Consider the following 862,025-nt stretch of genomic DNA (forward strand, 5'->3'; position numbering starts at 1 on the left):
GTATCACTATTAGATAATGAGTACTAGCTTAAGAGAGAGCTTTCTCTTGCTTTCTCTTTCTCTTCTTTTCTTTTCTTTCTTCTCTAGTCTATATTATTATTATTCAGGTAAGTGAACCCTTCAAGCACTGCTTCACATAGAAGACAGGCTTGCAGAAGATCTCTAATAATTAAAAGAATTAAAAATAACTTTATTCAGACATTCTGCATACTTGATCTTGCAGTTACAAGTTAGTGAGTTTATTTCTGATTGTATCTTTACTTCATGTGATCATGAAGTTTTGCCTTTACATAAGATTTAATTTACAAAAAAACTGATGCTTGCTAGAAGTTTCTGCAGGTTTGTAGTTTTCTCTCTCTCTCTCTTACAAGTCATTACTGCTCTTCTTTCTCAGAAGAATTTCCACCCTCTTCTTTACAGAAGAAGTTGGGTCTTCAGTAAGTAGTCTTGAGAAATTGAAAAGTATTCATAACTGATAGTTCTAGAGCATTATTGCTTCTCTTTCTTCTTCTTCTTTACTAGTTATCACTACTCTTCTTTCACCAGCTCAAGCTGTAAGTGCTTCTCACAAGCTGGTATTAATTTACATGCTGATGAAGTTAGAGTTCTGCTTTATCTTTCTCTCCTGCAGTTCTTGCTGCTCCAGCCCCAGCCAGAAATATAAGTATTCTCTATCATATTTCAGTTTACAGCTAATCTTCTCTAGATTGTTGTTACTGTTCTTTCTGCTCCAGCAGGATTCATGGGTGCTGTAGTCTTACAGAGTGCCTGAAATTGTCCAGCACTCTCTCTGTAAGATTAACAATAGTGATTTCAGATCATCTTTACTTAAATGCTGCCAGTCACTACTTTTACTAGTGCTTTACAAATCAATCTGGTGATTTTTCCAGATCTTCTACTTTATACTGGGGCACAAGCTTTGTCTGCTTACAAAAGAGCATGATATTGCAAGCCTATTTAAAGACTCATGCTTATTGCTGGTTTAGATAATTCAAATCAGTTAACTATCTGTGTCCAGCTCTGTAAGAGTATTCTTATAACTTGAGCTGAGGTCCAGCTGTCACCAGAACAGAAGTACTCTGTCTGCAAGAGAGCTCAGCAAGACTATAGTAATATAGTCTTCACAAAGTGCATCTCTGTGGGCTTGAGTCAAAAATGTAATAACTGCCTGTATTATGAGTATCTTGCTTGCTCTTTCCAGCAGTGAGATTATAGATAGTTGTTACAGATCTTTACAGAAGAAAGCCAGACACTCTTATATAGTCTTTAGATAGTTCTTCTTTTGAAACAAATTTAATTTGATTTGACTATATCTTTTCTCTCTCTAATTCATTTTCTAGTTCCACTACCTCCATTCATCTCTTTCATGAACCAGGCTTGTCTGGGTTTCTACTATAGAATTATTGGAGTAGCTTTCTCAGTAGACAGACATTAGTTACAGAAACCCATGTCTTATTCTTCTTATTATTATAATCTTTCTAATATACTCTGTACTACAGCTTGCAACTCTCTCTCTTTAAGTTAATTATCTTACAGACCTGATACTTCTTTTCATTCTTGTCTATCTCACAAACTTCATAATAAGATGAGCTATCAATTCCTTTATGGGTCTTGTGCTTGCAGAGCAGAGATACATAAAAACTATTATAAGTTTGCAGATCTGGAGACAGCTCCAGTCTATAGGCTTGCAAGTCTATCTTCTTCATAATTCTACAAGACCCATGTCTCAACAAATTCAATTTTTTGTTAGATTGTATGATCTTGATATTACAAAGATCAAGCCACATCTTGTCTTTCATCTGGAAAGTCTTTGCAGTATGCTTCTGATTATAGTACTTCTTCTGGTAGACTTGTGCCTTCACAAGTGATTTCTTGATCTTCTTACAGAGTAATCTCATTGCCTCCACCTGATTCTTTAAATTCTTGTACATATAGCCATACTTATTAGAGTCTAATAGATCTATTCACAGATTTAACTCATATATTAGCTGAAAAGATGATTTCTGTGTGGAGGCCTGCTATAAGTTATTATATGTGAACTCTGCCATTGGCAACCACATCATCCAGTCATACAGATACCTTCTATTAGAAAATATTTGAACAGACTTGTTTGCATTTAAAATACAAAAACATGACAGACTTAGAATTAGATAATAATATTATGAAAAAGATTCAGCAAATGCTCAAGTTAGTTTCATTAAAGAAGCTAGTCATAACTAGCAAGACTCTTCTTATGATATAATTACCAGTAAAATCTAGTGATGAGACATTCATCAAGCCAGATTCAGAGCAGCCTCTACAACATGCAGATCTACTAGGCTGGTATTCAGAACCAGAATAAGATTCCATTTTCCATTGAAGCTGGTACTGGTCCCAAATTTAGAAACAGCCAGGATTCCAAATATGAAATCTCAGTCCCATGTTTCATTCTACTCAAGAGCTTGAGGTCCTGTTCTCATTACTATCCTACAAATTATTTTCCAGTCCTGTCCTCAAATAGAAAATTATATCCCATGTTCTATTCCAGCAGAGAAGGTAGGCTCCCATTTCCCATTCTGACTGGATCTATAGTGGGACCAGAATGGGACCAGGTTTCCCAGTCTCATTGTGTCAAGAGTCAAACTGGTCAAATTTTGTGTGGACCATTACCAAATTTTGTTACTTTTTTGATGGAGGCAGAACTCTTAGAAAAATCAATTTCATTATTAAAGAAAAAAACAAAGTATTAAAACTAAGTAATGGTTAAAGCTAGCAAATAATCAGAAACTGTCTAAATGACAAGTTCATTATTGTTATTATTATTATCATTCTCATTATCATCATTATTCTCATTATTATTATTCTCTTTCTCTTCCTTCTTCTCTCTTTTCTTCTTCTTCTTTCTTCTCTTCTTTTTTTTCTTCTTCTTCTTCTCCTCCTTCTTCTTCTGCTTCTCCAGAATCAGCTTTGTGAACCAGACAAGGGCTCTAATACCTGCCATTTGATAAGTGGAGATCCTGTCAGCACCAGGGGGAGGCAGAGAGGTGGTGGTGGGTGATGGTGGTGGTGATGGAGCAGTAACAGAAGTAGTTGGCAGAACAGGGGCAGAATACAGATGATGAATAATAACAGCAGAAGCAGGAGCAGCAGGGGCAGGATGATCAGATACATTAATTGGGCCAAAATAGTTTAATCTGGTCATGACACTGATGCCAAGAACAAGCTTCATGTCATTAGTGTTAACTGTAACACACTTACAGTGCACTATTGCCATAAAAAAGTCTATATTACTCAGTATAATTGTTGGTGCTATTGCCAATAGTAACGTACACTCAAACAGAGTACACAAGATCACTTCAGTAGTCTTCTGAAGTGACTCAATAACAGTATGTTGCCAGCAATATTCATGTTCTTGGTGACAGGATAAAGTAATTTCCCAAACCAATTACTGAAACAGGATCACTGGAAGAATTAGCTCTGTAAAGCTCTGAAAGTAGCAGATTTCTTTAATGATATCTATTTCACCAATTAGCATCAAGACTGTTACCAAAAATCATTACTTTTTAATATATGAGTGCTGGACTTTCAATTATGAATCAGGATGCAGGAGCAGAGATTTTTCTGATCAAAGTTAGCCAGATCAACATCTTTATTGACTTTACACCAATTACTCTTCTTCAGAGCCCATTCTTTCAATGCAGTCTTGTGCCACTCCTCTCCAGCTGTGCAAAACAGATGCACACAGAGAAAACTAATATCTTGTCAGTAAATAATGTGCACCAGAGCAGAATTCTGCAAGCACTCACCTCTTAATGCAGCCCATTATCACAGCAAGGTTTGTTGTACAGAGGGACATTAAAGAAGAGTAAATAAAAAGAAAAGTCAGAGAGGGGGAAGAAAATCATCAATATTAGCTCTGAAGAGAAAGAAGAAGAAGAGAAAAAGAAAGAGAAGAGAAGAGAGACTGACCTTATATTATTATTCTGCAGCAGCATAGCAACAACACATTAAGCTTGTCTATAGCAACATGCCCATAGAATGTAAATAATGTGTATAGTAACTATCCTACACAAGTACTTGATCAATACACTCCATATTTCCATTATTCTGTAGCCAGCATAGTATTATGTATTTGTGTGACACTCTTGAATCTTTAGAGGTCAAAGAGTATCACAGTGAGTAATAACAGATTGAAGTAGTGATCAATAGTTCAATAATGCTCTGGTTGAGCTGGCAGTCTTGCTCTAATGACAAAGAGTTTCCATGCAGATGTAACAGAGTCAGAGCAAGACTATAAGCCCTTCTCAAGAGTAGCAGAATCAGATACAATTGTTCAGTATTACAGGACTTCAGTAGTATAGAAAGTAACCAAGATATAAAAGTATCTGATTTAAAGATATCTAGTAGATAAGTAAGAAGATTGATCATGATAAACAAGTTCATTGAATTTCTGGTAATAAGTGTTCTTATATACATGATGCTTTTCTGATGATAGTCCTGCTAAGCTGTTCTATCTGTTCTACCACAATATATTTGCTATGTTCTCTGGTTAATTCTATTGTGCTTGGTGTAATCAGTCAGCTTATCAGTTCTATTGCTGGTTATGTGATTCTTGTCTTAAGATTCTTCTATAACAGTCTGTAATTCTGTTCTGTCAGATATCATTTAATCATTCTGTGTATTCTGTTGTTGTGCTGCAGGATTCATAATATTATTGTCTTCTTTTATAGTATATTGTTCTCAACTGCTCTGTCTGTTACTTTTCAGAGTATAAAAGAGTGTTCTCTCTTTCTTAAGTTTCTGGTTTTCTCTTGTCTTTCTTCTTAGCGAGTGTTCTCATGGTTTTCTTTCATCATGTTGTCTGCTTCTAATACTTGCAAGAATAATCTTCTTTCTATCATTAAGTAATCTGGATTCATGATGCTTTCTTCTTGCTCTTGATGTTCTTTATTAAGTAAGACTTGTCTAAAATTAAGTCATTCTTCTTGATGTAGTAAGTGTATTCATGCTAGTTGCTGTTATATTTATGATGATGATTCTTCTGCTGCTGATTGACAGAAATTGTTTGAGACTCAGAACAAGCTTGAATATGCTGAGCAAGAAACTCTCTCTTGTCTTCTTTATCTTTAAAAACAGAAAAAGCTGCTTTATGACCAGGCTGATAAATTTCTTGAATCCAAGTCAAAGTCTGTAGAGGAATTGAAACATCTTGAGAAGAAGAAGTAGAAAAGAGTGGCTGAGCAGACAGAGATTCAGAGCCTGCTTGCTTCTTTAAGTAATCTTTCTTTCTTGAATTCTCTTCTGATTATCTTCAATTTGTTTGTTAATACTTTGCTGGATGAAAGTGTTATTGATAATATGTCACAACAATCATCTGAGCATTTCTGAGGTTTTGTGTTGATTTTCAGATGTTTTCTAAGGTATTGTACTCTGTCTATTTCACTAGATAGTGAAGTTTTCTGCTGATCTTCTAATGATTCAGTATTTGTTTGACTTTGTATTCCTGTTCTTTATTGATCTCTGCATCAGCAAATCCCCATCAGGCCCGCCACGCCCCACAAATTTTAGTATAATTTTTCGCACTGTAGACAGTCTTAGTGCCCTTGGGACCACATAATTGCTCTGGTTTTACTCCAGGCCATATTTTTGATTTTCTTGTTGCTCCAGATTAGCTCTGGTTGAGTTCTTTCACCAGTGATGGCTCTGAGCCTGTCAGGCTTCACCAAATCATTCTTTAGTTGCTTCTTTTACTCATCAAGCCAAGGTGCCACTTTCACCAGTACTTTGTACTCTTAGCTACCTGGAAGTTCTAACTCTACACATTAAAATAAATAATTTCAAGGCTAGTAGCATTTTCATTTTTTGTAAAAACTCATAAAGCTATATTTAGATGTGAGTAAAAAACTAAAGTACCTCATGAATTCTCAGAAATTCTCAATCTCTTGGTGCTACACAGAGGCTGTATGTAAAGTGAAGTTTTACACTTCTGACTATTAGTATCTGATTTCTCAATTTTCTTGTCACTATTTTCTGTTTCATCTTCTGGTATCTCATTTTTCTTGTTATTATCATTTGTTTTATCTGAAGATGGCAAGCTGCCAAGATCTGTCAAGGGTAAATCATCAAGATTTATATGTTCAAGCTTAACAGCAGGTGATGTATCAGGCATTAGAACTCTGACAGAAGAGGTAGAGTCTTGTAAAGATTTATGTGAACTGTCTGATATCTTTGAATCATCTTCTGTAATTTCTGTAAGAGTCTTATTTTCTGGTGGATCTGCATGTTATAAAGACTGCTCTGGATCTGGCTTGACAGACATCTCATTACTAGATTTCACTAGTGATTGCATCACAAGAAGAGTCTTGCTGATTATGACCAGCTTTTTTAATGAAACTAACTCAAGTATTTACCAAACCTTTTTCATAATGTCATCATCTAATTCTAAGTCTGTCATGTCTTCATATTTTAAATGCAAACAAGTCTGTTTAAATATTTTACAGTAGAAGATATCTGCTTGTTTATGTACAATATTCTCAGCCTCATTCAGTGAATTTATCATAGTATCATTTTATTTCTTGTTATCTTTCTGAGTCTCAACATCTTCTGGGGGTTCATCTAGCTGTACAGCTAGTTTGTCTTCAAGATCACCAAACATGTTCTGTACCATGCCAATGATTTGAGAATTATCTTGTTTACTTGATTAAATTTGACAAAATAATCAAACATATTTACATCATGAAGAATCCAGATCCATTGCTTTTCTGTTTGATCAAAACAGTGAACTCTTCCCATTGTCTGTAAGATAATGTTTGTGTTAATTACTGGTTCAAGCATAGTAATACCTGAGCAGTAGTGATGAATATTGACATTAAGAAAGCAAGTACTGTAAGTGATAACTAAAACTTCAACATTGCTGTCAGAATTATTAAAGACATCTTATATTTTTTGCCATTTCTGAAACAACTGGCCTGCTTACAGTAAAAGAATATTATACTCAAGAAGTTTCAAGAAGATTTTAATATAAAACTCAACAGTCAGATAAGTAATAAAGACTAAAAGACAATGTCTCTTGATATTCATAACTTTTTAAAGAATCTTGAGAAACATCAGGTATTTCAGTATTGTTAAGCATAAGAATTCCACAATCTATATACAGTCAGCCAGAATACAGAAAATGTTGATATCAGTAATCATTCATCATACAATTCTCTGAAATGAGTGGCACTTTTAGTTAATGTCTTGAGAAAGGTTACCCTCACACTTCACAATAGTTGAAGTAAAAAGGTTTTCCAAATCAAATGAAAACAATGCATGCCTGAGCCAGCAATATATAATCATGTCAAAACCACCATCAATATTATTTCTGTTCTCAGAAGATTCTTGAGTATCACCAACAGTCTCTTTCTTCAGCATTAAAACAAGATATGAGTGAACACTGTAATACTGTGCCAGCTGTTTTATCTGCATTATTTTACACTCAGTTATCTATACACTATAGCTTGAAATGTTCTCACTAATGGTGATGACTTCACACATACCATCAAGGTTTATTTGGTGATCATATGTCCAATAAAGCTGGATGTAGTTGAGAATTCAAGACAAAGCAATCATTGCAGAGTATGACAACATTGAATCACATTAAAAAAGCTGATTGTAGAGTAATGGGTGCAGAATATGCAAGTAATTCATACCAGACATGAGTACTTTCTTGTAAACTTTGAGTGAGTCATCAATTGCTTGAAAATCAAAATCCATATGTAAAGATTTCTTATTGATAAGCTGCATAAAACCAGACAAATCAGAGGCTCTGTTCATTATAGAGGTTACTGACACAATCTAGATATGGTCTCTTGAAATCAAGGCAACAGTCTTGTGAACAGAGGTTCTTGAATTCTTAACTTTATGTTTTTCATCAAGTATCACATATTCAAAGAAGTTTTTGGTTGGCCAATCAAGTTTCCCATGAAGCTGCTGAAGCATGTTTCTGAATACATCAGGAAGTTCATCTAGCTATACAGCAGCATCTGAAGTCTTGTGTCATACAGCTAGATTATCAGAGCTCAAATACATGTGCCATCACCATGTCAAATATGACATGATGATAACTGTTGTCACAGTCTTTAGGTCATTTTTGTCAAGCTCTTTGAATTTGAATTTTAATGTGGTTTTGTCAACAATAAACTTCTTAAGGGTGTCATCAGTGATCTCTCTACTGCCAAGAATACTATAAAAAAGAATCAGTCAAATGCTATCAGAAAAGAATCAAACAATCTGATCAACTCAATTGATGACCACTTCATTTAGACAGATAATCAGAGTTGGATAATATGATTTAGTCAACTTTTGTTCTTTTACTTTAAGAATTAAAGTGCAGCATTATGCAGTCTTTTCCAGTTCCACTTTATCAGCAAGAATCCCATCTCTCACTGGTGACAGCTCTTATATCAATTTTCAAGCAACCTCAGTAACTTGCCAAGGTTTCAGTGTAAGATTTGCAACTATCAGGTTGTCAGAGTTCATATTCAAGTCAGAACAAGCAGTAAGATAATCTGAAGCTTCTGCTCCAGTTATATTGAGCATGCAATTCAGCTCAAAGAGAGCCTCACCAGTATTCTCAATAGAATCTTTATTATCATCATCATCATCACTCATTTCAAGGTGTTCCAGATGTTTGGTGTCAGTCATTAGTCTATTGTCAGATCCACACTTTCCCACAAATAGCATTTCAATATCAACAGCATTTTTGGTAAACTCTTCAATTAAGACTTTTCTTGTGTCTTTATCCATAGAAGGCAAAGGAATATTGAAGCTAATTCCATGAATAATCTTGTTCACAGTTTTAACAGCATCATTGGTGTTCTCCTCAAAATTGGTGTCAACATCTTCATCAGTAGGACCAATTTCAATATCATCTTGAAACTCTTTGCCAATAGCTGCAGTAATAGCAGTCTCAGCTCCTGCCTTTACAGCAGAACCATCTTGTGCATTCAGGTCTGCATACTTTAGGATAATCACTTCATTATCTCACTTACAGTCTTTTTCTTGTTTAAGCTGCTAACTGGCAGATCTCATCCATACCACATATTTTAATAGAAGAAGAAGTCTATGTATGTTCTCAGGATTATCATCTTTGAATCTCCTCTCAGATTTTGCAATTAATTGCTGAACAGCCTATAACAACATTACAGTAGAAACATTATCAGTAGGCTCAAGATTCTCAAGATCATGGTCAAGTAAAGAAATTTCTGCCTGTATTGTTGAAAGCTTTATTTTCTTCATTGCATCAATACAAATTGAGATATCAGATCTGTATGCAGGGCTAGTTCTATCAAAGAAATTACTGTATTTCTTGTAGAATATAGTCAAAATATAGTTAATTTCACCTGATCACATCCATTCTCACAATACACCTGTTGTTGAGAAGCCTAAATATTCTAGAAGCTTGTACTTGAGTGAAGATCTTCAGCCTTGACTGCCTTGCAGACCTTTGATGTGCTTATTTTCTTTAATGAAGTTGAAGGATTCATTTCTCAAGCTAGGTTAAACTCTATGTTAGAATGATAACCAGTCACTCAATATAGTAGATATTGGGGCATACTAGCCATATAACAAGAATTTCAAGTCAGAAGATGTATTGCATATCTAGACATACAACACACAATATCACAAAAGAAGTCTTTAAATAGTGTTTAAATTCAATATCAGCTTGTTGCTCATGAGGAAGAAAGTGCTTATAAAGCTTATTTTGCAAAGGGAATCTCATAGAGAAGTCTGTATATTGCTAATCTCTAGTTAGCAAGCTTATAAGCTTTTTTAAGATTGGAATTCATGGCTGTAGAGAGCATATCTTTACTGATTTGGAGAGCCAGCAAGCTTGTAGTATAGCTGGTGAGACTGTGTAGATTAGTAGTTAGAGAGAGAGTTGAAAGGAAGATTATAGTAATAAAAATAAAGTGTAGGCCCTTGGTCTAATTAGAAAATCCAAAACAACACATCTCTGTACTATACAGCTAGAAAAGTAGCATGAGATCTAATATTCTTACATTTGGAGTAGAAGCTGTAAACCTTCAGCAGCATTTCTAAAATGCATGCTATGTCTTACAGCTAGATAACAGCTCAGTAGATCAAGTAGGCAAGCATGGCAACAAGAAAATAATATAGAATTTTTATATCATATTACAACATTTCAATGCTACATGTGTATTTCAGAATGGCAAGTATAAGAAACTCTATAGCAACTAACTTCAATTCAAAGTCATGCACAATCATAGTGACATTGAGCTTGTTCAGAATATAGAAAATATTAAAATCAGTAATAAGACTGGCATTCTTGATAGCTTGACACTGGAAATTATTGAAATAGGCTGGCACAGTCATGCCAGCATTATTAATAGTGCCATCAAGATGAGATTCAGTCATCTTCCCCATCTTGATCAAGACATGAAGGAGATCTCCTCCAGCGGAAACTACTTTGTTATTGAAGTAGGCTGGCATGATTACACCAGCATTGTTGATAGTAGAGATGATCTTCTCTGGTGTGAATTATTTGGTCTCATCTTTGAATTCAAGATAATGGGCTTGCTGTCCTTATCAATGATCTTGAAGGGGAAGTGTTTCATATCAGCTTGAATCTTAGTATTGTTGAATTTATGACTGATGAGATGCTTGACATCAAAGTCTGTATTTACAGAGTTCATGGCAACTTGATTCTTTGTAGTGTCATCAATCAAATACTCAGTGTCTGTGAAGGCAACAAATAATAGAGTAGTATGATTTCCCCAGTCATTTGCAATGGCTCTGATATGGCAGAACCTCCATAAACATTAGCTAGATTCTCATGAAAGACATAACATTGGTAGAACTTACCAAATGCTGCTGTTAAGTAATCAAGCTTAGAGTGGTATCCAGTTCCGAGATTTCCCATTCCAGTTCCAGATTCCTGTCCCAATTCCTGTCCCAAGGACAGGATTGGGTTGAAGCTCAGCTTAACAGAATGGGACTGGGTTATTTAACAGCATATTGGGACAGTTCCATGGGAGCTAGAATTGAGATAGGATTGGAACTGGAATCAAAATCTAGCTAATAGAATGGTTCTGGGACCTGGCCATGACAAAATAAGATAGGACTGGAATTTCAATATTGTATATGGGACAGGACCAGTAAAGTGTAGAATGGGACTGGAAATTCTGGTCCTATTTGTGTTGTCAAAAGATAATGAAATTTGGTAACAGTTCTAACATAATTTTATTAATTTTTTCAACTTTGAAAAAGTAATAAAATTTGATAATGCTCTTTGCATAATTGGATTATATTACAAGCTATTAAGCTTTAGCTACTTGAGTCTATCTATTGATAACATTAATGCATTTTCTGTTTCTTGTCTGAATTGAGTAGTGGATTTAGCAGGCTTGCAATCTCTTTCTGTACAATCTCTGGAGTATCTTGATTATCTTGATTATCTTGAATGACTTTCTTGACCAACTTCTTATGCAATATGAGTGCTTCATTCAGTATATGCATCTTATCTCCATGTTTAAGTAGCATGATCTTCTTGATTATAGATGCATGAAGCTGTGATCATCAATAATAACATGTATCCTGAGCAACATTGAAAACCTGTTCTATTCCAACCCCTGTTAAAGATATAGCCAGAATGTCTCTTGCCATTCAAGCAACAGTTGGAAAATCAGGCTCTAGCATTCTCTACTGTTCCAGAATTGGAGCTCAAGATGATGTCAAATTCTTATTATTTAAATATTACTGCATTTCATTTTGAAAATTTGCTTGTCATTAATGGAGTCTCTCAAAAATTATTTGCTCAATATTCTAGAGAAGTTAGCAGAGAGAAAATCAGAATAATACTTATAATAAATATACATCATTCACATCAAGTATTACTTCTCTTGACTGTTTATATTTCTCATAATGCTTTTTGTAAAATCTCAAAATATATTATCAGTATGTTTCATTCTCATCACTAGTCCAATTCTCTGAATCATATGCTCTTATGTGATGTGATGAACAGAGAGCAGCAGCTACAGCTAGCAGCTCACTTTTTAGATACTTAGTATCATTATAATATTTCTGAAATTTCAAGCTGGCAGCTTTGATAGCTTCTTCAATGTTCTTTCTTGTTGTCAACTGTTGAGTCTTGTCCTCCTCTCTTTCTAAATACTGGAAAAGATGATTATAGATTGCCCATACTAAATAAATTATTGGGCCTGTTGTTTTGGACAGTATCTTGGTAAATTGACTGAATGGCTGCAACAGTTTAATTATATACTCTATCTGCTTCCAGTCATGGTTCAATAAGTGAAGTCTTTGATATTTTAGTGATGAGTTCTGAATTCATAAGTTTACAGCTTGTCAAAGCAACAAGACATGAACACACATCTTATAGATAGAATTCCATCTTGTGTGAACATCTTGAATCATCTTGCACTGGTTCTCTTGTTGATATTCTTGAAAACATGCAGCAAGTTAGAGGGAGATATTAGTTGCATTGGCAACAAGACAAATCTATTATTAAGCAAAGATTAGTAAATCAACTCAAGTATATCAAGACTGTTACCAAATTTCATTATCTTTCTAAGAGTATTTGCAAATGTGTCTGTTAATGCTAGATCATCAGTAATTGAGCTCTCATTAAAGATAATAAGTAGAGTATCATTGTCTGGCTGAATCTTAAGATTGCAAACCAGCTCTCAAACTACAAGTTGAATTATATAAGCAAGACAGAGTATTGTTCTACTGTCTGCATCTCAATCAGTTGTCTTGTTCAACTGCTGTAATGCTGACCTTAACTGATGTGTAAGATGTGCTTGCATGATATTATTGTTTGATGCATTATTACTTATAATTATAAGAAGATTACTCTCAAGCCTTCATACTGCTAATAATTGTTGGAGAATCTCTATCATATTCTTGCTAGTATAAGCACTCTCTAAACTTTCAAAATTCAGTAAATGCTTACAGTACTCCCAATTCTTTGTAATATAATAATCATTAATTGTCATAAAGATAAGGTTATTGGGACTTGTCTAATTATCTACTGCTAGAGATATCTTGGTTGTTGGGTCATGATTAAAGAGAAGATTTTGAAATAGCTGATTGTACATATTATTCATGACCTGATATAATGTTCCTTATGTGGGTATCTGTAATGCCATCACAGGGTTGAGCATGGTTATTAATGTGTGGAATGCTGGATTCTCAATAGCACAAAATAAGAGATTCAAGAATATTAATGTTCACACAAGCTGCCAGAGAAAATTATCTCAATTGTATTCAGGAACAGGCAGATCTGAATCTGTTTGAGAATGCTTTGAAAACTGTTGCTAAAACACCAGAACTGTTACTAAAATTCATTACATTTGGGAAATTAGAATCTATAATCTACTATCATGTTAACCAGAGTGTTATTCTGTCCATTATCAGTTTTTGTACAATCTTTACTGGTTAAATGCTTCTTCAGACCACTTGTATCATTTCAAGAAAAGCTTGAATGACTAAGAAAGATTTAGCAATACTTGTAAATCATCTCTGAAGTGCTCTTAGAATGCTCTGCCACCTGATCAAATTTTGGCCAAAAATCAAAATGGTGTTGCTTTGCCTTTCAGTTAAGGTCACTACAGTTCTTATTCTTAATCAACTGAGCAGCTTCAGTAGTTAACCACCAAGTAACAAACAACTTATAATGCTGCTTCTTCCACAACACAAATTGTTTTTTTTCATATTGAACTATAATTAATTCTGAAGACATCTCTGTAGATTTTGCTTGTTTGCTGGCTTCAGCTATTTAATTAGGTTTTTTTTTTTCACAATTAAATTGATTTTTCTCTGAGTTCTGTCTTAGTTAAAAAAGTAACAAAATTTGGTAACAGTTCAAGTAAAATTTGACAATCTCCAGCTAGTTAGAATCATTCTACTCTGTACAGTAACCAACTACAAAATTATCATTATTTACAAAATAGAACATTCTTCTTCAGAAAAATAAAATATTTTGCCAATTTAATGGCACCCCATTCTCAAATTAATATAAAAAAAGAACTAAAAATCTAACTTTCTCTTCTAGATATCAACAATTCAATCATCATTCTTCTCATCATTCTTCTTATTGTTCTCATCAGAGAACATCACAATCTCAAAATCATCTTTCTTCATCTTCTCTGTAGCTGACAAGCTGTTATTATCTTCAATCAGATTCTGTAATTGGCTCAGGAATCCTCTCATCTCCTTCTCAACTCTCTCTCTTGATACATCAACTGCAGCAAGATAATTATAACCATGATCTATAATCTTGATCTCAAGCTTTGCTATTATTTGTTAGAACCAGGCCTGCTTACATGCAGCAATAGAATGCTGCAGCTGGCTTGTTTTAGTCTAAATATGTCAGGACTGTTACCAAATTTTATTATTTTTAAATTCTATCTTCTTGTTCTGTCAAGCTTCATTCTTGACTTCTATAACCTCTTCTCAGCAACACTTCTGCTCCTGTTCCCTCTTTTTTTTCTGAGATACCATGAGCTGGTGCTCATGGTACTTCTTTGACTTGCTCTTGGCAAATCACTTGACCATCAACTATTCAATGGCTTTATTCTTAATTACCTTGTGATTCTCCTCACTGCTATTCTGTCTGCCATAGATATCAATATGATTCAATGCAAACCACTGAAAGTGCATATCACTTATATTTGACTTAAATCCTCTTCAGCATATTATGGCATATCTTGTGATCTGTCTCTCCTACCTTGAATATATCTTTTTAATGGTCTTTCAAGGCCTGGTAGTGCTCCTGTACCACATGAGTCTTCTCTCTTATTGAATATTGTTTTGGCCCCATCTTCACAATTGTATGTGATGAGTTGAATTGAAGGCAGTGCATGATGGAATTATAGAGTGTATTGACCAACTACTTGTATAGAATAGTTACTATATACATTGTTTACATTCTACAGGCATATTGCTATAGGCAAGCTTCATGTGTTGTTGCTATGCTGGCTATAGAATAATGAGAATATGAAGTGTATTGATCTAGTACTTGTGTAGAATGATTACTATACACATTATTTACATTTTACAGGCATGTTGCTATAGGCAAGCTCAATGCATTATTGCTATGCTGGCTGCAGAATAATAATATAAGATCAGTCTCTCTTCTCTTCTCTTTCTCTTTCTCTTCTTCTTCTTTTTCTTCAGAACTACTGTTGATAATTCTTTCCTCTCTTCTGATTATTTACTGTTCTGCAAACCCTCTGTACAAGAACCTGTGCTGTAACAAAATGAGTTGTGTTAAGAGGTAAGTGCTTGCAGAATACTGCTCTGGTGCACATTATTTACTGACAAGATGTTAGTTTTCTCTATGCACATTTATTTTGTACAGCTGGAGAGAAGCAGTACAAAGCTGCATTGAAAGAATAGATTCTGAAGAAGAGCAATTAATATAAAGTTAATAAAGATATTAATCTGGTTAACTTTAACCAGAAGAATCTCTGTTCCTGCTGCTCTGTTTATAATTGAAAGTCCAGCACTTGTATGTCAAAAAGTAACAATTTTTGGTAACAGTCTTGATACTAATTGATGAAATAGGTACCATCAAGAAGATCTACCACTTCCAGAGCTCTACAGAGCTAATTCTCCTGGTGGCCCTATTCCAGCAATTGATTCAGAAAATTACTTTGTCCTGTCATCAAGAACATGAATATTACTGGTAACATTCCGCTATTAAGTTATTTTAGAAGACTGCTGAAGCAATCTTATGCACTCTATTTGAGTGTAAGTCATTATTGACAATGACACCAACAATTATACTGAGTAATATAGACTCTGTTATGACAATAGCATACTGTAAGTGTGTTACAGTTAATACTGATAACATGAAGCTTATTCTTGGCATCAGTATCATGATCAGGTCAAACTATTTCAGCCTGATTAATATGCCTGATCACCTCATTCCTGCTGCCCCTGCCCCTCCTACCATCATCCACTACCTGCATTCTGTCTCTGCCCCACCAACTACTGCTACTGCTCCATCACTACTGCCACCACCCACCACTGCCTCTGTGCCTCTCCCTAGTGCCAACAGGGTCTCCACCTGTCAAATGGCAGATATTAGAGCTTCTGTCTGGTTCACAAAGCTGGTTCTGGAGGAGCAGGAGGAGGAGAAGGAGGAGAAGAAAAAGAAGAAGAAGAAGAAGAGAAAGAAAACAGAGAAGAAGAAGAAGAGAGAGAAGAAGAAAGAGAAAGAGAATTATAATAATGACAAGAATAATGATAATGACAAGAACAATAACAATAATGATGATGATAAACTTGCCATTTAGACAGTTTCTAGTTGTTTGCTGGCTTCAGTCATTACTTAGTTTTAATACTTTGTTTTTTTCTTTTACAATCAAATTGATTTTTCTAAAAGTTCTGCCTTCATCAAAAAAGTAACAAAATTTGGTAACAGTTCTACACAAAATTTGACCAGTTTGACTCTTGACACAATGAGGCTGGAAAATCCAGTCCCATTCCAGTCTCACTATAGATCTAGCTGGAATGGGAAATGAGAGCCTACCTTCTCTGCTGGAATAGAACATGAGACATAATTTTCTATTTAAGAATGAGACTGGGAAATAATTTATGGAATAGGGATGGTAACAGAATCTCAAGCTCTTGAGTGGGATAAAACATGGAACTGACATTTCATATTTGGAATCCCAGCTGTTTCTAAATTCAGGACCAGGACAAGCTTTAATAGGAAATAAAATTCTATCCTGGTTCTAAATACCAGTCTAATCAAGCTAGCAATGCTCTCTTTTCTGCAGCAGAAGCAGCAGCCACAGCTACAGATTATGACTGCAGCAGCAGTACAGCTAGATGTAATGTTGAGAGTTGTGAAAGACAGAAGAAAAGAGGTATTTATATCTTGCATGATGCTGCCAAGCTAAGTCTAAAATAAACTAGCTTGTAAATATTATTGTAATATTATAATAAAAATACACTGCTCTGTAAGTGAGATCAAAGTAAGCACAAAGTGAAGCCAGAGCAAGTGTAAAGTAAAGTCTTTATTATTATGCAACAATTTACTAGCAATCAAATTTTTGAATGATGTTTTTCTATCACCATTATGCTGCTTGTAGCAAGCAAATCTCCACATTAAGTAAATTAGAGAGGCATCACATAAAATGTCAAGTGTTACTTGACCATCTTCAAGAATTCCAGTTTTTCCAGACTGAATCAGCCACCTCAACAAACTCAGAGATTCAAGAACATACTGACAACCTCAACACTACTGGAATCTCTACTAGTGAATGGAATTTTGTCCATGACAACTATAGTAACTGGTTGGCCAACATGGGGAAAGAGAACATTAAGATGAATAAGCCAGAAATCTTATTACTTGAAAGCACTACAGCTAGCAATCTTTCACCACAAGAAGATTTGGTTACAAGTGATGTTAACACTGGTAATAAGAGAGAATGTACAGAATCTACTATTAAAAGAAGCTTAAACTTCTACATTCTGGTTTCACCAGTCAAGCTTTCTATCACATCTACAATCCACACCATCATATACAAGACAACAGATCAAAGAGCAGGTATACCTGTTGATGTCTAAATTGAACCTGATTCTAAATATTCAGAAGAACACAATCCATTTTATTCATTTTGTAGTAAGATTGATTATGAAATAGCAAGTTTCTTTTTCAGAGCAAAACTCAGCAAGAGAAATATTAATAACTTCTTGAAGAGCTTTTCTCTATACAGCATCACTACACAACTAAGTTTTCATAATGCAGACAAGCTCTTCTTAAAAGTTGCCAAGATCTTATATGGCCATACTGCAAGAAATTAGGTTCAGATGAATATAACAGTTCTCTTGCCAGAATCAGATTTGCACTTTAAGACACACAAGCTTCAGTATCAGAAAGTTGAATATATTATTTAACATCTTCTTGACCATAAACCATTCCAGAAACATCTGGTATATGAATTAGTACAGCACTTTAATCAGAGCAATGATCAAGTGTATACAGAAATGCATACTGGAAATTGATGGTGAAATATACAGAAGAACTTTTCTGATAATACAACTATAGTACTAGTATTGATTGCAACAGACAAAATACAGCTTACCAATTAACATGAAGACTTGAACTCATGGCCTGTATATCTCTTAATTGGAAATTTAAGCAATATGACAAGACAGTCTTATAACATGAATGGTACAATGCTTGTTGAATTTCTCCCATCACTAAAGAATGCATTACAGGAACTCAAATCCCAAGTATATTATAAGTTTATAAGAATTATACTGAAGTGTAAGTCTTACTTTAAAGCACTACAGGTTCCTGTCATCATAATATATAATCTAGCTGTACAGCTAGATATATGCTGAATCTGTTGGCAAAATTGACTGACAGTTGGTTGAGTTAATTAGTACTTGAATACTTGTATAAAACAGACTTCATGATCAAATGTGCTAATAGGTGAGTTTGAAACTGTTTTTCTATTCTCACCAGAATAATAGCTAACTATGAAGAACAAGTGTTGATAACTGGAGTTAAAAGTGATAGATACTGCATCATTTGCACTGTTCTATCTAATGCATGAGAGAATCTGACAGAATTCTGACTAATGAGAACCCATGAATACATACTGGCAATACTTTAAAACCAGCAGAATGCAATAGCAACCAGAAGACTTGATGAAATTTCAACAAGAATTAAAGAAATATGAGTTCATGCTGTTCTGAACTTTGTATAACACCATCTATTGGTAAATATTCACAGTATTATGATGATTGACATTCTCCATCAATTGCTTAAAGAGCTAGTGAATTATTTGATTAACTGGTTAAAGACTTTAATCAAGAATGTCTTCAAAGCAATCTGTCAAGAGAAGAAAGACTTTAATTCCATTATTATTATATCAGATGCTAGAGATATTGCAAGACTTGATGAGTGGTTTTGACAGATTTCTGTATATCACTTACTGAAGCACTTCAAGAAGTTCAGCACTATAAGTTAATGAACCAGAGTTTAACAAAAAGCAGTTGTGTGACAGTTGATTGTAGCAATTGCTTCAATGCTGATAAAGATAAAGCTAGCTGTCATGCTATTTGCTTATACTGTACTTGATCTGCTTTTTCTCATGTGATATCAGTTGCATGATGAGAATATATTGAAATATATTGAACATGCACTGTATTAAATTGACAGACTTAAATGAGCTTTTAGTGACTATCAGACAAATAACAAAGATTCTACTGAGAGTGGGTATTTTAACTTTTCAAAGTTTCATGTACTTGTTCACTACATGCAATTCATCTATGAATTTGAGAGTCTTGATGGATTCAACACTGAGAATTATGAGATATTATACAAATATTTAGTTAAAGAGTCATTCAGTAGAATCAACAAGTGAGAATTATATCAGAATCAAATAATCAAACACAACATCCATCACATGAATATGATGTCAATCAAGAACACAGCACTTAATAATAAAATCCTGAATCAAGAAGCAGCAAGAGCAGCTGATGAGCTAGAAGTCAAGGACACATGTCTGTCAGAGGCAGTGCCTATATGTGACTTGAGATGACAGGTATCTAAACTGAGTTCTAGGAATCTCCTCAAGAATCAACTCACTGCTGCAGATCTAGCCAACCAATTGGGAAGCCTGGATGATGAATTTCTTGAGGCACTTGCTGTATTTGTTTGAGAAATGTGAAAGCAATTAGATATTACAAAATCTGGAGAAACTTGTGCTTTCAGTAATGAACAAGAGCCTCAACCAGATTGAGTCAAGACATACTGCCTTCAAATTCACCAATCTATCACAACTTGGAAACCAGATGGAAAGAATGACTCAAACTTAGAAAGATTGGTCAACATCAGCAAATCTCCATCAGGCCCACCACACTCCACAAATTTTAGTATAAGTTTTTGTGCTGTAGACAGTCTTAGCACTCTTGGCACTGCATAATTGCCCTGGTTTTACTCCAGGCCACATTTTTGATTTTCTTGTTGCTCTGAATTAGCTCTGGTTGAGTTCTTCCATCAGTAATGGCTCTGGGCCTGCTGAGCTTCACCAAATCATTCTTTAGTTGCTCTTTTACCTCACCAAGCCAAGATGCCACTTTCACCAGTACTTTGTACTCTTAGCTATCTGGAAGTTCTAACTCTACACATTAAAATAAATAATTTCAAGGCTAGTAGCATTCTCATTTTTTGTAAAAACTCACAAAGCTACATTTAGATGTGAGTAAAAAACTAAAGTACATCATGAATTCTTGGAAATTCTTGATCTCTTGGTGCTATACAGAGACTATATGTGAAGTGAAGTTTTATACTTCTGACTATTAGTATCTGATTTCTTAATTTCCTTGTTGCTATTTTCTGTTCCATCTTCTGGTGCCTCATTTTTCTTGTTATTGTTGTCTGTTTTATCTGAAGATGGCAAGCTGCTGAGATCTGTCAAGAGTGAATTGTCAAGATTCATATGTTCAAGCTTAATGGCAAGTAGTGTACTGGATGTTAGAACTCTGATGGGGAAGATGAAGTGTTGTAAAGATTTATGTGAACTGTCTGGTGTCTTTGAATTATCTTTTGTAATTTCTGTAAAAGTCTTATTTTCTGGTGGGTCTGCATGTTATAGAGGCTGCTCTGAATCTGGCTTGCTGAATATCTCATCACTAGATTTCACTAGTAATTGTGTTACAAGAAGAGTCTTGCTGGTTATGATGAGCTTCTTTAATAAAACTAACCTGAGCATTTACTGGATCTTTTTCATAATGTCATCATCTAATTCTAAGTCTGTCATGTCTTTGTATTTTAAATGTGAACAAGTCTGTTCAAATATTTTATGGTAGAAGATATCTGCTTGTTTGCATACAATATTCTTGATCTTATTTAGTGGATTTGCTGTAGTATTGTTCTGTCTCTTATTCTCTTTCTGAGTCTCAACATCTTCTGGGGGTTTATCTAGCTGTATAGCTAGTTTGTCTTTGAGATTGTCAAACATGTTCTGTGCCATGTTAATGATTTGAGGGATCATCTTGTTCACTTGATTAAATTTAACAAAATGATTAAATATATTTGCACCATAAAGAATTCAGATCTGTTGCTTTTCTGTTTAATCAAGATGATGAACTCTTTTCATGATCTGTAAAGTGATGTTTATGTTAGTTGCTGGTTCAAGCATGGTAATATCTGAGTAGTGGTGATGGATATTAATGTCAAGAGAGCAAGTACTGTAAGTGATGACCAAAACTTTAACATTACTATCAGAATTATTGAAGGCATCTTGTATTTTTTGCTGTTTCTGAGATGACTGGCCTGCTTGCAGTGAAAGAACATTGTATCTGAGAAGTTTCAAAAAGATTTTGACATGGAACTCAACAGTTAGATAAGTAACAAAGACTAAAAGATAATGCCTCTTGGTGTCTATAACTTTTTAAAGAATCTTAAGAAATATCAGATATTTTAATGTTGTTGAGCATAAGAATTCTGTAATCTATCTATGGTCAGCCAGAATACAGAAAATATTGACATCAGTAATTATTCTGCTTATAAGCCACACAATTCCCTGGAATGAGTGGCACTTTTAATTGATATCTTGAGAAAGATTACTCTTACACTTTGCAACAGTTAAAGTAAAAAGATTTTCCAAAGCAAATGAAAATAATGCATGCCTGAGCTGGTGATAAACAGCCATGTTAAAACTGCCATCAACATTATTTCTGTTCTCAGAAGATTCTTGAGTATTGCTGACAGTCTCTTTTTTCAGCATCAAAACAAGATGTAAGTGAATGCTGTAATACTGCACCAGCTGTTTTATCTGTATCATTTTACACTTAATTATCTGTACACTATAGCTTGAAATATCTTCACCAATAGTGATGACTCTGTATGTACTGTCAAGATTCATTTGATAACCATATGCCTGATAAAGCTGGATGCAGTTGAGAATTTAAGACAAAGTAATTATTGCAAAGTATGATAACATTAAATCATGTTGAAAAAGCTGATTGTAGAGCAATGGGTGCAGAATATGCAAGTAATTTATACCAGATATAAGTGCTTTCTTGTAAACTTTGAGTGGGTTGTCAATTGCTTGAAAATTGAAATCTGTATATAAAGATTCCTTATTAATAAGCTGCATAAAACCAGATAAATTGGAGGCTCTGTTCATTATAGGGATTGCTGACATAATTCAGATATGATCTCTTGAAATCAAGACAATGGTCTTGTGGACAGAGATTCTTGAATTCTTAACTTTGTGTCCTTCATCAAGTATCACATGTTTGAAGAAGTTTTTGATCAGCCAATCAAGTTTTCTGTAAAGCTGCTGAAGCATGTTCCTGAATACACTGGAGGGTTCATCTAGCTGTATGGTAGCATCTGAAGTCTTGTGTCATACAGCTAGATTATTGGGGCTTGAATACATGTGCTGTTACCATGTTGAATATGATGTGATGATAACTGTTATTATGGTCTTTGAATCATTTTTGTCAAGCTTTTTGAATTTGAATTTTAATGTGGTTTTGTTGACAATAAACTTCTTGAGAATGTCATTAGTGATTCCTCTGCTGTTAAGAATACTCTCAAAAAGAATCAGTTGAATGCTATCAGAGAAGAACTGAACAATTTGATCAATCTAATTGGTGACCACTCTGTTCAGACAGATAATCAGAGTTGAATAATATAGTTCAGTTGACTTTTGTTCTTTTGCTTTGAGAATTAAAGTACAGTATTGTGCAGTCTTTTCCAGTCCTGCTTCATTAGTAAGAATTCTATCTTCTACTGATGACAGCTCTTGTATCAATTTTCAAGCAACTCTGATAACTTGCCAAGATTTCAGTATAAGATTTGCAACCATTAGGTTATCAGGGTCCACATTCAAGTCAGAACAAGTAGTAAGATAATCTGGAGCTTCTGCTCCAGTTGTATTGAGCATGTGATTCAGCTTAAAGAGAGTTTTGCTGGTATTCTTAATGAAATCTTCATTGTTGTCATCATTGTCACTCATTTTAAGGTGTTCCAGATGTTTAGTGTTAACTATTAGTCTATTATTAGATCTGTGCTTTTCCACAAATGATATTTTGATATCAACAGCATTTTTGGTAAACTCTTCAAGTAAGACTTTTCTTGTGTCTTTATTCATAGAAGGCAAAGAAATATTGGAGCTAATTCCACAAATAATCTTGTTCATGATTTTGATGGTATTGTTGGTGTTCTTCTCAAAATTGATGTCAACATCTTCATTGGTAGAACCAATTTCAATATTGTCTTGAAACTTTTTACTAATAGCTGTAGTAATAGCAGTCTTGGCTCCTGTCTTTACAGCAGAGTCATCTTGCACATTTAGGTCTGCATACTTTGAAATAATTGCTTTATTGTCTTGCTCACAGTCTTTTTCTTGTTTAAGCTGCTGACTAGTAGATCTTGTCTGTACCACATATTTCAATAGAAGAAGAAGTCTATATATGTTCTCAGGATTATCATCTTTGAATCTCTTCTTGAATTTTGTAATTAATTGCCAAACAGCTCATAATGATGCTACAGTAGAAATGTCATCAGTAGGCTCAAGATTCTTAAGATCATGATTGAGTAAAGAAATTTCTGCCTGTATTATTGAAAGCTTCATTTTCTTCATTGTATTAATATGAATTGAGATGTTGAATCTGTATGCAGGGCCAGTTCTATCAAAGAAATTGTTGTATTTCTTGTGGAATGTAGTTAAAATATAGTTGATTTTACCTGATTGCATTCATTCTTGTAATACACCTGTTGTTGGGAAGTCTAAATATTCTGCAAGCTTTGCTTGATTTTCATGGATTTGGCTACCACCAAGTACATGGACTCTGGAGATTATACTTGAATGAAGATCTTCAGTCTTGGCTGCCTTGCAGGCCTTCAGTATGCTTATTTTCTTTAATGGAGTTGAAGAATTCATTTCTCAAGCTAGGCTAAACTTTATGTTAGAATGATAATCAGTCACTCAATATAGTAGATATTAGGGCATACTAGCTATACAACAAGAATTTCAAGTCAGAAGATGTATTGCATATCTAGATGTACAATACACAATATCACAAAAGAAGTCTTCAAATGGTGCCTAAGTTCAATATCAGCTTGTTGCTCATCAGAAAGAAAGTACTTATAGAGCTTGTTTTGTAAAGAGAATCTTACAGAGAAGTCTGTATATTGCTAATCTCTAGTTAGCAAGCTTATAAGCTCTTTCAAGATTGGAATTCATGGCTGTAGAGAGCTTATCTTTACTGATTTGAAGAGCCAGCAAGCTTGTAGTATAGCTGGTGAGACTGTATAGATTAGTAATTAGAGAGAGAGTTGGAAGAGAGATTATAGCAACAAAAATAAAGTGTAGGTTCTTAATCTAATTAGAAAATCCAAAACAACATGTCTCTGTACTGTATGGCTAGAAAAGTAGCATGAGATCTAATATTCTTACATTTGAAGTAGAAGCTGTGAATCTTCAGCAGTATTTCTAAAATACATGCTATGTCTTATAGCTAGATAACAGCTCAGTAGATCAAGTAGTCAAGCATGGCAACAAGAAAATAATGTAGAATCTCTATATTATATTACAACATCTTAATGCTACATGTGTATTTCAGAATGGCAAGTATAAGAAACTCTATAGTAACTAACTTCAATTCAAAGTCATGCACAATTATAGTGACATTGAGCTTGTTCAAGGTATAGAAAATGTTAAAATCAGTAATAAGACTGGCATTCTTGGTAGCTTGATGCTGGAAATTGTTGAAGTAGACTGGCATGATCATGCCAGCATTATTAATAATGCCACCAAGATGAGATTTAGCTGTCTCTCCCATCTTGATCAAGACCATGGAGGAGATCTCTCCTGGTGGAAACTGCTTTGTTATTGAAGTAGACTGGCACAGTCACACCAGTATTGTTAATAATGCCATTAAGATGAGAGTCAGCTGTCTTCCCCATCTTAATCAAGGCATGGAGAAGATCTCCTCCAGCAGAAACTGCTTTGTTATTGAAGTAGGCTGACATGGTCATGCCAGTATTGTTAATAGTAAAGATGATCTTCTCTGGTGTAAATTGTTTGGTCTCATCTTTGAATTTAAGATAATGGGCTTGCTGCCCTTATCAATAATCTTGAAGAGAAAGTGTTTCATGTTGGCTTGAATCTTAGTATTATTGAATTTATGACTGATGAGATACTTGACATTAAAGTCTGTATTTATAGAGTTTATGGTAACTTGATTCTTTGCAGTATCATTAATTAAATGCTCAGTGTCTGTAAAGACAATAAATAATAAAATAGTGTGATTTTCTTAGTTGTTTGTAATGGTTCTAATATGGCAGAACCTTCATAAATATTAGCTAGATTTTCATGAAAGGTGCAACATTGGTAGAACTTATTAAATACTGTTGTTAAGTGATCAAGCTAGTAATACTCTCTTTTCTGTAGCAGGAGCAGCAGCTGCAGCTGCAGGTTATAACTGTAGCAGCAGTATAGCTAGATATAATGTTGAGAGTTGTAGAAGGCAGAAGAAAAAAGGTATTTATATCTTGTATAGTACTGTCAAGCTAAGCCTAAAATAAACTAGCTTGTAAATATTATTGTAATATTATAATAAAAATACACTGCTCTATAAGTGAGATTAAAGTGAGCATAAAGTGAAGCTAGAGCAAGTATAAAGTAAAGTCTTTATTATTATGCAATAATTTACTAGCAAGCAAACCTTCATATTAAGTAAATTAAAGAGACATTGTGTAAAATATTGAGTGTTGCTTGATTATCTTCAAGAATTCCAGTCTTTCCAGACTGAATCAGTTATCTTGACAGACTCAGAGATTTAAGAACATGCTGATAACCTCAACACTACTAGAATCTCTACTGGTGAATGGAATTTTATTCATAACAACTATAGTGACTGGTTAGCCAATGTGAAGAAAGAGAACATTAAGATGAATAAGCTAGAAATCTTGTCACTTGAAAGTACTATGGCTAGCAATCTTTTATTATAAGAAGATTTGGTTACAAGTGATGTTAACACTGGTGGCAAGAGAGAATGTACAGAATCTACTGTTAAAAGAAGCTCAAACTTTTACATTCTGGTTTCACCAGCCAAGCTTTTCATCATATCCACAATCCATGCCATCACATACAAGACAACAGATTGAAGGGCAGGTGTATCTATTAATATTCAAATTGAATCTGATTCTGAATATTCAGAAGAATACAATTCATTTTATCCATTTTGTAGTAAGATTAATTATAGAACAGCAAGTTTCTTTTTTAGAGCAAAACTCAGTAAGAAAAATATTAATAACTTCTTGAAGAGCTCTTCTCTACACAGTATTACTGTACAACTGAGTTTTCACAATACAGACAAGCTCTTCTCAAAAGTTGCTGAGATCTTACACGGCCATACTGCAAGAAATTGAATTCAGATGAATGTAACAGTTTTCTTGCCAGAATCAGGTTTACACTTTGAGATACACAAACTTTAGTATCAGAAAGTTAAATATGTTATTGAACATCTTCTTGGCTATAAATTATTCTAGAAATATCTGATATATGAACCAGTGCAGCACTTTAATCAGAGTAATAACTGAGTATATACAGAAATGTATACTGGAAATTAATGATGAAATATACAGAAGAATTTTTCTGATGATGTAACTGTAGTACCAGTATTGATTATAACAGATAAAATACAGCTTATTAATTAACATGAAGACTTGAACTCATGGCCTGTATATCTTTCAATTGGAAATTTAAGTAATATGGCAAGGTGGTCTTATAATATGAATGATATAATGCTTGTTGGATTTCTCCCATCACTAAAAAATGTATCATGGGAACTCAAATCTCAAGTGTATCATAAGTCTATAAGAATTATACTGAAGTGTAAGTCTTACTTTAAAGTACTACAGGTCCCAGTCATCACAACATATAATCTAGCTATACAGCTAGATATATGCTAAATCTGTTGGCAAAATTGACTGACAGTTAATTAAGTTAATTAGTACTTTAATACTTGTATAAAACAGGCTTCATGGTCTAATGTACTGATAAGCAAGTTTGAAACTGTTTTTCTATTCTTACCAGAATAATAGCTGACTATAAACAACAAGTATTAATAACTGGAGTTAAAAGTAGTAGACACTGCATCATTTATACTGTTCCATCTAATGTATAAGAGAATCTGATAGAATTCTGGCTAATGAGAACTCATAAATACACACTGGCAATGCTTCAGAAGCAGCAGAATGCAATAGCAACCAGAAGACTTGATGAAATTTCAACAAAAATTAAAGAAATGTGAATTCATGCTGTTCTAAACTTTGTATAGTACCATCTATTGATAAATGTTCACAGTATTATAATGATTGATATTCTGCATCAATTGCTTAAAGAGCTAGTGAATCATTTGATTAACTAGTTAAAGACTTTAATCAAGAATGTCTTCAAAGCAATCTGTCAAGAGAAGAAAGACTCTGATTCCACCATTACTATATCAGATGCTGGAGGTATTGCAAGACTTGACAAGCAGTTTTAACAGATTTCTGTATATTATTTACTAAAGCACTTCAAGAAGTTCAGTATTATAAGTTAATGGACTAGAGTTCAACAGAGAGCAGTTATACAACAGTTGATTATAGCAATTGCTTCAATACTAATAAAGATAAAGCTAGCTGCCATGCTATTTGCTCATGCTGTACTTGATCTGCTTTTCCTCACATGATATCAGTCACATGATGAGAATACATTGAAATATATTAAACATGCACTGTATGAAATTAACAGGCTTAAATAAGCTTTTAGTAACTACTGAATAAATAATAAAGATTCTGCTAAGAGTAAACATTTTAACTTTCTGAAGTTCTATGTACTTGTTTACTACATACAATTCATCTGTAAATTTGGAAGTCTTGATGGATTTGACACTAAGAATTATAAGACATCACACAAACATTTAGTTAAAAAGCTGTTCAGTAGAACTAACAAGCAAGAATTATATCAGAACCAAATAATCAAACACAACATCTGCTGCATGAACATGATGTCAATCAAGAATACAGTGCTTGATGATAAAATCCTGAATCAAAAAGCAGCAAGAGTGGCTGATGAGCTAGAAGTCAAGAACACATGCCTGTCAGAGGCTGTATCTATATGTGACTTGGAGTAGCAGGTGTCTGAACTAAGTTCTAGAAATCTTCTCAAGAATCAACTTACTGCTGCAGATCTAGCTAGTCAATTGGGAAGTCTAGATGATAAATTTCTTGAGGCACTTGCTGTATTTGTTCAGGAAATGTGAAAGTAATTGAATATTATAAAATGTGAAGAAACTTGGGCTTTCAGTAATGAACAAGAATCTCAATCAGACTGAATCAAGATATACTATCTTCAAATTCACCAATCTATCACAACTTGAAAACTAGATGGAAAGAATGGCTCAAACTTAGAAAGATTGGTCAAGAAAATTGTGCATTGCTCACTAGCATGAATGAAAAAAACAAATTTCTGGCAGCAGGACTACATTTAGGTTCAAGTGCATGAACTATTCCAGGCAAGTAGATTCATATTGGATGGCAAGATGGTTGGCCAGCTTGTGGTTGTGATAACAGTTCTTGATTATGAACAGAGAAAATATATAAAAAGTCAAAAGATCAATATGTTATCTGCACAACCTGCAACATACAGTAGTGCATTTATTGACATGTTACAGACCTGTACTGAAATTTCATATAAGATTCATGACATGGTTGAGATGGAATTATCTGCAATACCTCAAAAGTCTCTGTCAAAAAGTCATAATCTTGGTAAACAACAAATCTACTCCATGGAGAATATCATTCATAATATACATGTTATTTCAGCAACAGAAGACAAGTCTTCACACAGAGGCAAAAGACTTTTTTATGTGAACAACTATATTGACTGGAACCAGTATACAAGTCTATATGATCTGGATTTTATGAACACCAGTACAGCACTAGTAAATAAGTTTTCCTTTAAACTTCAACAAGAGATGATGAATAGAAAAGCAAAATCTGATGGAGAATCTGAGAAAGAATTAACTGAGTAATTAAAATATTCAAGAATACTCATCAGCAACTGAAAAGTTTCAGTAAATTGTTGGATACATTCTTTTTACTGCTCTACTTATGTAAGAATTTGCCTGTGAACCCCTTACATGGACAAACAACACCCACAAGAGCCCAGGGCCTCAGCTCACAAGCTGTTGGGAGTACATGTGTCCTCACAAGGCACTAAGTCACATGCTCATGAGCACACATAAAAGATCACCACTGTGTGAACCCCTTGTTGAGAGCCAGTGGCAATCTTGTCTACAAGTCATACATAGTTGCCAATACCAGACCTTTTACCTTGTGTACTCTTTTCCATGTACAATTCCTTCTATAGATTCATTGTCACGCCAATCCACACATATGATCCTCACAACTTAACAATATTGCAATGAATTATTTATGTCAGAGATGAGGTAGAACACCTTCATGATGATTATATAGTCAGTTGGATGGCCATAATATCTAGTTATACAACAGATGTGCATGTTTGTCAGACCCTTGCTGTATAACTAGATATATATCTCAACATGACTTTGAGACTCTGTTGTCTGTACTTTGTAACTACAGAGTTAAATAAAAAGAATACACATACTCAACATAAAACAACACTATACTTATAAAGAAGACAGTAGCTCTTAATAAATAAAAGTACTCTATATATTAGTGAAGATTAAAGCATTTTCTATAGCTGTACAGAATACAGAGTAACTAGTTATCTAACTGGCTAACTAGTTACAGAGTAACTCCATAACTCAGTTAACTAACTTGTTAATTAGTCAGTCATGTGATCCATAACATCTCTCAATCTCTTACAGTGGCTTTACAGGCCCCAGTTCATGTTTTGCATTCTGGAACTTGATGAGTTGCATGATTTTTTTTTGATTATTTATTACATGCAATTTAATTTGAGAATCTGTTATTTACTAAGTGATTTTCTCAAGTAACACTGACAATGGTCCTCAGGAATACATTCTCCAGGCAAAGCCATGCAGCTAGCACCAGATTACTGGAAGTTAAAGATTGAAAAGTGTCAGTAATTAAACATGAACTGAAAATTGACTGTAACACATATTAATTACTATATTACTCTGTTGAACAAGAGATGCACCTACAACAGATATTCAGAAAGAAGCTTAGCACATGGAAGAACAGAAAGAAACTACTTAATGTTATTCAGCAAATAATTGCTTAATATAATTCTATCTTCTATAATTATTCAACTTTTCAAGCACAATGTTGTCTAATAGTAATAGCTCAGAAATGCAACAATAATCAAAAGCACCACTTATTCAGAGAAGAGCTTGTACATCCAAACTCAATTACTTTATCAGACAGTAATTATTCTCAGTCCAACTCTGTTTCTTCTGGTATTAATATTAAAGAGATTGTTGAAGTACACAAACAGATGCAAAAATAACAGTTTCTGAATGCCACTGCAAAGCTTTGATGTGTTATTCTTACTGGACAGAATAATAGCAGTAGTGAGATGAATGATACTTCACTTGAATCAACAAATATAGTTGTCCAATATTTAGAACAGAGAGACACTATAATATATAGTGTGGAGGATCTTGTCAGCAACTGTGAGAGTATATTAAAGAAAAGAACAAGCATGACAGATAACTCAGCTCTGATTTCATGTATCTTCTTTCAACAATTAAGAATACTGCTTCAAAATGAGCTCAGTCTTGACTGGAAAGATACTCAAATTTGATACTTTGAGCTGCTGGACAACAAGCTACTGAAAATCTGTAGAGAGCATTCATTTCAAACAGCTCTCAAACAAATGTATTGCTTAAAATGGCACTGCTTTCAGCTTTTTCTAACTGATTTGAACAGAATTGAAGGATTGCTTTCTAATAAAAATAGTAATTAGATGTATATGTTCACTTCTGATAGAATAACTATTTGACTGACTTTTTGAGTTTGTGTTACAGAGTAGATATACAGGAGTTCTGGCTTTAAAATGGCTTATGATTGGTGATTGTTACCAAAAAGATCACTAGTCTAATTGCTAAATGCTGAACTAGCATTTCAGAAGCTTTAATTCCTCCAATAATTCTTCTTTTTCATTTCAGCATTCTGATACTGAGAATTCTTCTCTACATCAATAATTAATGCAAGATATTTCATAAGTTAATTCTCTTTAACCTGTTGTTCTTCACACATATTATACAGTGAATTGAAAGATGTGTCAAACTTGAATTGTTTTATATTAATGGAATTGAATACTGACTCTCATGTAAGAAATTATATACAATGGCACTCTTGTTACAGAAGCAGAAGTCACCATTATAAATTCAGTTAGACACTACTCAGTACAGAAGTGCACCTGTTACTTCTTAGATAATAAGAAAGAGAATCAAATCAGTAAGTACTGCAAGAGCTTTTCTAAAATTGAATAAATAATTGATGCAAGTAATAGACAGCCAAATACAATACATTAATCAAACAGCCAGCAGGTTCTCTGAAAAGCAGACAGAGTTAGTCAGATTTTGATAATGCATTACAGAGATAATTGCTAATTTAAATGCAATTAATAGGCAGGGGTGCATCATCAATGTCACAGAATAATATGATGCAAGAAGCAATGGACTTGATAAAGAATAATGATATTAATATATTATTTGAGAAAGTAAGTTACAATTACAATGCATCTGCTAGCACTAACAATATCCAACATGGTAGAAGCCATTGCAGATACTTAAAAAACTTTGATGAAATCCTGACACTAGAGTCAGAAGCACTGTAACTCCAGAAAATACAGTAAATATATCTCTCAGTGTCCAGCCACCTGCTTTAAAGTGTGTGATATGGCATGGTGCTAAGTGATGTTGCCTGGTTAGATTACTGAATGCAGCTAATAATGCAGTGCTTTCTATTGCAGAGCAACTCTGGAGAGCACAGCTGTTTTCTGGTTTGAATCTTGACAGAGTACCAGATGATTGACTGATACTGTAGCCTGAATATCTTGCTAACACAAACTAACTTAGTGAAATAATTGAGAGCATCTGGACAAGAGTGGTGCAGATATGGTATGATGGCAGATATAATGTCAGTAGTATATCAAGTACTCTATCTAATAAACCAAACAAGACAGAAGCTAGAAGAGTAAGTCTTATTATCTTTACAAGATACAACAAGTTTCTAACATTATATGTTAGCTTTATAATATTGCAAGTTTTGCATGGGGGCACTTTATGAAAAAGACTTGTGATGTTGTAATGAGGAAACTCTCTGGATTAACAGCTAAAGAGTGAAAAGAGACTGCTGCAGATCTTCTTTTTAAAGATAGTTTTATATATTTCAATCTAGAGAAAAAGGTATACAATGTCTTTCTAAGACATTCATCTGATGAAATCTGCTACTAAGAAGTCTGAAATGACAGAATAGCAAGAGGCACTTTCTGAACTCAATAATATATGTTGCTGTCAGTCAGTTTCTTTATGATAGAAGTATGTACAGCTCTGCCATGAATGAACACACTATGCATCTCTTTGATTCTCTGCCTGCTGGTTGCATCATTTGGGTGTTGACATGTTTGTGCCACACTATCAAGAAGTATGAGACTGGTAGTCATGAATGTATCAGGTTCAAGAATCAAGCTGTGCAGAGTAAGCTGCTTTACAGATGCTGGCTTGATTGATTTGAAAGCTAACTAGTACTGTACTTTAATAGATGTTTTTGAATATCTATAAGCTGTTTGAAATCAACAGACAGAAGAATAACAATCACATACTTGCAAAATTATTCTTGACAAAGCAAGAGCTCATATGGAATGAGATACTCAGAAGAAGAGGAAGCCTGCTGCTGCTGATATTATCAATAAGTATGAGAATGGTTTGAATGATTTGGTGGAGCTAGACTTTATGGAAGATACTGGCAATGGTAATGAGTGTGTATTGCAGTATAGTAATATTGGGACTCTGAATGATAGTACTTTGATTGGTCTGACATGAAGTTAACTCCATTTTGTTGGATTGTACTAACAGATGTGAATCAAAAATGTAGGGACTTGTTGACATTAAGAATATTGACTTGAAGTGTATCCATAATCTTATAAATGAGATGTCTGATGTTGATGGAGATAATGAGAACAACAGAGACAATAGAGCTGACAGAGATAATAGAGATAACAGAGATGATGAAGATAATAAAGATGATGGAAAGAGTAGTTCTCATGTTCTTGAGAATACAGAGTGTGAGAAGGCCAGAAAATAATAATTGATGGGGTAAAGCTTGCTAATCTAGTCATACAGCATGAAATAGTCAGGCTGTACAGCAAGATTAATAGTATTGAAGAGTATATATAAGGTTCTGTGTAATTGTATTTTTCATGTCAGTAGTAGTGAATTATCTGGCTGCATCACTAGATTTATTTTCTACAGTAAAGTTAAGAGCAGCATATTCATTGTCACCTCTGGTATTAGCAGCAGCAGCATGAAATGGAACATTAATGCATTTGGTGATAGTGTTGTTTGTGTTAATTGTAATGATAATCATATGAGCAACACTATCAGTAGAGTGAACAAAAATATTAATAACATCTTTATTGCTGTTATTGACACCAATGTGAAAGAAAGCAGCTTATGTGAATCAATGGAAAATGATAGATCTAGTAGATACAACAGAGTTGTTGAAAATAATGGCATTTACAGAACATGCTAAATTAACAGCAGATGCAGCAAAGGTGCTCATTATATTAGAAGTTGCCTGGGACCATGACAGAGAAAAATACTTACCAGAGTGAGTTCTGTGTCCATCCAGGGTGAGCCCAGGGAAGTGACATAAGCACAGACACCCTGGCTGCCCAGATGCCTGGGGCTAGCCCTGGGTCTGGTAGAGATTTGCTGATGTGTAGGCATTTCTTTAGTATGCAACAGTGCTTTCTCCAATAATAAGACGTGAAATACTGGGTGTATTCTCATCTTTTTGAGTAGCTGGAGTTTGTAATTGACTTTTCTGATCTGTCTCATGATTTTGTATGATCTCAAATTTTTGAAATTGAGTTTTTTGCTAGATCTTTTGATTTTAATATACTGTTAAATTAGAAATACTTTTTTTCCCTCTTTCAAGATTAGTGCCTTCTGGCACCTTTTATTGTAGTAGTGCTTCATCCTCTTGTTCAGGAATTCAATATCTAGTCTTATCTGATTTTGCAGTTCTTGTAGTTGTGTTGCTGTAAGTTCTGCTTCTTGAGCTTTTTGTTGTGCAATTCTTGATTGTCACTCTTGAAGAATTCTGGTGGATTGACTTTGACTTTATCTTTCTTTTCCTGTTGTCTGGTGGATGGGATGGCCATGATCTGGACCTCAAGCTGCTCATTATAGTTTTTCAATTCATGGTTCTGCTCTCCAAGTTTCTCAGTAATCTGTTCAAGCTGCAAGATTCTATTTATAAGATCTTGAGCATTGACAGCTGGTGCTTTGAATGCAGACATAGTTTCTATGTTCTGTTAGATCTTGATATGAGATGGAATCATATCTTTATCTTTTAACATGATACAGAAAGTTCTTTCTTTGTATGTAATCTCTAAGATCTCAGATGTATTCTCTTCTAAGTCAGAGGTAATTAATATGTTATGTATTCACATGACACTCTTGAATCTTTTGGAATCAAAGAGTATTACAGTAAGTAACAACAGATTAAAATAGTGATCAATAGTTCAATGGTGCTTCAGTTAAGCCAGCAGTCTTGCTCTGATAACAAAAAGTTTCCATGCAGGTGTGACAGAGTCAGAGCAAGACTATGAGATCTTCTCAAGAGTAGCAGGATCAGGTACAGTCATACAGTATTACAGAACTTAAGTGGTATAGAAAGTAACCAAGATATGAAAGTATCTGATTTAAAGGTATCTAGTAGATAAGTAAGAAGATTGATCACAATAAACAAGTCCATCAGATCTCTGGTAATAAGCATTCTTATATACATGATGCTTTTCTGGTAATAGTTTCACTAAGCTGTTCTATCCATTTTACCACAATACATTTGCTATGTCCTCTGATCAATTCTATCATGCTCAGTGCAATCAGTCAGCTTATCAGTTCTATTACTGATCACATGATCTTCATCTTAAGGTTCTTCCACAACAGTCTGTGATTCTGCCTTGTTAGGTATCATCTAACCATCCTGTGTGTTCTGTTGTTGTGCCACAGAATTTATAACAAGTTTGCAGATCTGAAAACAGCTCCAGTCTGTAGACTTACAAGCTTATCTTTTTCGTAATTTTACAAGACTCATGCCTTAACAAATTTAATTTTTTGTTAGACTGCATGGTCTTAATATTGCAAAAATTAAGCTACATCTTGTCTTTTATCTGAAAAGTCTTCATAATATGCTTCTGATTATAGTACTTCTTCTGATAGACTTGTGTCTTCACAAGCAATTTCTTGATCTTCTTACAGAGCAATCTCATTGTCTCTATCTGATTCTTTAAATTCTTGCATATATAGCTATACTCCTCAGAGTCCAACAGATCTATTCACAGATTTAGTTTATATATCAGCTGAAAAGATAATTTTTGTATGAAGATCTGTCATGTATTTGTAAGCTATAAGCTTGTATGTTCTTGCTGTAGTAAAATGTTCTGTAAGAGATAGATTATGATGATATCTGATCAGCTCTATTTACAAGGTCTTATTCTGAGGAATGTATATGTGATCATCTCTATAGAGAATGCTCTTCTTCTCTTTTCATGTTATGAATTTCTTCATGCCTGTGTTAATATCTTTGCAGATCTCAGCTGCATAGTTGTCACTTTGCAGTAGATTTGGCAATGATGTCAACAGGTTGAAGCTGCTCTTCTTATAAGAATTCTTTTTGTGAACCAGGTCTTTGATCTTCTGAACCTGTATTGTGATCTTCTTTACTTTACACATATCTTTCAAGACAATCTTCACAAGTAGTTTCTTGGTTGCAATCTGAAGCTTTGTAAAGATGAGTTGTGTATTCTTATCTTCTCTCTTCTCTCTCTAGTTAGAAGAAACTTGAGCTGTTAGTTCCAACTTTTCTGTAATCTCTTGCTTCTTTATGAGCATTACTCTTAGTTGATTTGCAGTCCTGCAACTCTCTGTATCATCTAGACCAGTCTTCTTGGCATAATCAGATCTTTGTGAAAGTTCATCTGCTGGATTTTTGGTTCCTTTCATATGGTTAACTGTAAACCAAAAGGCTGTCAGCCTTTATGTCCAGTGGATCTGTCTTTGTGAGAGATCTTGAGCAGTCTAGAAATAGTGCAAGATATCATGATTTGTAAGAACTTGAACTGGTGTTTGCAAGCCTTCCAACCAGCAGTACTGATATCTAAATAACTTTACAATTGTGAGCAGTTCTTGATTATAAATGCTATAATTCATCTTCACAGGTTGCATCTTCTGCAAATAAAACTCAACTGGAATCCAAATATCATCCTTTGTCAGCTATAATAGAATATCATATACTGCAAAGCCAGATGCATCTGTTTCCAATCTGGTCTTCTGTTCCATATCAAAATGGTGAAGCATAACAGCTTCCACAAACACTCTTTTCAGATTTATAAAGGCTTTGCAGCTCTTCTTAGTTATGAAACTATTAGTTTCTCTTTTTATCTCTCTTCATATACATCTGCTTAGCTTTGCTTCTTCTTTCTTTAGAAGAGCAGTCAGACTGCAGACTATTGTAGAGAATCTTGAGATGAAGTGCCTGTAAAAGTTCACAAATTCTAAGAAGATCTGAATTTCTTTCTTACTGGTTAGCTCTAGCTAGTCAAGAATAGTGTCCATGTGGCTCTTCTTCATAAGAACACCCTCTGGTGTTATATATACTCAAGATAGTCAATCTTGCAAGCATTGAACTTGCACTTTACCAGCTTGCAATAAAGATCTGCATTCTTGAGTATCTTAAGTACTAATTTTACATGCTTCTCATAATCTTTCTTGTGAGCTGAGTACACAACCACATTATCAAGATAGGCCACTGTAAACACATTCAGATATTTGCTAAGTGTCTTCATGATATATGATTAGAAGGCTGCTGGTGCATTTGTAAGTTCAAAAAGCACTATTAAGTACTTAAATAATCTCTGTAAAGTCTGAAAAGCAGTCTTTTGCTCATTCTCTTTATGAATTCTCAATCTATAATAGATATTCTTGATATTTAACTAAGTGAATATTACAGCTTCTGCAAGCTTATACAATATATCTTCAATCAGTAGTAAAAAATATCTATTCTTAACTGTTTTTGAATTCAGATTATGATAGTCCACACTTATTCTTAGTCTGCTATTCTTCTTGAATGTGAACAGAATGGGTGCTTCTGTAGATGACTTGAAAGACTGGATGAACTTATAGATTAGAGTACTGCTCAGATATTTGTGAAGAGTCTCTTGTTTAGCTTGTGAAAGTCTGTATGTTCTTTCAAATTCTGACTGCTTTCCTGGCTCAAGATCTATAGCTAAATCATCTTTATAGTGTAGTGGCAGCTTTCAAGCTCTCTTGTTACTAAATACTTTCACAAGTTTGCAGTAGACTTCCAGTATCTGAAGATCTAGATCTGCTGTCACCACCTGTTCTGATTCATAAAGAGTTATCATATAGATGGGCTTTTCTCTCTTCACTAGCTCTGAGAGATTAACTGGTTTAATCTTTATAAATAAGTTGTGACACACAGTTTGAAACTCTAGTCTTAGTTCTCTGAAACATATCTTGAGATTGTGTTACTGCAGCTAGCTCAAACTCAGTAGCATCTTATCTTTTATATTTGTGACCATCACTTGTTCATGAAATAACTGCCAGTTTCTCTGAGAGTTACAGACTTTAATAAATATATTTGCAATTTCTTCTGTAAGAATAATATTCTCATAATTTATAGTAGTTTCAATCTTTATAGGCATCTTGTGCACCTCTAGCACTAGCTTTATAGCCAATTGTGAACTAATTACTAGAGATTGACAATCAGAGTCTATTAATGCTGACCAGATGATACTTCTGTCAGTTGAGCTTTGTATATCTAGAACAATAGAGAGGAGAGCAAGAAGACTTTTCTTTAATAACTTCATTATATTGATTCTATCTACTTACAGCTTCTTAATTTCCTATTTGCTACTCTTCTTCTTGAGACAGTCTTTTGTAAGATATCTCTTTTGGCCATACTCAAAGCACTTTTCTTCTTTTTTTAAAGCTTTGCAATTCTTGATAAGATCTTTCTCCATCTTCTAAGCAGGTCTCTGAGATTGACTTCTCTTATCTATTTATAGTCTTGAGTTATTAGTCTTCATACCTCTGCAAGCACTTTCAACTGAATTGATAGACTTTGTATGCAAGACATTCTTTTCAAGAGCTGCTGTCACACTTGATCAGAGTCAGGTAGTCAGTGCTACTATCTCATTAATATCATCTGGTATTTCCAGCTGTTCATTCAGTTTAGCTTGCATGAGCTCATTCAAGTTCTCTATGTATAGGTTCTTCTTCATTTTTTCTGTCACAAGCCCTAGAAATTATTAACAGTAGGCTTGGTCAGTTTCATCCAAACTCTTGCAAAGATTAAAGATTACTCATCAAGAGTTTTGTATGCAGTTTGCTGGGTCTTCTAGTCTTGTGTGTAGAAATTTCTTGAGGCCATTCCAGTTATTCTTCAATGAGTTATTTTCATGGTAAATCTTCCAGAGATTTTTTTAATGTAATCAAGTTCTGTAAGAGTATACACAAGAGTTTCCTTATTATTTAATTTGCTTGTGTTGTGAGTGGATTCAATACTGGAGATGAACTGCTGATATTTTGTGTAGAAGCCAGTCTGATAGAGCTTTATATATTATGATGGTCTCAAGACTGACAGATGCTTTGCAGATATTGAGTTAAAGATAGTTATATCAAGAGATTCACTTTATGAGTTCTTTTAGATGGCCTGGAGAGTATTCAATCTTTCTTGCCATTTTATCATTCTCTTTAGTAGTTTGGTTTTCTCATAAAGTTGTTGGATTTTATCTCTTGATGCTAAGATAGATTCTCTCTCTGAGATTGCAATGCTAGTTTTGATTTCATCAATAGTTAAAAGAGCTGAGATGGTTTCAAGATTTGTCATCTTCTTACAAACTTGAATTTATTCTTCAGATAGATTTTCTGCTAGTGTTTCAGATTTGTGAGTTTCAGAAGGTTGGCTTCTTCATGTTAATATCATTGTCACACATCATCAAGAAAGAGTGGCAAAATATGAGAATCATACATGTGAATTGATGTAATAATGAATCTATAAAAGAAATTGTATATAGAAAAAAGTATTATACATGTGAATCAGTGTAACAATAAATTTATAAGAGGAATTGTATGTAAAAAAGAGTACACAAGATAAAAGATCTGGTATTGGCAACTATGTATAACTTGTAGACAAGATTGCCACTGGCTTTCAACAAGAGATTTGTGCAGTGGCAGCCTTTTATGTGTGCTTGTAAGCACATGACTTAGTGTCTTACAAGAACACATGTACTCTTAACAGCTTACAAGCTAAAGCTCTGAACTCTTACAGATGTTGTTTGTCTGTATAAGAGGTTTGTAGACAAATTCTTACAGATTTCTCTCTCTTGTAAGTCTTGATCTCTCAAGGCAGCTGTCTCATTAAAAACCTTCATGAGTAGAAAATAAAAAATCTCTTGAGAAAAATAAAAATTTTCTTATAAGAAAAAGAGTACAGCCTCACTAGAGATGTGATATCAACACAACTTTAGTAATATAACACAACATAATAACACAACAGAGCTCAATAACATAATAATATGTAGAGAATCTCTATTGTTCTCACTAGCTCTGTATCACTATTAGATAATAAGCACTAGCTTAAGAGAGAGCTTTCTCTTGCTTTCTCTTTCTTTTTCTCTTTCTTTTTCTTTCTTCTCTAGTCTATATCATTATTATTCAGGTAAGTGAACCCTTCAAGCACTACTTCATATAGAAGACAGACTTGCAAGAGATCTCTGATATTTGAAAGAAAACAATGACTATATCTTGATGCTCTGCCTGTCTGGCTGTAAGGCCACAAGTTGATGAGTTCACCTCTGTTTGTGCCTTTGCTTCACATGGTCATAAGATTTTGCCTTTGTGTAAGGTGTAGTTTGTAGAAAGGCTGATGCTTGGTAGAAGTTTCTGTAGATTTGCAGTCTCCTCTCTCTTTCTCTCACAAGTCATTACTGCTCTTCTCTCTCAGAAGGACCTTCACCTCCCTCTTCTTTAAAGAAGAGTTGTCTGGACCTTTGGTAAGTAGTTTTTAGTAGTTAAGATATGCTTATAACTGACAGTTCTAGAATGTTGTTGCTCTCTCTCTTTCTTCTCCATCAGTTACTGTCTTTCTCCTGCCAGCTCAAGCTGTAAGTGCCTTCTTGTAAGCTGACATTTGGTTTGTATGCTGATGAAGTTAGAGTTCTGCTGCTCTGTCTCTTCTCTCTGTAGTTATTGTGCTGGCCCTGACTAGAAATGTGAGTATCTTCTATCATATTTCAGTTTGTGGCTAATCTTCTCTAGATTGTTGTTGCTATTTCTTCTGCTCCAGCAGGGTTTGTGAATGCTGTAATTCTGCAGAGTGTCTGGAATTGTCCAGCATCTCTCTCACAAGATTAACAATAATGGTTCCAGATTATCTTCATTTAATTGTCACCAGCTACTACTTTTGCTAGTGCTTTGTAAGCTAATTCAGTGGTTCTTCCAGATTTTCTATCTCATACTGGAGTGCAAGCTTTGTCTGTCTGTAAAAGAGCATGATGTTGCAAGTCTATTTAAAGACCTGTACTTATTACTGGTTTGAACAATTCAAATCAGTTAACTGTGTGTGCTCAGCTTCACAAGAGTATTCTCATGACTCAAGCTAGAGTTCAGCCATCATCTGAACAGGAGTGCTCTACCTGCAAGAGAGCTCAGCAAGACTATAGTAATATAGTCTTCACAGAGTGTATCTCTGCAAACATGGGTCAAAAGTGTAACAACTGCCTATACTATAGGCATCTTGCTTGCTCTTTCCAGCAGTAAGATTATAGATGATTGTTACAAGTCTTTACAGAAGAAGCTAGAGGCTCTAGTTATATAGTCTTTTAGTTTAGTTTTTTTTGAAATCAATTCAATTTAGTCAGACTATATCTTCTCTCTCTCTAAACTATTTTCTAGTTTCACTACCTCCATTCATCTCTTTCACAAACCAGGCTTGTCCAGGTTTCTACTATGGAATTGTTGGAGTAGCTTTCTCAGTGGACAGATATTGCTTGTCAGAACTCATGTCTTGTCCTTCTCATTATTATAATCTTTCTAATATACTCTGTATTACAGCTTGTGATTCTTTCTCTTTAAGTTAATTATCTTGCAGACCTGATACTTCTTTTTATTTTTGTCTGTCTCACAAACTTCATGATGAGATGAGCTATTAATTTCTTTACAGATCTTGTGCTTGCAGAGCAGAAATACATGAAAAATATCATGAGTTTACAGATCTGGAGGCAGCTTCAGTCTGTAGACTTATGAGCCTATCTTCTCTATAATTCTACAAGACTCATGCCTCAACAAATTCAATTTTTTGCTAGGCTGTGTAGTCTTGATATTATGAAGATCAAGTCATATCTTATCTTTTATCTGGAAAGTCTTTATGATATGCTTCTGGTTATAGTACTTCTTCTGGTAGACTTGTGCCTTTGTGAGCAATTTCTTGATCTTCTTACAAAGTAATCTCATTGCCTCTGTCTGATTCTTTGAATTCTTGCACACATAGTCATACTTCTCAGAGTCCAACAGATTCATTCACAGATTCAATCTATATATTAGCTGAAAAGATGATTTCTGTGTGAAGGCCTGCTGTAAGTTATTGTACACAAACTCCACTATTGGCAATCACATCATCCAGTTATCTTGATCATAACTGATATCACAGGTACTGCTCTAGCACACTATTCAGTCTCTCAGTTTGACTATTAGTTTGTGGATGGAACACCATACTTATTGCTCTCACAATCTTCAAGATATGAGTCAAATTACTTCAAAATTCACTCATAAACAGAGATTCTTGATCTGTTACTATGCTTGTGGGTAATTTATGTAATCTTAATATCTCACAAACAAAGAGATGAGCCAATTTCTCTGATGTCAGCTTCTTTATTGTAGGGATAAAGTGAGCCATCTTTACAAGCTAGTTCACTACAATCAGAATACAGTCAAACTGCACCTTCTCAAAATTCAGGCTTGCAGGGAGATCTGTAATAATATTCATGCTAATAGATTCTCAAGAGCAATTCAGAATTAGTAAGAGTGATAGTTCTTCTTGAGATTTCCTACAAACTCTTCTTGAGCTCTAACAAACTCTACAGACTTCATAACACTTCTTTACCAGTTCTCTTATTCTTGGCTAAAAGTATTTGCAAGCTATAAGCTCATACATTCTTGCTGTAGTAAAATGCCCTACAAGAGATAGATTATGATGATATCTGATTAGCTCTATTCACAAGACCTTATTCTGAGAGATGTACATGCAATTATTTCTATAGAGAATGTCTTTCTTCTCTTTCCACATCACAAATTTCTTCATGTCTATCTTAATATCTTTATGGACCTCAGCGGCATAGTTATTACTTTGCAGTAGGTTTAGCAATGATGCTAACAGATTGAAGCTGCTCTTCTTATAAGAATTCTCCTCACAAATCAGGCCTTTGACCTTCTGAACTTGCATTGCAATCTTCTTCACTTTGCACATGTCTTCTAAGACAATCTTTGTGAGTAGTTTCTTGATCATAACTTAAAGCTTTGCAGAGATGAGTTGTACATTCTTATCTTCTTTCTTCTCTCTCTGATTAAGAAAAACTTGAGCTGTTAGTTCCAACTTTTTTGTAGTCTCTTGCTTCTTTGTGAGCATCACTCTTAGTTGGTTTACAGTCTTACAATCCTTCATATTATCTAGACCAGTCTTCTTGATATAATCAGATTTTCACAAGAATCCATCTGCCAGATTCTTGGTTTTTTTACATGATTAATCATAAATTAAAAGACTATCAGTCTTTATGTTCAGCAGATCTATCTTCACAAAAGATCTTGAGCAGTCTGAAAATAGTGCAAGCTATTATAATCTGTAAGAACTTGAACTGGTGTTTGCAAGCCTTCCAACCAGCAGCATTAATATCTAAATAACTCCACAATCACAAGCAATTCTTGATCATAAATGCCATAATTCATCTTTACAGGTTGTATCTTCCACAAATAAAACTCAACTGGAATCCAAATATCATCCTTTGTCAGCTATAATAGAATATCATATACTGCAAAGCCAGATGCATCTGTTTCCAATCTGGTCTTCTGTTCCATATCAAAATGGTGAAGCATAACAGCTTCCACAAACACTCTTTTCAGATTTATAAAGGCTTTGCAGCTCTTCTTAGTTATGAAACTATTAGTCTCTCTTCTTATCTCTCTTCATATACACCTGCTTAGCTTTGCTTCTTCTCTCTTTAGAAGAGCAGTCAGGCCACAGACTATCTTAGAGAATCTTGAAATGAAGTATCTGTAAAAGTTCACAAATTCTAAGAAGATCTGAATCTCTTTCTTACTAGTTGGCTCTGGCCAGTCAAGAATAGTATTCATGTGGCTCTTCTTCATAAGAACACTCTCTGATATTATGATATACCCAAGATAATCAATCTTGCAAGCATTAAACTTGCACTTTACCAGCTTGCAATAAAGGCCTGCATTCTTGAGTATCTTAAGTATCAATTTCACATGCTTCTTATGATCTTTCTCATGAGCTGAGTACATGACCATATTATCAAGATAGATTACCACAAACACATCCAGATATTCACTAAGTGCCTTTGTGATATATAATTAGAAGGCTGCCAGTGCATTCATAAATTTAAAGAGCACTATCAAGTACTCAAATAGTTTCTGTAGAGTTCAAAATGCAGTCTTTCACTTATCTTCTTTATGAATTCTCAATCTATAGTAGACATTCTTGATATTTAACTGAGTGAATATTGCAGCTTCTGTAAGCTTATACAATATATCTTCAATTAGTAATAGAGAATATCTATTCTTGATCATTTTTGAATTCAGATTGTAATAGTTCACACACATTCTTAGTTCATCATTCTTCTTAAATGTGAACAGAATGAGTGCTTCTGCAGATAACTTGAAAGAGCAGATGAATTTATAGATTATAGTACTGCTTAGATATTTATAAAAAGCCTCTTGTTCAGCTTGCAAAAGTCTGTATGTTCTTTCAAATTCTGGCTGCTTTTCTGACTCAAGATCTATAGTCAAATCATCTTTGTAGTGTAGTGGCAGCTCTCAAGCTCTCTTGTTACTAAACACTTCCATAAGTTTACAGTAGACTTTCAGTATCTGGAGATCTAGATCTGCTGTCATCACCTGTTCTGATTTGCAGAGAATTATTATATAGATGAGCTTCTCTCTCTCTACTAGCTTTAAGAGATTAACTAGTTTAATCTTTGCAAGCAGATTATACTATACAGTTTGAAACTCTAGTTTTAGTTCTCTGAAACATATCTTGAAATTGTGTCACTGCAGCCAGCTCAAACTCACTAGTATCTTATCTTTTATATTTGTGATCATCACTTGTTCATGGAATAACTGCCAGTTTCTCTGAGAGTTACAGACTTCAAAAAATATATTTGTAATCTCTTTTGCAAGAGTAACATTCTTATAATTTATAGTAGTTTCAATCTCTATAGACATCTTGTGCATCTCTAGTGCTAGCTTTGCAGCCAATCACAAACTAATTACTAGAGATTGACAATCAGAATCTATTAGTGCTAATCAGATGATACTTCTATCAGTTGGGCTTCATGTATCTAGAATAATAGGAGAGAGAGTAAGAAAACTTTTCTTAAACAACTTTATTATATTAATTCTATCTACTTGTGGCCTCTTAATTTTCTATTTGCTACTCTTTTTCTTGAGACAGTCTTTTGTAAGATGCTTCTTTTAGCTACACTTAAAACACTTCTCTTCTTTTCTTAAAGCTTTATGATTCTTGATAAGGTCTTTTCTTATCTTCTGAGCAGATCTCTGAAGTTGACTTCTCTTATCTGTTTGTGATCTTGAGTTATCAGTCTTTATATCTTTATAACCACTTCTAACTAAATTAGTAGACTTCACATGTGAGGTATTCTTTTCAAGAGCTGCTGTTACACTTGATCAGAGTCAGATAGTCAGTGCTACTATCTTATTAATATTATCTGGTATTTCCAGCTATTCATTCAGTTTAGCTTGCATGAGCTTATTCAAGTTTTCTATATATAGATTCTTCTTTATTTTCTTAAAGCTTTCAAATTCTTCACCAATTTCTGTTATAAGCTCTAGAAATTATTGATAATAGGCTTGGTCAGTTTCATTTAAACTCTTGTAAAGATTGAAGATTACTTGTCAAGAGTTTTGTATATAGTTTACTGAATCTTCTAGTCTCACATATAGAAATTTCTTGAGATTATTCCAGTTATTCTTTAATAGATTGTTTTTGCAGTAAATCTTCCAGAGATCTTTTTTAATATAATCAAGTCCTGTAAGAGTGTATGCAAGAGTTTTCTCATTATTTAATTTGCTTATATTACAAGTAAATTCAATACTGAAGATAAATTGCTAATATTTTATATAGAAGTCAGTCTGATAGAGCTTTATATATTATGGTGATCTCAAGACTAATAAATGCTTCACAGGTGTTAGATTGAAGATAATCATATCAAGAGATTTACTTTATAAGTGCTTTTAAGTAATCTGGAGAGTATTCAACTTTTCTTGTTATTTTATCATTCTCTTTAGTAGTTTGATTTTCTTGCAAAGTCATTAAATTTCATCTCTTGATGCTAAGATAGACTCTCTCTCTAAGATTATAATACTAGTTTTGATTTTATTCATGATTAAGAGAGCTGAGATGATTTCAAAGTTTGTTATCTTCTCACAAACTTGGGTTTGTTCTTTGAGTAGATTTTCTGCTGGTGTTTCAGATTCACAAGCTTCAGAAAGTTGGCTTCTTTGTGTTGATATCATTACTGGGTGTCATTAAAGAAGAGTAGCAAAATGTGAGAATTATATATGTGGATCAGCATGACAATAAATCTATAGAAGAAATTGTATGTAGAAAAAAGTATATAAGATAAAAGATCTGGTATTGACAACTATATATGACTTGTAGACAAGATTGCCACTGGCTTTCAACAAGAGATTCATGCAGTGGCAGTCTTTTATATGTGCTTGTGAGCATGTGACTTAGTGCCTCACAAGGACACATGTACTTCCAACAGCTTGCAAGCTGAGGCCCTGGACTCTCACAGGTGTTGTTCATTTGTGTAAGGGGTTCGCGGGCAAATTCTTACAGTCAACCATAGCTTCTCTGAGCCCTGTGGAATGAGGACACCTTGGTGGTTATGGTAGGAAGCATCTCTATACAGAGAATAATGCTCATGAAAATTTGAAACAAAGAAGGCAGTTAGGCAATAGTTTGAACTCTGAATCAGCCACTATTCCCATCCTGAATGGTGTTCTAGGTGGCTCAGTTAGTGAGTCGCATTCTGATGATGATCAACGTTTAAACACTGATTTTGAGGGTAAGGGAAAGTAATCTCTATGATAAACTCCGCCAATGCGTACATTGCAAAGCTAATATAAACCCAGGGACACTGTTTCAAAACCTCAATGACATCCTGTTTGCATATCCACCAGTTTCGCCGCAGAATAGGCAGATACTCAACGAATACCCTATGTCTGCTGATATCCCACCTTTATTCCCCGAACTTCCAGATTTGTTCTCGGAGTCAAGGCAATGCACTCCAATAGAACCACAATAGTACTCCTCCACCTTTTCCGCTCCAGGACTGCTGCAGATCCCCTCTGAAATGTAATGCTTCGCCGGCTTTGAGTTCGAACTTTCGACGCTCTTTTCCGAGAGCGGGTAACCCGTTGGAGTAAGATAAATTCTCTAGGGCTAGAATGCTATATATCCAATCCGTTCTCAATGATTTTTGCTGTCTCTCCGCCCCAAGCTTGTTGCAAACGCAGAGTTCGGAACCTCGGAATCGTTTCAAAATCTCGGATTCTTGCACCTGAAGCAGTCTTGCCAGCTCCGACCTTTCTGGTACCTTTATTCACATTAGTATTAGCGGTAATGCGGTTAGGAAAGTCGTACCTTTAGGAAGGTGTTAGATGCAGCTCTACTGCTTTTGTTATGTTCTAGAAACTGAAGTGGCTCTTGTGAAGGCGTTGCACTTTCATAAGCCACCAAAGCATCCCTTCTTGCTACCGCCGCAACGTCTTCAGAGATTCCCGATTGAATAGCGTACGGTGCGGAGTTTGGCTCCATTTTCAATGACTTCCTCGAACACGTCTTTTTTCCTTTTGATCCGGTTGATTTACCCTTTATAATTATATGTTTTCACTTTCACGTATGCCCCGCGCTTGGTTATTGAGGGGTTTTCTCATGTCACGTGGGGAAATATAGCCATGAGTTTAAACCCAAATCTTAACCTTTTTTGCCCCGCACACAAAGTTAGTAGTTAGTTAAAAGGTATTCACTCTCTGGCAGAAAACATTTTAACCCCCCGATTCAAACCACCACAGGAGAATTACCAGACCAAAGAAGATGCATGACTACCCTTCAAACAATTTATCTCAAACCAATAATTCCTACAGTGTAGTTGATAAATGACGGGCTACACGCAAGCTGGCTATTGCATTCAGTTCACACTACAGTGTGGAATCAAACTGGAATCCCCCTGAGACAATGCTAACCCCAATGCTCTTTGTTCAACTGATTCTCAACCTTATACACAGGTTCCGGGTGATGATTAATTTGGCATGTGCGAGATGTCAGGAGAGTCTCACCAGGTCAATGGTAGCTGCCAGTTGCTCCATGGATGTGCCGGGGTCGCTACATGCATAGTTAGAGTCTTTTGATTGCCCTGCAGAAAGTTCACCAATTTTTCAACAGACATGTTGCACCCTGTCAGTGTCAGAGTATCATGCATTTCAAGCAAATGGTTTGCTACATTGAATTTGGTTGTATATGTCTTTACTTGAGGAGAATGATGACCTGGTGATTCTAGTAAAAAGGTTGATCAAGAAAGACCACCAGGAAGAATTGGTTCTAAACATGAAGCGCCTTTGATTATGCCACTCAAGCCCTTGCGCTTGGGAGGCCATTTTGTTTGTAAAAGGCCTGTTTTCTCATTGTCTACCCAGATTCAAACTGATGCATTTTGTCATTGCTGACTGATCCTGTCTTCAATTATTGCAATTGCAATTATGGCCTGGGAGCCAGAAATCTTGTCACTTGAAAGTATAGCAGCTAGTAATCTTCCACCATATGAAGATTTGATTACAAGTGATGTTGACACTGATGGCAAGAAAGAATATACAGAATCTACCAACATTTTGTCTCACCAACACTGCATTCAACTGTTCATTCATCTAGCCTATTTGGACTCTCTCAAATTTTCTCTCATGCTCTGTGTATATGTGTGTATGTGTATGGCTTTTGTAAATGTATATAACATAACTATTTCTTTTCAGGTTAGTGCTTTGGAGATCTCATCAGTTTTAATGATGATCTGGGTTTGTAGTCATGTTATGTGCATTGTGTAGATTCTGCCCCCTGGAGCTCTTTTTTTGCTTTCTAATTTCTCTTTTATTACTACCATTAATTAGCATGGGATTTGTTGGAAAGTGGGCTATCATTAAAGCAAGTCTTGCATATCCAACAAAGAAAAGTTCAATGGGAAACTGTGTAGTTGCAGAGTTCCAGAAGCTACAGGTATGTTGGTCAACAAGCAGGTTGATGTTAAGCCAGAGAATACACTTGGATTCATGTACCTTCTAACAATATTTGGCTGGCAAAGCCCTCCAGCATCAGTATCTATTTGGAGCTGCTAAGTCCATCTACAAGGATCCAGCAGAGCCTAACTACTCTATGAGAAACCACTGGGCCTGCACAGGCTAATTGGACCGGGCTAGCGAAGGGGAAACTGTTGCTCTGCAGTTGAAAAAGGTTTTATGTGGGCCGTGGCGTTTGTATGCCGGAGATACTGCAAGCGGTCATGGTGTGACCATCACCGGGCTTAAAAGAAAGGCATACTTTAGAACTATGAGTTTCACCAATATTCTTAGCCTGTTGGTCAATGGTATGCCATAGGCTTGCTCTTGTTTCCGATCCGAGATCAACATGACAGCTAGTGAGAAGGCTGAAAAAGGCTCATGGGGCTAAAATTTGGTCGCCTCGCGGATATCTATGCTGCTTTTCCGAGCCATTTTCTTTTAAGGTATCTTGATTGAATAGTCGGCTTTTTTTGTGGTTTGCAAGGGATGCATGGATAAGGAACTCACACCTTTACGCGGTATTTAATACACCACTCAAGGATACTCAAGAAGAAATCAACTGGACCTCTTTCTATCACTGCATCTGAATATCAGCAGCAGATTCAAAGAAAACAATGTGGAGAATGCTGTGGTGAAGACAGGATGAAGAAGGCCCCATTGATGACTGGTGGACACATTTATCTCTTGACATTAATGAAGTAACTGGAAACCTCATGCTCACTGAATGTTGGTGAGAGTATCTTAGTGGAAGAAGTGAAAACTCTAGAACAGCTTACTATCCAGCTGGCCATTCAAGTCAGGCAAGAGGTATTTCTTACAATCATGGAAGACTACTTCACTTCATAATACCAGCCATTGTCATGTTGGGTCAACAGGCTACAACAGATTGTGTTTCCAAACAATGAATGATGGAAGAGAACAAATTTAAAATTGGGCTTGGAAATGAGAAAAATACTTCAAGCTGCACAACATGATCCAAAGATTATAGATTAAGATATATGCCTAATTTACTTCATCTGATACTATTATAAATGTAGATACCTAACAGAGTTTTAAATAATTATCACATATTTAGTGATCATTAATACCTCAAACAGATATCATGCAGCACCATGGTTTCTAGCTTGTATTCTTCTTGAAAATTAGACTACAGGCTAGAATATAGATTCTGACAAATACATCTTGGGCTGGGCCATTGGCTGCAGTAGATTGACTTCCATGACTGATCTCTGCTGTTGGTGGTTTGGTGTAGACAGAGATGAATAGTTACCAGTTACTCTGAACTGTCTTGTTGTATCTTTCTGATACATTCTTTTCTCAAATCTTTTGAGCTTGACAAGGTTTGATTTCTTTAATGACTTTGCATGAAATTCTTTAACCAGCTGCTTGCAACCAGATAGCACATTATGAAAAGGTTTTCAGAAAGCAGTATAGCCATGCTAATTAATTTTATATTGCAGATAGAATCTTCTGGTGTTAAAATTTCTTCAAATTCTTCAGTCTAGAATTATGTCAACCAACCACTCTCTCTCCATGTTTCTGTTGTGCTTGACCATGATTGGTGAGAAAGATGATGGGCACAATATCAGATCAATATTTGTAGGCACTTCCATCAAAATGTCTTCTTGAGAGGCAGAGACTATATAGATATTAGTCATAAGAGAAAGAATAAAACCAGAACTATATTAGATGAACCTTAATTCAATACAGGAGACTGCTATAGTGGCAGGCTTACTGCAAGACTGTTTGTAGATGTGTTTCCAATACTATCAAGTGATAATCACCAGCATTGCATGTGATTGCCCAGGCACTGCATCTCAATGCTCTCAATTATAGAGATATTCTTGTCTAATACTATCAGATTATCTGACAATAGTGCAGAAGTAAGCACCATATATGAAATAAAAAAAACTAGTAAATATATCATGGCTTTCACTCAATTCAAAATCAGACAGATTCTGTATGGGAGTACCAGTTTTTATTTCTATGTCTGATTCTGCTTTGATCAGAAGTGAAGTCTGAGCTTCTGAAGAATTTCATATCAGATTAATCTGGCCTTGAAAATGATGATCACAAGATTCAGACAACAAGATATACTCTGAACAGTCACTCATTATAGTGATGATACAGATAAGAAAAGAAACACTGATTAACATCTGCAAAGAAGATAAAGAGAATAAAGAACTTGCTGAAAGAGCTTTTACTAAAGTCTTGTTACAGTTAGTGTAGTTGCATCATTTTTTCTTCTTGATAACAGCAGCAGAATTATAGAACTGGAATAAATTTATTTCTATTTAGTATATGCTGACTGAGAAATCACTAATGGAGAGAAAACTTTAGGACAGCAGAAAGCTACCAGCATTTATTTATACACCCACAAATATTAAACTTGATAACTGCATAATTATCAAAATAGAAAAAAGACATTAGCACAAAAATCAAGAATTATCATTTCCACTGAATTACCTAAAGAAGTAATTGCACCTGGTGGTAATATGTGATACAGCAAGAATTTCAACAGTTTTCTGGCAGCCATTCTGAACAAGATTCATATATGCTAGACATGCATGGACCAAGCCCTTATTTGCATATTAGAAAATACTAAACTTGATAACTGGACAATAGATTATCCTGCAGAATGCAAGAAAATATCAGTATAAAAGCCAGAAGTTGCCATTTCTGCTAGAATTACTTGAAAAAGTAATTACATCTAATCATAGTTTTTTAAAGCAGAGCAGTATGGCTGATGTTCTAGCTATTGTCTGATATCAGTAACTGATAGACTTTGCTTTTACTGGTCATGCATTCATCTCTTAGTGAAACTTACTGCTTGACTCTTCTTCTGATACACATCTACTGCCAGTTACTCTAGAATGCATTGCTTCAGATGACTTTAGACTTTCTATCAAAGTCTTACATGTGTTATTTAATGACTGAGTAAAGCAGTGTCCAGTGGCTAATATTTCAGCCAGAACAATATTATTATGGTTTATCAATCATCACTGGTTGAACACATCTCAGATGATAGATTAAATAATGCAGTAACACTTACTAAAAAAGTATTATCAGAATACATTACTGCCTGCTTCTAATACTGCAGCATATCAGTCATCTTCATAGCATCACCACTGCAGGATTTTTATTATTGAATAGAAGTAATTACAGTTGAACTTATAAGAGCACTCTTCTCAGAAACTGCAGAGCTCAGATCTTCTCACTCAAGCAGTCTCTGAAGATAATCAAGAAATCTTCTTAAAAGCCAAAATCTGAAATACAGAATCATAAGCTAAGATAATCAGTTTCAGTATTAATATCAGCTGCTCACAAATAAGGTATAGACAAGTGTTCTGGAGATGTAACTGGAACATTCTCTTGTATCAGGTGAGCCAGCACTGCTGGTGACAAATGATATCATCAGGGCCAGGGTAGCAAGAGGGACCAGAACAGAAATTGAAAGATATATAAAAAGCATCAAGAAAGATAAGAATAAAGTAAGAAACAGCATATAATCTGGAAACAGTGCTGGAATATGACCTCTGAATGACACAAGAATTGACAAGAGTCTGTACAACCAAATGATCAGCATGAAAAACATCAAGGGGAACTGTTTAGTACCAGAAAACATACAACAATATACAGCTAGCTCAGCAGACAGGAAGACTACAGGTGTGGGTGTGATTTTCTTGGTGTGAAGAAAGGGAGAGAGGGAGACAGAAGAGGCCAAAAGATACAAACTTGTGAGTAATAACTGAAGATGCCTGAGAAGAAAGCAATAAGTGAAGAGTGGGTGAAGAATAAATAAAAAGTGAACAAGAGTATGGAAGTAAGCAAGCAAGAAAGATGAAAGATGAAAGATTGAAAAACAGTGAAATTACAGCACTGTATTTATATCTGACAAGCAGTGATGTTGGGGCAAAGGCAAGGTGCTAGACCAGATCAGAGACAGCTGGTTCCAGGGTTGCCAGAGATAATTACTGGAAGTGGTGGCCTCTAAACCCAGATAACATTGAATATTCTAGAGACATCATATAATCATATCTCTGAATATATAAGAATTGCATAATTTTTACAGATTATGGGAACCTCAGTGTTCAGTCTTCTAGTTAGCAGATCTATATGTTTTACATACAACTTTTTTCTATCAGTTGTGAGTATTGCACCTATTTAGCTCTTTTGTACTCCCAAAACCTAGGAGAACCCACAAAACCTATATCAGGTTCCCTCTAACATATAATCTGTAAGAATTGTGTCATTCTTAGATGTTCAGAGGTATGGCCACATAATGTCCTTTGAACATCTGATGTGGTCTGATGCAAGATTGGTCTAAGCCTACATTTGTAACAGTAAGATAATAAATATTGTATAATATCTGCAAACAGCAGCAGCACACACACATGACTTTTGTGGAGAAAGAACATCTCATATTGCCTTGAAATACTTTGAATTTTTTCCTTTATTCAGTTTCTACAATGTATACTAAGCAAATTCTAACAGAGAAGCTGTTAAGTAGTCTTCATAGTCACTGACTGCATAAGACTATAATGAATAATAATAATAATAATAATAAAGCACACACACAGAATATCTATATAGACAAGCAGTAAAAATGCAGAGATCTGCATGTTCAAGAATTTATAATGCTTCACCAATAATAGAGAAGCTATAATAATATATAAAAACCCACTTCAGTAATCTTATATCTTGAAGTCTGAAGCCTCTGAAGAGAAGTCTGAGAAGAATAGTATTACAAATATAGGTTAATCAAGCATCAGATAACATCAGATGTTCAGAGAAACTTATATAACTTACAACTGTAAATATATAAGAATTGCTATAATTTGCACAGATTATGGAAATCTTAGCATTCAGTTTTCTAGTTAGAAAATCTCTATATTCTATACATGATTCCCTTCCACTAGTTGTGGGCATCAGATCTACTTAGCTCTTTTATATCTCAAATTCTGGGAACACCTATGAAATCTATGTTAGATTCCCTAACATATTAAGCATTTTGACTCATGCTCTGTCAATACTGCTATCTCTATTTATATTCTAAGCATCAGATAAAGGGATATCAGCCGCAAAAGATTGGTCATCAGATGTCAGATCTATAAATGAAGCAGACATTGCTAATCAATTGCTAATCAATTAACAATCAATTCCCAATCAATTAATGTATGTGAAGAAAACTGTAAATAATTTGAGAATTCAAACAGCAGAGGTACATGTATGGTATGTATAGTACTGAAGGTTGGACCTCTTTAGTCAGCATCACGTGACTTTTAGGGGTCCAAACTTCATTTACGAGGTCCTCTGATCTGTGCGCTCTGGACTGCGCCTCACAATATCCTACCTTACATAAGTGGCCTTTACTCGCTACTATACGCTTTTGCAAACTTATCAATTTTCTGTAAGAATGATTAGGCGCCCACGGGCCACTGCGGCCGATGATAAGTCCTCAGACCTTGCTCGCATCCTGCAACCCCTCACCGTTGTTTCTTGGGGACCTGCTGCAATACACCATCTTGGTGTCCCTATTGTGGTCGCAGTAAGGATTCACCTCCAATGCCTCCTACTATCTGTGCTAACCACCATATGTTGAATGCAGACAGTCATGATTTCAGTTCGCGATGAGGATTATCAAACTGCCATACAGAAATTGAAAGATGCAGGATTTATTCCCTGTGTTCCAACTCGCAAACCTGCCCCAGAAATTCTAGCAAGCTTCGAGGATCCTAGCCGTGTGATTGAAGAAATGAATGCAGGCTTTAAACGCGTGGATTGCTCTAGTACAACATTTGAATACCCAGAACACCATCCGAGAGCCGGCTTGTGGATCTGCTTGTTCCCAAACTCCTTCACACACCTTCTTTCTTGTGGTACAACCCTCACAAAGAAGTATGATATTTATGACAATTTATTCTATCCACTGGAGGAACTGCTAGTTGAAAGTTTTGTCAAGGCAGCAATTGATGAAGAGAATGAGTTCAAATGGTCTGATTGGAGTGAATCATTAAGAGCATGGTTATCCATGATGACTGGCTATCTTGAAGTTAATAATGACGTTCTCGATAATTGCACGGATAACCGGGCTGTGGAATGGTATAGCACGAATTTTGGCCGTATACGGGAAGCAAAATTCGGGCCCTGGGACCGGCGAGTCTCAAAACGCCTTGGTTCTGGAAAAGAGATGTCTGTTGATATGAGAGGGCATCCTGTCTCGTGATTACATGTACATCGAGTTCTCCTTACATTGAACCAAACCCAAAATCCTCGACCACGAAAACCAATTGCCACCTGAGTCTTAGCATTTAAAGTACGAAAACTCAACGTGGATTCGATGGTAAAATTTACATACAATATATATGCATGTTTCACCAAACTAAGAGCGCGTTGGGTAGCGAACAGAATACTAACTCAAAAGTAGGATCCAAAGCTAAATAGATAGAAGCACGTCGCAAATATTATCATGTAGCCTTTTGGGAACGGCGTTTTGGTGGCATGATGGCAGTGACTTCACTTTGTGTCCGAGGTATAGCATCTTGAATTCTACCGCCTATTTAGTACCACACCATTGGAACAAAACAAATAGCAAGGGGCCATACTAGTTCTGAAAGATTGCGGCGCATTTGATCTTTTGCTTCAGTAGTTCACTCAAAGTCGGCCTCTTTTGCACAAGATTTGACAGCGCGTTTTGTAATTCCTTACTGTTGTTAAAATCGAGCTCTGCTTTGCCTGGAGAACACAAAGGGGCTAAAAGAGTCACGTCTCGAATATCTGTCCCTTCTTTCCCGCTACCCTGTCGTTGATATTGAGAGAGGATTTTCTCACGCATAATCCATTCGGGGCCGAAAGTCTTGACCGGATACCCGTTGATAGACCTTGTTGTTCTGGTGGCAGATTGGAGATTGTACTGGGGCCGCTGCGGCCAACTTTGATAGTCAAAATACTTCCAGTTCTACCAGTCTAATCGCACCCCCTGGCAAAGAAAGCTTGTACGCAGGAATCGTGTGCCCGAACTGACTGACATGCCCGAATTCGGACGGGAATGATGTGAGGAGCTGCGAGGTCAGCCGGTCCGCCGTGATCATACGGTGATCAACATGAATCACAAAATCCACGTCCTCCGTTTCTCGGTCCGGGCGTTGGGTTAGCAGGCAGACGGCGGCGCCTCCCATGATCGCATAGTCAACATTTAACGAATCAAGTTTTTGCGCTAGGCCTAAAACGACAGTCTGAAGCTGGTGTGGAGAGAGTGAACGAGCCATTGTGTTTGAGCAATAGCTATGGTATGCCGTTAGTAAGTCCATACAGAACAGATGTCGATACTGGTGTGCATACTCTAAAAAATCAAGCTGTAGAGTGGAATGCTGTGCGAGCTTGCAATAGGAAAAGCCGAGTTATAGAGTCGAGTGAACAATGGAAAGGAAGGACGGGGCTCGAGGGCACGACCTTCTATATATGTCTTTTTAACGTCCATCATCCCGGATGTCGCATGAATCTCAACCCATCGCCAGTAACAAGGATGTTTGAAAAGGTGTTGGAACGCAAGAAACAACTGGCAATGGATGACCCTCGATTGATCCTCTCCATAGCATCACATGGAGAACAGTTGGCACAGAGCTTACCAGAATGCGTCGATTGGGTTGATTTGGCCCCATTATTTGAGAGTATCTGTCACGTTTAGGCCATATTCTCGAAGGGCCTACAAGGCTACTAACCATATGCGGAAGCTATAGGAACCAAAGAACATGAACTGGATACATGCGTGCCCTCGCTCTCCCACCTTGTAAAAGGATGAGATGAGAACCGGGAGGGTTGGTTTGGTTGGTAACCCAATAATGAGACAGCTATCTTGAGAAATCAAGACTTACAGGAGAAGGAAATCCGTAAGAATTTGTCTGTGAATCTCTTACACAGATGAACAACACCTGCAAGAGCTGAGAGCTGCTTGCAAGATGTTGGGAGTGAATGTATACTAAATAAGATGCTAAGTCATGTGCTTGCAAGCACACATAAAAGGCAGCCACTGTGTAAACCCCTTAATGGAAGCCAGTGGGAATCTTGTTTACAGTTGTACATGGTTGCTAAAAGAATATAAGCCCTTTACCTTGTGTACTCCTTTTCCACATACAATTCCTACTAGAGATCCATTGCCATGCTGATCCGCGAAGTACAATCCTCACAGAATCATAATAATAATAACAATAATAATTGTGTTAGACTTGAACTGCTGCCCAGATGTTGCTATGCTCATATGGAGGTTCCTGATTGGAGGTGAACATGTAACAGGTTTTGCCACCATGAGGATCATAAAAGTCCACAGAGCTACAGTTATCAGTATTTCCACACAGTTCTAAACATTCAGTGAAAGACTCCACAGGCTTATAGCCTGTAACAGGGTCTCTAAACTGCTTTCCACACAGGATGCGGTAATTCTTGCCATCAATTTTCACAACCTGGTTGTTGTTTGAATCACATGTGATGTCCAGATTGGCTGGTGCAGAGAATTGTGAAGGTGTTTGACCTGATTCACTTGCAGGAGGGATTACATTTTCCAGGAGTGGCTCAGCAGGCTCATTCAAACTGCAAGCTTCATTCTCGTCACATGCCCCAGAGCAGCCCATTGAATGCGCGCTAGCCCAACCTGAAGCCTGGACAGCAGGCTCTCCTTGGTGCTTTCCAAGGTAGCACTGTCTGGTGCGTTGGTGGAAGTCAACACTCTGGCAGCCAATATAGGAAGCGCAAGAATTGATGCAAGCCTTCAATGTGTCTTTCTCTGTTTTGTGAAACCAGGCTGTTCCATGGCGCTTCTGGCAATCCATGTGGAATACCTAGTGAGGAAGCTATGTTAGCATGTGATAATGTGACTCCCCTTAGGACTGAAACAGAAATAGCAAAGGAAAAATCATACTTGTTTATTCTTAGCTTTATACAGCTGGCCATCTGCATCAGGACACTTTGTTGAGCATGCAAGTTGCACCTCCTGTTTAGCTTCAATGACAGGGGGATCTGTCAAAAAGGCCCAGTCATGCAGAGTATTTCCACATTTCTGAGTTGAGAACATAGCACTGGAGTAAAGCCGACAATCCCCGGTCCTTTCGTTGCCAGAGTCGCCATAAATGTACTGAAACCTAAGACCTGTGTAAGATACGAATCTCATACAGCAAAAAGAACTAGCCTCACCCATTGCAATTGTCTGTCTCGCTGCATCTATTAATGCAGTCATCATACCCAGAGGTGTGCACTGTCGCAATCAACTTTGTTCCCTCTGATTGATGCATACAGCACTGCATTGTGTAAAAGCTGCCGTCGGGTGTCAGAAAGATGTTACCGTCATCTGTAAGGCAACAGTTTAGCAGTCAGTGAACACCCAAAAAAATCCGCACTGATTGCATGATGTGCAAAAACAACTCACCCTCTGGGCAGGATGGGACTCCTTGAATGACATCAGGGTGGGCTTTTGGTGTTGTTCCCTGGGTGCCATCACAGCTTCTTGCGTGCACTGGTCCAGTAAGACACAGTGTAAAGGCTGCCGCCACTGAAATTTGCCAGATATGCATGGTCGTCGTCAAAAAGCAATAGATGTTTGAAGATCATGGATAGACAAAGGTCAAACTTGAATTCCAGCAACATGACTAGGAAAGGGAGAGGCTTTTAACAAGGTATGCAACAATGCAAAATTGCTTATGATAGCTCTCCGCCAGCCCACCGGGTCATTGGATCTGCAACTCTGGCGATCTGTCTCTCAGTTAGCCTCTATCCACTCCATATCTGCTCGGATTTGGTTGATCACCAGGAGTAGAACAAAAAGCATACTAACACTCAGATCAGTTTTGAGTGACCAATATAGGAGTGTTAAGTCCGCGGAACGATCTGGTCATGCGAACCAGCTGAAATGATTGTGGCTTGGAGGATCGCGGTAAGCCGCAGGTGCCAGGAGCCATGAACAACAGTAGTTGGCAGTGCATCAACATTGAATTCGTCTTCTCCTGACGAGTCAACGGCAATACCGTTGTCAGCACTCACCCATCATCAGCCAGCCTCAAGAAGATTTTTATGGACTTCCCATTGGTCAGGTAGCCTGATGTGTAACTGTGCAGGCAGCAGCCAAAGGATCTGCTGTGTTGTGTGACCAGGGATTGAAGGGATGAAAAAGCATGTCACGGACTATTTTGGTTGATCTTTGTTTGACCTGTTAGAGTTAACTAGCAAGCTAGTTCGTTAGTTAACCAGTGTGGATAAGCAGCTCCATCGAAACAGCATTGTCATTTCTCTAACCTGTGTGAGTGTGGAGTGCCTTTGTACATAGTTATGATCAATCTTGCACAGTTAACTAGTAGGATCACAAGCAAACTTTGCATTTACAGACTCCATACTCCGTACAACATTTCACTTCACAGTGACATTCTTTTGGAAGGCCTACAGAGTCCACACTTGTAAAGCATCCACAGAAGCTCAAGAACCCTCAAAGCAACTCAATTCAAGTGCTCTAGCTTACTCCCAGGATGCAAGCACATACCCCTCACACTTAGTTATAGCAAGACAAGACCACCAAAAAAAAAAAAGGTGTATATATAATGTTAATCATAGTAATACCCACTATCCACACCCCATTAGATCAAGGAAGGGCTAAACCGACAAACCGCCTGCTCGAGAATATAGTTACACTGTTGGCCTTGGCTTGATGCCAGGGACGAGCGTTATACTCATTCCGCGGGCCGATTTTAACATGACAACCTCACAGTTGCTACAAACCGGATAATCTACCTTACAAGCTGGTTGTGAGAAGAAAATGGACCTAGTTATGTAACTACTGGGTATTGACATCTTTCGCTGAATCAAAATATTTCCTGAAATCCTTCCAAAACCAGATATTCATCCCAATCTTCCTCCCAGACTTAACTGGCATCCCCGCATGCAGGGTTTCATCGTAGCCGGTTCCGTTGTCTCGAGTATTGAGCCAAAACACAGCACCACCGGCGATGGGCTTGAAGATGGTCCCCGGTTCGGTCGATTCGCAGTCAATGTACTGGCACCAGTTTGGATCCGTGGGACGGGGGATGCGAGGGAAGTGAGTCCCACCACCAGTACAATCGCCCTCTAGAAACACATTAAAGGTGGAGCGCCGGTTCCTGCGGTTCGGGGGGGCGGCGAATTGGTCGTAGTGGTAGGTGAAGAATCCATCCACGTGGTAGCGCTGGACGCTAATCGGCTCTACTTCAAGACCGGAATCTAGCTGCTGAAGCCGCCGTGCTCGCTGCTCGATGCATTGAAGCACCTCATCACGAGGAGGCCATGCATTTTCGGACTTGCGATGCCCGGAATCAACGTCGGTAGCGCCATTTCGGTAGACGGATGCGGGAGTAAAACTACCCTTGCTGTTTCCATGGGTGGGTTAATATGCAGCTAACGGAGAGGTTCAAGTCTCATGCGCACGCACAAAGAACAATAAATCATACGTACGTAACTTCGATCAGATGTGAGATCTCCTCAGGTGTCACGAAATTGGGGATATACACAATCTGGGGCTCTGGGTGGAGGATGTAATACTCCAGTTGAGAGTGATCCGGGCAGGCGATGGACTCGTTCACTTCGATAAGGCTCATAAGTTCCAGCCCATCTGGGAGACCTTTGTCTGCCTTGAAACTCGTCTGGATAACCGGAGGCAGCGGTAACCCCTGGAGGTTCAATGCCACGGGTTGACCAGACATCGACACCGCCGTCATGTGGATGCTATCGGTGCTGGATTCAAACTGAACAGACAGTGGTACTGTGGCCTGAAATGTCTGAACATTACCCAATGTCCCTGACATGATGGCAACAATAAAACGTATCGGGGCTTAGTGACAGGGTGCGGAGCTGATATGCGAATATTTTGTTGAATGTCCGACAACCGTTATAGCACTAACAGTATGCACACGTCTCTCTCGCGGCCGAAGGAGACGAGCGGTCAACCTCTGTCGAACAAGGGATCAATCACACTGGGAATCTAGGAGCAGCGAAATGTGGAAATCCTTTGTTCAATTCTTGGCCGCTAAGCCCAAGCCAATAAGTAGAAGCTCCAGGTATACAGTTCGAGTGTGCTGAGATTCAGCGTGACTCTTCGAGCGCTCCTGCAAAAGGTCCGCTTCGCCAGCTCACCCCAGCTTGTTCGTTCCACCCCCCCCCCCCCCCGGTGGAACACTTCTTGGTGCAATTCTCCGCTCAGCCAGCCTTTCTTCGGTTCCGGGCTCCGCAGCAGCAACAGCAGCCAGCCACTCTGGATTATATGTAGCCCAAATCACCACATGCGAAGTTAACTTGGAAGAATATTTCGCGTAGGACAAAAACAATACCAGGAAATGGGCCAGAGCTGTTCGACGGGTTGAACCCTGGGCGCGACCGTTGACAAAACAAGCAGATTTCCATCCCGACCACATTTGCTTCTGGTGGGATTTTGATCTCGACGTGGCAAGTTTGGAAAAAAACAAACTGTCAACGGAGTACGGAGTACTTTGTCCCAAAATCCGGAGGTGTATCAAGCGAACCAGCTGGGTGGCGGCCTGTTCGTGAACCTTGACGCTGTTGATGCAGGATCGGCAACGGTACGGACCGGCATAGTGAATCCGGATCGGCTACAAGACCCACAAGGACAAACCAGAACGATCCTAATCCCCAAGCATTGGGGACAACACCAATCGCAGTCAAGGGCAGGTCGCAAGGGATTAGCATTGAGTTTGTGTTTTCACCACAGAGCACCGACCACCGACCACCCGCGCATATCTACCAAGGATTTGAGGAAGCGGAATTAGTCAGTTGCAGCCAAGGTGCTTTTCAAGTGGTTGGATGTTATTCAACATGCGCAAAGTTGTGGATGGATACCTCCAGAGTACTGTACTCCGTACAGAGCACATTTTTCTTTAAGCATGGAGTTAATTATTAGTTAGATAAGGAAGAAGAGCTTGGAGTCGATGCATCATATCCTCCCTTTCACAACTCAAAATACATGCCCCACCACTCGCACAGTAAAGCCTTTATTTCACAATGTCTATCACTCTGGAAATACTCGCTTTCTCTTTCTCTCACACGTAATCACCGATGCACTTCTCTCAATTTGACCGAACCGATATTGCCCCGCAATACAACTAGGCGCAAACACCTGCAACCCATGGCCCTGGCACACCGTTGCAGGTAGGGTTAAAGCAGCCGTAGTGAGATCCATCCGCCTTGAACACAGCGATCGAGCCCGCTTGCCTATTGGTGCATGTCTGTTGTGCCACTTGCTTCGGGTCTGGTGGTGGGATGGGACATCGAGGATCGGATTGTCCCCACATCAAGAAAGGTACCGTCCAACATCTGCCGCTGCCTGGATCATACTTCCACTTGGGCGAGAAGAGGAAAGCAGAGGACTGGCCAATAAAGGCAGCCAGAAGAAGTGCTGTGATAGTGAAAATATGCATCTCGAGTACGCAGTGCAATGCGTGATGATTGGGAGCTGGGTTAATGAACTGGTGAGTCCATAGGCTGACCTCACTATCACTGTGAAAGAAGAACTTACATTGAAGGATACCGTAGGATGAAGAGGGCAAAACACGGGGGACAGTGAGGACGAGCAGCGGGGAACAACTGGGCACAAGGACACGGGGGCCGAACCATCATTTTATAGCTTGCCATACGGAACAGGATTCAAAATTCTGCTATAGGAGTTCCACTTTCCTCTTGTTTACTCAAAGTCCCAATCCAGCCTGTTACAGAAATGTCTGCATGCATGTCACTGGTCAACAGCCACAGCCCCGTAGCAAACTGAATCCAATGACTTGATGTAGCAGATTCAAAGCCCACAAGCTGATTCCACAGCTATTGTGATCAATCACTCCCAATGCATATTTGTGGCGAGCTGAAGAAAGGCTGTTCATGCAAGGGATGATCGGACCTCAGATATGGTCGCACATCATTGTCGCCCTGAACTTGTCACCTGCATCAACATATGCGGCTCCGAGGTTCCGAGGAAAAGCGATGAGAAGAAGAGGTAAAATTAAGAGCTCCACAAGTAGCGGGAAGGGAAAGAAAAAGAAAAAAAAAAAAAAAAAAAAAAAAAAAAAAAAGAAAAAATAAGGCAAATCTAAACCATCCATTTTGAATTTTGCATCTGCAAGCTGAAATGCTTCGTTCACGGAGACCAATACTCCGGAACCAGATCCATACCATTTCAGCTGCAATGAAAAGAGATCTTCCGTGGCTTGCACAGGTATCCTTGAAAGAATGTTGACCATCCATGCTGGACGCAGATGTCTCTATAAGTATTTCGCCCACGCCGTCCCAATAATCCAGAACTCTCTTGTTCAGTCCCTTCACCCATCTCTTCTCTACCCTTTTTTATAAGATCTTATCATACCAATCCCGTGACAATGAAAGCCCAAGGGTGCGCTTTTCTGGCCTTGTCGGCCTTGTTGGCCGGCAGTGTCACGGCACAGTTTAACCCCAGCCCACCGCCTGGGTCTGGTAATAGTAGGCCTGGTGGTAGTCCCGGCGGCTTCAACCCTTCACCACCACCTGCTCCTGGTACTGGCGGCAGCCCCGGAGGTTTCAATCCCTCCCCGCCACCTGCTCCTGGTACTGGCGGCAGCCCCGGAGGTTTCAATCCCTCCCCGCCACCTGCTCCTGGTACTGGCGGCAGCCCCGGAGGTTTCAATCCCTCCCCGCCACCTGCTCCTGGTACTGGCGGCAGCCCCGGAGGTTTCAATCCCTCCCCGCCACCTGCTCCTGGTACTGGCGGCAGCCCCGGAGGTTTCAATCCCTCCCCTCCACCTGCTCCTGGTTCTCCGCCGCCAGCGCCCGGGACGCCACCCGCTGCCGGCTTTGGCTGCCCCAACCCCAGGGGCCAATTTAACCCTTCGCCTCAACCAACAAAACAAATTTCATGCCCCAACAGTGAGCTCATTCGCGGTCCTCATATGCGCTTCGAGCAATCAATGCTAAAGGCTAGCAGGTGATGGGTCGATCTATGAAGCGGATGACGGTACATGGTATCATCTTCAGTGCTGTGTCGCGAGAGATCCAAATGCACTCTCATTAGGTGCTCCGGCAGCATCTAGTTATGATCAGTGTCTGCAAGAATGCTCCAAAGTGGACGCCTGCGTCGCGTACGTACATGGCCTAATTAACCCCTAGCTCTGTCTGATTGTTAGTTACCAGTGCCACATTCAATCCTATCGAAAACAAATGCCAGCTTTGGGATTTCGGCACTTATTCCGCGATCGGACAAGACTCACAGCTCTATGCTTGGGTTACTGATCCCCCTGTGCAAGTCACCCCCAAGATGTCTAGCCGGCTCTGCTCCACGACCTGTCCCGAGGCGGATGGACAGATCTATGTCAGTAAATATGGCGAAGTGCGTGCCCTCGGCAGTTGATACCAAGTTTATTTTCCCTGCTGACAATCAATCTAGACGTTCCGCATGGACTGTGAGAAACGCCATGGAACCCAGTATCTCGACAGACAATCCGTTGATTCCTTTGAAGAATGCATTGAAGCATGCGGGGCGGCGCCATCGTGCAGCAGCGTTGATTTCGACCAGAAGAGAAATACCTGCTATCTGAGCATCGATGGAGGATCTCCTACTCTCCAGGCTCGCACCTTCGCTAGCGCCCACTCTGTGGGTTGCGCTGGCGCATGTGACAGATGCAATGATAAATGCTCCACTCCCGCTAAGAAGCCCGAGGATCCAGGCAAGTGCACTAATGACAATGCTATAGTAGCAGCATCTGGATACGCATTTAGAGTTCACTGCAACCAGTGCCTTTACAGCACGTCCGGACCAGGGGTCCCGGAGGCAAAAAATCACCAGGAATGTATGGAGGCCTGTGTAAAGGATGAAAGGTGCGGCGGAGTCAACTGGAGGATTAGGGAAGGTTGTGTTCTGAGATATAATCCGACATCGGGTCTACATGCAGACGGAGAGTGTACGGCAGCCTTCACTAAGTTTCAGGCCTCTCAAGGCTGAAGCGTAAGTAGGTATCATCCCTTGAAGACAGTTATGGGTCAGGGTAGAGTGTAGTTTTTCTTACTTTAGCAAGACAAGTAGCAAATATTAAGTTAATAGTTGATGTTTCATCTTGGGCAACTGATAGCCATTTTCACTTTTGCTGGTTAAGTTTTCTCGCAATTTGGTGCTTCATGAACTGTTGTCTTCTGTCATATGTCGGAACACCTCAGCGCGGACCTCATACAAATTAACTTACTTCCTGGCTCCGATCCTGTTGATCTGATGATAGAGTTTTCTCTTGCCAAGATGGACAGTGTGCCAGGAGTTTACTTCATAGAATACCTGGATCTTGTGGTTTTGCGGTTCCAAGAGCTTTCTGTAGGGTTTTCAAAGTCGGTCTGCAGGCCTTGGGGACAAGTGCTAACCACCTGTTGGTCACAAACACTGTGCAGCCATTATGTTTCCACATTAACCTTGTAGAGTTCACGTGTGCTGTGCTAACCTGTCCTATAAGTCCGTCTCTTCGAGGTGTCAGGTCAAAGTTTTGCAGTTGGTCAATGGTGTACGGAGTACTAAACTCTTGGACCTGCTTCGGCTTGACCATTGTTGACAGCATGAACAATGGCGTAGAATTGTCATCATAACCTTTTAGGAGATAACTGGGTGTGTTCTCAAAATCACCAGTGGAGAAATTTATCTTAATACTTTACAACAGGGACCTGCATGAGTTGGCTGAAAAAGTAAAGTCTGCATTCTGATCTTCATGATGTATCTAAGTACTCATCATTAATTAGCTTTGTATAGTTACCTTCAGTAATCAGATGACAACCTGTCCTTCATGGTGACCATCAACGGTTTCTTGGCCCATAGAAAGTACACCTTCTGGTTCGTCCAGTCGGTTGTCTCGGGGGTTAGTTCCATGTCAAAATGATACAGCAGTTTGCACAGTATCATGCGCATCTCCGCATATGCCATGCTAGAGGGCAGACCAATCGGGTTAGCATATAATAGAACCAAATACAGAGTGCAGAGTACGGGGAGGGAGAATCAAACTTTTTGCCTATGCAATTCCTTGGGCCCAGGCTGAACGCCTGCATGGCGTCTCTCTTATCCGACTCAAATCTTGGATCACCCAACCAGCGCTCGGGGATGAAGTCATTCGGGCGAGAGAAATTGGAAGATGAGTGATAGGATGCATAATGGTGGCATGCGACAATGGTCTGATTGATGCATTGGTTAGTTATCATTGAATATACTGGGAAAGGATGCTCTGACATTTTCAGGAATAAAGTAGCCATCAACAGATGCGCCGCCGGGGGGCACCACGCGAGCCAGAAAGGCGGCAACGGGGGGATAGCAACGCATTGCCTCCTCGAGAACAGCACCCAAGTAAGGAAGAGTAGCTGCTTTGTCAAACGTGATGTCACTATCCGAGGTAAACGCCGAACGAACTTCATCAGACAGTTTTTGCATGGTCTCTGGTGATTTGCATAAGAAGTAGATGCAGCCGGCAAGTAGGGTAGCAGACGTTTCGCTTCCGGCAAGCATGAGACTATAATATTGTGAGCAAAGAAGCAGATAAATAAAACCTTTGTAAGGCTAGACAGACATAAACGAATTAGAATGAATCTCATCCCGTCTCAAGATCTTCTTTCCTTCATAGAACTGCTCTTGTTTCTCAACGAAGCCATTCTGTATAAATGCCGACATGAAGTCGCCCCTTGGTGAAACTCCACTTTCCAACCGACGATCTGCCTTTCCAGCGCTCAGATTGAAGTGGTCAAATTCTTGTTTCTTGAGGTACGCCGGGATGAGTTTGTCTAACCACGGCTGCACTAACGGAAACTGTCCGGCGGCCCCCATGATTGCGAGGGCCTTCATGGAGTCGAAAATCATAGCAATCCAAGGGTGTAGCTTAGTGTCACGCAAGCAGTTGAAAGACTCCCCGAACATAAGATCGCCTGTTATATCAAAAGTGGTGTAGTTCAGCCAGTTTTTCATATCGACGGTTGGTCGTCCCGCATGCACTTCACCCCTGACTTTGGTAATCATAGTGTCCGTGAAGCCGCGAATCACATTCTCCTGCTCACGCAGTGCCCGATTTGAAAAGGCGTAGGACAACAGCTTCCTGTGCCGGGCATGGACGCCATCGTCAATCGCAGAGACAAGGTGGTCTGCTCCGTTGATCGGGGTCATATAACGGCTACGATCCTTGGGGAAACACCCACCGGGGCGGAATCCGTAAATGTCCTTAAATCCTTGGGCGGTGTTGAATGCCAATTCATTGGGACGAATGCGTACAACTGGGCCGTAGCGCTCGTGCAGCGCTGTGATATCAAAATGGATGGTTCCACGCACAATAGAGAGCTGTGAAGGGATTGCGGAGATGGCCCACAGCTTTGGACCGGGGAATTGTGCAAGAGGCGACAACCAGAGGTTATAGATAACGTTGTATCCGATCTTTAACACCCCCTTCAAGTGAACAAAACTTTTAGCCTCTATCCAGGGTTTATAGTGTGGTTGAGTGTCGGGGCATATGCTGTATAACTCACCAAAACAGCTGCAAGGCCGAGAAAAAGGAGGATGCTGGATAGCAGCTCCATGCTCATGGGTAATTGCAACTCGGACGGACAAGACAGGTTTTGCTGTTGTGACCTGTACGGAGGACCGGGATGCCTTTTGGGAGGGAGGGATGAGCAGAGGACCCAAGTCCATGGCACCACAGGCGGCTTATGAGAGGGACCATGGCGAACGACAGGGGTTATTATTTCAATCCATGGATTGCCAGCTCGTTCAGGGCCCCCCGGTCAAATGCTTGCAACAGGGTCGCGGGGACGCGGACCGTCGAGATAGTCCATTCCTCCTAGCAGAAACAATGGAACCCCGCCTCGAATCAGTGAATATGGAAATGAGAATAAAGTTCTCAGTTTGTTATTAGCTTGCAGACAAAGCAGGCTTCATCACACTGCCGCATGCAGGTTGTGCAAAATATCATCGCAATTGATTCTTTGACGTGGCAATTCCACCCTGCATCGCAGCCGCGACGTGAATGAGGTGACGACGATTGCCCCCTCATCAGAGTTAGTTTACAGAGGACAGCGAGAAAATAACCAGCTATTTTATTTTTTTCCCGCCTTTGCAAAACCATGCTTTTAAAACCACACTGATTTGCCGATGTCCACGCGATAAAGTGGACATCCGCAGTTGTACGCGCAGCAGCTTGCTCCTGCGTGCGCCAAGAGCACCTGCGTCTCCATCGGCTCAGAGCCAGACACCAGAACCGAAAATGGGCAAATCATGCCATCTCGTTTACCAAAGCAACAAGTGCTGATTTATCTTGTCTCCCGTCCTTGCAGAGCGGGTCGGTGGCCTCTCTTGGGCATGGGACCTATAAAAAGGAAGCCACGCAGAGCCAGCAATGCACGTCCATTGAACACCTCATGCTTCTCATGCAATCAGGTCAATGAAGTCGCGGAGGGGCGGCATCGCGCTAGGGCGCCATTGTCTGATTTGAGGGAGAGCCAAAACCCCTCTTCTTGATGCATCCGCCGGGCTGTAGGTGACCCGTCAGCCTGGAACAACCTCCCCGGCCATATTGGCGACGGAGCCTTCCAAATCACAGGCGTGGACGCGGCCAATTGGCTGGCTTCGGCTGTTCTCAGCAAGAAACTCGAGACTCGGAAACGCAACTAGGTGGGTGGGAGTGCGAATTTGTGACTAGTTGCTAGATGCATGGCCGCCGCTTGACTTTTTTCCTATACAATGGAGTAGTGAGAGTATACTGCGTACATACTGAACCTATCCGGAGCGCGCAGAGATTTCTTTGGCATTGCAACTCAGCATCCGATCCCGGACATGCTGCAATTGTCTCCGCCCCAGCTTGTTGTTGGTAAGGGCTTATATATATGTGCTCCCGTTGCGCATGATGGCTGTACTCACTTGCAGATCCCTTAGCGCAGGCATCACGGAGCCAGCGATGATGAATATCTGAAAGTATCCGAGCGGAGAAGATAACGGTGAACAAGCGATGAAAAGGTGGAGCTCAATGTCGAACGGTAACTCATTCCGCAGCATGCTAGCATAAGCGGAACAAGACGTCGCGGAAAAGTGGAATAGCAAGGAAAGTAGAATGTTTCTTTGGATGTCACCCCTTCAACTACCATTATGAATGCCTCGTCACGAAGCTAGAAGCCATTCCGGTTAAGCAGCTCGCTTGCGAGCCCAAGCAGCGGAGAATGTACAAACATTGTTAAGCTACGTGACCGATCGACTTAATGTTGCAGTGTGGGTGGAAATCTTTAGAGTACCTGTACGAGCTAAGAAATCCCTTTCAATTCGGACAATGTTGCCCCCGGCTTCGATACGAGAGAAGATGACCGGTAAAGTCTATTGACAAGGCAGCAGTTAGGTCCGTCGCAAGAGTGGCAGCTTCTTCTCCCAGGTAACTATTCGTTGGGAGCAGCGAACAATAAACGGGAGCGCTGATGCGGGGCTTCAGTCGCAATTGCAGGCCACAAAACTCAAAAGATATATTTACGGTATGCCATTCATAGGGTACTACCCTATTTCCGAAGCTTTCGGGAAGGAGATAACTTGAGAAGATATTTCGAATAAAGCGGTGCTTCTCCCTACCTTAATCCAGAAGCAGCCTCTCATATCCCTCAATCCCAAATATCGGTGAGAACTTCGGAGCGGATAAGAAAGGGGAAGCAGCAAAGACTTCTATCAACTGAAGGGCGTCTTCGGAGTATTCGCTGTGGGAACCCGCAACGCCAATAAGACATATACTGACGTCATTCCTCTGTTTGGATCCGTTTGAATGCCGTTCTAAAATATACCTCCCTATCCTTCTTTACCTGAAACCCTCCACTTCATACCTTTGGTCTGTAAAATCCATAACACAGGCACACTGGTCAAGCAAAAGAATGCATAAAGTGTAAACCCCCAGCCCAAGCCGACGCCATTGATGATCGGTTGGAGTGCAGCTACGCCTCCCCCCGCACCAACGCATCTGACAAGGTTATAGGCGGCCTGCGCCGTGGAGGACTTATTAGAGTTGAGATCGGTAAGTAGGGTTCCACATATCTTAACAGGATGTCAGTTTCAAATACCAAGGTATATCTGATTTTTTTGGAAGGGCAAATATACGTACTGTGAAAATACTCGTGATGCTGAGTCCGCTGAGGAATTGCATGACTAGAGGGACAGCAATATGCTGTAGCACAATAACCTATTAGTTGATTTGCTTGGACCTCTGGCTCAGGGGGTATAACATAGGCCTTACAGCTCTTTTATAAAGCGCCCAACCGTAACCCAAAGTTGCCGCAGAACTAATTATGATCAGATACCATACGCTCCGAAGTCGAGTTTTCTCGACTGGAAAGTCATCATTATCCTCCCCCGCCCGCAAATTAGTGTCGCGACCGAGTTTTGCTGCAATGTATTTATAATCTCTATCAAGCAATTTCCCTTTCAAACGTCCACATCATCAGATCATAGCTTTAGGGCGTGTGAAGGAGATTGCCATACCGGTAGAATAAGACGATATCATGCCCGCCAACCCAGTGGGCAAATACACTAATCCCGCTTCCAAATAGTTCAGATCATATATCTCGATACATTGGGCTGATAGAGAGGCACCCAGCGTGCGGGATACGGTGTAGTATATGGAGCCCACCAAAATTATAGCAAGGGAGTTCTTGTGGAACAAGATTGGAATGCTCGTCAGCGGGTTTGGGATGCGAATTTTTCTCATTAATCCCTCTGAAGGTTTTATTCCTTCAGATTTATCAGATCGTGATCCTCTTCTGGCGAGAAGGGAAAACAATGTCCTGTGGATACCGCGTGCCTGCACGCTTCCATTATGGACTATCTTTCGTGAGGTCTCTGGAAAGAACAAAGCAAGAATGATGAGATGCGCTCCAGACATGATCACTAAAAGCCAAAAAATCCATCTCCAGCCGAGCTTCTCCGCTAGGATGCCTCCTAGAACAGGGCCAAGACTGGGAGCAGTGCATGTACTATTCGGATCAGCAGCCTCTTCACTAGTAGTGTAGATTGATTGGAGCACACCCACAACATAATCAGGGTTCCAACATACGACCCACGTTCACCGGGGGTTGCTATATCAGCTATAACTCCATAAGCCGCAGCGAAAGTGCCTGTGCGATACTTGTCAGCATGGAGGCGGCTATAGGGCTGAAAAGCAACACACCTGAGGATCCAGCGCTTTGCACCATCCGGAGAACCAGTAGTGCAGGGAACGAAGATTGTAATGCCAAACCTATATTCGCGGCGACATACAATGAAAATGTGAGAAGGTATACTGGCCTTCTGCCTGTCTGATCCGCCATATCGCCCATGAAAGCAGGAGCCACACCTGCTACCACAAGGTACGACGTGATCGTGAGATTAATCAGTTCCAAAGAAACGGAGAGATCTCGACTCAACGGAACAACAGCCGGATAGTAGATGAAGGTGCTGAGCCCTGAGAACATGGCAGCGTAAGAAGCAGCATAGCTTATCCATTTCTTTTCAGTCTCAGTAAACGCAGAAAACGGTGGTGCGTTGATATTCTGAGGGCCAGTGACTAGAGGGCTTTTTGTCCGGCTTGCCGTTTCCTCTGCCGTTGTAGCCTGTTCAGGGCAATGCTCTGAGGGTCTAGTCGCCATTTCTTGCACATACAATGATGTTGTAGAAAAGAGAAACGGACTCCGAGTCGATGGGCTGGTACAAGAAACTTGGGCGCCAAATGGGGACAAATGTTGGGGGTGCAGTGCGAGATTCGCTTGCAAGGGACAAGACTCATCGAATTCGCCAATCAATGCAGCCCTTTCTCCTAAGGCACAGACTTCCGCTCGCTTCCCGTGAAAAAGGCATGACGATCATCTAAGCGCCGAAAGAGTGAAGGTCGAGTAATCCTGGCTCTGCCTTGCAGTAAGTTAACTACATTCATGGTTGCGTCGCGCTATTGTTTGGCGATTTTGCCGAACAAACGACTTTTAAAAGTTCACTCGCCGGCTAGTTATCCTGTGGATAACCAAGTTAGTTAATTGGTCGGCCTCGGATCCCAAACCATGTCCAGCGCTGTTGCGGTCAGCTTTGACAAACTCACTGCGCTGTCCGAGCAGTCAGATAACTGATAAGGAGTGGATCAACTACTCCGTATAGAGTACAGCAGACTGATATTGGAGAGGTTTGGCTGAGTAGCCATAACAGTACTCCGTTTACCCCGTACTGAATAACTTTACTGAGAGTTACGGAGTACTCCCTAACAAGTTGACTCAGCTTGGCATTTCCGCGGTCAAATTCGATATGCGATTTGTTCCTCCGTACGAAGGGACTTCAGCAGCTAACTCCGTACATGTCTATGCCTAACTTTCTTGTTAGTTAACTACGGAGTAGGGAGTACAGGGTCGATCAAATTGACCCAAAACAATAAAAGAAAATCGACAAATATACACTAAATTTGCCAACTCTAGCGATGAAAATCAACCATCCTCTTTCCTATTGACCTCCTCAATGCTCTCCGCCCTCGCAAAGGGAACGGGAACTTTAAACTGAAGTCCATGATGGAACACGACTACGTTCTCGCCAACCACAAAAGCAATCCTTCCGCTAGCCGTGACATAGTACACGAGATCTTTATTCCGATGCCAGGTAAAGGGAATGAAAAAGTGGCGAGTATAGAACTTTTCATGTTTGGGATTTCCGACATTTACGGAGCAAACCCAACTCTCGGAGTCAAGAAAGAGGAGAGACGACTCGACAACACCAAGGATAGCATTGATGTCATAGGCAAAGTGCTCGTATCGCGCACACAATGGCGTACCGCCAGCTTCAGAGTTGATGTGAACCGCATCCCACAGCTGTATTTCGCTCGATTTTCTGCCATTGTTGCCCTTACTCATCCTTACTGCCGCTATTTTATTTGCTTGTTCGCATGAGACAACTCGCGAAAAGCCCAGATCAACCGCGGAGAGGGATTCTAATGATACGCCGCATTCTCCGCTAGTCATATGGAATTGTGTCCATTCAAAAGTAAAGGCCTTTCCGCCTCGAATCAAAATCAGGAGCTCGGGATTCGTTGGGTGTGCAACCCACTGGCGTTTCTCCTGTTGTGTGAAGCGGTTGATTTCTGAGCATTGGGCATCAAGATTCCATACAATATCTGTCAAGGTTGTAGACACCAAGAGTCGATCCCCGCGTTGATTAGTTAAAACCTGAAGAATAGCGTTCCTCGTGCACCTATCCAACAATGTCCTTTCAGTGTACCATTCTCCACTTTGCTTGCGAGAAATCTTTCTGCAAATGATACGCCAGGACACGTCTATACTTGTGAGGAGAGACTTGCTCTCATTCCAGTCGAGCAAATGGACTCTTCCAGAATGCGCATGGCTACAAAGCTCCTGAACAATGCTGCCGGTTTCAGTTGTAAACACGGCGACAGAGCCATCTGACCTCCCACCAAACAAGTGACAATTATCTTGGTGGCCTGCAATCGCTGAGATATAAAATTCGCTGCCCCAATGCCTAGCATCTTTGCGTTGCATGGGAGGGGGAATTTCTTCACTGCAAGGTTCTGTCGACGTATCATCCGAGCTTTCTTTGAGGACCACCAACACAGACGGCTCCCAGACATTGCAGCGATCATCTCTAATATCAAGGAAACGAAGACAGCTAGAATCAAAGACGATATCCTGAATGCGAGAGGTGTCCGTTGTAATACGATAAGACAGTCTTAAGGTCTCAAAATTGAAAAGATGGATGATTCCATGAGTGTCTCCAGTCGCCAAAGTCCGCCCGTCAGGGGATACGGCCAGGGTCTGAGCAAGAAGTGGAAAACTCGCCGTCTGCTGATCTATTCGAAAATTATGCACGACTAAATCACCGTCATTATAAGCCACGGCTATCAGATGCGCTTCTAAATTCGGGTGGAACACCACGGCATTCGCATTGGGAGTCTCATATACCCCATCAGAACCCCTTTTCACAATTTGAAGCGATGTGCGTCTTAGAGCGACGTCCCACAGGATAATGGGCCTATTACGGTAGATTATGGCCAAAAGGTTCAGATCTGGGGAGAATTGTGCATTCCATGCAGAGTTAGGGTTCTTTGTTTCGGAAGAACCTATTTCGGTGGCGTAATAACTGAAACTTTCGGATTCCTTCCCATCCAATACCTGAAAGAAAGACAGACCTTTTTTTGTGGCGATCGAGATAGCTGAATCGTCATTATTAAAGCCCAGCGCCATGGGGTCCAGATAGCCGCGTCTACGGGCTGTCCAGATACAGCTGCCATCATGGGTATTCCACAGGATCAGTTTATTTGGTGAGCAAGACGCCAGCAAGGGGCGCAGCCTGGCAAATGCAAGCTTGGCCACGGCGCCGGGATGATCCAGTTTCCTGACATACTCGCAAGTTGTACTCTGGTATATAAATATACTTCCGTCTGATAGCCCCACCGCAAAATAATTGTCGCTGCATGCAAGCGATAAAGCTTCTTCGTCGGGGTAGAGCAAGCTCGCTAGGCGATCGTCCCAATCCTCATCAGTGATGCCAACAACTCTGAAGGAGTCTTTTTCCTCTTTATAAAATTGACCATATATAGCAGATTTCCGTGGACAAAGGGGTGGAATCAGGAAATGCATTGCTTTTGGTACAGCAAGCAAATTGTGAGAAAAGAGAGTGCCAATATGAATTAGATCATGTATCCATGTCTCTACTGTCTGGACTTCCTCGCCCAATGGTGGCAAATATTTTGCCCGTCGGGCTAGATATGACTTCAAATTCTTTACAGTGTGAGTTAGAATAGATAGGTTTCCGGATTCGGCCAGGTTCTCGATCCACGCTAGAACGTTCGAAGATCGAAAAAACTTGTATATTGAAAGGAGAAGCTCGTCTGATCCAGATGAGGACTTTGAAATATGGTCAGAAAAGTGAACAGTGGCGTATTTACCGAATGGCGAGAGGTAAGCTGGTGGGCGTGAAATGTCCATTGGCTTCGAGCCACAAAAGTCCCTCCCAGCCAGGAAAGCTAGGCAGACATTTGCGATGTGAGCATGCTCTTGCTTTTTTTCTATCGCAAACTCGGCTAGGGGACATTTATCTGTCAAAAAGGTTCTGAATGTTTGGTGTAGTGCTTGCACTCGGGAATTTTCGTCGACATAAACTAGGTGTCCACACAGAGGCCCAATACCGTCCCGACGAGAAGCTAGGGTGTCTTTCACATCATGCTGTAGTCCCTCCAGGAGCTCGTCTGATGTAAGGGGCCTTATAGCACAAATAACCCATCTAAAAACAGCCTGTGCTAGTATAATATCCTGTGATATCTTAATTGACTTTTTAAGAATTTGTTCGTACAATTCGTTCATTTCGACCGGCACGAGGTTCAGGCATGCTTTTATTGCCCCGAAGCCATGCGCCTCTTTCAGCAGATTGAAAACAAGTGTCGTCCATAGAAAGCAGCCATTGGATTTTTGAAGAATTTGTGCCACTAGGTCTTCACGACTTGACTCGTCATCAATTGGTAGCGAATTTGTCCGGCGATTCAAATAACGTTCAATATCGCCTAAAGAATCTTCGAGCTTCATTTGTTCCACAAATACTGGCAGGCTCTGCTTTAACAGATCTCTTCCTATCGTTGAAATTAAGCGACTCGTCATAAATATTTTCAACGGTAATCGCTTGGCGAGCTCTGATAGCAGAGAAATGAGAGTCGAGTGCGCGTCGCATTCATCCAGTGCATCTATAACGCAATAATAGGTCGCGTGCAACTTCTCGCGTAATATTTGAGGGTTGAAGAGGGATTCCAACATTTCCCTGGGCTTATTAAAGTTGAGGCGTTCACAGTTCTGGGCCATATCTAGGAGCATTTGTCGAACGTCGGTGTTAATACGGGCCAGTTGAAAGGCGAAAGAGCACAATAGGTTGCAAATCGAAGATTTTGTCTTGTCTCCATACTTGAAGAAATAAAAGATGCAATCCAGGTTATTATCTTCCATGTATTGAATCACATGAGCAGCAGCCATTGATTTTCCCGTGCCGGGTTTACCGCTGAGCCAGAATAGCTTGGGACTCCTTTTAACATTCCATATGTCAGGAAGCTCAGCTTCGTTACCAGTCGAGGGGAGATTAAGCCAGACACGAAATGCAGGCCTATTTATAAGCCATTCACAAGAGCCGTCTTCTTTCTCTCCAGTAAGTTCTGCCAACTCATCGATATGATATTGCGGGTCATTAAGATATGTTGATATCCATTTCAACTGTTCAGATAAAGTCAACTTTTTCGGATGGTTGGCTTTCGCAATTTAGCAAATTCCAGCAAAACCTGCTATTGACAGGACTTCTTACCTTTTTCAATAGAACGAATGGCAGCTAAGATTTTGAGACGAAGGCTTTTGTAATTGAGGTCATCTGGGTCGTGGAATTTGCACATGTGACGATGATCTGTGTTCAAGTGCTGGATACGCTCCGAGGGAAGGCCTTGGCAGACTATGCATGAGCAACGAAAACGCTTCTCATGTTGAGGAAATTAGGTTCCCTTCGCTCGTACCTAGGAGTGCAGAACGCCTTTCAACTATCATCTGGCGAGCAAACCCAATAGTGGTTTCCACCGTTTCAAATATCGAGCAGAGGTAAAGGCCTTGAGATGCACTCGCGAAAGCCTCCTCTATTTCCTATCAAAGGGAGGTGAGTTTACATGTCGATCATATAATGGTAACAAGTCGAACCTCTAGTATCGTTGATTCCGGGGCCAACTCATCTACGAATCTCTTTGAGCCATACCTGCCAGCGAGATTCAACAGGGAACTCAGGCGATGTGCCGAGTCTGCACCTCGATGAGGAGTGCCTAGAAAAATCATGCCGCGTATTCGCTGGGATACTTCTTCATAGATCGGGTTTTGTTTAGCCAAAATGTACGTCTGATTCAGCGGTTAGCGGGCCATCAACGCTGCAGCCAACCGAAGATACGGAACCTTTTTGACAACAAGGCCGCCCATACTATGCGCAACAAAAATGATCGGCAGCTCCAGAAATAGTTAGCCAGGTCCTGCTGAAACCGATCATTCACCACTCACATTGGGGCCGTTCTGAATAGCGAAATGATCGCAGATGTCCCCAAGAAGAGCACGTCCAAAATCAGGAATTGTGGCGGCTCTTTTGCGCTTACTCGCCCAGTGGGAACGATAGCCGAAGCTATATATTCTAGCGTGTTCAAAACCGGCTTCTCGCGGCAGCCACTCCTTCGGCCAGAAGGAGTCCTGGTCGGTCGAGATATTCCATGTCTTGTGCGATCCACCTCCAAGCCCATGAACCTGAGGCATGAACAATTAGCCGTAGCATCCATGGGATTCAAACTCTGGATACCACGTACAAAAATCAGATCGACTCGAGAATCCGGGGGCTCGTAGAGTAAGTTCAGGCCCAGAGGGTCACGAAGATCGGAACTGGATTGTAAGGAACTTGAGGCAGCGCGATGACGCTCGATGAACGACAGCGGTTTCGTGTGTCGCTCGACATCCTGTGATAGGTTTTTCGGCTTGCTTATCTGCGAGGATTTTGTAAGAATGGAAATATGAAGCCAGAGTCATTCTCAAGAGCTTACCGAACTCATTTGGGATGCATTGGGCAGTTGGCATTGCCACCAAAGGGCAAATTTACGATGAACGTCAAGCAGAGAAACATCCGAGCGCGCTCGCAAATCCGAAGCCTTTCCACCGATTTGTCAAGATAAATTCTGCGGAAGGTAGATGGCGTGGCCGTCACAGAAAATCGACAGAAAACTCGGATTTTCCTAGACTCCAAGCCAGCGCCATAAACTTGACAACCCCGCGGACCCCTGTCAATTTTCTTCGCTGCCAACAATTTCACTAGTTCATGGTCATGGTGGCTTCAAGGAGGGCAAGCAATACCTTCTAAACAACAGGATTATCTTCCGCCAGAAAGGTTCATTGCTCTGAAGTCCTATCTCTACAGTATGTACGGAGTATTAATAAAAGGGCTAACCATAGATACAAAGGAGTTAACTTGTATTTTGGCGCTTGGTTTGAGAGAGAATGTACTCCGTACGGAGTACTCCATACCCTGTACCCGTGTGTAGCCAGTTGACTTCGTACATAAGCAGGTTAGTCCTGGTTCACTAACTAGCAAACAGACTGCTGGGGCTAACCACGGCTTGGACCCGTCCCGGCCCGTTTCCGTAATGTTAGTACGGCGTAAGTTTGTGCATTTGACTACCAACGTCCTCCTTCCAGAGTGCATGGTTAATGAATAAAGTACACAGCGCCTAACTACTCGCATCCACGATGAAGTCAGGGTGAGCCAGGAGCAAATTGGCTTAGTTATCTACTACGTGCCTTCAAAGCTCAATGTGCAGCACAGCTCGGACTCCTTGTCTCATTTTCGGCGGCTAACGGCGAAGGAGGATTGGGCCGTCCGTCTGGGACTAAAAATAATCTTGGATAAAGGCCTAGGTGCAGCTCAACAAAGCACCGCGGCTCCCATTTTCCCATGCTTGCAATATAACTCTACCCAGGTTGTCAAGACCAAAGTATTTATGTGAGTTGGTTAACCTTGCGATCACCGCTCTCTGAGAAGAGCCACGCCCTGGTTCAGACCTCTACCATTATCGCAGAGCCACAATCATCGAAGGAAAGATGGTAGTCTCTGAAAGAAAGCCATATCAAGCAGACGAGTTTGGGGAAAACGTTGAAATAGATGAAAATGTCAAAGCCGGTTAGAGCGCATCTGCTGATTACCCATTAGGGGGAATCCACTAACCCGCAGCCGCATGGTACCAGAATTTCCTGCCGGTTCCAGAATTTTATCCGTGGAGCCAGGAGGGCCAGGCACGTGGGTTCAAACTGCGCGAATCGAGATCGAACTAGCCAACGAAGATACCCGGGTATACTTCAAGAAAGTATGTGTTGACCCTCGTTAGGACCTAGTTCTCTTCGTGTGGAATGGACTGCCGACAGATATGGGTTAGGGCAAACAAGGCGATGATGGACGCACCATGATGGCGAGTGCCTTTGAGGCGGAGGTTGCGTTGCATGCAGTCATCCCAGAGCATGTTCCCAAGCCAATTGCATGGGGAACATACAAATCCCAGCCTCACGTCCATTTCTATCTCTGCGATTTTGTGGAGATGTCGGACCGCCTCCCAAACCCCCGCAAGTGGGCGGAGGCTGTCGCCCGCCTCCATACTCGAAGCGCCGGAAAGTCTCCTGAAGGCAAGTTTGGCTTCCATGTCTCGACCCATCTCGGCCATGTTCCAGTGGACAATTCGTGGCGCGATTCCTGGGAGTCCTTCTGGTCCCAACAAATGAAATCTTTGCTGGATTACGAGGAGAGTATAAAGGGGCAAAGTGATGAGTTTTCCGAACTCAAGGTTGCCTTCTTTCGTAAAGTTATCCCACGCCTGCTTCGACCGTTGGAAGCAGGCGGAAGGAAGATTAAGCCTTGCCTTATTCATTCAAATCTATGGCCTGGGAATATTAAGCATAAAGCTGAAGGTCGGGACCTTTGCATATTCGACAGCTGCGCATACTGGGGCCATAATGAAGGTATGATTCAGTGGTCTTTTTCTACCACCAGATGTATGGAAAATTGACGGCGTGAGTAGCGGACCTTGCGGTATGTCGAAATCCCCGGTATCGCCTAGGCAAGGATTACATCGATTCGTATGCACAGTACATGCCAGAGTTTCCCTCTCATCCTGCAGACGAATTTGATGACCGAAATGCTCTCTACGCCATGTATGCATCTCATCCAACACCAACCTGCTTTTGTTTCATTTTCATTGACGTGTCAACCCAGGAAATTCCATGTTCTCCTCTCAATTCTCTACCGCAATGAGCCACGTTATAGGCAGATGTGAGTCCTCCCCAGCTATCAGAGTCAAGGTCCCGCCGCACCTAATGAAAGTGAAATTCAGTGCCATGGATGAAATGCGGCGCCTCGTTAAAAGGTTTCCCACCGGGTATGCCAGCTATGAAGAAAAGGCCAAGGACGAGGTCGAAATCGTTGAGAGCCCTACACTGCTAAGTGTTGAGCCGCATGTTAGGGGCGAAGAACCAAGGGGCCACTTTGTTAAACACGATTTGCTCGAAGAGGAAAGGCAGCACGCAGCACCACCATCAGGGTCGTCGGCGGAATCCCGCGCACAGGAACAAAAGTTTCGCGGTAAAATGAACATTCCATCTGCAGTATTATTAGCTCTTGGGGTTATGGGTATCTTAATTGCCTATCTTCTGGGCGTTCGAGTGTCTTTGCCAGAATAACAGGTCAATATTTCTACTAAATAGTTGAATGACTTAATCTGTAGAATTAGTAAAGAATAGTTGCTTATACCCACCTCACACATGATGTTGTTAATTGATGAACCAAGCTCTACATTTGTCGCAGCGGCAGAGTGTTTGTTATACTAGTTTTTATTTGAGACTTGTTGCCTGCAAAACACCCTAGCTGATATTATTGGAACAAGATGGTTGGGTGAATAGGGAGCAGCTCTGGTAGCATGCTTTCAAAACAAAGGTATATATGTAAATGACAGATTCGTAAGCTAAATTCACATTATAAAGGTCATTACCACATTAGAAAAGCTGTATTTTATGTACACCACCTTACTTAGCTCATAACTGCATGTATGTATACAGAATATGTATATTGCTATGCGTTATTGTCCCTATTTGAATACATGGTAGTCCATGGTTGATAGATATATTTAGCACACTTTACTTTTTCTTTTAATCCAACGGGCGATTGCCGCAGTTTTCGTGCTCGTCTCTTCCGTATGGCTCGACTTTGTAAGGTCTCCCGGCCGGGGCACAACCGAAACGCCCTCAAGCTGCTGCAAAATGACCTTGTCTTCGGGTCTGGCGAAATAAACAAGGGAATATCGGGTCTGAGCTTTTTGATGATCGGGAAGGATGCAGACGCGGTGAACACTGGCTCGAAGGGTGCCAGAGGATAATTTTGCAATTTGCTCGCCCAGATGAATGATGCAGTGCCCCGGAAGTGGTCCTGCCTGGATCCAGCGACCAGGTGCACCGTCCGCTCCATTTCCGCCTGAAGCAGAAGCCTGACGGGCATGACATGGCTGCCGAACCTCCAATCCTCCTAGGGTGTTGAATAGCACAGTAACGCTGTTGGAATCGGAATGCTCATCTAATAGAACTTCATCTCCAGGGTTGATTCTGGATTCTTGGCTCGGTTGGATCTTGATCCAGCGAACTTGATCCCCACTACAAGCCCCTTGGCGATGTAAGTTTTCAAGAGTTCCGACGGGAAGGTGCAAAAGTGTCGTGAGATGACGCAGTAGTATCGTTACAATTGCGTGAGATAGTTCGATATACGAGTGGATGGCTGGTCGAGCGGATTGGATGGTGGAAGGCTGGGGAAGGACGGGTTTGGATTTGTAAGCGGTCCTGGGGCACGGTATGGAGAGTATGTCGTCCTTTGAAACTGCATAGAATTCTTTCAAGTCGAGCATTCGATTGAAGTAGCCCTTATACCTGGATACCAGCCAAGTTAGCGTCGTGACGAACGGCTGAAAGGAGTGACAATAACAGCAAAGGATGAAAAAAAAAAGAGCGCACCCATAATAGCCACCAAACTTCCCCATGTCGTACTTCTCCTTTTCTTGAACAGAAAGATCAAAAAAGTGTTCTCCAAGCAAAAATAATTTGTCCACATCCTTTATGATATTTTTGCCGATGTCTGTCATCTGGAGATCAAGGTAGAAAGCACCGAGCTCTCGACATGCATCTCCCAGGCGTTGCAATTCGGTTTCGTCGTTTGAGAGTAATTTGGCTAGAGATATACGCATCAAGGGGTGAATAGATGATAAAGAAGGGGAGAGGGTGTCAATTTCGGATGAGGTGGAGAGCGTTGCAGCGGCAACGGCGTCACCATTCCTGTGTCTTATTCTCATTCCATTGCTCTTCAGGTCTAGGTTCTCGGTTCCCGTTTGCCCGCTGCCATGGCTTCGCCGGAAAGAAGATCTGGAACGATAGAAGTATATGAAAGGGAAAGGGGGAAACCGGAGGGGGCAGCCGAACATCGCGACGGCATGCTTATCGTCGTTAGCGGGGATCCGTTGCTCATCAACAGTTATGTTCTCGTCACAGAGCCATCTTCAGAGAGATAGCATGAGAAACCGTCTTTGCAGCTGCATAATATCGTGTCTTTTTCTTTTTTTTTCTTTTTTTTTTCAAAAAAAAAGGAAGGAAAAAAGAGAAGAATACTCTGCTGATCTGTTAGTGAACCCCAACCCGAACCCAGGCGAAGAAACATCCAGAGGAGGTCTGCGAGAAGAAACTGGATCAAGGCAACTCACGGCGGTTCAAGTTCGACGAAAAGAAATTTTGATGGAAGAACGAGATGACGCGATCTTCCTGCATGCGCGATGAGGTGAGTTTGACTCCCCGTGGATGGGTTGAGACTGATCACAAGACGTACGGAGCAGCCGTGGGTGCGCTCCCTGTCCAGCCAGTTCCATCCCAGGACAAGGGTTGCCGAAGAGGCCCGTTCACGAAGGGACAATTCGAAACAGACAGTCAACACGGATCTGGCATCATTGTTTCGCCCTCTCTTCCCGATACAATGCGCCCTGATCCCAGGTATTTCCCTGTCAAATCAAGCGGCCCTTCAGAGGTGTCGGGTGCATCGGTATGGAGTGGACTAAGTGCTGGTGTACTGTACATAGTTCGTTGACTGGTTAGTTAAGTAACTAGTCAGTTGGCTCCGCTGTCCAGCAGTGGCCATGATCATCACTTAACTAACATGCTCCGGGAGGGTTAATCCGCATCACAGCTCAACAGAATAGACAGTATCCTGCCCGTGGCATCCTGAGAATCCCTAACCCTGTCTCCTATCTTCAACCACCCGCCTAACCTAACTACTCCGTACTCCGTAGTTACTTAGTTATAACTAGTTAGTTAGTTAACTTGTTGACTGCCACAGGGGAAGATGACATAATCTTCGCAGCCAAGCCCCAGTTCGTTTAGTCAGTTAACCCAGCCCCAAGCCCCAGCCCCTGCTGTCTTCAGCGCCTCTTGTAACTCGACTGTGACCGGGTGGGCGAGTTGAGGTGGTTCAACAGTTCAAACCCCCGCCCGCGAGGAGACCGACGACCATCACGAAGCAGAGCATGAGCCAACTTCCCCCCTCACCCTGTCCCATCGAGCACTTGTCTTCTTCACACTCAATTATCTTCGAAATCTAGCTCCGTGGTCGAAGCCGGCCGTCCCCTCCCCACCCCACCCACCGTTTCAAACACCGCCCTCCGCGGTTAATTCTCCCACCTGATAACTAGGTACAAAAGGTTCCTCAATATGGTGGACAGACCGGTGCCCCAACCGGGACCGGCACGCCTAAAACGGAGTGCCGGCCCAGATGAATGGCTGGAAGCTGCTAAGGACTGTAAATACCTCTCCGAGCACCATATGAAGCAGCTGTGCGAGATCGTCAAGGAATACATGATGGAAGGTTGTTTGTTCCCATTGCCTCCGCCTCCTGTGCGCCGCTCTCCGTGCAGATGTTCCCCGAAAAGCAGACGCTGACTTCCCCTTTCGGGCTCCCTTCAGAATCCAACATCCAGCCCGTCTCTAGCCCTGTAACCATATGCGGTGATATCCACGGCCAGTTCTACGACCTTCTCGAGCTGTTCCGCGTTGCTGGCGGCATGCCCGGTGAACCTAGCACCGAAGCCCCTTCCTCCCCACCCGCCGTCATAACATCAGATGATATCGAACCTCCCTCTGTTATCACAGACCCGAAACTACGTAAGAAGATAAGGCTAAGTCCGCAACAAGAAGACCAAGACCAAGAAGAGGTCTGCAATAACGAGGCGGAGAAAATTGAGCGCGGCAGAGACGCAGACGGTTCTCCGACCGGAAACTTCATCTTTTTGGGTGACTATGTTGATCGGGGTTATTTCAGCCTTGAAACCCTTACCTTGCTTCTTTGTTTAAAGGCAAAGTTAGTGATCATCGCTTCATCCCCAAAGGGGGGGGGGAAAAAAAGGAAAGAAAGATACTGATTGATCTCCTCCCTTGAAATTAGATACCCTGAGAAGATCACGCTCGTTCGAGGCAACCATGAATCCCGCCAGATCACTCAGGTTTATGGATTCTACGAAGAGTGCATTCAAAAGTATGGAAATGCGTCGGTATGGAAGGCCTGCTGCCAGGTCTTCGACTTTATGACTCTTGGTGCCATTGTGGACGGCAAGGTACTCTGTGTTCATGGTGGACTTAGTCCGGAAATCCGCACCCTTGACCAGGTGAGAATAGTCGCTAGGGCTCAAGAGATCCCCCACGAGGGTGCGTTCTGTGATTTGGTCTGGTCGGACCCCGACGAAGAGCCATCGACAACGTGGGCCGTCAGCCCAAGAGGTGCAGGTACGTGACAACCTTCTTCGGACGTCTATTGTCTCCCCTCGACATTTGCTGATGCCGGACATTCAGGTTGGCTGTTCGGAAGCAAGGTAGCCGATGAATTTTGTGAGGTCAACGACCTTACCCTAATAGCTCGGGCCCATCAACTCGTCAATGAAGGTTACAAGTATCACTTCAACAATCAAAATATGGTGACGGTCTGGAGCGCTCCCAATTATTGCTACCGATGTGCAAACATGGCGTCGGTCTGCGAAATCCGGGAAGACCTTAAACCCACCTTCAAGTTATTCGCCGCGGTGCCAGCAGACCAGAGACACGTTCCCCAGTCGAGACCCGTAAAGACGGAATATTTCCTTTGATCTGACATACAGCTCAACGCCCTTCAAGCAAGGATGGGCCATACATTCGGCATCCATCTTCTTGCGTCCGTTTTTAGGGTCTATATATGCCTTGGGCTTCGAAAACCCGAGCTTCCCAGGGGCCTCAGGCGAATGCATTTCCAGCCTCTAGGTATGTATGTTTTGGCGTGACCCTCGGAATTGATTCCGGTTTTTCACGGAAATATTTTACTCAGGGTTTGAGCGCATGTAACGGTCGACTATATCCGACCATCAGCGCGCCAAAACTGTATCAATACCTCGATCTTGTAGGCAACTTCTCCCTAACCGATCAGCCACACTCCCCTAACGCCATTCCTAAACAGACAGGAATCGGTGTCCGCAAGACATGCTTCAGAAGAGTATTTTGGTGGCGGTGTAGCACATCTACCCCTGGGAGACAGCATAGAGATAAGCAGCCTATCTCATCGGGAATTTCCTTGCTCCCACGGATAACGTTTGCTAAGTGTTTTATGGGAGTGGATATTCCTTGTTGATTGCTCGGCGGAGACCTGGATTGCTGCTTACCGCTGGCGCTATAACCGACGGTGCAAGGTTGGGCTTCCAGCTCTAGCGAAAATAGGGAATCATCCCGTTGTTGTATAACTAGGGTTCCCGCCATATCAGTGCTTAGTTATATCCGGAGTACGAAGTAATTGCCCGTTTCCTCGAAATCAATCACATTACCACACACCTTTTTTTTTTTTTTTTTTTTTTTTTTTTTTTTTTTTTGGTTCATGACACACTTCCACAGCAACCTTAGAACTTAACGAGGGGATTCAAGGGTCAGGATCAAAGGGAGCAACTGCAGAAACAAGGCCCCCTGGCATCTCTGTACTGCATGAGGGTGGTCTAAACACGTTGCTACCCTGGTGTCCTCCATGTCAGCTATCCCTCCGAGGCAGCGCAGGACAATACCGATTGAAGGATCATCCTCGAAGCGCACGCAAAGGATGGTGAAGCCGTAACATCAAGTGTATTCCTCGTTCCCAAGTACCTATTATGATGCGGTTCCAAAAGCTTGAACTTGGCGATTACGGGGCTACTGGTGTCCTCGGTAATGCGCATGGGCTGACCCCAGGCAAAGCCGATCATGTATGTACAGAGCCCTGTGGTCCCACGTGTTCTCTAAGCATTATGCCAGCAGTCAAGGCGGGTCATTTTAATGGAAACGGGGAACCGGGGAGCTGGGGATAGGAGATGTAAATTCCAAGTTACGCACTATTTAGGATATTATAATAAGTCATACTCAGCCCGAAACAGCTGGTCTAAAACATCGTCGCTAATTCAAAATGACCTTCCAACTCCTTGATGATATAACCTCCTTTTTTACGGCCTTTTAGAATTACTATCCACAACATACGGTTACAGAACAGGCATCGCTATATTTGGGGGGAACAAAAAAGGGTCACAGGTTAGCAAGGTGTGATACTCAGGTAGGGGAGGACGGGAAAACCGTACTTTTTCTCTTCCAGGTGAGACTGCCACGAGAAGACGAAACTGCCGAGAAAAGCGCCAATCAGGATACAGATAATGAAGTAACCGTTATAGTACATGGCGAGCAGCATGACGAAGTAGGCGACACCAAACTGGACCATGTGTAACAGCGATCGCAAAGTATGCTCGAGCAACGTTCGTCTTCTCGGTCGGGCTGCAAAGCCGGGCTGCGGGACAGTGACGCCGGCGGTAGCGGCAACGCCTTTTGGCGGGGTATTATGGCCAGTGGGAAGCCTGCGAGAGAATATGGAGGGCTGTCCGGCCAGGTACCTGTCGTATTCGTGGCCCAGACGACGGAGAAATTCGAGAGACATGACGAGGAGAACGACACCGATACATGAACCGGCAAACATGCCTCTGGATGTAATCCTCCAGGTGCTGGAGATGAAGCCTTAAAGGGAGAAAATAGGGAGTCAGTCGAGAGGAAAAGAAGACAAAAAGGGGTGTGTTTGAAGTGCTAAGATGGGACGAGAGCGTTTCCCTGGTAAAACAGCTCGGTGTAGGATTCCATTATCGTAGGATAGCATCGAATGAGACGTACAGGAGTCAATGGTATTCCAGTTCCATAACATCTAAGGGGGGAGAAAGCAGCGTCAGTCAGTACAGTTGTCTCTCAAACGCTTCATTGCGCAAGGCCGTCAGCTTACGGAGATCTTGCAGCCGGTACCACCTCCGTGACCGCCGTGGCCACCACCACTAGCACCCATGGACATCGTTGAAGCGGGCATGGCGGCAGTTGAGGTCATGCTCATTCCCGAGTGCATATCCATTTTTTGGCGACGGACAGAAAGCACTATGGGTATCTCAGGAAGGAAGTCGAACGCAAGCAATACTTTTCTTTTTCCTTTGCGGGGAACTCTTTGGCTTTGTGTTCCTTTTTTTTTTTTTTTTTTTTGTTTTTTCTTTTTTTTTCCCCTTTCTCTGGCGAAGAATGGAAGGGAGATAAAAACGCCGGATCAACCAAAGTCAAGAAGAGAGACAATGCTGAGGACGGAGTTTATATAGTGAGAGAGAGTCATTGTGAAACAGCGGCAGGGCGGGGATGCCGGGGAATTTAAAGGAAGCACGATCTCAGAACTATCTGGGCGGGTTTGTTGAGCACATTATTACTTAACGGAAGGGCAGAAGGGGACGAGAGGGGGGGGGGGGGGTGGAAGGGCGGACAAGAGAGCTTGGAAGTTCTCGGAGGGCGGGCACAAGGAACGGGTGGAGTCCGGCCCCTTCGCGCGAGCCATCAGCATCAGCATCATGACGGCTCCGTTCGCTAAGGTTAATCTGCTCAAACCTGCGCGCCCTCTATGGAGTACATCACTACGGAGTAGATTGGGTGTTGTGATGAATTTTTCTGGAGCCGACGGTTCTGTACACCGTGGTTGGCCTCACTCTGTGCACTTAACTCTCGAAGTTTGTGCCTCTTTCTCTCTCTTGTTTTAACTTCTTCGGATACCCGCTGCCCGGAGTGAGGTTTTCCATTAACTAGTTAGTTACTCAAGTCATTCAGAAACACTTTGAACAGAAGCAGGCTCAAGTGGCGCCGCCCGTCTGAAAGTTAGGGTTGGCTAGTCGAGCGGAACTGTCAAGATCATACAGTATTAACCACTAGCTCCAACCAGTTTTTTTTTTTTTTAAGCCAAAACAGCAAGAAGTTTCTAAGGTTGGTTTAGTTTAGCGCATCCAAAGAAACCGAAAAGCCAGGGGTTTGCAGTGTTTGCATCCTCAGAAATGCCTGTGACTATCACGTGATTCTAATGTTATGTCATCACTTGTTTTTTTTGGTGTTTTTGCTCTATTAACTACTCCGTACTCCGTAGTTAGTTAACTAACCAACCAACTAGTTAAAAGGGTTTTGAGTCTTTCAAACATCCATCCCCGACTGGAACTGGCTAATTAATGAGGGTCCCTGGTTAAATCACTTACTCCGCGCTCCAAGTTACCTTGCTCTTCGTTGTATGCTCACCTCTGTCGCTGCGGATCCCACTCCAGCAAGCATACATAGGTCTCTGCGGCGCCAGGCCACCACCCCCCCTCTCTCCACGATGGCTCACCGGCCGTCACCGACGTCAAAATCCACCACCACTGCGGGTCTTCTCCCCATTTCTCCAGCTGCCGCCGCCCAACATGCGCCCGCGAAGCCCGCCTCCAGCAGAGCGTCTGCCCCGAGACTCAAGCTCCTGGTGCGACGACTGCCCCCAGGCCTGACCCAGGTCGAGTTCGAAACCGCCCTGGGCCCGGAGTGGACAGTGGGCAAGGGCAAACTGGACTGGTTTGCCTACAAGCCGGGAAAATTGTCTGCCGAGTAAGCACGCAAAAACCTTCAAAATCTCGTCTTCTCTCTTTGCTGCTAAAAAAGCAAAAAATGGTAATTGGGGTTTTACTGTCACTAGTCCCTCAAAGCCCTCGAAACCATCTCGCGCCTACCTTCGTGTTACCGCCTCCGCCATTGTCCCTGAGCTGTCCGATAGAGTCCGCGAGACCTCCTTCCAGGACTCACGCAACACCTTCGCCGATCCTGCTCTCCTTGGGCCTCCAACCCTCGAATATGCCCCGTACCCTCGCGTTCCCGGAGGCAAGGTCCGCAAGGACGCGAGGATGGGTACGATCGACCAGGATCCCGAATTCATCGCCTTTCTCGAAAGCCTGACCAACCCCGTCCCTAAACCGAGCACAGACGACATTGTGGAGCCCGACAAGGACGAGAAGATTACCATCACACCCTTGATCCAGTACCTCAAGGACAAGAAGGCCGGCAAGGCAAAAGAGGCCAGTGCACCGGCCAGGGCTACGAAGCCATCCAGGTCCGGAGCCAAGGATGTCAAGGTGGAGAAGGTCCAGGCGAAGAAGGTCCTCAGCCGCGCCGAGAAAGCTGCATCGCCAGTCTCGGAAAAACAACAACCAAAAATCGACAAGGCGGCAAAGGACGCTGCCAAAGCTGCTAACAAACAGATTGCCAGCCAAGCGTCTAAGCAGAAAGGAGCAAAACCCGCTCCAGCTAGCAAACAGAGCGAGGTCCCACCGCAGCAACCCGCACCGGCGCCGCCGGGTCCGCCGCCCCAACGCAAGCGAGAACGAGGCAATTTGAGTGCAGCTACCAAGATTCTTCGACGAGACTTGGGACTCACGCCGCCCCGCAAAAGGGGAGAGAAGTCCAGCACAAACACGGCCGCTACGTCCAGTGCAACCGACTCCAAACAGGCCGCCCCGACGCCTTCTACAGGGGGCACCAAACAGCAGGCTACGACGACTAAACCTTCCAAGGAGAATCCACCGGCCAAGGTTACTCCTCCGAAGCTACTCAAGAAGCCTCCTACAGAGCCTGCAGCGGCGCGGAACGCGACCAAGACAACGAATCCTCCCACGGGTCCGAAAAATGCTCCGCCAGAGAGTGCCAAGGCCGCCGCCCCCCAATCAACCGCCACGCAGGCCTTCCTAAAACACGCGAACCCGTCGCAAGGCGTAACAGAAGACCTGCTCGAATCGGGATTCTCCAAGTTCGGCAAGGTGATCAATGTTGAGATAGACAAGAAAAAAGGATTCGGCTATGTCGATTTTGCGGAGCCAGAGGCATTGCGGAAAGCAATCCAAGCAAGCCCGGTGCAGATCGCGCAGAGCCAGGTGGTCGTCTTGGAGCGACGGTCGACGGCAGCAGTTGCGCAGGCGCGTGGGAACCACATGCGGAACCACCCTCCGCCGGTGATGCCCTCACACTCCCCTTCAGGCGGCGGCGCAGGCGGAGGCGGCGGTGGTGGCGGGCCTACACCAGCCCGAGCACCACCACAAGGACCTAGGGGCGGAGGCCGCGGAGGACCAAGAAATCGCGGTGGTTACGGCAGAGGAAGAAATGGTCCCGGCGGAGGCGATCGGTCTAATAATGCGAACACAGGACCAAAGCAAACTGCAACTGCCCCTCCCGCCAAAACTACATCATGAAGCATGAATCTCAACATTTCTAAATTCATTACTCTGTCAGATGCTTCTTATATTCCTTTCGAGAAGTTCAAGGCATGCAGCTGTAATCTTGTAATATCTCCCCATCACTGAAGATGGAGTACGCCAAGGCGGCAACCCCAATTGACCGGGCATATTGGAAAGTTGAACTTGCAGCCAACGTCGAGGGGAATATCAATCATACGGGTGACAAGTCGGTAACACCGTTTTAGAGCAACTGCGGGAAACAAGCGACGTTTTATGTATGAAATACGAAGTATTCTTTGGCAATAGATCACAGATTTACAGAGCGAACAGCTTTTTTTCATAATTTCTTTCATTATTCATCACAACTATCTCATCGCATCACTTTCATTATTTTTTGCTAAAAAACAGACAAAGTGTCTTATCCCCCCAGAAACTCACAACCGAACGCACTTTTTCAATATCCTTCAGACCTCCTCGACGCCCACCTAGGGAGACCGACCGAAGTCAAAAGGCACATCCACTAGGTCAAGATCATCACCACTCCCTAGACCCAAGTAGCCCGAGATGCATCCGCCCGCACTTCGGAAGCCACAGAGGGTATCCAGAAAACGCGAGGGCGATCTCGAGCAGGGTCGAGGCGGGAGTATAACGGCTTCACTTTAGGGCATCGAGGACATGGTGGTCATCAGCAGGATTGAAGTTTACCCCTGTAATAAGAAATACAGAGTGGGACGTCTACTGAAGAAATGCTGTGAAGAAAGTCAGTATGGGCCGTGACGAAGCATCATGACAAAAAGGCAGAGCAGTATACTCACATTCTTTAGAGTAGAGTCGACTGAAGAAAAAAAAAAAAGAAAAAGAAAACCAAAACCGAGCGACGAGGGAGCGAGCTTTATAGCGCTGCGCCGGCATCAAAGTTTGCACTAGCCACTAAGCGAGTGTGGTGTGGGCTGTGATTGGCTGCTTTCGCGGTGGGGCTGTCGGGACCGGAGTTACTTTCATCCAGCTGCCCTGCCCAAACGGGTAAGCATATCCGATTCCCAGGCTTGTTGATGAATTTGCTCGCTGGTTCATTCATTCATTACAAACATTATCATTGACTATCAACTTGCATTCCCTTTGCACCGGGTCTCATTTTATGTCACCAAATAATAATAGTTAATAGGGTTTAACTACTTCCGTACAGTTTTTGGAAGAAAATACCGGCTTAAGAGCCAAGTGGATCCTTAAGACGCCATACAAATGATCGTAAACGAAGATGCTATATCTCCACAACTCCTCCTTTGGGCACCGACCCGGCATCTGACATGTTGGCTTTGTTCTTGCCCTTCCTATACACACGTTGGTCGTTGGGATCGAAGCCACCGTTACCCCACAGAGCCCATTCATCCGTCTCGCTCATGTAGTCCTCCGGGGTGAACGACACGCCCTCGGCCTTCTCGCGCTCCAACAGTTCGAAAAAGCGCTCATAGTTGATCTTTGTATGCCACTTGCCGTCAACATGGAATCGACGCGAGGCCAGCAGGATACAGCAGCTGTGGCTGTGTTCTGCCCCAATTCCATAGCCAAGGCCGCGTCTGTTCAGCTCGTCGTTCAGCGCGACCGCAAACGCTGCCACTTCTTCGTAGAAGGGAACGTTTTGCATCGTCAGCCCCGCGCCAGCGCTCGTGCTCGTTCCGCAGTATGTCACGCCTTTGATCTCCACAAAACACGGAAGCCCCCTTTCCACAAGGTCGGCGTATCCGACGACTTCGTCATCGATATTGAATCCCTTCACCAAGGTAAGACGATACACCGTCCTCTGTACGTGCGTCTTCTCCCGAATGATGTCCAAGCAGCGCTGGAAGCGCTCCCAGAAATCTCTATGTAAGGGACGGTCGATCTTTCGCAAGCTGTCACGGTTGCTGGCATCGATCGAGACGTACAGCTGTGTTATCCGGTCAAGTGCCGCAAGTTGGTCCGGGTGCTGCGCGTTGCAGACGAGGAAGCTCGAAATATGTTCGCTGTGAAGCATGGACACGAATTCGTTGATGTGAGGGTAGAATATCGGTTCACCAACCAAGCTCAGTGCACAGTGCCGGATGCGCATGGCTTCCGCAAATCTTTCAGCACGAACACCCGGCACACCACGCATCATCTTGATCTTTTTGTAATGGCCTTCCTTGACCCCTTGAAATATTAGCTCCGGCGGGTCCACCTTCCACCGCCATGTGGTGCCGACGGGATTCGTCCCATGTCTCCAACAGAATACGCATTTGTTGCTGCACGACAAGGATGGCGTTGTCTCCATGCAAAGATGCGACTTGATACCGTAGAACGAGTTCTTGTAGCATGATCCACGTCCTCTGAGAGCTGATTTCGTCCAGCGACAGATCTTAACTCCCGAGTGGGAACCGACTATTGTGTAGCCCTGTTTTGTCAGGGCCGCATACGTGGGAGAGGTTGTGGGTACCATTTCCTTTGGAGTAGACGTAGCAACCGATGTCGATGTCTTCGAATATGTCGTAAAATCAATTGGTATATCTGAACCCTGCTTTCCAGAGGCGTCGCCGCCGAATTTAATATCCTCCAAGTCGGTAATTTCGGCTCTCCGAGCCTTTCGCGGCCTGGATCCAGGGTTAGGTACACCCTCATCATCTTCTTCAACGTCCTCTTCATCACTTTCAAGCGGGTCCCCACTGCCAGGCACTCCTTCGCCCAGCGCGCCGTTGTTTGTAACCATGTCGCACAGAACCTCCTGCATGCCACTGCACCATTCGTCGAGGGCCTTGTCGCCGTCAGTTTTTACATCACCCAGGCCTAGTGGATATGCTCTCTTCCTTCCAGTTAGCTTCGCCATCCACTTATCCACTTCCTTTGCCTGAGAACAGAACCCTTCTTCTTCGGTGGGCCATCCTTCCTTGTCTCCAAAGCCAAACACCGCGTACCCCGCCAGTCCCGATAACGGCGCCGTGTCAATGCGGAAATCATGGTGCGTTTCGTCTAGGTGGCCCAAAAAGGTATTCAAGATCGTATCGATGTTGTAGGTTGGAATTATAATACAGTAAAAGTACAGGACGTTCGGGTTCGATTCGGGGGCTTTCGGAGGAGAGACGAAGTAGTCGTCAAAATCGACATACGATAGATCATATAGCTGGGGAGCCAGAAGTCTCGACGAGCGTTTGGAATCCTTCAATGGCTCAGTGTTAAGCCTTTCGAGGACACGCTTCGCGCTTCGTTCGGTGGACCCCGTGAGGGACGAGAAGAATATGATGGGTTGTATCGAGATTTCCTTGGTCGCGTCGGAATCCCCGTTGACCAGCTTCGTTCCTTTTTTCGCGGGTTTCGTTCCAATGACCCTTTTTGGAGGCCGGCCCTTGCTCCTCGTTGCAGCGCCATTCGGCGAAGGGGTTCCCTCCTCCGGAGTGGTGGTGGAGGTAGGTGGCTCGGTCCCCGAGGTTGGACGGCTTTGTTTGGCTTTCGAGGACCGGGGAGGTGAAGGTATCGACGGTGGAGAAGCTTCAGCAGTTTTGCCGCGCGCTGCAATCAGATGAGAGAGGATGAAGACGGCGGGCAAGAGCACGAGGGCATACCCCCGATACGAGTGCCATAGCGAGAGAGCCCCTGATAACTCCGGTCAGCTGCACTCTATTCTGCTAAAAGCGACAAGGAATGGAAAAGCAAAAACATACTCTGCGCTCCGGATGCGAACGTCTCGTCCGGCATTTTGGTCAGCGGCCTGGGGGGGAGCAAGCTTTGGGTGTTCAAGCGCACTGAGATCTGGTGGGGATTATGCGTATTGGTGTTTTTTTGAGTTCGCTATCGAATTTTCTTATCGTGTTTGCATCGTTTGCACTGTTTGCTCGCTGCGCAGTTTGCCGGGCTTGGCGACTGGGGAACAACTCACGGGCACCTGACCTTGAACCGGGCCGTCGCGGGTCTTTTTGAGGTCGCAACTCGCCAAAAAAAAAAAAAAAAGGGGGGGAAGAGGGGGAAAATCCCCGCTTCCTCCTCCTCGAACATACAACGATGGATCTCTTTTAACTCCCAGTCCTTCTGGGACGACCAGTCTTGAAGAGACTTCTACTCTGTACTTCCGCCTGGATCTCCATGGTATTTACTCCATACCTACATAAATGACTTGAGACGCACTCAAAGTTTGTTGCACAACGAGGAAAGAAAAAAAGAAAAGAAGGCGCTCAGACATTCGCTAATTAATAACTCAGACTTCAACCGCTAAAAGTGCTTTGCAGAATCCGACAGAAACCCTCCCATCCGGCTTTTTGATCTTGCTTTAACGCCAACAAATGACAGGTATCAGGAAATAACAAAAAAAGGAAAAAAAAGAAAAAAAAAGGAATAGAAGAGAAAATAAAAAGAGACGCCCGCTAACGAACATCAAGAAAATCGCAGCCTCAAGATCCGCGTCGATCAAGAAGAGAAGGGAGCGTGAGTCTTCCACGCAGCTCCTCCCACAAGGCTTGCTTGCTCACAGAACTTCTCTCAACAGCATCTCGGTTCTCTTCTGCTCGCCGGAGCAGGTACATCATACATTCCTGGGTGGTGCCCCAGACCACGTACTTGAACACGTGGTTGTTCTCTTCTTCAAGGTCCTTTACAGGTGAATCAGCAATCCTGGATCCGCTGCATGTCTGGAGACGGTCAACACCTACCGGTACCTTCTGTGTCAAACTCATGGAAAGTTCATCTGCCATTCCCATCAGTTGCGCGTACACAACGTCAGCCAAGGGTAAACCTCGCCTGAGTTGCTCCTGTCGCAACTCTCGCATCATCTCCGTGCTCTCCTTGTTGTGACTTGCAAGGACAAGCCCAATCTTGGGCGCAGACGGATTGTCGATGTGCTGAGTGGCCAGCATGACGGCGGCATTGTTGAAGGCTCGATCCGTGTCCTCCTTGGTATCGTGTATCAAGTGACGAGGATCGCTGTTGATGTATGCACCGCGCACTAGTTTAACCCCGAGGCTGAATTTCCCCTCTTGGGCCATCCGAAGATGCGATTCCAATGTCGCCGTGGATTCTTTCAAGTACCTGGAGATCGATATCTGTTAGCCAAGAACGCTCGAAAATACCTATTAAGAGGGGAAAAAGCAAAAATAGTAAAAAAGGGGAGAATGAAAAAGAAATAAAAACTCACATCTGATAGGTGTTATATACAACGGTCTGGCCGTCACGGTTGTACTTCTGCATAAGGTCCATGGTCCAGGAGTCGATGCCCGCCTTCTGGACATAATGCTCTGCGTCGAACAGGAGTTTCACCTCTTGCTTTCGCGCAGAGGCGCAGATCTGCTCCAAGGCATCAGCCATCAAATTGTCTGGGTTTTGCCCGGTTTCTAGGGCGTGCACACAACCGATGCCAGCGCCGGTGTACTTCACCGCGACATAATCTCCACGCTGTGCGTAATTGATCGTCCGCAGAGTTCCTTGAAGCCACTGCGCAACATGTTCTTTGTGCAGTGCGTCAGAATCTGCTGTTCCAGATTGAAACTGCGAATTCGACAGGTCTACTTCTCGTGCATATGCCAAAATCACCCCCCGATAACCCATGCTCCGCAGTCCCTCCACCGTCTCTCTGATCTCGGCCTCTGTTCTCCCGGCACAGAACTGTGCATAGAACATGTTGTCGAGGAGGAATCTGAAGAGGGCGTTCCCGGTCAGAAACTGGACATTTCGGTGAATCACGGTCGACGCCATGTCCATGAGACGTGGGCGAGACATGACGGTCTGCAGCATGATGCTCCGAAGAAGGGAAGCAGTGGGCATCCTGTCCAGGATGCGCTGCGGTGGCGAAGGCCGAACAACGGCGGTGGCAGCAGCAGCGGCCTCGGACTTGGAGCTATCCCATGGCGTCTGGGGGAGGTTCTCCGGGGACTCCGAAGGGACGTGAAACGCTCGAACGTGACGCGCAGAGTGAATCAAGAATAGATTATTTCCATAGCTGAGTTTAGAGGCCCTACAAACTGGAGAAAGTCGGTAGGCCATATCTCGACTGGACGGGAGGGAGGGTAAGGAAAGTGGTTGAAGGAGGAGAGTCACGGGCGGAAACCCCCTTTCTACCACCTAAAGGGGGAGCCCATATATAGACCTTCTGGGAAAGCAGTGGTCCAAGCTTCGCCCAGGTTGCTCCGGGCGGTCAGGATGGCGTCAGCATCGTGGCCGGAGCTGTGTCGAGCTTGGTTCATTGAGCAGGTGGCACAAGGGAACAGCAGCGAAAAAGCAACGAAGGTGCCGGATGAAGTCGCTTTTTGGCGGGCGTGGCACTCCAGTTCCCACGGCTTGCAGGCGACGCTTTCCGGCGCTTTCCTGGAAGTTCCGCCACCTTCGCCTCATGTGACCTGCTGCTTTTGCCCACTGTGCGTCGCCCGAAGGGAGCTAGCCCAGCGTGACTAAGCCCGCCGCTCAAACTCAAGACGGCAGCAGGAATGGCCGAAGGGGGTCTCGACCGACCAACACAAAAAAAGAGACGTACGAACGAACCAACAGAACCCGTCTTGTGGGTAGTGCTGAAAGGAAGAGACACAAAGGAGACAAAGAGAGCTGCGTGACGGAGAAACACAGAGACAGAGAGAGAGATAGAGAGGGAGAGAGAGAGATAGAGAGATCGAGAGACAAGAGAGGGTACCGTGAGACCCAGCGCTGTCACCTGCGAGCCTCACCACACCCCCCTATCTGCCCGTGACTCGGGTGGAATTTGGTTGGCGAGCCGGCCGTCCACGGATCTCCGGCAGGACGACAGAATGGATACGGGCCTTGAACTCGTCAACTCCCCTTCCCTCCCTGCCCCGTTCTCCGTGCTCCGGTACGTGGCCCGCCAAACCTCCACTGTTTATCAGGACACCCTGGCCCACAGACGCTTTGCTTTTTTTCTCGCATTGCACCGCTGATTGGGCGAGCTCTGCGTCTATCTCGCGCTGGGAGAAATATGCTTAAATTAGCCCTTTTTTGCTGGGGGAAAGACTTCGGGCCAGCCGTCAAATCACGACTGCTGGGCTGGCTATTCTTATCGCCCGATTACCCGCCATTCGTCGCGGACCGGGATTCCAGGCCACCCGCCTCGTTTCCTCGAAGGCATTTCGAGAGAACGAGCAAAATAAAGATAGAAAAAAAAAAAATTTAAACCTGTGCACGAACTAGTGTAAGTGACCAAACCCTTTTGTACGGAGTACTCCGTACATACTCTGTTACTCCGTACTTCCTCCGTACCGCAGCAGAGAAACCACGAGGCGCGTTGATCACATCCAATAGCACACACCCAAAATCCCGCGCCGACGACGGAAGGCCGGGGTGGGAAATCCTGTTGACGATCCCCGGCTTTTCATCCGATTGCGGAGAGCACAACTAACACAAGCTAGCTCGGCATCGTAGAACTCTTTGCTGTAACCCATTCATTACCGCCGGGCCAATGCAAGCCTCACCCATCACTATGTAAGATTACATTGTCCCTCATTCTTTACGATCATGATTACTTTTTCTCACCGCTGCGACCACACACACTCCTGAACGGCGACCAGAATTAAAATTGCTGCCCCCTTGTTAGTTAGTTGCTTAGGTTTTTTTTTTTTTTTATTTTTTTGTTTTTAACTTTCTTGGTAACTTGGGGATCCGACAAAATAACAGAATCATGCTGGTCCTTCGCGAATCGGACATCTTCCCCATACTCAAGGGCTTGACGCGTGACCAATGTCAACATCTGCTCCAGGCGCTCTGGAAGGCCCTCGCCAGTTACTCAGGCCATCGTAACGGCGCCAACGGACAGAAACTTATCCATCAACCAATCCGAGAGCAGATTGTGACCTCAAGGAACCACGCAACACTCTTCATGCCAGCATCCGATACCAACACGACCACAGGTATCAAGATCGTAACTCTGCCGGGCCATGGCGGCCCGCCCAAAGGTGCCATCAACATATGCTCTCCAGAGGGTGACCTCGAGGGATTATTAAACGCTGAGCTAATCACGGCATTCCGGACCGCGTTGGCCAGCATGATCCCGTTTCAGAGATTCCAACTCCGAGAGGGCGCAAATATCCTGGTATTCGGGGCCGGAAAGCAGGCAGAATGGCACATTCGGCTTGCTCTCTTACTCGCTGGAGAGAAGATCACTAAGATAACAGTCGTGAACAGAGGCGCCAGAGGCGCTGAGAGATTAAAGAGCGATTTGGATGCAGATGTTCGCGGGATATTCCCAGGGATGATGATAAGTTACATAGGGAGGGATTCGTCGACGTTCGCGGCAGAGATTCTCGGCACATTGGTATCTGAGGCTGATGCCATCTTCTGCTGCACTCCGTCGACCGAGCCGCTATTTTCCAGCTCATATCTCGGAGAGAAGCCCAGGTTTATCTCTCTTATCGGCTCCTACAAGCCACACATGCAAGAAATTGATTCTACAACCCTACTCTCTGGACGTAGTACGATTATCGTTGATTCAAAGGAAGCGTGCCTGCACGAGGCGGGCGAGCTTATCAAGGCTCAGGTATCTGAAAGCCAGCTAGTAGAGATTGGCGAGTTGTTTGAGAATCCGCATGCGGCTTCGAGGCTGTTCGATTCAGGCAGCAATGTGGTCTTTAAGTGCGTTGGAATGGGCATTATGGATCTCGTGATTGGCAGGGAGCTTCTCGCCCTTGCGAAGGAGAGACAAGTTGGCATTACAATCGACGATTTTTAAACAAGGGCACGATCGTCGAGAGTTTCGGGCAGCAGCGTGCCTATTTTTGGCAGGCCAGGCGATCGCCAGACGATCGCGCCTTGCTGCTCGACGAGACGCCGATGGGTTCGACTAGGACACTTGGGGATTATCATTGAACGCCTTGAACTCTACCTGCTTGCGGGGTTGCCCCCGTTTTTCATCATCCTTGGATTCCTTCTGTGGATGACGGCGGGACCAAAGGGGGTGCTTCCGCTGCCAACTTGTCAAACAGATGGCAATGTTGTCGGTGTGCGGGGGGAAAGAGTGCTGTCAGCTTACTAGCGAAGGTTCTGTGTCGATAAATTCTATACATATACAAGGACGCCACTGAACAGAATTCTGTTGTCATGAGATAGCCGATTTGCCACCAAGCTACCCATTTTCTTCTTGTCGCCATTTATAGCATTCCCTACTTGGCTTGTGACTGTCTTGGCGCTTCCATTTTGTTCGATGATCTGCTCGAAGATTTTCCCCTTTATTCTTGGAGCGATGTCGCGGTCTGTTGTAACACTACCACCTGTTCAGACTCCCTCTGGGTCGTACTCTGTGTGTGCTGACGAGTAAGACATCCTTGGACTTCCGTAGGCAGCCCATAGTCCCACAGCGTCAATGGTGGACCAGAAGATGCAAAAGTAGGATGCTCTGAACGGCAACAAGTACCCAAATATATTACAGCAATCGCACTCAGGTAATCCAATGCTGCCTTTCCCCGGTCACGCTCTCTGCCATACTTGATATTTGACCCTTTCGCGGCCGATGTGGCTGTCGCAAGGGCACAGCCCAGCTCCCTGTTCGGCTTGCTGGAGAGTGGTATGGTAACCGACATTCCCCTATTCTCCCAAGAATAACACGCGCGCACGCATACACACCCTCTTCTCCCAGGGTAGGAGCCCATGTCGGCAGGCCTGGTAGGCTTGGTGAGTGCGGATTCTTTGCTGGGAGAGGGGATGGGTGGTAGAAAATCGCCATTGACGTCAATATCTCCTGGAAAAAAAAAAAAAGGGACCCTGTCGGTGGGAGACCTTTCGCCACATCTGGAAGGTAAAAGAATGGCCCATTGATCAGTGATTGCCTCGTCCTCCGTTGCCTCTTCCGCTGACCCTGTTCTACCGGAGACACAGCCAATCAACCATGCGACTGCGTGTGTTGAGGTGTGTCGACGGTTCAGCGTCATATTCAGCTTCAGCTTCAGGGTTTAAGCTTTCACATCAGTCCATTGAAACCAAGCTAAGAGTTCTGTGGACGTTGGATGGGATGGCAGGTCCATATATCTCAGGAGAGCAAGGACGGTCTTCATGCGAGTAGACACGCGAATATCGGGTCAGGAGAGGGCGGAATATGTGAGCAATACCTCTGTACCAGGGGAGGGGAGACTTGCGGTTGAATTTGTTCCAGAAGAACCTTCCACCCCACGTTTCTTGGGTAACTTCGACCATACCCTGCCCGCTGTCTGGATGGATGTGAGCTGTGAGGGAAACCAGTGGAGGATTTGGAAGCGAGAGGGAGCAGGGGACCCCGGCAGATCAGGCTTGGCCGAGGGCTGTCTTGTGGGAGTGATCTGGCCCGCCATTTTAAAATTTTTAAAATTGCAAAGAGGCACGGGCACGGCCAGTGGGATGTTTCGCCAATGCGACTTTTGTCAGCAGGGAGGCTGGACTGGGCCTGGCATACGGAGGAGCGTACAGCAGATGGGCACGTAGTTCAGTTACGCGATGCGTGAGAGAAAGCTGTTTCCTGGCTTAGAGAGAGATAAGCTGGTGGGCTTAGGGCTGTTGGAAATTTTTTTTTTTTTTAACGGTACGGAGTATGGGTGTTGGGGTACTCCGTACTGTTGTGGATTGAGGCCCGGGAGGGTTGCCGAAAGCAAATGCCAGAGTAGCCATGTCCCTCCTTGCTCCGTAGTGGACCAGAGAGACCCCATGCCGGAGGGATCCAGATCGATGGGATGGACGGAGGAGGGTCGCCCCTAGTTTGATGGGAACTGAGACTCCCGGCAAAAAGAAGAAAGCTGTGTGAGGGGGTGAAGAGGAGAAAATAATAAAAAAGGCTGGGGTTGTTTTCTGTTTGGTCCAATCCTGCTTTCGGTCACCCCGCGCCATTGCCCCATGTAGACTAGCGCCATCCTTCGGCAGTGACTAAGCTTCGACGTTAGTCAGCTGTCAGATGAGGGGGGTTTAAGCTGGGGGGCCTTGGTACTACTTGGTAAAGTTACGGAGCACCTTAGGTACCGAGTTACTTGGGTCCACCGCCCGCTGTACTCTGAAGTCACACAACCAGCCAGACCGCCCGCCCTAGACAGCTGAAAGAGTACCGGGCTAACTAAGGTACCTGCCCTGCCTGACTAAACACACACACCCCCCCCATCATGCCCCCATCGCCTCCTCCCTCCCTTCATTCACTCCCTCGCTCTCCACGCCATGTCGTGATTGTTTTCCCTCTCCTCCTCTTCTGTTCCTTTCTTTTTTTTATAGTTTTATTTTCTTTTTTCTTTTTTATATTTGTTTGTCATATTTCTGTTCTTCTTTTCTTTTTGTGTATATTGTCTTACTATCCTGTTCTTTTGCCTCAACCCACGAGTATGCGTATTCAGCGTTACATGTTCTATCTGCCCGTTATCCATTGGTCGCGTTGAAGTCTCCCTCGCCATATCGTCTCCTCCCTCTTGCTGCCATGCCCACCGCTCCTCCTCCTCCGCCGCCACCACCTCCTCCTGCAAAGGTGCACAAACGGGCTTATCAGGTATGCATCGCTTGATTTCATTGGCTTTGCTCCCATTGTCCTCTGCTAGCCTTCAAATGTATCCAAGTCTCTCTCCCCTCCTCTCTGCTCTCGTGTAAACATCGTGAAATGCAACGGCGAAATAAATTTTTTAAGTGCAGTTGGTGAACTGTTTATCTCTCTTCTCCCTTTCGCCCCCATATAGGCCTGTATTCCGTGTCGAGAGCGCAGAGTCCGATGTGATCTCGGTTCCGTCGATCACCCGCATCAGGGTCCCTGTGGAAGATGTCGTCGGGAACGCAAGTTCTGCCACTTTTCCGCTACCCGCGGAAAGAAGAAGTCGGGTACATCCTCCGGCGCCTCCGCCCCCGCCGACCATCCCCAGATCGGGAGGATCGTCTCCCTCGACGGCACGCTGGCCACTCTCGCCGGTGTCAACGTGCTGCCGCTGTCGGCCCATGGCCGCACTGATAGTGTGGGTTCTGCTGGTAATCCTCCTCCCGCCATCAAACCCGGTTTTCCGCTCCTCAGTCACGTGATATCTACTGATGCTCCGCTGTCCGGTGCCGCAGGCGGAGACAAGGCTGCCGCTGCCCTGCTGCGCGACGCCGCTTACACCTCCCACGATGCCCTCAACCTGCTGTGGGAGGCCGGTCGTCACAGCGAACGCGTCACCGGCTTCCACCACGACTCCAACCCCTCCCGCCTGCGGGCCTCCGCCGACGAAGGGAACCGCCCTTCCGCCCCGCCGAGCAACCACGGCAGCACCACGAGCACCGCCCTGCAGCCTTGGTCCAACCTGCGCTTCGTACGCACCGGTCTCTTCACTGCGGAGGAAGCCCTGGACCTGGTCAACTACTTTCACAAGTACTTAGCCCCCTTCACCCCTATCTCCTCCACTGCTTATCAGGATCAGTCAATGCATGGAAAGCTCTTGGAGGAGGAACCCATACTTGCTGTCACTATCCTGATGCTGGCATCGCGCTACATGAAGTTCTCCGGCGCTGGTGCGGTCTCACGCTCCTACATGGTCCACGAGCGCCTGTGGCAGCACCTGCAGGGCATGATCTCTCGCATGATCTTCGGCCAGGAGCAGTTCAGCGCCGCGACCCACGACAACGGAACCGCAACGGAGACTATGACCACCCAGTCCTGTGAATCCGCTCTCGCCGGTTCCAGCTTCGGGAGCCTTCGCACCCTTGGCACCTGCGAGGCCCTACTCCTCCTGTCTGAGTGGCATCCGCGTTCGCTGCACGTCCCCGCCGGAGATGATGGGGACAGCATTATCGTCAAGGACGAGGTTCGCCGCACGAGAGCCAGCACGTCAGGCATTGGCGGCCGCATTCGGATCGATTGGCTGGAGCCCGTCTGGAGATCTGACCGAATGTGCTGGTCGATGCTGGGGAATGCTCTGGCCCTGGCCGTCGAACTCGGAATCTTCGACGAATACGACAACACCACTATCGGTGCTAGAGAATCCCGACGTGACATCTGGAACAATCCACACTCGAGCCAACGGGCGTATCTCGTCCAACATTTACTCTGGGTCTACCTGACCCAAACCTCTGGCCGGCTAGGTGGGTTTTTGCCCAAGAAAATACTCTAAGCAAATGCTATCGATTTCGGTTTCTAGGACAATTTTGACAAATGCGTCTAGGTTGGAAAAACTTGACCAATGTTTCCGTCACCGACCACGATGCCAGCGTAAAACACGGTGATACGATCCGCTGCTGGGTCGGCGTCGCGTCCTTGATGAAGAGAGGAAACGAACTCCTCTTTCCTTCGAGAGAGAGAACACGCGACATCATCAACAGCGGCGAGTATATTGCCGTCCTTCGTATGCTTAATCCTCTTCTCCAGGATTGGCAGCGCGAATTTGACCGCGCTAAACGTAAGTTTCAATCTTGTCGTTTTTATTTTTTTAATTTTTTTTATTTTTACTTTTCTTTCAGTTGTTTTAAAATCACATGCATGCATGCTGACTAGTCGCCCTAGTTTCCAAAGCAATGAGATTAATACTTGCCATCGAGTTCGGATACGTTCGAGTATATATAAACAGCGTTGCCTTACAAGCCGTAGTGGAACACTACAATCGTGTTGCAAGAGAAGGGGGTTCACTTCCACTCTCTGCACTACTCAGTCCATATGAGGGAAACAAGGAATATTTCATGGAAGTGGTTAACGCCGCGAGAGCAATGCTCCAAGTAGTAGTCGAGGAACTCCTCCCCGAAGACCGGCTTAAGCATGTCCCCGTCCGGACTTACTCGAGAATACTCGCTGGTGCCATGTTTTGTCTCAAGGTTCGTCCCCTTTTTTATGGATCGAATGGTCTTACCCTGTGCTTACCCGCTTTAATACAGGCTTACGCTCTCGGAGCAAAAGATAGCGAAACCGCAATCTCCCTTACACTAGTTGAGCGTACTGCAGAGGCTCTTTGCACCTGTGTTGTTGACGACGTTCACCTGAGTAACCGATTTGGCGAGCTCCTCCAGGCACTTGTATCGAGTCTCCGTAGTCGCGTGACGATCCCGACCAGCGAGCCGTCTCTCAGCGGGCATATCACTCCCAACAACGGCCAGATGGGGCGGCAGCCATTCGAATTTCACGAAAGCATGCCCCCCGAAAGCAAGCCCATTGTAACAGAATCGTTCGAACGATCAATGGCCCAGCAAATGTCACTCCCACAAGCACTCACCAGCGGCGACTACGATTCACGCTTCGTCACCAGTCCTGCAAGCTCGGCACCTGACTCGTCAGCGTATATGACGATGGGTGTGATCCCGGACCAGCATACCTTCCAAACCGACCCGTTGATATCATTCGCTGGCTTGGGTCCCAACCAGCTAGGATGGTCCGGTGGCCAAGATTTCTTCGACATGCTCGGCCCATTGTTGGATGTGCAATACGAACAATACCGGTGAAGCAGAGCCAGAGCTCTGGCTCTCTTCTTCGATAATTATGAAGAAGAAAATGAGGTCAGCTCTCTCCCTTTCCAACGGGTCTCAACTGGGAACGGTAAGAAAACACCGTTCTCCCCAAAGGAGCACAGTGTTTGTTTTCTTCAGAGCTCTTACCGGCACACTTATGCCGGTGATTAGCGATCTGACCTGTGATGGCTGTTGCCGAAACGGAACTTGACAACAACATCGACAAACAATGATATTCAGCGCCGTGAACTACCCATCTTTTCACGGCCAGCTGAACCAAGTCAGCACGCCCTGACTCTATATAAAAGGCAAGCATCCTAGACACTGTTGGTTCTCAAACCACGTCCCTCCGCGAATACTATTAACACCATCCAAGCAGCAGCAGCAGCCTAGAGTGGATTTTATCCTCAGCAGATGATTTCAATATCGTTCATTGTTAATTCATCACACCAAATAATACCAACAAACCTTAGGCATAGCCTTTTCAAATAAGCGCATGTTATCACAGCGTTGGGAGGTTTCTCAACAGCTGATACCATGCTCACTATGCTTTGACTCTGTGCTTATTCGTTTTTGCCCCAGCGCTGTTGAATGTAGATATTTATGCTCCCGCATATTAGCGATTTCGGTCCTTTAGACAAGAAATGTTTCTCTCAAATAACTGAATATGGAAAATACTCACATCCCCTTCAACAAGTAAGCTGATGAATGATATCAAGGGCTAATATCTCCCTCTAATTGTAACCGGGGTACGGAGTAGAGCAAAAAAAAAACAAAATCAATAAACTTGACCTGGGGGGTCAAGAAGCTTTTTATGCATTTAGGCAGTGAAACCTTCCAGCGTGTCGAGAATTGCTTGAAAGTTTTTTTGCCATGGAAAATGCTGGATAGTCGAGGGAAGCGATGGACAGTGGTTTTCCGCCGAGCTTGAGCGGTCCAGTTGCGATTAGGGCTAGATTGGGGCAACCCGCTTGGGCCCGTGTGAGATCTGCAAGCTGGCGGAATTTTTTTTTTTAAGCTCTCATCTCAAACCCCGCCGTAGCCTGTTGGCTCCGGGTCAAGCATTGCATAAGCATCAAATGCCTGCTGGAGCTTGACTTTCTCTACGGGGACGGTAGTAACTAGCTTTGTAACTGCAGACAGGGCTTACATAGCAGAGGAACCCGGCTTGAAAGCATCGGTCAATGGCACGCCTGGGGCATTCCGTGTGACCATTCCCCTCTCGCCAACAGAAACCATGTCCGTCCAAATGTCAAGCCGGCTAGTTATCCGGAAACTAAGACTGATCAAAGGGGAGACGCTCGGATCTATCCCAAGCACATAGACATTATTGAGTACCTCCAGTTAGTTTCTTAATGTCTAAAAGCAAAAGTATAACAAGGGCGATTAGATGCAGTTCAGGGTTCTATAGACACATTCTTCCAAGTGAGCATATTCTTGTCTGTCAGTTAATAAACCCCGTTTTGCGGTGTACAGTCTCTGGACCCCCCTTGGGATCAATGGCAAATAACCAAGCGAGTTGTCAGATGCTGACTTACTCAACCACCATTCCGCAACCCTGGATGTCCGTGCTGTATGCCGCCTCCACCGATCATCCATGGCATTAATTCTCCGATGTTGACAAGCCCATTGTCTGGCCGTTCCTCTTGGGTTTCCGTCACTAAGCATGATGCTTGCAGCAGGAAATAAAATGTTACCCACGCTCGTTTGAGATCATTTCGTGGTGTGCTTCGGGATATTGCTCGGTAGCTCATGGCTAGCTGGGTCCTGGAGGTCAGCCATAACTTCTTCCACCCTTGCTGTTAATGGGCAACGATTCACGGCGAACAGAGAATGGCAAAAGTTATCAACTATCAAGCCACCTGCAGAAGCATTGCCGTCTTTTTCCAAGCCACCTGTTGAAGTCCGATTGGCCTTTTGGAAGATTCCAGTGACCTCAATACCTCCCAGAGGCGATCGCGTGGCCGAATCACACCATTGACAGATATCCCTCCCTTCAAGGCATACTGTTCCCTCGACACGGTGTCTCTGGTAGCTTCGGATGTCGACTTGAAGTTTATGCCGAACCTTCGCCTGTGATCGTCTAATTGGCTTATATTCTTTTTACAGAGCCTGACTTTGTTACTCTTGCGAATTACTTGCACCCGGGTGGGGGATGCATCCCCGTCGTTGTCGATCGAATGGGTTGCGATGGTTGTTCAGGTCTTCACAGCTTGGGGTGACAAGAATAATTGATATCCGGGCACTTCATCGCCGATAATCTCTGTATTGCCGATACTAAAACTCGACGACGACGAGTCTAGGAAGTAATAAGAGTGTCCCACTTGATCAAGAAACACAGCACAGATCAACCTGGCACCAAAATTTACTTCCCTTGTATGGCTATGACATCGTAAGCCAGCTGGGTGCACTTTCTTGACCTTCGTCTTTGATATATGATCACCTTCTATATCGTCGTCATCACAGTCTTCCAGCCACCGGCTTTTCAAAAAACCAACTGAGATAGGACGGCTCTATTGGACTTGGAAGCAAGAGAGGGAGACGGAAAGAAAATAAGATAAGGGAACCAAAAAAGCGACATCCTTTTGGTTTAGCCGTTTGAAGGCCTGGACGGAATATGGGATATGATCTTTTGTCAACTGTGCCACCAGCCTTGTGCATATGATTGTGAGAGTCCGAAACGGTCATAACCTCTCGGCTGATCTCTTCTCTGTATTATTAACATCTTGGGCTATGCAAAGGGGATCTTCTTCCGAGAGATATCGCTGTCAATTGTTATAGACAACGACAGGCGACAGGAAAGTCAAGGCGCTGGGAGACTGCAACGGGATACAACTAGCCCCAGCAACTGGGCTGGGCACTCCTTCCACGCGTGTGTCAAACAACCTCCGGGTCATGCATGTCGAAGAATCCCACTCGTACTCACGACGACAGCGACAACAGGCCACACGGGAGGCAATGGCCTCCGAGAGCTCACAGAGGTGGAGTAGGAGAGGTGCTATGAGCTGCCCGGACACTGAGTTTGAGACATGCTGGATAGTAGGTTCTTTTCTCCACCATCATTTCATTCTTTCTCTTTTCCTTCAGCCTCCTTTGCTGGTTAAATTCACGGAAGTGATAATCTGGGACCCAGCTCACATGCTTTTCCCAGCGATTGCACATGGCATGCTTCAAGCTGGGTGGTTAAATGAGAGCATCTCCAGGGTTGTGAATTGAGCCCTGATGGTCCTGATATTATGCAGGCCTGCCAATGAACTGCGACAGCCAGTGCGTCGCGCAGTATATATACACATTGGTATCAGTGGACTTCAGATTTACATACCCAATTTTTGGCGCGGCGGGCGACGACTTTATTTCTCAAGCAATGAGATACTCGTCGGAGATCACGGAGGCTCTCGACGCTTTTTTTGCAGGCAGCGGCCTTTGATCCTTCCGATCACATCTCATACGATGGGTTGAGTTCGCGGTGGGTACAACTCCGAACCGAGTACCCTTGTCAGCTCTAACAGAGACACCAAAACTGCAAAGGAACAATAGCCCTTCTTCCCTAATACACACTGGTGGCTGAGCTTAAAGTAGTCACACCGGACGATTTCTCGCATGTCCTTTAATTTCCTGGACGAAAATGGCCCCTGACCTGTGCAGCTTTTGATATAAGAGACCATGTTGAAGTGGATTGATAAGTGAGCTGATCGTGGGCAGGGTAATTATTCCATATCAAAAATGAAAAAAAAAAAAAAAAAGGGCTTTATCGGAGCTGAAGGGGGGTCTGGTCTAGATCCATCCTTTGCAGCTGCGATCCCGACTGTCGGTGGAGCGGTGCTGAAAAGATGAATCCACTCCCGACACGCGTATCTACGGAGTACTCCGTATTCGTTGTCATATAACTATTTGAAGTAACTAACTATCTACAGGTGTATACTCTCGTAATCTCCTCCTCACTTTAAAGTGGTGATGCAACTCGGGGCAGCGGATCACGGACTGCGAGGAATGTTGTCATCGCGCATATTACATATTTATCATCCCAGCATGTTTCCCGGAAGTGATGCCGAAACCAGCTTGTTTTGTGATCCCGACGCCGATTTGCAATTTTTTGTTTTTGCAGGGAAGCCGTATTCGTATTTCGCACTGCGGTGTTGTGATTGGCCTCTTCGATTACTAATTCACTGCAATTAAGTTTGAGCCTCGGCAAGAACGATCCGATAGTCGGCATTCGGAATATCAATAGACCGGTTTGAATGTACCAAACAGTTACGGGGTAACATCCATGCCTCCTGGGAATATGTACTGTACTCGATCGAGGAGAAGTGTGAAGATGATACTGACAGGGAGGATGTGAGGGTAGATCATCGCATGAGGCATGGGCAACGACCAAGTTATATATTATTTCTTGCGTAGGGTTTTGCAGCGTGTTGGAATACATTAATGCTGCGGTACTCCGTACTCAAATTATGTTTTTTTGTCGTTCCTCCGTATCTTGGACGAGCCGAGGCACAGAAGGAACTTGCATAGGGGCTGCTTACATGAATTTATGCATTTAATGTCTTAGTTAACTCTGGCGGCGAATGACGTCATGTTTCTCGTCTGATCCGCTGCTGATTACATACACGAATTTGCACCTCTGCCCAGTTTGCGCTGCCGCAGCGAGAAAAGAGAAAAACGAAAAAAAAAACGAAAAAAACGAAAAAAACAAAAAAAAAAAAAAAAAAGGAAAAAGAGAGAGATGGAAAAAGGGCAGAAAAGTATCGGGAAGTTTGATGAGATCACCAACAGATAAAGCTACTCCGTATGGGCCTTTGAGCCCTACCGGCAACGCCAACCCAAGCTTGAGCGGGCTAAGCTCCAGCCACTGATCTCATTGGCCTCCGACCCGTGGGCGCTGCTCCAGGCGCATCCCTACTAAACACTCGGCCTTGCCGTACCCTTTTTCGCCCCCCGACCACGCCCGCCCGGTAAAAAAGCTTGGTGCTTGACCGGAGCCCATCCATGGCTACTCTCATCCCCTTGTCAAAAAAAAAAAAAAAGAGGTACCTTTTGAGAATTTCCGATCAGATTCATTATGCCTAGGCATATTTTTTTCTCTTCTTCTTCTTCTTTTTTTTTTTCGATTTCTTCCTCCCTTTTATATCAGGCTCGATCCCTCCCTGTTTCCTTTGTACAGTACATACATGCATACATCATAGCACATCTAGATACGTCGCGATATTAATATTTTACCTCTCACCTTCCACTCGTTAAATCAACCGGCGGGCCGCTGACTCTGTTCCTATAGACTTGTGATTAGAAATCTTCTTATAGAGGGGAGCTTTCGAGAGATTTTGCCTCCTTGACCGTCAGTGTGGGAGTTGCTGTCTCGCTGCAAGAGGCTTAAATAGAGATCAATCACCGTTTCCCGCTCGTTACCCCTTCCCAACCGTCTCCCTTTTTTCTTTTTTTTCTTTTTTTTCTTTTTTTTTTTTATATGACACTTGAAGTATCAGCTTCGATAGTCATTTGCCGATAAATCGTCTCGCCGCTTCAAATATGGGCGACGAATCACCGCGCCCTTCAAAAATACCCTACTGGCGCCAGGTCATCGAACCCGGCGCCGTCACCCAAGAGGTCATCGACTACCCCTACAAGGGGTCCGGCACCGAAGATGATCCCTTCGTCGTCGAATGGATTCCTAATGACCCCCGAAACCCTCTCCAATTCTCCACCATCAAGAAATGGTCCATCACCATGCTCGTCGCCATGGCGACCCTCGCCGTTGCCCTCATCTCCTCCGCGTACACCGGCGGTGGAAACCAGATCATGGCGGAGTTCAACGTCAGCAGTGAGGTCATGATTCTGGGTGTCTCCCTCTTCGTTCTCGGCTTCGCCATCGGTCCACTGATCTGGGCGCCCATGAGTGAATTGTACGGACGGCAGCTCCTTTTCTTCGGAACATACATGGCCCTGACCGCGTTCAACGCCGGCGCCGCCGGAAGTCAAAATATCTGGACCCTGATCATCCTTCGATTCTTCGCCGGCTCGTTCGGCTCGTCGCCGCTGACAAACGCCGGCGGAATCATCGCCGATATGTTCTCCGCCTCTCAGCGTGGCCTGGCCATGGGCATGTTCTCCATCGCACCGTTCTTGGGTCCCGTTCTCGGCCCAATCATCGGTGGTTTCCTCGGGATGAACGCAGGTTGGAGATGGGTCGAGGGCTTTCTGGCCATCTTCTCCGGCGTGCTCTGGATAATTGGCACCTTGCTGGTCCCAGAGACATATGCTCCCGTGCTTCTTCGCAAGAGAGCAAACACCCTCTCAAAGCTTTCTGGAAAGGTATATCGCAGCCGCATAGATATCGACCAGGGCCGGGTCACTGTCAGCGAAGCCTTCGCTACCGCCCTCAGCCGCCCCTGGATCCTTCTCTTCCGCGAGCCGATCGTCTTCCTGCTTTCCCTGTATCTCGCCATCGTGTACGGCACCCTGTACATGTTGTTCGGGGCCTTCCCATTCGTGTACCAGCTGATCCGCGGCTGGAATGAGGGCATCGGGGGCCTTGCGTTCTTGGGCGTGCTCGTCGGGATGCTTATCGCTGCCGCCCTGAACATCTTCGACAACAACAGGCGCTACATTCCACTCGCAAAGAAACACCATGGGTTCGCACCGCCTGAGGCCCGCTTGCCTCCGTCCATGATCGGCGGCATTGCCATTCCCATCGGTCTTTTCTGGTTCGCATGGACCAACTATCCCTCCATCCACTGGCTCGCGTCCATCGCCGCCGGCGTTCCCTTTGGTTTCGGCATGGTCCTCGTCTTCCTGGGCGTGATGAACTATCTTATCGACTCGTACACCATCTATGCAGCCTCAGTTCTTGCCGCAAACTCGGTTCTGAGATCCCTCTTCGGCGCTGCTTTCCCGCTGTTCACACGATACATGTATGAAGACCTTGGGATTCACTGGGCATCCAGTATCCCTGCGTTCCTGGCACTTGCATGCGTTCCGTTCCCATTCCTTCTCTTCAAGTACGGCGCGACGATTCGAAAGAAGTGTAAATTCGCTGCCGACGCCGAAGCGTTCATGCGCCGCCTGCAGGAATCGAGTCTCCAGCAAACGGAAGAAGCTCTCAAGAAGGCGGAGGAGGAGGAGGAGGAGAAGGAAGAAGAAGAAGAAGAGGAGGAGGAAGCGTCGCGCGAATTTGGACTCAAAGAAGACGAGAAAGCTGGCCAGCCCGGATCCGCCGACGAAGGTGCAGGACAACGGGACTATGTTCTCGAACCGATTCGGTCTATTAGCAGACAGCAAACACACAGAACCCACAGGACACACAGAACCGGCTCTATAGCGTCGAGGCTGTCTGAGACGTTCAGTGAATACGAGGGTAACCCGTTCGACATCGACCGGGTGAACACTCGGACGTCGGTCACATCGGCACGAAGAACGTCGATGTCGGGGAAGTGAAGGACGCGAAGGGCAGAAAATAAATATAAATATTGCTATATCTATATATATATGTATGTAATTAAACACCCGACAATGGACACGGGTTATTTTTCACAATCTGTTTAAATTCCCCTTGAGATGTTACTTAGTTACCTCTTGGCTGGCGTGCTTTTTTTGATACCTTCTTTGTAATTTTAGCTATTCTCTCAAAACTTCTTTCTTTCTTTCTTTCTTTCTTTTTTTTTTTTTTTTTTCAATTTTAATTTTTCTTAACTTTGAACTGAGATCAGCGTCGAACATATTAGTTGATGAACTGCAATGCTCAGTGGTCACTGATCCATTCCATATGGCCGTTGAACATGAGAGTTGAAAGTTGGCTCGTGTGTTTCTCATTTCGAGAATATTGGCGGTCAAAGCTTTTCCCACAGCTCTTCACTGTTGCACAGACTAAGTTAACTAAAATGCGAAACTAAGTTAACGAACTATACGCAGCCTAGAAGATCAACTTTCCGCTGGCCCGTTCCCTTTTGCACCGATCTCCATACCGAGGAAACGGATTGACTTCCAGATCTTCCTGTCGGCATCTCCATCCTTTGTCCGGGGTAACTAACTAGTTAGTTAATTATGAGCTATCAACTTTCGCTGCCCGACAGCATCCTCCTCAACAACCGCGGCTCGAATGGTGTCTATGGGATCGACTGGATAGTCGGAAGTTCAAGCTGCGCGTAATGGAAACTCTTTTACGTAACTCTCAGGAGAAAGGAAATGTTTCCCATGGAGCATTTTGGATGCCCTGCAGCCTTATGGATCACTGCGTTCCCGTGTCTTCAATTAATCAGTCACAGTCTTCCTGCGTCGAGACGACAAACCAGATTTGACGCGGATCCACTGGGCTAATTTATGTACTGTCTCTGCAAGCGATTACCAGGTGTGATGTTTTCAAATATCTGCATGGATGTGAGTGAGTTCCGCACATTGAAGACCCGCATGCAGAAAACATTTCCCGATCGATGGGAGATCTTCAGCGAGCATGGACGAATGGCTGGTTACTAGACATCGCCTTTCCCCCGACACACTACAAGCGTTTAGCGGAATTTGCTGATCGGAATACTGCAGGGCGATAATGGATCGGGATCGGACACACATCGCATCGCTACGAGCTGCCGCATTGACGCACCACCGGTCGTCCCCTGGCCAGTGTCCCAGGCTAGAATAACGCGTCCGTGTTTGAGAGACTTTTTTTTTAAAAACCAACCGTCTTACGGAGTACTTGCAGAGGGGACCTTGGGAAGGCGACGGAGGAGACACTGGGCAACGGGACGGCCACCAGGGGTCTCACGTCCTCTCACTCGCTGGCGGTGTGACAAAAGACCAGCTATCCCTCCAGTCGGCGTTTCGTGTTTCTTTTCTCAAGGCGTCCGTGGGCAATCTGTCGAGTTACACTGCGTCTAAGAACCCTCGAGGTAGCCAGGGTGTTTGAGTTGACGAGGTCCGGTGCGATGCTAATTGCATATCCTGATTGGATACGGTGGTCTAGGGTCCCGGCTCCAGGATATGCTTGTGTGCATGTGTGCGTGTGTGTGTGTGTGTGCGTCTGGATCTATCTGTGTACGAGGGAAGCTCTGGTCCAAGTTAAGAGTAAACTCGAACCATGTTCCCACCTAAGCTCCATGTTTCACCGTCCTCGAGCGCAGAAAGGCAGCCTGTGGCCACGGCCATGCACCCTCTCTCTCTTTTGGTATGGGGAGCCTGCCCCGTTCGCGACGACACGGCAACTCGGACATGCAAAAGAAATAGTTGACAGAATTTGCATCCCGACCGAACAAAAGTGGGGATTATCGTTGATACGGAGCCGACGAGCGGATGACTAATCAAGAAGAGTAACTAGTCTTGGCGAGCGGCGATAGGCGGGGTTAAAGGCTGGCAGAAACTCCGTGCGAGCAGTTTGGGTGGAGAGAGAATGTGTGTTTGTGTCATTTTTTTTCCAGAAATTGACTTGATGTGGAGGCTAGACAACGACTTGAAAACTCAAACACAAACCCCGCGACGGAAGTGCCAAAACATGGATGGGCGGAATTCAAGAATGTGTGAAGGACCGGGAGAAGAGTTGTCAAAAGATGCAATTCCACGGCGTTCGCGTCCCCTTTTTTAAGAGGCGCGAACCATCGCGAGCTGGGGCGGGCGGGCCAGAGGAAGGAGGACAGCGGTTAATTGGGCGGGGGAACCGACGGGCGAACGCTCCTTTTCGGCCGGTTAACGCTCTTTCGCTTTCCCCACGACGGAGCAGCGGAAAGAGAGTAAAAAGAGAGAGAGAGAGAGAGTTCTACACACAGACCACGGAATCAGCGGGCAAGGTTTGTGTGGGGTTGAGTTTGCGTCCCTGTCCGGCTTACCGGCGTCCTGCATTGCAAATGTCTCTCTTCCCTTACATCATTACCCAAGTACTCTCTCTCTCCCTCTCTCCGTACTCTCCGGTACTCCCTGTACCATCCATACATACATACATTTGTACATTCATACGTTTGTGCATACATTCATACATACATTCATTCATTCATACGTTTGTACTGAGTATAAAACGGGGTCGGGATAAGAGGCAGGAGCAGCCCTCTCTCCCAGTTTCTGCCCCTGTCCTACCCCCGAAGAGGAAAGTACCTGCGAGCCGCCCCGGGGATGGGAAGGGAAAGAGCAAAAAAAAGTTGACTTTTACCCCACCTTTGAACCAAAATCCCCGCCGAAACTGCTGCCCCCCCCTTCCCTTGCCCTTCCCTTCCCTGGGTGTGTGTTCTCGTCGTGTTTTTTGCGCCTTCCCCCGCTCCCCCTCCTTTCCTTTTATTTGTTGTATTGCCGGTTCATATTTTAAGGATCGACCCAGCAGCTTGCCAACCTTCCTCTACTCTCTCTCTCTCTCTCTCTCTCTCTCTCTCTTCTTCTTCTTCTTTCTCTCTCTGTTCCTTTTTCTTTTCTCTTCCACCTTCACTCCTCAAATCTCTTCTCTTCCCCTGCTTCATCCTCAATCTCTTCTCTTCCCCTGCTTCATCCTCAATCACCCTCCACTCCACAGCAACAATGGCTCTCTTCCAGAAGATCGAAACCCCCTCCTGCACATACGAACAGCCCCTCGGCTTGTGAGTGCTGGCCCCCTTCCTTCAAAATCACTGAATTCACCGCTAATCCCCGGGGCCGTCCAGGTTCATCAACAATGAGTTCGTCAAGGGTGTAGAGGGCAAGACCTTCGAGACCATCAACCCTCACAACGAGAAACCCATCGTCGCCGTCCACGAGGCTACCGAGAAGGATGTCGACATCGCCGTCGCTGCCGCCCGCAAGGCCTTTGAGGGCGAGTGGAAGAAGGTCACCCCCACCGACCGTGGACGCATGCTCAACAAGCTCGCCGACCTGCTCGAGCAGCACTGTGACACCCTCGCCGCCATCGAGGCCCTCGATAACGGCAAGGCCGTCTCCATGGCGAAAGTCGACGTCGCCAACTCCGCCGGCTGCATCAGATACTACGGTGGCTGGGCCGACAAGCTCCACGGCAAGGTCGTCGACACCGACCACGAGACCTTCAACTACACCCGCCACGAGGCCGTCGGCGTCTGCGGCCAGATCATCCCCTGGAACTTCCCCCTCCTGATGTGGGCATGGAAGATCGCCCCCGCCCTCGCCACCGGTAACACAATCGTCCTCAAGTCCGCAGAGCAGACCCCCCTCAGCGCCCTCTACGCCTGCCAGCTCGTCAAGGAGGCCGGCTTCCCACCAGGCGTCCTCAACGTCATCTCCGGCTTCGGCCGTGTCGCCGGTGCCGCCATCTCCTCGCACATGGACATCGACAAGGTCGCCTTCACCGGCTCCACCCTCGTCGGCCGTCAGATCCTCCAGGCCGCCGCCAAGAGCAACCTCAAGAAGGTCACCCTCGAACTCGGTGGCAAGTCCCCCAACATCGTCTTCAACGACGCAGACATCGACAACGCCATCTCTTGGGTCAACTTCGGTATCTATTTCAACCACGGCCAGTGCTGCTGTGCCGGCAGCCGTATTCTCGTCCAGGAGGGCATCTATGAGGACTTCCTCCAGCGCTTCAAGGAACGTGCCATGAAGAACAAGGTCGGCGACCCATTCAACCCTGATACCTTCCAGGGACCACAGATCTCCCAGCTCCAGTTCGACCGCGTCATGGGCTACATCGACCAGGGAAAGAAGGCTGGCGCCAAGGTAGAGATCGGCGGTGAACGCCTCGGCACCGAAGGATACTACATCCAGCCCACCATCTTCAGCAATGTCAACGAAGATATGAGCATCGTCAAGGAGGAGATCTTCGGCCCTGTCTGCTCGATCCAGACATTCAAGACCGAGGAGGATGCCATCAAGATCGCCAACGGTACCAGCTATGGTGAGGACCCATTCTCTCTCTCTCTCTCTCTCTCTCTCTCTCTCTCTCTCTCTCTCTCTCTCTCTTTTTTTCTTTCTTTCTTCTTTTTATTCTTTTCTTTTCTTTTTGTTTTTTTATTGTGCGAGAGTGATTTTCGTGGTGACTGACTCTTATGATCTTGCTAGGTCTTGCGGCTGCCATCCACACCAAGGACTTGAACACTGCCATCCGCGTCTCCAACGAAATCAGAGCAGGGTGAGTCGAAGAAGAAAGAGAATGAAATCGATATTCCCCGGATACATTCTCTTCATCTTCTTTTATTTTCCTTTTTTTTTTCTCCCTTCTTCTCGAGAGCAAGAATTGGCTGACGAGGATGTAGAACCGTCTGGGTGAACTGCTACAACCTCCTCTCGTACCAGACGCCGTTTGGTGGCTTCAAGGAGTCCGGTCTGGGCCGTGAGCTGGGCGGTAAGTGATTCTTTTTTTTTTTTTTTTTTTTTTTTTTTTAATTTTTGTTCACGCAAGCGGTTGGGACAGCGGTCTGACTGGTATGGGGTTTCTGCAGAATACGCTCTCGATAACTACACGCAGGTCAAGGCCGTCCGCATCCGTCTCGGAGACGCGATGTTTGGTTGAGCGGAGCAGCTAGCTCTGTAGTTCGGAATGGGGGTTTGTGAAATTGGGGCCCTGTTCCTGCTGTTGTTTCTTCACCAGGTTGTATCTTAGCAAGCATCATCGGGTTGTTCTCGCTATATCATGAAATTAATGTTGTTATGACGAAGAAAATACCATTGTAGTGAAAGTACACCTGCAGAGTGGTTGTGTTGTGAGTTGTTGTGTTGTGAGTTGTTGTGTTGTGAGTTGTTGTGTTGTGAGTTGTTGTGTTGTGAGTTGTTGTGTTGTGAGTTGTTGTGTTGTGAGTTGTTGTGTTGTGAGTTGTTGTGTTGTGAGTTGTTGTGTTGTGAGTTGTTGTGTTGTGAGTTGTTGTGGTGTTGTTGTAGTGTCTGAGTGGGAATGTATGAGAGAGATCCCGCTAGGGAGTTATTTTAATTTTTTTTTTTTATTTTTTTTAACGTGGTTTAAAAGTGTATTTGGGATGAGAGTTGCTTAACTTAGCTGTGATGGCCTAAATGGAAGACTGTCTGCTCAACACCCGCAGCCAACCCATGAATTCTGCTTAGTCAGAAAGGACGAGACGGTGCCTGGTTCGAATCCCGGAGTCGCGACCCGGGCGTGGTCTTATTTAATGGACCGCGTCTCTTCTGGTTCTCCCACACTCGTGCGAGCAATCCACGAACGGCTGTGGCGCGCTAGGCAATGGAGGCGACACTTGAGGGAAGCAATTCTGCAGAGACACCTCCACTCCGGGATGGCGGCACCAGATCACACCGGCTGTTCACTGTGGGTTGGCCGTGGATTCTGGACGGTCAACTTTTTTTTGTATTTTTCTCTCTTTTTTTTTTTTTTTTTTTTATTTTTCCCCTTAAACCTTCTCCCCCACATACTGTAACTACACACGTTTGTCGGATGAAGTATGGAGTAGTTACGGGGTACATACATCCTTTCGTTTCCATTCAATCTCTTTAGTTAACTGAGATAGTTGTCGAATTTGTCCTTTCTTTTTTTTCTTTTTTATTTTTTTTTTTTCGTTCTTCCTGCGATGCTCCCTCTGACATCGTACCGGAATACGAGCCTGCCACTTGAGACTTACCCGCTGCCGAAGATTCCGCTAAACGGCGCGATCGGCGCAGGCATGATGTGTCGCACTCCCAGGGTTCCGCGCTGCCTGGCCCTCCAGTTGTGTTCCAATCATGTCTTTTCATACTCCTCCCTCCGCTCCCGTTGTCGCCAGCTGACAGTCTTACCCCGTTCCCCCGTCTTCTCCTCCTCCAGCTGAAGTGCAAAAGCCCATTCAAAATGGTCAAATACTACCCGTCCATCAGCCCAGACTTCCAGGACTGGATCCTCGCCCAGCCCGTCTTCTTCGTCGCCTCCGCTCCCTTGACCGGGAAACACATCAACGTCTCCCCCAAGGGCCTCCCCTCCTCCTCCCTGTCCGTCCTCAACCCCAACGAGGTCGCCTACATCGATTCGACGGGCTCCGGCAACGAGACTCTCAGCCACATCCGCGAGAATGGACGGTGCACGATCATGTTCTGCTCGTTCGACGTGAGCCCGCGGATCATGAGGCTGTTCTGCCGCGGGGAGGTCGCCGAGTGGAACGAGCCTGCCTTCCAGACGATGCTCGGGAGGATGGCGTTGGAGAAGGAGTTCGTGCAGGGGGCGCGGGCGGTGATGAGGTTGGATGTTTTCAAGGTATGGTGGCCATACTCCACAGAAAGACCAACACCTAGTCAATGTCCCCTTCTTCTTTTTTGTGTGACCTCATATGGAATATATATATCCTCCTTGTGTAGGTCCAAACATCGTGTGGGTTCGGTGTCCCCCGCCTCGCACTGACCACCGATCCCAAAACCAACGAGCCGAAACCCTACCTGGAAGACCGACGCGCCCTCGGTCACTTCGCCGCAGTGGTAGTGGCGAAGAACCAAATTCACACATACCAGCGAGATTTCAATGCCGACAGCCTCGATGGCCTCCCGGGTATGAAGGCCGCCATGAGAGATCGTGGGATGCGGGCCGTTGATGCCCGCATATGGCTATGTAGACAGCGAAGGGCCCTGGAGCTGGTCGGGGTGACTCTGTTGTCGATAGGTTTGACGGTGGCGGTGATGTGGGTAAATGGGTGGACGAGGTTCTGATGATAAGATGATTATTATATGATTGTTATATACCTAGTACCTCTACCCCCGTAGTTAGCGCTCTTTACGATATGATGCCTTTGATGATTGAATTCGGACAACCGTTACCTACCTATCCATCCATCCATTAGATGACACCGGCGCATTGGCCCCCAGTTGGCATACTTTGACAGGGTTATATTTTACTCTGTTAGGAAAAAAGTAAGCGGCTAATTTTTTTTCTTGTTAGATTAAGTTGTCCGAAGCTACAAAATATCCCGGTAAGTTAGCTGTCAACCAATCCATCACTGTCTGCTCAGTACGCATGTATCTCACACCATCACAATCTGTTTGGATAGCGACAACGATGACAACCCAAGACTAATAATATGTCATTGCACCTTCGCATGAATTGATTGAACCCTTCGAGTACCTCGACTCGAGAAGCTAGGTATTTAGCTAGCCAACTGTCTGGTCCCCTTGCCTTGCCTCCAAAGTGGAAATGTAAATCCGAGCCGAGTTGTTTTTGGCCTTCAACATCGCTTCCAAGCCACCATGGAAGCGAAGTTCAAGCTCTTGTCCTGAGAGAGCTACATCTCGGTTCGCTGCTTGCAAACTTGTATATGGAGACATCATCGGAAACTGAATTCCATGGTTCCGCCGCTGAACACCATCAGACATCTCCGCTGCTGGGGAATGGTGAGGATTTAGCTCCATAGCTAACCCCTCAATCGGTCCCGTCTGGAGGATACATAGTACCCCCACAATACCACCTTCAGATGAGCTGCTCCGACTGGACGACTGGTTCGTCTGAGAAAAACAGGACAGGAATGAAATGGGCCGCCTCAGCCTTGAGGAGGGTCCGATTCCCGTTTCACTATGGGATCTCCCGTGCACCATGGTTACTCCAGGGTGCCGAAAACTACAGCCATTCCCGCTCTACGCCAATGCCGAGATAGCCTCGGATTGGGAATGCCGAATGGAGAACGGAGCTATTATATTATAACAATATGTCTCCATCATATGAATTTGATTTTGGAAAGGATGACGATTGAATAACCCATCTCAATTGCTGTAACCTTGCTGGCAAAACAGAAACTATGGCAGCCCAGAGTAGAAGACCTATCCGGATAGCAGGTAAAGATATCGATTCGTTTCTGCTTTCCATCGAGGGGCTTAGAACGGCGTTAACTCGTTTAAACAGGAGCATCCGGCTCTGCGTCCGACCGCCGTCATGCGATGGCCGAATTCGCGCGGAATTATCCCAAGGATCCGGTCGACGTTATCATATCAGACTACATGAGCGAATACAACATGGCTGTGGCTGCAGCCCGGCGGGTTGATCAGAAAACTGTGTCTTCCGCAGAAGCTGGCCTGATCAACGTCTCCGGCGGTCCGGCATATGAACCTTCATTCCTGGAGGCCCTCGAGCCAGCACTGGAAGATCTGGCTAGATATAAAATCAAGATTGCGGTAAATGCTGGCGTGACGGATACGAAAGCTCTCTACGATGTGGTTGCGGAAATGGTTAGAGAAAAGGGACTTGATCTAAAGGTATGACACACTGCATTACAGACTCTTATGCCTTTTGATGCTCAGCAATTAGGTTGCATGGATATCCGGTGATGAAGTCCTTCCCGCCGTGAAAGAAGCCCTGGCCTCTGGAAAATCGACTTTTAAAAACATCTACACCGGCGAGACGCTAGATAAATGGGATTTCGAGCCTATTTATGCCCAGGGGTATTTGGGCGGAATGGGAATCGCTGCTGCATTTTCCAAGGGTGCTGATATCGTTCTCTGTGGTCGCGTTTCTGATGCTTCTCCGGTCATCGGTGCGGCGCTCTGGTGGCATAGTTGGGCAAGGTCCGATCTTGACAAGCTCGCAAATGCCTTCGTAGCGGGCCATCTTATCGAGTGCAGCAATTATGTCTGTGGTGGTAACTTCACTGGCTTCAAGAGTTTGGAGAATGCTGGAGGGGACGGCTGGACTAATATCGGCTACCCTATTGCTGAGATCTCGTCCGAGGGCCAAGTTATTATCACGAAGCAATCTTATTCCACTGGTGGAGCAGTTACGATTGATACTTGCTCGTCCCAGTTGCTCTACGAGATCCAAGGGCCGATCTACTACAACTCAGATGTCACGGCTATACTATCCGATATTCACTTCGAGCAAATAGGTCGCAACCGGGTCGCTGTTAAAGGCGTCAAGTCTGCCCTGCCCCCGCCAACAACAAAGGTAGGCCTCACGGCCAGAGGAGGATACCAAGCAGAGGTTATCTACTTCATGGTAGGACTAGATATCCCGTCCAAAGCGAGAATGCTGGAGGCACAGATTCGGCGACTCCTTGCCCCTTATTCGAAGAACTTTACTGTTTTCAACTTCTCGGTCCTGGGTACTTGCCCAGACGATCCTCAAGACCAGAACAGCGCGACGGCCACATTCCGCGTCCTCGCACAGGCTCCCCGTGCTGAGGATCTCGCACCGACGAAATTCGTTCGCCAGATCATAGACAATGTCATGCAAGGCTATCCCGGCGCTACATTCCACCTCGATCTCCGTCAAGGATTCCCCAAGCCTGTCTTTGAATACTATGTCACTCTCCTTCCCCAGTCAGACGTGCAGCACCAAGCGCATCTTCCCTGGCTCAATACCGTCCTCGACATTGCACCCCCATCGGAGACAAAAGTCTGGCCCGCACAGCAGCCTACTCAACCGGTAACGGGCCGGCTAGCCAACGTTCTCACGGATTTTGGGCCAACGATTCGGGCGCCGCTCGGCTCCATAGTGCACGCACGTTCGGGCGACAAGGGTTCTGATGCCAACTGTGGCTTCTGGGTCCGTCACGCCGACGAATACACCTGGCTGCGAAGCCTCTTATCTGTCGATAAGGCGCGGGAGCTTCTCGGTAGGGAGTGGCGTGAAGACGGCACGATGAGCATCGAGCGCTTTGAATTGCCGAATCTGCGTGGTGTACATTTCCTGTTTAGAAATCTGCTAGATCGCGGAGTTGGAATCACCAGCACGGTAGACTTCTTGGGGAAGAACGTCGCGGAGTATTTGAGGGCGAGATGGGTGGATATACCGGTGAAATTTTTGAACAGGGGGAAGTTGTGATGTAAACAAAGTGATATGATAATATGATTTTATGTTTCCCTTTGATTATTTGACATATACATCTTTGGGTTCTTTTGCTGTGAGAAATGATATAATTGTGAACGCCCCTTTGTTTCCCTTGACTTTGATCTCCAAAAACTCCGAACATTACCGGGGCACAAGGACTATCTCCTCCGACTCCTAATACTAGCCGGCTGCACAGGCTCAAACGCTTCGTCATCTTCGTCATCCTCAATATCGCTAATCACAATGTTCTTTTTCGCCGCGGCGCTTCGCGTTGGGCGTCTACCTACTCCGCTAACATTACTCGATCTAGTGATTGTCTGACTTTGACTTGGCTGAGAGGTACGAGCCAAGTTCAGAGTTGTTTGTTTTGAGCGGGTAGCGGCTGTGGAGCGCGCGGGAGCCTTGCGAGTTGATGCGGTCGTGGTTGTAGATGATGTCTTGCGGCTTCGTGAAGATGGAGCTGGAACAGGAGAGCGGGGTGTTGTTCGGAGGGGCCGTGAGAAGAAGGCATTGCTGGCTTCCGACGCCGAGTTATCGATGGCGTCGTCTTGTACAAACAAATCATCATGACCAGGCTCTTCGTCGTCGTCCTCATCGTCGGGCATAACTTGTCGGCTTCGAACGCGTGTCGATGCCGTCGTTGTCTTACCCCTGGATGATGCGGCACCGCGTCCTCTGCCTCCTCTGCCGCCTCGACCGCCTCTAGTACCGCGAGTCGAAGTGGCAGAGGCAGCTCCTCGTCTCCGGCTGGTGGCAGGCGCTTCATTATCATCATCATCTTCTTCTTCTTCCTCTTCTCCCGCATTCTGAGCCCCCTCAACATCTGAATGGATCAGAGCACCTGGTTGATCCTCCCACGGGCCGTCAAAATCACTATCCCACAAATCAGGCTTTGGCTTGAACCTCCTCCTGCCTCCTCTTCTTTTGCCCTTGCCCCTAGAAAAGTGTTCTTCCAGTTGCTCACGATATTTGTCCATGGCGGCCTGCAAACTCTGCTGTGCTTCTTCTTCATCGTACTCGGCATCTCCCTCTTCGTTCTCCCGATCTAGATCCATCAAGTGTTTTATTTGACTTTCAAGCGACTCGTTGACGAACATTTCCATGGCATGTTTATCGTCCTTGTCGACAAACTGAGAAACCGCGTCTCCAAAGGAGTTTTGTGGGAGGATAGTCAGCGACTGAGCAGTCAAAAACTCGCGGACGAGTCGTTCGACTTTGACGGTGTCCAAGGAGGAGAGTTGAGATAATATAGTTTCACCAGGGGCATCCGTTTTGCCGCGAGCAGCTGTCGTGGCTTTCTTTTTCCGGTGGAATTGCACGACGTCGTTGACATTAGCCACTCTACCAACGAATCGGTTCGAGAAGCGCTGGGGGTTTTCGCAGTCGAAACTGCCTCCTTCGGGGGTGGAAGTGTCTACACGAAGCCGGACCAGCGGCAAAGGTATCTCTGATTCATCTCCGTCGAAATCGTCTTGTGATGCGAGCCAGTCATTTTTGGCCTTTTCTATGAGTTCGTCCACGAGACCCATCAAAAATCGTGTGAGCTCCGTGCGGTTATTTTCCTTTCTCAGGAGCCGTTGAGCCTCCTTCTCTTCACTCAGAACGATTTCTTTCATCACGAACGGGCGTACGGTCTTCAGGGGGATGGGTTCGCATTTGAAATCACGCCCAGTGATGCTGAGAATGGCGACATGTTTGGGAACCGCTTCACCAGGAACTAAAGAGGTCGCAACAGAAGAACCTGGTTGCATAACGTGGAATTTCGTTTCTGGATTGAAGCGAGGATTTATCAGACATTCGTGTTCGTGGCCCCAAATGACGAGGTCCATAAATCCTGGTAGAAATGTCTCGGGGAGGTAACTTGTCTCTGTGTATGCGTGATGGTTTTGATGAACGCTCATAAGATTAAACCAGTCACCCTGTTGTATAGACGGGCGAAAGAATTTGACCTTTCCATCTCGGAAAGTTCGAAAGAGCCGCTCATCCCTTACGTTGCTCAAACCGTACAAAGCTAATTTCGTGCGGCCTTTCTGGAGCAGGACGGGCTTGACCTGGATATTGTCGGACTCCGGCGTCCGTCCATAGTAGTTTAGCAGGCCAGACATCTGCAGGATATCTAACGCTGCCAAATGGCCCTCCCCGGAGGGGTCATCGTGGTTCCCGTGTATTGAAAACACGGGAATGGCAACATTGATGTCCAGATCCTCGTAGTTTACATGATTAAACGGCCCCTGGAAATTCTCGCTGGCATCGCTCAGCATCTCCAGCTCGCACGGCTTATCACCGTAGCAGTTCATTCGCAGAGAGCGCATGACCTGATACATGGACTTCCGCGACGGCTGGTTCTCATGGAACAGGTCGCCGGCGAGCAGCACCATGTCGACGTCGCGATCCTTGGCGAGGCACATGACTTCATGGAAGGATTTCCAGGAGTCGTCTCCACGGATGGGGTCACGCTCATTGTATCCGACATGGTTGTCGGTTGAGACGAGAATGCGTATCGTATCAACTTCTGCGTAGGGTCAGTGGGTAGCCAACTTAAGGTGTTGGGGGATTATGGAGCAGTACCTCCGAGCGACATGACGAATAACTCGAAATAGAGAAGTCAAATGTGCTGCGCAGATTTTAGATTCTCATAAATGGCCAGGAGCTTCAAGAAGTACTGTCATGGGACCCCCTTTTGGATATTTGCCGCCGATTGTTGGAGTTCGTTTTAAGACGCGCGAATATGGACGCGACGGGCTTTTAGTAGCCTCAAGTTTACCGGACGACTTCTACAAGGAGTACAGAAGGTTGCGTCCAGAAGCAGTGAGCCTTGGGAAGAAGTACATACGTCTACCATGCGCATGTCGCACACACACAGAGAGAGAGAGAGGCTGTCTCGTCGATATTCCCGCCGTCGCCGTCACCAGGCAGAAGGGCGTCCAAGTCGGGAGCCACGTGACCACAGCGCAACGTCCACTTTAAAGGCTTCAGCTCCCTTTTTGGCGTCGCGACGAACACAAGAGTTTCGTTCTTCTTCCTCGCATCAACCCAGCACATCCACGGCGCCGTCGACACAGCGATCAGAAGCACGCATCTCTCCCTGTGACTGGACCGGAACCAACTCCTGGCTCAGTCTCTCTCGCTCCATCCAGCTCTCCCTTTCCTATTCTTTTATGCAACCAGAGATCGTCCACCTCATCCAGAATCGCGTCCCTGAAGACCCGGCCCCCAACAACCCAGCATCCCTCGCCCAGCATGGAAACCTTCTCTCTGATCACTCTGGCCCCAACTGCCTCTCCCATGGAGATGGCGGCGACCGAGAACCTGTTGGCGACACAGTCTCCGACAGGTCTTCGGTCGCTATCCTCCCTGGCACCGATGACTCAGTGTCGTGTTCGATAGACTCTCCCAAGCAGGACACACCAGCGCGGCCTGTCGATCGAGTCATCGAGTACGAGAATACCTGGATCCCTTCGCCAAAGGGCACAGAGCAGCTGGGGTTCAAAGTGATCCCGTCTCGCATCAACGGGCCCATTCCACTATCAGTCGAGAACTTCCCAAATGGTGCGGCGTCTAGAACGAGGAGCGACCTCTTCCTTTTTGCCTTGCTGATTTGACTACAGAGGTCCTAACTCACATCCTGTCGCATCTCCCTCCGGCGTCGCTCTCTTCCATGAGCCTCGTCAATCGGCGGTTCCACAGCCTCGTGACCACGCCGCATGCCTGGAGAATTGCATTTTCACGCTACTTTCCCGGCCCTGCTGCTATCGAAGCCCAGAGGGGAAGACTTGATTCCGACGAATTCGAGCACCTCCTCTTGCGGAAACGTACGTTCTGCCGGCTGACGGCTCTGGCGTCGTGGAGAAATGAATACATCCTGAGGACACGCCTGCTGAGGTCGCTGGCTAGAGGTAGACCAGCACAATATCAGCCATCAGGCCAACAAGCATCACCGCGTACTGGACCGGCTTCCTCGGGCTTGGCGACCTACAACTCTCTTTTACTGTACCCGGTCTCTCACATTGACGGTGCTTTTGGTTCAGGTTCGGAAAAGAAGCCAGCCATGTTTGTACATGGAGCAAGAGAGCAAGGGATTGCTTCCGCAAGTGACCCCACGGCTAGCAAGGCAGGTCTTGGTGCATGGGGCATCTCGGACCCTCAAATGTTCAACCATTTCGCGGATTTATTCCCCGGTGAGTCCCAGTGGGGTCTCGGTGCCGGAGAGTTCGTGGGTCTTCCGAACGTGATGGACGTAAGCCAGCAATACGGATTGGTGTATGGAGAGGGTTGTCCTCGTGGTCGCACGTATTTTCTCTCCTCGAACGAGAAGCGAGGCCGTTTTTTGTCCCTGACAGATTCGGAGACTCGTTCTCAACCGCAACTTGGAATCCCCAAGCTAGTCCCGGTGACTACCAGTATCTGCTCTGTCTGGATTGCGAAATCGCCACAGATTTTGAATATCACGAATGGACTTTGTGGTATTCTAGCGGGAACTTCAACTGGCGTTCTTACAGCCTATGCCATCGGCCCCAATCACTCTTACAACCAACGCTATGAGCGAGGGCAGGTCACAGCAAGATGGGTTCTTTGTCCCGGAGTGCCCATTATAGCGATTCGCGTTGACGACAATTTCTCTACCAAGCGACACGCGTACCGTCGCATTTGGGCTGTCGTCTTGAATGCACTCGGTGAGGTATTCTATCTTACCGAAATCCCTCTGCAAAGAGAGACCAACCCCAAACCCACGCCCGAACAGCTAGATCAATTAGCCTGGGAAACTGGAAGAACTGTTCGCTGGGAACTCGTTGAAGCGACTAGACGTGTTGCGCGACCGGACCCATTCAATACACAGCTTGTTGACGGTAGCTATACTCCAAGATCTTCTAGCTGCTCTATGGGCCTTACTGCCGCACAAATTGCCGCAGAGACCGCCGAAGTCGAGCAGTACTTGTCCTTCAAACCCAAGCATTTCAGCAAAGTATGCGAAGGATGGGATATGCAGCGGAAACTAGAAGTTGATTTTGCGGGCGATGACAACCATGGCGCTGGAGAATCAATCACCGTAATTACTTGCGGTGTTACACCCAAGCAACCCGTATCCCTGAAACGGTTTACACGTCTCAAGTTCAGCTCTGCTCTGCCGGCTGTGCAGCATGAAACTTTCCCTCGCGTCCAGTCTGCCGTCAGGCATTCATCAATATTCGGAGGCCCAGAACTCATATCGTCAGCCAGCGTGCCTCACACGCCGGCATTGAGTGACGACAGCGGATCTCAAGCAGCTCTGGCAACAGCCATCTGGACAGTATCAAAACTGACACTTGATTTGCCCAGAATGGCCCAAATCACCACCGCTGCTCTAGATATGTCAACTATCGCTAAATTAACGGTCTCGGAAGATCCACTTCTCAGCATGTGTGGTGACTCTGACTCCTCAGAGACATCTACTCCCCTCTCAGGCTTGAACGAGTCATCAGTCCCTTCACAGATCCCTGGTCATCGGGCCCGATTCATCGCCGTTGGCACGTCTACCGGTACTGTCATTGTCTGGAACATCAGATCTCCCGTTTCTCCGAACGCTGAGATAAGTAATAACCTTGAACCAATTCGGGTCATCAATACCGATTCTCCCCAAGTATCTTGTATCGCCCTGACTTCTCTTTATTTGGTCCATGGCGGCAATGATGGTCTGGTCCAAGCATGGGATCTCCTTGCATCTTCACTACAGCCCATCCGCACGATTAATTCACGATTCTCCTCGAGAGCACGCCGCCGCCTTCAGCAAGCTGAGGCAACTGTGCAAGGAGTTGGGCACAATTTTTTCGCTGCGGGAGCTATATGCCTTGATCCAGATTCAACACGTCTCCGAGGCATCGTGTCTCTGGGAACCCAATTGCGCTACTGGTCATACAGTTCATTTGCAGCAGATCAATATAAGAGTAACAAACGCCGTTTACGATATTCGCAGCGTAGAGGTAACCGTTCGCCGGAAGTTGATCGTTATTCACATACTGGACGCGGTGCATTACAGGATTTTATCATGGATGAGCGTCTCGAACTGGAAAGACAGAAAAAAGAGCAGGAGAAAGCGAAGAGACATCTCAGCGGCAGATTTGGGGTCGACCTGTTTGGTCCGGGGGCAAGTGAGGACGAGCTCCTTGCCTACGCTTGCATGCTCAGCGAAGAATCGTATACCAGCGATGAAAGGAAGAGAAGGGAAAGCAACAGCAGTGCTGGAGGAAGCTCTTCAAGCGGAACTATTGCTGCACAGCTTCCAATTGGCGCGCATGCAGAACCTTCCATCCTGCCCTCTACACTAGGGCATGGGCTGCCACTCGAGCCTCAAGTCCTGGAGCCGTTGGATGAAGAACTGGAGCCAGATCTCGCAGAAGCCATTCGTCGTAGTTTGGAAGATGCGCTGACATCCTCACCGACGCCTACACCACTGCGTGAAGACAAATTTGAGCCCGTTTTCAACGATCCCGCAGCTGAGCGGTTACCCTCCTTGAGCGACGCTTCCGGTCCTATGGCAGAACGGAGCACCAGCCAGCAAGAAGCTGATGACTTTGAACTTGCACTTCGACTAAGTCTCGCAGAGCAAGAAGGCCAAACATGCGATGTAGATACATTCCAAGAGAGTAGCTCCTTTCTGGAGGACCAACTTGAAGACTTTCCAAGTCTAGATAATGCAGCGGCTTCACGCTCCAGTCATGGACGAAGAGGAAGGGGAAAGGGTAAAGGGAGGGCATGACGCACCATCTATGATCAGACATGAATGAATGGTTTTCGAAGCATTTAAAAGATGGAGGAGAACAAAAAACAAAAAGAAACGCAAAAAATAAGAATCTTTGATATGATGTTTGATTATTTTTTCCTTTTTTTTTAAACTACTTTGAGTGTTGTATTTTTGCCTGTTGATACAGAGTACCTTTGATATAACTAATGAATCGGGACACCTTTTCTTTGGGCTGTTTTGATTTTGTAACGGCAAAAGTGCAACTAAACCCTTCCCTTGCTACTCCGTATACGCACACGTCAACCTCACAGCTACGCGAACCGTATGGCTTTTGACTTGCAAAATCTTTACGCTGAAGCTTTCATCAATGGATGGCCTTCCAGCCAATTGTAGGAGAATGTTGACCTGGTGGATGCTGGTTTCCATGCTGGCTGCATCTATCTGTGGAGAGGTGCAATTTGAATATATGTACAGAGTACACAGATTAGAGCATCCTTGATCCATCGAATTTGCTTTGGAATATCAGCGTTTTCCTGGTCTGTGATTCATAGCATTGTTTCAAGTTTATTGTAAGAACTGAATACAACAAGATTTAATGAATAGTTGCGAACACACACTGGATATAGTTTGATCTAGAATACAGTGCTAGCACGGTCCGAACAATCAGATTAACAGGCAATCTGTGCATACAAACACCTTCGAGTGGGGGGGGAAAAAGGCTCACAGCACAGGACTATTGTGGAGCTAGAACTATTTACAACAAAACACAACTCTGCCTGGCACGACGCAAATGGGGAATCATGGGACACGTGGAGAAAGCAAAGGACCTTGACTATCTTCACTATGCCAGGAGGGCAAAAGCGGCAGCAACAGCGGCAAGCACGGGAGCAGCACTAGCCACGATAGACTTGGCTCCAGCGCCGGTCTGCTGGGAGTTGGAAGGGCCGGTTCTGGATCCTTGGCCTGAGGTGTTTTCACCGGGGGTGTTGGACTGGTCCTCGCCCAAGATCTTGAGCTCCAATCCAGTGATTCTGTTTCCATCCTTGTCCGTCACTTCGGACTCGACCTTGGTCTTCTTGACCTCGACGAGCTTGCCCTTCTTGGCGCCGGAGATACCGCCGTCGAGAAGTGCCTTTCCGCCCTCAGGGAGTTCGGGGAGTTCGAATTTGTTGTAGAAGCCCTTCGATTTGATGAGGCTGGACTTGCACTTTGGTGGTTTGACCTTGGTGGTGCTGGGATCGAGGTTCTGAAGCCTCTTGATGTCAAGCTTGCTGAATTGTCCCATCAAATTGTCATAGTCGACGAGCAGTTTCGCGCTGCCGTCGCCCTCGAGGGAGACAAGGCCATACTCGTTTTCTTCCATGGAGTACTCGTAGACAAGACCGCCGCACATGGCCTCGGTCATCTCCTTGCCGTAGATGGCCTGAACCTCGCTGAAGATGCGGGGCTTGACCTCGTTGCATCCGTACTCGGAGAAGAAGATGGGTAGGGAGGTGCCGGAGAACATCTCAACTAGCTTATCGTATCCACTGGACTTGTAGGTCGCGTCGCCGCACCACGAGTACGAGTTGAGGCCGAAGAAGTCGGAATGACCGTCGTCACCAGCGTCACAGGCGACATATTGCCAGGTGTCTTCCAAGGACTGGCGGATGTCGGCGGCGGAATATCCGACGGGGATCTTACGCGACGAATGCTTTTCGATGTATTGCTTCAAGTCGCGTTGGATAGCCTACAACCGTCAGTTTTAGATTTAATATTCCTTTTTTTTTTTTTTTTTTTTTTTTTTTTGTTGTTGATCTAATGACTTACGCGAATATAAAGCGGAACGTCGTCGGAGGAATCCTCGTTGATGATTTCATTGGCACCGAAGAAACCGAGGAGGTTAGGGTAGTCCTTGAAAGCCTCGACCATGGAGAAGATATGCTTCAAGTATCCCTTGTGGTAGGTTGACGAAGGGTCCTCTCGGTTGATGTGCTGGCCGTAGTCCGGGTTGTTGACATCCACGAGGAGGTAGATACCGGCGGCGTTGAAAATTGAGACGCACTCATCGTGGTTGACGTTCGGGCTGAGATTGTAGATGCGGATGGTGTTGACCTACATAGCGATCGAAGTCAGCTTTTTCGATGCGGATTAGGGGAGCATGCCCAGAATCGGGTACTGACACCGAGTCGCTGGAGGAGAGTGGCGTCGCGAAGGCAGATATCCGCGTCGCTGAGCGGATCTTTGCCGTCCTTGGACTTGTAGCCAGATGAGCCGCCCGGTTGATAACTAACAAGGTTATGAGGGTGAGCGGCACCGATCAACGGCGGGACGGGAAAGACGTGGTTGGCTGCTTACTCGACGCCAATGATCTGGAAGCGATCTTTGGTCTTGCTGTTGACGAACTGCGATCCTTGAACCTCGATGGGGGTGACGGCAGAGACGGTGGACAGCAGGCCAAAGAAGGCCGCGAGAATCTGGAGTTTGCTCTACACGATGAGATGTCAGCGACTGAAACAAAACAGTGATTCAGATGAACTTTTTTTTTTTTTTTGTCACGCACAATGCTCTTCATGATGGCCCTGAAATGCGCGAAACAACTTCTCCCACAGGTGAGGATCTTTTTGAGTGTTTCAGCTTGCAGTCAGGCAACTGGGAAGATGAAAAGAGCAACAAGAAGTGGAGCAATCAAGTAGTGAAAGAATAAACTGAAAAAAAAAAAAAAAAAAAAGAGCGTGAAGAAGAGAAGAGACAGTGAGTGAACAGGAGAGAATAGACACGAAAAGGAGAGACAGCACAGCGCAAAGCGTGTGAGACGGCCGGAGAGATAAAAAGGGAGAGGGAGAGATGAAAAGAAGAGCGTGAAACCGGCGCAGCCACCCGCCCTTGGTTAGTTAAATCTGCTTAGTGAGTTAGTGAGTTGGTTAAAACGGCCCCCTGGGGATGAAGGTCTTGTCTAGCGCCGAAACACCTGCAGTCGATCATCCCCCTGGAAGGAGGCATGTCTTTAATTAATACTTTTTTATTAATTTATGACAATGGCGGAGTTATTCTACCAGGCAAAAAAGGGAGAGATCGCCGAACCGCGCATCACCAGGTCCCATGATTGTTTTAGAGTCTACTCTTGTACTCTGAGTCGAGTGTCTCTTTTCTCTCTGTCAAGATTCCAACACTAACCATAGAGTGCAGTTCGCTCTGTGGTAGTGTAACTGATGATGACCCTTTACCAAATGGCTGGGGTGGTTCCTCACTCACTCTCTACTCTGTGCAGAGTACAGAATACAGGCTGCATTTTCCAGTTGTTCTGGTTAATAGCTTGCAGGTGGCCAGGGAATCATGTTGGAAATAGCCCCGGGATCGCCACCCAAGTGCTATATTTATTATATTGCGTGGAGGAAGAGATGAAATTAGAGTGGCCAACTGAGGCTGACGATCAGCCTTCTGCAGCCCTAAGGATCTGGATCGCATCCCCAGTGTAGGCAGCTTTCACGGATGTTTTACCTTGAAAAGCATACCGGAGAACACCCTTTATCGGTGTGAAATGCAATATGATATATCTACCAAGGTGACGTGGGACCAGTGGGCAGCGAGAAGAGCAGATGAACCCATAGAGTGGCGGATACAGCATCCTGTGTCCCATGCCGAAAAAAAGAAGACCATTCTTTTTATTGTTCACTAAAATACACTGCAAATCCCCAACAATGCCTGGCCGAGCTGCAAAGAAAAATCACTCACAGAGGGTCCGTCCTAAGAACACAGCAGAAGACAAAAAATGAAGAACCGAATGGAATCCCTGCTCCGAGGCCAATGCCAAGTTTTCGTACCACAGAAGAAAGAATTTGCTGCCATCGAAGGACGATAAAAGATGTACAGTAGTGGAGATTGGAGCGGATATCGTAGATGCAAGTCCAGCGCTCGTCCTGCCGCGCGCCCCCCCCCCCCGCCACGGTAAATACATATACCATCGAACAGGTGGACGGCGCTACTATTATTTAATTCCCGGGTGGGTCGTCGTCAGGACTTCGGTGTCGGGTGTTTTATTCGACGTTTTGGCTGTCCATCCCGGGATCGCTGGTGAAAGAGCCCAACTTCAGCGAGGAGTCCATCGCGATCATCTCTGCTAGGATCTCGATGATGTCCTTGGGTACCGTCCTGTCGTAGATCGCGATCAGGTCCTTTGGCTGGGGGTAGACCTTCAACGCCTTGTAGAACGCAAGAGCCGCCTCGACGTTGTTCGAGCCTGTAGCCAAAGCTCAAGTCAGTACTAAGCAACGAAATGAAGAGGGAGAAAAGGATACAGGAAAAAAAAAAAAAAAAAATAAGAACAAAAGGGCAGACGGAAGAGGACAAGGTGAACGAATGAAAAATTGGAAGCTGGAAGATCGCCGAGGCACATACCATCAGCGCACAGAGCTTCACCCTTGGCCACCTGGCCCATGAAGAAGCCCTCTCGCTCCTCAATGTCGGTAGGGAAGCCCTCATCCTTGGCCTCCTGGACCGCCCGCTTGATCTCCTCCTTCTGCTTTGCACCCTCCGCCTCCGATTCCTGTCGGACGGCTCTGGCGAGTCTTCGGTTGTCCCGCTTCAAAGCACGGCGGAACTCTGGATCGGACTGTCTCTTGTAGTCGAAGTAGATGGCATAGGCTAGAAGAATGTTAGGACAAAAAGGCAGGCGATGCATTTGCGGCGAACAAAAAAAAGGAACCGTACCCAGTAGGCCTGTCAAGAACGTGCCGGCAGAAGCGGCGACAATGGTACTCGTTCTCATTGTGATTAATTGGTTTGTGCAAGAAACAACCTCGGCGTAGGATGAGAGGAGGACGGAAGACGGGCGACTAGCTGTCTTCTCGAGCTGTTGGGAGGGTTCGCGGCTTGCTGGTCGGGTCTCCGTCTAAATTTTCAACGGCAGCAGAAATGGCTGGAAAACGCAACCCGAGACGAATGGATGTCGTCTGAGAAGAAGACAAAAAGTACCAAAAAAGAGAAAAAAGAAAAAAAGGTAATCTCTTCCGGGAGCACGAAAACAAAGGAGAAAAGGTGAGAGACGGAGCGAAGAGGGCGATTTACAGGGAGCGCGTGGGTGGTTGTTGTCGCTGGACTCGGTCTTTTGGAAATTTTCTTTTTCTGCTTGGAGTTGTTGTAAGTTCGTCGTCAAGTCGGATTTTTTTTTGGCTTTTGGTTTTTTTCTGGGGTGGAGCTTCGAGCTGCTTCAAACCATCATTTGATCGCGAAACTCTAACCAACTACTAAACTACGCCTGGCTGGCATCTTCGTTCACCCAAACCCGCAGCCAAAACAACAACAACAACCAGCGCCATCTTCCTCCCAGTCTGTGGCGGTCACCACTACTCGTCGACAACACTACGTTGATGCCATGGATGTCCGAGGCCTCACGCTTCGCAGCAAGTCCCGTCGTCCCCAGATCAGTGCTCCGAAGCCCATCGTCGATCCCAACTCGGGCTCCAGCAGGTCTCCCGGCGGCCTCCCCTCCGCGACCCCACGCCCGCAGCGCAATGGAGGAGCGACGTCGGACCTCGTGAAGAGACGGTACTCCGCCAAATTCAACCAATTGCCCAACTTCGCTGTCGGAGAAGCCCCTCCCGTCCCAAGTCTGCCGGCCAATGTTCGCTCTGCGAACGCCAGCCAGGAGCAGATCTCCGACCGCCCATCGACCTCTTCATCGTCGCAGCCGCTGCGTGTCGAGATAAAGGCGCTCAAGGACCCCGGCCTACAGGTGGACAACTGTACATGCTCATCTGCGACTCCCAGATCCCAACCGTTACTGACACACGCATCATAGATGTCGCGAACTTGCTCGCAAATGCCTCTGAGCAGGACATCAGAGAGTACCAAACCAGCCTTCGCAAGCTCAAAAACAGGACTTCCGCCGACCTTCAGCAGAGCGTCTACCAGAACCGCACCCAGTTCATCAAGATCAGCAAGGAGGCCGAGAAGCTCAAGGAGGAGATGAGCACGCTCCGGGGACTCATGTCCGAACTCACCACCGCACTGGGCCAGGCCGGTGCCACCACCGGTTCGAACGGATCTCCCAGTCTCGAAGAGACTTTGGTCGGAAGAAGACATGCAAACCGTAGCTCCGTCGCTAACCTGGAGAGCATGTGGAGTATCCAGCTACAGACGCTCTGGAAAACTGTCGAGAGGTCGCAGAAATTCCTCCCCGCGATTCCAGGGCGGCATATCGTCCTCGAATCCGGCCAGTGGATAGAACTGGACTCTGCAACGTGGAAGCCCAGACGCCCCGTCCACATCGTCCTGCTGAACGACCATCTGCTCGTGGCAGCGAAGAAACGGAAACGCATGGACCCCAATAGCCAGAACAACAGCAAAGCGCCTGCGCCGACAAAATTAGTCGCGGAAGAATGCTGGCCTCTTCAGGACATCGACCTCATCGATCTCGGCGCGAACCTGGACAGCGACTCAGCCGATGATAGCGAGGAACCCGCGGTTCCCAATGCGGTCAATATCCGGTATGGCCCAAAGTCTTTCACCTATCGAACCGACCAGCGCAACGTTAGGGCCAAGAACGACCTCGTGATGACGTTCAGGAAAACTGTCGAAGAACTCCGAAAAGGTCTAAGGACGGAAGCAGAAGCAGCGGCCAAGTCAACTGAATTGATCAGCGGCAGCCAATCGCTATCCCGACGCTCAGAGATGTTCGATTCAGATGCTCGTGACAAACTAGACATCCTCATCGACGTAGATGGAAAACAGCAGAACATGAAATGGGTAGACGGCCAATTGGATGAGTTGGATATCAACATCGCCCTTCAGCAGTTCGAAGACGCGGTCGCACGGGTCGAAAAGCTGCGTAAACTAACCAAAACGCTAAGAGGAAATCTCACGGCCCAAGATGTGATCAATTCGAAAATCGACGTGCGAGCCGGGAAGCTTGCGGAAATTCTCATCCGTGCCCTTGTTGATACTCATTCTTTTTTGAATGCAACCAAGTTGAACATCAGCTGGCTGACTCGACTGGGATTTGACGATCGCGCCCGGGAGGCATACCTCCGAGCAAGGTCAGAAGTGATGACCAAACGGGCTAGGTATTTACGCTCTATAATCCGCCTGTCAATTCCTCTTTCTAACAGCACATTTTAGACACTGTGTCTTCGAAGGTGACCTTCCCCTCTACATCTTCCAGGTTTCGTTTATCTATTTCACCATGATCAAAAACACCATCGGCATCTATCAGCAGTGCTTCCCGTCCAACATGACCAGTGCCTGTATAAAATGGGCCAAAGGACACTTGGATGCCTTCAACGCCACCCTATCGAGACAGCTGAGCAGCGTGGAACCGGATTCCCAGATCTGGGTGAGATGCATGGACATTGTGCATGAGCATGCCGGCACCTTAGCGGAAGTTGGTGTTGATTTTAAGAATCTGATTCACCTAGACGGAAATAACCACAACGGGCATTCAGGGGGTGCCGGGGCTGAAAGCTAGGTGATGGTTTTGAGCTTCTCTTAGTTTTGCTGTATGTTTTGATGTTTCGTCCGCCGTCGTTAGCTCTATCATGAGTCTTTCTATTTTGCATCTTTCATCATACCCCATTGATAATGCGTCCGCTTATCAATCTGATCTGCATCCTTATTCCTTGCTATCTAAAGTTTGGATTTTTTTTACTTCTCCAATTGATGTCATTCATGTTTCCTATCACAATCTGCATGCATACTATCCTTCTTCCAGTCCAACATTTGCTGTGACTCTTTTGCCACTCTCTTCACCCCCTTGATCAACATGGAGCCACCCATCCTCTGCCAGTATTTCTTCCATCAACTTAGAGTGTTCCATACTGCTAAATGCTTGTGCTACTTTCCTGAATGGAGCTAAAGAGCAACTCTTGCTCATGTAACTATAGGCTTATTGGCTTCTTAGCAGTTGTTCAAGACATTGAACAGCTGCCTGCCCAAGCGTTCGAAATCAGCCTCTATGAACAAAATATATCTCTGACCTAGCCAGGTATATCAAGGTTTCTTTGGGGGTGTGGGGGGGGGGGGGGGGGAGGGAGAAGAGTACTGCAGCTTCTTTTGCCCCTGGACCCTCTGGACCCTCTGGACATGACATGTCGTATATTTGATCTCACGTGGATTTTGGTCTTGTCAGAGCCAAAGTTAGTCACTGTTGGCTCACATTAGATCATGTAACATCTCCATTTTTCAGGTTTCATTATTCCCCCAAAAACATTCTCTCGCATTCATCATTCAGCTCCTAGGGCTATTATCCCTCTTCAATCTCGCCACATATGTATGTCGTGTAACCACCAGGTTATAACCTTAGAGGCCCGCCTCCAGGGGCGCATGAGCTGCATTTGACACAAGCAACATGGCCCCCACGTAAACGCTGCTGGAATATCTTCCACTTTTGGTTATTTGGACGCGTCGAATTTTATATTGCTGATGTTCATTATTCGCTTGATAGCAGCAAACCCGGCAAGATGGCATTGAAGTTGTTGCTTCTCATACACAAAATCCGCATTCTATGCTAGCTAACTTACCAGTGTCAAGGTCTCCATTTACCTCACTGAGATTTACAGCCGCAAATACAGGAATCAAATATGTAGAACTTTCTTCGAGAAGGGACTCTTGAAAGCTGATGCTCTATCACGGTTCCACTTTCGCAACCCATTCCAAGATGCTTTCTCGGCATACTTCAGGGGGTTTGGCTTCAGCCACCTTACTGAACCGACCTCCGTCGTCAAAGGGGTCCACAATCCATGGATGCTGCTGCAGCTGACGAATTTGCTCCGCGTCCATTGTTCCGTCCTGAAGCCACAACCCATCTTCGTTGAATCTATGCCAATTGAAAAGCCTGGATGTTGCACCCCACGACTGCTCATCTGCATCGCGTTTCGCATCGGGTTTTATCCTGCACAAATAAGTATTATAATCAACAAGAATGATAAGAGTAACTCACTCTTCTAAGTCCCACTTGCTGCCTGTCTCAAAGCATTGCAAATTTACTTTACCAGCTGCCTTGAGTTGGTGCTGCGGACCGGCTGGGAGCCTCTCACCACCTCGCTGATTCCAGTAGCACTTCCATGATAGAGGGATATGTCTATGGCAATAATGAGATCTAATTTCAAGGCCCAAGTTTTCAATAGTCGTCGACCCGAATGGAGGAGCTGGTGTCCATGGGGCCCTGACCTCTGGGCGGCAAAAGTAGGAAAGACTAAACTCATATGCACGGGGAATAGATATATCCATTGAACCATCAGGGTAATATGGTATTTGAAGGAACGATTGATGCGTATCGGTCCAAAAAGCCGCAGCCAGGCAAATAGGGGGAAGGCCGCTTAATACCAAGTTCAGTATGGGCATTGCCAGATGACTATACGCAACAGCATGCCACAGGAGAGTGAGATGGGGCCGTCTGTATGCTACTGCGTGCAGTAGTTTCTCGAAATTGTCACCATCATGCATAAGGAGAGCTTTTTTAACACCCAAAGATGCAGCTCCGATTAGATTGCAAGGAACCCTTGGATCAAAGAATGCGCTACAAAGCAAAGAATCAAGAGCATCCTGCGTGGCACTGAGAGACATGCATTTGTCAAGCGACTCCCAGAGCTGCCGAAAAGTAGAGTTATGTTCAGGCTGTTTCGCAGGAAGAAAAATCATCGTCGGTGGATGAAGCTTTAACGAAGGCGCGTTCCTTGATGTTAGCATCAAAATGGCTCCAAACCCTAGGAGCAACTCTTCCTCTAGTCCGTTTGAAGTGCAAAAGTCGAGCAGGATATCAAATGCGAGTGACGAGTTCGGTGAGATTTGAACCCAGCCATCACTGGAAAATTTCTTAGCCGACATAATCTATCGTTTTAGTAGGATTCAGAACAAACCTTTGTGCCGGATTAGAGTGTCTGTTGGATATCATCCATGGTGCATAGAAGGTCGCTTTCCCACGGGTCACCTGAGCCGACCACCGACTGTGTATGACCAGATCCCAAAAGCAGTTTTGAAGCTGTTCGCCATCAGCATGCAGCAGCTGGCTCTTCATGCCAGCACACTCGAGTATTTCGACCCAGCGACAACAGAATACGTACGACCAAGCCAAAACGATACTCGTGAAATAACCTTGGTGTTCTGGCAGGCCGGCGGAAGAGAGTTGCGATGTAGTTGTAGACTCATATGTTCCTGGAGAAGGAAATCCAAGACACTGAAAATAGTCTATGGTCTTTTGATGCTGCTCACAGGTTGGGTGGCTTGTTGTTTCCAGCTCAAGCGACGAGCGCAAGACAAGCGGAGATCTTCGTTCCCCTGTGATATCAACATGTTTTGGAGGACTGTGGAAAAACTGCGGAACATTTTGGACCATTTCCAAAAAATCATTCAGGTAGAAATAAGATGGGCGATCCGGTGGAAGTTTCGAAGCTGCATCATTCCAGGTGTCAAAGCTAGCTCGACAGCATGCATCAAATGCATGCCGCGAAGGGCAGATTCCATCGCCGTCATACCACTCTCCGATATCTTCCTCACTTTGAGAATAATCAGAACTTTCGTCCTCCATATCTGACGTTCAAGCACGCTTCTGGGAAGTTAGGGCATTATCGACCTGCTAACAGACAATTTTCTGCGCAGGGAATAAAACCTGAGTTTCTCACTATCCTCACCACATGCATTCTGAGCTCGATTTGATGAAAAGAGATATCTTAGAAGTAAAAATCTGATCAGACACTCAAAGGGTACAGACACCTAGTCTCAGCGAGCTTGGATGGTTGGTGAAGTTGTAAGATCTTGGCAAGCTCCAGCTAACTCTATGGGTCACGTGAGTGGAGGGCTTGCTGGTCAACTACCGAACCAACAGTTACTAGCCGCCGGATATCAACTGGATAACAACCTGTACTGTCCACTCCAGGTTAACCACCAGGAGTTGTGCGCTGACCTCCTAGGTTGAGAGAGTCACAACCTACAAACTCTATCAAACCTGATTTTCTCTAAACACGACGTGCAGATTGAAACCGGAGAAGCCAGGAATATAGCACCCCTAAAAATGTGTGATGATGATCAGAGCAGTGCCTCCCGGTGGATAGTCATCACAGGTGATTCTATCGCCTTAGACAGGCGCAATCGACACTTGACGCTTGGTCTGGGACAAGGGTTTAGCGAATCTGAGCTGTGAAGGGCTGGCTTAAAACTGATTGCGGCGCTGCTCATGACTATACAAAGACTACAAACCTGCGCTATAGAATTGGCAAGATGAAACTAGGGCTAAGAGCATTCTACTCTCTGCAAGAGCTTCCAGGCAATCGTCATGCTTTTCCGGCTATAGATCTTCCAACCGTCATGCGGTCAATCACCTGCTCCTTCCTAACCGTTCAAATAAATTTAAAAAGGACGCTTTAGAAGCTGCTTTGATCGGTATTCAAAAGTGTTGTTAACCTCAAAACTCTTACTTAATCCTACTACTTGAATTAAGGTACGTTCAAGGCCAGAAGGCTGGCTTTCTTTACCTTCACGCAGGGTGAGACTTTATTGATGGAGGATCCTCGCTAGTTTCTCATCAATCGGAAATGTCGGCAAGCTCTGGGCTAAGAGGATCTTGTGATGTTTGCCTCCATCCAAACAATGAACATACAACCGCGCCCTGTCCAGTACCACGTTGCCGCAACCGATGGAAGCGATGCCAGATCACCGGAGGATGTTTCAAACGGTCCAACAACTGGAGGTATAGGATGTGCTATGGCTGCACAGACCATCCTGCAGTACGAAACAATCTAACCTTCGGCGGACTGAGGCAACGAGATGTCACTCGAAAACAAAGACAGAGTTATAACGATACGGGCGATGCCGGCGGAGATTCATCGGGGGGCGAATTTAGTGAAACCACTACCGCGGCCAGCAGCCCATAAAGTGAGCTGAACGAGGTATCTTAGCAGATGGGATTTTGTTTTTATTTTTACTTTTGACTGAATTTCGTGGAGCCTGATGTATTGAATATTCTTAGATGGTTCCGGCTGGTCTAAATTGAGCTCTGCAACTCGGAGAATATGGTTTTACCTGCTATTCTAAATATCTTGTTTGGGGTGCATACCGTGTGCTCTCTCAATTATGCATACTGGTAGCCCCCCTCATTAGACCTACCTCGACATACAACGTTTAAGGCTGGATATCATGCCACATAAAAACTATACACCCATTTAGTCTCTGCTGCAGGGCGTAATTTGCTGGTTCCACTGTAAGCTTGTGCGCGACTTGAAGTAGGAGACAAAAAATTAGCCTACTTGCTTCGTGGCGTATTACAGGATACAGATGTCTATCTAATTTTTGAAACAATATCATCCGCTAGCCCACGTCGATTTCGGGTTATATATTATTAGGATTCTCTATGGGTGTCATCCTTTGTCTAACTACATATAATACAGCATCATCAAATTAGTCAAAAACCGATCAAGATCATTCATCATGCCATGTTCCAAATTCTTTCCCAGATCTCTTTTGATGCAACTCTCTGACCCTCTCCAATATTACCTACTCTCAGCTTCAACTCGCCACCCTCTACTCTCTGTGATGCTCCAGGTAGAGCCATCCAGTGCGAAACAACGTCAGGCACTTCTTCCTTCACATGGCTAATAACGATCAGGCTCTGTTCCTCACTCAACCCCGTGTGCCTTATCCCAAATGCAGGGTCATCAGGAGGTAAGTGCCATAAATCGCGACCACTCACTTTTCTCGATCCACTGCTAGCTGTGGTTCTCTCCCCAACCTCAAGAAAATGCAAGCACTTGTCTCTCAGAGAGGGCGACATGCCGGCAAACGGTTCATCCAGAATGATCAGATCTGGCTTGTGGACTACAGCGCGAAGGAAGAGGAGCAAACGCTGCTGCGCCACAGTGAGATGAGTGAATAGGACCGATGTTGACCAGTTTGTATTAGTCTTTTCAGGAGAGCGCGATCGCTCTGACCAGGGGACAAAGCTTGGATTCAATTCCGCCTCGAAGAACCTGAGCGCAGAATCAACATCTTGCCGTCGCTGATGATCCAGCTTGGGCTTTGCAAGAAACGTCTCCGCCCACGCACTTTCAACCACGGCGCGGACCGACAAGGTACGCGGGAAGAAACCGTGTATTTCTGGAGATGAATGTCCGATCCTCTTCTGCAGATCAAAAATCGAAATTCCCGGCTTTCCTGGTTCGGGCAATCTCGACCGACCGAAGAGTTTGATGGGCAGGGCGTATGCTTGGGGATGGTCCGATGTGATTAATGAAATCAGTGTAGTCTTCCCAGAGCCATTGAGCCCAAAAACGCCCCATCTCTGGCCGCGGTGAACTTTCCAATGTAATCCGGGCTTTAGTTGACCGTCGACGATTTGATTCCAGTCACCGAGCACCACTATATCGCCGTAGCTCACTTTAACGCCGTCCATCTCAATGATAGGTTCACCGTAAGATGATAATTTCTTTGTCGCTCCCGATTCTGCTGCCTCCCTCCGAATCAATCCAAAGTCATTGAGGATGCCGGCATTCGTCTCGAAGAGGCCATCTGTACGTAGCTTCTCCGCCCGATTATATATATCCTGCTCCTTAGTAGAGAGAGATCTATAAAAAGCATCCTCCGCCGGACTCCGCGGCCACAGCGTTAGCTTTCCACCTCCAGCTAGCTGACCTTCTAAGGATTCAGGTGTGTAGATGGTTCTTCTGATAGAGACAGCCTTCCATATGTCTAAGTTTCGCAAAACCTCCGATCTTTCACCCTGGAGAGCTACCGTGTTGCCATCGCCCAGAACAACCAAATGACTGATCCATTCAGGCACCGGGTCTTGGGGTCTCAGAGTCATGATAAGCCGCGGTGCACTCTTTACCGCCAAGTTGTGCAACAATGGCGAGAGCCCCTGCACCGTAGGCGGATCCAATCCCACTATCCAAAAGGTCTCAGCCCAATTGATCAAAATAAGACAAGAATCCTCGCAGACAATAAAAACTTACTGAACGGCTCATCTAGCAGTAAGACCTCCGGCCCATCTAGTAGAGCTTTTGCAATTCTCGCCCGTCTCGTCTGGCCATTACTTAGATTCGCCACAGGCATGTCGAGTAACGCGTCCAGTTTCAAATCGTGAATCACCCGGCCCAACACAGCTTGGTTCACATTACTCCCTTCATCCAGCGGATTCAGCTCCGTCTGGCCCTTCAGATACTGCAAGACGGTGAAATCGGTCTCCTCCCTTCGACTTTCATACCTTGCACTCAGATACGCTCCCCGTACAGCTCCAGCAGAACCGCTCCGGCTTGCGTCAGCGTTAAACCCGACATACTTAATCGCGAACCCAGGAAATCTGAGACGATGGTCTTTTCGCTCGATCTCATCTGTAGCTAAGTAGGGATACGACCTTGCAGTGGGTGGTATGCATATGTATTGTCCATTAAGGACATTGAGGAACTTAGCCTTGCCCGACGAGCCGATGATGGCCCAGTGCTGAAGTTCCTTGGACGAAGGGGCCGTAGAGGGAAGCGCGAATGAGAGATTTGGGAATATTGGGAGATTATCTTTCTGTGGAAGCTCTTCGGTGGGATAATCGCGGTAGAATGTCGCGTTTGTGATTTGGATGAGCGGTGGAGACGATGTCGCTGAATAGGAGACGCGTCGGCATTGGCAGAGGAGACTCGCTCGCCAGGGACGGGCGGTATACAATCTCCTCATCGCGGCGACATGCGTATGCTCTCCCAGTCCGTTGACACGGCTTTGGTCTTTACCCTTGACTTCACCGTATAAAGCGTTTGTATGGATATGTCCTCATTGCCTTGAGTCACTGGGATGATGGTTGAGGCTAGTGATGCGTGCACACCGATGTCGGAGAGAGCGCCAACTGCCGGATCATCCACGAAGACCAATAACATTGAGTGTTGGCAAAGGCTTGGTAGCAGAAGATGAGAATTATTTAGGATTTTTATGTTGTATCTATGTACTCCGTAGCTATATCCATGTGCGGAGCATATTTGCTATATACAAGGCCATCATCATCGTCATCGTTGTCATCAGTCCTGGTAGTAAGCAGAGAAGCCTCCCAAGCGAAAAAAAAAAAAAAAAGAAGAAAAGAAAAGAAAAGAAAAAAAGAAAAAAAGAAAAAAAGAAAAAAAGAAAAGAGAAAAGAGAAAAGAGAAAAGAGAAAAGGAAACAAAAAAAGGAAAAAAAAAAATGAAATGGACGCAACACACACACACAGAACACACCAACACCACCCATGCTGAATATACAAAATCCATTCCTGGACACAATGGAATCCTTAAATTATACATAGAACTCATTACGCATGTGAATCCTGCTACATCTCTATGTACTAAACAGAAAGAAAATGCAACTTTTGATATTAACAAAGAAGACAACAGGAAACCAAAATTCAAAAGAGACAGCGCCATAAGTGGAGCAAAAAAAAATAAAAAATAAAAAATAAGGGGCTCTAATAAATCATAGAGCTATTGACCACCACCCTTGTATCGCTTGGAACTGAAGGCCTCAAGGTGCCATCACCAAAGCCAACAACGCCATGCGACAGTAGAGGCCGTATCTCGTCTACATCAAGTCATTAGTAAGGATCCAGTAGCAGCGACAATGTGCGGGACCTCGACTCACCTGTCTAAAATACGAAGCCCGCTGATCAAAGTCCACCTCTTCACCAATCTCTGCGTTTCTTGGAAGAGGGTGCATCACAACCATCTGGCTCTTCGCATGCTTGAGCACAGAGTTATCCACAACGAAACTATTCTTGAGTCGCTCGTACTCCTTCAGGTCCTCGAAGCGTTCCTTTTGTACGCGGGTGCAGTACAACACGTCAGAGCGAGCAACGACCTCGGGAGTCAGCTCTTCGGTTTCGAGAACAAGCTGGCCAGAAGTGACGAGGTGTTGGCGGACATCTTCAGGGAGAGCAAGATCCTTAGGGGCCACCAGTTGTACGCGAACCTCGTAGAACTGGAGCAACTTAATCAAGGAGTGCACCGTGCGGCCGTAGCGCAAGTCACCGATGAAAGTAACCGTGATGCCGCTGACAGTGCCCAATTCTTCTCGGATAGTGAAGAGGTCAAGGAAAGCCTGGGTAGGGTGCTCCATACTTCCATTACCACCGTTGATAATAGGAACCGGAGAAAACCTAGCAGCGGTGGCAGCGCTGCTCTCGAGCGGGTGGCGAAGAACAATCGCATCGGCGTAGCAAGCGAGGGTGCGAACAGTGTCCTGAAGTGACTCTCCCTTCTGAGTTGACGAATGCTCAGTAGCAACGGCAACGGTGCGGCCACCAAGGCGTTGCATGGCTGCGTCGAAGGAGGCCGATGTGCGGGTAGAAGGCTCATAGAACAATGTTGACAGAACCCGTCCCTTGAGGATATCAAGAACGCCGTGGCGCTGGACACCCAATCGCATTTCCTGCGCAACGGTGAACAGAAGGTGAAGATCCGCTCTATTAAATTGGTTCACCGACAGGATATGTTTTTGCTTGAAGGAAGACTGAGCAAGCAGTTCCATCAAAGATGGAGACGCTGTCGGGACGCTTAGTAGTTGGGTATACAATGGAGGGCCCAACTCGTTTCCAGGCGAGGTGATAGCGGCGTCCGACGGTCTCAGGCGCGATGAGCGAGCAACAGGCGTTGTGGAGAAGGAGAGGCGTCGTCCGACGGATACATCCCGTCTAGGAGACCTGGGCGGCTCCTTGATAGAAGGTGATGCTGGAGGAGCAAGACGATGCGCTGACATATCCGTACCACGCGCAGCATCGCCAACCAACTCACCATCAAGGCAAGATGTCTTACCTTGGAAGGTAACTCGCTGAACCGATCCTCGAAGAGTTTTGCCGTTGAAAGGAGACCAGACTCCTTCGCTCTGGAAGACATATGGGCGGTCCACCTCGATTTCAACCGAGGCATCAGGCTGGTCATGGAGCTCGAAAATCCTCTTAGGGTTGTCGTAGAGTCGAGAAGTAACGTCATCAAGAGTCAGGCGCCCCTCCCAAACAGCAGTCAGGAGTAGTGGAAGCGCGTCCGCAATTCCAACCTCCGGCTTGGCTTCCTTTCCAGCAAGTTCATACGGAAGGCCTCCAATGCAGAAGATGTCGATGGTGCTCAAGTGCTCCCAGAGAGCCTCCTGGTCCTCTTTCGATGGCAAATGAGTGCATTGCGGGTAGTCCTCTGTGGAGAGGAACAGAGAGTAAATCGCAACGTCACAGGTGACCCGCAATCCTTTCTCCTTGCTCAGGGCAATTAAATTGATATCCTCCTTCGAAGTAACACTCATGACATGGATGTCCCGGCTATGAAGGCTTGCAAGAAGCAGGACCGAAGCGAGATCAGTTGCCTTGGCATCCGTGATGATCGGTTTCGTGGGTGGCCAAGCAGCAAAGTGGGAGGTGACAGTGCCAACCTTGTTGATGTTTCCAGCCAAGTGATTAAACGGGATATACAAGGAGCCGACGTCAGCAGCGACCTGACCGATCTGATCCGCATTGGACGTCGTGGCAGCGACGGACAAGTTATAATCGCACCACGTCCCCTTCTGACTATTGTGTTGTGCAATTTTCAGTGCACGGGCATCCGTGAGGAAGCTGTCCACACCAACAGGCATAACGCGAATCATCGAAAATCCTGCAGAGATAGAGGCCTTGGTCACAGATTGGAAATCTGACGAGTCGGGATTGGCAACACCAGGGACAAATGCGGCGACGTTGATCAGACCAGGGAGAACCACGGTACGATGACTGGTCTGGAAGTCAATGGGTTGGACGGCCATCTCAAATTGGCGGGAAATGGCTTCAATCAATATCTTTGCATTCTTCACATTCGTCACAAGAGGAGTCTGATAGTCGACGGCCATACGACGAGTCCGGTAACCTTTACTCATGTAATTTGCCGGTCTTCTGAACTTATTGCTGGATGGAAGGTTGATATAAAGGTCAATCAAGTTGTTGGCAAGATGTTGAGTAAGGGAATATTCTGACTTCAGATCCTCTTCTTCTCCGGCGAGAAGTTCAAGGTACTTCACTGGAATACCATGCTCACGAATAAAGTCTGCAGTACCAGCAGTCGCAAAGAGATTGTATCCCATCTGGTGAAGTTTTCTGATCGAAGGAAGCATCTCCATCTTCTCCTTGTAAGAACCGATGGAAACAAGGATGTTCTTGTTCGGAAGCTTGAAGCCAGTTGAAATAAGGGCCTTGAGGTAAGCTTCGTAGCGATCGCGACCGAAACAAGCGACTTCACCGGTGGACGCCATCTCAACACCGAGGACTGGATCGGCACCGGACAATCGCGAGAAGGAGAATTGAGGGACCTTGATACCGACGTAGTTCTTTGGGATGTTCACTGGTGGGTATTCGACGAATGGCTTGCCAATCATTGCCTTTGTAGCCATCTCGATCAAATCGACATTCATAACCTTGGAAACGAACGGGAATGATCGCGATGCCCGTACGTTGCACTCGATAACCTTGATCTCATTGTCCTTGGCAATGAACTGAATGTTAAATGGACCGGTGACGTTGAGGGCGTTTCCGATCTTTCGAGTGGCTTCCTCGATCCGACGGACGGTCTCCGGGTCCAAATCTTGTGGCGGCAAGATGAGGGTCGCATCACCAGAGTGAACGCCGGCATTCTCGACGTGCTCGGAGATGAAGTGGCCGACCATCACACCATTCTTTGCGACAGCGTCCATTTCAATTTCCTTGGCATTTTCAATGTATTTTGTGATAACCACTGGGTGGTCCCTCGAGACCTCGGCAGCTTGGTTGAGGTAGTTGGCCAAATCGTCCTGGGAGTACACCGTGTTCATTGCAGCACCAGACAGAACATAGGACGGACGGACAAGCACAGGGTATTTGACTTTGTCACAGAATGCCGTAGCCTCCTCAATACTGGTGAGTTCCTTCCACGCTGGTTGGTCGACGCCGATGCGGTCAAGCAATCGAGAGAACTTGTAGCGGTTTTCAGCAGCGTCGATCATCTCGGGAGAGGTACCAAGGATGTTGACGTTCAAACGATGCAAGGGCAACGCGATGTTGTTTGGCGTTTGGCCACCCATGGAAATGATGACTCCACTCGAGGACTCCAGCTGATAGATATCGAGCACGGTCTCCAAAGTAATATTCTCAAAGTACAGACGGTCAGCTTCATCGTAGTCGGTACTAACAGTCTCGGGGTTGTAGTTGACCATGACCGTCTTGTGTCCTTGCTCTCGAAGGGTGCGAATGGCCCTGACGGAGCACCAGTCGAATTCGACGGAAGAACCGATCCGGTAGACACCGGACCCAAGAACCATAACGCCGTTGTCATTGAATGAAATGTCACTCTCCGAGCCATTATACGTAAGATAGAGATAGTTGGTGTAAGCGGGGAACTCAGCAGCAACGGTGTCGATCTGTTTTACAACAGGCATAATACCAGCCTCAACACGAAGGCGGCGGATTGCCAACTCATTAGAGCTCAGGAATTTGGAGAGCTGGCGGTCGGAGAAACCAAGCTGCTTGGCCTGTCGGACAAGGGAGACAGGGACAGTAGAGGCGGAGAAAGTGCTGATTAATTTTCCAAATTTGCTGAGACCCTCAAGCTTGCGTAGGAACCATTTGTCGATCTTGGTTAGCTCCCAGATATCATCAACGGTGTAGCCGGAGTGCATTGCATTTGCGATAGCGAACAAACGCTGATCAGATGGAGTCTGGAGCTCAGTCTTGATGGACATCAGCGCATTGGTAGCGTTAAAGCCCAGATTAGTGTAATCGACGGCACGAATGGCCTTTTGGATGGCTTCTTCGAAAGTTCTGCCAATACTCATAACTTCACCGACACTCTTCATGGAAGAACCGAGCTGGGTGGAGACGCGAGTGAATTTCTTCAGATCCCAACGAGGGATCTTAACCACGACGTAATCGAGGGAGGGTTCGAAGCAGGCACATGTAACCTTGGTGACGCTATTGGAGATCTCATTCAATGGGATACCAAGGCCAAGTTTGGCAGCGATGAAAGCCAATGGGTAACCGGTTGCCTTCGAGGCAAGCGCGGAAGATCTGGACAATCGAGCATTGACTTCGATGATGCAGTACTCCTTCGAGAATGGGTTCAGAGCATATTGGATATTACATTCACCCACAACACCGAGATGTCGAATGACATTGACCGCTGTAGTCCGGAGCATATTGTAATCCTCGTCCGAAAGGGTCTGTGAAGGAGCAACGACAATGGAATCGCCAGTGTGGATACCGAGGGGATCGAAGTTCTCCATGTTGCAAACAGTAATACAGTTGTCTTGTGCGTCACGAACGACCTCGTACTCGATCTCTTTCCAACCCTTCATACTCTTCTCAATGAGGACCTGGGGACTGGCGGCGAATGCCTTGGCGCAAAGATCGCGAAGTTGCTCTGCATTGTCCGCAAAGCCACTTCCAAGACCACCGAGAGCGTACGCGGCACGGACGATGACGGGGAAGCCAATGCCTTTGACAACCTCCATAGCCTCTTCGAGGGTAGATGCAGATGCAGACTTGGCGCACTTCTCTCCGATAGACTCCATGCTTCTAGCGAACAACTCACGATCTTCGGTGGTAATAATGGTCTCAATTGGGGTACCGAGAACCTTGACGCCGAGCTCTTCAAACTCGTCTTTGAGCTGTATACCGACCTGAAGGGCGGTCTGTCCACCAAAGGTGACGTAAATAGCATCAGGACGCTCATGCTTGATGACCTTTCGTACGAAATCAGCATTGACGGGTAAGAAGTAGACTTTATCGGCGAGACCCTTGGAAGTTTGGATGGTCGCGATGTTCGGATTGATCAGGATGGTGTAAATTCCTTCTTGTTTGAGAGCCTTGATGGCCTGACTGCCAGAGTAGTCGAATTCTCCGGCTTGACCAATACTCAAGCCGCCACTGCCGAGAATGAGAACCTTCTTAACCGAGACTCTGGGGTGGGCGGCCCGGTTCTCTTCAATGGTGCCACCAGGGAAGCTGACCGGCTCGTTCAAGCCAGAAGGAGACTCGATACTCTTCTTCACAGTATTAATGAAGACATCGAAAAGGAACTCGGTATCCCGAGGGCCAGGCGTGCTCTCCGGGTGGAACTGAACACTGAAGTAAGGCTTAGAGACGTGTCTGATACCTTCATTGCTTCCGTCATTGGCATTGACAAACAACTCTTCCCATCCTTCGGGAAGCGTCGATGAGTCCACGGCGAAACCATGATTTTGAGAGGTAATATAGCAACGGCCTGACAGCAAGTTTGTGCAAGGAATGTTATGACCACGGTTGCCAAACTTCATTTTAGTGGTGCCTGCACCAGCGGCTCGAGCGAGGAGCTGATGGCCGAGACAGATACCAAAGATTGGTGTCCGGCATTCTTCCAGGGCCTTTGCAAGGTTTGCGACGGTGGACGATACCATGGCCGGATCACCAGGGCCGTTGGACACGAAAAGACCATCGTAGTCCTTTGCGAGTGAATGGAAATCATAGTTCCAAGGCACGACGAGGACCTCAACACCACGGGCAAGGAGGCATCGAAGTTGGTTATATTTCATACCAACATCGACACAGAGAACTCGGACAGGCCGGCCTGAAGGATGAAGTAAGCCAGCCTTTGGAGGGCTATACAGGCGAGGCTCCTTGATTGAGACTATGAAAAGCAGTTAGTGGGTCTTCCAACGAAAAAAAAAAAAAAAAAAAAATAGATTTCGGCCATTGCGCCCGGGGGGTTGCCTTACCCTCATCGACAAGATTTCTCTTGTTGGGATCTACCCAGGCGATTTCTTCAAAATTCTCCCGCCACATCTCAGAATCCTCGCCGTCAGCGGTAGTGGGGACGCCATTGACTAGGTCTTTGCCGCTTGTAGACTTTTGGAGCATCATGCGGCCAAGCATGCTACCCTCCTCGCGGATTCTCTTTGTGAGAGCACGAGTGTCAACACCGTAGATCGCAGGCACATCCTGTTCCTTCAGCCACTTGCCCAAGGAGCTCTCGGCCAAGAAGTGGGAGTAGTCCTCTCCACAGTAGCTGGCCACGACCAGACCGGCGATATGGATCTGGCTGGACTCGAAGTGCTTGGGGATGTCCTTCGCCAGCTCGTCCATCGTCTCGCGGGACGGAACACCGTAATTGCCGACCAGGGGGAACGTGACGACGAGGATCTGACCGCGGTAGGAGGGATCCGTTATGGACTCCGGGTAGCCCACCATGCCGGTCTGGAAGACCAGCTCGCCGGCGACGCTCCTCTCGGCGCCGAAGCTGAGGCCGTGGTAGATGGCTCCATCTTCGAGCTCGAGGAGAATTGACCTGCCAGCGTCCTCTGTGATCTGTGCGCAGGCGGGGGGGATCACCGCGGGGGCGATTGGCGACTGGGCGGACTGGGCTGGCTGCTGCTCATTCTGCACGTAGGCAACGGCACCACCGGCGGAGGGGGCAGAGGGGAAGAGAGAGTCGGATCTAGAGGTCCTCTGGGGACTGGTCGGGGTTTGAGGAGGCTTCGCGTCCGAGGGAGACGTGAAGAGCGGCATCTCGCCGTCCTCTTGAGAATTTATCGCGTGACGAGCTGACCTTTTTTCAGTTTTGCGTGCACAGTCCGACGACAGCGGGGGGGTGGGAAGAATTGAAACGGAGATGCAGGGAGTGCTGAACTGGCTTTTTAATCTTGTGGTCAGGCCAGTCCAGAGAGGAATGAAAAAGAATGAATGATTAACCTGGTCCTTAAGGATTGGACAGGGGACCAGAGGAGGAGAAGAGAGAATGGGGAAAAAAAGGAGCAGTTGAGAAAATTTCTGTGAAAGACTTTTTTTTTTTTTCTCTGCTGGCGGGCAGTTTCTGCGGTTTGGTTTGCGGTTGGGGCCCACCGCCGCTGGTGATTGGCGCCAAGCAGGTCCACAGTCGACAGCCGACAAAAAGTACGGAGAAAAACAGAGATCAGAGAGAGAGAACAGGGCAAGGAAGTCAGAACTGATGCCGGATCACCAGTCAGGGATGTCCGTCCGGACGAATCTGCAAGGTGTCGGCGAATTGGCCACCAGTAATGGAGTTCTTGTCTCGGAGAAGCATCGCCATGGCCTGGACCCTGTGCTAGTCGACTCTCATCCTGGCATTCAGCGCGGCACATCCTTTAAATTTTTTTGTCTTCTCATCGTATTTCATCTGACACAATTATGGAGCTTCGAATTGAGATTTTACGGATGTGGAACAGATTTTACATCGCTAATGCAGCTCTATCGTTCTAGGCGTACTATCCCGTCTTGCGGGCTTGAGCGATGATCCTGAGGGACACAAATGGAAAGAAATTCGCTCAGCGAGGGCAGCCAGGGAGCAGAAGAGTGAGAGAAAGAGAGAACCAAACTCCAAATCTTGCACATCTAGTAGGACACTCATCCTCAAGTCTAGTTTCAGGGAGCAGAGGTGAGGCATCTGTTTCAAAACAACTGGCTTGCCAACTCGTGTAAGGGTTTACCGATGGACGGAGGCGGTTCCATCGCCATAGCTCGTCGCAAGGTACGAAGGAGTTTACTACGATCCCGACACTTGGAGCCATTATTCGAGGCCCGTGGGTACACCGTGCTGCAGAACACTCTCAGACTCATGTAGTCTTGATACATAGTTATGTACATGCAGCATGCTGTGAGACCTCGTGCTGGAGCAGAAGACCGCCGTTCCTCGTTTCTTTGTGCCCCTCGCCGGGCGGGTGGCCAATCGCCGAGCTGGACGCGTGTGAGTGCAAAAGTCAATCTTATCTGCTTATCGCGCTCGCCACCTGCTTCTGGAGATGACATGTACTCAGGAGGAACAGAAGGGGGGGGGGAGAAAAAAAAATATAACACAAACCGGCTCGCCATGGAGACATCATCTCACCTCCCCTCACCTGCTCCTCGCCCGGGCAGGCCTGCTGTTGATCTAGTGTCTTCCTCCTCCTCCTCCTTTTCCTAGTCCTGTCCTGTGTCTTCTGTTTCTTCAGTTTCAAGTTCTGGGTGGTCTTCTGTGTTTTCTTCTGTCTCCTTTTTTTTTTTTTTGTTTCCGTCCGTTTAGCTTTCGCCTGATGACTCTTAGGCCATTCTATCTGATCATGTGCTGGATGGCTTTTTCAACTTGACACCGTGCCGTGGTTTTGTCCTCTTGGATGGGGCATTGTGGTCTCAGCAGCTGCCTGGTTTGAGAATTTCTACGCATATTGCCAGTGTGGGTGCTTGCATCTTTGCTCTGGCCCAAGACAGAGCCGACGACTCGTGCCCGTGGGAGTCCACTCGCGTCTCTCAGCACCGCGGACATGTCCGCTCCAAGCCCTATTGCGGCGAGGCGTATGATGTTTCATGGGCCGCTGCGTGCCCCACGCCAGAGTAACCAGCCTGCTCCCAATGACGAGGAGTACGGTGACGATGGCCATGGCGTCGATTGCGAGACGAATGACGGACATGACACCCAGGATACCACTCCCTTGCTCCCCATCTTCTCAGCGCCTCACCTTGGTACGCATTCTAGTCTTAGAAACGCTGGTATCTTAATACTAATCTGCTCACTATCCTAGACTCTCTCCCCGTCTACCATCTCACATACGATCTGTGTCTCCTTGTGGCTTCACGATGCGAGACCACTCTCACCTGGGAACAGCTCCGTTCGCCGCAGGTGTCGCAGTTCCTTCTAAAACCGATTCTACAGGCGATACACACAGCTCATTTCTCCAGGGCAACCCTCTACTCCCTCATGGCAAACTGTCTCCAGTTCCGTAAGGAGGCCGATATAAAGCCAGGGATAAGTGGCGCTAGCCATACCAGGGCCATGGTGTGTGAGCTCCTGGCCATCAAGCTTCTCAAGGAGTACTCCACGAGGGAGTTGATCGATGCTCTTTCCTATGATTTTCATCCATTGCAGGGCCAAACGCCTCCGTCGACGACGAGCACCACCGCACACGAGACCGGAAGGTATCCCCACAGTCGCAGCCAGCGACATTTAAAGGGCGTTCGTATATCCTGCTTGGAAGTCGCCATCAGAGCCCAGGCGAAAAGATTTTTAGCCCATCCCCTGGTTGTTCAGCAATTAGAGGCTATATGGGCCGGCACCATTGTCTTCTACTCGGCTGCTGACCATTTGCACCGTCTCCCTCTCAGGAATGCTACCAGAACTCAGTACGGCTCCTTGGGAGCATCCGTGGATCCTGCGAACGGGGCTTACACAGACTCCACCTCGTTCATCTCGAGACGCTCTGCTTCACTCTATGACCCGCAGGATGCTTCCCTATTCAAACTGTCCCGCCTGCGGGTCCCGCGCTATCGCCAGGTGCTCTCCACATGTTCATTCGCTGTATTATTGTGTCTATTCCTCACCGTCATTCAGAGAAGGTCCTTTCTCCTTACCACCTTGGAGCTTGTCTTCTGGTTCTGGAGCGCTGGCTACATGCTGGACGAGATTGTCGGATTCAACGAACAAGGTTTCAGTCTGTACCTAATGAGCTTCTGGAACACCTTTGACGTCGGGATTCTGTTTCTCCTTTTCTGTTACTACTGTCTACGCTTGTACAGCGTCCTGCTTCTGGACCATACTGTCGCAATTCTGGCCTACGATGTCCTTGCGGCGACTGCCGTCCTCCTAGTACCAAGGCTCTTTTCGGTCCTGGATCACTATCGCTACTTCTCTCAGCTGCTCATAGCCTTCAGGATGATGGCTGTAGATCTCTTCGCTGTTCTTATCCTGATCATAATCGCCTGCAGTGGATTCTTCGTCGCCTTCACCTTCTCCTTTGGACACGGCGATTCTCCCAGCTCCGTGATCTATGCTCTTTTCCAGATGATCATGGGTTTCACCCCAGCCGCCTGGCAGCTTTGGGATCGTTATAACCCCCTCGGAAAGGCCATCCTCATCCTATTCCTCTTTATTTGCCACTTCCTTGTCGTCACCATTCTCATTACAGTCCTAACAAATTCATTCATGGCTATCGTCCAGAATGCAAACGAAGAACACCAGTTCCTATTTGCCGTAAACACAATTTCCATGGTCAAATCTGATGCTCTATTTTCCTACATTGCACCTGCAAACATTGTGGCATGGGTCGTTGCACCCTTGCGGTTCGTCATGCCTTTTCGGAGCTTCATGAGGCTTAACAGGACAATCATAAAGGCCACACATTTCCCGATCCTGTTTAGCATATACCTTTATGAGAGGATTGCATTACGCTCGGCGGTATTCGAGCCGACTGATCTGGTCGATGGGCCTTTGCGCCCTAGCCAATCTAAAAACTGGGTTAATAACGGTAACAAGGGTCATGACCTCTTTGCACTCGGAAATACTTTTCGCTTGAGAGAGCCATCGATCGCAACGCACCAGAAGGATGAGGCTTTGGAACAAGTCTTCCGTCGTCCTTTCAGGCAGACCGCTCACCGCGTGAGGCAGGACACCCGTGCTCAGCATAAATCCAATGCTATAGTTAGCGACTGGATGCGGGACATTGGACCTGGCGGCATCGCTGAACCACCTGACGAAGAAGATCAGGCGGTGCTGGAACGACTGGAACAGCGACGAATACTGTGTTTTCCAGGAGCGCGGAGAAGATTAAAACACTCTCTGCGCGACCCGACCATCACGACCCGGTCAGTTGCCTCTGATCCAGAAGATTTTGTCAATAGCGGGAAAATCCGCCCAAAAGCTCCTGCTGTCGAGAGAGGCTTTGGGCACCCGCTTCGCAAGCAATTAACCCAGCAGACGGACATGGAAGGCGACGACGAGCTTAGCAGCGACCACCAGCAGGATGACGAGGTGTCGAGCCTGCGCCAAAGAACCACGACGATAGGCAGCAGGATACAAGACGAGCAGGAGGATTTGTTCAACCTTACAAATGGACCATCTTCCAATTCATTCAAGGGATCGTCACGGCCCTCGACGGCGAAGAGGCTCTCTAGACGAAACAGCCCAAACCGCAAGCCGAATACGCCACGACGCAAGCATTCCAGAAATTTATCGAGCGCTACTGTCCTCTTAAACCCTCTCCGTTCATGGACTACAGGTGAGGTAAATCCCATGCCATCGGGGAAGCCGGCTCTCAGGAGAGCTTTCCAGAGGAGCACACCACCCACGCCCAGCCGCTCACCCAAGGAAAAAACCGCTGCGCATACCGGTCCGCGGCCCATTCACCCCTCGAAGCCCGAAGCAAAATCCGTTCCCAATCTCAACGGGGTGCTGCTATCTGGCGACTTTCTCAAGCTCAATCGCGGCCGTTCGTCCATCGCGATAGGGCTCGGTTCCGATCTGGGCGATAACAAGGCCGTCGGCGGTGGGTTTGTCGGCGGCATCCCCGCGAGCTTCGCCACGCAAATGGCATACGCGACCGGGGATCTTCAGCGAAACCGTTCGAATACCGATCACAGGGATACATTGAATAGATTAGTTCTTGCGAGGATGAAGACTCTCGAGGAAAGTTTCCGGGACGTGATAAGGGAGGTGAAAGACCTCCGCAGAGAGCAAATATATCCACCGGACATCCGGGGCAATATGGCTTCGAAAGCGAATATTCCCACTTCTAAACGTCAGTATATTGAATACCACTCCGAAGACGGCGGCAACAACACTGATCTGATATTTGATGACTCCTCATCCGAGCTAAAAGCGAGTTCTGTATGATTTATGATTCCCTCAGGGCATTTGGTGCGGTTTAATTTTTCAGGCGGAAGATTGTTTGCTTGTATACTATGTATTGTAATCGCTGGTGGCCTTTTGTGATTCGAGCATTTCAATGATTTGAGTACCCCTATGAGTTTAGCATGTAACTAACTAAGTAATGTTTATGAATGTTGTGGAGTACGGAGCTCTCATTGTACAAAACATTCCTTTTATCCGCCTGGCTGCGAGAATCCAGTCGCTGTCTTTAGCTAGCTGCGTGTCAAATATTATCTTCCATTTTTTTTTTTTCCTCATAGCCAGTTCATGCATCCGCCTCGCAATGTCGGGCCGTTGCAGAAAGCGTGAAGCCAAAAGGAAGTTTCCACGTGACCCCGGCCGTGAGCCCTCCGCGTCGTCATGACCTCACTGCAGCTAAATAGGGTGCTAGACAGGAAGCAAATTGCTTTGCGAAGACCGTCTCGCCACTGTCCCAATCAATTGTTCACGGCAACTAAAGCTGCTGTTCAGATCTGTTGTCCAGTAGCTGGTCTCAACAAGGGGTTTGATCTTGCGAGAAACAAGCATCAGGCTACCAGGCCATCAAGATGGCGTCCTCTTCCAAGCCAGCGACATCTCTCCTCTAGTAAGTCCAATGCATATCTATGCTGCCAGTGCACAGCTAACCCACCTTCTCCCAGCGCCTGCATTGCCCATAGAACGACCATTCTCGCGGAACACTCCTCCCCAGGCACCTCGTCCACCTCCGCCTCCTCGCTCGCCTCCATCATTCTCCCCAAGATAAGCCACCAATCAGCCCAAAAGCTCACATACACCCATGACCGACTCTTCATACACTACATCGCCGATTCTCCCTTGGCATCGGCCTCCTCCTCAGAACCCGATTCGCACGCCCCACTCAGCTATCTCGTCGTAGCCACCGCCGAGCTGGGCCGCCGCATCCCCTTTGCCTTCCTCCTCGAAATCAAGCGCAAGTTCCTCAGTGCATACAGCCCGGAAAGCATCGACTTCGGCTCCCTGCCGGCGTACGGCTGTGCGGCATTTAACAATGATCTGCGCGCTCTGCTGCAGCAGTACAACACGGCCCCGCCGTCCGATTCCCTGGCGTCTGCGCGCAAGGAGATCGACAACGTGCGGGATATCATGACGGAGAATATCGAGCGGGTGCTGGAACGTGGGGAGAGGATAGACTTGCTTGTGGACAAGACGGATCGGTTGGGCAGCAGTGCGAGGGATTTCAGGGTTCGGAGCCGGGATTTGCGCAGACGGATGTGGTGGAAGAATGTGAAACTGATGGCGTTGCTGGCGGTGGTCGTGCTGTTTTTGATATATCTGTTCGTAGGCATTGGGTGCGGATTGCCTGCCTGGGGAAGATGCGTTGGGAAGAAAGAGTAGAAGAGAATGGTTTTCTTCGGTGTTGGTGAGGCTCATGTTGTTGTCTTTTTGATTGATATCCTATCCCATCTTCTTAATCTTCATCTCCATTTCTATGTTATTGTCATGTACGGCTGGAAGCAAGCTCTCTGTTTGTTTTACAAGAGTCTTTGAAGAATCAAAGAGTATCAGCGTTTTATTGAGAATGATATATGATTAGACGTGTATGATGCTATCTGAGGTGCCGAATGCACATATTTACGAATTATATATTTTGGGTTTGTAGCTTCCCATCAAACTTGCATCCCTCATTGACATAAGAGTCTAGGAGCAAGTCTGCAGGCAAGCCTTAAGGCTACAACATGCCAACCCATCACGAAGATAAGTGGAAGTTGAGTCACTTGATATACGCCAGCCGTATACCTCGACAACCATTGGGGAGCAATCTGAGACCACTTTTCTGGTTGGCGAGGAGATAATACTGGCAATGAGATACTCTGAGGAGATCATAATTTTCACGATGGCTTTGGGGAATTCGGATGAGCGGTCGTCTTTTCGAGCGATTTCATGATGGAATACCTGGGTAAAACAAGGAAGTTATATGCACCATCACAGCCAGAGAGTCAAGATCAGAGAGTACAAAAAGAAAAACTTGGACCTAGTGAATTTTCTCCTGTGATATTTTCTCAGCTGTTGGATGTGACATGGGCAGTGATCGACTATTTTCAGCATCGACTGCAGAAAATCGAGAGACGGGGGAGGGGTGGCATGCGGAGAAAAGGTTGGAGGAGAAAACGCCCAAACATAACAGAGCCTGCCTTGTAGAAAACTCCAGTTGAAAGAACTCATGCCATCAGAGGTCCCATTTATTCATTTCGTTTCTTTTTTTTCCGGGAAAAAGTTGGAAAAAATAAAGAACCCCCTGTCATTACTAACAAGAACGAAGCAGCCCCAGGTCTTCTACATTTATGCGGACGCAGTCTTCGCTCTGGTCTCTCTTCCCTTGCCCATGCGCTCCAAGATGCTCTCGCGGTCTTTGTCCAGCTTGAGCTTGGTGATGACGACTTTGGAGGGGTGGATGCCGATAGGGACGCTCTGGCCGTTCGATTTCTCACGAGTCACGCGCTCGACGTGAACGACATACTTGAGGCGGTAGACGCTGGTGATCTTGCCCTCACGGCCCTTGTTGGTGCCGCGAACGATGGTGACCTCGTCGTCCTTGCGAATGGGTATTGAGCGAACCTAGAGTCACGATAACCGATTTTAGAACCTCTCTCAAATTTCGTGTAGTGGCTCGGAGCTCTCGTAGAAGGGGAGAAAAAAAGGTGCAGGATCCACGCAAAGAAAGATTCAGGAGCAGTTATTTCCCAATGCGATGGGGAAAATATTCGTAGGACGCAATCGTACATTGTGCTTTTCTCTCAATTCCTTGCTCAATGGAGCGCTCATGATAACTCGTCGCTCGCCGGAGGAAGCACCGAAATGGGCCTTGCGCGACTTTCGGCGCGAAGAGGCCAGTTCTGAAAAGGGGAAAAAAAAGGATAGTCCGTCAGCATTCCAGTTCCGCAATATCCTCTCCCCGTCCTTTCCACCTTTGCAACCGGTGCCTGGACAGCCACTCCAGCAAGGAAAAATCAGGCAGATACGCACCCTTGTTGATCTTCGTCATTTTGGCAGATCCGGAGGGAATGAAGAGATCTGGCGGCCGAAGGTATTGCTGTGCTTGGAATTATCGACCCTTCGGGGATTCGCTGGTCGTCGTCAACTTCGAGATTCTCGCTTAGTGTCGAATTTTGTTTTCCGCGAGAGTGTGTGCGAGAGCAGCCTTGGCGCTCCCGCGTATAGGGTTTGGCTGACTAACCTCTGTGCTGACTAAGCCGCGACCTCGCGAGGGAAGTTTCCGCCTCTGAAGCATAAGCTGTGAGCTCGTTGTGCCCTCGTTGCTAGTAGAAGTGTCGCTAGAAATTGGGGTGATAGTACTGGCGTGTGGGGGAATCCGTCATACTCGCAAGATCTATCCCCATGCTGTGAGTTCGTGCCCTTTACTCTATGCCCGATGACGGCTTGCATACCCCTCGTCCTACGACTGCCACAAGCTACCTTCCGCGCGCCGTGACTGCACGCTTTACGACACATCTACGTGCAAGCAACTTGAATTCTGTGCACGGCCGTCTTTGAACCAGCTACCCACCGTACGCGATATGTCTTACCCCGGATACGGCTTTTCCTCAAATAGTGCCCATCCTTCGAGACAACCAGTCTCAAATACTCAATCCTCTTCGACGCCCTCCTCTAGCTGGCAGAACGCGGACCGGACCTATTCTCAGAAAGAATACGGATGGCAAGAGCAGATTCCGAGCTTACAGGGTTCCAATACGTCGCATTCGGAAAATCCTTGCTGGTCCTCGAGCAATGATGCTCAAGTCCAAAGCCAGAATTATCCCCCACAGGTTACGTCCCGGAACTCGCAATCAGGGCAGTATACCGCTCCACATTCAGGTGTGAATCAATCTCACGTGTCACTTGACTCCTCGGCGGTGGACGCGTTGTATAACAGTACCAGAGCAGGGTCGACCGCAGCTCCAATTCCGGAAAATCCTTCCAGCAGCGCAAACTTCTACTACTCCGGGACCGCTCAGGCACAAAGCCGAACTCCGTCTCCCAATGTTCATCCGTCCTATCAGCAGAGTGGATCCTCCTCGGACCCAGCCGATCGGTCAGACTCTGCGCAACGATCTAGAAATGCTGCCGCGAGTGCTATGACTGCTCTCTCATCTTCCGTACCCGCCCGGCGCTTTTCACAAAGTGTTCCAGTAGGATCTTCATCGATTTACTCTGATCAAACGCAACCCTATATCTCTACTGTCCATAACGCCGCATCCACGAGGGACTCGAGTCTAGCCGAATATTCGGCCAATCCTGCGCTAGCCTCTCGTCAGAACACGACGCATCAGCGACCGGCCACATCACAACCCCCTGCTGTTGAGATAGGCCAAAGGAAAGATACTTTGTCGTCCACGACCACAAACCCCGTGTCGTACTCGAGTCCCTCCGGGCAACCTTTCGGTGCCATACCTCCACCGAACCCTGCACATCATATCAGACACAGTCAGTCAATTGCTACAACTTCAGCACCTAGCTACGGGTCGTCACGCCCAAATATTCAATCAAACTCGATGTACAGCCCCACTCCCGTGGGTACAAGAAGCCCAAAGTCGCATGTTGCGCACACACAGGGCAATACAAACCAACACTCTAGCTCGGAAATTCACAATCAAGACGCAACCCACATAAACATGTCCCGTAGAAATAATTTCCACGGAGAAAGTCACGGACGCAGGTTGTCGAACTCCCCTTCACAAACGTCGCTACCAACCTTCGTCGATCCAAGCAAGATCTATTATGAACAAGCCAGGGCATCGTACAGCATGCACAGTACACAAGCCCATCAAACTCCGCAAACTACTTTCGGGGAATCAAACCAAGATACATCAGTTGAAGAAGCACTCGTCATCGCCCTAACAGGAAATACGGTGCAATTTCAAACCGAGACAGGCGAGAGGCCGGTAGAAGCACAGGTACCTCCTGAAACTTCGACAAATAACCAGGCCGAAACCAAGTCGGCAAGTTACCCCCGTAAACCCAGTCCAAACCGTAGATGCACCCTGTACGTGAACCCATCTCCTATTGCCTTAGCTCTTGTAATAATAATTAGTGATTAGGCCTGCAGCCCAAGCCGAACGTGCGGACGCAAATGAGCCCTCTCAAGAGATGCCACAGGCGGCTCAGACTCGAAAAAGAGGCCGGCCCCGTAAGGCACCTCAAGACAAGCTTATGAACGTGCCCGGAGCCATCTGCCCTTCGCGGGTATTGGAGCCTGATTTATCTACCACAGCTCAAGATGAGTCCACCAAAGGTTCGATGGAAGAGAATATGGCTTCTGAAATGAGACAAATGATCGAGAAGATGAGACAATGGAGGTCTAAAGACCCTTCCTTATTTGCAAAGCTGTGGGATGATGTTAAAAAGGTATTTTAACCTTTTCTTTTTGGCTTCTTAATCTAACTAGACTCATCGTATAGGGGCCTTCTACAGACGCTTCTCGACCTCCTTCAGCCAGCAAAGCGTCCATTGCCAACCCTGCGCCAAAGCCGGCGAACGGACAATCTTCCATGGATCCCCCCGCCCAGGTCACACCTGCAGAGAGCCTACCAGATCTTGGAAAGTTTCCGGCAGCAAGACGCAAACGGTTCGCAAAAAATCGGCTCTCTAATGTCTATCATGCTATGCCTGAAATTGGTTCGCCCAAGGCAACGACTACCCCAATACAGCAGCAAAAAGTTAGTCAAGCGAAGGCGACTGTTGATGAAAATAAGCGTCAACCAACACACTTTGAAACTCCAGAGCCACGCCGCACACCATTATCATCCTATAATAACACCTCCCAGGAAGATAAAGTGGTCCAAACTACCATTACTCCAATTGCTTCGTTAAAGGAAGTGCAAACACCTCAAGATAACAATCGCCCAGAGCCTCAACCCAAGCCGAAGGAAACGAAAGGGTCGAATATCTGGCCGCTTGCAAAACGTCAGGCATTAGCTGAAGCGGCATGTAATTACCTCAAAGAGGTCCCGCAGAATGCGGGGAAGGACTGCCCGACATCTCTAATTCTCAATTTAATCGATCAGGATCCGTCATATACACAGCTCTGCGAGATGCTTGAAGTTAAGGGGCTCTCTCTGAACAGAGTACACTTTGCAAAACATCTTCTCAAAGCAGTCCCTGACCTATCAAGCAGTGCCCAACCGAAGCGGTCTGCGAATTCAGATGCTATTACGGCCCCTGTTGGCCACCGTTCAGAGGGTACTGCTACGACTAGTGTTCCTGTGCAATCCCACCCGCCATCTAGGCCAGTTTCAGAGGCTCCACGGGCTAAGCAGCCAAATAGTACCATAGCACAAACAGCACCGTCCCCTTCTATTCCCCCTCCAACATACAACACAAAAAATCAGGTCCAAATGACTGCTCCCCTTACTTTTCACCATTTTGCTGGAGTTTCAACCACAGTTTCTCAGCCACCTCAGAGCACTCTGGTCGCCTCACAAGATGCGAGCCAGCCCACTCAAAGCGCGGCTGCTTCATCCATACCGCAGTCTACAACCCCGGCAACTCTACCCAGGCCACTCCCTATGGCTAATTTACAGCAGTCCTCAAAGCAAGCACCGCCAACGTCATCACAGCCTTTTTTTCCTCCTCTTCCGCCCGTTGCAAAACTTGTTCTCCTTCCATCAGAAACCCACTCCACAACCCCCCCAAGCAATGCTCCTCGGTTTGAACCTCCTAAAGTTGTGTCATCTCAGGTTCCAATGGGACAGGCGGTTCAGCCCCCCATTACGGCTCACTCGTCCATCCACTTTGACGCTAAATCTTCCAAGGTCAATGCCAAACGCACTTCGGAAACATCTGCACCCGCACCGCCACGGTCAAAGGAAGCACTAGCAAAAAAGCGCAATTTCTCCGAGATTGTGGACTTGACACGGTCGCTGAGCGATGATGAGGATATGGTGGATGTTGCAGATGTTGCAGATGCGGAATCTGCTAGCAAAATACCACGTTTAGATGAGTGCAGAACGGCAGAGCCATTGGTGCCAGCCACCGAGCCCACACCGGCGCCGTCAAGTACCGTGGACCTATCCAGATTTAAACTCGCTGAAACAACCGACGTGGAGAAAAGGGACGCATTGCGACGCCGCAAGGATATAGTGAAGCCTTTCAATAAAGCTGAGGCATTGAGAAAGACTTACTACAACCCGAAAACGATTGCGAGGGACGTCCTGATCGCGGCAGGCCGACATCCGACCGAACGACCATTAAACTACCATCTACTCAAACTACGAGTGAGTTTTCAGGCAGTGGACTATAATTCAGACCTGCGAACGTTTCGATGGGACCTCGTTGACCCTGGCTCTCCGCCCCCAGAAGTGGCCCTTGCACCTCTACCTTCTCGCCCGCCGATTCCTTCCCGGCCGCCAAACTCCGACCTAAACTCCGACGCCTCCACGACCGAATTATATAATCGAGAGTCACGTGGTTCGGAAGTGACCACCACACCTCAACGCGCTGTGCATCGCCAGAGTGCTGAAATCCCCAAGCTCAATCCATCGCCTTCCAAGAGAAACGTCGTACAGATCCGTCCCTTTCATACTTTTTCTTCAAATTCTACTCCTCTGATGCCCGAATCGACGGCGCTGCCGCGTCGTCAGCGAGGTCGACCAGCAGGGTCGAAGAACAAACCAAACGCCACCGGCTCAGTCTCAAGAGCCGTGGAAGTCGTCGTCCGGCCAGGCCCATATGCATCTCCGCTCTACAGAGAGTATATTTGCTCCTGGAAGGATTGCAATGCCAAGCTACATAACCTAGAGACGCTGAAGAAGCATGTGGTGAAGCTGCATGTTCCTCCCAGCAATCATTCTACTCCGTGCCAGTGGTCAGGCTGCGCATCGTCTCGGAGCCAACACCTTTTTGGCGCTGAGGAGCTTCAAGAACACTTGGATAAGATGCATCTGCGCCCGATGGCCTGGAAATATGGCGAAGGTCCCACGACGAAAGGATCTGGTGAGAATGGAAATAATATCGCAACTCCGATACTTATTCTCTAATCACTAGTTTAATTTCTCTTCCGTTCCGACTTCTAGTTCTATCTATCGACCCGGAAAACTGTTCTAAAGACCAAAACGGCCGGTCATACACACCGCGGATATCAGAGCGAGGGCCCCATCCGGCGCTAATATTCCCCGCAGCATCGTCATCCATCAAATCTTTCAACAAGATCCATGGTAACAAAACTGAGAGGGCGAAGGCTTTGGAAGTACTAAGGGCTTTGGAAACAAAACAGGCGCGAGTTGGAATTGGAGTGAACAAAGGTGGATGCACTCTTTTTAATTACAAGAGACTACCGACAGTTGTGGCTTTTGAGAACGTTCGAAGGATAATACCCGCGGAAAAGAAATAACTCTGTGAATACAACCCCAAGCGGACATCGGCATCGCCGGGCCGACGTATGTACCGTGAATATTTATGTAATGCAATAAGCGATGGCGCAAAAGGGGATTTTGGTTTTGCCTGATTTTATTTTTGCCAGGCTTTGCGATTCGTTTTTACATGATACAGATACCAGGCTTAGGCTTCAATTGCTTCCAATTTGAAGGCTGGCTTTTCGGGCCAGGCATGATGTCTATCTTAGATTTGAAAGCATTTTCCTACTACGGTCAGACCCCTTTAACATTTAGTGGTCTTTGCTTGACGGCCGATGTTCTATCGTAGCGTGAAAACCACCCTGCCTTCCTCCGTGTCCTGCACGAGCTTTGAACCGCCGCTAATACAACCCTTTCTCAAATTCACTCTGCATGTCACCCTCCTCCGGCGTTAAGAGGCCTCACATCCCGTTGTGAGACTCAGGTTATCGTTCCTCGCGTTCCAGGCGTAGCCACGTCAGCAATTCTCCGTCTTCGCTGTCGTTGGTGTTGTGTTCAGGGTCGACTGGGCTTTGTCGGGGCCCTTTGTCAACGATGAGGGTGTGACCACTGTGTCTTGATTGTTCTCTTGCGAGTTCACTTCTAGGAAGTGGTAGAGAACGATGAGGAGCATCGCGCAGGAGCCCAAGAAAATGGCGAGCTTGTAGAGCTCAGTGTCGGTAATCATTTTCGCTCGGTGGGGGATGGGAGGTTTTGATATATAAATTGAGAGGTTACGTAGGTCGGATCAACGGTGTAGGACTCTGTAGGGACGGTGCCTGCGACAGCCGCCGCAGGTCAGCAGAAGGAATATGACAGAGCTCGACGGAATTGGGGGTGCTTACTCTATGTTCGCGTCAAATCCGGCGGGGGTTTCAGAAAACAGGCATCTGCTCAATTCCTATGGTGGATTGGCCCGGGCAAAACGATTCCCACAGCTCGTCGTCGATAACTATTGCCTGCATCTTCTCCCGGAGCACGGATCTGGCACAGCTGGCCGCTTCGCCCTCCCACACCGGCCTCTTACGCACACGACCAAACACTAACGCCACCTTACAAAGTTTAATTTTCCCCGCCAATCTCGAGCCACAGGCGACCGCCAAAGCCACTGCTCTCACACTTCAACCCTCAACAGCACAATAAACACCCCGTCATAACGGGCAAAGATTCCAGCAGCTTTGCATTGCTCATATTACCAGGCCTTTAACAACTGAGCCGTGGTTGCCGGAATTCATCGTAACACCGCCAAGATGCCGCCCAAGAAGGCTGAACAGCCAAAGAAGAAGAAGCAGACGGTGGAGGACAAAGTAGGTTCATTTTCGATCATTCAATATCTACCTCACCACCCGCCCAGTACACAGCGAAAACAAGAGCTAACTTCGCAACTAATCCAGACGTTTGGTATGAAAAATGTGAGTACAGAGTCTCTTCCGCGTACGGCGGTCACTGGATAAGAAATGGCAATGTCGACTGTTTCAAGCCATGTGGATGGCTTTTTCCGCATCGGCCAAAGTCCGGAGGCATAAGAGCATGAGCACCCATTTCTTTCCTCTACCTTCCTGAGCAGCATTTGCTAAACTAACTTTTTTTCTTTGCTGGGAAATAGAAAAAAGGAGCGACGGCGAAGAAACAAATAGCCCAACTCCAGGCACAAGCGCAATCAAACAAGAGTGCAGATCAGAAGAGAAAGGACGCCGAGAAGGCGAGACGAGAGAAGGAGAAGGCTGCCGCTGAGCAAGCCAAGAAGGAGGCAGCTGAACTCTTCAAACCAGTCCAGGTGCAAAAGGTGCCTTTCGGAGTCGACCCCAAGACAGTCTTATGCATATTTTTCAAGAAAGGCACATGCGAGAAGGGCAAGAAGTGCAAATTTAGCCATGATCCTGCGGTTGAGCGGAAGGCGGAGAAGAGGGATCTATATTCAGATTCTAGAGACGCCGAAAATGACAAGCAAAATGATACCATGGACAGCTGGGATGAGGATAAGCTACGAAAAGTGGTCTTGAGCAAGCATGGAAATCCGAGAACGACCACCGACAAGGTCTGTAAATACTTCATCGAGGCCGTGGAAAATCAGAAATATGGCTGGTTCTGGACGTGTCCGAATGGAGGAGATAAATGCATGTACAAACACAGCCTTCCACCAGGGTTAGTCTCTCCCCCCCTCCCCGAATTCCCAAACAACTTACCCTCGCCTCATGATCTAACACGCCGGAAAACAGCTTTGTATTAAAAACCAAAGAACAAAAGGCCGCCGAAAAAGCCCTCCTCGATAAATCGCCTCTCAAGACGCTCACTCTGGAAGAATTCCTCGAGTCCGAACGTCATAAGCTTACAGGCAATCTTACGCCCGTCACGGAAGAGTCATTCGCGAAATGGAAACGAGAGCGTCTCGATAAGAAAGCTGCAGAGGAAGAAGCCCGTAAAGCTAAAGAAGCCACAGGTCGTGCCTTATTCGAAAGTGGGAACTGGAAGGATTCAGAAGATGAGGATAGCGAAGAGGATAGCGATGACGAGGATCAGGGTGCCTGGAACTTGGAGGCTATGCGGAAAGAGACAGAGGATTTGCGTGATAGATCGGAGCAAGACCGCCTCGCAAAGCTCAAAGGCGAGAGCCTTAGCAATGGAATCGATCCGGGCTCAACGTCCGTGGCGGGCGCAGGATAATACGAGCGGCCTCGAAAAGGGCTGCAGCTTGGTTATTTTCCGATTTCTATATACCATGAATATGAGATCAACGACTTGGCAGGCTTTCCTCCATCCCTTTTTTTTTTTTTTTTTTGCTTCCTTTTGATCAAGCTTTCGAGTTGATGGGAGGGCATTTCACGTATATTAGCCGCTGTCAACCCTTTTGGCTCAAATCTACTTCGGCTTTATTCTCGACTTCGGACGTGGTCATATGGAGCATAGCCCAATCCCTTCACTACCCGAAAAGAAATTCTGTGCAATTTCATGTGGAGATGTGAATCCAAATATATGCTGCCCAACGGGGTCTATTGGCCGGGGATGTATCACACAATCACTCTTTAGTCTCTGGCTTGTTCTACTGGTTGATTGGGCTGCCTACGGCTTGGGAAAATGGTTGATTGATGCAAGAAGATAAAGCACATATTTTCTTTAAGACGCCGTGCTATCACCACAAACACAAAGAGACATATTAGAAGTAAAATTTCTTATCGCATGGAAGTGTTTTGATTGTTCTCATGGAAAGGACTTTGGAGGGTCATCTGCTGCGTTCGGACTAAGCATCATATGCGTAATTTATGTCAAATCAACAATAGCCGTTGTCGTTGAGTCATGCCTTCGTTTTATATCCTCTACCGCTTTATGCTGCCATGCGGGACAGAACGGATTGTAGCAAAAAGGTTCGGCCGTTTTGATCTCACTTTCGAACACAGCGTCGCAAGGAATAAATGACTTAGGATACCTCCTCAATCTTTGGTTTGGAGGATTCTGGAGCGTCGTCTTCCAATGCAGGCATCTCGTCGTCGTCGTCCTATAAGTCGACAGTTGTTAGAGTCAACCGTCACCGGCAATGCCTGGCTGAATACATACGGATTGCGCCTCTTCGGCAACATCTCCTTCTAGCTCAGAGAGGTCGCCGCCGCCCAGTTTGGAGAAGTCGATGCCACCGAGCCCGCCTGCCATATTTGAAAAGTCGTCTTCCTTGGCTTCCTCTTGCTCGTCTTCATCGACCCACTGTAAAGATAGACGCGGGTTAGGAAAAAGTCTCAAGACCAAATCAAGTCGCTAGCGTGACCTTGATTCATACCTTGTCGAAATCGGTTTTAACAAAGTGCACTTTCTTGCTTTCTTTTAGCAGGCGTGGCCAGAATTCCTGCTTCACCTCCTTCTTTCGAAGCACCAAATCGACTCCACGAGCTGAATGATGCCGCTTTGAGTTCGCGACGTCAATCTCGGCATACAATTCCAAATCGACCTTGTAATCTATGTTCTTTGTCGACGAATGTCCGCTAAAGGATACAGTCGTGGGAGTGACGTCGAGCTTGGCTGAAGATTCAGGCACATCGGGAACGGCAAGCGAGAGATAGATGATGTTCTTAGCAGGTTCAGTTTCGGAGGAGCGCTGGGCCCAGAGAACTGTATGGAGTTAGCGCCTTTGCCCGCTTCAATTAAAAACGTAACTCTTGAGTGAAGGCTAAAGCAGTTTATTCTGCGCCTTGTGAGCTGCCCCAAGACCGATGCGACAAGCGGCAGAGGCGTATGTAGCTTCACTGCCCTGGTAACCGTGGTCGTTCGCGCTTCAGCATCAGAGCAGGAGGATTCCCCTCACCTTCTGGAACTTGAGTGCTAGCCATTGCGATGTTGCTATGACGGCCGAAGATAAGCTGCAGATTGAGAAAAAGGTATGATAAGGAACGAGCTCAAAGATGAACTACGAAGCACAGGCGTCGGTGTTGTTGCCGGAGCAGAGGCGAGAAGGCCAGAAGAGGGATGCTTTGACGGTTGGCTGGCGGCTTAGAAGCTGCTGGAAGCCGGCAGAGCGCACAGGCCACGTGGGTTTGCCCTGTTTGCTGGCTGACTAAACTGATTGGCCGCTGCTGATAAGATAACCACCCAGCCCCAGACGTGACGATGATGCCTTCTCGCGCGGCATTGAGGGAGAGAGAAATCCCAGACTGGACGAGAGATTCAACAGCTTGCCCCGTCCCAGTGTCCACTTATTACATTGTCCTTTGTCTCCATTCTCTATTTGACCCTGCCGCTCTACTCTCGCTATCTTCCCCCCTTATTTTAGTACGCCATTGCAGCCGAAATTCCCCCCCCCCCCCCCCCCCCCCCGGGGCGCAGAGTTGTCCCGAAGAACATATTCTCATAAACAAGCACCTGACCTGGCCATAGATTGTTGTTTGGAAGGCGATAAATTGTCCCCTTTAGCCTGGGGCTGTCTGCTAGCATGGAGACTCTTAAAGCGGTGTTCTTCAAGCCGGACCCGGCGGCCCAGGTACAACCAAGCAACACGCCATCTCCCCATCAAAACCTCCGCTAATCATTAATGTCCAATCTTAGATGAGAAAATGTAACGCTTTAATTCGTGGTAATACTCGAAAATTGGACCGCGATATCGCGCAGCTCAAAGCCCTTGATATAAAGACGAAGCAGTTCATTGTCGCCGCCTCCCGCAGGGCACAACGGAACCCAGCACGGGCTAGCCAAGCAGCCCAGGAAACGAGGATATTCGCCAAAGAATTGATCAGGATTCGAAAACAAAGCGCACGCTTGAACACTAGCAAGGCGCAGCTGGAAAGCGTGAGAATGCAGGTCAACGAAGCCTTCGCCGTAAGGAAGATTGAAGGCAGTCTGAAGACGTCCACAGGGATTATGAAAGACGTCAATATGTTGGTCAGGTTACCACAGTTATCAGAAACAATGCGGCAGTTAAGTGAGTCAAACGTTCCGGTCCGCAGATGACAAGGGGAACTAATCATGTGCAGGTTTGGAACTGGTCAAGGCCGGCATAATTGAAGAGAGTATAGATGATGCACTCCTAGACGACCAACTGCTGGAGGGCGAAGAAGAAGCAGCCGATGCGGAAGTGGATAAGGTGCTGCAGGAAATCTTGCAGGGCAAGCTTGCCAAGGTCGAGGGCCCGAGAGTGGAGGAGCCGCTGGAAGAACCAGCCGAGGAGGAGTTCGAAGACCAAGAAGCTACCCTCGAACAGATGCGTGGGCGTCTGGAAGCTTTGAAGAGCTAATAATATGTCGCCCGGCCCCTCAACCTGTTCCATTTACGACTTGCATGTGAGGCGAGCGCCTTCCGTTGTATACTTGCTCATTTGGCGCTCAATTATATCTATGTCGAACACGACATTATGTGTCTACGGCTTTACGGAGTACTAATATACTGTTTGGAGTTGGTATTTTGCTGGCTTGATTGTTTTTGCTGCGGGGTTTGTATGCATGAAGGTTAGGGGATATTGGCGTGGTTTACGGAGGAATGCGCCAGGTTTTATAGCACATCACAAATAACTATTCTACGGTCCGCGAAGCTCCTAATACTTAGAGCTACCATTCCAGCACCGCAGCCATAGCGTCCGTCAACCCGAAAGAACGAATTAATCAACTTTCTTTGGGCCACCCATTCTGCAAAACGGAACTCTCATCCACAACCAAGCCTAATAAGCATTTATTGTAGGGTGGAAAGAAAAATAGGATGAAAACATAAAGATAAAAATGAGAATGAAAAAGAAATTAAAAAAAAAGCGAAAAATTGGAATGATCGACGCAGGGTTCGAACCTGCGATTTTCCGCGGTACTTGAATGTAAAGCGGACGCCTTGACCACTGGGCCAGTCGATCTTCACCTCATAAAATTCGCCGCCAAGTTTTTATCACCACTTATGCAAACATCTCGCAGGATTCGAGAGGTACTTCGCCTATTTTTTTACCATTATACCTTGACCTACAGAGTACTCCGGTGTATGTATAAACATATATCATTTCACAGTAATTCCGAGAGATCAGAACTCCCCATTTCTCTCAGCGCCGGATTGATTGTCCGCTGGTACAGTAGTGCTGCTGTTATCGCCGCAAGCACAACGGCCGAAGCCAAAAATAGCGCTGAGATAAGCCGGAGCTTGGCGCCCAAAGCGGGCTAGCGCCGGATGGACTGAAGGGCTTTCTTTGACGCCCTCCAAGGCAGCCTCTGCCTCTTCCCTTCTCCTTCAGACCGACTGCATCGCCAGACGCCCCGTCTGCTCATTCACCGCCGCTGCTACTTTCACTTCTTCGCCCATCTCCGATCACCCAAGAGCCTAATCGAACATCCTATTTGTTGTCTTCTTTGCTCTCCATTACTCCATCGTCGTCTCCTCGCCACATATCTGCACTTTTCTCCGTCGCGTCATCAACAACAAAACATCGAAACAACCCGCCGTCGAAAGCCCATCGCATACTATCACCCCGTACCTTGATAGCTATCCAATACATCATAAGCTCGTCAATAAATCACCATGTCTGGAAAACTTGACACGTCTCTTGATGAAATCATCAACACCACCCGTGCTTCGCGCCGCCAGCGTCGCCGTGACTCCAGATCCACAAGAGGCAAAGCTGCCTCAGCTCCTGTTGGAGGTGTCAGAAAGCCGGCCCGCCAAGCCAAGGCTGCTGCAAAAGCCATCCCTACTGCACCGTCCACAGGAACGGGCGAGAGCAAAATCATCGTGAGCGGCTTGGTATGTGCTCTACCCTCTCCTTCCAGGCGCATTCGGGGATACGCAGTGATACTAATATCTAACAGCCCTCCGATGTCAATGAAGCGAATATCAAGGTATGTTGAACAGAGGCGCTCTCTGGGTTTCGTTCGCGAATGTCCGTTTTCAATCTCTCTTCGGTATTACGATCGAAAGCGTCGCTTTTCTTCACCACTGGTCATAATACACTGCAATTACGATTGCTGTGGACGATCCGTGTATATTCGTGTACACATCGTTGGCATTACAAGACAGTTGGCACCTCCATCAACTTTTGCTCGCCCGGTTAAGGCCTGATGTAAAGCTAGTCCCGGAGTTGAGCCCTGTCATCAACATGCAGATGTCTGGACATGCCCTGTCCTCCTGCCCGCGCAGCGACATCCGTGCAGTCGGTCTACAAGCTGCACGTCATCCCAGCCACTTGAAGAATCAAAAACTCTTCTTGGCTACGTTTTGAAAGCATTCCTTTTGCTTGCGGAGGTGTTGAGAATCAGCGAGCGCAGCAGTGAGAGCAGCATAGCACCCCCTAAAACTCTGGCAACTTGTGGTTGGCCCACGCCTATCCATGTCCGATGAGAGACGAGCGCCCCTACTGGTAAACGAACCTGAAGACGGCCTTATCGTCATCGCTCTCAGCCTTAGGCAGAGATAATAATTCGACTCACGCCATATTCCTCCTTTTCAAAAGCGACGGTCTGGCTTTGTTGAGCATATGCAGTGCATATCGCCCCCTACTTCCAATGTAGGGTTCTATGTTTTCGGTGGGAAATGGTATAATTTGGAGTGGGTGCCCAAGAGAATTGGGTGGTTCGGGAGGTTGAGAAATCTTGCGTTGCCTCGAGCTATTGGGTTCGCGTAGCATGAAGATCGGAATGGGAAGAGGACCAGGGAAAATCCTTCTGTCCTCTCCGCAGCGATGGTCGCTACTACTTACTAATGCTGTTATTGCTCTGTGCTCGCTGATCCACGGTGCCTTTTTGCTGGCGGTCTACTGCTTAAATTGAATTCTTTTACTATTCTCGATCGCGTCTACATCGGAATAGAATTCAAGACGCCTTTTACTAATGTGGCTTCGAAATAGGAATACTTCCACCAATCCGCTGGACCGGTTAAAAAGGTCATGGTCACTTACAACCAGAATGGCACTAGCCGTGGTATTGCCTCGATTACTTTTGCTCGCCCAGACACCGCTGCCAAAGCTGCCAAGGAGCTCAATGGCTTATTGATTGACAAACGACCGATCAAGGTACGTCTTAAGATCTCACAAGTTTGCATGCGCCATTGGCTGACAGTGATCAATAGATTGAAGTTGTAGTCGACGCTGCCCGGGCTCCCCCGGTTCCTCCCGTCAAGCCACTCGGTGAACGTGTTGTGTACGTAGAAACAATCCTTTCGCTGTGACGGAGCATATCTAATAGACCCCAGCCTCCCAAAGGCCCAGCCTAAGCCTGTATCCGCTGCAAAGTCCGGCAGACGTGATCCCCGCGGACGTACACGACGTGGTCGTAACGCCAATCGCCCGAAGCCAAAAACTGCCGCCGAGTTGGATGCTGAGATGGCGGATTATTTCGAGGCCTCTGAGGCCGCCGGTGCGCCAACAAATGGGACTGCCCAGCCGGCAGCGAACAATGAAGATATGGGCATGGATGAGATTTCTGTAGGTCACCGCGTCCTATAAACACATAACTCTTGGCTGACGATCGTGGTACAGTAAATCCAGTTCAGTTAACGGTCGACGGAGAAGAACGCGCTTTTGTACTTTTACTTTCTCGGTCGGCGACTCGCCAGTTCAATGACTCGCTCTTTCGTGAACTCCGAACCTCATCACGTTTTCCGCAAGAGGAGTCGTTGATCTACGGCATCAACAAGCGACTTTCCTTTCTTTCTTTACCCTTTCAGATTGTTTAATCGTTTCTTGCAACCTTTAATTCGATGGCTATGCTGGGCGTTTGGATTTCAAGAATGGTTTCTTTACTATTAGTGATATAACATTCAAAAAAGAAAAAAATTATTCCCACTTGCAGATTGTCAGAGCCTTGGTGCGAAGTGCACTTCTCTTGTGATCGAAGGGTCGGACGGTCGGGGAACTGGTAGATCGGGGGGCTTTGGGGGGAATTTCGCATTCAGTTTCTTATTTCCTTTGTAGCGTGAGCGTAGCATGGGGCTCAATTCTAGGTAAATTAGGCGTTTCGGACGGACCTTTGGTTATTGAGTATTGTCATCTGGATTATTTTATTTTCTCAAGCAGTCAGCACAGTAAAAGCCAGAATCGCAAATGAGACCAAATCTCAGGTGAATGGCAGGCAAAATATAAAGGTGTAGAGCACAAGACCGCGGTGATGGTTTTACGACCTCCATGTCGTACGCGTCGCTGTTGTAATGTGAGAGAGCCCCATAGGAGATTAATGGTCAATCAGCTGGCAACTATGGCAATTGTGGCATGATGGATGGTATTCATCACGGACTACATTGTAGGGATGCGATGCTAAGAACAATCGATAGACAAGAGGCGGTGAGAAGGACCCGACACAATGGTGATTGAAACATCATCAAACCGGAGATGCTGGGGAGATGCATGGAAGACCCGACGCGGTCGAACAATCGACTATTCAAATATCAAAGGGGGGCCAATTGCGGAGGTGGCGAGGAGATCATAATAACTTTGCACGTAGCCTACTTTCTTTTACAGACAAAAACAAGAACTAGCTTAGTGCGCAAGGTACCCGACAGAGTGGGAATATAGCTCGTGCGTTTCCTTGGGCTTCCTGCTAGACTACGAGACTGGGGGAGGGGTTTGCAGCGACTAGGTCAATGGCGAGGGGGAAATAAGGGTATCCGACGGGAGGGATCACAGACCAGAAAACCAGATATCGATGGGCTTTGACGTCCAAATGGGGGAGGGAGGCGAACAGGGTGGCCAGACGATGAGAAATCAAGGCGTGCGGGGTAGAGCATAAAGAAAAAGGGACCCGATAGCATAGGAAATATCTCGCGTCCAACATGGGTGGACAGAGAGGATCGAGCGAGATCAGGTTGTCTAGAGTGGCGATAGTCGCAATCAAGCATATAGGTGTGGGCGAAAATATGAGGCCGGTGTGTGGGTGAGTCCGACGGTGTGGATTAATGTCTTTGTTGAATCATAACTGTCCAGATTCTCACTGCGGGCAGATGACCAGATCGGACATGTTCATCCAGTTTGCACATTAACCAGCTAGTCAGCGGTGATGGAGGAGGTCGACGGGGTGGCGCCATTGAGATGCAAAAGAGATAATCATCAAGTAATAGTGCGAACTGGTCTGGAACATATACATATGCACAGACAACTCATTGTAATATGTGCTTCAGCAAATTATCGGCGGTCGAGAATGTCCATAATAGGCAGATCATGTTATCTATCACAACTCCAACGCCCCAGACACCCCCGATCGACTCCTCCGCCCTACCTACGCACAGACTCCATGCCCCAAGATCTCCGCGCAAACTCAATCGATATACGACGCCACCCTATCCAAGGTGTAGAATATGAGAACAAACAGGGAAAAACGAAGCAGGAAAATAGCACAAAGCTTGGGCAAACGATTCTCCGCGCCACCCCACCAGGATTTACCTCTCGATCAGTGGCGTCGCAAGGCCACGAAGAAAGCAAATCTTGTGGAACACGGACGGGCAGACCCGAGGGGGTGGATGTCAAAAAGCGTACTCAACAGAGGTCTCGAAGAGCTGTATGCGGCCTCTGGCTGGCCCTCTCAAGTCTGGAGAGTTTGGAGGGCTGGCGTTAGTTTGTCAGGACCGGTACATCGGCAGCCTTGGTTGCGTTGTACATGCCCAAGATTGCTTGTACCTCCCAGATAAAAAGACGGGGGAGCTGCATGGGATCGCACCGCTTGTGTATTTGACATCAACACGCGTTATCGTCAAAGCTTCAAGCCTTGCCGTGAAGTTCGAGAACGTATGACGTAAATCAAGGGTGGTTCAAAGGTCAACACACGTCAGTACCGGCTTCCGTATCATTTGCACCATATACTAACGTAAGAGAAGTCACGTAAAAAGAGAGAAAACCAGACACGCATAGCTCGGCGGCCATACTCATATACTAAGCTTTCCAAAAGTTGGAAAGATCACTGCACACCCAGAGTTCGATGTGAAGAGCAAACTCGAGTTGAGGCTAAAGAGAATGTCGACTAGGTGAAGATCTCGATGATTTACAGATCTTTGACCTTGTGATAACACTCCTCTGTTAGCACTGGTTCCTATCACCGAGCGCGATTCCTCTCAAATCATCGCATCGTGGTCCTTTTCCTCTTGTTCAAAAACATTTCAGGGCTCAACTATGCTTCTCGCGAAGCGTTTGGAATACTGTCGATGTGTATTGGAGGTTGTGCTGCCACGCTGTGTGATATTGTAAGTCACTGGCATGACCACGTGCTGCATCCTCAGTGCGTATTATGTCCATTACCACAGAATCGGAGATAATCCAAGAGGCAAGGCAGAGTTCCAAGGCTTCCGGAGATGAAACCAACAAGATACAGACCACTTGTATGTAACTACATATCTGCGATCAATGACTTATGAGAATCCATCACAGAGAAACGTGTGGGCTTAATTAGGCAAGAAAAATTTTTGAATCGATTGAACATTCGCAGCCAATATCGTTTTCAAAACAAAGGGGCCATCTGGTTGCAATTCACAGTTGGTGCATCCTCCGGAGTTTCCCACTCCGGTCGAGGAGCCGGGAACCCCTCGTGTTCTGGGTAAAGAGTCTCGTTCGTCTACCTTTGCCAGATGAGGAACGATAGGAGACTTGTGTGATCGTATCCTAAATTAACTATCGGTCTGTGGCTTCGCAATTTTCCTTGAAACAAAGATTGTTTTTCTTTTTTCTTTTTCATGAAGAATCAAAAATATCATCACAACGCCCCTTGCACACCGGCGGTGGCGAGACAAGGTCCTTCAGCACAGCTGGGGTAGAGTGGATGTTGGAACTGTTTTTTTGTGACGAGAAATCCAGCTCCATGGACCTCCGTGGAGAAATTGTCTGGAGAGCCGCGCGGGATGACAGAGGATGATACTCCATGTCGAGTGTTCAGTGATTGTTTCGCTTCTTTGCAAGATACCTCGACCATCCCTTGTCGAGTCCAGAGCAGGCCAGGCAAACCGTTGGGCATCCTGCGGGATAAGGGAGGATATTCAAGGCAACGAGCGGGGGGAGTGGGATGCGAGCGAGGACCCCAGGAGGAGAGTGATGGCGAGAATACACATCACGTTGAGATGTGATGCATCCATGTGCCTCGGGCCACGACGCCCATTCGATCACATCCATGTCCAGGGCAGAAAAAAAGGCGCCGAATCTGCTGTGTAAAACGGACTGTAAAAATGGTGAGCAATGCGCCCGTTACGCGCCCTGACCAGCCGTGGATTGTGATTTGTCCGGATGTGGAATATTACACCCGTTTACAAGCGGGATTACCGCTTCTCTGTGAATTATACGCATTTTCATTGGCTAAATTATAAAAAAGTCAGCGAATCAGGTTAAATCCCGGGGCCGGGCGGGGGGGAAGGAACAGAAACGCGGGCGAATTCCGAAAAGAAAGACACAAACGCAAAACAAACCCCGGCAACAAGCAGCAAGCAACAAGCATAGTTTGCCCGATAGCAAAGGCGATGAGGTCAAACCCAGGGCTCGATCTGACGAATCCCACACCGCAACGCACGCAACTCCTGTTGAACTATCACAAACGATCGATCAGGCCGGTGTGCATACTGCGCTCTCCCAGCACCCGAACAATGGGGATTTGGCCCACCGAAGCCATCCCCGTCGCGTCGCAGCGCCAGCTCCATGCCCAACTGAGCAAAAATATACCGAGAATGCCGACTAACCCCCACCTCCACAGCGCACCGCTCCTTGAAGCAAAAAGTAAAAATGAAAAGAAAAAAAAGGGGGGATTGATGCCGAAGAAACTACTCCGTAGTGGCCTGCGGAATCGCCCATCCGCCGACGGCGTGTTCCAACACCATGGCTAGCGGGCGGTTAGCGAGTTTAAGCGTGAGGGGTTGTCCGGGATCTCGGGTTACCCCAAATTGCTTGACCTTGGGCATACGGAGCGAGGAACAGAAGCGCGCACTAGTGAACAAGTGAGGGGTGGAGGGAAAGGGTCTGGCCCCCTTTTGAGCTTCAACTGCCGTTTTTGGACAATCGACGGCAAGCATAATGGCACTGCGTGTGGTTAGACACCGAACCGTTGGAAGACGAAGGGAGGGAGTGAGAGTCCGTCGAGGGGACGAGAGAGCAACCAGCAGATCGATGCCAATAGTCTCGATTGTCCTTGGGTTCGGGGTGAATGGCAAAGACGATTCAGCGAGCAGATCGGGTGCCGAAGACATCCCCGATTCCAGTCCAGACCGCTCGAAGAGTCGAGGGCTCGGACAACGTCAAAATCGAATAGACTCGCATAAGTCAAGGCCGCATAGCACAATTTGCCACGATGCTTTCGCTTCCGCCTCTGGCTGCCCTTGAACTCAATTACCCCAGAACGTTCCGAAGGTTGATTCTGCAAGCCCCAAAGGGCTGATGGACATCTCGCATATTTTAAGAAACTCCTAATCGGGGGAAGATATTCGACGTAAACTTCCGGGAGGCATCCTCCCTCCCTTCCGCTGCCCAAGAACCGCATCCCTGGAGCGAGCCGCGCGTGTCGACCTTGCCTGAAATAGCAAAGTGCGGTGGGGATGGTGTGGTCTGGGCGGCGCAGGAACAATGCAAGCTGTGCAGGGCGGAGACTGCAGAACTCAGGGGGAGGCGAATAACTGGACGGATCCTACATACGCTCCATGCCCTGAACCAGGTTGTTGGATTTTGAGCTCAGATGGAGATCTGGATATGTCCGATTGTGCGTGTGAAATATCAGATAAACACACTTCGTATGAAGGAGAAATATGAAATAGTACCCACGGGGAGAAAGGACTCGAACAAAGAGAGAGAGTCGAGCTAGGGGCATTCCCACGCATGCTCCGGCTAGTGAGTTGAGGAGTCAGACATCGCTGATCTTCCAGCCTGCGCTGGCTCCTACGATCGTCAGGATGGCCGGGGACAGGGCTCTTTGGTTTATACTGGGGTCTACGGAGTATTATGCGTCCAAGAATAACTGCTGTCCTGCCATCACGGGCACTGCCTCGACATGGAAGTTGAACAGGGCTCAGAGGCATACTAAGTAACTACTCCATATTATTGCTATTATTATGATGATTATGGAGGTACTCAGCAGTATGGGCTTTCTCCTGTCTGATGGGTTGTCACGTTGGCGCGACCGTTTCGCCCCCCTTTTCGACGTTGGTTGTTCTGTGTTGGTTCTAGAAGACTAGTGGTGCGGTCGGGATAAACTCGGCGTCTCCTGACGCCGCCACAAGAAATGAAGACCGCCAACTCACCAAGGTACCCCCATGTCTTGATGTTCTGACAGGGTGGATGAATTCTCCGTCCTGCGAATAACAACCAACGTCCTGTGGTATGTACTCCGTAGATAGAATGTAAACCGGCCAGAGAATGCGCAAAAAATAATAAGCCGACGGAAAATTAAAAAAATAAAAAAATTGAATGTGACAAGGGTGGGATTCGAACCCACGCGGTTTCCCATTGGTGATATATTACCTAAAACCAACGCCATAACCACTCGGCCACCTTGCCCTTACAGGTTATGTAATAGGCCCTCCTAAGTATTTCTTACATTGGAACCCTCACACGAAGCGCACATTCGGTTAACCTTTTTTTTCCGCTGCTGCTTTCAAGCTTTGGCAAGCGGTTGTGGGCCTCTTTGAGTCCCTCGACCAGCAAAACCATCGACGATTTGTTTGGTTTACACACACACCCACACACTACGGAGCGCAGAGCATTGCTATATTGAAGAGCCAGATCATTCACCAGTCATGGAGAATGGCCGAAGGTGCCAAACGAGGGTCCATCTGGTTGCTTTTTTGGTGTCGGCTCCATCATGCCGCGGGATCGCTGACCCGGACGGTTGGCGGGAGGAGGCAGAAGCTGCCCAATGAGGCTAGTGTGGGTGGGCACCAAGGCTCCATAATCCAGCGGGAGGGCCGGGTCGTGAAGATGGGCGGCGTGGCCCTCGGAGTTGGGAGAGGGAGGGAGAGAGTGGGCGAGCAGCCATGACGAGTCTGAACAGAGACTGGGGGGAAGTGAAAAACATGTGTTCGCCTTGCCGGAGTTTCTCTATGGGAGAAGAGTGCTTGGGGTGAGACTGCACTTCCAGTCGTTACAGGCCATCGTTGACACGTGCTGCCAGAATGAATGCCCAAGTTCCCAAGGCAGACAGCTAGACAGCCAGAAGAGCTGTCACGAGCTCCTTATTTCCCGCGAGGGAGAGCATCCTATTAGCCGGAAGGTTGTGTGAGGGTGAAACCGGAATAACGACACGCTCTCCCTTCATCAGAAGCCAAAATGGAAAAAGTAATTCATTTACCCGCTGGGCTGAGCTGCTCGTTCTCCTTTCTTTTCGGCTCCACTCCTTAGCTTCCCACGATGACGGTTCCAGCCCGGCGGTGGATTCCCGCCTCTTCTTCCAACTCTCTGACCCATGTCTTCGTCCCGCCCGTGCGGATTCCCGAGGTTACTAGTCAGCCATGAGCAGCTCTCCAAGTCGCGGAAGCAGGTCCCGTAGCAAATAACCCAAATAAAAAAAGTGGATTCAAGGTCCAGCTATGCGAGTAGCTCACTCGCCGTTGGGTGATCACAATCCGACGATGAATTCCAAGGGACCGGAAACTGTTGCAAAGTCAAAAGGGATCGGTGGGACTGTTCCCTTGTGGATGTTTCTTCGGCCAGAAGGGTATTATTTAAAAGGGACCAGAGTCCGCTCAGCAGAGCGTGAAGAACCTTCTGTTATTATGACTAGGTCATCAACATACTCTGTTTGGAAGTCGATGTAGTACATTCGCTACAAAAAAAAAAGAGTTTGTCACACTCCTGCCATTCGCTTGTTACATCTGCCATAACACCCTCCCCCCAAATCGTGAAACATTCCAGACCACGTTTCGACACTTCACCAGCACCACGAAAACATCGCGTCTGTCAATTCTGCCGACGTGGAAATCAAAGCCAAACACAGACGCGAGGCCTGATAGCGCGACGTCACCGCCTTTCTACTTTTGTTGCGTGTGCGGAGAAACCGAGTCGACCACCACGAACTCCGACGTCCAATCCAATCGTCGCCAGCAGTTGAAACGCGGACAGCGTGGGGAGAGAGCCGACACTAAGGTCGGGGAAGCGATATTTCCCCTCCGTATTTTGCTTTTCTCTCTCTGCTGTCTCTCTCGCCCTCTTCAAAAGCCGCCTTATCGATTAGGTTGGGTATCTGGCCCCAGCGATTGGGCGACATCGCTCGAGTCGAGAACCACCGCCATCCCACTCAGAGGCCCAATCCGACCCCACACGCCTGAAGTATCGATTCCCATTCGTCGGAAGTGTCGGTGTGCCTTGTCATTTCGACAGCAACAGGTATGTGTGTGTGTGTGTTTTTTTTTTTTTTTTTTATTGACCCTGACTCACTTTGGTACCCTCTCGCGTGTCAAGTTACTTGTATGGAGAGGGGTGGATGTATCTCCGAATTTTAAACACAAGCTATCGGCAACCATTAACCAGAGACTCACCTTTTTCACAGACACAAAGGGGCTAAATTCCAACTTCGCCTGAATCTTCCGCCGCGTTGGTTGGTCTTAGTCACCAAAGTAAACCAGTATCCGCACTTTGCAGAGACTTTGGATCTCCAAGGTACCGGAACGTCCAAAGGACAAAGAGAAGCCCAACCACAACAAACAACGCATTCAGGCAAGAAACAAATCGCCCGTGAGGCCCCAGAGGTATAAGAATAGGAGGTCAACAGCTCGTTTGCACCCCCGCATCTCCGCTCTTTCATACATCATACATTGCATTCCAAAGAAACATACTGTCAATTATTATCATTATTATCACGCCGATATTCTCGATCATATAACTCCATACTGATCGACACGGTGCCCTTTTTGGCCTGCATAACTCTCCACCACATTTTATTTTACGCCATCGGACACAATTCCGACACCTAGCCTGGACCTTAAGTACCAAGCAGACCGATCAGAAACACTAAGGCGTCTTGACATCAACGACTCAGAAACAAAGCGTCGAATCATATCCAGCCATTTCCACTACCCCGACTACGGAGATTCATATCCTGTCGGTGAAAGGAAGCACGAAATTCGCAAACGAACGAAAATCAAAGGACTCTTAAAATTAACAAGAAGTCCTTTTCCTGAAATTATCTTCTTACATCCCTGCACCGGGGGAAGAGAAAGAAAAAAAAAAAAATTATCTTCAGCTCTGACGGCACCTCCACTGTGCAACGGCAACCGACTCATTTCTACTACTTCGCCCATTCAAGAATCTGGGGTTTACCTGTGCTCGTGGATTGGGCACAGTGTCTTGATCCAGTGACAAAGCCAGCGTCGAGCGTGGCATTCTGATTTGCGACCAACAAATCTTTCTTGGCCCGTGACAACTTCACAGGGCTCGCCCTCACTGACGTGTGACTGGTGCGAAGGCAAAGAAAGAAAGAAAACCAGAAAAGGCGGGCTGACTAGTCAGTTCCAGTCTGGCCCCTGCGACCGACCCAACAGCCGAAACAACGCCAACCGGTGGTCGGAGCACGCAGCAGAGAAGTAAGAGAGAGAAAAAATAAATAAATACGGTGTGCACACGCTAAGCTCCAATTCGATCCTTTGTGACGCCCCGGACTCGGCGGACCGTTCCATGATCCTCTACTTTTCGTGTGTGCCACCCCCGACTTTTTACTAAATTTACTCCGTACACTATATTATTTACCCCCATCCCACTCAGCTCCGACGCAAATCCACCGCTTCATTGTTTCCTCCCACACACACCCAAACTTCTATTTTTCTCCTCTGGGGATAAATCCGTCTGGACTTCCTTTATCTCCAACCCTGCAGCACAGGCAACAACCTCACTGCAAAGTTTCCGGACTTGCTATTTTTCCTTGGATGTGTTGGGTTGTTTGCTACTCTGCGACACCCCCAAATTCAGCTTATACTCCGACCCGACAACGAAACAAAAGTTGCTGTGCCCTTTACTCCGTTTGCCTCTCTTACCTTTATTTAGCTCCTGGCGTGCGATATATATATATATATATAATTATCCAGTCAGCCCAGAAGCTCCGTTTCCCTTCGATCCTTACAAACATTTCCAGTCACGACATACTACTACTACCAAGATGTGGTACGGCTACGGCTTCAGCAGCAGTGCTGCCTCTTCTCCATCACCCTCATCGCTCCCTCCACCACCTCCACCACCATCTCCCAACGACTCCCTCCTCGACATCAGCCCCCGCAAGACATCCTTCTCCACGTCGTCTGGACGCAACACATCCTGCGCCTTCCCATCCTGGCCCAACCGATCCTCGCTCTTCTCAGACTCCGACGAGAGCGCCAGCGCGTTCCTGTCGGACGAGGATCTCTTCGTGGCCTCGACACCTGACTCGGTGCTCAGCAGCGACGACGACCTGTCGCTGCCGTCGAGCGCGTCGGATCTCACCACAGAACAGCAGATCGGCCTGATCCAAGCGGCACGCGAGAATGAGACGCAGGGGTTCTTCGCCCAGGTTCAGGCGCACGCCCGGGCCCAGCAGGCTCTCCGGGTGGCCCAGCAGACGATGGCAGCGCAGGCAGGAGCCAAGCGCAAGAAGCGACGCGTCGTTACAGACAAGAAACGCCGCGCTGGCTCGGCGTCCTCGTCGTCTTCATCCAAGGCGTCCTCCAAGGCCGTGTGAAACCGATTAACCGCGGTAACGATATTATACTCTTCTTTTTTCAACATTGTTTCGCCCGATCTGGACGACGACACCTCGACTCGGAAGGTCAAAAAAGGAAAGCCGACGACTACTTTACCGCATGCGTTTGCAACACACGGTAGCCTCGGTCCATCGGCGGTAAGGCCTACAGACCACAAAGACAAAAAACGTCACCCTCACCACCCTCTTTTATTTTTTTAAACTTTCAGCGGTAGGGCTGCGAACCCTGGCTCCGCATCCACCCGATGGAGGGAGAAAGCTTTTGGCGAACAAACAAGTAAAACAACCACGGAAAAAGCGGTTGTCGCAACTCCACGTGAAAGTCAAATCAACCACGCGGAATCGCCACGAGAATACTTTTTTCTTATTATTGATGATTTACGGACTTTTGCCGTTTTTCATCGATTCGGATGGAAGTCCAGCCCAAAAAAAAAAAAAGCTTGAAAGGAGGGAAACGACTTTGATCCGGAGCGAGAGTTCCGACCCCACGACAGCCTCGGCTGTTATGCGATTCGCTGTTGGGGGGAAGACGGGGATTCTCATCTGCACCGTCCATCAGCCGCAAGATGACTCGACACACACGCATACACACGCAAAAACAGTGTGTTACCTCTTTTTTTATTTAGTGTTGACGGTTACTCCGGGACTCGTATTTGGCGCTGTGACAGGCGAAGAGTCGTGTTGTTCTGCATGTTCGTCGCGTGCGCCTCACCGACTCTGGGCGGCTGGCGGCGGAGCTGCGGAGGGAGAATGCTGAGTCAGCCAGCCAGCCAGCCCTTTCACTCACCGCCTGTTGTTTTGTCGTCGTTCCTTATTCGACTCTCCATCATCGCTCGCTCGCTCTCCCTCGCACGTTACACCCGACAGACTCTTCCTCGCCCTATGAAATCTGTCATTTTTTGTCGTGCATCCCGTTCCCTGTTTCCGACTCTTTTTTTTTCTCCTCTTTGATCTTCTCCTCGGGCTGCCCGACAGTTTCGATACCAAGTTTTTTATTATTATTATTTTTCTATTTCGGAGTATCTTTTAACTGTTAGCCTATTTTTATCTTTACTTTTTATTTATAATCTGCCCACCAATCGCACTATACCCCCCCGAGATTCGTCATCTCGAGTCTTTGTCGTGTTATTTCTCTTGTTTTTAAAAAAAATTCAGCGTTGCATGGCGAGGATCTTATTTACCGTCTGTTACTCCAGCATAGCGAGGTGGTGTTTGGAAAATTGGCATGCATTAACTACTACTACTACTACCACGATGGCATCGCAATTTCACTTTCTCTCGCACACACGCATATATGCATATTACATAGCGATATGGGACCCGCAAAACTCGGCCCCCAGTCTATTCTTAACTAGTTGATAGTCTTACAAATAACTACCCCCAAAAAAAAATAAATAAATAAATAAAATAATCAACACGAAATCATTTTGATCTCTTCTTTCCTCTCCATCACCAGCATCATCATCATCCTCTCCTTCCCCACGTGAACATTCGACAGGCAGCAAACAAAAGGGAAGGAGATGATGTCATCACCAGCCTTACCCGGAAAGAGCCCAAAGACGCATCGTTGTTTCTGCCCAAGGCAGGCAGTAACTTCCTAAAACAATACTTCCCCACCTTCCCCCCCTTGACTTGACTCACACAAAACACACACAACCCGTGAACCCTGCGAGAGGCTGGAACTTCTTGAAAGCACCAACAAAAATGCACGCCCGCATGGACGGTCCGCCTTCATCAAACCGAGACCTTCGAGTGTCACTAATAGATTGGACATACAAGATGAACCAAAACACCCCCCCCTTCAGGATTTTGCTTCATATTGAGGTAGATAGTAGCAACATCTACATCTTCTGCGTGTAAAAAGGGGACCCCATGCCCAGGCTGGGGGGTGTTTCGGGCTGCACAGCAAGTTAGCAACCCTTAGACAGCCGGTAGTTAACAAACGATAAACGCTGCCCCGTAACTTTGGGAATAGGCCGGGCTGGGCTGAAGGGATTCACTGCTCGCCCTACATCGCCACGGAGTTGCATGGATATGCATAGAATACATGATCAGATCAGGGTGAGAAGAGTGATAGAAGAGTTAAATTATCGGTTTCATGTTAGGATTGCCGTTGCTCTTTGAGGCTGTACTCAGTTTTGATTCATAAATGTACTTTATAAATGAATGTATGTATGTATATACCGAATATACTTTATAAATGTATGTATGTATATACCGAAAATGGCAGACTGTTCTAGTGGTGGTAGATTATTATTATTATTATTATTATTCATTATAGTCTTATGCAGTCAGTTAGTGGTGGTAGAGGCATGGTATGCAGACTGGATCTGTCTCCTGAATCGCTGAGTTTACTTCAGAAATACTAACAGGCTCCTCCCCACCCTCTTCGCAAATAAGTGGATGGGTTGTCGAGGAGAGATGTCGGTAGCTGTCAAGGCATGTTCCCGAGATCCAGGCCCTCCAAAGCTCATTGTGCTTATCACTGCAGGACTCACAAAGATATCCCGTAATAATAAAAATTGGGAGAGAGAGGAGTGATGAAGGGATCTGAAAGACTTCACAAGTGAGACCCCGTCGCCGTGGTGCACTTCCCGGCATTCTGGTGTTTGAATAAATAAACCCCCTCCCGCACTACAGCAACCATAATGCTGTAGCCTCCAGAGGGTTATAAGTGCTCTTCTCTTCACGTTTTATACCCAGCACTAGGCGCACCAAGTTCCTAAGGATATGGAGGGGAGTCCTGCCTCATTCACTCATTCCGACTCGGGGGAAAAGCAGACGCACGGAATCTCGGGCCCTACTGAAAATTTGAGAGTTACACTCGGTTTGAATAACACTGGAGTGCGACCAAAAAAAAGAAAAGAAAAGAAAGAGAAAGAAAGAGCCAAAGAAGACGGAAGGGGAAAAAAAAAAAAAAAAAAAAAAAAGAGCCGTCTACCGAGAGTCGATGCGAAGGCTGTCCTCAGTTCAACAAAACCATTTACTCGTATGCAAGTTTTGGGTAATGCAATCATTGAGATGATTGAGGACTAAGCATTTAAACAAGGACCATATCACGGGCGAATTTTTTTTTGCGTTCGATCGTTTGGTTAATGGTTGTGATCGAAGGGTTATCTGTCCTTTGGCTTCTGTTAAAGTTGAGTTCCGGGGTAGTAAAACCCAGCGTGCTAACTAGAAAGTGTGTATCATATTGTATAGCATATTATCAATGAATTTGTCCGTGACTGCATGTAATGTCGTCACGCTTCTTGACGATCTTTTTCCGTAAGGAATGGCTATGCTGCTGCCTCTGGCCGCGATCGGGGGGTAATGTGCGGAGCTTGGAGCCGACTGGGCCATATGCGTATCAAGTTCGCGAGGGTGGCTGCCATACCAGCCATGCGTACACATGTTGCATCGCTTCGATTGTGGGATGGGGCCATTGGATTCTGACGGGAATGGCGCACAAGAGGATTGGCTCATGTTCGCGTCGAATCAAGGTTCACCGTCACCACTCACATGAGACACAACGAACCAGCGAACCTTCCAGGTCAAGAATGCATGAACGCTCGAGGCGCAATCCATAGAAAAAGAACGGCATCACAATGATCGAGGCGGGAAGATACTCATGTCCTGCATGTCCAGTATAGGTAACGGGCTCAGCGCGCAATCCGCCGGATAAAATCTGGACTTGCACGGGGGGGTACCGAGAACTCCATAACGTGGAGTCATTTTCACAGGTATGTGACAGGTTTCCACAGGAGTATCCTTGATCAATGGGAGCTGGTGGAAGGAAAATCCCGCTTCCTGAGGATTCACGACGCTGATGGTGGCGGGTATGATCATGGTTTGACCATGTCCTCGTCAGGGGCAGACTGGGCAGTTCAACCGTGCGCTCGTAAGTGTGTGTGATTGAGTTGAGGGAAAAGAGGGAAAAGAGGGAAAAAAAACATGAAAATTAGAGGAGGATGGGCGCTAACGACGACGTTATGTATAGCGATCACAGTGACGACGAGTCAAGCCCTGCAACGACTCGCTTACGGCGGGTGGTCGACCGGGTGGCCCACAAAGGGCGAAAATCGTCACAAAAGGAGACGAAACTAACTACAGCATAGTCGCTGACTCCGGAGTTGCCCAGCTCACATTCCAGCACATCCGCTGATTGACATGCATGCCCGTGAAGAAGCGGGAAGCGGGAGGATCATGCATAAGCGCCGTCTTCAGCAGCATCTCGAGCGGTGAGTGCGGGATGAGAGTTGTGTCTGGACTGTGACAGAGTATTCACGACAAAAAAAAGATTATTATCACTACGGAGGATACATCTGGAATTCTATTCTTGAGCAGCCTACGCCTCGAGTAAGAATAGCATGATGTTTTTCCTGCTCGATGCGAGTGGCACAGCCCGCGCAAGGGTTCTTCACCGTGATTGTGATTGAGGCGAAGCCGTCGACAAGGACCTCACACGGCCGCCCATCACCTTAGCACGACTTGCAACCTGTGATCATGGACAGCAGCTCTCCGTCGGGTTATCCTCTCTCTCTCTCACTCACTCACTCACTCGCTCCCTCTGTTAACTCGCCTTCTGGGCCCTCTCTCTGTCTCGCGCACGCTCTCCCTTTTCGCGCCGCCAATTTCCCACATTGCGGCCTCGCCAGCCTCTCATCATCGAGCATCCCCATCGGCCAGATCGCCATCACACTCTTGCGTGTGCTGATTGGCCTGCCCGCTGTGATGGCGGCTGCAGGGTGAAGAAACAACCCTTGACGCCGCCGGCCAATCCACGGCCGTGAGCCCGTTCAGCAGCACGGCGCTAGCTGCTCATCCTTGTCGGTCCAGAGGACGACCCCACGATGTCCTCTTCACCCAGCACGCCCGCCCCCGTGGCCAAGGAGGGCCCCCGAAGGGCTGCAGTCTGTAGTTAATTTCGTCTGTTTCAAACACCCGTCCAATCTGTGATGATGGATCGGCCCATCGAGCTCTTCTCTGCTCTCTCGTGCCGGTGGACGAGCACGCTCATGGAGTCCGGCTACGCTCTCATCTGATGACGGCGTGCCGCTCGCACACTCGATAGTCGACCACAGTCTTACTTCGGGTTGCCGCCAATCGGTTGGCTGCACTGCATAGTCCATCTGATGCGATTTCGCTTGCACCCTTCCCCATTGGTGTCTCCGGCTTTGCAATGGACGAGATCCGTTCAGCCAAGGGACCCCTCAATCTAACGGACTGACCGTAGATACATCAAGCCATCTCTCTCTCGGCTATCCAAAGAATCCTAAGCACTATGAGGGAGCTCTGCGCCTCCCCGCTCTTCGCTGCGGAAGTAATTGCTTCTAAATCCCTTCCTCTCCCTTGCATGCCCTCTTGAAGACCCAGGGCACTGCAAAAGACTGCAGCTGTTCCTTTTCCTTCACTTTTATCCGTCTGTTCATCCATGCATGCATGCATATCCATACATGAACCGGCCCAAGGTGCATTTCTCCGTGCATGCATATCGCTGTTCTGAAAATAGTTTCCATTTTCACCGTATTAGCGCTCGCCCTGCTTTCCCTGCCCCTCTCACCCCATTCCCATATCCTTGTCGGCGCTTGCAAGGTCGCCGTTGAGCTATCAGTTTCCTTGCACACCAGCCACCATTTCGCTTCTCAACCGTCTTGTCGCCCTCCATTCGTCCCGACACTCCTTCTTTTATTTTATCTTCATCTCACGGCTCGCGACGAATCGTAGGGGGGGCCACATTCTATCTCCTCATTCTTGGCCGGACCGTTTGGCCTCTTCCTCGAAATCCTCTTCTTCCTTCTCTCCCCTCCCTTCCCTTCGACCATCTTCGCGCTCTGCTTTATGATCCCCGTACTCCGTTGTACATGTGTGCTGTGTACCGATTCCCCGACGATTGGGAGCCCCCGTTACAAGATTGTCTCTGCTGTACTTCCTCCTCTCCTCTTATCATACGTCTGGAATTGCTTTTTTCCCCTAACCCGCATTCTTGCTAGCCACATATATCTCCATTGACTCGGCAAATTACCGTTCGCATTCAAGCGCCGACCTCCTTCGCCGCCGGCCACTCTCGTCCCTTGTCTCTTCGCCCCCCCCCGATCTTGCTGCATGGCCGCGACGTCCCGATATCTTGAACTTCTCTGACCTCATCGACCTAGAGGCCTGCGGGTTTCTTGAATCTAAGCGCCTGCTGCGCGGATTTGAGAAAGGTCAGAATTTTCCTGTTGGTGTCTCACCCGGCCGTAAGTCGGCCCATCTCATCCCTGTGATCTGCGTTCAATTCTTCAGCCTTCTTTTGCCTATAGTTTCTGCTAGCTCCGTTGCGTCCTCACATCCGCTCTCTGTGGGATCTCTCAGACAAGCTGACAATTAAATGTAGAGATCGACGCACCTTAGGGGCTGCCTAAGCTGTCAGCATGTCTGCCGGGCATCTGGAGAGACAGAGGTCCATATCCTCCAGTTCTCGCTCTGTCTCCGCTGCGCTGATGCCGAGCCCTCCCCTTGAAATCAACAATGACTTCGAACCCTGTGCGGCGACGGCCTCTTCGTTCCTGTTTGCACAGGGTTCGACAATACTAGTTTTACACCATGATACTCTTGCTGTTGACCGGAAATTCGACTTTCATACGGAAAATATCCTCTTCATCGCTGTCGACAACGTCAGCGAAAGTGGTGCCGGTCGACTGGTAGTGAGTTACGATACTAGCCAGACTGCGATCATATGGGACATTTTCACAGGCCAGGAGATTGCTCGCTTTGCTTCGTTCGAGCTCTTGCGTGTCGCTGCGTGGATGCGCAATGGGAATATTGCGTTTGGTGCGTATTAAAAATACACTTTGTCATCCTAGTCGTCACTATATTAACACAGAGCGTCTCTAGGTGGCGTAAAGGGAGATATCATTCTCTTCGAACCTTCCACCTCGGAACATATATCTGCCAGAACCATATTCGACCCGATCACCGCCCTCGCTCCCGCAGCTGATTGCCGCTCCCATGCAATTGGGTACGTCAGCTCCTCCATACTGCAGAATCGTCTATTGACATTAGGTCCAGATACCATAATGGTTCAATATTAATAGCGACGCTCCAGCCCTTTACTATCTTGCACACGCTTAGTACCTCGAGAGGCCCGTCGCCGATTGTTTCATTGGCATGGCATGCCTCCTCGGCCAAGCAGAAGTCCGACATGCTGGCGTCTTTGGCAGTTGACGGAGACCTTCTCGTATGGAGTGTCTCTAAGCAACCGGTACAAGATGCACCTCGAGTAATAAGAACCTTGAGAAAATCGGAAACCGTGGGCATGAGCCCGAAATGGCTGGCTTGGTCTAAGAACGGTCGTATCGTCCAATATTCTGATGGGTAAGAAGTCTTCTACTCTCTATCTCGGAGCGATTTACTGACCATGTCTTCAAAATGGAAAGTGAAACATGGGCATGGGATGTGAGAACGAAGCAAGTAACTGGTGGCTAGCTAGACTTTGGCGAGATGCCTACGAGCGTATCCCGACTATCGAAGGCGTTAAGAGTATGGCCAATTATGGCCCGACAGGGACACTGTTCACGTTGGGACCCAACCACACCGTGCAACAGTATGATCTTCTTAATCCTATGATGGTTGCCAACGTTCAACACGTCCCTGGGAACGCGACCTCGACACCCTCTCAGGGTTTGAATACTTCCATGCCCCTGCAAGCGGCTCTTGCCTCCTCTTCAGCAAACCAGGCACATCGGACGATCGAAGGACTGAGGCAGACCACTGGCAGTCCTCCGCTGCGCTCAACGCAACCCTTTGAGATGTCAGAGGCCAACCGAGCTGCATTACGGAGTCCAGACTCTCTGCGCAGTCGGCATCATCATCAACCTCGTTCTTCAAGAAGCCTTCACAGTGGCACGGCGACAACGTTTTCGACGAGTTCACCGGTGCAATCGGCCGCCGAAAGTGTTTATTCGTTGAGGTATGGCTCGTCTACATCAATTATCTCAGGGGGATCTCTTCATGGAGGATCCCGGCTACGTAACGAATACCTTCCCAGCCCGGCCGACGAGCCTATCACAGAACTCTTCCCGCACACTCGCAGTCGTTTGAACGATGTGCCGTTTAGACCTCTACCTCGTTTCAACGAGTCAGAGTCGGATCCGGATGCCTTGCGACGGCAGATGCTACATGTGGTATTCGGGTGGGAAGGCGACATCATGGACTTGTTGCAGGATGAAAGTAAGTCTCATAGACCGCGATATGCATATAGTAACGGTGGCTTACCTTGACCTACCAGTACGACGCCATAGCCCCGGAGGCGAACATGCCGTGATTCTTGGTAGATGGCTTGGATACGTTGATTACGATGTCCTTGTGGGAATGGCGACCTCGCCAACGTCACGATATTCTGGCTGGATGCTACTCGCCCTGAGCACATTGAACGGTCAGCACGAGACGAAAAAGATGGGACACGCCTTTGTGCAGATATTACTAGCGAGAAGCGATATCCACGCTGCGGTTGCGTTGTTGATTGGCATGGGTGATGGCAACGACGGTATTGAGGTTTATGTCGCGAGGAATATGTACATGGAGGCCATTCTTTTGACCTGTCTTCTGATGCCCACTGAATGGTCCAGGCAATCATACCTCGTTCGTCGATGGGGCGAGTTTGTCGTCCAGAATTCTCAACAGCACCTGGCAATACGGTGTTTCTCCTGCTCTGACTCCGACAATAATGGGAACTGGGGCTCTCCATCAATGCAAATGACGAACATCCTCTCAAATCAACTCGCGAGCAGGTCCTCGAGTCCACCGCCGATGATTGTCCAACCTTCGGCCCCGGCCAATTCATCAACTAGCTCATCTCGCCCTGCTGCTAAAAATCAGGCATTGAAGCTAATTACATCCTTCGGCCCCGATGCCCCATCCTTTAAATTCCCAGGTCTACAGTCCGCAGATCGCACTCCGACCAACATGCCCGGCATCACTCCTATTGATTCCGCCATGGGAGATTCCATCATGTCGCCCGGCAGCTTTACTTCGTATAAACAGAAGTCCGGTCGATCGAGTCTCTCCGCACGAGCCATTACTCCTGGGGGTCATGGAAATCGCCTTCCGTCCATCGGAGAAACGCCTACCGATGTAAACCCGCCGACCTTGAGCGTACCGAAGTCTTTGCCGACACCCGACCACTCTGGCTCGGAGAAGGAAAAAGAAAGCAATGTTGATACTGCCCAAAATCAGCCTGTACAACAAGAGCCAGTTCTATTCCTATCTTCTGCCCGATATACTCCTCAAAACGAGCCTGCAGAACAAGAACCAAAAACAAGCATTCCGGATGATGGAAATCTCACTGCTAGACCAAGTTCAAAAGCGGATTCTCTGCCGGATATGCTAGTGTCTTCTCGAAATGGCTCGAGGGATCGGAAACCTGAAGGGTTGCACATTAAATGGCCTCCGGTCTATTCACCGAGGGACGTCGAGCCCAGTTCGGGGGGATCTCTTCCCTCCCTCGCGTCCTCGCTACAGCAGCGAGAAACAAGTAGTGCGGCTGGAGCTACCCCGACATGGACTATTGACAGTGCCAGATCTTTTGCCACTGGGAGCGCGAGTGGGAGAAGTGTTAACGAATACATCAGCAGCTTAGACGCGGCATCCTACTACTCGCACAAGGGAGGTGATCAAAGCTCTAAAAGTCATAAAAAGTCTAAGGAATCCCGGGGCAGGAGCAAACAGCGCTATATTCAACCAGCTAAACGATCTCCCTCATCGCCTGTTCCCATGTCACCAGAAGATCTTGCACTATATTCATCCACTGGAAACGAATCGTCCAATAAGAGTGCCCAAGAATCCAAAAGACAGCGCAGCCGGAGCGAGCACTCCCGTCCACGATCATCAAAGGCGAGAGCCCAGTCGCGGCCAAATGATGTTCCCGATCGAAGTCACAACAGGAGCAGACAGGGTGGTAGACGAAGGGATAATAGCTTCGGACTGAGATCGCCTTCCTCGCCAGTTCCGATGTCACCCTCTGAACACGACCATGCAGCTGACAATAGCTTACGTCTCGTGAGCGCAGACCGTCAGCAGCGGATTCAGTCCAGAGAACGAGCTTCAAGTCGTCGAGCAGAACGCGGCACCAGCAGTCGACGTGATCCCTCTCCGGATAGGAGAGCTGGTAGCCGATCTTGTAGTCGACAGCCACGAGAACAAGGGCCCATTTCTACGTCGACCAGTATCAACCAGATACAAAGCCAGGAGAGGAACAATGCCCCTGGATATATGACTGATGGAGCCCCAATATTTGTTGAAAACATTGATTGGAATGGTAGCTCTAAGGGCGAGCACAAACATAGGGATGCGGAGCGTATCAGAAAGGAACAAGCCGCTGCAGAACTGGAGGCCCGACGATTGTCTCTAGCCCGTCGCCCATCGGCTCCCGTCATTCCTTTACCGGGCGAAGTTGGAACGCCCAGCAGCATTGTATCCGGAAGGTCTCGCAGACAGAGCGGTGGCAGCCCTCCAATGACTAACGGTTCCTTCAGTCAGAGAGCAGCCGGTCTGTATAGCGGATCTCCCGCAAATTCAACCTACTCTGATAATTCGACTAGCAGGGCCCCTCCGGTCCCTGTTGGTCTCCCGGCAACTCCTCGTGCAATGAAACATCCCAAATACAGCGCCGGATATCACGATGTTCCTCCGGTGCCTGATATGCCTAGCATTGATAACCTGAGTCCTGTTAATCCTGCTGATCAGGTGCGTTCGATCAACATATCTCGCTCAATGTCGGCACCAATACCAGAGGACACTGGCGATCAGGCCGTTGATGGGATGCCTACACATCCCCACTTCCGGCCCCGGCTTCCCAGCAGCAGAACTGGTAGGATTTCCATGCACAGGAAGGAGGGATCGCACGATGCCTCAATGTTGAATGGTTCGCAGTATGGCAGTTTCTCTGGCCAGGCCAGTAGACAAGCAAGCGAGGCGACCGTGATACCTCCAGTTCTTCCAGAGTTACAGCATCTCTCAAATCCTCCGCCACCACCTCCGCCGCCCCCACCAACGGCACCCTCCCAGCCCATGGATCCTAACAGCTCCTCACAGTCTGAAGAGCGCAACTCCTTCGTTTCTGGCGTCGGCACTATCAACATCGCCATTGACGAACCCGCTGTCCTTGCCCCGACCGAGATAACCCACCAGCGGTCGCAATCAGCTGTACCTCCCACGGAGTACATGCTGCCACCGACAATACATCGTTCGGCCAGCGCACAGGGGTCGATTCAGGACACGCACACCCACCGCCGTGGACGCAGCATTAACGACAATCTTGCAAACAAGTTCCGTAGCTTGACAGGGCGAATGCGAAGTACTAGCAGGGGACGGAATGTGCGAACACCACCCTCCAGCGATCCTGAAACCATGATGCCATACGAAAGTGTGCCGATGGCGAGTGTGATGGAGGGCCATCATGTTAAGAATGAATTTTAGTTTTGAAATGAAAGGAAGGATGGGGGGTTGGAGGTACATTGATTTCAGAGCTATCTATCAGGACGATGAAGATAAAAAATAATGATCAAGGACGAGGTTGTTTTTTATTTTATTTTATTTTATTTTATTTTTTTTTTCCCTTCGATGACCGATGACGCAGAATTTCCTAACCATCCCGGAGTTTTTCTTCCATTTTCTACTCGAACTCTACAGTACTACTTTCGTGGTCATGATTTCTGTCTGCCTTATTATATCTCCCCTTTTCGCTATATCTGATGCTTACCTTCTTTCTTCCTTGAGATAACTATACCCTATTTTACTTTCTACCTGATCATTTAATTGACATAACTCCTAGGCATATTGTGTATTTACCCTTCCGACAGATGTACAGAACATTTTTCTCTTTTTATTTTGATGACGGCCTCCTAATTTACTTCTTAACAGCCCTTGTTCTTTTAATTTTCCAGAGCGACACACCGATAACTCGATGAGAACGTAATGACATGGAGGTCTGACCGTATGCATGCATGTATGTGTTTGTATATATGTACAAGCGGCTCAAAGAAGATAATCCAAATTTCATCCTGATAATACACATGATAAACATAGCCAACTCCTCAATTGGCTCAATGGAAGCGGGCATTTCAAGTTGTAGATAGTAGAGAGTATGTACAATACAAACGTTCATCAGATGAATTTAAAAGCGCCTACCACCGCTTACCCCAGGCGCTTCCGCTGTCTCTTTCCTTGTCAGACCCAAATTCTCTCTCTCTGTCAATCAATTTGTCAAAATCTCTCTGTGCTTGCTCCCTAGAACTTTGCGCGTACTTATCGCCGTAGTCCCGACCGGCGCCATAATCAGAGGATCGCCAATCATCGCCTGACGACGGCTGTTGTGATTGTTGCTGTTGTTGTTGCTCCTGCTGCGGCGGCCGCCTAGCCGCGAAACCACGGTTGTTTGAAGATGATTGGGTAGCGGCTGACTGACGGATACGCTCCCACGCACTTGCGGAAGAGGTCTGAGGTGTGGCGTCAACTTCTGGATTTGTTGGGCTGGCATCATCGTCCCAGAAGCTTTGGCCTTGACTTGGCTGACTTGGACGATAATACTGGGGCTGTTGGCTAGATTGCTGCTGGAATCCGCCGTTTGGCTGGGAATACACCTCGGAGAGGATCTTGGAGTCACCTGGCTGAGAGCCGTATTGGCCAGATGAATTTCCAGATTCGAGGTAGCCGCCGGTATGGCTGGCATCTTCTCCGAATTGGGAGCCCCTCTGTTGCTGTTTCTGAGCCACAAAGGCGCGCCGTCGGGCAGCAGCTTCCTCTCGAAGCTTCTGCAGACGTTTCTGCATCTCTTTCGGATCCTGCTTCTCGAAGTCCTTTTGGAACTGCGACATTCTCTGATCTCTAGCCGTCAGGAGGCCGACGCTCAGCTGGGCGACCGTGTTTGTGACCCAGTACCCGACTGCAAAGCATAGCGGGAGGAAAAACATGACGTGCACCATCCTTGAGGTCCTCATCCTCGCAATGGGTGTTAGTTTGCTCACCACTTCGGCGTCTTTGGGGTCAAAGTTTGTTGGCTTTCCGCCTAGATAGAGACCCAAGCTACCCCCGGCGAGACCCGCGGCTTCGGGGATGTCAAAAAGCATGGATGCCTGTTCTACAATGGCGTCCGTTTCTTCCTGGGAAGGGAACCTGTTCACCATGGCAGAAGCGGTGTCCATCTGAGCGCGGATGATCATGGAGAGCTTCGTCTCGTAGTTGCTCTGCGTCCAATGGAGAAGTCTCCTGCCGAAGGTAAAGGGAGGGAGGGAGATGTTCGTTGGGAATTTCGCGAAGAGGCTGTGGGGTCCTTTCTGCGAGGAGAAGTAGGGATCGGAATCGGACATTGGAGCATCGTCTCCAAACCCGGAGGCGGACTGGGACGGTTGATCGTAGTCGAGCACCATGATTGTGCGGGGAATTGACTGTTTTGCTTCAAGATGAGCTTTAAGTTAGAATACGCGGAAGGCGTTGGTTGGTTCAACGAGGAGCTGCAGTCTCACCAATTGAGTATATAAGTAATGACGCAGAGGTCGACTTTGCGCCGCGAAAGGTGGATTAACAAATAGTTAATGCTGCGGGCGAGATGCAGCTGTTTAAGGTTGGGCGCCGTTTCCCGGCTGGGCGAGCTGCTGAGTAAGACGCAACAGGCAGGTAACTGGCTGACTAACTATGAGATCATTGTCATGTGACCAGCCAGTCGGCGACCACCAAAAACAGAGCACGAAAACAACCGAGCTTTTCGGCCGTCATCGCTGTCGATTCTTTCTCTCGCTCTACGGAGTATACAGGGTATCAAGTAATTGCAGGTCGATGTTTTCAATATCCACCTTTGAAGTCATATTCTCTCTGAAGTATTACTGATGTTTTAGTTATAATTAGTTAGTTAGTTAGTCAGATATGTAAAGTAATCCAGCTTACATAACAGCAGCATTGGTGGTTTAGTGGTAAAATCCGTCGTTGCCATCGACGGGCCCCGGGTTCGATTCCCGGCCGATGCAGAACAGAGTTTCTCCTTTTCTTTTTTTCCAATATTTTTTTACGTTTTAACAAATTCGAGACTCCAACACTAGTCACTGGTTACCCATGGAAAAGAGTTCGGATACCACCAGTGAAGATCAGAGCACAATGTCATCTGATGTACGGAGTACTCCGTACTCACAATGATAAGGAGCGGATGTTGATCAAGGCCAGTGCTAAGACCACATGCAGTTGTCTAGATTGTACGGAGTGGTTGTCTAGCTTTCCGATGTTTTGTTCGACGATCAGTGTTCCTGCTTGCAGATGCCGGAATTTGGGATTCGAACCCCGCCCGGTCGTCTCGATGAAATTTTGGTGCTAGGTATGGAGCCGCGCATAATTAGCTCACGGGCCGGCTCGCTCACACATCGCGTTTGATCACCGTCACCATTTTGCTTTGCTCTCTTCGGTCGAAGGCCAACCTGCAGCTTGTTCTCCGTACATATCGGCATTATCATCAAACTCCATATTTGGTTATTCCCATTCCAAAGAAGCTGGGCAGCAATGGCGTGTTTGAAAGCTGCAAGCAGCATAGTGAGCTAGGATGGATGTGCGGTTTTCTCCAATGTTGAAAAACTCTGTCTCATCTTTTGATGCTAGCAGCGATTTGGGATCGACCTCAAGAGTTCGAGACTGAGCTTGTTGGAAAATCCCGTACTGTCCCGTCCCTAAACGCCAGTCTGTGAAGCAGCGGCATGCTGGAAGATCCTTTGTCTTGCTCTTCCGTCAATATGACGTCTCACCTTCAGCTTAGTTGCCCAGCCATTTTCTGTGCATCAGCGCCCAGCAGCTCTTCCTCTCTACCCCTCTTTCGTCCTTGAAGAATTAAAAAGGGTTACTTTTCCGGGTATGCTTTTACCATCACTCATCGATCAGAAGCCCTCAGTATTATGGCGCCAAACAAAAAGGGAAAAAGGTTAGACAAACGCTGTGATTCCCCCTTACCGCTCTCTTCAGTTGAGTCTCAAGCTAGTCCTGGCTCACACTCCACCCAGACGTGAGAGCTGACAGCCCCAATCTTTATGAAGCAGTCTATCTAATACCTGGTTAAAAAGCTTGGCACAGCCCACTACTTCTCGCTGCGATATGGATACTAATGAAGGTATACATGCGTTGTTCACTAGCCTCAAACGGTATGGGTATGGTTTGAATAGTTAGTTCACTCCACAGACTGATTCTCGCAGATACTTGGCTTCAGGCCAATTCGCAGACCTTACCATTCGAGTAGCCGACGAGGAATTCAAGGTTCATAAAGTAGTTGTCTGTGGGCAATCCGAGTTTTTTTCTCGCATGTTCAGCAGTGATTGGAAGGTATGTAAAATCAAAGTGTAGGGTATATGAGAAACGCCCTAACTTTTGTTGCTAGGAAAACGTCAATAATGAAGTTAAATTGGGGGAGGTTGACCCTAGTGCTGTTGAGGCAATGATCCATTTTATGTATGGCATTGACTATGACAGCAGCGGCAGTGGCCGCGGTCGCGTGTCTCCTGTATTCTTCAATACCCAGGTCTACGCGCTTGCAGAGGAGTATGAGGTTCAGAAGTTGAAACAGCTAGCCAAAGAGAAGTTCGCAACTTCAGTCCGTGCCTGTTGGGATATGGATGATTTTCCTCCAGTGATTGTGGAAGTCTACAACACCACACCTTCCGCAGATCGAGGCCTTCGAGATGTAATAGTCAACACTTGCGTTGAGCATATTGAGCCCCTCTTACTCAAGGAGGCCTTTCTAGACGTGCTGGAAAGCTGCAACCACTTTGCGGCAGACATCGCGAGACAGCTAGCGTTAAAACCGGGAAAGCCGTCAAACTACCGATGTTCACAGTGCGGCTACGCGTGAGAAGGGAAGCTTTCTTCTTAGACGAATTACTATTGCATGCATTGCGGGTCCGGCCGCTCCAATTGGCATGACTTTGTTGTGAAATAAGCGGGGAGTATCGGTCTTTAAAATTGTGACCTTGTCTTGGGTGATAATGGGTGGAGTAGCAGCTTTTGAATTATCTTAAACCGACTGCTTGGATAAAGTTAGCAACTGCTGAGCAATCAGTTTTATTCAAGCGGAGTTTTGGCTGAATTATTCCATGATTCCATAGGTATTGAGTTCCTGAGCTCAGCGAGGATACTGATACTCTCTTGTTCTTAGGACTGGACAGAAGATTTGGGTCGATGTACGGAGTACGGAGAAGTATTTGAGCAACATCTCCAAGCCACAGCCAGAATTTATAAGCCAGAGTCCATTGATAGACTGATGATTCGTCATTAGCGATTCGGAGCTTTCTTATCTTTATCGCCTATTGGATCGCTCTCACTATAAATGCAAAAATGAAGGTTACAGCTGTGCTACGCAAGGCGTAAGCCTCATTGAATGTTGACATCAAGACATCCCGATCGCCACGGCTTGTGCAACCTTGCGGTTTTCACTCTTACAACTCCAGGACCAGCACGCTAAGCCCTCTCGCAGTGAATGGGAAGGTTATAAATATTATTGATAATCTAATCACTGCCTTCCTGGCCCCAGAGACCTGTTGCCCTCTGGTGCCATATATATCTTCTTTATTCAGGATCACTACTCACGACGCAAGAAACAGGATGGATTTCTTATCTGACTCTGTACGCATAGTTTTGTAAACTTGATGACCTGTTGCTGATGTCTCTGTAGGAGGATGGACAGCGAACAAGTGTTGCCGAATCCCCCAATATGGTTACCCCTTCTAGCTGTAAAAGCTCTGGGGATAACCCGACTCTAACGAATGCCTCCTTGGAGGCTCTGCAAACCAGTGAGCATCGAGAACTGATGGATCTGGTCGACCGACTTCGTCGTGCGGGGTTGAATTCAGTGTTGCAACTGCCCCAGATTGTTGTTTGTGGGGACCAGTCCTCTGGCAAAAGCTCTGTCCTGGAAGCGATCACAGAGATTCCATTTCCCCGCAAAGAAAATTTATGCACTCGCTTTGCTACAGAGATCATCATGCGCCGGGATGCAGAATCCTCCATAATTTGCAAAATCAATCCCGACGGCGGCCGTAGCGAGAGCGAGCAGATTAAGCTTCGCAAATTTTCGAGAAATATCAAAGATTTTAGCGAGCTGCCTTCCCTTATAGACGATGCTACTGCAGAAATGGGTCTCAATGAACATAGAGCATTTGCAAAAGATGTTCTAAGCATTGAAATCTGTGGACCAAACCGGCCTCAGTTGTAAGTTTCCGCCATTAGCCACATTTTAGATTCGAGCTGACGCCAGGCACAGGACACTGGTCGACCTCCCCGGCCTCATACATTCGGCCAACAAGTCACAATCTGAGGGGGACGTCGAGCTTATCAAATCTTTGGTTGAGGATTATATTTCCCAGAAGCGGACTATAATTCTTGCTGTAATCTCGGCTAAGAATGACTATGCGAATCAAGTGATTCTTAAGATCTGTCGAAGGTTTGATCCAAAGGGGGCTCGCACTCTCGGTGTTATCACTAAGCCTGATTTTCTGCTACCTGGCTCTGAAAATGAGCGGGTATGGCTTGATCTAGCGCAAAATCGGGATATATACTTTGAACTCGGCTGGCACTTGGTAAAGAACCGTGGTGACAATGAGCACCATCTGTCCTTTGCGGAACGGAACGTTAATGAGAATATATTCCTCAATAGTGGAAGATTCAAGGACCTGCCACAAGGCATGAAAGGCGTTGACTCTCTCCTCAAGCGTTCAAGCAACCTTCTCTTTCATCATCTAAAGCGAGAGCTTCCGGTACTCAAGGAGGAACTGGACCTCATGACAGAAGATGTTCACATGGAAATTCAGTCTCTTGGTAAAAGCCGCCGAACATTGATGGAGCAACGATCGTTCTTGGCCGATTTCTTCCACGCAGCGTACGACATAATCAAGATGGGTATAAATGGAAACTATGAGGACAAATTCTTTGGAAAGGTTGATATCGATGCGCCAATCGATTGCGAAAAAAACCCACGACGACTCAGAGCGGTGGTTCAATATCTCAATATCCAGTTTGCAGAGCGAATGAACAAACATGGACACAAATATCACATTGAAACTTCGGTTGAGCGTGACAGTGGAGGAAGAGAATCGGATTGCAATTCCGACAACTCGGAGCGGGGTGCAGAATGCCTGCCGCCAGAGCACACCGGGCCTCTCAAATTAAGTCGGGAACAGGCGATCGAACGCGTGGTTCGGATGCTTGAGAGAAGCCGTGGCCGTGAAATTCCCGGGACATTTAACCCCATGCTAATAAGCCATTTGTTTTGGGAACAGTCAGAGAGCTGGATCCCAATAGCACGTGACCATATCGAGAGAGTCATTTCGACCTGCAAGATCTTCTTGCGCCATGTTATGGAATACATTGCTTCCCAGGAAATCAAACACCGACTGCTCGAATTGACTGTCTTCCCTGTCTTAAAGAAGGCTCGCGAGGGGGCTTTCGGTGAACTCAGCAAGATTGAAGAAGATAAGTTGCGGCATCCAATCACATACAATCATTATTTCACAGACACTTTACAGAAAGCACAGTATGAACTTTTCTCGGCTGGGATTAAAGAAATTAGTCAAAAAGCCACTGTGGAGATTGACGAGAAGACGTGGAGCGGTGGGCGGGGATATGAAAAGAGGAGCTACGTCGAACCTGGGCTCTTTCGTGGAATGCTTAACCAACTACTCGAACGTGACATGGACAGATTTTCTGCTGAGCAGGCGGTCAATGCGAACGATGCATATTATAAGGTATGTTAAACCCTAATGTCTGCTGTTTCCTCTGAGAAGCTTAACTAACATTACATCAGGCGGAACGAAAGTATTTCATTGATGTGGTCGCCAAGCAAGTCATCGAGCGTCATCTGATTGCTCCCCTGGCCAGTATTTTCTCGCCAAAAGTTTTGGCCTGCTACAGTGACAAACAGGTCCATTTTCTTGCATCTGAATCACCCAAAGTGGTTGAATTGCGAGAACATTTGGAAAACAAAAACAAGATGTTGGAAGGAGGTCAAGAAGCATTTCGCATGGCGATGGGACAAAAGTATGATGATTAGTTAATATGCAAGATCAGAGCGGTCGTTTGTCTCTTCGACTACCCTTTGGCTGGTAGAAGCAGGAAGACTTGAGGATTCTGTATTCTCAAGATAATGCAGCAAAACTAATGAGCGTTTGTGTCAACTTAAATTCCAGAATACGGATCCATGCTTTGCTCTGAGAGACCCAAAATTAGACAAAGACAATGGAAGATAGTGTAGAGAGCTTAACGCCAATTTGAAGGCAAAATTAGACCCGTGAAGTTCAGTTTTAATTTCAAGCAGGTGATTTGTGAATCCTTGAGAAAGAAGAACTCAAGATGAAGTGATTCAATTGCAAGCTATAACATCTCGTCCTTAGAAAGCAGGTGACATGGATGCCATGAATGAATGCGGGAAGAATCGAATGGGGCCTTGATATTGGATATAGTTGGGATATTTCACCGACCACGGGTACTATATGTGAAGATAGGCCTTCAGGACTAATGATTAGTACAGCCTGCAATGGTGGTCCATTGGATACAAATGGTAACCTGAATGGAACTGTGAAATGCGCAGAAAATTGAACTTAAATTATGGAGAAGATTTTGGCCATAAATATCCAAGTTTCTATAAAAGAAATCGGAAAGCATGAATAACTAAAGTAAAGATCCACCCCTCATCAATGGCAGCGGAGTGGTATCACAATGATGGCTGTTGGTCTCATGTAGAAACCTTCTTCACTAGTTTATTACCAATATGCTCCAGAGATTTCTCAAAGCCGGCAAAGTTCTTTGCCTTCCAATTTGCTCCCTTAGCGCCAGGCTTGGCCGCGTTTCCTTTAAATGCGATATAGAGGACGTCGTGCTTCTCGTGGCCATTGTCTCCATTAAGACCCTCCTTAGGGAAGCAAGCTTGCGCAAGAGATACTGAAGTCTCTCCAACCAGAGTACCACCGTTGGTATCACCCCAAACGCCATAGAACTAACACATAGCACGTTAGTCAGGGGGTTTTCCTCTGGATAAGTAATCGGGGATGCAAAACTTACCAGTCTATTATTACAAACCACAGCCACCACGCTCAACGGCTTAATGCCGTACTCTGCCGGATTGAAGCTTGGTGAAGATCCCTCATTTCCGAGAACGACGTATCCATGTTTATTTGAATCGAGATCAGGAATACCATATTTCTTTACTTCATCCTTGAATGCAGTTTGATCCTGTCCCGAGGGATCGTTTTTGCAATCACCGGCAGATCTATTGGCGCCGTCACAGTCCACATCCATGTCTGCAAGACCCCTTGAATTCGAGGGCCCTGTGATATATATTATTCCCTGCGAGTCTAAGCGATCGCCGCAGTAGACGAAGCCCTCTATTTTCAAATAAGTGCGTTAGCTTGCTGCGTCTGGCAAGGGGTAGGGGACGGAAGATCGGGTGCACATACTCCTTCCGTGGCCGTCCTGGAATGAACTGCTTAAAGGCTTGCGGCATCGGTGGTTCTTTGTTTTTTTTGGAAAAACCAATACATCAGTATGGGGAACAGATACAATTGAAGAGAAATATTCATACCTTGGCATAATTATACAGATCCTTCACGTTTGAAGGTACCTTCCGACCAAGGGCCATGCATTCAGCGCTCAAAAGCGCGGCAAGGAGAAGGGACTTGATAAGCATCTTGACCTGTAAGAGTGACTTTTAAACTCGTAGATGTTTTTGGGTCTATCAACGAAGAAAGACCGGATGTCTGGCGACGCTTTATATACCTACGTAGAGGTAGAATTCCTTTCCGATTTTAAGACCGAAGGCGGTTATCAGCGCCGAGATCACCCGTTCGTGACACCACACTTTCCAAAATCCAGAATGCGATCAAAAAGGGATCACCAATACAATTCAGGCCCGCCATGTACAGGGGTGTCCTCCATACAGCTTGGGGGTTAGCCTAAAGGCGAAAGCGGTGTTGAAACAAAAACGGCGCCATTTGAATCCTACGGGCCAGCGACCCTGCAGTTTTGGTCTTCACATAGTAATATGCATCAACAAGCTGGCTTTCGGCTCGATGGCGAATCGTAAGCAATCCGAAACGACTCTGGTTTCTTAGAGAAGGGCTGTAAACAGGTACTCCTTCAAGGAGCAGAGCACCCGCACGAGCGATTACTTGAAAGCCCTAGGGAGTAGGAGTATAACCGGAGAAGCTAATGGGCATCTCAAATGTCCAGGCCATTCCAAAGGACGGGCCGCACGCAACGAGCCCATGATTGATTGGCAGCTCCAAAAGGGGGCGGTAACTTTATTCAGGTGAAACGGGCCGTGGGGCGCGATGGTCCCAAGGTTCGCAGAGTGCAGAATTCTATGTATCTTGGTGGTCATGCAGCATCAATCCTTCATGTAACAATTTGAGGAGGACAATGATCAGACCATTCCATGAGGTTGATTGCACGATAACAACGGCCTTGCAAGTTTGTGCATGGGAAGCCTGGCTCGTGGTCAGAATAAGCTCGCGGGACTCGGATTATTGTTTTCCCATACTTAAACTGATGGAGGACTTGTATGCTTGTCATTCGCTAAGCTACCTAAAGGGGAATCTCGGCTAATCTATGTGGGTCACGTGAGCGAGGTGCTAGTTGGATTACCTAACACCCCCCCATGCAACAAGCTCCAGCAGTAAGTGAGAGCCACAAAGATCCAAAGCTTCCAAATCTCTCAAATCCACAATAAAAATTAATTACAAAATCCAGATTTATTCCTTCTTTAGGCTTAGCTCCATTCACCATGATATGGTATTTTTGCCAGCTTCACTGATAAATCTTCATATTTTCTTGTATTAACCCATCACCCCTATCACACTCACAAATTGAGTGTAGGGATCCATTGCAAGAGTTTTTGTGAGCCTGTCAGCTTTATTTGCATTGCTTCCAACATGCTTAATCAAGATTTCATTCTTTTGCATCCAGTCTCTTAGCATATGATGCTGAATCTTAATATGGTGTGCTCTTTATGTTATAGCTTCAGCTTTAGCTAAGTCAACAGCTTCCTTGTTGTCAACACTTAATTTTGAGCTTCTTAGTCTTGCTGAGCCTTCACTAATTATTCTGGTGTCTATCAACAGGTTGTTGATCCAAACCAGTTCACAAGCAGCTTCACTAGCTGTCAAATACTCCACTTCAGTCATAGATTTTGAGACAGACATCTGGTACTGTGATCTTCATGAGATTGGAGCTCTGTTCATGGTAATAATATAGCCACTGGTGGATTTGTACACAGGGTCAGCTCCAGTCCAGTCAGAATTCAAACTGGCTGCCAGTTTCAAGTCTTCAGAATCCATATTTCTTTTGAAGACTATTTCTTTCAATTTTATGCTCTTGAGATAGTATAGAATCTGCTTGAACACCATCCAGCTCTCTCTATTGGATCTGCTGTTAAATCTCACCAGATAATTGACTGCAAATGCAATATCCAGTCTCATACACATAACTAGAAACTGTACAGAGCCCAGGCCTTTCCTGTAATTTATAGATGTAGCCTGCTCATCAACTTTATTTTTGAGGGTCTGATCTGGCACAAATTTAATGCTTATTTCTTTCTTCATTGGTACTTTGAAAGGTTTGCAGTCTTCCATTCCATATTTAATTAGTAGATTCTTAATATACTGTTCCTGGTTCACAAAAAGATCTTCATTTGGCTGCTTTTGAACCCACATGTCTAGATAATAGCTCTGTTTTATAATCTTCTTGATCTTGAAGCATTTCTGAAGCTTCTCAATGAGCTATTCTGTTTCAGCTTCATTGGATCTCATTATACAGCAGTTATTAACATGTAGAGTTAGGTAGATTTGCTTCCTCTTGTGGTAGAGTAGGCCTGTGTTGTATGAAGAGATCTGGAATTCTAGAGATTTCAGATAGTCAGTAGCTGCTTGATACCAGAGTCTAGCAGCTTGCTTCAATCTGTAGAGTCTCTGGCATAAGAGTTCTACTAGATTACTCCACCTGTACTTGAATCCAGTAAGTAGTTAAATGTATACACATTTGTTCTCTAGAAGAGTGCCATTTAGAAAGACTGTCACAAAGTCAAAGACTCTGATCTTCCAGTTCTTGACTGTTGAGATAGCAAAGAAGGCTCTTATTATAGGTCCACTGACAACTGCTGCATAAGTCTTCTTGTAGTGAACACCTTCTTGCTGTTCAAATCTGTATACAATCCAACAGACTTTGAATTGTACTGTGCCACCTGTATTGTTGAGCTTCCTATTAAATACTTATTTGCTAGAGAGAATCTACATTTCAGATTCCTTCTCAACTAGAATCCAGATACCTTTCTCTTGTAGTTTGGAGACTTCAATATTTAGAGCCTTCTTCTAATAAAGCCACTCTTCAGAGTGTTTAGCTTCAGCAATGAATTTTGATATATCTGTACACATGCTGAGCACTGGAAGCTCAGCTCCATTCACCTCTTCTTCTTTCATCACATTCAAGAGAATTTCTTGCTCTTCACCCAGGTATGTGAGCTTTAAAGTCTCTAATTCACCATCTGTAAGCTTCTTTATGATTTCTGGCTTCTTCTTTGCAAGATAAGCTAGTAACTTGTGTTGCCAGCTGTTCAATGGATCTATGTAATTATACTTCTCTGGAAGTTCAACATATTTGGCTTCAGTTAGTGAATTTATAGGGATTTGATCCAATTTCTCATTAAATATAACATCTTGTGAGATCATTATACTGTTTGTTTCTGGGTCCCAAAGCCTGTAGGTGTGCATGCCATAATATTCTATAAATTTGATCTTCTTGAACCTAGATTGGAGCTTTGAGAATTTATTTAAAATCTTCACAGAGGCATCACATTCCCATCTATAAACTCATCTGTAATAGGGTTGGTGATCTGTCCAGACTTTAAAGAGTGTCAATAGCTTTATGTTCTTGCATCTGTATAGAGGCACTGAGATAGACAATAGTTTCACCATCATGGAGACTGTGGTGAGAGCTTTGCCCCATAACTTATTAGAAAGTCCTGAGTCTATAAGTATGCTTCTTGTGTACTCACAAAGAAGTTGTATTTCTTGTTTGCTTGTTTCATCTTGTTAAGATGTATATAGGCATATAATCTCCTGTTGTATACTCTTGCTCCTGTAGAATTCAGCCAGTTGTTGGCTCATCAATTCAGGAGCTCCATCAGACAGTATAGTGCCAATCTTTCATTCAGTGAATGCTTCAATCATGTTGATCCAGTTCTTCAGAGTTTCTGAAGCTTCTACTGTAGTGGGGATTCCGGTACCATATTAGGACAAAGGTTGTTCCAGTCCGAGGCACAAAACCCCCCCAGCTACTATCTCTGAGCTATATAAACCACCCATAGCCCCTGCATCTCACTCAATACCTTCATGCACCTTTGTACTTTTCCACACACTCATTCTTTATTGCTAGTTTGGTTATTAGTTAGAGAATATGAAGATCTCTTGTTCATGAAGCTTGCTACTGTTTCTCATTAGAGCTGCCTGTGTTAGTACAGGCTCTTTAGTACTATTATTTCTTATGAGCTTAGGTGTCCATTAAGACATGCTTCTCTGTTCTTACTACTCAGCCATTACCATTCTTACTATATTGTGATTTTTCATCCTTCTTGTGCTCTCACCATCTCAACCAACTCATCTACTTTGATGAGGCATCCCATCATACCCTGCTTCATTTGGTGACCAAGCTGAGACCTGAAGATGATGATGCAGTGATTTGGTGGCTGCCAAGGAAGAAAAACAAATTCTGAGACACATGAAGCAATACACTATTTCAAGGTAAGATCTTATGAACTAGAAATACAGTACTAATCAGGTTTTTGTTTAGGAACAAGATTAGGGAGCTTAGATTTGAATGGCTCTTATCTAAAGCTTGCCTGATAAATAGGTTTTTTTTAGAAAGATATTGAATCATTGAGAAACAACAGAACATACTGTGTGACATGACCAAAGATCAAGAAATCAAGAAATCAGGATCAGAATCAACTATGGTTGAAGGTACTACAGGATCATACACAACTATGTCACAAGGTGAGAACAGAAGAATTGTGGTTCACTCCCACATTCCTATGCCTTCTCCTGGCATGGCAAATGCACCTTGGTTTGATGGCAGAGATGCTACCTTGTTTATTGAAAGATTTTATCAAATGTGCAAGAATCATGGGGTAATTGACCCTAAGAACATTATCAAACAGTTGGCTAGGTACTGTGTTACATGGATTGGAGAATGGATGAAGACCTTAGAAGACTACAAGAAAGATAATTGGGAAGTATTCTCTAAAGAGATTATTCATGAATTTCATGATCAGGACATTACTTACAAGATTCACTGTCAGGATTATCTTCAAGCAATTACAAAGAAACTGCGTGCTTGGGATAGCAATATTTGTGCCTATGTTCAAGAATACACTACTATCACCAGTACAGTACAAGCCAATGGAAGACTTAATGAATTCACTAAGGTGTCTTGGTTCCTTCAGGGGCTGCCCAAGAAGCTCTGGAATAAGATTATTGACAAGGCAAAGCTCAATCTTTCAGACAATATGTCATCTATTGATTTTAGGAAGGTTGTTTGAGTGACCATGGATTTGATCAACCAGTATGAAGGGAATAAGAAGATCTTTGAAGAAGATGAAATGAAGCAGAAGGAAATGGAGAAGCTTGGTGAGCAATATTAATTAGCTAACAAATCCCCTATAGTTGAGGCTTCAAAGAAAACAGCTAGTTCTGTAAAGACTGAAGAATCTGAATCAAAATCCAAAGTCAAGAGCTCTGAGAGCACTAATATTGAAGCTGCAATTGAAAAGATGACCAACAAGTTTACAAATTTGGCATTGGCCATGAGAGTACAGTCAAATCAGATACAAGAGAATTCTGATCAGTACTATATGCTGCAGAGAGAAGGGCCTCCAAAACCTATATCAAATTATACAACAAATGTGACTACTAATTCTGCAACAGTACAAGAGAACACCCAACTGCAATTAGTTAATTCTTATGTGGCTTGAAATAGTTCACTGATGACAAGCTATCATTCTAGTGGCTGAGGAGGAGCTTGAACTGGAGAAATTTCAACATGTTTCTCATGCTTTTACTGTGGAAAACCTGGACACCATCAATCTCAGTGTTATGAATACCAATCTGATGCAAATAACAGGTTCTGTCATATTAATAATGAAGGGAACTTGCGCATGGGTTCTTCTGGTCAAAACTATCAAGTTGTCACTCCTAAATCTGGAATACTGAACATGTATATTGTACAGTCTATGGGAGAGAATGAATGAGCAATTCCAGAGTTGACAAGCTCTAAAAAGAAGACCAATCAGCAAGAAGAGACATCTCCAGCAAATTCAACCAGTGTAAAGGTTCAAGCAGGACAACTTGCATACCTAATGTCTGATGGAGAATCTGATTCAGATAAGAAATATGAACCACTGGAAGAAAGAACATCAGTCAATGTTGGAACTGTTGGAGAAGCTAAGAATAGTCAAAAAGCTAAGATTGCAACACCCCATACTCAGTGTACTGGACAATTTATTACCTACCAGGATAATCAAGCTAGTGTCAATAATAATATCATGGAAGATGTTGAACTGATCAATCAGAAGAAGCCTGAAATTCAGAACAAGACTGTAGAGAAATAAAGATCAAGATATTCTGCAACAGATTGTTTATTCTCTCAGATCCACAATTCAACAGATGCCAATGAATTAATGGGTTGAATTCTCAATGGGAAGGTCAAAGTGTCAGTCAAGAAGCTTATAGGTGTATCACCAAAGCTTCATCAAGTGTTCTTCAGATCAGGTTGGAATAACAGTACTAGCAAAAGCCATGCAAAGGTTGGAGTCTCTAAACCAGTTCAGCCTGAGCTAAAGATCAATTCCAGTCAACTTACATCAAAGCCCATGGTACCAAAATTCAAAACAGCATATGGAATGCATTCATTATATGTGCCAGTCACTATAAATCAACAAGAATTAATGGCATTGATCAATACTGGTTCAGAAATCAATTTATTGTCTCAGAAGTACACTGAAATGTTGAATCTGCTGATGGAAAATAAGCCACAAGTGACCATGGTTGTTCAAACAGGAGAAGTTGCTCCTTTTTACACATTTTGTGACAAAGTGCCTGTTCAGATTGGAGATATTATTACCTATACCCCCTTCCTTATATTTGAGGGAGGGGATCAGCAACTTATTCTTGGAAGACCTTGACAATTTGCTGCCTGTTGGGGATGCAACACCTCAGATGACAGAGGAGTGAACTGTGAAATTTATAACAAGAAACAAACATGTCACCTAGTTTTTGAAGGCTTTAAGCCAAGCTTGAGCAACATGAGATATGCAACTGATAAATCAAACAGTGATCATTTAAATGATTCAACAGGTATCTAATCAGACAGATGCTCATGAATACAAGGCCTGATGAGAATAAAGAAAATGCAATGAAGATGATGGGGATAAGAATTAATGGTGAGAAGGTTGAAGGTCAGGAGATTGAAAAGAATAGAGAAGTCAGGAGCATTGGCAGCAGTACTGGTGTTGATGGCTACAGTAATAAGGAGAAACATAGTTCCAGCAATGGTGAATCCAAAAGCACACTAAGTCTAATTGGATTGACCAGTGTGCTGATGAATCAAATGAATCAATCAGAGGACAAGGATAATTTTGCATCAGGAGTTCAGATTTTCCATCCTCCACTTCCCAATCTGGACAGCATTACAGCTCACTGCAAACATTACACACACAATATTAATTCCAGCTTAATTCAAAAACCTATTCCACAAAGTGCTTGATCAATTTACACATCTCTGAACAAAAATCATAATTTTGTCACAAAGAAATCACATCAAGTTGACATTTTCAATAGTGGCTGGGACATCAGGCTGTCTTCTTCAGAAGTCTGGAGAGTGTGCACTGCTTATAAGCAGAAAGCTGATAAGATAAGGTCATTAGCACCTGGAAAATCTGATGGAAGCAAACCAGAAGGCCTAGATAATTGGGTGGATGTTTGTTTAGATAAGTATTACTCTGAGAAGAAACACATCATGTTTAATTGTAAATTTGATGACCACATTAGGTCTAGAATTACACCTTTTCCTGTTGGAGAATGGCTAACAAATGAGAGAATTGAGAAGCTCAAAATTGGATTTGAACTAACAAGTCAGAAGAAGAAATTTTTCATATCAGTCCTTTATAAACATGAAGGGGCATTGGTGTGGTCATTCAAAGATCTATGTGGCATTCATTCTGAATGCTTGCCTCTGCAGATTATTAAGACAGAGCCTCATGAAGCTTGGCAGACTAAGACTTACTGAATTCCTTGTGCTCTACATGATAAGCTAATTAAAATCATTCAGGACAGGTTAGAAGCTAAAATATTGAAGCCTTGCCATGATTCATATACCAACCCCTATTTTCTGGTTGCAAAGAAATAGAAAGGTGAATATCATTTAGTCAATACAGCACATATGTACAACAAAGTTACTATTCAAGATGCTTTTATTTCTTCTAATGTTGACAAATACACTGAAGACTTCAGTGGACTTGTTATGACTAGTCTATGTGACTTGTTCTCTGGATACAATAATTTTCCATTAGCTGAAGAGAGCAGGAATATGACAGTCATTGCAACCTCTATTGGGCTCTTTCACCATACAACTTTAGTCCAAGAGGCAACAAATTTGCCAGCTCAAGCCCAATGCAGGATAATGAAGATTATACAAGAAGTTTTTCCAGAGATTGCTCAAGTCTTTATGGATGATCTTGAGGTAAAGGGATCACATATTAAAGATGAAACTGAAGTCCTCCCAGAAATAAGAAGATTTATTTATGACCATCTGCAGAATCTGAACTATGTTCTATGGCTTGTCAAAATCTCTGGAGCTAGAATCTCCAGCACCAAATCTCAATTCTGCATGTCTGGAGTCAACATCATTGGATGGATCTGCAACTATAACAGACAATAACCTGAGAAAACTAAGGTGGCTAAAATTGCAAATTGGCCTACTTCTACAAGCATTACAGAATTACAAGAATTTCTAGGGCTTGCTGGATATTTCTGAATACTCATAGAGCATTACAGTTGGATAACCAAACCTTTACATTATCTGCTTTGATGAAATGTTATATGGTCATGGACTGAAGAGCAAAATAACATCTTTATGCTTTTGAAGGAAAAGTTATGTTCATTCCCTATCATTCTTCCAATCAATTATGGACAAGATTCTTTGCTTATTACTGTGGCTGTTGATGCCAGTAGATTAGAATGGGGAGGATGCATTATTCAGGAGCAACAAGGGGCTTGACATCCTGCACAATACAAATCCAGAGTATGGAATGATTCAGAGAAAACATATGATGCTGGTAAACAAGAATGCAGAGCTGTTTTGAAAGCCTTTAAGAAATTCCAACACCATATCTATAAAGTACCCTTTACCTTGGAAATCAATGCAAAAACTCTTGTCACTCAACTTAATAGGACTGCTACAGATGTTCCAGAAGCTTTGGTTACTAATTAGATAGCTTGAATACACCTCTTTAACTTTACTGTTAAACATGTTCCTGGGACAAAACACACAGCTGCTGACAGACTGTCTCACCAAGAACTAGATACTGGAAAACAACCTGAATCTGAAGAAGACAAAGATCTGTTTGCCTTTATGGATTCTATAAGAGTTTTAGCTGGCCAAGCTCTCAATAGTGAAGACCTTAGGATACTGGACTCCACATATTCAGAAGAATCAGAGAAAATTGCACAATACCTAACCACCCTATCAAAACCATTGGGCATGGAAGGAAAAGAGTACACAAGATTCCAAAAGAAAGCAATTAAATATGTGATGGAGGCCAATCAACTATTTAGACAAGCAGGATCTGGTGTGTCTCTAAGACATGTTGTGGACAACAAAGAACAACACAAACAAATTTTACACATGATGCATGACAAATTTGGCCATAAAGAGCAAGAGGGAACATACTCTATCTTACAAGCTCAATACTGGTGGTCAGGGATGTATAAAGATGTGTCTGCTTATGTGAAGCACTGTTCTCAATGTCAACAAAAAGATTCACAAAGATTAAGTGAAGAGCTTCATTCTACCTGAGCTCCTACCTGTTGGGAGAAAGTTGGGGTGGATATCAAACACATGTCTTTCTGTCAAGAATGAAATTATTTGATTGTTGCAAGATGTGACTTCACTGGATGAATGGAAGCTAGAGCATTGAAGAAGGCAACAGCTGAAGCTGTGGCCAAATTTCTTTATGAGAATATCATCTGTTGATGGGGCCTGCCTGCCAAATTTGTTATGAATGGAGGACCAGAGAATAAGAATGTTCTGGAGACCTTACTGAAGAAATTCAACATCAAACACATTGTTATTTCACCCTATAATCCTCCTGCAAATGGTATAGTGGAAGTTGGTCATAAGTCTTTGGCTGATGGATTAGCTAAAGCCACCAATGGTACTGGAAGAGATTGGATTAAACATCTTCCTGCAATTCTGATGGCAGATTAAATGACAACTAAGGCTAGTACTGGTATCTCCCCTTATAGATTGCTAATGGGCCAGGAGGCAGTTCTTCCAGTTGAACTCAAGATTTCCATTTGGCAAACAATTTTATGATGAAATGTCCAAACAACTGAAGATCTTCTTCTGATGCATGCATGTCAAATCAAACAACAAGATGAGAATGTCCTGGAAGCAGCACATCATCAGCTCTGAATGCACACTAAGAATAAGGAATACTTTAATGATACCCATAATATTCAGATCAACCCTCTTCAATCCAGAGACCTTGTCTTGCTTCACAATACCAAAGGAGAACAGAATATGTCTAGAAACAACACCCTGCACTTTCAATGGCTAGAACTCTATAGAGTTAAGTCCACCAATCAAGAACTAGGTTCCTATCACCTTGAAGAGTTAGACAGTACTGAAATCAAAGAATCTATTGCAGAAAGCAGATTAAAGAAGTATCTTATAAGATCTGGAATGGAGCAGCTCAGTGATAGCCCAGCAGATTCAGATGAAGAGATGGAGAATGTTCCTCAAAAATATGCCACAAGAAGCCAGCCTAATATTCTCTCTAGCAGTTCCTCAGATGTTAGCTTCTTGAATAGGGGGGATGACCAAGATCAGAGTGAGAGCAAAAATGAAAATGACCAAGAAGAAATGGAGCAAATATGATTACCAACTGTTATACCAGATGACTGGAGCTTTGCTGTTGTTATACCTCCACAAGATGTTTAATTTGTTGTGTTTTGTTTGCAAAAGTGAAGTTTTTGCTTGCTTATTTGGGAAGTTTCTCTTTCTTTGTTATTTGCAGAAGCCTTCACTTTTTCTGAATTTTTCAGAAGATATTTAAAGACTGATTTTTCTTTTCTGAAGCTTCTACTGTCTTTTACATTCAAGCTTGATTCTTTTCACAGATTCAACATTTTCAACACTTCTTCTTGCCTTCTATTTTGTTATTCTGACATTTGCAATTCTTTTTGGATCACTGATATCCTTCAAAATGGCTGGACGAAGCAACTTGCCTCCTCTAGCTCCTGCACCCGAAAACCAAGGCCTGGTCGTTACCAGAGACAGTGGAGTCAACCTGAATTACAAGGCGCCACCACCACAGTACTCACTCAGGTCAATGGTGAATACAATATGTACTACCATCATCAGTGAATGATGGGAGGTCACAACAATTACAGATGGTTGAGAACAATGTACCACAGTATCAGCCAACAACTCATGCGCCAGGACCCTGCATACTACCTATAGTATGTGCTGACAAGACCCAACCACACTTGGAAATTAATCTCCTATCCATATTACACCAAGTATGCTAAGCCAGGGGATAAAACTGGATTTTGCCATATTGATGTCAACATTCCAGATGCTATTACTACTGGAAGAGGCATTAACATGATACAAGAATCCTTGACCTTAACAGCAGAAGAGCCCAGCAACTGCACAGAAATCTTGCCAGAAATGCATAACCATCTAGAGAATTGGTGGGGACTAGTCAAAGAACAAGGCTTATCCACCAATGGCTATGTTCACCACATTAAGAATACAATGTATACCAAAGACAACAAAAGAAAATTTGGTATTAGATGGACCAACATCATTTGCAAACCTGGCAATGTCCAAATTACAAGCCCTCTGCTGCTCCATGGAGCTCACAGTCCATGCAAAAAGATCCAGCATACTATGCTACCCTGGTATGTGGCAATCCAGAAGAACCATGAACATCTTAAAGTCAATAAAGCTGGTATCTGGTCACAGCTCTCTGCTGCATATAGAAATCTAGTTCCAGGGTCATCATCACCTTCCAGCCATTCAAACCATTACACATCAGTTCCATATCAATTCCCTACTGCTATTCAATTGCAAGGCTTAGAAGCTATATTGGATGCCTTGGTAGATCAAATTAGGTGGGACAACCCTATGGTGATTGAGAAGCTTGATACCCTCTTTGGACCAGAAGAGAAGAAGGCTCAGGACTTCATTAATAACTGGCATCTAAAGGCCACATGAATTGCTTTGGATGCCATTGTCAAGACATATCAAATTGAAAAGAAAGCTTTTGGTAACAAATCCTATTGGCATTGCATGCACAACAACATTGATTCAGCATCAGTTCAGCCTTCCCCTCCTCTCAAGAACTTGATGGAAGAAGAGAATCATGGTGATCATTATTAGAGATTGCTGCTGTCACTCTCTTTATTCTTATTTCCTATCTCTTTTCTTACCAGATTGTTACTAATTCTTAGCCTTTTATTTTCTTTACTAAATTGTCTTTGTTTTGTTTCATATGTTGCCTGTTGTCAGGGGACACCAACAATGAAAGCCAGGAGGAAATGTAGTGGGGATTCCAGTATCATATTAGGACAAAGATTGTTCTGGTCTGAGGCACAAAACCCCTCCAGCTACTATTTCTGAGCTATATAAACCACCTATAGCCCCTGCATCTTGCTCAATACCTTCACACATCTTTGTACTTTTCCACACACTCATTCTTTATTGCTAGTTTGGTTATTAGTTAGAGAATATGAAGATCTCTTGTTCATGAAGCTTGTCACTGTTCCTCATTAGAGCTGCCTGTATTAGTACAAGCTCTTTAGTACTATTATTCCTTATGAGCTTAGGTGTCCATTAAGGCATGCTTCTCTGTTCTTACTACTTGGCCATTACCATTCTTACTATGTTGTGATTTTTCATCCTTCTTGTGCTCTCACCATCTCAACCAACTCGCCTACTTTGACAAGGCATCCCATTGTACCCCACTTCACTACCCACTTCTTCAGAAGGTAGATCTACCTGTATTATGTGGCATCATCCATTATAAGTAGGAAATACTTCACTTTATTATAGCTTGAAGAATCAGAGTCTGTAGATAGAGTACAGCCACCACCTGCAATATCAATAAAAATTTTAGCTCCAGACTTTGTAGAGCATGTTCTAGATTCAAATGAATTGCAAGCTTGCTTAGCTTTAGAACAGGTTTCACAGAACTCTAGCTTCTTTACTCCCTTTATTCACATTGCCATTCTTGGATCTCTAGCTAAAATAGCTATATTGTGGGCATTGAGATGCCCCCAGCATTTGTGCCAATTGGCCATCATATTCTTCTTGATTTCTGGTGTCTTTGCCAGATGATTCAGTGCCAAAAGTACATCATCTTTATTCTCTAGAGTTGCTGTTACATAGCAGGGCTCTAGAAGTTTCATAGGTACTGGAAACATGTATGCCAGTAAGTTGCATATTCTAGATATTCATAGGACTAGAATGTTATCCTCATTAAGCACAGCTTCAAAGCTCTGCATTTTATCTGCCAATTCTAGTAGAAAGACATGTTCTTTATCAATATAGAGCTGTTCCACTGTAAAGCCATCTCATATAAGCTTTCCAAAGCTTATGAGGTTAATCTGGAGGTCAGGTACAATTCTAACCCCCCCAATACTCAATTCACCATTGTCAGTTTGAATACTGGCCATGCCAAATCCTCTGGTAACTGATTTCAAACCATTTGCCATAAGCAGTTGTGTTGCATGGCTCTTTGAGTCTATTTGAACTAGATCTGTATATGAGATCACATGGGATCCAGCTTCAGAGTCAAGAATTCATCTGTTTGTAGATTTACAGGCTTCTTCTGTAGAAAAGACTGCTTCATGAACCAAATGGATCTTGTCTGTTGTAACTGTTGTTACTTTCTTACTTTTGTCTTTAGAGTCTTTCTTAGACTTATTAGGCTTCATATTCTTGTTAGATCTGCAGAATTTAGCTAAGTGGCCAGGTTTGCCACAGATATAGCAGTTCCAGTTTTGCAGTGAGCTCTTCTCTGGATTGGATTCAGAGTTTGCATTCTTATAAGATCTTTGAGAATCTGAGCTTGTTGTTACATTTGTATTTGGCCTTGTAGATCCACCATCTTTCTTCTGGCCTTTCTTGAGAATTTAGTGAAGAATATCCTTCAATAAGTCTTTCAAATTCTTCTCTGGTAGATTTGTTCTACTCTGGCATGCCATATCAAATCAGTTCTGTATGAACTCTCTCCATCAAGACATAATGTTCATCTTCAAAATATCATGTAGAGTGTGGTCCAGTTGTTTGAACCCTAATCTCTCAAATTCTCCACAGGTTGCTAGAAATCTCTCTATATAATTTCTTTCTGAGCCAGCAGACTGTAGTGTTATTCTCACTAACTCTGTCAATAGGCTTTCCTGCTGTATCTCAGATCTCTCTTGAAAGACTGTTCTTACAGCTTCCCAGAGTTTGTAAGCACTAAGACTATCCAATTTCTTGAAGTATTCTCTGGCTTGTGCAGATATTATACTGTTGATTAAACCATGTAGCCATTTATTCTGAACATTCCAGTATTGTGAAATCTTCAAGTTCTCTGGCCATAGTGAGATCTCTTGTCTTTCCAGAATAATCTTCTCAGTATCCACTTGACAAGCTACCTTTAGAATGGCTTTGCTCCATGCTAGATAGTTGCTGGCCCCAGCCAGGATCATAGGCTTCTTTACTGTTTTTGAGATCTTCATGAATTGGGTGATTGCTCTGCCAGTCCACATATTTGTGTTTATAAGGTTGCTAACATATTCTTCTAGTTTGTTCTCAGAGTCTACCTCTCAGTTCTCTTCTTGTTGAGCTTCTTGCTTCAGGTTCTCCTGCACTGTTGCAGGCATATTTGCAGTGCTTCCTTGGCCTGACAAGAGGCTTATTTGCTGTGCCAGCTGTTATACTGTCTTCTGTTATTACAGCATCATTCTGCATAATATTTGAAGTTCACTCTCCTCTCTAGACTCCTGCTTGTTATTTGGCTGGTCACCTCTGAGCCTACTTGATCATCTAAGCTTGGTTTGGGGTGTAGAAAGGTTCATTGGAGCCTTCTGGTTGGGGGTTTGGTGCTCTGGTTTGTCTGTATGATTCATCATGGCTTTGGTGTTGCCAGGTGCTTGATTTGCTTGCTAGGTGTGTTTAGCAGGTGTTTCACTCACTCTCTGATTGAGTGCCAGAAAGCTACAGGGTTTAACTTGCTCTCCAGCTTGGTGCCAGAAAGCTACAGGGGTTTGCATGTATAGAAGGTGTCCACTTCAACATATGCCCTCTTTAGTGCTTGTAAAACCTCATTATCCACAAGAATAACTGTTCAGGGTATTAATCATAAGCTTCAATATCCAATTGAGCTGTAAATCAACCTTATATACTTGCTCTTCAGCACAAAGAGCTATAACCTGATGGAGGACTTGTATGCTTGTCATTCACTAAGCTACCTAAAGGGGAATCTCGGCTAATCTATGTGGGTCACGTGAGCGAGGTGCTAGTTGGATTACCTAACATAAACGTCCAGCGCCACTTGTGTGCACAGCCACTACTCTCGAATCGAAGGGTGGCGGTGCAAACCCAGAACCAGCCAATCATAAGCTAGGCGCTGTCGGAACAAGCCTTGTGCCGCAATTGCTTGGCCGAGGCTTTTTTTTGCAGCTCACAATTGAAAGCCAACAACAGCATTCTGACTCTCAGGTTGTCACAAGGAAAACGGGAGTTGAAAGCAACTCATCTGACAGGGGATGTGCGAGCAACGGGCTGGCCGTTCTGGATGCCCCGCTAATTTTCTGACTAGCGGACATCAGACCAATGGAGGCGAGGTTAGCGAGGAAGTATGCCAGGAAAGGTTACATGCTAATGTATTTGAGCTGAAAAGGAACCAACCCCACAATGGGGAGGCTCCCAGCTTTGTGGGACCAGTTGCACGACTAAAACTGACAAGCTTTGGGTAGGGAACATGGGTTTGCTGCGTTGTGGTTCAATGGCACGGGAGACGTTTTAGCGATTGGCTAGTTATATTTCCTCTCCATCGTTCCTAGCCGTGCAGAGATTGATCGATGTGCATAAATTGGCATGGATATGCCTGTATTAAAGCTTCTATTTTTCCTCTTGCAGAGTTGCAACCGTATTGACGTCTGCGAAATGAAGTTGATTAATTTGTCTCAGTTGGCATTATTACCATCTTTGCGGGTAACCTCGCCGGCAGCCACGAATTGCCGGAACGATCGAAACATTTATGCCCAAGCTGTATACATGTGATCGTTTTTTATCCGAGAGCCACGCCCCTGGCTCACTTTCTGGATCCTAGCAGGCAGGAAAAAGCCGGGACTATTACATTCTTTTCGGACAAGATGTCAACAACAACATAGAGAATGCCGTTGAGACAGCTGGGGCTTCTATTGACAGAGACCACAACACTCAGAAATTCTCTTCTTATGATGACTGACCGAGAAAGCGGTGTCGTCCGTCGTATCCCTGGTGGGCCCGAAAATCCATCCAGGAAAGTTGCGCCATCACCCCATCCTATCCTTGTAGCGATCTAAGCCAGAAAAGATGCGGGATATGCGCTGGAATAAAAAAGGTAAAGTGCAAACTCGCTCCATGTTCGGCATATGTCATGAAGGGGCTGAAAGATGGCGCTTTGGCAAAGCGTGATCTTGAGAAGGGAACAAGAAGGGTCTTTCAACTTCGGGGTAAACCTCGTTGCTAAAGTTTCATAAAAGCACAATAGCGCTGTACCATGACAAACCACATCCATCATATGCGCAAAATTTTCTTTATAAGACCATCCCTCTGAGCATAACTTAGCGTTTTTACTTCCCCTAGCCATAGTAAGCTATACTCCAGAAGTTTGACAAATTTCCGCGACGATGTGTTCAAGGGCGATACTCCCTTGGGATTAATGAATTCGCTGCAGAGCCTTTCAATTGATGTAAATCAGAATGAGCGCTCCGGGGAGCATATCACATATCTTGGGCTTTCATGATCATACAACCACCTTCCACAGAGCAATGCAAAATGTTTGGATATGATGTCCCAGGTCTAGAACATATCGCCGTATAGGCAATTATTAGAATGGACGTTCGAAGGCATCCCAATCTTCATGAGGTTTTGAATATCGGTGGTTGCCGAGAAGGTTGGAGGAGAAAAATTGAAACGCAACAATTGGACCTCAAGCACTCGATCTCGGCTGAATATTTTTCCAAAGGCCGGATAAGCCAGCGGGAACCTTAGTTAGGGGGGCATTTGGCTCTTATCTTATCTTATCTTATCTTATGGGCGTTGGGCTCCGTAGTGACGTCACTCTTGGTTGTGCGAGCTGCTCCATTGAAACAGCCAACAGTGGTGGAAGAAGGTATTAGGCAGGGAGGCTACAAAGTTAAGTTACAGCATTATTCTTTCTCCATCTTGATCACTGTCATGTTACTCCCTGTTGCTAGATTATTTCCCTGCATTCACCACTTTTCAACGTACGGGCGTAGGTCAAGCTCTTGCGTGAATGCTGTTCGGGACTGTGTGTGTAGATACCAATATGTACCCGCGATCTCACAAAGAGACAGTTAGCATAAACCATTCATCCCAGCCGAATCACACAGTGTGATGATTTGCCACTTACCGAATCTGGGCTAAGCTTCGCGTCCGGTGCATCGAGCTTGATGCGCTTTGTACGCTCGATATCGATAATTCCATCGACAATAACATGGCTAACGTGTATTCCCTGAGGCCCAAATTCACGAGCCAGGGACTGAGATAGCGCACGGAGTGCAAACTTTCCGGTTGAAAATGGTGCAACTCCCGCAGAACCTCTCAAGCTTGCGGTCGCTCCTAGGAAGGTAGGCCATCAGCTATAGACCATACTGAACTCACAATTTGATTCCATACCTGTAAATATTAGTGTAGGCGGATGCTCTAAATTGAAGGCCTTCAAAAGCAGCGGAATGGCCTCCTGGGAAAAGTGAAATGCCCCTAGCCTGAATATCGGATGAACGTCAGCATCGGACTCGCGAAACTACCTCATACCAAAGCCATCCAACTGTCAAAAGGTAATTTATCCTCACCCATTGCTCGAAAATCCAGCCTTGAATTCGTCTTCTGAAAGCTCTAAAAAGGGCTTTCTCGGCAGTCCGCCGCCAACGTTATAGATCGCCGCGGCAAGCGGCATATTTGGAAACGCCTTGGCTATTTCAGCAAACGCACTCTTAACACTGTTTCCATCCGATACATCGGTGCTGATCCCAACAGCGCGTCCGCCACTGGAAGAAATTTCCTGAACAACAGGTTGATAATTGTCCGGATTACGGGCTAGTAAGGCTACCACGTAAGACTTGGCGAAGCGACGGGCAATAGAAGCGCCCTATGCATCAATAGCGTAAGTTAGTACTGGTAGCTATACATGTAATATGGAAAAGGGGACTGCGGTTTGCCGCAAGGGCTCTTTAGACTTGACTCTTACCGTTCCCGGGCCCACACCAGCGATGACAGCGATAGCTTTTGCTGCCATTATAGACGTTTTCAATAGGTTCGTCGCCCGAGTCGAATAGTTCACAGTGTATGCGAGATTTCAAGGTAGCAGGGCCAGGCTATCGAAGCTATCCACTGATGCATCTAGAATCAAAGCGAACGAGGGCTATTTGTGTGCCTTGCGTGGACACGAGATATGAAAGGCGGGTGGGTGGTGGAGTAGTCTGGATTCTGGCATTATGAAGCAATTGATTAGAAATCAACGCGATTTCACAAACGAGCTATGGAGCTGCTGTGGCTAATCAGATCGTGGATACATTGGCGTTGATCTCGACCTTTCTCAAGGACAGGTATCAGTCCACACCGTGACAGATTGGCTCCATGTATAACTAATGTTTACATATTTCATATATTTCATCTGCGGAATGCTACAATATAGGAAGTACCGCATCATATTTGAAAGGAAGTCTATACACCAACGCTGATAAGGTATATTTGCCCATAATCAAATATCTCGATACCAAATAAAAGCATGTAGATCAGCCTTGTGTGAATCGCAACCAGGCCTATATACATCTTCGCTCACCTTGTCTCTCTCATCATTCGCGAATTCAACTTCCTCCTCAGCGCTGGAAATCCATGTAGATATAACCAGGAGAGGATATAGACGGCAAGAATGTTGAAAACAACATAAGACCAGAATATCGCCTAAGTTGACCTGCTATTAGCCTAAAACCTATATCCTCAAAAAGAAAATGGTAGTCACTCACATAATCCCTCCACTTGTACTTATAAAACACGTTGAAACTCGCTGCAAACTCATTTCCATTCGCATACTGACAAAGTGCGCACATCCCGCTTCCATCTGTAATCACATATCCACCCCGTTGCTCAACAAAAGGACCCGCATAATCTTCGCATGTTAACCCTGGTGGGGGCCTGAACCGTGCAAATTCGTTTTCGCTGCATCGCACTGGGATCTTATTGGTGACGACACCCAGATATCCTTCCAGTAAGTAGCGGAAAGGAGTGAGCCAGTACATCCACGAGCGCCAGAAATAAGGGATGCCTTGAAACGGAACAACTACCCCGCAGAACGAGACGACGAATGTGAAGAAAGCTGGAACAAGGAGGGATGCGAATAATTCGTTCGGCGAAATGGACGCAATCATCTGCCCAAAAGTAACGTAAAACACTTCGAAGACCATGAGCAGCATCCACGTAAAGCCAACTGCAAAGGAGTTGCGAGGAAACCATGTTCCAAAATACCTTGGTTGTATTAATTTCTGTCGGCTCGATGACCAGGTGCAATATGCAAAAAGGGACAACTCACCAGCAGCAGAAAAACAATGTCCCAGCCACCACTGAGTAGGGAAGCTCCGGTAAAATGATGCTGGTGATCAGTGCAAACCAAGTATATATTTTGGACTTCTCCTCTCGAGACTCATATAAACCTCGAAAATGAAGATAACGTGGCTGGAGTTGTTGGATCAAAGGGGGTGCGATGACGAGGGACAAGAACACTGAGAAAAGTCGGGATTGCATATCAATGGTCGAATCTCGGATATGCCAGAATGTGAACGTGTTGAAAAGACCAGTCCATATGTGCAGCATGAATTTGCCCTATTTCCTGCTTGTTAGTGTTCAAATCGTGACAAGCATAGCCAAATAGAAAGGAGAATATTACAATTGTATAGTTGGGAGTACGCCAATATGCGATAAACGAACGCTTCGCAGTTGCAAGGATCTGAGTCCGTTTTGGCATCGCAAATTCCCTTTGGCCAGCTGTGCCGGCTGGGCTGCCCTCCTGAGCAGAAGAATGGACAATACGTTTAATCTCATTTGTCACAGTTTCATGCTCGGGAGAACTTGCCCATATATCAGCCCAATCTGGACCCTTATAATCGGGGTTACCAGCACCGATAACATCAAGCATATACTGTATCCAGTTAGCAATTTCGGACCAAATTTCTAGGGATATACAGCCTCCTACCTCTGCTGGGTTTGCATCTGGTGGGCAAGGTCTGGCACCGTTGCGCTCAAAATATTCAATTAGTTTTCTCGAATCTGCTCCCAAATCGCCATGAAACACCACCCTCCCGCCTGACTGAAGCAACAAGAGGTCATCGAATTCTTCAAACAAGACTGAGGACGGTTGGTGGATGGTACATAGGACAGCCTGGCCTACGTCTGCTAACTTTCGTAAGAAGCGAACAATATTAAAAGCGGCAATGGAATCCAAGCCGGATGTCGGTTCATCCAGGAATAAGAGAAGATCTGGCTTGCTTGCCAACTCCACAGCGATAGTCACACGCTTCCGTTGTTCCTGGTTAAGACCTGCACCCACATGGCCGATTGTAGCACCGGCAATAGGCTGCAGTTCTAGCAGGTCAAGAATCCGCTCACAATAGTCGTACTTCTCTTGAATTGAAACTTCCGGCGGCCTACGGAGGAGCGCCGAAAATTGCAGGGACTCTCGGACCGTGCTTGTCGGCTCATGGATATCTGCCTGTTCTGCGAAGCCAGTTGCACGCTGAAAACTCTTTGGAAGAGGCCTTTTCACAATGATCAGTAAGGGTTTTCTTTTTGCAAGGACCTGCGGAGATCGGCGACTTACTTTCCGTCTATAAGAAAGGTCCCAGTCACAACGCCGAAATCGACTCGCTGAGCCAGAACATTGAGAAGTGTAGTTTTTCTGTGATCGAATGCTGTCAGTGTGTCTAAGCGGCTAAAAGGTACGTTTGAAATTGACATACCCGGCTCCTGATGCCCCCATCAAAGCAGTCAAACGACCAGGTTTTACATAGCCTTGGACGTCCTGCAAAAGCGTTTTTCTAGTCCTTTTGTAGGGGATTGTATAGTTGACGCCTTGCCATGTAAGAGTTGCGGCATTTCTTGAGATAGCTTGAACCTCCTTGTCTTCTATAGCGTCAGATTCAGATCCATTAGATAGCACACTTTGTTTTCCTTCTTCCTCGTCCAGCCCCTTTTTCGAATTTTGCATTTCATGTTTCACAGATCGGGGTACCTGTCCTCGCATGAAGACGGTGACTGCAGCAGTGCTATGAGCTGAACTGTGTGAACTAGCTTGGATTTCGGTGCCAACCATAGTCAGGACAATGAAAAGCACAAGCAAAGCTATAATAATGCCGAAATTCCGCCATAGGTGATCCCGAGTGTAGCCATAATTAGAAAATATGTAGGCCGAACCGTCCACGAATGTTTGACCAGGCTCGCTGCCTTGGACAGTACAGCTTTGAAATTCGGGGGACGCATTCGGTCCTTGGGGAACCAAATTAGGGCCAACACATTCGATTCTCAAATTATAGAATTCGTTGGCCATTAATGATTCAAAAGTGTACTGAACAGGATTGATCCAAATTAGCCATTTCAACCAGGGTCTCATTTCTCCAGGAGGAATGAGATATCCTAAACGCCATGAATAAGAAACAGCTCTGGAAAAGGGAGCAGGAGCATTAGTGAAACTGACCGGTGTAGACAACTAATGCTTGTATTGCAACTCCTGTGACGCGTGTAGCTGCAAATAATGTCAGCATATTTGTTCCGTTTATAATAGCAGAAAGGCATACTAACCCGCATCAAGGGACGTGACTAAGGCTCCAATTGCACGGAAGAAAGAATACATGACCATGGTGACCAGCCACACAAACAGCAAAGCGATGAAAAATTGAGATGCTGTGCGAGCTAGGTCTGCCATACTATAAAAAAATTAGTGCATGCCCAAGCTCGTATGGGGAAGGGTCAGAGAACGTACAAGTACACAATTATCAGGAAGATGAAAACTTGAGTGAACACCAGGGGAACATCGACAACTACTTGGGCGAGAGCGTAAGCCGAGGGCCGGTAGAATGAGCTGATAAGAATTAGCTGTTGTTGGCCTCGAATAGAAAAACTACCTCGTACATACAAGCTCTTATGCTTCATCAATATTGGCCGACTTTCGAATGTCGAGCTCAATTCCGCCATAGAAAGCAAAGCATTGAATAGGATTATGTAGAACATAACCCCTCCTCGGGTGAAAACCCCTTGACTAGTCATAGGGTGTCAAAATCAAGACTTAAAAAGGGTAAAAATAGAATGACTTACCTATTTTTGGGGAGGTTATAGAATAGACTGCCAACTATTAAAGCAAGAAACAGAATCACGCACCATTTGCCGAGCAGCGATTCTCTATCACCAATCATTATCATGAACTGTCGTCCGCTGAGCGCAATGACCTGTTGGTAGTAAGGAATGGTAAAATTCTTCTTTGGCGTTCTCCGTCGGATATCTTCTAGTTCGCCTTTTTTGGCCTCGATTTCATCCTCCAACTCTGCGATCGATTCCATCGCAACCTTCCGTACGGCACTCTCATCATACGCGCGTTTAAACTGTTCAGCTGACCGTGGAATACGATTTTCCCAGCCGCTTTTAACTCTTCGAGCATGTGGTTCGGTGACTGAAGTTAGAAAATCGGCAGTTGTCCATCTGGGTGGACACTCAAAGCCTAGGTTCTCAAAGTATGCCTTCGCATCACTCGTCGGTCCAAAATAGGCACATTTTCCTTCAGTAAGCAGGATTACTTTATCAAAGAGCTTATACAACGATTCTGAAGCTTGATATATCGCCACCGACGTCGAGACATGGGTCATTGTTGTGAGACTCCTGAGACATTGGACATATTCCAAAGCAGTACTTGCATCTAGTCCTCGAGTTGAATTGTCCCAGCATTGAGTACTAGCTTTCGTGATGAGCGCCTCAGCTATTGATACTCGCTTCTTCTCACCTCCGGAGACGCCACGGACCAAGGCGTTTCCAACCCTCGTATCTAGACAATGTTCAATCCAAAATAACTTTGCCACGCTGGTCAGGAATGTCTCTCTATATTGACGACGGGATTCCCCAGGCTTTCGCGACTCTTTTCCCGGTGTGCGAGTTCTGATCGCAAAGTTCAGCGTTTGCTTGGCCGTAAGTGTCGCATAATGCAGGTCATCTTCGGGGTTATACAAGACTGCGGGACCCAAGCAGTTAGAAATAACATGGAAATGGGGTGGAATAGGCATACACACCCTCGGATCTATACTTTTGAGCCATTGTCTTTGCATCTGCTCCACCATATGTGACCTCACCGTCAACGGCCTCGTAACCTGCGCGCTGATTGCCCAAGACCTTCAAAAATGTGGAACAGCCGGATCCTGGCTGACCCAGGACCAGAAGCATCTCTCCGGGCTTCACACATCCCTACCGATTTAATTAGCTATCGCACCATTGGAGAGGAAGGAATTGAACCCCGAGCGAAGGAAAACACACCGTAAAGTCATCCAATATCGTCCTAACTGGTTTCCTGTTGCGGATTTTCCCCGTAAACAACCTCCCGAATAATCTTGGGAGCGCAAGAAGAATATCCGAATTTGTTGGTTGCAGAGTAGCCCCTAAGCCCACGCCTTTTACGGTCAAGTTCTTCCACACCAATCCAACGTGTCTGCTCTTCTCCTCCTCTGAGACTTCCTGCCGCGCACGTCCAAACATGTTGGACAGGATATGCTGTAGATTGGCCCATTCTTCATCGCGAGATGATGGAGCAGTGCTCCGGCTTGTCTGTTCATACAATGGCTGTCGACTGGGAGTGACGGTCTCGACCCCATCATCGACCTCTTCCCGCTTCGCATGCTGGGTATCTCGTCTATACAATAGTGCAGCTTCAGATTCAGAGGATTCTGGACCCGAGCCCGTTGACGATTGAGGTTCACGAGGGTTTTCGGAGCGGATCGGGTGGAATCCCTTCTCATCTTGCAGTGACGGTGCATGTTCGTTCTCACCGGTGTTGCTCGGCGTATCGACGCGTGCTGCTGGCTCCCCAGGCTGCGCGTTCGTCCCAGGCGAGCCCACAGGGCGGCCAATCTTATCAGATGCGCCATCCATGCCTGCGCCAAGAACCGGTTGGTCAGTCGAAAAGAGACAGCTCAAGATTTCACCCCACGCCGACTTTTGTCAAAAGAGTCGCCGCAATGGCAAAGAAATTCAGCATTTTGGCTTCTATATGCAGGTTCTTTCAAACCCCCCGGAGATACGGATATAACGAATGAAGAAACAGCCTTTTTCGAAAAACAATGGAGACATATTCCAACCCAGAGTCAACTGACATGCGTTTTGACGTCATGTCATCGGCTAAAGCGTGGCACTTTTGAGTTTCCCATCAGGGCATCGTGCTGGAAAGGCACAGAATTAGGATTCAGCATTACCCAGGAAAAACGGATGTCGGAATTCAGGATAGCCGATGAAGCTGTTAGTTGTCGGGGTATCGGTAAGTCCAACGCTTCATCCGACAGAATGAAATTGGTTTCTTAGAGGCGATATCACAGCGAACTACATACAGGTACGTACAGAAATACCTCGAAATATCTAATTTCATCCTATATCCTCGGAAAAGGTCATGCTGAAAAGAGAAGAAAGAATCTCTGAATCGCAAGATAACTCGACGACAACTGTTAAGTCGTGAAGCGGAACCGAGGATTCCGATCTCCCATTTCCTGAATCTCCTCCTCGGTCATCCCCTCGATCTTGCCATCCTCTTTGCCCTGTTCTCTGAGTTTATTGGCTCTCTTATACCAATACCACATAAAAGCATATATGCAGGCAGAAAACGCGGTAAGGGAGAGTGTGACTGCGTGTCCCATCACATATCTTGGGGAGTGGCGAGTCGGATATAGGAACGGTGTGACGATTCCAGCAACGTTTCCAAGCGTAAGTTGAAGGCCGCTGGCGAATGCTCGTTTACCAAATCGCGGCAGATTTGTCGGCAGCCAAGCAAGTGGCAAGCCGACACAGACGTAGAGGCCTACGGCCACCAAGAAACATCCAAAGTAATGCACTCCTGCGCTAGCATCTGAAATCAATACACCATAGCCAACAATTGCGACCCCGCAGAAAATTACAGTAAATATTCCGCGCTTTTGTGTTCTGTCGCTGAACCAGGCGACAACCAAGTAAGTGATGGCCCCAACAGCATAGCAGGGAATAGTTAGAGCCTGGACTTGCGGCGCCGACCATTCATTGATATCGCGAATGATAGTGGGCAAGAATGTGCTGTATCCGTATAAAACAGCATCGACACCAAATTGTCCCAAGCAAAAAAGTAGAACCGTCCAATCTCTGGCGCCCTCTTTCGCGTCCTTCATATGAAATTGCTGTGCGGAGTCGGTTTGTCCGATCTCACGACTCCGGCGTGCCTTCATGAGAGCCTTCTCTTTGTCGTTGAGGTAATACGCCGTATCCGGATCGTCTGCTAGACCAAACCAGGTTAAAACACCCAGCAGAACGGATGGTAGCCCTTCTATTATCATAATCCATCTCCAGCCTCTCTGGCCCGCAATTCCGTCCATGTGGCCAATAGCATAGGCCAGTAATCCGCCGCATGCACCAGCAAGCGCCGCAGCGCTAAACAAATACCCTACTCTAAGCGCGATCTCCCGTTTTCCGTAGAATAAGGTCATGTACGCGACCAAGCCAGGAAATAGACCTGCCTCGATAATTCCGAGGAAAATGCGGCATACTATAAGGCCGGCAAAATTCTGCGTGATGCCGGTCAACGTGGCTATAATTCCCCAAGCCCCCGTGATAAACGCGATATATCGAGATGCTGTAAGCTTCCTGAGGACCAAATTTGACGGGACTTCGAGGAGCTAGACGGGAAGTGGAGTTAGATCGGGGTTTCTTCCGGTCGCCGTCCACATTAGCACACTTACACAGTAAGGCACGAACAGAATAGACACCGCAATCTGAAATTGATCTCCATGGAGGCCCAAGTCCTCCTCCAACCCATATAGTCGCGCATTTCCGATGTTCACTGCCAGAGCAAAATAAAACTGCCATTAGTTGTCATGTTCAAACTATCACACCAGTGCTCAACATACCTCGATCTAAGAAGCTGAACAGGTATAAAACGACGAGAAACGGCACAATGTGCAAATCAATTTTCCGAATCAAAGCCTTTTCCTTCTCGGGATCCAAACGAAACGCCGAATCTCCAGCGGTCGCCGCATCTTGGGGTGAATATCCCTGCTGAACCTTTTGGTCCGCCTTCAAGCCTTTGTCGGCGAGTGAATCCGTCATCGCAGCGGGCAATCGCGGGCAGATTCTCGAGGAATTATGTCGAAGGAGAGAGTCAATACGGACAAGGCCCTGGCTGAATTTTCAAGAGTCGTTCGCAACGTCCGGCCTGGGCGAGTTAATAATGCGAACTGAACCGGAGATTGTCGAACGCGCAGCAGATCCGGGGCGATCAATCGTCGCGGCATAAACCGACGCCAAAACTGGTTAAACGGATAGAAAAGGAAAAGTGCCACGAGTAATTCTGCATGGTTAAAAGCCGCTCTTCCAGGCCGGTTCGCTGTACAACGGCAAGAGCGTATTAATTAATATTCAATGGTGGGGGGAGTTAACCAGCGGTGACTCTTCGAGAGGGCAAAATATTTTCTTACTCGGCAGCGACAGGGCCAGAACGCGGAGAAACGGGGCGCTTGGTTGGGCCAACCGAACCTAATCGCTCGGGGATAAGATTAGCACATGTTGCGATCAACTGGCTTGAGGTTTAGGGCTGGTAGGGAGAATCGAAAACGGTTGAAACAACTTCCAAGCAAATTATATTGTAACACTAAGTACGGAGTAGTTAACTAGATGTTTTGCTGGAAAGCGATTCTACTAAGCTTAACATCAGTGCGTTCTTGTCAAGGCACCACTCCATCGATCAAGAGCATCAACGGTTAGATCTACCGAGGAAGAGTATGGATGGTATGTGCCAGTTGTCTGAAGCTCTGGATCCGCTCAAGATACGACAATGATGTTCTCTCTAGCCACCATGCCTGCAGCAAAAGTGATGTGTCTAATGCATTTGCATGTGTTTCACTCTGTTGAGACTTTAACCACTTGGCAAACCAACTACTCGCGTCAAATTTCAAAAATCAGAACCACTTCTTAATAACAACATGGTATGATGTGATGATAATTAATAGGCTGTAGGATTAAGATGGCATCTATCAAAAAACGATATAGTTATATGAGGAAATACAAATGTGCAGAAAGCAAAGGGAAAAAAATAATAATAACAATAATAATGAGAGTTAAATAGAAGAAATGCTCATAGAGTTCAACCTTGTGAAAGGGGTTCCAGCTAGGCCAGAGTAAGCTCATTCAGAAGGCTTAAATTGAAATGAGCGAGGTGACTGGTTTAGGGATACCGGGATAGCGTAAATATGAAGACTACAAGCCAATTGCGGGACTGCTAGGTAGTATAAGTTACCTCGGAGACGGTGGGATCTACCCTTGACACTTGCCCATATTGAGCCGGAAACGGGGAACCAAACGAGCCGCTTGTTTGTCCAGTAAAGGCTATAAATACTTACTCGTCTCGGTTAATCCAGATACAATATTAGTCTCGACCGTATACTTCGGATTTGGAAATGGATTAGTGTCATTGCATAAGCCTTAGAGAGGCTGGCCATTGATCAGTAAGCTTGGGACCTGGCTCGCTCCCTGGGTTATTTTTGAAGGGATACATATGCATATCATGAATAGTGTAGGGGGCCCGCTGGGAGACGGTTAGAACCATCGCTATCCAAACGTGGAGACTGAAATAATCGTAATACAAGACAACAAAAATAAGATTTCGACTCCGAACTGAGGACAAACATAAGAGATCCAATCAGTATGATTTAGGGAGGCCCAGAACCCTTTCGCCGATATAATTTCGAATCATCTCCCTGCTGACCGGCGCAATGCGTGGGATAAATGATTCTCTTAGATATCTCTCAACATGGTATTCTTTAGCATATCCCATTCCACCGTGGGACATAACAGCCCGCTCACATGCCCGGAACGCCGCTTCCGCAGCGAGATACTTGGCGGCATTGGCATACTCGCCAGTCGCGTGGCCGGCGTCGTACAGCCTCGCAGCCTGATATACCATCAATCTCGCAGCTTCAAGCTGCATCCAAGAGTCCGCAAGAGGATGCTGAATGCCTTGGTTCTTTCCAATGGGCCGACCGAACACCTGTCTCTCACTCGCATACACAGCTGCTCTTCTAAGAGCAGCGTATCCCAAGCCCAACGCCTCGGCGGCAATCAGAATGCGCTCCGCATTCATACCGTGCATGATCATCTTAAAGCCATTGTCCTCTTCGCCAATCATATCCTCTGCAGGGACCCTCCAGTCTTCAAAGAAAAGAGTATTCGTGTCCACGGCCGCACGACCCATCTTCGGAATTTCCGTGACTTCAACCTGCGATCTATCCAGGTCCGTATAGAACAGCGAAAGCCCCAGCGAAGGTTTGGCAACCTTATCCACAGGCGTGGTTCTAACAAGGATAAGAATCTTCTCCGCATTCTGCGCGGTAGATATCCAAACCTTTGAACCCTTCAAGATATAATGATCGCCATCTTTCGTCGCCATCGATCTCAACTTGAGCGTATCAAGGCCGCTATTCGGCTCAGTGACCCCAAAGCAAGCCCGTTCCCTTCCTTCAATCAACGGTGGTAAGAATCTCGTTTTCTGCTCCTCACTCCCAAACTTTACCACCGGCTCAAGTCCAAAGATATTCATATGCACTGAACTGGCGCCGCCCATGCCCGCTCCCGATTCTGAGATAGTCTGCATCATCACCGCAGCTTCGGAGATCCCCAGCGCCGCGCCGCCAAATTCTGTAGGCAGACAGATACCCAACCAGCCATCTCTGGCAAGAGCCTGCTGGAAATCGGTTGGGAAAGCTTTGGATTGATCGAGCTTTAGCCAGTAATCGTCGGGGAAGTCGGAGCAAATTTTGGCTATAGATTCACGCACGGTGATCTGAGATTCGGTCCAGTCGGGATTGGAGGAAGGGAGATACTCGGTGGCTTTCGTGGTAAGAGATCTCGCAGAGATCCTTGAAAAGAATGGAGTGTGTGTGTGAAGTGGCGAGAGAAGGCGGTGTCTCGATGGCTTCTGAGAAAACCTGGCTTGTCGTCCAACTTGGGAGATCTAGGTAGTCCATAAGGGGCGAACGTGTCAGCAATCAGTAAAGGCTGCAGCGATCGATACGTGCAACGGACCAGTTGACCTCCACTCCGTAGGATGTGCCCCATGGCTGTAGGTATCAACCTCTTTGTTGAAAGACGGAAGACGGAAGTCGAGTTAAAAGTACACAAGTTAAAGGGGAGCCAGTGCGCAATGGAGGAATCTCCAATGCGCCAAAGTTTAGGATCGATCCAACTTCATATCATTCCCCGTGCACCCCTAACCGCATGGCACTAATATTCTAGTGCTGCCCGTCCTCACCACCGTCTTAACCCATTCCCGTCCGACATCGAATCACCTTCCGCAGTGATGTTGTCCATCGCGCAAGTCAGCATCGCGTCCTCTGCAGCCGAGACGCGTCGGATTCGGAAGACCAAAACTGGCCAGTGGAAGAAAAGCCGGAACACCCCACATAGACCAGGGATTGACGCAATATGATTGGCTATCAAGAGACACCAGAATGCCGGTGAAATTGCCGAATGCCGAGCTATTTTGCGATTTCGCCGCGATTGTTGCAGGACGGACGAGCGAAAGCTGGAGACGAGAGCGAGAGAGGGAGAGCAAGTGAGACTGGAGGGAGAGAAAAGTGCAGACACCGGCGCATCTGGTCTGAATTTCCCTAAGCCTGCGCACGGACGCATTTTCGCGACCGATGAGTGCGGCCTCACATAATTCGACGACCTCTTCAGCTCGAGTATCTGTAGAAAGTAAATATAAAAAATATTTATATTCTTTCCAATATACAAATGCTCCTAGCGCGGAGAGCCACCATGCCACCTCATCCTCTATTGAGACCGCTGTCCTTTCATGCAATTCTTCGTTATCGTTCCGCCGGACCCTTCACATCCTTTCGTTGTTTTCCGCCCTCAGCTTTCTTCTCCTCGTCATCTAGGTTCTCGAGTTCCCATAGCAATGCGAGAAATCGCACCTTATTTCAAAATACCGGGGCTCTAGACGGGTACAAGATCTTAGATCTCACAAGAGTTCTAGCAGTATGAACCCACGTTTCGAAGCGCTTTGGCATTATTGAGAGAGACCAGACAAATAATAACTGACTCTCATATGTTAACTTGAACAGGGGCCTTTTTGCACCCAGATCCTCGCCGACTATGGTGCCGACGTGATAAAAGTTGAGCAACCGGGAAAAGGAGTTTGTTCTCCCCTCCGCATTCAGGTCTTTCACATAAAAAGCTCGTAGTGCCGTGCCTTGACCAATGGACAATCCCAAGTTAGGACGAAACGAGATACTGGCGGATTCATGGCGAGAGCGAAAAGTGGAAGGAGGAAGGTATATCGTGCTATTTTGCTTGCGTCAACAGGAACAAGCGCGCCATAACCCTGGATTTGAAAAGTGAGAAGGGAAGAGAGATTTTGTTGGATCTTGTGAAGAAGGTTGACGTGATGTGAGTACTGCAGCCTTGCTGAGCGCATAGTTAAGGTCCTCACAGCCTCTCAGCGTTGACAATTTCGTGCCGGGGAAGATGGACCAGCTCGGAATCGGGTACGATACTCTTTCGAAAGTAAACCCATCCATCATCCACGCGAGCATTTCGGGTGAGTAGGGATAAGCGACGGCAAAGACCAAGGAAGATACTGATAGACTTAGGCTACGGAGCTGGAGGACCATACTCCAAACGCGCAGGGTACGATATAATCGCCGCGGCTGAAGGAGGGCTGCTTCATGTGACGGGAGAAGCTCAAGGTCCTCCGACAAAGCCAGGTGTGGGACTTACAGATCTCTGCACCGGGCTTTTCATGCACGGTGCCATTGTATCCGCCTTGCATGCGCGAAACAGGACAGGAAAAGGCCAGAAGGTTGACGGCTCCCTATTTGAAACCCAGCTGGCCCTGATGGTCAACATAGCCTCAGTTTGGCTCAACATGGGCCGCGAAGCGAAGAGATGGGGAACGGCGCATCCCAGCATTGTTCCATACGAGGCGTTTCCTACCAAAGATTCCTATCTTGTCATGGGTGCAACGAATAACCGGCAATTTGCCATATTAGCAGAGCGCCTGGGCCAGCCAGATCTCGCGCGGGACGAAAGGTTCCGAACGAATGACGCCCGTATCGAGAATCGTGTAGAGCTGAATAAGATCCTACACGAGCTGTTTCAAACAAGAACCACTGATGAATGGTTAACAGTGTTCGAAAACAGTGGTATGCCATATGGGCCGATCAACTCGATAGAGAAAGCGTTTGGCCACGCTCAAGCGCAGGCCAGAGACATGGTAAACACGCTGCAGATGGATTCTGCAGCAGACGGAGAGTTCAAGGTCACAGGTATGTTAACGGTCTCCCTCCCAACGCCATAAAGGTGCGTCTGCTAAAACTGGCTGTCCCTCAGGGTTCCCGGTCAAGTTCAGTGAATCGAAGCCGTCGGTTCGAATCAATCCGCCCCTGCTCGGTCAGCATACAGAGGAGGTCCTTGCGGAACTTGGTATCACCGGAAAGAGGGTCGACGAACTTCGGCGGCAGGGTGTGGTTTAGATAGTTTCAGAGTGTGCCTTGGGGTAGAGCTGGAAAACATGGAGCTGCTGGGGCCTTTGTTTGTCACACAGCGCATCAGATTCCATTTTGAATAGATATAATTCATGGGCTAGTGCAAGCCATCAGGAAGTATTATTCGTCTTCACTGCCCTTTCGTAGTTCACACTTCGTACTCGGTAGCGATCGTCGATATCATGCAAGCAGTTTCATGTGCGATCGCGGTAAAAATAGGAGAAAGCCAAGTGGAGATCCTCGGCTGGCCCAGCGTCGTCGACGGTTCCATTGCGCTTCTCCAGATCTTCGTGTCGGTGTAGTCGGGTTCGGCAAGAAAAGAAAGCCGCACTCATGAAAGAATTTATCAGCAACAAGCAGGATCAAGCTACACGGATTGTGCTGTCCTGCTTCAGAGAAGATCGCTGGATGCAACTTGGCAGAAGGTAGAAGTCGAGCTGAAGACCCTCGAAGCTGCAAACGCGCGCATTTAACTCGTCTGTTAGTCAACTCTTAACTAGTTAACTAGTTGAGTTAGTTTGACAGGGATAAAGCCTTTTTTTGCTTTTAAATTTCGGTAAAAGAGGATCCAACCAGAGATTCACTTCGGCAAGTTGAGTCACTTTGCTCTTCACAGGCGGGAAAAAGGCAAACAGGGCTTTGTGATCTTTTCCTCCGTAATACGGAGTGGCTATCTTCCTCAAGCGAAGCCTTTTGGGAGCTATGAAGATATTTTACGGTCTTACAAAGAGAGCGCGCTTCGTGGACCTGATCGCAGGATAGAAGAAAACAATCATACGGTGTATTTCGCAACAGAAATTGAGTTGAGCCCTTACTCTCCAGGGCCGCAATGGCATCGCCCAAGTTGCATCCCGCCGAGTCATCGCGCAGATCAAGCAGCGAACACAGCCAAGGCATGGCTGCTGCATGTCACGATGACTGTGTGGGAACTTCAACCATGGTTGATGCCGGGCATGGCGCAGATACGGCTGTGCAGGGCACACCGAACCGCGATGAACATGGACGCGGCTGGCTTGCGCAGCGACTAGAGGGTGAAGTTACCCTCAAGCATGCAGACATCATATTCCTTTTCTGCTACTTCCTGTCCGGACTGTGCGACAGCTCTGTTTTCAGGGCCTGGGGATGTTTTGTTAGCATGCAGACCGGTACGCCTGTTCCTCCTCCTCGAACTTGATCCAGGCGGCCGATCAGAAGCAAGAAAAAAAAAAAAAAAAAACCTGACCGTTCTTCTAGGCAACACCGTTTTCCTGGGCCTCGGAGCCTCAGACTACGCGTTCCGAAAAACCTCCAAGTGGCTCAAGTCCCTGGTTTCAATCTGCTCGTTCGTGATCGGCAGCTGCGTCTTCTCCATGAGCAGATGGATCGGTCCGCAGAAGCGGCGCACCCTCGTCAGCACATTCGCGATCCAGTGCGCCCTCCTCATCATCGCTGCATCCCTGCTCCAGTCTGGCGCGATTTCGGGGAAGACGGGACCCCAATCCAGCAGCGGCGGCAGCGGCAGCGGGATCGTCACCGCAGATGACCCTCAGCCGGACAAGGCCATGTTTCTCGAACTCGTCCCCATCGCGCTCGTTGCCTTCCAGTCCTCCGGGCAGATGGCGGCCAGCCGCCTTCTCGGATTCAACGAGATCCCCACGACCGTCCTGACCAGTCTGTACTACGACCTCGCGTCCGATCCGGGGCTGCTACTGCCCCTATCGCAGAACGTAAAACGAAACAGACGGCTCAACGCCGCGATTGGCGTTATTGCCGGCGCAATCTTTGGCGGGTGGCTGGCGCGCGCGACCGGGGGCATCGAGACGGCGTTGTGGATTGCGGCGGCTAGCAAGTTCGTGATAGCGAATAGCTGGTTGTTCTGGAAGGGAGAGCAGAAGATCCCGTCGCCAGTTTGACGAGCATAATTGGCTGGCGGGTGGAAATGGATTTGCTTACAGTATTACGATGAAGGCGGCGCTTGCATGTTGCTGACGGGCTTTCCCGGTGGCCTGCGCCGTAAAACACAAAAGTCTTACTGTTTATAAAGAGATAGATATGTAGATACCCCCCCCCAAATGGACGACACCCTCACGATAGACATACCATACAGAGAATACGAGGGAACTAACATTCATTATTATTCCCCCGAATGTCCGAACCCGTAAGCCAGTAACTAGGCATCAACTGCCGTCGTGCTTTAATCAGAAAAAAGGAGGACATCGTATCAACACGCACCATCCTGAAAGCCGAAACTCAGCCTCCACGGCTCCGAGAATCGGAACAGGTTTCTTCACACCTTGGGCATGAAACCATCATGCATCCATGCCTGAAACCAATCATCACGAGCGGGCGCACGCTCCCCAAAGCTCTCACACACATACACCCCAAGAAGCGGTGAAGCCAACTAAACACCTTCGATAAGGCTCGCCAGCTCATTCCCGATAACCTGGAAAAAAAAAAAAAAAAAGGCAAACTAAGGCTCCCCCGCAATATGTATGTATAGTCCGCCAAACAGAGAAGACAACGCATCAAGTGGGAAGCCAACCACCGATGTCGCGCTCGCGGGCCGGCGGCGGTCCAGATTCGCGATAACGAGCTTGATGACGGAGCCGGCATACATTACGATCTGACATGCAAGCAGTGGAGGGCGTTCGTGAACTTCATGCCTGAATTACATCGTGGCAGATCAGCCTTAGACACACCCTCGATGGAAAGTTAATCAGCCTCATTGACACCATCAACTTCTATGGTGAGCAGATTGGAAGATCCCACACCGTCCAAGCTTTTTTTTTTTTTCAGCGAGCAACCGGCGAGCACTGACACATCCTCTCCGCCCAGCCGAACTCCTCGCCCACAAACTTACTTGCTCGTGAATGATGTTACCACGCACGGAGTAGTTTTCACCGGGCCATTCCGAGGTGTGAAAATCGCCATTCTAGAAAAAAGGTTCCAAGAAGCTTCGCGAGAATCCGCAATTTAGCTTATTTAAGTACCAGTTACTTCCGTACATTTAAGCACAAACGAGCGTACCAATCTCGTATCGCACGGATACATGGGTCTCCTTGTTTTTCGCAGGCTTAAGCTAGAAAGGAGTGGTTGCAGTCATTGACTCAGGGGAGAGGCAAGCTGGGTGATATATCGCGTAATTGGTGGTATTCATCACCGCCACAAAGGCAAGAGAGGCGTGAGAGCGATCCCGAATTGACTTCCGGAGATGTGCCCTACCACAAAAGAGTAGCACGCGAAGTAGTATTGAGGCTGTCGATGGTCCAAGGCTCAGTGGATGATACCACCTTTTAGGCTTCATACTTGTCTTACTATCGTAAAAGGAACTCTGGTCATGTAGTACATGAGTACTGAGTGTCTGGCTATCGGAAAGTATGGAGGCTGAAAGAAATAGATTTTAAATAGTATTGCGTGAGTGTACGCTTATATACATTGAGTAACTGGTATAGGTAGGGAGCGTCATGAAGTCAAGGAGTGTAAAGTAGATCAGAGACAGAAACACAAAAGAAACGCACAAAAAACAAAGTGGTATCATTAAATTAAAAGCGAAAAAAAAGAAAAAATTAAATAAATAGGAAAACCGAACAAAGGGAATAACAAAGGAAACAGTAGAGTAGAGACAAATTGGAAAAACTAGAGACCACCTCTTGGGTATGAGCAACAAAAAAACAAAAAAAAAAAAGAAAAATCTCTCAGACACAACGGACGAAACAAACTCAATGGCCGAATAATAAGAATGCATCGCGCCGAGGAATGAGGTAGCAGTTAGACAATACTTTCGAACTGGGTACGATTCAATGCAGACGAGAAGACCCCCAAATGCATTTCCTGAGCGCCGAGAGAATAACACAAGGCCTTTGGACGAGTCCCAACGTTGAGTCAAGACGGGGTATACGGTAAACGTGGAGTGGATAGAATATGGGTTGCCGGCGACGGCGAATAGTTTATATGTAAATCTCGGAACGAAGTCGAAAAAGCAGAGCGCCTGGTTGCGTTCGAATATAAAAATAGAATAAATGCTCCGGATGTTACTTCCCACCGTAATTTGTGGCAATAATTAGGACAAAAAAAATATGCCGAATTTGCTTGTCACCTCGAACGGACAAGGGGGAAATGTTGTGCGATTAGGATCATGTTGCTGGATCCGTCTCTTTCTAGAATCTTTTTTCCCCTTTTCTTTTTTAATTAGAACAAGGAGGAGCAAGTTAATTTCATACCTCCGTGGGCCGTCGGAGAATCTCTTCACAGTTTGCGTCAAACCGCATATTCCACAACCGGATACTGTTCATCAACTTCTCCGTATTTTCTAGTTCCCGATCCCGGCCGAAGATAGAGTCGACGAATTCGCATCCGGCGTTTCGACCCATGGTGACAGAATTCTTTCCGCTTTCTCGCTTGGCGGCTTTCCACATGAAGTATTCGCATGCCTTGAGCAGCTTCTTGAAGCGACACCACAACCGCTCCCCGCTCTCCAAGAAGTCCTCGACCATCTCCCTCGTCTCTCTGCAACGAATCAACGGGGCGCATTCATCCGCTCTCTTCACTTTGCCCGCGAGTTTGATAAGCAGCAACCACAGATCGCCGGCGACATCCGACATTGGGGCCGTCGCACCGTAGTGGAAAATGGTCCAGTCGTAGATCCACTTCCCGAGCGAGTTCGCGTCGAAAACGCTACCGAGGAGGAGAATGGGGGCTTCGGTGGGGTCCCAGTTCTTGATCGAGAAGCCGGCGGGTATTCCGGCGCGGATTGCATCTTCCTCCGTAGCTTTTGGCGGCGTCTTGAGGTTTGTTGTGGTGGTTGGCTTTGGTGGCTTCTGCGGCGTGCGGGCCGAAGCGGAAGCGCGACGGGCACGGGAGCGTTTTGGAGAATCTGCCTCTTCGTATACAGAGGGGGGAACCTGATCATAATCAAAATAAGCATCAGTGGGGTGCCTGCGACGAGATTCATATTTGGAGCGGCCGTGGCCATCATGGCGCGATGTTCGGGTTTCATAGAAACGAGCACCGGCCCCGAGGGGAGTGTGTTCGTATACATCAAGGTCGGAGTCAGACCGATCGTCATCAAAGAAGACGGACTGTCTGTGGGACCGGGGGGTGAAGAAGTGATTGTAGTGACTCTTGCCAGGCATGGAAGGACGGCGCGGCCTCTGCCAGCCATGGGACCTGGGCCGGCTTTCATCACCAAAAGCACCACTTACATGCTCGGGCTGCTTGCGCGGGGTGGCGGCGTATTCAGGCACGCTCTCATAGTAACCGTGCCACGGGTACTGTCCGCCAGAAGTTGAGTAGTACGGCCCACCGTCTTTGGTCCCAGAATAGCTGGCTCGATAGGCGTGTCGTTTGGCGGAGCGAGGGGAGGCGTGCGGTGACGAGTAGGGAGCATTGTAATAGGTATAGTGCGGGGCAGAGGGAGAATGGAGGTAGTCGTAGGCGGCAGACCACCCGGGCGGTGGACTGGAGTAGTGATACATTATCGAAGATCGGGCATGGAGGGTGTACTGATCGAACGAACGCTGACGGATTCAAACGATAATTTTTGGTTCAGGGAAAATAAGAATGCAGCCGGCGCCTCGAGAATCCCACTGAACTCCGCTGTCGACAGGGAATAGCCACGTGAAAAAAGAAACGACGAAAAAAACTCCAGCCCCAGAGCGGAGAAAAAAAAAAGGGACGAACTAGCGAGAAGCCCAAAACAGAGCAGAGTATATATTGTACAGGGATATCACTTTGCAAAACGACACAAACCGTGCAGGCAAAAAAAAAAAAAAAAAAAAAAAAAAAAAAAGGAAGAAGGGCAGAATGCGACGTAGTATGATATGCGTGTCGGTCACCGGGGGGAGGTGTGTATTGGAGGCAAGAGGAAGCGATAGCACTGATCTTGGGCGCGGTGCATTTGAGCTTTTTGGATCCGACGTCTCCCAGCAGAGCGAAAATGGACCTTTTTTGATGGTTGGATCGAGAACGGGGAGTCGATCCAACAAAGCGAGCGGTAGCCTGGAGTTGAGTTGCAGACCCTGCTTCAGGGTTCGAGCGTGGAGAAAAAGATATTAGAGTCTCGGGAAGAAACCGTGGATCAATGGACGGTTGGTATCCAGGGGACGAAGGCCGTCCGAGAGACGATTTGACTGGAGGCAAAGTATTTGATGGTTTGAGGGAATAAACCCAGGCAGGTTTGGGGGAAGAAGAGAAGAAGAAGAGGAAGAAGAAGAAGAAGAAGAGCGAGACGGAAGAGGGAAAATTGAGATTGAAAGTGTTTGTGCGAGTGTGGGCGTGGGCGTTGGGACATGGTGCGTGTGCTTTTCTACCCGTGCTGGAGGGGGGGCCCGCCGAGAGAAGGCCAGGTCGCATCCACCAGAATTACGCGGACGTGACGGCGGGCGCCACAGGGCAGGCGGGGCATAGCGGCTGGCTGGGGCCCATTAGAGACTTGCGATTGGCCGCAGGGGTGTCCTAGGTGGAGCCGGCAGAGCGGTAACAAACGTACTGTACGCCGTCTTACAGGCGGCCCTATCAGCGTCCCCTGCAACCCGGCGCTGGTTTGGGTGTGGTTGCTGCGCTTTTTTCGCCCGTCATTCCCACCACCACCGCCATCTTCTGCTACAGACACGCTGGGCTGACGGGACTGCCGATTACACAGAGTCTCTTCTTCTGTCGGACGGAAAAAGGCAGTAAAAGAAAAAAAAGCATATAAAATACCAAAAAATATATATAAGATACCTAAAACTTAAAAAATAAACTATCAACCATTAACAATTCGCAATCCTGGCACATCTACGGGAGTCGCAACAAGCTGAAACGATCCTTTCAAGGGCAAAAAGAAGAGGCACGGCCGTCGACTAGCGAGGCTCCAGCGCCTTTCTGGCGAGGTTCGTGAGTGAGTGAGCTCTCTGGATAATTTAGTTATGACTGTGTCCTTCCGCTCGGACCAGGATCTAGGCAGACGAGGGAAAGAAAAAAATTTTCACTGCTTGATTCACTAGCGGCCGCCTGCTGCGAAATGAATTTTGATTGCCCTTTTTCGACGGAAATTTCATCGCAATCCACAGTCAAGAATCCTTCCACTGGCTAAGCGAGCTACTGGCTCAGCCACGTAATACATTTGCCGCCATTTTCACGGCTGCCTTGAATTCAAGAGTCCTCGTGCGCGTTTCTCATCTCTTTTGGTATGACTCCCCCCGTTCTCATTGACCAGAGCGGTTTCAAAGCGTTGGAATGACGCTCCGAGAGATTGAAGAAGGACAGGCCATGAGGTCGTCAATACGACAGATGGACTTGTCCTATCACGCTGCACCCAGCCCATCCCGCACGCAGACTGGCTAGTCTCAACAAAGAGTCCCCGTATATTATCTCGTACGGAGCGCGGAGTATGTAGCACTCGGTTCTCAGCTCTCCCCCCCACCAAATATCATCAGGGTGGCGTGCTGCACCCTTCATGTGTCCTGTATGCACCCTTTTCCCTTCCGACCAATCCGCCCGGGACAGGGATCCTCATAGCCGCGCCCAGCCTTGGTACAGACACGAGATTAACTTCCTCCCAGAGCGTTTCCCATCGTTTATGCGGTGGATCGAGCACGGCAAGTGGATGCAAACGGACCAGGGAAACAGGAATCTTGTCGGATGATGTGCAGCCAGGGCGCGCAATTGGCCGGCAAGACGCGTGCAATCAGGCTGTTTTGTTGCATACATCTAACTCCTCATGTCTGTCCTCCTTATGTATTTCTTGAAGCTGCAATGTATGATGTATGTTCTGCACACGGCCGCAACGGACGCAGAGTTTCTTTCAATCGAGCCAACCTTCCAGCGACTTATTTCGTGGTACCATAATCTCTGTGCTGGCCCCATGGCCCAAAAAATTGCTATTTTTAATTCATGTTTTATCCCGTCGCATGAATTTTTAGCAACCTTTGCATGAACTGAAATATATTGCATTCCTCTTAAGAAGATTGCACGGAGGACTGACTTAATCTCTTTAGGTCCTGCGAGTCAACAGAGTTTTTCCCCTCCTTTTTTTTTTTTTTTTTTTTTTTTTTTAAATTTTTTGAAAACTTCCGCCGGAGTGAGTTATCTGTCTTGCGTCTGCTGCATGAAGACATCATCCCGCTCGCCCTGCGCTTCTCCCGCCCGCTTTCCCCGCACTTTCCCCCGTTTTCTGGGCGTGTTGCCCATCTGCGCCTTGGAAGAAGAAGTACCATCGAACTTTCCACTGCACAAAACCGGGAATGTGCACGGATCCACGGTCGGTGATTGATCATCTCGGGGATGTTTTGGTTCGTTTTTTCTTCTTCCACTTCTTCTCTTTTTTTTTTTTTTTTTTAACTTTTTTCTTCTTCTGTGTCACCAAGGACAGAGGCGACTTGTTCCATTTGAACTCTTTGGCTAGTTCTTTTCTTGATCGTCAAATTTTTTTTGTCTGCAAGCCACCGGTTCCGAACCAGCCAGAGTAACTACGGAACACGGAAGTGCGGAGTTGCAGGCTCGTTGAACGCTGTACTCTCTGATTGCCCAAAGAGCCAGCTCATTTCCGAGCCCGACACGCGAGAGAGCGAACTTTCTGAAGATGTGTCGATGACCGGATTGAAAAATGACCACTTTTGAGACGATTTCCCACTCAGCCTCTCCGAGTAATTCCATATCTTCAGGTGGAAAATGAAAGATAGTTGTTTCAAGCTGGTCTTTTCGAGTGACTCACTTTGTTCTTGCAGTGATTATGAGCCTCTGCCGTAACCCCCCTGCAAAATTGGTTTCATCCTCAGCTTCCTTCAGCCCTGTGCAATTATGTCCTGATTTGGATTATGCGCAGCCTGAGAGAGATTTCTTAAAAGAGAAAAGAGGAATGGCACCAGCATCAAATGAGTCATTCATCAGCCAGCTGCTAGTGACACCTGATTGCTAGAAAAGCCAACTTGGAACATTGACAAAGCTCACATCACAACAGATTGCCCTCTGTTCGCTGCCACCTGCATGAAAGAGGTCTCCTCAGGATAAACCTAGCACATACAAAAAGCGTGCTATTGGAAATTTCTTGCAGCAATACCAGGAAAGCAGAACATGGAAGATTCCAGTCTCGTTGTGAGGCGTGCAACATATGTTGAAACATATCGTTTTGTACGGCCAGAAACTTTCAGATTTTGAAGGCTCTTTTCATTCACCTGTGCCCGCAGTTCAGCACAGCTTCTCCTCCCATTCATAATTACTGAAAATCGACAGCCCTTTCGCTTGTAATGTTAGGGAATATACCGGACCACCCACAGCTGGTCGTTGTGGGCGATCAGTCCAGCGCAGAGAGCCCCGTTCTCGAGGGTCTAACAAGGCAACCTCGCCTTCGAGAGAACGGTCTCTGTACGCGATTTGCCACTCAAATTATCTTGCGTCGCCCGCCGGCGACAAAGCTCACCGCTTCCATCATCGCAGGCAAGCAGAGCGCCAAAGATCACAGAGCACGTGTTTCAGAATCGTTGAGGACCCAGCTCCAGGTTTTGGATGCTGCTTATTTGGAAAGCATATGATGGAGGCTAGTTTCCGACCCATTCTAGCTTCCATTAAGGAATTAAACCCAGTCGAAAACGCTATGGGTATTGGCGATGTCGGCGACACAGGTAAAAAACCATTCTCGGAGGACATCCGCATCGAAGTCTACGGGCCAAACCAAGAGCATTTTAGCGTCACTGACCTCCCGAATATCTCTAGAAGAACGACGGCCGGAGTCTCCACCAAGGTAGATAAGTCCACGGTCAACTGCATGGCGCGCGGATACATGGAAACCCAATATCCGCCATTCCCGCAACAATACACACCAAGGTGGATATTGCCACGCAGGATGTGTTTGAATGGGCAGGGGAGTTCAATCCAGATGGGAACAGAACTCTGGAAGAGTTGACGGGGCCTGACCTGGTCGATAAATGAGCAAAATTGGACGTGGGAAGAATCCACCAGTTGTGGCTTGGGTGACGCATTCTCCGGATTCTTAGCCAGGCACAATTTGTAACACCAGTTTTGGAACCATGGAGACATCGAAGCAGATTTCTTTAAACATGAACACCTGTGGAACGATTTAAGTAAAGACAAGAAGGGAATTGACTCACTGCGACCACGGCTCCAGGAGAGAACGGCGTATCATATACGTCAAGAATTTTCTAAAGGTATGAATTCCCTCGAGTCGAGACAAGACATGCGGCAATTAGTACCAAGGTCACAAAAAGATCAAAAGCGAGATGAGACAGACAATGAAAGAGGCAAGGAAAGCCATTGAAAGTCTGGGTGCGAACGCAGACACCAGCGGAGCAGAGCCACTCCTTGACCAAAGCTGCCCTTTCGTCGCAACACATCGTCTCGCTCGCTGTACGTTTGGAGTACAGCCATGGTAACATCTTTGACAGGCATCGGAGTCTTCGGATCGCCACTGAGGCGATTGCTTGCAGAAAAAATATTTGCCCGTACGATGGCCATAGCGGGACATGTCTCCTGCTTCGATATCGATTATCGCAATATACACAATAGAGATAAGTCTGAGGAGAATCGCATTGATAAAGCTCCTTCTGTGGAAGGGTCAGGCCCTAGGGCACCGGGAGGAATTAATGTGAGAGTCATTAAAGATCACCCTGATATTGCTGACCTTCTCTACGAGGAATATCTCTGTGCCTTGGTCGCATACCTGCGGAATGCTTGTGTGGCTGAAAAAGGTTCATACGGAGTCCCGCGGGTTTGAGCGGCCGCACTCTCCTATTCATCACGATGAAAGGGCAGTGCTAAAAAGTGGCTAATCTTAGCTTTGGGCTATGTCAGTGATGTGATAGTCTTGGTGCATTCTCTGATTCTGGAGGTCTTACGACACCTTACGTTAGATGAGAGGACGCGCACTCATACCAAGTCCATGCTTCTTGACAAATTAAGAGGTAAATATCAAGCGGCCATTGCTCATAAATTGGGTTGTTTAGTAGAGACGGCGGCAACACAGTTGATTGTACTCCGAACACAATATAAAACTAAACTTGCATGGTTTTGGTTATGAAATTATAGCTCACCTTTCTATTGAATCACCCTTGATATTGGAAGCCGTGAACAAAAAATCTATCTCTTACCATATGCACCCGGGTTTTATAGTAATGTAAATTCCATCATGAGTGGTTGCTCTGATGTAATGTGCGCCATCGCAAATCTGATAAAGTGACTGTCAGCCTTGATGTATGAATAGTTAAAAGATGAACACACAATCAATGCCGAACTTTTGATAATAGGAATGTGTCTTAAAACGCTCAGCAATTGAACCGAGCTTAGGTATTGCAAGCGCTAGACCCATTTATACATCAAGTACGGAGTACTCAGAAGATAAATGTCACCATTAAAGTTACCAGGCTGGAGTGTGCATTATGCATTTGGAGATCCATCCACCCACTACCTGAGGACGTTCCCCCTTTTGCGTCCTAGCTAAGTTTCTTTTCGCATTGGGAATCATTTATTCAACTTCCATATTCCTATCTCCCCACGAAGGAAGTATCACCAGTATAGCAGCGCTTGAATATCTCGTTACATCACCGTAGGCCATATGTCCCAGCGCGAGTTTAGCAAATTTGGGCGGCATGACCCACGTAATTCCGGAAATGGAATCACAGGGCTAGCATTCATTCAAGGTCTATTCATGAATGTACCGCTTTGACTTTTAGGCCCAGTGATTGAAAAGTAGCAAATAATGCCATATCTGATCCTTTGAGCTTCCGTGGGAAGCTCCACTCTGCGACATCATTTGAATGTGAGTAGGAATGGGAGCAGAAAAGACCCAGGACTCCACCTACTTGCTGGTCAGAAGATGAAACTAGGAGGAATGAGATACAATTGGAGCTCACCACGGGGAAAGAAGGCAGGCTGAGATACTATTGTTTTGATCTCGGCGTACAATGTAGAGCTGCTAGGATCTATCAATGGGCGCGGGGGTAGGCTGGATCCTACAGGTTCGGTGACATATAAGTTATAGGTAAGAGTCACCCTATGCCCCTCGGTGACCTGTTTGATCTCATGCTCACAATCGCTGTAGAACGCTGCCCATTGAACGTGGGTCACACTGGAATGGGCCCATTCGAAATTAATATCTTTTCTATTGTGACGGACCACCAGGTTCCCTCCTTTATGCTCTGATGGGAGGCACACGACCAGAGAGCCAAATTGGCTTGGAGAGCGGGAAGAATCGACGTAGTTCTTGAAAACCCCAGCTGGACCAGAATAAACCTAGGTATCCAGATCAATATTCACAGCCGAACCAGGACCGTTCTGTCGGCTTACATTCAATTTACACAACTCTGCCCTGACTCGCCGAAACTCTCTTTCGTTGTCTTTGGGCGAGATAACACCTGGAAGCAATATCTGCTCGATTGCGTCTAGGATTCCAAAATTGGCCGGGTGGAAGCTCGTCGCAAAGCAATCTGAGTCGAGTTTCCTGCGGATCTATAGCTTGGCTCCAGGATGTCTTGAGAACCTCTGCTAAAAGTGGCTGGAAAGCAGTCTCTGACCAGCGGTTCCAGAGGGCCACCCTCCAGCGGAAGAGTGACGGCTGATGTGACAGCACCCACTGTCGAACGCCAGTAAATATCCACTGGAGGAGACTCTCGCGGTCTCGAGGCGTCTGGTGGAGCTGTCAATGTGCTTCGGCGAACTATAGTGATGTTGCCGCCACAGGAAAATAGGGCTAGATCTCTCTTCCCTTCAATAGCAGCTCGAAGGTTCTTCAAAATACTTGTTGAACAAACCCGCTCTAGGGACGGAACACTACTCTGAGATGGGGACAAAGAAAGCCTCAATTTCGTGAGGCTTGCACTTCGTCAAAGTTTCAAGCGAAGCTTCATAAATTCATTCTTTTCTGCTTAGAAATCAGCATATCAATAACAACAGCGCCTGGACAACATCAACTTGCCATACTCAGACGCGCGCCAGGCGCTCCATCTGATTTTTAGTTTGAGTTGAAGACATTTGAACCTTTCCTCTACACTTGCAGAGGGAGCAACCTTCCCCTCGATGAATGCCGGTGCAAACCTGTCTAGATCTTTCATCAGGTCCGATTTAAAGGCTTCTATTTGACCTCTAGAGAGCTTCGAGTCCTCTTTGAGCTCCCATGGCACATCCTGCTCGTGATCTCCCCCATTCGCCTCGCATAGCTGAAAGATAAATCTATCGAAACAAGCGAGAATTTTGGTGTCCTAACTCTGTGCTATGAAAGAAGCCGTCCTGGTATACTTGAAGACACCAGACCATCTTGGAAGTGTGTCAAAGAGATCCATACCTCGATCAATCTTTGAGCAACAAGCTTCCTCGTCTCCTCCGCTGTATATTTGTACGTTCTCCCCCGAAATGTACGAGCCCAGTAAGGCGAGGAGAAGGAACCTACCATGGCTGAACGATCCAGCGAGGTCGTCTATCTGATGTAAATTCGAATCCAAAGTGCCCCTGAACGTCCCCACCTATTTCCGCTCGGAGAAAGGAGCGTATTCACTGGCTGGCGCCTCGATCGAGCGACGTCAAATTTCCCTGCTGGGCGTCGTGGCGGCCTGAATTCTGAGAGCTGCTGATCGCTCTTAGAACAAGTGACGCGGTATCTAGTTAGCAGTTAACTAACTAGTTTATCAGGACCGCTGAAGGAGACCGACGAATATTGTCTACAACAAAACATAGAAACCAAAAAAAAAAAAAAAAAAAAAAAAAAAAAAAAAAAAAAAAAAAAAGGAAGAAAAAAGGAGAAAGGGAGAAAGGCGGATAAGCGAAGCGTTAAGGCGAGCATTTAATTCCCACCACGGGTGCAAGGGAAGTGGAAAGCAGCACGCAGAGAGCTTGGGAACCATGGCCTCCCGGCTGGCAGTTCTTGTGGACGGATGTATGTATGTAGATACATACAATTCGTTTGCTACCTCTAACTATATGCATAGAAAATTGGCTAAGTAGTTTGGTGGACTTGTCATGGAAACATCATATTCAAGTGTTGTCTCGTTTGCAGATGAGGACTCTTAAATGGAGTCGGGTTGTTTGCCTGGGTAGATGTTCATGGAGCTTTGAGAGGACGACGCAAGCAATATTGACTTCGAGAGGGGTAATAGCTTGAAGATGGCAAAGGAGAAGGAAAAGCTGGCGTGAAAGTAGTGAAACAGCATGGCTGAGAAATTTAAACAGTTAGAGACTGAACTGATAATCTATACCCTGATCACGAGATTAGGGCATTGCCGCAAACACTCGAATGTATGTACACAAGGGGAAGATTTGAGACTTAAGGAAATGTAAAACCCCGAAACACACCGAGAAAGGGTATATTCGAACAGACAGGTACTCCATCTCGCGTCAAACAACAATGTACTCCTGAGTCATTTTCTCCGAATCAATAATCCGTCTCCACTTGAAGCCTTCTCCACCAACAAGTTCTCGTGTCGCACACGGTGGGCCCATTGGGCCCGCAGAAGTCCCCGGATGCTCCGCCTTTGTAGCTGTCCGCAAGTCGGAGGGGCTGTTAGTGACATCTGGGAATGGTTGGGAAGAACCTTGTTTAGAGTCGCTCGCCCAGATCTTCTCGAGGAGTTGCAAACAAGAGAGATTATTCACAAACCCTGAATCCTTCTGTATATCACAACATCTCTGACGAATGATCTGCCTATCCGCTTCGAAAACGCATTCTGCCCCTGTAATGAATAGAGGCCAGAGGAGAAATACGTCCGACTGAACAGCGGTGATATAATGCAAAGCGCCATACACTAAGTTCTGAATTCGTGCGTGAGTAGAAGGGATATTTGGATTCGCAAGACGCTCGAGATACAAAAGACCTGCATATCGGAAAGATTCAGATATATTGGAAACATCGGGGAGATTTGCCTGGGGTACATGGGCGAGAGTTGACGTCGCAGGAGGTGTAGCGGAGGTAAAGCCGGAAGAGGATAGGAAATGAGCAGAAGAAGTAGGTGTGTGCGAAGGTGTAGTAGGTCTTGGTGCCGTTGTAGACGCGGGATCCATCCGCCACGACTCCAACCTTTGCCGCATTGCACGCCATTCTTGCCAGAATTCAGTACGTGGATCGGAAACTTGATACGCATTGAACGGCATGTCGCTGGGGAAAGGAACAAACCCTTCACGCGAATAAATAGGGGATGAGAAAGTGGGATAGTGAAGCATAGACGGAGGAGGGGTAACTGTTGCAACCGGTTTCTCCACAAATTCATTCGGCTCAACTGGTTTCATTTGACTGAGTTGGTTCAGCCGACTGAGCTGGGCAACCATCCGAAATAATCGCGACTCGCAGCCCGCTAGGTTTTCCAGCGCCCATTCATCGCCGGTTTGGGTTACAAGGTCAAGAAACTCGGCACCCAGCTGGCTGTCCCGATCATTGACGGCAGCAGTCATTGTGTCAAACCAAGTGAACATTCTCATGAACCACTTTGTTGCCTCCAAGTTGGAATTTCTGCTATTTTTGCGAAGAGCAAAGAGCTTTCTCACACCCGCAAATTGGCTTTTGAAAGATGCAAATCCGGTGTCACACATGTGAAATATGCTGAGAACCAGCAACGTCGCCAGCAAGGCATCGGAACGTCTGGCGATAGGGTCAGCCAACTGAGCATTCACTGAATTGATCACAATTGCCTTATGGAGCGTTTCCTCTTTCATCTGCTCATCTGGGCTAAGAAGCCCAAAGCCTTCGGTCATCGACCTGTCTGTCAATCGACAGTGTGCCTGGCATGACCTGCGAGAAGGCAAGGTTTTGCCTGTGGACAGTCCCCAGTTTTTCCTTCTCTGCCTTAAATTACTGAGCGACAGAGTAGCAATCGCGTGCTGTAGGGTGTCGCTAGTTTTAGCTAATTCTATCATGTATAACCGGAACGGGCTTGTTGGGGTATCGAATGCCACGATCACAGGAGCGATCACTTCCATGTAATAGCCGATGAGATACCGCATTCGTGGGGTCTGACCAACCATTTGGTTCCAGAATGGCTGATGGATAGGATAGCTTTGCGAGGACACCGATTCATAGTTATCACCGGGGGTTGACGTGTGTGCTTCCGGTGGGGATGAGGAGGTTGGGCTGATTTCATCTTCAGCTGGCCGTGAGTAGTTGCAAATTACACGTTTTCTCGAAATATTTGCATGCAAGGGCACAGGCTGGTCAGACACAGGCGGAGATTGGGGCGTCACGTGCGGATGCGAAGTCGCCAGGTGCGTCCAGGCTGTCGGATGGAATTGGGTATTGTCAAAAGATGCGATAGATGTAGTCCCCAGCCCAGCGTTGGAATACACAGATTGGCTGGGAGTATATTCTGTATGGTTCTCAGAAGGGGTATATGAAGACTGTTGAAAAGAAGCTATATTAACAGGTGATTGGCTCGTTTGCGATGTGATGGGGACGTCTGGCGCCGCGACCGTCGATACCCAGCTCGCTGGACTTGAAAGCGAACTTGTTGGAGTCAATGGAACGGACGAGGATATGAATCCGTTGAACTCATCTCGAGCCTGTGTAAGGCCTGTCACGTCATTTCTATCTTTCGCGTGCGGAACACTTCTCGGTGCTTGTTTCCTTGTTGCAGTTTGGGACACGGGTGCAGTAACTTTCTGAGAGCCGGATATCGGCAACGACAAACCTCTAAGCTTCCCACGACTCGCAACACCCACACCCCATGTCAACGTTGTCTTGTATCCCGAACACCGCCTCCCCAGATCCAAACACTGAGTGCAATATGGTCGTCGCCGGTCACAGCTGACTTGGCGGTCCGCACAGGTAAAACAATCATCAGCAGCACCGCTCCCTACAGCTCGTCTACGTCGTTTCCGGGGTGCGGGAGCCAATCCGTCACCTTGCTTTGCTGACCTTCGGCTCTTTAGGGCTGGAGGAGGGGCTGCAGTGGCGGTCGAGCCTCCTGGGGACATGACTGGTCACGGTAACGCCGAACTCTCTGAATTAAATAAGTAACGTCGGGGAATATTCCTGCTCGCCTCGCAGGTGGATCGGGCCAAAGAAGGGACGGAGGACTTCGAGGTCGTATTCAGTGGGCAGTAAGGAGCAATGCCATTGTCTCCATGCTGGCAGCAGTGAATTCCCAATGTATTCATATAGCTAATATTCGGCCGAGATAGCTGGGGTGGGAAAGGGAGGGGGGAGAAAAAAAAAGAAAAAGAAATGAAATGAAAAGAGGCCCTCCTCCAAGTTGAAAGCGATGGAGAAAAGCGAAGGGAGGGAGAGATGTTTTGGCGTCGTTGAGATTTAGTTTAGTGCCGATCTGCAGAGTTTCAAGTCGACGGTTCTCGAAGGCGGCAGAGAAACGGTTTAGAGCCCAACACGAGGTTAACTAGTTAACAGCTCATCGTCAGCACCGAATTCCTGTGCCCTCACAGCCTTGTTGATACTAAGGCTTGGGCCTCATCTTATTGTCTCCTCTGGGCGCTGAGGAATTATGTAACTTGTGCACGGAGGAAGTCGGGGACGTGGCTGGCGGGAAACCGAACCATGTTTGGGAGAATCGCATGGCACTGGATCCAAAAGAGCCCGCCTTTAGAAGGATTTCGACCAAATCCAGAGTGAGCTGCGCCCGAGAGCAGAGGATTGCGCTGTCATCCCGGTCGGCAGCTCGATAAGAGCGAGTGACGAGACCACAAAAAAAAAAAAAAAAAAAAGGGATTGAGGTCGACCACGTATCCGTAACATCAACCCATTCCACTGACGCTAAGCCATCGTGGTGATGGTTTTTAGCGCCCTCTATCCAATTGTACTTGGGAAAACCGCGATTAGCGGGCCACAAAATCAAACACGCCATTTTGCCTTAGTCAGTAGCGACACGTGGGCCTAGCGTGGTCAGCGTTCCTTCCCCTTTCCGTGTTTCGCCAAGGATTCTAGAATTAGGTTAATTAAAAGGGAAGGGGCAACCCAACTCAAATGCAAAGGGAAATATCCTGATTGGACAGCCGGTTGGATATTCCCGAGCATTGTAGGCTCCTGATTGGCCAATATTGACAATCTGGCCCTGATTATCACGTGATATAGACCGCGGATAAACGTGCCGCCGTTCCTGATTGGCTGGCTGCCCGCCCACTCAATTTCTTGGCGCCATCCCCCCCGCTTTCGCTTTTCCGTCGTGTTCGTTCTTTTTTGCGGCCGCCCGCGTCGAGCCTTCACGGATCGCTGCCAATATCCCCTTCTTTCTGCCAAAGCGCAACAAGGCCTCACGCGTCCACAAGCATTGCATTTATAATCAAGGAGTGCCAATAGCTCTTGGCCTTTGGTCTGTTTTGCACGAACGGTGAGAGATTCCCGCCTTGATTCGGTCCAAATGGCAGTTCCATCCTTGCGTTTGGAAAGTCCATTGGCCCTCGAGTATGTATGGACTAACGCGGCCTGCGTCGTTGGAACTCTTGTGGAATGTTCTCCCGGATGGCCCGGAATACCGCAGCTCCCCTTAACCGGTCAGCCGCAGAGAGCCGTCCAGTGTCGGCGACGGGACGCCGATGATGGCTACATGCCCAGGACTCCCTCATACACAAACACAAAGTGTACCGGGCGCTTCCAAGGTTTGTTAAACGAAGGACTCCCGCAGCCCAGATTGACAAAGTTGCGTCCGTCGGTTGGCGAAAGGCTGGCGGCTCGTTCGGGTACTGACGCAGAAATAAGCTATTCCTTGAAAAAGCCCTTGAAAAGCTGCGCAGGGACCTGGGTCGATGGCTCCAGGCGGGATCTTCGCTTGTCTATGACGCCAGATCCAAGGGTCTTATTTCTACTCGTCTAGCGCCGAACGGGGCAAAGATCTGTCAATTCCTACTAAATGGGGGCCTGGAAACGTGGTTGCCCACGCACTTGGACACCACAAGCTTGGTGCGCCGCGCCATCTCGCGGCCTCGTGTTCGGCGGCCGCCCCCAAGCCATACTTCTGCCTTCTTTTTGCGGGGACCCTTGCTTGCGCAAAAACCTGTCTTTGTCTATCGCCTTCTTGGGATAGACGGAGGCCCAAGCGCCGCAGTAATGTATTTTAATATATTTATTTTATTCTGAATCATGTATGTATAGTCGAGTATTAGTTACTTATATCCTCTGTACATAGGTACAGAGTAGTGAGCAGGGAATCTGGATGTGTGCCTGTTCCAAGTTAGTGCAAGATGATCACCGCTCTGTCCTTACCCCTTCCTTTCCATGTCCTCACCCATCCTCACTAGCATAGATGGATGCGATACAGACTTTAGCAAAACCATGGAGGAATGTTGACACTGGGTAATTGTGTGGAGTGGTCAATGCTGCCAGAGGAAGTCCACACATTCGCGCAATGAGGAAGTGCTTGGACGACCATCACGTTGCATATCTTCTAATCATGAATTGGCATCAACTTATGCAGATGGTAGCCGTCAAGCATTGGATACTGCGGGGCATTGATTGCAAGATCTCTTGATTAAAACTAGGTTCAATCATCAAGGGGAGTAGGCCTTTGCAAGCGATATAAATTCCTCATCTTTGGTCTTCCCGGCAAGCAAAAAAAATTAAAAATAAAAATGAAAAATAAAAAAAAGGGGAATAAAAAGAAAAAGAGAAGAATTTCCATCCCACATCATATGGAAGGAAATTATCAAGCCCAGGTTCAGTTACAGGCCTCTGCACACCTCCACCACCTCCTTGGCTACTTTTTGATCAGCTTTATGTTAAAGTGCTCTATTAGTTTGAGTAACTAAACAATTAACTAGCAGGGTAGTAACTGGAGTCCATGTTTGAATGCGGATTGGAAGAGTTTTCAAAAATCGCATCTTCGTCATTGACGACAGCTGGTCTGACATTTTGCATGAATTCATATTAAAACAGCTCTCCCGCCCTATGCTTGGCGCCTAAAAACACGAATTATTCAATAATTAAGAATTACAATTGTTTTGACCCATCAAAGACATTCATTCTCTCTCTCTCTCTCTATATATATATATATATATATATATACCTGTTTGGCATCTCCTCAGATCTCCAGACCGCCATCCGGAGTAAGTCCCTCTTCAGTTTCCGGTGAAAAGTCTCCCAGTCCAGCACGATGTCCCTATCGTCATGCGACTCGACTTCGAGAAGGTCACTTAATTGGAGCGCGAGTGGGGGTGGCGTGTGTTCAATCAATGCTATAATTAACATAAGGTCAGAATGATGGAGAAACGATGAAAACCTACAACCCTGAATCAACGTTTCTTCATCCCCCTAGTTTGCGCATTGCGCTTCCATACTTCAAGGAACATGTGTAATATCCCGACCCATTGGGTGTCACCCAGCTTAAGAGGACCAAGTTGACTCTCAAAGTGGAATGCGCCTTCTAGATCCCGGTCCCCTTGTTGGAAGGGCAAGAGATTCTAGCACCGCAGCTGGAGCATTCTCAATGGGACAATGGTATTTGGAACCGTCTGTAAGTTCCACAAGGAGTACTCTTTGTACATCCTGTCTTCCCTCAGCCAGAGCCTCGCACTCTTGACAAGATGGTCATATGTTCCAGCCAAAACAACCTCAAGGATAAGGGCTAGATCAGGAATTTTGTATTAGGCAGGATGACCACCCCCTATACAGTCGAAATCGCCCATTGGTCCGTATCGTGGTCTCTAAGCCGGTATGACAAATGCCATCATTCAATCAATTGTAGAATGTCTCAACTACAAGTCTATGAAGTGAAGATACCATCCTCCCCACTCAACTGCGACGTAGATGGGTCATAAAAGAACTTCGAGAAGCTAAGCATCTTATCTGTTATCAAGCAAAATCTAACAAGTGTGCTGAAGATAACTTACCTTTCTGCTTCCCCTGGGTCAAGTTCAGCTTCCAGCCTGTACCACTGATGGGGACCTATGCTGATGGACAATATTTCCTCTTCATTGATGCCTGGAGGGAGCGTGTTATTAGGCCTGAATTGCTCAACTAGGGATTTTATATACCCAGAGGGCGAATCAAACTGCCAGCTTTCTAGTTACCCATACTGGCGGAAAGTGGCAGCAAGTTTGTTTGGCTTTGACGTATTGACCACTGCAGAAAGGTCCATCAAGTTAAACATGTGTGACTCGCAGCTGGAGATGTTCGACCGTTTATATGTCTCTGAATGATGAACAAGACATATGAGAAAATTCCCCTAGTAATGCTGGTCTATCCCAGCCAATCTTCAAGGTGTTGGGGACAAAGGAGAGTTGATGCTTCGACAAAGAATATGCCTCCAGTTTTATCAGTAGCAGAGAGAAGGCATAGTTGAGAACCTGACAAGGATCGAAGATCTCTTGGACGGTTGGTCTCAACCGAGTCCCCTTTGCTGGATTAGCTTTAGCAATAAAGAGATTAGTTAACAGATTAAGATGCAGATGCAAAATGGAAACAAGAGCAGAGACAATTTTCTGCAGAAGATTATCCCACAGAAGAAGTATTTCATAATAGGTTTTCATCGTGTCCAATCTGCGTATGCGCAGAGATTGTTACCCACGTAACACTTTCTATCATGAACGTGGACAAGCTCTTAGATTGTAATAGGTGACTCTCTTATTTTCTTTGACAATCATTCGTAGGTACAGTGTCCCAATGTCGCGGACCTTTAGTTCAGCAGGAGGTTTTGGGCATGGAAAGACCTGAGATGTTCCGGTGTCTATCGATGATGCGGATGCAGTGGTGCCTGTACTCCCAGGGCTGCATCCTAAGGGTAGGATAGTTCCCAATGATCCGGGCAATTTGGGGGACGTGTGGCAAGATATCCAAAAGTATAAGTAGAAAAAATTATTCAGTCAACAATAAGGTTGCTCGACCAAAATGGGATGGGATTGGGATCTCTCAATCCTAATTGGGACGCGGGTCAGATCCTTCTCAACTGACGATAACAGGATTGGGTAACAGCTAACTATACGAAATAGAATGACAATGAAATCACAGCATGAGTTCAGAGTTGTTGGGAACTTCTGTTCTGTTCTTGTTCCAAACAGTCGGTCTAACTAGTAGTTAGATCTTGGATGTGAATCAAAATTTTGTGATACAGTACTTAATCAAAAGCAAGGATTATGCAATTACCAGCCGATTACAAAATTTGGCGCGTTGGCTGCTACAGGCTGCCGTAGTAGCTCCATGACTCGTGACAACCTTTGGGTATGTACTGTACATGCCAACCATCCATGACAGCGGGCCTCCTTCGTCCACCTTGGATACACTCCTTGACCCTGGGATGCATCCCTCCTGGGTTGCGGGTGTCCAGTTCCGCCTGGTCCGGGCCCGAGCTGAGAACACCAGCCTGTTTTGGTGGAAATTTGAGGACGACTTTCGCTGATGGCCGGAGGGGTGAATCACGGAGTGGTCCAGCGCTCACTTCGTACTGACAATCAGCCCCGCTCGAAGGTTATCAAGTCCTATCCCAGTCCCTGGTTCTCAGCTCGTCGATCACTTGTAATATCTTCAAACGCCATGGTATACCTCGTCCGAATCTCCCACCTGAGATCTCCTCGTAGACCGCGTTTCTAGAACCCGGCTGAGAGACTTTGAGATCGACTTCCTTTTTCCGCCCTTCCCCTCCTCAAGAGCTAGTAAGTTTATCTTTACTTGATTCGAACCCCGACATTCTGGCGTCATCTCCATACATTCCATGCATGGACTTATTCCATCTTGGACAAGCATCCACGGAGTATGTTGGCCGATTCGGCCCGAGTTGCGAGTCGCGAGGTTGCTTCCAAGTGTATCTGTCTTGCCTTCCCGGCCTATAGCTGCCAGCTTGACCTGCATGTGTTTCTGTGACAGCCAGCTTACTGCCAGACAATGAGAATTACGTGCGCAGGTGCATGGTATCTGCAGGTTGAAATAAAACATTTGAATTATTGCTCAGCTACCATGTGGCGTAGGCACATGAGAAGGGCCCCCTCCCCCAAGCTCGGGCAAACATCAAAAAGGCCCATCTACTTTTGACTTCCAAAACAGCTCCATTATATGTATTACATACATACAGAAGACATTATCAACTCCCGTCAAAAGTCTGCCAAATTAAACGCAAAAATGTCAAAATGAATGACAATGGTCAGCAGAAACACAAGGTGTGAGAACACAGGAATCTATGTCTTTGTAGATCAGGCATGTAGAGAATCGCCAAAGGGTCGGGCGGCATGGGAATGTAGCAGTAGCAGGAACGGCAAACGATCAGCAGGAACAAATAGTTAAGCAACCTAGAGGAGTCTATGCGCTTGTCGTGAACTAGTCAAGGGAGGACACAGGTCAGAAGAAGCACGATGACCAGAATGTTATCAAACATGTGTCTATGTACTGATTAAGCCCAGGCAAATATACAGCGCCGACGTTATCTCATCTCCAACTGATCCATAAATACACTCCACAATTAAGGCGCCGATAAAAAGGGATAATATTAAAAATTAAAAGAGCTATCCGAAAGGCTTTACCTCGACACAGGCGCCTCCGACGAAACAGTCATGTCGTCAGCCATTATGCCCACCTCGTCGGGTTGGTCTGACATCGTGCTCGCATAGAGTTTGCTGAAGTCTGAATCAGCAGACAAGAGGGTGTAAGGGTCGTCGAACTCTTTGAGCACGCCCCCATCAAGGAGGGCGACTTTATCAAAATCTAGAATGGTGTCGAGCTTGTGAGCAACAGCAATGATGGTGTGTCGAGAAAGCTTTTCCCGAATGACGCGTTGCATAATCTCGTCGGTCTTACGGTCGACACTACGCAACAAAGTGGTCAGCTTTGTTCGCACGTACAGGGCACGATAAATTAATGGTCACAACACCACTTACTTGCTGGTAGCTTCATCAAGGATCAAAATCTTGCTAGGTCTCAGCATAGCACGTGCAAGGCAGAGCAATTGCCTCTGGCCGTGTGACAAGTGGAGATCGTCGATATCAGCATCGAGACCGCCATTTTCGTCGACAACAGACCACAGATGCACGCTCTTCAAGGCATTGATAATGGCACCATCAGAAAGGAAGCCGGTAGGGTCGGCATTCAAACGCAAGGTACCCTTCAAGAGGAAAGCGTCTTGTGCAACGCCGGTGATTCTAGAGCGGATCTCTTGTCGAGGAATCGTGCTGAGATCAACGCCGTCGACAGTGATGGTACCGCCGCTGAGCTCAATCATTCGGAAAATGCTCAGGACCATTGAACTCTTTCCACTATTGGGGCGGTCAGCATTGCTACTTCAGACAAGGGGAATTAAAAGAAAATAGTCAAGGGATGTAAGATCCCTGGTTATTTTCCTTACCTTCCAGTTCTGCCACAAATTCCGATTTTCTCGCCCGGGTTAATTTTCAGGGATACGTTCCTAAGAACAGGTTCACCAGGCCTATAATGCGCCAAATTAGTAATTATATCCTTGCATTCCATGAATAGGGCATAGCCTACCTATATTCAGCAGAGACATTCTGAAATTCGATGCCACCCTCTCCCGGCCAGTTGGTTGGAGGCATATTGTTCTCAGTAACCTTGTCTTCAGCCACCATGGTTTCATTGAAAACCTTGATACGCGCAATCGCACCGATGTGAGTTTCAAGGGTTGTCCAGAACGTAATCAACAGCTTGATGCTCTGGCTAAATTGGATGACGTTCAGCAACGCAACACCAGCGAACCCACCGCCGATCGTACCACGCAGCTTGACGACAAGGATAATTAGAATAGTAGCAATGCCGGCCACAACCAAATCCAACACCAGTGTTAACCAACGCTGCACGGAGAAGAGTAGGTAGAATGGCTTCTGAGACCGGTCGAGGAGTCGACGGTTCTTCTCCTCAAGGAACTTTTGCCATCCGAAAGCTCGAATTGTTGCTAGACCGTTCAGGCACTCAGAGAACTGGGAGTATAACGGAGCCTTGGCCTCGAGATCCATAAATCGAAGCTGTCGAGAGGTCCTAAGATAGTACCTTTGGATGAAGTACAAAGCTACAAGGACAACTGGGAAAGATATTGCACCATAAACAGAGGCCACACCAATAATGATCATCTGGGCGATACAGAGAACAAATACTAGAAAGACAGATGTCAGCAATACACTGAAATATACATAGATTGGAAGGATTGCTTACCTGCAAATGTGTTAAGTGCAGCAACAGGCAATTCCATATCAATGAGTTGTAAATCTTGACTGAAACGATTGATGGTGACGCCTGTATCCGTTGTGGAAAAAAACGACATTGGTGCGCTACAACCCAATGTCAGTTTGTTTCTCTCGGGGCAATCTGGGGGAACCGGTTACCTTAAAACAGTCTTTAACAGTGTCAGATGGAAAGCTTCACCAGACTTTGGCACCATGGTGATAATCATTTGCCTGTTGTTCATTTGTCAGGATATCTGTAGAATCCTTCAGGGTAAAATACAAACTAACCAGCAGCTAGCAATAAGGCAGATAATTGCCAAAAAGCCAAGCATGACATAGATGCCTAAGTAGTAGCCGAGTCTCTGGTATGGGTTTTCAATATTTGCACTTGCCCACTCCTTGAGCCAAATGGCTGTGAATAGATCATGTTAGCAAAATATATGGTAAAGTGTTGAGCAAAGCGAAGGCGACTTACTCGGGTAGGCAATGCAGAACACAAAGCCGCAGACAAAGACAACGAACATGAGAGCGGCGAACCAGCCAACGGATCCGACATAGTAGAGGTAGATGCCTACGTCTCCAGTTCTCCTGTTGGCTTCAGCCTCCAGGGCCTCGTTGCTGCGAAGGTTGTCGGGCTCATCCTCCTGAACGATCGATTTAACGCCACGGTGGGCATCCGGGTCGGCCTTGTACGTCCAGTCTGGAGGAGGAAGCGAGAAGCTAGACACATATCCGGCAGCGGAGTTCAAGGTTTGGAAGCTGCCTTGCTCACAGATCTTGCCTTCAGCGTCAAGAGCGATGATGTAGTCGGAGTACGGGAGTCGCTTAGCTATCTCGGAGTTAAGACACGCTTTCTTCTAAGTACTAAATGATGGATATACTTACGGGAAGAGGAGACGAGGATGATGGTGGAGTGGATTCTCCGCAGCAAACCGTTCTGTCCTAACAGATTGTGGAAGATATGGTTTTCGGTGGATGCATCAATACCGCTCAGGACATCGTCCAAGATGATAACATCTTTTTGGGCATAGACAGCCCGGGCGAGGGACTGTTCATATGCTGTTAGTGGCATGTCGGCGATCGGTACTGATACGGCTACTTACAATACGTTGACTCTGGCCTCCACTGAGAGCGATTCCCTTGCTTCCAACAATGGTCCGATCGCCTCGAGGAAGTTGTTGTAGATCTTCCTCTAGCGAGCATGCGCGAAGGACGGTTGTATACCACTGCTCATCGAAACCCGACACGGCAGTAATGCTGTCTCGGATAGATTCGTTCATATGCCAAGCGGTCTGGTCGCAGTATGCCATGTTGAGAGTCGCCACATCGACGCGTCCCCCCATGCACGGTACTTCGCCGAGAATAGCCTTTAGGAGAGTCGACTTCCCACATCCGACAGGGCCAACAATCATAGTGAGTTTTTCCCTGGGGATCGACAAGCTGATTTCCCGAAGAAGCGGTTGTTTATCCGGATCCCAGCCAAAAGAGCCATCCTGGATCGTGACGACGTCTCCATCAGCAAGCGGCTGCGGTGCATCCTTGAATGGGAAAGACAATTTCGCAACACTGAGGGCGCTTGATACACGTGTCTTCTCTGTTGTCATGCTGTTGTGCTCGGTGGCCGGGAAACTCTGCGAGCTGTCCATGATGTCATCGGGGATGTCCATGGGCTTATGCCGGGGGTCAACACGTGAGGGCTTGTCCAGGAACTGTTGAATTCTAGAGAAGCAGCCCACGGAGCCCAGGAACGTGACTAGGGCCAAAATGAGCGACTGTAACGGTTCGGATAGCAACGCAAACAGTGACAGGGACGTGAAAACTCTGGCGAAATCGAGAATTGAGTTATCGCCGTTTTTCTTTGCCAAAATCGAGAAGACGGTGAAGGTAAGGATAGGGCTGAAGACCTGGGAAACGTAGGCTATCGTTATTGGTCAGTAAACGACAGGGTAACGAAGTAGCGGGAAGCCACATGGGATGTAGCGTACCAAAACCCATATTCCAGATCAACAGTTTACGGAATTTTTTGGAGATGGTCAGCTCCTCAATTCGAAGATTGTGCAAATTCGTCAACAGGGTCTGCTTAAGACCACACATCTTAACACCCTTCATAGAGCCAAGCATCACGGTTGTTGCCGAAATACGGCGCTCAATAGCCTCGAGCCAAAGTGCCTGGTGGGCAGTCACAAAGTTCATTGCGATGATTGATAAGACCAGCGACAAAATCGAGACTGCTATTGGCACGGCACAAGCCACACCAAGCTGTATGTAGAGAAGGAAGATGGCAATGCCGACCTCAATAATATTGGCCCACATTTCATGCATTGTTTGCCAACCCTGCACGATGCGCTCAATATCGGCACTCATTAAAGTTAGTGAGGAGGCGGGGTCGACGTCCTTGATGCTTAGGTCGGTTGCCTTCCTGTAGAGCATCCCAATGAGGCCACCTCGAGCCATAGTAATCGCGCGATATGTCAAATGCTGGTATTGACCCATGGATACCTGAAGAGAAGAAAATAAGACAAACATGAATCAGTAAAACATTCACCCGGCAGAGACATGTACGGAGTGGAAAGGGGGCCGTACCGCTATTCCGATATAAACCAGGATGTATGCACCGATCAGGGAGTTTCCGATGCCCTCGCTGGTTCGTGATTCGGGTTGCGAGGCAAACTTGATTGCTCGGTTGATCAAGAATGGTTGTGCAAATGTGAATCCAATGAGACACAGGCGCGGGAATATAATGGACATTAGTCGCCATTTCAACACTTTTATTGTAACCCACAAGAGCGAGTTCGGACCCTTGCTCTTGACTAGAAAAGGCGGATCTCAAATTAGTAAAGGCACCTCTAAGAGTAGAATAGAAGGTTGGCAGTACCTTTGCTCCATGCTGCTTCCATGCGTTGGTGCACGCGCTCCGAAACAAGATGCTTGTCGAGGTTGAAAAGGTTTTCGATGGAGAGGAGATTCGAATATCCGAACCAAAAGAGTGGATTGACCCACCAGAAGAAGGATCGATTGATTACCCCACTTGTTGCCTCAGGTGGATACGCCTGGTACTCGGGTTTCAAAATACCGCGCTTCGGGGCCGCTTCAAGCACCAAGATGATAACCTTGAGAGCAACCGTCACCGTAAAAGTGAGAGCGATCAGATAACCGTAGTCGCTCGTTCGGCGTAGCCATAATGTCCTACACCGCGCAGCGTCGAAAGGAAGGGTGATAAGGAAATATACACTGAGTAAGAACGAGGGCTTGACGGTGCGGATATGCTCGAAGTATGACAGCAAGCAGAAGGTGAGAGCGCTTCCAAGTGTGAGAGCACTGGTAACAAGAGAAGTTCGAGTCCGCTCGACGGATGGGCGAGTCCAGAGGACCAGCAGGATCAAGTGAAGAACTGCGAAAGCGGCTAGGGCGGTCTGTTACAGCAGCCAAAAGTTAGCATATGCCATGTCTTCTCTCGAAGAGGGAGTAGCAGCGGGAGCGACGGTTGCCGTGAAGAACATACAAGCTTGAGATGTACTAATGGGCCATCGTTGACTTTCTTCTGCTTCTTGAACAGGTAGTAGACACGAAACGGAATGACAAGCAGCAGCAAGCCGACGGGAATGATGGTGAGGAAGGTCTCCTCGAACAAAAGAGTGAAGTCGAAACCCCCCCGACAGTGTAACGCATACGGGCCGAAGGTGTCGTCAATCCTCCCACACGTCGACAGATTTTGGGAAGCCATGTTGTCTCGTTGAAAGTACAACACAGGGCGAGACAGCAGGCTTGAAAGGACAGCGGACAGAGGAGAACAAGAAGATTCTCACTCAATGGGAGGAGAGAGCGAACACAGAGAGAGTCCTTTTGTGTATCAGTGGCCTCCCAGCGGATTAAAACATGTCATCACGGATCCACGAGGGTGATGCTTGACAGATCATCGAGGCTTTTTCTACTCCTGATCCGTGGATGGCCGTTCCCTCTCTCTCAAGCTCAATTTCTGAACCCAAAAAAAAGATAAAAAGAGAAAAGGGATCACCAAGGGAGAGCAGCCGAACCGGGAAGCAGCTTAGCTTCGGACGAATATAGTCACTCTAGTATGTCTTGGGAAGCCTCCGCGTGTCAGGTCAGGTCCCCGGTCCAGCGTGACAGGGAAGGATGAAGAGGAAAGTGGTAATACGGACGATGGAATATCTTGCATCCTGGTATATTAAAATAGAATCTCTAGGTACTAGACCAGCTTTCCATGATGTTACCATTTCTCGGAACCTCGCACGCACCGAGCCAATGGAGCGGAAGCTCAGTCCACCAATTGACGGGAAAGTAAAGTAGCGTCCCTGTACCGTATGCCTCAGGTAGTATTCTGGCAGGCGCTGGCTGGAGTTGATGAGCAGGGCAATGGCTGGCGGTGGATAGCCAGGCAGCTTCTGGCTGAAAACCCAAAACCTCAACCAGAGCCTGGGAAAGGTTCGACCCAGCCACCACCCTTCGCTTTCTCAATTGCATGAGGAAAGTCATAGCCTCATCAAAAATATGCTTTATTTATGTAATTTTTTTTTTTTCTTTTTTCCTTTTTAAAATTATGGCGTCGATCGAGAAGAACTCTTTTCTGCAGCCTCAGCCGACGTGGTGATATCTTGTCGTTGTGGTTTGTTGTCGAGGCCAAGCTTTGTAGTGTGGGCAATCCCGGCATAAGATTTGCGTCCACTGCGAGTTTAAGCCTCGCTGGCCAGACCCGCTAAACGTGGAGCTGCTCGGTACCTTTGTTACCGACACGTGACCAAAGTTACATACGAGGTACGGTAGTTACGTCAAAAAAAACCCCAGCTTCGCACGAAGCTTCGACGGCGATGAAACCCAAGCAAGACCTTTCCATCTCATTTCCCGCCAAATGTTTCGGGCGATACCTGTGGTCGTTGATCCAAGCCTGGTCACCTTTTCTGCTCATCCTGATTTCGGATCCTTAGGGATGGGTGTATGGCAGCATTTATTAATGTATAGATGTACTCCGTATAGTACCTTGGAAGTCTGTCCATGCTCCCGTATATGTATGTTGTACGGAGTACTCCGTACATACCCATGTAACTATATGTGGAGCGACGGAGCACACCGTATGGGGCGGTTGGCTCGTAGCCGAAGGGCGATCAGGGAGGGAACTCGTGCCCAGACATTCATCAATGATGCGATCACTTCTTTTTTCTTTTTCTTTTTCTTTTCTTTTTTCTTTTTCTCTCTTTTTCTCTTTTTTTTTAGTGTTTTTCCCCAAACCCTTCATCGTACTCGCTACGGTTATGCTTCCTGCATGGCTCGATACGGAGGAAATTGAGACCATGGTAGCGAGCTCGCCTGCTACCGTGCATGGCACTCAGTTCGCCGCCGCCCAGTCGCGCCGGTTGCGTTCGTATTGCACTATTATTGAATCTTGCTCCCTTCCCGGCACGCAATGCTCAAGTTTACTCCGTGTATGTACGGAATACGTATCCCGTGCTGTACATGTACTTTTGCGTGGGCGATTTTGACTCGCGAAGCCCTCAAAGTTACCCCGGATCGCCAACGAGTCCCCACCACAAAATTTTTTGTGGTTCTGGTTCGCCATGCCCTTGGCAGGGAACATGCTGGCACTCCAGATGAGTTCCGAATACCAGGGAATCACGTCCACCGTCGGAGCTTATTCTCGCACAAAAAGAACAAGAGAAATTTCCATTTCGACCTGTGGAACCTTGATGGTCACGGTCAAGAAGGTTAATGGAGATGCGATGGAGAAATAGCGAGACACAAATGAACTAAAAGTTAATGTCATCAGGCACACCCAGATGCCTCCACCACCTCCGGATCACATCATTCGCCGATATCAAACCTTGTGAGCTGTTCAGCAGTCGCAGAAGGAATTCATAGTCGAACTAAGGCACACAGACCTGATCAGCAGCTACGAGTGCAAAGATCCAACAGCAGTCACCTCCCACATACAGCTAGTTTGAGGGGGGGGTTTGGTGTTCAAACTTGGTCAGTGATTGTTGGAGGGACAAATCAACATTGCTTTTTCTTGTCGTAATCTGGGAAAATAGTAGTGTACACGCATCCTCTGTACCTCCACAGGTACTCCGTACAGTACAAACGTAAATACATTAACAGCGGCGCGCCTCTCCAGCACTAGGCATTCTTTCACCCGCCTTGGCCGGTCGACAAAGATACTGCTCTTGAATTATGATTCCATCCACGCTCTGCCACTCGAAACTGCCGTCGTCCAGCCCCAATCCAGGAAGTAGTGATCGTCAACCCAATGAGCGCAAGCCATCGCCGCTGCGTTCCCTGAATTCGAGAATTTTAACTCGAGAGCTACCGCTACCATCTCATGGGGCCACACAAAGGAAATCCAGGTTCTGGATTCTAGAATACATTAAACAAAATATCCTTAGTCATTGATCTCGGGTGCATGTTGTGGCGTGAGGAGCTTTCGTGATGTTCTTGATATAGTAACATAGTCGGGGTTAATATCCCCTTTTCCATTTCGTAAACACCGCGGGACTCTGTTTCTGGGTTTCCTCTCGAGCTCCGATTAGACGCACTTGGATTCGAGAACGGTGGGCAACAAAATAAATACTCCGTTCGGATTCGATCCGGTAAAAATAGTACCTGTCAAGTGGTCGCCGCTGGCTGGTCGTCGCGAGTTACCGGATTTTCCTCCCTTTGGTGAGTTCGACCTACTGGCTCGAACCGTCAAAGATGTCATCCATCAGGAAATCCGTTTTGCCCCATCCGGAGTACGGAGTAACCCACAGAGACATCGAGCGGATAGCCTTTTTAGGGTTGCACGTCGAAAAACATTGTCTGGCCAGTGTGTTGTCGGCAGCTGATGGGCTGGAGCTTAGCCACTGGAGACCCACGTGACGAGCGCGCGCGGTCATCGTCGTTAGATTGGGCAGTTCGACGACGCTGAGCTCCAGTCCATACCGATCTCCCCTGGAGGTACTCCGCATGCTGGTGCGCATTGTGTCTTGTTATGGCCTTGGAGCCCGGAGTACGAGACACCAAGCCTCGAAGCCATGTAGCGGTCAGTCCGTACATAATTACATTATGTACGGAGAAATATGCTCTATTTCTCGCCACAGGCTTTTCTGTTATCTGAGTTAAATACGGCACCCACCGTGCTATATTTGGCATCTCTGTTCGTGGGAAACCGGGGCATTTTGATATGCCTGTGAACATCCCGGAACGGGAGACGGCATAGACTAATGTAGGTATGTCCACACATAATGTCCTAAAGTTTCCGGTGCTGAAATGAGAATCGGGCGTGCATGAAGTGTGGCGAATGCCCTGTCGAATTTCAAGTCCATTGTACTCCGTACAGGGCAGTCGCTCAGTGGGCTGAATTCTCGTGTCTAGTGGAGGAGCACGTCACAGTGCAGGCGGTAGGCGAGATTGCAACTGGCCTGGGTGGCCCCCGTACCCTGTTCTCTGTAGGTATGTAGGCATATTGTATACGGAAGATATGGAGGAAACGCAGCAGCTTCTCGACTGTCAGTTTGTCGGCGGCGATGACACGGCGTCTCGGTTAGAGCACAGGCCAAAGCGGCTGGTTGGTGGGACCTGCCAAGACTATTCTTGACACGTTCGGTACGGAGTAGGGCGTTATGTAATCCAGCCCGTTCTTCCACCCCGGCGGTGGCTGCAGGTCAACCTCAACCCAACCCCAGCGATGGGGAAAATGTCCGCCGTCCAGAAGCCAGGAAACAGGGAACATCCTCCCCATGGCACACCGTTTGCTTGTCTCAGACACTGCTGTTTCTATCCTTTGGAATCCTGGTTGCTTGTTTTAAGACATCGGATGGTGATTGGACACTCTCTGGTCAAAGTTTCTTCATTTGCAGGTTGAGTGGAGCGGATGCCGGGAATCAAAGGCGCAGGTTCGGAAAAGAGCAATGTGAACCAGCCCAGTACGAGGTCGACGGCTGTAGATCAGATCCGGTACGGGATACCACCTTGGTACCTGACTGATACTATGGACCGGCAGACTACCGCTCCGGCCAACCCATGCTGAGAGCATTGACGGCGTTGTGTCGGTATGGAATGCATTTTCACTTTTCCAGGCGATACGAGTCTTGTTTCTATCATCAACGATCATCCCTGCTGGCTACTGGAGCCTGAGAGTGGCCATTTCCCCAGAAGCTTTCCAAATTTAGGACAAGGGATCTAGAAAGCAAGCCAACATTCCAGAATGCGATCAGACTCCTCATTGCGGAACTAGAAACAGAAGAAACAAACAGGTTTTCTTTTTCTCCTTTTTTTTTTTTTTTGTCTCTCACTTTTGCAGTCGCATTTTGGGATTGCAGTCTTTCCCTGCATGTCATTGCGATCTCAAGTATCCTGGCGATCACTGTCGTTCGAACGGTCACAAACCAAAAAGCGATCAAACGACCAGCGTGAGGTTGGACACTTAACCACGGGTTTCCGCGTATCACCTCTCACCGCCGTGCAAGCTGAACGCTTATTCAATCCCTGCTCTGGGAACTCAGGCGCTATCGGTCTTTCCGGCTGTACGTATGCGCATACCTACAATCCCCTTCTCCTCAAGAACCGCATCGCGAACATCTCGTCCCCTCAAACCCACAAAAAGCCGCCAACTGTTCGATTATCCGAGCAAAAGCGAGACGTGGAAGCCCTCCTGACACTCGTCGCATGCTAATCTTTCCTAGGACTCGACATTTGTCAAAGGATAACTTTAGCACAACTGCTCAATCTCCTTCCCGTCTTTCGCGTATTGAATCCCCCACAGCTCCTCTCCTTTTCACATTCTTGGATAGATTCCGTTTAGCTGTGTGTTTAGACGTGCTATAAAAGCACTGGGTTACCAATTAATCCCCTGTGTAACAGCTTAATGTGAGTTTTTGCACCGAGTTGTGTCGGGCACTTTACTGAGCTTGATATCAGAGATAATCAACGAACTCCTCGCTATTAACGGATAGAAAATGGCGACGAAGACAGGTTCCGCTACCAATGCGACGGACCAAACCCATCTCGCCGGGTTGACGCCATGTATATTTCCTCGACTGGGTCCGAAGTCCCAGCATCACCGCACCAAGCGCCCCATGACTGCGCGCATAGTCCTGCAGGAACCGCGGAAACTTCAAGAGCTAGCCAAGTCTGGAAGCTCGGCCCTCTCGAACGCTTTGCGCGTTGCATGGGCGCTGGTACTTCGATGCTATACTGACTCGGAGGACGTCTGCTTCGCTTACCAGGAAACTGGTTCTGGAGCGGCGATCGGCGGCGATATGTCGATTGCTCGAGTAAAAGTGCATGATGATACAACATTGACCGAGTTGGTTGAAGACAAAAAAGGTGAGTGCATCATAAGCATTCCGTATCGCACTGATGTACCGTTCGGCAAGGCCGGCGCCGCAAAAGTGGCTGAAAAGCTGCTGTTTAATACGGCGCTGGTGCTTCGAACGCCCACTAATGTAGGAATGCCAACCGAGGCTGCGATAAATTCTCGACAGGGAAGCATAATGCTTCCGGAACAGGTAAGCGGGATTCTCTTCTTTCACAACTTTGTACGGTGTTATTGATAAAATCAGTGTCGAATTCGCGTCGTTGCTAAGCACTTCAACGGGATGATCACCATATTCTTGGAATGGTGGAGCTCCGAAATGACCATGGATCAGTCGATGGATGTCGCCAGCACATTTGACAAGATTCTTACTACAACGCTCAACTCTCCTCAAGTTCGCGTTGAAGAAGTTGATTTCTTCACCGACCGTCACTTGAAACGGGTCCTAAGCTGGAACAGCAAACCGTTGGAGAGAATAGATAAATGCATACACGAAGTTTTCCATGAACAGGCGCGCCAACGAGGCAACCACGAAGCCATACATGCTTGGGACGGACGTTTTACGTACGCTGAATTCGACGAAGTCACCTCCCGCTTAGCAAATCGCTTGATTCAGATGGGCGTAGGACCGGAAGTCCGAGTACCCTGCTGTTTTGAGAAATCGGTACGCTTTTTGCAGCCTCCCTTTTCTTTACTGTTCTTTCCTCTTCTAAAGGCTAACGGGGCCGTAGAAATGGTATCCTGTCGCAATATTTGCGGTAATGAAAGCTGGAGGCGCGTTTGTTCCTTTCGATCCATCGCATCCAATTCCACGTCTCCAGTCTCTAATCCAGAAACTTGGAGCACACATCTTGCTGTGCTCCGCAAATCACGCTGATCGCTTATCGGAGGGGATTTGCACTGTGACTCCGGTTGATCAGGGCCTTATCAATCGTCTTCCTCAACTTTCTGGGCCACCAACGTACGTCTCGCGTTGTAGGGCCGACAACGCCGCTTATTTGATATTCACATCGGGCTCCACTGGAGAACCAAAGGTAAGTTGTATACTGTTTTCACGGGTTACGATCCACATCTAACACTTAGCAAGGGTACCGTGATCGAGCATGCGTCGTATGTCTCCGGAGCGGACGCTCATGCCCCAGCCTTGGCCATTAGCGAGAATTCCCGTGCCCTGAACTTTGCGGCTCATACTTTCGACGCCAGCCTTGTCGAGATCCTCACTCCGCTGCTGGTCGGGGGAACGGTGTGCATACCGAGCGAGGAGGACCGGATGAATGACATTGTTGGAGTGATCAATAGGATGCGGGTTAACCTTGCGACGCTCACCCCCTCATTTATAAATTTCATCCCACCGGCCGAAGTCCCTGGTCTAAAAAGCTTGGTGTTGGCGGGCGAGGCAATGTCGCAGTCACATGTTGACGCTTGGTCGCACATCAACCTCATCAACGGCTACGGACCAACTGAATCCTCGGTATGCGCCGTCACGAATTCTCACATGACTGCTGACTCCGAACCGACAGACATCGGGTTTCCGATCGGCCTTCATTGCTGGGTTGTCAACCCTAGGGATCACAATCGGCTCGTCCCGCCCGGATGCGTCGGCGAATTGCTTCTCGAAGGGCCTAGCCTCGCGAGAGAATATCTCAACAACCCTGAAAAGACGGAGGACGCCTTCATCTGCGACCTTGCCTGGGCTAAAAGCGTAAATGGCAAGCCTAGGCGATTTTATAAAACGGGCGACCTTGTTCGCTACAACTCCTTTGAAGGTTCTTTAAACTATGCCGGGAGAAAAGATACCCAGATCAAATTTCATGGTCAGCGTATTGAGCTTGGTGAAATTGAACACCATATTGTCGCTGACCCAAATGTTAGCCATGGCCTGGTCCTGTTCCCAAAAAAGGGTTGCTGCAAGGGACGCATTGTTGCAGTGTTCACTCTCAGTTGTCTTGTCGGTGATCTCATGAATCCAACACCACTGAAACTAGTGTCCCATTCGCAGAAGAATGCAGCCGTTAAAGAAATGCGGCAGCGGCTAGCAGCCAATCTACCATCGTACATGGTCCCCACTATGTGGCTCTGCGTTGAAGCTTTTCCAATGTTGTCTTCCAGAAAATTAGACCGGAAGGCGATATCGACGTGGGTGGATGAAATTGATGGCGAACTTTTCCTACAAGTCGCAATGTCTGGCAAAGATGACGACGACGAACACGAAACCGAAGGGACCAAGCCCAACGAGGTAGAAGACAAGCTCAGGAGGGTCTGGGCTCGAGTGCTAAACCTTCCTGGAAACCGAATTGGCCTGAATCAGAGCTTCCTCAGCTTGGGAGGAGATTCCATTACGGCGATGACATGCGTGGGACAGTCCAAGAAGGTTGGCCTTGGGTTTACTTTCCAAGAGATCCTTCGTAGCAAGTCAATCAGGGAGCTTGCCCCCTGTGCAAGGACCACAATCCAGACTGTTGACTATCAGGAAGAAGTCGACCAAGAGTTCGATCTCACACCCATCCAGCAGTACCACTTCCAAGTTCGTGAGGAGAGTCAGGGCTATTTCAACCAAAGTTTCTTTTTGAAGCTCGCTCGACCAACATCAGAGGCCGTCCTTCGCCAGGCAGTCGAGGTCATCGTTGATCGCCATTCAATGCTCCGCGCCCGTTTTAGTAGACAAGATCCAAACGGGGAATGGAAGCAACGCATTACTTCCGATGTAGCCTCTTCCTATCGGCTTCGCACTCACCACATCAATTCGCGGGACGAGGCAGACGCAGCGATCGCCGATAGCCAGAGTTCAATGGACATTGAACATGGTCCATTGTTCACCGCCGATCTCTTCGACGTGGGCAAGGAAGAGCAGCTCCTTTCCATGGTCGGACATCATTTGGTTATCGATCTGGTCTCGTGGAGAGTAATTTTAGAGGATCTGGAAGAGTTATTGCTGAATCCTCACAATCCGTCGCTTGCATCCCCGTCCATTCCGTTCCAAACATGGTCCAAGCTTCAAATAGACCATTGCCAGGACCTTGACTTGTCGAAAGTTATCTCAGCCGGAGAGATTCCTGCCGGTAATTTCTCTTACTGGGACATTGACCCCCAGCTGAACACTTATGGTGCTGCTGCTTGCGAAGTGTTCGAAATGGATAGTCCGACTACTTCACTTTTGCTGACAAAATGCCATAACGCTATGCGTACCGAACCGGTTGATGTCTTGGTTGCTGTGCTCATTCATTCATTCGCGGAGACATTCCCTGACCGCGATGTCCCCGCTATCTATAATGAAGGCCACGGCCGTGAACCTTGGGACGACTCAATTGATATTTCTCATACAGTTGGATGGTTCACAACAGTGTATCCCGTTTTTGTCCCCACCTCAAGCTCAGATGACATCGCCAACACTGTGATGCGCGTCAAGGACATTCGTCATCGTGTCCCAGGCAACGGTCGACACTACTTCGCCTGCCGATTCCACACTAAAGAAGGCAAGGATAGATTTAGCCATCACGCTCCAATGGAGGTATCTTTCAACTACCTGGGCCAATATCAGCAATTGGAGCGGACGGATGCCCTGCTGCACCCGGTGGACGAGATGGCAGGTGAAGCTAGAGAGGCAGGAGGCTCAGCTGACTATGATAAAACCACACCGCGGTTTGGTCTCTTTGAAATCTCTGCCGTGGTCGCTGGTGGGAAACTCCGATTTGCCTTTACATTTAACCGGCACATGAAACACCAACCTGCTATCCGGAAATGGGTCTCTCGATGTCAGCGGAACTTAAGTCATATTGCCAGCGAATTCGTGACTATGGCTCCCCGGATAACACTCAGCGATTTCCCACTCTTGCCATTAACATACGATGATCTTAATTCCATGGTCACCGATAAATTACCGCAAATTGGCTTATCTAGTCTGAGTCAAGTGGAGGATGCTTTCCCATGTTCCCCAATGCAGCAAGGGCTGCTGATCAGCAGAAATAAAGACGGCGCATTCTATTCTGTTCACGTAACCTTTGAAGCTAAGCCTCAGGGTCGTAACCATGTGGATGCTGAGCGGCTTGCTTCTGCATGGTCGAAAGTGGTTGAACATCACCCAGCTCTTCGCACCGTGTTCGTCGAGGGTCTGACTTCTGACGGTCTTTTTAACCAATTAGTCCTTAAGAGCATCAAGCCCCAGCTACTTCGGCTGCGATGTAAGAGCGATAATGACGTACTTCCTACGCTACAGAACCAAAAGCCATATGGCTATGATGATGATAGCAAGCCTCCGCATCGGCTTACGATCTGCCAAACGTCGAATGGAAAGGTTTTCTGTCGCCTTGAGATGAGCCATGCCATTATGGACGGCATGTCAATCTCGATTATCTTCCGTGACCTTGCGTTGGCGTATACTGAAAACCTCGCCAAAGAGCCTGCCGTGTCCTATAGCGCTTTTATTGCTTACCTTCAAGAGCAGCCAACTGCCAAAGGAATTGAATTCTGGACTTCTTACCTCAAGGGCGTAGAGCCAAGTCACTTCCCCGCCCTGAACGACGGGATCACAGCTGAAAAGGTGCTCCGCACCCTACGACTTGACTACAAACAATTAGCGGACCTCCAGAACTTTTGCGATTCTAACGGACTTACACTTTCAAATGCGATCAATACTGCATGGGCGCTCACTTTACGGTCCTATCTCGGCTCTGAAGAAGCATGCTTTGGATACCTGTCTTCGGGACGTGATATTCCCGTGCCTGGCGTCGATAACGCTGTTGGACCTTTCATCAACATGCTTGCATGTCGAGTAAGTATGCCCAATGACCGTCCTCTCAGTAAAGTCCTCGACGCCGTCCAGCAAGATTACATGGACAGTCTGCCGCACAAGCACATTTCTCTTGCCGCGGTTCAACACGCATTGAAACTCTCTGACGTCGCTCTCTTCAATACCTGTGTCTCCTATCGCCGACTTCCGACAAATAGAAATACAGAACAACAGATGATTGAGTTTAGTGAATACTGCCCAATTCATGACCCAACGGAATATCCTGTCTCTTTGAATATTGAAGTTTCTGACATTGAAGTTTTTATCGACCTCGATTACTGGACGGATTCCATTTGCGAGCAGCAAGCAAGGAACATTGCTAACACTTTTATTCGATCCCTTGAAAACATAACCTACAACGCAAAACAGCTAGTCGCCCAACTAGATAATGTCAGTACACAAGATTATGAAAATATCTGGTCGTGGAACTGCAATATTCCGGAAACAATCAATGAGTGCGTGCACGAAGTGGTCAGGAAGCAGGCGAGAGCCCGTCCAGATGATCCTGCTATTTGCGCCTGGGATGGAGATTTCACCTATCGTCAACTTGACGAGATCTCAACACACCTGGCAAATTACTTTGCGGCCTTGGGCGTTGTCCCAGAATCGTTTGTCCCTATCTGCTTCGACAAGTCTGCTTGGACCATTATTTCCATGCTTGGTGTCTTGAAGGCGGGCGGTGCATGTGTGCCCCTGGACGCTACGCATCCCAAAAATACGCTTCAGTACAAGGTTATGGACTGTGATGCACAGATAGTAGTGGCATCGCCACAGAGGGCTTCCATGTTTGAAGACATGGTTCCATATGTCGTGGCAGTCAATTCTGATCTGATTGACGAGATCGCAGAATATGATGAGTTCTGCGGTATACCTTCGGAGCCCACGAACCCATGTTTCATTATCTTCACTTCGGGAAGTACAGGAAAGCCAAAGGGAGTCGTGTTGGAACATCGTTCAATTGTGTCGAGTGCCGAAGCTCACGGTTCTGCCCTGGGCCTTGGACCACAAAGCCGAGTCTTGCAATTCGCTGCCTACACTTTCGATAACAGTCTTGAAGAGATGTTTACTACGCTCATGCGTGGAGGCTGCGTCTGCGTCCCGTCGGAAGAAGACCGGTTCAACAACCTCGCTGGCGCTATCAACAAACTAAATGCAAACTTCATGGATCTCACTCCCACCGTTGCCTCCTTTATTCACCCTAGCGATGTCCCATCAATTAAGGCTATCGGAATTGGAGGTGAGGCTATGACAAAAGCAGTCAAGGATATTTGGTGTTCAATTCCGATCCACAATCAGTACGGACCTTCAGAGTGCTCAATTAACTGCACTCATAACCGTAATGCTGCAACGACCGATGTTTCCAATATTGGAAAAAGCGTTGGGAGTGTATCCTGGGTCGTTGATCCGTCCGACCACAATAAACTAGTGCCTATTGGTGCTGTTGGTGAGCTTCTTGTTGAGGGACCGATCGTCTCCCGTGGTTATCTCAACGACCCAGAAAAGACGGCCAAATCCTTTATCGAAAATCCATCTTGGGTTGAAAAGGACCCAGCTCCGCGTATCAATTCAATCAGGAGAATGTACAAGACCGGTGATTTGGTCAGATACGACAGCGATGGATCAATAGTTTATCTCGGCAGGAAAGATACCCAAGTCAAATTAAACGGGCAGCGCATCGAACTTGGAGAAATAGAATACTGTGTTAAAATCAACTTGCCAGAGTCTACTCAGTCAGCTGTTCAGCTAATTGTTACCGGTGGCGTTAAAACCCTTGCTGTCTTTTTATGTATGAAATCAAGTGGTTCGACAACGGCCCCTGACTCAGACAGCATTCTCCTTCCAATGGATGCAACCGTCGAGTCTACTGCAAGATCCCTCGAGTCAGCATTATTAGCGGTAATACCTGCATATATGGTCCCCGGAGCGTACATTCCTGTGTCAGAAATGCCACTCACCGCGTCCGGGAAACTCGACCGCCGGGCACTGTGCAATGCAGCCCAGTCCTTGTCCGATGAACAAGCATCTACTTACAGGCTTGGAGATTTTGGTGGGGGAAGAGCACCCGAAACCGAGACTGAAGCGATCCTGCAACAGTTATGGGCATCCGTTTTATCCAAGCCGACTTCTGTTATTGGAGCCGATGATAGCTTTTTCCGCCATGGTGGAGATTCAATCGGTGCTATGAAGCTCGTTACTGCTGCTCGAAGAAAAGGGCTTATACTTTCTGTCGCGAGCATTTTCCAGCATCCGAAGCTCTCTGAGATGGCTGCATCGTGTCAGGGTTCTGCTGAGAGTACAGAGTTGACTAATGGAATCACCATGATGCCAAACCCTATAAAGCCATTCTCTTTGCTTCCAAAGGATGTTGACATTAATGAACTTGTGAATGAAGTTTCGGATATATGTGACGTTTCAGCCAAGTCAGTTCAAGATATTTACCCTTGCACGTCTATACAAGGTGGTTTGGTTGCTTTGTCCAGCAAGCAACCCGGAGCGTACGTCGCTCAAAATATTTTCCGTTTGCCATCAAATGTCGATTTCCATAAATTTAGGAAGGCATGGCAGGCGGTAGCCGATGCGGAGGCAGTTCTTCGTACCCGGATTGTCTTTACAGAAACTTTGGGCTTCCTCCAGGCTGTTGTCGACGCGCCAATCGACTGGAACTCGGTAAGAACGATTCGAGATATTGCAAGTGAAGATCGTAATTTACCTCCGCATGATGGTGGAATACTTTGCAGGTATACTATCGTCGGCGAGCGTTCACAATCGCCACAATTTGTTTGGACCGTTCATCACGCTTTATATGACGGATGGAGCATACCCACTTTGCTAAACAGAGTGGCCGCCTGCTACCGCAATGCTGATTCGCTGGGGGTTGCTGTCGAGACTCCATTCTCACGGTTCCTTCAATATCTAAACGCCATCGACAAAAAGGCTTGCGACGATTTTTGGATGGCTCGACTAGAAGACCCAACATCGTCGCCATGGCCGCGACTCCCGAACTCCCATTACCAGGTCAAAGCACACGAGAAACTTTCCCAAGCTGTGAAACTTCCGCCGATGTCAGATAAGGAAATAACGGTCGCCTCGACTATTCGTGCGGCTTGGGCGTTAATTGCCTCTCTATACTCGAATTCCGACGACGTTATATTCGGGGAGATGCTGACTGGACGAGATGCCCCTGTTCCCGGCATTGAGGATATGATCGGCCCGACATTTACCTCAATTCCTTCTAGAGTCCGCATCAATCGTGGTCTTACTGTTGCTGAGTTCTTGAAGGATGTCCAAAATCAGTTCGTACAGGCTATGCCGTATCAATTTGCCGGGATCCAAAATATCAAGCGCCTTGGGTCCGATGCCGCTTTGGCGTGCGAATTCCAAAACCTTCTCACCATCACCCAGGATGCAGACGAAACCGCGGATGGTTTTTGGAATATGATCAGTTCTGGAGTAGAGGGAAGCGACTTCTTCTCCTATCTTTTGAACATCTCTTGCACAATTGCTAAGTCAGAAATTCGTATTGATACTCACTATGATGCTAGCGTTCTTCCGCAATGGCAAGTGGAACGAATTATAAACCAGCTGAGCACTCTGCTCAGGCGACTAGCGTCCAATGACTATTCAGAAACCAAGCTCGGCGATATGGACGTTATGAACTCTCAAGACATAGAGCTTATTGAAGAGTTGAATTCAACTGGAGCGGAGCTCTATGACAGATGCGTTCACGACATGTTTTATGATCGAGTCCGGACGGATCCCACTGCCCTGGCTCTTGACGCCTGGGATGGAACCTTCACATTTGAGGAGCTAGATGATGTCTCTACAAAACTAGCTCATCATTTGGTCGACTTGGGAGTTTGCGCCGATCCGGAGGTTTATGTTCCTCTATGCTTTGAAAAGTCGGCCTTTGCAGTGGTTTCCATGTTGGCAGTGATAAAGGCCGGAGGTGCCTTTGCTTTCCTGGACCCCACCCATCCAATTGTTCGACTTCAAGGAATTACAACTGATCTTGAAGCATCCATGGTCCTCTGTTCTTCCCGGCATAAATCAATTTGCGAGGATTTGGCACCGCAGACCTTAGTCGTCGACATGGCCTTACTCCGGACGTTGCCATCACGGTCGCAACTGCTACCTCAAGTTCCTACAGATAATGGAGCATATGTTATATTTACCTCTGGTACAACAGGAAAGCCGAAAGGAATTTTAGGTAAGAGTTTCTCACCTAGCAACCCTTCAATTCCCCACTAACGAATTGATCAGTTGAACATCGTAACGTCTGCTCCGGTGCCATGAGCCATGGTCCGGCAGTGTGCCTCAAACCTTATCGTCGCGCCCTTCAATTTTCGTCTTTCACTTTTGATGCTAGTATACTCGAAACGCTTACGGCCCTCATCATTGGAGCATGTGTTTGCATGCCAAATGATTTTGATCGTATAAACAACATAGAAGAATTTATCACTAAGATGAACATTGACTGGGCCGAATTCACTCCGTCCTTTGCTCGCGTTATATCACCTGAAGATGTTCCGACGCTCAAGACTCTCTCACTCGTCGGTGAAAGTCTGTCCGAGTCCGATGTTACCACCTGGGCTAATAGAGTCCAGCTTGTGAATGGCTATGGACCATCTGAGGCAACAGTACTCTCAACGGTCAAAAGCCAGATAACCACAAAGACAAACCCCGTTAACATTGGCCAAGCACTAGACCGCTGCTGGATTGTGGACCCGCAAAACCATGATAGGCTTGTTCCAGTTGGCGCCGTAGGTGAGCTCCTTGTGGAAGGTCCTACCGTTTCCCGATGCTATTTGAAGGACCCCGAAAAGACCGCTAGCGTATATATCAAAAACCCTAAGTGGGCGCAGCGCACTCAGTCTGGGGACAGAAGAATGTACAAAACCGGTGACCTTGTGAGGTATCACAACGACGGATCGATGGATATCATCTACATTGGCCGGAAAGACAACCAGGTTAAACTTCGTGGACAACGCCTTGAGATCGATGAAGTTGAACACCACCTTCGAGCGGATGACGCTGTTGTGAATTGCGTTGTAACTATCCCGAAAGGAGGCATTCATGCCAAACGGCTGGTGGCTGCAATCTTTTCGGAGGACGCTACCAGAGGTGACCCATCCACCAAACTCGAAATGATTCCTTTCGATGATGTAGCCCCGATGATGTCCGCTATTCAAGAACGTTTACGTCGTCTTCTACCGCCATATATGGTTCCAACAAAATGGGTATCTTTCAAATCGATGCCTATCATGCCCTCCGGGAAATTGAATCGACGGCAAATTATAAAATTCATTGAAGAAATGCAGAGAGACCATGCGAGAAAACCGCCCGTTCAGCAGGCTCGGGAAGTTGACGTGACCCCTGTGATCGACGTTGTCGAAGAACTTCGAAAAGCGTGTAGTCATGTACTCAAGATACCCTTGGACGAAGTTGAGCCCGAAACCTCGTCATTTTTACATTTGGTATGCTGATGTCGTGAGCTACGCTCTTATTTACTAGGTTATATAGCTAACATTCTTATCAGGGTGGTGACAGCATTTCTGCGATGCAAGTTATGGCACGATGCCGTTCCCAAGGTTTAACTGTGGCCGTGCAGGACATCATGCAAGCCAAATCAATAAACCAGCTGGCTACTCTAGTCAAACTCTCGAAGAAAAACATGAATGCTGAGAAATCTGAGAAGGCTGAAATGACTGGGAGGATCGAAAAGGCTGAGAAACCACAGATTAATAACAAAATTGAGAGCATTCCACAGTGTGATATCATCCTTGAACTCCAAAAGGTCTGGAGTCATGCCCTAAACCTGGCACTCGACGAGACTGAGCTCGACTGCTCGTTTTTGCATCTGGTAACAAGCCCGATCCTTATATTGACAAGATTGTATCTGATTTGCTAACATATTCTCAGGGAGGAGACAGTATTTCGGCCATGCAAGTGATGGCAAAATGTCGCTCGCAGGGTATTAAAATTACTGTCAAAGATATCATGCAAGCTAGATCAATTAGAGAACTCTCTACCCAAGTTACGTTCTCTGGTGGTAGGCGTCCCAGGGCTGAAGCGGAAGTTGAGATACCCCAAAAGTTAGAAGATACAAGGTCATTCAACCTGTCCCCCATTCAGCAACTTTACTTTGACTGCGTTGGGGACAACTGGAAACAGTTCAACCAAAGCGTCTTGATGCGCTTGACCTCGGAACGCAGTCCTGATGATATCGCTCGCGCTATCACTAAATTGGTTACAATCCACCCGATGCTACGAGCTCGCTTTGAGAAGAACGAAGCTGGAAATTGGCATCAATGGATTTCTGGTGACATTTTGACATCTTACCGTTTCCGTGCTCACAATGACGTCAAACCGAGCCAGGTGAAGTTGTTAATTGAAGACAGCCAGAAATGCCTTGATATCGAGAATGGACCCCTTTTTGCCGTTGACATGTTCGATCTACCTAAAAAAGAAAGCCAAATTTCTCTGGTTGCTCATCACCTTATTATCGATGTGATGTCTTGGCGCGTTATTCTCCAGGATCTCGAGGACGTGCTGGCCGGCACTGAACTTCAACTCCACACTTCCACTTCGTTCCAGGATTGGTGCAAGCTCCAAACAGAAAATGCCCAGAAAGAAACACCTGAAACAGTTCTCCCGGCCTCAGACGTGCCCACTGCTGACTTCGATTATTGGGGGATGTCAAACAAATCAAATTTGAACGGCGATATCCAAACAGAAGAAATTGAGCTTAGTGCAAGTTCCACGAAGCAGCTAGCAACGGCATGTCATGAGAATTTTGGAGCAGACACGGTCGATGTTATACTCGCTTCTATTCTTCTCTCATTCCATCGAGAATTTACGGACAGGAAAATACCCCCGCCGGTGTATAATGAAGGACATGGACGAGAACCCTGGAGCCCGGAGCTTGATCTTTCCTCTACCGTGGGGTGGTTTACCACAATGAGCCCAATATATCTGCCCTATGATGCCGAAACCTCTGGCGACCTTACTCTTTTGGACACCATCCTGTGGGTCAGAGACTTACGACGCCGCACTCCCGGCAAAGGCAGACCTTACTTTGCCTATCGATACTTAACGGATGATGGAGAAAAATATTTTGGAAAGCACTGGCCTATGGAGATCTGCTTTAATTACCTTGGCCAAATGCAGCAAAATGAGCAGAGTATCGCCATTCTTCAACCTGTCGGTGGTGCCGGAGGTCAATCCATCAACACACTCTCCGATATTGGAGCAGAAGTACCTCGGTTTTCCCTGATCGAAATATCAGCCGTTATCACTGATGGAACGCTGAAGGTATCCTTTGGCTTCAATAAACACATGAAACGGAAAAATGGAATCTTGAATTGGCTTTCTGGCTGCAATACCCTCCTTGAAGAAGCGGGAACTTTCAAGAAAATCAATACACAGAGCCCAAGAGAATTCCCTCTCCTTCCACTGGTATATGGCAGTCTTACTAAACTGCAAAAGCAAGTTCAGGAGTTAGGGATCTCTATTGACGAAGTGGAAGACGCGTATCCACCTTCTCCTATGCAGCAAGGGATTCTCATCAGTCAACTGAAGGATCCACAGAAATATTCGTTCCATTTTGCTTATGAAGTCAAGTCGAACAAGCGAAACCACCGAATTGATGGCCGTCGATTGGAAGCGGCATGGAAGGCTGTGGTTTCTCGGCACCCGTCTCTAAGAACAGTATTCATCAACAGCGTTAGCACCAAAGGTCTCATGGACCAAGTCGTCTTGAAGAAAGTTATGGCAAATACCCTATACCTCGAAGCGGAAACAGCAGAAAAAGCATTTGCAAGTGTTGAACCTTTTGACTGCAGTGAAAAGAGGCCCCCTCACAGATTTGCCGTCTGCCAAACCTTTGATGGTCGGGTGTTCTGTAAAGTTGATATCAGTCACGCAATCTCCGATGGCACATCTATGAGACTCATGATCCAAGACCTAACAGCTGCTTATGAGGCAACGTCAGCCATTGAACCAGGGCCGCTTTACAGTGAATTTATTCAATATCTGCAAAGAACCCCCAAGGAGGAAGCGTTAAAATACTGGAAGACTTATCTCTCTGGAATCGAACCATGTCTGCTACCATCGCTTGCTGAGGTTCCCATCCCTTCTAAAAGAGAGCCTAAAGACTATGTTTTAACAATCAACCGGGGATCTGAGCTACAGAAGTTCTGCAGGAAGCACGGATTAACGCCTGCGAACGTACTTCAGCTTATCTGGGGCTTGGTTCTCGTAGCATATACCGGTACGGATGAAGTTTGCTTCGGTGTAGTTTCGTCCGGAAGAAATGTCCCCGTTAATGGCATTCAAGAAGCTGTCGGCGCTTTTATCAACATGATCATCTTTCGCCTCAAGCTATCGAACAATACCTCGTTAGTTGACACTTTCCGGCAGCTGCAAACAGACTTCATGCGCAGCCTGGAGTATCAAAGCTGCTCACTTACAGAGGTACAACATGCACTTGGCTTCTCTGATACACCATTGTTCAATACCGCCTTCACATTCCAGAAAGGCTCGGATGCAGACTCCCCTACTCCTATGATCACATTCGAGCATTTCGATTCGACCGACCCCAATGAGTTTAATCTCTCTATCAACGTCAGTCTTATCGATTCATCCTTGCTCATTGGATTTGGCTACTGGACCGACACGATATCGGATGCACATGTTGTCAACATAGCAAAAACATTCGAGCATTTGTTGGATGAGCTCATCAACAATAATGGAGATGCTAGAGTAGTGGGAGATCTTGACTTGCTAGGCGAACATAGCTGCAAGCAAATTCGCACTTGGAATAGTCAACCCCCAAAGATTGTCAACAAGTGTATTCATGAGCTTATCCAACAGCAGGCCTTGCTTCGCCCGAGGACAACCAAGGCAGTCGAAGGCTGGGATGCATCTTTCACATATGCTGAATTGGATGCGATCGCATCCCGATTAGCAGGCCATCTCATCGGTTTTGGAGTCGGACCCGATGTTTATGTTCCCCTTTTCTTTGAAAAGTCGGCATGGTCTGTTGTTGCGCAGCTCGCCGTTCTTAAAGCTGGCGGAGCATTTGTACATGTTGATCCAACCCACCCCGAAAGCAGATTGCGCCTGCTTATCGAAGATGTTGGAGCGGATTTCATTGTCTGCTCTCCAAAGTACCGTGAAAAGGCATCTAAGGTCACAAAAACCATATTCGTACTCGACCCTCAAGATGTTCGGAAGCTTCCTAATACCCAAGCAACTCCTCCTACCCCTCCTCGGCCCTCTAATGCAGCTTACATCATTTTCACTTCCGGGACCACAGGCCGTCCAAAGGGGACAGTCATTGAACACGGAGCAATCTGTACGAGCTCCCTCGCTCACGGCGAGGCGTTTTTGATGAACGGTTCCTCTCGAGTATTCCAATTCGCTTCGTACACCTTCGACGCCTCAGTCATTGAAATTACCACGTGTTTGATCATGGGTGGCTGCGTCTGTGTGCCTAGTGACGAGGAACGAATGAACGATATCGCCAACGCCATGACAAAATATAGGGCGAACTGGGTGTTCCTGACTCCATCTGTTTTGAGTACCATAAAACCTGGTCAAGTTCCAACTCTGAAGGTCATTGCGGTAGGCGGAGAACCCATGCCAGAAAAGATCATAGAAGAATGGAAAGGTGGTCCAGCGATAATCAACACTTACGGCCCAACCGAAAACTCCGCCATCTCCTCTGCGAGTCCCAAAGTTGATACTAATGGAGTTACTGTCGACAAGGATCGATTAAATATTGGACCGGCCGTTGGATGTAGAGCCTGGGTAGTTGACCCCAACAACTACAATCGTCTCGTCCCAGTGGGTGCAGTAGGAGAACTTCTATTAGAGGGTCGCACTGTTGGTAGAGGATACCTTAATAACCCACAGAAAACAGCGGAAGTGTTTCTCGATAGGCCCGAATTTACCGAAGATCGTCGATTAAGAGATCTAATCCCTCGTCAATGTCGGATGTACCGGACCGGTGATCTAGTCAGGTGGAATCCTAATGGTACTATCAACTTTATCTCGAGAAAAGACACGCAGATTAAGCTAAATGGCCAACGAGTCGAGCTTGGTGAAATTGAGCACCAGTGTATAGCCAACCTTCCAGAGAAAACACAGGCCGCTGTCGACTTGGTTGTACCATCAGATTCCAGCAAAAAAACCCTTACCGTGTTTTTCACTGTTTCGTTTTCGGATGTCGATAAATCCATTTTGACCAAAGCTGATGGTTCCAGCTGTGATGAACTTCTGATCCCAATGGACGATACCATCAGATCTGTGGCAAAGTCACTGGAGACGGGCTTGGGAGCCTGCGTGCCCTCGTATATGATCCCACGTCTTTTCATTCCCGTTTCCAGGCTTCCTTGGACTTCATCTGGTAAGCTTGATCGTAACCGCCTCCGAAATATGGTCCAGGATTTGTCGAAAGAGTCCGTTCGCTTGTACCGGCCAAAAGCGCAAAATAACAAACCTGCTTCAACGTCTAGCATAGAGAAAAAACTTCAAGCCTTGTGGGAGAAAATTCTCAACCTGCCACCTGGTTCTGTGAGCGCCACAGATAGTTTTTTCAAGCTTGGAGGAGATTCGTTAACCGCCATGCAACTAGCTGGAAGTGCACGCGCACAGGGTATGTCGCTGACATTCTCCAACATTTTCAAGTTCCCGATATTATCGGACATGGTTAGCAGTTGTGGCGTTTTGAAGAAGACAGAGGCTCCATCCCAACTGAAGCCGTTCAGTCTGTTACCTAAACCAGAACTAGTCGAAGATGTAAAACAGGAAGCAGCTGAACTTTGCCGCGTGAGCGAAAGCGACATCCATGACATTTATCCTGCGAGCTCACTTCAGGAAGGATTTATCACACTCGCGATAAAGCAGCCTGGTGCATACATAGCGCAAAGTATATTCCGCCTTGATGCTGCTGTTGATATCCCCAGATTTAAGGCTGCCTGGCAAACAGTTGTGAATGATTTGGACATGCTAAGGACCCGTATTGTTCACACTGCATCGTCTGATTTTCTTCAAGTGGTTCTCAAGAAGGAGACGTTCGCGTGGGGTTCCTCCTCCAGTTTGGAATCAATTTCCGATGAAGCTACCCAACTACCAGCGCATAATGGCGGGCAATTAGCGAGGTTCTCGCTCGTCGATGATAGAAAATTGGGTTCGCGATTCTTTGTTTTGTCTATGAGTCACGCTCTTTATGACGGATGGAGCCTTCCACTCATGCTGAAGAGAGTCGAAAACGCATACTTCGGTCGGGTTTCGCCCCCGCAGCAAGCCTCCTATTCCAGATTCGTTCAATACTTGAAAAATGCAGACCTCGATGCGTCGGATAAGTTCTGGAGATCCAAGCTGGCTGGAATTTCTTCCGATAAATTCCCCCAAGTTCCACTTTCAGCTGGCGATAAACCCTTGGCAACACGGACTATCTCAAGCCGTACAAATATCCCCACTCAACAATCTGGCGATGTGACACTACCAACTATTATCAGAGCCGCTTGGGCTCTAGTTGTTGGCAGCCATACCGGAACCGACGACGTCTGCTTCGGCGAGACCCTGACCGGACGGAACATCAATGTTCCCTTCATCACCGAGATCGTCGGCCCAACGCTCACGACGGTTCCAACAAGGATTCAAATAGATCGAAAGGAGACACTTGCAAACTACTTGCAAAAGGTACAGCAGGAGAGCGCAGATGTAGTGCCACATCAACATGTCGGTTTGCAGCGTATCAACAGACTAGACGGCGACACTGCAGTTGCGTGTGATTTCCAAAACCTTTTGGTCGTCCAAACGTCCCACGAGAAAATCCAGGAAGATTTCTGGGATTTCCAAGATCTCGACAATTTTCAGAACTTCTTAACGTACCCCCTCGCCGTTGAATGCAACATTGGAGACAGCTACGTGGACATAACTGCTTACCACAACGAGAATGCAATAAACAGCTGGCAAATGCAGCGGATTTTAGACCAGTTTAGCTCTGTCATTCAACAAATCGTCGAGGCCTCGGAAACCAACAAAGTGAAGGTAAACGATATTGAAGTTTTTAGCGAAAAGGACAAAGAGACAGTTGCCTGGTGGAACCGTCGCAAGCCGTTAGCCCTCAATGAATGCATCCACGATTTATTCACCAGGAAAGCAGAGTCTCAGCCGTCTTCTCCCGCCGTTTGCGATGCTGAAGTTGAGCTTACCTACGAAGAACTTCGAAGCCATGCCTCGCGGCTCGCTTTACATCTAATCTCCATCGGTGTTGGACCCGAAGTACTCGTTCCGATTTGTCTCGATAAGTCTGTTTGGGTAGTTGTGACGCTCATGGCTGTGCTTATGGCCGGGGGAGCTTTCGTTGCCCTAGATCCATTGCATCCTACTTCCCGCCACAAAGAGATTATTATAGAAACGCATGCCGAGATAGTGCTCTGCTCACCAAAATACCGGGAGCGCTTTGTCGATTTTGTGAAGCACGTTATGGCCGTTGATAGGAGATCTATTACCAACCTACCTCGCGGTGACTATGGCAGGCTTTCTGGTCGAGCAAATCCTGAGAATACAGCGTATGTTGTTTTCACGTCTGGTAGCACTGGCCGAGCCAAGGGGGTAGTTATCGAGCATAAGGCTTTCTGCAGCAGCTCTGCGGCGTTCGCACCTGCCACACTCATGGATTCTCGCTCACGCACTCTTCAGTTTGCGTCTCTTTCATTCGATGCAGCGGTTATGGATATCCTAACACCTCTCTCTTTGGGCGGCTGCGTTTGTGTGCCCACTGAAGAGGAGAGACTCAAGGATATTGCGGGAGCAATCCGTAGAATGCGTGTGACTTGGGCTTGTCTAACGCCATCAGTCACGAACATTATTGATCCAGCCAACGTTCCCTCTATAAAAACGCTGGTTTGTGGTGGCGAAACACTCTTTCCCGAAGTCATTCTGAAATGGGGAGACAAGGTTAACTTGATAAACGCATACGGGCCTTCGGAATGCGCAGTGGTTTCAACGACTAATCAAAACGTATGTCTTCAAAACCCTTCTTCTATCGGTGTCTCAATTGCGGCTACCACAGCTTGGGTCCTGGATCCAGTCGATCATGACCGACTCGCTCCGTTGGGAGGGGTAGGTGAATTGGCGCTGAGTGGCTCGACTCTTGCGAGGGAATACCTTAACAACCCCGAGAAAACTAGCGAGGCTTTTGTTGAGGATCTGGCATGGGCGGTACGGTTTAGTGGTGTGGTGCCAGTTCGCAGGATCTACAAAACCGGTGACCTCGTGAGATATAATCCCGATGGCTCCCTTGAGTTTATTGGCCGCAAAGACAATCAAGTCAAGCTCCACGGCCAGCGGATGGAGCTTGGGGAGATCGAACATCGACTATATATCGATCGTCGGATCAAACATGCCGTTGTCCTTATGCCCAACTCTGGTCTATGCAAAGGACGACTCGTGGCTATAGTTTCGCTCCGCAGCCTACCGTCCGAAGCTTCAGGTATATCCGGTGGTGATCTTGAACTTGTCAACGAGAGACAATTGTTTGACGAAGTTTGCTCTCAACTGAATGAGGTTCAAGATAATCTTTCGAACCAACTTCCTCCGTTCATGATTCCACAAACTTGGGTTGTTGTGCATGCTATTCCATTGTTAGCCTCAGGGAAGATTGATAGGAAAAAGGCTATCGCCTGGATTGAGAATATCGACGAAAAAGCCTATGAGCAAATCATGGGCGCAAACGAGGTGGACGGCAATGAAGTACAGGCAAGTGACGCAGCCAAAGTCGTACAGAAAGTCTGGTCGACGGTTCTCAATATTCCTCTCAGCAAAATCAGGTTAAACCAATCCTTTATGAGCCTAGGTAGGTAGCCAACACATCCTTTATGCATACATATCCGCTGACCAATCGCAATATAGGAGGTGATAGTATAGCAGCAATGAGCGTTATGTCCCGGTGCAGACGAGAAGGAATCAATCTTTCGTTTCACGATATCCTCCGCTGCAAGTCGATCATGTCCCTCGTGGAGCGCGTTACCTCTACAGCTAATACTGTTCAGAAAGACGAAGTAATCAACGTGCCGTTTAGTCTCTCTCCCATTCAAAAACTGTACTTTGAGTCTTCCAACGTCTATACAGGCAGTGGGCGCTTTAACCAAAGTTTCTCATTACGGATTACGAAGCAAGTCCATCCAGTCGACGTGAGACAGGCGATTGAAGCAATCGTCAGTAAACATTCAATGCTTCGAGCTCGATTTAGCCAGGATGCACTCGGTATTTGGCAACAAAGGATTACCAATGTAAGTCACATTTAACCCTTCATTAGTACAGCTTATTCTAATTGAGGCAGGATCTCGGCACGTCTTATCGTTATCGCACCCATAATATAGCCGGGACCCACCAGATTCCGTCAATTATTTCAGAGAGTCAAATATGTTTGGATATTGAAAACGGCCCAATTTTTGCTGCTGACCTATTTAACTGTCGGAATGATTGTCAAATGCTATTCCTTGCTGCTCACCATTTATGTGTTGACATGGTTTCGTGGCGCATTATGCTCCAGGACCTCCAGGACTATCTTGAAACCGGCTCGCTTTCGGCCGATAAGCCTCTCCCTTTCCAAGTATGGTGTTCTATGCAAGCCGAACATCGCCAGAAACATACATCGAGAAAACTACTTCCATTCGACGTCCAGCCTTCGAACTTTACATACTGGGGAATGGAAGGAAAGAAGCCAAGTTACAAAAACGCAGAGCAACTAACTTTCATTGTGGATGAAAAAATTACCAACTTGGCGCTTGTTGACTGCCACAAAGCGTTTCAAACTGATCCTGTTGATTTGTTTCTTACTGTCATTGGACACTCCTTCGGGCGCGTATTCCGAGATAGGGAAGTCCCTACACTATTCAATGAAGGGCACGGACGTGAGCCCTGGGATGCGTCCCTAGATATTTCCCGGACCGTGGGTTGGTTTACTACAATCTGCCCAATATCAGTTCCTGTTAATTCTGGTAAGTATTTATTTGGTTTTATGCGTTTTTGGTGGAGTTGTGCTGACATGGCACAGGTGCAAATGATAAATATGGCGCCCTAGAGACGTTGCGAAGGACGAAGGACATCAGGCACAGCATTCCGGACAACGGCCGGTTGTATTTCGCGGAAAGATTCCTCTCTTCTAGGAGGGTTGCCACTACTGATATTCCAATGGAGATACTATTCAACTATCTCGGTCGAATGCAGCAACTAGAACGGGATGATTCGCTCCTTCAACAGGCCGATTTCGTATCTATCGAGCATGATATTTTCGCAACAAGCGACGTCGGCCCAAATACCCCGAGACTTGCTCTTTTTGAAATCACTGCCGTTGTCCAAGAGGAGAAGATTCAATTCTCCTTCATGTTCGACAAGAGCATGGCTCGCACTAACGATATCCGTCGCTGGGTAGCGGAGTGTAAAAACACCCTTGAAGAAACCGTTATACGCCTCGCCCAGACCTCACCAGAGCCCACTCTCAGTGATTATCCTTTGCTTCCACTTTCATATGAGGGCCTCAAGAAACTTATTAAAATCACCTATCCCAAGGCTGGAATCAAACACTGCAACGAGGTGGAGGACATCTATCCATGTTCACCAATGCAGGAGGGAATCTTGCTCAGCCAACTCAGGAATTCAGATGCCTATTTGGTTAATTGTATATTCGAAGCCAAGTCCAAACAATCTCACCGGCGAGTGGATACTGAAAAACTTGCACATTCCTGGGAGCGAGTCGTTAGTCGGCACGCAGCATTGAGAACAGTCTTTGTTGATAGCCTGTGCAAGGGAAGTACTTTTGACCAGCTTGTTGTGAAAAGTGTTGATAGTGGCATTATATTTGTCCATTGCCATGACTCTGAGGCCATTGATAAACTGAACAACATCAAACTAAAGGACACCAACTTGAAGAAACGTCCCAAATTGCCACATCAGTTCATTATCTGCACCACAAATAGCGGACGAGTTCTCATCAAGCTTGAGATTAACCACGCCATTATTGACGGAGGGTCAGTGGGTATCATGATGGCCGATTTGATCGCTGCCTATGAGGACCGTCTCCCAGATGGTTCTGGGCCCCTATTTAGCGACTACATCCGGTTCATCAGACAACAATCTCCCGAACAAGAAATTCACTTCTGGAAGAATTATTTGGAAGGAATTCAGCCATGCCATATACCCAAACATAGCAATCAAAGGAAGCCTCAACGATGCTTATCTGCAGTTGAGATGGAATTTAACCGGTTTCCTGAACTGCATCAGATGTGCGAAAAGCTTGGGGTGACTTTGGCAAATGTGATGCATACCGCTTGGGCCTTTGTACTAAGAAGCTACACGCATTCAGATGATGTCTGTTTCGGGTATATCTCTGCCGGCCGAGACGTTCCTGTCGACGGAATTCAAGATGCCGTTGGGGCTTTTATCAACATGCTCTGCTGCCGTGTCCTATTCTCTTCCTCTTCATCGACTGAAGATGTTCTTCGTAAAGTACACGACGACTACCTTGCCAGTCTGCCTCACCAACGATGTTCCCTTGCCCAAGTACAGCATGAACTTGGATTGGCTGGTAAAGCACTGTATAACACTGCTTTGTCAATTCAAAATCACAGCCGATCAAGCGATGCCGCCGAGGAGGATTTGATGTTTGAAACCCTTTCCGCCCATGACCCTAGCGAGGTAAGACAGCAATACGAACCGTAAACATATCATTTAGCTGACTTATTGATGTAGTATGTCATTACTGTTAACGTTGAAACCGCGAAAAACGACGAAAAAGTGGTGCTGAGATATTGGAGCGACGCAATTCCAGATTTTGAGGCTAAGAAATATGCAAGTTCAATGGCTGAAATCTTGACAAAATTCCTCGACCAGCCTAGACAAAAGGTTGCAACTCGTGACCCAGCCATAAAACCAAGTCTAGAGATATCGCCATCCGAAGACCAGGAAAGGTCGGATTCGCCCGCCAAGCAAGAGAGCGAACGATTCTATGAACAGAGCGTGGCTGGAAGCTCCGCTGATTTGACGAAGGTCGTGGATTCCTGTGTGCGCGAGGTCATCCAACAAATGTTGGAGAATGGCACCTTGAAAAGCAACCCGAGTGTCAATATGGCTGATCTGGTTGACCGCAAAATATCCGAGATACTGGGCCAGAATCAAGCATTAATCAAGCCAGTACCTGGAAGCAGCCATGGTACCTTCTCACCATATCGAAAGAAGGCGGGGTTGGATCTTCCTTCTACCTCCTCAGATTCCTACGAAGTTCTGGATTACAACCCGAAAGACGATCCCGACACTCATTCCATGGCCGCACAAATCCGACGAAGAGGTCGTTCAGCTGTTATAGAAAAGAAGCTTCTTTCTCTGTGGAGTTCTATGCTGGAGATGGATGAGGATGCAATTGCTCCTGACGATAACTTTTTCGAATTAGGGGGTGACAGTCTTACAGCTATGAAGCTTGTTGGAGCTGCCCGTGAAGATGGTCTTGCGTTGACCGTTGCTGACGTATTCCGCAACCCTGTCTTTGAAGATATGGTCACAATGATTCGAGTCGCAAGTTTGATGACTGCGTACGAGGATGGAGATGGAGATGGAGATGGAGATGCTAATAGCAACGGGGATTTGTCATCTTATCATCGAACAGTCCCCGTACTACGGTCGGCAGCAAAGAGCGAACTATATCAGCGATTCTCCCTGGTCAAGGCTACTAACATCGATGCCTTCCTTCAAAGCAATATCTGTCCGAAGGTCGGTGTCTTCAAAGGAGGTATTGCTGATGTTCTACCGGTCACAGATTTCCAAGGCTTAGCAATTACGGGATCGCTGCTAGAGTCTAAGTGGATGCTTAACTACTTTTTCTTTGATGGAAACGGTCCTTTAGACCTAAAGCAGTTGAAGCTAAGTGCTTTCAGACTTGTCAACTCGATCGATGTTCTCCGTACCGTTTTCCTTCCACATGGCGACCGCTTCCTGCAAGTGGTACTTCGCAAAATGCGACCAGATTTCTTTGTGTACGAAACTGAGTCAAACATGGATGAGTTCACGGCCATGCTACAGCAGCGCGACCGGGATCAAGGACCCCGCCTTGGAGAACCTTTCTTCAATTTTATAGTGGTGAAACGGAAGGATTCTGACCATCATCGGATTATCATCCGCATCTCCCATGCTCAGTACGACGGCGTCTGTCTTCCAAAGATATTTTTGGCCCTTCAATCAGCATATCAGGACGAACCCCTGCCACCTATGTCGTCATTTGCTAATTACGTCCGCAGCACTGCAAGTACCATCACGTCAGATCACTATCAACACTGGAGGGCGCTTCTCAAAGGGTCCCGCATGACGGAAATTGTACGAAGGCATGGGCCTAATTATCGAAGATCTGCTGGCGCGACGACTCAGCTCAAGCAAACCATCCTGTTGCCCCCAATCGCACATGGAAGCATCACTACTGCGACCGTTGTCAAATCTGCATGGGCATTGGTACTTGCCCAACTTACTGGCCGCTCAGATGTTGTGTTCGGTCATACGATTAGTGGTAGGAATGCCACAGTTCCAGGAGTTGAAAGTACGGTTGGACCATGCTTGAATATAGTACCTGTCCGGGTAAGATTTTGCGAAGGATGGACAGCGCTAGACCTGCTCCGTTTTGTGCAAGACCAGCAAGTTTCCAACATGCCTTATGAAGCACTTGGGTTCCGTGAAATTTCGAAACACTGTACAGAATGGCCAGACTGGACAAACTACACTACAGTTGTTCAGCACCAGAACGTTAGTTACGGCAGTGAGATGGAACTGGGAGGAAACACATATAAGATTGGAGGTGTTGGCGCAGATGAGGACTTTTCCGATTTCTCAGTTATATCGACTCCAAAGGGTTCGGATAGATGCGAGATCAGTCTCTCCTTCTCCCAGAACGGCGATATCACTCCAATTTTTGCGCAGAAAGTCCTTAACATGCTCTGTAACATCGCCTCTAACTTTACAGCCGAGCCAAACTCCGCTCTAATGTCACCTACAGAACTTGGCGAGCTACCTCCACAAGTTATCGACGAAACAGGTCGACAAAACGACAACTACTTTGTATCCTCTCAGCTCCAGGGGCTTAGCCGGGCTGATCTCCTTGTGCTATCTGATGTTCTCAGTCGCAGCTGGCGTCAAGTACTTGGAGATGACAACACAAATGGCCTGAACCTTGAATCGTCTTTCTTCGATCTCAACGGAGACATCATGGGCTTGGCTCAGGTGTCTTGGCTCCTAGAGCAAGAAGGCTTCAAGGTGCGAATTGAAGATCTCATTGACCACCCAACAATGCTAGGCCAAATGGCTGCCATGTGCTCCTCGAAGGTGGAGCAATCGAAAATGACGTTCATGGATGAGGAAAGCTCTATTCCTGCCACTCCGACGACCCCAAAGTCCGAGAAAAAGTCATGGTTAAAGGCTATGAACATGGCCCGGAAGATTGTTAAGCGAAATACTCGGTCGTCCTAAAAAAAAACAAAAAAAATACACATATATATATTAATGGCTAAGTTGACAATGTGGCTCATCTTCGATCTTTTGTTTCTGTCGATATTTTGTTTATCTATGTTAAGATCAATCATTTCTTTTTATCTTTTAACAGACATAATCCCTTGAGCATAGAGAGCTCTGAATCATTTGTACATAGTCTAGAAAGGTTCAGAATTTATATTCTTTATTTTTATTTTTATTTTATTTCTTTTAAAGCTTGTACTTTGTAGTAGCTATCAATTTCACTTTTAGGTCAATGAATAGGTTCCACCTCTAGATGGAATGTACAAGAAACATATGTACCATGTGGATATATTCTTTGCAGCACAGACGATCGAACCCGATTCGACCATGCAGCTAACTTTCTAGACAAGTCTTCTCAGCTCATTAGAGTACATGTCGATGGCACCACGGCTGGAGAATCTACAAACCAGGCTTTACAGAGACAAAAACGTTTCCCCATAAGGGAAGCAAGATTTGCGGGAAAGAGAGCTGTCACTGGATATCAAATGCCATTGTAAGTTAATTTCATGCCAAATTCAAACGATTTCGTGACTTTGATCAATGTATATAGATTAAACAGAGTATCATTTAGACATCATGCTCGGCTCCAATCACTGACATACCATTTCCACCAACGTATGTTTTATTTGCCCTCCTTCTGCCGTAGTCTCTCTTCATCTTCTCTTCGGAGTTCGGCATCAATTTGGGCGCCTCGAGATGGCTTGTTTCCGTGGAATGTTGCCTTGACACGGTCAATATTCATTCGGTCTTCCATTCCGATTCTTGACTGCCGTGAGGGGCTTGGGGCTTGGGATGGCAGGCAGGTTGGGGGAGGAAAGAGATTGCAACTTACCGGTGCCAATGGATCCTTTTTAGCCAGATCTTCATCGGTCGGCGATTTATTGCCTTTTCTGGCCTGCTGCTCTTTGCTATGGGCACTGCCGCGGCCGCTGGACGCTGGCGGGTGGTCCCGGTTGCGTTGGGCGGCTCGAAGCTCCGACTGAGGAGAATTCCGCTGATCGCCGTCCTCGTAGAGCGAGGGATTGCCAACATGGGACTTCCTCATGCTTTGACGAATCGTTCAATATATGGCAAAGGCGAGGATAGATGTATACCACGCTGTTCACAGCTTATTGTCGTAGCAATTGAGGGCATAAATGGCCATATGAGGTCTGAACCTTGCAAAGGTTTGATGAGCCTATATATGTACCGCATTGGATTAGGTTCACGGCCAACATCACGGTGCAAACGCGCACAGAGCATGGCCGTGGCCACGCTTCTTCCAAGGCAGAACAGAGGTTGATGGTACAGGACCAGGAGCCTCCCTGGCCGAGAGCGCCTACGATGACATCATGAAGGCGTGGCCGTGCCTAACCCAATTTGGCTAGTTAGTTAGTTAGGGCTTTTGCAGCCGGTTAGGTCTTGTGCATTCACGTGATGAAGTTTCCGCCTGGCACCTTTCTTATCGTGGGATAGGGCGATCAGTGTTATCGGAGGCGCAATGTCGATCCCAAGTTGCGGCACCACGACCTTTCTGAACCTTCTGACCTTTCTTACGTCGAATACGGAGTATTTCTGGCGCTTTTCACAGCCAATCATGGGGAAACGGAAGCAATTGAAAGATGGTGATGTGGATATGGACGAAGCCGGTCGCGCTGGCGACGAAAGCAGCGACGAGGTCAGCGCTGAACCTCCGATTGAGGTGCATGAAATTCCCGAACGCCGCGAGACTGACCGATGAACAGGACACGGAAATTGTCAACGTAGAGTTCGAGTGGTTCGATCCGCAGCCCGCTGTTGATTTTCATGGCCTCAAGGTTCTGCTCCGCCAATTATTCGATAGCGATGCGCAACTATTCGATCTCTCCGCCCTCACCGATCTCATACTCTCGCAGCCGCTGCTGGGGTCAACGGTGAAAGTTGACGGCAACGAAACAGACCCTTACGCTTTCCTCACCGTTCTGAATTTGCATCAGCACAGGGTAAGTTGTACGATCTGGAGCTGTGGACCGGCGTTAGATCACTAATCCGCCCTTGGGATGGTAGGATGTACCCGTGATAAAGTCTATAATTGAATATATCAAAAGCAAATCCTCCTCAGACCTATTTACGCTTAATGAGCTTCTTTCGCAGCCATCGGTCCCCCAGATCGGCCTCATTCTTACCGAACGATTAATCAATATTCCAACCGAAGTGATCCCACCCATGTACACCATGTTGCTCGAAGAGATCCAATGGGCTCTAGAAGCAAGCGAACCATATCAGTTCACTCATTATCTAATAATATCAAAGACGTACGAAGAAGTGGAATCCAAATTGGACATGGAGGATGACAGACCGCAGAAGAAAAAGAAGAAAGCGGCAAATGGCAAGCCGGAGACATTTTACTTCCATCCAGAGGATGAAATCCTTCAGAAACATGCGCTATGTTATAGCACATACCCATACACGCATCAGCAAGCGGAGGGGCACTCGGACTCGAAGCGCGCATTCCAAGAGCTAGGAATTCGCCCACACGGATCTATGATTTTGATAGAAGCTTCGAAGTTTGAGACGGCGGTTAACGCCGTCAAAGACTATGCCAGTCCTCCATCTTGAATATATTAAATTCTATCGATATCTATTTCCTGAATGGTGTATCCCCTTACCTTTGCTCCCAATGCGGGTCGTAGATCTCGTAAAAAGGAAAAAGAGGCATGTAATATGCCATTATTAAGTCACTACAATCAATTGGTTTCCCATTCTGTTCCCTGCAATCGTTGCATAAGGTATTCCACCTCTACGATCTTCGTCATAGGGATAACAGCGTGCTACAATCCATCTTATTAGCTTAACGATCTCTCACAAAAACCACATTTGGCAAAACATACCTTGTACATGGCAACAACGGCTTCAACATCAATCTTCGAATTACTGTCATCAGGATTCGCCGGGTCTCTACCATACGTAGCAGCCTTCAACCTCAACCTCTCCAGGACCTTTTTCTCCACCTGGATATTCGTGATTGCATCCTCAATCCCCTTTTTATCCGCTGCTTTAATCAACTTCACGAACCGTTCCGGCTCTTTTCGAAACTTGGATTCAGCGACGAATTTTCCAAAATGAATCCTCCTCGACAGCGCCTGCAAACAGCTCACATCACATGTAGCCGCGGACCCGTAATTCTCTTGAGCCTCTCCCCGGTCTTCCCTTCCGCCAAACTTGCCGCACGCATGGGGTAAAATCTCGTTAATATACCTCGACTTTATCATATCATTGACATTCACGTCATTCTTGTGCAGGATGTGCGGGTACTGGAGGGGTTGGAGGATCGGTGTCTCGAGTGCCTCGTGAAAGAATGGATATTCATCGGGCGATTGATAGCGTCGAACGCGCGACTGAATTCGTTCTGTTTCGCGGAGCATCCAGTCCATAAGGCTAAGGTCGCTATTGGGGATGTTCACCCCGCCAGGGATATAGATCCGCTTGTTGAGAGGGAATTGAACGCGCTCGATGAGGTGGAAGGTTATGGTGTCTTCCAGGCGGCTGGTGAATTTTTAGCTACTCAGCCCATTGAAAGGTAGTCCAGAGCTTTTATAGGGGCATAGGAATATGCCAGTGAGGTCATCAAGGGAATAGCGTAGACGGATTACTCACATCAGTTGGAAACGGATGTTGTCGAGGTCCAAGGCCTTGGAGGCATCTGAGAGATCAATTGCTGCATCCATCGCGTTTAATTCTTCTCGTCTGCGAGACAAATGTCCGCCTCGAAACAATTGCGTGGTTAATAGTTGCGGGTGTCAAAAGACTAAAGCTCCTTCAGCAGCAAGCAGGGATTTGTGACTTAGCAGAGTCAAGGATGAAGCTGCAAGCATGGGGGGGAGAAGTGAACTAACTAGTTCAAGTGCCAAAACCCCACCAGCTTAAATAGTTAACTATCCCTCGACTTTGGCTTTTGCAAGTCACTCCAACAATAGGATGCAAATCACCAAGGATCTCAGCTGGGGGGGTGACCATGAAAGCTCATTCACTCTAGTCAAGTGAATGAGCTTTCATGGTTCCTCAGCGAATATTGGACCAGCGAATGGCACATGCCCACGACTCCCATGAACTCCGAGGACGCCGAAATTGTCGGATATTTACTCCGTACAAGGCTCAGCTCTGACCGGCACCCAGAGCTGACAGAAGCTTGAGCAAAATATTATCGCCTCTCCTTTCGATCAATACAAGTCTTCGAAATGGGATCTTTCGATTGACAGTTTTGGTTAAACTATTAATATCTCTTAAACCCTAAAGCAAACTTCAACAAAGCCAGGACCACGCCACTTTCCACGCCTCAAACGAAATGAAGATAACACCATTTTTAATTCCGATCCGCTCACTCAATGCATGAAAGACACCAGTGTACGGAGTACTCCGTAACCATGCATTAGCGCCAAGGCATATTCATCCAAGACATACTCCGTATATCCGAATGCATCATCCACGTAAAAAAGACGCCTGTTTCAATTACCAAACGCCATTCCACACTTCTTCAAAAAGGCAGTATTTAGAAACTTGTCGACCGCAAGCCAGAATTCCGTTTTCGATGCACCGAAGAGGGAGGATGAGACGAGGGTATCGACCCTCAATGAGAAATTCGCCATAATTGAGGCAAAACAATACGCACATCGAAAACGGACACCCCAAAATTGAGTCCAGAGAGGCCGTGAATCTATGTTTCACGACCGTGGTTAGAGATTGGCAAACTTTAAATCAGCGAGGAGTAGAGAAAGTGATGCTTACGTACCAATGAAAAAGGGAGAAACACTGGAACTATTCATAAATAATCCCGCATTCTTATCCAGCGAAATGCGACTGGGTATATCAACATGAGGAAGCGGGATTTCCACCCACCGAAGATGTTTATCTCTGAAGCCAAGAACGACTCAGCCCCAGGAATCGAACACTAAGGGGGGAAGATCCAACAAGCCTCAAGCTGATACTCCTGCAAATCGCCGACAGGAGGGGATATATTCGCCAGAATGATTCGTAAAGCAACAGTCGTAGCCCGAGGACGCGGGAAACACCAATGTGGCTGCCGCACTCTACATGATCGCTGTTCCAATCTCCGATTGTCTAACCCACGGTCGCGGACCGGACCTACATGTGACCATGTAGTCTCACGCGATACACGCATGTGTTCACGGAACCCCAGTTTGACTTGACCCGGAGCACGGCTTTCTTCGTGCGGATGTTTGGCAGGTCAATGACGGCATCCAAATGGAACTTCTGGATGTTATGTTTACCATTGATATCGTATTGGAACTTGCCAATACGATAGAAACTTGAGCCAAGCATCGTATCGTGCGAATAAGCCGTCTCTGGCTCGTCCGGGTATGCCATTCGAAGGGTGGAGATTATATCTTCGTGCTGCGATGGGGAGAGCGGACCAGCAAACGCTGCGCGAGCCTCTGCCGAAGATTCGAGCAACTCCGGCCGCCGTGTGGACACCGGTGAGGATGTCGCTGCATGGTCCGAGCGTCCTGGAGCGCCCGTTGCGCGAAAACCAGGAAGGGTGGTTGAAGGAGCGGCAGCATGCGACCGGGCCACATACTCAACCCAAAGTTCCATCTCCCGAGGCGCCGACTCAGGATCCAAAGTTGCCTCTTTTTGGATATGCTCAATGACGACCTCTTCCGGAACCAAAGGTCGGCCAAGGAGCACGGCGAGTTGAATCTCACTGGTGTGGTCATTAACGCACCAGCAATCACCATGTTCTTCCCAGCGGGTGAGAGCAGCAACCGGAGGGTTTGTCTTTCTCATGCCGGCAGCGCGCTCAGCACCGCGGTGGAGAAGTCCGGAACGGTACTTGGTGGTGAGGTATGGGTCCACGAACGCCCCCATACCAACAGAGAACCAGTTGATTCTTCGAGGCAACAATGGGTCTTCCATCTCAGGCCATATCGCCTGTTTGAGGTGCGGCAACCGTCTATTCCACTCGTCTTTAAGGGTGGCCACGTCTCGCGCCATATCGGCGAGTCGTCGGTCCACTCCAGCAGACAGCTTATCGAAGGCTTCAATGTATTGACTTGTCGGAGGTTGCGCACCACAGAACGATGATGGCAGGCTGAATTCCTTGCCAATCCCATTTTGGAGTATGTTTTTTCCGATCATCTCAATATCGTCGAACCGGAAAAGCATCCCTGCAACCGCAAGCATAAAAATAGTTATCATCAGCCCCAAGCTTATGAAAGAAAAACCTCGCTGATGTTGGCTTGCGGTTGACGACATCGTTTGCTGAGAGACAGAACGGGTCTGCCTCCTGGGATTAGGGGTAGCATAAGCGTTGTCCTCTGCTTGGGGTGGGCTGAGGACGCGAGCTGCGCCGAGTCGGGGAGCTGGCTGGGCGGAAGACGCGGCGGAAGATCCAGACCGAACCGCTTGGGAAGCCTGGAATGTAGTACGAGGCTGCGAGCGGGTGTACGGCCGGAGCGGTGGGCCAGCCATTGGATGGGCTGCTTCCCGTTGCCGTTGGCTTTGGCTAAGACTGCCACCAGACGAAGTGGCCGTAGGGACGCTTCTCGGATCACCAAGAACATGGCGTTCGGTATTCCAGCTAACGCTAGAGTCTTCTATGCTGGGAAGGATCGTCTCTTTTGTTTCCTCTGCTTCTTCAGAGGCTTCTCGGAGAGATTCGAGAAGTTGGTCGTCAGGGGTAGGCTCGCGATTACGGGCACGTTGACCTGGTGTTCGGCGAACAGGTGAGACTGACTGGCGGGCGGATCCTGTGTTCGCTCCAGACCGAGTCGATCTTCTAGTTCCTGGGTTCGCACGGGCCTCTTCTTCAATACGCTCAAAATCGTTGGCATGTGTCTCTAAATACCGGCCTTCAATGTTGGCCGCCATCTCCGTCGCCCCAGTAGGTGGGCACATCCGCAACTGTCGGGGTAACGCGGGGCTTCCGGTAGCTCCATACGCGAAAGAGTGCTGAGCCTGCAAGGCTTGCAGCGAAGGGTTGCCAAACGATGCAGTTGGAATTGCAGCTGAGTCGCCTGAATCCACAGGACCCGGGGTTTTTCTGGTGCGCTGGCCTTGTCCGGTAGGTTCTTGGGAGATGGATCGTCCACTGCGTGTGCGGCGCGCGCCAGTCATTTTTCTGAGTTTGGAAAGATGCAATAAAGAAGGCGTAGATTTGAACGGCAGATATTAACTTGAAACGCGTCAGTGACTGCAGCAAGGATGTAACAGGGAATTAAAAGGTTCACATACATACAGACTAGCGTCTTTTCAAAGATCCCTAGGCGAAGTACCGAGTGGTAGACCAACTGGTTCAGGAAGGCTGAGGTCAAAGGAAAAGGAGTTCTGGAAGCCGCAGCTCGAGAGTAGTAGTCGTTTGCTGTGTAAATCGAGAATCAGGAGGCTCTTTATCCTAGAACGTGTTGTTATGGGCTAAATAGACGGTGATCCTGGCGAGGAAATAGAGCGTTCAGAACACTGGCAGGCCAAAACACAGTCAACGAGTTGCTCCTAGGGAACATGAGTGATTGTCTCTTACCTTGTTTCTTTAAAATAATACGGAGATGTTATCGGCCAGAGCCAAGCATTCCGTTTGAATGCTGAGGACGAGGTGTGTGAAAAGCGGAAGTCGGAGCTACGGAGATGAATATAAGCGTTTGAGGCAGAATATAGGGAAAATGCTAGCTACCTTGAAGGACAGCAGAGGTCGACTTCAAGAATCGATCAGAGATATTAAGAAAGAAACAATTATCAGGAGGAAAATGGAGGGAATGAGCTAATGTTGCTAGGCAACCCTGTCCAAGACAAGTGCCGATAGCAAAAGGGAGTCAAGACGGAGATCTGTCCGCAGAGAGCAAGCAAATCAACGTGCCGAGCAAGACTTTTTAAACCAGGATGATCTTGATACAGATGAGGTCTTGAATGTGTAAGGAAACGGATCGAACGATAGAAGAGTTGAGTGAAGGTAGAGGCTGCAAATCTCTAGATTGGGTGCGAAGAGAAAGAGGGCAAGGGACCGGCTAATGAGAGGATTTTATAGTGCGGCAGAATGGTGCTATATATTAAACGACCGTAAAAAACACTCACCTGATTCAAAATAGAAGCTTATGGAATCGCAGTCCGCCGCCCAGAAATGCCAGAAAGGTGGGAAGTTCCGCGAAAGACAAAGGGATGTGTTCCTCCCTACCAGCGGCCGGCTCTTTTCTCCCCTCCCTCGATAGCTGTTTCGTGCGCGAATCTAATTTGGTCAAAAAAAAACTAGCAGGCTCGAAGGAAATCACCATCGATACGCTTAGGATTCGCGGGGCCTACTGCTCATGCTAGGGCAGAGCAAGAGGTCACGAATAGCTCGGAAGGATAAGAGCATATATGGCTTGTAATCCAGAAGGAGCTGAACCAACAGGCACACTGTGGCACGCCCTTACTAATATCGTATATCTCGGGTATCTGATATTGACTGAGATATCTAGTAACGGGTATATATGCCCCTCTGTTTGTGGGAATGCAGCCCAGCAGCGATGAGACCAGGGCGAAACAACCGGAGGCCAAAATTAGGGGTATCAATTACAAATCAGAATACAGCAAGGTCGTCTATGGTGAAGACGCCGGGGGCGAGGTCCTTTTCCAGGAAAAAAAAGAAAAAAGAAATACTGCGAAGCAATCCGACAATCGCACAGACACCAAATCAGAGCCCCAAGGGGAAACGCGAGGAATTGTGGGACAGGACAAGAATCACAGGAACACAGCTGAGGAAGCAAGGTTCTTGTACCGGATTAAATACAATGACCTACCACACATGATCATAAAAGAGCTGCAACTTGTCTTGTCTACCCTTCAAAGCGATTTTTCCTCTTCTTTGGGGCACTCACACCCAGTTCTCCCCCCCGTGCCCGATCGCGTCGTTTGTTTGTCGTCGAGCGAAACAAAAACGAGAGGCTAGTCCCAACTTGGAATAGCGGCTTGGCAGCATATCCGCGCCGATCATCAGCAGGAGAAAGAGAAGAAAGACTCTTTTACACTGATTGACAGAGCAATGGCAGGAATGTGCACAGGGATCCTTTTTGGCTCGATTGTGGGTGCTAAGCTGAAGCACTCCTGGAGAAACCAACATCACAACAATATGCTTACATTTGAACACCACTCCGCCAGGTCGCCGCCTTTTTGTGCTAGATGTCCTCAATGTCTATATATGATACAGTGCACCTTTGCCTTGTCCAAATCCATTTGCAAAATCGTACAGATAACTGTCAACATGTCCAGATACCAATGGTCCCATCCTTTCGTCCCTCCGTCAGATAGCCATCTTTGATTCGCACACGCTCTACAATTGCCGGCGTGATGCCTTCTTCCTCCGCGGTCACACCAGCGCCACAATCCCAGTGACGTCCATCAGTCTTGTCGTAGACCTTAACCACATCCTCTCCCGCAGCCGCCACTATGCGTCGCGTGTCAAACATCATGCTTGTAATGGGGTGATCATACGCGTATGCGTCGTAGATAGATCCTGTGCGGAGGTCCCAGATCTATCCGAAGAGGCATCAGTCAAGGGTTTAAATGAAATGGGAGTCTTGAAAACTTACTCGTATACTACGGTCCAGACTACCAGTTATCAAGTGGACATCGTCAAATTGCAAGCACGTGATTGGTCCCGTATGCCCGACAAGGCTACGATGAACTTGACCGCTGCGTAAATCCCACAGCCTAATCATTCCATCTGCCGTTCCGCATGCTAAAGCGGCATCGAAGCATTGCAAGGCCCCAACAAAATCCGCAGATGCATCAGGAAGACGGCCCGTTGGTCGCCATTGAGAATCCCCGCCACCCATAATAGAAGACGCTTGAGCGGCTGCCCATAAAACATCCAGGGTCTGAACACACCTTCCCTTGACCAGATCCCATTGTCGTAGGGTTTTATCGGCAGAGCCAGATATCAGAGTATCGCCGCGGAAATGCAGGGCAGTCACCTCATCAACGTGGGCTTCGAGTGAAAATAAAGGACAGTCTTCCATGCTTGATGGAGGTGGTGGCGGCGGTTCGGCCGACGGGTCCTCATAACCAAGCGCATCGTCATCATCCTCTTCGTCATCTCTGGTTATCCTATTATCCCTTGGAGCATAGCTGGCACGGCTCAGATCCCAAAGTCGAATTGACGCGTCCATGGAACCAGTCGCAACAATGTTGTTCTCGACTTGTAAGCAGCGGACCGACGCATGATGTCCTTCCAGAAATCCCATACAACGCCCGAGATTTAGATCCCAAACTCGCACGGTGTCATCCAAAGCAGAGCTGACCATGGTCCCAAAGGGAACATCAAAATCCATCGCGGTAATCATATCATTATGCGCTTGTAGCTCTCGAATCATGGAACCTGGCTCAAAATGCTCATGTAATATGGGCATTGATCGTTTCCCTAGATTTGTGCATCAGTGTCAGAGTCCAATATGACAATACGGAAGGGTAGAGCCACTAGAAACTCACTCAATGACTTGTGTTTCCAGGCTTTTGGAGATGGGATCTTTTCGTATATAGACTCAGACATGAACGATGCATCCATCGCTTGATTTTCGGAATCAAGCGTTACCTCATCATCGACTGCTTTCGGTGTCGAGATGAGGGTCGCAGATTCCTCCATGGCTTCTTCCATATCCTCAAGTCTGTTATCCAATTGAACCACTAAATTAAAAATTCGTCAGCCTCCGAGCGCCCAAGGCGAGGAGAATGTAGCCTCACATTCATGTTCCAATTCTGCCTCGTCCATTTCCAGCCCAGCCAAGCGGTCCAGCACTATTTTGCGCATATTGTTCAAATTGGCAATTTTGTTATCTATCTCATGAATTTCGGCGCTGCACATGTTTTTTCGTATTCCCATCATTTCAAGCCGCCGATTGAGCACGTCCCTCTCCCGTTTCAGAGAACCAACAGTTTGCGGTAGAGGGCGCGAGCTTTTACCGGAGTCTTCCAATAGCTTCTGGCCATGGGATCGCCGCCGTCTATGGCTTTTCCGATGTTCATTATCATCTTCGGGCATGGAAGCCTGGAACCCTTGAAACAAGGAATATGTACTGGTGTCTTCGGGAATGTTTGCAAGCAATTCATCGGGAAGAGCGGACAGAGCGCGGTATTGAATTTCTGATGTCGAGAGCTTTGATCGTACAAGGTCGGTAGGAGTAGTCTGCGCAAACGAGAACACTTTTCGTTGTACCGTAGGCCGGCGTAGTTCTCGTTGAATATCGCTCATCGCGCTCTGGTAATGTGTGGTGAGGGTAGGGTCGGATTTCGGGGCCATAAGATGGCTCGCGGTGGTTGTGACCTTCCGGCCAAATGCTTCTATGTGACGAGTCTTATAAGAGCATCAGCAAAGGGTATGCAGGCCGAAAGTCGTTGGGCTTTGTTACCGTCAGTCCCGTTCCCAGCACAGAACCTTCATCCTCATCATGGCTGACGGCTGACTGGCCAGAAGGCGAATCGCTGCGAGGTTGAGGATCAGCCATCAGGCAGGCCTTATGGCACCGAGACTACAATGTCTAGCAACCGTCAGTCGCCGGAGCGCAAAGATATGGTATCGCTGCTGAGGCCTTTCACCAGCTGCCTCCTGTCTGTTTGCTCGGCTCAGTCGCGCTCGTGATCATGGAAACTGTAATTTTGAATACCGTAATTAATCAATGATGCGGCCCAATATCGGTATATTTATGAGTGGGACGCGTTTTGAAATTACATCCCTTGTCGACTCTCGCAAAACCATTTTCTCACCGCATCCACCTCACTTCAGAACTGCAACCTTAAACCCTCCGTCCATCCGTCCATCCGTCAGCCCTTCGTTGGGGTCGGCTTCGAGTTGAAGTTGAGGTCCATGACATGCTTTGATGGTTAAGCACCGTGAAGTGAACAAGGCATTGTCATCGTCGTCTTTTCTCTTTTCCCCCACCATTTGAGCCACGTCGAAATGGCATCATGACCATCTCACCACGCTCAAGGACCTTGTGATCCTTCGGCCCTCTTTACTTGTCCCATGGCCTTACTGTGCTCCGTTTATCCCTCTTCAGTAAATACATACGGACAAACCCAGAATCGGGCATCGGAAATGTGGCCTGGTAGCCTCCACATTTATGAGGAGAAATCCGATTTAAAAAAAAAAAAAAAAAAAGGGGGGGGGGGGAAGAGAGAGACATTCCTCACGACGGTGACGTCGGCTGGATCTACTCCGTATGGAAATGAAAAGTGATCTTCTTTACTCCGTGTGTGGATGTCCAATCTAGGTTGGTCAAATATCGGTGCAAGCTCCGACCGGGGATACGGATAATGCATTGTGGTTGCCCGAGGGAAACGATTGCAACGCCGGAACTGCTAGGCAGGGGACCGTCTGCAAGCTCGGTACGGAGCACATTCTCTGAAAGGTCGATATGCCAGATTCTTTACGGATTCTCGTTAGGACTTCAAAACTCCGCTCACCGAGCACAGCTGATGCCCACCGTCCATGGCAGCACCAGCCGCCGACCGGAGTGGAATATTCAATCAGCATGCTCAATTCATATTTATATTACCTATCAGTGATTCCTCAAGATCCTATGTTTGCAGTCGATCCCTTGCTCGAGTTCAAAAACCGCCAGTCTGACGGTCGGTCGGCGGTGCGTTATTCAAGCCCAAACACTCGATTGGGGTTGCGCAGCAAGTGATCGATCCCAAGGTGTTCCCGGAGCACAAACAATCCACAGGCAGCTGGAAGCGCATGATTAAACCCATATATGGAGTAATGTCGTGAAGATCCTATCGGCAAGTAATCTGCATCCTTACCACAAGTTGCCCTTCACTCCATAGCCATGGCGAACGGGACTCTTTTTCCCTTCCTCGCGTGCCCAGCGGGTTTATTGAGTCGTATGACTGCATTGAAGGTCCAATTAATCAAACCCAGCTGGCGGTGCTTTTCAACCTGATTCGTCTTTCAGGGCATGGGATCCGTGTCTCTTCAAGGCTGATCTCCAGCGCCACTGCCTCGAAGCTGCTGTCCGGTCCGAGCGCGGGAGATTTTCCAGAAGACACGATGAAACTTTAGATATGGTTTCCTTGGCTGTGAGTGGCCCTTTCCGAGTACTGCCAAGATGGCAACAGGGCACCGAGGGATTGTGAATCCTGGTCGTGCGCAGATCTTTCATTAATGATTGGCACCACCCATCAATTGTCGGAAAACGGTGAAGCAAGGATGGAACAGACGACTATGGCCTCTTCTGTTTATCAAAACCTTTTCTACGGAGTACCGCCTCAAGTTAGTTTTTAGTGGTTGTTTCAAGGCCCAAGCAGAAATTCAACCGAAGACATGTCAAACGTGGACAAAATTTAAAATTGCAACGCTGCTCATGCCGGCAACGAGCGGTCTCGTACTTACGCGCACTCTAGATCGGCTCCGGCCGGTTTCTGAAGCACTCGGCACGTTTCCACCATTCCAACTGAAATATCGGGTCTTCCAATTCCCCTTTTGCTATTAGTTCGTGCTGATGCTCATTTCAAGAATATATTCTTCTTGGTGCAAAAAGATTTTGTGGGAAATTTTCACTGCACGAGTTCTTTCAACCGTGCGCGCACCTTGGACCTCCCGTCATCATCCCCGAAACTAGCCTTGAATATCTGGGGCCGAAACGGTGTATTTGCGGGGTTTGAGTTTTTGCCCACTTTGAGTGCCTTGTGTCTTTTGGTCACAAGGACTTGCTAAATCGTCGCTTATCAAGTGAGCATGGTTGAACCTGGCTTCCATTGTATCCACCCAAAGTGCTGGATGTCATGGGTCTTGAGTGCTCGAAGAGGACCTTTCGAGGCAAAAGACGTCCGCCAAGTGAAGCTCTTTCTCCATTTTTGAGACTCTCCGCTCCTTTCCGAGTCCATGAGAGAATGTTCTTATCAAACGTCCCTTGGGCGACGTTTGATTTTTGATTAACATCCCCCCCGGCAACGTTTCCCTTTGTTTGTTCGTCCCTTGCTTCGGACGTTGCCCAGGAATGGTATATATCTCCCAAGATCCCCATTCCTTGTGACATCCGGATTCTCAAAACAAGAGAAGATTAGCAGTCCGCTTATCGTCATGCGCCTCTTTCAAAGCACTTGCGTCCTCGTGGGGACTGTTCTTCCCCTTTTCACAGCCTTCCCGATCTCGTCGCCCCGCGAGATTGAAATAATCCCCGACAAGTACATCATCACTTTCAAGAAGGGCATCGACCAGGCTGCAATTGAAGCTCATACAGCATGGGTATCTTCTGTACAGGCACGGAACATCGCCCGCGGTTTTACAACCGCTGAGACCCCAGGGCTTGAAAGAATGTTCAGCATTCATAACTTCAATGCCTATTCCGGATCTTTTGATCGGGAAACTATTGAGGAGATCAGGTCTCATCCAAATGTGGGTTGTGCATTCCGCCTATAATGCAATGAAGACTAATCCGGGTTAGGTCGAATCTGTCGAGCCAGACAGCATGGCCTACGTCACTGAGCTGATTGAACAGAGAAACGCCACCTACGGACCCAGGCGCATTTCGCACCGCGAAATCCCAACGGGAGACAACAGCTATTGGTATGATAGCAAGGCTGGAGAAGGATCGTTTGTGTATATTATGGACACTGGCATCAACAAAGCCCACGTTGATTTCGAGGGGCGTGCCATTCCCGGTGTCAACCTTCACGACGTCGCGTTTGATGACACCCATGGTCACGGGTCGCACTGCGCCGGTATCGCCGGTTCAAAGACATACGGGGTCGCTAAGAAAGCGACCATTGTCGATGTCAAGGTCTTCACTCGCGGCGGGGTACGGATTTATGCCATCACCAACATTTATTCAACTGCTCCATGCGCTAACTCGACTGAACTAGGGCGCTTGGAGTTTGCTCATGGACGGCCTTGATTGGTCGGTTAAAAACATCACTGGGGAAGACAGACAGGCAAAATCAGCGGTCAGCATTAGTATCAGTAAGTAAATTCTGACCAGCAGTTACGGCTACCAAATGCTGATTGTCCAGGCGGTCCTACTAATCAAGCGATGAACAACGCTGTCAAAGCCGCAGTCGAGGCCGGGGTTACGGTGGTAGTTGCATCTGGAAACGACGGAGTAAGTATCCCTAAATTTACCAAGCACTCTTTTTTAACGCATAGATATTAACGCGAGTGTTTCAGAGAGATGCTGGCCGCAACAGTCCCGGAAGCGCCCCTGAATCCATCACTGTCGGGTCCATCAATTCTCGTAGAGAGATGGACACACGCTCCAGTTTCTCTAACTATGGATCTTCTGTCGCCATTCACGCCCCTGGTGAAGGCATCATCTCTACATATAAGGGATCTCGTGATGCCACCGCTAACATGTCCGGAACTTCGATGGCAACTCCACACGTTGCCGGCCTCATTGCTTATCTGCAGAGTATCCATGACCTCCCAGACCCAGCCGCTGCTCGCAGGAAACTTCTTGAGCTGGCTACTAGTGATAAGATCCAAGATGTACGCGGAAGCGCGAACAAACTCGCCTACAACGGCAGTGGCAAATAACTGGCCCTTTAATTGTGACCGGTGATGCTCCTCCTGGGTGACTTCCGTGTGGTGCGATGCCACATTCACCCTAGTATTGGAATATCGGGTAAATGTCAATCTTTAGCATTTGCTTTCACTGTATATATGACCAGATTAGATTATATATGATATTCCGTGTGGGTTATGCAGATTGAGTGACGCAAATCTATTTCCTGTGGAAATTATTAGCTTTTACAAAGCCATATCATCTTGGTTGCGCAAACAACCATTAACTTCCGGTGCTGGTACATGTGTAATATTAAGCATTGCGGAAAGAAAGAGATAGGGATAGGACTTGAAAGTGAGCAATTGCTGTTCTATGGTCTATAGAACCGGATAGGAAAACAAGTGCCCAAGTCATCGAAACAATGGGTAGGTAATAAATACGTCCCAGGCACTTATTCTCCTTGAAGAACCTGGGCTATTATTGTGCTTGTTTCCCGGCATCAGGCTTTGTGAGTTGGTGGGGATACCAGCGGCTTTGATCCACCAGCCAGCGAAACAATGGACATGTATAAAGGCGCAAATATACGTTCTGGAAGCACAGAACCTCGCCCAACGTGCTAACCCTATCGTCCGGCATAGCAAAGTGGATACACAATGTCGACTGATATGTTCGGCAGCCGGTAATGCAGGCGATATTGCGTTATCCAGGGTCACGATACCGCTGAAGAGCACCATATATATGTCGATCGAGAATCGATTTTTGTTCCGCATTGACAACATTTGCTTCCAAAGACGCCATACGCAGGGCTGTTTGAATGGGACCCACCATAATCCGACTTTGAAGTTAACAGAGAATGCATAGAGAGCGATGATTAGCCCGGAGCAATCGAGGCTCAATCCGCCGAACGGCGAGAGTAGCAGTGCATACCCCAGACCAAAGATGGAGGGAATTATTCCGACATAGACATAAGTGGATCGCAGTGTCCGGGAGTGGAAAATACAGTGCTTCCACAACCGACGGCAGACCCCTTGGATCCGCTGAACTGGAAGAAACGTGAGAAGAATACGATTTTCGGTATCATTATGTTCAAGTACACAGACGATTATGTCCCTTTCTAGGAGACAAACCTGCATAAAGCTATTTTTTTGGTTACATATTCCACGACCATATACGCTCCGGCATCCCAGCACATCGAAGAAAAGTTCGACATGAGCTTTAACGCCGTAATTCGCCGCATAAACTTCTGTGCGTTTGGCTGGATAGCAGGCCTTTTATCCTTACTTGGCTCGCCGACATGTACGGCAGAAGGACGATCCATATCATCGGCACATCGATAGGACTGCTGGCGACGATTGCCGTCGCTATATCCGCAGATTTATTGGGATATCTCACAGCACGATTCTTTGAAGGATTCGGGGTTAGCCCAGTCTTGACTGTTGCAATTGGTACAGGTGAGCTCTCAGATAAATTTTTCCACATCAAACTCCATATACGCTAAGACTGCCATATCAAGTGGGCGATATGTTCTTTGACTATGAAAAGGGGCATAAGTTTGGGCTCTGGATGATGGCTAGAAACGGAGGTTTCCTCGTCACATCGTTGTGTGGGTAAATGTATGGGCTATTTCTACACGTAACATTAGGGCTAATCAATCGGATAGGTGGTAGCATTCTTGTTGACCTTGTTGGGCCCAATTGGGACAGCTGGGTGTCAACCATTGCTGCTGAATCTCCCTTTAATTGTTCCTTATGGCGGGAACGTTATATCCCCGGAACTTGACTCTTGACAAAATGCCATATGGACGCGATGCTCAGGGAAAATCGGGGAGAAGCATGAGCTGCGCAGACGAGATCAACTTGAAGAGAAGCAAGAACTTCTCGTTTCTCAACCTTCGTCCTATCCTCGCCTTGAAACACCCAAAAACGCTGGGTCACATCGTCCGCTTTATACCCATGTTCAGGTTGTATGCCGTTTCGGTTAGTCTGACGGTGGTTTCCTCCTTGGTATACTCGTAGGCGATTGGTGTGGTCATTTGCTTTCCGCTTGCGTACAAGAGCGACTCCGCAGTCTCGCAAAGTCTGCTTTCTCTTGATCTGCTAGTCGAAACTGTGGTTTCGAATCTTCTTTGGTCAGGGAGGCTGAGCGGTTGCCTTGGTCGTGAGGTTGGCGAAGAAGAACAAGAATGCTCGAGTGGCGGAGATGAGGACCTGGATGATGTATCCAGCTCTACTCGTGGCCGCTGGTAAGCGCTTTCATTTCAGGGGTACAGAATCTCTCATTCGATATGCTAACCCACTGATTCGACAGTCGGGCTATCGCTTTGGGGTGTCAGAATTGAAAGGGAAACGCATCGGACAGTTGAGCAGGTAGGGTTGTTCCTCTGTAAGGACCATGAATATCTGATCAGTCTTGTGGGAAAGTAGCTAATAATGGGCAGTGGGCAGCGGGTGTCAGCTTTGGATCATAGCAGTGCTTAGTTACCGCATTGACGCTTATCCTATGCAATCTGTGAGTATTCTTTGCAGTGATGCTGAATGTTGAAAATTTCATCATTCCAGTTTATTGTTGCGTGGGCCCCCCCTTTCTCACATAGCCATGGAGCACAAGCTCAAAGGTGCCTCTTCAGTTTTTTATCTCTTCACGGATCAGTATGTCTGGATGGACATGGGCTTTCGTTGTGCAGGGGATCATCATTGTCGGCGAGGTTGTGCCTGTGTTTGTTCTCCTACACAGATATGGTGTCAAGCTGCGGAATGTATCTGCACATCCATATTAGGTGAATGCTGAGTATAATATTGCAAACTGAGTGGAACTAGGGATGAACTGCTTGAATATTGTACAGCCCGGTCACCGGCACGAGCATCATGGGAAAAGAAGACAACCCGAGATTGACAGTGTTATTTGTCTGCATCGTTACGCGAAGAGAGGCTTGGCTAGAGGGCGATACCAACGGGCTATATCCACGACACTGATTCCGTGGTAGTTTTGGACGAATAAAATGTCTCGACATTTTGCGTGCAAAGAAAACATCCCCCCACACTTGACAGACGGGCTCAGAGGTTCGGTTTTCTCAGCACACTCCAGCCAGTCATGCGGAGGAAGCCAGACCACGATCGACATGGGTGATAAAAGCCAGGGATCAAGCTTCGGTTTCAGGTTCTTCTTTTCCAACGTGTCGCAAACCGAGCTAGAAGAGGATCTTCGTTCCTGCGAGGTTTAAAAAATTTGAGACGGAAAGTCGTGTCAAACCTTGAAAAGCTCAACCGCGTGAAGGAGTTGAATATCCCGTATGGTTGAATCTGCTGGGCTCGAAGGCATCGGAGTGCTGCAAGGGTCATATCCGCTGCTTTGACATCACTCTTCCCGGGAGCTACGGCGGCCTGAAAATACCTTACCGGACGACAATACAAGTGAAGATGAAAATCCAAATTTTACTTTCGAAGGGCGGGGCCGGAATCGCCCAAGGCGAGGCTATTATTGGACAATTGCACGTGGCTTGGAGCGGTGCGGGTCCCTTGGTGTGGCTCATGTTTATTGCTTACAAGCGCGAAAAGTAATCCGCTGACACAATATACGCGGTTAGTTACATAGTTTGTCACATTATTGCTGATACCACGTTCGAAAGTGCCTAAAGATATGGAGGAAACAAAAGCGCTGGTGACGGCTTTTTTCTTCAAGTGCCAGCCTTGAATGCGGTGGTTAAATTATCATCTCTTAGCAACCATGAAGCAAAATTCATTTTACTTTCCTGCTCTCGTTTGTACTTCGTACCACGTATTGGATAATGGGTTGCTCTCGGTTGCGAGATCCAATGGCCGAAAGCTTAAATCTTCTCATGGTACAAAACTTTTGCTTCTTGGACCCAAAGAAAAGACATGAAAAGAAACGGCCTGGATTGAAAGTACTTAGCCATGCCTGGGTGAGAAGAGATCTTCTTTTCAAGGATTGCTCGATTGTAAGTCTGGACTTTGAGTCCAAGACCGACGTCAAGACGATCAGGCCTGTCAAACGGACACCAGCATGTGGAGAGGACATGGAACCGGGGTGTAGCGGGATGGAGAGGACGCTCTTTTTCCTCCGCACGTTGGGCATTCTCACGGCCCCATAGCTTGAGCGGAAGACGACCCATCAGCTGACAGAGAAGAAATATGAACTGCCCACATCGCTCCGAGTTTGACGTCGCTGCATAATGTTTCGCTTGGGAATCTTGAAAATTCTGTGTAAAGAAACTCAGCGTCTGGGAAAGGCCCGGATCTTTCGTCCGATCCCATCCCATGGAGCGCGGAGATAAAAATAATAATCACCATCAAAAATCTCTCTAACGCGTGTTCAACCATGGAAGAGCATGCCATGCAGAGCATGGTCCACTTGCCAAGATGGGTTTGTGGGGAGGCTCGCAACTCAATTCTGACGGAGCTCATCCGGGATGAAACTGCGGAACGGTTCAGGGACAAAACAAATCAATTCTCTCTGCCTGGGCGATCTCATGGAAACGACGGAGAACGGATTTGGGCCTGTCCTTGACCACAAGGTGGGTGCTACGTACCCCAAAATGGAATAATAATAACATCAAAACAAAACGTGGCTGTCGTTAAGGCGGCCCAAGGGAAAATGGAGTGTAACGATTCGGTACTTCGGGGGGTTTCGTCGAGCGTTGCCTCGACTGTTAATTTGTCTGCGACGCCTTTGGAACTTGAAACGTCGTATTGCGAAGTTTCTGCAAAACATACACTATAGCATCGCGTCTGAGCTTATCAGCAGATTAAAGGCGGCCCGTTAGACATTAACAGGTCAATCTCTTAAGACGCATCACTCCTACTCAAACCGCCAGCGAGCGATGGCCTGGCAGGGAGTGGTGCTGTGGATGTTACTCTTTTAGCCTGTAACTTATATGTAGGTCAAGCAAGCCAACGCCTTCAGGAGAGGTCGGGCTGGCCGCGCTAAACCAAATTCCTCGCTTTTGACGACGTATCCACCCATCCCTGCCAACCACATTTTCACCCCTTGAAGCACGTCTCATTCAAACTCCCTCCCCTTCTCTCCTCTTCACAACTAATCCCACCCAGCTATCTCCTGGGACATCGAGGAGGGCTCTCTCTCTTTTTGCTTTGCTGTGTTCGTCACAACACCATCTCCTTCACGCGCAGTTGGACTGCAGACCACCCTCTCTCACACGCGCATATTCTCTGTCACTCTTGGTCGGACCTCAGTACGTGCACACCCAGCTCTCGCCCCAGGAGTACACCCCAGTCAGGCCTTGAAAAGGGGGCACCATTGGTTGCAAGCCAGAACCTAACGCTTCTTCGCCCACAGATCGCGATTAATTGCCCCTGTAATGACTTAATGGCCTTGATGTTTTCGCTGATCCGATAATAATTATCCCGTCGAATGAACCTATATCAACTCTCACCATTTTCTGTTTTGGGGAAGCTGAACCACGCGGTGGAATTAAGCTAGAATTAATACTGCGTTGCCATGACTAATTCGCCTCCTGGATCACCGCCCCGCAGCAGTATCCAGCGTCCATTGAGCGCGATAATGAGGCCTCCCCGGAGCCACAGTCGTTTGAGCGTTGGAAGCAAGCAAGGGGGAGGGAGTCGGGCGTCGGACGAAGACGGAAAGACCGCAGTCAAAGTCGGTACGTAATATGTCTACTTCGCGCCATTTGGCGCAACTTCTTGAAAGCCAATCGCTCATTTCTGCCCCCCCCCCCCATTTCAAGCTGTTCGAGTACGACCACCGTTGAAGCCCACAGACCCTGGCTACGAATTGATACCCCCTCGGTTCCAACGGGCAACCGTCCATGTCACATCTGATACGAGCTTAGCCGTGGACTCCCCTCAGGGTCGCAAACTCTTTGTTTTCGACAGAGTATTCAACGAGACCATTGACCAAGACGGTATTTGGCAATATCTCCAAGACAGCGTCAACTCGTTCGTGCAAGGGTACAATGTATCAATATTGGCGTATGGACAGTCCGGTGCCGGGAAATCGTACACTATGGGTACATCCGGTCCCGCTGAACAGAATGATCCCCAAGCCATGGGTGAGTGTAGCCCAGATTCCATCAAGGACAAGTTTCATAAGAAGTTTGGACTGACTCACTTTGGTTACCATCAGGTATCGTCCCCCGTGCAGCGCAGATGCTTTTTGAAAAATTAACGGATAGCAATGCGAATCACTCCCGAACAGGATCTACAGGATTGCGGACCCCCGCAAGATACTCAATAGCGTCATCTTTGCCGAATTTTGGAAAGGGGAACTTGGATAAAAACTGGCAACTAAAAGCCACTTATGTCGAGGTTGGCTGTCGCGAACACACTAATGGAACAATTCAAAACGACTAATAATCGCTGATAGATCTACAACGAGCACCTTAGAGACCTTTTGGTTCCAGAATCTACTCCAATGAGCGATCGAAGCACTGTCACTATCCGAGAGGATACCAAGGGACGCATCATTCTCACCGGATTAAACCAAGTGAACATCAACTCCTTCGAAGACCTTCTCGGCGCCCTAAATTTTGGTTCTGCGATTCGACAGACAGATGCTACAGCAGTTAACGCCAAATCGTCTCGTTCGCACGCGGTTTTCAGCTTGAATCTTGTTCAGCGCAAGGACCCAACCTCTACCATGTCGGCAAAGGAAAAGCGATTCTCTGTCCCTGTTGAGGCTTTTTCCGGTGCTGATACTTCATTTGTGACGGTCGATAGTAAACTTCACTTTGTGGATCTGGCTGGCAGCGAACGTTTGAAGAATACTGGCGCGTCGGGAGAACGAGCGAAGGAAGGTATATCGATTAATGCTGGACTGGCAAGTTTGGGCAAGGTTATCTCGCAGCTCTCCTCCCGTCACGCTGGAGCGCACGTTTCCTATCGGGACTCCAAACTCACACGCCTCCTTCAAGATTCTTTGGGTGGCAATGCGATTACTTACATGATTGCTTGCGTGACTCCTGCCGAATTTCATCTCAGTGAAACCTTGAATACTGTACAGTATGCACAGCGAGCCAGGGCTATCCAGAGTAAACCGAGGATTCAGCAAGTTACCGATGAGCGTGACAAGCAAGCTGTTATTGAACGACTCAAGGCTGAAGTTGCTTTTTTGCGCCAACAAATCCGGAACACCGAGGGCGGTGAGAGAAGAAGTGGGCCTCTCCAAGACCGGTCAGAACGCCAAAGCGAACGTGAGATAGAACTACAGAATCACTTGTTGGATACCCAAGAGAGCTACACCGCCTTGAGTCAGCGCCACGCAAAGCTGATCTCAGAGCTCACAAAAGCCTCCGATTTCAACGGTGACGATGACGACTTACAGAATATAATCAGTGGTAGTGCCATGGAGAGGTTGAAACGCTCACATTCTTTTGCGGAATCTGTCGAGCAAGTCGTCCTGGAATACGAAAAGACAATCCAAAGCCTAGAGTCCTCCTTGTCCAACACTCGTTCATCGCTGTCGAATACTGAGAGCACGCTTCTTGAAAGGGAGACGAAATGTGCCTATGTTGAGACAGTCAACTCTCAGCTCCAAGCCCGCATTCAAAAGATGATGGACAGAGAGGCGAACACTGAGAGCTATCTTCATGATCTAGAATCCAAGCTTGATGGTCACGCCTCAGGTGAAGAAAAGAACGCCTCAATCATTGCTGAATTGCGCAAGGAGATCGCACGTGCCCGAGAAAATGAGGCGAGCTGCGAGGATTATATCTCAACTTTGGAGGAAAGACTTGCCGAAGCCGACCAGGATATGGAACTAATGCAACGAGAAATGGAGAGATTGGAACATGTCATCGACCGCCAACGGAGTCTTGGGAAGCTGGACACTCTACTTTACGAGTTGGATCACATCCAGCAAAATGGTTCCAAGGGGGAGAAGGAAAAAGATGTTATTGTAGGCCCTCCACCTGCTACCGTACAGAAACGAAAGACTTCACGCGCACGAAGTCTTCAGCTCGATGTCCTTATGGAAGCTGCAGAGACCGCTATCCCAGAATCGGATGACGATCTCGTGGATCAACCACTGTCAGATGAAAACCTGCCAAGCGTTGATGCTCCTAATGACGATTCTGGTTTGGAAGCACTTGAAAGAGCCTCAGCACCCCAGAATGCGGACAACCTGACGGCCCACGATGAATATCCTCCGCAAAGCCCCGCACAATCACGCTTTGTTGCTGACAAGCTCGAGAGCGTGACCCACGAGTTGTTTGAACTTCGGATTCAGCATGAGAACACGGTCAATGAGTATGATCTTCTTCATGCGAAGTATGACGAAGCTCTACGCACCCTTGCAGAACTTCGCGATGCTGTTGACGAAGCCAGACATCCAGCTGAGCCCACTACCCTCTCTCCAATGGGTAAAACACACCCGGTTTCTTTTTTAGAAGACGTCGGAGCTCAGCAACTGAAAAATGGAAACCAATGTTCATTGTCGCGATCGCTTTCTTCGGAGCCCTCCTTGGAAGGGGAGTCGTCTATTTCACTTGGCGAGCCGGACACTCCGGCTATCCAGAGAGCGGAATCAAGCCAACGAGATGTTTGCGAGAAAGATGAAACTAGCTCTCGTGAACTTGAAAGCCTACGGAGGCTTTTAGTAGAACACCAAGAAGGGATGGGTGTCGTAACACAGAAATATGCTGAGCTCCAAGCCGAACATGAAGAAACCCTTGGCCTAGTCGAGCAGCTCAAAGCGGAGGTTCAGAGAACTAAAGTGGCTTCTCCAACAACTCCAACAACTCCGAAATCCCAGGTAATCCGCCGGATGACTAGCCAAAACCTTATCAATCCAGACCGTGCTCATAGATCATTTGCAACGTTGCGTAACATTGCCGCTGAGGAATTTGAGAGTCGACCGGATACTATGCAAAATTTCGAGCTTAACCTCAATACGGCAATGCATGAGCTTCACTCGCGAATGGAACGGATCCAAGCTCTTGAAGCTGAGAACAAGAACGTCAAGAAGGAAATGGAAATGAAAGCTACTATAATATCCGGCTTGACCCGAGAAAGGTCTAGTTTGCAAGGCCAGTCGCCAGTTGATTCCTCTGTTGTTTCTCAAATGCGGGATCAGATTGTGCACTGCGAGACACAAATTAAAGAACTTCAAGAAGCCCATGATATTCGAGAGAAGGAACTCACTTCCGAATTGCAAACCCTTAATGAGATGCTGACTGTTCACAAAACTGCACTTGAACACAAGGAGGTGGAGGTTCAGGGTCATAAGGAGAGGATCGTACAACTCGAAGATGAAAACACACAGTGGCAAGAAAAGCACCAGTCCGTCATGTCCGACCTTGAGTCTGCACAGGAGAAATTACAATCTACGATTGAGGAACTCCAGAGGGCGACGACTGAGCGATCTCAGTGGCAAGACAAGCACCAAGCTGCCGCGGACGAGCTGGTAGCTTCTGAGAAACAACTTCAGACGACCCGTGCCGAACTTGACGCTGCCCTTGCCAGTGTGGACGCTATGAGGAGCGAACGAAACGAGGTAGATGGAGCCAACGCCCAGCAAATCGCGGACGCAGCTACAAGCTTGGAAAACGAGCGACTTAAGCATCAAGAACTCGTTGATAGCCTTAAGAAGGATATTGAAGAGCTCAAGGAATCTATCGCTGCCAATATGTCAACGATCTCTGATCTTGAGAAGGCCCACACCGACAGCAGGACTGAACTTGCCGACCGCATCGCTGAGAAAGAAACCACTAGCAAGGAGCTTGAGTCCTATCGCAGTCGAGTCGACGAACTGTCTCGACAGATTGAAAGCCACAAGAGCGCCTCCGAAGCACAACAAGCGGAACTAGCCTCGCTCCAGATGTCTCATGCGGAGGAATTAAAAGAGCTGGAAATCCGAACAAAAGCAGCGGCAGAAGCGGAGTACGAATCACGTATTGCACAGGAGAATCTTAAGCATCAACAGGCTCTCGATGATTTACAAGCTGAGATTACTTCCTCTAAAAACGAATTGACTCAGCTTCTCAACACAATCAACTCCGTCCTAAGCACCCCTGTGACTGTTGATACCATTCACACCCAGCTGCAAGATATCATTTCCCAGAAACAACATTTTGCCGACAAATACTCGGAGCTTATCGAAGCCAATGAGGCGCTTCTTCGTCAAGTTGACGAAAAGCAAAGCGGTCATGCCGATCTTGAACAGCAGATTTCCGCTCTAAATGACAAGAGCGAGAAGCAGGAGGCCAAGGTCAATGAGCTTGCCCACCTGGTGGCTACCCATGAGGACTCACTCAGTGCTAAGGACGAGCTTATCAAGAAGAAAGAAGCTCTCATTACTGAACTTAAGACTGAGAAGGACAAAAGCTTGCGACTGGTGGAGGAGCTCGAAGAACAAATCACGAACACCTTCGACCAACATCATAATCGTTTGTCGGTCATCCAGGCTGAACGCAATCAAGCTCTGGAGGAAGCAAACGCGAAGGTTGCACTATACGAGAAAGAAGTCGAATCCTACCGTACGCGTATTGAACAACTCGAGGTAATGCAAACAATACCTAGGATCGGGGCAACAGTTCCACTAACTCTTGAGCAGGCACACACTAGAAATGGCTCCCCCGAAGGTCACAATGCCGACCGTACGAGTTCCATATCATCGAACCTCAGAAAGAGCGCCTCTGCTGCATCTCTCCCTTCCCCGCCTCCCGCAATTCCTCTCCCACCACTTCCAAATATCGCCGCTGCCGCCAATACCGGCAGCATTTCCCCACCTAGCTCGAGACATACAAGCAAGGAGCTTGTGAATGCTCAACTCGTCGAGGATCAGGAAGCTCGCATTCGCACAATTGAGAAGCACCTGCATGCGGAGAAGCAGCTTACCGCAACATTAGAAGAAGCTCTCGGCGACCTCGAGGCTCAAAGTAACAAGGTCAAGACGGACATGGAAGGCTGGAAGAAGAAGGCCTGGCAGCTGGAAGAAGAACTGAATACTCTGCGATCTGAACGTAATTCCGCCAGACTTTCGCTCCAAGCTGTGGAAGAAGAGCGAAATGCCCGACGAGAAGCAGAAGCGGCCCGCGCGCATCTGGAAGAGAAGATGAATGCCATCAGCAAGAAAAAGAAAAAGAGCACGTTGAACTGCTTCTAAGAAGCAGAGAACTCGAACCCAAATTTTCTACCCTGCTTCGCTTGCCCCTTTCCTGATGTCCACCCACATCCCTCGCAACATTTCCACTGTCTCATAATGCCTGTCGCTTATCCTCCCCCTTCTCAGCAGTCGGTTTTTCTAATGCACATGTACATCCCATCGCTTTGCTTTTTACCTTCTTATGATGTCATTTATGAACCCCGCTCCATACATCGGATGCTCATACATGCTTGTCTTTGATGTGGTGTTTCTTCTGAGTCCTGGATATCTTGTGTATTATTTCTTCCTTGGTCGCCTCATCTGCGGCGCGCTTTGTTATTTATCATTTTGCTTCATACCCCCTTTTTCTGTTTATTTTCATTTTTGATTTTGACCACGTTATGAAGATACCATCTGAGATTGACAAGTATTGTCACCATGTAATTCCACATAATGGTAAATCTTAACCAACGAAAAGGGGGAGGGGGTCTGCATTTATTTGGCTTCATTTCTGCAAAGTCCTGATTGATTTATCCATATCTTTCCCTCCCCGTCCTCGCTTCTTTTCACCTCAGTTACCCTTGGATTGTTGCATACATGTGTACTAGCTCAACTTCGACCTTTGGAACTTTGCTCCATGCCAAATTGCAATTGTCAGTCTTGCTACATTGCCTCTTTACCTTGGTATTGTAAAACCGCTGTGACCCTTGCGTATCGATGAAATGAGAGTGGTAACTGTCTTGTCAACAGTAGTTTGACTCTAGCAACACATAGTAGGGTACTCAGGGGAGATACAAATTTTATAGGCAGAGAGATTGAAGACTCGAACTGATAATTAACACGGCGGTTTGATTTAGGGACGAGTAGACAAATTTGCTTTAACTACTCCCTACGTCACATGACTTCCGCCCCTGACCTACCTACCTCACGGGACTCCGGGCAGGTTCCATTGCTCCTCACAAGAGGACAACGCCGGATGCCAAATGTCCGCCGAATCGTAGACGAAAATGCCGTCCGAACGCGCCTCATCCTCAAGATCCGCGAAGTCCCATCGCAAGAGAAATATCATCTTCATTCATCCAGATCTTGGAATTGGCGGTGCCGAAAGGCTCATTCTCGATGCCGCCCTAGCGCTCCAGTCGCGTGGCCACCGCGTAACGATATACACCTCTCACCGGGACCCAATGCATTGCTTTGAAGAGGCCCGAGATGGAACGCTGGATGTTAGGGTTGGAGGGAACACGGTGTTTCCAGCACATGTTGGAGGCAGACTGCATGTACTGATGGCGGTGTTGAGGCAGCTACATTTGGTGATGGGATTAGTACTGGAGAGGAGGAGGAAGAGGGAAGTGGGTGGTGCGGGTAGAACAAATGGTGACCAGATGATCGCTGAAGAAGACGACGCGGAGGATGATGTGTTTATCGTCGACCAGGTTCCCGCTTGCGTTCCGCTGTTAAGACTTTTCGGGTCGGAAGTGTTACGTGGCTCGAGACGGCGAGGACGAGATCGGATATTGTTTTATTGTCACTTCCCAGATCAGCTGCTCGCGAGAAGAGATGAAGGGGGTCGGGTGATTAGGCTTGTTAAAGGCTTATATCGATGGCCGTTCGACTGGTTCGAGGGTTGGGCGATGAGTGCGGCGGACAAAGTGGTCGCGAATTCGAGGTTTACATCTCGGGTGGTTAGAGAAGTCTTCGGCGAGAGACTGAGGGATGTGAAAGTGTTGTATCCTTGCGTTGACACGTCACAAAAGGCGCTCAAGATCGGCGATGGGCAGACATCGTCCTCGGAAGAGCCACTTTGGGGAGGATTGAAGGTTATACTCAGCATCAATCGGTTTGAGAGAAAGAAGAATATTGAATTGGCTATAAGAGCGTATCACGGTCTTGGAAAACAGCACAGGAGAGGAACAAGATTGGTTATTGCTGGCAAGCGTTCATATGGAACCTCTCTGCCCAGGAAGATAATCTAACTCTATATTTTGATCTAGGTGGATACGACAACCGGGTTCAAGAAAATGTCCAATACCACAGGGAACTCGACTCCCTAGCGACCAATCTCGGCCTGGAGACTGCTACGTCGAAGACGGTTGTATCAGCGCTCTCCATCCCGGCATCAATAAATGTCCTTTTCCTTCTCTCCGTTCCGTCAGCGTTCAAGCAAACTCTACTTTCGTCCTCGACGCTGCTACTTTATACACCTTCACATGAACATTTTGGAATCGTTCCAGTCGAAGCTATGCATGCTGGACTCCCGCTACTGGCTGTGAACACGGGTGGGCCACTGGAAACCATTCTGGACGGTAAAACTGGATGGTTGCGGGATGCAAGTTCTGTCGAAGAGTGGTCCAGAGTAATTAAACAGGTCCTGTGGGACATGAATTCGGAACAACTTGAAGAAATGGGAAAAATGGGCCAGGAACGAGTGGAGAAGAACTTTTCTCTCAGTGCAATGGGGGATCGCTTGGAAGAAGAGATTGATGAAATGGTCAGCTCAGCGAGACCCACGTTTGTGAGAGTACACCAGGTTATACTTTGGGTTGCCATAGCCGGTCTGGCTGTTTCCTTTCTCATTAGGATAGGGCTTGGTTTCTCTGTCGAAAGGTGATGGGCGGTCGGTATCTTACAATAAATCTAGTCATCCCATATTCTCTCACTTGAGTTCAGTGTCCTCACCGACTGGGCACCTCGAGCTCCTGTGGAGCTGGAGATGGTGGGCTGTTTGAAGGTGGTGCAGTCGCGGTAATAGCACTGTGTCTAGGGGTACTGCATGTGACGAACTCCTCAGTGATCTGCTGATTTGAGCGGTTATGGCAACTTGTTTCCACAAAATTACCGAGCCTGTTCAGAGATCATTGGATCGACTTTGGCTTAACTTGGACTGCTGGGTGAATGCTGGTTCCAAGAATTATGGCCGATATATGAGTATTCTCTGCTTGCGTTGCATTGCCGACATCTTTCCAACTAAGCTGGCAGAAATGTGCCACCAAGTTCGAGGGCCCAATGAAATCAGGGGCTGGGTTTCCTACATCTGTTCCCGCCAAGCTCTGGAATGAGAGCCTTGGAAATGAGTAGAAGCTGTCTTTTCGTATGATCTTCAAGCTTGATAGACTATCGCGATCTGACGAGGTTACTTTAGTTTCCCCGGTTGCTAAACGCCCTGGGTGATTATCCGCCTCATTTGACGGTTATATGCGATAGCTAGCCCGTTGGCCTTCAAAAATGTGCGTCCCACGTCGAGAGACGGGGCTCTTTCTTTTGCGATTAACCGTCGTTCGTTAGTTCACCGCGGTGGGAGCTCACCTGATAAATTATGTTGCTTCGTGAGCTAAACCACCCGTTACGCCATCGACCGTTCGGCGTGTGGAACCCAGCGAAGCGCTGATCCACACGGTACTTGCTGGGGGCGAGAGCCCTGCATGGCGAGGGAGCCCGTGCTTCTGGAGATGGCATAAGCTGACAAAATACCCAATTTACGAACAATCCGCACTAGTTATCCATTCCGTGTCGCATCATAGGTTGTGTAGTTACTTTCTCAACAGCAATCGGGACCTTTTTCGTCTGCTATGGCTCCATTCTACATTTACAAACACCTACGTAGAATGGAATAACTAGTCAATTTATACTACGATTTACTCCGTACTCTAGCTCCCAAGGCACTTAGGCAAGGTGAGTTGCGCGTCTTGCGCTCTGGAAATGGGTCCCTCTTGAGGCCATAAGGGCATTCGACATCCGATTTGAAGGGGAACTTGTGTTATCCACGATGTGATGCGTCCCTGTTGTCGAATTAGTCAACGGGCTGTGCGGGCCGCCACGAGAGGAACCACCGTTCTCAACGAGCCTCACATGGGAGGAGAATGCGCAGGATGTTGGTTCTGATCATCGCTTGTCCAGCCGGATTGACAAGCTCGGCGTACGCATAGACTGTACGGAGTAACATCAATCAGCGAAGCCAACGAGAGGGAGTCGTCGTTTCGCCCCTCCCGCTGCTCCTCGTCAATGAACTTGAAAACCAAGCCCGTCAACTGGGCGCCTTGGTGCCTCAACCTTTAGCACTTCATACGCACTTCTCATCTCTCTGTTAGACGGTGCAATCATCCGACCAATGGATGCAGCGCCGTTGCTGATGCTATCCTATTGGCCTTCCAAGGCGACTTGAACGATGCACCGCATGCCAATGGAACCCCAACACATGGCGGACAGCGGGGATTGCCTCACCTTTTCCCAGCCCAACATGTGGTCATACTTGGCTACGGCCGTGACAACGCACTTCGGAGCCCAAAGACAGCGAGTGGGTGTGTGATGACTATGCCCGACGTCCTCTGTGTGGTTTTGACTCAGCGCACTATGGCCAGCTGGCTCCGGTGGAGAGCGAGGCTTCTCTCCGTTGCCAGAGCGGTACTCAGAGCATCTGGGCCGAGTTGAAACTGTCTCTGAAATTGCGAGAGTATATCCCTCGGCCAAAAACTTGCCTGTGCACAATCACTCCGACTATCTTCTCTTTCTTTTACCATCATCGGATACATACGTCCCATTACATAGACGTTCTTGAACTCAGTACTCGTTAATATACGTCGACACACCTGCTTCTTCGCATGAATTCTGCTCTTTGACGATTGCTGCGAGAATCCCTCGCTCGCAGTACTTCGATTATCCAGCAGAAATGGAGGTTGAGGAGTACGTTGAGCAGTTCAACGAGGGGAAAGAGTGCCCTCGATCCGCGCAACGGCCTGTCTCCGAAACGCAAAACACAGTTCTCTACACTGTGCTGACCACAGAAGAAGTCGACTCCTCCATACGAGAGTTTTCGTATATCTGGTCTCCGGGAGGCTTCGATATCGGAGAACCTGATACCAATCGGCTCGGTGGCGGAGATGGGTCGTGCCATATCGCAATTTTTAAAATCGACACAGAGAACCCAGATACCCAGCAAAAGAAGCCCGAAGAATATGTAAGGTCTAACTTTTTTTATTGTATTAGCAGAACAAGTCTAAATTTTTATTCGAAGGAACACTCTGTGGCAGTGGATATACAAAACGACCATCACCTGCCAACCCTCCCTGCGACCTGTTACTCCGCGAATCAGGAAGAGTCATCTTTGGATTGCTCGAAAAGTCATCGACGAGATAGCTCCAGTGTTGTAAGTTACAATCCCTACTCTGCCAATTTCACAGCTCACCAACTATTCTAGTACACTCCCATCCGCCGGTGTCCGACGGCTACTGAACCGAGTGCTGATAATCGCTCGATATCATGTGGAAGTCACAAATTCGATGGATTCACCAAAGGGCCCCCTACAGAGGATGATAGAAGCGCAAAGTAAGCCCCTTTTACTCAACAAGCGGGTGCGAGTGTGCAAATCTGACCTATCTTATAGCTACTCGGACTGCCTTCAAGGTGGACAGACCTATTGCAACAATCGATACAGGTTTGCTAAAGCAGAATCCGTGTCGCTGCCTGCTCATGACAGAAGGCCACACTGTCAAGAAGATATCTCCTACTGGCAGGATGCATCGAGAGGCATACAATCGTCGGATCTTCCGCGATTTCAAGTGGACCTGCCATTACCCCGATCACGCTCTGTAGGGCGTCGGCTTATCTCTAGAATGAAGTTCTGGAACGCTTCTAAAGAGGATAGCGCGAGCTCGAAACCACGAAGCTATATGTCAAATTCCAAACGAAGCATCACTGCGTCCATTGCCAGTTCTTGGTCTAGAAAAGCGAAGGGATATTTGAAAAAAGCCTCGTCGAGGGACACATATCTGGCATCGAGAAGGGCGAAGAGCTCGCAACCCTCGATTCGAACGGTGTCGCCTAAGTCTATATTCTCACGAGTCCAAAAATCATCTGCTTCGAACTACTCGGATTTCATGACCGAGTTGAACTCTAGAACAAGAGTCGCGGTATCCACGCCCCCTCCAGAAACATCCCTATCCACTTGCTCTAAAGAACTTCCAACTTTGGATTTGGAGATCCAGATGCCACTAGGCGAACCCCGTCCGTTCCAATGCACTTTTTGCTTGATGCAATGGGAGAATAAGGAAGAATGGGCGTACCATGAGGCTGCTTTCCACATGAGGCCTTATGGAAACCTCTATTCCCAGGACGAAGGCGTCGTTACGCACGATGATGTGATGTTTTCAATGTCTGACGTCGTCTCCACGTTTAGCAGGTATGAGAATCAAGAACCTTCCCACGACGCCGAAGCAGCTGCAGAGAAATGTATTAGCTTTGGGTATCATCTTTATTCAGACAATCCACAGGCACTTGAAGGGCCCAAAAGAATAGATTCTTGGAACTGGCTCGAGAAAAGAAGCAACTGGTTTTGGAATTGCGGGTTCTGTGAGCTTATTCTACGAACTTGGGCCGAGCGACAAGAACATGTCGCTGAGCACTTTGAGCAAGGCACGACAATGATCTCCTGGAATCCACTTCGGTCTCCGTATCCGATTTCAAAGTTCACCATGACACCCGTTGAAGGCTTTCCACCTTGGGACCTCTCCCCATTACACTGTCTCCAACAGCCTGGTTTCCAAGATGAAGTCTATCGGTATGGCTATTGATGATCTTTCTCCTTACAATTGACTGCCGTAGCTAACCTGAATCGCAGTGCCAGCCAATGTCCGCCCGAACTCAAATGTCAAACCTGCGAAAAACATTTCCCCGACACGAACGCCTCCATCCAACACACCAAGCTCTGGCACAACACCCCAGAAAGCTGGATCTGCCCCGGTCCTGAGCACGCCAGCAACCCAGGTGTATTCTTCGACACCGAAATATATACTGAAGACGCATCAGACCTCGCGTCTCTCAATCTCGATGAGAATCCTAACATCCAAGCCGACCAGGCCTCCGTCAACGCAAAAAAGGTCTATACATACGACTACTGCCTGTGCTGCGGAGAGATATTTTCTGAATCCCCAGCAGACTGGAGCGCACGCAAGCAACATCTCCGAGACGTGCACTGCATATGCGAGACGGACGATATTGGCTACGATCACAAGCACAATAACGGTGAACCATTCTATCGCGAAGAGCTATTCTCGTTGCACTTGGCGAACTGCCACAACGTGAGGTTGGAGTATTTGACGGAGTTTACGGAAATCTGTCGCAAAAAAGCCCAACCACCGGTGTTGATGGTTCAGTCGGGACATTTGAAGGCGTGAAGGCATCATCTCTTGTATAATAGTTCCCCTTTTTTCTTTTTTCCTTTTCCCCCCCCAAATTCTCTTTCTACAAATTTCATGTGATGGTTGGCAGCGATGTTTGCATTTAGGTATCTTTGTATTTAAAAGCAGCGATATGCATACTGGGATAAATCCAGCAAGAACGGCGTACATTGATATTTCTCTACGGAGTGACTAGCGACGAACATAAAATAGAAAAATGAGAATAAGAAAGTAGTTAAATTACAGGCTCTCTTTTCCAGCCCAGTTCTAGTGGTTCTACCTTTTCCGGACTCCTGGCAGTAATATCTCCGTCTCCATAGTCCCTGAAATCTCATTACTCATTTTTTACTGGCACTAACTATGGTTGGTTATTTATATTCCAGTTGACCAAAAAAAACATGTGACAAAGACAGCGTTGCACATCTCCTGAGTGCGCATGGACCGAGCATCCTGTATAGGGGATATGTGGCAAATGCGGAGAGCCGGCCGAAAATCACCCTGGCCTCTTGGGCAACATAAAATGGCTCACTGGTCCTCCCACGCCAGATTCCACCCACCACCAAATGCTATTTAGCCCACTCATTCCAAGATGTCCTCCCCTTTGCTGCAGGCCCTCATTTTCAATGCTAGGAGGGTTAGGCAAGATGTCTGGCACCTTCAGGACTCGGAAATTGACTTACCAAAGTTGCTAGACTCTGTATCCAAGCTCCAAACACAGCTCATCATCCAAACTGTTTTGTTTTCAACCAAGAGCTTATTGCAAGAACTCCCAGATAATAAAGCTCTTCCAAAACAGCAAGCTACAAGAATCAAACATTTCATCAAGTTCCTGTTCAAGGCAAATTCTTATGAGTCAACAAGGAAAGTGTGACTGCAAAACTTAGACTGTTCATTATTGAAGCTTTGTGGACTTTCATATACTGTTGAAGAGATGGTTGACTTGCCCTCCCATATCTTCAATTTTCTTGTTGAAAATGTTGGAGACTTTGTGCAATGCCAAAACTTGTCACTGCTTCTATGTAGAGATGACATCAACAAGGTTGTGCTCAGTGACTTTGTCCTGGAAGACAAGGGTCTATTTATGAAATTCCTCTCCTGTTTGTCGCCGCTATCTGCTGTGAAGTCCTTGGAGCTAATAAATGAGAGAAGCACATATCAAACTGCGCCTTGCCCAACATCAACAAGATTTGGGTACGCCCAATCCTTCAAATATTAGAGGAGTCTTGCAGACATGAGCTGCAACCTCCCACTGTGAAGATCATGAGGACAGCCACTAAAGCGCATGTGTTCGGAAAAAAGATGTCTCAGGGACAAGAGTAACCACACCGGAAGAAGTAATAAGCATGCTTCCAGCTATATACAGTGAAATTGCTAACAGATGGTTAGATATTCAATACATGTATTCAAAGGCTCCAATCAGTCAAATTACACTTCTGGGTGACTTGCTTTTGGATGCAGTTTGTACTAGTCACCAATGGCAATTAGAAAGAGATTTAGGCAAGTCCACAACAGATTGTCTCACTATTCTGATTCCTAAAGATCTGGCACAAGATATTTTGATCACCTTGTGGGTTGGTCAGGAGGCAGGGCTTCAGATAAATAACACATTTAGCCTTGTGCCAAAGTGGAAATCTTTATCCAGCCATGGAGGACCTTGACTCTACACTCCTTTGGGACGCGACCCGTGCCATACTCCACCTCTTTTGTCCATTCCCAAACCGGTTCTGCGTCGTCTGGTGCCTTGGGGTCGAAGACCCGAATCAGGGATCTTCTGCCTGTTAGCCAGAAGTCAAGAAAGGAAAAAATCTAGAGATGCAGCTCACCCACCCAGGGGGTTTTCCATCACCCTCCTTCACCTTGGATGCCATGAGCCAACGCTTCAGGCCACGGTTTTTCAAAATCGTGGCCTTTGCCCACTATAAAACCATAGCAGAAATGGGGAGGATTTGTAAACCGTAGATCCACTAGTCCCGATACATTTACGTCGGAATATACTCTGTACATTTATCCGAATCCACAGTTGTTTGGAAGTTTAAAAATATATACATTCTGAATTCAGAAATGTAGCTTCCATGTGAGGATCGTACGTGTGGATCAGCGTGACAATGAATCTCTAGGAGGAATATACATGGAAAAGAGTACGCGAGGTAAAAGGTCTGTATTCTGGCAACTATGTACAACTTGTAAACAAGATTGCCACTGGCTTCCAGCAAGGGGTTTGCACAGTGACAGCCTTTTATATATGCTTGCGAGCACATGACTTAGTGTCTTGTGAGGACACATGCAACTCTCAGCAGCTTGCAAGCTGAGGCCTCTGGCCTTCATGAGTGCTGTTTGTCTGTATAAGGGGTTTGTGGTGAATCCTTACAGATTCCCCCCCCTTGTAAGCCTTGGTCCCTCAAGGCAGCTGTCTTGTTAAAAATCTTCATGAGTAGAAAAACAAAAAACCTCTTGGGAAAAATAAAAATTTCCTCATAAGGAAAAGAGTACAGCTTCACTAGAGATGTGATATCAACACAACTCTAATAACACAACAGAACCCAATAACACAACAATGTGTAGAGAGTCTCTATTGTTCTTGCTAACCCTGTGTCACTATTAGATAATGAACACTAGCTTAAGAGAGAGCTTTCTCTTGCTTTCTCTTTCTCTTCTTTTCTTCTCTTTCTTCTCTAGCCTATATCACTATTATCAAGGTAAGTGAACCCTTCAAGCACTGCTTCACATGGGAGGCAGGCTTGCAGGAGGTCTCTGATATTCTGGAAGAAAAATGGCTTCACTTTAATGTTCTGTATGATTGGCTGAAAGATCACAAGCTGGTGAGTTCACCCCTGGTTATGCCTTTGCTTCACATGGCCATTAGATTTTGTCTTCACATGGGGTTTGATTCACAGAGAGACTGATGCTTGCTAGCAGTTGCTGCTGGTGTACAGTCCTCTCCCCCTCTCTCTTATGACTTGTCTCCACTTTCCTTCCTTGGGAGGACCCCCACCCCCTCTTTTGTGGATGAGATTGGGCCTTTGGTGAGTAGTTGTGAGAAGTTTAGAAAGTGTTTGTGACTGACAGTTCTAGAGTATTATTGTTCTCTCTTCTCTCCCTCCACCAGTTGTCACTGCCCCCCCTGTGCCAGCTCAAGCTGTAAGTGCTTCTTGTGAGCTGACATTGGTTTGTGTGCTGATGGAGTTAGGGTTCTGCTGCTCTGCCTTCTCCCTCTGTAGTTATTACTCTGGCCCCAGCTGGAAATGTGAGTATTCTCTATCACATTTCAGTTTGTGGCTAATCTTCTTTAGATTGTTGTTGTTGTTTTCTCTGCACCAGCAGGGTTTGTGGGTGCTGTAATCCTGTAGGGTGCTTGAGACTGCCCAGCACCTCCCCTGCAGGACTGACAATGGTGGTCCCAGACCATCTTCACTTAAATGCCACCAGCTGCTACTTTTGCTGATGTGTTGCAGGCCAATCTGGTGGTTCTTCCAGGCCTTCCCCCCCACACAGAGGCACAAGCTTTGTCTGTCTGTAAAAGAGCATGGTGTTGCAAGCCTATCCAAAGACCTGTGCTTATTGCTGGTTTGAATAATTTAAACCAGTTGGCTGTGCATGCTCAGCTCTGTAAGAGAATTCTTGTAACTTGAGCTGGGGTCCAGCCATCATCTGAACAGAAGTGCTCTGCCTGCAAGAGAGCTCAGCAAGACTATAACAATATAGTCTTTGCAGAGTGCATCTCTGCAGGCTTGAGTCAAAAATATAACAACTGCCTATACTGTAGGCATCTTGCTTGCTCTTTCCAGCAGTGAGGTTATGAATAGTTGTTACAGGTCTTTACAGGAGGAGCTGGAGACTCTAATTATATAGTCTTAGTTTAGTTTTTTCTTCTTTTGTTTTGAAATCAATTGAATTCAGTTCAGTTTGACTATGCCTTTTCTCTCCCTAACCTATTTTCTAGTTCCACTACCTCCATCCATCTTTTTCACAAACCAGGCTTGTCCGGGTTCCTACTATGAAATTGTTGGAGTAGCTTTCTCAGTAAATAGACATTGCTTACAGAAACTCATGTCTTGTTCTTCTCATTATTATATTCTTCCCAATGTACTCTGTACCACAGCTCACAACTCTCTCTCTTCAAGTTAATTATCTTGCAGACCTGGTACTCCTTTTCATCCTCATCCATCTTACAAACTTTGTGATGAGATGAGCTATTGATTCCTTTGTGGGTCTTGTGTTTGTGGAGCAGGAATACATGGAAGACACCATAAGTTTGTAGACCTGGAGGCAGTTCCAGTCTGTAGACTTGTGAGCCTATCTTCTTTATAATTCTACAAGGCCCATGCCTCAACAAATCCAGTTTTTTGTTAGGCTGTGTGGTCTTGATATTGTGAAGGTTGAGCCATACCTTATCTCTCACCTGGAAGACCTTTGTGGTGTGCTTCTGGTTGTAGTACTTCTTCTGGTAGGCTTGTATCTTTGTGAGTGATTTCTTGGCCTCTTCATGGAGCAATCTCATTACCTCCACCTGATCTCTTGAATTCTTGCACACATAGCCATACTCATCAGGGTTCAAGAATTCTGTTTGTGGATTCAACCCATATGTCAGCTGGAAAGGTGATTTCTGTGTGGAAGCCTGTCACAAGTTATTGTACACAAACTCAGCCATTGGCAACCACATCACCCAGTCATCTTGATCATAATTGACATAGCTTTGCAGATACTGCTCCAGCACACTATTCAGTCTCTCAGTCTGACCATCAGTTTGTGGGTGGAATGCTGTGCTCATTGCCCTTGTAATCTTCAAGATGTGAGTCAAATCACCCCAAAATTCACTTGTGAATAGAGATTCTCAATCTGTTACTATGCTCACAGGTAATCTGTGCAATCTCACTATCTCATGAATAAAGAGATAGGCCAATTTCTCTGATGTCAGCTTCTTTGTTGTAGGGATAAAATGAGCCATCTTTATGAACTGGTTCACTACAACCAGAATACAGTCAAACTGCACCTTCTTAAAATTCAGGCTTGCAGGGAGATCTGTAATAACATCCATGCTAATGGATTCCCAAGGGTAATTTGGGATTGGTAAGAGTGATAGTTCTTCTTGAGACTTCCCACAAACTCTTCTTGAGTCCTAGCAGACCCTACAGGCTTTGCAACACTCCTTCACCAGTTCTCTTATTCTTGGCCAAAAGTATTTGTGAGCTATAAGCTTGTATGTTCTTGCTGTAGCAAAATGCCCTGTGAGGGGTAGGTCATGATGATGTCTAATCAGCTCTATTTGCAGAGCCTCATTCTGAGGGATGTACATGTGACTATCCCTATAGAGAATACCCTTCTCCTCTTTCCACATTGCAAATTTCTTTGTGTCTGTCTTAATGTCTTTGCAGACCTCAGCTGCATAGTCATCACTTTGCAGTAGATTTGACAGTAATGCCAACAGGTTGGAGCTGCCCTTTTCATAAGAATTCTTCTTACAGACCAGGTCTTTGGCCTTCTGAACCTGTATTATAATCTTCTTCACTTTGCATGTGCCTCCCAAGACAATCTTTGTGAGTAGTTTCTTGGTCTCAATCTGAAGCTTTGTGAAGATGAGTTGTGCATTCTCACCTTCTTTCTTTCCTCTCTGATTCAGAGAAACTTGAACTGTTGGTTCCAACTTTTCTGTGGTCTCTTGCTTCTTCACAAGCATTATTCTTAGTTGGTTTGCAGTCTTGTGACCCTTCTTATCATCTAGACCAGTCTTCTTGATATAGTCAGGTCTTTGTGAGAGTCCATCTGCCAGGTTCTTAGTTTCTTTCATATGGTCAACTGTGAATCAAAAGGCTGTCAGCCTTTGCACCCAGCAGACCTGTCTTTGTGAGAGGTCTTGAGCAGTCTGGAAGTAGCACAAGCTATTATGGTCTGTAAGGACTTGAACTGGTGTTTGCAAGCCTTCCAACCAGCAGCACCAATATCTAAATGACTCCACAATCACAAGCAGTTTCTGATCATGAATGCTGTAGTTCATCTCTGCAGATTGCATCTTCTGTAAATAAAACCCAACTGGAATCCAGATGTCATTCTTTGCCAGCTGTAATAGAATACCACACACTGTAAAGTCAGATGCATCTGTTTCCAATCTGGTCTTCTGTTCTATATCAAAATGGTGAAGCATAACAGCTTCCGCAAATACTCTTTTCAGACTTATGAAGGCTTTGTGACCTTCCTCAGTCATGAAAGTGTTAGCTTCTCTCCTCATCTCTCTTCATGTGCATCTGCTTAGCTTTGCTTCTCCTCCCTTTAGGAGAGCAGTCAGGCTGCAGGCTATCTTAGAGAATCTTGGGATGAAGTGCCTGTAAAAGTTTGTGAATTCTAAGAAGATCTGAACCTCTTTCTTACTGGTTGGCTCTGGCCAGTCAAGAATAGTGTCCACACAGCTCTTCTCCATAAGAACACCCTCTGGTGTTATGACATACCCAAGATAATCAATCTCACAGGCATTGAACTTGCACTTTGCCAGCTTGCAATAAAGGCCTGTATTCTTGAGTGCCTTAAGTACCAATTTCACATGCTCCTCATGATCCTTCTTGTGAGCTGAGTACACAACCACATCATCAAGATAGGCCACTGCAAACACATCCAGATATTTGCTAAGTGCCTTTGTGATATATGATTGGAAAGCTGCTGGTGTATTTATGAGTTTAAAGAGCACTATCAAGTACTCAAATAGCCCCTGTGAAGTCTGAAATACAGTCTTCCACTCATCCCCTTTGTGAATTCTTAGTCTATAGTAGGTGTTCTTGACATTCAACTGAGTGAATATTGCAGCTCCTGTAAGCTTATACAATACATCTTCAATCAGTAGTAGAGGATATCTATTCTTGACTGTTTTTGAATTCAGGTTGTGATAGTCCACACACATTCTTAGTCTGCCATTCTTCTTGAATGTGAACAGGATGGGTGCTCCTGCAGATGACTTGAAAGACTGGATAAACTCATGGGTTAGAGCACTGCTCAGATATTCATGAAGAGTCTCTTGCTTAACTTGTGAAAGTCTGTATGTTCTTCCAAATTCTGGCTGCTTTCCTGGTTCAAGATCTATAGCCAAATCATCTTTACAGTGTGGTGGCAGCTCCTAAGCCCTCTTGTTGCTAAACACTTCTGTGAGTTCATGGTAGGCTTCTGGTATCTGGAGGTCTAGATCTGCTGTCACCACCTGTTCTGATTTGTGGAGGGTCATCACATAGATAGGCTTCCCTCCTTCCACAAGCTCTGAGAGGTTAACTGGTTTAACCTTCATGAGTGAGTTGCAACACACAGTTTGGAACTCTAGCCTTAGTTCCTTGAAACACATCTTGAGATTGTGTTGCTGCAGCCAGCTCAAACCCACTAGCATCTCATCTCTTATATTTGTGACCATCACTTGTTCATGGAACAACTGCCAGTTTCCCTGAGAGTCACAGACTTTAAAGAATATATTTGCAATCCCTTCTGCAAGAGTGACATTCTTATGATTCATAGCAGTTTCAATCTCTATAGACATCTTGTGCACCTCTAGGTCTAGCTTCACAGCCAATTGTGAACTGATCACTAGAGATTGACAGCCCAAATCTATTAGTGCTGACCAGGTAATACTCCTGTCAGTTGGGCTTTGTGCACCTAGAACAATAGAAGGGAGAGCAAGAAGACTGTTCTTGGATAACTTCATTATATTGATTCTATCTACTTGTGGCCCCCCAACTTTCTATTTGCTACCCTTCTTCTTCTTGGGACAGTCTTTCATGAGGTGGCTCTTTTGGCCACACTCAAAGCATCTCCCATTCTTTTTCAAGACTTTATGATTCTTGGTAAGGTCCTTCCTCATCTCCTGAGCAGGCCTCTGGGGTTGACTTCTCTTATTCATTTACAGTCTTGAGTCATTGATCTTCATACCTCTGTAAGCACTTCCAACTGGATTGGTAGACTTCATGTGTGAGGCATTCTTTGCATAGACTACTGACACACTTGGTTGGAGCCAGGTGGCCAGTGCTACTATATCATCAATGTCATCTGGTATCTCCAGCTGTTCATCCAGTTTGATTCACATGAGCTTATCCAAGCCCCATATAAACAGGTTCTTCTTCATTTTTGTGGAATCTTCAAATTCTTCACCAATCTCTGTTGTGAGCTCTAGAAATTGTTGATGATAAGTATAATCAGTTTCATCCAAACTTTTGCAAAGATCAAAGATTGCTTGCCAAGAGTTTCATGTGCAGTTTGCTGGGTCTCCTAGCCTCATGTGTAGAAATTCTTTAAGGCCAGTCCAGTTGTTTTTTAATGGATTACCTTTGTGGTGGGCCTCCCAAAGATCTTTCTCAATATAACCAAGTCCTGTGAGAGCATATGTGAGGGTATCCTCATCATTCAGTTTGCTTGTGTCACAAATGAATTCAATATCTGAGATGAACTGGTGATATTCTGTGTAGGTTCCAGTCTGGTAGTGCTTTGTGTGTTGTGGTGATCTCAAGATTGACAGATGCTTCACAGGTGTTGGGTTGGAGGTGGCCATATCAAGAGATTTACTTTGTGAGTGCTTTTGGGTGTTCTGGAGAGCATTCAACTTCTCTTGCCATTTCACTATTTTCTTTAGTAGCTTGGTCTCCTCGCGAAGCTGTTGGATTTTGTCTTTTGGTGTCAGGGTAGACTCTCTCTCTGAGTTCACAGTGCTTGTTTCATTGACAGTTGAGAGAGGTGAGGTGTCAAGATTAGTTATCTCTTCACAAACTTGGGTTTGTTCTTCAGGTAGGTTTTTGGCTGGTGTCCCAGGTTCGCGAGTTTCAGGGGGTTGGCTTCTTTGTGTTGATACCATTGTCGGGTGTCACCAAAGAAGAGTGGCAAAATGTGAGAATTGTATGTGTGAATCAGTGTGACAATGAATCTCTAGAAGGAATATACATGGAAAAGAGTATGTGAGATAAAAGATCTGTATTCTGGCAACTATGTATGACTTGTAAACAAGATTGCCACTGGCTCCCAGTAAGAGGTTCGCACAGTGATGGCCTTTTATGTGTGCTCACAAGCACATGACTTAGTGCCTTGCAAGAATACATGCAACTCCCAGCAGCTCGCAAGCTGAGGCTTCTGGCCTTCATGGGTGCTGTTCGTCCATGTAAGGGGTTCACGGCAAATCCTTACATTCCAATCCTCAACATAGAAATCAGGAAACATTGAAACCTCTGATCAACAAATATATCTAGAAATGTTCAGGATACCTTTTCAGGTTTATAAATGTGGAGGGAAACCATTATAGTATAGAAACCATTATAGTATAGTTACTCCAGCAGATACTGGAGAGAGAAATTGGATTTCAACTAATGTGCAATACTACATACATCAAACCACCCAATTCATCTATAAAAAGGAAACACTTCAAGTGCAGTTGAGAAAGATAGTCAGCAGAGCAGAATTCAGTTCAAGTCTTTCAGAATCTTTACTAACAGGTACTGTGTAAAGGCTTGGTTTGCAGATTGCAGATAGGCTGATTATATGAATCTTATCTTAATTCACCTGCAAAATTGGCAAATCCAGTATTCTCTTGTGCTGAATTTCATAAGCAGAGAACATGGCAAAAAAAACTCTTCAGCAGCTGCTCTGATTGTAGATGAATATGCATCTTATTTACTTAATCTTGATGTCTGACATATAAGTATACTCAACCAGATCATCAAGTTTTAATGTAGTGCAATGTGCATCTTTATTAAATGTAAAGATCAGCTTTTAAAATAATTGAACTGGAGTCAAATCTCCATCAAGTATATATTAATATGCCCAATCACTGCTGTATAAAAGTCAGAGCTTCTGCAAAAAGAAATATATAATTAGTAGTTTGAAAAGCTGTATGCTTTGTAAATTAAGCAATTTCATGACTTTATGACTAGCTGGTAGTCAGCAGTAGGCATTGATTAAGATATGAAAGAAGATAATAGCATATGAATCATCAGCTTTATTAGCATTCTCATTATTATCTTGTTGCTCATTATGTTCTGATTGCACAAGATCTTGCATAAGAATCAGATATTTGTGATGAAGTTGCTTTATCTGTAAGAATCATACATGTGAATTGGTGTGACAATAAATCTATAGAAGGAATTGTATATAGAAAAGAGTACACAAGATAAAAGATCTGATATTGGCAGCTATATATAACTTCTAGACAAGATTGCCACTGGCTTCCAACAAGAGATTTGTGCAGTGGTGATCTTTTATATATGCTTGTGAGCATGTAACTTAGTGTCTTGTAAGAACATATATACTTTCAACAGCTTGCAAGCTGAGACTCTGAACTCTTGTAAGTGTTGTTTGTCTGTATAAGAGATTTGCAGGTGAATTCTTATAGATTTTTCTCTCTTGTAAGTCTTGATCTCTCAAGACAGCTGTCTCATTAAAAGTCTTCATGAGTAGAAAAACAAAACCTCTTAAGAAAAATAAAAATTTCCTTATAAGAAAAAGAGTACAGTCTTACTAGAGATGTGATATTAACACAACTCTAATAATACAATATAATATAACAACACAACAGAGCTTAATAATATAATAATATGTAGAGAGTCTTTATTGTTCTTATTAGCTTTATGTCACTATTAGATAATGAACACTAGCTTAAGAGAGAGCTTTTTCTTGCTTTCTCTTTCTCTTTTTTTCTTTTCTTTCTTCTCTAGTCTATATTATTATTACTCAGATAAGTGAACCCTTCAAGCACTGCTTTATATGAGAGACAGGCTTGTAGGAGATTTCTAATAATTAAAAGAATTAAAAATAACTTTATTCAGATATTCTGTGTGCTTAGTCTTATAATCACAAGTTAGTGAGTTCACTCTTGATTGTATTTTTACTTTGTATAGTCATGAAGTTTTGTCTTTACATGAAGTTTAATTTACAGAGAGGCTAATACTTGCTAGAAGTTTCTGTAAGTTTACAGTCTTCTTCTTCTTTTTCTTGTGAGTTATTGCTGCTCTTCTTTCTTGAGAGAATTCTTACTTCTTTCTTTGTGAAAGAAGTTGGGCCTTTAATGAGTAGTCTTGAGAATTTGAGAAGTGTTTACAGCTGATAGTTCTAGAGTGTTATTGCTTCTTCCTCTCTCTCTTCTTTACTAGTTGTTACTGCTTCTTCTCTGCTAGTTCAAGCTGTAAGTGCTTCTCACAAGCTGACATTTGATTTGTATGCTGATAAAGTTAGAGTTCTGCTGCTCTGTCTTCTCTCTCTGTAATTATTATGCTGGCTGTGGCTAGAAATATAAGTATTCTCTATTACATTTCAGTTTGTAGCTAACTCTCTTTAGATTATTATTGCTGTTTCTCTTGCTCTAACAGAGTTTGTAGATGCTGTAGTTCTGTAGAATGTCTGAAATTGTCCAGCATCTCTTCTGTAAGACTGATAATGATGGTTCCAGATCATCTTTACTTAAATGCTGCCAGCTACTACTTTTACTGGTGCTTTATAAACTAATTCAGTGGTTCTTCCAGATCTCTCATCTCATACTGGGGCACAAGTTTTATCTGTTTGTGAAAGAGCATGATGTTGTGAATCTATTTAAAGGTCTGTACTTATTGCTGGTTTGAATAATTTAAATTAGTTGGCTGTCTGTATCTAGCTCTGTAAGAGTATTCTTGTAACTTGAGCTGGAGTCCAGCTGCTATTAGAATAGAAGTGCTCTATCTGCAAGAGAGCTCAGCAAAACTATAGTAATATAGTCTTTGCAGAGTGCATCTCTGTAAGCTTGAGTTAAAAATATAATAACTATCTATATTATGAGCATCTTGCTTGCTCTTTCCAGCAGTAAGATTATAGATAGTTGTTACAGATCTTTATGGGAGGAAGCTGGAGACTCTTATATAATTCTTAGCTTAGTTTTTTCTTCTTTTAAGGTCAATTCAATTTGATTCAGTTCAGCTTGACTATATCTTTTCTCTCTCTAACTTATTTTCTAGCTCTACTACCTCCATCCATCTCTTTTGTGAACCAGGCTTGTCTGGGTTTTTACTATAGAATTGTTGAAGTAGCTTTCTCAGTGAATGAATATTGTTTGTGGAAACCCATGTCTTGTTTTTCTTATCATCATAATCTTCTTAATGTACTCTGTACTATAGCTTGTGATTCTCTCTTTTTAAGTTAATTATCTTGTGAATCTGATACTTCTTTTCATTCTTGTCTGTCTTGTAAACTTTATAATAAGATGAGCTATTGATTTCTTTGTGGGTCTTGTGCTTGCAGAGCAGGAATACATGAAAAATATTATGAGTTTGCAGATCTGAAGACAGCTCCAGTCTGTAGACTTGTGAGCCTATCTTCTTCATAATTCTACAAGGCCTATGCCTTAACAAATTCAATTTTTTGTTAGGCTGTATGATCTTGATATTGTGAAGATCAAGCTATATCTTGTCTTTTATCTGAAAAGTCTTTGTGGTGTGCTTCTGATTATAGTACTTCTTCTGGTAGACTTGTATCTTTATAAGTGATTTCTTGATCTTCTTGTGGAGTAATCTCATTATCTCTGCCTGATTCTTTGAATTCTTGCACATATAATTATACTCATCAGAGTTCAATAGATCTGTTTGTGGATTTAACTCATATATCAGCTGAAAAAATGATTTCTGTGTGGAGGCCTGCTGTAAGTTATTGTATGTGAATTCTGCTATTGGCAACCACATCATCTAGTCATCTTGATTATAACTAATATAGCTTTGCAGGTACTACTCTAGCACACTATTCAGTCTCTTAGTTTGATCATCAGTTTGTGAGTGGAATGCTGTACTCATTACTCTTGTGATCTTCAAGATATGAGTCAAATCACCCCAAAATTCACTTGTGAATAGAGATTCTTGATCTATAACTATGCTTGCAGGTAATTTGTGTAATCTCACTATCTTGTAAATAAAGAGATGAGCTAATTTCTCTGATATCAGCTTCTTTATTGTAGAGATAAAGTAAGCTATCTTTATAAGCTGATTCACTATAATCAGAATACAGTCAAACTGCATCTTCTCAAAATTCAGGCTTGTGAGGAGATTTGTAATAACATTTATACTAATAGATTTTCAAGAGTAATTTGGAATTAGTAAGAGTGATAGTTCTTCTTGAGATTTTCTGTAAACTCTTCTTAAGCTCTGGCAGACTCTATAGACTTTACAGCACTTCTTCACCAGTTCTCTTATTCTTGGCTAAAAGAATTTGTGAGCTATAAGCTTATATGTTCTTGCTGTAGTAAAATATTCTGCAAGAGATAGATTATGATAATGCCTGATTAGCTTTATTTGCAAGATCTCATTCTGAAGAATGTACATGCAATCATCTCTATAGAGAATGCTCTTCTTCTCTTTTCATGTCATGAATTTCTTTATGTTTGTCTTAATGTTTTTACAGATCTTGGCTGCATAGTTGTTACTTTGCAGTAGATTTGACAATAATGCCAACAGATTAGAGCTGCTCTTCTCATAAAAATTCTTCTTGTAAATCAGATCTTTAATCTTCTGAATCTGCATTGCAATCTTCTTCACTTTACATGTATCTTTCAAGACAATCTTTATGAGTAGTTTCTTGGTTGTAATCTGAAGCTTTGTGGAGATAAGTTATGTATTCTCATCTTCTTTCTTCTCTCTCTGATTGAGAGAAACTTGAGCTGTCAGTTCCAACTTTTTTGTAGTCTCTTGCTTCTTTATAAGCATTATTCTCAGTTGATTTGCAGTCTTGCAACTCTCTATATCATCTAGATCAGTCTTCTTGATATAATCAGATCTTTATGAGAATTCATCTGCTGGATTCTTGATTTCTTTCACATAATCAACTGTAAACTAAAAAACTGTCAGTCTTTGTGTTCAGTGGACCTGTCTTTATAAGAGATCTTGAGCAGTCTGAAAATAGTGCAAGCTATCATGATCTGTAAGAACTTGAACTGATGTTTGCAAGTCTTTCAATCAGCAGTGCTAATATCTAAATAACTCCACAATTGTAAGTAATTCTTGATTATAAATGCTATAGTTCATCTCTACAGATTGCATCTTCTGTAAATAAAACCCAACTGGAACTCAAATGCCATTCTTTACTAGCTGTAATAGAATATCATATACTGTGAAGTCAGATGCATCTGTTTTCAGTCTGGTCTTCTGTTTCATATCAAAATAGTAAAGTATAACAGCTTCTGTAAATACTCTTTTTAAATCTATAAAGACTTCACAATCTTTCTTAGTCATGAAAGTGTTGGTCTCTCTTCTCATCTCTTTTTGTGTGTGTCTGCTTAGCTTTGCTTCTTCTCTCTTTAGAAGAGCAGTCAGACTGTAAGCTATCTTAGAGAATCTTGGAATGAAGTGCCTGTAAAAGTTTGTGAATTCTAAGAAGATCTGAATCTCTTTCTTACTGGTTGGCTCTAGTCAGTCAAGAATAGTGTTCACATGGCTCTTCTCTATAAGAACACCCTCTGGTGTTATGATATACCCAAGGTAGTCAATCTTGTGAGTATTGAACTTGCACTTTGCCAGCTTGCAATAAAAATCTGCATTCTTAAGTGTCTTAAGTATCAATTTCACATGCTTCTTATGATCTTTCTTGTGAGCTGAGTACATAACTATATCATCAAGATAGACTACTGTAAACACATCTAGATATTTGCTAAGTGTCTTTGTAATATATGATTGGAAGACTGCTGGTGCATTTGCAAGTTTAAAAGATATTATCAAGTACTCAAATAGCTTCTGTAAAGTCTGAAATGCAGTCTTCCACTTATTCTCTTCATGAATTCTCAATTTATGATAGACATTCTTGATATCCAACTGAGTGAATATTGCAGCTCCCACAAGCTTATATAATACATCTTTAATCAGTGGTAGAGAATATCTATTCTTGATCATTTTTGAATTCAGATTATAATAGTTTATACACATTCTTAGTCTGCTGTTCTTCTTGAATGCAAACAGAATGGGTGCTTCTGTAGATAACTTGAAAGAATGAATGAATTCATGGGTTAGTGCACTGCTCAGATATTTGTGAAGAGTCTCTTGTTTAGCTTGTGAAAGTCTGTATGTTCTTTCAAATTCTGGCTGCTTTTCTGGCTCAAGATCTATAGTCAAATCATCTTTGTGATGTAGTAGCAGCTCTCAAGCTTTCTTGTTGCTAAACACTTCTGTAAGTTTCTGGTAGACTTCTGGTATCTGGAGGTTTAGATCTGCTGTCATCATCTGTTCTGATTTGTGGAGAGTTATCATGTAGATGGGCTTCCCTCTTTTCACTAGCTCTGAGAGGTTAACTGGTTTAATCTTTATGAGTGGATTGTAATATATAGTTTGGAACTCTAGTCTTAGTTCTCTGAAATACATCTTGAGATTGTGTTGCTGTAGCCAGCTCAAACTCACTAGCATCTTATCTTTTATGTTTGTGATCATTATTTGTTCATGGAACAACTGCCAGTTTCTCTGAGAGTTACAGACTTTAAAGAATATATTTGCAATCTCTTTTGTAAGAATGATATTCTCATGATTCATAACAGTTTCAATCTCTATAGACATCTTGTGCATCTCTAGTGCTAGCTTTGTGGTCAATTGTGAACTAATTACTAGAGATTGACAACTAGAGTCTATTAGTGCTGACCAGATGATACTCCTGTCAGTTAGACTTCACATATCTAGAACAATAGGGGGAAGAGCAAGAAGACTTTTCTTGAACAACTTTATTATATTAATTTTATCTACTTGTGGCTTCCTAATTTTCTATTTGCTATTCTTCTTCTTGAGACAGTCTTTTGTAAGATATCTCTTTTAGCTATACTTAAAGCACTTTTCTTCTTTTCTCAAAGTTTTATAATTCTTAATAAGATCTTTCCCTATCTTCTGAGCAGGTCTCTGAAGTTGACTTCTCTTATCTGTTTGTGATCTTGAGTTATCAGTCTTTATATCTCTGTAAGCACTTCCAACTGGATTGATAGACTTTGTGTGCAAGACATTCTTTTCAAGAGCTGCTGTCATACTTGATTGGAGTTGGGTAGTTAGTGCTACTATCTTATTAATATCATCTGGTATTTCCAGCTGTTCATTCAGTTTAGCTTGCATGGGCTCATTCAAGTTCTCTATATATAGATTCTTCTTCATTTTTTTAAAGCTTTCAAATTCTTCACCAATTTCTGTTGTGAGCTCTAGAAATTGTTGATGGTAGACTTGGTCAGTTTCATTCAAACTCTTGTGAAGATTGAAGATTACTTGTCAAGAGTTTTGTATGTGGTTTGCTGGATCTTCTAGCCTCACATGTAGAAATTTCTTGAGATCATTTCAGTTATTCTTCAATGGATTGTTTTTGTGGTAAACCTCTCAGAGATCTTTTTCAATGTAATCAAGTCCTGTAAGAGCATATGTGAGGGTTTCCTCATCATTCAATTTGCTTGTGTTATGAGTGAATTCAATACTGAAGGTGAACTGCTGATATTTTGTATAGAAGTCAGTCTGATAGAGCTTTGTGTATTGTGATGGTCTCAAGACTGATGAATGCTTTGTGGGTGTTGGGTTGAAGGTAATCATATCAAGAGATTCACTTTGTGAGTGCTTTTGAGTGGCCTGGAGAGTATTTAACTTTTCTTGCCATTTTGCCATTCTCTTTAGTAATTTGGTTTTCTCACAAAGTTGTTGGATTTCATCTCTTGATGCTAAGATAGACTCTCTCTCTGAGATTACAATACTAGTTTTGGTTTCATTCATGATTGAGAGAGCTGAGATGGTTTCAAGATTTGTTATCTTCTTGTGAACTTGGGTTTGTTCTTCAGATAGATTTTCTGCTGGTGTCTCAGATTCATGAGCTTCAGAGAGTTGGCTTCTTTGTGTTGATATTATTGTCAGGCATCACCAAAGAAGAGTGGCAAAATGTGAGAATTGTATGTGTGGATTGGTGTGATAATAAATCTATAAAAGAAATTGTATGTAGAAAAGAGTATGTAAGATAAAAGGTCTAGTATTGGCAGCTATATATAACTTCTAGATAAGATTGCTACTGGCTTCCAACAAGGGGTTCACACAGTGGCAGTCTTTTATGTGTGCTTGCAAGCATGTGACTTAGTGTCTTGTGAGAACACATGTACTTCCAACAGCTTGCAAGCTGAGGCCCTGGACTCTTACAGATGTTGTTTGTCTGTGTAAGAGGTTTGCAGGCAAATTCTTACATGCCACCAGCCACTACTTTTACAAGTGCTTCACAGGTTAATCTGATGGTTCTTCTAGATTTTTCATCTTATACTGAAGTACAAGCTTTATCTGTCTGCAAAAGAGTATGGTGTTGCAAGCCTATTTAAAGACCCATGCTTATTACTGGTTTGAATAATTTAAATCAGTTGGCTGTCTGCACTCAGCTCTGTAAGAGTATTCTTATAACTCAAGCTGGGGCCCAGCCATCACCAGAACAGAAGTGCTTCACCTGCAAGAGAGCTCAGCAAGACTATAATAATATAGTCTTTACAGAGTGCATCTCTGTAGACTTGAATCAAAAATATAATAACTGTCTATATTGTAAGTATCTTGCTTGCTCTTTCCAGCAGTAAGATTATAGATAATTGTTACAGATCTTTATAGAAGAAAGCTGGAGACTCTTATATAGTTCTTAGTTTAGTTTTTTCTTCTTTTGAGATCAATTTAATTTGATTCAGTTTAGCTTGACTATATCTTTTCTCTCTCTAATCTATTTTCTAGCTCTACTATCTCCATCCATCTCTTTCATGAACCAGGCTTGTCCAGGTTTCTACTATAGAATTATTAAAATAGCTTTCTCAGTAAACAGATATTACTTGCAGAAACTTATGTCTTGTTCTTCTTATTATTATAATCTTTCCAATGTACTCTGTACTACAGCTTGTGACTCTCTCTTTTTGAGTTAATTATCTTACAGATTCAATACTTCTTTTCATTCTTATTTATCTCACAAACTTCATGATGAGATGAGCTATTGATTTCTTTGCAGGTCTTGTGCTCACAGAGCAGGAATACATAAAAAATATCATGAGTTTACAGATCTGGAGGCAGCTCCAGTCTGTAAGCTTGTGAGTCTATCTTTTTCACAATTCTACAAGGCTTATGCCTCAACAAATCCAATTTTTTATTAGACTATACAGTCTTGATATTGTGAAGGTCAAGCCATATCTTGTCTTTTATCTGGAAAGTCTTTATAGTGTGCTTCTGATTATAGTACTTCTTCTGGTAGACTTGTATCTTTATAAGTGATTTCTTGATCTTCTTACAGAGCAATCTTATTGCCTTCATCTGATTCTTTAAATTCTTGCACATATAGTTATACTCATCAGAGTTCAATAGATCTGTTTGTGAATTCAACCCATATATCAGCTGAAAAGATAATTTCTGTATGGAGATCTGCTATAAGTTATTGTACACAAACTCTGCCATTGGCAACCATATTATCTAGTCATCTTGATTATAACTGATATAGCTTTGCAGGTACTGCTTTAGCACACTATTTAGTCTTTCAGTTTGACCATCAGTTTGCAGGTGGAATGCTGTACTTATTACTCTTGTAATCTTCAAGATATGAGTTAAATTACCCCAAAATTTACTTACAAAGAGAGATTCTCAATCTGTTACTATACTTACAGGTAATCTGTGTAATCTCACTATCTTGTAAATAAAGAGATGAGCCAATTTCTCTAATGTCAGCTTCTTTATTATAAGGATAAAGTGAGCCATCTTTATTAGCCAGTCCACTACAATTAGAATACAGTCAAACTGCACCTTTTCAAAATTCAGGCTTGTGGGAAGATCTGTAATAATATTTATACTAATAGATTTCCAAGAGTAATTTGAAATTAGTAAGAGTGATAATTCTTCTTGAAATTTTTCATAAACTCTTCTTGAGTTCTGGCAGACTTTACAGACTTTACAGCACTTCTTCATCAGTTCTCTTATTCTTGATTAAAAGTATTTGCAAGCTATAAGCTCATACATTCTTGCTGTAGCAAAATGCTCTATAAGAGATAAATCATGATAATATCTGATCAGCTCTATTCACAAGATCTTATTCTGAGAAATGTACATGCAACCATCTCTATAGAGAATATTCTTCTTCTCTTTCCACATCATGAATTTCTTCATACCCATCTTAATGTCTTTATGGACCTCAGCTGCATAGTCATTACTTTGCAGTAGATTTAACAATAATATCAATAGATTAAAGCTGCTCTTCTTATAAGAATTCTTCTTACAAACCAGATCTTTAATCTTCTGAATCTGTATTGTAATCTTCTTTACTTTGCATGTGTCTTTCAAGACAATCTTTATAAGTAGTTTCTTGATCACAATCTGAAGCTTTATAGAGATAAGTTGCACATTCTTATCTTCTCTCTTCTCTCTCTGGTTGGGAGAAACTTGGGCTGTCAGTTTCAACTTTTCTGTAATCTCTTGCTCCTTCACAAGCATCATTTTCAGTTGATTTGCAGTCTTGTGATCCTCTGTATTATCTAGACCAGTCTTCTTGATATAATCAGATTTTCACAAGAGTCCATCTGCTGGATTCTTGATTTCTTTCACATGATTAACTGTAAATCAAAAGACTGTTAGTCTTTGTGTCCAGCAGACCTGTCTTTACAAGAGATCTTAAGCAGTCTAGAAATAGTGCAAGCTATCATAATCTGTAAGAACTTGAACTGGTGTTCACAAGTCTTTCAACCAGCAGCACTAATATCTAAATAACTCCATAATTGCAAGCAGTTCTTGATCATAAATGCTATAGTTCATCTCTACAGATTGCATCTTTCACAAATAAAATCCAACTGGAACTCAAATGCCATTCTTTACCAGCTGTAATAGAATATCACACATCACAAAGCCAGATGCATCTGTTTTCAGTCTGGTCTTCTGTTTCATATTAAAATAGTGAAGTATAACAGCTTCTGTAAATACTCTTTTTAGATCTATAAAGACTTTACAACCTTTCTCAGTCATGAAAGTATTGGCCTCTCTTCTTATCTCTTTTTATGTACACCTGCTTAGCTTTACTTCTCCTCTCTTTAGAAGAGTAGTCAGACTGCAGGCTATCTTAGAGAATCTTGAAATGAAGCACCTGTAAAAGTTCACAAATTCTAAGAAGATCTGGATCTCTTTCTTACTGATTGGCTCTGGCCAGTCAAGAATAGTGTTCATACAGCTCTTCTCTATAAGAATACTCTCTGGTGTTATAATATACCCAAGATAGTTAATCTTGCAAGCATTGAACTTGCACTTCACCAGCTTGTAATAAAGATCTGCATTCTTGAGTATCTTAAGTATCAATTTCACATGCTTCTCATGGTCTTTCTCATAAGCCAAGTACACAACCACATTATCAAGATAGGCTACCACAAACACATCCAGATATTTGTTAAGTACCTTCACAATATATGATTGGAAGGCTGCTGGTGCATTCACAAGTTCAAAAGATACTATCAAGTACTCAAATAGCTTCTGTAGAGTTCAAAATGCAGTCTTTCACTTATTCTCTTCACAAATTCTCAATCTATAGTAGGCATTTTTGATATCTAACTGAGTGAATATTGCAGCTTCTGTAAGCTTATATAACACATCTTTAATCAGTAGTAGGAAATATTTATTCTTAATCATTTTTGAATTCAGATCATAATAGTTTACATACATTCTTAGTTCATCATTTTTCTTAAACATAAACAGAATGAGTGCTCCTGCAGATGACTTGAAAGAGTGAATGAACTTATAAATTAGTATACTGCTTAGATATTTATGAAGAGTCTCTTGTTTAGCTTGCAAAAGTCTGTACATTCTTTCAAATTCTGGCTGCTTTCCTGACTCAAGATCTATGGCCAAATTATTTTTGTGGTATAGTGACAGCTCTCAAGCTCTCTTGTCACTAAACACTTCCACAAGTTTGTGGTAGGCTTTCAGTATCTGGAGATCTAGATCTGCTGTCACCATCTGTTCTGATTTGTGGAGAGTTATTATATAGATGAGCTTCTCTCCCTTCACTAGCTTCAAGAGATTAACTAGTTTAATCTTTGTGAGTAGATTATGATACACAGTTTGGAACTCTAGTCTTAGTTTTCTGAAACATATCTTGAGATTGTGTTACTGCAGCCAGCTCAAACTCACCAGCATCTTATCTTTTATATTTACAATCATTACTTGTTTATGAAACAACTGCTAGTTTTTCTGAGAGTTACAGGCTTCAAAGAATATATTTGTAATCCCTTTCACAAGAGTAACATTCTTATGATTTATAGCAGTTTCAATCTCTATAGACATCTTGTGCACCTCTAGTGCTAGCTTTACAGCCAATCACAAGCTAATTACTAGAGATTGATAACCAGAGTCTATTAGTGCTGACCAGATGATACTTCTGTCAGTTGAGCTTCATGTGCCTAGAATAATAGAGAAGAGAGCAAGAAGACTTTTCTTGAATAACTTCATTATATTGATTTTATCTACTCATGACCTCTTAATTTTCTATTTGCTACTCTTCTTCTTGGGACAGTCTTTCACAAGATGTCTCTTTTGGCCACACTCAAAGCACTTCTCTTTTTTTCTTAAAGCTTTGTAATTCTTGGTAAGATTTTTCTTTATCTTCTGAGCAGGTCTCTGAAGTTAACTTCTCTTATCTGTTTACAGTCTTGAATCATCAGTTTTCATATCTCTGCAAGCACTTTCAACTGAATTAATAGACTTCACATGCAAGACATTCTTTTCAAGAGCTGCTGTCACACTTGATCAGAATCAGGTAGTCAGTGCTACTATCTTATTAATATCATCTGGTATTTCCAGCTGTTTATCTAGTTTAGCTCACATGAGCTCATTCAAGTTCTCTATATATAGATTCTTCTTCATTTTTTTAAAGCTTTCAAATTCTTCACCAATTTCTGTTGCAAGCTCTAGAAATCATTAATGATAGGCTTGGTCAGTTTCATTCAAACTCTTGTGAAGATTGAAGATTATTTATTAAGAGTTTTGTATGTGATTTGCTGGATCTTCTAGCCTCACATATAGAAATTTCTTGAGACCATTCCAGTTATTCTTTAATGGGTTGTTTTTATAGTAAATCTTCCAGAGATTTTTTTCAATGTAATCAAGTTCTGTAAGAGCATATGCAAGAGTTTCCTTATTATTTAATTTGCTTGCATTGTGAGTGAATTCAATACTGAAGATGAACCACTAATATTTTGTATAGAAGTCAGTCTGATAGAGCTTCATGTGTTGTGATAATCTCAAGACTGACAGATGCTTTGTGGATGTTGAATTGAAGATAGCTATATCAAGAGATTCACTTTATAAGTACTTTTGAGTGGTCTGAAGAGTATTTAACTTTTCTTGCCATTTCATTATTCTCTTTAGTAGTTTGATTTTCTTGTGAAGTTGTTGGATTTCATCTCTTGATGCTAAGATAGACTCTCTCTCTGAGATCATAATACTAGTTTTGATTTTATTCATGGTTGAGAGAGCTGAGATGGTTTCAAGATTTGTCATCTCCTCACAAACTTGAGTTTGTTCTTCAGGTAGATTTTCTGCTGGTGTCCCAGATTTGTGAGCTTCAGAAGGTTGGCTTCTTCATGTTGATATTATTATTGGGCATCACTAAAGAAGAATGGCAAAATGTAAGAATCATATATGTGAATCAGTGTAACAATAAATTTATAGAAGGAATTGTATGTAGAAAAGAGTACACAAGATAAAAGATCTGGTATTGACAGCTATATATAACTTCTAGACAAGATTGCCACTGGCTTCCAACAAGAGGTTCATGCAGTGGCAGCCTTTTATGTGTGCTTGCAAGCACATGACTTAGTGCCTCACAAGAACACATGTACTTCCAACAGCTTGCAAGCTCAGGCTCTGGGCCCTTGTGGGTGTTGTTCATCTGTATAAGAGGTTTGCAGGTGAATCCTTACAGTTCACTTTACTGATGGTGTTGCTCATATGATTACTGTTATAATTAATATAAATAATATTATCATCAAATGTATTAATATTCTATTTCATGCTGCTGCTGCTAACACCAGAGGTGACAATGAATATGCTGCTCTTAACTTTACTGTAGAAAATAAATCTAATAATGCAGCCAGGTAATTCACTACTACTGATGTGAAAAATATAATTACACAGAACCTTATATACACTCTTCAATGCTATTAATCTTGCTGTATAGCCTGACTATTTCATGCTATACAGCTAGATTAGCAAGCTTTACTCCATCAATTATTATTTTCTGGCCTTCTCACACTCTGTATTCTCAAGAACATGAGAACTGCTCTTTCCCATTATCTTTATTATCTTCATCATCTCTGTTATCTTTGTTGTCTCTGTTAGCCTCATTGTTTCTGTTGTCCCTATTGTCTCTATCAACATCAGATATCTTGTTTGTAAGGTTGTAGATATGCTTCAAGTTAATATTCTTGATGTCAACAAGCCTCTACATTTTTGATCCACATCTGTTAGTACAATTCAACAAACTGGAGTTAACTTCATGTTAGACTAACCAAAATACTATCATTCAGGGTCCCAATATCACTATACTGTAATGTGCACTTATTACCATTGCTAGTATCTTCCATAAAGCCTAGCTCCACCAAATCATTCAAATCATTCTCATACTTATTAATAATATTAGTAGCAGCAGGCTCTCTCTGCTTCTGAGCATCCCATCCCATATAAGCTCTTGCTTTGTCAAGAATGATTTTGCAAATATGTAATTATTGTTCTTCTGTCTGTTGATTCCAAACAGCTTGTAGGCATTCAAAAACATCTATTAAAGTACAGTACTAGTTAGCTTTCAAATCAACCAAGCCAGTATCTGTAAAGCAGCTTATTCTGTACAGCTTGGGTCTTGAATCTGATACATTCATGATTACCAGTCTCATACTTCTTGATAGTGTGGCACAAATATGTTGACACCCAAATGATGCAACCAGCAGGCAGAGAATTAAAGAGATACATAGTGTGTTCATTTATAGCAGAGCTGTATATACCTCTACTATAGAGACACTGACCAACAGCAACATATATAATTAGGTTCAGAAAGCACCTCTTGCCATCCTGCCATTCCAGACTTCTTAGTAGCAGATTTCATCAGATGGGCACCTTAGAAAGATATTATGTATCTTTTTCTCTAGATTGAAATATATAAAGCTATCTTTAAAAAGAAGATCTGCAGCAGTCTTTTTTTATTCTTCAGCTGTTAATCCAGAGAGTTTCCCCATCATAATATTATAAGTCTTTTTCATAAAGTGCTTCTGTGCAAAACTTGCAATGTTGTGAAGCTAACATGTAATGTTAGAAACTTGTTATATCTTGTAAAGATAATGAGACTTACTCTTCTAGCTTCTGTCTTGTTTGATTTATTAGATGAGGTACTTGATATATTACTGACATTATGTCTGTCATTATACTATATCTGCACTGCTCTTGTTCAGATGCTCTCAATTATTTTACTAAGTTGATCTGTGTTGGCAAGATATTCAGGCCACAGTGTTAGTTGATTATCTGATATTCTGTTGAGATTCAAACCAGAAAACAGCTGTACTCTCCAGAGTTGCTCTGCAATGAAAAGCACTGCTTTATTGACTGCATTCAGTGATCTGATCAGGTAATACTGCTTGGCATCATGCCATATCACATGCTTTGAAGCAGGTGGCTGGGCACTGGAAGATATATTTACTGTATTTTCTGGAGTTGCAGTGCTTCTGACTCTAATGTCAGAATTCTGTCAAAGTTCTTTAGCCATCTGCAATGGCTCCTATCATGTTAGATATTAGTAGTGCTAGCAGATATATTGTGATTACAACTTACTTTCTCAAATAATATATTAATATCACTATTCTTTGTCAAGTTTATTGCTTCTTGCATTATATTATTCTGTAATATTGATGATGCACTCCTGTCTATTAATTGCATTTGAATTAGTAATTATCTCTGTAATGCATTATTAAAATCTAACTAACTCTGTCTGCTTTTCAGAGAATCTGCTGACTGTTTGATTAATGTATTATATTTGACTGTCTATTGCTTGTATTAACTGTTTATCTGATTTCAGAAAAGCTCTTGCAGTACTTACTGGTTTGATTCTCTTTCTTGTTATCTAAGAAGTGGCAGATGCACTTCTGTACTAAGTAGTGCCTAACTAGATTTGTGATGGTGACTTCTGCTTCTGTGACAAGAGCACCATTGTATGTAATTTCTTACATGAGAGTCAGTATTCAATCCCATTAATATAAAACAATTCAAGTTTGATACACCTTTCAATTCACTGTGTAATATGTGTGAACAACAACAGATTGAAGAGAATTAACTTGTGAAATATCTTGCATTGATTGTTGATGTAGAGGAGAATTCTCAGTACCAGAATGCTGAAATAAAAAAGAAAAATTAGTGGGGGAATTGAAGCTTCTGAAATGCTAGTTCAGCATTTAGCAACTAGACTAGTGATCTTTTTGATAATGATCACCAATTATAAGCTATTTCAAAACTGGAACTCCTGTATATCTGCTCTGTAACACAAACTCAAAAAGTCAGCCAAATAGTTATTCTATCAGAAGTGAACATACATATCTAACTACTACTTTCATTAGAAAGTAATTCTTCAATTCTGTTCAAACCAGTTAGAAAAAGCTGAAAGTAGTGCTATTTTAAGTGATATATTTATTTGAGAACTGTTTGAAATGAATGCTCTTTACAGATTTTCAGTAGCTTGTTGTTCAGTGGCTCAAAGTACCAAATTTGAGTATCTTTCCAGTCAAGACTGAGCTTATTTTTGAAGCAGTGTCCTTAATTATTGGAAGAAGATACATGAAATCAGAGCTGAGTCATCTGTCATGCTTGTTCTTTTCTTTGACATGCTCTTACAGTTGCTGCCAAGATTCTTCATACTACATATTATAGTGTCTCTCTGTTCTAAATGTTGAACAACTATATTTGTTAATTCAAGTAGAGTATGATTTATTCTGCCACTGCTATTATTCTGTCCAGTAAGAATAATACATTAAAGCTTTGCAGTAGCATTCAGAAACTATTGTTTTTGAGTCTGTTTGTGTATTCTGACAATCCCTCCAATATTAATATCAGAAGAAAGAGAGTTGAACTGAGAATAATTACTGTCTGATAAAGTAATTAAGTTTGAGTGTACAAGCTCTTCTCTAAATAGGTGGTGCTTTTGGTTGTTGTTGCATTTCTGAGCTATTGCTGTTAGATAATATTGTGTCTGGGGAGTTGAATAATCATGGAAGATAGAATCATATTAAGTAATTATTTGCTGAATAATATCAAGTAATTTCTTTCTGTTCTTCTGTATGCTAAGCTTCTTTCTGAATATCTGTTGTAGATGCATCTCTTGTTCAACAAAGTGATATAGTAATTGATATATGTCATGGTCAATTTTCAGTTCATGTTTAATTACTGACACTTTCCAATCTTTGACTTCCAGTAATCTGGTGCTAGCTGCATGACTTTGCCTGGAGAATGTATTTCTGAGAATCATTGTCAGTGTTACTTGAGAAAATCACTTAGTAAATAACAGATTCTCAAATTAAATTGCATGTAATAAATAATCAAAAAAAATCATGCAACTCATCAAGTTCCAGAATGCAAAATATGAACTGGGGCCTGTAAAGCTACTGTAAGAGATTGGGAGATGTTATAAATTACATGACTGACTAACTAATAAGTTAGTTAACCAAGTTACAGAGTTGCTCTGTAACTAGTTAGCCAGTTAGATAACTAATTACTCTATATTTTGTACAGCTGTGGAAAATGCTTTAATCTTCATCAATATACAGAGTACTTTTATTTATTAAGAGCTACTGTCTTCTTTATAAGTATAGTGTTATTTTATATTGAGTATGTGTATTTTTTTTATTTAACTCTGTAGTTACAGAGTACAGATAACAGGGTCTCAAAGTCATGTTGAGATATATATCTAGCTATACAGCAAGAGTCTGACAGACATGCATATCTGTTGTATAGCTAGATATTATGGTCATCCAACTGACTATATAATCACTATAAAGGTGTTCTACCTCATCTCTGGCATAAATAATTCATTGTAATATTGTTAAGTAGAGCAGTAAAAAGAATGTATTCAATAATTTACTGAAACTTTTCAGTTGCTGATGAGTATTCTTGAATATTCTAACTACCCAGCCAATCCCTCCTTAGATTCTCCATCAGATTTTGCTTTTCTATTTGCTATTTCTTGTTGAAGTTTAGAGGAAAACTTATTTGCTAGTGCTGTACTGATGTTCATAAAATTCAGATCATATAGACTTGTATACTGGTTCCAGTCAATATAGTTATTTATATAAAAAAGTCTTTTGCCTCCATGCAAAGACTCATCTTCTGTTGCTGGAACAACATGTGCACTACAGATGATATTCTCTATAAAGTAGATTTGTTGTTTACTAAGATTGCAGCTTTTTAACAGAGACTTTTGAGGTATTGCAGGCAATTCTATCTTAATCATGTCATGAATCTTATGTGGAATTCCAGTATAAGTCTGTAACATGTCAATAAATGCATCACTGTACATTACAGATTATGTAGATAATATATTGGTCTTTTAGCTTCTTATATATTCTGTCTGTTCATGATCAAGAACTGTTATTACAACCACAAGCTGGCTAATCATCTTGCCATTTAATATGAATCTACTTGTCTAGAATAGTTCATGTACTTGAACTCAAATGTAGTTCTGCTGTCAGAAATTTGTTTTTCTTATTCATGCTGGTGAGCAATGCACAATTTTCTTGATCAATCTTTCTAAGTTTGAGTCATTCTTTTCATCTGGTTTCCAAGTTATAATAGATTGATGAATTTGAAGGCAGTATGTCTTGACTCAATCTGGTTGAAACTTTTATTTATTGCTGAAAGCATAAGTTTCTTCAGATTTTGTAATATTTAATTACTTTCACATTTTCTAAACAAATACAGCAAGTGTCTCAAGAAATTCATCATTCAGACTTTTCAATTGGCTGGCTAGATCTGCAGCAGTAAGTTAATTCTTAAGAAAATTTCTAGAACTCAGTTCAGATATCTGTCACCTCAAGTTATGTATAGATACTGTCTCTGACAGGCATGTGTTCTTGACTTCTAGCTTATCAGTCACTCTTGCTGCTTCTTGGTTCAGGATTTTATTATCAAGTGCTGTATTCTTGATTAACATTATGTTCATGCAGCAGATATTGTGTTTGATTATTTGATTCTGATATGATTCTTGCTTGTTAGTTCTACTGAATGACTCTTTAACTAAATGTTTGTGTAATATCTTATAATTCTCAATATTGAATTTATCAAGACTTCTAAATTCATGAATGAATTGCATGTAGTGAATAAGTACATGAAACTTCAGAAAGTTAAAATGCTTACTCTTAGCAGAATCTTTGTTATTTGTCTGATAGTCACTAAAAGTTTATTTAAGTCTGTTGATTTGATACAGTGCATGTTCAATATATTTTAATATATTCTCATCATGCAACTGATATCATGTGAGGAAAAGCAGATCAAGTACAGCATGAGCAAATAGTATGACAGCTGGCTTTATCTTTGTCAGCATTGAAGTATTTGCTACAATCAACTGTTGTATAACTGCTCTTTGTTGAACTCCAGTCTATTAACTTATAGTGCTGAACTTCTTGAAGTACTTCAGTAAATAATATACAGGAATCTGTTGAAACCACTTATCAAGTCTTGCAATATCTCTAGCATCTGATATAGTAATAGTGGAATCAGAGTCTTTCTTCTCTTGGCAGGTTGCTTTAAAGATATTCTTGATTAAAGTCTTCAACTAGTTAATCAAATAATTCACTAGCTCTTTAAGTAATTGATAAAGGATGTCAATCATCATAATACTGTGAACATTTACTAATGAATGGTGCCATATAAAGTTTGAAACAGCATGAATTCACATTTCTTTAATTCTTGTTGAAATTTCATCAAGTCTTCTGGTTACCATTGCATTCTGCTGATTTCAAAGCATTGCCAGTGTGTATTCATGAGTTCTCATTGGCCAGAATTCCATCAGATTCTCTCATGCATTAGATGGAACAGTACAAATGGTGCAGTATCTACCACTTTTGACTTCAGTTATCAACACTTGTTCTTCATAGTCAGCTATTATTCTGGCAAGAATAGGAAAACAGTTTTGAACTTGCCCATCAGCACATTTAATTATGAAGCCTGTTTTATACAAGTATTTAAGTGCTAATTAACTTAACTAACTGTCAGTCAATTTTGTCAACAGATTCAGCATATATCTAGCTGTATGGCTAGATTATATGTTATGATGACAGGGACCTGTAGTGCTTTAAAGTAAGACTTATGCTTCAGTATAATTCTTATAGACTTATAATATACTTGAGATTTGAGTTTCTGTAATGCATTCTTTAGTGATGGAAGAAATTCAACAAGCATTGTACTATTCATATTATAAGACTGCCTTGTTATATTGCTTAAATTTCCAATTAAGAGATATACAGGCCATGAGTTCAAGTCTTCATATTAGTTGGTAAGCTGTATTTTGTCTGTTGTAATCAATACTGGTACTACAGTTATGCCATCAGAAAAGTTCTTCTGTATATTTTATCATCAATTTTCAGTATGCATTTCTGTATACACTTGATTATTGCTCTGACTAAAGTGCTGCACTGGTTCATATACCAGATGTTTCCAGAATAATTTATGGTCAAGAAAATGTTGAATAACATATTCAACTTTCTGATACTGAAGCTTGTGTATCTCAAAGTGTGAATCTGGTTCTGGCAAGAGAACTATTACATTCATCTGAACCTAATTTCTTGCAGTATGACCATGTGAGATCTTGGTAACTTTTGAGAAGAGCTTGTCTGCATTGTGAAAACTCAGTTATATAGTGTTGCTGTATAGAAAAGAGCTCTTCAAGAAGTTATTAATATTTTTCTTGCTGAGTTTTGCTCTGAAAAAGAAACTCACTATTCTATAATTAATTTTACTACAAAATGAATAAAATGAATTGTGTTCTTTCAGATATTCAAAATCAGGTTCAATTTGAATATCAACAGGTACACCTGCTTTTTAACCTGTTGTCTTGTATGTGATGATGTGGGTTGTAAATATGACAGAAAGCTTGGCTGGTGAAACCAGAATATAGAAGTTTGAGCTTCTTTTAACAGTAGATTCTGTACATTCTCTCTTGCCACCAGTGTCAACATCACTTATAACTAAATCTTCTTGTGATGAAAGGTTACTAGCTGTAGCACTTTCAAGTAACAAGATTTCTGACTCATTCATCTCAATGTTCTCTTTCCTCATGTTGGCCAACTGGTCACTATAGTTATCATGGACAAAATTCCATTCACCAGTAGGGATTTCAGTAGTATTGAGATTGTCAGCATGTTCTTGAATCTCTGAGTCTGTTGAAATGGCTGATTCAGTCTGGAAAGACTGGAATTCTTGAAAATAGTCAAGCAATACTTGACATTTTATATGATATCTCTTTAATTCACTTAATATGAAGATTTGCTTGCTACAAGCAGCACAATAATAATAGAGAAACATCATTCAAAAATTTAATTACTAGTAAATTGTTGCATAATAATAGAGACTTTACTTTATACTTGCTCTGGCTTCACTTTGCACTTACTTTGGCCTCACTTACAGAGCAGTATATTTTTATTATAATATTATAATAATATTTACAAGCTAGTTTATTTTAGACTTAGCTTGACAGCATCATGTAAGATATAAATACTTCTTCTCTTCTATCTTTTATAACTTTTAACATTACATCTAGCTGTACTGCTGCTGCAGTTATAACCTGCAGCTGTGGCTGCTACTTCTGCTGCAGAAAAGAGAGCATTACTAGCTTGATCACTTAATAGCAGCATTTGATAAGTTCTACTAATATTATGTCTTTTATGAAAATCTAGCTAATGTTTATGGAGGTTCTGCTATATCAGAATCATTGCAAATGATCAGGAAAATCACACTACTTTATTATTTATTATCTTCACAGATACTGAGCATTTGATTAATAATACTGCAAAGAATCAAGTTACTATAAACTCTGTAAATACAGATTTTAATGTCAAGTGCCTCATCAGTCATAAATTTAATAATACTAAGGTTCAAGCTGACATGAAATACTTTCTCTTTAAGATTATTGATAAGAGTAGCAAGCTTATTATCTTGAATTCAAAGGCAAGACCAAATAATTTACATCAGAAGAGATCATCTCTACTGTTAATAATGCTGGCATGACTGTGCCAGTCTACTTCAATAATAAAGCAGTTTCTGCTGGAGAAGATCTTCTCCATGCCTTGATCAAGATGGGGGAGACAGCTGACTCTCATCTTGATGGCATCATTAACAATGCTGGCATGACTGTACCAGCCTACTTCAATAATTTCCAGTGTCAAGCTATCAAGAATATCAGTCTTATTACTGATTTTAACATTTTCTATACTCTGAACAAGCTCAATGTTATCATGATTGTGCATGACTTTGAATTGAAGTTAGTTACTATAGAGTTTCTTATACTTGCCATTCTGAAATACACATGTAATATTGAGATGTTGTAATATGATATAGAGATTCTATATTATTTTCTTGTTGCCATGCTTGCCTACTTGATCTACTGAGCTGTTATCTAGCTGTAAGACATAGCATGTATTTTAAAAATACTGCTGAAGATTTACAGCTTCTACTTTAAATGTAAGAATATTAGATCTCATGCTACTTTTCTAGCTGTATGGCACAGAGACATGTTGTTTTGGATTTTCTAATTAGATCAAGGGTCTATACTTTATTTTTGTTGCTATAATCTCTCTTCCAACTCTCTCTCTAACTACTAATCTATATAGTCTTGCCAGCTATGCTACAAGCTTGCTGGCTCTCCAAATCAGTAAAGATAAGCTCTCTACAGCCATGAATTCCAATCTTGAAAAAGCTTATAAGCTTGCTAACTAGAGATTAGCAATATACAGACTTCTCTGTAAGATTCTCTTTGCAAAATGAGCTCTATAAGCACTTTCTTTCTCATGAGCAACAAGCTGATATTGAACTTAGACACCATTTGAAGACTTCTTTTGTGATATTGTGTGTTGTATATCTAGATATGCAATACATCTTCCAACTTGAAATTCTTGTTATATAGTTAGTATGCCCCAATATCTACTATATTAAGTGACTGGTTATCATTCTAACATAGAGTTTAGCCTAGCTTGAGAAATGAATCCTTCAACTCCATTAAAGAAAATAAGCACACTGAAGGCCTGCAAGACAGTCAAGACTGAAGATCTTCACTCAAGTACAATCTCCAGAGTTCATATACTTGATAATAGTCAAATTTATGAAAATCAAGCAAAGCTTGCAGAATATTTAGGCTTCCCAATAACAAGTGTATTATAAGAATAGATGTGATCAGGTGAAATTAACTATATTTTAACTATATTTCACAAGAAATACAGCAATTTCTTCAGTAGAACTGGCCCTGCACACAGATCTAATGCCTCAATCTGTATTAATGCAATGGAGAAAATGAAGCTTTCAACAATACAGGCAGAAATTTCTTCATTTAATTATGATCTTGAGAATCTTGAGCCTACTGATGATGTTTCTACTGTGGTGTTATTATGGGCTGTTTGGCAATTAATTGCAAAATCTGAGAAGAGATTCAAAAATAATAATCCTGAGAACATATATAGACTTCTTCTTCTATTGAAATATGTGGTATGAATGAGATCTGCTGATTGGCAGCTTAAACAAGAAAAAGACTGTAAGCAAGATAATAAAGTAATTATCTCAAAGTATGCAAACCTGAATGCACAAGATGATTCTGCTGCAAAGACAGGAGCTGAGGCTGCTATTACTGCAGTCATTAGCAAAGAGTTTCAAGATGATATTGAAATTGATTCTACTGATGAAGATGTTGATGCTGATTTTGAGGAGAATATTAATAATGCTGTTGAAACTGTAAACAAGATTATTTGTGGAATTAGCTCTGATATTCCTTTGCCTTTTATGGATAAAGACATAAGAAAAGTCTTACTTGAAGAGTTTACCAAAAATGCTGTTGATATTGAAATACTATTTGTGAAAAAGTGTAGATCTGATAATAGACTAATAGCTGATGCTGAACATCTGGAATATCTTGAAATGAGTGACAATAATGATAATAATGAAGATTCTGTTAAGAATACTGGTAAGACTCTCTTTAAGCTAAATGGCACACTTAATATAACTGGAGCAGAAGCTCCAGATTATCTTACTGCTTGTTCTAACTTGAATGTAAACTCTGACAATCTGATGGTTACAAATCTTATACTAAAATCTTGACAAGTCACTAGAGTTGCTTGAAAATTAACACAAGAGCTGTCATCAGTGGAAGATGAAATTCTTGCTAATGAAGTGGAACTGGAAAAGACTGCACAATACTGCACTTTAATTCTCAAAGTGAAAGAACAAAAGTTAACTAGACCATATTATCTCACTCTGATTATCTGTCTAAATGGAGTGATCATCAATTGAGTTGATCAGATTGTTCAGTTCTTCTCTGATAGTATTTGACTGATTCTTTTTTATAGTGTTCTTGACAGTAGAGAGATCATTAATGAGACTCTCAAGAAGTTCATTGTTGATAAAATCACATTGAAATCTGAATTCAAAAAGCTTGATAAAAATGATCTGAAGACTGCAACAACAGTTATCATCATGTTATATTTAACATGGTGATAGTGCATGTATTTGAGCTCTGATAATCTAGCTGTACAACACAAGACTCCAGATGCTGCTGTATAGCTAGATGAACTCTCTGATGTATTTGGGGACATGCTTCAGCAGCTTTATAAAAAACTTGATTAGCTGACTGAAAACTTCTTTAAATGTGTAATACTTAATAAAGAACACAAAGTTAAGAATTCAAGAATCTCTGTTCACAAGACTGTTGTCTTGATTTCAAGAGATCATATCTGGATTGTGTCAGTAACCTCTATAATGAACAGAGTCTCTGATTTATCTGGTTTTATGCAGCTTATCAATAAGAAATCTTTACATATGGATTTTAATTTTCAAGCAATTGATGATCCACTTAAAGTTTATGAGAAAGTGTTCATGTCTGATATGAATTGCTTGCATATTCTGCACTTATTGCTCTACAATCAGCTTTTTCAATGTGGTTCAATGTTATCATACTCTGCAATGATTGCTTTGCCTTGAATTCTTAACTACATCTAGCTTTGTTGAACATATAATCACCAAATAAATCTTGATGGTATATGTAGAGTTGTTACTATTAGTGGGGATATTCCAAGCTATAGTGTATGGATGATTGAGTGTAAAATGATACAGATAAAACAGCTGGTGCAGTATTACAGCATTCACTTATATCTTGTTTTAATGCTGAAGAAAGAGACTGTTAATGATACTCAAGAATCTTCTGAGAATGAAAATAATGTTAGTGGCAGTTTTGATATGACTATTTATTGCTGGCTCAGGTATACATTGTTTTCATTTACTTTGAAAAACCTTTTTACTTTAATTATTGTGAAGTATGAGGGTAATCTTTCTCAAGATATTGACTGAAAGCACCACTCATCCCAGGAAATTGTATAACTTATAAGCAGAATGATTACTGATGTTAACATTTTCTGTATTCTAGCTGACCACATATGGATTACAGAATTCTTATGCTTAATAATACTGAAATACCTGATATTTCTCAAGATTCTTTAAAAAGTTATGAATGCTGAGAGGCATTATTTTTTAGTCTTTGTTGCTTATCTGACTGTTGAGTTCCATGTTAAAATCTTCTTGAGACTTCTTGAGTACAATGTTCTTTCACTGCAAGCAGGCCAGTTGTTCCAGAAACAGCAAAAAATACAAGATGTCTTCAATAATTCTGACAGTAATATTGAAGTTTTGATCACTACTTACAGTACTTGCTCTCTTAATATTAATATTCATTACTACTGCTTGAACATTGCCATGCTTGAACCAGTAATTAATGTGAACATCACTTTATAGATTATGGAAAGAGTTCACTGTCTTGATTAAACAGAAAAGTAATGGATCTGGATTCTTTATAGTGTGAATATGTTTGATTGTTTTGTTGAATTTAATCAAGTGAACAAGATGATTCTTCAAATCATTAGTATGGCACTGAACACATTTAGTGATCTTGAAGACAAACTAGCTGTATGGCTAGATGAACTTCCAGAAGATGTTGAGGCTCAGAAAGATAACAAGAGACAGGATGATACTATAGCAAATCTACTGAATGAGGTCAAGAACATTGTGTGCAAATGAGTAGATATCTTCTACTATAAAATATTTGAACAGACTTGTTCACATTTAAAATATGAAGATATGACAGACTTAGAATTAGATGATAACATTATGAAAAAGATCTGGTGAATGCTTGAGTTAGTTTTATTAAAGAAGCTGATTATAACCAGCAAGACTCTTGTAAGAATTTGCCTGTGAACCCCTTACACAGACAAACAACACCTGCAAGGGCCCAGAGCCTCAGCTTGTGAGCTGTTGGAAGTACATGTGTTCTTATGAGACACTAAGTCATGTGCTTGCAAGCACACATAAAAGACTGCCACTGTATAAATTTCTTGTTGAGAGCCAGTGGCAATCTTGTCTAGAAGTTGTACATAGCTGCTAATATCAGATCTTTTATCTTATGTACTCTTTTCTATGTACAATTTCTTCTATAGATTTATTGTCATGCTGATTCACATGTATGATCCTCACATTTTACCACTCTTCTTTAATGATGCCTGACAATAATATTAACATGAAGAAGCTAATCTTCTGAAGCTTGTGAATCTGGAATACCAGCAGAAAATCTACCTGAAGAACAAACTCAAGTTTGTGAGAAGATGACAAATCTTGAAACCATCTCAACTCTCTTAACTGTAGATAAAACTGAAACTAGTATTATGATTTCAGAGAGAGAGTCTACCTTAGTATCAAGAGATAAAATCTAACAACTTTGTGAGAAAACCAAACTACTAAAGAGAATGATGAAATGACAAGAAAAGTTGAATACTCTTCAGGCCATCTAAAAGTACTTGTGAAGTAAATCTCTTGATATAACTATCTCTAATCCAATATCTGTGAAGTGTCTATCAGTCTTGAGATCATCACAACACATGAAGCTCTATCAGACTGGCTTCTATACAAAATATTGGTGGTTCACCTCCAGTATTGAATCCACTTGTGATATGAGCAAATTAAATGATAAGAAAATTCTCACATATGCTCTTACAGAACTTGATTACATTGAAAAAGATCTCTGGAAGATTTACTGTAAAAATAACTTATTAAAAAATAACTGGAATGATCTCAAGAAATTTCTATATGTGAGGCTAGAAGATCCAGCAAACTGTATGTGAAACTCTTGACAAGCAATCTTCAATCTTTATAAGAGTTTGAATGAAACTGATCAAGTCTATTGCTAATGATTTCTAGAGCTTGCAACAGAAATTGATAAAGAATTTGAAAGCTTTGAAAAAATGAAGAAGAATCTATATATAGAGAACTTGAATGAGTCTATATAAGCTAAACTGAATGAACAGCTGGAAATACCAGATAATATTAATAAGATAGTAGCACTGACTATCTGACTCTAACTAAGTGTAACAGCAGCTCTTGAAAAGAATGCCTTGCATGTGAAGTCTATCAATCCAGTTGGAAGTGCTTACAGAGATATAAAGACTAATAACTCAAGACTGTAAACAGATAAGAGAAGTTAACTCCAGAAACCTGCTCAGAAGATGGGAAAAGATCTTATCAAGAATTATAAAGCTTTGAAAAAAGAAGAAAAGTGCTTTAAGTATGACTAAAAGAGACATCTTGTGAAAGACTGTTTCAAGAAGAAGAGTAGTAAATAGGAAATTGGAGAGCTGTAAGTAGATAGAATTAATATAATAAAGTTGTTCAAGAAAAGTCTTCTTGCTCTCCCCTCTATTATTCTAGATATGTGAAGTCTAACTGACAGGAGTATCATCTGGTCAGCACTAATAAACTCTGGTTATCAATCTCTAGTGATTAGTTTGTGATTGGCCACAAAGCTAGCACTAGAGGTGCACAAGATGTCTATAGAGATTGAAACTGCTATGAATTATGAGAATGTCACTCTTATGAAAGGGATTGCAAATATATTCTTTGAAGTCTGCAACTCTCAGAGAAACTGGCAGTTGTTCCATGAACAAGTAATGATTATGAACATAAAAGATGAGATGCTAGTGGATTTAAGCTGGCTGCAGTGACATAATTTCAAGATATGTTTCAGAGAACTAAGACTAGAGTTCCAAACTGTATGTTATGATCTGCTTGTGAAGATTAAACCAGTTAATCTCTTGAAGCTAGTGAAGGAAGAGAAGCTCATCTATATGATGACTCTCTACAAATTAGAACAGGTGGTGATAGCAGATCTAGATCTCCAGATACTAGAAGCCTACTGTGAACTTGTGGAAGTGTTTAGCAATAAGAGAACTTGAGAGCTATCATTACATTATAAAGATGATTTGACTATAGATCTTGAGTCAGAAAAGCAGTCAGAATTTGAAAGAATGTACAGACTTTTGCAAGCTGAACAAGAAACTTTTTATGAATATCTGAGCAGTGTACTAACTTATGAGTTTATTTACTCTTTCAAGTTATCTGCAGGAGCACTCATTCTGTTTGTGTTCAAGAAGAATGGTGAACTAAGAATGTGTGTGAACTATTATGATCTGAATTTAAAAATGATCAAGAATAGATATTTTTTACTACTGATTAAAGATGTATTGTATAAGCTTGCAGAAGCTGTAATATTCACTCAGTTAAATATTAAGAATGCCTATTATAGATTGAGAATTTATGAAGAGAATAAGTGAAAGACTGCATTTCAGACTTTACAGAAGTTATTTAAGTACTTGATAGTGTTTTTTGAACTTGTGAATGCACCAGCAGTCTTCTAATTATATATCATGAAGGCACTTAGTGAATATCTGAATGTGTTCACAATGGTCTATCTTGATAATGTGATTGTGTACTTGGCTTGCAAGAAAGATCATGAGAAGTATATGAAATTAATATTTAAGATACTCAAGAATACAGATCTTTATTGCAAGCTGGTGAAGTGCAAGTTCAATGCTTGTGAGATTGACTATCTTGAGTATATCATAACACCAGAGAGTATTCTTATGGAGAAGAGCTGTATAGACACTATTCTTGACTGGCCAGAGCCAATCAGTAAGAAAGAGATTCAGATCTTTTTAGAATTTGTGAACTTTTACAGGTGCTTCATCTCAAGATTCTCTAAGATAGTCTGTGGCCTGACTGCTCTTCTAAAGAAAAGAGAAGCAAAGCTAAGCAGGTATATATGAAGAGAGATAAGAAGAGAGACCAACACTTTCATGATTGAAAAAGATTATGAAGTCTTTATAAATCTAAAAAGAGTGTTTGCAGAAGCTGTTATGGTTTATCATTTTGATATAAAATGAAAGACTAGACTGGAAACAGATGCATCTGGCTTTATAATGTGTGGTATTTTATTACAGCTGGCAAAGAATAGCATTTGGGTTCCAGTTGAGTTTTATTTGTAGAAGATGCAATCTGTGAAGATGAACTATAGTATTCATAATCAAGAACTGCTCACAATTATGGAGTTATTTAGATATTGAGGCTGCTGGTTGGAAGGCTTGTGAACACCAGTTCAAGTTCTTACAGATTATGATAGCTTGTGCTATTTTCAGACTGCTCAAGATCTCTTGTGAAGATAGATTTACTGGATACAAAGACTGACAGTCTTTTGATTCATGATTGATCATGTAAAAGAAACCAAGAACCTGGCAGATAGACTCTTGTAAAGATCTGATTATGTCAAGAAGGCTGATCTAAATAACATGAAGGGTTGTGAGACTGCAAATCAACTGAGAGTGATGCTTGTGAAGAAGCAAGAGATTATAGAAAAGTTAGAACTGACAGCTCAAGTTTCTTCCAACCAGAAAGAGAAGAGAGAAGATGAGAATATGCAACTTATTTTTATAAAGCTTCAGATTGTAATTAAGAAACTACTTATAAAGATTATTTTAGAAGACATGTGCAAAGTAAAGAAGATTACAATACAGGTTCAGAAGACTAAAGATCTGATTTATGAGAAAAATTCTTATGAGAAGAGCAGCTTCAATCTGTTGACATTATTACTAAATCTACTGCAAAGTGATGACTATGCAGCTGAGGTCTGTAAAGACATTAAGATGGGCATGAAGAAATTTATAATGTAGAAAGAGAAGAAGAGCATTCTCTATAAAGATGATTGCATGTATATTTCTCAGAATGAGATCTTGCAAATAGAGCTGATTAGATATTATTATAATTTATCTCTTGTAGAGCATTTTGCTACAGCAAGAATATATGAGCTTATAGCTTGCAAATACTTTTAGTCAAGAATAAGAGAACTGGTAAAGAAGTGCTGTAAAGTTTGTAAAGTCTGCCAGAGCTTAAGAAGAGTTTGCAGGAAACTTTAAGAAGAACTATTATTCTTACCAATTTCAAATTATTCTTAAAAATCTATTAGCATGGATGTTATTACAGATCTTTCTGTAAGTCTGAATTTTGAGAAGATGCAGTTTGACTGTATTCTGGTTGTAGTGAACTAGCTTATAAAGATGACTCACTTTATTTCTACAATAAAGAAGCTGACATTAGAGAAATTAGCTCATCTCTTTGTTTGCAAGATAGTGAGATTATACAGATTATCTGTAAGTATAGTAACAGATTGAGAATCTCTGTTTGCAAGTGAATTTTAGAGTGATTTAACTCATATCTTGAAGATTGCAAGAGTAATAAGCATGATATTCTATCTGCAAACTGATGGTTAAACTGAGAGACTGAATAGTATGCTAGAGCAGTACCTGCAAAGCTATGTCAGTTATAATCAAGATGACTGGATGATGTAATTACTAATGACAGAGTTTGTGTACAATAACTTATAGCAGGCCTCCATACAGAAATTATCTTTTCAGCTGATATATGAGTTGAATCTGCAAACAGATCTATTGGATTCTGATAAGTATGACTATATATGCAAGAATTTAAAGAATCAGGTGAAGATAATGAGATTGCTCTGTAAGAAGATTAAGAAATTACTTGTGAAGACACAAGTCTACCAGAAGAAGTACTATAATCAGAAGCACACTGTAAAGACTTTTCAGATGAAAGACAAGATGTGGCTTGATCTTTGCAATATCAAGACTGTGTGGCCTAATAAAAAATTGAATTTGTTGAGACATGGGCCTTGTAGAATTATAAAGAAGATAGGCTTGTGAGTCTACAAACTGAAGCTGTCTTCAGGTCTGTGAACTTATGATATCTTTCATATATTCTTGCTCTGCAAGCACAAGACCTACAAAGAAATTGATAGCTCATCTTATTATGAAGTTTGTGAGACAGGCAAGAATGAAAAGAAGTATTAGATTTGTGAGATAATTAACTTAAAGAGAGAAAATCATAAGCTGTAGTATAAAGTACATTAGAAAGATTATAATAATAAGAAGAACAAGATATAAATTTTTACAAGTAATGTCTGTTTACTGAAAAAGCTACTCCAATAATTTTATAGTAGGAACCTGGACAAGTCTGGTTTGTGAAAGAGATGAATGAAGATAGTAGAGCTAGAAAATAAGTTAGAAAGAGAAAAGATATAGTCAAGCTGAACTGAATCAAATTAAATTAATCTTAAAAGAAGAAAAAACTAAGCTAAGAACTATATAAGAGCCTCCAGCTTTCTTCTATAAAGATCTGTAATAACTATCTATAATCTTACTGCTGAAAGGAGCAAGCAAGATGCTTATAATATAGACAGTTATTACATTTTTGACTCAAGTTTGTAGAGATACACTCTGTGAAGACTATATTACTATAGTCTTGCTGAACTCTCTTGCAGGTAAAGTACTTCTGTTCTGGTGATAGCTGAACTCCAGCTTGAGTCACAAGAATACTCTTATAGAGCTGAACATGAACAGTTAACTGATTTAAATTATTTAAACCAGTAATAAGTACAGATCTTTGAATAGACTTACAATATCATGCTCTTTTATAGATAGACAAAGCTTGTGTCTTAGTATAAGATGAAAGACCTGAAAGAATTACTGAATTGGTCTGTAAAGCATCAGTAAAAGTAATAACTGACAGTATTTGAGTGAAGATGATCTGGAATCATTATTGTCAGTCTTGTGGAGAGAATACTGGATAATTTCAGACACTCTGTAGAACTATAGCATCCACAAATCCTGCTGGAGCAGGGGGAATGGCAACAATAATCTAGAGAGGGTTAGCTGTAAACTGAAATATAATAGAGAATACTCACATTTCTGGCTGGAGCTGGTGCAACAACTGTAGAGAGGGGAGACAGAGCAGCAGAACTCTAACTTCATCAGCATGTAAATTAAATATCAGCTTATAAGAAGTACTTACAGCTTGAGCTGACAGAGAAGAAGCAACAATAACTGATGAAAAAGAAAGAGAGAGAGAAGTAATAATACTCTAGAACTATCAGTTGTAAATACTTTTCAAATTCTTAAGACTACTTACTGAAGGCTCAACTTCTTCTGTAAAGAAGAGAGTGAAGATTCTTCTGAGAAAGAAGAGTAGTAATAACTTGTGAGAGAGAGAAAGAGAAGACTATAAATTTACAGAAACTTCTAGCAAGTATTAGTCTTTCTGCAAACTAAACTTCATGTGAAGATAAAATTTCATGACCATGTAAAGTAAAGATGCAATTAAGAGTGAACTCATTAACTTGTGACTGCAAGATCAAGCATACAGAATATCTGAATAAAGCTATTTTTAATTCTTTTAATTATTAGAAACTTTCTGTAAGCCTGTCTTCTATATAAAGCAGTGCTTGAAGAGTTCACTTATCTGAATAATAATAATATAAGCTAGAGAAGAAAGAAAAGAAAAGAAGAGAAAGAGAAAGTAAGAGAAAGCTCTTTCTTAAGCTAGTATTCATTATCTAATAGTGACATGGAGCTAGTGAGAACAATAGAGACTCTCTACATATTATTGTGTTATTGAGCTCTGTTGTATTATTATATTATGTTGTGTTATTAGAGTTGTGTTGATATTACATCTTTAGTGAGGCTGTACTCTTTTTCTTATAAGAAAATTTTTATTTTTCTCAAGAGATTTTGTTTTTCTACTCATGAAGATTTTTAATGAGACAGCTGTCTTGAGAGATCAAGACTTACAAGAGAGAGAAATCTGTAAGAATTTGTTTGTAAATCTCTTATACAGACAAACAACATCTGTAAGAGTCTAGAATCTTAGCTTGTGAGCTGTTAAAAGTATATGTGTCTTCACAAGACACTAAGTCATGTGCTTGCAAGCACATATCATAGCAGAAATGGGGAGGATTTGTAAACTGTAGATCCACTAGTCCTGATATGTTTACATCAGAATATACATTTATCTGAATCCACAGTTGTTTGGAAGTTTAAAAATATATACATTCCAAATTCAGAAACATAGCTTCTGATCCTCAATATAGAAATCAGGAAATGTTCAAACCCCTGATCAATGAATATATCTAGGAACATTCAGGATACCTTTTCAGGTTTATAAATGTTTATAGTATAGAAACCATTATAGTATAGAAACCATTATAGTATAGAAACCATTATAGTATAGAAACCATTATAGTATAGAAACCATTATAGTATAGAAACCATTATAGTATAGAAACCATTATAGTATAGAAACCATTATAGTATAGAAACCATTATAGTATAGAAACCATTATAGTATAGTTACCCCAGCAGACACTGGAGAGATTTCAACTAATGTGCAATACTACATACATCAAACCACCTGATCCACCTATAAAAAGGAAATGCTTCAAGTGCAGTTGAGAAAGATAGTTGGCAGAGCAGAATCCAGTTTGAGTCTTTTGGAATCTTTGCTGACAGGTATTATGTAAAGACTTGGTTTGTGGATTGCAGGTAGGCTGATTATATGAATCTCATCCTGATTCATCTGCAAAATTGACAAATCCAGTACCCTCTTGTGCTGAATTTCATGAGCAGAGAACATGGCAAAAAAAACTCTCCAGCAGCTGCCCTGGTTGTGGGTGAATATGCACCTTATTTGCCTGATCTTGATGCCTGATGCATGAGTATACTCAACCAGATCATCAAGTTTCAATGTAGTGTGATGTGCATCTTCATTGAATATAAAGGTCAGCTTTTGAAATAATTAGACTGGGGTTGAATCTCTGCCAAGCATATGTTGATATGCCCAATCACTGCTGTATGAAAGTCAGAGCTTTTGCAAAAAGGAATATGTAATTAGTAGTTTGGAAAGCCACACACTTTGTAAACCAAGCAATTCCATGACTTTGTGACTAGCTGGTAGTTGGCAGTAAGCATTGATTAAGGTATGGAAGAGGGTGGTAGCATATGAATCATTGGCTTTATTGGCATTCTCATCATCATCTTGTTGCTCATTGTGTTCCAATTGCATGAGATCTTGCATGAGAATTGGACATTTGTGATGAAGTTGCTTCATCTGGCTGCTGATATAGGGTTCCAATTCCATAAGAGCCCCATCAAGAACCAAGAATATAGTGTGTTTGAAGCTCTCATGAATCAGTAAAATCTTTTCAACATCATGCTTGTTGGTTTGCTGCACAAATGCTTTATATTTACAGTGTTTATCCTTTCTGATCAGTACATTACAGTTATTTGGCACAGCATACTTCTTTGCCTGGTCAGCATAGTGCACCCTGATATGCATGTTTGATCAGTATTTCAAAGCATGTAACATCTTATCTGCTTTCAGAGCAATACTGACAGTATTGATTGAAATGTTCTCTGTTGGGGTGTTATAATCTGATTGAACACTGATGAATTCTGCTGTAATCTCAGCATCCATACTGTCTGGCTAGCTGACTGTGGTGCCTTGGCAGCCATGACAGTAGCATCTATCACTTTCTGAAGCATAGTTTGAGTGTTGGCAACCACACTTTTAAGTTCATTGTACCCAACAGATGTCTAAGAAGTTAATAATGAATTGCTTCTTGCAATAGCACCAAAGATTTTAGCAAGCAACAAACATGGAATGTTGAAATCAATTGACTGTTCACCAAAGAAGTTATAAAGAGTCTGCTGAACAACAGTCTGAATCCAGTCAGACTTTAGAGCAAAGTAGAGTATAATTGAGATCACAATTGAAGCTTGAGTGTGTTTCTGAATTTGATAAAACTCCAGATGGATAATTGGGGACTGCAGTTGGGCCCAGTATCTTCAAAATAGAAATCTTTGTAAAATTTGGCAGTATTCCTTCTGCCCCTCAGATATCAATATATGTGATATCAATAATGTATGCGCAATTTTGAACAGGCCCAAAAATTCACTATGACAGGGGTCAGAGAGGAAAAATGTCACCAGATTCAGTACTGGGCAGATCTTTAAAACTGGGAGACTTTTCTTGATTAATTTATAGGTCTTCCACAATGCTTCTCACTCATGAACAGTCCACTTCACCTCAATTTTGGCCCACAAATTGAGTAGCTGGTAATGATATTGGCTGTGTTTCATCAAGTTGAAATTCATATTGAACCTCTCCACATTGGAGACAGTACAGCTCTGACAGAAGACTATTGCAGTAGAGTGTTTGATTCCAGCATTGTCATTTTGCTGTAGTATGTCATCAAGATAAGCAATACAAGAAGCAATGACTCTGACAGTTCCTTCACCAGTTATCACAATGTCAAATCCTCTTTCAACTGCTTGTAAACTGGAAGTCAATGCCTCCACAACATTGAAAAAATTTGTAGCATGAGACCTGAGAGCAATTATATATATATTATTTTGTTGTCTTCTTTTGAAATCATTAAGTCCTGCAGAAATTATATAGAAGCCAGTTATATTTTGGTACATGTTCTGATATAGACTGAATCTGTCAATGAACAGCAGGAAGGGAATGGATATAGTTCTCTTGATAGTATTGTCTGGACAGAGCATCTTGATTAGCATATCTCTCCTGTATGCCACAATTTCTAGTTCACTCTGGAGTGGAGTGCTAAGTTAGAGCTCTTGTACAGATAATATGTAGCAAATTGTATTCATTACTTACTGTACAAAGAACCTATTTGTTTCTGAGAGTTTGTAGCTACCTGATCTGTCAAAAATGTAGTCAAGATAGACATCCAGTTGGACTAGAATGTTGTCTTCATGTATAATGTGAGTTTCCTGGTCTTTCAGTAAGAGCAGCTTGTTCAGGCAAAGTGAAGGTCTCAGTAAATGAATTCTTTTATTAAAGCTGTTGGCAGTAATAGTGTACTGGACAATAAGAATAATTTCACTGGATTTTGTGCAGGCCAGTCTCTGGTTCTGATTCACAAATTGAATTCTTCTGATATGGATTTCTTGTTCATTCCAAGTGCACTTACATGCAGCATTGTTGCACCTGAAATGAACAAAATTGGAAGGAAAGACTGGTGTCCTGTCAGGATACCATACAAAGTCATTTGATGAACATCTAATAAAGCTCCTCCAGCTTCATGATTGCCACAATTTGGTTGGGTTGTCAACTAGGTTGGCCATACCAATATGTATCTTCTTGTGAAATACAGGAGACCTTGCCAGTAATGACAAAAGAGCCACAGGATCCTGAAAGAATAAATTAGATGTAAGAAATGTCTGTATTAGTTGCTTCTTGGCAGGTGAAAGAGTTGGCATTTTCAATGGAACAGCTGGTATGAATGCCTGTTGAATGAAAAGTATAAAGAATTGAGCTCTGCATTTCTTCTTTAATGTGCTCAGCCCTAATGGTAGAGATCTCAGTACACTAATATCTTTGGGAATCTGTAAGACTTTCTGCAGTGTCTTGTAGTGTTGATGAGATATTCCTGATTTTTTGCACCATAATTCTAAAGTGAGTGTGAAGTGGTCCAGCATTTCATCAGGCTCTGCATGTGCATGAACTAGGACCTCTGATGGGTCATTCATTATAGTTAAGATGTAGGTCTCAGCTGGCTGGTCACCTAATAAATTCTCTAGTTGTGAATGAAAATTGGAATCTCCATTGCCAACTGGATGCACTGAATGTAATATAGTCTGTAATCAGAGTTTGGATTTGGGCTCTTCATACTATTGTAATTCATTATTATTAACTGATTCCATGGGTAGAGCTGCCACTGCTTCTTGTATAATCTCCTGCACTCTGATATCTTCTGGTTCAGAATGAGTGTTGAATAGAGTGTTGGATGGAGCATCAGAAGCATCTGAAAGACTTGCTGCATTCTATATACAGTAATTAGAATGATGCAGGCTGACAGAGGATTCAAGATCTTACACTTAACCCTGACTTCTCAGTTTAATTATTTGGCTGAATGTTGGGTTTCACTGAAGGTAAAATGTGATTGCAATCTTGTGATTCTCACAACAAATGGGCAGGCTGTCTGCATCTTTGAAACTGTGAGACTGGAAATGGCAAATGAAGTTGCCTTCTCTAAAATATATAGTTCTCTATATGTCTCAAGTATCTTGGATCTTGCATGTTTGCTTGAGATTTATATGCTGGTTTCTGCAGTGGTTGAGTTTCAAGTTGCAGGAACAGTGAGGGTTGCTGTGGAATTTCTTTGAGACAAAGTATGTAGAAATTAGAAAGAAAATTGCTGTTTGATTGAGGGATTGAATGTATTATAGCAAAGTTGAATATTAGAGCAGCTGTAAAATATGCCAACTGTGCTGCAGACCAACTATAATATTCTGATTATCTAGACCTGTAATTAGCTCTAAGGAATGCAAGATCAGTAATGATCTGCATTCTTCTGAATGATTGGCCTATTTCAAAGAAATCAATCACTTAGTGGTGTTGAATTTTAGAATATAGGAGAATATGGATACAGATCTGAATAGCAACTTGAGCAGTTGAATGTGCTTCAAGTCAATTATATAATAGATAGTGAACTCCTCTGAAATTCAAGCATTCACTCTTGTTCATTCTCAATGGCAATCTGATAGCCAAAATATTGGAGACATAGAGTATGCCAGTGCCAAAAAGGACAGCTTGCACCTTCTTATAGACCCAATTGCACAACATGTTAAAGGCTCAAGAGACATTATTCAGTTTGAATATAAGTACCTGAACTGAAGTGTTCTCTGATCATACAGAGATTGAAAAGTGGGTTTAAGTAGTGGAGCATGAGATATGAAATTAGGTGTGATAGGTCTATATATTGACATTAAATACTGACCTGATTCCTGATACCATCCAGAAGATGCTGAGTCTTGAGAACTGGAAAGCCAGAAATAACTCATATTTTTGTGAACTTTCCAGATGCATGTTGAACCTCTGTAAAGATTGGAAATATAAGATCTTGAGTAGCTTGAAGATTGAAACAATGTTCCTAAACTTCTAGTTATAGTATAAACTGATCTCATTTGCAGGATCATGTCAGGGAATGTATTAAACTCAGCTTGACTGAGAATCCTGATTTTAGACTCCATAAAATAACTGATTGACAAAAGCTGATCAGCTATTTTGCCTGATTATTCAAGTGGGACCAATTCTGTGAAGTCTTTTACTGGATCAAGCTGTGTATTGATTTTGAGAAGTCAGCTTCACAAAAGAAATGGTATTTTGAATGTAAGTTAATGGTAAATCTTAATTACCATGATTTCTGCTCTGACAGTTATGGCAATAGAGATGTATGCAAATTTAGCAGCATATGTGAAGCTGTATCTTGATGACAACAGTCTGAAATGGAATGCATTCATTCTGTTGATCTACACCTGGAATTCTGTACTCAAGCTCTGGGACTGCTTGATACAGAAACCAGGACTGAGAGATATTAATTTGAATAACTTTGCCTGATGGAAGGTCTGACCAAGAAAGTCAAAGACTGTTCATGTTAAGACTTTGCCAGGAATTCTGAATGTAGTCCAGTTGATATCTAGTATGCTGTCCAGAGAATCTGATTCATGTCCAGCTCAGGCAGTGCAAGCTCTGTGGGAGCCAGAGAATGATGATTTAGACAAGAAGAATTAGAATCCTTTGCAGGATATTATGAAGAATTATTTTGAGACTGTAACAAATTGACCTGCCTATTCAAAGAGATCTGTGCCAGCTGCAACTGGTTGCATGCCCTGAAAGAGATACAGATTCTAGTTGAATACATGAAAAGATGCCTTCTTGAGTTAAAATTGGCTGTTAGTTTGTGCTTCAAAATAGATTTTGGGGTTTAATATCTAGACTTCAATGCAATACTCTGTTATATCAATGCTTGCAAGAGCTGAATTTCACTATATTCAATATATATCTCTTTATTGTTTACTGTAATCAGCCATAGGAGCTCTAAGCAAAATGAGTTAGCACTTAATAATGTATAAATAGACATGTTCTGATTAGAAAATCCAAAACAATTAAGTGGACATGCTAGATATAATAATCTCTTTCTACACAAAATCTCTCTCTTCTTCTTTTCTTTTCTTTCTTTCCTTCTCTTGAGCTCATTATATTTCTTGTTGCCTCTCTCTCTCTATTCCAATATTGAGGTAAGTGGTGGATTTCAGAATGAAATAAGGAACTGCAGCAAACTGAAGAATAATATATGTAAAAATAGCAAAAAATGGCTCTGTAAATATATAAATTGGCAGCAGCTCAGAATGAGCACTCTCTAATATTCACAAAGAAGAAGCCAGAATAAAAGCTCTTGACTGTCAAAGAAGAGCCTGCTATAATGAGTGATACACTCTGTAGCTGCTGTTTGATGTTTGTGTATATAGTGTACATTAAAAAGTCTTGTTTCTGCAAGCAAGAAACTGTAAAGGCCTGCATCAATTGTGCAGAAGATAAAAAAGCCTGTACTTCTGTCTCTTCAGAGCTGCAGAAGAAAGTGGCAGCATTGCTATCTAATCATGATAATTTCCTCAGACTTAAGAATGTGACACTCTGAGAGAAATTGAAAGCCAGTATGGTGGAACAGGCTGCTGGTCTCAGTAAATTGCTTACTAAAATGGCATCTCTGTTGGTTCAAACTGACAAATTCCCCCCTCTCTCCTCCTTCAATGCTGAAGTTGATGCTGTCACTTTAGTAGTGTTGGAAAAGCTTGTGTCCATTCAAGCTGAACAAAAAGAGCTTGCAGAGCATACATTCTGCTCTGTCAAGATAGGTTGAACTGATTGAAGATCATACATTCAACTCATACTAATATAGTTATATATATAGAATATTGAAAGAACCTTGACTGACATCTGCCAGAACTTAAAGTCTAATTGTTTATCTTCTGTAATCAGTATACTTGATGCAATGTTGGAATAAATTGAACTGACTTTGATATTTGATAACAGAAAAAGTGAAAGACAGAAGAAACTGTCTGTAAATCAGTAATCAAGATAGACTGATTTGCTGCTGCCCTGTCCTCTGCTGTATCTGCTTCTCCCCCTCTCTTCCCCACTCTGATCATGCCTTCTCTCTTTGTTCAGTTGCAGCTGAATATATCTGTATTGGGCCTGTCTCTAACTAGAGGCAGTGAAGCTGATTTGCTTGAAAGTATGATCAGACAGCCTGAATAAGCTTGCTCTGATGATTCTTCTGTGCTGGTCTTATGCCCTGTCCCTGAACCAGAGACTCCAACTGGTGAGAAGGCTCCTGAAATTTAAAAAAAAAAAAAACTTCATTATGATTTGGGTTGTGCAGGTGGTTGTGTAATACTTAGTTAGTTTCTAGTAATTGAAAAGCTTCTGAATTGGGTTCAAAACCCTCAATTGGTGCATCATATGTTCTGAATTCTATGCATTTCAGACTCTTTATATGTGCATTGTAAATATATGGTTGATCTATGGTTTCAAGCTTGTGACCTGTGGTTCAATGAGTCACATTGGATAAACATTTTCTGACAGTTGCCTGAAAAGCTCATTTTTCCAGTATGGTATAAAAGACTGCTACTGTGTAAATCTCTTGTTGAGAGCCAGTGGCAATCTTGTCTAGAAGTTATATATAGCTGCCAATATCAGATCTTTTATCTTGTGTACTCTTTTCTATGTACAATTTCTTCTATAGATTCATTGTCATACTGATCCACATGTACAATTCTCACAACTCTTCTTGTGATGCAATTATCAGTAAAATCTAGTAATGAGATACCTGTCAAGCCAGATCCAGAGCAGTCTCTATAACATGCAGATTCATCAGAAAATAAGACTCTTACAGAAATTACAGAAGATGATTTAAAGACATCAGACAGTTTACATGAATCTTTACAAGACTCTGTCTCTCTGGTCAGAGTTCTAACATCCAGTACACTATTCACCATTAAGCTTGAACATATGAATCTTAATGATTCACTCTTGACAGATCTTGACAGCTTGCCATCTTCAGATAAAACAGACAACAACAACAAGAAAAATGAGACACCAGAAGATGGAACAGAAAATAGTGACAAGAAAATTAAGAAATCAGATACTAATAGTCAGAAGTGTAAAACTCTGCTTTGCATACAGTCTCTGTATAGCATCAAGAGATTGAGAGTTTCTGAGAATTCATGATGTACTTTAGTTTTTTACTTATATCTAAATGTAGCTTTGTGAGTTTTTACAAAAAATGAGAATACTACTAGTCTTGAAATAATTTATTTTAATGTGTAGAGTTAGAACTTCCAGATAGCTAAGAGTACAAAGTACTGGCAGGAGTGGCATGTTGGCTTGGTGAGTAAAAGAGATAACTAAAGAATGATTTGGTGAAGTCCAGCAGGCCTGGAGCCATCACTGGTGGAAGAACTCAACCAGAGCTAATCTAGAGCAACAAGAAAATCAAAAATGTGGCCTGGAGTAAAACCAGAGCAATTATGTGATGTCAAGAGTGCTAAGACTATCTATAGTGTGAAAAATTATACTAAAATTTGTGGGGTGTGGCAGGCCTGATGGGGATTTGCTGATGTAGTTCTCTATGTGCCTCAAGTACCTCAGACCTCACATGTTTGCTTGAGATTTATACATTAGTTTTTACAGTAATTGAGTTTCAAGTTGCAGGAACAGTGAGAGTTACTGTGAAATTTCTTTGGAACAAAGTATATAGAAATTAGAAAGAAAATTGCTGTTTGATTGGGGAATTGAATGTATTATAGCAAAGTTAAATGTTAGAGCAGCCACAAAATATGCTAACTGTGCTGCAGACTAACTGTAATATTCTGATTATCTAGATCTGTAACTAACTTTAAGAGATACAAGATCAGCAATGATCTGCATTCTTCTGAATGATTGATCTATTTCAAAGAAATCAATCACTTAGTAGTGTTAAATTTTAGAATGTAGAGAAATATGAATACAGATCTGAATAGTAACTTGAGCAGTTAAATATGCTTCAAGTCAACTATATAATAGATAGTGAACCTCTTCAAAATTCAAGTATTCACTCTTATTCATTCTCAACAGCAATTCAATAGTCAAAATATTAGAGACACAGAGTATACCAGTGTCAAAAAGAATAACTTGCATCTTTCCATGAGCTTAATTGCATAATATACTAAAGGCTCAAGAAGTATTATTTAGTTTGAATACAAGTACCTGAACTGAAGCATTCTCTGATCATACAGAAATTAAAAAGTGAGTTTGAGTGATGGAGCATAAGATACAAAATCAGGTGCAATGAGTCTATATATTAACATTAAATACTGACTCAATTCCTAATATCATTCAGAAGATGCTGAATCTTGAGAACTGGAAAGCTGAAAACAACTCATATTTTTATGAACTTTTCAGACAGATGTCAGATCTCTGTAAAGATTGAAAATATAAGATCTTAAGTAGCTTGAAGATTAAAACAACATCTCTAAACTTCTAGTTATGATATAAACTGATCTCATTTGCAGAATCATGTCAGAAAATATATTGAACTCAGCTTGACTGAGAATTCTGATTTCAGACTTCATGAAATAACTAATTAACAAAAGCTGATCAGCTATTTTGTCTGATTATTCAAGTAAGACTAATTCTGTAAAGTCTTTTACTAAATCAAGCTGTGTATTGATTTTGAGAAGTCAGCTTCACAAGAGAAATGATATTTTGAACATAAGTTAATAGTAAATCTTAATTACTATGATTTCTGCTCTAACAGTTATAGCAATAGAGATGTATGCAAATTTAGTAGCATATATAAAGTTATATCTTGATGATAACAGTTCAAAACAGAATATATCTATTTCATTAATCTACATTTGGAATTCTGTACTCAAGCTCTGGAACTGCTTGATACAGAAACCAGAACTGAGAGATATTAATTTAGATGACTTTATCTGACAGAAGATTTAATCAAGAAAGTTAAAGACTGTTTATATTAAGACTTTACCAGAAATTCTGAATGCAGTTCAGTTGATATCTAGTATATCACTTAGAGAATCTGATTTATATTCAGCTCAGACAGTGCAAGCTCTACAGAAGTCAGAGAATGATAATTCAGATAAGAAGAATCAGAATTCTTTGCAGAATATTACAGAAAATTATTTTAAGACTGCAATAAATCAGTCTATTTATTTAAAAAGATCTTTGCTAGCCACAACTGATCACATGCTTCAAAAGAGACACAGATTCTAGTTGAATACATGAAAAGATATTTTCTTAGATTAAAATTAGCTGTTAGTTTGTGCTTCAAAATAGATTTCAAAGTTTAATATCTAGACTTTAATGTAATACTCTGTTATATTAATGCTTGCAAGAGCCAAATTTTACTATATTTAATATATATCTCTTTATTGTTCATTGTAATTAGCTATAGAAGCTCTAAGCAAAATAAGTTAGCACTTAGTAATATATAAATAGATATGTTCTGATTAGGAAATTCAAAATAATCAAGCAGACATACTAGATATAATAATCTCTTTTTACATAAAATCTCTCTTTTCTTCTCTTCTTTTCTTTCTTTTCTTCTCTTAAGCTTATTATATTTCTCATTATCTCTCTTCTTCTATTTTAATATCAAGATAAGTGGTGAATTTCAGAATAAAATAAGGAACTGCAGCAAACTGAAGAATAATATATATAGAAATAGTAAAAAATAACTTCACAAACATGTAAATTAGCAGCAGCTCAGAATGAGTACTCTCTAATATTTATAAAGAAGAAGCTAGAGCAAAAGCTTTTAACTATTAAAGAAGAGTCTACTATAATAAGTAATATACTCTATAGTTACTGTTTAATATTTGTGTATATAGTATATATTAAAAAGTCTTGTTCTTGCAAGCAAGAAATCACAAAGACCTGCACTAATTATGCAGAAGATAAAAAAGTCTGTACTTCTGTTTTTTTAAAGCTGCAGAAGAAAGTAGTAATATTACTGTCTGATTATAATAATTTTCTCAGACTTAAGAACACAACACTTCAAGAGAAATTAAAAGCTAGTATGACAGAACAGACTGCTGGTCTCAGTAAATTACTTACTAAAATAGTATTTCTATTAGTTCAAACTGACAAATTCTCTTCTCTTTCTCTCTTTAATGCTGAAGTTAATGCTGCTACTTTAACAGTATTGAAAAAGCTTGTGTTTATTCAAGCTAAATAAAAAGAGCTTGTAGAGCATACATTCTATTCTATCAAGATAGATTGAACTGATTAGAGATCATATATTTAACTTATGCTAATATAATTATATATATAGAATATTGAAAGAATCTTGACCAATATTCACCAGAACTTAAAGTTTAATTATTTATCTTCTGCAGTTAGTATACTTGATGCAATATCAGAATAAATTAAACTAACTTTAATATTTAATAATAGAAAAAGTAAAAGATAGAAGAAATCATCTGCAAATCAGTAATCAAGATAAACTGATTTACTGCTGCTCTGTTCTCTGCTGCATCTACTTCTTCTCTCTTCTTCTCTACTCCAATCACATCTTCTTTCTTCATTCAGTCACAGCTAAATATATCTGTGTTGGGCCTGTCTCCAACTGGAGACAGTGAAGCTGATTTGCTTGAAAGTATGATTAGACAGCTCAAATAAGCTTGCTCTGATAATTCTTCTGTACTGGTCTTATATTCTGTTCTTAAATCAGAGACTTTAACTGATGAGGAGACTTCTGAAATTTAAAAAAAAAAAAAAACTTCATTATAATTCAGATTGTGCAGATGATTGTGTAATACTTAGTTAGTTTCTAGTAATTGAAAAGCTTCTAAATCAGGTTCAAAACCCTTAATTGATGCATCATACATTCTGAATTCTATATGTTTTGGACCCTTTATACATGCATTGTAAATATATGGTTGATCTACAGTTTCAAGCTTGCAACCCATGGTTCAACAGGTTGTGTTGGATAAATGTTTTCCGACAGTTGCCCGAAAAGCTCATTTTTCCGGTATGGAAATGTCACGGGCTCACGTGACATGATGATTCCACCGTATTGGGATAGCTTGGGGAGCTTAACCGAACCTCTCTGTTTTACTCTTTCTTTCATTTCTCGCACTACGTCTTGTTACCAGAACCTACATTCCAAGGTCCCTTGCCATACTGCATAGCCTGGACATCAGCCTTCGGCCATGGTTTACGGCTCTAACGATTTACATTATAATCCTTGAATAAGACCAGCTGGATAATTCTTCTGTAGGTGGGCGACCGGGTGTCTGGCTGGCTCCCGAAGCCCCCAGTTCGGAGACATATCTCAAGCGCTTTAGAAGGGACCAGGGTTTCTATGTGTATTGGAGGCATATCTTAATGTTGAGAATAGAAGAATCAAGAAAATCCGTTAGAAAATTGTTGGAATTTCTATGTTTCTTCCGCAGGAAATCGCTCACTATTTATGATAAATTGGGGGTCACGTGATAACTAGGCAACCGTTGCCGACGACGATGTTTCTCTTATATAATCCTATCCCACTTCGGGTCCTGGTACCTGTCTGTCGCAACGACCATCCCTTCTATGTGACAGAGTTCATGCTAACATGTCAAAGCTAATCTCCTTACATTACCAGCATGGCGGAGCTTTCGCCAGATGAAAAATCCATCATCAAGGACTACCCTTTAGCCGGCTCACTTGATAATTTATGCGGCTTGCTGCAAGAGGCAGAGACAATCTACTCATCTGACACTGCCATCGATAGTCTTGACCAACTCTATCGAAGTGCGCTCTCAAAACTCCTTCATGCTCTTCAGGGAGGGGATGCAGCCTTCAACCTTCGCTCACGAATTGCGGATCAAAACGTGGCTTCCGACCTGGCAGATTTGTTCAAGCACCTTCAATGATCCCGCTTCAACCATGATTACCACTGCTATCGACCGCTGGTCCGGCTCGTCATCCAAAAGGCCGCTGACACCGACATCTGGAAAGCTGTCTACGACCTCATCGCCACTGCTTTTCGAGAAACCCCCCCCGCGAGCGTTCTCCCCTCGTTCGATGCTACTCCGGTGAGATTCACGTCATCGTCACAGAAAGGAACTGAGCAGACGCGTCAGCTGGTGGAAGGGAGGATATTTGAAGAGATATGTGGGTGCACCTTTCAAGATGTGGAGGGCTTCTTCACCAAATACTTTGAAGGAAAGGATTGGAGCGTGAGGGCAGATGCCATCCGTCAACGCGTCCTAGAACCTGGCAGCAACAGTGAATGGGCCAGATTCCCTGATCCCCCTGTGCAGAATGCTGTCCTTGACTGGTGGCTTCAGTTCCAGGATAACTTCCTCTCGAACGCGCGCGGTGTCTACTTCTCGACAGCAAGTAAGAAGGATCTCATTGGCTCAGAGGCAGAGTGACAGGTTGATCTTTTGCTAAAGGCCCGAGTTCAGGGTGATTTGGGGAAGATACATGACTGGAAGGATGTCCATGTGATAGGCGAACTGAAGAAGTCATCAGATGAGATCTGGACAAAGAGCATGCTGCTTCAGCTTGCACACTATGTGCAGGAAGTGTTTATCACCCAGCCAGCTTGCCAGTTTGTGCATGCATTCATGGTCTGTGGGACCAACATGGAGGCCTGGATGTTCAATCACTCTGGGCCCTACAGCTCTGGAGTGTTTGATGTTTATAAGAATGCAGCATGTTTTTTTCAGATGGTCCTAGATTATGCAATGATGAGTGATGAGGAGCTGGGTCTTGACACCTTCACCACCCCAGATGGGAATGGCAGCTGAACAATAGCTGTTGATGGCACTGGAACTGCAGAGAGAACATTGCTGTGACTTGACCCTGTTCCACTGTGCTCCCAGTATGCCATTGTATATCACAGGACAAGCTGTTTCCTTGCAAAGAATGGTGATAAAGTGGAGGGTGTGGTGAAATTCTCATGGACATCTGACAAGTGATGGCCAGAGGTGGACCTCCTCCAGCTTGCAAACCAGAGAGGTGTCCAGGGGATTGCAAGGGTCATTGGGCATCACACCATCACCAGCATTGCAGACCTACACTGTGGCCTGATGTTCAGCAACCCTCACACCTTCCAAATCAGGAACACCAGTGTGGCCTCATTGTTTGCGCAATCACAATCACAATTGTGATGTAAGCTATCCCAATCACTTACTGAACTTCATGGACTCAGTGTCAGCAGGAAGCCATCCAGAAAATGCAGATCACCCAACACCAGACCACATGCAGCCAAGTGATCATGTTCCAGCAGCCAGCAGCCAAAGACAAACAGCTCAAGAGTGAGCTAACTTTCACTGTTGAGTTGGTCTATACACCTAGCCTCTTTGACAAGGATGACAAAGTGTATGACAACCACATCCTCTGCTGCCTGGTGATCTCACCTGCTGGATGGCCTGTGTATGATTATGAATTGCTCTTGGAGCTGCTCATGGCACTTTGAGATGCAATAAAGGCACATCAGTCTTTGTACCTTGATGAGAACATTCTACATAGGGATATCTTGGAGAACAACATCATCATTACTGACCCTACCAAAGTTGGCAGCATGTCAGGCGTGCTTATTGATCTTGATCTTGCCAAAGAGGTTGGTAGCGGATGGAGCAGTGCACGACACCAGACAGGCATGATGGAGTTCATGGCAATTGAGGTGCTCCTCAATGTTGACCACACCTATTGTCATGATCTTAATCTTTCTTCTATGTGCTGATCTGGCAGTGCGCCTGTTGTGGCTGGATGAAGTTAAAAAAATTACAGCTGGAATCACATGAAGGGCAAACACCGCCCAAGGATAGTATGCTAAAAGAGTGGTACACTGGAACCTATAAGAAAATCGCGAGGATCAAGAGAAGTGATATGAGTGTTGACAGGTTTGATGATATTTTGTCTGAATTTCCTCCATGGTTTGAATGCGTCAAACCACTCTGCAATGCTGTTCGGGATATACTATTTCCTTACGGGAAGAAAGGGCTTATTGTTGGCACCCCGCAGGATCCAAAGAGGCTATACGATCCTATTATCAAGGCGTATGAGGACGCGATAGCTCTACTCGAAGCTGGAGAAATTTAACGTTGGAGTGTCACTTCCGACGTCGGCTCGGACAACTATAAGCCCAACTGAGATTCGCGGCGACATATACAGAGGGGCTTTCTAGTCTCAAATGTAGACCAATATCTTGCTTGCAAGCGAGAATCGCGCCCTTAGGCAACTTGAAGTAATATCTTAGAAAGCTGTTGGTAACCCTGGGAATCAAAACAGCCTGCCGCGCCAGATTTGCACCGGGTTGTCCTTGCAGTGATTCAAGTTGTACAGAGAAGGGCTCCAGATGCTAAAGGCTAGTATTCATCCATATACAATTAATATGACTAGAGATAGATGCCTACCCACTGCGAAAAAAAAAAAAAAAAAAAAAGGAAGATGGAGCGAGCCGTTTTAGAAATTGGCAGCCAGTCATTTAAGTAGTTTTTATGAGCAACCACCACCATTGTGAACGGTTTCGTGGTCTAGGGGTTATGACACCGGATTTTGACTTCCAACACCAAACTTCCGGTTGCCTGGGTTCGAATCCCAGCGAGACCTTACTTTCTTTTTTGCCTTTTATATATTTTTTTCTTTCTTCCATTTCCATTTTCCTTCTTTTTTCCTACCTTGAAATTTTAAATGAAGAGCAAACTTTCACTAGCACTTGACAAACTTGAAGCTTGGAGATAAATGATTTGGGAATGTCATGCGTTGAATGCCTTCTTACATGGATCAAAACTTATAGATACGACAGCGACACGAGGCGGGAGAGCGTATCATTCTTGAACGTTCCTCACGGACAATGCGATGTTCGCGTCGCACACCAATATCTCTTCTAGAACTTTGAAACACCAGTCGGGCTCCCGATCCATCGTATTAGACGTCAATCTTTCCAAGTCCTGGGCATACTGTATTTGTTTAGGCTAGGAAATCCCGTAAAGCTATATGCAAGCACTGCTAACTAACCACTCAACCGGACGCTGTTTACCCAATGTACGCAAAGCCTCAAGATGCTCAAAAATAAATAAATAAATAAATCCATCTCGGCAGCCAAAATACTAAACCGGCTGTGATGGGGCAAGGATTGATGGATGTAATTAGATATCGGTGGAAGCGGGATCCAAACTTGTGAATATTTTATGGAGGCGCTTGCTCACTGCGGGGCCAATTCGCGCTTCGGTCAACGCCCCGGATTTATTTGCGCATTTCTGCATGAAACAGGGTTGTTAGCACCATAAGCATGGAAAGCGGGGAACCGGCTATACCTGTGCATCTTGGAGCCTCAACGGTCCGTGCTCCCTCATTCCATTTACTAGGTCTCTCACACTGCTATATTCCACCGCGACGCCATACGCTACCGGTGCTGTTACTCGTTGGATCTCCTCCAACATCCTGATGTATGTATCATCCACATCCACACCGGATTTCACCTGTCCAGAATCCATGCAAAACACAGCGTCTTGCACGTTGAGTCGCTCTCGTCGGTATGGAATTGTAGATATGTGTTCCGTGAAATTCTTGATCCACTCGGCAGACTCCGCAGCAGCAGCAGTGTGATAGATTAGGCAGTTATGCTGAACTTGAAGTTGAAGCAACGCGTCTTCAATAGCATCGTCGTCAATGGGGGGTTCCGGTGGCGCGGCCCTTTTTGACCTTCTATTTGAAGGACCGGATTCAGTGGCGGAGTTGCCGAGCTCAACCATCTGTCGCCGAACGGCAGCCTGATATGCTCTGTTTCGAACATTTTGATTTTTCCGCATCCATGCAGTCAGCCCCTCAATGAGGTAGATTGGTTTGCAGCCAGGATAATCTCGCAAAAGTTTCCGCAAGTGGGACTCGACGCTCTGATCTACCTCAGGAGCGACCACCAGGTTCACAAATTCCTGCGCACTCAAAAAGCACAAAACATGCTCTTCTCTCCGGATTTTCAATGGACATGGCTCCCAATGGCCTACTTCATCGTTGTAAAAAGCAGTGATCTTGCGTCGCCAGGATACGATATTCGGTATTTTCGTGGAAACAAATCTTATCTGCACCCCAAGATGGCGCATATATTCACCAACTTGGGTTCCCACGCTAGAATCCTCAAAAGATTGAGACATATCAACTAACATCTCCGGAGTGCTCTCCTTCTTATTGATTTTTAATTTGTTCGCTTGTGCAATGTCCGCGGCGAACTTCTTTGCTTTCTCCTTTTCTTCTTTTAAATTACGCTTACGCTCTTTTTCTTCTGCCTTTTCTTTTTCACGCCGGAATTTAGCCGCTTCTCTTACAAGAGCTTTAGCTGTCTTGTCGGAAGCAGAACTGTCCGCGGGTCGTTTTACTCTAGTTCGAGCCACTCTTGGAAGGCCTGAATCCTCATCGGACAAAGATATGCTAGCTTTAGACTTTTTTTTTTTTAAGATGTCAGCTCCTCAAATAAACCAACAGGGCAGAGTGTTATCTCACCTTCATAACCGCTTTCCCACTGTCCTCTCGTCGATCATGTAGCCTGACTAAAAGACTGGAGGTACGATCAGAGTACGCCAGCCGAGAAGCAGAAGGAGGAGCGGGGTCAAAGCAGTTTGGTAATATCCCATTGCCTTCCAGGTCCTCCGAATCATTATCGATGATAATCACATCCGTAGAACCCTTTGGATCTCGTCCACGGTAAGAAACACGAGCTCTACCCCCAGATGAGAGCCGTGTGTCAGGATCGGAGATCTCGTCATCCCAGTCCTTGAACCGGCAGGATTGGTTTCCCTCAAATTGATAGCTCTCCCCAACCTGCGGGGAATCATCCGCAAGCAAGGAGGACAGCACAGCTCTCGCATTTGGACGGGGCTGGGGCGATATCGATGAAATATCCAAAGAGGGACTCAATCTCCGCCGTTTTGGCGGATTTGTAACTTCTTCAATATCAAACAGCGAATCATCCAAAATGTCCGAGAGAATATCTTTGCCGTGTCCAAAAGACCTACGCTCGCTAGTTGATGGTCTTGATGCTGGTTGCTGTAGACATATCTCCGGGGATGAAAGTAAGCTAATAATCTCAACCATAATTTCACGGGTTAACTAAATATTGTCGCAATCCTCAATCATGAATGGGTATCGTCAAGCTCCCGGGTTGAAACGCAAGTGTCACTCAAGGGTTAACGGATGGGTAATTCCGACAAAAGAACTACCAAAAATTGGATAGGTCCAAAAAAATGCTACAGCATAGAAAGGAATTAAAAAGAAAATCCCCTTATCGTCAGTATCGAAGCTTGAGCAGAGCAGGTAAGCCGACGGACTGATCCCAAACATAGATGAGGTTCGTCTCGATCAGAATGCGAAAAGGAGATACTTCTGATGCCTGGTGTTGCCTCACGTGATAAATATTTTTAATTTTCCAATTTAGGAATAGCTTGAACTTTAAGTCTCCTGCGAAATCAAAGCCGATGGAGTGTGCATTTCGGCGGCAAAGAAGATATGCTATGGACTCTATGGAAATTCGGAAATCCCGAAATTCTATCAGTCTATTCATAGTCATCTATGCATAATTTAACTAGCTACGCGAAGATATCAAATCCAAAAATACCAGCACATATCTCCGCCTATGATAAACCAAACAACGCCATGCTAGTTAGGGAAAATGCTTAGAAATGTGTAGAGTCCGCAAGCGAATGATGATAGCGGATAAGGGTGAATGCACTGTCATACTATCACGCCTCGCTTCCTCCACCCTCTCCACGCAATCCCCCAGAATATCGCCGCTACCCAGGCGCTCGCTGTACAACCCAACGCCCAGTATCCATAGCAACTCCATCCACGACACTCACTCTCACCAGGACTAATCGCAGCCTCATACCCAGCGGAATATACCACGCCCCAAACCGTGGCTCCCAGAGCCGGAACCATAGCCACAATTCCCCAATTCGTGCCGAAATTCTCCACGCCCCATACAACGGAGATGATAATGGGTACAAGAGAGAAGGCAGCGCCGTAGCCTAAGCCAACAAGGGATGTGGTAACGGGGAAGGTGGATGGGTAGTTAAGTGCGAGTGGGGTAGATAGGTAGAGATAGCCGAAGGAGAGTAAGATGGCAGAAGGAATGAGGAAGATAAGGCGTGATAGAGTGAGACGGACTTTAGGTGTGGCTAAATCTGAAGGCTCATGCTGGACTTGTAGGTGTGAGTGCGGAGTGGGCGCGAACATGTCGGACAGTGAGCCAGTCAAGAGGCGGGCAGCTGTGGAGGTAAGGGCGATGATGGTTACGTGAGTGGATGGGTAGCCGGCCGGTGGAGGTAGGTTTGGGGGGTATGAGGGAGGACTTAGTGTGTTGATGACTGTTCCGACCTATTAGAATCAATGGTATTAGCAGGGTTGCAAATGCTTCGATGAAGCATTATTCTGCGATAAGATAGAACGTACGTTATTGATATATGCTTCTCCTGGACCGGAAGCGAGGAAGAAGCCTGCAGCAAGACACCACATTGTCTTGTCCCTCAAAAAGATCTTCGTTTCCTGATTAAGAAGCCAAGTTTTTTTCTTTTTTTCTTCCCGTGACGAGGTGACTGAATCACCATCGTCGTCTCTGGCTCTTGAATTTCCACTGTGGTCTGGCCCAAATGTCCCATATGAAGCTTCGACTTCCTCTCTCGAATGGAAAAAGGAGCTCTCATCAAGGTATCCACTTCGCTCAAGCTCCTCCACAGCTTCATCGATCAGCTTGTCCTCATCAACAAGTCGCAGAGCGAACAATCCTATGACCCCAACGCTGAAGAGCATAATGGTTAAAAATAAAAAGTATTTGAACACATCCACGTCTCCCTTTTCACCGTTCGGGCCCTGTTCATAGAGAAGGTGCCTTCCGATTTGGCTCTGCCACATTCCGCTTAGCCCAAACGCCGCAATGGGCATCGCTAGCATAAATCCCTTATGCTTGCTCCGCGCGAAGTTCTTCGCACAGGTGGTCACGGCAGCCAAGTACATCGAGGCAGTCCCCGCACCGACACCCAGGAATCCAAGGATCATAATGAAATATGGCCATCCTGACCCGCCAGCGTCTGGTGGAGGTCCAGATCTGTACGTCAACGCTGCCAGCAGATATCCTGGGCCGAAAAAGAACGCTGATAATATTGCAACCGGTCCAGGCGAGTATCTATCACAGAGGTAGCCAAAGATTGGGACTGGGAGGTACATCGCCAGCTCTGCGGCCACAGCGACGGCATTAACGCGGAACTGTGTATAGTGAAGATGAGAAAGGAGGAGCGGTCCATAGACCGAAAACCCGGTGATGCTTCCGGCGCAGGAACTGGATATCATGTACGTCAGTTTTCACTTCATGGATAATGCGACAACCGCACTGAAAATAACTGCTCACAGGGCTAGACGACATACGCTGTTAAGACGCCCCAGACGAAGCTTCCCATTCTCACTAACTCCCTCCTCATCAACTCACGATCCCTTCTTACAATCTCAGTCACAACATCACAGAACAAGCCATCCGATTCGTTGGAACATCGGCCCAGTTGGCCAGCGGCTCTTCCGTTTTCCACGTCCTCACCGCCGAGCAAACGGCGGTTAGCGTCGAAATCCCGTTTGTCAATGTGCGCTCCACCACTACGCCCGCCACTCCCGTTTGCGTGGCCCATGATAAGTGAGTGTTCTCCCTTTTGAGGACGTCGTAATAGGGTTCTTGCAGCTCAGGGTATGGCAACGGAACACTCTCTTGCCTTTCTAGAGCTTCGACTGGCACTCTCCTACACCCTTATGAAAAGTAAGCGTCGAATGATAATATTGTGTTAGCAAGATAGCCGCTTCATTCCATCCCGAAGATACGTTGCCTCGGATATTGAGTCACGACTTGATGATGCCATCCGGTAGGCGCGAAAGATGCAATTCCGTAAAAAGTATAAAAAAGGACTCAAAACACCATGGCAAGCCTCATTTTCAAAAAATCTTAAGAAATAATAGTAATAGGTAAAAGGGTCATTTGAAAGGCCATTTGCAAAGGAAGACTGGTGTCTCAACAGGCGGTGTTTGGGGAGCGAACCTGGGTGAGGTGAGGTCATCAGGGACTCCCCCTAGCCACGTCTGCTGGCAAATCCTGAGGCACCAGCCACTTAATCAAGCCACATTTAATGCCCAGATCATTGGACGGTGTTGTAAGAGGTTACTTAGGCAGACAACTGTTAAGTCAACTACGAAATTCGACCTCCAAGAAAAGGGCGCTGTACTCGGTACTCCGTACCGCTGTACTCCAGGCGGAGGATTTATTGAAGAGACTGACGAGAGTCGATTTCGCTTCCCTTGACCCATATTTGCCCTTTCAAGGACGGGTACGGAGCAGATGCATTCTAGAACACTCATAATTACAAATACTTTTGACGTCGGCGCCAGTGAAGCTCCCCAATTTCTGAGCTGTACCCCGGCATATGCAAGACGGAATGCGGGGAGCGAAGATGGTATTTGTGGAGTTTTCACCCTCATGAGTTTGGGATTCGCGGTGCACATCTGTAAAGTGGTGTTTTGCATGAGATATTCTCAAACATTAGCAGGTATCGAGCGCAAGATCAAAACGGAATCTGCGAAACCCCCGCCTTTGACCTTTATTCGAAGACCAATAACAGAGATAATTAATGTATCATACGACCTGTGATGAACTTCAACAAGACAAGACGTAGCATTGTGTTTGTCAGCATCAGCTTGGGTGCCTCGTATTCAAACCGCGCTCCTGTACTCCATAGGGCACAGGCATATATATATATGCTTCATCGTAGGCATGCTGGTGTTGGATGAAAGCCCATCAACAACTCACAGAGAGTCATTGGCATGAACACAATCATACTGTAATAGGATCAAAAGACAACATGGCTGGTTCATCTCGCCCAACCTCAATCACAGGAGGATGTGTGTGCGGCGCAATAAGATACACGATCCACTTCACTCCTGATATGAACTGGCCCGCAACCAAGGTATGTTATCTAGCTTTGGTCTCACAAGCGCAAAATGTTAAGGAACCGCTTGTTGATTGCAAACAGAACGCAACCTGCCAATGCACGCGATGCCGTAAATTCACTGGGAGTTTAGTACCGCAGCTCCTCACGGTCCCGACTGCAAATATTCACCCACCACTGTCTTCACAGCCCGCCTATAAGGCATTTCAAACCCCAGAAAACCCAGCTGGTCATAGAATGTTTTGCTCCAGTTGCGGAAGTTCCATCGCGTACCAAAATACCAACAGAGCACAGGACACGGAGGTGTACCTGGGCTCATTAGACGAGGACGTTTTGTGTGGAAGGAAGGGAGAAAGCACAAAGACAGAGTGGGGGGATTGGCCAGAGCGTATTGGTGGACTGGGTGTGGACATTTGCAAGACACAGAGACATATTTGGGTTGAAAATGCTATTCCAGGACTCACAGATGGTATGAGAGGCCAGAAGTGGTTAAAGGAACCACCGGAAGGAAAGCCATTTGAAGGCTGTGATTTAGCCGGACTTAGAGAGAAGTGTGAAGCTTAGTTTGCTTTCCTGGGAGGAGACCCAAATCAAAATATCACACGGCTTTGTCCTTTCTTTTTTTATTTATTTTATTTTTATTTTTGAGCAAAATGGTTATCCGAGGCGAAGGAATCTTCGAACCTACATAAATCACGCAATGCAGCTACCTACATCATACTTTTTTTCTCGTAGTAGCTGACTGGGAAGCCGTGCTCTTTGCATTGTCGATAAATCCTCACCATGGCGCCACGTTCTGTGCGAGAATTGTCCTATGGGACCTAGGAGATTCAGTCCTACCCCAGCTTAGCCTCCAAGGAGAGGGGCTGGGGAGGTATCTTGCGTGCCCAAGAGGCCTGTGTCGTTGTATGAGCGGGCGCTTCAGCCTGATCTTTCCGCAGCGAGCGCGTATTTTAGGTCTGGGCCAGAGATGAAGGAGCGCGGGTTTGATCGGGAGAACGTGTAAACCTTTCCAATTTCGAGGATCATGATCGTGATTGTGTTAATCTACCAAAGGGGTAGTTATCCGTTCCTCATCTTGGGAGTCGACCGGTGGGACGAAAAAAAAGGGGCCTCCCCTCTTTAGGGCCACATCAGTCATGGATATTTTTCCAAACCAAACATCATGATGCTCAAATCCGGCTGTTGACTCGGGGATCCTGCTTCAATGTGTTGATGTCAGCCGGAGAGGCAGCGTTCCCAGCATCATCCAGAAAATAGACACTCAACAGAATTGAGCCTTCGACAGCATGTGGGCGGGACGTTGGCTGAAATTGAATCTTTCCAGGGCAAACGGCTGCGATCCACAAGAAAATTGGACTGGCGGTCTGTACGGAGGAGGTCCACAACGCAAACCCACACCCACCGGCTAGGGCAGCAATCAAGCTCAGAAATATACTCCCTCGAGAGATCCCTGTGGTTCTCCGTGACCTGGGACGATTTACCGGTCAAGTCGTGTCGCTCAGAAGGACCACGATACTGAAACCGGGCAACGGACGGCCGTGTCGGTACCAGTTGTGGCGCAGCGAAGGTCCAGAGTGAGAGACGTTCGATACCAAACTCGTTTGGATGGATTCCGGGGGGAGTGAATTGCTAAATACATAATAACGTCTGGCCAGGATTTGCTGTGTGACTGTGCGTTTCAGGTGTTTGTCGAAGAAGTTTGCAGACGGGCGTCGCATTAGCAGATCGGGCCCGCAAGGTTCGGTGTGGCCACACAAACGGTCACGTTCTAGGATGATTGGTGGACTGGAAGCTTCAGCGAAAGGGCACGGACAGGGAACGCGCACGTAAACAATGTAGGTTTTGGCCGGTCAAACAGAGGGCTTGAAACTGCAGCTTCGAATCCTCGGCCGTCGTTTGCCTGGGTTTCATTCCTTTGCCGTCGTCGTCCACCAAGAAGTGCAACATCTATCTCTTTTTTTGTTTTTCTTTTTCCTTTTTTTTTTTTTCTTTTTTTTTTTTTTTTTTGGGTTTTAGAATCGGTAGCAAACCGACGAGGCGAGCGGCATGGCAGTTGGGCTGGACCTTCGGAGCAAGGGGCCTCCTGCAAATGGACGTATCCAGAAAGTCACCGGGGCAAGAAAGGTTCAAAACTCAAGCACGAGTCGACGGAGAGGCCTTAACTTCAAGCAGCGCAGAAGATATGATCACTGCCATGCTCCGTATGGAGTGGTCAGGACAGGAGGATGCAGAGTAAAACTCCTCTGTTCTTCGGAGCGATCCCTGCGTCCTGTTTGCACCACGCAAACCACCCATGTGCACCCCGGTTGATGACTTGCACCTCCCTCTGCCACGGACCGGCCTTCAGCCTGTAGGATCCGGTGAGCGCGCAACGTGACCGGTCTGCGATCGATCATGAAGGCCAATAAAGTTGTACGGCGTTAAGTCGACTTGGCTTCGGGCGAAGCTGAACCTTTGCCAGAGCCGCCACAGAGGTCAAGCTGAACTGTTTGGCCGAACCTCCCAGGTGCCCCCCAAAAAAATAATGCCGCTGGGGAGCTCCCAAGGTTGCGCTGTTGTTTTCGCTGCGTTGCGCTGCCCTGCCGCCGGAACGGAAACCCACCGTTCTGAGCCAGCCCTGTGGCTTGGATTACACTGCTGTAATTAATTTTGCACGCTCTGAGCCATCTGCCTTTTCTCAAAGATTCAAAGATTCCTGCCCAGGCCTACGAGGTTTGTGCTGGAATTGAGTGTTTGCAGTGTAACTAATTATTAGTTAGGTACCATCTGTACTCCGTACTCTGTACCCCGTACGAAGTACAAAGTACACTTTTTTAGCTAGTTTAGCCAAAACTATTAAGACATTGCCCTCATATTCCATCTTCCAGCTGCCTTTTTTAGTCTGATCCCTGGAGCCTGTTATACCCTCTTAACCCTTTTCTTTCATTATTTCTTTTCCTTTTTTTTTTTTTTTTTTGGTGTTTGCCCCGGTGAATGTATAACAGGAACAGGAGCAGAAGATGTGAATTTACAGGACCGTACGCAGAAGGTTAGTTAGATAACAAGCCAGCTGGGCCCGGCACTAGCCACATCCATCATCATCCATCTTGCTTAGTCGGCGTCACGAATTATCATTACCCATCGCAGTGCCATCATAAACGCACGCTCCTAATCCTCACGCTCCTATTTCTTCCTCTCTCAGCTCCAATTCCTGTTCCCTCTCTTGCACTCCTTCTGCGCCTTGCCCAACCTGACCACCCCATCCTGATCCCAGACTTTAACCGTATTTGAGACTGTTTCATCTGGCCCGACCAATGTCCTCCCCATGTCAGGCTTCCCTCCCGCTCATGCCAATCCCTCACCTGGAGCTCTGGTGACACCTGCGCCGTCTGCCCACTATGATTCGAGTGAAAGTAAGCAATCCAATCAGGGCGACGATGCCGACTCGCTCGCTCCCGGCCCCACCAGCTACGCTTCCTCATCCCCTACCGCATCCATGCCTCCCTCTCCTCCCCGCACGCCGTCAATAAAACCTTCCCTAGCCTCCGTTTCTTCTTCCTCTGCCATGAAACATCGTCCTTCCACGACTCCCATAGAGCAGATCCGTGCTTCCACGCCCTCCTATCGAGCCCAGAGCCCACAATTGTCCGAGAGAGACAGCATCTTCGCCACGCACTACCTGCCCTCCGACTACGATGTGACATCTCCGGCACCGGGCGTTGACGCTGTGGCCGAGGGCAAGAACGACCATCTCCATCGCTCTCCTCTTCAACCTCAGCTCTCGCACGACGGGAGACCGAAACCGCTGCGCAAAGTGAAGACACTCCCCGTCCGGCAGAATGTCAGCGCTCTCTCCGCGTATCTCAACCCCGCGAGGAAGGACCTGTCCACCGCCGAAGCCAGAGATATCACCAGTCTTTCTCTGATCCGCCCAGAAGCCCGGGACCACCGTCCTCTTCGTCCTTCGAGACCTTCCTTTGCAGAATCCTCTTCCTCGTCGTCACAGCCTCCCGATAGCCGATGGGAGACCAGCGGCGGTAAGATGCTCGTCTCAGAAAGCCTGTTTACTCACGACAGCGGCGCTTCGGCGTCCGTTCGTAGGTCATTGCATGAGTTTGGCCTGCCCACCCACGATTCCCTGAAAAGTCACCGACCGGACCGGAGCTCAAGCAAAAGCAGGTCTTCTCGCGTCGAAAAGTCCATCGAAGCTAGTCTCGCCAACGCCGAACCTGCTTCCAATGTTCGAAGTCGGAAGTCAAGCCACTACCTGGGCCTGTTCAAGGAAAATACGACCACGCATGAGCGGAAGAAGCGGGAGGATAAGCCTGTCGATCGTCAGGAACGACGTCGTTGGACTGAATTAGATCGTTCCCCGAACAAAACGATTTCACCGTCTACCCCAAGAGGAGCATCCACAACCAGACCCGCCAGCCCTGAGCGTCGTCCACTATTCAGCTCTTTTCGATCCGAACCAGAAGTGCCACAGGCAAAGCCTCGCCACAAGGACCACACTCCCGTGAGCATCGTCCACCACGGATCCCCTTCCGAAGAGTGTATCGTACCACCTCCTGTGCGTGTTCATACCAATGTACAAGCCATATCCCCGGAGGTGCTGCAGGAAACTCGAACATGTCCTATTTTACCTTCCAAACCCACCCTATACGAAACTCTGTCGCGCAGCGTCCCGACTTCAACATACAGCAGGGGGATTGAACTTGCATTTGGAGTCGATGGCGCAGCTGACGAACGGGGATCTGAAAAAGATCAGAGTCTCGCGCGAGACGCGTCTGATGGATATGAAGACGAAGATGAAGAAATGGAACGCATTTCTTCGGCGCTATACTTTCCTCATCAAAGACCTGTTGACGAACCCTCTAGCTTGGAGATTGAATCTGGAGACGAACACCCACAGGGAGAGATCTTGCAGGACGAAGAAGTTGGCGTCTCTGGCAGGGCCACCATCCGCCAAGAACCATCTGAAATCGAGGCTTCCAACCATGTTGATATATCGTTATTGTCAAGAGATGACAGCAGCATTCTCCATGGAGAATTGCGACAGCCACCCGCACCTTGCCCCAAAGACGACGACCTTTCACTGGCCTCCATTTCAGAGTTAGAAACAGAGTCGGCTTCGGAATTTGAATCTCTCTCTGGTGACGAAGGCGCTCTATCGGGGAAAGAGGACGAGTCCAGCTCAACAGATGACGCCGCCATAACTCCGACTGCGGCAGTCTCTGGAACTACGTACCTTCGTAAACACTCCCATTCACGACCTCTCCCTGCTCCGCTTGGCGCGGTTGAGCTCAAACCGTATCGACATCAAGTCGGCGGCCACACTACGGTATTCCGATTTTCGCGACGAGCAGTGTGTAAACAACTTAACAACCGAGAAAATCAATTTTATGAGAGGATCGAACGCCGACACCCTGAAATGTTGATGTTCCTTGCCAAGTTCGTATAAACCTTCCCCACGTCTTCTTGTTTGCATATCTTTTAGCTGAAGTATTTTAAATCTGCGATTAATTTTCGTATCCCCCCCTTTTTTTTTTTTTTTTTTTTTTTTTTTAAAATGCGTTTTCGCTAACGTTGACATTTCTTTCCACGTGTAGGTATATTGGCGTGTTGAATGTAACTTTTTCTAAAGGGCCGAAACGTACAAAACAAGCCGTCGACGAATCCACGGGGAAGAACCTGGAAACGTCTCCAGACAGTTCTACCCCTCATATATCCCAGAATGTCGACAAAAAGAGTGGTGGAAAACATGTTTCAAGCCCCAAGGGCTCAGGAGATCAACCCAGGATTTTTAGTCAACAGCAGGTAACCGGTATTGTTCCAAAGGTGATCCTGGAGAATAATCGTCACATCATACCGATGGATCTCTTCATGACTTCTAAGACGTCCCCTAATGGCCAGACATTGCAGCAGACTCCCTCGTCTGGACCTATTGAAGCAAGCCTAACTTGTTCTTCTTCTTCCCAACTCATCCCGCGTTCCACAAGCAACGGAGTAAGTTGGGGCGCGACTACTGTTAATACTAAGTTACAGGAACAAGTGTTGCGAGAAGTGTTTGCTCCGCCGACTATTCACCGTCACCGTCGACACACCAAGGCGCATGGATCTCTACCAAAATTACGGTCTAGGCATCCAAAGCGTCGATCACTCGGCGACTCGGGTGAGAAGCCTTCCGAACTTCAAGGAGACCGTGGTGAATCGCTTCCGGAATCATCAGGACCAAGAAATTCAAGCGGGAAACCCAGCCTGTCCTCCTCTGCGTCAACGGTTGTCGGTGCAGACGGGCACTGCCTTGAAATAACCAGGTCTGAGAGCCCACCTTCGCCCAAGCTGGCACATGGCATTTACCGTCGCCGTCGACATTCTGGAAGTGGCCTCGAAAGGCAGCGAAGCATGAGTACGAGTAAACCTGGAGGTCTCCTTTATTTTGAGGATGACAGCTATGGTGGCGATGGGAAAGATGAAATTTTTAAAATGGAGTCTGACGAAAGCCCTTCGAGTTCGTCGCAGGTTGCTGCTCTAGATTTAAGTCAGAAGGGCACCCCCAGTCAAGGGGAGGAACAGGTGACTGCGGACGGTGAGAAGCAAATGTCTCTGCCTGTTACCCTTGGTACCAACACTGGTGAGCCGGTGCGGCTACCTGTTAATCCGAAGGAGGCGCAAACAACTCGCGATGAGCGGGTTCAGTACTTCTTGCTTCTGGAAGACCTTACTGCTGGCATGAATAAACCTTGCGTTCTTGATTTAAAAATGGGCACACGTCAATATGGAATTGAAGCGGATGAGAAGAAGAAAAAATCTCAAAGACGAAAGTGTCAGACTACAACGTCAGCGCAGCTTGGAGTTAGGCTATGTGGAATGCAGGTCTGGAATGTTAAAAAGCAGGAGTACTTATTTGAGGATAAGTATTTTGGTCGCGATCTTAAGGCAGGCCGGGAGTTCCAGGACGCCTTGACACGATTTTTGTACGATGGTGTTAGCTACAGCAGCGTGACAAAGAAGATTCCTGTAATCTTACACCAATTGTCTCGGCTCGAAAACATGATCCGTGGGCTGCCTGGTTATCGTTTCTATGCAAGCAGTTTGCTTGTTCTTTATGATGGCGAGAAGACACCCCCCAAAACCGACGATGCCGAAGCCAAACCTGATGGTCCAAGAAACCCCGATAGTAGCAAGGCAACCTTTGGAGATAACCAAGATACTTCAGGACTTCGCCTGAAGATTGTTGATTTCGCAAACTGCGTAACTGGAGAAGACGGGATTCCGGCAAATGCGCCATGTCCACCACACCACCCAGACGGTGTGGATCGTGGTTATTTACGTGGTCTCCGCAGCCTTCGGATGTATTTCCAGAGAATTTTGAAGGAACTTAGTCGTGAAGATTACGTGGAACGGGGTGAAGGCGAAGCAATGGCCCTTGGACCACGAAGTTCCGGCCGCGAGGGTGTTAGTGGCGGTTGGGAGGATGGAATAATGGAGAGCGACCCTGGCGAGGTTAGCGTGTGACTCGAGAGTCCGACGTGTCTGCTGCGATCCTCCTCAGTGCTCCTTTTTCTCCTTTTTTCGATGATCTTTATTACACGCTCCGATTTGAGGGCACGGAGGAAGGTTGCAGCACCGGACTCTGTTGTTCCTCAATAATTTTTTCTTTTTTTTTCTTTTTCCTATGCATCAATATCATTACCGGTGTTGGCTCCTGGCGTGTGGAGCGTGTTTTCTAAATAAAAGATGGAACGGAGTTAACATACATGGTTGAAACGGCATCAAAGAAAAAAAGCAACACGAAAGGAAAAAAGAAAAAAGAAAAAAGAAAAAAAATTCAATTCCCATACAGCACGGGCTCCTAGAGGCTTCATTTCCGGATTTCAGCTCTTTGGTTTTCTTTTATTTTCTATCCGGCCTAGCCTTTTATGGCATCACTATTGAGAAGAAAGCATCGTCTCTGCTCGGCGTCTTTCAAAATTATCAAGCGTTGCCTGAAGCATGTTTTCTTCTGCTGCATCGGATATCCCTTCGGCCTATTGCCTGCTGTTGAGACCATTCCTACACCTTTTATCTCCTTCTCTCTTCGTTCTCCATCTACCAAGTTTGTCCGGTTTCGGTTTTCCCTTGAATTACCCACCACTGGCGTTTCGCGGTCTGTAGACCCATTTGTAGGAGTTCACTTGCGCGCTTCTCTAGTCTCTTTCTACCGTACTCCTTTCTTTGTTTCTTGACCTGCGTTGTCCTGTGATCGATACCTTTAAGCAAGTTTCTTCTTCCCGGGTTCGTTCGACTATGCTTAGGCGTGGATAATTTACCTCCCATGTTTGTTAGAGTACCTATGTATGTCATACCTGCTTCGATTGTCATCCAGCGTGCCGGCTGCTATTGCAACTAGCTGTGCTCAAGTCTGTCGAGCGGGTTATGAATCAAATGATGTATGAGTTATTCTCAAATTTCCTGTTTTCTTCCATTTCTTAACTAGCCAACTCGTAGATCTACACCGTAAGGACCGAGAACATTAAGGAGAGAAAAGTCCTACTACAATAGAAATGCGGAAATCTGCTGACACAGACTACGCAGTGGTAGTAACCTCCACTCTCCTAAATCCACCTTCGCGTGCAACCTGCTTCTGCAACGCACACATTCTCTTCTGGTCGCCGGTGGGATCAGCAGACTCTGCGTCCAGGTCCCACGTCAAGAACTCGTTCGTGTAATTCGGCTTGAACCCGGCGTCCAAGATCTCCAATCTCTTACCGTAGTTGGTAACCTTCTCCCAGTCACGAGCCACATTCTTCAAGTCCCTGCTGAAATACGCGTAGGAGCGTTCGAAAATCTTGCGGTTGACAGGAGTGGCCATGATCGGTTTCATATCGATGTATTCCTCGTAAGCAGCGGCAGGGTTTGCCAGAACGTAGTCGGTAGCCTTCTTGACAGCCCGCATGAATTTCCGCACCTTGTCTGGGTTCTGGGAGATGAAGGACTCGTTGCCAATATACAGGATCGAACAGAAGCAGCAGCATCCGAGCTCGGCGAGCTCGTCGATGCGAAGCATCTGCACATCATCGCGGGGACGTCCCTGGGACGCGAGCCATTCTTCGAGTTCAACCATTTGCACATTTTCCAGGCCAATGCCGGCGTCGATAGTGCCATTGATGATGGCTTTGGTGACGTTCATGCCACAGCGAACGGCAGTATAATCGCTAGCAGACATGCCGTAGTGCTTAGTGAGTTCATCGATTTGAATCTGTTATGCTAAATTTAGCAAAGGGTGACCGATAGACATAGAAATGGACCCCGGCGGGGGGGGGGGGGGGGGGGGGGACGAACCTTGCCGAATTCTCCGACATATCCGATACGTTTTCCTTTCAGGGAGCGGAAGTCCGTTGTGATTCCGCTGTCCTTGAGATATACGACTCCCGTGAAAGGTTCGTCGAGAAGCGACCCAATTGACAAAACTGGGAAGTTTCGAGCTTTAGCCTGTAAGAAGGGTTAACATTTGCCTGCTCCATTGTTGGAAAACGTGCTCGTTCTCCAGGATGGATGTACGAACAGCCAGGGTATGAATCATGGCCTTGAATCCCAAATCGACTTTGCCGCTCCCGATGATCTCAGTGACATCGGAGGGGTCATTGGGTTCGAGAAGGGCCACTTTGATGCCTTCTTCTTGGAAGTAACCTCTAGCCTGAGCTAGGTAGAGCGGGGCGTGGTAGGGCGTAGCATGCCTTATATTCAAAAGAGAGTCAATTCCCAAGATGCTTTTAGAGAACTGACTATAACGACGGGAGAATTCATGGAACAATAGGCACCTGTGCCGCCATAACCTACCAGTTGGTGAGAAAGGTGATCTTATCGGTAGACATGGTCACGATTAAATGCCAAAGCAAAAGCTAACGTATGAACCACTAGTTAGTACCACCAGACAAGGCGAATCTATGGACATTGGTTCGACATGGATTGCCGAGCCAAGCCCAAAGAAACGACAAGGGAAAAAGGGGAAATCAAAGCCGCGCATGTCCTTTCGCTAGAATTATCTAGATCAAGTTCAGACAGTATAATCTCAGAACAACTCAGATCCCGCATCAAACCCGTCTCAAAAGGTTGTCCGTCCGTCTGTCCTGGCGTACCATCGTGAGGCGTCAAAACCCCACGAACGGCACAGACAGGCCAGGCTAGGGAAACGCGCAATTGAGACGAATTCGATTACTTTCACTGGGCCGACACCTGTCATGCGTGTGCAGTGACCTGTTTGTTATACTACAATACCTTGACCCTTGGATGAATCCATGACGAAAGACGACGGCCGAGCAAGGTCGACCGTCCCACGCGGCTCTACACCTTCGATTGTGAAGAGGGAGTGTGTGCATGTGGGTAAGTACCGTCCGTACCAAAGCAATTGGGTGGTGTAGTTCGAGTTAGGATTGAAGAAGTGAACAACAAAGCTCGTCAATAGCGTGGGAGAAGAAAAAGATGAAGAAAAAAGATGTGATGGAGGGGTTGACGGAGAGCGAATTTATAGCCGGCGATCACTTTGCCCCGCAGTGACGTTTTGCTGGGCCCTCAACAGAATTGAAACGCAACTCTAACCAACTAGCTGTTCAACTAACCGTATTCACAGCCTCTTTGTCGGTTGTTGGCTAAGATAGGGTTTGATAGCGTCGAGAAATTCGAAATAAACCCCCCGCAGGACAATAATATCTGGGAGGCAGCTATGCAGGATGCAAGTCGTGCACCGACGCCCCGAAAAGACAGTGGTCCGTGATTTCACCTCAAACATGCATAGACAGCATTTGCACGAATAGGACCAGCCTGTTTACAAGATAGGATGATCTGAGCAAACTACTGCATTGTGTTCTTGCTACCCTATTCACCACGGCCTTTGAGAAATAACGGAAAATACATCGTCTTCTCGTGCCTGGAAGAGGACAAGCTAATCATTCGATAGATAGCAGTTATGCTCCAAGCCCCCACGCCGGCTCCCGGGCAGATGCTGCAATGATGATATGGGGTTATGGCACACAGAATACGCTATATGATGTAGTGTGTTTGTGTTTCCATGCCCTTGGATGCTTGCGCTGGAGCATACGCAGAAGAGAGTTGAAAGGAAATCATTGCATTAGGTCATTTAAAGACTCATAGATATGGATAAACAAGAAAAGCGTGAAGGACCAAGACATCAAAGAATGCAGCACATGCAACTCGGAGAAAACCATAGGAACCCGGGACATAAATGCCAAAACGCGATGCGGCGACCGGGGAAAAATAGAACGAGGACGCCTTCAAAACCCCGTTCATGCGGAATAATAAAATTGACTGAAAGACCAACCCGAGGCCGCAAACAAATGAACAAAATCAAAGTCCAACCAAGAACCCAGAGAAAATCCAAAAAAAAGGGAAAGAGAATGCATCAATCTCTCTTCTTCAAAACTCCCAACTCCACGAGCCGTCTCCAAACCCAATCCTTTTTCATATTTACAATCCCTTTCTCACTCGCATCGCCGCCCAAATCTAAACCATCCAAGACCTTTAACCGACTTGAAGTAGCAGCATGAATCATCAATTCAACAACCCGCCGTCGTAGCCTTGTCGCTTCATCTAAATGCACCAAATACTTCTCATCTGCAGCGGGATTCACCAATGGGACCGTGTACGGATCATCAATTTCGACCTCCACATCTTCAGCTTCTGGCCGAATGAGTGATACGTGCTCCCCTCCTTCTACACGGGCAATATCAGCATGGCCACCGATAGGTGCAAGCACACCATCGTCATTATCGCCGTCACTAATCTCACGAGCTCGCCGTTTAATAAGCTGTTGTGCCTTTCGCCCAATGTGCTCTCCATCACCTGGAGCCGTGATTGATTTCCCATTCCCAAATACTGGGGACGGATAGAATCCAACAGTGAGCGGGTTTCCCCGCACATCAACTTTTGAAAGGCTTCCTTCCTCCCCCCCAACAAGCCTCAAAACTTGGCAGAATCTTCGAAGGCGAGAGACCCTGTTCCCAACCATGAACAAGCGAGAGAGCTTGGAGATGCCATCTAGGGACCCGACGTCCGATATGGCATTAAAATTAAGGTTCAAGGTGCTCAGGTTCGGGAACCTTTTTCCGAAGGTCGTCGGAAGACTCTCTAGCCCACACGAGGCAAGATCTAGGAGCCGAAGCGACGAAACAGAGGAAGCAGGCGCAAGCAAACTTAGAGAGAGCTTGTTACACGACAAATATAGCTTGCGTATCGAGACATTGCCGGATAAATCAAGGTCAACGGTGGGCGGGTATAACCGATCTTCTTCTTCAAAGGCAGTTTGCTCTCTCACTGATAATGTATCGAGATGTTGACATATTTCGAGCCCATCAATAGTGCTCAGGTGATTACAGTCGAGGTACAGAAGTTTCAGGCTTGGAAACTCTGAGATATTTAACTCCTGAAGGTGGTTGTGCGAGAGTTTCAACGAATGCAACTGTTGAAGTTTTCCTGAAACGGTGAAATCTTGAATCTCGTTATATCGCAAGTCAAGCGTCTCTAGAGCGTCAAGAGAATCGATACTGACTACGCTTGAGATCTGATTTCCGCTCAAGTCCAAATTGGTCAGGCGAAACCTGGAAATCCTTCTATTAGCACTTTTTTCGGATGGTGTCCATTGGGGTAACCTACAAGTCGGCACTCTTAAAGTCAACAGAGGTGAGTAGATTATTCCTTGCCTTAAAAGATAAGAGTCCATCCAGATTAAAGATTCCGTTTATGCAGGTGAGTTTGTTATTGTTGGCTTTCAGGCTTCTGAGATGAACCAGTCCCGAAACACCGTCAAGATTCTCGAGTTCATTATTCGACACGTCGAGATACTGAAGATTGGACAAATGGCCCCAAGCCGTCAAATTTGTCAAGCAGTTACGCGAAATATTCAAACTGCGGATGTTTGTAGGAACACCGCTGAGCTGACCAATGCTGTTGTCCGAAGCGTCCAGCTCCTCAAGCCTGGGGCAATACTTATTGAGTCCCAGAAGAGTAATCAGTTTCTTGCTTCGAAGATTTAATCGCCGCAAATGTTCCCAATATGCTTCGTAAGGCTCCACGTCCGTGATGTGCTTTATCAGCTCCTCGGCTGCCAAAGCAAATGTACCATGAACTTGTCGAAGAGAGCGGGGAAAAGTTCGCTCAGCAACATAACTGAGTTCCAACTTGAAAGATTCATCGATTTGGTTTACCGTAAATTCTGCCAGTGGGCTTAGATGAAAGTTGTAGCTTGTGTCGAGATGGGGATCGCGCGCTGCTACCAGAGATAATTCTTCTCTGGCTGGAAGGACAGAAAGATCTTGATTTAGTTCACTAAGTTCTTCAAACAGGTCTTCGTCCCGCTCATCAATACGTGACACTGGTCTCCCACTTCGATTTCCGGCTGGCAAAGAAGAACGAGGTGACGGCATCTTTAGAGAGGAGCGTTGGCGTTCAATGCTTCCTTTGGTTTCAAAGCCCGTCTCGACGAAATCTCCAGCTGGGCTCCTAGTACGGCTCTCATCATGGGCCGAATCTCCATCTCCATAGGCAATGTGCGAAACCAAAGGCGAAGAGAAAGTTATGGTGACGGCTCTTGCTTGTTTCTTATCGCCACTAATGGGAGACGGAATTGGCGACGGATATTCATTGTCGTGCTCTGCTTCCTGAGCATCCTGGGAGGTATCCAGCTTTAGCGCAATTTGATGTGCCGGAGAGCTTGTTAAATCCTTCGTGGCCCATGATGTAGCTCTGGTATCTGGCTGAGCCTCGCTCGACGTGGATCGAGTAGATTTAGATTGTACACTGCTTGTGCTTTCTTGCGTTCGTGGTCGCGATCCTTTCTGAGGGGCCTGTTTCTGATGCTCATCTGTCTCTTGGAACGCGTTGTCTTCGCGTCTCAATTGCTCTGGCTTTTTGGCATGACCGGGCACACTCCGAATAGCCATCAGCTCCCGGAGTTCATCGACACTAAGATCAGGAATATCTCGGAAGGGATCGTCCTCGCTGATGAAAGAGGTAATATGCTGTTCAGGGCTAATACCACCTCTAATCCATATGTGGTGTGTTCTGTCGTAAGTCATAGCTCCCACTTTCTCAGGGATCAAGTGCGAAACCATTTGTGAGGATATTATTCCTTTCGCCCTTGCGCTGCCTGTAGAGCTGTCCGCAATACTTCCGGTCGATGCCACAGTCTTCAATTCTTCTTTCGATATGCCCAAGTCATTCGAAGAGAAATTTCCTTCTGTCGCGTGTTGGTGCGTCGGGTGAAGGTGATGCACACTCTCGTGTATCCGGGCATTTGTCGGACTGCTCTCTTCTGCGTGCGCGTCGAGCTTTCTATTCGCTCTCTGTCGCGATCTAAGACGAAGAGACATTACGGAAGCACCCATGAAGACATCCAACTCGTCGCTGTCTTCATATCGCTTGAGGTGGCTAATGATCCGGGGATCTGGCTCATTAAAGCTCTTTGGTTGTTGGACACCACCGCCTTCACGGCTGGGTGGTCTTGAAAAACACTCCTGGGTCGATGGTTCACTGAAGTTGTCGCCGTAGTCTTCTTCGCTTACTATCACAGACTCTTCTAGGTCCGGTAGCCCGTTCCTTGGCCCACCGCGTCTGCGTATGTGATTCATTATTTTGCTAGCTTCATCGAGGAAGTCCTGGGTGGTAATTGATCCCTTTCTGATCGGATTAGTGGCAGGACCATGGTTTATAACTTTAGAACCTGAACTGTTGTCGCGACTCCTCATTGTTTTTGAAGGCGAGGTAAGAGAGGATGCCCTTGCCTCTGTTTGCTTGCTGGGGGGCCGGGGTAAGTCGTTCAACCTGGCTGGATGTGAGAGAGCGAATCGGTTGTCTTTTGAATCCTTAACCGCTACGGTTGCCTCATCGTGTTGTTGTGGGCTGGCTACGACTGAACTAAACTCCGCTGATTCGATTATAGGTTCATGCCATGCCGGACTGGGTTGGGTAGCAGAGACAAGTGTACGCCTCCTCTTGGGGGCTGAACCCTTTGTAGGACTGTTGAGAACCCTCTTGTCTACATGCTTTGAAGAACAGAAAGAGGCGGCTTCTTTCTGGTAGTCGGGCTCCTCAGGTTGAGGTCGTGATGCACTGCGCAAAGCGCGTTGGCCTTCGAAATCTGTCGCCTTTTCGCTCTCCTGAATATCAACTTCGTTATGGCTGATATCTGCAGACTCTATTGCGCATGATGTTCCTTCCTCAAGTGTGGCTTCAAAAGTCTCTTCGAACTGGCTCATTCGGCGAAGAAGCTTATTATTTGTGAATGTATCATGGTTTGCGAATAGCTTCAGAGGACTCCCAGAAGGCTTCATGACGTTCCTGCCAGGCGGTCGACTATCCTTGTTCGTTTGTTTCTTGGGTGTAAAAGGGTGAGGGAGCTTTGCGGGTGCCAGCCTGGAACTATCCAGCCGGTCGCCGCTGGATAAATGGTTCTGAAAGCGGGAAGCACCATAGGGAGGGAGTTGCGATGGAGTCAAAGATGGACTTAAAAACCGGCTGTGGAGGGAAGTTTCGTCCAAATAGCCCCGTCGTGCACTGACCGAAGCAAATTCCTGTGTACCCATGGATAGTCCCTCGGGCAACGAGTGGCTAGTTATATCAAAGGAATCGTCTATATTAGCGTAGTCTTCAGTGTATTCGGGTTGCAGCTCACAGTAGCTATCGCTCGCACTAGAGTTTGGTCTGCGGACGTGGAAAGAATTCCGATCTTTTAACATATCACTGGTGGGGACAGGTATTGGGCTAATGGCTTCATTCCTGGTTTCCTCAAGGCCACTCGCCGATCGACTTCGCGTTTCTACCATCAGGTCTTCTGTTGAATCGAGGCTGAGCCGAGAAAAGTCCTGCTTTAGCCATGCCATGTCCATCTCATTGATGCTAAGTTGGCTCTCTCGCAACAGTCGGCTGAGATCTGCCGGGGAGACCTCGGACATCCGCTCCATCCATGTAAGACTGGCATTTTCTTTGTCCCAGGACCTGAGGAGCTTCAACTTTTGGGAATCGCCTTTGAAAGACAAAGTTCCAACTTCGTACTTTTGTGCATTTCCAGATAATCGCGATCTCAACGACAATTTGCTTCGTTCGTTCCGTCTCGATAAGTCCGCTCGTGTCACAGATTCGGAGCCAGAAGGCGGTGTGAATAACTTTTGCAGTCCGATTGGGCCAAACAAGTCACCGCTTTCGCCCTCGGGCGCATCACCACGCAGGAGCCTGCGCTTCCATTCTGGTGTGTTGCCGCTTTGTTTTGTGTTTGCCGGTCGAACGTTCATTGTGGAGGCGACCTCAGTTAACGTATTCAACGTTGGCTTCGAGCTTCGTGACGCTGATTTAACGGAAGACGAACGGCTCCGGAGTGAATCTTTGGCTGTGGCACATTGTGAACTAAGAGGGGAAGAGGGCTTGAGCGACGCCGGGCTTTTTCGGCGAGATGGCGCGATGGATATGGAGGGTTTCCGGTGATGTTTATCCGATCGGACGGAATTTGGTTCGTCGACAGGCCTGTGTGGCAGGGCGGATAAATTAGGCCGCCTGGAGTGTTTTGGGGAGCGGTTCATGGTGGAGAGGCGGGAGTGAGGCACCCAGTCATCTGAAAGGCCATCGAGCCATGGTTCTTTGGCAGCCATGGCGGCCTTATGATGAGTGCGATGCAGCTGGGCGCAGCTGTTGTACGTCTTCAAACGGGAGTTTATTCCGCCGGCGCGGCGCAACTCGCATCAACAACAACCAACAACCGAGTCAAGTACACAACAAAGGACAGAAACGGAAGAGTAGCAGTAGAAATAGCATGAGAGTTGGAGATAATACAGGGGAATCCACCAGGATCCAGGACCCCTCTTTTTAAGAATAACAAGAGGGCGTGTTTCGTCGCAAGTTCGGCTGCGCTGGTTGAGGTCATCACAACAAAGTTCCCGAAGTGGTAAGCCCCGTGTTACCTCACGGTCCCCCGGAGAATAGATAATCCGACAGCCTTACAGAGAAGGGGCTTGGCGATCTACACCAGCCACGATCCCACCCGCAGCCACCTTCAGTCGGCTTCTCCGATTCCCGCTTGTTCGCTCAGCCAGTTAACGAGCAACAATGCCCAAACCAAAGAGCCAGGCTACGGCATAGCAAGCATCAGCTTTGACTCCGGAGATGATGCCCCCAGGTGACCTTGATCCGGTGTTACATGTAACTACCAAAGGTATTACTCCGGACGGCGGGCAGGGTAGCGCTCAAATTGCCTTTTTCTTACTTGCTTGGCTTGAGCTTGTAAAATACCTCACCTCTCTCTGGCTTTTGAAGCCTGGATTCCTTGCTTCGCGCTCAGCCGCGAGAAATGGCAATGAGCCGTTCGCGCGTGGTTGGCTAGGCAACGGTCACGCGTAAAGTGGAACACGAAGTCCCGTGACTGAGCGTTGGCGCCCAACACGTCTAAGGCAGCGCAATGGACCAACGAAGGCATTCAGGCCATTGCGGGAGAAGAGCTCCTTTAACTGCCTGCACAAAAGGCTGGAGCCACGGAGCGAAATCTCCTTTTTTCTTTTTTTAAATTTTGATTATTTTACCACAAATGCTTGGCTTAGACGAGCCGTGGCTGCACCTGCTGCGTAACAGCAGTGTCTCCGCAGCCCCAGGTCTTCCTCTAACTACTCCGTAGTGGGCTCCGAAAAATGTCTGTCCAACGCCCAGGCTTCCCACTCTCCCTTGAACCGGTCTCTCCAACTCCCTCGGACACAGTTGTCTGGTCCTCCGACTCTGAAAGCGAGATCGACGATGCTTCTCGTACTGCAAAAAGGAGAAAAATCGAACACCTGGCTAGGGAGTATTTAGAAGGAAAACCGCTGTTCATCTTCAGCGCCACCCTGAAGGGACCTTTCGACAAAGGATGGGCGAACCCATGGAAACAGACCCGGAGATTATTAGGGGAACAAGCTGTCGAATGTCGGGATGAAGGGGCGTCGATAACCCCTACCGGTATCACAATTGAATCACCCAGGAGTGCCCGATCTCATGGTCCACCTACCCTCGCGAACCGCTGCCATTCAGATACTCAGGTACAAAACTCAGAGACGTATCAAGAATGCAGAGATAGCGCAGATGAAGAACGAAAAGCGAGTGGACGACCTACGGACGCGACGCGGCCTGCATCTAATCCTCTATTTGCGCCTGAGCGTACCTCAATAGGCTCCCGTTCCTCAATAGAAAAGAATCAAGGCGCATCGCGCTATCCATCGACCACTAAGTGGCTCAAAAAAGATCGTACGAAACTTGATCGCCACGCAACAGATCGTCCTCGCTCTCCCAGCCCAACACCTGCTCCTCGGTCTGTGAGGGATATTTCACAAACCACAGTACAAAACCGATGCTCATCCGGCCACACAAATACGATGCTCGGTAGCCCAACTCCCAATGCGACCGAGGTCCGTGTGCCTGGCTTCACTCCAATCAATCGTCATGTACGCAACACCGCGTCCTCTCCAATCGCTATTCCAGTCACAGCAGCGTCACGGAAGAAGCCAAGGAAATCGGGTGCCAAAACCAACATGGAGCCCCGAGGAGCAGCTTCTCCATATTCCAAAAAATCGACATCTCCACGCTCCTCCGGTGAAAATTGCAATAATGGTGACCGTGCGGTAGTACATATGGCCACCGCCACAACCAGTGGAAAAGGATCTACTAACCAAGAGGAGCCTTTCGCTACAACCGATACCATGCCTGACTCGTTCAAATATCACCGTGTCGCTCGCCAAGCCTCAAAACAGAAGCGCATAACAAGCAAGGTCACCAAGTCGGACTTTAGCCACGGTCATTCCTCCTCAAAGGCGAATGAGGAAAAGCCAAAGAAACCGACTCCCAGTTTGATGTCCAACACCAGCGCGGGGCCCATGTTGTCAGGGCCGGTTGAGTGTCAAGAACATATCTCAACCAGTGTATCTCTCAATCTGCCGTCGGCACAGGTTATACCCGATCAAGCAGCATACCAGAATCAAATGATTTCCCTTCATTCGACTGAATATGCCGCTACAAATGGCATGCTCATTAGTCCAGCCCGGGACGGCTTGGATCTATGGTCAACACAGGCTGCGCTACCTATCGCGCAGAAATCTCTTCAAGAAGACTTCGTTAATCCAGAAATTAAGGGTCAAGGAGACCAAACGAAATATCGAAAGTCGTTACAAAGATCAGATACTGAAAATGGTGTGAACGGCCAAATCACTCCGTTTCAATCTTTCTACACACCTCGAAAACGAAATGCTTCGGATCATGCCCATCCCACGACGCAAGGGCCTAGCAGCACACATGCAATAATCAATGAAATCATTCCCTATGATGTTAGTACGGCGAAGAAAGCTCAATTTGAACATAACTCGCCAGGCTCTAACCTCCACTCTCATCCACAAAGAGACGACTTCGACGGGCATAACAAAACTAGTTCAGAGCCTCATGCAAAGCCTGTACACCCGCGCCGCCAACCCAGTATACGCCCAGCATCTAACCACTCGAACGAAGCACCCAAAGCCAGTATTCCATATGAAGACTTTTCAAGTGAATCTTCGGGCACAGCTCTGCCTTTTACGTTACCGTCGACGAACGGAACAAGACAACACGATGGTCAGGGATTCATCGCCGGGTTAGGCAACTTTGACCTGGATCAAGCTATTGCGGATGCAGGAAGCTTCCTCCAGAGTTGGGAACTACATGCAGAGGTCAGTTTCCAAACGAATCGAACTGTCGCTTCTTCAACAGGACAGCCGGCTCAGTCGATTTTGCATACAAGTACTACGCGCAATACTTGAGAATCGATTTGCCTTAGGGAGCATGGCAGGGTGTTTGTTTTAAAAATTGTTAAGAGATAAGTACATAGTGCTGGGAATATCATAGATAGCCATTTCGAGAGTCATTCGCGCAAACCATGCATGTGTATGAGCGATAGTGGGCATTCAATAAGTTTCACATCTAGGACCAAACTCCCTTGTGTGCAGAGTAGATGGCCCAAGCTTCTGAGCAACCAATTAAGAAAATACAATGTGTAACCCTATACTCCGTACTCAATATTCTATTTGGCAATAGTATTTGTAGAATTATATACGTATTATCGAGTAAAGCCGTTGAGAAATAGGCCAATTATGCATTACGAAGTATGGTGTGAGTGAGTGTCGTCATGTTGGCTGTGAAGCTTCCCCCCAACAGCTGTCATCTCCAGAGACAGGTGGCTAGATAAGAAGCCGACAACCACTTCTTTTCAACGACCTCGAGAACCGATGGCGCTAGCTAGGATATGGCTTTGACTTCGGTAAGCCCTCTTTCTCTAGACTCTTTTTCAACGTTAACATATTTTGAATAGTGGAAAACCTTCAACTTCTTCGAAGTTTCGGAGGTCCAGGTTCCCGATGGCGATGGACCGTCCGTCTTGGGCGTCAGTACCATTCACCCCCTCCCCCCCGCGCGCGGAAGACGCACGGATTGACCGGCACAGATGAATGCTAACCGTCAAACAGACCGATATTAGTTGCATATGCACAGGATCCGATAACCTCTTCCTCGGCACCACCGATGGATTCGTCCACATCCTCTCCAACACCTTCAAGGTCTTCCGGTCCTTCAAGGCCTACGATACAGGCTCAATCACCCACATGAAACAAGTTGCCTCGACGTCGTACCTTGTCACACTTAGCGAAGACTTATCGAGCGAGCCAATCCTGAAAGTATGGGCGTTAAACGAGGAAGACAAGAAGACCGGCGGTCCGCGATGTCGATCGACCAAGTTAGTCCAGAATAAGAAGAGACAGTTCCCCGTTTCGGCGTTTGTTGTGTTGGACGACCTGTGGCAAGTCGCGGTGGGGTTTGCGAATGGCTCAGTGACACTTATGAGGGGGGACCTGATTCATGATCGGGGCGCGGAGCAAAGGACGGTCTTTGAATCTGAGGAGCCGATTACTGGCCTGGAGGTCCAGCGGGGAGCTACCACGACGCTGTTTATTGCCACGACAGGGCGCATCCTTACTCTCATTATTAGTGGGAAAGGCGACGGCCAGCCTGCGCGCACGCTGGAAGACCTTGGCTGCGGTGTTGGGTGCATGGTGTTCGATAAGGATACGGCGGACGTTCTAGTCGCAAGAGAAGACGCGATATACACTTATAGGGCGAACGGCCGTGGACCCAGCTTTGCATTTGATAGTCCGAAGACATCGATTGACGTGTTCAAGGATTATATCGCTTTGGTTTGCCCACCACGGGTGCCGGCGGCCAGATCCGATACCCTGCGAAGGTTTGGAAGCAGCCAGGTGGATGAAATCTTTAATACATCCACTTTCACCCTTCTAGAGCCAGACTTGAAGTTTGTCGCACATTCCGAATCCATATCCTCAAAGGTCAAAACTGTCTTTCAAGAATGGGGAGATTTATTTCTTGTGACAGTGGATGGAAAGGTATGGACGTCCGCCCTTATCAAACAATTTGGTCTAACATTGCACGCAGGCGTATAGGTACCGTGAGAAGACATTACAGCAGAAGCTCGAAATCTTATACCAGAGAAACCTCTACATCTTAGCCATAAATCTTGCTCAGAAAGCTGGCGTTGATGCGCTTCAGCAAAATATTATCTTCCGCAGATATGGAGATTACCTCTATCAGAAAGGCGATTATGACACGGCAATGCAACAGTACCTCCGTTCGATAGATAATACTGAGCCATCCCAAGTGATACGAAAGGTAAATTCCAACCCAGCGCTTAGGCCTCACCATCATGCCCTATTAACATGTCTCGTAGTTCCTTGATACGCAACGAATCCATAATCTTATTGAATACCTCGAAGAGCTTCATGACCATGAAAAAGCAACAGCCGATCACACAACGCTATTATTGAACTGTTATGCGAAGCTAAAGGATACGACCAAGCTCGATTCTTTTATCAAAGCCCCCGGTGAACTCAAATTCGACTTGGAGACTGCAATTGCAATGTGCAGGCAGGGTGGCTATTTTGAGCAAGCCACGTATTTAGCAACAATGCATGGAGAAAATGATATGGTGGTTGATATCCTTATTGAAGACTCGAAGAAGTATTCTGAAGCGTTGCAATTCATTTGGAGTCTTGAGCCAACACTGGTATGAAGTCCGCTCGACTACCTTTTGGTGTCATGCTAACATTAAATAGGCGTACCCGAATCTCATGAAATATGCGCGAGTGCTGCTGGAGCACTGCCCGCAGCCTACGACTAAGATATTCATTGATTATTATACGGGAAACTACAGGCCCAGGCGAATGAAAGAGGAAGAAACAGCCAAAGATGAAAAATCTCAGAGTGCGGGCGGCCTGCAAAACCTGGCCTCCCTTATTCCCCTGCCATATCTTAACCCATCCAAACCTGGGAATGCAAAGTCTGCCATAAGCGAACCACAAATTGCGACTGAAGTGGAGGAACCGATTGAATATGACGTGCCAAAGCCAAGAACTGCATTTTCGTCATTCGTTGACCATCCTCAGGAGTTTGTTGTTTTCCTGGAGGCTCTAATCGATCAAAACGATTTAAAGGAAGACGATAAAATTGATTTATACACCACCCTGTTCGAAATGTATCTGGACACTGCAAGTCGTAAGAAAGACCCCTCCGAGAGGCAAGAGTGGGAGGCAAAAGCGAAACTACTGATTCAGGGTAGAGACGTAAGTGATCCAATGCTATGCCCTGGCTGAAAGGGATGAATCTGAGACTAATTTCCTCGTCAGATTCCTGTTTCAACATCAAACGTTCTTTTGCTGTCAGATTTATCCGGCTTCCAAGAAGGAACGACTCTTGTAAGAGAGAAACAAGGCTTACGATCGGATATCTTGCGATCGTATGTCTCAGCCAAGGATACTGCTGGGGTAATCAAAGCCCTGAAGAAATATGGCCCTGAAGAGCCTCAACTCTATATAGATGCGCTGGCGTACTTTTCCTCAAGCTCCAAGGCTCTAGAAGAAGCTGGAGATGAACTTGAGGTTGTTCTGAAACGAATCGATCAAGACGGTTTGATGTCGCCGCTTCAGGTTATTCAGACTCTCAGCAACAACGCAGTGGTGACAATGGGCATGATCAAGAAGTATCTCAGCGACAATATAGAACGGGATAGGAAAGAGATTTCAAATGTTTGTTTCCCAACCATGTCCTTTTCACTCCTTGCCAAATTTCATCGTATTTAACTTGACCTTTTAGAACCGCCGGCTGATCACCAGCTACACTACCGAAACTGAAACCAAGCGCAAAGAAATCTCCGAATTGGCCTCAAAGCCCACCGTTTTCCAGGCCCGTCGCTGCTCATCTTGCGGTGGCAATCTGGACCTACCAACCGTTCACTTCCTCTGCAAACACTCATTTCATCAACGCTGTTTAAACACAGATGAGGAGGACTTGCAATGCCCTATATGTGCACCGCAAAACGCCACGATCAAAGCTATCAGAGAACGTCAGCTTAAAGCAGCGGATCAGCATGAGCTGTTCCAAGCGGAGCTGCAGCGAAGCAGGGATAGATTTGGGCTTATTAGCGAATTTTTTGGTCGGGGAGTTATGAAGCCAGGCAATCTCGAATAATTTACGTCACGAGGACTTGCTTTTACCTATTGAGATGATATTATGAATTGAAATCCGTACGGATGATACCCCGTTGCATCGTACCGTAAAATTACGGTTGGATTTGGATCACAAACAATTCTTGAACGATCGTCGCTCAGCCGCTTAGAACAAATGTATCTATTTCAAAGCTGTGCTTTTTTTTTTGCCTTCATTTTGGAACATAACCTGCACATCTTCACACGCACCATCATAAGACCGCGTCATCCCGATATGCAGTACTCCCAAAGCTCTCTAGAGAAGCACTGTGGGTGGAAGGTCTATGTCTGCATGCTTTTGTCTAAGGGCAAAATTAAATAAATTACCCGAGATAACGTTCCAGAATATTGCGTAAGATCCTCCGTGCATTTATATGTATGAACAGGTTAACAGCCACCGTCAAAAGAATGCCCGAGTTAATACGGATTGATGACTTCCAAACGCCCATTTGGCTAATTCAATCAATTTGCACTTCTCACATGGCGGAGGAGGGCAATTTTGCTTGCAATCTGAGCACTGCAATTCTGCTCTACAGCGCGTTGCAAAGCCGGCTCATTTTTTCTGCAATAGTGTTCGCGGGGTATTATAACATCATCAGCGCCAGGAATATGGCAAAGTGCATGCCAGCTTGAGTCTTCTACCGGAAAATTCGACTGGGATTCCTTACGGCCTTCGCATCATCGTCATAGGTTCCTTTCGCCTCGGAGCAACATCTCGCTGTCACAGTCTCATTGAGACTAGTGGCGGTCATGCATTTGCAGCCGAGGAGAGCGGGAAGACTGAATAATGTTTGCATAGTGCGCAGTATGCAGGCTGAACCCATTGCTAGGTAGCTATGCAAAACAATATGGTTGCGTTTGAGACCTTCATTGTTGTAATGCTGTTGGAGAAGATGATATCGGTATTATGTAGATATGACTGGAAGCTGGAATCATTGAAAAGAGAAAAAAACAGAGTCTCATTTCGGCTCAGTGCAGCAAGGAGATTCTATGACGATAATACGTTTTATAGAAGCATACTCCATATCAAGCAGGGGCATTATAGCTCAGATTACCAGTGAGCGGTCACCAAACTAGCGCCGAAGCAGACTGCGAGGATCTTGAAGCTGGATAAGTTGCTGTCTATCACAACCGGCAACTCAAAGTAGTTGTGCAGTGAATGTCGAGCGAACAAAAGGCGACTCCGTCGTCCAGGTACGTTAAACAGATGATATGTGAGCAGCCACACAGAGGGTCACTAGCCAAACCAGAGTCAATTATCTTGAGCAGATAATTCGGCTCGCAGAACTGTGATTGAATTCAAGAACCGGCAATGAAACCAGATGCCAATCATGATTCTGAACGAATGCACTCTCAGAGCGTTTCAGCTTGATGCTTCAAGCCTCAAGGTACTTTATGTTTGTCGCAACCCTGTTGCTCACTGCGACGGGTGCTGGTTAAAATGACGGATCACAAACATACTCCGTACATGTAGTTATAGCGCCAATCAGGCTGTCATCAACATGCTGCTGAAGTTCGAACTCGATTGCAACTGTTTCTACGGAGTAGACTCAATTGAATTGGAAGCCTCGGGCAGTGGCAGCATAGCCAGCTAGGTAGTATCCCATACAACCTGTTTAGTGTATTTAACGGGATGACGAAGTATTCCGTACTCCGTACGGAGTACCTTTAACGGACTTGGCAATCCCAGCCCACTTGGTCAACCTTCGCCTCCAGAACTGCTCCAGGACCAGTTAGTTAGTTAGTGAGTGAGTGATTGAAGAGTATTTTAACTATAGAAGGTTCCCAGCACAAAGCTCACAGCACCCTGAAGCTTGATACACATCGCCGTACCCCGCGACCAGCTGGTTAGCCCAGCCTCCTATGAGGGCTCCTGTTCTCAGTCCATCACCGTCACGCGCAGCATAATGTCTGCGCACCGAGTCATCCAAGACTCAGACGAGTCCGACGATGAGCTCGCGGATCCTACAACCTTTGATTTGTTCCAAGAACCGCGACAATGCGCAGACGCGTCGGTCATGAATCACGACGGGAACACCAGTCCGCGTCTTCCTGGTCAAACGCCCTCATATCCAATCGTGAAAGAGGGCAGTAGCTTAGGGCCCGATTTAATGGTGAATCACAAACAGGCTTTCATTCATCCTGGCCAAGTGGACTTGGATGTGAACTCTCGGAGCAATTGTGAGCTGGACGATCGAGACAGGGAACAAGTAGATGGTGGGTCAGTTTGTTCAAGTCGTTTTGCATTGTGCTGTTCATTGACACCCTCTATTTATGGATAGATTGTGGAGAGAACCTTCAAGTTGCGCATGAAGACTATTCCCCTGGATGTCCTGATGGGACGACGGACAATCGCATGCCCTCTTCAGGAGGAAGCATAAAGAGAGGCAGGACAATTGGGGTATTGGAAGAAATACAAGACTTAAGCGATCCTGAAAATAGGAAAGCCAAGCGGAGAAAGTCTTCGACGGCCGTTGACAGCCATGATTACCACAACGGGGGTCCTAGACACCATCGCCGCCTTACAGACTGTTCAACCCACGATGATGGTCGTTTTCATACGGAACTCATTCCCACCCATTCTGTCTCCTCTACTCCAAACAACGAGATGTTGCAGCATAATATTACAATGGACCCTGTTCAGGAATCCGTTTGTGACACAACTCCTCTCGACTATGGCATAGGTAACCCAATAAAACCACCTACCATATGTGCCCAGTCTCCTAAAAACATTCCGGGCCGCTCCAAATCCGTCCCTATTCCCACCGATTCTCCCCATGACACTGAGCCGATGTCATCAACGACTTTGTCACGGGCTCGCCGAACTATGACGAACTGCGAAGCGCAACTACCCACGTCACCTGCAAATAGCATTGATGAGCTGTCGTTGCCTATTTCTGTTCAAATCGCTGTGGATAGGTCCCGTCTACACAGTTTAAGGCCCCAGCCTCGATCCGAAGACGATGTAGCGAGTGAGCGAGACGAGCTAGGTTCCGATGATTTTGGAGGCATGCCAATGGAAATGTATAAGCCAAGACCCTCCAGATCACGCTCCAAAAAGACCATCGAAGATGAGCTTGGCATGTCTCATATCACTCACGAAGTAATGATGAGCTCACATGGTGAATGGTCTGGAGAGTGTCCGCATAGTCTATCCAAAATCGTTGAACAAAGCACCGAAGAGAATCGAGAGTGTCTAGAACAAGGAGACCCTCAATGTTTGACTATTGCCATGAACACAAGTACGGCGGGACATCCAGCCACTACAGAGGTTCAATTCTCGATACAGCCGAATGCACCTATGCCCATGGAAGGTTCAAAACCCGAGCGCAAGACATCTAAGAAAAAGAAGCTGAAAAGAGGAAAGACTACATCTGCTATAGTCAAAAAGGTATCTGACCATGATGTAGAAGATGATGTCATTTGGGTAGATGAGAGGCCTCTTGCCTCCTTGCCGGAGGAAAAGTCGTACCTCGACCCGTCGAACAAAGGGAAGGATAAACCTGAAGACGCTATTCGGACCAAGGACAACTGCACAGAAATTCCAGCCGAGTCCTCAACGACCCAGAATTCCGAAGCGAATCATAGCCAAACACCCGTCCCCGCCCCTAAAAAGCGAGGTAGAAAGCCGAAGAAAACCCCCGATGGTAACATTGCCATCGAAGTGCCAAATCTTAAAACCTGCTCTCGTGAAGAGGCAAACCAAGATGAAGTGTGTATCGACGGTCTCGTCCCAGAGCAGCCCGCTCTTCACGACACCGACCCTCCCAAAATGCAACCCCAACTCAGCCCACCACCTATGCTCGACAAGCCCATCGATGGCGAAGATATAAATATAGCCTCAAAAGAGCCAGACCTCCATCCCGATCCCCCAGCTTTCCGGGAGAACCCCAACGTCGACAACAAACCCGAACAACAGCCATCAGCTACGCCAAAGAAGCCCGTCGAAAGGGGCCCAGACAAACATAGCCCCATTGCAGTAAACAAAAAGGTGCCCTATCGTGTGGGTCTAAGTCGCAAAGCGAGAATCGCGCCGCTCCTAAAAGTTATTCGCAAATAACCCTCCGCTATGCTTCTAAACTATGCGAAATGATCACCAACCGACGCCAAATTATATGTCGTATTTTATGATGAAATGCCTTGTTATATGATTGTTACGATGTATTATTACCAAGCTATATACCCGCAAACGCACAGCTGTCATGTTTCATTCAATTCACCGCCTACCCAATGATCCTCTTATCCCTGACTATGCCATGGAGATATTTTAATGCACTTCCCAACCTTTGTATTATATTTAGTCCCACCTACATCAATGATTCTCGGTTCGCGCTTCCCGCAGCTGCTGTTATCATATACTGATGTATGCATCGTAGCGAGTGTCGACGCCATTGCGATAGAATTTACGATGGATCTCTTTTATCATAAGTCTATAGGGGCCATATCATTGCTTGTTTCGAGCGGTATTCAAGACCAAGCTATGGTTAATGCTTTGTTTCACCAGTAAAGCTCGAAAACGGCGAAATACTCCTAAAGCATATTTCATGAAGCCGGGTGGTGGTAAAAATGGGATAACTTTAACACAAAACTAGATGCTGCAATCAACCCCCATCGTGGCCTACCAGAGACCATTCATAAGTTTGGAGGACCTCATTCAAATCGAGAAAAGCATCTCATTGATCTCAATCCCCATCCTCTTCATCACCATCATCGCCGCCGTCGTAATAATCGTCATATTCATCTTCCATCCCATCTTCGTCATCTTCATAGCTTTCCTCGTAGTCATGTTCCCAGTCGCGATCATAATCCTCCTCGCAGTCTTCATCCTCGTCGTAATCACATGAGTGCTTGTCCTTATCCTTATCCTTATCCTTATTCTTGTGCCTGTGCTTGTGCTTGTGCTTATGCTTATGCTTGTGTTTCTTCTTTTTAAGAATGTCGATGCTTCCCAATTGCGCGCGACACTCTCCGGCCGATTCTTGGCATCCCAATTCACAATGATCCGAGGCATTACCACAGAAACCATGCGCACTGCAACATTTACCAAACTTGGAGCCGCTGCAGGTGTATTCATTTCCACAGGTGCCATCATTCGAGATGGGCTTCTCTCCGGGCCGTCTGTAAGTGTCTGGATTTGTTTTGCCGGGATATAAAGCAGCAGACTCATTCATGAAGCGGTACCAGTTGGTTGGAGGGTCCCCTAAACATTCGCCAAGGGTGACAGCCTGGTAATCAGCTTCGTATAGACGACGGAGCATATGAATAGTCAAATTGTAGACCGTTTGTTCATGAACATCATGAGCAATGACGAGCATAGGGCGGCCGGTTACCTCATGCATTGCCATAGCATGGTCAAACAAATCCTTGGAGCGTTGGATTTGGTGTGGCGAAGCATTATTGTAGTCGTCCGTGTCCACGTTAAAGTAAGCAACATGATATCCCAAATCATCCATATCCGCCAAGCAGCCTGACTGGACCGAACATGCGGAGTAAGGTGGACGCATATAGGTGGGAAATGCACCGAGAACATTGCGAAGCACCATCTCAGTCTTTATCATTTGATGACGACGTAATTCCCTGGACATGGTATCCAGATTCTGATGCGACCATGTATGGCTGGCGATTTGATGGCCGTTGTTATACATTCGACGAAGGATATCGGCCCATGGGTAATTTGGGTCGTCGATACTGCCTTTACCAGAGTTAAAAGCAGAGACGAAGAATGTAGCCTTTGCATCATAAGAGTCAAGAATGTCCAAAAGATCGCTCGTATAGATGTTTGGGCCGTCATCGTAAGTCAGAGCAACGGTGTTTGGATTGACACACTGATAAATCGGAATAAAGCTGTAAGGCACTTCTCCGACGTGTGGGCGAGCAACAGGGGAAGTATCTTCGCCTTCCGGCCATTTCAAAGCATCACAACCACTCCCAAAGTCGAACAGGCAATCCGGAGCCACGCAATATTCTGGACCATTGCCACAATAACCTGAATCATAATTAGCCCACAATTCTGGCAGAATACGTCGTGAACGAAAATACCATGCAGTGAGCAGCAAGCCCCTTCTTGGCATGGGCCGAAATCAGGGCCACAACGGTTGATGCCGCGTTTCTGATACTCCAACTGTTTTCGAGCAGCGAAGCCAGGATCGGGTATCTGACCAGGGAAATGCTGTGAAGCGAAGCCCGGAAACCCTCGATACGACGGTAATTTCATACCGGGTGCAGTTGGCTTTGCATTAACCCCAATCGTAGGTCCTACTACCGTAACGATAATAGACGGAAAAAAATATTTCCAAAACATCATGACAACAGCCACCAGACGAGCTTGTTGAAGCGTGCCACTCTCTCGCCAGGAAGAAGTAAATCGAAGTTGAGCGGGAGACGAAAGCAGCAGAAGGGATTTCTTCGGCCGGTGCAGGAAAAGAGTAAACACAGCACTGGGTAAACCCTGGAGGAAGGAGTGCGCCATGGTACGGAAACTGCGAACCGCCTGTGAAGGCAAGTCAGCAAAGTCGCTCTTTCCCGGGACTGAGAAAGTGACATTGTGGAGAGAAGTCGCGATCGAGACTCAGGAAGTCGCCATTCAGGGCAATTTGAGCCGCCGTCCAGCAAAGGTTGCCGCAGTGTGCCAAAGAAGAGCTGGGCTGCAGGCTCTGTCTACACCGGTAGCTAGTTAGTTCCACAGGGGGAAGAAGATCGTGGATGGGAGGGCACTTATTAAAAAAAAAAAAAAATTGGCCGTTCCTCGAAAGGAACGGCAGAGACACCTCTGCATTGCCAAAATCCACTGTGACGGCCAATTATCATGCTATTTCGCCCTCCAGAATACCCCGCACCTATCGACATTCTCGTCAAACGGCGGAACAATGTTTCTTAAGCGCTAACTTCTCTTCGACACTTCAGTGCATTCCAATGGCGTTCGCCTACTTGGCCCTTCTTCTAAGAGCAAAGGGGAAGAGAATAAGAGAAGGGCAAGGACTGGGTCAGACAAGCCGAAACTTTGAGCCTCACTCAAGAGAGGTCCCGACCTAATACATGTCTCTCCGGAGTTCCCATATTCCCCAATTTTCACACTCAGAAGAAACGGTGGACGCCCGATGGGCCATTCGTAGACGTACCAGATAAGAATGAGACAAGGAAGATTGAAGTCAAGAAGGTAACTGGAAACAAAATTCCTTCACAATGACCAAAACTTTGAGAAGTCGACCGGCAACGGGGCAACTGGGAACGTCTAACCATGATCGTTGACAAGATCACAGGAAAGCATGGCATCCGAGGTGCCCTAGCGAGCCATGTCATCCAAACATCCCGAGAGATGGTAACCGTCGCATTTACCCAGGTATCATGCAGAATTCAACCCTCTTGCTTCACCCATATATACCAAAACCATCCAAGGGATGGAAATGCCATCAGACGAATTCAACTCAACACTCGACAACCTCAAGCCCCACTAACTGGGAATAACCCGGTGTGTGTGATGCAGTATCCTCAGAGACTAGTTTTTGTTTCCTCTCCTAAAAACGGAGGGCAGTGTGAAAACGGACAAACAACATCCTCAAAAAACCGCTTCCTTCTTCCCCGGAGGGAAGGAGATATTTCTGAATGGAAAACCGTTCACAAACATCTATAAAGTCGGCGTTCACTTCAATTCGCAGGCTTGACTTGCGACAAGGCGACTAACGTGGCGGATCCGGATACTCTGGGAAGAGTTGTACGTCTATGGTTGTTGACTCGACGTAAAATCCAGTGAGCGAGCTGACCGTTAAATAGGCTTGTCGAGGAAGCTGGGATGGATGGTGGGGGTCCGTCAGAGAAGATCTCGTCTGGAGGCTCGAATCGGGCATGGGACAGCCAGCCACGGAAAGCAGAAATCGTTGGTTCGTCGATATCCTCAAACCCACTCCAGCACAGTCAAAAAAATCCCAGCACTACCACCGGTCATGGAGAATCACCCATCCGGAACAGAAAACAAGCCATGTATTCCCGAGGGCAATTCCAGATGACTACCACTTCGAGAGACCCAAAGTAACGCCAGTGATGTCCCACACCTTGCTACGATTCTAGTTGTATGCGTCGATACAGCACAGAACCGATTCCGGCAAAAGTGTACAGAATGCACCAGCGGAACATGTTAAATGGGCGATTGTAGGCTACTCTTTTAAAGAGCATTTGTTCACGTTCTTGGGCAGTGTCCACTTGTAGATGAATAGCACGAGTGATTTCTTGGCTGATTTCCAGCGACGACGACCAGCAAATTTCAAAAACCACCGGGCACAGTTGGCTCCCAAAGGCGACCTTCAGATTAGGGGGCCCATCCCGTTTCACCCACCATCTCCCATTTTCTTCCATAACTGCACGCACCGAGCTGGATATCCTTTCGTTGATCCAAGCATATTACCCAGCTTAGGAAACCGACGCGTATTCCGTTCGGAATTTAATGGACGCATAGTAAACCGTCTTTTGTTGCCTCGCGTGAGGCTCTGGGAATCATCTCTTTTTTCACCCACCCTACTCGGGGAGACAAATAGAATCGGCTAATCAAAGAGCTGATAGCTGTAACCACGAGACTTGTGCCCGACCACCCAAGAAGAGGGTCGAAGAGGCACCCGACGAAGTTCCTTAGGGTTAAGTTCCAATTTCCGTGTACCCCGAAACCGAAATAGCGTGGAATTTCATATCCGAGCTACAATGGTCCTCGCGAGGGGCATTTCACAAATGCAACGGCCATTGGAGAACTGTGGGGAGGTTGAACTGCATATAGGGAGCACAAGGAGGTACTACCGGGAGTGGAGAGGGAAGAATGCTGTCGAATTGAAGACCATGACAGAAAATTTGGCTTTAGACAAAGGGCAACACGAAGCAAAAGGTCCTTCTGCGCAGATTCCGTGAATAATGACAATATATCCGTCTTTGGGGACTGCATTGGTGCGACATGTTGATGTCCAAGGCACGACCAGAGCGTCGAAGTTGGGGATCGTCAGCAAAAGAAGCGCGCCGACGGCGAGCCAGCGCGCAGTCCCGATTTGGGCTAGTGCGACCAGCAGTTACGCGTGACGTCACTAGATGCAAGATTCCGCTAATCCTAAAGAAGAAAGACGTCTAAACTTTCACCAGACCTACAACTATTCAGCACCGCATCTTACTCCACGGGCTAGGGGAAGAACAGCGCGGTTCATTGAAATGGAGGATACGAGGCAGTTAAGAGATGCGTTTGATGCCGCGAATGAATTCCTCTATCCAGTTCTAAACAAAGGCATGAGACCTTTGGCCCATTTGAGTTGAGACAGATGGGAGCTAACAGACTTCTAAGAGCGGATACAGAATTTTCGAGGCGATTCTCTCATCGATATTTTGGATCGAACACTGCCCGCCGATTATTGTCATGATGATACGCCAAGATCTCGCGTTGTACAGCGAACACTGGCTTTACTCAGTAGCATCCACGATGCTTTTGTGGCAGAATCAACCGACCCGGTCCCCGCTAAGCGGGTGCTAGGGAAACAGCAAGACCAGGCTCTAGAGGATGCGAAACGACGCCGGGCTCTCCATGCCCTGCTTGACCTCCTTTCGTTTGAGGGTATATATCCTTCTTTGTCCAGTGGAGTTGGCATCCCGCTAGAGAAGCGTGTCATTTCCGTCCTTCCCGCCGGTGTCATAGCAAAGAATGCAACAAAAGCAAGTGATTCAACACCACAGTATACTCGCATTTTAGACTGTATTATAGGATCCTTGAGTCATATTCTCCAAGATGCGCGCCCGTCAATCCAACCTATTATCCTTGGACGGATTTTGCCTGACTTAGTTTGTGGGACTGCCGAATTAGCTTTCAACTCGAAAGATCTACCGTCACATAAAATCGATTCATACAAGAGATTGTTGAATGATATCATTGACAAGTATGGTTATCTCCCAATTTTGCAGGCCAGGTGTTTAATGCCATCGTAGATGTTCCACGCCATCGCTGTTGCCGGTGCTATCATCCCTGCTCCAAGAAAGTACAGCACCTTGGTTTAAGGCCTGCATCTCTTCACAGCTTTCCCAAATACCATTGCGAAAAGATGGTGTGTTTCAAATAATTTTATTTCTTGCTTCTCAATTTGCACCAACACTGGGTCAAAGCACCAAAGACCCTTCCGCTGGAGGGCCACCGATTACGGTCCAGGCAATCATGCAGTCCTCCCGGTTGCTATCATTGGTACCGCAAGGCAGCACCCCTGAGGAATATTTTAGCAACGTTGCACCCAAACTGCTAGCTCTACTTGATGGAGAAGACCCTGATATGAAGAAAACGTCCTCTTATGTAATCGGGAATGGCATTCTTGGAAAACGAGCATATGGCTCTCCTGGGGCCATTGGCTTTATCATTTTCGCCCAGCCCATCCTTGACACGTTCCATGGCAAAATCTCCCAGCCTGTCACAACTTGGATGAGACCATTCTCCCTGGATGGCTCTGCTGATCCAGAGATAAAGACCGGGGATTTTGACGGCATCATCATTGTTCCTGAGTGCAAGCTACTGTTAGCATTAGAAAGACTGACCGCCTTGGCGACATTACATCCAAGTCCCGGCCTTCTCAAACGATTAGTCAACCCAGCCTTGTTGCCTCTTTGGGGATTACAATGCTACGCCAAAGAGCACCAGAAGCGCTCACTAGAAGAGAAGGTGAGCACTTTACTACAAATGTTTTTTAGCGTATCCGCTAGCATTACGAGGCTGGTCAAGCTTGCGGATAACATTCTTTGGGATGGCCCAGAAGCCTGGGTCTATGGGGCCGGCGAAGAAGGTGGTGTTTCGATTCGGAAACGTGAAAATCGTGAGCCGTGTGGGCCTAATATCCTCTCGATAATCCAAAATCTAGATGGACGTGTCGATAGTTTTCTACAGCTGTTAGCTGCAGATCCACAAAAAGAAGAATTTGTGGGCGATGTCTTCCTTCATGTAAGCCGACAATGGCTGTTTAGTGAATCAATGGGTGAGGATGGAGGTTGTCCTCAGCCACACAGGGAACAAGACAAATTGCAGCCCGAGTTACGAAAACTGGTCAGCGCGAAAATTGCGGAGAAGCTCTTGGATCAGTTCAAGGAATCTCTATCTCGCCATCCTATCAAGGTTCTGGAACTTATAAGACAGCTAATCGAAAGTGAAAAGAATCGCGCTAGCACGCTCAGGACAAACGCTCAAGGCAGTGAGAGCATATCTCTCCAGGCACTTGGGAGTATTGTAGAGGCAGAATCAGCTGTGGGTAGCGATCCGGACTCCAATATCACCGGAGTTTCCGAATCTCTATCACCGGCATTCAGTCTCCTCTCGACAATCCTCGCTTCTCCCGACTTTCAAGTATCGGATTCAATATCCCTAATTCTTAGAAACTTGAAGTTCGACATAGATTATCTTCTACCGCGACTCCCATCCGCCCTTGTACAACCCGCAACCACATCTTCTATGCTCCTCGAAATCACCCTTTCCGACCCCGATCAACGCCAGACAAAACCAACACTTACTTTTCCTGGCATCTCTGATCTTGAAAGCCACCGCCAGGCGATAAATAATATCTTTTCCCCGTTGGCCCCTGTTCAAGCCGAAGGTCTCTCAACGCTATCTCAGCTAATTGACAAAGCGTCTCCCGTCCTGGATATTCCTGCAACTCTCACGCTTCTTCTTTCCGTATTAACAGCTAGCGATGAGTCTGCTGCTACCGACGAGTTTCTTTATCTCAATGTGATCAAACTCATCGGATCCCTGGCGTCCAAGCACCCACGTACTGTGATAAAAACCCTCGCCGAGCGTTATGCTGATCGCAGCGAGGAGTCGACCCTCGACCAGCGACTCAAAATCGGCGAAGCACTCCTCAGAACAATTCAAAATCTAGGGGGTGCATTAGTAGGAGATGCTGCCAGGGTCCTCGGAGATGTCATGATCGAGGTGGCCAGCAGGAGGGGAATTAAGCTCAAAGCGAAGGATCAACGGGGAAAAGGCATAAAGAAGAGCCCACCGGCGAAAAACAGTGAAGAATTGAATCAAAACATCACGAAGCTTATGAACCAAATTAACGAAGATGTGGATTCTGAAACGGAAGATCCAGTTAAAGAAGCCTATTTTAGCAGAATTATCCACGCATGGGAGGCTGGGGCTACAACAGATACTGCCCCAGATGATCTACGTGCCCGTGCTTCCGCGATATCAATCCTCGCATCTGCGATCCAGACAAACCTAGCCGGTCTAGGTCCAGCATTAGCATCTTCCTCAATAGATCTCGCGATATCCACTCTCACCCTCGAATCCGATGAAGGAAGCGCAATTCTACGACGTGCAGCAGTAATATTGCTGCTTGACTTGATTAAAGCCCTTGACGAAGCTAGAGAGTCGGGGAAGGATCTCGGCTTCGGCCTATCGGTAACTGCAACATCATCCTCTATATATCCCGCCAGTCACCAATCCGGATCCGAACGTACTACAATCGGCAATGTTCCCGATATCCTCCGCGCGCTGAACTTCGTTGAAAGCAGAGAGACTGATACGATTGTACGTGGTCATTTACGAGCTCTAATCGAGAGTTTGGAGGCCTGGCTCGAAAAGTCGCTACTTTGGGGAATTCGCACTCAACAGAGCCTGATGGAACAGCCCAGGTTTGAATTGGGGGATCGGCTGGCAGGGTTAGATATCCACCCTTTGTCCAGTACAGAAAAATATGGGAGAACAGGAGAACATCCCAGAATTGAGGAGATTGAGTAGGCTAGAATAAATAAGTGAAAAATATCAAAGGGAGTAACTGTGCTTTTGTGCAGCAAAGAATTGGCTACCTTCATAATACCAATGGCTTCGTTAAAATTATGTTCAAAAGGATAATATCTTAAATTTCATATATCTAGCACTAACCACTAGTTAATTACCCTTTTGAATACCACATTTTTTGGGGGGAAACATCCATTTGATAACATGTCATCTTCCAGTCCCTTTTTCTAACTCCCGTCCCAGGGTTTTTTACCTATGAGGAATGGTGCAATTTCATCACTCTGGCTTAGAGAAATGCCAAAGTAGATGCTCAGCACGGAGCGAAATCAATGACTTTCAGCCCTAATTTTCATGTTCAGCAATCCCGCCTCAACACCGTTCACCCCGAACGGCCAGTAAAATGCAAGCTCTGCTGGGAAGTAAAAAATCCGTAACCTATAAATTGCGCCTTGAAATCAAATTCGATGTCGAAGCGAAGTGATTTTGTGAGAGGAGGGAGGTGGTTAGGTAACGATTTACGGCCCACCGCGTCCTCTTCCGCGACCTCCTTGCCAACCGCCTCGGCCGCCGTACCCACCGTTTCCACGTCCCCAGCCGCCGCCACGACCTCCTCGAAAGCCTCCCCGACGACCGGAATGAGCGGGCTCCGATTTTCGGCGATCGTTGGCCTGTCTGATAGCTGCTTCTTGTTCAGCACGCTCTTCTTCAGATTGCTCAAATGGATTTGCGATGCCTAGCATTTCGCAGAATCGAGTGGTCTGGGGATTCAAGTACTCGAACGGCTGCTCAGGAGTGGTGACAGGAACAGAGGGTTCATAGACAGGTGCTGTGATGGTGAAGTTGTGTGGAACAACCATCTTGCCTTCCTTGACAATATTTTCTTCAACCCAGGCCTCAGCATCAATGATTTTTGGTTTATAAAATGCGCTCCCTTTGTCAATGAGAACTTGCGACTTCTTCCCTACCACGAATCCCTCAGCAAAAACACGTGTGATCGCAAGCCATTCCTTATCATATTTAAGTTGGTATGGACGTTGTTCATCAGTGTGGTCGCTTTCAGACACAGGAAATATCTCGAGCAGCTCCAGGAATTTTCTGTGCGGCTCACATTTGTCCAGAGCCAAAAATTGGGTTGCCTTGTTTGTAATACCCCCCGGAAGCTCTTCCTCAGCTATGGCCTTGTCCTGTGTTTTGTCACGTTTTTGAAAACTGGCTGGCAGTTGTTCACGAAGTTCATCTGAGACTCCATCAAATTGTGCAGGTGGCATGGGCATGGTAGCTGTAGTTTCCAATTGGGTGGAAAAGCTTTGCTTTGTGATAGAGGCATCAAGAGCTTCGTTTGGTGTCTCAGCCGTTTCTGATGCAGATTCCATCTCAAGATCTATTTCGTCTGCATTTTTTACAGGAGAAGGGGCAGTCTCTTTCTGAACTTGGTTAATTTCATCCTCAGCTTTGGTTCTCACAACGTCTGAAACTTCTCGCGAGAGGCCATCATCAGTAACAACTTTCTTCCAGGTCACCTGATAGTCAATATTGGACTTAGGTTTTTCGATTTCCCCAGCATCGACACGACGTCTAAACTCATCCGCAGCTTTCAAATATTCGGCATTTTCTTCAGCTTCCCTTTTTGAGGCCACCTCATAAAATCCTCTCCAGGCATTTATACGGTCCTGTTCACTGCTCTGAAGCTGAGTGTTATAAGTAACAGGTCGCCTGTCAGAGTATGCTGCGGCGCCTGGAGTCATCATCTGAGGTCTTCTGACGCACGCTTGCATTGGCTTCGCCATAACTTCCTCAGGTTCTGGATCTTTGGCGGGATCTTTCATGCGCGACTGCTGTGATTTCGTGTCAATGTTGTGAGCATTAACTGCTCTAGGAGGAGAATAGGCCTTATGCTCCAGGGTGGAAGTGTATTTCACATGCAAGTGTGCAGAAAACCAATGAGCTGGTCGCAAGCGGTCAAGAACATATCGCACTGCGGGACTTCCAAGCTTTCCAGACTCTGCATCTTTGACAAAATGAGGCTTTCTGCGGAATAGATCATCGACATCACCAGTCCATTCAATAGCCTGCGGCCAATCGTGACTAATTCCGATGTCAACTTGTGTGCGAACTTGGAGTAACTTGCGGACGTCGATCTCCCTAACATGATAGATAGAACGTAATGCGTCATCGCCATATGGCAACCTTTCAAAATGCTGGCGGCGATAGTCATAGCCTTTCCAGATTCCCGACATCCCGGCAATTCTCAAGGGTCCGCATCGAATGACATTTGCGGCGCCAAGGTAATAAATATTGGGTGCGACCCAACCTCCATAATATAGCTCGAAAAGATGATTGCTTGCTTCGTGATTGCCTCCCACGAAGATAGTCAGATAAGGTGCGACTCGAGCACCGCTGTAGTACTCATGAAAATCACCAATTTTCTTATATTTTGCTGGAACAGCCATGCAAGCCATGTCATTGGAGTTTCTGACAGCCTGTAGATAAATGTTAGTCAGGGCAACAGCAGGGAATAGAGCACTTGACATAGACGTGGTCTCACTTGAAAATCACCCCCAATAATAACCAAATCCACACCATCCCAACCCTTGGCCTCAGCCGATTTCTTTACTGAGTCATAGATCTCATGTAGTTTTCCATGTCCCTAAGCAGGTCAGTTTTACTGTAGTTGATGTGCTGCTCCAGTGATAAGAACAAGCGTCGCAACAAGAAAAAGCAGGCTGAGGGTAGCAAAAGGAACACTCACGCATCCTTCTATAGCAAGGCGAAAGCCCTTCTGTGTTGGCAGATCAGATGCCATAGTGGTTTGTCGACAAAGTGACGACGACTGATGCAAGGATTTTCTGCTGTGGCGCGTCAAGTAGGTTGGTGACGACGAACGACAATATTTTCGGAAGGTTAAGACCAGAGAGAATGGGTGGTTTAAATAGATGCGAGGATGATACTTGAAGAAAAGTTGATCAAAGAGATTTGCACGCGAATGAACCACCCTGAGCATGTTGTGAGCGATAAAGTGAGGATTAAGTAGAGCGCGGGAAGCTCTGTTGGTGGTTTTGATGTTTCTCACTTGATCGGCCGTCTCCCCCTTCTCAACTGACCATATCAAACTCACACTGTCTTCCCTACATACATCTCTCTCCTTTCTACGGAGTACGCTCCTTCCAGTGCTAATTCCTACCTACCGCTACTTTTAGCGGACAGTCTATCACTACCTACCATGAGCCATATGGCTGCACGACTGGAATTTCTAAAGAAGTCAGCTCTGATGCTGGCGTCTGACAGCCCATCAACATCTGCCCATCTTTTGGCAGCTCACAACTGTGTCCTCTATGAGCTGTCAAAGCCAATGTCTTTCAGTCAGAAAAGAGAATACTGTCCATCATGTGGGAGTATTTGTCTTCCAGCTACAACTTGCACAGTTTCTACCCGTGCCAGGGCTCCAAAGGGCGCAAGGCGTGGAAGGATGCCACCCACAAACGACAAGGAATCATGTGCTGTCTACAACTGCCTGCGCTGCCATCGCCAAACTGTCCAGCCGTTTAAAAAAGCAAAACCTAACCGGCCAGGGGGCAGAATCGCGGCTGATACCTCAGCACTTAATTCGTTACAACCTACAAGCCAGACCGAGACATCGGCCCCGGAGCTCAATGTTGCTGCTACGCTTAGCTCCGCTAAGATGAAAAGCAGTTCGGATAATGCGAGCAGTAAGAACAGAGCCAAGGCTCGCAAACAACAAGGCCTCTTAGCAGCTCTCGCAGCGAGCAAACAGACCTCGCAGCCCTCGCCGTCGACATCCCTTGATCTGCTCGACTTTTTACAGCCCTAAGCCCTACTTTCCCAAAATAGCACGGAAAAATTGTTTGTCCCGTTTCAGTCCAAAAATGTTTTAGTGCGGGGCCTGACGATAAGGCTAAACTTAATATGTGCTAGTGCGGGGAGCATCCCAGAAAGAATTGGAATGTTTCTCCAAACTGAACTTTTTTTTTTGGCCGAAGAAAAAGCACCGCGACACTTATTGAGAAAAGGAAACAACCTGGACCTGTCAGTTGCCGTGGGCATTTTAAGGGTTATTCTCTAAGAACCCTCATCTCCATTGGTTGTTATCTTTCCCTTCCAAGCAATTTTTCCCCCAAAGACAACCGCGTATAACCAAGAGTTCAATTCGACCGCGCGTTTGATAGCGCCTTCACTTAGCCTTAGAGACCAGAATCATGGCAAATAGCGAAAGCGCAGCCGTCGCGAAAACATCCGCAGGGCTCCAGGAAGATTCTACGCAGCATCTATCCGCTAAATTAGAAGAAACGTCCCTGAACAAATCTGGAAAGGAAGAAGGAAAGGATGAAAATGAAGACGATGTCGGGCCCATGCAATTGGAAAGTTTATGTATGAATTGCCATAAGAATGTAAGTCGCGAAAGTTTCCCTGGCCATTTGGTCCTTTGAGGCTGACATTCACCGGGTTCTAGGGTGTGACCAAAATCCTCCTACTTCGCATCCCCTTTTTCCGAGACGTCCTGTTAGAGTCATTTGAGTGCCCTCACTGTTTTTTTAAGAATAATTCAATCAAGGCTGCCGGCCAGATCCAAGAACAAGGTTCGCGGTACACCCTAGAAGTCGAGTCCCCCAGAGATTTCGAGAGGCAGGTTATCAAAAGTGATTCGGCAGTCTTTCGTCTGGAGACTTTGGGAATAGAAATGCCCAAGGGCGATGGGCAACTCACCAATGTTGAAGGAATATTATCGAAGATTCTCGAGCAGCTTGAAAGCGATCAGCCTGCGAGAAAGATCGCTGACCCGGAACTCTACCAGTCCTTGGAAACCGTTATTCAAAAGTTGAAGAAAATGGTTCATCGTGAAGCATTTCCTTTCACCATCTCACTCGATGACCCATCAGGCAACTCCTGGATCGCACCTGCACCCCATGATGAAGGGAACAAATACCAACGGAAGGATTACCGCCGGACTCGTGAGCAGAATGAAGAATTGGGTATTGGAGGAGGGGAAGAAACAGGAAACATGATGGTTTCTGCGGGTGATCCGAATGATCTCGATATCATAGACGGAAAGGTGTACAGTCTTCCCGCCGAGTGTCCTGGCTGCACGAAAGTATGCTCGGTAAATATGCAGAAGGTGGATATTCCCCATTTTAAGGAAGTATTCATTTGGAGTACGGTATGCGATCATTGTGGTTATCGAACAAATGAAGTAAAGACAGGTGGGGCTGTTCCAGAGAAAGGCAGACGCATTACCCTCCAAGTTGAGGGTATTAAAGATCTCTCTCGCGATATCCTTAAGTCAGATACCTGTGCCGTTGCAAGCGAAGAGCTCGACCTTTCCGTGCAGCCGGGCACCCTTGGTGGTCGGTTTACTACCGTTGAGGGCCTTTTAACCCAAGTCCGCGATCAGCTTCATGGTCAGATCTTTGAGATTGGCGATGAAGACCTGGCTCCGGGTGACTCGATGGCTGCTGAGGAGCGATCAACCTGGGAACGATTTTTCAGCAGGCTCGATGCCGCTATTAAGGGAGAACTTAAATTCAAGATTTTACTTGAAGATCCTCTTGCAAACAGTTACGTCCAGAACCTCCATGCACCGGATCCCGACCCTCAGTTGCATATTGAAGACTACACTCGGACAGACGAGGAAGAAGATGAACTTGGATTGAAAGATATGAAAACTGAGGGCTATGAAGAGGACAATCAAAAGGATGAAGCATCATGATCTCGTGTGTAGACACTGTCTTGAGTTCCCTCTCTCCTTTGTGATGTGTATTAATGAACTGGAATGACCCATTTTTTTTTAACGCGATACAAAATCTGAAGCTAGAATCCCGAAAAGGTGGCATTATCCTTTTGCTCATTGCGTTCTGGGATAGAACGAAAGATGATTATTATTTTCTTGCACCCTGCTTGGCATAGTTTATACGCTCTAATCAGATAGAATTGGCCAGATGTAAATGTACAGATTCATCCAGCTTGATAAATTAGCTATCCACAGAATGCGTGTTATTCGGACAAATTTTAAAGAAGCCAGGCCTTTGAGAACTGATCTTTGATCAGTCTAGCACGAGAAAGGGTCTTTTGTTTTTGAAAGCCCCAGGCATAATTTTCTTGGTTGACCTGACGGCGGATACGAGAATTGATCCGGTCTTCGCTCCCAACCCGAGACGAAGGAGTGGGCTAGGCGAAACCCAACGGCTCGGCAGAGAGCGTCATGTCCAGATCAAGATCGTGACTTCCCGAAGGGAGGATGCAAGGAGGAACCTTTTGTACGGATATTCGCTGGCTGTCAACCGGGTTTCCGTCCAAATGACCAAAGAAACACTGGAATATTTCAATCCAGGGTCACCGGGGGCCCATTATATTTTTCCAGAACCGCTGGCCGCTCATTCCGCAAACGGATTTGCATGGATTGTCACCCTTTCAATCCCAATTCGCTCCCATTCCGCATCCTGCTCCACTTCTGCTTTTTCTTTCTTCTGGTTCTTCCCAACATCACCCGGCTGTACGACCCTCCCTTTCTTATCAATCTTCACCTTCGCGTTTTCCAACTTCGTCAATGTATCGTGCTCCTCCCCTTGTTCCTTGGAACCCAGACCTAGAACCTTCCCAAAGACAGTACTCTTCCCATCAAGATGAGACGCGGGGGCAAATGTGATGAAAAACTGACTGCCGTTGATGTGCTTTGTCTCCGAACCCGTTGTGCTCTTTTTAACGGCTTTGCTCGCCATGCTGAGGATTCCACGGGCATTGTGTCGGAGGGACGGAAGGTGGATTTCTTGCTCGAGGGGCTCTGGGTGGTGAATTGATGCTCCGCCCTTGGGGATTTCGAATGGTAACGAAGGTCGTTCGGGGGGTAATTCGGAATCGGTGGAGGGCAGGGAGAGAGATATGTCGCCGCCTTGGATCATAAAAGAGGGGATCAGGCGGTGGAAGGGGGTGTCGTTGTAGGCGCCTGAGGCACATAGGGCTAGGAAATTCTGGCTTGTGGTTAGCTTTTAGAGTCAAGCAAATAGAGTAAAATAACAACAAGTAAAACCGCTGGAGAGGGAGTTGTGAACGCGACGGACTAAATGTAAATGGAACATACCTCGGCGGTCCTGGGGACAGCTTCACAGAATATCTCTACCTTGAGGTCGCCATGGGTGGTATGGAGCTGGTACAGATGCGGTTAGATGTCAACTGATGCCGCTTCTTGGGTCAGATAAACTTGGTTAAATGCGATGCTCACCGTGACAGACATTGTAGTGCAGGCTCCCAGGCAGTCATCAGGAGTCCGAGCTCCGCAACAATGCTCACCGTCGCGTCGTCGTCGTCGTCGTCGTCTTCCAACCATTTCCCCCCGGCACTCCGCGCCCGCCAGCCTGCATCTCTCGCCGATCACGTGGTTTAGACGCCGGCCGGGACCGTTTTGTTCCCCCAGCCTTGCAGCCACCAACGACGCCGCCGGCCGCCTCTCCTCCAGCGTGCTCCAATCGCGAACAGTGGACAATTCCCGCATTTCTCAGATCCTTGGCGCATCGCATATGGGGAGCATACGGAGTAGACGGCAAAGAGCGGCCTACCTCCAGCACGCATTCAGGAAAATGTTTGTTTCTTGCTACTCCTGCTCTTAAGGAGATACTTCACACCCATCCCTAGGAGTTGCGGTCGGATTCTCTGGGCCCTTGGACTCCATAGTTAATTCCTTGGTATGTACAGAGTATATAGAGTACAGAGTACAGAGTAATATATATGCAGTTGTCTTGAAACAATGTGGTTTTCCGGCAAGGTACAGCAACAATATGTGAGTATGTAGAGTGATCCAGAGCCTTAAAAAACCGTGACCCAGGGGATGACGTGGAGCTGCACGCACAGAGTCCACCGCCTAGAATTTACGCAAGAGTCAACAACAAAGTTAGTTACAGAGCTGCTAGCTTTGTTTATCCCGTCCCCTGGATGGAATAGTAACTGCCAAACACATTGTGGCGGCCAGCCAGAGTTGTACGAGAGTTTGGCACATTTAACCATATTAACTAGTTAACCAGTTAGTCCTCGGGTTTTGCCGCCCGGAAAGCGACCACCAAAAACATCTTGTCATCGTCATCATCACTCTATCAGATTGTTAAAAATTCGCAGGTTGGCCAGGCCAACAGGGACTCGTCAACTAAGTTAATCCGTGTGGGCCACCGGTCGTTTTCCTACCAAGTTACTACGGGAGTACTGCGTACGGGGTACGAATTTCCAATTGCAACCCCTGCCGTTCCATTATCCCTGGAAGAAGGCTGCTGCCAAAAGAGGTGCCGGTCAGACAAAAAATATCTTCGGCGCACACATCTGCTGCAGATGCTCCCAAGAGTGTCGTCTCCATCGCACTGCGTTTGATCCCTACGCAGACTCCCTATGATGCTTGTTTCCTCGCCGACATTTCCTGGTTACCTCTGAATCCGTCGAACCCTGAGCCGTTTCGACCATACCTACCCGCCCCCGTTCGCGTCTCCGCACTAAAGAGCGACCCTTGACTTAGCTCCTCCTCGTGCGCTGGAGCCAACGTTCACCCACACGCAGGGATAGCCTCATGCACCACGGTCGCCAGAACAGTTGATCATATTAATAAAGTTCAACAGCAGTCTCAGTTCGCGACGCGCATCCCTATCTCCGGCTCATGGTGGCTTAAGAGGAACCTCTGGTTCAAAAATGGCCGCATTCGTGCGCGTGTCCGGGCCTCCGAACAGCAACTTTCTCGTCGGCTACCCTGGCATATCAGCAACTCTGGTGAGTTTTCCGTCCCCTTGAATTCATTCCGGTGTTCGCGATACAAGGCTTCGGGTGCATAGTCGCTGGGATCGCCGTTGCTGACCACTGTTCGAAGCCCCGCATCGAGGGAAAGGTTGAGATACGACCCAGCGCTGGCATATCCGCCCCCGTTAACATTTCCATGGTCACAATATGTCTGCAGCGACGAGAGACGATACATCCCTCTGCGGACTCGGTAACGAAGAGACACCTCGCGGCGCCCCGCAAAGAGATTACGGATATCGTTGGCAAAGAAATGCTCCTCTTCCGTTGCCCGATGGGCCGTGATCATGAAGAGATTATGGCGATGGACCTCCCCTTCGTATTATTTATACCGTTCGGCCGAGGCGGACAGGAATCATCTCGGAGACTACCGCCGCCCAGCTTACAGCTCCCCAGCCGGACCGCAGAGACATTGTACGAGTTGGTGGTTATGGTTCAACAAGGCCCGTCGGAACAGAAGAAGTATGCATTTCCTGTGCCGTTGGCGCGATACGATACTTTGTCAACGTTTGGGATGTATAACCGACCCGAATCATCGCAAAAGGTATCGGACCATTTGGTTACTCTGGGAATATCGTTACCGCGGTGGTCATATGGACCTCTCGACCCTGTTAGCGTATATGTGCAGCTTTCCCCGAACCCAGATTGGATAAGTAAAGCCCGAAAAGTCACAATTCAAAAGCTTACCCTTACCATCGACGAAGAGATTATTTACAACCATGAGGGCGATGAGCCTCAGCGCAAAGTGAAAACCTTGGCGAAGAGGTCAGAAAGCGTGGGTATGAAACTGCCCGAAGCAGGGTATATCACCAATCTGGGTCTGGTATTCCCTGCGAGGGACCTACGCGATTCAGATGGCATTCTACCGCGTTCAAAACCGGGCTTTCCATTTTATGCTGTCACTTCATTTACCACAACCGCGTCACTATATAAAATCGAATATTATCTTACGGTCAAGGTGCGTGTCAAGGATGCTTCATGAAAAAGGTCCGAGCTGACTAGGATAATCCCTTACAGGCCCATTTAACTTCAGCTAAAGACATAGTACTTCGCCAGCCCATTGTCGTCTGTCCTCAGGATCATGTTGGATGCAAAGAAGAAATGGAAGCCATCGAGCAGGCAGCTAGAGAAGCCAGGCATATTAATCCCGATAATCCGATGTTACCTTTGCCAACAATAGTGCGAGCTCACGACCCCTACGCATTGAATTACATCAACGTAGCGATTGTGGGCAATGTGAAAAAGCCGTTGATAGATTGAAATACTACAAGCCGGCACCTGGCCCTTGTGATTTGCCCATCCGACCGAAATTAACACGGCCGCCCGTTTTCGTAACGTACGTTGAACGACTTATGACTGATTCACGACCCTCCTAACACCAACACCCACGTATTAGTGATGGCCCGGCTCGGTATTATGATGTCTCATCACACCTAGCTGCTTAGCGCTTCTCTGCCGCTACCTCCGGTATGAACGCGCGATAAGTGTCATGGTGAAAACCAAGTGTGCGAAGGGGTTTGGGAGCGCAGTGCAATATAGACACATCGTTTCTAACCACCCTCACCTTGCTTAACCTTTCTATGCCGACCGGCGGCGCCTTTGATATGACCTACCTTCGATTTATTTTTGGAACTCCTCAAACGGTCGGCGATTTTATCCTTTTATCGGCGAACCCTACTCATCGAACCAGAAAGCCTGTTTTCATTCATACATACGTACGTATCCACTTTTGGGTCAGATTTACCTGCTCTATTGGCAAGGGAATATCCAGACGGGGCATTTTACGGATTTCTCCCTATTGGCATTAATACTTTTCTTCTTGGGCCTGGTGGAAAATCTGTTTTGCATCTGGGAATGTTACGGAGTGAAGGCGCTTTATTTGACCCCCCCATTGGCAATTTTTTTTTATGGAGCTAGAGGGCGCGGATTGATTCCTAATTCTCTTCTATTGTTCACAAGTGTGGATACGATATCCTTGCTTTCTTTCTTGTCACATCCCAATAGGGACCTTATTATGAACAGCGACCATGTTTTGTTCAGTGTGGTTGAGATGATGGTACTTTACAAGACACATGCAATTACTACCGTTCTTGAGTGTATGTCGATTTTGCCTACGGGCAATGCTACTATCTGGATACTCTGTACGGAGTATGCCATTATTATTATGTTCGACACACACTCCCCTTGTTCCAGCCGCTCGGCCCCAAATTAGTTTAGTTAGCACTTTTTCCCAGCCTTGTTTTGAGCTCACTAATCAAACTAAGTAGTTAGGAGCCGCAAGGGGGCTCACCGCCTTCGAGTTTGTTCCCTTTCGCATGGGGTTTCGATGCCCAGTGATCGAAGCCGACCTCCGAAGTCCTCCGTATTAGAGACATAATTTTCTTCTATCCTACGGAGTCCGGGATGGCAAACTCGATTTTCAAGCACCCGAGCGATATGCAGAACAAGAGCTCTACAAGACCCCTGCTCCTAAAGTTGCCGTATGCGATTCGTCGGCAAGTATATGTACTGCTAGGTCTTATCATACCATCGACTTCCCAAGTTACACTGTCTTATCCACCGGAGTATTTTGTTTTTGTGTGGTCGGCTCAGAGTAAAACATTCAGAGAAATCGACGACGACCCACGTCCTCCTGTTTCGAACCAGCTCTTCTACGTTTCTCGCGAGATCGCAGATGATGCATTACAAGCCTTTTATTCCGAAAACAAAGTGGTGTTGCATACCTTCAATGCCCTCTTCGCGTTGCGGAACCTAAGCCCCTTGGATCTAAGGTCATTGACGTTTCTTTCCATTAATATAAAGATTCGCAAGCCGATCACTGAAAGGTTTCCAACGCGGTCTAATGAGCTCGCATGTGGGCGGCAGGTTGTTGAGGAGTGGAAGAGATGCTGCGATAGACTTGCTGCACACATTCAACCAAACGTCTTGGAGGTTAAGCTCAACCTGGGCACTGGGGATACTCATATCGGTTCGGCGATGCTGAGGACACTCTCCGCACTCCCGACCTTGAAAGAATGCTCTGTAGCTTTTGAAATGGCCAGTAGCCGCGAGCTCCAGCTGTTGACAGAGAGGACTGTTCGCCAAGTTACTGGGCAGATCGTGTCTTGTCCCCCGTTCCGCTTCGAGGACCTTCCAATAGAACTCCAGCTCAAAATTCTTGAATATGCAGGTCTCTCCGCGCCGGGGGATCTTAGATGGTTGAAGGGGATCGGCTATATTTTGAATACCTGTGCCGAAATGGCTTGTGGTATTCGTGGCTGGGCGGGCATTAGATATATTGGTTGCCATATATTTCGAGCCCGTTACACTTCCAGGGATCATTGTTGGACATTCCCGGCTTCATTATTCCTGGTAAATTGCAGGATAAGAGAACTTTCACAACACGTGTTCTTCTCTAAGAATCGGTTCCTTCACCCTCATCATGATGATCCCTTGGGATGGTATCTGCCTCAAAGCTGCCTTCATCATATACGGTTCATCTCTTTTAGTTTTTCTTATCTGAACGACCTAAAGGACTATGCTCCCGGATCGTCGTCTATAGCACTCTGGATCGACAGGCTTGATTATATTACCCAACACTTGAACATATCAAACCTTGTTCTCTCGCTCTATCTGGAGTGCACCGAGAGGTCATGCGGACAGGCGTCCGACGTCGATGTGGAAAATCGCCTACAGCACAATGTCGCCATGCCCGAAGTATATAAGCGAATTGTCGAGCCGCTTACTCGTATAAAGGGATTAAAAGATCTTTTTGTGCATATGGGTAGACGGGGACGGCAGAGCAATTTCTTGAACTCGGTACGGAATAAACAAGAAGCGGAGCTTGAACAGGTGGTAATGGGCCCGTTGTACGATGCTCTAGCACGAGGCAAATACTGGTCGAGGCCGCCTAATCCGATTTGCCGGATGTAGTTAAGGCCACAGTCTGCAATTTGGGAGTCAAAGACGATGGGAACACGTACTCATTGATAATCGAATCGTTGCATGGCCCTGTTCTGTTGAAGGTGTGTACATACGATAACTAGATCGCCAGCAGAAAACGAAATATATCAAACTCGTGAACGACTACGAAAATCAGGACTTTCGTCCGTCATGAACTCGTGACAATTATATGTAGGAGTCATCGTTGCATTAGTGTGTATTCAACTCAGGGTCTCCTGGCTGAAATTCCGCGATTATTGCTCGACGATCTTAAGCTCCCTTTCCAACAAAACACGCAACTGATCCACCTGTATCTCCGCATCTATCGTCCTTGCTACAGACCTCGAGCTCTCTGGTGCTACCATCTCCGTACTCCGCGAACTTTCAGCTTCCGCAATGCATTCCCGTAGCACGTCCAGTACAGCACGATACTGCGGTGAATTGGGCCCGAATGAAGCACGGGTGTTCGCTAAGTTTCTTGAAATCTTTTTGACCGCAGAAAAGCGGGCTTTGGGTTAGATAACAGTCGCATAGAAGTTCATCGCTCAATGGGGTCTGTAAAGGAACTTGCTTGTTCAATCAGTACGGTGGATGGGCGAGGAGAAGTCATTTAGATACAGGTATATCGGACTGCTAGTGCAATAACTAGTCGAGGTGTTTTGTGGATAGAAATGTTCATCGAGGTTGAATAGCTGGATTAGAGGAAAAGAGATCGTTTGACAGGTTCCTGGGTCGTGAAGGACAGATGTCAGAAGCAGCAGCGCTGAGGGATTCGACGAGGGGCAAAAATAAGCTCGCAACGCCCCGCCGGGCCTAATCGCCGCACCGCAACGGCTGCAACGTGCCTCAGTAGCTCGCCCCCAACACAGGCTTGAGTTGCCGCGCGTCTAGGCGCTAGCTAGTTAGTTAACTAGTTGATGATTAGTTACCGAGAAGCCAAGGATGCGAATTGATCGTTGGTTATCTTATCAATCACTGGGAGTTTTCAGAGTCCAACCAAACTGAATTGCGCTTCCAAGTTACAACAGGTTTGCACGAGGTACTTAGGCAGTTAACTTGATCTCCTACTCCCTCTACGTAAGCTTGAGAAGATGGCCGACGCAGACGAAGATGGCATGTTGCGACCTTCCTCCGTGGATCCCTCCTCCAGCATCGATCACGACGTCTCTGACGAGACTCAAGATTTCCGCTTCCTGAACAACGTCTCTTTGTAAGTGAATCTCTCTCCAATGGTTTTCGTCTTTATTTCTGACACAAAGGTAATGCTGACTCACTTCAGCTTTTCCGATCCTACCCAGCAAACCCTGCCGCGCCGTGGAGAAAAGGACTTTGAACCAAACCCTACCCTTCACCAAGCAGACACGCTTGCGGCATCCCGGGATGCTATGCACAATGCACTCGTCTTTCCCCGGCTGCATAATCCCAGGAATAAAGTTGTGGGCATCTTCTGTCCAGATGGGATCCTGGAACCCGTAACGCCACGGCCGGATCAAGCATTAACAGAGACGGATGCTGAGATCGGATTTCCAGAAGGCGAGGACGAGGGTAATTTGAGCGCTCCAACTAAGCAGGATGTGGACAGGCAGGTCTACCGACCCCGCGGGGCTGACCTTTGCGTGTGTGTCCCGAATCCTCGTGGCCAATATTTCAGAGCAATGGGCCAAGCAGATCAGTTCAATAGAATGTGGCTGTTGCCGGAAGAAGCGTTATACCTTTTGGAACGCGGAAGTATGGACATTAGATGGCCACTAGAATCGTTCGAGAGCAAAGGAATGATTGATGCCGCAGATGCTATGGAGCAAGGTGTTCCGATGAGTTTGCAAGCAGCCTATGCGTGCTTTATTGGACGTGGAGGATTGTCCATAGAACGTTATACCGTATACGCGGGATTAAAAAGAGGTGGATATGTCGTTATTCGTGCAGAAGGGTGGGAAGAGAACAATTCTGGAATACCGGAAACCGCGGAGACTGACCAGGGAATGGAGGATGTATCCACTGAACCACAGCCGGGTCTTTTAGGACGCTTATCGCGCCTTTTCTACTCTATTATCAATTCACAATCGGCATGTTCTACCGCCCATGGGCCGGTGATAGGCTTGGGAATTTACAGAAGTTACAGTGTGTCGCGGAAGTCCCTTTTACATTATGTTTCGAAACTAACTTGACGAACTAGACGACATCTATCGTGCCCTCTCGATCATTCCAGGCTTTAAACCGGATATCCCAGATTCAGACCCGAAAATTATATCGTCAATTGCCCATTCAACCTCGCCTTACCGCCTTGCGTTCAATGTCTACAAGCCTTCAACCCCGTTTCGCAAATCCCTCCCGGGCACACCAGATTTCCGCCTTGCTGTAATAAACGCCCGAACACATCCCACCCTACCGTCGCTTACAGAACTCGGCTCCCTCTTAGCAAGTACACCATTAACACCCCCGCGCGGTGAAAAATTGGATCGTCTAATGTACATGCGGCTGCGACATGGATGGCGAAACGTTATCCTTGGTATTGTTGACCAGGGAGTCGTCAGCTATTTGAGAGTTGCGGATGCTGGCTTCTGCAAGGAGCCGCTGTACGAGCAGAAATTAACAACCATAGCCCCTGGCGGCAAAGGTGGTAGGAGGCCGCCAGGGAAGAAGGGAGGACGATAGATGAATCGCCTTTGCTTTCGGCTTGATCCAATCAGCTTGATATATGCCTACGAACTGAAGACTATCAAGTGGTTTTTACGATATACAATAACTGATTTCCGGCCGTTCGAAAAGGAAGCCTTAACACAGAGAGGATGGAACGCCGCACATGGATAGCAAGCCCGATATATTATAAGCTATTTGAGCCCGGACAGATCAAAGTCTGTCTGAAGCCCTTCCAACGCTGCTATTATTCTCCATTCCCACCAGTGTTTTCGGTAATTCCGGGCAATATAGCTGTGGAAATGGTTAAGCTTCGCCCCCCTTTCACGCACAACATCAGGAATCCTCCGCTGTTAAGCTTGACTAAGCGGCCCAGCTGCTACCATCCGCCTCTATTTCTTTTTTTTTCTTTTTCCTTTTTTCCTTTTTTTTGGTCGATTCGTCAGTGGGGAGAAATACTCACTAGCTTGACCCTAGGATACTGTTGAGCAGCAATATTAGGGGAGGATAGGACGGGTTGGTAGCCGCGGATCATGACGAGACACCTGTCGCAGTTCCCGCTGGATTGATGGAGACATGTATTTCGCTAGCTATTTTTCGAGAGGCAAGAGGGTGCGTGACGCGAATTCGCAAGTCTCCCCCGAGGCCACTTTCTCGCTGGAACTGTTTGATATACCCATCACGTTTAGACGTATTCCTCAGCTATAAGTGGGACTATGTCATTGTAACGTGACATGAGGGTACGTAATGCCAGGTGTGGGCTTCAGTCTTGCATGCTTTGCTGGTGGCCTGTAGGGCAATCAGCTGCAGAATAAAGATAGCGAAAGAGGGTATATTGAAGAAAAAAAGATCTATGTATCATCTTAGCCTCTCTAAATAAGCCAACGAAGCATATTGCTGAAACCATGGCTATCCTGCATCGAACCGCTCTAGTCAAGATTTAACACCAAACGCCAAATATATCTCTTCAGCTTCCCAGAATCGACAACGCATGATCCGTTTATGCTTCAAGAACGTCAGTAGGAATATCGATGAGGTGTATTCTTGCAATCGAAGCGCTCTCGGCACTCACTGTCGAGATAATCAGCCGCAATAAGTAGCTCTAGACATAGTTCTGGCGGTATATCCATATCGGGCACTTCAGATTGGCCTTTATTCTTCTCGTGATAGAGAAAATATTCACAGACCTTCTCGAGGACGACACCACTAGAGAAGAGGAAACGCCTGTGTTAAATGAATCCCAACGCAGCTAAACGCATTTCATCGGGAAGTAGAGTTGGAAGGTGGCATACTTCAAATCTTCGAAGACACATCGGCCGGTCACGGCTTCGGAGAATTTGCCTATCATCAGAAGGAATAGCCAGTCAGCAATGCATCGGGCGCATGGCAGCAGACATGGCGCAAATTGAGCAAACTTGAAGAGAGAAACTGACTAGCTGGATCAAGCATTCGACGTATTGTTCCTGATATACAAGCCGCACTTCTTGAAATCACGAATTCGAATCCATCGTTCGACGCGAGAGTAACGAACTCGGGAGGTTCCATTAGCAGATATGCGTCCTCGACGCGTCGTAGATCAAGTTTTAAAGGGGGGTTAAAGATTTGAGAGAGTAGAAGAGAGAGAAGCCAAGCTAGGTGGAATCTGAAGGTAGAAGCTGTTTCGAGTGCGAATGCTGGGAGAGTTTAACTAGTTAAATGACCCGTGTGGGAGATTGATTGATAAGATAAGACCGCGCGTTTCAATCAACGGGTGTTCAACGTTCGGCCCGCCCAGCAATTGAAGATTGAAATTTGATATCTGGCTCTCTTTTATTTTCAATTCACATAGTTAATCAAGTTAACAGTCTTGCTCATTAATACATCTATCGCCGTACTCTCTATGACAAGCTACTGTACTGTGCTAATCTGACTGAAGTAGAGACACGGTGCAATATTGACGTTTGTGTCTGGGAGCCTTGCATCCGAAATTTATTGCCAGGCCTTGTTTCGATGGCCAAGCTCTTCTTTTCGTCCCATTGCAGCCGGCAGCTGCGCGGGGCGGCTCTCAGAGCCTCCCGATTGAGCGCATTTGTTCCTTGTTTCGTTGCAAATAATGCTCCCTTATACCCTAACACTTGGAGTGAAAAGTACTTTAGCGCATCTACACGACCTTCTAAGAGCCTCGGCCGCTTACAAAAAACGACATGCATGGTCACGGGCGCCTCGTCAGGAATTGGCTTTGCCATAACGCAACGTATGCTACTCGAAGGCGCTGACAAAGTCATTCTCGTCAGCCGAAGCGAGGAGCGTTTGAACAGCGCATTGGAGCGGCTAGGGGAGATAGTTCCATCGCGGCCCGTTAAAAAGGAAGATGCGGCAAAAGCACAAAAAGAGGAATCCGCAACCACCGAATCCAAGCGATGGGGAGGCTTCGCGTCCAAATCCCAAGTGCACCTGTCCGTGAATGATCGGGTGTCCTTGGTCATCGGAGATGTTGGAAACCCATCATTTTGGTCTGAAGACGTTAAAAAAGTCATGGTAAGATAGCTTCAAAGGCCGAGTCTCGCCGCTTCCCTACTGACATTTTCAGAACCAAGTCGATATTCTTGTTAACGCTGCCGGTGTTTCGCACACTTCGCTCCTCCCTTTCGCTAAGGACGAGGCTATTTCAGACATGCTTGACACAAATCTTCGAGGAACTATATTCGCCTGCCGAGCTATGGCTAGCCGTGTTCTTCGTAAACCATCATCACGCGGCAATGGAGACTCAAAATGCATAATTAACATATCGTCCCTTCATGCCGTGAAGGGAGGCATCGGAGCAGCTACATACGCATCCACTAAGGCCGGAGTGATTGCTCTAACACGTGCAATTGTAGCAGAAGCTGCGGCGTCCAGACACGGAGTCAGACTCCGTGCAAACGTCATTGTCCCAGGCTACATCGAGACAAAGATGCTTGACGGTATGTTCTTAGCCAAATGATGGTGTTGTATTACAACTTCTTAATACACATTATTAAAACAAGTCATGGGTCCCCCCATGATGCCCATTCTATAATCCAGCACATTAGGGGGGAAAAACGAGAAAGATAGACAAAGCAAGAAATGTTGCTAACAATCTAGTTCAGAGCTGAGTCCCCAAATCCGCGAGGAAGCACGGTTGTCCGTCCCACTTCAGAGATTCGGCACGTGCGAGGAGGTCGCCGATGCAGCCCTTTTCCTGGCAACGAACCAGTACGCCAACAATTGCGTTTTAAATCTCGACGGTGGACTAAGTGCTCTGTAAGAAAAATGTAGAAGGGTGAAGAGAAGGATCATACTGAGGCCGAAAATAGCCAGAACGTGCAAAAGATACAGTTACAATGTGTCGCGTCATATTTCCGTCCGATCGCGAGAAATAGACAAAAATAAAAAAAGGAAAAGAAAAGAAAAACAATTCCTGTTCCATCCAGAGCAATGCAGAAATGCAACACAGAGAGCCAACGACTTCGAGCCAAAGCTTTATCACCCGTATAGTTTTGCGCCGGAAATCCCCATTGACCTCACATATCCTCCCATGTATGTACAGGAATATGAAAAACAGAACACCAATAGCAAGATATGATGACATAGAATCTAGAAGAGCTTTTTTGCGACCGTGATTAATTGGTTCACATCAAAAGATTGATGAAAAAATGGTAGAAAGGATACCGCTCGTCTTGGAAACGGATGGGTTGGATGTCCGACTCGACCGGGTTGGTATCTCACCGATCAAAGGGGAACGGTTTAAGCAGTGAGTTGCGTGGGTTTGATTAATGGTACTAGAAGGGACTAATCATCGATTAGAATCGCGCCTGTATCATCATCTAGGACAATCGGATTGATGTCGCCGCCATTCGTGTCGATTTTCGCAACTTTCCTAGCTAGAGGATCGCCATTTTCGAGCTCTGCTTCCTCTGCAGTTCGTTTTCTTTTGCCTGGCGTACCGTTGGTCTGCTCCGCCGCACCATTTGTGGTGACTTCTGGTGCAGGCACGTTGGGTTTAGCCGGGATGGTGACTTCAGTCTCAAGAGATATTGGCGACTCTGGTTCAGGAGCCCGTCTATTAAAACCCGTCAGTGCCCAAAGGCTTCTCGTGCGGGGGAAAGAAAATGATGATCAAGAAAACAGTAATATACTGGGCTCTTACCGTTCAGCAACAAGCAATTCCAAGTTAACTTTGGGTCGCTGGTCCTCTTCATCAATCACAGTAACAAATCTATCTTTCTCCACGCCGAGTTCGCTTAGTTTCTTCGGCAAATTATCTTCTAAATCAGGATCATAGATGGTTCCAAGCTGGTTACTGATTGAAAATTCCTCTCCATAGCCTAGCTTTAGCCGGAGGACGCCCTCGACTAGATGATTTAAAGTGGCCCTATCCGGATCGACGAATATTTTTCCCTGGGCAACGGAGCAAACTGGACATTCTGGGTTAGGCGGTTTGAGGGTATCTGTGTTGATAGCTCGAGCTCCAGACCGCTCAAGGAAAATCTAAGAAGCATTTAGTATAGACCAAAAGGCTGTGGGGCATGAACGTCATACCATTTTTGCGTTTTCATAGTCATCCTTCAAAACCTTGAACGCCTGTAGGACGCAGAGTGCAGCTGTCATGGCATTAGTTGTAGCGATCGCTGGGATAATGTTTCCAGCCATTTGCTTAATCTCGAATTTAGATTTCAAGTCGATTGAAAAGATCGCGGAGCGAAGGTTGGCACCGGCAGCAACAAAATCAAGCGTATCGACATCATCTTTGTCAAAGGTCACGATTGGAGGCGGCCCCTCTGGGACTTCTGCTTGCAGGGTCTTCAATCTCTTGACCAAACGCTCAGTACTGTCTTTAAAGACAGCAAAATTTTCAACCAAATTCCAAGTCGTTTGGTCCTGAGTGGATATAAGCGAGTCAACCGAACTAGCTTCAGATTCCAAAGATTCATATGAAAGAGGCTCGGGGGCCTTCCGGCTCTTCCACATTTCTTCCATGCTGCGTAGTCTTACGATATCTTGAGAGAACACCTTCTCAAATACCTTCTTGGCAAAATCCGAAGACCCCATCGAATTTTTAACCTCCTTGAGGGCCTGCGCTTCCTGTCGGAGATTTGCGATCTCTTCGGCATTCTCAGAGTCCTCTGAATGGTCCATCTCAACATCATCCTCAGATGTCCCAAAAAGCTCTGGCAGTAAATAGCTCTTCGCCCATACGATGCTGTGAATAGGCTGGCTTGGCGTGCTCCTTATCGTGCAAACTGGAAAAGATTTAGGGACCGGCTTGCTGGTGCAATCATAGCATTCGGTGCGACTTTTTCTTATGACCTGGACCTGCCCGTTGTACCCGGTCGTCCCGCTCTCGATCAACGGTACGTCTGCTGCTAAACACATGCGATTGACGTGTCGTCGGGCATCCAGGTTATCCAAAGCGTTGAAAACGATATCGAAAGACGTGAACCATTCGACATTGAACCGACTATCTTTAATATTGGCATGGTATGCCTCCAGTTTTGCTTGCGGGCGAAATTTGCTCGCTACCTCCTTTGCAACCTGTCGTGTAGAGCATGAAAGTCAGCCGTAATAGTTCCCGGGAAACGCGCCGGCGACGAGGCATACCAAGGCTTTAGGCTTCTTTATGTGTTCATGCCGAAAGAGAAACTGGCGATTCAGATTAGATAGGTCAATCGTGTCGAGGTCGATTATATGAACCTCGCCGAATCCCGTCAGCAGAAGGTTCTTTAAGAGTTCGCACCCGATTCCGCCAGCACCGACGAGGAGTACGCGAGACTATAGCAAAGAATTGGTATCAGCATTGACTTATCACCACATTCGCGCTCATTGCTCAGCCTACCTTCCGGATGTTCGACGATAGAGTGCCGAGAGACTGCCTGAGGTGTTTGTCTCGTGGCCCTGGTGCCGTGTCGGCCTGCGACATCTTTGAGTAAAAGGTATCTGGCTAAGATACACGTCGACTAGAGGTAGAGCTGGATAGGCAGATCCATAGAATTCATAGGATAGCTCTCTTTTGACTGAAAAAAAGAAAAAACAAAAAAAGAAAAGCCAGGGGAGTGTGGCGCTTAGTGTTGTTGTTGGGAGGGAGATTCAGCGGCGAGCCTTGAAGTCCGACCCTACTAGCTAAATAAATAAGAGTGGGTTCACAATGCAAGGAAGACACTGGGCTGCTTCACAGGGCCAACCGATCTAACAAGCTGACTGGCTCTAATGTCAACACTTTGCATTGTGTTCCTGTTTGGATAACCAACTAGTGGCTCTCACATCGGCACACTTGCATGATCCTCTCAACTACAAACTACCTCAGAGACGACGTGGTTGTGGGAGGCACGCACACTCATGCGACATTTATATCAGGGCTACTCTGTATTTTTTTTTTCCCTCTAAAAGTAACCTCCAGCAAAGGGCTATGGATAAGATAAACTGTTGGGTTATCCCCGATTCCCAGAATGAGGGTTCCTAATCTTTCAAATCTTCAAGTGCTGAGCACGAGACCATGGAGGTCTGAGAATGAATTGCGGATATTCCACCTAACTATAGAAAACACCTTGCTCCCAGCAAATATCCTACTAACAGTCCCCAAGCCAATTGACCTTTATCACTAATTAAAGGGCAGAAAGCTTGAGATCGCGCGCCGGCCCCTCCCTGCTGGCCATCTTGTGCTTTGTTTCTTGCGGTGCGTCAACGGCGGCTCCGGCGGCTGTTGTGCTGACATGATCTGAACTTAAAAGCAGCAGCATCAAATCCCGAAACAGGCAGCCTGGGATATCAACCTTTTCCTGACAATTGTTCACCTTTCCTGTCTTTCTCTTTTATTGACTTGGAGTACAGTTTCCATTCATTTTGACTCTTTGTCCTGATAGAAATTGCTTTTGAGCGTTTCTTTGAGGTCTGTGCTCTGGGAGTTATTTCCTGTTCATCGTGACTCATTTTTAGTTACTATCCATTCTGTGCAAATGGAAAGGGTCCATTTCCTGCCCTTTCCCGCGAGACAATTGAGCTACTTGTAGATACCCTTAATACATATTCGTCAGAATGTCTGATGACGAAGCGGATCCAGAGCTCCTCGAGCTCCTCCGCCAGTCCCTGGGTTTGGGCGGCCCACCCAAAAACGCGCCGGCTGAGACCAAAGTGCTGCAAGGCGCCCAATACGTTTTCGACAACGCCATCGACGTTGCGCTTTCTCCCGCAAAGACAAAAGAAGCAGCAGAGACAATATGGCAGATGATGCAGGAGAGATCTTATTCCACTAAGACGTGGGCATCACACGAATTGCATCCAAAGGAAAAGAACGAGAAGACCGTTGATTTTATTTTTACAATGGATCTGTTAAACTTTAGCTTCTGGTCCGCCGAGAAGGATGAGTCTAAACGCTTTGCCATAGATTATCGTGGAAAGCGGTGGACCGGCTACTGGAGCCTTGTTGCTGCACTACAAAGAGCTTTGGATGAAGGTAAACTCATTGAGATCCTGGTTCCTCTGCGGCTCACAGATTTGCTGAAACTTGCAGAGATCCCAATTACGAGCCCTGAATTCTGGCAAAATGCAGAAGAATGCACGGAAGACGTCATAAAGCATGTCTTTCGGTCTGCGACAGACGAAGAAATTCCACTCTTGCAAGAGCGGATAGCAAGTCTCCGCGAAGCGGGTCGAATTCTTTGTGATGTAGGTGGCCATTGAAGACCTTTATTTCCCTCACTTGCTGAATTTGGAGAACGACAGGAATATGATTGCAGCTTCGTCAACTGCATTGAAGAAGCAAACAATTCCGCTGCCGCTCTGGTAAACCTTTTAGCAGAAAATTTCCCTTGCTTCCGTGATGAAGCAACCTTCGAACGCAAAACCGTACGCTTCTACAAACGCGCTCAGATTCTAGTCGCAGATATATGGGCCTGTTTCCGGGGCAGAAAGTACGGTAAATTCAACGACATTGATAAAATAACGATGTTTGCAGATTATCGCGTCCCGCAGATGCTTCACCAATTAGGCTGTCTGTTGTACTCCCCCCGGCTAGAAAGTCACATTCGCCAGCTAAAGCTGATTCCGAGCGGCGACAAGTGGGAGATAGAGCTGCGTGGGGCTAGTATCTGGTGCGTGGAACTGATCCGTCAGATGATCATGAGGAACCATGCTGCTGCGAAGGCTGGTGCATATGCGGAAGGATCGTCGTTATCTACCTCGGGATCGCAGTCCGTTGAGGCGTTAGACATGAATTTGGCGGAGGAAGAGAAGAAGCGTAACAACCTCGAGCCACGGGATCTTGGAGGTGACGATGAAGAAGAGGGTGGGGAAGAGAAGCCCATGGGTGTTAATGCCATTTTGATCGACTTCCTATTGTACGATCGGATGAAGGAAGTGGAAAACGACGGGAAAGAAGAAATCCCGCATCACCGAACAAGAAGTATCTGGTATTAAGCACATATGGTTCTGCATGGCCGGTTCGTGTCAACTTGCTAGGCACGTACATACAGACAAGCGGTCCCTGCGATGGCATATAGGCCAACTAAGCTGTGACTGCAGCACTCTCGATCTCCCGTATCCGCTTCATAGTTCCCTCTTTCCAGGTTACATACTCATCCTTTTTACCCTCACTCAACCAATCCACCCGATCATGCATCATGGTTCCCAAGCCGGGCAGCAATTTTGGACGCTGGTTATCAATGTCCCGTAGAGAGCGATGCGTCACTTTTCTAACGTAACGATTCATCAATCTCCGCTTCTTTGGACTGATAATGCCGTCTTCCTCGTCATCATTATCCCCCAAATTCCCTCCAGACTCATCGTTTCCTGCTCCGGCTCCTCCTTGGCCGCGATCGGGATCGGCGACAGGAATGTTTTCAAACCACTCATTTCCATTCATCCAGTCACGCATAATAATCGTTCTGACCCACACATGAACGTTGTCCAGCAGGGTCTGGTCGGCGGTTAGACCTTCGCTAGCAAGAGCAGCTGTGGCTAGATCATTGAACATATCCATATCAAGTTCGCGTCGGTTCGAGCTGCCAGGGTGAGGGTTCTCATCGCGTCCCAGCCCAAGCATTCGCACAATGACGAGGAAATATATTGCTATTATAAGTGTTATCATGTTCTCACGGTATGAAGTTTCTTCCGGTTGAGAATGGTCCGAAACTGCAGAGAGCAATCGTATATGGTTCGGATCAAGACCTTGGCTGTCGTCGGACAGGGTCCTCTCAGCGAAGCATAATACCGATGATAATCCCGCAAATATATGCGGAGGAAAAGACGTTGACACTTTTGGCGGAGCGAAGGGGACTAATCTTGACAGCGACGCGGTAAGAGCCCTGCAGATATTCCGGATTGTAGGCATCGTCCATGAAGGTGCATCTTGGATTATTGTGGACAGTCTGGATTGAATCGCGGTTGTCTTATCTATTCTAGCTGTCTTAGTCGACTTGGATGGAGTCACGAAGCTTTTAGCCTCCGTTTTTGAAGGCGTAACTGGGCCTCCACGGCGCTCTCTTGTACTTCGCCTTGGCTGTGGCTGGACCTTATCCTTCTCCTGCCGTTTAGCTGCCGTGGATGATTGCGAAAGCAATTGCTCTAGGTATGCGAATAATTTCTTGTATATTCTTGGGGGACATGGCGGACGGCTGGTTCTCGGAGGGAGTTTCAACGACTTGCTCAACCTACAGAAAAAAAGAAAGAGGGCTTGATTAGTTCTCAGTCACGTAATAAATCGACATAACAGATATGTGGAAACAAACCTCTTGCAAGCAATTTCTGCACACGCATAAGGTCTCGCAATTTCCTCCTCAGGCTTCAAACTACCTCCATAGCTTCGTGACTGCGCCAGTAGATACGCAGCCAGTTCGACTAGCTCCTCAGGCAAGGATTCAGCAAGAGTGGGAAGTAGATTGGCTAAAGCCTGCTCAGAAGCCTTGCGACTCATGGTACGTCACTCAAATGAAATTTATCTCAGCATCAACATGCGGTCAGTCTGTGTTGCGAAAGTCCCGTCTTCGGGGAGTTCGATTCCTGCCTCAACGCGAAATCTGTCCAGGTTCGCGTCGAGCACAGCCAATGACGCCACGCGCTGTTGGCTTGGTGACAGAGCCTCGGCTTTCGCCTTTTTTGCTGCAGGAAACACATTTAGCCGGTCATTTGCATCCCGATCCCGATGCGCGACTTGGTGGATTTGGAGGTATCATCAATCAAGAAATAAAAGTATTCTGAAATATGTAAAACTCCCCCAGGGAAAGATTGGAATTCAAAGGAATCTATTGTAGGCGCACGGTTCATATTCACACCGTCACGTATCGCGGTCGGGTTGCAATGACCGGATGCTTAGCTACGAGCTGCTACGAAATCATTCATCATTGTTGCTTGGCTTTCTATCCAGTATCAACAACGCAGTCACTGATTATGGCGCAGCAGCAGCTACCGAGGCCATGATCGAGGCAACGACATTGAACGGGATTGCAAGGCAGGCTTTTCGAGCAGGGAATAGGAGTGGCTCGTCACCTGGCCAGGCAGTTGCAAAGACCAAAGGTCCCCGGGAGCAGATTTGTTGGCTGAAGGTCGGCCATGTCAAAACATCAACCGAACCCAGCAAATATCATAAATTGATTACTTAGTCCAGACGTGCAGACACCGTCGCAGCTTGTAGGTTGATGAAATGTACGGAAGAGAGGCTGATTGATTGTATCTGGGTACGGAGTAGCCCCGTAGGATGAAGGAAATATTCCGCTGTCACTCGGCCGGTGGTTCTCTATTTACCTCTGCGAACTCCGCGAATACACTTTCCATCCACATCGCCGAGAGGGGTAAACTGCAGCAGAAGGACTGTTCATCCCGTACATACATACATATAGCAGCCGTGCAATCGAGATCAAAGGAGTCTAGATTTAGGTTTGGACACAATTACGAATCTCAAGTGAGCGCCTTTCAGCCAGAGCTAATCGGGGCCGATATCCGGGAGCCCAAGCAACCAAACACCGAGGCTAGGCTCTGCTTTACCAATTAGAGGCGTCCCGTCATATCCGCTCAACTTCCGCTGAATGCACTGGGACAAACCAGAATTCTGGGGTTCTCCACAAGCGCAGGACAGCTAAACATCATCCATCTTTCCCCCTCTCCAGATGCCCCTCATGCGAATTGCCGTGGTATGCATCCCTGCTAGTCAAATGGCCAGGAACGGAATGATATAAGCCTGCTGGTGGTGCCACTGTCCGTCCAAGGAAAATGGCGTGTATTCATTTCAAATGCAAGCAACAATATCGTGATTTGATATAGTATTTATCCTAGCTTCGCAGCCATGCTTCAGACATACAAAGAAATCTCGGCCATTGCCCAAAAGAGGCGTGATGATGCCATCAATGCCTTCTTCAAGGTCCCCGATGTCAGGGAAGAAGACCTACCACGAGATTTGAGATCCTTCCCCAAGACCTCTGGGCTGCTATCCGCCGAAGAGCTTGAGATCATCAACTCGGACGCCGAGACTCTTCTTCAACGGATCAGAAGCAGAAGTTTAACTTCGGTGGCAGCGACAAATGCATTCTGCAAGGCTGCAGTAATTGCCCAGAAGCTGGTATAACCTTGATAAACCTGGTGTCTGTGAACTCGTCGATCAATATATCTGACAAGAAGATGGCAGACAAACTGTGTGACTGAAGTCCTCTTCCGTGAAGGGCTGGCACGAGCCAGGTATCTGGATGAATATCTCGCGAAGAATAACAAAACCATTGGCCCCCTCCACGGGTTGCCGTTGTCGTTGAAAGATAACTTTATCACTCCCCCGCATCCCTCTTCAATTGGAATGTCGTTATACGCCAACGAACCCACCGACAAAGAGTCAGTTTTGGTGCATATCCTCAAAGACCTGGGTGCAGTATTCTATGTCAAAACCAACGTCCCAACGGCTATGATGATGCCCGAAACATCCAACCGAGTATGGGGTGAAACGCGGAACCCCATCCATAAAGGCCTTACTCCGGGCGGTTCTTCTGGAGGCGAAGGTGCCATCATGGCCATGAGAGCCTCTCCTCTTGGGGTGGGCACTGATATCGGTGGCAGCATTCGAATCCCCAGCGCTTTCTGTCATTTATATGGACTAAAACCATCCTTTGGGCGCCTCCCAATTTGGGGAGGCAGGCCCAGTATTCCAGGCCAGGATTTCGTCAACGGTGTCTGCGGACCGATGTCACCTTCACTACGATCGATAAAACTGTTCTGTGAGTCCGTTCTCTCAGAGGAAGCGGCACCCTGGAATTATGACCCAAAGATCGTTCCCATGCCCTGGAAGAAAGATGTCATCCAGCCCAAGGGACGAAAATTGAGAATCGGTGTGCTAGGAAACAATGACACCATTATCACTTGCCATCCGCCCGTTGAGCGAGCTTTGGAAATGGTAAAGACAGCCTTGCAAGATGCTGGACATGATGTTTTTGAATGGTAAACAGCTTATCTCTGTTTTTATTGCTTTAACGCCAGCTAAAGTTTTGGATACTTCAGGGAACCAATTGCCCACCGGGAAATCATGAATCTCCTTGCAGAAGGCTTCGATGAACTGGGCTCCTCGGCCATCATGCCAAACCTCCAGGCCTTCCAGGAGCCCCTCTACGGCGCCATGCAGAGAATGTTTGCTGGCGGGAAGGCCTCCGGTGGAAAACTGGGCCCCGAAAAGCTGCGGGAAATGATCCTGAGGAGAAATCAGCTTCAGAAGGACTACCTTGATCGCTGGCTCGCGACTAAAACAGCTACAGCTGGGCCAATGGACTGCATTATCACCCCAGTCGCAGCAGCGGCTGCTGCCCGTCTGGGACTGGGAGAAACGGTGGATTATGTAGGCTACACGGGAGTCGCAAATCTGCTCGGTATGTTTAACTTTCCGTTGATGCCAGTCGATGGATCAAGAGCTGACTGAATGAAAAAACGAACAGACCTTCCTGGCTGCACATTCCCAGTCACATATGCTGACAAGTCTGTTGATCTCAAGCGAGGCAGCGACTGGAAAGCTCTCAGCAGCAGAGACCAAGCAGTCCAGGATGACTATGATCCGGAGTTCTATCACGGGGCGCCCGTCTCCCTGCAGCTTGTCGGCAGACGATTGGAGGAAGAGAAGGTGGTGGAGATGGTGGAGATCGTGTCGGAAGCGCTCAAGTTCCAGCCAAGGCCGAATTTGTAAATAAAGCCACCGAAGCAGCCAGCTTCAAGCCTTATAGTGAACATTAACGGTATCTATCTCAACCTTAGACCCGTAAAATTTCGTCCTTCTTCGACTCAAACGCTCACTCGAAAGAGCTTTCAACCTGGGATTCAGGGCGGGATAGAAGGCCAAGCTCGGTGTTGTAGGGCTGGTTGCCATGGGCAACCAGAATACGAGCAGGCAGCAAACCGTCCAAGCAGCCGGACCACGAAAACCCTTTTTCACACTGGGACAAGAATCAACTGATACTTCAGAAAGAAGTATTCATTCGCATCTAGGTGCCCTCATCAATCGCCATATCCCAAGTTTCTTTCTCACCCACCACGAGACGCAACCATGCCGCCCACCCGCCGCCGCTCTGGCAACCCCGCCTCCACCAGACACCAACAAACCCTCTCTTTCGGCACAAAATCACGCATCTCAAAGCCTACATCTGGCCCATCCTCCAAACACCTCAAAGACATCTCCTCTCCCTCACCGACCGCTGAACCTGAACTCGCCGGCCGCAAGGGCGTCTCGAAGAGCCCATCGCCAGCCGCACCCACCCTCGTCGCGGACGTCGCCGAACAGGAAGTAGTCGTACCCGCACAGCCTATCGCAGCATCATCAAAATCCGAGAATGTCGTTCGCGAGCAAGCCCGCGTGCAACTCCAAGCGCCCAAGTCAGCCGAGGATAAAAAGGCGGAGGCGTTGACGGAGGAGGATATACGGCGGTATTGGGAGGCGGAGGAGGCGAAGATGAGCGCGCCCAGAGGTATGCGCATCAGTTACTCTCTTCCGCTGCATGATAATCGTTCCGGCGGCCGTTCTTTCTTTTGAAATACACGGCATGCGCAACTCTCCAAGAGGAATAGGAACTTGCTCTACAAAGCAATGCTAACGGCGACCCGGATTGATTCTGCAGTGCACCAAGAAGGTCTAAGCATACACGAGAAGATCCTCCGACATTTCGATTTATCAAATCAATACGGGGTAAAGCCTTCACATATCCTCCCCCCAATTCTGGTTTCTTATGTTTTTTGAACCCAATCGCTAAAGCCAAATTCTCGCAGCCTTGCATCGGTATTGCAAGAATAAAACGCTGGCGCCGAGCGCACACGTTGGATCTGAATCCACCTATAGAAGTCCTTGCCGTGCTAGTCAAGGACGAAGCGCGAGGAGTTGCCCGGGAGAAGGCATATATTGACGAGTTGTTATCGTAAACGAATAACTTCACTTTGAATCGACAAACCGGCGGTCACAACGGGTGAGATGCGATGATTAAAGGATGTCGAATATTCTCTAAATGTTCTTGATATTTGCTTTCGAGCTGGGCGGGTTGGAGTTCGGTGTTTCTGGATCCCAGTTTGATGGCGTAGTTGTATACTCCATACCTAACTATAATGGTGCTATCGTTCATGACCTAAGTCCATATTTGAATGCTACCTAAGCCATCTAGGCCTTGAGAAAAAAAATTCCTTTTTCTTTTTTTTTTTAAATAACGTAAGCAAGTCGAGAACCATCGCCCAACATTTCGGGCATTAGTTGTCTCGAAAGGATTTGACGGCAATAGTTCTTATACATTTTTCAACTCCGGTAAGTACGGGATAGACCATACGGGATGCCGTCGCAACTCCGTATAACCCCAGAATATATCATCTCTGTGAGGGGGAAAAAAAGGGGGCCGGCATCCCAGAGCGTTGTCTCGGCCAATAATATATATCCATGCCAATGTGGCATCCCACGCGATGTTTCTCCCCGTCCAGGGATCAGGGTAATTCTGTGTCTGATCCTCTTGAGCTTCGCCAAGACTTTGCTTCTTTGTCGTCCCTTGCACCTTGAACTTCATTTATGGAGTCAATATCTTCCCCTGACGGTTATGGTGATCCGGAAAGAGCCTTTCGGAAGCAGGGTATTCTTCATGGGATATCCCTAAATTTCCGTGTTGGCGCGAGAATGCTCGCGAAGTGATCGCCATGGGGCAAACCCCTTAAATTGAAATCTACGAAAACATCGCTATCCTCAAGCGAACCGTGCTTTCACAGCCAGTCAAAGCACCTCAGTTTGTCTGGGAAGTGTGGAGGAGGTCGGGTTAGGGTTGCCAGGGAATATCAAAGCGTTGTGGTTATTGATGTTCCGGCGTAACATGGGACTGATGGTTGGCAAAATTGGTCAGGGAGTTTCTCCCGATATCGAGAGATAACAGCGGTAAGCCAAACCTTGGTTCACTGACCTTGTATTTGATGTCAAACACCCATGGAGTGGTCCGCCACCAGTCTTTGCCTAAAACTTCACCCTTGAAGACTGCTGATGCTCGCACTGGCGTTCTTGCTTCAAAGACCGTAGATTGATGGTTAGAAATCAAAGATACAATGTATCCAGGGAGCGATTCTGATATTCCATCCCTGTCCTACACAGTCTTTCAAAGCCAGATCCATCACTGATCAAATACCTGTAGCCTATCTCCAGCATCCGGTTATCAAATCTGTCTTGTGATTCCGGAGGTCTGCGATCCTGTTTGCCCCTTCTTGCCCTTCGACAATCGTTTGCTGGGGTATCAACTTCTGCCAGTCTAAACTTATTCGAGCACCGATCCCAACAACTTTGGGGGGAAGGGGACATCATGATCCTATAAGAGAAGTGGCTAATTGGAATTAGCACTCAGAAGTCTTGAGAGGCGATAGAGGGCGTAGTAGGTTCTCGCAAGCATAGAAATCGGGTTGAGGAAACTCCTTTCAGAGAGAGTCTGGCTTGAGGTCCTTTTTCCGGCTAGGAAGACAAAGCAAAGTTGTAAAATCCACATCTAAGAGAAGAGTCGATACTGGCTGGAAGGCCAGTTTCCGTGGGATGTTAGAGGTAGGAGCCAGAAACAGCTTACCAACCCATCTTGGTCGAGGCCGAGTTATCGCATTGTCAACCACCCTACCTTCATATGATGTTCGGAACAATTCCTCGCCACAGTTCCCAGTTCTTCCAAAACACCCGTGAACGTTTTGACGAACTGCAAGTTCGGAAGAAGCACATGAATTCCAAAGTCATGGCACATGAGATCAAATGAAACTGATATCGGACAAGGGGAGGGGGGAAAAAAAAAGGGAAAAAGGGAAGATGACGAATCTATTGCAGGTTATCTCAAAAGCGAGACAGGACCAGCAGTATCAAGCAAGACGAGAAGAAGAAACGGCAAAATCCAACTCACGCCGTGTTGCCTCGAATCTGGATTGGGCTGAGGGATACCTTGATGGAGGAGATTCTCATGTGTCACCGAGGTCGCACGGGGGACTGGAGCCCGTTCGTTCCCAGGCTCCAAGCCAGCTGCGAAAAAGGACGAAATTAAAGCCAACAGATAGGCGCAGCTCTCCAGGGGATCCTGTGCCTTCAAATGACGAAGCGCGGTGGATATCGCGGGGTAATACCTAATGAGCGGGAGGGCGTGAGCCGCATCGTGGGGAATGGACGAAGAATCGCAAAGCTCGATAATTCACATTCTGGCCACACATATGACGATACTAATCGGAAACCTGCTGCGTCGATCAGTATTTCGGGTGAGATATGAAGTTTCATCTCGGATCCTGCTCTGGCGAATCGGGACAACGTTTGAGACCTGTGCGTTAAGATGTGCTAGTTTGGGGTTTGAGGATCGGAACGCGATGGGAACAAGGACATGTACCCGACGGGGGCGATCAGATCTGGTATATCGAGGTGCATATGGAAGAATCAGATGTAAGGCTTCGAATCATCATAGTCAAGAGCACGTTTTCTTCATTTAGAGATATCATAACTAAGCGTAAACTTCGCCAAGAATTGGCTGAGGTGTTTGGGTGGTTAAGACGCGAATGTCGACAACCGATCGTCAATCGGCCCGAGTTGATCGATGACATCGAAACCCGCCAACACCTGTGTAACGCTCGGATTTTGCCTCGCGAGCACACTGGTCCACGTACGAGGCAGAAATGCCCGACTACCTTCGCTGATCTCCATCGGAGAAGAACGAAAACCAACCTCTCCAAAGACCCAACACCCCTTCGGAAGGATCGTCACACATCACACATTCTTACGGGGAAACCCCAAGGCCAATCCGGCCAATGGAGCTCGGCGTTTTGATTGTTCCTAAAAGGGACATTCGCGAAACGCAGCAACTGGAGCCCGAACAGCTCATCAAGGGAGGATTGGTGGCGGCACCGTTCGTCACCAGACACAAAACGGACGAAAGACTCCCCACACGAGGAGAAGAGATCCCCATCCCAAATCAAATGAACGCACAGGTAACAGTGGCCCCTGTGGAATATCGAGATGGTGCGGGCTGGAGAACTCCACCGCGTGAAGTGGACATTTTCAACGACCGAAAGTACCGAGACTGATAAGCATGTGATTACCTGCCACTCGGTCGAATAGTTCGATCTGCCCCCCTGAGAAAAGTCGTTAATTACCTGATGACTCGGCTGACGGGACCGCTCCGTTATACCCCCTAACCATCTCCCCCTAATGTTTTGGACGGGCTCTACGGAGTATGTCCTGTGTACCTGAGTGTTCCCCATGCATGCATGCAGGGGCGGGAACGAGTGGTCTGGTTCCGCACAACTCCATCATCCACTTTCTGGGGTATTCTCGAGAGAAAACAATGGACGGAAAGGAAAGGGAGAAAGCTTTAATTTTTCTTGAAGCTCGAGCTTCCCATGGTCCTCGAAATAGAAACATAACACATGAAGACACACTTGAGCCCCTGGCGGCGAATTATGTATTACTGTTCAGCTCCACGCCCCAGCAGCGGGGAGGTAGGGTTGATGCACTTTGCCGGTGGTGGTGGTGGTGGCAATTTAGCGATCCGCTGTTGCGTTCTATTCAAGGGTTCCCAGATAGGTTATTCGCCAGGAGGCAAATTAAGCTAGTTGTAAAGTAGATAATTTTCCAGTGACTATATGCCCCTTTCCCTGCAAAGGAGAAACAATGAGACCTGATGCCCACAGAGGCGAATTGCAGATCAGGGTGGGCTGGAGTCTCGCTGGCCAGCGAGTCATGAGGAACGTCAGGGAAGCCGTTTTTTCCCACCGGCGGGTATCCTGCACTTGAAAAAACAGTTTGACAGCTCCGCGTGGGAGGACTCGTACCTCCGTGAATTTGCCTCCATCGCAAGCCAAGACCACAGAGGGTGCAATTTCAACCCATGACCGACCCAGGGCGTCAATTGGCGCGTTAACCCTGGCAAGGCGGCGGGGGGACCGTGATTGGCATGCCGGGGCGAGGTGGCAGATCCACCGGAAGAATGATTGAATTCTCCAAAGCTTGGGGAATGATTGAGCCAGTCAAGACTAGTTGCCAAGCGGGCGCGTCTCGATCGCGAGCAAGCAGAACAAGCAAAAGCAGCAGCAGCAGCGCCAAGCTTTGTATTCTTTGCATGTTTTGACAAGTGCTGCCAGTCAATTGCTTTCCCCAGATCGACAACGCTGTTTTTCTTCTTCGTGTTTTCTGGCATATGATTTTCCTGCGCCGTACTTTCTTTCCGTGGCAGCCGGAAAATCATATGCCAGGAAAACACGAATCCGCCCCGTTGCAGTGGCCGTGCGCGGTGTGTGTTCGACAGGGGAATAACAACGGGCGTCTTCGTCCGCTGCTGCCCCCGACCAGTAGTGAACCAGCCCGACGCGTCGACTGCTTTGAGACGGCCGCTGTGTGATCGTTGTTTAAAAAGAAAGAGTTGGTGCATGACGTCCAGCAGGCAGGAGCCCAGCAGGAAGGGAAGGAGCTTGGTAAAGTGGCAAGAACAAACCTCGGCGACTGGACAGCCCGCCCCACCGGCGTCATTACCACTAGTAATTTTGATCCAGCAATTTCAGCCAATCAGTGGGCGGGGGAGGCTGCGGGCCATACCCAATCCGGGCATATCTTCATGCCGTTCCTGGGCGGTGATTGGCGCCAAGGCCGGACTTTGCAGGATCCAGCCTGGAGCAAGGTGTGTGCGGCCGGAGCATTCTGGCTTTGTCATGTCATGCTCAAAGTAACTAACTAATTAAGTTACTTCCGTACTCTGGAGAGCTAAACTGCTTTACTTCGTCAGGAAGCCAGACACACAGACGGCGCCGGCAGAAGGATTTTTTATCTTTTTTTTTTTTGTCTGGAATTGTCTCTCCCGCGTCTGGCCAATCAAATCGTCTCCTGTGGGCCGGCGGTTGAGACATTCAAAACTGCCCCCTTCCTTGGTCTCGCTTCTCGCCTTTCTCTTCGAAACTCGCAGATATCCACGAAATAAATCGACTCATACTGAAGAAACGAAGAGAAAGAAAAAAATAAATAAATAAATAAAAAGGAAAAAGAAAAGGAAAAGGAAAGGAAGGAAGAAAAGAAGAATATCACATTCGCGGGAACAATGCGCCCGCACGCGAGCTTCCGCATGTGTGGTGGACTGCGCCCGCTCTGTTTTCCATCGACGCTCTGGAAGAACGAGGACGATTGCCAGCCAAGTCCAGTTACGTATGCCCTGCGATCAAAAGTGGCTAGTTCAGTGAATATCGCTGCCGCGCTAGACCAGCTATCCCGGGCGTGCAGCATTGTATTTCTGCTTCGCGGCCTGTAACCTTGAGCCGGGGGGGGGGGGTGTGTGTGGGTGGACTGCCTGGCCTGAAAGTGGTATGGTTACTTGGTTATTCAACAAACACGTTCAGAATCCTGTATGTACTGTATTGTGGTGGGAACAAATGGAGGTTCGTGACTTCTCAGGAATGTACAGGAACCTCCAATGCGCTGGTTGCGCGTGGTTTGCGGCAGGCGAAGTGGTACAAGCTCCAGGTGTATTTCTCTAACACCCACCCCACTTGCCCCCCTCGCGGTAAATAGTCCCAAGATATTGGTTTTTTACCTTCGCGATGGAGGGAGTACAGTAACCGGTTTTTCCGAGTATTACGTCCAGGCTGTGTGACGGCCATTGCAGGTCGTGCGCTTGCCACCACCGGATAAGGGTAGCCCGCAACCTCACTACAAAACATCCATTCAAGTCTTCAGAGAAAGCCTTGAGGGCGCCAAAAGGCTGAATCTCGAAACTTGGTAATACAATCGAGGCGCGAATCAAGCTCTACCAATGAATTCTACACACAACGGGAGGAAGAGGACGGCGGGGGAAGAAAACAGCGTGTGTCTTTTCTGGTGCCCGGGAACCGTTACCACGGTGGTAATTAACAGCTCCATCCAGTTAAATGACCAAGGATGGGGTAGCAGTCCCTCAGAACCAACCACGAGGTATCAGGACCGTCTGCTACAAATGACTGGATGTACTCCGTTAGGGGAAGATCACAATAGACACCTCACTGAAAAACCAAAAAGAAAAAGAAACATTTATTAAAAAAAGGCCCGCCAGCGAATCCAAACCTTCAAGGACACATGTAGAGGCGGGAGTATTATTTCCTCGTAAAGGCAATGCAATCGTCATTATTCATATGACAAGGACGGTCTGCCCCGAGCCCGCGATTGCATGTGAATCAAGGCCGCGTTGCTGCCGATTTCCCCCCCCTTCCCAAGCGAAAACAGAAAAGCAACCTCGCCATTCGAGAAGTTTAAGCCAAAATAGTCTTACCACTAGCAACAAACACGCAAGGGGAGGGCGGGAATTTGGGGCAAGAGAATTCGAGGGTGGAGAGGTGGAACCTCCAGCCAACCCAGTACCCTTTTTTCCCCTTCGACTACTAGTGCGGTACCCTGCACGCCCAGTTCTTGTTATGGGGTTCATGGGTAAAGGGACCAGAGAGGAGAGAAACCAGGGAACGATAAAAATCTTGGGAAATACGGGTTGTTTGGGCGGACTTAAAATATAAGAAGCCCACCCACCCCCGACCTCTCCCTCCCCCTTAGTCCTTCAGTTATTTTCCTTCCCCATATAAAAATATACATTCGTTTCGTGGTCCATCAAAGACTATCGTTAATTCTCCAACCCCGGTTGTCGTTTTTTTTGCTGTACTATTAGGGAGGATAATCGTTCTCGTCCGTTAGACGCACATACATAATCAAAATGCAGTTCTCTCACGCTCTCATCGCTCTCGTCGCTGCCGGCCTCGCCAGTGCCCAGCTCCCAGATATCCCACCTTGCGCTGTATGTTCGAACCTTTTGTGGAGAGGAACGAGAAGGACTGTTGGAATGCTAACGGCTTGATGCTAGCTCAACTGCTTCGTTGAGGCTCTCGGCAACGATGGCTGCACTCGCTTGACCGACTTCAAGTGCCACTGCTCCAAGCCTGAGCTCCCAGGACAGATCACTCCTTGCGTTGAGGAGGCCTGCCCTCTCGACGCCCGTATCTGTAAGTGAAGCGACACCAAATTCTTGCATCTCGCGCAAGGATGGGATAAGATGAGAAGATGGAAAGAAAGTCGAAATGGCAAGCTAACATGTTGAAAATCCAGCCGTCTCCAACATCGTCGTTGACCAGTGCTCCAAGGCCGGTGTCCCAATTGAGATCCCACCAGTTGACACCACCGCCGCTCCCGAGCCATCCGAGACCGCTGAGCCCACCGCTGAGCCAACCGAGGAGCCCACTGCCGAGCCCACCGCTGAGCCCACCGCTGAGCCGACTCATGAGCCTACCGAGGAGCCCACTGCCGTCCCAACCGGCACTGGCGGTGGTGTCCCCACTGGCACCGGTTCCTTCACCGTCACTGGCAGACCAACTGCCTCCACCCCAGCTGAGTTCCCAGGTGCTGGCTCCAACGTCCGTGCCAGCGTTGGCGGCATTGCTGCTGCTCTCCTCGGTCTCGCTGCCTACCTGTAAATTTAGACTATCAGCAAAACTGACAAGCACGTCGTCATGGCGTCAATTATTCCCCTCGCGCATTTTCCCAAGTTCATTTTTTTCTCGACAACAACTCAGCAGGCATTGGAAGGCGAAATGACCCGGATGTCCGCAACACGATAAAAGGTTTCACGATCTCTCTTCTCTGCTCTCCCTCTCTGGGAGGCTCTAAGTTTCATTTGGATTGAAATGGGGCGATGGGCAATCGTTCGTTGGGGGTGAAGGGAGTGGGGATCTGGGATTCGGGATTCCCGAAAGTCAAAAACGCTCTATTCTGCGACGTGACCACGGCTATGGGTGTACAATGTTGTGTCTGTGACTTTTTACGGGGGGGAGAAACGAATATAACACACCTGATTTCACTTCACACTTATTACTTATCCTGTATCTAATTGACATCTGGGAAAGGGGAGCTTATTTCCCTGTTAATAATTTGGTGTTATATTTTGTTCTCCGTCTCTTCTCTTGGACCTTTGTGCTATACAAGTGACCACCCCGTTTTGTTGTCTTGGGTTTCGAAAAGAGAACTGTCTCTGTCGAACACGACGACCTAGAAAATAAACCCGCCACAACGATTCCTCGAGTAAGTCTGATGGGAGACGGGCGTTGGTCTGTTGTCTGGTAATGGTTGCAGCGAGTAGTTGGTAAGAATAATCAAATATATCTGCTTGATTGAGAATGTCTTGCGTCCAAAATCATAGCGTGTACGGAGTAGGGGTTGATGGCAGTTGGTTGTCAACAGTCCAGCATGGCCCAACGTCGCCTTATGGTGTTAGTCACCACACCAAAACGACACGCCACCGCACTTGTCCTTTTTCCCAATCACAATATAACGACCCGAGTGTGAACTTCGTCGAGGCGAATCCAGCGCTCTAAGCTGACTTCTAGCTTTGCAAAGGCTCATCCGTCAGTTCACACCCGGACATGCCGGTTTCCGGTGCAAGAAACGCCACACGTGCTTCCTTGACATCGAATACGACGTATCATGGCTTCTCAAGGTCCAGACACGTCGTATACGCACCCGAACCGGGCTTAAAAAGCAGAACCACAAGGACGATGTAAGATGTGACAAAAGACTTGTCGACTGCCTTTCCTTTTTTTTTTTTTTTTTTTTTTTTTTAATTAGGCGCCCTGCCATTGTGCTTCACGGTACATCGCGTATTCAACATGAATACGGGTTTCAATTGCCAATTCCTTCGATTCCTCATCTATACCATGCAAGAATCCTGAAGAACTTGAGATCTTCCTCCTATTTACTATTGTGCTCGGGAAGACAAAACACGTACTGATCCGGGTCATTGAATCAGGCCATTTCGATCAATTTCTCAGTCTTATTTTGATACCGCTTTGTCCCGTCTGTTTCACCATCGGTTCCGTCCACATAGAGATGGCGCCTGGCGGATTGCGTACTTGAATTTGACGCGTGGCGCCCAGTCACTGATGGTATCCTTTTTTTCCTTTCCCTCTTTTTCCTTTTTTTAGCCCAGCTGTACCTGATCGACGGGGACAGTTGTCAGATCGGCATTTATCAACCCTGGTAAAGCTCCTGCTCTGACAGGTGTCGAACAGGTGCCTTATCACCCAGCTCCATTGCATTGGGCACTGCGATGGACAGACATGCCATGTAGGTGTGGGAAGAAAAACTCATCACGCTCTCCATCCAAACACCGGAGCTACGGCAAGCTACCGCTAGTAGTATGCATGAACAGCAGTTTATCCACTACTTCTAGAACAATGGATGTATTCTACTCCCCAAATATTTCACCCAGAGTTTTTGTCGGTCATTCCGTTTATCTATTTTTAGGCGACATCATGAGCAGAAGCGGCGCGCGCCGAATCAATTCTCGAAGATATAGTCGCGAGAAGAGAGACACAATTGTATCCCTCAGTTCAAGAGATCAGTACAAAGTTCCGTTTCCTTGAAACTTGTATAGAAACTTGTATAGCTCCTATGCGAGTGCTGATGCAAGGAGGATTAGTTAGCGGGTGTGTTACGCAGCTGCCTTAAGAGCCGGTTGCAACACTTCTTGGTGACGGTCTTCGTCATGCCGCTGGAAGCTTACTCTGCCCTCGTCATTATTTAAAATGGAAGAATCAACCTTTTTCATGCATTGGAATAATCTTCCTTGGCAAAATTTCCAGAATGCAATTTGCCTGGCTAGGTATTGCTCCTGCTGATATCGTATCTCCGCGGACAGAACCAGAAGGGAAACTTACATTTCCCAAAGTGATAGTTTTCTTGGAAACCACTGCGGCCTCTCACAATGCTGGAAAAGTAAAGGACATCATCCTTCATGTTGGAAACTAGCAAGTGAGCAGAGGTTTACGGTACGAAATGATATATTTACCGCGCAAATGGGCTCTTTGATATGGACTCGGTCGAGGTACGCGATGCGATGCTGCGGAGGCATTGCGAGTTTGTGTGCTAACGGGAAATCGCACGACTCAGTAAATTCGCAGCTGCCTCACGGACCCTGAAGTGAAATGTGACACTATACTCCGTATGCCAAAGGGACTCGGACGAGTGAGGATGAACCGGCTTTTCCATAATTGGCTCAATCAACTAGCGCCCGGTGCGTCGGCCAACATAAATGCTCGCTGTGGGGAGGGCCAAGTGGGTTTTTCGCTGAGCATAATTGGAATAAGCTTACATGGTGGCCCACATTCGGTACTGGTGCGTCGTCTGCCAACTTAATCTGAGCGTGTTTGACCAAGGGTTTTATGTACAAAAAATATATATATTCTGAGCAGAGCGTTAATGACTAAAAATATAACGGAGGAGGAGGAGGAGGAGGAGGAGGAGCGGGGGGAAGCATTGTCCCTTGACCATTAACCAGCATGGCCATCTCAGCTCTTTTGTATGGAGTCCTGTCCACCTCAACTTATGCAGGGCACAAGACAACAAGATCATCTTTATCCTCATGCACTTGAATTGTCTTAGGCCTACCAGGGTATTTACACCTGTGGCCAGAGCATTATTCTGCCATTATCGCGACAGAGTGTTTTTGACCTTTTGTATCCTTCTTGGATTCCTGTCCTCTGTTACAAGCATTCTCCAATGCCCCTGCAACCTCAACCCTTCAAGAGTGATCTGGCATAGATATTCGCGCAGGGCCAGCTATGGTATTACAGGCAGCAAAATTTGGAGATATTATAAAGTCAGAAGTGGGCCTTTTGTTGGCATGAAACTAAAAACATGGGATGGTAAGAATCCGTGTGCATCATTGCAAATACTAATCAAGCAGGAAAAAGAAAATTTTTCTTCTTCCGTACAAGACTGTCTGCTTAGAAGCAGAGGGTATTATAATTGTGGTTGACTGGGTACCTCGAGGGATAGCAGCAGGATTGGTTTGGTGTACCGCAATGCTATCAACATTAAACAATGGCATTTAGATTTACTCAAAGCTTTGTTGGAAATCTTTTAAACGCCAGTTAGCTAATTCTATATTGTCTTGTTGTAGGTTATAATAGTTTCCAACTTTTTCTAAGATGTTTGACTGCTGCTGAAGTCATCCCCTTACATATATCGAAGGATTCATACATAGTTGTAAATTCTGTGGATTTCTTTGTATGCAAATACTTCTCTTGATTCCAGTTGATTCAAATTTGGTCTGAATAGAAACACTAAAGCTTCGGGGCTGTGGTGTCCGCAATTGTTACATTTTTTTGCCTAGTGTGATGGGGTCATGAGCACACGACGGCGACTGTGTCTGCTGGTGTACATCACCAAGGGAGTGAAGTCCGAGGTGACAGTCAACAAGTACTATTTTTTTCAGAGGCGATTCACCTATGATATCTCCTTGGAATGTGTATTGTGTACTCTGTACTCCGTAGTCTGTGTGCATTTGCATACAGGAGATGTCTGTCGTCATTCGGTCTGATCCTCAATGTTGAAGCCTTGGCGTGGACGAAGGGTAGAAACCAGGCGGCACAGTTTCACAATCAACCACGACCCTTGACAATTCTCCCCCATACAAGGTGCAATAGTTGGATGGGAATTGAATAACACTATAGATCTGACTCGAGCTATGCACCCAGCTCCACAAACTCTCAGTCATTGATTGATAGGTCTTTTCACTTTTTGAATCCCTCCTGTCGTCGTCGTTCAACCTCTGAAAAACTCGCGCACGATGAACCCGCTCACGATACTCGTCCCTCTTCTCTCCGCAAGCATTGTTCATCCTGTATCATTTTCCTTGTCACTTTCATTCTCCCTACTCAAGTTTTTTACACGCCCCTTGCTCCTACCTCTCCGCCAGGTTTACTATGTCCTGGTGCTTTTGATACGGATGCTGTTGAGGCTTGAGGTGAATACGGAACCCTCTCCTATCCCCTATACCATGCGACGACACCTGTCACATATCAGAAAATACCCAAGCATTGAATGCCCATTGATGTATCTTGAAACTCCATGCCGTTTTCCACAACATGACCGATCACGCATATTCCCTTGCATCATATAGCTAGTTCTCTCGTGTGATGAATTTGAAACTAAAATTGCATACAGCCGGTATACAACTTTTTCGGAACAGCATTCCTCTTCGGGGCAATTGCGGGCTACATGCTGCACCGTACTTTGCGGTCCGCATACCAGATGTTGAATATAGCCCCTTCGCCCCCTGAGCAGCTCCTGAAGCAAAAAGAGCCGGCTCATATTTCAGTGACAGGATCGTTGAAAGAGCATGAGACCGACGATTTTGAGATGGCAACTCTCGGGAACGAGGGTCAGAGACGCAGGTGGTCCGGTGGGATACGTCCGAGGACGAGATATATATATCCCCGCTGGCTTCGAAGGTCGAATGACCCCATGGGCAGCAGCATATTAGAGGAAGATGAGGAGTGAGCTAACGGAAATCCCGTATGTGTGATATCGCGATCCAATGGTGTAGCATGCACAGAGAGATCCCCTTAGGGGAGACTCAGGCTATACCTTCAACCTAAATCACCCGTCATACAGACGCTCTAGTCATAGAGGATCGCGGCAGCACACACCAGGATTCCCAGTGCACTCAGAAGGTACGATTATGACACTTCCTTTTTTTTCGTTCAAGTTGCTGATATTAACAATCCGGACTAGAAACATAAGACGATAACCAAAAGATCACCTTCTCATGCTGAATATGGATGCAATTAAGATCTCAACAACAGCCATCCCACCACCAGTGGACTGACTCTGTCACCATATTTAGAATTGCCCTCTGGACCAACTATAGCTGATGATGATGAAGAACAGGGCTCACCACATCCGCGGAGACAACCCTGGTGTCTCCGGGAAGAACAGGGTACTTGAAAAGTTCCGCTCTTTCCCTTTACTCTTTCGGGACATTTAATCCCTTCCCACGGCAAGAGCTCTCATGCGGCGAGGATTGCGAGCAAGATGGGGTCTGCGAGACTTTATATCGATCTCTGTCTCTATCTTCCCTGTCGTCAGGTTTACCTTTATACATATGCTGCAGATGTACCGTGATTTTTTCCAACGTCCAGTCCAGAAGCACAGTTAAACCAAAATGCCTCAGCCAACTAGTTTTACGGCATGGGCCATCACTTCCCACCAAGCAAAATTAGTATCCTGGTTCAGGCTGACACGAGAGGTCCGAGGGATGATCATAAATTACCTTATAAACTGTGACGGAGTTGATGCATCCAGCAGCTTTATGTCGCTCGTTGATGGCCTGACTTTTTGGAGTACTATCAGCGCTTTCTTCTGCGTCTGCCGTAAGTTGCTCCTTTTTGGTCCATTCCTCCCCATTCTTGCCTGCATTCCCCAATGCATGGCTGCCCCCCCCCCCGGGGCTCCTTTCTAACTGTTCAGCATTCGATTGACACCATGGCTTATTCACCATAATGCTTCCACCATAGGAAGTTGGCGCGGAATGGCTACGATTGTCCTGCTTAGAAGCGGAGTAGCCAAGGTCATGACCGTTGCGCCACAGTGGATTTCCGAAATAGCCCTTCGAGAGTTCCATTCTCTCCACAAGCGAAACCTTGAGCAGTACCCGCACGATATTCCAACCCTCACTACGCAGTTCAGAACAATTCTGGATAGGTTACTCATCATGGCCCTCCGACGCCGCTTTGACGGGATCGTGGAACGCCTCCTGTATATTGGAGCTAGCCCGGCCGCTCACGACCCAGAGGGAGAGAGTGCCTTGTACATCGCAACATTTAACCAGAGCGCCAGATGCGCCAGATGCGCCAGGGTGTTGCTAAGACACGGTGCGGTCGTGGACGAACCAGCCAGGGAACAAAACGGCCTTAGGACCTCGGTGGAAATGGCTGCTATCAATTTTGACTGCGAGGTTATGGACCTGCTCATCGAATACGGCGCAAACCTGAATATTTCACTGGACACGCACGACCAGACGTACCACCTGGTTGAATGGGTCGTCAGCATGGGCCACCTCGAGATGTTGGGTCTTTTAATCAGCCACGGCGTGCTGATGTGGTACCTCCCAGACTCCTACTGGGAAGATCTCCTGGTCATCTCCGTTGCGCGTAGGTGGCAAATGATGACGAGGATGCTTTTGGACAACGGCTATCCGATTGCTTTCTTTGAGAAGGCCGTGGAGGATAGGGTGATCTGGCCTACATACTCGATGAGAAGAGTTTTGTCTGACTATACTGTTTGGAACGTTCTTCCAATTTCTACCTGGGAGGATCCTATGCCAATATGCCCCGGCTTTATGTGAAGAATCTTGTCACGATACGGTTTTTTGTTGGGGAGGGAGGGCGGCTGCCAATTCTATCAATCTCCCCTTTTGGTTAGGTATCCCAAGAAAGTACCTGTGATGACACTGTTTTTGTCTATCAAAGCATGTCACATACTCATCCTTTTTTTGTTTGGGAGAAAAAAAAAAAAAAAAAGGAATGCGGCGTACTGGTGTCAGGGAAGGATGAGAAAAAAATCACATTAAAAGCTGGCGATACCAAGCACAGAACAGATGGAGAAGCCGAAGCATCTATGAAATTCATTATTTCGGGCGGGGCGGTAATTAACTTCTCATACAAGAACGATAGTCTAGAAAAGAAGAGTGATAATAAGAAGAAGACCGGGCCAAATGTATTTTCTTTTTTAATTAATGAGTTTCGTTATAATCATGCTTCACCAAACTCCTTGACATCAGTTGTCTTCCCGTTTAACGCCAAAGGCACAATCCCGCTGACGTGCATCTCGGGGCCGTAGACATGCATGTTGAGGTGGAGTTCCTCGCCGACAGCCTTGATGTTCTTCAGACCTTCTTGGTAATTGGGGCCGGCACGACGGACCCAGATCTGGGTCTTGTGCTCGTTGAGGACCGGCGCGACTTCTCTCAGTGCGCGGATGACGCCCTTGAACGTGGTGGCGACGTTGGTGAAGTTGGCGATACCGCCGCCGATGAAGAGAACTTTACCGTCTGGGTGCATGGGCGCGCGCAGCATGAGGTCAAGCACGGTGCGGGCGTAGTTGTAGGTTTGGGTCTCGGTGGGCGCGCCGGAGTACTCACCGTAGTTGGCGAGTTCGCTGACGAAGCCAGCGGAGGCAATGGCATCAGCGTAAACGACGGAGGCACCACCACCGGCAACGAGAGTCCAGATTCGGCCGGTGGAGTTGAGAACGGTGAGCTTGAGGGAGGCGCCGGTCTTGGCGTCCATGTCGGCGATGAACTTTTCTTCCTTGCTCAGTTCACGGCCAAAGGGTGCTGGGAAGTCCATCGGTGGGCCGGCATCGATGGTCACCTTGTCATCGTTTTTGAGCGGAGCGCGGATTCCGAGGGCAGCCGGGCTGCGCGCAACAGCCCACTTGGTGCCGCACTCAAACTCGGCGGTCTGGTCGAGCTTGGCCGCCAGATCCAAGAAATGGACTTCAGCGGACGTCTTGTCAGCGTTGGGGATCACGACGAGGGGGTTAATCTCCAGATAAGTGAACTGGCAGTCGACGTAGACAGCGTATAGTCTTGTGATGAAGTCGACCAAGACATTGTGCAGGCCCTGGGGAATCTTGCTGAGCAGCTTGGCGGCGATCTCGTCGTTCGACGGGAAGTTCTTGAGGTTAACGGGAACCAAGAGCTTCTCTGCCTTGGCGTCGACGTCTCCTACGTCGACACCTCCTTCATGTGTGAACAGGATCCAATCGCCCTGTGGAGGAAGCAGTCAGCCGCCTGATTCGCGCGCTGCCCAGGAGCGCAGGCCAAGCCAGATTTTTTTTTTTTTTTTTTTTTTTTTTTTTTTTGGGGGGGGGGTTAGTTGTGGCGCTTACCTCACGGACGGAGTTGATGTTGATGTAGTATTCGGTCTCTTGTGGATGGGGGACGAAAGGCTCAACGAGGAAATGTCGCAGGACACCGGTGACGGTCTCGACCTGCTGTGGTTTTCCGGCGCGGGCGGCAATCCATTCTCTGGCCTCCTCCCAGGTCTTGTTGAGCGCCAGCAGGCCGCTCTTGCCTCTTCTCTTGATCAATTGATCGGGCTTTGCGACGAACTTGGCTCCTTTGGCGAGCAGCCAGGGATAGGTGGATTCGGCCTGGTCGAGGACGCCTTCGACGGAGCAGTCCTCGTCAAAGTGGAGGGAAGCGAGCTTTGCGGGAGCATTGTGTGTGGTGGGAGCGGGGAGAGGAGAGGGCTTGATGACTGGCGCACGTGTGAGGTGGTAGTTGAGGATGGCTTTGCCATCAGCTTCGTAGATTGACTTGGCCGACATGATTAGGAGTGAAGCTGGTTAGGGTAGGTAAAGTAATATTTTTTTTCTTTTTTGTTTCGAGTGTAGAGCTGTAGCAGGATGATCAAGATGGGGAGAGAAGGCGGAGAGAGAGGGGGGAGAGAGAGGGGGAGAGAAAGAGAAGCAGAGAGGATATGAAGCTGCAGAAGAGAGACAGGAGAGCAGAGATGAGAGCAGGAATGAGTATGAGTATGGAGACCTGGAAGAAGAGAAAGCGGCGGAGAGATCGGTCCGCGGTGTGTGGTGGTGATGTTGGTGATGTTGGTGGTGCAGAGACGGTTTGTTGGTGAGCGAGGAAAAAAAAAAGGCTTTGTTGTTGAGGACTTGCTGAAGCTGTTCTGTCATTGCACCGGACAGCGATTGGCGCCGCTCTGAACCCCACCGCCCTAAAGCTCTAGTAACCAACGTACGCCTAGCCCGGCTTAGTCACCCAAAAGGGGCCGGGATTCGCCAGGGCAGGCAGGGGCCGACCAGCTGGGTGGTGGGGCGGGGCTGCTTCCTGACTGGGTCGCTCCCTCGGGTCCTTTCCTAAAATGGGCTGTCTCAATTAGGTTTCGTTGGGACCTCGTTACCGCTAGTAACGGGGCTGTAAAATCCCTCGTCAGAGATAAATGGTCGATGCTGCGTTGCGCCGTCTGCTGTTCATAACTACTTCCAGTTGGCAACGTAAATTAAAAATGGTTTAATATGTACGGAGTACAGAGTATCTCGCTGTGCGGGTTCGGACAACGGAGTAATTAATTAATAGCTACGTGTTATTATATATATATATATATATATATAGAGAGAGAGAGAGATACTACGTATATGTCCGGGGTACAGCGTGGAGGATAGATAAAAACACTTTTGTTTTTTACTCGTACGGACTACGGAAACAACACAAAAGCTCCGATATCGACTCTTTGCCTGTTTGACTTTGTCCGGCTCCGGAGAGGTCGCAATTGGAACCTTGGAAGAAAAAGATAGAGAAAAAAAGAGATACAGTAAAGAGAGATAAAGAGAGAGATTGGGCAGCAAAGCAGCGCGCATCGTACTCGTAATTCAGCGCGCGCAATCCCTGAGGCTGGCCGCTCACCGAAACCCACAGGAGCTCCTTCCCCCCCTTTTGGGTCCAACGCGACTTCCTTGGCCCCATCCCGGCAGAAAAGGAAATCCAGCGTGCGTTTCGCCCCTTCCTGCCTGTCTTTTTTTCCTTTTCCCGTTTGAAGAAAGTTCCCCACCAAGCATTCCATCCATTGGGGAAGCCCTAGCCGCATCGGGCCTAGCGCGGGTCCCAATGCGAAAGCCTCGAACTGCGTTTGACTTTTGCTGTTTGGGTGGTTGACCGGGGAGCTTTCCAGCCAACCAAACCGCCTTGTTCAGCTGCCTCAACAACATCAACCACCACCACCACCTCATCTTTCTTTTCTTCGCTTTCCGAAAAACTATCTCTTCACTCTGACAATCATCTCTTGTTCCCCTCCCCTCTTCGTTCCTCTTCTTCTTTTTTTCTGCTCTCACGACTTTTCATCTTCTACTCTAAGAGTTCCCTAATTAATCCTTTAATCCAGTTGCTTCTCTCTCCCCCCTCGTGCTCACTGTCGTCCACCACTCCCCCAAGTCGACATTTTTTTCACTATTACTCAACCCAAAAAAAAAAAAAAAGAAAAGGTTAGTCTACTACTCTCAACGAGAAAGTTGCCTATCATCCTGTTATATCCAAGTCTTATTCCCATCCGCTACATGTTGCTAAGCTCCTGCAAAAACAGTAATCCGCCCTTCCCTCACAATGCCTTCCGCTGCACCTCTCGCGACCTCCGGCGATGGAAACCTTCGCGCAAATGACAACATCCGCCGCTTCGAGGCCGCCAGCAGACCGCTGACCCCCCTGGAACACAATCTCTTTCACAACAAGACGCGATGCTTCGTATAGTGAGTAGCCGGCCGTTACCTACAGTGCATAGCATATCCCACGTGGCTACAGCTCTAACCCCCCCCGGTCGCACAGTGGCATGCAGCCCAGAGCCGTCCAGGGGATGCTGGACTTTGACTTCATTTGCAAGCGCACCACACCATCCGTCGCAGGTATCATCTACACCTTCGGTGGACAATTCGTCAGCAAAATGTGAGTTGGACTGCTTCCCCCCTCTCTCTCTTACCCCCCTCTCTCTCTCTCTTGCTTCAATTGAACCTGCTCGTTTTTTACTGATGCCTAAAAAAAACAGGTACTGGGGCACAAGCGAGACTTTGCTGCCGGTTTACCAGAGCGTAGGCAAGGCCATGGCAAAACACACAGACGTTGATGTCGTCGTCAACTTTGCTTCCTCGCGAAGTGTGTACAGCTCTACCATGGAGCTGATGCAATACCCTCAGATCAAGACCATCGCCATTATCGCCGAAGGTGTCCCGGAGAGAGTATGTTCTAAAAGATAAAGCCCCCGGCCGCTTCGTTGATCTTAAAAACACTAACGCTTGGCAGCGTGCCCGCGAGATCATGGTTACCGCAAAGGAGAAGGGTGTTACGATTATCGGTCCCGCCACCGTCGGCGGTATTAAGCCTGGTGCTTTCAAGATCGGTAACACCGGAGGTATGATGGACAACATCGTTGCCTCCAAGCTCTACCGCAAGGGGTCTGTTGGCTACGTCTCCAAGTCCGGTGGTATGTCCAACGAGCTGAACAACATTGTCTCTCAAACCACCGACGGTGTCTACGAGGGTATCGCCATCGGTGGTGATCGGTACCCAGGAACCACCTTCCTGGATCACTTGCTTCGATTCCAAGCCGACCCTCAATGCAAGATCCTGCTTCTCCTCGGTGAAGTTGGCGGTGTTGAGGAATACCGTGTCATTGAGGCTGTGAAGAATGGCACCATCACCAAGCCCGTCGTCGCATGGGCTATTGGTACTTGCGCAAGCATGTTCAAGACCGAAGTTCAATTCGGTCACGCAGGTGCGTCGGCAAACTCTCAATTGGAAACTGCTGTGATGAAGAACCAGGCCATGAGAGAAGCCGGCATCCATGTCCCAGACACCTTTGAAGAGCTCCCCGAGGTCCTCAGAGCTGTCTACCAGAAGCTTGTCAAGCAAGGAATCATCAAACCACAGCCCGAACCTATCCCCCCCAAGATCCCTATCGACTATGCCTGGGCCCAGGAATTGGGTCTTATCCGTAAACCTGCCGCTTTCATTTCTACCATCTCCGACGACCGTGGCCAAGAGTTGCTGTACGCCGGAATGCCAATCTCGGATGTCTTCAAGGAAGACATTGGGATCGGCGGTGTCATGTCTCTCCTGTGGTTCCGCCGTCGCCTTCCCCCTTATGCCAGCAAGTTCTTGGAGATGGTTCTGATGTTGACTGCCGATCACGGTCCGGCTGTGTCCGGCGCCATGAACACCATCATCACCACCAGAGCCGGAAAGGATTTGATCAGCGCCTTGGTGTCTGGTCTTCTCACCATTGGATCACGCTTTGGTGGGGCTTTGGACGGTGCTGCCGAGGAATTCACAAAGGCCTTCGACAAGGGTCTCAGCCCACGTGATTTTGTCGATACAATGCGCAAGGAAAACAAACTCAGTAGGTTTATCGCGTTGTGTTTCATGTGAAAATTTTGCCACTGACAAAGCATGACAGTTCCCGGTATCGGCCACAAGGTGAAGTCGCGCAACAACCCCGATCTCCGTGTCGAGCTCGTCAAGGAATTTGTCGTCAAGCACTTCCCTAGCCACAAGTTGCTCGACTATGCCATTGCCGTCGAGACAGTGACTACGTCCAAGAAGGATAACCTCATCCTCAACGTCGACGGCTGTGTTGCCGTCTGCTTCGTCGATCTCATGCGCAACTGTGGAGCTTTCAGCCCAGAAGAAGCCGAGGATTACTTGAGCATGGGTGTGCTGAACGGTCTTTTCGTTCTTGGCCGTAGTATCGGTTTGATTGCCCATTACCTCGATCAGAAGAGACTGCGCACTGGTCTGTATCGTCATCCTTGGGATGATATTACATACTTGCTCCCAACTCTGCAGAAGGGAGGTGCAGAAGGCCGTGTGGAAGTTAGCATGTAAACAGGGGGTCCCTTTTTTGACAATTTTCTCCTTTTAACCTCCTCTTAACAAAACAATGAATGATATTATGGGATCCTCTTTACAGACTAGGGTAATTACTTCTTCTTTTCTACGTGTCTCTTGAATTCCCTTTTTAATATTCTTGTGTGTGATCCTATTATTGTTGCGGGTTGCTTTTTTGTTGAGCACCCCAATTTTTGATATGTGCATAATCCCGGTCTTATTCCCAGTTCACCGCCATGATTACTGTGGGAAAGACCCGGCCAGAACCTTTATGAGGAGAAAATCACGGGAGAGTTAATGAACATGTTGGTAAAACGGGGAAAAAGAATCCAATTAGGTTAGAATAGCTAGAAGATATCTTTTTTCATGTTCTTGATAATTTGTTCATTTCAATTCCGCTAATTTCTGCGAAGCTTGATATCCGGGAAATCTTGCGACGGACAGAAGAGTTGAAAAACCTAGCACTGTAGCTGTTTGTGTGGATGCATGCGTAAAATGAGTAGAATGCTTGGCTTACAAAAAATTTTTAAAAAAAAAAAGAGCTGGACTCTCATGCTGGGACAGATGTATGTATGTGCTTGACAAGGCCGTTGATGAATCATTTCGCATGAAGGCGCAGGAAAGCCAAAATAGAAATAAATAAAAATAATAATAATAATAAAAAAGGAGAGAGCAGAGATACAATTCGGTATGGAGATTGGGTATATATATTCCTTGAAACAAAACAGGAGAAATGCAGGCAAAAGGCTCAATGCAATAAACAAGGGTATTTTCAGAACAGGCCGGAATAATAAAAAAAAAGAAAAATGATAATAATAATAAAAATAATAATAAAAACGCCATTCCATCGCTGCGCCCCTGAAAGGAATAAAACGAAAAAGAATTCCTATTTCAAAGTCGTTAATTTCGTGAAGGAGTCGAGGGTAAGACACCGGAGGAAGAGATCGTTGGTTAGATATATGGTAAGCGTGGGATGTGTGGAGGTGTGGTGTAATTTAAAAAAGTCCCAGCTTTATTTCTGGTCGAAGAGGTCATTTAGATCCGAAGGTTCCGAGAGATTCTGCCACTCGCCATGGTCCGTTCTCCACTCAATGGATTTCCGGAAGCACAGTTCACAGTTCCTGTGCAGAGCGGCACCCGCGTTGACGAATAGCCTAAGACCTGCATCTCGTCTTTGGGTAGCGGCGAAATGACTCGGGGGCAAGCCCTGCCTATCGCAAATCGAGTCATCGGCACCGGCGCTGAGTAGGTATTCCAGAGTCGGCAGGGTCGAAGCGCACGTAGCCGCGTAGTGCAGTGGCGTTTGTCCGTGGGAGTCTTGCGCGTTGATGTCGAAACCGAGCGGGAGCAGCCATCGGACCATGAGCTCGCTCTTTTCGCTGTGCACCGCGGCATGAAGCGGCGTGCGGCCCAGGTGATCACGGATCGAGGTCGTGGAGCCGAGTCTCTGGAGCAAGAAAGGTATTCTCTCCGGGCTGCCGTTCTCGACTGCGTACAGGAACGGCGTGCGTCCGATACAATCCCGGGCGGAGATGCTGGCGCCCATTTTCAGGAGGAGGTCGACCACCTTCTGCCATCGCTTGACAAGGCAGTGTGATTCGCGAGAGAAAGCACTGTCAGACACTCGGGCCCAGTCTTTGGGTCCGCGGGCTGCGACGTGGAGAGCCGTCAGCCCGGCTCGACTTCTCTCGAAAAGCGAAATATCCACGGGTATAGTTCGAGACTCCACTAGAGGCACGATTCGCTCAAGCATCTCGAGATCAAGCCTGTCGCATGCCTCCCATATGGCCTTTTGAATGTAATAAGACGGCCAGGGTCCCGGGTATACCTGAAGCAGTAGGCGCACGACGTCCATTTTTCCAAATTTGATGGCAATATCCAGGGCGGACAAACCATCGCTGTCGAGAACCATCAAATCGATACCAGCTTTGATCAGCTGCGGTACGGCGTATGTCTTGTTATATCTAACGGCGTAGTGTAAAACCGTGGAATTGTCAGAACTTCGTTTTGATATCTCGCCGCGCTCCTTGAGCCGGTCGATCAGCATCTGAGAGATCACGGGGCATTTGTTGAATCTATATCGATAGACTGCGTGCAATAGCGTCTTCTGGCAGGGCTTGAAGACGTCATCATCCGCTCCTGCGTCAAGGAGTATGCGGACAACGTCCTTGTGGCCCCGTTTCGCCGCCCAGGCCAACGCATGCGGATCACGATAGTGGGCGTTGACGTCTGCACCTCTAGCCAGGAGAATCGATACCAATTCTGCGTTCCCGGCACGTGCGATTCTGTTTAGGAGGAGCCCTCCTTCCTGGTCCATGCGCAAAAGGATGTCGGCTCGCTTTGTACGAAAGTAGTTGAGCGCATAGCGCGAATGCCAGCGACCGGCATGCGATAGAGCACCGTTCTTGAAGCTCGAGTTGGGTGCCAGATCGGAAGAGGCGTGGCGTGTGCGGCAGCCCACCACGAAGTCGTAGAGCTGGGGTGAGAGCAGTTCGGCAAATACTCTGGCCGTCCTGATGAGCGAGTTCAGGTCTTTTTCATCCAGATGCTCGCCAATGCAGAGGAGGATCTCGGGAGGGAGGCTCGCGAGGTCCATGGAGGTCTTCGTGGGTCTGGGGGGTTCATGGCGCCAGAGAGAGAGGCTGCTATATAGGATGCCCATTCTTCGAATAGGACAATGCGAGGATGACGTCGAGGTCAGGCCGACTGTATCGACAATGTACATCGCCAATAGGCGTATGTAGGAGTGTATTGTGCTCTCCATGGTAACGGGCCAAGGTGCGGATGGTCCGGAGGGAGAGGGAGAGGCAGAGAGGGAGAGGGAGAGAGAGAGAGAGGGAGGGAGTACAGAGGTTAAGTTGACGAAAGGTCTTGGTGGAATGGGCTGCCATCTCAAATGGCGACATTGCCATCCTTGCTGGTGATTTTGCATCTCCGAGCAAGAAACTGTTGGCATGACCACGCCGTGACTATCCCACGTCCAACATATCCCATGAGACCTGCGAGTGGGCATGGGCGGCTGCTGGCTGGTTACGATCTCCGAGGGATGCTTGCGGCCGGGGGGGGAAGCTGCCCGGTTTGCAGGCGCTGGGGGGCGCTAGTTGGGCTGGGGCGGCCCGTCATTGGCGGGTGTTCGGGGCCAAGCGAACGGGCACGACAGGCCTCGTGCGCAACCTCCGAGCAGCACGAATACGAATCCGCGTCTGGCTAGTCCAGATAAACTTGGGGATTGCTATTAATACAAGCCCGCGGTGTCGCTGTAGTTATGTCGTTATGGGCTCATAGTTACTTAAGAGGCATCTTAAAGCCGCGGGCCTCCCCTGCTCCGCACCCAAGAACCTTTGTTTTTCCCACCTCCTCAGCTTTATGCCAGGGATGTTCGGCCACTCTGGTGGCATCGTTTTACCGCACTTTGCTTATTCTTGCCAACTCCTCAACACAAGTCCGGTTAAACTGGTTAACTAGCTAGTTACATTTTTGTCTCTCCTTCCGTACGGCTCTCGGCCGGTTGATGTGAGTTTCTCGACAGCACAGGATCCATCCATGTCGTACAAGCAAGCAAGCTCGCGACACACACACACACACACACACACACATACACATATACACACACAGATCTTTCAGAATTTATGCAACTCCAGCAGCCAATGCTTGTGTGTGCGCGAGGGCCTTGTACCGCCAACTTGGATGGGTTTTCAATCGTGCTGCTCTAGTGCTTTTTTCCGGTTGAGATGCCTCTCGGGTGGAATTGCAAATGGAGCGTGACCCGGGGGGCTCTGCGGCACATCGCAAGGGCTTCGTCCCTCCCCCTGAGTGCTACCTCCAGACCGCCTCGAAAGCTTACAAACTCGTTGAGCGGCGTGGGACAGGGAATGTCATTTCTGACTAAACGGGACGATCTCATGATTTCACGTGTGATACGCTGGATCCCCGCTTCACGCCAGCCAACTATTGCCTGTTTACTCATCTAACCTGAGGAAAAATAGAGGAGCCAAGCTCTGCTTCGCCGTGCCATGCAAATAGGTTAGCTCAGGCCCAAACACATGATGTATGTATGAGTCGCTGGGCTCCAGACAAATAGCACGCCAGCTTGCTGATCAGCCACACAACCTGTGACGGCGCGCCTTTTGGAGACTGGGGGGTCGCTGTTTGAGGAGATGAACCCTGTTCGGGACGAAGGAAGACCGGACTCGTCGGGCAGCTTTGTGAGTGAGCTATATTGACCCCTTTTAAAATGTTTGCATGAATACGTGTTTTTGATAATTTTTTTTTCTCTCCCCACCCCAAGCGGTGCAGACAAGCTAAATTTATCTTTTATTGCAAGGTGGGATTCCCTCTGAGTGAGGGGGTCGTTGTGGTGAACTAGTTTGCGGGATGGTGCCTGCGGCAGGCAAAGGCGCTTCGCCCGCCAGCGCCCCAGAAGCATGCCATAATCCGCAGACCGCCGCTTCGGGCGGAGTACATTTGCAAATAACAGCGGTGATAATGCCACTTGGGCGGCCAGCGCCGGGAAATTTTGATCGAGAACAGCCTAGAGGGCACGTGACGGGCTATGACGGGCGATGACGGCACCCTGCATGGATATGGCTTTCTCCACACGGCCGGCAACGAGCAGGCCTCGCAGCGTTTTCTTCAGCGCAGCCAGCCAAGCAGCACCGTTGGCCTGCTTCCCTGCCCAGCCCGGGCGCATGGGTCACGGAGCTCGAGCCTTTCGGGCGACTCTTGGGGTGAGAATGCCCCTCCATGTATGCATAAAATCGGGCTTATGGCCGTTGATTCCAATTGCATCCAGGACGGAGCGCGCGCTTTGACGGCGTTGCTCAAATGCCTGTAGGCACTGTTGCTGCGAGTTGTTCCTCGTCTGCTGCCGAGAGCTTTGTGTGGAATCATGTCACTGAGATAAGGGTGGAAGGGCTACAGCGATGCCATTGAGTTCCCATTTCGTGATGGCTGATGGCCCAGCTGGTGCGGGATAAAATTGAACTTGACTACGGAGCACTCTGCATAGAGCCAAGGTGCTTTAGCTGCGACGCGTAGCTTACTATTGTTCCATTGCTCTGGCTTGTGAACCCTCATCAGCCTAATAATAATAACTGGGGAAAAGATTGGGTCACTATGGATCCCAGTGGCTGGGGATCAACTAAGACATCCTTGTTCTTAAAAAGTTTTGACTTGTCCATCTGCTAACTAATTCTCCTCATTGCCGATTAGTTACTAATTTCCCCGTGAGATATGTTTGTGCACGGACAAGGGCAGCTTCGGGCGTTTGTGATGTAACCCTGAACACGCCACACCCTAATTGTCCGATATGAGACAAGCTTTGGCAAAACGGCAGCGCAATCAGGCACGAAGAATCAATGAGATAATAAAAATCATTCCTGATGCGGATGAGCTCATGTTCCCTGTATACGTGAGCATCTCTTTACTACAGAGTATTCTCTTTGTCTACAAGCTACAGGTACCTAGGATAATATCACAATACAGATACTTGGAAGAGGAGAAGTCCGGTGTTCCCACAAAAAAAAAAAAAAAAGGAAAAATATCATGCGTGATTGGTGATGTTTGACGGTTTGTATTTTCACCCAGACAAAAAAAAAAAAAAGAGAAATACAAAAAGAAAAGTTGAGGAAAGTAACTCAATAGTTAAAGTAATCCCCGGTGTAGCCCGCCAGAAGGAGTCAAGAATTCCATACTATCAAAGTTGAGAGATCGTGTGGGGAGAATGTCTAGGTGTAACGGTTTTTGCTGTTATATTTCTCTCCTCTTCTGTCCACCTCTGCTTTGTTTTCTTTTTCCTCACTTCCCCCTCCCTTTTCCTCATCATCTTCAGGTAAATCGTCGAGGCTTCTTTTAATTGCAGCGGCCTCTATGGGATTTACGTCCTCAAGCTTGGGTTGTTCGACAGGCTTTTCAACACGGATCATTTCTTCGCCTTCACTTTCACCTTCACCCTGGCCACCTATTAGAGGTGGACTCTGCTATAGGTACAGCTTGCGACCTCCCTTGAAAGATGGATGGATATACTCCGTACTTTTCCTTTGAATATCGGCAATACAGCATCACTTGAATCAAATCACCGGCCCAGGTTCCGCTGCGCGCTCAGCCCACAAAGGCCCCTGGATCAGTTATTACCAACCATGCGGCGATGTGGGGATTCCTTGGGATCTGACAATCATATATGTTGAACCGTGGATGTTCATGTTTGACCGGATCCCTTTGATACACTCCGGTGGGCACCTCATTGCTAACCCACTCAACCAGAAAATTTGAGTGGAACTCCCTGGGATCCTTAGGATCCCACGAGCCTAACTTTGATCTCCCCGAAAGAATACTTCTCCTTCAGGATGGGCAGCAGCTATAGCACAAAGAGGGAGCTTTTCAACAAGCAATGCACGAGAAAGCTCAACTGTAAAATGAGCTTGTTGATAACAAAAGATACCCTAACCTCTGGGGAGATTTAATAGGTGATCTAAAATGATCGATGTTCCTGGTATTCTCTACTTGCAATGGCTCGGAAACTGATCGTTATCACGTTTCTAATCCACCCTTCCTACTACACAAAGTCAGCCCGGATCAGAGCATGTATACTGTGGGACTGAGGATAAGCGACTCATTCATGTCATTTTGGAATATGCTGTACGATCCTTGATCCCCCAAATACCGAAGAAGTTTGGATTTCGAAGAGCACCTTAGCCCTTTGCACTGTAGATACAGGGCAAGTACAAATATATGTTCGTCAACAGGGGAAAAAATTAACTGTTGTCATTGTAAGAGGGCTACCCGGGTATTCAACTCAGTCCCAATGCAAATCATACAGGAACGGGTGCACTTAGCACTTTGAAAATTCCACAATAGCTACTGAACCATTGTCTGCATGAAAACAAATCTAGAAGCGTCCTCGTCTCATGTTGCTGTGCAGGTCGTTTAAATGCTTGCAAAAGAGGGGGTGGCGAGTTGGTATTGAAAAGCTCGGTCGTCGATGGTGGGGAAGATCATAAGATGACCAAGGATGATAAGCAAAGAACGAGGATAAAGTGAGACTGAATGAGTACTGAGTGCCGCAACGCAACTGAAGCTCTTGACATGGTAGGGTTTCCAGGGCTGCCAGCCACGGAGTCGACTTCTCTGTGGTCTTCAATTGACGATATGTACGACAAAGCGGAGACTGGAACGTATCGGCCATAAGAGTCTCACTGCCCCTTCACTGGACATTACTGGAGAAAAGTTCGGAGAGAAACGGAGTTTTGATCATGGATTAGTTTTGTTTATTTTTCCGCTTACTCTTAAATCCTTGCGCCGCAGCCCAAGGAATGTATTTTCTAGGCAGAAAACTTTTGCCATTCCATGCCTCTTCGGAGTATTGCGCGTTTATTTGACCCCTCTTTGATTATGAACGGAGCCAGACACGGCGCGGGGAGAGTCAAACCGGGGCAAGGTTATGATCCACTCTCAAAATGCCAAAGGGCAAGTTTTGGCCGTCTCGACGAAGGTCTTCCATCACGGAGGCACGATGTTGTCATTGAGGTTAGCAGACGCAGAAAATTTGCCTCCACTGGGCCCGAGAGGAGTACGTTACGCTGCAGCTTTTTGCTTGTGTTGAGCCCAATGTGACTACACCGGGAGTTCCACGGCATCCTCAACATACGCCTTGGCGATCCTCTCTTCTGAAAACACCCTGGATGGAATTTTCTCCGAAATTGTGATCTTCGAGCCTAGGACTGAGCTGTGACATGGTCGAGACTCTGCCCTATGGATAATTAAAGGCCAAGGGTTAGGATCGCTCGTACACGCAAAGTATAGCAAGTGGAAGGACGATCCTTGTGGTGATTTAAAATTTTGGTCATGATAGAGCAAGGTAGTTGTTCATCTAGATGCAACAAGTTGGGACAAACCGCCTTTAAATGTGGGCGATATTGCATATATATCAACTGTCAAATGAGAATAACTACCCACCTTGCGAGCTAAGAAAAGTTGGATCTGTACGTCCTTGAGTAGATGATCAGGAGAATTCAGGCACATTGGGTGCTTGGGCCCAGCTCTCCGCGGCAAGGATCTACCGTTAGGATCTTGAATAGGATGGTGGCCGGACCGACGCTGTTCTTTAGTCTTGGATCCAGCAAGGGTCCAACGGAACCTTGCAACCTCATCTCTCGAATTGCCGTCCACCTTGTGTGGCGTTGAATTCCGATCAGTCCCGTTCCCCCTAGCAAGTCGCCTGGGATCCGCAGCCATTTAGTTAATCCAACAATGCGGTAGGTTATTTTGGTCAATTTCTTAACGAAGACCCTGGGACTTCAGGTGGAGTTAAAACGGGGGCTGGTCTTCGGGCTTTGACACATTTGTAAATTCTCCCGCCCGAGCATAAACGAATTTACCGGAGCGGCTTGCTGAATGAAGTGTGTGTTCTGGCACAACTCTCTGTCGGCAATTCCATCTCTTCCATCAAAAGTGACTGCGTGTACAGAGTACTTGGGCCACGATTGAAACACCACAGCCACAAACCAGTCTTCGAGGATGTGTCATCCTGGTACAAACATACCGGACCTTGCTCGCCGAGCATTCACTTGTCTAAGACTTTGCTAGGCGGAGGACAAAATATGCACACCAATGACATGGTAGACGTTGACATGCGTCACTCAGGTTTGCACCTCTCTTTCGCTCTGCGGTATCCAACACTAGCAGCGAAGACAACTCGTCAGCCTTTGTTTGCAGTTTGTCTCATATAAAATTCATTGAAGAGCTAAAATTGGAACTCTCCTGCGTAAGTGCCGGAGTATGCTGAATCTTTTCTGCACGTTGCCTTGTATTGAGCAAAGAGTTTGGGTGTACTCCGTACAGGGTATGGGGCAAGAGTACTCCCTATTCCTGTTACTCAAGGACATAGTTAATTGCAAGAGGTAGATGTGAATAGCAACATGCTGAGGTTAAATATTATTGTGAAAAGATGAATCATAACCTGCACACTTGGTTTTGTGAATTCAATTCCCATCCTGGCACCGCCATGTCCGCTGACAACAAAATGCTCTTTGTTTAGGTTGCAGATCAACCAAACCCCTAAAGAAGAGGGAAAAAAAAGTAAACTTCCATTTTCCTCTTGTCTTTTCTTTGAGATTGGAGCTCCTCTGATAGGATCCTCCTCATCAAATTAACTGCCTCACAAGCAGGAGAGTTCCCTGTGACCTCCCGGCGAGCTTGCTTGGCCCTATTAACTTGCGCACGGGCCATCATTGGACCATGGGATGGAAATCCCCAGCGCAGCATCGAGCTAACCGCACACCTCAAAAGTGATAACGAAAAGCAGCCGCTAGAACTTTACCTCCTAAAACCTCAAGGATTCAAAATTCGCACTGCACTCATCATCAACTGGCAAGCCTTGGAATAGGTGCGGGTACTGAGGACTGAATCGAGCCAACAACCCCGTATAATTATGGTGCGGCTGAAACACAGATACCTCCTCGTCAACATCCTCTATCCCCCGACGTCCTCCAGTGCTGTGCCCGGTGCCAAATCCCGAGCTCTGGGGAAGGATGCGCCAGACACCCAATTCCATTTACAGGTCTGCCGGCCTACACCTGACTGCCTGACAGCGCAACTGTTGGCCAGAATGATAAGGGAGACGGTAAGTGATATGTTTGGAGACTGGGGCATGGGAAGACTTGGAGGAGCGGGTGCAGGGAGTGTTAGCGGTGGGTTACCTGTTTTTCTATTTTCTTCCATACTCTAGTCGTGGTATTAGATGCGTCTTTCAATCTCTTTCAATCTTATTTTGTCACGCGTGGCCAATTTTTTATTAATTTTATGAACATCTTAGTTAAATATCTCTCGCCGGCCACATCCACAGCGATAATCCGGTGCCCGCGTGCTAGCTACCGGCTCGTTTGGGCGGCGCTTACATATATGTCACGGTTACCAGAACCAAAAGAGAAAAGGCCCGGAATTGGCAAATCTGCGTTTCCAAGAGATAGCTCTTTTAAGTCCCAAAAACAGCAGCTGGATTGTGTCTTCCGGGTCGTGCGGGTATCTGGGACGATGAAAAAGGCGGAGCAAGAAGCAATTCGGAGAGCGAGGTTGGAGGTTGTGAGGTTATCGAAGAAATGGGAGGAAGAAGGGAAGGATGTTCTCCAAGAGATGTTTCCAAGCGGCGCCCTCAAAGAACATCGGATGGGAATAGGTGTCGAAAGTGATGAGGATGAGGATGAAGATAGCGATGGATAAGTCACCAGGCTATTGTGAATCTCTACAAGAGGTAAGTCCCTAATTCCGTCTGTGGAATTTTGCCTTTGTCCTTATCACATGGTTTTATTTTCTTATGATGTTGACTCCACTGTCTGCCGGTACATGTGCTTTGAGATCCATGTCAAAGTCATCATCTTCTCCGCCAGGTATTTGCTTGGTTGCCTCGTTCCGTGCTTTTGCTTCTTCCCAATTTCTCCTTTCAAACTCGTCCCAGTCCTCTTTGTTATCCAGCCATCTTTCTTGTACATCTTTGATATCCATTGTTCCCATACCTTCCCTGACAGCCACCTGCCACACTGTATCATTAGCTCCTTCGGCCGTACCGAACGCATATCCACCCGCCCTATCGATTGCCTGCAGGAGACTCATCATGCTCTGCTTATCTTCCACCGCGAGTGTCTCAAAAGCAACGAGCCCGAAGTCCTGTACCACCTCGACGATCGCTTTGTTCAAAGCATCAAACTTGGAGCTGGCTAAAAACGGAGCTTCCTCTTTCAAATGAGGAATCAGATATGAAAGATCTTGGACTTCGGTATAGAAGTCTAGGTTAAACGGGAGAGGGGGGTAATTCGAGAGGTTGTCGATCTTGGTGAGGACGTTTAGATGTGGCAGATCCATTTGCAGCATTGCCCGAAGGCATAGCAACAATGCCGAAATGTACATTGATGGGAGGGTTAGATTATACGAGTCGACGAGGTGAATTACCACTAGCTGTATGCAGAGGTTAGTTCAGGCAGCATTGGAGTGATTGGACATCGGGAGAAAGGGTCATTGCAGACTCTATACCCAAGCTTCTGAATCTGAAAAAAAACATTTCGAAGCGAAGAGTGATGCGTAAAGATTTCGACCTGGCCGGGACAATCGAATAAAACATAGTCATCTGCAAAATAATCATTTTTCAGCGATTTCGGAAACTTGTTGAGGAAATTTGAGCTAGACGTACCTCCTAGCTTCTCCAACCCATCTTTCAACCACTCAAAATTCCCCTCTATCTCTTCCATCGCATATAATATGCCCCCGTTTGGACCGAGCGTGTCTTCTGCCATGATCTCTTCAAGTGTGACTAGGTCGCGGACGTCCAGCGCCGGAGTATAAGAAGTGTGATCGTTGGCCGGGTCAAGGTTCACGACAGAACATTTTCTCCCGATTGCGGACATGAATTGCTGCATACCATTGCAATAAGTAGATTTACCGGAGCCTGGAGGCCCGATAACCAGTTGTGCAAATGGCATTTTTTTGGCTAAACAGCAGCTTCGAAGCGCGGTTGGCGGAGGGGCATGTTTTGAACCTGCGCGCTGACAATGATGTAAGAAAAGCGAACGGGGGCACGAGGGCGGTGGAAGGTGGCAGAAAACAGCTGCGTGGAAAATGGGACAAACCAGCCGCTCGATGAGCAGGCAACTCAGGTGAACAGGACCACCCTTCAAGCTAAAATCGATTTGCACAATTGCTTCATTATTTTTTAAATCTATCGTAGTATCGCGGTTCATATGGCTTCAAGTACGTTATGCCCTCTGGTACTTTCGCAATTAATCATCCCAAAATATTTTCGCGGCGCATGCTAAACGCTCGCAATAGACCAATTCGCTGTCCCAGAATCCCCGACGGACGCGATTTCCGCCGTCAAGTTTTCCCCAGCCCCAGAGTCGACACGATTTGCTGTATCGTCGTGGGACAACAATGTATATCTGTATGATCTCCGGGATCCTAAAACAGGGCAGCTTGGTGAAGGGACGCTTATTGCGAAGTTTGAACATCGAGCACCGGTTTTGGACGTTTGCTTTGGGGAGGATGAAGATGAGCTATATACAGGTGGTCTAGATTGGGATGTTAAGAGGCAAGTCCGCGGCCTTTTGATTCGGGAGCTATTTGTCTTCCTTGACTAATCCAAAGCTTACAGGATCAACGTGTCTTCGTCTTCGCAAACGGTCCTCAGCTCACATGAGGCAGGAGTGAAATCCGTTGTCTACAGCAAAGAACATAAGATCTTAATCTCTGCATCATGGGACTCAACTTTACACATCCACCGAACTGGCACCGACGTCGCTATCACTCCCGCCACCATTCCACTTCCTTCAAAGCCGTTCTCTCTCTCCATCACGCCCACAAGATTGGTGGTCGCAATGGCGTCTCGCACTCTCCATATCTATGATCTTCATGCTCTAGCGACATTCACTGAAGAATCGGGAGCCGCCCCTTCACCAAACAAACTCGACATCGAGCCCTGGCAACGCCGCGAGAGCAGTCTTAAATTCATGACACGAGCTGTAGCATGCATGCCTAATGATGCCGGATATGCATCCTCCAGTATTGAAGGACGCGTGGCGGTGGAATGGTTCGATCCATCGCCAGAATCACAAGATCGGAAGTACGCGTTTAAATGCCATCGGCAGAATGTGGATGGTGTGGACGTGGTGTATCCCGTGAATGCATTAGCGTTTCATCCAATTTTCGGCACTTTCGCGTCTGGAGGTGGTGATGGAGTGGTTGCGTTGTGGGATGGAGTTGCGAAGAGAAGAATCCGGCAATATCAGAAATACCCGAGCAGTGTAGCCGCGCTGGCGTTCAGTTCAAATGGAAAGTACTTGGCAATTGGGGTTAGCCCGGGATTTGAAGATGGCATGGACGATATTCCGGAGGGCACAGTTAAAGTATTCATCAGGGAGCTCGGTGAGACCGAGGCCAAAGGAAAGGGGGCGAAATAAGAGTTGAACTGTTGAGCTTCAAGAGCCCCAGTGTCTATTAAGATTATGATTTCTAACTAATGATACTTGGAAGATAATACTTCTACGATGAAATTGTGGAATATGCGATGTGAAACCCCAGCTTGACTACTATGTCCTGCGATGAAAAACATATTCAAAAGTATAGTTTGCTTTCACATCTTACATAGGCTTGATTCACTGCCGAAAACGCTGCTCTTTGTGTGGAGGACCTCTTATCGATAAGTTCCAACTCAGCTGAACTGCTGACTAAGCCATTTGTCTGTGGGGTGCTCCGTAGTTAGTTAGCCAGGAGATATCCTCCCCCCCGCCGCCTTGGCTCAACGATGTCACCGTTGTGAGATCCAAGTTGTCAACAACGATTCACTGGCTGCTTGACAGACTCAACAGGGCCGGCTTCACTTTACAAACCATTAAACGCGCTGCAGCCTCACAAGAGTTCATCAATGACACAGTCATTTGCGTCTACTTTCGCCGGCCCAACGTCAAAAGAGAGGAAGTATGACCGCCAGCTCCGACTCTGGGCAGCTAGCGGTCAACAGGCTCTCGAAGATTCTCGGGTTCTCCTTGTTAACTCAGACGGCCCCGTGGATAGCGACAATGCACCTCTCACAGGAGTCGTCGGTGTCGAAACGCTCAAGAACCTAGTTCTGCCGGGAATCGGTGGGTACACGATCGTTGACCCGGCGACAGTGACGGAAGCTGATTTAGGCGTGAATTTCTTCTTGAGCGAGGATAGCCTGGGAAAGTCAAGAGCGGTGGAGACATGCAACTACTTGCGGGAGCTGAATCCGGACGTTGAGGGGATATGGTCGTCACAGGTAAGCGATATGTTAATTTTCCCTACGTCGATGATAAGGGGCTAAGCGGTTCTATAGCCTATCTTAGAAATTTTAGGACAACAACCTCGCTTTCTAGCATCCTATAGTCTTGTCATTGTTACAGGTCCGATGAGACAATCTACTCTACAGATCATCTCCCAACGAACACACGAGCTTTCCATTCCCTTAATATACACCCACTCGGTTGGTTTCTATTGCTCATTTTCCCTACAACTGCCGTCCGTATTTCCGGTCGTTGAAACACATCCAGACCCAGACTCCATGCAGGATCTTCGACTCACAAATCCATGGCCAGAGTTACTCGCTGTTGCGAAAAAGGTGGAAAATCTAGACGCCCTTGACGACCACCAACACGGACACGTGCCGTATCTATTACTTCTACTACACTACCTCGAAAAATGGAAAAAGAGCCACGGTGGAATATACCCGCAAACCTATAACGAGAAAACCGAGTTTAGAGAAATGGTTCGCGGCGGAGCGAGGACGGGCAACTCCGAAGGAGGGGAAGAGAACTTTGATGAAGCGGCGGCTGCAGTCTTGAAAAGCATTAGCCCTTGGACTTTACGCAGCAGTTTACGAGATATATTTGAAATGGATCAGTGTTGCAACCTCACTGCAGCCTCTGATAATTTCTGGGTCATTGCTCATGCTGTTAAGGCTTTTTATAAACGACATGGTGTATTGCCTCTCCCCGGGTCGCTACCAGACATGAAGGCTCAGTCTGCAGACTACATATCGCTACAAAACATATACAAGTCAAAGGCGCGACAGGATCTAGCTGAGGTAGTCGCGGGCGTCCGTGCGGCTGAGGCCCAGCTGGGTGCTGATCGAATAGTCTCGTCGATTTCGGAAAAGGAAATTGAAGTATTTTGCAAGAACGCGGCACATATCAAGGTTATTAAGGGGCGTAATCTTCCCCTCCTAAACGTGGATGAACCCGAGCAAGAAACAGTGAAGGTTATCCGGAATAATGTCGGAAATATAGAGTCTCCAATATCGATATTTATCTCCCTTCGAGCTCTCGATATTCTTGTTACAGAGTATCAGGAGGGTAAGTTTCAGTCAGCGCCATACCTGTTCCTTGACGACCCTGGAAACTGGCAGCGAGCTGTTTCTAAGGTTATCAATGCCCTTCAAGCCAACGACTCTGGGAGCGTGGATGATGAGGCGCAAACCAACATCCGCAACGCGGTCCAAGAGACTCAGCGTGCTGGGGTAGGAGAGTTACACAACATCTCTTCGCTTGCGGGGGGGTTCGTGGCACAGGAAGCTTTGAAGGTGTTGACAAAACAATACGTGCCACTTGATAATACTTTTGTTTTCGACGGAGTTAGGAGTCGAGGGAAAATGTTTAGACTGTGAAGGACTAAGGACAACGAACATACTGGGTATCAATTTTAAGCTCCTCGGCCCAAATAATATACATGAAGGTACAGAGTACCCCGTAGATACATTGGATGATGGCCTTTGTTGTTATCCGCTCGGCTAAGTATTTCTGTGCCCGCATCATGCTGTCATTCCCCGGCTTTGGACGCTGTGCATACCATGTCCCCCAAATAGCCACGGTACGGGAGACATTATTGGTAGATACTACGACAATCGATGAAGCGCCAGGGGCTTCAATCGACTCAGCGGCCCCCACATCAATTCAGCTCTTATTCTCCTCTGGAACTTGGTCAGTCTTCCTTGTACATCTATTGCCTGGAAGGCTCTTTTATCTGTTACTCTGCATGTGCACCGCGTACACCAGCCACATCATCAGTGAGCGTGTTAGCCACGGCCTAAACTAACTAGCCACGAAAGTCATCAGCAGCCACCAAAGTTAACTAGTTAAGCCTCGATCGACGCCGATCGACAAGTTGACTTCAACCTCAACCTCAACCACAGGTTCACGACAGCCACAATTCACGCAATCAGGGAATGACCGGTCTGGTGGCAACACGTTGGATTTGGATTCTTTTTACCCCGTATATTGATTTTCTTGTGCTTTCGGTGTGATATATTTTTTTTTTTTTTTCGGCTATATATCCGTGACAAGGCGCTTGACTCACTGCCTGTGGGGCCATAAAATCCTAGAGTCTGTTCCGTACATCGAGAGTGGTCCCTCGGGCAATAGTGCAGCAAGGTAGTTCTGCAGTGAGCTTGTTTCAGAAGATTATGAGGAACAAGCTTAACTCTTTTCATCCTGTCTTTTTCATTTACCTCCTGATGCTGGGTCTAGATTGCGGTATTAATATCCTTTGCATTGTGTGGGCGCCTGCTTGTAGGGCTGAATTGGATAATGGTTTTCGTACTGAAGCGCCCTCCTTCGTGTCTTCGTTTCTTGTTAGCGCTGCCCAAAAGGCATATGCTCCTGTTGTGTGAAACAGCATAACAACTTTTCATTGACGCCAAAGTGACAAACCTACGTTGTCCACGCGGCAGACTTCTCCTTAACAGCCCGCATTTGAATCCTGGTTCACCCTGGTTGGCTTTGTCTATATTATTATGGACAAGTCTTCCATAGTGGGAATTGAGTCTTGTGTCCTTTAACTTCGTTCATTCACATCTTCATCCACCTCTTTTCCCACCCTTCATTAACACGCTACCAGTTGACGGCCTCAAAATGAGGCTGAAGAATATTTTCAACCCCAATTATACGGATCAGAACTGGCGAAAGCCTCTGGCACCGGCCTCGAATCCACTAGCTTTAGAGGAGATATCACTTCAAAGTACACCAGGCGAACATGCTCCCAATCCGACCTCAAAGGGTTCCCAGCATCATGAAGAACCCGTTCTCAGGAAGCGCCACGCAGCTACGGCGATGGAATTGTTCTTCGACCTTTTTTTCGTAGCAAATCTTGGAAGCTTCACGTCAACCCATGATATTAACACGGTCCAAAGTATTCATCCTTGATCCAAGCGTTGAGTAATCCTGATGCTTACGGGCTTCCATAGATTTAAAGTCATATATCGGTTACATAACCATTCTATGGTTCTACTGGTTCCAAACTGTGCTCTTCGATCTCAGATTTCACTCGGATTCGATCTTGTCGCGGATATTTACGGGCATGCACCTAGGAATCATGACCGGTTTCGCAGTTCTCGCGCCTAATTTCGATACCACCGATCCTCTTAACCACCCACGTCGCTTCCGCAATATGGGCCTTCTCCTCATGGTATCCCGGCTGGTCCTTGTACTCCAGTATGCCATCGTGGCTTGGTACATTCGAGGCTATAAGAAGACTCTTAGCGCAAAGATTATGACGACAGGAACACTCTTTGCTTCGGCTATGGTATTTTTGGCTTTGGCTGTTACTACGCAGATGCGACGTGGCAGATACGCATATCTAGGATGGTATATCGTACCAGCAATAGAAGCATTAGCCATGGTTTCAATATCCAGTATCTGGAAAGTGTTAAGTTTCAAAGGGACTCCGATCGTTGAGCGATTCGGAGGTATGACTCTTATTGTCCTAGGAGAAGGTACTGTTGGAATGACTAAAGCGGTAGGTCATCTTCCAGCATCGTTGACGCTTAATCTACCTGACTGACCTTATGCCAGGTGACAAGTATCGCTAAGGGGACATCATATCCTACGGCGTCATCCATTATATTGATCACTTGCTATATTATCATCCTCGTAAGCTAACACCGTCAAGAGAAGTTACCTCTTCTTCTGCACCCCTTTATGTGTGTGGTTAACTGATTTGACCTAGTACTTTATGTACATGATCTATTTCGACCAAACCGACGAAAATCGTTTCGGATATATTCGCCAACAGATTTGGGCTATTTTCCACTTCCCACTGCATATGTCCATTCTCATCACTTCTGAGGGTAGTCGTGCTTTCGTACTTTATAGTGTTGCCAAGGGTATCTACGAGACAGCGTTTAAACACTCCAATGCCTCGAAGGTGTCTGAAACGACATCTCAGGTAGTTGACACACTTAAACTCATAGTTCACAACCTCAGAGCGCGGCTCAGAAATACTCAAGACGTTCCCGACCTCAATTACATCTACAATAATATCACGGCGATTGAAAACCTTGAAGCAGATTCTCAAAAGCTGGGAGATCTTATCGCAGAATTTACTGGTCGGCTCTTCATCTGGATCATGCGCTCCTTTGGTATTGACGCGACTCCCCAGAAATCTACCAGCCAAAAAGACAGTGAGCAATTGGCCAAATTGACCGATAAGCTCTTTCTGGTGTTCCGGTTCTTTTTCATCGCTGCAGGACTTGTTCTCATCTTTATGGCTGTGCTTCACTGGTTTTCCAAGTCCCATAAGAGCAGAGGCGAGGTTTTGTCAATCATTACCACCACCACCATTGGCATTGGTTTGTCCTTGACCTCTATAATGGCTCTATATGATGAGCAAGACGGAGAAAGTGCCTTTTACTATTATCTCAACAGCGGATGGATCGTCCCAACTGTTACTCTTGCCTATGCCCTTGGTAGGTTACTTTCATGCACTTCTTTCCTTCCAAATAAATTTCCTGAATATGCTCTTTTCCTTACTAACTGTGCATTTAGTGGTTGCAATCGACAACAGCATTATAGTGATTTCTCACAAACGAAGAATCAGATATGTCTCTCAGGCGTATCGACAGGTCCCTTGACAAACATGTACTTCACATTTTCTTCTGCAACTACTTGCTTCTGATTATTTATGGCATTATCGGCCATCAACTGTTAATTAATTTTAGCATTTAGGCTAACAGAAATAGAAAGATGAAATTGAATTTCATGAGGGCCATGGAGGTTACAGCTTGTCCTATATTTCTAACACAGCAATCCACTGCAAAGCACTCCTTCGGTTGTTCTCAGTGACTTAATGTTTCACAACCTGGAGAGTGTTCATGACTGTCGACATGAATGTGTACCTTTCTATCTTCGAACTCAACTATCACATCCCAAGCAATTTAAAGAGCATACAACTGTACCTGGACATCCGATATACCTGAAGTACATTTTCAGATATTCCAGTGCTCTGCGCATGCAGTTCTCTTCAATAGGACCCCTCTGTTTCGCCTGTGGGTTATTGATCAATGGGATGTCCACAAAGCTCGGGCTGTCATGAGGCAGAATAAGGTGCTGCAGGGATGCAGCTAGAGTTTATGTCATGATTCTCCGAACATGCCATCCTTGTGATTTCCAACTCTAATATTATAATGGGCTTTTAGATGTAATATTAACTGGCCGGAAGTTAACTGATAACTGCGCAAGTATTCACTTTCATTGTGTCTATGTACAGGGTACATGCAACTCAAGCTCTAACCTAATAAGATTGCATTTCCTGATTTCCCTTGCAGAGCACTCTTTTTGTATCTCTTAAATTGGACCCTTTGCCCTCAACCTGAATATGTTTATATATCCAATGTATCCTTTAACTATACGCTGATATATTTCATGACTATGCGAAACTTCGGCCGCATCATCACTCATCTTGGGGAGCATGGTGTACAAAACAGACACTCTGCGCTTCGTGCTATGAATACCACCATTCCTTTCCTAAGGACGGTGGACCTAGAAGGAGGTGCTCAACCTGGAAAAATACCATGGAGTTCATCATGGATTATATCCTGGGATAACTGCTTGATCAAAGATGAGCGGACCTTAGTCATTCTCAACGGCTCGACACCTGCCGCAAACTTCGCGAGCATTTCGTAACCTGTTAAAGACGCCCAAAAGCAAGCCTACTGAGTGCGTGAATGGGGTTCTAGTGCGCGTTTGAATTCAAAGGCGGCCCTTTTGAGACTGGGAGAAAGCTCAATGATTTTTCAGTGGAAGCACTTCCGCAAAGAAGGCAAGAATATGAAAGAAACGACATCCTCGCTGGCCTGGTGGATAATCACGACACTCTGTTCATGCTGACTTCACGCCTCGTAATATTCTCGCCAGCAACAACGGACATGCCAACACAGTTTTGGATCGGGAAAATTCCAGGTGGTTTCCCGCACAGTCATTGAAACCATCTCAGACTCTTGATAGACCCTACCGTATTCACTGTGTCGAGCTTTATCGGCTACGTCAAGCGCACTGCACTCTAAGACTTCGTATCCGAGATTCTAACAATAAATGAAGACCAAACCGAGAATTTAGCGAAACCGGCATTGATAGGTACGGTATATAATTACCTCTGGGCACTGTTTGCATTTTCCTCGTCCCTTCGTCCGTTAGACACGCTCCCACGATTTTCCTCCAACATGATATCCAGGGAAATGCAGCGTAGCTTTATCATACATACTCAATGCCAACCTCCCCCTGTGCCTTCTTGATGTTATGGTGGTTAATGATACACATAAACACTGAATTTCCGAATCCTGTTTTCATCACCATCCGGCGGTAATCTCTCATTTTCCAAACTGACGGACATGCATTGCCCCGGTATAACCATGTATGGAGCCCGTGCAAACCCCATCTTCGACCCACTCCATACAAGACGCGGGGTAATGACGTGAACTCCCCGAACGTTTATGCCGCACTGGGGCTTTAAATAAGCTGTGGTTTGGCACGAGAAGAGAGCTCAGCGCCTATTAACTAGTACCTCTGGCTCTCTCGTGTTTATTGAAGATTAAATCGGGGAAGCCATGGCGTCTACACAGAACGAGCCGAAATCATATGACTACATAGTATGCGGGTGAGTTTCAACGTCCTGCTTCGGGCATATAAGCTGCGGATCTCTCCTGACTGCGCAATTTAGAGGAGGGACAGCCGGCTGTGTGGTTGCCGGGCGTCTAGCCGAAGATCCAAATATCACGGTTCTTCTCGTCGAAGCAGGCCAGCACAATGAGAACCTGGAGAATGTCCACATGACTGGCGGGTGAGTAGGGACGAATAATACAAGCTTACATGAGACGAAACTGACAATGTGAAAGGTGGCTGAACAATCTGGACACGGAGGCCGATTGGAATATCATAACTCCGCCAATGCCCGGTGTGAACAACAGACAAGTGAAACTCAGTAGGGGAAAATTCCTGGGTGGCTGCAGTGGTGTCAACGGTACACTGTGTGTTCGCGGGTGTAAACAGGATTATGACGACTGGCAACTCGAAGGCTGGAGTGGGGAGGAATTCTTTCAGTATATGTCGAAGGTTTGGCCACTGTTGTCTAGATGTGAGATTCTGAAGCACGCTGAAAACCCAATATAGGCGGAAACATTTCACCCAAAACCTTGGTTCCAAGCAAATGAAGGCAGTCATGGATCCTGTGGGCCTCTGCATATAGAGCCTCATGATCTCGCCCCGATTTCACAACGCATTATGGACTCGTTTGTTTCTAAGGGCCTGCCCTATGACGCTGATATGTTCACTACTGGTGAAACACCACATGGATGTGGGCATGCGCCGAGGACGGTGTATCGAGGCCTGAGATCGACATCTGCGGACTTTGTGACGAAGGATTGTCAAAGAAAAAACTTAACTATCAAGACCGATACTATAGTCGATAGAATTCTCTTCGAACAAGACGACAAGGGTGCTCTCTGCGCGAAAGGCGTGGTAACGATTGCTGCTGATGGGACCCAGCAGATTTTCCACGCGGATAGAGAAGTAATTGTCAGTGGGGGTGCTTACTGCAGTCCTGCAATTCTTATGAGATCAGGAATAGGGCCAAAGGAGGAGTTGGAGAAGCATGGTATTCGCTGCGAAGTTGATTTACCTGGCGTAGGGAAGAATCTTATGGATCATCTTGTAAGTGTTCCCAAGTTCAAGGCGTTTCATTTCCATAACTGAGTGGATACATAGATCGTCTTCATGTTTTACGAAACAGAAAAAGAAGGCTTAACAAACGACCATCTTATCTACCATGGGGACGCAAAGGAAAAGAGCTACGCCCTGTGGAAGAATCATAAGACGGGTTTCTTGTCGACTTTTCCCTTTGGAGCCTTTGCTTTCGCTCGACTCGAGGATCGTCTCGCAGATGAGCCGCTCTGGACGCAGGCAAAACACGAGCCAGGCCGAGATCCTATGGGCCTGATGCCAAGTCAACCGAACATCGAATTCTTCACGACGGAATGTTATGGTGGTCCAAAGCAGTATTCGAAATACCCTATCGACAATAAACATGCATTTTCGATTATCGCAGAACTATTTGGCCCTAGATCCCGTGGCACGGTGACACTGAACTCGTGCGATCCAAGAGAAAACCCGGTCGTTCACTGCAATTATCTCGATGACCCATTAGATTTGCTTGTTTTGGCCGAGGCATGTCGATTTGCGAACGAGATTGTCATGACTGGCACCGGGACAAAGGATATTGTGAAAGGGTCGTGGCCGCCTGAACTGACACACCATACGTATAAGACGAGGGAAGAGTGGGTGCCATATGTCAAAGAGCATGCGACAACGTGTGAGTTTCTTCTGTTATATCTTCCAAAGAATCTTTTGGTGTGTCCTTGGAACTGACACAAAATCATCAGGCTATCATGCAGCAGGAACGTGTGCCATGGGCAAATCTGGAAATCCTATGGCAGTCCTGGATGAGAAACTTCGTGTCCGGGGCGTTTCTGGATTGCGTGTCGCAGATTGCAGTGTTATGCCACTCCTTCATGGGGGCCATACACAGATGCCAGCGTACGGGATCGGAGAGAAATGTGCAGACCTGGTTAAGGAAGGCAAGTAAGAGTAATCGCTTTGCACGTAGAACTCCATGGGGCTTTTGGAACCACCGAAGTGTGGTTGTTGTATTATCATTGAGCATTGAATACGGGTGATACAATATTGTAGCATATGGTACCTCAGACTCAAATGTGTCACCTATCAAGCAAGTCAAAAATGGTCATATTCTTCACCATGCAGCTTGTTTCAGTAGAGCAGCCCAGCTCTACTCTCGCGTCTTGCGGATCTAAATGTCCTCGCATCATCGTAATGATTCTAGCGGCGGTTTCGCACGAGGTGACTTGGCCTGTATCGAGTTCACCTACGCACTGTTGCTCTGCACAGCATCCTTCACGCCTCGCCAGACCCGCAGGCTCTGACATGTGTCTTGGATGATCCTGGCTGGCAGGTTGGGCTTGCAGCGCTAGGTGACGTCCATTCCCCTCTTTCACCAAGTGTAATTCGCCTGGCCTTGGGCAAATATCCGCCGATTTCGAGCGGCAGGCCTCCGTTGATTGCCTGGCTATTGTATCCGAAGGGCTCTGAGATAGAGATGGGGATGCGGCCACCGAAATTTCAGAACCCGGTGTAATTCGATGTGCCCTTAAATAATGTTCCACCTCGAAATCCGTAACACCTCTAATCCTCAGCAGAGACCGCAGCAATGCATTTTCCGCCGCGACCTTTCTCCCGGCGGCTTGAACTTCTAAGGTCGCCTCAACACCGAGTTTTTCAAATGCTCTCAGCCGTTGCTCGAGGTCTTGAATGTATTCTTTCCGTCTTGCGCGGGATCGCCGCTGGTTATCACGGACACGAGCTGCTTTGGCCGTGCGGTTCGACTGAAAAGCGTCCAAATCGAGTCAGCTGAACTCTAATATGGGCTAAATTGGGAGCTTACCTCGGTCATTGATGGTTGGAGAGGTGTTCCAGGAGAGTAGGAGCCTCAGCAAAGGATCATTGAATGGGTGCTCGGTATAAAAGATGTGTCTGTTTTCAAAAAAAACCTCCAGCAGCAGTGAAGTCAACGATTTGAGTTTGTAGCTAAATAGGTTGTCCAATGGAACCGATGAGGTGACATCCAGCTTACTAAGCAGATGGGCCAACAGCGACATCGCGTTTCGTTGCCAGATACTTCCGTACAGAGTAACACTACCAGACCCAAGCCATCATTCTGTTCAAAACGGGCACATATCTTAGTGGAATAAACAATGCTCTTCAATCTTCCCCTGCTTCCTTGGCAGGGTTACCCCGGTTTATCAAGGACATTGTCCTGAGATATCAGAGTGACAACTTACTCGGCAACGCTTTATACGCCTCTCCGTATTGGCCGCTTGGGTACTCCGTACTTCCCTCCACTTGCGTTGGAGGCCACGAAGCCCTGATTCTTCGCTGCAAGATATGCACGGAGGAGTAACAGCACATTCATAAATTGTAGACTCGTTTTCCTGGCTAGGGCCATCTAGATATTAGTTACATATCCAACCTAAATTGAATTCTCAAGGAAATTCTATCCTCCATTAAATTACTTTAATCAATGCCAACCCCCGAAGAGTAAAAGCGCCGTTGCTCAGTGGGGATGACTTTATTTCAAAAGTATATACAGAGAACCAAATCGAAAAACTGTCATTTAGATACATACAGTAATACCATTATCGAGATCAAAGATAAAATTAACAATGCACATGGGACCGTGGTTGGTTGGGCCGAGTTTCTATTAATACTGGGTGGCGACCGGGTGGACGGACCATCCGTTAGCTCCTCGCCTTCTCCGCCAGCGCCACCTCCGCGGGTTCCAGCCGACGGGGTGCTTGATGATATACTGTGTCCTGTCAATGTGGCATCGTCATCGGTGCTTCTTGTTGAACTTGGTTGTATTAAACGGACCGTCGTCCCGTTGCAAATAACCGCGGATGTATTGATGGTAAGCGCAACGGGCTGAATAGAGTGGCTAGCAACCAGAGTCATGGGCAATGCATGGTCATTCATGGTGATAGTAGTCTGGGGAATGGCGAGGACCATCGTGTTTTTGTCGTCGTGGATGGTTATCGGAACTCCAGAGAGTATAAATGTTGTTTTGCCGTCAGGCCCAATGTACCGTTCAACTCTATCTGTACCGCCTTTCCCGTCATTTTTCCTTCCACCATTGGGCGGGGGTGTTATTTCGGGACGCGCGCTGCTGGGCTCAATTCGTGAACTGTCGCGAAGTACACTGGATGGACGCATTCCTTCAACTATACTCTCAATCCAGCTCATAAAGTCACCCGGCTCCTGAGGTGCCCCGGTCGTTTGTGGTGGTGTAGGTCCTCCAGGGCTGCCTATGCCAGAAAACATCGGCGGGTTTACCGAGCTAGGAATTTCGAATACAGTGGTTTTCTTTGTGACTGAGATAAGTGTAGTGGGTAGAGTGAAGACTGGTTGTGTGTCGCAGGTGCCATTTCCCTGAGATCCACAATCGTGGGTGATGCATGGCGGAAGAGGTGTGACATATGTGGGCCCAGATTTAAAAAGCTCGAAACCGGTGACTATGTAGGTGCGGGTGACGGTTGTGTAGACTGTCTTCGGGGCAGATCCGAAGAGAAAGACGCTTCCGGAGCATGTGGATTCGCTGGCAGGCGGAATTATGGATAACGAAGGTGTTGGGGATTCGGTCGACGATACTAGCGTAGAGTTGGCAGTGCCAGGAGAGTTTCTCCTACGAGGCAGAGCTCCTATCGTTAAAAGGGCAATCAGTATCCATATTCTCGTGGAGAACCGGTCGTCTCGAGGCTTACCGTCAGCACTCCATGGCAAAGCAATCGCAAAAGAAGCGGAAGCAATCAAGGTAACGAGGGTCAGAATGGCCATGTCGATATGTGTTCGAACGAGATCCCCGGATTGTCGGAAAGAATGTAGAAGCTCAAGCTATCATCGCAGGCCACGAAGGAGCGAGTAATTGGAAAACCGACAAAGCCAATGTCCCCGGATCCATACGATGAGCGAGCGACGCGGACGAGGGCGTATCATCCAGGGTTAAAAAAGGGGGACCCTTTTCAACCTTCCGTGAGCATACTCGCTGGGCGGATGAAAAGAGGCTGCGAGTGTGCAGAAGACGATGATCTCTGGCCCTTGTCATCCATTTTTCAAGGGATAGGCGGCAGCTTGGGAGTGAGACCCTCGAAGGAGATGCGAAAATGGACGATCCTGGTACGCTGAAGTTTAAAAGGCCCTGCTGGACCGGCGAAGACCCTCTCCATCTTGGGGGGCAGCAGGGATCAGCAAGGAAGAAACTTTCATCTTGTAGAGGGCTGCTGGCTTCACGCTTCAACAAAGAACTTCGCGTGCAAAGAGCAAAACGCAATCCAGCTGTTTTTATGGATGGCTATGTAGTTTTCGGGTCTGCGGATACGATGATCTCGCAAATGTCAAGGCTGGGGGCGCAAAACCGCTCGGGCCAGCCACACGGGCCGACCTGACGAAACTGCAAAACATCGCAAGAATGCCCCGTGAAACAGAGGCGCCAATGATCTTTGAATACTGCCATACATAAGCACTTCAATAGCCAGTAATACGGAGTACTACATGTCAAGTAACTTAACTACTTGTCTACGGAGTGCAAGGCCTGTGGCTTCAATAGATAACCACAATCAACCTTTGGATAGATCACTTTTATTGGCCGAATAACTCCTGAACCACACCATACGTCCGTAAATACCTATGTAGCCACCAATTGCATCTGCCTTTTTTTCTTTTCTTTTTTATTGCATACTCCAGATGATGGGGATAAGCCCGAGAGGACCATTGACATTGGTTCTGGACGGAGCGGGTTTCCACCGTAACCGCAATCAGGTTGAGGGCTTCCCTCCGTTCCTATACTCCCAGAGCCTACTCATGGATTTAATCGTACGCTTGTGTGCCTTTTGCGCGAATATAGTTCTGCAGGAAGTCAGTACAAGCTCTGTGCAGGGTACACCCGCTACCTGGAGGCTCACTCAGTATTGTCCATGTCAACTTCCAGCGGTGAATCCATAAACGGATTTCCCTCCGCAACCTTATCACCATCCATTGTGAACATAGTGTCGAGATAATGCTGGCAAAACATATGTCCACTACCCTGCCGTTCAAACACCCTACCCACAAACCGGTTTTCTTTCTGGCCTGGTGCCTTTTTGGCATAATTCAAAACACCGAATCTAGCGACAAAGTCCCCGTGATTCGCATAATGTTCGATATGTCTAATAGCCCGATACGTCTCGGGGTTGGTCTTGTCCGTTGATCCTGAACGGATGGGATTGTTAAAGTGGTTTGCAGCATTCCCAAACGTGTAGACTTCGAGCTTAGACATATTGTCCTCTGATACATCTGCCAGAAGCCAATCGATGACCATACCACCCTCAATGCCACCTTGACTATGAACAATAAGTATCACTTTGTCGTTTGGATTCGTAGTCCTTGTAAGCTCATCCTTGACCATTGCATAAGCCTGGCGGACGTCGCGAGTATTATATTGGAAATCCCGCTCGATTAGACACTGGATCAAATCAAAAATAATTCCGCTCCTGCATATCCAATCAAATTAGTATCAAAACCCCGTCTCTTTTTCTTTCCGGGGGGATAGATTTGAGGTGAAACATACGTCGGATTATGGACTCCAACAATTTCGCGTCGAAAGGTGTTGGCCAATAGCTGAAGATTGTTCTGGAGCCAACGGTGCCTGCTCTGCCATCAGTTCTCCCGTGATTGAAAAGCGAGGGTTCTAACAAATGCCCATACCCAACTGATACGCCATTTATGAATATCCATTTTTCACCTCTGCCCGCGATGGGAATACCGTTCTTTGGCCTCGCTCTATATATGGCGCCCTCCTTACCGTTGAATGGCAAGCAAACGAAATAATTCACAACAAGGAAGCCAATAAAAAAGGTTAAAAATATATTGAAAGGTAGGAAGATGGATAGGGGAATCAAGAGAAGAAAGCCAAGCTGGCAAACAATGAGAATCGCATGGAAGATCAAATCACCGATGTTCCCGAGTGTCAAGGACAGCTCGTCTAGTTCGCCTGAACGAGCTGGATGAAGGGGTAGGATTATCCCCGGAATCGTTTTCCATATTTTAAAGAATAACTTAAGATCATTCCAGAGAAGCCCTACAGGCGAGACAAATGACGGTAGGGAATCTGACGACCTGGTTAGATTCGCCGGATCAGATAGTAGAGGCCACCTGGGCAGGCCGGACACAACAGGAAAATCCTGAGCAAACATTTTGAATGGGCAGCTTTGATGCGCAGACAAAAGGGTTCATGTGCTTACTGCATCAAAGGTGGCCGGCCATCTTTGGGCTTTTAATATCAGCCTCCACGGAATGGGTTTACACCTCCGTGGTCCATGTGAAGAAAGAAGTCAATGGCAATTTCGAACATGCAATTTGGTTCACGGAGTTCCTCGGAGATCCAAAGAGCTGGATTAAAGATAAAGAGGTCATAGATTTCCCAGATTGCTAAGTCTGAAATGGGCTGCGACTGTCAGACAGTGAAGAACAGAATTCATTGGGATCCTGGTTATTTTGGATGTTCACACTAGGTTTACATCAACCAACATCTGCAGTATTTCAAGTTCAAGAATGTTCATGTGCTTGGGGCTAAGTCGAGGTCAACTCAATCCCACCTGGTTCAAAACTTCATCTGTGCTGAATGCTGTACGCATGGGCGTGTAACGGCTGGAGGTGTTAAATGGTGAACAGAATTCCTTGGGATCTTGGCTGTTTTTGGATGCTGACCTTTGAGGTAACTCTACGTCAACCATCCAACAGTGTGTTTCAAGTTCTCTCGTCTTTCATGTGATTGGGGCTCGTTCAAATCAACCTAAACCAACCTCCTTCAAAGCTTCATTTGTGCTGAATGCTGTTCCGATGGGCTCCAAAAGCACAATCTATGATCCAATCTGACGCATTCCTCAATTGGTCTTGACCATGCTAGCATCGTACCAAGCAAGGCTGCTATGAGGAACTCGGGTTTATCTTGATTCATCATTTAAGTTAAACCCGTTAACCAAAAACGGCACCTAGTTGCTTCTCGTCATTCGTAGTATATTGGAAGATTCTCTACGGTAAAACCCACAGATCGGACGGTCCGATGGAAACTAGGAGAGGTACCGACCAGCCCGGAAAGCTACGGATGTGGTTTTCTTGACGGCCGATTGAGATTGATGTATATAACTATGGCGCTCTGCTCTTTGCCCTCATACTTCTGTAGTTCGTCCACTTGTTCTAGAAGAACTGGAGGTTCACCACTGCTCGTATCAATAGCACCAATCGCCAGGTTCCACCTCGATTGAGCGAGAGACAGCACCATGGACGCGCGCAAGAGCGACAGAGACACTCAGTCTGGCTTGGCCAACGTGCTGAGCGGCACGATGGCTGACATTTTCAGCCAGACTGGGCGTATTGGATCCGACATTCAGGTTATCAGGGAGGGCGCTGAGACGATGGCCGCTGGTGGTATTATCGACGATCGCCAGTATACTGTAAGTAACCACTCGCTACTTAGATGTGAGCAGCCGATAAACGGCCTTTCTTATCATATAGATCGAGCACATCATTCAGCTAGCGGCGTCTCTCCCTAACGGATCGAAGCTCCGGGATAAACTTACGGATCAATTTGTTACCACATTGTGGAACAACCTGGAGCATCCACCGCTATCTTACCTGGGTGACCAGTTCAAATACCGTAGTGCCGATGGTTCAAACAATGTACGTTCGCACCCTCCCGTCCACTGGGACAAGCTTCAGTTCTGACTGCACCTAGAACATAATGTATCCCCATCTTGGGGCTTCAGGAAGTCACTATGCGAGAAGCGTAGTCCCACAGCGGCCCAAGATGACCAATCTTCCTGATCCAGAACTTATTTTTGAGAGTATGTTGCATGAAATTTGTCAGTATAGAATGAATGGCACTTACTCTGAATAGCTTTGATGAAGCGTAACGGCCCCTCAAAGGACCACCCAACCAAGATATCGAGCATGTTGTTCCATTTCGCAACGATAATTATCCACGGTAGGTGTCTCTGCCTCACTCATTAGCTGTGAATTCAGTGTTAATTTCCATAGACATTTTTCGCACTGATGAATTGGACATCAGCCGCTTGAAGAACTCCTCGTATCTCGATCTTGGTCCGCTCTACGGACACGATGAGGAGCAGCAGAAAGGTGTCCGACAGTTCAAGGACGGCTTGCTCAAGAACGACGCATTTGCTGAAGAGCGAGTGCTGGGCCAACCCCCAGGAGTGTGCGCCTTGCTAGTCGCTTTCAATCGCTTCCACAACTACGTTGTTGGAGAGTTGGCGACCATCAACGAGCGGGGACGTTTCACCATGCCTGTGGAAGGTAGTCCAAACTATGAAAAAGCCTTGCTTAAGCGGGATAACGATTTGTTTCAAACCGGACGACTGTGAGTGTTCAGGATCCACTGTCCTTTCGTATCCATAGGCTCATCAAATGGTGGATAGGGTAACATGTGGTCTCTATATCAACGTGATTCTCAATGACTATCTGAGGGCAATTCTGAACTTGAACGACAACGACAAAGACTCAGACTGGAAGTTGGATCCACGTCTGGCCGTGGGCATTTTTGATGCAACCGGTGTGCCCAGGGGAGTCGGTAATCAAGTGAGCGCCGAGTTTAACGTCATCTACCGCTTCCACCCTGCAGTAAGTAATAACGACGAAGCTTGGGCCAATCAATTCTTCAAAGACGTATTTGGTAACGATAAGGATCCAGGTGAGTAATCTTGCAAAAGTTGCTCGTCCTCTCCTGCGAGCAATACTAACTATCGTGAAATTCGTAAAGCCAAAATCAGTGTGAATGAGTTCCGCCTAGGGATTTGGAATTGGATGAGAAAGCTAGACAAAGACCCTGCGAAGCGGGAGTTCGGAGGCCTGAAGCGTCAGTCCAATGGAATGTTTAAGGACAGCGATCTCGTGAAGCTTCTTCAAGAAAGCACAGAAGCCGTCGCTGGTAGGTTCGCAGCTCAACATCGAGGGGAACTGGAGCTGACATAAAACATCGAATAGGTTCTTTTGGTGGTCGCAATGTACCAGCCGTTATGAAGGTGGTCGAAATGCTTGGAATCGAACAGGGACGGCAATGGGGACTTGCGACCCTCAACGAATTCAGGGCATTTTTCAAGCTGAAGCGACACGAGAAATTCTGTGAGTAAACTCCGGTCAAGGGAAGCATAGACTTTCTGCTTAACCATTCAACCAGTGGACGTAAACTCGGATCCATCCATCGCCGAGACCTGTAAGTTTTCGCGTCCTACACAGCATACTTGAGTATTAATTGCAAGTTTAGTGGAATCATTGTACGGCCACCCAGATGACATCGAGTTATACACCGGAGTCCACGTCGAGGAAGCCAAGAAGCCTTTCATGCCTGGATCTGGCCTTTGCCCTGGCTTCACCGTTTCGACTGCGATTTTGTACGATGCAGTAGCATTGGTGAGGGGCGACCGATTTTATACGATCGACTATAGCCCGGAGAGCCTCACAAGTTTTGGGTAAGTGATGCCACATTCTCACCACGAAAGATGGGCTAATTCGTTCTGCAGCTTCAGTGTTGCCAACTCATCGTTTGATGTTGCCAAGGGCGGAGTCATGTATAAGCTTCTCATGCGCGCATTTCCGAGCTGGTACCGTCCGAATTCGGTGTATGCCCTCTTCCCGTTCACGACACCGGAGAAGAACCGTGAAGTTTTCACGAAACATGGTTCTGTGAATCAATATAGCTTTGACAGGCCCTCTCTGACTATGCCTCCGATACCCGTCTCCACGTGGAAAGGAGTGGTTGACGTTCTCAACGACCAAGCAAGGTTTAAGGTCCCTTGTGAGTTTGAACCGAGTTGGGCTTGCTTGACGGTAAAGCTGATTTTTGCGCAGGGGGACCACACACTTTCGAGATGACGAAACACGACTACATGCTTAGTGGTGACTCGAAAGCCAACGCCGAGCAGAGGGAGTTCGTGTCAAAATGCTTATTTGAACCCAAGAAAGGCTTGGAAGAAGTCCGGAAATTTTATGAGGCTGTTACTCTGAATTTCCTCCGTAAACACGGCCGAAAGGCAGGGAACACCTATCAGGTGGATGCTGTGCGCGAGTCAGTCCTCCTTTTACCCAGAGGCAATGATGCTTTACGCTAACATAGCTAGGATTGGAAACCTCGTTCATGCAAACTTCGCCGGGCATTTCTTTCAGATTCCGTTGCAAAGTGCTAGCGGTGGGCCAGACAGCTTCACAGAGCAAGAGCTCTATGATTCCTTGGCACACTTGTTCGCGTACGTTTTCCTGGATGTTGACCCGGCGAAGTCATTCGAGCGAAGCGTGGTTGGGGCTAGGGACTCGGCGCGGCTTGGAAAGGTGGTTTCGCAGGCTGTGGCCGCAGTTCAAGCTGGCGGCTTCTTTTTCTTCAAGCATTTAGAACACGCTAAACCCGAGATCCTTAGCGAGTATGGGGCCCGCTTGGTGGAGCGACTGTCCAGAGGGCGAAAGTCCGTCGATGAGGTGACATGGACAATCATCCCAACAGCAGCTGCATCAGTTGCAACGCAGGCGCAAGGAGTATGTTATAACCCTGATCCTTTTAAGGGTATAGGCTAACAAATACGTCCAGTGGGCCCAAATGTTTGACTTGTACATGTCTGACAAATACTACTCGCACTGGAAGACGATCGAAAAGCTCTCGCGCTCCGACGCGCCTGAGGATTTCGAAAAGCTGAAGAGATACGCTTTAGAAGGGTAACTCCATACTTCACAGCTCCCAATGCTCTTTGATACACAATGCCAACCAGCGCACTTTCTTATAGGCTCCGACTGGCGACCCCCGCCTATGGCGTTCTCCGGGTAGCCGCCACGAACGGAACAATCCAAGATGGAAGCCGCACTGTATCATATAAGCCAGGAGACGTGATATTCACGAATTTCATGACTGCCGGGGCCGATCCATCAAAATTCCCAGACCCCGAAGCCATCAAACTCGACCGCCCTGAAGAGGATTATATCCACCACGGGTGGGGCCCGCATGCCTGCCTTGGACGACCCTTCGTAACGACAGCGGCTGCCAGCATGTTAAGGGTATTTGGTAGGTTGGACAACGTGCGGAGGGCACCTGGACCACCTGGGGAGATGAAGAGTAAAGTGGAGGGAGGAGTATTCAAGGTCTTCTTGACCCCTGACGGCGGAGACTGGAACGCTTTCCCTTGCAGTAAGTTATTCTCATGGTTGAACCCAGCCATAATTGGAGTGGTTTTCTGACAAGATTATAGCCAAGAGAGTGCTGTTCGACGGATTCCGGGATGTGTAAGTGGCAGGACTCGTAGAAAAAGGCTTCCATGCCGAAGGGAGTTGGAACATGTCTTTTTCGTGCGCACTAAATTGACCATGAAAGTTTCTCGGGGGCGTATGGCTGAATTCGGTCATTCATAATGTATAATAACATAAAAGAAATGGGTTTAACAATTCAACATTGGCCGTCTTTTGTGGTTTAGGATTCCAACATAGATAAAATCCTTGGGTTGCAGGGAACCACCTCTGCCCAGGTGGGCGACGAATTTCCGCCTCGCTGGATGGCCAGGAGCAGAGTTCGAGCTAACGAACCGGCCGTGGAGCTCGCCCCTTCATTGGGGACGTTTGAAGGACCATAAAACCCTTGTCCCTGGCGATGGTGAGCAATCGAGATACTCGGTAATAAACAACCACTGCAAAACTCTGCATTCACGAGTGACCCCTGCATGGAAGCTAAAATCACTGATTCGGCCCAACCTTGTTTCTTTTCGGCATGGCTGGAAATCTTTATTACGCAACCGCATTTTATCTCAAGGGACCTTGGTTATGAATGCAACATCGAGACTGTTCCCTTTTTCCCTAGAGACAGTTTCTGCCATTAGGACGCGCCGATCCTATACTACGGCGGTATTGCATTCTCCCCGAGGGTGATGTTGTTTCCATGTCATCCGCTCAATTATCGCGCCAACAATGCGCTTAACATTCTATCCGAGCCTCGACATTAGCGTGTTCAGCCTATTTCGCGCCGCACAAGATGGCGGCTCCCTTGGCCATCCCTTCGGGGTCCGATTGGTAAGTTTCGGAATGTGCCGTGGGAGCAGAAACGTTAACGACTGACAATCGTCAAAGGATTGGGTATGACGGGAACTGGAGCCCGTGAGTGCTGAGACGAAACCAAACGCCGCGTTATTCGAACCTGACCGCGAAATAGTGTCGCAATCCGAGTCGGTTCCCCGTCGCAATGGATGAATGTGCTTCCAAATACGGGTAGTTCAGAGACATGGGTGATTGGACGCGGAGGATGTGACTCGAGTATGTCGAATCCCATGTTACCTTTATAGAAATAGTCCGGCGCTGGTTAAGCAACGCTTCCTCTCGACGGCACTAACCCGGTTGCAGCTATGAAATGTCGTACAGAACGCGGCGGCCTCTTTCTTTCGAACGAGTCGAGCACATGGAATGAAGTCGGTTTCTACGAGCTGGGCAATACCCTTCAACTGGGACACGCAGGCATTGGAGACTATGGGCTCGATATTATATCCATGGATAACCAGCTAGATCTAGAGGATCAAGTTGTTAGCATTCTTAACACAACCGAATGGTGGATTGGATCCCTGGGGTTGGGAACTAAGAAGACGACTTTTACCGGTAGTGAGAAGCTGTCGGTCCTTAGCACACTGGTAGAGAATCGAAGCCTGGTGCCGAGTCATAGCTACGGGTATACTGCGGGTGCATCTTATCGTTAGTTTTCTACCCAAGCTCTTGACTTACATTTGGCTAACCAATGGTGACAGGGCTCAAAGGTGTCCGGTCCTCTCTCACCTTTGGGGGCGTTGACAGAAATCGATTCGTTGAGAACAATGTTACTTTCACTCTATCTCCAGACGATCTCCCCGTTGTGACGGTCAAATCTATCAAAGTCTCAACAAACCTCAAACCTCTTGGATCGAACCTTGTCTTCCGTCCTCTGGACGCACTGGAGCGCTACACTATCGATTCTTCTACTCCTTTCTTTTGGTTTCCGGAATATGTCTGTACTGCGTTTGCTGAAGAGCTAGGCCTAGAATATAACGACACGCTCCAGCTTTATACGTATGGACCAAACTCCTCGAAGTACGACCATGTGACGAATTCCAACATATCATTCACATTTACGCTCTCCGATCTTCCAGGCTCTAGAGAGTCTGTTGATATCACCCTTCCCTTCTCTGCATTTGACCATGAGCTCTCTTACCCCTTTCCCAAACTGGATGCTAACGCCAGTTCACAAGCCCTTCGTTACTTTCCTATCCGAAAAACATCAGATACGAAAAGGTTCACTCTAGGAAGAGCATTCCTACAAGAAGTCTATCTAGCCGTTGACTTTGAACGACGAAACTTTTCGATATCTCAAGCCAAGTTTCCCTCTGATGGTGGTATCGACATGGACCTAGTCGCAATATCTCGCCCGCCAGATAGCTCATATAAAGGACCTTCCGGTTCACGGAGGCGTTTGTCGAAAGGCGCCGCAGCTGGTATCGGCGTAGGCGTCAGTATTGTCGTTATTGTCGCAGCATGTGTCGTGGCTACATCCTGCCTTCGCAGGAGAAAGCGTGAATTGCTATTGGAGCCCAATGAAAAAGAGCAGCAGCAAAAGCGGAGGCGGCGATATTGGAAGTTCTGGCGCTCGTCGGATTCACCTTCTCCATCTGAACTGCTTGGGGATGAGCATTTCGTCGCAGAAGCCCCGGCAGACTCCTCAGTGAGTCGATTCGAGCTTCCTGGCTCCTCTGTGCCGGCTGAGCTTGAAGCTTCCGAAGTGACGAACCCTCTCTACAGTGCCAACAGAAAGAGGCGGAATGGATCCGATGCTCCTCCCGCTTACGAACATAGAAATACTGAAGATTTCGCAGAAACAGTGACATCAAACAGGCGTTTATCGCCCGGCACGGGGCCTCCTGTATATGTGTTGTCCGACGTTCCACTGGATACCGTTGACTATGAAACATATCTAGTCAGCCCGCTGGCTATGTCCTCAACGTTTAACGGCAGCCATAGCACAACGGGCCCTTCTCCGTTGACACCTTCAGCAGATCGTTCGTTCAGCGGGTCTTTCCCTCAGGCTAGCTCTCAGTCGGTGTCGCCACCCGGAAATCCTCCTTCTAGCCGGATCAATATTTCGAACACAGGAACACACAGCCCGATATTCGAGAATGTTCAGGGGACGGATGGCTCGCTTCCACCGTCGACTGAAGCACCACGTGTAGTGAGAAGAAAATTCAGTTGGGAAGAATGATAATCCAATTAGTACTACTGTCACTATCTCTGTGGTTACGGTGTTCTTGGGCTGGCGTTCATGTCGGAAAGCGACACTATATTTTGAACAATGTAAGGTGGAGGTGTTAAAATGACATGGGCTTAATTTCCTTCCATGGTGCTTAGGGCTCGGCTTAGTTTTCCAAGCTTGATACGCCATCTATATACATGAGATTTTCGATACGATTTGTACAATAGGGATGAATGTTATATTACTATAAATGCCAGCTCATGCAGAGTCCACAGCAACAACCATAGAGATCCGCAGAAGGGATGCCGGCAAAACAATTTCCCCGACAAGGCCGTGCAAACAGGGCAAACAGATCGGGGCAGCGCTGGCCTTGGCGCATGTAAGCCGCGCGAGTCCGCGTTGGCGTGCCGATGCCGACCATCCCAGCGACACAAAGGTGTATTCCTCTGTCGGATCTCGCCTTCACCTCGAGAACGCTCGCTGATCGACTTTGAAACTACACATCCGGCTTACCTTCTGGGGGGTTTACTCGCAGACCAATCGCTGAGAGCAATGGCATCGTCCCTTGTCGTGACGTAGCGGTGCGGCCATTTCAACCTCTTCCTCTTCAGGATCGTTGACACTTCCTTTCTCTTTGATTTCTCTCTATTCTATGAGCTTACGGGCACTACGACCTGAAGCATCTAATATTCCGATCCTACCTTTCCCCTACTTATTTTTCTGGGCTTATGAGTGATCCCGCAATGGAGACGTTAACGGCAGCAGTTCCTTCGTCCCCCTCGTCGGGGAGCACCTTTCCAACATCAGTCTACGATCACACCAGCCTTTCGAACACGACGTCGTCTCCCCTAGCTCTTCTCCCTTCGATCCCAAAAGAATTCTTTATGCTTTCACTCCGCTTCATATACCGTGTTGAACTCTTCCTTTTCGTTACACTACCTGGTTCAGTGGTTCGAGCATTGGGACTGGACAGGCTGGTGGGTTCATTGATAGAAAGAGGCGCAGATCTAATTGGAGAATTGGGCGGCGTTATCGATGGTGGTGCTGTGGACGCTGTTGCTGGCGGAATGGAGATTGCCGGAACAGACGGGGTTGCGGGGGCGGCGGCAGCAGCGGAAGCTGCTAATGAGTCGGGGTTTTCCTTTGGGGAGATGCTATATAGCTTGAAGAGATTCAGTGGGTTTTTCAACTATATGACGAGCAAATGGTCGATTGGTTGTTTTGCTGTGGTAGGTAATATCCAGTGGGCCTGTCGCCGAAACAAAAATTTCACTAACCCGGTTGGTAGGCTCTCATATTGAATCGCGTCAGTATCTATGCTTCCACTCGCCGGCATCTATCTCTAAAGTGGAACCGAAGGCTTCTCTTACGGATAATCCCAATTATCTTGTTTGCTACTCAAATTGTTTCCTTATTGAGAGCATGCCGTTGCCAAACTTCGCCAGATTATGCCTTATTGCGTTATGGGAAATCCAAACCGGTGTCGACTTTTGACTACGCTGGCGAAGGAGGCTTCCTGTACAAGTTAAGCTCTTTTCTCTTACAATGGGAGGACGATAGGGCGTCATGCAGCGCAGTTTCTATGGCGCAACCAGCGGAACCAGGGGAAGCCATGTACGGCTCTTTCTCTCTTCTTTGGCCAGCTTTCTTGCGCTTGTGCCTGGGCCATTTCGTGGAAACCCTCTCATGTGCACTTCAAGGGAGGCCCGTGGCCACGGAGGCGGGGATGTCTGTATTTGAACATTCTCTTGCTTTTGCGGAGGCCGAAACCATGCTCACCCAATCCATTGGACTCGGATTGTTTGGCAATATCAAACCAGCTGGTTCCACCGAGGCTGAAAGCGCCATGGCTTCTGGTACAGCCAAAATCCTTACTCGAAACCAAGCCCTAGAAAGACTGAATGTCACACCAGAACTCTTGCTAATTACCCTCATTTCGACGTCGAATAGCTTGACATCGAATATCCTTGACGTTTTTGGGAAACAAAGCCGATATCGATTGATTAACACAACGATTTGGGGCCTTTGTTTTATGGCTGCTATCCTGTGGGGAGTTTTCAATTTGTCGATCTTAGGCCACGATGCTACAGTTCTCAGGTTCCCTACAGTTTGCATTGTGGGATTTGTGCCACACCTCCTCATTTTGGTTGGCATTTTAACTTGTGGCGTAATATACCTACTTGCCCTTCTCTTGACTGCTTTCTCTCTCCCTTCGGATCTACCTCGCCCAACCTTGTTTCGAGAAAGGCTAGCTCTTGCCCACGCAAATATGCAGGGTTCGTCACAGGTTCAAAACATAAGATTCAATCCCCACGATGACTTCTATACGACGCTGGTGAGGATAGGGTATTCGTCGCTGACCGCAGCAAGTGAGGCTGTTTTCCTGAACGAAGGAAAGGGTGTAGTCGCGAAAAGGATGACATGGTTAGAAGAAGACAGATTAGCGGAGATTTTGGCATCTCGATCTGGAAATAATCCACGATCAGGTATAACTTCAGTTAACCCGCGGTTCGAGGCTGATGACGGTCTTGATTTCAAAATCCCGGATGGGAATTCAGAATGGCAGACTGGATACTCTCAGGAGAAGAAGTTTGAGAAAAGGAGGCGCGGTGCTCGATCTGTGAAAAACGAGACCAGCCTTGGAAGCGTTGGCGCATTTCAGGGTCCTGCAAGATTTCATCACGGATTTACCTTTTTAAAAGGCATTTTCTTCCTCTTAGTTGGGTGGATTGCCTTCGGTTTGGTGCGGCTATTGGAGCGCGTCGGAATTGTAAATCGTCCACAATGGTTGATCAAGTTGGCCGGCACAGCACGCAAGGCCACGGGCACAAAGCGGACAATACATCAACGGTCGTTGGATTTCTGGATACTTACAGATGAAGGTGTGCTCCAACTTCCCGAAACCGATGATTTTGACGTGGAGCAAGAAATGCGAAAGAGGGAAATGATGCACCATGGGTCCTGGGGAGAACCTCAAGAAACGCAGTTTGAAAAGAAGCTTTACAACTGGTGGAAACTTGGTGGAGCATGGGGCGAAAAGGACGAAAGTGGTGACTATAACCCCCCATCAGATGATTGGGATGATAGCACGAGTGTTGTGTCGGTATCTACAGATGGTGAGTGGGAGTCGGATCTTTCACACGGCCGCAGGACCCCCACACAAGAGGATCCATATCCACCCAGCTTGCCCGAACCCAGGTCTACAACGCCAGATACCCTGATTGACACAGCTTCTCTGGCACGATTATTAAATCCGAAAGATCGTGAAAGCAGGTTGGAAGCTCGCATACTTTCCTCCCACCTGCTCGCCGGACAGGAGGGCAGGATCATGACGCGGAGTCAGTTTAAGAGGCAAACAGAGATGGAAAGAGCTCGAGTTCTAACTGCAAGCCGATCTCCCCACCCCTACTTTTCACGTGCATCAGAAGCATCAAACGGGGGAGGACGTCCTTCAGCTGAAGAAGAAGCTGAGATACTCGAGAAGCTCATCCTCTCGCGACGGCTAAGCGACCACGGGCAGTCATCGGCTAACAGTGACTCGGCTTGGGAGACTGGTGCAACAGGCTTGGGGCCTTCAGGCCCGCAATGTGTTGTTTGCCAGGCTGCCCCAAGATCGATTATCACTTGGCCTTGTCGCTGCCTTTGCATCTGCGAAGAATGCAGAGTCAGCCTTGCAATGAACAACTTTGGAAGTTGCGTCACCTGCCGACGGGACGTAGCCGGTTTTGTGAGATTATGGGTTCCATGAAGGAATACGTCATATATGCCGATTCCCTTGTTTTAAATCTTGCAACCCGCAGTGAAGATACGTTGCATTCGAGGCGTTACAGCTTTGTTTTAGCGTTTGCTCTTGTAAATATTGTACATTCTCACATTGCATGCAATCTTTCTTTCGTCTTAATCTGATTTAGGGCGCTCAGGTTTCCAAACTTGAAGCTTCTTCCTTGACCGGTTTTGTGTGATGGAGATCCTGGATTTCCCTAGTTCTATTAAGAGAGTATCAAACTTTTTTCTTTGGGATTCTGATTCTTTAGAGATATCAATTGCACAGTTCAGGTTTCTTGTGCAAAGTTCCCTGTATACTCTGTTTTTATATTTGCATGTGCGGTCCTAAAGCACTAGTTAGTGGAGAGAGTGTGGTGCCGGTCCAAACAAACATGTCAAACCATTGATAGGTAAGAAATATTGATAACTGTGCAAAGAATGTTTTATATAACTAGTTAGTCTCCAATATTGTTGCCTTTTTGGAGTCTCGATAACCATCCCTGGTGGAAAATCCAGTCGCTATACCTCTCCTTACGCCCAATCTTCATAAGTATCGGTATTAAAACGGGCGAGAACCATGGCCGGTTTGAAAGCCAAACGGATATCGTACGGACATTTCTGCCGCTGAACCAAGGGCCTTTTGATTCTCTAAAGCGCTCTCTTAGTCGGTTTCTGATTCTCCACCGTCCTATGCTCTAGACACTATTTTAGGAATGTTTCCAAATTGATTCTATTCTCAGGCAACGACCGTGACCTGGGTACTTCACTTTCCGGTTGTCGGGGGATTTTATGTATCATGTTCTTGGGCATATATTTCGCATATAACTGCACTGTCATGAAGACAATCTCGCTATTTGCTCCGTATCTTCCAAATGGCTGCATTGTCGTGTTGCAGCTTCGCAGACTTCGAGATACTTGAAACTTCCGTTTATCAACAATATCAACGGCATTGTATACACACTGATATCTCGCCGCATCCCGAACTTACGTTTGATAGCCATATATATTGAATTTTCCCACGGGGTATAGACTCCATAAGAGCTCGTGACACCGCCGTAATTTCGCGTCTTAATTCTGATGACGAAGGTACCTCGCCTTAGGGGTTTGACGTTTGATATTCTCTTACATGCAGTAGGATTATAGCATGTATAGTATATCAAATGCCGGATAATCTCATTGACAAGGTGAAAAGAAGGATAGAAGAGATATTACTCTCTGAAAGTTATGCTTGCCTTGCGCACTTGCTCTCTCAAAAGAATCCTGGAATGAGCTTTGCTATGCTTTGGAAAAATGAACGATGCCATGCATCTGAGGCGCTCGAAAGCGACAAGGAAAAATATCTTCAAGTGTCCACCCTAACAGCACAACTCGTGTTTATAGTTTTCGCTTATTTTTTACTGGCATTTCTTAGATATCCACTCAAGCCTGCCAGACAACGGTTCTTCACATACAGGATGTTGGACATGTTCTTGCAAATGATAGCCACTCAGAGGAAGCGAAAGTTAAGTTAAGTTGCACAAGGGATGGGAAGTGGGGATAGTCAAAGAGGATCGTATACCATGGAAATAACATTTTTAGAGAACAGGTCGGCTAAACGCTTCTCTTCGAACTTCTGCGGTTGTAAAATTAGAATCGTTGGGTCGCCCTATTTTGACGCCTGCACTAAGCCCATAATTGTTTGGGCTGGTATGAAGGGTTCTATTTGGATCAGAATTATTCGGAGAGCGGTGAAGTAGGCTGAATGGTCGGGCGGGGGAAATGAATTTTCGTTGGCCTTGATGAACTCTGCCTTCAGCAGAGTTCATAGAGCGGGAGGGAGGAGGGATCTGAGTTCGATGCGACTGTTGCACAACCGCTTGTGGATGGTTGGCTTAAGGAAAGTCAGCATGGACGGACCAACCAAACTAAGGGATGCAACGCTCACATTCGCGGAAGGATGGCAGTATTCCAGTTGGTGGCGGCATCATTGTCGAATTTATTTGACTATTCGAGCTTTCGCTTCTCTGCTGCCGGTGAAAATGCTCAATTGTATTGCTATTGAAAATTGTAGAAGAATCATTATTGCACTGAGCCAGCCGTTGGCTTGATGAGACGGGCATCAACGGCTCAAACCCATTAGACGTCTGGTTCCCAGACGTCCCAAGTGATTGCAGGGTATGCGCAACTGTGTCGGAAACCGCTGTTTGAAGCTGCGATCGCATGGTACGACTTTTCAAAATGTTATATAGATTTGTGATTTGAGCATGCCTTTTGCTCTTATCACGGTACAGTTCCACTAGCTCCTGATTTTTCTTTTGCAGTTGCTGTTGGCTTGATTTCAGGTCTATCGATTTGATGAGAACCATGTCTTCAATTTAGAACGTGAGATAAGCTACCTGCAATCCGCTGGTGGAGGCTCGTTATCTCGGAGTTGGCATCGTGGACAACCTTGTCCATCTGTCTATTCAACGCTGTATACTTATCCGTCAAGTTCTTCCCAAGGTATTCTTGAAAGAATCTGTTTGTTGTGAGCACGAGGCCGAAATAAGAGGGATTTAGTCCTAGCATACATTTCCTGTGCTGTCTGATAGGCCCAAAATGCTAGTGCTCTTCCGGCGCACTCCATGATAGTATTCGGATCCAGTCCACTGAGCACGCTGGTTTTATAATCATCGGTCGGGTTTAGAACCGTAGAAACAACGTCGTCAGGGTTGAGAAGGCTGGTTTGGCAAGCCGGGCATTGACGATCTGTGCCTGTCGACCTAGCCAGGTCGAGGCGGTCCGCGCATTTGAGGCAGAAAATATGTCTGGTTGCAGGCTACTGGTTAGAACAATCCGCTGTTTTGAGGGTAGAGGGTAAGAAAGCTAAACATACGAACAAGTTGTGACAATGGCTCTTTCAGTGAGACTGGAACGGCATTGTAGCGAGTTGCATCGCAGACAAATATCTAAAGCTTGGGCCATAATAGAAATGGGGCTTGTTGGTTCAAGGCTGGTAGCAAATGTCTGAATAGGTACCGGGGCAGCGAGAGCACAGAAGTGAAGGCGATTCCATGAATGATGCGCTGAGGTGACTCTGAGTGGGATGTCGGGATTACCTACCTACTTCCTAATATGGAAGAGCCGCACATTTCGTCTGAACTTGCGAGCCAAACCAACGTGCTATGCGAACAGGAGGCCGAACAAGCCATACGTGCCCCAAGTTCAGGTATAAAAGAACACTTCGAAGTCTAGTCTGGTTAGCTGGAAAGCAAACAGCACCGTTTATCCCACCATCCCAGGGGTACAAATCCACGAACGCCCGAATGAAGTCTAACAGGTGGATAGGAGAGCCCACACTTTCTGGGGCGTATGTGGTCTCCGTGATGAAGAACAACGTAATGACAGGTTTGGGCTAGGCTTTTGTAAAGCTGAATTAGAAAAAGAACGTATTCCCCTGGTTATCCCGTCTGACACCTCGCATTTTCTCTTCAAATTCTTTCCCAGGCTCGAATTCGCGCCAAAGGCTTGCCGGGAATATATGTTTATTCCTTTCAAACCATCTTCGGTCGACGACCTTCGTAAATGTGGGGTCCATGTCCGCTCCTTCAAGGGGTAGAGGCGATTCCTGATCGTCTTCAGCGGGTGCAGTGTTTGAATAGTCGAACAACAACCCCCCACTACTCGTGAAAGATGGCACTCGGTTCGCGATGAAATAGTAAAACTCGTAATGCTGCAGCCAGTTAGCTCGTTGAATTCAAAGCGAGGATGCACTTTATGATTTCAACATACGTGAGGTATGATAATATCTCCTCGTACCAACATCAGATCGTCCACACCGACTCTCGCCCATTCTCGGCGATTATCTCTTCGCCCTTTTCCTCCACCCCCAGCACCCCCAACGCCTAATTCTGCCCCAACTTTACGACATCGATCCAGGAACAGCCATACTGGATCACCTTTCTTTACTTTAACTTTCCCGGCAGGTATATTTGTTCCATCATAGAAAACAAATGGAATGAGTATCTCAGTAGCTTTCACTTTCTCTTGAATAACCAAAAACTCTTTTCTGAGCACATCCCGCATCTGAGCTTCGGCTTCAATCGAAGCCTTTGTCATGGCTTTGGGTGCCGGAATAGTTAGATTTGGATTTGGTGCCAGTTTTCGAATGCGCGGCTGAGGCGTTCCGTCGCTGGTGTTTTTGGATGGAGATCGGGTATCTCTGGAGACTGGAGATACCCTGGTCAGAAGTTCCGTTTCAGCGTCGTTCTCGTCATCGTCAAATGATAATTTGCTTTTAGCCTTCTTGTTCCTCTTCTTTCGTGGTGGCTGCGCCGAATCGCTTTGACCTGTCACACCACTGCACTTTGGCCATCAGTTACGATCTTTCTAAGATACGGCCTCCAAGAATAAACTTACCCATCTGTAACATCCCCAAATGATGGAGTGGCACTCCTTGAGTTTCCAACGCTCAGCCGGCCTAATGACTTGTCATGGGCTTCTCGTTCTTTCTGCTCAAGAATATCCGCTCGTCGTTTACGGAACTCTGATAAATTAACTAATCCGACTGTTTGGGACTTTAAGAGGTCCTCTGCGGACACCGTTTGGGTTGCGAATGACCGCGGAGTTGAAGTTCGGCTTTGGGATTCCGAGGGTGTAGCCATTATACTTCGATAGATAAGTTTGATGCTTCTTGGAGCTTGCACGTCTGCTTCGCGCTCTCGAAGCAGCATGTTGGCGGCGACCTGGAGCATCCATTCCAATCCCCAATATCACGTGATTAAGTATCTGCACCGAGATTATTCCCGCATTCATGAACTTTCGCGGTCACTCAATTAGGTTGAGTGTATTGAAGTCGGTGGCTATTTGTATCCATTGTTTTTATGTTTGCTGGACCCGTTGGCATCTCCGTTCATTTTGATTGTTAAACTGCTTGGGAATAAATAAAGTGTCAAATTCAGGCAAGGTCCAACGTTCAAAACCCAGGATTCGAAAAGCTTTCCTTACTTGCTACACTTTCCAATCGGCATCCAAATCGTTTGTATCAATGGCAACTATAGAAGAAGATGATGATGATCTTTACAACCCTGTGGACACTATTCCCGGCCACGAGAGAGCCTCAGACGCAGCTGGAGATGCCGGAATGGAGATTGAGAACCGGGAAGAGGAAATAGAAGAGGAGGAAGAAGATGAGGTGAGTAAGGAGTTTTGTGAGTCGAACCATATGCTAATCGTTTACAGGATGATTTCAATATCATCACAGAAGCTCCAGAGCCCGTAACTGCACCTCCAACGTGAGCCAACACTCACTCCACCAACTTGATATGACGGCTGACACGGAACAGGCAACCCCAACAACCCAGCGCATTTAAAAACGAAGTTCAGCGACCATCGCTCGGTGATTCCGGAAGCATACCGAAGACCACGACACCTTCTTTCCCTAAAGCTGAAATTTCCACGTCACAGCCCGCTGCGACTAAACCTCTTGCCCCTCAAAAGCCGGGATCGTCGTATCCAGCTCAGCACACCTCTTCAATTGATGTTTCTGCCAATCCTATCCATCCCGCTACCTCCAAACCTATTTTATCTACCGACCTAGATGACGATTTCCCCGGAGAAGACGATAAACCCTGGCGGCGACCCGGCTCCGATATAAGTGACTATTTCAACTATGGCTTTGATGAATTCACATGGGCAAGCTACTGCTTGAAGCAGCAGGATCTGCGGAAAGAAGTTGGCGACCAGAAAAAACAGCTCCAGGAAATGCAGGCGTTCCTTGGTCTAGCGCCAGGAGGGATGCCTGGGATGCCAGGTCCTCCACAACCGCCACCGGCAGGAGTCCCGGGTCCAGGAGGAGGTCCTCCACAGCGAGCAGGCCCGCAGAACGTAATGCCGGGTATGCCGCCTGGGATGCCAGAACTGTCGGCGGATATGATGCAAGGCATGCTCGCCGGCATGATGGCTCAAGGTTTAGATCCCTCATCAATGGACCCTATGACATTTATGCAACATGCACAAGCCATGCTGGGAGGCGGACAGCCAGGAACTGGGACTCCTCAAGCAGCGCAGCCGGGATATGGAGCGCAGCCACCTGGGCAAGGGTATGGCGGACAGCCTGGTGGTCAACAACAGATGGGCTATGGTGGCTACGACCAGCGTGGAGCGGCATTTGGTGGCGGAATGCGTGGAAAGGGCATTCGAAGATGGTAAAAGCTTTGTGCGGCTACACAGGGCTATGGTTTATGATCTAAGGGTGGAAATTACCTACATACGTACTTCGCTGAACCTGACTTCTTTTCCGTTTTCTGTGGCGTTTTCTATGGAATTCATGTACGAGAGATATTAAGGAGACATAAATATTCATAAGTAATCTTCACACAGACTGCCTACGTGCTCGGGTAAAGCAACCAGGTCTACATCTACCATAGATTCCTTACATCCGCTGAGCGTATTTACTGTCTTCTACGCGGAGCTGGAGTTTTCTTCTCGGCCTTAGGCTGTTGATGACTAAACAAGGAACCCGGGGAGAGCTGGCTAAACCGTGTTTGGCGTGGTCCGGACGGACGGGGCTTGGCAGTATTTCTGGAAATTTCTCAGCAGAAAAAGAGGAAGCTCTTCCTCCAGCTTCAGTCAACACTTGATTTCACGAATTCCCTTTCAATTGATCTCACCACAGCAATCTACCCTTGTCAGACAACCTGTTTGCCGTTTCTCTGTCAATTTTCAAATATTACAATGGTGAGTCGGTCCCATTGAGCTCGTTCTCTTCCAGTCAAAGAGCCCATTCTAACTCACGCCGTAATCATAATAGGCTCTTCGCAACATCAAGAACCTTATGCCTCTCTTGGACCGTGTCCTTGTCCAGAGGATAAAGGCTGAGACTAAGACCGCTTCCGGCATCTTCCTTCCCGAGAGCTCCGTCAAGGAACTCAACGAAGCCCGTGTTTTGGCCGTCGGTCCCGGTGCCATTGACAAGCAGGGAAATAGAATTACTATGAGCGTTGCTGCTGGCGACAAAGTTTTGATTCCCCAGGTATGTTATACCCGAGTTTGGTCTAGTCCGTGACCGTCCTATCCAGTATCGCACGATAGATCCGTCGGGAATGCTCGCATGGACTAATTGGTTTGCTTGTAGTACGGTGGAAGCCCCGTGAAGGTCGGCGACGAAGAGTTCACATTGTTCCGCGACCATGAGTAAGTCCTTCTGATTTGCTGGATGAGGATGATTTCTCAATGCTTACATTGCGACTAGACTTTTGGCCAAGATCAAAGAGTAAGCGTGTCGCAAGCTTTGAGCTCTACGTAACCCATGGCCTCCCAGGCCAAATTCCCGTTGGTTCCTCGTGTTATCTAGCGATTTCAACCTGTACATTATGTAATAATATTTTGAGCGGGGAAAACAAACGATCAAAGAGCGAAGGTATGGAATGAGATTCAGTCATAGAGCTCAGATGTGGAAATGTGGATGAGATCAAACAGCATTTAGGAGTACTGGAGGTTCATTCTGGGAATTGTCAAGTCAGGCGTTTCTCGCAGGAGGTTCGATGCCGAATTGAGATCCCGTTTTCAATCAGCCTTTTTCGAATCTCTTTCGTCAGATACAAAAAGATATTTGGTGTTTGGAAAAGCAATCTTAAGCACATCTCTCCTCTTTTAGCTGATCATCCTTTGTTTCGGGTTTCAAACCGCTACGTTAATTACCGAGTGCTTCTAATATATCCATATTTGGAGGCTCGACGAATATCTCAATGCAGGCAAAAGAAAAGGTGTGGACAAAGAAACACCCCGGCCATAACGATATTAACCCGACTGCCATGCAAAGCTTTGTGCTACGTAGCCACAACTTCATGTGAGAAACAGCTTTCAGTACTTGTAACATCTCAGTCAAAGCTTGAGTATGGTGGCCTGCGTCGAGAATGAATACATGCATCATGTGCGCCGTACGGAGTGTGGAGTATATCCATCCGCGATATGCATCTTTCCGCTCAGGTTACCATGCCCTTTTATTTATTTCCGGTCAATGCTCGCACACCACTAGGCAAGTCCCAGCTCATGAGTGATATGAGAAATAAGAAACTCCGAATTCGACAAGCGATCGGGATCAACGTTTGCCATTCTATCTTCAAGGTTGCGGCTCATCTACAGCACACTAAAATCTAGCAGGTCGGGACCAACACGGAACAGGATCCCAGGTGCTATCATTTGAGCATGGGTCTCTACCCAGTCGCGAGAATCGAAAAATAGAGGGATCCCGACTTGCTACGGAGGTTCTTGGTGTTAAGTATGTCCTCAAACAACCAACAACATGAGAGAAGCTTTCTTTGTGCGGCTTGACAGTTGTATCACCCCGATCGTGCTCCAGTCGCTGTCTTTGGCCTCCACATATGCATGCTTGCATGCTGTGTCGTCGAGCTCTCGAAAGAGTATTAATAGCTACCTTTAGGAATCGAGCTGAGAACGGCACAAGAATCACTCTGTACGCTTTGTCACTCTCAATCATTTCCATTGTCCGGTTTTACCGCTTATATCTTATAAACTTCTTCGACTGCCAGAGCCATTGCGTTCTCTGAGTTCCCACATTTACCCATTCCTAGGAAAGCAGCTACATTGCCTCTACCAAGCACCACTCAAGCCAGGCGAAAATGCTTCCTCGATTCACCGTACTATGGGCCATTGGCTTGACCATTATTGACATGGTCGCGGGTAGCCATTTGGCTACACCTACCAAGCCCGATGACGCCTTTGTCCCGCGTTTTTCTCCCTTCATCCATGAACATCCTCCCACCAGAGTAGTGGTCCGAGACGAGGTAGAGAAACCTAGTCGCCTTTTCAAAAATTCAAGGAGCTTATTCCATTTCACAGCTTGATACGCGCCAAAATCCAACAGTGCCGCCTGTTTGGGGGAATCCTCGCGAGCCTCCACCACAACGCCCACCAAGATTAGAGCCTAATGCTGAAGTGGATGCTGTATCCAAACGTCAGGAACGGCTTAGCTCAATTTCTCGAGCGGGTCATAACCATCCATCAGGGACGGAAGGCTCTCCGGCAAAGAGATCCTTTGGCCTTCAAAAGAGACGCTGCCTGACTCTTCAGCCGATACCTCCAGACTGCGATGAGGTGACGAAAGGTGAAGATTCCAACGGTCATCTCCATTAGTTATCAAGCATACGTCCCGGAGCGAAGTTGTGCCTTCGAAACGCGAGACACAAAGCTCGAATTCGAGAAAAATAAGAGTTTGAGTGGCGTTTGCAATCCTGCGAAGAATTGATAGCGCTGAGAAACTCCTCCTATTTATGGGATGTCGATGTGGATGTTTGATTGAAACTATGCCTTTTGATGGTTGAACGATCATGTATGATGTGTCTGGAAATTTGGTCAATATGGGAACAAATTGTGATGAAATGGACCTCCGTTGAGGATATAGATATAGCGCTATATCATATCTTCATAGTCGAATCGTAGTGATAACGAGGAATGAATATCTTCCGAGCCTTTTGCAGTGACCGGAATTCCTGGGCGGGTTCTGGTCTTTGCAACAACCCCCATGGTCACCATTCACCGTCTAATTGATTGCTGATATTGGATACAATCCTTTCGCCAATTAGAGGTGCGTAAATGCGTTTTCTTTCCTCAGGGGGCAGACCGACAAATCTTGATAGAGTAGCACAAGGAGATGCTGCAATATCCGCGGGAGGAGCATCCTCCTCAAACTTAGCAAGTGAAGTGACGGGCCATGTGAGCACAGCTTGTGCAGCGAACAAGTTTAGACCGGCATTATATAAGAAGATTTCCCATACAGTTGCATCTTCCGAGGGAATCTTTGCATGAGCATGCCCATCCAAGCTTGGACGCGCCCCGCTCCAGGGTACTGGCATGGCATGCTTCTTCGCGAGATTTATAATCCATTGTGTCAAATGTTCCACGGCAGCAGGTACCACAAGCGGTACTACATTGCAGGACTGCGCAAGGGAAGAACAAAATGATTCCAGGGCGCGAATGGCATCGATGGCTTCTTCACCCGTTGGTGCTACATTCAATGCATGGCCTATCAACACATACAGTCGCTCATACCTTGAGCAAACACGGAAGATTCGTTCCCGAAGTGGGGAGGAGAGAATATTTCCAAGTCCAGAACGAAGTGGTGAGTGGCCTGGAAGATGCAGTTGGGTTGTTTCTTGGGATTTTGTGAGCAGGATGGCTGTCGTTGGGGATATGATGATATCCGCATCGTCGTCGTAGCAGTTTGCTGGCCTTAGAGTCTGCAGTGACGTTTCTGAACTGAATGAAGTCGCGTTTTCGTGCTTTCCTTTCGTTAATTTTGCCGATAGGAGCGCCATCGCATGGTAATCCCGAAAAATCAGCGTTTTAGGGGAAGGAAGAGATTCGAGAACTTGCACCACTGATCTATGCGTGCGCAGCAATGCGCTTGAAATGACGAAACTAAGTGGAAATGGCGGTTCGGCAATTTCAGGTGCTGGCAAAGTCAGATGGCTAACAAGTACACTTGTATCTGGTTTATCATTTTCCCTAGCTTCAAGAACATTGGCGGCGTCTTTGGTAAAATATGGAGATGACGATGGCTTAGTTTGTTTTGTTTTCCCTCGAATATTAATGAAATTCGATAGTTGAGTCGTGGTAGAAAAATTGGACGAAAGGAGAGAACTTTTCGAATCGATAAGACTGTGAAGCTTTTCATCTCCTGTAACATGACGGTGTTGGATGAAATGTGAAGAAGCGATTTGCTTTTTGCCCGACAACCCAGCCGAATTCGGGCTTACCACCAAATCACTAATGGGATGCAATGATAACGCATCCCTCTCAATGGTAGTGCTTGGTTCAAGAATATAGTCATCAAGATCATCCCCCAGCCATGTGCCGTGCGGAAAAGGCCATTTTGGGGATTCACAACTGCCATTCCCCTCACCTTCAAGAGGCCCAAGAAAGTCGGAGAGCTCTATGTGACCTTCAATTGTCTCTTCGACAGCCATCCGGGAAATACCCATTGGAAATGGGTTCCACTGAAGATCCCACTCATCTCTTTCTGATAATTGACTGTGACTGGTCATGTCATGGGTTTTGTGCAGTTTTGTCATCATGTCTTGCTGACAACAGGCTGGATCCATTAACAACCAAGGAGGGCGAGGGGGCAGATTCACTATCTTTGGGATTTCGATTCGAGTATCTGCGTTGATTCCACGGATTCGTTCTTTATCCAGTTTCAGTTCAATATTCTCTTTACAAAGCGCGGAGGTTTTAAGAACGTCATCCAATCCCAGGATCTCGCCTTCATTTGGAAGACAGATCTCGAGAATTGGCATCATTTGGACGATTTCCGTCAACTGCATCCCTTCTTCCTCCGCACGGCGCCTTTTTATGGAACATGGTGGTGTGAGGGGGCCCTCGACCTTAAAGGACTCATCTAGCATCCTCTTCCTTGGGGAAAGTAGATTTACTAGAGGTGAGTCGTCCTGGTCACTTTTACCCTCAAGGAAATTCTCTAGCGGATTCTGGCTGCTGCGATGCAACCCCGATGATTCTCCAACAAATACATCCACATCTATAGCGAGTGCTCTCTCGACTTGTGTGTGTTCGGGCATCACTGGCGTTATAGGCCTGGAAAGTAGCTCCATTTCCATACTCGCAGACGAAGGATTAAAATGATTAGGTGTGGAATCTCTTGGCAGGAGAGGGGGCGTAACGGGCTCTAAATCTGTTTTCTGTTTCTTTATGTCACTAGAAGCTGAGTCAAGACCGCTAGGAAGATGGATATTGACCTTGATAAACCTCGGTTCGCTTTGGGTGTGATCAGAGCCGCGAACCGGAGCACCAGTTCTAATCTCTTTCATGAAAAGCAATACCTCTCGTGTACAATCGAGTTTCTCATTCGCGATATAATCATGGATTTGATTTGGTAGTTCACGAACATAACTTGGAAATCTTAGCCCTTCATCGTGCTCATCGTCGATTTTCTCCAATGGCAGATCCACCTCCATTCTGTCCAGGGACAGCATGTCGCGAAAGACGTGCATATCATTTTCATGATCTGTTCGTAAGAGGGGAGGATTTTGCTTGATATTTTCTATCTGACGAGGATCGGGGAGGAGGTTATCCCAGTCTAGAGAACGCTTGAAATCTGAAGAGCTTGGTCTAATGGCCGATTTTAGAAATAAAGCACCTGCTTTGCTGATATTTAGCTTTTCCTTTTGCTTTTGGTAAACTGGCTCCCGTAACTGATCTAAACTTAATACCGGACATCCTTTGGTATCTTTCAGAGATCCGCTCAATCCCGATGGCAGAGGTGGGGAAATAAAAGCAAGGGGGTCTATTGCCCGGTGATTGCGGGCAATGCCATGGAACCTCGCATAGTCAAGCATCGATGGCATCTGGGGCTCTGTCATTGTGTATCCTGGCTGTATAGGGTGACTTGACGGTAGCACCAGAGATCGAGGGGAGGAGGACGGTCGATGTGTCCTCCGGAAGGCCAGACCAAACACGTGACACGGCAGGAAAGGAAGCCCCCGCAGCAGAGAATTGGGCCGTAAGCAATCAAGTGCAACGCCATCCATGGGATATCTTTCGGAAGTATGAATGACCGGAGATGGCGGTCCCTGGCCCATTCTCGCGGTATAGAAATGAAATGTGGAACAGGAGGGGTTCTTGCTAAACGATATTAACACACGAGAGAGGGATATATTGAGACCATATGTCATGAAAGGGATATGATATTCTTAACTGCTGGACGGGTAGTGTAGGGGAAATCGAAAAAGAAGAAGGGAAAATGTACGAAAAAAGATCTCCAAGTTCCACCATGCACCGGAACTCCATACATAGCCTTTTCCCCGTAGCTAACACCCATGATTTTATTGACACAGCGCTCGCTCGTAAAGCGCGTGGATTTAAAACGCTAAGAATCACAGCCCATTAGGAGCTTTACCACCATGCACGCCCAGCGGGCCAAGCATAATCTCCTGGACTTCCTCCTTGACGCCACCTAACCTACCAGCAACTCCAAGAATTGCGGTTTCAACATCCCCTAGTGTAGACGCAAGTTGACTGACTTGGGAGGCAGGCTTGTGCGGAGCGCCGTTTTTGCCCCTGAAGGACGTAAGTTCATTCACTTGCCTCTGAACCGAGAGCTCGACACCATGGAGGTGATCTTCGATCTCTTTTAAATTCCTTCGATATTCTTCAAGCACGGAGTTCATTTCGTCCCCTCGCTTCGAAAAGTAGTCCACCAAGTTATTGGGGCCGTCTTGGATAGAGTCTGCTTCGGTGTCTTCAGGAAGAGCGAGGGTAGCGCGCCGAGTCCCGAAGGCTGTACGTAAAGAGTGCTTTGACATCGATTGCGGTTGTTGTGTCGAAGACCACCACCTCTCACCTGGGGGTGGCTGATATTGCAGAGGCAAGAGCAAGGTGTCGATTGAGCGGAATGCAAGTTTAGCATTTGCGGCATCCTCCTTAACAAGATTGCGCGCCTGATCAATTCCATTCGCGTCGTTCGCGAGGGCTTCCTGGAGAGCATCGAGCTTGCCTTGTACAAATTCAACATCGTTCGGGATTAATGATCCTTGGGCAGATATTGTTGGCAGAAGATCAGAGACTTCATTGCACATATGCATCTGGTTAAGGATATACGTGTCGATAGCTTCAATTTCCTTCTTCAACTCGTCAGAGCAGCTTTCGAACTTGGTAGTTGGAAGAAGATTTGAAACATCGATTTTAACCCCTTGCACGACGGTCGATCCGGCGGACTTCTGATCCTGTTTTGCGGAAGAATTTTGATTCGCAAAAAGGGATAGAGTGGGCCCTTGTTGCTGTTGCTGCGGCTGACTAGTGGATGCGCCTCTAGACCAAAAGATAGGCAAATTAGCTACACGGCGCAAGAGCTTGCCTGAAACTTACAGTAATCCCCCGCCAACCGTTGAAGCCGCTCCCAAACCAAAAGTCGGTTTACTTTGAGGCTGAGATGTAGTGGCAATTGGGCCAAATAGAGATCCTGTTGCAGGTTTTTGCTGGGCTCCAACCCCAGCAAACAATCCTCCCGACTGCTGAAGTTGTGCTATCCCAGTTCCAAGTGTATTCGATGAAGCTCCTAATCCACTGAATAGGTTTCCTGTCTGCGGTTGCGCCGCCGGGGTAGTTGTAGATGATCCAGCGCCGCCAAATAATCCTCCAGCGCTCGTCGCAGGCGTGCTTGTGGTTCCTTGGGTGCTAAATAATCCACCTCCTGGGGTAGAAGCGGCAGCCGGTGTAGAGCCCAGGCCCCCAAATGGAGTTCCGCCGGCACCTGTAGTGGCTAGTGTCGATCCTAAATTACCGAATAGCCCGCCAGCTTGTGTAGGGGCCGCAGAGGGCGTTGGAGTTGGATTTGGCTTGCTTCCACTACAAAAAGCCTTGTTAGTATCAACCAGTATTCTTTTGCGAATCACGAACGTGGTATTCCATTGTTTGACGGCTACCTCTAACGTTGGGGATAGCTAAATTAATAGAATGATACCCGAGCAAAGAGTAGAGCACATTATAGCTAATTGTAAAAAGTGTGAGATAATTTAAAACAAATGCACTTACAATAAAGCATTCGCGGTTGAGGTATTAACCGTCAGGCCACCGGCGGCCGGGGCTGAAGTGCGCGCACCAAACATGACAAGGAAAGGGTACAAAATATAAGCAAAGGATTAAATACGAGAAGGGCTTGTGCGCTTACCGTACGCAGAGAATGTCGCGGGGGAATTGCGTACGGAGTGTAGCTTCGCTGAGAATATAAACAAAACGATTGCGGCTTGTCAGTTTCGATGTGAGAGATGAGCTCTTATGCCAAGCCCAAACTCGCTAGACCATATATGGAATGGCGGCTTGGTATAGCTTTTGGACACAGATGATTGAGTTTAGGCTATGCTTGTATTGGACTAGTGTGCATATTTGATTGGGCAAGAAGCCTTTAGTCCATTCACCTCCAATGTGAAGCTTCATATCCAACTGGCGGGGAGGAACTTGAAGGGGAGATGGAGAATAATTGCAAGATCAGGCAGTGGATTTCTTGAAATACGGAAATTGCTATAGGAGGTTGATGTGAAAAAGCCATATTTCGGGCAAGTCCGTTGCTGGTTACCCCACGGTTTCGATGAACAAGAAATGCGTCCTGGAAATTTGCTTCCATTGAAAATCAACTCTCTCGAGAAGTTGTGCATGGCACTCTATTCATAAGGATAGCGTCCCGGGCTGTCGGAGGCTAAATCGACTTCAATTAAGGAATATTCTCGTCAATTCACTGAAAATGGTGGAACAAGGCCCTGAAGCCTGGAATTTGAAATGTGTTGCATCCACGAACGTCCCGGGGGACACCCCAGTCCCTTCTGACCAGAATTTATTACCGGGCCAATCTTTGGCTGGGAGTCCGGAGCATAGGGTGACGCGAGGCACTCCCTCCAATTACTTTAAGAGCGCGGATTGGTATGGCTCGGCTGTTTGTACGAACGCGGATTCTAGTTGGCTAAGTTATAGGGTAGGACTGCTGACGGTACGACCATTGTGACGAATTCCGCCGATAACCACATTAGAACATTTGTATTGTATGTGGGATCGATGTATTTATGATAACTGGGAATGCTAACTAGGTAGGCCTCCTGATCTACTCGAGGAGAAGGAAGTGCCACATTCGATCACTCCTTATTATACACTGTGCTCCAAAGAACCAGTCTACTCACTGTCCATTTATCCTTTTTTTTCGCTTCAGGACACCTCAGCAGCAATACTACTATCTTCAGTTCGAGATCACCCCATTCGATTAACCTCGGCACTATACCCAGGGTTGATCGCGTCGTACAGCTTGATTTCGCCTACAACAGAGGCCTTTATTACCCCCCACAGCATTCTTTATCCAGCGACTCTGACTGGGACGCACTTTCTGACGGGCTCCGATAGTTTAATTTGCTTATTTGATGTATCACGTCCTGGGAAAGATGGTCCAGTCTCCAGGATGCCCACAATTCCCAGCAAGCGGAATAAAATGGTGGGTGGCGGGATTGGGATGAAAGGAATTATATCTACTCTCGCCGAAAACCCTTCGGGAGACGGGATCGTTGCAGCCGGTACATTTACAAGACATATTGGACTTTATGCGTCCCATGGCAGCGGTGATACTATTGCCACGTTCAGTGTGGCAGGGACGGAAGCAGAACGCCGAGTTGGAGGGAAGGGCGTTACTCAAGTTTTGTGGAGTCCTTGTGGCAGATATCTATATGTGGCAGAAAGGAAAAGCGATGGAATGTTGATATATGATATTAGAGTTACTGGCCAGCTGGTTGGCTGGTTGAAGGGCAGGCAGGCAATGACAAATCAGCGACTAAACATTGACGTTGTCAGCAGTGGTGCTGATGGGAGCCATGAGATTTGGGCCGGCGGTACAGATGGATATATCCGGATGTGGGAATCTCCGACCGTTGTTGGAGGGGAAGTACAACCGACTTGGGAGAAGAGGATTCACGACGGTAAACCTGCTCGCATGAATCTTGTAAACTTACCGAGACTAACAGCGAATCTGTAGACCCGGTGTCAAGTGCGGTTTTCCACCCGATGGGAAGTGTGTTGGCTACTTGCTCGGGCCAAAAAAGATACCCTGAATATTCTGACGAAAATAGGGGTCTAAATTGCCCTACTCCGGACCGTCCTGAATGCCACCAAATGGACAACTCTCTTCGAGTGTGGCAGTTATAATTCCCTGCTTCTTTACCCCCGGTAAGGCACTTATTCCCACCGGCGAATAAACGGCTCTTGTGCTCTATTTGGAGCATGAAAATCAGATTCATGGGATTTGGGGTGCGAATGACTCCTAACATTGTTTGCTCGCAACAGCCGTTAGTGAAATGCCGTATTGTACGGAGATATATTTGCATTATTGCAAATACCAATCTTACGAATTGCATTCTCGCTGAATCCAATTGTCGAGGCCTTACTCTAGCCGGTGGCATCGCACGGCTGCAAAGACCATCGTTCGACAGTAGCCCTCTACGATTTCTTATAGCATTCGTGACGAGCGTCGGGATATTTTTCACAGGTTCACATCAGAAGCATAGTGCCGATAACTTTTCCTTTTTTTTTAAATAATATCTTCACCGCTACATAAGCCGAAGCTCGGCACCTATCGCGCTAAGTTGGGCTTGCACCTCCTTTAATACATCCCACATAGAGGTTACCTCTCTCAACATTGCAGTCCATCGTATTTCCAAGAGCTGTCGATGATGACTATTGAGGTTGGAAGCGGTGACAAACGCTAGCTTCACTAGCATTGGAAGTTGTGGCATCCAGCAAAATCGATATAACAACTAAGGCGAGGCTTAACCTAACGTACATCGGTTCACCCAGTCAGATTCGGGTATTGATCACTGGTGAAAATGACTAGCAGATGGTCCCATTGCGAGGTTGGAGATCGGAACGGGAAATTGAAAAATTTTTGGTGGCACACTGGAAATCTTGACGGGAGTGAATTGTAGTTTTCTAGACATCAACCGGTGGACGCGAAATCCGTCTCCTGAATGCCCCCCTGCACTGGGCACTTATCCCTGGCTTGCCATGGTCAGTAGGGCTGAAATAGGTGGGGCCAGCGTGGCTTGGCTTGGCCAATGACGGAAGTTTCCCCTGAAGAAGACGAGTTGTCCAATCACAGGCGCTCCGCATCGACGACATCCCATCGAGTCCACGGTCCTGCTCGGCTTCCTCCGTCAAAATTTACGGCAGCCATCTGGTTCTAGCTCCACGTGCATCTCACTTGAGATGCGAAATATTTCCCTTCCCCGATTTTCCTAATTTACACATAGGGGCTGTTTCAGGCTTTTCTTTCTTTTTCTATTCCTTCGGTAGAGATCGTTGTACAGACTTCTGGCAGACGGTCGAGCCTTCAACCCTACCAACATGGCTTGGCTAAGTTTAAGCTGTGACCTACCTACGTCACTTTTAGAAAGCTGCTTATTTTTCTGCAAAGATTTTATCACCCGGTGATATCTGTCTTAGAGGACCGGTACGCGGTTGATCGAACGGAGCATCCTTGCCGTCCCTGCTTAATAGATTTCTTCATCCATTTCGTATACCCATGGACGTAATGCAGCATGTTCTCCCTGTTTATTCAAATACGGTGGAGATAGAGAGACTCCTTACGGTATAAACCCTCTGGGACTTACATACTATCGTGGGCCACTATCTATGTTAGCGGAGGTCTACGATCAGATCTGGCCAGCAGCATGGACAGCTCAACCATTTGTGGCCTAATATCGCTCTAGATACTGCCTTTGCACATTTAGCTCATCCTTTGCGTTGCTTCCCGAGTCTCGACTCTTCCTGGAAACTCCCGGCGGGACGTCCCTAGAAATTGCTTCGTCCTCTCACCTGAATATGGCTATTGGTTCTATTGACTCTGTATTGTACCTATCGGACTCTGCCATATTTTAAAAATTTTCCTTTTATGCACTTGTCGCATATCGGACGAAGAGCGCATGTCCGTGCCGATGCCTGTGGAATTCCTGAGTCCAATTGGCCGCAAGTGTCTACCAGATTTACCCTCTATTGTGTTCTGAATTTTTATAACCACAAGGGGCCTTTCGGATTACCGGGCATTGCTTCTTAGTAGTGCCAGTGGCTGTGCAATGTACAGCGGCAGATCCCGGGAATTCACAATCTAGCATTTCAGGCATACAGTATTGTATCTTACAAATGGCATGAATGCTCCAAGTCATGGACTATTGTCAGTGACATATTTAAGTCAAGTGTCACTTTGTTTGCTCAATCGCTCGTGAATATTATTGCTCTATTCGCCGTATCAAGCTTAGTGTCTTGAGCTGGTGCATTTATATTGCTTGCCCCGGGATTCAGTTATTCAATTCCTTTCTCACAATCCTCTATATCTACCAGATCACCATTGCCCCATCAGCTTCGTCAACTTCTACTGTCTCTTTTCACAAAGGATCCACACTTATCACTTACACTTCCAGATTGATTCCCCTCAGTGACCTTTGCAGAGTCTTGGTGGAGACAGTCCCACAAGTATCGACCGATATATTGACTGCAGGAAGGGTTTAGGGACTTCAACTTTATTCATTTACATATTTTTTTTTGTGAGAAGCGCTCGCATTACTCGAGAAGTGAATTCCAGGAGTATCCTGTGTTGCATACCGATATCGGGCTCGTCACCAGATCTTCGCTTTGAGGTTTCAAGCAGTGTTCACTTTTCTCTGTCTCGGTTTTCTGGAGACTGCTGAGCATTCCAGGAGCCCTCTCATCTCGCCAGATTGTTCTTGACGCTCAGCGGGCCTAGTGTCCAACGGCTAGTATTGGATCATAGTCTGAATTGGTATGTGATATTGCCGTCGCTTGCCTTTCTATCCACTCAGCATTATGGTGAGGTAGTGGCTGATTCTGGGTATACTTTACTAGATTTTACACTAGCCGTGCTTGTGACCTGCACCCCTTCGACTGATATGGATCAAGCAACATTTGATCTGTCTGCTTCACCCACCCAGGCATTCATAGCACCTGATATGCACCTTTTGGATGGCAGCAATAAACCTGAGCAGCTGTCCCTTGATAAGTAAGTCAGAGCCTTTTACTATAAGCATCGCTTTCTGATTCTTACTTGTGCATCCATTTAGGACTGTGGAGGAAGCTTCAAGCATCAAGCAGGATTTTCAACTGGAGTCAGACACAAAGCATTCGCATTTTGACGTTGCATTTGACGAAATATTGAGTTCACACCTGGGATTTGGTCACAACAACGGTATTGTTAATATGAATGAAATTTCACTTTAATTTAACGATGCTAATTTGTTCTGTGAAAGGTATTATGGATGACATAGGTCATCGTGATAGTCTTGAAAGCATCCCTGAGCCATCTTATATGGACTTCGAGCAGTATGTGCACAGTGATGCGGCTCAAAACAGGGCTTTTCTGCATAACTCTAGTTCCTCCGGATGTGGAACACTTGGTGATGCATGGGCTTGTCATTCAACTACCGTAACGCCTCTAGATCCTACTGTGCAGGACCCTGAAGTTCTGTCATGTTTCGGGAATACCCAAAAAATAGAGGCCGACACCAGTGATAGTGGGCCGCAAGCTGTCTCCCATACTGCTGTTGATGTCCCGGCCACAGAATTGATGGATACAAGTGAGACTTCCTATGACATTAATTTGGGCAACCTTCATAGCTCAAGCTAATAATACCTTATCAACATTAGGCACCGCCAGCACACAGGCTATCACGGAGGGCCAGGTCGCCGATACCCCAGACACAGAAGGAACTGGAATCCTGCTGAGGTTTAAGTCTGCCGCCGAGGCGAATGCATATGCACCACAAAAGTGGCCAACGCCCCTTAATGATCCCACTATCCCGCAATCTCAGGAAGGCCGTGAAGCGATTGTCCGGGAACTCATGGAAGCGATGTACTGCCTCACAGAATCAAAGGACAATGATGGAATGGTCAGACCTTGGAGAGAAGGTCGATATAGCCACCACCGTGTGGAAATCTCGTGCTGGAATGTCTTGGTAAGGCCTCTTGTGGTAAACATTTTCTATGTTGGGCCACCTTTAACATTGTTTCAGGAGGCATGCGTTGAGCGTCATGAAACTGGGCCCCTTCGGTACTTGTGGGACAACAAGGATAACAGCCGACCCGACAGCATTGCAACGTTTGAAGAACGGATAGCGATCATTACCAAGATCCTAAAAGTAGGCAAAATGTCATCCAATAATGAATTCAATTTTCTAACGAATAACACATAGGAACGCAAGACGATATGCAAGCGGCTAATTGATGTGCCTTTCTTCCTCAATTTTATCGACGACCCCGGATATCAAGCGAATGTAAGACACGTCTCCACAGCTTCAGGACGTTGCTAACCCTTAACCAGAGAGTAGAACAAAACAAGGGACTAAATGCGAAGAAGGGGATGGTGATCAAGGCTGGCAAAAGCGCGTTGGAAAAAGAAGAAAGGGAGACCGGCAAAGCTTTACTCCCTGCTCCCAAAGGACGACACAAGAAGAGCAACTCTTCTGCTACTGAGCCCCTGACTCCCCCTGAGCTTTCTCGGCCGGTAAAACGGCAAAAGAGGGCATCCGTGAGAACCCCATCTCTTGCAAATGTCTCTACAGGTGTTGCTACAAACGTTCCCCTTGATCCATATCTCAACAATCCTCTTCCAGGTCTGAAACTGGAGACTCCTTCGAGTTCGACAAGCAGCGCCTTCGGATATACGCAAGCAAGTAATCGTTCCACTATGCAGTTTAGCACATCTATCAAAGCAGATCCTCATGTTGATATTCTTCAGTTCAACGACAACAGCCATGCCACTCATTGTAATGAATACGGCGTTGGACTATCTCGAGTAATGGCGACTTACAGACCAAGCGCCTATGCTACTCCTATCTCCGACCTCTCGCAAAGTTCAAGTCCATCGGTTAACAACCTCAGAGCTCAAGGGAATCATGCTTTTGGTGCCCATTCTGGATCTTTCCCAATGCAGGGGATTCAACCACCACACTTCATAACTGTGGGAGCTCAAACACCTCATGTTTCAACATGTAATATTCAGACATATCACAGCTCAGTCGTCCCGACCTCGAACATTCAAAAAAGTCTCATTCACCAACAGGGGATTCATTCTTCCAACTTTCCAACTCCAGCAATTCAGGTCCCCAATGCTTCAGTATCTGAGTTCGCCAATCAGGTCGGCGTTCTGTCAGAACCCAGTTTTCAGCAACAAGCTCCGCTTCCAATGCCCCATGACTATCATTTTCCCACTTTATGTGACCTGCAAGACGCTCAAAGCTTTGGATTTGCTGAACCACTACAGGTTCCAACTACGACTAGACCCTAAGCGGAACGACATCCGCAACCTCACATTCTGCATATTCCTACAACGCTCTTTCTGATGACACGAATTCGGAATTCCATGAGGCTACCTAATCCGGGCAACATAGTTCATCACTGAAAGATTTGGGTCGAATTTGCAGTACATTGGGCCTTCTTATGACGTTTACGACCAAGCACAGTCGTATTGGAGCAGTGTTGTGCAAGAAGAAAAGGTTCCGAGCTTCATATGAACCTACCTTTGCTGATCTTCTAACATTGTCTTGACTTACTGCTACTACTTTTTCCTGCTTTTACAGATGAAGATCCTGATTTCCTTTATAACTTTGCATGATTTTTGATGATCCTTGATGATTGATGAACTGATGATTTTGATGACAATGATAGCGTGTTTGTAACAACAGCTTCATGATTGCTATGATCTTTGATGACTGATGATTTGATGACGACAATGATGATGATGGCGATGACATGGTCATAACAGTTGATTGATTGTTATGACTTGTGATGTTTCTATGAAGTTACTTATGCATTATATTTGTTTCATGATGTTTCTTACACTTTGTGCTATCCCAGAATGGCTTTAAGAGGAACAACTTGATTAGAATTTCATACTATTCTGCTTTTTTCACTGGTATTAAACAGAATTGGGTATTGGGCTCTAGATCTATACAAGTAATCCAAGAATTATATTGCAGAAGCCTGAATCCCGTATTTCTCGTATGGGAAAACCTCCAAGCTCTGGAGAAGCTGACCCCAGCCGTCTCCGATGAGTCCAGGCTTGCCTGCTCCAACAGCCCTCCATGGCTCAGTCCCAATAACACCATTAATAACTCCATCGATGGAATCGAGATCCTTATGTTCACCTGTCGAGCCGGCTAGGACCTCTTCTATCCTTTCGCTGTATTCCTTCAGCAGGCCTTCATGCGGACACCAAACAACTCTCATTCCAGCCCTCCTCCCAGCCTCAACACCAGGCACGCTATCTTCGAAAACAAGGCACTCTTCTGGCTTGATCTCAGGCTCTCCACATCCGCTCTCGCGAAGCTCCTTATTTATGACTTCTAGGGCTAGCAAATAGATATCGGGTCTAGGCTTCCCACGCCCGTGGCCGATTCTAGGGTCGTCTCCAAGGATAACTCTAGAAGATGGGAACTGAGAGAATAGTTCGTCTAAATGAGCTGTTTTAAGCGTGTAATTCCTACTGTGGGAGGATGTTGCGAGGGCAATGTGTACTGGATGTTTTGTGTTGGCGGTTTTTGCCAGAGTTTTCACAAGGTCTAAAGCCCCCGGGAGAGGTTCGGTGGTAGGAAAATGTTGGAGTTGAAGAGCTGAGAGTTTAGTAATGTATTCAGCATGGGAGATGGGGAGCCCAGCCCATTCATGGAATATATTGGCGGCCTAGATGACATGATGAGTTAACACGAGTACCTACGGGGCTTGAGAGGATGGGATCCAGAGTTACCTCAGGCATAGGCCGACCTTGCAATTGCGCCTTTATGGACCAAGGTAGTGATGGTTTGCCGTATTCGTGTAAAATCTTGTTCACGACCAAGGTGTAGAGGTCCTCTGAATTGATCAGAAGGCCGTCCATGTCAAATAGACAGGCCCGAATGGGCGGGAGACTAAAGATATGTACAAGTTAGCTCATAGACAGGAACAAAACTAGGATAGAAAAATAAGTAACTTTTTTCCCAATTAATGCTGCATCCTTACCCTTGAGATTCCATTGTGATGGTTGACATGAGACTCTTGTTTGAATTGTCTACCTGGAACGAAATAAGAACTCGACAAGATGGCCCCGCACCAGTGGGGGAATTTAAAGTTCCGCCAGGCCCTTTTTTTAGTCAATTCAGATTTACTACTCCGTAGTTAAGGGAAAGTCTGCCGAGACCCTCCCTCAACAACTTTGTTCCTGGAGTGCACAAACAACCTGCACCGACTTGCGCCCGACAGCGAAAATGTCGAGTTCAGCAAAGAAACCACAAGTCGCAAATGAAGATAGTGACGATGATGAAAATGACGTTTTCCATGACGCCCGATTTCCCCGCGATGAAGAAGCTGTATGTTATGGCAAATCAGTCCCAGTCCAAGGGACTAATCAAGCTTATAAAAACCATCGTTTATACAAACAGCTGACGGGAATAATCTGTAGCAACTGCTCTCGCAATCTAATACCCAAAAGTCTGAAGCCAACAAGCTCTTCTCCTCCGCCTGTTATTCCGACGCCATAGTCACCTACGATCGCGCTCTCTCCCTTTGCCCGAACTACCTTGATTACGAAGTTGCCGTTTTACGAAGCAACATCGCTGCATGTCACCTGAAGCTTGAAGACTGGAAGGCAGCTATTGATTCGGCAACTGCGAGTATAGAGTGTTTGGACCGAGTGCTCCCCTCTTTGTCCACGTCTGCAGCTACAGGCGAAAGAGATAAATCAAACGAGCCTGCCCAGCCACGGGATGATGCAAACGCTGTGGTAGAAATTGGGGATGGTGATGAGGAGGACGAAGCCGAGCAATTAAGGAAATTGAACGAAAGCGACGCGAAGAGAGCAGATGTCAAACGAATCCGCGCCAAAGCACTGATGAGAAGAGCCAGGGCGAAGCTGGAACTGGGTGGATGGGCAAACTTGCAGGGAGCGGAGACAGATTATAAGGAGTTGTTGGAGCTGAGAGTGTTGCCGAAGAACGATGAGCTGGGTGTAATGAAAACGCTGAGAGACCTGCCCGCAAGGATCAATGTTGCGAGGGAAAAGGAGATTGGAGATATGATGGGAAAATTGAAAGATGTATGTTGAAACCTCTTCCCTGTTTCCTAACCACATTTGCGGCCAGGATGTGAACTGACTGGACATTCAAGCTTGGTAATGGTATTCTAAAACCGTTCGGACTATCGACAGATAACTTCAAATTTGTCAAGGACGAGAGTACAGGAGGCTACAATATCGCCTTTGAGAAGTGACCTTCTCCCGGGATTGAGTAAACATATGTACAGAGTACTTTCACCACAGATAATCCTCACTTTTAACACCGCAGATATCAGAGAGATCGGGCTTCCCAACTGGCCCTGCGACGCATCCCTTTAGTCCCAGTTTGGAAAGTTTCCGTGAGCCACATAAGAGTCCTTCGAAGCTTCAAAACTCCCATTGAGAAAACGAAACAATCCTGCTAGATCATGGCTCGATCCTGCCTGTCGATCAGCACTCAAGGGAACTCCAAGTTATGTCATGCTGTTTCGTGTGCGCGTTGTCCGTGCTTTATGGCATCGGCGGTGTCGGCAATCCCAAACTCCGTGACGCCGATGGTGTTCCAAAATGTGGAATCCTCATTGGCTGCTTGCAAAGATATCGGAGCTCACTTGCTTAGTCATCCCGACACTCGAGGCTCGCTTTCCTCCCGTTTGATCTATCCCTGAAGCCACCATAAAATTTGCGGGCCGTGCTGACCGTCAAGAACGCCAGTCGCTATGTTGGAGAAGGGAGCAGCATGGTGTCGGAGTCATATCTGGAAACGCAACTCGGGCTGGAACAATTCATGATTGATAGCGAAGCTGAAAATGCTTGGCCCACGGAGAAGATATATTCTTGCTCCCGAGTTAAAGATTCAAACCGGGCCGGACCGCCTGGAGATACTCCGTACATTGTATTGAGAATCTTGCAAAAGATGAGTTCTTTTTATTGAAAGCTATTTATTTTGATATTTTTCTTCTCTTTTGTTATTTTATATAACGCGGAGAAGACTATTTAGCTCTTGATTCTATCCTTACCTATACTCCTCTTCAGCTATCCCAAGAGTTCTGGAAGCAGTGATCCCTTTAGCGAAGCGAAACGGAAATCGTCTTTTCCCCTCTTGGGATAAGACTACAGAATAAATTACAATTATAACGTTCTTTTGTGCTAAGAACTTTTTATGAGAAACTTGTTGATAATTCAGTTGCATGATGTTAACTCCTTCGCAGTCACCCCAAGGACAAGTACGATTTGCTACATCTCCCTCTCTTCCCCAACTTTATTTTCTTGGCCTGACATTTTTCATCTCGCGTTTAGGCTCCTGGGAAGTTGCGCGGTCCACCTTATCTTCCTAATGCAGCCGGCGTTGGCGGTGTTCCCACTGTCTCCGTGGATGTACCTATTTCCGCTGTGTTCATAGCCATATTCATTGTTGGGGCCGTTGGCCATATGCGCCTCTTCAAACTGAACCTTTCTCGAGGACATAAATTCATCCCGTCCGCTGTAACCTTCGGTTTCTGCATGGCCCGCATAGTAGCCAATATCTTGCGAATTGCTTGGGCAACACGACAGACGAACGTCAGGCTCGGCATCGCTGCCAATGTCTTTGTGGCGGCAGGCGTGCTTCTTTTGTTCATCTTGAACCTACTCTACTGTCAACGGCTACTCCGTGCAAGCCATCCTCGGCTTGGATGGTCCCGATCTATGTCGTACTTCATCAAGGCGCTATATATCATTATCGCGGCAACTCTCGTCATAGTTATTACGGCTACCGTGCAAAGTTTCTACACCCTCAACGCCGACATTCGCCGTATAGACCGCAACTTGCAGCTTTACGGCGGTAGCTATCTGACGTTTATTTCGTTCCTGCCCCTTCCGATACTTGCCTACGTCCAGCTAGCGCCACGAAAAGGTCGAGCTCAACCAGTTGAATCCTTTGGGAAAGGTAGTTGGACCGCGAAGTGCCTAATTGTAGGTACTGCAGGGGTGCTTCTCACGTTGGGCGCAGGGTTTCGCCTGGGGACAAGCGCGATGCCACCACGACCGGTCTTCCACCCGGCGTGGTATCATCATAAAGCATGCTTTTACATCTTCAATTTTGGACTGGAAGCTATCGTGGTTTATTTGTTCCTCTTAGGCCGTGTTGATCAGAGGTTTTACGTGCCGGATGGGAGCTCAAAAGTGAGGAACTATTCAGAGAAAAGGAAGGACGGCTACGCTGCAAGTTTAGGTGGGGAGAAGGTCCAAGATGAAGAGGAAGTGTCTGAATTTGCAAAAAAGCGAAACCCAGGTAAATACATTGAGGAGAAAATAATTGACGGCTGTTTAGAGCAGGAACCTGTGTGCGGTATGTCGCCGAATGGGTACTAATAGCTGTTTGAAAGATGAATTGGTGTTGAGGATAAGTCCTAGAGGTTTTTTTTCACTAATCTTTGTTGGCTCCTTGTAGTAAATCAGACAAATAGGATAAAGATAAACCATGTACAGAGCACATACATTCTTGATTGTGGCATTTGTAACAACATCATGTCCGAAGGGCTCTTGTGATGGCATTTTCCGTTGTGGTTCCTACGGCGAGCTGAAGGATCTATTATGTAACACCAGAACAGAGAGTGGCTGACTGTGACCAGCTGGGTGGTGGTGTCGCTGTGGCGCCAACCTCCCACTTCAAACAACGCTGACCCTTTCTTGGTTCCAGATCTGAAGAGAGGGTGAAGACAACCAACTCCCCTCCATAGCTGTTGCTTTTGAAACATCTCCCGCCCACCAACTCTGCCCACGCCAACAATTACTCATATTGATTCCCATTCTAAATAATATCTGTGTCTTCTTTGATACCCATTTTTCTCTTGTTGACGATTCTCCTTTGTTTTCCTCTCATAACTTGCCGACGAAGATCCAACCTGACCCACACGTTTTTTTCCCCTCAGATCGCTTCTGATTCATGTCGGACCCTACTTTCTATCAGCCAATGGATACCAAAATGGAGATTGACTCCGGCCGAACACCTGAACCCCATCACTTGTCTCTGGCGAGCGACCCTGAGTCTATACCGACCCTTGACGGATGGATCGAGAGCTTAATGAGCTGCAAGCAGCTGGCGGAGAATGATGTACAGAGGCTGTGCGATAGGGTATGCTGTTGCCGCGTCGCGGATATTTGGGTAAAATCGGGGCTTATGGTTTTTATTCTAGGCAAAGGAGGTCCTACAAGAGGAGTCGAATGTTCAGCCAGTGGTATGTGTTTCCCTGTCGCGTGACGACCTTCCATGGACCGAGCGGAGATGATGATGTTGATTTTTCTTTTCTGCAATAGAAATGTCCGGTCACTGTCTGTGGAGATATTCATGGCCAATTTCATGATCTTATGGAGCTCTTTCGGATTGGAGGCCCTAATCCCGACACAAATTATCTTTTTATGGGTGCGTTATATTCTCCAGCGTGGCTTTTGAGAGCTTTGCTAAATCTGTCAAAGGTGACTACGTCGACCGGGGCTATTATTCCGTCGAAACTGTGACCCTCCTTGTTGCCTTGAAAATCCGTTACCCCCAACGCATCACAATTCTTCGTGGAAATCATGAATCTCGACAGATTACTCAGGTGTACGGGTTTTATGACGAGTGCTTGCGGAAATATGGTAATGCGAATGTTTGGAAATACTTTACCGACCTCTTCGATTTCCTTCCTCTTACCGCCCTTATCGATAACCAAATCTTTTGCCTTCACGGAGGTCTAAGCCCGTCAATCGACACCCTTGACAATATCCGAGCTTTGGATCGTATACAGGAAGTGCCTCACGAAGGCCCCATGTGCGATCTCCTATGGAGTGACCCGGATGATAGATGTGGCTGGGGTATCTCTCCACGCGGTGCAGGCTACACGTTTGGTCAAGATATTTCAGAGGCCTTCAACCATAATAATGGACTCACTCTCGTCGCGAGAGCTCATCAGCTGGTTATGGAGGGTTATAATTGGTCCCAGGACAGAAACGTGGTAACCATATTTTCAGGTAATTTCACGGAGGATCCTTTGCCATAGTCGTTGATCTGTTGCTAATGATCTTCCCAGCTCCGAATTACTGCTACAGATGCGGAAACCAGGCGGCTATTATGGAAATTGATGAACATCTTAAGTATACTTTGTACGTGCCACTCCTTCCATGCCACTCTCTCAATAGCAAAGTCTCATAATAACCTTTTAACACGTCATAGCCTACAATTTGACCCTTGCCCTAGAGCAGGAGAACCAATGGTGTCTCGTCGCACTCCCGACTATTTCCTTTAATTCGACAGAGAGCGGATCTTTTTTGACGATTTTACAATGCCCACACAACCAGCGAACAGTAGCGGGTCCACGACTTTTATTCCTTTCGTTAACAGCATCCCTCGACGCTGTTTTGGAAAGTAAATGTGCATATGGGTTCTGCAGAGGGTAGCAAAAGCAGCGAAAATGGGAAAAGTAACTGAAAAGGGGAAAATTAGATATGCCCGCGATGTTAGATATGATAGTCGCGGCAAACTTGTTCCCATAATAAGTTGCGAGCACGAATACAGATAATACTCCGCGCAAATACTAAATTTTTTTTTTCTCTCCCTTTCATTATCGAGCCAACCATACCTCGTAGGTGAATAAATATAAGGTTCTATACATCATATGCAGTTCGACAGCATGGTTCGAGAACTCTAGGCTAACACAAACAACAGCTTTGTCGGACACTGCCCAACACGATCACCAAAGCACGGGCCAAGCGCCCACGTTGCGGTCCCACATTATAGTTCCCAATTAGGTTAGGCGCCACAATCCCCTGTTTTCATTTAAGTTTAGCGGGTGGTTACCCCTGCTTACTCATCCTCCGCATTTTACTATTTATATCACAACCGGCATACACTTGACCCCGTTAGTGCCGACCTATCTGGACATTTTGAATCGAAGCGGATTCAAGCACATAGAAATTTCAATTGAGACTGGAAAAACGAGGGTCGTTTTGGATACTGGCAAGAGATAGTTACCCATGTCCTGGCAGAATGGCAGGCAGCAAGGGCCGGCTATGGTTAATTATATGAGCACGCTTTCTTCAGCAACTTTGCGACAGTCATGTGGCCGCTCCTAATAGACACTATCTACGACTCTGGATTGATACCCAAATTTAAGTAGCAGGAGTCGATATCAGAGTAGCGGAGCCATGCTATGTTCACTTTTAGACCCCCTGGATCGAGTAGCCTGTTGGCAGGAACATCAGTTATTTTTGCCCCTTCTTGTGAAAATAGCTCGCTGTCCCTCTCCCATTGATGACTGGCACCTTACGTATCAGTGAGGGCAGCCAATCGTTGGTATGGGGGTATCTGTGATTTTCGGGTTGATTTTTCTTCATGGAATAGCGTGGCCACTTGAGATAACTGTAATTGCCTATAGGCGAACAGGGCCACAGACTTTTATGGATTATCATATCGATTCCATCCGAAGCTTTTTATTGCCATGAAGATAGTTGGGAAGATATTTCTACTAGAAACGGATGACGGGATAAAACTATGGGCCGAGCCAAAGTACTACCAAATGTGCTGGTCTGATATTGAGAAACCACTCAAAGCCAGCTTAGGCATCATGGTATCGACGCTGTTTATGGTAGTAAACACTTAACGTGCAATTTTATCAGTTTCTATTCATGATCTATATCCTAAGGTGTATTTACGGAAAACCCTGTGGTGAGAAACCCCCCCCCCCAAATGTAATCACAACGCCTATTTTACTTTTCTAACACTGACTGAGCCATCGGCCATTCCAAAATATGCAGCGATCGGTTTCTGGCCACCGACTCCACCAGTAGCCTGGGCCTGTGGTCCGGTAGGTCCGTAAAACAAGCCAACTTCCAGTACACCTGGAATTTGTTTAATCTCCTTCGCTAATGTTTCAACCTCCCAAATACCTTCCTTCGCAGAAGCAGTCTTTCCACTTTGGATGTCCGAGGAAGTAAGGAGCTGTGGGAACGGCGCGTCGATGAGGAAGAAGCTCTGGTCTGTCTTCACAGGGCCTTCTTGGGAAATTAACGATTGGCGGAGCTTGGGTTCTGGGCTTCCAAGGGCTTGGAGGGCCGTGATAACTCTGCGTGAGGCGAGAGGTGCGACTTCAATGGGTATCGAAGGCCAGGCAGTCAAAAGTCGTGGTTGGAGTTTTCGGTAGTCTGCGCCATGCGTGTCAGTGCTCCTATGAATCGATTTGGAAGGCTTGGGCGCAGTGGGATACCAGCAACAACAATGAACTCCTTTGCTTGCAGGGCAACCAATTTCTCTTGAAACAAGCACGCACCACCGCCCTTGATACAGTTCAGATCATCGTCGACTTCGTCGGAACCATCAAACGCAATATCCAGAACGGCGCCCTCTGGAAGCGCATCAAAGGCAATGGGTGTCAACCCTGCATTGACAATGAGTTGATTTGATTGGAAACCAGTGGGCACGAATGAGGTGGAGGAGGTGTCAATGCCAAGGGCTTTGATGGCCTCAACAACGTAGACGATGGTCGTACCGCTCCCAATGCCAACGAATTTGGGATTTTGAGGATAATGGTTGGCAACAGCTTCCCGCGCCGCCGCACGTTTAGCATCCTCTATAGCAGACATTTTAAGCTGAGCCGATGCGAACCGGATTTGGGAGCTTTGTTGAAAAAAAGAGAAAGCGTTACCCCGCGACAAGGTGCGCAGATAGAGTCTCACAGGCTGAATGCGGGACAGTGTCTTAACCCTGTGCAGAATCGTCATTGTGCAGGCCCTGCCGCTGAGTGGCTTACATCAGCTCAGGCCGGAAGGTTGCCGCCACAAGCAAAGTTTCACGTGAAAGCCTGACGAAGGACCGCGGTGTTGATCAACAGCCTTACGTCGATTCCAATTGGGGGAGTAGTCCGTTGAATTTTTCCGGCTTTCAGGGTGGGGGAAATACGTAGATGAATTGAACGCATATCCGAAATTGGATTCAAAGCTGCTGAGCTTTGTTGACAGCGATGTTGAGGACACGGGTGGTGCCGTGCGCTCCCCTGAATGTTGATGGCTGGATCGACCCCACATGCAGCTGCCCGGATCTTTTATGGTCCGACCCCATGTTTTCTCCAGGGCAGAGCATATATGAAGGTCGGAGCCAGCTTGTGCGGGATTATATCTAGCTCTTACGAGATTCATGGGTATAATCAGCGCTAGCGAATGACTGCAGACGTTGGTTACATGCAAAGATCCCTTCGGGGATACAATTCAAGCGTGCGACACGTCTCTATATTATACAAGTTATCTTGAACGAATAGCTCGGTTCAAAGGAAATATTGCTTTATATGGAGTAGAGGATTGTCATATTTGAAACTATTTCAAGTATGCTTCCTTACCATATGCAATTTGGCCCTGCCATATCCTCATCCCAATGCAAATTACTCCCTATGCAAAAACATTAACTTTCATGTCGTAAGCTTCATTGAATCCATGCAAAGCATAAGTCATTAATATCAGATTATATCTCCCCCAAAGCCTCCTCCAAACCTACCAAGTCCACCAAACCCGCCTTCTCCGGGCCCCGCACCTCCTCCCCGGCCTGCTCCACGCCCAAAAGGTCTCCCGTCTCCTGGGCCTACAGGATCATATCTGGCGCCTGGCGGAACTTGCGGATCAAACGGCCCACCTTGCCCGCCGGTCCCGCCAAATATAGGATCATCAAACGTCGGGTGCATCCCACCACCACCTCCCGATGGCCCTAAGTGTGGCCGGAGCGGATCATGCGGACCCAGGCCGGGAGGATACAAATCTCGGTCGCCAATGTTCAAGGGCCGACGTTCGCCACCATACGGATTGTATCCTCGAGGTGGGACATTGATCTCGTATTCATCTTCAAAGCCCGGAGGTGGAAAATCTCCGGCGGGAAGGGGACGGCGGGGCGGAGCGGCGAGTGGATCGTGGAAAGGGTATGGCTGGACGGGGGGAGGAAATCGATCATCCCGCAACGGATCTCGCGGCGGTCTTCGATCTTCAACTTCTTCCTGGCGACGCCGGGAAGCGCCGCCTGCGCCTTGGGAAGTATCTTCGTATCCCTCTTTCTGTAGGCCTGGGGCGAGTTTCTGAATAACGTTTATTCGGAAGAGTGAAATGAGGTCCTTCAAACGTTCAGGGGAGATAAACACGCGATTTAGGGTATCCAAAAGGTCCGAAGATGGAGAGATAGGTAGAGATGATAGGGAAACATAATCACGAACAAAGATGTCGAAGGAGGCTGTTCTATCGTCGCCGAGAGCGATGGCAGAAACAACGGCGTTATTTCCGAGCTGTATAACCTTCAGAATGAATTGCATGGAAGATCGGCTATGCGCGTATTGGAATGAGTAAATTTTCGTCTGATTCCACTCCTTGGGAAGCACGGCCGTAGGGGCATTTTGCTCTAGTCATATCAACGAAACATATTAGTTCACTCAATTATCGCGCTGGGTGGGAACCCTGAGGAATAAGGATATGACAATCGTCTCGACAACATACCTACTCTTCGATCTTCTCCGAGACCGATTAATCTGAAATCAACAGCAACCATGCACGCATGGCCCACGAGCGCAATCGCCTCCCACGCAGTATTCAGGTTCGGTGCATCCTTGTCAAGGCACGAGGCGGCAAGGGTCAGAACATTGGATGAATCGAGTGCTGAATCTGTAGCTCCATGAGGAGAGTCGGACGGTGTTGGAGACATGCTGGACTGCCGGTGAGGCTGTTTGTTATTAACCAGATGAAGCGAAACCCGCGAGTCTAGGAGATGCTCCGAGAAGGTGCATCGATGCCAATGACGTTTGGGCACTGTCTGGAGTTCTTGGCGTGGTTACTTTGCGGAGCCAAAGTAACTAAGGAGTAATACCACGTGATTTGCTGATTTGGCCATACCGGAAAAATGAGCTTTTCAGGCAACTGTCAGAAAATGTTTATCCAACGCGACCTGTTGAACCACAGGTTGCAAGCTTGAAACTGTAGATCAACCATATATTTACAATGCATGTATAAAGGGTCCAAAATGTATAGAATTTGGAATGTATGATGCATCAATTGAGGATTTTGAATCTGATTTGGAAGCTTTTTAATTACTAGAAACTAACTAAGTATTATACAATCATCTGCACAACCTGAATTATAATAAAGTTTTTTTTTTTTTTAAATTTTGGGAGCCTTCTCACTGGTTGAAGTCTCTGGTTCAGGGACAGGATGTAAGACCAGTGCAGAAGAATTATCAGAGTGAGCTTATTTGAGCTGTCTAATCATACTTTTAAGTAAATTAGCTTTACTGTCTCCAGTTGGAGACAGGCCTGATGCAGATATATTTGACTGCAACTAAATGAAGAGAGAAGACATAATTAGAGTGAGAGAAAAAGAGAAAGAAGTAGATGTAGTAGAGAGCAGAACAGCAGTAAATTAGTCTATCTTAATTACTGATTTACAGATGATTTCTTCTGTCTTTTGCTTTTTCTGTTATCAAATATTAAAGTTAGTTTAATTCATTCTGACATTACATCAAGTATATTAACTGCAGAAGATAAATAATTGAACTTTAAGTTCTGATGAATGTCAGTCAAGATTTTTTCAATATTCTATATATATAACTATATTAGTATGAGTTAAATGTATGATCTTCAATCAGTTTAATCTATCTTGACAGAGCAGAATGTATGCTCTATAAGCTCTTTTTATTTAACTTAAATGAACACAAGCTTTTTTAATACTGCTAAAATAGCAGCACCAACTTCAGTATTAAAGAGGGGGAGAGAGAGAGATTTGTCAGTTTGAACTGATGAAGATGCTATTTTAGCAAGCAATTTACTGAGATCAGTAGCCTGTTCTACTATACTAGCTTTTAATTCTTCTTGAAGTGTTGTGTTCTTAAGTCTGAGAAAATTATTATAGTTAGACAGTAATGCTGCCACTTTCTTCTATAGTTCTGAAGAGACAGAAGTACAGACTTTTTTATCTTCTGTATAATTAATGCAGGTCTTTATAGTTTCTTGCTTACAGAAATAAGACTTTTTAATATGTACTGTATACATAAATGTCAAACAGTGACCACAGAATGTATTACTTATTATAGTGGACTCTTCTTTAATAGCTGAGAGCTTTTGCTCTAGCTTCTTCTTTATGAATATTAGAGAGTACTTGTTCTGAGCTGCTGCCAATTTATATATTTATGGAGTCATTTTTTGCTATTTCTACATATATTGTTCTTCAGTTTGCTGCAGTTTCTTATTTCATTCTGAAATTCACCACTTATCTTAATATTGAAATAGAGAAAGAGAGATGATGAGAAATATAATAAGCTTAATAGAAGAAAAGAAAGAAAAGAAGAGAAGAAGAGAAAGATTTTGTGTGGAAAGAGATTATTATATCTAGTATGTCTGCTTGATTATTTTGAATTTTCTAATTGAAATGTGTCTATTTATACATTACTAAGTGCTAACTTATTTTGCTTAGAGCTTCTACAGCCAATTATAATGAACAATAAAGAGATATATATTGAATATAGTGAAATTCAGCTTTTGCAAGCATTGATATAACAGAGCATTGCATTGAAGTCTAGATATCAAATTCTGAAATCTATTTTGAAGCACAAACTAACAGCTAATTTTGATCTAAGAAGATATCTTTTCATGTATTCAACTAGAATCTGTATCTCTTTCAGGGCATGCAACCAGTTGTGACTGGTGCAGGTCTTTTTGAACAGACAGGCTGATTTGTTGCAGTCTCAAAATAATTCTTTATAATGTTCTGCAAAGAATTCTGATTCTTCTTGTCTGAATTGTTATTCTCTGACTTCTGCAGAGCTTGCACTGCCTGAGCTGAATATAAATTAGGTTTCCTGAGCAGCATACTGTAGTGGGGATTCTGGTACCATATTAGGACAAAGGTTGTTCCAGTCTGAGGCACAAAACCCCTCCAGCTACTATCTCTGAGCTATATAAACCACCCATAGCCCCTGCATCTCACTCAATATCTTTGCATACCTTTGTACTTTTTTATACACTCATTCTTTATTGCTAGTTTGGTTATTAGCTAGAGAATATGAAGATCTCTTGTTTATGAAGCTTGCCACTGTTTCTTATTAGAGCTGTCTGTATTAGTACAGGCTCTTTAGTACTATTATTTCTTATAAGCTTAGGTGTTTGTTAAGGCATGCTTCTCTGTTCTTACTACTCAGCCATTATCATCCTTACTATGTTGTGATTTTTCATCCTTCTTGCACTCTCACCATCTCAACTAACTCACCTACTTTGACAAGGCATTCCATCATACTCCACTTCATTTGGTGACCAAGCTGAGACCTGAAGATGATGATGTGGTGATTTGATGGCTGCCAAGAAAGAAAAACAAATTCTGAGACACATGAAGCAATACACTATTTTAAGATAAGATCTTATGGACTAGAAATACAGTACTAATCAGATTTTTGTTTAGGAATAAGATTAGGGAGCTTAGATTTGAATGGCTCTTATCTAAAGCTTGCCCAATAAATAGATTTTTTGGAAAGATATTGAATCATTGAGAAACAACAGAATATACTGTGTGACATGACCAAAGATCAAGAAATCAAGAAATCAGGATCAGAATCAACTATAATTGAAGGTACTACAGGATTGTATATGACTATGTCACAAGATGAGAACAGGAGAATTGTGGTTCACTCCCACATTCCTATGCCTTCCTCTGGCATGGCAAATGCACCTTGGTTTGATGGCAGAGATGCTATCTTGTTTATTGAAAGATTTTATCAAATGTGCAAGGATCATGAAGTAATTGACCCTAAGAACATTATTGAATGGTTGGCTAGATACTGTGTTACATGAATTGAAGAATGAATGAAGATCTTAAAAGACTACAAGAAAGATAATTGGAAAGTATTCTTTAAAGAGATTATTCATGAATTTCATGATCAGAACATTACTTACAAGATTTACTGTCAGAATTATCTTTAAGCAATTACAAAGAAACCACATGCTTGGGATAGTAACATTTACATCTATGTTTGAGAATACACTACTATTGCTAGTACAGTACAAGCCAATGAAAGACTTGATGAATTCACTAAGATGTCTTGATTTCTTCAGAAGCTGCCTGAGAAGCTTCAGAATAAGATTATTGACAAGGCAAAGCTCAATCTTTTAGATGATATGTCATTTATTAATTTTAGAAAGATTGTTCAAGTAATCATGAATTTGATTAATCAGTATGAAGGGAATAAGAAGATCTTTAAAGAAGATAAAATGAAGCAGAAGGAAATGAAGAAGCTTGATAAGTAATATTAATTAGCTAACAAACTCTCTACAGTTGAGACTTTAAAGAAAACAGCTAGTTCTGTAAAGACTGAAGAATCTGAATCAAAATTCAAAGCCAAGAGCTCTGAGAGCACCAATATTAAAGCTGCAATTGAAAAGATGACCAACAAGTTTACAAATTTGATATTGACCATGAGAGTACAGTCAAATCAGATACAAGAGAATTCTAATTAGTACTATATGCTGCAGAGAGAAGAGCCTCTGAAACCCATATCAAATTATACAACAAATATGACTACTAATTCTGCAACAGTACAAGTGAATACTCAACTGTAATTAGTCAATTCTTATGTGGCTCAAAATGGTTTGCTGATGACAAGCTATTGTTCTAGTGGCTGAGAAGAAGCTCAAACTGAAGAAATTTCAACACATCTCTCATGCTTTTACTGTGGAAAACCTGGACACTGTCAATCTCAGTGTTATAAATACCAATCTGATGCAAATAACAGGTTCTGTCATATTAATGATGAAGGAAACTTGTGCATGAGTTCTTCTGATCAAAACTATTGAGTTGTCACTTCTAAATCTGGAATACTGAACATGTATATTGTACAGTCTATAGAAGAGAATGAATGAGTAATTTCAGAGTTAACAAGTTCTAAAAAGAAGATCAATCAGCAAGAAGAGATATCTCCAGCAAATTCAATCAGTATGAAGATTCAAGCAGAACAACTTGCATATCTAATATCTGATGAAGAATCTGATTCAGATAAGAAATATGAACCACTGGAAGAAAGAACATCAGTTAATGTTGGAACTGTTGGAGAAGCTAAGAACAGTTAAAAAGCTAAGATTGTAACATCTTATACTCAGCATACTGGACAATTTATTATCTACCAGAATAATCAAGCTAGTGTTGATGATGATATCATGAAAGACATTGAATCAATCAATCAGAAGAAGCCTGAAATTCAGAACAAGATTATGAAGAAACAAAGATCAAGATATTCTGCAACAGATTATTTATTCTCTCAGATCTGTAATTCAACAGATGCCAATGAATTAATGGGTCAAATTCTCAATAGGAAGGTCAAAGTGTCAGTCAAGAAGCTTATAGATGTATTGCTGAAGCTTCATCAAGCATTCTTCAGATCAGATTGAAATAACAGTACTAGCAAAAGCCATGCAAAGGTTGGAGTCTCCAAACTAGTTCAGCCTGAGCTAAAGATTAATTCCAGTCAACTTACATCAAAGCTCATGGTACCAAAATTCAAAACAGCATATGGAATGCATTTGTTATATGTGCCAGTCACTATAAACCAACAAGAATTAATGGCATTGATCAATACTGGTTCAGAAATCAATTTGTTGTCTCAGAAGTACACTGAAATGTTAAATCTGCCAATAGAAAATAAGCCATGAGTGACCATAGTTGTTCAAACAGAAGAAGTCACTTTTTTTTATGTGTTTTGTGACAAAGTGCCTGTTCAGATCAGAGATATTATTACCTATACCTCTTTTCTTATATTTGAGGGAGGGGATCAGCAACTTATTCTTGGAAGATCTTGACAATTTACTGCCTGTTGGGGATGCAACACCTCAGATGATGAAGAAGTAAACTGTGAAATTTATAACAAGAAACAAATGTATTGTCTAGTTTTTGAAGGCTTTAAGCCAAGCTCAAGCAACATAAGATATGCAACTGATAAATGAAACAGCAATCATTTAAACAATTCAACAGGTATTTAATCAGGCAGATGCCCATGAATACAAGGTCTGATAAGAATGAAGAAAATGCAACAAAGACAATAGATATAAGAATTAATGATGAGAAGGTTGAAGGTCAGGAGATTGAAAAGAATAAAGAAGTCAGAAGTGTTGGCAGCAGTACTGGTGTTGATGACTACAGCAATAAGAAGAAATATAGTTCCAGTGATGATGAATTCAAAAGCATGCTAAGTCTAATTGGATTGACCAGTGTGCTGGTGAATCAAATGGACCAATCAGAGAACAAGAATAATTTTGCATTGGGAGTTCAGATTTTCCATTCTCCACTTTCCAATCCAGACAGTATTACAGCTCACTGCAAACATTACACACACAATATTAATTCCAGCTTAATTCAAAAACCTATTCCATAAAGTGCTTGATCAATTTATGCATCTCTGAACAAAAATCATGATTTTGTCATGAAGAAATCACATCAAGTTAACATTTTTAATAGTGGCTGGAACATCAGGCCATCTTCTTCAGAAGTCTGGAGAGTGTGCACTGCTTATAAGCAGAAAGCTGATAAGATAAGACTATTAGCATCTGGAAAATCTGATGGAAGCAAACCAGAAGGTCTAGATAATTGGGTGGATGTTTATTTAAATAAGTATTACTCTGAGAAGAAACACATCATATTTAATTGTAAATTTGATGATCACATTAGATCTAGAATCACATCTTTTTCTGTTGGAGAACAGCTAACAAATAAGAGAATTGAGAAGCTCAAAATTGAATTTGAACTAACAAGTCAGAAGAAGGAATTTTTCATATCAGTTCTTTATAAACATGAAGGGACATTAATGTAGTCATTCAAAGATCTATATGATGTTCATCCTGAATGCTTGCCTCCACAGGTTATTAAGACAGAGTCTCATGAAGCTTGGCAGACTAAGACTTACTGAATTTCTCATGCTCTACATGATAAGCTAATTAAAATCATTCAGAACAGGTTAGAAGTTAAAACATTGAAGTCTTGCCATGATTTATATACTAATCTCTATTTTCTGGTCACAAAGAAACAGAAAGGCAAATATTATTTAGTCAATGCAGCACATATGTACAACAAAGTTACTATTTGAGATGCTTTTATTTTTTCTAATGTTGACAAATATGCTGAAGACTTTGGCAGACTTGTTATGACTAGCCTATGTGACTTGTTCTCTGAATATAATAATTTTCCATTAGCTGAAGAGAGCAGGAATATAACAGCTATTGCAACCCCTATTGAGCTCTTTTGCCATACAACTTTAGTTCAAGGGGCAACAAATTCACCAGCTCAAGCTCAACACAGGATAATGAAGATTATACAAGAAGTTTTTCCAGAGATTGCTTGAGCCTTTATGAATGATCTTGAAGTAAAGAGATCATGTATTAAAGATGAAACTGAAGTCCTCTCAGAAATAAGAAGATTTGTTTATAATCATCTGCAGAACCTGAACTATGTTCTATAGCTTGTCAAAATCTCTGAAGCTAGAATCTCCAGTGCCAAATCTCAATTCTGCATGTCTGAAGTCAATATTATTGGATGAATCTGCAACTATAACAGACAAAAACCTGAGGAAACTAAGATAGCTAAAATTGCAAATTGGCCTACTTCTATAAGCATTACAGAATTACAAGAATTTTTAGAGCTTGCTGGATATTTTCAAATACTTATAGAGCATTACAGTTGAATAACTAAACCTTTATATTATCTGCTTTAATGAAACATTATATGGTCATGGACTGAAGAGCAAAATGACATCTTTATGCTTTTGAAGGAAAAGTTATGTTCATTTCCTATCATTCTTTCAATCAATTATGAACAAGATTCTTTGCTTATCACTGTGGCTGTTGATACCAGTAAATTAGAATGAGGAGAATGTATTATTCAGAAGCAATAAGAGACTCAACATTCTGCATAATACAAATTCAGAGTATGAAATAATTCAGAGAAAACATATAATGCTGGCAAACAAGAATGCAGAGCTGTTTTAAAAGTCTTTAAGAAATTCTGACACTATATCTATAGAGTACCCTTTACCTTGGAAATTGATGCAAAAACTCTTGTTACCTAACTGAATAGAACTGCTACAGATGTTCCAGAAGCTTTAATTACTAATTGAATAGCTTGAATACACCTCTTTAACTTTACTGTTAAACATGTTCCTGGGACAAAACATACAGCTGCTGACAGACTGTCTTGCCAAGAGCTAGATACTGGAGAACAATCTGAATCTGAAGAAGACAAAAATCTGTTTATCTTTATGGATTCTATAAGAGTTTTAGCTGGCTGAGCTCTTAATAGTGAAGATCTTAGAATACTGGACTCCACATATTCAGAAGAATCAGAGAAAATTGCATAATATCTAACCACCTTATCAAAACCATTGGGCATGGAAGAAAAGAAGTACATAAGATTCCAAAAGAAAGCAATTAAATATGTGGTGGAGATCAATTAACTATTTAGATGAGTGGAATCTGATGTGCCTCTAAGATGTATTGTGGACAACAAAGAATAATATGAACAAATTTTACACATAATGTACAACAAATTTGGCCATAAAGAGCAAGAGAGAACATACTCTACCTTACAAGCTTAATACTGATGATCAGAAATGTATAAAGACATGTCTGCTTATATGAAGCACTGTTCTCAATATCAACAAAGAGATTCACAAAGATTAAGTGAAGAGCTTCATTCTATCTAAACTTTTATCTGTTGAAAGAAAGTTGAAGTAGATATCAAACACATGGCTTTCTGTCAAGAACAAAATTATTTGGTTGTTGCAAGATGTAACTTCACTGAATGAGTGAAAGCTAGAGCATTGAAGAAGACAACAGCTGAAGCTGTGGCCAAATTTCTTTATGAGAATATCATCTGTCAATGGGGTCTGCCTGTCAAATTTGTTATAGATGGAGGACCAGAGAATAAGAATGTTGTGGAGATCTTACTGAAGAAATTTAATATCAAACATATTATTATTTTACTCTATAATTCTTCTGCAAATGATATAGTGGAAGTTGGTCATAAGTCTTTAGCTGATGGATTAGCTAAAGCCACCAATGGTACTGGAAGAGATTAAATTAAATATCTTCCTGCAATTCTGATAGCAGATCAAATGACAACTAAGGCTAGTACTAGTATCTCCCCTTATAGATTGCTAATAGGCCAGAAGGCAGTTCTTCCAGTTGAACTCAAGATTCTCACTTGGCAAACAATTTCATGATAAAATGTCTGAATGACTGAAGATCTTCTTCTGATGCATGTACACCAAATTAAACAACAAGATAAGAATGTTCTGAAAGCAGCACATCATCAGCTCCAAATACACACTAAGAATAAGAAATACTTTAATGATACTCATAATATTCAGATCAACTCTCTTCAATCTGGAGACCTTGTCTTGCTTCACAATACCAAAAAAGAACAGAATATGTCTAGAAACAACACTCTGTACTTTTGATAGCTAGAACTCTATAGAGTTAAGTTCATCAATCAAGAACTAGGTTTCTATCATCTTGAAGAGTTAGATGGCACTGAAATTAAAGAATCTATTGCAGGAAGCAGATTAAAGAAGTATCTTATAAGATCTGGAATGGAGCAGCTCAGTAATAGTCCAGCAGATTCAGATGAAGAGATGGAGAATATTTCTCAAAAATATACTACAAGAAGCCAGTCTAATATTCTCTCTAGTAGTTTCTCAGATGTTAGCTTCTTGAATAGAAGAAATGATCAAGATCAGAGTGAGAGCAAAAATAAAAATGACCAAGAAGAAATGGAGCAAACATGATTATCAACTATTATATCAGATGACTGGAGCTTTGCTGTTGTTATATCTTCACAAGATGTGTAATTTGTTGTGTTTTGTTTGCAAAAGTGAAGTTTTTGCTTGCTCTTTTGGGAAGTTTCTTTTATTTGTCTGCAAAGTAAAGTTTTTGCTTGCTTATTTAAAAAGTTTCTCTTTCTTTATTATTTGCAGAAGCCTTCACTTTTTCTGAATTTTTCAGAAGATATTTAAAGACTGATTTTTCTTTTCTGAAGCTTCTACTGTCTTTTATATTCAAGCTTGATTCTTTTTACAGATTCAACATTTTCAACACTTCTTCTTGCCTTCTATTTTGTTATTCTGACATTTGTAATTCTTTTTGGATCACCAATATTCTTCAAAATAGCTGAACAAAGCAACTTGCCTCCTCTAGCCCCTGCACCCAAAAACCAAGACCTGGTCATTACCAGAGACAGTGGAGTCAATCTGAATGGCCATTTCTTTAATAACCTAACAGCAGCTATGGAATACATCAATAACCAAGCTCTGCACCATCCCTACAGCCTACAGATCAAGCTAATGAACACACTGATGCAAGTGACTGATATGATTACTGACTTAGTGGCTCATTTCTATCAATATGTTGAAAGATCCAGAGCTTGACAACACATTACATACACTAATTTCAAAGCCAATTTTCATGATGCTTGAAAGATTACCCTGGATGTCAAATAACATCACATTAATATGCAAAAGATCAAGAATAGACTTGTCACTACATGAAGTATTAACAGGATTGATGCCATATGATCAAAAGTGAAGAGCCTGTGAGGATCGTACGTGTGGATCAGCGTGACAATGAATCTATAGGAGGAATTGTACGTAGAAAAGAGTACGCGAGGTAAAAGGTCTGGTATTAGCAGCTATGTACAACTTGTAGACAAGATTGCCACTGGCTTCCAGCAAGGGGTTCGCGCAGTGGCGGCCTTTTATGTGTGCTCGCGAGCACGTGACTTAGTGCCTCGCGAGGACACATGTACTCCCAACAGCTCGCGAGCCCAGGCCCTGGGCCCTCGCAGGTGTTGTTTGTCCGTGTAAGGGGTTCGCGGGCGAATCCTTACAGAGCCTGTGGGCAGCACAAAAGCTTTGCCATACTCTAAATGTCTACAAGAATTAGAATAAGTTCACCAATAATATTAACAGTGCAGTACTTCAAAGACTAGATGCTACAGGGGCTGGATATCACCAAAGCTTAGCTATATTGCCAGGCAATTATACTACAGCCAACAAAGAAGTTAACTGTATATGTGAACTTTCTTTAAGAGATGCTCTACACTAACAGAGCCTTACCATTGACAACTACAGTCTTCTACAGCTGTTGGCTCTTCCACAGTCATCTAGCTTCTAATGTTCAATTCAGAATATTGCTAGAAGTTCTTCCACTGCAAGCAGCTTCTGAGGTTTACTGGAAGAACTGCAGTCTCCAAGATCATTAAGAGACATTTCAATAAGTGAAATGTCTATGCCACATAGCTGCAATGTGTCAGAAGCCTCTATATATAGCACAATATTGATTAGATCACATGAATTTGAAACTGGCCAATCACAGCCACTATTTGAATTCACCAGTGTGCTGGCTAATCCACTCAGTCAATCAGAAGCTCTGAAGCACCACAGTGAAAGAATTACAGCCATGTCAGCACACCAAACTCTCCAAGACTTAGATAATAATAATGAGTCTGTTATTTCTTCTGAAAGTGATGAAGAGATATCTTGACATAAGCATAAAGAATCTGTCATAACAGTATGCTCTGGTACTTGCTGTTGCCATGGATTTGAACAGCAACTCCTGCAAAAGATAAAGAGTATTAAAATATATTCAGAATTGGAGCTTATTCACATTCTGGAGCAATTAGAAAAGGCATTTAGCAATAAGAAAGCTGATATCTACCTATACTATAACTATGCAAAACTAATGGCTGTGAGGATCGTACGTGTGGATCAGCGTGACAATGAATCTCTAGGAGGAATATACATGGAAAAGAGTACGCGAGGTAAAAGGTCTGTATTCTGGCAACTATGTACGACTTGTAAACAAGATTGCCACTGGCTCCCAGCAAGGGGTTCACACAGTGACAGCCTTTTATGTGTGCTCGCGAGCACGTGACTTAGTGCCTCGCGAGAACACATGCAACTCCCAGCAGCTCGCGAGCTGAGGCCTCTGGCCTTCACGGGTGCTGTTTGTCCGTGTAAGGGGTTCGCGGCGAATCCTTACAATGGCTTCAAAACTCAGGTTGCAGACTCACACACTTAATAGAGAGAAGCTTCTCAACTGTTTGGCTCACATCTATAGAAATTATCATAATATTGGCTTAGTCAAGACCAATGACAGTATCTACCTCTGGTTCCATTTGACAAATAGACCAGCTAGAGCTGAAGATGCTTTAGACATTTACAAATTCAAACATCAGCTAATTATCTCTCTGGTCACAAACATGAGAATATTCAACTTTAACTAATATATACAGATCACTGGAGTTAACAAGTTCATCATCAGCAATCTTCAGAAGAAATGGAAGACCACTGGGTCTGTTATTATTCTCCAGCTAATGCACTGGTGGAACAATAAGTTACAAGATACTACCACTACAGTACTCACTCAGGTCAATGGTGAATACAATATGTACTACCATCATCAGCAAATAATGGGAGATCACAATAATTACAGATGATTGAGAACAATGTATTATAGTATCAGCCAACAAGTCATGCACCAGAACCCTGCATACTACCTATAGTATGTGCTGACAAGACCTAACCATGCTTGGAAATTAATCTTCTATTCATATTACACCAAGTATGCTAAGCCAGAGAATAAAACTGGATTTCACTATATCAATGTCAACATTCCAGATGCTATTACTACTGGAAGGGATATTAACATAATACAAGAATTCTTGATCTTAATAGCAGAAGAGCCCAGCAACTGCACAGAAATCTTGCCAGAAATGCATAATCATCTAGAGAATTGATGGGAACTAGTTAAAGAACAAGGCTTATCCACCAATAGCTATATTCACCACATTAAGAATACAATGTATATTAAAGACAACAAAAGAAAATTTAGTATTAGATGGACCAACATCATTTGTAAACCTGGCAATATCCAAATTACAAGTCTTCTACTGCCCCATGGAGCTCACAGTTCATGCAAAAAGGTCTGGCATACTATGCTACCCTGGTATGTGGCAATTCAGAAGAACCATGAACATCTTAAAGTCAATAAAGCTGGTACCTGGTTACAGCTCTCCACTGCATATAGAAATCTAGTTCCAGAGCCATCATTATCTTCTGGCCATTTAAACCATTACACATCAGTTCCATATTGATTCTCTACTGCTATTCAATTGCAAGGCTTAGGAGCTATATCAGATGTCTTGATAGGCCAAATTAGATGGAACAACTCTATAGTAATTGAGGAGCTTGATACCCTCTTTGAACCAGAAGAGAAGAAGACTCAGAACTTCATTAATAACTGGCATCTAAAGATTATATGAATTGCTTTGGATGCTATTGTCAAGACATACCAAATTAAAAAGAAAGCTTTTGGTAACAAATTCTATTGACATTGTGTGCACAATAATATTGATCCAGCATCAGTTCAGTCTTCTCCTTCTTCTGAGAACTTGGTGGAAGAAGAGAATCATGATGATCACTATTAGAGATTGCTGCTGTCACTCTCTTTATTCTTATTTTCTATCTCTTTTCTTACCAGATTGTTACTAATTCTTAGCCTCTTATTTTCTTTACTAAATTGCCTTTATTTTGTTTCATATGTTGTCTGTTGTCAGGGGACACTAACATTAAAAGCCAGAAGAAAATGTAGTGGGGATTCTGGTACTATATTAGAACAAAGATTGTTCCAGTCCAAGACACAAAATCCCTCCAGCTACTATCTCTGAGCTATATAAATCATCTATAGCTCCTGCATCTCACTTAATACCTTCATGCACCTTTGTACTTTTCTACACACTCATTCTTTATTGCTAGTTTGGTTATTAGTTAGAGAATATGAAGATCTCTTGTTCATAAAGCTTGCTACTGTTTCTTATTAGAGCTGCCTGTATTAGTACAGACTCTTTAGTACTATTATTTCTTATGAGCTTAGGCATCTATTAAGGCATGCTTCTCTGTTCTTACTACTCAGCCATTACCATTCTTACTATATTGTGATTTTTCATTCTTCTTGTGCTCTCACCATCTCAATCAACTCACCTACTTTGACAAGGCATCCCATCATACTCCACTTCAATACTAGATATCAACTGAACTGCATCCAGAATTTCTGATAAAGTCTCAACATAAACAGTCTTTAGCTTTCTTGATTAGATCTTCTGTCAGGTAAAGTCATTTAAATTAATATCTCTCAGTTCTGGTTTCTGTGTCAAGCAGTTCCAGAGCTTGAGTACAGAATTCTAGATGTAGGTCAACAGAATGAATGTATTCTGTTTCAGACTGTTATCATCAAGATACAGCTTCATGTATACTGCTAAATTTGCATACACCTCTATTGTCATAACTGTCAGAGCAGAAATCATGGCAATTAAGATTTATTATTAACTTATATTCAAAATATCATTTTTCTTGTGAAGCTGACTTCTCAAAATTGATACATGGCTTGATCCAGTAAAAGACTTTACAGAATTGATCCTACTTGAACAATCAGACAAAATAGCTGATCAGCTTTTATTGATTGGTTATTTCATAAAGTTCAAAATCAGAATTTTCAGTCAAGCTGAGTTCAATACATTCTCTGATATAATTCTACAAATAAGGTCAGTTTATACTATAACTAGAAGTTTAGAAACATTATTCTGATCTTCAAGCTACTCAAGATCTTACATTTTCAATCTTTACAGAGATCTGACATGCATCTGAAAAGTTCACAAAAATATGAGTTGTTTCTGGCTTTTCAGTTCTCAAGACTCAGCATCTTCTGAATGATATTGGGGATCAGATCAGTATTTAATGTTGATATATAGGCTTATTGCATCTGATTTTGTATCTTGTGCTCCATTACTTGAACCTGCTTTTCAATCTTTGTATGATTAGAGAACACTTCAGTTCAGATACTTGTATTTGAACTAAATGATACTTTTTGAGTCTTTAACATGTTGTGCAATTAGATTTATGAGAAGGTGTAAGCTGTTCTTTTTGATGCTGGTGTGCTCTGTATCTCTGACATTTTGGCTATCAGATTGCTGTTGAGAATGAATGAGAGTAAATGCTTGAATTTTGGAGAAGTTTGCTATCTATTATATAGTTAACTTGAAGTATATTTGACTGCTCAAGTTACTATTCAGATCTGTATCTATATTTCTCTACATTCTAAAATTCAATGCTGCTAAGTGATTGATTTCTTTGAAATAGGCTGATCATCCAGAAGAATGCAGATCATTGCTGACCTTGTATCTCTTAGAGTTAATTACAGGTCTAGATGATTGAAATATTATAGTTAATCTGCAGCACAGTTGGCACATTTTGCAGCTGCTCTAACATTTAACTTTGCTATAATACATCTGAATCCCCAATCAAACAGTAATTTTCTTTCTAATTTCTACATACTTTATCTCAAAGAAATTCCACAGCAATTCTCACTGTTTCTGTAACTTGAAACTTAACTACTGCAGAAACTGGCATATAAATCTCAAGCAAACATGTGAGATCTGAGATACTTGAGATGCATAAAGAACTATATATTTTAGAGAAGATGACTTTATTTGCTATTTCCAGTCTTACAGTTTCAAAGATACAGACAGTCTGTCTATTTGTTGTGGAAATTGCAAGATTGCAATTACATTTTATCTTTAGTGGAACCTGACATTTAGTCAAACAATCAAACTGAAAAGTCAGAATTAAGTATAAGATCTTGAATTCTCTGTCAGCCTGCATTATTCTAATTACTGTATACAGAATGCAGTAAGTCTTTCAGATGTCTCTGATATTCTGTCTGATGCTCTATCTGATACTCATTCTGAACTAGAAGATATCAGAGTGCAGAAGATTATATAAGAAGCAGTAGCAGCTCTACTCATGAGATCAGTTAATAATAATGAATCATAATAATATGAAGAGCCCAAATTCAAACTCTGGTTACAGACTATATTACATCCAGTGCACCTGGTTGATAATGGAGATTCTGATTTTCATTTACAACTAGAGAATTTATTGGGTGACCAGCCAGTTAAGACCTACATTCTGACTATAATGAATAATCTGTTGGAGATTCTAGTTCATGTATGTGCAGAGCCTGATAAAATGCTAGATTACTTCATACTTGCTTTAGAATTATGGTGTGAAAAATCAGGAATATCTTGCCAATACTACAAGACACTGCAGAAAGTCTTACAGATTCCTGAAGACATTAATGTACTGAGATCTCTACTATTAAGGCTGAGCATGTTGAAGAAGAAATGCAGAGCTCAATTTTCTATACTTCTCATCTGACAGGTATTCATACTGGCTGTTCCATTGAAAATACTAACTTTTTCACCTGCTGAGAAGTGACTAATACAGATATCTCTCACATTTAATTTATTTTTTCAGAATTCTGTGGCTCTTTTGTCATTACTGGCAAGGTCTCCTGTATTTTGCAAGAAGATACATATTAGTATGGCTGATCTAGTTGACAACCCAACCAAATTGTGGCAATCATAAAGCTGGGGAAGCTCTATTAGATGTTCATCAGATGACTTTGCATGATATTCTGATGAGACACCAGTCTTTTCTTTCAATTTTGTTTGTTTCAGGTGCAATAATGCTGCATGTAAGTGCACTTGAAATAAACAAGAAATTTATATTGGAAGAATTTAATTTGTGAGTTAGAACTGGAGACTGGCCTGTACAAAATCTGATGAAATTATTCTTATTGTCCAGTACACTATTACTGTCAACAGCTTTAATAAAAGAATTCATTTACTGAGATCTCTGCTTTGCCTGAATGAGCTGCTCTTACTGAAAGATCAGAAAACTCACATTATACATGAAGACAATATTCTAGCTCAACTGGATGTCCATCTTAACTACATCTTTAATAGATTGAATAGCTACAAACTCTCAGAAACAAATAGATTCTTTGTACAGCAAGTAATAAATACAATTTGCTACATATCATCTGTACAAGAGCTTCAACTTAGCACTCTGCTCCAGAGTGAACTGAAAATTGTGGCATACAAGAGAGATATGCTGATCAAGATGCTCTGTCCAGACAATACTATCAAGAAAACTATATCCATTCTCTTCCTGCTGTTTATTAATGAATTCAGTTTATATTAGAACATGTACTAAAATATAACTGGCTTCTATATGATTTCTGCAGGACTTAATGATTCTAAAAGAAGATGATGAAATAATGTATATATAATTACTCTCAGATCTTATGCTACAAATTTTTCTGATGTTGTAGAAATATTGGCTTCTGGTTTACAAGCAGTTGAAAGAGAATTTGACATTATAGTAACTGGTGAAGAAACTGTCAGAATCATTACTTCTTGTATTACTTATCTTGATGACATACTGCAGCAAAATAATAATACTGGAATCAAATACTCTACTGTAACAGTCTTCTGTTGAAGCTGTACTGTCTCTGATGTAAAGAGGTTCAATATGAATTTTGACTTGATAAAACACAGCTAATATCATTACCAGCTACTTAATTTGCAGGCTGAAATTGAGATAAAGTAAACTGTTCACAAGTGAGAAGCACTGTAGAAGACTTATGAATTAATCAAGAAAAGTTCTTCAGTTTTGAAGATCTGTCTGATACTAAATCTAGTGACATTTTTTCTCTCTGATCTCTGTTATAGTGAATTTTTGGGCCTGTTCAAAATTGCACATATATTATTGATATTACATATATTAACATCTAAGAGACAGAAGAAATACTGCCAAACTTTATAGAGATTTCCATTTTGAAGATGCTGAATCTGACTGCAGTTCCCAATTATCTATCTGGAGTTCTATCAAATTCAGAAATATGTCTGAGCTTTAATTATAATTTCAATTATACTCTGCTTTACTCTAAAGCCTGACTGAATTCAGACTGTTGTTCAGCAGACTCTCTATAACTTCTTTAGTGAACAGTTAATTAATTCTGACATTCTGTATTTATTGCTTGCTAAAATCTTTAATATTATTGCAAGAAGCAATTCACTATTAACTTTTCAGATATCTGTCAGGTATAATGAACTTAAAAGTGTGGTTGCTAATGCCTGAACTATACTTCAGAAAGTGATAGATGCTACTGTCATAACTGCTGAAGCATTATGGTCAGCTAGCTGAACAGTATAGATGCTGAGATCATGGCAGAATTCATCAGTATTTAATTGAATTGTGACATCTCTGATAGAGAACATTTTAATTAATACTGTCAGTATTGCTCTGAAAGCAGATAAGATGTTACATGCTTTGAAACACTAATCAAACATACATATCAGAGTGCATTATACTGACCAGGCAAAGAAGTATGCTGTACCAAATAACTGTAATGTACTGATCAAGAAGAATAAATATCATGAATATAAAGTATTTGTGCAGCAAACTAACAAGCATGATGTTGAAAAGATTTTACTGATTTATGAGAGCTTCAAATGCACTATATTCTTGATTCTTGATGAGGCTCTTATGAAATTGAAACTCTATATCAGCAGCCAGATGAAGCAACTTCATCACAAATGTCTGATTCTCATGCAAGATCTTGTGTGATTGGAACACAATAAGCAACAAGATGATGATGAGAATGTCAATAAAGCTAATAATTCATATGCTATCATTCTCTTTTATATCTTAATCAATGCCTACTGCTGACTACCAGCTACCATACTGGAAAAATGAGCTTTTCAGGCAACTGTCAGAAAATGTTTATCTGATGCAACCCATTGAACCATGGGTTGCAAGCTTGAAACTGTAGATCAACCTAGACTGGTATTCAGGACCAGAATGGGATTCCATTTCCCATTGAACCTGGTCCCTGTCCCAAATTTAGAAACAGCCAGGATCCCAAATATGAAATCTCAGTCTCATGTCCCATCCCACTCAAGAGCTTGAGGTTCTGTTCCCATCCCTATTCCAGAAATTATTTCCCAGTCCCATCCTCAAATAGAAAATTATGTCCCACATCCTATTCCAGCAGAGATGGTAGACTCCCATTTCTTATTCTGGCCGGGTCCATAGTGGGACCAGAATGGGACCAGAATTTCTGGTCCCATTGTGTCAAATTCATAGGGAAGAGTCAAACTGATCAAATTTTGTGTGGACTGTTACCAAATTTTGTTACTTTTTTGATGAAGATGGAACCCATAGAAAAATCAATTTGATTGTCAAAAGAAACAAAGTATTAAAACTAACTAATGGCTGAAGCCAGCAAACAAACAGGAACTGCCTAAATGGCAAGTTAATCATTATTGTCATCATCTTCATTATTATCATTGTCCTCCTTCTCCCCCTCCTCCTTCTTCTTCTCCTCCTCCTCCTCCTGCTCCTCCAGAACTGGCTTTGTGAACCGGACAGGGGCTCTAATACCCGCCATTTGACAGGCGGAGACCCTGATGGTGCTGGGGGGAGGCAGAGAGGTGGTGGTGGGCAGTGGTGGTGGTGGTGGAGTGGCAGCAGCAGTAGTTGGCGGGGCGGGGGCAGCACACAGGTTGTGGGTGGTGGTGGCAGGGGCAGGGTGATCAGGCGCATCAATTGGGCTGAAATAGTTCAACCTGATTTTGGCACCAATGCCAAGAATGAGCTTCATATTGTTGGTGTTGACTGTAACACACTTATGGTGCACCATTGCTATAACAAAGCCTATATTACTCAGTATAATTGTTGGTGCCATTGCTAAGAGTGACTTACACTCAAACAGAGCACACAAGATTACTTCAGCTGCCTTCTGAAGTGACTCAATGGCAGTATGTTGCCAGTAATATTCATGTTCTTGGTGACAGGACAAAGTAATTTCCTGAACCAATTGCTGGAACAGGGCCACCAGCAAGATTAGCTTGATAGAGCTCTGAAAGTGGCAGATTTCCTTGATGGTACCTATTTTCATCAATTAGCATCAAGACTGTTACCAAAAATCATTACTTTTTGACATACAAGTGCTAGCCTTCCAATTTTGAACAGAGGGGTGGGGGCAGGAATTCTTCTGATCAAAGTTGGTCAGATCAACATCTTTATTAACTTTATGCCAATTGCTCTTCTTCAGAGCCCATTCTTTCAATGCAGCCTTGTGCTGCTCCTCTTCAGCTATATGAAATGGATGTGCACAGGGAAAACTAACATCTTGTCAGTAAATAATGTGTATCAGAGCAGTATTCTGCAAGCACTCACCTCTTAATATAATCTATTTTGTTGCAGTATATGTTTGTTGTATGTGTGGACATTGAAGTGCAGTAAATAAAAAGATAGTGGAGAAGGAGAGGGAGAGAGAGGGAATTGTCAATATTAGTCCTGAAGAGAAAGAAGAAGAAGAGAAAGAGAAAGAGAAGAGAAGAGAGACTGATCTGATGTTATTATTCTGTAGCCAGTATAGCAACAATGTATTGATCTTGCCTATAGCAACATGCCTGTAGAATGTAAACAATGTGTATAGTAACCATTCTACAGTACTTGGTCAATACACTCTATAATCCCATTATCCTGTAGCCAGCATAGCAACAACATGTTGAGCTTGCCTATAGCAACATGCCTGTAGAATGTAAACAATGTATATAGTAACCATCCTATGCAAGTACTTGGTTAATATACTCTATAATCTCATTATTCTGTAGCCAGCAATTCAACTCATCACATACAATTGTGAAGATGGGGCCAAAACAATATTCAATAAGAGAGAAGATCTGTATGGCATGGGAGCACTGCCAGATCTTGAAAGGCCATCAAAAAGACATATTCAAGGCAGGAGAGATGGATTGCAAGGCATGCCATGATGTGCTGAAGAGAATTCAAGCAAAACATGAGTGGTATGCACCCTCAGTAGTTTGTGTTGAATCATATTGACATCCATTACAGACAGAATAGCAGTGAGAAGGATTGCAAGATGATTAAAGATAAAGCCATTGAAGAGTTGATGGCCAAGTGATTTGCCAAGAGCAAGTCAAAGAAGTACCATAAGCACCAGCTCATGGTCTCTCAGCAAAAGAAGAGGGAGAAAGAGAAGAAGTGTTGCTGAGAAGAGGTCACAGAGACTGAGAATGAAGCTCAGCAGAAAAAGAAGATAGAATTCAAAAGTAATGAAATTTGATAACAGTCCTGACATATTTAGGCCAAAACAAGCCAGGCACAGCATCCTATTACTGCATGTAGGGAGGCCCAATTCTGCCAAATGATAGCCAGGCTTGAGGCCAAGGTCATGGCCTCAAGCCTGGCTATCATTTGGCAATATGATCCAATTATGCAAAGAGCATTACCAAATTTTGGTACTTTTCTGAAGTTGAATAAATTGATAAAATTATATTAGGACTGTTACCAAATTTTGTTACTTTTTGACAACACAAATGGGACCAGGGTTCCTGGTCCCATCCTACACTTTACTGGTCCCATCCCATATACAATATTGAAATCCCAGTCCTATCCTATTTTGTCATGTCAGGTCCCGGGCCTGTTCTACTAGCTAGATTTTGATCCCAGTCCCAATCCCATCCCAATCCCAGTTCCCACAGAACTGTCCCAATATGCTGTTAAACAACCTGGTCCCATCCCATTAAGCTGAGCTTCAACCTGATCCTGTCCTCAGGACAGGAATTGGGACAGGAATCTGGAACCAGGACAGAAAATCCCAGAACTGGATACCACCCTAGATCAACCATATATTTACAATGCATGTATAAAGGGTCTGAAATGTATAGAATTCAGAATATATAATGCACCAATTGAGGGTTTTGAACCTGATTTGGAAGCTTTTCAATTACTAGAAACTAACTAAGTATTACACAACCACCTGCACAACCCAAATTATAATGAAGTTTTTTTTTTTTTTTAAATTTTGGGAGCCTTCTTACTGGTTGGAGTCTCTGGTTCAAGGACAGAGTGTAAGACCAGTACAGAAGAATTATCAGAGCAAGCCTATTCAGACTGTCTGATCATACTTTTGAGCAAATCAGCTCCACTGTCTCCAGTTGGAGACAGGCCCAACACAGATATATTTGGCTGTAACTAAATGAAGGAAGAAGGTGTAATCAGAGTGGAGAAGAGAAGAGAAGAAGTGAATGCAACAGAGGGCAGGACAGCAGCAAATCAGTCTATCTTAGTTACTAATTTGCAGACAGTTTCTTCTGTCTTTTACTTTTTCTGTTATCAAATATCAAAGTCAGTTTAATTCATCCCAACATTGCATCAAGTATACTGATTACAGAAGATAAACAATTGAACTTTAAGTTCTGGTGGATGTCAGCCAAGATTCTTTCAATATTCTATATATATAACTACATTAGCATGAGTTGAATGTATGATATCCAATCAGTTCAACCTATCTTGACAGAGCAGAATGTATGCTTCACAAGCTCTTTTTGTTTAACTTAAATGAACACAAGCTTTTCCAATACTGCCAAAGTGGCAGCACCAACTTCAGCATTGAAGAGAGAAAGAGGGGGGGATTCATCAGTTCAGACTAATAGAGATGTCATTTTGGCAAGCAATTCACTGAGACCAGCAGCCTGTTCTGCCATACTGGCTTTCAATTTCTCTCAGAGTGTCATGTTCTTAAGTCTGAGAAAATTATTATAATTAGACAGCAATGCTGTCACTTTCTTCTACAGCTCTGAAGAGACAGAAGCACAGGCTTTTTTATCTTCTGCACAATTAATGCAGGCCTTTACAGTTTCTTGCTTGCAGGAACAAGACTTTTTAATATGCATTATATACACAAATATTAAACAGCAGCTACAGAGTGTATTGTCCATTATAACAGGCTCTTTTTTGACAGCTGAGAGCTTTTACTCTGGCTTCTTCTTTATGAACATCAGAGAGTGCTTGTCCTGAGCTGCTGCCAATTTATGTGTTTGTAAAGCCATTTTTTGCTATTTCTGCATATATTATTCTTCAGTTTGCTGCAGTTCCTTATTTTATTCTGAAATCTACCACTTATCTCAATATTGAAATAGGAGGAGAGAGGCAACAAGAAATATAATAAGCTCAAGAGAAGGAAAGAAAGAAAAGAAGAGAAGAAAAAAGAGATTTTATGTGGAAAGAGATTATTATATCTAGCATGTCTGCTTGATTGTTTTGGATTTCCTAATCAGAACATATCTATTTATACATTACTAAGTGCTAACTCATTTTGCTTAGAGCTTCTACAGCCAATTACAGTGAACAATAAAGAGATATATATTAAATATAGTGAAATTCAGCTCTTGCAAGCATTGATATAACAGAGCATTGCATTAAAGTCTAGATATCAAACCTCAAAATCTATTTTGAAGCACAAACTAACAGCTAATTTTGACTCAAGAAGGCATCTTTTCATGTATTCAACTAGAATCTGTGTCTCTTTCAGGGCATGTGATCAGTTGTGGCTGGCACAGATCTCTTTAAACAGGCAGGCCAATTTGTTACAGTTTCAAAATAATTCTTCATAATGTTCTGCAAAGAATTTCAATTCTTCTTGTCTGAATTATCATTCTCTGGCTCCTGTGGAGCTTGCACTGCCTGAGCCAGACATGAATCAGGTTTCCTGAACAGCATACTAGATGTTAACTGGACTGCATCCAGAATTTCTGGCAAAGTCTCAACATGAACAGTCTTTAACTTTCTTGATTAGATCTTCTGTTGGGCAAAGTCATCTGAATTAACATCTCTCAGTCCTGGTTTCTGTGTCAAGCAGTTTCAGAGCTTGAGTACAGAATTCCAGGTGTAGATTAACAAAGTGAATGCATTCTATTTTAAACTGTTGTTATCAAGATACAGCTTCACATATGCTGCTAAATTTGCATACACCTCTATTGCCATAACTGTCAGAGCAGAAATCATGGCAATTAAGATTTACTATTGACTTACATTCAAAATACCATTTTTCTTGTGGAGCTGACTTCTCAAAATCAACACACAGCTTGACCCAGTAAAAGACTTTACAGAATTGGTCCCACTTGAACAATCAGACAAAATAACTGATCAGCTTTTGTCAATCAGTTATTTCATGAAGTTCAAAATCAGAATTCTCAGTCAAGCTGAGTTCAATACATTCTCTGACATGATTCTGCAAATGAGGTCAGTTTATATCATAACTAGAAGTTTAGAGACATTATTTCAATCTTCAAGCTACTCAAGATCTTACATTTTCAATCTTTACAGAGGTCCAACATGCATCTGGAAAGTTCACAAAAATATAAGTCATTTCCAGCTTTTCAGTTCTCAAGACTCAGCATCTTCTAGATGGTATCAGGAATCAGATCAGTATTTAATATTAATATATAGGCTCATTGCACCTAATTTCATATCTCATGCTCCATCACTCAAACCCACTTTTCAATCTCTGTATGATCAGAGAACACTTCAGTTCAGATACTTGTATTCAAACTGAACAATGTCTCTTGAGCCTTTAGCATGTTGTGCAATTGGGCCCATGAGAAGATGCAAGCTGTTCTTTTTAGCACTGGTGTACTCTGTGTCTCTGACATTTTGGCTATTGGATTGCTGTTGAGAATGAACAAGAGTGAATGCTTGAATTTCAGAGAGGTTCACTATCTATTATATAGTTGACTTGGAGCACATTTAACTGCTCAAGTTACTATTCAGATCTGTATTCATATTCCTCTACATTCTAAAATTCAACACCACTAAGTGATTGATTTCTTTGAAATAGGCTGATCACCCAGAAGGATACAGATCATTGCTGATCTTGCATCTCTTAGAGCTAATTACAGGTCTAGATGATCAGAATATTACAGTTGGTCTGTAGTACAGTTAGCACATTTTGCAGCTGCTCTAACATTCAACTTTGCTATAATACATTCAATCCTCCAATCAAACAGCAATTTTCTTTCTAATTCCTATATACTTTGTCCCAAAGAAATTCTATAGCAACTCTCACTGTTCCTGTAACTTGAAACTCAACTACTGCAGAAACCAGCATATAAATCTCAAGCAAACATGCAAGATTCAAGATACTTGAGGTGTATAGAGAACTATATGTTTTGGAGAAGGCAACTTCATTTGCTATTTCCAGTCTTACAGTTTCAAAGATACAGACAGCCTGCTTATTTGTTGCAGGAATCACAAGATTGCAATCACATTTTATCTTCAGTGAAACTCAATATTCAGCTGAATAATCAAACTGAGGAGTCAGGATTGAGTGTAAGATCTTGAATTCTCTGTCAGCCTGCATCATTCTAATTACTGTGTACAGAATACAGCAAGTCTTTCAGATGTCTCTAATACTCCATTCAACACTCTATCTGACACTCATTCTGAACCAGAAGATATCAGAGTGCAGGAGATTATACAAGAAGCAGTGGCAGCTCTACCCATGAGATCAGTTGATAACAATGAATCACAACAGTATAAAGAGCCTGAATTCAAACCCTGATTACAGACTATATTACATTCAGTGCACCCAGTTGGCAATAGAGATTCCAATTTTCATTCATAACTAGAGAATTTATTGGGTGACCAGCCAGCTGAAACCTACATTCTGACTACAATAAATGACCCATCAAAGATCCTAGTTCATGCATGTGTGAAGTCTGATAAAATGCTGGACCACTTCACACTCACTTTAGAATTATGATGCAAAAAATCAGAAATATCTTGCTGATACTACAAGGCACTGCAGGAAGTCTTACAGATTCCCAAAGATATCAGTACACTGAGATCTCTACCATTAGGGCTGAGCACATTAAAGAAGAAATGCAGAGCTCAATTTTCTATACTTCTCATCTAACAGGCATCCATACCAGCTGTTCCATTGAAAATGCCAACTCTTTCACCTGCTGAGAAGCAACTAATACAGACATCTCTCACATTTAATTTATTTTTTCAGGATCCTGTGACTCTTTTGTCATTACTGGCAAGGTCTTTTGTATTTCACAAGAAGATACATATTGGTATGGCCAATCTAGTTGACAACCCAACCAAATTATGGCAATCATGGAGCTGGAGGAGCTCTATTAGATGTTTGTCAGATGACTTTGCATGATATCCTGACAAAATATCAGTCTTTTCTTCCAATTTTGTTCATTTCAGGTGCAACAATGCTGCATGTAAGTGCACTTGAAATGAACAAGAAATTCATATCAGAAGAATTTAATTTGTAGATCAGAACCAGAGACTGGCCTGCACAAAACTCAGTAAAATTGTTCTTATTGTCCAGTACACTATTACTGCCAACAGCTTTGATAAAAGAATCCATTTACTGAGATCTCCACTTTGCCCAAACAAGCTGCTCTTACTGGAAGACCAGAAAACTTACATCATACATGAAGACAACATTCTAGCCTGACTGGATGTTCATCTTGACTACATCTTTAACAGATCAGATAGCTACAAACCCTCAGAAACAAATGAGTTCTTTATACAGCAAGTAATGAATACAATTCACCACATATTATCTGTACAAGAGCTCCAACTTAGCACTCTGCTTCAGGGTGAACTGGAAATTGTGGCATATAAGAGGAATATACTGATCAAGATGCTCTGCCCAGGCAACACTATCAAGAGAACTATATCCATTCCCTTTCTGCTGTTCATTGATAGATTCAGTCTATATCAGAACATGTACTAAAATATAACTGGCTTTTATATGATTCCTGCAGAACTTAATGATTTTAAAAGAAGACAACAAAACAATGTATATATAATTACTCTCAGACCTCATACTACAAATTTTCCCAATGTTGTGGAGGCATTGACTCCCAGTTTACAAGCAGTTGAAAGAGGATTTGATATTATAGTAACTGGTGAAGAAACTGTCAGAGTCATTACTTCTTGTATTACTTATCTTGATAACATGCTGCAGCAAAATGACAATGCTAGAATCAAATACTCTACTGCAACAGTCTTCTGTTGGAGCTGTACTGTCTCCAATGCAGAGAGATTCAATATGAATTTTAACTTGATGAAATACAGCTGATATCATTACCAGCTACTTAATTTGCAGGCTGAAATTGAGGTAAAGCAGACTGTTTGTGAGCAAGAAGCACTGTAGAAGATCTATAGATTGGTCAAGAAAAGTTCTCCAGTTTTGAAGATCTGCCCAGTACTGAATCTGGTAACATTTTTTCTTTCTGATCTCTGTCATAGTGAATTTTCAGGCCTGTCCAAAATTGCGCATACATTATTGATATTACATATATTGACACCTGAGAAGCAGAAGAAATACTGCCAAATCTTACAGAGATTTCTATTTCAGAAATACTGAATCTGACTGCAGTCCCCAATTACTTATCTGGAGTTCTATCAAATTCAGAAACATGTCTGAGCTTCAATTGTGATCCCAATTATACTTTACTTTGCTCTAAAGTCTGACTGAATTCAGACTGTTGTTCAGCAGACTCTCTATAACTTCTTTAGTGAACAGTTAATTAATTCCAACATTCTATATTTATTGCTTGCTAAAATCTTTAATGCTATTGCAAGAAGTAATTCACTATTAACTTCTCAGACATCTGTCAGGTACAATAAACTTAAAAGTGTGGTTGCCAACACTCAAACTATGCTTCAGAAAGTGATAGATGCTACTGTTATGACTGCCAAGACATTACAGTTAGCTAGCCAGGCAGTATGAATGCTGAGATCACAGCAGAATTCACCAGTATTTAATCAGATTATGATATCTCCAACAGAGGACATTTCAATCAATACTGTTAGTATTGCTCTGAAAGCAGGTAAGATGTTACATGCTTTGAAACACTAATCAAACATGCATATTGGGGTGCACTATACTGATCAGGCAAAGAAGTATGCTGTACCAAATAACTGCAATGTACTGATCAGAAAGAATAAACATCATAAATATAAAGTATTTATGCAGCAAACCAACAAGCATGATATTGAAAAGATTTTACTGATTCATGAGAGCTTTAAATACACTATATTCTTGGTTCTTGATGAGACTCTTATGGAATTGGAACTCTATATCAGCAGCCAGATGAAGTAACTTCATTGTAAATGTCTGATTCTCATGCAAGATCTTGTGCAATCAGAACACAATAAGCAACAAGATGATAATGAGAATGCTGATGAAGCTGATAATTCATATGCTATCACCCCCTTTCATATCTTAATTAATGTCTACTGCTGACTACCAGCTAGCTGCAAAGTCATGGAATTGCTTGATTTATAAAGTGTGCAGCTTTCCAAACTACCAATTACATATTCCTTTTTGCAAAAGCTCCAACTTTCATACAGCAGTAATTGGGCATATCAACATATGCTTAGTAAAGGTTCAACTCCAGTCTGATTGTTTCAAAAGCTGACCTTTATATTTAATGAAGATGTGCATCATACTACATTGAAACTTGATGATCTGGTTGAGTATACTCATGCATCAGGCATCAAGATTGGGCAAATAAGATACATATTCACCCACAACCAGGGCAGCTGCTGGAGGGTTTTTTTTGCCATGTTCTCTGCTTATGAAATTCAGCACAAGAGAGTACTGGATTTGCTGATTTTGCAGGTGAATCAGAATGAGATTCATATAATCAGTCTACCTGCAATTCACAAATCAAGTCTTTACACAATATCTGTCAGTAAAGATTCTGAAAGACTTAAACTAGATTCTGCTCTGCCAACTATCTTTCTCAACTGCACTTGGAGTGTTTCCTTTTTATAGATGAATCAGGTGATTTAATGTATGTAGTATTGCACATTAGTTAAAATCTCTCCAGTGTCTGCTGGAGTAACTATACTATAATAGTTTCTATACTATAATAGTTTCTATACTATAATGGTTTCTATACTATAATGGTTTCTATACTATAAACATTTATAAACCTGAAAAGGTATTCTGAATGTTTCTAGATATATTTGTTGATCAGAGGTTTGAACATTTCCCAATTTCTATATTGAGGATTGGAAGCTACATTTCTGAATTTGAAATGTATATATTTTTAAACTTTCAAACAACCATGGATTTGGATAAATGTATATTCTGACATAAATGTATTGGGACTAGTGGATCTATGGTTTACAAATTCTCCTCATTTCTGCTATGGTAGCTACAAAGTCATGAAATTACTTAATTTACAAAGTATGTGGCTTTCTGAACTACCAATTATGTATTTCTTTTTGCAAAAGCTCTGACTTTCATACAGCAGTAATTGGGCATATTAACATATGCTTGACAGAGGTTTAACTCCAGTCTGATTGTTTTAAAAGCTGATCTTTACATTCAATGGAGATGCACATCACACTACATTAAAACTTGATAATCTGGTTGAGTATACTCATGCATCAGACATTAAGATCAGACAAATAAGATGCATATTCACTCACAATCAGAGCAGCTGCTGGAGAGTTTTTTTTGTCATGTTCTCTGCTTATGAAATTCAGTACAAGAGAGTACTGGATTTGCTGATTTTACAGGTGAATTGGGATAAGATTTATATAATTGGCCTATCTGCAATTCACAAACCAAGTCTTTACACAATACCTGTCAGTAAAGATTCTGAAAGACTTAAACTGGATTCTGCTCTGCTGACTATCTTTCTTAACTGCACTTAGAGTGTTTCCTTTTTATAGATAGATCAGGTGGTTTGATGTATGTAGTATTGTGCATTAGTTGAAATCTCTCCAGTGTCTGCTGGAGTAACTATATTATAATGGTTTCTATACTATAATGGTTTCTATACTATAATGGTTTCTATACTATAAACATTTATAAACCCAAAAAGGTATTCTGAATGTTTCTAGATATATTCATTGATCAGGGGTTTGAACATTTCCTGATTTCTATATTGAGGATCAGAAGCTACATTTCTGAATTCAGAACATATTCTTGGAAGGACCTACGAGACTACTAACCATATGCAGAAGCTATAGGAACCACGGAATGTGAACTCAATAGATGTGCATGCCCTCTCTCCTCTCATCCAAAGGATTGTGGGATGAGAAGTGAGACAAAAACTCTGCATCAGATCAAAGAAGATCCAAGCCACTAAGCTGGAGACTAACTACATAGAGACTAGTGTCTTGACACTACCCTCTAGGCTCCAGCAAGTACTGGGAGAAGACAAATTTCTAAATACATAAATCCAACAAATCCAGGATCCAAGCTGATTCAATAACCAAATGAGTGGAATATTTCTTAGTAAATGGTAAGTGGAAGTCCAAATTGGAGATTGAGCTCCAAATCTGTTGCTGGTGTAATGTTGTTGTGGGTTATGCTACTTCCACTGGTGTTTGTGTCATCCTAATCAAGTGAGTGTGAATGTAGAATCCATGTTGTTGAGATTCAACATCTGTAAGAATTCTTTAAATTTTTGTTTTCCAAGTGGCTTCATCAAGCTGTCTGCTGGATTCTCCATTCCTGGTATATGGTAGAGTTTCACTCTTTCCTCTTTGAGAAGCTCCTTCACAAAGAACCAACATGTATCCATCCACCTGGTGGCCAGTGTGTATGTCAGCTTGTGAGCTAGTGCTATAGTGTTTGCACTATCCATATATATAGAAATCAGAGCTTTTGCTGGAAGATTGAGATCTTGTAAGAGCTTCTGAATCCAGAGTGCTTCCTTCATGGCAGAATCAAGAGCACAAAATTCTGCTACTGTGCTTGACAGCACAACAATCTTTTGGCATTTTGAGCTCCATATAATGGAAGTTCCCATATAAAATAATATGTATGCTTCTGTTGAGTGTCCTTCCTTGCAGTCTTGATGACTAGCATCCATATAGACTTGTAATTCTGGGATTCCAGGCTTCAGAGTGCCTCTGAGGGTTAGGCCTAGCATGGGAGATCCTTTCAAATAATGCAGTATTTGTTTGCTATATTCTAGGTGCTCTAGTGTTGGCTTTATAGTGAATTGTTGGAGTTTGTTGACAGCCAATGTAATATCAGAGCAGCTCTTTATTGAGAGCCAATTGAGAGCTCCAAGAAGCTGTTGCAGCCAGTTCACAATGCTTTCAGCAACTACTGAACTAGACTCAGGCTCCTGTATAAGCCATACTCCTTCTGCCATAGAGGTGGTCTGGATTATTGAGCCACTTATGTAGAATTTGGCAAGAATCTTTTGAACATATGATTCTTGAGAGAGATAGATTATTTGCTTCATATGATCTTGTTCAATTTTGCAACCTAGGAATCTCAACAGTTTGCCTAGAGATTTTATAGGGAAATGGTTGAACAGCTTGTTTTTGAAATCAGTAACAGTTTCTTTCATAGGAGCAGTAATAAGGGCATTGTCAATATAGATTATTAGTAGCAGGCCAGACTCTTCATCTATAAATACACATGAATCTGTATCCTTTAGTGGCTTTAAACTGATCTCCATGAGAGCTTTTGTGAAGGTCTTCTGCTAAAGATGTCCTGCTTGCTTCAGTCTGTACAGAGCTTGCCAGAGTCTGCAGACAAAGCCTTTTCTTTCTGTTCCAGTTGAAAGACTCATGTAGATCTTATGGTGTTTAAGTATGGCATGCAAGTAGGCTGTAACTATATCAACTTGTTTGCAGTGCATATCTTCAACTGCTATTTTTATAAGCATGAGCTTGATAGCTGATTCAGTGACTACAGATGCAGCAGTCTCATCAAAATCAAGGCCAGGGCATTGGAAATTACTGCATATGATCCATCTAGCACAGAAGAAGATAATATAGCTGTCAGCATTCACTTTCAAGTCAAAAACCCATTTGCCAGGTAGAATCTTAGCTGTAGAATCTATTGAATCTGTCTCAACTAGCTTCCAAGTATTGGCAGCTTCTAGCTTCTCAATTTGTTTTTCCATAGCACTCTTCCATTTGCTGGCATATTCACTAGTTATAGCTTCTTTGTAGTTGCATGGAACCTTAACTTTGTAAGCTAGCAGGTTGGCTGTGAGATAGGAAGCATAATCTTCATATAGCCTTGGTGATTTGCCTTTAGTTGTACAGCTCAATACACATCTTGCAGGCTGAGGGTTCAGCTCCATTGAAGCTGTAGATTCTGGTTCACATGTAGATGTGGATTCAGCACTCTGTTCCAGTTCTTCCAACACATCTCTAAACATCTTGTTGTGGATTTGGCCCTCAATCAAGTCATTATCATTATCTCTATTATATGGAGGCTCTGGCATTCCTTCAATAGTCTCATAGACAGGCTCTTGGAATCTCACCATGCATTCAGGTGCTGAAGAAGTCTTCTGAGATGACAGCATTATTGTTTGAAGCTGTAGGCCATGCATTTGCTCCTGCATCCAGAAAGGTATTGGGATCTCAGAATTCTCAACCAGATTAGCTTCTTGAGCACATGCCTCTGTAGGCTCTTGTGTTGAAGCTGATAGAAACCTAGTAGCAGCTTGCTTCACTGCTCCCATAGCTTCCTGCTTTAGAAAGCTTGAAATCACAAAGAGTTCTGTAAATCTATTCTTCAGCTTAGAATCTTTCTTTTTCAGGAGATCTGAGATGGCATCAACATTCTCATTAAACTTAGCATCATGTGTATGTATAATTTTGCCAGTCTCCAGGATCCAGATCTTATAAATATGTCCATTCTCACCTTCATATCCAACTAGGCAACTGAGTTGAGCCCTGGGTTTCATTTTATATGCCTTATTGTAGTTTGCTCTATTCTCTGATGAAATATGTGTGTAGGCTATACATCTGTAAGCTTATAGGTGCTGTAGATTTGGCTTCTTTTTCCAAAAGAGCTTGTATAGTGATTCTCTGCCTCCAGCTGGAGAGATTCTATTTGTAATGTAGCAAGTGATTTGCAAGGCCAGATCCCAGACTTCTTGTGGAAGCTTTGCTTCTAAAATCATGACACAACTTATTTCTACTAAATAGCCACTGATTCATTCTGCTACACCATTTTGCTCAGGTGTGTATGGAGTGGTCACTTCACATTCAATTCCACAGGCCAGGGCGAATTCCTTCTTAAATAGTGAAAATTTGGTGCCTCCATCCATTCATACAGTATCCATGTAGAAACCTAGTAGATTTCTGAGCCTCTTGACATGCTTCTGGAGACTACATGAAGCTTCAGCTTTATTCTTGAGTAGTATAACCCATTTAAAATGTGTGCAGTCATCCACAATTATTAGAGCATATTTAAAGGCTTGAAAACTCATTGGCTTTATGGTTTGAAGGTCAATGTGGATCTTCTGCCCAGGAACTGTAGATCAGATCTGTAGTGTTTGGGATATCTGCTGTTTTGACCTTCCTAGTGCACATGCTTCACAATGGAAAGTATCTTGGCCTTCTATTTCAATTTCCTGGTCTTTTGCCACTTTTCATGTGATAGGGAATGTGCAGTGTCCCAGCCATCTATGAAGAAGCTCTGGCATGAGCTTTATAGTAGTGTATGTCTGTTGAATGGCTTTCTCTTGCTGATGAAGTGGCTCTGTCTTGAGGATCATAACACCATCACTTTTCTTAGCATATCCCACTAGTTTGTGGTCTCTTCATGTTTGCAGTGTGTGGTCTACTTCCATAAAGTAGAGATTCAACTTTTCAGTCAACTGGTTCATGGAAAGCAAATTTGTGCCTAACTTCAGGTTATACCATGCATGTATATGGATCTTGTTGACAATGCCATTCTGGACAATGCATCTAATGTGTACTATACCACTACTCTTTATGAAAATGATTTCTCCATTCAAAGCCCTGTACCAATGGTCTGTAGTAGAATTAAAGCTAGTAAAGTAGACTTTATTGCAATAAATTGAGTGGCTGCAGCATGTGTCAATAAGCCAGATTTCTGGACCAACAGCTCTTTTGGATATGGATGCCATCAAGCCAGATCCAAATGCCATACTGGTGAAGCTATTTTCAAATTCTATTATGAGATGATTTTCTCCTGTATTATCCTTAGCATCTTCACTGGAATTTGGTTGCTGAGATTTGAATTAGCTCTGGTTTTTCTGTTCAGAATTTGTGTGTCATCTTCCTTTGGGCCTTGGTCTCATCTATAAATGTGGCTTTGACTTCCATTCTTGATATCTCTTGTCAGTAAAAAGGTGAGGGCATTGTCATATAGCATAACCTGGAGTCTCACAATATCTGCAGTTGTCATCTATTTTGCTAGGTATTTTTTCATATAAGAATTTGATATAGTCATTCCATGAGACTTTCTTCTGTGGAGCATATTTCTGTATGATTTGCTTGTTGGGGGCAGTCTCTTTAGATTTGATTTGTCCAGCCATATATATTCTGCTTGAAGCTTTCACATATTTCTTTGCCTCCTGCACAAGATTCCTCATATTCTTATATGTTATGTCACTTGGGTTTGTATTTCAAACTATTGATAGCACACTATCCACATAGTTCTCATTAATCACTCATACACTCTCAATTATCTTGTTAATTACTAGAGAAGAATGTAATGGATGAGAAGCTCACAATGCCCTCTGATATTGTTCAAGCAGTATGTCAAGATATTGTGTAACTGATTTATAGTTGTGTTGATGTGTGTAGAAATAATTCTCTGCCACATGAATGCATGTATTTTTATCAGACTTTAGAAAGAGCTGCTTTGTGTAGAATATCATAAGAGCAGAATTATCAATGTTGTCTTTATAGTGCTTGCTGATTCAATCTCAAGCATTGTCTTCCATGCTTAAGCTGAGCCATGTAGTGAAGGATGTCATGACACTTCACCATTTGATTTGTATATCTTTGGAAGCCTCTGTAGACTCTGGCACTACTGCATCATATAGAATCCCCCAGCCATAGTGGTTTAGCTGCAACCTGATAATGTTTACCCAAGTATTCACATTTTTCTCACCTTGTAGCATGGGGATTGACTGAATTATTATTTCAGTGATGTCTGTAACTATTTTGTCTGCTATATTGAAATTTCTTTCAATTTGGAGAGTTGTTTCTCTGAACTGATGGCCCATAATGCTGCTCTGTAGAAAGCCAACCTGCTGTATGATGCCTGCTGGCTGTGAATGTACATCTGTATTAGTGCTAGCATTCTCCATATGTCCTGCTGGACTCATATTTCTGGAGATTGAATTGGGGGTTGGAGCTGAGAAGCTCTCCAGGTTAATGTCCATCATTCCATCAAGAATTTTTTCTCTTTTGGCAACTCCAAAGGCTTCAAAGATTCCTAAAGAAGAGCTCAGAACCTCTTGGAAGGACCTACAAGGCTACTAATCATATGTGAAAGCTATAGGAATCATGGAATGTGAACTCAATAGATGTGCATGCCCTCTCTCCTCTCATCCAAAGGATTGTGGGATGAGAAGCAAGACAAAAACTCTGCATCAGATCAAAGAAGATCTGAGCCGCTAAGCTGGAGACTAACTACATAGAGACTAGTGTCTCGACACATATATATTTTTAAACTTCCAAACAACCATGGATTTGGATAAACATATATTCCGACGTAAATGTATCGGGACTAGTGGATCTACAGTTTACAAATCCTCCCCATTTCTGCTATGGGGTTAAGTGGACGACATCCATTGCGTTCTCGGGCTGGTCGGCGGCAGCTGAAGTACCAGCCCTCGGCCTGCAGGGGATAATCCACTCCCTCCAGATGACACCGGCCACGGGCAGCAATCGAAACGGAGGTGCGGGATAACAGAGCACTCAAGGGGAAATCAAACCCACCAAAAAGGTGGGGAGCCGTTAGCCTTTCAATTCACAGTTGATCCGCATGACTTCCATGGAAATGGATATCCCAATTTCACTGGCTTGCACAAGGACGTATTATTCAATCAACCTACCAAGTTATTATGCTGACTCGTAAACCTAAGAGCTTGCAGTTCAATACTCTATGATTGTAGAATTGCTCTAGAGCCGTAAAATATAGACTATATTCTCCGTACGTGTACTCCGTATACAAAACGACTTCAACTCAAACCCTGCATGCTAAGGGGTTATAAACTTTTTCATAAGCCAATGAAGAGATAAAGATATAGATCATTACATTATCTTGTCATCACATCTTCTTTATTCATGTTCGGCTGTGCCTGCTTAACAAGGCGAACGCAAACGTCTTGTACATCATCCCCAACCCTCCAACTTTGCAACATCACTCCTCGACGATCAAGAATCTCTCTTGCACGCGCCCAGCGACGACGCCATGCCTCTTCTCGCTTATTCGGGGTCGGTATATCAGACGACGACAAAGACTGTGGAGTGCTTGTTCGAGATGTGGGGTGTATGGGCGAGGGCGATGAAGCATATGGGGGATTGAACGGTCTGTCCGACAGTGACATTGGCGGTACGAAGTGCTGTGTGCCACTATTCCCCGGCAAAGGCTTGGGGGGTTCTGATTGTTGTTTTATGGAGGAACTTGTTCCACTTCTTCGAGGTGGGGGAACTGGTGGTAAGTCCTTTGCGCGAGGTAGATTTGAGGTCGAGACGTTGCTGGAAGATGAGGTCCGAGAGTTCGGTTCGCTAAAGCCTTTGCCAACTGACAAAGCACTGGGTTTGACAGGTGGTGGTGGAACAGGCTTCCTTCTTATAACAGTCAAGAACTCTGGCTCTTGGGAGCCTGTTGTTTCAACCGATTCGCCACGAAGTTTCGAAGGTTTAGCAGGAGGTGTGGGTGGTGCTGATTTAGTGTTGGATGGTTTTCGGGACATAATATCTAGAGGATATGTATCTTCATCTGATTCAAGCTCAATCAGATTGCCAATCATCGCTTCATCAGAACTTGCTTGAACTTGTTGAGGCTTCCTTGGTGGTAGAGGTGGTCTACGTTTTTCTGAATCCAATGTTTCATCCCAGGTGGTCCTCCGTGGCAGTGGCTTTTCAAGGTGCGATATAGACTTATCGAAAAAATTATTTGGGCCCGGAGTTGTCACATCACGAATAAAGATACCAAGAATCCTGCCAGGATTGGCGAGGACAAGATCCGTGTAAATTTCAAGATCCGCCTCACCACTGTCACCCACAAGAATGAACTGCCGGCTGGGGAAATCTTGAATAATTCTTTCCAAGGTGGGTCGTTTTCGGTCTGCTGTGGGTTCGAAAATGCCCTGGAGCATACCAGAGTATTGCTTTAAGTGAATGGAGCCGGGCGGGAGGCCAACCAGACTGAAGTAGTTTTTCAGGAGAGGATATAGCTGCCATGGGGAGTTTGAAACATAATGTATGTCAACTCCCATGCGCGCCATCTGTGAATACCACTCCTTGACCCCGGGAACAGAAAGATCAACGAGGTCACGCACGAAAGTATTCCGAAACATCTCTTTCGCGCCGCTAATGATCGCAGAATGCTTTACCGTATCATCGATATCGCTAATTATGCTTACTCCATTTTGCTCGATGATTTTGACCTCTTCCGTAGCAGATAGGTTTTCCGAGGCGAGTACCCTGATATGACTAGGAACGAAATCCAAGGAGGCTCTAGCGGCAAAATGACCTCCCTCGTTTGTCAGCACAGTTCTCGATTCACTTTTGATGTCGTTAAAAAAGAAGATTGTCGCAGGTATCCCAACCGCCGGGTTCGTGAGAAACGGCCTGAGCCGATCCATTAGCTGGGCATTGGCAGCAGCAATTTCGTCTTGGGTCAACCCCAGCGGCTGACCGTTATCGCTACTGTCAGTTTGCTTCCTGACAATCGACTCCGCTTGGTTTTCAAGCGAACTGTCGGCTTGGCTGAAAGTATGACCATCAGTAGCAAGTGTTTGATTTGGTGCAGGAATGCCACTGATTTTCCTCGCGAGAGTAATTAAAAGCCGGTTTTTACGGGACATTGGCTCTTTCTGAGGTGAAAAAATCCAACCCCGAACATCAACATCGACGATTGCGTTATCAGCCTCATATCTGTGCCAAATGCTTTCCCAGTACTCGATCCCTTGAGATTGCGCCCGATCAGTATTATCATCATCAAACGAGTCTAGCCCATCGTGATCATTCTCGTTGCCATTCCGCGTCTCACTTTTGACATGCCTCTTTCCGTAGCTTGGAAAGAGGACCATTTCCTCATCCGCGGATCTTGCCATCTCAAATCCCGAGAAATCGTCTTGAACGTCACGGGACGAGCCTTGAGCACCTTGAGATCTCTGTGACCACTGAGCGGAGTAAGCCTGGCGAAGCTCATTTGCAGCTCTAAGATAGCCAAAGACCTTTCTCCTCCGGGATCCTCGCTCTCGGCCTTCGTCTACGCTTTCGAGACTCCAACTTTCGCCTCTTGCCTCCATTTCTGCAAATGTATTCGGACCGCCGGTGTTTGGTATCACGGCATCCTTTACACGGCCTTTACCACCGTCCGCAACGTGCAAAGACCAGCTGGCCGGCCTGCCCAATCCCCGTTGGTGGCTCGTCTTAACTGTCGGCTCTTTTGGGCGGAGCCGCCTTCGGTTCTGCCTCTCGATAATCGCCCGGTAAATGCGCGAATGGACACGGTGCTTTACATGGGGTAGGGTATCATGTTGGAAGTCAAGATACCTCGCCCATACCTTCTGTCGTGTACGGGGAAAGACCCATCGGAGGAGGGCGGATACGGTTTTGAGGGAGAGGGAATATCCCCTCCGCAACCGGTGATGAAGAGGATGTCGAGCCAGTGGTAATAACTAACCAGTTCAAGGGACGGATAGTGGGACTGGAAAGCTTGTCGGCGTCACTGGGAGTATTATCGACCTGGCCATCAGAAAGTGCTGTACGACGCTCACGGCTTGCTCCAGCAGGCTTCAAGCCACTCCTGTGGCCGAGCCTTTCGATGACTAACAGGCCTTCTTACTCACCTAAACTAACTATATTCGGAATAGTGCCCTACCGACACAGACTATGCCGTGTTGGCTGCAGCGCTCTCAAGTCCCCTTCTCGACGTCCCGGCTTACCGGAATAGGAAATTCAATTTGATTCCTCATCAATTCATTCTTGTGGAGTTTGCTGGATTCACGTCTCCTCTGCGTCTCATGCTCTAAGATGTTTGACTCCAGGAATCGCTCCCTTGGCTAGTAGTTTCACTATGTAGTTTATCCACATGGATAACTAACATCTTAGTGAGTTGTTCCTACAGGAACAAGGCAAGGGAAAAGGCCGCAAACTCCAAGGGCTACTATCGAGCATGTTGTCCTCCACATCCACTTGGATTGTGACATCCATTCTGGCCATCATCCTATTTCGATATTTCTACCATCGTCACCAACCCGCTCCGTCCTTCACCGTCTCCCCTTTGACGGATAATCATGAGCACCCTGTCGATCACCCGATTGCCATTGTCATCCCTTCGCTGGACGAGTCTCTCCTATTTCAAACGATTTCCCGGCTCTTCGACACATTTGTCCTGAAGAATGAGGGCCGCAAGGAACCCACAGTGGTAGTGGTCCATGCAGGTCGCGATACCAGCAATGAGATACCAGTCCAGCTGCGTGTGATGATGGCCGCTCATCCCACACTGCATGTGCGGCGCTATACTGCACCTCCGTCCCGGGGCGCACAGCAAAATTACGGTGCTACATACGTGGCCACCGTGGCGCCCCATGCCGCGGTCTACTTATTCCTCCACGCAGATACTCTCCTCCCTCAGGGATGGGATGCGGCCATTCTCTCGACTCTCTCTTCCCCAAAACCACCGGCCCTGGCAACCTTTTCCCTCTCCCTACCACCGCCCGTCTCCACGCCGCTGCGGACAATGCTATGGGGAGCCAATCTGCGTGCTCGGCGGGGCGGCTGGCCGTATGGCGATCAGGCCTACTTTCTGACGCGACAAACGTTTGATGCCGTTGGAGGATTCCCGAATGTTCCGATCATGGAGGACGTTGAGCTATTAAGGCGAATTCGTACCAGGGTGAAAGATGGGACAGTGAGGGTGTTGCCAATTGCGGTGCAGACGAGTCCGCGACGATGGAAGCAGAAAGGTGTCCTTCGCAACACAATTTTGAATCAACTTATTATGACTGCATGGGTGTGCGGTGTTTCTCCAAGAACAATCTACCGGTGGTACTATGGAGTTGATCCGAGTTAACAGTCAATAAGTGTTTATAGGGATGCATTGGGGAATGTGTGCACATTTTGTGACATTTCCGCATAGATTTCCCCATATTTACTCCCCCGTAGATGGATCTGGTAATAGAGAGTTAGCTGTAAACATAGATGCAATATGGTACAGATATGTTAAATACGAACAATTTAATCACTCCATCTCAAGCGGCTCTCCACTTCTGTTCATTTGTCACCTTCACCATTCCTAGCATTTGTGATGGACCCTCCGCGTCGCCATCTTGCTCTCTTTGCCCGTTTTCCATCTCCTGGAAAATGCAAGACACGTCTCATCCCCCGTCTGGGCGCAGAAGGAGCAAGCACCTTTGCCCAGGCCGCCCTGATAGACATCTTACACCTCTTCTCGACTAATCCCAGTGCATGCCAAAAGACATTATTTTACACGCCCACCACAGCCCACGAGGAGATTCTCCATCTTCTACGTCAAGAATCTCTCGATTCCTCCTGGTCCATCCACCCGCAGCCCGATCATCCAGATCTGGGGGCCCGACTAAGCGATGCACTCATCCACCTCCGAAATCGGCTGACGACAACCGTGGCCTCTCTTCCCGAGCAATCGGTGACCTTTATTGGAATGGACTGCTTTGATCTTACGCCTACTCTGGTGGAGTCCTCTATGGCTTGTATCTCCTCGACTCCCAAGGTGGCGCATATGTATCCCGCCCGGGATGGTGGGTATGCCCTGCTCACGGTACCTTTGGGATGTGACGCAGAGCGTGTGTTCGGGAATATTCCCTGGTCTTGTGAGCGGACTGGCGCGGTGCAGATTGAAAGACTACGGGAAGTGGGGCTATCTTGTGTGGTTGGCGAAGTTTTAGGGGATGTCGATGACCCTGCTGATCTGGAAGAGCTGTGGATGAAGCGTGATGGGAGAAAGCGAGAGTATCCCCGAACTATTGCATATCTGGAAAGTAACATGTAAAGCTAGTGAAGGGAGAAAAAGAGATGAAGTATGGAGCAGTCATTTTTTACTTTTCTTGACATTTCATTCATGTTATCGTGGTGTATAATACCACCAAATCGTCCCAACAAGCAAATAGGTTCGCTCGAGGAAGTCCAAAACAGTATATCTTAACAATATATATATGGCCCAATGATTCATTATAATCACGACAATTTTCCACCGCCATCAAAGAGTAGGATAGAGAAGAATTTAGCTCAGACCAACGAGCCCCCACAGCTCGAGCCAGCGCCGGCCGTGCATCCAAAGCAATGCAACCCAGTGCGAATAGTTTTATCACGAAGGTCCTCCAGATTGTCTATATTGATTAGTTCTCATAAATATCCAACATGGCACAGAGAGGCATAAGATACTCACCGATATCCCAGATATCCAAGTGAGAACGGCCACCAATCCTAGTTCCCATTTCCAGGGCACCGTTAAAGTCGCAGTCATAAAGCTTACCATCCCAACCTACGTTCACCGTGTGGCGACACATGAGTCCATCCACAGTTTGAGGGTTGAAGGCGTTGGCCAACAACTCCATGTATGGTTCATAATTCCCGGTGCGGAGAAGCGTATCGGCGAAGCGTCGGATGGGCATATTCGCTAAGGTGTAGAGAGAGGTAAACGTGATTTGATGATCTTCCCACAGACGTTCCCGATACTCGGCTTCAAGGTTGCTCTGTGATGGAGGAAGAGAGTGATCGGCAGGATTGTAAACAAGATCTAATCTCAAACCGTCCTGCGATGAGCCAGTTGGCGGGGAAGGCCTACCAAAGCCACGTTCGTTGAGAGCTTTGAGCGCGAAGATGCTACATATTTATAAAACCGAGGGCGGATCGTTTAGCTCGGGATATAGGAGGCTCAGCATTTGTGGATCGGCGAACAGACTAACCTATCATTATATACCAGTTTTCCTCGTTGTCGGTCTGTGGGTCGCTCCGTGTAGCAGGGCAAAGAAGCAACGATGTTCACCTTTTGTTCGGCGAGAAAGTTTACAAGGCCTTCCTGGCCCCGTTCCCAAAGGACGACAAGATTGCAGCGATCAATGACTGTCTTGCCCATTTTTCTTGCCTGGGAGAGTATTAGCACTGCCCCTTTCAATAATGTACTTGAAAGGTAGAAGGTCACTTACCTCTCGAACAAGGGTTTGAAAATAGGGGTTCAGCTCAGGGGCTCCCCCAGTGATATCGACCGTTGTGATACATGGGCTTCGGAGGAGTAAATCATCCGCAGTCAATTCCTTCAGCTCTGGCGCCGTATCCCGCAAATGGCTACTCACCTCATTGCAAGGACCTCAAGGCACCGTTCAATCGTCTTTTTTCCTTGCTAAGTCAGCTCGTTCGAACCTCTGGACAAAGGTCACGGACCGCTAGGCTCATGTTCTCCTTGGTCTTGGTTGGGCCCGCCTCCACATGACAGTGACGGCAGTGGAGGTTGCAGAGTTTCCCAACATTGATTTGTAGAACCGATGGGGTGTCTATGATTGTTTATGATGTGAGCAGCGAGGACTCACTTGGAGGGTCGTACGAAGGGGCTAGCGAGATCGGAGGGGAGGGGAAATGTCTGACCTCGTAATAAAGGCCATTGCTGGTGGGATTCCATCACAGTATGGAATTTGGGAATGCGGTCTGAAGCCCATCGCAGGTCCTGTTGTAAAAGACCAACTGATCAGCGCCGTTGATTGAATGCATGTACACCGTGTAGCAACTCCGAGAAAAGGGCGCGCACTTTGTCACGTCGTTTCCGATTCGCGTCTTGAATTTCTTTTTCCTCCTTAGAGAGCCAGTCCGCAAAGGTAGGAATCTTGGCTGGTTCAAATCTGAGCCGACGACGCGGTGGGAGGCCGGTGGACGCGGTTCGAAGGGATGGCCTTGAGCATGAGGTTGCTGGACAAACCTCAGCACGGATCCTAACAGGACTCAATCGAAGCCAGTTTCCCAGAGTCATGCTGTTGGAGTCTCAATTTGTGCTGAGTCGCATGCTCTATCCAGTCACCCTATCATGGCAGATGAAGCGTTCGCGCATCCCGCAAGTCACCAGAGAGGAAGTTTAGGAAATCAAGCTCAAAGCCAAAAATAAAGAAACGCGGGGGAAGATCTACACCGAGAAGCCGTGGTTCAGAGGTTACAATAAGTTAGGTATCAAGTAACTCAGGGGAAAAGATCAAGGAATCATCAGTAAGTTTGGCTGAAACGACCAAAAGTTTAGCTTGAGCTTTGGGGATCATTAGGCGTGCTGGGGCCCCCTTGCATAGCCAGGGACGCAGCCGATCTTTAACCGAACCCGGCGCCACCTCGAGGCACAAAGCAACATTCCAGCCAAGTCTCCGGGGGAGTTAAGTAAACTAACAAGCCCACACGGAGTAAGTTAATAGAATATGGAGTTGACTAATTATTACTGCTCCGCACTAACTAGCTCCGCAAGGACAACCTTTCTCGGAAGGACCTACGAGGCTACTAACCATATGCGGAAGCTATAGGAACCACGGAACGTGAACTCAATAGATGTGCGTGCCCTCTCTCCTCTCATCCAAAGGATTGTGGGATGAGAAGCAAGACAAAAACTCTGCATCAGATCAAAGAAGATCCGAGCCGCTAAGCTGGAGACTAACTACATAGAGACTAGTGTCTCAACACCACCCCCTAGGCTCCAGCAAGTACTGGGAGAAGACAAATTTCTAAATACATAAATCCAACAAATCCAGGATCCAAGCTGATTCAATAACCAAATGAGTGGAATATTTCTTAGTAAATGGTAAGTGGAAGTCCAAATTGGAGGTTGAGCTCCAAATCTGTTGCTGGTATAATATTGTTGTGGGTTATGCCACTTCCACTGGTGTTTGTGTCATTCTAATCAAGCAAGTGTGAATGTAGAATCCATGTTGTTGAGATTCAACATCTGTAAGAATTCTTTAAATTTTTGTTTTCCAAGTGGCTTTGTCAAGCTGTCTGCTGGATTCTCCATTTCTGGTATATGGTAGAGTTTCACCCTTTCCTCTTTGAGAAGCTCCTTCACAAAGAACCAACACATATCCATCCACCTGGTGGCTGGTGTGTATGTTGGCTTGTGAGCTAGTGCTATAGTGTTCACACTATCTGTATATATAGGAATTAGAGCTTTTGCTGGAAGATCAAGATCTTGTAAGAGCTTCTGAATCCAGAGTGCTTCCTTCATGGCAGAATCAAGAGTGCAAAATTCTGCTACTGTACTTGACAGCACAATGATCTTTTGGTGTTTTGAGCTTCATGTGATGGGAGTTCCCATATAAAATAATATGTATGCTTCTGTTGAGCATCCTTCCTTGCAGTCTTGGTGACTAGCATTCATGTAGACTTGTAATTCTGGAATTCCAGGCTTCAGGGTGCCTCTGAGGGTTAGGCCTAGTGTGGGAGATCCTTTCAAATAATGCAGTATTTGTTTGCTATATTCTAGATGCTCTAGTGTTAGCTTCATAGCAAATTGTTGGAGTTTGTTGACAGCCAATGTAATATCAGGGCAGCTCTTTATCAAGAGCCAATTGAGAGCTCCAAGAAGCTGTTGCAGCCAGTTCATAATGCTTTCAGCAACTACTGAACTAGACTCAGGCTCCTGTATAAGCCATACTTCTTCTGCCATAGGGGTAGTCTGGATTGTTAAGCCACTCATGTAGAATTTGGCAAGAATCTTTTGAACATATAATTCTTGAGAGAGGTAGATTATTCACTTTGTACAATCTCATTCAATTTTGCAACCTAGAAATCTTGACAGTTTATCTAGAGATTTTATAGGGAAATGATTGGACAGCTTGTTTTTGAAATCAGTGACAGTTTCTTTTGTAGGAGCAGCAATAAGAGCATCATCAATATAGATTATTAGTAGCAGGCCAGACTCTTTGTCTATGAATACACATGGATCTGTATTCTTTAGTGGCTTTAAACCAATCTCCATAAGAGCTTTTGTGAAGATCTCCTGCCAAAGATGTCCTGCTTGCTTCAGTCTGTACAGAGCTTGCTGAAGTCTGCAGACAAAGCCTTTTCTTTCTGTTCCAGTTGGAAGGCTCATGTAGATCTTATGGTGTTTAAGTATGGCATGCAAGTAGGCTGTAACTATATCAACTTGTTTGCAGTGCATATCTTCAACCACTATTTTTATAAGCATGAGCTTGATAGCTGATTTGGTGACTACAGATGCAGCAGTCTTGTCAAAATTAAGGCCAGAGTGTTGGAAATTACTGCATATGATTCATCTAGCACAGAAGAAGATAATGTAGCTGTCAGTATTCACTTTCAAGTCAAAAACCCATTTACCAGGTAGAATCTTAGCTGTAGAATCTATTGAATCTGTCTCAACTAGCTCCCAAGTATTGGCAGCTTCTAGCTTCTCAATTTGTTTTTCCATAGCACTCTTCCATTTGCTGGTGTATTTGCTAGTTATAGCTTCTTTGTAGTTGCATGGAATCTTAACTTTGTAAGCTAGCAGGTCAGCTGCAAGATAGGAAGCATAATCTCCATATAGCCTTGGTGATTTGCCTTTAGTTGTACAGCTCAATACACATCTTGCAGGCTGAGGGTTCAGCTCCATTGAAGCTGTAGGTTCTGGTTTGTGTGTAGGTGTGGATTCAGTGCTCTGTCCCAGTTCTTCCAATGCATCTCTGAACATCTTGTTGTGGATTTGGCCCTTGATCAAGTCATTATTGCTATCTCCATTATATGGAGGCTCTGGTGTTCCTTTGATAGTCTCATGGACAGGCTCTTGGAATCTCATCATGTGTTCAGATGCTGAAGGAGTCTTCTGAGGTGATGGTGTTATTGTTTGAAGCTGTGGACCATGCATTTGCTCCTGCATCCAGAAAGATATTGGAATCTCAGAATTCTCAATCAGATTAGCTTCTTGAGCATGTGCCTCTGTAGGCTCTTGTGTTGAAGCTGGTAGAAATCTAGTAGCAGCTTGCTTCACCACTCCCATAACTTCCTGCTTTGGAAAGCTCAGAATCACAAAGGGTTCTGTAAATTTATTCTTCAGCTTAGAATCTTCCTTTTTCAGGAGATCTGGGATGGCATTAACATCCTTGTTGAACTTGGCATCACATGTACATATAATTTTGCCAGTCTCTGGGATCCAGATCTTATAAATATGTCCATTCTTGCCTTCATATTCAACTAGATGACTGAGTTGAGCCCTGGGTTTCATTTTATATGCCTTATTATAGTTTGCTCTATCCTCTGGCAAAATATGTGTGTAGGCTATACATCTGTAAGCTTGTAGGTGCTGTAGATTTGGCTTCTTTTTCCAAAAGAGCTCATATGGTGATTCTCCACCTCCAGCTGGAGGGATTCTATTTGTAATGTAGCAAGTAGTTTGCAAGGCCAGATTCCAGACTTCTTGTAGAAGCTTTGCTTCTAAAATCATGACACAACTTATTTCTACTAAATAGCTGCTGATTCATTCTGTGTAAGGATTCGCCGCGAACCCCTTACACAGATGAACAGCACCTGTGAAGGCCAGAGGCCTCAGCTTGTGAGCTGCTGGGAGTTGCATGTGTTCTCACAAGGCACTAAGTCACATGCTCGCGAGCACACATAAAAGGCCATCACTGTGCGAACCCCTTGCTGGAAGCCAGTGGCAATCTTGTTTACAAGTCATATATAGTTGCCAGAATACAGATCTTTTACCTCACATACTCTTTTCCATGTATATTCCTTCTAGAGATTTATTGTCACACTGATCCACACATACAATCCTCACATTTTGCCACTCTTCTTTGGTGACACCTGACAATGGTATCAACACAAAGAAGCCAACCCCCTGAAACTTGCAAACCTGGGACACCAGCTGAAAACCTACCTGAAGAACAAACCCAAGTTCACAAAGAGACAACCAACCTTGACATCTCACCTCTCTCAACTGTCAATGAAACAAGCACCGCGAACTCAGAGAGAGAGTCTACCCTGACATTAAAAGACAAAATCCAACAGCTTTGTGAGGAGATCAAGCTACTAAAGAAAATGGTGAAATGGCAAGAGAAGTTAAATGCTCTCCAGAACACCCAAAAGCACTCACAAAGTGAATTTCTTGATATGGTCATCTCCAACCCAACACCCACAAAGTGTCTGTTGATCTTGAGACCACCACAACACACAAAGCACTACCAGACTGGAACCTACACAGAATATTGCCAGTTCACCTCAGATATTGAATCCATTCACAACACAAGCAAACTGAATGATGAGGATACTCTCACATATGCCCTCACAGGACTTGATTATATTGAGAAAGACCTTTGGGAGGCCCATCACAAAGGCAATCCATCAAAAAACAACTGGACTGGCCTTAAAGAATTTCTACACACAAGGCTAGGAGACCCAGCAAACTGCATGTGAAACTCTTGGCAAGCAATCTTTGGCCTTCACAAAAGTTTGGATGAAACTGATTATGCCTATTGCCAACAATTTCTAGAGCTCACAACAGAGATTGGTGAAGAATTTGAAGATTCCACAAAAATAAAGAAGAACCTGTTTATATGGGGCTTGGATAAGCCCATGTGAACCAAACTGGATGAACAGCTGGAGATACCAGATGACATTGATAACATAGTAGCACTGGCCACCCAGCTCCAACCAAGTATGTCAGTAGCCTATATGAAGAATGTCTCACACACAAAGTCTACCAATCCAGTTGGAAGTGCTCATGGAGGTATGAAGACCAATAACTTAAGGCTGCAAATGGATAAGAGGAGTCAACCCCAGAGACCTGCTCAGAAGATGGGGAAGGACCTTACCAAGAATCACAAAGTCTTGAAAAAGGATGGGAGGTGCTTTGAGTGTGGCCAAAAGGGCCACCTCATGAAAGACTGTCCCAAGAAGAAGAAGGGTAGCAAATAGGAAGTTGGGGGGCCACAAGTAGATAGAATTAATATAATGAAGTTGTCCAAGAACAGTCTCCTTGCTCTCCCCCCTATTGTTCTAGGCATACAAAGCCCAACTGACAGGAGTATTACCTGGTCAGCACTAATAGATTCAGGCTGTTAATCTCTAGTGATCAGTTTGTGATTGGCCGCAAAGCTAGACCTAGAGATGCACAAGATGCCTATAGAGATTGAAACTGCTATGGATTATGAGAATGTCACTCTTGTGGAAGAGATTGTGAATATATCCTTTGAAGCCTGTAACTCTCAGGGAAACTGGCAGTTATTCCATGAACAAGTAATGGTTGCAAACATAAGAGATGAGATGCTAGTGGGTTTGAGCTGGCTGCAGCAACACAATCCCAAGATGTGTTTCAAGAAACTAAGGCTAGAGTTCTAAACTGTGTGTCACAACCCACTCACAAAGGTTAAACCAGTTAACCTCTCAGAGCTTGTGGAAGAAGGGAAGCCCATCTATATGATGACTCTTTGTGAATCAGAACAGGTGGTGACAGCAGACCTAGACCTCCAGATACTAGAAGCCTACCATGAACTCACAGAAGTGTTTAGTGACAAGAGGGCTTGGGAGCTGCCACCACACTGCAAAGATGATTTGGCTATAGATCTTGAACCAGGGAAGCAGTCAGGATTTGGAAGAACATACAGACTTTCACAAGCTGAGCAAGAGGCTCTTTGCAAATATCTGAGCAGTGCTCTAACCCATGGGTTCATCTGGCCTTCCAAGTCATCTGCAGGAGCACCCATCCTGTTCACATTCAAGAAGAATGGTGGACTAAGAATGTGTGTGGACTATCATGACCTGAATTCAAAAACAGTCAAGAATAGATATCCCCTACCACTGATTGAAGATGTATTGTATAAGCTTGTGGGAGCTGCAATATTCACTCAGTTGGATGTCAAGAACACCTACCATAGACTGAGGATTTGTGAAGAAGATGAGTGGAAGACTGCATTTCAAACTTCACAGGAGCTATTTGAGTACTTGGTAGTGCCTTTTGGACTCATGAATACACCAGCAGCTTTCCAATCATATATTGTGAAGGCACTTAGCAAATATCTGGATGTGTTTGCAGTGGCCTATCTTGATGATGTGGTTGTGTACTCAGCTTGCAAGGAGGACCATGAGGAGCATATGAAATTGGTACTTAAGGCACTCAAGAATGCAGGCCTTTATTGCAAGCTGGCAAAGTGCAAGTTCAATGCCTGTGAGATTGACTACCTTGGGTATGTCATAACATCAGAGAGTGTTCTTATGGAGAAGAGCCACATGGACACTATTCTTGACTGGCCAGAGCCAACCAGTAAGAAAGAGATCCAGATCTTCTTAGAATTTGTGAACTTTTACAGGCACTTCATCCCAAGATTCTCTAAGATAGCCTGCAGCCTGACTGCTCTCCTAAAGGGAGGAGAAGCAAAGCTAAGCAGACATGTGCAAAGAGAGATGAGAAGAGAAGCCAACACTTTCATGACTGAGGAAGATTGTGAAGCCTTCATAAGTCTGAAAAGAGCATTTGCAGAAGCTGTTATGCTTCACCATTTTGATATGAAATGGAAGACCAGATTGGAAACAGATGCATCTGACTTTACAGTGTGTGATATTCTATCACAGCTGGCAAAGAATGGCATCTGGGTTCCAGTTAGGTTTTATTTGCAGAAGATGCAACCTGCAGAGATGAACTACAGCATTCATGATCAGGAACTGCTCACAATTGTGGAGTCATTTAGATATTGGCACTGCTGGTTGGAAGGCTTGTGAACACCAGTTCAAGTCCTTACAGATCATGATAGCTTGCACTACTTCCAGACTGCTCAAGACCTCTCATGAAGACAGGTCCACTGGGCATAAAGGCTGACAGCCTTTTGGTTTACAGTTGACCATATGAAAGGAACTAAGAATCCAGCAGATGGACTCTTGTGAAGACCTGACTATGCCAAGAAGGCTGGTCTAAATGATAAGGAGGGTTGTGAGACTGCAAACCAACTAAGAATAATGCTTGTGAAGAAGCAAGAGATCACAGAAAAGTTGGAACCAATAGTTCAAGTTTCTCTGAATCAGAGAGGGGAGAGAGAAGATGAGAATGTGCAACTCACCTCTGCAAAGCTTCAGATTGAGACCAAGAAACTACTCACAAAGATTGTCTTGGGAGGCACATGCAAAGTGAAGAAGATCACAACACAGGTCCAGAAGGCCAAAGACCTGGTCTGTAAGAAGAATTCTTATAAAAAGGGCAGCTCCAACCTGTTGACATCACTGCCAAATCTACTGCAAAGTGATAACTATGCAGCTGAGGTCTGTAAAGGCATTAAGGCAGGCACAAAGAAATTCACAATGTGGAAAGAGGAGAACGGTATTCTCTATAGAAATAGTCACATGTACATCCCTCAGAATGAGACTCTGTGAATAGAGCTGATTAGGCATCATCATGATCTACCCCTTGCGGGGTATTTTGCTACAGCAAGAATGTATGAGCTTATAGCTTGCAAATACTTTTGGCCAAGAATGAGAGAACTGGTGAAGGAGTGTTGTGAAGCCTGTAGAGTCTGCCAGGGCTCAAGAAGAGTTTACAGAAAGCCTCAAGAAGAACTATCATCCTTACCAATCCCAAATTACCCTTGGGAATCCATTAGCATGGATGTTATTACAGATCTCCCTGCGAGCCTGAATTTTGAGAAGATGCAGTTTGACTGTATTCTGGTTGTAGTGGACCAGTTCACAAAGATGGCTCACTTTATCTCTACAACAAAGAAGCTGACATCAGAGAAATTGGCCCATCTCTTTATTCATGAGATAGTGAGATTGCACAGATTATCTGCAAGCATAGTAACAGATCAAGAATCTCTGTTTGTGAGTGAATTTTGGGGTGATTTGACTCACATCTTGAAGATCACAAGAGCAATAAGCATGGCATTCCACCTGCAAACTGATAATCAGACTGAGAGACTGAATAGTGTGCTGGAGCAGTATCTGCAAAGCTATGTCAATTATGATCAAGATGACTGGGTGATGTGGTTGCCAATGGCTGAGTTCACATACAATAACTTGCAACAGGCTTCCACACAGAAATCATCTTTCCAGCTGACATATAGATTAAATCCACAAACAGAATTCTTGGACCCTGATGAGTATAGCTATGTGTGCAAGAATTCAAGAGATCAGGCAGAGGCAATGAGATTGCTCCATGAAGAGGCCAAGAAATTACTTATGAAGGCACAAGCCTACCAGAAGAAGTACTACAATCAGAAGCACATCACAAAGATCTTCCAGGTGGGAGACAAGGTGTGGCTTGACCTTCACAATATCAAGACTGTACAGCCTAACAAAAAACTGGATTTGTTGAGGCATGGGCCTTGTAGAATTGTGAAGAAGATAGGCTCACAAGCCTACAGACTGGAACTGCCTCCAGGTCTGTGAACTCATGATGTCTTTTATGTATTCCTGCTCCACAAACACAAGACCTGCAAAGAAATCAATAGCTCATCTCATCACAAAGTTCACAAGGTGAATGAGGATGAAAAGGAGTACCAGGTCCACAAGATAATCAACTCAAAGAGAGAGGGTTGCAAGCTGTGGTACAGAGTATATTAGGAAGAATATGATGATGAGAAGAACAAGACATGAGTTCCCATGAGCAATGTCTGTCCACTGAGAAAGCTACTCCAACAATTTCATAGTAGAAACCTGGACAAGCCTGGTTCACAAAAGAGATGAATGGAGGTAGTGGAACTAGAAAATGGGTTAGGGAGAGAAAAGATATAGTCAAACTGAACTGAATTCAATTGATTTCAAAACAAAAGAAGAAAAAACTAAACTAAGACTATATAATTAGAGCCTCCAGCTCCTCCTGCAAAGACCTGTAACAACTACCCATAACCTCACTGCTGGAAAGAGCAAGCAAGGTGCCCACAGTATAGACAGTTGTTATATTTTTGACCCAAGCCTGCAGAGATGCACTCTGTGAAGACTATATTGTTATAGTCTTGCTGAGCTCTCTTGCAAGCAGAGCACTTCTGTCCAGATGGTGGCTGGACCCCAGCTCAAGTCACAAGAATTCTCTCACAGAGCTGAGCACACACAGCCAACTGGTTTGGATTATCCAAACCAGCAATAAGCACAGGCCTTTGGATAGGCTCACAACACCATGCTCTTTTGCGGGCAGACAAAGCTTGTGCCCCTGTGTGGGGGGGGAGGCCTGGAAGGACCACCAGATTGGCCTGTGATGCACCAGTGAAAGTAGCAGCTGGTGACATTTGGGTGAAGGTGGTCTGGGACCACCATTGTTGGTCCTGTGGGGGGGGTGCTGGGCAGTCTCAAGCACCCCGCGGGACCACAGCACCCACAAACCCTGCTGGTGCAGAGGAAACAACAACAACACCCTAGAACTGTTAGTTGCAAACACTTCCCAAACTTCTCACAACTACTCACCAAAGGCCCAATCTCATCCATAAAAGGGGGGGTGGGGGTCCTCCCAAGGGAGGAAAGCAGAGACAAGTCACAAGAGAGGGGGGGAGGGGACTGCACACCAGCAGCAACTGCTAGCAAGCATCAGTCTCTCCACAAACCAAACCCCATGCAAAGACAAAACCTAATAGCCACATGAAGCAAAGGCACAACCAGAGGTGAACTCACCAGCTTGTGGCCTTTCAGCTAATCACACAGAACATCAAAGTGAAGCCATTTTTCTTCCAGAACATCAGAGACCTCCCACAAGCCTGCCTCCCACACAAAGCAGTGCTTGAAGGGTTCACTTATCTTGATAATGGTGATATAGACTAGAGAAGAAAGAGAAGAAAAGAAGAGAAAAAGAAAGCAAGAGAAAGCTCTCTCTTAAGCTAGTGTTCATTATCTAATAGTGACACAGAGTTAGCAAGAACAATAGAGACTCTCTACACATTGTTATGTTATTGGGTTCTGTTGTGTTATTAGAGTTGTGTTGATATTACATCTCTAGTGAAGCTGTACTCTTTTCCTTATGAGGAAATTTTTATTTTTCCCAAGAGGTTTTTTGTTTTTCTACTCATGAAGGTTTTTAACAAGACAGCCACCTTGAGAGACCAAGGCTTACAAGGGGGGGGAATCTGTAAGGATTCACTGTGAACCCCTTACACAGATAAACAGCATCTGTGAAGGCCAGAGGCCTCAGCTTGTGAGCTGCTGGGAGTTGCATGTGTCCTCACAAGGCACTAAGTCACATGCTTGCAAGCACACATAAAAGGCTGTCACTGTACAAACCTCTTGCTGGAAGCCAGTGGCAATCTTGTTTACAAGTCATACATAGTTGCCAGAATACAGACCTTTTACCTCACATACTCTTTTCCATGTATATTCCTCCTAGAGATTCATTGTCATGCTGATCCACATGTACAATTCTCACATTCTGCTACACCATTTTGCTCAGGTGTGTATGGAGCAGTCACTTCACATTCAATTCTACAGGCCGGGGTGAATTTCTTCTTAAATAGTGAAAATTCAGTGCCTCCATCCATTCATACAGTATCCATGTAGAAACCTAGTAGATTCCTGAGCCTCTTGACATGCTCCTGAAGGCTACATGAAGCTTCAGCTTTATTCTTGAGTAGTATAACCCATTTAAAATGTGTGCAGTCATCCACAATTATTAGAGCATATTTGAAGGCTTGAAAACTCATTGGCTTTATGGTTTGAAGATTAATATGGATCTTCTGCCCAGAAACCATAGACTGGATCTGTGGTGTTCAGGATATCTGCTGTTTTGACCTTTCTAGTGCACATGCTTTGCAATGGAAAGTATCTTGATCTTCTATTTTGATTTCCTGGTCTTTTGCTGCTTTTCATGCAGTAGGGAATGTACAGTGTCCCAGCCATCTATAGAGAAGCTCCAGCATGAGCTTCATAGTAGTGTATGTCTGTTGAATGGCTTTCTCTTGCTGATGAAGTGGCTCTGTCTCAAGAATTGTAACACCATCACTTTTCTTAGCATATTCCACTAGTTTGTGGTCTCTTTGTGTTTGCAGTGTGTGGTCTACTTCCATAAAGTAGAGATTCAACTTTTCAGTCAACTGGTTTGTGGAAAGCAAATTTGTGCCTAACTTCAGATTATACCATGCATGTATATGAATCTTGTTAACAATGCCATCCTGAATGATGCATCTAACATGTACTATGCCACTACTCTTTATGGAAATGATTTCTCCATTCAAAGCCCTGTACCAATGGTCTGTAGTAGAATCAAAGCTAGTAAAGTAGACTTTATTGTAACAAATCAAGTGGCTGCAGCATGTGTCAACAAGCCAGGTTTCCAGATCAACAGCTCTTTTGGATACAGATGCCACCAAGCCAGATCCAAATGCTATGCCAGCAAAGCTATTTTCAAATCCCATTATGAGATGATTTTCTCCTGTATTATTCTTAGCATCTTCACTGGAATTTGGTTGCTGAGATTTGAATTGGCTCTGATTTTTCTGTTCAGAATTTGTGTGCCATCTTTCTTTGGGCCTTGGTCTCATCCATAAATGTGGCTTTGGCTTCCATTCTTGATATCTCTTGTTGGTAAAAAGGTGAGGGCATTATTGTATGGCATGACCTGGAGTCTCACAATATCTGCAGTTGTCACCTATTTTGCTAGATATTTTTTTGCATAAGAATTTGACATGGTCATCCCACAAGACTCCCTTCTGTGGAGCATATTTTCATACAATTTGCTTGTTGGGGGTGGTCTCTTTGAATTTGATTTGTCCAGTTATATATATTCTGCTCAGAGCTTCCACATATTTCTTTGCCTCCTGCACAAGATTCCTCATATCCTCATATGTTATGTCACTTGGGTTTGTATTTTGAACTATTAATAGCACACTATCTGTGTAGTTCTCATTAATTGCTTGTACACCCTCAATTATCTTGTTAATTACTAGAGAAGAATGTAATGAATGAGGAGCTCACAATATCCCCTGGTATTGTTCAAGCAGTATGTCAAGATATTATGTAACTGATCCATAGTTGTGTTGACATGTGTAGAAATAATTCTCTGCCACATGAATGCATGTATTTTTATCAGGCTTTAGAAAGAGCTGCTTTGTGTAGAATATCATGAGAGCAGAGTCATTAATGTCACCTCCATAGTACTTGCTGATTCAATCTTGAGCATTGTCTTCCATGCTTAAGCTGAGCCATGTAGTGAAGGATGTCATGGCACTTTGCCATTTAATTTGTATATCTTCAGAAGCCTCTGTAGGCTCTGGCACTACTGCATTGTATAGAATCTCCCAGCCATAGTGGTTTAGCTGCAACCTGACAATGTTTAATCAAGTATTCACATTTTTCTCATCTTGTAGCATGGGGATTGATCAAATTGTTGTTCCAGTAATGTCTGTAATCATTTTGTCTGCTATATTGAAATTTCTTTTGATTCAGAAAGTTGTTTCTCTGAATTAGCAGCCTGCAATGCTGCTCTGTAGAAAGCCAACCTGCTGTGTGATGCCTGCTGGCTGTAAATGTGCACTCATGTTGGTGCTAGCATTCTTCATATGTCCTGCTGGACTCATATTTCTGGAGATTGAATTAGGAGTTGGAGCTGAGAAGCTCTCCAGGTCAATGTCCATCATTCCATCAAGGGTTTTTCCTCTTTTGGCAACTCCAAAGGCTTCAAAGATTCCTAAAGAAGGGCTCAGAGCCTCTTGGAAGAACTTATGAGGCTACTAACCATATGCAGAAGCTATAGGAACCACAGAATGTGAACTCAATAGATGTGCATGCCCTCTCTCCTCTCATCCAAAGAATTGTGGGATGAGAAGTGAGATGAAAACTCTGCATCAGATCAAAGAAGATCCGAGCCGCTAAGCTGGAGACTAACTACATAGAGACTAGTGTCTCGACAACCTTCCTACCGCCCACACTCTCAGTTCCCATGTTGCAGCCCTAAATGATTCCATAACCGCTAGCTGAGGACTCCATGCGAAGTATATACATATGTACATAGTTATAGATCGGACGGTGGGGCGGCCACTTCGATTCCTTGAACTCCGGCTTCACTCGCCCGACTTTGAAGTAATCGGAGAAACGCCCCGTGGTCGAGACGCACCCGAGCCAGGTCTTCCGACGTCAACAGCACCTGGAAGTCCGTGGAAGCGACGTCTGGTTGGACTACAACCGCTGGCGTCTGCACTTTGGCCTGTCGTATCCAGTCCGCCAGCGCCGGTGGGAGTTCATCCGTGTGAAGTTGCATAATGGTCGCATGGAGGATACGCGCTTTGGTGGCCTTCCATTCCGCGCTTTCGGCCAATCGTAGTGAGACTCCATGCGTCAGTTCGCACGCAGCACAGGCCGGTTTCGTAGCAGGATCTGGGCAGGTGCTTTTGCGATAAACATAATTGATCTTGCCCAGCAGGCTCGATTTGGCGTTGTAGATAATGTAGAGGGTGGTTGAGGGAGTGTCCGGAGTACCAGCTGACATCCCGATCAGTAGATGAGTAGGTTGAACACGTTTTTGATTGTAGAGATAGGCCAAATAGCAGGGTATTATTATCCAATGTGCAGGTCCAGGAATTTGTTTGATGAGAGTTTGCAGTTTAACAAGTATTTATACTAGTACAGAATATTACTCTGCATTTCTGTTTGACTCAATGGGCTTATCTCTTGCAGCAAACCTTCAGCACTGCCATGGGAATTATTTACACTGTGGCGACATTGGGGGCTTCACGGCGGGATGATCCATGTTTGGTATTGCATGCTCCTTAACAGAGTAACCTAAATTGGTCTTAAAGTTACAGAGTAACCTCCGAGCGAAACCAACTCTCATGAATAATGTGTGAACTGCAGTGAACCAAACCATCCCAACTTCTCGAGAAGCCACTTCCAGAGTGAGTTCACTACCTCTGCTTATAGAACAGATATCCCCCTCCAGCTTACACGGACACCCCATACAGAGCGGGAGAGAAGCTCTCCATGGGAAAGGCGAAGCCTCCGGAATTTGGCTCTGGTAGAAAAGCCACACTTCTATCAACAATCAATCAGAGCCTGTCCTTCCATGCATCGCCGGAGCTATTTCTGTCCACCGCACCCGGGGCGGCAGATGAAACTCGAGATCAATCGAATGCATTGCCTTCCATTGTTCGCGCAAAGATCCTGAATCGCGACGTCGCCGTCATCTCCTCGTACCGGCACTGTCGGGACATTCTCCAGGCTACGCATGGCGCATCATTATCCCCCACGGAGCCTGGATCTGTGGCCCGTGACGGTGGCGATCCCATCACCCCTAGTACATTTACCGTGGGTCCTGCGTATCGCGAACTGATGTCTGATTTTTTCCCGCTGCCAAACCTGCTCCTGCTGGACCTCCCAGGACATTCACAGGCCAAGTTGCATTGGGAAGAGCACTTCGCCCGGGTATTCGCTCAAATCCCAAATCTTATACGGGACACCGTTGTCCACCATTTAACTACCTGGTCACATGGCTCCACGGTCGACCTGTACGAACAAATGAAAGATCTCTCCTGGAAAGTTCTGTGCGCCGTATTCCTCGGCTTGTCGCCTGGCGATGACCAATACCGCACTATCATCTCTCTCCAGGAGGACTTAATGCGTGGACAGTTCTCGCTTTTTCCGGTCTCCATCAATACCCCACTCTGGCGATCCCCGCGGTGCAAGGGCATTGAAGCGAGGAAAAAGCTTCAGGTTGTCCTCGGGGAGATGATAACGACGCGGACAACGGATAGTAATCCTACCTGCCCCTTCGCCCAACCAAGCGATAGCGATGGAGGCCTCAACAGTGAAGAGCTAGCAGGGAACACCCTTTTATTCACTAGCTCTATCGCGATCAAAGCCTTGGCTTCGCTCCTGACAGCTTCTCTGCTCAACCTCTTTCTCTTTCCCAGCCAACCTCCATTGGCTTCCTTGGTTCGTCGAAAACACGCTCATGGGAAAACGCATGAGGACGGTGACCTACTTCGGAGTATTCTCTTAGAGACGGAGCGGTTGAGTCCGCCGGTGATCGGGGTGATGCGACGCGTTGAACATGACGTGGTTCTCACCGAGTGTGCAACGGATCCGGCTCTGCAACACCAGGTGGTCGTCCCCGCAGGATGGGACGCATGGCTGTACTTTGTTGGCGCATCCCGAGATGCCTCAATCTATCAAAATGCGAGCCAATTCATCCCAGACCGATTCCTATCGCAGCTAGAGCCCTCACCTCCCTTGGCATTTGGCGCAGGAGCCAAGGCCTGTCTGGGTCGCGAGGTGACGAGGACGGTGGTGAAGACGGTAGCATCAGCGATGCTAGAGACTGGGATAGACTTGGTAGGGTCGATTGATCGGAAGGGGGTTCGAGGGTGGCTAGGATGGGACGACAACGTGCCCGTCGATATTATTGCAAAGGAACTGAAGCAACTGCCCTGTCAGCGACCACGAGAGCCCATTCGGGTACGGGTTGTTCGTGGGGAGTAAGAATGTCTTGATTGGTATATTCCCTCAAAACACAGAGCCAAATATGTAAATAGATACCATAGCACCGAGACAGTGTCTCACGTAGAAAATTTACGACAGGCGATTGAAAGACGCCATCATGCAAATTTCTCAATTATCTGATCAGATATTTAAATACCCATTTTCTGATCCCAATGAGCAACCAAGCTGTGTTGGAGGCCATGATAACCCCAGTGCCCAACTGGCACTGCCATCGTAGACGGCGGAAGGCCTCGAGGGCGGATACACCAGTCCAGGCGCCAAACAGCTTCACAATCCAGTACAGAAGATAAACCCGAACCATCGCATAGGTAGCGAGATATAGAGCGTGTGTCACGCAAATGCTGCCTCTCCATCCAGGACGGAACTTTGCCAGGAACCAGTGTAGAGTTCCAATGGGTGTGCTATACCGACAATTTTTTTTTTTTTTTTCGCGTTAGCTTCATTTCCCTCCAGAGGGATCAAATAGGACCTAGAGCATAGGAGCGTAGTTGCTTTTATTCTTGTTTTTATATCTTTACAAGGGAAGATTTGGGGGTGGGGGGAAGAAGCTGCGGCGAAAGCGACACTGAGGGGCACTCACGAGCCATTCATCAACATCATTATCAGAAGAATGAGCACTCCCTTGGCCTCTCCGCGCTGTGCACGCCATTGAAACATACCAAGGCCAGCAACGACGCCCAAGTGATGCCAGCCCAACACCCGCCAATTGACGTTCCGCGCCAGCACAGATCGCGCACGGCCATCGCTTGCCGTTCGTCGTGCCCCCAAGACAAGCACTGCAAAATCCTGGATCAGGTAGCCGCACTCAAACGCCAGAATCGCGTTCGCAAGTGGCGGTTTCGCCTCGAGGATATTGATATGGTTTTTCTTCGCAGACAAAGGCTGCCGTTCAGATTCCAGAGCGGTGGCGTGCGGGTCCCAATCCCGCCGCTGTTGATGCAGCTCGTAGAGTGTTGCGGAAAGGACTAACACACAGTGAGCCACGGAGAGAAGTTCCCGCGATTTCATAAACTGAGCGGTGGTGCTGTTGCGAGGAGTGATCGCCCGTAACAAGAGAGGGTATGTAACGGCAGACGAGGCCAAGGCTACGTTGGTATGCATGTACATTTCCCAGATATGAAGAGCGCATTATCATCCCTTGGAATGGGAGGGAATATTTTTTGGAATGGAGGAGAGACGCAGCCAGCCTGGCATTAGGACTATCTTTATATTTCTCTTTACATCTTGTGGAAGGGTGGACATCACGTAAGCTGAAGCTATGCAGGGAGAGAAATACGGCAAACCAAAACTGAAAATCACCAAAAAAAAAAAAAAAAAAAAAAAAAAAAGAGAGAAAGAGAGAGAGATAATGAATAATATAGTCGCGATCAAGATGACAACCTGTACGGGGTACGGAGTACGGAGTATTTAATTGAATTATCTTTCTTGCTGTGTTTGCTAGTAATAAAATCTTTCTGTCCAGCCTGATGGGGCTTCTTCAATTCTATGGTAACCAGTCCTGTCGCCCTTCCCCCTTTTTCCTGACTCCACACTACATTCTCGTTGCTTTCTTCCAGCATGTTGGTATGGTGGTTGCTAGGTTGCCGCTCCTCTTATCCTTTACAACATAATCTTCCCAGGACCGATATGCCGTTTAAGATTGAAATAAACAAAAACCAGGGCAGCATATTCAAACCAGTTTTGATGCCACCCACTCATCAACACATAGACCAACGGGGTTATTGCTCGAATTCAGCCACGAACAGCTGAACTTTGGATCAAGCCCACCACTCCCTGATTAATCGATCCGGGCTCCCTCTAATGACTCCAGCCAATTATCCCACCAACAAAAAAACGGCTGATAAAACCGTTTGCCTTCCCGATGGTGCAAAGCATGCTTTCTAGGCCCAGCACCCCAACCCTGAGGAAGGATCTTGTCGTACTGCCAGTCGAGGTCAACACCGGAGTGCACCTCGATCAGCAGGTAGACAAACACGGGTACAAACAGGGTGCGCGTCAAGACATGGCTGCCGATGATATTCAAAGAAAAATTGGCCAGCAGGATCAAGGAAACACGTTCTGCGACAGACAAGCGGTTGGTGACCTGCGGGTGAATCTCCAAATGGCCGTGGTGAGGGCCGTGAATGCGATGCAGCGCCCGGATCCGGTGAAAGGCAATGTGAATAACGAAGAACAGCGCGTCATATATGAACAATGATACGGCCAGCTCCAGCAGAACACGGCGGCTTGTCGGCGGCTCGTGAGGCAGTGCTCGCACCAACTGTAGCGGCGACTTCCAGGAGAAGCGATGCAGTGTCGGTGCGAGAAAGGTGGTCTTAATATGCCCCGGGGTTGTCGGTGAGGCCGGGGGGTAACCGCCACTCACCCTGATGGCGTTGATGTCAACACCAGCGTACTTTTTGATCAGGGTCAAGTCGAGCAGCAACAAGGGCGAAACATAGATGAGAAGCTCCCGGAGTCGACGAGACGGCCGCTTCATCTTTGGGAGCTTCGGTCGAGCTTTATTGCCGGAGTTCGCCCCATCTCTCACATCGATACGACGCGAGGGGTTCCTCGCGAATCGCGCGGTGTAAATGGGCTCGATGGTGATGTAGCAGAGCACCGTCTCAACGGTCTCAAAGAAGCTTCGGTTAAAAAATGGCCATGTATAGAGGTAGCGATAGAGGGCTGAAACCACCGGCTGCCATGCTGATGGCCATAGGATGCCTGTGCAGACAATGGCTAGCAGGATAACTCGCGGGAACCACACGGACAGTGGAATTGTCATGGTGGTGGAATTGGGCTTTTTTGGATGGTATTCCTACAAGGAAGAGTGATCATTGTGAAACTGCCAGCAGAGGGAACTGGAACCAAAATAACAGTGGATACTGGACAAGCTCTCTTGTGGCCTTTTGAGGATGCGTGATTCCAAATCGTGTCCCAAGCCTCGAGCGGCGATGATTCGGATTGTTTGAGGTTGCATTCCTAGTCTGAACCTTCAGGGATCCCTGCGGCACACGGAAAGATCACATGACTACCCGTTGAACAAAGCCTATCAACATTCCTTCTCTGGATTTTACTATTATGATTGAAACGGATGTGTCAGGGCGTCCTGAAGAGGTCTTCTGATACCCAAGCCGTACAGACAGAATGTCTTATTGAATCCTCTGAAGTTTATGGAATCTATCGGCCTTCTACCCGGCTCCAACAAGCATAACCACGTTCTATATTGTTCAAATATACAATTCAGCCTGGGGCATTCTCTTGATATAGCCAAGAGCCGAGATCTCAGGTTTTCTTTGATTTTGCCTTTGCCTTTAAAGATTTCCTCCTGGCAGGCCTTTTAGTCATGATCCCTTCGCCCTCCGATTCCTCGGCCATTGCCTTTGTTCTGGGACCACTCTTGTTGCTCCCTGGTTCATCATTTTTCATTTTGCGCTTTACAACCCGCTTTTCAGGCCGAAGCCAGTGCTCCATGCCAACAGGCCAATAAACCCTCCCTTCAGGGCCACCAATGTCAATCCCGTCCTCTAATTCACGGGGTCTGACATGTGGAATAATTTCATTCATTTTTTCAAAGCCAGGAAGCTTGTAGGTCTTCATCAAGTCGAAGACAGCTTGTTCTTTATCCTTGGCTTCAATCATCAAGTCCATAGTTGGGTCACAGGGTGGTAGCATCTGTACCCTTGAATTGTGTTTTCGCCGCTGCATTTTCGTAATAGCGGACGGTGTCGGCTCTGAATAGTGCATCTTTTGTGTGATTCCCTTTTTAGTCCATGTAGCTCTAATTCGGTCATATAACTTTATAATATCCAAAGTGCCTTCACGGATTTTATCGGCATCGAAGTTGATATTGTGATGGTGATAATCAAGAACCAAAGGAATATCGAGCTCTTCGCAGACAGGCAGCAGGTCATGAACTGTCCAGTTGACATCGTCATTCTCCAAAACCAACCTTTTTTTAATATCCTGTGATAAGGTTTTGTAAACAGCCTTGAACCTCTTCAGGGTTGCCTGTTTATCTCCAAAACTCCCACCCATGTGGATAATCATAACGGCATCGAGGTCTTGTTGCGGCGGTAACTTCAGGAGGCCCAACATTTCGGCATGATATTCAAGGTCTCGGATTGAGCTTTCAATGACCTCGCGGCGTGGTGAGCCGAGTTGAGTGAACTTTATAGAACAAAATCTCAGCAAGGGTAGATTTTTAAAGCGAACAAAAATCATACTTGACCAGGGTGAACTGTCAGTCTATGACCTAATTCTGTGGCAACTTTACCAGCGTCTGCTAGTGCTTCAGACGCAAACGGTGCGAGCCTGTATCCATGTTCGGGATGGCTGGCAAATGGAAACATTTCACTGCTCAGCCTCATAAACCGTATGCCAAACCGCTCATTCCAGCGCAGCATCTTTATTATGTCCCTTGCATTCGCAAGGCCAAGGGCCTGAACATATAATTCGCCCCTAACAACGTCTGGGGTTTGATCCCGATCTGGACGGTTTTTCGTCGGATGCGCAGGTTGAGACGGGTCCTTTAAAGGGTGCCGATACTCAAGAATGGACGCAATCCGACATGTACGGGAGCAAAAGACAGGAGGGTTACAGTTCCGGAGATACGTGCAGAGACAGGCCTTAAAGTCATCAGCAAGGGTTCTTTCACATCTCAGTTACTACGCAGTGACACCCACATATCCTAGGCGTCCTCTCCAGGGGAGAGGCAAATAATCACTGTTCACAGGTGGTGGCCGCGCCGCAGCTCCTTTCACCTCCTCCTCCTCAGCTGGCTCCTCTGAATCTATTTCTGGATCCAGCATATCCAAATGTTCTGTTTTTGAGTTGGCGAATCCATTGGCCTGGATTGCGGCGATGGTTTCCCCATAATCACTGACCGCAGAAGATAGTGACGACTCCGACTCGGTGCCGGAGATTTTGTAATTGTGGGTTGCAACATTACGCCTGGTTGCTCTCGCCATGATTTGTCGATCTACCCGCGATTGCCGGTCAGCAAGAGCTACTCTTCCTCTAGGATGGAGGACTCGAATCAAAACCCGCAACATGAACCCTATTAATTTGTCGATAAGCCATTGATGCCAAATACCCAGGCATAGGGATAGTCTGAGAAGCTCACACCTCGAGGCTCGTGCAGTTCCCTAGGTAGAGACAAGTTCGGTCGAATTGGTCTTGCTATATTTCGGTGAGTGACGTAACCAACCAGCTTTCTTGGAAGCTTCAGCAAAGTGGAATCCAAAGGTCAGCTATATGCCCACTGCAGCCCCTATTCGATACATGTTGCCCGTTCAAATATATATATATATATATATTACTTGCCCGGCAGATTGGAGTGAATCAAAATCTTATGGCATGGGTCAGAAGGACCCCAACGAGAAACTTTCAATTTAGTTACTTGGGTTGATTAATGATGGTTAAAGTACCAATCGAACTCTTGCTAGATATCGTAGAGGCGGACACACCTAGTGAAGATAATAGAAAGCCTAATCAACCGCTGCAAGACGTTATGTATACTAACAGGCATACATTCGTGTTATAATGACACTTTCCGGCTACGCTATAAATTTAGCCGGAGATCCTTCAGTGGTTTCGATATAACGAAGGTGGATTCAAAAAAAGGATCATGGTCCTGTATTCCCGAGAGTCGATTCCATTCATAAAATAACGATACTAGCTAGATAGTTAAAAAAAAAAAAAAAAAGGTCCATTTGGGCCTCGTATGCATAATTCGGAAGAGCACTTCTCTAAAAGGTTATAAGTCAGGGCAGCAAGCTCCCCCAGCGCTCTTCTCTGGCTCGACCAATGTACTCTTGTTGGTCTTTTGTTCGCTTGCTGGCATATCTAAAGCAGGATTCTTATCGAAGAAATGGCTAGGCTTAATGGCAAGACGAAAAACCTCGCAAGGCATGACCGGCCAGTCTTCCGGGCGTGGGTTGTGCGTGAATCCAAAGATTGTCCAAACAACTCCGTTTCCGGGAACCAGCGGATCTTTTCTCGCGGCCCACTGGCGCAAACCCGAGTCTTCTTCAAGTCCACCGATTGACTGCCATGGGAATTCTCCAGCTGGGTACAATTCGTTCTCACTCTGCCGGGTGAAATAGAAATGGTGGTCTGCAAATGCGGCACGGCGGAAATGCACAGAGTTAGGATCTGCGAGCAGCAATTGTGTGGCAGGAATGTGGATTTTGTAGCCTTTTTGGTGCCCAGTAACTGAATTGCGACTATCATTGGACACGATCTTGACGGTGCGGTTGGTAGCTGGATTAAGGTCTAAATATCCAGATTCCGTGATGGGTGTCTCTTTAACACGATACATCACACCATATGGGTTGGTTGCCGGGTTCATTGGCTCCGGAATGGTCTCATCGTATTTAACAACTGACGAGTTGTATCCATCCATAGCAGGGTCAAGACGAAGACAAAATATATGTTGATGTGATGGAGCCATCACACCAGGAGAGACCATAATACCATAGTCTAACTTCGTAAAATCTTCTCTCTGATCGGCGGGAACCACAGACATGATACCAGTAGCACGGACTTCGTAATGGAGGGCACCAGCAGTGTCTAAAATCCAGCAAAGAATGTACTCATAATTTGAAATAGTCATAATCTAATCAAGTATAATGAGTAATAGCCAAATCTGGATCCCGAAAAATCGAGATAACTCACAGTCTGAATAACGAGCTCCCGAGCACGGGTCACTTCAGCACGACCATTTCGGTAGTTTGTATGCTTCCACCCGATCCCAGCATCCACTTCGTGCATACAAATACAGTTCTTTCTGATTTCTGGCTCTCCACGCTCGTCACTTAGCCAACGATCGAAGTACCTGATCGAACCCAGACAATCACATCCCAGCTGAAGATTATTGGCAGTAATGCCGACACCACCTTCGCCCAAGTCGTAGGCACTCTTACGATGGAACGGGGAGCGGGGATCGGCATAGGGAACAGTCATCTCAGCCAAAGAAAGGCGGTAAAAGAGGGGACGACCATCGTAACTAACATCACGGAGAACAGCGCCCTCGCGCCAGTTGAAGTCAAGATGGAATCGCCACTTTTGCCAATGAACAACCTGATCATTTGCCTCTACCCTGAAGCTCACGCCTTCGGGCTGCTGGATGCAAATTGGTTTAACGTCACTGCGGATGGACGGCTGCAGATCGGTGGCATACTCTGCATCCGGATTGGGCTGCCACTGATCGTTGTCTCCCGAAATGCTGTCCAATCCCCAACCCATCGGCAGCCTGTCAATGCGAATTACCTTCTTCGTGACATCGTCAACGACGGCCGAAAAGTCGAGGGGGTGTGCGAAGTGGTTGGCAGACGGGTGCTTTTGAGCCCCTGGGTCAATCGATTTCAAGAAGAACCACACCTGGTAACGCTTTGGATCCGGAATATCATTCTCCTTGCCGTAAGGCCAAGTCTCTGGGACCACCTCAGTGTTTGGAGGAAGATTCAATCGTGCAATTTCGCTCTTGACTAGTGGATCATCCAACACGAGATTTTGGACAGCCAACATATCATCCTGGGACGAAGGCAGATGCATACCTCGCGGGAGCTGTCGATGGTGAACAACCGACCCGCTGTAAAGTTCAACGATGTCCTCGAACGCCCCGGATTCTCCTTTGAATTGATAGCTGACGTAGATACGGCGAGCCGGGTATCTCAGTGGGCGCCCCGCCCTCTCCGCTTCGAGAAACTGAACGACTTCATCTTTAGGGGGCTCCTTAACGGCAATAATGCGGAACAAGACGTGTCGGCTAGCAAACTTGTCCTTGACGATCTGGCTGGCTCGACGAACCTCCGAAGGTTGAAGGGTGAGGAGAGGGTGTACTGGGTGATCCATTATGTACGAAGCTCGAAAGCTAGGCTGGCTTTGGAGTATCGGTTGTGGTTGTGTATCTGGGAGGGGGTCCAACAACGAGTTATAGCTGTCCACGAACGATATCAGGAGGGGTGCGACGCGGAATCTACGTCCCAACAGCGGAAACTGCTATTGATCGCCGCACGAGGTAAAGGCATGTCGACTATCATAGTCCAAGTAGCCAAAACTCTGCTCGACTTTGGATCCGGCCTTGGTCGTGTCCAAAGCCGAACCCACCAGCCTGATGTCTTGATAGCACGATGTGTGGAAGGAAAATGGTTGGTTCCCAGCCTCGAACGGGAGAAACTTGACCCGCCCCGCTCCACACGACTTTAGCCAATCACCGTTGGAATATGTCGCAAGTTTAAAGTTAGTCTCCACTAGTTCAAAGCTTATCCAAACTACATCCCCACCCGTTTCGCGTGAGTATTGAGGGGTGGTATTGTTTCTGTACCGGATGTCGCAAGCTGCATGGTTTCGATACCGGGGCCGCGGTCTTCCCTGCGATGAAATGGTACCAAAAGCGTTCCGCAATTCGCCGGTAGTAACCTGGGGTAAAGAAGAGCGGGGTGATGAACGTTCAGGCTCATGGCCTGGAAAGGGTACATATTCACGGTATGGACCGTGTCTACTGGTCCACTCCGGGACGAGTCAAAGAGAAGGTTATACGGAATAGTTAATGAGAACAAAGAGTTCTGTCGGAATAATGGCCGCCCAGACTGTTACCCTACAAGGAGCTGAAGGGCGCTCGATAGAGAGTAAGCGGTCCCCCGATCAACGGCATTACGTTGCAGGGCCATTGCGCTAACGCTTTGCAAAAGTCCCAACTGGTCTGTTTATCAACAATGAGTTTGTTCCATCTTTGACTGGAACCACTCTTGATACCACAAACCCCGCGAATGGGGATCTCCTGGCAACGATCGCAGCAGCCAGCGAAGAAGACATCAATGCTGCAGTTCAATCTGCGAAAGATGCTTTCTACACAACCTGGAAAGCAACTCCTCCCACCACCCGTCAATCGTTGATTCTCAAGCTGGCCGACCTCATCGAACGAGATGTCGATGAGTTCGCGAATCTCGAAGCTCTTGATGGCGGCATTCTCCTCAGCGGCTCGAAGGGGATGCATGTTCCCCATTCCGTCGAGACATTGAGATATTTCGCCGGGTGGGCAGATAAGATCGATGGAAAATCTATTGCTATCCCCAGTGGCATTGCCTACACTCACAGGGAGCCTCTTGGTGTTTGTGCAGCCATCGTGCCTTGGAATGCGCCGCTGTAGGTTCCCGTTCCATACCTTGCTCTTACCCACATATGTTTATGAAGCTAACATGTTCTTAGGATAGTCACGATGTGGAAGCTAGCTCCTTGTATCGCCGCTGGAAATACGCTGGTTCTCAAGACCTCGGAGCTTACTCCTCTCTATGGTATCAAGCTGGCTGCATTGATTAAAGAAGCAGGTTTTCCGGCAGGTGTTGTGAACATCGTAACCGGACTTGGAGCTGTGGCAGGGAGAGCGCTCTCTGAACATATGGACGTGAGAAAGATTGCCTTCACTGGCAGCACTCTTACGGGACGCGCCATCATGAAAGCCGCCGCGTCTTCGAATCTGAAAAAGGTCACCTTAGAACTTGGTGGCAAGGGCCCAACCATTATTTTCGACGATGCTGACCTCCAAAATGCTGTGTTTTGGGCCACGCTCGGTATTACAGCTAACAATGGCCAGATCTGTGTTGCAGGTTCAAGAATATATGTTCAGGAGGGTATCTATGAAAAGTTCATTGCTGCATTCTCCGCCGCTTCCACAAAAGCCGTTGCCGGCGACCCTCTACTGAGCAATACAACCAAAGGCCCCATCGTTAGTGCCGATCAACACTCGAAGATCATGGGGTATATCAAAAAGGGCCAAGATGAAGGAGCTCGTCTGTTGCACGGCGGAGGCCAGCCCGCACCTGGTTACATCGAGAACACGGCCTTCGTCGACGTCAACGAGGACATGACGATCATGAGGGAGGAGATCTTTGGCCCTGTGGCGGTAAGTACATGGCAACCGTTCTCCTCCTATTTATCACTTTACCATCGTTGGTCGTATTCTCGTATGACTCACGAACTACTCCCAGGCCATTTCCAAATTCAAAACAGAAAGCGAGGCTATCCAAAAGGCAAATAATACCGAATACGGCTTGAGCAGTGCCATCTTCACGAACAATGTTTCCAGAGCTGATCGTGTAAGCCGAGCGCTGGAAAGCGGACAGGTTACCGTTAATTCATGGGGTATGGTCCACGCGAATGTGCCGTTTGGAGGCATTAAGATGAGCGGGTTTGGAAAAGATATGGGCGAGGAATCGTTGGATGGCTGGACTGGCACGAAAACAATCAAGTACCACACTCTCCCGGAGGTTCCTAATTAGTTGTAAACCATGGGACCCGCGGAAATGCTACGAGAGAAATCATCCTTGGATGATTGAAATGTCGACTGGAAATTTTCTGGGTCGTCGCTTTTTGGAGTTTGTTGGACCATTGCATGGCGTGTGACACAGTTGATGTATTCGAATGCAGAGTGCCCCATATATATCCCACCAATAGTAAATGCATGTTTCACCTGTTTTTGATGTCCCGCTTGATATCTTGCACCCTACTGGCTCTTTCATCATGAGAAGTTCCCCAATGGCTAATCAAAGTTTAATACGATCAACTCCGTTCATTGTGCCGGTAATGCTCAACTTCTCCATAGTTGCTGGCTAGGCTCGAGACCTGGACAGACGAACTCGAAAGACAGTCTAACAACAAATCATGAAAGCTTGTACTCCGTAGAGTGCGGCAATTGTAGCTGGGTAGTAGATTCATGTTGCACAATAACATCGCGACTGTAGTTCCCGTTATCGACAGAATATCCGGAAGCAAGACGGACCCCAGAAGTCCCAAGCCCAAATATTGGCAACTGCTTATCCTTTGGTATCGCACGTCATCATTAAGTACGGAAGATGTGAGTTCTGTCTGGAAGGATAACAATACGCAATCAAGTCAGACATCAGCCTGCTTCTGTAGAGAACTGGAGTATCAAAAAAATTATATATCCTGATGTTTGCTTTGGATTGGAGGGTTTCACGTTTTGTCTCGGGAGCAGCAGTAATCCGGCAACCCGGCCAAACTTTAGTATAATTTCAACAACGGAAATGTCTGCAAGTTTCGATTTCCGTTTGGACAAGATGAAGGAGGCTATCTTGAAACGAAAACTGATCAATCGGGCCTGTAGGGAGTACAGCGTAACCCGCTTGGGGGATAGCCCGCTACCACTGTGTTGAAGTTGAGAACAATTTCTCCTGATGACATGGATGTGCGTTGGGACACCAAGGATCAGCACCTATTGGCGAGGGTCCAGAGCCTTTTTCTCTTCTCCATCAAAGAGTGGTGAAAAATGCGGCTGGCCGAAGTCGAAGGTTGGAGCCGCGCTGAGTCAGCGGGACGCAGAACGGCAGCGGGTCTTGGCGGGCCGGCACAGCGAAGACGGAAGGCTTCTCCTGACCCTTCTCGACTCTTCTCTGTCCAACGCCCTTTGTGCCCCTGCGTCGCGTGCCTAAGTCGACTGTCCATCATGACCTTCTTTCTTCCATGAGATCTTCGGGTTGCATGTGCTCCTCACACAGTTCAAAAGGGTCAACCGCCCGTTTCCCGGTGCCTTGAACACAGAGCCTTTCTTCATGCCTGTCACGCTCGTCACGGGAGAACCCGACTCTATCCCACTGTTTGAACGGCATAGCCAGTGGCCGGCTGCATAACGGCTACAGTCACCGCAGGCACTCTCCTCCAGGGACTCCAGCATTTTGATGCGAGAGTTTGCGGATAATACCAGCGACGGCGCGCTGACAGACCTCAACCCGCCCCCCCAACATGTCCTCGTGATTAATCAGGCTTTCAACAGTTTGCTGACAACGAGAGATACAACATTTCGGCAAAATGGCGACTACTCTTCCGGCTCCAGAAGATATCATGCTTCCGCCGAGCCCTCCCGAGTCTGTCAGTTCCCCGAATGGCGACGATCAAACCGCTGAAGAGGCTTCCCTGCAACACAATGGAATAACTTCCGAAATAGCCCAAATACAAAGCCCATTGCCTCCTCCACTACATATTCCACCACCTCGCACACGGAGCCCTCTAGCCAAGACACACCTTCGATCGCGGTCTTTCGCTGGATCGCCCGCAGCACCGTGCATGACGCGTGCTCACTCATCGCCAGGTCTGGATTCCCGGGGTCGATATATCTTCGCCAGCAGTCAAGGTAGACATGAGTTGCCTCTTCGACGACCCAGTCCACTTCGCACTTCGTCGGACGAAGCAACTTGCCCGACTATGAGCACTCTGAATATATCCGAGCCGATAGCAGAGCAGCCGGAACCCCAAAGCATTTCTGAATCGCCTCGAGCTCACCTGGAGGTCACTTCGATGCCAGCCGGTTCCTTATCTCCCGGAATTCACAACACATTTCCCCGCTTGGCCCGTCGTCGACCTTCTTCACCGCTTAACCCTTCGTCCACTACGAGTGGATGGCCTAGAAGTACGAGTCCTTCGCCTTCGCAGCAAAGTCTTGTTATCTCTGCGCGATTTAACGAACCCTACCCCTCGTACGCCTTCTCTACCGCCTCATCCATGCCTTCCACACCATCGAGCATGCGCTCCCGCAGCCCTAGTATTTCATCTTTAGAAACAATACCTGATATCCCCGACGCCGAAGCTGCTGCAATAGAAGCCGATCGTATCGCAAAACTAAAAGCTGCTGCCGATAAAGCCGATGAATCTGCCGGAAATAGTGATGTCATTCGGAGAAGAAATGCCATGGACCTCCACAATTCACCGTCCTTGCGATTTGCCATGGGTCGAAAACGGTGGAGTGTCTGTGGGGCAGAGGGGCGGCAGGATCTAGATCTCGAAACGATCTGGGAGGATTAGCCTTGACGGATTCAATCGATCTGAGAGATGTGTTCGGTCTCGAAGGTTACCGTTTTCTCGATGACCCGCCCTTTAGCCCGTCATCATGGCTCTTGTAACAGTACCTTTTCTTTCGTTTGCTTTTTTCATCCCTGCGGTCTTCATACACACGAAATAGCTTGGCGTGGGCGTTGTTTGAGCGAATCGGCCTGGGCGAATAACTACGATACCCCAAATTTCCTGTTTCTTCCCTTCATTTGTCTCCCTGTCTCGATCACCTCGTTCTGGCATTCCTTCTCGCCATGAACAGCCTATGTCCATGGATTCCCGTACCTATTGCCAAGCTTGCGGTTTGCCATTATTTCACTTTCCCACGCTGCACATTTATGCTCATTCACTTTTTCATAGGAGCATACAGTGAAGCATGACCTTATCTTACTCCATATTCGCACCGCCGGCACAGTCGTTTCACTTCTATCTTTTTATTGTTCTTCACGCGGGACCCCTTTCCACGACCGTTCTTGTCCTCAGCGTGACGCAGTACCCTTAATCTTGATATTTGCTTTCTGACTCAGTGACCACTCTGTTACACCGGCGTTTTCTTTCCTTTTTTCCCTTTCTTTTTTTCCCCGTCGAAGCGGAGATTCCGTGTTGATAATGATTCGAGCCAAGCGGTGACGTTGACGGTAGGCAATCGTGCTTTCGTACAGAAGATAGTAACATATTTTTAGTATTCTTTATTTCTGGCATATTATAATTATCTTTACATTATTTATGGTCGTCTTATGCAACTTACCAGCATTTTCAAGACCCCCCAGGACGGGAGGTGGGGGATGGACAGCTTAACTTGTCATAAGGACACCCTGTACCCGTACTTTGCTAGAGCCATTATATTTAAGATGTGTACGAAGTACTGTCTAAATCAAGAGTCCCTTTTCAGAATGTTCTTGCGAACGTCCGAAGAGAGTAAATAAACTTTATCATCAATAGGCGATCTACTCCGTACAGCAAATCGAAACATGGATTAATCCAATGTGTTTGGGATATATATTGAACAAGATAGCTTTAACACTGGGCAGCATGCGGAGCTAGGATGAAGATGGGCGAAACAATATCAAATAAGACTGAGACAGCTACCGAGCAATGCCTCCAAAAAAAAAAAAAGAAAACAATGAGAGTCGAAATGACCGTACCTCAAGGGTTTACACGCAGTCAACCAGGCCTCAAAGACCTCTTCTACGGCTGCGTTACTCTCGGGCTTCCTTTTCTTTACCCGTTAGCAACTCACAAATCTTCTCCGCAACCAGCTCACCGCTCCAATACGCCCCCAGGGTGGTTCCCAGGGCCACAAACGGTGCCGTATGTTCCCCAGCAAACCACAGTCCTCTTTCAACACCGGCAGCTTCTCTCATAATCTCAATATCACGATCTCCTTCTTTCAGTCCAACTTGAAAATTCGAGTAGCTGCCGTTACCGGCCCATGGATCTAGCTGCCATTTCGTGGCGAGGAATGCGATCGGTTTGCAAGATGGGGAGTCCGGATCGTATCCGGGCATGCGTGAGTAAAATGGATGGAGGAAGCCATCGAGGGTCTCGAAGTATTCCTTCGACTCTGGAGAGAGGGAAGATATTTTGTTCACGATGTGGGCTGCGCATGGTCCGTAGGTGTAGAACAGAAGCGTCGGGTGAGCGCATGACTTGGGAAGAGTGGCTAGAGAAAGACATTCTTGGTTCCAGAATGGAATGGCAGGACGATCAACGTAATTTGGGTTGAGGAACTGTGTGAATCCAGGCATCAAAGCTAAATGCCTCGCTTCGTCTTCGGCGGAGTTGGAAGCATTTGAGACCTCTTTGATGCCCTCCACATTCCAGAAAGCTTCCGGAAAATGGACATAAACTTTCTCCAGTTGGCCGTATGATATACTATCAATGGCGGTCGACAGACGGGGTGAGAGAGGTGGGGAGAAGACAGACTTGTTCTTTTTCAACCAACCTAAGGGAAATGTAGCGACGACTTCATCGAACACATACTCCTTGCCAGAAGCAGTGGATACAGTCACATGGTGTTCAACGCGCGGCTTACGGGGCTCCGCTTTAACAGACACCACTGGGTCATTTAGACAAATTTTCGCACCCTCTAGAGCGGGCTCAGCGGCCGTCTGCAAGATATCCTTATATGTTGATGCCACGAAGAGATTTGCTAAAATATCGTCAGTATATGAAGAAGCACAATAGTATTGGAAGAACCTTACTTCCATCGAGGCATTCTTCGAGAAAAAAGAACTTGAGGCTCTGTCTATCAACAGGGGACCCAATATAGGCCCCCCATGACTTTGATAGCTCCATACATGCCTCTTTTTCCGATTGAGAAAATGTAGTCTTTTCGAGCTCTTCTCGAATATAGTCACATAAACTAAGATTGGGGGGTATCGTTGCAGCATTTTTCCGACTATGGTCAAGGGCTTTGTCTATAGTTTCCCACGTGAATTCAGAGAACTTAGTGGCATCTTGTGCGTCCAGTAGCCGTCCAGAAGAGTCGATGATAGCTTGTGGGCCATCCCAAGAATGTGTGACTGTCTTGGTGTGTTTGCTAATACTGACAATAGGATTGTTCTCCGTCCCATGAATCCAATTAGGGCCCCTGAACACATTAGCCACAAGCTTCAAGCATATATGGCTATAGCTTACAGGTCAACAGGAGTACCACCAATATCGCTTTGGCAAATCTGCCAAACAGTCAGGAAGGAAATAACATAATGGAAAACTTGGACAAGGTTAAGAACGACAGCGATACATACACGACCTCCGATTCGATCCCTGGCCTCAAGTATGGTTACTCGAGCTCCTTTTTGGAGAAGGATATCCGCACATCTTAGCCCAGCCAAGCCAGCACCAATGATTCCAATATGAGAGGATTTGGGCAGGGCAAGAGCTGCAGAGCTATCCTTGGAGCTGTTCCAAGACTTAGACTGCTGATGGAGCCTCTCGTGTGTAGGGATCGGCTTCATGATATTGGAGCTTGCTTGCAACCACTTGGTTGTCTGTATGAGACGGTTAGTTCTACACTCCATGGTTAGATACCCGAAAAAATATAGGGAACAGCTAGGCCAAAACAGAAAAGAAAAAAAAGGTTCAATGCCAGACAAAGGTACAAAAAGGATCCTTAGGGGATCAAATAACGGGGAGAGGGGGAATGATAGGTTACAAATGCCCGACCTTGAGGAGCAGATGTTGGCCCCGGGCTTGTATAGGCCGCAACGCTCACGAGACGTAGTCAGCGTGACATCCCCTCTTCTTGAACGAACGGGATTTAAACCAGAAAAGCACACGCATTAAGCCAAGGTCAGCTGGCCAGAGTCAAACTCTCCGACCGGTGCGGATTGGGTTAACGACCGCATTAACCAGAGCTTCTTATTGGAACGCACCTTGGTCGATAGGGGTATCCGGGGTCTCGGTAAGTTATCAAGGGGGCTAGTCAGTCTGCCATGGTCCTTGGAAGTCGAGAATATGGATAACGGCGCATCCCAGAGCGGGCTGGTCGAAAGATGAAGCTGGACTTAAGGCGGCATTGGGGTGTGTTTATTGTTGAGCCCTGGATTGGGTGGTTTTGGCATGCTGCTTTAACAAAGAAGTGGCTGACGGCGCTTGCATGATAGGGGCTGTGCGACTCCAAAGTCACTGCTTACAACAGTATCAACCAGCGGACTGCCTCGAAACTCCTTCGATCCTCCGCTAGCATCGGGCTCTCGTTCAGACCAGAGCGAACCTCATCTCAGCCATTTAAGTTTCTCATTGATAGGCTCCCATACTGCCCCCAACATGACACAATATCTCCACTGGGCCAATGCTCTTCCTGATCAGCGTGTTCGCCATGGAAAGTCTCCAAGTTGGTGTCTGAACATGCTCGCCATACACCCCACAACAAGAGCAAGGGATACGAGAAGCAGAAAACCCTCTAGTCCAATGAGGCTTCTATTATTACGCAATTTCTAGTGGCACGCCGATAGCGTTGACTCTTGAGTAGGCATGAACAGCCTCAAGAGGACGAAGGAAGCAAGCCAAGGAACCTCTTTATGACATCAATCGTCCATTGTCCAAGGCTAGGAAAAGTCTTCATGCATAACATCCAAAAAAAAAGGAAAAGAAAAGAAAAGAAAAGAAAAGAGAAAAAAAAAGGTACATACAAAGGAAAATTATGGAATTCTTTAGGCCGTTGAGGCAGGCGTGATTTGACATTAGACATATTGATTATGGCCCTATCTCCAAGCTCCTTGGCTGAGGGACAACAAGCCCTGGACACAGTCCAAATCTTCTTCTGGATTTGATCCGGCCTCCTTGACAAAGGCAGATGTTTCCTCGCTTTCACCAGCGACAGCAGAACCGTTCTCATTTTTCTCACTTATCATTGCCGATCTGGCACTTTTTGTTCGCCTGAGACGAGAGACGCCCATCTGGCTGGCTTCGAGTTGCTTGCTTGATCTACCCAACACTCGACGGCCACGGGCCTGGGTAGTCTGTTTCTGCACACCGCGTCTTCGAACGCTGGAAATCTGTGTGCCTGGGATCCAATTCTCCTTATCAGAATCCCCAGTGTGGTCCTTCATGTCGTGCGCAAATTTTCTGGCTTTCGCTCCTGAGGATGTGGGAGCTTTTGCGCCAGTTTCCAAACGAGCGAGAGAAGACACTGCCCTAGTGAGCTTCTTTCGTTTCTTTGCTGGGGTTTGTGGCTCTTGAATCTCGTTGGGGATGTGTGACCGAACACCCAATGGTTTTGAATTTTCGCGCTGAGGTCCGCAGCGCGATAAATTATCCACAGAAGTTGAGTCCACCCGTGTATTCAAAGCGTTGGGGAGCGCCGTCCGAGCGTCATCATCACAGTACAGTTCCCACGTACGGGCGTTACGGGATCTCCCAAACGGTTTTATATCCTTTCCTTCAATTCTGCTTCGCATCGTCGGGAAGGATATCGCACTTGTACTGCGACGAAGATGGCCAAATCGCGCTTGCCTGGCGTTGGTGCAGGCGGATTTTGATGGTGAAGGCTCATTTGCAGACCTCACCACTGCTTCGCCATCGGCCGAAAATGAGATTCGAAGGGAATCTCTGGGTTTGGGAGGTGACGGGGTCTTTTCACCTTCCATTCTGACCATTGCCTCCCCATCAAAGGATAAGGAGATACGAAGGGAAGGCGGCGTTGCTAATTGAGAGGGCAATGATCGCCTGGCATGTTTGGCTTCGACCACTTCCTTCACGTCATATTCATCCCATTTCCTTTTGCAGCCGGAACGCTGTTGCACATCCTTTGACACAGGGTCCAATTTGTCCGCCCGGTTTTCGAATGAACCTACGGCCTCATCAGGGCAACTAGTGGTTTCTAGCTCTTCAGTTTGTGTGGAAGCGACTGTGGTCTGCGAACTAGTAGCATGGGCCATTCCACTCTCTTCGATACACTCGTTATCCGGATGTTCGACTGAGACCTCTGGAGAGTACGTCTCCGGTCGCATAGATTTCTTCTGATCCTGAGAAGAAAAGCTCAGCTGGGAGGGTGATGGCCGCGAATCTACATCGTTATCCGACCTATCTTTCTGGGAATCTGTGGTTGTCGTGCTTGAGGAACCGAGGTCGTGCGGCGGAAGGGGTTTGGATCTCCGTCTATCGTTCTGCCGACGATTCTGAAACCAAATCTGCAGATTGTCATTATCATATTCAAAATTAATACGATACACAAGCACAATCATGTCCTACCTGAACCTCTTTATCGCCTAGCGAGACGCGGCTCACAATGTTTGCCCTCGTCACTTTATCTGGCTTTGGGTTCCGCTGGTATTCTGCCTCCAGAATTGCATAGTCCTCTGGGCTATCCAATAATGTTAACACGCGTAACTAAATAATTGAAATGGTAAGGGTACGGCGGGAGGCAGTTTTGCAACAGCTTCCGGGAAAGGTTTACCTTGTTCTTCGGCGCCTCTGGCGACCCAGGATTTTATTGTCGACTTTCGGGGGCTGACCATGAGTAAACGATTTATTTGAGTGAACGAGAAAGGATCCAGTATTTGGCGAAGACCGATCCGCATCGTTCGAGGACGAGGGCTCATTGCCTGTATGCGTATAGTCCGTATCACTCATGGTGAAAAAAAATATAGTCCAACTGGGCAATCAAGAAATCACATAGCAATCGGAAGCTGCTGTGAGTGTCAGTAAATGCCCAGCTGGAGTGGAGGAAGAAAGCTTTGGAGCAGGAAGGACGGGTGCGTTGATATCGCGCGTCTCGGCGTGTACGCGGAGCATCACAGCGCACGGTGCACGGGTGTCAATGTAACATGTATTATTGTCTTGCAGCTCCGTTCGCTTTTCGTTTGGCCGCGGAACCAGCGGGGCTTGGCTTCAACTTTGAGAACCTGGAGTTTCGCTCCAAATCCAAAAAATATTGGCTCAAAAATCTGCGGAACAACAATTAGAAGGTATATTATTCCAGCGAAACTTTAATATCCAAGGTCCTCGAGGAGAAATTTGTCGGCCGCCAGCAGTTCACAAGCAGCGAAGAGTCTCCAGCGAGAAGAAAACATTCCGAGGACGCGTTTAACCGACGCGACGGGACAGCTTAGTCAGCAGTCAGCATCACGCGGGATCATGTGACGTACCCTGCCATCACCGCATCGCGACATGTGCCGTCACCAACAGCTTTGAAACATTCCAACAGAACAGCACGAGAGAGAGGGTGGCAAGGCAGTGCCAAGCTGTTCCCTGAATATCTCTGCTTGTTGTTGATCCCACAAAAAAGTGGTGTGGCTGAGAATCCCTTCTCTGGGGTTCTAGGGCAAAGCTCCGAAGGCTAAGCCAGTCGTCTTCTTCAGCAACGGTTGCCGTCACCCAGCAACCTGGGTGCTGAACCTTTGTCTCTACGACATGGAATTGTCGCGTGGGCGATATTATTCTTTAAATATAGCATACACAACCCTCGCGCAGTTTCACCATTATGAAAGACACCCTGGATTCATTGCTGCAGATTGCCGGATCTCCGCGAAATTGCCCTTCGTTACTGTCTATTTGTTGAACTTTGATATCAACACAGATCCCTGAAGCGGCTCCCATAGGCCTTAAACCTTATACTTTAAGCCGCGATGGATTACTCAGGTCTCCCGGTCCCAGGTCCCTGCTGATGAGGCTGTTCCTAACAATCAGTGGGCGACTTGAAGTAGCCGTTTCCGATTTATAAATATCAGGCATAGTTTGAAACCAAACCATGTGTTCGTTCTTCTCATTTACCAACCATCAAGCAAATTCTGGGGCTAAACCAACGTTATGGGTCATAGCTTCTCGGTATAACCGATTTGCACTTACTCGCTTGACCTATGATTTTTGTTCACGCTTGTTGTTCGGGGTCTTCAGGCGACAGCTTCTGGGAAGGAACATGTTGGCATCGACCTTAATGGTGTGATTGAGACCTTGACGTCATGTTCCTTTTACTTCCAAACAGCCAGTTTGCCTAACGGCCAGCGTCTTGAAGGAGGTATATAAACCTGCTGTTCTTGCCATTACGGCAGTGACCTCAGGATCTTTTCGTTTGGACATAGTGTCACTATACCAGAGAGGACGCCATCTTTGCATATAAGCTGATATTCTACCTGAAAAGCAGTATCTATCCTCTAACGCAGCGATCATGGTGAATGTAGCAATTGCTGGATCAAGTGGCCTAGCCCAGTTTATTGCAAACTATCTCTCTACGAAAACCTGTCATCAATTTATTATACTATCCAGGTTTGTATGTATCCCTGTTCTAATACTCCATTTGTCCTTTTCCAATCGCTAATATTTCCAGCCGAACCCCGGCCTTGTTTCCAGAGGATGGCAAGTCTTAGAAGTTGATTATTACAACAACTCCAAACTCCGGTATATGCTCACGGGGGTGGATGTAGTCATTTCCACTATATCGGGACCCGCTGAGGCTTCTCTTATCACCGCTGCTGCTCAAGTTAATGTGCGCCGTTTCATACCATCTGAATTTGAGGGTCCACCTTCAAAGCGCACCCTCTCCAAGCTCCCAGACCGCGGGAACTGCCAAAGCCTCTCCCTGCTCCAGCAATATGAAATGGAATACACCATCTTTACATGCGGTGTATTTTATGAGCGCTTGGCTCCAGGCGGCATGGCCGCCTTTCAGCTCGGTAAGGGCACATATATTGATAAGGAAGGCGAATACCTTATAAATATTCCTTCAATGGAAACCGAGGTTCCCCATCTCAGCGACGGTCAAGATTCTATGATTTGCATGACTTCTGCCCAAGATGTCGCACGCGCCGTAGTCGCTGCACTTGACTTGCCACGATGGCCTCGCGAGTTCCGAATGTTCGGGGACAGAATGTCGTTAACCGGCCTTGTGGGCACTGTTGAAAGTGTATTCGGTACGTACAGCTATCACAATCCTGTCTTTCATATGTGTACTGAAGATTATTTCTCCGTATTTCTAACAATATATCCCAGGGTGTGAATTCAAGACATCCTTCATCTCTGTTGAATCGCTTTGCTATTTACTTTCACAGGCGGAAGCTTCCGGTGATGTACGGAAACAGCGGCGAGTATGTCATCTCCTAGATACCGTTAACGGTTGTTATGACTTCGATTTGTCCAACGTCGATAGCTTGAATATTCGGCCACAACGATTTCAAGAATGGCTGCGAATGGTTTGGGCTTAGCGCCAAATTTTCAGTGCTTGCCGTCCCCTTCACCTAGCAGCTCCCTCAATTTGAACAACATAATCTCTTCGCCTGGAGTTGGGTTTATGAGGCTAAAAGGGCTCGGAGTTTGATTAGAATATCTGCTTTTTGGGAGAGTTGTGTTTAGATATTTTTGGGGAACTTCGAGGTCAATAATTAAGTAAAATGTTAACGGATCTGACCTGATCTAAACTTCATTGATTGAGCGTAAAAGTTAACCAATACCGCGCTTCGAAACCGGGCTGTTTCTATCAGCTTTACGGCAGGAGTAAAGCGTGAAAGTCGTATCCCACGATTTGCTGCCCTCCCCCCCCCCCAAACCCCCGGGCTCACCGCAAACCATAGTTATAAGAATATTTAACCTCCACATCTACGTGTTGATGCGCCGCAACCTTAAAGTAGTCCGCTCTCTAATTCTCTGCCAACTCCTCGCCTGCGCCGTAGGGTATCTGAGTCCTCTACCATTCCATCGGGAAACTAAGCTCCACCCCAATCTCTGCACATGCTTCTCGTACTTTCGCCACGCTTTCGAGCGCATCGACTGCATCCGAGTTAAAATTGCCACACAAAGCGATTTTTGTCAAGGATGGCGCGACAGTAGGTGAAGCTTTCACAAACCGCGTTACTTCGGACATGATGTACTCGAGGTGGTCGTCCGGCATATCGAGTAAAGTCAACCCTTCGAGGTTCGGCGGTAGGATATCCACAAGCGCGTGAGAATTTGGGTTTTGCAAGTCAAGGATCTGGCGAGTAGTTATACCAATGACCTTTAATGCCCTAAACTCAGCGAACGAAAAAGGGACTTCTGTGGGCCAGGATGGCTCAAAGATATCCCTCCCACGTTCGACGTCTAGCCATAGGTCTTCAAGCGTATCTTTTGTGACTTGAAGAGATTTCCAGATGCCCATTATGTTAAATCGTTGGGGACCAAATTCGTTATGGTGGCTATATTTGAAGACTTTTAGGCTCTTGCAACTTTTGAGGAATGTGGCGATGGATGCTGAGCAACAACTCTGGGTAACTTTAAGGGTTGTAAGCGACGAGTCCGCCCACTGGCCCCTGTTAAGCCAATCTTCACCTAGTTTAGACGTAACCAATGTTTTTAGAGCTGGAAGTCCGATGTAAGGCAGCAGGATGCACGGACCAACGCAGTTGGCAAAGTGAGGCATTATATCAACGAAGGAGAGGCGTGTAAGTATAGGATGCTCGTCGAACGGTTCGCTGCGACGTGCCGCCCGAAAAATGGTCTTAAAGAAATGATTCGAATTGGGAGGAAACTGGGTCATCTTCAAGTTTTCCAGGTTGGGAACCAATATCAGAAGCACAGCCAAGAAGGCATCAACAACACCGGCTCGTATGTCTTCCAACCACTCCCACTCCTCGTCCTGGGAGCGGCTAGCAAAAGTTATTTTCTTTTCCAGGAGCGCATATCTGCGGTGAAGTCGAGGTCGAGACAGAATTTCCTCCCGTGCAGGTCTGCTACTCAATGTCACAGGGCCCACGTAAGCTCCATCCGAGTCCCATAGAAAGAGCTGCAGTTCTCTAATGTGGTCTGCTAATGATGGTCGCTCTAAAAGCGTTCGTAACAAAGTCCTTATCGACCTTTTTGAAATGTAGGGCCCGAGATCGATCGATTTGTAAAAAAGAGGTTCCATTATCGCGTGGAACTGGCGGCAACATAGCATGAAGGCGAATTGATCTTTGCTTTCATTCAACTCTTCTGCAATCAACATCAAGATTTCAAGAGGGAAGGTATCCAAGCGCCGGGTTGTGTGATTAGGGATTATGTTCGTCATATTCCCTGTGACAAGCTCTATAAAGTCACTGGTTTTGATTTTTTCTTTTTCTTTTTCTTTTTTTCCCCCCCTCTAAAAGGCTGAGAGATTGGCAGTGATGAAAGAGTACAGCTAAATCTTGGTAGTTTCTGGTTGGATTTTAACTAAATGTGCAAGACAAAACAACTGGAAGGTCTAGAGTGACAAGTCGGCATGAGTTCCCAGGACAAAAGAAGTTTTCAACGGAGATATGCATCCGGAATGAATATGGTCCCTGTTGCCTATTATCAACGGGAATATCCATTTCACATAGCTCTTGGTAGTATGTAGTGTAACTCAATTGTCAATATGGCAATTCGGCAACATGAATGGAAACATTCACAGCAATGATGTTCTAATGAGGATATATTGACTGAAAGAGAACAATAGGAAGGAAAAGGGCATTAAAGCTGATATCATGTGTTAAATGTGCCATCAGCTTTGAAATTTTATCAGCAAACTGTGATAGTCACTGCAACATTTCCTTTGTCAGGATTTTGGAGTCTGGCAGGGCCCTTGGGCCTATGGCAGCACCTTATGTCTGAGGATCAACTCAAACTCCGAGACATAATTTGTAACAGCTGGCTGTGTAGTTGATTTACAGCGTTAAAGTCAAGAATATCGAGTGATGATACAACCACAGTCTTTGATCGAAGATGCCGGCTTGAAGAGAGTAAATGAGCGACTCGAATGCTATCCTTTCTCTGTCGTTGAAGAACATAGTCGCCTCTCACCACGTCCGTTTCTGTAAAAAAAATCAAATCACGTGGCTCGTTTTTAGCCTCGTTTGCCCGGCATCATTTCAACTACATCCTTCCCAAGGGCATCCTGATCTATATCATAACCTCTGATGGTCAACCTCGCTGGCTTTCCTTCTATATCTCTTTCTCCGTTCACCTCCAGAGACCCTCTTTACACCGCAACCCACTTGGCACAAGGTCTATCATATCGCCTACTTGTAGTGTGCAAGTTTACTGTGCAAATGGCTTCTGTGAACCAGGTACAATACCACAAGGTCCTGATGCCATGATCTCATTTGGCAAGGCCAATTTTGGGCTCCCATACGGTTTTTTTCATCTCATGAACTCCGGCCTATTGCCTCATTATGGAGATTTTCTTTCCATGATATCATCAATGTGCACCAGGCTGCTATTACCTTGCCTAGAACTCGAAACCTTGGTGGCCCTTGAGATCACAGAGCTGCTGTTGTTGTTAACGACATTAGGACTATTATTCAGGTTGTTTTTTTTGAATTAGAAACCGAGGCGCTGAATTATGGCCTATCTATGTGCACATCAGGGAAGCTCAGCCTTGATGAAAATGCTAGCAGGCCATTGTTACAACGCTCTGCAATTATAATCAACAATCATACACAGAGATATAAGTATCATCTCTTTATATATTTGAGAACAGGGTGTCTTCATGCTGATTACACCTTGCAACTTCATTCCACGAATCACCTAACATAACCCAACCCTCGGCAAAGGCCTTATGGACTGTGGTGAATAATCTTTTGAGCTGAAGTGAACTTTCTGCACACTGGTTGACACCCTAGACACGATATGTTTAGATAACTCATACTTATACATACTATGCCCATGCAATCACTATTTGCCAAGGACCACGCGAGGAGCTACAGATTGCCAGCTTCTCTTATGGTAGTTGTTGGAGTTCACTCCATGCTGTCTTCCAAACAGGATAGGGCGGAGCGACCTTTACACTGGGCATGAGTTAATAGACCTACAGTTTGTTAATAAGAAACCATTCTTGTGTTATGGAAGCTACCTTTCAAATGCAGATCATTACCAGGAGATATGAATCTGATTGTTTGCAACCGGCAAATAGAGAACATATTGATAATTACGGACAGTGAAGGAGTGGCAAACCGATACATCATCATCGCCATTGTGGATCAACTCCTATGCCTCGATACCATTTAAAACTCCTTAAATTTCCGAATATGAACCTACCGAAAAAAAATTCCTCAAAGCTACAGCACAATTCAGTTTAAGTATCGTTTGCTCTCAAGCAAAACTCTCTCTTGAACGTTTCAACGTCACACTTCCAAGCAGTCATAATGAAGCCCTCTATCAACATAGCCCTCCTTCTCTCTATCTCCGTCTTTGTATCTGGACAAGCAGATACCTGCAGCAACCCTCCGCAATCTGATAAGGTCGTTCAATTTGCCGACGCTCTCAAGGTCATCTGCCCCAACTCCGCAAGGGAACCATGTATCAATGACCCCAAAGCCCCACATCAATGTCGAAGTGCGTCTCAGGCCGCAGAGCCCATTCTACGCTCCTTCGAGAAATACAACATTACAAACAAAAATGAAATGGCCGCTCTTGTCAGCCTTATGGCGCTGGAATCCGATGAATTTAAATACCAAAAAAACGTTTTCCCTGGCAGGCCAGGACAAGGAAGTATGTCACAACCTCCCTTCTTAGCAAAAGGCTTTTGGAACAAGCAAACAACACAGTCCCATAGTAGCTGATATGTATTTACTCCTTCAGCACGGAACATGCAAATGCCAAAATGGAACGCGCGCTACCTGGCCTCCATCCCCGAACTCAAAGACCAACGCGAGAAAGTGGGCGACGACAAAGCCAAAATCCTTGACCTCCTCCTTAGTAAGGACGATTATGATTTTGGCTCTGCTGCATGGTATATGACATCTCAATGCACCTCTGATGTGCGTAAGGGGCTGCAGGACGGCAAGGAGGATGGATGGGAGAAGTATATCACCGCTTGTGTTGGGACAACTGCTAGCGGCGAGCGATTGCGGTATTGGCAAGTTGCAGTCAAGGAGATGCAGAAGCTTTAGCTGAGGGCTAGTTATGTAGTCTTAGAATGTAATTATGTGATACTGTGCATGATGAAATGATGAAAGCATTTCCTTAGGCCTGTTGTTCCTGAAGCCATGGATTGGATGGAAGTGATTTTGTCTGCTGCTGAGTGCTCTGTCTCTTCTTCGCCCTTGTCTTCTTTTATGCTTGTGTGTATCATCCCGACATACTTTCTTTCGTTTTGACTCCTCTGAGCTGCTAAAACAGCCTTTTCTTCTCCTTTGCCTTCAATGCGTGATGAGAAGGCCAGTTGGGGACAACTGGGACGCTAAAGTTAGATGGTTAGGGCTTAAGGAAGACTAGGGATGGAGGAAGCTACGGGAGTTAATAACTGAATTAGCAGGTTTAGGGCTAGGGGGGTTAGCGAGGGTGAAGTGAAGCTTTGGTGGCTCCGTAAAGAGTGCGCAGTGCCAAGATGTGACAAACTGGGTTCTAACCGCTTTGCCGAAAAAGTGAACACTTTCTGGCAAGGATCAGCAAAGTGAACTTTTGTCCTTGGTAAGGTGTACTCTGAAGCTTTCAAGCTCATAAGCCAATACATCATCACCTGTATGATCATAACAACACACGTAAACGCGTGACTGCGCTAAGCCTCTTTAATTTTAACAATAAAGGACCATCTCGACAGGAGGAGCTCTAATTTCTTCGCCTTGCGCTGTGTGTGCCATCAAAGTTGTTGGGCCGCAGCTATCATCCCTGTTATAATTACTTATTTCCTCTACGGAGTATATTTGTTGCCTTCCTTTGTTTCATTCTATAACAGTGACAAAGATAACTTCATAACTACACTCTGAGAACAACTTTTTAAACCCAGCGAGGATTCTCTAAATACCCTAGATACCCGTTACAAATACTCTCCAACTTCGAATACCTAAATTCAAGTATACATCTATCTTCTTCTATGGCAACTTCAGAAGAAGAACCCCTTATCGATGAAAATGCACCCTTGCAGTCATATTACGCCTCGCTAGAGTCACGAGTTGGTTATCGGCTCTTTCTTGGAGGCACTCGTCATTTTGGCTACTATGATCCCGACACCTTGTGGCCGTTCCCCATCGGAAGAGCTCTTCGTAAAATGGAGGATCATCTCGCGCGATCGCTGGATCTCTTCAAGGGCGCACGGGCGCTAGATGCCGGCTGTGGATATGGTCATGTTGCTATTCATATGGCTCGCAAGCATCATCTGGAAGTAACAGCCATTGATGTTGTGGACCGACACGTGGCGCGAGCTCAGAGAAATGTCGCAGCCGCAGGGCTTAGGGGAGCTATCGTGGTGCAAAAAGCCGATTACCACCACCTCGATTCCTTCTCCGACTCCTCATTCGATGGGGTCTACACCATGGAAACGTTTGTACATGCTACAGATCCAGCCGCCGCCCTTGCCGGGTTCTTCCGTGTCCTGAAGCCGGGAGGATCGATTGCTCTGTATGAATACGACCACGCTAAGTCCCTTGATGCAGCCGAAGAGATGGTCAAGATGTTCGATCAGGTAAACATCCATGCGGCGATGCCATCAAATGCCCTGTTCGAACAGGGCAGGCTTCCTTCGCTTCTCGAAGACGCTGGGTTTGTGGATGTGAAAGTTGCAGACCTCTCAGAGAATATCAAGCCGATGCTCCGCCTGTTCTTTGTTGTTGCGTATATACCCTACCTGATTATTCGACTATTCGGACTCGAGGCCTATTTTATCAACGCCGTTGCAGCCGTGATGGGTTATCGGTATCACTACGCCCATCGCTATGTCGCAGTTACTGCCAAGAAACCTTTAACGGCAGAATATCCAACCCGGAGACGAAGGATATGACCAAGAGTTTAGGATAATTTTTTTTCTTTCACATATCACGACAGAGCGTTTATTTATTATTTAAGTTTTGAATCACGGATTGGTGGGATACTCGAAGCCTTCCCCACTGCGGCCTAGCGGGACGAATGAGGAGAGAAGAAAAGAGAAAAAAAGAAAAAAGAAAGAAAGCAAACAAAAGAGCTAAATGGACTTTCTTGTCTCTTTTGTGAAAAAATTGCTGAAGTGCCAAGATCGTTTGATCAAAGACGAACCGTAATTGCCCTCCTCTAGTAATAAACTGTAAACTGATCTCTCAAGAGGGATCACGAACAGCACAGCTACGGCTACCTCTTGGAGGCGATATGTTCGATAATATTTTGCACTGTCCACTGTGTACACTCTGCACTGACTAAAACATCTGCTGCTTGCGACGATCATAGCCATGAGTAACCTGTACTTTGGACTCCGTATGCACGTTCAATCACGAGCAAATAGGGAGCCTTTCATATATTCCGTGGAGAATGGCTCATCGAATCGGGGCTGGAGGAAAGTCCGCGGACGATATGAAAATATGACTCCTCCCTAGCTCTGGAAAAGCCGCCACGTCGACAAGGCTCCGTCTGTTGGTTCGTAACGCGCCGCGATCTAGGCCGTAATTGGGAGGGGTGCGAGCGAACCCCCAGCCTTGTGGTGGCAGAAAGGAAAAGAGTAACATGATCTCTATCCAGGACCAATTTCGAGCTGTCGGGGCCCATTGCTATCGGAAGCTGTAATGAATTACCTACGACTGGCAAAGTCATGCCTCTCTGTTTCTGCTGACAGCGAAGTGTATGATGGTCCCACCAGCTATGCTCTCCCGTGGCGATTACACCGTCGGCTGGATCTGTGCTCTTCCCTTGGAGCTGGCAGCAGCCCAGGCCATTCTCGATACCATCCACGAAGAGCCACTACTGGATCCTGACTCGAATGACGACAATGGCTATGTTTTTGGGAGTATCGGCGACCATAATGTGGTCATCGCATGTTTGCCAAGCGGGGTGTATGGTACCGTCTCTGCTGCCAGGGTTGCAAAACAAATGACGACGAGTTATAAATCCATACGTTTCAACTTGATGGTTGGTATCGGCGGAGGAGTTCCCTCTACGAAGAAGGATACTCGTCTAGGAGACGTTGTCGTGAGTAAACCGACAGCTACGTCTGGCGGAGTTATTCAGTATGATCTTGGGAAAAGGACAGGGCCCGATCAATTAAAAATCACGGGCACTTTGAACAAGCCACCGCAGGTGCTTCTAACGGCTGCAGCGAAGCTCGAGGCGAGAGATATTCTAGGCCAGAGTCAGTTTTCCCGCTATCTTTCACAGATCATCGAAAGGGACCAGAACGGGGCGTTCGCGTACCCAGGCGCAGACCAGGATATCCTTTTCAGCGCAGACTATGATCATGTCGGAGAAGAAAGTACGTGCAGCCGTTGCGACCAAGGAAAAGTACGGCATCGCGCCGCTCGGAAGACAGAGGCTCCCAAGGTTCATTACGGCCTGATTGCATCGGGAAACCAAGTTATGAGACATGGCCTCACCCGAGATCGGCTAGCTCTTAAGAACGGTATTCTTTGTTTCGAGATGGAGGCCGCCGGTTTAATGGACAATCACCCATGCCTAGTAATTCGTGGCATCTGTGACTACGCAGACTCCCACAAGAACAAGCAATGGCAGGGGTACGCCGCAGCGGCGGCGGCTGCCTATGGCAAAGAGATTCTGATATCTATCCCTGCAAAACCACTGCAAGGGCCATCAGTGGTCCGCGTGCGACAGAGTGAGATTCTTAATGCACTGCTCTTGACCCAGCCTGAGGACGATCGAAACTCCCTTATAATCAGGAAGGGGAAGAGAGTGGAAAACACATGTCAATGGATAATGAAGAACCAACAATATCGACAGTGGCTGGAGCAGACGAACTCACAGATTCTGTGGCTTTCCGGAGGGCCGGGTAAAGGGAAAACGATCCTAGCAATCTATTTGACCGAGGAGCTGGAGCGCTGTGTGAATTTGAAAAGCGGAACAGTGTTGTATTATTTCTGTGACAACCAAGATGAGAAGCGGAACACAGCCCTGGCTGTCCTTAGAGGACTACTGCATCAGTTACTAGAACAACACCCGTACCTTGCACAGTACATTGAAAAATTCTTTGATGGAGTTGAGACAACATCCTATACGGTTTCCAGGTTTGAGCGGTTGTGGAGGGCTTTTTATACTTTGCTGCAGAACGGGGGGCTTAACGAGGTGGTGTGTGTGGTGGACGGCCTCGATGAATGTGAGGACGAGTCTCTGAAATTATTTCTGGATAGCCTCCACAGCCTTTTCCTAGGAAGCAAACCACTAAATACGCACTTTAAATTACTGCTTCTCTCCCGAGCACAACCAACATTTATCGAGAGCAAGCTTGGCCGATTTCCACGCCTCGATCTTGATGTCGATCGCCGTCATGAGCTACGCCGAGATGTTGAAAAGTATATTACCGCCAAAGTCAATGAATTAGAATTGGAGGACCAGCTAGAAGAAAGTAGATTGAAAATAGTTCGAGAGGCTCTGGAAAAAGGCGCAGACGGGACGTTTCTATGGGTCGGGTTTGTCGCTGACGAGCTAAAGGGGAAGAGTAAACACAAGATGGAAGAGATTCTAACGAAAGTCCCCAAAAGACTCGGTGATATTTACAAGCGAATCCTTCATCAGATGGAAGACAAAGAACAACTGGCTCGCATTCTTCAATGGGTTGTATTGGCTCGGCGACCATTGACCTTGACCGAACTGGCGATTGCTGTGGATATCCACGACTCCAATACACAAAGCTGTGTAGAAATCCTCAAAGACCAGCTTTCATCCTGCCGACAGCTCTTGAAGGTTATGGGGGATTCTGTCAGTCTCATCCATAACTCCGCAAAAGACTTTCTCTTAGGAGATGTGCACAGTGGTATCGAAGCTTTTTGTGTGAGGGAAGAAACGCATCTTGTCCTTGCCAGGACCTGTTTGGATACTATTGAAGTAGGTCATAAAACCTCAAACAATATCCGATCTGAACCGGCCGAGTCTACGCTATTTCCGTACGCGAGCCGCTACTGGCTCGATCATCTAAGACAGGTGCCAGATACCATCGAGCAGGACCTTTTCTCTCGACAATTTTTTACCCCAAATTCTTCTGCGCGTGGCAGGTGGTGGGCAGATTACTGGGTCAAGGAGCAATATGGCGTTGCCCCAACGTCCTTCACGCTCCTGCATCTCGCTGCATATTTTGGAGTCACTGCATGGGCTAAAGTGCTTCTTAGAAAAAAAGAGGAGAAGCCGTTTTCGGTCGAGGCCCTGAACACATGAAAGATAGCTATGGCCGGACCCCTTTGTTTTGGGCTGCAAGTAGAGGCCACGGGGAAGTTGCAAGGCTGTTACTCGATAACGGTGCCAATGTTAATTCAAAGGACAAGAATAAATTAACGCCATTGCACGTTGCGACAACTAGCGAACACACAAAGTTGATGACTTTGTTTCTAGATCGGGGAGCTCATATTGAAGCGAAAGGGGCCAGCGGCGATACGCCCTTAGCTCGGGCCATAGAGAACGGGTCAAAGGAGGTGATCAAAGTTCTCCTAGAGAGGGGTGCTAATGAGGAATACTTGCACGCTCAGACTCGAGTGCGACCGGGCGCTCATGCGGCGACAAGGCAAGTTTCTATCGAGGATCGCGCTGAAGCCCTCCTTGACCTTCAAGACGATCTTCTTTTCAGACGATTTGAAAAACGATTCGAGGTGATGGGCTTTGCCTTGGGAAAGGTGCTTTTTCTACTTCGGTTGAAGCCCTTCTTTAAACTTATTGCCAAGTATATGGACTATCAACTTGACCAGCGGGAAGCAAGCAGCTTTGAAGTTCTACGTCAGTTAGTGGTGAAGGACCGATCCACGGGACTAGAAAAAGCCGTGAGGCCTGTTATCAAATTTTGCGATAGAGTGGTCGATTCGAAGGACATTCAGAGGCTGCAAGGCTTGGTAGTAGTCGGCAATAAGCTGGTTCAAAATGCGCTGGCCCCAGGTAGTGAGGCACTTTTAGGTGTGGCAATACAGGTTGGGGTGGCGATGTTCCAGCGGGCGGTCAATCAGCAATTCAGGGAGGGCCTGGACATTATGGGGTATCACAGCGCTCAATCGTTGAAGATTGCCTTCGAGAAAGATAAGCACGACGTCATCAGGAGGGAAGTCAATAAGTGCATGCTGAAATGGTCTACAGATGTCACAAACGGAGGAGAAGGGAGTGTGGACATGCTGGGAGCCGCATGGAGCCTCTACAAATCCATTGTCTTCGACGGCGACCCCATGACCACAAAAGTGATGCTCAATATATACGCCGATGCCTTTGGCGAACTTGTCCGAGGCAAATATTCCGAGAGCTTGTTCAGTGATCTGACAATTGTGTTGTCCAATGATGCAGCTTACTTAGCTAGGCGTCGGGACCACGATGCAGTTCAAACAGTGACGAAATGTCTCATGCTCCTTGCAGAGCGCGGAGACGATGTGTTTCTGGATTTTCTAGTAGATCTAGTCCCTGCATCGTTTCAGCAAATTCTCCACAGGCTGCCTTCTAACCTATGTGCGTGGCTCATAAGCGAAGGGGAATTGCTAGCGAAAGACTGTTTCCTTCAACTACAGCTACAAACTCGAGCACTGAAAGCTCTGATTGAATGCTTGATCCTGATGAAACAAACATACCCTACAGAGCTCGGAGAGACGTTGGGTTACGTTAAGAAAATTTTCGAAACAGTCAAACAAGAACGCATTCTCGACGAGAAGGACATAAACCAGATTTTGTATTACATATTTGGTATCTCCAATGGCGACGCAGCGTCTGACTGCGGTTCTGGATAATGTCTACGACGACGGGTTGATGGGCTGAGATATATTAGCCTCCGGAGCAAGAATGCTGTTTTCATATCTTACAGCCCATCGCCCAAGGGAAGACGCCCTTCTTTATCGCTAGCTTATGGTCAGTTATAAGTCCTCCTCAAGCCAGTTATATATGGAGCTAAATATCTGCTGTTCAGCGCCTAGACGTAAATTGTAGCAGCTAGTTATACAATGCTTGTCCGAGCAAACATTCTTGCAGCGCAGGTTCGTCTCCCTTCCTCCCGCCTCCGAATCCCTACCATCCATGAAGGTATCACGTCATCCAACACAGATCTGAAAACATGTGGTCATCAAAAAATTTCTCTCATCATTTAGACTATCACACTGTGTCAAAAATGTCATACACGTCAGGGGTATGTCGAAAACAAGAGGCCAAAACCAATTGAGGAACACACGGACCATATACACAAAACACAAATGGAGAATAACTCAAGGCTGATTTTCTTTCCCTTTCTTTCCTTGTCCAAACAAACAAAAGAGAAAATGGTCAAATTATCGATTAGAGTAACCAGATTGAACATGTGGATATCTATGCTCCCACAACCGGCGAAAACGCAAACAAGGTTAGATCCCGCATGCAACGCTCGATCGACAACTTGTACTCTAGCTGGGCAGGGCCTCTCCATCCTCCGACTGCAAGTGCGGAAGCTCTCAGGAATTTCTCCGCCCCGAAGGACAACAGAAGCTCGAATGTCACCATGAATACTGCAAGACTCCATTTTCCCACCTAAGACGCCATAAACCCCGATAAAATGCATCAACGTGACTCGTTGGAACCAAGCTCAAAAACAAACATTTGTACAGCTAGAGGTAAATTGAGGATTCCTCGAAGCAGAAATGAAGGGCTAGGATGCCTTGACTCTTGCCACGGTTCCCGCGCTGCCAACTCTTCCACTTGCCTTCCGAACCTTGCCATCGCTTCGCTCTCCCAATCGTCGTGGGCTACTGCGTACTTTGGCCATTCCCAAAACACCGCTTCCGCTCTTGGTGCCGCTTGGACTCTTGACCTTGTTCACGCCTTCAACCCAGTTTTCAACGTCTTCGTGAATGTCTGGTGTAATATTCACCGAAGAACTTGTGGATGGGTGGCTTGGGGCGCGACGAGGAGTCCGAGGGGAAGCCCCGTTTCGGCGTTCTGAATCGTTGTCACCATGATCAGGCGATCGACGGGATGCATTCTTAAGTTTTGTTCGCATGGACTGGACACCCACATCGCCGTCTACACCTAAAGTGCCTGACACGGCGCGAGCATATGGATGATGTCTTGAGTCCTTCCGATGAGACTTGCGAGGTTGGCCTGGGGTTGGGGCGGGAAGGTTTTCGTCTGCGTAGCATGGCGAAGCCTCATTGGTATCGATCTCACCCAAGGCTAGTCTCTTGGACTGGTGGCCGTTCGGTGGAGTAGCGACTTGACTATTTCCATTCAACCGATGCTTCGATGAGGCCCTGCCGGGTGTTGCTGGCATGGAGAGCATCAACTTTTCTTTAAGCGTATCCTCAAACCACCATTCGCGGAATGATCCTTGATTCAAATGCAGCCAGTGCTGCTGCGGACCGACAACCATTCCTGGACGCATAAATCGCATAAATGAGATCACTTCGTTTGCCGTGAAACCATGGCGATAAATTAGATATGCTCCAATCAGACATCCTGTCCGACCCAAGCCAGCTTTGCAGTGGACTGCAATGCCCTTATTCTTTGAGATCATATCGTGGGCAAGTTTTATAAACCGTCGCACAAGAGGTAGTGGTGGGCAGGTTCCGTCTTCGAAGATCATATCAATGTGGTTGATTCCAAGCGCCGTGAAATACGAAGGACTATATAGTTCCGAATTTAGCCTCACGACTAGTCCGATATTTCTTGATGCGAAGTGAGTCAGGACATTCTTGAAGGGCACAGGTAGCTGGGAAGCGTAGACTTCGGAAATGGTGGATGGGAGGGCTGCAAACTCGGGAGAATTTTGGGGAATGGGTGCAACGGGCTCGTATTGCGGCGATGCAAAGGCGAGAAAATGAGGTGTGATCCAGTTGAAATCACCCATGTCGACTCGCTCGTACTTTTCATACCTGTTCTGCTTGTAAGGAATGGGTACAAAGGGAAAAAAAAAAAAGGCGAAGCTTATCAGGATACTAACTCTTCGAGGCTGAATTCTTTTAGGCCACACAAGGTCTCTTCCTTCGCTTTCCAGACGCCATAGACGATATCTTGAATGGTAAGAACAAAGTCCGCTTGACTATATCCTGCATCACGGAACGGCATATACGGAGGATCCGCTTGGGCGATAGGAGCCAGCGCCAGATGCGGAGGCCAGGACTGAATCAGGACCATATAGCAAGCCACCAGGCAGGCTATATTGGCACGGCTTCTTGAATCCGGTTTTGTCCACAGAACGACTGGTCGGTCCTTGTTTGCAGGGTTCCCCAGGACTTCGTGGAAGTGGACTGCAAACCTGTAGAGATGGCCGATGTGCAGGGGGCCGAAGTCGGCATGAAAAGCGTTGTAAAGAACGACATCGTCCACAGTGAAGTAAACCGGCTTCACTCCCCTTGCCGGGCTTGGAGGCACGGCTGAGCGCCTTTTGCTCGGCGACTTGGGTGGCACTGGGCGGAATGGCAACGGGGAATTCTCGTTTGGTGGAGTGTAGTACGAAGCGAGATACAGTCGATCTTAAAATACGGTAGAGTTAGCTATGCTCGATTTGAGACAGAAATTGAAAATCGCATCTGCGCACCTTCAATGTACTCGATCACCTGTCCGTAGGGACCTGAATGCGCCGGCATTTTGTCTGGCTTGAGAGAAACTAAGCTGGTACCGATAAGAGGTAGATACGCAGTCGCACGTTCAACAATAACAGCAGATATCCTCCCCTCGAACCGGATGGGTACCAGCTATCACAGTAAAACAGTGATCTGGTGGAGAGAGAGAGTCGAGCTTGGTGTTAATTATCACGGAAGCATGACCTTGCAGAGCGCGGCGAGATGCTGGAACGATGTAACAATAATTAGGAGAACAGCGAGAATGAGAGAGTGAGCAGGAAGGGCAGCAAACTATATTAACAACTTCCTGAGCTATGAAGGACAGAAGAATGATACAGAGGTAAGCGATGCAGCGGCGGACTTGAAGAATAACAAATCTGAGCCAGAGCACAACATTGCCTACGATCCCTGCAGGATTGTTATGTTGTGAGTCGCCCCGATTGGGTTTAGGCGGTGCATGTTGGCTGGACAACCCTTTCCCAAAGCAGCAGAGTGTTTGTTTGTTGATTGGTCCAAATGTCAGCCTGTCACCCAACTACAACCCGACCATGCCGGATGTGGTATAGTATAGCCCCGTTGACTTGGCGGGATTGTGGTTGTTGCTGTCACATGATTACCAAAGAGCCAAAGCCCGCTCTGTCCAAACCAAGCAGCTTTCCTTCTTGCGCTGGCATCAAAACAAAAACAAAAAACTAGTCACTATCACTTTGAGCTGACAGGGAGGAGCATGTCTCATGCTGTCTCAGATGCGAAATATTAGTTACATCCCTTTGTTGCCCTCTCTCTCTTTCTCCCCACACGCACACAGACGGTGTTTCTTGTGGGAGAGATCAGGCTGCTGTACGGTATGGAGCATGAGTTCACAGAAAAGGCGCCTGGTAGAGAGTAGCATGCCATTTGTGTAACATTATAGAGAATGTAGAATGTCCTCTTGAACCTCCTCCGCACTTGCTCTGGGCACTATTGTCTTGCAGCTCATGCCCCATGTACACAACACGCCTTTTGCTGCTCATGAGATTCGATGAGGTCGCGCGAGATTCCGTGCCGGGTCGACAATAATCCGGCCGAAATTAGACTGATGGAGGACTTGTATGCTTGTCATTCGCTAAGCTACCTAAAGGGGAATCTCGCTAATCTATATGGGTCACATGAGTGAGGTGCTAGTTGGATTACCTAACACCCCCCCATGCAATGAGCTCCAGCAGTGAGCAAGAGTCACAAAGATTCAAAGCTTCCAAATCTCTCAAATCTGTAATAAAAATTAATTACAAAATCCAGATTTATTTCTTCTTTAGGCTTAGCTCTGTTTGCCATGATACAGTATTTTTACTGGCTTTACTGATAAATCTCCATATTTTCCTGTATTAATCTGTCACCTCTATTATACTTATGAATTGAGTGTAGAAATTCATTACAAGAGCCTTTATAAGTCTGTCAGCTTTATTTGTATTGCTTCTAATGTACTCAATTGAGATTTTATTCTTTTGCATTCAGTCTCTTAGTATATAGTGCTGAATCTCAATATGGTGTGCTTTTTGTATTATAGCTTCAGCTTTGGCTAAGTTAATGGCTCTCTTGTTGTCAACACTTAATTTTGAGCTTCTTAGTCTTGCTAAGCCTTCACTAATTATTCTGGCATCTATCAACAGGTTGTTGATTCAAACCAGTTCACAAGTGGCTTTGCTAGCTGCCAAATACTCTGCTTTGGTTGTAGATTTCAAGACAGATGTCTGGTGCTATAATCTTCATGATATTGAAGCTCTGTTCATGATAATAATATAGCTGCTGGTGGATTTGTACACAGGATTGGCTTTAGTTCAGTCAGAATCTGAACTGGCTGCTGGTTTCAAGTCTTCAGAATCCATATCTCTTTTGAAGACTATTTCTTTTAATTTTGTGCTCTTGAGGTAGTGTAGAATCTGCTTGAATACTGTCCAGCTCTCTCTATTAGACCTGCTGTTAAATCTTGCCAGATAATTGACTGTAAATGCAATATCCAGTCTTATACATGTAACTAGAAACTGTAGAGAGTCCAGGTCTTTTCTGTAATTTGTAGATATAGCCTGCTTGTCAACTTCATCTTTAAGAGTCTGATCTGATATAAATTTGATGCTTATTTCTTTCTTTATTGGTATTTTGGAAGGTTTGCAGTCTTCCATTTCATATTCAGTCAGTAAATTCTTGATATACTGTTTCTGGTTTACAAAAAGATCTTCATTTGGCTGCTTTTAAACCTGCATGTCTAGATAATGGCTCTGTTCTGTAATCTTCTTGATCTTGAAGTATTTCTGAAGCTTCTTGATGAGTCATTCTGTTTTAGCTTTGTTGGATCTTATTATATAGCAGTTGTTGACATGTAAAGTTAGATAGATTTGCTTTCTCTTGTGGTAGAGTAGGCCTGTATTATATGGAGAGATCTGGAATTCTAGAGATTTCAGATAGTCAGTAGCTGCTTGATACCAAAGTCTAGCAGCTTGCTTTAACCTGTAGAGTTCCTGACATAAGAGCTCTACTAGATTATTCTGCCTGTGCTTGAATCCAGTAGATAGTTGAATGTATACATATTTGTTCTCTGAAAGAGTTTCATTTAGAAAGACTGTCACAAAGTCAAAGACTCTGATCTTCCAGTTCTTAGCTGTTGAGATTGCAAAGAAGACTCTTGTTGTAGATTTACTGATAACTACTGTATAAATCTTCTTGTAGTGAACACCTTCTTGCTGTTTGAATCTGTATATGATTCAACAGGCTTTAAATTATACTGTGCCACCTGTATTGTTGAGCTTTCTATTGAATACTCATTTGCCAGAGAGAATCTGCATTTCAGATTTCTTCTTGACTAGAATTCAGATGTCTTTCTCTTGTAGTTTGAAGACTTCAACATCTAGAGTCTTCTTTCAATAAAGTTACTCTTCAGAGTGTTTGACTTTAATAATGGATTTTAGTATATCTGTATGCATGCTGAGCACTGAAAGCTCAGCTTCATTCATCTCTTCTTCTTCTGTTGCATTCAAGAGAATTTCTTGCTCTTCATTCAGGTATGTGAGCTCTAAAGCCTCTAATTTGCCATCTGTAAGCTTCTTCATGATTTCTGGCTTCTCCTTCATAAGATAAGCTAGTAACTTGTGTTGCCAGCTGTTTAATGAATTTATATAATTGTACTCCTCTGGAAGTTCAACATATTCAGCTTCAGTTAGTGAATTCATAGAGATTTGATCCAATTTCTTGTTGAATATAACATCTTGTGAGATTATTATACTGTTCATTTCTGGGTCCCAAAGCCTGTAGATGTGCATGCCACAATATTCTACAAATTTAATCTTCTTGAATCTAGATTGAAGCTTCAAGAATTTGTTCAAAATCTTCATGTAGATATCATATCTTCATCTATAAACTCATCTGCAATGGGGTTGGTGATCTGTTCAGGCTTTAAAGAGTGTCAACAGCTTTGTGTTCTTGCATCTGTATAGAGGCACTGAGATAGGCAATAGATTCACTATCATGAAGACTGTAGTGAGAGCTTTGCTCCATAACTTATTAGGTAGTCCTGAGTCTATAAGTATGCTTCTTGTTTGCTTGCAAAGAAGTTGTATTTCTTGTTTACTTATTCCATCTTGTTAAGATGTATATGGGCATGTAATCTTCTGTTGTATACTCTTGCTTCTGTAGAATTCAGCCAGTTGTTGGCTTGTCAATTTGAAAGCTTTATTGAACAGTATAGTACTGATTTTTTATTTAGTAGACACTTTAATCATGTTGATTCAGTTCTTTAGGGTTTCTGGAGCTTCTATTCACTTCTTCAGAAGGTAGATTTATCTGTATCATGTGGCATTGTCTGTTATAAGTAGGAAATATTTTGCTCTGCTGTAGCTTGGAGAATTGGAGTCTGTAAATAGAATATGGCTGCCACCTGCAATATTAATAAAAATTTTAGCTCCAGGCTTTGTAGAGTGTGTTCTAGATTTAAATAGATTGTAAGCTTGCTTAACTTTAGTACAGGTTTCACAAAACTCTAGCTTCTTTACTCTCTTTATTCATATTGCCATTCTTGAATCTCTAGCTAGAATAGTTATATTGTGGATGTTAAGATGCCTCTAGTATTTATGTTAATTAATCATTGTATTCTTCTTGATTTCTGACATCTTTATTAGATGATTCAGTGCCAAAAGCATATCATCTCTATCTTTATTCTCTAGAGTTGCTGTTATATAGCAGAGCTCTAGAAGTTTTGTAGATACTGAAAATATGTATGTCAGTAAATTGTGTATTCTAGACATTTATAGAACTAGAATATTATTCTTGTTAAGTACAGCTTCAAAGCTCTGTATTTTATCTGCTGATTCTAGTAGAAAGATGTGTTCTCTGTTGACATAAAGCTGTTTCACTGTAAAGCTGTCTTGTATAAGCTTCCCAAAGCTTATGAGATTAATCTGAAGGTCAGGTACAATTCTAACTCCCCCAATGCTCAATTCTCCATTGTCAGTTTGAATACTGGCTGTGCCAAATTCTCTGGTAACTGATTTTAAACTGTTTGCCATAAGCAGTTATGTTGCATGGCTTTTTGAGTTCATTTGAACTAGATCTGTATGTGAGATCACATGGAATCTGGCTCCAGAGTCAAGAATTCATTTGTCTGTGAATTTGTATGCTTCTTTTATAGAGAAGACTACTTTATAAACTGAATGAATCTTGTCTGTTATAACTGTAGCTGTTTTCTTATCTTTATCTTTAGAGTCTTCTTTAGACTTATTAGGCTTTGAATTCTTGTTAGATTTGCAAAATTTAGTCAAATGGCCAGATTTGTTATAAATATAGCAGTTCCAGTTCTGCAGTGAGCTCTTCTCTAAATTGAATTTGGAGTTTGTCTTCTTATAAGATTTTTGGGAATCTGAGCTTGTTGCATTTATATTTAACTTTATAGATCTGTCTTTCTTCAGATCTTTCTTGAGAATTTGATGAAGAATATTCTTCAGTAGATCTTTTAAATTCTTCTTCAGTAGATTTGTTCTGCTCTGATATGCTATATTAAATCAGTTCTGTATGAACTCTCTTCATTGGAATGTAATGTTCATCTTCAAGATATTATGTAGAATGTGGTCCAGTTATTTGAACTCTAATCTCTCAAATTTTCTACAGATTACTAGAAATCTTTCTATATAATTTCTTTCTGAGTCAGCAGACTGTAGTGTTATTCTCACTAACTCTGTAAGTAGGCTTTCTCACTGTATCTCAGATTTCTCTTGAAAGACTGTTCTTACAGCTTTCCAGAGTTTATAAGTACTAAAACTATCTGATTTCTTGAAGTGTTCTCTGGCTTGTGCAGATATTATATTGTTAATTAGACTATATAGTTAATTATTCTGAATGTTTCAGTATTATAAAATCTTCAAGTATTCTGATTATAGTAAAGTCTCTTGTCTTTCCAGAATAATTCTCTCAACATCTACTTGATAGACTATCTTTAAAATAGCTTTACTTTATGCTAGATAGTTACTGGCTCCAGTCAAAGTCATAAACTTCTTTACTGTCTTTGTGATCTTTATGAATTGAGTGATTGCTCTGCTGATTCACATATTTATATCTATAAGATTGTTAACATATTCTTCTAGTTTCTTATTAGAGTCTATTTTTCAGTTCTCTTCTTCTTCTTATTAAGCTTTGTACTCTAGATTCTTCTGTATTGTTACAGATGTGTTTGTGGTGCTTGCTTAATCTGATAGAAGATTTACTTGCTGTACTAGCTATTGTACTATTTTTTATTGTCTTTGTATTAACTTCTGTTGTCTTTACATCATCTTCTGTTAATTCAGTATCATTCTGTACAACATTTAGAGTTCACTCTTCTCTCTAGACTTCTGCTTGTTGTTTGGCAGGCTGTCTCTAAGCCTACTTGACTATCTAAGCTTGATTTAGAGTGTAGAAAGGTTTGTTGAAGCTTTTCAGTTAAGAGTTTGGTGCTCTGGTTTGTCTGTACAGTTCACCATGGCTTTGATATTGCCAGATGCTTGATTTGCTTGCTAGATGTGTTTAGCAGGCATTTCACTCACTCTCTGATTGTATGCCAGAAAGCTACAGGGTTCAACTTGCTCTCCAGCTTGGTGCTAGAAAGCTACAGAGGTTTGCATATATAGAAGATGTCTATCTTGATGTACACTCTCTTTAGTGCTTGTAAAACCTTATTATTCACAAGAATAACTGTTCAGGATGTTGATTATAAGCTTCAATAACCAATTGAGCTGTAAATCATTCTTATATGCTTGCTCTTCAGTGCAAAGAGCTATAACCTGATGGAGGACTTGTATGCTTGTCATTCGCTAAGCTACCTAAAGGGGAATCTGGCTAATCTATGTGGGTCACGTGAGCGAGGTGCTAGTTGGATTACCTAACATAGACTTCCCGCCCCGCCATGTGTCTCGTGGGGCGCAAACGCATTCGAAGGCCTCGAGGGTTGCCATGTAATCACCACCATCAGGAGTCGGCGTAGCACAAGATCAGGCATAGCAACAGGCTGTCGTGCAGGGAGAGTCCTTGTATGAACTTGCGGCTAAGCAAAAAGCCACGTCCACACCACTCTTCTGTCTTCAGGTGTATTCTCTAGCCGAGGATATTATCACGCGCCCACCGGAGCGGTAGAAGAGTAACAGTTACAATGGCTAAAATCGATCCCGAATTCCCTTATTCTTTGTGCGTTTTCTTTTTCTTTTCTTTTTTTTCCCCCAATCTTCCACGGAGGCGGTTATCCCTCCAATTGCTACCAAATGAGAAGAATAAGCCTGACAAAAACACAAACAATAGAACCGTCTCTCTCCCGCTCCCAACCCACCGTCTTGCCTCCTCCGCCCTTCGTGCACTCCAAGTCGATGAAGAGCTGTCCCCGCTCGTCCGTCGCACACTCAGGCTCACGAGACCCGATCTATCACCACCGCTCCCGGCAGCACAGATATCGCCCATGATACCGGCAGATGACGCCACAGAGCGTCGCGAAGGAGGCACCAGTTACGACGACGAATCGCTTACCGTATTGCAGACAGAATACAAAGCGACAACAAATCGCATGTTGCGTGTTGCTGTGAATGCGTTTATGGAGAGCTTGGGGGTGGTGCTAGGCGTGATGGAGGAGTTAGACGTGGATGTCTTGGGATCGGAGCTAGGGAGATGACGAAAGAGGGTTAAAAAACATTAAAATATGGAAGGACAAAATTTGCTTCAGGACTTAAGCGCGGTGCATGGTTTTGGTTTGAATTTCGCATGTAGCGGTGTTTTTTGGCGTAATGTTTCATTCATCCCATTTGTGTTGGAGATATCACCTTCATCAGTCAGGTGTTTTGTTGTGATTGTGCTTCTTCTAAGATTCTCACAGTGGATATGTCCCTCGTGCCTAATCTATGGTTTTATGCACAGTCCATTTACTGCTATAATTTCCTCAAAAGAGGGTTGAAAATACCACCTAGAAACGCCTTACCCAGAGGTTTCAACCCAACTCTTACGCCCAATCATCCGGTGAGCGAAATTTTCGAATCCAATTAATGATCGTCCGGGTTAAATCTTTTTTCCAAATGGGAATCTCAACGTATCCATCAAAAACCTCAGGAAGGGAAATGCCAGAAGCTTGGAAAGACCGCGGCGCCAATGCGATGAGAGGAGTGGGAAGCTTGGCTCCTTCCCTCTCGAATATACGCATCTTCTTCGCCGTCTCTTCTCCATGTGCTTCGGGCCCTGTGATCTCTAGAAAGACAACGTCATATTTTTCCCTGGTAAACAGTTCATATGCTTGTTGGCCGTTTTCACAGACCGTGGATTCCAGAGTATCAAAGGTTCCTAAGAGTTTTTTGAACAGAAGGCGATTGATATTGTCAGGTTCGACGGCGAGAATGTGAGCGCCGGCTGGAAGAGGTAACGAGTCGAAGGCCGAGTGGATGGAATACCCTAGGTCGGCCTGGTTGCGGCATGAGATGCAGAAAGTAGAAGGATCTAGCTTCAATAGTGGTGCAAGGTCCAGAAATTCAGCTGAGCTGGAAAGAATGGTCGGGGTCGCATTGAGAAGTGGTATCGCTCGAATGTTGTGCAAGACGTCCACAGAATTGACAATGATTGCTTCGAAGGGGGTTTTAGGGTGTAATTTAGGCGGCCACCGGCCGTCTTCCGAAGAAACGATATCTTCTGGGTTCAAAGCCAGCGTATTCAGGGGGAATGCCTCAAGCATACCCTGAATTTGGTCGCTTTCATTGGCGATATCGTCGACGATAAGAATTCGATTGTCCTCGTACTTCGAGATGTCTGAAGTCATCCGAGCTAAATTTGGTATGTCTCTCTTTACAGTAACGGAAAAGTGAAGCACAGAGCCATGGTCATGCTCCGCTGCTGTTTCCCATATTCGGCCATCCATCAATTGTATTAGCTGATGCGTTACTGCTTGAGTTAAGCCAGTTGCGTCCGTCCACTCCTCGAGCATTGAGTCACTGATCCGGCGATAAGACTGATAGGATGCTGGTCCGCATCCCTTTCTTTCCAGCAAACGTGCATTTGTGACGGAGAACTCGAGTTCAATGACGTCGGAGGCACTGCTTCCCGAGGATGTCCTGGCGGTAACTTTAACCTGGCCTTTTTTTGTGCGCGCGATTGCATTGCTGATCAGATTAAACAGGACCTGGCGCAACCGAGGAGCTTCGTAGACGAGATACTCCGGTATCGAGTTATCAACTTCGTAAGCTACATCAACGCCCTTCTTTGCAGCAATCGTCCAGAGTTCCCTAAATGTGGGGATCATGTACCCCCTAAACTGGCATCGAGACGGCCGCAGCGTCAACTCATTTGCTTGGGCAAGCAAACAATCCATGAGGTTATTCTTGGCTCTGAACAATCTGCTCATGTTCCTGCAGATCGTGTCTAGAGGATCACAATATTGGGGTGGGAGTCCGCTTGAGGGACACATCGATCTTGTTTCTTTCATGATGTTGTTCATCCAGATATCAATTTCGTCGGAAATCTGCCGAATGGAAACCGGATTGCCAGCCAGCTGGAACCTCTGGCGTTGGTCACCCACATTTTCGTTCTTCGAACTCTTTCTATTCATGCTTGGTGATGGTAGGTTTCCTCGCCGTTGAAATTTGATCAGCGTCTGAAGCGAGGAGGGACTCGAAGGGTGGAAGTTACACGTAAGGAGCAGTATACTTGAGAATAATTTATTGATCGGGAAAAGCAAGTCTGTGTTGTCGGCGTCTACAGCAGAATGTCCAACACCGCCTTGGGGGTCGTACCGCTCCCCCACTCGACTAGCTGCATGCGACCGGGCCAGCCCTTTTTTTGTCCATGGACGATCGGCGGCAACACAACAGGAAAACCCATACATGCACACTCGGCTCACATGGAATAATCTGCGAACATGAGACGCGATTCCAAATCGACTGTGTGTCCAAAGAGAGAAACAGGCCCAGCCTGGACTCCAATATCTGCTGCACAGCAGTGTCAGGAGGAATTAAGTTGGAGCGACAAGGTTCAGAAGTACGAGCCCAAAGCCCAGATGCGAATGCCGAGCGCAGAAGGTTGTCTCGGAACCACTTCCCCGTGGCTTGCGCATCCAGCATTCCCTGCCTGTCGCGTTTTAAGCACGCAACAAGGTTCCTGGGGTCCAGCCTTGATGAGGTGGACAGGTAACGACAGAATTGAGGCCGGGTCGGGATGAGGTTGATGGAGGACTTGTATGCTTGTCATTCGCTAAGCTACCTAAAGGGGAATCTGGCTAATCTATGTGGGTCACGTGAGCGAGGTGCTAGTTGGATTACCTAACACCCCCCCATGCAATGAGCTCCAGCAGTGAGCAAGAGCCACAAAGATCCAAAGCTTCCTAATCTCTCAAATCTGTGATAAAAATTAATTACAAAATTCAGATTTATTTCTTCTTTAGGCTTAGCTCCATTCACCACAATATGGTATTTTTGCTGGCTTTACTGATAAACCTCCATATTTTCCTGTATTAATCCATCATCTCTATTGTGCTTATGAATTAAGTATAGAGATTCATTGCAAGAGTCTTCATGAGTCTGTCAGCTTTATTTGCATCACTTCTAATATACTTAATTAAGATTTCATCCTTTTGCATCCAGTCTTTTAGCATATAATGCCAAATCTTAATATGGTGTGCTCTTCATATTATAGCTTCAGCTTTGGCTAAGTCAACAGCTCTCTTGTTATCAACACTTAATTTTGAGCTTCTTAGCCTTGCTGAGCCTTTACTAATTACTTCAGCATCTATCAACAGGTTGTTGATTCAAACCAGTTCACAAGCAGCTTCACTAGCTGTCAAATACTCTGCTTTGATTGTAGATTTTGAGATGGATGTCTGGTGCTGTAATCTTCATGATATTGGAGCTCTGTTCATGGTAATAATATAGCTGCTGGTGGATTTATATGCAGAATTGGCTCCAGTCCAGTCAGAATCTGAACTGGCTGCTGGTTTCAAGTCTTCAGAATTCATATTTCTTTTGAAGACTATTTCTTTTGATTTTGTGTTCTTGAGATAGTGTAGAATCTGCTTGAATGCTGCCCAGCTCTCCCTATTAGATCTGCTGTTGAATCTCACCAGATAATTAACTATGAATGCAATATCCAGTCTTGTACATGTAACTAGAAACTGTAGAGAGTCCAGGCCTTTCCTGTAATTTATAGATGTAGCCTGCTTGTTAACTCCATCTTTAAGAATCTGATCTGGTACAAATTTGATGCTTATTTCTTTCTTCATTAGCATTTTAGAAGGTTTGCAGTCTTCTATTTCATATTTGATCAGTAAATTCTTGATATACTGTTTCTGATTCATAAAAAGGTCTTCATTTGGCTGCTTTTGAATCCACATGTCTAGATAATGGTCCTGTTCTGTAATCTTCTTGATTTCAAAGTGTTTCTGAAGTTTCTTGATGAGTTATTCTGTTTTGGCTTTATTGGGTCCCATTATATGACAGTCATTAACATGTAGGGTTAGATAGATTTGCTTTCTCTTGTGGTAGAGTAGGCCTGTATTGTATGGAGAGATCTGGAATTCTAGAGATTTCAGATAGTTAGTAGCTGCTTGATACCAAAGTCTAGCAGCTTGCTTTAATCTATAGAGTCTCTGATATAAGAGCTCTACTAGATTACTCTGCCTGTGCTTGAATTCAGTAAATAGTTGAACATATACATATTCATCCTCTGGAAGAGTTTCATTTAGAAAGGCTGTCACAAAGTTAAAGACTCTGATCTTCCAGTTCTTGACTGTTGAGATAGTAAAGAAGGCTCTTATTGTAGATTCACTGATAACTGCTGTATAAATCTTCTTGTAGTGAACACCTTCTTGCTGTTCAAATCCACATATGACCCAACAGGCTTTGAATTATACTGTACCACCTGTGTTGTTGAGCTTTCTATTAAATACCCATTTGCCAGAGAGAATCTGCATTTCAGGTTTCTTCTTGACTAGAATTCAGGTGCCTTTCTCTTATAGTTTGGAGACTCCAACATCTAGAGCCTTCTTCTAATAAAGCCACTCTTCAGAGTATTTGGCTTTGATGATGGATTTTAGTATGTCTGTACACATGCTGAGCACTGGAAGCTCAGCTTCATTCACCTCTTCTTCTTCTGTTGCATTCAAGAGAATTTCTTGCTCTTTGCTCAAGTATGTGAGCTCTAAAGTCTCTAATTCATCATTCACAAGCTTCTTCATGATTTCTGGCTTCTCCTTCACAAGATAAGCTAGTAACTTGTGTTGCCAGCCATTCAATGAATCTATATAATTGTACTCCTCTGGAAGTTCAATGTATTCAGCTTCAGTTAGTGAATTTGTAGAGATTTGATTTAATTTCTTGTTGAATATAACATCTTGCAAAATCATTATACTATTCATTTCTGGGTCCCAAAGCCTGTAGGTGTGCATGTCATAATATTCTACAAATTTGATCTTCTTGAACCTAGATTGAAGCTTTAAGAATTTATTTAAAATCTTTATGTAGGTGTCACATCTTCACCTATAGACTTATCTGCAATGGGGTTGGTGACCTGTCCAGACTTCAAAAAGTGTCAACAGCTTTATGTTCTTGCATCTGTATAGAGGCACTGAGGTAGATGATAGATTCACCATTATGAAGACTGTGGTAAGAGCTTCACTCCATAACTTATTAAGTAGTTCTGAGTCTATAAGTATGCTTCTTGTTTACTTGCAAAGAAGTTGTATTTCTTATTTACTTGTTCCATCTTGTTGAGATGTATATAAGCATATAATCTTCTGTTATATACTCTTGCTCCTGTAGAATTCAGCCAGTTGTTGGCTTGTCAATTTGGGAGCTTTATTGAACAGTATAGTGCTGATTTTTTGTTTAGTAGACACTTTAATTATGTTGATCCAGTTCTTTAGAGTTTCTGGAGCTTCTACCTGCTTCTTCAGAAGGTAGATTCACCTGTATTATGTGGTATTATCTGTTATAAGTAGAAAATACTTTGCTCTGCTGTAGCTTGGAGAATTAGAGTCTGTAAATAGAATATAACTGCCACCTGTAATATCAATAAAAATTTTAGCTCCAGGCTTTGTAAAGTGTATTCTAGATTTGAATGAATTGTGAGCTTGCTTAGCTTTAGTACAGGTTTTACAGAACTCTAGCTTCTTTACTCTCTTTATTTGCATTGCTATTCTCAGATCTCTAGCTAGAATAGCTATATTGTGGGTGTTGAGATGTCTTTAGTATTTGTATCAATTGGTCATCATATCCTTCTTGATTTCTGATGTTTTTGCCAGATGATTTGGTGCCAAAAGCACATTATCTCTATCTTTATTCTCTAGAGTTGCTATTATATAGCAGAGCTCTAGAAGTTTTGTAGGTACTGGAAATGTATATGCCAGTAAATTATATATTCTAGATGTTTATAGAACTAGAATATCATTCTTGTTAAGCATGGCTTTAAAGCTCTGTATTTTATCTGCTGATTCTAGTAGAAAGATGTGTTCTCTGTTGATATAAAGCTGTTCTACTGTAAAGCCATCTCATATAAGCTTCTCAAAGCTTATAAGATTAATCTGGAGGTCAGGCATGATTCTAATTCTCTTAATGCTTAATTCTTCATTGTTAGTTTGAATACTGGCCATGCCAAATTCTCTGGTGACTGATTTTGAACTGTTTGCCATAAGCAGTTGTGTTGCATGGCTTTTTAAGTCTATTTAAACTAGATCTGTATGTGAGATTACATGAGATCTGGCTCCAAAGTCAAGAATTCATTTGTCTGTGAATTTGTATGCTTCTTTTATAGAGAAGACTGCTTTATGAACTGAATGAATCTTGTCTGTTGCAACTGTAGCTGTTTTCTTATCTTTATCTTTAGAGTCTTCTTTAGACTTATTAGGCTTTGAATTCTTGTTAGATTTGCAAAATTTAGTCAAATGACCAGATTTGTCATAAATATAGCAGTTTCAGTTCTGCAGTGAGCTCTTCTCTAGATTGAATTTGGAGTTTATCTTCTTATAAGATTTTTAGAAATCTGAGCTTGTTACATTTGTATTTAACTTTATAGATCTGTCTTTCTTCAGATCTTTCTTGAGAATTTGATGAAGAATATTCTTTAGTAGATCTTTTAAATTCTTCTTCAGTAGATTTGTTCTGCTCTGGCATGCCATATCAAATCAGTTTTGTATGAATTCTCTCCATTGAAATATAATGTTCATCTTCAAGATATCATGTAGAATATGATCCAGTTATTTGAATCTTAATCTCTCAAATTTTCTACAGATTACTAGAAATCTCTTTATATAATTTCTTTCTGAGCCAGCAGACTGTAGTGTTATTCTCACTAACTCTATAAGTAGACTTTTTCACTGTATCTCAGATCTCTCTTAAAAGACTGTTCTTACAGCTTTCCAGAGTTTATAAGCACTAAGACTATCTGATTTCTTGAAGTATTCTCTGACTTGTGCAGATATTGTACTGTTGATTAGACTATATAATTAATTATTCTGAATGTTTCAGTATTGTGAAATCTTCAAGCACTCTAGCTATAGTAAAGTCTCTTATCTTTCCAGAATAATTCTCTTAACATCTACTTGGCAAGCTATCTTTAGAATGGCTTTGCTTCATACTAGATAGTTACTGGCTCCAGTCAGAGTTATAGACTTCTTTACTGTCTTTGTAATTTTTGTGAATTGAGTGATTGCTCTGCTGATTTGTATATTTGTATCTATAAGATTGCTAATATATTTTTCTAGTTTCTTATTAAAGTCTATTTCTTGATTCTCTTCTTTTTCTTGTTGAGCTTCATGCTCTAGATTCTCCTGCATTGTTACAGATGTATTTGTGGTGCTTGCTTGATCTGATAAAAAATTCACTTGCTGTGCTAGCTGTTGTACTATCTTCTGTTATTTTTGCATTAACTTCTGTTATTTTTGTATCATCTTCTGTTGATTCAGCATTATTCTGTATAATATTTGAAGTTCACTCTCCTCTCTAGACTTCTGCTTGTTGTTTGGCAGGCTGCCTCTGAGCCTACTCAATTATCTAAGCTTGATTTAGAGTGTAGAGAGGTTTGTTGAAGCTTTCTGATTAGAAGTTTGGTGCTCTGGTTTATCCATATGATTTATCATGACTTTGATGTTGCCAGATGCTCAATTTGCTTGCTAGATGTGTTTAGCAGGCATTTTACTCACTCTCTGATCATGTGCCAGAAAGCTACAGGGTTCAACTTACTCTCCAGCTTGATGCTAGAAAGCTACAGAAGTTTGCACATATAGAAGATGTCTATCTTGATGTATGCTCTCTTTAGTGCTTATAAAATCTTGTTATTCACAAGAATAATCATTCAGAATATTAATTGTAAGCTTTAATAATTAATTAAGCTGTAAATCAATCTTATACACTTGCTCTTCAGCACAAAGAGCTATAACCTGATGAAGAACTTGTATGCTTGTCATTCACTAAGCTACCTAAAGGGGAATCTGGCTAATCTATGTGGGTCACATGAGCGAGGTGCTAGTTGGATTACCTAACAGAGGTAATCGGTACGTCTGATTTCGGATAAATGAAAATGCGCCCCGTTTGTATTTTTTGTGAGTGGCTGCCGTATGATATACGCGGCTGATAATACGCTGACGGTAATGTAAAAGTGGCTTCTGGCGCTGAGGCAAACGGCAGCCAGTCAGACGGCGTGGCTAGGGTCTCGCTTATCACTAGCGCCGTTTGCCACTCCGCCGCCAAACCTATAAATACCCCTTGCACCCCTCCCTAATTTTTTAATTTTTTTTTCTTTCTTTTCTTCTCCAGCTCTCTTTGCCATTATGGCTTAGATCAAGTGTAGTATCTGTTCTTTTCAGTTTAATCTCTGAAAGTATTCTAAGGAATACAACATTGATTAATCTTATTTTTGGATCCCGCAGGAAAATCTCTGTGCTTGCGCATGTTTTCCGGCACCGTGTCATCAGTCTTACACTACCGCTGATTGACGCGAATTTTCTTTTTTCATCAATTCGTTGGCTTGACCAATGGTTTGGAGAGGAAAGCTTGACCCAGCAGTTGAAGATGTCTTGGGGACGGGCTGAAGTGGCGGCGAGTGGAAGCCATGTTGGTCAGCGGACGGCGTCGGGTGGAGCATCTTGATGGATAGGACGATCGAAGTAGTTATCGGTCTGGGAGAAGGTTGTATGTACATACGTACAGAGTTCAAAGCTCAAGTACTCGTAGAGCTGTCTGGATAGTCGTCACATGTTATCATAGAAGCGTACGGAGCACTCCGTACTGAGTAGTTGGAATTCGCTTCAAGAAACGCACTCTGGGCTCGCCCCGCGCGACCTAAGAGCTCTGCTTGGCATGCTACCTTTATAGCTCTTCAATTTGTCACGACGTTCGGAGCCGTCAGCTATACATCTTCATTGTCTTTTGACCTGGCAAATCCATTGCATTTCTAGGCATAGAGACAGTATGATTGATCAGTCCATTTTTGAAGACCTTCAGTCAAAAATTGACGAGGAGAGTCAGATCCGCGATGTAAGTTTCGCATCCCAAACGTCCCCATTATCTCGGGATATTCTAAGACAAACAATCCAGGAGCTCCAAGAAATTGTGCAAGCTCTTTCTCGCCGTGGTGTGTTTTGAATCAGAACTGTTAGGTGGAGAGCCATCTAATAAGATATTTTGTCAGGGAGAAATACACAAGCCATATTGTCAAGAGCTCATTATACCCCAGAGGACAAATGTAGGTCTAGATGCTGAGCTTCTGCTCCCCATACCCCCGCCTATGCCTCATCACGGACGGCTAACTCATGATTTTGTGAGATAGTGAAACCCGTCCTTGATGAGACCTCAAATGCAATCAAAGAACAGAAAAAAGATGTCACGAGACTCGTCTCCGTCGCTGCAAAACATCCCTTCTATAAGTTTAATCATATATGGACGCGCGAATTGCAAAACTTAGTGAGTTCGATTCCGTCGGGGGCTGTAGAGCTGTTCTAAGGGTGCTATCTCATCACAGGTCTTCTCTATCCAGTTTTGCTCTTGGCTCGGTGGCCTTGAGGATTACCGTGAAGGGAAAACCGGTTTTTTGACGATTGAAGAAGTTGGAAAGTTTTTAGATGGTATGTCCCTGCTAGCACTGACCCGCGAAACGAAACGTTAATTGTACCCTGAATCAGTGCCTGTGAACCTGAAGGACCAAGATGCCTTTCATCTGACAATAGAAGAATACTTACTGGCATTGATAAACCTCGTTGAGGAATTGGTAAGCTCACTCTTCAATTCGCCAACGTTATGTAAATCGTGGACAGCCATCTTTTGGCTTTCGGATTTTGTTGACGGTTCACACTTCTCCACAGACCCGATTGGCTGTCAATGCGGTGACACTGGGTGATTACTCTCGCCCTCTTAAGATCAGTGCCTTCGTTTCTGAAATCCATTCCGGGTTTCAGCTTCTTAATCTCAAGAATGATATTCTCCGAAAGAGAAGCGATGGCATTAAGTATAGCGTACGTTTCCGAGAAGACTAATATCTCTACCTTCCTTGCTTCAGCCTTAGGTTTGCGGGTTCAGGACTGATAGAAAAATGCCAACTTGCAGGTTAAGAAAGTCGAGGATGTCGTCTACGATCTGTCACTACGAAATTTGATACCAAAATCCTCGGAGATTTCTTGATTTGCTAGTCATCGAGTCGTAATCAAACGCAATGCTGAGCAGAACAAGACCAACAAGCTCGTTCATGAACCAATCTAAGGACTTTTTGTGAGGAACTATCGAAGAGTATGTTAATACAGGATAGGCTTCTTTATTCGCAGTTCAGCTAACAAGGTTGATAGAAATGTCGAAATGTCATTGTGGCTAAGGATAAATTGTCGTAGGAACGCGATGGAGGGGAGCTGCCTAGCTAGAATACCATACCTAGGGTATAGCGATATTACATGGGGGGAAAAGATGGGATGAAGCATTAAGACATTGAATGAAACCAACTTATTATTGTAACACCATCATAACAATTTGCAGTCCGAAAGGTGGGGATACAGTAACACCAGTAGCGGGGAGATAGCCCTGCTGATCCTGCATGTAGTGATCCATACAGAGTATTTCTTTTTCATCCTACAGCGAAGTCCTTCCTCCTTTCTCCATCTTTTCGATCTCCTTTAAGATTGGCGCCTCCAAGGACTCTGGCTTTGTAATACTCGCCCACCTTCCAACGACCTTCCCGTCTGCACTGATCAAGAACTTTTCAAAGTTCCACTTGACCCTCTTCAGGCCCATAAGGCCAGGCATTTCCTTCTTCATCCACTCAAATACCGGTGCCGCTTTATCGCCGTTGACATCGACTTTGCCGAGAATGGGGAACGTCACGCCGTAATTGACCTGGCAGAAGGACTGGATTTCATCGTTGGTGCCAGGGTCCTGAGAACCGAATTGGTTGCAGGGGAAACCGAGAACAGTGAATTTGTCTGGATAGTCGGCGGAGATCTTCTTGTAGAGAGCCTCTAGGCCTTGGAGTTGCGGGGTGAAACCGCATTTGGAGGCGGTATTGACGACAAGGATTACCTTGCCTTGGAGGGAGGAGAGGGGGAAAGGTTCGCCCTTCTCTGTTGATAAATTTGGGTATGGTTAGCCGGGAATTTGCGTGTTGTTTGGGGGCTGGGAGTGGGACTTGACGTACTGTCGGGGGTCGCAAAGTCGAAGAAGCTGGTTGCTGAGGACATGTTGGCGGTGCTAAACCTGCGGAAAGCGCTTGAAATCGCAACTGAATACGCAAATCGTCGAAGTGGTCTGAATGGTTGATTAGATGATGGGATATAAAGGGGTGTTGCAGTGGAAGGAATATTCCTAATTCGAAGAAAATCAAGGTCCTTTGGCTACAGAATGTACCTGGTTTGTAGCACAGGTGATTCGCGCCAGACGGAACCTCGGGAGCCAGATGCGTGATCAACTGGACAGGCGAGGGGTAAACTCACAGCATGCAGATTTCTAAAATCCAGGAGTACTGCAAGGAAGCGTCCAGAGCATTCACTATTATAAAGCACAGCTTCGCATCAACTATAATTCGCTGAAGCGCTGAACGTTTTTGGCACTCGATGCGCCCTGGCCATGACGTAAGTCGGCTGGGGAGCTGCTCGAAACTCTCCGAGGTACGGAGTGGGAGGCTCGCCCGTAACTCGAATACGTCAACAGACATCTAGATCCCCGGACATTCCTAGGTATCTCGACGATCTTCATGAAAGCGCTCGGGAACAGGTTAAGATCGTCACAGAGCTCATGTATGGAGGAAATCTTGCGGAATCTCGCCGATCCCAGAAAGATGTTCAGCATTCGAACGGAATCCCGGATCAGCAATGTATTGCGCTTTCGGGTTGTTTTACATTTTACAAATAAACGAGTGGTATGGAGTATTCCGTATATTAATTACGGGGTACTCCGTATATTTAATATCATTATGAAGTGTGACCTGGCTTCTTCTGGGTGGCCTGTCGAAAGAAATTGAACCGACGGGAATAATCTCTCCATATCATCCGAAAAGAGTGCTGAGTAGCGTTACAGGATGAAATACGAGCAAGCCGTCAACCAAATGATATCAATAAGTAGTCAATAATGTTGGGGCACTGCGATGCTGTTCATTCAATACAGCCTCTCAGGCATATGACGCTGATCCCTTGCTTTGGGTACTCCGTGGAGGAGAAAAATATGCAATATAGCCTCTTTCCACAACGACGATGTGACCATGAGCAGTCTTGGACAGAGTTTGAGATCTCAGATCAAAGGGAGCTTTTTTTCCATGTAATTTTTCTCCTGATGCATAAATTGGAATTGCACACGCTGGGGAACGGACTGCTCGATGACTGACTGAAGAGAGAGGGACAACTTCCCTCGCCACCAGATTTATAGGGGGGGAAAAAAACAAAATATTCACTCAAATTACAACGGACGTTTTTCAACTGATATATCTGTCCCGCAATCTGAGCGCTTTGTCGATTTCAAGAAGGTCTTGGAAAATAGCTGCTTTTGTCGTTTGCTGGGGGTCGAGGCCGGCGGTTGTGCCCTAAACCCTAACTCGACCCAGCGCCAAGATTTCCACCGTCCAACCCACCAAAGAAGCGCCGAGAGCTTCGAATTATCAACACCAAGCGCGCATTTTTAACCCATCCATCCTCCCGCTCGTCACCGCAGGATAATCACCTCTTTGCGGACTCTACTCCAGTCAAAAAGAACTTTTTGCCCTTCCCCGTCGTCACAATGGCCCCTGCAACTGTACGTTCTTCCACGAACAACCGCTTTGCTGTTCCGCCTTGAATATCTCTTTTGCCCACGACCTCGCTGTCATGGGTTAAAATGAGAAAATCTCGGCATTTAGTTTTCACATCTAGGAGCAGTAGGCTAACGATTGGTATTTTCCCATGCGATTAAATAGGCCCGTAAGCCGCAAAAGGTCACGAAGAAAGTACGTTCTTCCATCCATTCCATCGTGTTGCGCTGTGAGTCCGTGCTAACAAGCTTCCTTAAACGATTAGTTCGTGATCAATTGCTCTCAACCCGCCAACGACAAGATCTTCGACGTTGCCGCCTTCGAGAAGTTCCTCCACGACAGAATCAAGGTCGAGGGCCGTGTTGGCAACTTGGGTGACGCCGTCCAGATCTCCCGCTCCGGCGATGGAAAAGTCGAAGTTGTCACCCACATCCCTTTCTCCGGCCGCTATCTCAAGTACTTGTACGTAAAATATCTGTTCCAATCGCGCTGATAAAGGAAGAAGAGGACAAGAGTTAACAGCGCTATGCACTCCTATAGGACCAAGAAGTTCTTGAAGAAGCAGCAGCTCCGTGACTGGCTCCGTGTCGTCTCTGCCGCTAAGGGTGTCTATGAGCTCCGCTTCTATAACATTGTGAACGACGAGGCTGAAGAGGAGGAGGACTAAGCTTCTGTAACGTCTAGTACCCTGTGACGTGCCAATGGGTTTCGAGCCAATAAAGAGATGAACGAACTTGGTCGTCAAATTCGAACGATTAGGGTGGGAATGGCGTCGCGAAACGCCGGGTTATTCTTACCATTTTAATGACAGCGACGCGAGAATATCTAACTCGCTTGTATGGCTTCATTACGAACATGACCCAACGTTTTGTATCTCTAACGGCCCAATAAAATTGGTTTCTAGTCTCATATTTTACTTCATCCCTTATATTCTAAGTCGTGAGATTCGTAAATTTGCATATTATAAAATATTATGCTTTGGCTTCCTTGGTCTGATCATAACTTGTCCTCTTGGAACCTGCACCAATCCCCAGGGCTGCAGTTCCAGCTGCAAAAGGTTTGATGTTGACTTTGTTGGGTTCTGGCTCTATCAACGCGCCATCTTTGATCGTATACCCGAGGGCCTTTAATCTCGTCCACGTCTCCCGTACTTTAACCCTGACCAGGTCACCTGTAGCTTTGGCGTCCTCCATTGAGTCATGTCCCTGGTCTCCGGCGGCTTGAATGTGTCTGTCCAGATATTTCTTCGAAAGAGTCCTGAGTCCAAAGCGATAAGGTAAACCTCCTGGATGCGGATATAGGAGAACCGTATCAACGATTGTTGGGTGAATGATGCGGCAAGCATTTAGATCATTGTCGATTGCGTGCCCAATTACTGGGGTATCAGGCTGTAGATGTTCAAACAAGAGTGCTCTGGCAGCCGCCGGAGACTCAACGATTGGCAATACAAAGTTGACAGATTGCGGTCCACTGCTAGCTTGGGCTCGCGCCTGCTCAGATCCATATGGGACGGCATTTGCAAAGTGTTCTGGACGCACGCCAGAATAGCGCGAATTGAGGTCCAGAACTTCTCCCATTGGCCGAACGAGGACATCAAGTACCTTCTTTTGGTCTGGCCAAGTGATCGCTGTTAATCGGATGAGCTCTAGCCCCAAAGTTGTGTAACCCATCTCGCAATCAAAGCATATCGGAGGCAGCAGCCCCTTGTCAGGCTGTGCAGGAGTTTTCTCAAATTGCAGAATCGCAGCCAGCCTCTTGACCTCCGTCACTTTGAAGACATGGGACTCGGCTTTGGTACATCCCGCCGAAGTACCAACCGCCTCGTTGCAGCATGGAAAATATGGCTCTGTTTGGCCAAGAATATGGTCAGTTTTCTTTTTCGGCGGACGAACAAGCCGTGCATGGTGATACGTGCAGGGCCCTCCTGATGCTAAAAGGCCATCCTCTCGTCGTCCGGGAAAGACCTGGAATCTCCCACTACATCGATCGCATTGTTCCCAACCTTGTGCCGTTATGTTCCCCTTAGTGGCATTCTTGATATCTTCTTTCGAAGGAGCCACGATAACATAACCCGCTTTGGCTTGTGCTTCTGGAGATGCGAGAAATCTGGAAAGCATTACGATCTCTCCTTGAACATCCAATCCAGTCAAGATAGGCTCTGGTTGGGGTTTCAAGGGCAGGACTTGCGTGTTCTTTGGCCGTAGATAGTTTAAGACATCTTCTTCCCAATCACTCAACTTCATCTTCCTGAGCTTCGTAATACGGAGCTTGATGACATTTGAGTAGACAGAAGACGACTCTCTCGCTGCCTTTTCTTCTTCATCTAATGCTCGGGATATGAGCTCGTCCTCGGATAGAACGAGAGCTTTTTTTGATTGCTCCTTCAGAGCGAGAAGCTGATTGTTGAGTCGAACCATTTCTTCATGTAGTTTAGCGAGAACGGATGCACGTGTCGAATGCGCTGCCGGAGGCTTAGACAAGTGTCGGGGATTCAAAGTCTCCTTTTTTACCTGCCTAGGCTGCGTTGAAACAGGAATGGATGTAGTATCTGATGGCTTCTGATTTTGAGAGCCCACAGGAGGTCGATGGTGCCCTTGCGGAGACGTGTGACGGCTGATCGAAGGAGAGACAGGCTTTGATACGGATGTTAGACCTTGAATCTCATTTGACGATTTTTCCTTCTCGTTGATTTGCGGGTCCAAATTCGGGATACTATTATTTGGGCTTGTCCCATGTCTTTTAGCTTTATCCACAGACTTCAAGGTGCTATGGCCGTCTGCATCAAGGCGTCTTTTTTTAGGTAAAGGCTCTTCATTCACATATGTAGCATCTGCATTCAGAACCACGCCCTCGTTTGTTGATTTAGGGGTAATGAAACTGCTAGTTTCTTTGTCTTCATGAGCGAACATGCAGTTTAGGAGTTTGCAACCCGTCCCTTCAGGACAACTAACTGCCTTGAAAACCCCAACTGAGTTAAACATTCTGAAGGTTTCTCAACTTCTGAGACAACGGGAAGGAAATTAACGACAATGTATATCCAAGGTTTTCTGTGCTTTCAGGACCGTGTCCTCCCGATGCTGGTTAGTGCACAAAATAGACACCTGTAGCCTGCGTCTAGCGCAACTATCCGGCACGTTTGAGGTTGTTCTAGCCTTCTATGTCAGTTTCACCTGCCCTAGCACCATTAGATAATAAGCCTATGATCTGTGCCGGGAATATCAGAGTCAAGCCGTGGTGATAATTATTTCCATTCACTCAGATCGGTTTTCATGGGATACATGTGTGACCCAATGGCATGCAGAGGATCCAGCTCCAGAGACTGGTTGGTAATTTGAGCGACGGCGCAAAGTACGGAGTGAGAAGTCAATTATCCCGGGTAAAGGGCTTTTCCACATCGCAGTTGGACGAACCTCAGAGGGGTTATCTATGAGAAGACTATGAGAGAACATTAGCACTAATGCTGGCAAGTCAAAGAGAAAGAACATGGGTAAGCTGGTCAGCTGCGGCTGGATAAACAGTCTAGGAAGAACAAACATGACTCACAGTATAGATCCAAATTCACACCTTTAGGATTGCTGCGCAGATACCAGTCAAATAGAACTTGTAGTAATTATCCAAGAGCGGTAGTGCAGCTTGTCATTCGAGCTACTCGGGCCTAGTCCACCAATAAGCCTAAATTCCACTCGAGAGCAATCTGTTGATATGCCTCGACGTTGAGGCAGGCAGGGTGAAAACGGTGCAAACATTCAGCTCCCGATCCGCAGATCATTCCGGATTTACAAATATCCGGGATTAGTCAGAGTAGACATGCAGAATACAACTCCTCTACGGAGTAGTTACAGAATACTCCGTAGTGTCTTTTTATCTCATGATAATTACTCTTGATGTTAGAATTTTGGTATGGTTGAACTACGAAACCCAGTCTCATGAAATGTTTACAGCCTCTCTCCCCAGGTTCCATATTTTAATTACAATGCTGGCCATCACACAAAGGCGAGTCAGGCCTACAATTGAGCGTCCTATTTGTACTGATTGTTTTGCTGTTTAACTTGCCGGTTATAAGCGCAAGGCCTGATATTCTCACAGTTGTTGGCCGGCGAAACGGCTGGTCTGCCTGAAAGTATGTCATTTGGACATAATACAGGCTTGAGCCAATTTTGATCACTTCTACACGAGGCTGGTTGCTTTCATGTCTTGATGACCTTACCATTTCTGCAAGGAATTATTCATCAAATTGTGGGTCATGATAGTTACCCATAGGCCAGAATCAGTCTCCAAGATACTGGTTGAAGCAGGGATCCCCAGATCTTTTCCCGCCTCATCAAAAGGCAACACAGACAAATTTGCGCACAAAGCAGACCATTTGAACAATCATGATTCTCTGCCGCAGACGGCCTACACTTGTTGATAAAGACACAGTTCATTCTATAGGTAATCATCTGTGAAACCTGTGGCTTATCTGGGTCAGCTGCCAGATATTATCAATTCAATTGATATATTGTCGCTAATCCTTGTATGGGGAAACATCTTATTGTAACCCTGATGGGACCAGTTAAAATTGCTTTATGGTATTGAAGCGGGTAAACATGCCAGCAATAACTCTGCTCCCCTTCGGTTAGCGAGTACAAATTGATTTTATATTGTCAATAGTTGCCGAGAACGGCCCATCAGGTTATACCCCCGTTCCGAGAGCCATGGCCATATCGACCGATAGTTATGGTATAAAAGAAACATGGCCCACATTCACAAAGCCGCCGCAGGATCGATGATACACGAGTTTTGGGAATAGGTTGGCCTATAACTTTGCTGTTCTTGAGCCTCAGAGACCGTGCATCAGGCACGATTCGACTTTAGCATTTCCTGGAACCTTGCTTTTACTATCATGGCTGCCATTTTCAAAGCTTCTCTTGTCGCCTTTGCGACGTTGGCGTCCTGCACCGATGCTAGCAAGCTGCTTGGGTTTGAGAACAAGAGACACATCATTCCGAACTCCTACATCGTGGCGCTGAAGGAAGGTCTCCAGGAGCGTGATTTTGAAACCCATATGGCGTGGGTATCTGATGTCCATTCCGCAAACGTGGCATTAGCCGGAGGCGCTTCGACATCTGGAGTAAAGCACACTTTCAAAATCAATGGCTGGAAGGGGTATAGTGGAAGCTTCGACGAAAACACGCTTCACGAGCTCATTACCAATGAAAATGTGAGATTGTAATCCTTCCAGTCGAAATATCAGGCTCACAGTGTCCCCCAGGTCGATTATATCGAGCCGGATCGCATGTCACACATAGCATCTTTGGATCGTAAGTTTGCTCTGGAAACTCAGAGAAATGCGCCATCCTGGGGTCTTGGAAGAGTCTCCCATAGGCAAGGAAATAGCCGTGACTATGTGTATGATTCCACTGCTGGAGAGGGTGTGACGGTATATAGCATCGATACGGGAATCGATATCAAGCACCCCGACTTTGAGGGGCGCGCATCCTGGGGAATCAACACCGTAGATGACATTGATGAGGACGGGCATGGCCATGGGACCCACACTTCCAGTACGATTGTTGGAAAGACTTACGGTGTCGCCAAAAAAGCCAAGATCATTGCTGCTAAGGTCTATGATGCTCGAGGCCGCGGCCCTGATAGTGCAACTCTTAAAGCAATTGAGTGGGCAGTGGATCATGCCCAGAAAAACAATCACACCGGTAAAGCAGCCATGAACTTGAGTTTGGTTACCGACAGCCCCCGGGCAGTGAATGCAGTTTGCACAAAGGCTGTTGAAGCCGGAATCTTTCTTGCTGTTGCGGCCGGGAATGACAACGTGAGCGTTCAAGACCACTCCCGCAGGATATATTCTCTAACATGCAATAGAGGGCCGTGACCAATGAATCTCCAGCTTCGGCAGACAAGGTTTGTACTGTTAGTGCTACACGTCTGGGCGATCAGAAAGCAGGCTTTTCAAACTACGGCCGCCTTGGTTAGTCCAACCAGTCACAATTCATATAACTACTCGAAGCTAATCGAACATCAAAACCCCAGTTGCTCTCTATGCCCCCGGTCAATCAATCACAGCCGCGTTCCCCAATGGCCGCACCGGGACCATTTCTGGCACTTCTATGGCCGCTCCTCATGTTTGCGGTGTTGGTGCGACTATCATGGCCCTCGAAGGTGTTACGCCTCAGAAACTTTGCGACCGCCTCAAGCAACTTGCACACCCTTCTGTTAGGAATCCGGGACCCAACACTACCAACAAGCTTCTCTATAATGGAAGTGGCCAATAGATGGAGGGCAATAGCTTGCACAGTGGATGTTTCTCACGGTTTCGATAAGGCTTGCTCTATTTATGGATATGTGTATTCATACTACACTAAGAGTTAGGGTGGTTGCCCACTTCCCATTGAATACATGAAAATCCTAAATTACAACACTCTTTATTCGCAAATATATTTGTTATTTTCAGCTTCTGGGTTGAATATACCGATCACCAATGGGTAGTTGACATTGGAATTAGGTCCCAGGTCAGGGTTTTGAGTTTTCTAGAGGCCATTTCTTCAGAGGACCATGTTCGCTTCTTGGCTTATCTTCGCCAAATTGATGCGAAACTCGGGGCACTTCAGAGAAGGAATTCTCAGTAAGTCGACCATAGAAAACCTCCAGGGTAATTTCTTCGGCTTGACGGGAGCTAATCTTCAGAACCATGTAAGTTCAACTATGGAAGCGCAAGGCTAAAACTTATAAAAGGCCCAATACTACCTTGAGTGGACGTGGTAAGCAGAGTCCTTTAGAGCTCCCCAGCGATGTCGTTTGGTGATAGAGGCCTTCACTATTCTTCCCAACGTTGGCTTGACTCGAGATAACCCGGGAGAGATTACCTGCTAATTAATACCTGCATATTGGTGGAAGGACTCATACCTTCAGGGTTCAATCTAGAGGAGTTTAAACGCAACTGCTACATTGCAGTGGTTAGCGATCCTAACTTCAATATGGCTCAGCGGGTAAGTCAAATCAGATTACTCAAGCACTGCAGTGGCTTTGATCTCAGGTGTCGCCGGTTATGGTAATTCCAACAGTGAGTCCTTTATCGCGCCTGATCTTACTGCGCGCTCGAATAACTGGGATTACCAATTTCCCCTAGTGACGAGCATCCAGTTTTGCGGCAAGTCCTTAAAATTGGCTGACATGGCTTTATGTGCTGCTAGCTATCTAAAGCCAGTAGGCCTCCATAATCTTGGCCTGAAAAGACTCCAGCTCCTCGAAGGTAGTACAGTACAGATTGGCTGAGCGGAAAGATTGCTCAACAGAGATAGTAGCAGGCTTGCTAACATTTTGGAGAGATGCTATACATGAAAACCATGTGGGAAAACCGGTTTATAGATCGATATAATATTTTCTGGACGAATGCCAAATGAAAGTTATTTGACGTTTCGGAAATTCAGGATTCTTGAGATCCACTCATCATTGCGCATTGAGTTCTGAACTCTGCCGTGACGGTGACTCCATTTTGAAAAGTCAAGAGTGTAGGCAGCCGAGGGACTGGATTCTGCTGTGTTATATCACTCAGTATGCCTGTAGCCAACTTCACCTAGGAAATGGGAGGAGGATTTGGTGGTTGATTCAAGCAGTTGGGATGTCGTGCTCACACCATGAGGAAATCCTGCGGCGGCCCCTTTGAACCTACGCGAAGAGAATCAAGATCGAGAAAGGGCAACTAGGAATATTCTCCAAGAATCGGTTCTGGCCATCGTATCCTGTTTAGTGAAGGTAGTCGGCTGTTTCAAAAGAACAGCGTTTTCACCCTTGGAAGTCTCCTCAAACCTGCTTTCTCGATCAATACGACCAACAGCATTGAGGCCATGGCTAGAATGGGTTTCATATCGAGTAATAGTAGGATAGCCCGAACCAAGTTCTATTTGGATGCGGCGATGTAAGACTGACTGAAGAAAGAGCACTCTGAAAGAGGGCTTTACCACCTTCGGTACAATTCCGAAGTAATTGATGAATAATAAATGCTAGGGAAGTGAGCTATACGACATTGATCGTATAGCTGCAATAGTGGCGAGGGGTGAGAGGGAATAAGTGCGGCACTGCTGTCGCATTCTTCCTGCCTGTCTCGCTTTAATGAGAGGATCTCAACCTCACGAAATCAGTTCAATTACGATAGTCCAATTTTATGATGTTGAGAGCATGAGAAGAGCAAGCCAGCTTTAGCTTGTTAAACTGCAAAGTAACTACTGAGTACTCCGCATTTATACACCCATGTAACTGGAGTATGTCCACTCAATGTTCCCCTCTGGATGTGATTCAACGGGAAGATTTGGTGGTAATCTTGTTTAAGTCCTTTATAGATCTCTTCGTCATCTTCGAACTGGTGTGCATCCCTGGTTCGAATGGTTGGAAAGTTGGTCACTGTTTATTTGCCGGGAATAAATTAGTAAACCGCACATACATTCCAGCAGCTTCAAAAGTTTCGATAATCTAAAACAATACATCTCTATTATGTCAAAAATGAGGACTATTCTTAGACACCCTATGCAGTATCAGAAATGGAAACCCGAAGAAATAGGATTGGCTAAGTATCAGGCAAAGCGAGTTTGCACGTAACCTTCTGACAACCGCTAGCTGGCCTGCCGAGGTGGGCCTCTTGAGAGAGCATTACTACCATCAACAACCACTCAATTAGATAAGAATAGAGAGCAAATTTTTGGCACAAGCGCCCTTGAGCCAAGATAGGTACGTATTATTATACGCATTTGTTTTTTGAACGAAACATACTCCTCGTTCGAAGCCAATGGCGACCAATGCAGGGCCTATGGGCATCATTTCGAATGACCCACCCCGCAAATCAAAAATAGGACCTCCGGTTCTAAGCAGAGGTCCTCCTGGGCTTGCTTTGGGAGAAAAAAAAGAAAATGGCTAACATGGTTAACGTCTTCCATAGCGAGTCCAACAGTAGCTGAGGCCTGCTCGCTGTACTTGGGCCAGTCCCCAACTTCAGCAAGCAGGCTTTCAATCACCGGAAGTGATGAACAACCATAGAACCAATGCAAAACCAGGATCAAACCCCCCTAGGCCCCCTCCTTTACCTATCCATATCTGTTTGAGCGGCGTGGAAAGGTTCGCGATTGCCCAAGGCCGGATCGGAGTAACCAGCAGCCGAGCAAAAGGAGGCGGGGTAGTTAATGGCAGGCAAAGGAGGGGCAGAGAGCGTGGGCTGGCGGAGATCTCGCATTATCACTCTCATCGGCGTTGAATAAAACTTTCAACCCTAGATAAAGCTGCTTGCATTCTTTGATGGGGTCGAAGGAGCTGAATCCTCCAATTTGCCATTCAGCTCTTTGATATGTGCAAATACAAGACACCTCCGGCACAGGACGCCCGACGTCACCAGGTTCAACACTCAGGCTTACCTTTCCTTGGCCTTTTCAAGTCCTAAGACGAGAACGGCAAAAGGAAGATGGGAATTCCGTTAGATTCAGCCGATCATCTTATTGTTCTCTTTGCGAGTATCCACACGTAATTGGGATACAGGCCGGGAAGCTTGAGGTCCGTCTGACAATTGAGCAGAGTTCCCTGTGGAGTTTGGGCTCTGCTTCACCACCATATGGCCTCCGAAGCCCTCCGCTTGTGGCGGCCGACCCCGCTCGGGAGAGTCATTCAAAAGGGCTATGGCTTCCCCAAGAACGTTTCAATTTTATAAAACCGGAATGCGAGTAGACTGTACTACGTACGGCGAGACTACACCTAAGGAGCGATATTTCTCACGTCAAAGAGCACGGTTAACACCGCAATCACCAGCCATGTGCTCTGACGCGGGAGGTTTAACAATCGTCGTGGGGAATCGGGACCCCAGCTTCTCCACCCACCACCCCACCTCGTCGCAGTGTGCAAGCATCATCGTTTATCCGTTGGACAATGTTCCGTCCTTTGCTCGTCGAGGGCTCTCAACTCGGCCGGTTTCCGGAATTTCAGCAGGGTTGATACGCCCACAAGTGCGGCGCAGCCATGCAGCAATAATCCTCGAACTGCCACAGCCGACATGTTGTTATTTGACAAGCATGAAACAGACGTGTTTGACTTCGAGGGTTTCCCGATGATAAGCAAATATGCGTGATACCCCACCTCCCTTCAAGGGTGAATCTCTTGGACCTCACATCATGTTGTTCTGCGGAGAAGCCTCAACGGCCACATGTTGCTTTGCGCAGTCAAAGCGCCGGGCAACACTTTCGATCCCCGCAGCTTCCCTTACATATTAATCACTGCATGGACGAAGGACCCAGGAGCATGAATCTTCGTTTTTTCGATGATCACAGAAACTCTTCTCTCGTATTTAACTTTCTCAAAAAATCATCCCTCTCCACCCTAGTTTTCCCTGTCACATTAGTACTTTCCCGTCAACTCGCATGGACTGTGAGACTACCTCCCTTTTACTTCATCGGCCCCAATCAATATGGCTCCTGAGATCGTTTGCCAAGGTGATTCCTGTGAGGAAAGGCAACTTAAGGACTCTTGACTGGAAATTATGAAACGATTCGTTTATCCGCGGACTATTAACTCATGTTTCGATATTTTTGCTGACCATGGACCTCAGAATTTCACCAAGGTGGGACGGAGAACATCTCCTCCCAATCGGTCCTTGTAGGGCTGTGGATCAAGATCCACAACTAATGGTAACTCCACCCTTCGGCGTGTCGCATCCTCAAGCGGGAAGCGAGGAGGTCGACAAATTTGGCATTCTTACCAGCGGTCCCTAGCCGCATTTCCACCAGATATCGGACAATCGGTTTCTCTCGACAAGCGATTCTAGCAACCATGGCTCCTCCTACCCATCAGCTCGCAGAGCCACATCTTGCCGAGAGACCCTCCTGTCGGGATCCCTCCAACGAAAAAATTAAAAGATTGAGCCTGTTGCCACGCACCGCCACGCTCGGTGCCACAACCGTCTGGTGACGTCATTTTGATATGTGCGGGTTAAGGCTTGGCGCTAATCTCACTTAACCACCTCTGGACTAGCCTGCTAGTGCCAAGGCCGAGAAACAGTGGGCCTTCTGTGGTGGGAGATACGACTCTGGATGGATAGGAATATCGCAGGCAACCGCACCCATGAGCATATCGGATAGTTTGGCTTGTGCACAGAGTGGAGTTGGGCGATCGGACGAAAATGCTCGGGATATTTTGTGAACAAATAACAAGGAAGGGCAGGGATGTGCCCGAAAAATGCCACCAGATATGCAACCGTGTGTTACAACAAGCTAACCATCCATTTTGCGACGGAGAAGTAGAGCCAATCATGTCTCCGGGAAAGCTGAGATATGAGAAGGCAGCTCACAGAGTCTGCAGCGCTGGGAGGCGGGAAGTCAGAGCTGCTGTCAACTTGGAAAGGCCTCCCTGACACACCCTTTCCACAGCCGCAAGCGCAACACCGAAGGCCCTGCTGGTTGTCCATCTCCCGTGCCACGGGGCATTTACCAACATCTCCGGTCCAATTGGAACCACTGTTCCCCTGGTTTCACCAATCAAAGGTGCTGGGACCATGGTCAATCATTCCTTACACCTCAATAATGGTGTGCAACCTGAAAACACTGGATGTTGCCTGCTCCTGGTTGAGGAGAAATAGGTACAGCGCGGCATGCGCGCAAAGGCAAACACAAGCATGTACCAATGCTCCGTACTCCCCTTTTTTTTTTGGTTGGAGGGGCGTGGTTCAGGGCCCGCTTGTCCCTGACTCAGGATCCTTCTTGCACAAAATTCCGGTCCACAACGAAATGCCACGCACATGACATCATAAGGTACTCAGTTCAGGCTGCCGATATTTTGCACAGTCAGGAAGTTGTGGAAAGGAAAGTCAACATTTGCCTACGATCTTTTTTGCTTTGGCAAGGTAGAACGGCCAGCCAATGAATGGGTGTACATCTTAGCTTTTCGAAAACCCTTCTTTGCTGCGAACCTATCAACTTTATGACATTTGCCTCTTTTCCCCTTCCGCACTCGGTGTGGATTTGTTTTCATCGGAGGGAAATTCAAATTCGTCGGTATCGAATGAAATCACATCATACCCACCATCCGGCCCACAGTGGCTTGGTTAGTTGCTGTATCGGGTGGATCGTTTCACGAAACTTCATGGTTCAGCCCAGGTATCCTGCCTCATCCGTCCGGTCAAGCACGTTGACGTTAAGATGAAGTCAGTGGAGACTGCAAAATAATAATGGAGACGGTTGAGGTAGAGAACTACGCCGGATTACATTATCACACTTGCCTTTCTTCTGAACGCTGGTTCAACCCCGTCGAGCGGCTATCCCGGGACTGGGGAAAGCTATATATACCCTCTTTTTCGCCCCGCTGTGCGTCACTTTGGTTGCTTTCAAGAATTCCGCGGCCTTTTCACCCAAACGCAGCATCCCATCGTCGAGATATCCACGTTATTGGACCTCTCAGTCGACCGGTTTCGGCTGAGTTGCGAAATAGTTCATCGACCTTCCCTGGCTGAATAAGGACTCGCCACATTGTTTCCTGGGGAATATATAACCTTCCCTCGTCAGGAACGAGTTTCAAAACGCCTTGCATTTGCCTTTCGCTATATTTTTGTGACTTCTGTTTCAGGAACCGTGTTCGACCCATCTCGACACTATGACTACTGCCGATTACAGATCCCATACGTCGGGCGGCCACGTCCGTCGGCTGTCCAATGTTGAAGCTTCTGGGGCAGACCTCATTGGCGGGCCCAATGTTATCGTGCCTCCGAAGCACTTGATGGCTAAGAGCGATGCCTACGAGACTGCAAAGACTATGGAACTTGCGAAATATCACCTCGAAGAGGACATTTCCTCAGCCGAAACAACTCCAAGAGCCGCATCTCCTATCTCAGCCCAGCCACTCACAACAACAGATCGATATGCCTTCGCTTTTGATATTGATGGTGTGCTGGTTCGAGGAGGCAGAGCCATTCCTGCAGCTATTGAAGCTCTGAAGGTTCTGAATGGACAGAACGAGTACGGAATTAAAGTGTAAGTCCTCACACTAATTTTGGTCTTTTTTATCAAGCTGTTGACAAGACGGGATGTCTAGACCGTACATCTTCGTGACAAACGGTGGTGGAAAGACGGAAGAAGAGCGCTGTCTCGATCTCAGTCGACAACTTGAATACGAAGTTTCCCCGGGGCAGTTCATCTGCGGCCATACACCAATGCGAGAAATGGCGGAGAAGTACAAAACTGTCTTGGTCGTCGGTGGAGAGGGCGAGAAATGCCGTGTTGTCGCCGAAGGGTACGGATTCAAAGACGTTGTGACTCCTGGAGATATCATCAAGCATAACAGACACACTACTCCTTTCCGGGAACTTACTGAAGAGGAGCTTCGCAATTCTCGAACTAGGGATTTTTCTGACGTCCAAATTGAAGCTATTTTTGTTTTTGCGGATAGCAGAGACTGGGCGGGAGACCAGCAGATCATTCTCGATCTATGCATGTCCAAAGGCGGGCGGATAGGAACAAGGTCCGAGACGTTTGATGAGGGCCCACCGGTTTACTTCTCCCACAACGACATCGTCTGGTCCACATCGCACGAGTATACACGGATTGGCATGGGCGCTTTGAGAGCCTCGACCGAAGCTCTATTCAAAGCTGTTACCGGAAAGGAGTTGCAAACAATTGCTTTTGGCAAGCCACAGATTGGAACATTCCAGTTCGCCACGCGGCTTCTCCAACAATGGCGAAAAGAAACTCACGGTATCAACTCACCCCCAGAAACTGTGTATTTCGTCGGAGACACCCCTGAATCGGATATCCGCGGTACAAACGAGTACAACGACTCCGAACTCTGTGAAAACAATTGGTACTCTATTCTCGTGAAGACCGGTGTATTCCAGGATGGTACTGTTCCGCGATTCGCCCCACAAAAGATCTGTGGTGACGTTCTGGACGCCGTCAAGTTCGGTATGAAGAGAGAGTACATAGATGCCTTGAAGCAGTCTACTGTTGCTCCCGTACAGCAAGGAACCGAAGGAGCCACTAAAGAGGTGTGACGACAAGAATCCTTTACAATTTTTACACCAACTTGCTTTTCGAGAGACGCTATTCACGATGTGACGATCTAACTACTGGATACGTATAATACGGCCTGTGTATCCTGACACCACCTGCAAATTTGTGATTCCCCATTTGATATTGCGTTTTCATTAACTCTGCTTATTTTCCTTAGCCTTTTTCTTTCCTTCTTTTCCCTTTTTCTTTTCATTTCTTTTCACTTTTTTTTCTTTATTATTATTATTTTTTCGCGGCTGGTGGAATACCTTTTTCGAGACTTCTGCTATGTATAGAATATGAAAACCAGACAGGCAGACAAAGGAACATAGAACTCTGTCTAGAACACAGTTGGTTGCAACGGATTTATACACCATTGATTTGCTATGGCATGTAAATACGTATATTTTGTGTGATCTCTAACACTTTGAAGTTCGAAAATTGAGATGTTATCAGAATCGGTCCACTAGTATTCAACGTAAAGAGAAGACAAGAGCACCTAGCCATGAAGCAGTAAAGCTGGAGGTACATCTAGTTTCAAAGTGGACTTTATAAGTGTGTGACCATCAAGGGGATGAAGTAAACTTATATGTATATCTCTCTGCGTCGCTGACCCTAGATGAGCCTCACACTCTCACAAAGAGCCCAGAGGTAGTCTACTCGTGTTGCGGACTGATGAATGGATTCTACACTGCTTCATGGCCGATAACTCTCGCCTTTTCGGACAAGAAACCCAATAGCTCATCTTCCCGCTTCCTATTGTTCACTATTCGAAGTGGAATGGTCCTCGTCATCGTTGTCGTTGCCGCCGGTCGGTGTTTTTTCGGAGGAATGCCCCAAACCTGGACTTCACAACTATTTGCAACATCGCCAATGACTGCAGCATAGGCCCATGCACTGCACAAGTGGGCAGCAGGCTTGCTCAATCCATCCTGTGGTTAATGTTGGTCTTCTGAGCGTGACATAGACCTAGGTAGCAGCCCATGACGAACACGCTATATCCGATGGGCCTGGTAGGTCCACAAGTGCGGGTTGCGGCTTTTACAACCTGTGAGAAATGTAGCATAGAGGGATGAGCAGCAGCGCTCTAGACTGACACCAACTATATTCTCTAAATATGTAATGATGTAACTACGAAAGAGGGTGTGGATCGGGCCTAGGGGATAAATTGCTCCTTAAAAACTTTCTCAAACTCCAACTTCAGCTGTAAATCATTGTCCTGTCATTTGTGTGTGGAATATTGCAATGTTCCTGTGCTACTATTATTGGATTATAGGAATGAGCTTGATGGTGACAGATGTTCGCTCATTTCTGGATGTGGTTGTGTGATGTTTGGTAAGCCTTTGTCAGGATCATTGTTTGGATAGTTGAATCATTGACATCCAGTCATCCTTATGTAACTATTGATCGTAAGCTTGTTTTCAGTTTTGGCTAATGTTCTCATTATTTTGATCATTTGATGATGAAATTCCTTCCTCTTTGTAACTCAAATATATGGCTCCTTGAGTGTAAAGAGGTTATTGAGTGGTGTATAAATAGAGAATGTGATGCAAAACACAACAAGAAATGAACTCAGTTGTGCTTGAGGCACACCTTGCTTTCTGGTAAGCAAACGCATTTTTGAATCTAGATGATGCTGGCACGCCTCAGTTGACGTGTTCTCCCCATGAGTTCCATGGAGTGCAAACCATATTCTGTCTTCTGCTTGAAGATTTAGAAAGCCAGGCTCATGGAAAGCCATAGATTGGACCACGAGGCATTATCTCAGTCATATCACATTCAACACTGCTAATTCCAGTGAATCTGGAATTATCAGTGTTCAAAGCAGGTCCTTATTTTAAAGGCATTACTGACATTGTTTTGCTTTCCTTAAAATAACCTGTACTACTTGGGGACCATTTTTTTTATTGTGTTTGTGTTTCTGTAAAATGGATAAATCCTACTAAATAGTATAGCCTGTTAGGTAGTCTGAGTCATATTTTCTGACTGCATAAGACTAAAATGAATAATAACAATTGTAAAGATTCTGGCCATTCGACAGAAGTTTTTAGGTGCTGCTAAAGTTGTCAGAATTTCCACATTAAAACCATTTGAGTTTGCCTCAAATCTAAGCTGTATTAGATGGCAGCCAAATTCTTTCTCTGATGTCTTGGACATTGCCGAGATTGTTAGATGATCCTCAAGCTGCACCAAGGTATAGTCTAGGTGCAGCTCCTCATCTGTATCTCCCTGTCTTCATTTAATTTTGCAAGAATTGGTTGATAGTAGTAGTACTTGAATCTTCAATCCACGGAATGCACATTTGAGTTTTGGGAATTCCAGATATGTTTTTTCATATTGATATTTTGTGGATATGAAAATATGCTGCTGGCTTTCAAATACAAATAATATTCATGTTGACCATGTTCCACTCCATATTGACAGAGGCAGGCCGGGCCAGCCAAGCTTTAGAGATTAGTATATATAAGTAACTGATTGCTTTTCCTTGGTGAAGCCCCGGTTGAATGATTTTACAAACCAGTATGATGATTTCTGTCAGGGGCGATCCATTGTAAGTAGTAAGGTGGCGTCGCTGAGAGGCGAAGCTACACCCATTTGTTATTGTTTCTTGTTTCCCTTTGATAGCCGGTCCATTTATCTCCTTTGACTCTAGACTTCCAGCCATCAGTCATAATGCCCACTTTCACTTGGGTCAGGAGGTTTGTTTGAATGAGCTGGTGGTTTTTTTTGTGAGATCAGACCAGTAACATTCCAGCCTCTGTGTGGGTCAAGCTAAATTTGGGTGTCATCAGAAACAAAGAGTAGGGTTATGCTGGCGATAAACTCTGGTTTGGGCGGCTCTTCTTCCTTTTCTAAGCATATACATTCACATTTCTCACTGTGAGACTCAAACGCTGTGGATGAAGGTCCTGGTTAAGGGCTCCAGCATCATCTTGGTTTAGCCAATTGACTTGGACAGGCATGTTCAGAGGAGTTTGAACTTTAATATCAGAAAAGCATCCATTTGTTTAGCAAAGCAAGATCCATCCATTTCAGGGGAACATTCATGGCTGCATGGACCTTAAGACCATAGAGCATCCCATTGGGGGATGCTCCAGTGTCAGCGGCGGTAGCAGTGTTGATATATATAATTGCAGATGCAGCAGGGTCCCTGGCCATTCCCTGGAGTCTTCAAGAGAGTGAATAAGTTGCGATATTAGCCTATGGAGGACCGAAATTGGGGTATATCTTCTCAACAGTTCCTGTGCCAAGCGAGACAAACTGGGTAAAGTAGGAGCGTTGTGCTTGCGACCGAATTAATAAAAAAGCATTTTCAAAGTCCTTGACTGGAACTTACCAGAGGTTGCTTGAACCTCAATATTTTTTTCCCCTCAGGAGTGCCTGAGCAGATCGTTGCGACCCTCAGGTAAAAATCGACTGGATCGCCCATGACCCAACGGCTTTAAGATGCGTTCCTTATATTCAAGAACATTCTTATATACACTGGCCCACTCAAGGTCACCTGTGAGGTATATTGAAGTCAATAATGAAACTCCGAATGGTATATTAATGGGTGGAAACAAAGCACTTAAACTCAGGTTAATTTGGGACCACCTGGCAAACCCGTCAGAATACCACACCACGTTGGACTTGAGGACTTAGAAATGCATGATCTTCTGCGAAATCTCGAATAATTGATAGATACGCTAGTGATAGAGAACCAAACTATGGCCGGTGTGGGCTGGTACAAAATGTATATGGAGAGGTGAAAGGGAACGATGTTAAAGTTGCCCTTTGCTAAATGTCAAAGCACGTGACGCTAAAGGGGCTGCCACCCGGGCAGTTATTGAAGTGAGGTCAAATGAACGAAGCGAGGCAGATAGCCGACGAGAAAATAAGGAACTGGAAAACGAAGCTAGAACGAAGGAAAGAAGAAACCAAAGCATGGAGATGTGCTTTCAGAACCTCTGGGGTTTTGGCTAGCATCCAGCTTTGAAACAAAACAACAAAAGTATATGTCCTGTGCATACTTTGTACATCATATACAAGAAGATCTGGATACCATAAGGCTTTCCAAAGCGGAATATCTATGCAACTCCGCTATGCTAATAAAACATACCTCCATGAAGAAAGAAACCATCTTGGCATTAATCGATCATTAAATATCGGAAATAAGCATCAATCGGTCCTCAAAACTAGCCTCGGTCCCCTTCGTGGCGGGTCGAGTTTTCGCTCCCAGAGGCTCGCTCGACCCTCATGTCCGTACCCACTATTGAACTCTGCGAGCCCTTGTTCAGGTCTCCGTGAAGGTCGTATATATAGGTTAGCGCACATATGAGCGTTAACTGGCAGCGAAAGATTTCCTGCGCTCTCTGCGCTAGACTCTGCTTTACAGCCAAAATCTTTATAAGATGCGGGTTGCGCACGAGGGCGGCACGGGCCCGGTTCCAGAGTGTGGTTTCCTTCGTTAGAGCTAGGCTGTCGCCGAGGGTTATTATGACTATCCCCATTTCTCAAAGGCCTTGGATTCCACTGGTTTCTTCCACGGACGGAGTGTGAATAATGAGCCGCAGGAGGCACCTGCAAATACTTGGACGGAGAGAACTTGGAATCAGATTCTTCCACGGGGCTTAGCCTTGTCGTGGCGCGGCTTGATCTGGTATTCACTCCCTCTTCATCCGACGCAGTCGTCTCAAAGCTAGTAGTCGATGACGCGACCGAATGACGCATGCGAAATATGTGTGAATCAGTTTTCCGGCAGTCCACATGCCCGCTAAGTTGTGGGTGAGAGCTGGAGTGTAAAGATGATAACTCTACAACTGAGCCTTTTCTGGGTATCTGGGGTGACGCTGTCCCGTCCACAGGAGTATGCAAGACTCCCGCGAATGGATTTGTAAATTTGACCGTATTTGGGTGAGTTCTGACTTCCGGTGACAAAAAAGAGTTGTTCCCCGGAAAACCTCGGCTCCATAGTCCACCTTCTGTACGCAAATCACAGTCTGATTTAAACATATCCAAATGCTCTTCAGGTGGATTTGATCTGCGGTAATCAGCGTCTTCCTCGAATATAGTGACTGCACTTGATGGTCGAGCAGACGCTAACTTTTCAGTTATAGGATGCGGATGAACAACTGTTTCGAGATCGGGCTTATCTGGAAGCAGGCGTGACACTGTTCGCATCGAGGAAGGGCTTTCGAGCTCTATGTCATCCGTCTCTGCCAGCTCAGAAGGGGTATAAGGCCTTTTACCCGGACCAAAATCACTGCTTTGGTAGCCAGAATGAAACCTTAGGCCAGGAATGGAGGTCAGTGGCTCAAAGGTCGATCGGTTATAAGCGCCAACAGGGGTACTGGGAATTCGTGGCAAGCTTTTACGAAATAGCCTCGGCGATGGTTCTGCCATTGTTCCACCAATTTCGAACAGCTCATTTTTCCGACGTTGGAAACATCTGCGCCAACATAAGACGAAGAATGCTAGCAGTCCTATCCCAAATAAGCACGCTGCCCCCACTCCAACGGAAATGCCAATAATTTGATTTCGGGGGAGAGAACCAGAGGGAATTGCCACTGTCGTCTGCGCTGGCATGGAAGAACTAAGAGTGAAAGACATCGAAGCATCTGCGTTTATTTTACTTTCATGACTCGCGCCCGGTGTTGAGGTCGATTTTCTGGTAGAAGTAGCCAATGCTGTAGGTGTGATATTCGTCCTGGTCTTTTCATGAGCAATATCCTTCGTTGATGAGATAATTGACATGGTTATTTTCGATGTTTCCATGGATCCGATATGTGACGAGTGTGGGACGGTATGACTGGGCGTAAGTGTGGCAATAATAGCTGTATGGGTGTTAGGAACGGCAGCGAACACATCCCGGCATACATTATAGACTCCGAATTCTCTATCCTTTGGAGAGGGACAAGATGCCAGGACGCATTGCAAAGCTGCTTCCCCAAATGCGTAGCCTGTACGCGATTTTTGAGTGCACAAACAACCCAGGCTCTTCGTGTCGGAGCAAATTGACGTTGGATAATTATGCGATATAAAATCTTTCAAACACGATAACGAACATGGAGGAACGATATCCTGCACAAGTTGTTGCCCGGCCCTCGGTACAAGCGCAGCACCAGCGACTATATTGGGGTATCTCAACAAATTACTCAATATGAGAATTTGAATTAAGAGGCGCATCCTGCTGCGGCCTTCTTTTGCGGGTGCAGGCCGTCGCCCATCTACTGTGTATTGTACCCGGAGCGTAGCTGTCCGATAGGGTCACAGAGGCGGGGTGACAATCGATCTTGAGCTACGCCATGGATTCGGACAAGGGAAGGAGGTTAACAAGGTCTGATATTGGTGCCGCCCTATACGTCGATCGACCTGCACCAGAAAAGTGAGTGTAATCTTGCACGCACATAAATGAAGGAAACAATGCACTGCAAGGAAAATAGGACATAATCTATAGAGATTGAAACCTCAGGGAACGAGAGCCATGAGGGGTTAAGGGGAAGTGATATTCAGCGGGGAGAAGATTCCATCTGAGTGTAGATGGAAGCAGCAAACGCTCCAATGAGATTGGATGCCATTGGAACACCTTGAAGTGATGTCAGAAAGACAGGCAACCTTGCAGCAAGGAGGCTGCGTTCTCCTGAAGAATGAGGGCGACGGCGAATCGGAACTCGTCTTTGAGTTGATCATGGCATTCGGCAACCTGTCATGCATGGTCCGATTGGTACATATCCCAACGATCAAAGACTTGGAGGGCTGAGGATTGAAAATTCCATGCAGCGGCAACAGTGGAGGCAATGGCAGCTGGCCGTTCAACGGCATAGACGCCGTGATGAAACGTCTATGTCAACGGCCGACGAGTGGGAAGCGACGTCGAAGCGCCCGTCGGCGATGTGATGAGCGGCCAATCGCATCAAAGGTTCCACGTGACCAACACCAGGATTCCGCTCTTGCTTGGGAGGGTTTATCGGCAGCACACAACAAGGGGGAGATCTTGGTTGTCGGTTCTTTATCTTACATGGCTTGACTGTTCAATGCAGATTATGTACGGAGCATGTGTGTGACCTCGTAGGCAATGATCGAACTAGCCGCGACTCTCAAGAAATGGACGCTACAACACTGAAATGCATCGGTGCTGGCAAGATATAAGGATCAATTCTAAGACAGTAACTTTTTGCTTCTTGACCTCATGCAACGGAGGCCGGATACATCGGGACTGCTAGCCGGGAGCGGGCCAATTCATTATGGATGTCATTGCCAACGATGGCACAGACTCAAGAAACAAAAGTACCGCAAGAAATAAAAAGAGATAAGGAAAGTTGGTATCATATCAAAAAAGGAAATCAGAAACCAGCGAGACAGGTACGGGATACAAGAGGACAGCGCGAAACAAATACCGATCATTAAAGCGTGGGTTAGCCTCCCGAGACATGGGTTTCCAAAGGGCTGCAAGAGGAAGAAAACAAATTTCCAGACAGAGCAAAGCTGTCACTGCCACCAGGACAGCATCTGCTCCCTCCCCATCGTAAGCACTCGTCGGCTCATTATTAACATATCATCCCCTTTCAGCGTCGTCTGTATACGGACCGAAAAAGTAAATGTACTACGGACTCTTTCGAAAATCTCCAGATCGGCGACCGACACGCTCTCATTAATACTTGAGGATAATGTAGCTAAAATAAATGTTAGTATCCAAGTCAATCCTCATTTAAAAAGATTAAAGAGAAGACGGGATGGTACTGACAGAGCATGGATGATGCCGGGAATATAACCCAAGATCGTTAAACAGATGTTGATGAGCAAATCGGCTCCGCAACCACGCTCAAGGAAGACACCAAGAGGCGGGAGGATGATGGCAAAGATGATTTTACAGATATCTCTGTATGAGAACGATGAGCCATATGTCGGACAGGTCCCGTGCTCGGTCCCAGTTGGAGGGCTTGCACTGACCCGGAACGGTCGGAAGAGGCTGGGAAGATGTGGGGAGGAGTATTACTTACGATGCAGTGAAGGCCATCGTGAAAGATTGGGTCGTCGGTCACCAGATAATAGATTGAAATGACCGTTTATCTCTAGTGGAAATAGTCTATGAGAACAGGATATCAAAGTTGATTTTGGAGGAGGAATAATAATAATCAACAGTCATGCGATGAAGCGAGAGGAAAAGTACCCAGTTAAAGTATTAACACGGTTTGAAGCGAAGCTAGACCCACTCCAGCTCTTTCGGCCAGTAGAGATTCCTTGGCATTCGAGATCATGCGCAGCAACTTTCCCTGAGCAATGTAATGCCCGCCCGGCGAGTACATCCGCGCTACAAAGCTTCTGTACTGCCTTGCACATGCAACCTGAAGTTACGCCGATGTCTCCGCTGCCCCGTGAGCGTCGCCATTCGAGTCCTCTGATGATGCGTCATCCGCTCAAACCCTGCTCCCAGCGCTCCATCCTCTCCCGCCCTATAAAACGTCATCCCCTCACCGCCACAGCAAGCATGTGGCGCGGGTCCACTTGTGCCCAGTCTGTTTGTTTGTTTTGCCCCGGTTTTAGCTTCCCGTGCATTAGGAGTGGCTTCGAACCTACCAATCGCGGGCGGGCTGTGCCTCAGCCTTGCATCTCGCCTGAGATCATTGCTCTGGAAATCACGGTCCACCTTCATCAGGGTATCGTCACCCTGGTAGAGCATAATACATAATGAAGTCGAAACAAGCATTGCCCATGTCCATCTCAGCATCATTCCTTCTCGACCTGACTCACTGTTTAGTTAGTTGGTCATCCTTGCATGGGAGTCCAAGCATGGCTGAATCTTGGATTTCTGCCGACATAGCCATCGAATCTGGCCACATATCGCCTGCGGCATGCAGACTATATGGATTAAGGATTCAAAAATACAAAACCGTGGTGATCTTTATTCCTCCTCCTATGTATGGAGAGAGGCTTCTTGAATCCAATGCTTATATAGTACAATTCTTCGTCAGAAGCCGTTTTACGAACAATAGACTCCATGAGAGGTGCCAACCTCATGCATTCTCTCCTGGCAAAGGAGAATTTAGACTGAAAATGATAATTCTGTTGGCATGAAGTTTAATAAGCTGGCTATTATGTGGTGGAGCTATGTGAAATGCATTGCTAAACTTAGGTTCTTTGAGAGCCAAAACCAGCCGTACGATCATGAAGCAGTTTTCCGTAATGATCGCAGCCAGTCCAATTCAATGCAACACGCAAATTCTATAGATATGGGACATTGGATTTACGTGATTACTAGAATTATGAGCGTCAAGACAAATATGAAACCAAAGCATTTTAGTATTTGGCTACAGCATTTCGCTACCTTGACATCAATTTCATCATAAAGACAAGGGGGGGAAGGAGGGAAGGAGAGAAGACAGACAAGGTCATCATTCATCACAATCGATGCCATCCAATGCCCATTATCTCGCCTTAGCATCATTTGGGATATCCTCCAGCCCTTCTTTCCCTTGTCTCCCCACATTTCCACTCGGGGCCGTTTCCTTCTTCGTCTCATCCCCAGAAGTCCTCAGGCTACTCTCCGCCGTTACGGGTTCCCGTAAACCACTTGCCTCTTCCCCTGTTCCCACAGATGACGCTACCGCGCCAGATCCTCCGCCTGTAGTTTTCATATTCGCTGATACAAGTCCTGATTCGCCAGCTGGTTGTTCGGGAAGGGGCAGATTGGCTTTGCGGCGGTCGATGTCGGTTTGCTTATCGGTTGTGGAGTCGATAATGGACTGGTTGGATGGTTAGATGGGAATGACCAATTTGGGAGAAGCTTTGGGATGCACGGGCGTACCTTCATCTGGGATACGTCTGACCCCGAGGGAACATCACCGCCGTGTTGTCCGGAGACTTTGGACTCTGCCTTGCGAAGCTGCTCCTTGGTAGAATGAAATGTTTCGCTCGTGCCAGACATTCTGGAGAAGTTTGATAATTATATCAGCAATATATGTTGGAATAGTTAGTTATGAAATGGAGGAGGTTAGGTAATGATATGTGGTCGGCAATTTGGATGGAGACGACTTCTCCCATTGCCCCTCAACTGCATGCCTTTTATATCAACCTGCACGCCCCTGCCTCAAACGTAGATCATCCCTGCAGAACCATACATCGAGCTAGGTGATAAGCTGTGGCGTGCATCCATAGCTATGACGTTATCTGGCTCCAAGGCCAGGAAACGACGTTTCAAAACAGGGCATTGAGTCGGGAGGACGGTAGGCGGCAAAAGGTAAAAATATAGTAGGGGGCACTCCATCCTGTCGAGGCCGACGTCAATCTGATACGAACCATCTCGTTGGAAAGAGAGGGACGGCACGCGGACGATACTCCGATGTGTCCCTGGGCGGAACCGCAGAATTCTATGGAGCCGTAGCGGGTGTTGTGTGCTTTCACGTGACTCGGGCCGACCTTGGCCGTTAGGCGTTCACCATCACATCGAATGTTTCCTCACGTATCGGCATCATGGGCAACACCCGAATAACAAAACGGAGGCTCGATCTTCTCCGGGGTTGAAGGCCTATTTAATAGATAACCTGTCACTATTCTTTTAACATCCCTCGCAGAATATATCGACTTTTGTCAAGGCTGTGCCCTCTCTCTTCGTCCCAATGACAAATCTGAAGTCATGTGCCCCAAAATACTGACTCCCCGAATACGGAATACCCCGTACTTGGTAAAGTACATATTCTTAAAGGGGCAGGGTGGCTGAAATATGAAGATATAGCAAGAGAGTACTCCGTGTAGCAAGGGAGTACAACGGAGCCACAGCCCTCTCCCTGGAGCGGTTTCTTGTTCGGCCAGATCAAGCCCGCCAAGGCGAGAAGCGAAGCTGTTCCCAATCAGCTCATCCCGCCTGCTAACTATTTAGAAACACTTCGCCGGGGAGCAAGTCATACCTTTTGCACCGTGCTCTCACAATGCGGCTCCGAAAGAATCTAGATGCGATAGGCTCCGAAGTGACCGTTTTGTCATAGGCTGTCAAGAGACCCATGTGCCAAACTTATGGACGAAAAAACCAAAGTGCGGCTTTGTCCCCCCAAAAAATGAAAAGAAAAGAAAAATCGTTACTATCGAAAGCCAGCCTTAGAGAGCTTAAGAACCTTGAATACTTATTATATCTTGCTTCGCCGCTTTTGATACCCGAAGCAATATGTTCGTGACCCCTCTTTTCCGCATGCAGTCGGGTTGCTTGTACCAGGGTTTTTCTTCCATCTAAATTTACTGTGCTGTCTCTTTTACGTCCTCAATTTTGTGTGGAGGTATTTACCTCTACCCCTATTCATCTCTCCTGCTTGCAATGATTACGTCCGCGTCTAATTTCGGTAATTCGTCGTTTGCTGTCGGCCATAATGCTGTCAAGTCAATACTCTTTCGAATTGCCGGTATCGCTGTTCATATTGCCGTTCAAGCTCTTTTCTCTTTTGGAATCGGTGCGAAGCGCATTCACGGCGTACCTGATGTTCACCGAGGATTATATCCAAAGATTTGTGTTCATCTTTTCCCGCGGGTTTAGCCATCATGCCGCTCTTGTCCTATTTCTCACCATCTTCTTGCTTGGCGCCGGGCTATATGATACTTTGCTTTGGGGTCTTGATTCGCCTGGCTATATTGCGATGAAGAAAAACATGACCGGTGCATCTGTGAAGCCTCAGATGCTAAAACGACCGGGGTACGTAATATTCTCTTCTACGAGGCCGGGGGAGGTCGACGGACTTGACAAACACTTTACAGAGCTTATGAACAGCAATTTGTTCGCGTCGAATTTAAATTTCTCTCTGACAGGGGACGTCGCCCTGGGGACACCAGAGATGACTCCGCCCACACGCAAGTTTGATCCCCAAAAAGGTGTCGGGCCGCGAATCTGGCTAGATGACGAAGGGTTCTCTGTGTCACCCGATACATATGTGACGTTTGGAGGAATAATCGACGAGGAGGAGCAGAAAGCATACGACTGCCCTTGGATTCCAGGCCCAGATGACTCGGCTTCATGGGAATGTGCTTTCGATAATAGCTTCGCAGGAACATTTTTAAAGGATACTTTGATCGGTGTGCTAGAAATTCATTGGGATGATGCTACAGACCAACGATACCTCTCAGAGTATCTCCGGCCCAACCGAGAGGATAATCCCTGGGCTGTACTAGGAGTCGGGGGTGATACGGCTATTATGAAGCAGATGTTTAGCATCACAAAGGGCCGAAGCAAACATACGTTTCTTAGCACCGCAATGAAAATCTCCTCGGTTTACGACTATAACGCACCTTTCCCCGCAGATGAGGTATACGACCTTATCAAGAGATCTTGGTCCACAGATCCTACACAGTCGAACGACCCGGTCATTCGGCAGATTTCGGAGAAAATTGGAAACGCCAGCGCTGGTGGAGTCCACAAGGTTGAGAACTCTATCGCCCAGGCCAATTTTGAATTCCTGAATCCAGAGGGAACGCCAGGCAAAGTTATCTTTTCACTTTTCCGAATATCTGTGGTCAATATCACACTTGTTAGGTCGGAAACACTCCCCGAACCCGTCAGGCCTTTTGAAAGTGCGATAGGTTTTATCATAACCAAGCAACAGGAGGTAGAACATATGGGACCAATTGTTATAAGCAGGGGAGCCAAAACAACACTGGTGCACGCTTTTTTGGGGAGATTGATACCTCTGCCGTTCTCATTATCAGTGGCACTCTGGGCGATGGTAGCTCAAATATTAGCTCGAAAGCCTTCAATCAACGAGCCTTCGAATGGCTTGCGAAAAACGAGAATAGACTTGACAATCTCCTCCTGTCTCGAGGGTATATAATGGCCATCGATCCGGCTCTGGTCACCCTTGAAATCAGCAGAGCAGGACCAGCGATGTCATTGTGATTCTCCCTGTTGTCCTCGCGGCTATTATTTGGGGATTGCTATGGTTCTTCGCAGCTTCACACTACTCTTCTTCCCTTCTCTCCAATCTATATGCAACCACGAACGTCGGAGACACAGACACAAGCGCAGATCCCCAGTATATACACACGATGCCGGATATCGACCTAGTCAGGAAAGACGGAAAGGTACTAATGGCAACTTCTGGGGGCGTTTTCACGCACTGTGAAGAAGAGTCAAACGTGGCCAGCGTAAATGTCGCAAATCAAAAGTTGGAGGATCCAAAACGCTCATATCCTCCAAATAATAATTCGTACTATTATGAATCCCCTGCATTGGTACCCGGATAGAATCCGATATGATGGAGTAAAAGTACAACCTGACGATAGCTACAAACACATAGGATCCTAATAATAAATACGTTAAAATTCATTTCAAATCGGTTCACTTGCAAGAGGTACTCCGTAAATCAAACGGATATTTATCTCAGTCCGCATGCAGATCTCAAATGGGGGGCGATCAATGTCTCCCGCTGCATGTCAAAAAATTAGGTAACTAACCAACCAATGGAACGGCCATAGTCGTCATTCTATGTAGAGGGGAGCATCTAGCCTTGGTGGGAACAGTTCCTAGCCAGACTTTTTTCAATAACCATATCGCATGTTAACTGCCTTAAGAACACCCTGCCGATATTTCCCACCACCGCATTTGAGCCCCCTAACACCGCGCGCCCAGTCCAACGAGCCTAATGCCTCGCGATCCACTGATCGGGCTTGTTGGCAAGCCCTCATCCGGGAAATCCACAACGTTAAACAGGTACTATGTCAAACTTCATAAGGAATAGATAATGTCCCAGTGATTTGTTAACATGATTTATTGAGCAGTTTGACAGATGCATCTTCTAAAGTCGGTGAGTTCATGCTTCGATGCTAATCTCGCCCATGAATTGGCTAATCGCTAACTCGAAGATCCCCGCTACTAGGAAATTTTCCGTGAGTGAGCCCGCTTTAACACATTCTCGCATATCTCCGGAGTAGAGGCTTTCATATTTGCCTATCGACTCGGCCCTATGTTCCCTATTCCTAGACGTAGTATGCTGAAATTTCCTCTCCACCTAGCTTCACGACCATCGACCCCCAGCGCGCAATCGGATACCTACAAATAGACTGCGCTTGTCAGCGGCATAACTTGACCGAGAAATGCAAACCCAATTACGGGAGTTGTCACGAAGGTCGGAGGTCGGTTCCAATCGAATTACTGGATGTCGCAGGGCTGGTTCCGGGAGCACACGAGGGCAAAGGACTTGGGAATAAATTCTTGGACGATTTGCGCCATGCCGATGCGCTGATACATGTGGTCGATGTGAGCGGCACAACGGATGCTGAAGGTGGGCGGATTTCGGATCTTATTATTTCAGTTCAATGCTACGGCCCCAATCGCTCTCTAATGCGAGATGCTTACGCGCGCTGTCCCAGGGAAGGCAACTAGGGGGTACGACCCATCGCAGGACATCATTTGGTTAAAATCAGAGATTGTAAGATGGATTCTTGGAAATTTGATGGAGAAATGGTATTATAGCCGTTCCAATCTGGCTAGACAGTGCTAATATACCTCTCAGGGGTTCTATAAAGCGTCGCCATGTCGCAGTAAGTAAGTATTTAGTTGCGACCAATTGATCCACCTCTGTTACCCTCTAACCACACATACAGAAGCGACACCCGTCGAAACATTGCAAACGCAATTCTCCGGCTATGGAGCGACATCGAAGATAGTCGCCAGGTGTCTTGATCGATTAGACCTTAAAGAGCCCCTACAAGATTGGTCTGATGAAACAATTGCACAGGTTGTCGTCGCATTCATAGACGAAAAATTTCCCACCGTTTTGGCATTGAACAAAATCGATCATCCAGACGCTGATAAGGTAACCACTATCTTCTCTCCACGGCCTACTGTCGATTCTTTGCTCATGTCTACATCAGAATATAAACAAGATTGCAAAAGTGCAAGATCCCCAATCCATTGTCCTATGCTCCGCAATATCAGAAGTATTCCTTCGTAAGCTCGCAAAGCAGGGATACGTCAAGTATGTGGAAGGTAGTGAGTTCGTCGACACAAGAGAAGATCTAATAGAGATGGGCGATCCCGACGGTGGTGGCCTCAAGGAAATGGATGACAAGCTCAAAAAGTATGTCTTCTTGCTATTGTTTATTTGAGCTTGAGGAAACCCCTCTGCTAACTTGTTATAGCCGAGTTGAAAACCTGAAGGGTCTTGTTCTATATCGATTCGGGTCTACAGGTGTCGTTCAGGTGCTCTCTCGTGCTGCAGAGCTCCTTGGGCTTGTGCCCGTATTTCCGGTGCGGAATATTCACAATTTCACTTCCGGTTCAGGGGGTGGAAACGCCGTCTTCAGAGACTGTGTTCTAGTCAAGAAGTTTGTTTCCTAGTTTCATTTCTTGAGATGCGCTCTGCTAATCATATCGCAGAAATAGTACCGTCGCAGACGTGGCCCGGAAGGTGATGGGCGATGCACCCATAGCCTACGTTGAAGGAGTTGGTGGTATAAGAGTCTCGGAAGATGAGGTGGTCTCAGTTGGGAAACATGATGTATGTTCCACTTCAATTTCCCTTGATGCCTATGAAGTGCTAACTAGACGCTATCCAGATTCTCTCATTCAAAGTCGGTAGATGATACAGGATATATCAATAGAACATATTCACATGTTAACGCACCAATTCCTGTCGACCTTTTTTGTTGATTAGTATTCCTGAATGCTACTCCCAACCTTTCTGTTGAGTGTTTCAGTTAGTCACCTGGGCACGTAACCTGGTTTAGACTATGTCTTACCCTTCCTCTCTCATCGGTAGTGCCTATTATCGGTCTTGGTGCCTCTGGAAACTCGTCCTCCGGTGTCTTTCCTCTTTTTTGATTTAGCTCCGTTGTTGCCTGACTCTTTGTCCTATCAGTCGCAGCATTTCCCTCTTTCTTCTCCTTCCAGGCAGCCCTTGTCGCCTTCGTCTGCGGATCCGTCTGGTCCCCCCTATCGCTGCGATTAACGCTATGATCTTCAGGCCTCGATCCGGTCCACCCGCTATACCATGCCAGAGGCATAGCTGTCGTGGGTCTTGGAGTGTTTACGGAGGAAGAATGCACATGATAGATTGAATGAAGTCGTCCGGCGAAAAGCGCGGCTGGACGTGGAAACCGCGTTTTGAGAAACATGGTTTCGAACCGAAATTTGTTTATTTTTGATTTTTTTTATTTTTATTTTTTTTTTGTGTGTGTGTGTGTGTCTAAACGTCTATGCGAAATAAATAAAGGTACTATGAGAATTGAGAGGCATAAACTGAATCACTCCCTACTGGGCTTTTAAAATGCCGCTATCTGTTGATTTACAGGGCCGTTTGCCGTGCTCGATGCCCATGCGACATCACTGTTATAAGCTGCGAGATTGACCCATGACGTCATTTCAACGCCTCAGCCGATCGACCAATCAACATCGCCGATCCCCACGCATTCGCCAAACCTGCACTCCTGCTCTCGAGCAAACAGAGTCGAGCGATCCTGCAGGCCTTGACGCGTTGCTTTGTCTATAATAACCAGAGAAAACCTCCTGTGCTTCCCCCCTTTCTCCGCGCCAATGAAGCGTCAATTTCTCCCTATCGACGCTCTTTCCGCGTGGACAAAGCTGAACGGCGTATCCTTCGAAGGGGTCGAAGTCAGACGACTCCATACGGAAGATGGGATTGGCAAAGGTTCTGCGGTATTTGCCACGCGTAGCAGAGTCGCCAAGGACTTTGTACCCGGACAAAATCAAGGGGCTGTTGAGCCGGAGATACTGATGAGTATTCCGGCAGATTTGGTTCTGTCTTTGAATTTGGTAGACACATACGCGAAGTCGGATATGGATCTGAGGGAGGTTTTAGATGCTATGGGGGAGTTTGGGAGGGTGAGTAGTTAAATATAACTGACGTTTTATCAACGTTTTCTTTGTCTTACCTATTGTTGTTATCGTGTATATGATACAGTTCTGTACCTTTGTCTCGAGAAGTACAAAAATGAGATACTGATATTTACAGTCAGCTCGAGGCGCCATATTGATATATCTTCTCCTTGCGCTCACCCATTTGAGTCATGATTCTTCAAACGAATCGAAAGGTCAAGTCGGCCTATGCAATCCGTGGACAGGGTATGTTCAATTCTTGCCAGAATCATATACCCTGCCGACATTCTATACCGACGGCGAGTTTGAAATACTGCAAGGAACATCATTGAAACCGGCCTTGGAGGCTAAACTGGATTCTCTTGAACGAGAATTTGAGCAGTTACGCGAATCGACCAAAGATATTGCCTGGTGCAAGACAAATTGGTGGCACGGAGAGACTGGCAAGCTTACTTTCTACGACTGGAAAATTGTCGACTCCATGTATCGGTCTCGCGCGCTGGAGGTTCCGGGAATAGGACATGCAATGGTGCCTTGTGTTGACATGGCGAACCACGCATCGGGTGAGGATACTAATGCGATGTACGATGTTGATGGGAATGGCAATGTCGTGCTCCAGTTACACTATGGGCAGAGGCTCGAGGAAGGCGACGAGGTTACCATTACGTGAGTTCGCGGTCTTTGGCCCTTTCGGCCTTTCTTGGGGGATTAAACCAATTGATTGGTGTTGCATAGGTATGGAGATGAGAAAGGGGCCGCAGAAATGATCTTCTCCTATGGGTTTCTTGAAGACACAGTCTCAGATGCGCGGCAGCTGTTTCTCGACCTACAAATTCCAGACGACGATCCATTGAAACCGGCAAAGCTGATGGTGTGTGATGATCCTCCCGGCGTCCGACTTTTCTTAGCCTCGAGCCCAGGGATGGTGACCAAAATTAATTGGGAAAGTCCTTTCGTTTGGTGGGCATGTGTCAATGAAGAGGATGGCCTTGGTTTCGAGGTGGTACAGGCCAATAACGGTGAAAGAGAGATAAAAGCAGCTTGGAAGGGTGAAGAGATCGAATCATCCGAGAAATTACGTGATCTACTCCAGCGCGAACCGCTATGGGACATATATCAACTTCGTGCTACTGTAATAGTGCAGGACCGGGTTGCCACTCACCTCGAGTTACTGCAAGAAAGCGGCGAATACGTACAAGAATGGCGTGAGAAAGTCGATGGAGCTACAATTCGGCCTTTGGTTTGGGACACCGTCATGAAACTGCGTGAAATTGAGATGGACTTCCTTGCTAAAGCAAACGATCAATTAGAAGATAGGGTATGTTTTTTCCGTGTTTTACTCTTCCTCCCTCCTGTCTTCCTAATTTATCCTGGCGTTCCCGGTTAACCTTTTTTCGTAGAAGTTAGAGCTGGCAAACACCCCCGTAGTCCAACAATACCTGAGACAATATAGCCCCGGGGCCGATATAGCAGAGGACTTTTCTTAAGGCCATGGGTATGACACAGATACCGCTGTGACGAATTTTTTTTTCCGTCTTGGCATTGGTCTCGAACAATGATACTCCGTACGGAGTACCCTGACCTAATTTAGGGCTGAGAGCGCATCCAAAGGAGAACCGGAGTTCGCTCCAAGCACTGCTAGCACCAGCAACGATAACGTTTCTTTCTATGAAAACTCCGTACTCCGTACTGTACTCCGTAGTGCTTATCCATTGCCCATCCGCGTTCACACTTCAATTTCGGGGATGCGCCCGGTGCCATAAACCAGAAAGAGCTCCAAAGGTTGCGAAGATTTCCAAGTTTTACGGGTACTCTCCTTGTTTTTCCCCTTCAAAATACAATCGAGAAACGCCGACGAAGGTGGCGAACTCTTGGCGGTACGGAGTAGTTATTGATAGATTGGTTGAATTCAGTATCGATTCCACAACATAATCCAGGTCGCTGGATTGGCCAAGAATCAGTGGTGCTCTGGAAGCCCCTGGATGGGGATGGTCAGAGCAACGGGATTTTCACTGCGGCCGACGAGAAGCCCCATCAAAAAAGAAGCTATTGCGGAGTTCTTCTTCGCTCTAATCGGCATCCACCAGCTCTACCCCCACATTCAGGAATCCATTTTCAAAAATCGTCGTGGCAAAGGGAAGATATTCAGGGGACCAAAGAACGGCGGAGGCGAAATATCCTCTATTACATGGCGATAAGACTTGGATGCCGAATCCCATCCACCGAGTCGTCATCGTCATGATCGCCCAGCACAGACTGGATCGATGACGAGTTTACTCCGCATTGCCAACCAAAATATGATACGTAGTTATTCCACATCAATTACAATTTGGGCCTTCTGCGCTCCTTGTGAAGTTGTGCACTCGCTCAGGCATCTCGAAAGGCATGTGTGTAAGTATGTAAGTTCACTCGAAACAAAGAGTGTTAGTAGAGATAGAAACAGGGTAACAGTGAATGCAACTTGTGCTGGAAAAATTGCTGCATCGGAGCAGACTGTAACCACTGAAGTTGACGGTAGCACTGATCAGCGTTACCGATGCAGCCACGAGGCTAAAGGGAGCATCCAAGCACCCTTGAATAGGGGTTTAATTTCTACAGCTATCAAATCAGACACCGATCGAGCTCCCTGCAAGGCCATGTGAACGCCCACGAACCCCTTCACCACATGCCTTTGCTTCATGGGGTGCATGCTAGACAACCCAAGTCTGGGAGATCAGGGAGGGTGAAGCTTGGGCACAGCGTGGTGACAACGCGCACGAGGTTGCCAAGGAAGGTCGAGTGCACAAGATGTGAGTCTGGAGTAATCTGCGAAGTTGGCCCGAGAGCTTCGACAACAAGGTTATGCTGGTTGTTGGGATGTGGGCGAACAGCACTGCTAATAGTAACCGGCTTCCTTTCGTCCGGAGCTTGCTTGGCGGATATCAAAACTTCACCCCCCACGGTCCGCCCCACGCAATTCTGTGCTGCTCGGCCCCGAGAAACTAAAAATCCAGCACGATGAGCCAAGGGACGGTCCAGGATCTTCATAATGGGGAGTACCTGCTTCTTGGATGGATTGTATCCATAATTCAGTCTCTCCCGCCTACATGTAAATAACCTGCCCTCTCCTCTCCAGGGTTTTTCTTCTCTCGCATCAAGGAAACCTACTCGTCAGCCGCCTTTTTCTCCGTCTATCCGACAAACTGACTGCACCTGACGGGATCGGGAGGCCGCTGGCTAGCGCCTCGGAGCTCTCCACTGCGAACGCTATGCCCGGGCTACTTCCCATGAAGGTGATAAAAGTTGGCAACAGCTCGCAAAGTCGAGTTGCTCAGGCGTGTGATCGGTGCAGAAGCAAGAAGATTCGCTGTGATGGGATTCGGCCGTGCTGCTCGCAGTGTGCCAATGTCGGATTTGAATGTAAGACCAGCGATAAGCTGAGCAGGCGGGCCTTCCCGCGAGGATACACGGAGTCCTTGGAGGAGCGTGTCCGGTCGCTGGAGGCGGAGGTGCGGGAGCTCAAATGCCTGCTGGATGAGAAGAACGAGAAGATTAATATGCTTTCACGGCTACCTTCAAGTTCACCAACATCAAGAAAGTCGCCGCCTCGCTCATCCGACCCTGCCGTGATGCACCGTTGCAATGACTCGTCTACAACTGCGCATCGGGATGAACTTATTCACGTCCAGAATGCGTCTTCGTTGAGAAAGCCGAGTCAGGATTCGCCTTTCATGGGTCCGTCGAGCACCAGGGCTTTCTTAGGTACTGGCCTTCCGTAGCCTTTTCTTTTTCTCCCTTTCTTCTCCCCCTCCCCCTCTCGCCGACAATGCTGACCCGTTCCAAGATGCCTTCGCAAGCAAACTCGAGAGAAGTGGCCAGTCATCGGCCCATATTTCCTTAGATGCAACGATTCCTCCTCCGTTACACACATGGCCGCTTCAAGATTCAAGGCTGAAAATGCCGCCTCGACTTGTCTCAGATCAGCTACTCAACATTTTTTTCCAAGAATGGGCACCTCTCTATCCCGTTGTCCATCGCCCAGATATCCTCAAAACCTACAGTCGATACACATCCAATCCCCAGTCCATAGAGAACGACAAGTACGCATTAACCCAGCTAAACCTGATTTTTGGAATTGCCGTGGTTTCTTCAACTGTAAGTCCCCCCTTTTGCTTCCGTCTTTATCCTCTCAAATCGAGTTGACCTCTGATTAACTATCCTGATAGCCCCGCATACCTCAGGACCCTGTCTTTTTCGAACGGAGCTGGATCCCCAAACTCGAAGCATTGTCCGAGGATATCTCTTTGTCTGCCCTTCAATGCTATGTTCTTGCAGAAATTTACTACTCCCTGAAGTCGGATTATAGGACCCTCCTACGCTACAGATCACTGGCAGTTGCCTTATGTTTGCAACTTGGGCTTCACCAGAGCCAAAAGAGGTTTTCCTTCAATCCCCTCATGAGCGAAACGCGGAAAAGGGTGTTCTGGTGTCAATACTCTCTTGATCGGTATGATATGACAACCAAGGCACCATCCATAAGCCAAAACTCCGGGCTTACTGTGTTATTAGGTTTGCAGCCGCCTTGACTGGCCTTCCGGTATTGATGGCGGAGTCAGATATCTGCACCGAATATCCGTCCGATGTTGATGATGAGAATGTGACTGAGACCGGCTTTATCCCCACCCCTCCGGAGCAGTCGACTAGAATATCCAGTGCTTTGGCCTTGTTTTCAGCCTCTCGGATTTTGAGCAAAGTCCTGGAGGAATTGTATCCCTCTCCCGCAGGCTACGAAATCTCTTTACCCACCATGCATTCGCTTGCAGAGGAATTGGATGACTGGCTAAAGAAGCTGCCGTCCCATCTTCGGGTCGAATTCGTTCAAGATAAACCCACTTCTGGCTTTACTAGCGGCCGTGCGCCTATTCTGGTACGTTCACCACCTTTTTAAGGCAAGGCTTGTACTTCAGGAGCACGAAACTAACAGGCCGTCCCAGTCAATTATCTATTATTTTATTCGCATGTTACTCCGTAGACCCGCAGCTTGCTATGGCAAACCAGAAAGTGCTTCTCCCTCGATGCTTCCTCTCGTTGACTCCTCCAAACACATTCTACAGCTGTTGAAACTGCTCGAAGAACGACGAATGAGCCTAACTCTCTCCATCAATAAGCGCGAGCTCATCGTTCTATCCGGTCTCGGAGTTCTCTGGCAAAGCCTAGATTTGAGTCCTGATAGCAAGTTGGTCAAGGAAGGCCAAAAGTCACTCCATGTGGCCATGAGCCTTCTGGAATGCGAATCCGCGGAGGCTGCAGCCGAATTTGGAGCGATTGTGAGCAATTTATCGCCTGAGGAGGCGCAGAGACGAGCCAGTGGCGAAAACCTACAATTGACGGCCGATGTTCCGCCATCCCCGTCGAGGGACACATCGGCTAGAGACCAGCTACTGCAACCGCTAAAGACACGATTTTCTTTCTCCTCGGAATCAGACATATCAACTTATTCTAAAGATAGCGTTCGCAGGTCGAACTGTACCGTTTCTTCTCCGGAGCTCTCGCGCAGTGTGCGATCCTCCAGTCCACCCAGTGGATGCTCAGAAATGTCTGACCAAGCCAAACGAAATAAGAGCGAGTGCCCTGCCAGTGGTTTGAGCATGGACTATCTGCAGCTTAACGGTGAGAAGAAGCAGGTTCCAGCAGCATTTGGCGGTGGAATGGAACTGTCCGATTGGGAGCATGTCCTGAGCGATATGGACAACGGGCATGCGAATATCTACAACGGGATATACGGTGCCGGGGAAACTCCTGCAACGTTCGCCACTCTTCATTCGGGTTATCAGCGGCCGGCTCAGGCGCCACAGCAGCAGTCCTCCCCAATGTCAGTGATACCGTCAATCCCTCCGGCGCAGCACGGATGGCCGCAGGGGGGCTGGGGGTCAACCCCCGGTAACAGACCGGCGCCGAATAAGCATGGAGAAGTCCCCAGCACCCAGACGACAATGGCGGACGCATACGAAGCGATCATGATACCCCACAACCTTGACACCATGGACGAAAGCGGTGCAGACTTTGCGATGACAGATTCCTGGATCCGGCAGTGCGTGATGTGATCCGACATGATTTATTTATTCTCTTATTCGAATTTGCGAGCCACAAGAGTTGGAGTTTTTGACGGGTTTGTTTGGCTCGATATTATTCATACATACATTCATACATATACAGTTTCATGGTTGGGTTTGGGTTTGGCGCTGTCTGCTGGCGTTGTTGTTGGAACATGAGCACTTGTTGCGAAGGGAGTATGTATATTTCATATAACCGGGCCATTGCTGGCCGGATGTACTGTGTACTCTGGCTTTGGATCTGCGATCGTTTTGCTCAGATATGGATATCCGAGCCAGAGATTTGAGCTTTATAGCTACCTCTCGTTTTTCCTTTTTTTCACTTTCTCTCTCTTTTTGGACCATCAGGCTGTGACAGCTCCCAAAGTGTTTCATATTTCATGTGACCATTTCAGTGTCTCAGTCTTTCCAGTTCGTGGACAATCATGTCTTCTTTGTCCAGCTTCCCTAAAATGTATGTTCCGGCCAATCATGCACCCAGCAGGTTCTGGGCCAGGAACTACCTCAGAAAATAACTCTCAAAGAAATTGAATTTGCGTGAATCTGGAATCGAGAGGGAGAGTCAAATCCAGAAAAAAAAGGGAAAAAAAAAAAGGAACAAAAAAAAAAAATGCACCCAGGAAAAAAATTCGTAGGAGCCATATTCTGATTCCCTGCAGGGATGGACATCGGCCGTCCGAGTATTCCCTTACCACTCCGAATGACAGAGTCAAAGAATGTGGGCAGTTTCCTCCTCCCCTCCCCGGTTTGGCTTCTTTGGCGTTCACAGCGACAACTGAACCTGCACAGATCCTGTCACAACGCATCTGGGATGGAGCATGGAGCGCGGCGTTGTGACGTAACGGGCGGCCAATCCCTGTCAACGGTGCGATGACTCAGCAGCTACTACCGGATGCGGACTAGCGACGGCTTTGTCATCCACCCCGCCGCGCCCCACCATCGCCAGCAAGGTTTTTGCTGCGAGAAAGTCGCTCCCGAAACTCCAAAAGTCTCTGATCTTCCTTCGCAACGTCTCCTGTCCCTTTTATATCCCCCTCCGTTGCTCTCCTCCATTCCCTCTTCTGCTTCGTCTTTGCCTACTTTCTTTTTTTTACCTCTTTTTTTTTTCCCAATTTTCCCTTTTTTCTGCCACTCCACACTCTCTTGCCAGTTGGTTCTGGCAGCACTTTCTTCCCTCTACCTCCCCCGCTTAACATATCTCCGATCTCGGACATCATGGGATATACGGATTTGGATCGATTGGCAATCAACACCATCCGGGTGTTAGCTGTAAGTGACACTCTTTTTCGCAATTGCTGTTCCCCTGTTCCATCAATTGAAGCTCGTGATGCAAATTGTCTTCATATTGAGTATTTCTTTGCGTGCTGCTGCTTAATTGCCAGAGCATACCCGCGAAGTGGGATGTGCGGGGGAGTGATGGCAGACCCTGGTCACGGCGACCACCAGCGCACCCACCAGCAATACCAAGGAAATGCTTTAATCATGGCTAAGAAAACAAATTAAATTTTTCTCTCTCTTATTGTTACAGGACTATTTATCGAGTCATATTCAATTCTAACTGCCCTGTGCAATGTCCAGGTCGATGCCACTTCGAAAGCCAACTCCGGGCACCCAGGTGCCCCCATGGGCCTGGCACCTACAGCCCACGTCCTCTTCAACAAATTCATGAGCTTCAATCCTAAGAACCCTCAGTGGATTAACAGAGATCGCTTCGTCCTTTCGTACGTTACATCGCACTTTTCCACACCGCTTTCGCTCATGGTCTTACGGCGTTGCATGCCAGCTGCAACCTTGAGCCGCGATTTAGCTCGCGTTCATTGGCTCGTTAAATGAAGATCTTATATACTGACCAGAGACACATATAGGAACGGCCATGGTTGCATGCTGCAGTATGCTCTCTTGCATTTGTTCGGCTATGAAGTCTCTCTCGACGACTTGAAGAACTTCAGAGTTAGTATATCTCTTTTTTTATGCGCGGGGTAGCTCCCCACTTAATTTCTTTTTTCGAGGCACTAACCCGAATTGCAGCAACTTGACAGTATCACCCCTGGCCACCCTGAAGCTCACGACACCCCCGGAGTGGAAGTGACCACTGGCCCTCTCGGTCAAGGTTTTGCGAACGCTGTTGGCCTTGCCATCGCCCAAAAGCACACTGCCGCTGTCTTCAACAAGCCAGGATATGACCTCATCAACAACTACACTTACTGCATTTTCGGCGATGGTTGCGCCATGGAGGGTGTTGCCAGCGAAGCTGCCAGTCAAGCTGGACATCTTCAACTTGGTAACCTGATCTGCTTATACGATGATAACCACATCTCCATTGGTGAGTGCGAAGACTGGAAATCACCCCTTAAGAGATGCTCTGCTAACTACACCGTCAGATGGCGACACCAAGATTGCCTTCACCGAAGATGTCATGAAGCGCTTTGAATCATACGGCTGGCACACTTTACACGTCAAGGATGGTGATCACGATCTCGATGCCATTGAGGCCGCCATCGAAGAAGCCAAGAAGGTCACCGACAAGCCAACCGTGATCAAGGTCACAACTACCATCGGGTTTGGTTCCAAGCTCCAGGGAACTGGAGGTGTCCATGGTAACCCTCTCAAGGCCGACGATGCCCAGAACGTCAAGAAAATCTTTGGTTTCAATCCCGAACAGAGCTTCGTTGTCCCTCAAGAGGTTTATGACCTGTACCACAAACATTCCGCGGAGGGAGCTGCCAAGGAGCAAGAGTGGAACATCCTCTTCCAGAAATATAAGTCTGAGTATCCCGAGCTCCATGCTGACTTCACGCGCCGTCTCACCGGGAAGCTCCCGGAGGGTTGGGAGAAGAACCTACCCACTTACAAGCCATCTGACCCACCAGTCGCTTCTCGAAAACTCTCTGAAGCCGTCCTCGAGAGAATTCACGATGCCGTTCCTGAACTCTTGTCAGGCTCGGCTGATTTGACAGGTTCTAACAACACAAGATGGAAGAATGCCAACGATTTCCAGCCTCCTAGCCTTGGAATCGGGGACTGGGCCGGTCGCTACCTCCGCTACGGTGTCCGTGAGCATGGTATGGCTGCCATCATGAACGGTATCGCGGCATATGGTACCTTGATCCCAGCTGCTGGTACTTTCTTGAACTTCGTCTCTTATGCTGCCGGCGCTGTCCGCCTTTCCTCCTTGTCTCAAGTTCGTGTGATTTATATCGCCACCCACGATTCCATTGGCTTGGGAGAAGACGGCCCTACTCATCAGCCTATTGAGACGCTTGCTCATTTCCGTGCCTTGCCAAACATGATGGTCTGGCGCCCAGCTGATGGCAATGAGACAAGTGCTGCCTACTACTCTGCTTTAACTTCTAAGTCAACACCAAGCATCCTTGCTCTGACCCGCCAAAACCTCCCTCATTTGGAATCGTCTAGCATTGAGAAGGCTCTCAAAGGTGGATACGTGGCTCTCGAGGCTGAGAATGCAGACATTACCGTTGTCAGCACGGGTTCTGAGGTCAGTCTCTGCATTGACGCCGCCAAATACCTGAAAGAAAAGCACAACATTACTGCTCGCGTTGTTTCGATCCCGTGCTTTGAGATCTTCGATGTTCAGCCCAAGGAATACCGTCTCCAGGTCATTCCCGACGGTATTCCTTCCCTCAGCGTTGAGGTTATGTCTACGATGGGCTGGGAACGATACTCTCACGAGCAGTTCGGCTTGAACCGCTTCGGAGCATCCGCCCCTTACAAGGAAGTTTACAAGGTATGTATATACGTAATTCTTCATCTGCAAGTTCCTCAAGGCTGACAACGTCTCCCTTTTCCTAGAAATTCGAATTCACCCCAGAAGGTATCAGCAAGCGTGCTCTCACGACCATTGATTTTTACAAGGGCTATAAGGTCCGATCGCCAATCAATCGTGCGTTCAAGCAAATCATCTAGATTTATTACTCCCAGTTTGGGTGATAGATGAGTTCTAGTCTAGATAGCATGCTATTGCTGCTTTAGGCGCTTCTCAGAGAAAAAAAAAGAAACAGAAAAAACCCACCGAAGGAAAATACCTATTCTGTGTTACCTACGTTGAACAGCTGATGGCGAAGCTATTCACGCTGTGGCTGGATAATTGATAAGATATGTCGAGAATGTCCGTTCAGTTTCTTTTTCTGCTTCCTACCTTCAGTAGACAGACACTGTGAATAGAAGCAGAATTATCATTATCATTAGCTCCTATTATTTAGTCCGTACATGGTACTACAGCTGAGAAGGAATTTCTACCTCTTGGTGTGATAGAACCAAACCAAACGTTCGAAAGTTCCAAATCCGAGAAAGAGAGAAACAAAAATAAGAAAGAATGATTTGGAAAAAAAAAAAAAAAAAAAAAACAAAAAGGCACCAGAAAGGTCATCGTAAATTTCTCTTCTTATCATTCAAAAAACGGTTGATTTCTTTTTTTTGGGACATGTCTTTGTCTCATTCATTTCCAGGATCACATCACATAATTTTTATCTTCCAACAGACGCTATTTATGTCTGACTAATATGGTTATTTCCTTTTCGTGCCTTATCTCTAATTGATTCCTTTCCACACACCCCTCATTAACTACCCAAGCCGTGTGGAATTACTCCAGAGCCTTTCTGGCGAAGCCTGGCAGAACGAAGCTGGCGCGGTGGATGTCCTGGTTGTAGTATCTGCACAGCTTGTCCTCCTCCTCTCTGGTCCATGACCGCACGGGCTCACGGATATTGCGGTTGGGGTCCTTGCAGGCGACGAGGAATCCGATCTGGCCGGATGGATAGGTAGGGATGCTGGTGTAGGCGTATTCAACGACGGGGAAGACTTCCTTCATGAGCTTCTTGAGGTCGGTGATGAGCTTAATGTGAAGCCATTGGTTCTCAGCTAGATGTGTAAATAAATTAGCATCTCGGCTGCACCAAAACAAGGGGGAATTAAGAATTTGAAGCGTGGAGAGGTGGAGGGGAAATTGCTGATCAGGATAGAATAACCTGTAAAGCCGTCAGAAGCGTGGACTTCATTTGGCGAACAAGAATCGTGTCGTGCTGCAGAGGGGGGTAGGACTTTAAAAAAAAAAAAAGTGCAACGAGGTTAATTTCAGAAAGGAGACGGCGACGAACAACCTTGAGTACTGATGACACCGCCCTCTCGGAGAGAGCCGTAGAGCAATTCGAAGTAAGGCTTCTGGAACAGAACCTCAGCAGGGCCCTCAGGGTCAGAGCTGTCGGTAATGATAACGTCGAATTCGTTCTTTCTCTCCTCGAGGAACTTGAAGCCGTCTCCGATGTGGACCTTGACGTTAGGGTGCTGGAAGCCTATGCTCATGCCAGGAAGATATTTCTTAGATGCACGAATGACGGCCTACGGCATAGTCTGTCAGCATCCTATGGTATACACAAGGCCGACTAAGGACTACTGGTGCGGGCCCATACTTCATCGATATCGCAGAGAATGGCCTCCTCGACTGATTCGTGCTTGACGATCTCACGGAGGACACCACCGTCACCTCCGCCAATGACGAGGACCTTCTTGGGGTTTGGGTGGGAGTTCATGGCAAGGTGAGTGATCATCTCCTGGTAGCTGAATTGACAAGGACCCTGTCAGTTCAACTTCTCTCTTGCGACTCCTATCTGGGCATAACGCGTGATCAACCGGGAAAAGCATACGAGAATTCATCGCGCTCTGTGCACTGGATCACATTGTCCAAAACCAAGCAGGTGCCATGGTCGGTGCTCTCAAAAATGAGGATATCTTGATACTTGGATTTCTCGTGGTGGAGGATCTGGTTAACCCGGAGAGTCATGGCCTGGCCGGGCCACATATCAGAGATCTCGGAGAACCATCCATCTACGGTAGCGAAAAGAGTACATTGTTAGATCCTTCACAGGTACAAGCATTGTAGAGTTGAGAATTGGCTTGGCTCTGTATAATCCTCTTAAATTTAAAAGAGAAGACAACGCACCTTTGATGGTAGGATGTGTGATTTCCGTCATAGTTGGAGTTGGGGTTGTCTGCCGTGAAAGAGGGGCTTGACTGAGTGTATGAGAAAATCCGAGGATAGCTCCTGAAGGCTGCGGATGAGGTACCGGTCTGTTTAAAAAGAAAAACTGGCCTGCCAGATGACAGGGAAGCCGACTGCCTTTGCTCAGCAACGCGGTCATGTAACGCCCTCAGGAAAAATTTCCCCTCCTTTTCGGTCTGTTTTTTTTGTCGGTGGGGGGGAAGGTGGGGTGGTGGATTCTTCGGCTTCCCATTGGAGAATTTTGATGCAGATTCTGGCTTTTTCATTGGAGGTTACTGGTACGCTGCTATTTTGCAATTGTCCAATAGAAACCACGATCTACTTACGGTCCGGTAACTGTATGTTACGGAAACATCTTCTTCCGGTACTGTGAGGGCGCAGGAGAGCGAGTTTGCCAAACGCTCACGGAATCCGTCAGCCTGGAAGACCGCGGCGACGAGGGCCGACAGCGCGCACAACCACGTATGTGCGGCTGAACAAGCATGAGAAAGCAGCACAGCAATCACACGACCATTGTATATCTTCTTGGTCTCACACCAAAAATAGAAATGAGGCTCGATATCAAGTCGGGATTCTCGGGCCCCTCCAGCGCGGGCCAATCTCGGAAGCTATCAAAAAGCGTCCGTACCATCACGGTGGGCGCCAGGTGGATCCCCGTCCAACAGCCTGCGCACTAAAGGGGCAACTATAACCACCATTAATATGATACCCAGAACCGATCTTGAAGACTGAGAGCGCCGGCAGGGCAGGCCAAGCAGCGCATTTTCAACCACCAGGCAACGGACGAAGGGGAGAAAGATGGGATGCGCATTCCAACGCAAAACGGACAAGCTCTCAAATCTTCCCTGTCAGGTCCACAATGGAAGGCTCGCAGAAGTTTGTCACGATGTATGTATACATAAAGCGAGGGGAGAAATGTGGATGCTCTGGAACTACCTATCAAGCCAAACTCCATTGTCGAGCAAGAAAGAAGAAAAAAAGAAAAAAAGAAACGCAAAAGGAGGGGCCCAGGCCTCAGGATCGACGACTACTTTTATCCCAACATACAATTCTCGCGAGTCGTTCCCCCATGTCTCTCATCCTTCATCGCTTTAGCTTCTTCACCCTGGGGTGCGAGACGAAGGCATTGCAAGATAGGATACAGGGTCTGGATGGTCTGAAAATGCAGCCGGTGGATACGGGAGCGCGTCAAAATTCCCTGACCGGTGCTGCAGTACCATATTGTTGAACTCCATGGCATTTTCCGGTTTCAGTGTTTCGAGCTCGGCCATCAACTCCTTTATCCTGTCGTTTAGTCTCCCAACTTCTTCCGATTGACGGGCGTAGGATTGCAGCAACTCTCGGTACTGCTCGTGGAGACGATGCAGCCGCTCCTCTAGAGCCTTGACGTGTCTTTCCCTGCGTTCGCGAAAAGCTCGCTGCGATGCTCTGTTCTGTGCACGGCGTCGCTGTGGGAGCATTTATTAGAGGAGAATATTGCTATCTGGAGTGAAATACCTACGAGGTGCATACTGCTAAGGCTTTCTGCCTCGTCGTTTGCATTTGAGGCTGATTTCCGGCGGCAAGGATGCCGTTCAGAGAGCGACGTGGAACCAACATATTCCACGGGTATCATTTCTTGCGTTGAATAGCTGGGACTCTGGAAATTCGGTAGAGATGTAGGGCTATAATTGATGGCGTAGGCCTTCTGAATCGTCTCCTATACTGTCATATCAGACCGGCGGCCCGAGATCTCACATAGGGAGCACTCACGCTAGTGGAATATGGACCAGAGTCCACATGGCTCTCGAATTCATCCACCGTCAAAGGCTGTGAAGCCGGGGCTTCAAGAGAATGTTGAAGCCTGGTGTCGAATCTATGATCCATGAACTTGTTTTGATAAAATTTGACTGCGCTACGAGTTGATCAAAGTATCACGCCTGGTGATAGCTCTGTCTCGGCTTCGGTATACTAACCAAAAGATTTCAATCGCCCGAGATTTCAGTCCGCTGGGGTGAACGAAAAGCATCCATTGCCAGAGTATCTGTGGCTGCCCTTTTATACGGCCCTGATTTGGATAGGTTCTCCTTAGGATACTCACCGACCATATGCCATCGGTAAATTGATTTCGATTGGTGCAGCCATCGTGAATTCCGCGTCCGGATCTCTTCGTATTTTGGGGCGAGTATGACGAGAGATTCCCGGCAAAAACGCAGCAAGGATGCTGAGGAGCTGATACGCTATTCGACACGACCTTCTCCGCAGCCTTCCTGCTTCAACGGTCAACCCCAAATAACATAGATTCACGGGGATCTCGGGCCTGGCAGTCTGTTTGAGATAGATGGAAAGGTCTATATATAAAGTGACTTTTCTTTTAAATTTCGGGACCTCGGTAGCGGCTTATCGGCGACGCCGTCGGCATGGCTATCATACATGAACAGGCGGCTCTCGAAAGCTCGAATATGCCTTGGCTAACTCCAGTTTGGGCGTAGATCGGCCGCTATGGCAGGCAAGAGTCACCGGCGTGATGTTAGCTTTTTGGCTACCATATTTCGCTGGGTCGTTGACTATTTTGAGGTCATCCAAAGTATTCGGTTTGTTGGTGACCCTACAGGCTACAGGCTCAAGGCTAAAGATTTAATATAAAACTGCAAGGCAGGACGTGCAAATTTAGCCTTGACATCAGCAATTGTACGCAAGCTTCCCGTGCCTGCTATTTAATACACACTAGACTCGCTCTATCTCTAAGAATGCCATCGCCCTTCCGAGCGTCTCGACCCGGGAATAAATATAGGCGTTGCCCGTAGAGCCCTAGGGAGGCATATCACTTAGACGAACTGTTTGCATGGATACCCCACACACCCGCACCCACTTTTCTCTCCGAGGTTCGAGTACCTGAGGAATTTCAGCAGTCAAGATTCACTATGGCCGTCCTTGGCGAAATCGTGATCAGAGTATTTATAGCACGTCGAAAATCGCGCGTTGAACTTCGAGCCAGTAATATTATAATGTGTTTAAGATATTTATTTTTATTCCAGAGGAACGATGGCCACCCCCTAACGGGAGGGTTCAAGCCAGTCATAATCAGCGCAGGTTCGGAAATATGCAGATACCGTGCTCAAAATTGGCCCCCACGACGTAAATTCGAATGCATCTACGCATCAGCGGAGATTTTTAGTTTAGTTCATAGCCAGCCAACCGTGTTGGCTTCATATGCTTCTATCCGGGCATATAGAAAAGGCCCAAAACCTCATTCCGGATATCGAGAGAGCACGCATTTGGTATGGAAAAGCGTCTAAAAGGAGAAAGAGGTCACGCAGTAGCCGGGAATATACAAATATGAGCAATTCGATGGTGGCATCCCTTTTCTAGTAATGGCAAAGAGAGATAGAAATTTATAATAGCAGCTCCATGATGTAAAAGCTATAGCTTCGCATTCCACACCAATTCCCAGGTGCACCCGGAATAGAACTCAACATGGAGGTCGACGAGGGACGCCCTTGGGGGCGAGAGACTTTTGTTTTCCCGGAGATCAAGAAGCCCATAAACTGCCATGTAACTTGTATCCTTCAATCATGGAGACCAAAATAGGTAGAAAAGACGTACAATGTAGTCCTGGCCTCCCATGCTGATTCTATGATCAACGTGTTTCCCCTCATCATCTTTCACATGGCTTTTTCAACACATTGAGCTAAAGAAAGTCCGCTTTCCTCGGAGCGGAAGCGTTTGCAATATCCTCTTCAACACCAGGAGGGCTCTTGCATCAAGACAATGTGGCCTTTCAATATCTGCTACCAGGTGTCCCACTCACAATAGTCATCAAGAAGATGCATCTTGCTTTCTTATGCTGCTCACCATCACGTTTCTCAACCATTTTTACTGTAGCTACCACTTCCCAGTGTGGGAAACCTTTCTGCTTGCTTAAGCCTGTTCGTTACCCCCCAGTTAATCTATTTCAGGCTGTTGCTCTAATAGTCCACTGGTGCCGTATTGATATCGTCATCTGTAGTTCAGAACAAGGGATCCGAAAAGCCTCAAGGCTTATCTGGCGTAAAAATTTAAGAAATCCACTTGATGGACATATTATGAGCTATTATCCATTAAAGGGGTATTGCAAAAGCATTCACTAGAAGAAACCAACGTGCCTCATCTGCTAATATATCGTTCCCCCGGTTTGGACCTAGTGTGAATTTCCTAAATACCTAACATTAAGAATGGGGAGGAAGATAAGTACTTTACCACACAGTGCAACTTATGACTTACTAAAATCCAGCCTCAAGGCCAAGAATGAATGGCAGGGTGGATTGTATTGAAAAGTCACTGCGATGGATCAGATGAACCAGCAACTTCAAATTTGAATTAGACCTGGAGATCACAAGGTGGAAATGCAAAGTCCCATAACTCGCGTTAGACGCAAGCTGCGAAGAGCTTCTTGGGGAACTTTGGACTTTTCAGTTTCGCCTATAATATGTGCGACTTCACGATACCCTGGGTGATATTTGCAACCTGTTTGCTCTTCTGGAGAAGGAAAATCTCATCAAAGGTACATTTTGGTGAGAATCATCGGGGAAAAAAAACAAAAAAGACAAAAGAGGAAAGAAGAAAACGGAAACAAAAGGGTACTGGAGTAAAGAATATATTGTTTGTGGAGTAAATTGGGAGAGAAACATATGAAGTTGAATTTTGGCTAGAAGAAGCCAGATCCCTTGTCTCGCGACAGCTCCATATAACTAGTAATGGTCATTTCATCGCCAGGCAAGAGGACAGCATGACGCTGCCATTGCTTACATTCATGTGGCGCTGCAGAGCAGATAACACACGATGAAAACATTTGAGGACTCAATACCATTCATCTGGCATGGTAGCCCGCAAGTACTCCATATATTAAGGGAATATGGTTGACCTTTCACATGTTCGAGTGCTCTGTCTGTATGTCCCATAGGCCAAGATGTGACATCGAACAACGTTTGCCAGCAGGTATTTCAAAAAAAAAAAAAAAAAAAAAAAAGTTTTAAACTTCCAACACCATCAGCAACTATTAATTTAGCAAAGAGTTTGAACTCTCATTGCTTGATGTTTGCACTTAGCCCTCCTTTTCTTTTTCGCGAAGAGTTCTAGAACCTGGGAAAATCTTGGAAGAGTGCAAAAGCCGGGATTATGGCCACATTCCCAACAACTGCTACCAGTGACGGGGGATATTCGCGACCCTGCCTACCACTCGGACGTCTAATTCGAAATGGCGGCACAAATCCCAAGAGTCCACGACACAAACGTTGGGTTGCGAGCCCAACGTCAGTGAAACATGTGTATTTTGTTGGACAAGGGCAGCGACAAGGTTCGGAGAGGGACCGGAATCAAGGGAAGTTGCAGTTCTCTGGTCTTCAGGGGCATGAAGGCTCGATCAAGACTCAATGCTCGCAGCGGAGTGAATGTTCCCCTTCTCTTCTTGTGGTGTTATGACCTTATTCGTCGATACTTGGATAAAAAGACACCACTCGAGGTCCGGAATAGCTGAATGCAACTGAATTTGAAGAACGACAACGGATATCGGCCCATGCAGTTGAGGTTGACTTTTGATTTTTGCTTCCCACGTTGACAAAAGCCCAGGGAGGCGCTGGATCCATACGTGTTGCGTTCATTGCCGGTCTGAACCGGACACAGCCAAATGCAGGCCATGGGGATCCCGCCCTGCGATCACGACGAATCATAATTGGGAATTCACGGGTTCCGTGGGCCTACCCCTTGCATTAGTTAGTTGAAAGACTGAAGCTTACGGAGGATGAACTCAGCTTCTGGAATTTGAGGTGGCATGCTCGCCAAGACGGCACCGCGCTGATGTTTCCAAATACAGAGGGTTATTATCCCGAAAGCTCGATTCTCGATGCCCGCCGGCACTTGATAGGTGTTCGATCTTCCGCCCCTGAGTCTTGGTTTTTCAAGGATAAGAGCTTCTGCAACGTTCAGTGTACTTAGTTAATAGAGTTAACTGCTGTGCGTGTAGTACACAAGTTACTACATGGCAGCACAACTGACGCTTCCCGTTGAGTTATATGGTCGCTCTACTTAAGATACCCACCGAGTTCAACCGGCTAACGGACGTGGACCAGTTACGCATCTTTCATTTGAAAAAACTGCTTCGCAGAACAGACAGATGTTGGAGGCCCCTGATGCATACTTTTGTCCAGAGTACAGAGCATAGGCTGTCGCTTTTCAAGGACGCTGAAACATGCCTGAAATCCGGAAACAATGCCGGAATTGCCTTTGCCATGTGGAGATCTGCCACTTGTTTTACGCAATTGGGTACCCCGTAGAGGGCAAGGATGTTATGCACAAATTTTGCTCCTCTGTTTTGATGCTGTCGAGATGTTTCCTCCTGTTCCCCCCGTCCTTTTCGGAGACTGGAAACTGAATGCTTTGCCCAGGCAGAGAACATTCATCAAAGTACTCCGTCTTGCCTTTGATTAGCTCTTTCCTGTACTCCGTACCCGTCACTAATATTGGAGAGAATTGGCTAAGGAGAATCGACCGCCTTGTGGTACAAGCATGGCTTCTCGCCCGATGGTTGAATCGCAGTCATCGCGGATGCGGGATAAATACTGCCTGTTTGTTCCTTCCAGAGTGCTTATCGAAATCTATCAACATTACAACAAACACTTAACCATGCATTTCAACGCCTGACCGTCTCCCAGCTCCCGTCGAGTGCAATCGAACTCGATAATGTGGGATAATAGAGTTCCCACGGACCAAGGATATGGGATTGCATCAGCGCCAAGGCCTGAGCGACGCGGGCCGTAACGCTATTTGACCTGGAACTCGTGGACTGCAATTTGTAAAGCTTATCGCCACTCGCGCCTGTTTGCTGCAAACGAGCGGACGAGGAGCTCGCGTGGCCTGCTTTGCTGCAAGATCTAGTCATTGTATTCTCCGTAGAGTAGGTGATTTTCCCCTGGGTTACAAAGTCCAATCTGGCCAAAAAGAATTTCATGCAAGTTAGTAAATCCCGCTGTTCGCCCAGCGAGGGATCCCGGCGGAGATAGCAAGATCGTATCTCCCTTGCCAGGACCCGGATGGGACAGGGGAACCAAGAAACGACTCTCTCACCGGCTTGATTGGCTCTGTCTTTTTCGCAATCCAGGCCCCACGGTCTTCATGAAACAGCGGGATGACAGCATTCATGTAACATGCAGAACATGGGCCTCGAATCCAACATGACACGAGGCTGCTTTAACAATGGTTTGTTAGGCTTTTCATCTGCGAAAGACGGGTCTGCCCTCATCGCACCGTTCCCAATTCTGTGACAAGCGCGCATTCCTCCGAAATCGCCTCCAGAAAGCATTGACTTTGTTGCCACTAAAATAAAACTAGTGTCGGACGGCGGCTTAAAGACATCTGAAAATCGATAATCCCACCCGATGTGCCGAATAGACCCACGACTACGGAGTATTGAGTTAGTTAACTCGGCCGCTTGGGTGAGGGAAGAGTTTGTGGGGAAATTCGCAGTGCTTGGGCCCCAGTTGACTTCGCCCTACTAGCTACGCGCTGCGCCTTTTCTCCCTTGATTCCGTATTTTAGATTTGTTTTATTTTTCTTTCGATTATGCAGAATCTTCGAGCTTTCGCATTTTCATCTGCCAGGCGAGAACCATAATTGATGAAACCTCGTGGCTGGAGGCGACATAAGTGGCCCCCCATCACAACCGAGACAAGCATCCCCGGCCCCGATCACTTGTCAGCAACCCCAGCAAGACCATACCGCGTACGGGGTATGCGCATCTTTTCCCGCCGGCGCACCCAATAAAACTTCCAGGGGATGCAGCAAGCCTGCGTTGCAGGCTGTCAAAAATCTCCTACCATACTCTTCTCGCTCGGTCGATATCTCTAGCGGCCTTCCATTCCGCTCCACTGCTTCGCTGCTGTCGAGGAGACGACAAGGCTGCCTGCTGTGTACTCAAAGCCCACTAACCTTCATGATCTGATTCACTTTCACTCTTGAACAGTGAATATACATTATTCACATATTATAATTGGTCTATCTGGGTGCCTGTCGTCCGACTTGTGACCGCATTTCAACTCAGTAAAGCTTGTGTTTCCTGGGTTACATTCACTCTTCCTATCCATTTGGCATCTTCCTCACCCAGCCATTCACTCATACTCCCCCTGCAATAATTTTCCCCTTATCGCCTCCGAGAAAATTACTCTGCCTATTTGCTCTGTTGTGTTGTCTTATGATCTTGGTTGTCAGGTGTTGCTCTGAGTTCTAAACTGGTGAGTGGTATGCGAACCTCTTTATTCTTTTTGAACAAAACTAACTATCTCTCATACACATACAGATAGCCTCTTGCAGTAAGAGATCTTTGTTCCCCCCCGCTATTACAACCTACATCTATTTCAATGTCCGCAACTTGAACAATACTATCTGCCCCCTATTTTGTTTCGCAACTCCATTCTGGCTGGATTTTCCGGGACGAGAACTCCCTGATTTAACATTGGAAGCTGATGGATTAGTGATTAGGGACTTTAAAAGCCTTTCACCATGGGCTGTTCTGGATCCAAGGAGATTAGCCCTGAAGAGCGGCAGGCGATCAAACAAAATGCAAGCATTGACAAAATGATACGGATGGACAAGAAAACATATGATCGCACAGTCAAAATCCTTTTACTCGGTATGCTGCACTACAACAAGCTCCATATTATCAAATAAGTTTCTAAGAACATTTTAAAACCAGGCGCTGGCGAATCAGGAAAATCTACTATCATAAAGCAGATGCGCATCATCCATGCAGGCGGTTTCCCAGAAGACGAACGCCGACAGACCCGCGCTATTATCTATTCAAACATGATTGTGGCCTTTAAAATCTTGCTGGATATAATGGAAGCTGAAGGAATCGAGTTTGAGGCTGCTGACACAAAGGTTAGCCTGGTCCTCTCAGTAGCCCCCTTTACAATGGCTGTCAAGCACGTCTTATATACCGATTGCTGATCTTTCTTATCTAAAAGTCATTCGCGCAAGTCATAGAAGAGACTGAGGCAGACGTGGAGTCTGATGAGGCGTTTACCGATTTGAACGTTCGACAAGCGATGAAGAGCATGTGGGCGGATCCAGGAGTTCAAAAAGCTGTCGCAAAAGGTCATGAATTTGCTCTTCACGACAATCTCGACTAGTAAGGCACCAGCATTCGTTTGCAGGATCGAAGTATATGCTGACCACTTGCGAAGCTACTTTAATTCCTTGGACCGCATATTCACACCTGGATGGCTTCCGAATAATCAAGATATGCTCCATTCGCGACTGCGCACGACCGGCATCACTGAGACCCTCTTCGAGTTAGGCCAGATTAATTTCCGGATGATGGACGTTGGCGGACAGCGCTCAGAGCGTAAAAAGTGGATCCACTGCTTCGAAGGAGTTCAATGTCTACTCTTTATGGTTGCGCTATCCGGCTATGATCAGTGTCTTGTCGAAGACCAGACTGCGGTGAGTTTATCTCCACGAGTTAGATGCAAATAGCCAAGGTGCTGACGTTAACATCAAGAATCAAATGCACGAGGCGATGATGCTCTTCGAATCTCTGGTCAACGGGGAGTGGTTCAGGAGAAAACCAGTCATCCTTTTCCTCAATAAAATTGACCTTTTCAAACAAAAAGTCCCTACTTCACCCGTGTCGAAGCACTTCCCAGATTTCAAGGGCCCAGACGGCGACTACCAGGCAGCAACGAAATTCTTTTCAGATAGATTCAAAGGCATGACCCGTATGCCTGAGCGAGAAATCTACGTCCATCACACTAATGCCACCGACACGACTCTTCTAAAAGCGACCATGGACTCGGTGCAGGACATGATCATCCAAAAGAATTTGAATAACCTTGTTTTGTAGGCTCCGTGATACCCAAAAAGTCGCATTCCTTGCAGATGGTTTTTTTTTTTTTTTGCATTTGCGTCTTTGCATCCTACCATGTGCAATTATGTCTCTTGCTACTATGTTCCTATATTTTTAGTTTTCGGGAGTTTCTATATTCCTTTCCTTTTTTTCCTCCCTTTGAATTGGGAACCATTTGCGATGCTCGAATCCATTGCAGACGGTAATAGTTCTTGTGTCCATATTCTCTTTTCATGCCCACACGTATTTACACCCTTGACGTTCGGCCTAACTCCGCTTCTTTTTATATTCCTTGCCCGATACGTTTAATTTTTCTGGTGTCTGATAGAACTTTATGCTTTCGCCTTTCTCCTTGCGCGCTTTTCTTTGACTCGTGGCGGCACTCGCGAAGACAATTGCTCGGGGCACCACCCCTTTCTTTATATTCTCTAAGCAGGCGACATCTTATCGAGCTATTCAGGGTTAGTGCGCATATGCAAGCTATGGGAGGATCATTTGTGTTTCTTTAGGTCGCGATGGCGAGTTTGAGCTTCGAACCGGCTCAAACTTTAAAGCAGTGGAAGGACTCGATCCTGGTACTTTTTCACGCCGATTTTCGGGAATTGTTACGCTAGATGCTGGGACGATAAATTATGGGTTGACTGTGTTTCAATGCTGCTGTTTAACGATGCAACTTGTTCTGTGCTCTTGGTCAGTTTCTCCACAAGGTCTCTCCAGGAAAGGAGCAACATGCGGACTTGGGAGGCTGCGGTAGCGGCTAGCTGAGAAGCGCAGTGATCGGCAAGATAGAGTATGAAAACATGATTAATGGTTGTGGTCTTCGCTTGCCCCTGGCTGCCGCTCATACAGCTGCCTGACCCCGCGTTTGCGAACGACTCGATTAGTGACTGGGCTGAGACGGAAACCAGCCGACACAGAACGAATTGGCCGGGCGTTAGTTAACTAGTTAGTTACCCCTCTTGCGTGGCTGTGTATTCTCAAGGTGTTCTGGAGAGCACCAGGATAAGGTCTCTTCACACAGAGCTATTTATTTCAGGAGAATTCCATTAAATGAATCGACTCTACCGCGATCATGAAGCTCAACCAGCCCCGAAGTTGTATCCCGTATTCCGTATTAGAGCATTCAGGGTAATTATGCAATTTTGTTCCTGAGGTCACGTCATGCGGCGTTGTACACGTGATTATAGGATTACATAATGGCGGCAATGTGGTTGAACTCCCCGGTAGCAGAACTTGCTCACAACAAGCCCTCAGGTCCAGCGAACATTGATCTACCACCACCCTCTCATCCACTCTCTAAAATTTGCACAGGAGCTGTGCTCTGAAAGCTCTTGCTGCCCTCAAAATGTTTTCATCCTCTATATGCCGTATGGCCCGAGCGCCAACGGTGAGTCTTCCGGCCGTGGCGCCGCGCCCATGCACCATCGTCCTCGCAAGCTCCGCCAGTAATCTCTCCACTCCTCGAACCCAGCAGCGGCGATATTCGTCTTCCAAACCTCCAGTTCCTCCTAGCGATGGCTCCAGAGGCTTCGATGCTTCCTCACAGACCCCAGCCAAAAGCGTAAGCCCGTCCAAAAAGGATGAAACTGAGAAACGATCGAAACGCCGGGCAAAGGAAAATAAATCGAAACCGGAGAACACATTGAACCTTCCTAGTGTTCCTTCTACTCAGCATTTACACCCTCAAGGTTCGTGAATCATTCTCTTTCCATTTTGTGGAGGGTACTCAAGAGAGCCAACCCTTCAAATCACGTGGTTTTACCCAGAAAGCATACTTTTAATACTTACATTGGGACAAACGCTTTCAGATATCCATGTCGCCTCCTTCTTTTCTATTCACCGTCCAATGTCTGTAACCACGACTGTACCTCCGGCATCAACCTCCGAAGCATTCTCTACCATTTTTTCAGCGAAGAAGCAAGCGAAAGCTCGGCAAAACGACGTAATCTACACGATAGCTTCGGCTGTAAACGTTATTGAGAACGCCATTCCCAAACACCAGCAATCGACGGAGGATAGCGATCTTAGAGCGGCTGTAACGCAAGCGTCTGCTAGCAACGCAGAGCCCGATGTTACCCATCTCGACGGTGTGCCCATGCAAGATCTGAGAATATCTGTGCAAGAATTCGCCAAGCGGCTAAGACCTTTCAATCCACCCCCACCGCCCGTTCCTATGGATGAAGCCCAGCAGGCCAAAATCATGGATGCTGAGGCCGAAGGGACCGAGAGTGAGCAGAGCTATTCTACCGTCCTAACGATACGCGAATCCAGCCACGCGGACGGTTCGAAGAGCTACCAAGCGTACACAACGCCATTCGTCCGTGTGACAGATATGGAGGCGCCATCGGGAACCGAGACAGAAGCTATGGGAGAGCAACACACCCCCGAATCTGCTAGATTACCAAGTCGTTTCCTCGATAGAATGCGAATCCGACAGTTGAAGTGGGAAGCTTTCATGGAGCGGAGAAACAGAACCATGTACGCCATCAGCGTTAAGAGACAGCGAAAACTCAAGATCAAGAAACACAAATATAAGAAACTGATGCGGAAGACGCGGACTTTGAGACGCAGACTTGATAAGAATTGATGAAGTCAGTCTTCCACTGGAATCTCTGGGGCATATTGGCGTGTTGAGTTTCCGGGTTGTCTTTTGCTTTGTTTGATTCCTGGTGTCTCCTTTTTTTCCTTGACTACTCCTCCCCGTATCTCTCAGAATAGTTGGCATTATTGTTAATTCATGCATCTCTTTTCCTCCCATTTGGCTCTATTGCAGGCTGTGCTTTCATTTTTCCCGCGTGTCCATCTCCATTTCTGCTTTCCGTCGACAAGGTAATCAGAGCCAGCTAGACTATATACAGCCCTAGACGTCTCGAGGCGACGCTTGCCGCTCACCCAAAGTCTTATGCTTCGTCTATCCGATCTCGCCTTTCCAAGCATTTATACATAGATTCAATCAATACATGAAACAAGTAAATATTGTGGACTGAATGTATTCTTTAAGACATGTGTTTTGTAGACTACATACATCTTTCAATCCACAATTTTCTCAATATCCTATTCAATACTCAAGACATTATTCCAAGCCATAAAATGCGTTGATTGCAGTACATACGAGGCACACATACATATACATGCACACGAGGTTTAAGATGATCAAGCCCACAGTATTCAAAATCCACGTCTAGCACAGGTACCAAAAAAACAATTACGGCATAGTAACAAAGGGCAGGAGGCTACACGAAGGCGGCATGCGTATAATAAAAACCGGCAAAAAGAGAGGAAAAATTTAAGATGAAGTAAGGTGCAATCCCAGAGAGGTAGAATAACAAAGCTCAGGTAAGCCCAAGAATGAGAGTTTGGATACATGTTTCTTCCCACCACAAACAGAACGAAACAGGCTTGGTATAATAGAGGGATTATTAGGCCGTCCACCCTAGCTCATTTAAAGGGATGCTCATAACATGATAATAAATTCATCACTATTCACACTCACTATACGTTTAGTCAACACATTGTCACCAACTTTGATCGACATCTGATGTACGCGAAAGTGTTGGTGAACAATGTTCATATCGTGCCGTCCAATGCTTAGCACTCAGCGCCCGAGGCGCGCGAGTTCATAAGGAGGGCAACAATAAGCCCGTAAAGACCTAATAATACAAGTTAGAGTACTATGCCTAGAAATATGTCTAAAAAGAAAGAAAGCGCACCCAAGACTTCTGCGAAAATGAGAATCAGGATCATTCCGACGAAGAGGCGAGGCTGTTGGGCTGTTCCACGAACACCAGCATCACCGACGATGCCAATGGCGAATCTAAGAGCATTATCAGTATTCGATCTGAATGACACTCAATAAAGGAGGTGTAAATGATGAAAAGAACGTACCCTGCAGCCAAACCGGCAAGACCAACAGAAAGGCCTGCACCAAGTTGAATGAAGCCAGTATACAGCGACTTGTTCTGGCCCAAGTCGTTTGCTATCAAGACTGACACAACCAACCCGTAGATACCGATAATACCAGCCATGACAATAGGAACGATGTCTAGATCCAACACGCGTCAGCGCAAATCAGAATACGTGGCGTGATTCCCCACGCCATCGGAAGACCTCCACCGAATGGCTTCAGGTCTGCAAAAAGGATCTAATATCCTTACTCTTCACAATCAGGTCCGGTCGCAGGACGGCTGTCGAGCAGACACCGACACCGGCCTTAGCCGTCCCATAGGCAGCACCGAAACATGTGAAGATGATGGCAGAAGAGCATCCTAGGGCACCAAAGAATGGCTACAGCCGATCAACGTTAGCATCAAGGTTATAATCGAATGATGTTCATGGTGATGGAGGCCGGGACAATCGCGTTATACGTTCAGCCCAGCCATCGACGTCCAACACAGGTATGAAGCATCTTAGCACGAAGGTGGTGTCAACTGACCGCATAAACGGGGCTAGAGACATCTCGAAAATCAGTATTTCTATCACATATTTGCAGCACAGCCCGTATTCTCTGCTTTTGCACAGCGGAGTCTTGAGGGTAACTGACCAGAGGTCTGAAGGCATCTTGGGAGATTATGAACAAGCGTAGACCTGAACACCGGAAATGAAACGCGCGCAGTCGAAAGAGAGGTTTGCAGATTGAAAAAAGTAGGTTAATTAAATGAATAATATCCTCAGGAACCGTGCCTGAATGAGAGTTGAGAAAAGGATGAGAATATGGACGATGTAGCTTGTCACGCTGCGAAGCTTGAAGACGTTCGTTCGTTACGGGACCATAGCAGAAATGGGGAGGATTTGTAAACCGTAGATCCACTAGTCCCGATACGTTTACGTCGGAATATACGTTTATCCGAATCCACGGTTGTTTGGAAGTTTAAAAATATATACGTTCCGAATTCGGAAACGTAGCTTCCGATCCTCAACGTAGAAATCGGGAAACGTTCAAACCCCTGATCAACGAATATATCTAGGAACGTTCGGGATACCTTTTCGGGTTTATAAATGTTTATAGTATAGAAACCATTATAGTATAGAAACCATTATAGTATAGAAACCATTATAGTATAGAAACCATTATAGTATAGAAACCATTATAGTATAGAAACCATTATAGTATAGTTACCCCAGCAGACACTGGAGAGATTTCAACTAATGCGCAATACTACATACATCAAACCGCCCGATCCACCTATAAAAAGGAAACGCTCCAAGTGCAGTTGAGAAAGGTAGTCGGCAGAGCAGAATCCAGTTCGAGCCTTTCGGAATCTTTGCTGACAGGTATTGTGTAAAGGCTTGGTTTGCGGATTGCAGGTAGGCCGATTATATGAATCTCATCCCGATTCACCTGCAAAATCGGCAAATCCAGTACCCTCTCGCGCCGAATTTCATGAGCAGAGAACATGGCAAAAAAAACCCTCCAGCAGCTGCCCTGGTTGTGGGTGAATATGCACCTTATTTGCCCGATCTTGGTGCCCGACGCACGAGTATACTCAACCAGATCATCGAGTTTCAATGTAGTGCGATGCGCATCTCCATTGAATGTAAAGGTCAGCTTTTGAAACAATCGGATTGGGGTCGAACCTCCGCCAAGCATATGTTGATATGCCCAATCACTGCTGTATGAAAGTCGGAGCTTTTGCAAAAAGGAATGCGTAATTGGTAGTTCGGAAAGCCGCGCGCTTTGTAAACCAAGCAATTCCATGACTTTGCGGCTAGCTGGTAGTCGGCAGTAGGCATTGATTAAGGTATGGAAGGGGGTGGTAGCATATGAATCATCGGCTTCGTCGGCATTCTCATCATCATCTTGTTGCTCATTGTGTTCCGATCGCACGAGGTCTTGCATGAGAATCGGACATTCGCGATGAAGTTGCTTCATCTGGCTGCTGATATAGGGTTCCGATTCCATAAGAGCCCCATCAAGAACCAAGGATATAGTGCGTTTGAAGCTCTCATGAATCAGTAAAACCTTTTCAACATCACGCTTGTTGGTTCGCTGCACAAATGCTTTGTATTCACGGTGTTTATCCTCCCCGATCAGTACATTGCAGTTATTTGGCACAGCATACTCCTTTGCCTGGTCGGCATAGTGCACCCTGATATGCATGTTTGGTCGGTGTTTCAAAGCATGTAACATCTTACCTGCTTTCGGGGCAATACTGACAGTGTTGATCGAAATGTCCTCCGTCGGGGGTGTCACAATCTGATTGAACACTGGTGAATTCTGCCGTGATCTCAGCATCCATACTGCCCGGCTAGCCGACCGTGGTGCCTCGGCAGCCATGACAGTAGCATCTATCACTTTCTGAAGCATAGTTCGGGTGTTGGCAACCACACTTTTAAGTTCATTGTACCCGACAGATGTCTGAGAAGTCAATAGTGAATTGCTTCTTGCAATAGCACCAAAGGTTTTAGCAAGCAACAAACATGGAATGTCGGGATCAATTGACTGTTCATCAAAGGAGTTATAGAGAGCCTGCTGAACAACAGTCTGAATCCAGTCAGGCTTTAGGGCAAAGCGGAGTATAATTGGGATCACAATTGAAGCTCGGGCGTGTTCCTGGATTTGGTAGGACTCCAGATGGGTAATTGGGGACTGCAGTCGGGCCCAGCGTCTCCGAAATGGAAACCTCTGTAGGGTTTGGCAGTATTCCTTCTGCCCCTCAGGTGTCAATATATGTGATATCAATAATGTATGCGCAATTTTGGACAGGCCCGAAAATTCACTATGACAGGGGTCAGAGGGGAAAAATGTCACCAGATTCAGTGCCGGGCAGATCTTCAAAACTGGGGGACTTTCCTTGGCCAATCCATGGGTCTTCCACAGTGCTTCTCGCTCGCGAACAGTCCGCTTTGCCTCAATTTCGGCCCGCAAATTGAGTAGCTGGTAATGGTATCGGCCGTGTTTCACCAAGTTGAAATTCATATTGAACCTCTCCGCATTGGAGACAGTACAGCTCTGACAGGAGACTGTTGCAGTAGGGTGTTTGATTCCAGCATTGTCATTTTGCTGCGGCATGTCACCAAGGTAAGCAATACAAGGAGCAATGACCCTGACAGTTCCTTCACCAGTTACCACAATGTCAAATCCTCTTTCAACTGCTTGTAAACCGGGAGCCAACGCCTCCACAACATCGGGAAAATTTGTAGCATGAGGCCCGAGAGCAATTGTATATACATTGTTTTGTTGTCTTCTTTCGGAATCATTAAGTCCTGCAGGGATCATATAGAAGCCAGTTATATTTCGGTACATGTTCCGATATAGACTGAATCTGTCAATGAACAGCAGGAAGGGAATGGATATAGTCCTCTTGATAGGGTCGCCTGGGCAGAGCATCTTGATCAGCATATCCCTCCCGTATGCCGCGATTTCCAGTTCACCCCGGAGCGGAGTGCTAAGTCGGAGCTCTTGTACAGATGATGTGTGGCGAATTGTATTCATCACTCGCCGTACAAAGAACCCATTTGTTTCTGAGGGTTTGTAGCTACCCGATCCGTCAAAGGTGTAGTCAAGATGGACATCCAGTCGGGCTAGAATGTTGTCTTCATGTATGATGTGAGTTTCCTGGTCTTCCAGTAAGAGCAGCTCGTTCGGGCAAAGCGGAGGTCTCAGCGAATGGATTCTTTTATCAAAGCTGCTGGCAGTAATAGTGTACTGGACAATAAGAACAATTTCACCGGGTTTTGTGCAGGCCAGTCTCCGGTCCCGACCCACAAATTGAATCCTTCCGATATGGATTTCTTGTTCATTCCAAGTGCACTTACATGCAGCATTGTTGCACCTGAAACGAACAAAATTGGAAGGAAAGACTGGTGTCCCGTCAGGATACCATGCAAAGTCACCCGACGAACATCTAATGGAGCTCCCCCAGCTCCATGATTGCCACAATTCGGTCGGGTTGTCAACTAGGTCGGCCATACCAATATGTATCTTCTTGCGAAATACAGGAGACCTTGCCAGTAATGACAAAAGAGCCACAGGATCCTGAAAGAATAAATTAGATGTAAGAGATGTCTGTATTAGTCGCTTCTCGGCAGGCGAAAGAGTTGGCATTTTCAATGGAACAGCCGGTATGGATGCCCGTCGGATGGGAAGCATAGGGAATTGAGCTCTGCATTTCTTCTTCAACGTGCTCAGCCCCAATGGTAGAGATCTCAGTGCACCGATGTCTTCGGGAATCTGTAAGACTTCCCGCAGTGCCTCGTAGTGTTGGCGAGATATTCCTGATTTTTCGCACCATAATCCTAAAGCGAGCGTGAAGTGGTCCAGCATTTCATCAGGCTCCGCACGCGCATGGACTAGGACCTCCGACGGGTCATTCATTGTAGTCGGGATGTAGGTCTCAGCTGGCTGGTCGCCCAATGAATCCTCTAGTTGTGAATGAAAATTGGAATCTCCATTGCCAACTGGGTGCACTGGATGTAACATAGTCTGTAACCAGGGTTCGGATTCGGGCTCTTCATACTGTTGTGATTCATTGTTATCAACTGATCCCATGGGTAGAGCTGCCACTGCTTCTTGTATAATCTCCTGCACCCTGATGTCTTCTGGTTCAGAATGAGTGTCGGATAGAGCGTCGGGCGGAGCATCAGAGGCATCTGAAAGACTTGCTGCATCCTGTACACAGTGATTAGAATGATGCAGGCTGACAGAGGATCCAAGGTCTTACACTCAACCCTGACTCCTCAGTTTGATTGTTCGGCTGAATGTCGGGTTCCACTGAAGGTAAAACGCGATTGCAATCTTGCGATTCCCGCAACAAATGGGCAGGCTGTCTGCGCCTTCGAAACTGTGAGGCTGGGAATGGCAAATGAAGTCGCCTTCTCCAAAACATATAATCCTCTATGCGCCTCAAGTACCTCGGACCTCGCATGTTTGCTTGAGGTTTATACGCCGGTTTCCGCAGTGGTTGAGTTTCAAGTTGCAGGAACAGTGAGGGTTGCTGCGGAATTGCTTTGGGACAAAGTATGTAGGAATTAGAAAGAAAATTGCTGTTCGATTGGGGAATCGGACGTATTATAGCAAAGTTGAATGTTAGAGCAGCCGCAAAATGTGCCAACTGTGCCGCAGACCAACTGTAATATCCCGATCACCTAGACCTGTAATTGGCCCTAAGGGATGCAAGGTCAGCGATGATCTGCATCCTCCTGGGTGATCGGCCTATTTCAAAGAAATCAATCACTTAGCGGCGTTGAATTTTAGAATGTAGGGGAATATGGATACAGATCTGAATAGCAACTTGGGCAGTCGAATGCGCTCCAAGTCAACTATATAATAGATAGCGAACCCCTCCGAAATTCAAGCATTCACTCTCATTCATTCTCAACGGCAATCCGATAGCCAAAATGTCGGAGACACAGAGCACGCCAGCGCCAAAAAGGACAGCTCGCACCTTCCCATGGGCCCAATCGCACAACATGCCAAAGGCTCAAGGGGCATCATTCAGTTCGAATACAAGTACCCGAACTGAAGCGTTCTCTGATCATACAGAGATTGAAAAGCGGGTTCGAGTGGTGGAGCACGAGATACGAAATCGGGTGCGATGGGCCTATATATCGACATTAAATACTGACCCGATTCCCGATACCATCCAGGAGGTGCTGAGCCTTGAGGACTGGGAAGCCGGGAACGACTCATATTTTTGTGAACTTTCCAGGCGCATGTCGGACCTCTGTAAAGGTTGGAAATGTAAGACCTTGAGTAGCTTGAAGGTCGGAACAACGTCCCTAAACTCCTAGTTATGGTATAAACTGACCTCATTTGCAGGATCATGTCAGGGAATGTATTGAACTCAGCTTGACTGAGAATCCCGATTTCGGACTCCATGAAATAACCGATCGACAAAAGCTGATCAGCTATTTTGCCCGATTGTTCAAGTGGGACCAATTCTGTGAAGTCTTTTACTGGGTCAAGCCGTGTGTCGATTTTGAGAAGTCAGCTCCACAAGGGAAATGGTATTTTGAACGTAAGTCAATGGTAAATCTTAATTGCCATGATTTCTGCTCTGACAGTTATGGCAATAGAGGTGTATGCAAATTTAGCAGCATACGTGAAGCTGTATCTTGATGACAACAGTCCGAAACGGGACGCATCCACCCCGTTGACCTACACCTGGGATTCTGTACTCAAGCTCTGGGACTGCTTGACACAGAAACCAGGACTGAGAGATGTCAATTCGGACGACTTCGCCCGACGGAAGGTCCGACCAAGGAAGCCAAAGGCTGTCCATGTTGAGACTTTGCCAGGAATTCTGGATGCGGTCCAGTTGACATCTAGTATGCCGCCCAGGGAACCCGATTCACGTCCGGCTCAGGCAGTGCAAGCTCCGCGGGAGCCAGAGAATGACGATTCAGACAAGGAGAATCGGAATCCTTTGCAGGACATCACGGAGGATTATTTTGAGACTGCGACAAATCGGCCTGCCTGTTCAAAGAGACCCGCGCCAGCCGCAACTGGTCGCATGCCCCGAAAGAGACGCAGATTCTAGTTGAATACATGAAAAGGTGCCTTCTCGGGTCAAAATTGGCTGTTAGTTTGTGCTTCAAAATAGATTTCGGGGTTTGATATCTAGACTTCAATGCAATGCTCTGTTATATCAATGCTTGCAAGAGCCGAATTTCGCTATATTCAATATATATCTCTTTATCGTTCACCGTAATCGGCCGTAGGAGCTCTAAGCAAAATGAGTTAGCACTTAGTAATGTATAAATAGACACGTCCCGATTAGGAAATCCAAAACAATCAAGCGGACACGCTAGATATAATAATCTCTTCCCACACAAAATCTCTCTCTTCTTCTCTTCTTTTCTTTCTTTCCTCCTCTTGAGCTCATTATATTTCTCGTCGCCCCTCTCCCCCTATTCCAATATCGAGGTAAGTGGTGGATTTCAGAATGAAATAAGGAACTGCAGCAAACTGAAGGACAATATATGCAGAAATAGCAAAAAATGGCTCCGCAAACGCGTAAATTGGCAGCAGCTCAGGACGAGCACTCCCCGATGTCCACAAAGAAGAAGCCAGGGCGAAAGCCCTCGGCTGTCAAAGAAGAGCCCGCTATGATGGGCGATACACTCTGTGGCCGCTGTTTGACGTTTGTGTATACGGCGCACATCGAAAAGCCTTGTTCCCGCAAGCAAGGAACCGCGAAGGCCTGCACCAATTGTGCAGGAGATAAAAAAGCCTGTGCTCCTGTCCCTTCAGAGCTGCAGAAGGAAGTGGCAGCATTGCTGTCTGACCATGACGATTTCCTCAGGCTTAAGAACGCGACGCTCCGAGAGGAATTGAAAGCCAGTATGGCGGAACAGGCCGCTGGTCTCAGTGAATTGCTTGCCAAAATGGCACCCCCGTCGGTCCGAACTGACGAATCCCCCCCTCCCCCCCCCTTCAACGCTGAAGTTGGTGCTGCCACTTTGGCAGCGTTGGAAAAGCTCGTGTCCATCCAAGCCGAACAAAAAGAGCTTGCGGAGCATACATTCCGCTCTGTCAAGGTAGGTTGAACTGATTGGATATCATACATTCAACTCATGCTAATGTAGTTATATATATAGAATATTGAAAGGACCTTGGCCGACATCCGCCAGGACTTAAAGTCCAATTGTTTACCTTCTGCGGTCAGTATACTTGATGCAATGTCGGGATGAATTGAACTGACTTTGATATTTGATGACAGAAAAAGCGAAAGGCAGAAGAAACCGTCTATGAATCAGCAGCCAAGATAGGCCGATTTGCTGCTGCCCTGCCCTCTGCTGCGTCCGCTCCTCCCCCCCCCCTCCCCCACTCCGATCACGCCTTCTCCCTTCGTTCAGTCGCAGCCGAATATCTCTGCGTCGGGCCTGTCTCCAACTGGAGGCAGTGGAGCCGATTTGCTCGAAAGTACGATCAAGCGGCCCGAATGGGCTCGCCCTGACGATTCTTCTGCGCTGGTTTTACGCCCTGTCCCCGAACCAGAGACTCCAACCGGGGAGGCTCAAATTTAAAAAAAAAAAAAAAAAAAAAATTCATTACGATTCGGGTTGTGCGGGTGGTTTGTAATACTTAGTTAGTTCCTAGTAATTGAAAAGCTTCCGAATCGGGTTCAAAACCCTCAAGTTTAAAAATATATACGTTCCGAATTCTATACGTTTCGGACCCTTTATACGTGCATTGTAAATATATGGTTGATCTACGGTTTCAAGCTTGCGACCCGTGGTTCAACGGGTCGCGTCGGATAAACGTTTTCCGACGGTTGCCCGAAAAGCTCATTTTTCCGGTATGGGATGAGGTTGGAGTCACGTGATTAGACCGTTGCCGAGAACGCGCAGCTCACGAAAGAACATCCGCCCTTCAACAAAGAATTGTCTACAAAATATACAGAGAAAGATGTTAATATTACTTAAATTGGGTTCTGATGCTTATTCTCGAGCCAGGGACATCAATCTTTGTTCCGGACACTTCGAGAGCCCGCTCGTCAGCTCCCGTCAGGCTATCCTGCTCGAAGGTAGTAAAAGTTATACCGTTCTCAGAGAGCGCCCCAAAATGGTTTGGGACTACAATAAGATGCTTATCGGATACCTGGGTCGAAGATCGCAAGTCATTTTCGAGACTTGCCACAGGGACGGAAGCAGTCTCGACAGAAGGAATCACCCCGAAGATAAAGCGTTCCGCCACTTCCGCGGGTTGAGAGCCCTGCGAAGAATTCGTATGACCTAGTGGACTGTGGATGGGCACTGCCGTGTCTAACGGTGCAACAAAAAACTGTACGGTATCTCCTGGCTTTGCAGCCTCGGAGAGTGGCGTTACGAGTTTTCCATTATTGAATTCCATAAGGTTAGGGAACGAATCGAAGGCTGTCTGCTCGATATCGGGCTCAATAGTGTTCCTTTCGAATAGTTCATTAATAGGACGACGGTGGCCAGAGCTGTGCTCTTCCTGGTAACTGTATTCAGGATCTAGAGAAAGCAGACCCTGCTTTTTACCCCACCCTCCCCCTCCGCTCATGAGACGGTGAAGGCGAGCACTCTTTTTGATTGCATTAGATACGTCGTCTGTTCCACTGGCTTCAGGGCTAGCCTCTGAGGAGCAATGTAATTCTTCGGGTTTGACGAGAGCCCAAACTGCGAGCCTGCGATTTTGCAACTGATGCTTATCGATATATGCTGGGAGGGCTTTCTCTAGTTCCGCCGATGCTGGCGCGGATTTTGTGGAACCATTTCCAGTTGAAATCTGACTCAGAACATTTCCCATGCTTGTAATGACTTTCCTAGGCTGCGTAACTGGATGCAAAGGTATAAACGGCGTGACAGACGAATTGGCATTAGATTCGATTCGACAAATCACAAGATCCTTCGTTTCCTTTGGTTTCAATTTCCCAATTTCCTCATCAAACCGCCAACGTGATGCCAGCATTGTTCGCGGTGTGCCGGTGACAAAAATCGTGTTTGCGATGCGGACCCCAACTTCAGTGGACACTTTTTCACCTCCATCTTGCTCATAAGTCATGGCATACGTAATTGTGGGCTCGATTTCAGGCATTGAGACATCCCGCCTTCGCATGGGCCGGACTATGTCTCCGGATAAGGACTCTTGGTCTGCTATCAAAAGCGAGATTCCTTCGCACCCTTCTTTTTCGAAGGCTGGGGAGTCTTCAGGCGAAGCCGACCTTGCCGAAGAGACCAGTCCTGCTGGTATTGGCAGCTTATCCACAACAGCCGATATAGAATATATATCTTTAATCTCTTCGTCCGTTCGCAGCGCATCTTGGAAAATATGGCCCACTATGGATGGGAGCAAAGTGCTGCCAGCGTGAGCCCAGGCGGCAAACGCAGGGGTAGCGAGAAGTATAGGGACATTCTGGAAGGACCTCGATGTTCGCGGGAGAACGGGCAAGTTGGATATAAGGGCTGCAGGGTCCTAGATATATTCAAGTTATCAATAAGGATTATAGCTCTCTTGAGCTCGCGGCATCCGCGTGCATAAAGCAGAGGTCATAACATACCACAAGGGATGTTTCGGGGGTCAGCAATGTAATGGCAGATATCTGCTCCGTTCCTGGCCGTACGGCTGCATCCCTATGTAAGAGTCGATGGGAGCTAAATTTCCTCGAGCTCCAAGGCTCACCGCGAGCCCGCCAAGCAAGTCGCAGACAGCCATTGCGAGCTGCAACAATGACGCAGGTCGAGCACCTACTGAACATCCTTCCCACTGAGATCGGGAACCATTGCTGAAAACCTAACATGTACTTCAGGCACTCGCTACCTCACCTATGGAGATAGATTGCGCAATTCGCTCCTCGGGAAGTAACAGTCCGCTGCCAAGCTTCCCGCTGGCACAAGCTCCCAACCCGTGCACACCTCTCTCCTATCCTCCAAACCTGAGCCGAAGAGACATTCATCAATCAACTACAGGACTCCGTAGAGCAAATCAACTCGATATTAGGGCACTCTGCCTCTAATTTTTTTTTTTTTTCCTTTCCTTCCTTTTTTAATCAAAAGGACATTTACGTTGTGCTTTCCACAATACAGTCTGGATCGGCGGACAAATTTATTGGTAAGAGAAAAGAAAAAGAAAGATAAAGACAATGCCATTCCAAGCCTTTTGTATACCCGTACATAAACGCCTTGCAAATCATCAATCACTCAGCCAAACGCCAATATAAAAGACAATGTTTCCTTCAGCAAGGAGCTTCGAATTGACGAGCTCTTGTGCCATGGACGTTGTCGCAAAACTTCGAATCATCGGGTTCATAAAAACAACTCAGAATTGTACATGAATTTGACCCGTATATCAGCCGCAAAATATCACATCTTTAACTTTATACTTTCACCCTGCTGTTCTCCTTCTGGACGAGCTTTGTTAATTCTCCATAGACTTTGGAGTACTCCTCCTGCTTTTCGGCATCGTCTTTAGATTCGTCCTTCTTCTTCTTCCCGCCGGGGCGTGGAAGAACCATAACAACACTTGTTGGTCTTTTAGTCGACCCAGCACTGCCGAGTTCGGCTCGAGATGTAACATAAACATAGGGGATTCCGTGATCCTCACACAGGACGGGAATATGAGATATTACATCCATTGGGGAAATATCGGCTGCAAGAACGACGATACCAATCGGCGACGTGACCGCAACATTTGCAGCAGGGACAGGCGATTTTCGAACAGCTTTGACGACTTCCTTAACGCCTCGTTTTAGGGACTTATTCACAGCGGCTAATTTTAAAAAACTCAGTTAGCAAAATTACACGAGAACAAAGCTAGAAACGGCGCTGGCCAATACCCTTTCTGACGCTCTTCAACACTTTCTTCGCAACTTTATCATCTGCCAATGGGTTCGCAAACGGCACAAGCGAGCCAACAGGGCGCGTTTGGCGCTCCTCTACCTCCTCCGCGTCCGGAAGAGTATCAAGCTGTTCCACAACTCTCTCAGTCAAATCTTTCTCAATAGCTTCGGCGATAACAGTGGCCTTCTTCTTGTCCTTGTCCTTTTTCGACTTCTTATGAACGCCATCGACCTCGGAACGTTTCTTTTCCTTCTTCTCCTTCTTCCTCTCCTTGTCGCTTCGATCCTTGGCCATTATGACGGATAATTAGGAGAGTCCGGGATGGGGATTAAAATGGTTCTAGGGAATCAACAACCTCAAGAATGGAAAATTTAGTTTGTTCGCAACCAAATCGCTTGCTAATAATTGTTCGAGTTCTCGATAATTTTTTGGAGCTTTGGTGATTGAACTGAAAATTCGGGAACTTAACCTTTTTTGTCTTAGGCCGGCCCAAGCCAACCCTGGATTAAAATGGTTGAAGTAGATAAAAACCGCAGAGGAGATGTACTCCGGTTCCGGCCGAGTGGTGTAGTTGGTTATCACGTTTCGTTAACACCGAAAAGGTCCTGAGTTCGAGTCTCAGCTTGGTCAGTTATCTTTTTGCCCGCTTTTCAGTGGGCTATTATTTTTGCTTTACTACGAAGGTCTACAAAGTGTACTAGACAGGCAGAATCGCAATCATATAATCTTTTGAAGTGTGGTCCGGGATCTCGCCCGGCCAGAACCAGAATGGAAGGGAAAAGACGGTTTCCGCGAGGTGCGTGTCATCAGCTCCGAGTGCACAATGGATGCTCTATGTTTGAAACCACTGTGCAAAAAGGCGACAATGGGAGGACAGCGAAAAACACCCCGTGTTGCTCCAAATTGAAAATCAAGACAGAAATAGATGGAGTATGATTGCTTTCTATTACTGTACAACGCAATCAAAAAGAATCTCCCCTTCACACTTTTCCTTTCTAAATAAAGTCTTATCTCATACGAACGTCCATTTACTCCTCAGAAACACCCTCGGCAAGGCGACCAGGCTTGGAGTTCAAGTATTCGTTTCTGGCATATACCGTCAGTGATATCCAGAACACGAGGCGATTTAAGTTTATAGGGCAATTCGCATACCTCTCAACAGCCCAGTTCATAGCAGCGTAGGCGAGAACGAATGGAGGAACGACATAGAGGAATTGGGCCTTGCATCGTCGCCATGTGTTGAAGATTGCGTTGTGCAGGGCGCCGGCGAGAGGGCGCTGGCGGTTGGCGGCGAGGGAATATGTGATAATTCCTCTCTGGGGGTGAGGGGTTCCTACAAGTTAAAGGACAAAGGTATGAGCCAAACTCGCGAGATCCTACTGCCCGAATTGTAGCGACATCGGTTCATCGGCGCTTGCTCCCGGAGAGGAACTGCAAGGTCGTGTATCTGGCGTGCGACGTACCGAAATTACCCCATCCTCCCATATACCTATCAGACATTAGAAACTGGGCATCATAGGCTGAAAGATTTGTAGTCTCCCCCTTCCCATCCTACATGCGTTTCCACAGGAACTTAGGGTTCAATAGGGAACAAAAATCACACAGGGTCACTCACACGCCGTTCTTTGGATCCGCGGAGGCACCACCCATGGCTACTATAGACGAGGAAACAGAGTGGAGGGACTATATTCAAGAAACGGGATCTTGGTTGCCAGAAGAGCAATCGGCGTCTCAAATGTGCTTGAGTCGCAAAAGAAATGGATGGCATGGGATTGGTCTGCTCGTGGTTGTTCGCTGACAACTCCAACAACATCCGACGCTAAACTAGATTGGGTTAAGGCCAAATTTGGCCCAGCCCGTTGTCCTCCAAAACCTCTAGTATCAAATCGCCAGCTTTTAGAGAAGCATTCAAAAGCCGAACAAGGCCACTTCGCTCACAGATACCCACAAACGCTATTCACAATGGCCACTCCACTAACCTTTGTCTACAAATATGCGATCCCGATTGCCTTCGGCGCGTCGTTCGTTCAGGCATCCATGTATGATGTCAAGGGCGGTACGAGAGCAGTCATCTTCGACAGATTAAGCGGTGTCCAAGATAAAGTCGTCAACGAGGGAACGCACTTCCTTGTCCCATGGCTGCAAAAGAGCATTATCTACGATGTGAGAACGAAGCCTCGAAATATCTCGACAACCACCGGAAGTAAGGATCTGCAAATGGTGAGCTTGACGCTCCGAGTGCTGCATCGTCCGGAGGTGCAGAAGCTGCCAAAGATCTACCAGGTATGAAAACAGATCCAGGGATCTTGATGTACCCATTTTCAATATATTTTCCTATACGAATTCGAGTTGACACTGGTGGTAGTCCCTCGGTCAAGACTACGACGAAAGAGTCCTCCCATCCATCGGCAACGAAGTCCTCAAATCTATTGTTGCCCAATTCGACGCTGCAGAACTCATCACTCAACGAGAAGCCGTTTCGAACCGGATACGTACCGATCTCATGCGCCGTGCACAAGAGTTCAACATCGCTCTCGAGGACGTCTCCATTACCCATATGACCTTTGGAAAGGAATTCACACGAGCCGTCGAACAGAAGCAAATTGCTCAGCAAGATGCTGAGAGAGCGCGTTTTATCGTCGAGAAGGCTGAGCAGGAGCGTCAGGCTAATGTTATCCGGGCTGAGGGTGAAGCTGAGAGTGCCGATATTATCAGCAAAGCTGTTGCCAAAGCGGGAGACGGTTTGATCCAGATCCGAAGAATTGAAGCTAGCCGAGAGATTGCACAGACGCTGGCTACCAACCCCAATGTGACATATATCCCTGGTAATGACGGCGGAAAGGAAGGAGGCAAGAACACCAGTCTCTTGCTTGGATTGAGATCTTAGGGCTATCTTGGCGGGAATTTTCAAAGCGTGTATCAAAATGGTTTATTACTTTTTTTTCATATTGTGTCTAAAATGTATTTATCCTTCTCCACTTTATGTCGAGGTGTAGGCAAATCTGGACTCTAAGGGTTACCAGGTACCATGTTAAGGTTAAGCATAATGGAATACCCGAAGCATGTAAAGAGCTTTCCATTTTTGTCGGCGTTATTCTGGTGCCTTGAGATGTCTATGCTTGTCCATATCTTGCTGGAGACTTACATTTACAATGTCTATTTAATCTTAAACTTCCAACATCTACTGCCAGGTGTGGAGTGCATTCCGAATCTGCACTCCATCAAACAGCTATATACTTGTTTATTTAGCAGGCATCTAGGATTGCTTGCACACTTTAAGGCTGAGAAACATGATATAATGTGACCTCCCAGAGGCACGTGCGACAACATGTTTAAGGCAATCTACCGGAGAACCAAGTTTCACATAGCAATCGGCAACCGCCATTTATTTGGGCTCTTGTGCATCCCTAGACTCGAATATTAAAAGTTTTAAAGCCCTAGAACATAAACATCAGTCCTTCGGTTCTTCTCCTTTTCCACCACCCAGGTTAGCAACAGACTCAAAGCATCAGAAAGATGGACGGTTTTGATTGGGATAAGGTAAGGCAGCGGCGATCTGCTGGCCTAACAAACGCTACGCAAGGTCATCAAAGCGAGGCCCATAAAGACAGGGAGGACGAGCAGGGAACCCTAGGTCCGCAAAGAAACCCACGAGAAAAGGGTGTCTGGGGACGGTCCAAACTTCCCAGGAGTACCCCGTCGCACAACCAGAGTGACTCTCAGAATCCCAAAACGACTAAACATGACAAGAAGAATTCACAGGCATCCATGCCTCAGTTTTACCCTAACAGGGCAGAGAATCGATACAGACAACCCATCAAGCAAGAGAGGGAAAGCACTGTTATCAGACTCACGGATTTTGTCTCATTGCAAGACGAAGACACAGCGTCCGCAAAAATAACTGACTGTGAATATGTAGGGTCATATAACTGGCTTGATGCACAGGAGCCAACAATATTGACACCAGGTACGATGAACCCCTTGAAGCAACAGCAAATATCACCCTGATCAATTTAATAGGGGCACCGCCGATTTGGACTCCAATACGCGGACATCACCAACTCAAGCGAGACAAGGGCCAGTATTTTCGGGATCAAAACTCCGCACGCTGGCCCAAACATCCTCTCGAACCGGCGATTCGTGCAGTGTTTGACCTCAACCCTAGGTTTAATCCCGAAGACATAGATATCGTTACTTGTGCTGGAACCATTGGGAACATCTATAAATTCGCCTCTTCGCTCGCATGGACGTTCAAATTCGACATGCAAAAGGTGGGAAACACCATCTTCATGGTCAGAAAGGAACGCAAGCCAGACGAAATTTTCGAGAATCTGTTAGGCTACGGCCATACCTTCCCTGAGGTCAACACAAGCTGGGACCGATCGGTTAAAGGATCCGTTTCCCACCAGCGAATTATTCGATACAAATTTAGCGGCCTCAATCTGCTAGTCCGGTACGAGGCAGACGGCTACTTCCCTGACAAGGTCCATAAGCAAGATGAACCTTTCGAAGTTATTGGACGCGACGCAAAAGCAGCCGATATCGACACTCTTATCGGAGGTATAGAAAACCACGACGTAGCAGAGAAGAAAGTGGCTGAGAGCGGCACTCTTCACATTCGTCAGGCCGGGTTTATTGTACCACAAGATTCTTTGTTTGATATCAAGACCCGTAACCAAGGCAATGAGATCGATTTGCCCGTCCAACATCCTCGCCTATGGGTGCGTCAAATGAAAAACTTCATCATAGCCTACCATAAAAATGGATTGTTTGGCACAAAGACCCAAATTCACGATATTTCCACCGACATAGAAACATGGGAGCAGGATAACAGTGTAACGACATCCCTTGTGGGAGCGGTCCTGAAAAGATTGATCGCAGAAGCCACCAAATCGGAATCTGGCAAGCTCGAGATATCGCGAAATCGGAATGGTCCCCTTATCGTTCAGGCTCAGGACGGCGGCCCAAGAGAAGTTCTTCCTGCAGATCTCAAGGACAGATGGGGAGGAAACGGTCGAGATGGTGAGGAAGAAGAGGTGCTCTGTAGTGACGAGGAGTGGGACCTTGTTGCACCAGAAGGACGAGATCTTTTGTTAGATCATTAGAAGGCTGCAATTCTCACTTTAGCTCTTCTTTGTCTTAGCTCTTTCGATGTAACCCAAAGGCGCTGTTAGAGGAGATAACGACGCAATGAAGAGGTGAAGTCAGGATATCAGCGACTTCTTAGCACACGTACTCTTTTTTCTTTTTTTTTTTTTTTTTGGGCGGGAGAGGAGAGGCTGAATTTGGCCGCGAAGGGGACGACACGGAGAGAATTAGTAAACGAATCCATGGACTTCTAGTAAAGCTGTATCCCCATCATTCGATTTCTTTCCTCGGGCCCCTTTTGAATGTGAGTGTTGTTTTGTAACCGGTGACCATTGCCTATGAACGGGCCGAATGACCCATTTCCTCCTGACTAGCTTAGGGACCACGGTTGAAAAAAATTCGACGGAGGAGATCGTCGAGAGAGAAGCTTCCCGACCAATATGATCAGAGGCGCTTGACTAAGAAGACGGAACCTGAAGTATCGGAATCCGGTCTATAATGCCACCGATGTACAGTACATACTTCTAAGGCAAATAAGCCAATGGTCTCCCGCACCTAGTTCCTCTATATCCTGCGATAAACATGGATCTGATATCTCATATCCTCCAGCCTAATGCCCTCACCAACGTGATACATCAGAGCATCCCTATCCCGACGAAACCACCGTGACTCATCAGACAACACACACTCCCATTTCTCCTGGGCGACGGAGAGCAACGTGTGCGCGAGGAGGAAGCGCATGGGGTATTTCCTCTGAGACGACGGACTTGTTTCGTCAGGATCCGGTGCTTCTTGAGGCGAGCTGGCTTTCGAGCCTAGGGAGACAGTCGAGTAGCTCCCAGGGCTGTCGACGATGAGGAGTATGGATCCGGGTTTAAGCACGTCTGTCAGGCGAAGAAGGAAGGAGACTGTTTTGGGTATCGATGTGGAGAACAGCTCGTTGAGGGTGAACATAAGAGTCACGAGAGTGGTCCCCAATGCTGTCTCAGGTCTTGAAGCAGCAGGGTACAGGAGATTCCTGATATCGTCCTCAGAAAGACTCAAAACATCCTGCTTCCTAAACCCCACGGAAGAAGGCCCACTTCCACCGTCCTCTTCTGCAGGCAGAAGAGGCGCCGGGCACAATTTGGGAGACGGCACGGACTTCGATCTCATACCAGCCTCCAGACGCTCAACAACACCAGACCAGTCCGCAATATCAACCGCCGTAACCCTCAGCCCGGCCACACCAAAACTCAAATTCTCACAATCCCCAACATCCCCCAACTCCAATCCAGAAAACCGCTCACTCAACCTACCCTCTCTCCACTCCTCCCACAATGCCCTCCAAACCCCAGCCAGGGCCATGATCTCTGCTCCCGCTCCACCACCCACACACAACACCTCCACACCGCCCGCCTCCGCAAAAAGAAGCTCCTTCAGCCCCCAAAACACTGCAGCATACCCCAACGCCCTCCCAGCACTCCATCTCAGCGCATACGCCCTCAACGCATCCCCATCCGCCTCAGTAAACGCCTTCACAAAGTCCCTGCGGTACAGATGGGCCTTGATAGCCTGGATCTGCTCCGCCAAGGACAGAGAGGGAGTCTGGGCCTCAGGGCAGCTTAGTTGCTCTGCGGGGAGCAGGGTGGTTTTAAAGACGTTTAGGATGAGTTGCTGGAGGGGAATTGGCAATGAGGTGCCGGATGAATCCGCTTTGGGGGGCGTAGGTGCCTCTTCTGCGACCCTCTTAGGTTTGGTTTTGTTTGACTTTGGTTTGCCACCGGGCTTGGTGGTGTTGCGCTTCCCCTTTCCCCTACATTGCTGCTGTGGCAGACTCATGTCCCAGATCAATTAGTATTATTTTATAAATATTCCACCGTCTTGCCGGCTTGGTCTCTTCTAGCATTCGTCTGATGGGCCGATGGCCGGTCTGGGTCGGGGACAAAAAAGCCACATACTTTTCCGTGGCCAGAAGGTTACGGATTATTTATTTTCCTGAATTGTTGGGACGGGAAGCTTTCTTGGTTCCCTTTTTAAGTAACCACTCAGGAAGGGCAGACGGAAAAGCCATCTTTGCTCAGGAACTGAAAAAGCCCATCAATCTCTCTGATCTTCTCTAACAGCTAATGCTGACTCTCACATACATACGTACTCAGACATGCATACAACGCATAAATACTCCGACCTTCGGAAAGTATTGATTCGCAACATCCTAAACCTCCACTTCGTCACACTGTACGTAGTCGCAAATGGAATCCAGGGTTGGGAAAATGAAAAAGGAGGGTACTTTCATAAGAACAAGAATGAAAGATGAAGAGAGTACAAGGATAAGAAAAAAGACGTCTCTTCAAACAAAGAACACAGAACTAGGTCTGACAGCAAACAACCGGGAAACAAAGTCGTAGAGAGGGTAGGGCGAGATATTCGTACTCATGGATATCTTGAATGAATTTGGAGCCGCGAATAGACGAGGCACGAAAGGAACATCCTCCGCTGGAAAAACACCACTAGCATGAACTGCATTGGATAAGAGGGCTTGAAACGAGTGTGACGAAGAAAACCTTCAAGCAGGAAAACGATCGAAGTCCCGGAAAAAAAAAAAAAAAAGAAAAAAAAAAAAAAAAAAAAGGAACGCGCCGAAACAAAATTTAAAACAGTGGCCCGAAGAAACTCCCTTGGCTCCGGGGGGGGGGAGGAAATTGAAAGTAAGAACAAACACTTGGAGCCATCAATGTCGAACCTTTGAAGATCATAGAATGTGTTCGCTTCCCAAGGAGAGCGAACGAAACGCGATGAACAATATTTTAAGAAATGCACCGTAACAACGCTAGCAACGAGATATAATGCGCGACTGGGGCCGCGGAAAGCGGAAGATTAAAGAGGTAGGTGATTTCATAGTGTAACCGAACAGAGACAGGGGTAGAGCCAATTTTCATCCATAAAGTTGATTTCCCCATATATACGCCCAACAAATAAGCCCACCCAAGGATATCGAAAAGATCGCCTGATTCACCGTGACTGTGTCGAAAACAAAAATATTTTTATGGCTTTGTCTCGTCTTGCTTCCCCTTCTCCTTGCTCTTCCAGAAATGCATAAGGCGACTAATTCGGTTACCCCTCTTTTTCTTCTTCTTGTCTGCATCGTCAGAGGGAGCTTTCTGTTCGTAACTAAGCTTGCTCCTTTCCGCTGATGCCACACCAACTAGTTTTGAGAGGCTGACGAGACTCGATCGCTTGGTGGTGTGGGATGAGCTGGGTCTCGGACGATGCAAGGCAGAAAAAGAAGATGAGCGATCCCCGGTACCCTTGGCATAGAATCCGGCTGACAACCGTGGAAGCGTTCCGGTCATTGTTGATGCACTGCTTGTCAATGATGGAACATCTTCAACTGAATTGTGGAAGCATTCACTTCCAGGCTCACCACTATAGACAGAGTTGAACGTTTGTCTATCGGTGATCGAAGATGGCGTCCCGAGACGAGGAGGGTCGAACGATGTTGTGGATGGATCAGGGGAGGGGCACGCCGCGTCGGTGATGGTTTTACCAGGCTGAAATTTCTGAGGAGTGCTCGAGATAGTATTGGAAGAGTCAAGGGATGTGGATAGATGTTTCTCATGATGAGCCACCGGTGGAGATGATGGATTCGATGACTGCTCTATTTCCACAGTTTTCTTTGGGGATACATCCATCTGGGAGCTACGAGGAAGGCCAGAAACATCCCAGTCCGGAGTGCAGGGTGTCCCGGCAACCGTTGTGCTTGGGCAGCTATCAACAGTCTGAGGAGTTGTAGCGTTTGAGGACAGTAGTTCATCGGCGATGTCAACGATCTGTATTCCTAGTCCAGAGGTATTTTTTGATGCCTCATATTTGATTGTAGACGCAGAATCGTGTTTAACCGACGGATCTGCAGTATCTGCAACAGATTCCTGGGGGGATTTCGACTGGGTTGGTGTATCGGCTTGTTGGGGGTTGTTGTTTTCTGCAAGGAACTCGTCCTCTTCCTTCTCGTCAAATACATCAGGGTTAAGCATTGCCGCTGTGCTATAGCGACTGAGGCCAAGTCCAGTTCGATCAAATGGTTGCATTACGGGTGCACTTTCTGCACGACGATGATACCGCATTTCCGGACCAACAAACTCCCCTCTTCTACCGCCACTATACATCCGTTTAGTCGCTGCAGAAAACCCGCTAACTGGACGTTCGGGGCCCATCTCTGGGGTATTGAATGGACCCAAAGCCGCGTCCAAATCGATAACGGGACTAAACATATCCAGATCCCTTGCTTGATCATAGAAACTTTGAGGTTTCCATGAGGTGTCTAGGCTGAGGGTATCCTCAGTCAAGGCAGCAGGCAAGGAACGGCGAGGTGCATTAGGATCTGTTGGTGTGCGGATTACAATCGTGTTGTCTTCGTCAAAATCAACTCCGTATAAGGAGCTCATTGCAGAGTTTGTTCGAGTCAGCATCGGTGGTGGCGTAGGAGCTTTTCTAGACGGGGGTCTCTTAGTTCCTCTCTTCTTGGCTTTTCTGGTAAGGATACCAGCCCATGAGCGCATTTTCTTTTGCTTCTTGTTTTGTTTCCGGCTGGATAGTGCTCGCTGAGGGGTTGATGGTATTTCTTCGGAAAGCACCGAATTGCACAACGGATGTCGAGAAGTAGGCTTGGCTTGTGGCAACTTGGGTAGGGACTCTAGAGCTTCAGTCGAAAGAGTTATGGAAGCCGAAGCAGTGCGTGGCCGCTCTGTCATGTCATCTTTTGAGCCACTGAAGGTATTGCTCAAATCGTGCTTTGCTCCCGCAGTTTTCGGTCGGTTGGTGAGGTCGCCGGGTGGAGTTATGGTTCCAGACGCAGCTGCTGTACTATCTGATCGAGGATGCTTCGGACGAACGGCAGGTGTGCTGTCTTCTGACGGAGCGATGTAAAGACGACGCCCTTCAGGCGAAGTTTCTGCGGACTCTGATTTCAAGCCTGGTGATGATTTCAGACGATCATCAGATTTACGAGGAGTAAGTGGTGGAGTATAGGTGACATTCACATTCGTATGAGAATGCGGGCTTATATTCGTAGTGTCTTCATGTCCAAAAGGGTGCTTTTTCGTATCGACGGGAGTGGACGGAGCGCTTCCATTCACTGGTTTCGGCGGGAATGCTTTCGAAATTGCTGTTAGATCCACGCTCGAGATGGCTGCTGACCTACGATGAGCATGGCCACGCCGACCTGGCCCACGGGCGCTAAGCCCTGGTCCAGGATTGGGTAGAGCAGCAGTAGACGGAGGAAGAACAGTGAAGTTTTCTCCGCCATTCTGTTCACCGTCTCGGTCTTGATATCCACCAGAGTGTTGCGGACCGGTCGTTATCGGTGCCGAAGCAGGGCCAGACTCCGGGGCCTGAGGGAAGGAGAACGCAGGGAGAGGAGGCGGTATTTTCTTGTGTGGAAAGGAGTGTCGAGGTTGCATCTCCTGTGGGGTGAAGTTGAATGGAGAACTGAGAGAAGCATCAGCTGCCGAGCTCCTTCGTCCCTCATAAGTGTTCTGCGGCCCGCCCGACTGGATCCAGTGTGGTTCCGGGGAGGCAAAAGACATGGAAGCCATAGTGATGGAAAAAGCTTGGGTATCCGGCCGGATATCCCTTTTGTGACAGAAAACTAACGAGTCTGGAATCGAGAGGCGTCGACAATACCGAAGGAAAGCGACACCGGATCCAAGGAACCCATCAAACGTATCGACCTCGACTCATTGGAGACCCAATCGTAGACAACCAGAGCAAGCGTCGACGGCGGGTGAAAGCTGCAAACGAACAGGGAATTCTTTGACTATGCTCAATCAGTAAAAAGATATCTGCTGCGGTGTGCAATGACGACAGGCGGCGCGAACGGCAAGTGGACACAAAGGGACGTCGTTAATGGTAAGGAACGGACGGCCACAAGATGGGCCAAGTTGTTGATGGAGAGTGCGATGAGAGAGTGAGTGAGAGTGAAAGAGAGGATGAGAGAAGATGGTGGTGGTGAGAGAGGGAGGGAGAGAGGGAGGGAGGGAGGGAGGGGACGAGGAGGAGGAGGAGGCGGAGGGGGCAGGGAGATGAAGGGTCTGGGGAGAGAGAGGGTGTGTGAGAGAAAAGAGCGGAAGGTGAATAATCACACTCAAAACGAGCGAGGGAAGGGGAGACTCGTGGACGGACCCAAGAGAGATTTATCACCCAGATGGGCCGTTTTGGGGGGGGAAAAAGTGAGAGAGGGAAGTGGTTGTTGGGTTTCGATACTTGGCACCACCCAATGGAGGAGGAAGGGGAGGGATTAGCCGCCGCTGATTGGTCCACACAGCTGCACACCTGCATTAGTCAGGCAGGGTACATCGAGATGTAGTCCCCAAAGCGGCTAAGCGCTCGGAGGGAAACAAACTAATTGATCGTTAGTGTGATCAAGCCTCCCCTTGTAAGGATACCGGGGCAAAACATTCAGGTACCCGAAGCCTGGGGTGGTGATTGGCCCCGTGTGGCGGACCTGGTGATCCTCTTACAACGTGTTACCGACAAACCCAGCCTCAAAGCCGGCGGTGGATCTGTCCTCCCAGGCACCTGACAGCCATGCCTGTTACTGTAGGGAGCATGGATATGAATGTATCAATTTCGACGGCGATAATCACGGGCGGTACTCCGAAGACGGTATTTTCACCAGTCGGCTTCAAAATCAGATTTCAATCTGAGCATTCTTCAGCCGATGAGCCTCCCCAGCATTTGTGTGTCTGTGTTGTATGTATGTATGTATGTATGTACGTGTGAAGGTGTGGATTGTCCTCCCGGATGTCCGCCCAGGCACCGTCGGCTCTCAACGAAGCCATCCTCGCCAAAATTGGCTCTCCCGACCTCTCAAAACAGAGGTCATGAGACCATCCTCCAATAATTGAGCTGGCCTTATTGCGCCATTGTGTGGGATTTTCCCCCGTCAAAAATGTTTCCAGGTGCCTGACCCGTCCAATCACGAATTTCCAAAAAACGCTGCTCGTATTCGCTCGGTAATGGCTGATTGCCATGATCATAATCTTACTGCGATTTAATTACGCCCGCCCCACCCAACCTCCACCGTTTCTCGGCTGTCCCGTGCGTGTATCGAAACGCCCAATGAGCTCCGTGCCCTGATGCCTCCCATGCCTGCTGAAATTACGATTGCTTGTCTCCCAACACGCGTTTCGTAATTATTCCTTTATCATCAGGTCCTCCCTCCCTCCCTCTCTCTCCCCCTTCTGCCGTTCTGGATGGAAATCTTGTTTTGGGCGGCGATGTTTCTCCTTGCAGCCAATTCCACCTCCCAAGGCTGAGACACAACACGCAGACAAACGTCTCACAGACCGTTCTGTGTGGTTCCCCAACACCTGAGACCTTGTTCCATCCAGAAGCTGTTGTGTGGCAGCCTCTCGCTGGCCATCTGGCACAGAAATCGAGAGAGGGAAATCAACTGGGGTCCGTGAAACAGAACTAATAATGGGCAAATGCGCTTCGCATGGCATAGCCGCCGCTCCCGTCGTCATTCAAAAAAAAAAGAGATCATTTAGTCGGACTTTCCCGCAGACCGGCCGCTTCAGTCATGTAGATCGTATGGAGCCGACGCGGCTGACGAAAGCCACACACTTTTCATGAAACTAGGCCCGGAGTTGCTCCATGAAGGAGTTTCCATACGGAGAAACGGAGCCCGGAATCACGAAGACTATCGATTTTCTCAATTGTCATCGTCAGCATTACGAGAACCAACAAAGACGCTGCCTGGGAATGAGACATTCCGTCCAGAGAAGGATCCTCAAAACTCTGTAAGACTGCTTTCGTTGCAATACGACATCACCGTTGTTCTGTTTTGCAAGAGGTGAGAGCTTGAGTTAGCGCTTGACACCGTGGCATGCGCAACCTGATCCTAGCACAGCGCCAATATTCGGGATTGGCATCCCTTTTTGTGCAGTCTCTTGAACATGACGCGGGAACCGGCCCATGCACGGTAGATCCATCATCCCTGAAGTTTCCATCTCAGAGATCACTTAAAGCAAATATCTGCACAGCCCCGGCGATTAAAGACGTGGAGTCAGATCGGCTCGCTCCATCCAAAGTGGAATAGTGAAGAGATGGCCCCCTTGATCCTTCAGGAGAGCCACGTTCTGCTTTCATTGCATCCGCCCTGAACATAATCTCCCTCTCTCTCCATCATTGAAGAAAGTCCTGGTTTAATTGCAGGCAATAATTTTGTCAAGCTTGCTTTCAGCTGGTCAAGCAGAAATAAGCTTCCCTTGCCACCGGAAAAGCGCTCCCTCATCCTTGGAGAAATAGATCCATGAACACCGGACAAGGCATCAGTGTTTAGAAAGCCGACAATTGGCTGGCCCCAATACTGTTCATTTGGTCCATAATCCCTGTCATATCGACGAGGTCACCCAGCATGAAGAAAAGCAGCGCACGTTGTGCAACATATCTTCAACGCAGTGTACCACAAACAACTGCCTGTCCCTGACAGGATTTTGGTACATCCCCTTGAACAAAGAATATGTGGAATAACCAATGATGTGGAAATGTACGATAAAAAGTACACCTGCCCAAAAATTTTTGCAGAAAATCTCAGAAATGGACTAACAGCGGCCAAGCAAGGAATGGTCCCAGGAGACCTTTTTTTCCCCTTTGCTGATTTAGAAAAGTGAACTTTGCTCACAGCCAAGAGGCGCTCGCATTATGACGGGAGCGGCTTGAATCGAAGCCTGGTTCATCAACATGACCCAATCGGCAGCGAGTTCCGGCTTGCTAGCGAGTTCGCAGAGCGACCAGCCGCGCGCAAACCCTGTGCTCGAGCCCAATTGACTCTCAAGAGAACCAACTCTCGACACCGCCAGTTCTCGAGGGCTCGGGGTGCACATGACAACCCCCGTCAGCCAAGTCAGTCCTTCACAAGTTTCGCCCTGAAACCCGTGCGACTTGGAGGGAGGAAAAATGGAAAAAATTCTGCCTGTGTACCATGATTCCTCGGAGCGGCCCTGTTCCTAGATTCGGTTGTTGCCGATAACTACTGCGTAGATTTTTCTTTTTCTGTCTCCCAGGTCATTGTGACTCTGTGCAAGTTTCAACAAGCGCGAAGATTGCTGAACCCAAAATTGTCAAAGTGTGCATACAGTATGCAGATACGACATGCAGATATCCCCTTGTGCTGTCAACAGGACCGTCACAGTCCTACCCCCACACTCAACGTCTAGCAAACTATGACGTATTGGGGTTCCCAACTTCACATTGTTTGTCTTCCCTCCGTATTTGCAGTTATATCAACTCGACTATTGTCCCGTCCGAGGAGATTGTGAAACCTGCTGTTCGGCACATCCGAGCAACTTGAGTCAGTGGGACAACATTCGCTTCATGCAAATTCATGTCCACATCTCCAAATTGGAGCTTGTGCAGCGGATGAAATTCTATGGCGATTGATTATAATTATTCTCAATACTCATGGACGGAGGATGGAATAGCGTCCCAAGTGTTTGGTTCGCAACGCCTACAAGGATTAGCCACTCCTATGGAGCACTGGAATGTTGGGCTATAAGGCTGTGATGTTGTTTCTCTGGAACACTTCGGTGTTTCATACATCCGTATATATGTGCCTATATATAAATGTCCAATGACATGCATTTTACCCTCAAAACATCCTTATAATCAAACTGTGAAAGGAGGACTCCCTGAAGGTGGTGTGCATCGGTCAGTAGCCTTTTTGTGTATGTGTGCTTGAGATTTGAAACTCTCCGGCCTAATACTGTACAGTACATATTTCGTCTCGCGGTCTGTGTGCCACTGAGACGCCGAAGGCGCGACATATTCTTGACATCCTCAACAGTGAAACGGGGCTCAAGGCGTACGTGTCAGGAAACACATGGCATATTCAAATTACTTCCTTCGATATCAAAAGCCGGATACACAGCAGAGAGCCATTGACTCAAAGCCATGGGCCCATGATAGATAACAAACAAGACGGTACATTTTGCATCCTGATCATGTTCTCAAAAGCTACTCAATGCGCTATCGCTACCGCTAACCGAAATACCCGAGCCAAATAATAATGGGGACACAAAAAAAAAAAAAAAGGCAGCCGAGTAATAGCAAAACCAAAGGATTGTTGTACAAATTAAATGGTCGTGGCCGTTGACATCACGGGTGTACAGAACAGCGACGGAACTAAGCATGTTGCCCTCCCAAACAAAAAAACAAAAGTAAAATTAGAAGAGAAGAAGCCCTCGCCGCCCAAACGCCTTAAAAACAAAAGCAAAAAAAAAAAAAAAAAAAAAAAAAAAAAAAGAAAAAAAGTTACAATTTGCCCGAGCCCGAAATTAAAGGAAGATAACTACACAAGAAGTAAAGCTGTCGAAAGGCCTTTTTTGGATCACGATTCAATCGCCCCCGGTGCAATAGCCAAAATAACCACCAAGCTACTAACCATCAAAGCACCGGCTATGAAAGCAATAACAGCCACACTGCCGCGACTAGCAGGGAATTTTCCGCGAACCACCCAGTACTGACCCTGGAAGTATCTATGGAATCCGATAACTAGGACGATGATGGCCACACCGATGAACGTAGCGCCGAGAGGCTTTCCCAAGCTGCGAAGCCGCCGGCTCTCTTCCACCAAACCGATTGAGTTGTAGTCGTTAGCTTGGTACTCGTCCGATATAACGGGCGGAGGAAAGTGGGAGCTTATGGAGGAGGCGGAGGCAGGGGCCGGTGTCTGTTGTTGGATGGATGTATTAAGACGAAATAGCTGTGTGATAGCTATTCCGATGGAGGCGAAGGCGAGAGATGTACGGAGCCAGGCGAGAAACGTTCGTTCTAGGAGAGAGAAGATCAATGATGGTGGTCAATAACAAGACTGTCTGTGAGGATGTCGCGTACCGAGGGCGAGATGGTCTCTCGCCACGCTGCCCTTGTTGTCCAGTTCTAGACTCCCGTACTTGTCCAAGACCCGTTTATACCACGGGTGGCCATCGCCGAAAGTGCAGTGGCTGTCCATTGAACCGCTCGGAGATTTAGTTCGATGTGCCTGAGATCGCTGTTGGTTGTCGGTTTGCTGGTCGTTCGGGTCGGATGGGTAGGCGGTTACATTGTCGGTTGACTGATAATGTCTCGGAGTCGTCCCCGCAATGATTGGGGCTCGTTCGTGAAGTGGGGAACGCCGTGGAGAGGAGGTGGACGAGAAGCCGCTTGACGAGGACCTGCTGCTGTTGCCCTGCAGCGGCTTTCGGGGATGGGATAGTGTCTCTATACTGCTGTAGCTATCCGTCGACCGGCGGGGGTTACTGTCAGCATTATTATCGTAGGTATTGGCTATGGAGGTTAACACCGGGTTGAGGGGCATGACTCTAATGCGGTGTTATTTCTCGCCTCCCCTGCCGGAACCAAGGTACCACCGGATGCTTGTGTTCCTTTCGCGAACTTCAGAGGCGGACCAAACACCAGTTCCGGGAATCACACATAACTTGGTCTGCTCGAGGGTGAAACCAATCAACCAGGGCGTTGAAGTGCGAATATGGCATGCACTCTCTCTCTCTCGTGCAAAAAAGAAAACGGAGAAAGAAACCCTGTGATTGAATCGAGGATGTTCAGCTGCCCGTGACCAGTGAGCGGCCGGTCAGCGGAGCCACCGAGCTGCCCTTAGCGCTTGGCGAAGATCCTAAAAACATGTGACCCGCCTTCATTCCCGCACACAGCGGCACCTGATTGGCTGAGCCACCGGAACCAAATGATCGGTACGGGGCCCGTGCGCCACATCATTGCAAGCCGCCAGCCCAGATTGGTAAGTTTGCCGTGTTTGCACACTTGACAAGCCTGCTCCTGCCGTTTGCTGTCGCGTGTGACGATACTTGCCGTTTTTGGTCTGACATCACTTTCAACGGCTGTCGCTCAGAGCAAACGCGGAGTACAATATAAGTTAATGGGGACGAGTGTTGGTATTTGAAAAGATCTTGGAGGAGAGTCCACTGCCTGACCATGAACATTTGTATCCCTTTGCTGTCAATGAACCTTGATCTTTACCAAAATATCAGACCAGCCAACGCAGCACTTCCCACCATCACATTCGCTGAGGACCCTCCTGGCCCTATTTTCAAGGAGAATTGCGGGAGAAATTGCAAAAAGATTCTGCAAAGAGCCGTGGCTCCGTGACCGCAGTGATAATGGAGACGACTTCAGGGACAAAAGCGATCCGAGTCGTGAAAATCATGACAGCCGTTTCCGCGAGGGCACGGATTGTTATAATGGAGAGTTCACCGGTGAGCTTTGCGTCTCCTTTGGCTGTAAGGGCGGAGACCGCTTCGACAGCCGATGTGTCGGCCCTGGATGCCCAATTTTACTTGCCCAGGGGACGACTCCAAGAGTGAACGCTGTGTTAGCCGAAAATATAGCTAAAGTGCCGGATGCAGCAGGAAAAGCTGCAGGCTCGAGAGCAAATGCATAGGCCTTGAATATATTTCCTTTCGGTGTGTGGGAATTCACTGCAAGCCTCGCAAAACGCCCGAGTTGCTCAGGCGAGTGGCAGTGCATAGGATCCCTCTGCAATATCTTTCCTTGTTACGGGGATGAACTGTGGGAATGGCGCGTGCCCTGGATCCGGCTATCCGTTAGGTAGAGATTGGTGTGATAACGCCTAGATAGCACCCGGTTGCACCGAAATGATTAGCAAGTATAGACCTGCTAAAGTAACAACTTACTCATTTCAACTTCGAGCAACATATGATCCAAGATAACAGCTTGTCCTGCGCAACGACAGTAGTAACGACAACATATTCCCTCGATAAAATCAAATCGATTCGCCCATCCCCTGATATAAGTGAAGTGGATAAATGGACGCTGCTGAGGCCTCCGGCATAAAAGAAGGCGTCGTGAAGAACCAGAGTGAACCAAAGCAAGGCTTACTTGTAACCTCGATTTCTACTATCACCCCCCCCCCCCCCCCCCCGCCCCAAGGCCAAGGAAAACAAAGAATCCGAAGCCAACGCCGATTGAGAAATCATATTCATGCAGGGACTCTATTGTGTGCAAAATTCGGCGCTCAAACTTGGATCAGGTAAAGGCATTCTTAGAAGAGAACAATTTATACGGGTATGGCAACTCCTCATCCCATTGGCAGCCCACAGCCCACTAACCCATTGGTGTAGAAACACCACGCAGAGCAATGGTTGTGGAGAAACTCGCTATGCAGCCCCTGAGCGGTTCGGATCCGGCTGTGGCGTAGTGGTCCGGGGCCTTGGGGGAAGTGCCAGTATACAGAGTACGGAGTACAGGGAACTAAATAGCTGCGTAAGTATGGGCCATCTGCGTTAGAAACTCCACCGTGGGAAATCCGGAGAAGATAACGGTTAATTTTGGTTTGTTTCTGCATGCAGCGCTATGGGTCTCATTTAGGTGCATTGCGGTATGCAATTTTTGAGGCATTATCCTCGTAGGCTTCGTACGTAACGTACGGAATACATAAAATATTGAGCATCTCTATAATCTATAAAATGGGCAATGGGATGAATTCAGTCGGTATAAGCCATCAGCGATTTTGTTTCTCGAATATCTTCTGTGGGGGTTGCGTTGAGGTGGGATTAGCTGGGGATCGGCACGAGCCACGTGGTCCCGGGCCTAACCATATTTAGACTAGCTTCGGGCCCATATCAAGGTCCTCGTGGCTCGAGCTTATTGTCGCGACAACTCTGTGAAGCAATCCGTCAGCCATCAATAATAGAACACACAAAGGTGTCTTCGCTATGGCATCTCTACCTCTGCCCTCATCGACTTCTCACAAGCCGACGGCTTCATTAGACTTGTCAAAGAAGCTGTCGAGCTTGCGAACAAACCGGCGGAACCCATCTGCTCTATCTTCCCAAGCAGCAGCGCCCCCCACGCCACAGCTTCCAGATCGACCAACCCTCACCCAACATCAGTTTATTCGTCCGGTGCCTCGTATCCTTTCTCCGCAGGACCTCGAAACATTCCTCTCCTCTCCGGCACATAGTCTGATTATAGCTTTTGTTTTCAATGTGTCCGACAGTGTTCGACAGCAGTCAGTATCATCCCTTGTTCAGCTACCAGTGTCGGAAACGATACGAAAGGTTCTATCGATACTTTCAGCCATAGAGGAGCTGATTGATAAGCATCCCTCCCTTGATCAAAATGGTTCGCGGTTTGGAAACCCAGCATTTCGTGATCTATTTGATGATATTGCGGCACACAGTGTGCAGTGGCACAAAGATATCCTCGGGCTCGACGATCCAGCGGCGATCGAAGAGGTGTCAACATACTTAATACACTCACTAGGCTCACGATCTCGCCTCGATTTTGGATCTGGTCATGAGTTGAATTTCATGATGTGGCTGCTTTGTCTATACCTGTTTGGAATGCTGGACAGGAACGACTTTCCCGTCATTGTTTGCCATGTCTTTATCCGCTATATGAAACTTATGCGTCACGTGCAGACGACCTATTATCTAGAACCTGCCGGATCGCACGGGGTATGGGGTCTAGATGATTATCATTTTATCCCATTCCTCTTTGGCGCCGCTCAGCTAACCGGACATCCCTACATTACTCCTCTGGCCATCCACAACAACGTCGTCTTGGACGAAGAAGGAGACAATTGGATTTATCTAGACCAGGTCCGATGGGTGGACAGTGTCAAGACAGTCAAAGGATTGCGCTGGCACAGCCCAATGCTAGATGACATATCTGGTGCTAAGAACTGGTATAAGGTCGAAGCCGGTATGAAGAAAATGTTTGTCAAAGAAGTCCTCGGCAAATTACCGATCATGCAGCACTTCTTATTCGGAAGCTTAATACCTGCTTTGCCAGAAATGGGTGAGCGAAACGAGAAGGCAGAGCAGCCCGACCCCGGCAGCGGTCACCCCCATGGCCATGCCCATTCCCACCAAAACGATTTCTGGGGTGATTGCTGTGGCATAAAGGTTCCTAGTGCAGTAGCCGCAGGGGAAGAAATGCGGAAAAGGCAAGGAGGAACAGGGTTACGGCCAATCCCATTTGATTAATATCGGGAGGACGGAAAATACTACCACTTTACTAATATGACTTTGAAGGCATGGGATGTTTACCTTATGATTTTAACTAGGCATCGCCGATAAAAAAAATATGGGAAATGGGGTCCATTTGCAACAAATCCTCCGTAAAGAAGTTAATTACCAGCCTTATAGTATAGTTTAGAATATGTACGCCGTATCCGCCCCTTAAACGCCAGATCCTTAACATGCACCACCAAGATCAGAAAACGAAACCAAAGCAGAATATTTGCACTGCCAATGTTATCCGGGTCCGATTCTCGGCCTGTTTGGCAAAGAATAGTTAGCATACCGCATCATGCAAGGTAGCACGTTCCACTACCATCCCCTTCTGCAGACGATCCCGAAGGAAAAAGAATGGCCGAAATACGTACATGTCGTGATGTTCGCTCAACTTGCTCAAATACTTATTCAACTCCTCCACGCGCTCTTTGTGTGTCTTCGCTCCTTCTCGTTTTAGCCGCTCATTTAACTGTTGACAAGGTGCAATCAACAACCAGCCCGCCAAAAGCCCAGGACTCCTGGATCGGATCGGTCAGGAAACACGTACCCTCTTTCTCCTTGCCTCTTCATATCTTCTCTCCGCCTCAGTTTTTGTGTCTTCCACCGCCCGGTCAGCATCAGCACTTGGATCTACAACGCTCCTGCCCTCGCTTTGAGCCTCACGCTCATCGACGGAGTCCTCTCGTCCTTTGGCATCGGAAGATTCCTTGCTTTTGTCCAGTGCACGTTCATTGTCTTTGCTTCTCTTTTTCTTCTTTTTCTTGTCAATCCGACCGTCTTGAACCCCTTTCAGCTTCAGGCGACCACCGCCGCCACCCGGTATTGTGTATTCATTGGCTGGCGCCATCGTTACTGTGATGATGCGCCATATAATGTGGCAACCCGCCAGCGCAGGTTGAAGTAGAACTGTCCCCGAAATAGATTATATAAGCATAATCCACGGTTAACTAACTAACCTAACTTAGTTAGTTATATGCCAAGCCTGGACATCCGCCCAAGGCCTCAAGCCGACGATGATCAATATCGTTGCGCTACGATGCTCGCAAGAGTTATTGAAGGCGCTGGCTAGCATTTTGTACATCAATCTTATTCACAGTTTCCTTTCCTTAACATTTTCGATCCATACAGACAAGCAGCTATTCCCAACTCGACACCTCAGCTCATGCCCGAATGTTCAATCACTCCAAACTCCTTCCAGCACCGTGTCCTTGCACGAGCTTAGAATATGTTGGACTCCGGCTCGAGCCAATGCAGCTTATACTGATCCCAATTGATATCCATGTATTCAATACCCTGGGCCCAGTCCTTTACGGTTCGACCTAGGCAATCCACCACACCTGCATCCGCCCCACGGCTGAGCAAAAGTGTGATCAGGCTCTTTCTAAGGCTCCAATCTTCTTGAAATGCTGGCGTTGTTACCACATTGGTCAATGCTGTGGCTCCAAAACTGTCCTTGATGTTTGGGTTTAGCCCGCGGGCCAAGAGACACCACATCATGGTATAGGGTTTCCGCGATCCAACTGCCCAATGCAGTGCAGTCGATTGGTCAGGCCCGACGATATGGGCGCCATAATCGAGGAGAGTGTTTACTACTGGGACTCCCACAGCCCAGGAGATTGCTCTTTGAAGTGCTGTCTGGTTGTCTGTTGTGATTACATTTACATCTGCGCCATTCGCAAGCAAATATCGACATTTAATTTCGTCCTTTGATGCGACTGCGTTTATCAAAGGGGTCCAGCCATCTGTTCTTCGTGCATTTATATCAACTCCAAGCTGAACAAGTTTGTCGATAATTTCCAGGTTGATTTCAAATGTGTTGTTGGCTGCAGCATGAAGTGCTGTCTCGTCATCCAAATCCTTCGCAAATGGATCGGCGCCCCAATTTAGCAACAGCTCTGTGATTGGGGGGCTAGAGTATCGTGCAGCCATGTGCAACGGAGTGGAGAGCTTAAGATCAGTTGCGCGAACATCAGCTCCCCATTCCAGTAGAGTTTTGATCACATCCATGTCGTTGCTTATTGTGGCGTAAAACAAGGCTGTCTGCCCAAAGTCATCCGCCATGTTTACATATGCTCTTCTTTCTAGAAGCAATCTGACTGCCCCTGCCGAACCAGTTGCTGAAGCTGCAACTTGGAGTGGGGTGGTGCTCGGATGTGACCGCTGTCCATAAGCATCAGCTCCTCCAAAGCTCCAATTTTGAATTTGTGTTCTGGCGTCAGGCGAACGGCGTTGATGGTTGGGATCCGCTCCAGCATCAAGTAGCATTGACATTATCGTGCTCTGGTATGCGCGATACGTTTCATCAAACCTGAGGATGAACGGAATTACATTGCTTTCTGCCCAATGCCTCGAATCAACAGTTGAGAGGAGGGCGTTGCTCAACACATTTGTATCTTCGATCCCGTCCTTTAGAAGTGCCCATGTCGCCTCAACTCGCCATTCCCTTGCCGCATTAATGAGAGCAAAGTCCTTGTCTAACGGGCTGTCCCTTGATTTACTCCATTTCAAGAGCAGTTCAATTATAGCCACATTGCCCAGTTCAGCTGCAATTTCGATTGTTCGACGGTCGGTTACGGCAGGGTCCGCGTCCGCGTCTAGAAGAACTTGAACGATATCGGCGCGTCCGAGGTTGACGGCAACGGTGAGAGCTGGAATCGACAACTCTCCATATTTGTCGGGAGCGCGACTGTGGACGAACGCGCCATAATCTAACAAAAGCTCGATCATATCGAGATCCCCGTTTCTGATAGCTGCATGGATCGGTGCTCCGTTGGTATTCTTGTTGATCATGTCAATGTGTTCACCCGAAGGGAATGCTCTTGAGTCAAGAAGTTTTTGCGCGGCAGCTGCATTCCCCTTCAAGACAGCAGCATGCAGAGGCAACACATCCAGCTCAAGCTCCCAGGTTTTTTCATAGCAGGCCGGCTTGAAGCTGTCGCAGAAATAGTTTGACCAAGTGGAGGACCCTTCGGACATTTCTGAGTGAGCGTCCCTATCTTCCATTTTCTCGACGCGAAAAGGGGGATAGAAACCAAGTGGTTCAAATATATGAGTTCAAACAATGTAGCTCAACAAAGGAGAGAAGGACATGAGGATAGGAGATTTTTCCCCTCCATAGGGTTCTTCTATCATGCATGTTGTGATTTTTTTTTAAAAAACAAAGCAACTCCAACACAGCAATTGTACTGTTACTGTGCGAATGTATGGAAAGCTCCGTCTGATACCATGCTCACGTGAGATGAATACAGGCCATCCCCCAGGTGGCACTTGAGAATCTTCTGGTGTAGCTTTGAAGCGTACTGGAGAGGCTATCAGAGTGAACAATTTTTCTCTTCCATTGCGTTGACAAGCTTACAGCCAGTTCTTGGAAGCTCAAGCTGAATCTTTGTTGGAATAGGCATTGTCTCCCCCCTTATCCAGGAGAAGGGACTCTTGCAAGAGCTAGAAGCTTCTGATCGAGCATGGAAAGCAGGCTCGAAAGGCTTTCCTTAGATCTAGAGGAATAAACAAAAGGGTATCTGGCGAGCAGACAGACACTGGCGGCCAACATCATGCCTTATTTTGACCACGGGAAAATCCAAGTAGACATTGCCTCAGTCTTCGAGGCTCCAGTTTCATCCTCAAGAGTGATAAGAAGCCGATTCCATATGCCTTCTAAAGATTCCCCCAGCCCGAAATTCTACCAGGTGTTGCAACGAGCCAAGATCCGGGAATAGAGTGAATATTATCCCGGTTTATGCGGGAAGGCCCAATAATGACCCTTCCTACAGCTGCATGACGATCACCAAGTCGTACAGAAATGCTATGGACTTGGGAACCTGACATTTGCAATTATGTATGCACTCCTCTGCTGGCATAGTAATTCTGACTGCTTTTGGTTCTGATGTGTTCCATATACGCTGTTTCGCTCTGTGCTGTACACAATGCATATCTGTCTGGATGGTTGTGATTCAGACCAGTTATTCTCTGGGGAGTTCTAGCAGGTCTGTGTGCTGAGCACGACAAAACCACAGCCGTGTGGCAATTTGTACTTTGCCTGGTCTAAAGTGCATGTGGTTTTATCTACGTGGACTGAGTTGAGTGGGCTTGCATTAATTTGAGAACTTCCAGATGTTCAAGGACATGAATATCAACATATACATGCGGAGTACAGAGAACATGTTCTTGCGAATCATGAACTTGAGTGTCCAGAATTTACGAGGAAAAAAGTGTAAAATCTTTAAGTTCACCTGTTAAGAGTCTGAGAACTGGAAGCCGCTGGGCACTTCCTCTTTCTAACAGGGGAAACGCGAAAGCAGTCCTGGTATGCAGGGATCTGCTCTTCACATATAGAACACCATATTCACACCCACTCACTCAAGCAAAGAGAGAATGGACTAAAAAAAAAAAAAAAAAAAAAACAAACCTTCCACACCATGCTGAAGTTGCAGTAAAGAATAGGTCAAGAAACAAACCACCGGGAATGAATGAATTACATCTCATTCCAAAAAGCAGAAGCCCCAAGTCTCTACCCAAACATCCGAATGAAAAGAAGAATACCAGCTAAAATGCCAAAACAAAACCAGCATATCTCAGAAATCACATCCAAGTAGAAGGGAAGCCTATATATTCAAAAAAAAAAAGAAACCAGATAGCAAGTAGCTCCAGTGTCCACCGAGATTAGACCCCCTTAACCACCGTCGTCCGCTCCGCGTTTAACCGTTCCGCATTACGTGCGTGCGATTCTTTTTTGCAGTCTTCTAGTCCGCTGCATGAATGTGATTCGAGCATACGGTGCTTGCTGCAGAAATGGCCTTTGCAAAAGCTGCAGTCGCCGACGATGCGCTGGGCGAAGTCTTTGCAGTCCTTGAAGGTACAGCGTGGCTTGCGGGATGGGGCCATGGTTGTCGTATATAGCGAAACGAGACCGCGAACAGAGGGGGGTAGAGAGAGGAAAGAATAAGAGAGCTTGTTATTTAGTCGGTAGGACGAACGTAAGCTGGAACGTCGGGCGGACAACGGAAAATTAAAGGGGGGAGACACTCGTCAGGACGTGGGATGGGAAGAAGTCGTCGAGCTGATAGGTGAAAGTAGGCAACAGACAGAAAACGACTTCTAAACGGTACAGAGTGAGCTTGTTTGTTCTTCACAATTGCAAACGTGTTGAGTAGCCAAATTTGCCATGATCTTCCCAGGAGTGACTCACCTTCGGCTGGAGCTTATTGCTGTCGAAACGCTTTGGCAAAGGACCCTCTCTAGAGTTATGGGGACGCAGGGGTGTTCTTAATGTTTGGTAGGGAGGCGAATGAAAAAAAAATTCAGACAATGCAGGACGGGAAGAGGCGGTGAAAGCGTGTCGATGAATCGGTTTGGTGGAGGCGGTTGACGTGTTAGGGGCGGGTTTGGTGCTGTATGCAGTGGGAATGGGAGTGCGGACGGGGGCAGAAAGGACGGTAGGGTCGAGATAACGAGGTACCGCGATATTTAACTAGTTAGTTGACAGAGCAGTTGAATTGAGAGGAGGAAGGCCGAGTGTGGAGGAAGTGCTGGGTATTTAAAGCCTTCCGCCTGACCTCCGGGTCGGCCAAGTATTCAAAAGTTAGCTTGCTTGTTAGTGAGCTGGAGCGATATGTAGCTCGGCGAATCTGGGGGCAAATTGGAGCCTCTTGTTTCATGGTTTGCGTGATCCAGTGAGGCGCTTTCGGGGCAGAATGGCAAGGCCTCAAAGGTACTTTGACCGGGGGGTATTAATAATTTCCACTGCCTCAGCAATTCGGCTGGAACCTTCCAGCACCCTGGATGCGCTGGAGTACCGCTTCAAGGGTCTATGTACCCCGGAGTATTGTATCCGCCGGGTTGATCGTAAAGTATACAGGGAGTTACCGTGATGACGTTGATATACTTGTCGAGTGACCTTCGATGTCTCCAGCGGCAACAGTTGGGTATCGATGAGGACGAGAACTTTGAACCATGGTCACGACATCCCATCACGAAAATGCCAAGTTGCAAAGATTGTCATCTGAAACTGACAGTCGAGACTCGTGATTAATTAACTACTTCGTTAGCCACCGGGACCTTGACCGGAACCCCTTTTGTTAAACCTGGTCGGCACATCGCGACCATGGTGAACGACACGTCGGTCGCTTTTCTCAGAGTCCAAGCTGGTCCAACTCCAATGGCGTGCTCCGTACGGAGTACACTAACATGATTCGACTCATGGGCGAAATTATGAGATCGAAGCAGCCAAAAGTGTCGATCCCTCCAGTGTTATTGGCGTTTCATCTCCCGAAAGCCGGGCCCTGATATTCCACAGAGATGTCATTTGGTCTGCACGGTGCAAACTCCATATTAAGATTATCGAAAGCACCCCTGGAAGAGAGTAAACCAGCCGGTGTTATTCGGTACAAGGCCGCCTACGGCTATCTGTCGACCTATACTTCTGAGTTCTGAAGCCTGTGCCCAACCTCTTCCGAATTATCGCCCTGTTGAGTTTTGATTTCTCCCGTCTGGCCAGAATCTCAATAATCTTTCGGAATGAGATCCGCTCTTTCAAGTTCTGCACAAAGTTTCGCTCGCCAGCTTATTTACATGAATGGTTCCTGGGTGGAGATAGTCGAGAACAGCCACCAAAACAGGGGACCAAGAGGCTTCAGGGACGAGACCATTTTGGCCTTCAGCGAAACGGCTTTCTTCGAGAATACCCATCGGCGCTACGTAGAACGGCTAACATGCAGTAGCAGCTCAGTAGGATCAAGGTAGGATTTTCCTTAAAGAATTCTAAAATTCACACAGGCAAGAGCTAGTTACGTAGTTTTCGGTTATTGTATACGGAGTACATTGCGGGCTCCAAATCCTTTATGCCGCGATCGGAACCCAGGCCCATACCAGTCGAGATCCGCGCTTAAAAGACTCTCTAAGGACACACTTGAATGTTGATAGCATTTTATTCTGGTTCCATTGTCTCCCAATGCACCACAGTTCGCGTTTCATCTGCTTTTAGAATAGTAACCCCAAACTTGCTGGTTAGAACCTCCTGGACTGTTGTTATCTGTCACTTTTCATCATAGTTATATCTCGGCTATGGTGACTGCCTGCAGGATTTAATGAAATATCAAAGGTTATAGCTATAGTGAGCTATTTTGCAGCAATTAGGAATTCACCCGGGGTGAATACATGGGTATCACTTTAAAAATTGGGCATATGCCAGAGCCTTTTGTCGGTATTTGCTGATGTCTGCCAGCCTTTGAGTTATTCGGGTGTATGCTTGTACCCGCCATATTGTCTTATTTTGTTATTTATTGCTTCCTTGAACCGGGAGTGGCGTTCGACTTACTTATGCCATCGAATTTCATGTTGCACGGAGTAACCCCATGGCCACTAGTTCTGTGTTGACGACCGTGGCATGCAATAGGGATCATCCGTTTGTGGTTCCCGTGATGCAAGGACAGCTGGGTCTAGAAGACCCATGCGGCTGCGTTTCTCATCTGAAATCGCCTGTGCTTCAGCGCGCCTTTCAATGTCTGCTAGCACATGTAGGGCAGACTTCGCAGTCTCAATAAGTTCCTCTTTTGAAAGCAGCAGTGTCTTCTCGTCATTGCGTCCCTCCATCATGGCAGCGTCGGTAGTATAGCAATGCGACTAGGATCTAGGGGCTTGCTTGATCTTTGACAGAGTAGCAGTGATCAGATAGACTCCTCAGCAGATCTTTCAGAGTGCACTACTTTCTGCTCTCGGATCATGCCAGGATGTCTGAGGACCTTTGTACAACTCGAACAATAGATGAGCCGCACCAGGGTCCGAAGACATCAGAGTGACGTTGTCCCCTCCAAATAGTGAGTCACTTGGCCTGAACTCGGACCCAGCTTTATAACAGAGGATCATACTGACAGCTCGTCTTACAGTTGCTTTTACCAGCATTGGCAGAAGAGGTAGCAGCAATAGCGTGGGCGAGTGGTTGATGATACCAATGCTTGTGTTTTCTTGCTGGGGCCGAGCATCCGACGGTTGAGGAGTTCCATAAACGATCCCAATTCTTCCTAAGAATATCATCATAGGGTTAAAGGCATATATATGACTCAAGACTAACTCTAAATCCTTTCATATTCCTCTCAAGTAGCTTCTATCATCCTATATTAAGCAGTATAAGCATTGATGGAGCCGCCATGTCATTTCAATTTATGGTTCATAGGCACGAGGGCCACGGGGGCCGGGAATGTGAGTTCCCAGCGCTTCTCTATCTGGAGGAGTTCGAACCATGTGCATACCCTAAATCATTCCTTCTGCACTGCTGCCCTGCCAGAGTTAAAAGGTGACATTGCACTCCACGGTTCGGGATCTCTGAAGAGCCGTGAGTCGTCCCGGCCCGGCAAAATGAAAAGCTGAATAACAGACTTTAGCTCGGAGTCATACTTAATGCGGTATAGCGCTGCGCTAAAGCTCTTTACCCTTTGGCGAAATGCTTAGTCATTTAGATGGTGTAATCACCAAGGTGTGATTGGTCAATTTAGCTGACATAAACCGGATTTGCCCGAAGTACGTTCCCGAGGTGTTGATCTCAAACGTCAAACTTGAAGTCGAATAGCGAATTGTGTGCTTCTTCAGCCCTGGTCTAGAAAGAACTGCGCTATTGCTGTGTGCATTGTGAGCCACTACATAGCTCCCAATTCGCAAGAAACATCGCTGACAACCTCGCTGTTCTTGTGACTGTCAAGGGGCTAAGCTTCAAACACTCACCATGGCCTCCCTTCGATCAACCTCTTCCCTCCTTCGCGCCGCCCGCCCTCTCTTCCGCCCTGCCGCCTTCTCTCGCACATATGCTACTGTCGAGTCCAAGTCCCCAGAGACCAGCAACCCAGCTTCTTCGCCGGAAGCCAAGAATAAAACTTTCCACATTTACAGATGGGATCCCGACCGACCTTCGGAAAAGCCGCGCATGCAAACGTATACCATTGACTTGAACAAAACCGGACCCATGATGTTGGATGCTCTTATTAGAATCAAGAACGAGGTCGACCCAACTTTGACTTTCCGAAGAAGCTGCAGAGAAGGTATTTGTGGTAGCTGTGCAATGAACATTGATGGTGTCAACACTTTGGCTTGCCTGTGTAAGGGGTCCTTGGCTTTCCTCAACAAGCGCTCTAGCCATAAACCAGGTTGCTGATATGCGATGAATTAGGCCGTATCCCCACGGACGCCGCCAAGGAGAGCAGGATCTATCCTCTTCCTCATACCTATGTTGTCAAAGACCTTGTTCCCGATATGACACATTTTTACAAGCAATACAAGTCCATTAAGCCTTATCTCCAGCGTGAGACCAAATCTCCTGACGTGTGTCTCTCTTACTCCTAGTCGCATTCCAGAGGAGGCCGCTAATTTAAACGAAATTTGCAGGGCAAGGAAATCCGTCAATCTCCGGCCGACCGTAAGAAGCTCGATGGCCTCTACGAGTGTATCCTCTGCGCTTGTTGTTCGACCTCCTGCCCATCTTACTGGTGGAACAGCGAAGAATACCTTGGTCCTGCTATCCTCCTTCAGTCCTACAGATGGCTTGTCGACTCCCGTGACGAGAAGACTGCAGAACGCCGTGCTGCTCTTGACAACAGCATGAGTGTCTATAGATGCCACACCATCATGAACTGCACGAGAACCTGTCCTAAGGGATTGAACCCTGGCAAGGCTATTGCCGAGATTAAGAAGCAGTTGGCATTCGCGTAATTGGGGGAACTTGTTAAGTGTATTATCTCTTTTGTTTTGAGTTTCAATCTATTATCATCGTACGGAGAGCCTGCATTTTATTTGTTTTGGATTATCCTTCTGTTCCTTCCGTCTCACTTTCCGATACATAGAGACGTGATGAAAGGGGAGCCGAGGGCTCGATTGCCCCAAGGGAAGCACATTCACTCGGAGAGTGGGTCTGTGAACGCGGCCCAAAAAGAACCTTTTGTTGCAATCGCTTGCCGTTCTGCCCACTGTACATATATGGTGATTGATTTCGCAAAATGTGGAAATGGATGAATCTAAAAGACCTGGAACAACCTATTATGGTTCTGTTCGCTTTCCGATGCTTCATTTTTCGTCCATCATAAATTCAGCCTTTCCTGTGGAATCAATCATATCCATGATCTTCTCGACTGCAGCCTGCATGGCATTTGTGACCTCCTCATGCAGCCTTGTAATAGGCAAACTCCCTGCTTTCTCCCTCATCACTTTCACATACTCATTATTCACGGCCCTATTAACATTAACCTTAGCCACCCCGCGCTCAATACACTTCTCAAAGATCTCCTTCGTAAATGGGTCAGCGCCGTGCAACACAAGTCCCACCCGTTCCCCCACCGCCTCATTAATCCTCTGCAACCGCTCATAATCCAGCTGCACGCCCCTCGGCCCATAATTGCCGTGAACATTCCCAAACGCCGGAGCCAACCAGTTAATCCCCGTCGCCACAAACTCCTCGCTCTCCTCCGGGGTCGTCAAGACACCTTCCAAATCCACCGTATCCTGCACGCCATCCTCTCCGCCTTCGATTCTTCCCGGCTCCGCCTCCGTCGCGATCCCACGAGCATTGCAATATGCCACCAGCTCACGCGTCAGTCGCAGATTCTCCTCCTTGGAGAAATGGCTCATGTCAACCATGATACTATCGAAGCCCGGTTCGTGGGTTTCCGATCGCGACAGGTCTGCGGCCCGCTTGATAATTTCTGGGTCTTGGGCGTGGTCTAGGTGTAGTGTGATGGGCACGCTGGCTGCTCGACATGCAGATGCGGCGGTGCGGACGAGGAGTGAGTCGGCATACTGGATGGCCCACGGGAAGAGAAGGATCATGGCTGGGGAGCGTTTGTGTTCGGCAGCACGGATGATGGCTAGGATGCCTTCAAGGTTGTAGACGCATATTGCGGGGATGGCGAAGGAGTGGGTACGTGCGAACGTAAGGAGAGGAAGGGCACGGTTGGATTTGAGAGATGGGTGAGGCATGCTGGGCGATGATTTTAGTGTAGGAGTATAGGCTCAGCTAGAATTAGGATGTACAAGCAGTGAGTCTTAGGAGTGAAACGGAGGCAGGTCGAAAGTGACCATTGGTGGATTTCGTCGTGCTGGAGGTCATGACCTTGAACAAGCGTGATGTGAGATCGGCTATATGGACTTATCTGAGGGGTAAATAAGTTGAACCGGAATTAACAATCATTCTTGCTTCTCCTCTATACTGAGTCTGTAGAACCATCTGAAGAGTTGTATTCCTGTTTTCTTCGCGGCCACAACGTTTCAGAATGGTAGAATTTGTGTTTGAGAACCCCAGCGGGATTGTGTAGATGGTGTTGCGTTGTCGCTTGATGCATTTCATGCTATGACGTATGCACGTACGGAGTAGACTGACCCCAAAATGATACCTATATTGTACTGCGTAGGTATCCTTTTTCTAGCCGTGGAAGTCGTGCCCGTTGCTTCAAGATATAAGGCTAGTACTCCGTATATCTATGCAATACACAACAGAATAGATTGTTCTGCCTTCTACGGAATAGTTAGGTCAGAATTTGACAATTTCTATCAATTTCTCCGGGAATCCCGAGGCAGTTCCTTGGTTAGCTCTTCGCTTAGCGACTTGCCAATTTTTCAGAAATAAACATGTAGCCGAGAAAGCCTAGAATACTTTCATCGAATTCTACGCGGATAATCGGAGATCGCCAATATTGGACGAATCTGTGCCCCCAAGCAAAGCAATGCAATGCATCCCTCATGGTCTTTCAAGAGACTTGGGGAGCAATCACCACTCTATTCTCCAAGATGTCTTTCTAGGTGGGCATTTGTGGACATACAAATCTCAAACCCCTATAAGTTTTGTTGTCCACAAACAATATCCAATCTGTCATACTAGCGCTCATACCGTTTTATCGACCATTAGAACCCTGCTGACAGAAAAATAGCCATAGAGAAAGAACACATCACTGACATTTCGGCGAGAGAAGAGGCTATATTTCACAGCACAAACGCAACTCATCTGCTTTCTGTCTTTCTTTTTTTTTTTTTACTTTTGCAGGCCCTAATCTTGACAGGGCAGCCTAGAATTCAAAAAGGTTGTAGAAACCGGGTGAATGGTGCCGGAGTGAACTTGCTCTCGCCTCATAGCGCCACTATTTAATCAGTACGTGCTCTTTATATATTGAGAAAAACATGAAGTTTCAAACTTCCAGCGGCAAATTTTGTTGCGTTGACTAGCCACTGCTGAGCGTATATTCGGTCCCTTCGAGTAAATGGTGGGATAGGATTCTTTTTTCAACTCGTTTCGTGGCTTTCGCAGTAGCTACCCCCTTTGTCACTCGGGAAGGCTTCGGTTTTCCTCGTCTTCCATAGCTTCCATAGTTAGCATGCTGGTCTGGGCTTCGCTTGGCTGAAGACAGGGCTCCTGTAAAAGAGTTAGCTATATGACCATAGTGAAGCCGACACCACCCTCTTAGCAATTGACCCGGTGCGTGACTCCAATCGTGATGTGATCACAAAAGGCTGAGATAGCTCGAAGATGTCGATGTTTGAGAGCTTCGTCAATGCATCCCGCACTAGCATCAGCAGCGGATCGCTTTTGGCGGGAAGCATAACTTGGCTTCTCTTGGCGCTTACATGAGGGTGCTTTCATTGGCGCCGCCGCCCAGCCCATCCGCACATCGGTGGGATGACGTGCAAAATGTCACCTGCAGCGAGCTCGCAGCGCGCGCCTAGCCCGATCTGGCTAGCGGTCATAAAAAACAGCTCGCAACCCCACCTCATCCATGAACCGCAACGTCGCCCGTTGATCAATTGAAAAGCGATGGCTGTGGAGTCCTACTCATGCCGCCCGAACCGAACCGGAATCGAATGGCGTGAAGGCAAAGACTTCAAGAAAAAGCGCGCATAGAAAGAGGAACTACGGAGTAGTTGCAGGCTTGAAATGAGTATGCGGATGCTACTCCCGGCCGAGCGTAGTTCTCCTCGGAGGAGCATATTGAGTGCAGCATCTGGATGGCTGGGAAGCCACAGCCGGCCACCGTCGGAAGGACATAACTAAGACAGAGACGCCAGCTTACATCATGCGGAGAACTGCATGCTGATTGCGATTGTCTCTTTTCGTACGTTTCCGCTCTGCATGCAACATGGCTCCGATGGGAGATGGAAAGGTGCCAGAATATTTCTTCTTTCGTCAAGTGGGCACTCATATTCCACTTTTATTTTTCTGGGTGCCAATATTAGAATATAAGTGGCGGCTAAACTTCAATTCATCAAAGGAAGCAGGTCATTCCGAGAAATCGCCATTTTTCTCGCTGTGATATGATTACTGGGAAGTTCATTATTATTGAGCCGCGGGCGTCAAAACTTTGGTGTAATTTTCATGTCACCAAAATTACCGTAATGTTCATTATCTTGCCGAAACATACATAACGCAAATCATGCGTGCACGAACATCACACACCTAGAATGCTGTTCTTGATCCAGATGCGGCTGTCTAACCTTTTAATTGCTTTTTTTTTTTTTACCCCTCAATTTATAGCAGAATGGAGAGACAACACCTAGCCAGTGTCTACAACAGCCCTGCTTTGCTGATACCTCTGTGATCTCGACGTTGTATGCTTCGGGTTGGTCGGCAGCGCTTGGGGAGTAGGAAAGTTTTGCGAGAATTCGATCGGACGGGAAATGGCAATACAATAATACGCCGGCGATTACCAGTACCTGACGACAGCCAAGCAAAATAGCTTTTGGGGACCCAAGCTCGTCCCTTGCTCTCGATCTTTTCTTCTCCAGCCTCTTCTCCTCTTCTTCTCTTCCACTCGCACGTCAGTTCGTCGCATCCTCATCGCTGTCTTTGACTCGTCCTACACCCAGCCTTCGACTTCCTCTCCACTCTTGAATCGACTCGATTCAATCGCTGCGTCCTTGTCAAACGAGATCTCATCTCGCTGCGCTGCACCGGTGTAAGTCTGTTCCTCCGCCCCAATCCGCCCTTGGCGTTTCTCCTCGGATATCGCTCCCACGAACGTTCAAGATTTTTTCCTCGACCGGACACAAACGTCTCCTCAGCTACTATTCTCAATTGAATTCATATTTTCCCCTATAGTTCTGTTGTTGAAGCTCTGTGGCCGCTGATAGCACTATAGCCGTCGCCCAGGAAGTCGACAGGTCCGTCTCTGACCGCCTTTTCATCGCATATCTGGTAAGCCGTCGACTTGTCCTTCTGCTAAGTAAAGCGCATCTCTTGATTTCCACCCCTTTTTTTGTGGTGATTCTCGCCCGCGCTCATAGAAAAGCGAAACAGGAACTATTCCATACTGATCTATACGTTGCCTAGCCAGCCTCGTTTCATCACATCTCACAATGGCCGCCATCAGCGCCTTGATCTCCCGCGATGAGATTTTTCATCAATTGGCAAAGCGTGACAACTTCGCCAGCAGGAACGCCGGTGTTATCGTCGTCTTCTGCATCGTCTTCATCGTCGCCGTCGGCCTCCTTGGACTTTTCATCCACCGCAAATGGCTGGCTCGCCGTGCTGCCCGCACCGGTGGTTAAATTGCCACATCTAGTGGTTCTGCTTGTGGGAAGGGGAGAGAGATGCAGGAATTCGTAGAGAGAGATTGGTGTGGAGTTGTCGATGTGATGCTGCGAAGGAACGGAGAATGGTTGACAAATGCTGCAGAGAAAGGATCGCTTTGCTGACGATTCTTTCTACCCATTGCCATCGCCGATTCTTTTTTTTAATTATATACCCAGGAAGCTGTTTTGACAAGTTCGTTCCCGAAGTACGCCCGGCTGCGTTCGAAAATCGAAATACCATTTATCGCAATATTTAGACGGGAAATAATATATACAATGTGGGTCTTTCATGGCATTTGTCTTTATTGAAGCTTCATACCATGGTGAACGCATCCGTGTTGGAACTCTTTTCCCAGCCCTCTGCTATCTGATCTAATTCGCGAAAGTGACACTCGCAGAACTGCGGCTGGTGTTCTCAATGGGAAAGCTCTTAAACAGTTGGGTAAATTGTGTATAGTTCCTTTAGCCGTCTTTTCTTTTGTGTCAGATATTTATTTGTGTTACGCCCGAAGTTACCATTGCTTTTGTTGGAGTCAGGATCGTGGAATACCTATTGCTTGCCTATTAGATCGGGAATCATCACAATAACTTCAACAAAAGAAAAGTTCACTTTTTTTTCACTACTCCTCAAATCATGCGATTGTCATATTAGACATTCAGACGCAACGGGGCTCCAAAATGGACTCCCATTCGAAATAATCGTAGATCGACTGCGCCCCGGACCCACTTGGAATTCACATCTCTTCAAATATACGGAGTATGGAGTACGGAGTACATAAAAGCCATTTGAGCTAAGACAGCCTTTTATTTCACCTCGCGTCATTGAATGCAAGCCACGGACTTATCCTCAATAAGCCTGGGTGGACACCCCACAGGTAAATACATTACCATATGGATAAAACAAGATGATATACTGGAGGCGTTGAGCTACGTTGCTCCTCACGCCCCTTACGCTTCTTCTTCTGTATCATCCGCCGCAAGCATTCCAGGTTGGTGCGCCCTCGTCCCATGTTCTCTACTTCTCTGAACTACGCGTGGTATTTGCCAAGGTATTTGGCGTGGAGACCCGCAATAAGAATTTGATGCACTCTAGCTCCGATCATCGTTCACGAATCCGTAGGTAGTACGGAGTACACACTGTGGTTTCCAGGCCTAAGTCTACCTTCCCAAAGGTCCTAGTCTCGGACTATGGTAATTGCGGCCTTTGGAATGAATTCGGGCTCAGAGAACGCTGTGAACTGTGCCATTTCAAGGCTATTGTTCCTTGTAGTGAACCAGCCAGTACGCACCCCCAGTAGTTAGGACCCTAATTGCATGTATAGTGGCATCCAATACTCTCACACATTGTGATAAAGGGAGTGGAAAAAATCACAGTACAATAGTTTCACATAATTTCGATAAGTGTTGAATTTCAGCAAACCCCTGGGTTCCTGTCGCATTAAGTGGTATGGGAATTATTAGCCTCAAATTAAGGAGAGTTGAATCTTGATATATCCCTGATAAAATGATAGGATGACTCTCAACAGATTCATATTAGATTTTCGTAAACCTGCCACGGCTGGCTGCTTGGAGGCCAAGCTAGGGAAATGGCTTGTCGCTGTTATATCAGATGTGGAGGGGATTAACGTGTCCGCTGATGCTAAGGCTTGAGTAAATACTGGCAATGCTCTGCAAGCTGTTGTAGCTAGTCAATGCAAACATGTTTGACATATAGATTAGCTACGCGAGCGAAGAAGCATTTGAAGGCCTCATGATGGAATTGAAAAATGGCGATCATAAGATCAAGCACAGGCAGGCTGACCCGGGAGAAGACAGGGAAATCCTCGTGACCAAGCAGCAACGTGATATGTGCGGGTGATAATCAACAAGCAGTGGATTGGAATGGCATGCTGCGACCAGAGAATGGATGTTGGAGTGCAAACCAGTAATTGTTCAAGAGACAGGGTGGTCGAGATGGCATGTACTTGGGAGCGGTGTTGTCGGGCCGGAAGAAGGGCGAGTCTGTGAGAAGTATCCCGATAGTGCAGATCAGGTTTAACATCCTCTTCTTGAGGGCCAAGGTTTCAAACCAGTTCATTTGAAAATCGAGAGCTATGTTTCTCCGATCATAGAAGATCTGGGTGACGATAGTGATCTTGAATTATGGCCCTGCTGATAAAATGTAGTGAGAAGAGGAATGAGGTTAAATCTGACATCCTGCAAGAGCTTGAACATAACGGGGGGGGAACGGCACAAGAGAATTTGAACTCTAGGTTGTACGCAGGTTCAGCTTTGGGTATGGAGTTTGGAGTTCTGTCGTTGTTGCTGTTGTTGACGGAGAAAACGGGGAGGATTCTGTTGCTGCTTTAGTTATACAGAGCGCGTGGAAAATGGCTCTCAAGGTGAGATGGTCCGAAATTCACTTAGTAGAGCTACAGGAAGTAGAGAAGTGTAGCGCAAGCATTGGGTATTCACTGGAGTCTGGAGAGCTTGAGGGAGGCCAGAGCAAACGAGGCAAACATCACAACAGAGCAAAACACCTTTTCCTTCGATCCGGCGCAAGATGTTACTTACACCAGGAAGTCAGCGATCCGTGGGGAGAATTTTTCTTAAAAAATGGAGCAGCCATATTTCCGAAAATTAGAGCCGGAATCGGAATTCCGTCATCCTAGTTATAATACACTCCAAGCTTTGACTGGGCGTCAGCGAAGATGTAGCTTCGTACCGTGCTTGTTGACATGACTTTTTCCAGCCTGGTCCAACTGTCGAATTGCTTTGCCCTGAGCTTTTCCTGCGATTAACTGGTTAGATATAACTGATATGCACCAGTTACTTCCCTGTGCGAAGCAGCACTGTTGACTGTCTCCACGAGGTCGGATCTAGCCTGCACTGGCCAGGGTTGTTTACCCGGGCGTGGTCTGATCCTTCAAAGTCAACTCGATGATTGATTCGATGAGAAATGCGCGAGCGCCCATGCCCCTCTGCCAAGCACTGCTTCAATGGCCAATTCTACGGAGTGGCTACGGGTGAGGAGAGGAAATGTTCAGCATGACTGTGACAAGGATCACGGCACCTCTTGTAATTTAAATCTGGGAAATGAGAGTTGCCCACATCAGTCATTCCTGGCTGGAACGATAGAGCTGTCAGCTTTCGAATTCCATGCACTCTCTATTCGGATATACCAGTGGCTCCTGATTGCGAATACCGCAGAGTATCCAATCCTCGATCCTCTAATACCCCTCACATCAGTACAAACAGTCACCTCACACGGAGCGTTACCTTCCCGAATTTATTTCTCTCCAGAACCCTAGAGTTGCTTCTCTCGCCATGCGCCTCGAACTACAACCCGTCACGGACACCGGCTTCGCCGAGGTGGTGGCCGGCATGTGGACATCTTTCGAAAATCCTTTTTCTGGCCTTCTGCGCGTTGTAGCACCGATATTAAACGATGACCGTGCGGCCAGCTTTGCAACCAATATACAGGTGCAGCTCGCGCAACATAAAGCGACGCAGCCAGAGAGCCACTGGATCAAAGTCGTCGATTTAGATGCGGGTGGTGAATTGGCGGGAGCGGCGCGATGGCTTGTGTATGAACGCGATCCTTTTAAGGAAGGCGAAGAGGTGGTGGCGGATTGGTGGCCGGAGGGCTCGATGGGGAGAGAGTTTGCGACGAAAACACTTCAGCAGCTGGATGCACCGAGGGGAAAGATGGCCAGAAGACCGCATTTATGTATGTTTTGGATACTTACGTGTCACCAGCCCTCCCCTGTTTTAATACGTTAAATTTCGCAAGCTTAAGAGAATACTATGTTTGCTGACTAAATATAGATCTAAATGTCGCATTCACCCTCCCTGCATATCGAAGACACGGGGTGGCCACAATGCTAGTTGACTGGGGCATCCAGAAGGCCGATTCGATGGGGCTGGAATGCTGGCTGGATGCGTCCGACTCCGGTCGACCGGTGTATGAGAAGAAAGGATTCATATACATTATGGATCAAGCCCTTGATCCTGACATGGACGAGAAGAAAATGTCGGCCGCTGAGAGGGAAGAATTGATGAGGTTGAGGGAAATGATGCCCCCGACTCATTTGAGCACTATGTGGAGGCCGAAGGGCGGAAAGTATAGCGAGGGAGCGACAGTGAAGCCGTGGGAAACGGCCTCCAATGAAGCATAAATTGGTATCATCCTGTCGTAGGGACCCCGTAGACAAGTTTAATTGCATTGGCGTTTTGATAAGAGCCTTGCCCCACTAGATATGTGGCACAAGCCGCGTTTGTGAAATGTCATTGTTCTCTACAGCCTTGCTTTTACATATCTAGTATGAAGAATATGCTATGGACTTGGGACCTGACCGCCATGGCGATGCGTAATCCTCCCCGTATCTGAGTGGTGATACTGACCAGCGAGGTCACAAAGGCTGCGGCAGTGTTGATACTATCTTGAAAAGGATATCTACATGGCCAAGTACGAGGTACAGAGGGGCGAGTGCGGCGCACAAAGTCCCTCATCGTTAACCAGCCCTAACCCTCGCCGTGGTAAATCATGGGGGCAAAGGATTCTTGACCGATCCGTCTACTTCCCGGCGCCACTGATCAGTAAAAAAAAAATTCATAATTTTACCTAGTTAATTTGCACAGCCGAATACCGAGGAATACACTCTGTTAAGTAGTTTATGGAGAAAAACAGGCTCGTCACTGAGTTCGCACGCCGATGTCCGTAACCCTCGCCGCTGGCTAACCCCAAGCGGCACTGCATCGGCGCAATGGACACCTTGCGATCACTCCAAACTGCAAGCTTGGTTAACTAGCGCTTGGGCTTTAACTACCATACAAAATAGAGTGCGGTCGACTAACAACCGGCTCCACGACACTGCATTCCGGCAGGTTTTCCACCCGAGCAAATACATAGGCGCTGGCGAGATTCCGCAACAGCAGCCATCGCATCCACAAATACCAACAAGGTGAGTATCGGGTCCTATGGAATTGATGGCGGATTCAGGTTCCACCCTCTTCTTGTATCTTGGAGCTAGAACTTCTAATTGAGCATAAATGAAATCAGATAAGACACCCGTTGTTGGTACTTCGTACGTGCGTTTCTTGATCCTGGGTAACTAGCTAACTATCGCACGAAAACGGTCTCAAGTTAGGACCCGAGCCTTCTAAAAATACCCAACTTCTTGAGCGGTATAAACTAGCCCGTAGCTAGGCATCATACGTTGATGCTATCACACTGATGGTTCTCCATTTGTCCCTGAGCCGGAGATGGACTCCGTAATCAAGGATCGGACGAAGGGTGATGCACCGTTTTAATGCTCGGGCCCGTTCGCAGAGATGTTTGTAACTAAGCCTGCACCTGTTAACCTTTTGGGGTTTAGCACCGCAGCCTAGCCAAGTCAACAGAATCAAGCCAGACAACGAGCGCGATTCTTCTTTTCCAGTTCTTCATGCATACCTTTTTCGACATTCGGAGTATTTCACCAGAGGTTCTGGTTCGTTCTCCTATTGGTTCGGGCTTTACCTCGTGTGTTGCTCATCTTCATGTTAATACTTCGCTTTTGGCGCGATGAAGAGAGCATGTTGATTGCAATCCTGCCCGCGGCGGCACCACCTTTTCTGACCGTGTTTCAGCCTAGCTGAGATTGTGATTTCTCTTGGCTGTGCATTGCAAAAAGCACAGCATCTCTACGTTTGTCACTTTTGCTTCGAGCAGGGCCCAGTTCGGACCATTTTCCAAGCTCAGAGGCCTGCGGCACGACCACGGTGGCCCTACGCCCCCGCATCCATGGACCGGGCCAACTGTTTCACACAGCCTCGCTCCCTGTTGAACAGGGACTGCCAGGATGAAATGCGAATAAGAGAAATCTTCTATATGTCGTTGGCCATCGGATTCGTTTTCGGGTTTTTGCTTCGGATACTTCGGGTTGTGGACCTCGAGAATCACCGCTGCCAAGGAAGGGTAAACATCATCGTGTCCCGACAGAGAAAATTCATCCAGCAAAGCTGCATCATGATTTGATAGCTGGTTGAGGTGATGATATCGCACGTACAAGCATTCCATAGTAACAACATCTACATGATTAAGTTAGGTGGGACAAAGCTGAATCCATATTGGACTATTTAACCTGCGCGATTTCTTTGCCTGTCCTTTGTTCAGTATATTTTGACTCCTGAACCATGTGCTGGAGCATTCTTTTACAAGCCGTTATAGTTTGGATTACTTGAGTCCCTTTCTTGCACCTGAATTCCCTTTTATTTGCCTTTCCGGCCTTCGACAAGGCTCTGCCTGTCTTGATATCCCCCTATTTTCTAAGGTCCGGCAAATTTGAATGTTCATATAGCTACATATATTTACCTAGATCTCGAGGGGACCCCGACATCTAACCGGCAAAATGGAGTCTTCCTGGGACTGTACTCTAGAAACCTGCCCGATTGAATATGCCGTGTTTGGCTACCGTCCGTCGCTTCCAGCAAATATCATTTTCACCGCTCTCTTCGGCCTCTGTGCGCTCACCCAGGTGGCTGAAATGGGCATATTTCGAAGCTATACGTTCTCCATACCTGTTATACTCGGCGGTATATGTGAAGTGGTGGGATACGTGGGGCGTATATTGCTCTACGATAATCCCTTTAGTCAGGATGCCTTTCTTATACAAATATGTTGCCTCACAATCGCACCTGCATTCTATTCAGCCGCGATATATTTCTGCATTGCGGATATTGTTAAACTGCTTGGGCCTGAAGCGTCCCGACTGAAGCCACACCACTACGCTTGGATATTCATACCATGCGACGTGATCAGTTTGATTCTACAGGGTGCCGGAGGAGGGATCGCCAGCGTAGCATCCCAAGAGAACGAAGACCCCACCACTGGGACGAATGTTATGGTCGCCGGGCTGGTATTTCAAGTCTTCAGCCTTCTCATGTTCATTCTTCTCACCTTGGAGTTCCTCTGGCGGGTTCGAAACAAGCGACCAAAGAGCATTAGCGACGAAAGTATTAAGGAGAAATCGTCATCGAGGCATCAGAAATTCCTGCTTTTTGGAATTCCGTTTGCTCTTGCTATCCTGTGCATCTTTATTCGATGCGCGTTCCGTGTCGCAGAATTGAGCAACGGCTGGACTGGCGAACTGATCAAACACGAAGATACCTTTATCGCGTTAGAAGGAGCGTAAGTTCTTTCACCTAAACCTGAATCCCTTCCGGACGACAACTGATATAGATATTCTCCAGGATGATTGCGGTTTCCGCGGTTGCGCTTAACATTTCACATCCAAAACTCCTTTCGTCCTAGGCGTCGTGTGTTGTTTGCGGGCTTGGAAAATTGGTTTTGTAGCTTTTGCGCTTGACTAGCATGAATGGAATTATGCATACCTGGAGAAAATATAATGAGATGCATCGGTACGAATTTCGAATAGTTTTTCATACGAAAATTCAAAAAGGATGGTAATAATGGCGTTATGGAATGCATGATCTGGACGCTCTAATAATTGCTGGCAATGGCGCTTTTTGTTTTATATATAGTTGGATGCTTATGCAGACACGATAACTTGCAAGGCCCGGACCTTGCTGACTCAGCCATAGCGTCACCTCGGGAAGGCCAGACAACTTCAGATGATGCGGAGACTTCTGAAAGAACAATGAAAACTGTGCCTATTACTCCATATCCGTGCATGCTGACAGTTTACCCCATAGGACATAAAGGAATTGTTTCCTGTCCACATGGTGGAATTAAGTTTTACGGAGCAGGATCGCGCGTGTCTGAATCCTTGTGGCCGTAGTTAAGCCCTTCTCCGTGTTGGCCGAACTGGAGCGTTCCATTCCTCTCAGTGAGCTTGTGTCCGAGTTCCCACAGCAGCCATGGCGACTCGACCAACATCGCGTCTATTTGTCCTGACCGGCATGGTTGTCTTTTTTATATTGACAATCACATTCTTCCGACAACCAGCTCCACTGAGCCCTAAACTTCGGGCTCCGGGCCACCTGGGCAAGTCCTTACCGAGCGTTGATGTATCAGACCGAATGTTGGAGGGGAATATAGTCATGCCCCAATTGGGCAATGCGACTGCTAAGTAAGGACTTTCTCGCGGCTCAATTAATCCTCGTCGCCGATGCTGCGGTTCGAACTCGAGGCTGATGGGAATCCCCCATTTTTTGTTTGCTTGCTAGAGCCGAACTTGGACGCGCATCTTGGAGATTGTTGCATACAATGATGGCTAGGTTTCCAGAAAGTCCGTCGAAAGAGGAGCAGGATGCGTTGCGATCATATATCTATCTATTTGCGAGGTTATATCCATGGTGTGTGGGGTTTTCCTTTTTACGGAGTACGAATAGTGATGGGCCCGATGCTGATGTTATTGACCGTTTCCAATCAGTGGTGAATGCGCCGAACATTTTCAGCAACACTTGAAAAAGTTCCCACCTCAGGTATCCTCTCGCAATGCTGCTGCCGGATGGGCGTGCCATGTCCACAATGAAGTCAACAAGATGTTGAAGAAAGACGAGTTTGATTGCACAAAGTTGGGAGATTTTTACGACTGTGGCTGTAGCGACAAGCATGAAGATGAAGGGAAGCCGAAGCAGAAAGGAGAAATACCAGCAGGTAGATTGAATCAATTGACGAACCTTGGACGGGAGTTTAACACTGACGCGCTGCTGCCAGTTGAAATCAGTGCTGAGCCGTAGGTGTACCCAGTCTTTTTGCGAATCAGTGAAAGTGAACGAATGCTCATTGATTATAGGCAAACAAATGGATAAATGAATCCTCTTGTCCTTTTTTTCTTGTACTTTTAACGAGATGTATCACCATTACGGCATCCGTAATTTAGGGTTGGGCAGGACATTTGAAACCAGGCTACGCAAGGAGCTGGAACCGTTTTGTCTCAAATACGGGCGGGAAGAGTTGTATTCGGATCGTTGCTCTAATTTAAGAGACTGGAATGAGCGTGAGGAAATGGCATTGTGTGGTCAGGTTGTTGGATATAGTCGACATGGCCACTGATCCCAATATCCGGTTCACATCCGGCAGACACTACTGCAACATGATTAGTATCAGGAATGACACTCCCAAGAACGGTGTTTTTCGGAACCGAATGTCAAGGAAACGATAATGCAAATACTCAAAAACTTTGAGACTTGGAGATGACGGATGGTGTTATAATATGTATCCTTGGCTATGGAAGCAGCGTTACTTTGCAAGTCCTGAGTATTAATGCGCCACGTCGCAACTGAGCGGAGGGCAATGATCACCATAGATAACTCAATATTGGCCTGGAACAGCTCTCCATTCATGTTTCATTGACTGTTGGTTAGTGGTGGCTTTGCGACGCAGTAAAAGAGGCCAGTCCAGGGTCCACTGGCACTACTATGCTTGAGCACAAGAGCTTAATGTTTCAACAGTCTAACCAGTCTTCTTAAGCTCCTTCAAGCTGGCGTTTTGTGCGCCCGACAAATGGAAATCCTCGCCCGGGAAACGGGGGGCTGACAGGCTGTGCATGGGCAAGCTGGGAGCATTTCTGGCGACGCCAAGTAGGGACACTCGGATTGTAGTTTCACAAAACACCTTTAGATATATAAAGTGCCACAATGAGAGTCTAGGTGCTTTGGACAGAGCTTCGATCCTTGTTGCACTTTGCATGAAAAGTGTACACACTGTTGATAACTTAACCGCCGCAGCGGTTCTGTGGCTCAAGACCTGGGAGTTTTCATGATCGGTTGTAAAATAACTGCCTGGTGGCGCACGGGTAAGATGCATCCAACTCGATGTCACTGGAATGCAATGATGGTGGTCTCCCGATCCACCCTTCATCGTGCAAAGCTTTCGACAACAAAACTGAGCTCGCAGGCGTTGCTCGAGGCGCGTGACGGCATGTGATGAAGAAATTTGCATCAAGAACAAGGTTTTATTCCCCCCTTTTCCAGGACAGAGCTGCGGGCGCAGAAATCAAGTGCGGATGATGAGTTCGTGACCCGCAGCCACAGTTGGTTTGATAATGCAAAAACATAATCACCTGAGCATCGCATGCTGACTCGCCAAGAAAAGCTGCATCTAAGCGCCCGGGCGCTGAGGGAATGAGAACTTCGCACCACTGCTCACTCTTACGGAGTACTCCGTACATTTTTGATATTTGTCCAAATCCTCAAACGCAGGACATGCTTGAAGTGTGAGTTGCCCTGGGTGCTCCACAGAAAGGTGATTGGACAAATGGGCGGGTTATCCGACGCATGAATGGTCAGAAACCGGCCCCGGGAGGCTGTCTTGACTGCCCAACCAACAGCCCAATGGCACCACCCCCCCTTGCAGCCGACATTGCTGCAGCAACGCGTCTTCTGACCCTGGCCGGCTGAGTTCCCAACACCCTACACAAAAGCGGAATGGCCCGGTATCATGATCTGTGGGGGATCGAGGGTGGAGTCAGAACACCAATATTTCCTGGATTTCGAGGACAAGAGTGCAGGCGACGCAGCGGGAAGTTGTCGAAAGGCGGACGTCGTGGCTGGGAGGGATCTTGTAGCATTTCAAAAGGGCGACGGAGCATGCAGCATCGAAAGTTGGGGGAGAGAAAGGTCAGCAGACCTGCATGAGTCGTCTCATTCCATTATCCCTCGCATTTTTGGATACTCCGACGAGTCTTCTGAGGCGACGATCCTTGAATAAACATGTACTCCGTGGTTGTCGAGAGCATTATACTTCGTGCTGTATGGTAGTATTTAACGACTGTCGCACCCATACTCCGTACTGTAGCAGATATCCCCTCGTCAGCCGTGCTTAATCTCTCTTCGCAGGAGCCGAAGCAACAGGACTGAAACTCCTGAAGATTGCTGGGCGGATTATCGTGAAATCGAGCGATACGAAGATTGGTGCTCGACTTGCGACGTGATAGGCTGCGGGCCGGCATTCCCTGTGGCTAAGATTAGTGCAGGACCTCCGGGGTTGATCAAGTCCAGGCGCCAAAAGGCGTTGCAAGGGCAGTGAGGAGAAGCAAAAAGAAGCACAGAGATCAGAGGCGAGGAGGGCTGTGGGAGGTCCTGTTTATTTTTATAATTTTTTTTTTATTTATCGTGGCCTCCCCATCCTTATCGACTCTTATCGTGTCACTTTTGCGCTTGTTACTCCCGTCCTTTGCATTGTTTGGTCGCCCTGTTCTAAAAAAGTTTTGTTGTTAGGCAGCTTTTCGTCTTCACTTTTTTTCTCACCCTTCCCGCCTCACACTTTAATTTCCCAAACCCATTCTCTTCTCTCACCGTCATTACACTCCTCGACCACTGACAGGGCGCTTCTGGGATCCTCTATCCCCACCTGCGTCGCATCCAGCACCTCAAGGAGCCCAAGAAGGTGAAGTCGCCCTGTCGTGTCGGGTGTATATCCCCTCTGACTCTCTTTCACCATGGTGTCCTTTCAATGCGAGGTGAGTTTCGTCCCCATTCCGCGTCGATTTCTCTTACCGAATCGCCGGAGTTACGCAATGACTCATGCTAACGTGGCATTTCTTCCACTTGTTGGCTGCAGGCCTGTGGTGATGTCTTCACCAAGAAGAAGCTCGACCCTCACCGGGGCCAGTGTCGCGGCGCGACTTTTTCCTGCCTCGATTGCATGGTGCACTTCAAGGGCACGGAATACAGATCGCACACGGTACGTTATATGCCTGTCCGCTCAAGACATCATTCCCGCACTTCTGCGGCTGCTGCCTGGTTGTTTCTTTTGTGCCTTTTGCCCGCGCGTGTAGTTCTCGCGTTACCCTGCATACCGTGGGGACCAATGGATTTTTTTGGCCGAGTATCGATCGGTCCTGTTGCGCATGGGTGGGGACCCGGTTCCTGTTAAGCATGCGCTGGCAGGGCCGGATGATTCGCGTGCCCTACACACGAACAGGCCCCCCATCGCAACATTGCATCTCGTGATTTGCTTGAATGCTATGGTTGCATATCCCAGCTAGATGTTATTGGGCAGTGTTGGATAATACCCTGCGCCGACAGGATGCGGGGATAATTGCTTTGCTTTTTTGGATTCTATTCATTTTGATGTTTTATGAAATATCATGACGGAGAACAAAAACTAATTGACGGCGGCCTGCCTGGTCGTTCGATGTCTTGACAGTCATGTATGTCTGAAGCCCAAAAATACCAGGGTGCTTTATACAAAGAGAAGCCTGCCAAAGGTCAGAAACGCAAGAAAACCGTGACCATTGCCGATACCGTAGCAGCAAAAGGCTCTCGTAATCCTTATGTCGAAGACGCTCCGGACGTCGATGATATCAGACCACCTCAAAATGAAGCCCCTCCCCCTCCCCCTGCCCCGAGTCCTCCGCCTGCGACCGCATCCCTGCCACCCGCTGCCTCATCGAAGAAGGAAGAGAAGAAAGACGAATCTTTGAACGTGTTTGAATTTCTAGTCCCTGAGGATGGTCGCAATGCGTCTAAGGTCTCCTTGGGAGGAACAAAGGAGCAGATGAAGATGGTCAAGGACGCACCAAAGCTTTTTGATGTACCCAAGGAGCTTGCACGCCTTACAGATGGTCGGGAGGATGACGAATCTGTCTACGATGTTGCATACGAGGAAAATGGCTTCTCGTATGGTGCCGGTCCCATTCCTCCTGCTCCATACAACCAACCATCGAATATATCCATGGAGTTTTTGACGCCCGTCCCCGGATATAAGAGCAAAGGTCGATCTAAGAAGGACTATCCGCCTTCTCTAGAGCTTAATCGAACAAACAGCGATAAGAAGAGAAAGCGAACAAATCCAGAACACATGGTCACCCCGGCAAACCAGACCAAGTTCGAAGATGACATCTCGATGGAGGATGCTCCTTCAAGCATGGTGGTCAATGCGCCGACTCCGGCTCTTAACCACTCAGGCCTTACTGGAGGTTTAAGCCGGATGACCACGAGGTATTCACAGAGCCCAGATTCGCCCGATTACAGGAGTGACCGTGAATATCTAAATGGAGACCGTTATCCCCATCCTGTATCACCGATCAAGCGAACTCGCCGGGCAACCAGAGATCCAAATGACGAAAATGGTCTTGGAATTTCCGTCAAAGGCCGTTCAGGTAAGCTTATGTCAATACTGGGTGGCAGCACCACCGGTATTACCGCCATAGGAGGCATTAGTAACGATCCGACTTTAAAAGCTATCGTTCGTACCCGTCGGCGCAGCACACCTGACGGCGAAAAGGAGCAAGTCATCCATGTTCGTAAACAAAAGCGTCACCGTGTTCGGCAACCTGAAACCGTGAAAACCTCCAAATCAAAGCATAGGACGAACGATATTCCGGCTGCGAATGATGAGGGTGAGTGGGATGATTTCGAGGATGAACGGCCGCGACGACTCAAAGCAATCGAGTATAAGCGGCAGACCGACTCTGAGGACCGGTCGCGTTCTCCGCGTCAGGGGTCTACGTCCAAACCCAAGGAAGATAACCAAATCGTTATTTACAACCATGGCAAAGATGAGTCCGAAGACCTTGACTTGCTTAAGCGCGAAAAGGCCAATGTCTTTTTATCGCTTGTGAACAAGGGCCCTGAAAGCGAGCGAGGCTGCTCGATTCATAAGATTCTAAAACGTTTCCACCGTGATAAGTCTGCCTCCCTGGGTTCGGAAGAGCAAGAATCGAAGGAAGGTGGAGAGCGGGGGAGAGGTCGAGGTCGGCGAAGGAATCGAGGGCTTGACAAGGAGAAGAAAGATGAGGAAGAACAGGATTTGTGGAGGATGTTGAGGTTGAAGAAAAACGACAGGGGAGAAGTGGTCGTCTTTTTGCAGCCGAATACTTGATTTACCTTTTTTTTTCCTTTTTCCCCCCCCCTCTGGAGCGATTCCTCCTTTCGATTCGATGCAAATGTAGTGTCTTGTACTTTTTAAGCATGTGCACTTATTTGATTAATTTTTTTTGGGATCCTCTCTTAATTTCTTGGACTGCTCCGTCCCCTTAATAGTCTCCTTCGGGGTTGGTGGTTTCTATCACTGGGCTTCTTGGGTCCTAGTATTGTTTGCTGTTGTATAAAATGAGGCGTACGGAGTAGAGCTGTAGTTAGTTATAAGTACCACTTCTATGCATGGCGTGAGATTTTTGTTTTCCTAGTTTCTCAAACCCACCCATCGCTGCTTCGAGCTCGTTCGAAACCCCTTCAGTCTTCACAACCCTCGTGGCTGATACGGATATGGATCTACATTTGTAGTTAAGCAAGTTAACTGTTTTCCTTGACTTAATTCAAATGCAGGCGGCATACGGAGTACCGATGCAGGGACGGAATCTAGAAAAGAGATCAACTCCTCTCGCGAGACCTTGGCCACTTAAAGGTACGGAAGGTTGGAAGCATGAATGATTGAGTCACACAGTCTGGCCCTTGCAAACGTCACCAGCTCAATTTGATCACGGAGTACGGAGTATATACGAAGCAAACTATGTACCCGCAATTCTGCGGGGCTGTCGAGTCGAGAGTATCGCGTTTTCCAGATATATGGAGTTAGAGTGGCTGGATAAGTTCTGAGCCGTTTCAAGTTAGCTAGAGTTCGATTCTACGCATCGAATATAGCCTGTAAAGAGGAAATGATCAAAAGACATCGAATTCTTCGACTGATGATGACGATGCGCGATGTTGAAAGATCCGAAAAGAGTTTAGGCTTCCTAAACCCGGTTTGACTGGACTTGCCGGCTAGTCGGCTTGGCAGCGGGCTAAGCAAGGCTGCTTGACGCCACCTGCGCGCGATGACTCAGCAAGCGGGCTGTTTGCCTCCAACTCCGATTATCAGAAATCAACTCGAACGTGGAATTCGCCCTCTTCTTCGTTCACTTATCTCTCCTTGACGCCCAAAAGTTTTTATATTCTTTGTTATTCATTCTTTGCGTAATTTTTCTGCTTCTTCTTTTCTCTTTTTTTTTTTTTCCCCACTCTTCACAGAGGCTGTTTTTTTGAAGCCTCCAGGAACTTTTCTTTTTACTCGATTAACGTTCACATCTCTCAGCAGTGAAAGAAGAATTAACTTGTTCTTCCTCCGTTTAAAAAGGAATCTAGCATCGAATATTTCCGATCCGTCACAAAAAAAAACTCAAAGAAGCACTGCAACGAAGTAACGCGAGCCGATACGCCGCACGCAGATCGTCGAGAATGTCTACACATATCTCTCAGATTGCGGAATCGCAAGATGGAAATGAGCTGAGACACAACGATTCAAGCAGAGGTGGTCGAGGAACACATAATAGACGTAATAGGAACCGTGATGGTCATGGGGGACGTGGCAGGAGTGGTGTTGCTCATCATACATCCGGCGGGGATCGCGGTTCACGCCCTTCAGGGAGAAGTCGAGGGAGAGGTGGTAGACGGGGTGATGGCGAGGCAAGAAGAGCACAGCATATTAGCGCTGCACGAGTGGACCCAGGTTCTGGAAGAGTATTCGCTGGACGATTGACGAGACCCGATGAATTGGAAAATGCGAACGATCGCACGCCTCAGGGAACAAATGATAGTGTTGAGAATGGCCCCGCATCCTTACGAGCAGATGCTCCGGAGTTCGTGCCTGGAGCTCCTTCAAAAGCTTCACCTTCAACCGCCCTTGATTCCTACCTACCAACGCAACGTAAACCGAAACAACCCAGAAACCCCAAGACGAAATCTACCGCGGACGATATTGCTACTCGTACACACGAAGATATACAGAATGGATTCTACGAGTGTCCAATTTGCACATCTGAATTGGGAAGAAGATCAAAAGTATGGTCATGCAAGCGCTGTTGGACTGTTTTTCACTTGAGTTGCATAAAAAAGTGGTCGAACAATGAAGGATCAGCAATGGAACGCCCACGAGGCGACGATGAGGAGAACACAGAAGCATTGCGGCCTCGATTATGGAGGTGTCCCGGTTGCAATTTGCCACAAGATGTTATGCCGTCGATTTATAGCTGTTGGTGTGAAAAGGAGATCGACCCTCGACCATTACCCGGCTTGCCTCCACATTCTTGTGGTCAAAGCTGCTCGAAGTCTCGAAACGGTTGTCCACATCCATGCAATTTAGTCTGCCATGCTGGTCCATGCGCCTCTTGTCAGGCCATGGGGCCAACTCAGCGATGTTTCTGTGGACGACATGAATCTACAAAGAGATGTGTGGATACAGATTACGAAAACGGATGGAGCTGCATGAAGATTTGTGGCGAGCTACTATCCTGTTTGCGTCACAAGTGCCAGCGTCCTTGTCACGAAGGCCCGTGTGGTGCTTGTGAGGAATCCGTCCACGCTAAGTGCTATTGCGGGAAGGTCACTAAGGATATGCCATGTAGGGAGACGGGAGAGGAGAAATACAGTGAACGTGGGATTGAAATGGAAGAAATTTCCGGGGAGATTTCAACGTGGACCGGGTCATTTGATTGCACGTCCATTTGTGACCGTGTCTATGATTGTGGCCTGCATCGCTGTCAGCAATCATGTCATCCTCAGAGCCGGGCAGTGCCGCACTGTCCAAGCTCTCCGGACGTTGTTAAACATTGTCAATGTGGAAAATCACTTCTCTCAGATATCCCAAATGCTAAAGCGCGGACTTCGTGCGAAGATCCGATCCCCACATGTGAGAAACCTTGTGGAAAAGTGCTGCCGTGCAAACATACCTGTCCAAAGGTATGTCATAGCGGTCCTTGTCCGCCATGTTTCCTTTCTGTTGACATCAAATGTCGCTGTGGGCGTACATCATCGAAATCCCTCTGCCATCAGGGCTTTGGTGAGCCTCCTCAGTGCATGCGCGTTTGTAAAGCTACAATGAACTGTGGCAGGCACACATGCGGGGAACGATGCTGCCCAGGCCAGCGCCAATCAATAGAACGGCAAGCCGCTAAGCGAAAGCTTAAGCCATTCTCTCTTCGTCCTCAACAGATGGTTGAGGAGATTGAAGCGGAACATATATGCACACGAGTATGCGACCGGACTCTAAAGTGCTCCAAACACAATTGCCGGGAATTATGCCATAGAGGTGTCTGCAAGACTTGCCCTGAGGCCATTTTTGAGGAAGTCTCATGTCACTGTGGCAGGACAGTTCTTCAACCACCGCTTCCTTGCGGAACAACTGCTCCGGCATGTCATTACAACTGCGAGCGGCCGAAGCCCTGTGGTCATCCGCAAACCCCTCATACCTGTCATATGGACGATGAAAACTGTCCGAAGTGTCCGTACTTTGTGGAAAAGAAGTGTCTCTGTGGAAGAACGTCGTCCAAGCAACCATGTTCGCAGCCTAACGGCCAATGTGCTTTCATATGTTCAAAGCCCTCCAAATGTGGCGCCCATACATGCCAGCGGTTCTGTCATAGGCCGGGAGAGTGCTCGGATTCGAACAGCCCTTGCCAGAAGACATGTGGAAAGCGTCTTAAAACTTGCGGACATCCCTGCCAAGAGCGCTGCCATGCTCCGTATCCTTGTCCCGAGTCCACTCCATGTCGATCTCGCGTTTCTATTACCTGTGCGTGTGGAAGGCTCACGGAGGAAAAGAAATGCAGCTCTACTCGCGAAAAGCCAAGAACCTCTGATGAAAGATTAAAATGCGATGATGAATGTGCGCGTCTAAAAAGAAACCGTGACTTGGCTTCCGCTTTGAATATTGATATAGATCCGGTTACAACTACAGCTGCCAATCCGACTGTAGGGCCACAGGACTCGGATACTCTGCCATATTCGGACGATACCCTCGACCTGTACGTTCAGCTATCCTCCTCTTCGACATTGGCTACCCTTCAGGGCTATGAAGCAAGCCTTCATGCACTCGCTACCCAAGACTCGCAAAAATCGAACCGCTTTCCACCATGCCGATCCCAACTTCGTGCCTTTATCCATTCTCTTGCAGGGGACTGGGGATTCCAATCCGAAAGTTTTGACCCGGAGCCAGTTCGCCATGTTTTTGTGTACAAAGCTCCGGGGTGGATCTCACCAGGTGTCGCTGCCGCCGGCCAAACGAGGATTGGCATTCGTGGTCTAAGCGTCATTGAGTGTATTAAATTACGAGAGCGTGAACGCGCAAGGGAAAAAGAAGCTAGGAGAGCAGCCGCTGAAAAGGCAAGACATGAAGCTGAACAACTGAACGATGAATGGACAGTCCTGGAACAGAAGGATGAACATGGGTGGTCGAGAGTTGTATCGAAGAAGAAGCCACAGTGGTGGAATGATAGTGATATTCAGAAGCTTGCACCGAATTTAGCGCAGACTGGACCTGGCGAAGGTAGCAGTATGGGACTGAGCAGTGGCAGGTTTGGCAGTCTCATATTGAAAAGTGGTGTCGGTAGGGGAAAGGAAATGGATGGATCAAGTTCACGTCCTTCTTCGTCAGGGGGCCGAAAGAAGCTGGCTAGCGATGAGGAGGTCGTTGATGATTGGGAGGAGGAGATTGAAAAAGAAGAGAAAGCAGAAGAGAAAGAAAAAGAGGAGGAGAAAGAGAAGCAGGAGCCGTCTGATGTCCTTCCGCCTGATCATCAGCCTTGGGATTGGGCTTCTGAAGGGGAAGGCGAGTCATATATTGTCGAAACCGGGTTTCCAATCGTTGGGAATTGATTCTCCTCTGGGAAAGGGTGCAGATAGCGCTGGTGAAACGTTGACCTGTGGTGCACAGGAGGATTTAGGAAATATGTAGTTACTCCATACTCCATGCTCCATAGAGGCGGTATCAATACCAAAGATGTCAGAGTCTTAATCATTTCTTTCTCGCCCCGTACTTAATTCTTTGAATTGAATAATATGGATGTTGGAATATCTTGGCGTCTGTGGCACTATACCACGCAACATCCATCAGCTATAGCTGGGCTAGGTTCTCTGTCGTAGACGACCCATCTGGTGAGCTACCGGACTTGCAGTCTCCCATCTCAACCACTCAACCATCATCCTTTCAGTTGAAGGATCTGGTAACTGATCAAAGGTGCACGGAGTACTCCGTAGTGGATAGATAATCCCTAACATGGAAGACTGACGAGTGCATCTATTCATGTTGATTGGAATACCAAAGCTGCACGAGTTTAATTTCCCATGGTTGGTTCGCTGGGCTTGGAGGCTTTTCGAGGTACCCGGATTTTATTCACTCTCGGCAATCTATTATTATGCAGTATTATTGCACTCAAAGTTTTGTAACTAGAACGTGGCTGTAACGCGGAATATGTACGGAGTATATAGCTAGAGCAATCGGGTTGTCTCTGGGCTGAACCTTGACAAGCACGAAATCAAGAATGGCGGCTTTCGATCCTATAAGTCGGGTACCGAAGAAGATCAGGATTTTATCTCTGCGCAGAAAGTCAATGGATCCCGGTTGCTACCCGACTGCAAAGCTTGGGATCGGCCGAGCAATGGCTCTCGTTTTCAGGGATGATCCGGGGTAGCAAGGTAGCAGTAACAGGGATCGCTGGATGGAGCACACAGCACTCCCTGCGTTCTGAGCTGATTCTCGGACAGCTTCGGCGGCTAAAACTCACCGAGCATTCAAAACGCCGAGAATAAAATAATGATGGCAGATTTCGTCGAGAGTTCTGTGGCTGCCAACTCTTCTGAGTAACATGGGAATGGTTTAGTTAGTTAGTTAACTGATAGCATAAGCTTTTGGCTTTTTTTGAGTCTCGGGCAAATTGAGCACTTAAAGCCAACCATCGTCTCTCTGTAAATTTCTTCCAAGTCGCCTGCAAAAACCGGACCGACTTGCTGTCCGGTCATTGCTCTATCCTTCGTATTCTAAGTCTCCGGTTCGGCCAGCCAGTCATAAGGACCAACTAATTCTATCTGCTCTTCGCTTCACCAGTTCAAGAGACGCGATGCAACGTCCGTGTTAAGCTCGGGTTGCCGATCCGCTCGATATTTCTCCTAGACAAAGTATTTTTCTTCAGTGGCACGGGACTCATTCGTTAGTTAGTTAATGCAACGCTGATCCATCCAGCCGTGGCTTTTGCACAAGGTTTCTCTTCCGACCCAGTGTCTTTACCCAGCAAACCGAACGGCCAAGCGACCGGGACCAACGTCCCCGCGGGACTCAGCGTTGCACGACCTTTTTACCCCAGGGTACTGGATCGCTTTCATTATTTAATACCAGGCACCCCGCGCGAAAAGCCGAAAGGCTTTTCCTCTCTCCTTTTCTCGGGATGCTACGTAGCTTGCTCATCATGATTTCTCCGGCTGTCCTTGCGCTGTGCGTTGGCTTTTACATCTTTTCTACCTTCGCCGATTTAAGTTGCGCAACGCCGATTAGACGCCATTCGTCTTACCCATGGCTGAATCAAGGATCTGGTAGGCCTGATTCTGGCCAGGAGGTTGATGCTTGGGCGAGACAAGATGATCGACTGGGTGCGGTGGCGAGTGAGAGCTCCATATGTAGCGGATTTGGGATTGATATGCTGAAGCTGGGTGGGAATGCTGCTGATGCTGTGAGTATTTGATCTATATGCTGACGGTCATACGCTGGATCTGGGGGCTACCTCTGGAATTGTGAAGTTTTGCGAATCGAGTGCTAATTTGGAATGGCCGTCACTGTAGATGGTAGCCACAGTCTTTTGTGTCGGAGTAGTTGGTATGTCGTGAATTCCGACATCTCCAAGCAAAAGTTGGAACTGAATTTTTCCCATAGGAATGTACCATAGTGGCATTGGCGGTGGAGGATTCATGCTTATTCGATCGCCGGATGACACATATGAGTTCGTCGACTTCCGCGAGACGGCCCCTGCAGCGGCCTTCCAGGACATGTACAACAACAACACCGATGCTTCGATTTTCGGTGGCCTAGCAAGGTAGGAGAAAATGCTCTGCGTCTGCTGGATGGAGTCTGGATGCTAAACTTCCACTCTCCAGCGGTGTCCCTGGTGAAGTTCGGGGACTTGAATATCTGCACAAGAAGCATGGGCTTCTTCCATGGCGCCTCGTGATGCAGCCCGCTATCCACACTGCCCGTTACGGATTTCCCGTCACCGAAGATTTAGTCCGTTACATGAGAGAGGCCACTGAAGGAAAAGAAGACTTCCTGACAAACAACCCGACTTGGGCGCTGGATTTTGCTCCTAACGGTACACGTCTTGGACTTGGAGACACTATCACACGAAAACGATACGCAAATACCCTCGAAACGATTGCCAACTATGGTGCCGACGCGTTCTATTCCAGTGCTATTGCGGAGACCATGATCCAGGCTCTCCAAGCACAGAATGGCACGATGACCTTGGAGGACTTGAAGAATTATACGGTCGATATCAAGGAAACTGCGCAGATAGATTATAGAGGATTCAAAGTCACGAGTACATCTGCTCCATCAAGTGGTGCAATTCTTTTGAGCACTTTGAATATTCTAGAAGGTTATGATGATTTTTTCGCCCAAGGAACTACGGATCTGAGCACTCATCGTTTAGATGAAGCAATTCGATTCGCATACGGTCAAGTTAGTCATCTCCAATAACACGCACTGATAGTAGCTATTTACTAATCAATTATGCAGAGAACACATATGGGTGATCCGCGCTTCGTCGAAGGACTCGGTGAGTTCCAGCAGGATATACTGAATAAATCCGTCTCCGCTCAGATTCGCGGTAAAATCTTGGATGAGCGCACTCAGAATATCTCTGCATACGAGCCATCCGGCTTTGAGATTCTTGAAACGTATGTGTAACAAGACCTATTAGACACAAAAGATGAATTTCTAACCATTCAGTAGTCCCGGAACATCTCATATTTCCTCTGCCGACCGCAACGGCCTCGCTATCTCTCTAACCACAACTGTCAACCTCTACTTTGGCAGCAAAGTCATGGTCCCTGAAACCGGCATAATTATGAACAACGAAATGAATGATTTCTCCATCCCAGGTTCCGACAACGCTTTCGGCTACCGCCCTTCCCCAGCTAACTACATTCGCCCCGGAAAACGCCCACTCTCATCCATTTGCCCAACCATCGTCACCCATCCCAATGGGACGATGTATTTCGTCACCGGTGCTGCCGGTGGGTCTCGTATCATCACTTCTACCCTCCAAAGTGTCATCAACGTTCTCGATCGCCATATGACTGCCCCACAAGCCCTCGCTGAACCACGTCTACACGATCAGCTTGTCCCGAACCTAACAGAGGTTGAATGGTCTTTCGATAACTCCACGGTGGCGTTCTTGATCGACCGCGGACACAATATCACCAGGGTTGAGCACGCATCGAGCACGGTGCAATCTATCAGAGTATTGTCGAATGGGACATTTGAGGCGGCAGGTGAGCCGCGACAGCTTAACTCTGGTGGGCTGGCGATTTGATAAAACGAAAACGGGAAAAAAAGGCTATCGGGGTTGCAATTTTGCTTTTAAAATGCTTTACCCTCCGTATAGATCTGGTGTTTCTGCGCCTTGAATTTGGGCGTGATCATGACCGTACATGAATCCATGAAATTATTATTCCCTACATACATCTCGAGAACGCTCGTGGCGATTTCTCTATATGCATGGATATATGCGAAGATAATACATATGACTATTCTGTTTTTATATAGATAATGTCGTCCCCTTGCTCTGCAGCAAAGAAAGGAGTGAAACATGTGATGGTAGTATTTGAAAAGCGGAGAGCAGGATAGCCACCCTGTAAATACTTCTTCCCCTTGCAAGAGATGAAGCAAAAAAGAAATATATGACCAAGCTGAGACTCGAACTCAGGACCTTTTCGGTGTTAACGAAACGTGATAACCAACTACACCACTCGGCCGGCTTGATGGCAGAAGCCATCAAAAGCCATCAATCTCTACCTAGCTCATATCGGAATTCATGTGGCGTTGGTCAATCTCGGATTTGGTGTGCGACTTTTATCATTGCGATTGACGATATGGACACATAGACACATTGAAAAACCATCAGCATAATTGGAGTTTGCAAAGGTTCTAAGGTTTTTAGGTCAAGATAGAAAGCAAGATGAGTCATCTCTGAAGTTGCAAGCCTTGCCAATAACCAAAGCGCGACAAACTCGTCATTTCGGCCTCAATGCGTACCGCACCAAGCCCCTTGCAGCTGAAATTCCCGTATTTGCGGCTTTTATCGGCGCGCCGACCGTCGTGGTTGTTGAAGAGCGCTAACTAGTTACCTGACCCCAGTCTCTCGCGAGGTCCTTGCTCTACGCGTTGGATGTGAACTTTGCTTCTTTACTCCGTAGAGGGATGACAATTCACCTTTGCAAATACCAGTGCCTGCAGTCAGAATAGGTTTCCTTACAATGGCCTCCTTTGCTCATGATGAAGCCCAGTACTCCTCATACTTCAAGCACGGCGGGACTTCTTCTCCCCTAGAGAAAGAATCCATTGCTCACCTAGATTGGACCACACGTCGGTTCCCATATTAACTACAGGTTTCATATGTCCTCAAACTAAGAGAGTTATCCGGTATAGAGCCGCCAAATTCCCAAGGCCTGACACACTCTACGCTCCGTACCATCACGGATGGACCTCAGCCTCTGCTACGTGTAATGTAGGGCTATCCTTCTCTACCCGCCGTACTTTGCAGGTAAATAACGATGAGTACTGGATTTTTGCCCCTTGAACCCGCAGAGATGAGGGAAGACCTCTCTCCCCTTTTCAAGCACTACGGCATCCCTTCGGGTTTTATCACCGAGCGATTGCATGGGGTCGCTCAATCAAGTGGCTCACGTTTCTCCCAAGATGGCTTTCATGGTATCTTTCTTTAGTTCCTTCATGCCCCTGAGAACATTCGCTTTTGGACCTCCTTTTTCGTCGCGTAGCTAAGCCTGACTTTGCCTGCCCCAGCGTCTTGGATTCAGACTCTTTGCAAAGTCATTCCTATTAAAGAGGTCAAGAGCCAGGGCCTTTCCCCAGGAACTACCTATGAAATTATCAACATGCAAACTGGAGGGCCGAAAATCACAGAGCCAATCAAAAATCCTATGGCTGCGCAGTGGTTACTTTCTGAGCTGGCGTCCAGCAGCAGTCAAAGATGTAAACTCAAAAATGCCCAATTCCCAATCCCCGGGGCGTGTGACACTGATTTGTTTCGGGGCACCAGTGGCACTGAAGGAGCGCTTTCAGAGGCAGGCTAGTAGCGACACGTGGAAACAAGCAGTCGAACACCCGTTCCAACCGTGGCTGGTTGTACTGGAAGAATTATTCAAACAAATGGATTCTTAGGCTTGGAATCTAGCATCCGTCTTTAAGGGGATTGAAAAGGTGGGCTGAGCACAGTTGAGCATAATTTTCAAATTCACAGCTGAGTTATTATGTCTAGGAAATCTTGAATTCAGCTCAAGGAGCCGAATGGACCAGAAGACAGCGGGAAGACGACGAAGCGGTTGAATTCACAGGCCTACATAACCTTGCAAAGCATTGCACATACCTTGAGGAGTCGCTTGATGCCATGGATCTTATACACGCAGATCTTGCTCTGCAATACGAGCAATATTTCAATCTGTTAGGAGTGTCCTCAACGTCTTCATTATCTTCTTCGTCTTCTTCGACAACCCTTAACCCCAACCTGGGTAGCTACCAAATATCGCAAGAATTTTGGAAAACCAAAGACATGCTTAGACACAAGAGAGGGCTATTCATGTCAACCAATTTGAGAATCACCAGCTTGGAAAAACGAATAAACAGTGCTATCAATCTGGTATGAATATGCTGTCTCCCCTTAGAGAGCAAGAAAACGAACTGATGAGTATACCACTGTTTCGGCAAAATATTAGGCCTTTAACCTAGTAGTTCAACGAGACAGTAAACTCATGCTGCAGGACAGCCTGAGGATGGACACGTTGGCCACGGTCACACTGATATTTCTCCCTGTTGCGACTTGTTGGTGTAGGTTTCTGTCTCCCCATTCACCTTGCAACATAAAAACTCGGATGCTGATTGAGACCTGCATTTCCACTAAGGAAAGACTGTTTTTGGGTCACAATTTTTTGGACTTGATACCGGCTCGTCACCGCCGCAACTTGAAGTAGCGAAGAATTTCTGAATCTTTTGGGTTGTTCTTGCTGGCATTTCGATCTGCGTTTTCTTCATGACAGTAATTGTGAGAAGGGCTCTGTTAGGTAGAATAGAGACCTGGCAAAGAAGGGCGTAGACCGGATGAATTTCCAGGAAGAAGATGTTGATAGCAAATTGCGCTAGTGCGGAGTTCAGCGGAAGTTGTAAGCATCGAGGCGGGCTGTCCCTGGAGAGTGTGGAAGGGAATAATACAATTTTCCGATCCGACACGCTTCCTGGAAATGGATGGATGCGAGTGGACGCTGCCACGGTATTACTCCATGCCACTCTGCTCTCATTTCTACTCTGAAGACGGATTCATCCCAGCCAAACCGATGCTGCACCGAGGAGTCTATGGGCAAAGGCCAAACCAAGTCCCGCTACTTTCCCCAGAAACGGCCTGATCTTGCATCATGCCTCCCCTTCCCTCCCACCTCGGCTCCATCCTTCGGTTTGATCCAAGAAACTCTCGCTCTTGATCCGTTTCGCCTGCTCATTGCGACCATCTTCCTCAACCGCACCAGAGGCGAGGCAGCGATACCAGTGTTATACGATGTCTTTGAAAATTACCCAACTATTGGCTCCCTGGCCGATGCGGATGTTGACGGCCTCGTGGCAATGATCCGCAAATTGGGCTTCCAAAACGCGCGTGCCAATAAATGCATCTCAATCGCAAAGCTTTGGATGGTTTCTCCGCCAGTGAAGGGAAAACGGTTTAGGAAATTACACTACCCGGATAAGTCTGATGGCCTAGATATAAAACCTGGGGAAAGCATTGACGACGAGGATACCCGCATTGCCTGGGAGATCGCCCATCTTCCTGGAATTGGTGCCTATGCTATTGACAGTTGGCGGATATTTTGTCGTGATGTGCTCCGTGGCGTGGCTACAGATTGGAATGGAGCAAATGCTGAAGAGGGATTTTTGCCTGAGTGGAAATCAGTGCGCCCCAAGGACAAGGAGCTTCGTGCCTTTTTAACCTGGATGTGGCTCAAGGAGGGTTGGGTTTGGAACCCGGAGACAGGGGAGAGAACACATGCCACGAAAAGGATACGGCGTGCTGCACGTCGAGGGGGGTTGGTTATCGAGAAGAATGGAAACTGGATCTTGGAAACCCCTTTGGTAAAGAAAGCCAAAGGATATAAAAAAGGAAATAATACCAATCTGCCCATAGGCATATCTAGTGAACATAGACTCCGAACTGAAGCAAATATCTAGTTAAGATTTAGACACTTTGTCACCAAATTTCAAAGGGCGAGGGATTCATATTAAGAATACTCCGTACTGCGGCTCCCAACGGTATTTACCCCCTGGGTGGATAACTAAATATCAGTTGACTCTTGCACTGAGCGACCCAGAGCTCAGTCTTCGTCAGCACCTCGCGCCAGGGAGTTGATGTGTACCCCGGCGATTGGACGATCGTCGCACAATCGCGAGTGGTGTTTGGGGGATTGAACAGCACAGCCAATCTCGGCGGGCAGAGGAAACGCATTGGGCTGCGACGCTATTTCTTCTGGAATGTCTGGCACAAGCGCCCTGTTCCAACATCGTTTCACTCACTTGCACAGACACACCCTAAGCTTCTCCCATCATCCACCAACCACAGCGGAGAAACCTTGATGCAACGCTTACTTTCCACACTGGCAACTTTGAGCTTCCTGAAATCAAGAAACCTATTCGTCGATCCCTGATGCCTGACGGCAGCCGCTTCGGTCACTCGCTTGGGGCTGGAACTTTCGGTGGCCAGCAGCGGCGGTCAGACTAGTCAACGAGTCATTGCGCCACGACAGACACTCTCGCCCTCACCTCGATGGTTCTTCCCACGATACGATACTATGTCACCAAAGTCCAAACCGTCTATTCGCCATCGTGAACGGAACCGTCATCGAGACCAGGATAACGGCGAAGACGAAACTCCTCAAAAGAGCACCCCACGTCGCGTCGAGACCAGGGAACGCCGCCGACGGTCGTCCCACGGAACCTCCACCCGCTCATCCATAACCTCTACCAAAAAAAGCACTCGACGCTCCGATACCGCTCGCCATCCTTCCTCCTCTACATCGAGTTTGAAAGATAAAAACAACTCCATGCCTGGAGTCGAAGATCCCTACGCCGAGTCCCTGTTAAGTTCCAGGGCAGGCAGGCCGTACCCCTCGTTTTCAAAAGATCATTGCAAAGAGGCGATCGGGAGTCGAGAAAACGTGGGAATGCGAGTAAATATTTTAACCCCCGAGCCTACAGATATAACTGTTGAAAAATCGAGAGACGGCAGGCCGCCAAGTCGAAACAAGAATAACCAACAGAAGAGACAGAGCACAGCAACCAATACTACCCGTCCCCCAAGCCCACCTCTTACGAATGATGAAAATCAACCCTCGCGGAGGAGCACACCTAGCGTCAGTAAGGCAACGGAGATAAAAACGCCCTCTGCAGGGAAGACGAGTGATGAAACAAAAAGGCCCAAGAGCCGAGCACACAGCACTAGGTCATCCTCCAGTCTGAAACGAGTATCTTCTGAACATGCTCAGAGGCATGGCGATAAAATACAGAGACCCGGCACTCCAGCGTCAAAATTCAACATTTTCGACGCATTTCAGATTCCCCACAGATCATCGACGGTTTCCTCAAGGCAGAGACAACAGACAAAAGATGATAGAGTGAGAAGATCAAGCAAATCTCAGGAGACAGTCTCGCCGACAACATCTGTCTCTGAAGACGAAACTGTCTTAGGACCTAGCAAACCTACCACAGCCTCGAGACACAAGACATCGTCCCCGTTACCCTCGCGGGCTAAGAAGCCTACAGATAGGTCTGGGACTCCTACCGGCGGGAGGTCAACTCCGGTAAACATCCAAATATCCAACGGGCAATCGACGCCTCGGGCGGCTAGTGTAAATCCTCCACCGCCCCCACCGCCTCCGGAAATACCACTGACAATACCCAAGGTTGATTATTTGTTACAACACGGAGGCTTGAATTATCATGTACCACGGAACTTTCTAGGTGCCGGCGAATCTGCAAATATGCCCCAGCAGCTTTTTGACCCGTTGACTGTTGGAAGTAGACTATTCGAGCCGTTCTCTAAACTACTCGAGGACTACGGAACGGTAATGTCGAAGCGTGGCTCACTCGCCGTCGCGACTGGGTACAGATCCGTTGCAAGAAGGTTACTGGACAGGCTAGAGGCGGTTTTCGCGCGAGATATCTCGCAGGAAGTGTGTGAATGCATCATGTGCATTGAACATGAACCCTCAGAAGACGCCAGCGGAGTTAGTTGGGGCGAGGTTCTTGAGCTTGTCTCTGGTCGAAGCGACTTGCCCGCCTGGCCACCGTTCCAGATTCATACAGAGCCAGATGCAGCAGAAATAGGGAAGACAACACATGTACCCATGCAGAAACTCGATATTGATGTACCGAGGGAATTAAGAGAACACTACGTCCTCCAGTCACGGAAGACAAAGCAGGCTGTGGATGATTGGCTCTCTCGCCAATCCCAAGATTCTACCAGTGCACCAGAAATGATTGACGATGAAACTCTCGCTTTTGCCATGCTGACCTATCTCGAACCGGAGCAAAGAAGACTTTTTAGCAAGTTGCTTGACCTGCCCACATCACCCCCAGCTCCAAAACCGCTGACACCAAAGCCACGAGAACGCCCAGAGGCATTAGCCATCGCCGGGCCGGCCATTCAACGCCTGTACCGCCTTGCTTCGGAGCCACGCGACCCGGATACGGCACTTTATATGGTGAACAACCACAACATGCATCACGCCCTGGCTACCCTTTCCGCCATTAGCAACGATGAATGGGATATTCTCATTTCAGGTCGCTTTGATGGTTTTCTTCGAAGCGGCGCTGAAGACGATCTTCCACCCACTTCTGCTACAGCACCTCCACTAGACGGTAGATCTCGGTCCCCACGAAAGAACGGCACCAATAGTTCACGTCCAGCTAGCCAGCCGTTTGGCCGTCGAAACGGACCAGCTTCGTTCGGGGCGCCGATATCCGTTGATGAAGAAAACGAAATCGCCGCTTTGGCAGAAATTGAGCGAGATATCTATGTGGGCATGGAAGCTTTGGAGGATGCATTCGAAGCTTTGCACTACAAAGCTGAGGCTGTTCGCACTGCGTTGCGCGAGCGTAGTGCTGGGCTCGCCGTAGCTAGCCAAGCGCGTCGTGGAAGCCCGGGTTATTTGGGTTCAGTTAGCCGAAGCCCAAACCCAGGATTCTCAGGATTTGGCGGCCATCCTGGTGGAATCGAGTGCGAGACGGACGACGGAATTGACGACGGGCTGTCCTCGATAGCACCGTCCGAATCTGCTAGTAACATTAGTTCTAGCCGAAGGCGAAGACCGAAAAGACGAACTGAGAGACGCACACCATCTGTGGTTGGGGAGGAAGATGAAGAAGACCACTATTTACATGTGCCCAAGCGAACTGGCACAGGAAGCTCTGGCAGAAGAAGGTGATTTATTCCTGACAATCAGAGCTCTGCCTCACCACTATCTTCTACTCTCTTTTTTTCCCCCAAACTCTTTCGCGCCTATGTTTGGTTTCTTCCCGCTTTCATACGTTCCAGATTGCATTGGCCTCGGAAACTGCGAGACTCCATTGTTGGCCAAATATTATGAGAAATGATAAAATTACGACACCACGGTATGAAGGTTTAATTGTGCCTATCTTTTCCTTTTCTTTTTTTTTTTTTTTTTTTTTTTTATATTAAATTTTGACGATTGCATTTGGCAGGTTTATATCTTGTTTGCTAGTTTCCTCCCAAGTTTCTAATCCAATTCCGTCCTCACTGTATCCTTCCCTCTTGTACTCCTGGCATCATGAGTTGTATTGCAAATCATAACTTCATTTGTTTTCCTGCAGGAAGTTATGTGTAATGCATGTTATGCAGCTGTATGCAGGATTGTGGTTTCTTCACCACCAAGTACTCCAAATAACCAGACAAGTGCAAGTCATTGTATTTACTCACAATGCATTGTTGCAAGTCCCTGACAAGCATAAAGTCTTACCAGTCAATTTAACTTCCAATTAACCTATCAATGGCGAAGTTGGGAAGATGTCTTTCCAACATCTCCTCTGCTTAATTTCTGATGAACTTTCCCCGTGTTTTTGCTTGGCTTCTCGTGGATTCATAGTTATAGAAAAGCTGAGGTCCTTGTGGTGATCCTCTGAACACTTCTGTGTACCGTTGAGCACCCGCCATACCTCGGAATCCGCCTCCAATATGGCTGAGTTGTAGTGTCTGGGGAACTGTATGACAGTACTTATAGGGGCATTTTGTACCTCAGACAAATGATAAACCAGCATCGATCCATACAGATGGGTGTATGTGAGCTTCCCACTTCATTATCACCAATAGTTAATTCAAAACAGCTGACAACATTTTTACCTAAGTGCCCTTGAACTACAATGAAAAGGGTTCCATGATTATACAAGGGCCACAATCAGCTTGGAAGACGGGTGTGTCAACCAGATAAACTTAACTGCGGGCATTATTACCCAACAATAAGGAACATATACCGATTGCAAAGGTAAGAGGTCAGGGTCAATGCGTTAGAGAAGGCCCCGAAAGTTGCAACTATATTTTACTACATATCATGGAGGAACAGCCAGAGACGCTAACCCATTTTTTTCAGGAAACAGAGTAGCTAACTAATCTATGTTGGCTCCACTCTACCGGCGGCAGTTCATCGAAGGTATGGAACTGTGTTATAAATAAATATTCCAGACTCACGACCCTGAGAGCGCCCCCATTTGATGCCTGGTAGTAGAGAATGATGCATTCAAATGAGTTTGACGTGCACATGAGGTATTGCCGCGCTTAAGGTAAAATTAACTAGCTATGCAGGCTCGCGCACCACATCCACAACAAGCAGACACGCGGGTACTGTACACCTAGCTGGGAGATAGTGGCTCCATCATAGATCTTGCTTTATTCCTGAGAAAATGTCTCAGATGCTTATTTCGGCGACAAAGCGTGCCATGTTTAGTTATTTTACGAATAAGGCTGCATTTTATGGCCGGCCACAGGGATTTCGATATGCTATGCAATTGCGTTAATTGCAGGTTCTTTGGGAATACGTATAGAAGCAATATAGTTCACTCCCCACTTCGTAGAGATCAACCTCCCCAGATGGGCCCAAGAGGCATGCTACGCCTTAATAACATTTCCGGAATAAGAGGCATAAGCATACGGACCTTTTTTGAACAATGAGGATCTACCTCGATGCAACTAGCCAGGAGCTCTTCAAATACTTGTACGGTACATGTTTCAAAAGCTAGATGACCGGCAGGATAAGCGCTTTGTGCGTATGAAAGGGAGTGCAACTGCAAGAAGGCGAGCGGAAAGCCGTGATGACCAAAGCTCACAGAAGTTACACTGTATGGGATCTATAGTCTCCGAGACGGTGGAATGATGAGATCTCCTAAAAGAGCTAATCGAAGCGTGCCTGATTTTTCTGCTGTTTTATCTATGGCAAGGACATCTCCGCGGGAGATCCAATTGACAGCATTGCTCAACCGAAAGGCCAGAAGGTATTCCGAATATTGCAAAGCTTAAGATGATATTTCTCTCGGCCTTCGGCGTCATAATTTCGCTTGTTGAAGCGAGCTTTCCGTGGCCGTATACGGAGTATTCCGTAATAACTATCCAAATATCAACAGCCAAACATATTGACGGCCGATGCTGCAAGTACAATTGCCGATCTCATATCAAAAATCGCAATTCGGAGAGCTATTGGTGTAGCCGATCAATCATACGACTTTAGCCCAAGAGCCCAACCTGTGGGTTTGTTTTGTACCACTAAAACCACGAAATTCAGGGGTTTATTGACCACAATCAACTAACTAGCCGCCAATGATCACCGTTTTGGGGATGTTCCCTTCAGCAACTAGCCTCTCCACGCACGCTGGTTTTCGATCTTTTCGAGAAGGATTGGCGAAGTTGCCTGGCCAGACTGCACAATATCAGAGCGGATGCTCATCCTCGTCCTCGTCCTCGTCCCCAAGGAGGAGGCCCAATCCGCAAGGGGGTTCTGGTCAGATCCTCCCAACACAAGAGCATCCACTCCACTCTATCAGTTCTGTGTGGATTAATCTGATAGACAGATTGCTTAAAAGACGATCCAGCGAGTTTTCAATCTGGCTGCTCGCGGTCAGCTGTTATTCGTGACACGGGCACTGAAACATAATCAAGTGATCTTGTCCCTCAGCAATCAACGCCACAAACTTCCGCTTTAAACCCGGCAAAGGCGTTTCTAGGCAAACTTTGATCGCGCTGGATGAAGGCTCCCGACCGTTGGTTTTTGAAAGAAATGGCCGGCCCCCACACAGCCCTCCTCTCGGCGCAAATTCACATCATTCTTCGCCTGGAGATACCAGTGAGAGCTCTGACCGACAGTAACTGATTATGTTGGCTGGTCACCGTCTGACTGCGACAGAGATTTGTGTCACCCTTGGCTCACTGGTAAAAACCGTGACGAATGGATCTCGGAACCGCGCCAAGTTGAGTCGGTCCACCCCGGCCATCTGGCCAGAGACCTGAGGCTGGATTTTGTCTGCTCGGAGCTCCCAGTTACATGGTGACTACCCCAGGTCCGTTCAACGTAATCTTAGAGAACGTCTGGCATGAGCCTTGTTTTTCTTCTTATCGCCTCTCTTCAGACAAAGAGGCCTGATCGTTGAGCTGTCAAACGTTTCGCATGCATGCGGTTGTTAGACAAGGACGTGGGCTTCAGTTTAACCAGATACTATCTGAACGCGGGAACAGGGATTCAGAAAGCGGATTCCGTCTTAGCTTCAAGGCACTCTTTTGACTTTTGTCCGTCGTGGAAGAACGGGAGACTTTTCCGACAAAAGTGGACTGCATTGGGGATGTCAATATGTCTGGATCTGGGCAATTATGGGGCCCCGATAGTGGATGTTGGAGATATAGTCCCTTGACCGATGTTTAGGACCATGCTCCTTTCCCAGTCCCTGTGCAAGCAGCCCTTCAGATCCTCTCCGCTGGGTTACCCAGGCTCTAAATTCTAATTCTTAGAGCCACCACTCAGCATCAACACCCCGGATTGTGACATATTTTGGGATGTAAATCCCTGTTTTACCGGACAATTAGATTCATTGTCCTTAGGGCAGAGGGGGAATAAGGCAGAAAGCTCTATATTCTGCATTTGGAAGAGCTCCTCAGGTATGTAATCCCATTATTGCCCTTGCAAAAAAAAGAAAAAGGACCCGTTTTCTCTTTGGTATCTAAGTACCACAATCTACACCTGCTTTTATTTTGACCCCTCCCCCCCCCGAGGCCACCTTAATTGTCCCCGGACCATCTTCGACTGTGTGAGTTCAGATGTAACGAGCACGACACAGACCAATATACCATGATTTTACGAACCGCTCTCCATTTCATCCTTGAGCAGAGGCGTATTGACGATGGACATGCCATTATCCAGCGACGAATGACCCCAAAAATCATTGACCCTCTTCCTGTCTCTCACCGTCGGGGACTCATCGCCGTTGGCGTCACATCGTTGCTGTCAGCCATCTCGACAGTAGGGCTATTCCTCTTCATCACATATCGTCTGGTTTTCTGGCGCAAGCAGCACCCCAACTATATCGGCTTCAACCAATACATCATTCTGATCTATAACCTTCTCATCGCTGATTTTCAAGAAGCCCTCGGATTCCTTCTTTCTATAGAATGGATTGCCCGGAATCATATCAGCGTCGACTCCCCGACATGCCCCGCTCAAGGTTGGCTGTTGCAGATTGGTGACCCAGCAAGTGGGATATTTGTCACGGCGATTGCCGTTCATACCTTCTTACTTGTTGTTATGGGAAGGAAGATGTCCCATCGGACCTTTATTTTCTTTGTGGTTGGCCTTTGGGGGTTTTGCCTCCTCCTCGTCTTGACTCCTACGGCAATGCATGGGAGGAAAACGTTTGCTCCAAGTGGTGCCTGGGTATGGGTTCCCTGACAACCTACCATTCTAAAATCGGTATTAACCCCGACTTTTAGTGCTGGATCGACGAAGAATTCGAGGCAGCCCGCCTCTGGGGACACTATCTATGGATTTTTGTTGCTGAATTTGGCTCTATAGCGATGTATTCCATCCTTTTTTTCTACCTACGACGACAACTTTCCGCTTCTCCACTCATAAGCGGAGGGCAAAAAGAACACTTACGCCGTCTCCGCCGCGTCACAGGCTACATGGTTCTCTATCCGCTCGCATACATCGTCCTGTCCCTTCCGCTCGCAGCCGGCCGCATGGCAATGGCCCGTGGAGACAAGCTAAGCGTCGTCTACTTCTGCGTCGCGGGGGCCCTGATCGCCAGCTCCGGGTTTGTTGACGTAGTCATGTACGCAATGACTCGTCGAGCGCTCATTGTGGACTCCCAACCGTCCAATATCGACAGAACGTACGCCTCGGCTCGACACCAACAAAACCACAACCACATCGCGACCGTGACGGCGGAAAATCGGGCATCCCGTGCGCTTTCGCGTCGGTCCTACCAGCACCATAGACGACGGGATACGGAGCGTACACACCGTCGAGGCTCGGCAGATAATATCATACAAGAGCAGCCGGACCTGGAGATGCTGGGTTTCGGAATGGGAAAAGTATATCAGAAGACCACGATTGAAATTACAAGTGAGCCATTAGATGCCAGGGAAGACGTGAGCACCGGCACGGCCTCATCGACCGGCCCGTCGTACGAATTGGTGAATCCGATTGATGGGATACCTGTGCCAGGAGGCGGTTGGATGTCTCCAAAATGAGTTTTGAAACGTTTGATATATTGTTTTTCTTGATACCTCTTTCGGTGGGGGACTGGGGCTTGCTATGTTTTCGGATAATATGGCTCTCCTTGTATAATGGCGTTTCGTGAAAGGAGGTTTAGGTGCTACGGATTTCAATCTTGGTGTTCATGTGCGTTGGCTGCAAAACGGCTTCTAGAGATAAAGGGCTTTATCTCTTTCCTTTCTTACATTCCTCCCTTTTCCCCCATCATCTTCGTTTTTTATTTTATTTTATTTGTTTTATTTTATTTTCCAGGGGTTGTCTAATGGATGCCCTAGGGCGAAGAGGACCTAATCCAATAATCAGAATGTTGAAATAGATTCTCACCTGTTGGTAGTTTAGAGACGGCTACATTCCGCGTTTTGTTTGCGAATCCGGAATATTAGTTAGGTCAGAAATCGTCCCCTAAACACAAATAAGGTTGATCTGTAGTACACGGTGTCCCTGTAACGGGGGTGTCGCAAGGCTCTTTTTAATTTTCTTTTCTTCATTTTTCCCCTCGAAAACTATAGGTAACAAGTGGTTAAACCTACCAAATACTTAACTTACCTGACCGCACAAAATCCCAGGCGGTCAAGTCTCGCCTTTAGATTTTCGCTCTACAAAGGCCGCTTTGGTGGTGAGGAAAGACGGTCTGATTTTCACCGCAAAGACAGACGCATGCATATGTATATGTATGTATGGGCTTTGCGGCAGGAGACACCCAAAGTCGGGAACGTACATAAATACGTATCTCACCCGCATCGGACGGAAAAGGCTGGTATATGCTAGTATCCGTCTCGTGCAATGGACTTTCGCACCGGCTAAGTCCGGCGGTCTCTTATGGAGTAAAATATACTTAATGATAGGGCTAGAACCTCTGTTATCCGCGGAGGATCACGGAGCACCGGTTCTGGGGGTGGTCCTTGCAAGACACTGGCGGCGATGTAAGTCAGGGGGCGTGCGTCGTTCTTTCGGAGATGGGGTAGTATCATTCAGACCATCTAGTACTGATTTCGTTGAGGAAACAACAAGAGGAGCCAACTATGGGTTAGGCTAATTCCTGCAAACCGTTCCGGTGCTCCATTTCATGTGGTACGTACTGTGATATGTCACTAGCGATGAGCAATAAATTTTTTTTGGTATGATCCCCAGGCAAAGCACTGATGGGTGAGGAATGAAGCTCATTGGATTTGGAAAGAATAAAACAGAGCAGATAATCTGCCTTGGCGCAGTGAACAAGCCCTGTGTAATCTCTAGGGCAAAGAACTAGCCAATCCAGCGAAAGGAATGGCTTGGAGAGATGGATTGGCTGTACGTGGAATGCTATTTCCACTGGCTATGTTCAATCTTTTTTGGGGAGAGGGGGAAGATCGGAGAAAAGGCCGGGCTGGCTCCAGCCAGATAAAAGATTTAACCCAAGTCGCGAGCACAGATCGTTGATCGACAGTGATATCAGTATTAACTTGTCCAGCGCATAGCTTGCCACTGATGATATGCTCTGCGAAGCACGAGGAGCTAATACCTGGGTAGTCGCCTGGAGCCAAGTTGGCGACATTAGCTAAGGTGACTTTTTGAATTGAGAACGTGCTGCGGGATTCCAGGCATCATGATGAGCCAGATGGAAGATAGAAATGTCGAGAGAGACGGTCAGACGACCGGGCTGTCGGAAGCGAGTGAGTGGGTGGCAAGTCGGTCAGAAACGACTCCTGGGATGCCCCTTTCATCAATCTATCACCATGACGCCATCGTGACTGCCCCAACGGGAAGTGCATCAGAGTCACTTCTTTCTGTAACTCAGTTGCGCTGACATAGAAGTGAGGTAAGCAGCCGCCTGTACAAATAGCCACTGTCTCTTCTCTGTTTGTCTCCTGGACTTCCCGGAGCTTCACCTGTCGGCGATCTGAATACCCAATCCGGCATTCGCAAAATGTACGCAACGCGCATAAAGGCTTTCATTCGCCAGCTCTTTTAACGGAAGAGCCGCAAACCCTTTGAATGGTTCACCTCAGAAATACATATATCTCCCAACCCAGTCACCCCCCACAAGTTCTCCCACTAGCAGCCAACAAAGCTAACTAACCCAGCACAGAATGAGGTGAGTTATATCGACCTCTCAAATGTAGATGAATGGTCCAAGGATGCCATAGTTTCCTGGAAGTGGAGGAGACCGAACGCCTCAAATTCGAATCACCATGCTATGAGATGGAGGACGCTGATTCATGCGCCAGTTGACGTTGGGCCTTGAGGGGTCTAGCTCAGACCTAGCAGGATGTATGTATGTATGTGTGTATATACACATACATCTGAAAGAACGTGCGTCTCTGCCACTAATTTAATTTATCACACTGGCTGACACTAGTCTTGGTAAAATAATCCCAATCCATCGACAGTGTGGATATATAAAGTCGTCCTTGACCCAGCTTGAACCCAAGGTTAAAGACAATTTGGGTGAGCATTAGGCTTGACTTCGTGTAGATGGACGGGCATGGCAGGTGGGAACCTGGGCAGATTCTAGCAAAGAAGCAGCGGAATTTAAAGTCGCATGCTAATTTTGATTGGCACCAACTCGACGCAGTTACATCGAAGACATTCTCCCCTGGCCCAGCAGTCTTGAAGCACACCCTTCAAAAGCACAGGTGTGTGTTACGGTTCATTCAAGCGGTTTTGATCAGATATAATGGACCCTCTTGTTTGGGGAAGTAGCTTGATGTGCACGGCCCCTTTCTCTCTCTCTCTCTCTCTTTTTTTTTTTTTTTTTTTTTTTTTTTTTTTTTTTTTTTTTTGGGTGGGGATAGTATATGACTTTGAGGCGTGTAGGGATTTTGTCTGTAGCGCACTTTGTACAAAGTCCCAGAGATAAAGAGCACTTTTCTCTTTCCTTTTTTCCCCACCAGAATCTTCAAATAGACTTTATGTTGGGACGTTGACAAACGTCGGCTGTACACTATGGATAGCTAACAGGAGCGCGAGCTACTCGAGGTTCTGACTTGCATTTGGCTCCTCTAAACGAATACGTGATATTGACGTCAACTGTACGGGCCAAAAGGAAGGAATGTCGTTGCAATAGCCTTGAAAAAGAGTGTCTGCGGCTCTCAACCTTGGGCAGGGGTTATCGTAAAGCTTCATCAAGGAGTCAGCCGGATATCGAATCGTACCATGGCTCTTGCGGCAGGAACCGTCTGATTGGGACTCAATATGACGAATAGACATATTCTGTCCCGTGAGCCACACATTATTTTCATTTCCCCCCTTTGTTTTTCTTTGTCTCCACACAGAATATATTAGCACCGACATGCGTTTCGCCAGTCTTTCCAGCGAATTCTCCAAGGTCTTCCACATGAGAAAGGCGTTGTCCCAATGAGTGAGAAAGCCGAGACAGGAACTGCCCCTCCGCAAGGAGAGGAGAAGCTCACCGTCAGTAGCGACACTGATTCGGAAAAACTACAAGATGGCGTGAAGCAGGCCAAGGCTGTGGCGGCAGCATGGACCAAGACTGCTCTCGTGGGAGCATACGTTGGGTATGAGCCCTCGAGTCACATTGCTTCGCATAAGCTGGATGCCTAACTTGAATGTGAAGGATCTTCCTGGTGTTTTTCGTCCTTTCTTTGCAGCAACAGATCACGGGGAATTTGACCGCATATGTGACAAGCGCCTTTTCCAAGCACACCCTGTTGGCCACAACGACCGTAATCTCCAGCATCATTAGCGCGGCCGTCAGACTTCCAGTGGCAAAGATCATGGACATCTGGGGTAGGGTTGAAGGGTACTTGCTGATGGTTTCGTGCTGCACTCTGGGTAAGCAACTCATTGCCAAAAAAAATCCATATAACGAACGCAACCGACCTTTACCGATAGGTTTGGTCATGATGGCCTCTTGCAACTCTGTGGAGATGTACGCCGCAGCACAGGTGCGTTAGAAAACATAACTCACCAGTCTTGAAAGAAATAGGTTTCTCTGACTGGAGGTCGATAGGTATTTTACTGGGTCGGACATAACGGCATGGCCTATGTCCTCGATATTTTTCTGGCAGACACTTCGAGTTTGAAGAACCGAGGCTGGCTGTTCGCCTTCTCGACCAGCCCTTATATTGCAACCACGTTTGCCGGGCCGGCGGCTGCTCATGCGTTTTATCGCTTCAGCAGTTGGAGATGGGCTTTCGGGACTTTCTCGATCGTATTACCCCTTGCTTCCGCCCCAGTAGCCGGCATCTTTTTTCAGAGCCGGAGGAAGGCGATGGAGTTAGGATACCTGGCCAAGAAGAGGAGCGGTCGAACCCTAATACAATCAATAAAGCATTACTTCGCCGGGTTCGATGGTAGGTAGCCACAGTATCCCCTGGACTAAAGCCAGTAACCAACCAAAAACTAAAATAGTTATCGGGATGATATTGCTCATCGCTGCCTTCGCATTAATTTTGCTTCCATTTAGCATCTCCACTTATCAAAGTGCAAACTGGAAGTCACCAGCGGTGATATCAATGTTAGTCATCGGAGGATGCTCTCTTGCCGCCTTTGTTCTCTGGGAGCGGTTTGGTGCTCGGGTGTGTCTCGCGCCATTCCATCTCCTTGTCGATAGAACGGTCGTCGGAGCGTGTTTGGTTACCGGCACCGTGTTTCTCAGTTTCTAGTATGCAATGCTCCAAATCTTCCATTTGCCTGAACAAAATCTGGGCGCTGACAATCCACCTTGTAGCTGCTGGGACGTGTACTTCCTGTCTTATCTGCAGGTGGTGCACCGCCAAACAATCCAGAACGCAGGATACATAGGAAATATCTACAGCATCGGGACCTGTGTTTGGTCCCTTGCGACTGGGGCGTAAGTTGCTCAGATATCCTCAACCTGCGGAAAGACAGCGGCTTAAAAAGAGGTTCACAGGATAATCCGTGCCACCGGCAGATTCAAGTATCTTGCTCTGGCTGCGATCCCATTGCAGATGATTGGAGTTAGTTTGATGATCCGGTTTCGGAAACCGGGGACAGACATAGGGTTTATTATCCTATGTCAAGTTCTCATTGCCCTCTCCGGTGGTACGATGGTAATCTGCGAACAGATTGCGATTATGGCAGCAGTCAGCCACGGAGAAGTGGCCGTCGCTCTCGCTCTTCTTGGGCTTTTCAGCAGCGTTGGAAGCGCGATAGGACAGACGATCGCTGGTGCCATCTGGACCCATACGATTCCGCAATACTTGAAGATGTACCTCCCCGAATCCGCAAAGTGGAAGGCAATGGAGATATACAACTCTCTGGAGGAACAGCTGTCATACCCGATGGACTCACCAGAGCGCCAGGCAATAATGTCTGCCTATGAAGTAGGCCAGCGACGGATGCTGATTGTGGCACTATGTGTGCTGCCCCTGGCAATGGTGTGGATTTTAATGTGGAGGGATATACAGCTGAAGAATGTGAAGCGGGCTAAAGGAACGGTGTTTTAGACAGCCCTTAGATGCAGCTGTACGGGGTATGAAAGGTTGAATGATCTTGTCTGTTGCTTTTGCTTGCAAGTATTGGATATTGGAATATGCAAACGCTCGATCAATGATGACGGCTTCCCATGTCTTCTCTTCCTAACGTCAGAGAAGAGAGGGGGGGGGGGGGGGGGGGGGGGAATTTCAAGCACCTTGGCGGACCAAGTAGCAAACGAGGACCCTTCAGGCACCGAGTCGCAGCAGGCACATCCGGTTCTCTCGTGTTCTGATATAAATATCGTCAAGACTCAAGGGGTCGAGCAGGCCAGACAGGGCCAGGGGTAGGGGAGGAGGTTCGTAAAAGGGACACAAAAAAGTCTGGGGCGGCCGACTTTTGTACACATTTTATGCCCCAGCCATTTCATGAATAATCAATGCATAACTTGCACAGCGCCAACCCAAGACAAGTGGGGCTGTGCTATCTTTGGGGCTTCGGATGCGGCGTTACTGTATGTACCAAATGGCCATCCGCTGCCTCGTGCTCTGTGCACCCATTCGCATGAGCAGAAATGCGTCTGGAATGTTTGTCCCGCTTGATAGGAACCGCCAACACGACGACACATGTTCTGTAGACAGAAGTTTCTGGATTTGAAACCCTCACGCTTCATATCCGTTGCCAGGTCCGGAGTTCGACTCACTAGTTCCGATATCTCCTTCGAACCCGACCACATGCAGGCTGGAAAATATGGATGAATGTGCGTGTCGAGTCGTCGAGATGTGCAGTATGAATTCAGCTGCATAACTTGGCGGACCCGACGGCAACTCGGCATAACACGAACACACGCCATACTGCCTTCGGCTAGTGCGGGGAGCTGCTTTGTCATTGAATGTTAAATGAGCTACCAATAACATCCAAAGCCTATTCTCGCTCCTCCAGCCCAAACTCGCTCCCGTGGTTAAAGCTTTCTCGCGAGCTGAAAGGAATGATTGGGGATTTGAGGGGGGAGGGGCCCTTCCGAGCCCGATGGAGCCCGTCCACCCGGAGTCTGCTCCCCTGCGATAGGTGGATAAATTGTTATTTCGCGACGCCAGTTTGACAGGTGTCATATCCTCCCGCAAAATGGACAGGAATATCCGCAATGAATCGATCAAATCTTAAAGGCGCAGAGAGCCCCGGAGAGGGCGAGGATCCGAGGCAGCTAGGGGGCCCGCTAAGCTTTCAGGACAGAAAATGCAAACGCTTAACTCGCGGTGGCTGCCATCCCCTTGGGCTTTCTCGGGAGTTCGGGACCGGTCTGCGGCCTCGAAGACGGCTTTTTCTTAGGCTCGCAGGAGTGCGGTACATAGCTTCGCCGGAGTACGGAGTTAGGGGCTAATTTATGAAATCCGTCATAATATTCCACATTATGCAAAGAAAATTATTTTCCTGCGCCTTTTATTTTTCTTTTGCTCCTTGACAGGGTTACCTGCACTATATCTACCTTGGATGCACCCGAAACCAGGTCGTTTTGTCGGCTCAAATCTGGGCGGTTTTTCCCATTTTTGACATTGGAAACCGAACCAACAAACTTATTCCCATATTGGTATCATTATGATGGCAGTCTAAGCTGTGATCTGTGATATTTCGTGCAGTAACTTGCAAGTTCTCAGTCTCATCATAAGGCCTCCCCAAAACACAGAAAGAAATAGGGCTGATCAGCAGGAGCCACTATAATGGCGGATAGCAGTATGGGTTTTCTTCTTAAATGCTGGTTTATAACTTATTGCTAAAAATCACGGACTTTCGTCCGATATAGGAGCTTCGACAATGGTCGAAGCAGGCGGGACAGATCAACAGCCGAAATCGAGTAGCAGAAGCCCCTCAGTGCACCGAGGAGAGAAATCCAGCGATGACACCGTTGACCTTGAACTTGCCATCTCTGATGTTGAAGATAAAGATGTGAAGGTACCAGAAGAATCCCGAGATCCAAATATCGTCGACTGGGATGGCCCAGACGACCCTCAAAACCCCTTAAACTGGAAGATTAAGAAGAAGGTCATGATTGTCTCTTCAATAGCGATAATCACATTCATCACGTAAGTTCTTTCCCCCCTGGCGCATTCACCCTAGGTTCGTTTCGGTTACAGCTCTAACCCAATCTGCCAGGCCTCTCGGATCGTCCATGTTTGCGCCGGGTGTTGCAGATGTGATGAGGGAATTCCAAAGCCACAGTCCAGAACTCGCCTCTTTTGTCGTCTCAGTGTATCTGTTGGGATACGCGTTTGGCCCGCTAATTCTCGCGCCCATGTCCGAGTTATACGGCCGATCACCAGTTTATCACGTCTGCAATGTCTTTTTCGTTGTGTTCAATGTTGCCTGCGCTGTCGCGAACAGCCTTGATTCTCTTATCGTGTTCCGATTCTTTGCCGGTGTCGCTGGTTCTGCACCTTTAACTATTGGTGCAGGTTCCATGGCGGATATGATCAGGCAAGAGAAACGTGGAGCAGCGATGGCAGCGTGGGCCTTGGGTCCCTTGTTGGGTCCTGTCATCGGACCTATTGCTGGAGGATACCTGACTGAGGCTAAAGGATGGCGATGGACTTTCTGGGTCCTTGCGATTGTTGTAAGTCCAAACGGAATGCCCCCAAAGGCTGATTTATATGGATTGGTGCTGACTTTCTGACAGTCTGGTGCGATCACAATCAATACATTCATATTCATGCGAGAATCGTACCACCCCATTCTTTTGGCCCGCAAGACGAAACGGCTCATCAAGGAGACCGGAAATCAGAATCTAAGATCAGCTCTAGACAGGGGAATCGAACCCAAGCAACTTATCCTCCAGTCCATCATTCGCCCCACAAAAATGCTCTTTTGCTCGCCTATTGTGTTTCTACTTTCACTCTATGTTGCCGTTGTATATGGCTACCTCTACCTCCTCTTCACTACTATATCATCGGTCTTTCACGACCAATATAACTTTTCGCAAGGTGAATCTAACACGAGACCACAGTTCGTCGAGCACAGCTAATATGGATTGTCTAGGAAACGTCGGCCTTGCTTTCCTCGGTATTGGCATCGGAAGCGTGGGCGGTTTGGGATTTATCTCTATAGTTTCGGATCGGCTTCTCAAAAAGCTATCCGCAAAGAGTGGCGAGATGAAGCCGGAATACCGTCTTCCCCCGCTCATCCCAGGCGGCTTGTTCATCCCAGTTGGGCTCTTCTGGTATGGCTGGACAGCTGAATACGGGGTACATTATATCGTCCCTATTATCGGCACCTTCTTCGTTGGAGTGGGCATGATTGTCACCATGGTAAGGCCCCAGCGTTATCCATAACAATGAAGAAAAGCATCTAACAAGGTATAGATGGCGACGTCCACCTATCTTGTTGATGCATATACCATCCATGCTGCCAGCGCGATGGCAGCCAACACTCTCCTTCGTTCCGTTATCGGCGCTGTTCTGCCGCTTGGTGGGCTGAGGATGTATGAGACTCTCGGCCTAGGTTGGGGTAACTCGCTCCTCGCATTTATTGCATTGGCCCTTGTCCCGCTTCCGGTAATATTTTTCCGTTACGGGGAGAGAATACGGACGAGTAAACGATTCCAGATGACATTTTAGTCGCTTTTTCCCGCACCCTCCTTCTTTTTGCCTTTTTATCCCATCTTTGTTCGTTGTGCATATTGATCAGGCATGTGTCTATAATCTCCTCTGCTTTGCTCTTGATTGATACCATCCCTAGATATATCTACATTCCCATTCCATGTGCATATTACGTATTCTGGCCTGAAATGTTGCTTTCAATGGAAAGCTTCACGAACAAAGTTTTTCTTGGTTTTCATTCATTTTGTATTATCACATCCGCGATGGCGTTGCGTGAGGTATATGTATAACTGTATGAATCTTAAAGCTGTATAGTATTTTATAAGAGTTAGAATTGTATCTAGATCCTATATCTACCCAATATCCAAACTAGATTAATTCTGCACGCAATGAAGCCCGCCTACTGCCCACGGACTGCTCTTGCGGTTAATTCATGCTAAAACTTTCAGTTGATCCATCTGTGGGAGTTTCTAGAAGCTCCAACTTGTTGTCAGCAACGGCCAGAATTAAGGAGCTGTGATTTGTTCGGAGTGCGGAGTACTGTGAAACTTTGATAAATGAAGTGAAGTCATAAAGATTTAAAGGTTCAGGAAGGGAGTTGTTGAAGAAAAGTTGGTGTTCGTGGAGTAAATTTGTCAGGAATTCAACCTTTCTGATGAGCTTAAAGCGCTACCAGAGACTCAGAGAGTTAGTTTTCCAGTTTCTCGAATTTTCCTCGGGATAACCGGTACAGCGGTAAGCTAAGGCAGCGAGTGACAGATCGTTCCATGAAATTTACCTTTTACTTTCTTTTTCTTGTGCATTTATTAGTGTGCCATACAGTACAATTAAAACTCAGGATCCGGGGTTTGAGAACTACCACCGGGGAAGTCGCGAGGACTTCATTTTCGCAAAAAGTCTGGACGGAAGCTCTCGTTGGCCGACAGGCAACGCGGGGAATTGTCAGAATAAGCTCGGGCCTCCCCACTTGGCCGCTGCGCTTAACCACGCCGTCGGTGTCACTTACATCATCACCTGGCATTCAAATCCTTTAATCACCCACCCATCGGCAGTATTGTTTTCAGTGTGTAAATCTACGGAGGAAAGAGGCAAAAATCGCTGCTTGTTAAACGGCGATCTTCAAGAGATGTAGGAATCGAAGATGCTCATCCATCCACTTGATCGTTATGGCAGAAATTGACGAGGATATCGCAATTGTGAAACTTCCTTTCCTCAGGAGCCACCACCTATAGCTTTTGCTGACAATGTCTCTTTTCAAGAGTTACGACGATGACAGAGATTCCACCCTAGGCGAGGATATATACCCGTATGGTTGTTGGCGTGCTTTGAGACTAAAAATTGCACAAACTAATTAGTCCTTGCTTTTAAAAAGAGAGACTGAAACGCTTCGTTCGAGTATCATGGACTATCAATACGAGAACGGAAGAAGATATCATGCGTATCATTCTGGATCATACTGGTGAGTTCCAGATACCTTTCTGTGGCACTTCCTGGAGATCAATGAATCCACTTGTGGCTGAGTGATTGATCAGGGGACCCAACGACGAGAAAGCCAAATGGCACGCAGATCTCGGGTATGCCGCTGAATTCTGCTTTTTGTAGGAATGGAATTGATACCTAATTCTATGCGCCATAAGTCACTATCTCTACAAACTTCTCCTTCGTGGAAAGTTATACCTCGCTCCGATACCGAAGAACCCACAAGTAAGGGAAACCACACCGTAACACCACTCAAAACTAGGTGTTGATGTTTTAATCACAGCGTGTAATTGACATTGGTACTGGAACTGGTGTGTCCTCTCACATTGTTTTAAGATCGATTTTAATTTACAAGCTAATAGCCTTTCAGGAATATGGGCCATGTTCGTATCTACTGCTGACACCATAGTACAAAGGAGCTCTGATTTTTTTTATTTATATTTTGTGTTAGAGAATTCGCCGATAGACATCCATCCTCAGCAGTAACCGGCACAGATCTCTCTCCAATCCAACCAACTCTAGTCCCGCCAAATTTGTCTTTCGAAATTGACGACTGCTGCGACGAATGGCTGTATGCTCTAGAAAGCTTCGACTTTATCCATGTTCGAGGCTTGTACGGCTCCGTGTCAGACTGGGATGAGTTCTATATGCGAGCAATAAAGTATGTGTTCTACCTAAAAAGGTCTGCCATTTTGGCTTCATGGATAAAGCCGTGCTCTTTCTAAGAGTGCTGACATGTTTTCTTCTCAATAGCCACTTAAAGCCCGGCGGATACATCGAACAAGCCGAACTAAGCGTCAATGCAAAATCAGATGACCATTCTACCGACGGAACTGTCATGGAAGAGTGGGCCCGCGCCTTCTTTGACGCCGGTGATGCTCTTTGTAAATCATTCCGCACAGTTGACGAGGCGAAGTCAAAAATCATTGCTGCCGGTTTTGAGGACGTTACTGAGCATCGATTCAAGTGTCCGATTGGCGAATGGCCGGAGAATCCGAGGTTGAAAGAGCTGGGGAAGGTTATGCGCTTATATTTAGAGGAAGGGGTGGAAGATTGCTCGGCAAGGCTACTGCCAGAGGTATTAATGGTAGGTGTCATGCTAGAATTCGGCATCATATGGTTTCTTTTCTTGTGGAGTGGATTGTTTTGACACAAGTATCAAATTATTGATGAATGTAGTGGAGTACGGAACAAGTCAAAGATATCCAAGACAGAATGAGAAAAGCATTACGGGATAATGCAATCCATTCATACTGTGAGATGTGAGTTCCTCTGCATGTTTGACACTGGTATGCGATTAACACATTTCTAGATCTGTTGTTCATGGTCGAAAACCTTGTCGCGACTGACCATCTCTGTTGCTTGTTTGGTTGCGCGCACCAGGGAAAATTAGCAAGAGATGCAGGAATGCATCTGGGGAAAGTTGTTTCTTTTGATGTCCCTTGCTTAAATAACTAGAGAAACAGTCCAGGTGGGGGCTGTTAGAAACTAAACTACCAAAATCATCTAAGATCATATCATGTGTTTGTATATCCAGTGCATGGAAGCCAAAGTATACAGAAGCTTGGGATGCCTGAAAGAAGTGAAAGCAAGCCCCCAGACAACCAAGAATATTTTGTAATTTTAGTTATGGTTCAGCTCGAACTTGGGCTCAATGTACCTCTTCAACTCAGCTCGGGCCTTGGTTTTCTGTTCGAACGCATACGCCATGCCAATCAATTCCTGCTCGCTCCAATGCTTTCCCATAAAACCAATTCCGAACGGAAAGCCAGGGCTAACTGTAACGAGTTCTCTACGCGGTTCGTGCTCAACTTTCTGATCTTCGGGATACGCGCCAAGCGGCACACTGATCACTGGGGTACCAATGACACCGGGAACCGGGTAGGCAGCATCAGTTGGAAGCACCGTAGCATCAAGGTTATGTCGCTCAAGAGCACCAAGGAGGCCGCCTTCGCCACCGAAGTAGAGGTTCTTCTGATACAAAGGCCAAAATTCAGGGGAGGTGTTGTTGAATCCTTGCTCGAGGGCGAGGTCCCAAGTCTCAGTGTTGCGGTTTGGGTATTGCTCGAAGGGCGAGGACTGAGTAAACTTGCGAGCGTCAGCCAGACTGTGTATGTTTTGCGGGTTAGCTTCCAGCTGGGAGAAGTAGCGTGCGAGATCGCTGATAAAATCTGCATTAAGGACACTGCCGGGGATGTCACTAGTCACGAATTCTTGATAGGCAGTGAAATTAGTATCCTTAACAATGATAGCCCCTGCGCTCTCCATGATTGAAAGCGCAGAGCGAAAAGCATCTAGAACAGGTTTATTTGTAGGGTTTTTGCCGAATGATTCTAGAACATTAGATGGAACGCCGATACGCTTTCCCTCTAGCGCAGTGAGTTTGCATGCCGAAACATAATCTGGTAGATTGGAGAACGGGATAGCAGAGGTGTAATTATCATTTGTGTCTTCCCCTGCAATGGCTTGGAGAAGCACAGCTGTATCTTTGACCGTTCTCGTCATAGGCCCAATCGTGTCCTGATGGGCGCTGATTGGAATGACAAGGTACCGAGAGGTCAGGCCGACTGTTGGCTTAAGCCCGACGATATTGTTAGATGAGCCTGGAGACACTATGCTTCCGCTTGTCTTATCAAAAGTTAATATAACTGATCCACAAAGCCACACGGGTGTAAAATAGAAACAGGAGAACATACTTCTGTGCCCAGAGTTGCCCAGGCTAAACCAAGATCGGATGCCACTCCACTACCGCTTGAGCTTCCGCTGGGGTCCTGATTAGGGTAATAAGCGCCAGTGACCTGACCTCCATATGCATTCCATCCATTGGTGCTGTTGGTAGACCGGAAATTCGCCCATTCAGAAAGCCCTACTTTTCCCAAAATGATTGCACCGGCATCTCGTAATTTCTTTGCCACGGTTGAATCCTCGGGGAGTTTTGTATTCAGAAGAGCATAGGAGCCAGCTATATGTACAGAAATTAGCACCTAGTCGTTTAACCCAATGTATGTGGAGGACACATGTGTCAGCAGGCGCTACTTACCAGTGGTTTGGAGTTTGTCACGGGTACCGATGTTACCCTTTAGTAGAATCGGTAAACCATGCAAAGGACTGAACTTGCGTGTTAGACCGAAATGAACGTCTGCTGTTAATTTATACACACCCTCTGATATTCTCTCTGTGTCGCTCCCGGTCAAGCTTTTTAGCGGTCTCAAGAGCGTCCGGGTTCAACTCCGAGACGACATGCAAGGTGTCGTTCACTTCCTTAATTCTCATAGAATACGCCTACGGGATACACCAGTCATTTAGTGACTATCATTGAATTAGGTCTCAAAATTAACACTGACATTGACCAAGTCAACGCTGGTAAAACATTTGCGGGACAAGCCATCCTGGAGCTCCTCGGCGGTCGCGTCAATCAATGACGGGTACTTGCACGACTGACCTTCCGAACCAACTATGTGAGATTTAAATTAATGCTTTATTCGAAGCATTTAGCTTGTCACATACCTGCACAAACAGTTGCAGGCAGCGGAATCAGGAAGAGTCCGGATGCAATGCATTGCAGCAGAGAGCGCACAGAAATCACCATTGCATCGAAGTAAAAAGAAAAGATGAGAAATTTCCGTGCTAACGAGGTGGGAAGGCTGCTTGCTATATCTCTAAAGGTGGATATATGGAAACTACAGTTGAGATGAATTAATTTAACTCACCGTTTTATTTCTGTGGTGGTGGCCTGGAAAACAACACATCAGCCGTCTGGGAGAACCTCCCAGGCTGCGGGATAGAATCAGCCATGCAACCCAAGAGACCCTGCTCATTGGATTGGATCGAGCGCTCCCGGCCCAAGAAGGCAGGTCGGGCTGGGTAGAGAATATTGGAACGGGTTCTTTGTTGGTGGCTGCATGGGCCGGGGGATGTCCCGAATTTCACCAGGAAAACCACTGAAAGCAACGGGCATGGAGACGAGGGCCCTTGCGAGTTCTCGAATTCTAGTCTTCGGCTTCATCATTAGAGCCGATTCGTGCCGGTTTACTCGGATTTCAAACTATGTGAACACGGAAATATTTCCCTTGCGCTCCTGGATGACGGCACTGTTTCAAACTCCTTAAGTAAGTGAGTGAACTTAAGTGTGCACCAACAAATCCTCGATGGTCTAACGGTTATGATTTCCGCTTGTCATTTGTTAACAATTAACAAGCGCGGGAGACCAGGGTTCGACTCCCTGTCGGGGAGAAATCATCTTTTTTGCTTTTTTTGGTTTTACGCTCGCTGGCCTTGATTTTTTGCTCCTTTTTTGGTTTTACGCTCTCTGGCCTTGATTTTTTGCTCCTTTTTTGATAATTCTCGTTTGTGTACCTCTTGGGTCTCCATCATTTCCCCAGGCGCTTTTCTTCGATGCGGACTCACCCACCCCCATACGGAGTACACTGAAAAGTTTTATCATATCTGAAATTCATTGCTACAGTTTACTCCAAACTAAATGCTACCCCTGTCCAAGGCAAAGGCTCTATGCCGGGTAGGGTATCTCCCTTTTATTTTCTATCCCCCTATCTTTCAGTATTTGCTGATGTTTCAATAACTTATGCGCTAGGTCAATAGGCCAAGTTGGGACTCTAATTTCTCTGGTTAAGGGCTATCCCGTTCTCATGCGGGGATAGTTACCCCTCCGTTGTTGGTATGAGGAACGTAGTCCCCCCGTGCGGCGTGAATCCGCCGGCGCCTACTGAGTAGTATTCGGGTATAAATCCACATCTTCGTTGATGGCGACCTTGCCATCAAGGCGGAACCCAGCTACAATACAAAGCACTTGGCCCAATCTATCAACTAAAATTTAGGGAGAAATGCTCCCATCCTCAGCTGAGAGCCTGGGTTCATAAATAATGAAAAGGGGGTCGTTCGAGCCCCATTTTGACATTATCATATCCCCTAGCCATGTTTGCCTCAGGATGAGTGAGTCGAAGAGCGATCGATCTTCGTCGGTGCCAGCCGCACAGTTCCTCCTTCAGGTCTCTCATCACCTCGAAAACTCAAGAATTAAATTCCCCGTACTTCTTTCTTTGGAATAATACTGATTTTGAAAATGCCTCTTTCACCCCAATTTCCGCCGCTCGATATACCAAAAACGGACATTCTCACTTACCTGTTTCTCCAAGGCACAATTGCATCCGATGCACCAATTTGGACTGACGCGGAGAATCCAAAAATTAATCTATTAATGAGATGTTTGATCCAGGAACTTATAGGTGAATGGTCTACAAGTCGCTCCCGCAGAACTCGAAGCAATCATCCTCGAGCATGATGATGTCGAAGATGCCGGAGTCGCCGGAATCATGTTGTAAGTTCCGGTCTCTACTGTAGATTTTATCTGTTCGGTCGAAGCCAACTCAGACCTGTCGAATTTAGGAAGGAGGAGGAATATCCCGCGCATATGTGCACCTGAAACCCGGTGCACAAAGCAAGATACCACCAGCTGATATTCAAGCTTTCATAAAAGCACGGGTCGCCAAGCATAAGCAGCTAATGGGTGGAGTTACGTTTATAGAAGCAGTACCAAGATTGCCTAGCGGAAAGATTATACGGAGGTTGCTAAGAGAGTGGGCAAAGAAGGATGCTGAAGGCTTCAGTGATACAACCAAAGCAATGTTATAAGTGGGGAATGCACAGATGCAGGGGTTTGGTCTACTTCTCGATAGCATTTCCACTAGATACAGAAACAAAGATAAGTATATTAGAATAGCTTAAGAGTTCATAATACATCTGCTGTGACAAGGTGCTATTCAAGGTCTCGATAAACAAAAAGGGAACATGTGTATACAAAGGCGGAGAAGAAATAACAAAGGACGAATCAGAGATAAATTAAAGAATACGATACTGAGGAGCTTGCGAATGTCGCTGCGTTAATAACAACGTCCCATAAAATCAGATTCAAAGCGTAGTGTTGGAAAGCGATACAAGAGAAGAGAACAAAAATCTATGGATTGTCGTTTTATAAGGGAACGTCATCCATTTCTCCTTCTGACCCATTTCCGTTTCTTTTCGCGCTGCTGTCTTTACCCTTCGCTGAGCCAGGGCGGTTGCCTGACGGTTCAGGGGGCTTTCCTTGGTCCTCTTCTGGCTGCGGCTCAGAGGACAGGGGCTCAGGTGATTTAGGTGCTTCATTGCCGTTGGTGATCACTTCACTGATTCCATTCTCTTCGACTTTCTCGGTATCATTATCATCATCATCATCATCATTACCTTCCGCTGTACGTTTATCGGCATCAGACGAAGGGGTGGGCATTTTGTCTTCATTGTCTTTTGGAGGAGCCGGAGGAGGTTCATCTTCATCCGAATCGGTACCGTTGTGCGGCATTTTATTCTGTGGACCGCCCGGGAAAGGGGTTACTGGAGGCTCACGGTGCTCTGGTTTGAGTTCAGGCGGCGATTGAGATATACTTCCGCGGTTCTGACTCTTTACACTCGCGGCACCGGATGAATTCAAAATAGCATGCTGTCGGTTTTGATGAGCACCGACACCAGGCCCTATCTGCCTCAATTTCGGATCCGCATTTAAGTAATATCCCCGAACACTGACAATGGTGCCCTCTCGCTCGCAGCCATCGACCCACTCTGGTCGCACAACTGGAATGTTCATCTCAACAGCTTTCTCCCATGAAGGGCCTCTGCCTTCCGTACAGACAAAGTGTGTGGTGTCTATTTGTATCGAATCCACGATTTTCGCACCAATTCGTTCGACCGCGTTCTCAAGTGAGGTTCTCATCTCTGGCGGCATAATACCCGGAGTGACAGTGATTCCAGATAGATCTGTCATTTTGTGCGTTCGGCACACTAATTTCTGAGAACTAAATGTGCCCGCGGACGTGCGCAGGACAAGGTGAAAGGTGTATTCAGTGTCAATGGCAAGTCCGCTAATCTTTGTGCTGCGCATTTCCAACGGTCGAGGGATAGATCCTGCCTTAGAATCATTGCGATACAGGGATAGGGACTTGAGCGAGGCTGTGGCTAGGTTGATAGGATCCCATTCAAGGACAAGCGATGTCTGTGTCGCATTTTTAAGTCGTAGTACGGGGGCTGATGGCGTATTGATCCCATAGGTGTGAAGAATGCGCTTTTGAAGAGATTGGAACGCCGACACACTGGAAGCTTCGGCGGCTAGGTTTCGCGATACAGTGATATCAACAATGCTGCCAGAGGTGATGTCGCTAGGCAAGAGGACGGATGGAAACTCAATCTAAATCTCAGGGGTTAGCAAGATGCCCAAGAAGAGAAGAAAGCAGAAGACAAGAATAGAGCTATATTGGGGCCTGACTGGCTGAATGGTTGTGAAATTGGGCACGCACAAGTCGGTTGTCTTGGGTTAGGAGGACTGCGACGCCTGCGTCAACCTTCCCAACAGTCAGGGACACCAGCATCTTTGGGGAGCTGGGCTGAATATCCTTTCAAAAATTACAAAGTAGGATCAAAGCACATCTGCCAATTAACTAGGGGCTCAGAGAGCTGCAGCTGTCATCAAATGAAAAGGGTGGGATTCAGTGTGTTGTCATCTGAGACTCCTGCCTGCCTGCCTGCCTCCCTTCACAGCTACAGGTCGTTGCTTACGCCAATGCACTGACGCCAGCCGCCCTTATCTAAAAGGGGAACTGAGACAATGCTGCTTTATGACAATGTGGCTTGGCGTTAGTCATCCTTCACGTGGCTTTCTTGGTTGATGTCAGCGCCGCCAGTGACCAGCGTCAACCTGCAAGCTGTACACGTTCACCATGGTGATACACTAACCTGATGTCGTCGGGAAACACCAGTCCATTGGTGAAATTATCACTACCTTTGGTAAGTATGAGCTGATATGGCATTCTTGTTCATTAGTGTATCAACAGTTAGTCTCTGACTCCCACGCAAAGCAATATCAACAAGATGTCTTCCAGGAGCTTCGGACGGAAGACAAGCTGGTCATCCTGGCCCAGGGACTGGGGCTCTTGCGCATTGTGACAAATCTTTTGCATGCATATGATGCTGCAGGGAACAACTTAGTTCTCGTGATTGGTGCAAACGACCGTGAAAATGAGTGGATTGGTGAAGGTCTGTTAGTGCACTCGCATTACAGCGCTTCCAAAACAACACTGATCTGTTTCAATCCATACATACAGCCCTGGCAGAACATTATGCAGTCAGTAAGACTCCATTGGCAAGAGGTCTCAAAGTCATCAATACAGACAAAGCCACGGTTTCTATGAGGTATGTGTGGAGTGATAGGTGTCCTGCTGCCTGGTGCTAATTACACCAAAGACAGAAGCTTTATGCTCAAGGTGGTATATTGAGTGTGACCTCACGGATTTTGATTGTTGACTTGCTATCAAGTATGTCTCTTGCATGTTAGTGCAAGCTCATTGTTAATATGATTTAGAACTCCTGGACCCGGAAACCATTACAGGAATGGTCATTCTACATGCGGAAAGGTGCGGCTCTAAATAGCATCTACTTAAGTGACTTGCTAAAACATGATGTCAGGGTAGTTTCAACTTCTCTGGAAGCTTTTATTATCAGAGTGTATCGCCAGTTCAATAAAGCTGGTTTTTTAAAAGCATTTTCAGACACTCCTGAGCCTTTCACAACTGGGTTCTCACCATTGGCTAACATGCTCCGGAATTTGTTTCTTCAAAAAACTTCTCTGTGGCCTCGCTTTCAGGTTACCGTTGCTGAATCGCTTGAGGGCCGCAAAAGAGCGGAAGTTATTGAACTCGAGATTCCAATGACAGACAAGATGAGAGAGATTCAAAATGCGGTTCTAGAATGTGTTGAAGTCAGCATAAGAGAACTTAAAAAGTCTAATCCAGTTCTCGACATCGACGATTGGAATGTAGAAAGTGCCTTGCAAAAGAATTTTGATGTTGTGATCCAACGGCAGTTGGACCCAAATTGGCATCGCGTCAGCGTAAAGACCAAGCAGATCGTTAGTGATTTAACCATTTTGAAGAATATCTTGCAGTGGGACTCCCGTCTTATCTTTCTTGTGGACAAGAATCTGATTTGCTGGCTAGTCTTCTTCTCACGGATGACGCCGTGTCACTTATCAAGTATATTGACACCGTGATAGCAGCTCATTCCCCTCCGCCTGGGTATACAAAGCAGACGTATTCTCCATGGCTTTATCTTGAAGCTGCCCATGTCCTCCTTCAAACCGCCAGATCTCGAGTTTATCGTGGCAAACTTGATACCCGAGCTAAACTTTCAGATCCGTTGTCAAAGATACCCGCTTCTTTAGAACCTGTTCTTGAAGAGCAGCCAAAATGGTCAGTTCTTGTGGATGTGCTAAACGAAATTGATCGTGATTTACACCTAAATCCAAGACCGAGCGATGATTCAAATCGTACGATTCTCATCATGTGTAGTGATCGCAAGGCATGCCGGCAAGTACGTGAGTATCTTCATACGATGTATGTTAGAGTCTACGCAGCGAAAGAAGGTCAATCCAGGGTTGAGGATTCTTCAGAAGATATGGAAAGCTGTCCATCAGCCGAATTCATGATGCGAAGAAAGCTTCGTGACTACATATCATGGAAGAGGGATTTTGCCAAAGTTCGGAATAGTCTTTACGGCATAAACGCGAAACAAAGCCAGCCAACAGAAGTGCCAGGGTATACTTCTGCCACCAAAGACAGGAAGCCTGAAAGAGCACCACTAAACAAAAGACGAAGGGTAAGGGGCAGCAGCTCTGCAGCCTCAAACTCTGGCAGAGCTCCGAACTCTACCGTCCAAGAAGAAACGGATGATACAACCCAGGTATCCACCCTTCTTGATGGGGCTCTTCAGCCTACTAAGCCCGAAGAAGCTGAGAAAGAGGATACTGTCGTTGATGAGCTGCATGACATGGATGACTATTACGAGCTTCTCGACATGGAGGATTTAGTCATCATCCACGCGTATGATGGAGACATGGATGAGCATATCCTGGAAGAAGCGAGGCCGAGGTATATCGTCATGTACGAACCGGATGCAGCGTTCATTCGCAGAGTAGAAGTATATCGCAGTTCCCACACGGACAGAAATGTACGGGTATACTTCATGTATTATGGGGGCTCTGTCGAAGAGCAACGTTATTTAAGTGCTGTGAGGCGTGAGAAGGATGCTTTTACAAAACTCATCAAGGAAAAAGGGGTATGTATCCTTACTTGCCGTCCCAAAATTTAGCTAACTTTGGTGATAGTCTATGGCCATGAGCCTCACACACGATAAAAACCTTGAAGATCCCCAGGAACAATTTCTTCGCACCGTGAATACCCGTATTGCTGGTGGCGGTCGCCTGGCTGCTACTGCGGCTCCACCGACGGTTGTCGTTGATGTTAGAGAATTCAGGAGCCCGCTCGCATCACTGCTTCATGGCCATAGCATGGTCTTAGTTCCCTGCCAGTTGACCGTCGGCGACTACATCCTCAGTCCAGACATCTGCGTTGAACGAAAATCTATTCGCGACTTGATTAGCTCGTTGAAAACCGGCCGACTATACAACCAAGCTGAAACTATGCTTCAGTACTACAAAACCCCCGTACTCCTAATTGAATTCGATCAAAACAAGTCATTCACATTTGATGCTTTCACGTCATCAACTGCGCCCAGTGCTTTCGTTGCTGACAATCCCACCTCGTTCTCCGCGCCCTCTTTCTCATCTGGAAACATTATCAACCCGACTAACCCAAGATCCACTCAACATCTCCTCGTTCTCCTTACTCTTGCCTTTCCCCGCTTGAAAGTGATTTGGTCCTCCTCCCCTCATCAGACCGCGGAGATATTCACTGAGCTGAAAAAGAACGATCCGGAGCCAGATCCCATTCGAGCGGTCCAAATCGGGTTGGACTTTGATATTTCCGGCGATCCATCCGCCTCAGGACCCAAAGCGCTGATGGCTGCAGCCGGGGTCGAGTATCGAATGTTCAATCAATTACCACAAGACATGCTGGAAACGGTGCCTGGGTTAACACCTCACGGAGTGGAGAGTTTGATGCTAAGAACGAGTAATATCCACGAAATTGCTAATATGGAGGTGGAGGAGCTGAAAGAGATAGTTGGCTTACAAGAGGCCAAGATGATTGTCAAATTCTTTCGGCGAAGTGTTTTTGATGACGAGCCAGGGGAGAAGCTGTGAAGTATACCCGCAAATACCCCCAAAGAACATTGCAAACAAGTGTCGTTAAAGGCAACTCACGAGGAAAATGATATATGAAACATGCTACTTTTACGTGATCTTCGGTCCATTCGATTTCAGTGCTCACATTATCTATGCTTCATTCTAACAACCTTAGAAAAGCATAACACCACATCATGACAAGCAAACCAAAGGGAAGGAGCAAACCAGAAATAAGGCCATCAAACGAAACTCATCATAAGTAGCGTTAAAAGAATATATGAAACGGACATGAAATCGGCGGAATGGAGCAGGAGGACTTTAGATCAGTCATTCTGGGATGACGTAGTACCCGCGAAGCTTTCGGGCATGAGACACCGCAAATGCGAGTAGGGTGCGAGGCATGGCGAGGGACGAATCGAGTGGTGAGAAAGGGGGGCAATAGCCGGCTGAGCTCATATTTACATGGTAGCCATTTTTTTCGCGAAAAATTGTCCGACTCCCAGCCCTGGCGCAAGGGCTGTCTAAATTCGCCGCTTGACTTTTTTTTTGGTGATGGGAATGGGTAACACTTATTTTCTTTTTCCATCATGCAACGACAACCCGTAGTATGACAGGCAGGGGAATCGTCTGCTTTTTCGGCGACATAAGTAGCCAGATACGCGCAGGTAAGAATATGACCCCACCGGTATCGGAAATTGGAGGGTGAGATCGCTCAGATCTCGTCGATGTCGATGTCCTTCTCGTCGGCGCTCTCGCGGTCTTCATCGAATTCGACATTGTCATCAAGACCCTCATGGCCGTATCTGTAGATGAAAGTCCTCGTCAGTAAAACACAACAGTGAAGGACTATTGAAGGCGAAACATACGTATCAGTCTCGTTGATCTTCGCGCTCTCTGGCAACTCTCCATAGGCCTTCAAGCTTCTGGCCTCGTCGGCGCTGTACTTGAGGATGACATCCCCCTTCTCGTCCTGGTAATCTCGCAGGGACAGAAGGATGATATCACCCTGGTTGATCCAGACCTTCTTGCGGAGTTTGCCACGGATATGTGCCAGTCGTTTCTCGCCGTCGAAGCAAAGAGCCTCCAGGCGCCCGTTGCCCAACATCTTAACCACCTGGGCGTATTCCTGGCCTTCTTCCTTGAAGGTCAACTCTCGCTTTTCATTGTCGTTCTCGTTCTTTCCACGACGTCGGTTTTTACCACCCTGTGAACGGAAGGAGGGGGTCAGCTTCTGATATTTTCTTCTTCTTCTTCTTCTTCTTTTTTTTCCCCACGATGGAAATCGGAATGCGTCCCACAAGAAGGCGGTGGATAACTATCACGAATATCTCCTCGCCTCTAAGCATCCCTGGCCTTCATGGCTGGGAGACTCGCGATGTCGTGGTCGCATGCATCCATTGTGGCAACGCGGGGTTAAAATCAGAGGGGAAAATCCTTACCTTTCCCTTATTCTTCGGCATTTTAACAGCAACTCAGAGTGTGCTTCTTCGAGGCAACGGGTTCTCGGATGAAAGTACCTGTAAATTACAGCGATATGCTGGTCCTGTTGGAGAGAAGAAGTTTGTCTTCGTTGGTTGGTGCTGTTGTCACGGTTTAAGGCTCTTTATACTGATGAATCGTTAAAGAGTTGGTGGGGGATCTGGGCTGGATTAGCTCAGCATTTCCCTTGCCACCCTGGCGCAATTAAGGTTTTTTGTCCGGATCTAGCGCCAAACAACTGTCGCTTATGTCAGAGTGCTAAAAGTGGCAAGAAACGTCTACTCCGTACCTTGTTGCACTTTGCAGTGCCGCGGAGGACGAGGAGAGCGTTGAAGAAGTCAAGACAGCATAGACAGTGAAAGTATGATGGAGTGAAAATTTCGAGTGTTCTATTATCTGCCCTAAAAAGTATCGCTGAGGAAAACCGTGTAGTTTTGCAAGGAGATATTGATCCGGATTGTTGTGCTCCTCTCACTCGTGTTGGGTAAAAGGTCATGTAACTATGTACGGAGTACTTAGTCGATTCCACCTTGTCGTCATCCTGTCAGCCAGTGAAGCAAGGGGTTGTTCAACAGCCTGTCCATTCACTGTAGCAGTTTGGACGATCCAGCCACTTCTGACTGTATCATCAATTCCACTCAGGGCTCAAATGCGAATTAATCCCTGCTTCACACAGAGTCGACTTCTTGGTGCTGCGTACCCAAGCCTGGCACTCCATCCGATGGGTCGGCGTTCTTGGCATCTGCAACATTTGATATGATCCAACTTCGTGCGTTACGTCGTTTCGCAGCGCAGCTCAAGCACAAGACCACTAACACCCAAACATCACCGCATCCTACCTTCTCTCAACGCCATATTTTGACTCTTTTCGTGGTTGGTCGATTACCCGCTCCCTCTATTCCCAATCTCACCCTTTATTGCCGCTTGTGGCTCATATCTGGCTCGGCTTCACCAAGCTGCCGTCCGACTACTTGGCTGCCTGTTTGCTCGATGGCCCCAGTGATGCTCAAAGCTACAGTTTAATCGTCAAATCTCCCTTTTTTCGACCGCCACCGGTTCTGATCCTCTTCTTGACCCATAATTCCCGACGATGCCCTCGATCCTATCCGATGCGGACAAGGAAACCGTGAGACGCACAGTTCCGAAGCCCTCAAATAAGATCCTTACTGCCGCCGTTGCACGATTATATGTGGCGTATCCGGACCGGCATAAATGGACATATACTGGATTGCAAGGTGCGGCGGTCATCGCGAACGACCTGGTAGGACACACATTCTGGATCAAGTTGGTTGATATTTCGGTAAGCCCCTTATCTTACCCACATCTCTACTTTTCTTTTTGGAGCTGACAAGGTACACTTACGCTATAGCCCTCCGGCAGAGGTGTCTTGTGGGACCAAGAGCTTTACGATGGGTTTTCATACAACCAAGACAGAACTTTTTTCCATACATTCGAATTAGAAGAATGCCTTGCAGGGCTGTCCTTCGCCGACGAGAAGGAGGCGAAGACATTCCTCAAGAAAGTTTCAGAACGGGAAAAGCATGCCAGCAAAGAGACAAAAGCAACTCCATTCGCTTCAGCGCGGGGTCAGGGCCCTGCTCCTGTAGCAAACGGGAAAACCCATCACCGTTTCGGACTCGGAAGCCTTCTGGGACATCGATCATCATCCGCTCCCACACCACCACCACCAGCAGCAGCAGCAGCAGCAGAATCCATCATACCACCCAAACCGGCGCCGTCGGAGCTTCTCCCTGCTCCTGTGCGTCATGCAGGTCCCGACGGAAAGGCTTCCCCCATGGATACCGTTGATCCATCTTGGAAGGGGTTGCTAGATGAGCTTCTAGCGATGGGAATAACGGAGGAACAAATTGCGAATAACGCCGACTTTATCAAATCATACATAGAATCAAAACAAAATGACGACCAGCAGCAGTCCGCGGAGAACCCTTCCCAAGAGCTTGCCCGAAAACCAAAGGCGGCACCCCCAGCTCCACCAACAGTCCCTCCCTCCAAAGCTTCGTTAACTCCACAAAACACCGGCGGCACAAACAGTCGCGGCGCGCCGCCGCCACCTCCACCGCCCCGAAAACCTCATGCAGATACTACTCCTCCTTCCCCGCCTCGCGAGTCCCCGCCGGCATCTCCAAAGAGAGACCCATCCCCTCTGCGGCCAAGATTCCGAGCTCCCCCGCCGATCGTAGATGCTGGTAAGTATGCTTATACAAGTGCGCCGGCTGCAAGGAACCGGGCCGCTTCCGGTTCGCACACTGCAGGAGCTGCACCTATGCCTCCACCAAGACCTCCCAAGACACCTGAAGATGGCCCATCTCGACTGCAACCACCGGCACCACCATTCCGTGGTGAAATTAAATCTCCAACTCCTCCGGCCCCTTCAAGCAGGGGTCCGGTACCTCTTCCTCCTCGCCATGATGTTAGCCCGCTGCAACCACCGCCCTTGCCACCAAAAACTCCCCATGCGACCAGCCCATCACTCGTCCCTCCTCCTCCACCCCCACGGGCAGCTGCCACACCGCCTCCGCCCCCGCCTCCCCGACAGGCACAACCGCCATCTTCGACCGCCACTACACCACAACCCCCTCCACCTCCACCTCCACCTCCGTCTAGTTCAGGACCGCCCGCTCCTGGACCACCGGCCCCTCCGCCTCCTCCTCCACCTCCAAGTGCGGCTCCGGCCCCACCCCCTCCTCCGCCACCCCCTATGCCGTCAAGCTCCGGCCCACCTCCTCCACCTCCACTTCCAAGTAGTGGTGGTGCCGCTCCTCCAGCTCCTCCGGCTCATCCACCACGCCCAGGTAGTGCGGCTATGCCCAAGCCCGTTCCCGGCAAAGATGACCTAATGGCTTCTATTCGCGCTGCTGGTGGGGGAGGTCTACGGAGGGTTAAAGATTCAGAAAAACGCGACAGAAGTGCAGTCGTACTACCAGGCGCATCAACCGAAACCCCAGCCGCTTCATCAGCTGCTCCTCCGGCAGGTGGGATGATGGGAGCTCTTCAAGAAGCTCTGGCTAAGCGGAAACAGAAAGTCAGTGGAAGCGGTGAGTATCAACATTCTTTTACGTTTCGGACCGCGCTTTGCACCTATTGATTTTCCTGATCTAAAGCTGATGGTTTCATAGACGATGAGAAGTCTGATGATGACTGGTGATGGAATCCCATACGAACCGTCAGCTCCATGCCTCCCAAGCAGCTCCTCGACTACCCTGATTTAAGAAGCCGCAGAATATATGGTTGCTACCAGAATAGCATTGAAGGCTGTGAGCATGTAGAGTAAGAAAAGAAGTTAAACTGTTAGTGCGGAATGATCTGTTCAGCTATGTACTGCCCCAAATTGAGCTTCACATGTTCCATAGGGTAGTCGATAGTGGTATTATCATGGGGCTTATTTTCTCTTATAAATATGGGTTGATTTGCCAACATTTCCCCAGTTTTAAGCCATGCTATGTATATATGAAGTTTGTAATGTAAGCTTGTCTGACAATGTCAAAAGTTGCGGACATTCACCCAGGCGTGCTATTCGACATGGCCCGAGTGCGCGATTTGCCATGTCCAACCGCTTGAGGCTTCTAGGAGAAATGTTAATGATACGAACGGCTACCTACTCCGTAGAAAGTATTTTTGAAGAAATTCTTATCCATGCTAAATCTTTATTTCTCGCGAGTCATAATCAACATATTTGTTTGATATGTATGAATCCCCCTGGATTGTGGAGATTCAGGAGAAACTGGAAGGGGGCTACGCGGGACCGACGAATTTCCGCCCGAGTCCCGACCATATCGGAATTTTGTAGGCCCGAAAAACCGTGGAACCCCAATGAACCCACCATAAACAGCACCTGAAAGGTTCCTGCAGCAGGAATGACATGTTTACTGTTCCCAAATAGGAAACAGTTCTCATTTTTAAAGATTCTCCTGCCTGAGAAACATTCCCAATTGCTGTAGAATGATTTTGGAATGACAGGAACATTCTCAGAGTTGCTGAGAACATCAGTAGGAATCTAGTTGGAATACTGTCAGGAATTAACTACTATAATCCTAGTTCCAGACACCATTCATTTCTAGTCCTTGATCAAATATGTACAAAGCAGGCAAATCTCAGAGAAATGAAACATCCCAGATGTATAGTAGAAAGGTTCTGGAATCATGATTACTGAAAATCAGATTACCACTGGCATTCAATGCCTCACTAATCAGTATGATGTAAAGACTTGGCTTTTTAATTACAGGAAGTCTAATAATGGTGTAGTTGCTGCCCTCTAGATCTACCTGCACAATTGGTAGATCTAAAACCTGATCTCTTATCATTTCCAATACCAGAATCACTAAAAAGAATACTCTTTCATTTGTATGCAATTTATGAATGAAAATGCTGATAATTTGCCCAATGGTGGGGCTGGTTCCATGCATATACTTAATCAAATCATTAACCATTAGTTTGATTTGCTGGTCTCCAAGTGAGAAAGTAATATTCTTATAGAACTATATTACAGTTGAGTCTGGTTCCACTACAGACAGCTTATTCCAATCTTTCTTATATGCATTTTAGAGTTTCTGCAAAAATAAATAGAGATTCAGTAATACAGATAGCCATGCATTCAGAATATCTAGTACTGGTATCATTTTTCCTGCAGATTGTTGTGTTCAGAGATTCAGAGAATACTCACCAGCAATATCTTTATCTTCAGCATTCAGTATCTCAAATTCATCTTCATGCAGATTAGTATTCAGTTGGAGTAAGTCTGCAAAAAGAGTTGGGCAGTACTTATAGAGATTAGAGATGTACTGAATCAAGAATGACTCACTATCAGCAAATGCTTCTTCAAGTAGTAGAAGTAATATATGTCTGAAGCTCTCTTGCATTAACAGAATCTTTTTAACATCTTACTTGTTTATTCTCTGAACTAGCTTCTTGTATTTCTGATGCTTGTTCTCTCCAATAAGAATATTGTAATTATTTGGAATTGCATATTTATTTGCTTGTGCTGGATAATGTATATCAACATGCATATTTGAGCAGTTTTTAAAGCTCTGAATTATCTTTGTCTTCTTTTTTAAATTGAAATTTTCTGCAATTGAAACATCTGTCTCTTTAACATATGAATCAAGTGCTGGAAGCTCAATTGGAACAGGAAATGATCTTGTACTGGTTATGAAAGCTGCTCTAGACTCTGTTCAAGTGCCTGCTGAATGAGTAGTCTTAACAGCTGATGCAGCAGCATTAATTAAACTTTGTAGATTCTGTCAGACTGTTGTGATAATCTCTTACAATTCTGTAAAGGCAAATTGAGCTGGTGATTAGAATATTAGAACAGAATTGCTGCATGCAATTCCAGTATAAATTCAAATAATTAAATTCTTTATTAATCTTTCAGAGTAATCTTTAAATGTTACAGGCATCATTTATTATACTGCTGGATTTATCTATTTCTGGGTCATGTAGTATCAGAGAAGAAGCAGAATTATAATAGATGCTTGTGTGTACTTCTGTAATTGATAGAATTTCAAATGAGTAAGCAGAGATTGAAGATAGGCTCATCTCTAACAGAATGAAAATCTCTAAAGCAATTTACAGTATTCTTTTTGATTATGGAGTGTAAGAATTACTGAAACCAATAAATAGTGTGCCAGTTTTGATATTTCTGAAAATTCACTGTAACATGGGTCAGAAAAAAAGAAGGTCATCAGATTAAGAGATAAGTATTGTAGTGGGGATTCCAGTACCATATTAGAACAAAGGTTGTTCCAGTCTGAGGCACAAAACCCCCCCAGCTACTATCTCTGAGCTATATAAACCATCTATAACCCCTGCATCTCACTCAATACCTTCACACACCTTTGTACTTTTCCACACACTCATTCTTTATTGCTAGTTTGGTTATTAGTTAGAGAATATGAAGATCTCTTGTTCATAAAGCTTGCCACTGTTTCTCATTAAAGCTGCCTGTATTAGTACAGGCTCTTTAGTACTATTATTTCTTATAAGCTTAGGCATCCATTAAGGCATGCTTCTCTGTTCTTACTACTCAGCCATTACCATTCTTACTATATTGTGATTTTTCATTCTTCTTGCACTCTCACCATCTCAACCAACTCATCTACTTTAACAAGGCATCCCATCATATTCTGCTTCATTTGGTGACCAAGCTGAGACCTGAAGATGATGATGCAGTGATTTGATGGCTGCCAAGGAAGAAAAACAAATTCTGAGACACATGAAGCAATACACTATTTCAAGATAAGATCTTATGAACTAGGAATACAGTACTAATCAGGTTTTTGTTTAGAAACAAGATTAGGGAGCTTAGATTTGAATGGCTCTTATCTAAAGCTTGCCTGAAAAATAGGTTTTTTTGGAAAGATATTAAATCATTGAGAAACAACAGAATATACTGTGTGACATGACCAAAGATCAAGAAATCAAGAAATCAGAATCAGAATCAACTATAATTGAAGATACTACAGAATCATACACAACTATGTCACAAGATGAGAACAGAAGAATTGTAGTTCACTCTCACATTTCTATACCTTCTTCTGGCATAGCAAATGCACCTTGGTTTGATGGCAGAGATGCTATCTTGTTTATTGAAAGGTTTTATCAAATGTGCAAGAATCATGAGGTAATTAATCCTAAGAACATTATCAAACAGTTGGCTAGGTACTGTGTTACATGGATTGAAGAATGGATGAAGACCTTAAAAGACTACAAGAAAGATAATTGGGAAGTATTCTCTAAAGAGATTATTCATGAATTTCATGATCAGAACATTACTTACAAGATTCACCATCAGAATTATCTTTAAGCAATTACAAAGAAACCACATGCTTGGAATAGCAACATTTACATCTATGTTTGAGAATACACTACTATCACCAGTACAGTACAAGCCAATGGAAGACTTGATGAATTCACTAAGATGTCTTGATTTCTTCAGAGACTGCTCAAGAAGCTCCAGAATAAGATTATTGACAAGGCAAAGCTTAATCTTTCAGACAATATATCATCTATTGATTTTAGGAAGGTTGTTCAAGCAATCATGGATTTGATTAACCAGTATGAAGAGAATAAGAAGATCTTTAAAGAAGATGAAATGAAGCTGAAGAAAATGAAGAAGCTTGATAAGCAATATCAATTAGCTAACAAACTCTCTACAGTTGAGGCTCCAAAAAAAACAGCTAGTTCTGTAAAGACTGAAGAATCTGAATTGAAATTCAAAGCCAAGAACTCTGAGAGCACCAATATTAAAGCTGCAATTGAAAAGATGACCAACAAGTTTACAAATTTGACATTGGCCATGAGAGTACAGTCAAATCAGATACAAGAGAATTCCAATCAGTACTATATACTGCAGAGAGAAGAGCCTTCAAAATCCATACCAAATTATACAACAAATATGACTACTAATTCTGCAACAGTACAAGAGAACACCCAACCACAATTAGTTAATTCTTATGTGGCTCAAAACAGTTCACCAATGACAAGCTATCATTCTAGTGACTGAGGAGAAGCTCAAACTGGAGAAATTTTAATATATCTCTCATGCTTTTACTGTGGAAAATCTGAACATCATCAATCTCAGTATTACAAATATCAATCCAATGCAAATAACAGATTCTGTCATATTAATAATGAAGGGAACTTGTGCATGAATTTCTCTGGTCAAAACTATCAAGTTGTCACTTCTAAATCTGGAATATCAAACATGTATATTGTACAGTCTATAGAAGAGAATGAATGGGCAATTCCAGAGTTAACAAGCTCTAAAAAGAAGATCAATCAGCAAGAAGAGATATCTCCAGCAAATTTAACCAGTGTGAAAATCTAAGCAGGACAACTTGCATACCTAATGTCTGATAGAGAATCTGATTCAGATAAGAAATATGAACCACTAGAAGAAAGAACATCAGTTAATGTTGAAACTGTTGGAGAAGCTAAGAACAGTCAAAAAGCTAAGATTACAATACTCTATACTCAGCATACTGGACAATTTATTATCTATCAGGATAATCAAGCTAGTGTCAATAACAATATCATGGAAGACATTGAACCAATCAATCAGAAGAAGCCTGAAATTCAGAACAAGATCATAAAGAAATAAAGATCAAGATATTCTGCAACAGATCATTTATTCTCTCAGATCTGTAATTCAACAGATGCCAATGAATTAATGGATCAAATTCTCAATAGAAAGGTCAAAGTGTCAGTCAAGAAGCTTATAGATGTATCATTAAAGCTTCATCAAGCATTCTTCAGATCAGGTTGGAATAACAGTACTAGCAAAAGCCATGCAAAGGTTGAAGTCTCCAAACCAGTTCAGCCTGAGCTAAAGATCAATTCCAGTCAACTTACATTAAAGCCCATGGTACTAAAATCCAAAACAGCATATGGAATGCATTCATTATATGCACCAGTCACTATAAACCAACAAGAATTAATGGCATTGATCAATACTGGTTCAGAAATCAATTTGTTGTCTCAGAAGTATACTGAAATGTTGAATCTGCTAATGAAAAATAAGCTGCAAGTGACTATGATTGTTCAAACAGGAGAAGTCACTTCTTTTTATATGTTTTGTGACAAAGTGCCTGTTCAGATCAGAGACATTATTATCTATATCTCTTTTCTTATATTCAAGAGAGGGGATCAGCAACTTATTCTTGGAAGATCTTGACAATTTGCTGCCTGTTGGGGATGCAACACCTCAGATGACAGAGAAGTGAACTGTAAAATTTATAACAAGAAACAAACATGTTGTCTAGTTTTTGAAGACTTTAAGCCAAGCTTGAGCAACATGAGGTATGCAACTGATAAATCAAACAGTAATCATTTAAATGATTCAATGGGTATTTAATCAGGCAGGTGCCCATGAATACAAGGCCTGATGAGGATAAAGAAAATGCAATAAAGACAATGAGTATAAGAATTAATAATGAGAAGATTGAAGGTCAGAAGGTTGAAAAGAATAGAGAAGTCAGAAGCATTAGCAGTAGTACTAGTATTGATGACTACAGTAATAAGGAGAAACATAGTTCCAGCAATGGTGAATTCAAAAGTGCACTAAGTCTAATTGGATTGACCAGCACACTGGTGAATCAAATGAACCAATCAGAGAACAAGAATAATTTTGCATTGGAAGTTCAGATTTTCTGTTCTCCACTTCCCAATCTGGACAGCATTACAGCTCACTGTGAACATTACACATGTGATATTAATTCCAGCTTAATTCAAAAACCTATTTCATGAAGTGCTCAATCAATTTACACATCTCTGAACAAAAATCATGATTTTGTTACAAAGAAATTGTATCAAGTTGACATTTTCAATAGTGGCTGGAACATCAGGCCATCTTCTTCAGAAGTCTGGAGAGTGTGCACTGCTTATAAGCAGAAAGCTGATAAGATAAGGCTGTTAGCATCTGGAAAATCTGATGGAAGCAAACCAGAAGATCTAGATAATTAGGTGGATGTTTGTTTGAATAAGTATTATTCTGAGAAGAAATACATCATATTTAATTGTAAATTTAATGATCACATTAGGTCTAGAATTACATCTTTTTCTGTTGGAGAACAGCTAACAAATGAGAGAATTGAGAAGCTCAAAATTGGATTTGAACTAACAAGTTAGAAGAAGGAATTTTTCATATCAGTCCTTTATAAATGTGAAGAGGCATTGGCATAGTCATTCAAAGACCTATATGGCATTCATTCTGAATACTTGCCTCCACAGGTTATTAAGACAGAGCCTCATGAAGCTTGGCAGACTAAGACTTACCAAATTTCTTGTGCTCTACATGATAAGCTAATTAAAATCATTCAGAACAGGTTAGAAGCTAAAACATTGAAGTCTTGTCATGATTCATATACCAACCCCTATTTTCTGGTCACAAAGAAACAGAAAGGCAAATATTATTTAGTTAATACAGCACATATGTACAACAAAGTTACTATTCAAGATGCTTTTATTCCTTCTAATATTGATGAATACACTGAAGACTTTGGCAGACTTGTTATGGCTAGTCTATGCAACTTATTCTCTGGATACAATAATTTTCTATTAGTCAAAGAGAGCAGGAATATGATAGCTATTGCAACCCCTATTGGGCTCTTTCACCATACAACTTTAGTTCAAGGAACAATGAATTTGCCAGCTCAAGCCCAATACAGGATAATGAAGATTATACAAGAAGTTTTTCCAGAGATTGCTCAAGCCTTTATGAATGATCTTGAAGTAAAGAGATCACATGTCAAAAATGAAACTGAAGTTCTTCCAGAAATAAGAAGATTTGTTTATGACCATCTGCAGAACCTGAACTATGTTCTATGGCTTGTCAAAATCTCTGGAGCTAGAATCTCCAGCACTAAATCTCAATTCTGCATGTCTGGAGTTAATGTCATTGGATGAATCTGCAACTATAACAGACAACAACCTGAGAAAATTAAGATGGCTAAAATTGTAAATTAGCCTACTTCTACAAGCATTACAGAATTACAAGGATTTCTAGAGCTTGCTGGATATTTTCAAATACTCATAAAGCATTACAGTTGGATAACCAAATCTTTACATTATCTGCTTTGATGAAATGTTATATAGTCATGAACTGAAGAGCAAAATAATATCTTTATACTTTTGAAGGAAAAGTTATGTTCATTCTCTATTATTCTTCCAATCAATTATGGACAAGATTCTTTGCTTATTACTGTAGCTGTTGATGCCAGTAGATTAGAATGGGGAGGATGCATTATTCAAGAGCAACAAGAGACTCAACATCCTGCACAATACAAATCCAGAGTATAGAATGATTCAGAGAAAACATATGATGCTGGCAAACAAAAATGCAGAGCTGTTTTGAAAGTCTTCAAGAAATTCCAACACCATATCTATGGAGTATCCTTTATCTTGGAAATCAATGCAAAAACTCTTGTCACCCAACTTAATAGAACTGCTACAGATGTTCCAGAAGCTTTGGTTACTAATTGAATAGCTTGAATATGCCTCTTTAACTTTACTGTTAAACATGTTTCTGGGACAAAACACACAGCTGCTGATGAACTGTCTTACTGAGAACTAGGTACTGGAGAACAATCTGAATCTGAAGAAGACAAAGATCTGTTTGCCTTTATGAATTCTATAAGAGTTTTAGCTGGCCAAGCTCTTAATAGTGAAGACCTTAGAATACTAGACTCCACATATTCAGAAGAATCAGAGAAAATTGCACAATATCTAATTACTCTATCAAAACCATTAGGCATGGAAGAAAAAGAGTATGTGAGATTCCAAAAGAAAGCAATTAAATATGTGGTGGAGGCTGATTAACTATTTAGACAAGCAGAATCTGGTGTGCCTCTAAGACATATCATGAACAACAAAGAATAATGTGAACAAATTTTACACATGATGCATGACAAATTTAATCATAAAGAGTGAGAGGGAACATACTCTATCTTACAAGCTCAATACTGGTGGTCAGAGATGTATAAAGATGTGTCTGCTTATGTGAAGTACTGTTCTCAATGTTAATAAAGAGATTCACAAAGATTAAGTGAAGAGCTTCATTCTACCTGGACTTCTATCTGTTGAGAGAAAGTTGGAGTGAATATCAAACACATGCCTTTCTGTCAAGAACAAAATTATTTGGTTGTTGCAAGATGTGACTTCACTGGATAAGTGGAAGCTAGAGTATTGAAGAAGGCAACAGCTGAAGCTGTAGCCAAATTTCTTTATGAGAATATCATCTGTCAATGGGGCCTGCCTGTCAAATTTATTATAGATGGAGGACTAGAGAATAAGAATGTTGTGGAGATCTTACTGAAGAAATTCAACATCAAATATATTATTATTTCACCCTATAATTCTCCTGCAAATGGTATGGTGGAAGTTGGTCATAAGTCTTTGACTGATGGATTAGCTAAAGCCACTAATAGTACTGGAAGAGATTAAATTAAACATCTTCCTGCAATTCTGATGGCAGATCAAATGACAACTAAGACTAGTACTGGTATTTCCTCTTATAGATTGCTAATGGACCAGGAGGCAGTTCTTTCAGTTGAACTCAAGATTCTTACTTGGTAAACAATTTTATGGCAAAATGTTCAAACAACTGAAGACCTTCTTCTGATGCATGTACATCAAATCAAATAACAAGATGAGAATGTTCTGAAAGCAGCATATCATCAGCTTCAAATGCACACTAAGAATAAGAAATATTTTAATGATATCCATAATATTCAGACCAACTCTCTTCAATCCAGAGACCTTGTCTTGCTTCACAATATTAAAGAAGAACAGAATATGTCTAGAAACAATACTCTGCACTTTCAATAACTAGAACTCTATAGAGTTAAGTCTGCCAATCAAGAACTAGATTCCTATCATCTTGAAGAGTTAGATGGCACTGAAATCAAAGAATTTATTGCAGGAAGCAGATTAAAGAAGTATCTTATGAGATCTGAAATGAAGCAGCTCAGTAATAGTCCAGCAGATTCAGATGAAGAGATGAAGAATGTTCCTCAAAAATATGTCACAAGAAGCCAGTCTAATATTCTCTCTAGCAGTTCCTCAGATGTTAGCTTCTTGAATAGGAGAGATGACCAAGATCAGAGTGAGAGCAAAAATGAAAATGATCAAGAAGAAATGGAGCAAACACAATTACCAATTATTATACCAGATGACTGGAGCTTTGCTGTTGTTATATCTCCACAAGATGTTTAATTTGTTGTGTTTTGTTTGCAAAAGTGAAGTTTTTGCTTGCTCTTTTGGGAGGTTTCTTTTATTTGCCTGCAAAGTGAAGTTTTTGCTTGCTTATTTGAGAAGTTTCTCTTTCTTTGTTATTTGCAGAAGCCTTCACTTTTTCTGAATTTTTCAGAAGATATTTAAAGACTGATTTTTCTTCTCTAAAGCTTCTACTGTCTTTTACATTCAAGCTTAATTCTTTTTACAGATTCAACATTTTCAACACTTCTTCTTGTCTTCTATTTTATTATTCTGACATTTGTAATTCTTTTTGGATCACCAATATTCTTCAAAATGGCTGGACAAAGTAACTTGCCTTCTCTAGCCCCTGCACCCAAAAACCAAGGTCTGGTTATTACCAGAGACAGTGGAGTCAACCTGAATGGCCATTTCTTCAATAACCTAACAGCAGCTATGAAATACATTAATAATCAAGCTCCACACCATCACTACAGCCTACAGATCAAGCTAATGAACACACTGATGCAAGTGACTGATATAGTTACTTACTTAGTGGCCCATTTCTATTGATATGTTGAAAGATCCAGAGCTTGACAACACATTATACACACTAATTTTGAAGCCAATTTCCATGATGCTTGAAAGATTACTCTGGATGTCAAATAATATTGCATTGATATGCAAAAGATCAAGAATAGACTTGTCACTACATGAAGTATTGACAGGATTGATGCCATATAGTCAAAAGTAAAGAGCCTGTAAGCAGCACAAAAGCTTCATCATATTCTAAATATCTACAAGAATTGGGATAAGTTTGCCAATAATATTAACAGTGCAGTGCTCCAAAAACTAGATGCTACAGAAGCTGGACATCACTGGAGCTTAGCTATATTGCCAGGCAATTATACTACAGCTAATAAAGAAGTTGACCACATATGCAAACTTTCTTCAAGAGATACTCTACATCAACAGAGCCTTACTATTGATAACTACAGTCTTCTACAGTCATTAGCTCTTTCACAGTCATCTAGTGTAGTGGGGATTCCGGTACCATATTAGGACAAAGGTTGTTCCGGTCCGAGGCGCAAAACCCCCCCCAGCTACTATCTCTGAGCTATATAAACCACCCATAGCCCCTGCATCTCGCTCAATACCTTCGCGCACCTTTGTACTTTTCCACACACTCATTCTTTATTGCTAGTTTGGTTATTAGTTAGAGAATATGAAGATCTCTTGTTCATGAAGCTTGCTACTGTTTCTCATTAGAGCTGCCTGTGTTAGTACAGGCTCTTTAGTACTATTATTTCTTATGAGCTTAGGCGTCTGTTAAGGCATGCTTCTCTGTTCTTACTACTCAGCCATTACCATCCTTACTATGTTGTGATTTTTCATCCTTCTTGTGCTCTCACCATCTCAACCAACTCACCTACTTTGACAAGGCATCCCATTGTACCCCGCTTCATTTGGTGACCAAGCTGAGACCTGAAGATGATGATGCGGTGATTTGGTGGCTGCCAAGGAAGAAAAACAAATTCTGAGACACATGAAGCAATACACTATTTCAAGGTAAGATCTTATGGACTAGGAATACAGTACTAATCAGGTTTTTGTTTAGGAACAAGGTTAGGGAGCTTAGATTTGAATGGCTCTTATCTAAAGCTTGCCTGATAAATAGGTTTTTTTGGAAAGATATTGAATCATTGAGAAACAACAGAACATACTGTGTGACATGACCAAAGATCAAGAAATCAAGAAATCAGGATCAGAATCAACTATGGTTGAAGGTACTACAGGATCATACACAACTATGTCACAAGGTGAAGACAGGAGAATTGTGGTTCACTCCCACATTCCTATGCCTTCCCCTGGCACAGCAAATGCACCTTGGTTTGATGGCAGAGATGCTACCTTGTTTATTGAAAGGTTTTATCAAATGTGCAAGGATCATGGGGTAATTGACCCTAAGAACATTATTGAATGGTTGGCTAGGTACTGTGTTACATGGATTGGAGAATGGATGAAGACCTTAGAAGGCTACAAGAAAGGTAATTGGAAAGTATTCTCTAAAGAGATTATTCATGAATTTCATGATCAGAACATTACTTACAAGATTCACCATCAGGATTATCTTTGAGCAATTACAAAGAAACCGCGTGCTTGAGATAGCAACATTCGCGCCTATGTTCAAGAATACACTACTATCACCAGTACAGTACAAGCCAATGGAAGGCTTGATGAATTCACTAAGGTGTCTTGGTTCCTTCAGGGGCTGCCTGAGAAGCTCTGGAATAAGGTTATTGACAAGGCAAAGCTCAATCTTTCAGATGATATGTCACCTATTGATTTTAGGAAGGTTGTTCAAGTGACCATGGATTTGATCAACCAGTATGAAGGGAATAAGAAGGTCTTTGAAGAAGATGAAATGAAGCAGAAGGAAATGAAGAAGCTTGGTGAGTGATATCAATTAGCTAACAAATCCCCTACAGTTGAGGCTCCAAAGAAAACAGCTAGTTCTGTGAAGACTGAAGAATCTGAATCAAAATCCAAAGCCAAGAGCTCTGAGAGCACCAATATTGAAGCTGCAATTGAAAAGATGACCAACAAGTTTACAAATTTGGCATTGGCCATGAGAGTACAGTCAAATCAGATACAAGGGAATTCCAATCAGTACTATATGCTGCAGAGAGAAGGGCCTCTGAAACCCATACCAAATTATATAACAAATGTGACTACTAATTCTGCAACAGTACAAGAGAACACCCAACCGCAATTAGTCAATCCTTATGTGGCTTGAAATGGTTCACTGATGACAAGCTATTGTCCTAGTGGCCAAGGAGGAGCTCAAACTGGAGGAATTTCAACATGTCCCTCATGCTTTTACTGTGGAAAACCTGGACACCATCAATCTCAGTGTTATGAATACCAATCTGATGTGAATAACAGGTTCTGTCATATTGATGATGAAGGGAACTTGCACATGGGTTTCCCTGGTCAAAACTATCAAGTTGTCACTCCTAAACCTGGAATACCAAACATGTATATTGTACAGTCTATGGGAGAGGATGAATGGGTGATTCTGGAGTTGACAAGCCCTAAAAAGAAGACCAATCAGCAAGAAGAGACACCTCCAGCAAATTCAACCAGTGTGAAGGTTCAAGCAGGATGACTTGCATACCTAATGTCTGATGGAGAATCTGATTCAGATAAGGAATATGAACCACTGGAAGAAAGAACATCAGTCAATGTTGGAACTGTTGGAGAAGCTAAGAACAGTCAAAAAGCTAAGATTGCAACACCCCATACTCAGTGTACTGGACAATTTATTACCTACCAGGATAATCAAGCTAGTGTTGATGATAATATCATGGAAGACATTGAACTGATCAATCAGAAGAAGCCTGAAATTCAGAACAAGACTGTAGAGAAACAAAGACCAAGATATTCTGCAACAGATTGTTTATCCTCTCAGATCCACAATTCAACAGATGCCAATGAATTAATGGGTCAAATTCTCAATGGGAAGGTCAAAGTGTCAGTCAAGGAGCTTATAGATGTATTGCTGAAGCTTTATTGAGCATTCTTTGGATCAGGTTGGAATAACAGTACTAGCAAAAGCCATGCAAAGGTTGGAGTCTCCAAACCAGTTCAGCCTGAGCTAAAGATCAATTCTGGTCAACTTACATTGAAGCCCATGGTACCAAAATCCAAAACAGCATATGGAATGTGTTTGTTATATGTGCCAGTCACTATAAATCAACAAGAATTAATGGTGTTGATTGATACTGGTTCAGAAATCAATTTGTTGTCTTGGAAGTATGCTGAAATGTTGAATCTGCTGATGGAAAATAAGCTGCAAGTGACCATGGTTGTTCAAACAGGAGAAGTCACTTCTTTTTATGTGTTTTGTGATGAAGTGCCTGTTCAGATCAGAGACATTATTACCCATACTCCTTTCCTTATATTTGAGGGAGGGGATCAGCAACTTATTCTTGGAAGACCTTGACAATTTGCTGCCTGTTGGGGATGCAACACCTCAGATGACAGAGGAGTGAACTGTAAAATTTATAATGAGAAACAAATGTGTCATCTAGTTTTTGAAGACTTTAAGCCAAGCTTGAGCAACATGAGGTATACAACTGATAAATTGAACAGCAATCATTTAAACAATTCAACAGGTATTTAATCAGGTGAGTGCCTGTGGATACAAGGCCTGATGAGGATAAAGAAAATGCAACAAAGACAATGGGTATAAGAATTAATGGTGAGAAGGTTGAAGGTCAGGAGGTTGAAAAGAATAGAGAAGTTGGGAGTGTTGGCAGCAGTACTGGCATTGATGGCTACAGTGATAAGGAGAAACATAGTTCTGGCAATGGTGAATCCAAAAGCATGCTAAGCCTAATTGGATTGACCAGTGTGCTGGTGAATCAAATGAACCAATCAGAGGACAAGAATAATTTTGCATTGGGAGTTCAGATTTTCTGTCCTCCACTTCCTGATCCAGACAGCATTACAGCTCACTGCAAACATTACACACGCAATATTAATTCCAGCTTAATTTGAAAACCTATTCCATGAAGTGCTTGATCAATTTACACATCTCTGAACAAAAATCATGATTTTGTCATGAAGAAATCATGTCAAGTTGACATTTTCAATAGTGGCTGGGACATTGGGCTGTCTTCTTCAGAAGTCTGGAGAGTGTGCACTGCTTATAAGTAGAAAGCTGATAAGATAAGGCTGTTAGCACCTGGAAAATCTGATGGAAGCAAACCAGAAGGCCTAGATAATTGGGTGGATGTTTGTTTGGATAAGTATTACCCTGAGGAGAAATGTGTTGTGTTTAATTGTAAATTTGATGATCACATTAGGTCTAGAATCACATCTTTTCCTGTTGAAGAACAGCTCACAAATGAGAGAATTGAGAAGCTCAAAATTGGATTTGAACTAACAAGTCAGGAGAAGGAATTTTTCATATCAGTTCTTTATAAATGTGAAGGGGTGTTGGTGTGGTCATTCAAAGATCTATATGGTGTTCATCCTGAATGCTTGCCTCTGCAGGTTATTAAGACAGAGTCTCATGAAGCTTGACAGACTAAGACTTACTGAATTCCTCATGCTCTACATGATAAGCTAATTAAAATCATTCAGAACAGGTTAGAAGCTAAAACATTGGAGCCTTGCCATGGTTCATATACCAACCCCTATTTTCTGGTCACAAAGAAACAGAAAGGCGAATATTGTTTAGTTGATGCAGCACATATGTACAATAAAGTTACTATTTGAGATGCTTTTATTCCTTCTAATGTTGATGAATATGCTGAAGACTTCAGTGGACTTGTTATGGCTAGTCTATGCAACTTGTTCTCTGGATATGATAATTTTCCATTAGCTGAAGAGAGCAGGAATATGACAGCCATTGCAACCCCTATTGGGCTCTTTTGCCATACAACTTTAGTCCAAGGGGCAATGAATTCACCAGCTCAAGCCCAACACAGGATAATGAAGATTATACAAGAAGTTTTTCCAGAGATTGCTCAAGCCTTTATGGATGACCTTGGGGTAAAGGGATCACATGTCAAAGATGAAACTGAAGTCCTTCCAGGAATAAGAAGATTTGTTTATGACCATCTGCAGAACCTGAACTATGTTCTATGGCTTGTCAAAATCTCTGGAGCTAGAATCTCCAGTGCCAAATCTCAATTCTGCATGTCTGGAGTCAATGTCATTGGATGGATCTGTAACTATGATGGATGACAACCTGAGAAAACTAAGATGGCTAAAATTGCAAATTGGCCTACTCCTACAAGCATTACAGAATTATGAGAATTCCTAGGGCTTGCTGGATATTTCTGAATACTCATAGAGCATTACAGTTGGATAACTGAACCTTTACATTATCTGCTTCAACAAAATGTTATATAATCATGGACTGAAGAGCAAAATGATGTCTTTATGCTTTTGAAGGAAAAGTTATGTTCATTCTCTATTGTTCTTCCAATCAATTATGGACAAGATCCTTTGCTTATCACTGTAGCTGTTGATGCCAGTGAATTAGAATGGGGAGGATGCATTATTCAGAAGCAATGAGGGGCTTGACATCCCGCATAATATGAATCCAGAGTATGGAATGATTCAGAGAAAACATATGATGCTGGCAAATGAGAATGCAGAGCTGTTTTGAAAGCCTTCAAGAAATTCCAACACCATATCTATGGAGTACCCTTTACCTTGGAAATTGATGCAAAAACTCTTGTCACCCAACTTAATAGGACTGCTACAGATGTTCCAGAAGCTTTGGTTACTAATTGAATAGCTTGGATACATCTCTTTGACTTTACTGTTAAACATGTTCCTGGAACAAAACACACAGCTGCTGACAGACTATCTTGCCAAGGACTAGATACTGGAGAACAACCTGAATCTGAAGAAGATGAAGATCTGTTTGCCTTTATGAATCCTATAAGAGTTTTAGCTGGCCGAGCTCTCAATAGTGAAGACCTTAGGATACTGGACTCCACATATTCAGAAGAATCAGAGAAAATTGCACAATACCTAACCACCCTATCAAAACCATTGGGCATGGAAGGAAAAGAGTACACAAGATTCTGAAAGAAAGCAATTAAATATGTGGTGGAGGCTGATCAACTATTTAGATGAGCGGGATCTGGTGTACCTCTAAGACATGTCATGGACAACAAAGAACAACATGAACAAATTTTACACATGATGCACAACAAATTTGGCCATAAAGGGTGAGAGGGAACATACTCTACCTTACAAGCTCAATACTGGTGGTCAGGAATGTATAAAGATGTGTCTGCTTATGTGAAGCACTGTTCTCAATGTTAACAAAGAGATTCACAAAGATTAAGTGAAGAGCTTCATCCTACCTGGGCTCCTACCTGTTGGAAGAAAGTTGGGGTGGATATCAAACACATGCCTTCCTGTTGAGGATGAAATTATTTGGTTGTTGCAAGATGTGACTTCACTGGATGGGTGGAAGCTAGAGCATTGAAGAAGGCAACAGCTGAAGCTGTGGCCAAATTTCTTTATGAGGATATCATCTGTTGATGGGGCCTGCCTGCCAAATTTGTTATGGATGGAGGACCAGAGAATAAGAATGTTGTGGAGACCTTACTGAAGAAATTCAACATCAAATGCATTGTTATTTCACCCTATAATCCTCCTGCAAATGGTATGGTGGAAGTTGGTCATAAGCCTTTGGCTGATGGATTAGCTAAAGCCACCAATGGTACTGGAAGGGATTGAATTAAACATCTTCCTGCAATTCTGATGGCAGATTGAATGACAACTAAGGCTAGTACTGGTATCTCCCCTTATAGATTGCTAATGGGCCAGGAGGCAGTTCTTCCAGTTGAACTTGAGATTCTCACTTGGCAAACAATTCCATGGTGAAATGTCTGAATGACTGAAGACCTTCTTCTGATGTGTGCACGCCAAATCAAACAACAAGATGAGGATATTCTGGAAGCAGCACATCATCAGCTCCAAATGCATGCTAAGAATAAGGAATACTTTGATGATACCCATAATATTCAGACCAACCCTCTTCAACCCGGAGACCTTGTCTTGCTTTACAATACCAAAGGAGAACAGAATATGTCTAGGAACAACACCCTGTGCTTTTGATGGCTAGGACCCTATAGGGTTAAGTCCACCAATCAAGAACTAGGTTCCTATCACCTTGAAGAGTTAGACAGCACTGAAATCAAAGAATCTATTGCAGGAAGCAGATTAAAGAAGTACCTTATAAGACCTGGAATGGAGCAGCTCAGTGATAGTCCAGCAGATTCAGATGAAGAGATGGAGAATGTTCCTCAAAAATATGCCACAAGAAGCCAGCCTAATATTCTCTCTAGCAGTTCCTCAGATGTTAGCTCCTTGAATAGGGGGGATGACCAAGGTCAGAGTGAGAGCAAAAATAAAAATGACCAAGGAGAAATGGAGCAAACACAATTACCAACTGTTATACCAGATGACTGGAGCTTTGCTGTTGTTATACCTTCACAAGATGTTTAATTTGTTGTGTTTTGTTTGCAAAAGTGAAGTTTTTGCTTGCTTATTTGAGAAGTTTCTCTTTCTTTGTTATTTGCAGAAGCCTTCACTTTTTCTGAATTTTTCAGAAGATATTTAAAGACTGATTTTTCTTTTCTGAAGCTTCTACTGTCTTTTACATTCAAGCTTGATTCTTTTCACAGATTCAACAGTTTCAACACTTCTTCTTGCCTTCTATTTTGTTATTCTGACATTTGCAATTCTTTTTGGATCACTGATATCCTTCAAAATGGCTGGACAAAGCAACTTGCCTCCTCTAGCCCCTGCACCTGAAAACCAAGGCCTGGTCATTACCAGAGACAGTGGAGTCAACCTGGATGGCCATTTCTTCAATAACCTAACAGCAGCTATGGAATACATCAATAACCAAGCTCCGCACCATTGCTATGGCTTACAGATTGAGCTAATGAACACACTGATGCAAGTAACTGATGTGGTTACTGACTTAGTGGCCCATTTCTATCAATATGTTGAAAGATCCAGAGCTTGGCAACACATTACACACACTAATTTCAAAGCTGATTTCCATGATGCTTGAAAGATTACCCTGGATGTCAAATGACATCACATTGATATGCAAAAGATCAAGAATAGACTTGTCACTACATGGGGTATTGACAGGATTGATGCCATATGGTCAAAAGTGGAGAGCCTGTGGGCAGCACAAAAGCTTTGCCATACTCTAAATGTCTACAAGGATTGGGATAAGTTCACCAATAATATTAACAGCACAGTGCTCCGAAGACTAGATGCTACAGGGGCTGGACATCACCAGAGCTTAGCTATATTGCCAGGTGATTATACTACAGCTGACAAAGAAGTTGACCACATATGCAAACTTTCTTCAAGAGATGCCCTATGCTGACAGGGCCTTACCATTGGCAACTACAGTCTTCTACAGCTGTTGACTCTTCTACAGTCATCTAGCTCCCAACATTCAATTCAGGATATTGCTAGGAGCCCTCCCACTGCAAGCAGCCCCTGAGGTCTACTGGAAGGACCACAGTCTCCAAGATCATCAAGAGATGTTCCAATGAGTGGAATGTCTATGCCACATAGCTGCAACATGTCAGGAGCCTCTATACATAGCACAATGTCAATTAGATTGTGTGGATTTGAAACTGGCCAATCACAGCTGCCATTTGAATTCACCAGCGCGCTGGCCAATCCATCCAGCCAATCAGAAGCTCCAAAGCACCACAGTGAAAGAATTGCAGCCATGTTGGCACATCAAACCCTCCAAGGCTTAGATGATGATGACAAGTCTGTTATTCCTTCTGAAAGTGATGAAGAGATACCTCAACACAAGCATGAAGAATCTGTCATGGCAGTATGCTCTGGTACTTGCTGTTGCCATGGATTTGAACAGCAACTCCTGCAAAAGATAAAGAGTATTAAAACATGTTCAGAATTGAAGCTTATTTGCATTCTGGAGCAATTAGGAAAGGCATTTAGCAATAAGAAAGCTGATATCTACCTATGCTATGACCATGCAAAACTAATGGCTTCAAAACTTGGGTTGCAGACTCACACACTTAATAGGGAGGAGCTTCTCAACCATTTGGCTCACATCCATAGGAATTGTTGCAACATTGGCTTAGTTAAGATCAATGACAGCACCTACCTCTGGTTCCATTTGACAAATAGACCAGCTAGAGCTGAAGATGCTTTAGGCATTTACAAATTCAAACATCAGCCAATTATCCCTCTGGTTGCAAACATGAGAATGTTTGACTTTAACCAATACACATGGATTACTGAAGTTAACAAGTTCACCACCAGCAATCTTCAGAAGAAATGGGAGACCACTGGATCTGTCATTATTCTCCAGCTAATACACTGGTGAAATGATAGGTTACAAGGTGCCACCACTACAGTACTCACTTGGGTCAATGGTGAATACAATATGTACTACCATCATCAGCAAATGATGGGAGGTTGTGACAATTATGGATGGTTGAGAACAATGTACCACAGTATTGGCCAACAACTCATGCACCAGGACCCTGTGTACTACCTATGGTATGTGCTGACAAGACCCGACCACACTTGGAAATTAATCTCCTATCCATATTACACCAAGTATGCTAAGCCAGGGAATAAAACTGGATTTCACCATATTAATGTCAATGTTCCAGATGCTATTACTACTGGAAGAGGTGTTAACATGATACAAGGATCCTTGACCTTAACAGCAGAAGAGCCTGGTGACTGCACAGAAATCTTGCCAGGAATGCATAACCATCTAGAGAATTGATGGGGACTAGTTGAAGAATGAGGCTTATCCACTGATGGCTATGTTCACCACATTAAGAATACAATGTATACCAAAGATGACAAAAGAAAATTTGGTATTAGGTGGACTGACATCATTTGCAAATCTGGCAATGTCCAAATTACAAGCCCTCTGCTGCCCCATGGAGCTCATGGTCCATGCAAAAAGGTCCAGCATACTATACTACCCTGGTATGTGGCAATCCAGAAGGACCATGAACATCTTGAAGTCAATAAAGCTGGTACCTGGTCACAGCTCTCTGCTGCACATAGGGATCTAGTTCCAGGGCCATCATCACCTTCCAGCCATTCAAACTGTTATGCATCAGTTCCATATTGATTCCCTACTGTGATTCAATTGCAAGGCTTAGGAGCTATATCAGATGCCTTGGTAGGCTGAATTAGGTGGAACAACTCTATGGTGATTGAGGAGCTCAATACCCTCTTTAGACCAGAAGAGAAGAAGGCTCAGGACTTCATTAATAACTGGTATCTAAAGGCCACATGAATTGCTTTGGATGCCATTGTCAAGACATATCAAATTGAAAAGAAAGCTTTTGGTAACAAATTCTATTGGCATTGTGTGCACAACAACATTGACCCAGTGTCAGTTTGGCCTTCCCCTCCTCCTGAGAACTTGGTGGAAGAAGAGAATCATGGTGATCACTATTAGAGATTGCTGCTGTCACTCTCTTTATTCTTATTTCCTATCTCTTTTCTTACCAGATTGTTACTAATTCTTAGCCTCTTATTTTCTTTACTAAATTGTCTTTGTTTTGTTTCATATGTTGCCTGTTGTCAGGGGATGCCAACAGTGAAAGCCAGGAGGAAATGTAGTGAGGATTCCAGTACCATATTAGAACAAAGATTGTTCTGGTCTGAGGTGTAAAACTCCCCCCAGCTACTATCTCTGAGCTATATAAACCACTCATAGCCTCTGCATCTCACTCAATACCTTCACACATCTTTGTACTTTTCCATACACTCATTCTTTATTGCTAGTTTGGTTATTAGTTAGAGAATATGAAGATCTCTTGTTCATGAAGCTTGCCACTGTTCCTTATTAGAGCTGCCTGTGTTAGTACAGGCTCTTTAGTACTATTATTCCTTATGAGCTTAGGCATCTGTTAAGGCATGCTTCTCTGTTCTTACTACTCGGCCATTACCATTCTTACTATGTTGTGATTTTTCATCCTTCTTGCGCTCTCACCATCTCAACCAACTTGCCTACTTTGACGAGGCATCCCATCGTACCCCGCTTCACTAGCTCCCAATGTTCAATTCAGGATATCACTAGAAGCCCTCCCACTGCAAGCAGCCCTCAAGATCTACTGGAAGAACTACAGTCTCCAAGATCATCAAGAGATGTTTCAATGAGTGAAATGTCTATACCACATAGCCACAACATGTCAGAAGCCTCTATACATAGCATAATGTCAATTAGATCACATGGATTTGAAACTGGCCAATCACAGCCACCATTTGGATTCACCAGCATGCTGGCCAATTCATCCAGCCAATCAGAAGCTCTGAAGCACCACAGTGAAAGAATTACAGCCATGTCAGCACATCAAACCCTCCAAGACTTAGGTAATGATGATGAGTTCATTATTTCTCCTAAAAGTGATGAAGAGATACCTCAACATGAGCACAAAGAATCTGTCATGGCAGTACACTCTGGTACTTGCCATTGCTGTAGATTTGAACAGCAACTCCTGCAAAAGATAAAGAGTATTAAAACACATTCAGAATTGGAGCTTATTCACATCCTGAAGCAATTAGAAAAGGCACTTAGTGATAAAAAAGCTGATATCTATCTATACTATAACTATGCAAAACTAATAGCTTCAAAACTTGGGTTGCAGACTCACACACTTAATAGAGAGGAGCTTCTTAATCATTTGGCTCACATCCATAGAAATTGTTGTAACTGTGAGGATCGTACGTGTGGATCAGCGTGACAATGAATCTCTAGGAGGAATATACATGGAAAAGAGTACACAAGGTAAAAGATCTGTATTCTGGCAACTATGTACAACTTGTAAACAAGATTGCCACTGGCTTTCAGCAAGAGGTTCGCACAGTGACAGCCTTTTATGTGTGCTTGCAAGCACATGACTTAGTGCCTTGTGAGAACACATGCAACTTCCAGCAGCTTGCAAGCTGAGGCCTCTGGCCTTCACAGGTGCTGTTCATTCATGTAAGGGATTTACAGCAAATTCTTACAGATTCCCCCCCCTTGTAAGCCTTGATCCCTCAAGGTGGCTGTCTCATTAAAAACCTTCATGAGTAGAAAAACAAAAAACCTCTTGGGAAAAATAAAAATTTCCTCATAAGGAAAAGAGTACAGCTTCACTAGAGATATGATATCAACACAACTCTAATAACATAACAGAACCCAATAACACAATAATGTGTAGAGAGTCTCTATTGTTCTTGCTAACCCTGTATCACTATTAGATAATGAACACTAGCTTAAGAGAGAGCTTTCTCTTGCTTTCTCTTTCTCTTCTTTTCTTCTCTTTCTTCTCTAGCCTATATCATCATTACCAAGGTAAGTGAACCCTTCAAGCACTGCTTTGCATGGGAGGCAGGCTCACAGGAGGTCTCTGATGTTCTGGAAGAAAAATGGCTTCACTTCAACATTCCACACAATTGGTCAAAAGACCACAAGCTGGTGAGTTCACCCCTGGTTGTGCCTTTGCTTCATATGGCCATTAGGTTTTGTCTTCACATGGAATTTGGTTCACAGAGAGACTGATGCTTGCTAGCAGTTGCTGCCAGTGTGCAGTCCTCTTCTCCCCTCTCTCATAACTCATCTCCACTTTTCTTTCTTGAGAGGACCCCCACCCCCTCTTTTACAGATGAGATTGGGCCTTCAGTGAGTAGTTATGAGAAGTTTGGGAAGTGTTTGTGACTGACAGTTCTAGAGCATTGTTGTTTCTCCTCCCCCCCCTTCACCAGTTGTCACCACCCCCCCTGCACCAGCTCAAGCTGTAAGTGCTTCTCACAAGCTGACATTGGTTTGCATGCTGATGGAGTTAGGGTCCTGTCACTCTGCCTCCCCCCCCCACAGTTGTTGCTCCAGCCCCAGCCAGAAATATAAGTATCCTCTATCACATTTCAGTTCACAGCTAACCTTCTTTAGATTGTTGTTGTTGTTCCCTCTGCACCAGCAGGGTTTGTGGGTGCCATGGTCCCACAGAGTGCTTGGGACCATCCAGCACCCCCCCCACAGGACCAACAATGATGGTTCCAGATCACCTTCACTCAAATACCACCAGCTGCTACTTTCACTGGTGTGTCATGGGCCAATCTGGTGGTTCTTCCAGGCCTCCCCCCCCATACAGGGGCACAAGCTTTGTCTGCCTACAAAAGAGCATGATGTTACAAGCCTATCCAAAGACCCATGCTTATTACTGGTTTGGATAATTCAAACCAGTTGGCTGTGCACACTCAGCTCCACAAGAGAATTCTCATGACTCAGGCTGGAGTCCAGCCATCACCTGGACAGAAGTGCTCCACCTGCAAGAGAGCTCAGCAAGGCTATAACAATATAGTCTTCACAGAGTGCATCTCTACAGGCTTGGATCAAAAATGTAACAACTGTCTATATCATGGGCACCTTGCTTGCTCTTTCCAGCAGTGAGATTATGGGTAGTTGTTACAGGTCTTCACAGAAGGAGCTGGAGGCTCTAATTATATAGTCTTAGTTTAGTTTTTTCTTCTTTTGTTTTGAAATCAATTGAATTCAGTTCAGTTTGACTATGCCTTTTCTCTCCCTAACCCATTTTCTAGTTCCACTACCTCCATTCATCTCTTTCACAAACCAGGCTTGTCCAGGTTCCTACTATAGAATTGTTGGAGTAGCTTTCTCAGTGGACAGACATTGCTCATGGGAACTCATATCTTGTTCTTCTCATCATCATATTCTTCCTAATGTACTCTGTACCACAGCTCACAACCTTCTCTCTTTAAGTCAATTATCTTACAGATCCAGTACTTCTTTTTATTCTCATCTGCCTCACAAACTTCATGATGAGATGAGCTATCAATTTCTTTGCAGGTCTTGTGTTTGCAGAGCAGGAATACATGGAAGATATCATGAGTTTACAGATCTGGAGGCAGTTCTAGTCTGTAGGCTTGCAAGCCTATCTTCTCTACAATTCTACAAGGCCCATGCCTCAACAAATCCAGTTTTTTGTTAGGCCATGCAGTCTTGATATTGCAAAGGTCAAGCCACACCTTGTCTTCCATCTGGAAGGTCTTCACAGTGTGCTTCTGGTTATAGTACTTCTTCTGATAGGCTTGTGCCTTCACAAGCAATTTCTTGGTCTCTTTACAGAGCAATTTCATTGCCTCTGTCTGATTCCTTGAATCCTTGCACACATAGCCATACTCATCAGGGTTCAAGAATTCCATTTACAGATTCAACCCATATGTCAGCTGGAAAGGTGATTTCTGTGTGGAAGCCTGTCACAAGTTATTGTACACAAACTCAGCCATTGGCAACCACATCACCCAGTCATCTTGATTATAATTGACATAGCTTCACAGGTACTGCTCCAGCACACTATTCAGTCTCTCAGTCTGACCATCAGTTTGTGGGTGGAATGCCATGCTCATTGCTCTTGTGATCTTCAAGATGTGAGTCAAATCACCCCAAAATTCACTTGTGAACAGAGATTCTCAATCTGTTACTATGCTCACAGGTAATCCATGCAATCTCACTATCTCACAAATAAAAAGATGGGCCAATTCCTCTGATGTCAGCTTCTTTGTTGTAGGGATAAAGTGAGCCATCTTTGTGAACCAGTCCACTACAACCAGGATACAGTCAAACTGCATCTTCTCAAAATTCAGGCTCACAGGAAGATCTGTAATAACATCCATGCTAATGAATTCCCAAGAGTAATTTGAGATTGGTAAGAGTGATAGTTCTTCTTGGGGCTTTCTGTGAACTCTTCTTGAGTTCTGGCAGATCTCACAGGCTTCACAACACTTCTTCACCAGTTCTCTCATTCTTGACCAAAAGTATTTGCAAGCTATAAGCTCATACATTCTTGCTGTAGCAAAATACTCCACAAGGGGTAGGTTATGATGACACCTAATCAGCTCTATTTACAGAGCCTCATTCTGAGAGATGTACACACAACTATTTCTATAGAGGATACCCTTCTCCTCTTTCCACATCACAAATTTCTTTGTGCCCACCTTAATGTCTTTGCGGACCTCAGCTGCATAGTCATCACTTTGTAGTAGATTTGGCAGTGATGCCAACAGATTGGAGCTGCTCTTTTCATAAGAATTCTTCTCACAGATCAGGTCTTTGACCTTCTGGACCTGCATTGCAATCTTCTTCACTTTGCACATGCCTCCCAAGACAATCTTCACAAGTAGTTTCTTGGTCTCAACTCAAAGCTTCACAGAGATGAGTTGCACATTCTCACCTTCTCTCTTCCCTCTCTGATTCAGAGAAACTTGGACTGTCAGTTCCAACTTTTCTGTGATCTCTTGCTTCTTCACAAGCATTACTCTTAGTTGGTTTGCAGTCTCACAACTCTTCTTATCATCTAGACCAGCCTTCTTGGTATAGTCAGATCTTCACAAGGGTCCATCTGCCAGGTTCTTAGTTTCTTTCACATGGTCAACTGTGAACCAAAAGGCTGTCAGCCTTTGCACCCAGCAGACCTGTCTTCACAAGAGGTCTTGAGCAGTCTGGAAGTAGCACAAGCTATCATGGTCTGTAAGAACTTGAACTGGTGTTTGCAAGCCTTCCAACCAGCAGCACCAATATCTAAATGACTCCACAATCACAAGCAGTTCCTGATCATGAATGCTGTAGTTCATCTCCACAGGTTGCATCTTCCACAAATAAAACCCAACTGGAATTCAGATGCCATCCTTCACCAGCTGTAATAGAATACCACACACCACAAAGCCAGATACATCTGTTTCCAATCTGGTCTTCTGTTCCATATTAAAATGGTGAAGCATAACAGCTTCTGCAAATGCTCTTTTCAGACTTATGAAGGCTTCACAACCTTCCTCAGTCATGAAAGTGTTGGCTTCTCTTCTCATCTCTCTTCACATGTGTCTGCTTAGCTTTGCTTCTTCTCCCTTTAGAAGAGCAGTCAGGCCACAGGCTATCTTAGAGAATCTTGGGATGAAGCACCTGTAAAAGTTCACAAATTCTAAGAAGATCTGGACCTCTTTCTTACTGGTTGGCTCTGGCTAGTCAAGAATAGTATCCACACAGCTCTTCTCCATAAGAACACCCTCTGGTGTTATGACATACCCAAGGTAGTCAATCTCACAAACATTAAACTTGCACTTTGCCAGCTTGCAATAAAGACCTGCATTCTTGAGTGCCTTAAGTATCAATTTCACATGCTTCTCATGATTCTCCTCACAAGCCAAGTACACAACCACATCATCAAGATAGGCCACCACAAACACATCCAGATATTCACTAAGTGCCTTCACAATATATGATTGGAAAGCTGCCAGTGCATTCACAAGTTCAAAGAGCACTACCAAGTACTCAAATAGCCCCTGTGGAGTCCAAAATGCAGTCTTTCATTCATCCCCTTCACAAATTCTCAGTCTATAGTAGGTGTTCTTGACATCCAACTGAGTGAATATTGCAGCTCCCACAAGCTTATACAACACATCTTCAATCAGTAGTAGAGGATATCTATTCTTGACTGTTTTTGAATTCAGGTCACAATAGTTCACACACATTCTTAGTCCACCATTCTTCTTGGACACAAACAGAATGGGTGCTTCTGCAGATAACTTGGAAGACCAGATGAACTCATGAGTTAGAGTACTGCTCAGATATTCACAAAGAGTCTCTTGCTCAGCTTGCAAAAGTCTGTATGTTCTTTCAAATCCTGGCTGCTTTTCTGATTCAAGATCTATGGCCAAATCATCTTTACAGTATGGTGGCAGCTCTCAAGCTCTCTTGTCACTAAACACTTCCGCAAGTTCACAGTAGGCTTCCAGTATCTGGAGGTCTAGATCTACTGTCACCATCTGTTCTGATTCACAGAGAATCATCATATAGATGGGCTTTCCTCCTTCCACAAGCTCTGAGAGGTTAACTGGTTTAACCTTTGTGAGCAGGTCACAACACACAGTTTGGAACTCTAGCCTTAGTTTCTTGAAACACATCTTGAGATTGTGTTGCTGCAGCCAGCTCAAATCCACTAGCATCTCATCTCTTATGTTCACAATCATTACTTGTTCATGGAACAACTGCCAGTTTCCCTGAGAGTTACAGGCTTCAAAGAATATATTCACAATCTCTTCCACAAGAGTGACATTCTTATGATTCATAGCAGTTTCAATCTCTATAGGCATCTTGTGCATCTCTAGGTCTAGCTTTGCGGCCAATCACAAACTGATCACTAGAGATTGACAGCCCAAATCTATTAGTGCTGACCAGGTAATACTTCTGTCAGTTGGGCTTCACGCGCCTAGAACAATAGGGAGGAGAGCAAGAAGACTGTTCTTGAACAACTTCATTATATTGATTCTATCTACTTACAGCCCCCCAACTTCCTATTCACTACTCTTCTTCTTCTTGAGACAGTCTTTCATGAGATAACTCTTTTGGCCACACTCAAAGCACCTCCCATTCTTTTTCAAGGCTTCATAATTCTTGATAAGGTCCTTCCCCATCTCCTGAGCAGGCCTCTGAGGTTGACTCCTCTTATTCATTTACAGTCTTGAGTCATTGGTCTTCATACCTCCACAAGCACTTCCAACTGGATTGGTAGACTTTGCATGTGAGGCATTCTTCACATAGGCTACTGACACACTTGGTCAGAGCCAGGTGGCCAGTGCTACTATATCATCAATGTCATCTGGTATCTCCAGCTGTTCATCCAGTTTGGTTTGCATGAGCTTATCCAAGCCCCATATAAACAGGTTCTTCTTCATTTTTGCAGAATCTTCAAATTCTTCATCAATTTCTGTTATGAGCTCTAGAAATTGTTGGCAATAGGCATAATCAGTTTCATCCAAACTTTTGCAAAGGCCAAAGATTGCTTGCCAAGAGTTTTGTGTGCAGTTTGCTGGGTCTCCTAGCCTTATGTGTAGAAATTCTTTAAGGCCAGTCCAGTTGTTTTTTGATGGATTGCCTTCACAGTGGGCCTCTCAAAGGTCTTTCTCAATATAATCAAGTCCTGTGAGGGCATACATGAGGGTATCCTCATCATTCAGTTTGCTTGCATTGTGAATGGATTCAATATCTGAGATAAACTGGCAATATTCTGTGTAGGTTCCAGTCTGGTAGCACTTTGTGTGTTGTGGTGGTCTCAAGATCAACAGACACTTCACAGGTGTTGGGTTGAAGATAGCCATATCAAGAGATTCACTTCACAAGTGCTTTTGGGTGTTCTGGAGAGCATTCAACTTCTCTTGCCATTTCACCATTTTCTTTAGTAGCTTGATCTCCTCACAAAGCTGTTGAATTTTATCTTTTGGTGTCAGGATAGACTCTCTCTCTGAGTTCACAGTGCTTGTTTCATCAACAGTTGAGAGAGGTGAGATGTCAAGGTTGGTTGTCTCTTCACAAACTTGGGTTTGTTCTTCAGGTAGGTTTTCAGCTGGTGTCCCAGGTTCACAAGTTTCAGGGGGTTGGCTTCTTCATGTTGATACCATTGTCAGGCGTCACCAAAGAAGAGTGGCAAAATGTGAGGATCATACATGTGAATCAGTGTGACAATGAATCTCTAGAAGAAATATACATGGAAAAGAGTACACAAGATAAAAGATCTGTATTCTGGCAACTATGTACAACTTGTAAACAAGATTGCCACTGGCTCTCAGCAAGAGGTTCACACAGTGACAGCCTTTTATGTGTGCTCACAAGCACATGACTTAGTGCCTCACAAGAACACATGCAACTCCCAGCAGCTTGTGAGCTGAGGCCTCTGGCCTTCACAGGTGCTGTTCATCCATGTAAGGGGTTCACGGCGAATCCTTACAGTAACATTAGCTCAGTCAAGACCAATGACAGCACCTACCTCTGGTTCTGTTTGGCAAATAGACTGGCTAGAGCTGAAGATGCTTTAGGCATTTACAAATTCAAATATCAGCCAATTATCTCTCTGGTCACAAACATGACAATGTTTGACTTTAATCAATACATACAGATTACTGAAGTTAACAAGTTCACCACCAGCAATCTTCAGAAGAAATGGGAGACCACTAGATCTGTTATTATTCTCCAGCTAATATGCTGGTGGAATGATAGATTACAAGGTGCCACCATGACAGTACTCACTCAGATCAATGGTGAATACAATATGTACTACTATCATTAGTGAATGATGGAAGGTTGTGACAATTATGGATAGTTGAGAACAATGTATCACAGTATTAGCCAACAACTCATGCACCAGAACACTGTGTACTATCTATGGTACATGCTGACAAGACCCAACCATGCTTGGAAATTAATCTCCTATCCATATTACACCAAGTATGCTAAGTCTGGGGATAAAACTGGATTTCACCATATTGATGTCAATGTTCCAGATGCTATTACTACTGGAAGAGGCATTAACATGATACAAGAATTCTTGACCTTAACAGCAGAAGAGCCTGGCAACTGCACAGAAATCTTGCCAGAAATGCATAACCATCTAGAGAATTTGTGGAAACTAGTCAAAGAACAAGACTTATTTACTGATGACTATGTTCACCATATTAAGAATACAATATATACCAAAGACAACAAAAGAAAATTTGGTATTAGATGGACTAACATTATTTACAAATCTGGTGATGTTCAAATTACAAGCTCTCTGCTGCTTTATGGAGCTTATGATCCATGCAAAAAGGTCTGGCATACTATACTACTCTGGTATATGGCAATCCAGAAGGACCATGAACATCTTGAAGTTAATGAAGCTGGTACCTGGTTACAGCTCTCTGCTGCATATAGAGATCTAGTTCCAGGACCATCATTATCTTCTAGCCATTCAAACTGTTACACATCAGTTCCATATCAATTCCCTACTGCTATTCAATTGCAAGGCTTAGGAGCTATATTGGATGTCTTGATAGACTAAATTAGGTGGAACAACTCTATAGTGATTGAGAAGCTCAATACCCTCTTTGGACCAGAAGAGAAGAAAGCTCAGAACTTCATTAATAACTGGCATCTAAAGGCCATGTGAATTGCTTTGAATGCTATTGTCAAGATATACTAAATTGAAAAGAAAGCTTTTAGTAACAAATTCTATTGGCATTACATGCACAACAACATTAATCCAGCATCAGTTTGGCCTTCTTCTTCTCCTGAGAACTTGGTAGAAGAAGAGAATCATGATGATCACTATTAGAGATTGCTGCTGTCACTCTCTTTATTCTTATTTTCTATCTCTTTTCTTACCAGATTATTACTAATTCTTAGCCTCTTATTTTCTTTACTAAATTGTCTTTGTTTTGTTTCATATGTTGCCTGTTGTCAGGGGACACTAACATTGAAAGCCAGAAGAAAATGTAGTGGGGATTCCAGTACCATATTAGAACAAAGATTGTTCCAGTCTGAGACACAAAACTCTTCCAGCTACTATCTCTGAGCTATATAAACTATCTATAGCCCCTGCATCTCACTCAATATCTTCACACATCTTTGTACTTTTCCACACACTCATTCTTTATTGCTAGTTTGGTTATTAGTTAGAGAATATAAAGATCTCTTGTTCATGAAGCTTGCTACTGTTTCTTATTAGAGCTGCCTGTATTAGTACAGGCTCTTTAGTACTATTATTTCTTATGAGCTTAGGTGTCTGTTAAGGCATGCTTCTCTGTTCTTACTACTCAGCCATTACCATCCTTACTATATTGTGATTTTTCATCCTTCTTGCACTCTCACCATCTTAACCAACTCACCTACTTTGATGAGGCATCCCATCATACCCCACTTCAGTATATTTTGAGTAATGCTGTCTGCTCTTCAGTTATTTCATATTTCTTACAGAGGCTTTACTTTAAAGCTTGAGTTTCTGTAGAGTTGATTTTTTCTCTCTGCTACAGAATCCAAAAATGATAGCATTCTTTGGCAATAGTATTAAAATTCATGTCATGTTACTGATTCTCTGAAACCATGCAGCTTCAACAAGAACACATTGCTGTAGACTCTTTTATTCTAGTATTGGCATTCTGTTGCAGCATATCCCCAAGAAAACAGAGACAAGAGAAAATAACTCTAGTGACTCTCTCACTAGAAATATTTACATTAATGCTCTTGTCAAGTAATGCTAGACCAGGCTTCAAGACTTCAATTATATCAGAAAAATTGATTCCATGTGACTCAAAAGTAATTGTATAAATATTGTTACACTTGGCTTTTTCAGTAGCTTTTATGCCAGCAGGTATCATGTAGATATCCATAAGACTTCAGTACATGTTCCAGTATAGGCCAAATCTATTAATGAAAAGTTGGTAGGGAAGAGATATAATCTTTTTACTATCAGAAAATATTTGCTTCAATACCTCTCTATCATATGCTACTATTTCTAGCTCACTATATAGTGGAGTGCTCATATTAAGTGGTTGAGCTTCCAGTGTTCCTGATTTCAAAGTTAGCACTCACCACATGAAATATTAGGTATTCAGAAGCTTATATTCTAAATTCTCCATATTAAATTCATAGTCCAGATATACATTAACTCAGGAAAGAATATTGTCTGCCAAAACAAATGTTTCTTGGCTTTCAAGAGCAAGAACTTTATTTGGGTGGTGCTGTAAATTCAAATGAGATAATTTCTCACCATAAAATGTCAGCATGAATCAGTATACTGGTTGAATTCAGAGAGCAATTGTATTTTCAGTAATTGAATTTAATCTTTTATTCTGACCAACAAATTAAACTCTTCTTAAATGATTATGATTTATTGAGTCTTTATTACAGGGGCAGTCAGCATTGCAGTATTAGTAGAGAATAAAGTCAGAGAGAAATATAGGCTTGCTATTACAGTAATATGTAAATTCACTTAAGAAGTATTTAATGGAGCTTCTCCAGCTTCAAGATTGCCATAACTCTCTTGAATTATTAATCAATTCAGTCATTTCTATATGCAGTTTCTTCCAGAAAATCAGCAATTTCACAAGTGTAGATATCAATGTAATGGAATTCTGGAAATATATGTTTGTGCATAATACTGCTTGAGCAAGTCTTTTATTCACATCTGATAATATTAGCATTTTCTTTAGGATGACAGACAGTAGTTTTTGACAGATAGATAGTATTAGAAATTGTGACCAGTATCTCTTCTTTAATGTTGACAGTCCAGTAGGCATAAGTTTTAATGGCTTGATATCTGTCAGATTCTGGAGAATTTCTCTCAGTGATTGATATTGCTGTCAGAATATGCCTGTATGCTCACACTACAATATAAGAGATATTAGAAATTAATTTATTTGATTATATACTTTGGCCTGTAAGTATAGAATAGCTTCTAATAATTTATTCTCAAGAATCAGCATTATTACTTGAGTATTCATTGACTCTAAATTTTCATCAATTTCTGAATCTTCTTCAACTAGAATTTTGTTTTCTAGACATGATAATTCTGCATCAGCTGCAGCATCTTTCAATATTTCATGTAATTGATTATCATTGTCAGTATATGCTGGACCAGCATTGCCATCACCAGTATCTAATGTAGACTATGCAATATTAGTTTCAGCATTTAATAATCTCAATAAACAATTTTTTACACTATAAAATCAAATTTGTCATTATCAGAAATTGATGCCAAATTCTTCAGCTGTTCTGACTATAGTGATGTCAGATGGGCACTGCTTTCATGTTTAATTAACTGATGAATGCTCTCTTCACTTGCTTGACTCTGAATCTGTTATTTATCAGCAATTGAAGCATTATTGCTTGGATTTGAATCTCAGAGTGTGATTTTCTTGACTTTTCAGAGAGTTGGACACAACATTTCAACAACAAGACTATTATTAATTATATGAAGTTGTAAAAGAAATGTGTGGAATACTCTTGAAGTAAAGTATTTTTGATTATTCTTTCAGAAAGTGAAGATTATCTGTTATCTGTCAACAGAAAATGTGGGGGAAATTACTGATAGAATATGAAGTCAGGAATAACTGCTTTTATACTGGGGTCAGAAAGCTTGCAATTAATATAGATTATAATATATTTAAAATTCTACAAGAGTTTCAGAGTTAAATTCTTCAACATGAATAATAAAGCTTTCTTTTTCAACAAATTTAATGTAGGTGACTTTAATGACATTGCTGCTGCAGGAACTAATGCAGACATATAAAAGACAGATATACAAGATCAGAATCTCAAAAAAGATAAAGAGAATGAGAAAAGAGACAAGAAGCACAAGCAAAAAGTTTGACACTCTAATACAGAAGAATATAAGAGAGAGAATCAGTTAAAAGAGAAGGTTCTAAAACAGCAAGTGAGATGAATGTATCTTATAATATTCAGCAAGAAAAAACTTTCTGAAATTATAGAGAAAGTATATAAAACAAATGATGAAGACTTATATATCTTTAGTTTAGCAAGAGTATCTGCTCTGAAGTTTTTAAAGAGCTGGAAATATAAAACATTAAGAAAGATAAGTATTAGTATGCTGTTCTGTAATATTAAGAGATCTTTTACTGACTGCTAGCAGAAGCATGTTAATAATGTAAAAAAGATTCACCACAAGAATAATTCTGATATTAGCATGTACTGTTATCAGAATTCCAATAAATTCTTTATATATTTTGTAAAGCACTTTAATTCTAAAAAATTCTTTGAGATTTTCTTCTGGGCAGAGCCAATTGTTGATTATGAGAAATTAAAATAATTAGAGCAATGGTATATCAAGCATATGTCAGAATTGAAAACAAATATAAGATAATGAGTATTACTGATCTTGATTTAGAGATATATGCTAATTTGGTGGTGCAGGTTAAACTGCATGATAATCTCATGGAGAAATCAGGCTGCAAGAAGGAAGCCATCAGGGCATGATAGAAAATTCTCAAATTTTGAAACTATATGGAATAACATCCACAATATGAGAATGTTAACAAAGAGGACTTTGTGAAAAAGAGAAAGAAGATCAAGAAGAAGATAAGAGCTTCAGCTTCTGAAGCTGATAAGTCAGCAATTCTTATAAAGATTTGATTTTCAGGTGAAGCTTTACTGAAAGAGTAAACTGCAAAATACTGAATTGGTGATGTCAAGCTCTCTTAAGATATC

General features: G+C 45.8%; 279 protein-coding genes and 7 non-coding genes across 288 annotated transcripts; 156 read left to right on the top strand and 130 right to left on the bottom strand.

The window, feature by feature from the left end:
- Positions 1 to 2,770: 2,770 nt before the first annotated feature.
- On the bottom strand, positions 2,771 to 3,802 carry CIMG_12933 (uncharacterized protein; the record flags this gene model as incomplete). The annotated part of the gene is made up of 5 exons (XM_001240228.2): positions 2,771 to 3,185; positions 3,238 to 3,261; positions 3,429 to 3,495; positions 3,651 to 3,730; positions 3,786 to 3,802. The coding sequence occupies 5 exons, from the start codon at positions 3,800 to 3,802 to the stop codon at positions 2,771 to 2,773; spliced, it is 603 nt and encodes a 200-aa protein (XP_001240229.2).
- Positions 3,803 to 8,430: 4,628 nt separating this feature from the next.
- Positions 8,431 to 9,258, bottom strand: CIMG_12934 (uncharacterized protein; the record flags this gene model as incomplete). The annotated part of the gene is made up of 2 exons (XM_004445163.1): positions 8,431 to 8,979; positions 9,166 to 9,258. The coding sequence occupies 2 exons, from the start codon at positions 9,256 to 9,258 to the stop codon at positions 8,431 to 8,433; spliced, it is 642 nt and encodes a 213-aa protein (XP_004445220.1).
- Positions 9,259 to 9,767: 509 nt separating this feature from the next.
- CIMG_12935 (heat shock 70kDa protein 8) lies at positions 9,768 to 10,473 on the bottom strand (the record flags this gene model as incomplete). The annotated part of the gene is made up of 3 exons (XM_004445164.1): positions 9,768 to 9,873; positions 10,023 to 10,058; positions 10,223 to 10,473. 3 exons carry the CDS (start codon positions 10,471 to 10,473, stop codon positions 9,768 to 9,770), a joined length of 393 nt encoding a protein of 130 aa, XP_004445221.1.
- A 2-nt stretch (positions 10,474 to 10,475) lies between these two features.
- On the bottom strand, positions 10,476 to 10,903 carry CIMG_12447 (heat shock protein 70; the record flags this gene model as incomplete). The annotated part of the gene is made up of 2 exons (XM_012358778.1): positions 10,476 to 10,720; positions 10,846 to 10,903. 2 exons carry the CDS (start codon positions 10,901 to 10,903, stop codon positions 10,476 to 10,478), a joined length of 303 nt encoding a protein of 100 aa, XP_012214201.1.
- A 434-nt stretch (positions 10,904 to 11,337) lies between these two features.
- CIMG_12936 (uncharacterized protein) lies at positions 11,338 to 11,523 on the bottom strand (the record flags this gene model as incomplete). The annotated part of the gene is made up of 1 exon (XM_004445165.1): positions 11,338 to 11,523. The coding sequence occupies one exon, from the start codon at positions 11,521 to 11,523 to the stop codon at positions 11,338 to 11,340; it is 186 nt and encodes a 61-aa protein (XP_004445222.1).
- Positions 11,524 to 14,064: 2,541 nt separating this feature from the next.
- CIMG_12937 (uncharacterized protein) lies at positions 14,065 to 14,661 on the bottom strand (the record flags this gene model as incomplete). The annotated part of the gene is made up of 3 exons (XM_004445166.1): positions 14,065 to 14,270; positions 14,325 to 14,361; positions 14,587 to 14,661. The coding sequence occupies 3 exons, from the start codon at positions 14,659 to 14,661 to the stop codon at positions 14,065 to 14,067; spliced, it is 318 nt and encodes a 105-aa protein (XP_004445223.1).
- Positions 14,662 to 15,675: 1,014 nt separating this feature from the next.
- CIMG_12938 (uncharacterized protein) lies at positions 15,676 to 16,301 on the top strand (the record flags this gene model as incomplete). The annotated part of the gene is made up of 3 exons (XM_001240226.2): positions 15,676 to 15,753; positions 15,820 to 15,825; positions 15,861 to 16,301. 3 exons carry the CDS (start codon positions 15,676 to 15,678, stop codon positions 16,299 to 16,301), a joined length of 525 nt encoding a protein of 174 aa, XP_001240227.2.
- Positions 16,302 to 20,291: 3,990 nt separating this feature from the next.
- On the bottom strand, positions 20,292 to 20,999 carry CIMG_12939 (uncharacterized protein; the record flags this gene model as incomplete). Its single annotated transcript, XM_001240224.1, has 2 exons — positions 20,292 to 20,493; positions 20,743 to 20,999. 2 exons carry the CDS (start codon positions 20,997 to 20,999, stop codon positions 20,292 to 20,294), a joined length of 459 nt encoding a protein of 152 aa, XP_001240225.1.
- Positions 21,000 to 22,793: 1,794 nt separating this feature from the next.
- On the bottom strand, positions 22,794 to 23,612 carry CIMG_12940 (uncharacterized protein; the record flags this gene model as incomplete). Its single annotated transcript, XM_001240223.2, has 2 exons — positions 22,794 to 23,414; positions 23,529 to 23,612. 2 exons carry the CDS (start codon positions 23,610 to 23,612, stop codon positions 22,794 to 22,796), a joined length of 705 nt encoding a protein of 234 aa, XP_001240224.2.
- A 4,957-nt stretch (positions 23,613 to 28,569) lies between these two features.
- On the top strand, positions 28,570 to 29,061 carry CIMG_12941 (uncharacterized protein; the record flags this gene model as incomplete). Its single annotated transcript, XM_001240221.1, has 1 exon — positions 28,570 to 29,061. The coding sequence occupies one exon, from the start codon at positions 28,570 to 28,572 to the stop codon at positions 29,059 to 29,061; it is 492 nt and encodes a 163-aa protein (XP_001240222.1).
- Positions 29,062 to 31,283: 2,222 nt separating this feature from the next.
- Positions 31,284 to 32,325, top strand: CIMG_12942 (uncharacterized protein; the record flags this gene model as incomplete). Its single annotated transcript, XM_001240220.2, has 7 exons — positions 31,284 to 31,307; positions 31,412 to 31,435; positions 31,491 to 31,548; positions 31,609 to 31,700; positions 31,801 to 31,871; positions 32,059 to 32,176; positions 32,230 to 32,325. 7 exons carry the CDS (start codon positions 31,284 to 31,286, stop codon positions 32,323 to 32,325), a joined length of 483 nt encoding a protein of 160 aa, XP_001240221.2.
- Positions 32,326 to 32,643: 318 nt separating this feature from the next.
- On the top strand, positions 32,644 to 33,815 carry CIMG_12943 (uncharacterized protein; the record flags this gene model as incomplete). The annotated part of the gene is made up of 6 exons (XM_001240219.2): positions 32,644 to 32,679; positions 32,744 to 32,905; positions 33,077 to 33,266; positions 33,317 to 33,368; positions 33,454 to 33,530; positions 33,742 to 33,815. The coding sequence occupies 6 exons, from the start codon at positions 32,644 to 32,646 to the stop codon at positions 33,813 to 33,815; spliced, it is 591 nt and encodes a 196-aa protein (XP_001240220.2).
- Positions 33,816 to 46,633: 12,818 nt separating this feature from the next.
- Positions 46,634 to 47,435, bottom strand: CIMG_09832 (uncharacterized protein). The gene is made up of 2 exons (XM_001240210.2): positions 47,195 to 47,435; positions 46,634 to 47,147 (listed from the first exon to the last, which is right to left on the bottom strand). The coding sequence occupies exons 1-2, from the start codon at positions 47,366 to 47,368 to the stop codon at positions 46,824 to 46,826; spliced, it is 498 nt and encodes a 165-aa protein (XP_001240211.2). The 5' UTR covers positions 47,369 to 47,435; the 3' UTR covers positions 46,634 to 46,823.
- A 1,277-nt stretch (positions 47,436 to 48,712) lies between these two features.
- On the top strand, positions 48,713 to 49,003 carry CIMG_12944 (uncharacterized protein; the record flags this gene model as incomplete). Its single annotated transcript, XM_001240209.2, has 2 exons — positions 48,713 to 48,817; positions 48,911 to 49,003. 2 exons carry the CDS (start codon positions 48,713 to 48,715, stop codon positions 49,001 to 49,003), a joined length of 198 nt encoding a protein of 65 aa, XP_001240210.2.
- A 5,281-nt stretch (positions 49,004 to 54,284) lies between these two features.
- CIMG_09830 (uncharacterized protein) lies at positions 54,285 to 55,267 on the top strand. The gene is made up of 2 exons (XM_001240208.2): positions 54,285 to 54,427; positions 54,488 to 55,267. Exons 1-2 carry the CDS (start codon positions 54,296 to 54,298, stop codon positions 55,103 to 55,105), a joined length of 750 nt encoding a protein of 249 aa, XP_001240209.1. The 5' UTR covers positions 54,285 to 54,295; the 3' UTR covers positions 55,106 to 55,267.
- A 216-nt stretch (positions 55,268 to 55,483) lies between these two features.
- On the bottom strand, positions 55,484 to 56,147 carry CIMG_09829 (uncharacterized protein; the record flags this gene model as incomplete). Its single annotated transcript, XM_001240207.2, has 2 exons — positions 55,484 to 55,801; positions 55,830 to 56,147. The coding sequence occupies 2 exons, from the start codon at positions 56,145 to 56,147 to the stop codon at positions 55,484 to 55,486; spliced, it is 636 nt and encodes a 211-aa protein (XP_001240208.2).
- Positions 56,148 to 57,098: 951 nt separating this feature from the next.
- On the bottom strand, positions 57,099 to 58,566 carry CIMG_09828 (uncharacterized protein; the record flags this gene model as incomplete). Its single annotated transcript, XM_001240206.2, has 4 exons — positions 58,298 to 58,566; positions 58,066 to 58,219; positions 57,794 to 58,013; positions 57,099 to 57,713 (listed from the first exon to the last, which is right to left on the bottom strand). Exons 1-4 carry the CDS (start codon positions 58,440 to 58,442, stop codon positions 57,099 to 57,101), a joined length of 1,134 nt encoding a protein of 377 aa, XP_001240207.2. The 5' UTR covers positions 58,443 to 58,566.
- A 1,126-nt stretch (positions 58,567 to 59,692) lies between these two features.
- On the bottom strand, positions 59,693 to 60,695 carry CIMG_09826 (prolyl 4-hydroxylase; the record flags this gene model as incomplete). The annotated part of the gene is made up of 2 exons (XM_001240204.1): positions 59,693 to 60,260; positions 60,346 to 60,695. 2 exons carry the CDS (start codon positions 60,693 to 60,695, stop codon positions 59,693 to 59,695), a joined length of 918 nt encoding a protein of 305 aa, XP_001240205.1.
- Positions 60,696 to 63,269: 2,574 nt separating this feature from the next.
- Positions 63,270 to 64,864, top strand: CIMG_09824 (uncharacterized protein; the record flags this gene model as incomplete). Its single annotated transcript, XM_001240202.2, has 5 exons — positions 63,270 to 63,444; positions 63,598 to 63,792; positions 63,851 to 64,004; positions 64,057 to 64,252; positions 64,310 to 64,864. The coding sequence occupies 5 exons, from the start codon at positions 63,270 to 63,272 to the stop codon at positions 64,862 to 64,864; spliced, it is 1,275 nt and encodes a 424-aa protein (XP_001240203.2).
- Positions 64,865 to 65,656: 792 nt separating this feature from the next.
- CIMG_09823 (benzoate 4-monooxygenase cytochrome P450) lies at positions 65,657 to 67,508 on the bottom strand (the record flags this gene model as incomplete). Its single annotated transcript, XM_001240201.2, has 5 exons — positions 67,399 to 67,508; positions 66,456 to 67,318; positions 66,122 to 66,398; positions 65,900 to 66,066; positions 65,657 to 65,822 (listed from the first exon to the last, which is right to left on the bottom strand). Exons 1-5 carry the CDS (start codon positions 67,447 to 67,449, stop codon positions 65,657 to 65,659), a joined length of 1,524 nt encoding a protein of 507 aa, XP_001240202.2. The 5' UTR covers positions 67,450 to 67,508.
- A 2,180-nt stretch (positions 67,509 to 69,688) lies between these two features.
- Positions 69,689 to 71,761, bottom strand: CIMG_09822 (multidrug resistance protein; the record flags this gene model as incomplete). Its single annotated transcript, XM_001240200.2, has 6 exons — positions 71,061 to 71,761; positions 70,923 to 71,007; positions 70,376 to 70,866; positions 70,131 to 70,315; positions 69,999 to 70,076; positions 69,689 to 69,931 (listed from the first exon to the last, which is right to left on the bottom strand). Exons 1-6 carry the CDS (start codon positions 71,515 to 71,517, stop codon positions 69,689 to 69,691), a joined length of 1,539 nt encoding a protein of 512 aa, XP_001240201.2. The 5' UTR covers positions 71,518 to 71,761.
- Positions 71,762 to 72,336: 575 nt separating this feature from the next.
- Positions 72,337 to 77,462, bottom strand: CIMG_09821 (uncharacterized protein; the record flags this gene model as incomplete). Its single annotated transcript, XM_001240199.2, has 8 exons — positions 72,337 to 76,145; positions 76,199 to 76,330; positions 76,401 to 76,524; positions 76,579 to 76,770; positions 76,825 to 76,875; positions 76,927 to 77,163; positions 77,223 to 77,396; positions 77,454 to 77,462. 8 exons carry the CDS (start codon positions 77,460 to 77,462, stop codon positions 72,337 to 72,339), a joined length of 4,728 nt encoding a protein of 1,575 aa, XP_001240200.2.
- Positions 77,463 to 78,388: 926 nt separating this feature from the next.
- Positions 78,389 to 80,130, top strand: CIMG_09820 (uncharacterized protein; the record flags this gene model as incomplete). The annotated part of the gene is made up of 6 exons (XM_001240198.2): positions 78,389 to 78,583; positions 78,649 to 78,767; positions 78,837 to 79,413; positions 79,473 to 79,605; positions 79,667 to 79,723; positions 79,785 to 80,130. The coding sequence occupies exons 1-6, from the start codon at positions 78,505 to 78,507 to the stop codon at positions 80,128 to 80,130; spliced, it is 1,311 nt and encodes a 436-aa protein (XP_001240199.2). The 5' UTR covers positions 78,389 to 78,504.
- A 273-nt stretch (positions 80,131 to 80,403) lies between these two features.
- CIMG_09819 (oxidoreductase) lies at positions 80,404 to 82,013 on the bottom strand. The gene is made up of 2 exons (XM_001240197.2): positions 81,448 to 82,013; positions 80,404 to 81,363 (listed from the first exon to the last, which is right to left on the bottom strand). The coding sequence occupies exons 1-2, from the start codon at positions 81,909 to 81,911 to the stop codon at positions 80,574 to 80,576; spliced, it is 1,254 nt and encodes a 417-aa protein (XP_001240198.2). The 5' UTR covers positions 81,912 to 82,013; the 3' UTR covers positions 80,404 to 80,573.
- A 929-nt stretch (positions 82,014 to 82,942) lies between these two features.
- CIMG_09818 (serine/threonine-protein phosphatase) lies at positions 82,943 to 85,320 on the top strand. Its single transcript, XM_001240196.2, has 4 exons — positions 82,943 to 83,338; positions 83,437 to 83,830; positions 83,915 to 84,252; positions 84,319 to 85,320. Exons 1-4 carry the CDS (start codon positions 83,185 to 83,187, stop codon positions 84,606 to 84,608), a joined length of 1,176 nt encoding a protein of 391 aa, XP_001240197.1. The 5' UTR covers positions 82,943 to 83,184; the 3' UTR covers positions 84,609 to 85,320.
- A 490-nt stretch (positions 85,321 to 85,810) lies between these two features.
- On the bottom strand, positions 85,811 to 87,121 carry CIMG_09817 (high affinity copper transporter). Its single transcript, XM_001240195.2, has 4 exons — positions 86,771 to 87,121; positions 86,665 to 86,695; positions 86,088 to 86,514; positions 85,811 to 86,008 (listed from the first exon to the last, which is right to left on the bottom strand). The coding sequence occupies exons 1-4, from the start codon at positions 86,891 to 86,893 to the stop codon at positions 85,975 to 85,977; spliced, it is 615 nt and encodes a 204-aa protein (XP_001240196.2). The 5' UTR covers positions 86,894 to 87,121; the 3' UTR covers positions 85,811 to 85,974.
- Positions 87,122 to 87,957: 836 nt separating this feature from the next.
- CIMG_09816 (regulator for nonsense transcripts 3) lies at positions 87,958 to 90,727 on the top strand. Its single transcript, XM_001240194.2, has 2 exons — positions 87,958 to 88,419; positions 88,508 to 90,727. Exons 1-2 carry the CDS (start codon positions 88,073 to 88,075, stop codon positions 90,048 to 90,050), a joined length of 1,890 nt encoding a protein of 629 aa, XP_001240195.2. The 5' UTR covers positions 87,958 to 88,072; the 3' UTR covers positions 90,051 to 90,727.
- Positions 90,728 to 91,152: 425 nt separating this feature from the next.
- Positions 91,153 to 93,742, bottom strand: CIMG_09814 (flavodoxin and radical SAM domain-containing protein; the record flags this gene model as incomplete). The annotated part of the gene is made up of 2 exons (XM_001240192.2): positions 91,153 to 93,638; positions 93,707 to 93,742. Coding segments are annotated over 2 exons (2,378 nt in total), but the record flags the coding sequence as incomplete, so codon positions are not given.
- A 369-nt stretch (positions 93,743 to 94,111) lies between these two features.
- CIMG_09813 (uncharacterized protein) lies at positions 94,112 to 96,622 on the bottom strand. The gene is made up of 3 exons (XM_001240191.2): positions 95,170 to 96,622; positions 94,688 to 95,063; positions 94,112 to 94,627 (listed from the first exon to the last, which is right to left on the bottom strand). The coding sequence occupies exons 1-3, from the start codon at positions 96,012 to 96,014 to the stop codon at positions 94,430 to 94,432; spliced, it is 1,419 nt and encodes a 472-aa protein (XP_001240192.1). The 5' UTR covers positions 96,015 to 96,622; the 3' UTR covers positions 94,112 to 94,429.
- Positions 96,623 to 96,697: 75 nt separating this feature from the next.
- CIMG_09812 (uncharacterized protein) lies at positions 96,698 to 97,104 on the bottom strand (the record flags this gene model as incomplete). Its single annotated transcript, XM_001240190.1, has 2 exons — positions 96,698 to 96,943; positions 97,048 to 97,104. The coding sequence occupies 2 exons, from the start codon at positions 97,102 to 97,104 to the stop codon at positions 96,698 to 96,700; spliced, it is 303 nt and encodes a 100-aa protein (XP_001240191.1).
- A 167-nt stretch (positions 97,105 to 97,271) lies between these two features.
- On the top strand, positions 97,272 to 99,092 carry CIMG_09811 (proline utilization protein PrnX). The gene has a single exon (XM_001240189.2). The coding sequence runs from the start codon at positions 97,654 to 97,656 to the stop codon at positions 98,698 to 98,700; it is 1,047 nt and encodes a 348-aa protein (XP_001240190.1). The 5' UTR covers positions 97,272 to 97,653; the 3' UTR covers positions 98,701 to 99,092.
- On the bottom strand, positions 98,975 to 100,728 carry CIMG_09810 (uncharacterized protein). Its single transcript, XM_001240188.2, has one exon. The coding sequence runs from the start codon at positions 99,893 to 99,895 to the stop codon at positions 99,197 to 99,199; it is 699 nt and encodes a 232-aa protein (XP_001240189.2). The 5' UTR covers positions 99,896 to 100,728; the 3' UTR covers positions 98,975 to 99,196.
- A 663-nt stretch (positions 100,729 to 101,391) lies between these two features.
- Positions 101,392 to 105,041, top strand: CIMG_09809 (uncharacterized protein; the record flags this gene model as incomplete). The annotated part of the gene is made up of 5 exons (XM_001240187.2): positions 101,392 to 101,460; positions 101,645 to 103,016; positions 103,097 to 103,330; positions 103,435 to 103,739; positions 103,800 to 105,041. 5 exons carry the CDS (start codon positions 101,392 to 101,394, stop codon positions 104,358 to 104,360), a joined length of 2,541 nt encoding a protein of 846 aa, XP_001240188.2. The 3' UTR covers positions 104,361 to 105,041.
- A 711-nt stretch (positions 105,042 to 105,752) lies between these two features.
- Positions 105,753 to 106,527, bottom strand: CIMG_12441 (uncharacterized protein; the record flags this gene model as incomplete). Its single annotated transcript, XM_012358777.1, has 5 exons — positions 105,753 to 105,807; positions 105,905 to 105,924; positions 106,064 to 106,133; positions 106,195 to 106,449; positions 106,505 to 106,527. 5 exons carry the CDS (start codon positions 106,525 to 106,527, stop codon positions 105,753 to 105,755), a joined length of 423 nt encoding a protein of 140 aa, XP_012214200.1.
- Positions 106,528 to 106,852: 325 nt separating this feature from the next.
- On the top strand, positions 106,853 to 108,242 carry CIMG_09808 (uncharacterized protein). The gene has a single exon (XM_001240186.2). It carries the CDS (start codon positions 107,262 to 107,264, stop codon positions 107,580 to 107,582), a length of 321 nt encoding a protein of 106 aa, XP_001240187.2. The 5' UTR covers positions 106,853 to 107,261; the 3' UTR covers positions 107,583 to 108,242.
- A 1,647-nt stretch (positions 108,243 to 109,889) lies between these two features.
- On the top strand, positions 109,890 to 112,003 carry CIMG_09807 (multidrug resistance protein; the record flags this gene model as incomplete). Its single annotated transcript, XM_001240185.2, has 1 exon — positions 109,890 to 112,003. The coding sequence occupies one exon, from the start codon at positions 109,890 to 109,892 to the stop codon at positions 111,792 to 111,794; it is 1,905 nt and encodes a 634-aa protein (XP_001240186.1). The 3' UTR covers positions 111,795 to 112,003.
- Positions 112,004 to 112,098: 95 nt separating this feature from the next.
- CIMG_09806 (uncharacterized protein) lies at positions 112,099 to 112,559 on the bottom strand (the record flags this gene model as incomplete). The annotated part of the gene is made up of 3 exons (XM_001240184.2): positions 112,099 to 112,223; positions 112,322 to 112,382; positions 112,521 to 112,559. 3 exons carry the CDS (start codon positions 112,557 to 112,559, stop codon positions 112,099 to 112,101), a joined length of 225 nt encoding a protein of 74 aa, XP_001240185.2.
- Positions 112,414 to 113,582, top strand: CIMG_12945 (uncharacterized protein). Its single transcript, XM_004445174.1, has 2 exons — positions 112,414 to 112,733; positions 112,893 to 113,582. The coding sequence occupies exons 1-2, from the start codon at positions 112,677 to 112,679 to the stop codon at positions 113,226 to 113,228; spliced, it is 393 nt and encodes a 130-aa protein (XP_004445231.1). The 5' UTR covers positions 112,414 to 112,676; the 3' UTR covers positions 113,229 to 113,582.
- Positions 113,583 to 114,787: 1,205 nt separating this feature from the next.
- CIMG_09805 (aldehyde dehydrogenase) lies at positions 114,788 to 117,001 on the top strand. Its single transcript, XM_001240183.2, has 5 exons — positions 114,788 to 114,904; positions 114,968 to 116,169; positions 116,334 to 116,403; positions 116,528 to 116,616; positions 116,714 to 117,001. Exons 1-5 carry the CDS (start codon positions 114,846 to 114,848, stop codon positions 116,782 to 116,784), a joined length of 1,491 nt encoding a protein of 496 aa, XP_001240184.1. The 5' UTR covers positions 114,788 to 114,845; the 3' UTR covers positions 116,785 to 117,001.
- Positions 117,002 to 117,708: 707 nt separating this feature from the next.
- Positions 117,709 to 118,961, top strand: CIMG_12440 (pyridoxamine phosphate oxidase). Its single transcript, XM_012358776.1, has 2 exons — positions 117,709 to 118,464; positions 118,566 to 118,961. Exons 1-2 carry the CDS (start codon positions 118,066 to 118,068, stop codon positions 118,908 to 118,910), a joined length of 744 nt encoding a protein of 247 aa, XP_012214199.1. The 5' UTR covers positions 117,709 to 118,065; the 3' UTR covers positions 118,911 to 118,961.
- An 80-nt stretch (positions 118,962 to 119,041) lies between these two features.
- On the top strand, positions 119,042 to 119,608 carry CIMG_12946 (uncharacterized protein; the record flags this gene model as incomplete). The annotated part of the gene is made up of 3 exons (XM_004445175.1): positions 119,042 to 119,065; positions 119,140 to 119,170; positions 119,349 to 119,608. The coding sequence occupies 3 exons, from the start codon at positions 119,042 to 119,044 to the stop codon at positions 119,606 to 119,608; spliced, it is 315 nt and encodes a 104-aa protein (XP_004445232.1).
- Positions 119,609 to 119,912: 304 nt separating this feature from the next.
- Positions 119,913 to 122,113, top strand: CIMG_12438 (uncharacterized protein). The gene is made up of 3 exons (XM_012358775.1): positions 119,913 to 120,026; positions 120,094 to 120,443; positions 120,496 to 122,113. The coding sequence occupies exons 1-3, from the start codon at positions 119,990 to 119,992 to the stop codon at positions 122,005 to 122,007; spliced, it is 1,899 nt and encodes a 632-aa protein (XP_012214198.1). The 5' UTR covers positions 119,913 to 119,989; the 3' UTR covers positions 122,008 to 122,113.
- A 58-nt stretch (positions 122,114 to 122,171) lies between these two features.
- CIMG_09803 (DNA repair protein (mre11)) lies at positions 122,172 to 124,696 on the bottom strand (the record flags this gene model as incomplete). The annotated part of the gene is made up of 2 exons (XM_001240181.2): positions 124,582 to 124,696; positions 122,172 to 124,525 (listed from the first exon to the last, which is right to left on the bottom strand). Exons 1-2 carry the CDS (start codon positions 124,592 to 124,594, stop codon positions 122,172 to 122,174), a joined length of 2,367 nt encoding a protein of 788 aa, XP_001240182.2. The 5' UTR covers positions 124,595 to 124,696.
- A 318-nt stretch (positions 124,697 to 125,014) lies between these two features.
- Positions 125,015 to 128,963, top strand: CIMG_09802 (F-box and WD repeat protein). The gene is made up of 2 exons (XM_001240180.2): positions 125,015 to 125,562; positions 125,622 to 128,963. Exons 1-2 carry the CDS (start codon positions 125,172 to 125,174, stop codon positions 128,744 to 128,746), a joined length of 3,516 nt encoding a protein of 1,171 aa, XP_001240181.2. The 5' UTR covers positions 125,015 to 125,171; the 3' UTR covers positions 128,747 to 128,963.
- Positions 128,964 to 129,258: 295 nt separating this feature from the next.
- On the bottom strand, positions 129,259 to 131,498 carry CIMG_09801 (1,3-beta-glucanosyltransferase Gel2). Its single transcript, XM_001240179.2, has 5 exons — positions 131,274 to 131,498; positions 131,069 to 131,199; positions 130,894 to 130,999; positions 130,541 to 130,825; positions 129,259 to 130,460 (listed from the first exon to the last, which is right to left on the bottom strand). The coding sequence occupies exons 1-5, from the start codon at positions 131,283 to 131,285 to the stop codon at positions 129,573 to 129,575; spliced, it is 1,422 nt and encodes a 473-aa protein (XP_001240180.1). The 5' UTR covers positions 131,286 to 131,498; the 3' UTR covers positions 129,259 to 129,572.
- Positions 131,499 to 132,350: 852 nt separating this feature from the next.
- On the bottom strand, positions 132,351 to 133,837 carry CIMG_09800 (mitochondrial import receptor subunit). The gene is made up of 3 exons (XM_001240178.2): positions 133,421 to 133,837; positions 133,109 to 133,354; positions 132,351 to 132,950 (listed from the first exon to the last, which is right to left on the bottom strand). The coding sequence occupies exons 1-3, from the start codon at positions 133,476 to 133,478 to the stop codon at positions 132,748 to 132,750; spliced, it is 507 nt and encodes a 168-aa protein (XP_001240179.1). The 5' UTR covers positions 133,479 to 133,837; the 3' UTR covers positions 132,351 to 132,747.
- A 139-nt stretch (positions 133,838 to 133,976) lies between these two features.
- Positions 133,977 to 136,686, top strand: CIMG_09799 (exocyst complex component exo84). The gene is made up of 3 exons (XM_001240177.2): positions 133,977 to 134,454; positions 134,511 to 135,774; positions 135,830 to 136,686. Exons 1-3 carry the CDS (start codon positions 134,085 to 134,087, stop codon positions 136,173 to 136,175), a joined length of 1,980 nt encoding a protein of 659 aa, XP_001240178.1. The 5' UTR covers positions 133,977 to 134,084; the 3' UTR covers positions 136,176 to 136,686.
- A 646-nt stretch (positions 136,687 to 137,332) lies between these two features.
- CIMG_09798 (uncharacterized protein) lies at positions 137,333 to 139,399 on the bottom strand (the record flags this gene model as incomplete). The annotated part of the gene is made up of 3 exons (XM_001240176.2): positions 138,565 to 139,399; positions 137,646 to 138,509; positions 137,333 to 137,597 (listed from the first exon to the last, which is right to left on the bottom strand). The coding sequence occupies exons 1-3, from the start codon at positions 139,230 to 139,232 to the stop codon at positions 137,333 to 137,335; spliced, it is 1,797 nt and encodes a 598-aa protein (XP_001240177.1). The 5' UTR covers positions 139,233 to 139,399.
- Positions 139,400 to 139,557: 158 nt separating this feature from the next.
- CIMG_12947 (uncharacterized protein) lies at positions 139,558 to 140,800 on the top strand. Its single transcript, XM_004445176.1, has 2 exons — positions 139,558 to 140,141; positions 140,219 to 140,800. The coding sequence occupies exon 2, from the start codon at positions 140,236 to 140,238 to the stop codon at positions 140,572 to 140,574; it is 339 nt and encodes a 112-aa protein (XP_004445233.1). The 5' UTR covers positions 139,558 to 140,141; positions 140,219 to 140,235; the 3' UTR covers positions 140,575 to 140,800.
- Positions 140,801 to 141,000: 200 nt separating this feature from the next.
- On the bottom strand, positions 141,001 to 143,359 carry CIMG_09797 (ABC transporter; the record flags this gene model as incomplete). The annotated part of the gene is made up of 2 exons (XM_001240175.2): positions 141,001 to 142,579; positions 142,648 to 143,359. The coding sequence occupies 2 exons, from the start codon at positions 143,357 to 143,359 to the stop codon at positions 141,126 to 141,128; spliced, it is 2,166 nt and encodes a 721-aa protein (XP_001240176.2). The 3' UTR covers positions 141,001 to 141,125.
- Positions 143,360 to 143,901: 542 nt separating this feature from the next.
- CIMG_09796 (protein pyrABCN) lies at positions 143,902 to 151,175 on the bottom strand (the record flags this gene model as incomplete). The annotated part of the gene is made up of 3 exons (XM_001240174.2): positions 143,902 to 144,229; positions 144,290 to 150,297; positions 150,386 to 151,175. 3 exons carry the CDS (start codon positions 151,173 to 151,175, stop codon positions 144,173 to 144,175), a joined length of 6,855 nt encoding a protein of 2,284 aa, XP_001240175.1. The 3' UTR covers positions 143,902 to 144,172.
- Positions 151,176 to 152,075: 900 nt separating this feature from the next.
- Positions 152,076 to 152,432, bottom strand: CIMG_09795 (uncharacterized protein; the record flags this gene model as incomplete). The annotated part of the gene is made up of 1 exon (XM_001240173.1): positions 152,076 to 152,432. The coding sequence occupies one exon, from the start codon at positions 152,430 to 152,432 to the stop codon at positions 152,076 to 152,078; it is 357 nt and encodes a 118-aa protein (XP_001240174.1).
- A 491-nt stretch (positions 152,433 to 152,923) lies between these two features.
- On the top strand, positions 152,924 to 156,449 carry CIMG_09794 (integral membrane channel protein; the record flags this gene model as incomplete). Its single annotated transcript, XM_001240172.2, has 2 exons — positions 152,924 to 153,122; positions 153,182 to 156,449. 2 exons carry the CDS (start codon positions 152,924 to 152,926, stop codon positions 156,262 to 156,264), a joined length of 3,282 nt encoding a protein of 1,093 aa, XP_001240173.1. The 3' UTR covers positions 156,265 to 156,449.
- Positions 156,450 to 156,692: 243 nt separating this feature from the next.
- On the top strand, positions 156,693 to 157,862 carry CIMG_09793 (vesicle-associated membrane protein). Its single transcript, XM_001240171.2, has 2 exons — positions 156,693 to 156,886; positions 156,942 to 157,862. Exons 1-2 carry the CDS (start codon positions 156,849 to 156,851, stop codon positions 157,654 to 157,656), a joined length of 753 nt encoding a protein of 250 aa, XP_001240172.1. The 5' UTR covers positions 156,693 to 156,848; the 3' UTR covers positions 157,657 to 157,862.
- Positions 157,863 to 158,204: 342 nt separating this feature from the next.
- Positions 158,205 to 159,429, bottom strand: CIMG_09792 (60S ribosomal protein L26). The gene is made up of 3 exons (XM_001240170.2): positions 159,286 to 159,429; positions 159,043 to 159,155; positions 158,205 to 158,877 (listed from the first exon to the last, which is right to left on the bottom strand). Exons 1-3 carry the CDS (start codon positions 159,302 to 159,304, stop codon positions 158,602 to 158,604), a joined length of 408 nt encoding a protein of 135 aa, XP_001240171.1. The 5' UTR covers positions 159,305 to 159,429; the 3' UTR covers positions 158,205 to 158,601.
- Positions 159,430 to 159,597: 168 nt separating this feature from the next.
- Positions 159,598 to 164,896, top strand: CIMG_12948. Of its 2 annotated transcripts, XM_004445178.1 has the most exons (5): positions 159,598 to 160,134; positions 160,199 to 161,302; positions 161,358 to 161,664; positions 161,718 to 164,250; positions 164,331 to 164,896. In XM_004445178.1, the coding sequence occupies exons 2-5, from the start codon at positions 160,395 to 160,397 to the stop codon at positions 164,645 to 164,647; spliced, it is 4,065 nt and encodes a 1,354-aa protein (XP_004445235.1). In that variant the 5' UTR covers positions 159,598 to 160,134; positions 160,199 to 160,394; the 3' UTR covers positions 164,648 to 164,896. The 2 variants fall into 2 exon arrangements, with proteins under 2 accessions (XP_004445235.1, XP_004445234.1); XM_004445177.1 differs by having other exon boundaries at positions 159,598 to 161,302.
- A 938-nt stretch (positions 164,897 to 165,834) lies between these two features.
- CIMG_09790 (uncharacterized protein) lies at positions 165,835 to 167,443 on the top strand. Its single transcript, XM_001240168.2, has 4 exons — positions 165,835 to 165,955; positions 166,043 to 166,060; positions 166,255 to 166,793; positions 166,868 to 167,443. The coding sequence occupies exons 1-4, from the start codon at positions 165,899 to 165,901 to the stop codon at positions 167,310 to 167,312; spliced, it is 1,059 nt and encodes a 352-aa protein (XP_001240169.2). The 5' UTR covers positions 165,835 to 165,898; the 3' UTR covers positions 167,313 to 167,443.
- Positions 167,444 to 167,712: 269 nt separating this feature from the next.
- Positions 167,713 to 169,075, bottom strand: CIMG_09789 (Hsp90 cochaperone SBA1). The gene is made up of 4 exons (XM_001240167.2): positions 168,940 to 169,075; positions 168,418 to 168,746; positions 168,201 to 168,344; positions 167,713 to 168,141 (listed from the first exon to the last, which is right to left on the bottom strand). The coding sequence occupies exons 1-4, from the start codon at positions 168,962 to 168,964 to the stop codon at positions 168,064 to 168,066; spliced, it is 576 nt and encodes a 191-aa protein (XP_001240168.1). The 5' UTR covers positions 168,965 to 169,075; the 3' UTR covers positions 167,713 to 168,063.
- A 218-nt stretch (positions 169,076 to 169,293) lies between these two features.
- CIMG_09788 (SNF7 family protein) lies at positions 169,294 to 170,533 on the top strand. The gene is made up of 4 exons (XM_001240166.2): positions 169,294 to 169,403; positions 169,491 to 169,611; positions 169,677 to 170,049; positions 170,102 to 170,533. The coding sequence occupies exons 2-4, from the start codon at positions 169,564 to 169,566 to the stop codon at positions 170,359 to 170,361; spliced, it is 681 nt and encodes a 226-aa protein (XP_001240167.1). The 5' UTR covers positions 169,294 to 169,403; positions 169,491 to 169,563; the 3' UTR covers positions 170,362 to 170,533.
- A 349-nt stretch (positions 170,534 to 170,882) lies between these two features.
- Positions 170,883 to 170,964, bottom strand: CIMG_15035. The gene has a single exon. It is a non-coding gene; the product is annotated as a tRNA-Val (tRNA).
- A 378-nt stretch (positions 170,965 to 171,342) lies between these two features.
- CIMG_09786 (RNA binding domain-containing protein) lies at positions 171,343 to 174,104 on the top strand. Its single transcript, XM_001240164.2, has 6 exons — positions 171,343 to 171,839; positions 171,905 to 171,934; positions 172,939 to 173,103; positions 173,160 to 173,230; positions 173,283 to 173,514; positions 173,569 to 174,104. The coding sequence occupies exons 1-6, from the start codon at positions 171,618 to 171,620 to the stop codon at positions 173,569 to 173,571; spliced, it is 723 nt and encodes a 240-aa protein (XP_001240165.1). The 5' UTR covers positions 171,343 to 171,617; the 3' UTR covers positions 173,572 to 174,104.
- A 1,120-nt stretch (positions 174,105 to 175,224) lies between these two features.
- On the top strand, positions 175,225 to 177,114 carry CIMG_09785 (uncharacterized protein). Its single transcript, XM_001240163.2, has 3 exons — positions 175,225 to 175,845; positions 175,896 to 176,042; positions 176,099 to 177,114. Exon 1 carries the CDS (start codon positions 175,380 to 175,382, stop codon positions 175,707 to 175,709), a length of 330 nt encoding a protein of 109 aa, XP_001240164.2. The 5' UTR covers positions 175,225 to 175,379; the 3' UTR covers positions 175,710 to 175,845; positions 175,896 to 176,042; positions 176,099 to 177,114.
- Positions 177,115 to 177,563: 449 nt separating this feature from the next.
- On the top strand, positions 177,564 to 178,786 carry CIMG_09783 (uncharacterized protein). The gene has a single exon (XM_001240161.2). The coding sequence runs from the start codon at positions 178,066 to 178,068 to the stop codon at positions 178,369 to 178,371; it is 306 nt and encodes a 101-aa protein (XP_001240162.1). The 5' UTR covers positions 177,564 to 178,065; the 3' UTR covers positions 178,372 to 178,786.
- Positions 178,787 to 179,451: 665 nt separating this feature from the next.
- CIMG_15036 lies at positions 179,452 to 179,538 on the bottom strand. Its single transcript has one exon. It is a non-coding gene; the product is annotated as a tRNA-Leu (tRNA).
- Positions 179,539 to 180,608: 1,070 nt separating this feature from the next.
- On the top strand, positions 180,609 to 181,819 carry CIMG_09782 (uncharacterized protein; the record flags this gene model as incomplete). The annotated part of the gene is made up of 3 exons (XM_001240160.2): positions 180,609 to 180,694; positions 180,795 to 181,362; positions 181,526 to 181,819. 3 exons carry the CDS (start codon positions 180,609 to 180,611, stop codon positions 181,538 to 181,540), a joined length of 669 nt encoding a protein of 222 aa, XP_001240161.2. The 3' UTR covers positions 181,541 to 181,819.
- A 962-nt stretch (positions 181,820 to 182,781) lies between these two features.
- Positions 182,782 to 185,136, top strand: CIMG_09781 (uncharacterized protein). Its single transcript, XM_001240159.2, has one exon. It carries the CDS (start codon positions 183,128 to 183,130, stop codon positions 183,680 to 183,682), a length of 555 nt encoding a protein of 184 aa, XP_001240160.1. The 5' UTR covers positions 182,782 to 183,127; the 3' UTR covers positions 183,683 to 185,136.
- Positions 185,137 to 189,015: 3,879 nt separating this feature from the next.
- CIMG_09779 (uncharacterized protein) lies at positions 189,016 to 189,789 on the bottom strand (the record flags this gene model as incomplete). Its single annotated transcript, XM_001240157.2, has 4 exons — positions 189,016 to 189,184; positions 189,246 to 189,289; positions 189,391 to 189,553; positions 189,635 to 189,789. The coding sequence occupies 4 exons, from the start codon at positions 189,787 to 189,789 to the stop codon at positions 189,016 to 189,018; spliced, it is 531 nt and encodes a 176-aa protein (XP_001240158.2).
- A 306-nt stretch (positions 189,790 to 190,095) lies between these two features.
- Positions 190,096 to 195,548, top strand: CIMG_12431 (WD repeat protein; the record flags this gene model as incomplete). Its single annotated transcript, XM_012358774.1, has 5 exons — positions 190,096 to 190,495; positions 190,559 to 190,682; positions 190,733 to 191,038; positions 191,154 to 191,893; positions 191,952 to 195,548. The coding sequence occupies 5 exons, from the start codon at positions 190,096 to 190,098 to the stop codon at positions 195,137 to 195,139; spliced, it is 4,758 nt and encodes a 1,585-aa protein (XP_012214197.1). The 3' UTR covers positions 195,140 to 195,548.
- A 298-nt stretch (positions 195,549 to 195,846) lies between these two features.
- CIMG_09776 (uncharacterized protein) lies at positions 195,847 to 197,171 on the bottom strand (the record flags this gene model as incomplete). The annotated part of the gene is made up of 1 exon (XM_001240154.2): positions 195,847 to 197,171. Exon 1 carries the CDS (start codon positions 197,086 to 197,088, stop codon positions 195,847 to 195,849), a length of 1,242 nt encoding a protein of 413 aa, XP_001240155.1. The 5' UTR covers positions 197,089 to 197,171.
- A 440-nt stretch (positions 197,172 to 197,611) lies between these two features.
- CIMG_15037 lies at positions 197,612 to 197,682 on the top strand. The gene has a single exon. It is a non-coding gene; the product is annotated as a tRNA-Gly (tRNA).
- A 729-nt stretch (positions 197,683 to 198,411) lies between these two features.
- On the top strand, positions 198,412 to 199,855 carry CIMG_12430 (uncharacterized protein). The gene is made up of 4 exons (XM_012358773.1): positions 198,412 to 198,617; positions 198,733 to 198,834; positions 198,886 to 199,012; positions 199,068 to 199,855. The coding sequence occupies exons 1-4, from the start codon at positions 198,592 to 198,594 to the stop codon at positions 199,536 to 199,538; spliced, it is 726 nt and encodes a 241-aa protein (XP_012214196.1). The 5' UTR covers positions 198,412 to 198,591; the 3' UTR covers positions 199,539 to 199,855.
- Positions 199,856 to 200,287: 432 nt separating this feature from the next.
- CIMG_12429 (uncharacterized protein) lies at positions 200,288 to 202,730 on the top strand (the record flags this gene model as incomplete). Its single annotated transcript, XM_012358772.1, has 4 exons — positions 200,288 to 200,308; positions 200,358 to 200,893; positions 200,946 to 202,425; positions 202,485 to 202,730. 4 exons carry the CDS (start codon positions 200,288 to 200,290, stop codon positions 202,728 to 202,730), a joined length of 2,283 nt encoding a protein of 760 aa, XP_012214195.1.
- Positions 202,731 to 203,338: 608 nt separating this feature from the next.
- Positions 203,339 to 204,392, bottom strand: CIMG_09773 (chitosanase). Its single transcript, XM_001240151.2, has 4 exons — positions 204,258 to 204,392; positions 204,133 to 204,187; positions 203,738 to 204,060; positions 203,339 to 203,672 (listed from the first exon to the last, which is right to left on the bottom strand). Exons 1-4 carry the CDS (start codon positions 204,360 to 204,362, stop codon positions 203,412 to 203,414), a joined length of 744 nt encoding a protein of 247 aa, XP_001240152.2. The 5' UTR covers positions 204,363 to 204,392; the 3' UTR covers positions 203,339 to 203,411.
- A 16,990-nt stretch (positions 204,393 to 221,382) lies between these two features.
- On the bottom strand, positions 221,383 to 222,675 carry CIMG_09765 (oxidoreductase). Its single transcript, XM_001240143.2, has 5 exons — positions 222,474 to 222,675; positions 222,079 to 222,374; positions 221,903 to 221,991; positions 221,637 to 221,845; positions 221,383 to 221,565 (listed from the first exon to the last, which is right to left on the bottom strand). Exons 1-5 carry the CDS (start codon positions 222,519 to 222,521, stop codon positions 221,476 to 221,478), a joined length of 732 nt encoding a protein of 243 aa, XP_001240144.2. The 5' UTR covers positions 222,522 to 222,675; the 3' UTR covers positions 221,383 to 221,475.
- Positions 222,676 to 223,063: 388 nt separating this feature from the next.
- CIMG_09764 (ABC transporter) lies at positions 223,064 to 228,403 on the bottom strand (the record flags this gene model as incomplete). Its single annotated transcript, XM_001240142.1, has 14 exons — positions 223,064 to 223,189; positions 223,252 to 223,750; positions 223,815 to 224,104; positions 224,169 to 224,420; positions 224,475 to 225,036; positions 225,099 to 225,176; positions 225,238 to 225,910; positions 225,972 to 226,019; positions 226,076 to 226,200; positions 226,257 to 226,355; positions 226,410 to 226,532; positions 226,589 to 227,492; positions 227,551 to 227,722; positions 227,792 to 228,403. The coding sequence occupies 14 exons, from the start codon at positions 228,401 to 228,403 to the stop codon at positions 223,064 to 223,066; spliced, it is 4,563 nt and encodes a 1,520-aa protein (XP_001240143.1).
- Positions 228,404 to 228,969: 566 nt separating this feature from the next.
- On the bottom strand, positions 228,970 to 230,593 carry CIMG_09763 (MFS transporter; the record flags this gene model as incomplete). The annotated part of the gene is made up of 3 exons (XM_001240141.1): positions 228,970 to 230,163; positions 230,227 to 230,327; positions 230,395 to 230,593. 3 exons carry the CDS (start codon positions 230,591 to 230,593, stop codon positions 228,970 to 228,972), a joined length of 1,494 nt encoding a protein of 497 aa, XP_001240142.1.
- Positions 230,594 to 231,882: 1,289 nt separating this feature from the next.
- CIMG_09762 (acyl-CoA dehydrogenase) lies at positions 231,883 to 233,596 on the bottom strand (the record flags this gene model as incomplete). The annotated part of the gene is made up of 2 exons (XM_001240140.2): positions 231,883 to 233,492; positions 233,564 to 233,596. The coding sequence occupies 2 exons, from the start codon at positions 233,594 to 233,596 to the stop codon at positions 232,182 to 232,184; spliced, it is 1,344 nt and encodes a 447-aa protein (XP_001240141.1). The 3' UTR covers positions 231,883 to 232,181.
- A 702-nt stretch (positions 233,597 to 234,298) lies between these two features.
- CIMG_09761 (alpha methylacyl-coa racemase) lies at positions 234,299 to 236,016 on the top strand (the record flags this gene model as incomplete). The annotated part of the gene is made up of 6 exons (XM_001240139.2): positions 234,299 to 234,520; positions 234,607 to 234,678; positions 234,762 to 234,931; positions 234,985 to 235,082; positions 235,135 to 235,809; positions 235,874 to 236,016. 6 exons carry the CDS (start codon positions 234,299 to 234,301, stop codon positions 236,014 to 236,016), a joined length of 1,380 nt encoding a protein of 459 aa, XP_001240140.2.
- Positions 236,017 to 236,674: 658 nt separating this feature from the next.
- CIMG_09760 (uncharacterized protein) lies at positions 236,675 to 238,137 on the top strand. Its single transcript, XM_001240138.2, has 2 exons — positions 236,675 to 237,173; positions 237,262 to 238,137. Exons 1-2 carry the CDS (start codon positions 236,858 to 236,860, stop codon positions 237,918 to 237,920), a joined length of 975 nt encoding a protein of 324 aa, XP_001240139.1. The 5' UTR covers positions 236,675 to 236,857; the 3' UTR covers positions 237,921 to 238,137.
- Positions 238,138 to 239,392: 1,255 nt separating this feature from the next.
- Positions 239,393 to 241,787, bottom strand: CIMG_09759 (uncharacterized protein). Its single transcript, XM_001240137.2, has 2 exons — positions 241,209 to 241,787; positions 239,393 to 240,908 (listed from the first exon to the last, which is right to left on the bottom strand). The coding sequence occupies exons 1-2, from the start codon at positions 241,479 to 241,481 to the stop codon at positions 240,222 to 240,224; spliced, it is 960 nt and encodes a 319-aa protein (XP_001240138.2). The 5' UTR covers positions 241,482 to 241,787; the 3' UTR covers positions 239,393 to 240,221.
- A 1,204-nt stretch (positions 241,788 to 242,991) lies between these two features.
- On the top strand, positions 242,992 to 244,790 carry CIMG_12427 (uncharacterized protein). The gene is made up of 3 exons (XM_012358771.1): positions 242,992 to 243,783; positions 244,003 to 244,277; positions 244,358 to 244,790. Exons 1-2 carry the CDS (start codon positions 243,628 to 243,630, stop codon positions 244,252 to 244,254), a joined length of 408 nt encoding a protein of 135 aa, XP_012214194.1. The 5' UTR covers positions 242,992 to 243,627; the 3' UTR covers positions 244,255 to 244,277; positions 244,358 to 244,790.
- Positions 244,791 to 245,058: 268 nt separating this feature from the next.
- CIMG_09758 (uncharacterized protein) lies at positions 245,059 to 246,715 on the top strand (the record flags this gene model as incomplete). The annotated part of the gene is made up of 6 exons (XM_001240136.2): positions 245,059 to 245,115; positions 245,262 to 245,349; positions 245,544 to 245,808; positions 246,067 to 246,149; positions 246,199 to 246,348; positions 246,387 to 246,715. The coding sequence occupies 6 exons, from the start codon at positions 245,059 to 245,061 to the stop codon at positions 246,713 to 246,715; spliced, it is 972 nt and encodes a 323-aa protein (XP_001240137.2).
- A 713-nt stretch (positions 246,716 to 247,428) lies between these two features.
- CIMG_09757 (uncharacterized protein) lies at positions 247,429 to 249,385 on the bottom strand (the record flags this gene model as incomplete). The annotated part of the gene is made up of 6 exons (XM_001240135.2): positions 247,429 to 247,795; positions 247,851 to 248,229; positions 248,284 to 248,445; positions 248,511 to 248,814; positions 248,917 to 249,152; positions 249,278 to 249,385. The coding sequence occupies 6 exons, from the start codon at positions 249,383 to 249,385 to the stop codon at positions 247,644 to 247,646; spliced, it is 1,341 nt and encodes a 446-aa protein (XP_001240136.2). The 3' UTR covers positions 247,429 to 247,643.
- Positions 249,386 to 249,936: 551 nt separating this feature from the next.
- Positions 249,937 to 252,888, bottom strand: CIMG_09756 (uncharacterized protein; the record flags this gene model as incomplete). The annotated part of the gene is made up of 1 exon (XM_001240134.2): positions 249,937 to 252,888. The coding sequence occupies one exon, from the start codon at positions 252,886 to 252,888 to the stop codon at positions 250,324 to 250,326; it is 2,565 nt and encodes an 854-aa protein (XP_001240135.1). The 3' UTR covers positions 249,937 to 250,323.
- A 1,397-nt stretch (positions 252,889 to 254,285) lies between these two features.
- Positions 254,286 to 254,738, top strand: CIMG_12425 (uncharacterized protein; the record flags this gene model as incomplete). The annotated part of the gene is made up of 1 exon (XM_012358770.1): positions 254,286 to 254,738. One exon carries the CDS (start codon positions 254,286 to 254,288, stop codon positions 254,736 to 254,738), a length of 453 nt encoding a protein of 150 aa, XP_012214193.1.
- Positions 254,739 to 255,673: 935 nt separating this feature from the next.
- Positions 255,674 to 257,009, bottom strand: CIMG_09755 (uncharacterized protein; the record flags this gene model as incomplete). The annotated part of the gene is made up of 7 exons (XM_001240133.2): positions 255,674 to 255,764; positions 255,927 to 256,095; positions 256,144 to 256,171; positions 256,369 to 256,484; positions 256,640 to 256,705; positions 256,750 to 256,793; positions 256,930 to 257,009. 7 exons carry the CDS (start codon positions 257,007 to 257,009, stop codon positions 255,674 to 255,676), a joined length of 594 nt encoding a protein of 197 aa, XP_001240134.2.
- Positions 257,010 to 258,768: 1,759 nt separating this feature from the next.
- Positions 258,769 to 264,999, bottom strand: CIMG_09753 (ABC multidrug transporter). The gene is made up of 14 exons (XM_001240131.2): positions 264,518 to 264,999; positions 263,891 to 264,428; positions 263,599 to 263,825; positions 263,001 to 263,514; positions 262,119 to 262,933; positions 261,901 to 262,063; positions 261,491 to 261,844; positions 261,304 to 261,427; positions 261,175 to 261,246; positions 261,005 to 261,120; positions 260,327 to 260,945; positions 260,187 to 260,267; positions 259,723 to 260,097; positions 258,769 to 259,650 (listed from the first exon to the last, which is right to left on the bottom strand). Exons 1-14 carry the CDS (start codon positions 264,737 to 264,739, stop codon positions 259,365 to 259,367), a joined length of 4,506 nt encoding a protein of 1,501 aa, XP_001240132.1. The 5' UTR covers positions 264,740 to 264,999; the 3' UTR covers positions 258,769 to 259,364.
- A 1,044-nt stretch (positions 265,000 to 266,043) lies between these two features.
- Positions 266,044 to 267,997, top strand: CIMG_12424 (uncharacterized protein). The gene is made up of 2 exons (XM_004445179.1): positions 266,044 to 266,453; positions 266,529 to 267,997. Exons 1-2 carry the CDS (start codon positions 266,169 to 266,171, stop codon positions 266,757 to 266,759), a joined length of 516 nt encoding a protein of 171 aa, XP_004445236.1. The 5' UTR covers positions 266,044 to 266,168; the 3' UTR covers positions 266,760 to 267,997.
- Positions 267,998 to 268,480: 483 nt separating this feature from the next.
- On the top strand, positions 268,481 to 269,674 carry CIMG_09751 (uncharacterized protein; the record flags this gene model as incomplete). Its single annotated transcript, XM_001240129.2, has 5 exons — positions 268,481 to 268,571; positions 268,664 to 268,925; positions 269,003 to 269,051; positions 269,172 to 269,255; positions 269,303 to 269,674. The coding sequence occupies 5 exons, from the start codon at positions 268,481 to 268,483 to the stop codon at positions 269,672 to 269,674; spliced, it is 858 nt and encodes a 285-aa protein (XP_001240130.2).
- Positions 269,675 to 269,957: 283 nt separating this feature from the next.
- Positions 269,958 to 294,834, top strand: CIMG_09750 (amino acid adenylation domain-containing protein; the record flags this gene model as incomplete). Its single annotated transcript, XM_001240128.2, has 11 exons — positions 269,958 to 270,509; positions 270,564 to 270,980; positions 271,048 to 271,350; positions 271,404 to 279,309; positions 279,363 to 280,576; positions 280,639 to 280,962; positions 281,022 to 288,969; positions 289,026 to 289,405; positions 289,456 to 290,116; positions 290,173 to 291,812; positions 291,867 to 294,834. 11 exons carry the CDS (start codon positions 269,958 to 269,960, stop codon positions 294,618 to 294,620), a joined length of 24,099 nt encoding a protein of 8,032 aa, XP_001240129.2. The 3' UTR covers positions 294,621 to 294,834.
- Positions 294,835 to 295,191: 357 nt separating this feature from the next.
- On the bottom strand, positions 295,192 to 295,710 carry CIMG_09749 (uncharacterized protein; the record flags this gene model as incomplete). Its single annotated transcript, XM_001240127.2, has 2 exons — positions 295,192 to 295,386; positions 295,498 to 295,710. 2 exons carry the CDS (start codon positions 295,708 to 295,710, stop codon positions 295,288 to 295,290), a joined length of 312 nt encoding a protein of 103 aa, XP_001240128.1. The 3' UTR covers positions 295,192 to 295,287.
- A 470-nt stretch (positions 295,711 to 296,180) lies between these two features.
- CIMG_09748 (protein BCP1) lies at positions 296,181 to 297,387 on the top strand. Its single transcript, XM_001240126.2, has 3 exons — positions 296,181 to 296,322; positions 296,390 to 296,626; positions 296,691 to 297,387. The coding sequence occupies exons 1-3, from the start codon at positions 296,242 to 296,244 to the stop codon at positions 297,240 to 297,242; spliced, it is 870 nt and encodes a 289-aa protein (XP_001240127.2). The 5' UTR covers positions 296,181 to 296,241; the 3' UTR covers positions 297,243 to 297,387.
- Positions 297,165 to 298,829, bottom strand: CIMG_09747 (chorismate mutase). The gene is made up of 4 exons (XM_001240125.2): positions 298,520 to 298,829; positions 298,281 to 298,440; positions 297,515 to 298,169; positions 297,165 to 297,454 (listed from the first exon to the last, which is right to left on the bottom strand). The coding sequence occupies exons 2-4, from the start codon at positions 298,349 to 298,351 to the stop codon at positions 297,371 to 297,373; spliced, it is 810 nt and encodes a 269-aa protein (XP_001240126.1). The 5' UTR covers positions 298,352 to 298,440; positions 298,520 to 298,829; the 3' UTR covers positions 297,165 to 297,370.
- Positions 298,830 to 298,855: 26 nt separating this feature from the next.
- Positions 298,856 to 302,099, bottom strand: CIMG_12422 (uncharacterized protein). The gene is made up of 2 exons (XM_012358769.1): positions 299,413 to 302,099; positions 298,856 to 299,337 (listed from the first exon to the last, which is right to left on the bottom strand). Exon 1 carries the CDS (start codon positions 301,755 to 301,757, stop codon positions 299,766 to 299,768), a length of 1,992 nt encoding a protein of 663 aa, XP_012214192.1. The 5' UTR covers positions 301,758 to 302,099; the 3' UTR covers positions 298,856 to 299,337; positions 299,413 to 299,765.
- Positions 302,100 to 303,731: 1,632 nt separating this feature from the next.
- Positions 303,732 to 306,194, bottom strand: CIMG_12420 (mitochondrial division protein 1). Its single transcript, XM_012358768.1, has 5 exons — positions 306,017 to 306,194; positions 305,352 to 305,961; positions 305,100 to 305,294; positions 304,202 to 305,031; positions 303,732 to 304,144 (listed from the first exon to the last, which is right to left on the bottom strand). The coding sequence occupies exons 1-5, from the start codon at positions 306,110 to 306,112 to the stop codon at positions 303,869 to 303,871; spliced, it is 2,007 nt and encodes a 668-aa protein (XP_012214191.1). The 5' UTR covers positions 306,113 to 306,194; the 3' UTR covers positions 303,732 to 303,868.
- Positions 306,195 to 308,691: 2,497 nt separating this feature from the next.
- On the top strand, positions 308,692 to 310,303 carry CIMG_09744 (subtilisin-like protease; the record flags this gene model as incomplete). The annotated part of the gene is made up of 5 exons (XM_001240122.2): positions 308,692 to 309,006; positions 309,056 to 309,409; positions 309,474 to 309,570; positions 309,621 to 309,709; positions 309,775 to 310,303. The coding sequence occupies 5 exons, from the start codon at positions 308,692 to 308,694 to the stop codon at positions 310,138 to 310,140; spliced, it is 1,221 nt and encodes a 406-aa protein (XP_001240123.1). The 3' UTR covers positions 310,141 to 310,303.
- Positions 310,304 to 311,402: 1,099 nt separating this feature from the next.
- CIMG_09743 (uncharacterized protein) lies at positions 311,403 to 312,446 on the top strand (the record flags this gene model as incomplete). The annotated part of the gene is made up of 6 exons (XM_001240121.2): positions 311,403 to 311,559; positions 311,622 to 311,711; positions 311,769 to 311,867; positions 311,923 to 312,071; positions 312,124 to 312,350; positions 312,416 to 312,446. The coding sequence occupies 6 exons, from the start codon at positions 311,403 to 311,405 to the stop codon at positions 312,444 to 312,446; spliced, it is 753 nt and encodes a 250-aa protein (XP_001240122.2).
- A 3,137-nt stretch (positions 312,447 to 315,583) lies between these two features.
- CIMG_12417 (kinesin family protein) lies at positions 315,584 to 321,852 on the top strand (the record flags this gene model as incomplete). Its single annotated transcript, XM_001240120.2, has 4 exons — positions 315,584 to 315,746; positions 315,831 to 316,154; positions 316,229 to 316,410; positions 316,469 to 321,852. 4 exons carry the CDS (start codon positions 315,584 to 315,586, stop codon positions 321,203 to 321,205), a joined length of 5,406 nt encoding a protein of 1,801 aa, XP_001240121.2. The 3' UTR covers positions 321,206 to 321,852.
- A 339-nt stretch (positions 321,853 to 322,191) lies between these two features.
- CIMG_09741 (alpha-1,2-mannosyltransferase) lies at positions 322,192 to 324,785 on the top strand (the record flags this gene model as incomplete). Its single annotated transcript, XM_001240119.2, has 2 exons — positions 322,192 to 323,119; positions 323,176 to 324,785. The coding sequence occupies 2 exons, from the start codon at positions 322,192 to 322,194 to the stop codon at positions 323,790 to 323,792; spliced, it is 1,545 nt and encodes a 514-aa protein (XP_001240120.1). The 3' UTR covers positions 323,793 to 324,785.
- A 59-nt stretch (positions 324,786 to 324,844) lies between these two features.
- On the bottom strand, positions 324,845 to 325,719 carry CIMG_12949 (uncharacterized protein; the record flags this gene model as incomplete). The annotated part of the gene is made up of 5 exons (XM_004445180.1): positions 324,845 to 324,960; positions 325,031 to 325,108; positions 325,198 to 325,318; positions 325,403 to 325,656; positions 325,713 to 325,719. The coding sequence occupies 5 exons, from the start codon at positions 325,717 to 325,719 to the stop codon at positions 324,845 to 324,847; spliced, it is 576 nt and encodes a 191-aa protein (XP_004445237.1).
- Positions 325,720 to 325,847: 128 nt separating this feature from the next.
- On the top strand, positions 325,848 to 328,601 carry CIMG_09740 (uncharacterized protein; the record flags this gene model as incomplete). The annotated part of the gene is made up of 5 exons (XM_001240118.2): positions 325,848 to 326,135; positions 326,193 to 326,324; positions 326,376 to 326,503; positions 326,562 to 327,734; positions 327,795 to 328,601. The coding sequence occupies 5 exons, from the start codon at positions 325,848 to 325,850 to the stop codon at positions 328,348 to 328,350; spliced, it is 2,277 nt and encodes a 758-aa protein (XP_001240119.1). The 3' UTR covers positions 328,351 to 328,601.
- Positions 328,602 to 330,013: 1,412 nt separating this feature from the next.
- Positions 330,014 to 330,611, bottom strand: CIMG_12950 (uncharacterized protein; the record flags this gene model as incomplete). The annotated part of the gene is made up of 3 exons (XM_004445181.1): positions 330,014 to 330,128; positions 330,181 to 330,269; positions 330,441 to 330,611. The coding sequence occupies 3 exons, from the start codon at positions 330,609 to 330,611 to the stop codon at positions 330,014 to 330,016; spliced, it is 375 nt and encodes a 124-aa protein (XP_004445238.1).
- A 347-nt stretch (positions 330,612 to 330,958) lies between these two features.
- On the top strand, positions 330,959 to 331,923 carry CIMG_12951 (uncharacterized protein; the record flags this gene model as incomplete). Its single annotated transcript, XM_001240117.2, has 6 exons — positions 330,959 to 331,049; positions 331,267 to 331,376; positions 331,426 to 331,491; positions 331,541 to 331,597; positions 331,644 to 331,696; positions 331,806 to 331,923. The coding sequence occupies 6 exons, from the start codon at positions 330,959 to 330,961 to the stop codon at positions 331,921 to 331,923; spliced, it is 495 nt and encodes a 164-aa protein (XP_001240118.2).
- Positions 331,924 to 351,555: 19,632 nt separating this feature from the next.
- CIMG_12952 (uncharacterized protein) lies at positions 351,556 to 351,973 on the bottom strand (the record flags this gene model as incomplete). The annotated part of the gene is made up of 2 exons (XM_004445183.1): positions 351,556 to 351,735; positions 351,803 to 351,973. The coding sequence occupies 2 exons, from the start codon at positions 351,971 to 351,973 to the stop codon at positions 351,556 to 351,558; spliced, it is 351 nt and encodes a 116-aa protein (XP_004445240.1).
- A 513-nt stretch (positions 351,974 to 352,486) lies between these two features.
- On the bottom strand, positions 352,487 to 353,528 carry CIMG_12953 (uncharacterized protein; the record flags this gene model as incomplete). The annotated part of the gene is made up of 6 exons (XM_001240114.2): positions 352,487 to 352,582; positions 352,636 to 352,710; positions 352,846 to 353,025; positions 353,112 to 353,203; positions 353,377 to 353,422; positions 353,505 to 353,528. The coding sequence occupies 6 exons, from the start codon at positions 353,526 to 353,528 to the stop codon at positions 352,487 to 352,489; spliced, it is 513 nt and encodes a 170-aa protein (XP_001240115.2).
- A 4,833-nt stretch (positions 353,529 to 358,361) lies between these two features.
- Positions 358,362 to 358,847, bottom strand: CIMG_12954 (uncharacterized protein; the record flags this gene model as incomplete). The annotated part of the gene is made up of 1 exon (XM_001240113.1): positions 358,362 to 358,847. One exon carries the CDS (start codon positions 358,845 to 358,847, stop codon positions 358,362 to 358,364), a length of 486 nt encoding a protein of 161 aa, XP_001240114.1.
- Positions 358,848 to 359,542: 695 nt separating this feature from the next.
- Positions 359,543 to 360,254, top strand: CIMG_12955 (heat shock protein 70; the record flags this gene model as incomplete). Its single annotated transcript, XM_001240112.2, has 2 exons — positions 359,543 to 359,799; positions 360,149 to 360,254. The coding sequence occupies 2 exons, from the start codon at positions 359,543 to 359,545 to the stop codon at positions 360,252 to 360,254; spliced, it is 363 nt and encodes a 120-aa protein (XP_001240113.2).
- Positions 360,255 to 360,815: 561 nt separating this feature from the next.
- On the top strand, positions 360,816 to 362,018 carry CIMG_12956 (uncharacterized protein; the record flags this gene model as incomplete). Its single annotated transcript, XM_001240111.2, has 4 exons — positions 360,816 to 361,016; positions 361,044 to 361,488; positions 361,669 to 361,753; positions 361,871 to 362,018. The coding sequence occupies 4 exons, from the start codon at positions 360,816 to 360,818 to the stop codon at positions 362,016 to 362,018; spliced, it is 879 nt and encodes a 292-aa protein (XP_001240112.2).
- A 1,419-nt stretch (positions 362,019 to 363,437) lies between these two features.
- Positions 363,438 to 363,698, top strand: CIMG_12957 (uncharacterized protein; the record flags this gene model as incomplete). The annotated part of the gene is made up of 2 exons (XM_004445188.1): positions 363,438 to 363,578; positions 363,624 to 363,698. The coding sequence occupies 2 exons, from the start codon at positions 363,438 to 363,440 to the stop codon at positions 363,696 to 363,698; spliced, it is 216 nt and encodes a 71-aa protein (XP_004445245.1).
- A 746-nt stretch (positions 363,699 to 364,444) lies between these two features.
- CIMG_12958 (uncharacterized protein) lies at positions 364,445 to 365,029 on the top strand (the record flags this gene model as incomplete). The annotated part of the gene is made up of 2 exons (XM_004445189.1): positions 364,445 to 364,679; positions 364,938 to 365,029. 2 exons carry the CDS (start codon positions 364,445 to 364,447, stop codon positions 365,027 to 365,029), a joined length of 327 nt encoding a protein of 108 aa, XP_004445246.1.
- Positions 365,030 to 372,583: 7,554 nt separating this feature from the next.
- Positions 372,584 to 374,290, bottom strand: CIMG_12959 (uncharacterized protein; the record flags this gene model as incomplete). Its single annotated transcript, XM_001240107.2, has 5 exons — positions 372,584 to 372,692; positions 372,804 to 373,361; positions 373,416 to 373,672; positions 373,732 to 373,820; positions 373,888 to 374,290. The coding sequence occupies 5 exons, from the start codon at positions 374,288 to 374,290 to the stop codon at positions 372,584 to 372,586; spliced, it is 1,416 nt and encodes a 471-aa protein (XP_001240108.2).
- Positions 374,291 to 378,614: 4,324 nt separating this feature from the next.
- CIMG_12960 (uncharacterized protein) lies at positions 378,615 to 379,498 on the top strand (the record flags this gene model as incomplete). The annotated part of the gene is made up of 5 exons (XM_001240106.2): positions 378,615 to 378,765; positions 378,952 to 378,992; positions 379,085 to 379,115; positions 379,228 to 379,262; positions 379,487 to 379,498. The coding sequence occupies 5 exons, from the start codon at positions 378,615 to 378,617 to the stop codon at positions 379,496 to 379,498; spliced, it is 270 nt and encodes an 89-aa protein (XP_001240107.2).
- Positions 379,499 to 383,248: 3,750 nt separating this feature from the next.
- On the top strand, positions 383,249 to 385,697 carry CIMG_12961 (uncharacterized protein; the record flags this gene model as incomplete). The annotated part of the gene is made up of 7 exons (XM_004445192.1): positions 383,249 to 383,476; positions 383,579 to 383,987; positions 384,102 to 384,359; positions 384,579 to 384,724; positions 384,805 to 385,028; positions 385,125 to 385,278; positions 385,347 to 385,697. 7 exons carry the CDS (start codon positions 383,249 to 383,251, stop codon positions 385,695 to 385,697), a joined length of 1,770 nt encoding a protein of 589 aa, XP_004445249.1.
- Positions 385,698 to 386,120: 423 nt separating this feature from the next.
- On the top strand, positions 386,121 to 386,207 carry CIMG_15038. The gene has a single exon. It is a non-coding gene; the product is annotated as a tRNA-Gln (tRNA).
- Positions 386,208 to 386,746: 539 nt separating this feature from the next.
- CIMG_12416 (crossover junction endonuclease EME1) lies at positions 386,747 to 388,688 on the bottom strand (the record flags this gene model as incomplete). The annotated part of the gene is made up of 3 exons (XM_012358767.1): positions 386,747 to 386,857; positions 386,915 to 388,036; positions 388,098 to 388,688. The coding sequence occupies 3 exons, from the start codon at positions 388,686 to 388,688 to the stop codon at positions 386,747 to 386,749; spliced, it is 1,824 nt and encodes a 607-aa protein (XP_012214190.1).
- A 440-nt stretch (positions 388,689 to 389,128) lies between these two features.
- CIMG_12415 (MFS monocarboxylic acid transporter) lies at positions 389,129 to 391,605 on the bottom strand. The gene is made up of 3 exons (XM_012358766.1): positions 391,011 to 391,605; positions 390,042 to 390,924; positions 389,129 to 389,966 (listed from the first exon to the last, which is right to left on the bottom strand). Exons 1-3 carry the CDS (start codon positions 391,262 to 391,264, stop codon positions 389,325 to 389,327), a joined length of 1,779 nt encoding a protein of 592 aa, XP_012214189.1. The 5' UTR covers positions 391,265 to 391,605; the 3' UTR covers positions 389,129 to 389,324.
- An 877-nt stretch (positions 391,606 to 392,482) lies between these two features.
- Positions 392,483 to 393,133, top strand: CIMG_09724 (uncharacterized protein; the record flags this gene model as incomplete). Its single annotated transcript, XM_001240102.2, has 2 exons — positions 392,483 to 392,587; positions 392,654 to 393,133. The coding sequence occupies 2 exons, from the start codon at positions 392,483 to 392,485 to the stop codon at positions 393,131 to 393,133; spliced, it is 585 nt and encodes a 194-aa protein (XP_001240103.2).
- Positions 393,134 to 395,753: 2,620 nt separating this feature from the next.
- CIMG_09723 (inositol hexaphosphate kinase KCS1) lies at positions 395,754 to 400,377 on the top strand. Its single transcript, XM_001240101.2, has 3 exons — positions 395,754 to 395,964; positions 396,094 to 398,002; positions 398,161 to 400,377. Exons 1-3 carry the CDS (start codon positions 395,877 to 395,879, stop codon positions 400,067 to 400,069), a joined length of 3,906 nt encoding a protein of 1,301 aa, XP_001240102.2. The 5' UTR covers positions 395,754 to 395,876; the 3' UTR covers positions 400,070 to 400,377.
- A 602-nt stretch (positions 400,378 to 400,979) lies between these two features.
- Positions 400,980 to 403,015, bottom strand: CIMG_09722 (thiamine biosynthesis protein). Its single transcript, XM_001240100.2, has 5 exons — positions 402,934 to 403,015; positions 402,374 to 402,435; positions 402,099 to 402,270; positions 401,876 to 402,025; positions 400,980 to 401,792 (listed from the first exon to the last, which is right to left on the bottom strand). The coding sequence occupies exons 2-5, from the start codon at positions 402,406 to 402,408 to the stop codon at positions 401,121 to 401,123; spliced, it is 1,029 nt and encodes a 342-aa protein (XP_001240101.2). The 5' UTR covers positions 402,409 to 402,435; positions 402,934 to 403,015; the 3' UTR covers positions 400,980 to 401,120.
- Positions 403,016 to 403,952: 937 nt separating this feature from the next.
- On the bottom strand, positions 403,953 to 409,339 carry CIMG_09721 (uncharacterized protein; the record flags this gene model as incomplete). The annotated part of the gene is made up of 2 exons (XM_001240099.2): positions 405,203 to 409,339; positions 403,953 to 405,147 (listed from the first exon to the last, which is right to left on the bottom strand). The coding sequence occupies exons 1-2, from the start codon at positions 409,186 to 409,188 to the stop codon at positions 403,953 to 403,955; spliced, it is 5,181 nt and encodes a 1,726-aa protein (XP_001240100.1). The 5' UTR covers positions 409,189 to 409,339.
- A 705-nt stretch (positions 409,340 to 410,044) lies between these two features.
- On the top strand, positions 410,045 to 412,585 carry CIMG_12962 (uncharacterized protein). The gene has a single exon (XM_004445193.1). It carries the CDS (start codon positions 410,218 to 410,220, stop codon positions 412,342 to 412,344), a length of 2,127 nt encoding a protein of 708 aa, XP_004445250.1. The 5' UTR covers positions 410,045 to 410,217; the 3' UTR covers positions 412,345 to 412,585.
- A 206-nt stretch (positions 412,586 to 412,791) lies between these two features.
- CIMG_12963 (vacuolar protein sorting protein) lies at positions 412,792 to 417,233 on the top strand. Its single transcript, XM_004445194.1, has 8 exons — positions 412,792 to 412,841; positions 412,893 to 412,964; positions 413,047 to 413,976; positions 414,026 to 414,259; positions 414,318 to 414,653; positions 414,703 to 415,209; positions 415,273 to 415,671; positions 415,739 to 417,233. Exons 1-8 carry the CDS (start codon positions 412,827 to 412,829, stop codon positions 416,111 to 416,113), a joined length of 2,868 nt encoding a protein of 955 aa, XP_004445251.1. The 5' UTR covers positions 412,792 to 412,826; the 3' UTR covers positions 416,114 to 417,233.
- Positions 417,234 to 417,943: 710 nt separating this feature from the next.
- Positions 417,944 to 420,533, top strand: CIMG_09719 (uncharacterized protein). Its single transcript, XM_001240097.2, has 2 exons — positions 417,944 to 418,347; positions 418,413 to 420,533. Exons 1-2 carry the CDS (start codon positions 418,038 to 418,040, stop codon positions 420,188 to 420,190), a joined length of 2,088 nt encoding a protein of 695 aa, XP_001240098.2. The 5' UTR covers positions 417,944 to 418,037; the 3' UTR covers positions 420,191 to 420,533.
- A 279-nt stretch (positions 420,534 to 420,812) lies between these two features.
- On the bottom strand, positions 420,813 to 422,599 carry CIMG_09718 (chitin deacetylase; the record flags this gene model as incomplete). Its single annotated transcript, XM_001240096.1, has 2 exons — positions 420,813 to 422,116; positions 422,170 to 422,599. 2 exons carry the CDS (start codon positions 422,597 to 422,599, stop codon positions 420,813 to 420,815), a joined length of 1,734 nt encoding a protein of 577 aa, XP_001240097.1.
- Positions 422,600 to 423,042: 443 nt separating this feature from the next.
- CIMG_12964 (uncharacterized protein) lies at positions 423,043 to 424,159 on the top strand (the record flags this gene model as incomplete). Its single annotated transcript, XM_004445195.1, has 5 exons — positions 423,043 to 423,112; positions 423,243 to 423,286; positions 423,383 to 423,469; positions 423,614 to 423,660; positions 423,901 to 424,159. 5 exons carry the CDS (start codon positions 423,043 to 423,045, stop codon positions 424,157 to 424,159), a joined length of 507 nt encoding a protein of 168 aa, XP_004445252.1.
- Positions 424,160 to 424,332: 173 nt separating this feature from the next.
- On the top strand, positions 424,333 to 424,668 carry CIMG_12965 (uncharacterized protein; the record flags this gene model as incomplete). Its single annotated transcript, XM_004445196.1, has 1 exon — positions 424,333 to 424,668. One exon carries the CDS (start codon positions 424,333 to 424,335, stop codon positions 424,666 to 424,668), a length of 336 nt encoding a protein of 111 aa, XP_004445253.1.
- Positions 424,669 to 425,294: 626 nt separating this feature from the next.
- On the top strand, positions 425,295 to 429,048 carry CIMG_09716 (uncharacterized protein). Its single transcript, XM_001240094.2, has 3 exons — positions 425,295 to 425,383; positions 425,441 to 426,026; positions 426,076 to 429,048. The coding sequence occupies exons 1-3, from the start codon at positions 425,311 to 425,313 to the stop codon at positions 428,861 to 428,863; spliced, it is 3,447 nt and encodes a 1,148-aa protein (XP_001240095.1). The 5' UTR covers positions 425,295 to 425,310; the 3' UTR covers positions 428,864 to 429,048.
- A 330-nt stretch (positions 429,049 to 429,378) lies between these two features.
- On the bottom strand, positions 429,379 to 431,666 carry CIMG_09715 (RNA lariat debranching enzyme; the record flags this gene model as incomplete). Its single annotated transcript, XM_001240093.1, has 3 exons — positions 429,379 to 431,343; positions 431,409 to 431,510; positions 431,613 to 431,666. 3 exons carry the CDS (start codon positions 431,664 to 431,666, stop codon positions 429,379 to 429,381), a joined length of 2,121 nt encoding a protein of 706 aa, XP_001240094.1.
- A 303-nt stretch (positions 431,667 to 431,969) lies between these two features.
- Positions 431,970 to 433,103, top strand: CIMG_09714 (uncharacterized protein). The gene has a single exon (XM_001240092.2). The coding sequence runs from the start codon at positions 432,084 to 432,086 to the stop codon at positions 432,690 to 432,692; it is 609 nt and encodes a 202-aa protein (XP_001240093.1). The 5' UTR covers positions 431,970 to 432,083; the 3' UTR covers positions 432,693 to 433,103.
- Positions 432,878 to 434,847, top strand: CIMG_09713 (ZPR1 zinc finger domain-containing protein). Its single transcript, XM_001240091.2, has 2 exons — positions 432,878 to 433,269; positions 433,332 to 434,847. The coding sequence occupies exons 1-2, from the start codon at positions 433,078 to 433,080 to the stop codon at positions 434,583 to 434,585; spliced, it is 1,446 nt and encodes a 481-aa protein (XP_001240092.2). The 5' UTR covers positions 432,878 to 433,077; the 3' UTR covers positions 434,586 to 434,847.
- On the bottom strand, positions 434,715 to 436,169 carry CIMG_09712 (peptidyl-prolyl cis-trans isomerase 10). The gene is made up of 3 exons (XM_001240090.2): positions 436,095 to 436,169; positions 435,954 to 436,019; positions 434,715 to 435,843 (listed from the first exon to the last, which is right to left on the bottom strand). Exons 1-3 carry the CDS (start codon positions 436,104 to 436,106, stop codon positions 435,250 to 435,252), a joined length of 672 nt encoding a protein of 223 aa, XP_001240091.1. The 5' UTR covers positions 436,107 to 436,169; the 3' UTR covers positions 434,715 to 435,249.
- A 447-nt stretch (positions 436,170 to 436,616) lies between these two features.
- On the top strand, positions 436,617 to 437,227 carry CIMG_12966 (uncharacterized protein; the record flags this gene model as incomplete). The annotated part of the gene is made up of 3 exons (XM_001240089.2): positions 436,617 to 436,653; positions 436,695 to 436,759; positions 436,895 to 437,227. The coding sequence occupies 3 exons, from the start codon at positions 436,617 to 436,619 to the stop codon at positions 437,225 to 437,227; spliced, it is 435 nt and encodes a 144-aa protein (XP_001240090.2).
- A 312-nt stretch (positions 437,228 to 437,539) lies between these two features.
- On the top strand, positions 437,540 to 439,819 carry CIMG_09710 (arrestin domain-containing protein; the record flags this gene model as incomplete). The annotated part of the gene is made up of 3 exons (XM_001240088.2): positions 437,540 to 437,617; positions 437,715 to 438,599; positions 438,659 to 439,819. The coding sequence occupies 3 exons, from the start codon at positions 437,540 to 437,542 to the stop codon at positions 438,899 to 438,901; spliced, it is 1,206 nt and encodes a 401-aa protein (XP_001240089.1). The 3' UTR covers positions 438,902 to 439,819.
- A 225-nt stretch (positions 439,820 to 440,044) lies between these two features.
- Positions 440,045 to 441,553, top strand: CIMG_09709 (uncharacterized protein; the record flags this gene model as incomplete). The annotated part of the gene is made up of 2 exons (XM_001240087.1): positions 440,045 to 440,992; positions 441,155 to 441,553. 2 exons carry the CDS (start codon positions 440,045 to 440,047, stop codon positions 441,551 to 441,553), a joined length of 1,347 nt encoding a protein of 448 aa, XP_001240088.1.
- A 201-nt stretch (positions 441,554 to 441,754) lies between these two features.
- Positions 441,755 to 442,278, bottom strand: CIMG_12967 (uncharacterized protein). Its single transcript, XM_004445198.1, has 2 exons — positions 442,134 to 442,278; positions 441,755 to 442,047 (listed from the first exon to the last, which is right to left on the bottom strand). Exons 1-2 carry the CDS (start codon positions 442,170 to 442,172, stop codon positions 441,817 to 441,819), a joined length of 270 nt encoding a protein of 89 aa, XP_004445255.1. The 5' UTR covers positions 442,173 to 442,278; the 3' UTR covers positions 441,755 to 441,816.
- A 269-nt stretch (positions 442,279 to 442,547) lies between these two features.
- On the top strand, positions 442,548 to 445,057 carry CIMG_09708 (tRNA splicing endonuclease subunit). Its single transcript, XM_001240086.2, has 3 exons — positions 442,548 to 442,772; positions 442,842 to 443,680; positions 443,736 to 445,057. Exons 1-3 carry the CDS (start codon positions 442,654 to 442,656, stop codon positions 444,212 to 444,214), a joined length of 1,437 nt encoding a protein of 478 aa, XP_001240087.1. The 5' UTR covers positions 442,548 to 442,653; the 3' UTR covers positions 444,215 to 445,057.
- Positions 444,683 to 445,951, bottom strand: CIMG_09707 (transcriptional elongation regulator Elc1/Elongin C). The gene is made up of 4 exons (XM_001240085.2): positions 445,630 to 445,951; positions 445,489 to 445,537; positions 445,265 to 445,402; positions 444,683 to 445,201 (listed from the first exon to the last, which is right to left on the bottom strand). Exons 1-4 carry the CDS (start codon positions 445,739 to 445,741, stop codon positions 445,126 to 445,128), a joined length of 375 nt encoding a protein of 124 aa, XP_001240086.2. The 5' UTR covers positions 445,742 to 445,951; the 3' UTR covers positions 444,683 to 445,125.
- Positions 445,952 to 445,963: 12 nt separating this feature from the next.
- Positions 445,964 to 448,257, top strand: CIMG_09706 (3-oxoacyl-acyl carrier protein reductase). Its single transcript, XM_001240084.2, has 3 exons — positions 445,964 to 446,713; positions 446,766 to 447,138; positions 447,304 to 448,257. The coding sequence occupies exons 1-3, from the start codon at positions 446,186 to 446,188 to the stop codon at positions 447,459 to 447,461; spliced, it is 1,059 nt and encodes a 352-aa protein (XP_001240085.1). The 5' UTR covers positions 445,964 to 446,185; the 3' UTR covers positions 447,462 to 448,257.
- On the bottom strand, positions 447,505 to 450,113 carry CIMG_09705 (ubiquitin-activating enzyme E1-like protein; the record flags this gene model as incomplete). Its single annotated transcript, XM_001240083.2, has 5 exons — positions 447,505 to 448,256; positions 448,344 to 448,684; positions 448,736 to 449,728; positions 449,795 to 449,965; positions 450,030 to 450,113. The coding sequence occupies 5 exons, from the start codon at positions 450,111 to 450,113 to the stop codon at positions 447,986 to 447,988; spliced, it is 1,860 nt and encodes a 619-aa protein (XP_001240084.1). The 3' UTR covers positions 447,505 to 447,985.
- A 1,112-nt stretch (positions 450,114 to 451,225) lies between these two features.
- CIMG_09704 (uncharacterized protein) lies at positions 451,226 to 452,605 on the top strand (the record flags this gene model as incomplete). Its single annotated transcript, XM_001240082.2, has 3 exons — positions 451,226 to 451,643; positions 451,701 to 451,855; positions 451,913 to 452,605. The coding sequence occupies 3 exons, from the start codon at positions 451,226 to 451,228 to the stop codon at positions 452,603 to 452,605; spliced, it is 1,266 nt and encodes a 421-aa protein (XP_001240083.2).
- On the bottom strand, positions 452,595 to 454,100 carry CIMG_09703 (origin recognition complex subunit 6; the record flags this gene model as incomplete). Its single annotated transcript, XM_001240081.2, has 2 exons — positions 452,595 to 453,837; positions 453,916 to 454,100. The coding sequence occupies 2 exons, from the start codon at positions 454,098 to 454,100 to the stop codon at positions 452,694 to 452,696; spliced, it is 1,329 nt and encodes a 442-aa protein (XP_001240082.2). The 3' UTR covers positions 452,595 to 452,693.
- Positions 454,101 to 454,599: 499 nt separating this feature from the next.
- On the top strand, positions 454,600 to 455,174 carry CIMG_09702 (uncharacterized protein; the record flags this gene model as incomplete). The annotated part of the gene is made up of 3 exons (XM_001240080.2): positions 454,600 to 454,728; positions 454,880 to 454,974; positions 455,060 to 455,174. 3 exons carry the CDS (start codon positions 454,600 to 454,602, stop codon positions 455,172 to 455,174), a joined length of 339 nt encoding a protein of 112 aa, XP_001240081.2.
- Positions 455,175 to 455,465: 291 nt separating this feature from the next.
- On the top strand, positions 455,466 to 457,374 carry CIMG_12411 (acetamidase; the record flags this gene model as incomplete). Its single annotated transcript, XM_012358765.1, has 4 exons — positions 455,466 to 455,738; positions 455,805 to 456,601; positions 456,662 to 457,023; positions 457,090 to 457,374. 4 exons carry the CDS (start codon positions 455,466 to 455,468, stop codon positions 457,332 to 457,334), a joined length of 1,677 nt encoding a protein of 558 aa, XP_012214188.1. The 3' UTR covers positions 457,335 to 457,374.
- A 218-nt stretch (positions 457,375 to 457,592) lies between these two features.
- Positions 457,593 to 458,818, top strand: CIMG_09701 (DNA polymerase delta subunit 4). Its single transcript, XM_001240079.2, has 3 exons — positions 457,593 to 458,109; positions 458,260 to 458,327; positions 458,408 to 458,818. The coding sequence occupies exons 1-3, from the start codon at positions 457,692 to 457,694 to the stop codon at positions 458,555 to 458,557; spliced, it is 636 nt and encodes a 211-aa protein (XP_001240080.1). The 5' UTR covers positions 457,593 to 457,691; the 3' UTR covers positions 458,558 to 458,818.
- A 1,624-nt stretch (positions 458,819 to 460,442) lies between these two features.
- On the top strand, positions 460,443 to 461,695 carry CIMG_09699 (uncharacterized protein; the record flags this gene model as incomplete). The annotated part of the gene is made up of 4 exons (XM_001240077.2): positions 460,443 to 460,625; positions 460,681 to 460,879; positions 460,960 to 461,274; positions 461,367 to 461,695. 4 exons carry the CDS (start codon positions 460,443 to 460,445, stop codon positions 461,693 to 461,695), a joined length of 1,026 nt encoding a protein of 341 aa, XP_001240078.2.
- Positions 461,696 to 462,360: 665 nt separating this feature from the next.
- Positions 462,361 to 463,317, bottom strand: CIMG_09698 (uncharacterized protein; the record flags this gene model as incomplete). The annotated part of the gene is made up of 3 exons (XM_001240076.1): positions 462,361 to 463,000; positions 463,102 to 463,141; positions 463,203 to 463,317. 3 exons carry the CDS (start codon positions 463,315 to 463,317, stop codon positions 462,361 to 462,363), a joined length of 795 nt encoding a protein of 264 aa, XP_001240077.1.
- A 1,862-nt stretch (positions 463,318 to 465,179) lies between these two features.
- On the top strand, positions 465,180 to 466,568 carry CIMG_09696 (proline-rich antigen). The gene is made up of 3 exons (XM_001240074.2): positions 465,180 to 465,411; positions 465,478 to 465,616; positions 465,720 to 466,568. Exons 1-3 carry the CDS (start codon positions 465,331 to 465,333, stop codon positions 466,082 to 466,084), a joined length of 585 nt encoding a protein of 194 aa, XP_001240075.1. The 5' UTR covers positions 465,180 to 465,330; the 3' UTR covers positions 466,085 to 466,568.
- A 414-nt stretch (positions 466,569 to 466,982) lies between these two features.
- Positions 466,983 to 468,220, top strand: CIMG_09695 (uncharacterized protein). Its single transcript, XM_001240073.2, has 3 exons — positions 466,983 to 467,163; positions 467,413 to 467,548; positions 467,675 to 468,220. The coding sequence occupies exons 1-3, from the start codon at positions 467,030 to 467,032 to the stop codon at positions 468,026 to 468,028; spliced, it is 624 nt and encodes a 207-aa protein (XP_001240074.2). The 5' UTR covers positions 466,983 to 467,029; the 3' UTR covers positions 468,029 to 468,220.
- A 1,844-nt stretch (positions 468,221 to 470,064) lies between these two features.
- Positions 470,065 to 471,579, top strand: CIMG_09693 (uncharacterized protein). Its single transcript, XM_001240071.2, has 3 exons — positions 470,065 to 470,412; positions 470,613 to 471,121; positions 471,183 to 471,579. Exons 1-2 carry the CDS (start codon positions 470,236 to 470,238, stop codon positions 470,946 to 470,948), a joined length of 513 nt encoding a protein of 170 aa, XP_001240072.2. The 5' UTR covers positions 470,065 to 470,235; the 3' UTR covers positions 470,949 to 471,121; positions 471,183 to 471,579.
- Positions 471,580 to 471,612: 33 nt separating this feature from the next.
- On the top strand, positions 471,613 to 472,794 carry CIMG_09692 (uncharacterized protein; the record flags this gene model as incomplete). Its single annotated transcript, XM_001240070.1, has 2 exons — positions 471,613 to 471,820; positions 471,965 to 472,794. The coding sequence occupies 2 exons, from the start codon at positions 471,613 to 471,615 to the stop codon at positions 472,792 to 472,794; spliced, it is 1,038 nt and encodes a 345-aa protein (XP_001240071.1).
- A 113-nt stretch (positions 472,795 to 472,907) lies between these two features.
- Positions 472,908 to 475,088, bottom strand: CIMG_09691 (ATP-citrate-lyase). The gene is made up of 2 exons (XM_001240069.2): positions 474,342 to 475,088; positions 472,908 to 474,220 (listed from the first exon to the last, which is right to left on the bottom strand). The coding sequence occupies exons 1-2, from the start codon at positions 474,780 to 474,782 to the stop codon at positions 473,201 to 473,203; spliced, it is 1,461 nt and encodes a 486-aa protein (XP_001240070.1). The 5' UTR covers positions 474,783 to 475,088; the 3' UTR covers positions 472,908 to 473,200.
- Positions 475,089 to 476,267: 1,179 nt separating this feature from the next.
- On the top strand, positions 476,268 to 479,163 carry CIMG_09690 (ATP-citrate synthase subunit 1). The gene is made up of 6 exons (XM_001240068.2): positions 476,268 to 476,450; positions 476,549 to 476,711; positions 476,788 to 476,904; positions 477,005 to 477,194; positions 477,259 to 478,354; positions 478,412 to 479,163. Exons 2-6 carry the CDS (start codon positions 476,569 to 476,571, stop codon positions 478,837 to 478,839), a joined length of 1,974 nt encoding a protein of 657 aa, XP_001240069.1. The 5' UTR covers positions 476,268 to 476,450; positions 476,549 to 476,568; the 3' UTR covers positions 478,840 to 479,163.
- Positions 479,164 to 479,201: 38 nt separating this feature from the next.
- On the bottom strand, positions 479,202 to 481,753 carry CIMG_09689 (uncharacterized protein). Its single transcript, XM_001240067.2, has one exon. The coding sequence runs from the start codon at positions 481,604 to 481,606 to the stop codon at positions 479,855 to 479,857; it is 1,752 nt and encodes a 583-aa protein (XP_001240068.1). The 5' UTR covers positions 481,607 to 481,753; the 3' UTR covers positions 479,202 to 479,854.
- Positions 481,754 to 482,573: 820 nt separating this feature from the next.
- CIMG_12968 (uncharacterized protein) lies at positions 482,574 to 483,954 on the top strand (the record flags this gene model as incomplete). The annotated part of the gene is made up of 3 exons (XM_001240066.2): positions 482,574 to 482,754; positions 482,944 to 483,047; positions 483,167 to 483,954. The coding sequence occupies 3 exons, from the start codon at positions 482,574 to 482,576 to the stop codon at positions 483,206 to 483,208; spliced, it is 327 nt and encodes a 108-aa protein (XP_001240067.1). The 3' UTR covers positions 483,209 to 483,954.
- Positions 483,955 to 485,465: 1,511 nt separating this feature from the next.
- On the bottom strand, positions 485,466 to 487,990 carry CIMG_12969 (uncharacterized protein). Its single transcript, XM_001240064.2, has 3 exons — positions 487,807 to 487,990; positions 486,796 to 487,707; positions 485,466 to 486,589 (listed from the first exon to the last, which is right to left on the bottom strand). The coding sequence occupies exons 2-3, from the start codon at positions 487,072 to 487,074 to the stop codon at positions 486,479 to 486,481; spliced, it is 390 nt and encodes a 129-aa protein (XP_001240065.2). The 5' UTR covers positions 487,075 to 487,707; positions 487,807 to 487,990; the 3' UTR covers positions 485,466 to 486,478.
- A 143-nt stretch (positions 487,991 to 488,133) lies between these two features.
- Positions 488,134 to 489,785, top strand: CIMG_12406 (ribonuclease P/MRP protein subunit POP5). The gene is made up of 3 exons (XM_012358764.1): positions 488,134 to 488,528; positions 488,654 to 489,088; positions 489,387 to 489,785. Exons 1-2 carry the CDS (start codon positions 488,270 to 488,272, stop codon positions 489,055 to 489,057), a joined length of 663 nt encoding a protein of 220 aa, XP_012214187.1. The 5' UTR covers positions 488,134 to 488,269; the 3' UTR covers positions 489,058 to 489,088; positions 489,387 to 489,785.
- Positions 489,142 to 490,310, bottom strand: CIMG_09685 (ATP binding protein; the record flags this gene model as incomplete). Its single annotated transcript, XM_001240063.1, has 3 exons — positions 489,142 to 489,789; positions 489,858 to 489,958; positions 490,022 to 490,310. 3 exons carry the CDS (start codon positions 490,308 to 490,310, stop codon positions 489,142 to 489,144), a joined length of 1,038 nt encoding a protein of 345 aa, XP_001240064.1.
- A 183-nt stretch (positions 490,311 to 490,493) lies between these two features.
- On the top strand, positions 490,494 to 492,006 carry CIMG_09684 (nuclear pore complex subunit). Its single transcript, XM_001240062.2, has 3 exons — positions 490,494 to 490,578; positions 490,657 to 490,915; positions 490,979 to 492,006. Exons 1-3 carry the CDS (start codon positions 490,569 to 490,571, stop codon positions 491,781 to 491,783), a joined length of 1,074 nt encoding a protein of 357 aa, XP_001240063.2. The 5' UTR covers positions 490,494 to 490,568; the 3' UTR covers positions 491,784 to 492,006.
- A 151-nt stretch (positions 492,007 to 492,157) lies between these two features.
- On the top strand, positions 492,158 to 494,263 carry CIMG_09683 (amyloid beta protein binding protein 1). Its single transcript, XM_001240061.2, has 2 exons — positions 492,158 to 492,622; positions 492,680 to 494,263. The coding sequence occupies exons 1-2, from the start codon at positions 492,248 to 492,250 to the stop codon at positions 494,003 to 494,005; spliced, it is 1,701 nt and encodes a 566-aa protein (XP_001240062.2). The 5' UTR covers positions 492,158 to 492,247; the 3' UTR covers positions 494,006 to 494,263.
- A 921-nt stretch (positions 494,264 to 495,184) lies between these two features.
- CIMG_09682 (uncharacterized protein) lies at positions 495,185 to 497,435 on the top strand. The gene is made up of 5 exons (XM_001240060.2): positions 495,185 to 495,525; positions 495,581 to 496,131; positions 496,188 to 496,265; positions 496,342 to 497,080; positions 497,160 to 497,435. Exons 1-5 carry the CDS (start codon positions 495,249 to 495,251, stop codon positions 497,243 to 497,245), a joined length of 1,731 nt encoding a protein of 576 aa, XP_001240061.1. The 5' UTR covers positions 495,185 to 495,248; the 3' UTR covers positions 497,246 to 497,435.
- A 1,781-nt stretch (positions 497,436 to 499,216) lies between these two features.
- On the top strand, positions 499,217 to 501,424 carry CIMG_09681 (GMC oxidoreductase; the record flags this gene model as incomplete). The annotated part of the gene is made up of 6 exons (XM_001240059.2): positions 499,217 to 499,266; positions 499,330 to 499,449; positions 499,505 to 499,721; positions 499,779 to 500,318; positions 500,373 to 500,976; positions 501,047 to 501,424. 6 exons carry the CDS (start codon positions 499,217 to 499,219, stop codon positions 501,247 to 501,249), a joined length of 1,734 nt encoding a protein of 577 aa, XP_001240060.1. The 3' UTR covers positions 501,250 to 501,424.
- CIMG_12404 (uncharacterized protein) lies at positions 501,281 to 502,227 on the bottom strand. Its single transcript, XM_012358763.1, has 2 exons — positions 502,123 to 502,227; positions 501,281 to 502,063 (listed from the first exon to the last, which is right to left on the bottom strand). The coding sequence occupies exons 1-2, from the start codon at positions 502,129 to 502,131 to the stop codon at positions 501,380 to 501,382; spliced, it is 693 nt and encodes a 230-aa protein (XP_012214186.1). The 5' UTR covers positions 502,132 to 502,227; the 3' UTR covers positions 501,281 to 501,379.
- Positions 502,228 to 502,717: 490 nt separating this feature from the next.
- On the bottom strand, positions 502,718 to 504,340 carry CIMG_09680 (uncharacterized protein). The gene is made up of 2 exons (XM_001240058.2): positions 503,996 to 504,340; positions 502,718 to 503,932 (listed from the first exon to the last, which is right to left on the bottom strand). Exons 1-2 carry the CDS (start codon positions 504,066 to 504,068, stop codon positions 502,848 to 502,850), a joined length of 1,158 nt encoding a protein of 385 aa, XP_001240059.1. The 5' UTR covers positions 504,069 to 504,340; the 3' UTR covers positions 502,718 to 502,847.
- On the top strand, positions 504,177 to 504,750 carry CIMG_12403 (uncharacterized protein; the record flags this gene model as incomplete). The annotated part of the gene is made up of 2 exons (XM_012358762.1): positions 504,177 to 504,407; positions 504,505 to 504,750. The coding sequence occupies 2 exons, from the start codon at positions 504,177 to 504,179 to the stop codon at positions 504,748 to 504,750; spliced, it is 477 nt and encodes a 158-aa protein (XP_012214185.1).
- Positions 504,751 to 504,852: 102 nt separating this feature from the next.
- Positions 504,853 to 506,902, bottom strand: CIMG_09679 (uncharacterized protein). The gene is made up of 5 exons (XM_012358614.1): positions 506,574 to 506,902; positions 505,974 to 506,376; positions 505,837 to 505,914; positions 505,193 to 505,759; positions 504,853 to 505,136 (listed from the first exon to the last, which is right to left on the bottom strand). The coding sequence occupies exons 1-5, from the start codon at positions 506,617 to 506,619 to the stop codon at positions 505,046 to 505,048; spliced, it is 1,185 nt and encodes a 394-aa protein (XP_012214037.1). The 5' UTR covers positions 506,620 to 506,902; the 3' UTR covers positions 504,853 to 505,045.
- Positions 506,903 to 507,377: 475 nt separating this feature from the next.
- On the top strand, positions 507,378 to 511,734 carry CIMG_09677 (fatty acid oxygenase). Its single transcript, XM_001240055.2, has 16 exons — positions 507,378 to 507,721; positions 507,783 to 507,947; positions 508,003 to 508,111; positions 508,165 to 508,251; positions 508,305 to 508,644; positions 508,703 to 508,974; positions 509,044 to 509,211; positions 509,268 to 509,405; positions 509,461 to 509,496; positions 509,548 to 509,752; positions 509,804 to 510,078; positions 510,132 to 510,348; positions 510,401 to 510,809; positions 510,862 to 510,986; positions 511,055 to 511,452; positions 511,514 to 511,734. The coding sequence occupies exons 1-16, from the start codon at positions 507,548 to 507,550 to the stop codon at positions 511,549 to 511,551; spliced, it is 3,156 nt and encodes a 1,051-aa protein (XP_001240056.2). The 5' UTR covers positions 507,378 to 507,547; the 3' UTR covers positions 511,552 to 511,734.
- A 651-nt stretch (positions 511,735 to 512,385) lies between these two features.
- On the top strand, positions 512,386 to 514,790 carry CIMG_09676 (uncharacterized protein). The gene is made up of 3 exons (XM_001240054.2): positions 512,386 to 512,564; positions 512,652 to 512,993; positions 513,047 to 514,790. The coding sequence occupies exons 1-3, from the start codon at positions 512,498 to 512,500 to the stop codon at positions 514,525 to 514,527; spliced, it is 1,890 nt and encodes a 629-aa protein (XP_001240055.2). The 5' UTR covers positions 512,386 to 512,497; the 3' UTR covers positions 514,528 to 514,790.
- A 171-nt stretch (positions 514,791 to 514,961) lies between these two features.
- Positions 514,962 to 518,266, top strand: CIMG_09675 (ubiquitin-protein ligase; the record flags this gene model as incomplete). The annotated part of the gene is made up of 2 exons (XM_001240053.2): positions 514,962 to 515,747; positions 515,807 to 518,266. The coding sequence occupies exons 1-2, from the start codon at positions 515,247 to 515,249 to the stop codon at positions 518,264 to 518,266; spliced, it is 2,961 nt and encodes a 986-aa protein (XP_001240054.2). The 5' UTR covers positions 514,962 to 515,246.
- Positions 518,267 to 518,570: 304 nt separating this feature from the next.
- CIMG_09674 (uncharacterized protein) lies at positions 518,571 to 519,284 on the bottom strand (the record flags this gene model as incomplete). Its single annotated transcript, XM_001240052.2, has 4 exons — positions 518,571 to 518,628; positions 518,819 to 518,931; positions 519,046 to 519,113; positions 519,272 to 519,284. 4 exons carry the CDS (start codon positions 519,282 to 519,284, stop codon positions 518,571 to 518,573), a joined length of 252 nt encoding a protein of 83 aa, XP_001240053.2.
- Positions 519,285 to 519,857: 573 nt separating this feature from the next.
- CIMG_12402 (E3 ubiquitin-protein ligase CCNP1IP1) lies at positions 519,858 to 521,226 on the bottom strand (the record flags this gene model as incomplete). The annotated part of the gene is made up of 5 exons (XM_012358761.1): positions 519,858 to 520,153; positions 520,208 to 520,606; positions 520,659 to 520,780; positions 520,833 to 521,069; positions 521,138 to 521,226. The coding sequence occupies 5 exons, from the start codon at positions 521,224 to 521,226 to the stop codon at positions 519,858 to 519,860; spliced, it is 1,143 nt and encodes a 380-aa protein (XP_012214184.1).
- A 451-nt stretch (positions 521,227 to 521,677) lies between these two features.
- Positions 521,678 to 522,974, bottom strand: CIMG_12401 (XAP5 domain-containing protein; the record flags this gene model as incomplete). Its single annotated transcript, XM_012358760.1, has 3 exons — positions 521,678 to 521,974; positions 522,034 to 522,601; positions 522,661 to 522,974. The coding sequence occupies 3 exons, from the start codon at positions 522,972 to 522,974 to the stop codon at positions 521,678 to 521,680; spliced, it is 1,179 nt and encodes a 392-aa protein (XP_012214183.1).
- A 115-nt stretch (positions 522,975 to 523,089) lies between these two features.
- CIMG_09672 (pre-mRNA polyadenylation factor fip1) lies at positions 523,090 to 524,648 on the top strand. The gene is made up of 3 exons (XM_001240050.2): positions 523,090 to 523,435; positions 523,483 to 523,535; positions 523,587 to 524,648. Exons 1-3 carry the CDS (start codon positions 523,289 to 523,291, stop codon positions 524,449 to 524,451), a joined length of 1,065 nt encoding a protein of 354 aa, XP_001240051.1. The 5' UTR covers positions 523,090 to 523,288; the 3' UTR covers positions 524,452 to 524,648.
- Positions 524,649 to 524,877: 229 nt separating this feature from the next.
- Positions 524,878 to 526,015, top strand: CIMG_12400 (chaperonin GroS). Its single transcript, XM_012358759.1, has 4 exons — positions 524,878 to 524,979; positions 525,053 to 525,274; positions 525,377 to 525,435; positions 525,494 to 526,015. Exons 1-4 carry the CDS (start codon positions 524,977 to 524,979, stop codon positions 525,516 to 525,518), a joined length of 309 nt encoding a protein of 102 aa, XP_012214182.1. The 5' UTR covers positions 524,878 to 524,976; the 3' UTR covers positions 525,519 to 526,015.
- Positions 526,016 to 526,883: 868 nt separating this feature from the next.
- On the top strand, positions 526,884 to 528,153 carry CIMG_12399 (chaperonin GroES; the record flags this gene model as incomplete). The annotated part of the gene is made up of 2 exons (XM_012358758.1): positions 526,884 to 527,048; positions 527,104 to 528,153. 2 exons carry the CDS (start codon positions 526,884 to 526,886, stop codon positions 527,395 to 527,397), a joined length of 459 nt encoding a protein of 152 aa, XP_012214181.1. The 3' UTR covers positions 527,398 to 528,153.
- On the bottom strand, positions 527,790 to 530,639 carry CIMG_09670 (uncharacterized protein; the record flags this gene model as incomplete). Its single annotated transcript, XM_001240048.1, has 1 exon — positions 527,790 to 530,639. The coding sequence occupies one exon, from the start codon at positions 530,637 to 530,639 to the stop codon at positions 527,790 to 527,792; it is 2,850 nt and encodes a 949-aa protein (XP_001240049.1).
- Positions 530,640 to 531,152: 513 nt separating this feature from the next.
- CIMG_09669 (nucleoporin NUP49/NSP49) lies at positions 531,153 to 532,883 on the bottom strand (the record flags this gene model as incomplete). Its single annotated transcript, XM_001240047.1, has 3 exons — positions 531,153 to 532,086; positions 532,144 to 532,623; positions 532,810 to 532,883. The coding sequence occupies 3 exons, from the start codon at positions 532,881 to 532,883 to the stop codon at positions 531,153 to 531,155; spliced, it is 1,488 nt and encodes a 495-aa protein (XP_001240048.1).
- Positions 532,884 to 533,205: 322 nt separating this feature from the next.
- Positions 533,206 to 534,954, top strand: CIMG_09668 (uncharacterized protein; the record flags this gene model as incomplete). Its single annotated transcript, XM_001240046.2, has 4 exons — positions 533,206 to 533,691; positions 533,748 to 533,810; positions 533,860 to 534,728; positions 534,785 to 534,954. The coding sequence occupies exons 1-4, from the start codon at positions 533,516 to 533,518 to the stop codon at positions 534,952 to 534,954; spliced, it is 1,278 nt and encodes a 425-aa protein (XP_001240047.1). The 5' UTR covers positions 533,206 to 533,515.
- Positions 534,955 to 537,707: 2,753 nt separating this feature from the next.
- Positions 537,708 to 540,100, top strand: CIMG_09667 (uncharacterized protein; the record flags this gene model as incomplete). Its single annotated transcript, XM_001240045.2, has 6 exons — positions 537,708 to 537,817; positions 537,879 to 538,003; positions 538,065 to 538,391; positions 538,462 to 538,952; positions 539,007 to 539,087; positions 539,135 to 540,100. 6 exons carry the CDS (start codon positions 537,708 to 537,710, stop codon positions 540,098 to 540,100), a joined length of 2,100 nt encoding a protein of 699 aa, XP_001240046.2.
- Positions 540,101 to 540,675: 575 nt separating this feature from the next.
- On the bottom strand, positions 540,676 to 541,850 carry CIMG_09666 (HAD hydrolase, family IA). The gene is made up of 3 exons (XM_001240044.2): positions 541,810 to 541,850; positions 541,559 to 541,718; positions 540,676 to 541,494 (listed from the first exon to the last, which is right to left on the bottom strand). The coding sequence occupies exons 1-3, from the start codon at positions 541,821 to 541,823 to the stop codon at positions 540,781 to 540,783; spliced, it is 888 nt and encodes a 295-aa protein (XP_001240045.2). The 5' UTR covers positions 541,824 to 541,850; the 3' UTR covers positions 540,676 to 540,780.
- Positions 541,851 to 542,054: 204 nt separating this feature from the next.
- Positions 542,055 to 543,054, top strand: CIMG_09665 (tetratricopeptide repeat protein 1; the record flags this gene model as incomplete). Its single annotated transcript, XM_001240043.1, has 3 exons — positions 542,055 to 542,156; positions 542,249 to 542,881; positions 542,953 to 543,054. 3 exons carry the CDS (start codon positions 542,055 to 542,057, stop codon positions 543,052 to 543,054), a joined length of 837 nt encoding a protein of 278 aa, XP_001240044.1.
- A 1,216-nt stretch (positions 543,055 to 544,270) lies between these two features.
- CIMG_09664 (uncharacterized protein) lies at positions 544,271 to 545,191 on the top strand (the record flags this gene model as incomplete). Its single annotated transcript, XM_001240042.2, has 1 exon — positions 544,271 to 545,191. One exon carries the CDS (start codon positions 544,271 to 544,273, stop codon positions 545,189 to 545,191), a length of 921 nt encoding a protein of 306 aa, XP_001240043.2.
- A 388-nt stretch (positions 545,192 to 545,579) lies between these two features.
- On the top strand, positions 545,580 to 547,418 carry CIMG_09663 (serine/threonine-protein phosphatase PP2A catalytic subunit). Its single transcript, XM_001240041.2, has 6 exons — positions 545,580 to 545,954; positions 546,016 to 546,057; positions 546,137 to 546,242; positions 546,296 to 546,829; positions 546,889 to 546,961; positions 547,032 to 547,418. The coding sequence occupies exons 1-6, from the start codon at positions 545,766 to 545,768 to the stop codon at positions 547,102 to 547,104; spliced, it is 1,017 nt and encodes a 338-aa protein (XP_001240042.2). The 5' UTR covers positions 545,580 to 545,765; the 3' UTR covers positions 547,105 to 547,418.
- A 1,041-nt stretch (positions 547,419 to 548,459) lies between these two features.
- CIMG_09662 (ribose 5-phosphate isomerase A) lies at positions 548,460 to 549,839 on the bottom strand. The gene is made up of 2 exons (XM_001240040.2): positions 549,061 to 549,839; positions 548,460 to 548,998 (listed from the first exon to the last, which is right to left on the bottom strand). The coding sequence occupies exons 1-2, from the start codon at positions 549,572 to 549,574 to the stop codon at positions 548,559 to 548,561; spliced, it is 954 nt and encodes a 317-aa protein (XP_001240041.2). The 5' UTR covers positions 549,575 to 549,839; the 3' UTR covers positions 548,460 to 548,558.
- Positions 549,840 to 550,056: 217 nt separating this feature from the next.
- Positions 550,057 to 551,578, bottom strand: CIMG_09661 (uncharacterized protein). The gene is made up of 2 exons (XM_001240039.2): positions 551,321 to 551,578; positions 550,057 to 551,225 (listed from the first exon to the last, which is right to left on the bottom strand). Exons 1-2 carry the CDS (start codon positions 551,523 to 551,525, stop codon positions 550,303 to 550,305), a joined length of 1,128 nt encoding a protein of 375 aa, XP_001240040.2. The 5' UTR covers positions 551,526 to 551,578; the 3' UTR covers positions 550,057 to 550,302.
- Positions 551,579 to 562,879: 11,301 nt separating this feature from the next.
- On the top strand, positions 562,880 to 563,635 carry CIMG_12970 (uncharacterized protein; the record flags this gene model as incomplete). The annotated part of the gene is made up of 3 exons (XM_004445202.1): positions 562,880 to 563,089; positions 563,132 to 563,190; positions 563,416 to 563,635. The coding sequence occupies 3 exons, from the start codon at positions 562,880 to 562,882 to the stop codon at positions 563,633 to 563,635; spliced, it is 489 nt and encodes a 162-aa protein (XP_004445259.1).
- A 6,419-nt stretch (positions 563,636 to 570,054) lies between these two features.
- Positions 570,055 to 571,033, bottom strand: CIMG_12971 (uncharacterized protein; the record flags this gene model as incomplete). The annotated part of the gene is made up of 4 exons (XM_001240034.2): positions 570,055 to 570,455; positions 570,504 to 570,689; positions 570,747 to 570,925; positions 570,981 to 571,033. The coding sequence occupies 4 exons, from the start codon at positions 571,031 to 571,033 to the stop codon at positions 570,055 to 570,057; spliced, it is 819 nt and encodes a 272-aa protein (XP_001240035.2).
- A 15,479-nt stretch (positions 571,034 to 586,512) lies between these two features.
- Positions 586,513 to 589,160, bottom strand: CIMG_09650 (actin cytoskeleton organization protein App1; the record flags this gene model as incomplete). The annotated part of the gene is made up of 2 exons (XM_001240028.2): positions 586,513 to 589,081; positions 589,122 to 589,160. 2 exons carry the CDS (start codon positions 589,158 to 589,160, stop codon positions 586,652 to 586,654), a joined length of 2,469 nt encoding a protein of 822 aa, XP_001240029.2. The 3' UTR covers positions 586,513 to 586,651.
- A 416-nt stretch (positions 589,161 to 589,576) lies between these two features.
- On the top strand, positions 589,577 to 591,600 carry CIMG_12972 (glycosyl transferase; the record flags this gene model as incomplete). Its single annotated transcript, XM_001240027.2, has 2 exons — positions 589,577 to 590,638; positions 590,870 to 591,600. The coding sequence occupies exons 1-2, from the start codon at positions 589,744 to 589,746 to the stop codon at positions 591,598 to 591,600; spliced, it is 1,626 nt and encodes a 541-aa protein (XP_001240028.2). The 5' UTR covers positions 589,577 to 589,743.
- Positions 591,601 to 591,836: 236 nt separating this feature from the next.
- Positions 591,837 to 593,571, bottom strand: CIMG_09648 (radical SAM/Cys-rich domain-containing protein; the record flags this gene model as incomplete). Its single annotated transcript, XM_001240026.2, has 8 exons — positions 591,837 to 591,937; positions 591,997 to 592,433; positions 592,517 to 592,695; positions 592,757 to 592,832; positions 592,904 to 592,938; positions 592,992 to 593,101; positions 593,193 to 593,271; positions 593,353 to 593,571. The coding sequence occupies 8 exons, from the start codon at positions 593,569 to 593,571 to the stop codon at positions 591,837 to 591,839; spliced, it is 1,236 nt and encodes a 411-aa protein (XP_001240027.2).
- Positions 593,572 to 606,233: 12,662 nt separating this feature from the next.
- Positions 606,234 to 607,120, bottom strand: CIMG_09642 (uncharacterized protein). Its single transcript, XM_001240020.2, has one exon. The coding sequence runs from the start codon at positions 606,952 to 606,954 to the stop codon at positions 606,481 to 606,483; it is 474 nt and encodes a 157-aa protein (XP_001240021.1). The 5' UTR covers positions 606,955 to 607,120; the 3' UTR covers positions 606,234 to 606,480.
- A 325-nt stretch (positions 607,121 to 607,445) lies between these two features.
- On the top strand, positions 607,446 to 609,067 carry CIMG_09641 (uncharacterized protein; the record flags this gene model as incomplete). Its single annotated transcript, XM_001240019.2, has 1 exon — positions 607,446 to 609,067. One exon carries the CDS (start codon positions 607,446 to 607,448, stop codon positions 608,940 to 608,942), a length of 1,497 nt encoding a protein of 498 aa, XP_001240020.2. The 3' UTR covers positions 608,943 to 609,067.
- A 472-nt stretch (positions 609,068 to 609,539) lies between these two features.
- Positions 609,540 to 610,064, bottom strand: CIMG_09640 (uncharacterized protein; the record flags this gene model as incomplete). The annotated part of the gene is made up of 1 exon (XM_001240018.1): positions 609,540 to 610,064. The coding sequence occupies one exon, from the start codon at positions 610,062 to 610,064 to the stop codon at positions 609,540 to 609,542; it is 525 nt and encodes a 174-aa protein (XP_001240019.1).
- Positions 610,065 to 610,354: 290 nt separating this feature from the next.
- On the bottom strand, positions 610,355 to 611,877 carry CIMG_09639 (uncharacterized protein). Its single transcript, XM_001240017.2, has one exon. It carries the CDS (start codon positions 611,728 to 611,730, stop codon positions 610,741 to 610,743), a length of 990 nt encoding a protein of 329 aa, XP_001240018.1. The 5' UTR covers positions 611,731 to 611,877; the 3' UTR covers positions 610,355 to 610,740.
- A 196-nt stretch (positions 611,878 to 612,073) lies between these two features.
- On the bottom strand, positions 612,074 to 614,071 carry CIMG_12396 (UV damage endonuclease UvdE). Its single transcript, XM_012358757.1, has 3 exons — positions 613,631 to 614,071; positions 613,172 to 613,573; positions 612,074 to 613,115 (listed from the first exon to the last, which is right to left on the bottom strand). Exons 1-3 carry the CDS (start codon positions 613,913 to 613,915, stop codon positions 612,231 to 612,233), a joined length of 1,572 nt encoding a protein of 523 aa, XP_012214180.1. The 5' UTR covers positions 613,916 to 614,071; the 3' UTR covers positions 612,074 to 612,230.
- Positions 614,072 to 614,703: 632 nt separating this feature from the next.
- Positions 614,704 to 617,044, bottom strand: CIMG_12395 (copper amine oxidase; the record flags this gene model as incomplete). The annotated part of the gene is made up of 2 exons (XM_012358756.1): positions 615,624 to 617,044; positions 614,704 to 615,564 (listed from the first exon to the last, which is right to left on the bottom strand). Exons 1-2 carry the CDS (start codon positions 616,800 to 616,802, stop codon positions 614,704 to 614,706), a joined length of 2,040 nt encoding a protein of 679 aa, XP_012214179.1. The 5' UTR covers positions 616,803 to 617,044.
- Positions 617,045 to 617,394: 350 nt separating this feature from the next.
- Positions 617,395 to 619,428, top strand: CIMG_09637 (aldehyde dehydrogenase). Its single transcript, XM_001240015.2, has 4 exons — positions 617,395 to 617,578; positions 617,642 to 618,095; positions 618,159 to 618,852; positions 618,938 to 619,428. The coding sequence occupies exons 1-4, from the start codon at positions 617,500 to 617,502 to the stop codon at positions 619,226 to 619,228; spliced, it is 1,518 nt and encodes a 505-aa protein (XP_001240016.2). The 5' UTR covers positions 617,395 to 617,499; the 3' UTR covers positions 619,229 to 619,428.
- On the bottom strand, positions 619,381 to 620,411 carry CIMG_12394 (uncharacterized protein; the record flags this gene model as incomplete). Its single annotated transcript, XM_012358755.1, has 3 exons — positions 619,381 to 619,814; positions 619,927 to 620,113; positions 620,182 to 620,411. 3 exons carry the CDS (start codon positions 620,409 to 620,411, stop codon positions 619,509 to 619,511), a joined length of 723 nt encoding a protein of 240 aa, XP_012214178.1. The 3' UTR covers positions 619,381 to 619,508.
- An 18-nt stretch (positions 620,412 to 620,429) lies between these two features.
- CIMG_09636 (uncharacterized protein) lies at positions 620,430 to 622,514 on the top strand. Its single transcript, XM_001240014.2, has one exon. It carries the CDS (start codon positions 620,775 to 620,777, stop codon positions 621,762 to 621,764), a length of 990 nt encoding a protein of 329 aa, XP_001240015.1. The 5' UTR covers positions 620,430 to 620,774; the 3' UTR covers positions 621,765 to 622,514.
- Positions 622,515 to 622,705: 191 nt separating this feature from the next.
- Positions 622,706 to 625,190, bottom strand: CIMG_09635 (flavin containing amine oxidase). Its single transcript, XM_001240013.2, has 5 exons — positions 625,169 to 625,190; positions 624,542 to 624,784; positions 624,432 to 624,469; positions 623,996 to 624,384; positions 622,706 to 623,943 (listed from the first exon to the last, which is right to left on the bottom strand). The coding sequence occupies exons 2-5, from the start codon at positions 624,749 to 624,751 to the stop codon at positions 622,991 to 622,993; spliced, it is 1,590 nt and encodes a 529-aa protein (XP_001240014.2). The 5' UTR covers positions 624,752 to 624,784; positions 625,169 to 625,190; the 3' UTR covers positions 622,706 to 622,990.
- A 606-nt stretch (positions 625,191 to 625,796) lies between these two features.
- CIMG_09634 (homeobox transcription factor) lies at positions 625,797 to 627,963 on the bottom strand. Its single transcript, XM_001240012.2, has 3 exons — positions 627,694 to 627,963; positions 627,489 to 627,600; positions 625,797 to 627,427 (listed from the first exon to the last, which is right to left on the bottom strand). The coding sequence occupies exons 1-3, from the start codon at positions 627,867 to 627,869 to the stop codon at positions 626,000 to 626,002; spliced, it is 1,716 nt and encodes a 571-aa protein (XP_001240013.1). The 5' UTR covers positions 627,870 to 627,963; the 3' UTR covers positions 625,797 to 625,999.
- A 262-nt stretch (positions 627,964 to 628,225) lies between these two features.
- On the bottom strand, positions 628,226 to 628,718 carry CIMG_09633 (uncharacterized protein; the record flags this gene model as incomplete). The annotated part of the gene is made up of 3 exons (XM_001240011.1): positions 628,226 to 628,343; positions 628,385 to 628,575; positions 628,695 to 628,718. The coding sequence occupies 3 exons, from the start codon at positions 628,716 to 628,718 to the stop codon at positions 628,226 to 628,228; spliced, it is 333 nt and encodes a 110-aa protein (XP_001240012.1).
- Positions 628,719 to 629,403: 685 nt separating this feature from the next.
- Positions 629,404 to 630,436, top strand: CIMG_09632 (uncharacterized protein; the record flags this gene model as incomplete). The annotated part of the gene is made up of 3 exons (XM_001240010.2): positions 629,404 to 629,505; positions 629,563 to 630,145; positions 630,225 to 630,436. 3 exons carry the CDS (start codon positions 629,404 to 629,406, stop codon positions 630,434 to 630,436), a joined length of 897 nt encoding a protein of 298 aa, XP_001240011.2.
- Positions 630,437 to 630,915: 479 nt separating this feature from the next.
- CIMG_12973 (uncharacterized protein) lies at positions 630,916 to 632,112 on the bottom strand (the record flags this gene model as incomplete). The annotated part of the gene is made up of 1 exon (XM_004445205.1): positions 630,916 to 632,112. One exon carries the CDS (start codon positions 632,110 to 632,112, stop codon positions 630,916 to 630,918), a length of 1,197 nt encoding a protein of 398 aa, XP_004445262.1.
- A 2,236-nt stretch (positions 632,113 to 634,348) lies between these two features.
- On the top strand, positions 634,349 to 635,095 carry CIMG_09631 (uncharacterized protein; the record flags this gene model as incomplete). Its single annotated transcript, XM_001240009.1, has 2 exons — positions 634,349 to 634,694; positions 634,785 to 635,095. 2 exons carry the CDS (start codon positions 634,349 to 634,351, stop codon positions 635,093 to 635,095), a joined length of 657 nt encoding a protein of 218 aa, XP_001240010.1.
- A 793-nt stretch (positions 635,096 to 635,888) lies between these two features.
- CIMG_09630 (2-heptaprenyl-1,4-naphthoquinone methyltransferase) lies at positions 635,889 to 636,921 on the top strand (the record flags this gene model as incomplete). Its single annotated transcript, XM_001240008.2, has 1 exon — positions 635,889 to 636,921. The coding sequence occupies exon 1, from the start codon at positions 636,019 to 636,021 to the stop codon at positions 636,919 to 636,921; it is 903 nt and encodes a 300-aa protein (XP_001240009.1). The 5' UTR covers positions 635,889 to 636,018.
- Positions 636,922 to 637,748: 827 nt separating this feature from the next.
- On the top strand, positions 637,749 to 641,803 carry CIMG_09629 (pfs domain-containing protein; the record flags this gene model as incomplete). Its single annotated transcript, XM_001240007.2, has 2 exons — positions 637,749 to 640,190; positions 640,220 to 641,803. 2 exons carry the CDS (start codon positions 637,749 to 637,751, stop codon positions 641,801 to 641,803), a joined length of 4,026 nt encoding a protein of 1,341 aa, XP_001240008.2.
- A 325-nt stretch (positions 641,804 to 642,128) lies between these two features.
- Positions 642,129 to 644,933, bottom strand: CIMG_09628 (protein-tyrosine phosphatase). The gene is made up of 3 exons (XM_001240006.2): positions 644,575 to 644,933; positions 643,978 to 644,509; positions 642,129 to 643,909 (listed from the first exon to the last, which is right to left on the bottom strand). Exons 1-3 carry the CDS (start codon positions 644,621 to 644,623, stop codon positions 642,688 to 642,690), a joined length of 1,803 nt encoding a protein of 600 aa, XP_001240007.1. The 5' UTR covers positions 644,624 to 644,933; the 3' UTR covers positions 642,129 to 642,687.
- Positions 644,934 to 651,070: 6,137 nt separating this feature from the next.
- CIMG_09625 (polarized growth chromatin-associated controller 1) lies at positions 651,071 to 651,930 on the top strand. Its single transcript, XM_001240003.2, has 2 exons — positions 651,071 to 651,280; positions 651,392 to 651,930. The coding sequence occupies exons 1-2, from the start codon at positions 651,246 to 651,248 to the stop codon at positions 651,753 to 651,755; spliced, it is 399 nt and encodes a 132-aa protein (XP_001240004.1). The 5' UTR covers positions 651,071 to 651,245; the 3' UTR covers positions 651,756 to 651,930.
- On the bottom strand, positions 651,856 to 653,760 carry CIMG_09624 (uncharacterized protein). The gene has a single exon (XM_001240002.2). The coding sequence runs from the start codon at positions 653,667 to 653,669 to the stop codon at positions 652,080 to 652,082; it is 1,590 nt and encodes a 529-aa protein (XP_001240003.1). The 5' UTR covers positions 653,670 to 653,760; the 3' UTR covers positions 651,856 to 652,079.
- A 6,703-nt stretch (positions 653,761 to 660,463) lies between these two features.
- CIMG_09620 (recombination hotspot-binding protein) lies at positions 660,464 to 661,996 on the top strand. The gene is made up of 9 exons (XM_001239998.2): positions 660,464 to 660,582; positions 660,643 to 660,679; positions 660,737 to 660,790; positions 660,875 to 661,008; positions 661,067 to 661,169; positions 661,227 to 661,312; positions 661,407 to 661,556; positions 661,648 to 661,827; positions 661,884 to 661,996. The coding sequence occupies exons 1-8, from the start codon at positions 660,517 to 660,519 to the stop codon at positions 661,720 to 661,722; spliced, it is 705 nt and encodes a 234-aa protein (XP_001239999.2). The 5' UTR covers positions 660,464 to 660,516; the 3' UTR covers positions 661,723 to 661,827; positions 661,884 to 661,996.
- On the bottom strand, positions 661,784 to 663,100 carry CIMG_09619 (glutathione peroxidase Hyr1). Its single transcript, XM_001239997.2, has 3 exons — positions 663,018 to 663,100; positions 662,723 to 662,832; positions 661,784 to 662,648 (listed from the first exon to the last, which is right to left on the bottom strand). The coding sequence occupies exons 2-3, from the start codon at positions 662,763 to 662,765 to the stop codon at positions 662,161 to 662,163; spliced, it is 531 nt and encodes a 176-aa protein (XP_001239998.1). The 5' UTR covers positions 662,766 to 662,832; positions 663,018 to 663,100; the 3' UTR covers positions 661,784 to 662,160.
- A 1,091-nt stretch (positions 663,101 to 664,191) lies between these two features.
- Positions 664,192 to 665,213, top strand: CIMG_09618 (60S ribosomal protein L22). The gene is made up of 4 exons (XM_001239996.2): positions 664,192 to 664,308; positions 664,469 to 664,498; positions 664,569 to 664,765; positions 664,844 to 665,213. Exons 1-4 carry the CDS (start codon positions 664,294 to 664,296, stop codon positions 664,968 to 664,970), a joined length of 369 nt encoding a protein of 122 aa, XP_001239997.1. The 5' UTR covers positions 664,192 to 664,293; the 3' UTR covers positions 664,971 to 665,213.
- Positions 665,214 to 665,274: 61 nt separating this feature from the next.
- Positions 665,275 to 667,284, bottom strand: CIMG_09617 (RNA exonuclease Rex3; the record flags this gene model as incomplete). Its single annotated transcript, XM_001239995.1, has 1 exon — positions 665,275 to 667,284. One exon carries the CDS (start codon positions 667,282 to 667,284, stop codon positions 665,275 to 665,277), a length of 2,010 nt encoding a protein of 669 aa, XP_001239996.1.
- Positions 667,285 to 669,185: 1,901 nt separating this feature from the next.
- CIMG_09616 (subtilisin-like protease) lies at positions 669,186 to 670,716 on the top strand (the record flags this gene model as incomplete). The annotated part of the gene is made up of 4 exons (XM_001239994.2): positions 669,186 to 669,503; positions 669,525 to 670,112; positions 670,163 to 670,268; positions 670,331 to 670,716. The coding sequence occupies 4 exons, from the start codon at positions 669,186 to 669,188 to the stop codon at positions 670,570 to 670,572; spliced, it is 1,254 nt and encodes a 417-aa protein (XP_001239995.2). The 3' UTR covers positions 670,573 to 670,716.
- A 1,263-nt stretch (positions 670,717 to 671,979) lies between these two features.
- Positions 671,980 to 672,944, bottom strand: CIMG_09615 (uncharacterized protein; the record flags this gene model as incomplete). The annotated part of the gene is made up of 4 exons (XM_001239993.2): positions 671,980 to 672,300; positions 672,531 to 672,697; positions 672,738 to 672,818; positions 672,902 to 672,944. The coding sequence occupies 4 exons, from the start codon at positions 672,942 to 672,944 to the stop codon at positions 671,980 to 671,982; spliced, it is 612 nt and encodes a 203-aa protein (XP_001239994.2).
- A 1,012-nt stretch (positions 672,945 to 673,956) lies between these two features.
- On the top strand, positions 673,957 to 674,385 carry CIMG_09614 (uncharacterized protein; the record flags this gene model as incomplete). Its single annotated transcript, XM_012358613.1, has 2 exons — positions 673,957 to 674,066; positions 674,142 to 674,385. The coding sequence occupies 2 exons, from the start codon at positions 673,957 to 673,959 to the stop codon at positions 674,383 to 674,385; spliced, it is 354 nt and encodes a 117-aa protein (XP_012214036.1).
- A 1,811-nt stretch (positions 674,386 to 676,196) lies between these two features.
- CIMG_09612 (TIGR01456 family HAD hydrolase) lies at positions 676,197 to 678,769 on the top strand. Its single transcript, XM_001239990.2, has 2 exons — positions 676,197 to 677,292; positions 677,354 to 678,769. Exons 1-2 carry the CDS (start codon positions 676,916 to 676,918, stop codon positions 678,306 to 678,308), a joined length of 1,332 nt encoding a protein of 443 aa, XP_001239991.1. The 5' UTR covers positions 676,197 to 676,915; the 3' UTR covers positions 678,309 to 678,769.
- A 2,518-nt stretch (positions 678,770 to 681,287) lies between these two features.
- CIMG_12974 (uncharacterized protein) lies at positions 681,288 to 682,010 on the bottom strand. The gene is made up of 3 exons (XM_004445206.1): positions 681,875 to 682,010; positions 681,644 to 681,808; positions 681,288 to 681,590 (listed from the first exon to the last, which is right to left on the bottom strand). Exons 2-3 carry the CDS (start codon positions 681,734 to 681,736, stop codon positions 681,351 to 681,353), a joined length of 333 nt encoding a protein of 110 aa, XP_004445263.1. The 5' UTR covers positions 681,737 to 681,808; positions 681,875 to 682,010; the 3' UTR covers positions 681,288 to 681,350.
- Positions 682,011 to 682,021: 11 nt separating this feature from the next.
- Positions 682,022 to 684,471, bottom strand: CIMG_09611 (uncharacterized protein; the record flags this gene model as incomplete). Its single annotated transcript, XM_001239989.2, has 1 exon — positions 682,022 to 684,471. The coding sequence occupies one exon, from the start codon at positions 684,469 to 684,471 to the stop codon at positions 682,465 to 682,467; it is 2,007 nt and encodes a 668-aa protein (XP_001239990.2). The 3' UTR covers positions 682,022 to 682,464.
- A 119-nt stretch (positions 684,472 to 684,590) lies between these two features.
- On the top strand, positions 684,591 to 685,312 carry CIMG_12391 (uncharacterized protein; the record flags this gene model as incomplete). Its single annotated transcript, XM_012358754.1, has 2 exons — positions 684,591 to 684,670; positions 685,066 to 685,312. The coding sequence occupies 2 exons, from the start codon at positions 684,591 to 684,593 to the stop codon at positions 685,310 to 685,312; spliced, it is 327 nt and encodes a 108-aa protein (XP_012214177.1).
- Positions 685,313 to 685,936: 624 nt separating this feature from the next.
- CIMG_09610 (plasma membrane proteolipid 3) lies at positions 685,937 to 686,302 on the bottom strand (the record flags this gene model as incomplete). The annotated part of the gene is made up of 3 exons (XM_001239988.1): positions 685,937 to 685,958; positions 686,030 to 686,164; positions 686,286 to 686,302. The coding sequence occupies 3 exons, from the start codon at positions 686,300 to 686,302 to the stop codon at positions 685,937 to 685,939; spliced, it is 174 nt and encodes a 57-aa protein (XP_001239989.1).
- A 294-nt stretch (positions 686,303 to 686,596) lies between these two features.
- On the bottom strand, positions 686,597 to 687,303 carry CIMG_12390 (uncharacterized protein; the record flags this gene model as incomplete). Its single annotated transcript, XM_012358753.1, has 2 exons — positions 686,597 to 687,035; positions 687,245 to 687,303. 2 exons carry the CDS (start codon positions 687,301 to 687,303, stop codon positions 686,597 to 686,599), a joined length of 498 nt encoding a protein of 165 aa, XP_012214176.1.
- A 106-nt stretch (positions 687,304 to 687,409) lies between these two features.
- Positions 687,410 to 689,008, bottom strand: CIMG_09609 (uncharacterized protein). Its single transcript, XM_001239987.2, has 2 exons — positions 688,091 to 689,008; positions 687,410 to 688,028 (listed from the first exon to the last, which is right to left on the bottom strand). Exons 1-2 carry the CDS (start codon positions 688,208 to 688,210, stop codon positions 687,711 to 687,713), a joined length of 438 nt encoding a protein of 145 aa, XP_001239988.1. The 5' UTR covers positions 688,211 to 689,008; the 3' UTR covers positions 687,410 to 687,710.
- A 634-nt stretch (positions 689,009 to 689,642) lies between these two features.
- On the top strand, positions 689,643 to 691,156 carry CIMG_09607 (uncharacterized protein; the record flags this gene model as incomplete). Its single annotated transcript, XM_001239985.2, has 2 exons — positions 689,643 to 690,869; positions 690,902 to 691,156. The coding sequence occupies 2 exons, from the start codon at positions 689,643 to 689,645 to the stop codon at positions 691,154 to 691,156; spliced, it is 1,482 nt and encodes a 493-aa protein (XP_001239986.2).
- Positions 691,157 to 691,799: 643 nt separating this feature from the next.
- Positions 691,800 to 693,879, top strand: CIMG_09606 (GTP-binding protein). Its single transcript, XM_001239984.2, has 11 exons — positions 691,800 to 691,969; positions 692,038 to 692,063; positions 692,136 to 692,145; positions 692,272 to 692,540; positions 692,629 to 692,722; positions 692,772 to 692,803; positions 692,863 to 693,074; positions 693,133 to 693,338; positions 693,400 to 693,585; positions 693,638 to 693,758; positions 693,817 to 693,879. The coding sequence occupies exons 1-11, from the start codon at positions 691,902 to 691,904 to the stop codon at positions 693,841 to 693,843; spliced, it is 1,251 nt and encodes a 416-aa protein (XP_001239985.1). The 5' UTR covers positions 691,800 to 691,901; the 3' UTR covers positions 693,844 to 693,879.
- Positions 693,570 to 694,494, bottom strand: CIMG_09605 (uncharacterized protein). Its single transcript, XM_001239983.2, has 2 exons — positions 694,000 to 694,494; positions 693,570 to 693,941 (listed from the first exon to the last, which is right to left on the bottom strand). The coding sequence occupies exons 1-2, from the start codon at positions 694,372 to 694,374 to the stop codon at positions 693,927 to 693,929; spliced, it is 390 nt and encodes a 129-aa protein (XP_001239984.1). The 5' UTR covers positions 694,375 to 694,494; the 3' UTR covers positions 693,570 to 693,926.
- Positions 694,495 to 694,683: 189 nt separating this feature from the next.
- On the top strand, positions 694,684 to 697,252 carry CIMG_09604 (SET domain-containing protein). The gene is made up of 5 exons (XM_001239982.2): positions 694,684 to 695,101; positions 695,232 to 695,761; positions 695,831 to 696,413; positions 696,496 to 696,903; positions 697,009 to 697,252. Exons 1-4 carry the CDS (start codon positions 694,793 to 694,795, stop codon positions 696,580 to 696,582), a joined length of 1,509 nt encoding a protein of 502 aa, XP_001239983.1. The 5' UTR covers positions 694,684 to 694,792; the 3' UTR covers positions 696,583 to 696,903; positions 697,009 to 697,252.
- A 519-nt stretch (positions 697,253 to 697,771) lies between these two features.
- Positions 697,772 to 698,122, bottom strand: CIMG_09603 (uncharacterized protein; the record flags this gene model as incomplete). Its single annotated transcript, XM_001239981.2, has 1 exon — positions 697,772 to 698,122. One exon carries the CDS (start codon positions 698,120 to 698,122, stop codon positions 697,772 to 697,774), a length of 351 nt encoding a protein of 116 aa, XP_001239982.2.
- CIMG_09602 (C6 transcription factor FacB) lies at positions 698,090 to 701,736 on the top strand. Its single transcript, XM_001239980.2, has 5 exons — positions 698,090 to 698,836; positions 698,919 to 699,229; positions 699,301 to 699,581; positions 699,644 to 700,001; positions 700,069 to 701,736. Exons 1-5 carry the CDS (start codon positions 698,344 to 698,346, stop codon positions 701,176 to 701,178), a joined length of 2,553 nt encoding a protein of 850 aa, XP_001239981.1. The 5' UTR covers positions 698,090 to 698,343; the 3' UTR covers positions 701,179 to 701,736.
- A 534-nt stretch (positions 701,737 to 702,270) lies between these two features.
- On the top strand, positions 702,271 to 705,388 carry CIMG_09601 (transketolase). The gene is made up of 6 exons (XM_001239979.2): positions 702,271 to 702,456; positions 702,766 to 702,908; positions 703,053 to 703,137; positions 703,216 to 703,510; positions 703,569 to 704,932; positions 704,998 to 705,388. The coding sequence occupies exons 1-6, from the start codon at positions 702,403 to 702,405 to the stop codon at positions 705,109 to 705,111; spliced, it is 2,055 nt and encodes a 684-aa protein (XP_001239980.2). The 5' UTR covers positions 702,271 to 702,402; the 3' UTR covers positions 705,112 to 705,388.
- A 168-nt stretch (positions 705,389 to 705,556) lies between these two features.
- On the bottom strand, positions 705,557 to 707,342 carry CIMG_09600 (spermidine synthase; the record flags this gene model as incomplete). The annotated part of the gene is made up of 5 exons (XM_001239978.2): positions 705,557 to 706,065; positions 706,305 to 706,542; positions 706,614 to 706,761; positions 706,848 to 707,028; positions 707,144 to 707,342. The coding sequence occupies 5 exons, from the start codon at positions 707,340 to 707,342 to the stop codon at positions 705,788 to 705,790; spliced, it is 1,044 nt and encodes a 347-aa protein (XP_001239979.2). The 3' UTR covers positions 705,557 to 705,787.
- A 961-nt stretch (positions 707,343 to 708,303) lies between these two features.
- Positions 708,304 to 709,069, bottom strand: CIMG_12388 (uncharacterized protein; the record flags this gene model as incomplete). Its single annotated transcript, XM_012358752.1, has 3 exons — positions 708,304 to 708,651; positions 708,705 to 708,902; positions 708,956 to 709,069. The coding sequence occupies 3 exons, from the start codon at positions 709,067 to 709,069 to the stop codon at positions 708,304 to 708,306; spliced, it is 660 nt and encodes a 219-aa protein (XP_012214175.1).
- Positions 709,070 to 710,106: 1,037 nt separating this feature from the next.
- CIMG_09599 (uncharacterized protein) lies at positions 710,107 to 710,773 on the top strand (the record flags this gene model as incomplete). Its single annotated transcript, XM_001239977.2, has 2 exons — positions 710,107 to 710,463; positions 710,612 to 710,773. 2 exons carry the CDS (start codon positions 710,107 to 710,109, stop codon positions 710,771 to 710,773), a joined length of 519 nt encoding a protein of 172 aa, XP_001239978.2.
- A 1,566-nt stretch (positions 710,774 to 712,339) lies between these two features.
- On the top strand, positions 712,340 to 713,825 carry CIMG_12387 (uncharacterized protein; the record flags this gene model as incomplete). The annotated part of the gene is made up of 2 exons (XM_012358751.1): positions 712,340 to 712,607; positions 712,938 to 713,825. 2 exons carry the CDS (start codon positions 712,340 to 712,342, stop codon positions 713,153 to 713,155), a joined length of 486 nt encoding a protein of 161 aa, XP_012214174.1. The 3' UTR covers positions 713,156 to 713,825.
- Positions 713,826 to 714,329: 504 nt separating this feature from the next.
- On the bottom strand, positions 714,330 to 715,323 carry CIMG_12975 (uncharacterized protein; the record flags this gene model as incomplete). Its single annotated transcript, XM_001239976.2, has 3 exons — positions 714,330 to 714,707; positions 714,935 to 715,094; positions 715,316 to 715,323. The coding sequence occupies 3 exons, from the start codon at positions 715,321 to 715,323 to the stop codon at positions 714,330 to 714,332; spliced, it is 546 nt and encodes a 181-aa protein (XP_001239977.2).
- On the top strand, positions 714,781 to 718,129 carry CIMG_09597 (small G-protein GPA2). Its single transcript, XM_001239975.2, has 6 exons — positions 714,781 to 715,446; positions 715,516 to 715,844; positions 715,908 to 716,092; positions 716,179 to 716,342; positions 716,398 to 716,656; positions 716,715 to 718,129. The coding sequence occupies exons 2-6, from the start codon at positions 715,715 to 715,717 to the stop codon at positions 717,054 to 717,056; spliced, it is 1,080 nt and encodes a 359-aa protein (XP_001239976.1). The 5' UTR covers positions 714,781 to 715,446; positions 715,516 to 715,714; the 3' UTR covers positions 717,057 to 718,129.
- Positions 718,130 to 718,319: 190 nt separating this feature from the next.
- Positions 718,320 to 720,047, top strand: CIMG_09596 (uncharacterized protein). The gene is made up of 2 exons (XM_001239974.2): positions 718,320 to 718,747; positions 718,868 to 720,047. Exons 1-2 carry the CDS (start codon positions 718,405 to 718,407, stop codon positions 719,644 to 719,646), a joined length of 1,122 nt encoding a protein of 373 aa, XP_001239975.1. The 5' UTR covers positions 718,320 to 718,404; the 3' UTR covers positions 719,647 to 720,047.
- Positions 720,048 to 720,137: 90 nt separating this feature from the next.
- CIMG_09595 (V-type proton ATPase proteolipid subunit) lies at positions 720,138 to 721,798 on the bottom strand. The gene is made up of 6 exons (XM_001239973.2): positions 721,600 to 721,798; positions 721,492 to 721,504; positions 721,214 to 721,343; positions 720,945 to 721,101; positions 720,770 to 720,873; positions 720,138 to 720,709 (listed from the first exon to the last, which is right to left on the bottom strand). The coding sequence occupies exons 1-6, from the start codon at positions 721,614 to 721,616 to the stop codon at positions 720,648 to 720,650; spliced, it is 483 nt and encodes a 160-aa protein (XP_001239974.1). The 5' UTR covers positions 721,617 to 721,798; the 3' UTR covers positions 720,138 to 720,647.
- Positions 721,799 to 727,997: 6,199 nt separating this feature from the next.
- CIMG_12976 (uncharacterized protein) lies at positions 727,998 to 728,956 on the top strand (the record flags this gene model as incomplete). The annotated part of the gene is made up of 3 exons (XM_004445208.1): positions 727,998 to 728,537; positions 728,598 to 728,660; positions 728,720 to 728,956. The coding sequence occupies 3 exons, from the start codon at positions 727,998 to 728,000 to the stop codon at positions 728,954 to 728,956; spliced, it is 840 nt and encodes a 279-aa protein (XP_004445265.1).
- A 441-nt stretch (positions 728,957 to 729,397) lies between these two features.
- Positions 729,398 to 731,294, bottom strand: CIMG_05740 (V-type H+-transporting ATPase 16kDa proteolipid subunit). The gene is made up of 3 exons (XM_001241843.2): positions 731,146 to 731,294; positions 731,024 to 731,088; positions 729,398 to 730,938 (listed from the first exon to the last, which is right to left on the bottom strand). Exons 1-3 carry the CDS (start codon positions 731,261 to 731,263, stop codon positions 729,418 to 729,420), a joined length of 1,704 nt encoding a protein of 567 aa, XP_001241844.2. The 5' UTR covers positions 731,264 to 731,294; the 3' UTR covers positions 729,398 to 729,417.
- Positions 731,295 to 731,587: 293 nt separating this feature from the next.
- CIMG_05741 (ribosome biogenesis protein Nhp2) lies at positions 731,588 to 732,698 on the bottom strand. The gene is made up of 2 exons (XM_001241844.2): positions 732,299 to 732,698; positions 731,588 to 732,231 (listed from the first exon to the last, which is right to left on the bottom strand). Exons 1-2 carry the CDS (start codon positions 732,594 to 732,596, stop codon positions 731,840 to 731,842), a joined length of 690 nt encoding a protein of 229 aa, XP_001241845.1. The 5' UTR covers positions 732,597 to 732,698; the 3' UTR covers positions 731,588 to 731,839.
- Positions 732,699 to 732,858: 160 nt separating this feature from the next.
- Positions 732,859 to 732,932, top strand: CIMG_15039. The gene has a single exon. It is a non-coding gene; the product is annotated as a tRNA-Val (tRNA).
- Positions 732,933 to 733,212: 280 nt separating this feature from the next.
- CIMG_05742 (ubiquinol-cytochrome C reductase complex subunit UcrQ) lies at positions 733,213 to 734,031 on the bottom strand. Its single transcript, XM_001241845.2, has 4 exons — positions 733,918 to 734,031; positions 733,766 to 733,791; positions 733,455 to 733,635; positions 733,213 to 733,388 (listed from the first exon to the last, which is right to left on the bottom strand). Exons 1-4 carry the CDS (start codon positions 733,950 to 733,952, stop codon positions 733,331 to 733,333), a joined length of 300 nt encoding a protein of 99 aa, XP_001241846.1. The 5' UTR covers positions 733,953 to 734,031; the 3' UTR covers positions 733,213 to 733,330.
- A 192-nt stretch (positions 734,032 to 734,223) lies between these two features.
- On the top strand, positions 734,224 to 735,480 carry CIMG_05743 (prohibitin-1). Its single transcript, XM_001241846.2, has 2 exons — positions 734,224 to 734,585; positions 734,668 to 735,480. Exons 1-2 carry the CDS (start codon positions 734,265 to 734,267, stop codon positions 735,187 to 735,189), a joined length of 843 nt encoding a protein of 280 aa, XP_001241847.1. The 5' UTR covers positions 734,224 to 734,264; the 3' UTR covers positions 735,190 to 735,480.
- Positions 735,481 to 735,818: 338 nt separating this feature from the next.
- CIMG_05744 (uncharacterized protein) lies at positions 735,819 to 737,407 on the top strand (the record flags this gene model as incomplete). Its single annotated transcript, XM_001241847.1, has 2 exons — positions 735,819 to 736,269; positions 736,323 to 737,407. The coding sequence occupies 2 exons, from the start codon at positions 735,819 to 735,821 to the stop codon at positions 737,405 to 737,407; spliced, it is 1,536 nt and encodes a 511-aa protein (XP_001241848.1).
- Positions 737,408 to 737,829: 422 nt separating this feature from the next.
- CIMG_05745 (25S rRNA (uracil2843-N3)-methyltransferase) lies at positions 737,830 to 739,266 on the bottom strand. Its single transcript, XM_001241848.2, has one exon. It carries the CDS (start codon positions 739,209 to 739,211, stop codon positions 737,955 to 737,957), a length of 1,257 nt encoding a protein of 418 aa, XP_001241849.1. The 5' UTR covers positions 739,212 to 739,266; the 3' UTR covers positions 737,830 to 737,954.
- Positions 739,267 to 740,069: 803 nt separating this feature from the next.
- Positions 740,070 to 743,389, bottom strand: CIMG_05746 (uncharacterized protein). Its single transcript, XM_001241849.2, has 2 exons — positions 743,246 to 743,389; positions 740,070 to 743,184 (listed from the first exon to the last, which is right to left on the bottom strand). The coding sequence occupies exon 2, from the start codon at positions 742,961 to 742,963 to the stop codon at positions 740,414 to 740,416; it is 2,550 nt and encodes an 849-aa protein (XP_001241850.1). The 5' UTR covers positions 742,964 to 743,184; positions 743,246 to 743,389; the 3' UTR covers positions 740,070 to 740,413.
- On the top strand, positions 743,225 to 743,949 carry CIMG_12977 (uncharacterized protein; the record flags this gene model as incomplete). The annotated part of the gene is made up of 4 exons (XM_004445210.1): positions 743,225 to 743,334; positions 743,446 to 743,497; positions 743,572 to 743,717; positions 743,784 to 743,949. 4 exons carry the CDS (start codon positions 743,225 to 743,227, stop codon positions 743,947 to 743,949), a joined length of 474 nt encoding a protein of 157 aa, XP_004445267.1.
- Positions 743,950 to 745,000: 1,051 nt separating this feature from the next.
- Positions 745,001 to 745,534, top strand: CIMG_05747 (uncharacterized protein; the record flags this gene model as incomplete). Its single annotated transcript, XM_001241850.2, has 2 exons — positions 745,001 to 745,224; positions 745,471 to 745,534. The coding sequence occupies 2 exons, from the start codon at positions 745,001 to 745,003 to the stop codon at positions 745,532 to 745,534; spliced, it is 288 nt and encodes a 95-aa protein (XP_001241851.2).
- Positions 745,535 to 747,666: 2,132 nt separating this feature from the next.
- CIMG_05748 (uncharacterized protein) lies at positions 747,667 to 748,940 on the bottom strand. Its single transcript, XM_001241851.2, has 2 exons — positions 748,266 to 748,940; positions 747,667 to 748,202 (listed from the first exon to the last, which is right to left on the bottom strand). Exons 1-2 carry the CDS (start codon positions 748,726 to 748,728, stop codon positions 747,760 to 747,762), a joined length of 906 nt encoding a protein of 301 aa, XP_001241852.1. The 5' UTR covers positions 748,729 to 748,940; the 3' UTR covers positions 747,667 to 747,759.
- Positions 748,941 to 749,112: 172 nt separating this feature from the next.
- CIMG_05749 (uncharacterized protein) lies at positions 749,113 to 749,826 on the top strand (the record flags this gene model as incomplete). Its single annotated transcript, XM_001241852.1, has 2 exons — positions 749,113 to 749,166; positions 749,431 to 749,826. The coding sequence occupies 2 exons, from the start codon at positions 749,113 to 749,115 to the stop codon at positions 749,824 to 749,826; spliced, it is 450 nt and encodes a 149-aa protein (XP_001241853.1).
- Positions 749,827 to 751,120: 1,294 nt separating this feature from the next.
- On the top strand, positions 751,121 to 752,595 carry CIMG_05750 (phosphotyrosyl phosphatase activator; the record flags this gene model as incomplete). Its single annotated transcript, XM_001241853.2, has 1 exon — positions 751,121 to 752,595. The coding sequence occupies one exon, from the start codon at positions 751,121 to 751,123 to the stop codon at positions 752,393 to 752,395; it is 1,275 nt and encodes a 424-aa protein (XP_001241854.1). The 3' UTR covers positions 752,396 to 752,595.
- Positions 752,596 to 752,665: 70 nt separating this feature from the next.
- Positions 752,666 to 753,272, bottom strand: CIMG_05751 (protein FAM32A; the record flags this gene model as incomplete). Its single annotated transcript, XM_001241854.1, has 3 exons — positions 752,666 to 752,687; positions 752,797 to 752,894; positions 752,973 to 753,272. The coding sequence occupies 3 exons, from the start codon at positions 753,270 to 753,272 to the stop codon at positions 752,666 to 752,668; spliced, it is 420 nt and encodes a 139-aa protein (XP_001241855.1).
- A 264-nt stretch (positions 753,273 to 753,536) lies between these two features.
- Positions 753,537 to 755,996, bottom strand: CIMG_05752 (uncharacterized protein). Its single transcript, XM_001241855.2, has one exon. The coding sequence runs from the start codon at positions 755,426 to 755,428 to the stop codon at positions 753,644 to 753,646; it is 1,785 nt and encodes a 594-aa protein (XP_001241856.1). The 5' UTR covers positions 755,429 to 755,996; the 3' UTR covers positions 753,537 to 753,643.
- Positions 755,997 to 756,635: 639 nt separating this feature from the next.
- CIMG_12978 (uncharacterized protein) lies at positions 756,636 to 757,904 on the bottom strand. The gene is made up of 2 exons (XM_004445211.1): positions 757,611 to 757,904; positions 756,636 to 757,519 (listed from the first exon to the last, which is right to left on the bottom strand). Exon 2 carries the CDS (start codon positions 757,304 to 757,306, stop codon positions 757,085 to 757,087), a length of 222 nt encoding a protein of 73 aa, XP_004445268.1. The 5' UTR covers positions 757,307 to 757,519; positions 757,611 to 757,904; the 3' UTR covers positions 756,636 to 757,084.
- On the bottom strand, positions 757,451 to 758,392 carry CIMG_05753 (uncharacterized protein; the record flags this gene model as incomplete). The annotated part of the gene is made up of 3 exons (XM_001241856.2): positions 757,451 to 757,519; positions 757,611 to 757,892; positions 758,288 to 758,392. The coding sequence occupies 3 exons, from the start codon at positions 758,390 to 758,392 to the stop codon at positions 757,451 to 757,453; spliced, it is 456 nt and encodes a 151-aa protein (XP_001241857.2).
- Positions 758,393 to 759,331: 939 nt separating this feature from the next.
- CIMG_12979 (uncharacterized protein) lies at positions 759,332 to 760,566 on the bottom strand. Its single transcript, XM_004445212.1, has 2 exons — positions 759,738 to 760,566; positions 759,332 to 759,686 (listed from the first exon to the last, which is right to left on the bottom strand). The coding sequence occupies exon 1, from the start codon at positions 760,454 to 760,456 to the stop codon at positions 760,112 to 760,114; it is 345 nt and encodes a 114-aa protein (XP_004445269.1). The 5' UTR covers positions 760,457 to 760,566; the 3' UTR covers positions 759,332 to 759,686; positions 759,738 to 760,111.
- Positions 760,567 to 760,983: 417 nt separating this feature from the next.
- CIMG_05754 (succinate dehydrogenase [ubiquinone] iron-sulfur subunit, mitochondrial) lies at positions 760,984 to 762,453 on the top strand. Its single transcript, XM_001241857.2, has 3 exons — positions 760,984 to 761,508; positions 761,580 to 761,731; positions 761,795 to 762,453. Exons 1-3 carry the CDS (start codon positions 761,139 to 761,141, stop codon positions 762,116 to 762,118), a joined length of 846 nt encoding a protein of 281 aa, XP_001241858.1. The 5' UTR covers positions 760,984 to 761,138; the 3' UTR covers positions 762,119 to 762,453.
- Positions 762,004 to 763,616, bottom strand: CIMG_05755 (ketose-bisphosphate aldolase). The gene is made up of 2 exons (XM_001241858.2): positions 763,552 to 763,616; positions 762,004 to 763,428 (listed from the first exon to the last, which is right to left on the bottom strand). Exon 2 carries the CDS (start codon positions 763,376 to 763,378, stop codon positions 762,470 to 762,472), a length of 909 nt encoding a protein of 302 aa, XP_001241859.1. The 5' UTR covers positions 763,379 to 763,428; positions 763,552 to 763,616; the 3' UTR covers positions 762,004 to 762,469.
- A 2,334-nt stretch (positions 763,617 to 765,950) lies between these two features.
- Positions 765,951 to 767,576, top strand: CIMG_05756 (uncharacterized protein). Its single transcript, XM_001241859.2, has 3 exons — positions 765,951 to 766,341; positions 766,525 to 766,580; positions 766,716 to 767,576. Exon 3 carries the CDS (start codon positions 766,773 to 766,775, stop codon positions 766,989 to 766,991), a length of 219 nt encoding a protein of 72 aa, XP_001241860.2. The 5' UTR covers positions 765,951 to 766,341; positions 766,525 to 766,580; positions 766,716 to 766,772; the 3' UTR covers positions 766,992 to 767,576.
- A 2,143-nt stretch (positions 767,577 to 769,719) lies between these two features.
- CIMG_11604 (GNAT family acetyltransferase) lies at positions 769,720 to 771,251 on the top strand. Its single transcript, XM_001241860.2, has 2 exons — positions 769,720 to 770,666; positions 770,765 to 771,251. The coding sequence occupies exons 1-2, from the start codon at positions 770,264 to 770,266 to the stop codon at positions 771,112 to 771,114; spliced, it is 753 nt and encodes a 250-aa protein (XP_001241861.2). The 5' UTR covers positions 769,720 to 770,263; the 3' UTR covers positions 771,115 to 771,251.
- Positions 771,252 to 773,106: 1,855 nt separating this feature from the next.
- Positions 773,107 to 774,583, top strand: CIMG_05758 (parasitic phase-specific protein PSP-1). The gene is made up of 2 exons (XM_001241861.2): positions 773,107 to 774,107; positions 774,170 to 774,583. The coding sequence occupies exons 1-2, from the start codon at positions 773,329 to 773,331 to the stop codon at positions 774,228 to 774,230; spliced, it is 840 nt and encodes a 279-aa protein (XP_001241862.1). The 5' UTR covers positions 773,107 to 773,328; the 3' UTR covers positions 774,231 to 774,583.
- Positions 774,584 to 774,796: 213 nt separating this feature from the next.
- On the top strand, positions 774,797 to 776,215 carry CIMG_05759 (FAD dependent sulfhydryl oxidase Erv2; the record flags this gene model as incomplete). The annotated part of the gene is made up of 4 exons (XM_001241862.2): positions 774,797 to 775,008; positions 775,106 to 775,234; positions 775,312 to 775,617; positions 775,678 to 776,215. 4 exons carry the CDS (start codon positions 774,797 to 774,799, stop codon positions 775,691 to 775,693), a joined length of 663 nt encoding a protein of 220 aa, XP_001241863.1. The 3' UTR covers positions 775,694 to 776,215.
- On the bottom strand, positions 776,085 to 777,098 carry CIMG_05760 (uncharacterized protein). The gene has a single exon (XM_001241863.2). The coding sequence runs from the start codon at positions 776,823 to 776,825 to the stop codon at positions 776,337 to 776,339; it is 489 nt and encodes a 162-aa protein (XP_001241864.2). The 5' UTR covers positions 776,826 to 777,098; the 3' UTR covers positions 776,085 to 776,336.
- On the top strand, positions 776,673 to 777,860 carry CIMG_11607 (uncharacterized protein). The gene is made up of 2 exons (XM_012358615.1): positions 776,673 to 776,896; positions 776,979 to 777,860. The coding sequence occupies exon 2, from the start codon at positions 777,324 to 777,326 to the stop codon at positions 777,591 to 777,593; it is 270 nt and encodes an 89-aa protein (XP_012214038.1). The 5' UTR covers positions 776,673 to 776,896; positions 776,979 to 777,323; the 3' UTR covers positions 777,594 to 777,860.
- A 211-nt stretch (positions 777,861 to 778,071) lies between these two features.
- Positions 778,072 to 781,008, top strand: CIMG_11609. Of its 2 annotated transcripts, XM_004445214.1 has the most exons (4): positions 778,072 to 778,344; positions 778,446 to 778,568; positions 779,034 to 779,988; positions 780,070 to 781,008. In XM_004445214.1, exons 1-4 carry the CDS (start codon positions 778,324 to 778,326, stop codon positions 780,708 to 780,710), a joined length of 1,740 nt encoding a protein of 579 aa, XP_004445271.1. In that variant the 5' UTR covers positions 778,072 to 778,323; the 3' UTR covers positions 780,711 to 781,008. The 2 variants fall into 2 exon arrangements, with proteins under 2 accessions (XP_004445271.1, XP_004445270.1); XM_004445213.1 differs by having other exon boundaries at positions 779,034 to 781,008.
- Positions 781,009 to 781,758: 750 nt separating this feature from the next.
- On the top strand, positions 781,759 to 785,458 carry CIMG_11610 (NF-X1 finger transcription factor; the record flags this gene model as incomplete). Its single annotated transcript, XM_012358616.1, has 3 exons — positions 781,759 to 783,544; positions 783,957 to 784,376; positions 784,430 to 785,458. The coding sequence occupies exons 1-3, from the start codon at positions 782,045 to 782,047 to the stop codon at positions 785,456 to 785,458; spliced, it is 2,949 nt and encodes a 982-aa protein (XP_012214039.1). The 5' UTR covers positions 781,759 to 782,044.
- Positions 785,459 to 786,935: 1,477 nt separating this feature from the next.
- CIMG_05765 (gamma-glutamyltransferase) lies at positions 786,936 to 789,390 on the top strand. Its single transcript, XM_001241868.2, has 6 exons — positions 786,936 to 787,305; positions 787,415 to 787,448; positions 787,506 to 787,665; positions 787,727 to 788,306; positions 788,364 to 788,524; positions 788,580 to 789,390. Exons 1-6 carry the CDS (start codon positions 787,024 to 787,026, stop codon positions 789,160 to 789,162), a joined length of 1,800 nt encoding a protein of 599 aa, XP_001241869.2. The 5' UTR covers positions 786,936 to 787,023; the 3' UTR covers positions 789,163 to 789,390.
- A 140-nt stretch (positions 789,391 to 789,530) lies between these two features.
- On the bottom strand, positions 789,531 to 789,604 carry CIMG_15040. Its single transcript has one exon. It is a non-coding gene; the product is annotated as a tRNA-Val (tRNA).
- Positions 789,605 to 790,438: 834 nt separating this feature from the next.
- CIMG_12980 (uncharacterized protein) lies at positions 790,439 to 791,511 on the top strand (the record flags this gene model as incomplete). The annotated part of the gene is made up of 5 exons (XM_001241869.2): positions 790,439 to 790,559; positions 790,653 to 790,841; positions 790,909 to 790,964; positions 791,031 to 791,069; positions 791,128 to 791,511. The coding sequence occupies 5 exons, from the start codon at positions 790,439 to 790,441 to the stop codon at positions 791,509 to 791,511; spliced, it is 789 nt and encodes a 262-aa protein (XP_001241870.2).
- Positions 791,512 to 791,982: 471 nt separating this feature from the next.
- CIMG_12981 (uncharacterized protein) lies at positions 791,983 to 793,100 on the top strand (the record flags this gene model as incomplete). The annotated part of the gene is made up of 2 exons (XM_004445216.1): positions 791,983 to 792,132; positions 792,174 to 793,100. The coding sequence occupies 2 exons, from the start codon at positions 791,983 to 791,985 to the stop codon at positions 793,077 to 793,079; spliced, it is 1,056 nt and encodes a 351-aa protein (XP_004445273.1). The 3' UTR covers positions 793,080 to 793,100.
- Positions 793,101 to 793,696: 596 nt separating this feature from the next.
- Positions 793,697 to 796,518, top strand: CIMG_11612 (uncharacterized protein; the record flags this gene model as incomplete). Its single annotated transcript, XM_012358617.1, has 1 exon — positions 793,697 to 796,518. The coding sequence occupies one exon, from the start codon at positions 793,697 to 793,699 to the stop codon at positions 796,328 to 796,330; it is 2,634 nt and encodes an 877-aa protein (XP_012214040.1). The 3' UTR covers positions 796,331 to 796,518.
- Positions 796,519 to 800,248: 3,730 nt separating this feature from the next.
- CIMG_05768 (uncharacterized protein) lies at positions 800,249 to 802,104 on the top strand (the record flags this gene model as incomplete). Its single annotated transcript, XM_001241871.2, has 2 exons — positions 800,249 to 800,830; positions 800,887 to 802,104. The coding sequence occupies 2 exons, from the start codon at positions 800,249 to 800,251 to the stop codon at positions 801,646 to 801,648; spliced, it is 1,344 nt and encodes a 447-aa protein (XP_001241872.1). The 3' UTR covers positions 801,649 to 802,104.
- A 2,704-nt stretch (positions 802,105 to 804,808) lies between these two features.
- CIMG_05769 (siderophore iron transporter) lies at positions 804,809 to 807,084 on the top strand (the record flags this gene model as incomplete). The annotated part of the gene is made up of 7 exons (XM_001241872.2): positions 804,809 to 804,829; positions 804,938 to 805,170; positions 805,230 to 805,560; positions 805,626 to 805,968; positions 806,027 to 806,279; positions 806,346 to 806,468; positions 806,529 to 807,084. 7 exons carry the CDS (start codon positions 804,809 to 804,811, stop codon positions 807,082 to 807,084), a joined length of 1,860 nt encoding a protein of 619 aa, XP_001241873.2.
- Positions 807,085 to 807,488: 404 nt separating this feature from the next.
- On the bottom strand, positions 807,489 to 807,941 carry CIMG_05770 (uncharacterized protein; the record flags this gene model as incomplete). Its single annotated transcript, XM_001241873.1, has 1 exon — positions 807,489 to 807,941. The coding sequence occupies one exon, from the start codon at positions 807,939 to 807,941 to the stop codon at positions 807,489 to 807,491; it is 453 nt and encodes a 150-aa protein (XP_001241874.1).
- Positions 807,942 to 808,548: 607 nt separating this feature from the next.
- Positions 808,549 to 810,959, top strand: CIMG_05771 (multidrug resistance protein). Its single transcript, XM_001241874.2, has 6 exons — positions 808,549 to 808,783; positions 808,854 to 809,133; positions 809,204 to 809,660; positions 809,724 to 810,027; positions 810,083 to 810,351; positions 810,406 to 810,959. The coding sequence occupies exons 1-6, from the start codon at positions 808,771 to 808,773 to the stop codon at positions 810,658 to 810,660; spliced, it is 1,578 nt and encodes a 525-aa protein (XP_001241875.1). The 5' UTR covers positions 808,549 to 808,770; the 3' UTR covers positions 810,661 to 810,959.
- Positions 810,960 to 811,808: 849 nt separating this feature from the next.
- Positions 811,809 to 813,470, top strand: CIMG_05772 (methyltransferase; the record flags this gene model as incomplete). The annotated part of the gene is made up of 11 exons (XM_001241875.2): positions 811,809 to 811,838; positions 811,902 to 811,948; positions 812,015 to 812,101; positions 812,175 to 812,216; positions 812,280 to 812,346; positions 812,405 to 812,432; positions 812,492 to 812,504; positions 812,573 to 812,782; positions 812,875 to 813,208; positions 813,301 to 813,383; positions 813,434 to 813,470. 11 exons carry the CDS (start codon positions 811,809 to 811,811, stop codon positions 813,468 to 813,470), a joined length of 978 nt encoding a protein of 325 aa, XP_001241876.2.
- An 80-nt stretch (positions 813,471 to 813,550) lies between these two features.
- CIMG_05773 (amidase) lies at positions 813,551 to 816,103 on the bottom strand. The gene is made up of 5 exons (XM_001241876.2): positions 815,564 to 816,103; positions 815,282 to 815,403; positions 815,162 to 815,229; positions 814,818 to 815,083; positions 813,551 to 814,749 (listed from the first exon to the last, which is right to left on the bottom strand). Exons 2-5 carry the CDS (start codon positions 815,392 to 815,394, stop codon positions 813,745 to 813,747), a joined length of 1,452 nt encoding a protein of 483 aa, XP_001241877.2. The 5' UTR covers positions 815,395 to 815,403; positions 815,564 to 816,103; the 3' UTR covers positions 813,551 to 813,744.
- Positions 816,104 to 816,263: 160 nt separating this feature from the next.
- On the top strand, positions 816,264 to 816,354 carry CIMG_15041. Its single transcript has one exon. It is a non-coding gene; the product is annotated as a tRNA-Asp (tRNA).
- Positions 816,355 to 817,793: 1,439 nt separating this feature from the next.
- On the bottom strand, positions 817,794 to 819,732 carry CIMG_05776 (chitin biosynthesis protein). Its single transcript, XM_001241879.2, has 2 exons — positions 819,462 to 819,732; positions 817,794 to 819,352 (listed from the first exon to the last, which is right to left on the bottom strand). The coding sequence occupies exons 1-2, from the start codon at positions 819,531 to 819,533 to the stop codon at positions 818,108 to 818,110; spliced, it is 1,317 nt and encodes a 438-aa protein (XP_001241880.1). The 5' UTR covers positions 819,534 to 819,732; the 3' UTR covers positions 817,794 to 818,107.
- Positions 819,733 to 819,881: 149 nt separating this feature from the next.
- On the top strand, positions 819,882 to 823,355 carry CIMG_05777 (DNA repair protein (rad1)). The gene is made up of 8 exons (XM_001241880.2): positions 819,882 to 819,948; positions 820,020 to 820,197; positions 820,266 to 820,353; positions 820,405 to 820,475; positions 820,523 to 820,574; positions 820,627 to 821,103; positions 821,157 to 822,273; positions 822,323 to 823,355. Exons 1-8 carry the CDS (start codon positions 819,901 to 819,903, stop codon positions 823,256 to 823,258), a joined length of 2,967 nt encoding a protein of 988 aa, XP_001241881.2. The 5' UTR covers positions 819,882 to 819,900; the 3' UTR covers positions 823,259 to 823,355.
- Positions 823,347 to 824,830, bottom strand: CIMG_05778 (eukaryotic translation initiation factor 1A). Its single transcript, XM_001241881.2, has 3 exons — positions 824,680 to 824,830; positions 824,107 to 824,444; positions 823,347 to 824,043 (listed from the first exon to the last, which is right to left on the bottom strand). Exons 1-3 carry the CDS (start codon positions 824,698 to 824,700, stop codon positions 823,953 to 823,955), a joined length of 450 nt encoding a protein of 149 aa, XP_001241882.1. The 5' UTR covers positions 824,701 to 824,830; the 3' UTR covers positions 823,347 to 823,952.
- A 785-nt stretch (positions 824,831 to 825,615) lies between these two features.
- On the top strand, positions 825,616 to 827,938 carry CIMG_05779 (actin associated protein Wsp1). Its single transcript, XM_001241882.2, has 3 exons — positions 825,616 to 826,019; positions 826,089 to 827,775; positions 827,857 to 827,938. Exons 1-3 carry the CDS (start codon positions 825,810 to 825,812, stop codon positions 827,883 to 827,885), a joined length of 1,926 nt encoding a protein of 641 aa, XP_001241883.1. The 5' UTR covers positions 825,616 to 825,809; the 3' UTR covers positions 827,886 to 827,938.
- A 21,272-nt stretch (positions 827,939 to 849,210) lies between these two features.
- CIMG_12982 (uncharacterized protein) lies at positions 849,211 to 849,944 on the top strand (the record flags this gene model as incomplete). The annotated part of the gene is made up of 3 exons (XM_004445217.1): positions 849,211 to 849,457; positions 849,660 to 849,709; positions 849,753 to 849,944. The coding sequence occupies 3 exons, from the start codon at positions 849,211 to 849,213 to the stop codon at positions 849,942 to 849,944; spliced, it is 489 nt and encodes a 162-aa protein (XP_004445274.1).
- Positions 849,945 to 850,405: 461 nt separating this feature from the next.
- Positions 850,406 to 851,027, top strand: CIMG_12983 (uncharacterized protein; the record flags this gene model as incomplete). The annotated part of the gene is made up of 4 exons (XM_004445218.1): positions 850,406 to 850,454; positions 850,549 to 850,658; positions 850,708 to 850,773; positions 850,926 to 851,027. 4 exons carry the CDS (start codon positions 850,406 to 850,408, stop codon positions 851,025 to 851,027), a joined length of 327 nt encoding a protein of 108 aa, XP_004445275.1.
- Positions 851,028 to 856,914: 5,887 nt separating this feature from the next.
- CIMG_12984 (uncharacterized protein) lies at positions 856,915 to 857,970 on the top strand (the record flags this gene model as incomplete). The annotated part of the gene is made up of 3 exons (XM_001241894.2): positions 856,915 to 857,096; positions 857,226 to 857,704; positions 857,885 to 857,970. 3 exons carry the CDS (start codon positions 856,915 to 856,917, stop codon positions 857,968 to 857,970), a joined length of 747 nt encoding a protein of 248 aa, XP_001241895.2.
- Positions 857,971 to 862,025: the final 4,055 nt, after the last annotated feature.

Source organism: Coccidioides immitis (genome assembly GCF_000149335.2).
Source record: "Coccidioides immitis RS genomic scaffold supercont3.2, whole genome shotgun sequence".
Lineage (NCBI taxonomy): Eukaryota > Fungi > Ascomycota > Eurotiomycetes > Onygenales > Onygenaceae > Coccidioides > Coccidioides immitis.

Bases quoted from the DNA above. Each gene is read 5' to 3' on its own strand.
- CIMG_09788 (XM_001240166.2), top strand. From the start codon at position 169,564: ATGGAGACTCTTAAAGCGGTGTTCTTCAAGCCGGACCCGGCGGCCCAG. The intron at 169,612-169,676 runs GTACAACCAAGC...GTCCAATCTTAG, and splicing joins AGCCGGACCCGGCGGCCCAG to ATGAGAAAATGTAACGCTTT. The intron at 170,050-170,101 runs GTGAGTCAAACG...AATCATGTGCAG, and splicing joins AGAAACAATGCGGCAGTTAA to GTTTGGAACTGGTCAAGGCC.
- CIMG_05760 (XM_001241863.2), bottom strand. From the start codon at position 776,825: ATGCAAATTTCTTCATCACATGCCGTCACGCGCCTCGAGCAACGCCTG.
- CIMG_12424 (XM_004445179.1), top strand. From the start codon at position 266,169: ATGATGCGATCACTTCTTTTTTCTTTTTCTTTTTCTTTTCTTTTTTCT. The intron at 266,454-266,528 runs GTATGTACGGAA...AAGCCCTCAAAG, and splicing joins AATGCTCAAGTTTACTCCGT to TTACCCCGGATCGCCAACGA.
- CIMG_09832 (XM_001240210.2), bottom strand. From the start codon at position 47,368: ATGGAGCCAAACTCCGCACCGTACGCTATTCAATCGGGAATCTCTGAA. The intron at 47,148-47,194 runs GTACGACTTTCC...ATGTGAATAAAG, and splicing joins CATCTAACACCTTCCTAAAG to GTACCAGAAAGGTCGGAGCT.
- CIMG_12948 (XM_004445177.1), top strand. From the start codon at position 159,837: ATGTCTTACCCCGGATACGGCTTTTCCTCAAATAGTGCCCATCCTTCG. The intron at 161,665-161,717 runs GTATTTTAACCT...CTCATCGTATAG, and splicing joins TGTGGGATGATGTTAAAAAG to GGGCCTTCTACAGACGCTTC. The intron at 164,251-164,330 runs GTGAGAATGGAA...TCCGACTTCTAG, and splicing joins TCCCACGACGAAAGGATCTG to TTCTATCTATCGACCCGGAA.
- CIMG_05777 (XM_001241880.2), top strand. From the start codon at position 819,901: ATGTCGTCGGGAAACACCAGTCCATTGGTGAAATTATCACTACCTTTG. The intron at 820,198-820,265 runs GTCTGTTAGTGC...CCATACATACAG, and splicing joins AAATGAGTGGATTGGTGAAG to CCCTGGCAGAACATTATGCA. The intron at 821,104-821,156 runs GTGGGACTCCCG...TTTGCTGGCTAG, and splicing joins ATTTTGAAGAATATCTTGCA to TCTTCTTCTCACGGATGACG.
- CIMG_09719 (XM_001240097.2), top strand. From the start codon at position 418,038: ATGTCTGCGCACCGAGTCATCCAAGACTCAGACGAGTCCGACGATGAG. The intron at 418,348-418,412 runs GTGGGTCAGTTT...ATTTATGGATAG, and splicing joins AGACAGGGAACAAGTAGATG to ATTGTGGAGAGAACCTTCAA.
- CIMG_09609 (XM_001239987.2), bottom strand. From the start codon at position 688,210: ATGTCTGGCACGAGCGAAACATTTCATTCTACCAAGGAGCAGCTTCGC. The intron at 688,029-688,090 runs GTACGCCCGTGC...CCATCCAACCAG, and splicing joins CAGACGTATCCCAGATGAAG to TCCATTATCGACTCCACAAC.
- CIMG_09830 (XM_001240208.2), top strand. From the start codon at position 54,296: ATGATTAGGCGCCCACGGGCCACTGCGGCCGATGATAAGTCCTCAGAC. The intron at 54,428-54,487 runs GTAAGGATTCAC...TGTTGAATGCAG, and splicing joins GTGTCCCTATTGTGGTCGCA to ACAGTCATGATTTCAGTTCG.
- CIMG_09691 (XM_001240069.2), bottom strand. From the start codon at position 474,782: ATGTCGGCCAAGTCAATCTACGAAGCTGATGGCAAAGCCATCCTCAAC. The intron at 474,221-474,341 runs GTAAGCGCCACA...CTTCCTCCACAG, and splicing joins ACATCAACTCCGTCCGTGAG to GGCGATTGGATCCTGTTCAC.
- CIMG_12438 (XM_012358775.1), top strand. From the start codon at position 119,990: ATGGCAGCCCAGAGTAGAAGACCTATCCGGATAGCAG. The intron at 120,027-120,093 runs GTAAAGATATCG...TCGTTTAAACAG, and splicing joins AAGACCTATCCGGATAGCAG to GAGCATCCGGCTCTGCGTCC. The intron at 120,444-120,495 runs GTATGACACACT...CTCAGCAATTAG, and splicing joins AAAAGGGACTTGATCTAAAG to GTTGCATGGATATCCGGTGA.
- CIMG_12978 (XM_004445211.1), bottom strand. From the start codon at position 757,306: ATGGCCCCATCCCGCAAGCCACGCTGTACCTTCAAGGACTGCAAAGAC.
- CIMG_09783 (XM_001240161.2), top strand. From the start codon at position 178,066: ATGGCACTGCGTGTGGTTAGACACCGAACCGTTGGAAGACGAAGGGAG.
- CIMG_09636 (XM_001240014.2), top strand. From the start codon at position 620,775: ATGGCGACTACTCTTCCGGCTCCAGAAGATATCATGCTTCCGCCGAGC.
- CIMG_05756 (XM_001241859.2), top strand. From the start codon at position 766,773: ATGAGATTTTTCATCAATTGGCAAAGCGTGACAACTTCGCCAGCAGGA.
- CIMG_09619 (XM_001239997.2), bottom strand. From the start codon at position 662,765: ATGTCCTCAGCAACCAGCTTCTTCGACTTTGCGACCCCCGACA. The intron at 662,649-662,722 runs GTACGTCAAGTC...ATTTATCAACAG, and splicing joins CGACTTTGCGACCCCCGACA to AGAAGGGCGAACCTTTCCCC.
- CIMG_12422 (XM_012358769.1), bottom strand. From the start codon at position 301,757: ATGACTGGCGCGCGCCGCACACGCAGTGGACGATCCATCTCCCAAGAA.
- CIMG_05773 (XM_001241876.2), bottom strand. From the start codon at position 815,394: ATGAGAATTAAGGAAGTGAACGACACCTTGCATGTCGTCTCGGAGTTG. The intron at 815,084-815,161 runs GTAAGTAGCGCC...CTGTACATATAG, and splicing joins TGACAAACTCCAAACCACTG to CTGGCTCCTATGCTCTTCTG. The intron at 814,750-814,817 runs GTATGTTCTCCT...ACTTTTGATAAG, and splicing joins GGGCAACTCTGGGCACAGAA to ACAAGCGGAAGCATAGTGTC.
- CIMG_09811 (XM_001240189.2), top strand. From the start codon at position 97,654: ATGCTGGTCCTTCGCGAATCGGACATCTTCCCCATACTCAAGGGCTTG.
- CIMG_09690 (XM_001240068.2), top strand. From the start codon at position 476,569: ATGCCTTCCGCTGCACCTCTCGCGACCTCCGGCGATGGAAACCTTCGC. The intron at 476,905-477,004 runs GTGAGTTGGACT...TAAAAAAAACAG, and splicing joins GGACAATTCGTCAGCAAAAT to GTACTGGGGCACAAGCGAGA. The intron at 477,195-477,258 runs GTATGTTCTAAA...AACGCTTGGCAG, and splicing joins CCGAAGGTGTCCCGGAGAGA to CGTGCCCGCGAGATCATGGT.
- CIMG_09799 (XM_001240177.2), top strand. From the start codon at position 134,085: ATGGATGTCCGAGGCCTCACGCTTCGCAGCAAGTCCCGTCGTCCCCAG. The intron at 134,455-134,510 runs GTACATGCTCAT...CACGCATCATAG, and splicing joins CGGCCTACAGGTGGACAACT to ATGTCGCGAACTTGCTCGCA. The intron at 135,775-135,829 runs GTATTTACGCTC...AGCACATTTTAG, and splicing joins GTGATGACCAAACGGGCTAG to ACACTGTGTCTTCGAAGGTG.
- CIMG_09693 (XM_001240071.2), top strand. From the start codon at position 470,236: ATGAACCCGCTCACGATACTCGTCCCTCTTCTCTCCGCAAGCATTGTT. The intron at 470,413-470,612 runs GTGAATACGGAA...AATTGCATACAG, and splicing joins GGATGCTGTTGAGGCTTGAG to CCGGTATACAACTTTTTCGG.
- CIMG_09663 (XM_001240041.2), top strand. From the start codon at position 545,766: ATGTCGGACCCTACTTTCTATCAGCCAATGGATACCAAAATGGAGATT. The intron at 545,955-546,015 runs GTATGCTGTTGC...TTTTTATTCTAG, and splicing joins TACAGAGGCTGTGCGATAGG to GCAAAGGAGGTCCTACAAGA. The intron at 546,830-546,888 runs GTAATTTCACGG...TGATCTTCCCAG, and splicing joins CGTGGTAACCATATTTTCAG to CTCCGAATTACTGCTACAGA.
- CIMG_09808 (XM_001240186.2), top strand. From the start codon at position 107,262: ATGCATGTCGAAGAATCCCACTCGTACTCACGACGACAGCGACAACAG.
- CIMG_12430 (XM_012358773.1), top strand. From the start codon at position 198,592: ATGGCGCCAAACAAAAAGGGAAAAAG. The intron at 198,618-198,732 runs GTTAGACAAACG...TTTATGAAGCAG, and splicing joins CCAAACAAAAAGGGAAAAAG to TCTATCTAATACCTGGTTAA. The intron at 199,013-199,067 runs GTATGTAAAATC...TTTTGTTGCTAG, and splicing joins TGTTCAGCAGTGATTGGAAG to GAAAACGTCAATAATGAAGT.
- CIMG_09666 (XM_001240044.2), bottom strand. The intron at 541,495-541,558 runs GTAACTCTGGAT...CATGTCATCTAG, and splicing joins AAGGTCGGCCTATGCCTGAG to GCCGCCAATATATTCCATGA.
- CIMG_09785 (XM_001240163.2), top strand. From the start codon at position 175,380: ATGAGAACAAACAGGGAAAAACGAAGCAGGAAAATAGCACAAAGCTTG.
- CIMG_05758 (XM_001241861.2), top strand. From the start codon at position 773,329: ATGGAGTCTTCCTGGGACTGTACTCTAGAAACCTGCCCGATTGAATAT. The intron at 774,108-774,169 runs GTAAGTTCTTTC...GATATTCTCCAG, and splicing joins TTTATCGCGTTAGAAGGAGC to GATGATTGCGGTTTCCGCGG.
- CIMG_05752 (XM_001241855.2), bottom strand. From the start codon at position 755,428: ATGGAAGATAGGGACGCTCACTCAGAAATGTCCGAAGGGTCCTCCACT.
- CIMG_09747 (XM_001240125.2), bottom strand. From the start codon at position 298,351: ATGGATGCAGCAATTGATCTCTCAGATGCCTCCAAGGCCTTGGACCTC. The intron at 298,170-298,280 runs GTGAGTAATCCG...AAAATTCACCAG, and splicing joins AACATCCGTTTCCAACTGAT to CCGCCTGGAAGACACCATAA. The intron at 297,455-297,514 runs GTATGTTTTGCC...GATGGATTGTAG, and splicing joins CCGTTGTTGCCATGTACAAG to CACGCTGTTATCCCTATGAC.
- CIMG_11609 (XM_004445213.1), top strand. From the start codon at position 778,324: ATGGTGTCCTTTCAATGCGAG. The intron at 778,345-778,445 runs GTGAGTTTCGTC...TGTTGGCTGCAG, and splicing joins TGGTGTCCTTTCAATGCGAG to GCCTGTGGTGATGTCTTCAC. The intron at 778,569-779,033 runs GTACGTTATATG...ATGTCTTGACAG, and splicing joins CGGAATACAGATCGCACACG to TCATGTATGTCTGAAGCCCA.
- CIMG_12974 (XM_004445206.1), bottom strand. From the start codon at position 681,736: ATGGGCGATCCAGTCGATTTTTACCTGAGGGTCGCAACGATCTGCTCA. The intron at 681,591-681,643 runs GTAAGTTCCAGT...TTCGGTCGCAAG, and splicing joins TGAGGTTCAAGCAACCTCTG to CACAACGCTCCTACTTTACC.
- CIMG_09661 (XM_001240039.2), bottom strand. From the start codon at position 551,525: ATGTCTCCAACACCGTCCGACTCTCCTCATGGAGCTACAGATTCAGCA. The intron at 551,226-551,320 runs GTATGTTGTCGA...TGATATGACTAG, and splicing joins CGGAGAAGATCGAAGAGTAG to AGCAAAATGCCCCTACGGCC.
- CIMG_09695 (XM_001240073.2), top strand. From the start codon at position 467,030: ATGCCGGTTTCCGGTGCAAGAAACGCCACACGTGCTTCCTTGACATCG. The intron at 467,164-467,412 runs GTAAGATGTGAC...TCATTGAATCAG, and splicing joins AGCAGAACCACAAGGACGAT to GCCATTTCGATCAATTTCTC. The intron at 467,549-467,674 runs GTATCCTTTTTT...GGTGTCGAACAG, and splicing joins GTGGCGCCCAGTCACTGATG to GTGCCTTATCACCCAGCTCC.
- CIMG_09786 (XM_001240164.2), top strand. From the start codon at position 171,618: ATGTCTGGAAAACTTGACACGTCTCTTGATGAAATCATCAACACCACC. The intron at 173,104-173,159 runs GTACGTCTTAAG...AGTGATCAATAG, and splicing joins TTGACAAACGACCGATCAAG to ATTGAAGTTGTAGTCGACGC. The intron at 173,231-173,282 runs GTACGTAGAAAC...AATAGACCCCAG, and splicing joins CCACTCGGTGAACGTGTTGT to CCTCCCAAAGGCCCAGCCTA.
- CIMG_09682 (XM_001240060.2), top strand. From the start codon at position 495,249: ATGAGGCTGAAGAATATTTTCAACCCCAATTATACGGATCAGAACTGG. The intron at 495,526-495,580 runs GTATTCATCCTT...GGGCTTCCATAG, and splicing joins TGATATTAACACGGTCCAAA to ATTTAAAGTCATATATCGGT. The intron at 497,081-497,159 runs GTAGGTTACTTT...CTGTGCATTTAG, and splicing joins TACTCTTGCCTATGCCCTTG to TGGTTGCAATCGACAACAGC.
- CIMG_09596 (XM_001239974.2), top strand. From the start codon at position 718,405: ATGTTTTCATCCTCTATATGCCGTATGGCCCGAGCGCCAACGGTGAGT. The intron at 718,748-718,867 runs GTTCGTGAATCA...AAACGCTTTCAG, and splicing joins TCAGCATTTACACCCTCAAG to ATATCCATGTCGCCTCCTTC.
- CIMG_09813 (XM_001240191.2), bottom strand. From the start codon at position 96,014: ATGGCCTACCGACTTTCTCCAGTTTGTAGGGCCTCTAAACTCAGCTAT. The intron at 95,064-95,169 runs GTGAGTTTTTAT...ATCGATCTCCAG, and splicing joins GTATATAACACCTATCAGAT to GTACTTGAAAGAATCCACGG. The intron at 94,628-94,687 runs GTAGGTGTTGAC...TCACCTGTAAAG, and splicing joins GTTTGACACAGAAGGTACCG to GACCTTGAAGAAGAGAACAA.
- CIMG_09810 (XM_001240188.2), bottom strand. From the start codon at position 99,895: ATGACGCTGAACCGTCGACACACCTCAACACACGCAGTCGCATGGTTG.
- CIMG_09612 (XM_001239990.2), top strand. From the start codon at position 676,916: ATGACTACTGCCGATTACAGATCCCATACGTCGGGCGGCCACGTCCGT. The intron at 677,293-677,353 runs GTAAGTCCTCAC...CGGGATGTCTAG, and splicing joins AACGAGTACGGAATTAAAGT to ACCGTACATCTTCGTGACAA.
- CIMG_09606 (XM_001239984.2), top strand. From the start codon at position 691,902: ATGCCTCGCGATCCACTGATCGGGCTTGTTGGCAAGCCCTCATCCGGG. The intron at 692,804-692,862 runs GTAAGTATTTAG...CCACACATACAG, and splicing joins GCGTCGCCATGTCGCAGTAA to AAGCGACACCCGTCGAAACA. The intron at 693,075-693,132 runs GTAACCACTATC...TGTCTACATCAG, and splicing joins ATCATCCAGACGCTGATAAG to AATATAAACAAGATTGCAAA.
- CIMG_09712 (XM_001240090.2), bottom strand. The intron at 435,844-435,953 runs GTATGTTCCATT...ACCACAAGCCAG, and splicing joins CTGTCCCCAGGACCGCCGAG to AATTTCCTAGCCCTATGTGC.
- CIMG_05748 (XM_001241851.2), bottom strand. From the start codon at position 748,728: ATGCCCCTCAACCCGGTGTTAACCTCCATAGCCAATACCTACGATAAT. The intron at 748,203-748,265 runs GTACGCGACATC...TCTCTCTCCTAG, and splicing joins GAGAGACCATCTCGCCCTCG to AACGAACGTTTCTCGCCTGG.
- CIMG_05765 (XM_001241868.2), top strand. From the start codon at position 787,024: ATGCTACGTAGCTTGCTCATCATGATTTCTCCGGCTGTCCTTGCGCTG. The intron at 787,449-787,505 runs GTATGTCGTGAA...TTTTTCCCATAG, and splicing joins CTTTTGTGTCGGAGTAGTTG to GAATGTACCATAGTGGCATT. The intron at 788,525-788,579 runs GTATGTGTAACA...ACCATTCAGTAG, and splicing joins GGCTTTGAGATTCTTGAAAC to TCCCGGAACATCTCATATTT.
- CIMG_09604 (XM_001239982.2), top strand. From the start codon at position 694,793: ATGAAGCGTCAATTTCTCCCTATCGACGCTCTTTCCGCGTGGACAAAG. The intron at 695,102-695,231 runs GTGAGTAGTTAA...TGATATTTACAG, and splicing joins CTATGGGGGAGTTTGGGAGG to TCAGCTCGAGGCGCCATATT. The intron at 696,414-696,495 runs GTATGTTTTTTC...CTTTTTTCGTAG, and splicing joins ACGATCAATTAGAAGATAGG to AAGTTAGAGCTGGCAAACAC.
- CIMG_09701 (XM_001240079.2), top strand. From the start codon at position 457,692: ATGCCGCCCACCCGCCGCCGCTCTGGCAACCCCGCCTCCACCAGACAC. The intron at 458,110-458,259 runs GTATGCGCATCA...TTGATTCTGCAG, and splicing joins GAAGATGAGCGCGCCCAGAG to TGCACCAAGAAGGTCTAAGC. The intron at 458,328-458,407 runs GTAAAGCCTTCA...AAATTCTCGCAG, and splicing joins ATTTATCAAATCAATACGGG to CCTTGCATCGGTATTGCAAG.
- CIMG_11604 (XM_001241860.2), top strand. From the start codon at position 770,264: ATGCGCCTCGAACTACAACCCGTCACGGACACCGGCTTCGCCGAGGTG. The intron at 770,667-770,764 runs GTATGTTTTGGA...GACTAAATATAG, and splicing joins GGCCAGAAGACCGCATTTAT to ATCTAAATGTCGCATTCACC.
- CIMG_09634 (XM_001240012.2), bottom strand. From the start codon at position 627,869: ATGAGTGATACGGACTATACGCATACAGGCAATGAGCCCTCGTCCTCG. The intron at 627,601-627,693 runs GTAAACCTTTCC...ATTATTGGATAG, and splicing joins CAGAGGCGCCGAAGAACAAG to CCCAGAGGACTATGCAATTC. The intron at 627,428-627,488 runs GTAGGACATGAT...GACAATCTGCAG, and splicing joins TAGGCGATAAAGAGGTTCAG to ATTTGGTTTCAGAATCGTCG.
- CIMG_09602 (XM_001239980.2), top strand. From the start codon at position 698,344: ATGCCCGGGCTACTTCCCATGAAGGTGATAAAAGTTGGCAACAGCTCG. The intron at 699,230-699,300 runs GTAAGTCCCCCC...CTATCCTGATAG, and splicing joins TTGCCGTGGTTTCTTCAACT to CCCCGCATACCTCAGGACCC. The intron at 699,582-699,643 runs GTATGATATGAC...CTGTGTTATTAG, and splicing joins TGTCAATACTCTCTTGATCG to GTTTGCAGCCGCCTTGACTG.
- CIMG_09679 (XM_012358614.1), bottom strand. From the start codon at position 506,619: ATGTTCGAAATTGCCATTGACTTCTTTCTTCACATGGACCACGGAG. The intron at 506,377-506,573 runs GTGTAAACCCAT...CCAGGTCGTCAG, and splicing joins TCTTCACATGGACCACGGAG to ATTCCCTACCGTCATTTGTC. The intron at 505,915-505,973 runs GTATGGGCATTT...ATGGCAGAGCAG, and splicing joins ATAAATGGCGTATCAGTTGG to GCACCGTTGGCTCCAGAACA.
- CIMG_05745 (XM_001241848.2), bottom strand. From the start codon at position 739,211: ATGAGTCTGCCACAGCAGCAATGTAGGGGAAAGGGGAAGCGCAACACC.
- CIMG_09696 (XM_001240074.2), top strand. From the start codon at position 465,331: ATGCAGTTCTCTCACGCTCTCATCGCTCTCGTCGCTGCCGGCCTCGCC. The intron at 465,412-465,477 runs GTATGTTCGAAC...GCTTGATGCTAG, and splicing joins CAGATATCCCACCTTGCGCT to CTCAACTGCTTCGTTGAGGC. The intron at 465,617-465,719 runs GTAAGTGAAGCG...TTGAAAATCCAG, and splicing joins CCCTCTCGACGCCCGTATCT to CCGTCTCCAACATCGTCGTT.
- CIMG_12963 (XM_004445194.1), top strand. The intron at 414,260-414,317 runs GTAAATTCCAAC...CATGTCTCGTAG, and splicing joins CATCCCAAGTGATACGAAAG to TTCCTTGATACGCAACGAAT. The intron at 415,672-415,738 runs GTTTGTTTCCCA...TTGACCTTTTAG, and splicing joins ATAGGAAAGAGATTTCAAAT to AACCGCCGGCTGATCACCAG.
- CIMG_09707 (XM_001240085.2), bottom strand. From the start codon at position 445,741: ATGGAACCTCCCGAGTTCGTTACTCTCGCGTCGAACGATGGATTCGAA. The intron at 445,538-445,629 runs GTCAGTTTCTCT...TTCTGATGATAG, and splicing joins TCGAATGCTTGATCCAGCTA to GCAAATTCTCCGAAGCCGTG. The intron at 445,403-445,488 runs GTATGCCACCTT...CCTCTTCTCTAG, and splicing joins TGTGTCTTCGAAGATTTGAA to TGGTGTCGTCCTCGAGAAGG.
- CIMG_09683 (XM_001240061.2), top strand. From the start codon at position 492,248: ATGACACAGTCATTTGCGTCTACTTTCGCCGGCCCAACGTCAAAAGAG. The intron at 492,623-492,679 runs GTAAGCGATATG...GCGGTTCTATAG, and splicing joins AGGGGATATGGTCGTCACAG to CCTATCTTAGAAATTTTAGG.
- CIMG_09753 (XM_001240131.2), bottom strand. From the start codon at position 264,739: ATGGCTTCCCAAAATCTGTCGACGTGTGGGAGGATTGACGACACCTTC. The intron at 262,064-262,118 runs GTAAGTAGCCGT...GCATATGAACAG, and splicing joins GAGGCCAGAGTCAACGTATT to TCCCTCGCCCGGGCTGTCTA. The intron at 261,247-261,303 runs GTTAGTTTGTAT...AATGAACAACAG, and splicing joins TGCCTTATTGCTAGCTGCTG to GCAAATGATTATCACCATGG.
- CIMG_12967 (XM_004445198.1), bottom strand. From the start codon at position 442,172: ATGACTTCTCCTCGCCCATCCACCGTACTGATTGAACAA. The intron at 442,048-442,133 runs GCAAGTTCCTTT...GCGGTCAAAAAG, and splicing joins CCACCGTACTGATTGAACAA to ATTTCAAGAAACTTAGCGAA.
- CIMG_05746 (XM_001241849.2), bottom strand. From the start codon at position 742,963: ATGGCTTCCATGTCTTTTGCCTCCCCGGAACCACACTGGATCCAGTCG.
- CIMG_09625 (XM_001240003.2), top strand. From the start codon at position 651,246: ATGGCTAAAATCGATCCCGAATTCCCTTATTCTTT. The intron at 651,281-651,391 runs GTGCGTTTTCTT...CACAAACAATAG, and splicing joins CCCGAATTCCCTTATTCTTT to AACCGTCTCTCTCCCGCTCC.
- CIMG_09781 (XM_001240159.2), top strand. From the start codon at position 183,128: ATGTGGTACGGCTACGGCTTCAGCAGCAGTGCTGCCTCTTCTCCATCA.
- CIMG_09765 (XM_001240143.2), bottom strand. From the start codon at position 222,521: ATGGCAGCAAAAGCTATCGCTGTCATCGCTGGTGTGGGCCCGGGAACG. The intron at 222,375-222,473 runs GTAAGAGTCAAG...ATTGATGCATAG, and splicing joins CTGGTGTGGGCCCGGGAACG to GGCGCTTCTATTGCCCGTCG. The intron at 221,846-221,902 runs GTATGGAATCAA...CTACCTTCCTAG, and splicing joins GCCTACACTAATATTTACAG to GAGCGACCGCAAGCTTGAGA.
- CIMG_05743 (XM_001241846.2), top strand. From the start codon at position 734,265: ATGGCCACTCCACTAACCTTTGTCTACAAATATGCGATCCCGATTGCC. The intron at 734,586-734,667 runs GTATGAAAACAG...CACTGGTGGTAG, and splicing joins AGCTGCCAAAGATCTACCAG to TCCCTCGGTCAAGACTACGA.
- CIMG_09789 (XM_001240167.2), bottom strand. From the start codon at position 168,964: ATGGCTAGCACTCAAGTTCCAGAAG. The intron at 168,747-168,939 runs GTGAGGGGAATC...AACTCCATACAG, and splicing joins TAGCACTCAAGTTCCAGAAG to TTCTCTGGGCCCAGCGCTCC. The intron at 168,142-168,200 runs GTATGTATTCAG...GTCGACTTATAG, and splicing joins TTGCCGAAGAGGCGCAATCC to GACGACGACGACGAGATGCC.
- CIMG_12400 (XM_012358759.1), top strand. The intron at 525,275-525,376 runs GTATGTTATACC...GTTTGCTTGTAG, and splicing joins ACAAAGTTTTGATTCCCCAG to TACGGTGGAAGCCCCGTGAA. The intron at 525,436-525,493 runs GTAAGTCCTTCT...CATTGCGACTAG, and splicing joins ACATTGTTCCGCGACCATGA to ACTTTTGGCCAAGATCAAAG.
- CIMG_09662 (XM_001240040.2), bottom strand. From the start codon at position 549,574: ATGACGATTCTGCACAGGGTTAAGACACTGTCCCGCATTCAGCCTGTG. The intron at 548,999-549,060 runs GTATCCCACTGC...CGCATGGCGCAG, and splicing joins GGAGTTCATTGTTGTTGCTG to ACTACCGAAAACTCCAACCA.
- CIMG_09708 (XM_001240086.2), top strand. From the start codon at position 442,654: ATGGCCGACGCAGACGAAGATGGCATGTTGCGACCTTCCTCCGTGGAT. The intron at 442,773-442,841 runs GTAAGTGAATCT...GACTCACTTCAG, and splicing joins TTCCTGAACAACGTCTCTTT to CTTTTCCGATCCTACCCAGC. The intron at 443,681-443,735 runs GTGTGTCGCGGA...TTGACGAACTAG, and splicing joins GGGAATTTACAGAAGTTACA to ACGACATCTATCGTGCCCTC.
- CIMG_09637 (XM_001240015.2), top strand. From the start codon at position 617,500: ATGAGAACAAAGAGTTCTGTCGGAATAATGGCCGCCCAGACTGTTACC. The intron at 617,579-617,641 runs GTAAGCGGTCCC...GCTTTGCAAAAG, and splicing joins TGAAGGGCGCTCGATAGAGA to TCCCAACTGGTCTGTTTATC. The intron at 618,853-618,937 runs GTAAGTACATGG...AACTACTCCCAG, and splicing joins AGATCTTTGGCCCTGTGGCG to GCCATTTCCAAATTCAAAAC.
- CIMG_12962 (XM_004445193.1), top strand. From the start codon at position 410,218: ATGTCTGTCCAACGCCCAGGCTTCCCACTCTCCCTTGAACCGGTCTCT.
- CIMG_09716 (XM_001240094.2), top strand. From the start codon at position 425,311: ATGGAGGATACGAGGCAGTTAAGAGATGCGTTTGATGCCGCGAATGAA. The intron at 425,384-425,440 runs GCATGAGACCTT...CAGACTTCTAAG, and splicing joins CTATCCAGTTCTAAACAAAG to AGCGGATACAGAATTTTCGA. The intron at 426,027-426,075 runs GTATGGTTATCT...ATGCCATCGTAG, and splicing joins TTGAATGATATCATTGACAA to ATGTTCCACGCCATCGCTGT.
- CIMG_05741 (XM_001241844.2), bottom strand. From the start codon at position 732,596: ATGGCCAAGGATCGAAGCGACAAGGAGAGGAAGAAGGAGAAGAAGGAA. The intron at 732,232-732,298 runs GTATTGGCCAGC...TTTTAAAATTAG, and splicing joins GTTGAAGAGCGTCAGAAAGG to CCGCTGTGAATAAGTCCCTA.
- CIMG_09805 (XM_001240183.2), top strand. From the start codon at position 114,846: ATGGCTCTCTTCCAGAAGATCGAAACCCCCTCCTGCACATACGAACAG. The intron at 116,170-116,333 runs GTGAGGACCCAT...TGATCTTGCTAG, and splicing joins CGCCAACGGTACCAGCTATG to GTCTTGCGGCTGCCATCCAC. The intron at 116,404-116,527 runs GTGAGTCGAAGA...ACGAGGATGTAG, and splicing joins TCCAACGAAATCAGAGCAGG to AACCGTCTGGGTGAACTGCT.
- CIMG_05755 (XM_001241858.2), bottom strand. From the start codon at position 763,378: ATGCCTCACCCATCTCTCAAATCCAACCGTGCCCTTCCTCTCCTTACG.
- CIMG_09773 (XM_001240151.2), bottom strand. From the start codon at position 204,362: ATGCTTATCAAGTCCCTTCTCCTTGCCGCGCTTTTGAGCGCTGAATGC. The intron at 204,188-204,257 runs GTATGAATATTT...AAAAAAACAAAG, and splicing joins ATCTGTATAATTATGCCAAG to AACCACCGATGCCGCAAGCC. The intron at 203,673-203,737 runs GTAAGTTTTGCA...GCTATGTGTTAG, and splicing joins TGGTTTGTAATAATAGACTG to TTCTATGGCGTTTGGGGTGA.
- CIMG_09639 (XM_001240017.2), bottom strand. From the start codon at position 611,730: ATGACAATTCCACTGTCCGTGTGGTTCCCGCGAGTTATCCTGCTAGCC.
- CIMG_09618 (XM_001239996.2), top strand. The intron at 664,499-664,568 runs GTACGTTCTTCC...TTAAACGATTAG, and splicing joins CGCAAAAGGTCACGAAGAAA to TTCGTGATCAATTGCTCTCA. The intron at 664,766-664,843 runs GTACGTAAAATA...GCACTCCTATAG, and splicing joins GGCCGCTATCTCAAGTACTT to GACCAAGAAGTTCTTGAAGA.
- CIMG_09800 (XM_001240178.2), bottom strand. From the start codon at position 133,478: ATGAGAACGAGTACCATTGTCGCCGCTTCTGCCGGCACGTTCTTGACA. The intron at 133,355-133,420 runs GTACGGTTCCTT...ACATTCTTCTAG, and splicing joins GTTCTTGACAGGCCTACTGG to CCTATGCCATCTACTTCGAC. The intron at 132,951-133,108 runs GTATGTGCCTCG...CTTTGGCTACAG, and splicing joins TGAAGCTCTGTGCGCTGATG to GCTCGAACAACGTCGAGGCG.
- CIMG_09677 (XM_001240055.2), top strand. From the start codon at position 507,548: ATGGACGCGCGCAAGAGCGACAGAGACACTCAGTCTGGCTTGGCCAAC. The intron at 507,722-507,782 runs GTAAGTAACCAC...CTTATCATATAG, and splicing joins TCGACGATCGCCAGTATACT to ATCGAGCACATCATTCAGCT. The intron at 508,112-508,164 runs GTATGTTGCATG...TACTCTGAATAG, and splicing joins TCCAGAACTTATTTTTGAGA to CTTTGATGAAGCGTAACGGC.
- CIMG_09759 (XM_001240137.2), bottom strand. From the start codon at position 241,481: ATGTATCACTACTCCAGTCCACCGCCCGGGTGGTCTGCCGCCTACGAC. The intron at 240,909-241,208 runs GTAAGTGGTGCT...GATTATGATCAG, and splicing joins CGCGCAAGCAGCCCGAGCAT to GTTCCCCCCTCTGTATACGA.
- CIMG_12947 (XM_004445176.1), top strand. From the start codon at position 140,236: ATGTCGGCAAGCTCTGGGCTAAGAGGATCTTGTGATGTTTGCCTCCAT.
- CIMG_12969 (XM_001240064.2), bottom strand. From the start codon at position 487,074: ATGGCTGCGGATCCCAGGCGACTTGCTAGGGGGAACGGGACTGATCGG. The intron at 486,590-486,795 runs GTGGGTAGTTAT...AATTATCCATAG, and splicing joins AACTTTTCTTAGCTCGCAAG to GGCAGAGTCTCGACCATGTC.
- CIMG_12440 (XM_012358776.1), top strand. From the start codon at position 118,066: ATGGTCAAATACTACCCGTCCATCAGCCCAGACTTCCAGGACTGGATC. The intron at 118,465-118,565 runs GTATGGTGGCCA...CTCCTTGTGTAG, and splicing joins TGAGGTTGGATGTTTTCAAG to GTCCAAACATCGTGTGGGTT.
- CIMG_12945 (XM_004445174.1), top strand. From the start codon at position 112,677: ATGTACTGTCTCTGCAAGCGATTACCAGGTGTGATGTTTTCAAATATC. The intron at 112,734-112,892 runs GTGAGTGAGTTC...GGAATACTGCAG, and splicing joins TTTCAAATATCTGCATGGAT to GGCGATAATGGATCGGGATC.
- CIMG_09819 (XM_001240197.2), bottom strand. From the start codon at position 81,911: ATGTTCGGCTGCCCCCTCCGGTTTCCCCCTTTCCCTTTCATATACTTC. The intron at 81,364-81,447 runs GTGCGCTCTTTT...GCTGGTATCCAG, and splicing joins AAGTTTGGTGGCTATTATGG to GTATAAGGGCTACTTCAATC.
- CIMG_11607 (XM_012358615.1), top strand. From the start codon at position 777,324: ATGATCTGTGGGGGATCGAGGGTGGAGTCAGAACACCAATATTTCCTG.
- CIMG_09628 (XM_001240006.2), bottom strand. From the start codon at position 644,623: ATGCCGGCGCATTCAGGTCCCTACGGACAGGTGATCGAGTACATTGAA. The intron at 644,510-644,574 runs GTGCGCAGATGC...CCGTATTTTAAG, and splicing joins GGTGATCGAGTACATTGAAG to ATCGACTGTATCTCGCTTCG. The intron at 643,910-643,977 runs GTTAGTATCCTG...CAAGCAGAACAG, and splicing joins AAAGAATTCAGCCTCGAAGA to GTATGAAAAGTACGAGCGAG.
- CIMG_05771 (XM_001241874.2), top strand. The intron at 809,134-809,203 runs GTAAGTTCTTTC...CCAATCTGCCAG, and splicing joins GCGATAATCACATTCATCAC to GCCTCTCGGATCGTCCATGT. The intron at 809,661-809,723 runs GTAAGTCCAAAC...ACTTTCTGACAG, and splicing joins TCTGGGTCCTTGCGATTGTT to TCTGGTGCGATCACAATCAA.
- CIMG_09601 (XM_001239979.2), top strand. From the start codon at position 702,403: ATGGGATATACGGATTTGGATCGATTGGCAATCAACACCATCCGGGTG. The intron at 702,457-702,765 runs GTAAGTGACACT...TGCAATGTCCAG, and splicing joins ACACCATCCGGGTGTTAGCT to GTCGATGCCACTTCGAAAGC. The intron at 703,511-703,568 runs GTGAGTGCGAAG...CTACACCGTCAG, and splicing joins TGATAACCACATCTCCATTG to ATGGCGACACCAAGATTGCC.
- CIMG_09642 (XM_001240020.2), bottom strand. From the start codon at position 606,954: ATGTCAGCTGGTACTCCGGACACTCCCTCAACCACCCTCTACATTATC.
- CIMG_09818 (XM_001240196.2), top strand. From the start codon at position 83,185: ATGGTGGACAGACCGGTGCCCCAACCGGGACCGGCACGCCTAAAACGG. The intron at 83,831-83,914 runs GTTAGTGATCAT...CCTTGAAATTAG, and splicing joins CTTCTTTGTTTAAAGGCAAA to ATACCCTGAGAAGATCACGC. The intron at 84,253-84,318 runs GTACGTGACAAC...CCGGACATTCAG, and splicing joins CGTCAGCCCAAGAGGTGCAG to GTTGGCTGTTCGGAAGCAAG.
- CIMG_09620 (XM_001239998.2), top strand. From the start codon at position 660,517: ATGATTGATCAGTCCATTTTTGAAGACCTTCAGTCAAAAATTGACGAG. The intron at 660,680-660,736 runs GTGTGTTTTGAA...ATATTTTGTCAG, and splicing joins GCAAGCTCTTTCTCGCCGTG to GGAGAAATACACAAGCCATA. The intron at 661,170-661,226 runs GTATGTCCCTGC...ACCCTGAATCAG, and splicing joins AGTTGGAAAGTTTTTAGATG to TGCCTGTGAACCTGAAGGAC.
- CIMG_09689 (XM_001240067.2), bottom strand. From the start codon at position 481,606: ATGGAGAGCACAATACACTCCTACATACGCCTATTGGCGATGTACATT.
- CIMG_09801 (XM_001240179.2), bottom strand. The intron at 131,000-131,068 runs GTAAGCAGCCAA...TAACCTTGTTAG, and splicing joins TTCCAGATCATTGGCGTCGA to TTATCAACCGGGCGGCTCAT. The intron at 130,461-130,540 runs GTAAGTCATTAG...TGACGGTTGTAG, and splicing joins ACGTTCCGCTTTATATTCGC to GCTATCCAACGCGACTTGAA.
- CIMG_09792 (XM_001240170.2), bottom strand. The intron at 158,878-159,042 runs GTACGATTGCGT...TCGTGACTCTAG, and splicing joins AATTGAGAGAAAAGCACAAT to GTTCGCTCAATACCCATTCG.
- CIMG_09713 (XM_001240091.2), top strand. From the start codon at position 433,078: ATGGCAAATAGCGAAAGCGCAGCCGTCGCGAAAACATCCGCAGGGCTC. The intron at 433,270-433,331 runs GTAAGTCGCGAA...ACCGGGTTCTAG, and splicing joins GTATGAATTGCCATAAGAAT to GGTGTGACCAAAATCCTCCT.
- CIMG_09624 (XM_001240002.2), bottom strand. From the start codon at position 653,669: ATGAATAGAAAGAGTTCGAAGAACGAAAATGTGGGTGACCAACGCCAG.
- CIMG_05740 (XM_001241843.2), bottom strand. From the start codon at position 731,263: ATGTTAGGTTTTCAGCAATGGTTCCCGATCTCAGTGGGAAGGATGTTC. The intron at 731,089-731,145 runs GTGAGCCTTGGA...ATAGGGATGCAG, and splicing joins ACTTGCTTGGCGGGCTCGCG to CCGTACGGCCAGGAACGGAG. The intron at 730,939-731,023 runs GTATGTTATGAC...GAATATATCTAG, and splicing joins CCCCCGAAACATCCCTTGTG to GACCCTGCAGCCCTTATATC.
- CIMG_05778 (XM_001241881.2), bottom strand. From the start codon at position 824,700: ATGCCGAAGAATAAGGGAAAG. The intron at 824,445-824,679 runs GTAAGGATTTTC...TTCCGTTCACAG, and splicing joins TGCCGAAGAATAAGGGAAAG to GGTGGTAAAAACCGACGTCG. The intron at 824,044-824,106 runs GTATGTTTCGCC...TTTCATCTACAG, and splicing joins AAGATCAACGAGACTGATAC to ATACGGCCATGAGGGTCTTG.
- CIMG_09714 (XM_001240092.2), top strand. From the start codon at position 432,084: ATGAGCCATATGGCTGCACGACTGGAATTTCTAAAGAAGTCAGCTCTG.
- CIMG_09684 (XM_001240062.2), top strand. The intron at 490,916-490,978 runs GCAAGTCCGCGG...CAAAGCTTACAG, and splicing joins CTAGATTGGGATGTTAAGAG to GATCAACGTGTCTTCGTCTT.
- CIMG_05754 (XM_001241857.2), top strand. From the start codon at position 761,139: ATGGCCTCCCTTCGATCAACCTCTTCCCTCCTTCGCGCCGCCCGCCCT. The intron at 761,509-761,579 runs GTAAGGGGTCCT...GCGATGAATTAG, and splicing joins CAACACTTTGGCTTGCCTGT to GCCGTATCCCCACGGACGCC. The intron at 761,732-761,794 runs GTGTGTCTCTCT...CGAAATTTGCAG, and splicing joins GTGAGACCAAATCTCCTGAC to GGCAAGGAAATCCGTCAATC.
- CIMG_09680 (XM_001240058.2), bottom strand. From the start codon at position 504,068: ATGGCCATTCTGACCCTCGTTACCTTGATTGCTTCCGCTTCTTTTGCG. The intron at 503,933-503,995 runs GTAAGCCTCGAG...TTTTAACGATAG, and splicing joins TTTGCCATGGAGTGCTGACG to GAGCTCTGCCTCGTAGGAGA.
- CIMG_12396 (XM_012358757.1), bottom strand. From the start codon at position 613,915: ATGGCGAGAGCAACCAGGCGTAATGTTGCAACCCACAATTACAAAATC. The intron at 613,574-613,630 runs GTGGGTGTCACT...GATGACTTTAAG, and splicing joins GGAGAGGACGCCTAGGATAT to GCCTGTCTCTGCACGTATCT. The intron at 613,116-613,171 runs GTATGATTTTTG...TGTTCTATAAAG, and splicing joins TGACAGTTCACCCTGGTCAA to TTCACTCAACTCGGCTCACC.
- CIMG_12406 (XM_012358764.1), top strand. From the start codon at position 488,270: ATGGTGCGGCTGAAACACAGATACCTCCTCGTCAACATCCTCTATCCC. The intron at 488,529-488,653 runs GTGGGTTACCTG...TGAACATCTTAG, and splicing joins GGGTGCAGGGAGTGTTAGCG to TTAAATATCTCTCGCCGGCC.
- CIMG_05779 (XM_001241882.2), top strand. From the start codon at position 825,810: ATGCCCTCGATCCTATCCGATGCGGACAAGGAAACCGTGAGACGCACA. The intron at 826,020-826,088 runs GTAAGCCCCTTA...CTTACGCTATAG, and splicing joins TCAAGTTGGTTGATATTTCG to CCCTCCGGCAGAGGTGTCTT. The intron at 827,776-827,856 runs GTGAGTATCAAC...ATGGTTTCATAG, and splicing joins ACAGAAAGTCAGTGGAAGCG to ACGATGAGAAGTCTGATGAT.
- CIMG_09760 (XM_001240138.2), top strand. From the start codon at position 236,858: ATGGCATCGCCCAAGTTGCATCCCGCCGAGTCATCGCGCAGATCAAGC. The intron at 237,174-237,261 runs GTACGCCTGTTC...CCGTTCTTCTAG, and splicing joins TTTTGTTAGCATGCAGACCG to GCAACACCGTTTTCCTGGGC.
- CIMG_09672 (XM_001240050.2), top strand. From the start codon at position 523,289: ATGGCAACTATAGAAGAAGATGATGATGATCTTTACAACCCTGTGGAC. The intron at 523,436-523,482 runs GTGAGTAAGGAG...AATCGTTTACAG, and splicing joins AAGAGGAGGAAGAAGATGAG to GATGATTTCAATATCATCAC. The intron at 523,536-523,586 runs GTGAGCCAACAC...GACACGGAACAG, and splicing joins CCCGTAACTGCACCTCCAAC to GCAACCCCAACAACCCAGCG.
- CIMG_09790 (XM_001240168.2), top strand. From the start codon at position 165,899: ATGCCGCCCAAGAAGGCTGAACAGCCAAAGAAGAAGAAGCAGACGGTG. The intron at 166,794-166,867 runs GTTAGTCTCTCC...GCCGGAAAACAG, and splicing joins AAACACAGCCTTCCACCAGG to CTTTGTATTAAAAACCAAAG.
- CIMG_12979 (XM_004445212.1), bottom strand. From the start codon at position 760,456: ATGATGATATTCTTAGGAAGAATTGGGATCGTTTATGGAACTCCTCAA.
- CIMG_12420 (XM_012358768.1), bottom strand. From the start codon at position 306,112: ATGGCTGATCCTCAACCTCGCAGCGATTCGCCTTCTGGCCAGTCAGCC. The intron at 305,962-306,016 runs GTAACAAAGCCC...TGCTCTTATAAG, and splicing joins TGCTGGGAACGGGACTGACG to ACTCGTCACATAGAAGCATT. The intron at 305,032-305,099 runs GTGAGTTTCTAG...GCACAAATCTAG, and splicing joins CTGGAAACACAAGTCATTGA to GGAAACGATCAATGCCCATA.
- CIMG_09748 (XM_001240126.2), top strand. From the start codon at position 296,242: ATGGGGAAACGGAAGCAATTGAAAGATGGTGATGTGGATATGGACGAA. The intron at 296,323-296,389 runs GTCAGCGCTGAA...ACCGATGAACAG, and splicing joins GCGACGAAAGCAGCGACGAG to GACACGGAAATTGTCAACGT. The intron at 296,627-296,690 runs GTAAGTTGTACG...TTGGGATGGTAG, and splicing joins TGAATTTGCATCAGCACAGG to GATGTACCCGTGATAAAGTC.
- CIMG_09802 (XM_001240180.2), top strand. From the start codon at position 125,172: ATGCAACCAGAGATCGTCCACCTCATCCAGAATCGCGTCCCTGAAGAC. The intron at 125,563-125,621 runs GTGCGGCGTCTA...ATTTGACTACAG, and splicing joins AGTCGAGAACTTCCCAAATG to AGGTCCTAACTCACATCCTG.
- CIMG_09816 (XM_001240194.2), top strand. From the start codon at position 88,073: ATGCTCACCTCTGTCGCTGCGGATCCCACTCCAGCAAGCATACATAGG. The intron at 88,420-88,507 runs GTAAGCACGCAA...TACTGTCACTAG, and splicing joins CCGGGAAAATTGTCTGCCGA to TCCCTCAAAGCCCTCGAAAC.
- CIMG_05742 (XM_001241845.2), bottom strand. From the start codon at position 733,952: ATGGGTGGTGCCTCCGCGGATCCAAAGAACGGCGT. The intron at 733,792-733,917 runs GTGAGTGACCCT...AATGTCTGATAG, and splicing joins GCGGATCCAAAGAACGGCGT to GTATATGGGAGGATGGGGTA. The intron at 733,636-733,765 runs GTACGTCGCACG...TTTAACTTGTAG, and splicing joins GGGAGGATGGGGTAATTTCG to GAACCCCTCACCCCCAGAGA.
- CIMG_09723 (XM_001240101.2), top strand. From the start codon at position 395,877: ATGTCAGGCTTCCCTCCCGCTCATGCCAATCCCTCACCTGGAGCTCTG. The intron at 395,965-396,093 runs GTAAGCAATCCA...AACCTTCCCTAG, and splicing joins CCACTATGATTCGAGTGAAA to CCTCCGTTTCTTCTTCCTCT. The intron at 398,003-398,160 runs GTTCGTATAAAC...TTCCACGTGTAG, and splicing joins ATGTTGATGTTCCTTGCCAA to GTATATTGGCGTGTTGAATG.
- CIMG_12415 (XM_012358766.1), bottom strand. From the start codon at position 391,264: ATGGGCCACGCAAACGGGAGTGGCGGGCGTAGTGGTGGAGCGCACATT. The intron at 390,925-391,010 runs GTATGTCGTCTA...CATGATATCCAG, and splicing joins GTCTGGGGCGTCTTAACAGC to TTCCTGCGCCGGAAGCATCA. The intron at 389,967-390,041 runs GTACGTTCTATC...TGATTCTAATAG, and splicing joins GAGAAGCATATATCAATAAC to GTCGGAACAGTCATCAACAC.
- CIMG_09635 (XM_001240013.2), bottom strand. From the start codon at position 624,751: ATGAAGCCGATCCCTACACACGAGAGGCTCCATCAGCAGTCTAAGTCT. The intron at 624,470-624,541 runs GTATGTATCGCT...ACTGTTTGGCAG, and splicing joins GGGATCGAATCGGAGGTCGT to ATTTGCCAAAGCGATATTGG. The intron at 623,944-623,995 runs GTAAGGTTCTTC...ACGATATTTTAG, and splicing joins CGAAGAATGCCTCGATGGAA to CAAATCTCTTCGTGGCATCA.
- CIMG_09597 (XM_001239975.2), top strand. From the start codon at position 715,715: ATGGGCTGTTCTGGATCCAAGGAGATTAGCCCTGAAGAGCGGCAGGCG. The intron at 716,343-716,397 runs GTAAGGCACCAG...CCACTTGCGAAG, and splicing joins CTTCACGACAATCTCGACTA to CTACTTTAATTCCTTGGACC. The intron at 716,657-716,714 runs GTGAGTTTATCT...GTTAACATCAAG, and splicing joins TTGTCGAAGACCAGACTGCG to AATCAAATGCACGAGGCGAT.
- CIMG_09676 (XM_001240054.2), top strand. From the start codon at position 512,498: ATGAATGTGCTTCCAAATACGGGTAGTTCAGAGACATGGGTGATTGGA. The intron at 512,565-512,651 runs GTATGTCGAATC...ACCCGGTTGCAG, and splicing joins ACGCGGAGGATGTGACTCGA to CTATGAAATGTCGTACAGAA. The intron at 512,994-513,046 runs GTTAGTTTTCTA...CAATGGTGACAG, and splicing joins TACTGCGGGTGCATCTTATC to GGCTCAAAGGTGTCCGGTCC.
- CIMG_09605 (XM_001239983.2), bottom strand. From the start codon at position 694,374: ATGTTTCTCAAAACGCGGTTTCCACGTCCAGCCGCGCTTTTCGCCGGA.
- CIMG_12427 (XM_012358771.1), top strand. From the start codon at position 243,628: ATGATGTGCAGCCAGGGCGCGCAATTGGCCGGCAAGACGCGTGCAATC. The intron at 243,784-244,002 runs GTTTCTTTCAAT...GAGTCAACAGAG, and splicing joins ACGGCCGCAACGGACGCAGA to TTTTTCCCCTCCTTTTTTTT.
- CIMG_09817 (XM_001240195.2), bottom strand. From the start codon at position 86,893: ATGGATATGCACTCGGGAATGAGCATGACCTCAACTGCCGCCATGCCC. The intron at 86,696-86,770 runs GTAAGCTGACGG...CTCCCCCCTTAG, and splicing joins GTACCGGCTGCAAGATCTCC to ATGTTATGGAACTGGAATAC. The intron at 86,515-86,664 runs GTACGTCTCATT...TCTCCCTTTAAG, and splicing joins CTGGAATACCATTGACTCCT to GCTTCATCTCCAGCACCTGG.
- CIMG_09595 (XM_001239973.2), bottom strand. The intron at 721,102-721,213 runs GTAAGGATATTA...TGTTGGATCTAG, and splicing joins ACCGGACCTGATTGTGAAGA to ACATCGTTCCTATTGTCATG. The intron at 720,874-720,944 runs GTACGTTCTTTT...TAATGCTCTTAG, and splicing joins CTTGCCGGTTTGGCTGCAGG to ATTCGCCATTGGCATCGTCG.
- CIMG_05776 (XM_001241879.2), bottom strand. From the start codon at position 819,533: ATGCTGGTGTCCCTGACTGTTGGGAAGGTTGACGCAGGCGTCGCAGTC. The intron at 819,353-819,461 runs GTGCGTGCCCAA...CCTGAGATTTAG, and splicing joins TAACCCAAGACAACCGACTT to ATTGAGTTTCCATCCGTCCT.
- CIMG_09793 (XM_001240171.2), top strand. From the start codon at position 156,849: ATGGCGTCCTCTTCCAAGCCAGCGACATCTCTCCTCTA. The intron at 156,887-156,941 runs GTAAGTCCAATG...ACCTTCTCCCAG, and splicing joins CCAGCGACATCTCTCCTCTA to CGCCTGCATTGCCCATAGAA.
- CIMG_09706 (XM_001240084.2), top strand. From the start codon at position 446,186: ATGGCCAAGCTCTTCTTTTCGTCCCATTGCAGCCGGCAGCTGCGCGGG. The intron at 446,714-446,765 runs GTAAGATAGCTT...TGACATTTTCAG, and splicing joins AAGACGTTAAAAAAGTCATG to AACCAAGTCGATATTCTTGT. The intron at 447,139-447,303 runs GTATGTTCTTAG...AATCTAGTTCAG, and splicing joins CGAGACAAAGATGCTTGACG to AGCTGAGTCCCCAAATCCGC.
- CIMG_09722 (XM_001240100.2), bottom strand. From the start codon at position 402,408: ATGTCTACCGATAAGATCACCTTTCTCACCAACTG. The intron at 402,271-402,373 runs GTAGGTTATGGC...TTTGAATATAAG, and splicing joins ATCACCTTTCTCACCAACTG to GCATGCTACGCCCTACCACG. The intron at 401,793-401,875 runs GTTCGTCCCCCC...TTAGCATAACAG, and splicing joins ATGTCGGAGAATTCGGCAAG to ATTCAAATCGATGAACTCAC.